At 36.8% G+C, this 1153433-nt stretch overlaps 1 protein-coding gene and 1 pseudogene across 1 annotated transcript; both read left to right on the forward strand.

Annotated features, from left to right (window-relative positions):
- Window positions 1–71499: 71499 nt before the first annotated feature.
- TRIB2 (tribbles pseudokinase 2) lies at window positions 71500–97729 on the forward strand. Its single transcript, XM_003927205.4, has 3 exons — window positions 71500–73143; window positions 77834–78126; window positions 95263–97729. The coding sequence occupies exons 1-3, from the start codon at window positions 72874–72876 to the stop codon at window positions 95729–95731; spliced, it is 1032 nt and encodes a 343-aa protein (XP_003927254.1). The 5' UTR covers window positions 71500–72873; the 3' UTR covers window positions 95732–97729.
- Window positions 97730–544658: 446929 nt separating this feature from the next.
- LOC101042468 (centromere protein R pseudogene) lies at window positions 544659–545342 on the forward strand (annotated as a pseudogene).
- Window positions 545343–1153433: the final 608091 nt, after the last annotated feature.

The following is a 1153433-nucleotide window of genomic DNA, read 5'->3' on the forward strand; positions in this document are numbered from 1 at the left end:
AGTGAGCTCATGACGAGGGGCTGTGCTTCATCAGAACATCATTCCTCAAAGCCTGGGGGACTTCTCAGGAACTTCTCCAAGTGGCACAGCCTCCGGCAGGTCACTAACTTCTCAGCGTCTCAGGTGTCAGTACTGTGATCCATCAATGGGAAAACCTTCCATTCTTCTTTGGGCTGCTGAAGGATTCACTGCAATGTAGAAAGTTCTTAAACTAATGCCTGCACCGTGCAGGACTCAACAATTGCAAATTCTGTCCCTGTAAGGGGGTGTACTGTGACAAAGCAGTGAGAATGAGCTAAGGGTCAGAGAAAATTTCCTGCCCACTTTTCTTGCCTGCCTCCTGTGCTTGCTGTACCCCTTAGTTCGTTCCAGACTTTGCCCTTCCTGGCTTCACCAGGATGTGGTTGAGTCCTTTTGCCTCCCGAGACACCTTTCCCTGGTTCTTAAAATGGAGCTCCTGAAGCCCATCCCTGCATACTAGAGTCTCCTGAGGACTGGAGGCACTGCAGGCCATGCTCACTGCCTGGCACCATGGAGGTAAGATTTGGTCCCTCTCTCAACCCCAAACCTTCTTAACATCACAGCATGGCATAAGAAGAAAGAGTGGTTTGCTTTCTTTCTTTCATTTTTTGCCAGTTTTGTGCAGGTAGTATGCTCTTAATTTCTTAGCTACTTAGTGCATTCTTGCATGAGATAAATCAATTTCTGTGTCTTGCCTTTGCTCCTCTGCTCCTATTTGCTTACCACTCATGATTTCATTTAAATACATTTTGTCTTTTAACGACGGTAGAATTTTGATATAAATTATGCTAAGCCCATAAATTAATCAGCAAAAGACTGATATTTTCATAGCACTAACCACATTATTGTTATGTAGGTCTCAATCTCATACTCATCTCGTGTCTCAGCCATAAGCAGCGTCCTTTCCTGGTATTTCCCCCAAATCAGGGCTCATTGACTAATGCAGAGCCTTATATGTAGTAAGTACTCATTGCATATATGACAATGTAGAGCTCCAGGAAAATACTTTTTTGGGGGTAGCAGTTCTGCTAGAATCCATACATCCTAGAATCTTTTAAACTCATAAGCCATGACAATTCCTTAAGCACGTGGTCTTTTTTGTTTTACATGTAAGTTGATTGAATCGTATTTTTTTTTCAGAGGAAAAAATATAAGCAGAACAAACTTTTGAGAAGATTATCGCTTTTGAAAACCACTTTTTCCACCCAGAGTAACTGTGTAAAGGAACATAGCACTTTGTATCCTTTGTAAAAGCTTTCACCAAGACTCAATATTTTATATTTGTAATGACTTAATGCTGAATATGTAAATAATTTAACAATAAAATTTTATAAAAATACATTATGTTTATCTGCACTTGAAAGCTCATGCTAAACATACCAATAAATAAATTGACATGGGAATTCCTATCCCAGCATTAACTGTGAAAGGAAGGAGGAATCTGCAAAGGGACCTTTCAACAGTGACATTAATTATATTTGAAACTGAGCTGTGACCCTCAGGAGACCAATTGTTATTGTGGTGGTGATGGCTGAGGGTGGAGGCAAAGAGCCACCGAGTTTGCAATTCCAAGCCCACAGAACCTCACAAGTCATGGCACATTGAGGGACCACCCAGAGGAAACCCAAGGTAATTTCAAATAACTTTTTTTTTAAGTTCTAATACCACTCTGTATTAGTCCATTTTCATGCTGCTGATAAAGATATACCTAGGACTGGGCAATTTGCAGTAGAGAGGTTTAATGAACTTGCAGTTCCACACAGCTGGGGAGGTTTCATAATCGTGGCAGAGAGTGAAAGGCACATCTTACATGGCAGCAGACAAGAGAAGAGAGCTTTGCAGGGAAACTCTCCTTTTAAAAACCATCAGATTTCATAAGACTCATTCACTATCATGAGAACAGCATGGGAAAGACCTGCCCTTATGATTCAATTACCTCCCACCAGGTACCTCCCACTACATGTAGGAATCCAAGGTAAGATTTGGGTGGGGACACAGCCAAACCATATCACACTCCTAGGTTTAGGTTGTGTTTTCTTTGTTAAAATAGAAATGTGTTAAAGGAAAATGGAAGTAATTCACAAAGTCAAATGTCTTGTGACTGTGTAGAAAATGAAGACAGAAGCCTATTCCTGTCCATATGCAGGCATCTTCCTATAGTTCATGGAAGTTGAGCCACAGCTGCAAACTAAGCATTGATTTTTCAACCTGTGATGGACTCATCTGTGGGTCCCCAGCCTTGCTGCAGCCTCTGGTCCCACCTCCTGCCATGGCCACCCTTTTTGCTTCAAGAACCCTGTGGTATTTCTTTTGTCTGCTATAGATAATGGGTGAAGTTAGCATACACGTTGTGTTCTTTCCTCCTGTCCTCCCTTTCTTCTTCAAGCACCTGCTGTATGCAGACCCTGTGCTAGACAATGTGGAAACAGATGAATTGGCCCAATTCCTGGCCCTCAAAGCAGACTTACAGTTGTTCTCACAGTACAAGGCAGCACACTGTGATGGAGGCTCATTCAAGAGAAGGTGAGAAGGAATGTAATACATTTACGTGCAGGTTCTTTGAGAGCACAGAGGTTAAAGTGATCACCTGTACCTGAAGTTTTTAGAAAGAATAAAGAAGAATTTATCAGAAAGCAGGGAGTGGAGGGAGAAGGTCATGTCAGGCAGAGCATAAGATCTCTATAAGTGCACAGAAAATGTTCCTGTAAAGAGGCAATTATAGTTAGGCATGTCAGAAAGGATTTTCTTTCTCAGAAAAGAATCAAGTTATTTTTGTAATGAAACAAATATCTGTGAAATCAGAGTACCTATAAAATTATTAGCATCACTGCTTGTATTTGAATGGAATCTTATGCTTTATTGAAAACACTCTAGGATACAAACTGTAATTTTGCAGCATGGAAAAAAAAAAAACAGGATCTAGGAATAAACATGGTAAATGGTAATGTCAGCTCCACCTCTTGTCACCTATGTGATTGCAGTCCAATTATTTACCTCTTTGATGCCATTTACTTATCAACCAGGTAGAGCTAACACTAAGGTCTAGCTTGCAAGGCTGTTGTCAGTGTCACAGGTGATGCTATAGTTATAGTACATTACGAGGTACACGTGGAGGCAGCTCTGTCACTTGATGTGCTGAACAGTCATGCAGTATGACAGGACAATGTACCAACCCCAATTTCAGAGATGTATCAAGTTTTGGTTGAAAGTCCTCTGTCCGAATGCTGCCTGAGCTCTGATCCTTATTACAGAGCAGTCAATTATACTGCCTCCTAAAGCAACACTATTTTTCCAAGATTACTCCTCAATTGATTTCACAGTTGTCCTGTGGTATACGATCCTCTTGGCTATGTCAGCATGCAGACTCTTACAAAGACATTCAATACTGAGATCAAGTGAAACTGTGCCATTGTATCCAAAACTGTACCATTGATACCCTATTTTTGAAGGTTAGAAAAACATGGAGCCCCCAAGAATAAAGCTAAAATCAGCATGAACAGTAGACTTTAATTGCCTGGGAAGATAAGAAGTCTTCTTTACAATGAAACACTGGACAATACAGGTCATTCATACAGCATAGCCTTACACACAAAAACCCAAAGAAGTGCATGCTTTTTATTTGTGGCTGCCAAACACCAGTGCTTATGGTTAATATTTCTTTTGATTTTTTTCTTAAGTTTCTCTTATTGATCACTATTTTTTAAATCATCACAGTCTTCATCAAGTGTAGAGAAGACTGGGGACCACAGAGCGTAGGAAGTGTCCTGGAGGGAAGAAGCCATTTTCAGCAGGGTTCAGTTCATTCTCCTGGTGGGTTCATGACTCAGATAAACAGATGTCAGACTAGGACAATAGAGGGTCTGCAGAGTAGAAGAAACCTGTACTTTGGACTTTGCTCAAACTACTGAGCAGAGCTTTCATATGCCTACTGCTTTTTTCTCTAAATTTACTTGTTTGTGTCTCTACTTCCTCATCTATGTCATGAGCTCCTCAAGGTCAGACACTGTAACTTATTTTTCTTTTGTTTTTCAGCATCTAACATAGGCTTAACACATAATGACCCTCAGTAAATGTTGGATTCCTTTATGTTATAAAGCCAAATATGTACTAAAGCCACACTATGTGTCAGACACTTTGCTAGGCATCGCTAGCTTTCCTGCACTCCAAGAAGGCATAGTTAAGAAGGTAAAACAAAAATGTCACAGTATGTGCACGTGTACACTGAAGAGAAGAGAAGGAACCTAAGACTTCCAAATAGATGGATATATCTTCCCAAAGAGGTAAAGTTTGACATAGTCATTGAATAATGCCTTGGAATTGCCACCTACGCAAATAATGGGAAATAAATGAATAAATGAACAATTTTACAGATGCTCTTTTTTTTACTCCACAACTCTGTAGATGTGAACTATTATACATGGGAGATACCCACATACTGGGAGGCAGTGTGAGCAGAAATCATTCTGATTCTAACAAGAAAATAAATAATTTGGCTCGGAATAGTCATGAGGCACAAATGGCCCCGAGAACCATACTGGAGATTATTCGTGATGGACAGGTGATAAGATCAATTCTACCAGCTCATCCAGGGCAGCTGGCAGCACACACCAAGCTGCAGGAGAGGTGTTCGGTTACCAGCTGCACAGTCCTGACCTGTGGCAGCCAGGTGCTCCAGGGAGCTGAAACCGAGAGGGAATAAGGAGTGCAAGGGGACTATGTGGGAAAGCATGTGAAAGATAGGAAAGAAAAGACATCGAGATGAGGGACATCAAGCTTTCAGAGCATGATGTGGATCCAGCACCTGTGAAAGGAAGGGCGGAGGGCAGTGAACAGGCCTGGGGGGGGGAAAGACTCAGAGAACAAAGCAGATCTGACCATTTCAGCCAACCCAACAAGGAGCGCCCGAGAAGGAGCGTCTATCAGAGGAGTCCTGTGCTGGGAAGAAGTGTCCAGATTCTGGTCCCCTTGCCAGCTCGGTCATTGTCTGGGGGCATCTCAGGAAGAGCACAACCTTGCCTGAAAGGTGAAGCAGAGCCTGGAAATGCTTTGCGGCACAGCGACCAGTTCTTCACGGCAGGTTGACCCTGGGGGTGCACCTCCGTGGCTACCACACTCCTCAGCACCGTCCCCACTCTGTGCAGCTTCTACACACCTGGAGTTAGTCACCTAAGCCTCGGCCCTGGCTCGGGGCGGTTACTCTGCGTCCATGAATCCATGGCTGATCTCTTGGGGCCGGTTCTGCCTGGCAGCCAGCCCACTCCACCCACACACCTCCGTTCTAGCAAACGGACATCACACCTGCTCTAGGGCTCAAGCTACCACGTTGCCCCAGTTCCTTAGGAAGAGATTTCAACCTGCTGCCTCTACCCCCAAAGCCAGGATACTGACCATAAGCTCCAGATACGGGCTTCTGTCCTTCATTTTCTCGGGATGGAACGGCCAACTGGTTGTCTTCTTTTCATTCATAAATTGAATGTGGTCATCCCTCCCTCGGAGGGTTCAGGATTAAACGTGGCAGCAGCTGCGAGTGAACCTCCTAATCCAGAGAACGGAATCTAGGGAAGAAGAGCCGCTGGGGCTCCCTACCCCGGCGACCTCGGGATTCACTGCCCGCTGCTGAGCAATCCGTGCCGATCAAATTCCAAGTGCGGCTGTGACTGCTCTGAGTGATGTGCACATACCTTTCCTCGTTATTTGTGTGTGGTTTTCCTTTTAGGTTGTGTGGTTTTGTTTGTTTTGTTTTGTTTTTGTTTTTTTTTTTTGTTTTCTAACTCCCCACTAGACTGGAAGTTCCATGAGAATCTTTGTTTTAATTTCTCTGCTGTGCTCCCTGTGGATCCCCCGTTGGTAAAACAATGCCAGGCAGATAGTAAGTGTTCAGCAAGTATTTGTTGAATACATAAATGTGGTCCTGTCAGCAACTCTCAGAGGGAAGCATCATATTGTCTACATTTTAAAGAAGGGGAAACTGAGGATGGGGACGGTGGATTGACTTGGCAAAAATCACCCTGGTAATCACCGCTGCTTCAAACTCAAGGTCTGATCGGTTGAACGTTCTGTATTAATTCTGCTCCTATCCTCAGATTGTACAGGAGTTCTACGCAATTCATTCTCTCAGACATCTGCATGTCCAACTATTACATAATAAGGAGAATTGGTGTGTCAGTGAGATGGCAGACATGTATCTGCTTTTCTCATTTAGTTGTCACAACGAGCCAATAAACTAAATACTGATACTGTCCCCATTGTAGGGATAAAGAAAATCCAGCTCAGAACAATGCCGTCAGCTGGCAGGAGGCACGCAGAGCTGGGGGTGTTTGGCTTCACCCTCTTGCTGCCCCTCTGCTGCAGACACCCTCTTCCTCTGTGTCCACCTGGATGCTGCTTTCTGCTCCTCCAGGTGACAACTAAAAGGCATCTCATCAGAGAGGCCTTCCTGGGCCACCCCTCAATCACAGCGCCAAGTTTCTCCCTATCGAGTTATCCTCCCGTTCTCATTAGAATGTGATATCACTCCATTCATTGTGAGGTTTGTCTCCCATCACTAGTACTAGGGATCCTTGCACACATGTGCTCTTCCCCATCCCTGGCCTCTGGACAGTGCTGGGCACATAGGAGGAGTGTGATGAGTATTTGCAGACTGACTGCCTCCCCTCCCCCTCCTCCTCTCCCCTCCCTTCCTCTTCCCTCCCCTTCCCTTTCTCTCTCTCTCTCTTTTTTTTTTTTTTTTTTTTTTTTGAGATAGAGTCTTGCTCTGTTACCCAGGCTGGAGTGCAATGGCGTGCTCTCAGTTCACTGCAACCTCTGCCTCCCAGGTTTAAGCGATTCTCCTGCCTCAGCCTCCTGAGTAGCTGGGATTACAGGTGCACGCCACCACACCTGGCTAATTTTTGTATTTTTAGTAGAGACGGGGTTTCACCATGTTGGGCAGTCTGGTCTTGAACTCCTGAACTTGTGTTCCACCCACCTCAGCCTCCCAAAGTGCTGGGATTACAGGCATGAGCCACTGGGCCTGGCCTGACTGCCTCTTTCTACCACAACAAGCAACTTCTTTTCTCAGGGGATGCTTCTCATCTCCTGAGCCTCATAGACCTGTCCGGTGTGAAGGGACCTGAAGAGGAAACAAAATTCATATCTCTGCAACTTAGAGACAGAGGAAAATTGCTCAAACTTTCATGTTCTCTGAAGATGAAAATTACAACTTCACTCAGGGACTCATCCTATTGTCTAACCACCCTGCCAGGAAATTCTTCTACAGATCTGACCTAAATTTGCCCAGCTGTGGCTGAAACCGACTCTGTCCTGGGTGGTCCTCAGTCGTGGCAGCTGGTGAAAGAGCTCTTTGTGTCAAATGATGACACCCCACCCAGACCTCTTCGAGAAAGCACAGTGGACTTCCCACAGGGTTATAGCCCAACTGATTTCGCAGGCTTCAGGGAGGCAGCACGCGTGCAGGAGACAACACCCCAGAGAAGCCTGGATGATCTGGATGCAAATTCTAGCTCCTCATCTGCCTGCTGGGTGACCGAGGCTGAGTCATTGAACCTCCAGGAGTTCATTTGGTCATCAATAATTGTGCACAAGAATTACTGTCTCACAGGACTGTTTATAAGGGTTGTGATGGTTGTGAGCTATTGCTTGTTTCTCTCGTTCTTCATTTATTTAAAAGTTGCAAAGCTGGGCATGGTGGCCTCACACCTGTAATCCCAGAGTTTTGAGAGGTGGAGGTAGGAGGATCATTTGAGGCCAGGAGTTTGAAGCCAGCCTGAGCAACATAGCAAGACCCATCTAAAAATAAAAAATAAAATAAATAAATAAATAGCTAAGTATGGTAGTACCCACCTGTAGTCCCAGCTACAAGGGAGGCTGAGGTGGGAGGATTGGTTGAGCCTGGGAGTTTGAGGTCAAAGAGCTATGATCTTGCCACTGCACTCCAGCCTGGGCAACAAGTGAGACCCTATTTCTAAAAAACGTTAAAAATAAAATAAAGGCTGGATAGGGAAATGTGGTACATATACACCATGGAATATTACACAACCATCAAAAACGACAAGTTCATGTCCTTTGTAGGGACATGGAAGAACCTGGAAACCATCATTCTCAGCAAACTGACACAAGAGCAGAAAATCAAACACCACATGTTCTCACTCATAGGTGGGTGTTGAACAATGAGAACACATGGACACAGGGAGGGGAGCACTACACACTGGGGTCCGTTGGGGGGAAATGGGGGAGGGATGGGGGTGGGGAGGTGGGAAGAGACAGCATGGGGAGAAATGACAGATACAGGTGAGGGGAAGGAAGGCAGCAAACCACACTGCCATGTGTGTACCTATGCAACAATCTTGCATGTTCTTCACATGTACCCCAAAACCTAAAATGCAATAAAAATAAATAAATAAATAAAAAGAAAAAATAATAAATAAATAAATAATAAATAAATAAATAAATAAATAAAATAAAAGGTGCAGCTAACTGAAAAGGGTTTATAAGTCCAGAAAAGGAAAAAAAATGACCAGTCTAAGCTCACTGAACAAATTTAGGGCAGAGTCCAGAATATCTCTTCCATCACAGTTAAAGAATTACCTTTGTAATTTCCCCTCATGTCTCATGCAAATTTGAAGCTCCCTCTGAGCCCAAAACCACAAGAGAAAAGTGTTTGCTACATAGATAGAGGATTTTGAGCCAAATCACTTTTTTTTTTTTTTTTATACAGAGTCTCACTATTGTGGCACAGGCTGGAGTGCAGTGGCACAATCTTGGCTCACTGCAACCTCCACCTCCTGGGTTCAAGTGATTCTCATGCCTTAGCCTCCTGTGTAGCTGGAACTGTAGGCACCTGCCACTATACTCAGCTAACTTTTCGTATTTTTAGTAGAGACAGGGATTCACTGTGTTAGCCATGTTGGTCTCGATCTTATGACCTCATGATCCACCCGCCTCAGCCTCCCAAAGTATGGGATTACGGGCATGAGCGACTGTGCCTCGCCCAAGCCAAATCATTTTTAAGCCACCCGATATGCTCCCAGGAGGAGATTTAAGGCCTCAGTGCTACCTGGCTGACAAATGTGAGGCTCATTACATCTCCCGATAGCCCCATATCTCATTCGCCAGAACTCGCTTCCAGTCACGCCATCCCCATCCTTCCATGGAGCCTGGCAGTGTAGGAGCTGACAGTGCAAAGACACGAGGCAGCCAAGGCTGCAGACGTGGGCTGTCTTGGCTCCTGTCATGGGTAGATGCAGTCACACCAGATCCCTTGCAGCCAAGCAAACACAGCTGTGATGGATATTGTCACTGTTTCCACCTCAAATTAACACTTACTTTCAAAATTTTACCTACAGGTATCAGGCAAGGAATAAATCCTTAGTGCTGGAGGGCATCTTAGTTTGTCTTACAGCTGAAGAACCTAAAAGGGGAGTGTCTTACCCATTGATTTTTTTTTTTTTAGGCGGTATCTCATTCTGTCACCCAGGCTGGAGTACAATGGCTCAATCTTGGTTTGCTGCAGCCTCTACTTCCTGGGTTCAAGTGATTCTCCTGTCTCAGCCTCCTGAGCAGGTGGGATTACAGGCACGCACCACCACGCCCGCCTAATTTTTGTAGTCTCTAATTTTAGTAGAGATGAGGTTTCACCATGTTGGCCAGGATGGTCTCAAACTCCTGACCTCAGGTGATCTGCCCGTTTCAGCCTCCCAAAGTGCTAGGATTACAGGTGTGAGCCACCATAATTTTATGACAGGGCAGAGCTAGAACCCAGGACACTCACTAGATGTGTGCACTCAGGCAAACCATCCCATCTTCTCTGTCTCTATGTGCCGATCTCTAAATCAGTGAGTGTGAACTTAAGAGGCCTCATAAAGCCAATCTGAGTGTTAAATAAGTTAGTAGATATTCATTGCTTAGAATGCCTGGCATTAGTAAGCACTGAGTGAATGCTATTATTTCATCATTCCTATTTGATAGCTAAGAAAACTGAGATGCCCAGATGCAGTATCAAAGAGTGAATTAATGAAAAAGTAGAAATTAACACTAAGCTTTCTGAACTCCCTGTGGAATTCTCTTTCCTTCACAGCAGTTAAATTAATAGAATCACAAAATATCAATGATAAGGCAAGGAACAGTGGCTCAAACATGCAATCTTAGCACTTTAGGAGGCCAAGATTGGGGAATCATTTTCTAGACCGGCCTGGGCAACATAGTGAGACCGTATCTCTAAAAAAAAAAAAAAAAAAAAAAAAATGTAGCCAGTCATGAGGGCTCACACCTGTAATCCCAGCTACAAGGGAGGCTGAGGTGGGAGGATCTCTTGAGCCTAGGAGGTTGAGGCTGCAGTGAGCCCTGATCATGCCACTGCCTTCCGGCCTGGATGACAAAGCAAGACCCTATCTCAAAAAAAAAGGGAAGAAAAAAACGTCAATGATGGAAAGGGCTTTAGACTCTTGCTCAGTTTCTCTGTTGTGCAGCATGAAAACCAAGGTACACAAAGGAGAAACTCCAGCTGTTTACTAGATCACGGGAAGATGATGAGAAATAAAGATTAGTGGACCCTACTCTGAACCTACAGAATTAGCATCTAGAAGCAGTGCCTGAAATTTTGGATTTTTAACAGTTACTCTCATGAAGCCAGCTCAAAACAGACTTGTGAACTGGTGTTTCTAATTCAGAATCCCTGAATTGAGCATTCCAGCCTGGCTTTCATAAACTCTTTGGTTGCTTACATTGGAGATTACACTATAAATCTCTAGGCCAGGAATTTACAAATGATCTTTATTTCACTTCTCTTGTATGCATATGTATTAGTTTATGAATTATGTAATCAAACTACTTCACTCAAAATATTATGTTTATTATTGAAGTGACATGCAAAACAAAAAATTTTGAAATGAAATATATTTTATTATATAAATATAAGTTCTATTTATAATATAATATAAATGGAAAATAAATAGAAGTTCGAAGTTTGTCTTCCCATCACACAGGTCATCCTGAGCATTGCTTAGGGAACCACTCCCTACGTTGCCTTCAAACAGCATGTTCATCTCTAGAGCTGGAGACCACAGCTCTAGAAATGAACATGCTGTTTGAAGGCAACAAGGGGCATGTCACCAAACTGCTGCTGCCCAGCCTTCTGTACTCTTCTATCACTGAGAAGCGCAAAGTTATAAAGGAGAATCTGGTGTATGACTCCTGATGGTACTGGCTTCCCTGAGACAGCAGGAACTGCTAAACTTGTCCTTGAGATCCAATCTGTGTCAGGCTAACTCCCATACTTTACCTGATACCCCCACTTCTTGTCCTTGCCTCAAGTAGTATACAAGTAGGTGCTAATGTAATTGAACATGCACTGAGTCATTTCATTAGTGGTTGGGTCATGGCGCATTAAAGATGATCCCTGTAAGTGTGGCTCTTCTTGCTCTTTCCACATCTGGCTGAAGGTGTGACCTGACCTCAGAAAAAGCCAGACCAGCTCTGAGACCTTCCTTCCTCGTTTCTTAAACTTCAGAAATTCATTTATGGATTTAGAAACTTAAAGATATATGTCTTTGGGCCTAGCATGGAGGCTCACTTCTGCAATTACAGCACTTTGGGAGGCCGAGGCAGGTAGATCACTTGAGGTCAGGAGTTCAAGATCAACAGCTTGACCAACACAGTGAAACCCTATCTCTACTAAAAATGTGAAAATTAGCCAGGCATGGTGGTACGCACATGTAATTCCAGCTACTCAGGAGGTTGAGGCAAGAGAATCGCTTGAACCCAGGAGGTGGAGGTTGCGTGGAGATCATGCCATTGCACTGCAGCATGGGCAACAGAATGAGATTTTGTCTCCAAAAAATAAAAAGAAGAAAATAAAGATACACATCTTTGGCCACATGCTTACCCAAGCACTGCTAGAATTGGTGTCCAGCCCAGTGGTTACTGCTCTCTGGCAGTGGTGCTTTGCTCTGCTGTTGTCTCGTGTCCTCACAGGAAGGGAGGTGGTGGGCCAGGTGACATCACCCCATCCTCAGTTTCCTCTTTGCATCATTCAGATGGGTCTCTGCTACAGTATATTCTGTACTTATCCAGACTAGCTGGATTCCAGCAATATTTTCCTGGTAAAATTTCTAAGAGTCAACTTAAGTTCCAAACTTAGGCAGTGCAAACTCTGCTGGCTTTGAGTCAGATACTATTGGTATCACCACTGAACGTTTCAGTGATCTTTGACAAGTCAATTGATGTAACTTGGTCTATGCTCGCATCAAAAAAATGAAGATACTTATCTGTTTTGCCCAACTCATTTGGCTGTTATGTAAGAAGAAATTTGAAAATGTGTTTTGTAAGCTAAAATAGTCCCATCCAGATGAAAGAGAGGCAGAACCATCAACCATCAATGAAAAAAATATTTATTTTTGTTTGTTTTTTATTTACTTTTGTTTTGTTTTTAATGCAGTGCAATTTGAAAATCAGTGGGTTTTTTTCTCTTTAAATAAAATTGTCATTGGAATTAGCATACTTAGAAAACTTGGTAAAGATCTTGAAAGAGAGGAAATTTTATATGTAATTTATAATCATTCATTCTTCACTTCATGCTAACCATGTACTGAAGCCTATTATATGTCAAACGTATTCTGCTAAGTACTGGAGAAAGTTGAATAAGACACAGTTCTGCTTCTCAGTGAGCTCACGGGGAGACAGAGAAGTAACCCTACGATCACAGTCCAGTGCGCTGGGTTCTGTGCGAGTGATCAGGAGAGATACCAAACCTAGCTCAGGTTCAGGAATTAGAAGTCACTGAAATACACATAAAAGTTAATAAAGCTAGAGATGAAGGGGAGGCTGAGCACGGTGGCTCATGCCTGTAATCCCAGCACTTTGGGAGACCAAGGCAGTTGGATCACAAGGTCAAGAGTTCAAGACCAGCCTGACAAAGATGGTGAAACCCTGTCTTTAATAAAAATACAAAAATTAGCCAGGTACGGTGGCATGCGCCTGTAATCTCAGCTACTCTGGAGAATCTCTTGAACCTGGGGGGTGGAGGTTGCAGTGGCTGAAATCACACCATTGCACTCCAGCCTGGGTGACAGAGTGAGACTCTGTTTCAAGAGAAGAAAAAGCGGGGGATGGGATTCAAAGTAGAGGGAGACTGAGGGGATTTGTAAATAATATGAAATGAAAACAGTCTTCGTACTTTCAGAGCATTATAAAGAGCCCTGCAGGGCTACAGCACCCTGTGTATAAGTATAAGAAAGAGGTTAAGCAGGGCATAGAGCAATGGAGGCTTTAACGCAAGAAGGGACATGCTCTGATTTCTGTTTTAGAAAGATTACTCTGGAGCTGTCTTAAATTAGTTATGTACTGGAATCAGTGAGAGGCAGGGTTTTCCAAACCTGGCCGAACCACCAAAATTATTCGAATAACTTGTACTCAATTCAGATTTCTAGACCCCTCCTACTCCAAGCCAAATCCGGGAATGTGGCTTTTGTCCTTGTGTCTGTCCAGGTGATTCTCAGGAAGCCACGTCAACTGTAGAGGGATTTATGGAGGCTTCCAAAAAGAGATGTCAGAGTCCTCGGTCCCTAAACTGTGAATGTTTACCTTGTTTGAAAAAAGGTTTTGCTGATGCAGGATCGTGAGAGGAGCAGCTTCTCTGGAGTTTCCCAGCTGACTTGCATCCTTAGAAGACAGGCAGAAGACAAGAAAACACAAAGAGGAAAAGGCAGAGATTGGAATAATACAGCCAGGAGCCAAGGCATGTCTGGAGCCAACAGGAACTGGGAGAGGAAAGGAACAAAACCAGAGCCTCCAGAGCAAGTGTAGCCTTACCCAGCCCCGGATTTCAGACTCCTGGACTCCAGAATTCTGAGAGAATAACATTCTATTGTTTTGAACTGCCCGTTTGTAATAATTTGTTACAGCAGACCTGGGAAGACAACACACCAACCAATAACTTAGCTTTCCTTTCACTAGGCTCCATGATGGCAGGACAAATGGTCATGAAACTGAAACAAAACTTAATAAATTGTTAGATGGAGTTTGTCGAGAAAGAAAACAGCAAAAAAGACAATTTAAACATGAACCACAGTCCATCCTTGGCCTAGGCTGAGCTTTGAACACTGTCTTCTTCTCCCCTTTCCTTCTTCTTCATTTGATTTCAAGGCGCCATGTTTTTCTCACTCCTGGTGGAAGTGGCCATGTGGCAACCCTAAAAACAAACAAACCTATTTCTATCTCACCGGAAGCCTCATTTACCAGCTCTCATGGAAAAACTGCCAATCACTGGTTGTCTTGAAAAGTCAGGCCTCTGAGGGCACAGGGCTTCCAGGAGGCAGTTTTCCTGGTATTTCAGTCTCCATCCTGTCACAGGCGTGATGCCGGTCAGAAACCACTTCATTGCAGCATCTGACACCTGCTGACCAGACATCGAGGACTTTCTGTATTCATGTTGTCAGGTTGTAAAAAGAGAGTTTCCTTAATAGGGAGAGAGGGAGAGAGAGAGAGGAGAAAGAGAGAGAGAGAGAGAGAGAGAGAGAGAGAGAGAGAGAGAGAGAGGGGAGAGAGGGAAGAGCAAGAGAGAGAAAGGAAGAGAGAAAAAGTGTGTATATGTGCATTTGTGTGTATGTCTGGGTGTCGCTGTGTCTGTGCATCTATATGTCTGTGTGTGTCTGTGTTCAGCTCCTCCCCAGGTGATAATTATTTAGGAAATACTTTTCATGATAGTAAAGAAAGTTGCTGAGCATCTAATGCAGCTCAGGCCCTATTGAAAACCAAGAGGACACAGAAGTAAGTTAGAGACGCAGTAACTAGCCTGAAAACATTGGCAGACCAGTGGAAAGACACACAGTGTAATGTGAAATTGAGGAAAATGACTTTGGGCCCAGACAAATCTCAGTTCAAATTCAGGTGCTGTCCTTCATCAGCTGAGTGATTATTAATTATTAACATGTTTTCTAAGCTCTTAAACACTTTGACTTCTTTATCTGTAAATGAAAATACTACAATCTACTCTCAAGGTTGTTGAAAGGATTTCATGAGTCAGTATGTGCAGAGCCTTTGATGTAGTTCCTGTTACAAACTAGCAAAAGGGAGTCATTGTTATTTTATGTGTGTTACAGTAGAAGTAGGCAGAAGATCCAGTAAACACAACAATAAAGAAGGAACTAAGTTAGCCTGGTGGAGTCAGGAAAAGCTTTCCAGGTTGTCACCAAGAATCAGGAAGTTGCCAGAATGGCTAGTGGTAAGATTTAAGAAGAAAGTTAGAGTTGAATCTGGGAGAAAGGGTCATCAAGGGTCCCTGCTTCTGTGTTAACCTTGACCTTGTTTCCACGTCAACCTCTACTGTGTAGGTTGTGGGGAAAAACCTACCTGGTTTGTAATTAATGCTAATTGAGAAATAACACTGTATCTTTTAATTTTATACTGAGGAAATAGAAACTATTTATTCAAATAGAGCAGTGTTTCGCCTTATGGAATCATAGGGCACACAAGCCAATCAATTAAAGAATTAAGGTCTTACCTACCCTTCTTTGTAGGTTGCATTTACCTACAAAGATTTTCTAAATCACTGATTTTTATCCTGCTTAGGTCTAGGGCAGAAATGAAACAATAAACACACGTATGCATTTAACATGTATCATTTTTTTTTGCTTTAAAAAATATAATATCACACTTTCTGAACGATATAAGGTCATTTTTACACATCAGTTATTCAGTGACACCATCAATGGACCCAGTCCCAGCCACTGCGCATGGCAAAGTGCCCCCAGCTACATAGCTCAGAGGGGTCATATCTGCTCTTGTCTTGATCATGAGTCTCTTTTTTTTAGCAGTGTGCGGTGTGTTCTTGTCAAGCTGAACTATGGCTCAAAAAGTGCATCTGCTCGTGTGATCTTGTCTCATCTTAATTCTCACAATAGTCCTGGGAAGCAAATATCATCATCCTTATTGTGAAAAAGGCCCTACTCAAATATAGTGAACAACTCACCCAAGAATGCACATCCAGGAAGTGGCAGATTCAAGCTGGGTCTATTTTACTCAAAGCCTAATCTCATTTGCACACCAAAGCCTTTTCTATTTCCATTAATTCACTTACCCACTGAACAGCTATTACTTGGGTCTACTGCATGGTCACCATGCTAGATGCTGAGCTCACCAGGTGTTATCTTGGTGCATTTTTGCCTATTTTGGTCCTTATTTTAATCCTGTAAGATTTAGCAGATTGTCTACTCCTTCAAATGCCTCAACTTGGATACTGGAGGATCATTCTCATGCCCTTCAATAATATCTCTTATGACCTGGTCTCCAGCTCCCCCTCAATCCTGGTATCTTTTCTCTGAATATGCTTCATCTATCAATGCTGTTACAGAAGTATGGTATTCAGATTCATCTGGGATCATCAAAAATTGCAGAGCCAAGCAAAACTGTTTCTGCTTATTCTGGAGAGCTGCTGCTACCTGAGGCCAAGAAGACTGCAGGAAGATGGACTTCTAGTCCAAAGCAGTGTTCCCTTCCCATCCTCACAGCGATCTTCCTTACACAGAGAAAATTAGAATGAGGTATACCAAAACAGAAAAGGATCACCAAATGTGAAAATCATTCCAAGCCTTGGAACCCACATACATCTGAATTTGTTTGTTTGTTTGTTTGTTTGTTAGGCAGAATCTCACTCTGTTGCTCAGGCTCGGCTCACTGCAACCTCCATCTCCCAGGTTGAAGCAATTCTGTTGCCTCAGTTTCCTAAGCAGCTGGGACTACAGGTGCATGCCACTATGCCCAGCTAACTTTTTTGTATTTTTGTAGAGATGGGGTTTCATTATGTTGGCAAGGTTAGTCTCAACTCCTGACCTCAAGTAATCCTCAGCCTCTCAAAGTGCTGGAATTAATTTTTTCTTTCTTTCTTTTTTTTTAATCAGCTCAATTCACTGAGCTGCAGATTCCACAGTCTTTATTCTACTGTTTTATTAGAACCACCTCCAAACACTCCAGTGAATCTCAGTGGAGTGCTCTTCTGAAAAGCTCAAATGTTCATGGAAGAGGTGTTTAACCATGGTGCTCCATGTTTTTAAATAAGATGAGACAAATAAAGGCACATATTCCATAATTCATGATGTGCACTCTTTCAGAAAACTTTTTTATTAAGAATTTGATTAATAGTCTAATCATTGCACACAGATATTGCTTTTCTAGAAGCTAGAAAATGCATATATGTTTCAGGAAAATGCTGAGGATTCTTTCAGAGGCCTTTCTTCATCTACAATGAGATGGTCTGGAAATTAGAATGAGAAGGCAGGCAACGTATTCTCCTTTGCTGCTTTCAGCAGGAATGCTTCTCCAGGAGCCTGAATCAGCCAAGCATTAGGCCTGTTTAGCTGGTTACTTCCTTAGGTGGGAGAGCTCCCACCTACAGATCTCCGGTGATCCCAGAGAGCAGTCAGGCTGACCTGGTATTGACTCCAGGCTCTGTCATTCACAGGCTGTGTGCCCTGCAAGGGAGTTAGCTTCTCTGAGCTTCAGTTTTCAATTTTCTGGTTGTGAGAATTAAGTCACACGAAGTACACAAAATTCCAGCTTCACAGCTGAGGCTCAGTAAATGACAGCTGCTTTTGTTATAGGCAGCTGGCATTAAGCAAGTTACCTAGGTAGAAAGTCACTTACTGCTTTTAAATAAAAGTATCCAATTAGATTTTTCCCTAAATGCCTGGGTAGAATGCCAACATTTGCTGAGCCCTATCTCTGTATAGCAGAGATCAACTAGGCTCACACACTTAATACTCACACTATCTGTAGTGGGTTGAATTGTTGACCCTAAAAACATATGTTTACATCCTAATCCCTGGAATCTGAGAGTGTGACCTTACTTGGAAAAACTGTTTTTGCAAATGTAATTCAATTAAGCATTTTGAGATGAGGAGACCATCCAAGATTATCCTGTGAGGGTCAGGGTAAGGGCACAAATTCAATGAAAATGTCCTTATAACAGACTCACAGAAAATGCAAGGAAAAGATGGGGGCAGGATTGCAGTGATGTGGCCACAAACCCAGGAATGCTGGGGTAAACCACTAGAAGCTGGAAGAAGAAGGAATGGAATCTCCCTAGAACCCCCAGAGGGAGAATGTCCCTGACAGATTTCAGACTTCTAGCATCCAGAGTTGTAAGAGAGTAGATGTCTGTTGTTTAAAGTCACCAAATTTGTTATAGCAACCCCAGGAAAGTATCATCTTGTCCTTGCTCTTTGGGCATTATTGAGCAAGAAACTCCAGAGAGGTTACGTAATCAGCCTCAATTCAGAGAGTTAGTACACAGTGGAGCCAAGATGCAAATCCAAGCCTCCTTCACATGAAAACTCATGAATGCTTGTTTGTTTCTTTCTCCTATGGAATGGTTATACTTAGATGATCCATAAAGGCTCTTGAATCTAGAATGAATTATTCTCACTCAGAAACAGAAGGGGTCCCGGGAACATATCAGCCACTCTCATCCAATGTAATCTCATGTTTTAAATAAATCCAGCAATCCCAGTTTCTCATGGGATATTCCTTATTGTTAGCATAATAGATATAGACATAGACAGATACTTATTTGAAAGAGCAAAGCATTTAGATAGTTTGTTGCTAGTACCAGTCCAGAGTAAAAAAAAAAAAAAAAAAAAAAGAAAGAAAGAAAGAAAATTGAAAGTTATGCCATAAGGGAAAGTGGAAAAATCAAACAAACAGCTGAACTGAGAGCAAGAAGGTCCAGGAGTTGCCAGTTGCCTGTAACAGATACGGTCAAGTTTTGGCTTTACCACCAACTTCCTATTTTAGCCGTAAACGATCATTAAATTTTTCTGGACTCCATTTTCTTCAGCAGAAAATGTAGGAGCTGTAATATATTTTTTCAAGGGGCTCTTACAGCAAGTTTCCCAAGGACTACCTTTAGAAACATTTGTCGGATATATCTGGATCCTGAAATGCACTCCTAGTTGTGACTTGTTTTTGTGGCTACCTTGCCAACAGTCATTGGCTTATTATATAAAGTCCAACAGAAACTTTAAACATCCCACTCAACCAAACATCAGACTAAATACAAAATCCAGGGCCATTCTGAATTTTAGCTGCCAAGGAAAGATTCCTTTTTCTAGGTATCAAACTGTCATCTAATCTAAGCAGGATTTTCCTACATAAATAACCCTGAAAATTTGACATCACCTTGCAGATTACAAAATGCTTTCATTCACACATAGGCATTGATTTTCACCCTGTGAGGTAGGCAGGCCTCATCTCACATTCACAGACGAAGAAGCTGGTCAGAGCCCATGTTCCTTGTGAAAGCAGAGGGAAGATCAGGACTAAACACAGGCCTTTCTGGGGAGAAAAATCTCTGTTCCTTCCAGTGCCGTTTGGTGCCTGCTGATGACAGGTAGGCCTGAAAAAACATCACAGTAAGACCTGTTTTTTGATTCTATGAATTAGAGAGATGACTCTTGTTCAATAAGTAAAGATCACTATTTGCCCTTGAAGCCAGTAGTTTTATTTCATTTCTCCTGGAACATGGGAAACACTCTATGGAGATTTAATGACTAAATGAACAAATGAAGGATAAAATTAATTCATTGATGTGGGAGTTGAAGTCGAAAGAGGAAAAGCAACTTGCCCAGAATCACCCAACAAAGAGTGCCAGAAAAGAATTCATTTCTAGATGTCTCATTGTGAGTGCCATATATAATCACATTTCTTTTTTAAAGTCTTGCTTCAGTCATGTTTAATGATGAGAAATATATCTTACATAAGATCCTGGACAATTTAAAATTATAAAATTTCATAATATAAAGATGTGTGGCATACGCTCAAAATCACTGTCTTCTTGAAATAAGGCTACGGGGTACTGCAGAAGCACATGTCAGGATTAGCTGGAAAGTTTCCTAAGAATATATTTGTGCTATGGTGTGGATGCTGGGTCCACAGTTTAATGTGTTCATCTGTCTCTTGTGCTCACTACTTCCTCTCTGCTCCGGGCTGCAGGCCCAACTCCTTATTTTTTGTTCCCTTCAGCTGAACTGCTCTGGTTATGTAATTGTTCCCTTCACCAGGAGACCTCAAAGGTCACTCACTATAGCATGATGTCAAGATGAGGGCACCCCCTGCTAATTAGACAGTGGCAGACAGCAGGCACCAGCCACTTCTGCATGACACCAGGCACACAGTCTTCTCTCTGCAGCTCAGGGGGCTGGCATTGAGGATTTTGAGAGCATGAGGAAATAAAATGTGTCCTTGTGGCAGCTATGGAAGGCACTGCTGGCTCTCTGTGTCCCCCAGGGGAATATCAAAGAGGAAGAATAGGAAGTCCTTTCGTGGTACTTGGAGCTCATCCCAAGGGCAGCTGCAGTATTTCGGGCTGGGGTGAGAGGGGAAGTGGGATTCATGGAATTCACTGCCTGCCCTTAGCCTCATCGTCTTGTCCAGATACAATCAAAGCATGCCAGAGACTAATAGATCCTAAGGGACCAGTGTCATACCTTCATTTCCTCCGCCAAGAGAAAGGAAAGGAAATACCTAAGGTCACTCCGTGAATTTCTGGTGGAATTTGGTCCAGTCCCGTTTGTCCAGAGTGTTCAAGGCTCACTGAAATCAACCTCAAACGTAGCAAATAAAAGGGCCTTGGGAGTAGAGAATCAAGTATTTAAGGCCTGTTAGAATTAGGTTGTCTGTTCTTCTCTGCATTACTGAACTTGGCAAATCTCAGGCACATGACTCTTACACCCATTTCTGCACAGTCTACCAAGTGCTGATTTTTCAAAAATTGAGACGAGGAGCCTGATACGCACAAGTCATTCAAAGGCTGTTTGTGCCTTTTACGTGCCTGTCTTCCCGTCCCATCCATCCTTCCTCCTCCCTCCTCGCTTCTAACCTGACTTCATCTTCCCAAGCCACACTCCTCAATGTGCTTTTCTGGTGTCACAATGCTGCCACATTTCTCAAAACTAAACTTTGGCCCCTAACAACTCCCACCTCATTAGCTCTAAATTCTTTGTTGTCTAGCCCCTGGGAGCCCCTGGAGGGTATTCTTCCTAGATTCACTCACTTAGCAGAGAAAACAACCATAAGCTGGGTGTGGCTGTATTAAATTGAAGTCATTTACGAACGATTCTTCTGATTCCAACAATCACAAAAGAGAAATCGATACTGTAGTAGCCAGGAAATGCAGATTCTAGCCTCATTGACTTAATTTGTAACCTCAAAGGTAGCCTTTCTTCTGTCTTGGTCTAAATATTTTCATCTCTTAAAGGAAGCAGCAAAACTTAAGTTCTGGCATCAGTGTTATATGAGCTTATGAATTGGAAGAGATTATGCAGGTAAAGAAAGAGGCTTTTCTGAATTAATGACGTCTTCCATCAAATCCATCACAAAGAAATTCACTCCCTAGAGAATTATTCAGCTAAGCAAATGCTATGTAAGCATGAGAAATGGCATTGATTTTCTTAATGTCACAAGCTGTAAACTAATTTATAAAAAAAAGAAAAATGAACTTTCTTAGTCCACTGGGAGCCCTTTCTCTGGTAACATGTTATCTTCATTCGAATAGAGCATCTCAGATCAAAATATTTTGCGTAACTTCTGAAAAAGCTGAACTCTGCTGTGAAAACAATGTTTGAAGTAGAATTTTGTCCTACTCTCTCAATCTCATTTGATGCCTCCTTTATCAACCTTCAAATTTTCCCAAGAGTATCTTCCATCATTCATACATTCTCTATATCTCAAAGGAGGAGAGCATGTTTGTCCTGTCTGAGATTAACCTGGCCTCTTTACTCTGCAACCCAGTCATTAACTGACTACCCACCCTTCTTGCTAATTATTCCAATTTCTTCCTCTCAATGGATTCACCTTAAATCCTCTCTCCCAAACTACAAGACACTCCAAGGGATCTCCTCAACAGGAGACAGGCCAACTTCCTCCTCTGCTTGTTGACAAACACCTGTAAAAACCTGGCCTCATTCTCCTGAGAAAGGGACCTCCTGCCCCTGCGTCAAATCTGACCCCTTTCACTTTTTACCTGGATTCTGCACTCACCCCTGGCCCATAACCCAGCCTCCAGACCTGCTCCAGCTCAGCCTTCTTCTCCTCCATACCACAGCCAGAGTGGAATGTCATTTCCTTAGGTCACTCCCTGCTTAACAGCCCCCGTGTTTCCTCACTGTTTCCAAGAAGCCCGCACTTCTTGGCTTCTGTCCTATGATCTGACACTGTCTAGCTGAGTCTGGTATTGCATTTGCGTGTGCACCTCCTTGGAACCAACATAGAATCTGTCTGGAACTCAGTTTTCAAATTGGCAAACCATGAAGACTGGATTCGATCCATCAGTGAGTTACAATGAAGGTTCTCTAGGAGATAGTCCTGGGTCCATGTTTTCCTGTTTTATACTATTGGTGGTTTGCATAACATTTAGTATGAAAAGGAGTGCTACTCTTTAAAAAATATTTCAGTATTACTAAAAGAGAAGACTTTATGTTTTTTCTGACTCTAAAGTCCCCTGATTCTGTGGTGCCTAGTCAACCCTTGATCATCATGGTGATGCTTCAGTTTGTATACTCTCTATGGGACACTTTTGCTTCATTCTTTCATTTAATTTCACCTGTAACCTGAAGTATGAGAGGTGGTACTGCATTATTGGGCACTGGAAGCAATAAAATATGAAGAGATTAGGTGATTTATTCAAGGTCACAAAGAAAGCAAAGAAAAATTGCTCTTGATTTATGCAATGCCCATGAGACCAGAAATATACACAATTAATATAGACTTAGCATATGTGCTCCCACACAGTCCTGTCAATTTACAAACTTTGGCTGAGCACCATGCTTTGTGCCAGACATAGTATAAGGGAACATCCAGCTTAAAGGGAGAGAAAATGCGAATGTAGGGCACTGAGCTCCTTGAAGACAAATAATTTCTGACCCATCTCTGGATCCTCACACAGTATCTGGAACACACAAGCACTCCATAGACAATAAATAAAACAATGATTTGCAAATATATGTGTTATGTGCCACATAAATGACTCAAATACATATTCTAGAGCTCTCTGGAGGAACAAGCATTGAACTGAAATTTCAGAGCTGACAGAATGTGTCTCAGCGGAAGCTCTAAGAGAGCATCATTTGGTGAGAGGAAGGCTGACATTGGATAATGGTCAGATTTGGGTTTGGGCCCCAGTTTATCAAGGTCTGTATCTCTTCACTATGGTACAGTTACTTTCACTGTACCTCAGATTCTTAGTTTTACAGTAGAAAAGAAATATTCACCTCAAAGTTTATTAAAAAGGCTTGTGCTCACATAAAGGACTAACAGAGAGCTTATTTTTTAATAGATGCTTAGTAGAAGGTATCTCTGGCCAGGCACAATGGCTCATGCCTATAATCTCAGCACTTTGGGAGGCCAATACAGGTGGATCACTTGAGCTCAGGAGTTCAAGACCAGCCTGGACAACATAGCAAGACCCTGTCTCTACAACAAATACATTAAAATAAATTAGTTAAGCACAGTAGCATGTACCTGTGATCCCAGGTATTTGGGAGGCACTGGTGGGAGAATCATTTGAGCCCTGGAGTTTGAGGCTGCAGTGAGCTATGATAGCACCACTGTACTCCAGACTGAGAGCAAGACCCCCTCTTAATTAAAAAAAAAAAGATATCTAAAAAGTTAGCTCAGGAGTTGCCTTTATAAAGCAAAGATTTATTTAAAAAATAAAAGTGACTTTAAGAAGATGTATGTTTAATTTTATTTAAGCAGCTTGTTCAGTTCTTATTGAGAAATGTTCCCAATAGAGTTCTCCATTCACAGCCAGTCATGTTTAGTATTACCTACATTTCTCTAAATAATTCCTGCTCAAGAAACCTCGACCATTAGCCAGGCATAGGTGGATAAGCTTTGCTGTTCACTTCTCTGAGGCCAAATCTGGTTTGAAGTATGTACATTAAAGCATCTTCCTTCAACAAAGAGTCTTGCCAGTTGGCTGCTTGAGATTAAAATATCTTTAGGAAAATTTTAAGTAGTCAATTCCAGGACCACCAGAGATAAAGCAAGCTCTCAACACAGCTGCTGTCCATTTGGGTTTCAATTGACTTGTTTTCATCTGAGCTTTGTTTTAAAATCTGTTTTTGCCCTGTCTGAATCATAGACCAATCACTACTCCAGAGGGGATTTTAGACACAATGTAAGATGAAGAAGGGAAATTTCAAAGAAGATCTCAAAGTAAGATGTCCAATATTGCATCTCTTTGCCACCTACATTTGTCTGTTTGGAATGTGAAGTGGCTTTATACACATTTGTGGATACCAAAGTAACAGATGATTGAACATAATAATCACCAGGTTGTGAATTAGGAGCCCTGGGTGAGCCTGGGCAGCAACCTTTCCTTCCAGAGGTCACAGCCCGCCTGCAAGAGGAGGTTGCACTAGTGAATCTCTAAAACTGCTTCAAGCTCTATATTTCTCTGAATGTTGAACTACCATGAGAGCTTCATTGCTCTCTTCCCTCCCAGCAAATGTGGTCAGACATTGAGCGTTGAGTCACATATAGTTCCACAGAAACCTTTGTGGATCCTAATATTCTGAGATGAAAAGAAGAAAATGAGAATTGAATTCCTTTGTCATTAAAATTCCTTCCCAGACAACTGAGTTCATATGCACTTGAACGAATTATCCAAGAATCAGTGTTAGTGCTTAATTGGAAGACAGAGAAAACCACAGAGTCTGACAAGAGAAGGCAGATAAAATAGAAATGTCTCCAGGTATTGAAAAGTTTGACAGGCAGAAGAGTTTGTGATTTGAAAGACAGCTAATGATGAACATGAGTCAGCATCAGATAACTAAAAAAAAGTTAAATAATTAAGCTTATATAATAGCTATCTGATTGTATATCTAGACTTGGATTTAATTAACATTTCTAACCTCTTTTTGCCAGCAACTATATATTATTCAATTTAAAAGCAAAGAACTCTGATTATTTTTTAAAAAATATTCTTCATTCCACAGTATATCTATGAGCTTACTTCCAAATTTAGAAAACTATTATCATTCCAATTCACCCCACCCCTGCAACACAGAAAAGTTACAATTAGATTTCTAAAAGAAAAGTAATTTTGAGGATGTGGTCCTCTGACACCATTTTCTACAGGTAAAACTGAAGTGTAAATGATATCATTAATTTAATTCATCAGCATATTTACTGTATGGCAGGCCCTTTTCTAGGCATGGGGTTGGGGATGTGAGGGGGATGTTGCAAATTTTCATCAAACTGACTTGTCACCTTCGAGGGGCCCCCAGGTAAAGGGAAAGACAGGCCCTTAAATAAACAACATTCAGGGTGAAGGAAGTATGGGATCTGCAAATGAGGATGGAATAAGACTCCCAGGGTCTGGCAGAACAACTGGGGAGGAAGAGGAAGGCTCTCAGGGATTGAATCAGGGTCAAATAGAAGGTGGCCATACAGCATTGTAGAAGAATTATAAAGCTACATGGCTCCAAAGTTGATCACAAATCAGGCCTTAGAGCATAATTTTAATTTACAAACTACTTCAGAAAGAGTGGATGTGTGCTGAACGTTTTCAAAGGACAAATAAGATGTAAACCTCAACTACAGAGCATTGGATGGTAATGTCTAGGTACTATAGGCATGACTTGGGTGAGGAAGAAGAGAGCACTGACCTGGAACTTGGGCTTGAGGGATGGACAAAATTTAAAAGTGAGGAAGAATTTGGGGGAAAGGTGCTAAATGTTGAATGTTGCTGGTGCTGAGTGTAAGAAGGCATAAGTTACACCTTGAGGTCGAAAGACTTTATTAAGCCAATCAAGATTTTACTTGTTGAATTTTTTACAAATCTGCAGCAACCATATAGCAAATAATTGAGTGCACTAATTTTTTAAAAAAATGATGTTTTTGTTCTACTTATCCTACTCCACTGAACCAATAAGGTGACCTTCAAATTTGATGCTCTCTGTTCATTCAGGAATACATACCTCTTCAGTTCCTCCTGTTTTCCCAATGCACTTAGTAATCATACCCTCTTTCCCTCTCAAAGTATCCTAGATGATAAGTTATTTTAACACCCTAGTTATACCTTCAACTCCCTCTCCTCTCATCTGGAAGATGTGACCATATTCTCTGGGGTTCTGGCCTATGGAAGTTTGGGACTCACTCCCTGGCTTTGTTTTCAGTTTGCTTTCTTCTGGGCTAGTCTTTGGTTTATTTTGATCCTGGCCCCCACACTTTCTCTCTTTCAGATTTCATGTTTGCATATATGGCTTTATTCTTTTGACCATACCCTCAGTTGCTCTGAAAAAGGCTCCATTTGTGGACAAACCTTGTTCAGCAGGAGTGGGACCACAGTCCTAGCTTTGCATCTGTATTAAATGCCTTACCAGGCAGCCCACGCACCAGGAAGCCAGTAGCACAAATGGAAGTATTTCTAAAAACAATTGGATTTTTGATAGTTTTAACAAACATTCACACAGTCAATTTAGTTGAATTCACTTGTTTTGTGGCTTAGGGTTTGATTTTTGTTTTAATTTCAGATGAGAACATGACAGTCATTGCAATGGATAGGGCCTCTGTCCATTGTAAAATCTTCCTTTTAACCTGCTTGGATTCTATCCTCCCACTCCTGATTCAGGAGGTCTGGGGTGGGCCCAGGACTGACACTGACCCTCAGTATGAAATGGGTGAAACAAACAGAAGTGTTGACGAGGCCAAAAGAGTAATAGGTCATCTTGGGTTGGGTTTGATCTTGGAGGATCTTATTAAATTTGAACAAGACCAGGGGAGTAGGATTTAATTGAGTCTAATTAAGTGTGGGTATTCTAGATGGGAAATAGAATAAAAGCACCACCTGCTTTGGGAATCAGGACTTCTCTAGAAAGAAATTACATACCCTCACTGGTTTTACTATCTCTACTTCTACAAAATTGGGATAGAATCTTGTTCCTTTACCCATCCTGTCCTGGCCATCAAACAAAACTTGACCTTTTGTCTTCTGCTATTCTGTGGACTTTCTAAGAGGAGTTGGCCTACCACGGGAAGTGCTCAGTAATACCACCACAATTTGTGTCCTTTTACTTGATTTCAACTCTTGCAGTATGTACTAAATACCAAGGAAGATGAAGAAGAGAAGGTATTGTCATTTACCATATGCCAATAGCTTTCTATCTTCACTCTATGCACTCTACATAAATAATAAGATTTGATTATCATAACCGATCACCACTAGCAGGTGATATCAATTATCTCTTGTTTTAAAAGAGATAACTGAGGCTCAAAGTGTTTTTGAGAAACTGTTTAAAGAACTACCAGTAAAAGTGGGCCTCAAATGCCAGTTCATTCTAGTGCAACTCACTGACTTACAGAGCTGCCTCTGAAAGGTTCTATCAGAAGCAAAAAGTTCAATAACCTTTGCTTCCTGCACTCCCAACAGATGACAGTCTAATGGGGAAGCAAGTGCACATATATGTACCCAGAACAGTAGCAGGGTACCCAGAAAACATACTGCATAACCCTTCAGAATTCAACTCCAACATCCCGTTGCCTAAGAATCATTCCACAAATATTCCCATCACAAGAACTGCTGTCTAGTTTCCACAGTATGAGTGAGTGTGTGTGTGTGTGTGTGTGTGTGTGTGAGAGAGGGATGACATATATTTATATACACTGCATTTACTTGCCTTTATCAGTTGTAATTACTTGCTTATTTTTCTGTCTTCTCAACTGAGCATGGATTTTTTGGAAGGAGACAGCAGGAAGATGTGTGCAGGGAGGTGGTAATTAATCACTATGTCCCCAGTATAAAGCACAGTATACAGAACATAATTAACAAAATAAATGTCTAGTGAATAAATATATAAAACAGAGAGAGAGAAATCAACTGACCTACTGTGTTTGTGAATTATGATGTGTCCTATGTTAAACCATCCTATACTCTAATTAGAGCTGATATTTTAACATTTTAATGTGCTACCAGAAAATTATATGCAATATAACATTAACATGCTAAGTTCTCATTCACTATATTTTTTATTCAAGGAATAGTCATGGAGTGTCTTAGACTCCAGTTCCCACCTTAGGGGTTAGTAGTAGAAATGCAAATATGAGACTCGTGTCCACAAGGGACTCACAGCTGGTTTAATGACTTTATGAAGATGCATGGCCCAATTCTTTCCCAATGGTAATCCTGTTTATGGGAACTGTGGGCTCAATTTCTTAACTAGCCTGTGGCAGTTATCACTTTGCCGAGCACATACAGGGTGTGCAGAGAATTCTTGCCAATGGGGAGGGCTGCACGCTGCTTGGCTGCGAGGTTGCGTCAGTGACTGAGCAGGAAAAGGGAAGGGGAATCACCCTATTGTCTGGAACATAACCCACCAGGAGGACTTCTCTGGGTGTATATTTGGGTACAGAATCTTTAGCAAAAGAATATGGAACGATGCATTTCATATGCTATAACCGGATTCTCTCTGAATGAAACAACACCCCCTGACACCCTCTCACTGTTTCCCTAAGGATTTTCCTGCTGTGTGGGTTGGAGTATAACACAATTTGGCAGCCCTTCCAGATTTTCCATCTCATCAGGCATGTATATGTACTCATGAACACTCGCAAGAAAAAGACAAAAAAGAAAAATCCTGTACTTTTTAAAGAACAAAATGAGAGCTCTTATTTTCCTTTGTTCTCAGGAACCCAATTCTTGGTCAAGCAAATTTGCTGTGCATCTGGAAGGAGCATAATCAGTGTCTTGCACATTGGCTCATGTGACTGTAGCTGAGGGGTGGGTTTCTTCCCTGTTAAGAAGGGAAAGCCTTCCTGGTGATGCCCCTGGGTTACAGGAAAACTGTGCCCGAGGTCCACGGGGAGCGTGGATCCAGGCACAGATGGTATATGATATGGCATATCTTGGCTAGAGAGACTCCAGCCAGTTTCAGTCCTGCTGGTGGTGACTCCAGGAAAAGCCAAGCTCCTACTTTGCCAATACAGCAGGTCTCCTCACAGCCTTTGCTTCTGAATTAAGCCGCGAAGCTTCCCGGAATGGGAAATACCTCATCAAGAGAATATCGACCTAAAAGCGAGGCAACTAGACTCCTCCAAAAAGTAAAAATTTTAAACAAGAAAGCCCAAGGAGTTGATATTTTCCCATTCTTCACCCTCTGAACGGATAGAAAACACAACTGGTCCACAACCGCCTTTGCTTTCTGTGTCTGACGCTGAAGCTGCTGTCACAGAAGCTGAAATGAAAAAGGTAATAATTCCCTGCTCAACCTACAAGAGCCTTTCGCAAGCTTCCCTCTGCTCCAGTGTTCTCTCAAAGCATCTCAAAAGAGAGCAACTTCAACGAGATTTTTTTGAAACAGAAAAGCGGCCAGGTACCCAGACAGGGGAAAGGGCCCGGACATGCAATCCCGACATCTGAGCCCCAGTTTTGCTGCTAACCAGCAAATCCCTTTACATCTGCGAGTTTCACTGCTCTCATTCATTAAATGGGATGACAATCTTACAGCATGACTGTGAAGTACTGTCCTTCTATGCCACCTTTAAAGTTTACTGAAAGTGCTAGCTATTATTAATGATGGTGAAACAACTGCTATTTCTTTAAATGTCATCACTTTTTAATTTCACGGATTCTTTTCCCTGCCTCATCTGCCTGCGTCCCGGAGGCTCCTGCGATTCTGAGAGCGATCTTCCACAGGAAGCCGTTGAGAGGGGGATTGGGCCCTCTGTCACCCGGCACAATGAAGGCAAGTTGTTTTTGAGATTTCAGTTTCTAAAACGTGGTTAGAAAGTGCTCACTTTGGGGCCGATTCAGGAGCCTCATTTTTGGTTTCTCATTGTGGGAAGCTCCTTGAGGCTGCAGGAACGTCTGTTTTCTTCACAGCTCCGTTTGGCCACTGATGCTCAAGAAATGTCAGGTGGGAATGAATGTAGGGCACTGGGGAGCGGGAAGGAAATTCAAGGCATCACTTCCTGTATCCATGAGCTTAGTATTGAATCCACTTTAAATCAGACCACTCTTTATTTAGGCTCTCTTTCTGTAATGAATATTTCCTCGCGAATAGCTTATTTTTACAAAAAGTTTCCACCTGCCCTCCTTTTAATTAGAGCTGTGAAAAAACCAAACAACAGCACAGCAATGACAAAACCCTGAGTGGTGAAAAGTGCTGACTCAGCTTGAAGACCCTGATGCACGACCAGGGATGAAGTCCAGGAAACTAAGGTTCAGGGAGACGCATTAACTTGCCCAAGGTCACCCAACTGATAGCAGCACCAGGACTTTGGGCAAGTTAATGCGCCTCCCTGAACCTTAGTTTCCTTATCCATAAAACAGAAAATATGAGTACCTTCCCTTTGGAGAACATTTGAAGATCAAAATGAAATTTACTATCCAGTTCTTTAAATAGTGTCTGGCATGTGGCTAAGGCCCTGCAAATTATTACCATGAGGGCAACGTCTGGACTTTTAAGAAAAGCTGCTTCTTTCTCCAGGCTGTGGAAAGGCTGTGTATTTCAGGGCCTTTGGAAGTCTTGGAACCTCGGGACAGGTCCCAGGCCAGGCCATTATGCTTCTGCTGGGCACCGGCATGGCCCACAGTGGATGCTGCTGGTGGAAATAGGCTCCTGACCCAAATTTAACCCAAGCCATCTTCAACTCCCTAGTATATGTCCCTGGAGTACTTCTCAATCAGCATGTCCAAGTTTGACTCCAAATATTGCCAGAGTTCCTATCTTGGTCAGCAATAACATCATCCCATTTTCTACTCCTTTTGGAAGCCTGAGCCCCTTTCTAGCCTCCTCCCTCTTGCTGGGAGCCAGGAGGTCCTCAAGACCTCCTGAATCTACCTCCTTACCCCATCTAGAACCCCAGAAACAAACCCTTCCTCCTATGTTCCTCTGTTGAGCGGGCTTTCTTGTTCTTCACACTGTGAGCTGGTGTCCTCATCTTCAGTCTCACAATCTGGTGCTATTAGAAAGTCAGTCCTTCCTCCTGCTCACAGCTATGTGTATGAATTAGTCATCTTAAGAAACAGATATGACCCCGCCCACTCTTCTCAAAGTCCTCATGTGGCCCTTGCTGGTCCAGGATAAAGGGCACAGTCATCATCGCTGTGGTTGGTCTCAGGAGCTTTGGTCCTGCTCTGCTTGCTTGAAGCCTCTTTCCCACCACACCCCTCCCACCTTCCGCTCTGACAGCAGAGGACACCCCTGTGCCTGTCACTGAGCTTGCTGGATCCCCTTCATGGAAAGACATACCTGATAAATTTTCCCTCCTTTACTGAGGCTCACTCGACTGTCAGTTCCTCTGAGCCTCTTCTCCAGGCCTGAAGTCCTGATCCTCTCTTTGTCACTCCAGTATTTGGGATGATTGCCCTTTTTTTCTCATAGTACCCTGAGCTGGAGCCCTTATTGTACACCATGGTTGTTGTAGACTCACTTTTCCTCTCCCCATCTGCACTATGACTCACACAGTAATTGCCAGGATAATCTCTCATTTATCAAAAGCCACAGTATCCAGGGCAGAGCTTGGAACAAAGCAGGTAATCACAAAAGGCTTAATAAATGGATGAGAATCACTAATTAATCAAGTGTCAGGTATGGCTCTTTCCTCTGAGAAATCAGTATGAAACAATTAGAAAACACGTGAAATCATCTGCCTAGCATGCTATGAACCCAGCAGCTATATGGGCCACTCTCTAAGTCACCTTCCAAGTGAGACTTTCACTGATCACCTTATTTAACACGCCCTCCCCCTGCACTCCGCATTCCCCCTTTCTGGTTTACATCTTTCCAATGCCCTTATCATCACGTAACGTAGTTTACATTGTACTCCTTATTTTCTTATTTCTTTTTTTATCCCTCTAACTAGAATGTAAACCTTATAAAGACAGGAATTTTGCCTGTTGTGTTCATTGTTGTACCTAGAACAGTACCTGACACACTGTAGGTGCTCAATAATGGCACATGAAAGGAAAGAAAGAAAGAAAGAAAGAAAGAAAGAAAGAAAGAAAGAAAGAAAGAAAGAAAGACACTAATGAACTATTTGTGTTGTGGCTGGCAGGTTTGTTAGAAAAGGGAGCAATCATTTTAAACCAAAGGATCATGACTCTTGAAGTTCAAGGTCCATTAATCCAATTTTAACTGTTTATATTTATCAAAAGAAGAATACCTTTTTTGGTGATATTAATTATTCATATTAGTTTCAGGATAAGCTGATAGAAGGGTCAAATGCTATTCATATAAATTTAAAATATCAAACCAAGTTGCTCCAGAGACAAGTAATAATAACAAGAAGAATCAATAATATAGCCAAAAACTGTATAGCTTTTATTGTGTGCTAGGCACAGTTCCAAGTAGATATGAACCTATGTGAAATGATTTATTCATCACTTGAATCCTATGAATCAGTATTATCACTATCTCCATTTAACAGAGAAAAACACTGAGGGGTAGAGATGTTAAGTAATTCACTGCGTGTCACAGAGCTACCATGTGGGTAATCAACGACTCAAGCTAGATTCGAGGAAATAAAATAGTTGAGACAGAAGGCTGAGATTCAAGTCTTGCTTCTTAACAGCTGAGTCTCTTGGGCAAGCAACTTCATCTTCCAAAAATAAGTAACCTCTTAAAATAATAATAGTTGTATGCATTCCCATGATTGTTGAAAGACTAAAGAACAATTATTTAACAAAGTGCTATAAAAATATGAGTTAGTGTTACACATTGGATTTTTCTCATTATTGCTTCCATTGCATTTCAAGAAATAAACACTACTATCATTTGCCATTAAGGAGGCCCTGGGTGTATTAACCAGGGATTGTTATGAGTTGTCTGTTATGCTTCAAAGCAGTCGGTGGCTCAGGAGTTAAAAAGCATTTTTTTCCTCTAGGTCATCTTCTCAGGCCACAACCAGGCTAAATGCTCCCAGGTCTCTTATTATAATAGGAAAAGAGTAATGACAGTTGACATCAAAAGGCCTGGATGTGCAGAACACCTCTGCCACTCGATGAAGATCTTCTTTCAGTCCTGCTGCAGGGCATTGACACTGCTAGTCCCTTTACTCGAAATAGAGCCAATTAACTCCAACTTTGCATGCTACTTCCCCAGGGAGGTTTTCTCAGGCCTCCAGAACTCACCAGGCCACTTGGCTCCATGTTTGCTGTTACCCTGTGCACCTCTGCAATCCCAGCGACAGCTGTTACAAAATCGTTTGCAGCCAATGGCTATCTTTTCCACTGTAATGTAAGTTAGATGAGGTCAACTTCTGACTCAGCCGGCATCGTAACCCAGTGCGCATTGCAGCTACGACACCTTGCATGTTAAGTGCGCTTATTAAATATTTTGACCGCAAGAGAGCTCTGAAGCTTGGTTTCCATATATGTACTTTTATTTCCTGTTTGAATTATTGAGTACTCAGAATCTGCAAGCTCTTTAGACACAAAATGTTAAAAAATCACAGCTAAGGAATATATGCCACAGCTTCTATACAAAGCATTTTAGAAGGTGAGAAATGCATTCAAAGATACAAACAAATAGGCATGCCTACCAAGGGGCTGAATTTATTTGGAGTAAAACAAAGCCAGGAAAAAGAAGAAGACATGTGCTAACGTTGAGGGCACAAGAACTTCCAGGCATGAAAATGTCTTTGGAATTGTTGGAGGTCTTTCAGTATGAATCAGGTTACACTGGAGATATATTTGGAATTTGCCAATCCACTAAGTGGTGTTTCACATTGACCACGGGGATGAATTCTAACTTACCGTAAATAGAATGGAGAGAGCTTTGTTGTTAAATTATTTATTGCACATTACATCTGGCCCCAAGCGATGACATTTTTAGGTTCCACAAAGGTAGCTGTGGATAGGCTATTGTCATTACATAAAGGAAACTCTGAGGGTTTATGCTATAAAATATAAATTATGTGATTGTTAACCACTGAATGGCACAGGGGGTTACTCCATTGTGGGAGTGCGGGAGACTAGAAATAGATTGCTGTATCTTCTCTCAAACACCTGCCCAGATTTGCCATCAAGACCCACCAACCAATTTTTTTCAATTCTGTAGAATATGTGAAAAGCAAACTCTCATTTCCTCTGCTTGTGAATCAGATTCGGCTTCCCATTGCCTGTAGAGAGATCGACTCAGGCTCTAGAGAATCCCTTCTAACTGGAATGGAAATACAGAATAGGCTCCTGATAAGCTTCAAGTCATAAAAGATAGATGAGGAAAACCTTTTGCATGCCTCCCTCTAACCGCAATGGGGTTGGGATTGAGGGATATGCTAAATAGAGACACTCCCTATATACCTCTTTTGTATAGATATAGATTTGTGGTTTTTTTTCTTGAGAAGCCACCTTTCATCCCCAAATTTTTATTCCTTTTACTGCTTCTGTTTCATTTGCTCTTTTTCAATTTTAATTAAATGGTACATTCATTCATTCAGTGATATATTACACAAACATTTATTAATCCCTGTTACGAGCAAGGCACTGCACTAAATTCCCTGAACATGCAGGTGACGCTTTGGCCTTCCTTCAGTGGCCCCGATTCCCCGACTCAGCCTGGGCACTCCAAACACAGCCCCAGCTCCTGAAAGCTTCCTCCCGCCCCCACTATCCAGTGCCCTCATCCTTCAGATCCTAGCGCAGATGTTACTTGCTCAGGGAATCCTTCTGGAACCTCAGACTGACTCCAGTCCCCTGGTCCCTCACCTTCAACACCACACTCTGCTCCCATTCTTTCTCTGCACAACTCTTCTAGAACCTTGTGTATACCCCATGAAAGCTGAATCAAGTCTGTGCATCCTGCTAAGCTACAGGCTCCTGGTGGGCAAGTTCTAGGTTTCTCTTATTCATCATTATAAGCCCTGTGCTTAGCACAGCACCCAGCATGTATTCTTATAGGTGAATGTATTTGTAGGATGAATGACCTGTTTACAAATAGCCACAAAATTGACAGTGGCTTCTGCAAACAAAGCTTCTTTCTCACTCACTACATAGGTGTGTGGCTCCCTTGGGCAGTGCTCCACAAGGCAGCTGTCCTCCAGGTGGCTGCCCAGGGACCTGTGACTGCACAGGTCTATTATGTGACTGTACCACCCCACTATCTTCTGGCCAGAGCTGAGCTACTGTCATCGGCTGGCAGATGGAGAGCAGAGCATGTTGGGAGGTGACCTCATGTGGAAGGGATGCATGTCATGCCATTCTCATCCAGGGTCCTTAGGCCAGGTTATTCACACAACTAGCCCAGGGCAAGGATGGCTGATCAACACAGGGAGCTCCTTGTTATTGGTGAGAATGGCTGGGCTCTGCCACAGGCACTGACAAGGGTGGTGAAGATTTTGATAGACGAAAGCATGGAGGTGTGTGTGGAGGTTAAGTAAACAGCACAAACAGTGGCTCAGAGAGGGGACAACAAAAATAACAAAGCTAAGGATTTAGAGGAATATATTAGTCTGTTTTCATGCTGCTGATAAAGACATACTGAGACTGAGATGTTTACAAAAGAAAGGTTTAATTGGACTTACAGTTCCACATAACTAGGAGGCCTCACAATCATGGCAGAAGGCAAGGAGGAGCAAGTCACATCTTACATGGATGGCAGCAGGCAGAGAGAGCTTGAACAGGGAATCTCCCCTTTATATTACTATCAAATCGCATGAGACCTATTCACTATCATGAGAACAGCTTGGGAAAGACTTGCCCCCATGATTCAATTATCTCCCACTGGGTCCTTCCCACAATACTTCGGAATTCAGGATGAGATTTGGGTGTGGACACAGCCGAACCATATCAAGGAGCCATAAGAAATATCAGAGATACCTTTAGAGGCACCTAGTGTCTAAGGGACAATATGCTGGAGGAAAGAATAAACAAATCATTGAATGGCCAGATGAGTGGATGAATGGCTGGGGAGCTTAGATGGTCCTCTAGAGGTCTGCTAGTTTGACTCAGCCTCTGGTCATCTCAGCATCCTGTTCTCCCTCCGCATAGTCAATGAAGCAGCCACATTAGGAACTGCAGTGAAGGGAGAGCCCTGGGCATTGGTGGGGAGAGGTCAGCCTCCTGTCCCTCTGGAGATGTTCTTTGAGAGACTTCTCATTTTGCATTCCCTCACTTGTGGATTTAGACTCTCACCCTCCAGCCTGACAATGGGGACAGACGTGGGAAAAGAAATACAAATTATCTCCACTTACAGAGCAAATGTCTTCTCAAAATGTGTGCACAGGAAGCACAATGGAATTTAAACTCCAAAGAGAAGTTGAAGCTTATGGAGACCACCCCTTTCAGGGTGGTGATGAAGACACAGAAACCCCAAGAGGTTCTGGACACCTGCTGGGAAGAGCAGAACCACCACTCTGGTCTCTCACAGCTGAAACCAATCATACCTAGCCCTGTGAGAATGATCTAGGATGGGAGAAGATGCCATGTGCTAGGGCAGATAGGGAAGGCTACCTTTCACCAATGAAGGAAGCAGGATTAGAGATGCCAGAGTATTGGGCAAGGTGTGGGGGTAAGCTGCAATTTTAATGGAGGTGTCCAAGGAGGCCTCAGGGCTTGCAGGTCATGAGGGGCTCATCATGTGGGCAGCAGGGCAGAGTCTCTAGAAAGTCAATGGGAAGGCCCTAAGGCAGGGGTGAGCGTCAGTGGGGAAGAGCAAACGAGACACAAAGGAAGAGCCAAAATAGGACAAGCTGGGCCACGGAGAGCTTTGAAGACCACCGGTATGAGTTCAGTGTTCATGCTGGATGCAGCAAGTGCCAGGGTGAGGCTGAGAGCAAGATACGGCGTGGAAACCCAGCTCGGGATGTGAAACGATCACTCTAGCTGCTGTGTTGAGAGACACAGTGGGAGCTGAGAGTCAGAGCCGGGAGGCCCTCAAGAGGCTACTGTGGTAATCCAGTGATCCAGGCAGTTATATAGAAGGAATCCTCAAAACTTACACTGCTTCATGCACATGCCTGATAGATTGTAATAAAAATGGGTTCTCTCCATAAAAACTGTGCGGAGTTGATATTTGAAAACCCACTTCCACTATTCTGATGAGAAAATAGAATTTGGGAATTAAGACCTTCCCCAGCGTCTCATACTGGAGCCCGGGTTTCAAATCCTGACTCCTCAGCATTGAGCACCTGCTGCACGCAGCACTCTGCAAGGCACGGAGGAGACTCCACCCTCAGGAGTTCCAGGCTAGCGGCTGATGAGATCGGAAGGGTGGCATATGCAAAAGTCAAAGGACAAGAAGATGGGAGAAGCTCATCCCTCTGTGTCAAGTACGTGCTCTGCTCCCTCAGAGCTTTCCCCCAGCCAATATACTTCTCAGGGAGGGACCCATTAGGCATGGGGCAGGACCTGGGAGTAACTGAAGGAAGGCATGGAGGAAAACCAGAAGAGTCAGAAGAAAATCACAACAGAAACATATCACGTAGACTCTAGGGTGTAGAGGAAAAGTTAGGAAGGGAGGAAGGAAGGGAAGAAGGGAAGAAGAAATGGGGGTGGGAGGAGAAGAAGGAAGGGAGAGAAGGAAGGAAGTTGGTGCTCCAGCTCAGGCTCATGTCTCTGTTTCTCTGCCTGCAACACTTGTCTCTCCTCCTCTGTCTGCCCTCACCAATCTTTGTCAGAGATGGGGTTATACAGTTTCACCCCTTCTTCCTCAGGAAGTAAGTAAAGTCCACAAAAAGTGAAAGAGCTGTGCAGATCCTGGCTTTCCTCTGCCCTAATCTGCACTTCACTGGGTTGACGAGGCACCCTGTAGTACCCAGGGGAAAGTCGGCCACAGTGTCTTGGAGGAGAGGTAGGAAAGGGCGAGGAGGAAAAAGTCCACGTTGTTTTCCTTCTCCATTTCCCTGTGGCTTTTCCAGCCCCAGCCCCTTGACCTGGAAAGCACAGCCTTTTCCCTCTGCTATTCATTTTGGGATGGTCTTGCCTTCTTTTCTTTTTCTTTTTTCCTTTCTTTTTTCTTTTTTTTTTTTTTTTTCCTAATCTCTGGGTTGCTTTGTCCTACTCTGTCTGGTTTCTGTGATCTTCTATCACCACTGTAGCTAATTCCTTAGTTTAAAGTCCACCTGTTCTAAATACTGAAAGTGGCTCCTGTTTTTCTTGAATGACATACAAGCATAATTTTAAACAATAGAAATCCATGCATTATAAAACTCTAAAAACAGTACAAAGAAGGATTCCATTTTTAAAATATCTCCCTTTAAAAGTGGGTTCCAGTTCACGTGAATAATTTAACAGTAAAAAAATGTGTTTGAATAAAAGTCAGAGTGTTTACAAGCATAAAATGTAATACAAAAAGAATAATCATCAGTTTCTTTAAAAGTACTACAATGAATTAAGACACATTGTTATCTACAAGTTCATTAATATTTAATTTTCATTTAAAAACCACATTAGGCTTAACATGACAAAGAAAACATGTTTTTATTCCAAGGAAATATGTATCTCTGTGATACAATGGTTTCCTATGATACGTCTGTTAGCATAACATAGTGGAAGGGAGGCTGTTTATATGAACAAAACCTTTTTTTCTGAATTTCTGCCCCTTGTTACTTTTACAAACGAAGCATCATTTGATCAGCAAGAAGACACAGTACAAAAAGCTTTGGCACAGCAGGAACTGTTCCCTAATGTTTGGCTAATCTTTGGATGTTCTCAAAAGAAAGTAATGGAAGAATTTTAATAGTCAGCAGGGGTTATATGAACTTTGTCTTGAATTACCTGGGTCAGCTAACACTTTGCAAGATGTTATGGCACAAGACCCATAGAAGTATGTCCAGAATCTCCACACTGCTGTATTCAGAACCAATCTGTAGCTCTTTTCTGAGTGTAAGCTTTAATAGATATGCTCTTAATAATTAATCCTTTTCTTAAAGTGCTTTGATTTTCCTGATTCATATTGTGCTAAGTATTTTTTTGGCAACTGAAAGCTTACTGTGCCAAGGCACAATTATAATGGTGAAGGAATCATATTATATTCCAATCCCCATGAGATGCTAGTGAAAGAGGCTAGGCAGGTGTGCCACCTTCAGCCTACAAATAAAGCTTGGCATTGTCCATCTCATCATAAGAGGCACATTTAGCCCAAATTAAAAGACCTATGCACACAGGTCACCATACATGCTGTTCCACACATGAATGCCTTTGTTAGTACCATTGCCTTTCTCAACTCAACCCTGCTACTGCCTGCTCATCTCTGAAGATTCAGCCATCACCTCCTTCGAGAAAAATCCTCCTTAATTCCTACTCCAGCCCAGGCTTGCTTGGTTGCCTCCTCTCAGCTTTGCCTTAGCTACCTATTCTTTTTTCTGCACATGGCACCATGGTGATCCCTTTGTGGGTCTGCAGCCCTTATGGAATCTGAGCTCCTGCAAAGCATGGTCTGTGTGAATGTGAAGCTTAAAACAGCTTCTCAGTACATGTTTTCTGAACAAAGCTGAGCTGAGCAGAGCAGAGCGGCTGATAATTTATGAAGTCTAGATTATGCCTCCAGCGAAACTGCAAAAGGCAACAGTTCCTCCAGCCCTGTGCTCCATGACCATTTCAGGACACAGCTGAACATTCATCTTATTTCCGTACAGTCGCCTGTGTGCCGACACGGCTTGCATTTTTCCTTTTCTTTTGGCTTTCTTCCTGTAAGAATTACACAATCTCCTGTCCTCCTCTTACCTCCTCCTCCTCCTGCACTGTACCTCCAGCTATGAAAAGCTATGAATAAAGAAAGACAGCTGGCACTTCAGGATCCTGTTACTAATTCAATACGTGCATACCTTTCCATGAGTCCTGCAGAGTCGCATTTTCTTGACAATGGCAATGCCAAATCAACCATCATTCTTTCCCATACAGAAAAATACAGATCTTAGAAACGTGAAAGGGCTTGTGGGGCTCAGTCAGACTTGCTCCATCCTATGGGAATGTAGCGGATGACACAGGCAAACCTGCCTTAGAAAAGGCTCCAGCCTCGGCTTCCTGTTTGTGATCTCAGGCCAGCTACTGCATCGCTTTGCAGCTCTGTTTCTTCATTTCTAAAATAAGATGAATATTCTGCATTGCACAATGTTTGGAGGAGGATTAATAAGATAATATTATGCAGACTCTGTCACCTAATGGTAAAAAAAGGGTATAAATAACATTGTTTTTTTATTTTGATTCCCCCACCCCCTCCCAGAATTCATATATTGAAGTTCTCACCCACAGTTCCTTGAATTGTGACCTTATTTGGAGATAGAATCTTTACAGAGGTAATCAAATTAAAATGAGGTCATTAGGGTACATCCTAGTTCAACATAACTGATGTCCTTACATAAAGGAGAAATTTGGCCATAGAGACAGGCGCACAGTGAGAAGGCTGTGTGAAGGTGAACGTGGAGATCAGATTGGGGTGAGTAGTTTACAAGCCAAGGAACACCAAATGTGGCCCACAGTCCCACAGGAGATGGAGGAGAGGCTGGGAACAGGAGGATTCCAGAAGGAATCAGTCCTATAAACACCTTGATCTTGAACTTCTGGCCTCTAGAACTGTGAGATGATAATGTCTGTTGCTTAAGCCTTCCAGTCTGTAGTAGTTTATGTTTGAAGATGTTCGAAAATGAAGATGTTAAACAAAAACATGTCCTAAGGCACTAGGACAGGTCCGGGAGTCAGAGCCAGGCTAGCAGCAGCTTTCCACTGCAGCCCTTGGGTCAGGAAGTGGCTAAAGTGTCAGTTGCCACAGTCTCTCCCCACGCCCCTCACGTGCCACCTCCCGCAGCAGAGCTCCTTCCTCTTCCCATCATCTCCCTGTTCCAGAGGGCCTTGAGGACACCCTCCTCTCTTACGTGGCACTTCATGGAGGAAGGACAGATGGCTCCTCGGGGGCTTCTACTTTAATAGGTCTAGAGCGTGGCTCAGTCATCACCGCTTTAAGAGCTCTCTGAATGACCCTCAAGTGCAGCCCGTGAGAATGGCTGCGTTAGACCACATAGCCCTACAGCAAGGCCGGTGCTGCCTTCCTTGTGAGTGTACACCATGCACCATCCAGTGGGTACTCCCATGGGCAAGGAACAAGTGAATGGAGTCCCAGGTAACAGATGAAAACCAATATACTTATCCTGATCATATGGCGCCTGCCTAGCAGTCAGGAGCTCAGACCCTTACACAAGCCTCCTAGCTGCCTGCCTCCATCCCCCGACCTCCCTCCATGCTCTGTGCTGCCTGATGGCCTCTTTCCTGCCTGGAATCCCAAATCACCAAGACTTCACACCATGGAGTGCTGAGTCACTATAGGGAGGGGGGCAGTTTCCATCCAGCTGTATTTTTTTAATTAATTCTATACGTCAGTCACATTCTCATTAAGAGGGGATGACCCTTTAGTATGGCCAGGGTTCTTTCTGAAATAATAACAAACAAGAATAAAGTAATAGAGTAAAAATAAATAAATAAAGAGAACCACCCTGTTGAAAACAATTGAATATCTCTCCACTGCCTATTTTAAATAGTTTACCTCCCTTTGCAACCCATCATGGCCTGTTGCTGTCCTCAGCTAGTAATCATCGTAATTTTTTTTCTTCTGCGAGTCAATAAACTGAGATACATTGACCTACTTAATGCTCCCTCATCCATAACAGGCTTTCTCCTGTATCGGGGCTTTTGCTCCTGCTGTTCCTTCTCCCTAACCACCTGGGATCCTGTTTTCAACACTTTGTTCATGAATCTCCTTCTCTGATCCCCCTCCTTAAAAACCCCCATCCAGAACTGACCCCCCAGGCAGAGTCCTGTGTCAGGGCTTCCTTCAGTTCTTTTGGTCTGTTTTCACATGGCGTTATCTGTGATGATGAACTTCTATGGTATCTCTCCCCAACCCTGTTGAGTCTTGAGAACTGTGGCTAGGTCTTATTCATATCTGTATCATCTAGCACCTGGCACGTATAAGGTGCTCAGCATTATATGTGAAATGTTTGTTGACTGAATAAGTAAATAATATTAATTGATGTTTACTAGTGCTTTTTAGTTTGCAAAATATTGCCAATGACACAGAGTACGAGTAAAAGAGAAAGAAGGATTATGCAGATTTACGAGCCATTCTGTGTAGGGCTCCGGCCAACCCTGACTCAACTTTAAATGGGTTACTGCTTTCCGAGGGCCTGGAATGGAAATATGGCTGTGAGAAGAATGTGGTGGGTTTGCATTTGGACAAAAGAGGGCAAGTTTACACACCGTGGTACAGAGAAGCCAGCTTCATCCCACTGCAATTGGATTGATACTGTGACTTTGGCCAGTCTTCACATCAAGCAGGAGCCCTGAATGCTGGCATTCATAAGGAAAGGTAGCAGAGTTAACAGATGTGCCTATGGCCATGCAGAGAGGCACGCTGTGGTGCATCCACCAGTGAGTTTGAACATCCTCCCAGAGGCCATATCCTGAAAGCCAAGGTTGTTTGCTTCCTATTCATTCATGCCCCAGTCTCTGGGGGAGTTTTAATCTCCATTTTAAGTTCTAAACCTTTTTTTACCAAGACTTCTGGTGAAGCCATTTGGACATGGTGAGGCCAACACAGAAGGAGAACTGGCTTGGAGGCAGCCCTGAACAGGACCTTCTTTCTTGCCGTGGGCCCTGGAGAAGCTACTGGACCCATCAAGGGTAGATGCATCGCCAGTCCTGTCTACTGTTCACTCTGCCTCAACTCCTTAAAAATACCCAGCATGGCCCCGTACACCAAGGAGTATCTGAGGTACATCTCAATCAATTCAGAAGTTTATTTTGCCAGTGTTAAGGACATGGCCAGGAGACAGGTCTGTGCCTTTTTCCAAAGATGATTTTGAAGGCTCCAGTATTTAAAGGGAAAAAGAGGGCTGGAGAGGAAACAGGGAGGGTATGGTAGCATTACTGAATCCACATGTTACAGGTGAAAAGGAGCAGGTAGGAGAATAATCAATCATGTATTTGTCTTAGGCTCAGTCAATCAGCACTTTGTATAAGACAAGGTGAATATTGAGTAGCTACCTGTGGAGATATTTAACCTTTTATCCATAGCTACCTGGCAAATTCTGACTCTGGAGATGTCTAGCTTGCCATCTCTAGTCTGCCTGTGCCCACCCCTACTCCCACTTTTATTCTGTATTCTTTCCAGATTCCACAACCCTCTTTTGGCTCCAATCTTTAGTCAGCTTCTATGGATCAGCAACTTGATTTCAGATTAGCAATCTCAGCTTTTACCTTCACTACCCACCACGCCATCTTCTACAGCAACTCTGCCACCACCTCTGCCTCTAACACGCCCAAAGGCACATCTATGGGTCTCTGCCTCATGGCTTTATATGCTGAAACCACAGGTAAGAGGCTGCCCAGGCTTCCTTAAACCCTAGGTCTTTTCTGGTTTATTCCAGCCCAACCAGGTCTCTTCTGGCAGGGAGATGGTTCTGACTCCGAGGCGGCTATCTGCCTACCAGGTAGCATCAAGCCCAGGCTCAATGCCCAGCTCCAGTCATTGCTCTGCGGTAAATTGCCTCCGTGTCTATGAAATGAGGAAGCTTCCATAGAGCCATTCTTCTGTCTGTTAGAAACACTGATCATTGAGAAGCTCATAGCTAGAGAGATAGCCTTTGTCTGTATAAATGACTTTACTGTTATTTCATTTCAGTTTTTTGCCTTACTCTGTTTTTTGGTTTCTTTCTAACTTTTAAATTCTCAAATCCTTAGGTAAGAGAGATGAAACTAAGTACATAATTTAGATGAAAGTATTAGCTTAAACAAAACAGAGACTGTCCATGACAATGAAGCATGTTTTTTGTTTTGTGTGAGGTCTCCAAGATGAGAATTAATTTGGGGGTTTTTAGACTCTTAACATTTCTCAGATAACCAAGTCTTTAAATCTTAGAAACACAGGCACAGGAGGAAGGATATTTAGAGGTTTCTAACCTAACACTGGGATTTTAAAGGTAGGAATATAAAGCCAGGGGGAAAAGCTCACTCAAAAGTCATGAGGGAATGTGTGTCAAAGACAACATCTTTTATTCAATAATCAGTTTGCTTATTGAGCACTTACCATGTACTCAGAAGGTCAGTGAAGAAAAGTGGTTGACAGAATGGACTTTGAATTTAGATATAGGCCTGAATGCAAATACCTATTTCCATATCATGCTCTATTAAGTCACTACAGCAAGCGATGTAATCTGAGACATAGCTTCCTTTCCATAAAGTGTGGCTAGTAGTACTTATTTCAGAGGGTTGTATTGATGGCAAATCAAGGTCCTATATTAAATCCTTCAGTGCAATGCATGGCACGTAGCTAAGCTCAGTAATGTCAGCTACATTTTTGCAATTTCCCAGCTACAAGCACAGGGTTCTTCCCCCAACATTATGAAACAAAATAATGCAGAATAGTGTCCATCAAGATATTTAGATTACAGATTCCAAGTTTTTATCTGGACTCTCTCAGCTTCAAGCACAGGTATGTCCTGAATGAACTACCAATTGGATATTATGTAATAGCAATTAAACAGAACAAATTTATCTTAAAGCAACAACAGCAACATAAAGCTGGGCCACATAATTCAGCTTAGTGCTAGAGAACCAGTGATTCCATTGCAGGGAAAAGCCACACAGCAGATTGGAACTAATAGCATTCTGCCAGTGTCAGGACAATAGATAAAAATAGATGGTTAAAATGCTCCTATCTGCCTCAGTAATAGTTACATATATTTTGAAATAGTCATTAAACTACTACAGTGCTGCATAAGTAGCCTAGAATTGATTTTCTCACTGTATCTTTAGACAATCTACCACATTAGTTTAACCTACCCAAAAAGCAGCTGATGCAAATGTAAGAGAAAGAAACAGCTCTTTCAATCCTAAAATTCATTTGGAATCATGAAAGACCCAAAATAGCCAAGGTAGTGCTGAGAAAAAGTAACAAAGCTGAAGGTATCATTATCTGACTTCGAAATGTGTTACAAGACTCTAGTAACCAAAACAGCATGGTAGTGGCATAAAAATGGACACGTGGAGTAATGGAACAGAATAGAGAGCCTATAGCCAACAGATTTTTGACAAAGATGTTAACAACACACATTGGGAAAAAGCCTCTTTAATAAATGGTACTGGGAAAATGAGATAACTACATGAAAAAGAATGAGACTAGATCCCTACCTCTCATCATATAAAAAAATCGACTCAAAATAGATTAAAGACTTAAACATAAAACCCAAAACCACAAAACTACTAGAAGAAAACATGGGGAAAACATTTTATGACATTGGGCTGGGCAAAGGTTTTTTAAAATAAGAACTCAAAAGCACCAAGCAACAAACGCAAAAATAGAGAAATAGGATTAAATCAAACTCAAAAGCTTTTGCATAGCAAAGCAAACGATTAGTAAAGTGAAGGGACAATCTGTGGAATGGTAAAAATACTTACAACCTATACATCTGACAAAGGATTAGCATCCAAATTATATTAGGAATTTAAACAATCCAAGAACAACAACAACAACAACAAGAACTTAATTAAAAATGAGCTAAAGACCTTAATAGACATTTCTCAAAAGTGGACACACATAGCCAATGGGTACTTGAAAACATGCTCAATATTACTAATCGTCAGGTAAATGCAAACCAAAAACCACAATGAGATACAACCTCACTCCAATTAGAATGGTTATTATCAAAATGACAGAAGAAAAGTGCAGTAAGGAAAATGAAGAAAAAGGAAGACTTATATATTGTTGGTGGGATTGTAAATTTACACAACCAGTATGGAAAACAGTATGAAGATTACCTCAAAAACTACAAATAGAACTACCGTACAATCTAGCACTTCCACTAGAGGGTATATATTTGAAGAAAATGAAATCACTATGTCAAAGAGATATCAGCACTCCCATGTTTATTGCAGTATTATTTACAATATCCAAGATATGGAAACAACCCAAGCATCCAACAATGAATGAATGGATAAAAATGTGGCACATACACACAATGAAACACTAGTCAGCCATTTAAAAAATGAAATCTTGTCATTTTCAAGAACATGGATGGACCTGAAGGACATCATGTTAAGTGAAATAAGCCAGATACAAAGACAATACCATAGATTTCAATTATTTATAGAATGTAAAAATAAAACTAAAATGTTCTATAAAAGCAGAGAACAGTGGTACCAGAGTCTGGGGAATGGAGTGAGAAATGGGGAGAGGTTGGTCAACAGGTACAAAGTTACAATTAGATAGGAGAAATAAGTTCTGGTGTTGTATAGGGTGATGAGAGTAACAGTAAGGAATAGTATAACACAGAATGGCTAGAACAGAGGCATTTTGGTTCTGCAAGATGGGCCCCCTCACCACACATGAATATGCATGAGCTCTGTGAGCTCTGCTTTAAAGAGGCTCTGCCTTTTACCAGTCATGTGACTTTGAGTGAGTCTTTGAATCTCAATGTCCTCATATTTAAAGTGGAGAAAATAATAACCATTTTATTGGGATACTTGAGAGTTAATTATGACAAAACCTACAACTCACCATACGCAGTAAGAGCTTAATAGTGGCTTATTCATCCCAGGCTCCACGTGTTTGCCTGTAGTTTGCTCTTCTAGAATGGGTTTCTCTGTACTCTGTCCATTTAAATTCCATCCATAATTCCAGACAAGTTTAAGACATAATTCCTCCAGGAAACCTTGCCTATCCTTTCCAGTCAACATAGACCTGATAGTTTTGCTTAGTAGCACATTGTTAAAACTGCTCATTTATAATATTGGATTTAAAAACTAGTATCTGATCCCCAAACCATGGTGGCAGCCTGGTATTTGGAGTGTTATCCCAGCTCCCTGTTACTCCACAGGCGTGCTGGACCAGCCCATTACTATACTACTTGCAAATAACTGAATAAGTAGAAGATCAATTTTTTGAGAAGATAGACTATGTTTTACTCTTCTTAGTAGCCTTAGGGTCTAGCACTGTTCCAGAATCCTAGCAGATTCCAGATGTGTTAGCATCTTAGAGCTGCTATAATAAAGCATCACAACTGGGTGGCTTAAAGCAAGACATTTATTCTCTCACAGTTTTGGAGACTAGAAGCCCAAAGGCAATATGCTGGCAAGGTCGCACTTCCTCTAAAGCTTCTCAGGGAAGATCCCTCCCCACCTCTTTCTGTTTCTGGTAGGCCCAGGAATTCCTTGGTTTGTGGCAGCACCACTCCAATTCCTGCCTCTGTTATCACTCAGTAATCTCACTGTGTGTGTCTCTGTCTGAGCCCTCACCAGAATCACATTTAACATATTTCTATCAAAAGTCTCTTTGAGGAAACCTAGGCTGTTTCTAAAATATGCCTCAAAATTCTTCCAGCCTCTACTTATTACCCAATTCCAAAGCTACTTGTACATTATAGGTATTTACTACAAAGCACCTCACTCTTGATACCAATATCAGTGTCAGTCAAAGGTCTCCAGAGAAACAAAACTAATAGAACATGTGTGTGTGTGTGTGTGTGTGTGTGCACTTGTGTGTATAGGGAGATAGAATGAAAAGGACAGGGAGAGAGATTTATCATTTATGTTAAGGAATTGGCAACTCTGAATCACGTAGCATAGGCCAGCAGGCTGAACACTCAACAGGGTTTTCTCTGCTGCAGAGAAAGGTAGCATTTCTTCTTTTCCAGAAACCTCAATTTTAGCTTTTAGGCCTTAAACTGATTGAATGCAGCCCACCCACTTTATCAAGGGAACCTTTGACTTTACTTAAAGTCAGAGGACTGTAGATGTCAATTATACCTACAAAATACTTTCAAAGTAACATCTAGACTAGTATTTGACCAAACAACTGAGATCCACAGCCTAGCCAGGTTAACAATTTAAATTAACCATTACACAGGGCTAGAAATTGTGGTTAAATCTGATTTTGCCATTCTTCAATTCACTTGGAGTCATTCAGGATTCACAACACCTTTTATTTCTTCAACTGTGGAAAGAGAAGTTTGGAGAAGACTCTAGGATACCAGCAAGTTCCCAATTCTGTAGTTTATACTATGTATGATTCTAGGTTGCCCTGACTTACTCCTCTTCCTTTGAGGTGCCTCTGCCCTTCAGCAATCGATTTCACTGCCACTCCCATCCAAATTTCTGTCCTAGAACCCACTCCCTTCTTGAAGCGGAATTCTAAGCTAATAGCATTGGTTTCAGAAGCATGGGGTGGGGAACCTTGATGTGCATTATGCCAAACATGCTATTATCAGTGGAAACAAAACATGTCTAGGGAAGTTCTTCAGTTACTTGAGGGGAGAAATACTGTCTGCAGGTATGGTACATGCAGAATAATAATAAAATTCTTTGTTGGGCATAAGCTGGAAGCAAAAACTGAAGGCCTTCAAATCATCACGGTTCCAACCCCATGAGTCGTTTAAGTTACCTGAGGAACAAATTGAACGGAAACAGAATGATACGGTGTAACGAGCACACACAGATGCCACTTGAATCCTGTACATATGGCAGCATTTTTCCAGACATTTTGTTTTCTGTAGCCCCAAAGTCTTCCTGATATTACAAATTCATGCTGTGATTTTTTAGTAGAATGAAATTACAGTAGCTCAAAAATATACCAATAATTATATTCTGCTCAGATGAGAATGATTGTGTGTTCCAAGCTGCTAGCAGGGCCTCTAGCAACAGTCAGGAAAGCATTTTCTCAATGCCAAATAATTAGGTAGAGCCTTTTAGCAAAAGAGTTAAGAGGAGAGGCTGAGAGGCCATTCACACCTGAGGAATTTTGTCTGTCATCCATTAGCTCTGTGGTCCAGGGTGAAGTTCTCTGTGTTTCAGTTCATCTGTAAATTGGAAATAATAACCCGCCCATCCCACAGAACTTTGATGGTTAAATGAGAAATGTATTTATACATATATTGTAAAGCATATCACAAAATGAGAGTGCATTAGAAAAGTCCACAAAATGAAAAGGTAAAACTTCTCACTGGGGCTCCCTGAAAATTCCCTGTGTGGGAGTTCAGGTTCAAAAATATTAACATTTTTCTCCCTAGTCATATGAGTGGATGAATTCTCTACCCCTTGATTATGGAATTAGCTATGTGCCTTGCTTTGGCCAATCAGATGTTTGATGTGACATGAAATATGACATGGGTTTGAGAAACCCTTGCAGTGCTGGGCTTGCTCTCTTCTGCTTGTTATTACCTTGAGCAAAACTCATCCAGGTTGGCCTGCTGATCCCAGGAGAGTATTAGAGACACAGAGATCAGAACCCAGCCATGGTGAGTTGATCCCAGAGGACTTGAAATAGCATGTGTAAACCCAGCAAAATGAGACCCTCTGCTGATAGACAGAGCCAGGAGAAGAAGTGACTATTGGGTTAGGCCACTGAATTTTGCAGTGGATGATTAAGCAGTAATTTTGTGATATTAACTAACATTTACTCTGTACATATTGTAATCACGTATCTCAGTTTACTCCGCACAGACCTAGTTTAAACCTCTTGTTTTAGTGTCTCATCTATTTTACATTGTTCTTCATCTGTTTTATTTACGCAAGTAATAATTATTTGATGCATCGAAATGAATTAAGTTGGGTTTGGTAGACCTTCATTTGGCACTTAAAACTTCCTTTATGACCTATCTAGTGAAGTTGAAATGAGTGCAGTCAAGAGACCCCACTTCAACCTATGATTAAATCTGAAAGATGACCAAATATAACATCTCTCTTCTTGACCCTTTTAGACAAACTGTAACCAACACTTCTCTTTCAAATGAAAGCATGTAGGAGACTTGAAAATAAAACAAAATGTGCTCAAACACTAGCACATAGGGAGAACTAACTCTTCCCAGTCTTGCGCAGCAGTGAAAGAAGTATTTGAGCTGCTGCAGTCAGTCATCTGGTGTACTACCCACTGGGCCAGGGTCAGAGTGAAGCTTGGAAGTTTCACAAAGTTCCTAGGTCACAACTCAGATGGAGAGCATAGAAAACAAGCAATATATAGGTTAAATGTATACAAAGTATGGGAAAAAAAGGATGTCATTTATTATGTAATGTAAATCTACTGCTATTTTTCAAAGATTTTGCTTGATAACACTTTTCTTTTGCTGTTAATCATATTAACATCCAGAGCTAAAAACAAAAAAAAGTATAGTTAATTAACAGAAAGTAAACATTTCTGTTTTTTCAAGAAAATGAATCATGACATGCCAAAAAATACTCCTCAGTGCTTTATCTTCTACCATGCATGTTGTTGTCATATTACTAACCACAGGGAAACTGAAAGTCCAGCTGCACTGAAGCAACATCAGCATCCATTTCAAAATCATTTTAAGGAAGTGCCTGCCAAATATGATTTAACATACAGTGTAGCAGGAGGTGAGATTACAGTCACTCTAACAGAGCATGACTTTGCAGTGAGATCAAATCATTCCTTAAATTAATTGTACTCACTTTTAAAATTAAGTATTTTTGAAATTGTACCAAGTGTGAAACTATAATTATTAATATGTTGGTTTTACTAGCAGAAGAAATTCATAAAGCATTAAATAATTTCAGTTTTATTTAAAAATCCTAAAAATAGGAAGTCAGATTATAATTTCAATAATAAATCTATTTTGTTTTTCATTTTGTGGAATCAAAGTAAGGCTATTTGAATGTTAAAATAAATTGAAAATTCAATTTGAAAGGTCAATATCAAAATCAAATTTTGTATTTTTATGATGTAATGTAGATATAAAATTAAGAAATCTAGGGAACAGACCATCCTTGGAATTGTTTGTGAGATAAACAAAATTAACAGTAAAATTCAGACAAGCTGAAGTAACCTGCCAATCAAAATAAAATCTGTCTTTGTTAAAACGTATAGATATATACATGTACATATAAACATCTTAAGTAACTAAATTACAAAATTTTTGACAAACCTAATGTTGAATATTTTGATAATCAGTGTTTGTATGTGTTTGTCTACATTCTTTGTTCTTTTCTGATCAGATTTTAGAAATTTTTGATTTATTCAGAATTACTCTATAAGTCAATCTAAGTGCCCTGTAATGCCATTAAACGTTTTGTAAACAGGTCTTTAAATTTGGTTATATTTTGTTCAAACCTGGTTGGGAATCTTTAATCAAGGTGTTCTGCAATTGAAGTGCACCCTCTGCCCAAAACTAAACAACAAAAAAACCCTACAGCTTTTGAAGCTCTTAAAAAGTCGTAATTATTGAAACAAAGGTTGCAAATAACAGGACATTTACCTTTGTCCTTGCAAGAGAAAGAGAAGACCTGAATGATGAGAAAAATGGAAACAACGTACAAGTTCTAATAAAAGATTGAAGGAGTAAAATGCTACGAAGGGAATAAAAGATAGGAACTGGGACACGATTTGATGTGAAATATGTACACTTTTCAGTATGAAAAAATTATTAAGAGTATCCTCCACCAGTAGAATTTGTTCTAGTCCTACCTAATACTTCAGCAGCTGTAGAGAATGTTTTCACAATTAAAAAATAGGGTCTATAGAAATGTTTCAGTTGAATGTCTCAAATTTCAGAATTATTAACTCTACAATGAAACTCAGAAGAGGCCGGGCGCGGTGGCTCAAGCCTGTAATCCCAGCACTTTGGGAGGCCGAGGCGGGTGGATCACGAGGTCGAGAGATGGAGACCAACCTGGTCAACATGGTGAAACCCCATCTCTACTAAAAATACAAAAAAAAAAAAAAATTAGCTGGGCATGGTGGTGCGTGTCTATAATCCCAGCTACTCAGGAGGCTGAGGCAGGAAGGCAGGAGAATCGCCTGAACCCAGGAGGTGGAGGTTGTGGTGAGCCGAGATCACGCCATTGCACTCCAGCCTGGGTAACAAACAAACAAACAAACAAACAAACAAACAAACAAAAAAAGAAACTCAGAAGAGGAGTAGAGACAATTTATTAAAATTAAAAATAAGATAGTATTTTTTAAATTTTTAAATTTTAGAAAGATACTATAACATGGTTTTGGAGACACAAATGTCTAAGAAATTGTTCAAAATAGAGAAATACATTCCAAGACTAATTATTCAGGTTAGACTAACTTTTATGGTTCAGATATTCAATATAAAGAAGTATCGACATTTGCTTCAATATACTCAGATCCAGATTTGTTTGAAAATTTTCAAATTTTAAAAAGAATGTTACTTTTGAAAATAGGTTTGAACAGAACTATTTTATAGGTCCACCAATATTAGAAAATTAATTTGTCATTCAATAATAAGCATTCCTAAAAAATGTAATGTTAATTCTTTTTATACAAATGTCACTCCCCTCCTGATTTGCCCTTAATCTTCAACTCTTAAAAAGTCCAATATTTGGATTAAGAAAGTTCTGAGTCAGCATCTGCAATAACAACTTGTGATTGTGTAGGATTCTGATTTGCTTACTACGTGATACTTACATGTCGTTAAGTGCTCTTAAAAATCACTACGCACACTAATGGAACCTCCCTTAGATTAACTAGCAAAAAATTTCAAAAAGCTGGCTAAAAGAGATGCTCTTTTGTAGTCACAAACCAAAAGTAGTTTTTAAAATCTAACTGTAAAGCCATATCATTACCTGTGTGCTAGCTGCCAGCTAACCAAAAAACACATCGCTTGGGTGAGGTCTCTTCAAATTGTCACACTGGTCTATGGAAAAGTGACACATTTCAGGGTTTTTGCTACAGAATGCAGTGATAGAATGCCAGAGCCAAATGGTCACAAAGAGTTTTAGAGCATGTTATGATTATTTTCTGACACAAATGCCAAGGGATTTCGGTATTTTCTCATTGTTCAAGGTGAATCTGCGTAGTCCCCAGCAAGTAAACATGTTACAAAGTGTTTCCCATACATGGTGAGTGATATATGGCAAAAGAGTACTTCCCTACTGCATTCTTCTATCAATCCTTTGTAACTTTATTGGAGGTTTAACCATTAATGCTTCAAGGTTAATACCTTTTAAAAAATAGAGCAGATGAGGATGCTGAGGTCAATTTAATGTGTAAGTGATGTGTGTCTTTGGATCCTGAGACATAGTTCCTAGTTATAAAACACACGTATTCCAAAGGTGTTTTATATTCTGTAATCCCAAATATATTGCAACTTAAGAGGGCAATTTAAAGATCAAAATCTAGTAGCAATTCATTCATGCAACCCTCAAGACTTGACCTTCTAGGTACAATCTCAACAGTTGTGAGCAATGTAATTACAGTTTTCATATGACTGTGATCCTTTTCATTATAGAAAACATCTCTACAGATATCACTTCCTTGGATTTGCTAAGTCACCTGTGAGTAGGACAGACCAATGTTACGCTTCTCCTTACATTTATATAGACTAAAAAATAAAATGAGCCACATTTCCCTTTTTCAAGTTTTACTCCTGGAAAGAACTGAATGTAAAAGTGAGGATAAATTCACTTCTCTTTTCTATCCAAGGTTGATGTGATTGTGAAAAGTTCTAGAATAATTCTAGGAGATTAAATATCTAATTATCCCTGTTACATACTTTCCTTGTGCAGACACTAGATCAATATTTTATATGAATTTCCTTATTTTAATCTAATTAGCAAGTTTATGCATATATATTATTCTCATTTTTGCAAATGAAGAAACTGATTCATTGACTAGACAAAAATAATAAGCCAAAAAGTTATAAAGTCATTCTTTTCATTCTGGGCATTCAACTGCAAAATAGTGCTTTTATTTGCTGTGCCATATCTCATTGCATAATCTATAAATATTATCTCAAATTTAGGAGACAATTTTGAGATATTTATGGAGCTTAACATTTGAACCCAAAGTTTATCTGGATAGTTAAATGTCTAAGAATTATTGAAAAACATTGAGAATCAAAGAAAGACAAATGTATACACAGTCACATACACTGTGTGAGCTGCAAGGCAACTGAAAGGTAACTGAAGGTTTCAAAAAAATTGCCCACTTTATATATGAGTACTTCGTATATGATGAAGTTGATATTTTAAGATGTTAGGGAGGGAATATTCACAAAATGAGGCAGAGATATTAAGTATCCAATTTGGAAAAAAAAATCAGGATAGAGATATACTTCATACCATACAAAATTTTACATTTGAAATTCTGGATGCTCATAAATTATTTATTTAATACATATTTATGACATACCACGATTACCTAATGTTACATAAGATGGCACTGACCCATTTCCAAAATGATTCTTCATTCCAGTTGGTCATCTCAATACAATATCTCCTGAATTACAATTTTTTTTTTAATTTAGCAAACACTTACAAAGCACTTTCTCTGGGTCACGCACTAGTATTGAAAAGCTAGAAGGCGCAGTCTCTGTCCTTAATTACTAACTCTGTGATTCCTCTGTATTTCCCATGACACACAGTTAATTCTGTCTGGTCTACAAAGAGTTTTGAATACTCATTGATGACTAAGAACTTTGCTATACCCCAAACTTAAGGAAGAAGAGGAGGATCAGGAGAAGGAGAAGGGGGAGAAAAAGGAGAAGGGGAAGGAAGGAAGGAAGAAAGGAAGAAAGGAAGGAAGGGAAGGAAGGAAGGAAAGGAGGGAGGGAGGCTATTAATCTCTGCATTTAGAAAAAGTACATTGTGGTCAGGAAGATACACAGGTAAATAATTTCAATATAACATGAGGGGTGCCAATAAAAAGTGTTATGTGTGACTGTTAGGTATGGACAGAGAAATGTTGCTTAGCTGAAAGTGGGTTTCCAGGAAGACTTCAAGGTCATGATGCTACAGCAGGGTTCTAAAAGTTCACAAAAGTCAATTAGTGGAAAAAAGAATTGGTACATACTGGATAAATACATATTGAATTGATTGAATAAATAATGAATGACTGAATGGATGAATAAGTAAATGGATGGAGGAATTCAAAATGTCTAACAAAGTTTCTGAACGCTAGGCTTTTAATGACCTGTTGGAGAGAAGAGTCAGAAACATGAGAACTCAATTATTTCCCTAGAAGAAATCTGAAAACAGATTTTCAGCTAGAATGCTTTCAGCTCTGTGTAACAGAATACTTGACTACATGTGGCCTAAACAATCCGTGCTTGTAAATGAATCTCTAAACAAGAATTCTCGAGATAGGAATGGGGTATTTTGCAGCTCAGTTAAACCACACCTCTGGGCAATGTCTCTTCAGTTCTCCCGGCTTTCCCTTTGTGGTCTCAAGATGCTGTGGAAGCACTGGGCATCATATCCTTCCACGATAATATACAGAGCAGGAATGGAGCTTCTCTCCACTAACCTCTCCCTTCTACTGAAGAGGAAAATCTTACCCCAATGTTTCCCAGATAGAATTTCCCCAGGTTCCATCAGTCAGGATTGTATCACATTGACTTGCTTATTTGCACGGAAGGCTGGAAACGTAAGTATTTGGCATTTCAGCTTCTATGGAGAGAATTGTCTTTGATCACTAATAGGTAGAAGAATGGCTGCTGCTTATGCAAACAGCACTGCCTGCCATATGAGCTAGGTGAATATCAAGGTGAAGAATTAGTGACATATACATATGGTGCTCCTCCACATGCTAAGATGACACAGGTGAACATCAGTTCCTACATATGAAACACAATGATAGCTTGGATGTGTCCTGTAACTTTCACCATTCCTTGTGCTCTGTCACACAAAGATTCCCCCCTCTGGCAAAAGAAGTGACTATTTTTACACCTTATATAATTTCTGAGAAAGTCAGTGACCCCTTTGTCTTACACCTTATATGAACTCCAGGAAAATCATACTCCACGAAATGACCCCACTAGAAAGATGGAGCAAAGAGATGAACATCTAAGATACACTAGGTTCTTTACTAGGAATGCAACACACATTATCTCATTCAGTCCTAATATGGATCCTGAGGCAGGGATTAAAAGGAAACAGAGGTTCACTTGTCTCAAGTCAGAAAGCTGAGAGATGCTATAGCTAGGTGTGCATCCCTGGCCTGCCTGACTGTCAACGGCATCCCTCTGTTAGTATATCCACACGTCAGAGGTGATCTCATGTATGTTTGAATATGCCAAACGTTCTACTTTTGGGAGCACTCTTCCTTGTAAAACTTCAGAACAGTCACAATAGGTAGAAAATGTCTCTTTTCAGTCCTTCCTTGCTTATTTATTTATTACTTCACCCTGTAGACCCCATTTTCATAGTCCAAGAATTTTACACATTGTGCAATGACAACTAAAAATCATATTCAAAATGATTCCTAGAGCTGAAATACCAAACATTTGTCTGAGGTTTACAGAAGTTTTCATTGGAAAGATTACATAATTTGTTTTGAATCTTACACATTATTTGTCCAACAGATTTTCACATCGACCATGCATCATGCTCCATACACATGTAGATGTTTATTAATGTAGATTTGTGATCAGCCTCCAATTCAACAAATATTTCCTGATTATCTACCATAGGACCAACATTGTGCTAGATTCTGATGGGTTAAAGAAGTAAGCAAAATCTTGTCCTTACCCTCAGAAACTCTGTTAGTTGAGAGTCATTCTTCAGCTATTCCAGAAAAAATATTTGTTCTGCTTTTTTTCCCTAACTCAGAAATGAAATTTATAAAAGCATAAAACGTGTGCTGTTTTTTTCTCTGTTTTCACCCATTCTAAATCCCACTCTCCACCCTTCTTCTTTGCTCTGCTCTGTGCCACATGAGGCCAACTCCTGTGGACAGCTCACTTCCCTTTCTGAATGGTGTCCAGTTGGATTCATCCAAAAAGGAGCACCAGGGAAATACAATAAGCTTTGGGTCACTTCTTCTCAGCTCCCTCCTTTCTTAAGACTGTATTTCTAGCAGGGTCTTCCCCCTCCCAGGAAGATGACTCCTTCTGGGGTGGGAGCAGAGGAGGGCTCGCCTCCGGAGATCTGGTTCTCACTGGGTTCCAGTAACACCATTTTCCCTGGGTGTCTTGATCATGCAGATGGTAATAGCAGAAGCTTTTATTGGTCTCTGGGTGCCTTACTCTTTCCTGCTTGTTCTCTTAAGCAGCATACACAGCTGTGGAGTCCCTTACTAAAATCTCTTCTCTGGGTGTCTTGTCCATGGAGATGGTAATAGCAGAAGCTTTTCCTCATCTCTGGGTGCCTTACTCTTCCTTGTTTTTTCTCTTAACCAGCATACACATATGTGGGGTCACTTTACTAAAATCTCTTCATCCAAACCACCCAGGGCAAAATCTATTTCTTGCTGGGGCTTTGAGTAATCAGACTATCAGAGTGATGAAAAGTTACAAGTCCAATCTCTGCTTTTTATTTTACAGGAATGGAAACTCGGGTTCAGAGAAGGTTTCACTTGCCAGAGGTCACTCAGTCCCTGGGAAGGATGAGAACCAGTTCACCTGGCTCTCCAGCACCTGTTCTGGCACACACACCCCAGACCACCCCCAAGGATGTGACCTGTTTCTTCTGTGAAGTCTGATCTTCCAAACTTCAGGCAATGGCTCCTTCTGCGAGCTTTCGAGCCTGCAAGCTAAGGACATGAATGAACTGAGTCATCCCCACAGAGCTTCATTAATTTTAAGGCAATTTAAGATTTCTGAGTCATAGGTTTCAGTCATTTAGATTTTCCCAGCTGGTACTGTACTTGCCCACACACACTTTTCTTTAAAGATTGCATCTGTGTCTAGATGTGTGGTTCTGCCCACCCTTCCACAGTTTCTGAGAAGAAACCAGACCTGGTAGAGTGATACATGCAGGGCTAAGCCATTTCCATTTGCCACGTGCATTGGAGTCTTTGCATGAAGGATTAATGGGATTAGCAGTCTGCGGCTTGATCCAGACTCTATCCACCAGAGACATGCACAATTCCAAATTCTATATCCAACACAATATTTTACCCAGTCTCCCAAGAAAATTCAGTTATGCCATATGGTGACTCCACTCACTGAATAATATTTAGCAACTTGATGAACAAGGACTGAATCATATCTTAACCATCTTGGGAAAATATTGTTTTATATAGCAACGGTATTAGTAATATATATGTTTTATTTTTTACATGAGTACTTCCTGCTACGCCCACTGAAAATTAAGAGCTAGACCTCACTGAAAGTAGACTACACAATAAAAGAGTTCTCGCTCATTAGCAATCTCCAATTCAATATCGCATTGTATGTATGAAACATTCAGAATGTCTGCTTTTTCCTTCCTCCAGAACAGCTGCTGGGATTGAGCAATAGTCTCCCAGGGTAACGCAGCAGGGAATCCTGGGGCATTTCCCAGACACTGAAAACAAAGGATATGTATCCATGGGGAGAACAGGGCTTCAGCTCTCTCCCTCCTACCAAGAAGTTCTCCATATCCTCAGTATGTGGGGGGAGAAAATTAGCAAGCCTCTGAGTGAGGAGCCCCTGTGACCCAGGGTTTTTAAGGAAGTCGTTTTCTTCCTTGAGCCTCAATTCATCTGTTCAACAGGGATCATAATGAAAACTCGTTATAGACTGTAATACAACATGCAAGTGCTAGGTTGGTCATTTACAATGTACAGACCCTGTTAAAACTGTACCTATATGCAACCATGAGGAAGATGCAGTCTGTGTCTCCAACCGTCTTACAAGTGGAGAATAGAAATTTGTGGAGATAATTGAGATAATTTCAACAAAATACAACTTGGCTAAGATAGTTATGAACAGTAAAGAGACGCTCAGGTCGACATAAGAGTTCCTGAAGGTGCTAATGCCCAAGAGGAATCTTGAATGGTCAGCAAGATTTGTAGAGGTTATAAGAATATTTATTCCTGGCAGCCAGGGGCATGAGCATTAGTTATTAGTGAGTATAATTCATGGCCCAACGTGGCAGGAAATAAGGCCATATTTATAGTAATTTAAGAAACGTTAGCTATTATTACTGCAGCATCAGTGCTTTCCGAAAATCAAAAAAAGGATATCTGGGAAAGTCTCGTGCCACGGCTGCAGCAACTCATCTCACCCAACCCTGTGGGGCCACTACTGTGCCCATCTCCTAGGACATCACTGTAAAATGTCCCTTGATTTATTACTGTGTATAAAACTAACCCAATACTTACTGATGTAAAAGAACCCACTTCTTTATATCGTGGTCTTGTGCGGCAGGAACTGGGGAAGATAGCACACCTGGAGTCACTTAGTGATGTTGTTCCATCGGCTGCTGGTGCTGCTGGAAGGATTGGGATGGCTTCCTTATCATTCCTGGAGCCTTGCTGGTTGGTTGGACGCCTGGGTTCTACCAGGACAGTATCCTTCTTCACATATTCTTGGGGCCTTTCCTGGTGCTTTCTCTGGCTAGGTGGCTGGTTGGGCTTATTTCCTGCCAACTCAAGCCTCCAAGAGACTAAGGTAGATGTTTCCAAGTCTCTCCAAGGCAAAGCCTGGGACTGGCCATATGTCACTTCTGCCATTTTCTATGGGTCCAAGCAGTCTCAAGTCAGTCCATATTCAAGTGGAAGGAAACAGACTCCACTTTGTAATGGGAGAAGTGCCAGATATGTGTGGCTGTCTTTACTCTGGCATATTTCTCTCTCCACTTGTGGTCACCCCATATATGTAAGAAAGTCTGTTGATTCCCGGTCCAAGTAAGAATGTGATAGAAAACAAACAAAAAAATCTCCCATAAAACAACAGTGCAGCATAAAAGAGGCTTCTGTCCTTCTTTTGTGAGTTCCTATGTGACCCGCTGTCCAGTGTCCAGCACATAGCACAGTGCTTAGCACACAGAAGGTGATCAATCCACAGAACTTAGCTGACAGGAGTTTGCTACTATATGGTTACGTGAGTGAATTTCTCACACTGAACCTTCCAGGAAAGGTGCCAGGGGAATCTTATTGCAAAATTAGCAGTTTATTGGGTTGACAAAGAGAACATTCAATTAAGAACATTTTCAGAACACAATGGAATCATTTTAGTTGTGAAATGTGAGCTTAAGAAGTTATCATTTTGAAACATCCAACAAGCATTTCAAGATTCCATGGCAAAATGCAGCCCCCTGTACATAGGCACAGATGGAGGGTCTTTGTTGGGCACAGGAAAAAGAGGCCTCTGTGTAAATCCCAGGATTTTCTGCCCCGGTAAAAAGCCCAGGCTCTGTCACTAGTGCCAGGCATCTAAAAGAATGCCACATATTGATTTATCTAACAAACAGCAATGACAATCACCATGTGCCTATCACCATCCTAAGCACTTTGAGTATAGAGGGAAGTAAGACAGGCTCCGGGTCTCAAAGACTTTTTGTCTTCACATTAGGGAATTTTCTGCCCATTATTAGAGTCTAGGGAAATACTTGGATATTATGAAGTAGTAGACTAACACGGTGAGGGGCAGAGAGGCAGAGTCAGCCCACTACCCAGCCATGGAACCACCATGCCAGAGGGAAGAATCTTCTGAGTATTAAAGAGACATCAAGTGTCTCAGTGTATGTCAGTAGCTTTTAGCTTCTGCCTCCTTCCTGTTAAGCAGCCTGTAAGAGGCTGTGGCTTCTATTTGGCTTATACTCTGTCTCAGGTTCTTCTCACATGTTTGCCCTGGATAAAGCAAGCTACCACATGTGGGCTCACCTGTGGAGAGGTCTATGTGATCAGGAACTGAGAGTGGTTTCCAGCCAACATCCAAGGAGAAAATGAAACCCTCAACAACTTTCAAGACTCTGAATCCTGCTAGTAACTACATGAGTGACCTTGGAAGCATAGTCTTCCCCAGTTGACCATTCAGATGAGACCACAGACCTGGCCTACATATTGGTTACATCCTTGTGAATGATTCGGAAGCAGAGGACTTAGCTAAGCTATGACTGGATCCCTGACCCACAGAGATGATGATTTGTTTTAAGCCACCAAGTTTTGGGGGGTAATTTGTTAGGTAGCAATATATAATGAATACGAGTGTATAAAAGAAGAATACAATTGAACTAGCTCACCTTCCAGTCTGCTGCACTTTCTACCAGCCCATATGATTTCTGGCTTATAAAGATCTTTCATCTGGAAGCCACAGGAGCATCTGACTGGAGTGATCAAGTCCTAGGGTTTTACTTCAATAATCACATGTTTTCATGGTCTGACTACAGCCTTGTGTGTGTTCTTTGCAGCTTCTGTCTCCACCTTACACAGACCTAACTGCTGTTTCTTATCTCAGCAGACCTGTGTCTTCCTGCCTCCAGGGCTTGGCACAGTATCTTCTCTTAGAAACATGCTTCTATCTTGACCTGCTGATAGTCTGCTCAAATTTCAAGGCCAGTTCAAAAGTGTTCCTTTCTTGTTTTCCTGGCTGACAAGATTCTTTTTCTTCTCCAAATTTTCCATATCTATATATGTCCTACTCTGTGCCAAGGAGTCTTCTCAAGGATAAAATGGCAAATAACATTCCTTGGCTTTGCTTATTTTATATTTGATCATTGTAGTGTCTACTGTTGGCTTTTTCAGTAGAATTACTTTGTGCAAATATTGTGTACTTCAACTCAATTATAAATTCTGAGGGCAGTGATATACACAGCCCTGTGATGTCTATAGTAACAGAGTCCCAAAGCAGAGTAACTGTTTGTTATGGACTGAAGTGGGACCAACCACAAATTCATATCTGAAAGCCCTTACCCCCGATATGATTATATTTGCAGAGATGCGTTTAGAACACAATGGAATCATTTTGGAATTTATTTTCAGGGACTATATTTAAGAGCCTATAGGGAGCCAAGTAAGGTTAAAACAGATCATAAGGGTAGTTCCTAATCCAATAGGACTGGTGTCCTCATAACAGGAGAGGAAGTACCAGGGATGCTCAGGCACTGAGAAAAAGACCCTATGAGGACCTAGCAAGGAGGCAGCTATCTGTAAGCCAAGGACAGAGGCCTCAGGAGAAACCAAACCTGCTGACACCTTGAACTTGGACTTCCAGCCTCCAGAACTGTAAGAAAATACATTTCTCTTAAAGCCACCCAGGCTGTGGCACATTGTTACGGCAGCCCAAGCAGAATAGTGCTGTCATTGACAAGACAAGTCAGGCAGTGTGGTCGACTAAGTAGACCCACAGTAGCATGACAAAGCTATAGGCCTGGGCCACACTGGGAGAAGAAAAACTCTCTTGGGACACACATAAAATATACTGACACTAATGATAACTGATGATCTTTAAAAAAAAAAAGTTTCATAATGTTTTAAGAAAGTTTACAGATTTGTGTTGGGTTTTATTGAAAGCCACCCTGGGCTACATGCAGCCTGTGGGCCACAAGTTGGACAAGCTTGCTACAGGCCGTGAACTCAGACACATCTGAATTTCAATTCTGTCTCTACCCAACAAAAGTTACTCTTTCTTGTTGACCCTTAGTTTTCCTTGTCTATAAAATGGGGTTAATGGTCCCAGTATTTCACTATTACCGCAAGAAAGATATGAGGTAGTGTTTGCAAAGTGCTCGTCATAAACTAAACACAAAAAAATGTATTACCTCCTCCCTTCCTTCTTTTCTCTTCCCCAGGGAGAGAGATGAAATCAGTAACATGGCCAGGCCAGACATTTGGAGCCTGTGGCAAAGGAAAGTCTATCATACTGATTCACTCTATTTGTTTAAAATCTTAATGTTTTTCATAATAGCTTTCTGCTTTGATATTAATTTTTAAAAATATTGTGTGAAAATATTTGCCTTGATTACTGATTTTTTTAGCTTCCCCTTTCAATATTTGCACCCGAGACAAGTGCCTGGCTCTCCATACCCTAGTTGGGATCCTGGATACCTAACTAACCAAGAGAGCAGCCTCCTTTGGGCTGAAGGCAAAGCTAACCAGGATTTTTTTTGTAATATCCCTAACTCCAAAAGTCCCTGTGCCCCAGATGCTGGCAGGCTGTAGATGGAACACTTTGGTCTGCAATGCAGAATGAGTCTCTCATTTGGCAATTTAGGGCTTTTCTTATAGCATCAGGGTAAAACTTTTTTCTTTCTTTTTGTTTTTCTTTTCTGAGATGCCCTAGCAAGGGACCCTGGCAGGAGGGGAGATGAGCTTCTACGATGGGATGCTTTCCCAGTCTTACCAATGCTTTGCTTGTGTCTCCCTGAGGGATTTTAATAAACCTGGAGAAAAGGAACATGTTAGCACGTGGGGCTGGCACATGAGGCTCTGCCAGCTCCCAATGAACCCCCATTTTCTCGCTAAGAATCCTTGCCATGTCTTCTATATGCCAGGCCTGTATGTTGAGGATTTTGCCTCTCCCACCAGGCTGAAGGCAGCCAGAAGACATGAGATCATAACAGATCTTTAACTTTCTTGCCTTGCACAAGATCAGCGAGAAGGAGAAAGACGCAAGAGAGAGAAAAGAGGAGAGGAGAGGTATAAGGATTCTCCAGAGGGACAGAACTATTAATAATAAGATACATGTATATACGAAAGGGAGTTTATTAAGAATTGACTCACATGATCACAAGATAAAGGACGTCCCATGACAGGTCATCTGTAAGCTGAGGAGGTAGGAAACCAGTAGTCTGAGTCCAAAAGCCTCAGAAGTAGGAAAGCCGACAATGCAGCCTTCAGTCTGTGGCCAAAGTTCCAAGAGGCCCTGGCAAGACACTGGTGTAAGTCCAAGAGTCCAAATGTTGAAGAACCTGGAGTCTGATGTCCAAGGGCAGGAAGCATCCAGCACGAGAGAAAGATGGAGGATGGAAAACTGAGCAAGCCAGCTTATTCCAGCTCCTTCTGTCTGCTTTGTTCTAGACACGTGGGGCTGGCAGCCAATTGGATGGTGCCCACCACCTACATTAAGTGTGGGTCTTCCTCTCCCAGTCCACCAACTCAAATGTTAATCTGCTCTGGCAACACCCTCACAGACAGAATACTTCACCAGTTACCTAGGCGTTGTTCAATCTAATCCAGTTGACATCTGGTATTAACCATCACAGGAGGAGAAAGAGAAGTTTAACTAATATGTTTGTACCAATAGTGGTCGTGGTAGTGATAAGAGCCGACACTCATTGCCAACTAGACAGAAAGTGAGCACTTCATCTGAGTATCATCTAATCCTCACAACCACTCTGTGAGGTCTGTACTATTACTCTGCCATTTTAAAGAAGCCAAAAGGAAGATTTAAGGATATTACATAGTTTACTTAAGGCCACATAGCTACTGAACTTCAGAGGAAGTGTTCAGGCAAATGCCTGGCCTATTTAATGATGGTTGGTTGACTTTTGCGTTCAGCTCTTTTCTAGATGTGGTTTCCCCAGGGTCTGCCAGAGATCACACCTCGGAGTCACAGAGCAGCTGTGCCATTTAGAAAGCTGTTTACTTCCTGGAGTCAAAATCCTGTATAAACCACATTTGTTAGTAAGCTCTTCTATTGCCTCATACACAATTTGAATGATATCAAATTTCATATTGTCCAGAGTATAACAATTATACTTATATATATTTTTAATTGCCTAAATAAAAAATTATGAAATTTGTTATTTGCCTAAATTTTTTATTTTATTAGCCACAAAAGCAGGTGTAAATATTTGTAATCAGAATGTACAGATAGGGGTGAGCCATATCGTTTATTCCATCCATAGTATACTGAGTAAATTATTTTACACAGAGCTAAGAATCCATGTTACACTTGCTATATTACAGAACTCACAAATCAGCAACCACTATTCTATAGGTGTCACCTTTTGTTCAGACATGCTTTCCTATTTTGCAATGGTTAACGTTGCCTTCACATGAAATTCCATGCACAGGGCCCCCATGCGTGATCCAAAAATTGTCTTCAATTTAGAATGAGATTTGGACACAGAAGGTAATAGAAAGAGGTGGAAAAGGGGCAAAAGGAGAAAGTGCAGGTGAGAGAACAGGGAGTGGCGGGAAGGAGAACCATATCACGCAAAGACCACAGGATTTCCCACCAGGATGACCAGGTTTGTGTTCATGGGCTAGCAAATTCCTCGAGACTCAGGCTGCTTCTACTGAGGCCAATAACAAAATCTCTTTTAAGGAGCTATTGTCTGGATTAAATAAGATAAAATACATAAGGGTGCTTGTTAAATTGGCAAGGCTGTTGCACATATTAATTCTTATAAACCTTAATCTGAGTTCTCAGGGTCATCCAAGGCCAAGTTGATGATTGATTTGGTGCCCAAATGGGATGAAATCTCAATGCATCGGTGTTCAGACACTGGTCTACTTGCTACATGTCTATTTTTCCCACACTAAAGTTATATTGTAAAAGCTGAAGAGAATATAAAGTGGTCATTTGATTTTGCCTATTTTCTTCATAAGGAAGGTATTATTATCTCCATCCCACCCAAGAGCAAAGATGATCAGGGAAGATAAATACCTTTCAAGGCCTCTCAAGCTTGTGAAACCAGGGGCAATCTGGACCCAGGTCTGTCTGCTCCTTTGAGGTCTGTGTGCTAGGTGTGGGAACATGCACTAGACTTACCAGAACACCCTTAAAATGGAATCATTTACAGTAACTTAGCACTCTACATAATATGTAAATTCACAGCACTTCCTGGACTAGCTGTTTCATTTTACCTATTTTTACTTTTCTTTATTAGCTGTTCAGCAATACTTAACAGGACGGTAGACAATTTGCAACACTCAGAAAATTCCCATATGCTGGGTTTCCCACCCTACTCTAATTTAAGAACAACAACACAATTCTCTTGTATCTCATTTCACTTGTGAACACTCAACAGCTATTTTCCTATAGGAGAAGAAGAATTACAAAAGCAGGGTCTAGAAAGACGGGTTGATGGGTACAACAAACCACCATGGCACATGTATACCTATGTAACAAACCTGCATGTTCTGCACACGTGCCCCAGACCTTAAAAGTATAATAATTATTAAAAAATCCAAAAGAAAAGGGGGTTCGAACATTGCTATTTCTTCTGTATTTAAACACTAGTCTTTTCTCAGTGGACAACTTATCTAGAGACAAAGCACATCCCCCACGTAGCCATGGTAAAGTAAGCAAGCAAGCATCATTCCCGTGGAAAATCCTTCTCTCTCTGTATGACACAGTTCTTCCTGCCACTCTCTTGTCTTTCCTTGACTTTCTCCTTTTGTCTCTTTTCCTCTTCTGTTACGTTCTGTGTCCAAATAGCATCCTAAATCAAAGACAATTTTTGGATCATGCGCTGGGCCCTGTGCATAGAATTTCATGTAAATACAACATTAACCATTGCAAAACAGGAAAGTGTATCTGCACGAAAAGGCAACATCAAAAACGTGACCTTTTAATAGGAACGACTAAGAAGCACCTTGTAAATTAGTAGCTGTTTCTCCAACATGAGCCATTGAAACAATTGAGATTGGAAATCACCATTATGAAAGCATTTTACCTGGGCCATTCATTCTAAGGGTTCAGTCAACTCTAGAAAGCCTAATGAAAAGTAATGTGATATAGTAATATATATATATAGTTCTCCTGTCCCATTTCTTTTCAATAGACACATACATGTGCATGCACACACACACACACACACACACACACACATACACACACACATACATATGACATCCAGGGCCATTGAGTAGTGGGCTACCATGGAATAAATTAATTAGTCTCTCTGGGTCCTGTTGTCTTCATCCATAAAGTGGAATAATAATTTGAAGGGTTGTATAAGAAATAGAAAGAAGGAAAGTGGCTGGTCTAGCATTCAAAAGGCATAATTAAAGTGAAACTAATATTAAAGTTAGTAACAGGGAATATTCCCAACCTAATGGGGCAATTTATGACAAGGAGTTAATCTAGTTAACATGAGCCAGGCATAGAAGCAACCCAGTAACCTCATTACCACCCCAAATGCAGCTAGGCAGCATGACTATCTGCAAAGCAAAGGATCATGTGGGTCATGTGGACCAGTGGCTGCAGCTGGGAAGGCATGCGTTCTCTTCCCTGAACCTCTTCCTTCTTCTCCGCACAAGTGGATGACAGAACCCCTTTACAGAGCTAGCAGACCATTCAAGGAAGGTAGTAAGGGAATACAAAGTTGAATGCAAAGTAATGTATTACTAACAGTAGAACTAAGGCAATGGTGAAGAACTCAGTTTAAGATATGGCACCTCCTAAAACATTACAGAGCAAGATGGATCCTGACTGAGTTTCCCATGCATTGATTGGTTAAATCTTGCATGAAGCAGTAAGTGGGAGCACTTATCTTCTTGGCTACCTCTACTAACCCTGACACTAAGCAATCAGTAGATTCCATCATCAGGAGTATCTAGATTGGAGTTCAGGCATTAACACCACAAACCTCCTTATTACTGGTCAAGCACAGCCATGTCACCTGGATTTTGAACATGTCATTTAAAACCTGAGACATCCACAAAGCCAAATGAGAGAAGTGGGAAATGTAACCTTGAGCTGAGGGAGTGCAGCCAGGTGAAGGGAACATCCTGGAAAATATTCCAGGGAAACATAGAGGCATCAAATATGGAGGATGATATGATCTAAGTCATAAACCCAAAAGTAGGAGGCTTGAGTCCTTGCGGTGATGAGCAGCGGTCTGGTATGTAACCGAGAGAGAGATGAAGTCATTGGGAAGTTCTTGAATTTCAGGCCAATGGGTTTATGTCTAAGGCCTTATATCTGCTTGGTCAGAATGTTTGTGTACCCTCAAATTCACATATTGAAATATAATCACCAATGTGATGGTATTAAGAGGTGAGGTCTTTGTGAGGTGATAAGGTCATGAGGGTAGAGACTCCAGGAATAAGATCGGTGTCTTTAAAAAGAGGCCCCAGAAAGCTGTCCTGTCTCTTCCACCATATGAGGACAGCATGAAGGCACCATCTATGAACCAGGATTCTGGCCCTTACCAGACACGAAATGGGCCGATGCCTTATGTTGGACTTTCCAGCTTCCAGAACTGTGAGAAATACATTTCTGTTGTTTATGAACAACCAGTGTATATTATTTTATTACAGCAGCCCAAACATACCAAGACAACTTCATTTTACACAACTTCAGGGTTTCATTCACAGAGCTCTCAATGATAACGGAACGTTCTGGAGTAGAGCAGACCACAGTCTTTATGCACATCCATATCAGGTGGAACTCTCTACAACTTATCCTAGAAACTTGTCACAGAGTTTTGAGTCTAGACATTACTTGCTGTCAGAGGTAAAACAGAAGAAATGTTGTCACATATGGTAAAGGCCTTAAAGTGATATAGTAGTCTTATGACTCCTTCTTAAAAACCATTTGTTATTACTTGATCAACAAACTCAGCACTTAGTATAGTGCTTCACATTTAGCAGATGCCCACTGCGTGTTTCCTATATGAATGAACTAATAAGCAATGAAGTGAAGGAAGGAGCAGCTAAATATATTCCGGAATAAAGAATGTTCTAGAAAACAGGCACAACATGCTACTAACTCAAGACAACTGGATTTGTCCCACTACAGAGTAGATTGGTTTAAATATATCCCCTTGTAATTATATAATCTTTTTATAATCTCCACATATTTTATTATTGTCGCATACTGTATAGAGCCATTCCTGTAACTGTGTGTTTAACAACTCCCACAGGCCTTTGCTGATACTGTAAACATATTATCTATTACTATTATTTCACCTTGGATTGCTTTCTGGTGGATGCATTCCAACAACAACAATAATAATAATGGCTGTTTATTGAATTTTTATTTTAGGCAAGACATTGTTCCAGATGCTTTATACACATCTTCCATAATTGATATGTGTTAAGGCAAAATTTCTACTGTAATTTCACTTTATAGATTAAGATATTCTAAATTTGACTAAAGTCATATGGCTAAAAGGTGAATGAATAAAGATCCCCACCCAGATCTTCCTACTACCTGCTTTTTTTTTTTTATCTTCCAATTTGATAAGCATTACTGAGTTAACAGACATAAAAACTATTTTAAGGCACTTGAAATAAATTATCCAATTTATCCTGTACTGCAATAGCTCCATGAATTTAATCAACAAACATAGCACTTAGCCATGAATTTGACCTTCAAGGACAGGTAGGAGAATGGCCACTATATAATTTCATCAGAAGTCATAAATTCACTAGGAATCATGTACGGCATCACTAGAGGTTTATACTATTCCTGCTCTCTCTTTCCTTGGAAGCCCAGTGGTATCTGCTCCCCGTGATCTCAGCAGGATCTTTCTAAATCCTGCAAACAACCATGTTGTTTCCCAGTGTCACTCTTGATTCTCCATCCCCTCTACTAGGAAGACCACTGTTGCTAGTTGTATCTATCAACCCCTTCCCAGTCGAAATCCGAGTCAATCCACTTTGCCGGCCACGTGCCTGGCCACTGCCCCAGCTGCCACTGCTGGAACATGGTGCCATTACTAGAAACTTCAGAACATCCCACTCCTTTGCTTTTCCACATTCCTTCCCTCTGCCTGAAATGCCAACAACAAGCTCTTATTCATTTTATTTTATGACTCATAGGACGACTTCAAGGTCTATGAAGACTGGAAATATATTTTTTTAAATCATTGTATCTTCATATCCAGTTATCTGGCACATAGTAGGTTTCAATAAATATTTGCTCTGGATTAGTTTAAGGTAATAAAAATCACATTTTCTGGGAAAACTCCCTGAGGTTCAGGAAAAGTCATTCCTTCCTCCGTGCTCCCTTGAGGCCTTGATATTCTAATTGCCACATTGTTACACAATGGAATTATTTGTTTCCCAGTCTTTCTGCGGGGCTAGACCCTGCGTTCTTGGGTGGCAGAAACCAGATCTTACTCATACTTGGATCCCTAACATTCAGCACAGGGCCCGGCTTATAGTAAGCCTTCATAGATTTCCTGGAATTGAAAATATAATTCTAAAGCAACCACGTGAGGTGAGCAGGGCGGGTGTTACGCTTCTCATCTTACAGATGAAGAAACAGGGACCTAGGAGAAAAAACAAAGTCTTCACTCAATTTCCATTTGAAATCGGAGTCCCAGCCAGGGCTAGAACACAGGTCTCCTAACCCCAATTATTGTAAAGCTCTCTTGGCCACTGCATAGAGAAGGCCAGGCACCTCTCTTTCTGACTCAACAGCAGAGGTTGCTTCAAGTCTGTCCCCGACATAGGCCAAGTGTCTTCCCTGGGGTAAGACTGGATTAGAGGACCCTGCTCGGTCAGTGGTCATGGTGATCGCCTAGGGAAACAGATGTATTCTCCTGGGATCTGAGATTGAGTCCTAGGCAGGTTTTTGGGGAGTAGGATGGTGAGATGTGCTAGAAGGCACGGGCCACTTCCTAACCTTCCTCTTAACTCTGTGTTGCTGGGTGGCAGCTTAATAGTCAGTGTCCTCTTCATCTCTGGCTACCTTCCCAGGACTCCTAATCATTAGAGGGACTCTGTTGTCCCAAGTGGACACAATTATAAATAGCTCCCTTCTTTTACTGAAAGTGTCCTACCATGGGCAATATAAATAATTTAGTCCCCTCCTCCAGTGAAAAATATACTACACCCTTGCAAAAGCTCAGAGGGCTCCAGGAGTCACCCCAAATCCCCTTTCTCAGTTCCTTGGCATTTTTTTTTTTTAAGTTTGTCCTCTACTAGATTGCTTCTCGTTCACCAGAATATCTTAGATCATGGCTGGCGTTTGAAGCCTCTGTCTGAGTTCGACCCCCTTTCCTCCTGTGTTCCTGTCCAAGGCAGCGGATTGGAATCTCCCAAGGAAGTTAAGAATAATTCGGGGAGCGGGGCGGGATGGGAGGGGGGCGGAAATGTGTAGCCTTCACCTGGTTAACAAAGAGGGCTCAGGATGCCCAGCACCCTGGATGGGAGCCAACAGCGCTCCCTGGAGGTATGGGTGCAAGGTTTTGTCTAGCTTGGGCTCCAAGGCCCTCCGGGCAATGCCCTGGGAAGGGAAGAATGCGTTATTAAATTTGACCTGAGTCAAAAGATGCCTTCAGCTCCTCTTCTGCTGAAAATATTAGAAATCCAAGCCCCGGTTCTGGGGGTCGGGGGCAGGCGGTGTCACCAACTAAAAGCAAGCAATGGATTTCCTTTTAAATGGAGAGAAGGATGTCGGAGAGATAACCATGAAACAAATTCTCGAAACTCCAGGCAGCAATACCGATGCAAGCACATTCTTTCAAAACAGAGAGCAGCTCCTAGTTCTGGGCCACCTCTGAGCCCGGGGGTCCGAAGCTCAGAGCCTGCCCGGCTTTCTGGGGAAAAGCACCAGGACGATGAACGAGCTACGAAGAGCTGGGGCCGGCGCTGCCGGAGCAGCTTTGGGGAACGGCCCGGGAGTCGCTGCGGGTAACCCCGGCCCAGCTGCCGGCAGCGGGGCGCGCGGTCCGGACCCGGAGTGCGGCGCCCAGGGCCCCGGGCCGCGGAAGGATATTTCACTTTGTTTACCTCCCCGGCCGAGTCGCGGGGCTGCGAGGCCGGTGCTGGCGCCCCCGGCCCGGAGCTGCAATGGCAGCGGCGCGGGGAGCCGCCCGAGGACTGGCGGCGGCGGGGCTGATTGATGGGCGGCCGGCGCAATGAGGGGGGCCCGGGCGGGGGCGGGGCGGGGCCGGCTCCGGGCCGAGCCAGTCGCGGGGGCGGCGGGGGGGGCGGAGGCTCCGTGGAAATGTGTCGGTGACATTGAATGGGGAGACCGGGCGCGAGCGAGGCGCGCGCGCGCACACGCGCACACACGGCCCCGCTCGCTCCGAGATCCCCGGCCACGTAAGTAACTATTAATACCGCCTCGCCGGGGGATGCGGGCGTGCTGAGCGCGGGGATTGGCCTCGAGCACCGTCGGCCGTCCCCTTTAATTTTTAAATACACGGTCCTCTCTTTTCTCTGGGGCGACGAGCAAGAAATCAAAGAAGGAGGAGACGAGCCGTCAATTTTCTCCAAAACAAACCCCGCCGGGCAAATTTGGGCTCGGGGTAGAAAAAGACGGAGTAGTTGCGAATTCTTCCAGACGAGATCCAGTTCTCCAGCGGAGAGGAGCAGCGGATTGCCGCGAGTTGGAAGCGCCGGGGACGCAGCCTCCCTTGCAGCTCCCGCAGGACCCCGCGAGCTCGTGCTGGCGACCGCGGAGACCGCCGATCTGTCCTCGTTCTCGCCTGCACGTCTGGCTGCGCTCGGAGGAAGACCCCGGGCGCGAGCGAGCGGCCGCTGCAGGAGCCGGTGCTGACCTCCGCGCGGCGGGCCGAGCCCGGGGCTTTGTCGCGGTCGCTACCTGCGCCCAGCCCGCACCGCAACTCTGCGCCCGGCTTTTGGCATCTTTTGTTGGCAGCGCTGACCGCTCCAAGTTAAATGCTCCCTAGCTATTTTTCTTTTTTCTGTTTGTTTGTTTAATTTTTGGAGAGCTTGGAATCTTGGAAAAGCCTCAGACGCCATCTACAGTTAAAACGTAGGTAACTGCCCTCTCCCGCACCCCCCGTTCCACGCCCCCCACCCTTTCCACCAAAAAAGGGGGTGCAGCGCGGATTCTGGCTGCCGTGCGTCGCCAGCCGGCAGACCCGTGCTTGTTTCCTTTCTCTTTTTGTTTGGTTTCCAACGCGTTGGGACTGAGCCGCCGCCGTGCGCGCCCCGAAGACTGCACAAACTCCCGCGGGCTCCTCCGCCCCGTCTGCGATTCGGAAGCCGGCCTGGGGGTCGCGTCGGGAGCCCGAGCGCTGCAGCTCCGCACCTTCGCATCCCGGTTACTCATCCAGACCCACGCTGGGGACACACACACAGAGAAACTAAAAGTGCGGCGATTCTGCACCTCCCCGGCTGCTTTGGGTTAACAAAAGGACCCGAGTTGCTTGCCCACCCTGGACCCCCGGGAGCCGGGCTCGGAGCAGACGAGGTGTCCCGCGGCGGCGCCCAGTTGGGTGCTTCTAACTCTTCTCCGCGCAGCCCCTCTCCTACCCCCTCCCCTCTCGATCCCTTTTAAAACCAGTGGCAGCGAGGCGCCTGCAGCCGCACTCGCCGGCGACTCATCTCTCCAGCGGGGTTTTTTTTTTGTTGTTTGTCGTGTGCGATCCTCACACTCATGAACATACACAGGTCTACCCCCATCACAATAGCGAGATATGGGAGATCGCGGAACAAAACCCAGGATTTCGAAGAGTTGTCGTCTATAAGGTCCGCTGAGCCCAGCCAGAGTTTCAGCCCGAACCTCGGCTCCCCGAGCCCGCCCGAGACTCCGAACTTGTCGCATTGCGTTTCTTGCATCGGGAAATACTTATTGTTGGAACCTCTGGAGGGAGACCACGTTTTTCGTGCGGTGCATCTGCACAGCGGAGAGGAGCTGGTGTGCAAGGTAAAGGGCCAGGGGGTTGCTTTTTGTCTTTGGAAGGGGCCGGAGGGGGCGGGAGGGCGTCAGGCCCTGGAGTCTGGGAGAGGGAGATTCGTGGGATTAATTACCGTGGCCATGTTAAATGGGTTTACTTATTTATTTGCTCGGATTCCGTAAGTTGCGAAGTTTTTAGACCGTTTCAGACAATGGGGCGGGCTGCAGCGGGGGCGTTTCGGGGAGAGCCCGCGGAGGAGAGGGCGGCGGGACTGCGCGGGGACCACTGACACGCGTGCTCTGGAGGCTCCAGGAGCACTCTGCGCGAGGCCGAGTCTCGCTGCCCGCGGGGATTTCTTCCCGTGTCTAGCACCCTCCCCTTCCAACAAGGATTAGGGAATCCCCCGGTAATTTTAGGAGTGATGACTTCGTTTCTTTCGCAGCCATTGTTCTTAGCAGCGGGCAGGTGTTAAACCTTTGTTCCGAAGGTGCCCTTTAAAACAGACACACAAAGGTGCCCCCTCCTGCTGATCCCAGGGGCCCAGCGCAGGGAAGGAGTTTACAAAGACCTTTCTTCAGCCTGGAGCCTTGAATGGAGGGTTGGGGTGGAAATCAAAGCCGGCGCACTTTCTGGTGAATAGTGAAAGCTTTGGGTCTTTCTCTCTGGTCTTGGTCTCTCTTCTCATCTCTAGACTTCGCTGCCTGCTCATCCCCCTCTTCGGATCCCCGCTGAACACACACCTTTGCCTGTAAGGTTAAGGGGCTCCTGTTTGCAGCGCTAGGGCTCCTCAGTGCTAACACCGAGATGGACACTTCGGTTTCTTTTTGTCTTTAACCCGAACAGTGACTGGTTTAATGTACATGTATGTCTGTGTATCTTTGTGTGTACCCACCGGGCCCCAGGCAAGTGAATATGGGGGAAATAGTTGCAAGAAAGAAAATAATTACAATAGAGCATTCTACTATTGGACCTAGATCAAGAATTCATTGTCACTTAATTTTAGATTTGCTCACTGTTGTTTTGCGGGGTGTGTGGGGGGGGGAAGGGGAGAGTGGGGGATCCATTCTGCCTTTGAAATGGGCACTGGCCACGGTTGTGCTACAAATAACATATCACACTTTTGCCATTCACCACGGTCTACTTTGTGGACTTGCCTTAATTCATAGTGGGCTGGAGTATTTCATTGCAAAATTTGGGTTTAGTGGAGCTCTCCAGACAGTTTTGGGATTGTTCAGTTCAGACCTTAGGGGGAAATCGGAGACTCTTTAAATGTTGCCCTTTGCTTGTACTCTGCATTTGGCATTTTGCATCTTCTCTTAAGTTATTGAGACCCAGAGCCACGGTGCCCAGTTAACCAAAATTCAGTAGCTGGATTGAATTCTCAGAAGTCCTGCAAGATTGCACAATACGATAGTCATCCTTTGAAATGAATGAATTCCACAGAACTGCCACTCTTGTATGAAATATGCACAATCACCCAGCAGTGAATATTTTCGTTCCTTTTGCTCAACTTCAGTACAGCATTTTAATATGTTTCAAAGGCTGCAAATGCTTTTAAGTATAGGGACTCTGTAGCCAAATTCTGCAGGGGCATCTGGCGGTTACTTCTTTGTTTAAAATCAGAGGTGATTCTGGCCTCTGCTCTTTCTTTCTCTAGATTTTGCAAGAAATATTTTACTTTGGGCTGACCTTACAGTGTCATCTGCAGACTTGCGCTCTGGCCTAAAATTGGATGTAATCTGCTGGTTTAATTATTGCAAAGATTGAATCAGCCCTTCACCAGTTACAGTGTGGCTGCAAGTGGATTTAAGTGCAGTATCATTGTTCTGCTTGACAGAGGTCATCCCTTTAAGACACAGCAGCTTCTGTTTTCCTGACTTTTTACCAAAGATGATGTGGGTGACTTCTTATGCAAGCCTACTTGTATATATCCTAAGAAACTCCAAGTGAGTTTTGTAAGGCTGCTTCCATGAACTGTCCTGACACATATGTATGCTGTGGTCTCTTAGCTTACTTTAGGGCTCAGTGAAATCTACACATTGTATCCAGTTCCTTATGATGTCTTAGAATAGAAGGTTCATGTTTACTAGCTGTGTGTTGACCAATGAAAACATTCTTTGCAAAAACAGATCAAATGTAAAGATGCTATTTATTATAGAGGACTGCGGAGAGAATTCCATAGGATGCTATTTGGAGGAATAGACATTCCAGAGTCATTTCAAGGCTGCTTATTGTCTCCATGTGCCTACTTTTGCTAGACAAATGAATGAAGGAGCTTTAAGGAGCCTTTAACTGTGTGTTTTCATGGAAATACTCATAGCTACTGTGCAGATTGACATAGTGACTGTCTTGGCAGAATGGGTACTTTCTTTTTTTTTTTTTTTTGCAAATGTTATTAATGATGGCCTCATCTTACTGCCTTATCTGAACTGTAACATTACATAACCCAGGCTCCAAATTAAACAGGTAAAGAAGCTGCCATCCAGGTTTGTGGCTTGATTTTGCACTTGAAGATGATGGTTTAAATATCAGTCCAAGCCCCTAAATACCTCTGATAGCTACAAATAAAAGTTTGGCTTCTTCCCATGTGGGAAAACAGAAGCACTCATTTTATTTTTCATATTCTGTCCACCATCTTGGAATTTGATCTCTTCTACGAAAGGTATGGCTACATTTGAAGCTACCACAAATATGTTAGTTAAAAAAAAAAAAAAAAAATGTCTCCATTCAGGTTTTCAGCAGTGGAGCAGAATAATAGACTAAAAGTACTGAGTAAAAGTCACCTTTTATGTTTTGTAAATGCACCTAGAAACAGGAAGTAGATTATATATAATCAGAACTCTGTGAGCACTGGCAGCAGAAGCTGTGACATGGTATTTCAGAGCACATCATCTTCGTTATATAATGCAGTGTTTACGTTGGCCACTGCAAAGCTTATTATTCCTTGATATTTTTGAGGCTTCCCTAGGTTTCTGTAGCCTGCAGTGGGATGTTAAAGTTGATTCAAGCATTTCAGATTCCTAATTGAACAGGCCTCTGAGGTCACTGCTCTTAGGTCATCATTTGACAGTATCAGTGTGTGATTTGTGGTCTCTGGAGATGTTGCAGTATTCTTTCTTAAATTCTGGGTTATAGTGGCAGCAGCTGTGCCGCTTTTCTGAGATGCCTCATTATGGTTCATTCACAACATTACTGTTAACTCTGCTTCCTTGGCCGGGTTAGCACCAACTCTCTTGAGGTTTTACATCCCTGTTTGACTCACAGATTTTGTTTCAATTTTTTGAAGCTTAGAGCAACTGAACTCATGGATTCTTAAATAGCAGTCTGTGGCCTTGGATGGGCTTCAGAAAGCCTGTGAATCCCCTTAAACTGAATCCAGAATTGTGCATGCATTTGAGAATGGGCATCGTCAGCTAAGAGGGAGCAGAGCTTTTATCAGATGTTATGTGACATCAGAAACCCAAAAAAGGTTAACACTTTTCTAAATCAACATCTTCATTTCGTGAAGAGGAGGGAGGTCCTGTAACCCTAAGCTCTTTATCCATCTCATCCAGATTATTGGTGGCAGGGCCAGGATTAGTGCCTCAAGGTTGCCGATTTCCAGGCCAGCATTTTTCTCACCACACTGCAAAATGATGATCAAAGAAACTATGCTCTAACTGGTGAAAAAGCGATTTAGGCAGCTCAATGATTGTGAACTGATAGCATGCAGTGTATTGTTAGGGCGTTCCTGCCTTAGATGCTTTCCAGCGAAGCTCACCCACGCATGCCCCTGGTTCACGCACACACTGAATAGATTCATCTTACCCACATCCCAGGCAGATAGAAAAAACACATTCCAAACCCAGGGACTTGTATTCCTGATTTAGTGGAGGTCTTGAAATGAATGAAAGCGCTTTTTTTTTAATAACCTCAAAAAATTCTCTGTAGTGTTAATTTCTGTTAGGTCTGTTTCAAAAGGTATTGGTGGTGCCTTTTCTTTTTAAGCAACCCCACAGTGAGTTGGCATTTCACAGGCTAATTTTGATTCATAGAAAATCATTGCATAACTGGTTCATTGAGTTAGATATCTGTGGAGGGAACGGAGGAAGAAGCGAGTCTGTTTCCTTATTAAGAAGGATTGCATTGTATTCCTGCCTCTGCCACTGGGGGTTCAAGTTTTGGCTCATTCTCTGAGCCTCAGTTTCCATATCTGTAAAATGAAAGTATTGAATTAGAGAACATTAGGCATCATCTAGCTATTTAATCTCTTAATTGCTCACGTGCTATATAATGCCTGTTTCTGTGCTTTTTTTCTTTCTTTTTCTTTTTGAAGTACAGTGTTGTTGAAGTCATTTGAGGTCACTTTCTCTCCAATTTCGCCTTAGTTCTATAAACACACAATTGGGCTACAGAGAAAAATCATAAAACTTATTATTTGGGTACTGTATTACAATTTACAAAGCACTATCACCTTCATCTTCTCATATAATCCTCCTCACACTGTGAGTCAAGTAGCAGTTACCCAGGTTATACATAAAGATCTGGAGGCTCAGAGATGTCAAGTGACTTGTTCAGCACCACACAGCTAGTAGGAGGCAGGGCCAATATGGTCTGGGTCCAAGTTCAGCTTATCTTCTGTCATCTCAAAAGCCCATGCCCATGGGAGGTGCAGAATTCTGTGTTTTGGTTGTACACGAGACACCTCTAACTCTGGTCCTACTGGTAATCCTGTCGTAGGTGTTCGATATCAGCTGCTACCAGGAATCCCTGGCACCATGCTTCTGCCTGTCTGCTCACAGTAACATCAACCAAATCACTGAAATTCTCCTGGGTGAGACCAAAGCCTATGTGTTCTTTGAGCGAAGCTATGGGGACATGCATTCCTTCGTCCGCACCTGCAAGAAGCTGAGAGAGGAGGAGGCAGCCAGACTATTCTACCAGATTGCCTCGGCAGTCGCCCACTGCCACGACGGGGGGCTGGTGCTGCGGGACCTCAAGCTGCGGAAATTCATCTTTAAGGACGAAGAAAGGTAAGTCCCAATCCCTATCCAGACCTGGGTACTGTGACTGCTCCTAACAACAGCTTGCTAGAAAAGTCTTACATGGACATTTTTTTTTAACTGTCTGGTCCAGGTGAGGGGAATAAATCTTAAGAGGGCAAAAGGAAGTGAATATTGCAGTTTTCAAGTGTTCTTGGAAAACAAATAGCCGCTCTTCTAAAGGTGTCATCCAGTGCTCAAGGGGCAGGGGCCGGGCTCTTCTGTGACCCGATGAATACATATGATTAGGTGTCATGAATTCCAAAGGTGGCTACAAACCTTGGCGTCATGTTCAATGTCAGTAAAGACAGGGCTTCGAAAATTCTACCCGCAGAACACCCAGCACCTAGGTTCAGTCATTTATAATTCATTCATTCATGCACTCAGTCAGTAGCTGTTACCTAAGCTTATATTATATATTAGTCACAATTCTCAGTACTATTAACATCTAGATGAATGAGATAGCCAACAACCTATAAAGGAAATGTTACAAGCTCAGAATAGAGGTTTGTGCTGGATGGGATGAGAACTGGGGTGGTGGGGATATGTCAGTTCTGCCTAGGACTTGGAGAATCAAGGAAGGTTTTATAGAAGGGGTGATTTTGGAGCCAAGACTCGAAAGATGACCATATTACAGGCAATGTGGGGAAGACCACGTTCCAGGTGAGGAAACTGCTGCTGCAAATGCATGGCGCTGCCGAGGTCTTGGTTATTTGAAGAGACAGCTGGACAGCATGCAGGCACCTAGGTTATGCCATTAACTCATTACCTTCCGTTTAGCAGACCCTGCTGGGGCCCTGCTTTCTCTCCCAGCAAATTTTGAATACAAGAACTCCTTCAAGCACTTTTTTTCTTTTAAAGAATATGAGTTTTAGAGGGACGGAAGCACCACCTCTACGTTCATTGCTCACCCGTAGTTCCAGAATCTTTCAGGAGGCTCCACATAACATGGAGACCAGCTCATATCCTGATCTTTGCTTGTGGACGCCTTTACCTTTATTAACAAACGGAGAAGGGGCAGCTGTTGGAAGATCTGCAGTGTGGAGCCTCACTTACCTTTCCTCTTCAGCTCAGACGCCTCTGCCGGTGGAGCCTGGAGACGCTTACCCTGGTTTGCCTTTGGTACCCTGTGTGATCTTGGTCTGGTCCTTCATCTCTCTCCACCCTCCCTCCACCAGCCTCATCTTTCTCATCCTTCTGTTTCCTCCTGTATGTTATATTGGCTCTAAGGTCTTTTCAGTTTATAACATGGGCTTGTGTGCTTCTTTGAGTATTCTCATTTGGAAGATGAATATATGTTGACCACCAACAGGATACTGACGAAAGTATCCTCTTTACCCTTCTGTGTTCCACCTTTCTTGAAGATTTCATAACTGCACCTACAAAAGTAAGAGGTAGTATTTGTTGACCTCTTACCGTAAGGTTGAAGTTTAATGGAATTATCTCTCCCTATTGGAGAAGTATCATCATGTCTGTTGTATAGATGAGTGCTCTGAAGTGCAGTGTGATGAAGTCCCAAAGTTACAGACAGGAAAGAACAGAAGTAAGGCCGCATTCACTAGCCAGTCAGCTCTAAAGAAAGTCATGTATCTGCCAGAGGGCATGGTGACAGCAAATAACCTCTCTCGCAGGAATCTGTGTTTTATTTTGTTTTGAGACGAAGTCTTGCACTTATTCCCCAGGCTGGAGCGCAGTGGCGCAATCTTAGCTCACTGCAACCTGCCTTCCTGGTTTAAGCGATTCTCCTGCTTCAGCCTCCCGAGTAGCTGGGAATACAGGTGCGCACCACCACACCAGGCTTAATTTTTTTGTTTTTTTGTATTTTTAGTAGAGACAGCGTTTCACCATGTTGGCCAGGATGGTCTCAGACTGTTGATCTCAAGTGATCTACCCACCTCGGCCTGCTGGGATTACAGGCGTGAGCCACTGCGCCCGGCCAGGGATAGGTGTTTTTAAGTGTTGTCTTTGATTGTGTTTCCATAGGGAGGAACTCTCGGGCACCAAAGAGTAGAAGAAACGACCTATTCAGGAATAGGACCCCCATAGTGAATACAAATTTGTGCAAATGAGTAGAGCAGGGGAGGGGGAGGTCCCCAAGTCATCGAATATAGGAAAACCTGGAGGTTGCAGAGTCTGTGTGGCACTCTCTTGTTTTGTCACAGGAGGCAGAACTCCAGAGGTGAGAGCACACCCCAGTGCACACAGCTATCTAGGAGCCAGGGATGAACCATCAGGCCTCACCTGGGCTGCGGCAGGGCATTTACTCCCAGCCTTTGCTTCTCCTTTATGATGTGTCGTGGCACAGTCAAAATCCTGGATGTCCCAGGACCCAGGGAAGAAGCTTCCAGCCTAGGAGTGTGTGTCTCTGACATTCCATCCGGAAGTTATGTTTGACTTTTGTGAAAGAGCATGACGCTGTCCAGAGAGAACCAGAAAGGCGTATCCACTGCGAATGTGAAACCAAAACAATCCCCTGGAGTAAACACACAAAAGCAAAACCCTTTTTCACTTTGAAGAGTATTTTCCAAGGTAAAAAGAAGATGCAGGGGACTTTCGGGAGCTAGGCTACATAATCCCTGTGGCATGCTGGCATGTGTGGTAGCCCCTTTGGCCGTGCAGCCCTGTTGCCCTATGTGCAGCCTTGAGGCTTCTGCCCTGTAAGAAAGGCTTCTGCCCTTGGAGAAAGTGATAACTCTTGCATCTGATCAGTGAGGTTCCTGGGCCCCATGGCAGGGTCACCTTGCTTACTCAAATTAGCACAGCCAGTCTGAGGGTGCAGCGAGCCTAGAACTCCTGTTATTTCCTCTAGAGCTCTTCCTCCAGCTCAAGCCCCGTGAGGTCCCAGTGGGCTTGCCTTTCAGGACCGTGACAAGTGTCTGTCTGGGCAGCTCTGAGTAGGTCGCTTCTGTTTTCAAGGACATTCTGAATGTTCTCCTCAGTAGGAGCCTTTTTGTTTTTTGAAAAGCCCAACTATTAACTTTTTGGGAGAGGGGAATCATGCCTGCTCACCTTTTTCTTCTGATTGTTTTTTATTTTAACCTCTTGATTCCAGAATGCGAAACTTCTGCCTTTTGTCTTACAACGTAGCTCTCCCCCTCTGCCTCCTGGCAGCACTGAGTTTCATGGCAAATTCTCTCTTATTTGGCCTGCCTGGTGGCCCACGTGGAGCACATCGCCAGCACGTCCTGCGGGAAGAGTGTGTGGCCAAGCGCCAGGGGTCCAGGACCCCCTTGGCTCTATGTTTGCTGCTGGCCCATCCTAATTGCATCACTTTAAGTGGAGCTAAGGCTTCCTTCTCTCTCAGCAACATCGAAAGTGTAAGGAAGCCATGTGTTAAATTTTAAAGGCTTTTGGAAAGCTACACCATGGAGTCAATGTCTGTTTTCTAGCCTTTTGGGTATTGGTCCCACGAGGAAAAAGCACAGAAGCAAATTTGGGAAGTGCTTCTTTATTCACCTTCTGATCATTCCATTTGGCGTATCCGTCTTCTCCCTCTCAGTGATGTGCTTCTCGTACTCTGGTGATCTGGAAAGTGATCAGTAGTACAGGTTTTACACGTGACATTGGCTGAGGTGCGAGACAAAACCTGCCTGTGACTCCTCCTGCCCAAAGTTTCGATTGTGCGCCACCCATGGCCATCTGTGGAAACACGCTTAATGGAACTGCCAGTGCCTTGAAAGTCCCATCCCCCACTGGTAGCTTGGCAGGCAGACACAGATGATGCCTAGTGTTATGTTTGGACCTGATGCCAGTGTACCTTGTGCTTCTGGGTTTAAATGGCAGCAGCTCAGAGTCTTCTGCTTCCATTTGACTTTGGATTTTAGGTTTAACGTCTGGCTCTTGTTAGCTGCCTGACCTTGGATAAGTCATTGGTTTCTATGCTATGGTTTCCTCCAAACAGAAATAATAATAGCATTCCTGTCGGGCAGTTGTGAGGATTAAATGAGATGATTCTGTGAGTCATGGAGCAGGGCATGGACTCTTTAAGGGACAGCTTTTCCTAGAGTCACTGGTGAAATGTACCATTATGGGAGAGCAGTTCCCATGACTCAGCAGGTTCACAAGAATGAAGTCGCTCTCTTGGGGAGCCTATTCTGTAAAGAGTGGCATCCCTGTGATACAGGGGCTCAGATTTAGGCCACATCCTCCTCTCTGTTTGGTTTAATTATAATTGTTAAATTGGGGCCAAAGGTCAAGTGCATCTGGTCTGGAACCTGAGACTCAGCAAGGCCACATTGACCATATGTGTTCTGAAGTAGGCGGCTGCAGGCACAGGTAGGGAGTGGAGGATCACACCCCACTGTGCCTGGACGAGCTTCGGGGTTGTAGGCCTTGGAATGCTGCTGCTTCATTCCCAGGGATGTTTCTGCAGGGCACAGCCTCCGTTGTTTTTGTTTATGCTGCTGAAAAGGAGAACCTCAGGGCCCAGAGGCATTTCGAGGAAGTTAATCCCCAGCCCCAGCTGAGCTCACCTGGATGCACCCGGTGCAGCCACAATTCCTGCAGTGACATCTCAGATGGTCTGTGTGTGGATTCAGAGCCCCAGCCTGTAGAGCCTCTGCAGGCTGGGGCTCTGAATCTGACAGAAGGCGGTACCCAAATCCCCAAAGTACGTGCCCTGTGCCCTCCTCCTCCCACCACCACACTGTGGCATTGGGATGATCTGCTCGATCAGTCTATTCTTAGAAGCCCATGTTTCAAGCCCCTCCAATTCCATTTTAATTCACGGGAAGGCCTGAGCTTGGGAGAAGTTCTGTTACTTCTATGTAGAGTCAGAGCTGCTGTCTGGATTCCAGTCCCTGCTCTTGCACTTATCAGGAAAGGAGCTTGAGAAGTTACCTAAGCTTTGTGCCCAGACTGCCTCATCTGCAAAGTGGAAATCACAAGACTTCCCTCCTGGAATTAAATCTATTAACACAAGTGAGCCCAATGCCTGGCACACAGTTAGCCATCAGCGGACCGGAGCTCCTGCTGACTGAAGCCTCCTCTGCACTCAATGTCGCTTTGTGGTCACAGGCCGAGTTCCCTGGTTCACTCAGGATGTGAAGAACCCTTTGAGCAGGGGCACCCTTGTGCTGCCCAAGGAAGGTGGGTAGGGCCTTGTTCCCACAGCACTCCCTATTTGCCTGTGCCCATTGGATTTCTCTCTAGGTTCAAGGCTTCCTGCCTCCCCCCTGCCACTCTCTGCCTCCACTCTCAGTTCAGGGTTGACATTTTCTTGCACAGAAGTACCCCATGTGAACTAAGAAACATGCCTCTTTACATGGTTCTTCTTTGGGTAGAAGATCTTTATCTCTCGACGTGACAGGTTTCATTTCCTCTGCTTTGTGGAAGCCAGTCAGTACCTGCTTCTGCAGGGTGAAAGCCGCGACTCTTTGCAGGAACTCAGCGGCCCTGGGGGCTTTCAGTATAGTAAGCGCCACCTGCCCAGATTCACAGACCTGTGCCTCCCTGTGAGGTGGAGGCCTTTCTCCCTCCCCTACCAACCAAGGTCAAGGCTCTCTTTCTCAGCTCTTAGTATCTTTACTGGCTCTTCCTTTAGATCTTCAAGTTGCTCCCGCCTCCATTGAGGTCTCAATATCTAACAGAGTACAGAGGGCAGGTATCCGAGTGCTGGAGACCAGGCTCAGCTTTTCTTTCGTTAAAAGCTGTGTACATTTTTTTCAAGTCAGAGGCGCTTTGTAGTTTGGGAAAATACCTTACGTTTTTGCTTTGAAGCTAAATGGAGCTCCTGGAATTCCCTTATTTATGAGGAACCTCTTCATGTACTCAAGATATTGTCAACCCTTGGGGAAGGCGGGTGAACTGCCTGTTCCCCAGGGTGGATCAGTGCTCTCTTTCCCATAGCACGCCCTTGCCTCATCATAGTTCATCTCTGTATTTTGGTGGTCCATGTATCTGCAGACTGCCCTTGGCCCCTGCTGGGAGCTTTCTGGGGACATAGGCTGTCTCATGTTCACTGCTCCTGGAACAGGTTGGGCTTTGCTATTTGTTGAAGAAATGTCTCTTTTTTTGAATGGGAGCAGCTCAGATTGAATTCTAATGACAGAAAGAGAGAGGCAGGGTAAGTAGAGCATTGGCATCTAGGTCATTGCCTGGAGTGAGTGGGAGCCCTGAAAACTTATACATCCCTCATGGAGATACCCATTCAAAAAGAGCTATTTTCAAACTTTCCCATCAAGTGAGAGATTTACCCATCATTCCCGTTTTAATTTAATGATTTATGCACAAGTGACATTTATTTAAGACATTGTTTTCAGTGTCTATGGCAGGCTGTAATTTTATTCATGAAGGGCTTTTCTAATCACAGTTAGAGAGGGGAGAGCTTCCTCCAAGTTCCATGTTCATAAGTAGACTAAATAGTAGGATTCTTCAGCAGGATTTCTTGCTGGGCTGCTTACCACTTGTGTTTAGTAACTAGTTGATGGGCTAGTGTGGGTCCCCAAGCAAACCAGGCAGAGGCACAGTGGTGAGATTTTTTTATTACTTCATTTAGCCCTGTCTTGGCCTGCCTTCTCTGAAATCACGAGAAGCAGCAATGTATTGATAATTGCCCAGCACAGTGCCTGGTGCACTGTAGGTAATTGAATACATAGATGTCGTTATTGCTATTGTGCATCCTGTGGTGTCTTTGAGCCTCATAACCCAATAATCTATAGATTCAGTTATTAATTCAACAAATGTTTATTGAGCACCTATTATGTGCCAGGCACTATTCTTGGTGTTGGGACTACTACAGAGCCCAATGAGACAGAAATCTTGTTCTCATGAGACCTACATTTCTAGGGCCCACCATGTGTTTCACCCATAACATGTAATTCACAAATTTAATTCTAATTAGCTACCATATTTAAATCCATCAATTTAAACCCAATAAGCAAGATACTCTTATATTCACCATTTTACAGATAAAAAAAATTGAGCCTCAGAGTCTAATGGCCAACCATGGCAGACCTGGGGTTGGTACGCAGGCCCCCTGGCTCCAGAGCCTGTGCTCTCAAATACTAGGTTGTCCTCAGGAAGCAGACAACAGGTAAAATACTGTCTCTTCTGCCCAACCCTGAGAAGGAATTTTCTCATGCAGTTAGGCAACCGGTGTGCACCAGGAGGACCTGACTAGCCAGGGTTGAAACTCAGCTCAGGATTCAGTTTTCTTGAGTAGTCACGGACTGGGCCACCAATGAGCCAGCCCCATGGGCAGTCCTATGTCCTGTTGTTCCAGTCTATGGGGTTAGTTTTTTGTACCCCCTGGAACATACAATGGGCTTCACTTCTCTTTCTGTTTCTTATGCCTAGCACTGGGCTTAATATCATAAGTACTTAGGAATCTGTGACCATGGATGCCATGGATATACAAACAGCCCCTTATGTCCCCATGGCATGAATATTATAGGAAAAATCCATAGCAATACTGAAGGTGGAAGGCAGTGGATGGAAACTCATTTTCAATGTGTTTTTTACTCAGTACTCTTGGGAGTTTCTCTAAATCATGGAACAGAGTCCAGTTTATTTGAAATTTCTTTCGACTCTAGACATTGCACTGCTTAATCAGGGTCTTGCCTAGATGCCCTGCACTCCAGATAGAATGTTGGATCTAGGGGGGTCTGAGATGTGGGGGCCATTCTATCTTGCAAACATTTATGAAGCACGTACTCTGCCCTACAGTGATAGGTGTTGGTGGCACAGGAATCAGTACAAGAGAGTCCTTGCCTAATGGACGTAGTCATTATTCAACAGTTATTTAGCTGTAAGCATTATTTAACAATTCCAACAGTGGAGTACCACGTGGGGAATGGTCACCTCCGGGAGGTGATCAGCTCCTGCGTGAGGTTGGCTTGAGTGCTGTAGTAGAGAAGGGGAGGTCCCGGAAGGCATGAGTCAAGTCCAGAGGCACAAAGAGCCACGTGTAGGGAGGCCTGTGCTGCTGGAGGGTCCCCTGGGCCAGGACAGAGATGAGGCTGATGGGAAAACTGAGGTCCAGGGCCTGAAAGACATACCGCTAACCTTCAACTTAGCCTGAAGCTTAGAAGGAACCATTGAAAGGTCTTTCTGGAGGGCAGGGGCAGGGACATGTTTGTGATTCTGGAAGCCTATGTAAAGGATAGATTGGTTAGTAGCAGCCGGGCCGGAGTTCCAGGAAGAAGTGGCTTACACTGAGACTGTGGCAGTGGGATTGAGAAAGTGGGGGCAATAAGTAGGGGTCTAAACCCGAACTGTTTATTTTTACAAAAAATGAAGAGGAGAATGTGCTTACTCAAGGTCCCAAATGTGTGAGTGGCACAGCCAAGAGCAGGACCCAGGTTTTCCAACTCGACCTTATTCATTGTGTGCCTAAGTGCACGTCTCCATGAGCCTTTGTGGGTCTCCCTGTCAAGTGTGTCCCCATCTGACCCTGTGAGTGGGTGCAGAGATGCACTCACAGGCCTTCCTGAGCTCTGTAAGCTCCCACCTCCCACCTGGAAAAGACTGGAAAGTTCTGGACCCTCAAGCACTCCTAAGCCGACAGGCAGGGCAGCCACCCCATCACTGGGTGCCCCTGGCCAGCACTGAACCTGCGGAAGCTTTGCAGAGGCCAATCCATTGATTTGGGGGAGGAGGGATTCTTCAGGAGCCATGGCTAAATGTCTCAATGCAGAGAGAGAATGGAGTATCTATGAGGAATTCCTGGCAGCATGGAATCCTGTTTCTTGGGTCTCCCCTTCTGTTCCTATGGTGATGAAATGGACTTCCTCTGTGAAGCCCATGTGGCCTGCAGGCTGTGCTCGAGTGTGGTGTCTGCATGGGGGCATGGGAAGGCATTTGGGTACAATGACTCCCCTGTTTGTCCAGGCACCATGGATGGGGAATCAGGGGCAGGAATGTGCCCCCCGTGCAGACAGGGATGGGGTTCTGTCGTGGCTGGGCAGATGGCACTGCAGAAAACACCCGAGTGTTTGAGTCAGATTGGGTTTCTCATCCCCATGGTGCAATTTCCAAGCAGGTTCCTTCACCTGTCTGAGCTGCCTGAGTCTCCTGCATCCAATCGATGTAGGCACACCTACCTCCCAGATCGCATGGCGGTGTAAGGTAACGAGAGGCATATCTTCCCTCTAACACGTCCCTCCACCGTGATGCCCTGAGTTGCTTCCCTGTGGCTTACCTGTGGCTCTCCCTGCTGATTTGTGGGCCACTTGAGGTAGGAGTTGGGGTGATTTACTGACTCTACAAGACCTAGTGCGGAAGTGGCTCTCAGAGGTGACTGCTGGAGAAATCTGTGCATGCATGAACCAGCATTAAATGACTGACAGTTGATTTGGCATCGTTTAGTGACCTGTGAAGTTCCAGTGCGGCTGCCATGTTGGCATGATGGTGCCCATGGTGCGAGGTGGTCCTTCCCAGACCCTTGGTAGCAGTCGCCCCTGGTGGGACCCTGGCTTTTGCAACTGGCCTGACTGCCAAGAATCCTTTTTCAGTGACAATCAGGACAAGGTCAAACCTAGCAGCAGCTGACCTTTTCACTTGATCTTTAAGCCTATCTGGATCGCCTGACCAGACGGCCTTCAGTGACTTCTCTGGATTTCACTGACCTTAGGCCACCGGACTTCCCATCCCTGCAAGGCCCACTTTGGCTGAACTCCCAGCTCAGCCCCACCCTGACGCACCCTGTCCTGACCTCTTCCTGCCAGGAGCCCAGGGTGCTTTTTAAAGATTTAAAAGCACAGCATGATTTGCTTGTGGGGAAGATTTTTGATCTTGTGGACGGAGCACTAAACTTGGAGTTAAAAACCAGGATTTGAATCCCAGCTCTGCCACTTGCGAGGTGGCCTTGGACAAGTCACATCCGCGTTCTGTTACCCCAGTTTCTTCATCCAATAAATGGGCAGATCTGATCACCTATATCTACCTCATGAGCTATAGCAATTAGCTACATGTGGGATGGTTTTGTACCAGATCCAGAGTTGAATAAACCACACCAGATTAGTCTCCATCATCTCAGGGTCTCCCTTTAAAAGTTTTTCTTTCTAGCCAGGCACGGTGTCTCACACCTGTAAGTAATCCCAGCAATTTGGGAGGCTGAGGCGGGCGGATTACCTGAGGTAGGGAGTTCACCAGCCTGACCAACATGGAGAAACCCCATCTCTACTAAAAATACAGAATTAGCCAGGTGTGGTGGTACATGCCTGTAATCCCAGATACTCGGGAGGCTGAGGCAGGAGAATCACTTGAACCAGGAAGACAGAGGTTGTGTTGAGTAGAGATTGTGTCATTGTACTTCATCCTGGGCAACAAGAGTGAAACTCTGTCCCTATCCCCAAAAGAGTTTTTCTTTCTTTGATCCTAGGTAAATCAGTGATTTTAGTGCCGGAATGTATTTTGGAAAGGGTAATGGTGTTAAGAGTCCAGACGTCAATTCAGAGCTCAGCTTCTTCAGTGTCTCTGTGTATGGCCTCGGGCATTTAATTCCCTGTGCCTCCACTTACTTATTTATTAGGAAGCATGCATATATCATACTTGTCTTTCACTTTATTATGAGAAATAAGGATGCAGGCTATAATAATCTCAGCATCTTGTAGATGCTTCACACATCGTTTCTATTGTTGTTACTATCGTTTTTATTAGGATATTGTATGGTGTATTGTAATCACTATAGCTTAAGAATTAAAGGAAACTTTAAAATCTGGAATTCTGAAGCTAGACGAGCCCTTTCCAGGCCCTGTAGCTATTTGTTCTTATTTTACAGAAGGGAAACTGAGGCTGAAAGAACCAGGGGCCACACTGGTATTTCAAATTAGTGGTCCAAGGGAGCTCTGGAGCCTGTGCTGGGAGGGGGTGGGGGTGGGGCGCAGGGGAGAATCGGGGCTTTCAGGGCTGATCTGTGCTGCTCCACAGATGCTGGGAGAGGAACCGCACCCTGCTGGATTTGGCTTCCTCACCTGGCACCGGGATCCGGTGACACAAGGCCTGGCACTGGGTTGGGCTGTCATTGAGTACACAGGCTGCCCACGTGTAAGCCTTGTTCATTCAGCAGGTTGAGAGCAAAGCAGGCTGTTCTCTTCCTGTGCCAGGCACAGTCTGCAAAAGGTCTGCAGGGATCCAGCTTCTCTGGCCAAACCAATCCTGCCGTAGGCTGGTGGCTGGCTGGGAGATGTCTCTTTCCCCGAGAAGTTACTGGAGATAACCACGGTCACTGACAGCGTTTTAGTCACAAAAATTGCCAACCCCCTACCCCTGGTCACTTTGGGTAGTGTTTATTTTTCTCGGACTATCTCTGGAACCACCACTTCCAGGAAGCATATCCTGATGACCTTAGCCAGGACTGAATGAAGTGAGGGGACTGGGCTGGGCACAGAGCTGGGAAAAGCATTCCAGCCCGGGGGAGGAACAAGTGCAAAAGACCCAGGAAGGAATGAGAATTCACATCCACCACCGTATGCCCGGGGCTCGCATTTCCTGCCTCCTCACCTGTCTTCTCCGCTGGGCTTTTGGGTTTAGAGTGCAGGCGAAGGTTCATCTTCATAGTAAGATCAGTAATCATTGTTGCCACCATTTCTTTGCAACTGTACCAGGCTAGGCTCTCGGTACATACCGTACTTGCGTTATTACAGTTCATTCTCCAAATACTGAGAAGGTGGGTGTTCCTTGTCGTGTCTGCTTCCCCGGGGCCCAGTTGGGGAACTCAAGCAGAGTAAATGCTCGGGAAATGTCTTTTCAATGCCTGCATGACTAGTGGGACATTTGAATTACTAGGTCCATAGATGTGTCTGTTGGTTTTTATGGAAATCGACTCCTTTGCCTGGAAAATTCATAATCCCCAGACTGTGAGAAGACGTGAGCCCTTGCAAGACTGTTCATTCATTTCTGCTCCCATTTCTGACATGAGTGAGAGCCCCGCCAGGGCCTCCCCATACATAGTCTTGAGACTCTCGAGTGGCAGCCCTGTTTCTCAGAGGAGGGAGCCAAGGCCCTAAGACCTTCCCCTGCAGTTACACAGCAAGTCCGCAGTGACCAGAGCTGCAACTCACCCCCACCGGTCGGACTTCCCTCTATTCCTCCCACGTGGCATGCATTTTGAAAGGTCCTTGTTTAAAGACGTAATCCAGACCAGTTGCCTCGACCCTAAGTTGCCTCGACCCTTGCCTAGGAGTGATGTAAACAAGTTCACAGTGTTCTGAGAAGGAAGCAAGGTCAGAAGAATGACCTGCGGAGGCCAGCAAGGCTGCATCTCCTCCCCATCCTTTCTCTGGGCTACTCTTTGCTTTTGTCCCTCTCCTGCCTAGGATGCAGATTCTCCCCTAGAGAAAGAGCAGGCTCCTGCCCCAAGGACTGGCTCTCCCCCGATACTCGGGAAACACATGTGCTGCCTGCCCTGATGGAACCTACTGAACTGAGCAGCGCTGTTGCAGTTTCCTCCACTAGCTGCTTGTGTAGATGCGGTCAGACCTGAGAAAGGTGAGCACCCAGCCACTGCCTCACCTTGCCAGCCATAGGAGCCTGCTCAGACTCTGAGCATTAGGCTCATTGTCCAAAGGAGTCATAGTACCTGCCTTGGCAATGGATCCTCTAAACTTTGAAGAGTCTATATGGGTAAGTGCTTTGCACGTATTAGGTACAGAGGTGACATCTGACATTTGGTACATTTTCATTTTCAAGGCCTGAACTTGAACCCAGGTCTCTGTGCCTCAGGACACTGCTTTGCTCTCTGACGTGGGCTGGTTTCTGTGGTTGTCTGTCTGCAGCATGTGCTGAAGTAAATGTGACAAACAGACTTGGGCCCTCCCCACTGAAATTTCAGCCTCTGAAGGATTAGAGCATGAAGTGTTGGATAGATCAGGTAGGCGCAGCTGGTATTTGGCAGCATGCGGAATAGTCTTTTAATTTTATTCTCAAATTCATCAAGTGTCGGGATAGATTCTGTTGCGCTCATCTGAGGTAGGAAAGGAGAAAGCTGAACTCCAGGTCAGGGGAGGGACAGTGTCAGTGGGCAGAGTGAGGCCTTAACCATTTTCTGAGGCTTCCGGAAAGAGGGGTTAGGATGCTTTGAACGTGGGAACCCCTGGAGGCAGGAGGCGGTGAAGGAGAAAGTCAGAATCTAAAATTGTGACCTGGAAGGAGATAGGAGTGGAAAAGGGCCTGAGATTTGGCCTGGCATAAAAAGTTGAGGTGGTGAGCTCTGCACCCTGCAAAGGCTGAGCCAGGAGAAGTTCAAGTCCCTGAAATCATACCTGCCTCCCACTCTTACTAAAAGATGTCTGATATGCCCACCCCCATCACCATGGGAGATGCCTCAATGATGTCATTTACAAAGCCCATACTCTCTCTCACTTGACTGCCACTAAACCCTGGCAAGGTAGGCAGAGTATTGGCCCTTGTTCCTTTCTCAGTGAGTGCACTGAAGCTCCCTCTGGGTCAACAGCAGGACTGTCCCTATCATTGTTGGACTGCGTATCTGCTCTGTGCCAGGTATTTGTCTAGGTGCTCAAGGTGCAGCAGCAAACAAGTGTTGTTCTCTTGATGCAAAGTGACATCAGCCACATGCCCATGCGCTCTTGGAGGTAGGAAGGAAGGTGATCGTCCTGAAATGGTCACCATAATGACATACAGTAAATCATGAAATGTCAATGTACAATATCTCTCTCCCTTGGTGGGAAAAGGAGGAGACATGCTTCATAATATACGATGGACAGGATGAAGGTTAATAAATTTCATTCGATCAGAGATGAGACAAAAGTGAGCTGTCACACAGTCGGTGAAGCACAATCCGTGGGGCCAGGGGGCGCATTGTGGCGAAGGCCTCAGAAGGACTGGGGCCAAGCAGGCATGTGAGGAACAGCAAACAGGCTGGGATGAAGAGAGAGGGAGTCTGACCCAAGAGATGGTTGAGAGTCCCTGGATGGTCACCCTGCAGCCGTGACCAAGCCCTCGGCCTCTCTACCTGGATGAACTGAGTCGCCACTGGAGGTTTGGGGCAGAGGAACCTGGGCAAAACCGGGACCCTCTGATTCCAAGATTCACACTTGTTCCACTGGACCTTCCCTCGTCACACAGAGAGCTTGCTTTTCTTCTATTATTTCCACAGTTGTAATTCTTTGCATAGCTATTCTGCTGCTAAAACTGGGGGTGAGGAGTCTGGCTTGCACTGGGTGAGAATGGGGTAGAGGAAGCTGTGGAGAGGGCTCACCCTGCCTGTGGTTTGAGACCTCCACCTTCCTCTACCCCTTGGGTTTCACTTTTTCAACTCCATCCCCTCTCGACAGCTAGCAAGTCTTGTGGGCCAGTTCCACCTGCCACCTTAGATTAGAAAAAGCAAAAGGACGAAAGAGATTTGTTTGTAATCAGCTCCATTCCAGATGAGCACATGTAGATTCTTCCTGTTTTGGTAGAACATTACCTATAGGCACAGAAAAGTACGTATTGTATAGATAATAACAGAATGTGGGTGAGCACATAAAAAAAGGAGAGATGGGTATTACAGAATCCCAGAATGCTAAAACTAGCAGAGACTTTAAGATTGCCTTGTCCAGGTGTTTGCACGACGGTGTAAATGTACTTAATGCCAAGGAAGTATACTTAAAAATGGGTTAAGATGGTACATTGTATGTTGTGTCTATTTTACCACATAAATTTCTTTTTTGAAAAAAAAAAAAAAAAAAAAAAAAAAGACTTCCTTGTCCAGTGCTTCCGGTTAGGGCTGAAAAACAGAGAGATTGAGTGACTCAGCCATAGCCACACAGCAGGCGAGAAATGGAGCCTAACTTGGAAATTGCCTTCCTAGCTCTTAGCCCAGTGCCTGTTCCCGTGAGCATGGCTATTGTTTGTTTGTTGGTGGAAATTAATGCAGGAAGTAGTCACTCCTTGAGGTTTGAACTCCTGTAATCCAAATATGCTGTCTTAGAATCAACCCAGGTTTTCACCAAACCTTTTGCTAGAGAGCTCCCAGCAGCAGTCTTTTGGTTAATTTCAACCTTGCCCCGCTTCTGTGACTCTTGGTGGCTGTGGTGATCATGCTGAAAGGCTAAGACCTTCAGGCATACAGAGGAAGAGAAAGAACAGGAGGTGGACTTGAGTCACAAACTCTGACTTATGACCCAACATGGTTTTTCCAAGCTCTTTCTTATTCTCTGCTTACGTGAGCTTTTTTTTTTTTTTTTTTTTTCCACTTCGGGGCAAACAGGGCAGATGCTTGCACATGCAGTTCTGTGTGCACTTTTGAGATGAAGGAAATAGGAGATGTGAGTGAGACAGCCCTTGTAGATATTGTGTTAATCCTAACTCCAACTCCTCTCCGTCCCTGCTCACCTTCTCTGCAAGCCTCCACGGGTGTGATGATGGGATAGATCAACTGAGTTTAGGAGACCCAAGAAATACGTACAGTTCTGCGAGGCAGCGCCCTAGTCAGGAGAGTCGGAGGAAGATTTCAGTTTCAAGCACTGGAAGGTAGCAATTCCTGACTTCCCACTCAAAGAGCATTAGGGTAGAAAAACAGGAATTCTTAGGAGGCCCACCCCTGGGGCTAAGGAGACGAGGCTGGTCTAGGAGCTTGTCTCTGTGACTTTCAGCCATAGCCTTGGCCAAGTCGCTGTACGTCCCAGCCCTCACAGTAGATTAGGTATAGCTAATGGTAAGAATTCAACTCATTTCCAGTAGTATTTCCTGAGCACTTTATTTCATACACAACGATGACATCAGGTCTTACTGTGTAGGGATACGTGCTGGGTTCCAGGGAGTTTAATGTAGGATTTCTTTACCTCTTTTCTTGAGCATACCATGGAGAACCCTACTTTCCCGTCCGCATCCACAATGGACCTTAAATGGCAGGGGAAGTCTGGGGGTAGGATGCATAGCTGGAGAAAGGTCTTGGGCTCATGCTTCTGTTCACACACACCCTTCACACACAGACACGTGGGAAATTGGAATCACAAATGTGTAGCACAGGCAGAAGATGTGGGTGACCTTAGTCAGATGTTAGAACCTGGTCAAGGACCAGGCTCTGGGAGTGTGAAGGGCAGGCTAAAAGACAGAGGCAGCAGGAAATCTGGGAAAGAAGATGGGTTTTTTTGTTTGTTTGTTTAAGACAGAGTCTTACTCTGTCACCAGGCTGGAAGGCAATAGTGCGATCTCAGCTCGCTGCAACCTCTGCCTCCCAGATTCAGGCAATTCTGGCTCGGCCTCCCAAGTAGCTGGGATTACAGGTGTGCACGACCATGCCCGGCAAGTTTTTGTATTTTTAGTAGAGGCGAGGTTTCACCATGTTGGCCAGATCTTGAACTCCTGGCCTCAGGTGATCCTCCAGCCTCGGCCTCCCAGAGTGCTGGGATTACAAGTTTGAGCCACTGTGCCCGGACAGGCAAAGAAGCTCATCTTGACATGAGGGTGTCAGTCTCAGAAGGAACAGATGGTAAGAGTCCCCTCCTGCCTGAACTTCTCATGCTTCCTGCCTGGTCTTAAAGAGAGGCAGCTGGTATAGCAGAAAGAGAAGCAGTGTCAACTTAGGAAGATGTGGGATCAAGTCTTCTCCATTTCCCAGCTAATAGGTTTGAGGACGTTACTCAAATTCTCTGAGTCTCAATATTCTAATCTGTAAAATGAGATATTAATATCCTGCATGTCTAGTACAAAAGGCTGTAGTGAGGCCAATTGCGAGTAATGTGAAAGGTCTTTGTGGACTGTGTTCTGTCGTGTTAGTTAGGGACTGTGTTCTGTCGTGTTAGTTAGAAGTCTGCCGAAAGTTGTAGACAAAGCAGTGGGTTTCCTGGTTGGTTAGATCTCAGTTTGGATTCTGTAGTGTCCTATCATTAGGCAAATGTGACTTTGAGAAAGTTACTTAGTCTCCTGTTCCTTATCATAGGGCTGTTAATAATTGATTTATGGTTTGCTAAGTTGCCCAGGGTTTGAGTTCCCCAGTGGATTTTCAGCAGCATTAAAAGACTTTGTCAGTCTTTTTCACCCATGTGGGTGTCCTCAGCCCTGGAACAGTGGCTGGCAGCTAGGAAGTGCTCACTGAGTGATGTTTGGCTGGTCAGATGAATGCATGAATGAATGAATGTGAATGAGGAGTCTTTGGAAACACTCGAGTGGGGTATGTTATAATGCTCGTGGCGGTGGGTCTCCGAGCGCCTCAGGAGCTCATGTTCTCCCCCTTTCTTGCAGGACTCGGGTCAAGCTGGAAAGCCTGGAAGATGCCTACATTCTGCGGGGGGATGACGATTCCCTCTCTGACAAGCATGGCTGTCCCGCTTACGTAAGCCCGGAGATCTTGAACACCAGTGGCAGCTACTCGGGCAAAGCAGCCGACGTGTGGAGCCTGGGGGTGATGCTGTACACCATGTTGGTGGGGCGGTACCCTTTCCATGACATTGAACCCAGCTCCCTCTTCAGCAAGATTCGGCGTGGCCAGTTCAACATTCCAGAGACTCTGTCGCCCAAGGCCAAGTGCCTCATCCGAAGCATCCTGAGGCGGGAGCCCTCAGAGCGGCTGACCTCGCAGGAAATTCTGGACCATCCTTGGTTTTCTACAGATTTTAGCGTCTTGAATTCAGGATATGGTGCTAAGGAAGTGTCTGACCAGCTGGTGCCAGACGTCAACATGGAAGAGAACTTGGACCCTTTCTTTAACTGAATTCATGTCCCCCAGAGACTTAGCAGGTACCAGGAGTGAGCGAGGGCAGTGGAAAGGAGTTCTTCCAGGGGACACAAATCCACCTGGCTGGGTAGCAAGAAAGACACTCACACTTTTTTCAGTTTCTTGGTTCAGAGAAGGAAAACCTTCAAGGAGCTGACCAACCATGTAGCACGGGGACAAGAGGTGTGGGATGGGGGTTGGGGTCAGATGGATGGGAGTCCCCCCTGGAGTTTGTCGTCCCTAATGTCGCCTGGGAGGCCACCCCCTGCCACTTAGGCCACTTCCGCCTCTCCCACTTTTCATTTTGTTCCAAAATAGTTGCAGATCCTGACAAAATCAAAACTCTCTGCCTCAGACACACATCCTGGCATCGCACTGTTAGCATTTAACTTCTTGTTAGGATTCAGGGAAGGAACAGTTGGCCAAGATTTTTTTTTTCTTTTAAACAAGCCAACCACCTAGCTGGTAATTAATGAGGTTCACTTACAAAAAAAAAAAAAAAAAAAAAAAAATTCGGTGCACACAGACTGACATGAAACCTGGGTGCTACACTAAAAGAAAACAAAAGTCTAGTTTGTGTCTCTTAATCGCTCTCTTCAACTCATTTCTTCTAAATAAACTATTGAATATCCTGGTCAGGAAATGACATGTTAATGCTTTGCTCCCTGAAGGGGAAAAAATCTGTCCTTTAACAAGCTATTCTGTTTTGTGTCAGTTGCTTCATGGCAGGAAGCTATGAGAAGTCGAACGTCCAGATGCATTACTGCTATCTTAGTCTAAAGGGGGGAGAGAAAAGGGAAGAAGAAAGGAAAAGAGAAATCCGACTCCTTTTTCATGTTTTGCTTTTGAACGATGAGGGTTTGTGTGACGGGCGTTCCTCTCAGCTAAGATGACAGCAATGGCCTGAGATTTTAGCAAGCTCCTGGCGTCTGACGCTTTTGCAGCCTTCTGATCACAATTAAACATTTGTCTTTGTTTTATTAGAAACTAGTGAAACAAAGCAGGTTGTCCTACATGTATAAAATACAGGGCAGCTATTTAGTTTTCTTTACGAAGAATGATCCTTTTGGCTTGTAAGGCCCTCTGGTTTGGACAAAAACCCTCAGTAGAGACAAGCGGGAAGGATAATTAGCTGAAAGCTATGATGATATAAATAAAAACAGCTCTCTATCCCAATACGCACCTTTGTATTTTCAAGAACTCTTCTATTTATTAAGGAAAATGTCACATTGTGATGTATTAAGCCAGTACTTCAATTACGGGTTGACTTGGGATGACATATTACATGCTGTAGTTAACATTTATAATTTTTTTTTCCTTGTTTGAGTATTTCTGTCTCTGAAATAACCTTTTACTTGGCTTTTCTAGATAGCTTTATTTGATTTCGAGTGGCAAAATGTTTTTTATTACGGCTTTTCTATTGCTGTATGATACAGAACTCTTTTGGCATAAATATTTGTGTTCCCAGTACCTCACTTGTTTGGATTTGACTGCCTGTATATGTTTTGTGAAATGGTCCTGTTTTTGGGTAGGTGACACGTGGACTCTAGTATGTAAATGTTACTTGAATCTGTGCTTCATTATAGTGTGTGGCATGTATGTGCAGACTCTTGGATGCTTTATGCCTGCGCAGCGGGAGACTGTCCTCACGTTCTCAGGAGGGCAGCTTCACCCTTCTTAACCAGAAGACAAGGCGGCCATGGATTTGCCCTTGATTCTATTTTGCTAATGGAAGATATAAAGGAGAGAAGTTTTTTTTTTTTTTTTTTAATTTTTTTTTTTTTTTTTTTTTTTTTTTTGCATTCTGAAGATGGTGCTGTGACAAGAAGGACCTTTATTTCTTCCCTCTCCCCTATTTTTTAAGTACCTTGTAGGAGGAGAGCTTGGTGACATGCATGGTGGGGATCTATGGCCTCTGGTGCTTTGTCCTGTATTTGGTTTAATGTTTTCGTCCTAATCTCTTCAATCAATAAAATTGTGCGTATTTAACTAAAATGTGGGAGTCTATAAAATGATGATTTTTTTTTTTTTTTTTTTTTTTGCCACGTGTGCTTTGTGGCCACCACACGCCATTCACCCTATCAGGGTGAGCCCCTGCTCCTACTTATAAGAAGGAATCTCCCTTTCATAATATTGAGGCATACGCCGACCAATCTGGATGCAATAGCTCACACTGAATGAATCATCACAACCAGTGTAGGTGACCTGACTTATGTTCGTAATACAGATTAGGAAATAAACCCTGAAATGTGCATGCCTCGTCCAATGTTAAACAGCTTGTAAGTGATAGGCCCAAGACTGGACCCCATGTCTGGTTAGCCCCAAAGCTTGTTTACTCTTTCTACGACGTTAAGAGTCCAGATGTTCTCAGGGAGAATGTACTAACAGCTCTGGAGTAACCAGGATTATGCAGGGCACAAGTAATCCAGGCTTGCGCATGGTTTCCCCAGGAAAATCCATGTGCTTCAAACTTGATTGGAACCCTCCTAGGGGACCACCGAACTCCCAGCAGCAGCCTCTGCCCAGCAGCCCTTACTTGAGTCTGAAATCCGCAGAATGTCAAGGCTGCAGGGGCTCGATAGACAGTCGCCATTTATAGAGCACCTTACTTAACAGAAGTAACTATGGCCCAGAGAAGCTCAATTCCCTCCTGAAATGTTTGCTGAGCACCTTTGTTATTTCAGTGTGTGCTGGGAAGAGACATGGAAACGGACAAATGCAGTAAGTAGAATCAGGTGTTTGGGTACACACACCCAGAATCGATGGAAGCCCATCCAATGGGCAACTCCTGTCCAGGTCTGCTAGGAAGTGTCCTGGAAGGAGTAGCTCCTGAAGCAGAGTCCAGAAAGAAAATAATTTAGATAATAAGAGAAACAGCAGTGGCACTGTATGCAGAGAAGATGGTGTGACAAGTATTTAGAGACTTGTCCAAGTTAACACTGTGAATGCCAAGGCCTGGATGGAGTTCATGAAAGATCTTGCAAAGACTGGAGTCTGTGGTGTACAAGAGGATGTGGCCGAAGCAGAGGCTTCCTAGCCAATTGGACCAGTCTTCTAAATTCACAAAGTGCTTATTTTTCAGTGACATTCCCTCTGTGTCTTTAGCACCTGGCTCAGCGGCAGGCACCTAACCCCATGGCTGGCATGCGAAGGTATTCAGTAAATTACTGTTTATGGATGTATAATTTGTCCTGCAGGAGGAGGGCCTCTATATGCTCCAAAATTTCCTTCCAATCACAGGTTTCTAAGCTGTACATTATTATAATAGAAAGCAGCCTTTGCAAGTATTGAAGCCTACCATTGGCTTTTGCTATGACATATATAGTCGGATCCAATATTTTTGCTCTTTCTCCTGCCTGTGATTAAGCAGACGTGGGCCTGTTGCCTAATGAATGCCTGTTTAAATCTGCACTGTTAAACCTTCCCTTGTGGTTGCTGGGGGCCGGGGGGGTGTGGGGGGCAGGGGAGTTCTGGCACGCACACTTAAAGCCACTATATAATGAGCTTCCACCTTGGTGGAACCCAGACCCAGCAAGCTCCTGCCCCCTTGCCCTCTTAATTAATGTCTGAAGACTTAGCCAGTAGAAACCTTTCATTTTCTAATCCCCTTGGGTATAAACACTTCATTCTTTTTCTACCAATCTGGACCTGGGGCAGGGCAAGGTACCTGGGCCACAGAAGTGACAGCAGAGGCGTAGAGAGATAGCAGGCCCGGGATCTGAGTTTCTAAGTCACTGTGAACTACTCATCTTTTATGAGGCCTAGGCTGTTGGGAGGATCGACTGAGCTGAAGTGTGTGAAGGGCTTAGCTCTCTCTAGGCTGGAATAGTGATTGTTACTATTATCAGCCATGAGGATACGAGGGCGGAGTTCTTTGATACTAGAATGGAGGATCTATTAGGATCCACCAAACAGAGGTTACAGAGACCCTTCCCTGCTACAACCCAAACAGCTCCACTTTTCTCAGTTTTTACATATTAGTTGTTACATAGACTTCTAGGGGGAAAACAAAAAAGCTTCTCTTGTGTATATGTGCTATGGTCTGAATGTTGATGTCCCTCCAAAATTCATATGCTGGAAACTAATACCAAATGTGATGGCATTAAAAGGCAAGGCCTTTTGGAAGGAAGTCATGAGGATTCCGTCCTCCTGAAGAGGATTAGTGGACTTATGAAGGAGGTTGAGGGGAGCTGCCTTGTCCCTACCACCACGTGAGGACACAGCAAAAGGCACCATCTTGAATCAGACAGTAACCGTCAACGGACACTAAACATGCTGGCACTTTGATTTTGGATTTCCCAGCCTCCAAAACTGGGAGAAATAAATTTCTATTATTTATAAATTTTGTAGTCTAAGGTACTTTGTCAAACAGCCTGAATAAACTGAGATGATATGTTTGAAAACCACTATCAAGTCCAACTCTTACAACGTTTGATAAAGGAACTAAGGTCTAGCGAGGAAAAGGCCTATAAAGGCCCAGAGTCACCCAGACAGTGGAGCGTGACCTGAACGACCCATATGCCGGAGCTCTGTAAGCGACAGCCCTGCACAAACTCCAGGGTTCTTAATAAGCCGACTCTTTTGACTGCAATCCTAGGTCCCTTTAATTGTGGCCTTCTTCTCTGACCCAGCCCACCCTCTTCGGTGACTAGTTCAGTGACCAATATCTTGCAGATACTATTTTTCACAGGTATCAGATAATATCTGCAGTAATTATGAATTCTCAGTCACACATCAAATGTCTTAAAAAGTGTGCCTATTCATCCTCCGTGGCTGTTAGATATATACAAGTTGGATAATTGCCCAGTGTCCCAAAAGCAAACAAGGGCCAAGAAATTCAACTTTGGAGTCTGCATCCCTCACTGAGCCCATAAATGGCCCTTGTCAGGTAGGTGTCATTTCTGTGCACTTGAATCCCCAGCCACACATAAGACCCCACTATAGGAACCAAACCCTGAAAAAAAGACCTTTCCTAAGAGATGAAAGGAAAGACAATATAGGAAGCAACATTCATTTAATTCACAGATCAGTCTTTCAAGAAAGGTAGTAAGCCGCACACATGAGTAAAGTGACCCTGAGAGGTTAAATGAATTGAAGGAGGCCATACAGCTAATACATGGTGAATCCTTTATTTAAACCCAATTGTCACACTATCCCCAAAGCTGTTCCATGCTGATACGTCTCAGCAGAGAGAGGCAAATACTAAAACATGGGACCTATTAGCAAAGCTCCTCCCTTCTCTTCTTCCCACCCATTCTGGGAATGTTTTCTGGAGCTCCCAGACCCAAGGGAATAGAGAGGAGATGAAAATATAATTGAAGCTGAATAAATTTTTCACCTTTCCCTGAACTTAATCACAATTCAACCAGATTTGGAAAGACGCCTTTGAACACCTAAATCTTCATCCTTCTTCAAGGAGAAAGTCTCCCTTCTCTTCACCCAGACTGTTAAAATTTTAAAGGATGAGCATGATTTTCATCTGCTTGAGTGGTATGACAAAATATCATAGACAGGGTGGATTAAACAACAGATGTTGGTTTCTCCCAGTTCTGGAGCCTCGAAGTCCAGGATCAGAATGAGGGCACACAGGTCTCACTGGGTTAAAATCGGGGTGTTGGAGGGGCTGTCTTTTTTTCTGTAGGCTCTGCAAGGAAATCCATTTCCTTTTCTTTCTCAGCTTTTAGGGGTCAGCTGCATTCATTCACTCCCCTTCTCCAGCAATGCGACATCTCTGACCCTGCTTTCATAATCACATCTCTTCCTATGATCCTTATTTTGCCTCTCTATTCAACTTTTAAGGACCTTTGTGATTATATCAGGCCCACTTGGATAATCCACATAAGCCAGGATGGTCTGGATCAGGCGCCCCCAAACTATGGCCCGCGGGCCGCATGCGGCCCCCTGAGGCCATTTATCCAACCCCCCGCCGTACTTCAGGAAGGGGCACCTCTTTCATTGGTGGTCAGTGAGAGGAGCACAGTATGTGGCGGCCCTCCAACGGTCTGAGGGACAGTGAACTGACCCCCTGTGTAAAAAGTTTGGGGACGCCTGGTCTGGATCTTCTAACCTCATGATTTGCATGCCTCGGCTTCCCAAAGCACTGGGATTACAGGCGTGAGACACCATGCCTGGCCAATTTAGGATATTTTCAACTTACAATGGTCAGTAAGGATGTCACCACACTATGATTCAAGGAAAAAAAAGTCCTTTCCCTCCCTGATCAGATGCTGTATGGAGCCGTGATGGCACTCTGGGTTTCTTGGTATCAGTGTCAATCCCACCTTGTGACTACAGGTCTTTGAAATGTGTAGATATTCCTGTTTCCCTAGTGTACAGTTGACCAAGTGAATGATGATAGTTCTTTTGGTGGGTGGAGTGAGAAGTTGTTAAAGCATATATGTATATATAGATTATATGTGAGGGTTATGAGGCTAGTAACAGAAGCTATTGACCTGACATCCAAAGAGGAGGCTTTGAAAGGAGCCATGTTGTCTTGCAAGGGAAATGCATTCGCAAATGTCTATTAAGTTGGTACAAAAGTAATTGCAGTTTTTGCCATTAAAAGTACACAGGAGAAATGCCGGTTCTTAATGGGAAAGGGAGAGCCACTTTTTTTGGGCTTTGAGGCTCCAGGATTCCTGGGAGCTAAAAATCTTTGGGGAAAATTCACCAAGATGTATCAGGAATGCAGATTTGCCCAAGTAGGGCCATGAGTTTGGCAAAATAGACCTGTGTTGGCTGAATGTTTGGCTGCTTTGACACTCTGCGCTAAGCATTAAATCCTGAATTTGAACTTCAACATTTTGTGTTTTCCCACCATAAAAAAAATGTATGCTTATGTCACTCCAAAAAGCATATGTTGAAATCTTAACTCCTTAGGTGATGGTGTTAGGAGGCAGGGCCTTTGGCTTTTAATTAGGTCATGAGGGCAGAGCTGTCGTGAATGGTGTTGGTGCCCTTATAAGAAGAGGCCAGAGAGCTAGTTTGTCCTTTCTTCCTCAGTTGAGGATACACTCAGGCAACTGTCTGCAAACAAAAAGAGAGGCCTCATCAGACCCTGACCACGCTGGCACTCCAATGTCAGACAACTTCTGTTATTTATAAGTCATCCAGTTAAAGATATTTTTATTATAGCACCCTGAATGGACTAAGATGCCCACTCACCCATTTTAAGAACTTTTCTCTAAGCTACCCAAGAGATCCTCTTACCTTCACATTTTGTTACCTGTCCTTGGTTTCTCACTATCCTGTGGTACTGCAATGCAATCCCATTGTCCTTCTATGCATTGTATTTTCCACATCTTTTAAACGCTTGAATCAATGTGCTAGTCATATCTCTTCACCAGAACATTTTTCTGAAGTTACTATTTGTGGAAGTGTTAGTAATTGAGCCACCTCTATATGCTAGGGATTATCTGTGCCCCACATACTACCTAGCATGGGGTCTTCATTGCCCACAGACTGGCAGGTGATTTAGTCTCCAAAATCCATCTAACCGCTTGCTTTTTTGGACCATCTCACTTTGGTGTCACTGTGTCAGCTGAGTCTTCAAGTAAAAGCTAAGTTGGAATCACAGTACAGGTGCTTACTGGGGAGAAATACCTGGGAAAGAAAACCGAGGAAGCAAGACTGGACAGGAGCTGTCAGACATTGATGCCGAGCTGAAAAAGTCTCTCTTAGCCCAGCAGGGAGCTCCATGGCAAATATTGCCCTTTAGAAACATGGTCTTTGTAATGTCATCCCTCACGTGGTCATTGGTGGGGCCACTCTGAGAACAGCACAACTTTAACTCCAGTGCTGAGATGGACCTGAAAGGGTGAACTGCTAGAGGCTGCTAACTAGTTACACTCAACCTATCCTTTCTTGAAGTGGAACCTGAGCTGCACCTTCCTTGATCCACAATATTCGTCAATGCAGATAATTCTTAGGAAGATAATTTCCACCCTGAAGATATAGTTTCCAAATTTAAATATGTCCTGCTCATTTCTGTGTGAGGGATGGCTCAGGTTCTGAAGGGGCTTAAAAGTTAGCTGGAAAGACACAAGTTTAAGGCATTATGTTTTCAGAGCCAATAGAATTCCAAGGTCTGTGATCATTTCTCATTAAAAGATAATCATAATAAATTAAGACTTCAAAGGGAAGTACATATCCTTCCTGGAACAGCCCGGCCCATAGGAAGGAGAAACAATGGAGTTACATCCTTAGGCCAGCTTTTCCTCTTCTGGGAAGGAAGTGTGAGATCCATGGGCCAGGCAGTAATCTAGGCTCCAGGACCTCCCTCGGCCCTGGCAGAGAAAAGTGGCCTATGGAGAATCTCCTGGAAATGACCCTAGAAGGGGTGCAGAGGGAATACCTATCCATGCATGAGAATTGCTGAAGTGTATCCTTTTCTGCTAGCACTACTCCTAGCCCCAGAGTTCCCTGAAAAGAATAGACAGGGAGATGAGAAGATTTGCCCTGTGAGGCCAGTGTGCCTGAGATATTCTCTGTTTCACATCATCCTTCTGCAGAAGTCACTGAGCCAGGGTCAGGTACCAGGTCTTTTGACCTCAAGTATATGGCTTATCTAATAAAACTTGACTGAGGGTATAACAAAAAATTTAAAAAAATATCCTTAATAACTATAAAAACTACCACTGATCTTAAGTCTTCTGTGTGCCTTACCATGCAGGTACTGTCTTTAAATAGTCCCCATCTAGAAAAGGAACTGAACAGTTATCTAGTTTGGACCCTCATTTATAAGGATGAGGACACTGAAGGCTGAAGAAGGGAAGAGACATAGTGGCTGTTCTCACATCATTCTTCCGGACAGCTGTGGAGATGCTTCCAGAAAATCATGCTTGCCTTCATCTCTGTATTCCCAGCGGTCCACATGGGTCCTGGCATAGCAGTGCTCATCAAAAATATGAATGCTTGAAAAGAAACAAGAGATATCCTCAGTGTCAAACCAGAGAAACAAGTCTAACAGTTACTTGGAGCATGGTAGTCTGATAAGAATCTCATGGTCAAGCTGGTTATGCCAAAGGCAGGAAGGCAGCTAAGGGGGAGGAAAGCAAAAAGCAACTGGTGAGTTGGAGATTGCACGCAGCCTTCTTTATTATCTAGGAGGCTTTGTCATTTTTAATATATTGGATCCTGCTGGCAGCTAGGATGGTATACAAAGCTGTAAATACTATGAAGTACAGTCATGATCTGACTGAATGTCTAAGCTCTTTATACCAGTTGAAAGACAGAAATCTAGAATATGTGAGCTTCCTAAACAGGCAGCTGTAACATTTGTTTCTGAGCTTTCACATAGGATCTGGTCAGTGACTGGCCATCTACGAATATAGGTGGAAAGGATGAATATTAAGTTTAACAGATTGCTGCACCTGCACAAAGCTGATGTGGGTTGATGTCTTTTTGCCAGGAACAATTCTCAGGAGGATAGTGTAGAAGTTGTCTCAATGTGTATGGTTTTTAAATTGTTAACCAGAGTCACATTTAAATTTCTAGACACTTAGAGGACTGGTTCAGGGATGTTCAGCCCAGGGCCACATGTAACTGCTCCTGGTCGCTAAGCCTTCCATGGGACTGTACGCCTTTAAATAAGTTTAATAATCTCTCAACTCCACCCATCTAGCTGGATTTTCTGATATTTTCCTCAAGAGTTTATTTTTAGCTTATTGTCATTATAAGGAGAATTGTGTCAAGCTCTGTTTTCTGTAGTTTGCATATCCCTCCTTTTCCAAATATGAACTCGCAATGGTTTTTAAAAATGCTGTTTTAAGCCATACACATACTGTCCATCTCCAATGAGATTCTGACTTTACTCCATGGGAAATGTTTCTGTGAGTCTTAACCTACCAGAAGCCCAGAGCAGATCACTGGACTCCATAACCCATACCATTGAGTCCTACAGAGGTTTAAGTGGTTCTTGGCAATTAAAAGGCAGTATGGTATAGACAGAACATGGATTTTAGAACAGAAAAGCCATATCTTATATTTCAATATGGCAACTCTCTCAATATGTGAATTTGGCTGTCAGTCAGACTCTCTAAGCCCAACTCTCATTTATAAAACTGAAATATTGATAAGTTTCTTCCTGATTTTAAAAATAATCTGTTGATGGGATTAGTTTGGTAGGTGTGGTGTGCAAGAACAGCAGTCATCAAGGAGTGGGGAGAGGGCCAGGCTGACACATGGCCCTGCCTTCTTCTTTAGTCTGAGTTGTTTAGTTGCAGATTGTCCCAAGAGGCAATCTCAAAGTCTTCAACATTCCTACTGGCTTGCAAATACCTTTCCCAGGGAGAAGGGTCTGGAAATTGTATCTTTGATATTGGACACAGCTTTGCAGTTCTTATCCATGAAGACTATTGACTCAGTTTCCCTGTGGCCCATTTGCTAACAGTAGCTTAACTCCCATGGTGTAGGCGCACAAACAATTCACTTCCATGTATGGTTAATTCTGGGGTTTTGGCAACATTGTCATCATATTTATCATGATACTGAAGTCATTCCACAGAGATCTTATGCATATTTATAAATGTACTTGTTACTCTACTTTTTTGTTTATTAAATAATTATATGTAACTTTAGGAATAGAAATCAAAAGATCAAAAGGATAAAGGGGGAAAAAGTAAATAGCTTAAAAATCCAAGGTGATAATCCTTAGGACTGAATATAAATGTACATCTTTCTCCCCTCCATCCTCATTTCAAACTTCATCTCTCTCTCTCCTTTCCCTCCCTCCCTCCCTTCCTTTGTGTATTTATTCAGTCAGAGAATCAATCAGCAAATATCCCTGAGAAACTTTTCTCCACCACACATTGCACAGGAAATACAGGCGTAAGGACTAGAATATCCAGAAAATTCCTGAGATCAGGATATACTGAAGAGGCTGACAAACTACATGATCACTGTGCTCTGTGGGAATTTCTGTTCCTTAGGTGCACTTGAGGAGTATGGGAAGAATTGATCCAGCCTACACAGAGATAAAGAAGGACTCACTGGAAAAGATCATGGCCAAATTGAGTCCTGGAGAATGAGTAAGCATTTGTGAGGCAAAAAAATGAGTATTTTTAGGTAAAGGTATCAAAGGCCTGTGGGTATGAAGCTATGGTATGTTTCAGGCAGCTGCTATCCAAATAGAAAATTAATTGGCTGTAAAATGCATCATGTTTGAATCAATAAAACTTATTTAATAATCAAGGAAAAATACACTTTCTTGTTTTTTAAACTCTGAACAATCCTTTTTCAGAATTATAAAGAGCATACAGTGATATCATAAGCAAAATTCTCAGGATCAATTTTGTCATAGGGGTAGATATAAATTTTGCCTGATTCATCTCATAGTCTTTTAGAGACCCTCCCTGAAAAGCATGTTATCAGCATTGAAATGGGTGGCACAACATGCCAGAGAATAGAAATGCTTAAGGAAGGGAGATAGTTCCATGGGGTCTGGGGTTTTCTGGGAAGACTCTGGAAAGATACCTCTATCCTTAAGCATTGATTAATTTCCTAAAATTAAAATACGTACCAAAAGGGCCTGAGCCTTGAGTTTTGAGATGTTCATGTTGTAGAACACCCCAAAAAGCTAGCCCCAATGGGGCAGAACCAGTGCAGGCACATTTACAGTGGATTCCATCTGATGCTATGAGCTCAGGGAGTTAAACAAGACTCAGTGCACTTGGGGCATGTTCCCCTGGATCCCAGGTCTAATGACGTGGCTGCTTTCACTAAGATTCATAACTTACACTTTCAGTATTATACTACCTGGAGAAAATTGTTTCTTCCTTAAAAAACATCCGGAAGCTCAAGTCCTTATACATACTAAGGAAAACACAGCTTCACAAGTCCGTAGACATAATAGGGGATGCAATTCATATATTCAGATCCTAACTTCCTAAGCGATGGTATTAGTAGGTGAGGCCTTTGGGAGGTGATTAGGTCACGGTGGGGGGAGAACCCTCATCAATGGGATTAATGCCCTTATGAAAGAAACCCCATAGCAACCCCTGACCCTTTGAGCAATGTGCAGTGACAGTGAAAAGACAGCTGTCTATGAGGAATGGGCCTTCAGTGGACGTGGAATCTGCTGGTGTCTTGATCTTGGACTTTCCAGCCTCTAGAACTATGAGAAATAAATTTCTGTTGTTTTCTATGCTACTTAGGCTGTGGTGTTTTGTGTCTAGAAGCCTGAATGGACTAGGACAGTGGTTGAAAACATAGGAATAGAGTAAAATGTTCTTGGTCTGAATTTTGATTTCACTTCTTTGAAGCTGAATAATGTTAGGTAAGTTATTTAACTTTTCTGTGTTTCCGTTTCTTCATCTGTAACTTGGGGATAATATGTGTGTGTCTAATGTAATGTTTTCTTGGCATAGTATACACAAGAGATCCAATAATGATTTATTTTTATTATTATTATTACTAGATGGCCATTTTAGTCTATCTTAATTTGCTTCCTGGGAACCTCTGGGATAGACATTTCCTTACAGGAGAGAAAAAGAAGGTGTAATTACAAACTGGCTGCCAGTGGACCCATAATCTCCCTGGGAGTCCATTGTAAGGGAGTCCTTATGTTCCATGTACCTAATGAGCCTGATAGGCAGAAACAACAAAATGCAGAAGGTAGGCTGAACCGGTAGAGCCAGGGCCAGGGCTGGAAGTGACCTCAGGTGTCCTCATGCATAGCAGTTAAATCGCTCAGGAGACATCCTATGGAAACTAGGATGGGATGCCAGGAGGTGTTGCAATATTATTTTAGAGGATTCATCTGCTTAGTATTATGCTTCCCCTCATTTAACCCTCAGAGGTTTTGGATTCTGTCTGGTGTGAAAATTTTTTTCTGTTTAGAAAGAGTTCCGCTCATTACTTTAGCAGACGGCACATGGGGAGAACTTGTTTATCCTGCTAAGTGAGTCATCAATATCCTGCTCTATACTAAGCCATGGAATGGCAGACTTGGAAGGGACCTCAGGGCTCATCCAGCTCAGCCCCCTCATGTTACCATTGCAGAAATTTGGGTCCTCTGAAGAAAAGGACTTACATAAAATGATACCATGATGGAGTTGGTCCTGAAGTACAGGTCTGATTCCACCTCGTGTGTATTCTAGTAAATGCAACAGACACCTACTGAAGTTTGGAGGGAGGAAGGGCAAAGATATCATACACATTGTGTTCCAAATTAACCTTTCAGCAGCTCTTAAAGCAATTCACATTTAAGAAAGGAAATATGCCACTCTGTTCAGAATATGTAAATAGAAAATAGCACCATCATTTGCTCTACAAACAAAATACTTGTACATTTACAACCAGCCACTGCACTAGGTGCAAGAATATGGTAAAGAATAAGACAGGTACCAGCTAGTTTTGCCCTCACTGAATTTATAATCTGGTGAGTTCTAGAATCGTATTGATTCTAGGTAGATACAAATCGTACTATACTGGTGGTTTTAAAATAGGATACTTGAAGTACTAGAGTTTCACAGAGATGCCACAAGGTCTACTGTGAGGCCATTGAGGTCAGAATTTTTTTTTTTTTTTTTGTTAATGCACTAAATGAGTTCATGCTTCTTTCTTTTCTTGTATTACTCAGAAAATCTTCAAGCTGTAAGTGCAAAAAGTAAAATTATCTTGACAACAACCATATAAATGATGTAATATATTGGAAATATTCTATCAAATAAGTCAAGATCCAATAAGTTGAATGATGACGTCAGGACTTTTTCTTTCTTCCTTTTTCTCTGCCTTGCCATTCTGATTATCTCTGCTTGGCTTCTCCAGTCACAATTTACCTCCAAACAGCAGACAGTATGACTGCTGGCAGCCCCAGGTTTACAACCTTCCAGCAGAAATCCTCTCCCTATGTCTATATACCACTGCCAGGGAAGAATCTTGTGGGTTCCACTTGAGTTGCTTGCCTGTCTCTGGACAGGTGACTGGAGGCAAGTGTATAGGGATGCCCTTACTACTTAGCTAGTGCTCAGGTGTCAACACCCGTGGAGGGGGCCAGGGCACTCTTACTGACAGTTCCACCAGAATCAAAAAGAACAGCAGAATAGTCTTACAGAAAGACAGGTTGAAAATGTGCAGGCTGGTGGGAAGACCAAAGGTCTATTACACATTTTCTTTCTCTTTAAGTTGATACAGATATCTATGCGCTTATTCTACTTATTGTTTTCTTCAAAATTAATTAATAGCAAAGATGATTCCAGGTAGCTCAAAATAACACACAGAAAAGATGAAACTCGGCCGGGCATGGTGGCTCACGCCTATAATCCCAGCACTTTGGGAGGCCAAGGCAGGTGGATCGCGAGGTCAAGAGATCGAGACCATCCTGGTCAACATGGTGAAACCCCGTCTCTACTAAAAAAAAAAAAAAACAAACACACACACACACACACACAAAATTAGCTGGGCATGGTGGCACACACCTGTAGTCCCAGCTACTCCAGAGGCTGAGGCAGGAGAATTGCTTGAACCCAGGAGGCAGAGGTTGCGGTGAGCCAAGATCACGCCATTGCACTTCAGCCTGGGTAACAAGAGCGAAACTCCATCTCAAAAAAAAAAAAAAAAAAAAAAAAAAAAAAAAAAGATGAAACTCAAATCCCTGACCTCAACGTAAAACGCAAAAATGGAGTGTTCATTGCACTATACTAGATGTCCTAGCTGGGAAAAGACATGAACATTGAGAACACAATTTCAGCCTTGAGTTTCCACCCTTTAGGGGCAAAAAATGAAAGAGTAAGTACAAGATTCTTATTGTCTTTGTTGCACTTTGCTCATACGACACACTTTTTGCTAATCCTAAAATCTTGTTTGGCTTGCTATAACCACTTTTGTCTATGAGGCATTCATGTACTTTTTTTTCTGAACCAGCAGATGGCCCTTCCACCAAATCCCTACCACCCTGGGTGGCCTTTTTATCAGTCTTTTGTGAAAAATGCATCCATCTATCATCTTTTAAAGATGCCATTTAAATGAGAGGGTTAGGCTATTTAGAGAGCTGAGAGTGTTGAGGAAAGATGACTGTATTGTGAATTAAATAATCAATTTGGATGTTACCAGACCCCTGAGGAAGATCAGCTACAACCATCTTCCCTTTGGCGGGACTGTTTCCTTCCTGTCTTGCAACAAGATGGAACCATGACGACTTGTAAATAAGGTCAATTTCATTGAAAAAGTCACTGCAAAGTTTTCTCTAGAAAGTTCTCACATCAGTGATGATGATTCTGGATGTAGTATTGCTATATTATCAGAGGCAATCCCTCCACTTTCCAAACAGGAGAATACATAAAAATTTTATAAAAAGGCAAAAAGAGCTGACGTGCCTAAAAACGAATGATCCTAGGAGCCAAGTAACCTAAATTCTGTTTCCAGCTCGGTGTCTTCTTTGCTATGTGGCTCTGTCAAAATCCCTTCCTTATTAGGACTTTGTTTTCAAAATCTGTAAAACACCAAGTCCTGGTTTGTATAATTAATTACTAGGATTTCTTCTGGGTTTAAATGGTTATATATGGATCATATTTTAATAGTATTGGTCTTAGAACACTATGCTCATTTGTTACATGGCAATATTGTTTTCACATTTAGTTTTTGGAAGTAAGTCTTAGTAACAAAGTCTTATACTTCTAAAAATATATTCCTTTTTTTCCTGGGTGTCTTAACAAAACTTACACTTTGCTGAGAAAGTTGTTGATTATTCCTCACTCCTAATAGTTTGCTTTATATGAGTAAACTTTTTCCTTCATATACAAGAAATAACGAGAGATTTAAAGTTTCCTTAAAGCTATTTTTCTGTCGGTTGTATTTATGGGATGCACTTAGGTCTATCAGTTGTCAAAGAGACTTGTTCTGCCGCATCCACCTTGTAAGGGTACATTCCAAAGTCAAGGTTACCTTTCCCTGCCTCCAGAGAAGGGGCCAGAAATCCCTGCGTAAGAAGAGGATTTAACTTTGTACAGTTGATTCTTCTACCTTCATGAAGACGGTATGTTGAAAATGGTAACTAGAGGATTTATCTAAGAAGGCTGAGATTTGTCTTCCAGTTCTGCTAATAAACTAGCTAAATATGTAAGAATTATTAATACCAGTAAACCATTTTGTAGTATACAACACCCTTCTATACATAATATTTCAAATGCCCTTCACAAACAACTGGGCAAGTAGGCAGTTATTTGCTGTATTTCTTAGATGAGGCAATGGAGCCCAGGTGGTTTGACTGAAGTGCCAAGATAGCTAGTAAGAAACGCAGAGTCAGGCCAGGGTCCAGCTCTCACCAACCTACTGCAGGATCGTGGGCTAGCTCTGTGTAGCCTGGGACACAGTAGCCCCACAGGTAAACCAGAAACCGTAATCCCAGGTCCCTCATTCGCAGCTATGAGTGTCTTCTGAGAAAACACAAATGCCACTCATTTATTATTGATGAAAACCCGTCTATTTTAATAGTTCTGAAACATGGTCAAATATCAAAGACCTGAATTCAGCAACTCTTAAAGTCAAAACAAACCAAGCGCCACACAAACTCTGCCTTCTACTTGGAACAAGGTGGTACTATTAAGCCCAGAGCCTACCTAGGATTCTATCCAGTGGGACCTGAGAGGAGGGTGAAATGAACTTTACATTTGCAATTTTGGTGAGGTTTGAGACTCCATTTGCAAAAAGAGGTTCCTTTCAATGGTGGAGAGACATTCTTGTGGACACAACAGCTGGAGACAAAACAGGAAAAAAAAATTATAGATTTGAAATCCTTACAAAAATAACAAATGAATAATTTACACTTTTCCTTGGTTTATTGAAAAACATTGGAACATGTTCTTACTCAATGCAACTCTTGAGTTCTCTTCCCGCAGCTATTACTCACTTAGTCATCTCCATTTTTTAAAGACATTTATTTGGAGTCTGTTACTCCTGGCTTTTTGTAAGACACCATCAGGCAGAGTGTGGATCTGAGCACCCGCCTCCAGACTCCTGCCAGCCAAGGCTGAAGCCTTCACAGGCAGTGCCTTCTTGTCTCTGTCGTCTTGCAGGCTCCCCTCCTGCTGCCTCTAGCCCACCGCGGGAAGCTTACATCTATCCCCAGCCTTAGATCAGTATGAATTCACCTTTTCTCCTTTCTGCTCTTCTAAAGTTCCTGGGTCTTATTCCAGTGTCCCAGACTGCCCTGTACCTTACATTTGTTGATCCCTTTCATTTATATGGGTTGCTAGATTTAGCAAATAAAAATGCAAGATTTCCAGTTAAACAAAATAATCTTCCGAGTTAGCACATCTTCTGCATATTTGTTATCCCACACTTGCAAGAGAAACAGAGAAGGAATTAGTTTTTTTTGCTGCAGAGTAAAAAACTGAGATCCAGGAGAGTTAAAGGAGTGGTCCTACATCCCACAGCTGGAGAGTGGTATCCTTGGAATTAGAACTAAGTCTGGCTGACCTCAAAGCTGGTGCTTTTCCATGACAATGCACTCCCTTCATGAAATATAACAGAATATCTACAGTACTTGACAGTTTTCAAAACACTTTCAGATGCACAATCTTAATTAATCTTCACAGGAACCCTCTGAGGTAGGTGCCATGTTTCATTTGTTCTCAGGCTTCTTTTTTTCTTTTTTAAACACTTTAACATCTCTGATTTTAGGATGCATTTTATTGTCAATAGTGTCTCAGTCTAACTGGCAGCATTGCTTTTTTTTTTTTCTTAGATGACAGAAAATAATGGCATCTTGGATTTAAATAATACAACATAATTATGTACTTTCTACAGCTGAGGATATAAGCTCAAGGGAGGCTGGCCTCTCATCTGAGGTGGTATACACTGTAGTTAAACCTATGTCTTTCTGACCTTCTCCTACTCTCATGCTGAAAGGAAATTAAATAGACTTTCCCCCCAAGACACACAGTGGAGCCAGTGGGTTCAGAACTATGCCAGATATCAAATTCTGCTTCTAGCAGGAGAGGAGCATTGTGTATCCCCTCCCCATGTTTCTGTGTAAGCTTAGAGAGCTTAAAGACTGGGTAGGTAAAGAACTTGGCAAGGGAGGGCTTCCCCCCTTATTTCTTTACATCTTCCAGGGGAACTTTACAGAGAAAAACACAGCCAGCTAGTTGCAATGTCACACAAACGAAAGATTCAAAGAAATGACAGGTGGAAATCCACCTTGGTAAAATTGCCCTGTGCTGGTTCCCTCTAGCTACAGAGCGCTCCTGACAATGTGCAAGCTGCTTGCTCTAAGCCTGGGTTCTGGCACAGCTGCCTAATGACTCAGGCAGCACTGCTACCACCACTTCCCCTTGGAGGCTGGCTCTACAGTCTAGACTGTGCTGGAGGCGATCATTTTTGATATTGGGCCCACATTTTCCAGCATGTGTTCACAGAACCTCATTCCAAGTGCTGAATTCTTGGGCCCTAAACAGCTAACGGCAGGGAATCTTCATTAGAAAAGAGAAACACATTTTGCAGGAAAAAGAAGAAAAACTAAGCATTGATTGCAAGTAGACTGAGGTCTGTGGTTGAATTGATATACACTTCCAGAGCCTAAAGGCAAGGGGCATCTGCCTGAAAGATGATCTTTGCAAAAGAGATGATTTAAGGCCTATAGGATTAAAGGCATTCAACATGGTCCTTCCTTTAAAGAAAATGAGAGACCTCCAGATCAGAAGCATATCCCCAGATTGCTCTACTAGTGCACTGTTAGTAACAGTGGGATGCCTTGCACTTCACTTAGCTATCACTAATAAATCACATCACTTGAACCTTGCATCATGCCTACAGGGGTCAATGTTAATGTTCTCATTTTAGAGACAAAGAAATCAAGGCTCAAAGACCTCAGTAACCTTGTTGAAGCTCACAGACTATTAATGGCAGAGTTGGGAGCAGAGTCCAGGTCTCTGACTCTGTGGGGCGTTCTTTTCACTTCTCCAACCCTCAGGTAGCAGGACTTCAGGAAAATGAGAATGGAGAGCAAGTTTCGTTGTGTGAATTTGGGAGAAACTTGGGGGCCAGTTAGGTAGAGCGGAGAGAACAGAGTAGAGCCTAGAAGTTGCTTACAAGTTTACACCACTTTCCTGCAAGGACTGACCTGATGGAGTCTATAGAATGTCTATGAGGAAAAAGACGGGCTCTAGCATCAGGAATCCCATAGTCTTCATCTGAGAAGCTAAAGGCCTGGGGACAAGGCCTTAGAATAAAGAGCCTCTCAATGTGAATTAGGGTATAATAAAAGGGATTATTATCTCCTCACTCCAATAACCTTGATGGAGAATTTTATTTTAATAGCATCATGCTTCCTCCCATAAAGCCAGCTTCGCTCAAAATGGTGAAATGGAAAGAGAAGAACCTTTGAATGGAACACAACTGGGTCCAGGCTACATTACTTCTTGGTTTTTGACCTTAGGCAAATCGTCCAACCTTACAGAGTATCAGTTTCCTCATCTGTAAAACAGAGTTAGTATTACCTCTCTCAGGAGGCTTCCATTAGCTCCTTTACCTAAAGCTGATCAGTTGCTCTCTCCCTGCGCTTCAAAATCCTGCATCTGCTCTGAGATGACCTCACACATCATGTTTGAGTCCCTTTTTGCTTCTGTCTCCCTTTTACACTTTTGGTTCCTTGGAGATTTCACATCATTATGTCTCCAGCACCTGCATCAGTGTCTGGCGAAGCAATGCTTAGAGTCTCAGAGAGGAGAAATGCTGGGAGAGTAGGGAGCAGGGAAGATGGGAAAGAAGGGGTTTAGTTTAGAAAACTCCAGAAACCTAGAATCTGCCCCCATTTACTCTGAGACCTTCAGCCTCCTCTCTCCCTCTAATCTTTTGAGGCTTTGTCACAACCCCTGCTTCCAATCCACATTCGGGTGACATCTAAAAGGAGCGGTTTTAGGAAAGAAGAAAGTATCTTCACAGGGGGTTAGTAAGCTATAACCACTAAACACTGGCATTTTACAGTTGACAACGCTCTTTCGCTTTCAGTATTCTCTCTTTCGAGTCTAGCAACAACATTCGATGGCAAGATGAGCAGGCAGTACTATTTGCATTGCACAGACAAGGACACTGAGTCTCAAAGAAGTAACAACAAATGTCCTAGGTCATACAGTCACAAGCCAGCATCAGAACCGGAAGCCAAGCTGCCTGACTGCCTCTCTCTATGCCGTCTTTGTGCTTCATCTCTCAAAAACAATGCAAAGCTAATAAGGCTAAAAATAATGACAGGAGAAAAATTCCACCAGCATCTCAGATGTGAGTTGGCTCTCCCGGAGTCTCAGATGGGAGGACTGCACAGCCTACACTTCCTGCTCGCTCATTAGACAGGCCTTCCAGTCCTTTGGAAGAGAGTGGGTCCTGCAGAACTGGAATGGAAGCTGAATCATGGCAAGCCCGACTGTTTGATCAGAAGAGAATGGTGTGGGTGGTCGCGTCCCAGACAGAAGATGCTTGGCCAGATGGAGACGCGCCTGCACACTTGGATCCGAATCCGCTGGTGCTGCTCTCTTTTGACTGAATAGACTGCTGCAGCCAGGGAGCCACTCACAGCTCATGAAGTCCCTGGAATCCTCATGTAGGGACGTGTTCCCCAGGGTGACCCGGGGCCACAGCCGGCCATGGTGAGAGGCTGGGGCACCCAGAAGTGCAGACACAACCTAGTTCTTGGTAAGGAAGTTTGGGCAGTAGCAATAGCATGGCAAAGACGCTATTTATACAACACCCATCTGGCGAGCATTCTGTGTGCTTCCCGTCAGGCACACAACTCAAAGACAGCAGGTTCTCAGGCTGCAGTGCAGGACTCACTCTGCCCATGCCCAGTGGCCTGCAGGATCATCCACTCCGAAATTCTCCCACTTAAATGGAGGACTACGGAAATGGCCCTCCCTTGCCCCTCTGTGTAATAAGCATTCTGTACTCCATGCTAATAATTTCTGATCTTCATAACAATCCTGCTAAGTAGGGGGGTATCATCAGACCCTTTATATATCTGAGGAGGTGAGGATTTGCAAAGTGTAAGTAGGTTACCCAAGGTCCATCTGACTTGGGTAGACCTGGAACAACAAGGCTGTCCAACTTACCGATTGCCTCTGCTGGCGTCACTCTGGCAGTGGGTGCCAGAGCTGGAGTTCAGATCAGGTCTCTGGTTTGAAAGCAAGGCCACGTTGGACCTGTGTTTCATGCCCTGCCTTCTCCTCTTTCTCCCCTCTCCACTTCCTTGAAGAGAAGAACCCCTGACATTCCTCTGCATGGCAAGGCAAGATGACTGTTGCTCTCATCAGCCCAGCACTGAGAATTTTCTATGGCTTCAATCCACTGGAATTTGTAGGCAAATGTTACCCTTTTGTCTTTGGCAAACCCAACTGCACATTGCATATTCACAAAGCCAGACTGAGACACTGAGAATCGGGAACTCCTCTTACCACCTCCATCTTTCTCAGCTCTTTCTCTGCCTATCCTGTACTTTCTCCTGAGTGCACACAGGCAGTGCCAGCGCTATGGCATCTTCAGCATGTCAGGAGCACGTCCGGTTCCTTGGTGCTCCTTCCAGAGTCCTGTAGAAGCCTAGCAGAGTTTGAACATCATCTGGGAAGTCATTTGTTTAGCTTCGTCCCCACTCTGTGTAAAATGGGAAGAAAAGAAGGTCAGAGAGAGGACCTCAGAAGCCCTTTGAGTACATTTATAGACATGAATGAAAGGAGAAAAATATAGATCTATAAATCTAACCAAAGTTGGAAAAATCCCAGGAAAACAAACACTGAGTGCTTATAGCTTACTTTAATCGAGGAGAGAAAAAGGAAAGGAGAGCAGAAGGGGGGAGGAAGGGGAAAATGAATGGAGAAACCAGCATTTACTGAATTCTGTGTTTCTCATGCAATGATTGGTGCTTTGAGACCGGAACAAGAGACAGACTTTGTTTTCAGTTTAGATTCATCACTAAATGATGTGTGACTTTTGGCAAGTCATTTTCCTCTCTGGGCTTTGTTTTACATTCCAAAAATGTTGGAGTAGATATCTCTAAACTCCCATCTAGGCCGATGCATGTAGAGATAGAGAATCTTTAGAGATCGATGCTTCCTCCTGCAATAACTCAGTGAAAAAGAGCAATCCCCAGCACCTCATGATTGTACAGAAAGGCAGCTGGAGTTTCATGATGAACATTTACTCTGGGGCTCAGTGCTGGTGCTGATGGGGTTGCCTCTTGTCTTTTCATTCTAGCATGATAATCTTTCTTCTTATTCAGGACAAAGATCTGGTTAGGAGTTGAAGACCAGTAGACTAGGAAGGCCATCACGTGTCAGTGGAAGATTTGAGCCATCAGCAAAGGTAAGGGAAGACTGAGTCAGTGAGGAGGAGATCAGGTAGGAGGGTAGGAGAAAAGGCAGAGAGTGAGAAGAAGAAGACACAAGTGTGAGGTGGCAGAGGAGGATAGTTGCAGAGCTGTGTTGGTGCGGAAGGTCTTCAGCCAAGTATTTTGGTAAGACCAGCTTGCTTTATTTCGGGAGATGAATAGTCTTTAGCTAAGTGCAATGGACTAAGGTAGTTGTAACTGCTAAGGGACTTGATTTCTTGTCTTGGTTCTTCCACTAACTGACACGTACCTTTCCCTTTCTCTGCTCATTGACAAAATAAAGAGAGTGCATGGACTTGTCAATGATCTTCCTCCACAAGAGCATCTTGCTCACTTGCCCTGGCACCCTAGAGAAAACCTGGGACCACTTAATTTGCCCAGATCACTTTGCCATGCCAATTTTAATGCCTCTCGGCTTTTCTACAGATGCAAGTGATTGTTGACAGAGAGTCCAGCTTAGAGCTGGCAGCCTTCAATAGGGCCTTCACTCTTCAGGGAGACCTGGGTGCCATGCTGAGCTGCCCATCACCCCCTTGACTTTTCTCCACAGTCTCTTCTCTGCCACACCTGCATCCATTTGACCACGATCTGGAGAATACCTGTTGAGGGTGTTGCCAAGGTGATTCCTGCACCAGCTGGGAATTTAACTAGATGTCCTTTGGCGCTCTCCTTAATTCTGAGATGAAGACTTAAATCATTTCTAGAAAAGGAAGGAAGAGATATAGAAGAGATAGCATGACACGGCTTTGAATATATATATTTTCAAATTATGGTTGTCCTTTCTTTTTTAGTAAAACTGGGTGATTTGTTGTGCAGAACATTTAGTTGTAGGGCTTCAGAGAGCAAGGGGGCAAACAAGCCCAAGACAGAAAAAGAGAAAGAAAAGAAGGAGAAGAAGGGAGGAAAGGAAGAAAGAAATGAAAGAAGGCAAGAAAAGGAAGACGGAAGAGAGGGAGGGAGGAAGAAAAGAAAGGAAGAAAAAAGGAAGAGTAACTTGTAGCAAAGGAGACTGAAAAGAAGAGACATAAAGGGGAGAAAAGGGACAAAAGAAAGGCGAGAAAGAGAAAAAAGAAGAGAAGAGAGTGAAGAAAGGAAATCAGAGAGACAAATGTCCCACTGGAGGACAGGTTTCCAGGCAGCTGCATTCCTGCCAGCCCCCACGCAAGGCTGTGACTTCCTCCAAGGAAGAACTGGTGCAAATGTGGAGCTGATCAGGCTGCCCTGGCTGGCTTTCAGCTCACAGTCCCTGCTGTCTCGGAAGGATGCTGGAAGTGGAAAACTTCACACTTGCTCCCTTGCCAGTGCTGTACCGGGAGAAGTAGGCAGTTGGAGAACACTGTTGAGTTGATGGTTTTCTGACCCCTTGTGCTGCCCATGGCTTGCTGGTACATTTGAACTTCCCAGCAAACATGGAGGTAATGTAGGAGGAGGAGGAGAAGGAAGAGGAGGAGGATGGAAGTTGGTGCTCCAAGTCCACACTTCACATTGCTGTAAAGAATCCAAAAAGTCTAAGTGAGGCAATGAAGTGGAGAACATTTTGGGAAGAAAGATAGCAAAGCACTGTGCAAAATTCTCTCAGAATCATCTTAATTTTGCAACCTTTAAAGAATAAATAAATAAAGGAGTTTTCTTCTTTATTTGCACCACACAAACCTGGATGCAAATCCTACTCTACTTTATCTTGAGCAGGTCATTTAACCCTTCGGAGTCTCAGTCTTCATACTTGAACTGTGGGATAACACTACCAACCTTGTAGAGATATTGCAAGAATGGGAGACTTTGGTTTTCTTGACTAAAACCGTTCTGTTTCTGGAGGGTCTGGTGGCTTCTCGGTGTGCTGTCTGGCATTTGGCTGGTCCTCAGCAACTGCCAGTTCTAAGCCCTTTAAGCTTCTGATTCCACTTCTTTCTTCATGTTACCATCCAACGAAGGGTACAAAAGCCTATGATATGCATTACTAGAAATGATAACTTATTTTGAAAAGCAGACAAAAAACGTTTCATTGGCAAATAAATGCAGAAGGAAGTAGAGATAATTAACCACCACTGAGGCTCCATGATGTTCATTCACTTGCGAAGAAGTCGGTGGCACTCCAACAGCATCTATTTTCTACCAACTCTCTGTGTACTTAGGTTTGGTGTTAGCGCCACTGATGTTCATTGCTTTCACCTGGAGGGATGCTTTTCATCCACTTCCAGACTGCTTACAGCATCGACATTTATAGGCTTCTCTGTATTAATACTTTTCCCTATCAAGTTGAACCCCTAGAACTGGTTTCCTTAATGTGTAGTTTTTATTCTCGTCTGCACAATTCGTGTTTTCTCCCCTGAAACTTTGGGAAGTATTTTTGTATTCTTCTATTTCCTGCCATTTCTTACTAATTTTTCTAAGGAGAATCAGCTGTTCATGCCATCTGGTCACAGAATTCTCAAGAATTAGAGAAGAGTTTTTAGTGATAAGAGATGTCATTGTTACTTGCTTCAGGTATGCAGGCAGGAGTCGGGAGATTTAGAGAGGTCTCCTGCTTCATTCTGTTGGATTAAGCTGTGGTTTAATACAGGAGCATTCTTTGGAGGTGGTGTTGTACAACAACCCACAGAGATGTAGACACGCTCACACACAAATACACATACATAAGGGAAGAGAATATACAGCAGAATAGGAACGTGGGAGGTCAGCCCTCTAATTCCACTTCTGTAACTAACTTGCAATTGACACTAGAATGATGACATCATCCTATAAAGCAGAGCATGTGTTCCAATTTTATACCTGAAAGTACTGAGGTGCAGGGTTATTATTTTTTGCTCTCAATACCACATATCTGTTATATAGACCAGCAAATACTCAAGTTTAGTTTTCCTACTTCTTGAACTAAATGTTCAAAGTTTAGATCTGAAGGGAGAACCATCACATGGCTATGCCTTTAACTCAGGGCCTATGCTCTTTTGACTCCTTTGGGTCATACTCTCTGGTCCCTCTACTAAGTTCATGATTCTCAAGAAAGAGAGGTCTGGCATACCTATTCCATTCATAACTCCATTTACAGGTATTCAACTCACCTTTCATACATGCTATTTGATCAAATTTATTTTGTCCATAGCAGACATAATTTAGACACTTGGGATAAAGAATAAAAAAGACAAAATTATCTCATAGTATGAATGTACACTGTAGTGGGAGTTTGAGGAAAACAGAATATAAACAAATCATTAAAGGAGATAAATTCAGATGATAATTAGAGATGTGATTCACAATAATATTGGGAACGCTATCTTAGATGGCCTGCTTAAGAAAAATCTCTCAAAGAGATAGCAACAGCTGGGCATCGTGGCTCACATCTGTAATCCCAGCATTTTGGGATCACTTGAGGTCAGGAGTGCAACATCAGCCTGGCCAACATGGTAAAACCCCGTCTTCACTAAAAATACAAAAATTAGCTGGGCATGGTGGCACAGGCCTGTAATTCCAGTTACTGGGGATGCTGAAGCATAAGAATCACCTGGACCCAGGATGGGGAAGTTGCAGTGAGCTGAGGTAGTGCCACTGCAATCTGTCTAAAAAAAAAAATAAAATAAAATAAAATAAAATAAAAAAAGGTATAGCAACTAATCTGGAAGTTAGAGGATGAAAAGCAGCGACTATGAGAAGAATCTGGGTCCAGGAAGTGGAAACAGCAGGAGCCAAAGCTCTGAGATGGGAATGAACTCTGCCTGTTCAGAGAAAGAGTGTCCAGGGTTGCTGGACCTTCACAAGTGAGAGGGAGGTGGTAAAAGTGAGGCCTGAAGAAGTCACACAGGCCTTTAGACAGAGCATAGGTGAAGGCTTAGATTTTATTTTAGATGTAGTAGGATGATAGAAGATTATTGAGCCTGAGAAGTGAATAATTTGATTTCTGTTTTTGAGATAACACTATGAAACAGAAGGATAGGGTGGACGCCGTGGCTCACACTTGTAATCCCAGCATTTTGGGAGGCAGAAGCAGACAGATCACTTGAGGTCAAGAGTTTGAGAACAGCCTGGCCAACATGGTGAAATCCCATCTCTAGTAAAAATAGAAAAATTAGCAAGGTGCACTGGCACACACTTGTAATCCCAGCTACTCTGGAGGATGATTTCTTGAACCTGGGAGGTAGAGGTTGTAGAGAGCCAAGATCTGCACTCCAGCCCAGGCGACAGACTGGGACTCCATCTCATAAATAAATAAATAAATAAATAAATAAATAAATAAATAAATACATTATACAATGAAACAGAAAGATAGTTTAGGAGGTCTTTGCAGTAGAATAGGCAAGAGATGCTGGCAGCTCTGGCTGAGGGGTGGCAGCGGACACTGGAGAGGCTGTGGGGTGGAGCTCAGACACACTCTATGAGGCATTCGAGTGGACTGGATGTGGGAGGTGGCTTGTCCTTGTAACAATCGCAATGAACAAGTTTACAAAAGTACAGTTAGCTAGAAGGAGTAAGTTCTAGTATTTAATAGTCAAGTAGAAAAATTATAATTCACAATAATTTATTGTATACTTCAAAATAGTTAGAAGAGAAGGACTGTGATGTTTCCAACACAAAGAAATAATAAATGTTTGAGGTGGTGAATGTCTTAATTACCCTGGCTTGGCCATTACACATCATATGCAGGTATCAAAATACCACATGTACCCCCAAATATGTACAAGCATTATGTATCAATAAAATATCAAAAAATAAAATGGTCAGAAGAAAACGGGCAACTAAAAGATGGCCTGAAGAAGGAGAAGGCTGGAAGAAATGTGCAAAAGAAACTGAGAGGGAGACAGAGGACACCAGGAGAGGATGTCGTCAAAGAAGAACGGAGTAAAGAGAGTGGCTAGCAGGATGGAACAGCATGGATGACCCAGTAAAGAAGTTAAAATGGGAAGGAATAAGTGGAATGAAGTAGCAGGGATCAAGATGGAATTACCATGCCCTGTTGAGTGAATGTGTGGTGAAGTGTCCCCAGAGAATATGGACACCTTGAGAAGTGTGGCTAGAGAGAGGAATAGGGCAGTGTATGGCAGGTGAAGGGCAGGTGAGTGACAGGAAAACAAACGAGAAAGCCCTGTAGAAAGACCCAGTACAATGTTTGATCAGACTTCCTGGGGAAATGGTAGAGAGGAGATTGCAGCTGAGAGCAATAGTGGAAGGACTGCCTTCGGTTACTGAGAAACACCTACCTTTCTTACTCCACCCCCACCATCAACCCTGGACTCTTCTGACCCCCACTCCTCTCAGGAAACTTTGTTCTTTCTGACCTCTTAGCACCTCTTCACTCCCTCTCTCCTGCTCACCTCCTTTGTCATCAAACCCTATTGTTTGAAGTGATTGCTCAGAGCCAGGTGTTAGAAAGGAAACACACGGATTGAATAAATTTGCACTGCAGTGTTTGTGAATAGAGGCCTCTTCATACTTCCTGGGGTGTTCAAATTTTAAAAAAGAGCATGAGTAAACCCAACGGACATTCTAATAAGTAAAGGCTTCTTTAGACAATAAAAAATCTGGGGGTGGTAGACTGATTTTGAGTGATTTATAACCAGAGGCTATCTAGTGACCTAGCTTAAAATCACCCCCAAGGGACATCCACTTTGCTTAACTGTGTCTGAGCCTAGGCCTGTCCTTTGCAAAGCTACTTTTAAAGATTTCTTAATTATGAAATGTGAGTGTCTTTAACACTGGAAAAAACCCACCTAATATAATATGTATTTTATCAAGCGCTCTAGAGGTTTTAGACATTCTTGGGGGTGGGGTGGGGAGAGAGGGCCCGAAAGCCGTACTGGGAGACTGAACATGAAAAACAGGAGGATTCAATTAGGAAAAAAGCATCCCTATCACCCCCCTGGGACCACGCTGCCTCATTCCTGCAGGAGATTCCATCTTTGAAATGTCCTCTACAAAACTCCCTCCCCAACCCCTCTTGAAATTTCACAGCTGTGATATGGAGGGACTTTGAAGGGCAGACAGACAAGGGGGATTTTTTTCTTCCTTCGTGGTCATATTGAACAGCCACTTTCCAAATAATATTAATAAACATTTAAACTTGAAAACTCAACCTGACATTTCTACATCCTCTCTATTGTTGCTATGTTTTCGTCTTATGAAATGTCTTACATAAATGATTTATTATGGTACACACACTGCAAAAATGGGTTCACATGCTTCTGGATTCAGAAAGGTGTCTGTTTGTTTTTTGTTAAAGTCTCTATAGGTGCCCCAGAAGTATTGGGATGGTGGTTATTATTCTAGGGATAGGCATCTAAGAATATGAGTCCAAAGACTGGATTGAAACTCCAAGATCAGTACATGGGGGCACAAGAAGTGAAAATCCATATATTCTTTTGGCAAAAGGGCCAAAGAGGGCAGTGGTACAGTGAGCGCTAGCTTATAATCTTTCATTTGAATCCCAGACACAGTACAGGCCATCTATGTGATCTTGAGTAAGCCACTTAATCATTCTGCCTCAGTTTTCTCATCTCTAAGATGGGCATAATTATGCTTTTCTTCAGAGAGCATTGATATTTAAATTAAATGTTAAAGTATTTACATGGACTTGTACATAGGTATTGTTCAATAATAATAATTGTGAATTATTTAGTAAGAGTGTTCATAGTTACAGGAAAGAGAAAGCAGAAGAGCAAGTAGTTGGCAGGTAAAGGGCAGGTGAGTGACAGGTGGAGGCACATGGATCAGTGTCCAGGCAATCCAGCAGCCCCGGAAGTTCTCCAGGAGGGATGTGGCTTTATGCCAACAAACTTAAGCACAGGGGATGGAGTGGAGGAAGAAAGCAGCAGTGAAGACTGAGAGCACCTCGGATTTCTGGAAAGCCCCTGTCTGGAAACTTCTGTCCTGCCTGAATGGCAATGGGAGAATTGATTCAGGGGTGAATAGCTTTAGTCTTGTGGCTGGGCAAATGCTGAACACACTGGCTCTGCCTGCTGCTTGCCTGATCTGGGGTGCCAGACTCTCTACTAGGAAATCCTTTGTGGATAATATCCAAATGAAAGTGTGGATCATGGTGACCTCCACTCTATGTGACAATGGGATTTGAGCTGGGGAACAAAGGGGACCATTGCGTTGAGTAGCATGGCTCCATTCCTTATCTTCCTGAGGACAAGCATAGCGAGGGAGCCACTTTGGAAACATTTGCATCTCTAGATGCCCATCCTAAGGATCATGGCCATCACCTTCTACTTAGGATAAAGGAATTGAGCTTTTGAGTTTGTCTTCAGGATCCCATTCCTCAGGAATCTTCATATCTGCTCTTTTACTCCATAGCAGTGGGTGATTTCTGAGACACAGGGGCAAAGAAGGAGCACAGGCTTTGGAACCAGGCAGCATGGGCTAGAATTTGGCTTCTGCCACTTACTACCTGTATGATTAAGGGGAGTTTTCTCCTTTCTGGATCTCTGTTTCCTTATATGTTAGAAAAGACCTGATAATTTCCAACTTATAGGATTGGGAAAGGGGTTGCACTGGAAATCATGCATACACACTGTTGCACATATGATATAATAGTGTATATACCTTATGACAAGCTTAAAACAATAACTAGCAAGTAGTAATAGGATAGGGCTCTGCTTTGTTAGCTCTTAAAGTTACTGTGGTTGAGCAGTGTAGATCCATAAGCTCATGGGCCAACTCTCCCTCTGCCTGAGTAAGAGACCCTCTAAGTAGGTGGCTCTGTTCTATTAAGAACCTCAGCATTCAAGGACACAGCAGGTGAAGGGACCTGAGGAGGTCACAGAAACTTCACTTTTCTAAAACTGAGCTTTAATCATTCTATTGTCATGATGAAAACCTTTCATTTGCTCCTGATCACTTTCTGAATAAATTCCTACCTTATCTTCAGAGTCTAGGTAAGTGGTATGAGTTCTTGCTCGGTTCTAGCCTAGAGCACAGATAAGCCAGCCTTGCAGGGTTAAGCACTCTTTCAAATGTAACCCTGTTTTTGCCCTTGGCCCAGCACTATGCATGTTTGTTTTGGGGCTGTTAGCTCAGTAGACTGTGAACTTTCCAGGATAGAAAGGTCAGTGCATTTCGTCTCTGCATGTCTCAGACCTAATACCTAGCCTGGAAAATATTTACCCAATAGATAAATGGTGGAATAACTTGGTGTTCAGCCCATATCATCATATTTCTCACAGTGTGATCCTCAGACCACCTGCAGCAACACATCCTCAGGGAGCTTGTTAAAACTGGGAGGTTCTGAGCCTCACCCCAGACCTACAGCTTCTCTTGGGTGTGGCTCTGATATCTGCATTGCTAACAGACCCTCCATTTTATTATAATCACACTAATGTTGAGAATCATGACTGCAGCATATAGAAGCAGAGAAAGGCTGTAGAGACAAACACTAGCAGGAGCTGCAAACCTGTTGGCTGAATGCGGGGAGAGTGGGTAGAGTTAGAACCATCTCATTGCACAGCTTTTGAACTGATGGCCATGATAGTCTAACAGTCATAATAATGAATGCCACATCATCAAGAAAAGTTTAAATTTGCAGTCAATAATCTCTCTTTAGGAAAAAGCAGTAGTATATAAATTCTTTTAGGAAGATTTCCACCCAAACCTGGAAAAGCTAGAATTGTAAAAGCTGAAAAATAAAACATGAATTATTTGGCACATTAACTCACACACACACACACACACACACACAAACACACACACAAGCTTACAGGTGAATTTCATAGGGAATAACTAAAACGCAGCATAGTTACTAAGCTCATTTTAGGGAGCCTGTTTTTTGCCATTGTCACTTTCACAAACTTCCCTCATCAATGGAGCTGGTATGGTTTGGCTGTGTCCCCACCCAAATCTCATCTTGAATTGTAATCACCATAATCCTCCCAGGTCCTGGGAGGGTTCTGGTGGGGGATAACTGAATCATGGGGGAAGTTTCCCCCCTGCTGTTCTCCTCATAGTGAGTGAGTGAGTTCTCACGAGATCTGATGGATTTATATGCATCTGGCATTTTTTCTGCTGTTCCTTATTCTCTCTCCTGAGGTCCTGTGAAGAGATGCCATCTGCCATGATTGTTTTCAGAGGCTTTCACAGCCATGTTGAACTGTGAGTCAATTAAACATTTTTCGTTTATAAATTACCTAGTCTTGGGTATTTCTTCATAGCAGCACGAGAATGAACTAATACAGGAGCCAAAGAGAGGAAGGGTCCAGGAGAACCAAAAAACCTGTGAATGTGAGTGCATAGCTTACAACATACAGCACCATGAACAGACGCTGCAGGGAACTCAGAGGCTGGAAGTTCTGGGTTCATGTCTCACCTTCAGCTCTTCCTTATCTGGGGCCCTTGAGTATCTCTTGCACTGGAAAATGGCAAATGATATTTCAATTATGCAATTTTATGAGAAGTATGTTTAGTAGTGGGTAAATGCCAGGTGCTTTACCTATATTATTATTTAAAAAATGATTATTTCCTACATGAGAAAACTGAGATTTGAAGAGCATAAGGATTTTCTCATGATTGTTAGCTAGCAAGTGTTAGAGTTCAACTTTGATTCCAGGTTTGTTTCAGTAACGTATGTGCCACAATGCCCAGTGCTTTGCAGGATATTAATGAATTTAAATGCTTCCTTTCCCATTGCTAACAGGATACTAAAGTATAAAACAAAATGCTTGGAGCATCTCAGCTCTCTTGCAAACCATGTTTTTGGCTACACCACAGAAAATAGCATCTCCTGAATTCCCTCCATCTGGAAATATTATACAGGTCTTTTTGAGGGCACAGGTGACTGCCATATTGAGAAGGGCCAGCTGCTAAAAGAGTGACCTCAAAGGTGACCAGGATCAAAGTGGACATGGGCTTTGTAGATCAAAGGCATTGCCTCCCCGTGGAGTGGCCCAGAGAGCGAAAGTCGGGGCAATCTGCAAGCCCAGGCTGCAGGATCGTCATGCTCCTGTCGGTTCGTTTCCTAATTAGGCAGCCAAGTACATCAGCTGAGACTTCTGGGTGGTCTGAGTGTGGCTCTCCCGTTGTAACCATTGCTGGTGCTCTACCAGGGAGGTCCCTAGGCATGCAGAATGGTGGTCAGGCCCAGCCTCAGAGAGAAAGGTCTTACCATTCATATGGAACAGTTAGCTCCAAGCCCTGCAGTCGTTATGATTGAAGAGACTTCTGTTGTCCTCAGGAGCCTGCTTTAAATTAGCTGTTAGCTTTATAATTCTGGTTTAAAGAGGTGTTCAGATCCCTAAGCCACTTTCACCGCATAGTGTTGGTTTGCTGGCCTTAATAGAGAGTGTATCTTAGAAAGGTCTATACTGGGAGAACCATAGGATGACTCCCACACCAGTGCAGCATAAATGATAATTAAAGCTTCCAGTTACTGAGAACTTACTACCAGCATTTTGCACATCACTCTACTTCTCACAGAACTCCTGCTGCTGGGTACAATTATCCTCATTTTATCCATAATAAAATCAAGGCTCAGAAAGACAAAATCACTTTTATATGAACACATAGCTCAGAAGTTAAGGTATTAATCAGCCATTTGGATCCCAAGCTTGTATCTATTATCTTGTGCCACAATAATAGTGAGTGACAAACTACCACAAACCCTCAGTGGCAATTAACACTCCATATTTATTTTTGCTCACTAGTCTACAGGGGAGGTGGGAAGTTCTGCTGATTTGGACCAGTCTCCACTGATTGGGGCTCAGCTCATTCCTGTTAGCTGGGTCAGGGTTATCCTGGATGCTTTCATTTGGGATGAATCCTTCCTGTGCCATGTGTCTCTCAGCCCCCCACATGCCAGCGTGGCCTTGTTATCTGAGAATGGCAAGGGGTCCATTCACAAGAGCTTAGGCATATAGCCCTGGGTTTGGAATTGTCACAGTGTTGCGTCTATCTCATCCTATTGGCCAACGCAAAATGTAGATTCGAGCAGAAAGAAATAGATTCCATTTGTAGACGGGAGACACTCTAATGTCACACTTGCAAAGATGTTTGAATATAGAGGGGACATTGACCGGGGCCCTTAATGAAATCATTTTATTACAAAAGCTGTAATCTTTTCATTCTGCCACTGTCCCACACATGTAGAATATTGGAGAACTGTATACATTTATTTTTTGTAAAGAAGCTAGAATTTCTTTTTTTTTAATATATATTTTATTGCACTTTAGGTTCTGAGGTACATGTGCAAAACATGCAGGATTGTTGCATAGGTACATACATGGCAATGTGATTTGCTGCCTCCATCCCTCCATCACCTATATCTGGCATTTCTCCCCATGTTATCCCTCCATAACCTCCCTACCCCCTGCAGTCCCTCCTCTATTTTCCCCCACCCCAGTATGTGATGCTCCTCTCCCTGTGTCCATGTGTTCCCGTTGCTCAACATCTGCCTATGAGTGAGAATATGTGGTGTTTTTCTGTTCTTGTATCAGTTTGCTGAGAATGATGGTTTCCAGATTCATCCATGTCCCTACAAAGGACACGAACGCATCGTTTTTTATGGCTGCATAGTATTCCGTGATGTATATGTGCCACATGTTCCTTGCCCAGTCTATCATCGATGGGCATTTGTATTGGTTCCAGGTCTTTACTATTGTAAACAGTGCTGCAATGAACATGCATGTGCATGTGTCTTTATAATAGAATGATTTACAATCCTCTGGATACATACCCAGTAATGGGATTGCTGGGTCAAATGGAATTTCTATTTCTAGGTCCATGAGGAATTGCCACACTGTCTTCCACAACAGTTGAACTAATTTACACTCCCACCAACAGTGTAAAAGTGTTCCTATTTCTCTACATCCTTTCCAGCATCTGTTGTGTCCAGATTTTTAAATGATGACCATTCTAACTGGCATGAAATGGTATCTCAATGTGGTTTTGATTTGCCTAGGTAATGGCGGATTGCCTCGGTAATGGTAGACTGCCTAGGTAAGAAGCTAGAATTTCAATAATGCCTTTCTTTTGGTTTAAGTAGCACATATATCTAAGTTCAAAGATGTATAATAAACTTCTGATCTAATTTATTTAAATTATAAGCGACACCTAACAATAAATGAAAGAAAATAAAGTGTACTTTTCCCTAGTCGTGGTGTTTCAGAATTACACCGAGAGACCTCTCAGTTCATAGAAGCACTGCAATGGTTTCTCACTGAGTTTAATAGGAAATGCAAAGTCCTCTGTTTAGTGCTTTAGAATGTTACCCATTTGGCCCTTGTCTTCTCTCTCATTCTATCTCACAGCAGGTCCACCCTTCACCTCAGCTTCCTTGCTCCAGTCATAAAACGTGGTTTGTGGCTGGAGGAAGTGGTTTGTTTTCCCCCATATTGCCTCGCTCTCATGATCTCTGTGTTTGTGCACATGCTGTTCCTTTTGTTTGAGATGCCCTTCTTGTTGTCCTTCTTGGCTAACTCCTACTCATTCTTTAAAGCTTGAGGGCACCCTTCTCTGAGCATGTACACCTGAGTTTGAGCTGCCTCACCCCATCATAGCACTTCCTACCTTGTGTTGCCTTGCACCTGCTTGAACTCTCTAGACTGCAAGCTCCCTGTGGGCAGGGATGAGTTTCCTCTCGGTATTCCCAGTGCCTCCCCAGTCATAGTTGTTTGTCAAATAAATGGAAAAGTAATCCACCTGCCCTGAATGTTATATACTGTTTGAGGAAATGACCTCTGTAATAAATGGTTTTAGTTTCACATCTTCTCATGCAATTTCTGCAATAAAAATGGTATTTTTACCTTAATTGTTATTTTCCTTAATCGTTCCTTCATGTCGTGGGTTTTAAAGGCCTTTCTTGGGCCTTACACACTCGTTCAGCTAGCTGGTTAGCCATCAAGGCCAAATGGAGACAACTATTCAGTAAACAAAAAAGACTCAGCCATGTAACGTAGCTCCAGATGCACGAGCTCTGTGAGAGTGCTGCAAGACATCTTTATGAGCTGCTCCCAGAGTTGCCTTCCAGCCCCAGCTTCATCCTGCTTGTCCCAACTCCAGGGTCTTTCAAAACATTTGGATATTGGCCTTTCATTCCAGAACAGACAGCACCTGAACAGGGCATGTAGTTTAAAGAATGAGGGTGTATACTGGCATTTCAATAAGTGGTTCCATCCTGGAGGATTTACTGATAAAGTGGTGTGGTGTGAAGAATGTGAAGGCTACAAAGAAGAAAAACCAAGTGAATCAGTAACGAATTTTCAAGTAATTCATGTATATGTCTATGTAGATTTATGCACACACATTGTCTAAGTATAGCATGTATATATGCATGTACACATGTTTATGTATTTAACATAAAAATATATATTTAAATGTATGCATTCATTGCTCTCACTTTATATACATATGCATATATGTATATCTCTGTATATATGCATGCATCTGAACATGTGCATTTCTGTATACATATGTGTACACTTGATTTGCATATTACACAGATGTCATGCATTATGCATGCACAGCTCTGATTACCTTTCTACATAAAGCCATAGCAAGGCTCATTCAAATGTATGCCTGCACATGAATATATTCATAAATATGTAACACTTTATATGTAAATGTAGGGATATCTGTGTATATATGTGTGAGGTAGCCATTTCTGATTATTCATATGAGCAAGTATGCATAAAAGTTTTTCTACACATGCAGAAATAAAGACATAAGTACTTGCATGTAGCCTTATCAAGACCTAGATTTAAAATATATAACATGGGTATTTTTGTAGAGCGAACATAATAAGGAGCAAATTTGAGACTGTTTAACATCTTTTTTTATTTTCAAGCATGTCTGGGAAAGTGCTTTGCATATAGTAGGCACCCATGAATATCTCTGTTGATTATCTCTTTCAAAATGAACAGGGTTTGTGAAAGTAATCTAGTTGCTCAAATAAGCAAACTGAACATTTCAGTAGGTCTATGAGACTTGGGTTTGCCACTGGCCACAGTGTACTTGGCAATTTACATTGCCTTTGCTTGAGTTCTGTTTCTTTCTCTTTAACACGAGAATGCTGTATGAAACAGCTCTCAGATTCTTTGTCAGTGGTAACATGCTTTGCCTTTTTATTTTTGGCAGTCCTTAACTGGACACCCAGACTCAGTTCTGCAACGTTTTCAGAACTAGAATTGCATGGACAGAATGAAGAACTCTGAAGATTAACTTATTTTGAAGATTCTTTTTTGAGGTTAGTGATTTCTTGAACAACTCCTCCTCTCCCCACATACACTGATCTCTTCAACTACAATTCATGAGGTTTATGATGAAGAGAACTCTTAAAAGAATCAAACACAGACATTCACTAACCCCCCATTATGGCCCAACTCTGTGCTGTTGGAGGGAATGCAGATGCAAAGTCAGAATCGGAGAAAGGGGATTCCATTCCCATATTGTCCATTAGTAGATCCTTTCTTTTGAAAACCAATTGTCTTTTCTCCATATGTAAGAGAAAGGTAGTAGTACTCTTTTACCTACCCCCAGAGACTTGCTGCTAGAATCAATTGAGATCACTTACAAGTTTTGTAAAATGCAAAGTGATTTTGCTGAAATGATAAGGAATACTCAATTGATGTCTACTGTTTAGATTTATCAAATGTAGCAGTGAGGCAAGGCAAACACTTGAGCAGTCACTAATACAGCAGTAAATCTCACACACACGTGACTCCACTAGCAACCTTCGGAGTTAGGGCAGAGGCATCGGAGGGGAAAGGACATGGTAGAAACTGTGATCTGGTAAGTCCTCCCGAGAAAGCTGGGGTTGATCTGAGCATTGAAACTTGGAAACGTCTATCCATAGTGAAGAGATGTTACAAAAACCCTAAAGAAAGGAACCCCCAGGCACAGGGACAGACTGTTCATGCAGACACCTATAGTAACTTTTTCAGAAACGCCACTGCAGGAGCCTCTAGCAGGTGCTGGGCTAGACCAGGAGATTGTAATGTTGGGTCCATGAATCGCCTAAGAAATCTATGGCTGGAATTCAGTCATTTGTATCCATGGATGGAAAAAATTCCATCTTGGTTTTCACTAGCCTCCAACTAAAATTTAGCATGCCCTTTAATTTTGAATGTAGGCAACAAACTGGAATTGCATTTGCAGTACGTGTAAAGTCAATAGCTATCACATATTTTATATTCTGTTATCATTGTTGTAGAGATCTCAAAATATTGTTTACATTTATCACAACTTCAAAATTACATTTATTAAATCACTGTTAGTTTTTTAAATGTAATGTGTTAAGGAAACACACATAGAACTATGTCATACATTTATTTTAATATACATAACAAAGCCTCTGGGCTGATTTGTTCTATATGTTTTAAAGTATTTTCTTGCCAGGGCAACTTTTTGCCATTGTATTGGCTGCATTCCTGAGTCACTGTAAGGGGGAATCTCAGAGCCACCTAGGTAACTTAGAGAGTTTTTATTGGAATTGACCAAGCCTCATTAAAGCTGGGGGCAAGGTGAGAGCTGAGGTTCTCTGGTAACAGAAATCAGAGGGCAATTACCTTGTAATTGTTTTTTGAAACAAACATAACAACAATGACAAAATAGCATTGGGATTAGGGCACATATTTCAAATTCAGCACAGTCACCTCATCTCATCTGTTTTCTACCTGATGTTTAAGAGACTGACCTGCTGGTGAGAAGGATGCAGCCAAAATCTCACTAATCCTTGCTACCTCCAAAAATCAGTCAGTATATGGTAGACTTTATCCTTAGAAGGTTTTTCTGCATATGAATGCATCTTTCTCTCATGTAGCATCCTCTTCAGCATTTGTGTCAGCATCTGAGAAAATAATTTTAAATAATTTTAAAATATTCTTAATGGTGACATTAGAATTTACTTGTGGGTAATTGAACCAATTTACTGAGCAATCAAATGAATCCTTACAAATCTTCCCTTTCCCTGCCAACACATGCATGTACTCATACACATAATTCTTAGTTATTAATATTATATTAATCTGTTCTCATGCTGTTAATAAAGACATATCTGAGACTTGGTAATTTATAAAGAAAAAGACGTTTAATGGACTCACAGTTCCACATGACTTGGGAGGCCTCACAATCATGGCAGAAGGTGAAAGGTACTTGTTACATGATGGAAGGCAAGAGAGAATAAAAGCTAAGCAAAAGGGGGAAAACCCTTATAAAACCAACAGAGCTCATAAGACTTATTCACTATTCTGAGAACAGTATGGGGGAAACTGCCCCCATGATTCAATTATCTACCATTGGATTCTTCTCACAACACATGGGAATTATGGGAGTTAAAATTCAAAATGAGATTTTGGAGACACAGCCAAACCATATCATTCTGACTCTGGCCCCTCCCAAAGTCATGTTCTCACATTTCTAAATCAATCATGCCTTCCTAACAGACCCCCAAAGTCTTAATTTATTTCAGCATTGACTCAAAAGTCCACAGTCCAAAGTCTCATCTGAGACAAGGCAAGTCCCTCCTACCTATAAGCCTATAAAATCAAAATCAAATTAGTTACTTCAAATGGGGAAATTGGCAAGAATGAAGGAGTAAAAGTCCCATGCAAGTCTGAAATCCAGCAGTCAAATCTTAAAGCTCCAAAATGATCTTCTTTGACTCCATGTCTCACATCCAGGTCACACTAGTGGAAGAGGTGAGTTCCCATGGTCTTGGGCAGCTCTATCCCTCTGACTTTGCAGGGTACAGAATCCCTCTTGGCTGCTTTCAGGGGCTGGCTTTGATTGTTTACAGCTTTTCCAGGTGCATGATGCAAGCTATCAATGGATCTACCATTCTGGGGTCTGGAAGATGGTAGCCCTCTTCTTACAGCTCCATTAGGCAGTGCCCTATTGGGGACTCTGTATGAGGGCTCCAACCCCACATTTCCTTTCTGCACTGCTCTAGCAGAGGTTATAAATGAGGGTTCTTCCCCTGCAGCAAACTTCTGCTTGGACATTTAGACATTTCTGTACAACCTCTGAAATCTAGGTGGAGGTTCCCAAACCTCAATTCTTGACTTTTGTGCACCTGCAGGCTCAACACCACATGGAAGCTGCCAAGGCTTGGGGCTTGCATCCACTGAAGCCACAGCCTGAGCTGTACCTTGGCTCCTTGTAGCTTCGGGTAGAATGACTGGGACACAGGGCACCAAGTCCCTAGGCTGCACATAGGAGGTGGGCCCTGGGAACTCCCCACAAAACCATTTTTTCCTCCTAGGCCTCTGGGCCTGTGATGGGAAGGGCAGCCGTAAAGACCTCTGGCATCCCTGAAGACATTTTTCACATTGTCTTCACGATTAACCTTTGGTTCCTCATTAATTATGCAAGTTTATGCAACCAGCTTGAATTTCTCCTCAGAAAATGGGATTTTCTTTTCTGTTGCATTGTTAGGCTGCAAAATTTCCAAACATTTATGCTCTGTTTCCCTTTTAAGCAGAATGCTTTTTAAGAGCACTCAAGTCACCACTTGAATGCTTTGCTGCATAGAAATTTTTTCTGCCAGATATCCTAAATCATCTCCCTCAAGTTCAGAGTTCCACAAATCTTTAGGGCTGGAGCAAAATGCCACCAGTCTCGTTACTAAAACATAACAAGAGTCACCTTTACTCTCATTCCCAAAAAGTTCCTCATCTCCATATGAAACCACCCCAACCTGGATTTCATTGTCCATGTCATTATCAGCATTTTGGTAAAAGCCAATCAACAAGTCTACAGGAAGTTTTAAACTTTCCCACATTTTCCTGTCTACTTCTGAGCCCTCCAAGTCACTAGGAAGTTTCAGATATTCCCACATGTTTCTATCTGCTCTTCTGAGCCCTCCAAACTGTCTCAACATCTACCTGTTACCTAGTTCCAAAGTTGCTTCAATATTTTTGGGTATTTTTACAGCAGCACCCCATTCTACCAGTACCAACTTACTGTGTTAGTCTGTTCTATGCTGCTGACAAGGACATACTCTAGACTGGGTAATTTATAAAGAAAAAGAGGTTTAATCGACTCACAGTCACATGTGGCTGGGGAGGCCTCACAATCATGGTGGAAGGCAAAAGGCACATCTTACATGGGGACTTGTAAGAGGGAATGAAAGCCAAGCAAAAAAGAAAACCCCTTATAAGACCAACAGATCAACTGAGACCTATTCACTACCACAAGAACAATATGGGGGAAACCAGCCCCATGAGTCAATTATCTCCCACCAGGTTACAAGAGGTATAATTTAAGATTATACTTGGGAGGGGACACAGCAAAACCATATCAAATATTGTAGTTAATTTAGGTCTTTTGATCAAACACAAAAGTCTAACAACATTGGTTCAACTTTTGTGTAATTTAGTCTCAAAAATTACTTTATCTATTTTGGTTTCTCAACGTGGGTTTAATTTTCAAAAAAAAATACCTTATTATCATTACTCCTTTTCTCTAATGGCATAGGATATGAGATATATTTGGATCTTTCTCTCTGGCCATATTCTGTGTCATTTCATTTAATCTTCATAATGGCAATATGGGTCGCTATTCTTATTCCAGTTAACAGATTAGAAAAATGGAACTCAAAAAGACTAAGAGACTTGCAAGAGTGCATACTCCCAAGTAAGTGTGAAAGCTAGGCTTCCAATTCTGGTTAATTTATCTCAAAGGCTATGCTTACACTCCTTTACCCTATATACATCTCACATAATTTACCACATTATTTTGTAATGTTATTTGCACCTCCTATAAGTTTTTGGTGTCCTAGTATGCAGAGAATATAATTTATTAACCTTTGAGTTCCTTGTGTCTAACAGAAGGCTTTATTAAGAGTGAATATTTAGCGAAAAAAATGAGTGAATAAATTAATGCCAGTAAACATGACCAATTTATGCTGCTGAATGACTTATGTATTAAAACAATTAGAAACCTGTTACTGTCTTAGATCCATTTGTTCAAATAAAGCACATAGGGCTGCATATATGGCTAGCTGGAACCGTAGGCAGTCATGGGGTGGTTGGAGTCTGTTATTCTCTGTCTTGAGGCAAGCCAGGTGATTAATCACATGGGGTGGGGAGGATTTTTGGAAAAGGGATCTGAGAGGAAGTTAGGGTCAAAGAGAGGATGTGGAAGTTGAACCACAGTTCACACAAGAACTGGGAACAAATCCAAAGGAAAAGGAGTTCCAAAAGAAAAGAATTTATTTCTATCTCCTTAGAATTCCATTCCATTGTATGAGCAATGTTTGGAGAAAGGACAGAAGAGAGAAATGGAAACAGAAAGACTATATTTTCTTAAGTTGTTCTTTGTTAGGCACTGAAACAGAATGGAATGAAACCTGGATATGGCGTCAGAGAGACTGGGGCTCAAGAACTGTGCTCTGACATTTATTAGCTGTGGGCAAATAGCTTAACATATTTAAATCTTCATTTCTCATCTGCAAAATATGGTTGTTACTATCCAACTTAAAAATCACAGTGCAAATTAAATGAGATAATCATTGTGAAAATGTCTAGCATAGGGCCACATATTAAATGTTCTGAAAGTGTTTACAAAGATGACTAAGAAAAACTTTAGTCTTCCTAAATATTTTCCAGGAAGAACTATCATGATGGGAACTATTGGACAGGCAAGTCAGTAAATAGCAAGAAGGACCTGACCTTCTGCATCTCCCAGATCACACAGTTGCGTAGACTTGGTGAGAGACTAATATGAAACAAATGTGAACTAGAAATATATTTTCTAAGCAAGCTCTCTTCCTGAGGGGCTGGGGAAGAGATTAAATCCTTTTCTGCCTGCATTCAACACAGATCTCTTGAATGGTGGTTGGCTGCCAAGCGTTGTCTTGGACCTGGACATGCAAAGATGCAGTGATAGTGCCCTAGTTCTCTAGGGAACTGTGGTCTGGGGAGTCAGAAAGGTATTTAGTGAGTGTTTTTATATGTTGGGGAAGGCTACTATGTTGATTAAATTATACATTCATCTACAAGTCACGGTTTTTGAGCTCCTTCATTGTTATTTTCACACACATTTTCCCATTTAATTCTCACTGAAATGCCTCATGTTGTCATATCCATCTCTGCATTAGATGACAAGATGGAAACACAGAAACTAGACATTGGTTTTAAGTTATTAAATTATAGGAGAAATGAGCCAATTTAAAAATCAATGTTTTTATATGTAAAGGGCAGTCGTGAAAAATATCCACATAAAATCTTGGAAAATATTAATATAATCATTGTTTATTTAGAGAAGTGAGCAAGTTTTTCCTGACTGCTCTCCCTGAAAACCCCAAAATGAGAAAACAAAGTTAGAGGCAAATACTTTGTACTTCACAGATACCAGGGGATGAATGTGAACTTCAACAATAATACTTCAAAAACTGGTGTTTTATATCAGGTAGTTGTTTTTTTTGTTTGTTTGTTTGTTTTTTTTTTTTTGAAAATATCTATTCTGACTTGACATCATGTTTAAACTGATTCCATATTCAATACCTCTCTTTATACACCATAAATTCCCCACTTTTGACATCTTTATTTTGATTCTTATTACAAGCACATATTTCAGGATCACAGATGTTCCAGTTTTTAAGATCTTTTATGATGACGATCATGTCATTGCTGTTGTCTTGATGTATAGTGACATTGCCAGGTAAAAAATTTGGGTCTTACAACCTTCCTTTCAAATCTTTGCAGATTTTTAAAGAAATTGTATTCCCATTTCTGCTGAAGAAGTGTCTAAAGTCAGCACAATTTAATTTTCTTTTTTATTAATTCTAGTCTAGAAAACTGTTTTCTGGAGTAAAGAAATTTCTTTATTTGACGTTTGCTAACTTCAATCAAAATATGCCTTTTTTCCTGTTTAAATTTATTTTTCTGTAATACCATGTATATTAATTTTTGCTGTGATACTACAGTAAACTCCAACTGTATCATACAACAACAAAAAGCATTAATGTCTGAGCAACTCACAGGTTTCTGACTTTCCTGAGAGTCAGTGAACTCTGCTGTTCATCCCTCTGCTCATCTCCCGGCTCCAGGCTGGGTTCTGTGCTTCACATGTCTTCATTCTGTAGTGCAGGATAAAATAGCCTTGATACCTGGCATATTGCCTTTCTCACCAAAGGGCTAGAAGTTCAAAATGGTGAATAAAAACATGTGATGCTTCTGCAGACCGTGGAATGGAATAGCTTACTATCACTTCAGCCCATTTTCAAAGCAAATGCTATGGCCAGCCTCAAAGTCAGTGGGAGAGGGAACACATTTCCAGCCCGTGGTGGTGGGTGGGAGTGTGTTGGGATGGGAATCAGTCTTCCTTCAGCTCTGTGAGCCTTTTCCTGTGTATTTGGATTCCCGCCCCCTCCATGTGCTCGCTTATCTTTTTCAGACCCCAGTTAACAAGATGTTAAATCTTAAGGGACTATCTTTTATATCTTCCTTTTTATTTCTGATTTTTAAAATTTATCTTTTCATTTCCCTCCTCTGCCATTTCCAGGACTAAAGAAGTACAAACTAGATGATTAAATGGACAAAATTAAGAATTAGAAGTATTGACATGTGGAAGGCAAATTTATCATCATTTTCAGATGGAAGATTATCAGCTTAGAAATCCAAAAAGTCAATCGAAATTGTTTCATAAAGCTTTTGTAATTGTAAATTTGCAGGCTACAAAATATTTACAAATTAATAGTTTTCACATATGACCATAATTATTACATAGTAAATGTGAAAAAAAAATCCTGATTATAACAATATTAAATATAGGACATAATTTGATACTAGCTTAAATACACATATTTACAACTTATATGAACAAAATTATAAATCAGAGAGATATAAAACAAAATTTGAATACATTGTATTTAATGGAAAAAAATTTCAATATCATAAAAGTGTTAGTTATCTCTAAATTAATCTATATATTCAATATAATGACAGATATTTTAGTGAAATAGGGAAGAAATGTTCAATTTTTCCCAAAGGGTAAGCTAATTAAAATGCTCAGAACATTTGTGCAAAAGTAAGAATAATGAAGGGAGATTTGCTCCATTGAATATGTACACTTAAGATAATGCCATTGCAATGAAAAGACCTTGATATTGACATGGAAGCTCATCAACTCAGTGAAACAGAATCCCTAATTCAGATATCTCTGCATGTGTGTTATGAGACTAGGTGAGTTTTAAAGGTGATACTACAAAATAATGAGAAATCTTGCTTAGTCAATAAATATTTTTAGGGCAACTAACTAGCCTTGGGGACGGGGTGGAAAAAGAATAGATATTTGTCCTTGATTCACTTGTAACATACATAATAAATTCAACATTTAATTAAGTCTATTTAAATAAATGATTCTATAAACCCACTAGAAGAAAATATTAGAAATGTTGTTATAATCAAGTTTTGAAAGACATTTATAAATGTTCTATGAAACTCAGAAAGTATAAAAAGAAGGTATGATAGATATGAGTATATTGAAATTTCGAATTTCTGAATAACAGATAATACCGTAATTGCACTTAAAGAGGTTTGATGAAGTCATAGTGATATAAATGACATCATGTGTAAAAGCTTTTATAAAATGATAAGAAAAAAGGAAATTAGCATTGCAGTTAAAACAGATGAATTTAAGTAGACAATTTATAAAAGAGGAAAATACAAATGGCCACTAACATATTAAAAACACTCAATTTCATTAATATTTCAAAAAAAATTATAGCTTTAAAAAACACGTATTTTTTTTTTTTTTAACCAGTACTGAGTCCCTCCACTTAACTGACTATATACCAGACTATTCTTGAGAGGATGATACTATTCTCTTCCACCGGCCAAACTGAGGTTTGCCAGTTTAGTATTGTTTGTTCCCCAACCTGTATATGCCAGTTTGCTTTCTATTTAATTAATTTAATTTAATTTAATATATTTAAAACCAATGAATGCAAAATATAGATCATGCTGCTGTGAAGTTGAATGCTTTGGAGGGTTTCTAAATGTTTGAATAGATTTTTTTAAGATACTGAAGTAGACATGTGAAAGACAACTATAAAAATGTAGAATAGAATAAAAGAAAGCATTTAGAGCCTGAAGTAGTCTGCACAAAGATGGCTTCACAAATGCTTTGAAGTTCCTGTATTCTGTAGAGAAATTAAAATTGAAAATGACAGAGAATTAATTACAATTCTTTTCTAGGCCAAAAGGAAAGTAGTAACTGGACAAAAGTTTTGAAAGGTCTTTGAGTTACATCTAAAGACTGGCCTACCGCAAATTTAACAGCAAGTGTTTGAAGCCTTAGCTGGTGGGAAAAACTTCATGTGTCTATATATGCCATACTAGAAACAACATTTTGGTTCAATTAACCTATTCAAGCATATACAAACAACTGGAATCATTCTTCAATAGAATTTTATTTTTTTTTCTTTTGAGGTCGAGTCTCACCCTGTCACCCAGGCTGGAGTGCAGTGGCATGATCTCAGTTCACTACAACATCCGTCTCCTGGGTTCAACCTATTTTCCCACCTCAGCCTCAAGATTAGCTTGGATTAGAGGCACACACCACCATGGCCAGATAATTTTTGTCTTTTTAGTGGAGACGGGATTTTACCATGTTGAGCAGGCTGGTTTTGAACTCCTGACCTCAAGTGATGCATCTACCTCAGCCTCCCAAAATGCTGGGATTGCAGGCACCAGCTGCCACACCTGACTGAGAAATCTTGATCAAAGAAAAACTCTACAACTAGATAAAACAGACTTAAATTAAAAAATTATCACTTGTAAGAACAATGGCATACCAAGTAGAGCAAAAACATGGGGAAACCACAATTCCAAAGAAAAATATTGTATTTAATATAAAAATTAGATTAAAACTCACAAGTTGTCATTTCTTGATTTTAGTAAATTAAATAATCCTACTTATTTTAAAATTTAACATTAAATCATGTATCATTACCAGTTCACAGATGCTGCAAAAATCAGCAAAGAAGGATTCAGAGCTATTAAAGGAATGTTTTTCATTTAATTACATAGATTTATACATTCAAGTTACCTGAAAGACTATTATCTCAATTATGCCGAACCTAAAAAATAGGCAGTAGAAGCTATGTTTTTGCCAGTTTATGCAGTTCTAGACTTCTCAATGAAATGCCACTCAAAAGAGATTTTTGTTATGTTTTAGAAAACATAGTAAACATGAATATGTGTCTTGAAGAATCATTTAAAGTTATCAACTTTCCTGATATTTGTTACAATCCAGCATTGGCATGGAATGCATTTCCCAGTATGTCTGTAACTATGACTTCAAAAAACTGTGGTCTGAGGTTGACTCTGCTGCAGAAAACCCTGAACTATGAGACAAAATAAAGGACGTAATTTGTTAATTGATCTCAAACCAAATGATTTATAGCCTGTCTCTGCCTCCAGAATATCAGCTCCAAAAGGCAGAATTCTATGTGTCTCCTGCACCCTGGTGCCTAGATTCATATTTGGTCCATGATTGGTATAAAATAAATATTTTCTCAATAACTGAGAAAGAGGTTAAAACATCGAATGTCTGAGGTCCTGGCAGCAATGTTATTCTAAGGGTTATTGTTGTATACTAGGAAGAGCATAGACTTTGGAACTGGATTAGGAATTCCTACTCGGTACTTTCTTATGTGATCTTGGTTATTTTGCCCGTGGACTTCAATTTTCTCATCTACTAAACAAGAAGTAGACATTTTAGGCTTGTTGATTAGATTAATTGAAATAATATGTGTGATTTAACTAGTATACAGAAAGTTGTTAATAAATGGTAGAGATGGTGACCATCATGATGATGGTGGTGCTGGTAATGGTACTGATGTGAGTGTAGGATTCTAAATATTCACTGAATATCTTTGGTGAGCAGGGTACTTTTCTAGTCTTCAGACAGCACTTCCACACTCAGAAAAGGCCACACTCTCAGAGAGGAAATTGCTCAGCCCAGAAACAGTTCTTCAGTGGGTCACATTGCAGAAGCACTGCTTTGGCGAGCCTAACAAAGGGGTCATTATTTTCAGCCACAGACAGCGCCAAGAAGGTGCTGGGTGGTCTAGAATACAGGAGACAGATAATGTAATGACTCCATTCATCAAAAGTTGAGCATGCACACCAGCTGCCCGCCAGCTGGAAAATGAAGCTCCTCTCCCTTCTGAGGATAATTTACTTCTGCTGGAGAGACTCGGCAATACCCTTCACCTTAAGGGACCAAGTGAATTCCAATAGTATCGTGTAACATCGTGCTGACCCAGCAATGGAACTCAAAGGGAAAGCAAAATAAAACAAACAAACAAACAAAAAAAAAAAAAAAAACAAGGGAAAAGAGCAGTTACTCCTCATGTTAGGGGGAAACAAAGAACAAACAAGTAACACTCTTCCTCCTATAAATTTGATATATTTTTATTTTGTGGATATTTGATGTTCTATAAATGAAATTCTATTTCTTTTCTTTGGCCATTAAGAAAAATAATGTTAACTTTTGGTCCTCATCTAACCATAGTACAAGAAACTAGTGCATGTATTTCTTTATGGTGGACTTCTCTACTACTTTTAGTGTTTTCCTACTTTTAAACTTTAATATAGCCCATGACCCATAATTATTAACTTCCAATTTTTATTTTGGATTTAATGAGATGATGACTTAAACACCTAAAGTGTCATAAAACCTATAGGCACTTCTCTCAATTGAGCTTAAAATAATCTTTTTTTTTTTTTTCCAGCAAGTTGAAAAATTGAGTTTTTTTCATTCAATTTACTAAGTGTTTTCTAAATTCCAATCACTGGCAGGCATATTGTAAATAAATTATCACGTGTAATCTTTATGACAACTTCTTATGTGGCCTCTAGTTTTATTTACATATTCAGATATGGTCCTGAAACTTAAAGATGTTAAATAATTTGTCAATTTCCGATAGTTCAAAGTTGATGGAGCCAAAATTTGAACAAGGATCTGTCTGAAACCAGAGTCCAAGTCCTGGAACATTTTGTCAAATGACTCCTGTTTCTGCCTAAACTTATTTGTCATTTAGTAATGGGCAAAGCTGAGTAGGTCTGTGCATGATCAGATTCCAGGTAAAACACATCTGGAGTCTGTGAGGCTTTATGAGCCAGCCAATGTTAGTTTGTTGATTTGAAAAGAAAGCTTTACCTCCTCCTTCTGAAGGAACATGTGCCAGCTCACACACTGAAAAACACAAAGCAGTTCAGGAATTGGGTGTTGCAGTCCCCAAGGTAAAATAAAAACTACAATAGAACATGAAGAAGCAATGTCATGGAAATAATGAAGGCTTTTTGGCATGGTTTTCTTGCAAGGAGCAAATGATTCATGAGACAGAAAGAAGGAAGTGGAAGAAGCAAGATTTCACTCTTGGAAAGCAATAGAGGATGAAAATGACCTGTGAGGGAGAGCAAGTTAAATGCAAAAGCTCTGAGCTTGGAACTGTAAAAAGAAACTCTGAACAGTAACTTTCAGGATATATTAACTATGTTTGTATCCAATTCTTTTTCCAGGAGTAGGCTCCTTTCTGCTAATAATATTCTATGATCTAGGAATAAAGATTCCCTACACCCCAACATGGAAATAGCTCCATTAATTGGGAGAAATTCAATCTTTCAGGAAAGGAATCATCTGTTTCAGTTAGTTTCCATAAACAGGAATATGTGACCACTATTTTTGCCACAGCATAGCAAGGTTTTTATATAAACTTATAACAAGTAATACTATTTCCAATACCTTCCTGTGGAACATTAACCACCAGCCCACAGGAATGATGCCCTCCTGGACTGGTCCTGTATGTCTGCTGCCACTATTTTGGAGGCTGGTCATCCCCCCACCACTTGTGAATTGGTACAGTCTTTGCATCACTCCCATTTTTCTACTTGATCTATAACACCTCCAAATAACTCTAGTGCTAATCACAGGAAACCAGTTACCTAATCCCTTTGACCTTATTCCAATGGCAAGCAGTCAACAACAACAAAAAAAACTCAATGGTGCTTGCACCCCTTAAGTAATAACATCACATTGACACCGAAAGAGTTTCTCACCAAACTGAAAGAGCTTTGAAGAAGAAAGATTTTTATTTAATTGGAAAATATTTTTAAAAGTAGAAACTGAGATTGAGGTCATGGAATTAAGAAAAGAGGATTTGCTTGAAAAATGGCAGATTGACCAAGACATTTGTAAGAAAAATGCAACCAATTTGTGAGGCAAAAATCCTAGTGTGAGATAGATCAACATGTAGTACATTTTAAAATAATGATCAGGCTGCAAATTATGGGAGATGCATTAAGGGTGGGGAGAGAGAGAGAGAGAGAGACAGAGACACAGACAGAGAAAGAGAGAATAAAGAGGAGAAGAAGGAAGAGCAAGGAGGAGGAGAAAATTCCAGAGAAAGTCAGACAGCTCAGTTTCCTAAGCAATTAGAAAAGGAGAATGCCTTTATATTTTTAGTAGACAACTAGAATGTTAACTGCCAACCAGCCAATGTTATAACTATGTCTATTAATCTATTTAACAGACTAATTATGTACCAATGTGCTTGAAGACAGGGCCACCAGGATTGTGCTGACCTTAATACCTTTATACAGGCCAACTAATATGAAGATATTTAGTTACTAATATGTCTGAGCTATCTGAATTCTACAGAGCAGTCAAGTGTCAAAGGAGAAGCCACAGTAAAATAGAGACATTAAGCATCAAAAGTCAGAATAAACTACAAATTAGATATGGAGATGGCAGAGCAAGCATTTATGGTAAGTATTGGTATGGCAACTAATGGGTCCAAAAAGAACTGTCCCAGCCTTCTTATAGGCTTGTTTATCCCCCTACACAGCTGTTACATGAACTTGATGACTACCCACTTTCCCTTCAATGTACGTAAGAGTCATTTGAGGATCCTGTTAACAAACAGATTTTATATCATACAAGAATCAGTAGCATTCCTATACATCAAGAGCAGCCAACTTGACAGCCAAATTAAGAATGAAATACTATTCAAAATTGCCACAAAAAATAAGATATTTGAGAATACAGTGGGAGGTGAAAGATCTTTACAATGAGAATTACAAAACACTGCTCACAGAAATCAGACATGACACAAATGAAAAAACATTCCACGCTCATGAATAAGCAGAATCAATAGCATTAATGTGGCCATACTGCCCAAAGCAATGTATAGATTCAGTGTTATTCCTACCCAACTACCAAGGACATGCTTCACAGAACTAGAAAAAACTATTTTAAGATTCACATGTAAACAAAAGAGAGCACAAATAGCCAAGGCAATCCCAAGCAAAAAGAACAAAGCAGCAAGTATCATGCTACCCAACTTCAAACTATACTACAGGACTACAGTAACCAAAACAGCATGGTACTAGTACAAAAACAGACACATAGATCAATGGAACAGAATAGACAGCTGGAAATAAACCCACACACATATAACCATCTGATCTTTGACAAAGTTGACCAAAACAAGCAATGGAAAAAGGACTCCCTATTCAATAAATGGTGCTGAGAAAACTGGCTAGCCACATGCAGAAGACTAAAAATGAACCCCCTCTTACACAATACACAAAAATAAACTCAAGATAGATTTCAGACTAAAATGTAAAACCCAAAACTATAAAAGCCCTATAAGATAACCTAGGGAATACCATTCTGGACATATGAACTGTCAAAGATTTCATTATGAGGATGCCAAAAGCAATCACAACAGACACAAAAATTGACAAGTGGGTCTAATTAAACCTTTAAGCTTTTTAAGCTTCTGCACAGGAAAAGAAACTATCAACTATCTTTATCAACCTACTGAATTGGAGACAATATTTTCAAACTATGCATCTGGCAAAGGTCTAATATCCAGGGTCTATAAAAACTTAAACAAATTTACAAGAAAAAAGCAACCCCATTAAAAAAGTGGACAAATGACATTAAAAGCATTTTTCTAAAGAAGCCATACTTGTGACCAACAAGCATGTAATAAAAAGCTCAGCATCGCTGATCATCAGAGAAATGCAAATAAAAACCCTGAAGAGATACCATCTCACAGCAGTCAGAATGGCTGCTATTAAAAAGTCGAAAAATAACCGATTCTGGCAAGGTTGTGGAGAAAAGGGGACACTCATACACTGTTGGTGTTAAGTGTGCATTAGTTCAACCACTATGGGAAAGCACTGTGGTGATTTCTCAAAGAGCTGAAAACATTTAACCTAGTAATATTGTTACGGGGTATATACCTAAAGGAATATAAACATACACATACACATATGCATACACACACACACACACACACACACACACACACACACACACACGTTCATTGCAGCACTATTTACAATAGCAAAGATATGGAATCAACTTAAATGCCCATTAATGGTAAACTGGATAAAGAAAATATGCTATATATACACCATAGAATACTATGCAGCCATAAAAAATGAGATCATGCCCTTTACAGGAATATGGAAGGAGCTAGAGGCCATTATCCTTGGCAAACTAATGCAGGAACAGAAAGCTGAATACCACATGTTCTCACTTATAAAGGGAGCTAAATGATGAGAACACACAGACACAAAGAGAGGAACAACAGACACTGAAGCCTTCTTGAGGATGGAGGATGAAGGATGAGAGGAGGGAGGGGTTAAAAAAAAAACTATTGGGTACTAGAATTGCACCCAGGTGACAAAATAATTGGTACACTAAGCCTTCATGACATGAGTTTATGCATATAACAAACCTTTATATGTACCCCTGAAACTAAAATAAAAGTTTAAAAAAGTATAGTTTCTAATCAAGTAGGTCTGCCGCCAGTCCTGAGATTCTGCATTTCTAACAATTGATGTTAATTATGCTGGTCCAGGGTACATTGAAAAGTAACATACTAAAATAGGACAGGGTCCCGCTCACCTTATCACTTGCATTAAGTAAATATTTCTTTAGCTTCTGAATTGTAATGGGCAGTAATCATTCCTCTTGATGATCTGTTGAAACTGACCTACTTTTTCCATAGAACTGATGTTTATGGTTTCTTTGAATAAACACAGAAATTGATCCTCCCTGTCTTAAAACTTGAGAAAATTTGTTTTATCTGAGTTCCTTTTTCATGAAACAAACCATCAGGCTTCTGAGAATCAAGGAGCTGAAGCTTACCAGATCACTGTATCTGGACAATGAGATGCTGGACCCCTCATCCATCATGACTGCCTAACTGACCACCTGCTTCCTGTTGATCAATTCCTCATCTTTACCTCTCCTCAGTTCCTATTTTCTTATACATGGTTACATTTGTTTCTCTGATACAGAAACCCCTAATTTTAGTCAGTCAGGGAGATGGATTTGAGACTGATCATGCATTTCCTGGCTTCAGCACCTGATTAAAGCCTTCTTCCCTGGCAATATTTGCCTCAGTGATTGGTTTTCTGTACAATGAGCACCAGGACCTATACCGAACCCCTGGCCTTTCAGTCACACTGTTATTTCAATCATGTAGCTGAAAATGTGTAAGTAGAGCATGAAGAATTAGTTAAGTACAGACTGGACAGATAAATCAGGCACAGTCTAAAGTTTGTAAGGAGAATCAATGTCAGCAAGAATTGTCTAGCTCTAGTTGTAGGGATGTTTTCAGAGTATATCCTTTGTGATGACCACATGAGCAGTTAAGTGGACTTTGTAACTAGCATTCACATGGCTGTGGCTTACTGTTGAACATCCATTTAGTATAACTGAAAAACCATAAAACTCTCGTCTTTTAGGACACGTACTTATTTTCTGGTAGTAGGACCAGGGTGCATTCCAGTCCTACCCTGTACATTTAAGCCAAACAGACCAGTCCTTACACAATGCTAGATATTTGGCAGTCAATAAAGAGCAGACCTAGGAACTCCCCTGGAGTCTTTTCACCTCTGTTTAGTCTGATCCCACAGAACAAAGAGGGCCATGGAACCCAGGAAATTTTCGACAGGGGATGTTTCCTATTCTAAAGTGTGAAGAGTTAAGTGGGAATTAGCTCAGTGGGCAGTGGGAAAAAGCATTCCCAGCTGAAAGAACAGTATGTACACAAGGGAATGTGGGGATCTGCATACAGCTCAGTGTGGCCAGAGTGTAAATTATGGGATAGAATGAGGGAGGCAGGAGGTGAGACTGAGAAGCACACACAAGACTGAGGGTGAAAAAACACAAACTTCCCTATGAAAGTATGACTGTTCCTTTTGAACGCTCTCATTTTCAGGGTGGCATCTGAAGTATGAAATTCAATGGCACTTCTCCAGGGGTTGCCTGTGGGCCTGTAACATATTTTCCATCATTGGCTCCAGATGACTTCCTGGAAGACCACAATGAGATGTGCACTGAGAGTCCCTTGACCACCTTTGATCTTATGGCTTTCTATCTTCCTTTTATGAAGAATGTGGAAAAACAGAGACAACTTACAAACTGGATATTTCTGTCTTAGTAAAATGGAATTTGAAGATTGGAGATTTTAAGACTCCAGAATGTCTCATATTTTCTGAACATTTCTGATATTGAATGCTGAACAGTTGTTAAAGCTGAGTTTCTCATATGCATGATAAACATATATATATATATATATATATACACACACACACATATTTATATACACATATCTTTATCACATAAAACAAGAATTTTTATTTAGTGTTGTTGATTTTGTTGCTTTTTTCCTTAACACACTCTGAGTCTAATTTGAAACTTTCTAAACATGAGTGGTAACTTGAAAATAAGAAGAAAATGTGACCTATGTAATGGGAATTTTAACACAAGGAAATTATGTAGTTTCTTTAATTTTTATTTATTCAACTAAAATCAGACAATTTCTAGCTATTTGCATTAATTCTTTAGTAACATCTGTGGAATGTCTGTGAAACCAATGTAATTAATTCTATATGTGCATTTGAAAAAACGCTCTATATAACATCTGTTTTCATTCCTATGTCTCGTGCATTATTTCATCATGATGTATACTTTGTGGTATTATTTTAGAAATCTATTACCACAGATCACCAGAAGATCTCTTGTCCTGTCATCTTTGGGATAATGAACACTCTCCATACGTGTAAATCTGTCAGGACATGCCTTTCTAAAGTGGTAGTTATTAATTTACAGATCAAAGAAATCAATCTTACCTTTTCCAATCAGTGACTGTTTTATTGCAGAAATACAGAAAGGGTCATTTGCCTGAACTATAAAGCATCTCATCAAAGAGTCTATCAATAGAGAACAATTTAATCTTTCTTGCTTTTCTAAAAAGAGTTTTATAAAATCAAGACATTCCAAGATTGTGTTTTGAAAGATAATTGACAAAATAGACTGGCATCAAATTCACACTGAAATTCAGTGTAAATGATTTTTTGTTGTGATCCTTCGCACTTCCATGACTAACATCCTCTACAGGATTTAACCTGAGCTCTCCTTGGTCTATAGCAATTGAAGAATGTTCTTCAGCAAGATATCAAAATAGGCTTAGTTTTATTTTATGGGTGGATTCTCAAGAAACAGAAATGATGGATATGAGATATTCTTATAAAAGGAGTGGGGCACTGCTGGATAGATGCTCAATTGTGTTAGATAATGACACAAGCCTGTCACTGTCTGTTGCCTGAAACCACTAAATGAGCATTTATTAGGTATGTGCTCTGTGACAGAAACTGTCAAACGTTTTGAAGAGAGTTATTTTTACTTTCCACTTCTAGAACCTCAAGACAGTAGGGAAAAAAAAATGCCCAAAGAGAGGTGATCAACCATCAAACATATCTGAGATTTCAGTTTCTGTGTTCCAGATGCTTCAGGCCAGAATACTCACTGCAGAAATAGGCAGTGACAAGAGAGGGCGAGAGGGCAGCTCAGCACACCGAGAGACCTCACAAAGAAGGAGAAATCAAAGTATTAATACATTGCAAAGCAAGAAATGGAAAATGTGGGTTTTGGATTAAATTTGAAAAGAATACAATTGTCAGAGTCCCAGGAAAATTATTTCTGAATGGCTAAAATGTTCAGTATTAATCAGGTCAAATAAAAATACATAAAAATAGAATAATTAAATTAAAAATTTTTAAATAAAATACTAATCTTTCCATTTTAAGGTAGTTTTCTTCAGGGACATTTTATTAAAATTTTTGTTTTTGCCAAATTTAGATAGTGTGTAGTTTATTAAGTGATATTTTACACATCTAAAATTTGAAAATAAATACAGTTTCTGTAAAATAGGAAGTTTATAGACTTAAAAAAATCTGCTCCTTTGTCCTTTATATCTTTTTTTATGTTAAATATTTTTTGGTTGGCGAAACTGAAATCACAAGCTATTAGGTTCAGTTTTGCTCACAAAGGTATCTGTTTTCATGTCTTCATTAAGTTACATCTAAAAGGAAATGGCTAACCATTGCTGAGTCCTTCTACTGAATATGCAAAGTTGAGAGGTGCTTGTAGTGCTGATTGCAAGGTATCTTTATTAGGCTGGTAACACCCAGAATGTCCTCCAAGGCAGGACTCTGGAGTAAAACAGTGTGTGGTTGGACTCCTGCTTATAACTGTTTAGGACTTTAAACCTCTCTTCTGTCTATCTCACATACCATTTTTCAAGTCTTCTTGGAATTATTTAATTTACAGTATTTTGATAACATCAAAGTTGATAACATGGAATTAGAGCTATCTGCTTGTACTGAGAAATCAATTCTCATAAAAATATAAAATTATATTATCTAAAAGCATTTACCCTACTAAGCGACAAAGGAGAACTAAGGAAACTTAGTATACTGTTTGTGTATTGATGACACTGGCCACAAACATCCCGTGTATTGATGACACTGGCCACAAACATCCCACTCTTTACAAGCAGTCACAGGAAAGAGATTCTTTTAAAAAAGGATTAGGTGCCTCATGTGACATTAGAGAGAGGACAAAGATCGATGGGTAAATGTTAAGCGAAGTCAAGTCATGTCCAGATTAAAAGAGCCGCTTTCTAACATTAACGTCTGAGTAGTAGTTCATAGGGTATTTTGAAGGTAGTGATATCACCATCAGTGATGGTAAGCAAGAAGAAGCTTAGTAACTCTTAGCAAGGCCATTTCTGGAAAGAAACCCTTAAGGGATCAGTAGCTTAAATGGCCTTTCGGATCCCTTATAAATATGTCTGAAGTCATGAGGTCTGCCTTCTTCTCCTCATTCCTTTTCTAAGCCTCTGCTCCATATTCCAGAGTAGCAGACAAATTAAGTTCTCAGAATCTTCTAGATTATTGCTGGTAGATTAATTGGGATGAATAGATTTTTTTTTTTTAATTCTTACACTTACTCATATGATTTTTATTTAGCCAGTGTCTACTATGGCTGTATAATCGTGAATGCCAGTGTATGTGAAAATACAAGAGTGAGTAAAAGCATGTTCAATGAGCAAAAGTAGATCCTGACTTCATACTGTTTCACAGCGCCATTTATTCTAGTTTATATTTTGAGGCAGAAAATAATTTTCTTTGAATACTTACCACGTCTATTAATACCTCTACCGTCCACTTTAGATCTCAGTTTCAGGGAAAAAACATAACCCTTCCACACTGATTCCTGGCTGATGTTTCCAACTGCTAGGTCAGCTCCCACTCCATTGCAGCACTGGAAATGAAGTCAGTCTACAGAGGAAATAAACTGTGTTCCTGTGCTGGAACAATATCTGTATGTACTGGAAAAAATAAAGGCGAACTTACTTCACAATCCCAGCTCCACCCCTACTTAGTGATACCACTTTGAGAAAAATGGCTTTAACTCTCTAAGATAGCACATTTGACTGTAAAATAAGAATGCAAATACTCACTCAGGGTTGTTCCAGGGATTAGAAACCATGTGTAACTGTCACCATAGCTGAAATATGTCATGTTTAAAGTACAGGAAGATTAAGACTTTGGAGTATATTGCACACAAACTTAATATTCAATATTGCTCTGAGTTTGGAAACATGGCAAAACTATTGAGCTAAGAGATCCAAAAGTAATCATCTACCATAAAGAACTTCCTACTATGATCAAGGGTTGCTTATAAGAAAATAAACCTCTCTAGCCTGTACAAGGTTGGGCAGTCACTGAACCTTACAGAGCTCAATCTCTTCCACGTCTGTGTGGCAAGAGAGTTGAATTCAATGCTGCTAAGATTTCGCCCAGCTCAGAGTCTACGTGAGTTCTGAAGAGTGGCTTAGAATAGGTGACTGGAGGATGTACAAGACAAAATTACTAGAAGCTTGGGGTAAATCAATGTTTCTTCTGCCATCTTGCCAATACCTAACAGTCAGATAGCTAGTCCCACTGAAGGAGTGGTAAATCCTCACCAGTTCTGGTGAGAGGGTAATTCTGGTACATGCACCCTTGAGTGTGTCTTGGAGCAGGGGCAGACAGAGGTCTTTCTGGAAATATCAGTGACAACATCAGAACAAGCAGCATTGCAGCCTAGACAGTATGGCCCCACACAAACCAGGAGGCATAGGGAAGATCCCTTATCTAGGAAATATTAACTAGCACCAAAGAGGAATTCACCCATACATCCAACTGGCTGGTCATCAGGAACATGGTACCCACTGGTCACAAAACTCATGGAACTTTGAACAGAGGCAGAACCAGGACCATTAGCAAACTCAAGACTACTTGTTATTGTTGTGGTTTTATTGTGTTTTTTTCTTTCAAGGCATGTAAGTCTTATACTTCAAACCTTTCCTGGAGACACATGGGAATACTCACAGATGTACATTCTACTATTTTAGGGGAGAAAAAAAAAACCAGAAGAAACATAAACGAAAACTGTGCAGTTTGTATTTTAAAAAAGATTGGACATTTATATCTTGCCAAAAACCTCTCCATTCAGCAACCACTGAAGGAGGGTGGCGCTATCATTTAGTTGCTCTATGGGCTTGGGAAAATGACTCCGTACTTCTGAGTTTCCCCCTCATTTGTTAAAAACAAAAGACAAAAATGGTGATGCAATGTGATAAATCTTTTTAGTGAAATATTCTTCTGGCTTCTCTGTGGCTCCATACATTATCCTGCACTCTGTTTTTCCTCCTGGGTTCTATGTGTGCCCTTGAACATGGATGGCACCCGAACATGCTTGCTTCTTTCTGCAGGGTGCTGATATTTTATAGGTGACTGAGGCTCAAGGAGTGAAAAGTGTAACTGTAGAGGTGACATATTATTAAACCCAGTCACACTGCTGCCATTTATCTGCCTGAAAGGAAGTTTCCTTTAGTTCAGGGACACTGGGACTCTAACTGGGGTAAAGGGAAGACAAACACACAATATTATGACGTCCTTGGGAAAATGTCATTGAAATGGGTCAGCCTTTCTATTTCAGAGCTGTGCTCATCTGAAAACATTAAAGAATGTTAAAAATAAGTACAGGGTGTGCTCTCAGCTGCTCCAGCCAAGCCAGCTTGTCTTTGAGAAGGCCTCTAGATATTAACAATAGGCTTATGGACATGCCAGCCTCCTATGACTTCTCTAGGGGACGTTCTTGCAAGACTCACTGTCCTACAAACTCTTTGTCAATGAGGTAGACATTACTTGGGTAATATTAATCTCTTGGGGTGGGGTGGGTATGTACCAGACTTAATGATTTCTATGCTTTCTAAATGTGTACTCTGGTTCTAAACACTGAATTTCTACATTTTGTCTACAAAAAAAAAAAACAATTTCAACATCAAATTTATTTCTGTTTCTCAATCTTTCCTTTTTGTCTTTATGCTAAGATATCCTACCCAAGCCCATGGTCTCCATGGATTCAGGGCCAGAAATATTTAAGGGCTTCCTAGAAGACAGAACAGTAGCTTTGAAGCCAGGCAAACCTGGTGACAATTTCCAGTTTTGCTACCAATGAGCTGTGTAAGCTAGATTGCATTCCCCTTTTCCTCTTTGTTGAACTGATAGATAACTCATACATTTGCTGTAAGCATTAGCGATGCTTAACCTGAATTACCTAAAATAGTGCTTGTTACAGTGCAGGTACTATTAAATATCATTTGTGAATATTATCACTATTGCTACTATTTTTATTATTGCTCTTATGTGACTCAATAGTCTTTCCCTCAATGTTATGTAAAGCAATAATCGTCTGTCCCTGGGCTACGAGATCATCTTTTGTCTAATATCACACCTGGATTTTGGAGTACTGCTTGGCTTCTAAACTCACAGCTTTTGTATTGTCTTTGATCTTTGGCCAGAAATCCACTTGGTTGTCTTAGATTTTTACATTTTACCTGCCATAGTACTTACCAGAAAATGCTGTATTCAGGCTCACCTGAAATGCCTACCTCCGCTGTAACACTCTCTTGCTTTGTGCATTTGAGTGGTTCTACATCTTGGTCTTTAAGCAAGGAACTTCTCGAGGACAAGGGCTTCTCTGATTCTTTTCTTCTTCAGGCCTAGAGCAGAGTGAGGCGTGTGATGCGCACAGTTCTATCTGCTGGATTCTTTGGGAGGCTGTGTTGATCCTGGCTGTTGTCATTTCCTTTGGAGCTTTGTAGCTAGATTGGGCTTCCTGTTCTCCAAGTCCCCCATCCCACTGCAGGGTGGAATTCCAGGAGGCAGCTCCCCTTCTCTGCCCCAAGCGTTTCCCTCTAGCTGGGGCCCCATGGTGAGATCTCTTCCCAGCGGTCAGTTCACAGCTCAGGCACGTCTTGCTTAGAGGAACACAATGAAACTTGACTGAGAAGCCTTGGAGTAATTACTACAATCATAATAATTTATATATTACAGAACTTGGAAAGAAGGAAAGGAAGAAATTAAGAAATTAAGGAATGAGGGTGAACAGGAAGGACAAGAGGCAAAGAGGAAGGAAGAAAGTAGACAGAAAATTCTTTTAAGGATATGCTTTGTGATGGGTCAAATACTTTCACAAAACTCCTAAAAGGTGTCTTTTCATTTCTGTTTTAATATAGACAAGAACATTAAGTCAGGATTAATAACTTCCTACAGACATATATATATATATATATATATATATATATATATATATATATATGTAGGAAGAGGTACTTAAACCATTGGAAGATGTTAAAATTTATCTCAGCATCCTAAAAAGTGTAGTAGAAAATGAGTAAAAAAGCCGGGCTTGGTGGCTCATGCCTGTAATCTCAGCACTTTGAGAGACTGAGGCCAGCAGATCTCAAGGACAGGAGATCAAGACCATCCTGGCTAACACGGTGAAAAAAGGTGATGCAATGTGAGAAATTGCATCTGTCTCTACTAAAAATTCAAAAATGGAGCCGGGCATGGTGGCATGTGGCTGTAGTCCTAGCTACTCGGGAGGCTGAGGCAGGAGAATCACTTGAACCTGGGAGGCGGAGGTTGCTGTGGGCTCAGATCACACCACTCCACTCCAGCCTGGGTGACAGAAAGAGACTCTGTCTAAAAAAAGAAAAGAAAATGAATAAAAAACAACCATCAACCAAACACTGCATTGCTGAACACATGTATCATTTTAGCCTATAGATTTTAGGCTAGAAAAAGCCTCCCTTAAATTTTACAGGGGATATTAAAGAGTACAGGAATACAGAACTGGTCATAAACCTCAGTAGGAGTGATCAGTAAGGGTGGGTTCCTAAGTACAGTATAAGGTTCCGATTGTACACAATTCTGCAAGTTCTGTTTTCTCCCATTCCTTTGATGTTTTAAGAATTCTTTGCCTCCAGAGGGGCATAGCCTGTCTGCTCTCTGCTGAAGTCATTAGGATTTCTCTCCCTCACTCTGTATGTATGGGCACAGGGGTTACATCTTTAAATGACAGCTGAAATCCATGACACACGTTTCACATTTCAGTCAAAAAAATGACTTTGCTGCCTTAGCAGCAAACAAAGTAGCCTGAAATGAACATAAATCAAGAGTCACTGGGTATCTTTAATTATAAAACTTGCCAAGCTTCCAATGTTTTATGCACGTTGGTCACTATTTTTGAAGCAATAACTAATCTCTCATTGTAAACAGAAGGCAAAACTAGCAGTTTCCCTGCTTTTAGACATGCTTAGGGCAGAGTGATAATTACAGTCAGTAATTACTCGGTAAATAAACGAGCCACACAGTCCTGCTTCCCTGGCCTTCCATGTGGAATTGCCCTGGCATGGTCAGTCTCACTTACTATATTGTCTCCTCTCAGGCAATAATTTTACTGTAACTGCATTACTTCAAAAAATATTTAGCCAGAAAAACACAATAAGTGATTCATTTTGTCCTTCAGTCTTCTGCTCTCTGAAAGAGCACAGAGTCTCCAAATCACCAGCCAATATGGAAAATGCAAGGTCTGTGTACGTAGAGTGGCTCATTAAAAATAGAATTTTGAACAGTGTTATTCTGGTAAATATTTGACATATGCCTCTCTGAAAAAGTACATCTAAATTTGCTGATATAAGGTATATGTAGCATACAATTTACATGTAAATAGTAATAATAATAACATACAAAACATTTTGCTGCAAATTCCAAAGAGGCAATTGCTTCCCATTGAATGCTTTTGCTGGTTTTTGCCAAACTCCTGTGTCCCTAGACAAAATATGGATTCAATTGACAGACCGGTATAGTTCCAACAAGAACGTTAGTTGATATTTTCATTTATCTTAACAAGCAATATCAAAGTGAAACAATAAATATGCATGTCTGGACTTCATCCATTTGCCAACAATGTGAGTGACTTTTTTGCTGAATTGCATTATAGTTCTCACATGCTGGAAGAGTATTTACTCATAATACTCACAATGCTTATTCATAGTGTTTCAGATATAGACATGTCACACATTTATGTTTAATCTACACTAACATTTTTTCCATAATTTTATTAAGCCTAGGTAATCAGCAAACCAATAAATCAAGCCCTGTATTGTAGTATTTGCCAATTTTCATGGCATAAATATATACTCAATGGCTGATTTCAGTATACCAACATGGCTGTGCTGAATGCTGAGTTGGGAAGAAATGGTGAATAGCACACCATTTTGTGGTATTTCCAACATAAAGTTACAACCTTGACCATGTAAATAATGGTAAGCCATAGTAAAGTAATTAGAAAGTGACAATTTTTGAGTGTTTATTCCTTTATTTTTAAAATATTTTAACTATAAATTTATGAAATTTAATTTTTCGTAATGACTGCATTTAATAATCAGTTTGCAAAATCCCGAAACATTTAAAAATTGGTCTTTGAAAGCTGTTTCAAACCAATTCCAGAACACCAATGATATTGGAATTGGGGGAAAAATAATTGATGATTTAGTGTACACTTATGCATTGCTTAACAATGTTCTGAGACGTTCTCAGATATTTGGAGATGTTTTGAGAAATGCATCCTTAGGTGATTTCATCCTTGTGTGAACATTAGCATGTACTTGCACACACAAAAAATGAATTGCACAAAACCTAACAAATTGCACACAAAAATAAAAGTATTAACATAATGAAAACTATAGGCTGGGAGGGAGACGGTATTTGCAAATCACATATCTGAGAGTGATATGCAATAGCACATACACACGCAAACCCTTTATACATCTCAAAACTTATTAACAAAAAGACAATCCAATTTTTCAAAGTGATGAGAGTTTAATCATGCAGGAATGTTCAACATATTTGGATGGCAAATAAGCATTTCAAAAATGCTCAACATTTTTAGTTAGGGAAATGCAAATTAAAATCATGAGCTATTACTATACATTCATAAGAATGTCTAAAAATTAAAAGGACCGACTATACCAAGTACTGGCAAAACTGCAGAACAACTACAACCTTCATATACTGGTTGTGAGAATGTAAGGTGGTTCAGCTACTCTGGGAATCCCATCGACCGTTTCTGAAACAAACATTCACTTACCGTACATCCCAGCCATTTTATTCCAAGGTATTTTCCCACGAAAAATGAAAGCATGTGCTCATGCAAAGATTTATACAAAATACAAACACTAATCACAACGTTACTTGCAACAGATAAAAACCGGAAACAATCTAAACGTTTATCAGCAAGTGAATGGATAAACAAATGGTGCTATATCCATAAGATGTAATACTATTCAGTGGTAATAAGGAATGAACACAACTGCATAGAGGAATCTCAGAATAATTATACCCAGTGAAAGAAGCCAGATAAACATACTGTAGTCATGCACTGGATAACAACATTTCAGTTAATGATGGATCACATATATGACAGTGGTCCCACAAGATTATAATGGAGTTGAAAAATTCCTATCACCTAGTGCTGTTATAGCCCTCCTAATATGTGAGTGCAATGTACTGTTCACATTTGTGGTGATGCTGGTGTCAACAAACCTACTGGGCTGCTAGTTATATAAAAGTGTGACATACAATTATGTACACTATATAATACTTGCTAATAAATGACTGTTACTGGTTTTATCATTATTGTAGAGTATACTCCTTCTACTTGTATATTTTAAAAGTTAACTGCAAAACAGCCTCAGTCAGGTCCTGGAGGAGGTAACTAGAAGAAGGCATTGTTCTCATAGGAGATGACAGCTCCATGTGTGTTTTCCCGAGAAGATCTTCCAGGAGAACAAGATGTGGAGTGGGAAGACAGTGATATTGATGATCATGACCCTCTGTAAGCATAGACTCTGTTTGTGTCTTCGTTTTTAGCAAAAAAGTTTAAAAAGTAAAACAATAAAAATAAAAACATTTAAAAATAGAAAAATGTGTTTAAGAATATAAAGAAAATACTTTGTATAGCTGTACAATGCATTTGTGTCTTAAGCTAAGTGTTATTACAAAAAGTCGAAAAGTTAAAAACATTAAAAGTTTATAAAGTGAACAAATTACAATGGACCAAGGTGAATTTATAATTGAGGAAAGAAAAATACTGTTCTATAAATTTGGTGTAGCCTAAAGTATACTGTGTTCATAAAGACTAGAATAGCTCAGTAATGTCCCAGGCCTTCTCATTCACTCACCTCTTACTGACACCCAGAGCAATGTCTAGTCCTGCAATCTCCATTAATGGTGAGTGCCCTATACAGGGGTACCCTTTTGCATCTTCTATGCCATATATTTCCTGTGCCTGTTCTATGTTTAGATATGTTTAGATGCATAAATACTTACCATTGTGTTACAGTTGCCTGCAGTATTCAGTACAACCTGCCACACAAATTTGTAATCTTAGGAGCAATAGGCACTACCGTATAACCTAGATGTGTAGTAGCCTAGACCATCTAGGTTTGTACAGTGTGATGTCTACTCAAGGATGAAATTGCCTAAGGAAGCAATTCTCAGAACATATCCCCATTTTTAAGCAACTCCTGACTGTATTTATGTATCTAAACATAGAAAAGGCACAGACAAAAGCATAGCAGTATAATTTCATAGGACCACCATCTTACATCCTTCACTAAAATATCATTATGCAGCACATGACTGTATAGGAATCCATTTCTATTATGTCCTAGAAAATACAAACTAATCTGCAGTGATAGAAAGCAGATCAGTGATTGCCTGGTCATGGGGGTGGGGAAGGGGCAGCCAGAAGGATTTACAAAGAGTTCCTGGGAAACTTTGAGAAGTGATGGATATGCTTATTATCTTGACAGTGGTGCTGCACATATATCAAAACTTATTGCATTGTATACTGTAGTTGCATGCAGCTATTTATGTAAAGTACGCCTTGATAAAATCATTAAATACAATAATAAGGCCCAACACAAAATTGATCTTCCAGCAATCTTCTTCACCTACAGAAAGGAAATTTTACCTGCTGCTCTGAATGTCTCTAGCATCAGTTATTTCTACTTTTCATTCCTTGTTTATCAAGTTTTATGTTACAGAAATTATTTCAACCATTCTATTTGACACAAAAAATATTGCTTAGGGAGTTAGGAACTTAGAGCTTGCCTTATAGCATAAATGCATGTGAATTTGTGACTTTACCTCCTCTTATTTCTTTATTTGTACAATGGACATTTGAATGTGACTCATTTGAACAAACAAATTCATGGGAAGCCTTTTTTATTTATTTATTTATTTTTATTTTTTTATTGTGAAGCACTATATGTTTGGGAGTTCCCAGCGCATCACTTGCTTGGACCTCTGGCTTTTGTTTCTTTGTAGCCCCAAGTATAGGCTTAACCCATAGGGCCAGGGTCAGGCAATGTTTGGGCAATGTCTGTAGTGGGGATGATGGCATTGTGATGACACGCTGCACCAATATACATTAAGTGAAAGGGTGCCTAATGTGTTCCTTGTAATTACTGTCAACAGGGCCCATCCCAGATCTGAGCAGTTTAAGCCCTCTGGGCCTTGGCACACTATGTAGCCTAGATTAATTAGTTAATGTTCATAAGACACTTTGAAGATGGAAAACGTTGTAGGAGTACAAAGCACATGTATTAAGGTTGATGATTATATACATTTGAGCTTCCAATTCCGCAATCACTGTTGGAAAATAAACCAGTGGCTGATTTATAGCAGGGCAGCATCCTGGACCTGCAAAACCTCTTGAAAGGTGTCAAGAGCAGCTCTGCCAAGCGCCCTGGGGCATAAAGTTGCCCTTGCAAGCAGGTGGGCATGTATCCCTTTTGTCATCCCACCGGAAATGGTTCAGCACTGTTACCTGGCTGCAAGGTGGACCATTCGATTTTCAATAAATGTATGCTGAGAGCTTGCTCTGTGGGAAACACCTATTCAAATTAATATCAAGTAGAACTCAAAGTCCTTTGTGCTCCATCAGACTACAGAGCTTAGGGGTGACTAGAGGTGATTTCACTCCCCATCTCTGACAATTGGACTGAGTGTGACTTGAAGAAAGTTATGTCACCAGTGTAAGCCCAGGATCTTCATATTTAAAACACATAAACTTTAAAGATAATAATATCAGCCTTTCAGAGTTGAATCTGCAAAATATCTAGTAAGAAACAGAGACATCCTGGGTGCTCAGTAAATTGTAACTCTTGTTACTGTGTTGCCAAACTGTGCCCCTGATAGCCAAAAGCTAGTTCTCTTGCATTAGTATCCATTGATGTGAGTTTTAGTTGCATTTGCTAGTTGTACATTTTGTAGCGCAATTTCTTCTTTTACCTCCAGGGATCCCTCACCCTGTGTCTCCTGCCATCAGTGGTCTTTATGAGAGGAAAGAAAAGGAATTCTGTTAATGTTTTTCTCTGCTAGATACAGTTTTCAAGGTACTCAAGGACTCACTGTCAATGACATAGCTATTGACAACTAATTCTTAGTTAACATACAGGATACTCCGCTTTTGGAATGAATTTGCTGACCCTGAACACAGAAGTGTGATCAAAGTGCTGCCGAATCCTGGCACAGCCACCTGGCCTCAGGAAAGGCAGTTAAAGGCACATATTTTAAAGGCCACCTTCTCTTCTTGGTTGGTCTCTCTAAAGGTTCTCTTCTTGGTTGGTCCTAGGAGAATATTCCCAGAGTGCCCTTCATCAGTTTGCTATTTCATGGCCTCATCAGGAGCTGAAGCCCTGGATGCCATGCTCCTCCCACCCACATTCCTCCAGACTCTCTCCCTTGGTGGTCCCACTAGGAACCCCAAGCCCCACCTTAACTGCCAAACTCCACTTGAAAACCTGGGGATTGAGTCCTCCGCACCTCTGGTGCATGGGGATGCCCTTTGAAGATGCAAGAGGTATGAATCACTGATAATCATCATGACTCATCAGTCAACTTCAGAGACCAGGTTCTCTTTAATACTCATTATCCCTTCAATAGACCAACTGGGGCCAATAGTTAATTTGCAAATTGTAGGACTCAGTAAAGTGAGACTCTAAAAGCTGGGTAATTAATAAATTATTTTTAAAGAGAGGTTGAGTCCAGTCAATTTTCCAAGTTTATTATGCGTATGAGACAATCTTCTTAGTTTTCACCTCCCACAGGGCTAATGAGAGTTGATAGTCATCTCTGCTTCCACTGTTCTTCCCTTCCCCCCATTCTGGGGGGCTCCTAGGCATTAAACACACACTTTATACTACCAGGTCACTGTGATCAGAGAGTGTAGCTCAAAGAGGACCTTCAGCAGGTACTTGCTTATGACAGGACACTTCACTGGTGCTCTCTTTCTGTGCCCTTGAATCAGGCCTCACCACTCAGCAGGAGGCCAATCAAAATGAGCCCTAAAAACCACCCACAGTAACTTCTTGGCCTCTCTGAAGTCACTCCACCTGCTGTTCCTTTCTTGTGGTTCTGATGTTTGTTTCCCTACCTCTTGGCCTTCTTGGCTTTGCTATGCAATTCAGTGAGTTATGGACTCAATTGTGTTCCCTTTCAAAAAGATATGTTGAAGCCCTAACTCCCAGTACTTGTGAATGTGATCTTATTTAGAAGTAGGATTGCTGCAGGTATAATTATTTCGCACGAGGTCATGCCACAGTAGGACAGGCTCTGCACCTAATACGACTGCTGTCCTCATCAGAAAATGTCCATGTGAAGACATCCATGTTAGAGACACACAGGGAGAATGCCACGTGAACACTGGAGGACGAACGTGATACAGCTACAAGCCAAAGGATGCCAGATGTTTCTGGCAAACCACCAGAATCTAGGAGGAGGTGAGGAAGGCTCCCCCACAGATTTCAGGGGGAGCATGGTCCATGGATACCACGACTTTAGACTTGCATCCTCTCTCCAAATCTGTAAGATGCTAGATTTTTGTTGTTTGAAGCTATCTGATTTGTGGTACTTAGTTACATCAGCTCTACCCTCCTTACACACAGAGCTGTGGCAGAAATGCTATTTCCTAAGGCAGGGCCTGAGGCAAGGCAATGCTGGGCAACCCAACCTGAATCTGGGTAGCACCCACAATTCTCCTTCACCAGAGGTGCATCTTGCAACATGGTGTCTCAGTGCAGTATGTTAACTGTTGATTCCACTGACAGAAAAGCCTGTCTCCTCTGTACAAACATCTGAAAGACTTGGCACTTATCTGAGGCCCAGTTCTATGGACCCCAGCCTCCCAAGACCGAAGAGTGTAGGTCATGCCAAGAGCATTCCTCTCAGAACTCTAGCTGTGGGACTTGCAGAATAATGTCCTAGGCAGAGATGATGAGGCCATGAAATAGACTAAAAAGTAGAATCATTGAAATTAGTCATTGTGTGGCCTGGAGTAGTCAAGAGAGGCTCCCCCAAAGAAGCCACAGTGCCAACTACTGTAAGATGAGGAGATTTGGAAGAGCTAGTGATGAGGTTGGAGAATATCCCAGGCATGGGGTCCACATGAATAAGAGCATGGTGACAGAAGTAGAATGGCAGGTGCTGTCCAGTGAGGAAGCTCTGCTGGTTAGAGTAGTGTGGTCCACAGAGAGTAGGGGAGAATCAAGTGTTGAAGGTGAATCCATTTACTCTAACCCTAGCTTGGCTGACTGCTTAATCATGGGGTTTCCTCCCTTCCTATCCTTCCCTCCCTCCCTCACTCTCTTCCTTTCTTCCTGCCTTTCTCCTCGTTTAATTCACCCTCTCCTTTTTTCTTTCTGTTCTTGGATATTTAATGCAAATGCAATGATTGCCTGATTTCCGCACCCTCTGGTAGGCTCCGGATGAAGGCGCACAGCACTGCTGCCATGTTAGAAGAGCATGCATACACCACTACAGCACACTATGCTAAATGCTATCACAGAACACAGGAATGGAAACAAACATTGAGGCAATGCTTGACAAATACCCAGCATATATTAATAGCACTTATTGATGGGAAAATATGGTTCAAGGGTGACATCATCTCATTTGATCATTTCAATAACCAGATGAAGTATCTATTATTGTGCCTAACTTATGGATGAAGAGACTGCAGCTTAGAAAAGTGAAAAAACATCTCAAATCACACAGCAAATGTGTGGCAGACACAGGGCTCAAGCCTCGTTTTTCTAAACTTTCACTTGTGTTCTTTGTACCACGATTGCAGTTACGCATTCTTAAGCTGGAATGACGATTTAGGCACCTAGATTTTTCTTGCTGCTTTCAGTTGCTTTGTGGTCACGGAGTTTCATCATACAACACTTTTTGGTAATAGGGGCTTGGGATAAAGCCTGTCCCCTCTAAAGATCTGTCTTTCCTTCTTTCCATAGGAAGAACTTGCTGCCCTAGGTATGGACAAATTCGACAGGGCAGAGCAAAACAGGAGAGCCTTGGCTGACAAAAGGAGACACACCAGCTAAGGGTGATGTCGGCTAGCTGAAAATACACGCTAATCTAATCTGGCTGTTCTAGATGAATCTCAGGAATGTGGGAGGCTAGCATGTCAGATAGGCAATTATTGGCCGAACGCAGGATTGCATAATGCGATGATGACTGGGGCTTCCTGCTTCAGCTCGAATGTGGCGAGCTTGCCAGAGAGGATTTATCTTCCCAAGAGAAACATGCCAGCTTTGAGAGGATATGAAGTAACTGTTATTATGGGAAAAAAGACAGGCTTAATTTGAAAATAGTCAAGGTCTCTTTCAGTTTGTACTCTGGATCGCTTTCCTTTTCTTTTTTTATTTTTCCTTTTCTGCTCCTCTGTCTCTGTCACTAGGTCTCTCTCTTTGAATTTCGGTGTCCTCGTTACCTTTCTTTCATTTTGCTTTTATTTTTACTTGCATCCTTGCTTTTTGTTCAAATGTTTACATCAGTTTAATGTTAGAGAAAAGTGCCTTGATTCTTTTCCTATTAAAGAAGATGCTGATTAAAAAAGCATCTGTGGTGGTTTTGTATGGGAGGGGGGTCTTTTAGACTGAAGATTAAGTAGAAGAGATTTCTCTAGTTAATATGCAACAACCTGGAAAAATTGTTTTGATAAACAAATATGCAAATGGCCCATGTACTTCCTCTTTCTACACAAAGACCCGCATCATATTCTTGCAACGGCCTTTGCCTTAATTGCTTCACAAGAAAAACCCTGCCTATCATTTGACCTCCTTTGAAGCACTGGCTGTGAACTCCTCAGCGTGGCCAGTAAAATGCTTCGGAGAGAAAAATGATGTACACAAACAGAACAGAATATAGGAACAACAGAAACGACTCTTCTAGGTATTTCTGTTTACTTCCTTTTTTTTTTTTTTCTTCCAGATGAGAATATGACATCCAGAATGGCTGGCAGTGGAAGCCAGTGCTTACAACCCTCAGACTCATTTCTTTTTACTAATACACTGTACTTTCTCTCTTCTTGTTCAGGAAAGTATTTTTGTCTGAAGATAAAAATGTAATGTTGGAGCTAAAATGTCATAAGGTCACAAATCATAAAAATGTCCAAAAACCTGAGAATATTTATATTTATAGTGAATGCCTCCATAAATATTTATTATTTTCTAAGATAACCCTGAACCATAAAGAAAACATAGCATTATTTAAGAAGACAGAAAAATATGTAAGAACATGTAGACACTGGTTGAAATTGAATGAAAATTCTCATGGACACTCTTCTTGCAACTTAAAGGGATTAATCGGCATTAATTTTCTAGAAAATACACATGGTTCACTTAAATAAATTCACTTTGAGTAATAAACTAGTTATTGAATGTTTGCCAGACTCAATGGTAGGCATTCAGAGCAAAATGATTCACATCTTGCACATTCTTAGGATGTTTTATTGTCTTATTTTACATATATGAACATCAAGTTCAGAGAGGTCAAGCAACTGGCCCCGAGCCAGGCAGTCAGTGAGCTGGTCGATCAGCATGAAATTGGTGATGGAAGCAGGTCTGTCTGACCTCCCAGTCTGTTCTCTTGGTACTGCATTCTCTCTCTGTTATGTGCCAGGAGCTCTCCCAGGTACAGGTGAATACAAAAGCTAATTTCTTTTTGGTAGAATCACTCTTTCCTCCTATGTCCTCTATGGAACTTTGACAATATGAAAGAAATGCAGGGTAAATTTTACCTAATCACAACATAATTAACAAAGATACCAGGTTTCTTATTAAACAATCGTTAACTACTATGTTAAAAGTCCTGATTTTCCTTCCAAATAACATCTGTTCCTCCACTACTCCCCTGTGACAATTGTCAACCAAAGCCTTAAAATGTAGAAACAATACTTTAAAATATGAGGTCTGTATAACAAAGGTATGTCAACCTCTTTTTTTAAATCTATTTCGCATTCAACACTTGCAGTAAGACTTACCTTTTTAAATATGTTCTTATAATATTGCAGAGATACATAAATGTCCTAAGTATTAAATTAAGCCTAATCACACATTATTATGCTTTATTTTATCAGTAAAATATCTATATTGTTAACATTGTCTGCCCCTACGTTGCCGCAGACTCTTGTAGTTGGAATCTTCTTTTACCGCACAGAGTTCCCGAGTCAGTCCTGAGCTGGAAGACAAGTATCTTAGAATTTCTACCCTGAGGCTGAGGTGCGAAGGTGGGACCTGAAATGTGTCCTGCTGACATTTGCTGTGTCACTTCCCTACCTAGGTGAGCCTTGGTACCACGTAGCTCTCAATCTACCTACTCCATTGCCGTAGCTACGCCATCCTTCCTCCTCCACCTTCCTTCTCCTCCACCTCCTTCTTCTTCCATCACTTCACACCAACACAGTTGTGACCAGCCTTTAAACTCATCCCTTTGAGATAGAACTGATATTAATTTTCTGCATAAGAAAATCGTGACTTAGAGAATTTAGATAACGTGCCTGAAGTCATGAAAAATGATATGGGCAGAATTCAAACCCAGGGGCCTGCCTGCCTGTGAAGTCTGAAGCATTGGTCATGATCTTAACACTGAGTCATTTCTAACCCTTCAGGACCCACCAACCTTCAGAAGGGCACCTTTACCATCATCCTCCTCCATCATCTAGGACTGATGTGTCCTTAAACCACATCTTTTGTGAGTTGGGCTTTAGAGATCCCCTGCTGGGGTGACCTTCATGATCAGCTCAGCCTTCTTACCCACCATCCTACTCTATTTAGGCTTTCTCACCCTTCATGTTCTGTCCTTAGAACCAAGTTCTAGCTTTCATGGCTAATGTCCCAGAATGTCTTGAACCCGAACGTTTCAGAGTTAAGACAGTCTCTGCCAACATTTTCTATATTAAAATAATACTAACCATGCCTTACTTGTTATGCTAAATCTCTTGCCCCGTAACACATCGATTCACTGAGAAGTTTCCTTCTTGGGTTGATCCCTGCTGCCACTGGCCATGTCAGATAACTCCAACCACCAAAGACCAACTTACCTGTCAGCCCTTGAAGATAATTGAGGACACCTGGTAGTGCCCAAGACCTACTGAAAAAATTACTTTTCTGGTTTCTGATGTGCTTTCTTCCCAAACCCAGTTCCACCTGAGTCTGGGATCCTGCTCTGAAACTGCTACCGACCCCTTTGGATTGGTTCCTGTACAGTAAGCCCTTATAACATCCAGAACTGCTGGCACTGGAAGCCAATGCTTGCAATCCCAGTCTAGTTTTCCACTAATACACTGTGCTTCCTCTCTTCCTGTTATTTTTCTATGAAGACAAAAATGTGATTTTGGAGCAAAAATGGTAGAAGGCCACAAAACATAAAAATGTCTAAAAATCAGAGAATATTTATATTTATAGTGAATTCCTCCATAAATATTTATTTCCTAAGATGACCCTGCACCATAAGGAAAACATAGCATTATTTAAGAAGACAGAAAAATATGTAATAACACTTAGACACTGGTTGAAGTTGAATTAAAATTCTCATTGAAACCCTTCTTGGGACTTAAAGTGTTCAGCATTAATTTTTTCAGAAGATATACCTTACCCTCATCAACAGGCTCTTGGAAATCGAGACTTTAATCTCAGCCACTTACAATGAAACCAATTTTCCCATGGGTGAATTGATATAAACAAGAATTAAGTTTCTATGGCTTATTTCTGGTCACAAAAACATCGCCAACTTGTAAATAAAGGCCAACACGTGTCTAATATTAAACATGGAAAGAAATGTGGGCTATGCATATGTTTAAGACAGATGAATAGAAACAAGTAAGAGAATTATTTACCCACTAATTCCAGTTTAGGGTCATAAGAGGCCAGAACCTCTGCTGGAAACAGAATGCAGGATGGAAACCAGCCCTGGACTGGACACCCTCCCAGTGCTGGGTGAACTCACATGCACACCCAGCTGCACTCACACGAGGACCATGTAGACACACCAGTCGCCACCTCCGGTGCACAGCTTTGGGATGTGGGAGGAAATTGGAATACCCGGAGAAAACCCATGCACACATGGAGGAACGTGCAGACTCCACAGAGACAGCGACCTTGACCAGGAATTGATTTGTTTTCTCATCAATATTATAATGAACAAAATGACATTATTCAAGGACCTGCCGTATTTGTTCTTGGAGTTGGCAATGCCTCCCTCCCTTGTTGCTCAGTGCCTCTCATAGGGCTGTGAGAGCCTCCGTACCCTGACCCTGGCTGTGTTGCCACTGGGACAGCGTGCCTAGCCCCAGCCCAGTCCCCTCATGGAGAGGGGAATTTAGAGCAGTGGCTTTTCTATAACAGGAGAAATAGAAAACGTCTTGTTTCTGCTACCAAGCAGCAAACACCTTTCAGATCTCTCACCTGCACCAAGTTATCTGACTTCTGACAAACCACAGTGTGTAAATTTCTAAACCCCCGTAAAACAAAACAATTGTACAAAAAGGGCAGGAGTTGAAAGACACAGAAGGGGCGTGATGAAGTCATGTGTCTTTCCCAACTCCCTCCTACTCTGTTGGTTTTCACATCGTTCTCATCACTTGTTCGCTCCATATGGAGGAAGATAGAAAAGCCTTCCTTGATGTCACAGAGAAATGCTGGCTCTGAAAATCCCAGATCTGAAACCTGATGGGTGCCTATGAAAAAGACCAGCACTCTCGACAGCAGGCGAACGCCTCTGGGGAAGGCTTGGCTGGGCAATGAGGCCAGTCCTGGGGTCTGTGCTCTGACAACATCTCTTAACTTCTCTGGGTGCTCTCGGAATTGTTTATTTAATGAAATAACTTCTATGGGCCCTTTCCAAGGATCATAATGTGAAGGAAAAGGTAGAATATCGGGCTGCATTTGTGGTGCCTTGCCAGTGCCAGTGTGGCGTGTGTGAGCATCCTATGAGTGTATCCAGGTAGTTAGGAGGAAGAGGGTACTGCATAAGTCTTCTAGGTGCAGGCGGCAGCGGCAAGTCCGATGGACACCCGTGAACCTAAGTTCCAGGATCTTTTGGGGGCTGTGGAGAGGAGGGCAGCAGGGGGACTGTGTTGACTGACTCATTCTTCTCTGACTCCTCAGAAGCCAGTTCACTGCAGTAGAGGGGCTGGTCTGCGAGTCATATGCTGCTTCCCTTCCTCGGCTTAACTACAGGAATTCCAAGATGTTTACAGAAACTTCAAGGAGTGAACCAAGTTATTAAAAGAGTAGCAATTAGGGCGGCCCATCCCAGCAATTTAGTTTCCTGTCTAAGGAAGCATGGGGGAGGGGTTTCCAGGGAGGGGAGAGGGAGGGAGCATTCTTGTCTCCTGATTGGGCCACGCTAGGATTTCCATTTCCGAACACAGAACAGAAGGAGGGAAGAAAGGTTGCCAGATGCCAGCTCCCAGCTCCCTGGAGGAGTAACTCGCCCACTGCAGATGCTCCAGCAGCTGGTTAGGCCCCTCCTCGAAGTGTCTCTCCTGCTTCCTTCCTTTGGGGGATCCTGGCTCAGCTATGAAAGCCTTTTGGCATCTTTCGCCTGCCTCCAAAAATTAAGCTGTGTTGGAAGCTGCCTGATAAATCACTCTTCGCACCGTGGCTGCGATGGGGCTTGCAGACAGTGGCTGCCTAGTGATTTACAGCTGCTGTCTGAGAGGGCTTTTCCAAGCAGCCAGCCTCGACCAGGGAGTCATCGCTGGCAAAATGAGCATTTTGTCTAGTTCAAACGGACACTACAGAGAGGAAGTGGGATTGCTTTGTTAAGAACTTGCTGGCCATCCATTCCTCAAGCCAGCCGGAATCTCCAAGTTCATTTCTTCCATGCAACTTGAGCTCAAGAAACGAGGTCCAGAAAAGTAGTTTTTCATGAGAGGCCTGCTGGAGCCTTTCCTAGGGGAAGGAAACCTTTCTGGTTCTGAACTGCAGTTACACAATGCTGGGCAGGCATTGTGATTTGTGGTCATGGTTTCCCAGAACCCCAAGGGACCCATCCAGGAAAACGCCCATGTCCCCTCGCCTGCCTTGTCATCTGCTCCCTCCCAAGGGGATTTCCTTTCCTTGACTGTGTTCCACAGTGGCTGTTGGAAGTCAGGTGCCCCGGACGCAGCTTGGGTCCTGTGGTGCGAGGACCTGAGCCTTGTGCATACGTGGCTTTTGCTTCTAGCCCTGGTCTGACAGTACAACAAGTTAATTGACCTGTTTCAGCGCTAAATCTTCATCTCCATTATGAGAATAAAAAGCTCATTGTTTTCCCTTAAATCTCAGATAGTTAGCACAAAGTAGATGGAAGAGTAGATCCAAATAAAATATTTTAAAACAATATTTTGTTGCTTGTTTTCTGTTCTTGTTTTTGTGTGGTTTTTTTTTTTTTTTTTTTTTTTTTTTCTTGGTCTTTTTCCCTGCAAACAGGTTTTCAGCCTACCATTTATATAGGAACCCAAAAGGAATGCTTCAAAAATATGGGAGTTATAATTTAGCACACACTTGCAAAAAATAACTTTTCTAAGGCTAGATTGGAGTAGATAGTTTCAGCTACATAAAAACTCATGATGTAAGGGTTCATGGAGATGCTATTAGCAGTAGTACTCTGGGACAGGACCTAGATCATTTTAAAAAATGTGGGGTCTTCATGTGGAGAGAACATAGGTTGTTTTTATTTCTGGGGTAAAAAATCTCCGTAGGAATGTGTAATGCTAAAAGGTAAATGACAGGCTATTTGAAAGAGGAGAAAAAATGTGTTTACTCTTTCCTCCCAACAATAGAGTATCTCTCTCCCTTCTGAGAAAACTAGGAACTAATTTTCTTTTGAAAATGCACTACATATATTCTGAAATACAGATCCTCAACCTCCCACTCCACATTTTCTCGCAATTCCTTATTCATGCTTACACTCCAAGAGCAAAGGAGCAAAGCACGATTTTATTAACAAAAAGCACAATTTGTTCCTTTGTTGTCCTTTTTTGATGGGTCTGTGGTTTGGTAAAGAGCAACATAAGTGTGCCCAATTCCATGACAAATATAAAATCTCATCCTAGGGATTCATCTGAGATACTTACGCCTCTTGAAACCTACTTGGAAATTTTGCGTGAAAGAAAGGGGAAGAGGTGAAGGTCTTTATCATTATTATTTTTGAATTTGTCTGTCTTTCTAGACAATACTGTACTGAGGTTCTTCTTTGCATCTGTGTCTCACAGCCTCATACCACCACACCCCGCTCCCCACCCCAAACACGCATACTTCGTGCCCATCCCCTAGGTAAGCTAACATCATGTGTTTTTCCCTTTCCTCTGGGAAGAGTTCTCACACTGTAGTGTCTATATGAATCACACTAGGGTATTTCCAAAATGCAGGATCTGATCAGTAGGCCTGGAAAAAGGGCTGAGATTCTGAGTGTCTAACAAACTCCCAGCTTAGGCCAGTGTGGATGGTCCATGGACTGCACTTTGAGTATCAAGAATGTAGGGGACAGGGCACTAGAATTCAAGAGACAAACATATTCCTTGAATTTTGTCACAACCAGCATGTGTGACCTTGAGGAAACCTTTCTTATGTGTAGGTTTCTGGCTCGCGCATTCAGAAATGGAGGGAACGGAACCAGCTAACTTCTAAGACCTTTTCTGATGTTGCTATTTGTTTTACTTGATTTTAGATTCTTACAACTTCTAGTCCATACAAGAGCTTCATCCAAGAAAAAAGAACAAAACAAACTTCAAGTTTATGAGGTAAAAACAGTGTGAGAACACAGTAAGGGAAGCAAAGAACAGAGATTCTTCTTTCTCCAATACTGGAAGTCCTGCATGGTTACATTCAAAAGCGCTCATTTCCCAAAATAAGGCCAACAAGAAAAAGAAAAAAAATCTTGTAATCCCAGCACTTTGGGAGGCGGAGGTGGGCGGATCACGAGGTCGGGAGTTCGAGACCAGACGGACCAACATAGTGAAACCCTGCCTCTACTAAAAATACAAAAATTAGCTGGGTGTAGTGGTGCACACCTGTAATCCTAGCTACTCAGAAGGCTGAGGCAGGGGAATTGCATGAACCCAGGAGGCAGAGGTTGCGGTGAGCCGAGATTGTGCTACTCCAGCCTGGGCAACAGAACAAGACTCTGTCAAAAAAAAAATAAAAAAAATAAAAATAAAGAGGAGAGGGAGATAGACTGAGAAAGAAGGAAAGAAGGAAAGGGAAAGAAAGAAAAGGAAGAAAAGAAAAAGAAAGCCCAACATCAATAATCGCAGAGAAATACAAACTAGAACCATCATAAAATATTACCTGTTAGAATGATTTCATCAAAAAGACCAAAAACAACCCATGTTGGTGAAGGTGTGGAGAAAAGACGACCCTTATATACTATTGGTAAGAATGTCAATCAGTACAGCCGACGTAGAAAACAGAATGGAATTTCCTCAGAAAGCTAAATATACGGCCGGTCGCGGTGGCTCACGCCTGTAATCCCAGCACTTTGGGAGGCCGAGGCGGGTGGATCACGAGATCAGGAGATCGAGACCATCCTGGTCAACATGGTGAAACCCCATCTCTACTAAAAATACAGAAAATTAGCTGGGCATGGTGGTGCGTGCCTGTAATCCCAGCTACTCAAGATGCTGAGGCAGGAGAATCGCCTGAACCCAGGAGGCGGAGGTTGCCGTGAGCCAAGATCGCGCCATTGCACTCCAGCCTGGGTAACAAGAGCGAAACTCCGTCTCAAAAAAAAAAAAAAAAAAAAAAGAAAGAAAGAAAAAGAAAAAGGAGAGCTAAATATACAACTATCATGTGATGCAGCAATTCCCTTTTTGGATATTTACCAAAAAAAAAAAAAGAGAAAGAAAAAAGAAATCAGTATATTCTAGAGATATTTACACTCCCATGTGCCTTGTAGCACTGTTCACAGTAGCCAAAATATGGAATCAACCTCAGTGACCATCAACAGATGAATATGAAATGGAAAAGTTTCCCCTCTCCCCCTTGCAGGACATGTGGCTCGCTTCTTCAGTACCCCGCTGCTCAAATCTCTAGGGGAGCACAGACGGGCAGGCTGTGGGGCTCAGCCTCCACGGAGTGTCTAGGGGTAAATGTTCACAGCTCCTGAAGCCCCAGTGCATGTATGTTACAGGGCGCTCTTTCAGTTTTGCTCTTTGTTTTGCCGTGTATAGGTGGCTTGCGTTAACCAGCTCCGTTAAACCCTCTACCTTCTCACAAGGACAGAGGGCTTTCTGTATCTCAGGTTCTGCCTTGGTGTACTGGAAGAATTGGATCACACGTGGGTTTGGAGAGTGAGTGCAAGGTTTTATTGAGCGGAGGTGGCTCTGAGCAGATGGGGGAAGTCAGGAGGGTATGGAGTGGGAAGGTTTTCCCCTGGAGTTGGGCCAGCAGTGGCTTGGGCTCTCCTCCCACTGCCCCAGCCAAACCGTGTGGTTCCACTGGTTGGTGGCCCGCCAGCATGCGGTGCCTGTCGGTGTGCTGCTCTGCTGATGCGCTTCTCTCACATCCAGCAGCTTGGGTCTAGGGTCTCTGCGGTTTTTGTGAGCACAGGATGTGGCCGTGGCAGGCCAGGGGGGTCTGGGGAAACGCAACATTTGGAGGAAATGCCTGTCCTCACCTAGGTCCGTGGGGGTGGAGCCCTAATCAGGGACCACGCCCTCCTCTTTTCCTTTCTCCCCTTCCATATTATATAAAGGGACCAGGCTCTTCCCTTCCGAGCACTTCCGTATCAAATAAAGAAAATATGGTATGTGCGCCTGTGTGTGTACAAAACGGAACACTATTCAACCTTAAAAAAGAAGGAAATTTTCCTGATGTTTGCGACACTATAAATGAACGTGGAAGACATTATGCTTAGCAAAATAAGCCGGCACAGAAAGATAAATACTTCATGATCTCATGCGTATGTAGAGTCTAAAAAAGTTGAATTCATAAAACTGGAGAGTAGAATGGTGTTTATCGGAGGCGGCAGAACAAGGGGGAAAAGGCGCGATGCTGGCAAAAGGGTACGTAATTCAGTTACCAAGGAGGAATACGTTTTTCAGATCTATTGCACAGAGCATGGTGACTCTAGTTAATAATAATGCACATTTCAAAATTTCTAAAAGATTAGATTTTAAACATTCACACCAGAAAACCGATAAGTATGTGAGATGATGGATATGTTAATTAGCTTGATTTAATAATCCCATAATGTATACATATTTCAAAATAGCACATTGTACCCCATAAATATGTACCATTATTGTTTGCCAATTAGAAATCAAAGTTTAGAAAACACTCACTTGTACTGTTAGAAATGTAAACACTGGCTGCAAGTCCATTGGTTTCTTCTTCAATGGCCTGGTCTTTTATGAGGATTAAATGAAATAACGCAAAGATGTCCATCAATTGTGAATGGCTGACTCATATTTGGTGCACTCACACTTTAGAATATTAAACAGGCATTCCAAGGAACTAATAAGAGCTAAAACAATTGACTTGGGAGAGATTTCCACAAGGTATTATTGATTGAAAAAAGAAAGAAGTAGAAGAAGCATGCCTATAATTACGCTATTTTTGCAAAACAGTGTCAAAAGTTCTATACGCATATTTGTATATCTATTCCCAGCCCACTCTATTTAAAATTGCATACCAGCTGTTTCCACCACCGCCTGTCCCTGCCTTGCCTTGTTTTTACCCCACTCTCCTGCTCTATTTTCCCCCCACCTACTTTTTAACATATTATATATTTTATTTCCTTATGTGTTTATTATTGACCTCCTCCCATTAGAATAGAAACAGTAGGAGGTAAAAAATCTTTGTTTTTCTTTTTATTAACCTTTTTGTTCCCAGCATCTACTGTAGTACTTGACGCGAACTGGTACCTAGGAAATAGATGCAAATTGAATGAATGAATGAATTCAGTGAAAGAATGCGTATAAAATAAAGGAAAATACAGAAGAGTTAACGTGAAGTCGAGGATATGAAAGAAAGTCAAAGAAAAAAGAACAAAGAAAACCTACGCATTAGTAACAACAGCAGGATAATAAAATTACCTTTCCATATTTATGAACATACTTGCGTTCGTGCATGTATTCTGAAAAATGTCAGTAATGAATGGAGACTCTCAGGCATGTAATAGGTGTTCTTTAAAGTCACTTGCTTTATCCCTCATTTCCGTGTTATCTTGGATTTGCAAAAGAGGGACTTACTGGTAATACTGGCGCTGGAATTCCTGTCTCTGATTCTCTCTCTATTGCTACCACTGAGGTGTGGGGCCATGGGCAAGTGATTTCCATCCCCTGGGTTTTCACTTTTTATCCTCAAAGTAGAGCGAATGGCACAGACCTTGGCACCCACTCAAGTTTTCTGTGAAGTAACCAAGATGGTATGGCCCTTGTCTCCCTCTGTTACTTTTCTCTTAGATTCCTGATCCACTTTCTACCGCCTGCTGTGCTTACAAATGCAAATGGTTATTTCACATTCAAACGAATGTACATCAATATGCAATGACACCATCTGCCTGATCTGTCTGTGAGGAAGCATCTTCACAGTCCGAGCAGGGACTCTGTTAATCTTTGAATTGTCGATGCTTAGCCAAGGACCTGGTTCAGGGTGGGGGCCCAGAAATGTGTGCTAAATAAAAGTATTTTGCACAGTATAAAAAGCTCTATGCATGTGCAGCCCAGATGTCATTTGGAGTCATCTTACTTGTCTAGGGTTTAGGTGATTTGGCTTACACACCCGGTTTCATAACTTGATGAGTCCAGACTCCTGAGGACAATTCTGAGAATTCAAGCCTTTCTTCTTACTGTTCACTTTCCTTTCTCCAGTATTACACTTACCTTCTTGGATCTGTGTCCCAAAACTGGGTCCAACATTCTACCCCTTAAATAATTTTCATTTAAAAAAAATCTACTTGAACTCAGCCTATTCTGTGTTCAGTCAATATTTCTCAGGATTCAGGCTCTCACCACCTTGTGTGGCTTTTGAAATGCTTGCAGGCACCACCTCTCCCACCGGACAGCCTTCTAAGCCCAGTCTTCTCAGCATCTGACATTCTGACTGTGTCTTTCTCCCGGGAGGTGTCTACCTCTTCCCAGGCCCTGTGCCTCCCCACCAATCTAGAAATTCCAGCTAATAAAATTTTCTTAAGCCCCCAACCAAATATATCAAATCATTATGATGCTTTTTTTCACAGTCGTACAGTAACCTTAACAGCATTGCAAACACTGTTCCACATACAACAGGTCTGTTACTATACGCTTAGTCCTTACGGATGCAAAGAGATTTGCATAAATAATACATGGTTGACGTGCTACCTTAAGTGCAATCACAGAGGCAAATGAAGTACTCTCTATCTAAAGCCAAAAAGCATTAACCTTTGGGAGCAACACTTATCAGTGAACTCATTAATGTACTTAATATCCACTTATTAAGCATCTGCTAGGAGCCCTGATTTCTGCGCTGTAGGCTGGCCATCTCGAAGTGAGTTCACCTTCTGTTAGGAGAAAGGACAAGCACTCCAATACCTGCAATACAAGTTAGAGATGGTCAATATTACTGGAGAGATGAAGATGGTTAATATCATAAAATGCAACTGGGCTGATGCACAGAGAAATTCCATTTTGTGGACAGTTTATGTATAGGTTATAGGAGAAGGAGGGGATCTAGGAAAACTTCTTAAAAGGATTTCTACCGGTAGCAGCATTTTAAGCAAAGGAAACTTAAAAAGTATATGATAATAACTGCGTGTTATGTTCCTGTGAGGGACCCTGTCTGTATCACCTTCCAATTCTAATGCAATTTCACTAGGTCCACCTTTTAGCTCCCACTTAACAGATGAGAAAAGTGAGGCTTCTAGGAGTGAATTGTATGACAGATGATCCCAATACTTAACTGGTAGAGGAGAAGTTGAACTCAAGTCTGATTATCATTAACAAGTACTGTCCTGTTCTCTTGCAAACTCTCTGTGTACAAATGTCAAGCATAAGCCGCCGAGTTTCCCAGAAGAACTCTGGAGTCTTAGCTTTTGAGAGCAGGAAACAAAAAGAGAGCTTTTCTTGAGTTTTTCAAAGACTTTCTACTTGGACTTGTTGAAGAGTCAATTTATATAAATCCTAAGTATCTTCCCTCAATCTTACTTTCACACCAACACAATAGGCAACAGAGCTTTCTACTGTAGTCTAAATAGCTTTGTCAGCCCACAGGCTTTTAAGCCAAATTTGCACTTCTAGAAGCAATTTCCTTAGGCTTGGTTGGAGTGGAGGGAGACAGCTAAATGCTCTACCTTTTCTTGTCTGACAAATTGGATGTCCTATAACAAGAAAAGAGAAATCCTAATAATGAGAGATCCATCTGTATTCTCGACTACATTCCCAACTTTCTGGGGAGTTGTTAGTGTCTTTTCTCTTCCTCATGTTTTTTCCTACTGTTCATTTAAATTCAACTTGTATCCTATGCAGATTTCATGGTATTCCTGGGTGTGCCGGGGCTGAAACCACGTTAAAGCAAATCCGTGTGGATGGGTGCATATTTCACAAATGGAACAGATGACGTTGTGTAGCCTTGAAACATTTACTTATGCTTTGAAGACCTCATTTCTCCTTCTGTAGCAGAGAGATAACCATACTTCTCTTACAAGACTGTTTTGTGAAAAAGGATACTGCATACAAAATATATAGTGAGATAGTCACCAGGTAGATACTCAAAAAATGGTAGTATTTTAACTTCCATCGTTGCAATTTTAAAGTATTAACAGCACTAGTAGTGTATTCTGTGGTTTAATTGTGGTGTTCAGAGGCTACCACATAAATATGTTGTCTGATCTATTCGCAGCCTGCTGGTAATGGCAGTAAAGAGAGGGGTTAGACTATTATTTACTGAGCACCACTAGATAAGATGTTATATTAATTAACTTCATGAAGTATCTGTTGTAATTTCCGTTTCACTGATAACTGTTAACGCCTTGAGTTCAAGGCTTGCATTTTCTTCTCCTTGTTTCTGGTAAACATCAGGCATTCAGTACATATGTGCTGAGTGTTTAAGTCCATTTTCTCCAGGGGTCTGTGAGCTCCAAGGTGCATGGACCACATCTGCTCTAGCACAGAAACTGGCATTCATTAGGCACATCCTTAAAAGACAAAACACACTTCAGTGCCAGAAATGTGCTGGTTCTTGAGCACAGATTTTTAATGTTAATCTTTGCATGTCTAGGGAAGACCAACACAGAATAGACTGAGACTCAGACAGCTGACCTTCTAGTCCTGGTTCTGCTTGTGACAGGTTGCCTTTCCCTTTCAAAAGGCTCAGATTCCACAGCTGTCAGACTCAAAATTCCCTAAGATTTTTTTCCTATTTTAATTTTGTGGTGCTGTATATTAAAGCTCTATAAGATCTTACTATGTGGTGAAACTGAATTAGTAAGAATTAAAGTGTGATCTTCATGTGATCCAGTGTGACTCCAGTCATATCTGACCTCTGCCTATCTTCACACACAACAGGCCACCTCTCCCTCCAAAAGTTTGCCTGGGCTGCAACCTCTACCTATGCTCTTTCAAGAGACGCCAATGTGGCTCCTTCCTCAACCCCTTGGGGTGAGCTCAGCTTACCCTGTTTTAATTTACAACTTCCATTTTCACTCATGGCTCCCCTTCCCATGATGTATTTTCCTCCATAACCTTTTCTAACAAATGTTTGGTTGACTTTAATATTTTATTATCGAATTCCTCTTGTAGTATGGAAGCTCCATGGCAACGGGATTTTTTTTTTCTGTTTTGTTTACTTCTATATTTCCAGTTGCTTGAATAGTTCTTGACACATGGTCATATCTCAATAAATTTTTTTCAGTAAATGATTGAATCTACATGTGATATTACTGCAAATTAAATTCAAAATAAACCAAGGTATGTTTTAGAGAAGAAGTACTCAAATCACATTACAGAATCACATTAAAATGAATGGGTAGAACACAGATAAACTTATTCAACTGTCTGTTCACATACTTCCTGTATGAACAAAGCTTTGTCTAAATTACTTTTTAAAAATCCTCACAATAAATGTATCAGGAAGGTATTCCTCTCTCCCTTTTACAGATAAAGAAGTCAAGTTTTCAAATCACACATGGGACTTGGGCTGTGTTTGATTTCAGTCATATCTGTCTGACTGCAAAGCACTTGCTCTTTTGTGTTCACAGTGCAACTGTCAAAAAAAGTAATGTCAAAAAAACTTCAGTTTTCAGAAAAGCCCTCTCATGCTTTGTGTGGAGGGGGTCTGAGAGGTGTGAAACACCCTTTATTTGTTTGTTTTTTTAGACAGTCTTGCTCTGTCACCAGGCTGGAGTGCAGTGGTGCAATCTCGGCTCACTGCAACCTCCGCCTCATGGGTTCAAGTGATTCTTCTGCCTCAGCCTCCCGAGTAGCTGGGACCACAAGCATGTGCCACCATGCCTGGCTAGTTTTTGTATTTTTAGTAGAGATGGGGTTTCTCCATGTTGGCCAGGATGGTTTCAATCTCTTGATCTCGTGATCCACCCACCTCAGCCTCCCAAAGTGCTGGGATTACAGGCATGGGCCACCGTACCCGACAAAACACCCTCTTTTTAAGAGTCACAGACTGGGCTGATAGATATGACTGCTGCTCTTGTGGTGACGTTAGGCAAGCCATGTAACAGCCCTTTTCTCCTCTACAACATGAGAAGGCAGAGTTAGATGACTTCCAAGGTCTCCAGCCTCAAGGCGAGGACCTTATTGAGCTCTTCTTGACTCAAGCATCCAATTGCCGATACAAACTTGCCTAAGTCTCAAGGACTCTTCAGTTTCAGAATGTGAATGAAGAGGAAAAACACACTCTGACAGAGTGAGCCAGTCCAGTCCCAACACTGACGAACTGCATCACAGTCACTGAACTGGGAGTGCTGGTGTCCTCATCTTAAGCCATTTCCCTGAAAGTCAAAATTTGGAGATCATCCCACACCGAAGGCATTTTTTAAGAGGATGACAAAACAACAGGGCTGTTCTTCAAAAAAGGAGATGGCCTGATTTCTAGAAATTGCTTCCTTCTTTCAGTCAGAAGGTTGCCATGATGGTTAATCAACTGTAAGGTCTTATGAAAATTAATCAGTAGATCCAAGTTGGGCAATGTGCCTCGCTTTATGAAATTGATCATGATCGAATGGGAAAACCATGGGATTTACAGTCAAATATGAGTTGTTATCCTGGCTTCTTGTCATCTTACTAGCTGTGTAACCTTGGGACAAGTTAATGGACTTCTCAGATGCTTCATTTATATATCTGTACAATATACAATGATATTTACCCTGCATGATATAAAGGTAAAATATGTAAAATGAATACATATAAAGCTCTTGACAAAATACAGCTTAATGAATATTAAGACATATTGAGAAACAATGAATCCATAGGGATTTCATATGGCAATAATTGTCCATGTGGCCACATCTATGTCTTTTTAACTTTTTCTATATGACCTCTGACCTTTAGCTTCCTTAGGATTTGTGAAGTTGAAAACTGAGCTAGCCAAGCGTACCACTGGAATGAGACTAAGCGGTTCTAAATGTTCTACTCTGCTTAATAGGGTAGCCACTAGTTACATTAAGCTGTGGAACACTTGATAAAGCTAAAATAAATGAGTAACTAACATTTAATTGTGTTTAATTCTAATTTATTTAGATTAAAATAGTCCCCTTTGGCTAGTGACTACTGTAGGTCACTTGGAGCTTGGGTTCTGAAATGTCAGTCTGGAATGGGTGGGGCTCTGTGGAGAAGAATGACTTGAGCTGCAAATCTACAGAATGAAACAGGGCAGGGGTCCTATGATTACAAATCTGAGATGCCAATAGCAGAGGAGGAGGAAAAAGAAGCTGAATGCCAAGGAAACCAACCAAGGCCGGGAAGACATGAGAGGGTGAGAAAGTCACATCAAAGACAGCTCTCCAATGTGCTCATAATTCTCATGATGCTTATTTTATAACCTCCTCTTTCAGAGTTTTCATAACTGCGTCAGACCCTCCCCTATCATTCAGTGACTTCTTTCTTCCCAAGTCCCCTGTGTTCCCTGCCCACTGACACTCAGCCTCTTTTATCAGAGATGAACATGGTCTGACTCTAACTTCATCGCTTGAAGTAGTAAGGACTATTTTAGCTCCTTGTCCTAATAGGAACCTGGTGTGGCTTTTCCATGGGGAACAAGGCTTCTAGCAAAAGTCGTCCTTTGGGAAATACTTTAACCTAGAATGTTTCTATCTTGTTATATTTAGAGTGAATACAAGCAGATGTGCCTGAGATAAGTTGGATAAGACATGACCAGGATCTTAATTCGATGTGAATCATGTTTTCTCTTAATTGTAATGATCTACATGCCTGTGGTGATGGTTGAGTTCTGATTCACATGGGCTGGGTGGGTTCCTTTACAGTGTTTTCTGTTGTTCTCTGTGGAGCTCTCAATTTTTAAAGGCATGTCTTAGAGGTAATATGTGACAAAGATCTCCAAGTCCCCTATTCTCAGTTTAACTAGAGGGTTTCACTTATATCCATTCCATCTGATAGCCTTTCATATACAATTTCCTTGAGTAAAAGGTTTAAAAATCATTGCCCTAAATGGACCCTAGATAGCACCCTCCAACAGAACTTTCTATGGTAATGGAAAGGTTCTACTCTGGCTAATAGGATAGCCACTAGTTACATTTAGTTATTGAACACTTGAAATATAGCTAAAGTAAATGAGGAACTAATATTTGATTGTATTTCATTTTAATTAATTTAGACTAAAATAGTTCCCTGTGGCTAGTGACTACTGTATTAGGTAGCCTATTTCTAAGAAATGTTAATGACTGAATGGCTTTTGCTTTGACTCTGTGAGCAGGGTCATTGGAGAGTACCAAAACAAGAAGGTGTCAAATGACATGGTGTTCAGTGTTCAGGGAAGAAATGCAACTATCTCAGTAGGACAAGACCAAAGGATGATTGTGGATCACAAGGTGGCTGTGGACAGAATAGAAAACAGGAAAATCAGATTATAATGGGTAAAGGGATGAATTTATCTAGGAAATAGATGTAACTAAGTCACCTTTTCAAGTAAAAATATAGCAGATTATATTTTTCAAAGATAATAATAACCATGCTTCCCATCCCACATGTTCTTCTTAAGATGTGACTGTGGCTCTTTTCTCCCACTGAGGAGGTGGGGTTTGTGGGGTTTGTGTTTCCTACCCTTGAATCAAGACAGGTTTCTGACTGCAGTGGAGTGACGTTAAGTGACTTCTGAGGCCAGATCATAAAATGTTATATGGCTTCCACATGGCTTCCCTGGGACATTTGCTGTTGAAATCTAACTGTCATGCAGAGAGGAAGCCCAGCCCACCCTGTGCAGAGAGACAACATGCAGAGGTGACATGCAGAAATTCCAGCTAACAGCTATGCTGAGTTCCCAGCTCACAAGCAGCCTCAATCCATAGACATGCCGAGCAGGAGAGAGTTCCAGGCGATTCCAGCTCTCCAGCCAGAGCCAACCCTCCTCCCCTTCTCCTAACTATTCAAATCTTTCCAGCCAAAGTACCAGACATTGCACATTGCAAAGCAGAGATAAGACCTCCCCATTCTGCCTTGTCTGAATTCCTTACCCACTGAATTCGGGAACAAAATGAAATGTAGGTAGGGGGTGTGTGTGCGTGTGTGTGTGTGTGTGTGTGTGTGTGTGTGTGTGTGTGTATTGAGGCTACTGCATTTTGGGATTATATGTTACACAGCTGGGGTCACTAGAGCATTAATGTAATTAGAATAATCCAGGGAAGGTGATTTTAAGCCATTTCTTCTTTTTGGCAGAGGGTAGTCTAACTATCCTGAGAATCTTCCCACGACTTTGTGAGTTCCAAGCAAGGAAGAATGACAAGGTAATAGAGGCAAGAATGGGAGTGAACAATCTTGGGCTTGGAGAAAGTGGGTAGTCACTGGTTCCTTTGCAATGAAAAGGGATTCTTCCTTTTCTCAGGTGGGTGGGAGGGAAGAGAGCAAGCCGGAAGGCATGGGGGAAAGAAGAGAAAACTCCTTTGGGAAGGTGGTACAGTACAGGGATGGAGAACTCAAGCTTTGCATCACACAAAGCTTGGTTAGGATCTTGACTGGCAGAGGCTGCATCATCAGCTTTGTGCTTCAGTTTCACATCTTTAAAACTGGTATAGTAAAATATATATGCATGATGTATTGTGGTAACACATACATTTGAAAGTGCTTTATACATTACCAAGGGTCATACACAAATAGTTCTCTGTACACTTAGAAGAGCAAGATCTGGCACTTATAAATGTTGCGGAATGAATATGTCAATTACTATTGATATACAGAATAGTGTCTCTTCTTAGTTTACCAACTCTTACAATAAATCAGTACCTCCCGTATCTTAGAATTAAATAAGTAGCTATAGAAAGGGATTTGACTCATCTTTCCAACCACATTTTTTTCTTAAAAAGCCATCAACAATCATCTGTCAAGGAATTAGTTTTAAAAATTCAGAACTAATTACAGAGAATTGAAGTCAACTAAAATGTCTGACTCAATTGTTCATACAAGTGATAAAGTAGAAACAAAACAATTTGTTTATATGAATGGAGTGGGCTTGTTCTTCATGTGGTATAATTTACCAAATTCCTGAGCCAGTTACATTGGGAGAATAGAAATGTGAGATTTGTGCTTTTTGTTTTGTTTCTGCAAAACGAAACAAATCTGTGTATTTATGATACTGTATTTCTGAACTGGGTGGGGGGCTCCAATCTTATTTCCACTTATTTTCTATGCACGCCTTTGGAACTAGTTTGGTTTTGTATATTGTATACAAAGGCAGAGAAGGGTGGCCGGCTTTCCTTCCTCGCCTCCTCCCACCCAGCCTCTAAATAAGTGTGAGCTAGTCACTATCATACATGTGGGTGGTAACTCTGTTCTTGGTTCGGGAAGAAAATGAAACACAGGCAAATAAGAGAGGCTTTTTGGCAAGTTGTGGGACTTGAAATCTTGCATCTGTAATAATCCAGGGAAAATGTAACAAAGTCAGTGATTGTTAAAATATAATAGAGACAATAATACTTGGTTATTTCTACGTGATGTTTGCATGGAGCAGGTACCCACGGCGAACTCTGTAGCCATTTTGTGAAAGGCTTAATTTCTTTTTTTTTTTTTTTTTTTTTTTTTTGAGACAGAGTTTCACTTTTGTTACCCAGGTTGGAGTGCAATGGCGTGATGTCGGCTCACCGCAACCTCCGCCTCCTGGGTTCAGGCAATTCTCCTGCCTCAGCCTCCTGAGTAGCTGGGATTACAGGCACGTGCCACCATGCCCAGCTAATTTTTTGTATTTTTAGTAGAGACGGGTTTCACCATGTTGACCAGGATGGCCTCGATCTCTTGACCTTGTGATCCACCCGGAAAGGCTTAATTGCTAACTCGGAATACAAATGATGCCTGGAGTGGCAATGGTGTTTTGTTTTTGTGATAACTTTTTGCTTTCTTTATGTTTTCTCTTCAGAATCTCTGCAATGATTTAAGAAATTAGAACATTTAAAAATGCATATCATGGGTGGTAAAGAAAAAACACCTGATAATAAATATTTGTAAAATATTTTTAAAACTATATTTTTTCACAATTGCTGATAATCTCGAGATATGTATAATTTTATGAGGTGTCAATGGGGAAAAAAGTAAATCTAACTCACTTTGGATATTTGATCTATTCTCTTTGAACTTTGCTTGCTCAGCTTTTATTTTAATATGTACAAGTATTGTCCTATGAGTTATACTTTTACCTACTACCATTACACTGATTCTGCAGCTCCATTCCCTACTATTCAAGCCTATGGGTTCATTGCTGACTGCTTTTTGCCACCACAGAAAGACAAGGTAATAATCAAAGGGCTGCAGCATTCTCACATGCCATAGATACTGGAAGTAGACTGAGTCATTTTGCAATGCAGAAAGTATTGAGGGTCTCGGATTCAGAGACAATCATATTTGTTTGGCAAAGTGGCTTCCTTTGGCCTTCTACCTTGGTATGAGAAAAAAAAATTTGGTCATTTGCCCTGGAATCTTTATGAACATATTTCTTGAGAAGTATCAGGGGTATTGAGTAGAGTCAACCACCACATGTTAGTGTCTGTGCATGTGTTCAGTAGGTGTCTTGACACGGTATGAGGATGAATGAACACTTAAGTATCTTTAAGAATTGTATTTACTGGCCGGGCGGGGTGGCTCAAGCCTGTAATCCCAGCACTTTGGGAGGCTGAGGCGGGTGGATCACGAGGCCAAGAGATCGAGACCATCCTGGTCAACACGGTGAAACCCCGTCTCTACTAAAAATACTAAAAATTAGCTGGGCATGGTGGAGTGTGCCTGTAATCCCAGCTACTCAGGAGGCTGAGGCAGGAGAATTGCCCGAACCCAGGAGGCGGAGTTTGCGGTGAGCCGAGATCGTGCCATTGCACTCCAGCCTGGGCAACAAGAGCGAAACTCCGTCTCAAAAGAATTGTATTTATTGAACATCTATTGTACTGCTGAATCCACTACATTCATTATCTCTTGTATTTCTTAAAACTGCTTTTAAAGTAGAACGTATCCTGTTGTGCTAATAAAGAAACCAAGCTTCAAGGAGACTAAATAATTTGTCATAGTTTAAATAGATAATAATTTATAGAGCCAGGAATCTTAAGTCTGTCTGATTGATCTCCATATATAAATAAAAATCAAATTGAGTAATCTTCACACATTAAAACTATGGCAAACTACAAATATCTATAGTGCATCAGGCAGATACTAGCTTTCCAAAGATGTCCACAATCAGATCCCTGTGAAAACGTTACAGTCTATGGCAAAGGAGAGTTTGCAGATGTGATCAAGGTTATAGACCCTCAGATAGGGAAATGATCCTGGTGGACCCAGCCTTATCACAGGAGACCTTGAAAGCAGAGTGCTTTTTCACTTTGGGGTCAGAGAATGCAGCAGAAGTCAGAGAGATTTAAAATGTGAGGGGAACTTGGCTCACCATTGTTGAAAGCGTACCCTTCCACATGAGAAGGTAGACAAACAGCTTCTAAGAGCAAAGATGGGCTCCCAGCTGACGGCCAACTGGGAAATGGGACCTCCAGGGCTACAGCTGCACAAACTCAGCTCAGCCAGCGATTTGAAGGGCTCGGAAGTAGATTACTTTCCAGAGCTTTCAGAAAGGACTGTGGTCCTGATGGCACCTTGACTGTGGCCTTGTGAAAGTCTAAGCAGAAGACCCAACTAAGCCATGCTGCACCCAGACTTGTGCCCTACAGAACTGTGGGATAATAAATAGTTGTTTTTTCAAACTGCTACTTTCATGATTTTTTTTTTTTTTTTTTTTTTTAAGACGGAGTTTCGCTCTTGTTACCCAGGCTGGAGTGCAATGACGCGATCTCGGCTCACCTCAACCTCCGCCTCCTGGGTTCAGGCAATTCTCCTGCCTCAGCCTCCTGAGTAGCTGGGATTACAGGCACACGCCACCATGCCCAGCTAATTTTTAGTATTTTTAGTAGAGACGGGGTTTCACCATGTTGACCAGGACGGTCTTGATCTCTCGACCTCGTGATCCACCTGCCTCGGCCTCCCAAAGTGCTGGGGTTACAGGTGTGAGCCACCGTGCCCGGCCTGTGATAATTTTTTATGGCAGCAATAGAAAATGAATCCAGGAAGTGTGAGATTTGAGTGTGTGTGTGTGTGTGTGTGTGTAGCCACTATGTTTTTACATTGAAATGCAGTCAATGAAATGTCCACAGAGTCTTTTCTCATTTCCTCCTAGTAATACAATTCTAAGATTCCATTTTACGTTTATGTAATTTTAGCTCAAAAAGCCCAAAGGCTGCAATTACTGAGGAGGCATAATAAGGTATCTAATATATGCTACCTAAAGAAAATTGGACATGTTAATTTTCATGGAAAATCTCAAGTGAATTTCCCAAGAAGTTTCATTTTCTAGCAACTTTCAGCCCACAGCAATTTGCATTTTGGGAATTTGTAGCTGGTACAATCAATTACGTGATGGTTGCACAATCATTTTTCAATGAAAAGTTCATCACTGCCTCAACTGCAGTGGGATGCTAGGAACGCAAGACAGCCTGACTCTCTGGAAAAGTAACAGTCCAGTTCTGGGATTGAAATGATAACCTTGGCTTCATTGACTACTTCTGGTCATGTGGGAGCTGCTTCCTCTCTACCTTTGCTCTTTCTCCCATGGAGTCTTGTGCTGAAGTTATTCGTGCAACTTTACCTCTTCTTTTACATCATATGCTTCTTGGTAGCAGAAAATGTCTCTTCTACTTATTTATATGCCTGCAAGAGCCTAGAATCTGGCCTTTCAGTAAATGCAAGTCAATTTCTATAAAATAGTGAATGCTTTGCCAACCCAGACATCCATTTCTACTAGTATATGTCTTTGGCTTTGCTAGTTTCTAGGCATGCATTGATGAATCTGAGATATGTTTTCTGCTGTCAAGGCTTTCTCAGGTAAATGGGGGCACAGATGCAAAAACAAAAGTTTATGACCCAATCAGACAAGTGTTGTAACTGGTGAAAATGCAGAGTGTTAAAAGCACAGACAGAACGAACTGCTACCTATTAGGGAGAGAAGGGACTGTCATCTAAGGATTTTCAGCAGACACGAAATTCAAGCCTCACTTCGTAACTTAAAGGATGAAGAAGTAATAACCGGGTCTTCATCCTTTAAGTTACAGATAAATGAACATAGCCTGAGTAGTTTGGTGAATATAGGGAAGTGGTAGGAGATGAAAGGCCTTTGGGGCATGGGAATTTATGCTGAGAACCATGGCATGGGAGTGATACGGCCATATCTACACTTGGAAATCTAGATGGATGTAACCAGCTGGCTGTGCAGGAAAGATCCGAGGGAAGACAAAGGGAGCATGAGAACCATTGGGGAGCTGCTGCCATATTATAAGGGGAGAGATGGAAGCTAAATACAGGTTGGTGAGTGCAAAGCAAAAAAAGAGTGTTTGCCTCAAAAGAGTTGTGGAGTGAGGAATCTAGACATGTAGGTGGCAACCAACAGGAAACTATTAAATTTCCAATGGGAAAGTATAATTAAGCATGTTGTTTGGTGACACAGAATAAAAGATGCCAAGCAAAGCCATGGCTGTCTTTATTAAATTCAGCAGTTTAATGCTGCTTGGTGATTGAAACAAGCCAATTATGTCTCTCTATTATAAAAACAAACAAAAAGAGACAATCCTGTTATACCTGAGCTTCTCGGTGTCAGCAGAAGTGATCGCATTAACTGAAAGCATTCAGGGACCAGAAACAATGTGCATTGGTTGGAAATTAGCTAAAAGCTCTCCACTGAAAGGATTTGCTTTCACTGCCACCATTAGGAACTTGCTCCTGAGTCAGAGTGAATGTGTGTTTGAATAAAAACTCACTGTACCTCAACATGATCTCTGGATGGGTTTTACCACAACCAAGATGAGGATTTAAAGGGAATATCTGAAGATTGCAATGAAAGGATAGACATTTTTTTAAAAAAAGGCAAAACAGAAAAAGTATATGGCATAGCACATAATATCTGACCAGAATTCTGTTTGTGAATGTAACTCTACAGACCCCAGTGAAAGCGGAGAAAAGGGCACTGAGCTTCCTGCTCTTGGATTGTTTTCTAGTAAATGATCTGTATTAGTAAATATGATACAGCTCACAGGATGGTGGTCCACTAACTCAGCAAACTTGATTTTATAAGTATTACTCATAGCCAACTACCGGGACCTCTAAATGTTTCTTAAACCAGAAAAAAGGAGGTGTGCATGTAAATAAAACTATCACTCCCACCTGGAGAGAGGGGAAACGATTTCAGTTCCATTTCAAATAAATGAACAAATGAGTGAATGAATTTCCAGCTGTTAAGGATCACTAACACTTAATTCTTTATGAACATCAGGTAGCACCCCCCCAAAAAATGCTAAGATTTTAAAATTACTTCATTTTTTTAAAGCATGATTTCAAATTTCCTAGTTGATGGAACTTCTTAGAGAACATCTTACACCCAAAGTTCCTTGCATAATTTTGTTTGAAAATTTGTTTGAAAATCACAAAAGTTAAGAAGTGGTAAAGGTCTCAATTAATACTTAGTTAAAAAAAAAACCTAGATACCATTTTAATTATTTTGAAAAGAAAGAATTTAACATAGAAAATTGGTTTCAAAGGTAATGGAAGGAAGGAAGGAGCAGAAAGGGAAGGTTATATAAAGAATTCTTAAAACTCAACAATAAGAAAGAAAAAAACCTGACTGAAAAATGGAGAAAGGATCTAAATGGATACCTCATCAAAGAGGATTTATAAATAGCAAATAAGCATATTAAAAGATGTTCTACATACATCATTGGGGAACTTCAAATTGAAACAGTAATGAGAAACCACTATACACCTATTAGAATAGTGAAAATTCAAAACACTGATGACAAGTGCTGGTTAGGATGTGGAGAAACAGGAATTCTCATCTATGGCTGGTAGGAATGAGAAATGACATGGTTCACAACACAGTTTAGCAGTGTCTCTCAAAGCTAAACATACTCTAACATAGGATCAATCTAGCAATCATACTTCTTGGTATTTACCCAAAGGAGCTGAAAATGTATGGTCACACAAAGATCTACACATGAAAGTTTAAAGCAGCTTGATTTTTTTTTTCTTTTTTTTTTGAGATGGAGTTTCGCTCTTGTTACCCAGGCTGGAGTGCAATGGCGCGATCTCGGCTCACCGCAACCTCTGCTTCCTGGGTTCAGGCAATTCTCCTGCCTCAGCCTCCTGAGTAGCTGGGATTACAGAAATGCACCACCATGCCCAGCTAATTTTTTGTATTTTTAGTAGAGACGGGGTTTCACCATGTTGACCAGAATGGTCTCGATCTCTTGACCTCGTGATCCACCCACCTTGGTCTCCCAAAGTGCTGGGATTACAGGCGTGAGCCACCGTGCCTGGCCCAGCAGCTTGATTTCTAACTGCTAAAACTTGGAATAAACTAAGATGTCCCTCAGTAGGTGAATGGACAAATGGTGATATATTCAGATAGTGGAATATTATTCAGTGCTGAAAAAGGTGAATGGATAATTGAATTGTGACATATCCAGACAATGACATATTATTCAGTGATGAAAAAAATAAATAAATAAACTGTCAAGTCATGAAAAGACATGGAGGAAACTAAAATGCGTATTATGAAATGAAAGAGGCCAATCTAAAAAAGTTACATATGTATGATTCTAACTATATGAAATTCCAGAAAAGGCAAAACCATGGAGACAGCAAAAAGATTGGCGGTTGTCAGGAGTTAAGATGGAGGGAGGGATGAATTGGTGGAGCACAGAGGATTTTTAGGGCAGTGAAATTACTCTGCATGGTGCTGTAGTGGCAGACATATGTCATAGTACATTTGTGAAAACCCATCAGATATGCGCCACCAAGAGTGTCCCCTAATGCAAACTACAAACTTGGGATGATGATGAATGATGTGCCAGTGTAGGCTCTCAGTCGTAACAGGTGTAGGTGTGGGATGCTGACGGTGGGAATGTTCTGCTCAATTTTGCTGTGAACCTGAAACTGCTCTAAAGCATAAAATCTATTTTTACAAAAGCGGGCAGGGGTAGATTACCCCACATTTGTAACTCTAGGAAGTTGCTACTGTTCCTGGTGTTATAAGAAGAAAGAGGAGATGGTTAGGATAATGGTACCCGGAGCCCACAGTCTCTGTGCAGCCGAGGAGCAGTGTGGCTGCCGTCACCCCTGCTGGAACACTGCGGAAGCCCACAGGGCCACGTGAGTGCCCCCAGCTCTGAGCCCACCAGCACCGTGCTGCTGTCAGGATTGCTCCGGGAGGTCAGGCCTCGGGGACTTCATCCAGGGCCTGCCGCGCCTCCACCCGCTGTGGATGCCTTCACCGCCAGGGATGCAGCTGGCCAGCCGGCAGAAGGAATCCGAACCCAGCGCGACCTCTCCCAGCCTTCCGACCTGCCGGCAGCGCCCCGGCTTGGCAGGAGCTAATGGAAAGCCAGCTGGAACTGGAACCGGAATTGTAATTTGCAGACTTTCTGCTCTCCGCAGAGAAGAACGTTGACGGAAGGCCATTGGGCTGAAAGCGCACCATCAGTAAGGTCATTTAAAGAAAGATGGCGAAGATCTCTCCCTTTTTATTTCCACTATTCTTATCCGTTCCAGACTCAGCCTAAAAAATAATCAATTTAAAAAATAAAAAAGATTGGGGTAACCACCACTGCCTGAGGGCCCACTGTGTTTGCTGCCTGTTAAGTATTTTGCATGCAGACTGTGTTTTATCTTTTAAATCTTCATTAAATGGGAAACAGTGACTGCAAGAAACTAAGTCACTTCTCCAAGGTCAAACAGCTCTTAAGTAGCAAACAGGGTGAGTGATCTGTCTTTCATCTGACATCAGGTTCTGTGCTATTTTCACAACTTTCATAGCTCCAACCTAATCAGACACTGAATCTCGTCTTTTAAAAAATTTAATGTTTCACAAGAGTAGCTCCTGTCAAAAGATGCAAACAGTGATTAGCAAAATCAAAGTCATAGAACAGTAGCCTTGGACACAGTTATTTGGCTATTCCCCTCCCTTTTTCCCTGGAAACATTTACTTAACCTCACTATTTTTTCTCCTACCCAATATCTAGGGAATAGGTTATTAAAAATCTATTTCAAAGAAATGACAATGAGTTAACCCAAATTAGGTTGATTGCTATTAGCAGTTACTATTACTTCCTTGTCTGCCTTACTCCATTCACACACCCAAGGCCAAATGTCTAAAATTCCCTACACCCACAAAACGATGGGCCCATAGCTGTGCTGGGATTTTTGCCCTTCACCGGGAGGAAGCATGGGTAAGTCTTCTCAATTAAAATGATGCATATGACACTGAAGTACCTTCAGCGAGGGACACCGGATGTGTTGGAAAATCCTGTAGTTCTGTGGAAGAGGGTTCACTCGGCACATGCATCAAAGACTTACTGAGGGTGTATGAGGGAATTTTGCCACTAAATAGCAAAGGTCACTCTGTAAAATCCTGCAGGGGCTGGCATTTTTGGTTTCATGTATTTGTATGGAATGAGAAGAAGAAGGAATGAGTAGGGTGTGTGAATGGTTCTTTATAGTGGGCTATTGTGACTGTTTTAGAAGGAGGCTAAGAATGAAAGAAATGTATATAATGCATTAGCTAAGGCCCTGATTAAAATGGGTGGAATATTTGTGTTTCATGTGGGTGAGAGAGGCATGGACCTTTTATCTTTTTTCTTTTTTTTTTTACTGCTCTACCAGTTTCACTTCAGGAAGCTCACTCTCCTGAGAAATTCAGATTTCTGGTTCCTTTCAACCTCAGTATCCCTATCTGGCAATGGCAATATGCATTATGTTTGCTCCATTTAATTCATGCAACATTACTGATCTCTATTATTTTATTTTATTTTATTTTTATTTTTGAGATGGAGTTTCGCTCTTGTTACCCAGGCTGGAGTGCAATGGCACAATCTCGGCTCACCGCAACCTCCGCCTCTTGGGTTCAGGCAATTCTCCTGCCTCAGCCTCCTGAGTAGCTGGGATTACAGGCATGCGCCACCATGCCCAGCTAATTTTCTGTATTTTTAATAGAGATGGGTTTTCACCATGCTGACCAGGATGGTCTCGATCTCTTGACCTCGTGATCCACCCGCCTCAGCCTCCCAAAGTGCTGGGATTATAGGCGTGAGCCATTACTGATCTCTTTCTATCCAGTTTATGCACATTATTACGTATCTTTCTCATCAGAAACTACTATGGAGTTATAAAGCTGGATAAAGCAACTTGTCTGTCCTCAAAGGGGGTTACACCCTAATAGTGGAGAAAAAGAAGGATGGCACAAAAAGTTATGATGCAAAATAAAACAATGAAAGTGCCACGAAAGATAGGAGGAGAAAGAAAACCATCACCTACAAAGATCTTTTATGCATCATACACTTTTATACATTGTCTCATTTAAATCTTACACATCCATTAATGTAAATGGTGTTGTATCCCTTTCACAGAAGAGGAAAATGGAGTTCAAATAAGCAAAATAACTTGTCCAAAGTTGCATAGTGAGGAACCACTGGAGCTAAGTCTGAAGGTGGGTCTTCTGACCTCCACCCAGATTCATACGTTTCCAACACAGGGCTCCAAGATGAAATAAATGACAGAAATGACAGAACTCTCACCTAGAGGGAGAGACAGGTGTTGAAAGTGGGAAAAGGAAAACGCTGAAATTCAACGCATTTGAGACAAGATTTGAGAGATATGGAGGCTACAGAGTGAGAGGGGGATGTACCAAGAAGAAGAAGCAGCAATGTGAGCAAAGAAACAGATTTTAAAAGACCCATCCAGAAGGTCTATTCAAAAGGAGCACAGGGTTCCATTTGAAAGAACCAGCAATGTGAAGACCGAAGTTCAAAGAGTAAGCACCAAGGACATACCCAGGCAAAGAAGAGGGCAGAAGTGGGAAGAGGTGAGGTATAGCATCGATTTGAGGCTGCCTGGAGAAACTCTACAAGCCAAAGGGTTGTAATGGACTACATCTGTTCACATGTATGCTCATGTTTTATATATGGTGGCCATTTATATTTCTCTTCTATTTTTATCATGTTTAGTCCATAGTTTTGGAAATTGAGAGTTCAAAAGATAGGCAAATGTCCACCTGGTTTTGTCCATGGAACATAGTTTAAAAATCTACCTCCTGGAGCCATCAGTCTACTGATTGTGTTGAATATTGCAGGTGAGTGGAATTATAATGATATCCCTTACCTCAGATTTTATCTGTGATGGGATTCGGAACAAGAGCCTAGCCCCAAACAATACCGGGCCTTAATAGGGATCCCTGGCCTTCTAACACCAGATCTAATATACATCGAGGCTCTCACCTGGTTTTTCATTATTAAAACAAAGGCGTATATAGTCATGTGTCTGTTAGTGACTGGGAAATGTCTGAGAAAGACATCCTTCGGTGATTTCATTGTTGTACAAACATCATAAAGTGTATTTGCACAAACCTAGGTGGTATAGTCCACTACACACCTAGGCTGTAAGGTATGGCCTCTTGTTCCTAGGCTACCAGCCTGTATAGCAGGTTACTGTGCTGAATACTGTATGCAATTGTAATGCAATGGTAACCATAAGGATTTGTGTATCTAAACATATGTCATTATGCAAAAGGTACGGGAAAAATTCCATTCCATACTATGAGCTTATGGCACCACTGTCATGTCATATACAAGATCCATTTTGACCAACATGTCATTATGCAGCACATGACAATAGCTTATTTCCTTTCTAAAATGACACTCCTTTTCTCTGTTTATAGTGCTCTATTTTGGGGGATATTCAGGTGGCTTTCCAGAGCAGATAGAGACAATCAAAGCAAGAGTAGGTTTCTGCATTATCGACATGCTCTCTGATAGAGGAGGCCTTTGTTTTAGCTGCTGTGATCCAACAACAGACAAAGATTGTGTGCCCATAGCTGGCTGCATGTGACAGGGATTGTTCTGTCTCTGGGTGAGAGCAAGGTTTCTGTGAGCTGCCAGTTGGCAGTCCTGACAGCTGCCTATAGCAAAAACATCAGGGATAACATGTAGGGAGATTATTGATTCATCTCCCATGAGCAAATCCCTGCACAGACAGCACCAGAAACATTACTGAAAATTGCCCTTTATAAAATTCACTTTATAATCAAATGTAGGCTTTTAGACATTTTCTGCCAATGAACACCTTTCGTAACACATTAATTTGGGTGGGGGAGGTAGATGGAGGCACAGCCCTCTATAGAAGCTGATATAATACGGTATCCAGAGGCACAGCATTGCAGTTTATGTGAAAGGCAGCTTCATAATAAGAATCATAAGCCTGATGTTCGTTAAACCTTCGAGATGATCCTAAGATGGAGTGTTTGCCTTTGAAATAATTTTCTAGGAAAGCAGCTGCTCAAATATTTCTAGCATTCCTTTTCTGTGCATGTACCATGTCAGAGTCCTGCTGGGACCACCCCAGCATAACCATTTACTGCACTCTATAGCCCCGGACTGGCAGTTCCAGTAGCCTCCTCTGGACTTGTCAACTGCTCGTCTCTCAAGCCTTGCCCTGATGACTCTTTGCTTTTCTCAAAAGCCATATCCATTCCAGGGGGCTTGGGATTACTGTTAATTTACTTACTGGTGAGGAGCAAGAGGGCTCTAAGGTTCTAGATGTGTTTTTCAAGTAAGATTTCCAGAATTTATTTACTCATTCATTGAGTCAATCAATCATGGATTCACAAGTATTTTTCATACACTTCTGCTACAGTTTGACGGCCAGCACTAACACTCGTGTTGAAATTTAATTGCCACTGTAATAGCAAGAGGTGGGGCCTTTAAGAAGTAAGTGAGCTATGAGGGCTCTCTCCCATAAACAGATTAATGCCATCAGCTCAGAAGTGGGTTGGTTATTTAGGGAGTGCACCTCTTAACTTCCTTTTTTGTTGAGATGGAGTCTCATTTTGTCACCCAGGCTGGAGTGCAGTGGCCTGATCTCAGCTCACTGCAACCTCCGCCTCCCAGGTTCAAGAGATTCCCCTGATTCTCCTGCCTGAGACTCCCAAGTAGCTAGGATTACAGGTGCCCACCAACATGCCCGGCTAATTTTTGTATTTTTAGTAGAGATGGGGTTTCATCAGGTGGGCCAGGCTGGTCTCCATTCCTAACCTCAGGTGATCCACCCACCTCAGCCTCCCAAGGGAGAGAACTTCTGAAAAAGGGATAAAGGTTGGTCCCCCTCCTCTCCCTCTGTCTGGCATGTTCACTTTTGCCTTTTGTCCTTCCACCCTGAGATGGCCTCTCCAGATGCCAGCTCCATGCTCTTGGACTTTTCAGCCTCCAGAGTTTTGAGAAATAATTCTTTTTCTTTATAAATTACCCAATCTGTGGTATTCTGGTATAGCAACAGAAAACAGACTGAAATAACTTCCATGCAGCAAGTGCTGTAGCCACTGTGGCTCAGGTACTAGAGACACCAGATACATTCTCTGATTACATTTAAGGAGGGAGTAGAAGTTTTTGCACAAATAATTACTCAAAGGATTCTGTAAGTTCAAACTGTGGTAAGTTATATAAAGAAGAGGCAGGCTCTGAGAGAGATCAACATCTAGATGGAGAAGGAGAGAGAGGGCCACGTCAAGGAGAGGAGGATGATAAATCCAAGAAGGCTGAATAGGTCTTAGCCAAAGGAATAGTCTGGGAGGGAACCACAGCAGAAAAAATGATGTGAGTGAAAGCTGAGGGTGGGATCTGGAAATACTCATCACACTGAAGAAGATTGGAGTAAAACGAGTGAGTAGCGGTCAAGAAGAAGAGTTCCTGGAGGATGCTATGGGGTTTGGCCATCCCTGAAAACACATTTTAATGTTCTTGGTATCATGTTAAATGCTCTTGGATTTTATCATGTGTGAAGTTCTTAATCAGAGAAGTGGTATAATCACATTCGTGTTTTTAGAAGGGTTTTCCCTGATCATAGTGTGGGTGGAGGCTGTGCTGCTACAAGAGGGCAAGTTGGGCGCAACAGCCATGACAAGAAATGAGAGTCTAGACAAGAAATAAGAGTGGCTTTGACTAGGGCACGGGCAATGGAAGGGAGGGAAATTGGATGCATTTGAGATATATTTTGAACTTAGAAGCGTTACGACTTGGTAATGAATGTGAGCAGGGAATGGCAGGATATTTCAAGGATTTCAGTATCTTCATTGCATTCTCTGCATCATAGCCCTAAGTGGTGTGTAATATTGTTAAACACATTTTTATAGATAGTTAAAATTAAATGCACCTGAATGTGCTGGTCTGAAGCCTTCTGTGACATGAATACAGCTATTTTCAGGACAATTTTCCTAACAACTCCTATGTAACATCCAAAACACCTCAAACACCCCAAGCTCCTGCCACATCCACTTATCACTTATTGTCAAAACTAAACCTATTTTTGCTTATTTTCTCATTGTGTCTCTCAGGCATGCCATTCTTCTCTATGCTTCATTCTCTCCCCATTCTGATTAAATGCCTTATACCTTTTTACTGCATTTATCTATGTGTAATACAAGAGTTAGCAACATGTACTGTGGTTTCAGACTTGATTTTAATCCAGGCTTTACCACATATTAACTTTAAGACTTAGGGCAAGTTACTTAGCCCTTTAACTCCAGTCACATTGCTGACATAATGGGAATATTAATAGCGCATATCTCTGGTAAAGAGTTTGGATGTTTCTCAAAAAATTAAAATTGGGCTACCATATGATCCAGCAATCCCACTGCTGGATATATACCCAAAAGAAAGGAAATAAATATCTTTTGGGTATATACCCGAAAGAAAGGAAATAAATATATCAAAGAGATATCTGCACTCCTAGGTTTATTGTAGCACTGTTTACAACAGCCAAGATTTGGAAGCCATCTAAGTGTCCATCAGCAGATAAATGGATAAAGACAATGTGGGTACATATACACAATGGAGTACTATTCAGCCACACAAGAGATCCAGTCATGGCCGGGCACGGTGGCTCACACCTGTAATCCCAGCACTTTGGGAGGCTGAGGTGGGCGGATCACGAGGTCAAGAAATTGAGACCATGCTAGCCAACATGGTGAAACCCCATCTCTACTAAAGAAAAAAAAAAAAAAAAACTGGGCATGGTGGTGGGCGCCTGTGGTCCCAGCTATGCAGGAGGCTGAGGCAGGAGAATTGCTTGAACCTGGAAGGCAGAGTTTGCAGTGAGCCGAGATTGTGCCACTGCACTCCAGCCTGGCACCTGGTGACTGAGCGAGACTCCGTCTCAAAAAAAAAAAAAAAAAAAAAAAAAAAAAATCCGTTCATTTCCAACAATAGATTGGAATAGAAGTAGAGATCACTGGATAGAAGTAGAGATCACAACAATGGATAGAAGTAGAGATCACTGTGTCACAGAAAGACAAATGTTGCATGTCGTCACTTATTTGTGGTATCCAAAAATCAAAACAATTGAACTCATGGACATAGAGAGCTGATGGATGGTTCCCAGAGGCTGGGGGCCTGGGGAAAGGTGGGGATAGTTAATGGGTACAAAAATAGTTGAAATGAATCAGACCTACTGTTTGATAGTACAGCAGGGTAACAACAGTCTATAATAACTTAATTGCACTTTTATTTTTTTGAGACAGAGTTTTGCTCTTGTTGCCCAGGCTGGAATGCAACGATGTGAACTCCACCTCTCAGCTTCAAGAGATTCTCCTTCCTTAGCCCTTTTAGTAGCTGGGATTACAGGCATGCACCATCACATCCATCACACTATATATATATATATACCATATATATATAGTAGAGACAGGGTTTCTCCATGTTGGTCAGGCTGGTCTTGAACTCCTGACCTCAGATGATCTGCCTGCCTCAGCCCCCCAAAGTGCAAGGATTACAGGCATGAACCACCATGCCTGACCAATTGTACATTTAAAAAATAAAGAGAGTAATTAAATTGCTTGTGACTCAAAGGATAAATGCTTGAGGAGATGGATACTGCATTCCATAGGAGATGTTTATTTCATGTTGCATGCCTGTATTAAAAAATTATATGTACTCTGTAAATACATACACCTACTATGTATCCACAAAAATTAAAAGGAAAACAATAGTGCATATCTCATGTGATTATTCTGAGGATCAAATAAGATAATATAGGTCAATGGTTTAGCGTGGTGCCTAGCACAGTCAATGAATATTAGCCATCATCATCATCATCATCATCATCATCATCATCATCTGTCTTTTTTGTAAATAATTTTGCTCATCGTTTTTCATGCACGACTAGATTGAACGTTTGTGATGAAAATGATTGGGCATTCATTTTGGTATCCCTGACAGCTAATACAATGTCTAGAGCAGCATCAATACTCAGAATGTATTTTGAATGAATAAAAAAATAAGGAAGCAAAATGCTATATACTTAAGAAAGGGACCAGTTATTCTTTTTAAATCCAAATACTTTTAAAATTATATAACCTAAAATTTGTTACCAGGGAAGTGGACATATGTCTCCTGTTTTGAAAAGTCACTGCCTATGGGGGAGAAAAAAAAAAACAAAACAAACCAGGAAATCTTATTGCATTTCTACTTTTAAAATAGAATTCCTAATTTCCCTTTGTGCACTGAAAAGCAATTGACTGGGAGGCTGTAATCCAGCGAGGGGCATGGGGGATGGTGAGGCGAGTAGATAGATTCTCTTATAAATGAAGATAAAATGTCTGCAGCATCATTCTTGAGAAATGAAAATAAGTCCAGAAAGGGAGACCGTCCTATAAACATTACACTGAAAGGCAAGGTCATGAGCAATGGTTTTACTTATCTTTCAACAAAAGGCTACACTTAAAAGTATATTTTAATACCTGTTGAAAGTGCATATTTATCCAAACATCATTGGACAATGTCTGAATTAATAAATAAGCATTTTTGGAACTTCAGCATAAGATAAGATAATATGTTTTGTCATTTCAAGCTCCTTGTTTCTAAATAGAATAGGTTCTAGCAAGGAGAGGGGGCTTTTGTTTTGCTAGATAATGTGGTAGCTAGGTAGGCAAGTTTCCAGGTAACATTAGAGCAGAGTAGAATTGCATGACCTAATATAGGAGAGAAGGAATTTGGGACTCTCATATGAAGACTAAAGATAGAATAAAGAGAACAGGAAAGGCAGGAAGAGAGGAGAAGGAAGAGGGAGAATCACCACTCAGCCCCCACGGTGGAAAGTTTGTGGCACCACAGCAAAGTCTGAGGAAAATTTCAATTTGTTGTTGGCTGGGCCAACATAAACCCTCTGCCGGCTCTGCAATCTCTAGTAAATTATATATTGCTTATGAGTGCTTTTGTGTGAATGGATTATTTTAGGGAAAAGCAACGAACTGCAAGAGACTGGGAAAGACAGTTATTTTTTCCTGTTTTGGGAAAGTAGTAAGATACAAATGAGAAGAAAGGAGATGACAGAGTTTAATGCTTCCCAAGCAAAGAAAACTCTAAGGGTTTCTTTATAAGGAGAAAGAAAGAAGAAAGAGAAAAGAAAAGACGAAACAAGAGAGAAAAACTATTTATACACATATTAATCATCATCACAGTTGTTCTCCTTAACCTCAGTTTTTTTAAATCAAGCTATTTGTACTCATAGATTGCATAGGGAAAGAAAAATCTGCATGCAAAATCAGTGAGAAATGATGAAAGAACATTTAACAAAAAAAAAATCCTAATGGATATTGTTGTTAAAAGCAGGGTTATACTGAAATACTTTGATAATAAAACAATCAAGCCTTAGTGAGAAACCTTCGAATTCCTGGATATAGGGCTAATGGTCCCATTTCTTACCCACTGGAATTCATTCTTACTGATAGGCTCATTTCTATTCTCTTGCTAAATCACTTGACGAATATTTTAAATATCCTGCCTGGATATCCAGTGTTTAAAGGTTATTTTATGTCAAGGTACAATTTCTCAAGTTACTTGGCATTTGGGACTTCTTACTTTCCCTTATAGTCTCATCTTTTTTAATCACACACTTTTTAAAAGTGACATCTAGCACTCAGCAACTAGGGTTGTCTAGTTTCACTATTAATGGTGCCTACCTCTTATGCTCCTCAAAATAGACAACACACACACACCACACACACACACACACACACACACACACGAATCAGATAATAAAGGATGCAAGTAGCAACAATGCTCACCCTTTGACCCCGATTTCTTTGAGGTAGTTAGAACATTTTACTTGCAAGTGACAGAAACTCAGTTCAAGCTGCCAAACCGAAATCAAACTGGAAAAAAAAAAAAAAAGAAAGAAAAAAACCCAAAATGGACTTCTGAACTACCAAGGTGGGCATGATTTCATATCGATCAGGTTCTTCCCTGTGGCAACACCGTCTCTTTAGGGGCTATTTGGAAACGTATGAGGGTGCTTTGTTTATTACAACTTATGGGGGGGTGGCATTTGGGGCACCTGCCAAGGATGTACAGGTGGGGCAGTGGGCAAAACATTCCACCCAAGGGGGAGTTTTAAAAATTTACCCAGAATGACAGTAGCTCTCCCTTTGAGAAATCTGAAGCAGGTGATGAAAGCATTTCACCAAGACTTTCTCTCTTGGCTCTGCTTTGCTCATGTGATGCTGGCTGCATTCCCAGGTGGGATCACTGCAGGTATTGACAAAATAGCCACCTTTAGCCACAGACTACCTGTTGAGCGATGTCCACAGAACAACAGTCCCTCTTTCTCATTTGCTTTAGTGGGGAATCCTGATTCCATTGAAGTGGGATTGGCCCTACTTGAGTAATTTATAAACCCTGTAGAGTGGAGGGATTCAATGCTGTGGCTGGGCAGACTTGGGAGACACATCTTTCTTTAGAGTCCAGGGGTAGGGGCGGGGCTTACCCAACCACAAGCCCGAGAGGGATGGAGGAAGCTCCCAAAGAACAGTTGAATGGATGTCACCAGCGGGGAAGAGATATGGGATGGACAGAAACCACACATGTTCATTTTCTTTATGGTCTAATGTCCTGAACATCTCTTCGGTCCCCCCACATTTCAGGATTCCCTAGTACAGGAGACTGATATACCTTAAGTTTTTGTACTAGATTGTTCTCTTGTCCTCAGATGCCTTCCCCATCTCTCTCTCTCTCTCTCTCTCTCTCTCTCTCTCTCTCTCTCTCTCTTTTGTGTCAAACTTCTACTTATGCCTCAGGACTGAAATATCACCTCTTCTGTGGCGCTTCCTTTTTAGCTGTCCCTACTAACCCATACCCCCCTTCTCTGTGCACACATAGCATTTTGCCCATGAAAAGAAGGAATTGAATTAATTAGCAAGGGTAAGAAGCTGAACAATCCACATCCTTTATGGAAATGGAAAGCAGATGATGCTGGATTAGATGAGATCAAACAACATTAAATAAACAAATGTTTATTGAATGTGTACCATGCGCAAGGCTTTCCAAGCAAAAATCTTGCTGACTCTGTGTGTGTGTGTGTGTGTGTGTGTGTGTGCACGCACGTGTGCACACACATGCATGCGGGCACACCCTTGCAGATGCTTAGAATCATAGGCTTTTATGATCTGGGTTTCTTAAAGATTATCTGGTTCAACCACTTCCTTATTCAGATCAGGTAACTGAGGCTGAAGTGGGTTTCTTTCTAGCTCTAAAAAGTATGTGATCTGAGTCACTAAAAGGAAGGAAAGGTTGGCCCAATTCTAGGCCAAAAAAACCACAGCTATGTAGCTTAAACTTCCTGATTTAAATGCCATGCCACGATAAAGTTCTTGTCTACAGGGTAACGACCACTCTAGAGAGAGAATCAAAATCAACACCAACCTCTTTACTTCCCCTACCCCTTTCTCACTCTCTCAATTTCTCTCTCTTTCTCTCTTACTTCTCTTTCTTCCCTTACGTTTCTATTGCCTCTCTTAAAGAGAAATGGAAAGCCAAGAGAACTGAGTGGCAGGGCCAAGGCATTGGGACCATGATTCATATGTTTTTTTTCTATCTTGCTGATGTGTTTATAGAAGTACACTATTTATGACTCAGTACATAGTGAAGAGACGTAACAGATTTTTCTGGGAATTCAAAATATGCAAACAGAATATGTATCAAATACATGGGAATTATGGAGACATATGTTTTAAAACAAAGGTATAAAGGTGCCTACTCTTTGTGACAAAATCCCTTCCATGTTGATGACAATATCCACATAGCCATTCTCTTGTGAAGAAGAGAGAACTGGCTAGAAATAGAATTGCGTGAACCCTGTCATATTCAAAATGGAAAGTGGATATTCATTTGGATTTCTGCCAGGGATACTCAGACACAAACATGTAGAAATATTTCCAAAAATATTGTTTACAAAAAAATTCCCAGGCCCATCTTGCCCACTGCCACTGCTCCTGTTGCCTGCAACCCCATCTCTGCATTCGAACTCTCTTCGGGTTTTGCCCCACTTATCACTCATCCCACCTGCTTCCTGGTGCCTTTAGATCTTTTTTTTGACATATTATATCCCTGTTCAAAACAGCCTTATAAGATGGTGTTCTGGCTCCCCAGCCTAGCATCGGGGCCTTCTTCCTTGACTCAGACCATCCATACACTGCTCTAGAATGTTTGGCACTGCTCCAGGTACTGGGTCACTAAACTGAACAAGAACGGGCCAGTGGAAGTGCCTAACAATAAACAGGTAAATAGGCAAGTGATGAAAATGAAATTAGATGATGTGATAAGAAGTCCCCGGGGTGGTTTAACCACCTCAGGATATCTGGTAAAGGTCACTCTCAGGAAGTGATCTTGGGACCTGATAATAGAAAAGAGGTAATTTCTGGGGACATCTGAGGATGATCTCACCAAGTAGAAGGAGAAACAAAGGCAAATTTCCAGAGTTGTGGAAGAATTGAATATGTTTGAAGAATAAAAATTTAGAAAGGTGATATGGTGGAGGGCAGTTAGTAAGATAAAGAGGTAAGCAAGAAGTCTAATCATGACGTATCTAAAGCCATAGAAAAAGCAAGTTTTGGTTTTGTTGGAGGACCATAGAAAGTTATGATCCACTTTTCAATTTGAGAGGAACATGATTGATATTTTTAAAGAGTTTACTTTGGCCTTTCTGTGGAAATACCATACTATAAACTGTATGGTATTCTCACCTTCACATATTCACATCCTGGTATAATCCTTTGTCCTTGAGAGTAAGCTGGACCTACTGACTTGCTTGTAATGAACTGAAAACAGCAAATACATGAGATCCCATTTCTGATATTAGGCTGTGAAAAGACTTTGGCTTTCATCTCTTTCCCCCATTCTGTCTCTCTTTTCCTCTCCTGGTCTTTCTCTTCCTATGCTCTGTCACACATGCACATATGGCAGGTTTCACGTTGTGAGCTGTCCTATGGAAAGGTTCACCCAACAAGGAAAAAAAGTGTCGCTTCCTAACAGCCAGCTACAATCACTGCCCACAGCCATGTGAGTGAGCTTGGAAGCTGTATTAGTTGGCTCGGGCTGCCATAACAAAATACCATGCACTGGATGGCTTAAACAACAGAAATTTGTTTTCTCTGGAGACTACAAGTCCAGGGTCAAGGTGTTGCCAGGGTTGGTTTCTCCCGCAGCCTCTCTTCTTGGCTTACAGCCATCTGCTTCTCACTGTGTTCTCACGTGGCCTTTCCTCAGTGATGTGAGTCTCTCCTGTCTTTCCCTCTTCTTATAAAGACACTAGTCATAGTGCATTAGGACCCCACCCTGCAGCTTCATTTAACCTTAATTACCTCTTCAAATGCCCTATCTTTAAATACAGTAACATTCTAAAGTATTATAGGTTAGGGCTTTAATATATGCATTATGGGGACACAATTTGGCCAAGATCAAAAGTAGATACTCCCTTAAATGAGCCTGAAGATAACTACCATTATAGTGACACTTCAATTTTTAACCTTGTGAGAGACCCTGAGTCAGAGCAGCCCCACCAAGCCATGTCTAGATTACTACCCCACAGAAATGATGAGACAGAAATTAGGTATTGTTTAAGCAGCTAAGTTTGGAGGTAATGTTTTACACAGAGGTAGATAACTAATACAGATATCAGTATCAGGAATGGGATATACTCTAAAAATATCTAAATATGTGAAGTTGGCTTCAGAAACAGGCAGAAGGTAGAGACTGGAAAAGTTTTGAAGAACATGTTACAGAAATCCTAAATTGCTTGCACTAACAGATTGTTAGTGCAAATATAGACTTTGAAGATGTTTCCAATGAGGGTTCAAAAGGAAAAGAAAGGAAAACTAGAGGAAAGGCAATCCTTGTTTCTTTGTTATATAGTGGCAGGAAGCTTAGCAACAACATCACCTGAAGTTATGTGGAAAGCAGATGTTTGTAATAAACTTGTTGATATGCTAATGAGCTTTCCAAATAAAGTGTTCAAGGTATTGCCTGATTTTGTTTTTGCTATTTAAAGTAAAAGGTGAGAGAAGAGAGTTAAATTGAGGAAATAACTATTAAACGTAAAGGATCCAGGACTGGATGGTTTAAAAATTACTAGCTTTTTCAGATACCAAAAGAGGTTAAAATTAATAAATGGCTACAAAGCAAAATTCAGAACCATAGCACTGTCAGGAAAATGTAGTCTACAGGTAAGAGTGAAGGTAGGAATGTTAGACTTATTGTTAGGGTGTCTGAAAGATCATAGGTGGCACCTTAAAATATCCAGCATGTAAAAAGTCATTTGAAGAGATCAAGGTGGTACATCACAGAGCCTCTCAACTTGACACAGGGCAGGTGAATTGCAAAATTGGGGCTTAGCCTGAGAGGGTTCTTGGCTTTGCCAGGAAAGAATTCATGGGTGCGTTGTTGGTGGTAGACAGCAACTTTTATAGAAGCAGCTGTGCAAAGCACAGTGGAGGTACTACTCCTAGCAGACAGGGCTACCCCATAGGCAGTATGCCTAGAGTAGCAGCTCAGAGGCAGTTCTGCAATCATACTTATACTTACTTTTAAGTATATGCAAATTAAGGGTCAGATTATGCAGAAATTTTTAGAAAAAGGGTTTGGGTCATTGGGTCACTGCCATGGAAAGAAGCAGTAACTTTCAGGTGTTGCCATGGCAATGGTAAACTGACATGGCATGGGTGGGCATGTCTGTGGAGAGCTGCTTTTGCCTCTTTCCTGTTTTAGCTAGTCCTCAATCTGGTACAGTATCTTACTGAGCCCTGCCTCCAGAGTTGAGTACCACCTCCTACCTCAAACTGAACTATGAGGTCTCAAGGAAGCCTAAGGGCATTGCACCTAACCATCTCAGCAAGAGCCTAAGATAGGGAAAAAATCAGATGGATCTTAGTAACATTTATGGGTGTGGCTTTTATCTAATGAAGAAAATATCAATGATATTTGCAGGATGCTAACTGTTTTTGATAAAACAATATAAATACTGTCAACTTGAACTGAAAGGATGTTGCCAGTATAAAATCAAAAAGTGCTTCTTGGACTCCCCTTTAGTTTCCTGGCAGGAAGCAGGCTGATAAAACTACTCTGTTTCAAATATGTGCTAACTTCGACAAAAAAGGAAAGGTGGCTGGGTGCGGGGAGGCAAAAGTCCAGAGAACAGAGATGGAAGCCATAGAGAATCATTCCCAGGGATTGAGACTTAATTAACAAACTAAGACCATTTGCCCAATTAGATGTCATAATTCCTCCTCTGGATTTCCTATTTTCCCCCTTTGTGAAAAGAGGGTTTATGGTGCCTATCCTTTGTTCATTTCACCATTGTCTGTTGACTGTGTAGGGACAGATAACCTTATAGACTGAGAAGAACTGTACTTTAAGAGATGTACTTACTGAACAATACCTAAGGGGTCTCAGACATAAATGAACCAACCCAAATGATGAGATTCTAGACTCTGAACTGGGGCCGCAATGGAGTAAGAGTTTAGGGCACCTTGAAAGGCCATATTTTGCATTTAGGAGGGATATAAATCATTGAGAGGCAGAGAGCAGTCTTCTGCAGACAGCCTCTGAGATGGTTCCCAGTGATTCATGCCTCATGGCTTTTATGTCCCTGTGTAATCCCATCCTCTTGAAGAACAGGATCTAGTGCCTTACTAGTTGCAAATGGAGTAATAGTGAAAGCAATGGATGTCATTTAGTACAAAAAGATTGCAAGTTCTCTGTAGCTTTCTATTTCTCTTTCAATATCAATCTCTCTCCCTTCCCCTCCAAAACTCCAAGGGCAGGCAGAAGCAAGTTGTCACGTTGTGGCTAGCTCTAAGGAGAGGTCCACGGGGCAAGGAAGTGATGTCTCCAACCACCTACTGCCAGGGAGAAACCGAGCCTTCCCACACCTGTTGAGAGAGCTGAAAGTGCATCTTTTCCTATTCATGATTTGGGGTGGCTGCAGTCTTGGGGAATATTTGACTGCAGTCTGTTGAGAGACCCTGGGTCATAAAAGCTTAATTAAGCCAGGTCTGGATTCTTGATCTATGAAATTTATCAGGTGTTAGGTGCTTGTTGTTTTAAGTCTGTACATTTTTAGATAATTTGTTACACAGCAACAGATAACTAATATAGACTGCAGCAAGATAGGAGCTGAGGCAGAAAGACCTGTTAGGAGGCTATAATTCACCACCATCAAACATTCCAAACATACATGTCAAATCAGTTATTGAACAACTTAAGTTGTTCTCTGGACTCTGCTCTTTTTCTCAAGCAGTCTGTTTGCTGTGGACAACTCTTTTGCCCAGTTTTGTGTAATACACAATCTTCGAAATTTAGGTCTCATGATTCATCTTCTGCTAGCCTTTTACAACTCCTATATGTAATAATTGTTACATTAATCCTCTACAATAGCATAAATCAAGGTATTTCTATATATTTAGTTGTACTTGTGTCTATACCCTGTCAAATTTTGAAGGCCTAACATCTGGAACCCTGTCTTACCCAATTTTATATTCTCTCAACACCTATAACAGTGCCAGTTTCAGAACAAGTATTTTTTTCTGTTTCAATTTTTGGCAATTTTAACATCCATATAATCTCCAATGATATCCCCTCTTATATTACTGATACTGCTAATAAATGTTGCCTCCTTTTCTCTTTATTAATGTAGCTGAAATTTTATAGATTTTATCAATCTTCTATTGCCAAAATATTTCAGTTTGTTATTTTTTCTCTTGCTATCCATTTCTATTTTTTTGGTTTCCACTATTTTCTTTTTTCTTTCTTTGATTATTCGGGCATAACTTGCTCTTTTTTTTCTGTACTCTGAAAGTGAAGCTTAGAACATTGGTTTTAGATCTTTTTTATTGCATAATATAAACACTTTAAGCTATAATTTCCTCTAAGCATTGTGAGAATTCCAATTCCAGGCTAAAATCCTACATATAATTCTTCGGGCCTGAACACTGGCAATTACAAAGGCTTCAACTGACCGACCTCACAGGGAACAGTTACCGTCCCCACAGCAGTCTTGGAACACAATGAATGCACTGCAGTTTCTAAGGACAGTTGCAGTCCAGAACTTAAGCCCCTCAGAGCCAGTCATGCTCATACACATAGTGGTATTCTTAGCCCACGTGCCTCCATTCAGAAACCTTCTTACCATGGGCTTCAGCTGAGATGCTTTTAGTCATCTGTGCTGAGATTATCAGGGAGAGTTGACTAAGACTTTTCCCCTGATTCAGTCTTTTACAATACTAATCTTTCTTCCTATCCCTCTCCTCATATTCTAGGCCTATAGAATGGCAGTGAACTTTTGTTCAGAGATCCTTGGCAGTGAGACAATTTCCCTTGCCTATACTTCATGTCACCTGACCCTTGCCTAATGCTATTTCAAAGGGCAAAGTGGAACAGTGGGTACCTAGTACCTCTTTAAATTTTGGTCTCTTGCTTATATTATAATACATCACAGTAAGAGTGAAACTGTCTCCATTGTCCCATAGAACTCTTGTTTATGGTTTCTTTTGAATAAACATAGAAATTGACACTCCCAGTCTTAAAACTTGAGGAATTTACATTTGTTTTATGTGAGTTCCTTTCTCAGGAAACCAACCATAAGCCCTGCCAAATAGTATCACAGAGCTGAAACTCATCAGATCACTGCATCTGGACGTCAGACCCTTCACCTGTCATGACTGCCTAACTAACCACCTGTTGCCTGTTCACCAACCCCTCTTCATTACCCCTCCCTAATTCCTGTTTCCCCAGATGTAGTCACATTTCTTTCCTGTTATATAAGCCCCTAATTTTAGTTGGGTGAGGAGACGAATTTGAGACCCATCTCCCATTCCCTTTGGCTGCAGCACCCAAAGAAAGCCTTATTCTCTGGCAATCCTCAGTGTCTCAGTGATTGGCTTTCTCTGCAGCAAGTGAGAGGACCTAGACAGAACACCAGGCATTTCGGTAAGAAGTACCCAAAGGCTTGATGGTTACTTCAGCTGGACTCATTGTCCTAATCGGCCTCCTAAACGCCTAGCAGCATCAACACACTGCTTTAGCTGAATTCACAGTTTTCGTGTTTTGTGTTTTTATTATCGTATAGTTCAAAACATATTCTAATCTCCCTGATTTTTAGTCCTACTTTTTTTTTTAAAGGACATATGAGAATCTTTGCTTTTCTGCTTTAAATATTTAACCTAATTGATATTACTAAATTTTAGTGTATTTGTTTTCTGATGTCCACCTAATTTTTATTCTCTTTTACCTCTTTTTCCCCATTGGATTTAATATTAATGATATTTCATTATATCTCTACTACTGGAGATAAAACATTTGTCTCATATACTAGAGCTTGCTTTAAGGTTTACAGAGCATGATTAAATTATCACTCTCTACCTTCAGAGACTTCTATAAACTTAACAGACAATGCAAGGACCTTACAACAATAAGTTTCCATCTTCTTTGTCCATCTTTTGTGCTACTTTTTCCACAATTTTTATTTTTATATATTCTATGAGCCCAATGATATAATAATTTTTGAATTAGTCCACTCTTTTGTGTGAAAATCTTTAAAGGAGAAAAAAAACATATATTTACCATTTTTTGCACTCTTCTTTCCATTGTATAGATTCAAAGTTCTAACTGAGATACTTTTTATTCAGCATGAAGAACTCCTTTTAACATTTCTTGTAACATTCGCACTGCTGATGACAATTCTTTCAGGTTTCTTTGTCAGAAGAAGTCTTTATTTCAACCTTTCTTTGAAAGACATTTTCACTGGATATAATAACATTTCATGTTAACTGTTATTCTTTGCTTCTTCCTCTTTTTTCTCCTTCCTTCAGCATTTAAAAACTGCAACTCCATTGTGTCTTCTTTCTTCTTTTCTTTTTCTCCCTTTTCCTTCCTTCCTTTCCCTCCTTCCTTCCTTCCTTCCTTTCTCTCTCTCTTCCTTGTCTTTCTTTCTTTGCTTTTTTTTTTTTTTTAAACTGACAAGGGATCTGCAGAATATCTTAAGCTCATTTCCCTGTATGCAAAGTGTGTTTTTCTCTCTACCTGTTTTTTAAGACTTTTTCTTTGTTATCAATTTGTAAAAATCTAATTAGAATATGCCTTTATGTGAATTTATTTGGGATTATACTATTCAGTATTCGTTGAATTTCTTGAGCCTCTAACTTTATAATTTTCATGAAACCTGGAGAAATTATTTCTGTTATTTCTTCAGATTTTCTTCCTACTCCCCCTTCCTTAGCTGGGATGACAGTTAACACATTAGATTGATTTTTACTCTCATACAGGTTACAGTGGCAAAATTACTTTACTTAAGTCTTTTTTTTCTGTGATTCAAGTCAAAGAATACTTTCTATTTTCTGTGTTTGGTTCCATCACTTTTCATAGGCATTGACTGATATTCTATTAATTCTAGAGAGTGATTTTTTTTCCCAAAAGTTCAGATAATTCTGTCTTATTTTCCATTTGGTTGTGTCTGAAGCATCACTGCGACTATATTTAATTTTCATCCATGAGCATATTTATAAGAGCTGCTTTATAACCCTTCGTCTACTAATGCCATCTTCGCTTGTATTTTCACACATGTGTTCACATTTTCTGCTTTGTTTTATATCTAGTAACTTTATTGCTAGATATTTAAAAATGGCTGAATTTTTTCTCTTCCTTTCAAGAGTGTTAAAGTTTGCTTGGTAAGATCATGTAGTAACATGTAGATCAAATGAAACCTGTTGAAACTTGGTTGGACAATTTTTGCATCAGACAGGTTTCTCTATACCTTTTGTAGGTGTCTATGAAATATTTTAAAGTGAATATATTGGGATAATCTTTCTCTTTTAGCTAGAATAATTATATGGATTTAAATGTATTATATTTATTGTAATTTTAAAATTTTTCTTAATCTTCAAATCAAAACACTTTCTTTACTCTTTACTGTGGGACTAGTTTAGCCCCAGTGATAAATTATAAACCTTTTGTAGTCTTCAGCAGATATCCTGGGTGTTGAAAAGTTTGCTCTGCTCTGGCTATTTGAGTTCCAGTCTTTCAGTTATTTTCCCTGGGTTTGTTGTTTTCATCCAGAAGTTGAACTGGGAACATACATTTGAGATTCTTTCTAACCTGGGTTTATAATCATATAATGTTATATGATTTTATAACAGTTTTAAATGTTTTTCACTGTTCCCCATTTGTGAAAACTGTTAGTATAAACATCTATTTTCCATCATTAAAATGGGAATGATACTAACAATTGCTAAATGTTATTTAGCATTTACAATGTGTCATTTTCTATTCTAAGTGCTTTACATATATTAACTCATTCAGTATTTACAGTGACTTTATGAATGTGTTAGTTTCTGGGGAATACTATAAAATTAGCACAAACTGGGTGGCTTATAAACAGGAGTTTATTCTTTTTTCCTTCTGGAGGCTGGAAGACCACAGTCAAGGTGTTGATGGGGGCATGCTCTCTTGGAAGGCGCTCGGGGAGAGGTCATCCCTTGCCTCTGCTAGCTTCTGCTGGCTGTCAGCATTCCTTAGCACATGACCTCATGACCACTTCCCTCTAATCTCTGCCTCTGTGATCACAATACCTCCTCCTCTGTGTGTTCTCTTCTTGTCTGTCTCAAATCTCTCTCAGCAATTCTCTTATAAGGACACTGGTCATTAGATTCAGTACCCATCTGGGTGAACCAGGATTTTAATCTCAAGATTCTTTTTTTATTTTTATTTTTATTTTACTTTAGGTGTATACTATATCCAGCATTTCTCCCCATGTTATCCCTCCTCTACCCCCGCAAACTGCCCCCAGTGTGTGATGCTCCTCTCCCTGAGTCCACGTGTTCTCATTGTTCAACACCCACTTATGAGTGAGAATATGCAGTGTTTGATTTTCTGTTCTTGTGTTAGTTTGCTGAGATTGATGGCTTCCAGATTCATGCAAGTCCCTGCAAAGAACAGGAGCTCATCATTTTTTATGGCCGTGTAGTATTCCATGGTGTGTATGTACCACATTTTCTTTGTCCAGTCTATCACTGATGGGCATTTGGGTTGGTTCCAGGTCTTTGCTATTGTACATAGTGCTGCAATGAACATATTATCTCAAGATTCTTAATTACATTAGCAAAGATCCTTTTTTTTTTTCAAATAATGTAACATTCATAGGTTCCAGGAATTGATATTATAGACTTATCTTTTTTTGTGTGGAGGAGCATCATTCAACCTGCTATAGTGAGTAAACTACTAGTGTTGTTAGACCTTCTTTTTGAAGACCATACAGCCAAGATTCCAATCAGGCAGACTGATTTCAGAGTCCCTGCTCTTAAACTCTTCATGATGTTTGCTATGTTACAAAATCATTCTGAGGGTTAAAGCTAATTCTATAAAGCACCAAACATTGTGCCTGACACATAGTAAAGCCACAAAACTTGTAACTTTTATTGTTATGAATACATCTTTTATTGGTTAAACTTATTTGATTAGTGTGTGGCATTCAAATAGCATGGTAGAATTCCTAACCAAGTTCAGACTGATCAGTAAGCTGAAGTCCTTGCTTACTTCGGTGAATCCTCCAGTCAACATGATTTCCAATTAAAGATTTATTTATAACTATTAAATTCAGACTCCTGTGCTGAGATAACAGAAATTTAAAGCCAGAGAAATAGGATAGCCTCTGGGATGGCATGACAAGAATTATAACTTTGGGCTTCCTTGCTTACTTTTTAGAGACACAGATGAACTGGCACAATAAATATTTAATATGGCATGATGTTAGTTTATACCAATTAGGAGTTGCAGGATCAAATAGCAAGGAGGGAGTGCCGAGCTTTCCTCTAGACCAATGTGAGTTAAAATAGTTATGCCTTTAGCTTCTTTATTTCATAGGGTTTAGATACCTTGGGGAAAGAACATTTAAAATAAATATTTACAGCTATTATATTAGCAGCTCTACACTGAGTGTTCTCAAGCTATGTCTGCTACATACACACACACACACACACACACACACACACCCCCCTAAAGGACAGGCCGTTTCATATCTGGCTGCTTTTGGAAAATGTTTCTCCTTAGCTATGTTAGTGCTCTATGACGTGTTGCTCATTATTGATACTTATTAGCTATTTATTTTTTGGCCTATTCAATTTGTTAGAATATGGAGGGACTTGAAAACTTCTAGAAACTCTATTCATCTGTGCAATTTGTGTCTATTATTTTCCAGATTGTGATGCTTGCTATCTCAGGACCACAAACACCTGTGGGCTAGGGACCAGCAGCACCCCTTTCAGTGAGGTTAGTGCCCACCATGTATCACTGAGGCCAGCACGCTTCATATGCCATTGTTGGCAGCATTACTGGCTACTGCACCTTTCACAATGCTCTGTAATTGTTGCCTCCCTCCTGGCACCAAACTCAACTACAGTGCTGGAGACTGGATACCAACCCAACTATTTGCATCAGTTTTATCTGGTACATAAGACTCTCCAATCTTCATCCATAACTTTGTCACACTACTAGGAATATTGGTTCTGTCTACTTCATAGAGCTGTTGGAAGGATTATGAGAAAATAATTTACTTTATAAACTGTAAAGCTCTGTGTAATGGATTATTACGTTATTTGCTTGAGAAAGACATTAAATTAATGAAACTTCTTTGTTCGGACAAGTTTTCCTTAGAAACAAACAAAAGTGAACAAAAAATAACAAAAATTAAAACCAGAAAACAAAAAAAGTCAGTTTACTCCAAAAGACAGCAAATGCCACAAAAAATAATCTAATCACCCAACAGAAGTGCATGAAGGAATGTCTTTCTTCCTGGCCTTTCTACCCTTATGTTTATAATGCCTTTAACAGATGAACACACTTTACTTTTTACTTTATAATTATTTACCTTTCTTAGGGATTCTTATTTTATTAAACTGCCATGTTGTCTGAAAAAGGAGGCCTTTGTCGTAAATTCAAACTGAAATGTAAGAATAGCTTTCGATGCTAGTGGAGAAGACAAAGTTTGTTGCTTTAACTCAGGGATTGAAAAAATAATCCATGTGCTAAATGTGTTTTTATATCTTTTTAAATAGTTGAAAAAAATCTAAGGAATAATAACATTTTGTGACACATGAATATTATATGAAATCCAAATTTCAGTGACCATAAATGAAGGTCTGTTGTAACACGCCCACACACTTTCATTTACCATTGTCTATGGCTGCTTTCAGGCCACAGGGCAAAGCTAGCAGTTGTGAGAAATACTCTGTGTCCTTCAAAGCTGAAAATGTTTTTTACTTTCTGGTCCTTCATAGACAACATTTGGGCAAACTCATTTCTGTCTTCAGCCCACATATTGATCATTTACTTAGTTCCAAGCTGATAATAGTGAGTTGAGTAAGACATGGATGCTGTCCTCCAGATGTTCATATCCATTAGCAGGAAAAGACAAGAAATCAGAACATTTAAAAGATCTCACCCAGGCTGTGAAGGGGTAGAGGCAGGAAGGAGTTTGTGGGGCTGCACTTCCAGCTCAGGCAAATCGAGGTGGGCCCAGCGGCTACTGTGGCAGCCTGTCTACCTACCTGTGTACCTACAACTTCTGCCCGGCTTTTCCCAGTGCGCCTTCCTCTAGACTAGGTTTGGCTCCATTATTGAGGCCAGTGATTTCTAGAGCTCTCTTTTGTGCATCAGGCACAATGTGTAAAAGAAACATGTGGGGGAGGCAACCCCACTGTCTTACAGATGGGAGCGCCCTCCTTCTGAATTTGGAAGCGACTTCCTGGAGCCGCCTGCCATCCTTGGAGTTCTTGCAGAAGCTGGTTTGAAAGTGGCTGTTGGAGATGCCACAACAGGAAGCCCTGTGACTGGAAGCATTCCTCCTTGTGGGCCCCTGTATTTGTAGTCCTGGAGGAAACCACCTCGGGAGCATCTTCTGCCTCTTCCTCAGAAGCTTTTCTATCAGCCTGTCCCATGAGGTTTCCATCCTCAGGCCCCGTGCCCCAGGGGAGTCAATTGCCAGCTGCTTCCCCGCCACTCTACATGACGATGCCCTGGAACTTAGATGCAGGTCTGGGACTGGGATAAGGCAGGTGAGGTTCTCATTTCAGACACAATATTGGAAGCACCAAAAACTCAATAATCGACATAAGTAAGATTTGAACGCAAATTTAAAAAATCAAAATCAATGTAAATATTCATAATGAATAGAAGGTGGGATCAATAACAATGCTGGGCAAAGCTATATTTGCATTTGAGGCAAATGTTGAGATGCAGAAAAAGGAAGAGGTATGTACCATCTGAACGCTTTCTTCTTTAAATAGTTAATGCTGGGGAAATCTACAGATGGAAAGGTCATTCTTAAACCTGTGACAGTGGAAATTTTGGGAAGAGCACTCAAAGTTGAGTGAGATAACAGGGTTCCTAGTTCTGACCCTGTCAAGCCTTACTGTGTGACTTTAGAAGTCACAACCATTCCCAGGGCATCAGTTTCCCCATTGTAAATGAAAGAGGATGGGTGAAGTGATTTGGACTTACTCTAACTATGGGACGTTTTGTGTACATATCTTTCTACAATGTACCAACACACAAGACTCATGTGGGTCCTCTTCTCGGATCCAGCCAAGGTGTGATGATGGATATTGCACAACCTTCTCCAAAACGCTCTTGTTTGTGGGGGCTGGAAGCTGCCTGGAAGTCATTTCAGTGACTGGGGCATGAGCTCACCACTTCCAGACAAGCAGTTTCTGTAAGCACGTAGTCTGCATTGACTGTGAGGTGCTGGCGGAGGGACTGGCCATTGAGCAGCTGAAAGGTTGACCGAAGTTTCCCAGTGGGGATCATCACTCCACTAGGACGTTAAAGGCATTGTGTACAAAATACTTGCAACATTCTGTTACAGTCCGAAATCCACGCTCTACACCCAGCTGGCAAGCCTTACCCGTTGAAAGAAGTGGGTTTGAAGACAGAATTTTGCATTTTATGACTGGCATGTGTTGAAACAGGATACACTAGGTTTCAATGAGCTTTCTAGGGGCTTATTCTCAAGTTTTAATCACAATAAAAATACTCAACGGGGCAAATACAGACAAATGATATTGCTTTTATTACTTAAGAACATTGAATTTATTGTATGAAAATTATGTTTTCAGATCTGCTTTCCTCTTCTAAATTCAAGGTTCTCAAGAGCAAAAAAAAAAAAAAAAAAAAAAAAAAAAGGAATGTAATTAATTTCTGTAATCTGTAATCTAGTTGCTTATTACAAAGCCTGGTATGAAATATACAGCCACATACATATTATCCGAGATGCATTTAAACTAGTGGAACCACAGAGAAAGGACCTTGAAACCAGATAGTTGGTGCAATGTCTATATTATAAACCAGGAACCAGAAGCTGAGTTTTCACAGCAATTTAGTGAAAGAAATGAAACTTGAGAACAACGTGTTTTGCTTTTTACTTCTAATCCCTGACCTGAGTAATAAAATCACCTGGCCCTAGATGGAAAATTTCCTTCATCTGGAAACTCAACTGAAGATGGGTATATCTTTTGAAATATTAAAAAATACGCAGGTTGGGAATACTTTGCTTTTACATTGAACATGCACTATCTAGAAAAACAAACAAATAAACAAACCCACAGGTTTAGACAGACAAGTAATCAAGGGAGAGTCCCAATACACTCCTGTGCATCAGCGTGACCTTAGGCAAGTGATTAAACTTTTCTGGGTCGGCTTCTTAATAAAAAAAATGGGAAGCATCATCCCAATAATTTGTAATTCTAAGATTGTACATTTATAAAATTTAGTATGAAGTGGCTCTAAGGGTCAGCAAGGAATATGGTTCATTTTGAAATATGAATCCTTAGGAGGGAGAAAATGAGCAATGTGTCAAAATACTTAACGTTTTCTCATTCTAAAGACTTCTAACCTCTTGAAGCTGTCTTCCAGGCCCAACAGGAGGAGAGAGTGAGAGGCCACAGGAGTCTGAGGCTGCTGCATTAGCGGCACAGTACGGAGGGCAGGTGGAGTGGGCAACAAATCTTTCTCCTTTTCTCTTCCAATCTTCTAATCTCTCCGTTCTGGTTTAGGCAATTCATAATTTTAGCTTTACTTTATCTTTCCTCTCCTTTTGGGCTATTCAACTTCAGAACAGTAAGTGGTAAACTCTGCTTTTAGATCTGGCTTCCAAACTCAGATCCATCACTTCCTGTGTAACTCTGGGCAAACCGTCTACATTATTTGAACCTTGGTTTCGTTAATTCATAAACTGGAGAAATTCCTTACTTTAATATAGATAATGAAGGACTTAATTTTGCATCCAAAGTGTCTAACCCATAGTGGATGATTAATGAACGCTAACTTATGGTTAAAAGCATTTCTCCTTCCTATTAAAAGAGTTTTCAGTTTAGGATTATCACTCGGGTTTGGGTTTGTTTACTTGAAAATGACTTTTTGTTTCTCCCATTCTTAAGCATACATTTATTCAACTCAACCTTCATTTTTCTTGACTTTCAGCTTGTATAATGACTGGTTAATTTCAGAGGAATTGCTTTGCTGGATACATCCTCGAATTATAGTATACAGAAGATTTGGCTGATGCCAACTTTTTTTTACCTGTTGTTGATAATTAGGGATTAAAGATGCTTGCTTAGACGGCAACATTGCGTGGGTGTGTTTTATCTTGTATGTAATAGAAAAATAACTGCAAAAAGAAAATCAAATGGTGGATTTACAAGGTGTAGGAAACAGTAGCAACTATGATCAATCTTTGAAAAAGTATCAGAAAAGCTTTGAAATAGCTTCAGGGAAGAGGAAACTACAAAAAGTAGCATTGTAGCTTTGTAAAAGAACCAATTAGCATACCTTGAAATGAAAACTATACGAAGGGTAATTTTAAAATCGAACACAGATTTGATACAGTGAGAAGTGAATTTAAAGATAGATGAGAAGTTTTCCAGAATGAAGCATATAGAGATAAAAAATGCAAAATATGGAGGAGAGAAAAGAAATATAGAGATGGGTTAAGGTTGGTTCAGAATTCCAGAAGAAGAGAATATAAGGATGAGACACTATTTGAACAAAAATTGGGCATTTTCCAAAAGCAATGGGAAACATGACCTGCAGATTCCAGAATCCAGGAATATTTTACATAGTTAAACAAATGAAAAAAATTACAACATAGTGAAATACAAAAAAAAAAAATCATAAAATCAGAAAAATATCTTGAATCAGTGAGATAAAAGCCAGGTTGTCCTGAAAGCATAAGAGAAGAAAAAAATTATGTCATTAGGGAAGACAATACCTTATAAAAATATATTTCAAGAATAAAAATGAGAAAATATACATTTTTAGAAAACCAAATATTGAAAAAGTTTACAAACAGGTTTTCAATAATACAATTTCCCAAGGGTTTTACTTATTTATTTTTCTTTTTGAGATGGAGACTTGCTCTGTCACCAAGGCTGGAGTGCAGTGTTGATCTCCGCTCACTGCAACCTCTGCCTCCCGGGTTCAAGCGATTCTCCTGTCTCAGCCTCTGGAGAAGCTAGCATAACCATGCCCAGCTAATTTTTGTATTTTTAGTAGAGATGGGGTTTCAGCATGTTGGCCAGGCTGGTCTCAAACTGTGATCTCAGGTGGTCCACTCGCCTTGGCCTCCCAAAGTGCTGGGATTACAGGTGTGACCCACTGTGTCGGGCCCCAAGGATTTACTTTAAAACACTTGCTACTGAATAAAAGATCTGAGATGCAGGAAGTAAGGAAGGAAGATGGAAGAAAGTCATGAATGACTGGGCAAAACTAAGGAAACACTGATGCATAGAACACTAGGAGTATCAACCCGAGTCACGTGGGTACGTAGCACCCAAGTATGTTAGTGACAGGGAATCTGTGCGGTTCTGCAGCAACCACAATTCTTGCTTTCTCAAAAGACAGAATCTGACTGAGGGGCATAAGGCAGAAGGAGAGACGGAGGCAAGTGTTAGACTAGGAATGAAAGTTTACTAAAAAGCTTTAGAGCAGGAAGGAAAGGCAGTTAAGTATGCTTGGAAGAGGGCAAAGTGGGTTTTGACCTTTGACTTGGGGTTTTACATGCTGGCAGGTTTCTGGGGAGTTGCATCGCTTCTCCCCAATTCTTTCCTTGGGGTGGGCTTTCCGCATACCCAGTGGCCTGCCAACACTTGGGAGGGGCTGCATACACAGTGTGTTTTTCCCCTTACTAGTCATGTTTATATCCCAGTTCAACTCTGCCATTTTGCCTCTTAGTGCACATGCTTGTGCCCACTGGCCCAATGCCTCAGATTTTATTGGGAAGCTGTTGATCACCAGTTTCAGGGGTTTACTATTTACCGGGAACCTGCCTTTCCCTGATGCTGGCTGTGACAGATTATTATTTTAGAGAAAGAGTTTAACAGCTGCCTGACCATCACCTGATGGCTGCCTGACATTCCTGGTTGGATGGGGTGGCGGGGGGTCCCTCTCCTGCCCTGCACCTATCTACCTGACTACCTATTATAACAATAGTGTGTATGATTAGTTATTTTCTTTAAAAAGGTAGCATTGAAATGCAAAATGTGTAATCATTTATAAGTTTTCAGGGAAATAAATGTAGTTAAACTGTTTTCAGGAACTTACGTTATCTAAGAGATCAGTAGGTATTAATTAGCTCTAGATGAAGCTAAGTGGAGTTTGTATGTCTGCTGTAAGTTCAAAGGTAATTCTACTGAAAGAATGGGGACAGCGTAAAACTGTGTCTTAGAGAGCTTCCTTTTGCTACCAGCTTTTCCAGGTCCACTCTTTCCTGATTTGCACCCTGCTTGGTGCCTTGAGAGAATGAGCTTTGTGGACTGCATCAAGGGGCACTCTTGCCCTCTGGCTTCTGACTGGATTCAGCCAAAGGGGAGCACCAGCAGGAGAGCAGAGGGAGGGAGGAGAATGAGGAGGTAGAGGCTGGACATGAGAGGCTGCCTCCCTGTGTGGTTGGAATGGGCGGGCTGCTTCTCTGAGTGAAGGTTTCAGCTCCTGCCAGGCAGCCCTCACTACTCAGCCTTCTCTGTCTTTGGGTTCCAGTAACTGTGCTTTTCTCTCATCCCTTCAAACTGAGGGGCTGAAACTGCCCCCCCCGACTCTTCCCAGTTTTTGGGTTTCCCTTAATTCTGTCCACTGCTTTTTAAATAGCCCCTCTATTTAAGTCACATCACATTAACCTATTTTGAGTTATGTCAACTGTTAATTGTTCACAAATACAAACTTTATAGTAAAGGAAACACACATTAATGAGAAATATGGAAACAGGTAAGAAGCAAAAGAAAAGAAAAATGTAGGCCAAGTTCAAATAAAGAGAAAATTTTAAATTTGAAGATTAAAAAAAATTTAATTACAATAAATATAATACATTTAAATCCATATAATCACTCTAGCTAAAAGAGAAAGATTATCCCAATATATTCACTTTAAAATGTTTCATAGACCTATAAAATGTTTCTCGACACCTGTAAAAGGTGTAGAGAAACGTTGCATGTAAAAGAACAGGAAAATATGACACGACCTATTTAGTGATGAAAAGAAAGCTGGTGTGTCTCTATTATAGATATAGGATCTTTTGATCTATAGACAGATCAAAAGATTTTAAGGCAAAAAGAAGCCTTACCAATTGTAATAAAAGTTACTTAATGACAAAATAGGCCGGGTGCAGTGGTTCAGACCTGTAATCCCAACACTTTAGGAAGCCGAGGCAGGCAGATCACCTGAGGTCATGAATTTGAGGTTAGCCTGGCCAACATGGTGAAACCCTGTCTCTGCTAAAAATACAAAAATTATCCAGGTGTGGTGGCAGGCACCTGTAGTCCCAGGTACTTGGGAGGCCGAGAGCAGGAGAATGTCTTGAACCTGAGAGGCAGAGGTTGCAGTGAGCTGAGATCACACCATGGCACTCCAGCCTGGGTGACAGAGCCAGACTCCATGTCAAAAATAGTAATAATAATGACAATATATTAAAAATTAGAAACATGTTTAATTCATATTACTAAATTATTACTAAAACTTCAGAATATATGAAACAATATATACATAACTTCATGTGTATATTATTATCTATTGACATTGATTTATCTTGTCAATATCTATGTCAGTATATATTATCAATGTCAATAGATAATAATCATCATGGTCAGAAATTGTAACACTTCCTTTTTGGTAACTGATAGAAAAAGGGGAAAAATCAATAATAATATAACATATTTATATAATATTTGATTAACATGAAAGAGAATTATTCTTATGATTTCTTAGTGCACAAATATCAAACACCATATTTAATAATAATTTATTACACATTCTTTTAAAGCACACATATTCATACTAGGCAATAAAATAAGCCTCAGCAAATTTCAGTATTAAATTATGCAGAGTATACTCTCTTTTCATAATAAATTTGGAAATTGAGATTTAGACAACACCGAGTTAAAGGAAAATTATCAGGCATGTTCAAAAATATTTTTAATTAAACAGAAATAGAACACAACATAAGAATAAGAAAATGTGAGAATGTAGCGAAAGCTGTACTTAGAGGGAAATTTATCTCCTCAAATATGTATATTGGAAAAAGAAGAAGTGCTAAAACTTAGTTAAACATAAATATGAAGAATTTAGAAAATAACAAATATTGGTGAGGATGTGGAGAAATTAGAAACATTATAGACCACTGGTAGGAATGTAAAATGGTACAGTCACTTTGGAAAACAGTTTTACAGTTCCGTAAGTGGTTAAACACAGAGTTATTATCTGATCTAGCAATTCCACTGGTAGATATTTTTCCAAGAAAAATGAAAACAGGAGAGGCATGGTGGCTCACACTTGTAATCCCAAGCACTTTGGGAGGCTGAAGCAGGCAGATCATGAGGTTAGGAGATCAAGACCATCCTGGCCAACATGATGAAACCCCATCTCTACTAAAATACAAAAAATTAGCTGGGTATGGTGGTGCACACCTGTAGTCCCAGCTACTGGGGAGGCTGAGGTAGGAGAATCGCTGGAACCCAGGAGGCGGAGGTCGCAGTGAGCTGAGATCACACCACTGTGCTACAGCCTGGTGGGAGAGTAAGACTCCATCTCAAAAAAAAAAAAAAAAAAAAAAAAAAAAAAAAAAAAAAAAAGAAAAAGAAAAATGAAAACATATGGCCATAGCAGCAAGACTTATACATGAGAGTTCATAGCAACTTTATTTGTACTAGCAGAAAATTGGAAACAATACAAATGTCCATTAATGGGTGAACAGATAAATAAGATGTGGATATTGATACAATGGAATTGTATTTAGAAATGAAAATGAATTAGTGACACATGCTACAACATGGATAAACCTTGAAAACGTTTTGTTAGGGAAAAGCAGCCAGTCACAAAGGACCACATATTGCAGGATTCCATTTATGTGAAATGTACAGATTAGGTAAATCTATAGTGACAGAAAGCAGATTAGTGGTTACCTTGAGGTGTGGGGAGGGGGAATGGGAGGTGACAGCATATGGTGCAGTATTTCCCTGGGAGTAATTAAAATGTTCTAAAATTATGTACCGATAGATGCACAACTCTGTGAATATACCACCAGCCATTGCATTGAAGATGTTAAATGGATAAATTATATGATATATACATTTCATCCCAAGAAAGCTGTTAAAAGAAATAATTTAAAGAACCACAAAATAAATCTAAAGATAGTAGAAGGGAGGAATAATAAATACACACACAGAAATTAAAGCAATTGAAAGTAAGTATACCCTAACAATCCTTCTTAACCTGAGCTCCACAAGGCAGTGAAGCCTGAATGTCCCATGCCAAAGGTCAGCAAACTTTTATTGTGAAGGGCCATACAGTAAGTATTTTAAGCTTTCAGGCCATAAGGCCTTTGGTCTGTGTTACAACTATGAAATTCTGCCCTTGCAGTGTGAAAATGCTGTAGAAACCACATAGGCAGTGTGTAAACGAATGAGCATGGCTGTGTTTCAGTAAATCTTTATATTTTTTCCTAATTTTTAAGCTGTTCTATTTGAAACCATGTGTTAACCAAACAAAACACAACCCAGGCCCCTGTTTGCAACCTCTGACTTCTGCTGGATTTTATAATAGGGAACCCTGCATTTGAGTGTGGAATCTTATGTTTCCAATGAATCTGTATTTACAAAACAGATGAGGAGCCAGATGTCCAAGCCAGGAACCTTAGTGTGCTGACCTCTGTCCTAAGGCAACTGCTATATGTGATGCATTAACTTTTTTCCCCTGCATGTCTAGAGTGTTACAAGCTCTGTACCATCCTTGGGAGAACTGAGAAAAGGGCCACTCACATCATGCTCAATAGGAGTTAAATTAACTCATGGAATGCAAATTGAGAAAGGCTGTGCCGATAACCTTTGCTATTTGAAAACAAAACTAAACAAAAATATTAAAGTTTAAAATCCTCTCTGAGGCCGATTAAGAAAAAAGGAAGAAAGTGCAAATTACCAAAGTTGTAAATAAAAAGTGAACATCACTACAAAGCCTGTAGATACCGAAAAGATAATAAGATGATATTCTGAACAACTTTATGCCAATGCATTTAAATATTTCTTTTTAATATTGACGTGTATGTGGGGTGAGGGACTTGCCAAAAGTGTGCATGAAAGTTAGGAAACCTAAATGGGTTTCTATCATTAAACAAGTTAAATCAATGGTTAAAAATTACCCCCAAAAGAAAAATTGAAGTTTAATTGGCTTCATATCTAAGTAACGTGGAAATCAAATGTAAACTTCTAGAGAATAGAAAAAGGGGAATCACTCCTCAGTTAATTTTCCAGGCAAGCATAACCATAATACACAGCCTAATGAGAACATTAGAATAAAGTAAATTTACTGCAAATCTCACTCATGAATTTCGATGAAAAATTGTTAACAAATCAGTAAGCTGAATTTGGCATCACATAAATTTTAAAAGATGCGAATTATGATCACATTGAGTTAAACATAGAAATGCAAGGTGTTTTGAAGGTAGCAAGTCAGTAATCTAATTCACTACATTAATAAATAATGAATAAGTATATCTGAGTTCTCTAGATTTATATAAGAACTATAATTTGAGTTCCATGAGAGAATTAGCTCCTACAGAGCATGATGTGAGTGGCCCTTTTCTCAGTTCTCCCAAGATGGTACAGAGCTTGTAACACTGGATGTGCAGGGAAAAGAAGTTAACTCATCACATGCAGCAGGTGCCTTAGGACAGAGGTCAGCACACTAAGGCTCCTGGCTTGGACATCTGGCTCCTCATCTGTTTTGTAAATAACAGATTTATTGGAAACATATGATTCCACACTTAAATGCAGGGTTCCCTATTATAAAATCTTGAGGCAATAAAATGTGTTAGACAGAATTCAATATTCATTTAAGATTTATAAAAAAATATCTAACAAATTAGGTGCAGAAAAGAAGTCCTTAGCATGATGAAGACTGTCATCTGCACATTACAAAAATGCTCATAACGGCGTTTTTTGTAACAGCCCCAAACAAGTCATAGTCCACACATATTGTGGTATATGCTTAAAATAAAATCCTACACAGTAATGAAAATGATTATCTTACAACTCTTCAAAATAAAATGTGTGAAAATTACCAAGTAAATGGTGAATAAACCAAGTAGTTTACAAAAGCCACATAATATAATTCCGTTTAGATGACACATAAAACCGGAGGAAACTGCTAAGCCATACCGTTTAGCAATGTCTACATAAGCAGTAAATCTCTAAAAAAATACAGGCAAAGGATTTCCATAAATTAAGAACATGCTTATGTCCTGAAGAGACCCATAGTCTAAAGTGTTTGGCAATGTTTATTTCTTGGCTTGGGTGGTGGTTACATTGTCTTTGTTATGTTCTTTATTTAGTCTTCATGGTTTTTTTTTTTTTTTTCTGTATAAATTACATTTAGCATAATAAAAGTAAAAATCAGGCTGAAGGAATACCTAATGCAGAAAGTCATAATGGTCATTTTGTCACCACGAGGAAGCAAATGATGTGAAAGCGAAGGTCAAGAACCTGTGAATGGCAGAGTGAAGGGATAAGTCATGCGTTCTTCTGTAATACCATCAGGATGCTGGAACAACACTTAGACTGCTACTTTTGGATTTCTGGGTAAGTGAAGAGATACTTTGACATAAAAAGAAAGCCCCTTAGGTCAAAGTCACTCTGAATTGGTTTTTCTGTTACTCATAAAGTCTTAATTGCTGCTGTTCGTGTGTTCTTCAGTTACATCCTGATTTTCAATGAACATGCCTAAAAAGTTGTGAAAAGCATATAGGCTAATAGGGCCCAGGTTCAGATACTCCCAGTGAAGAGGAAAGAGACTTTCGAGGAGGTGAAGTTCAAATATGCTAACAGCTTAGTAAGTTCAGAGCCAGACAACACTTCACACATACCTCAGCTGCAGTTACAGCCTGATTGTCTCCCCTGGTCCTGTAGTCCTATGCGGTAAGTCAGGCTTCCTGTTTACTCATGTATTCACTTATGCATTTATTGAATGGATAGTAAGTTCAAGATATTGGTCAGATATGCCTGAAAAATTGTAAACTCTAGCATTATTTCTATCCACAATGAATGATACGTTTTTTAAAGTACAATATGTACATGTAATTACGAATATGATAAATGTTAAGACAAATGGACCTATAAAGACCTAACATTTTAATGATGCTCACTGGGTTCCCTCTGAAGGTTTTAGCTTCATTATTGGTAAATATTGTCATTATTTTCATTTGTCAGATGAAGCAAACCAAACAGTATTGAAGCCAGACACTTTGCAGGAGGTTAAAACAGCTAGAATCTGTAGAAGCTGGAGTTGAAACACACAGCAGTGAGCTTTGAGGATGCTAGTTTAGCAACTAACCACACTAAGGCAATTAGGGACCTAGGTAATTTCCCTTTCTTTCTTCCTTCCCTCCCCCCCTCCCCCTCCTTCCCTCCTTCCCTCCTTCCCTCCTTCCTTCCTTCCTTCCTACCTTTTAGCATATAGCATATATACACCAACTGAATGAATGAATGTTCACTCTGATTCAGTTAAAATCATTTCCTTAGGAATGGAAATGATTTGTAGACTAGTGTAAAATATTTAAGACTCATGGCTTAAAGCTGTGTTTCATGCTTCTCCAAGGATGCACTCACCAGTAGACAAATCCATGATAGAGTATGTTAGTTCTAAAAAGACATTTAGATTGAGTTATTTTTACTATCATATTTATGAATATATTTCAAGGCACCCACTTCAGTGCTAGTCTCAGTTGTGATTTATGTCTTTGCCATTGACAATTTGGCTGGACAAACCAACATTAAAGTGCACATTTGGTAGCATAAACCTGATTAGAGATGTATAGTACATGAAAGCTAATGGCATATTTAAGTCTCTTGCCTGTAAGAAGGTACAGTCAATGAAACCACTTTTATGGAGTATCAGTAAACCAAATCACATCATTTTATGGTTTCTTGGTTTCCTCATTCAGGTTCCAAAAGAAATTAAGCCCCAGTGTCTTAGGCATTAATCCAGGGTTTAAATCAATTGGAGAGCTTGGTTACATACCTCTTGCCCCCCCAGTTTCTGATTCAGAAAGTTTGTAGTGGAGCCAAAGCATGTGCATTTCATCAAGCTCTGGGTGATGTTGTGCTACTGGGTCCTAGGCTATACTTTGAGAACCATCACTGTAAGGTACACACTGCATGGAATGAATTAACTTCTGTGCATTTGGTACTCTATTTATGTATTATGCTTGGGAGAACTTGGAAAATAGTCACTCCAGTCATTTCCTGTGTGTTGTGGTTCAGGAGAGGTATCCTGATTCTGAAAGGTTTCCTGGCTAGCCAAGGACTGTCTTCTGTTCTCTAGACTTAGATGTCCAATATCTATTATTTGGGTTTATAGAAGACATCTCAAAAACGATATATGCAAATGTTCCAGTACATCTCACATCTATTTTGTTCACTTGCCCAGTGCCAAAACCTCGAAGTTAAACTTAATTTTGTTCTTTCTCTCAACTCCATATTAAATCAGTGAGCACATCCTGTCAAATACACCTGAATTTGCCTACTTCTCTTAATTGGTCTCTCTGCTTTGACCCGGTAGTATGTTATATTCTCCTGTCCAAAATCCCACAAGGGTTTCTTGCCCTCTCACTCAGAAGAAAACACCAAGTCTTGACCGTGGGACTCACAGGGGCCCCTCTCCTGGTTCATCCCTCTCCAGCCTGCTGACTTGCTTTCTGTTCCTTTAAAAACCCACTATGCTCCTGCCTTGAGAGTCTGTGTACTTCCTGGAATGCACTTCCCCTGCCTCTCATTCTAGCTTCCTCCCTCTCCTTATCTTCTTAGCTTCTCCCTCTGCATTATCTTCTTAGCTTCCTCCCTCTGCATCATCTTCTTAGCTTACCCCCTCACAGCCTTCACATCGCTATGCCAATAATGTTTCCTGACCAGACTATATAACACCAAAGTCCTTGCACATCTTTCCCTTACCCCTAAAGACACTTATTTTGTGTTTTATTTTTATAAAGAAAGGGTCTTACTATGTTACCCAGACTGGTCTCAAACTCCTGGCCTCGAGTGGTCCTCCTGTCTTGGCGTCCCAAAGTGCTGGAATTATAGGCATGAGCCACCATACGGCATTTTTTTTTTAAGCTCTGCTTTATTGTTTCTGCGTATACCATCACCTGCCATACTGTATTTTTATTTGCTTATTGTTTATCTCCTGCCACTAAAATCAAATGTTCCTAGGAGCAGAGACTTCTTTTTTCTTTTTCACAGCCTTATCTTTAGCACCTAGAACTATTCCAAGCATGTAGTAGGTTCTCAATTAATATTTTTAAATAGATGAATTTTAAAGATTGAAACACCAAAGTTCCATGAAGAGAAGGCACTAGCTCAAGGACGGCACTGGAGTGAGGGTTGGGGGACAGGGGCAGATGCCACCTTCTTAAAAGCCCAAGATGGCATTCTTTCTATTAAGCCAACACCAGGTTTGGGGCTCCTCTGCCTTCAAGAAAGAAGTGTGACCTCTGCTTGAACTGAGAGAACTCGAGCTTAAAATAACTGTGAGTCATGGCCTTCCCTGAACCTCCTTCCTTCCTGCAAGGCCTGAGGTTGTTCCCATAGCTGTTCCCTAGAGGACATTAGCAATGTGGCATATATTTGAGGGTCCCTGGGAAGACAAGAGCTTGAATTCCTAAGAATGTGAGAGGAGCCCAACCCCAGGGCCTATCCCATGTGACTGGGGGAAGTGGCCTGGCTGATATTTCAAGAAGGAATGGGTCATGGGAGTCATGTCACTGCTCCAGCTTGTCTGCTGCTGACATTGGGACATTGCTGGCAAGAAGCATGACTTGTATGATTCACACTGTCAGCCGAAGGTCTGACTCCTGCCAGAACATCGTCTCCCATCCCAGTGTTGCCTGTCACCTCCAGTCATTTATGCATTCATTCCTTAGGGATTTATTTCGCCCTCTCTACCTCCTCAATGCTATGCTGGATGAGTGCTCCTAACGAACTATGAGCAATATTGGCATAACACCTGACCTCGAAGGCTTTTAAAAAGCCGAGAACAGCCCCACTGATAGGTGACATTTGGAATGTGTACTGTAACATAGAATATAAGGGAAGTAGAAGCTGAGGGAAGAAGAAGAGGTCTGATTTTCATGCCTCTTGCTTTACAGTTGAGAAAACTGAAGCTCAGGGATAATTCTTTTTGTGTCCCTGAAGGGTGAGCTGATGATCAGTCCACAGTGCCTCTGTGCCCGGATGTATGGATATATTGTTTGCATAGTTCAACTCAAGAAATAGTGTTTTCTCTGTAGTTCTCAAATTCACTAATGCCTAACTTACAACTATTATCTCCTACGGACCATCAGGGAATCTAAGCATATACAGCAGACGAAAGTTGATGTTTGCAGTTTCATAACAGGTATATTTATAGATATCTGTTATAAACAGTGCTGTTTATGGACCCTCAGAAAGGCCTGACAATCAAGGCTGGGGTGGGGTAGTTCTGCTGAATTTCCTGGAGACCCCCAGCATCTCAGGATACAGACTACTCCTTCTTCCAAGGCGGTGTCCTGGCCATACGTTGTCATCTGCACAGAGATGGAGAGGCTCAGTACTGAAAGCCCATTTCCTCAGCTGGTAAGTGGGGGGAGACCTCCAGTATACACTCATGGCATTGCTTTCCTCTTTTCAGTACAAACCTTATACTGTGTGTCTTTTCTTAAAGGAGGCAATGTGGGAATAAGGCAATCTCAGCCTTTAGAAATGCCAAGGGCTTCTGTGACATACTTCATTATAGAAGAGGAAAGTGCTTCTTTATTTCTTTCCTTTCCTCTCTGAGTTTCTCCAGATGAGAGGTGGGGTCTCACTCCTCTCTGTCTGTCTATTGCCAGGTAGAGTGGCTGCTACAGAATTGCTCAACGTATTTGAACTGAACTGGTTCGTTATTTACTTATATTGTGAACTTCTTGAAGATATTTAGGCGTTTATATCATTCATTTTCAAATTCCAAGCATTTATGCTGTGCCCTGACCATATATCTCTCACAAAAAAATACTAACTGAGAAGTCCAGCCTGGCTGGGGGTGAGGAACCAAATAGCAGAATGCTACTTGTGCCGAAAATATGTGTGGTAGGTTGCAAAGGTTGGCCAAAATTTTCCTCCTCTTTGCATCCATGTCTTTTGCAAGGTGAGTTTGCAGCAGCTCCCTTAAAGCAGTGACACAGTTTTCTATCCCGTGGGGTTGGTCTGCTCTTACGACTTTCTCTAGAGAATAGAAAGCAGCAATGTGATACTGTGATCTTTATGAGACTTTTTGGCATGCAAGGTTAGACTGTCAAGCAGACTGTTATGACATTTGTTGACATTACAGCAATGGATTGACCACTAAGATGGGAAATAGGTTCTCACTGATGTGTTAAGTTTGGTGGATTGGGAGGGCCACCTGGGGCTTTGTGTTGCAAAGAATTCTGAGGTCACATCAATGATGTTGGCTATGGATGTATGAGGATATGGAGAAGGAATGGCGGCATTATGCTACTCAATGTCCATCAATGTCCTGTTTCTGATAGCACCGGATTATGCCTTGGGGAAATACAGGCATGGAGTACATGGTTCTCATCATGAAGGATGTAGAAGCCCATGTTAAAGAAGCCCTTATTGGCACTAGAACAGGCAATTATATGAGAACTTTACTCCCAGGAATTAGAATTCTCTGGTAGATACTTAATGAATACATGCCATACAATCTTCATGCTGTACTTAAAATTGTGTTAAGTAATTTAAGCTGAGGTATGCCAACTGAGGAAATGTGTACCACTGGGGGTACTACTCAAACAACTTCTGAGGATGTGGAGGCAAGGTTAGATTTCAGCTTAGATCCATGACACCCATAGGTGCTCTTTCCTAAAACTGACCTCCCTAGGAGGACACCTGGGGTCTACCTGTTCTTTTATCCCACGTGCCTTACATAATTGTCCTTCGACTGCAGTCAAAATATGCCCGTTCTGAATCCTTGCATGGTCCATTGGTCTCAAGTGTAAAAATATTCCAACAAAGGAATATTACAACATAAGTGGAAAATGCATCTCTCAGAAGGAAGCATCCTTCTAGAATAAAGCAAAGATAGCATCCATAAGAAATACCAGGCTTACTGAATCCAGGTAACAGACTCCCAGCAAGGCCTGACAACTTCCTCTCTCTTTCTTATCACTGTCTCTCTGTGTCTCTTTCTCTCTCTTTTTGTTAGAATAGGAATTCAGAAGTATGTTATGACAGCAATGGATATCAATATATTTATTTTAATTTTTCAAATGGGGTCAAATTTCTTTTTTAATTGACTTTATGGTGGGCATCTTCCATATACTAAAATTAAATCTACAGATGTAAGAGTTTTATTAAGATAGACATATTTACATAATCTATATTAACATAACTATGTACTTGAATAATATACACACAGAAGTATACCATTTACAACTATTTGCATTTATGAAGAATAATTTAGATGCCAATTTAAAAAACATGGAAATATATGTAGTAGCCAGCCTCCAAGAACTCCCAAATGATGTTTGCCTCCTGGTATTTACACCTTTAGCTAATTTCCTTACACAGTTAATCAGAGCTGGTTGTGTGATCAAGGGTATATGATAGAGATGACTTTTGAGGCCAGCTCATTAAAGGTATCGTGGCCTCCTCTTTGCTCTCTTGGGCCATTTGATAATATTAATACTAGCAGATAACATTTTCAGAGCTCTTACAACATGCAGGAAATGTGCTAAGCTGCTCCCAGGGGGTTTTAGAAGGTAGAAGAGCATAAGTCCAAATTATACCCATACTGCATTTAAGGTATGAAGAGACATGTCAGGACAAATTGAAGGGTGAGTCCCCTAGGAAAAAGCAAACTCCTTGCGTTTGCAAAGCAGATTGAGAAGTCTCCTTGAAAGGGTAGAAGGGAGAAGATGATTAATTTGTTCCAATAACAACCAACAAGAAAATGAGAAAGCCCAGTGGCAGAGAACTCTTCCTTTATGTCAGGGCCCTGAGTCTGTGATTGGTGAGACAGAAGACCTCAAAATGTGCCACATCTTCATGACCCTTTCTATGTATCTTGGGTTCTAAAAGTCAATGCTTCAATTCCAAATTACACACTGCATTTTCTAACATCTCATCATAGGCTTGGATTATCTTTATGTCAGTTGCAGTTGTAAAAATTTGTTGAAAAGAAGCCAGTTTGGCAGAGTATGTGTAGAGGGAACCACTACTGCTTCTCAGAGGCCCCACGCTCCACACTCAGTGTTAGACTACGATGTGGGCCCTGTATTCAAAGTCTGAACCAAGTTTTAGGTAGTAGAAAGAGATAGTAAGATTCACCCTAGAGAATGATTTAACTGTTAACAAGATAAACATTGACACAAGTTACTCAGAAAGCTTTCAGCTAAGAGCCATGGCTCATGCAGGTAATCCCAGCACTTTGGGAGGCCGAGGTGGGCGCATCACCTGAGGTCAGGGGTTTGAGACCAGCCTGGCCAACATGGTGAAACCCTGTCTCTACTAAAAATACAAAAAATTAGCCTATTGTGGTGGTGCATGTCTGCGGTCCCAGATACTCATGAGACTGAAGAAGAATTGCTTGAACCCAGGAGGCGGAGGCTGCAGCAGCCGAGATGGTGTCATTGCACTCTAGCCTGGGCAACAGAGCAGCAACAGAGCAAGACTCCATCTCAAAAAAAAAAAAAAAAAAAAAAAAAAAAAAAAAAAAAAAAAAAAAGAATGCCTTTAAGTGCCTTTATTGAACAACTCAGTTCAGGACAAAGAATCAAAGAGGATATTGGACTGGATGATGTCTTTGCATTTTTGTGCCGTATGATGTATTCATATCTTTGTAGAACACAAAACTAGTTATCTAAGGTAAGTTACTGGTTTCATTGCAATTTTTATTAACATTTCTAATTAAATTTGCTTTACCATTATCAGACCATTTTTACACTAGATATATTTCTCTCATAATTTCATGAGTCAGAAAGTATCCTCCCATTTTATGAATATGGAACCACGGCTCAGAGACAGGGTCGATGGTAACACAGGTTATCTGTCCACTGCACAATTCCAGGTAATGCCCTTCATATGCTAATGACTCATGTGCCCAAAGTTACCCAGATAACTAGTGGCAAGAACAACATTTGAACCCATCTTAATCTCTAATCAAAGCCTTTCTTTTTTTCCCTGAGGTAGATATCCTTCTGCTGTTTTTTGTTTTGTTTTGTTTTGTTTTGTTTTCCTTTGAGACAGGGTCTCACTCTGTTGTCCAGGCTGGAGGGTAGTGGCATGACTGTAGCTCACAACAGCCTCGATCTCCAGGATCATGTGGTCCTCCTGTCGCAGCCTCCCAAGTAACTGGTGCTAGAGGCACACATCATGACAATGGGCTAGGCTAACTTTTAAAAAATATTTTTTGTAGATACTGATTCTTGCCTTGTTGCCCAGGCTTATCTCAAACTCCTTAAATGAGCCTCCCATTTCTACTGCCCAATGTTCCAGGATTATAGGTATGAACCATCATGCTCAGCCCCACAATGAGAATTTTAATTAAAAAAAAAAGGAAGTGCAATAGGATTAAAACAGAAACAACAAGACTTTCAAAAAATTGAACTCTTCCTGAGCTTTTTCATAGGAGAAAGAAGAGTTAATGAGAAGGTAAAAGTGAGGGAAGGGTTGGGTGGGTGGAAAGGAGCTGGAGGGTTATTTGAGCTTGAATGGAGAATTTAATATTTAAAAGTTTGGGAACAGAAGAAAGCTATTGGTGTTAGTGGGGAAGAATTTTACCGAGACAGCTGCAAAAGCGGTTGAAGCCATTTGAGATTTGGAATCTCCTTGTCTAATGTCAGATTTTGCCTGGACATTTGTTTTAGGTCTTCCCTGGTGAAAAAGGACCCCACACATGTGCAGCAAAGAATGAGAGGACTGAACACCACAGCCAGTGAGGTGACATCTGTGCCTGGCATTTAAAGGGAGCCAAAAAGGGGTATCAGGTCCTTGCAGCAAATGCCATCAGGCAGCTCCAGTTAGATTTGCCTTTCTGCCAAGGTCAAGAGTGTCTTCCTTCTGCAGGTCCACTGAGGTCAGGGAGCCTGCCCCTTACCGGGAGCTGGTGGAGTTTCAAGTCTGGACTCATTGATAATACATTTACAGCAGAAATATACGTTCAGTCTTGCAGAACATGTGGCAACCTCTTGTATGAGTCAACACCGCTGGCATTAGGAGGTTTAAGTACAAAGACTTTTCACTTGCAGGAGGACACTTGTCATTCTAGAGATTCTTTGTTGGTTTTTTTTTCAAAGTATTTTTGTGTTTTTCTCCAGCCGCTTTCTACCCTCAGGTCTCCTTACACATTCTGACAGTTACAGTAAACAGGGATTAGCCTCAGCTCACCAAGGGTGGCTGGCAGATGGTTTTTATTAAGTTGTGTCTTAAAGAGAAAGGATTTAAGAGTGACATGAAGACCAAATTTACATGCAGTGGACTGCACATGGCCCAGACTTACCTGATGGTACTGCCTCTGCAACTCCCTGCCTCATGGCTTCTGCAAAAGATAGAAATAACTATAGCTTCCATGTATTGATCGCTTACTACCTTCGACATAGCTATATGGTTCCCTTCTGTGCCATCTACAGGAATCCAAGTGATGGTTATGGTTATGTCTGCTTCAAAGAGGAAGAAACCAGGCTGAGAGTTACTCACTGATACCAACGATTGTGCTCCTAACTGCTTTTCTATACCATTTGCCAAAAATTATGGAATTAAAATCATAGTAAAGGATTCAGGAAGCAACACTCAGGAATTAAATAAAGTCTGATAATTTTTAAAGGACCCAGAGGCTTTGTAGTGATTGAACAACTGATAATCCAATTATTAAGGCCCAGGGAAGGGAAAGACAGAGACCAGGCATTACCATCATTATCTGAGCTGACTTTCACAGAAAAAATACTGAATTACATGCTTGTATGTACAAACTGAATCTCTGACAACAGTCTTACAGAGTGGATCCTATCATCACCCTGATTTTATGGTGAACTTGAAACCTGGAGAGTTAAAAATTGCTCAAGGTCATGATGTTAGCAAATGACTGATTCCACATCTAAATCTAGGATTCTGGACCAAAGACCATGTTTGTAACTATTACACTGTGTACAGAGAGAAGGAGGAGATGATCCTATCATCACCCTGATTTTATGGTGAACTTGAAACCTGGAGAAGTTAAAAATTCCTCAAAGTCGTGATGCTAGCAAACAACTGATTCCATATCTAAATCTAGGACTCTGGACCAGAGACATGTTTGTAACTATTATGCTGTGTACAGAGAGAGGGAGAAGAGTGTTGACCTCAGGGCATAGAGTTTCTGTTCTGAGAATTCTCTAAGGGTTATGCAAATGATTTCCATGTAACTTACATGCAACAAAGACTAGCATGTTTTCAAGAGTGCATAAGAGTTTTTCACACAAAACAGAAGAAGTCACTTAGAACCACTGTACAGATTCCATAAGCACAGAATAAAGTAGAGTTCAAAGTTCCAGTGGTTGTGATTCTAATGTATGCCAACAGAGGTGAGGAGTAGCAGTACCAAAAAGAGAATGGAATCCAGAGTGGACAGAATGGTGGCTCCAAAGGTATCAGACCTTAAACCCTGGTACCTCTCAATGTTACCTTGTATGTTATAGTTCTGCAGATGTGATTCAATGAAAAATTTTACAATAAAGAGATTATCACAGATTGTCAAGTGGGTCTTAAATATCATCACAAGTCACTTTATACAGAGAGAGGCAGAGGGAAAATAGACACACAGAGGGGAAGATCATGTGAAGATGGAGGCAAAAATTGGAGTGATGCAGCTAGAAGCCAAAGAATGCTGGCAGTCATCAGAAGCTGGAAGAGGCGAGGAACAATAGGCACTTTCCAGTGCCCTTGGAGGAAGCTTGGGCTTGCTGATATCTTGATTTCAGCCCATTATTACTGATTTTGATCTTTTGGCCCCCAGAACTAACAAGAAGAGAATAAACTTTTGTTAATGCAAACCACTAAGTGATGACTTCTTACAGCAGCCACAGAAAATGAATACAGGCTCTTAGCTTGTGGTCACAGAGGGTAATGTTGAAGCTGTAGGAAACTGCTTTCCTGTGGATAAGCCTCATTCCCCCTTACACATTCAGCTCACAAAGGCAGCTGCTACAAACAGAGAAACATCCACAGACTTCCAGGTTCATGCCATCCTTCACCCTGTTGCCTTAACCTACCTCATATGCATCAGCATCCCATTCAAGAGCTGCAGACTTTGAATCTTGACGTTGTGTCTCCCTCTGCATAAATCAATATTAATCAAAGTTAATTAATTAAGTGCTCTTCAGTGAACCAATAGGGCACATAAATATTGGGGGGATGTATTTTAATGAATTAGCTCATAAGATTATGGAGGCTGGAAAGTTCAAAATCCGCCACGTGAGCTGGCAGTCCACAGACTTAGGGAAGAGCCAGTGTTGCAGTTCAAGCCTGAAGGCCACCTGCTGGCAGAATTTCTTCTTGCTCACAGGAGATCACTCTTCATCTATTAGGAATTTCAATCGATTGGATGTACCCCTCTCCCATATTATAGAGAGCAATGTGCTTTACTCAAAGTCCACCCATTTAAATGTTAGCCTCTTCCAAAATCACTCTCATAAAAACATTCAAAATAATACATAACCAAATATTTAGGAACCATGGCCCAGCTAAGTTGATAGATATAAGATTAACCCTTACAATTTCTTACCTTTTCTCATTGGACTTGATGGCTTAACTTCCTTTCTTTAACTCAGCTCTCAACCCTCAGTACCACCTAAGGACTCTGGCTATCTTTACCCATAGAAATCTCTCTGGTTTCCCTAGATAAGATCCCCTAGTCAAGCCAATGACTGGCCTGCTCGATGGTCTAGCTTTAGGGTAATTTTTTGCAACACTGATGGCAAACCCGAGGCCCAAGGATGTGGAGACAACTCACAGATCTTAATGAATAAAGAGCAAGTTCAATAGCATTTCCTAGTCACAAAGTCACCTGCAGAAATGGATAGGCACAGTCGCGTTCTAAGAATACTGTTCACCCATCTCTATGCGGAGCATGGAAGAGGAGGCTTCCATGAATGTCCCCAAGCCTTCATTTGTAAAGAATCCATCTAAATCTGGCAACCACATCAGTAATAATGGTTATCTTATGTTTTAGGAAAGTCCTATTTATGGTAGAATAAAACAAGTCATAGAAGTAATTCTTCACTTCTCATTTCAGGGGACTTCCGTGTATGAATATCCACACCTTGTGCAGTTTATACTTCATTTACTCTGTATAAGATTCAGGATTTTGCATATCAGTATGACAGTGTTGGCCTTGCCTTACTTGATTAAGGATTATTTCATTTATTACAATAAAATTTGTACCCTTAACTCAATACAGGTTCCAAACTACAACCAAGTGGTTGCTTTTTGATGTGTTTCAAACCAATGTATTACACATTTCAAATCTCCAATAGAAGAAAGCATAATACAGTGCAGAGAGATACAGACTTGGAGGCAAAAGACTTGGCCTTTAACTCTGGCATGTTCACTTAGAGATATACATGGATGGAGGTGTCACTTAACCCTTCTGGGAGGGCCAACTTACCCATTCGGCACAGCAAGCAGTGTCAGCTTTCAAGGGTCCAGAAAAATGTTTTAATTTATCTTAAGGAAGAAGAAGAAAAAAATGAACTTGTAATAATCTGTATAATGAATTATTAAAATTATATTATAGATTATTATAAGATTGATATAGATTATAATAGTCTATAAGAATCAATTTTATAATATTATATTGCAAAAGTACCCTAGGGTCCAAGAAAGTTGTAATGCACCTCCGCTCTCTGCCCTCAGTTTTCTTATCTATAAATAGGGGTTAAATATGAATTAGAGGTTCCTATGACAGAATTCTAGGATTCATAGGCACTTGTAAGATGTTGACAGAGGTCTGCAAGTTCTTTTTGATATTCTACAAATCCAAACACTGCAAGTTCTTTCTGATATTCGATAAATCCCAACACTGCAAGTTCTTTTTGATGTTCTGTAAATCCCAACAGTTAGGGTAAATTTATCCATTGGATGGATTCCTGATGTTGAAAGCACATTACTTTTGAAATAACAGACCTGGTTCAAATCATGGGGGTCAGTTATTCATCTGCTGTGTGAATACAGACACACTCATCAGTACTGAGACTTAGGTTCTTTACCTGTAATACGTAAAATGTGAAAGCAACTATTTTGGGAGTTGTTTTGATGATTAAAAATAACAGAAGCAAAGCACATAGCCCAGGTACCTTAACACTTGGTATAAGTTCAATAAATGATACTACTATAATCAATTTTTATTGCTGTAGGTTTGATATTTATCAGCCGAACAAGCTAGCTTATACTGAACATCCAATTTAGCTAATTATTGAATAATAAAAGTTGAAGAAATGGATAAAAATAATGATTTGAGATGGAACTTTAAAAAATGTTGCCATAAGCATTCCTCTTCATTGTCTTAAGTGAGGTAGTTTGGTAACTAAGTCATTAATTCATTCATTTGGTCACTAGATCAAATAAAGTAGAAATGCTGGGACTGGCTTAGAAAAGTATAATTAAGGAAGAGGTAAGAAAGCTAAGGAATGGATTGTGACATCACATCTGTTATGGACGGAACTGTGTCCCTCCCCTCAAATTCAAATATTGAAGCCCTGATGCCCAATGTGAGTGTAATTGGAGACACAGCCAACAAGGAGATAGTGAAGGTTAAATTACACCATCAGACTGGGCTCTAATCTGGTAGAATTGGTGCTCTTGTAAGAAGAGGAAGAGACACCAAGGGTGTGGGAGCACAGAAAAAAAAAAGGCCATGTGAGTACGTACTGAGAAGATAGCCATCTGAAAGCCTGGGAGGGAGACCTCAGAAGAAACCAACCCTGCTGGTACCTTGATCTTGGACATCCAGCCTTCAGAACTGTGAGAAGTAAATGTCAGTTATTTAAGCCATCTGCTCTTCGGCATTTGGTGATGACAGCGCAGGCTGGCAAATACAGGACCGGAGACCCCAGCACCTGGCTCTGCCCTTGCACATGGCAGTACAGAATGTAAGAATGAGGGACGATGAGAAGCTTGGTGGGGCATCCTCTCCAGATGAAAGTTCATAGCAGGAGATGCAGAGATGGCTCTGGGGTCTTTGGTGTGATGCTGAAGATGCAGGAATAGCAGAGAAGACTGGTGGATGGCAGGAGACCAGAGGAACTTGGGAGGGTTAAAGCTGTCACACTGGGCAGCAAATATGGGAGGCCACAGGATCATGGTGGCAGATAGGATCTGGGGATGGGACATCAACTGTGGTATTCCCAGAAGATTTCCTTTACTCCATCAACTCTCCAGATCATGCTTGCCCCAGCAGTTCTTGGATGCTTTTTTGATCTGGCTGTTTCAGTTTTCATAGTAGGAATGTTTTTCTGCCACTTGTAGTATTGCCAGAAGTAGAAGTCAGCAGACAAATGTTTCTAAATATCTGAATCAAAAAGAAAAAAAGATAAAAGAGGAACCTAGGTGTGAACAGGTTGGGTATTAAGAAACTGTGGGAACTTGGCAAGTCATGGTGGCTCACGCCTATAATTCCAGCACTTTGGGAAGCTGAAGTGGGAGGATCACAAGGTCAGGAGTTCAATACTAGCCTGGCTAACATGATGAAACTCCGTCTCTATTAAAAATATAAAAATTAGCCTGGTGTGGTGGCAGGCATCCTTCCAGCTACTCAGGAGGCTGAGGCAGGAAAAGCGCTTGAACCCAGGAGGTGGAGGTTGCAGTGAGCCAAGATCGCGCCACTGTACTCCAGTCTAGGTGACAGAGAGAGACTCCAACTCAAAAAGAAAAAGAAAAAGAAACTATAGGAACTCAAATGGTCTTTTGTATGATAGTTCTTAGTTCTCTGCACAACTTAATCCAAATTCCTGAGAGCCATAACTTTTGACCAGTTTCATGAAATAGATAGCTTTTAATAATGAGGACGTGTGAAATAACGGATCCAGCAAAAGCTTTTGCATGAAGATAATCTAAGTTCCCATCCCTGTACCAAATATCAAGGTAACATTAGAAACTTTTCTTGACATTGCTGAGTCACAGGTTTCCCGTCTCTCATAGTGCTTGCACTGCTAAGATTATGTCCTAAGCAGGAACCATAGCTCCTGGTGTAAGTCACAAACTTGATAGACATGATTTTTTTTTCTTTTTTTAATTTTTCTTTTTTATTTTTTTAAAATATAAATTTTATTGCATTTTAAGTTTTGGGGTACATGTGAAGAACATGCAAGATTGTTGCATAGGTACACACATGACAATGTGGTTTGCTGCCATCCTCCCTATCACCTATACCTGGCATTTCTCCCTATGCCATCCCTCCCCAACTCCCTACCCCGTGCTGTCCCTTCCCTAGTCCCCCCCCACCACAGACCCTAGTGTGTGATGCTCCCCTCCCTGTGTCCATGTGTTCTCATTGTTCAACACCCGCCTATGAGTGAGAACATGTGGTGTTTGATTTTCTGTTCTTGTGTCAGTTTGCTGAAAATGACGGTTTCCAGTTTCATGCATGTCCCTGGAAAGGACACGAACTTATCATTTTTTATGGTTGCATAGTATTCCATGGTGTACGTGTGCCACATTTTCACTGTCCAGTCTATCATCAATGGGCATTTGGGTTGGTTCCAGGTCTTTGCTATTGTGAACAGTACTGCAATGAATGTTTGTGTGCATCTGTCCTTATAATAGAATGCTTTATAATCCAGACATGATTTTTCTCAGTCTTGCTCAAGGGTTTCAGTGCCCTCTTTGGCCACTCATTTACGTGAGCTTCCTCATACTTTTTCCTTTCTGCTGTTACATTTCTCAAGGGAACAGGCAGTTCTGATATTTCTTCTCCTCGTGTTATGACTGAATATTTATTATTTAGATTTATGAGCCAAACCCTTTTGCAATAAAGTCACTTCAGGTCACACATACAAGGTTAAAAGCTTTAGGTCAAATACACAGAACTATAAAAATAAACAGCTCAAGAACACAGCAGAAATATTATTTAAAGGAAAGTGGTGACTCCAACATAGTGGCCCTTTCAGTGAAAGTCATTTGAAAAGATACAAAGATGAATGACTCTCATGGAGCTTTCCAGTTGTTTAATTAAGGAATTGGAAAAACTAACCCACCCCTCAGAATTTGCTTCAAATTTTGGTTAAGCCAAATAGGGCAGATAGCCAGATCTTACCCAGTGCAAATGTTCATTAATGTTTCTCAAAACAGAGACGAGAGAGAAAAGTCACACACCCAGAAGTCCAGGAGCAAACTTTCCTCGGGTATTCCAGAAAAATTAGCATTCCAGTTTTGGTGTCATCTGAAAAGTAACTGAGTTGAGAAGCCTATGGAATCTTTCTTGGCCTCTTGGGTAGTTCAGTCCACTCTCCTCTGTGCACCTTCTCTTCCTTACATAGACTTTCTTACAAAATTTCAAGACTTGATTTAATTTTCTGTTTACATTTCTGTGTCCTTCATGAGCTCTGAGCTTCTTACAGAAGAGACTTGCCTGTATTGTTTCTCTATGCCCAGTTCTTGGCACATGTCGCCCTCCATAAATATTTATTACACAGATGAACCAATGAAGACTCGATATTGGCACTTTTCCACCGGAGACACTTTTGGCAGAGTTAAAATTATTAGGTAGGACATCTATGTTTCAACAACCTGTGAAGCTTTGAAAACAGAAACTGGCTCAGGAGGGCTGAGGCCAAACTGGGGCTGTTTGTATTTTAGCTCAACCAAGTGTCGGTGCTGCATTTGCAAGAGTGGAAAGAAAAAATGTGGAGCTGCACCTGAAAATGATCCAGAAGCAGCCCATAAGAAACCAGGTGCCCTGAATCATCACATTATTCTGAGACTCAAGTCCTATGGTACCATGGGTTTCAGCTTTCCCACATTCCACTGATTAATCTGTCAGTTCCAGGGTACTCATTCAACTAAGGGTCATTCATGGGTTCTTGCAGGGTGGAGACACTGTAAAAGTGTCCCCCTCTAGAGGGAAGCAGGGCCCTTCCCTTCAAACTCAGGCTGGTTAACGGTATACCTTTTGCGGCCCACTACCTGAGTTTCAGCTTTAGATTTCCCAGCTGATGATCTTGGGTAAGTCCCTCTATTCCTCAATTTCTGTATATGTAAAACAGGAATACTATTATTATCCCTCATAGGCTTGCTATAGACATTAAATAAATAAATATGTAGAAAGCACTTAGATTAATGCCTAGTGCTCTATAAACATTTGCCTTTATTATTATGTTCGAACCTATTTTCTAATAGTTTTCTTCTTATTACGACAGTATAACGATAACACTATAATCATTGTAAAGCTACCATACTTTTTAGAATCTCCTCTGGTCAGTTGCTATGTAATCAATATACAATATATATTGATTAGTGATGTTGGTGTCATTATTTCTACTTTGCAGATAAGGAAAAGTCTCAGCATAAAAAGGTAAGTTACTGAAGGCCACAGTAAGAGGAGAAATGGCCTGTGGGCACAAGTGTTTCTAATGCAAGCCTTTCTGCCATAATTCACTGTTTCTCAACTTTCTCCTGTTTTTTTCCACATCTCTAGGGATTTGTCACTGCAACTCATGAGTGTTAATATTTAGCTGGTGATAGGCCTACACTCATTCCTTGACCGTATCAACTGCTCCAGGGCTCTAACAGAGCGATCTAGGCCCTTCTTATAAATTTCTCACTGGCTCTGCCCAGAGTCATCAGAGAAAGGCCTGGGTACATTTTTCTACAATAGAGCACCTTACAACAAAACGTGTGCTCTTGAAAAAGGTTAGAGCAAAAGTCGGGTGATATGATATAGGATAAATGAGCTACAGAGGTCAGACTGCAGTGCATCATGGAGAGTGTCTACACACCTGGGCTCCGGTTTAGCCATGATACTGACCAACTGGGCAAAAGCATTTGACAGTTGCTTTGCCTTCTTGGATCTTGGTGTCTCTATATGTAAAATGAGGAAATTGGATTTATGAGATGCAAGTACTCGCAGCTCTAAATGTAAGACATTGTTGCCACTTCCTTCCTTTATTCTAGACCAGGACTGTCCAATAGAATTTTACAAGGGTGGCTATGCTCACTCTCCAATACAGTACCCGATAGCTTCATGGAGCCCTTGAGAAATTGAAGTGTGGTTAGCACAACTGAGAAACTAATGTTTTAATTTTGTTGAATTTTAATTAGTTAAAATTTTAACAGCCACACTGAGTTAGTGGCTACCATAAGGAATAGCACAGTAGTCTAGACATTTGTTGAAATTTAAGAGTACTCTCTATTCAAGACATTGATTTAAGCATGAGTCATAGAAGTATTAAAACATAAAGAACTCTCTCCTCAAGGATGATGGTCTATGACAGAGCAGTTAAGTGCAGAATCATGGAAGTGTGTGTCCATCTGAGTGCTCTTTCTGCTCTCACTTCACTTCTAAAACTCCTCTCTAGAATCCAAGACTTATTTTACCTTCTCCACGAAGAGCATTGCTTCTTTTCTGTCATTCCAAAGCACATTGTTTAGCCATTAATTAATTTGTACATGCACTCATTTTTCCACCAGTCTACCAGGTCTCATTAAGGTAGGGGTTTTTGAATGATTTCTATACTGCTATAGTTGCAGCATCTAGAAAAGTACTGGCATTTAGTAGGAGCTTATTATTTTGTTAGATTAATTAATTCAATAGACTTCACTGAATATTTACCATAGGCTAGGCAGTGTACAGGCAGTAGGGATGTAGAAGTTAAGAAAGACATGTATGGAGCTTACAATCTAGAGAGGGATATGGACATGTTAACAGCTGGTGTTATCATAGGGATAAATGCATCGTGCTCTGTGAGTACAGTGTGGTTTCTAGCATATTTTGCATGTTGCACATACTATATTGAATTTGAGATTGCTTCTTTACATATACACTTTCCTTGGATAGGGAGCTATGGAAAGCCAGGACCATTGTTAGTCTTCTTTGTCACCCTAGCAACTGGCACAATGTGTGTCATAAAGTAGGGGGACCGATATCCATTTGTTGATTGTGTTAGTAATATAATAAAAAAAACCCTAACATATGGATACTAAAGATGTGGACAAGTTTTTTGAAACTTTTGAAGAAGAAAATGTTACTTTTGGTGTGGGGGAATATAGCTGGTTAATTGGAGCCCCAAAATGATACATCTACATCTTAATCCCTAGAACCTGTGAATATTACCTTATGTGGTAACAGATAAATGTTACCTTATTTAGAAAGAGACTCTTTGAAGATGTAATTAAGTTAGAGCTCTTGCAAGGAGGACCTTATCCTGGATTATCCAGGTGGGCTGTAAATGCAATCAAATGCATTTTATAAATGCCCTATGGAGGAGAAGACATGCAGAGAGATGAGGTGGATGCAGTCTCAGAAAGTGGAGAAATGGTGCCAGGTGATGGCTAACTTTATGTGTCAACTCTGCTGTGCCATACTGCCCAGCTATTTGGTCATATATTTTTTGCATGTTTTTGTGCAGGTGATTTTTTTGGATGAGATTAACATTTAGTTCAGTAGATATCAAATAAAGCAGGTTCCCTCCATAATTGTGGGTGAGCCTCATTTAATCAGCTGAATCCTGACTAGTACAAAATATTGTATCTCTCCTGAACAAGAGGCAACTGTTCCAGTATGTTGCTTTTAGACTGGAATTCTAATTCTTTGCTGTGTCTCCAGCTTGCTGGCCTAACCTGAAGATTTTGAACTTACCAACATCCATAATTATGTAAGCCAATTCCTTAAAATTAATATCTCTACTTTTTTTCTGTCTTTCATCTATCTATCTATCATCTTCAAAACAGTCTTATTTTTCTTTTCATTTGTCTGTCTGTCTGTCTGTCTGTCAACACAGGTTGAAGAACCTGGATTTGAACTGCATAGGTGCACAAGTCTGCTTATATGCAGATTTTTTTTCAATAAATAGAAAAATGTTTGGAGATTTGTGACTATGTGAAAAACCTTAAGGCAAATTGCATAGCCTAAAAGTATCAAAAAAGTTAAGCAAAAGTTAGGTATGTCATGAATGCATAAAACATATATAGATAGATAACTAGCCTGTTTACGTGTTAACTCACTATTTCTGTTGTCAGTAAGGCTTCCAGTCCACACAGGCTATTACTAGTTAAGTTTTTGGGCAGTCAAAAAGTTATCTGAGGATTTTCAACTGTGAGAAGGGGTCACAGCCCCTAACCCCTGTGTTGTTCAGTGTATATATACACACATCCTGCTGGTTCTGGTTCTCTGGAGAAGCCTGACTAACACAGGCCACAAGCCAGACGAATGTAGACAACAGGAAGCTAGAAGGGGTCAGAAAGGGAATCTTCCCTAGAGCCTCCCAACACCTTGATTATGGACTTCGGGACTTCAAAGGTGGGAGAAAGACATTTCTGAACTTTTAAATTTGGGATAATTATACAGCTGCCACAGAAAACTAACAGAAAGGTTGTGGGTGAACAAGAAGAATAGATAGCATTTGAACCTTTTTTGTAGATTAGGGACAGCTGTACGTGGCACATGGCTGCAGGGTGGTGCAAGAATTCAAAGGGAAGCCAGTGGCGATGCAGAGGCTGAGCCGAGCACGGAGGGCTTGTGGAATGTGATCGGCCACCTGCAGGCGCAAACTTCATGAAAGCGGGAGTGCAAGATGAGTGTGGAAAATACATTTTGGAAATATTGTGGTGAGGACTGAATGTATGCCATGTATTTCCAGATTTTGTAATTTTTCTTAAAGACTAAAAATTTATTGGATATTTTTGTCAAAGAAGGGTATGACCAGAATCATTCTTTATGGAATTGATTCAGTTGGATATTAGGTTGATTGGCTAGGTAGTGCCTGCTGGGAGGAAGGCTGAGGGCTTCTAACAGTTGTGTGAGACAGGATCCATAAGGCCCGTGGTGCGACGGCATTATCCTGTATTTCCAGGGGGTGATACAGTCAAAACTGGATCTGTGGCGTTTCCTCTTATAATTTTTATAGAACAGGAAGTGATTCTTATAATGGTTCAAAGCCTTAATATTTCCGTATAGATATTATCTCCTGTTCTGCTCATATCTTGAATCATAAATGTATCTATCTTTTTTTTTTTTTTTTTTTTTTTTTTTGAGACGGAGTTTCACTCTTGTTACCCAGGCTGGAGTGCAATGGCACGATCTCGGCTCACCGCAACCTCCGCCTCCTGGGTTCAGGCAATTCTCCTGCCTCAGCTTTCTGAGTAGCTGGAATTACAGGCACGCGCCACCACGCCCAGCTAATTTTTTGTATTTTTAGTAGAGACAGGGTTTCACCACGTTGACCAGGATGGTCTCGATCTCTTGACCTCATGATTCACCCGCCTCGGCCTCCCAAAGTGCTGGGATTACAGGCTTGAGCCACCGCACCCGGCCCTTTTTTTTTTTTTCCTTATATTTGACACAGAGTTTTGCTCTTGTTGCCCAGGCTGGAGTGCAATGGCGCGACCTCAGCTACCCCAACCTCTGCTGGCCGAGTTCAAGCAATTTTGCTGCCTCAGGTTTCAGAGTAGCTGGGATTAGAGGCATGCGCCACCATGTCCAGCTAATTTTGTATTTTTAGTAGAGATGGGGTTTCTTCACGTTGGTCAGGCCAGTCTTGAATTGCCGACCTCAGGTGATCCGCCCGTCCCAGCCTTTCAAAGTGCTGCAATTACAGGCATGAGCCACTGTGCCTCCCCTCCCCCACACCCCTTTTTATTTATTTATTTATTTATTTATTTATTTATTATTTTTAATATAGACAAGTTCTCACTCTGTCACTTGGGCTGGAGTGTAGTGACACAGTCAGAGCTCACTGCAGCCTTAAACTTCTGGGCTCAAGCCATCCTCCCACCTCAGACTCCCAAATAGAACTACAGGTGCATGCTACCACACCCATCTAGTTTTTAAAATTTTTGTAGCAACGCGGTCTCACGACATTGCACAGGATCATCTCAAATTGTTGGTTTGGAGCCATCCTTCTGCCTTGGCCTCTTAGCGTGCGGGGATTACAGGCAAGAGCCACTGTGCCTGTCTCTTTCTTCCTTTTTTAATTTAAAAACTTAAGCAGTTGATGGTTAGCTATAGTTTCTGATATTCGAGATTTTAACAATGTCAGCATGTCAGGCTGGAATTGAATCCATGATGCATGTTTGGTGCATTTTCTTTTTTTGGATGAAAGGCTAATCATGATATATTAGTTATCATTTCCTGTGTATGTTATAAGCTTATTCTCTGAGCCAGAATAACTGAAACTGGGTAATAGATAAAGAAAAATAATTCAGTCTTAAAGTTTTGGAGGCTGAAAAGTCTGAGGCCCAGGGGCCTCATCTGCTGAGGGCCTTCTTACTGGTGAGGACTCTACAGAATCCTGAGGCAGTGTAGGGTATGATGTGGTGAGGGGGGCTGAGTATGCTCTCTCAGGTCTCTCCTCATTTTCTCATAAAGCCACCAGTTCTCATGATAATCCAATAATCCACTAGCCCATTAATCCCTTAATCCATGAACAGATTAATCCCCTCATGAGAGCATAGCCCTCCTGATTCAGTCACCTCTTAAAATCCCCACCTCTCAATACTGCCACATTGGGGATTAAGTTTCCAGCATATGAAATTTGGGGGTGACCTTCAAACCAAAGGACTGAGCTTGAGTTTCTCTCATGAGTTCAATACTGTATGTGATAATTTGCATATATTAGCATATTCAAATACTTCCAACATTTATACAGTACATACTACTGTTAATTTTATTTTACAAATAAAAGGACTCATGCTAAGAGGTAAATTATCTCATCCAAGCTCACACAGCAAGCAAGTGGAAGAGGTAGAATAAGGACACAGGTCATCTGGGGATAAACAATGCCTCTCTAACCTGAAGGACAATAAATTCCTAACTGTAATTATTAGCCAGGTTAAGAATCCATGATCAGATCAGATTTTTCAGAAGTCACATAGCTCCATACTTCAGGTTTAATGGCAAAAACATTTCCCAGAAAGTCACTGGATTCCATGAAGAATCTGTTTTACATAGTTTGAGCCTGAAACTCAGAAATGAAAAATAGTGTTATGGAATTCAACACAGACCTTTTATCTGGGGCTTGCCTCTTATATTTGCTGTTATTTATCTCACCTCTTATCAGCAGACATTGAAGATTAGAGAGCATGAAGTTTCTTTTGAAGTACTTACCTGACCCTGTTATCTTAAAAGATTTGCCTACTGTGAGGCATTTTTTCTGAGCAGTAGTGGGTGGGATCATCAGCCTCAACATTGCTAAGTGTTATCCAGAGAGCAATCCTAAGACCCAAACAGTAGTCTCTATTCCTCTGCTGAAATGTTGGTCATGACAAGAAATTAACTTGAAACTTGAGACCCTTTGCCCAACAACAGCTGTGTGAACTGCAGAGTCATTTGTGGGGTGAACCTGAGAGTGAACCTGAAAGTGGATCAGATGTCTCTGAGTCTCTGACTGTGTAGAAAACAACCATTTCTTTCTCCAATTGAAAACCAATGTGAGGTTGAAATCAACATCTTTCATATACCCACCAACTGTATACCATGGTCCTCAACTCGGGAAAGTTATGGGCTGGGAATAATTATTACAAAGTGAACTGAGGTGCATTTTCAAACAACACATGACACCGTAACCCCTATCACCATCCCCCCAGCCCCCAATCCCCTTCACCAAAAGGCCTAACACTGTAACCATGTATATTTTAACGTATATCACTGTCTGATTTCTTGGACTCTCCCATGCTCCATATGGAAAACAACCAAGCCAGAACCAAAGTCCTAACCCCAAAGCCAGGAAATGAAGCATACATCATTCTTCTCCTCCTCCTTCTTCCTGTTCAGTCTACATTAACTTTTTATTTTGAAGTAATCATGGAGTCACAGGAAACTGCAAAAGTATTAGTGTGGTCCCATTTGTACCCTTCACCCAGTTGCTCCTAGTGGCAATAACTTGTAGTTTCAAGTGTGGAACAACATCAAAATCAGGAAGTTGGGAAACTGACATTGATATTTATACAATCCATCAATCTTTTTCAATTTTCATCAATTTTATATGAATGGATTTTCCTTCATGTGCACACATGTGTGCCTCATTCTAACTCAGTTTATCACACATGCAGATTCCTATAATAGAGATACCGTAAAAACCTCCCTCCCTCTATCTCTATATTCACACCCAAACCTCCCTTCTCCTGATTCCAACAACTGACAACCACTCATTGGTTTTCTCTTTCCATAATTTCATCATTTAAGAGTCTTATGGAGGCCGGGCGCGGTGGCTCAAGCCTGTAATCCCAGCACTTTGGGAGGCCGAGGCGGGTGGATCACGAGGTCGAGAGATCGAGACCATCCTTGGTCAACGTGGTGAAACCCCGTCTCTACTAAAAATACAAAAAACTAGCTGGGCGTGGTGGCGCGTGCCTGTAATCCCAGCTACTTAGGAGGCTGAGGCAGGAGAATTGCCTGAGCCCAGGAGGCGGAGGTTGCGGTGAGCCGAGATCGCGCCATTGCACTCCAGCCTGGGCAACAAGAGCGAAACTCCGTCTCAAAAAAAAAAAAAAAAGAGTCTTATGGAAACGGAATCCTCAAATAAATAACCTTTTGAGATTGGATCATTTTCATTAGGCATTATGACACAATGAGAGCCATGCATGTTGTTGCATCTATTAATAGCTTATTCCTTGTTATTGCTGACGAGTATTTGATGGTGTGGATGGACCGTAGTTCATTCACCCATTTACCCACTGAAGAGCATTTGAGTTGTTTCTGGTTTTTGCCTATTACAAATGCATTTGCTATGGCTACCCATGCACAGGCTTTTTGTTCTTTTTTCTCTTGGGGGTAGTATTTTTTCAACAATTTTCTTCATTTCTTCTGTGTTAACTGGTTTGTCCATATCTTCTGTATTTTGGAAGGTCAATTTTGGAGATTTACATTTTCCTAGAAAATTATCCATTGTGTATCCAAGTTTCCAAATTTATTTTCATAGGATTAAAATAGATTTGTCTCATAACTTTTCTAAATTTCGTTATTTATTCTGCAATCTCGTTTCATGTACTTGTTTTTTTTCCCCTTGGTTCAGTTAGCTAATGGCATTTTACATCTTATTATAATTTAGAAAAATCATGAATTTGTTTGTATATTCTATATTTTTTCTATTTTCTATTTCTATTTTCATCTTTTTCAATTGATTTCTTCAGGTTCATTATTGTTTTAACATCTTGAGTGGAATATTTTTAATATATTCAAATTCAGACATTCTGATTAATTAAAATACATTTTTAAGGTGATGAATCTTCCTCGAGTCACAGTTTAGCTAAATCTATATAGGTCTGATATCCAGTGCTGTTATTATTACCATTTCCACAACACTCTACAATTTCAGATTTAATTTTCTCTTTTGTTTAAAATGGCTTGAGAAAAATTTTACAAGTTCTAGGTGATAAGGCTTTCCTCCCTTTCCACCAAGTTTGTTATTGTATTGTTGTATTGTTATCAGAGAAGTTGCCTATATAATTTTTATTTATCTACAGGTTTTTATGTAGATATGATTTTTCACTTCTCTGGGGTAAGTTCCCAGGAGTGTAATTGTTATATGGTAGGCTTATATTTAGCTTTTTAAGGAACTGCCAAACTATCTTCTGGAGTTGCTGTACCGTTTTATACCCCCACCAGAAATGTATCCAGCTGCCACATTCTCATCAGCATTTGGTATTTCAGCTGTTTTAATAACATAGTTAAAAGGAAAAAAAAAAAACTATACAAGTTATACCTCCACCAACTGCCCAAATAATCTCCTTGGTATTCTTTTGCATTAATATTTTACTGTATCTAAATTCTCCCTTAATAACTAAGCCCAGCTGTAGTGATGTGGGCCTTCTTAATCTGCTAACAGTGGGACATAAAATGTGGTTATCAGCCATCCCAATACTTGCCTGAGACAATTGGAAACTATGGGTTTTGGGTAAAGTTGAAAACTGTTTTTTTCTGAAATTGATTTCTGGAGTAACCATCTTATAGTCCTTACCCCATTCCTCAGGTAGGGAGGTGGAGGCCCACAGTAGACTGTGTAGTATTGTTTGATGATGGAAAAATAGAAAACTGGGAAGTTGGGTAATGTAATAGAATTACACAGGAATTGTGACAAATTTTGAGCAAGAGGGATCCTATTTATTAAATTCCAGATAAGAAGTTATGGTTCCTTTTAAAAGAGATAAACTATTTCAAACATAGAACAATACAGAAAATAATATAACAGGCACCGACTTGTGCACAGGACCACCAGAAGCTCACGTCTTTGTGCAAAGTAGAGAAAGGCTTTCTGTCTTTCACACAGTGGCAGGGTACATGGTTGGGAAATCCTTGACTGGGCTGTGTCCCCATAAAGGAGCTCAGCCTCGACAGCTGTACGTGGAGGTAACCACTGCCGAGTTCAACAGTGGTGAGCCGTTGCTGTGTTTGCTTTGGAATTTGATTTTAGTGGTCAACTCTAAAAAATAGAGCCTAAGCCTGACCATTCTATTCCTAACCTCTTCTTTTCATAGGTAACATATCCTCATATTTGCTATGTATCATTCCCATAAATACTACTGGCTTCTGTGTTTAAATTTTATACAAATAATTTCAAAGTGTACATTTTTATTATGAAATAACTTGTTTTTCCATTTATTCTACTTTTGAAATTTCATTAGTGTATAGGAAAGTAAAGTAAGGATAATAAGAAGAGTTAGCTCTTACAGATTTCCTACTGTATGTTGGGTGCAGTTCCAAGCCCTTTGTACATGTTACTGCATCTATTCCCATCTTCGGATGTTTTAACTGATCTGTCTGTTATTCTAAGTGTGTATATGTGTGTATACAAGTGCCTTTTTTCTCCCTGAGTGCTACTTTTGACATTTCATAATATTTCATTGCTTCTAAAAAATCTTAGCCATTATCTCTTTAACTATTGCTTCCCCAGCTTCCCCATAATTCTGTTTTTTTTTTTTTTTTTTTTTTTTTTTTGAGATGGATTATCACTCTGTCGCCCAGGCTGAAGTGCAGTGGCACAATCTTAGCTCATTGCAACCTCAACCTCCCAGGTTCAAGTGATTCTCCTGCTTCAGCCTCCACAGTAACTGGAATTACAGGCGTGCGTCATCACACCCGGCTAATTTTTGTATTTTTAGCAGAGACAATGTTTCACCATATTGGCCAGGCCATACTCAAACTCCTGACCTCAGGTGATCCACCTGCCTTAGCCTCCCAAAATGCTAAGATTACAGGCGTGAGCCACCACACCAACCCCCACCATTCTTTCTATTGTATTTTCCTGGTAGATAATGCATTTTGGACCTTCTCATTCCATCCTCCCTCAATGATCTCTTTGTAATGATCTTATCCTTATCATTCCCTGCTTTATTCCAGGAACATTAATAAAACATATTTCCCATTGCACTGGTTCCTTACTCTGATAAGTCTAATCTATGTTTCATCTGTCTGATAAGTTCTTAATTTCAAGGACAATATTTTTTATTTTCAGAAATTCCATTCTCTCTGTCAAATCTGCCTGTTTTTATGTGTCCCTTCTTTCTTTTATTAATGTGTTTATTTCCTGAGTTTGTGTTTAGTCATTTGTCTTTAAGTTTTTTGTTGTACTGACTAATGCCCCTAGGTTTTAACAATGCTCCTGTTTGTATCTGCTGTATTGTGTTCAGGATGCATTGTTTCCTCAGGCATTTTGTAATTTTTAATTGTGAGCTCAAAGTTAGAAGGTCTCACTCTTCCCAGTCCTCTGTCCCCTGTGGGAAAACCTATATAGCCTGTGTTGTTGAGGTACCTCTAAAGCCTTTTATATTTATTTCTGTCTGGTGCCTCAGGTGGTACAAATTTAGAGTCTAAACTCTTGCGTGGTGCCAGTAGAGATCGATGAGCTTTGCTGCTAATTTTTAGGCAGAATGGAGATTTATTTTGTGATTTACTTTCACTGATGTTGTGACATTTGAGGGCACTAGCAGTGGTCTTATTTACAACTCTTAGTTTATTGGGTTCAAAGTCTCATCTTTAAGGTTTCCGTAGGTGCTAATGCTCAAGATCCTATGTTTCTGGATGTAGTAAATCCACTCAACCTCAGCTGCAATATGTGTTTACTTGCTTTCAGTTCTATTTTTTAAGACTTTATTAATTCAAAGATATATTTTATCATATCTTTTTAAGTTTTTAGTGGAAAGGATGCCCTCCTGGGTTCAAGCTATTCTCCTTCAGCCTCCCAAGAAGCTGGGATTACCAATGTCCACCAGCACATCCAACTAATTTTTTTAAAAAAAATATTTTTAGTAGAGATGGGGTTTCACCATGTTGGCCAGGCTGGTCTCAGACTCCTGGTCTCAGGTGATCTCCCTGCCTCAGCCTCCCAGAATGCTGAGATTACAGGTGTAACCACCACACCCAGCCTAGTTATTCTTAAAAATATAAATCTGGACCAGTGGGACCCTGACTAACCAAGATCATGGGTATTCTGCTTTTTAGGGCTGAACATACCAGTTTATAAAAATCCACTTACTGAACATCTTCTTAAAAAAATTGATAATAAAAGTATTTTACCTGGGTGTATTGTTTTTCTACTGCAGCTATAACAAACTACTACAAATTCAGTGACACAAAACCCCACAAATTTATTATCCTACCATGTTGTTGGTCAGAAGAGCAACATAGGACTCATGTGATAAAATCTAGGTGTTGGCAATATTTTATTCCTTTCTGGAGGTTCTACAGAAGGATCTGTTTTTCTGTTCATTTAGGTTGTTGGCAGGGTTTAGTTCCTTGTGGTTACTGGCTCTCAGCTCAAGTTGTTTCCAACTTCTAGAGGCTGCCCATATGCCTTGGCTTGTGGCATCCTTCTTTCATCTCCGAAGACAGCAAGCACATGGTGAATCTCTTTCACACTTCACTTCTCTCCTGTCTGTTCTTCTGCTATGGCCACTCTCTGGCTGGCTCTTCTTTCTTTTCTGCTTCTAAAAGCCCATGTGACTAGATTGGGCCCATCTAGGTAATACAGGATAATCTCTGTTTTAAGATCTGCAATTTTAATTCAATTTGCAAAACTCCTTTTGTGATGTAATGTAATGTATTCTAAGGATCCAGGGATTAGTGCATGGGCATCACTGGAGGCCATTATTTTGCCTACCCTAATGGCACATTCAAGAAGAAATGTTAAAAAGCATATTATCAATTATACTAATAACTTATCAAAAGAAATTGAATCAATTTTTAAACTTTTTTTTCTAGTTGTACACCTAAGATTCACTAATATCCTTAGTAGCCTCATTTTAAGTGTACATATTTTATAGAAACTTTTACATAGTCATAGCCAGGAGGATAAGAAATAAAGAGATTAAAATAGCATGTAATCTAAGAGGGAAACATAAAAACGTGGTGTATTAGTCACATTTGTAGGTTAGTACTACTTTCCCTGAGCCAGGATGCTTCATCCAAGCAAAGAAAAGATGGATTATTTTGGATCAATCATGGTTATTCCATGGAATTTTCAGAATTGGATGACCAATGGTAGTTATCTTGTTAACTCTGGCTGCAACTCTTGTTATTTGGTCCTGACCTGCTCATGTCTGTGTTCTTTCTCATGGACGACCCCCATGGAATGACCCAATGAACAGATGGAAGCGAAGATGAGTGATACAGAAAAGAGAGAGGAGAGGGCAAAAGGGAGCCAGGAAAGAGAATGCTAGAAGACTAACAAGTTTCCTTATGAATCTCTGGATGCAATGGACCTTGAGGCAAATTCCAACCCTGCCTTCCCATGGTATGGTTAAATGAATCTATTTATCTATGTACTATCTATCATCGATCTGTCAACCATCTATCACTTACATTAATTTTATTTGGGTGTATTGTTTGAACACAAGGGGATCCTGACTAATATGCAGATTATTTGATTGAACCCTTGTGTCTTAGAGTTGAAGAGGGAAAGGGATGTGAACATGCCCCCTTCTGATATTGGAGAAGTTATTCCTGCTGTCCTCCAAAAGTCACTAAGTGCTCCCCTATCTCCTTATCTGTCTGGGAGTTTAGTCCCCTTCAATATTTTAATTTTACTTTTTCATGATGAATGAGCTTCCCTTGGGAGGAAAAAAATTACAAAAGTCTACTTTCCTTTTAGTGCATTTCATTTCTGAATTTTTGAGTGTCAAATTGTTATTTGATTTGGATAAGAGACTAGGGAAGTTAATTCACAGAGACAAGTTTCATGAACAGAGTGGCACCTCTATGTTCTCACTGAGGGAAGAGAAAATCAGGATAAGAAATAAGGACTTGCATGAGTCACAGATATGCTTTGCTGTCTTGGGAAAGCTATTTAAATTCTCTAATCTGCAGCCTGCACATAACTTTAGGGGAATACTAATCAAACTTATTTTGCAAACTTGTTATGAAGATTGTATACATTGTATCTGAAGATGCTGCATATTAGAAACTGAATAAATGGAAGTTATTGAAATGTGACATGAACAAAAATGTTTAGGACCCCTTTTGGAGAAAGATCTCTTTACTAAAGGAGGAATTTTGTTAGAATTTTGTCTTGGACACTGGGCCAACAAACCTAGCTATATTCTTTTCCCTACTGCCTGAGGTTTCAAACCATACTTATTTTTCAAAAAGAATGAACTGGAAATACATTGAGAATGCTGAAGGCACATGCTGGTTTATTTTATTTTATTTTATTTTATTTTATTTTATTTTATTTTTTTTAAATACTTAATTTGCAACCGTTCTACAGACTGCTTCTAAACTTCCATATGACAAAGTTTATGCACCCTATATGCACTAATTAACTGGCATATTTAGGATTTAAGGGTTTTCTGATCTCACCTACATAGGATCCAGTCAAAATCTTCAAATAACATTGAGAATCATCATGACACATATATATTTTAGCTTTCTCTTTTCCTCTGAAGCACATAATTTTTGAAGGTACCATAATTAATAATCAGGTATATATGATTTGTTGGAAAATAAACAAGAGGTTAGAAAAAAATAAATCGATTGTTAGAGGACGTTGTAAACGAGTAACAAGAAAACCTGTTTTATTATTATTTTTTATCAGTTACTTTAGATTCAGAATTCCCTGATCATGAATTACGACTCTGCCTTCAAGGATGAATGCTCAAAGCATTGTATGCTTCTGTCTCAGAGTTTCACAAACTATATCCGTCTCTTGGAAATACATGATACATAAAGTGATAATACGTGCATTTAAAAGTTGTTTTGTTCTGCTTACTCCATCACTTTCCAAATTACGGAAAAAGTTCATGACAAATTTTCTTATTTTCTGGAAGTATAGTTTCATTGAATTCTCTTTAGGGAAGCTTGGGCTAGACAGTATGATGTCTTTACTATGCGTATGTTAGCGTTAAAACCAGTAGAATATCATTACTCCAGCTATGTTAGAAATATAAGCCACATATAGAATAAAATGAGTTTGATTCTAAAAAAAGAACATATTTATTTCGTGAAAATTCAGAATTTCAGGCCATCATTAATATAATGTAATGCTATTACTTGCACTTTTTCATAATCACAGTGCAAATATAAGCAACATTGGGGTAACCTTTTTCACCTAAGACAACAATAAAGAAACATAATAACCTGAATGCTGAGGAAACTGTAGCAAAACCTAACACATATATTTCTTGGAGCATTGTTAAGTTTGTTCAACCACGTTGGAAAGCAAGAGCACAGGATTATCTAATCACTATGTTTAGATATAAAATTCCATTTTAAGAAAATATTAAAAAAATAAACGGCAGATAATTTCTTGCAATGAAAGGAGGAAAACGCCAGACTTAATTTTTGAAGATCCAGGTTTAAGTCTTGTTTCTTTTTCTTGAACCCTGGAAACATATTTCTTCATTGTTTACTTGTTTTTCCAGAACATTTGCCAAATGGCCAAAAAAAGTAAAAATTAAGTAGCAATAGTTAGAGAAGGATTAACAAATTATTCTTCAGCTTCTAAGTTGCAACACGACTCTGTGTAATCATGAAAATTGTTTTGGAAGTGCTAAGTAGTGAAAGCAGAAGAAAAGCATCTCTTCATGATGATTACAAATAAGCCAAACAAAGAAAAGATAAGCATTTTGGAAAAGAAAAATGTGTCATAGCAGGGTTTGTAAAGATTTATTTATTAATAGCTTTCTTTAATATCTTTTGTGATATTATTTTTATATGAAAATGCTAAAAAAGTAAGATTGAGTATTTATAAAAATAAGATTGAAATTTAACAGTATGATTGAATGGGCAAATATGTTAATATTTAAATATTATTCATATTTAAATAGTGTCTCTAAGCATATGAGTTGTTAATATCCTGAATGGCATAACAAGACACACAGAAAGGGCATCTGAACTCTTGTGATTTGAAAAAGTGTCAATCTGATGTGCTCTAGTTTTTATAAATTTATCTATTTTTCCATATTTTAACATATTTTTTAGTACTTTATATTTTTATATTTATATTTTTAATATATTTTTATAAGAAACACCATATCTTTCTTAAGTATCACATCTTTTTATTAAAGAAGTTCTTGATTCATTCATTTGACCAACATTGATGAATTAGAACTTACTAACTGAATTAGGACATACTAAGTGTCAGATACTAACAGAACAAAATGAGAAAAAGCCATAGTATCTACCATAAGAAAGCTCAAATATGTTACTTAATATATATTTTAATTAATATTAATGAGTAAAATAAACCATTTTCTTCCATGGGAAGGATCATAGTAAAAAAATAGTATGAGAAAGTTCTTACTGGTGTTGTTTGTAATATGAAACACAGGTGGGGATGTAGGAATAAGAACTGAGTTGAAGGAAGGAAATGTAGTTCTTCCCTTTGCCTTGCTACTTCTTAGCAGTTTGACCATGTACCTCCCTTCACTTCTTCATTAATTTTCTCATTTATTCATCCCCAGTTACTCTACTTCTCAGATATTGCGGAGTGTGTCTGCCATATGTGAAGCACATGCTAGGTATTGAGGTACAGAACTGAGTTAGAGCTCCTGTCTTCAAGAGCCTCATCTTCTATTAAGGAAAATGGAAAAGTTTAAAGACAAAGTTTGAACACGGATATGAAAGTTTGATGCAAACACAGAAACAACTAAATGGGCTTAAACTTCCTTAAAATGGTGATACCTACATCTGGATATCATGAGGATGAAAACAGATAATGAAAACAGTAGGTCCATGACACATTCACTGTTGTTGTGCAAACGCAATGAACATCTCTTAAAATCTCCAGCCACAGTTGGAAAGCCCATTCACAATTGGACCCCAAACTATTTGTCCTATCTAGGATCTTTTCAATCTTTACCCTATTGCTTCAGACACTTTAAACTATTCACCGTTTTCTAAATATGGCACAATTCCTCACACCTCTGTGCCTGGTACCAGTTACTTTCTCTGCTTGGAGACTTCCCTTCTATTTCTAACAGGAGTTCTCCTGACTCTCTGATTCATTCTCTTCCTGATAACTTACTCTTCATGTTGTAGACACAGTGAAAATTGCATTGCAAAATCTTCTCAAACCCCTAATGCAGTTAATTAATTCTTTCTTTCAGCACCCCTACTGGTTTCTCCCCACTTGTAGTAAAAAACTGATCAAAGCCACCTGTCTGTCCTCTTCATCATGAACTCCCTGAGGGTAGAGACCTCACCTTTCCCATTTCCTTATTGCCAGCACCTAGCAACATGTCTTAATAAATATTGGTTATAAATATTAATGCAGCTATAGAGAACACACTATCCAATGAAAAAACTAAGTGAATGAATGAGTGATCAAATTAATGAATCAGTAAATTACTGAATAGTGATTGAGGAAATGAGGAAATGATTGAGTGGCAAATTATTGTATAATTATTTAATTAATGAATTCATTTATTATTTAGTAAGTGAATAAGTAAATGTATGACTTACCTAAAGGAGTTCATGACAGTTTCTTTCCAGATCAGAGAAATCCAGGGTTTTAATTGACTTAAACTTTTTCCCTCTAACAGCTGTGTCTCCGGCCATCATACTGCAAGTAGAATTTTTGCCAAAAGTATTAAGAATAGCTCACCATTGTACTATTCCAGACAACTTGTAATTGCAGTCTGCCACAAAGCCACAATTTAAACAATATTTCACAATCCTTATTTTATGACTGTGATTTCGCAGAGTGAACATAACCCCCTGGTAAAATTCTGAGTTTTTTTTTTTTTAATTATTCTTCCAGATATCGGTAACAGAGAAATGATTTAGATACTATGTATTGGCTAATAAATAATATTCTTTTGGAGTAAGTAGGTTCTAACTGACTTTGACTTGTGAACACAATATTGCTTTAGAAGAAATATATTTTTGTTAATTTGATAACATTTATCAAAACTGTTCTTCACTTGCATTAGCAAAACTCTGAACTTTGCTGGAGACATGGCATGGCATTTGTGTATAGCCACAAGGAGACATTGTGTCTTGTCTTTGCAGTACACAACTGCACATAATCTTGTTTGTGAAAACTGGGCCCAGGAATAATAATTTAGTATTGTGTGTGTGTGTGTGTGTGTGTGTGTGTGTGTGTGTGTGTTTGTGTGTGTGACAGGGTCTTACTCTCTTGCCCAGACTGGAGTGCCATGGCACAATCTTGGCTCACTGCAACCTCAGCCTCCCCGCAATCCCTGCATCCCAGGCTCAAGCAATTCTTCTTCCTCAGCCTCCCAAGTAGCTGAGATTACAGGGATGTACCACCAAGCCTGGCTTTTCTTTTTTTTTTTTATCTTTAGTAGAGATGGGGTTTCGCCATGTTGGCCAGGCTGGTCTCAAACTCTTGACCTCAAATGATCCACCCGCCTCAGCATCCCAAAATTATTTCTTATTTTGAACACCCTTTCCTGTGCAGCCAGATGTTTCTAATGAGAATTGTTAAACAAAGAGATCATTAGGTTAAGATTAAGACTGTCAATAGAGGCTCGGTCTACTAAATGAATAGTGTTTGTTGAAATGGCACCCATGCCTTTTGCAATGGTTAGCAAATATTGAATTTGTAAGATTCCATTATTACCTCGTTTTTCATGTTACTGAGTAATAAAGTGAGGCCTAAGTGAATACATGGTTTACTAAACTGATTTCAGACATTAGAGAAAATGCAAAATAATAAAATAAACATTCTTTAACATAAGTGATCTCAGGCACTCTGTATCCTTTTAGTGTTCTTAAAGATTTAGCTTTTCTGGACCCTTTTAAAAGAACACAAATTTAAACAATATAAAGTATGTTCTTTAAAAACAATTTTGGAAAATGGAAGTGAATTACAAAACTTTTTCAAAATTTTGGCTGACTTTCTTAGAACTAATTTCCAAAAGAGAGAATATTTAAGTCTAAATCGTGAATACTTTAAAGTACCTTTTATATATTTTCAATTGCTGTATAGAAAGAACATGCATATATTCTAAGTACTAAAATGTCTCTTTCTCCTCTAGAGGTATCTTGTCTCTTATTTTTAATAATGGAAACAAATGTGATGAATTGCTAAAGGCCTTTTTCCATGATGGTACTCTATTCACAGAAGTTTATATGGCATTTCAAAAGCTCTAGTCTAAACAAATATTGACATGATAATTTTGGAATCAACTCTTCTCCAGAAGCAGTCATGTAGAAGAGAATATAGATTTTTTTTCTTTTCCTCCAGAGTACGGAAGTGAACCCCCAAAGAAGATATTCCTGGAATGCTAGACAAACTCAATGTAAGGAACAACATTCTAATGTTTCTGGACTCACCACTTACGCAATGAGCTGACTGCTAGACTTATGTCAGGAGTGTTCTGTCTCTGGGAATGTCCAGAGAGAGGCTGGATGACCAATGCTTGCGAAGATTTTTAAAGGTGCTCTATTTCCAGTTGGGTAATCCAACTAGACACAACGTAAAGCTGATTCATACTAGAGCCATGTTATCAACCTCATTTCCAGCACATGCAAGCAATTAAATAACTGGAAAATATTACCTTTCCAAAGAGACTGTAAACTATGTTTTAGTCCATTATTTCAACCTTCTGCTTCATTAATGCCCTTTTAATGAACTACTGAAAGTAACAGTAGTTTGGGCATTTTCTTTTGTTTCTGTTTTTGATAGCTTGGCTTTATCTGCTTCCTCCTTGGGCCTCTTCACTACTTCATATTGGGTATACCAATATGTGAAACTGAAAGAGACAGAAGGAGAAGATGAAAACACCTACCTAAATTAAATAATGGATTAGGAATTGGGGTGCAAAGGCAAAATAATCTGAGAACTTAAGGGAGTATTATAGAGCCACGGCAAGGTACCTAAGACATTTTAACAAAGCCGTGGCACACTTACTGATCTTGGAATTGAACTCTGCTGTCCATCCTGTCACTTCCCATACCAGCACACCAGACTCCATTTCTGTTGACTTTTTCCTCTGTTATTCTCCCTTACAAATTGCCCAAGCATGGGAAATGTGACTCTCATATGACAACATGAAACATTCTCAAAGGAATGCTGAATATTTACTTTAACGATAAGAACTTGATTAGAAAAAGGAGGCAAATGGGAAATACTGTTCTCTTAGAACAAATTCAAGAAGTATTTTGAGACAGAAAGGGGCTGAGGCATTTCTATATATCTTTATGAGAAAAAAAAAATCAGTAGATATAGAGTATGCCAGCTTTTGAATACGCCCCTCAGGAGGTAGGAAGGTTTACATGGCTATTGTAGCATATTGGAAGTGGACTACATGTTCTGTGACTAAGTTGGGGGAAGTAGGTCGATCCACTAGCTGTTACAATTACATGATGCAATAGGAAAAGCACAGCTATTGAATTTTAGCTGCTATAATCCCAGCTAGCACTCGACAACCCACAGTTGTTCTACAATTACAATCATCCTTCAGGTGGACTTCGCAAATGAACTGAAGACATTCTTTTGAAAATAACTTTTAAAAGGGAGAATGCTTCCCCAGCACATATTTTCTGGTCTGCTTGGCTGTCCCCTCTGGGCTCAGTAAAAGAAACTCATGCAGTGCAAGTATGTTTAGCAATTGGGCCTGTTCCCAGGTTGTGAGACGTTTAGCAAAAATCCAGAGTTATTATTAGATCTAAATGGAGGCTTTTGTCAAAAGGCCTCTTGAATTGTTAGGAAATCAGAGTGCAAATTGATAATGACACACAACACATCCCTGCCCTGGCAGCTCCCTGAAGACTGCTGAGATACCCCAGAAAGAGCTTCCACAGCCTCTCGCCAGCAGCATGTTGCCCAACACTTGTCCCTTCCTAAGTCAGCCTGACAACTACATTCTTCTCTTTTTTATAAGGTGCAAAATGTGATGGATTAAAGTGGATGTTTGAACTGAGACTATTAATTTTCTTGCAGTGTGTTTTCAAGTTAGATTCCTTTAGAAGAGTCTTTTGTGGTTTCATAAAATTACAACTTCGGCCATTCGGCTGCCTTTTCCAAAGCACAAATTTGGCTTCTAAAGAAAATGTGCAGCATATGAAGAAAGAAAAGAAATGAGTATGTGGTTGTCTTAAATATATCCATTTTATATAATAGCTCCTTTATGCAAAGAAACAATTACAGTGTTAACTACTTATTAATTTAGAAATCATAAAATATAGTCTTCCTAAAATGTATACATTTTCTTTTCTATTTTTTTAAATTAATAAAAAAAGGTTTTCCTTTAGCAATATTTAAATGCTTAAACATGCTTTTATTTCTGCCAGGTTTAAAAATTTAAATTTCCCTCCTTTTCTAAGGCTATTAACAATATTTTACATTTTTCAGAGCTTAGGTGAGAGACCACTTCCTGAGTGAAGTGCATGTGTGTGATATCCTCAGAGAAATTGGAGAATGAATTGCTCCACCTCCTTGTCTTAATACCCCTGGCCCCATTAGCTTCCTTTGGATGTGCCCTATGGTCATGCACATGGGAACTCGGCTCACTAAATGGCAAAGTAATTTCAGATTCTTTGTTGGCCCGGCTTCTGTGGTCCAAGTACTAACGCAGTACCTCCCACATGGCAGGAAGTCTATTTTATGTAATGAATCATTAAACATAATCCCTAGAAAAGGAGAGATTCTTACTTTTCACTGCTCTGCAGGTTTGATGAACTGATAGAAAACCGAATCTAATTTACTTACCAATGAAGAAAAGACAGCTTGCATCTCTGGAGTCACATGAAATGTTTGGGGAAGAACTTCAGCCATGTAAGGACACAGTGAGATGTTAAAGGGTGCTTCCAAGCAGCCCACAAACCTCAGCTCTAGTCCAAGGGCCATGTACGGCTAATCCATCACCTTCCTTCACTGGGCTTTTTCTGCTCTTACTGAGATCAGTGGTTCTCAACATAAGTGTGCATCAAAATCACCACTGGAGATTTTTAAAACACCTATGCCCTGGTCCTACCTCAGACTAATTAATTCAGCATATCCAATAGGTGTGACCCATCTGTGTATTTAATTTTAGTTTTATTATTTTAAGTTCCAGGGTACATGTGCAGGATGTGCAGGTTTATTACACAGGGGAATGTGTGCCATGGTGGTTTGCTGCCCCTATCAACCCGTCACCTAGGTATTAAGCTGGGCATACATTGTCTATTTTTTTCTGATGTTCTCCTCCCGCCCCCACCGCCTTTCACTGACAGACCCCAGTGCGTGTTGTCCTCACCCCGTGTCCATGTGTTTTCATTGTTCAGTTCCCCCTTGTAAGTGAGCCCATGTGGTGTTAGGTTCTGTTCCTGCATTCGTTTGCTGAGGATAACGGCTTCCAGATTCATCCAGGTCCCTGCAAAGGACATGATCTCTTCTCTTTCTATGGCTTCGTAGTATTCTATGGTGCATATGTACCACATTTGCTTTATCTAGTCTACCACTGATGGGTATTTGGGTGGGTTGATCCCATGTCTTTGCTATTGTGAATAGTTCAGCTGCGTACTTTTAAGAAGTTCTCCAGGCGATTCCAAAGTGAATCTGGAAATAAACTTGAAGTTCCTCTAAACATTTGATGTGACTTCAGATATCCAAGTTGTTTTCCTTCATTGGTAAGTAAATTGGGTTCAGTTTTCTGTCAGTTCAAACTAATCGAAAGGTTTGGCTCACACACAGATTGTCTGCACCTGGGGTGCTGCCAACTTAGGCCCATACCAAACTGCCCCAGATCTGCACGTCTCCAACTTTAATGTGATGTGAATGGCCTGGGGTATTGTAAAAATGCAGCTTCTGACTCATTAGTTCTGTTCTTTCTGCCATGATACTGAGCACAGACCTTTGTGGCTATAGCCACTCAAGACGAATGTCCTACCTCAGCTTGGCACTTAATCTTTCCTTGTGTCTTACAGACATGTTGGGACATGAGAGCTCTTGAAGGCTCAACACCCCCAGAAAAAAGCAGCATTGACGGGCCATCTTCGGGAATGGTAAAGGATGGGTAAGGAGAGCATCCACTCACTTGATTTCTGTGCTCCTTATATTTTTAATGTCTATCAAAGATGACATTACTTCCCAAAGGCCAAAGAAGGAAAGACAAAACAGATCATTTTCATCTGCCTGGTGTTCCCTTAGCTATTTCCCAGGCTGACTGAGAACAGTTTGCATCCTGTCCAGGCCTCATAATTTCTGGTTGTTAAAGAAAGACGCATGGGTATTGCCAAAGTGTCGGGAGACCTTTACTCAGTGTAGTGTGACTTGAAGGATGTGGGAAATGTGGGAGGGTGGATTACTTTGATTTTCTTCCTGTGGTCCACATTGGAAGTTTCCTATGAAAGGGAAAGAGGTAGTCAGCTTGCATTCTCTTTCGACTTAATTTTGGATTCAAAGTATGTATATGAATTAAATACAGTGAATATTTATGAGGTGTTCTCTGTGTGTCACATTCTTTGTTAGATTCTGGGGACAGTGACTTTAAGGAGTCAGAGATTTTGTCTTCAAGGAGCTCCTAATTGTGGATAGGGAAGCCACACAGCTAAGGGTTATCCTGAAGAATAAGGGGCCATAAGAACACAGATAAAAAGGCAATTTGTGCTTTTGCTTATATGGTTAAAAAAAAGAAAAAGAAAAGAAAAGAAAAGAAAAGAAAGAAAGATGACAGGGAGGCCTGTCAAGGAAAATTTAAAAAATAATATAATTCCTCAAAATAGAAATAGGAGAAAAGCTTTCTAAGTAGGAATATAGCATGCCTCAAGTCAAGGAAGCAAAACAGCATTTTAAGCTTTTTTATAGCACTAGAATTAAATTTAGTCATATCTAATCTTATAAACATATTTTTTCACACACATAAATTTTCTAATCTTTAGGGCATCACCTAATCAATATTTACCAAGACTCTGAGTGATGACGTGGTATGCCAGAAAGTCCAAGGCAAAATTAGAAAGGAAAATTAACCCCTCAAACAGGAATGTAAATTTAGCTCAACTTGAATCAGATGTAGCAAAGATGAGGCAGGCGGTACCTGTAACACAGGTGAGATTTATTTTGTGACTTACTTGAGGCTGGGAAGGAGTGAGGTTTGGCTCGCATACAAAATCGTCTTCACCTGTGGGTACTACCAGTGTAGGAGCGTATCAAACAAATGCTCAGAAGGGTTCTTGTGGGCTGTGTAGACAATGGGAATTGTGGTTATAAATTCTAAGAGGAGATATTTGCTTGCCTCCAGCTAGAGTCAAAGTTGATACAGTTCAGTGTCTTCCTATGTTCCCTTAGAGTTTATTTGTTTTTTCTTCAGTTTTATCCATTCCCTGAGGACATTGCTCTTTTGGAGTCTTGACTTTATGTAGCAGTACCTGTTTTAACTTTTACTCGTGTGGTGTTAACTTATACACCCAGGCGGTAGTTGTCTCCAGTGGGGGTTTCTCTCTTTGGCCTCTCGCAGTATCCTTTGCTATTTTGATACTCTCTCTCTCTCTATCTTTGTTTCAAAATATTCTATATATTCTTTCAAAATAGTTTATTCAGACTTTTAATGTCTTAGTTTCTGTTAGTGTCTAACAAATGACCCCCAAAACTTGGTAGCTTAAATTAATAGTGGTAGATTATGGAGATGATCTTGTCTTATACAAGTGACTTTTACTGATTTTAAATGTCTAGATTATTATATTAACAAAAATGAGATTTAAACAATTTAGTATGAACTGGGGCATGATGGATAGCCATCACCGAATTCCACTTGTGCTTAAGGAGAATTTAATTGTTCCTGATTCTCTCCGGCTCTCTGCTCATCAGTGGGCCCACCTGGTACACAGGTGGGATGTGGAGGAAAAGGTAGGATTTAGTCAAAAATAGAGAAGTGCTTAAGGTAGAGAGCAAAATGCTGGCCTTGGCTTCATTAGTATAAGTAACGTGGCAACTAAGTGTGTAATGATTTCAAACTCTAGAGATAATTTTGGAGGGGGTGGCAGGGTCCAAGCTGAAACAGAACTGGACTGTGGAGAGTGCCTGAAGAAAGTAAGACAGGCCAGCATTCATTGTTAGTCGGAAATAAGTTCGAGTCTTGCCTTAGCAACTAGCCAGCTCCATGATCTCAAATAAATCACATTTTTCTAAAGATTTTCAAAGATGAAGGGCAGAAGTGTTTAAAAAAAAAAAAAAACAGAAAGAAAGAAAAAGTCACAACTAGACACACCCTGATGATATTTTCAACACTGGAATAAAAGATTTTAAAAGCATCATAGGAATGAAAAATAACAGGCATTGGATTTCTTGCTAACAATACAAGATGCACCCACAGTAGAGGGCCAGGTGTGGTGGCTCATGCCTGTGATCCCAGCACTTTGGAAGGTTAAGGTGGGAAGAATTCACTTGAATTCAGGAGCTTGAGACCAGCCTCGCCAACAGGGTAAAACCCAACTCTACTAAAAATATAAAAATTAGCTGGGCCTGGTGGCACATGCCTGTAATCCCAGCTACTCAGGAGGCTGAGGCAGGAGAATTGCTTTAATGTAGGAGGTGGAGGTTGCAGTGAGCTGAGATCCCACCACTGCACTCCAGCCGGGGCAACAGAGCAAGACTCTATCTCAAAACCACCACCACCACCACCAAAACCACAGTACAGCAATGGTTTTATAAATTCAGAGGACTGTTTTCAACAGAAAACACTATAGCTCAAAAGTGGTAGAAACTTTTGGCTTCCTACCCACCAACCACTTCTTCTCTGCCTATTTGTAAGCATATTTCCAGTTTTTAAGGCATTTGCTGAGCAGAAATATGCTAAGGAGGGAAGTCCCCTTCCACAGTCCTGGAGGATGAATTGTTACTAGTCTAAATCAATCATGATAAAATCTCTTCTCTTTGCTATTGATTATTTGAAGCGTGGGATTATAATGCAATTCTAACCAAGACGTCTTTGGGGGCTTCTGGAGAAGATTTCTGTTTTCCTGATAAAAAAGACAGAGCTATTCAGAAATGTTTTTTTTTTTTTTTTTTTTTCCCTAATAGCTCTTTGTCCTGCCTCAAACTCAGTTCTTTGAGAATATTATGCTTGGATCTGTGTCATCCAACTTGTGACCAGGAGGTCATAAGCCAACATACTGTGGATGGCTAAGTAGAATAATGGGAGCAACCTGGGTCATTGATAACATTGTTTAGCCACTGAACACAGCCTGGTACCACCTACCTCCAGATTTCCTGTTATTTTAGATAATTAAGAATCTTTATTACCTAAGCCATTTTAGAGTATGGCATGCATCATAAATGGAACATGGATCAAATTATGTATCAGGCATTAAGATATTTTTCCTTTCAGGTATGAAAGAGGTCGACCACGTATTTATTATTCATTTCTTTGTAGCGCTTTACTGGAGGATTATTTCAGTAAAATGAAGAAGGCAACCAGAAAAGAAAACAGGATTTGCTCAGAAGGAGCATAAGGGGCTGTGCTGGGATGATCGTATACAGCCCAAAAGCCCGAAAGCAACAAACTAGAAGGGAAAACAAGAGAAAGGATGCGAAGTGCAGATACGGGAGGAAGGTAGAGAGGGAGGTTTTCGGGGAAAGAAAAATGTGGCAGACTTAATGGATATAAAGTATGACGGAGAGTTTGCATGGCAGTAAACAGATCTTAATATGTTAAGGAGAAATAATGCTGGAAGAAAAAAGGCAAGTAGAAACCCTGCATGTGTGAGTCACGAGTGGCAGGAAGGTAGGGAATAAATAAGAAAGGCCTGGTACAAACATGAAATAGATTATGTTGTTCCATGCTAAGTAAGGTAAATTAAAGAAAGAAAAAACACTTAATCTTACCAGGGAGAAATATTCACTTTTGGGATTCTGTAAATTTTAGAATTGGATCGATCTATGTTTAACAGTGAATAATTTTTATATAGTTTTAAAAATTAGATATAAGTAAATGTAGCATAATTATGAAAGTGTAAATGTGTAGAGTTAATCTTTGGACAAAAAAAAAGAACAAGTTTTGGTTGTGGTTATGTGGTGGTAAAAAACTAAGACACATCTGAGAGCTTTTCACATGAATCTGACCCTTTATCAAGAGAGAGAAAGAATTAAAGATCTGTTTACAAAATTAAGTAAGAAATTATGTTTGTGGCTGGGCACGGTGGCTCACGCCTATAATCCCAGCACTTTGGGATGCTGAGGCTGGCAGATCATGAGGTTAGGAGTTCAAGACCAGCCTGATCAACATGGTGAAATGCCATCTCTACTAAAAATACAAAATAATTAGCTGGGCATGGTGGTGGGCAACTGTAATCCCAGCTACTCAGTAGGCTGAGGCAGGAGAATTGCTCAAACCCGGGAGGCGGAGGTTGTAGTCAGCTGAGATTGTGCCACTGCACTCCAGCTTGGGCAACACATTTACACTTACATAATTATACTACTCAAAAAAAAAAAAAAAGAAATTACGTTTGTGATAAGTGCTATGAAAGACGTATATACGGGACTGGAAGGGTGTAAACCCATAGAAGTAGATTTGGTTTGAGAAATCTAGGAAGGCTTCCTTGAGGAGGGGGTGTGTGAACTGCTGTCTGAAGCATGATAGACAGTACCTTCACTAAGCAGGGCAGTGTGTGGAGCAAAGGGCACGGTATGAGAAGCCTGGTGCCAGGCAGGAAGGAGTATACCATGCTGAAGAGAAACTCTGCGTGTAGAAGACAAGCACCACAGATGCTGCGGGTACTATGGCATTGGAATGCGGGCAGTGAGGAGACACGAAGCTAAAGAGGATCCCGGAGAAGAAAGGAGGAGAAAAGGGACCCTGGTGCAGATGCAGGGACTGCAGTGACAGGGCCTTGCAGTCACAGTATGGAGTTTTTCTTTCTTAGAATGGAGCAGCCACTCAGCCAGCAAATCTCAGTGGGAAGTGTTTGTGAATAGATCAGGGGTGAGCCAACTGCAGCCTGTGGGCCAAGTCAAGCCTACTACCTGTTTTTATAAATACAGTTTTACTAGAACACAGCCACACTCGTTTGTTTGTTTATTACCTATGACTGCTTTCATATTATCGTGGCAGCAGAGATCGTGTGGGCTGCAAAACCTAAAATACATATTAGTTTGCTCTTTACAAAAAATCTTTGTTGGGCTCTGGAATAGATCAATCTATAAACAGTGCAGAGGACTTCCTGCTTTTGGGCTTGCACATTCTGCACTCAGATCATCTGTAGCCTTATTTCTCTCTCCCATTATTAGACTGTGAACTCCTTTATGTTGGGGACAAACCATATTCAGTTCACTGGTTTTTCTAACTTCTAATACAGTATTGCTACAATGATGCATGGGTTGATCAAGTCCATTTTGCTCATTCAGCTTGTGAATCATCTAGTCCAGCTGCTAATTTAACTGATTTGGAAATTTAAATCAAAGGAGGTTGAATGACCTTCTTTAAAACCCCAGCAAGTGGGTATCGACATTGGGTCTCAAACCTAGGTCTCTTGACTCTTAAGCCTGCTGTCTTTGGTCTTACTGTAATTCAGCTGTTCAAATTAGTTTAAAAATAAGCAATAATGTGAACATTAGTAGAGCCAAGAGAGGGGAGATATGTATCTACTTATAGAGTCATTCTTTTACAGGCACGATGACTCATTTATGTGGAAAATGTGCCCAGGAGCTTTGTCTAAATCTGTGTTATAGTCATCTCTACAGAGCAGAAGTTTATGCATTATCTTAGGAAGCCAGGCTCAATGAATCTCCCTAGAAAGCTTTGGAGATTCTGCGAGGAGTCCTCCATGGAGGTCAAAGATACAGAAAGCTCCGTATTGCTGTTCCATATGCCTGTTCACCCTTCCTATTAGGAGGCTGGAAATATAATTAGAAGACAAGCACCACAGATGCTGCAGTTTACAATATCCAGAAGAAACTGCCGAAATGGGTAAGACATGAAAGGATAATTTTGCTTATACAAAATAGCAGACTGCAAACTAAAACCAAGAAAAACAAACAGGCAGATGGGAAGAGTGGAGAAGGCATTGGCACAGCTGTGAGCAGGATTTAGACACCCAGATGCAACATAATTTCGGGGGAGGGGTGGCAGAGGAAGAGAATCTGAAAGAAAATTAGAATCACAAAAGATGCTGAAGAATAATGAGTTTCTCATCTCTCCACCTGCAGGTTAAACTTTTTCAGCACCTCTTGATAACTGTGGTTGCTGAAAATCCCTTCCTGGGGGATAGAAAAAGAGAACTCTAGGACAGAAAAGACAAATAGATGTCATTCCCCACAGAGAAGGCAGCACCAGTTAAATCAACAGCTATGATTGCGATGGAAGAAGGCAGACATAACTGTTACCCAGGAGAGGGTGGATAGTAGTGTTTAGCTTTATTATTAGTAGCACTATTTACATAGCAGCACGTGTGCATGCCTGCCTGTCCAGATAGAGCTATGGCCTTGGGGAGGGGCAAGAGAGTCATAGCTTATGGAGTTTCTACTAGGCATTAGCCACTGTGATGGAAACTACACATATCATCTTCCTTAATCACCCCCCCTTTCCCACAACAGCAACAAATTTAAAAAAAAAAATCAATGATGTATTGTTTTCCCTGTTTGGGGGGATTAGGAAACTAAAGGTCCAAGGGGTAGGAGCTAGGATTTAAATTTAGATCTTTATGATGCCCAAGAGGGTATTCTGCAACCACTTAAGTACAAACACAAAGCAAAAGTCATCAGAAAAAAAACACTTCTGTTATGTAAAATCAGATGTAACACCAAAAGGGAGCAGCAATATGTTCTTTAGCAAATTGTGACTCAGAAAAGAAGTAGCTTTTGTTGGCCAAGGGAGATTCAGCAACTGGGTGCTTATCTCTGCCATGCCACAAGAGCACCTCTTCACTTCTCTAAAAGTACTTGTTTTGTTTTGTTTTTGTTTGTTTTACAACTGGCTGTTTATGCATTTTTACTCTTACTCTATTGTGAGCCCCTGTAGGACAGAAATTGGACATTGCTCATCCACATAGGCTCAGAACCTAGTGAAAAGCCTAGCCCTACGTAGAGCTACTGTGTGGCTGGACTTCAGGAGTCCCCACTTACACTGGTGTTAATGTGAGTGATGGAGGCAGGGTTGTGCTCCATGGGATACCCACAGAAAGGAAGTGTTCCCTAAATGATGACAGAGAGATAGACTTGTTTCAGCCAGTCAGCTTCTAAGAAGTTTCCTGTGAGAATGAACCGTCCCTTCCCCTAAATTTCCAGGGCATTCTATTTAGTACGCACCTTTCCCCCTTCCTCCACCCCACCACATTCTCATCACAGCTCTGTGTATCAGGATGCTTTATCCCTAGAGCTATTTATGAGCATGATTGGTTTTTATCTTAGCTTCCTTGAAGTGGCCCGGTCAAGTGAAATGAGTCTGTATTTTAAGCAAAATAATGTGCTTCTTTCTAAAACAAGATTTTTTAAATCTGTAAAATGTAGCTCATAAAACCTCTTTCACACATTATATATGCTGTCATATCCTTTCCTTTATTGTCGATTTCTTTCTTCTTTCCCGATGGGTACACTTTGAAGGAATTTTTTGAATGGGGGTGTCAACTGTTTCCCAGTGGTCATGGGGCCGCTCTGCCTGTTACTGCAAAAAATGAGGTAGAGTTCCCATATCTTGGAGGATGTATCTTTTCATGGGAAGAGAAAAATTATAGCTCTGCATTCCAGCTCAGGGGCTGTTCGCACCGGCTATTTTGGGGAAGGGGAAAGCCAGTCTCACAACACTTTCCCCAGAGAAAAGATGCCAATGTCAGTGTTAACCATTAGGAAACATCATTAAAGCATATGAGAAATGGGCTGCGGACATTTTTATGAGCCCAAAATACTCTGCTTGGAGGTTTTATGGAGACCACAGGAAGCCAGAGAGACAATGACATTCATACCCTTTTTTAGTCTGCTGAGGACCCATCTTCGTGCTCAGAAGAGTGTGTGTTTGCAAGTGTAAGTTACCACTGGGGGCCAGGTCAAAGTAAGCAGTTTGCAGAGAGCTGGCGGACCTGCTGGAGATAGAGAGAGTGCTCTAGGGCAAGTAGTTTTGGGCTCACCATCCAAATTCATCCAGAACTGCAAAGAAAATGCTTCCTTTTGATTCCAGGACAATTTGGACCTAGTCTTTAGAGAAGGCTGCTCTGCTCAAATCTGCTTAAATCTCCATGGCTGCCACATGACACCAGTAATCTCTATATACTGGTTTTCTTATATTTTCATGTGACGAAATGAAGCTCAGAAAGGTTGAGAAACTTGCGCAGACACAACTGGTAAGTAAAGGAATCAGAGTTTGACTCTGCGTGTTTTTCCTATGGCACCGCCTCCTTACCCACGCCTGAAGATGTAGATGCAGGGACAGGAAAACAGGCTCTGCATATAGAATTGCCCCCAAATGAGGTCTCCTGGGTCTTTAGGGCAAGCTCAGCAGAGATATTTTTTTCTCTGTAAATCAAGAGTTGTGTTTTTAAGGCATTAAACCACACAGTGAAAATAGGAGAGAGGTGAGCAAAGTCCCGGCAGGTTGCTTTCTGCCTTCAGTATTTCAGGTGTGTGTTTTCCCGGGAGCCTTACAAGAGGGATGGGGGAGATGGTCCTGAGTAGTCCTGAATTGTTGAGCTTTCCTATTTATACTGACATCTCGTGGTAGTGCTGTGTGACTGCAATCTGCGTTGTCTTGGGAGCCAATCATTCAACCTTACCAATATTCATTTTACTCATTTGTGAGTTAATTGAACCGGAAGTTACACTAAGCACTTGATATTTGCCAGGCACTGTGCTAGACACTAGAGAATATTATGCATGCTGATAGAAAGATCCTGGGAAAGACCAACCTGGAAAATCTTAAAGGGCTCAATGCTTATCAAAGCTGTAAGAGCAACAACTCAGTGAATGCAGGTGGCAGAGTTGGCCAAGTACTTAGTAATGGTGGTACCATGTCCTCTGCATTTATTATCCCGTGAATCTTCCACAAGGACCTCCACGGGTGAGTATTCTCATTCAGATTTCAGATTGAAGGAAGCTAAAACTATAAGAGATTATTTAAATCACTCTAGTTTAAAAACCTCCTAAGCAGTGAAGTTAGGATTTGAACTCTGATTTTTCAGATCTCAAAGCCAGAACTGTACTTCTCTGTGAACAAACAGCAAAAAGAGATTAATTCCAATGGGCAGGTGTCATTTGAAAAGGCGTTAAGTTTATTTGCACGAAATTTAGCCCTTGACAATCATGGACTATCAGACTTCCCAGATACCTACTAGTTAAATTCTACTCTTTTCAATTTAATTTAATTTACCAACCAAAACACTACTGTTAACATCAGTGTGCATATGTTTCAGCTGTTTTTCTTCTATAAACTCATAAATACATGAATATGCAAGCAAAAAAGGGAATCATAGTGTATATGCTGTTTGTAACTTGCTTATCTTGTCTAATTTATTAACTGCCTATTGCTAAACACCAACTTACCACAAATTAAGCTGAAAACAACTACCATTTTATCTCATAGTTCTGCAGGTCAGATGTCCAGGCAGGCTCCACTGGATTCTCTGCTTACAATCTCCCAAGGCCAAAGACAAGATATGTTCCCAGCTGGGCTTATCTGGAGGCCCTAAAGAAGAATCTGTTTCCATGCTGATTCTTGTTGTGAGCAGACTTGAGTTTTTTGTCATTGCAAAACTGAGGACACTTTTTATTCTTGCTAGGTTCTGGCCACGGACCAATTTTGCTCCTAGAGGATCCTCTCAGGTCCTTGACAGTGACCCTCTATCTCAGCAACGAACAGCCTCCTCTACATCAAATCTCTTGCATACTTCTAATCTCTCTAACTTGCTCTTCTACTACCATCTGGGAAAATTCCTATTTTGAAAGGGCTCTTGCCATTAAGTTAGGTCTACCAGGATGACCTCCCCTATCCTAAGATCAACTGATTAGTAGCCATAATTACATCTGCAAAATCCTTTTTGTTATGTAATGTAATATACCATAGGAATTCCACGGGGGCAAAAGTCATGGGCCATTTTAGAATTCTATTGGGCACATTTAACAAACGTTTTTAAAAATATATTTATTAGGCCGGGCGCGGTGGCTCAAGCCTGTAATCCCAGCACTTTGGGAGGCCGAGGCGGGTGGATCACAAGGTCGAGAGATCAAGACCATCCTGGTCAACATGGTGAAACCCCGTCTCTACTAAAAATACAAAAAATTAGCTGGGCATGGTGGTGCGTGCCTGTAATCCCAGCTACTCAGGAGGCTGGGGCAGGAGAATTGCTTGAACCCAGGAGGCGGAGGTTGCGGTGAGCCGAGATCGCGCCATTGCACTCCAGCCTGGGTAACAAGAGCAAAACTCCGTCTCAAAAAAAAAAAAAAAATATATATATATATATATATATTTATTTATTGAAAGTCGACTTTATGTTAGAGTCTAGGCTTTAGAGCTACGATAGTGAACAGAGTAATAAAAACCCTGCATTTGTGTAGCTGACATCTAGTGTCCTGGAAAGAGATTTTCTATATTGAGAAATATACCTGTATAACTTTTCATTTTTTCAGATATGAATCCCACTGTTTACATATGCCATAATTTAAATAAGTACTTCCAGTTATTAAATAATTTAGATTCTTTTCAATTTTTGCATTTGTAAACAACATGGCAATGGACGTTCTTTTGCAATACTTTCAGATAGATGCCTGGAAATGGAATTTATGGGTCAAAGAGTATTATTTTGACACATGATATTAAACTGTTTCCTGGAAAGCCTTCACAATCAGCATCCCTGCCACCATCATTATTTTTTTCATCTTTAAAAATATTTCTAGTGAGATTGAATTTTACCTACATATTAAGTACAAATATATATATGGTATATTTATAACCCTTTTATGCCTTTCCTAGTCACATTTTTTGATGATTTTTTTCTCTAGGATTTTTCTTCTTTATATCATTTTTACCACAGTTATTTAAATATAAAGCATTAACTTTGCTGTTACGTATTCCCACAAATTTTATGTCAGTTCATTGTCTTTCAATTAATTTATGGCACCTTTTGATTTAAAGTTTTTGTAATCCAGTTTATTCATATTTTCTTTTAATAGTTGGTAAGTACCTGGATTAATATTTGGTATAGCTTTTTCATTCCCTTATATAAGAATGCAAGTATATATTTATATATACGTATACATATTTTAAAATTATATTTTAGTATAGAAGTATTTAACTTGGTAATAAATTAGGGACTATACATTATTTTGCAGAAGGATAACCAGGTGCTCTGCCATTACTTCATGAATAAACCAAATGTCTCAACATGCTCTGAATGTTTATAAATACTTTGTTCTCTTTTTTAACTTTCTACACGTTTTCACTGCATTGGTTCCCTTGGATGATTACACAAGATTTTTACTGTTAAAGCTTTAGGATGCTTTAATATGACAAATCCAGTCTTCCTTCATTACTCTTCTTAAAAATATCCTGGTCAATCTCACACTTTATCCTTTCAGATGGGCCATAAAAATCTTAATTTATCCTTTCAGATGTGCCATAAAAATAATTTTAATTCAACTCCAGACTTTTTAGTGTTCAATCTGAGCATGAGAAACAATATGGAAAGGCAGCATCAGCTTTGGAAGCCTATGAATTAACTTCCCATGTCCCTAAGTCCTTCTCTCAGCTCATCCATGCTCCAGTTCATGATCACCTTAGAGTATCTGTGATACCACACTCTCTCCTTTGCTTCCTAATCTACTCCGTTCAATCACTCACCTAAACAAGCTGATGACACCCACCATTTTTAAATAGGTCAATTGTCTTCTTCCAGGCTACTACAGGCCTAGTCCCGAGTGTTGTCTTTTTTTGCCTAATATGTTTAGTGAACTTGCTGGCTTTAGGCATGTCCAGTTCATTCTCCACAGTGTGGTCACAATGGCTGTCTAAAGGCTCACTGGCAGTGCCACTGCCATGCATTTGACCTCTTTCCAACTGTCCTCATAGCTGATGATGGGAAGTAGAAGCTCTTTAGTCTAAACAATCTTCACATTTCCTTATCTATCTTTCCAATTTCACCTCCTTTTAGACTCTGTTTTACAATTTAATTCCATCTGTCTATACCCCTGTCCCCATACAGGCTACTTTGAACTTCACCTTCACGTATTTCTCGATGGTTTTCCTTCACTCATATGCCCTTCCTCATCACCCCGGTTTCCCCTGCTGAGGCACTAACACCAGCCTCTCCTTAAAGACTGCTGACTTTGTCTCCTTTGAGAAGTAGTCTGTGATACCCCTCAGCCCCTCATGTTCAGCCCCAATTCCCCAAACATGTGATGAGCAAGTTAATGATTTTTCTCTGTATTCTTATTTATGATTACCACAGTTCCACAGAATATCATCATTTCCTATTTAGGTGCTTCTTTTTGATAAATATAAGTTACATGACATCTCAAGTCGTATTTCCTTGATGTATAAGTTTATAGCTCATATCAGTTATGGAAGAGCCTAATAAATCTATGTATACATCTACTCTTTAACAACAATGTAAGTTTCTGTAACACTCTCACAAAAATTTGTCATCTTTATCCATCCTTTCCTCCAGTATGACTTCTTCTAATGTTTCATGCTCTTTTGTGATCTTGATCATGATCCTTAAAAACAAGTTAATCTCTACTTGTATATTTCCATTAAGCATTTATTTTTTGATATCTGCGTATCCTCCACTTTAGAGGATAGAATGATCCTTTGTTTTAGAATATCTGTCTTACTGTTTATGCATGGATAATGTGGATTTTGTAAAGCCTTCCTCTCCTGTTGCTAATTTTAGAATCTCAAAACTAAAAGGAGCAGGGAATTTTATTTTTCCAGGCTAGAGAGTGTCTTTGTTACCGAGTTCACATGTATTAATACTTCCTGAAATCCAGTGACTGCAGTTCCTGGGAGACAAGAAGGAACTTTCATTGAAAATGCTCTGTCTGGCTCTGCAGAACTCTCTGAAATGAACCTCACTTGTTATCCAGGCCACACTAGGTTGCTATGGAAACCAACATGTTAGATCAGCAAAAACTAAGATAAAGATTTGGAAGAAGTCACTGATGCTGTAACCTCCTTACCTTCCTTTCAGTATGTCTTTCTCATTCTCTTTCTACAGACTCTGTGTGTGTGTGTGTGTGTGTGTGTGTGAATGCATGTATATGATGTGTATGTACATGTGTGTATCTCTGAATGAGAGATGTCAAAACCTGCACGTTCCTTTTCACTGAGTCTATATGCTTTTATACCCTTCTCAGATTTGGGACAACCTGGTCTGTCTTTGCTATTGTTGTGGCTTCTTCAAATAGGTGGTCCAGCTTACAGGTCCACAAAAAGAACTTTGCCTTTCCTATTAATATCTAAATGGTCTCCAGAGAAGAAATGGTTATGTAAGGAGAAATAACCCAACATCAGTCCTGAGGACTAAGCCACATTCCACAGAAAAGAAAATAAAAACCTGCGGTCACTGTTTTGCTAATGTCTCTGCTGTTAATTCAGGGCGGGCGTCCAGAACCAGGGAAAACATTTCATTCAGACCTTGGAGGCTCTTGTAAAGGCCCCTGTTTCAGCTTGGTCAGGGAATTACCCACCCAGCAGCACAGTGGGAAATGTTTCTGACATTAGAAATTCCAGCTGCGTGTTGCAGTTGCTTTGAGCTCTGGTTTGGAATAATGTATGCTTGGCTTATGCTCATGCAGGCTTTTTCATTCACTAGGGTGCTGAGATGGCAGAGATCTAAGTTCCTGGATGTCCTCAGCTGCTTCATCTACCCTGGACCAGGAGAGAGATGTGGCAGCTCCTGGTTACTCAGGTATTTGAGGCAGTATGTGGATGTGACTGAAGCCTGGAGTTCAAACCCTTTAGGGAGGAAATAAACAGTTCTGAGGACTGATTCTGTGACACACACTGTCCTAGGTATTTCAAACAGATTATCTGAAACTCATGTCATCCTCACATCAAACCTCCATGCCACATATTATCCAAGTTTTATAGGTACAGAAACTGAGGATCAAAGAGACTAAGTAAAGTGACTAAGATCATGTGCTTATGAAGAGGCTGGTGTGAGATTTGACCTCAGGCCTGCTGGGTATCAAAGCCTATTTTGGGTTTTGTTCTCCCTACAATTGTTCCCATTATAATATACTGTTAGAGGGACACACACACACTCACACACACACACACACACACACACACCCAGTGCCCTGTAGTTGCACACTGCAATTCTTGCTTAGCTATCTATATATACCAATGATTTCAGAGACACCGTTAGAGAAAGCGTTAATGACTCCATGAAAGTGCTGTCGCCCCCCCTGGGAGAATTGAGTGCCCAATTTAGGATGAGTCATGGGAAGAAAATTAACACTTGATTCTCTTTCTCCTTCTCTTCCTTCTTTCTTCCCTCAGTCTCTCACAATAATTCAACAAATAATTTTCAAATATTTATTCTGTTTCAGCCTCTGTACTTAACACAGGGCTGAAGAGATAATCTCCCAGTTTGGGGCTAATCTTCTTATTTTTTGTTTTGGCAATTTATTTGTGGGCATGTGAGTGTATGCTATGAATGTGTGAACAGTCCTTAATGTAGTAAAATGTATCAATTTGTCATTTTTTAACACCTTTTATTTCAAAGAGCTCCTTACCTCATATAACAACGCCTCTTACTGACTGTATTCATAAAGTCTTAAAGTTTTGTCACTCATGTTTTAAGTCCTGATTTCATGTAAAGTTGATTTTTGGATAGTGCAAGGTAGGAATCAGTTTTTTGTCTGCGTTTTATTTTTTTCAATGAATAGGCAAACAGCCTCATTTATTAAAGAGTTCCCATCCCTCACTGACCTGTCAGACCATGTACAAGGTGTCTATTTTAAGGGCCCTGTAGATCACATCTGCTGCTCATTTTTTCTCAATGTTGTTGGTATTTATAAGACCAAATGTGGAATTGTGTATTTCCATTAATATTTCTTTTTTGATACCTGAGTTCTTCGGTAGTGGATTCCAAATATGTGCTGTGTTAAATACATATTTGCTGTTATTGATTTCTAAACTGTATTTTGACTAGAGATACTGGTAAATATGATACTATTATTTTAAAACTTGTTGAGAATTACTTCATGTTTTGTAAAAGGACAAACTGATGTAAAACTTCCACATTTGCTTGAAAATCATGCCTGTTTGCAATTGTTAGATTCAGGATTGTATGCTCATTAGCACAAACTTGCAAATAATGTTTCCTTTAAATATATTCTTTCCTATTTTTTATTTCTGTTTGTCTTTTGGTTGCTGAGAAGCCTGGGTTACAATTTTCGATTGTATTTTTACCCTTTTTATAGTTTTGTCATCTTTATATATTTTGAAATGTGTTTTTATATTAACACTTTTTCGCTTAACCTTTTTCGCTTAACCTTTTATCACTGTTTCATGACATACAGCTAACCAATTTTCCTTTCACGGGTATTTGTGTTATGTGGCATATGTTTTCCAATTCTTTTACTTTAACCTTGTTGCATTTCTATAATTTGGATGTAACTTTTAGAAAATTCATAGCTGTATGTCTTTTTAAGCGAGTCTCAATCTATCTTTTAACTAGAGAGAGTTCAATACATTTTAAAGTTTTTTCAAATATCATGTTCACTTTTGAATATCACTTTCCTCACTTTCTCACCTTTAAAGAAAGGCATTGTATATTCTCATTATGTATCTGAAAAATTCTACTGTGTGTTGTTATTGCAGCTGATTTCTGTCAATGATTTTTTGGAATTTTGTGTTCTTTTCAGTTCATGTTTTTGATACTTTACTTTTGGTAATTCTTTGAGACTTAGATACGATGTTTAGAAACTTTGCATTGCCTCTGTTCGACAAATGTAATATATGAGCTCTATACATCAAAAAAATTCTGAATACTATGATTTTTCTTTCTTTGTGTCTTTGTTTTTATGCAGATTCGGCGAATTCCAAATCCAGGCTGGCTTATGTGCCTGAATTCTCAGGGCATACATTTTTATTCCCCTCTCCACCCAGACCCAGTGGTAGGCAAATACGGCTAGCCTCTGGAGGCTAGAAATTCTTCTAGTTCTCATTTCCCTGATGGCGTCCTTCTGTGCAGGTATCAGTATTATGAACTGTTCTCAAGTCTGATTTCTTTTCCTTTAAGGGCCCCAACATATGTCTCTGTTTATGTGCCCCTTACATTGGATTCCAGTCCTTCTGGCCTCGGCTTCCGTGATCAGTTACCTTCCAAGAAATATACTGCTTTGTTAAGGGCATAAGAGAAGCTTCCTCACTTTCCCAGTAGCTTATCTTCCCATGTACAAGAGAATTACATTTTAATTTTGTCTCCTCTTTCTTAATATCCTGTGGCAGCAGAGTGTCAGGCTATTCATCTCTCATTTTACAGATATTTACTGAGTGCTCACCTGGATGCTGCTTGTGGCGCTCCCAGGCAGCAACAGTCAATGGCTCTGTATCACGCTTGAAACATTGTCGCGTGAACTGAGCATTCTAATCCTGGCAATAACTAGTTCAAATATAATTCTCTAGAAATTTTTCTGAGCATTGGTTATGTATTAATATGCATATTTCTGTAATGATCTAGTGATAAGTGTTTTTATCATTGCCATTTTATAGATCAGAAAATGGAGGTCTAGAGAAGCTAAATGCATATTAATTGATATAAATGAGTGAACACATGCGTGAATAAATAAAGTAGAAATTGAAGATTCAGATTCAAGTCCCATGAAATCAGAACCCATCATGATATCCTGCCACTAAGAAGCCTGTGGCTTGTAAGTGTAGCAGAGTTGGCATGGTATTCTTTATTTAAGACTGGTAGTTTTGACCCTTTCCTTTTATGAAGTTATTTTCGTTGATGAAAGTCTATCCAGAGTTCTTTCAGGAGCAATGCTGCAGAGAGACTGAGAAACAATTCTGATGAAGTGAGACTTGGGCCAAGCCTGTGAGCCATACTTCATAGGCAAAACTTTTAAAACGCAAGACCAGTGAGTGTTTCTCAAATGTGAGAATGCTCGTGTTGTGGATCAATAGCGCAGTAAATTATAGTCAAATTATTACAATATTCAGTAAACACTTTCTTCTAACAGCTGGAAATTCTAAGATGTCACTGTGTCACTTCTGCTTTAACTAGAATTTCCTTTTTTTATGTAAACAGATTATCTTGACTAGCAAAGATGATTTCTTTCTTTGTGAATTCACTAAGTGCATAATTCATATATATATATATATATATATATTTCATCTATGTTTTTATTAGAAAGTACAGTGTGCTAAACATTAGGTCCAAATGCTTTTTGACATCCATTCTTCCCCAAATCCTTTTTTAGAAAGAACTTCTAAGGTGTTCATGTGCAGAAATGAACTTCAAAAGTAATTGTAGCCCATTTTCCTTGAGAGCCTCTTTTTTAAAACGAGTATGCTTGCTATTGGTAGCACACTCAGAATAAAAGAGGATGTTAAAGTAACAAATGGTGGTAATATAGAAATTTTGTTTCTCATCACACAATACAATCATCTTTGTCATTCTTAGACAAGTCAGACAATTCTACACATTCCTAGCACCCTCCAATTGGATATAGTCCTAAGAGGATCTTTCCCAGATGGGTTACTCAATGCAAAAAAAAAGTGCAATTTTGTAGAAAAATATTATCACCACATTGTCAGTTTATCCTTTTCTTATTGGTTGTCAGTAAGTCTCTAATGAAAAACCAAAAGCAGTAAATTCAGATTGAAGGAAAAGTTCAGCATGCTACCTGAAATCAGAAGTAGCATTTATATCAAAGAAAATAAGCACAGAGTGTCAGATGTCATAGACTCTCATATTTGTTAATACTGTAGAAACATTTAAGTGTGATTATGTGAGTGGCCAGAAATGTAAAATATAGAAGAACTTCTAAGGTGTTCAGGTGCAGAAATGAACTTCAAAAGTAATTGTAGCCCATTTTCCTCTAGAGCCTCTTTCATATCTAGAGATATACTACTTTTAGGACCACTCTGTTGGAGGCAGAATCCTCCATCTCCAAAGATAAATTTATACCATTAGCCATATCTACAAGAATTTATTATCTTCTTTCCCAGCTTGATTGACTCTGAAAGTAAGCTGGGGGCTATGTCAAGTATTTGTAACACAGTCATTTCTTAAATGGCCTGAGGCTTATACCTATATGATGACTTCAAGATATCCCCCCAGTAACAGACAAGTTTCTTATGCCTCTTAGGGTTATCTCAGAAGAAGCCTTCCAAGAGTCCTGCACCACAAAAGTCTATATCCTACTTCTGAACTTGTACTCGTTCACTAGACTCTGAAGTTCATGAGGTAGGGAGCATACTTTTCTTTAACTATTATTTTCCCAGAACCTAATACAACTTCACATTGTAGCTGTTCAATAATTAACTATGGAACAAAGGGATATATGATACCCACTGCCTCACTCAAGTCACATATTTGGCAAGTGGCTTTCCTGGTATCATCTGGTGCAATGTTAACTTGTAGTGAGTAACTTGTGGAGCTAACAAGAGCCATGCTAAGATACTGTATGTGAAACTGCTTATACAATTGTTCCCTACAACCACTAAGATTTTAAATTTAATGGGCCAGAAGGGCCAGCTCAAACAAAAGTCTATCTAATTTGTGACCAACTTTCAAAAATTATTTACTTTTGATCCAAAGGTACTTTATGGACCAAACTGTAATATTTTCTAGATATTTTACTCACGTGTAACAAGTCATTGATACATTGAATTGTGCTACTGACTTCTGTCTGATTCCTTTTCATTTAGCCCAAGGTTTCTTAAGTGACTCTGATTTTGTGCCCCCTCCCCCAAGGGACAGTTTGTTTGTCACTACAGGGGACAGGGAGTGTTATTGGCATCTAGTGGGTAGAAACCAGAGTGCTGCTAAACATCCTCCAAAGTGAGGACAGCCCCACACGACTATCCTGTCTGAGACATTAAGTCTGATGAGTCAGAGAAACTCTCACCAACTGTGGCTATGACCTCACATCTATTCCCTCCCTGTCCAAATGTTTTGTTTCAGTGTTTTTTGCCTTGTCATTTAGTCTTCTGTTTTTTCCTGGTCCTCCGTTGTCATCATTATCTTTGGGCTTATGAGATAAAGTACATAGGTCATTGTTGGCCTGGGTCTTATTTCTTAAAGTCAAGGCAACAAGTCCATTACTGTGACGGTGTCATCTTTGACAATCATGCCAATATCTTTGTCTTTACTTCCACTTGCATCTTTTCCAATTTTGTTTTCTTTTAGCAAACTGATCCTTGGCTGTTGTTTTCCTTTTCTTGATCCTACTTTTATGATTTGGGTTTGGCATTGCTCTTTGGTTTTGTCTGCTGGTCCTTTTAGGGACTAAAAGGGAGCCAGATATCCCATCCCCTTGGAAGGAATTCATTACCCAACTCTGATCCTCACAACCCGCAACTGACTCACTTGGCCAATTATTACCCCAGAGTCACTTATGTCTCCAGTAGTAAGTGGTTTCAAACACTTAGTGATGATGGCAGAAGGATCTTCATTTTCACGTACCTGAAGTTCACAAATATATGTTCATTGGAAATTGGAGGCAGCATGGCCCTGATAACTTGAGGGTAATACTCACTTGAAACATGATTATCGTACTCAAATAAACATTAGTTAAGAGCAAATGATGTCTTTATTCAGATTCATTTTCCTTTTGACTGATAAATTCCATGGTGCCTTAGTTTTATGGCTTAATTTCAAATTAATGATTTAAACTAGACAACAGGAATGCATAGAATAAATTCAACCCTATTTCAATAATGGATGGCTCTATACCTGTTAGAGTGACACCTAGTAGCATTTAAATGATGATGTTGTCTAGAAAGTTCCGCACTAGTTCTCTTGGCATTAGTTTCTCCTTACAAGTAAGTTGGCAAACTTATTTATGAGTTTGTTAATTGACGGTTAAAAATTTTCAGGATAAAGAGTAGGTGACTACTATAGACTACAATCAACCTATATACATATTGCAATTGTAAGGGCTCGTGCAATTTCTTGAAGGTAAATTTAAGTGGTACGTACACATGGCTATAATCCTAAGCACAGTTGCTTCTGCTAGTGTGTAATATAACATGCCAGCTGCACCATACTTGCTTTTTAAGTTTATTACAACTATAACACTATAACACACAGTGAACTGCACAAAGATAAATGTGTTTTTACTTTATTTATTTTATTTTATTTTTTATTGAGACAGAGTCTCACTCTGTTGCCCAGGCTGGAGTGCAGTGGCGCAACCTTGGCTCACTGCAATTCTGCCTCCTGAGTTCAAGTGATTCTTCTGTCTCAGCCTGCTGAGGAGCTGGGATTACAGGTGCCCACCACCATGCCCAGCTAATTTTTTGTTTGTTTGTTTGTTTATATTTTTAGTAGAAACAAAGTTTCATCATGTTGGCCAGGCTGTTCTCAAACGTCTGGCCTTAGGCAATCCACCCTCCTCAGTCTCTCAAAGTGCTGGGGTTACAGGTATGAGCCACCATGTCCGGCCACATTTTTACTTTATTGCATTTATTTCTTCACCTATAGCAAATGTATTCATATAACCATCACTCAAAAAATATAAACGATTACATGGATCCCCAATGCCTCCCTCTTGCCTCCAACCAGGTATTACCCCACTCTAAAAGGAAAACACTTGTATCATCCTGATAATCATAGATTCATTTATCTGCTCTTGAACTTACTATAAATGGAAATAAACAGTATTTTTAATCAATATATTGTTTATAAGAGTAATAATTTTTATTTCTTACGAGAGTTCATTATTTTATATGTAATGGCATTAACATAAGTCATTTAATTAATCCATTGTAATTTGACTGACATTTGTATGATTTCTAGTTTTGGGTGTTTATGAATGATGCTCCTATGCATTCTTATATAGTCTTTTGGTGCAGATAACCACCTAATTTGTTGAATAGGTACTGAGGAGTACAATAGTAGGTTATTGGATATGAAAATGTTCAGCATTAGTAAGTACTGCCAAATAGTTTCCCAGAGTGATTGCACCAATTTATACTCTCAGGAGCATAAACACAATTATATAATCCTATTAACAATAGGCATTGTCCTGCCTCTTCTTCAAATTTTAGGTATTTAGGTAGATATGTGGTACGCTTTCAGCTGGGATTTAATTTTCATTTTACTAATGACTAGTGATGTTAGTGATGTTGAGAACATTTTCACATGCTTATTAGCCTTGGCTTTGCTCATTTTAATAATTGTCCATTAAAACATTGAATTGTTCATGTAAAATTTTGCATTTTAATTGACTTCTAGATATTATTTGTCTATTCAGAATGAGTCCTTTGTTAAATATATGTCTTACAAATATATTTTTCCTTGTTGATTTGCCTTCTTAATTTATATATTATGACTTTTGATAAACCAGATTGGATTTCAAAGAAGTCCAGCTTATAATCGTTTCTCTTCATGTTTCTACCAATTGTGCTCTCTTATAAAAAGTATTCCACTTACCCCTAAATCGATAGTTATTCTTCTCTATTATTATCTAGATACTTTATTGTTTTCCTTTCACATTGAGATATAGAATCTATCTGAAACTTAGTTTTATGTGGAAAGTAAGTTACAAGTTTTTTTTTTTCACATGAATATGCAATTGAGTCAGCTCCTATTAGTGAAAAGAAAATCTTTTTCTCCATCACAATTCAGTTGTTTCTTTGTCATAAATTGGTTATTGTTAACATGTTAGCCTGTTTCTGGACTCTCCATTCTGTTTCATTGTTCCATTTATCAGTTCTTATAACAATACTGCATTAATTATGAGAGTTTTATAAAACTGTTAGTATCTGGTAATATATCCAGTTTGATCTTTATATTTTTATGTTCAAGAATAATTGTATTCTTGACCTCTTTCATTTTCATATGAAATTTAAAATAAGCTTGTCAATTTTCACAAAATGTCTTCTGGGATTTTGTTTGGAATTATGTTCCATTTGTAGGTCAACAACAGGTGTTTGATATACTATTTTTAGTGATATAGCATTCAAATTATATTTTCTATTCTTGGAGCTGACACATAGAAATTATTCTATGTTATTGACCTTGTATTCACCAAAATTGTTAAATTTAATTATTGCCCTTAATAACTTGTCTAATAATATTTTTGATTTTTATGTACACATTCATGTCAGTGAATAATAAAAATATATTTCATTTCCTATCTGCATGTCTTTTATATCTGATTATTATTGTATAGATGTGACTATGCTCCAGTTTGATTGTGATGAGAACATTTTCTATTCCATCTTTCACAATTTCTTTACTAGATATGTAGATGTAAAATGGAGAATGAACTGTCCTTTAACAAAACCACATAGGTGAAAATACAAATGGTAAACTCAGGATTCTATTTAAAGTAATTTTTTTTTTCTGAGATGGAGTCTCACTCTGTTGACAGGCTGGAGTGCAGTGGCGTGATCTTGGCTCACTGCAACCTCAGCCTCCTGGGTTCAAATGATTGTCCTGCCTCACCATCCCAAGTAGCTGGGACTACAGGTGTGCGCCACCATGCCCAGCTGATTTTTGTATTTTTAGTAGAGACAGGATTTCACCATGTTGGCCAGAATGGACTTGATCTCTTGACCTTGTGATCCACCCATTTGGCCTTCCAAAGTGCTGGGATTACAGGTGTGAGCCACTGGGCCCAGCCTAAAGTAATTTTTAATTATACCTGTTTGGTAGAGTCATAACTCTAGACTCATAAATCATAATTGTGTAAGTCTGCAATAGAAATCTAAAATGTAGCCAATGGAAGAAAGTACACTTTCAGCATATCAATATGCCAAAACAGTATATTAATATGGCAAAACACATCAATGGAGCATTTGCTTTGGTCATTTTTTGAGGATTACTTAGTAACATATAAACATGTTTTTGATAGAATGATAGATACAAAACAATATATGTGTGTATGAATGTCTGTATCCTATATGATCTGATTAATAATTTACTAATTATGATAAGCAAAACATGTGTAGAGCTGCTGTAAGAATATTCAATTTTACTATGGTTATTTTAAGATTGGGCATTTAGAGGTGGTTTTTAATTTATACTTTTTTATTATACCATATTTTCTACAATTTTTAGCTAGTTTTAATGGTGTAGATCTAATAGATTTGTCTTTGATAAATGCAGCTTGTCATGCCATTTGCAGATACTCTTATTTTGCATCATATTCTACTGGATCTGTTTGATTGTTTTACAACTTACTGTGTTAGCAGGCATTGGCATCTAAATCTATTTCATGATTTTAACTAAAATGATTGTAGTGATTCACTATTAAATATGGAGTCTGGTATTGGTTTAAGATATGAATTTCCATGAAATCTGGTTTAGAGTTTTTGATCTCATTTCTGCTACTGTTTCCAAATAAGATTGTCAATTGAAATTGTATTTTAGTCAGATCCCATATAATGTTAAAAATTAGATTTATTTTTTATTTTATAAACAATATAACCACATCATTGAAACAAAAACTGCCGTGAATTAAAGCTTAATAAAAGAAGAAAACATTAAAACTAACACTCATAATCTCCCTGGAGATAATCAGTATCTCTAAGAACTTCTTCCTCTAAATACAATCGGTGTATCCACCTGTGTATTTGGTTACACAAAATAATTTTTCACTAAACATTTGTAAACAACTTTTCATGTCAATATTTGTCCGTGTTGACCCTTTAAATGGCTTTCTTTGTATAGTTGTACCATGAAAATTAATAAATCTGAAAAAGCAGTTAATAAGATTTTGTCATTCTAGACAGAGGATAAGAAAAATAAAACTCCTCCCTCTCTTCCCTGTAGAGTAGATGAGTGTGATTTCCCGGCCGTTGTTTAGTCAAGCTGTGTTGAATAGGATCAATGCAAAGGTTGAGGGTGCGTGGCATGGTGGACTTTGCCTCTCTATTTTTTTTTCCTGACAGTTTCTACTGGGCCTTGGCATCCTGGTTCAAACTTCCACAATGTTGGCTTTTGGAGTTGGTGACAGTGCTTGATTGGGGTCCACAATTAGGTATGTAGGTGTGAATATACATTTTTCTGAAGATGTAGTTTATGCATAATAAATGTATAAGCATGTATTTTTAGAGAGAGAGACATATATGAACATATAGACATTAAGTATTTGTTAGAGGAAAAAATATTTTTGATATCTAGTAAAACATAGACTAATGCTTTTAGACTAACTGGGTGAATATTTCCATGTGATCTTTGAAATCAGTGATTAAGGAACTGTTATATAGGCATCATTAAAATATTCAGTTAAGAAAAATTTGTTGTTTTTGAAGCTAAAGATGAGGCCAGGTGCCATGGCTCATGACTGCAATCCAAGCACTTTGGGAGGCCAAGGTGGGCAGATCACCTGAGGTCAGGAGTTTGAGACCAGACTGGCCAACATGGTAAAACTGCATCTCTATTAAAAATACAAAAATTATCAAGGCATGGTGGTGCATGCCTGTAATCCCAGCTACTCGGGAGGTCAAGGCAGGAGAATCACTTGAACCCAGGATGAGGAGGTTGCAATGAGCTGAGATCCCACCACTGCACTCCAGCCTGGGCAACAGAGCAAGATCTTTTTCCAAAAAAGAGAAAGAAAAAGAAAGAGAAAGAAATACTAAGGATGAGTAGTTTAAAAATGTTTTTTAACTGTGTGTTTATTTTTTCATTTATATTATCTATTTAATGCCTTATACATGTAGTCAGGCTAAAAATAGTAACTGACATTGTATTACTCTGTTCTCATGCTGCTAATAAAGACATACCAGAGACTCAGAGTAATTTATAAAGAAAAGAGGCTTAAATGACTCACAGTTTTCCATGGCTGGGGAGGCCTCAGGGAACTCACAATCATGGTGAAATGGAAGACAAACCCATCCTTCTTCACATGGGGGCAAGAGAGAGAATGAGAGCTGAGTGAAGGGGGAAGCCCCTTGCAACACTGTAAGTTCTTGTGAGAATTAGAACAGTAGAGGGGAAACTAATCCCATGATTCAATTATCTCCACCTGGTCCTGCTCTTGATACGTGAGAATTATTACAATTCAAGGTGAGATTTTGTGTGTGGATACAGCCAAACTGTATCAACTGTTGATGAGTGAAGGTTACATTGCCAGCAGTTACAGAGAATTTAGAAAAATGGCACTGACTCATTATAGGCATTGATATTATTTCCTCCTCTTGCTTAAAGAAACGACAGTTAGTTTCTTCTGTTTTTTAATCCAGAGTGGCCTAGTATTCTGGATCCTAAGGAATGCAGTCCTTCATGCTTTTCTACGAATTTCTCTAGGATATTCATAGAACATCTCACTTTCCTGTAGGGACCCATCTGGGGTGTCACCTACACACATGCTATATTCTTATACCTCACGGTGGCGGCAGCAGTCATCACAGCAGCAAATCTCTATTGAAAGCCAGATATGTTGGCTCCTGCCAGAACATTATATTCCTTTCTTCAGATATGACTACAAGATCAGAGAAAAAGCCTTCTATATAATCTGATCAGTTAAAGCATTGTTTTGATACTTTGATTAGGACAATAAGTCCAAAGGGTATTAGGAGTAGAATGAGTGAAATACTCTAGCATGGGATTTATGCTATAGGTTAGGCATATCGTAGCACATTAATATTATACAATGCCCCTACTGGTAATTGAACTTATAACCATTTTTATGGATTCAAAGACAGAGGCCTGAAGACATTATGCATCTTACCAATGTTTAGACAGTTTTATACAGTAGTATGAGGATTTTAAACCAAGTTTTTGAGACACCAAAGCCGTGTTTTCTTTTTACGATCTCCAAAAATTATAAGAGGCAATGATAGATTGTTTCAGAGGCTGCATTCACTGTGGGCATCAGTGATGTTTTTCAAGTTCACTCATCATGTGGTTGCAGTGTGAAGGGGGCATATCAATTACATATAAGTGTGGTTTGCACAAGGGTCAAGGTTATTAATAGCCTCATCAATAAAGTGAATGAATTTAATTTCACCAAATCCAATATGACTCAATTCAATTCAAGCTAAAATTACTTTTTGAGCACCAATTACATAGTCAATCATCTGTTGGGTCCCTGTGCTGAGGACATAAAGAAGTACAGGTCTGAATTTTGCCCTTCAGAATCTCATAGTCTAGCTGGTGATACAATTAACAATCATGGAACAATCCACACACAATTTCATGTTAACATATATCCACGGCTGTCATGTAGCAGATGTATAGAATTTGAATCAGACATGTCAGGCACTGGATGTACGGTCTGAAAACTTCTCCTGTGATAATGGGTGAATTCTCTCATGTATGCAATAGGGATTAAAACATTTTTCAAGAGATTATTTTGAAGATAAAAATCGATGCTACTTTAGAAGCTCATTTTGATTGCATCTGAGTCCTGAAGTTTGGGCTCTGTTGGGGACTTTAATTAAATGTGAGGGTCTTCTTCTCCAGATAACTGATTCTTTAAACTTTTATTTTAGAATCAGGAGGTAATGTGCAGGTTTGTTACAAAGATATAGTGTGTGATGTTGAGGTTTGAAGTATGGGTGATTGATTTAATCAATACATTTAGTTAAAGGCTAAGACATCTTGAGAGAATAAAAGGAACCAAGACCTTAATTTCTGAGGTTGAAAAGCAGAAAGTGAGCATGCTGCACTGAATTTGTCTCATGTAACTCATAAGTCCTTGTAAAGGAAAAATCCTACCTGACAAAGTGTGTAGATGATTAGGGAAATACATTGTGATCCAGCTGTCTTGGTGACTTAAACTGTTAAGAACTGTGCAACTTGGCGCTGATTTTCTAGGGCACTTCTGACTGTGTGTATCATGGGAAGAGAAAATGCTTTCTCCCTCATTTTGAGGAGCCTTAATGACTTGGATTATTTAGGGCTTGTGTACCCGCCCTGCCAGCAGGAACAGGTGGCTGAGGAACTCCAGTGGAAGAAGTGGCAGGAAAAGAAACTCAGAACTAGATACTCATGGTGAGACAGATTTGTCCATATTTTTACTGTGTCATTATTATTGGTGTTATTTCCACTGGGCTTCAGACTCCACCGTTAGTTGAGGTTGCAGCAGCCTCACACTGGCCATGCAGCAATACCACAGTCCATATGGGCTGTGTCGCCTGGATGCCAGCTCTCCAGGCCAGAGAATCTAGAAAGCAGGTGACATTCTTGGAATCACAGGTTGGTCTCCCTGAGACCAGTGAAAATACTGGGGTAAAGAACCCTGTGAAAAATTTGGGAATTTGGCTAGAAAATAGGTAGTGTCTTAGAAAAAAATTACAATTTCTAGTGGCAGAATAGATGAGAAACAAGTTGAAACGTGAAATACTGGTTTGAGGGTTTATGCTATAGGTCAGGTATTAAAATTGCACAGTGACCCTATAGGTTAGAGGTATTATAACCATTTTTATAATTCAAAGACAGAGCAACATTTCTATACTTTTCACAGGGTTTCTTAATTCAGGATTTTCAGGGGTCTCAGGGAGATCAACCTATGACTGTGGGAAGGATGTCATCTGCTTGCTTCAGAGCTTTATTTGCACTCAGTGGCTGAAACCTGAGATATACCTGGAGACTTAGTAAAGTTAAGACTTAATAATGTTAGGAATTACTGTTATTTTGAACCTAGATGGAATACAGTCCCTGAGAGGATTTACTTGGGTAGCAAAAATGATACTGAGAACTCATAATATTTTCTCGGTCAGAAGAGAGTTTGCTGAACACCAGATTTTTTCTTAGCTTACTGATTGTGGAAGACATTGTAGTCAGAAATGAACAGTTCTGCATATTTACATATGAAGGCCACCTGCCACAGGTGGCCGATCATCCTGGCATGGCTGGAGCCCTCTGTCAGCAGAAACAGGTGACTTAAAAGTGCAATTAAACCACATAATTTAAGGTGACTTGAAATCTGACCCCTGAGAAACCCCACTCAGAGGGTGCTTGAAATGTATCAGAACAAGTGTTCTTGCATGTGTTGGTGATCATGCTGAGGGTCACAACCCAGGACTTGTAGGAAGTGGGGGATGACTAACCTTTATTGTTTGTTTACTACCTGAGTATGCCAGGGTCTGGGTAAAGCACCTTCCATGTACTATATTCGATCTGATTCTACCTCTTTAAGCCAGCTAGACTCACTCACTCGTGCACCAGGCTCTTACCAGCAGATAAAGAGGAGACATGTGGTGAGAAACTGTTCTCTCCCAACATTCTGTTCTCCCTCTCTTTCTCTATTTCTTTTTCCCTTCTCTTCTTTCCTTCTCTCCCTGTCTCTGTTCTCTGCTTTTGTCTTGTACCCTCTGTCTCCTTCCCCTAATCTGCCTCTTCTGTTTGTATCTCTGTTTAGTGCTTTACTCCTAGTTTGGATGTTCCCTTCCGGCCTCTCTTCTGTGTCTCGTATTATTTAGTCATTTGGTCTTATCCGTGTGATACTAGGATTCACCCAAATCCAGAGTGTTTTCTTCTTGCTGTCTCATCTCAGATATGCTCCAAGAGAATAATGTGTCCTGACGTTGATTCTGGGGTCCAAGCCATGACTTGAGCTGAGGGCTCATACGGACTTACGGGGTTAAAATTCATGCCACCAAGTGCAATGCCAAAACTTTCCAGAAAGGTACAGTTGATTGGGTATTTCAGGATTGCTGCTGTTGGGGATGGTGTGAGGACTGGGTAGTTTTCGTTCCTCATAAATGAAAATGCATTATTTGTAGGAGCACTGGGTGTGGCTTTAGCAGTCAGAATATCCCACATGCCATTCCCATCCCACCTTGGAAATCCACTTAGGGAAACCCAAGCACAGACTGGATGCTCTGGTTCCCAGGACACTGTGTGAATTGTGTCACTGCCTTCATATTACAGAAGAGCCTGAGTCTTGACAGTGTGGGTCAGTGGTAGAATTGGTGGTGGCCACCTAGGACTGACCGTTTTGTGCCTGTTACTATAACCCTGTGAGCCTTCCTATTTCTGACCTTTGAGATGTTACAGAATGAGAAACAGCCTAATAAAGTTCCAGGCTCATTATGATGATTTTCAGTGTCTTAACTAGAAATAGGCCTTACTAATAAAGGTGTCCTCAAAAATAATACTAGTTAATTACTATTTAATTTACAAAATTGGTTTTTCTCTCACACCAACCAAGTACCAAGTACGAGGTTTAGGCTGTGTGGTATTCTTAAAAATTGTACATTGTCATAGAAGAAAACAAATAGTAAATAGTTATGAAAATTAATAACAAAAGATGAGGATAAACAGTGCTCGGTGCTTTGAAGAATACCCCAGAGTGCTATGGTAGGGACTTCCAAGGGGATGATACTTTACTGGGGGAGAATAGATTAGTTATTTCTTAAAATGTGAACATGAAGCCAAACCTGAGGACAATGATTCAGCTCAAATCATGCTAACCCAAGATATTCACCTTCCCCATGCTGTACATGCCCCACAGAGCACAAGTGATCATAGTGTAGGACCCGACTCCTTGATATAAGCTGAATTAGCTCTGGCCAACCACATTTGGTAAACGAGCCTCAATGTCCTAATTCTCAAATGGGGACTGTAAATGGCTCTGTTACCTGTCTCACAATTGTTGTAGTGAGCAAATATGATAATGTTCATCAAATCCATTGACATATTTAATAAAGTATGCCAGTGTTGACTATTACTGGGGATAGGAAGAATATATTTGAGTATTGACTGTGTGTAAAGGATCTATATCCTTTAAGGCTTCATACAGGTTCATGTTCATGTTCAGTAATCCTAGACCCATTGTTCAGGTCTCCTAGTATTTCCCTTTGAGAGATAAGCCAGGTGGGGCGCGGCGGCTCATTCTTGCAATCCCAGCATTTTGGGAAGCCAAGGAAGGCAAATTATGACGTCAGGAGATCGAGACCATCCTGGCTAACACAGTGAAACACTGTCTCTACTAAAAATACAAGAAATTAACTGAGCATGGTGGCACACGTCTGTAGTCCCAGCTCCTCGAAAGGCTGAGGGAGGAGAATTGCGTAAACCTGGGAGGCGGAGGTTGCAGTGAGCCGAGATCGCACCACTGCACTCCAGCCTGGGTGACAGAGCAAGACTTTATCTCGAAAGAAAGAAAGAAAGAAAGAAAGAAAGAAAGAAAGAAAGAAAGAAAGAAAGAAAGAAAGAAAGAAAGAAAGAAAAGAAAAGAAAAAGAATGAAAGAAAGAAAGAGAAAGAAAGAAAAGAAAGCAAGCCAAATTCTCACACCAGGAAGAAGTAGAGAAGTTGGAAATCTGACTCGAATGTTGTCTTAATTTTTATATTATTGGAATACCCACTAATTCACAAATTACATGAAATCTATCAGCGACAGCAGCTTCTAGAGTATAACTCTACATTTTCCTCATTTTTAATGTCTGGGACACTTGCAGAATAACAGTTGCAGGTTGCATATCCTCAGCATTCTAGGAACAGGATGCTGTTGAGCTCTAAAGCTGAGGTAAGCCTCCAGCATCTGTAAATAACAGTTCCGGAAAAAGTTTTATTGACATTTTTGTTTTGCTTTCCACACTTTTTGTATCTTTTAACTAGAATTATGAAAATTTTCAAGTTCTGTGAATATGATTAGACACAGTTAAGCACTCATACTTATACCAGAAATGAAGAGTATGGTAGGATCTCACCCCCAGCATTTTTTTCATTAATGTTGGTAACAACCCCACACTCTGTGGTTCAGAAGTAATTGTTCTCTTTCTGTCTGGTGGTGTTTCCCCTGCTCTAGCTGCATGTGGTCTGGTCTGCAACGGGGCACAGGTGTTGATTTCAGGGATTTACCTGGGTCTGGTTTTGCTGTCAGCATGGTTCCTAAGCCCTGGCAGTAGAGGTGGATGTTTGCCTAAGCCTTGCTCTTCATCATCCTTTCAGAGTCTGTGTTGAAGTATTGCTCTGTCTCTGGCATTTTCTCTGCAGTATCAGATTTTCTGTGATCTGAAGCAGGAGGAGGGGCATTTTAACCATTCTTTTTGGAGAGAAGCATCACCTTAGAGTGTGTGTTTAGCATTTGAACATGTGGACCCCAGGATACTTCCTGTGTTGCATCATTAAACATCAACTGAACAGGAGCAGCTCTAGAGTAGTTCGGGGGAATTATTGTTTATCACTTCATGTCTGGTGTCATCTGGGCTGCATTAGTAGTGGTTGGAACACCCCCAAACAATGACTCCATCCTGCTGGTCTCTGGCTATCTTGAGGCCGGATGTGACTGCATTATCTGTCTTATGTGGTGCAGATGCAAACAAGGCAACTGTGATCTCTAAAATTTCAGATGATGGACATTCACCCTGCTTGGGTGCATGAGTTACAAATGAAGAATAAATTTAGAGTAAGAGCTCCATAGCTACACGCTGAATGTAAATAGGCTGACCACAACCTTGGGTGTGAAGGTTGGGCTTTGCTCCTACGAATCATGGCCAAGGATGCTAAGGGGACAGGGGGGGCCTTCAGTATGCCTGGGAGATATCTGAGTGACAAAAAGCATGTCTCCCTCAACCTCATAGCTCAAGTCAGAATAAATGGCTGTTCTACTTGACCTCTATCCACACTAGCAAAAGCCACAAAACCAGTCAAAACTCCCTGAAACCGTTTGGTGTCTGCTCAATGGTCGAGCACTTTCCTTCACAGCTCACTAATCTCAAACTTACTGTTTTCCCCTGCATGCAAAAATTAGCTACTACCAGCAGGAAATACGATGAGCCATCACAGGGAACACGCCACTTTGTCTCACAGTGAAAAGCCAGTTTACTCTCAGCTTTTTCTGTTCTTGTCAGAAAGGGCTCTGGTTCATTTGCTGCTCAAATACAAACCTTTGAACTACTGTAAGATCCTTGCATACAGACAAGGGGCTGAATTGATTCATATATCATTATTTTCATCAAATATAAATAATAAGTCCTGCTAATTAGAACATTCTCCTTCCAGACCCAGCACACACTCATTTCACCAGAAAAGGCAAACATCTGAAAGATTTTTAAATGACTTTATCCTTTGAATCTCTAGCCACAGAGAGGAAATGGAAAATAAATATATCATGCTTCCTGCTTCAGAGTATGATTAGCTTCTCTAGAGCTGCATTTAATTAGATTGTCAGCTATACCTCTGTAACACTCTGAGTTTGCAAGCACATTTCCAAAGAGATATATGCTATATATTTTTTTCCAGTTTCAGAATTCAGCTCTTCCTTTTTTCCTTTTATCTTGATTAGAAAGGTAATATGAATTAGGAGGAAAAGCATTAATTATGAAATTGTTGAACTTTGGTTCAAATCTCAGCTCCCAAACTTACCATGGGAAGATGAAATTATATCTTTTTATCTTCTATATAGTTTCCTCTACTATAATGTTTATATTACTATATATTACTATAAATATAGCCTTAGTGTTAATGTATGTGTGTGTACACACACACACACACACACACACGTATACTTTCTTAAGTGTTCTGAAAACTGTCAAATGAGATAAAATATTGAAGTATCAACTGCAAGTAACTGATAGTAAATATTTCCTGGTTTCACTTTCCTCTTCTTCCTCCTTATGGGGATGTCATCTGAAGCTGGATATCAATTTTGTTTTGAAATGCCTGTATTTGGCTTTTTTTGAAAATTCAGCCCTCCACATCCCTTCTCACTTCTCAGTCTTCACTCTGTGCAGTTCTGAAGATTATCCAGTCTTCCAGCTTCTAGGCACTTCCCATCCTTTGCACACTGTGTACCCCAACCAAACCAGCCTTTCTAAAGCAGCACATTTTATACTTATCTCCAGCTTCAATTGGTTATGGCTGAATCGCCTACATAGGCAATTTTGAGGGTTGCCATTCATTTACGTTTGCATTCATTGATCCACAAGAACTGGACACGAGCATCATTTTAAGACCACACATTTAATGGGGAAACAGAAAGAAAGCAATTGTGAATAATGTGATGAATATGAGGCTAACGAGGCTGTAGTTTCCTTTCAACTGTATATCCTCAGCTTTAGAAATTTGGGTTTGCCTTACTTGACTTCTGTATATTTTTTCTTAATGGTAAGAACTTTAGATTGATATTTGAGGATGACACTGAGTTGATGAAAAGCAGCTAGATATGGTACTTTGTATACTTGTATACTTTCCAAGCATCTGTTGTGTTGGTATAACGTGAACAGATACCCAGAGGTAGATGCTTAACCTCTTTTATATCTGAATTCTCAGATGGCATTAAACATGGTCTGCTTTTTCCAGTAAATGGATGAGTGATGAATACAATGAGCACTAGCTTTAGAGACAGACACTGAATTAAACCTTAGCTTTGTCAAGTACCAATTGTAAAAACTGTAAATGAGACTTCACATCTCTTTCTTTTTTTGTGATTTTTTTTTTCTAAGACAGAGTCTTGCTCTGTCACCAGGCGCCAGACTGGAGTGCAGTGGCGCGATCTCGGCTCAGTGCAACCTCTGCCTCCCGGGTTCAAGCAATTCTCCTGCCTCAGCCTCCAGAGTAGCTGGGATTATAGGCATGCGCCACCACGCCCAGCTAATTTTTGTATTTGTTTTAGCAGAGACGGGGTTTCACCATGTTGGCCAGGATGGTTTCTATCTCTTGACCTCGGGATCCACTTGCCTCGGCCTCCAAAAGTGCTGGGATTACAGGCATGAGCCACTACTCCTGGCCCCACATTTCTCTTTAAAATCAGCTTTCTTAGGTGTAAAGTGAAGCTGGTAAAAACTACATCAAGGATCGTTGTATTAATTAAAATAAGTTAGGTGTATAACTTAGAGCTTAGTATACAAAAGGTGCTCAAAATTTGTCAGTTCACGTCTTCCTCTCCTTCCCTTATGAAAATCTACTGAGACAACACAGGGAAGGTGGTTCTTACAATGCCTGCATTCCCTGTGCACTGTAGTAGGCTAAGCTGCTACTATAGAGCTGTGCTTTTGTGTATTAGCAGTGAAGGTAAATCAATACTTATCAAGGATCCCCCAACTCATGTCTCTGAAAGCCTTCAATACCTAAGACCTTACTGCTTAGTAACCCTGGATCAGCAGGCACATAAATATAATTTGTCATTTAAATGACATTTAGCCCTTGGATACTGTGTAAAAAATGCTTAAAAATCCATGAGTGCTGCTTTTGCTTTCTGCACGAACTCTTCACTTTCCTTTTACTTCTTCTTTTAGAATATTAGATACAGGCATTTCTTGAAACAGGTACATAGATCTTTTTGCACATTTGTTCTGATTTTACTGAAAAGAAACTTTGCCTCAGGCTTTCCAAAAAGTTAAAATTCTCAAGAACTTTAAATTCCTTTCTGTATAGACAAAAGGAAGTGACTTGTTTCCCACGCTATGAAATTGTGCTATATATTTATGGATTTTTGACAAGTACTTTCAAGTTACAGGGCATTACACACACACACACACACACACACACACACACACACACACACACAAACACATCTCTATCTCTATCATCTCTATCTCTATCTCTACTGGAGGTCCATAAGAGCATAACAGACTGAATATTTGGGCCACTGGAGGAAGTAATTTACCCTTTCCACAGTATCTGCAATAGTAGCAAGGTACTTAGAAATTCTTTACTGAATGAGTTTCTTGCAATTAAAAGCATATGTTTAAACTATAGACCAGGAAATGCATATTTTTATACCTTGTATTTTACTTTATGGTTCCTCCCTGAGAGATTCAAATATTAAAGCCATAAATTCTCAAATAGAGACAGAATGCTAGCTGTGGCTGGAAGCAAATGGAAGACCACATGGCTGGAATCTGGGCTTGTCTGATGCCTGGGCCATCACATTGTTCAGTCTGTTCTGTTTGATGTATGGTTGAAAGAAAAATTGGGCAAAACCAGAAGCAGCAAAATAGAATTTGCAGACTGTACCCACCCCAGTGTCCTTTATGAGTGTCTTGGAGAAAAGATACATTTAAAATTTAGCTTTTTTCCCTCGGATTTTTTTAAGTTGACATATGACGTTATATGAACAACATGGTGTCCTATGGAATACATACATTGTGGAATGGTTAAACCTAGCTAATTAACATTTGCATTACCTCCCAGGGCCATCACTTTGTGGTGAGACTAACATTCACTCTCTTAGCATTTTCAGGAATACAATATAGACAACGGCTCTAGTCACCATGCTGTACAACAGATTTTGTGAATTTTGTCCCCCTATCTGACTGTAATTGAGTGTCCTTTGAGCAAGGTCTCCCAGCCCCCTCAATATATTTGGTCTTTTATGTATTCACTGTTCACAAGTTCTGAGTTCCTTCTACATGGCAGGCACTACTGAACTGCAGGGCTATAATAATGATACAATGAAGGAAAAAAAGATTTCCCTAAAGAATCTGAGGAGTGGCTGAAAGGCACGTCTCCTGCTTTCACTCATTCTGTCTTTAGTCACGACAGGGATTCAGCTTTGAGTTGAAAGCTGGAAGAGGACACAGAATAAAAAAAGGGGCTCCTCACCCCACCCCCTCAAAAGCACAGATTACTGAAAGAGCTGAGGCGTAAATATAATAATTCATTCAATATGGAAAGAAATAAAGGCTCCAAGAGACTTTCGAGTGAGAGGAAACGTGAACTTGGAGTAGACAGGGAGATCACCCCTATCATTTGGAGACTTGGAAGCCTCTGCCTATCCTCTGCTCATTGCTGAGCCAACCCCATAAGGCTGAAGCCTCATGGTTCCACCAGGTGGGGTCTGGGGCTTTGTGTGCCGTGACTCTGTGTCTCAGTATCATGGTGAGCTCCAAATACCTGCCTAACCTCTGAGTCAGAACCTTTCCCCTCACAGTCTAACAAACCGCAGGTCTGCTTGGTACAAATCCACACTGGGATTAGAGTCTGATCCTGAACTCTAGTCCGCTTGACTGGAGCCAAAAACTCGGATCCTTTTGTCCCATTACCTACTCCTAAAGAGCCTGTATTTGACAGATTTTGTTTTTATTTTCCAGAACTCATAACCCCCCTTACTTGGGGAAGCTCATTTTTTCCCTTCAAAAATCACAGGATTCTGAGTAATGAGCCATATTCCTCTAAAATCAAAAACTGGACTTAACATTAACCCAGAATTAGGCTTGCCACCAACTTGGGCCAGGTGAATTCATAGGCAGCGTTTTTTTTTTTTTTCAATTTGCTTATAGAAGAGAAGGGAACTTGATTCCAGGGTCAGAGAATAAGAGAATGTTCACAGACATATTTCCTGGCACATGAATAAAGCCTTTTTTAGTACAGTAGAAAAGAGTAGTCAAGGAATATCAAATAAAAGAGAGAGATAGAGAAAGCCCAATTGATCCAGTCATACCCCAAATTATCACCAATTCTTATCTACTGTAAGCCTTCCTTTTTATTTATTGTTTATGCTTATTAGAGCTCATTCTTTATTACTTGAATCAGAAATACCTATGACTACCGTAGCGATGAACTGGGTTCCCCAAATCTTAATAATGAATTTCTGTTGTTGATAGACTTTGAATAGACCACACTGCTGGCTTGCTCACTTTAGATATTGCTCATTTTTATAAAACTCTTCTGCTTATACTTCATTGGATAGAACATAATCACATTACAAAATCTAACTGCAAAGGAGCCTGGGAAACATAGTCTTTATTACATACTTGGCTAATCATGGGGGAGTCTCTTATCTAGAAATAGAGAGAGAACATATTGAAATGAATGACTATCTTTTGACACACTCAAAGACTGATTAGCAAATTTCCATTTATTTCCCCTCAAAAAACTACTAACAATTTTTAAAACATCATAAAACCATTAAAGAGTGATCAGATAAAATGCCAGATTAAAAACAAAACAAAGTATATTGCATCAGACCCATGTTAGGATGATTTCATTATGCAAGGTTCATTGAACATTCAAAGATCAATTAACTCACACATTGACATATTAAGAGAAAATTATCATGATGATCTCAATCAAGGTAGAAAAAGAATTTGACAAAGTTCAGTAGTAACTAACAGAAAAATAAACTCTTGGCAAAATAAGAGTAAAAAGGAGGGAACGACTCTAACTTGATCAATCATGGCAAAAAAAGGTCTTGCCATCAACATACTTTATAGTAAAGAATTGAGAGTTTGTAATTTGAATGTAGAAACCACAGAATTATTGCACCATACATATTCTGATCTGCTTTGTACTGGAGGTCAATGGCCCTTGCAGTAAAACAAGGAAAAGAAAAAGGACAATGACAATAAATGTGTAGAATTATAAAGAATTAAGGAAAAGGGTCTTTATCCTCAGATGATATAATTGCATGTACAAAAAAATTAAAATATTCTTCAGACAAGTTAGGCATTAGTAGGAATTTAGCAAGGTTGCTGATACAAAATTAATATCTAGGCAATTAATGTCAAAATCAACATACAGTTTGGAGAATAAAGTTTAAAACATTACTATTTACACTGTCAAAGTATATAAAATATCAAAGTTAGACAAAAATGTGCAAAGAATACTCACAATTTGTGACTTGACTTTTCACTCTCTTAATGGGATTTTTCAGTAAACTGAATTATTTATCAAAAGGAGTTAATTCTATTTTATTTTTTGTATGGTAAGTGCATTTCTAATCTTGTTTATAAAAGCCTTCCTCACTCATAATCATGGAAATAGCTTCTAGTCTCAGAAAAAATAGAAGCTAATTTGATCATTTTTTATTTAACCACATTTTGAATTATTTTATTTTAGTTATCTAAAAATTTTAGTAGCAAAGTTAATATCTCATTCACATATTCTGATACCGTTTGTCTGTGGCCCCACCCAATCTCATTTTGAATTCCCATGTGTTATGGGAAGGACCCAGTGGGAGGTAACTGAATCATGGGGCAGGTCTTCCTTGTGCTGTTCTTGGGATAATGAATACTTCTCATGAGATCTGATGGTTTTAAAAAAAGACGTTTCCCTGCACAAGCTCTCTTCTCTTGTCTGCTGCCATGTGAGACATGCCTTCACCTTCCACTATGATTGCGAGGACTCCTCAGCCATGTGGAACTGTAAGTCTAATAAATCTTTTGCTTTTGTAAATTGCCCAGTCTTGGATATGTCTTAATCAGCAGTGTGAAAATGGACTAATGCCTATCCCTTCTACTGTAAGTATTTAGCCATCATTTCATTTCTGAAAATTATTACATATCACTTGGAAACTTACGACAGCTTTTTTGCTGTTTGTTCTCACTCTATTTTCTCAATTCTCAAATTCATTCTTTACAAAGTTACACAACAGCAATTATTTTCTTACACTTTTTTCTTCCTGCTGAATTTACCCATCAAATTTTTCACATTGTTTGCTTATTTATTATAACTGTTAACATATTCATTACCATTTTATTGTTTAATTTTTGCTCTGAGAGTTCTAAAATCTTTGTCATATCCAGGTCTGTTTCTGTTGAATACTTTATGCCTTAGCAGTGTTTTTCTTTTTTTACTTTTTCCAAGGTATTACATGCCTTGAAATTTTGTTGAAAGTTAAGTACATTCAGTAAAATTGTAGAGACTGAAGTAACTAGGTTTTTGTCTCAAAATGGGCATTCCTTTTGTTCTGCTATGCCTTTAGTATGAGAGCTTAAGACAATCTGGGCAGAAGTTACATTTGGTTTTATTTTCATTGTTTCTATGGTTACCCTCAGTGCACCTCAGGCTTTAAATTTCTATTGAAGTACCTGGTGTTTAGGATGGGGACTAGTTTTCCATAGAGTTCTTGTCAATGTTCACTCCACCCTCAGGTTTAGATATTCTTTTCATGTGGTGCTTCAAAAAGTATCTCTTTTCAAGCTGTTGTCTCTCTCTTGGCCTTCTTTTAGTAATATCTTATTGTTACTTGGTACTCAGGGTTTGTTAGACTAGTCACCGAGGTGTTTTCTTTTGTTCTGATTAATCTCAGGCAGGAACTGTGTCTCTTTTTCTCTGAAGTACGGATTTCTCAGTGCTCCAGTGTAGACAATCTCCTGTTAGTCCTCTATTAACAAATTTGAGACCAGTGTGTATTTTCTTTCTTCTCGACGACTACAGTATTTTATCTGTTACCTTGCACTACTTATATTTTCACCAGCGCCTTGAAGACAGTGGTGTTTGCTGTCCTTCCTCCCACAGTTAGGCTTTTGTTCTGCAGGGAAATGAGAAATACGAATCTGGATGGGGTCTTAACATGGTTTCCACCGTGGCTATAGTTTCACTCTTCCATGTCTATAACATGAGAAATACTTCTTAGAGAACTTTCACCAGTCTCTTCTATGAGTGCCCAATACGTTCCATGGGGAAGAGCCTGGGAGTTGGTGAAAACTGCCCACTAAATTTGTGGACTCCAGAGACTCTATACTTTGTCACCAGCCCATACATGGTCTCCACTAATTTGTGAATAACTATAGCTGGATTCTTCCTACTGGTGCCAGGTTTCATCTTCTCCAAGTTAGCAAGCATTCTTCTTTTGTTTCAACGTGCAGTCTAGCCTTTCTATCCTGAGATTTCAGGCTGCTTGGTTGCCTTGTAACCTCAAGTGGTTTCAAGAAAAGTCTTAAGCTTTCAGTTTGTTTGACATTTTTCTTGTTTGGGTGGAAAAAAATCCTTTGCCCAGCTTTTTACATCCCTATGATAAATCGGAAGTCCTAATAATAACTTAAAGATATTTATACTGTGTTGAAACACTGTATTTTTAAGGATAAATTGTTACAATTTTCTAATCCCATTGTGTCCATTGTGATCTGAGTATTGCTTTCCTCTCCAAAATTCATCTCCCATTTTCTAAAAATATGCATGGATGCCACCCTTATCTCTCTACATAATGTTCCAAGAATATATATGAATAGAATACTTTTCTATCCTGCTGAAATTCATACATATTCTTTTCTATTTATGAAATATCCTCCCTCCACTCTGCCTGCACTCTCATAATTCAAGACTAAGACCCTTTTTTATCTTTATTTATAAAGTTCTCTGTGATTAGTATAATTAAGTACCTTTTCTTTTATATTTACATTAGTTCTGATTCTTATTTCTACAATAGAATTTGCAATATCAAATAAAATTTTTATTTACATTTTCATCTTATTCAGTAGAAGGTGAGTTCTGTGGATACTGCTTTATTCCTAACTGAATTGCCAATGCCTTGTATTGTGCCTGATAGATAACAGAGGTGAGAAAATAAATAAATAAATAAATAAATAAATAAACTTTAATTTTGTCTACTAGCCTCTGAGTTATGATATCTTTAGATTTTTAATAGGCCCTCAAAATAATTTGTATTACTTATCCCTCTTTATGACAAAGCTATGAGCTAGTTGTTTTCCCCATTTTGTAATTCAGAAAAATACAGCCCAATGATTATGTGCATTCCATAAATCATCCACTTAGTATACAATAGAGGTAAAATCTGAAATCAAGTCTATCTCATTTCAAAGACAATACATCTGATCATTAATATTAAATTTGGTCACTCCTTTTCAAAGCAGATATCCAAGTGTGAGGATTGAATGTCATCCTGACCCAATTAGCAACCTTTTATTCTCATACAAACCTTGAGTTTCAAATTTAGCCAAGATATAATTGTTACCTCTTTAAGAGATTCCAGTTTCCCAGAAGAGAGTACACCTACAGCATTTTCTTCTTATAGTCTGTATTCACAGACATATTATAAATTTAGAATGAACCCCCATCCCCTTGCAACCAGAATTTCTTGGTTTAGCAGTCTGGATAGTTTTTGTTTAAGAATAAGTAGGAAAAAAGAAACAGGAGAAAGAATTCTCATTATCTATAGCATTTTTTTAAAAATAAGAAATTCAAACAGCTTTAGACTTTTTCTCACAGCAAAACATTGAAAGAAGTACTTCAGATCATGGTGTGCGTGGAAGTCAGAAGGTTCTATCACCTGCTCAGAAGACGCTAAGTTGTATGTCCATCTGCAGGTGTCTTGCCATGTTCAACAAGAAGCACATCAGGGAAGAACAAAAACCAGTAGGGAAAAGTTATACGGAGGTAGATTTTAGCTCAATGGAACTACCATGAGGTTAGCAGTTGTGTAGTAAAAGATAATTTATTTCAGAACCTAAAGAACACTCATTAGTTGAAAATTTTGACCAAGCTATACACAAGAAAAACTCCATTAACATGGATTTACAATTATTGTTTTATGTACTTGTGTTTTTGATCATAGAAGAATAAAAAGGAATTTCAATGAAAAAATGCAGTGGTGCTGACATTCATACATACCTCTGTATCTACCTTTGTCATTTTTTTAAAATTTCTTCATAAGGATTTGAATTACTCTCTAGTGTTCTTTCATTTCAGTATGAAGGACTCTTTTTAGCATTTCTTGTAGGACAAGTCTACTAGTGATGATCTGTTTAAACTCTTGTTTACTGAAAACGTCATAATTTCTCTTTACCTTTTAAATGCTACTCTTGTCAAATATAGAATTCTTTGACAGGTTTTTTTTTTCTTTCACAGTTTTGAATATGTAATCTTAATGCTTTCTAGTCTCCATGGGTTTTAATAAGAAGTTAATGTCACTAAAGATTCCTTGTACATGGGGAATTACTTCTCTGTTCCTGCTTTCAGTAGTCCCTTTAGGTTTTTGCTTTTTAATATAATGTATCTTGGTGTGGTTCTATTGAGTTTATCCTTTTTTGAAGTTCACTGAATATATTGGATCTAAAGATTCCTGTCTTTTACCAAATTTATGAAGATTTTGGCCTTTAATTATTCAAATATTCTTTCTATTATCTTTTTCTGAGAATTCTATTATACATAATTTGGTATACTTAATGGTATACCAGAAATCCCTTAGACTCTGTTCATTTTTCTTCATTGCTTTTCTTTCTGGACCTCATACTGGATACTTTCAATTGACTTGTGTTCATGTTCACTGAGTTTTTCTCTTCTGCCTGCTCAAATCTGGTATTGAAACTCTCTAGTAAAATTGTTGTTTCACTCATTGTAGTTGTCAGCTTGACTTTATTTTTTTCCTTTTAAATTTCTTATGCCTTAAATGATAGTCTATATTTTGTGAAAAATCATTTTCTTGACTTTGTTTAGTTCTCTGTTTATGGTTCAGGTAGCTCTTTGAGCATATTTAAGGAAGTTGATTTAAAGTCTTTGTGTAGTAAATCCAACATCTGGGATTCCTCAATAGTAATTTCTGTTCATTTTATTTCCTCTGAATGGTTTACAGTTTCTTATTTTATTGCATACCTTATTTATTTATTTATTTATTTATTTATTATTTATTTGGTTGTTGCCATTGAAAACTAGACATATTGAATATTATAATGTGGTAACTGTGAAATTCCAATTACCTCCCCTCTCCCTAGGAGTTGTTTTTGCTTCTTGTTATAGATTGTGATTATTTGCTTGCCTGATAATTTTAATAAATTATTTTGGAAGTACTATTCTTTGTTGTGTAATAACTGAAATCTTTGTTTAATTACCTTAGTGATTCAGGTGGTGATCACAAAGAAATTTCCTTAAAATGTCTGGATCCAAAAGAAAGAAAAAGAAAGAAAAAGAAAACAGAAAGAGAGAAAGAAGGAAAACATTTTATGGTCATTGCAGAATGACTTGGCATTAGAGTACTTTGTCCATTGCTTAGCCATTCTGTTTATAACTCTGTCTTAGCTTTCTCTTCCTGCTTAGACATAGTCTCGAAGTCAGCCAGAGGTAAAATATTTGGATTTTCTCAGGTTTTTTTTTTTAAGTATGCATCATCTTAAGCATAAACATGGCATTCTAGATTCCTCCTACAAACTGAGTACTTGTGGCCAGTCAAATTTTATATGTTAAACTCTTAATTTGCAATGTGCTGATATTAGGAAGGAGCATCTTTGGGAGGTAATTAGGTCATGAGGGTGGAGGTTTGTAGATAGAATTAGAGTCCTTGTAGAGAGCTGGCTTCATCTCTGTTGCTCTCTGCTGCTGTATGAGGACAAATTGAGAGGATAGCTATCTGCAAACTAGAAGGTGGACCCTTATCATACATCAAATCTGCATTAATATTGAACTCTACAACCTTCATCACTGTGAGAAAGAAATTTCTATTGCTTCGGCCACTCAATCTATGTTATTCTGTTGTAAGAGCCTGAACTCACTAAGACAATTCCCAGTATATGCGGAAGTTTTTAAAAGCTTTTACGCTTATGGCCGGGTGCGGTGGCTCAAGCCTGTAATCCCAGCACTTCGGGAGGCCGAGGCGGGTGGATCACGAGGTCAAGAGATCGAGACCATCCTGGTCAACATGGTGAAACCCCATCTCTACTAAAAATACAAAAAACTAGCTGGGCATGGTGGCACGTGCCTGTAATCCCAGCTACTCAGGAGGCTGAGGCAGGAGAATTGCCTGAACCCAGGAGGCGGAGGTTGCGGTGAGCTGAGATCGCGCCATTGCACTCCAGCTTGGGTAACGAGCGAAACTCCGTCTCAAAAAAAAAAAAAAAAAAAAAAAAAAAAGCGTTTACGCTTACGTATTTTCTTCCTCAGCCCCTTTCTTTCTAGGGTTTGGTTTATCATTTGCTTTTCCAACAGTTGTCCCTTTCCCCTTGAGGCTGTGGTTAGCATGTTTTTAGATACTTTTGACAGACGCAACTCAGGAATTTGCCCTGTTCCTAAGAAAGTTTTAAGAAGGATGAAACAAAGGCGAGACCCTGAACCTATCTCCCAGGGAGCTCTCGACAGGTAAAACCACAATTCTTTAATTAAGATCAAGGTCTGTGGTGCACTTCACATCACCAGTAAGAGGCACCAGGAACGTGGACCACCATCCTCATGTCAGTCTCCAAAACACCACAACTCTGTTGTACACAACTTTAGCAGCTTCTTTATCCATTAAGCACTTTTCTAATGGTTGTAATTGTTTATTAGATTGCAGAGTTTCAACAAAATGGAGTCTGACAGTTTTATTCCTCTTAAACACTGTGGCAGTTGAGTTTTCAACTCTGCTGTTTTCAGAGATGTCACGCTGAATGACCTTTTTTACAGAGATACTTCAGGAAATCTTCATTAAATTGGAAGAATTGAAACATGTTGCAATTCCAAATGGTAGCAACTTGGGATGGAAAGAGCCAAATAGTGGAGGATGTTTGGGGTCAAGAACCTGGTAAGGCAACTCAGCATAAAGGGAAAAAGTGCACTGTGATGAAATATCTCAGGTTGAGGTTTGAATTGTGCCCTCACCTTTAAAAAACTTACACATTGAAGTCCTATTCCCCAGTCCTCAGAATGTGACTATATTTGGAGGTTGGATCTTTAAAGAGGCAATTAAGGTAGAATGAGTTTACATGGGTGGGCATACATCCATTATAACTAGTGTCATAATAAGAAAAGATGATTGAGACAAAGACTCACACAAATTGAAAACCACGTGAAGCGAAAAGGCAGCCATGTGCAGCTAAGGAGAAAGGCACTTATTAAAACCAACTCTTCTAACACCTTAATCCTGAACTTCAGAATGTGACATAATGACTCCCTGTTGTTTAAGACACCCAATCTGTGGTACTTTGTTATGGAAGCCCTAGGAAAGGAATACACTCATCAGGAGGGATTGTTTCGAAGACACGGACTTAACACAGGTTTATCTTTGTTAATCCGTTAAGAACACTATTTAAACAATAGTAAAAGGGCATGTAGGAAGGACTGTAAGGGCAAAGAAAATGAAGTAGGAAGGTAATTTCAGAAGGTAGAAGGCAAATGTAAAGAGCCATATGCTAAGCCAGCAATTAAGAAAGCCCAGAAGCAAACACATTTACATTGCATAAAACTAAGAGATCCAGGAATTACTGTTTCCAGGTAGTATGTCTAAAAAGGGGTGAAGATAGGACTAAAATCAGGAGTGGTTGTTCATATATATACTCACACGCATATATATACATTTATATTTATAAAATGTATATATACATTTTATATTTATACATATATATATAATTTATATATATGTATATAATTTTTTTGGTTTTTAAGAAGGCAAGAGTTTAATAGGCAAGAAAGGGCAAGAAGGAAAGGAGAAGGAAGCAAGAGGAAGCTCCTCTGTACAGAGACAGAGGGAGTGGGAACTCCAAACCTGAAAGAGGAGGTCCCTACCTGCTACGGATACCAGACAGGTATATACGCAGAGGCTGGAGGAGGCAGTGTTTGATTTACATAGGGCTCAGGGAATTGGTTTGACTAGGCATGTCATTCAGGCATTCATGTAGCCTGCGAAAGAGCTGGTCTTTCCACCCTAGTCTTTTAATATGCAAATTTGGACATCATGATGTTCTTACACACATGGGGATATGTGAGGGTGGCCATGTTGTCAGGAACATGTGGGGCAAGGGCCAGAAGGCCAGGGAACTGTCATGTTGGGTGGACCCAGTTTCTATTTTTTTTTAATTTTATTTTTTATTTTTTTTATTTTTTTATTTTTTTTTATTGCATTTTAGGTTTTGGGGTACATGTGAAGAACATGCAAGATTGTTGCATAGGTGCAATGTTCATAATAGCAAAGACCTGGGTGGACCCAGTTTCTAATGGCCAGTGTTTGCATATCAAAGGTTGCTGGCTTTAAGAGCCGGGGCTTTACAAGAAACTTTTCTGGAGATGCTTTATAAAATGAAAACTTTCTAAGGGCCACTTTCTTCTCTATATGTCTAAAATAATTTTGTAATAACTCCTACCATATTCCTCCCTGTGGCGATATCATTCTAACCACTGTTTGGGCAATGACTCTTTCTGGCTACTTCCTGATGAAAAGGGGTATTGAGTGGGGAACAGCAGCTAGGGATTCTCCTGGGGTCAACTGAAGGGTCCTCAGAAGAATGGAGTGTCCGTGTGTGGTTCAATTAGTGACACCATTTGGAGTTCAATTGCTTGTAGCCAAGAAGAAACAATTTGAGTTATAGTATTGAGTATACTATAAGCATAAAAGCAAGGGGGGCTTAATACAGGAGCTAATCAATTTCATAAAGAAGACTGGAATTCCTATATTTGAAAAGCATTTAGACATACATACTTCATCACACTTCTTGGATCCTCATTATTTTTTTTCTCCCCAACCCTAGAATATAGTTTATTTTCTGTAGAAGTAAAGTACAGTCATGTGCCTGGGGGACTTGAGACATGGTTGAATAACATACAAATATCAGAGAGTTAAGTAAAGATTTAAAAATGGTGGGACTTTTCACTTTTCTTTCTCTTAGTTCCTAGAATGCTATTGGCCCAGACTAATCCTTCAGGAAGATTTTTAAGGGGCTTCCTGGGAATCTGAGCAACTCAACAGAAAATAAAGTTTTTGACAATGGAGGATTCCCACAAAATGACCCAGCCAGATTATCATTTCAATCAGGTTCCCTCATCTAAACCATGATCTCCAGAAAATGAGTTTAGTGACCATTTTTTAAATTTCACCATGGCGTGTTTGTGTATTATTATTAATGATATTATTAATGTATTGTTCAGACAGTATATTCTAGTTTCATAGGACAGAAGTTAACTCATTATATAGACTCCTGAAGGAATTAGGCATTAATTTTCATACAGCATCTGGTTAAGAAAGTAGAGCAAGACCATGGTCAGATCAACCACCACACAACTTCCATTCTGTTTTTCAGTGCCTTGATCTTAAACAGCAATACACAATCAGGAATCATCAGTCCTGAGAAATGCATCCAATAGAAATGAAGAAGAAACCAACTGGTAAAAAAAATTAGTAACTTAGAGAAAACTGAAACTATGACTCTTTTCAGGGCAAAGAAAACATTTAAAAAAATGAAGTTATTATCACCAGAGAAAATTTGTTTAAATGCTATATTTATGAAACAATCATAGGTTGTTCTAAAAAGAAATTTTTAGAGAATTAAAGAAAAACTTTGGAAATTAAAAACAAGATAGCTGAAATTAAAAAAAAAAACCAAAAAGATTAATAATAAGAAGAAACAACCAAGAAATTAGAACAAAAAGTCAAAGTAGAAAATAGGAGGTGAGGATTAAAATAGTATAGGAGGAGTACAAATTTGCCAACATCTGAATAACAGGAGCCTCAGAAAGAGACACTGGAAAAACAGAGGCAAAGAAATCATCCAAGGAACAAATCAAGAGGTATTTTCAGGACTGATAATAAGAATTTTCACAGGGCCCTCCATGCACCCAGAGAAACTGATGAAAATACAGCCATAGGCTTTCCACAATATATATAATTTGAGATTTCAGGATTGATGGCAGAGAAGAGAAGATAAGCTTCTGTGGAGAAAAAAGTGGGCTTCAAAAATTGGCACAAAAATCAAAATGTCATTGGTTCCTCATCAATAACATTGGAAGTGAAAATAAAGTGAAAAACCTATTTGACATTTTCAAAAGTTGATTTTCACCCTAGAATTTGATATTCAAGCAAACTATCAACTAAGTATGGGTATAGAATAAAGCCAGTATCAGAAATCTTATATGTGCACACTGTTACTTTCACATCTCAGGAAGCTATCAGAATGTGGCCCTAAACCAAATCGAACATTTAAGAGTAGAAATATTAACATATTTTGAAGCTATAAAAGAAGCTATAAGAATAAATTAAGAGAATTAAAATCGAGTATTCCTAAAAATTAAAAATAATTGTTTTCAACAATCTTTATTGAACTGTTCTGTAATTTCAAATATATGCAAGCATAATTTTAATAAAAATAAATTAATTTTAAAACAGTGAATTGGATAATATAATTAAACTACCTTGCACACATTACCATATCAATAACTTCTACATTTTACCCAATTATCTAAGTAACAATTAGGTGGAACCTTGAATAAGTTATTGTCCTTGATAAGTTTGAGTTTACTAACTCAAAAAAAAAAAAAAAAAAGAATTGACCTACAATCCTTTTAAAAACCCTAAGAATTTATTAATTTCCTTAATATTTACTAAGACTATAGTGGAAAGTTACATGGATACTGTCTTTAAATATTGTTAATTTTTTACCCCTGATTTTAACTCTTTGTCATAAGACTGATAAAATAGCAAGCAAATATAGCATGCAGAATCTAAAATACATTTTCAAGTTGTTATTTGATGAAATGGAGTATTGAGAATATAACTTTCACGTCTTCTTACATTCTATAAAAGGTCAGCATTCCCACCTTTTCCTTCTCTTAGTAGCAGGAATGTCCCCAACGTTGTAGAAAGGGTATGGCCAAGGCTATCAGCTCAAAAGCATTCTCTCAAAATTTAGAAACTGGATACCATTTAAGAAGATTGGAATAAATCTGTTTCTCAGTGCCTAGTCCACAGCTGACTTTTAGTGAATGGTAGTTTAAAGAATCATAAAACCATGGCAGGTAGTTTGGGGACATTCAGAAAGAAAGAAACTTCTGGAGAGCCATGGCTTCCATACTCTACTATGCAATTGAAAAATGTTTCTCTTAAAAACCATATGCCTCTGCTTTGGTGTCCTTTGCTGCTGGCTGCTCCCTCTCCCTCCCAGCCCTTCACTCCTCTGAACTGGTTCTTTGTCCTTGCAAGCAAATCAAAGGGAAATTGAAATTGATCTCAGGGTGGATGGCTGGATGGAGTTAGAATCAGAAGAGCCTGTGAGTTTGGATGGTTTATGTGACCCCTCCTTCCCACCCACCCCTTAAACCCAATTCAATTAACTTCCAGTTGAAACAGATTTATTTATATTTTCCAGAATATTCTTGTGAAATTTTCTTGATTTAGGCTAATTTCTAAGTCCTTTCCTCTCTCTCATTTTAAAAGAAACTTGAGACTCTGGTCCCTATTAAAGAGAAAGAAAGCATCATTGATGTCCAGCTTCCCTCCAGCTACCCTGAATTTAAGCAGACTGTATGACTCATCTTTCCTAGAAATACAATGAGATCATCATGTCTGTTTCCTTCCCACTCTGAGTATAGTTGAATTGGTTTCCTCTGTGTTCAGAGATAATTTTTTTTTTTCTGAAAAGCCCTTTGCTTGTTAATACACAAGAGTTTAATTATATATTTAGAACACAGCATGGAAGAAAATGAGCAGTGATTAATACATTCTCTCCTTTTTTTTTCCAAGCAGCTCAATCTCTACTTCCAAAACTAAAATTGTTTAAATCATTGAAGGAGATACATCTGCATTTTATTTTAATATCTCCTGTGATAGAGAGCTCAGCAGTTCCACAGAAAGTTAATTCTGTTTTTAACAATTCTTTTAGATAATTTTTGCTTGCAGGGACCTAAAATCTGATAGCCTCTGACTTCAATATTTTAGCTCTATTCCTGAATTTCACAGCCAACAACAATATTTCTAGCTCTTTTCCAGGTGATATACCTTCAAATATTTGCAGACAATTATCATATCACACAGTCTGACCAACATAAAGTATAAATTTCATAGAACATGGTCTGCTTCACCTTAGATATTTAGTTGTGTTGCCAGATTAACAATCTTGCCTGAATTAACAAATAAATTCAAATAACTGATTCTACATTTCTATAAATGGCTGTTTTATCAAATTGAAAAGTTACTACCGGAGAATGGCAAAATATCTGGCCAAATGTGCTTTTCCTGAATTGCATGGATAGCTTGGCATTGTTGTTATATGAACAGTATCTAGACCATATATATTACAAAACTATAGGCAATTTTATTTTTTATTGTTTTTACCTTATCCATAAAAGGTATTGAATGAAGTTATTGCATCAATCCATATACAATTCCAATATGAAATTCTCATTCATTGATTTTTATATTATTTTATATACAAAGAGAATATAACAAAATGTATGATACTTATTTCTGTATTTCTAAGATATTAGTGTTCAAATATCATCCTACCAGTACATTCTCAGATCCTCTTTGAAACTGAAGTTGAATAGAATGCCAGATTTATCTCAGGTGCAAAAATATGGTTGTCAAATAAAGAAACAAAAAGAACTAACACAAAATAGAGTATTCAGAAAATATCTCAGTAGCCCAAATAGCATTCCAGTTATACATCCATCCATGAGGAAGCATAAAATGAAATGGAATTATTAGGTATTCAATCTGGAAAGAACTTTATGATTTCTTATAAAGGCATAAGGGCAACATTAAGTAAATTTTCAAAAACATCTTGAGAGCACAGACTCATAATTTTGAAGCTCAAATAAGACTCCAAAGATATATAAAGAGCACTGGACTAATGTCAAGATACCTTGGCTCAAGATATAACTTTGCCATTTATTAGCTGGTCATCGACATGACCAGGTTAGTAAGGTAGAAAGATTACAAAGGTTGGCATGAAGAAGGTAGGCTTATATGAGTGACAGTGGATGATAACAGAACTGGGGAAATGAAATAAACTACAGATGGGACACATGCAATATGCTTCAGAGTATGCAACTTGTCCGATTAGGGAAAGCTACCTGTGGGAGGCCAAGCAGAACCTGAACACTGCAGTGTGACCTCAGAGACTTATACCCACTTTCTGAAATATCTAACAAAAATCTCATTACTGCTGCTGTATTCTGAATTCCTGGAACTTGTGAGTGAACCATTTCACTGCATTCATTTTCCCTGTATTATTCTTTAACCGGTCTTCTTTCTTGATCACATTTCTAGATTTGAGATATTTTCCTTTCATCCTTTTCTGCATAAGCCCTCATGACATAGCTAGTTGCCAAGTAATGTCTGGGGAGAGAAGAACCTTAGGTTTATCATGTCCCAGTGAAATACCCCAGCTAAAGTCCTCTGGACACAGTGAGGGCATTGTCTTCTCTCTCTTCTAATCCTGTTGTATCTTCCACACATAACATAATCAGCTATAACGTTTTCCAACTCTTCAAAATAATTATTACCACACTCCTCAGAGATTTCCCAAGCTTTCCTCAAAATTGGGAAAGTATTAATCCAGCTCAGTATTGATTCAGTCTAGTATTGATTCAGTGTCACTTATCATCTTCAGTGGATGGTGTGGTCTTCACATGTACTGGATAGACGCTCATTTAAATAAGATTTAGCAGCTACAAATCCAGTTACTGCATCAATCCATATACAATTTATTTGTAGGTGAGCTCACAGTCCAAATGTGGACTGTCGGAAATTGGACAAACTGGAACTTGGTTCATTCTGCAGATTGGACCACTGCGAATTGTACTGAGAATTACCAGAGCTGTATATTCTCTATTCACTCCTCCAGCTACAGTCTCCCCTTTCTACAGTGGCCCAGGAGACCAATGTACATTCTACATTACCAATTTATTCGATCTCTGGCATTAGAGTGGCTTCAGCCAATGAGAGAACCTGGAAGGAGACTGAAAGAGAGAGAAGAGAGGTCTGAGGATTTATCCACACAACCTCTGCCCGCCTCAGGCCTATGGCTTGGAAGGACGTACATGTCTGCCGACACTCACAGATTCTGTGGGGCATCCTTCCCCCAGGGCTCCAGCACTCCAGGGTTCTGTGATTTTGCTTCCTCCTCTTTCCCTTCCAGGCCCAGAGGTAGGAGATGCTCCTGCCATTGTCGGGTTCTGGAGCTAGAGCATAGTTGTGTCTGCTTGATTCCCTTCACTCTGCTCATACCTCTATTACCAAGCCCTCCATAAACACCCTTTACTCATACCTTTGAAACTCTTATCTACAGATACCACCATGGTAAGAAAAGACTGGTGAACATTTTGGAGGCAAACATACACCTGATGTTTCTGCAATTGTGTTTGGATTCAGAGCAAGACTACCTAGACTCTACTTCTACTTCTGCCACTTACCAGCTTTGCGATCTTGGCAAAGTCAATTGTTAGGTTGGTGCAAAAGTAACTGTGCTTTTTGTAATTTTTTTAAAATGGCAAAACCATAATTACTTTTGCACCAAACTAATATCTCAGAGACTCAGATTCCTCATCTGCAAAAAGGGAATTATAAACTCTCAGCTTCATTGTATGAGTTAAACTATAAAAAAACTTAATATAGCTATTTGTCACTTTTTCCTGAATTGCCATGTCCTTTGGTTTCTGATAACATTTTCTAAATAGCAAAGTAGTAGCAAAGACATTCCTCTCTTTATTATTCTCAGCCACTCTCTGAGTATCTCGTGGATTCACTTTTTACGTTCTTTTCTTTCCTCCAAACCCTAAAGAATCTTGTAAGCAACAACACTGGTATCCAAACCCCGACCCAGTGGGTTCGATGTCTGCCTTTGTGAAGACCACCCAGGCTAGTAACTGCCCACTTCGGGAAAAATGGGTTTCCATATACACCTCACCTTCCTTGTGCCCACTGATAAATCCTTTCTTTATTCTCACTTTTCTAGAATGCAATTCCTTGGTGTGGACTGAGTGCCTTGTTTAATTTTAAGACTTGCCTAAATATTTTCAGAGCTTTTAGAGGACTGCCTCTTCTGGCTGTCTCCAGTTTGGGCTATCCAGGGTCATGCTTGTAAGATTGCCATCCTGACTGCACTAGATTTTTCCCTCTCTATTTATTTGGGGAAGTTTAGGGAAGAAAAGCTGTATGACTTCTCTTCACAAAAACAAGGCAAGTGAAAGTGTAAACTGCTATATATGCTGAAAATCGTTTAACAAAAATTCCCTTTTTTGACAACTAAATTGGATGGGATGAGAGCAGGATTTTCATCGTGAAATTGACTTGAATTGCTTTGGGACCTGAGTAACTTCAACCATTCTGATTTCTGGTTTTCTCATTTGTGAGATAAAAATAATAGTGCATACTTTGATGACGAAGTCACCAATGAGAGAGGACTTTGGGAGCAATAAATAAGACAATGTATGAGAAAGTATGGAGCACAGGGGCACCTGGTAAGCACTCAGGATGTGTTTTGTTAAGTTTAAAAATTGTTTTTCATGGGCTATATTTTTTAAAAATTCACTTTTAGCCCCTTTTCTATCTTTGAACAATTTCAACCAGGTTCTAGCCAGACACTTGTTTCTTGGCAATACAGTATGTTTACTGTGCATGAATAGTGACAAAATGTGTAAAAATTATCAATTATTGTACAATGAGTGATTTATTCAGAATTCACGTGCAGCCAAGAATATGAGTTTAGATGGTTACTGCCCACTTAATAAGCCAGGGAAGGCTGTAGTGCTAATGAGAGTAGTAATAGCTGTTGCTTATAGAGAGCTTCCTCAGTGTAAGGCATTGCTGTAAATACCACGTATATTTAACTCAGAGAAACCTCATAACAAAGGTATGATATAACTATTATTACTCCCATGACCAAATGAGAACATTGAGGCCATGGAGAATGAGTTGTCCAGGTGTTGCAGGCTGAAAAGGGGGGCTTCTTCCAACCAAAGGTGTCCACATCCTAATCCCTTGAGCCTCTGAATACATTACTTTATGTAGCAAAAGGAACTTTGCAGATGCAATTAAATTAGGAAAATTGAGTTGGGAAGATGGTTTTAGATTATCCAGGTGGGCCAAGGGTTCTTGTAAAGGGTTCTTTTAAAGAGGGAGGCAAGAAGGTCAGAGTCAGGACTGTGTGTGATGATGAAAGAGAGGTAAGAGCAATGTGGGAACATGAGCCAAGGAATGTGGGCAGCCTCTAGAAGCTGGAAAAAGTGAGGAAAAGTAATCTCTGCTAGAGCCTCCTGAAGGAACTTGGTCTTGCAGACTTCTCAGTTTCAGCCCAATTACACTGATTTTGGATTTCTGGCCTTCAGAACTGTAAAAAATAAAAGTTCTATTTTAAGCCACTAAGTTTTTAGTAATTTGTTATTATGAAATTTTGTTTTTAGTAATTTCCTACTTTTAGAACAAAATAGAAAACTAATAAACCAAGTGACTTATTACTAAATTTTGAGTAAATTTTTTGTAATTTCCTATTTTTAGAACAAGAATAGAAACTAATAAACCAAGTGACTCACCTGAGTTCACTCATTTCATTTAAGAGTGGGAATAGCCGGGCGCAGTGGCTCAAGCCTGTAATCCCAGCACTTTGGGAGGCCGAGGCGGGTGGATCACGAGGTCGAAAGATCGAGACCATCCTCGTCAACATGGTGAAACCCCGTCTCTACTAAAAATACAATAAAACTAGCTGGGTGTGGTGGCGCATGCCTGTAATCCCAGCTACTTAGGAGGCTGAGGCAGGAGAATTGCCTGAGACCAGGAGGCGGAGGTTGCGGTGAGCCGAGATCGTGCCATTGCACTCCAGCCTGGGTAACAAGAGTGAAACTCCGTCTCAAAAAAAAAAAAAAAAAAAAAAAAAAGAGTGGGAATAGAGAAAGCTTGAATTCTCATCAAGACAATTTGATTCCAAAATCTTTACCTTTAATCACTGTACACTATAGCTCATTCTAAACTTGCTAGGTAATATTTAATTAATGTTAATAACAATGTTCATCTCACAAAGCACTTGTGATAATTAATTATTAAAAGTCCTGAAATGTGTTGTGGTAGACTGAAGAAAATGTGGCTGCAGTATTTGTAGCTAGTTCATAAAGAGATGGCATCAATTTCCTTGCCTCTGGAAGCTGGGCTATCTGTGACTCACTCTGGCAATAGAAAGGGGGTAAAAGTGATGTTGTGTGAATTCCTTGTGGCTTCTGCACTTGTGCCTTGGAATGCCTTTACCATCAGATAAACAAGGTCAGTCTAGTCTACCGGAGGATGAGAAGCCATATTGGAGACAACCAAGGAGACCCAGCAAATAGACAGAGCCAATCGCCATTCCTGTAAGTGAGACAGTTTTCAACATTTCTTCTCCAGCTGAAATTCTACCTCAATGCAGACACATGATTAAGCCCAGCCAAGTTGAGCAGAATGTTTCAGCCAACCCACAGAATCATGAGAAATGATAAACTGATTTTTGTTATAAGCCACTAAGTTTCAGGATGATTAGTTTAAAGCAACGGATATCTGATAACCATGTATGGTGATTACAATATAATTTATTTTCTGCTTTTAAAATAACAAAATATTCAATTTCTAAAAAGCCAGTGGGCAAAAGTGCAGCAAACTTTGGTTTGATGCTGACTTAAATTAATTCCTTCTCTTACTTTAGATCCTGGAAAATATTAAATTAAATTAATGTCTTCAAGGGTGTTAGAAATCTTATGTATTTAACTTTTTTCAATAACCTGATCAGAATCTTCACTGTATGATAAGGAAATTGAGGCACAGAGAGATTGACTCACTTGTCTGAGGGGATAGAGCTAGAAAGAAGTTGAGAAGTGTTTGTAACCTACATCTGTCGGGCACAAAGTACATTTCCCCCCCTAAACTCAGCTGAAAATGTTCTTAGCATTCCCTACAGACATCATCTTACTCTTGTAAATGTCTTCAACTAGTTTTCATCAGTGAGTGGAAAATAGCCAGGATATGATATTCTGCAAAATCTCCCTTAACATTCAGAATCTGCTGGTAACAGTTGCCAGGCAAAATGCCTTATGCTAAAATTACCTGTCTTTTAAGAAGTTAAAACAGTTTTAAAGAGTCTTCTCCTCTCAACATGCATTATATTGTTAACTTTACTCATTTTTTTCCTCCTCTGAAATATAATGTGAAGAAAATTTATGTCTTAAACTGAAAGCTCTGGTGTTTTAAATTGTAATTGGAGATCCAAAACAATCGAAGAAGGAAAGGTACAGTCAGTTGAGATCGTTTGCTATCCTTGCTGGAGCCATTTGGATGCACACACAGAACATGGGAGAGAAAAAACCTTCTGGTTGTTTTCTGCCATTTTCCCTGTCTCTAATTTTTGTCTTGTCACCATTTTCAAACAGAAAGTATGAGAACATTGGCCTTGATTCAGAAAAAGAATGGAAGAATGTTTAAAACATATGAACATCATTCTCTCAGAAAGAGATGTTCACAATCCACCCAATATTATAACTGAATCATTTTGTTATTCAACCATTTTTGAATAATAGTTGTTTTTCTCTTAAAAGAGTACTATACACTATTTATAAAATAATAAATTAAAAGAGAGTAAATAAGGAAAAGAATTAGTCATTGTATTAATCTGTTTTCATTCTGCTAATAAAGACATACCCAAGACAAGGAAGAAAAAGAGGTTTCATTGGACTTACAGTTCCACATGAGTGGGGAGACCTCAGAATCATGGTGGGATGTGAAAGGCACTTCTTACATGGTGGCAACAAGAGAAAAGGAGGAAGAAGCAAAAGCGGAAACTCCTGATAAACCCATCAAATCTCGTGAGACTTAGTGAGATCACAAAAATATCATGGGAAAGGCCAACCCCCATGACTGAATTACCTCCTCCAGGTCCCTTCCAAAACATGGGGGAATTCTGGGAGATACAATTGAAGTTGAGATTTTGGTGGAGATAAACTGTATCATTCTGCCCTGGCCCCTCCAAATCTCATGTCCTGACATTTTAAAAACAATCATGCCTTCCTAATGGTCCCCCTAAGTCTTAACTCATTTCAGCATTAACTCAAAAGTCCACAGTCCAAAGTCTCATCTGAGATAAGACAAATCCCTTCACCTATGAGCCTGCAAAATCAAAAGCAAGCTAGTTACTTCCTAGATACAATGAGGGTTCAGGTATCGGGTTTATACAGCTGTTCCAAGTGGGAGAAATTGGCCAAAACAAAAGGGTTACAGGCCTCATGCATGTCTGAAATCCAACAAGGCAGTCAAATTTTAAAACTCCTAAATGACCTCCTTTGAATCCAGGTCTCACTTCCAGGTCATGCTGATGCAAGAAGTGGGTTACTGTGGTCTTAGGCAGATCTGCTCTTGTGGCTTTTCAGTGTACAGCCTCCCTCCCAGCTGCTTTCATGGGCTGGCACTGAGTGTCTGCAGCTTTTCCAGGCACACAGTGCAAGCTGTCAGTGGATCTACCATTCTGGGGTCTGGAGGATGGTGGCCCACTTCTCACAGCTCCACGAGGCAGTGCCCTAGTAGAGACTCTGTGTGGGGGCTCTGACCCCACATTTCCCTTCCACACTGCCCTAGCAGAGGCTCTCCATGAGGGCCCCACTCCTGCAGCAAAATTTTGCCTTGACATGCAGGCATTTCCACACATCTTCTAAAACCCACATGGAGGTTCCCAAACTTCAGTTGTTGATTTCTGTGCATCCACAGGCTCAACACCACATGGAATCTGCCAACGCTTGAAGGGTCCACTTTCTGAAGCCACAGCCTGAGCTCTACAATGGCTTCTTTCAGCCATGACTGGGGCATCTGGGACACAGGGTACCACATCCCTCGGCTGCACACAGCAGCACTTTTTCCTGAGTCTGGTCCACAAAACCACTTTTTCCTCCTGGGCCTCTGAGCCTGTATGAGAGGTGCTGCTATGAAGGTCTCTGACATGGCCTGGAGAAATTTTCCCCATGGTCTTGGAGATTAACATTAGGCTCCTTACTATATCTGCAAATTTTTGTAGCCAACTTGAATTTCCTCTCAAAAAATGGGATTTTCTTTTCTATTGCACTGTCAGGCTGAAAGTTTCTGAACTTTTATTGTCTGTTTCTCTTTTAAAATGGAATGCCTTTAACAGTACCCAAGTTGCCTCTTGAGTGCTTTACTGCCTAGAAATTTCTTTTGCCAGATACCCTAAATTGTCTCTCTCAAGTTCAACGTTCCACAAGTGCCTAGGGCAGGAGCAAAATGCCACAGTCTTTTGCTAAAACATAACAAGAGTCACCTTTGCTCCACTTCCCAACGAGTTCCTCATCTCTGTCGAGACCACCTCAGCCTGGACCTTATCATTCATATCACTATCAGCAATTTTGTCAAAGCCATTCAACTAGTCTCTAGGAGGTTCCAAACTTTCCCACATTTTCCTGTCTTCTTCTGAGCCCTCCAAACAGTTCCAAGCTCTGCCTGTTACCCAGTTCCAAAGTTCCTTCCACATTTTTGGGTAGCTTTTCAGCAATGCCCCACTCTACTGGTACCAATTTACTCAGCTGTTCACAATCCACACAGTATTATAACTGAATCATGTTGTTACTCAATCGTTTTTGAATAGTATTTTTTGTTTTTCTTTTAAAAGAGTACTATACACTAATTGTAAAATAAAAAAAATAAATAAAAGAGAATAATAAGGAAAAAAACGGTACCAATTTACTGGTACCGATTTACTCATAGTCCAACATATAGAGCTTATTTTCCTTGACATGTTAATATATTTTATTTCAAATTTTAATATAATCTGGACACTTTTTTTTTACATTGAAGAGCTAATTTTGTATCTTTAATTTTTCTTATTATGACATGAGCTTTTCAAGTTTATTATAAACTCTTTATAGAGGTCAATGTATTTTAGCATGTGGTGGTACACCTCCCCCTGCTTGAGAACATTAACATTTATGAGGGGGCTTTTGGCTGTAACAGTGACTGAGCATCCATTCGCATTTAGCACTGGGAGTCCAGGAATGTTAAACCGCTTGCAATGTGCAAGAAAGTCCCGAAATTTAAAAATAATTTCTCTACCCAGGTAAGTTAATATCTCACTTGAGAATGTTGAATATAGAATACTATTATGATTTTATAATGAATCCCTTGCTAGTGAGAAGGCTAAATGGCACAGACACTTTGAAAACAGTTTGTCCTTGTCACACAAAAGCTAAACAGAGTTTTGCCGTACAGTAAAGCAGTTTCACTTCCAGGAATTTACTCAACTGATTGAAAAACTTACAGTGACACACAAAACTTATATATTACTGTGTACAGCAGCTCCTTGATAATCATCAAAAACTGAAAACAACAAAGGTGTCCTTCAGGAGGAAAATAAACAAATTGGTTCATCTATATAACAGAGTATTATTAAGTTACAAAAAGAAATAAACTATAAAGCCACATGAAGGTGTAGAGGAATCTTAAACACACATTACTAACTAAAGGCACCAATCTGAAAGGACTATATAATTTATGATTCTATTCATATGACATTATGGAAAAGGAAAACTATAGGAACAGCAAAAAGACCAGTAATTTCTAAGGGTTGACAAGTGAAGCAAAGAACTTTTTTTTTTTTTTTGAGTGAACTATTGTGTACAGTATGATAATAGCAGACAAATACAATGCATTTGTAGAATTGAAATTGAAACCTATTGAAATTATAGCATAGAGAGCAAACTTTAGTGCGTGTCAACTAAAAAAAAAGTGGGAAAATTAAAGATTTAAGGTTGGAATGCAAACTTTGACAAAATAACCTAACTATATTTTAAATGTATGAAGCAACCTTACTGAAGAGTGCGGGAGATGTCTGTAGGACTAAAGGAAAAAAAAAAAACTGTATAAAAGCTCTGTATTCTAGTTTCAAAATTGTAACTGCAGAGGTCCAGGTTACCAATCCTGACATCATTGTACGTTTATGCTGGAATTGAGTAATTAAGTAAATGTACAGAAGGTAGTGCAAGCCAGGTTTCTCACTGTTTCAATGAGAGGTTACAGATAAGTGGGAGGAGAATGTTAGCCTGATCTATGTGGTAATGGAGTAGAGTTGCCAACATGAGTAAGAACTCCTATTTAGATAAATATGAATGGTTGCATATAAAAATAAAGATATGTGTATACCCAAAGGGTGAATATACACACATTTGTGTTTTTGTATTGTCATGAAAGAGGACCTAGAAGCCATGACCCTCAGTAGCCATGAGCACACCTGGTATAGGTTTTGGTTTTTGATTTGATTCTCCAGTGAAAGAACCTATGACTCCTTGGAGAAATGGCTGATTCCAGGGCTTGGTCAAAAACTATACAGTATGAGCCTGGAGCATCTTGTAGCATCAATAAGTAAGACAGTTCTCAGAAAAAATAAAAGGAAGGAGAAGAGCCCACAATATTGTGGGTACACACACACACACACACACACACACACACACACTCAAGAAAGCAATATAACTTCCTTTGGTAGCATTTTGCAAATTTTGGACAGTCCCTCTTTGGTCACAACAATTGGGAGAACATTATTCAAATTTAATGGGTCAAAGACAGGGTTGGGTTGCCAATTGTCCTGTAATGATTATTGAAAAACTACCAAACAAAACAGACCCCTGCCCTCAACCATTTTCCCAGATATTCATGTGGGTAAAACAAACCAACCACTTATAGTTATTTGGGAATGAAAACCCAACCTCATTTTATATATATGTACAAAGTAATGTTTTTACGGTTTTAATATGCAATATATGAACATATTTCTTCTCTATACTGAGGGAAGATTGTCAGTTATTTTGTTTGGAACTTTACTAAGTCTTGTTGTTTATTCTACTGGAAAATCATGTAAACAAAGGGATCTGTGTGAATAAAGTTTGAATATCTAATACAAAACATAGAAGTTAGTTTATGTTTGTAACTACCACATATACAGTGATTCTATACTTACACACAAATATCTAATACATTGTACCTTTTAGGGTGGTTATTTTTTGGTATTCATGTCTTAAAACATCTATTATTTGTCATGACTACCTTTTACTTTATTTTTTATGTTATATGAAAAATTCTGCTTACTTTTTGAAAACTTATATATAAGTAGGTAATATAATTTATCCATTTTTCTTCCAGATAACAAAGAAAGTATTCAACTACTTATTAGAAAATGAATTTGTATCTCATTGCACTGAATACCATTAACTTTATGTAATAAACAGACCTAGGAACAGAAACTCTGACAGAGACAACTAATTGTCTACCAAAACTCTGATCTACCCATCTAGAGTATGCAGTTGTTTCTGGGAAGTGGGTGCCCAGACTGGTCAATATTTTCAAACCCTACCTGCTTCTAAGTAAGTTAATGTGACAGTTTTCAGCACTGTAATATTGCAAAGTGGATAAGCATTCCCCACCTCCCGCACCCTGGCTAGAAGTCAGGGACTTCATAGACTTGGGTATGGATAAGTTACAAATTAGAGAGAATCAAATCCCAGAATTAAGAAGGTGAAGACTCTCTGACCACTAAGGTACATCTATATTGGACTCTTTAGGAGGGAGAAATTAACTCCTATTTTGGTAAGTTATTGAAATTTGAGGAATTTTGCTATAACAATAATCATTACCAAACTAATATACAGAATCCAAGTTTATCGCTGACTAACTTGAGAAAGTCACTTACTGGGTCTGTTTTTTTGTTAATATTGAAAAGGAAGTGAAACCTAATAAAAAACCTTATAGGGATATTGTGGGATTTAAGTAAGATTATGCTTAGAAAAAAGCAACTGCACTTAGTAAGCCTAACTTAAGTTGCCTGGGGGATTGCCCTTTTTGTTCCAATTTGTGCACTTACGTACCTGCAGTTTCACTTCTAACATCCAACAATGAAACCTAGACCTCAATTTCATTTAACTACACTAGGTTGTAACTAAGGCTCTGAAATGTGTCTGTCGAATTATCAGGTCGTAGGGTCTCCTTTTTTTTCTATTAAATGTGTCATTTGAAATACAGATAGCCATCACACTCTATCTGAATCAAGTCTCAAAGAGTAGTGGCTGTTGGATGTTTTGCTTCACTCATTTATCAGAAAAATTTATTGTTTATTTTGTGAGCAAAATGGTAATCATTACTAATGTGCATCACATTTTCCCCAGACTGTGGAGAATTTACATCATTAATGCAGCATAGACATGGAAAAGATTCCAGGTTCAAATCCTGTTTAAACCTCTTGTATGTTTCCAAGGGGGCTTCCAGACTGAGCTTTTGCTCATGATGAAAATACAAGGATTTGTTTAAAAATTGTGTAGAAGCCATGAATATGGAAATGGTGAGGCTAATGCCAGTAGATGCGTCAGCCATTCAATGTTTTATTCAGAGCCCTGGCACACAGACCCGGGGACCTTGCGACACACCCTTGCCTGAAATGCCGTGCTGCCTATGGGCAAGTCAGTGAGCACTTTCAAATAGAGTACTTTGTTTTCAAATTGTACCTATTTCAAGACTTCCCAGGTGACCAATTTTGGAAAAAGTTGCCAAAATTTAAGAAGGACTCTGCATATCTGGTCAAAAAATCTTTAAATTCTTCTAGCTGATCACAAAAATATTTCTCTGCACACTATGAAAACAATTGCATTTATTTACATTAATGACACGGGAAGCAAATGATTTAATTGCACATTAAGAATTTCTGAAGCACGTCAATTGAACATTTTCTCATCATCTTAACAGTCTACAATGGAGCATTCTTTCCTACAGAAATGACTTCAAATTATTTGGGGCAAAAACATGTCTTTGAATATTTCATCACAGTTTTGTGCTGTTGTCTTCCTTTCTCCATCTTCGGAAAATACAATTGTGTACATGTGTATGTAGGCAAAATATATGACATTTCGGGTAGCTTATGAAGCCTTAACATCAGCACATGGACTCTATGACCAGATCCACTGGCCTTCAGGATAAAGGCCCACCTACCTGCTCAACTTGCTTTCAAATTCTTTTGTTTTCTCCTTACCTTCCCAAGCAGACCCGTCTCACTCTGCTTGCCCTATGCTCACTTCACCTCAAGGGGACCCCACACCATATCAGTCTTTGAATACACTAGCACGTTCATGCATCATACCTTTGCACATCCCCTTCTCGACCTGAAAAAGCCATCTTCTCACCATCATTTGATTCATTTGTTATTCTTCAATACATTAGCTCAGATTCCTTTTCTTCCATAAAACCTGGTTTTCCATGTGCGTTTTCTTGCTACCTTCTCTGTGTTCTCATAGCACAGTGTGTGCACCTCTGTTCAAGCATTCATCACTCTATACCATATTCATTCTGCCTCTTTCCAGGCAGGGACTGAATTTTATTAATATCTGTATCTCTAACCTCCCACACAAAATCTGTTATAAATAGAGATGATCAATGAAAGTCTGTAGAATGAATGAATGAATAAATGATGGAATGGCCTCTCTTACATTTTGAAGACAGAAGGGACTAGGCTTAAATGTGAACAATTGAAACAAATAATAGATCCCAGTATCACCAGCAAAGCCTCAGCATGCCTTACTGCAGAACAGCAACTGCCAAGCTAATGTAATTGGGCTATTTCAGATCAAATAAGCGGCAAGGTCAAGGGAAGAGAACAGAAGCAAGTGAAGTGACAGCATTAGATTAAAACATAGTGGCCAATAAAATCATCAGGTGAAAAATGAATGCCAATTTTCATGGTGTTCAACCAGTCTTTATGAGATGAAAACATGCTACAGGCGCACTGTTTTTTTTTTTTTTTTTTTTTTTAAAGTAAAAACAAACCTAATAAGCAGAAAGACTGAGTTGAGCCCCTAGGGGAGGAGTGGGCTGCTGTTCTCATTAGGGTGTGGAAGTTGGATAACAGCATATAAGTTTTACAGAGCTCTTTCTCTCTCACTGATTGAAGAATGAGAGAGAGGACGTGAGAATATAAAGATAGAGCAAGTTTCCCCAGCTATATCCTGCCCTCCCCTTCATTAAGCCTCCAGCCCCTCCAGGCCTGGTGTGTACCTATATCTTTTAGCACAGAGTTTTCATGTCAGAGACTGATGCAGAAGGCTGGCAAGCAATGAAGAGGAAATCAGAAGGCCTGCATTCCAACGTGTGCTGTAACTTACCTGCTTGTGGAATGCTTGGTACGTTACATTTGCTACCTTCGATTTCTTTATCAAGCTGGGTCATCATGTCTCTCTCACTGGACTGAAAGGGGGAGAAAATAGTAAGCTCCGTGCATGCCAGGAGAGTGCCTCTTTCCTCCCAGGCAGAGACTAAATTCTATTAATACTTATATTTCTAACCTCTAACATAAAGTCTGGTATACATGGAGATGATCAGTGATAGTCTGTAGAATGTACATTTATTAGATTGTGTACTGTCGAGTCCGTGTATGTACCCTTCATAAAAATTGGAGCTCTTTGAAGGTGGGAACCAATTTTTACTTAATGTTGGAATATGATCGATAATACTCATTGAAATGAAAAAAGAGGTATTCAGTGAACACCTAGTATAAAACTATGATAGTTCCTGAAGATGACAGGAAACAAAGCATGGTTTACAGGTGTCTGAGAAGATTGGCATCTTCCTATATAGACAAAGCAGGCCACCTGGAAGGCATTAGCAAGCAATATGATATGACATCAATAAGTCCTTGTCCTATCACAGGATGCTCTAAAAGATGTCATAAACTGGATATCTTAAACAGCACACATTTATTTCTCACAGTTCTGGAAGCTGGAAGGTTAAGGACAGGGTACCAGCATTGTTAGGGTCTCAGTGAGTGCCCCATTTCTGGTTTATAGATACCCATCCTGTATATGCTCATACGCCAGAGAGATGGGTAGCTAGCTTTCTAGTATCTTCTTATAAGAGCACTAATCCCATTCATAATTTCACTTTCATGCATTAATTATCTCCCAAAGACCCCACCTCTTAATATCATCACATTGTGATGAGGGTTTCAGCATATGAATTTCTGGGAAAAGACACAAACATTCAGTCCATAGCAGTCCTCATGATTTAGAGCAGGAGATATTTGTTATAGTACAGTAATTGGGCAAAGTGGAATTTCAGTCCTTGGTTCATACATATCTTTTCACAGACCTTTTCAAGTAAATGAAAAATACCTTCCAATGACAAAATATTTCTTAATTTATCAAACATGTTATTATCCCACTTCATCAGATAGATTACATAAATGTGACTTTTGTCCACTGGATAGAAGTTCTTTGAATTCCAAACACAAATACAGAAGCACAGTTACTAGTTTAATTGAAACATCTGTTTTCAACTTCCTGAAAGGAACAGAAGAGGCTGCCAATGTGCATACATATTTGAAGCATGGCTTGTATTGCACACATGGATACAATATGCATTTGTAACAATTTTCCAAGTGGTCTCATATCCCATTGAGGAGAAAGAGAAGGATGGAAGAATGTGATATAGGAAAATGAGTAAGAACCCCCTTTTAGAAATTCAAGTTTCTAAGAGATGGCAGAGATCACTGCTTAATGGTCAATGTAAACAGCTGCTGGCCATGTGAACAAATGTTTACTTGTGGGTAATGTTTCTCCTTGAAGAACCCCATTTCTCAGAAAGAAACAAAAGGTTCTAGTTCAAACGGAGGGATAAGTTCGAATTTAAGGCTCCACAGTTCTAAATTCTGGCCTTTTTTTTTTTCTAATTTGTTCAATGACTTTGAAAAAGTACCTCATCATTTCATCAATTTGGATCTCTGTTTTTTTCATCTGCAAATTGAAAATCCCTAACAGGAACTGAGTCAAGGTCGCTGGACCCTAGCTCTCTTGAAATGATAATACTCTTTAAATCAATAAGCAGGTAGCCAATCTCTAAAGAAGTGAAAATGCAACCCATATTTCCTAACAATACCCTAATTGTCCTAACAAGTTAATCACCTGGCATTTATCACAATCTCTACATTTTGGGTAGAGATTTATAGATGCAAGAACAGGGAATAGCTAAAATTATTTTCTGACCTGAAGAAAATAAAACAAAAGAAATACAAAATGAAAGCGTCTTAAGAATTTATTTTGGATCTTAACCCTGATCATATTAATCCACTGAGGGATAGGACAGACCAAAAAGCATCTGAGCCTAGCGCGTCACCTTGTGTCTCAGCATGCTAAGTCATCAAGAACACTGCCGGAATTAAGTAATTAGTTAATATAAGTTAACTGTGATGTGGTTTGGCTCTGGGTGGCCACCTAAATCTCATCTCGATTTGTAATCCCCACGAGTTGAAGGCGGGACCTGGTGGGAAGGTGGTTGGATTACAGGGGCAGTTTTCCCCATGCTGTTCTCGTGATAGTGAAGGAGTTTGAGATCTGATGGTTTTAAAAGCGGCAGTTTCCACTGCTGTTTCTTTTTCTTCTCCCACCTTGTGAAGAAGGCACCTTGCTTCCCCTTCATCTTCCACCATGATTATAAGTTTCCTGAGGCCTCCCCAGCCATCCGGAACTGTGAGTTAATTAAATCTCCTTTCTTTATAACTTACCCAGTATCAGGTAGTATCTTTATAGCAAGGCGAGGACGGACTGATAGAACGTTAACTAACTTGTGTGAGTTTTCGTTTTCTTGTTTACAGTAAAGGGAAAATAATGACTATTCTATTGTTAAGTATTAAATAAAACCAGTAAGTGAAGGATCTAGCATAGTACCTACAGTGCATGCCAGATTAAAATAGAGTTGGTTTTACCATGCTACCGAATTGCCTTTGGAAAACAATTCATTTTCATGAAATACAGCCTAATATCACTATGCTTTCTAGACCTCTATAGCTGCATTTTCTTGCTGTGTCTACTGTTAGCACCAGGTTCTTAAGTTTACTTGAACCCTCCTAACCATATTTTAAAATCCAAAAAGCATAACCTTAACACGGGATCCTGAGATCTATTTCTTTGCATTTTTATCTATTTCTGACCCTGAGGCCACTCACTTACAGGAATCCGATTTTCTCTAAGGCCTCTGATGTTTTCCAGGGAAGGAAACACTTCAGGAAAGACAATTGTTAACAAATGGCAAGATTTTTTTTCTGAAAGGTGGTGGAAGAAAATACACAGATCAGTCTGTAGCATGACTGACCCACCAAGGCAAGCAGAGGTGGCATCTGGGCTGCCACCTTGGAGGGAGGTCGATGCCCTGGGTGTGTTCAGGGAGGTGGAGGTGGAGAAGACAGAGTGGCAGTGGTCAGGCTTCATACATCTCTTCAAAGCACCAGAAACGCACAGAGTACCAGGAAACAGATTCCTCAAAGATCTCTGTCTCTCTTCACAAACATTTTTGCCAAGCTTTCAAAGGAGCTTGTGATCTAAATAGGAGGCTCATGAACTGCCTTCAATTTCTGGTAGACCTTTGAAGGAAATGGACACAAGCATATTCTGAAAACCTCCAGAGTACAGGAAGAGAAATGGGGATGAAAGTTAGGAGGAGGATGATTTCAGCTCCACCTGATAGAAGTTTCACACACAGCTGTCTGCAATGTGGTAGGTACATTGAGGAGCTATTTAGTACAATGTAATTAATTACTCATTCATTTAGCCCAGAAATTGACAATCAAATTCAAATATCACATGAAGGTTGACACAGATTTCTAATTAGCACTTGGCAACTTTGAGTTTTGAATGTTCTCGGCTTTTCTTCTAAAATGAACATATAGTAGCCAAATAGTTACTAGGAGCCTTTATTCTTTCTTCTCATACTCTTTCTGGGTGATATATATTTTCAAAATTTCAGCAACCCACAGACTTCTTACTCCTCTGTTGTTCCTGGAATTTAGACCTGTATATCCAAAGATTGTGGGGCATCTCCACGAGGGAGTCCCACAGGCACTGCAAACAACATATTCAAAATTAAAATGTGAAGAATTACTTAACGGATACAGTATACACTATTTGGATAATGGTTACACTAAAGCCAAGACTTCATGACTGTGTAATATATCTATGCAACAAAACTGTACATGATTCTCAAATTTACACAAATGAAAAAGCACACGCAAGAGGGATACTAATTCTGAGAAGGACTCCTACATTCCAGTTCCTTTTTAGCAGAATCAAAAGAACCAAAGACTGTATTTCCCAGACTTCTTTAAAATGACCATTACAGATGTGAAAATGGTGCAAATTTGGTAACATGTCATTTCTAGAGACACAGAGGAAAGGACATTTGTCTTTCTCCCTTCTAAAGTTGTCCTTAGAACCAGCTTCTTCTGGGAATTTTGCAAGAACCGAATTACCTTTAGTAAATCCTGTTTTGTTTCGACTAGAAAGTGTGGATCCTTTTTTTTTTAATTAAACCCTGATAATGCAATGTTAATATTTTATACTACAACTAAATCTGCTTCTTTTAATATCTTCTTTGCCTTGCTAAATGGTACCACCAAACACAGACATCCAGTCATACAACTGGGATATTAACTGTCAAGAATCAAATCTGACTCCATATTCCTATGAAAACCTTTCCTAAGTGATCTCAAGCAAGGATGTGACTATTCCTCTGTGTGTGTGTGTGTGTGTGTGTGTGCGTACGCCAGCCTTGTACTACAGTGTTATCATTTTACTAATTTGTTCTCATGTCCCTTTTCCCATTTTACTATAAGGGAGTAGATTTATTAAATTTATTAAATGCCTAGATTTATGAAAATATTAAAACTCAGGGATATGTTGTTTTTATAACTTGGGGGCATAGGACCCCTGAAAATTACTGCATATTTTTGTGCATATGATGTGTTTTTTTCTCAGAAAAAAATAGTTCATACATTCCACTGACTGTAGTTTGATTGAATGAATAAAACAAATTTTAGGCATAAAAATGTAATCAGTGCCTACCTGTCTAATAGCAAGCTGTGTACTTTGAAGTTACTACAAAGAGGTTACACTGACATGGAAAGTTCTGCTGACAATGTTGTCCCTCATTACAGCATTGTTCATGGGCTTGTTAAACATTTGTCTCCTGGTATAGAGACTGAGCTTCACGACGGCACGGAGTGAGATACCCACTGTCTTTTGAGTGTCTGGCACAAGATGTGGCAAATACTAAGTTTTCAAAGGAATAAGTGAACGCATTCTCTGAAATACCACATGCATTCATCAATCAAGCTTGTAGTGAGAGTAATTACAGAATTTGAGATAAAAAACATCAATGTAATGGGAGTATATTTGTGGTGGGCAGCTTGAGAGATGGTTTTCAATAATCCCAGCCTTCTACTGTTCACATTTTTGAGTGTGCACTGAACATGATGAACATAATAACTTGCTTTTAATGAACAGAGTATGGCCAAGTGATGGAATGACATCTTTATCGTTAGGTTATGAAAGACCGTGGTTTTCTGGTGGTCTCTCCCTGGCTTCTCCCAAGTGCTGATTATTTTGGGGAGGATGATATGACAAGGAACTGAGGGACGTGTCTGTCCAAAAGCCAACAGGGAACTGAGGCCCTCAGGCTCATAGTCCTGAAGGAACTGAATCCTGCCAACAGCCATGGAGTGAGCTTGGAAGCAGATCCTGCCCCAGCTGAACTTCACAGTGACAGTGGGCTTGGCTGAGTCCTTGGCTGCAGCCTTGTGAGAGACCCCAAAGCAGAGGACCCGGCTAAACCATTCCCAATTCCTGACTTGCAGATTCTGAGATAATACATGTTTACTTTTTAAGCCACTGAACTTGGGAGTAATTTCTTCACTAGGTCACTAATACAGCATGTGTATATTTTGTACATAATTGAAAAATTAAAATAGGCAAAGGAATATACAGGCAAATACTATTGCCATGATAGATTCTGTTTTTGCTCTAACATGCTATCGGGCCATAAAGATCCAGTGTTTGTGGCAGTGCATGTAATAGAAGCGTGGCGTAAGGGAAAGAATTGATTTTTTAAAATGAATCTGTTTGACTTTTGGCAAATCTCCACATGAGTTCCTATGCCTATTCTGTCTTTCACAGCTCTAAGAGTTAATTGTTGGGCAGCATAATGATAATTCTTGCATCCTAAATTTATTAAAATATTAAGGCTCAAAGAAGCATTGTTTTTATAACCTGGGGACATAGGGTCCCTGAAAATCACTGCATTTGTTTATGCATATGATATACTTTTCCTCCAAATAAATAGTTCATACACTTCACTAAATACTCAAGGAATTATATATTCCTATAACATTTCAGAATATTGATTTATTCTAATCCTTTTATATGAAAAATTTTTTAAAGAGAAATAATTTATATCATACTCTACAGCTAGTTAGTATAAGGATATATAAGTCTTCAAATTAGCTACTGCTTCTGCCATTTCCTTAGGTTTTTGGTTTGCATGTTTTTCACTATGCTCCCTTGGCTTGTAAAGATTAGAAGACACACAGGATATCATTAATGTTATCTAATTAATCTGGTAAATAATTTTTAATTCAACCACATGTTTATTGGTTTCCTTTTATGTACCAGACACAGTTCTGGGTGCTGAGAATACAACAGGAAACAAAACTCATTCACTGTCCATGTATAGCTTATATTACAGTGAAGGTAGCTGTATTAGTTCATTTTCACATTGCTGTAAAGAACTGCCCAAGGATAGGTAATTTATAAAGGAAAGAGGTTTAGTTGACTCACAGCTCAGCATGGCTGAAGAGGCCTCAGGAAACTTACAATTGTGGTAGACAGTGAAGGGGAAGAAAGGTATCTTTTTCACAAGGTGGCAGGTAGAAGTACTGAGCAAAGAGGGAAGAGCCCTTTATAGCACCATCAGATATCGTGAGAAGAAAATCATGAGAACAGCATGGGGAAAACCATCCCCATAATTGAATTACTCCACCTGGCCTCTCCCTTGACATGTGGGGATTATGGGGATTATGAAGATTACAATTCAAGATGAGATTTGGGTGGGGACACATAGCCTAACCCTAACATTAACAGAAACAGAAGAATTCATAAGCAAATAAATAACATAATTTTAGATGATACTTTATAATTTGTGCCATCTTGCATGTGGCTGCTGTCGTTCATGGGATAAGGGTTACCTTTTATTTCTCTGACTCTTAAAGAAAAGGCTTTATACCAGAAAGTCTCCCCGAAATCATGCTGCTTCTATGACATTTACAGTGGAAATGCCCAGTGTCCACAGTGCCCAAAAGAGAGCAGAGAAATTAGATTTTATGGAAAATGACATTTGGAATATGAGATTTAATCCAACAGAATACAATTTTCTCTTTGACCAGTGACCAATACAACTCAATTCCATTGTGATAATATTTTTATTTGCAGTCTACTTTAGGATCATCCTTAATCAATTGCTCAGACCAAAAAAAAAAAAAAGTCTCCTGAAAAAGTAAAGATTCAAACGGGTAGATACGGCCTCTGAAAATTACCTACCAAGAAAATCAAATTTTACAAAATACGTACACCACTAAGGATTAATTACACTTGTTAATGGCTGTTTAATAAACAGACTCTTTAAGAGTGTCTTTCTTTTTATCAAATAGTCATTGAAAGTAAAGAGAAATACAATTTTGCCAGTTAAAATTTTAAAATAAAAATGGTGACACATGAAAAAATAAAGGAAGTTACAGAGTTTATGTGGCAACAGTGCAAATATTTAAATTTAAGAAAATTAAGGTGAGGTGAAGACATTGTGATCAAGTAGTGTAGAAAATAAAAAAAAAAATTTGTCTGTGGCTGGATACTAGATTAAAAATAATGTTAAAATAATACAAACCCGACTAACTGGCCTATGACATTAAAAAAGGGAATTCTTTTTAATTTCAGTAGAAATAACATACCAATATAACCTGCAGAGAGTCTAATAAGAGAAAAATGAAGAAATTTGATATTTAGTACTGAAGTAACTCTCTATTATAGGCATGGAATAAAGTAATACATTATCACAGACAACACATTTTTTATCACAAAATTCAGTTTCCAGTACTTGAAAAGACTTGGAGACGATAACCTTTAATAGACTGAGGATGATAATAATGACTTGGGAAAAAAGAAAGTATAATACAGTAGGCTGCAGAGAAGTCATGGATAAAATCCCTGTGGGGAATATCATAATCAAATTGAACACAATTGGAAATTCAGATAGAAAGGAAAATCTTTGCAGTAATTTTTTATGTATATTCCTTATCCTTATGCTTTCTAAGTCTGTCAAAAGAAGTTTTAAATCTGTCATATTTGTGTCAGGAGAGCTAAACATTCGAGCTGATGAAGGCGTGTGACATTGGTCATTTCATTGTCAGCAGCAGTGTCTCCGTGGGTGACATGATATCCCAAAATAGTCAGTGACTCTTTGTGAGTATCCAGTAAAAGTACATAAAATGTGTTCTGATACACATCATTTAATTTCCAAAAAAATAGTGTCTATTATAATTTTACAAAATAATTCTTTTATTTATATCAAAAAAATGAATTAGGTCCTAGGCTAGACACTTTAAAATACATATTTTACTTACATTACTGTCTAGCAGGATATCTTTGATGTTTGATCTTTGTCCACTAAATGAAATCCAAAACGTCTCTCCTTTACTTTTCACATTATTTCAGAAAAATTATTTCAAGAAAATCTTCAGAATTAGCATGTTAATAATTAGCCTTTTAATAATAATCTTTAGTACTGTATAAACAAAAATAAGTAATGTTATTTATAACTCCTTAAAATAATAAGGAATTTTTCTTGTTTTTTTTTTTTTTTTTAAAGTAACCTTTAGGAATAAAGCTAATAACCACATTGATGATTTATTACATAAATAGATATAATTTATAAATCAACATTATTTTACTTAAAAAATTATTGTTATTTAGAGACAAGATTTCTCTCTGTTGTCCAGGCTGGAGTGCAGTGGTATGCTCATTGCTCACTGCAGCCTTAGACCTGGGCTCAAGACATCCTACCTCCTCAGCCTGGTGAGTAACTAGGCATATCGGCTCATACCTCTATGCCCTGCTAATGTTTTCATTTTTTGTAGAAATGAAGTCTCACTAGGTTGCCCAGTGTGCTCTTTAACTTCTGGCCTCAAGTGATCTTCTTGCCTTGGCCTCCCAAAGTGCAGTAATATAGGCATAAACCATGGTACTTGGCCATGATTTATTTTTTAATTGACAAAAAAAATATTGAATATATTTATGGGGCATAACGTGATTTTTTGAAATATGTATACATTGTGGAATGTCTAAATCAATCTGATTAACTTGGAATACTTGAATTACCTCCCATACTTATCATTTTTGTGTGTTGAGAACACTTAAAGCCTACTCTCAGCAGCTCTCAAGCATACACTATATTAGCTATAGTCACCATGTTGAGCAACGGAACTTTTCCCTCCTAACTGGAACTTTGTAATACTCTTGAGCCTCTTTTTTCTTTTTTTTTGTTCATTTGTTTCTCTTCCATTTGTTGCAATGTCACACTTGTCATTGTTCAGAGGATCCACATTTCTTCTAATCACTGTGACAAGAGAAATTTTATATATATATATATATATATATATATATATATATATATATATATAACAAAACCCTCTATTTATATTTTTTAAACTTCTAGGGGTCAGACCTAATCAAAGGAGAACTGCTTCTCAGCAGAATCACATTAGATGAAATCATAATTCTCATGGCTTCTATTAGCATGTAAATAAAATGATTCTTAAATCTAGAGCTCCAGCTCATATTAGATTCCTGGACTTGTGACTCATAAGTCTTAATAAATACAGGTATATGTCATTTTATTTCACTCCACTTTATTGCAATTCACAGATACTGTGATTTTTACAGATTGAAGGTTTGTGGCAACCCTGTGTTGAGTAAGTCTATGAGAATCATTTTTCCAAGAGCATGGGCTTCCTTTATGTTCTCATCCTCTGTGTACATTTTAATAATTCCTCAATATTTCAGACTTTATTGTGATTATTGTATCTCTTATGATCTGTGATAACTGATCTTTGATGTTACTATTATAATTGTTTTTGGGCACCATTAAGCATATCCATATAAGATATCAAATATAATTAATAAACAGAGTATGTGTTCTGACTGCTCTGCTAACCAACTATTTCCGATATCATCCCTCTCCTCTGGCCTCCCTATTCCCTGAGACACAACAATATTGATATTAGGCCAATTAATAACCCTGCAATGGCCTTTAAATGTTTAAGTGAAAGGAAGAGCAAAACATCTCTTACTTTAAATCAAAAGCTAGAAATGACTAAGCTCAGTGAGGTAGACATGTTAAATGCTGAAATAAGTCAAAAGCTAGGCCTCTTGTGCCACAGTTAGCCAAGTTGTGAATGCAGAGGAAATGTTTTTGAAGGAATATAAAAGTGTTATCCACACAAATGAAAAGAAAGCCAAACAGCCTTATTGCTGATAGGGCAAACATTTTAGTGGTGTGGATGGAAGATCAAAGCAGCCACCAGCATTCCCTTAAGTCAAAGCCTAACCCAGAGCAAGGCCCTAATTATTTTCAATTCTATGAAGGCTGAGAGAGCTGAGGCAGCTGCAGAAGAAAGGTTGGAAGCTAGCAGAGGTTGGCTCATGATGCTTAGGGAAAGAAATCATCTTCATGATGCAGGAGTGCCAGGTGAGGCAGCAGTTGCTAATGTAGAAACTGCAGCAAGTTATCTAGAAGATTTAGCTAAGATCATTGATGAAGGTGGCTACACTAAACAACAGATTGTTAGTGTAGATGAAACAGCCTCCTATGGGATAAAGATGCCATCTAGGACTTTCATAGCTAGAGAGGAAACATCAATGCCTGGCTTCAGAGCCCCAAAGGACAGGTTGACACTCTTGTTAGGAGCTAATGCAGCTGATGACTTTAAGTTGAAGCCAGTGCCCATTTCCCATTCCAAAAATTCTAGGGCCCTTAAGAATTATGCCAAATCTACTCAGCCTGTGCTCTATAAATGGAACAACAAAGCCTGGATGACAGCACATCTCTTTACAACATGATTTGCTTAATATTTTAAGACTACTGTTGAGACCTACTACTCAAAAATTACTTTAAAAATATTCCTGCTCATTTACAAAGCACCTAGTCACCCAGGAACTCTGATGGAGGTGTATAAGGATATGAATATTGTTTTCATACCGCTAACACAACATCCATTCTGTAGCCCATAGATTAAGAAGACATTTCAACTTTCAAGTCTTATAATTTAGGAAATATATTCATAGCACTTTAACTCCAATAAATAGTGATTTCTGTGATGAATATGAGAAAAATAAATTGAAAAAGTTCTGGAAAGCAGTCACCATTCTAGAAGCCATTAGGAACATTTATGATTAATGGGATGAAAGGGGTCAAAATATCAATATTAACAGGAGTTTGGAAGAAGTTGATTTCAATCCTCATGGACGACTTTGAGGAGTTCAAGATGTCAGTGGTGGACGTCACTGCAGATGCATAAATAGCAAGAGAACTAGAATTTGAAGTGGAGCCTGAATATTTCACTGAATTGCTGCAATTTCATAAGGAAATATAAATAGATGAAGGAGTGTTTTTTTTATAGACGAGTAAAGAAAGTGGTTTCTTGAGGTAAAATCTACTCCTGGTGAAGATGCTGTGAAAATTATGAAATGACAAAAATGATTTAGAATATTACACAAACTTGGTGGGCATAGTAATGGCAAGTTTAGAGGGGATTTATTCCACTTTTGAAAGAAATTTTACCATGGATAAAATACTGCTAGACAGAATCGCATACTACATAGAAATCTTTCGTGAAAAGAAGAGGCAATTGAGGCAGCAGACTTCATTGTTTTATTTTACACTTTTGCCACAACTGCTGTGACTTTCAAGACCATCACCCTAATGAGTCAGCAGCCATTAACATCAAGCCAAGACCCTCCACCAGCAACAAGACTATACTGTCTGAAAGCTCAGAAGATTGCAAACATGTTTTAGCAATAACACATTTTAAAATTAAAATATGTGAATTATTTTCAGATATAATGCTATCACACAAAGAAGAGTACAGTATGGCATAAACATAAATTCTATATATACTGGGAAATCAAAACAGAAATTTCTGTGACTTGCTTTATTGCAATCACCACTTTATGTGGTGGTCTGGGCCCAAATCCACAATTTTGAGGTATGCCTATCTATTTATTTCTAATCTACCTATTTATAAATCCAATTAAGACCTTATATTCATCATGTCTCAAACAAAGCATTTGCTTCAGTTTGGTTAAAGTTTAAAGTTTTGAGTAACTTGCTTCTCCTCTTTCATTTCATACTTCAAAAATATGCTGTCACCTTCCATCCAGTTCCCCCAAGCCAGCTCCCAAGAAATTTTATTTGATATAAACCTCTTTCTTGTTTTATTTTTCCCTTTGCTTTGTTGAGGTATAATGGACAAATAAAAAGTTTGCATATTTAAGGTGTACAACTTGATGTTTTAATATATGTATGCATCATGAAATAATCACCCCAATCAAGCTAATTAGCATATCCAGAACCTCACATGGTTACCTTTTGATGGCAAGAACATTGAGGGTTTACCCACTTAGGAAGCTTAAAGTGTACAATACGTTATTGTTAACTGTAGTCACCATACTGTAAGCACAGTAGATGTCCATTTCTTGCTCTTTATATTTGATCAAGTCACTCAATTACCCAATTTTCTCAGTGTCATGTGAATGCACCTTAACTAAATCTCTATTCAAAACACTTCATTTCCCCCATTCACTTTTACTATCAAAGTTCAAGCTATTATTATTAATTTGAACCTTGGTCACTTTGAAAACCTCCAGCGTTATCACCATTCCTTCAGTTTTCTCCCTGCTGTCCCCCTACCAACCCATCTTTCTCTTGCAGCCAGAGTGATGCTTTTTCTAAACACAAATCTTGTTTAACTATACCCCTCTTTGTTAGCAAGCCATTTAATGGTATCCAAATGCCTTTTTGGATAAATTATATACTATGTACTCTATTCAGAACTCTTGCACACACTGGTTGTTACCTTTCTATAAACATGCCCCTCATTTCTATTCTCTTTTTTTCCATGTTTCAACCGATCAGCACTTCTTTCAGTTCATCAGTTATGGCATGGTGTCTTAGTTTGAGTTTACCCAAAAGCAGAGCTTGAGACAGGATTTACTTGCATGTTGTCTTGGTCCATCTGGGTTCTTTTTTTTTTTTAATTGAGGCAGAGTCTCACTCCGTCACCAGGCACCAGGCTGGAGGGCAGTGGTGGCATGACCTGCCTCAGCCTCTCCAGTAGCTGGGACTACAGGCATGCACCACCACGCCCAGCTAATTTTTTTGTATTTTTAGTAGAGACAGGGTTTCACCATGTTGGCCAGGATGGTCTCGATCTCTTGACCTCATGATCTGCCCACCTCAGCCTCCCAAAGTGCTGGGATTACAGGTGTGAGCCACAGTGCCCGGCCCCATCTGGGTTCTTAAAACAAATTACAATGAATTGTTTATCTTATAAACAACAGAACTTTACTCATCACGTTCTGGGAGCTGGGAAGTCCAACATCAATATGACAGCAGATTTGGTGTCTGGTGATGGCCCACTTTATGGTTAACAAACAATGACTTCTCACTGTGTTCTCACATAGAATGGACAAGCGAGCTCTCTGGGGCCTCTTTTAGAAGGGCATTCATCTCATTTAAGGGAACTGGTTATTTCCCAAAATCTTCACCTCCCATGACCTTGGGGATTGAAGTTTCAGTATATAAATTTTGGGGGACAAAAACATTCAGATCTTTACACATAAATTTTAATTGGGAGTTGATTTCAGGAATCACTGGTAATAGGGACATGAGACAAAGAAGGAAAGCAGCCAGTAATGGATGGATCAGTGAACATGTTATCACCGCTGGTTATGAAAGCCGAGCCTAACTGTGGAGTTCTGGGGTCCAGTGTTAAACACACGCATGAGTTGTCCAATCTCAGAGGCAAGAGAGCCAGGATACCCCTACACTAATCCTGGGTGGGGCATTAGTTTCTTGATATTTCCAGCCATTTGCACATGGGTAGAACAGATCCCAGCAACCAGAGATTGTCTCCAGGGAGAAAGATACAGGCTTAGATGCTTGAAAAAGTATTTCAGGCCATGAAAATTATAAGGATTTAGGGGATATTGGTGGAGGATTCACATAGTCAGCTACCTAATATTTTTGTGCCTCCATGTCTTCCTAAGGCTATTGCATTTGCTTGGATAATATCTTGTCCATGCCTTTGATATCCAACTAATTTCTTCTTATTCTTCCTTTGTTAGTTTGGACATAAATTATTCTTTTTTTAAAATTGTATTTTAGGTTCTGGGGTACATGTGCAGATCATGCAGGATTGTTGCATAAGTACACACATAGCAATGTGGTTTGCTGCCTCCATTCCCCGTCACCTACATCTGGTGTTTCTTCCCATGTTATCCCTCCCTGACCTCCCAACCCTGCTGCTGTCCCTCCCTTGGCGCTCCCCAACAGACCCCAGTGTGTGATGCTCCCCTCCCTGTGTCCCTGTGTTCTCATTGTTCTTAATGCTTTCTTTGGCCTCCTAAATCTGTACTAGTCACCTCTTCTCTATATATCCTTTTGTTTCCACTGTCTTAGAATTTTTTACACTAATAGGTTAGGGAAGAGAATGTCCTAAGTAGATACATATAAACATGTTATCGTAGAGTTATTGGAGGTAAACAGGTTGTTTATGTTTAGAAATACCCAAGAAAGCTCACTGGGAACCACAATATTTAAACTGGTCCTTGGGAGTAAAAAAAAAAAATAACTTTTAACAGAGACACTGAGGTAGTTCAGGCTTATTGGTGAAATGGTAGACAGAGCAGTATGACTGGGATACAGGTGTCATAACAAAATGTAGAGGGCAACCCAGTTTCTAATACTAGCATGATAATGTGAGACTAGAAAGCATATCAGCTTTGGGTCATATAAATAATTTTGTGGGAGAAATTAATGAGTACAACAGCAAAACAATGACAAAGTCATATGCACTCATACACAGCAAAGATACTATGTGTCTTCATTGTCCTAAACATGTTAAGGAAATCGTTGATGCAGAATTGACCTTTTCAGTTTATATGACTGCTGATTATTCTTCATCAGGCAAGCTGTCGTGGTATGCAAAGACTTAAAAGTGAAACGAATTTTAACAGCAAAAAGGTTTTGTTCTATACAAATGCATTGGGAATCACTTATTGTAGATTCTATATTAGATAAACTGTTTTAGACTTTCAGGAATTATAAAACATTAACACATAAAGATCTGATGGTCTCTGATCTATAAAATATTATATTTCATCATATGCTTCTACACTGACTGTTTACAGTCATTTTGAAGAGATATGACTTACTTTTCATCTAATTAAAATCATTGTATGTGTATAGTAGAAATGTAATTATAACAAGAGAAATATTCTAAAAGAGAAATTTAGGCATTTTGCTCAAACAAATTGAATTTCGCAACTATATGTGATATATAATTACCAGTTACTCTTAAAAGCTTTTATTGACAGTGTATGGTCTCAAAAAAGAAGGCAACCAAAAACTCTAGCCTAGATTGAAGTGTGGTTGTTTTAAGACTTAGTGAGAAAGGAACCAAAAATAATGTTGATCTCTTGCCATGGTGTAGAATTAAGTAGAACACATATGAGTCACAGGATGTACCTCAGAACTGAGAGAAATGCATCTTCATAAACACAGTGTGAGGTAAACATTGCATTGTTAAAACATTGTTTAACAAAAATGGTGATGGTTTGCACAAAAGTTTGACAGATGTGCTTCAGCAGAAGGCTGGATGGTGGCTGGGCGTTCAGGTGGATTCAGATGATGGCCAGGCTTCCCTGAAAATTATCAGCATTTTCTTTGTAAGGGAGCTTGAAATCCTGGGTTTTATACTTAAACTTATTGAGAAAAAAGTCCCTGAAGATACATATTCATAAAAAAAAATTCAAAGAAATAAAACTCACCTTCTACATTTGATTTACCTTTAATGTAGAATCTGCAGATTATTATTGGATTCTTTTATTATGATTTTATTTGTTTATAAATTGTTTATAAATCGGTCTTAGATTATTAATTTTTTAATGAATTTAGTCATATAGTCTTGATTTTTCCAAGAAATATATAAAACAACTTAAATTATTTAGGCATATGCAAATTGGAAATAAGCAAGTTTTAGAAAGGAAAAATCAGAATAAATTTAGCCAAAATAACTTCTCTAGAAGACCAAAAGTTGTTACTGCAACCAAAGTGTGCTTTTAATCTTTGTGACCAGGCAGTTAAATCAGAAAAAGAACATTCAAAGCTGTGTGATCTTCAGCAATTTAGTCAAAGTCTTTAAGAACCAGTTTTTTAAATATGAAAATTGAGTTAACAAAACATCCATACCACGTCTGGTAATTGTCAGGGTAAAATGAGAGAATGTGTAAGTCTTGGCACATTACATGGGAAATACTGAAAGCTCAAATACTAGTCTATTTCTTCCTCTGTCTGCTCTTTTTACTTCTCTATTCCTTCTGCTACTCCTCCTGTCTCTCTTTATTCCCTCTTCTTTCTACTCTTCTCCACTTCTTTTCTGATCAATAAAATTTAGTTTTCCAGCAAGAAATGAAAAAAAAATTCATTGATGAAATATTTAAGTCAATTACTATCTACTCATTAGAGATATGCCAAAAATGAGTTCTCTGTTTTTATGGAGCTTATATTCTTCCTTACAACAAAAGTTGTAATATTGTTTACAAAGGCTTTGTGAGGAATACCTAAGTTAATGGATGTATAGGGAATAGCACAATACCTGACTGTTGTTATCATTATTAACAACAATTATAAGGTAATTATAACAATTATATTACATAAAGAAATATTATAAAAAGAAAATTAGAAAATAACATTGACTTTATCATTATGAATATAATAGCATTAGCAATAATAAGAACAGTTGTAGTTATAATTGAAATGATCACAGTTGTCATTACATTCATTGTGATAGTTGTCATAATTGTAGTGGTCTTTCTAATTTCAATAACAAGGACATTATAGCACTGTACATTTCAGGAATGACTAAAGAATTAATTGTAGACAAAGTATTTCACACAACACTGACACTTCCAGCACTGGGGATTATAATTCAATGTAAGATTTGGTGGGGACAAATATTCAAACTATATCAACTTCTATTCAAGATTTTCTTCAAGGCAGTTCTAGATGTTTATAACCACAAAGCCCTTTCTTAGACATAATTCTCATTTCTTTGCTTTTCAACCTCTTCCCATTCTTCTTCCAAACTGAACAGTGGCCTGCTCGATGCTACCTGAAATGAGAGTTGGGAAGGCCATACTATGCATTGAAGTCTGCCTCAGATTTGAGTTATTTCGTTCAAGTGGCCAGACTTACTGGACTCCAGTCACTAAAAATCTCTTTCAGCCTTATGTATTACATCTGGTAGCAGCCTACATTTTCAATGCTGCAGGACCCTGGACCTTTGGATTGTTTCCAGTTGTCTTGGATATCTACTTGAAAGTCAGGCAGTACTAGCCTGAACTCTTCCATATTTGTAATACTGTGCCAAATAAAGTCAATAGAATTTGACAGTCAGTGACTTTTTCCAACTACTTTCCCTGGAATTACAGAAATCAAGTAGTCCAAATTAAAGGCAATTACTTACCAATATTTGTCAAAGCAAAATAAATATTTCCAGTTTTCTGGCCTAATATATATATATATATGCACACACACACATGCACACACACACACACATATGTATATATATGTATACATATATATATATATATATATATATAATCTGAGGCAGCCTTTTAACATATATGTATAACTATATATGTTACAAACACATATGTATAACTATGTTACAAACATGTATATAACTATATATGTTTGAATATCTTACAAACACATATATATATTTGGCCAGAAGACTGGAAATATATATAGGTGTGTGTGTGTGTGTGTATGTTTGTGTGTATATATATGTTTGTGTATATATACACACACACACTTGCCACCCACAAATCAATCACTAAGCCAAGACCAAGGTGTCTCTCTGTATAATACTTGAGGGTAAAATATGCTGCTGAAACAAACCCCCAAATCTCAGTAGCTTAGCATAAACAGCTTATTTTTCAGCCACCTGAAGTCCCATAACTGATGGCTTTCTAATAGTAATCTAAGTACCTACCTAGGTATCTATTTAAGTTTTCCACCATTCTCCAGGATAATAAAGTCCTATGAATCAGCCTCTGGGCAAAGGAGAGAGACTGGGGTCTGTTTATAGGAAGCTTTTATGATGCAGGCCTACAGCTTGTCTACATCACTTTATCTACATTTTCACTGTTTAGATATGTTACATGTGGTCATATGTAATTTCAGGGAGAGCTAGGAAATATCTAGTAGTGGCTTTAGGAACAGGAAGAAAAGCATCTGTGGAACACCTAGGTGATCTCTACCATATTTGTCAAAAGGCTATTGAAGAAACAAAATGAGAACTTTTCAGTAAGTCTTTCAGTCTCACGCAGCTGACTATTCTCCTGTGTGCCTGTCTAGCCTCTCCTCTTAGGAAGGAACGTGCTGGGTCAAATTCAGCCAGGAGGCTTTGGGGCCTTGCCTGTCATGTCAGTGAGGAAATCCACTCAAAGGCTGAAGACAGCAGGACTTGGCGTATTTTAGAGCCATTACAAGATTTTTTAAAACTTAAAATCATGTTGCTTACCTAATCGAGGCATTAATCAAAAGGGTCTGGAAAGGGATATAAAAATAAATTTCAAAACCCAGATTCTGAAGATATTTAAGATCAAAACAAGATGGTTAGGATGGAAGGAAAAGCAATGCTGGAAAGAGTGTCAGAGATGTCTCCATGAAGTCAGAGGCTGTTTTCCTTGGGATTCTCTATTTTCTACTGGGAGTAGGAAAGGAGCCATTGGGAGCTCTGAGAAGAGCAGGATAACACCAATGGAAAGAGACAGAGTTTTGTGCTCTTTTTATAAACATGAAGTAAATCCTCAAAATTTAAAAGGAGAAAATGTCCTCAAGGGCTAATATTGCTTTTGCTGTCACATTTTTCCTGGCTTTGCAGAGGTTAAAAAGATTATTGCATAGCAGCTTCTAAGCATGGAAAAAGGAGGTAATCAAATTGGACCACAGCCCAGGGAAACTGTGAGGTCTTACAGCACACTGCATGCCAGTGGAAAGAAGCATTTTGAAATGTAAACTAGCGGGGGTGGCGGGATTCAGATACTCTCTGAGACCAGGAACGTCACTGCGCTCCCTGGGAAGCTGCTTCAGCCACAGTGCTCCTGCCTGACTTGGAAAGCCTGCTCTCCCTGCCTCCTATAAGTCATATGGGTAACAGGGCATACTTCCTCATGTTGTATCTTTATTCTAAGCTCGCCAGCCATCCGTACAGGATTTCAGTAATCTAGGCAGAGCCGAGTCACTCCCGGAACATGGGCCATGAAACAGCATGAGGAGTGGAAAGAAACTGTGATAGGAATCAGAGGACTTTAACTGAAGTCCGTGCCAATCCATTTCTGGCCAATGGCCAGTCACTTGACCATACCGAGCTTCAGCTGTTCTGTCACTGAAATGGTTGCAGGAGATTCCTCAACAGCAGGGATAGTGTTCCATCCCACGTGTCTTCACGCACAGTGTGGGTGCTCCATAAATGTCGACTGAATAAACAAAAAGAAAGCAAAGCAAGTACATGACCATACACAACACATTTTCCTCAATGTTTAAATTATGATGAAATTATTTATAAAAACTTGAAAGAAATTACCATATTCACAGTGTTACTATAAGTCAGTAACTGATTAAACTTGTTCCTGAAAAAGGCAGATTCCACGGGGGAAATATCTGTCTCCTCAACTGCTTATTCTTATCTAAGTCTTGTCTTCCTGTAGAATTACTGAAATCAGACTGACCCAGCTCTAGGTGTGTGGCAGGAAACAGGTCCAGGCACTCTGAGTTGGATTCAGATCATCTAGGAATTGGAGCTTCTGGCTGAAGAGTAAATCTATGTGCATGCTGTTGACACATCCTTCCCCATCTAACAAGGTTTCCTGTCTAATTTGGTGAGCCACACCACTTTGAGACAGACACCCAATGACAGAGGAAGAGGAAGTATGACAGGTTCCACCTGCCCTTATAATCAATAAGGTTCACAGCAATATCACCCCAACCACCTGTATAGCTAAAATAACACACAGGCTCTGCTCCCAATTATTGGTGCGATAAATATATACACATGAATAAAAATATAAATTAATTAGTAAAGAAATGCCAGGCTAAAGACAATGATGGCCTACAGATGTGTAGGACAGAACGCATGTGTTTTGTGTTTGCAGGTGGAGGAGAATGGCGGACTGGGTTGTCAATGAATGCTTCTGAAATGCTTCAGACTTAATACGATTCTTGACTGATGCTTTGTGTTGGGAAAAATGATACTTGAAAATAATTCTGTGGGCCTTGGGCAAGTGAAAAAGCGTAACTAAATGTGTACGTGCAGGATGTGGTTGGTCACCAGGTGAGAAATTACATAAGGAGACGAGTTGGAGATGAGAAAAAGCAGGTCAAGTGGGATCAGAATGGTATTTTTTTGTTCTGTTTTTGTTTGTAGAGAGTAATTTATTTAGAGAGAGAAAAAGGAGAAGGAGAGAGAAATAGCTAACTCTCACACTGAGTGAGAGAAAGAGAAGCCGCTCCCACACTGAGTGAGAAGTGTTCCCAGAGTGGGATAACCAAAGAAGGAAAGCTCCTCTCACACTGAGTGAGAGAATCCAGAAAGATGGAATCCAGGAAGGGAAAGACGGCTTCCTCACTGAGTGGAAGGGAAGAGAGAGAGAGAGAGAGAGAGAGAGAGAGAGAGAGAGATGGATGGAGTTTGGGAGGGGAAGACAGGCTTCCATGAGAGTGTCCACGGAAGGGACAGAATGTCATGTTTTAGTTGATCATAGGTAGAGAGTAATTGATGGCTTTTCAGCAGAGACATCTTATGATCACATTAGTGTTTTAGAAAAATTGTTTCAGTAACAGTGCTAGGAATTTGTACAGGGAAAGAATGAAAGTAGGAAATGAATATTGTTGTGATATGTCACCTACCTAAGCTCTGGAATTGATTCTTGAACCAAAACGCCCTTGGGATCCAAATGGCCAGGTCAAGAAATGCGGTCAAAACATGCTCATGTTATGAAACAGCTGCTCAGCAATCCCAGTGATGGGTTAGAGTCATTTCTGGAAGGAGCCTCAGTGGTGATGTTTAGGAAAATTCCTTGCAAAGGATCTGTTTAGCAGTGACAAAAGCATGATACTGGGAACAAGGATGGCTGTTTGTGAAGTTGTCTAAAAAGGTGACTTTCAGGGTCTGGGAAAAGTTCCTCTGACTTCGGAGAGAATCCACTGGGTCATATGGCCATTTGCCAGACCAAGCTGGTCTACTGTTGACACACAGACAGGTACATTTAGTGGTGACTAGAATATATGTGTTTCTCTGTAATCCTTTGGTGGGTATATAAACACAGCTTGTGCCCGCCTCTTCATTTTCTATTTCTCATACATGGTTTTGGCTCCAGGTATCCTTTGAATGAATAAACTGGGTCAAGTGAAGGGTATACTGCTGCAATCTGTTAAAGAAAAGCAAATCCTAGTGCCAAGATCAGAAGAAAATTCTCCTGGGGAGTGAGCCAATGTCACTGTCTTTGCTTGGAGAAATGTGGCCAATAATTATATCCAAGCTGTAAAAAAGAACTTTTTTCCTTCCTCCAGCCGGCAGAGGGATTTGGACCACATCTGTTAAATATTTATTGGTAGCAGATACTAGTTTATCTCGGTTTTATTTTCTTGCACAGATCACCAGAATTTTTATCTCGGTAAGCTAGAAAATATCAGTGAGACCTCATTTCTTTTATGGAGACTGGTGTGAGTTATAGACAAAAGCTAAAGAAAGACTAACCCCTGAGCAGATGAAATTGTGCATATAGTGAGGATATTACCACTTACTTGCTATTTCAACATTTAATTTTTTTCCTTATGCCTCTGGGGATTGAATGGAATATTGGTAGTTTTCTCCTAAGATTTCGAGAAGGTGACTTAAATGGAATACTTCCCAGAATAATTCACACTTTATGATATAGGGTCACGGTATTTATAACTCTTTAGAGTCATTGTTTTTGATGAGACAACTGTGGTAGGGAGCCAAGCTCAATGAGTTCAACATTATGCCTGTATTGTCTGATCTTTTAAAAATTAAACATAACTGCTATGGCTCCACACTTGATTCTTTTAAACCACCATGCTTATCTAACTGATTGCTCTTCAAAAACTCCACCTACTTGATTTCTGGCAAGAACATAACAAGCAAAAGGAACAACATTTTTCCAATCTGCCCATCTAAATGATTCATCACGTTAACTTTCATTGCTGCCAAGCTTTTTCCCAACTGGGAGAATTTACTAGCATGGATATGCTGAGCCATGATGGCAAAAGAAAGACCATTGTACCAGGAAGCAGAAAGGCAAATTTCTTGCTACAAGCCTGTTAAAGCCATGTATATCTTCTGAGCCTCTGTTTCTCCTCTCTATACAAGTAGGACAATCACATCTGCTCTGAAGATTCCACCAGGCTCTTAAGAAGAAAAAATATAATGATGACCAACATGATGATATTGAAAACTACACTGACACTGATGAGCATTTACTTCTTATTGCTATTGTGCTATAAACTGCAAACACTGATCATGTAAAACTCTCAAGAAATGTATGAGGGAAGCAGCAAAAGAACTTGATCAAGTTCCTATATATGGAAAACAGCTGTCAACTCCAGAGCTTTGATGAACTCAGCTACTGTAACATGTGAATAATTGTATAAACTCTACATACATAGAACAGTATAATTACACAGTTAGAAACCTAAACAACCTTATATTTATTTTGTTATATACTTGCTTGATAGCAATGCAAATCATCAATTAAATGTTAAGTGTCTATGTAATCCAAATCCTTTAATGAATCAAGAAAATGTCCAAAGAGGGTTGGGTTCAGGGAGGAAGCTTTCAAGTATAGATTTTTTCTAAGCAAGGTGCAACACTTTGTTCAAGATTTTTGGAAATCTCAATTCGATTCTATTTGTGTGAATAAGCACAGAGGCATATGGAGGATTTTAAACTGTAGAACCTCTACTTATAATGTATGCCCCAGATAACTCTATTTCATCTATAAAAATGGCAGCAATGATTCCTATTCTGCTGGGTTGTTATGAAGGTCAGCACTTAAGAAAATGAAGTTATGTAAAACAAGGTTGAAATTTCTATCATACACATGAGCAAACAGAACAAGAGAAGTTGCTTAGGGACACAGAGTCAGTGGTAAAGCTGGGATTCTGTTTCAGAACTCCCAGTAATTGATTTCCATGGAGACCAAGTCATTTCAATCCAACAAACATTTATTTTGCCATTACATGACTAGCACGGAAGTTGTTTCTGGGTTTAAAATAGTGAATGACACAATAACAAAGACTTGGAACCAACCCAAATACCCATCAATGATAGACTGGATAAAGAAAATGTGGCACATATACACCATGGAATATTATGCAGCCATAAAAAGGATGAGTTCATGTCCTTTGCAGGGATATGGATGAAGCTGGAAACCATCATTCTCAGCAAACTAACACAAGAACAGAAAACCAAACACCGCATATTCTCACATGGACACAGGGAGGGGAACATCACACAATGGGGCCTGTTGGGGGGTGAGGGGTTAGGGGAGGCATAGCATTAGAAGAGATATCTAATGTAGACGACTGGTCGATGGTTGCAGCAAACCGCCATGGCAGGTGTATACCTATATAACAAACCTGCACGTTCTGCACTTCTACCCCAGAACTTAGAGTATAATAGTAATAATAAAAATAGGGAATGAGACCAAGCTGGACACTGAGACATCAAGCAAGTTGAAAACAAACTTCAGTCTGATGGGGGTGAAGAGGACTGGGAAGCTTTTAAATCACTTTGACCATCATATCTTACATGTAAGGTACGAAGAACAATAACAAAAACATCCAATTTGCAGTGTTTGGGAGAAAGATCAGAAAAATAGAATGTGCAAAAGAAATCATGAATTTCAAAGTCATTTTCAGCTTTTAAGTAGACAATGACCTTCATTTTCCTAGAACTCAACATTTTCTTTAGTTGCATATTTCTTGCACATAATCATATTAAAACTGAAGGGAAAAACACACATTGCCTGCATAGTCACGTGGTAGGTTCTGAGAGGAACCAGTAGAAAAATGAAATTATGACTCTAATAGAAGAAACTAAAAGATGGATGACCTGATAGATTCAGGGGCTATCTCTAGCAGAGATGGGAATCTCATTTGGGTAGTAATTAATTACAGGTGCCTCAACATTTTCATTTGTTATGACTAACTCAGCTTAGGTGATCAATCTTGCTTGTGAGCTCCAGTAGATAGGTAGACTTTCCAGTCTGAGATGGAAATGATTTTGATATTAATCAATCCTTACTGGTTCTGGATGACAGTTTTTCCCTGTTGCCAAGTCCTGAAGCTCAATTAGCAGCCTGGACATTTTAGGTACTTCCTATGTTGGCAAAAGTAAATCCACGTATTATTTCATATGAGGCGAACCTGTTGCAGAGACTAAAATTAGTGTCTCTCTTCTTGGCTATGCAAAACAAAACAACAACAACAACCCCCAAAACAAAGAAGAAAAACTCCAACCACAACACAGAATCTCAGGCCGCCTTTTTACTGCTGGCATTTTCTTTCTTGCTCATGCCCTTTCAGAAACACTGGCTTCTTTGCTATTCTCCAGTATATCAGGCATATTCCTGTCTCAGGTACTTTGCACTGGCCATTCCTTCTGCCTGGAATGCCCTTCCTGCTCATATCCTTTATACCTGTGCAGCCTTTCCTTTTAATTACTTGCTGTCTTGCTTCCCTCCTCCGGTCCTCCTTCACAGCCCCGATCACCCTCCCACGTACTATGTTATTTTACTTTTTCAGTTTATTGTGGGTCTGCTGCCATCAGCATATGTTTGTGAATTATGGGGGCTCTATCTTTTCTGTTTTCTGCTGTATCCTCAGAGCTGGAACAGTACTTGCCACGTAAAAGGCACTTCCTACATAGCTTGTGAAAACATGAGCGAGTCTTCACAGTACCTGTGCTTGAGCAGCTCATTTAAGAAAATTTCAGTGTTGTAAGAATTGAACCTCCTGCTAACACTTCTGATATTCAGCAAAGCCGTAACTTGCTAAAGACACAAATGACCACTTATATGTGACTTCCAAGACATTGTTATTCCATTCTTGGAAGTTTCATTTTATTAAATTTTGTCTAAAATTTTGGGTTGAATTTAAAATTCATCATATTCCCAAATGAAAGACAATCTTTGCATTTCTGGGTCAAATAATTACCCTTTTAAATCAAAATTTTAAAAATACAGTCAGTTTAATCATCAGTCAATTACATATCTCTTAGAGCACCTAAAAAGGAATTTTGCTATGTCAAGACCTGAAGAACGGGACCACATCTGGATGCTGAGATGTTTATGCTCCAGTTGCCTTGGAGTAACCTTGAGCGTGAAGGAGGTGGTTTGTAGCTGGGAGATCTGGTCTTGAATACAGTTGCTGCTACAAACTCTGTGAGTGGTATTAGTCAATCTTTCCTCTCTAAACCTCAGTATCTCTCCCTATTAAGTAGGGGTGGAGATATTGACAGAACAACTCTAACTTCCTTTACAGCAGCAAAATGCTGGATATTAAATCAAGAGATAATAGATACTGATCTGGCTTTCAATAAATACTTCTTGGCTCGAAAAACCAAAATTATTATTTCATTGTAGTGGAAACAGACTCCTACAGCTGGCGAAGCTGAGCAGGTCTGCTATAATGAGGAACAGACAGCATCAAGATCATTTTCAGGACTATCCTGGATGGAAGATCTAGGGAGGAAGCAAATCCACCTGGTGCTGGAGGACAAACCCCATTCCTGTGAGGAGGCCTCAGAGATGCTTTGGAATGTGGCTCTGGCGCCACCTGGTGATTATTCTCAGAATTTTTCCTGTGTCTCCGAGGCTTCTAGCTACGAACACCCTGCAAAGGATTTATCAATGTATTAAAGCTGTAGTTCAGGGAATGGGAGGAGAATAAAGATGCTATTCTGTTGTAACAAACAGAACAGAATGAAAAGTCAGAAGCCCATATATTTAAATTTAAAAATAATAATTCACACAGCAGCTGAGACTCACTCTGGCCAATGTAAAACCAAATTGACCCAGCTGTTCTCTGCCTAGTTGAGCAAGCTCAATTATTTCAATAGCATTTTATTGGTGATTTTAGTTCACACCAACAAAAGGTGTGCGACACTTCAGGCTTGAAGCGGTGTCAGGCACTTACTGTGCAGAGAGGGAGTCACACAGTTGCTGGGAGCTTGTATGCAGATGGGCTTTTCACCCAGTAAGTTGAACACAAACCAGAGGAGGGCAGTTCTCATGTGGGAAGCAGAGAGGGCATGTTACAGAACCGTGCCTGTCAGCGTCACTGACTCTGGACCAAGCAGCACTGGCATAGTGGGAATATCAGAAATGCCTTGGTGGTGACTTTGTGAGTCTTAATATTTTGATGATTGAAAGTGAAGAAGGCCACTTAAGGTGGAGAGAATTGGCATAACAGAGGATGGAAGTCAGTCAGTTCAGGGTGCCCCCTAGAAATCCGGCTGGGTGTGCAGGATACAAGAGGCAGGGCTAGAAAGTTCAAAAGGTCTAAGGGCAGCCTTAACCATGAATGAAAATGTTGGACTTTACTGCCTTCTGGGGCAGGTTGACGAAGTATTGGAAATTCATAAGGCAAAAACCATGTGAATTAATGGGAAGGAAAAGGTAAGATTTTTACACACACACAAAAAATCTGTGATCTTTAGACTTAACTCTAGTTAAACTCTGAAAATCTCTAGTTGGGAAGAATATTGATCACACTCATACTAATACTTTCACCTTTACATGTGAAAAAAAATATATGTTTGTGAGTGTGTGTGTGTGTGTGTGTGTGTGTGTATTTTTGGTGGGCAAATACACTTCAAATGTCAGCAGTCCTCCTTGGGAGATATTGGATATCAAAAGATATCCAAAGATTTGAATATTAAATGATTTGGATATCAAAAGCATATTCCTATATGCTTTGTTAGGAGTGAGTCAAATTAAAGTGTGGGATTTTTCAGATTTGCGATTTTAAAAAATAACTCTTGTGAGTTTAGTTTTAGAGGAATCAAAGGGATTAGGTAAATAAAAATGCAGTGCTCGTACTGAGTGGGATTGTAGGATGTCTGTTCATCACCTTGAAGACAGGCAAGGAAGATTTTCAGCAGGATGAGATTTGGTCAGATATTAGAATGGACACATGAAAATTAACAATACTGCTTCCATCCAGGGACTTTAAAAAGCCTTCATGATTTGTGGTTCAAAAAACTTTGTCATTCTAGATTTTGTTAATCTTTGAACGTGAATAACTTTTAAATGTTCTGTTGAAAAGGATACACATTTAAATATGTATTTAATGTTTCATATTAACAAGTTATCTATGTTTCCCAAACTTGCTTCAAAAGATAAAATTTTCTGGGGAATGTTCTAGATCTCTTGAATGAGGGCAGACTTTCCAGGTGAATTTTATGATCTAGCAATTTGGGAAAACGCCCTGGAATTGCCTTCTCAAAATCCTCATTAAACAGCCGACAGTCATTCCCAGGGGTGAATAAAGGATGATTCAGAGAGGCTGACTAGCTTAAACGAGGTACTATCCATTAGGGTTTCGAACCTCTATCTATGTAGGTGATTCCAAAGCCCAAACTCTGCCCCAAATTACATTAATGCCCTGCAAATAAGGACGATTTGAAATTGGGTGTCTGTAAACATCTCTCTATACATCGTTCCTTCTGCGGTTCAAAAGTCAGCATCTATACTGGCCCAACAGGAGGTAGGAAAGTTCAAGAGGTGGGTCACTGGCTGTCCTCTCATAGGCAAGAGGAGGTCTTGCAATATCGGAAGGCCCTGGGATGTACATTCGTTTTGTCTGGTTAGCCAGTGGATTACAGTGAAAACCCTTTAGATCTGTGACTTTGCTCACGACTTCCACTGCTGATCTTCAAAGAGCTACAGGAAGAAAGCCACAGCACTTCCACGTCTCAAATCAGAACCCTGATGAAACAGGCTGATGCTCCCCAGCCGGCACGCCTCTGCAGCCTGATTTCTTATGAATCACACAATAAAACTGCCCAGTTGGCATTTAACAATAGCCCTTTTCAAAATAACATATTTAGTTAATTCTGGTTTGGATTATATCACCCCTGAGAACTACAAGGAATTAACATATCTTTCAAAGACAAGAATAGAATAAAAATAGAATAGGAATGTGTTCTCCATTCTATAGCAACATAGAATGTGTATTCTCAAGGCTAACAAAAGACAGGCATGTTTCTACTTTATATTACTTGGGTTGACTCATGTAGTCTTGCATATCCTGAAGGATCAAATGCAAATAGGGTTTAAAATGAATTAATCTGTATGTGGTAGACTGAAAATTTTCTCTCCTGGTATAGTTCTGGATAGAATACCCTCAGAGTTGGAGAAGCTGAATTTGGACCAGGTGGTAAGTGATTAAGCAAATGAAGTTAATGGATTAATTTTTAAGTAAGGAATTATTTGAAAAGCAATCCTACAGAAAACACTTGTTCAGTTCTAAAGCAATCACATCAGTAAACCAAAGGGATAGAAAAACAATATATATATATATATATATATGTATATTCATTTTCTGATATCATTTAACAACCTAACTATCCAAACTAACCTAACTGGTTGGTCAGATACTGTCTCAAATAAAAATATACATATATATATATATATATATATATATATATATATGAATGATTACCATATGCCAATATGTTTATATAACTGATATTGTGAATCAAAATATATTTGTACCATAACTCAATAAATCTTAATTTTGCCAAATGGATCTCATAGAGAAACTTTTCTTAGATTTCTTGGGTACTTGGTTATGTTGACGTCAGTCTGGCTTTGATTCACTGTAATTTCCCTAAAAGATAGTCATTCGGGTCCACATAGAATGAAAGCAGGGAAAAGTCAGGAGCTCGAGGTCAAATTCTTTGCAGAAACCCTTCGTCATCTAAATAACACAGTGTCACTCTGATCCGTGATGGATTTTTGGCTTTTCTGTGGAAGACAGAGGGCAACGCAGAACCAAAAAACAGTTGTCTTCAGCACAAGAGCGTTCTCACCAGTTCCACTGCCTGCCGGAACCGTGGCCTGCCCTGACTTCATTTCTCAGACAGCCACAGAGTTCACTGCTGTGAGCCCCAAGCTGTTGCCCAGCATTGCTGTGTTGTGATAAAAAGAGTCCATACTGTAGTTCTGGGTGGATGGGATGTTCATTGTGCAACTGGCTATCAGATTTGAACGGGACATGATGAAAAGTTCTTAACCCCTTTGAATGTGTTTTCGGATCTGTAAAGAAGGGATAATGATGATGATCTCACAAGATTTTTGAAGAGGATTTGAAATAATATAAATAATATGTCTGGGATGTGCCTGATACAAGGTAGGCACTCAATGTTAGGTTTCAATCTCACACACACACGTGCGTGCATGCACACACACACACACACACACTCCTCCCGAAAGACAACAGAAGACAACAGACTGAAGCTTTTCCCCCATTCCCATTGTTATTTTTGCTGCTATAACTTTATTCAGCAGATGAGAATACCAGTGTTTCCTAAGTATTGTACACCTATTTTCTTACAACTACGGAAATCAAGGAGGGTGACTCATCTGGGAGAAAAAGGCATGTGAACAGTTGCTAAACCAGAGGGCATTTTAAAGTTATCTGACTTACTAATGTCTTTTATCAGTAGAGATCTTAACACTTTTATTACTCGTTCTCAATGATGAATTTGTAGGATTTGTTTGTTTTGTTTTCTTTCAACATCTCCCCTTCTGGATAAAAGTTGTTTCTACTGGAAGACACTTGCAGTAGGATTGGATGTCCACTGGACATTGGCAGGTGCACTCCACATTTCATATGCTAACCCTAGGTTGCAGAGGAGAAAGCTTGTAGCAAAGACCCCTATTGTCTGTCAAGCAGTCATCAAGCCAAAAGGTAGGGACCAACCTACAATCCTCACTGGTTTTGGGGCCTGTTTGAACGTGGGTTGTATAGCCCTATTTTGTTTTTCTTTGACCTTGCTGGAGATACTTTCTATAAAGCCTACTTCCTGGTCTCTTTGCCCTGGATTTCCCAAGATGTTTGCAGTCTTTTTCCATCTGCCTAGAATAGGATCATTTTTGCCCTGCACCTGCTTAGATTTGATTTTTTTGAATGATATACAATATTCATACATATCTGGGATGTACATGTTACACATTACGTTAAATGCATACAATGTGTATTAAGTCAGAGTATTTAGGATATCCATCATTTCTAGCATTTATGTGTTTGTATATTTTAGATTGTCTCTTCTAGCTATTTTGAAGTATACAACAGATTGTCGTTAACGCTACTCATCCTACTGTGTGATTAAACATTTTAATGTTTACATTCTAATATTGAACATTCTAAGGTTTAAGTTCTGACTTCTTTCTTTTATCTATGAGTATGTTTGCACCCCATTAACCCACCTCTCTTCATCCCCACCCCCTCCCCAATCCACGCTTCCCAGCCTCTGCTGACCACTATTCTACCCTCTGTCCCCTGTACCTTTATGAGATCCACCTTTTAAGCTCCCACATATGAGTGAGAATGTGTTGTCTTTTGGTGCCTGTCTTATTTCACTTAACATCATGACCTCCAGTTCCATTCATGTTGCTGTAAATGACAGGATTTTATTCATTTTTGTGGCCAGATAGTACTCCAGGCTACATATGTACCACATTTCCTTATCCATTTATCCTTTGATGGACACTTAGGTTGATTCTATATGGGGCTATTGTGAATAGTGCTGCAATAACCATGGGGGTGCAATATCCCTTTGATACATTGATTTTATTTCTCTTGCATAAACACTCACTAGTGGGATTGCTGGATCATAGGGTAATTATAATTTAAGTTGTTTTTTTTTATTGCATTTTAGGTTTTGGGGTACATGTGATGAACATGCAAGATTGTTGCATAGGTACACACTTGGCAGTGTGGTTTGCTGCCTTCCGTCCCCTCACCTGTATCTGTCATTTAATTTAAGTTTTAAAGGAAATTCCTGCTGGGTGTGGTGGCTCACACTGCCTGTAATCCCAGCACTTTGGGAGACCAAGGCAGGCAGATCATTTGAGGACGGGAGTTTGAAACCAGCTTGGCTCACGTGGTGAAACTCCATCTCTACTAAAAATACAAAATGTTAGCCAGGTGTGGTGGTGCATACCTGTAGTCCCAGTTACTTGGGAGGCTGAGGCATGAAAATTGCTTGAACCCAGTCTGGGGGTGGGGGCGCAGAGGCTGCAGTGAGCTGAGATCACGCCACTGTGCTCCAGCCTGGGCAACAAAGCAAGACTCTGTCTCAGAAAAAAAGAAACTTCCTTACTGTTTTCCATAGTGGCTGCACTGCTTTACACTCCCACCAGCAGAGTAGGAGTGATGTCCTTTATCCCCATCCTTGCCAGTAACTTTTTTTTTTGTCATTTTTCTAAATGCCCTTATAACTAGGGTAAGATGATATCCCAATATGGATTTGATTTGCATTTCCCTAATGATTAGTTTTGTTAAATATTTTTAAAATAAACATGTTGACCATTTGTATGCCTTCTTTTGAGAAATGTCTATTTAGAATCTCTGCCCACTTTTGAAGGGGATTATTATTATTATTATTTGCTGTTGAGTTGTGTTCCTTGTATATACTGGACATTAGTTCCTGATTGTTGAACCCCCTGACTCACTGCTTCTGGTTGGCCATCTCCCATATCTAACTCCCCTCTTCTTTCCTGATGTTCTAAGATGTCCTAATCCATTTCAAATAGTGTTATTTGTTGACTAGCATCCATTGTTGATTTTCTTTCTTGTTCACAGAATTTTGTTCAGCAATCAGATGAGGGGAAGGATGTAAAAGGAAGGAGGGTGCTTCACCCAGTCCTAATATTCATGCTCAGTAGAAACCATGATGTCATTGCAATTATCTTATGAAAGTATGAGCTAAGCTCACTGAACAATGGTACATGAAGGTACCCCTGTGGAGGCCTATCTCTGTCTCTTTCTAGGCCGCTTCTTTCTTGCCCCTGTGAAGCTTCCATGATGAGCTTTTGCTCAGTGCTGTATCACCACCAATTTATAATGGTGGAAGAAAGATCAAGAGTCACAAAGACACCCACCCTAAACCCTGTATCCTAAAGTTAGTTTATAAGCCTGAGTCATCTGTCTCTGAATATCTAAGTAAGTGTGGATGCCAGTGTTGGGTAAGGAGTGCTTCTCCTGCCATCTCTCCTCCACAGCCCTCTGTGTACCCACCGCTGCTGGGTCCTCACTTTGCCGCTCTCTGAGCTAGGTCTCTAAGTAGCATGGTGGCTACACCTGGAAAGCTGCTGGCTCAAGTGAGAAGACCTGAGAACTGACTGAGAATGATTTTCTGCTATTAAAATGTATTGAAATAGACATTTTTAAAAATCTGTAATAGCATTTTGTCTTCTAACTACAAAAGAAGTTAGTTTTATGAGTCCTGTTTAGGAGATTAGAAAATTGAGGATTAGAGTGTTTACATGACTTGCCAAAAGCTTCATAGCTTGTGAGGGATATGAGGTTTATTTGGTTGTGAGATTCATGTTTTACAACTCTGACCTGTGTGCTAAGAATAAAATCTAAATACTTAACATGGTTTATAAGATCCTGCATGATCTGATCTTTTGTCATCCACTCCCACCAATGTTTTTTACTTAAAATTCTCAAATATTGGAAGCTCATTCTCCTTTCCAGATCTTTTCTTGTGCTGCTTCCTCTTTCTGGAATGTTCTTTTGTCTCTCTTTTCCTGGGTGGATGCCCTTCTCTTTAGAACAATGCTAAGACCTTGTTTTCCCTCAAAGACATTCCCTGTTCTTCATATCATTAGGGCACATCCTTTACTGTATTTAAGGGCTTCAAAGTGTGATTGATGGTTCATATCTACCCTTATTCATGGAATCACATCCCATTTAACCTCCATTTCCACCCCATGTAGTACATCATAAATTTTAGGGCTTGAAGCAGGGAATTTACAATTTTGAAAGCTTCATTGATAATTTTAATGTATATTCCTAATGACAAATAAGAGTGTTATGCAATGAAAAGTATTAGGTAGGTGAATGCCCATCCAGTTATTTGATCAGTAAGCAGAAAACCAATTAAAAAAAAAAAAAGGAACAAATAATGTTCAGTATCTTCCAACAAATTATACAGACTAATTCAGCTCAGTCACAGTCATTGAAGCCATGTCTATTGCCTATAAGTTAATAACTAAACAACAGAAAAAAAAATAAACTAGCTAGGATTATTCATAAGTATTCCAATTCCTAAAGTTTTAATGAGAATATTCCATTTTGAGTCACACAAACAGTTCACAAATGAATTACGTCTGTTTCTGCATGAATTTCTATGATCCTTGACAAAGCACAAAAATTAGATACTTTTCTCAGTGTTTAGAAGAATTGCTGATTTAGGCAAAGGAGAGCAGTAGATTAGAATAAGAACAAGAGTGTGCTTCTTTTAAAAAATCAAACCTTACTTAAAATGTTGCTTTTATTTCTGATAAAAAAATCGCTTGTGGAGTGTGTGTGTGTGTGTGTGTGTGTGCACGCGCGTGCACGCACATTTCCTCTGTGCTCACGTATGGTTCATTTCCTACGAACCAGAGTTGTCTTGCAGAAATAGGAGCTTCAGAAACGAGAAAAGAGGTCAGCAGTAGATGCCTTGCCTCAGGACAAAGAACAAAGAGCAATTCCAGATGGCATACTGGAGATGGGAGAGGAAATTCACTAATAATTATAGATTACAGGGATAAACATTGACTCTATTGAATATCCTGGCAAAACAGATCCCTTTAATAGTCAGAGATGGTGCTGATAATTTAAAATAATGAAACTTAGATCTACCTCGATAGAAGAGAAAGTGCTTTGAACTTGGAGAAAAATGATTTATTTTAATTTGCAGAGCTACAGTTTGAAGAGAGAAGCAAAATTGAAAAATTAATGATAAAATGGGCATTAAAAGCTTCTATTTTTTAAAGAGGAGTTTTAAAGTCTTAAATCTGAAAGGACAGTGAAAAGAGATTGAAATCATATTGTAGTATAAACTCAAAATATCAATATACTATGATAGAAAAGACAAAGCATTTGAGTTACCGAGACCGTAAGTTAAAGCCTGCTCTTATCTGTTAATTGAGGCATGATACTTGAGTCTTAGTGCTCTCATTTGTACTGATAACAATTAATTATCTTTTCATTTTTTCAGATTTGTTAAAAGGATCATAAGTAAATTTCCTGAGACAGGATCTCAAATCAATTTTTTTTAAATCACATTTATATATTACCTTAAACAGACAGTAAGAAGGCTTGGAAACAAATTCCCTAACAGTGAAAAATTGGTTTGATCTGGTCTTTGACATTGCCAGCTGCTGTCATAGTGTTCTGATCCTTGAACAAACACACATAAAGTGTTTTTCCTGGTGTTAGGAAGTATTCACTGAAAAGCAGCTGTTGGCATCTGAATACATTACATGTAATGCTAACTAAGACCTCACTTTTATATAATACTTTACACTTCTTTTAAAGCACTTTTCTTTAATTTCATACTTTGCACTTCTTTTAAAGCACTTTTCTTTAATTTCATACTTTGCACTTCTTTTAAAGCACTTTTCTTTAATTTCATCTACAAAGGAATTACTTCCCCCTCGAGCAAATGTAGAAATGGATACATCCATTAAGGGGTAATGCAATTTCCAAGTCAGAAAACAGTTTAAATATTTGTTAGATTGTCTTGATGTCATAGTTTCTGGCTTTTAGCATTGTGTTCCAGGGTAGTGTGACAGAGGCTTGTGGTTGGATAGTATTGTGGGGAGAGATTCACTAGCGTTGAGGACCTTTCTAAGTGCAAGACAATGGATGACCCTCTGAAAAATGGGGTGAGACCATGAGAGCCAAACTAAATCACTCTGAGACACAGCAGGTCTCCACTACAATGGCTCTCTGAGAACTGAAGGCAGAGCAACAGGATTGAGAGAAGTCTCTTGATACACAGAAAGCTAGTGGAGAAAAATAAGCAATGAAAATGGCACTGTAAGCAAACAGCTGGCAAGCAGAATATAAAGGTGAATAAGTATTTTCTGAGCCTTAAGGCTGATAGCTAAGGTGGAAAACCATTGAGAAATCTCTAGAATCTTGTTGAGATAATCATGGCCTCAGGCCATATGAAAAGTTTTAATTCTGCCTTTAAAAGATTTGAAATGATTTGAGAATGAATCAGTACAGCAAAGCTCAGACCTAGCTTCACTGCAGATTAGATTCACCCAGCCACTGCCTTGACAACCTGACAACTGTCATGTACTTCTTTGGAAGATAAATATTATTTTCTTCAGGTCTGTACTGTTCTCTTACCTATTATCTTTAGCATACAGATATAAACAATGAGGAAAGCAAAAGAGATGACAGTTGTAACCCATAATTAAGACAAAAAATAGTCGATATGAGCAAGACCAGAGCTGGCCAAGAGGTAAGAATGTTCAGAAGATGATGTTGAAATCATCATGATAATTATGTTAACAAATACGGTGTGGAAGAAAGAGAAGAGTGAAGAAATAGGTAATTTGAACATATCCATGAAAATATTATTCATAAAATTAAAACACTAGAAATGGAAAACCCAATATCAGAAATGAAAAGCTCAGTGGCTGGGCTAAAGAGCAAACAGGACATGAAAGGAGAATGTACTAGTGAATTTGAAGACCAGTTATGATGACATCTGAGAAGGTAAAGCCTAAGAAGTTTTTAAATTGAAAGACACCAACCCAAAAATCCAAGCACAGTTGACCCAAGCACAATAAATATAAGAAAAATTATACCCAGGAAAAGCTTAGTCAAAACTGGGGGGGAAATGCAAGATACAGAAATCATCTTAAAAGCAACCAGAAAGGAAAACAAAAATAAGAAAAAAAGACAGCTTACAAGAAGCAGTAAGAGTGATAGGTAAATTATCATAAGAAATCATGATGAATAGAAGACAATTGAATGGGATGTGTAAAATGCTAATTAAAAAATGAACTTTCAGCCTAGGACTTATGTAGTGAGAATATCCTCCATAAATATATGAAGAAATATAAGTTTAAGACAGAAACACACTACAGTTGACTATTGAACAAAATGGATTTGAACTCTGTGGATCTACTTATATGTGGATTTTTTTTTCAATAAATAATTGGAACAATTTTGGAGACTTGTAACAATTTGCAAACACTTGCAGACCAACCAAATAGCCTAGAAGTATAAAAATAAATTAAGAAAATGTTAGATATCTCATGAATACATAAAAAACATACAGATACTAGTCTATCATGTCCTACCATAAAATAATGTACAAATCTTTCATAAAAAGTTAAAATTTATCAAAATTTAAACACAAATGCTTGTAAACTCTACATGGCACCACTTGTAATCAACAGAAATGTAAACAAGTCTACAGATGAAGTATCAAATTCCAGTGCATAAAATTAACTGCAATCATCACATAGCCACCTCCTGTTGTGATTGTGGTGAACTCACGGTATATCTGCTTAGAATGCCATACTATGCTAGGAATCCCCACCTGAGCAGTTCATCTCTCCAGTAAATTGCATACAACAGTAAAAGGTGAGTTCTCACAGTTCTTACATATTTTTCCTAATGTTTAGTGTAACTCTATAACCTTGAATTACACCATGGGAACCCCATACAAAGTACCACTACTGACGCTGAAAGTGTTCCCAAGAAGCCGAGAAAAGTCATGACATTACAAGAAAAAGTTGAATTGCTTGATATGTACCATAGATTGTGGTCTGCAGCTGTAGTTTTCCGCCATTTAAAGATAAGTGAATCCAACATTAGGGCTGCTGTTTAAAAACAAAGATGAAAATTCATGATGCTGTTGGTGAACCTATGTGTTGTACTTTTGGTTAAATATCCTTTTATGTCTGATTGAAAATGCAGCTTTTATGTGGTGCAGGATTGCCATAAGCCAAGTGTACCTATAGATTCTAGAAAAAGCAAAGTCACTATATGCAACTTAAAACAAAAGTAAGGTGACAGATCTAAAGACGAAGAATTTAATGCCAGGAAGAGATGGTTTGATAATTTTGAAACAGATTTTGCTTAAAAATGTCAAGATAACAAACGAAACAGCTTATGCTGACCAAGAGGCAGTAGATAAGTTCCCAGATGTTATTAAGAATAATCATTGGGGAGGAAGAATATCAGCCTGAACAGGTTTTTGTTTTTTCTTTTTAAGAGGATGAAAGTGCTCAACCTGGAAAAAATTGCCACAAAGGACATTTATTAGTAAGGAAGAAAAATGAGCACTGAGATTTAAAGCAGAAAGGGATAGTCTACCTCTAATGTGTTGTACAAATGCAGCTGGGTTTCTGATGAGGACTGCTCTTACCTTATCGCTAACCCCTGAGTCTTGAAGGGCAAAGATAAACACCAGCTGCCAGTCTTTTGGTTGTACAACAAGAAGACCTGGACAGTCAAAACTCTTTCTTAACTGGTTCCATTGGTACTTTGTCCCTAAAGTCAGAAAGTACCTTCCTAGTAAGGGATTGCTTTATAAAGTTTTTGATAATAGATCATGCTTCTTGCCATCCAGAAGCCCTGGAGGTCAACACTGAAATCATTGAAGTGGTCTACTTGTCCCTAATACAGTGTTTCTAATTCAGCCTCTAGATTGGGGGATCAGAAGGACCATTAAGACTCATTCCACATGGTACTCTATGGAAAGGATTGTCAAAGCTGTGGAAGAGAACGCTAATGGAGAAAACATTATGTATGTCTGGAAGGGTCACACTATTGAAGATGCCATTGTTCCTATGGAAAAATCCATGAAAGTCATCAGGCCTAAAACAATACATTTCAATCAGAGAAAACTGTGTCCAGATGTTGTGAATGACTTCAATAGATTTACAACAGAGTCAATCAAAGAAATAATGAAAGAGATTAATAGAAGGCAACTTGATAGAGTTGAGTGCTTCCGAACCATTGTCAGACAATGTGGAGAGGGATGGAGAAAAGCAGTGCAGAAAAAAAATTTTTATTAGACAAGCTGGCAGAATCATTCTGATTATTCAAGACTACTTTGGAGTGCTTTACAGCTTGGATAGACCCTTGCATGATACAGGCACTGAGACTTCAACAAATGGTGAAGGAAGAATTGGTGCCATACAGAAACATTTGTAGATAAGTAAAAAAGCAAAAATGTCGACAGAAATTATGATGTATTTCCATAAAGTTTCACCATGTGCCTGTCTCTCCTGTCTCTCTCTTCTTCATCTTCAGCTTCTACAAGTTCTGAGACGGCAAGACCAAACCCTCCTCTTCCTCTTCCTCAGCCTACTCAATGTGAAGATGATGAGAATGAAGAATTTTATGATGATCCACTTTCACTTTATAAATCGTAAATTTCTTTCTTATAATTTTCTTAATAGCATTTTCTTTTTTCTAGCTGACTTTAAGGATATAGTGCATAATGCATATAACATACAAAATACATGGTAATAAACTGTTTATGTCTTTGGTACAGCTTCTTGTCAACAGTAGTCTATTAGTAGTTAAGTTTGGGGGAGTCCGAAAGTATACATCAATTTGCGACTATGGAGGAAGTTGGTTCCCCCAACCTCATGTTGTTTATGGGTCAGCTGTAATACAGACCATCACTAGCAAACAAAATTTTTCTGCATGAAAAATCTTTTCCATGTGCACGTGTTACATGTACATGTGCATGTATATATGTATGTGCTTTATATATGTTTATATACACATACATATCTTTTGAAGGACTCAAATTCAAAACATAAAGCTTCCAACACATCACCAATGTAAAGAAAATGAAACAATTAAATGGGCAATAGTTTTCAACTGATAATAAAGTACAAGTGGTCAGCAGATCATTTTAATTTATTCAACATCATTAGTCATAGGATAAAATTAAATTAAACTAAAAGAAGATACTATTTTATACTCACTAGAAAGCTTTATATTACAAAGACAAAACTGGCTGAAAGTTTGAACCATGCAAACTCTCACATGCAGTAACCCTCACCGCAACTCTACTCCTCACAAAACAACCCCCAAACCTGTCAGTCACCCCTCCTTGCTTCCTCAAGTTATTTGCTGACTGAGTTTGGAGCCTGGCGTGTTATTCCTGGGGGGCCACCTCACATGTCTCACATCTCTGATTTGACTACAACACAAACAACACTAAGTGTTGTCAAATATCTACAGCAGCTGGACACTCACACATTCCTACTAGGTGTGTAACATGGGATAAGCACTATGAAAGAAAGTCAACAGTTTCTTATAAACTCATACATTTACCTCCCTTACTCCTCAGGATTGTCCCTCCTAGATAACTTTCTAAGAGATATGAAAATAAGTGTCCCCAAACTGATTTCAGAATGTTCATAGCAATTTGATTCATTATAGCCCCAAACTGGAAACAACCCAAATGTCCATCAACGTACAATAAATAGACAAACAAATGGTGATATATTCATAGAATTGAAAACTAATAAAAGGAATGAAGATATACACAACTACATGGATGAGTTTCAAAACATTATGTAGAGAGCAAGAAACCAGACATAAAAAAACACATATCACAATTCCATTTATCTGAAGATAAAAAGTCAGAAGGTGGTTGCCTTTCTTGTGAGAGGCATATGGGGATCATTAATATGTTAAATTTGCTAACAGGTAGCCCTTTATGTAGTATATGCATACTTGCTTCAAAGGCATCTCATTGCAAAGGCTATAATGGGGTAAGTTAGGAATTCGATTTAAAGGCCTGTTTGCTATGCAAAGGTACCGGGCCCAGAAATGCAACTAACTTGCTCACTTTATGCAGCTACTAAGTAGCTAGAAAGAATATTCTGTTCTTTTGATTTCAATCTCAAGGGGCTCCCACGCCTTCCCGCTACCCCCTGCCTGTGCCCTTCCCCCAACTCCTGCCTCCGAATCTGCACCATGTGATATTTTCTGGATGTATCTGTATCTTTTTTGTGACTTCGAGAGTTGTTGAGTGGAGGGCATGAATTCTTTTTACAGACACTAGTAAAGTCTCTTTACTGACTAGCCAGCAAGCATGAGCATCAAAAAGCTAATGGAGTCTTAGAGTATGATGTAATGATTTATGTGACAAGTTCTTCAAGTGTTAAAAATGCTGGCAATTCACATCTATGAGGCCACATGCATAGAGCTTCTCTCTTCTGCCGAGAGATGCTGATAAAATACTTTTAATTATATTATGCAATCACTGCAAGGAAAATAGATAGCTTTCAGCTGCTGAGTTTCCTTTCAGTGACCTGATTAAAATGCATCAAGGGAGATAGGACCCAGCTGTTCTTGTCATTAACTGATAAGCTATTGCTACTAATCTTTACTGATTGCTGACATTACAGGGAAATGCGAATAACAGGAAAAGAGCAATATCTTAATAGAAAAATACAAACAGCATCTCCTATAAGCTGTACTTTTGAGGATTTATCTGTCTTTACCCTTTAAGTTTTGTATGCAATTTTCCTGGAATTTGACAGCCACTCCATGATATCCCTGCTTGTTCACTGGGGGGAAAATGTTATAGCAATAATGGCAGGCATGTTCATTGAATTAAGTCTGTAAGTAGTGTTGATTTAAGACAAAATTGTTAAGTAAGATACTATACCCTGATGCCTCACCTGTCCAGTTCATATAATAATTTTTTTAATTCTAGGTAGAATATAATACTCACTTAGGATATGTAATAACAGTTGTTATCTTGACACTATCCTCTCCATGCTTCTGCTGATCTTTTAAACACTGTCAGGTTAACATTTCTAGGACATGTGTACCACTGCCCATCCTCTATCAAAGCACCTATACAGCCCCCAAGCCTACAGGATAAATTTGTACAATCTTAGAATTCTGGATAATGAGAATGGAAAGTTCCTTAGAGATGAAATAGGCATAAGATCAGTAAGGTTTTTCTGTAAAGAAACAGAAAGGAAAGATTTCAGGCTTTGCAGGACATAGAGTCTCTATTTCAGTGCAAAAGCATCCATAGACAATATACAAACAAACGGGTATGGCTTTGTTCCAATAAAACTTTATTTACAAATACAGGCAATAGTTCAGATTACAACTGTGAGTCATGATTTTGTGATCCCTGAACTAGTAGACCAACAATCCAGTCTGATATGGAGTTGGGCTTTTAAAACTCTGGAGAATAGACTTTTTATTCTCAGAATATGATTGCCAAAGTACTTAACTTGCCGGAAACCACATAGGTTGTCTACACAATGTAAAAACAGTCAATAAAGCACGTCATGTTAGGGTATAGCTCTCCATTATGTTTGTTATTAGTAAAATTCCTCACTCCTGACAAGACCAAATATATATACAAACATAATTATAAACAGTAGTTATGTGCTATTCCAAAGTGAACTTGCTAGGGTGTTCCAGGCCACTTTACAATTTATGGATACAATATTAGAATACTTACTATTTTCCATTGACAAAATAGCATCTTTCTATTAGAAGAAAAAACTGGTCAAAAATTAGTGTGCGATCAGACTTTTTTTCTTGGACAGAACAATCTGAGCTGGCAGATTGTAAAACAGAGTAATGATTTTGTTCTGTTCCCATGGTTGAGGATCGCAGAAGGGTTTAAAACAAAAACAGAGAACACCAGGGATAACATCAGTATCAAGTTATCAAACTGGATATCTCACAGTCATTTTCAACCCAGTATGTTTAAACCATAATTTTTCTCTCCACAAACCTTTTTCTTTCCATATTCATCTGGTATAAAGGTATTTGACTGAGCAAATATATAAAAAAGGCAGGGCAGGAATTAATATTAGAGGGTTTCCTACATTGATTTTTTTCTTTTATCTAAAAAATAGGCAGCATCCTCTGTGGCATTCTGTCTATGCTAGTCTTTTGCCAAAGACAAGCAAACAAAATGAAAACAGGTGTGTGACATCATGTCCAGATAATTTTTGTATTTTTTTTTTTTTAGTAGAGATGAGGTTTCACCATGTTTACCAGGCTTGTCTCAAACTCCTGACTTCATGTGATCTGCCTGCCTTGACCTCCCAAAGTGCTAAGATTATAGATGTAAGCCACCGGCCCTGGCCCCTGTGACTTACTTGGACCAATGGACTACAGCAGAAAGAATGCTGTGGAGGGAGGGAGGGACGGAAGGAGAGAGGAAGGAAAGAAAGAAGGAAGGAGGGAGAAAGAAGAGAGGAAGGAGGGAGGAAGGAGAGATGGAGAGAAGAAGAAAGGAGAGAGGGAAGAAGGAATGAAGGAATGCCATTGTACTTTGCATTCTGTAAATTTCTTTTTATGCTCCTGGAGGAGAAAACCAAGATCTAGCTGAGCAGCAATGTCCTGAGACATATTTCCTGCATAAGGAGAGAAGGACGGTGTCCTGGCATTCGTAAGAACAGAGTGTGTAATGAAAAGAAGGTAGACATTGAAACAGGCATTTGAAGTTATAGCCCCCTTCATTAAAGTATCCCTTTCCTTCCTCCAGTTCTTTTCTCCTGGCACAGTATACATAATAACTGCTCAATTAATAATATTCTTTGAAAGAACCGCAAGAAGTGGTTTTAATTCTACTGGTACCTTGGTAATTCTTGCTCGTTTAAATAAATTGTTACTAGTTATGTACTGCTGATATCAGTTTTTAGGCAACAAAAGTCATGATTTAGAGCAAGTGAATATTTAAAAGGAAATCTTGGAAATACCTTACAGTGCTTAATTTGACAGCTTTGACTTTTTTTGAAATATATATTCCATAGAATTTAATTATAATTAAAATTTACATTCCTTAGGAAATAAAATAGCTAATTATACATGTTACTTCGGGGGAACATGTTGATGCATTTTTTCCATCCAATTTTAATTAAAAAGTATGTTCATGTAAAATTGACAGTCAGGCATATTCCATGGATAACAATTGTGAAACTCCTCTCAACTAAGTGATGAGTAGCACTGTTTTTTGTTCAATATTACATAATCTGAAAGGTGTGGTAAGTTTTTAGGAATATTTTAATAGCTAGTGTATAATGACTAGAGAATAACAAAGCCACTGTTTTCACAACAACAACTAGGAGTTTTTGGTTACTGTCCACGGAACAGGTCCTGTGCTAGTTGCTTTATTTTTATTATCCACTTTATTTAGTACAATCCTTCAAATAATTATTTTACAAATGACAAAACTGTGGTTCACTGAAGGTGACCACATTACTTAAGGTCACTTTTCCATTGTAGATTCAACTTAAAGCTTTAGAAGTATCGAATTTGGGATCCCTGTTATTTTTCATACTTTAAGCCTTATCTTTCCTCTTGACCAGAATTAGATCATTCTTGCTGTGCTTCAAATGGTTTTAAAATGTTTAGCACCTCCTCAAGCTAAGGATTTTTTTGGCTAAATATGATCTTTAGAATGAAGGTCGCCAGTTGTCTTTCAGGGGCCATTAAAAACATCTTTACATGTTCTATTCCTTAATACGCTGTACTACAATAATTATGCAGACAGCGTCACCTCTATCAGGCCTCATTACATGAGATGAAGTTCTGAATGATTTACTTGTATAACCAACTGTGGACCAACACTGCTATGCGATAAACTGTGGGCTCCTGCCCGAGAGCTTTGTGGAACTATGCCATCACGCTATTGCAATGTTGACAAGGGGCTAGGAGTTATATCTTATATGTGAAATGCTAAAGGACAACCAGGGATGTGACTTCAAGTAACAACTAGTCATTTGGCAAATACAAAAGAGAAAAGCGTGACATTTTCAAAAGCCATAGGTCCAAAACTGTATCTCAGCTGTTGTACCTCTATGTTCAGACATGGTAGGGAATGTTTGTAAGTCTGATTGGTTAGGCTAAATTCTGTTTTGAGGAAGCTTAGAAAGCCTGCTGGGACTAAGGAAGAGAGTGTTCCAGTATATAAGTTTATTTCAAGGACAGTACATTGAGTTTTAGAGTCTATATATAATTCTGAGACACTACCTTGCCTGTGTCTTAATTTTTCTCTCTGAGTCCCTTGGGGGACCTGCACTTAAACTCAAAGAAGGGTTGTAATAAAAGAGTAAGTAAAAGTTAAAAGAAATAGAAAATTGAGAGAGCATCCCATCCGTTTCTGCAACAGTTAGGTAACAACAGCTTTAGCCAAACACAGGAGCCCTCATATTGGACATCAGAAGCATAGGTACTAATATTCCTGTTTATGACAATAGTGGCACTTAACTTGAGCACCAGTGTTGATGACATCTTCAGTAGGAGTTGCCATATTCCTGGGAAAATGACAGACGCTACGGGCTGTCAAGAAGATCAGCTTAATAAAAATAGTAGACACATCCTCCTGCGACTATCATACATATTTACATATTGATAAGAAAAAGAAATATACAAATGAGTGAACTGGAATTTCCATAGAGAGAATGAGAGCTAAGTTGAAGAACAAATCTGTACTAACCTGTAATAGAAACATGAGATATATGCAATCTCAGTGCAGTTTTGCTACTATAACAAAATACTTGAAACTGCATAATGTATAATTAAAAAAAAACTCAGAAATATGTTTCTCACAGTCTTGGTGACTGTGAAGTCCAAGATCAAGGCATTGGCAGGTTCAGTTGTCTGCCAGGACTGACTCCTGCTTCCAAGACGGTGCCTTGTTGCTGCATCCTCCAGAGTGGAGGAACGCTGTGTCCTCATGTGGTGGAAGGCGAAAGGGCAAACGGAATGCTGCATGAGACATTTCTTATGAATGGAATTAAGGTTCTTTTAGAAGTGATTTCCCCAAGTTTTAATGGCCGATAATAAAGGGTATTTGGAGGTTTGCAATCTAGTCTTTGGATTTCACAAATATCTTTTAGTCTCTTGTACTATGCAGATGGTAGGATGGAAAAATAACTGTTTTACTTTAATTTTTAATAATTTAGTCATATTCTAATGAAATTTTAAATTATTCTAAGAGTTCTTAAGTACTACCACTGTGATCAAGAATAATAGTATTTTGCCAGGTGCAGTGGCTCACACCTGTAATCCCAGCACTTTAGGAGGCCAGGGTCAGAGGATCATCTGAGATCAGGGGTTCAGTACCAGCCTGGCCAACATGGTGAAAACCCATCTCTATTAAAAATACAAAAACTAGCCAAATTGGCCAGGTATGGCGGCAAGTGCCTGTAATCCCAACTACTAAGGAGGCTGAGACAGGAGAATCACTTGAACCCAGGAGACAGTGAGCTAAGATCTTGTCACTACACTCCAGCCTGGATGACAGAGCTAGACTCTGTATAAAAAAAAAAAAAAAAGGAATGAGAGCACTCTTGTGATATTCTTAAATTTACCCTTGTAAATTATCTTACAGAGACTGAGCTATGTTCCATTGCATCCTAAGAAACCAAACCTGAAATATTAACAAAACACTCTTTTTACTAATATTTGAATACTTCCTAATTAAATTTCTTTAAATATGTCAGGCGGATCATTCTGCCATTAAGCAGAGATGTATAGATTCCCTTAAAGAGGCTCAGTGCCCACTCCCCAACAAGTTTTTCTCTGAAACAGGAAGGAGAGTGGATATGTGAGCAGGAGTATACTTGGATGTCAAATCTGAGTATCTTTGTGGAAACACAGCTAGACTGGGAGTGTTTCTCATGGAATTCTGAAGTGGAAGCAGTTCGTGATTGTTCTCTTATTTCAGTTGGCCTGCTAAATAGAATACGGTCATGATACAGAGTGCCATTGCTGGACTCCTGGACTATTTGGTGCTAATTAGAGAAGTCCACAATCCTCTCAGATATCTACTGATATCTGGAGTCAGCTTTTCTTATCAGGTATGTACTGATGGAGCCAGCTCTTTTATTCTGTCCCGGAGCAACCAACTTTTTACATGGTTTTCTATAGAGATATTCAAGCTGAGATTTAAAGTTCAGGTATGAGTTAGTCATAATGAGGGGAATTAGGGAGAGGTGACAGAAAGCTTTTCAAAAAGTGAAAATATATACAGGAGGAGAAGCAACACTGTTAACGGAAAACAGAAAACAGAATGGCAGAATAAGAAAACAGGGCTACATAGTAATGCAGAAAAATGGGCATCCTAAATGTACAACATACTCAATATGTTGAGGTCTACAGAAGAATTAAAACTTAGATGGAACATAATCATATTTTATTTAAAATCTTATTTTGACTGGATTTATGCAGACAGACTGAATGGGTATTAGGAAATCAAGTAGAAGACTATTCCCAAAGTTTAAGAGAAAATGCTGAGTGATGGAGTGGTGGGGAGGGCATGAAATAAAAAGAATGGAGTTTAGAAACAGTTCGGAATGGATGTTCAGGCATTACAGAGAAAAATGTAGAAGACAAGAACCATGTTCAGGATTTTTTTGGGGCAACTCTGGGGATATTAGTGCTGTTCACTGGTGTAGGAAATGCTGATACAGGAAAAGGTTTGAGAAAAATAATGAATAAAACTTTGAAAGCTAAAGTTTTAGATTCAAATAAAATATGTATGTATATATAAATTTTGTCTGAGGAATAAAAGAGCAGTGAGACTAATATATTTATTTAACAAATGGAATATATACATATATATGTTTTATATGTGTGTGTTATATATATTTTACATATATAACACATTTTATGCCAGATTTTGTATATGTATATATTTAATTTGTTAAATATATATTATTATATATAAAATGTATTTATATATTTGCACCAAATATATTTATATATGTTTACATATGTAAACTTTATGCCAGATTTTATATATGTATATATTCCATTTGTTAAATTATATATTATTATACATAAAATACATTTATATATGTATTTGCAATAAATATATTTATCTATGTTTATATACATAAATTTTATTAAAATAAAGACTATCTTTCAAATTATTTTATGTGGCCAGCATATACTCAATACAAGAAGAGGACAAGAACACATCTATGAAATGAAAATATTATGTTTATATTATGCATATTATATATCTTATATACATAATATATATATGGCAGGTGGAAGTTAAGTCAAATAAATTACTAGAATTGTAATGAGGAAGTATAGAACAAAAGAAAGACAGTTTAGGATAAATCCCTGAGAAATTCTGATGTTTTTGAAATCTTGAATGTGAAAACGGCAAAAGAACATGAAAAGGGGCACTCTTCCAACGTTGTAGGAGGAAAACTCACCAATTCCAGTGATTTGATCAACAAGCCAGGATGGCACTGGAGAAGACACATTGTAATTCAGAGGTGAGCTGAGACTTGCAGACAGCCGCTACCTTCCCTGGAGGCATTTACTGCTGCTGGGTGTGTACTGGGGACTGAATGTGGTCCATACAGATGATTCTTACTGTGAATGAGAAACTAGAGTCTTTGTCAACTAAGACCAACATGGCAGGTGGGAAAGTTGGGAATCTCTAAAGGCAACTAATTTGCCTCCTAAGACTCACCTAGTTCTAAGGCTGTACCAAGATGGAGAGAAAAGGGAATAACTAATCCAAGGGCTTCAAAAAGCCAGAATAAATCTTCTGTAATCTTTGGGTGCATGCAAGACAAAATCTGTGAGATGTAAGAGACTTTAATCAAACAGAGAGGTTTTCCTCCTCAGACATTTCAAAGTGAATGACATTAAATGAAAACGTATCAAATCTTGTGGGATGCAGCTAAAATAGTACTTAGAAAAGAATAGAGAGCCCTAACAGCATACATTTAAAAAGAAGAAAGGCTGAAATTCAGTAATCTAAGTTTTCATCTGTCGAAGTTTACAAAAAGTATAGTAAGCTACACTTAAAGAAAATTGAAAGAACACGAAAAAGTAAGAGCAAAATAAATAAGACAGAGAATAAACATAATAAAAAAAATCTGGCTCTTTGATAAAGCTAAAAAATTGGCAAATGCTAGCAAGACTGAACAAGAAAAAAGAAAGAAGCATGTAGAAATTACAACATAAGCAACAATTAGTATCCGTTACTCAAATTCAAATGACAATATTATGAGCAATTTTTGACAATGATTTAAAAGTGTAGATGCAATCAATAAGTTTATTGGAAAACACAATTTCCCAACTTGACACATGCACACACATACAAAAACAAAATATATACTTGTTAAATAAAATATTCATAGAATATTAAGCATTTTAACATTATCAATGCTATTAATAGACTATTGAATAGAATATGAATATACACACATAACATGAATAAACACAAATTAAAAAAGAAAATTTAATTTAAAAAATTTAAATGAGAAAATGTCTTAAGCAATTTAAAAGAGACTAATGCACATATGAATATTGTGTTAATATATTGTATTTTATAAAAAAAACTTTACAAATAAGAAAAAGACAGAAGACTCAATTTTAATAACAGTTGGCGAAAGTTTCAAAAACTACTTACTAAAAAGAATTTTCAAATGGCCAATATGCATATGAAAACATATTCAAAATCATTAGTCATGTGCTTTTAAAAGATTAAAACCACAATGAGACTCCCACCATAATATTTATTATTTGAAAAATTGACAATACTGTGTTTTGGTGAGGATATGTAGCAAATAGAAATCTCGTATTAATATTGTAGATGGAGAGAATATGACTGTAATCATTTTTGAAAACTCTCAGCTATCTTCTAAAGCTGCATAAAATAAACCATTTACTGCAGCAATTTCTGTCCTGGAAATGTGTGCTTATACTGACAAAAACAGAACCAGAAAAAAAAATTTGGAGCAGTGGAAACAGCCTGAATGTCTATCACCTGTAGAATAGATAATTTCTATTTCTCACAGAAAAAGATACACAATTATGAAATACTATGTGCTATGCCTACATGCGGCAACATGGATGAATCTTAGAAATACTGTAGAGTAACAAGGCCCCCATATGAATCAGATACCACATGCTTTATTCATGTGAAGTTCACAGCTATGGAAAACTAATCTAAGGTTAAAGGAGTCAAAGTAGTGGATAAATATGGGAATATATCGGGTAGAAAAGAGTCCACGAGCAACTGTCAGGTTGCTAGAAATGTCCTCAGTTTTTATTTGTGAGGTAGTGTTATGGATGTACAGCTGTTTAAAATTTATTGAGCTAACGCATGCTGGGCTTAATACCTAGGTGATGGGTTGACAGGTGCAGCAAACCACCATGGCACATGTTTACCTACGTAACAAACCTGTACATCTTGCACATGTACCCCAGAGTTTAAATTTTAAATTTAAATTTAAGAAAATTGAGCTGTTTGCCTAGGATTTTGATGCTTTCTGGTGGTTTTAATCTTCAATAAAATGGATGAGAGAAAACAATGACTTTCAAAGAGGGAGAGTTATCAACTGATTTAAAATGCTTTCTAAGCTACAAATAGGACAAAGACAGAAAAAGCCCTTAGATTTAATGAAAAGAGTTCAATGTTGATTTTAGGGAGACTCATTTGAGAGAAATACTGAGTTTGGTATGCAAATTGTAGAGGAGGTAGGAAGATGGTGGGCAAATGAGGTCAAGTCTCTTGGCCTTTACAGCTAAAAAAGGAAGGGACAAAATGATAAGAGGCCTAAGGAATGATAGAAAGAAGGTAGGGTTTTACTTGTTTGTTTTCCTTGGAAATAATTGAGCATGTTTTTATTATTTCATGCCTGTGGGAAGAGCCTGTATTAGTAAGGTTCTCTAGACAGAGCTAATATGACACACACACACACACACACACACACACATACATATGGGAGTTTATTAAGTATTAACTCACATGATCACAAGTTCCCACAACAGGGCGTCTGCAAGCTAAGGAGCAAGAAAAGCCAGTGTGAGTCCCAAAACTGGAAAACTTGGAGTCTGATGTTCAAGAGGAGGAAGCATCCAATATGGGAGAAAGATCTAGGCTGGAAATCTAAGGCAGTCTTGCCTCTTCATGTTTTTCTGCCTGCTACGTATTTTGCTAGCAGCTAATGTGATGGTCCCCAGCCAGCTTAATGGTGGGTCTGCCTGCTCCAGCCCACTGACTCAAATGTTAATCTCTTTTGGAAACACCGTCACAGACACACTCATGGTCAATACTTTGCATCCTTCAATCCAATAAAGTTGACACTTAGTATTAACCATCAGAGCCTAAGGGAATAAAACGTGAGAAGAAGATACTTCCCAGCTTCCCAGAATAGCTATTAAAAGTGTAGGACAGATTGGAATCTCTTAAAGGAGAGAAGGAGAAAAACAGGAAGTGGAAAATAAAGCAGAAAAATCTGAGGTTATGTGTGGGACTACAGACTTGTAGCAGGGAAGATTCATACATTACGTGAAAATTTAGAGGACTCCACCCACCAAGCGTGGGAATTTTTCATGAGAGTGTTTAGTTAGTTAGATTTCTAAAGCCTCACTCTGCTCAATGCTATGAGATTAAAGACATGGGACTGATCCCGTGAAGTGTGTATGAAAGGATTAGGCACCAAAGGTTGATACATAATGAAAATAGATTATTAATAGAACAAAATACTTAAGATAATTGAGAATTAAGATCCTGCAGAGACATAGGGAATTATTAAGTGAAATTACACACTCTTTTATGTGGACTATGTAATAGGTAAATTTATGTAGTAACAAAGATTATTATCAAAAGAAAAACTATCATTATAAAAACCTGAATAAAAGAGCTCCACACAAGTATAAAGGGTGACTATTAAATAAGCTGTGCTAAACTAAACTAAAAATGCTTAATTTTGATTACTGAGTCAAAATGATTCATGAGTCCACCATGAAAGGTTTTCTTCTGGTCAGCTGAATTCCAGGCTTGGGTATCCCAGTCTCTCTAATGTCAATCTGAACACAATTATTTTGCCCCAAAATCTACAACTTAATGAGAGAAATGACATATCAATAGGAAACTGCAATTCAACTTAATAACTTTGGCAAAAGGCATTATCAGTTACAATGAAAACACTGAACGGCAATAAGTCTAATTTGATTGTTAGGTCAGAGTTTCTCAAAGAGGTTTCATATAAGCTGTATGATGAAAGATGTATCGTAGCTAACAGCACAGAAACAAAGCAGATTGTTGGAAACAGTTGGCTCAAAGTACTTATGGGGGGCATTCTTTTCCACTTTGTAAAAGTGCACATATCTCCTGACAAAGTTTCTTATCGCAAGAGCTATCCTCAGCCAGGCAAAAGGGATACAGGAGATAAACAATAAATAAACATCCCCCCCGCCCCCGCTAACAATCAGTCTGTTTTTCAAGAAGGGTACCTATGTTAGAGCTGAGAGTGGAAAAACAGGGTTCACACTTTTCCAGGTTCACAGGCTGCAACTTGTTTGGCTTTGTTTTAGTCTAAATCATAAGAACGTTATCAAATTCTAGCCAGTGTAAACAGAAATCAAAATATGCCTAATAGTGAAAGTATTTTTTGAAAAATAAAGTATTTAAATTCAGCCTAAGTAAATCAATTTAATAACATTTTCTGAAATATTAACTGTGCTGGCTTTGGAATGCAGAGGTTGCAAAGTACGGCAAAACCACAGCTCCAGATTTCAAGGCATTTCCAAGTGATCCTTCTTTTTAGGGTGAGGACGATGATAACCTGAAAAAGTTGAAGAAATGGGAAGTAAATAAGAAAACCGCTGAATTCTCAAAGGGCTAACACCAAATCCTCAAAGGGCTAAAAAGTTTCATTTAAGATATAGCATTTGTATTAAATGTTACCTAAATGCATCTTACAAATTTTTGTTTAATGTATGTTTGACGTCTATCCATTATGTAAATGTGGTCAGGTGTGAACAGGAAAGACATTCTACTTATTGGTGCCATAGGAAATTCAGCCAATATTCACTTTATTTATTTCAGAGCAACATTTGCAATCCTTCTAAATATGAAGCACCAAATGATGTATTTTCTGCTTTTCTGCTCCAAATATCCTTTAGTATTTGTGTTGTGATAATGGAGCTGAACTTAATGTGAGAATTTCATTTTTGCATTTATCTTGACATTCAGATTTCTTATTAAAAGTTGCTAAAGAGACATTGCAGGAGAAAGGGTTTATCTTCCCGATTCAGGTGTACTTCCAATTTCCAATTTGTGTTTCTTGCTCTTTCTGTCTGACAGCCAGTGTCATGTCTTGGGGAGGCCCAATAGGACTTACCTGAGGCAAGTTCTAGCTTCACCTCCATGGACGTCCCATTGTGCTTCAAAATCATGTGGGCAGATTGCTGGTTAAGTCTCACAGTAACTCTGGCTGCTGGCTTTCCCCACTGGGTCTGCCCACACCCTACAAGGACACTTCCTGCTTGCCAGGCTCAGCTGCAGTTCCCTGGCCACCAGCTTCAGTCCACCTCTAACATGGAAGGGTATTTCCTACATGCCAGTCCAAGCTGTGATTCCTTGCTTCTAGCTTTTGTCTAGCAACGATGGAACAGTGCTTGCCCAAGATAGCACAGTGATATTCTCTATCATCTTTTGAGCTTTAACCACATCCTGTCCAGCAGTCTCAATTTGTACTTGGAAGCTCCCCACTTTCAAGCACTTGGTTCCGCTTCCTCAAACTAGTCTATTCATTCCTGTAAGTTCTCTTTATCATTTAAAGTTAATCGTTTTGTTACTAGACAATAATTCTTGACGTTAAACATTACCTGTTCAAATTACTCTAATGTGTCTTTTCCCTTGCTAGAAATTGTCTAAAGCAAAGTGAACATGGAAAATAGGAACTGGACATTTGCCTACTTTCCTTTTTAAAATTTTATTATTTTACTTTAAGTTTCAGCATACAAGTGCAGAATATATAGGTTTGTTACACAGGTATATGTGTGTCATGGTGGTTTGCTGCACCTATCAACCCATCATCTAGGTTTTAAGTCCTGCATACATTAGGTATTTGTCCTAATGCTCTCCCTCCCCTTGCCCCCCATCATCTGACTTGCCCCAGTGTATGTTGTTTCTCTCCCTGTGTCCGTGTGTTCTCATTGTTCAATTTTCCCTTGTGACTGAGAACTTGTAGTTTTTGGTTTTCTGTTCCTGTGTTAGTTTGCTGAAGATGATGCCTTCCATGTCCCTGCAAAGGACATAATCTCATTCTTTTTTATGGCTGCATAATATTCCCTAATGTAGATGTGCCACATTTTTGTATCCAGTCTATCATTGATGGGCATTTGGGTTGGTTTCATGTCTTTGCTATTGTAATAGTGCTGCAATAAACATACATGTGTCTATGCCCATCAAACTACCATTGTCATTCTTCACAGAATTAGAAAAAACTACTTTAAATTTCTTATGGAATAAAAAAAGAGCCTGTATAGTGAAGACCATCCTAGGCAAAAAGAACAAAGCTGGAGACATCATGCTACCTGATTTCAAACTATACTACAAGGCTACAGCAATCAAAACAGCCTGGCACTGGTATCAAAACAGACATATAGACCAAGAGAACAGAACAGAGACCCCAGAAATAATACCACATATCTACAACCATCTGATCTTTGAGAAACTTAACAAAAACAAGCAATGGGGAAAGGATTCCCTATTTAATAAATGGTGCTGGGAAAATGGGCCAACCATATGCAGAAAATTGAAAATGGACCCCTTCTTTACACCTTCTACAAAAATTTACTCAAGATAGATGAAAGTCTTAAATGGAAAACCCCAAACGATAAAAACCCTAGAAGAAAATCTAGGCAATACCACTCACTACATAGTCAAGGGCTAAACTTTATGATGAAAATGCCAAAAGCAATTGTAACAAAAGCCAAAATTGACAAATGGAATTTAATTAAACCAAAGAGCTTCTGCAGCAAAAGAAACTATCATCAGAGTGAACAGGCACCTACCGAATGGGAGAAAATTTTTGCAATCTCTCTATCTGACAAAGTTCTAATATCTAAATTCTACAAAGAACTTAAACAACTTTGAGATATATATATATATATATATATATATATATATATATATATATATATATACATATATATATATATATATATATATCCCAAACAACCCCATCAAAAAGTGAGCAAAAGACACAGACACTTCTCAAAAGAAGACATTCATGCAGCCAACATAAAGAATAGCTCAACATTACTGCTCATTAGAGAAATGCAATTTAAAACCATCATTCAAAACCACCATCTCATGCCAGTCATAATGGTAATTACTAAAATATCAAGAAACAATTAATGCTGGAGAGGCTGTGGAAAAATAGAAACACTTTTAAGTCATTTATGGTAATGTAAATTAGTTCAACAATTGTGGAAGACAGTGTGGCAATTCCTCAAGGATCTGTAATTAGAAAAACCATTTGACCCAGCAATCCCATTACTGGGGATATACCTGAAAGAATACAAATTTGCCTGCTTTCTACTTCTAGGTACTTGTGGAAAGAATGTGAGAGATCAACAGAGAAATACATTTCAAAAACTACTGAACTGGATAGTCTTTCAGTCCTCCTACCCTGAATTGTCAGGTCCATGATGGCAGGTATAGTGAACTTCAGTTAACTAAGGTTTTCATATGTGGGGACTTGATGGGATTCATCACAACCTTGCAAATAATGTTTTGTAGCAGAAAGTCATTCAATTTTGAATGAGAATATCTGGGTTTACAGCTTGATTCACGATTAGGAGGTATATTAGTCAAAATATGGAAAATAGATAAGCCTTATTATCCTTATTTATAACTTGGGATCTGTAAGAATGCTCTGTGAATTTCACTGTGTTGTTATGAAGACTATTATATGTAACATTTATTTATGAACCATAAAATGGCCACAAAAATATTATTGTTTTTATATCTCTTGCTATTGTTATCCCAGCCTTTTCTATTGAATTTTTCTTAGAAGAATTTAAGACTTCACCTAAGATCACAGCATTAAGATTTATCTTTGTGTTTGTCCAGTGAAGTACTTTCCTCAGAAAATAATACATTTTGATGGCATTAAAAAAAAAAAAACAAACCCAGAAGAATCTACCATTAATATGACCATGTTTTGACAGTATTTATAAGGAAACATAATTTCTAAATAAATAAGAATATATTTGGTATGATTTATTTAAATTTCATGTTAAACAGTTATTTATGATAAGTATTTCTGATATTCCTGTTTTCACCAGAAGAGGCCACTATGACCAAACTTTCTGAATTTATTATCAGTTTGAATAATTCCATTTAGCTTAGAAAATTGTTATGCATTTCAAAAGTCAATGATCAGGAGTAAGGCTTTTTTCTTTTTATTCTCCTTTTGAAAGATAGCCTTCCAATTGAGAGTGGTAAATATATACATTATTCCCTCCGATTTATTGTAAAAAGCCACAGTTTTAAAGATTGATAGACATAGATTCAAATCTTGGTTCTAAGAGAGAGACAAACTAGTTAACCTTGGCAAATAGCTTAAGCTTGTTCACTTTTCTAAAAAGAAAATAATGATATTTAACTTGTTTGTTTTTTAAAAAAGATTAAATGAGCTATTATCACTAAATTACTTAAAACAGTGACTTAACACAAATGAACAAATGCTAGTTCCTGTTGTTCTAGAATGTCTGGTATACCTTTGTCAGCAAGCAGTTTTTAAAAGATCCTAAAATGCTTTAGGTACTTTTACCTGTAAATGAAAAAAATGAATGGAAGACCAATTTCAAGAATGTTAATATACAGAATTTGAATAGTTGACGAGGGGGAGATTATGATTTATTTGTTTTTTTCTATAAAGTACATAATTTACGGTGGCCCTTGACTGTAATCCCAGCACTTTGGGGGACTGAGGTGGGTGGATCAATTGGGTCAAGAGTTCAAGACCAGCCTGGGTAACATGATAAAACCCCATCTCTACTAAAAATACAAAAATTAACCTGGTGTGGTAGTGTGCACCTGTAATCCTAGCTACTCGGGAGGCTGAGGCAGGAGAATTTGCTTGAACCTAGGAAGTGGAGGTTGCAGTGAGCCAAGATTACACCACTGCACTCCAGCCTGGCAACAGAGCAAGACTTTTTTCCAAATAATAATTACAAGAATAATTTTCAAAATAGCATATATTACTTTGGAACTATAAAATATTAAAATTAATTAACCACACATTTTGCTTTACATACTTTTTCTACTTCTGAAATCATTTAGCAAATAGGTGTATGTAAAACAAAACTAAAATACTACAAGAAACGGTTATTTGTAGCCTGTCAATATGGACCCATGCTATCCTTTTTAGTTACATCTATTGTTTTTTGTTTTTGTTTTTGTTTTTTTTTTTTTCATTTTTTATTGCATTATAAGAAAATGTTAACACAATATGGTTATAATGAACAAATAATTATTTAGTACACAAAACATAGATGAAGAAAACCTTTGAAGAGAGGTTTCTTTGGAATACCTTGAGCGGTAAATATGAGAAACTTACCATAATGACTTTTCCAAAATATGCATATCTCTACAATACCTTCTAATTTTCTGAAGATCAAGCCAAAAAAAATAAAAATACAGTAATTATAACTAAGTGATTATTTTAATGACTTATGAACAGAAATTTTACAGCTGTAGTGTTTTCATGAAGTTAAACAGTATCAATGGTGTGGTTCAAGTTAAATATTTTTCCTTTTAATATAAAAATCTTCAATCTTGTGTAGAGCTTTTCAAAGACTTGTGCATTTATCACACTTGTCATATATTCACTTACATAAATATAATATTTAAAGTGAAGGATATCACAATATCTGCTTTTAAATAGGTTGAAATTTATATTTGTCACATAATTTTCATTTGCTTATTTATAAATAGCATAAAGAAGCCATGCACCTTTCCCTTAACATAAGAATTCCAGCTCTACATGATACTTCACTGTGCCCTCTTACTGCCTTACTCAATCTGAGGTAACACTTATAAGAACCTTGTGTTTATCATTTTTTTGTTTCCCTGTCCAAAGGGAAACTTGATATTTCTAGTTTACATCATGTAAAAATAAGTAATAATATTCAACTTATTATGTAAGGCCATCTTGAACACTGTGTTATTATCAGTAATTGTATAAAATATAGAATATAGCAGTTCTAAACACAATCCTAGAAAACTAAACCTACACTGAAAACCAAGTTCATAATGACCAACCTAGCTTTATTCCAGATAAAGTAATGATTCAATATCAGAAAATAAAATTTACTACTGTATTAGTCCATTTTCACATCACTGATAAAGACGTACCAGAGACTGGCCAATTTACAAAAGAAAGAGGTTTACTGAACTTAAAAATTTCATGTGGCTGGGGAGACCTCACAATCATGGTGGAAGGTGAAAGGCACATCTCACATGGCAGTAGACAAGAGAAGAAAGCTGTGCAGAAACACTGTTTTTAAAACTGTCAGATCTTGTAAGATGTATTCAGTATCATGAGAACAGCATGGGAAAGACCTGCTCCCCATGATTCAAGTATCTACTACCAGGATTCTGTCACTACACATGGGAGTTGTGGTAATTATAATTCAAAATGAGATTTGGGTGGGGACACAGCCAAACCATATCAACTCATTTAAAATGAAAGAAGAAATTACAATTATGGTAAGAAATAAGATTGATATAAATGTAACATAAATTTTAAAAAAACACTATTAGAATTTTTTTTTTTTTAATTGTGCTTTAGGTTCTGAGGTACATATGCAGAACATGCAGGGTTGTTGTATAGGTACTTACACGGCAAGGTGGTTTGCTGCCTTCATCTCCCTGTCACCTATATCTGGCATTTCTCCCTCTGTTAACCCTCCCCAGCCTCCCCACCCCCTACTGGCCTTCCCAAGCCCTTCCAAAAGACCCCAGTGTGTGATGCTCCCCTCCCTGTGTCCATGTATTCCCATTGTTCAATACCCACCTATGAGTGAGAACATGTGGTGTTTGATTTTCTGCTCTTGTATCAGTTTGCTGAGAATGATGGTTTCCAGATTCATCCATGTCCCTACAAAGGACACAAACTCATTGCTTTTTATGGCTGCATAGTATTCTATGGTGTGTATGTGCCACATTTTCCTTGTCTAGTCATTTGGAATATAAAAAGTCTTGCCTTGCCTAACTTGACAAAGGGCATTTATGTTTAAAAACTTTCTAAAATACTACCATAAATGGTCAAAATTAGAAGCATTCCTTTAAAAATCAGGAAATAGACAAAAAATTTCCACTTTACTCAAAACAATTCAACACTGTTCTATAGATCCTTATCAATCAATACAATTATTATAAAGCTTGAGTTGTATGAATTAAAACTGCAATTACAAATCACAGTGATTGCAAATCATTAAATTGTTGAATAGAAAACCCAGCTCACTAAAAATTTAACAGTAACAATAAATATCAGAGACTATCAAGATAGCTAAGTTTAATAATTTCATACTATTATAGATAGTAATTATGAGTTCAAAATTATTATTAAAATGAGATATCATTTATAACAGCAGTGAGGTACCAAAGGGTAAAGCCAGTAAATTATAAATACAATTTAAAAAGTAATAAATTTTTTAAGAAGAAAATTGTTACCTTTAAAGAAACCAACATACTTGGAAAAATCCTATAATAATAAAGAGAAATCATTACTTTCCTCTGTAATAATGACTAGATTTTATCCAATTTAAATGAAAATACTAACAAAGAGTTTAATTTAAATTTGAGAAGATGATTTTAAAACTTCCATAAGAAAACAAAGGTTTAGGAGCAACCATGGCTTTGTTAGAAAAGAAAAATTAGAGAAAAGTAATTGTGTTATTATTTATCAACTCTTACATAGACATATTAATTAAGTCACCATGAAAATAGAAGTAAGATAAACAAATTCAACAACAAAAAGAAGACAAAAAGCCCAGAAATAGACCCAAACATTTATGAGTATTTTATATAAGTAGAATTACCAAGATAAGAAGGAAATATTTTATAATATACTAGGAATAGTTGATGATTAGGTAGAAAAATAAAATTATATCCCTACAAGACCCAACACATAAACACACACACACACACACACACACACACACACACACACTCTCTCTCTCTCTTCAGATAGATTTAAAACTGAAATGTAAAAGGCAAATTCTTCAGATCTGAGAAGGCAAACTCAATGTTCTTTGGGTTACTTGACTCAAAAAGTATTAACTAAAAGGAAAAGGAATATTTCAGAAAATTTAACTATATTAAAATGGAAAAAGAGTTTTTTAAGAAAAACCGAACTTACAAATTGAAATAAAATAGCTGAGATACATATAAGTAATAAATAATTAATATTACAAATATATGGAGGGATTTTAAAAGTAAAAAAACTAATTAAAAGTATGGCATAATGTAAAATCTTAAAAAAGAAGCAAAGAAATAAGCAAACATCACACTTTTGGGGGCATGCTTAAAAATCATTAAAAGGTGTTCAGCCTCATAAGTACTTATGGAAATGAAATTAATGCTATTATGCAATAGATTTTTATACTCATACAATGCCAATAAAATATAATAAACTATTATTTTTTTTGTGACCATATGGATTCGTTGGTTATATAACACAGTGCTGATGGGAATGTAAGTTGGTACCACATCTATTGTACAGTTGGGTACAGCAATTTTCTAAAACAATTTTACAATTTTGTAAAACAGTTTAATATGTTATTACAAAAAATAGTCACATATGCTGTGACTCAGCAATTCAATTTATTTGTACATTAGAGACAAAATATTGTACACATTTGTGTATATGTACAACTATATATACATACACAAGAAGTGTCACAACATTGTTTATAGTAGCAAAAGTATTATTTGACAGAGGAATTAATAAGTGATATTATGATATAGTCATGTAGTGGATGTTATATGGCAGTCAAAATAAATGAACAACCACACACAAATATAAGCTTTTCATAGAAGACAGTATGATGCAGTTTTCAGAAACCTATACACAGATACAACTGATCGTATTGTTTTTACATGTGAAATGTAAAGACAACTTGTATTAAGGGTATTATAAACAAAGTTTAGAATTTTAATTGTTTTGGGGAAGGGAGGAAGTAAAAGCAAGGGCTAGGAAAAAAGTATATAAGAAAGTGAAAGTATTTTATATTGTTCTAGCTCTTAAAATGGTAGGTTCACACTTAAATGGTAGATTAAGTTAATTATTTTAGTTTAAAATAAACATAGGCATTCAAATGCATATACCTTTATATATTTGCATTTATTCTAGTACATAATGTACAATTTTTAACTTAAAAAAATGAAAAAGTGAATATTGAGAATTTGAATACTTTTATCAAGTGTTGAGAATTTGAACAATATTTATCAATATCAAACTACATGAGAGCCATTATTTTATTGCCCACTTTCTCTATTTTTGAGTGATTTTCTTAAGCATTTTCAGCATATTTCCTTTTTCATATGCTATTGTAATGTAAGATTAACTCTTTCAGAAACAATAATTGTGTCAAATAGCTTGAGCATGAATTTTGTCATATTTATTAGATTACTCTTAAAATTGTCTTTGTTTTGGACAGCTATGTATTTAAATTTTAAGAATTCATCATATAAACTAAAAATATGACATTTTTAAATACATTAGGAAATAATCACCCCAATACATAAAAATGCCACAATAATTAAAAACACATCTGATAAAACACAGCTTAATCATAATGATAAATCTATAAGAAAATAACATGCTATTTTCTTATTTGGATGAGTTATTGTATAAACATTAAGCTATGACAAAATGCAAACACACCACGTGGATCTTGCCTGGTGATTTATGCAGCAGTGTGCACCTTAATTGTTAGTTCGCCTCATTGGTACAATTAAACAAGAGTAGACATGTTCAGACTTAAAAGGAAGTTATGGAATATCCACAACTTTTATAATCAAAACACACTTGCAAGGAATTCTGATATATGCAGCTGTGTTAACAGGAGTCTGATTCTGCATCAATCAGTTGGTTATATTAATTATATCAATTGATTATATACATCAGTTGATACAACATTACCATAACTTAAATCATTGATGTTCTCTAACATGTTCATATTTATCCTATCATAATGTAAATATGCATATTGTCTATTAGTTTGAAAATAAATCAAGAATGGATATAATTCAAATAAGATATTTTCAGAATTCTCTTTCTTTCTGAAGAATCTGAGGATATTGGTTAAAGCCACAGAATGCTGCATGGCTGCATCCAGGGTTAACTGGAAGGGCTTCTATCCATGCACCTGAGGCTAACACGCTGAAGTCAGATTGGTGGAGTTAGCTTCCTCAGCTCATGCTCTGAAGGAGGTGAGACATTGAAGATCACACCGTCCTGATCAGATAGGCTTATTCATTCTGAGGCCACACAAATTTCTACATTTTGCTTTCTTTTTAAATCCTCGTAGGAATATATTCATTTATCTGGTAAGAAAGAGAGGGAATACTGGTTTGGAAATCTTGATCTAGTTGTTAAATAATGCTTAAAAAGAGTCTATTTGCCCATGAAAATGTTCACTGAAGCTTGATGTCTATAGCCAAACATTGAAGAGAATCATGAGCTTTAATAGCTATAGTAGCCTGTCTCCTATTTCGAAGATGCTTTTAAATCTTTTAAAAATCTACCATATGCTCATCGCTATTTATTTTCTTTCAGAGAAGTTCATCCTTAAATATAGTATACTTAAGAAAAGCTACGTATTCCATTTAAAGGTCTTTTAGGTTAACTTTTACATCTTCTTTAATTATATTGAAAGGAGGCAGTACATGACAAGTTGTGAATGACAACATTGAACGATAACATTGTTACTACACTCTATTAATTGCATCTAGTGGAATATAAAGCTTATAATAATTTGATATCTGCCATTCTTCATTTAAAGGCAGACGAGCGAGCTCACTCTTCTTTAACATAGACAACTTCATTTTCTTTTTCTCTTTGAACTCATATTTCAATTTAACTTTCTCCCCATATTTTAATTCTCATGTAACATATAAGATTTTAAGTGTTTTACTGATAATTCATTATAGCTATCTAAATTAACATTTGTATATTAATTGAGATTTTTACATTTGTCTCCTGCGACTTTGTATATTATAATATTTTTTTGGATTGGTTTAAAGCATTATTATAATTACTATTATCAATAGCACACAGTTTAAAAATGAAATTTATATATTATATAATTTTATAATTATGAAAGTAAATGAGAAATCTATTTCTTAATGACAAAACATTATCAAAAATTGCATTTAAAAAAGAATACAGCAAAAAAACTAAATGATAATTATCAAATTATCTTTTTTGGGAAGTAGAAAAGGTAATTATATTTAAGAAACAATAAAATGAGAATCGACTATAGTGGGGAAAACTTTTATGATAAGGTTTGATTTTTTTGACTACCTTACTGAATAATCCACAGTGAATCTGAAAATAATAACATAGAAATATTGTCCTTATATATCATCCAATATAATGTAAAAATGTAACAGTCTCAGAAAACTTTCCAGTTATTAGGTTGGTGCAAAAGTAATTGTGGCAAAAACTGCAATTACTTTTGCACAAATGTGATACATTTTAAAATCCACATGACTGAAATATTTCTGCTTTGGCAGATCAGTTCTGGTTTTCCTCTGATATGGTTCGGGACTTTGTCCCTGCCCGAATCTCATGTTGAATGGTAATTCCCAGTGTTGGAGATGAAGCCTGGTGGGAGGTGACTGGACCACGGGAATGGCGTAACACCATGTCTTTGGTGCTGTCCTCTTGGTAGAGTTCTCATGAGATCTGTTTGTTCAAATGTGTGTGGCATCTTCCTCCTACCCTAGCTATTTAAGAGGTTTCTGCTTCCATTTCAACTATTTATGAATTTTAAAATACTTACAGGCAACATTTTGTAAGACATTTTTAACCTATGGAAGTTAAAAATCTGGACAATGTCTCATCTGGATGTACATGCTCAAAGGTCCTTCTTTTAGCACACTCTCATCGTAATGCAGATATTGAAGACCTGTACAGGATAGGGAAAAAGTATCAACAAAAGAGATTAAACTCCTTCATTGAATGTTTGAATTATCAATTCAGTAGCTTTGAAATTAGAACTAAGATTTCAAATAGGTCAGGGTGACATTAAACATTTTCCAAATTTCATCTCTAATTACTGCCTTCTTTGAATGTATCCCTTTTTCTACCAATGGACATTTTTCTTCATGTGAACCAGGAAGGATCATGTGCTGATGAGGCAGAAAGATCTGAAAATGATGTTTCTCTGTTTCTCTCAGACTCTCCCCACTCTCTGAAGGCTACTCCTCGGCCAAGCCATGTGGCTGATACTGGATACAGATCTGCAAAAACATAGTCCTTACCCTCCTTACTCCACAGTATAATCTGTTGGACAGGCATGCAAGCAGATTACAGCTTCATGTTGTTTTCTCTGTATGTGTATGTGTGTGTGGGGTGTGTGTGTGGGGGGTGTGTGTGGGGTGTGTGTGTGTGTGTGTGTGCACGCTACAAGGGGTGTCACTACAAGATGCAAATGAAAGCAGAGTAAATATCTCCTCAGTATTTCTGGGGTATTGGGGGAGTCTGGCTAACTTAAAACTTCATTTGCTTCCATTATCTATGCTACACATTTTTCAAGTAAGTATAAGAATCCCAAATCAAGAAATGTTACTGCCATGCTTTATTTGTTAAAACAGTCCCTTAATATGATTATCACAATAATATTAATTTGCACTAAATACATCCGGTTATTTCTTTGCTATTACCTATACCTCCATACCCTTTACAGTGCTTTATGCTGTGCTGAAATTAAATATTCCTTTGAATAATTACCACACCTACAAATGGCAATAAACTAATTTAGTGGCTCTCTTGAGACCAAAAAAATGAAAGTTTGACTCCTGATGAGAAATCCCATTTAGCCCAATAGATGGCACTGTGATATAAATTAGTAATGTTATAAAATTAAAGGGGGGAAAAAAAAAACCACGAAAAACACAGAAAGACACTCATCAAGAACTAAATCACTGTTTTTTCCTTCTCAAATAGACTTTATGAAGTATTAATCAACTCAGAGAAGCTAATAAAAGGCCTGGAAAATGAATCCCGATGTTATTTTAATTATGGCTGTTTATTAGTAAACTGAGGAAATTTACAGGAGCATATATGATAGGTCAAGCTGATCAAAATAAATTTGGCCATTGATAAAATTTGGGGATATTTTGATGCAGAGAATAAATCCTGGATTATCATTGTTTGCAGAATGACTTATATTGTTTTTCCTTCAAGACATCAACCCTGGCAATCCCCATGTTGACATCAAGTGGTTTATACAGCAAATTATTCTGTAAATATTAAAATCTTGCCAGTTCTTTGCCTGAGATGCCGGTCTCTTTAATATGTCAGAAAAGTGTTTGTCAGGCACAGTGAACTAACATTTATTAATGTCCTAAATTAAAGACAAAATAAAATGGGACTGAATCAGCCTGACTTGGCATTTAGCTGAGTGCTCCAGGTTGTTTTCAGCAGTGAGATGAAGAAATAAAGGGAGAAAATCTATTTTTAGATGAGCCCAAAAGCTGAAGTGTGTGGTACAATCAGAAAGGAACTATGTGAGGTGAGGCTAGCTGGAGACCAGGGAAGCAGTTTTCTGATCAAAAATCTTGTATAATGATAACACTATCTAAATAGAAAAGGTTCCTAGGAACATGTATAAAAAGGCTGCTCATTTTCCAAAGTATTCACAGCTAGTGTTTCACTTGGTGCTCAGCAATATCTTAAGCAAGGAATTAGAAAACACAGGAGAATCAAATATTATCATATTCCAGTCAGGAAATTGAGTGGCACAGTTGGTCTTGGCTTAGTTCACGACGCCTTTGAGAGTACAATGATCTATTGCATTCTTCTTCTGACAATCTACCAGTGATAACTTGGAGAAGTCTGGTGTTGTTCAGTTTCAATTCTTTGCACCATGGGGTGACTAGAAAGATTCGAAGTCATATTCTTGTTGATGTAGACTTCCTTACACACCACTTTTGATGTCCTGAAAGACAATGTGATGTACCACGAAAACCACAAAGCCGCAAGTTAGGACACATGGGTTCTACCACTTTATCTCTTTGGACCTGTGTTTTTTCATTTATACAATAGAATTTAAAAAAAAAGCTTATTTCTAGGACCCCTATTAACACTAAGTCTATTATTATTTCCTTTATTTAATGCTGACTGTAAAAGATGTTGTAAAATTTAATGACTTCATTACCACACAATAGTAAATTATATTTTATAATAACAGACTGAATTACTCATTAGTCACTCTGTGAACACAGCAGTGAATTTCTAGATTTTCCTGGCATCATCAAAATTTGGGGAAAACAAGTTTGATAGGAAGAAAAATTAAAATTTCTTTATAAGTATTTGGCTTTTTCCCTCTTTCATTCTCTCCTTTCCTTCCTCACACAGATATCAATTGAGCAATTACTGTGTACTAGGCACTTTACACGGTGCTGGGGACATAGCAGTCACAAGTCAAGCTTTTATACTGCCTCTTTAGTGTGTAAAAAAGTCTCAAGATAAAAGCTAGAGTATAGAAAGAGATTTGTGTTTAGAGAGGTGGAAACACAGGTATACACATGGAACCATGTTCATCCAACCAAAGATGAGAACCTTCCTCCTTGTGTTTATCAGTTTATTTTTTTATATCTTACCTTTTCCCAAAGTAGTGGAGACAGCACTTTCATGTCCTCCAAAACTCTTGTGCTAAGAGGAGCATCTCTAGATATAATCCATGCTAGTTTCCCAGGGCCACTGCAACAAAATTCCACGACTTAGGTGGCTCAAAACAACAGAAATGAATTTTCTCACAGTCATTGGGGCTAAAAGTTCAAGATCAGGTTGTCAGCAGGGCCATGTTCCATTCAAAGACTCAAAGGAAGAATCTGTCTATGCCTCTTCCAGCTTCTGGTGGTTACTGTCAATCCTTGGTGCTCCTCAGCAATGGCAACTTGACTCTAATCTTTGCCTCCATCCTCATGTGGCCTCCTGTGTGTCTCCTCTGTGTCTTTAAATCTCTCATTCTTTACAATAACGTCAGTCATTAAATTCAGGAGCCCACTCTAATTCTGTATGACCTCATTTAAACTAATTATACAGACAAATACCTTATTTCCAGATAAAGTAACATTCATGGGTTCCAGATGGACATGAATTTTTGTAGGACACTATCCAATTCAGCACACTGTCATTTTTAACAATTTAGTAGCCGAAGGGAAAAGAAGATAGGGAAAAAGTAGAAGTAGAGATTTTATTTGTCTATGCAACTTACATGTTTTTAAGAAAATGGAACATGCTTTTGTAAAAATTATATGTTTATGAATTAAAATGCAATGATGCTTCCATGTAATGATTTATAACATGTGGTCAATTTGCAGATAGCTAGAATCCTGGACTGTCCAAATCTCATGGAGGTCAGTGCCCCCATCCTCTTTGCCCACCATGCCAGATGAGAGTGTCCTTTTCATTACCCTGCACATCTTTCAAAGAAGACACTAATGAGGTGGTCAAATGAGAAAAGCCACAGGAGGATGCAAAATGCCACGTCTGAACAATCTCAGAACAGAATAATTAGCCTCTGAATTATTGAGAATGTGAAAAATTCTTGACAGTATAATAATTCCACTAAATTTCTTTCCAATTTTCTTCTATTCAAAATCAATTTTAAATTTACCTGTCTTACCATTAGAAATGACATATTTAATATGAGGGACTTTAAACAATGACAACATGAAATCTTTTTGTGATAGATTTGTTGCTAAGCCCTGAAGTCACAAATCAAACTTTTTAGGACAAGATTTATATGCTTTCCATTTTTTTTTAATTTTTATTTATTTATTTATTTATTTATTTATTTATTTATTTATTTTTGCAGTTCTTGGTGAATTTTCATTGAGAGAGAACTTGCTTCTGTAAAATGCAGGGAATACTAATGTTCTGAAATCTTAGCCTTGTCCCCTTCATGGATCAGACCCCAGTTGAGTGGCAATTTTGAATGAATATGTTCTCCACTCTACAGTTTCCTTTCCTTTTCTTCCTTCCCTCCCTCCTTCCTTCACTTCCCCCTCCCTTGCCTTCCCTTCCTTTCCCCTCTCCTCCCCTTCCCTCCCCACCCCTTCCCTTCTTTTAATTTCTCTTTTGCCTCAGGAACCAGAAATCCTTCTATTGTGAGAGCTGAAATTTCAGCAGTGACTTTTTTTTTTTTTTTAAATAAATCTACTCTGAAAACCTATGGTAGACAAAAGTCCAACCTTTGCATTGAAAATAAAACTTATTCTACAAGTTTACATGTAGTATCTAATCTAACATATACAGATACATCAAAGTGGGAGGAGGAAGTTAATAAAATAGGCTCATCAAAACTCAGTGAGTTTGGTACATACCTGGGAATTGGTACATGTGCAGCTAGAGTTTTGGCCGAATTTTATAAACTTCTCAATTGAACCAATTAAAAGTATGCTTTCTTTGCACAGATGCACTACACGGACTGCTCTTCTTTTGCCAACAGAGGCTGAGCAAAGCTGGATTTCATTCCTCACTCACCCCTTCATTTGGGCACATTCTTACAGCTGTAAGCTGCACACCCTTGTGGGTAGCCTGGTGCCTTACTTCCAAAGCAGGCTTTCTTCCTTTACCTTTACTGTATTTAGCTTTGATTACTAGTTTTCATTTTCTATAATGTCTCAATTCCCTCACACAGGGAAGAAATTTTAGAAGTTTGAGAAATAACAGTTGCTTATATTTATCAATAATCACTAACCAAATTATTTAACTAACAAGTATCTAGTATCTGTCTAATATCTAGCAAGATACTAGGCACAGAAGGTGGTGCAAATCCAGAGATTATATTAGTAGAGACTGGGTTTTGATTCTGTCTCCACCTCTTCTGGCCGTAGACTGTAGACAAGTTATGTGAAATGTTATTTCTCAGAAAGGTTCATTTTAGTAACTAAGATACAGGATTATAGGGGTTTAAAGGATTAATGCATGTGAAGCCTGTTATATTAAAAAGCCAAAGAAAGGTGTTTGACAAACATAAAACATTAGTGTTAGTTATTATGTTTTTAATGAATGAGGTATAGAAACAATAAGACACATAGACACCGAAAATAAAAAATGAATCCTACTTTAACTGTTTTAGAAACAATTATTGTGTAACTTCCAAAGATTATTCCAAGGATTATAAAATATTTTATTAACAATACAAAGAGAAACAACAATGAAACATTTCTTCATTGTCTTCTTCAGTTATTCACAGACACACAATTATATTTTTAAATCTAATTTTGACATATATGGTTGCATATATTTGATATATAAGGTAAGAAACTGTCCATTGGCTTCTACTTTAATTCCAGTAGGAACAATCTGATATTTAATCTACTTCTCTGTGTATATGTCTGTGTGGCTGTATGAGACAGAAAGAAAGAGAAAATTCTGAAGGTCTTTTAAAATTTTTTCATTCAATCCCATTTTTTAAAAATGAGTGAATCTTCTTACTTCCTTTTCAGAGAGAATTAACTTAGACTCTGCTGATAATCTTTCTCTTCAGCTCATTAACTTTATACCTACTAGGATCATAAACATTTTTAGAAATTAAATCTGTGTGGCATTAGTCTCAAGGAAGAAAAGCTTCCATTTAAAAACATCCAAATTCTGAGATCATGTCTATGGCTATTAAGCTTCTCCATATGAAAGGTTCACCTGTAAAATAGAACAGTTACTGCAGAAGGTGCCAATTAATTGCCTGCAGGGATGTTGAGTATTCCCCACAAGAGGGGCTGGTTGCTATGGCTTTTGCTCTGAGTAATATTATTTTAGAAAACTCTTCCAAGGCCCTGGGACTTGCTTTTGTGATGATAGATTCTTAGAAACTGACTTGTCAGTAAACCCAGCTCAAATCCATCTTCAGTACTGCTTCATATGGACTGACCTGAAGATACTGACCCATGGACAAGAATGCCAATTTATATATTTGCACTAAAAAAGAACTGTCCAGAATACGAGGAGGCTGACATTCCCATGACATGTGTCGTCCTTACGTATTGGCGAACTGTCCTGGAACACTAAATACTCAGGAGGGGATCTGATTTTGGAATGAGAATGAGGGAACTGTCTCCTTACTTGTAGGGTAGATTCCAGGAAGTGAATTTACTATGTTAAATGGAATTAACTTGGCTAAAAGTGTCAATAAAAGGGCCCATCTTTCATTCCTCTTGCTGAAATTGAGCATTGTAATTTATTTTAAAATTGTCTTGAAAATTACAAAGATACATTATTACAAATCTATCATAATAGCTGAAATAAAAATAATGACAAAACAAAATGCTGGTGAGAAGGTGGAGAACCTGAAGCCTTGTACACAGCTGGTGGATAGCATAGTCAATGGAAAACAGTTTGGCAGTGTTACAGAGAACTAAATATGTAATTATTGGATATCCCACTATTGCACTTCCGGCATTTATCCCAGAGAAATGTCATGTTTTGTTCACATGAAAGCCACACCAATGTTCAAAGTAGCTTTATTATAATAGCCAAAAACTGGAGATGTTCCAGATGTCCTTCAGTGGGGGAAAGGTTAAACTAACTGTGGTGTAGTCATGCAGTGGAATACTACCCGGCAATAAAAACAAGTTGTACTGTTGATACATGTGGTAACTTCAATGTATCTCTAGAAAATTAAGCTGAGTGAAAAAGTCACTCCCAGAAGATGATATATTGTATGTTTCCATTTATATAACATTCTTGAAATGACAAAATTATAGAGATCCCTGTGGTTAAAAAACTACTCCACATTTTTGTTAATTTTTGAAATTGATACATAATGATTGTACAGTTTTCTGTGATTGTACATTTTCATGTGATTATATGATACAAGTATACGATGTGTAGCCATCAGGATAAATGGAATATGCATCACCTCAAATATGTAACATTTCTTTTGTCTTGAGAACATTCCAAATCTTTCTACCTGCTGCTATGAAATACAAATTATTATTAATTATAGTCATCCTACTGTGATATGGAACACTAGAACTTATTCTTTCTATTTAAATGCATTTTGTACCCATCAGTGAACCTCTCTTTGTTGTCCCACTTGCCTCCTACCCTTCCCAATCTTTGGTAATCATCCTTTTACTGCCTACCTCCATGACATTTACTTTTCGGGCTCCTACAAGTGAGTGATAACGTGATTTTTGTCATTCTGTGCCTGTTATATTTCACTTAAATAATGCCTCCAATTGCAACTATGTTGCTGAAAATTACAGGATTTAATTCTTTCTATGGTTGAATAATTTTCTATTGTGTACATATACTATATTTTTTATCCGCTCATTCATTTGTGGACACTTAGGTTGATTCCATATTTTGGCTATTGTGAATAGGGATGTTATATATAGGGAAGTGAAAATATAGCTTCTATAGTGCCAGTTTCTTTTATTTTTAAGACATACACGGTAATGGGATTGCCGGATCCTATGGCTGTTTTGTTTTCAATTTTTTGAGGAACCTCATACCGCTTTCCATAATGGCTATACTGATTTACGTTCCCATCATGAGTGTATGAGAGATCCTCTTTACCCACATTCTCACCAGCATCTGATGTTTTTGGTCTTTTTAATAATAAACATTCTTAATGGGGTGAGATGATTTCTCATTGTGGGTTTGCTTAGCCCTTTTCTGACGATTAGTGATGGTGAACATCTTTCATATACTTGCTGATAATTTGTATGCCTTCTTTTGAGAAATGTCTTTTCAGATCCTTTGCCCATTATTTATTTTATTTTATTTTATTTCTGTTTAGTTGTTTGAGTTCCTTCTCTATTCTAGTTATTAATCCCTTGTCAGATGGATAATTTGGAAATATTTTTTCCATTCTGTAAATTATCTCTTTACTCTGTTGACGTTATCTTTGCTGTGCAGAAGCTTTTTAGTCTCATGTAATCCCATTTGTCTATTTTTGCTTTTGTTGCCTGTACTTTGGAAGTCTTACACAAAAGTCATAGTCTAGACCAGTATCCTAAAGCATTTCTTCCATGTTTTCTTCTAGTAGTTTCATAATTTCAGATATTACATTAATTCTTTAATCAATTTTGAGTTTATTTTTGTATATGGTGAGAGATAGGAGTCTAGATTCATATTTCTGCATATGAATGTCGTTTCCCCAACTCTATTTATTTTAAAAAACTGTCTTTTCCTCAGTGTATGTTCTTGATAACTTTGTTGAAAATGAGTTGGCTGTAAATACATGGATTTTTTTTGCTAGGCTTATTATTCTGTTCCATTGGTCTATGTATCTGCTTTTATGCCAATGTCTTGTTATTTTCTATAATATAGCTTTGTAATGTAATTTGAAGTCAGTTAGTGAGATCTCTCTAGTTCTGCCCTTTTTGCTCAGAATTTCTTTGGATATTCAGGGTTTATATGGTTCCAATGAACTTTAAGATATATATATATATATATATATATATATATATATATATGGGAAGAATGTCATTGGTATTTTAATAGGGATTGCATTGAATTTGTAGATTACCTTGAGTACTATTGACATTTTAACAAATTGGTTGTTCAGGAGCATGTTGCTTAATTTCCATGTTCATTGTCTGCTTGCTAATAATTCTCCCCACCCCATCTACCACCTTTTATCATCATAAATAAGAAACAAAAAGCTTTTGTGAGAAACTTTTAATATGTATACCATTGGAGATTATTTGAGTACTGTAGAATCATAGTCTGTATTAGACCAATGATAGTCTATATTAGACCAATTTTTTAATTGGGCAAATTGAGGACTAGAGTAGAGACATAATTAAACTACAATTGTTTTTTACTGTTGAAGATTAATACCACTGATTTTAATCCTCCTGTTACTTCTCAAGGCAAAAGAATAATTGTGACATCACATTTTTAGGGCTCTTTGCTGGTAGAAATGAGATATAATGGAATCTAACTGCCTTATGTGTGACCACACACATGCTGTCCTACACTTAAAGAATGCACTTACTTTTTTCCCTTTTAAAAAACAATGTGCATTTATTCCCAGGATAATTTGAGAAATGATTAAAATCAGTAAAGAAGAAATTAAAAATCATCCTAATTTTTTCATTAATTTAACAATAAACGTGAATCTGTTAAGAAGTTACACCTATATTCTATAATTTTAATTAATATTTTTATATTACTTAAATTCAATAGCGTTTTTTTGTAAAGGGAGTAGTGGTAGTTATAAAGACAAATATCTAATGCATGCAGGGCTTACAGCTTAGACGATGGGTTGATAGGTGCAGCAAACCACCGTGACACGTGTATTACTATGTAACAAACCTTCACATTCTGCACATGTATCCTGGAACTTAAACTAAAATTAAAAAGAAAAAAAAAAAACACCAGGATTGAGTTTCATTCTATAAATCTCTCCACTTGAAAATTAACTTTATAAAAAGATAAGCTTCCGTCAGTGGCTTCCTTCTTATGTCAAATACCCAAAGACTCACTACTATGTCAACCACTTTATCTTTTCAAATAAAATATTCCTGTAGTGAGCCTGGTAAAGATGATGTAAGTAGTTGGCAAAACATTATTTTGTCTTACTTTTTAACTTACATTTTAACGAATTGAATTTTCTTCATCTTCTTATTTCTGACTTCAAGAACCATGGTTTTAAGTTGATTAGCCACCATTTTTAAAGTATATGTAAATGAAAAGGGATTTTTCTGACAGAGCATACATTTTTATCCACAAAAAACGTGTTTTTCGTTTTCAAAGAAAAAGTGCTATTTGCTATTCAGATGCATTTTAGAGAACTTAAAGGTATCTGACCTACTTAATGTAGGCCAGAAATCTGCTTACATTCTGCATGTTATTGGAAAGAGCTGGCATAAAAAGGCAGCAGAATAGAAAACTGCGGTGTAATGAGGGCAAAGACGCGGGTAGAGAGGAGGTTTAGAGACTCGGAGTTTTCCTGGCTGTCAATCAGTGACATTCCCCAGAAACACCCGTCCCATTAAAATGATCTGCAACAAGTGATATAATCTGGTTAATTAATTGTCGTTAATTATACTAGGGGATTATAAATTGTCAAATTTAAAACAAGGAAAGCTTCCAGAGACAGACTATTTCATGACTGAAAACTGATCCTGAAGCACCATACATAATAGAGGACATTCTCTAGTCTGCAGCAAAACACGTCTTCTGGTATGAAGGGTGCACATGTGATTCTTGGGAGGAAGGCCCTTAAACCAAGTTATGACTTACAAACAGTGGTGGAGTCTGTTATACTGGACCTTGCCTTCTTTGGCAATGTTATGAGTTCCTTAGAACTTACTGAGCTGAGATGGATTTCCCAATTTAATTACTCGACTAGTAGGTTGGCATGAGGACTACAGTCAATCTTTGAAACAGGGGTACCAAAGCCTGGTAAACTCAGGGAGGAGACATTTACCTGGGCCTCAAGTAGGAGACCAGTTGGCAAGTTGGCACTGTTTTCACTCCTGCAGACAGGTGAGTCTCCCATCAATATCGGGCAAGCCAGGAATTAAGGCCTTAGTCTATACAGTAAATTAAAATTTCCCCATAGCAGTCCTGACCAACTGCATACGTGTTACCCCTCCTCTTCCTCCCTTCATCTCTAATGCCAGTTGAATTTTCTATTGACCGTTTTACATCATTTCATCTTTTTGCTTGGAAACATATGTTTCACTTGCAGTTCTTCCCTTAGCTCCTTGTTAACTGTATTTGGTCAATTGTTAGATGCAAGACACTTGGTGGTTAGCTGTCCCCCATCATGTTGATTCTGGGATGCCAATTGTGTTGTTCAGTGGCAGCAGCTTGGTCTTTGGGGTTCACTGTTGGCTGCCCCAGATGCTGTGAGATTTTCAGCATTTGGTGTGGGGACCCTTGTTAATAATGATACTAAGGTACTCTGGGTTTTTGCATTTGGTTGTTGTAGGTTGCCCCATGGATGCTCTGGGGTTTTGGGCACTAAAATTCCCTCTAGGAGTGTGAGATTAGAGCCCCAGCCTAGGAAATCTTGGTCTTACCTTCTCTTGCTTTCTACCTTAAAGGTATTTTCTGTAACAGCATTTTCTTTTCACATTGTCACTTTACTTAGACTTTTCTTTCTACACTTTGCTTACTACAAATACTTATTTTTGTCATTTTTTTCCACTGGCAAATGCTTAAAATCTACTTTCATAACACATTGGTAGCTATAGACATACCTTCTCTGCAGGAAGTAAAAATCTAAAATGGAAAAGTAACAGTAGCCCAGTTCCTTTCCTTCTTGCTGGACTGGGAAACACATCTGTGTCTGGTATAATATGTTGTTAGTTATGGGGACACTGCCAGGCATCCCATTGTACTTGCCATTAGGGTGTCTTTTAGGCTACTGCAACAAATTATATTGTCAGTATTATAAATAGCAAATGTTATTTTATAATTAGACTTGTTCCGCAAATAAAGAAGGAAAATGGGAAGAGGTCCCTTATGTACAGGCTTTTATGGTCCTTGACTGGCTCATGTTTTTTCCAGGAACAAGAAAGCCACACTTAGGGAATCTTCTCCTAGCTTCTCTCTCTAGAAGACCAATGGCCTTGTCAGTATCCTGATTGCGAAGGGGGGTCCTGCCAGTTCTCTAATGCCTGAGTCCACTTCATGATAATCAGTCACACCCTTCCCCCTTATCCACCTAGCCTCAGCCTATATCCCCTGCTGCCTGAGAAAGTAAGCCCAACGATACCATCAAGAGTAGAGCTCCGTATCAGCTCTTAAAGTCAAACCATTGTCCATTGTGGGAAATAGCTGATGGAAATGGGGAAACACGTAGAGTACGTGTGCCATTTTCTATCTGATTTTGGTTTATACAAGGAGAAATGTGGCTCGTTTTCCCAAAAGTCCTCAGTTTATAGAAAAATTTGTTTAGTTGACCATTTTGTTTAATTTAGTTTGTCATGACTTGCAATATTGCTGCCCACTTGCTTCGCCATGGGAAAAAAATAGGGAGGAAAAATTCTGTGATTAAGCCATCTGACTGTGACAAAGTTAAAGCTGTAACTAAGGGAAGAGGTGAAAATCCTGCTCTGTTTCAGGACTGTTTGGTTGAAGCACTTAGGAAACATACTAATGCTGACCGGATCTCCCCAGATGGGCAAAAATGTTCCATGTATGTATTTTATTATTCAATCTACTCCTTCCATAAGAAGAAAACTACAAAAGTTGGGAATGGGACATCAAAACCCTGTGAGCAAACTCTTACACTCTTTCCTACCTCATTTGTGCTTAGTGTTATGAACTTTAAAACAAAAGAAACAGCCAAAAAGTACAATTGTTTATAATTGCTCTAAGTCCCCTACCCCCTTAGGGTTACCTGTCTCAAAGTGTCACAAAATTGGCTTCCGGGTATCCCAGATAAGAGCCCCCAACTTGCCAGTACCTGAGCCAAATTGGTGTGCTTACTATAAGCCAAAAGGCCACTGTCAATGAGAGTATTTTACTCATCCCCGCTGAGGTGTCTTTTCACAGTCGACTCCCTCCTGGCTGCTTTCATGGGATGGTGTTGCATGTCTGTGACGTTTCCGGGCACACAGCGTGAGCCATTCTGAGTTCTGAAGGACGGTGGCCCTCTTCTCACATCCCTACTCGGCAGTGTCCCAGTGGGGACTCTGTGTGGGAAATCCAACCCATATTTTCTTTCTGCACTGCCCTAGCAGAGGGTCTCCATAAGGGATTCACCCCTGCAATATACCTCTGTGTGGACAACCAGGCATTTTCATACATTCTCTGAAATGCAGGCAGAGGTTCCTATATCTTAATTTTTGTCTCCTGCACGACCAACACCACATGGAGGCTGCTAAGACTTGGGCTTGCACCCTCTGAAGCCATGGCCTGAGCTGTACCTTGACCTCTTTTAGCCATGACTGCAGTGGCTGGGACACAGGGCACCAAGTCCTGAGGCTGCTCACAGCAGGGGGACCCTGGACTCAGCCCAGGCCTCTGGGATTGTTAAGAACAGTGGCTCTCTTCTCACAGCTCTAGTAGGCAGTGTTCCAGTGGGGACTCTGGGGCGGGGGGGGTCCAACCCACATTTTCTTTCTGCACTGCCCTAACAGAGGTTCTCTGTGGACTGCCACAACTGTCTCTGACATGCCCTGGAGACATTTTCCCCATTATCTCTTCAACTAGCATTTCGCTCCTTGTTACTTATGCAAATTTATGTTGTTGGATTGAATTTCTCTTCAGAAAAATGGGAATTTCTTTTGTACTGCATTGCCACACTGAAAAGTTCTCAAACGTTGATGTTCTGCTTCCTCTTGAACATTAGGCTGCTTAGAAATTTCTTCTGCCAAATCTACTAAGTCATCTCTCTCAAGTTCAAAGTTTCATAAATCTCTAGGGTAGGAGAAAAATGCCCCCAGTTATTTCTGTATAGCAAGCGTGACCTTTACTCCAGTTCCCAAAAAGTTCTTCGTCTTCATCTGACACTACCTCAGCCTGGACTTCATCGTACATATCACTATCAGCATTTTGGTCAAAGGCATTCAACAAGTCTCTAGGAAGTTCCAAACTTTCCAACATCTTCCTGTCTTCTAAGCCCTCCAAGTCTCTAGGAAGTTCCAAACTTGCCCTCATTTTTCTGTCTTCCTCTGACCCTTCCAAAGCGTTGCAGCTTCTGTCCGTTACCCGGTTTCAAAGTTGCTTCCACATTTTCAGGTATCTTTACAGCAGCACCCACTACCCAGTAACAATTTACTATATTAGTCCATTCTCACATTGCTAATAAAGACATATGCAAGACTGGGCAATTTATAAAGGAAAGAGGTTTAATTGACTCACAGTTCAGCATGGCTGGAGAGGGCTCAGGAAGCGAACAATCATGGCAGAAATGGAAGCAAACACGTCCTTCTTCACATGGCAGCAGAAAAGAAAAGTGCTGAGCAAAGGGGGCAAAACCCCTTATAAAACTATCAGATCTTATGGTAACTCACTATCACTAGAAAAGTATGGGGCAACCACCCCAATGACTTAATTACCTTCCCCTAAGTCCTTCCCATTACACGTGGGAACTGTGGAAACTACAATTTGAGATTTGGGTGGGAACACAACCAAAACATATCATCCCCATAGGCATAAGAGGAGGACACCATGATCAACACTTGTGAACTCTAAAAGACTTAAAACTGTTAATTTACAAATGCATAAATAAATAACATGATGCTATAGGTGGGGATAGGAACACTGATTTTTCACTTTCTCCTAATTGTAATAGTAAAGTTTACATCTTCTAGTTTCCACCCCAAGACAATGGTGGCACAAGGCTTCCAGCCCATTCCGTCCTCTAACCTAGAGAATAAAAACATCCTGCCATTAGGACCCTTATATCAGGTATCCAGAGACTTTTAGGCAGGACCTAAACCCATAAAATCAGCAGGAAGCCCTTGCAGAAGAGATGGACCTCTACCCTTCTGCAGCCCCCTTGAGATGAAGGAGAAGTATTTAATATCTGAAGGGGGTATGAGGCAGGACTTGTTTTCTGGGCAAAACACTGGTGACCAAAACATGATGTGGTTCAGACAGGATAAGGTAAAGAAAAAACTGGCAGGAACCAGCAGAAGGTAACAAAAATGATCCCTAGATACCTTCTTTGCTCGTTACCATAAGACACTTTTACCTTCACTATTACAGTTTATAAAAGCCATGGCAATGACCTAGAGGTTACCACTCCTTTTCACAGCAATGACCTGGAAGTTCCCACAACTTTCCTAGAAAGTTTGAAATAACCAACTCCTTAATTTATATTCAATTGAAAGGGGGCATAAGTGGTTGTAAATACAATTGCCAAGAGTCCATACATTGCTGGCTCTGGGCACACTGCCTGAGTTTTCCCTGCTCAATAAAAGAATGCTGTCTAACATCACTTGCTCACCCTTGAATTTTTTCCTGGGCAAAGCCAAGAACCCTCCTGTGCTAAGCCCCGATTTTGGAACCAGCAGTCCTCCATCACTTTTGACTTTGCAAGCATAATTTTTCTGTTTCAATTAAACTGCTGTTGCCTGAAATCAGCCATTGACATTATGTTAAAGATGAGCATTGCTGTGTTCTGATTAAGCTTTATCTAGGGAAGTTTGAATTTCACATACTTTTTATGTAGCACAAAATATTATTCATTTTCTCTCTTTTTCATTTTATATCAGGATATATCAGTAAAATAAGGTGAGATTGTAATAGGATGTTTCAACTGAGGTACTCACAAGCCACCAAGTTTTATTGTATAAGAAATTTTAAAATGAGATTATTATATAAATAAGGTAGAAATTTTAAAATACATTTTCACATTATTAATTTTCTCATTACTTATGCAAATAGAACCTTACTAGGGAAAGAGAAAATGTGTGCATAGTTTACTTTGGAGGGATCTGTGGCCACAGTGTGTGATGTAAGAGGCTGCCATCTCCTTCTACTCAAGCATAGTAAGGGACTTTTGAGAGATGCAAAGAGACTTGAAAGGTATTTATAAGACATTCTAAACTGGTGCCCAATTAACATCTGAAGTTAGAGCTGCCTGTGGAAGCAGGATAGAGATGACTGTGCTGATTCGACACACTTCCAGAACTGCAGGCTCCAGGATACATGTATGCTTCCTGGTCAGCTCCAGGATGCTTATATGCTCCCTGGCCTCATAGCTAAGGCAACTGGAGTAGAGAGCAGATGTAGAGTCATCTTAGGTCCTGCCCAGCCATGCAGGGGAGTTGAAAAAACCTCAAGGCAAGAATTTGAGAGTGAAGGCCTAGGCCAAGGAAGAAGAGGGATCTGAAATAAAGACATCAGCATCAAGGAAAGTGCTGGAGAAAACCCAACAAAGAAAATTTTCAGAGAACCCACAGAATTGCCATGCAAATATCGATTCTAATCATGTGTATACCTAGAGCCATCCAACCAAATAAAACAGGTCCTACTTTATTATCTCCCTTTCTCTACCGTGCTACAACTGTGCAATCCTAAAAAACAACCAGATAGAGTAGGAGAGGAGTTGAGGAGACAGATGGGAAGAGAAAGAGAAGGAGAGGGAGAGAGAGAGAGAGAGAGAGGGAGGGAGAGAGAGAGAGAGAGAGAGAGAGAGAGAGAGAGAGAGAGAGATTGATTGTGTGTGTGAAAGAGAGAGAGAGAGAGAGAAAAGATACTTCCCGTGAAGGCAGACTTCAGGCAAGCAGAAGCTATAGGTAAGCAAGGGGATGAAGTTTTATTCCAAAATTACTACTTGAAGGAAACATTTATTTCCTTGAAATATTTGTTAGAAATATTAAAAATGGAGGTTTTTTTTTTTACAGGAAAAATGACTATAAGATTATGCAATTCCTTAGTGATGAGCTTAAAAAAACATGTATGAGATATGTTTGCATTTCTTTTTTGGAAGAGAAAGATCAGTTACATGTAACACAATTTAAAGTAATGAAGGTAGATAAAGTTGTGTTTTGTTATATTGTATGAGTCGTATTTGACATAACTGTTACAGAAATCAGGAAGGAAGTATAGAAAGGGAAAAATGAGAAGAAGAATGAAAAGAAAGCATACAAAGGAATTTTCCCATTTTCTTAATATACATGGATTTACACTGAGGACCAGAGGACTGACTTGTCCAAAAGTTCAAAATATTTCTAAAAGATCTATTCCAGAGTCTACACACCTACATCCAATTCTATATATATTGTATCTAGGATAGAACACACATTCCCTTATTTCCTTCTCTTAACATATTCAGATTTAAACTAATAATATTTAAAGGAACATAGAAATAAATGTGTGAAGATTCAGACTTTCTTTTTTTTAATTTGCCCCTTGCCTCATAATTTTAAAATAATTCCAGTTGAAAATTCAAGTGAGCATCAATGAGCTATTAAATACAGTCTAAATGTATCAGAAACTAATTACTCCAACTGGTAACAAACCCCCCAAAAAAATGTACCAAATTAATAGCTTAGTTATTCCTAGGATCTACAGTACATTAACAATGAGAAGCATGCTTATAAAAAATGTTGTGTAAAGGTATTGGAAAATTATCCCAATGAGAACTGCTATAATTATAATTATGAATTAAAATAATAATAGTTCCTCTATGAAGTAAAAAACTCTTTTCTGAGAATTTTTTATTATTGCAATCTGAGCTTAAAATTTTTCACCCAGAGCTGAAGCAGAGGGAAGAAAGGAACAGTTTATTAATTAAAAATTAGGACATAAAGTATAAGAATACACAGAGATGAAGAACCAAATATATAATTACTAATAGATAAATTTATAGAGAGAGAAAGGACTCTATATCCATAATCCATAGATTTAAATCAGCAGTAGATTAAGAAAGAAATGTGTTGTGATAAATGGACTAATAGGTCAACAATTAGTCATTCAAATATTATTAAAACACTATATTGTCTTTTGTACCAAGCTAGGGTACTATGCGAGACAACAAAAAAAAGATACAATGTTTTTATTACTAATCAGCTGATAGGAATGTTAGAAAAAAGAAAACACTGCTGTTAAGGTCTTTAATGAAATATTTGGCTCTGTGCAAAACAAATAAAATGCTGTAGGAAATTTCAGGATAATATGAGCTAGTTAAAGAGATTACAGAAGGTTGAAATAGTTAGAGAGAGCTTTTTGAAGTGTTGTCTAGTTTAAAGCACTTTTATAATGTAAGAGCAAAACACTTTGCTCAGTAATTACACTTGTGGATTCTACAGGATTTGACTTGGTCACTATTCCATTTTCACCCCTAATCTCCTAAGGAGAATACAGTAAATCCAGTGCATTGAATTTCACAAAGACTACTGAGCCATTTATGATTGTGCACATATGCACATGTCTGTGTGTATTTTATATATATAATAATATATGATACAAAAGATATGTATGTAGCATATACTACATTTATTAATATCAATCTATGTATTGATTACAATGTCTATAAATGACTGGATAGGGTGATTGAATCCAAGTAAGTTTTACTAGTACTTTGTGAGTGCCTACTGTGGCTACTAGTAATTTAACTTAAAAATTCTGCTTAACTCAATGTTGGAACAGCACATAACAGATTAATTCTCCATCTTCCCCCCCTGGAATTCATCTTAATGTCTAAGTCATCAAGGGATGCTAGATATTATTTTTTTCTGAATCCCACCTCCTAAGTCATATGATATTGAGGCAAAGATAAATGAAAGAGCAGACACAGAAGAGTTTTATTACTTTGACACCTGCTATACACGTGTGCAAAAGAAATAGTGAAGAGCACATGCCAGACTCTGCTCCTCATAATACCTGAACATTCCTATGTGCCAGGCTTGTTCTCCCACATTAGATGGATTAATTCATTTATTCCTTAAAAGGCTATGGGGTTCTCATGATTATTATGTTCATAGCATAGATGAGGAAACTAGAGTGGTATAAACACTAAATACAAGAACAAGAACACACAGAAAACAGTGTCAGTGTCAGGCTTTGAGTGAAACTAATTTGTTTTATGCTGTATTTTATGATGGCTACTTTGCAGTGGGTAGGGACACAGATATGTGGGAATAGTATGTTTCTCCTTTCTTGAGAAGGTCAGAATTAACTAGGCAAGGCAAACATGTAAATAAACAATATAGAATAAACATAGAGTGATAGAAGCCTAGAGAAATAAGAATTTAATTCTGGAGGATTCTCAAAAAATGTTTTATGGGCAGGCAACATTTTTTGTGTATCTTGGAAGAATTTTACCAAGTTGAAAAAGAAGGAAAGCATTTCCAAAATAGAGGGAAGAAGAGAGTGAAGTTTCATAGCTAGGGAGGGGCCAGATAAGCTTGTGAGTGGCAAACCTGCAGGTGGGTCAAAAAGAGGAGATGCTACAAAGACAGGTTTTCTCTCTCTAAATTGTGGAAAATCAGCTTATGAGAAATGATTAGACTTTTATTGTGATTGTCATTTTGCTTGCAATACATTTGTAGTACAATATATTTGCTTCCACACGTGTTCAAGTTGGGATAATGAAACCGGCACCATATTTTCAGTAAATGGAGTAAGATAGAATCTAAGTGTCCTTATCAGCTATGTGAACTTGAGCCCAGTGACTGACTTGAGGAAAAAAATTATCAGTGTCCTATGCATGGATGCTATAGACCGAATGTTTTTCTCCCCCAAAATTCATAGGTGAAAATCCTGATCCCCAGTGTTATGTTAAGAGGAGATGTGGCCTTTGGAAGAGGCTTGGGTCACAAAGATGGAGTTCTCATAAATAAGATTAGTGCCCTTATAAAAGGAGTCTCAGAAAGCTCCATCTCTGTTATCCATGACATGAGGACCTAGTGAGAAGATGGTCATCTGAAACCCAGAAGGTGGCCCTCACCTACATCATACCATGCTGGCATCCTCATCTCAGACTTCCAGATTCTAGAGCTTTGGGAAAGAAATATCTGCTGTTCAGTTTATGGCACTTTCTTATAGCAGCTTGAACACACTGAGATAACAAAGCCACTGGGAGAACTGTCTGAGATGTTGTGCATGATGGCATTGGGGCCTAAGTGATAGGAAACAGCAAAAATTTCTCCTAAGTTGCATCTCCAAGGGACGAAAGGAGAACTTGTAATCAAGGCCAAGAGCAGAACTGAGTCTAATCTTGAGGATTCGGTGGCTTCAGCTCTGTATGGGGTTCCCTGATGTCAGAGTGGTAGGGTGTGATTCTCTCTTAGCAGCCTGGACATGGATTCCTGATTCTCTTTCACTAAGTACTCTTCCTACAGTAAACTTCTAGGTGTGAGGAACCTACCAAGATCATACTTTGTCTCCCGTTTCTAGGATCTAAAAAGATACTCAGAGGTACTTGTTTTTTTCTTAAAATGTTAAAGGTGATGATCACAATCAGAAAAGAGCAGGTTATTAACAAATGAACTATTCAAGACAAAATAATTTCTACAAGAGACCTTATTCTTTCTGCCAATCCTCTGTCCTTCGTTCTCAGACAGCTGGATCATTAGATGGGCCCTACTGGTTGACAAGAGTTGGTTTCATGTTCACTCTTCCAGTCTAAGTAGAGAAATGATTGTCTTCCTCATCCATTCTACTTCTGTTTTTCTGAGTCCTAATTGCTACTAACCAGACGCGTGCAAACCTGAACTTCACTTTTTGTGTAGACTTCCATGACCTCAGGGAAAAGTAAAATTTTTCTCTGAGTGGTTGCTCAGTGCTTCTTTGTCATCGTGTCTCTCCCATTGTGCTAGGGCAGGAACTCCAGGTTTCACTTTCACATGCCCCCCTTTTCTTTCCAAAGTCTTTCAGAGAAAGCAGTTTGGAAGAAAACTGGTCTCTGGGCTCAGGCTTTGTCTGATTTCTCATGGCTGATACGGTTTATTCCTAGACGGATAGGTCCCACATTGTGAAGCAAGCTCTGTGAAGTCTCACGTCCCAGAAAGAAAGAAAAAATAATGGAAGGAAAGAGAAAGAGAACAACACACACAAAGGGAGAAAAATTGGAAAACGGAGCCAGGCTGTGCGACTCTGAAGTCAGGCAGCTATGGAAGCGACTTACGTATATAAATAAGTTGCTATTATTTTCTTCCAAAGCCTAAGTTGTCTACATTCTGTTTGCAAGGCTTTAAGGAAAGTACGGCTTACCTTTAGTGATTTCAAACGAGGGAAAACGAGAAAAAGAGGGAAAAATACAAAAACGTCATCTGAGACTTGTAGTCAGAACAAAATTCAGAGTTCAGTCCAAATTGTAGAAAACAATTAAAATTGAAGAGAAAAGTTAGGCAACGCCACAATGTAGTAATAGGTGTTGGGCGATTTATTTTGAGACACAATTTTTTTCTTTTTCCAACTCTCCAATTTTATTAAAGACGAAATCATAGTAGGGCCAATTTATTTGTAAAATAAGTTCTGGTCCTTGGCTTGATTATTTGCATAAAGTGCAGCAGGAATAGTCATTTGCCATATAGATTCTCTCTCTCTCTCTCTCTTTTATTTCTTAAAATTGGCTTTGCAGGAACCTGTTACATAAGGAATCTAAGATTAGTACTTTTTAAAAGTCCTTAGCACAGCTAAGGATTTATCTATGCCTGCAGATACTTGTGTGAATTGAGTGAATTCCTCTCTTTTCAAGGTCCCAAGAAAATTTAGGCTTCCTGGGACTGTCAGAGAGTGGCATTCTTTACTTACCACAGGTTAGGACCCTGTAAACGACAAAGTATAGGGCCAGTTTTTCCAAGGGGCTTTTATCAGCTCTGTAGGCCAGCCTCATTTTCTCAAGGTAATCTAGCCAAAGCCTTATTAAAATAACCAGTGTCTCCAACTATGCCCTGTTATAAAGGAAAACAGATTCTTATTTAACTTACGCAAATAAATATGTTGTCATAACTAAGAGTACTCAAAATTTTTTTCAAATTTTGGAGAAACTTACTTGACATAAAGAAGTTATTTTAAAATTTTTCTCAGAAGAGTGTATTTTAATCAATTGTTAAAAGTTGTAAATAGCTTAAAAGAAGAGAAAATTTTCTTGGCTCTGAAAAACAAAACAAAAAGAATCAGCAAATATTTTAAACAAAGTGTCAGAAAAGATTATTTCTGACTTCTATTAGTTCAGTTCATGCACTTAACTCCTGTTCTGCTTGATATTGGATTGGTAAACCTTATCAATATGTCAGCTCTCCATGAGAGTCTTGAAAGATTCTCTCTCTGTTCCAATGGTACGATTTCTAAATTGATCAGAAATCTACGTATAAAAATACTCCTCAGAATTCTATAGCTGATTATATACTGCCCTACAAAAGGATCAAAGTAAAATAACAATTGTGGATGACAGAAATATTAGAACAGCCGTGGTTAAAGATGTGACCGACATGGAAATTTGGTTATTTCTTTCAGACAACAATTTTACATAATAATCATAATGTAATTGTAATTACTATTGATGACATATACTAAGCTATATTAGAATCACAGAAATCTCATATAATTTTGGAGCACATGTTAGGAACACATTTGTATAAATATAATCCAAGGAAGGTTAAGCACCATTTCATATTTGATAGTGCTTCCTGTATGATTTTATTAGCTTGAATAAGCCAAATATATCTCTTTTGAAATTAAGGGGACAGAATATCAAAATATTAATGAAGTCAAAAGGATTGAATTTAGAATCAATCTGATTTGGGGAAGTTTGTCAAATATTATATGTTTAAAACACTTGATGTTCCAAAACAGGATCACAGGTCTTTGTAAAATAAGTCATTCATTTAGCCAAAGTGATAACTCAAAGATCAAAAAAAAAAAAAAAGGCAAAACTTTTGTTCTTTGAAAAAGGAGACTTTCTTTCCTAAATAAGTCCTAAAAAGATAGCCTATGACCAATGTATCTGTCTCTCAAATTTTGTAAATCTATTGAATTTTAATTATTTTGACCATAAGATAAAATTTCTTTAAACCTTTTTATAACCTCTTACAATTTTTAAAAATTAAAGAGTGGTTAATTCTCCAGGAAAACCTTGTTCATCTGACACAGGGGCTCAAATGCTGCTCTGGCAACAGTGTGCCTTTGGTATTTTGTGTGATTTATAGAGAAACTCTGAACTAATTTTACCTCTCAATATTGGCCCTTACAATCACTCATTCCCACCCCTTCTGTGATAGTTCCTGAGATTAGAGGTGTTGAATAGCTTTAATTTCTGGCCCCATATATCACACATGCAGAGATGAAAGGGATAGCCAATTGGACTGGAGCACAAGGTTCCTCTCTAGTTACTTGGCAGAGTGTCCAGTAAGAGTCTACTACAAAACTACCTTATATCTGCTCAGAGGTAACTAAGGGCAGGCGGATGAGTAAGCTGTTGGAAGGGCTTGAGCTCTTTGCATCTTCTTATGTTTCTGAGAACCACCAAATTTTCTTCCTGCCTTGAGAGATGTGAAGTAAACTTGGCTTTGAGAGATGGAAGCTGAATTGCCTTCATGGGCTGACTTGCAGGGTGTTGAACTTTGGGACACAGCAGAGAAAGAGTTCGGCACGTTTGACTGTCCTAGGCTGTGGGATTTTGAGAAAGAGCTACTATACAGTCCATGCCTGGTTGACGAAGAGAAAATGGAAAGGCAGCAATCTGGGCCTATGGCCTACTGTGCGCACAAGAGTAACAGTCGCTTTTATTCAAGGTGTGGATGGAATATTAAATCTATTCTAGCCAGGCATTTGCATCTTGGTGTCTTGTTTTAATGGCTAAGGTTTGCTTTAGATTATTCAGTTTTGCAATAGATGCTTTGGTTTTATCATTAAGTATAGGGATAACTGGTGTTGGATTTAAAACTGAGAAAAATTAGAATCTGAATATAAAAAAAAAAAAACCAAAACTGAGACTACTGTGGGTGGAGAAGAGGGAGGAGGGACAATGTGTATTTTTTAAATGCCTAGAGGATCTTTCTCATTGACATTAGCCTTTATACCATAGAAGTGACTAGGGCAGGACTAGAGTCAATTAGGGTGGAAATGGTAATAGAAAGAAGGATGAGGTTACATTGATGAAACTGACAGAAGGAGCAGTTCCTTTAGAATGAAGGAGGGGCTTTAAGTCAGTACAAACTCTTCCTATAAAGGTCCAGCCTTGGTATTGGGTGATCTAAAGGACTTAGTCCTAACAGCTACAGGGTTGCCAGGTTACAAGAACAGAAAATCAGTGTCTCAGCTGCAGGTGATTACAATAATGAGAACTAGGGTTAACTGTGTCAATTAGAGGGCCAGGGCATACATATTTGTCTGAAAAAGCTAGTCGTCTTTGATCTTTTACACCTCCGCAAGGTATGACAGAACGAGTATCAAAAGACATAGTCTGAGGTGAGTCACTTAGTTACATTAATAGCAAAGGAGCTAGTAACAGAACCAGGAAGGAAAGGGAAGCAATATAAAAGATATATAAAATTAAACTTTCTTTAACTTTAATTTGGTGGGACTTGAACCGGGAACACTGGCCTGCAATTCTGACGGTGATGGCACCTTCTTGATTTGAGCATGCTGTGTCTATCCTTGCTGCCATACATACAAAAGACTGTCTTGGTGGTTGGTAGTATGAGACAGGGTCCACCCTAAGCTGGCTCGAGTTTCTTCTCTTTCTGTCCTTTGATGAAAATGTGGTTCTTGGGCCAATGCTGATGCACTGGAAACTTGAGGGGTGGTGGCTATGCTAAGAGGCTTTTAGTTTTAAGAAAAGAGAAGGTAGAAGACAGACTAAATATGTAATTTCTGAGCTCGAGATCAGAGACCAGTTTTCTTCTAAACTGCTTTCTCTGAAAGACTTTGGAAAGAAAAGGCAGGAAACGTGAAAGTAAAACACAAAGTCAGGACCCCAATTCGCTATGTCAGAAGAAAAAACGGTTAAGCTGAAAGCATTGACACGCAAGAAGCTGCCTTCCTTTCTGTTCCTAAGCAGGTAACTACGGATAAAAAGTTACATGCTTCACAGGTAGCTACTCACGTTTGCCTTATCTTATGTAAAGTCTTGATTTACTGAGCATGTGACAAATATATATTTAACTCTTATCCTACCTACAACTTTGCTGTTGAATGCGTTGATGACATACCCTCCCTCTTTCCTTCAGCCCATGGTTCCCCTTTAAATATTGAAGCCCACAAAATCATCTTTGGAGAAAGGCACAGATCTGTGATTCCATGATTATTTCTTCCAGGCATGTGCTTAACTTTGGCAAAATAAACTTCTAAATTGATTGAGGACCTGTCTCAGGTACATTTTGGTTTACAAAAGACACCAGAGCTCATGTATACTTGGATAGCTTGTTACAGTCCCCTTATGTTTGTCTTCCCCTGAGAAGTTTTAGTAGTATGTCCCAAAGCAATGTATGCAGTGTACCTCCTTCTTTTGCTTTCTTCTTTTATTCTGTCCATAAATATGTGTCTTCTATTATGCAAATATTTTTTCTCAGCAATATATATTTTTTTAAATACTTATTTGCACTTTTCATATGTTCAGTTATGTGAGACATAGAAAGTAAAACCTAATAATGCCAAACAAAAGTGTTATTTGCTAAAGAGAAAGAGGATTATGCTGCCCACTACAGAGCAGCCTGTGGAAAGCAAGAGGTGCTTATTAAATAATTATGCAAAAAGTTGGCTAAACCTCTCATGCATTTGTTGGCAAATGAAGTTTTGAAAAGGTTATGAGAAACAGCCATTTGTTTGGATATAATTATGCATGTACAGAGAAGAAATACAATAAACATAGAATGACAAACAGAGTGTTAAAGATATGTCAGCATGGTTTAGCCAATGAAGATAAAATTCAGTGATTTCACATTGTGGTGAGCATCAGCAGAGTGGAACATCCACATAATTTAAATTGGCTTCTGGCAGGAGCTAAAAAACAAAATGTTTCCTGCCAAGCAGTGTATGTTAATGCACCATGCACTGTTTCCTTGTGTGTCATCGTATATAGTTACGTGTAGCTTCAGGTGCCTCTCCGTGGATTAAATGAAAAACAGGTATGCCATATGTTTAGGACATCGGAAGTGCCCTCTAAGTGTTAATTTTCTCCACATCGCCATGCCAGAATTGATCTTTAATCCCAATAAGGCTGACCAATGCTCTGAAAATACGTTTGAGTCACTGTGGTATAATGAAAAGAATGCTTGACCCTATCACCGACTCTGTGACTGACTGTGTGATCCTTGACGTGTTTTGTAAAGCCTCTCTTACACTTAGTTTCTTCATCTTTATATGGTGATTAGATACTTACTCTGACTTCCCATGAGAATTAATATTCAGGTAAGTGAGGCACCTGGCGGAGGATCTGGAACTTGGTGGCAGCATATTTTGATTATTCTGTTTATTGTGTTTACTGTTTTTTTCTTCAAAATTGAAAATACTCCTTTTGACAGAATGCATTCTGAATACCAATGTTTTCTATGTCCTAGAATGTTTGTAAAGCTAAAATAACGTACGAATACTACTAAACCATTAAATATGTTATAGCTGACTTGTAAGACAAAGATTTATACGTCACTCCAAGGTTCCTTTTTCTTCATGCTCAAAAAGTAACTAGCCATCCTTTGCCAGAAACCACTTTTTCCCCAAATTCCATGACCCCCAAACACTAATAGTTTTTATTATTGGCCCATGTTAGAAATGTTTAAACCTTTTTTTTTTTTTTTTTTTTTTTCATAATCTGCTCTGCAGTGGGAAATAATGTTTTCTTCATGAGAAAAAAATTCAAGTGAGATGGATAATAGATAATAGACCTAACGGTGCCATGTGTCTTCAGTTCTGTTGAGACGTTCTGGAACCCTGCTCCTCATCTTTAGCCTTCAAAGTGCCTGACTATGTAGAGATGTGATGTTGTGTGCTGCAGATATGCCCCACCATTAAGAATCCTACCAGAAATTACAATGAACCTGATGCATTCGCAGGCATGTGTTCATTTGTGTTCTCTTTATTCAATATAATTCTCCACTTAATACCTTTCTTGGCCTGTTTAATCTCTGCACTGCCTCCTATTCATAGTCAAGCATTTTCCCACTTCAATGCACTCCAATAATAATTACTTTCCATAGTGCATTCACTTTATAGAGTACATTCACCTCTATGAATACATTTGATCTTCACAGCAGCCCGTGAGTTTGGCAGAGTAAAAGTTATTTTCTCCTTTCTTGGAAGGAGAAACTGAAGCTCAGTGATGTCAGAGACTTGTTTCTTCAAGGTTAAAGAGCTATTAGATGTTTGGGTTAGATCTTACACATAGGCCTTGCCTGTATCAGGCCTGTTTATTCTCAAATAAATAGTTTTAAAAGTTTCCTTTAATTCTATTATTTGAGGAAATTTCTTCAATTTTTTTCTCCAGAGCTGAAACATTGGTTTTGGTTTATACGTTTAATAACTTAATTTATGTTATGTGTAATTTAAGGTTTCATTCACTCATCAATTCAATCAATCATCCATTCTTTTGCTAAATATTTATTAAATACATAGAAAAGGCTGGTATAAAATTAGTCACAAGACCTTAACAACCCTTGAGAGAGAAACATTACAAAGTCACTATAAGAATTAGGATTATATTTAAATAGCCAATTATGAATATAACTATAGTTTCAAATATTGATATACAGTGTAGGAGCTGTTAAAATTGGAATTCTCATGCATGAGAGATTTTTTCTACCCATTTATTTATTTGCTTGTTTACTTAATATGAACTCATGGATATTTATTTTATACTTTGGGTAATAATCCAACACTAGCTCATATATTTCATTCTGCAGGTTGGTCAACTTTGTCCTTTGAGAGCTTTTTCAGTGGGCTTCTGTGTCCCTTTGACAAACCAACATCCTTGTGAATTTTTTCATCGGTACCTTTTTTACCTTTCACTTTCTGGCACTACAAAATTTCCAGGTGCATCTTGTATATTTCTTGCCCAGTGCTAAACTCAGTCATTTCCCCATGGAGCCCTGGTTCAATTTGTTGAAGAAATAGTATTATAAACCAGGATCTGGGCCTGAGGTATGCTTATTGTGACTGAGGTGTCATTGCTTTTAGACCCTCGCCACTGATAAAAATAGGAAATACATTTGTGTATACTCACCTGTGTATATTCACACATATCTGTAAATATTTCTTCATGTAACTGTCTCTGTCTCTATTAAGCTAAACGTATGTCTGACTGCAGCACACCAATTAATTTGAATCATACAATAGGTAGCTTTTTTCATACACACTTGCTTCTTTCATTCACTTGACAATGTACATTTAAGATGTATCCGGGCCGGGCGCGGTGGCTCACGCCTGTAATCCCAGCACTTTGGGAGGCCGAGGCGGGTGGATCACGAGGTCGAGAGATCGAGACCATTCTGGTCAACATGGTGAAACCCCGTCTCTACTAAAAATACAAAAAATTAGCTGGGCATGGTGGCACGTGCCTGTAATCCCAGCTACTCAGGAGGCTGAGGCAGGAGAATTGCCTGAACCCAGGAGGCGGAGGTTGCGGTGAGCCGAGATCGCGCCATTGCACTCCAGCCTGGGTAACAAGCGCGAAACTCCGTCTCAAAAAAAAAAAAAAAAAAAAAAAAGATGTATCCGTGTTTTCATGTGCCTGATTGCTCATTTCTTTTTATTGTGTGCAGGGTTTTGTGTGGACAAAATTTTCAAATCAATTGAGAACTTGTATTAGCTTCCTAATGCTGCTGTAACACATGACTGCAAATTAGAGTGGCCTAAAACAATGTAAGTTTATTCTCTCGTAGTCCTGAAGGCTAAGTCCAGAATTAGGGTGCTGGCAGGTTTGGTTCCTACTGGAGAGTATGATGGAGGACTGTCCCATGCTTACCTCCAAGCCTCTCGTGGTTGCTCTCATTCCTTGGCTTATAGACTCATCCCTCCCATCTCTGCCTCTGTCTTGATGTTCTCTCCTGTGTCTCTCTTCTCCTCTTCATGTAGGCACTGAATCATATAGAATTCTAGACCTATCATACTGCAGTATGAGCTCATTCTAACTAATTGCATTTTCAATCACCCCATTTCCAAATAAGGTCACACTCTCAGGTAACGAGAAGGACATAAATTTGGGGGAGACACTTTTCAACTCAGTACAGTAGTTATACTTTTTCCTTAACACCGTAAAAATACACTCAACATGCTTCCTTATACAATGCAAGGCACAGATGTGGCAAGATGCTAATGGTCACATAGAATTTTTCTTCACAGGGGAACTGTTACAACAAAACAAAAAAATGTGATCGGATTTTCTTAGAATAACAGTTTGTGTTCTGCTCTAGTTGGACGAAATTATATTTCTCTTTAGTCTTCTGAGTGAATCCACAGTTGTTCTATATCCAGCCTGCACACTTACTATTTATGTGATCTTGAGTAAATTACTTAAACTCCTCTTTGTATTCCTATTTTCTCATCTCGACAGTGGAATTACTAATGATAGCCTCTTTCCATAGAAGAAATCAAGATGCTGTGGGCTGGATGCCCTAACAGAAACAAAGATGGAGAAAAATAAACATTTTCTCAGTTGATGAAAAGCACAGTGTTTTCATCTGATTGTAGCTATAAAAAGGGAATGTCTACTCCCCCAGCTCATGGGGTGGTTCTTGCATTTAGTGAGCCTTGATGGATCTGGGGAGCTGGCTGTATTTAGCACCTGTCTTACTCCCTTGGGGCTGTTATAGCAAAATACCACAGAGTGGGTAGTTTGTAGACAATAAAAATTTACTCCCCATAGCTCTCAAAGCTGCAACTCTGAGCTAAAGGTGCCAGCATGGCTGGGTTCTCGTGAGGGTCTTCTTCTGGGATGTAGATGGGCAACTTCATACTGTATCCACAGGGAAAGAGGGTGAGCTAGCTCTCTGGCCTCTTTTATAAGGGCACTTATTCCATTCATTAAGCACCCCTCCCCTCCACCACTGGCCTTATTATTCCCAAAGATCTAGTCTCCAAATATCATTCAGTTGGAGTACGTTACATTTCAACATATGAATTTTTGACACAAACCTTCAGATTGTAACCACTCACTTATCACGTGTAGTCAGCTGCTACTGGATATTGTTGGGAAAAGTATAGTATCCCATGTTCAAGGGTATCACTTTCATCCAGGACACCACCGTGGTTAAAAAAAAAATCTCATAAACATTTCGTTTAGAAATAAAGATCATAAAAAGTTCATTTGTTAAACATTCTGTTGGAAAAGCCTTCCATAAATCATCTACATGAGAATGTTGCTGTGAGGCTTAAATGAAATCACGCATATAAGGCATTGAGGTTATTTTTTGACACACAGTAATAGCTTACACTGGATTTGTGTTTCTTAAATTAGATCTTTGTAACTATAGATAGAAAAATTAATCTTTGTTTATTTTTTTATTCAAAGTTTTATGTAAGCAAAAAAAAAATCACTATCAAAAGAATTGCCTTCTGCTGCACATGCTGCGGAATGCTGGAGTCCTGTGACACACTACTCCGGGAAATATGTCATGCCGAATTTGCCCTTTTGAGGGGAAATGTAACTTCTAGATTGTGCTGATATGAAACCATATTTCTCTCTCACCCTCCCAGCACTTTTGGACAAGAGCACAGTCATTATGATTATTTTATACATTCCTCCTTAGTAAAACAATTTTTGTTTGTTTTTCATTTAACGGTTTCCTTATGATATATGTACCATGTCAGGAATAAGAGAATGTGGCAGGGTTAGGGGAAGAGAGACACAGAAGTGAACTAGGTAAAGACCCTACCCTCAAAGTGGGTGTTTATTTATTCATTCATTCCACATGTATTTACGGGACTTTCTGATGTGCCGGAAACACTGAAAGTCCCTGTCTATGCAATGATTACATTCTATCAGAAAAAAAATACCGATATAAACCACACAAAGTGAAGTCTCTAATGGATCTAAATGAAATACAATTTTGATCCTGGACTGTGAAGTTAGATGTGAATAAACAATACAACTTCCTTAGTGGAACCGGTGAAACTACTACAAAGAATAGATCTCATTAATCATAATCTATTCTTTGTAGTTCATATGGAAAGCGAACTTGGGAAGGAACATTTTGGCCTTTCTCTTTTGGCTCAGCAAATGGAAAAGTCATTAGGTGTGGATACAGAGTGATGTGTGGTACCGGGGGCGTCTGCTGCGCTCAGGGAAGGGACCCACTTACTTTCTGTAGCAAAACTAGATTTTTCTTGGACACATTGTTCTAAAACCAAGACTTTCAAGGCTTCATTTGGGAATTTCTTTTTTTTTTTTTTTCAGGAAAAACAAAATTTAGATTGTGAAGACAACACTGTTAGCCATTTTCTGGATATTTGACTAGAGTTTATCAGTTGGCTATTTGAATAACTTTTTATTCTTTTGTGCCAATGCAGTGAGCACAGTTCCATTTAGGGAAAAATGAAAATAAAACTGCAATTCATTATTGACATAAATGTAATAAGTACCTAAGTATTCTTCCTCAGTCGCAGCAACCACTAAATTCTGAGTCAAGAGGTTTGAATTTCACACGTAGTATGCATTGACTCTATGACAGGGCAATCACTCAGGGACAATAACTCTAAATGATATCAAAATACTCTCTTGCTTCAGAATTGATAAAGCATATTTCTACCACTGTACTACTTTATTTAATTCTACCCCATTAAAGTAGCCTATAAGATAAGTGTAGTTATTTCTATCCATTTTAAAACAAGTGGAAAGTATTTAGAGGAAGGAAGGAATGTATGCTTATATTTATTAAGCCCTAATTATTTGCTTATTCCTACATACTATTTTTATGATTTTATTTTTTATTAGGCATATGAATACTGAACTCAACTTTCTAAAATGAAATTTCTTCCTTCTTTGTATATGTCAGCGCTTTGGGACATACAGAATCATCTATCTGGAACAAAGTTTCTGTTACTTGTTTTCTGTCAAACTATTTTTATGCTCAAATGTCATCTACAAATACATTTCCTTCAAGTATCTCATAATGTATTATATGAGAAAGAAATTAACATTTTAAGTTTATAATATTATTAGAATAATTACTAATGTATAAATTATTAGTAATAATATAATGTAATGAACGTATTAGGAGCCTATATAAGATGTTAATTTGGTGGGAAGAACAGAGTGATTGAATCTGTCAGATGAGCATATCCCATTTATCTTTCTGCCCTTAGTTCTGAGCATTCAGAAAACATAGGTAGTATCAATTGTTTTAATTCATATTTCTTATACCTGAATATAAGTCAAGCCATAGCTTCAATTATAGTTTCCAAAATTTCTATGTGTTGTGAGAGGCTCCTGGCAGGAGGTAATTAAATCATGGGGGTGGTTACCCTCATGCTGTTCTCATGATAGTGAGTGAGTTCTCATGAGATCTGATGGCTTTGTACGGGTCGTTCCCCGCTTTGGCCCCACATTTCTCCTCCCTGCCACCATGTGAAGGACATGTTTGGTTCTCCTTCCGTCATTATTGTAAGTTTCCTGAGGCCTCCCCAGACATGCTGAATTGTGAGTCAATTAAACCTATTTTCTTTATAAATTACCAGCAGCGTGAGAACAGATTCATCCACCTTGGACAGTGAGCTATTAGTATACTACATTATCCTTTCAAGCAGAAACAAAGGTTCCGAAAGAAGATAACATCAAATTCAATGACATTTACTTATCTGCTTTAGCGTTCCAAGTAGTACTAACAAGGACCAGAGTGTGTTTACAACTAATCTAGAGAGGTGGAAAAAGCCTTGGTTATAGCACAGCCTTTAGAGGGCCTGTGAAAGACAGCCTGTACATCCAACATTTGAATGCTTGCTCCTGAAAAAGCATTCTTTCTTTGCCATTCCTGGATTCTATCTGTAAACCAGAAGAAAGTAGCATTTCAGTAAGCTCAAATGTATGATAAAGATTCTTGCAAATCCAGTCAATGAAACTTCAACTTGACATTCTGCTGGTCTCTGAAGTATTAAATTATTATGTAGCAGATTTGACTGTGTGTTAAGACACTTAAAAATTGTAAAATTATATACAGAGTAAAATTCAAGTCAAACATTTGAAGAAATGCCAAAGTACACCACCACAGTGAGTTCTATGAAACCTAGTTTAAAATTTGATGATAAATGGTGGCCTTGATCTCCAAGGTTTATGCCTAGAATTTAAACAAGTGCAGTTTGGGAGACAGGTTTGGTTTCTAGGGCAGGGGCAAAATGCCCCCGGCCTCTTTACCAAAGCACTGTACCATTTCCTCAGTGTTCCCTGTAAGGTAAGAATGGAGTGGGTGTCCTGGTAAGTGTCTCAGAATGCTAGGGAAGTGGGTTGCCTGCCTCCTGTTTTCTCTGTCTCTCTTTTTTTTTCGATAGAAACCATAAGCCTAAGGAAATATTTTCTGTTTGGCATTGCACCAACTTGAGGAAAAAAGAGAGGGTGGTATGGTTGAACTGAGACCATTCTTCTTGCCCTCTAATTAGGATTTTTTTCAGTTCTGTGTACCATTCAAGTGTCTCAAGCTTGTTTCCAGGTGTTGAGTTTTCCAAAGTGATATTCTTATCTGTGAATGGTTGGTAGTCAAACTTTCTGTAGGGGGAAGGAAGGCTAGGCCCCTTATTCTATCACCTTGCTAATGTCATTCCCGAAAAAATATTTTAAATGGTACAATGGTCTTTGCATATATCATATTAATGTTCACATCTAGATGAGATTCCTCAGCCCTATAGTTTGATGACTGATATGGGTCAGCTGTGTCCCCATACAAATCATATCTTGAATTGTAGCTCCCATAATTCCTATTTGTTTGGGGAGGGACCCAGTGGGAGGTAACTGAATCGTGGGGTGGTTTCTCCCATTCTTTTCTCATAGTGGGGAATAAGTCTCATGATATATGGTGGTTTTATAAAAGGGAGTTTCCCTTTGGCTTGGTTTCCATTATCTCTTACCTGTTGCCAGGTAAGACAGCCTTTGCTCTTCCACCATGAATGTGAGGCCTCCCCTGCCATGTGGAACTGTGAGTCAGTTAAAACTCTTTCCTTCGTCAATAACCCAGTCTTGGCTATGTTTTCATTAGCAGTGTGAGGACGAACTAATGCAAGGACAATTTGTTCTTTCTCTAAGTTCTGTCCAAATGCTGTCTTCATAGTAACCTGCATTAAGTCCCTAATTGCTTATTTTATTTATGAAGAACTTTAATAATTCTACATCTGTAAAAGATATAATTAACACATTTTTAGATAGAAAAGAGCAGAAGCACACCAAACTCCAAAGGGCCTTTGTAAATCCTTGGCCCCTTAGATTTCAAAAAATTGCTGTTTTAATTAGGATGAAAAGCTATTTTATTAATTTCTGAGATCAAATAAAATTTATTATCTGTACAATTTAATGGCTTCTTATCAAATCTGTCAAAATGAGAAAGATCTGTCTGAGTCTGCTTGGACTGCCGTAACAGAATGGCATAGACTAAGATGCTTGAACAACAGGAATATATTTTCTCATAGTTCTGGAGACTGGAAGTACCAGGTCAAAGTATAGCAGGGTTGGTGCCTGGTGAGGGCTCTTTTTCTGGCTGGTAGACAATGGCAGCCTTCTTGCTGTTTGATCAAATGGCCTTTCCTTGGGTTGTGTGTGTGTGTGTGTGTGTGTGTGTGTGTGTGTGAGAGAGAGAGAGAGAGAGAGAGAGAGAGAGAGAGGGAGAGAAATTGCTGTCTCTTCTTGTACTCACACTAATTTCATCATAAAGATTCCAACTTCATGACCCATCTGACCCTAATTTCCTCTCAAAAGCTCCATTTCTAAATATCATAGCATTGGGGGTTATATTTTCAACATATGGATGTGGAGGGGGCAAAAACATTTGTTCCATTACAAGGCCCACAGAGTTATTTTCCTTCAAAGAAAATGCTAATAGCACAATTAGATTTTGGGTAAATACGACTCACTTATTTGGTCACAGTGCTGACCTGCCAGACCTGTTGAGTCTCATATATAATGGAACTGTTAACTAAGCCTCTGTTGGCCAAAATTCAATGTATCCAATTACAATATAGAATTGGTCCTAGAATTTACTAAACCCAAATTGCATGTTACTTATTTTTGAATGTATCACCTAATGCAACATGAATATACAAAGTGACTAATACAATTTAAGAAGGGCCTTATAACTGCTGAGATACAAAGAATTAGAGGGTCCATATTTTGAGAAGCAAACAGTCTAGTTGGAGAAACAATTATAAAGAAGGAAAACATCAATTATGGTATAATAAGTGTTATAATAGCTATACGATCAGGATTTTATGGGAATCAAAAGGGAGAGTTTAGAGAAGTTATAGAATCTACAGAGAACCCTCTGAAGCAGGTCCACTGTGCTCTGGTTACCAGCTTCTCTGAGTCTGGCCAGGCAGAATGGCTCCACACAACAAGTGACACAAAGTGAATTTATTTTTTACAGATAGGCAGCAAGGAACAACAGAGGCTTAGAGTTCACTGTGAGCCAGTCTCCTGACACCAGGGCATCTTCCCAGGGAAGATGGAGTCTCGTCTGCATGTACTTCACTTATACAGCAGGTAAGGGATCCCAGAAAGCAGCCCATCTTTGGTTTTATACTCTAGGGCAATGTGGCACACTGGGCTAAAGTACTGGAGAACATCCTGTTTCTGGGGGTTATTTAAAACCAGTATTGGAACCAACCCAAATGCCCAACGATGATAGACTGGATAGGGAAAATGTGGTACATATACACCATGGAATATTATGCAGCCATCAAAAACGATGAGTTCACGTCCTTTGTAGGGACATGGATGAACCTGGAAACCATCATTCTCAGCAAACTGACACAAGAGCAGAAAATCAAACACCGTATATTCTCGCTCATAGGCGGGTGTTGAACAATGAGAACACATGGACACAGGGAGGGGAGCACTACACACTGGGGTCTGTTGGGGGGAAATGGGGGAGGGGCGGGGGGTGGGGAGGTGGGAAGAGATAGCATGGGGAGAAATGACAGATACAGGTGAGGGGACGGAAGGCAGCAAAGCACACTGCCATGTGTGTACCTATGCAACAATCTTGCATGTTCATCACATGTACTCCAAAACCTAAAATGCAATAAAAAAAAAAAAAAAAAAAAAAAAAACCAGTACTGCTCTGGCCAGTCATCCTTTATCTCAGACTATTGTATTCTCAGCACATTCTACAGTTACTCTTGAGAACTAAAAATGAGAAAGGTGAGGTGGGAGAACTGCCACAGTGCTTGGCTACACAGAGGTTTCCTATAAACTCTTTCTTTGTGATAAAAAAGAGCACGTGTACAGCTGTTTTATCCCTTCCCCACTGGGGACAGTGCTTTGTCCATGATAGCATTAGGCCCATCCTTATTATTTAAGAGGTCAAGACAGAAGAATGTCTCTGGCCTTCAGCTCACACTGCTTCTTTCCCCATTACTCAGCCTCACCCTGTGCTATCAGGGGGGCCTTATATATGCCCAGTTCTCAATGCCAAGCTCTTTTTCACTAACTCTGCCTTGAACACAATTAGCAATGTTGTTTGCTCTCTTAAGGACTGATAAGGGAGATAACTGGACAGACTCTGACAATGAGTTCAGGTCATTTTGGCGGAAAAGTTTAGCACCAAACAAGACTGAGGCCGCATCAGTCCTTCAGAAAGTGCAGACTCTTTAACCTATTGGGTAATTGATACGAGGACTAAGAAGGGTCTGAGAGTCTCTTCCAAAGCATGAACTCCCATTATACTGATAACTGTGCAATAAATCATTGTTTGACTATTGGTTATGGTACAGTCTTCCCTAGTTAGGAAAAGGAGGAGATTAGGCCTGCACTCAGTCCTAACTGTCTTACTTGGGGAAATTCACTTCTCTCTAGGAAGATGATCAACTTTCTCAGAGATGAGGGCTTAGACGAAATCATTTTCCAGCCTTGAAGCCTGGCTCCCTTTTAACTTTGTAATACTTGGAAACTGCTATTTCCCTCTGAGCCTCACCGTCTTATTTGTGTTGTCAGAATTCAAATTTCTACCCATTTCGTGTCCAACAACAGGATAATGTAAGAAAAGTATTTCCAGTATTGCAGAGCACAATTAATGCAAAAGCTGAAATTTGTCTCAGCTCCAAACCAGCTTCAAAAGTCAAATACTCATTCTGCAAAGGGTTTTAGTGCATAACAAATAATATTTTGTTCTTGCTGTTGATTTTGCAGTGTACTGGAGGAAAGGTTTGCCACAGCAAAATCTGTCATAGCTGGTACTCCTCTTCTTCAACTCACTCCTCCCTGCCCTTCTCCACCTCATCCCTCCCAACCAAACTGCTTCCCAGAGCAGGCAAAATTCCAACAACTGTGATTTAATACAGGCTGCTCCACTTATTCCTGTGAGAAGTAAATCACTCTCCTTATATCTCTAATGATTAGTAAAATGGGCTAGTTAAGACACACAGCACAGCATCCCTATGAGGTGTCAAAATGATGTGAATTTGAAACAGTGAGTAATATGACTGCTATGTGGTAAGAGCTCAATAAATGGTTGCTAATGCTATTGCTCCACTTTTTTGTTTGTTTTCTCAGCAAACTACAAAAAAAACCCTCATTTAAATCATGCCAGCCAGGCATAAAATAGTGAGTGAGAATAAAGGTCTCAACTTATGTACATATTTTTGGATAAAACTTCAATGAATTTCTTTTCCTTGTTGTCTTTTGGTGCTAATCGAACTATTCATGCTTTCTTTCAAGCATAAATGTATTCTCTTTCATCTTCAAGGGTGTGAAAGCAATGAAGATAAAATATAATTTGTTAGCAAATCCTTGGGAAAGAATTTCCCCACTGTGAGGCTAATGCAACTCTGTTGTGTCATATAATTGACATGGATGTGCACAGGTGCATCAAGGATTCACTCCTCTGCTCCATGCTACCTTGAGTACCGAAATCAGGCAGTGGTGAGATGCTCATTTATTCTGTGTGTTCTGCAATAATGTGTCTTATTTTCCAGAATTTCATTAATATTTGAAAAACAAAAGACAAGTACAAAAGCATTTCTCTGAGACACCAAATCAAACACATTAATGATACTACCAAATTCTGAAAATGTTTTCTTGTCCTGTTAAAAGATAAAGCATTAGTGCTATGCAAGAAAGTATATTTCTATTAGTAGCAACAGTGACAACTGACTATTGAACAGTAATAAAGAATGCATGCACTTTTAGTTATTTCAGAGATAAAAGAGTTACAGAATAGGCTCCTCTATGATACACAATTATTTGTTCATTGATAACCACAGTTTAAAGGCTGAATGAATTTCTGCATTCTCCAATTACTGAATAATGAAGTACAGAATTCTCGTTCATATACAAGAAAGAGCCTTGATAATTCCTCAGTGAACCTTTAAGTTTGAGAATTCATGATACATTTATGTGGTCTTTTGAAGACTAAACATTCTTTTATAGCATCAATATTTGACTTTTCTAGTTGGGAGGAAGCTGAGTCAAATCCAAGCTTTCACATGAATTGTGTTTACTTAACTAATTTTTGGGATTTGCTTAACAGATAGTTCTCTCCGTGTCTTAAAACCTTGGAACCAAACAGGATTTACCAAATTTGTTATCCGTACATGCTTGTATGTGTTTCTGATTTAATTTTGCACATACTCATGTACCTATAATTGCATGCAGGCACTAGTATGATGATAATATGCACACTGATAGCACTGTTTTATATTTTTTGGTCTTAGTTTGTATCTCCTCCTTTCATTTTCTGTCTTCCAAGCTTGCCCTTTCATTACAAACTAAACAATTCACATTGGTAAAATAGTATTAGTTTGTCAGCATAAATTAACTGATTTAAAACATTACCTGAATGTGTGTATGTGTGTGTTTGTGTGTGTGTGTGTAACTTTAAAGTGTATATATATATACACACACACATATATATGTGTGTATATATGTATATATATGTGTGTATATATATACATATATACATATATTTTTAAAGTATATACATATATACTTTAAAGTACATATGTGTGTATGTGTGTATATATATGTACATATATGTGTGTATATATATATATATACTTTAAAGTATACATACACACATATACTTTTATATACTCTGAAGCTCATACACTCTTTGCTCCTTGCTTATTTTCCTTTGTGAGATCATGTTATATACTTTTCTGAATCTTGCTTTAATAACTTCACAGTATTCAATATTTCAGTGGTAACTCTAGCATAATTTATTCTACAGATCTTCCATTTATGGATTTGCACTATATTTATAAATGTTTCCTTTCATAAAACAATGTTTTAATAACAATTCCATTATCTATACCCTGACATATTTGTGTTTCCATTTTGTGGAATTGATTTCCAGAAGTGGGATTGCAGGGTCAAAAGCAATGTTTACTCTTATATGTTCATCGATGTCGCTGGACTACTGTTTAAAAACTCTGTAACAATTCAAATTTCTGTCACAATATGAGAGGGAAATAGTATTGATAATACACAATATTGTCAGTCCTGGCAATACTGTGTATTGCAACTCTTATGTTAATAAATTGTACCAGTATTTTAAATGAGAAGTGATATGTTATTGTTAATTTGATTTTCATTTCGTTGATGCTGGTGACTTTATTTTCTCATATCTGTTTGGTCATTTGGATATGCTGTTTTATTTTGGGCTTCTTTATATCTTTTGGCCACTTTCCCATTTTGTTTTCTGTATTCTTTTATACCTATATAAAAGCTCTTAGTATATAATATATATGCATATATATATAAATCTTTTATCTGTATTGCATAAAGATCCATTGTCTGTTTATTGACCTTTTTTAATCCAAATGTGAGTTGCCATTAAAAAGTTTTTCATTTGTTTGAAAATCCATTTTATTTTACATCTTTGGATTTTCTCGTTTTGACTTAAATCTTTTTTTGTTGTTGTTTGTTTGATTTATAGATGATATTTATAGTCACCTACAATTCTTACATGATTTTTCAACTTTTATTTTTATTTGTGGAATTTATTTTTACATGGTTAACAGAAAAAAATAGAATACAAAGTTGTTTCTTGGTAAAATTTGTCAGAATCAAAATGGAGTAACTCATGTCAAACCTTGACAAAATGAAGTCAGGTAGTCCATGAAGGGAAGTTTTTACACACGAATGCCTGTGAACAAGACCTATTACAAATAGCTCTGTTGAAACCAAAACCTTGCACAAAAATTACTCCTGTGGGGACATCTGCCCAGTAACTGCTTGCCTAACCTTGGACTGACAACCACCCTTGTTATTGATCCTTGTAGCCAAGGATAATTGTTTCAAAACAGCTTAGATAAACCTATTTATTTTTCTTTTAAAAACCTTTGTCCTTCTTCTTTAACTTCCAGGATATACCTGTACATTTTCCAACAGCAATGTTTATTCTTGAAAAATGTATTATCTTTGAAGAATCTGTTTTTTTTAAATTGACAATAAAGATTAATAGTTATTTATACTATTAGATTTTCAATTATATTATATTGACAATAAAGATTAATAGTAAGTTATTTCTACTATTATATTTTCCACTCTGAATAAGAAGAAACTGTGGCAGATAGAAAGACAGGCAGACAGGCAGGTAGGTAGATAGGTAGGTAGGTAGGTAGATAGATAAATAGATAGATAGATACATATAGATAGATAGATAGATAGATAGATAGATAGATAGATAGATAGATAGAGATATACCCAATGGATTGCTACTCAGCCATAAAAAGGAATCAACTAACAGCAGCTGTGGCAACTTGGATGGGATTGAAGATAATTATTCTAAGTGAAGTACCTGAGAAATGGAAAACCAAACATCGTAGGTTCTTACTCATAAGTGGGAGCTAAGCTAATGAGGATGCAAAGGCATAAGAATGATACAATGGACTTTGTGAACTCAGAGGAAAGGGTGAGAAGGGGGTAAGGAATAAAAATCTACAAATTAGGTGCAGCGTATACTGCTTAGGTGATGCAAAATCTCACAAATCACCACTAAAGAACTTACTCATGTAACCAGATAGACTTTCCCAAAAATCTAGAGAAATAAAAAATTGTGATAGTAGGTGTCCAGTTCCTGATTTTAATTTAAATAGTGTTTTACCTTTTAGGTTAACAACAAATGATGGCTTTTGTTAGTGTTTTTATACTAAAATTTCTCATTTATAGCTATAATTATATGATCTTTCTTTAAATTATTGATGTATTACTAGAATAAACTCTATCTGGTTATAGTTTATTGTTTTAATAACAGTGTACTTGCTTCATTTTAATAATACTTTATTCCTGATTTAAAATTATTGCTTCTACATTCACAAAAAGACCATTCTATGTTGTTCTTTTTTAAAAGATTTACTTATTTTACTTTAGATGCATACTGTATCTGGCATTTCTCCCCATGATATCTCTCCTCACCCTCCCCTCCCTCCACACCCCCAGCTGTCTCCCCTCTACCCACCCCCAACTGCCCCCAGTGTGTGATGCTCCTCTCCCTGAGTCCATATGTTCTTGTTGTTTAACACCCACCTATGAGTGAGAATATATGGCGTTTGGCTTTCTGTTCTTGTGTCAGTTTGCTGAGAATGATGGATTCCAGATTCATCCAAGTCCCTGCAAAGGACAGGAACTCATCATTTTTTATGGCTGCGTAGTATTCCATAGTGTATGTGTACCACATTTTCTTTGTCCAGTCTATCATTGATGGGTATTTGGGTTGGTTCCAGGTCTTTGCTATTGTACACAGGGCTGCCATGAACATATGTGTGCATGTGTCTTTATAGTACAATGATTTATAGTTCTTTGGGTATATACCTGGTAATGGGATTGCTGGGTCAAATGGAATTTATATTTCTTGAACCTTTCTAGATCCTTGAGAAATTGCCACACTGTCTTCCACAATTGTTGAACAATTTACACTCCCACCAACTGTGTAAATGTGTTATTTGTCCACATCCTCTCCAGCATCTGTTGTCTCCAGATTTGTTAATGATCGCCATTCTAGCTGGCATGAGATGATATCTCAATGTGGTTTTTATTTGTATCTCTCTAATGACCAGTGATGATGAGCATTTTTTCATATGTCTGTTGGCTTCATATATGTCTTCTTTTGAAAAGTGTTTGTTCATATCCTTTGTCCACTTTTGAATGGCGTTGTTTGTTTTTTTCTTGTATATCTGTTTTAGTTCTTTGTCGATTCTGAATGTTAGCCCTTTGTCAGATGGGTAGATTGCAAAATTTTTTTCCCATTCTGTTGGCTGCTGATTTGCTCTAATGATGGTTTCTTTTGCTGTACAGAAGCTCTGGAGTTTAATTAGGTCCCATTTGTCTATCTTGGTGTTATTGTATTAAAAATGTCTTGATTTTATAAAAGGTATTGAGGATTTTAAAATCTTTTTCTAGCTCCAGGAATTACTTAAAGAACACTTTAATTATCTGTTCTGTTGAAACCTAGTGAAACTCAATTATTAATTCAATAGATCCTGGTAACAGTTGCAATGAACAAGGTTTTCAAATACTCTGTAATAATTAAGTTTTTTATCTTGACTTATTTAAGGTTCTTTTATTTTTGCTATAAAATTTAGATCATTATTTGCTAGGAATCATAGATTTCTTTTAGGACTTCAAATTCTTTTAACAGTACATTATTTCCAATATTTACATTTATTCTACACTATTGAATTGCAGCTTTTAACATTACTTATTCTGACGGTAGGCCACAAATAAGATCACCAAGCAACCCCTATCTCTTAGTATTTGTGCTCTTATATAATCTCCTCCCACTGGGTATAGGATGGATCTGTGATTTGCTTTGAACAAACAGAATATGGCAAAAATGACAGGTATGATTAGGTTATGAAAAGGCTCTCTCACACTCTCACTGTCTTCCTCTGAGGAAAGCTAGCTACCATGTTGTAAGCAATCCTGTGGAGAAGGCTGTCTGGCCAATGGCTAAAAGACAATGCCTGGTCTAAAAGTCAGTGAGATATAGAGGCCCTCAGGCCAACAAACTGAGAAGGACTGAGTGTTGCTGACAACCACATCAATATATTTGGAAGTGGATTATCCTCTCTTTCAGATGAGACTGCAGCCCAGATGAAATCCTGATTATCTCCCCATGGGAAATCTTAAGTCAGAGGCACCCATCCAAGGCCCAAATGCCTGACCTTCAGACACAGGAAAATCAATGTTGGAGGGGTGATTTGAGAACTGAGGACTAGAGAACTAATACAAATCCTTTTTCCTAATAATTTTTACTTTATGTTGTTTCTAATTTCTTTTCAAAATTTATAATTTTGTTTTATTCCATATATTAGACAAGTCTTAGTTTAGATGAGTTAAAAAAAGAAAAAAAAACATTTTATGTAAAAGAAGGACAGAATTATGCAGGCCAAACTGGTTGGTGAGTTCATGAACTTGTTAGAGATCCTGGCTCTTTTGAGCTTACTCCTCCAGGTGTAATACCTTCTCTCCTTTCGGTACAACAAGTTCTACCAGGTGAAAAGGTGGGAGAAGGGCCAGGGATTTAAGGATATTAAATGATATTTTTATGATATTAAATTGACTGGCTATTTTGCTATATATCTGGAATGTAGGTAGATAATGTTTCAGCAAAGCAGTCACGTGTCCATTGCTACCATGGTAACAGAGTCACCAAAGCAGGGTCAACAAACTATAACCCGTAATCCAAATCCAGCCCATTGTCTGCTTTTATAAATAAAACTTTATTGAAACATACCCACATCTCACCATTTATTGTTTTGTTTTCTGTGGCTGCTTTTACATTACAATGGCATAGATTAACGGAGACAGAGGACATACAATCTGTAAGAAACTTATAAGCCGGCCCTTTACAGAAAATGTTTGCCGACTTCCAATATAAGAAAGGACAGAACAGACGTGGGAAGTAACTTATAAAGTCAGGACAAGAAGCATAGCAACAGGAAATGCTTTCCACATTTGATATAATAGAAGTGTAGAGATTTCAGGTTGGTGAAAGATGACACGAAGGTAATTAACCATATCAGTTAATTACACATAATACAGTGCCAAGCACACATCCACAAAATCTCTGCTATACAATTATGAGTATCTGTTTAGCTCATGAGATGGAAGGTTGGATGGGATTCCGATAACACAGGGTGGCTTCCCTGCTGGTTCCTGCTGAGCCCACTCATAGGTCTGCCTGTAGCAACCTAGCATCTGGTCATCTCAGCTGCGTGTGGCCAGTGGCACTGCTTCCTGTTTGTCATCGCCTTTTTCATAACTACAGGTTGGGCTGAGGATATTCTTCTCATGGTAAGCACAGAGTAAAAAAGAAGAAATGAACCTTAAAATCCTGCTAAGGCCTTTGCTTAAAATTGGTATAATATTTCATTTTTATTCTCTACGTCAGAGCAAGCAAAATAGACAAATCCAAAGTCAAGAGGCAGGAAGTTTACCCCAAAGTGAGTAGATGCTGATAAGTATTATAGCACAGGGAAGGAAAACAACAGGGGCAGAATTGGAATTACAACACAGTCTCCAACATCAGTCTGAAGATACTCTTCCCAAAGGGCTATCTGGGGAGATGAGAAAATTGTCTGAAGGGTGCCTTTCCTTCCCCCAGAGAGTTGATCAGTGCAAAGGTGTCCATGACAGCAAGGGACAGAAATATTTCTAAGGAAGTTACAGCTGTGCACACTCAAAATTTAGTGTTTGAACTCCTGCCTCATGGAGAGTTTGCTGACTAGGTAGTGTTGGGCAAGAGAACACCTCAGAACCAGCTCAGCAGAATTTATTTCCTTCTTCTCTAATCTTTGCAGCTCCTCCTACCCCACCCAGCTGCTGCATGAAGTGTGGAGGCAGATATACATGAAAAATAAATAGTAAAGGGACAGTTAATTTATTTCTCCACCTCATATTTCTTAGTTCGGGGAAAAGGAGATGTTGTGAACTAGATTGAAGATTGAAATCTTGGATGTTCTTGAATCTAGATGTTTTCATTTCCAAAATGGCATGTGTTCTTATAACTAAAAAGTGATTGGAAAACCTACGGGATGTGCCTAAAATACCTTCAATAGGGAGTGGAGGGAGAGGCTGTGCAGCATGTCTCAGGAAAGCAGTTGCTGAAGAAAAACAAATTTGAACAATTTTTGTTGTTATTACTTTCATAAATCTTTGAATTAAGCTTCTTTATTAAATGAATTATAAGAGTAAATCTACTATGGTAGTCTATGATCTGTCCTGTTAGAAGAAAAATCTAAGTAGGCTCAATGATTCAACAACAAATGACATTTAAAGTATGAAGCTTCAGCACACAGTTTTTGTTCTTACTAATGTGTTATTGGCGTGAACTCTGAAAGACTAACATGGAGATCCCCCCCTACCTCAAGGCAGCAGTTTTAGGATCCTCCCATCTTATTCTAAGAGGGCTCTTGAAATAACATAACTTGGAGCTGTCTGTATGAGATTAGAAGATTAATCCCAAGGCAAGTTGCTGTGTATCCTTGATATTGTGGTTACCCTTTGTCTCATTTGATTGATGATTCAACAATGAACTGATGAAAACACAATCTTGGCTGAGTTCGAACCGTCATTCTCATGAATTCTTTGCCTGTGTTAGACCTGTGGCTGGTCAGGCTCAGTCCCCAGCTCACAAGGTTGTGGTAGGGTTGAACTGACAACAGATGGGCTAGAACTTGGATTGTTATTATCATCACCACCGCAATGAGTTAGACCTGTTCATCTTTGATCAGGGTCTGGTGACAGGATGAGTAATTTCATTTATAAACATCCCTAAGCAAAGACATCGGAGGAAAGAAAGTAGAACTATATCAAAATTATTAGACATACACAGAAAGTACTCAGTAGTCGTGGTTGGCTGTGCCCCAACCCAAATCTCACCTTGAATAGTACCTCCTATAAATCACACATGTTGTGGGAGGGATCCGGTGGAAGGTAATGGAATCATGGGATAGTTACCCCTGTGCCACTGTCCTAGTGATAGTGAATGAGTTTTCATGAGATCTGATGAGAAAGGGGCTATTCCCCTGTTGGCTCATTACTTCTTCCTGACACCATATGAAGTAGGGCTTGTTTTCTTCCTCTTCCTCTTCCTCCATGTTTCCTTAGGCCTCCCCAGCCCTGAGGAACTGTGAGCCAATGAATTGTCTTTCCTTTATAAATTATGCCATCTTGGTATTTCTTCATAGCAGTGTGAGAATGAACTAATACAGTAGTGATGGCCGAGTTGAGGAATAAATGAAAGATCCACGTATTATGACGTTAGACTCTGCATTTTCTCTACCTCAATCCTTTCTACAATTCCTGTTTGCTTCTCTGAAGTAAAGGGAATAAGGATGGAATTATAAACATGTCTGAAATTCTTGTTTGTAATTTAAATAAAGCTTACCATGGGTCATTTCTTTATTTCTTCATCTTGACACCCTACTGGCCCCCTAATTCCCATCCGAGTTCTCTCTTTCTTCCTACTTATCCTCTTTTTATCACCTAAATATATACGGTGTTGTAGGGAAGGAATAGAACTAATCACTTGAATGCATTACCTAATTAAGCCTCATCGTACAATTATATAGAAGCTATTATTATGCACATTCTATAGATGAAGAGAGTGGAGTTAGAATATTTAAGCAGATTTCCCAAAGTTTATTCTTAGGCCTAGGAGTTTAGAATGGTTCTACCCCTGAAGTACAACCACATTGCAATATTGGCTTCAAGTATGGTTCATAGAGTGGTGTACATTCAGCTTAAGATCCTTCTATTTTCTGCTCTTCAAACAGAGCAACACGTCACCAATAGAACAATTAAGATGCCTACTATTTCTCTTTTATGATAAATAAGTGCAGCACACAGCATGTTACCCAGGGAGTGCTGGGGCAGGGATCTAATGTGTGGCCTATTATGATTTCAGTTGTTCCTGCTCATATTTTATATGAACAAACAACATTTTTAACACTGTGCATATGCAGCTTCAACTCATTCTATCAGGTAACTGCTGTTAAAACTCTCACAAGTTTCACTGCTACTATTGCATGTTTTTCCAACTGAGAACCTTGGCATTTCTGGTTTTGTTGCCACCTAATTCCAACCTCGACTGCTGCCATCTTATAGTTGTCTTCCCTCTGTGTGTTTCTGTCCTCACGTGAGAATTTCCACTTCTTATAAGAATGTCAGTTGTATTGCATTAGGGGCTCATACTGCACCAGTATGATCTCGTTGTAACTAATTAGAGCTACAAGAGCCCTATTTCCAAATAAAGCACATGCACAGAGACTACAAGTCAGGGCTTCAGCGTATCTTGTTGGGTAACACATTTAGCACATAGTAGGGATGCTAGAAAATGATTATTTTTCTCTATCATTTTATACAATTTTAAAAAGGGGTTCAGGCCAAAGGATCTCTAACTTCTTTTAGAATTCTAATAGGCCTTGTCCCTGAAAGATTTTTTTCAATTGACATTTTTATAATTTGAAGAATTTGTTTTAACTGAAAGGACTGGAAAAAAATTAATGTATGCACATGCATACATACATACACACAAAGATTCAGTGAGCATAGCTTGAAGCATGCATAGTGCTGATGGGAACAGGAAAGAAAAATATTTAAGATCCGTCAAGGTCACAGTGGACTGCCAGAGGCTTATATACTGCCTTGTTTCTGAGGTCAGCTGCTAGACAGCTTACAAGAGCTTTGTTCGCACAAAGATTAATTTAGAGATTAACCAGGTGACTTTGTAGAAGCTCTTGAAGAAGACTTTTCATTAAGGACTATAAAACATATTTGTAGGTAGTTGTTAATGTTTATGGAACTGTGTGAGAGAGTGTGTGTGTGTGTGTGTGTGTGTGTGTGCACGTGTGCATGTGTGTGTGTATACACGCCTTACCATAATCCAAGATCCTTAGGAATATATTTGCATCATCTTTTAGCTTTCTTCTTTTTGAGATCTTATTATCTGAATGACTTTCTACATACTGAAAAGTAATAAAAAATTTTCGGGAGTGCAGCCACCTATATGTTGGATGATGACTGTATGGTGTTTTAGGCATTTGGCCATAAATAATAAAAATTTATTTATATCAGTTCTTTTGATGAGTATAGACTGGGGCATGACTGAATCTGGTGTGTGCTCAGAACACAAATGAAAGTCAAAAGTTTACAATAGGAATTTTCATCCCATTATTATGATTTTTTTCTTCATGGAAGAACATGCAGGAGAATGGAATAAGAAGATAGGGAAGGAAGAACTAACATTTGATCATACTTACTAGGATTAGGAGAAAACACTGATATTTTTAGTTTTTTTGTGACAAGTGTTTTGTATGCTCATCTCATTTTCACCTATGAGTACATTGTCTTATTGTTCTCATGTTATCAGAAAATAAATTGAGCCTTCTAAAATTAAGTCATTTGCCTCCGATTAAACAAGTGATAGAATATGAAGCCAAACTTTGGACTGCCATGTGCCACTGATCATATAAGTGGTAGAGAATGGAGGAAAAATCTGGGCTAAGATTTGTTAGACCCCAATTCTTAGCAGAATTTTCTCAAGCCCTCAGTTGTCTCTCTCTCTCTCCCCTTTCTCTCTCTCTCTCTCTCTCTCTCTCTCTTTCTCTCTCTCTCTCTCTCTCTCTCTCTCTCTGTGTGTGTGTGTGTGTGTCCAGGAAGAGACAGAGGCAATAATTATCCCCCAAAGGAAGCCAATGTGGCAGGAATGTTGTCAGGACACTTTACGTTTTCCTGTTTGTTTTTTGCTCTAGAGATTCTTCATTTCAGATTGCTTCTTATGAAATTTCGAGGCATTTGAAAGTATGAGTCTGTTGACCTGGATGAAAAAAAATACATGGGTAGTGGGTTATAACAAAGAGGTTCCTAGCATTTGTATTAGTCAAATTCCATTGATTTCAAAAAATGGAATCAATAGAATAGCTATAGCTACAGGTGGAGAAAGAGAAAGAGAGAAAAGGAAAGAGAGAGAGAGAGAAAGAGAGAGAGACTGAGAGACTGAGACAGAGACAGAGAGAGATTATAGGGAACTGATTCAAGTGATTACAGGGTCTGACAAGTCCCAAGATCTCAGGGTGAGCCAGCAAGCTGGATTACCATGAAAGCCAATAGTATAGTTCCACTCAAGAGTCTGAAAGCCTAACACCAGGCCATGGAGAGCTGATGGCATAGTTCCAGGCTAAAAGCTAATAGGCTTGATACCTAGGAAAAGCCAATCTTTCAATTCGTGTCTGGATGCAAGAAGAAACTGAAGTAACAATTTGAAGGGCACCAGATGGGTGCCCTTGTCTTTCACTTAAGATAGAGTCAGACTGTGTTCTCTTTAGCCCTTCACTTGATTTAATGAGCCCCACTCACATTATGACAGCAATTTGCTTTATTCATTTTACTGATTTAAATGAGAATATCACTTAAAACACTCTCACCAAAACATCCTGAATAATGTTTCACCAACTGTCTGGGCATCTTATAGTCCATTCAAGTTGACACATGCTGTGATTTACATGTTTATATAGCCTCAATATTAATATTTTAAAATCCTAACACCCAAATTGAAGGTTTTACAAGGTGGAGCCTTTGGGAAGTAATTAGATCATGAGGTCAGAGCCTTTATAAATGGGACTAGTGTCCTTAAAAACAAAAGTGTCCTTAAAAAAAAAGCTCTCAAAGGAGCCCATTCATCTCTTCCACCAGGTAAGATATAGCTAAATCTCTATCTATGTGGATGTGGGTCCTCAGCAGACACAAAATATATCTGAGCCCTGATTTTGGACTTCCCAGCTTCCAGAAACATGAGAAATAAATATCTGCTATTTATAAGCCACCCAGTCTAAGATTTTTTTTATAACAACCTGAATGGACTAAGATAACATATAAAATTAAACATCATAGAATTGGTAAACCTTTTCTTTCAAAAACTGAAGTTCATTCAATTTATTAACATGAATAATCCTATTTAGACCCAAAGAAAAAATAGCTATAAATTGACAATTTAGAAATATCTTACACTGTTTCTGCCACAAAGCTGTCATTTTCTCTTCACATCTAGAGTTCTCTGAAATTCTCTGTAAGCATTACATCCCACTGTTTTTTCCCACACATGCAATGTGCTAAAAATGCCAGAAAGTTCATATTCCTTGAACACTCCATGCAGCCATGTGCTCATATGCCCTGAGCCTTTGATTGTGCAGTGCCCTGTGCATAAAGTGACCTCTCCTGCCCCCATTCTCTATCTGAAAGAAACCTGCCTGATTTTCAAAGGCCAATAAATATATCACCTCCTTTGTGAAGCATTTCCTCTGTCCTTGGCCAACAAAATTGACCAGTCCTTCTACTTGATCCGAGAATACTGTTCATACTACTAGCACAATGTCTGCCCTGACTCTTCGGTAGTAGGGAGGCACATTGTCCACAACTCAGCCTATCAATCAATAACAGCCACCCTGACACTTTGGCTCCCTTGGCAACAAACCCTTGGTGCTTTTTTACTTTGCTCCCAATGCGCTTCCTCTAACTCATGTCTCAACCTGCTGCTGCCTTTGGTTCCTGTTTCTCCTTTGTACATTTTGTGTTGGTCTTTGTCCCTGCTGATTTTGGCCTCTCAGGTGCCCCAAAGAGGCATTATTTTCTATATTGCTACACTATTTAAGAATACTTTGAACAAGACACTCCCAGAGGGCCAAATTCTCAGCTGGAGCCTTTCTTCACCCCTCTATGTCTGAATTCATTCACAGAGAACTCACCACTCCAATATCAGCTTATATAATTACTTCTCTCCTGTTAGATGGTGAGCTCTTTTTGTGTAGAATCTGTATTGCATTCATCTGTGTTTCTCTTGTGATTTCCTTAGGTTTATCATAATTTTTATGCTTAATAAATATGTGTGGCCTGGATTAAATTAAGTGCATTTTTATCTTGAGTGTCCTCTTTATTCCTCTTAGATCCTAAATTCTTGCTCTCCTGTAAGTGCTAATTCTAGCCATCCTGGATTATCCCAGCTGGAGGTGATTTGTTCTAAACTGAATTCCTAGCTCTCACAGAAGACAGATGTTATTTCTTTAACTGATTGTGGCCGTATGCTTTGTTTCTCTGCTGAGTGGAAAAGCTCTATGAGCAATCACCCTTTTATTCCCTCCATATATCTATACAACACTTAGGGGAGTACATGATTTACCTAATACTTTTGGACTAAAAAATTGGTTTTATTTTGCTTTCTTTAACTTATACTTGATGCTGAATGCAGGTAACGCATGGTAATAACTGGTATCCAACCACTTGTCACATTCTTATTTGCTGTTTTTATCTATTTCTCAGGCATTTGTGAGCATTTTTTAGGACAGAAGAAATAGTTAATCATATCTGTAAACCCAGCATTTCATGATCCTGGAACTAAAGAGTGACTAGGTCAAGATTGGATAAAGTAATGATTGATATATTATGACAATCTTCAAATTTGCTTTTTCATTAGTGATAAAGAGGAAAGATAATTCACACTAATTGAATATATTAAATATCTGCTTTGTTAAATAAATCATGTATTTTATATTTATCATTTCATTCAAAGCCTAGGGAAGGTCATTCAATATTTCTTGGCCTCAGGTTTATCTGCAAATTGGGGATGCTATTGATTGGTACCTCATGGGACTGTGAGGAATAACTGAATTAGTAAATGTAAAACCACTGAATTATATGCTTTAAAAGAGTGAATTCTGTAATGTGAATTAGATCTTAGTAAGTATTAATTTTTTAAAAGCCTATGGATATGCTGAAAATAATGCTTTCATATTTCATAGACAGACCCAACATCAGAATCATAAACTCTGTAAAATGGAATTTGTTGAATGCTGACACTGGTGGCTCTTTCTTTTTCCTGTCATCTCAGCTCCGTCATGGCCATCTTTATTTTTGTCCTTTCTCTCATTTAGCCTGTTAGTCACTGTCAGATCTTACCAATTTTATGTTCACTTTTTTTTTTCTTTTCTTTTCTTTTTCTAAATTAGCTGTTTACTCAAACACTGATCTCATCTGAGTCTAGGCCTTTATCATGTTTTCCAAATGGTTACCGTAACCTCCTCACTGCCTCTTTCATGCCGTTCTCCAGAGGGCTGCTGGGTTATGCTTCTGCAAGTGAAAGACATTTCTATTCTGCTAAAAATCATTTAATTACTTCCCACAGCCTATCATATGGGTTTCTCTTTTGGTTTGTTAGTTTGTCCTGACATTTTAGGTCATTTTAACTTAAAACTATACTGCAATTAAAAATAAAATATTTGCACCTGCTAAGTGTCAAGTACTCATTCTGAACTAGAGACAGAGAAATAAATGTGCCCTTCTTAGCTTCAAAATGTCTCAGACACTTCTATGCTTTCTGTGTTGAAATACTTCACTTTTGCCAAATGCCCTTCGAAATTCTCCTCTATTTTTCTTTTACTTACTTTTTTTTTTTTTTTTTTTTTTTTTTTTTTTTTGCCTTCTCCATATGAAGTGGCCAGGCTCCATCTCTGACTTCAGAACCCTACCCTTCCTCAGAATTCCAGCTCACATTATCTTTCTTTATGCTTCCTTAACCAATACGTTAGAATTGGATCATCTTTTGTCTGTTCTTATACATTGATTGAGAGCCCTATAAAAATGTCCAAGAAGAGACACACTTTTCTAGTTTAAGATATCCCTGTGTATTTGCTCCCTCTATGCTCCATACACAGCCTGAATGCATTCCTGTCACTATTCCACTTGGATTGGGAACATTTTGTAGTCCCAGAATAATGGCACTCTTTTCATAGAGTAATCTCCCACATGGGCTTATTTTTAATCTCTCTTCACAGGAAAGCACCATTTGTAGCATTTCTGATTTATTTTGACATCTTTGCTACTTTCTTGTTGAGAATATCAATTTTACTATCCCATAGTAAAAGTACTGAGTGAAACAAAAGGGAAAACTCAAGGAATTAAAATAAAGGAGGACTGGGAACTCTGGCTCCCCAATTTTAATCATGCAATTTTTAAAGCTAAATACTGAGTGGTTAACATGATGGAAAAAAATATTGTCAGATTTCCTGGACAGCTATCATAAATGCAAAAATTAACCACCCAAATTTATAGAACACTCCATTTATATTGAAACAGTTGCTATTTAAGCAATATTAAAAGGTAGAATTTATTTGCTACATCTTAACAGACGCAGAAACTGAGTTTTAGAGATGTTAATAACTAAGTTCTTGAAAATATGTACAGATTCAAGGTCACTCACAACAGGGGGTCAGTAGTTACATATTTTTCATTATGATCATGTTTTGATTTTGAACTGGTATTATAATCTAATACAATAATAAAGCAACTACAACTGATAATATATATTTTCTAAAATATTCATTTGCATATACTTTCTAAGCACTTGTCATGGACTTATTTAACATCACAACATTATGAGGTATATCCTCATACTGGAAGTATATGCTTATACAAATGGAAAAATTCACATATCCATTTTGCAGGTGAGAAATTGAAAGTTGTTGTAACTTGCCAAATTTTATATGAGTCACTTCATCAGCTTGGCTCCAGAATCTATGCCACTATCCATCATTCTAAACTGACTGAGAGTTTTGTAGTAAGTTATCTGTATTTAAGTATCATATAGTATAGTATATGTGATTTTTAACATCTTTTGTTTCCATTTTAATTAAGGAAAATATATGAGAAAAATTCAATACATTTAATATGTCCCTGGGACTTGCAAATTTATACTTTTACTGGTAGTTTTTGTCTTTTTCTTTCCCTTTCTCTTTTAATCTTATATGCTTTTATTTATATATTTTGGATATTTAATATAGAAAGACCACTTTCTATATTTTTTATATATAAGACTGCTTTCCCCAATTTTATATATATATATATATTATATATATATATATATATATATATATATATATATACTTATTATTTTTTTTTTGAGACGGAGTTTTGTTTTTGTTACTCAGGCTGGAGTGCAATGGCGTGATCTTAGCTCACTGCAACCTCTGCCTCCTGGGTTCAAGCAATTCTCTTGCCTCAGCCTCCCGAGTAGCTGGGATAACAGTCACACACCACCATGCCCAGCTAATTTTTGTATTTTCAGTAGAGACAGGGTTTCACCATGTTGACCAGGATGGTCTCGATCTCTTAACCTTGTGATCCACCCACCTCGGCCTCCCAAAGTGCTGAGATTATAGGCATGAGCCACTGGGCATGGCCCAATTCTATTTTTTAAAATTTCTTTTTCTTGTAAAAATAGTATCTGCCCTTCTCTTTAAATAGACACTGCTGTTCTATCATCATAACTACTGATACAAGATTGTTGCAATTGTTAATACAGGAGTTCTAAAACATATGATAACATAACGTTTATGATTTCTTTTCTAATTGTGTTATCATTGGGTCGTGTGGATTTTTAATAGGGCCTTTCCACCCTTTGGCATGAATTTTTCTGTTAGAGGTCTAACTTACTTGTCTTGGAAGTACATGGCTAAAATAAAAATCATACACAGAGATATAGGTTCATATTTCAGATACATTAATATTTTGGACCATGCCTAAACATCTAAAATTGAGAATTGAAAAGCAGTAGAAGCAATGATGTGGCTGCATTGATTTCCTGAAGAGATGGGAGGAAATAATTACCTTAAACAACTGACAAGTATCAGAAAGACAGTCTACTTCTTAACAGGAACACTGAAATACAGAAACAATAATGACTCCAATTTCTGAAAAAAGTATCAAGTCTGAACTCCTAAGTGAAAGAGGAGGACAAACACATTTTTCAGATGTTCTGAGTATCAAAAAATATGTGCTCTATGCCTTATCTCAAGATATTTCCAGATATTATCTCTGAAATAGTATTCAAAATGTAGCAAAACATTTCACAGGAAATAAATGATAATCTTAATATTCTATATATCTTAGCCATGAACAACATTTACTTACTAATCATAACTTTCATATTGAAAATGGATTCAATAAAAATGATAGTATGATTGCATTAGGATCATAGTATAAAGAGACTTGGAGAAAAACTGCGAAAGTATCAACTAAAGGAATCGAAAGCAGTTGCCACTGGGGAAAAGGAATATGACGTGTCCCTGTGGGACCACCATGCCAGCAGGTGAACTGCCGACATTTTTAGCAAGCACCTGTAGAAATATTCACTTTGTTCTTTCAACTGTGTGCTTGTATAATGCTGGTTAAATTTTTGAAAAACACCAAATACTGTATAAGTTAAACATGTGTTTGAAAAATTCACTCCTCTTTATTTGTTGTTATTTATAGACATATGGACACATAGAAACGAATTTCCATAACCATGTTTCTGGGACTAATTAAACATTCTCTAAGTCTGCTGATTGCCTTTGAGCTTTGTAATGAGAGATCAATTAGAGAAGAGAACAGTGCTTCCCTTTCAGACGGCATCATGTCTGTATTATTTAGAATTGCATCATGAATTTATGATGCTGCCACCCTTTCCAGGGGATGGACAGATGATATTCCAGGGTGTCCTTGCTCTGTTAATGTTTGGTGAAGGAGCAGAATCTTGGAGGCGTGAAAGGCGGCCAGATATTCTACACCAAATGCCAGTTTCAGTTCCAGTTTTGAGCAACCTAATTCCTCCTCTGTATTTTAGCCAAAACACAAAGTGAAGGCACCTGCAAGGCACACAAGGCATTGTATTGCCTTTTCTGTCATGGCTGTATTTTTTTCTTTCATTACAATACATTGAAATTTGAATGTCTGTATTTGGAAACCTGCTTATCATTTTAATTCTTGCGCTGAAAAGAGTATGGAGTTCCCTCAAACACAAAGAGAATAGTAAAAAATTCTGGGGAAAAAATTAGAATTAATAAGGCCAGGTTGTGCTTACAATACCATTTCTGGCAGTTTTGATGAAAGCTGATGATTCTCTCACTCAAAGCTTCACACAGAAGTATTTTCTTTTTTTCATCCACTGAGTGGGGAGGGAGAAAATACCCATAGATAAATAAATTTGGTAGAGTAATAAATCCTTGGTAATATTTTAGGAGAAAAATAGAAAAAGAAAAGAAAAAGTATAATAGTTCTAACGTATCTTTTGCTGAACCGTGAAAAAAAAAAATCGATACTGTTAAGATCTCAGCATCGAGTGAGAATGCTTTAGGTGGTTGTTCGGGTTTTCAGTTTGGAAGTAGGAGTGGTCAGTAAAGACTCACAGATTTCTCTTGTGAGGGGACATGTTTCTCTGAAAACAATAAGCCCATCTGGAGCTTTAGGACAATCAGAAAAAAATAGTACTGTTTAGATAGGTAAAACAGTTATTTTTGGTAGAATAAAAATAACGTTTTCTGAAATAAAAATAATGAAATTAGCTTTTTTAGTAAAATGGTGACCAGGTGCCTTCAGAATCAGAGGTGTGACACATTCACCAAATACATTTATATATATTTAAATATAAGATTATATTTTGATTTTATAAATCATTTTACTTACAAAGAGATGAAAAGCAATGGTTATTAAGGGTTTATATTCAGTGACAATGGCTTACATACATTGTCTTTAAATCCTTGTAATAGATATTTGTTTTCTTGCTAAGCAAGCATGAATTGATAACTTCATGGCTCTATTGCCAAGATAATTAAAATTAAGCCCTGCTTTTTATGCACTTAGAATCTATTAGACAAATGGAGAAGAGAAAGCAACATTTATTGAAATATTACTATAGATTGTATCAATTCTACATTTTATAATAGTTGTATGAGAACAGTGTTGTGATTTCCATTTTATATATGAAGATTAGAAACAGAAAAGTGAAATGACCTCTACATGGCTACACAGTTAATGTGGTATGAAGCCACAACTCAAGCACAGGCACAGCTGAATCACACTCAAGAGCTCTCTGTTAAATCTGGTGTCTAACCAACACCAAGAAGAGGATCTAAAAAGAGGTAGACTGTAAGATATAGAAATAAACAATCCTTGACTTTCAGCAGCTTGTAGATATCAGCTAGCAAGGTGGACAAAATTCACAATTGAGAGAGTGATTAAAATTACAATGAAAACTACAACCTAATATTGCATAGTGCTATAGACTGAATGCTTGTATTCCCCTAAAATGAATATGTAGAAACCTAATCCGCAATGCCTTTGTATTAGGAGGCGGGGTGTTTGGAAGGTGATTAAGTTATGATGGTGCAGCTCTGATGAATGGAGTTAGTGCCCTTATAAAAGATACACCAGGCTGGCAGGTGGCTCATGCCTGTAATCACACTTTGGCTGAGGCGGGTGGATTACCTGAGGTCAAGAGTTTGAGACCAGCCTGGCCAACCTGGTGAAACCCCATCTCTATTCAAGAACAAATAGAAAAATGGCAGAAAGTCTTCCTTGTAGCTAATTAGCTGGGCATCATGGTGGGTACCTGTAGTCCCAGCTACTCGGGAGGCTTAGGCAGGAGAATCACTTGAACCCAGGAGCCAGAAGGTGCAGTGAGCTGAGATCACACCATTGCATTCCAGCCTGGGTGACAGCAAGACTCTGTCTCAAAAAAAAAAAAAAAAAAAAAAAAAAAAAAAAAAAAAAAAAAAAAAAAAAAAAAAAACACTCCAAAAGGTACTGTTAACCTTCTCTGCAAGATGGTGCTATTTATGAGCCAGAGAGCAGGCCCTTTCCACACACCAAATCTGTAGGCCCCTTGACTGTGGAGTTCCCAGCCTCCAGAACTGCATGAAATAAATTTTGGTTGCTTATAAACCTCCTACTCCAGGGTGTTCTAGCAACGGCTGGAACACACATCATACACCAAAGAATTGTTGGTGATGGAATCTGTTTGATTACCTAAGAATACATAAACAGCAAAGGTTAGCAGCACAACATAGAATGAAAAAAAAATGCAACCATACAATTAGATTTAGCAAATATTTAATTGTCTACATCTGTCTTTAGGGTACTATTACCATTTTTACGATATTGATTCTTCCTATCCATGAGGATGAAATGTTTTTCCATTTTTTTGTGTGTCTTCTCTTACTTCTTTGTGAGTGGTTTGCAGTTCTCCTTGAAGATGTCCTTCACATCCCTTGTAAATTGTATTCCTAGGTATTTTATTCTCTTCGTAGCAGTTGTGAATGGGAGTTCACTCATGATTTGGCTCTCTGTCTATTACTGGTGTATAGGAATGCTTGTGATTTTTGCACATTGATTTTGTCTCCTAAGACTTTGTTGAAGTTGCTCATCAGTTTAAGGGGATTTGGGGCTGAGATGTGGGGTTTTCTAAATATACAGTTATGTCATCTGCAAACAGAGACAATTTGACTTCCTGTCTTCCTATCTGAATATCCTTTATTTCTTTCTCTTGCCTGATTTCCCTGGCCAGAACTTTCAATACCATGTTGAATAGGAGTGGTGAGAGAGGGCATCCTTGTCTTGTGCCAGTTTACAGAGGGAAGGCTTCCAGCTTTTGCCCATTCAGTATGATATTGGCTGTGGGTTTGTCATAAATAACTCTTATTTTGAGATACATAAATACCTAGTTTATTGAGAGCTTTTAGTATGAAGCAGTGTTGAATTTTATTGAAGCCCTTTTCTGCATCTATTGAGATAATCGTGGGCTTTGTCATTGGTTTCATTTATTTGATGGATTACGTTTATTGATTTGCATATGTTGAACCAGCCTTGCATCCCAGGTATGAAGACGACTTGACTGTGTTGGATAAGCTTTTTGATGTGCTGCTGGATTTGGTTTGCCAATATTTTATTGAGGATTTTGACATCACTGTTCATCGGGGATATTGGCCTGCAATTTTCTTTTTTTAGTTGTGTCTCCACCAGGTTTTGGTATCAGGGTGATGCTTTCTATCTTTGATCTTTGATGCTGGTGACCTTTGGATGGGGTTTTTGTGTGAATATCCTTTTTGCTGATATTGATGCTTTTCCTTTGTTCATTTTCCTTCTAATAGTCAGGCCTCTCTACTGCAGGCCTGCTGGAGTTTGCTGGAGGTCCGCGCCAGACCCTGTTTGCCTAGGTATCACCAGTGGAGGCTGTAGAACAGGAAGGTTTCTTCCTGTTCCTTCCTCTGGAAGCTTCATTTCAGAGAGGCATCTGCCCAATGCCAGCCAGAGCTCTCTTTTATGAAGTTTCTGTTGACCCCTGATGGGAGGTGTCTCCCAGTCAGGAGGCACAAGGGTCAGGGACCCACTTGAGAAGGATGTCTGTCCCTTAGCAGAACTCAAGTGCTATGCTGGGAGATCTGCTGCTTTCTTCAGAGCTGGCAGACAGGAATGTTTAAGTCTGCTGAAGCTGTGCCCACAGCCACCCCTTCCCCCAGGTCCTCTGTCCCAGGGATTTGGGAGTTTTATCTATAAGCCCCTGACTGGGTCTGCTGCCTTTTTTTCAGAGATGCCCTGCCCAGAGAGGAGCAATCTAGAGAGGCAGTCTGGCTACAGTAGCTTTGTTGACTTTTGGTGGGCTCTGCTCAGTTCAAACTTCCTGGCAGCTTCGTTTACACTATGAGGGGAAAACCACCTAATGAAGCCTCAGTAATGGTAGACGCCCCTCCCTCCACCAAGCTTGAGCATTCCAGGCCAGCTTCAGACTGCCGTGCTGGCAGTGAGAATTTCAAGCCAGTGGATTTTAGCTTGCTGGGCTTTGTGGGGGTGGGATTCACTGAGCATTGAATCTATAAATTACTTTTGGCAAAGTCTCATCTGAAACAAAGCAAGTCCCTTCTGCCTATAAGCCAGTAAAATAAAAAGCAAGGTAGTTATTTCCAAGACAAAATGGGGGTAGAGGCATTGCATAAGTACAGGCATTCCAAATTGGAGAAATTGGCCAAAACAAAGTGACTACAGGCCCCATACAAGTCCAAAATACAACAGTGATTAAACCTTAAAGTTTCAAAATGATCTATTTTGATTCCATGTTTTACATCCAGGTCATGCAAGAGGTGGGCTCCCCTGGCCTTGGGAAGCTCGACTCCTGTGGCTTTACAGGGTATGGCCCCTCTTCCAGCTGCTTTCACAGGCTGGTGTTGAGTGTCTGTGGCTTTTCCAAGTACACAGTGCAAGCCATCAATGTAGATACCATTCTAAGGTCTGGGGGATGGTGGCCCTCTTCTCACTGCTTCTCTAGGCAGCGTCACAGTGAACTCTGTGTGAATTTCCAACCCCACAGTTCCCTTCCACACTGCCCTAGCAGATGTTCCTCTTGAGGGCTCTGCTTCTGCAGCAGGCTTCTTCCTGGACATCTAGATGTCTCTATGCATCATTTGAAATCTATCCAGAGGTTCCCAAACCTCAATTCTTGTCTTCTGAGCACTTGCAGGACCAACACCATATGGAAGCTGCCAAGGCTGGGGGCTTGCACTCCTTCAAGCAATGACCCGATCTGAACCTTGGCCCCTTTTAGCCACTACTGGAACAGCTGGGATGTAGGACATCAAGTCCTGAAGCTGTACACAGCAGGGGAGCCCTGGGTCCAGTCCATAAAACTTTTGTTTTCCTACTAAGCCTCTGGACCTGTGATGAAAGGGGCTGCACAAAGGTCTCTTACATGCTGGAAACATTTTTCTCCATTGTCTTCATGATTTACATTTGGCTCCTTGTTACTCATGCAAATTTCGGCAGCTGGCTTGAATTTGTCCCCAGAATTTTTTTTTTCTGTTGCATTGTTAGGCTGCATATTTTCCAAACTTTTATGTTCTATCACCTCTTGAACACTTTGCTGCTTAGAAATTTCTCCTGCTAGATACTGTAAATCATCTCCATCAAGTTCAAAGTTTCACCGATCTCTAGGGCAGGGGCAAAATACTGCCAATTTCTTTGCTAAAGCAAAGCAGGAATAAATTTCCCAAGAAGTTCCTCATTTCCATCTGAGAATACCACAGCTTGAGCTACATTGTCCATATCACTATCAATGTTTTGGTCAAAGCCATTCAACTCATCTCTAGGAAATTCCAAACTTTCTCACATTTTCTTGTTTCCTTCTGAGCCCTCCAAACTATTACAACCTCTGCCTATTACCCAGCTCCAAAGTCAACTTTCACATTTTTGGGTATCCTTATAGAAGTACTCTTCTCCCTTTGTATAATTTACTGTGTTAGTCTATTCTCACACGGCTATAAAGAAATGCCTGAGACTGCATAATTTATAAAGAAAAGAGTTTTAAGTTTTAAGTGACTCACAGTTCAATATGATTGGAAAGGCCTCAGGAAACTTACAGTTATGTGGAAGTCACCTCTTCACAGGGTTAGTTTTGAAAATGTGCTAATGGTGTACTTGGAGAGTGACTTCAATTCTCTGTCAATTTTTGGTGTGTTTTTGGTCTAGCCACCACCTCTTTCTCTCATCATCTATGGCTGACCTTTTTTTTTGTAGAGAATGAATCATCTTAGACATCTGGAATCTGAGATTACCCTTCCCTCCTACTTCCACTGTAAGCCCAGAGCCCTAGGTGTTAAGAGTTAGAACAGTGTAGCCTTACTGAGAAACACCAGGTATGGCCAAAAACAGATTGCCATGGGGTAAGTTCAATCCATAATCTTTACAGAGCACAGTTTGTGTGTAATTATAAAATATCTTATATGAATAAAAATTACATACCTAATAAAATATCATTTATGAAGCAAAACCAAGGTTCCTGATGTTAAGTATTCCTATCACTTTTTAAAACATTCTATAAATGTCATATATTGTATAGCAGTATTAAATATTTAAGAAACAAAATAAATTATCTATAACCATATTTCTCTATTGCTATTTAATGTTTCCAGAAAATTGCTACATAAATATAAATAGGTCATGATTCCTGCCTTGAGAACTAATGCTCAGGTGCAGAAGACTGGCAAAAGGACAATATAAAGAAACTGCTCAGGTGTGGTGGTTCACATCTGTAATCCCAGCACTTTTGGTGGCCAAGGTGGGCAATCACCTGAAGTCAGGTGTTCAAAATCAGCCTGGCCAACATGGCAAAACCCCGTCTCTACTAAAAATACAAAAATTAGCTGGGAATGGGAGCCTGTAATCCTAGCTAGTCAGAAGATTGAGGCAGGATAATTGCTTGAATGAGGAGAAGGAGGTTGCAGTGAGCCAAGATCAGGCCACTGCACTCCAACCTGGTTCACAGAGCAAGATTCTATCTCAGAGAGAGAGAGAGAGAGAGAGAGAGAGAGAGAGAGAGAGAGAGAATGGGATAGAGAGCAAAATAATGTGGTTATTGCAATGATAAGATGAATAGAAGGTACTAAGGAAGCATTGAGAAAGGGAGCCAGTGTTACCTACCTTGGTGGAGTCTGAGATAGCTTTCTGGACAAGGAACTCAACAGCTTAAGTACTTTGTAGCTACCTCATTATAGCCCTTATCATACCACTGTGAAATAATCCATATGAGGGTTCCTCTCCTCTAAAAATAGAGCTTCTCCAGTGTAAGAAATATGTCTTTGTTTTCATTGTTTGTTAAGTCCTTACAGGGATCTGATATACTGTCTGTATACTCAAAAAGTATTTGTTTAAACACTAAAAAAAAAGGAAGAAAAAATAAAAGGAAAAGGAGGAAGGGAGGAAAGGAGGGAGGGAGGAAGGAAAGCAGGAAGGAAAGAAGCAATAAAGGAAGGAAGGAGAAAGAGAGAAAAAGAGAAAAGAAAGAAAGAGTAAGAAAGAAGAAAGGAAAAAGAGAAAGGAAGGAAGAAGAAGAAAGGAAAGAAAGGATGAAGGAAAGGAGTTGGAAGTTGAGTAGGAGTTATAGAGAATAAGTGCATGGGCAATTTATTTTAGGAGAAAAGGGATCAAGAATAAAGGAATGGAGACATGGAATGCAGGATGTATCTAGATGAGCTTGCTAAAATGTTAAATACATCCTTAAAATAGCAATAAATGAAGATGAATGGCTTAGCTAAGCATGCAATTAGGGGGTCATAGAGGGGTCATTATGCCAGAATAGAGAAGCCTAATAGAGTTTTCAACTCTGAGTCTACTATACTGTGTGGAAAAACTGTTTAATTTCTTGAGTCTCACTTCATTATAGTGTTTATGTAAGAAATATTTTTGATCGGGTTTGGTTTCCCTGGCTTGTGAGGAAAAAAAAAAAAAAACTCCAGCTGTTTCTGTCCATTGTCAACTGATCAGTGTTCCTCAGATGGTGTTTAGGTGTAAGGTCAATGAGCAGTCCAGACTTCAAGAACCCCAGAGGTTGAGTTCATGGTCATTTGCTAAATACTTCACTCAGCAATCCAGAAGAGCCAGCTTTCCCTCATTTCTTGCCTTTCATCTCCTCTACATCTAGGAGTCAGGTTCTTCTAAATACTTGTCTCCTTTTCTAAGTAAAAACTCCCTTTTGTAAAAAATGTATCTATAATTCAGCCTTTTTGACATAGTCAAAAGATGAAAAGAAGTAAATGTAAAGAAAAAATTATTAAAAGTTGCTTATTGGGGAAGAAGGAGTTCAGAAAGCTAGACTTTGATCCATTTCCTCCTTGTGGGGAAAAACTTATGGAAAAAAAGGGAAGTAACCCAGTGTACTCTCATTGTAAACATGATAACTGACTTCCTAACAAATAAACTAATGACATTTGCTAGAAGGAGAGACCTGGTATATGTGATGTTCTTAGCAAGCTGTCTCCTGTTTAGGATTGCCTATAGCAAACAAGCCTTGATTCAATGGATTTATGCATCATGGTCCTCTGGAAAGTGTCACATAAACCCTGTAATGACCTAGGGATAAATGAGAGATGTTTCATAACCTCAACACTACCAGCTGTGTGAGGTGACCTACAGACCTCTCTTAGAGGCTTCAACTATTATGATGGGCCAGAGAACTTGTCTAATACCAGAGGGAAGGGTCTTGGAAGCTACACAGGTGGTCCCAGTTCTCTCTCCATGTTTTGCCTAATGACTGCATCCTTTATTTATGATAGATGTAAATCTGATTTTACAATTTCATCTTTTATGTTTTCTCAGTGATTGATTGAATATACAGGTAAAATAGAGAATGCCCAATAGATTTATGGCTTTCTAGTTGGGGAACTTAGTGGTGCTGTACACGGAGTAATGAAACTCAGAAGAAAGAAAATATTTGGTGAATATAATGTGTTTGACAGATTGAGCTTGAGCCCCTGCAAAATAGCTGGGTAAATGCTTCAGCCTTAATTTGATTTATAAACCTGAACACAGTGAGAGACTGGGGAGAAAATGGGGGTAGAAGTAATCATTTTGAGTGACATGTATACGGGGAAACAATGTGACTGAATATAACTGACTTCGGTGGGGAATTATGCATGGAGGGCAGAGACTTGTTAAAGAGATGAGCAGAGAAAGAAATATTCATGAAATCAAAGAAGAAAGCAGAAAGGAGATCCTGTCCATTGGCACTACACAGAACTTCAAAGTGGTCAGTTGTGACAATCAGATAGATCTGAAATAAAAGATTTTCTGTGTTTTATCAACCCAGCAGTAAAAAGTGATTTTCACCAAAATGATCTCAGTTGGGTTTGATATTTAAAATCTTATCATTTTAAGAGGAAGTAAGATTACTTATGGGAAAGTAAAAAGAGGGAAGGTGTAGAAGTTGCAGTTAGTCCTGGAATAGCCAAGGCTAGGAACAGCAAAGAGGATTTACAATCTGGGAGACAGATGGTATATTTGATGGAAACCAAAAGCTTCCAGCATTTGCCTTCAACCATCCAAAGCTCCTACAACCCCTAGTTACAAAGGCATCTGGGTAGAATTATGACGGGTGCAAAGCCCACACCATGTTTTTGCCACATGTTTCCCATTGCTGATTGATGGATTTCCCCCTGCTTAGGTCCTTGCTTTCCTCACTGGGAGTAAAATATCCCCATTAAAAACTAATAATATAGGGAAAGTAGACACCTTGCAAATATATAACCTACAACCTACAATATTTTTCATTCAATCTTTAATTTCTTTCTATTTTATATGCTCTATACTCAAGTCAAGAAAGTATATTTATAGCCATGAATGTCAGTAACCAAGAAAAGACTAATAAATATCTTTCCTTGGGTTATACTGTTTTTTTGTTGTTGTTGTTGTTTTTCAAATTTACCAGCACTTTTATTCATTCACTGGTTGCTTGCTTAAGAAAAACTCCATTTCATTCAGATCCTTGCCTTGTTTTTCTATGTTATTTTATAATGCTATTATGAGATAAAGCTTCAAGTGTTTATTAAATATTTTAAAACACACAATTGGTGTAGTTTAATTGAAAAATGTTAGTATTTCTCTATAAAATTAGTGAACTCTTTCTAATGATTTGTTTTCTAAAATTGCCTTCGAGGGAAAAAAAAGGAAAGCATTTCTATTTTCCTTGCAATGGTATAAAGGCAGCCCAGTGTATGTGTGATCAAATTTGTAATAATCTGTCACTATTGGCAGAGAAGAAAATTAAAGGAACCAATTTATTTCAAAGAATGAAACGTGTCACTTTCCCTCCCTCCACAGAAATATAAAGTTCACTAGAGACGCTTAAATATCACTTTCATATTTCTGCTACAATGACAAGAATGTACTGTCAGGAAGGAATTTTATCTCTCCCCAACATCTGTAATAAAAACTCAATTTCTCAGAATCAAATGTTTTATATTCTATACTTCATTGTTCTGTGCTTGTGTGAATAACTGGTTAAAACCTGCAACTTGACTCCATGACAGTTCTCTCTTTGTTTCTCAGCAGGTCACTACTCTCCTGGGGAAGAGGTGAATAGCTGAATATGTGTCTATATTTTGGAGCCAGGAGGTTAGGAGATTAGAGAACATTGCTCTATCTCATAATTTATGGAGATAGTTCTCCAGAACAAAAATTAAGCCTGAAGTTAAGACTTCAAATATAGAATGTTAGTAAACCTCTCTATGTTATCAAGAATAGACAGTTAATAGATGGAAGAAAATAAAGATGTGGCTTGCTTGTCTGGCTGTGGCAGCAATGAACTGCATGCTTAGGTAAATATATATTCAATGCTTGTGATAATTGGAAAGATACTGAGACCTTCTTTCTGGTCTCTCTCCATAAATATTCCCATATAGCTGCTGAAGACTGTGTATACATGTGTCTGTTTCTTTTAGCCTTAATCTAAATAAAGGAAATATGTTTATGAACATAGTTTGAAGAATAGGTGGATTGTGGTCCAATTTGGCTTTAAAAAACAATGTTTCTTTCCCAAAACAGATGTTTTCCAAACACACTAAAAGCTAATTTATGTATTTTGGTGTCAAAGATCATCTTTACTGGTTTTTAAATGCAGTATGGGTCTCTGGTTTAATATTGTCAATTCTCGCTGAATTAAGTTGTTTTTAAGTAAACTTCTAATCAAAATTCTAACAATGTTTCTTTACGGAATTGTTCTACTGACTTTATATGTGGATTTGTAAAGACCCAATATGGACCAAAAATTTTTCTGAAAAACACAACAGGGGAGAAATTTTTCTTCCATAAATAGCTTTTATAAAGCAATTATAATTAAAATAGCATAACAGTAAAGTCCAAATAAAGAACCTGGAAACTGAGCCACAGATAGATGGCAATTTCATATATGACAGATCATATGTGTTAAATAAAGTATCACAATCCATGGGGTAAAATAGGAAATAAGAAATGATTATGTTAGTTGACTTTGTGTGTAAAAATAATATAAAACTATAGTCAAACTTTAGGTATGATATAGATTGGCTCTGTGTCCCATCCAAATCTAATGTCAAATTCTAATTCCTAATGTTGGAGGAGAGACCCGGTGGGAAGTGATTGTATCACAGGGGTGAATTTCCCCCTTGTTCTTGTGATAGTGAATATGTTCTCATGTGATGTGGTTGTTTAAAAGTGTATAGCACTTTTCCCTTGGCTCTTTGTCTCCTCTGCCATGGTAAAATTTGCTTGCTCCCCCTTCACTTCCTGCCATGATTGGAAGTTTTCTGAGGCCACCCAGCCATGCTTTCTGTACAGTCTGAGGAAATGTGAGTGAATTAAATGTCTTTGCTTCATAAATTATCCAGTCTTAGGTAGTTCTTTATTGCAGTGTGAGAATGAGCTAAGACAGAAAATTGGTACCATAGAAGTGTGGCGTTTCCATAAAGATACCTGAAAATGTGGAAACAGTTTTGTTACTAGCTATAGCACAGAGCCATTAGAAGAGTTTAGAGGGCTGAGAAGAAGAAAAGAAGATGTGGAAAAGTTTGGAACTCCCTAGAGACTTGTCAAATGGTTGTGACCAAACTACTTTGCTATGGACAGTAAAGTTCAGGATGAGGTGGTCTCAGATGGAGATTAGGAACTGGAGTAAAGGTCACTCTTTCTATACTTTAGCAAGCAGACTAGCAGCATTGTGCTGATGCTCTAAAGATCTATGGAATATTAAACTTGAGAGAGATGATTTAAGGTATCTGGTGGAAGAAACTTCTAAGCAGAAAGCATTTAATAGGTAGCCTGGCTGCTTCCAAATGCATCTATCATTTGCATAAACAAAGAAATGACTTGAACTTAGAACTTATATTTAAAAAGAAAGCAGAGGATAAAAGCTGAGAAAACTTGAAGCTCTACCATGTGATAAAAAATAAAAACTGATATTTTGTAGAGGAATTCAAGGCTGCAGAAATTTGCATAAGTAAAACAGAGCCAAATGCTAATAGCCAAGACAATGGAAGAATGCCTTCACCACTCTTCAGGGATCTCCTGGCAGCCCTTCCCATTATCGGTCTGAAGGCCTAGGAGGGAAAAATGGTTTCCCTGGACAGACCCCAGGCACTGCTCTGTGAAGCCTCAGGAAATGGAGTTCTGTATCCCAGCTGCTCCAGCTCCAGCCATGTCTAAAAGGGCCAAGGTAAAGATTGGGCATTGCTTCTGAGTGTGCAAGCACCAAGGTTTAGTGGCTTTCACATGGTGTTGGGCCTGCAGGTGTGCAAAAATTTGGGAACCTCTGCCTAGATTTTAGAGGAGGTATAAAAATGCCTGGATGTCCAGGCAGAAGTCTGTGGCAGGGGCAAAGCCCTCATAAAGAACCTCTACTAGGGCAGTGTGGAGGAGAAATGTGCAGTTGGATACCCCACATGGAGTCCCAATTGTGGCCCTGCCCTGGTGGAGCTGTGAGAAAAGGACCGCCATCCTCCAGATCTCAGAATGGTGGATTCACTAACAGCTTGCACTATGCACTTGGAAAAGCCACAGCACTCATTGCCAGCCCTAGAGAGCAGCTGAGGAGGCTCTACCCTGCAGAGCTGTTAGATCATAGCTTCCAAGATCTCACAAGCCCATCCTTTGCATTGGTCTGAACTGGATATGAGAAATGGAGTCAAAGGAGATTATTTCAGAGCTTTAAGATTTAATGACTTTCATGCTGGATTTTGGACTTTCAGGGGGCCTGTAGCCCCTTTGTTTTGGCTAATTTCTCTTTTTTGAATGGGTGCATTTACCCAATGCCTGTACCTCTGTGGCATCATTGAAATAACTAACTTGTTTTTGATTTCACATGCTGATAGGTGGAAGAAACTTGCCTTGTCTCAGATGAGACTTGAGACTTGGACTTTTGAGTAAATGTGGAATGAGTTAAGACTTTCAGAGATTGTTGAAAAGGCAAGATTATGTTTTAAAATGTGAGAAGGACATGAGATTTGGGAGGGGCCATGGGTAATTGATATGGTTTGGCTCTGTGCTCCCACCCAAATCTCATGTCAAATTCTAATTCCTACTGTTGGGAAAGGGACCTGATGAGAGGTGATTAGATCATAGGGTAGATATTCCCCTTGTTACTCCCATGGTAGTGAGTGAGTTCTCATGAGAGCTGGTTGTTTAAAAGTGTATTTGTACTTCACCCTTCTCTCTCTCTCCTGCTCTGCCATAGTAAGACATATTTGCTTTCCCATTGATGTCCACCATGATTGTCATTTTCTGAGGCCTCCCAGCCATGCTTTCTGTACAGCCTGAGGAACCGTGAGTCAATTAAACCTCTTTTCTTTATAAATTATCCAGTGCCAGGTACTTTTATAGCAATGTGAGAATGGACTAATACTAGGTCATACCTTAAAATATAATTCAAGGATAATTAAAGTTCTAAAAATAGAAAGTAAACTTAAAAATTTTATTTTTTAATTTTAATTTTTTTGTGTTTATTGATTTAGGGGTTACAAGTCAAGTTTTGTTACATGGATATATTATGCAGCAGTGACATTGGGGCTTTTAGTGTAATCATCACCTGAATGTTGTACATTGTACCCATAAAGGCATTTCCCACACCTCACCAACCTCTCATCCTTCTGAGTCAACAGTGTTTATTATTCCACTCTCTATGCCCATGGGTACATGTTATTTAGCTTCCATTTATAAGTGAAAACAAGTGATATATGACTTTCTGTTTCAGTTATTTCACTCAGTGGGCTCCAGTTTCAATCATGCTATTGCAAATGATACAATTTTGTTTTCTTTTCATGACTGATTAGTATACATAAATATATACCACATTTTCGTTATCCAATTATCAATTGATTGTTAGGTTAATTTCATATATTTGATATTTTGAATAATACTGCAATAAATATACAAGTATGGATACCTTTTTGATATAATGTATTTTCTTTTGCATAGATATGAAGTAATCTGATTGCTGGTAGAATGGTTCTAATTTTAGTAAGAGGAAATATAAAAAGTATATTCTTGTACTTAGTTCAAAAAAATAGGTCACAAATTATTTTACATACAAAAACAATTGGAATACTAGCATAATTTAGTTGCATACAAGCTCCTCTTAACAAATCAATATTCAAACTATATAAAGCAGCTTCCAAAATAAATAAAAAGAATATGAATCTTTAAATAATCTAAAGCTATCTGTGAGCAATTAAGTCACAAAATATGAATCGTGAATGATCAAGAAATAAATGCAATGCTGTTCAACCTCATGGTAACCAGAGAAAGGCAAGTAAAAAAATCAGGTGGTTATAATTTTATACTATTTGTTTTGGCACCATGAAGAAGTCTGAACATAGTCAATAATCACATAGATAAAAATATTCACCAACTAATACTGTTTTTTAGAAAGCAATTTTGTGTAACCACTTTTGGAGATAATTTTCCAATATGCTATAAACACAATTATGTGCATAAATTACTACTCAATAGTTTTACTTGTGGACATTTAATTAATTACTAAGTTAATGAATAATTAAATATATATTTATGAGGTTTTTATTAAGTGTTAAGCATTCCTTTTTGTGCTACAGCTAAGGTTGTTAATAAGATGGAAGAATTGTCTATATACAGGAAATGTGCATTCTAGTGAGAGAAGACAAAAAGTAGAAATAAATATGGAAATATACAATATAAAAGTGCTGCAAAGAAACATTAAAACAGAATAAGGGAAACACAGCGTGGAGGATATGCTATTTTAAATTAGATTGTTTAGAATGGATTTGCCATGCAAGTGACAATGAGTTGAGACTGAAATGGGATGAATGAGAAACAAGTTTAAGATCCAGAAACATCATTTAGTTAGGCAGGAATCATTGTGTGGTTAGAGCAATCTCGAAGGAAAGTAAGAGTGTAAGAGATACAGTCAGTGAAGCATCCCAGAACATGTAAAGCCTGTTAGGCCACAATGGATCATTTGCTTTTTATTCTAAGTATGATGAGAAAGTTTATTAGAAAGCTATTTCATGCAGGGCAATGCTACAGTTTTGAAAACTCACTGTGGTTATTTTCAAGATAATTTTCTATAGAGTTTTGGAAGAATCCAAAGAATACCATTTAGAAAACCATTTTATTTAGGTAAGATGTATATACCTAAAATATTTCTGAAAATGTGAAAGCTACTTTAGATTTGATGACAGCTGTGAGCTCTAGGACTCTAGGCATAGAAAGAGAGAGAGAGTTGCCAATATATTTTGAAGAAAGTTTCTGCAAGACTTGCTGAGTATTTAAAAATAGTATTTGAAAGAAATAGGTTCCATACTGCTAGGAAGTTGCTCCATTTCCAGGTTTTTAGCTTCAGTGGCTAGATAGGAGATGGTGTCATTTCCTAAGAGACAGAGGACTGTAGAATAGTAGGTTTGGAACAGTGTGGCAGTTAAAATCCTCTTTCACAATTAAATTTTGTGGTATCTATTAGATTTGCAAGTGATGATGCCAAGTAGGCAGTTGAAAGTTCAGGGCAGAAGAGAAATGTTGGATAATTATGAGCATATGGATGATATTTTATTTAGTACCACATGATCATATTTAGGGAGTGGTTAGAGACAATGAACAAAGGTGCACTAACAATCCTGAGACACTCAACAGTTTATACTTCTTGAGGAAGAGGCGTCCTCAGCAAAGGAGAGTGAGAAGAAGTGGCCTGTGCAAAAGGGGTAAACGGAATATGTTCAGAAGTATTGTATATGCACAAGATTGCTTGCTCAAGGATGTCCACTGTTATATTGCCTTTTGTACCAACCAAAACAAACAACCAAAATCCATTAGGGAAAGAATGAAAAAATAAATAAAACATGAAATATTCATTTAAACTTACTATGTTTAGCTGATAAATGAATGTACTACTATGAGTAGATGTTGAAAACAATGTTGAGTATTAGGTTTAACAATCTATACAGATAATTATATAATATATAAAAATATTCTCCCAGAAATTATTACTGCGTGTTTCCATGGTTTCGTATATTTTATAAAGTACAAACAGCAAGAAAATACAACTTAAGGGGCTGACTACCACTTTGAAGGGAGGCAGGGGAATAAGATGACAATGTAGGACTTTAGATATTAATGATATTATTATTTTTTAAAATACGAGGCAAACCTGGAAAATACTATTTGTTGAATTTTTCGATTAGTTGTCCAAATATTTTGATTTTGTTTTCTATGCTTTTTTTATAAGTAGGAAAAGAACTATTTGCAAAAATAAAACATGAATGGGTGGGTTATGATATTAAACGTCTAACAGTAAAGAGAAAAATTAGCTGGTCATAAAAATGTATCTATATAAATAGAATATTTTCTCTTGAACAAATAAAATATACAAAAGAATTCTGAACAAAGAAATACTATGGGAGGATGCTATGGCTTGAATATGGGTTGTCTACATCAAAACTCAGGTTGAAATGTGATCCTCACTGTAACAGTAGTGAGAGTTGGGGCCCAATGGGAGTTGTTTGGGTTATGTGAAATCCATCTTTGTGGGTGGCTTGGTATGAACTGTATGGTAGTAAGTGAGTTTTCATTCTACAGAGACTGCATTAGTTCTCGTGGGAATGAATTAGTTCCTGTTAGAGCAGATTGTTACAAGGTCAGGAGCTAGCGCCCTTCTTAGGTTTTGCTTTTTTATGTGTGCCAACTTACCCTTTGACCTCCTCCACCATGTTATGGTGCAGCATGAAAGCCCTTTCCAGAAGCTAGGGCCATGCCATTGACCTTCCCAGACTGCAGAACAATGAGCTAAATAAACCTCTTTTTAAATAAATTACCCCAACTCAGATATTAGGTTCTAAAAACACAAAATAGATTACAACAAAATTGCTACCAAGCACTGAGGTGTTGCTCTAAATATACCTGCAAATGTGGAAGGCACTTTAGAATTGGATGATAGGTAGAGGTTGAGAGAGTTTGGAGGAGCAGGCTAGAAGAAGATTGTACTACCACGAATGGAGCATTGAGGGTGATGCTGATGAAAGCTCAGAAGGCAAAAGAATGTGGGAAAGTTTGGAACTTCTGAAAAATTTGCTTAGTGGTTGTGACTTGAATGCTCATAGAAAAATGGACAGTAAAGGCCATTCTGATGAGGTCACAAATGAAAATGAGAAACAAGGTACTGGGACCTAGAGAACAGGCCATGCTCATTACACTGTAGCAAAGAATTTGGCTGCAATATGTCCACGTCCTAGTGCTTCGTGAATTTTTGACAGGAAAATGTCTAGGTAGCAAAGCATTCATAAAACAGTATGGTTACGTTTAATAGCAGATACTCAGTTGACATCAAAGGACTAATCTAAAGGTGGAATTTATAATTAAAAGGGATGCAGAGTGAAAAAATTTAGAAAATTGGCAGCTTGGTTGTGTGGTGGAAAATGCAAGACAATTTTTAGGAGAGAAATCCAAGGGGGCTGGCAGAGGACTTCTGGGCCTTGATAAAGAGATTAACATTGATGAAATGTACCCAGGTGGTAATAATCAGAACAATGAGGGAAAGAGCCCCAGACACTTCTCAAAGATCTTCAAGGTGGCACTTCCCATCACAGGCCCAGAGAACTAGGAGGGTAGAATATTTTCTAGGGACAGGCCTGGAGTGCCACTGCCCTGTACACCTTGGGACACTGCCCCTTTGCATATATCCAATTCTCCTTTCACCCTCTTTTCCACATTATGATGCAACCAAACACCCTTGTCAGAAGCCGGGGCTATCCCCTTGAACTTCTCAGTCTGCATAACTGTGATATAAATAAACCTCTTCCTTTTATAAATTGCACAGCCTAGGTTATTCTGTTATAGCAACACAAAATGGACTAAGATGGGGATTTACTCTGTGGGATGATTAACTGAATTAAAAAACCTAAGATTATACTGTGAAAAAATGAGGGGTGCAGTAACATTTCTATAAATGTCTTACATTACAGGGATTTTAAATGACATTGTTTCTGGCTTAATATTTCTTGAGGGAAAATGTAGATATACAAATATATCAAAATTACTGAAAACATTTTGTGTTTTATATCCTACTAAGTTATCTACCTTTTATTATCTAAGGATGTAATCTAATATGCCCCAATATAGACAATCGTTATAGCATTTTATAGTAACTAAAATTTGGTTGCAAATTAAATGTTTAATAATAGATGTTTAGTTAAATAAATCCAGACACATACATATGAAGGAACACTATACAGTCCAGGAGAAAATTCACATGTTGTGGAAATTCATAGTGTCAGAAATGTATTAATATTAATTTATAATAAATTCATTAACTTTCATAAAATAAATAATATTAAACCAAAATGAGAAGGAAAGTGAGCCCAAGTAAAAGAAAACAGAATTAAGGCTGGTTATTTTAAGGACATAAATATAATGGTAGAAACTACATGTTAATCATAATGTGTCAGTGAAATAATAAGCAATGTTAATTTTTATTCTTTGAGATTTTCTACTTTTTTTAACTTTCTGAAATAGGTATATGTTTTTTATCAATATGAGGGTGAAAAATAATTATTATCTGAAACAAAGCAAAATAAAGTACTCCTAATTTTATATATTTGTCAATATATAAAATAGGTATCCAGTATTAATAACAAACCAAAATAACAGAGTGAAAAAAATAAGTTGGTACAGAAGATATACGTATACACATGACATATTTGCCCAAAGGATACTAAACCAGCAAAAAATCCTTTTAGGGATGTATGGTCTATTGTGTTAGCATTTAACACATTATTTAATAATCAAAAGGAGAATAAATAGTGACACTGAGAATTAAACTAAAATGATTCATCTTACTCTAATGTGTGAAGTCACATAAATCTTTATGCACTATTGAATAGGGCCTTCCAGTAGAAATATAATGTGAGTCCACAATGCAAGGCATATATATAATTTTTAATTTTCTAGTGGCCACATTTTTAAAAGTAAAAAGAGATGAAATTATGTGACTATATTTTTTAAATGTTTTAAAATATCTAATTAATATAAAATTACTAAAGAGATATTTTCCATCTTTTTGTTCATCCCAAGCCTTTTAAATCTGATGAGTATTTTATACCTTAAAATACATCTCAATTCAAACAAAACAAATGCCTGAGACACAGTTAATTGAAAGACATATTATTTTCTTATTTATTTTTCTAAAAATATTATGGTTCTTTGTTTTTTTGTGTGTGTGTTTTATTTTGGTTTTTGAGAAAGGGTCCCATCCTGTCACCCAGGCTGGAATACAAAGACGAGATAATGGCTCACTGCAGCCTTGACCTCCCTGGGTCCAGGTGACTTTCCTGCCCCAGCCTACCTAACACCTTGGACTACAGATGTGTGACACCTGCCTGGCTAATTTTTATAGAGGCTGGATTCCATCATGTTGCTCAGGCCAGTCTCAAACTCCTGGATTCGAGTAATCCTTCCACCTTGGCCTTCAAAAGTGCTGAGATTACAGGTGTGAGCCACCACACCCAGCCAATCATTATCATATGCACTAGTAAGAAAGAAGAAAATGAGGACAATCAAACTGTGATGAAATACTAAAAAACACTGATTGTACTATCTCAATATGATAGCTGCTAATACTAGAAAAAATATTTATTAGAGACAATAAGTTCTAGAACTATTTTATCTAGATTCTTTCACTTGCTATTAATAGAACCTGTTTTACATCAGCTTAACCAGTGAAAAGAAATGTCGCTGATCATGTGAATAGAAAGTTTAGAAGTGCTTCTGCTTTAGGCACTGCTGACGTGATTGCTTCTAATGATATTACCAAGACTCAGCCTCCCTTATTCTTAGATTCGACTTGACACTTGATAAGCAAGATGGCTGATGTCATCCCGTCTCATGTGGTGCCAGTTTATAGGCTTCATTAGAGAGATAATATTTTCTAATAGTTGTAAAAGAAAATTCCCAGAGTTATTCTGATTGGAGTTTAATAGTGTCCCTGTCTGTTAGTCATTCATTCACTGTAGTCATGATCTGAAGTTCTCTGATAAGCCGTATCTGCCTATTGCTTCTCCCTGTAGTTGATGGGAGTAAAAGGAAGAATCAGCCCTTTCCAGAGATGATTAACCTGGGTCTCCAAAGGTAAAAGAGTATGGGCAACAAAATAGCAGATAGGCACTAAGAGGAAGGCACACAGATACAAAGAAAATCTCGGTAATTTTTAACTCATATTCTTTGCCCACATTATTTTTGAAAAAGAAAAAAAATTAGACAGTAAACAGAAATAACATTTTTGTCTTATATACTTTCCCATCTATTAGAAGCATCAACTTTGTATATATAGACTAATTAGTAATAATGCCTCACATTCATTACCAATGTCAGTTCTTAAACAATAACTTAGGACCACATTGAGTGCCTCCTAGGAATTTATAAACAAATCCTTAATTGACCAACAGCAACATGAAAGTCACTCTTTTGTTTCTGCAGAGACTGAAAAAGTTGTGAGCCTGAGCCCTCATAACCCAAGTCCTTAGTGAACTTCCATACTGTGAAGAAACAACAGATATGGAAATCTGGAAATTTAACTAGTACTGTAATAAAGACAAATATTAAGCAAAGAGATAAACCATAAATTCAAACATGATTCTTGCTAAACACAGGGTTTCCAGACTCAGAGGGGCTCTGCTAACCCCACCATCTGGCCAGATACCATTCTTTAGCCAGACATATTCCTAAGTCCACAATGGGGTGACTTTCTGCTGAACAAAGTACTGCATGTTCTAATTCTTCCTCCAGCCAAGAACTGGCACAACAGAGGGCAGTCCCAGTCAGCTGGGCTTTGGTGCTAAAGTGTGAAGGATTTGAGAAAATGTGAAATCGCCTTTTAAACCATGTTCTGCTTCTTTTCAATATTAATGAAAGTTAGTGGAAAACCTTTTAAGTTCTCAGAAAAACACATTTAGTACTGAAATTAGTTTGATTGAGCAACCTAGGAGTAAACATTTTTATTTTCTAAAGGGTGAAGACTTGAGTTTATGCCAATTATATTTGAGATATTATCTTTTCTATTAAATATTTCTTTTGCATTTATTCACTTTGAATTCCATCATTCATAAAATCATGCATTCCATGAGGACTTATTGGTCTATATTATTTCTTATCAATGTGGTACAGAGCCTAAATAGAGAGAAAACACATTTTGTCTCCTCCCTCTTGAAATTTACATGCATTAACACAGACAAGTACATCAGAAACTAAATGTAATTAAATAAGTTTTTTTTATATAAAGTATGAAAAATAGGCATAAATTATGGGGCATATTAAGGAACCATGGAGAACAGGATCTCATAACTAAAGCAATTGAGAAAGGCTTCAACTAGCTGATAGTATTTGTTTTTTACACATCAAATAAACTTTTGGAATATAGGTAACAGTGTCACTGACTCCTAGCCAGCGGGAACCCTGTCAAAAAGGGTCTGGAAGCTTTGTAGCTTCTGTCGCATTGGAAGAATGGGGAGTCATTCAGAGAAGCTGGAATTCTGTATGTCTTTCACCGACTCCGGGGCCTTTTACTGTGCCTCATAACTGAGCAAATTCTGGTTAATATGCTATGCACATTGGTCAGGTTCCTTCCTTCCCTCCCTCCCTCCCTCCCTCCCTCCCTTCCTTCCTTCCTTCCTTCCTTCCTTCCTTCTTTCCCTCCCTCCCTCCGTCCCTCCTTCCTTCCCTCCTTCCCTCCTTCCCCTGTTCCCTCCCTCCCTCTGCATTGGTACCAATCTTTGTTTTCTAAATGTGTAAAGAACCTGAAAGCCTCAGTACTAATTAGTTGCATGGGGCACTAAGGGAAGCTGCCATCTCTGTTATGAAATGAAAAAGGGCCATGGGGTTCTCACATACGGAAAGACTGTTTACTGTGGTTTGTGGCTATTTATTCTATGAGCACCACAGAGGACTAATTCAGGCTAATAATTCCAGTGGATTGAGACCTCAAATTATAGACCTGATCATTTATATAAGCAGCCAGGTAAGCCCAGGGTCCAGATAGGATTTGACCATTACTTACAGAGCCTTGTTCCCAAAGTACACCAAGCCACCTATGCATATGGCATGGAGAAACATTAATGAGTATTCTGATTCTATATTTTTATTTTCCGTGTATTATAAAGTTCTGACATCTTAAAAAACCTTTCTGTCTGGGGAGAGACCATCCCTACTGGGGCTACAGAGTAGCCAATTCTTAGACTGCAAAAGGCTCATTTGGGGCATATCTTCCGTATGTAAACCAACCAATCCAGAACACTGCCTCCTCTACCTGGTCTGTCTGAGTCACCTCAGGGCCAGGTCTCAATTAATGATCACTCCTATAGCTTAGAGCTTTTCAAAATTATTCAAACTGAAACAGGAGAGTTCCTTTATTCCCCTTACAGGGCATGCGATAGGGGTGTGGCTGGCTTCGTCAGTGCCCCACTGCTCAAACCCCTAAGGGAACATGCAGATGGGTGGGTGTAGAGGTTGTGGGGAGCACTTTTGGGATCCAACCCCATGGCAGCATCTAGGAGTGAAGGCTTATGACTCCCAAAGACCATATGGGCCTGTGTTACACTGTGTTCTTTCAGCTTTGCCCACTGCAGACAGCTTGTGTTAATCAGCTCAATTAGACCCTCTGCCTTATCACAAGGTCAGAGGGTTTTCTGTATACCAAGTTCTTGCCCAGTGTACCAGAAAAATTGCATCACTCACGGACTTGCAGGATGAATGCAAGATTTTATTGAGTGGTGGAGGTGGCTCTCAGTGAGGTGAATGGGGAGCTGGAAAGGGGATAGAGTGGAAAGGTGGCCTTCCCCTGGAGTTGTGCTGCCCAGCAGCCAGACTCTTCTCCTATCACCACTGGCCAAACTCCCCTTGGTGTCCACATCATTTCACCATTGCTGGTCTGCCAATGACTGTGGGTGTCTGCCAGTGTGTTCTTCTGCTCCTCTCTATATCCAGCCACTTGTGTGTGTGACTGCTTAAGGTCTCAGGCTTTATCAGCCAGGATGAGGGGTGTGATGGGCCAGAGTGGTCTTGGAAAATACAACAACATTTGGGTGTGAAAACAGGAGTGCCTGTTCTCACTTAGGTCCATGGGCACTTAGGCCCTTGCCAGGGACCCCACTCTTCTCTACCCAGCATTCCCTTGCCCCCATCCTGTATAAAAAGTTGTCAGTCCCATACTGTTTACTTTGCTCTGTCTTGCCTTTCTTGAAGAAATTCCAGTGAAAGCTATTGACTGGAATCTCCTCTAGCTCCTACTGATTCTGCCTCTTGGACCAATGCAGGTGCTTTTCCAAGTGGTTCTGCCTGATGTGTCATATTCTTGTTTTTAAGATTTGGAAGTATAATAAACTTTGTTTTCTCTGAACCTTTCTGGGTTGTCTCTTGTGGTTGCACCTGACTGACCATCACAAAAAAAGAACAAATGGTGAGTCTCTTTCTATAAGAGAGAAATTATCTAATATACTGAATGTTTTATAGCATACAAAGCAACTGTTAATATACAAACCTATTTAATTTTTACAAAAACTCATTAGGTGGAATTAAAATGCTCCAAGTCAGAAATCCTGAATATGCTTTGCTTAATTGTGTGAACTTGGGAAATTATTAATATTTTCCTCATGTTTTCCTCAGAATAATAGCCTTTTCCAGTGTCTCAAGACTGCTTAGAGAATTACATTTTCAAATGCTGCATCAAGTGTTAGTCATTATGAAAGGTCCATTGAGATGTGTGGTCAAAGTTGTAGTGCTCCCAATGTCTGTTCCCATTTCCCACTTTGTGATGTGGAATATTGTACCTCCAAAGCCATTTAAGGCAAGGTCATGTGACTAGTTCTGGCCAATGACATGTACACAGAGGTGGCATCATCACTTCTTGGATCTGGCAGTGACAAAGGTTTGCTTGACTCTTGAGTTTTTCTTTTGCTCCTACCACAAACAAGAAGATGAGATGTTCTAGATAAATATAGCTGTTGCACTGTGGACCCATGTCCACCTAACTGTCTGAGAGACTGTTTGCACAACAGTCTCCCTATTTTAAACCAGTTTCTCTCTTTCATTTTGTGTTTCTATAGGACAAATTCATGTACATTCAAAAGTAGAAAGAATATAATAAGCTTATATGCTTCTCACCTAGTTTCAACAATCATTAACCCTTGATTGTTGAAACTAGGTGAGAAGCATATAAGCTTATAAGTATATAAGTAGTATTGTTTCAGTGGTGCCTTCAACTTTTCCATCTCCAATTGATTTGAAGCAATCTCCTGTTATCACTTAATTTGATTTGCAATATTTCACTGTGTACTTCTGAAATATGACTTTTGTAAAGCATGATTAAAGTACTACATGACATCAAGAATATGAGAATGCTCATTAATATCATCAAAGATCTTTTCAGTGTTCACATTTCCTCCATTACATCTCACGTTTTTACGTTTTTTTTTTTTTCTTTTTTTTGAATTAGGATGAAATAAAGCTCATATATTGCAGGTGTTCAATAACATGTCCCAAATATTTTGCAAGACATGATAGGGTTTCCCTCTCAACTGAGTTGTTTTTGTGTTTTTGTCAATTTCTATGTGATTTTAGTAGTTCATTTTTCCTCAGAGTTCACAGTGTAGATTTTAATGACATTACCATACAGAGTCCTTTATCATGTTCTTCTGTCTTCTGTACTTTTTCTAAATTGGTAGTTAGAGCTAGAAACTAGATTAGATGCAGATTAGGTTTTATGTTCCTACTTCTTCACATGTAATGCATTGCATTTCTAGGAGAATGTATACGTGACTTCATCATCTTATTTTCTCTGATGCTAACAGTCATTGATAACTATCATCTTGACTCATTATTTGATCAGGGATTGTAAAATATCAATGTTATAATTTTTCATGGTTTTCATTGGCATCTTTAATACATCTGAAAAGAAAAATTATTTGTCATTAACTATTGGTTATACTACAATACAATTTGATTAGAAAATACAGAAAAAGTACTTGATTTTCAGAATAAAGACTACATTCCCTAGTCTGTTTCTAAGGTGACCAATAACATTTTTTTATTCTGTCTTACAGAAAATATAAATTTTTCAATTTAATTATCTTCAGTATGTTTTTTAAGGTGGGTTTCTGAGATATCTCATCCTAAGGCAGAGGCATATTTATGATTATTGTATTGGAAATTGCTCCATTCTTAGAAAAGCAATGGCAAACCATACTTTTATCCATCTTGTATAGTTTACACAATTATCTTCCATTTCATTTATATACTGAGTACTCCATTATGTAACTGTACCATATATATTTTTTTAACTGTTCCAGCAGACATTTAGGTTACTTCAAGCCTTTTTGCTATTACAAATAGTGCTACAGTAAATAGCTTTGTCCATACATTTTTTTATATTAGTGGTAGTATAGCCTTGAGAGAGCTTTCTGTCAGCAGCATTGCTGGCTCAAAGAGGAAATGCATATGTAATTTACTAGATGTTGCCAAATTCCCCTTGGTAAGGGCTCATGTCTTTTGGCATTGCTACTGGCAATATACGAGACAAATCTCTCTCCCTACAGCTTTGCCAACAGAGTATGTTGATAAACTTGATTTTTTAACCAAAAAAATTGCAGAAATTGTATTTCAGTGTAGCTTTATCTTCCATTGCTCATGAGGATCTTTCTGCATTTTAAAGAGCCATTTGACTTTTTCTTTTCTTTTTAAAGGTGAGCTAGCTGTTCCTACTTATTGAATATTGTTATATCAGGCAGTTGAGAATTTTCTCCTTCCTTTAGTTCTTCAAGTAGAATTATTATTATTATTATTATTATTATTATTATTATTGAGACGGAGTCTTGCTCTGTCGCCAGGCTGGAGTGCAGTGGCACGATTTTGGCTCACTGAAACCTCCACCTCCCAGGTTCAATCAATTCTCCTGCCTCAGCCTCCCGAGTAGCTGGGACTACAGCTGCACACCACCACACCCAGCTAATTTTTGTATTTTTAGTAGAGACAGGGTTTCACCATGTCGGCCAAATTGGACTCGATTTCTTAACCTCGTGATCTGCCTGCCTTGGCCTCCTAAAGTTCTGGGATTACAGGCGTGAGCCACCGTGCTTGGCCTAGAATTATTATTATTTTTATATAAGATGCAAGGTGTTCCCTATGGAAATTCTGATGTTGATCTGATTTTTTTTTGTTATCTTTTTTGTAGCTCTTCTTTTTTAGGAGCTGGACTATTCCCCACTTTTTATTACTAATTTTGAAAGTTCAATAATCTTACTTGATAATATTTTTACATGTTTTTAATATTATATTTAACTATACTTTATTCTAGAAAAGTTTTATAAAATTACGGTTTACAACATGTGGCCTCTTTCATTGTTTGCAATTCTTTAGAAGTCCCTATTTTAAATATGTTTACTTTTCTTATCTATTAAGTTTGTCATTTTCTCACATCATTTTAAGTATCTTTTCATTAATGAATTTTAATTTAAAAATGACATTTTTTTTTCCACATTCTCTTTTACACGAGGTAAATTTTTGGTTCATTTGCTCTTTCATTCCTTCTGAAATGACTTTTTTTCTTGTTTTTTCTTCAATTCTGTCATTCCTCATTTCAGATATTAGTTTGTCCAATCTTAATTTGAGAATTATAAATCTAATTTATATTGTAATTTTCTAATTGCTATCATTTTCTTAATATTTTTAGCCATTTTTGAAATAGTAGGTGAAAGGTTTGTGTTTGATTTTAATAGTTTTAGGGTATGGTATGTGTTTCTGTTGTACTTTCATTCAACCTCTGTTACTTTTCCCATATTTAAATTAGATGGCTTTTACTATATTCTTAAGAAGGAAGTTAGAACAGGATAGTTTTCCTAGGTTCATAATTTTATGATTTATTCTCATGTTGTTAATGCAAAATATTCACAGATTAAGTCCCATAGTTTTTGAGATTTGTCTTTCCTGGTTTCATCGGGTTTTTATCTTTTCCTTGCCTTTTCCTATCTCTGTATTATTCAATCTCTGTATTATTCAACTTAATTATATTTTAAGCAAATTCTCCTTAGTTTGGGACAGTTTTCTATCCTGGAAAGTGCTTTAGTTGTTAACCTCAAATATGCATAAAGCACAGCACCCCTTGGGCAGAGAAAAGATCAAAATTCATATTCAAAATACAGTTTCTTCTGAATGTATGTTACTTTCACACCATCCTAATGTCAAAAATTTGTAGCTTGAACCATTACATATCAGGGACCATCTGTATTAGTGATGATGTTTGAGGCTATAGACATGAATAAATACCGGTTTATATAATAGAGAGGAGAATGGCTGGTTGTAAAAGAAAGCAGTATACAAATTTATTCAGGGAGTGACATGATGATACTTACATTTTAGGAGAAACAAACCAGAGTTCTTTAAAAGCAGGTTGGAGAGAGATGCTTTGAAGGTAGGCTCTGATTGGTTCTGAGATTTCGGACTGCCATTCCAGAACGTTTCCATCAGGCTCTTTCTTCTTCACTCTTTTCTGTGAGTTGCCATGTTCTTCTTTTCATATTTCAGAGCGGTATTTATTAATAGGTTTGTGTTTAAATTCTTCGGTTCTTGTGCTCAGTCTATCTGGACAAACATCACACTCCTTTAAATATTTTTAAAGGTTTAAATGTTTTAAAAGTTACTGAAGTTTGGAAGTGTAAGTACTGTAGTTTCGCTTTTATTTATTTATTTATTTATTTTATTTTTTTTAGATTAACATGGCTACTATTGTCTATTTGCACTTCTAAGTGAATTTGAAAATCAGTTTGTCAATTTCCACAAAAGTAAAATTTGCTTGAATTTAGCATCCTATAGCATCAATACATAACAATTTGCAGATAACCAATATTTTACAATACTGTGTGTCTTCTGATCTATAAAATTTAGCATACTAAAACTGTAAAAATTTTAAAAAATCTATTTTTTGATGTTAGAAGTAATTGATTCCACAGTAAAAGATGTCCACATTGATAAGCTACAGGTCTAACTGGCTACTCTCACATATTCTTGCAAATATTTAATGAAGCAATAATACAACTCTTAAAATCTTTCAGAAAACAAAATATAAGTGACAGCTTCTAACTTATGAGGCTGATACTCAAATGTGAAAAATTTAATAAAGAATTTATGGATGATGCAAAAATACTAAACAATATAATGCAAAACTCTCATGCTTAACAGCAGTGGGATTGTGCCTGTGGACAGCCACTGCACTCCAGCCTGCACAACAGAGTCAGACTCTGTCTCTTAAAGTAATAATAATAGCAATAATGTATTTTAAAGCCAAAATATTATCAATTGAATACTGCATAAAGACAAAGTATAGTTTTTCCAAGAATACAAATTACTTAACAAAATAAATTAACTCAAATGTAATTCCATAATGAATAAAAGGAGAAAAATCCTTTTATCATCTCCATAGACACAGAAGGAGAAATTAATAATATGTAATATTATGATGATTTTTCTCCACACTAACAATAAAAGCAAGTTTAGGATATTTTAATGGTTAACTATAAAAAAACAAATATCACATTTAATCATGAAAAGTTGAAACAATTTTTGCTGATGTTCTCAAATAAGGCAAGATTGGAAAGTGAAAAATGAATTTAACAAATTGTGTACATAGAAAATCCAAAAGAGTCTACAAAGAAAAAATTTAAAATGTTTGAATATACCATGATTGCTTGATAGAAGGGCAATAGAGCAAAAGCATTTGTGTTTTTATATGTAAGCAGCAAGAAAATAGAAAATAATAATTTAAATATTATTCCATATGAGGTGTTATTTTAAAATATCAATTATCCAGAAACAAATCTAATGAAAGATTTCAAAAACTTCTGTACTTTTATTAATTCCATACTCCCAATTAAGCATTAGAGAAATTTTTTAAAAACTACATACATTGAAGTTTATACAATTTTTATAGCTTGAAAGAGGATACATTTAAGATATCAGTTCTATTTAAATCAATCTACAGATCAATGCAATCATACTTGGTGCCAACATATTCATCTCTGTACAACAGATATTACCTGTTGCAAGCATGTATGAATTATTGCCTAATGCATGTTTTTTCTACTTTGTGTAGAAATATTAAGCTATTTTTATTCTATAAAGGATCTCAGAAAAACAAACAGAAGAAAGAAAATTTCCCAGCGTGCTTCTCTACCTGACTCAGTGAGTTTACCTTATCACCCAGTAACTTCAGGTAATAGAAATTGTTGGTAGAAGGTGATCTAATGCCATCCTTGCTATACTTTTTCTCATTTCAGAAAAGATATTTAAAAGATAAATAAATGCCATCTCTCAAAGAGGGCCATTTTTACAACCAGCCTGGCTTAATTTTCTTATCTGACAGTACTAGCTTTAGAATACCTCTTTCAGCACAATAAATTATTCCATACCAAAATGAAACCAAGTCACCAATACTAGGATAGAAAATGATGGATACAGTTGTGAAATGCTTTCAATGGGAAATGGAGGAGGAGCTTCTGTGAGACATATTCCATGTACTAACCTGTTCTTTCCATGTTACGAGCCCTGAGAAAATAGTTTATCTTTAAAAATGGCATAGATGGAGAGAAGTTAAAAAACTGACCAAATGTCACACCTGGAGTTTGGAGTAGAATTCAAGTTGTATAAGAGATGATGGCCCACTTACCTTTTTATGTAAAGCCACTTCCCCTGACGCTATAAAAAAGAGATCATTGATGGTAATTCATAATTCTACACATGGAAGGCCCCACACTGCAATCTCTTCTCACTAAAATTACACTCCTAGGTTGCCAATGGAGATGAAGCCAAGAAATCTGAATTTAACAAGCACTCTGGGAAATACTAATAATTGTTACTATAATTTTAACAGTGGATATCATGTTTATTGAGCACACACTTCATATGCATTATCTTTTCTAATTTTAGGGTACCACTAAATAGTGTTATTATTGCAATCACTAATACGATGTTACATATGTGCCAACTAGCAGTTCCATAGCTTTGGAGCCAGCCTCTAACTACTATACTCAGCGCAACTCTGACTATTCATTGAGAATCCTCAGCCTAGACTTTCTCTAGCCAAGGACAACTCATAACCGAGAGAGCATGCCAAGATGGTTTTCTGGAATTAGGCATATAGGAAAGTCAAGAAACAAACAAAAATATACCAAAGAGGTAAATAGAAGGGAGTAAACAGAAGCGTCCACTGCTTTTCTCATTGTACTTAGCTGCATGGGACTGACTCACTTTTATTGGTGCTTGTGTGCTGGATTTGATGTGGCTGAGTTTCCTCTAATTTATTTGATGCTTAATTGTGCCAATTATACTAGTATAAACTATTTTAAGAGAGGGATTGTCATAGATGAGCCAGTCCATATCTCCTTTATTTCACAGTTAGAGGAAACCAAACCAAGAGAAACAAAATGACTATTTTCAGAATACAGATATTCAGAATACAAACGGCAACAGAACTCGGGCTTCCTAACTCTTTATATAGTGGTTCTGGTCTTTAATCTTGGAATCATTCCAGCTCTGTATCCTCATGTCAAACCTTTAGAAGTTTTTCATTCTAAGTCAAACTACGCATACATACAGAAAAAGAGAAGCATTAGAGCAAACTTGCAAAAAAAGTAGAAAGGTAATTAAGCAAATATAAAGTTTTACATGCAAAACCCTACAATTTTCCTAAAGGCGTAGAAGCCAGACTACTTCAGTACTGTGACTTTGTTGACAAGAGAGAAATGTTGTCTTGTAACTGCTGTCATTTGAAATACCTACATATTATCTGTTTCCAAATATGTTTCTTTATTAGGTGAAGCTTTTAATTTATTTTATTTCATTAGCTTATTTTTAATTGACAATTATTTATATTTAGGGGTACAATGAAATATTCTGATCTATGTATACCTTGTAGAAAGATTTAATCAATAGCTCCATTGGGTTTGAGAAAACATTTTGCTCAAATGGTTTTTGAAAAGTCTTTTCTTCAGTGTTCAAATTAATCAAAGTCAAAATTCTACTAAAACTGAACATTCACTGAGGACACATAAATGAGTTTAATTAGAGCTGACTTCAAAGAAAATCATAGGAATTTACCTGACAGAATTTAATTCATAATCTCACAGACATAAAATTTATTCTATTTTTACTTATGATTCATCCATAAAGAAATACGTAACAGTGATTTTCCTCTAAGGCTCTGTTTATAATGAATTTCTTAATATAAATGAACTTTAGTTTTCCATATTTCTTTTCACTTTCCTGTGAGGTGTCCTTGACAATCTTTATAGGAGAAAAATTTTATGTTACTACTCCTGGACAAATATTTGGCAGAGATTTAGGGCAATTATGAATACTTGTAAGCTAAAATAATTGAAAGTCATTTTTGCTTTATCCTTTTTATAATGTTTCTTATTGAATAAAGAAAAAAAGGCAATTTTAGGAAATTCTCATTTTTCTTAGACAGTGTTCCATGCATGTGTGCCTGTCTATTTTCCACCGCTTCTCCACAATATTTGAACCAGGTATAGAACTTAAAACTAAGAAATCTTATTAGGAAGGAAGGAAGAAAAGAAGGAAGGGAGGAAGGAAGGAAGGAAAGAAAGAAAGGAAAGACACGTTTTTTTTCTATATAGTACCGTAATGTAATCTACAGATAATCATGAAATTCATGAAAGAGTTTAAGTTGGTCAGATATCTAATCAATACAAGAAAAAAGTAATTTGCATTTATAATTATCAATAATAGTTGTATTATAAATGTGTCATTTAAAATGGATCCTGTTTTTAATAGCAACAAAAGTAAGACCCCCTTGAATAAAAATAATGAGTGCAAGATCCTTACACAGAAAATCAGACAATTTTACTTTATAGTCATTAATGATTACCTAAGTAAATATTATAAAAATTTTGGCTTCTAATAATAAATTTTATACTAATTTATTACAATTCTAATGAACTTAGAAAGCATTTCTGGAAGGAGTATGACTGAAAATTGACAACTCAAAAAATATATTCTTCAGAATAGCAGAGTCAATACTTTCATAAAGGAAAATAATAAGACTTGCTTGTAGACATCAAGACTTATAATAAACATATAGTAATAAAGACATTGTGATTTTGGCTTTGTACAGTGACAGGTAATTGAAGATGCTAGGTAATAGAAGACATATGGATAAATCCATGTTTAATTTTTCATAGACTTTGATATAAAATCAGCAGAAATAATGTTAATTCAAAAGAATAGAATGAATGGTGAAGCACAGCAGCAAATAAAAATTATCACTTCCTTGTATTCACAAAAATAAAGTTTTGCACATTTAAGAGTTTAAAAGTAAAAACTTTATAAAATAATATTATAGAATACATTTATGACAAAAACTTAAGTAAGACCTTAAAAGAACCAAATTAAAGGAAAACCTTAAATCTGAGTACACACCCACACAAAAAAAATCTGTTTTTAGAAAGCTGCCATAAGGAGGGTGAAAGCGCAAAGCAAAAAATAGAGAATAATTATAACATGTAAACATGACCAAATAACTAGAATACAAAATGAAGCCCTGTAAATCAGTACAAGAGATTGAATTCATAATAGAAAAATGGGTAGAATGCATGAAAAGGGATTTTTTTATTTGAGACAGTGGGGTTTCGCTCTTGTTGCCCCGCACTGCAACCTCTGCCTCCCGGGTTCAAGCAATTCTCCTGCCTCAGCCTGCTGAGTAGCTGCAACAACAGGTGCCTGCCATCATGCCTGGCTAATTTTTGTATTTTTAGTAGAGACAGGGTTTCACTATGTTGGCCAGGCTAGTCTTGAACTCCTGACCTGGTGATCCATCCACCTTGGCCTCCCAAAGTGCTGGGATTATAGATGTGTGCCACTGCAAAAAGGGATTTCATAGACAAGAAAACAGAAATGTCCGGTGAACATTTTTTTTTTTTTTTTTGACATAAAGTCTCACTCTTGTTGCCCAGGTTGGAGTGCAATGGCCTGATCTTGGCTCACTGCAACCTCTGCCTCACAGGTTCAAGTGATTCTCCTGCCTCAGCCTCCTAAATAGCTGGGATTACAGGTGGCTGGCAGCACACACAGCTAATGTTTGTATTTTTAGTAGAGATGGAGTTTTACTATCTTGGCCAGGCTGGTCTTGAACTCCTGACCTCAGGTGATCCACCCACCTCGGTCTCCCAAAATGCTGGGATTATAGGCGTGAGCCACCGCGGCCAGCCCAGTGACATTTTTTTTTTTTTTAACCTCATATGCAATGAGTAGAATGAGATTGGAAAACAAAATGAAACATAACTTTACCCTCACCAAATCAGGAAATTAAAGAAAAATACACTTAAGATGCCAGTCTATACCAAGTTTGGCAACATAAAACAAGAACACTATTAAAATGATAGAGTATACTTGAATCCATGATGTTAAAATCATAAGCCAAAATTATATGAAACATTTGATTATTTCCAATTTCTAACTTTACAGTAAATATGCAAGAATATATTGAACCAAAATAGACTTCTGCACATGTGTCAGAAAGTTCAAAGCAGCATCATCCACAACAGAAACAACAACAATGGTTAGAGAATGCAAAACCAGATAAATAAATCATAGTGTGGTCAAACTGTAAAACAGTCTACAGCAATGCATGGGAGCTAACTATAGTTTCATGAAACAAGATGGATAGAAAACAAAAAATGTTGAAAAGTCCAGTAATTTTGAATATTTATAGTGATTTCATTTACATGAATGTTAAAATATATAAAGCTAAAAATATTGTAAAGGAATGCATATATTTGTGGTCATAGGCTAAGAAAAACAAAAAATATTAAGAAACAAAATGTTTTTTCTCTGAGTTGGATAGAGGTTACTATAATCAGAAAGAAGCATACTGAAAATTACCAATTAAAATTATTGGTAATTTTTTTTGTTAAACCAGTTCCTGTGTATATATGCATCTATTTCATTAAGATGATCAAGTAAACTGCAAATAAATAGCATAGATATATTATTTTGTGCATAGTATAAAACATGTAAAAGGACTTTTAACAGATGTCATAAAAATTAAGCTTTTACAGGATGAACAAACTACACACAAAAAAATCTTATAACAGGATTTCACTTACACAATAGCCAGACATGGGTAAAACTTTCCTATTAAAAGGATAAAAAAATAATGATAAAAATATTCGGTAAAATGGTTTTCTTTGTGTGAGGGGGAGAATTATGATGCAGGAGTGTCTTTCTTTGGTTGTAGTTTCTTTTCTTTCTTTTTTTTTTTTTTTTCAGGCGGAGTCTTGCTCTGTTGCCAGGCTGGAGTGCAGTGGCACAATCTCAGCTCACTGCAACCTCTGCCTCCCAGGTTCAAGCAATTTTCCTGCCTCAGTTTCCCAAATAGCTGGGACTACAGGCGCATGCCACCAGGCCCAGCTAATTTTTGTAATTTTAGTAGAGACGGGGTTTCACCATGTTGGCCAGGATGGTCTCGATCTCTTGACCTCTTAATCCACCCACCTCGGCCTTCCAAGGATAGAAGTTTCTTATGTTATCATTTTATCTTTAGTCTTTAAAAGATTCACACATATTATATACTGTATGCACTTCCTGATAAAAACTTAAAAATAAATATAAAGGAAAGAAGGAAGGAAGTCAAATCCAGGTGATTTTACTGCAAAAGATGATGATATGTAAATGGAGGTGGTTCAAGCTGTTCATGTAATAATAAGCAGTTTTCCAAAATAAGTGATGTATCACTTCTACTGTTACAGGCTTCAGTGAGTTTTCAAGTTAGCAGTTTATAGTTGAAGTTTAATTATCTTGGGCAAGTCCATGTGCTTGTAATCCTGACCAATATTACATTCATATTGACTATTCTTAGTTGTAAATTAGTGGTCAGTTTTTATTAGTAGTAGGTCATACACTCCTTTGCTTTAATCTTTCATTCTCCCAGACTTAAACTGGATCACATTGTATGTGAGGGAAAGTGAAATGTGTTGGATGTTTTTTCCAGAAATCTTGCTTATACAATAAAATATTTGTGCTGCTATCGTCTGAATTAGAGTATTCTGAAAGAAGACCCAATTTTGGGGGAAGACTTTGCAACTCTTTTGTCTTCCTAAAGGACACTGTAATAGAGTCCATCATCAATCTTTACTATGTCATACATCATCCAGTTGACTATGGAGTCCTGTTAGCTTCTAAGACTCCATTAGTCTAAATAATTTCTTATAAGAAGGAAGTCCTTACACTCTTAATGATGAGCATCTTAAACTGAATAAAGAGATAGTATTTAAAGTGCCAGAAGTCAATAACGTGGATATCAAATTAATTTCTATATAGAGAAACCAATTCCCTTAATGCAATGTGACCAACTGTGTATAAGGTTTTCCTTCTGGCATTTACTTAATCTCCAAGTCACATAACCTTTTCTTTTCCTCTTCAATGTCTGCTGATGTCTTCAGAACTACACTTCTTACCTCCAGCTTCTTTCCCATCCAATTTATCCATGAATTTGCTGTCGCATTAAGGTCCCTAGCACTTAAGGTAGCAGATGGGCTGCTATTCACTATTCGAGGAATTAACCAGGGTATTCAATTTATCTTGTTATAAACAGCTACCTTTTGTTTCTGAACTCCAAAAGCAAATTGTCTGCATCTGTCTTAGGGTACTTGGAATATTCTATGTTATATTACACCTAGGCATCTTGACTATGAACTATGAGTCAATTTATGGTTCCTCTTGCTTTTAGTGTATGGCTTACTGCCTGTCATTCTGCTTTATGCATAGTTCATGCCAGGGAAGTTTAGTTAAAAACACATGAACTAATTATTTTGAGAATGAACTGATTTTTCTAATTTATTGATTGAGCCATTTATTTATCTACCCAGCTACTTTTTGCTAAGTGTCTAACATATGTCAGTTGCCGTCCTAGATACTGGGAACAGAACAGTCAGGAAGACAAAATTCTACTCTCAAGGGGTTCACATTATTATAGGCATAATTAAAATTTGGTAATAAACTAACTAAATAAATACATATATGTATAAAGTAAAAAAAAGTAATAGATACTAATGGGGTAAGACAATAGAAAAGGAAAGAATGGTGTGGGAAGAATGATGGTGTATGAGGTAACTATTGCAGAAAATGTGACTGACAGAGGCATCTGAATGTTGAGAAGTAGCCAACTGTGAAAAAATCTGGGAGAAAAACACTTCAGGCAGATCAACAGCAAGGGCCAGAACCCTGTGCAAGAACCAGCTTGGAATTTTCATCAAGCAGCGAGGCTTTGTGGTTCTAGATGGAGTGAAACAGATTGTTATTTGAGGTGGTATGAATGAGCAGGGCAAAGACTATACCATGTGGGCCTTGTAGAGCAAGATAGGGGTTTGGGACATATTGTAGAAATGACAAAAAGCCATTAGAAGATTTTGAGCACTGAGTGTTAAGAATGAATTGTGAAATTAAGATAGGGAGAAGAGTTGTAGACTTCTACATTAATCTGTCAATGGCTTCGATTAGAATGGAAACAGTCATGGGCCAGGCATGGTGTCTCACACCTGTAATTCCAGCACTTTTGGAGGTCGAGGCGGTGGATCACGAGGTCAGGCATTCGAGACCAGCCTGGCCAACATAGTGAAACCCGTCTCTACTGAAAATACAAAAAAATAAATAAATAAATAAATAAATAAATAAATAAATAAATAAATAAAAATAGCTGGGTGTGGTGGCAGGCGCCTGTAATCCCAGCTACTTGGGAGGCTGAGGCAGGAGAATTGCTTGAATCTGGGAAGCAGAGGTTGCAGTGAGCCAATATCATGCCAGTGCACTACAGCTCAGGTGACAGGGTGAGACTCCATCTCAAAAAAAAAAAAAAAAAAAAAAAAATTGAAACAGTCGTGACAGTGTGAAATGAATCAATACAGCCATTGATGCAAAGGTAGAGTGGACAGCATGATCCAGTGGATTGAACTTCTTTCTCAGCCCTAACTACACAGGTCTAAGAATATGAGAAATTTTGCTTAAGAAAAGTAGCTAAGAAGAGGCACCATAGGGATCAATGTGGGGCTAGATAACATTGAATGCAGACTGTACAACACCAGCAGAAATGAGAAAAAGTGTTCTTTCAGAACTAAATTATAATATCAGTATATTTGAAATCAAATTGGTGATGTTCAATTGTTTCTAAAAAGAAGACATACCTCTTTATTTGTTAGGAAATGTGTTAAACTTCTAACTGATCTACTCCTGGGAACTTGGTAAACTATAAAAATATAGAAGGAAAAATAATCTCAAAGATCAAATCAGCAGTGATCTTGAAAGGAGAGTTCTCAGCTTAAGGACTTTTTTTTTTTTTTTTTTCTAAACCTGGCAAAAGAACTGTTACTTCTGTGAAAGACACATTAAACTTTTTAGCTGAATGTCACTGAACATTTATTGAACCCCGATTCCCTGTTCACCAAGTACTTTTCTGATTAAGAATGCACACTCATAGAGATCTTAACCTGGAGCCTATACATGGGCTTCAAGTCACCATCAAACCTCTGCATTTCTGTGCAAATGCTCATTTAAATTTGTTAAGGGAAGGTCAACATGTTTGACTAAATTCCCAAAGAGCTTTATGATACCATAAAGGGTAAGTACCCTTGGCCTACATAGAAAGTGACAGCAGTTACTTTTCAATCCTTACCTTCTCTCAAAAGCGAGATCAGAAAGGCCACTTCAGATTCTCTTTTGTCCCTTCGCTCTTCTTACACTGGTCTCTTTACTCAGTTTCAAACTTAGCTGTAATTACCTTACAACCTGTGTTAGAGCTTTATTTTCCCATGCTGCCGTAACTCTACCATGGTAGCTGACTCAAACCCTTAGTGCCTTTCACAATTTGCATGCCAATTTTGGTCTTCCCTGAATGTCACGTGCCCATCTAATTCATCCACAAGGTCAACTTTATACTTAGATTTATTTTGAAATAGATGAAAATGCACGGTAAAAAATAGGGGCATGAGGTTGAGGGAATAGAATCATGTGTTACCATGTTCCTTCCTACTCTTCCCAGCCCTAGACAGAACTATGTGGACCTATGATATCTAATTGTAATTTTTGGTAAACTATTATCAAATATGTAATTTGTATTAGACAAGTTCAGGTGTTGTCTTATTTAATTCTCACAGAAGAAATGGGGTCACTTCTCACAAAAGATTGAGAGTTAAGTCTTGCAGATGAGAGAAACTTGCTTGGACCTATTCCAATTACTACTCATTTGTTAAAAGAAGAAATTGCGCTAGGAAATTAATAGCATTTTTACAATGAATGTCCAAAAGAGTGCCTAAATTTTGAATCGTTAGCCTTATGAAAAATGAGGAAAGAGATGACGAAAGTCAGTAAATAAAGGATGACGCCTAAGTAGGTAATAGTGAAATGATTCAAACCAATTCTGAAATGTATGCTTTTCTCCTACAAATGAAACCTGTCTCTTGGCTATTGAATTAATGTTCTTTCCACTACTTATGATAGTTTTTCTCATATTTAAGTATCTCAGTTTAAAGTCATATGGTCATATACATTAATTTATTAAAGTTCTGTAGCTTTATAAATATAAGAACAAGTTAACATACATCCTAAAAATTCACAGAACTGGTAGCAGAAATCATTTTATTTTTAACCCAATGTTATTTCTATAATATAGCAATGCTTTTCATCTAATGAGCAAAAATAGAAACTATCTCAAAACAAATACACTTTGAAGAATATTTTTACAATGCAGCCTGTGCAGTTTTTAAAGCCTACCTTCACTGTTTCCCAAGTAAAAATAATTGATGAAGTCAATTTGTAGAGCACCTCTTAGCAAACTGTTTTCCAAGCTATTTCACATCTGGCCCTTCTCCTCACAGATGTTTCTAGTAGTAAAAATAGCTGAAGAGAAATAAAATTAAGAAAACAGCAAGAATCTGAGATAGAAAATGTGCCCTGTAATTTATTTTGAGTCTATAGTTCTTTATTTAGCAGCAGACATACTAGAAATATTGTTACCAAGAACATAAAAAGATTTTCAAAACTTTCAGAGCAGTGATTGTCTGAAATCAGAGCTGATGCATGTGGAATGACATGAGAGCTCTTTAATAAGAATAGCTATGGAACAAATGTAAAGGGTGGTGATTAGTTTAGCTATCATTATTCACTCATGAAAAGTGCTGTATTAGTTTTTCTTTGCTTTCACAGAAAACTATAAACCCGGTAGTTTAAAACACCACAAATTTATTATCTTACAGTTCTGCAGGTCAGAAGTTTGACATGAATCTCCCTTGGTTCCCCTCTAGAGGCTATAAGGAAGAATATGTTTCTTGGCATTTTCAGCTTCTAGGGGTTGCCAGCATTCCGTGGCTCATGGCTTTCTAACTCAGTTTTCTAAGCCTTTAACAGTAGGTTGAATGAATCCCAAATCATATCTCTCTGACTACCTCTTCTGCCTCCTACTTTCATTTTTAAGGACTCTTGTAATTACATCTGGATTATCCAGACAAATCTTCCTTGGTTAAGATCAGCTAATTAACAATTTTAATTGCATGTGAACCCTAATTTCCCTTTGCCTTGTAATGTAACATATTCATAGGTTCTATGGACATCTTTGGGGGTGGGGGCTGTATCTGCTTTCTACAGGTATTAAACAGGAATCTACTATTCACATCATACAAAAGTCCCCCATTCAACCCAGCCAGTTAGAAATGCTTGTTGAGTGGTAGCTCTGCGAAGACTTCTCTAGTGAGGAGAGATGATTCTGAGCGCTTTTCTTGTCAATGAGGGTTAGCTTATTTTAGCCTTGTTCACTGCAGGTATGAAGAAGACCAGCTTATTTTCATATTCAGCCTAAATCAATGCTTTCCCCAACACAGCCTAAACCAACATTCTATTCTCATTCGACTTCCCTACATTTCCCAAACAAGCCACATCATATATTCATTAAAAATTTAAAGTATTTTTTACTCACTGAATACCTTATAATTGTCATTAGCTTAATTCAACAGGATTTATTGGATACCTTTTATATGTCAGGAACATGAAATCACCAGAAATTTCACTCTCTATGGAGCTTGCTTTCTGTGGAGACTGAGGGGAAACAGACAAAAATTAAATATAATAAATTAATACTATGTTGGAAGGCAGTAAAATACTCAGAAAAAGATGTTTTAAAAAGTAAAACATTCTATAGCAGATGCTTAGCTGGATGAAGGATGGTCTGTTGAAACTTTAAAGAGAAAGTCAGCATAGCTTTTGCAAGAAGGCAATATTTGGACAAAAATCTTGGTGTGGAGGAAGCTGTTCATGTGGATAGCTGGAATGAGGGTGTTTTGAGATAAGACTGTGGAAAGAGGCTTCTGAAAATAAAAGCAACCTCTTTTGGCATCACTTGTTCAGATTTTGATTGGGTTCCCAGTTTTACATCCAAATTATTAGGATTTCTATGACTAATGAGAAATCTGAGATTTGGAAGGTGGAAAAGATTTCCCTAAATCAACTCCAAGGACAAAGAGGATTTAGAGGTCTCAAGAAAACAGGAGCAGCTGAGTGAGACCAGAGAGGAGCAATCCCCAGGGAACCAGAGTTACTGAGCCAAAAGAGGGGAGCAGAGACAGCCAACCAAGATGCTTCATTTTGTCTTTGAAGGTTCTTATAAATATTTAGCCAAGTGACTGGGGAAAACTCATCTAGGACAGGAAATATGAAAAATTCTGAGTGTCTGGACATAATCATTAGCCTAAAGAAGTGAATCCTCTGCGATCATCAGTAAGTGAGAAAAACATCAGAGTCTCGGAGTCAAGCCGGGTTCTGTTCAGATTGTGGCTGGGAGTCTGGACAGGTTTTCCAGGCACAGCAGAAAGAATCCATACCCGCGGACCCTCCAACTTTTCATTTTCACTCTATCCATCTACCTCGTATCTCCTTTCCTCTCATCATCATCCTTACTGGTCTGCTTTAAATCTTTGCCCTTCTGAAACCTAATTCTATCAACATTTCTCACCCACTTAAAAAATGCCAGTGGCTCCACATTGCTCTCTGAATTTAGCATAAACTTGTTAATGTTATACTCAACTGCTTCCATAATCTAGCACCCATTGACAATGTCCAGGTTGTCACAACTGACATTTCTAGGCATTTTACTCTCCAGTCATACATATGATGGGTTTCCAAACCACACCTCACTTCTCACCTACCCATGACTTTGCTCCTCTCACTTTTGCTCTCTAAGTACTTCGCTACTTCAAAGCCCAGTTAAAACGTGATTTCTTCTGGTATGTCATTTCTCATCTTCTTGGACAAAATCGTCTTCAACCTCAGGATGTTTTTATCTGTATTATGACTGCACATTGCCATTATAAGTTCCTTTAAGGCACAAATCTATTTTACTTATTTTTATATCTTTCCAGCGTCAAGCAAAATTGTTAGAGAGTGAACCGTAAGAGTTTTCTTAAATGAAGAAATGAATGAATAAATGTCAAAAACAGGTAGAATATTGCCTTCATTTTCAATTTGAAATTGAGAGTAACTAAAAAGTAATAAAGACAAATTCATTTTAATGATTATAATGTGACAAATTATTCAACCTTTGTTTTAATCCAAGTTAATTTACCTTTATTTTCAATAAAATTAAATAATCTATATTGAGTATGTACTATTGACCTTTACATTCTTGTAAATTCACGTTTAGATAAGCTGATACTCATACACTGCCATTTTATAAATTTTTCTTGACAGAAATGTTTTAAACTCATTTCTATCTTTCATGTCTTAGCTTCTTATTTCTGATGTAAATTAAAGGATATATAGGAATTTAAAATAAAAGTATTACCTGATAAAATAGCAGCTTTGTTTTAAGATTAATCACATAAAGAGGATAAATAATAACTGCCAATTAGCAGGCACTTAACATACTTGCTCAATTCTTTATATGCAATATTAGCAATCTTCTACTTTCTATTGTAGAGATTGTCGTTAATAAGCTGTTTCTAAGATGCAGATATTAAAGCTCAACAAATTAAATAATTTTCTGAAGATCACACAGATTCTAAGAGACAGGAAAATGAATTCTAGTCAGTAGATTGACTCTAGATCCTCTAACTTTTTCTCACTTCTTGATCAGAGAGAATCTGCTTCAATAGAGAATTATGATGTCCAGATGTTCAGGATTGTCCATATTTCCTATTCTAGATAAGTTTCCCATGGTTACTTTGATAACTATTTACAAAAGCTTTCACAGGCAAATATTGAATCAATAATTATTGAAAGCACCTTTGAATGAGTGCCAGCGATGTAATGGCCAGTTATTAATGATTTCTAAATTAGGTGTGAGATTGCCTTAAATCCCAAAGATGGTTATCATTAGTGATTTACTTGTAATGAAATCTACTATAATGAAATGGAATTCTAAGATATTCTGTTCATTTCATTGATGAAAGCAGAGGCCCAAGAGAATAAATGATCCGTCCAAGGTCAATGTGCTTACCATTCTGCAGGCTGGGTGCAGACCCAGTCATCTTCCCTCTATGACACTTGGCTCATCTTCTCCCCAAAGTCCTGCCAGAAACCAGTAACTTCTCTAAAGCTAGTTTAATTCCTAGTAGTGATAGCTACTTCTCTTAATAACTTCATTAACTGTATTGCAAATTCATGCTGGTTTACAAATCTTATGCAAGCTGAAATTCTTATACATGTTGCCTACCTGCATCTAATTTTTGAAATTTGTTTTCTGTCCCTTTCTTTAAAGACAGAAGAAATGGGTTCAAAATATGAGTTATTGTTAGTCATTATTTTTACTCTTCTATGCATGAATTACTAAGCCTATTTTTTTCTGGATACCTTCTTTACTATGACATATTTTTAAATGTATACTTTCTTTTCCTTTTGTTCTTATAAATAGTAATTGATGTTATGCTTCCATTTTGTGACTTTAAAACTTTTCTCCATAAAAACTAAGTATTCAATACTGATCTCTAATGCATCCGTTCTCAGTTTAACTTGTTTATTACACCTTGAATGGTATGATACTCAAAAGGATGGGCTCTGAGGAAAAACATCCCAAGTTTCTCTCCTGGATTCAAAGGTGCTAGCTATCTTTGAGAACTTAATGAGTTATTTGTGTTTCATTGCTCTCACACTTAAAATGGAAAGAGTATTTACTTTATAAAATTCTGGTGAGGATTAGTGAGAAATTCACATAAAGTAATAGACATAATGCCCAGTATTTTGTAAGAACTGAGTAATTAAATATGTAATAATTGTAGTTAAAGTAATTCAAATTATTCACTTTGACTTTTTTCTAAAAGTATTACTCTCTGTATTTTATTTTTTAGAGAAAAACTTTTTAATTATGGGTGGAAAAACAAGAATTGGAGGGCATTTCTGGTTATGAGTGGAAGAAATTAATAAACTACCTATAAATGTAGAGGAAATAGGGAATACTGGCATGCAAACATGATGAAGTAACTAGTATTTGCACATCCACCATAAAAACTATAAAATTGAGCAATATATATGAGGCAATTGGATTCATACAGCAGATTGCAGGCAACACAGCTCTGAGATACTTGAAAGAATGGAAACACATAAACTGGTGCCCATGTTTGCCCAGGCTGTCTGATGGAAGACACTGCCTGCTGTGGCACAGGGAAGGGGAGCCCAAGGCAAGAGTTCTGGGAAGATTCAAGTTCAGGGCAGCTGAAGAGACTGGTATTTGCAAAGAATATGAGAAATAATGAAGTGCTGCAGAGGAACTTGTGGAAGTCTATAACACTCAAGTGCCAAGTGAAGAGCACAGACTTTGGAGTCAGTCAAGCATAGGTAATTTGAGCTGAGAGTTGAGGTGTGCATGCATTGATTGAAGTTCCCTAAGACAAAGTGCAACCTGTAGTGTTAGGAGATAAATAGAAATGTCACAAGACAAGGAATGCTGAGAGATATTGTACTGTCAAGCCAGCCATGCAAACAGACCATTTTGGGAGACTCGGGCATTCATATGAGAAGTCAGAAATGTGACGATTTAAAAGTCCTGCTCTATAGTTAAAAGTATGTCCTGGCCGGGCACAGTGGCTCACGCCTGTAATACCAGCACTTTGGGAGGCTGAGACAGAAGGATCACCTCAGGGTCAGGAGTTCAAGACCTGCCTGGCCATCATGGTGAAACCTGTTTCTACTAAAAATACAAAAATTAGCTGGACGTGGTGGCAGGTATCTGTAATCCCAGCTACTTGGGAGACTGAGGCAGGAGAATGGCTTGAGCCTGGGAGGCAGAGGTTGCAGTGAGCCGAGATCACATCACTGCACTCCAGCCTGGATGACTGAATGAGACTGTCACAAAACAAAACAAAACCAAAAAAACCCCAAAAAGCATGTCCGAAGACTAAGGAGAAAAGAAACAGACTCACTCTAACAAAAAATAGAAGCCAAAATTATATGCCAGAAATTCAACCACTTTTGAGAACACAATCCAACACCCATTGCATGTAAACACCACAATCCAGTCTTTTTGCAATGTCCAGAAAAATCAAGAAAAGGTAGCAATGAAAACAGACATTGAGATGGATCAGATGTTGGGGTCAGTTTACCAGGACATTGAAGAAGCTGCCATTAATAACTTCTTCAAGGACTTAAGAGGAAAAATGGTTAACACTGAGGAAAAAATAGAGACCCTCATCAGAAAAATGAAAACTATATAATAAAAAACAAATAAAAATTCTAGAAATGACAAAGAAAACTTCTGAAATTAAAAAAAAGGAAAATAGCCAACAACAAATAAAACACTGGATGAACTTAACAGCACATTGGAAATAGAAAAAAAAAAAACTGTATTTAAATGCGTATCAGTAGAATTATGTGAAGTACAGAGAGAAACATTTGAGAATAATGAACAGGGGGACTTCATGGACAGAATGATTGTTCTAACTTGCTTATAATTGTTGTTCAAAGAGGAAAGAAAATGAGAACAAAACAAAAACAAAAAATATATATATATATATATATATATATATATATATATATTTAAAACATAATGACCACAAATTTTTAATATATGGTAGATGTGATAGTTCATGTTAACTCTCGTTGATGGAGTATTGGCAATAGTAAGGGAGGGTGACGTACTGCCTGCAGACAAAAAACTTGCTGTAGAACCAGGCAGGCAAAATTAGGAGGGTTTGCTTCCATAACTTCATAGGGAAGTGTGAGGTGATGATAGAGCAGGCCTCCTTCAGGCTTCCAAGAACATCTACAGGGATGCCCTACTGACAGATTTTTGGGCTGCTTATGCTCCAAAAGAAATGTTTAGGTGTAAATCCTGAGATTAGGACATGCAGTAGTTCTCAGCAAGTGTAGACCTCAGATCCTGATGTAGAAATTTTAGAAGGGAAAAAATATAAAGAAAAAAAAAATATATATATATATATATATATTATATATGGTACAGATCATGCAGGATTGTTGCATAGGTACACGCATGGTAATGTGGTTTGCTGCCTCCATACCCTTGCCACCTTTATCTGGCATTTCTCCCCATGTTATCCCTCCCCAACCTCACCACTCATCACCCCTCACTATCCCTCCTCTAGTCCCCCACAACAGACCCCCATGTGTGATGCTCCCCTCCCTGTGTCCCTGTATTCTTATTGTTCAACACCCACCTATGAGTGAGAACATGCGTTTGATTTTCTGTTCTGTGTCAGTTTGCTGAGAATGATGGTTTCTAGATTCATCCATGTCTCTAAAAAGACACAAACTCATCATTATTTTATGGCTGCATAGTATTCCATGGTGTATATGTGCCACAATTTCCTTGTCCAGTCTATCAACAATGGGCATTTGGATTGGTTCCAGGTTTTTGCTATTGTAAACAGTGCTGCAATGAACATATGTGTGCATGTGTCTTTATGATAGAATGATTTATAATCCTTTGGATACATATCCAGTAATGGGATTGCTGGGTCAAATGGAATTTCTACTTCTAGGACCTTGAGGAATCACCACACTGTCTTCCACAGTGGTTGAACTAACACCCCCACCAACAGTGTAAAAGTGTTCCTATTTCTCCACATCCTCTCCAGCATCTGTTGTCTCCAGATTTTTTAATGATTGTCATTCTAACTGGAGTAAGATGGTATCTCAGTGTGGTTTTGATTTGCATTTTTCTAATGACCAGTGATGATGAGCATTTTTTCTTATGTTTGTTAGCCTCATATATATCTTCTTTTGAAAAGTGTCTGTTCATATCCTTCACCCACTTTTGAATGGGTTTTATTTTCTTTTAAATCTCTTTTAGTTTTTTATAGATTCTGGATATTAGTCCTTTGTCAGATGGGTAGATTGCAAATTTTTTTTTTCCCATTCTGTTGTTTGCTGGTTCACTCTAATGATTGTTTCTTTTGCGTAGAAAGCTCTGGAGTTTAATTAGATTCCATTTGTCTATTTTGGCTTTTATTGCCAATGCTTTTGTTGTTTTAGTCATGAAGTCCTTGCCTATGCCTGTGTCCTGAATGGTTTTGCCTAGGTTTTCTTCTAGGGCTTTTATGGTATTAGGTCTTATGTTTAAGTCTTTAATCCATCTGGAGTTAATTTTAGTGTAAAGTGTCAGGAAGGCATCCATTTTCTGTTTTCTGCACATGGCTAGCCAGTTATCCCAACAACATTTATTAAACAGGGAATCCTTTCCCGATTGCTTGTTTTTGTCAGGTTTGTCAAAGATAAGATGGTTGTAGATGTGTGGCATTGCATCCAAGGCCTCTGTTCTGTTCCTTTGGTCTATATCTCTGTTTTGGTATCAGTACCATGCTGTTTTGATTAATGTAGCCTTGTAATATAGTTTGAAGTCAGGTAGCATGATGCCTCCAGGTTTGTTCTTTTTGCTTAGGATTGTCTTGGCTATGTGGGCTCTCTTTTGGTTCCATATGAAATTTAAGGTTTTTTTTTCCCAATTCTGTGAAAAATGTCATAGGTAGCTTGATGGGGATAGCATTGAATCTATAAATTACTTTGGGCAATATGGCCATTTTCACAATATTGATTCTTCCTAATCATGAGCATGGAATGTTTTTCCATCTGTTTGTGTCCTCTCTTGTTTGCTTGAACAGTGGTTTGTAGTTCTCCTTGAAAAGGTCCTCTACCTCCTTTGTTATTTTTCTTCCTAGATATTTTATTCTCTTTGTAGCAATTGTGAATGGGAGTTCACTCTTGATTTTGCTCTCTTTTAGTCTGTTATTGGTGTATAGGAATGCTTGTATTTCTGCACATTCATTTTGTATCCCAAGACTATATTTTAAAGTAGTAGGATAGGAGAGGAATACAATGAAAATTAATTTTTATCTTATTTCTCATGAAAAATAAGCACTTGGTGTAATGGTTGATATTGGAATTAAAATGTCCAACTTTGGTGGGTGTGTGTTTGCTTCACCCAATTTTATCTGAATTGTACTTTATATATAATAACATGAGAGCCACAGAATATAGAATTTCTCATATTTTCTTCTATGGCTAAATAGAGGTCCATTATTTTTACTAAAAGTCTCTCATCTGTCCAAGATCTGCAGAACAATAACAGCCAATCAGTGTCTTTTTTTATTATTTGGAAGTATTTTCTTTATTTCTAGATCTTGAATAATTTCTTAAAGTATGAGTGGTGTGGCTGAAAAATTTTTGTTTTTTTGTTTTGTTTTGTTTTTCATTTCTAGACATAGTCCTCAACTGAGGCAATATAACATATTGACCAGGGTCTGTGATCCTATTATAGTATGTTCTCACAGGAAGAGTGAATCTGACATTTTCAGGTTTTATTCTTCTAGTTTATTATACCCTTTAATATGAACAAAACATAGTCGTGCTTAGGTTTGTTTGATGAACCAAAATTATTTGTTTTCACTTTTATTATGAGATATTATAGGTGATGTGTAGTCACCAAGCTTAATCAGGTAGGAATATTTAACACCTTCAATTCTATAATGTTTAATTTTATGGGTCAACTTGACTCAGTTGAGAAATGCCCAGAGAGCTGATGAAACAGTATGTCTAGGCATGTCTATGAGAGTGTTTTGAAAGAGATTTGCATCTAATGCAGACTGAATACAGAGGACTACCCTCACCCATGCCTGGGCATCATCCAATCCCTACAGGGACTAATTAGAACACAAAGTCGAAGAGGGGGTAAGTTTTCTTTCTGTGTGTAAAGGAGGACATCCATTTTCTCCTGTCCTAAGACACTGGAGCTTTGGTTACCTTGGCCTTCAGAAAGAAAAAAAACTTACATTTATGGAAAAAATGCTATGTGTATATTATTATTTAGTTTGTTCCTCCCCATGCAAAAATAACCAATAACAAAGGATGGTACTGTAATTTCCTTATTGGGAAAATTGAGACTAGATAATATTCAAGTATTATATAACTTGTCTATGATTCTAGAAAATTTTGGTTAAGGACTTAAGCCTGGGTTTGAGCCTAGGTCTGTTTGATTATCAAACCTGTTATTTACATTATCTATTTTCAACTCAGAGAGTCAATGAGAATAAAAATAGATGAATATATTATATGCATGTATACTTCACCTCTTTTAATTCCTCCACAATAGCATTATTTCAGTTCAAGCTCCCTAAGACTAAAAAATGTTCACTATAAGAAAGTTATTTTTCATAAAACATGTTGAATGATGTGTAACAGAGCTCATAATTACTATATTTATAAATCTTTACCACCATATATATATATATATATATATATATATGTACATTTATAAATCTACACTGAAAGTCTGAAGAACATAATCTTATTCTTCTCTACATTAGATAAGAGAACAGAGGAATGTATCTAAGTACAAGTGTCAGAGAGCAGATATTAAAAAGCTATTAGTTTTTAGACTGAAATGAAAAGTCAAGTATGACCTCCAATTAAGTGCTTGAATTTTAGCTATTGAACATGGGAATCATTTATTAAAGGATGGCCATCAAGGTTGTAATAACCTCCCTTAAAATATAGTCATTATAACTTGGATTTGGTTATATAACTATAAAGTAATATTTAACCCACTTTTACACATTTATAAACATTATGAAGTTTGAACTACTCCTGACCTTATACAATCGTCCATTCTTAAATACATTGTTTGGAAAATGTCTTTGAAATGCAGACATCATCATAAGATTGGCAGCTAAATTTTAAGACTGGGAGAGAGGATAATAGAGACATGACATTCCAAAATTGCTAGAATTAAATAGTAGGTTATTCTTACCTGGACAATTTCACTTACCTGCAGAGATGGATAAGATCTAGGAAGCACAAGCTTCAAATAATTTGTTTTTCTTTCTTATGGCAAGGGAGTATCTTAGGTTTTACTACCATAGTTTTTCCATGTTGTTTCTTGCCTATCCTTCTTTGTCTATGATTAAATAAGAGTGATTAAAGAATTTGACAGAAAATGTGAATGTCTGTATTTTATCTTTAGACTAAATTAAATTTTACATGCAATGACCCTGAACTGAAAAAAAATCTCTAAAATCATTAACTCTTTTTACCTTAATTTAATAATCATATCTATCACCATAACAGTACTCATCCATATCTAGTGAATAGATTCATCAGGAAATAATGACTTCTAAAGACTTACATGCCCCTTAGCCTTTCCTATAGGGTAAATCTTTATGATAAAATTTCAATGATTTGAACAAAAATTTAGACCATGTCATTTCCATTAACTCATGGAAACTACTTGTTTCTGCTTATGAGCATTTTCAATCTTTAATCTTAAATGAATTTTTTTGGTGTGCTTGTTTGCTAATAAAATTAATTTACATTGTTAAGTACATCATTGTTTTATTTGCTTTTAATTGCTGAGCAGTAGTGCACATTACACATTGTAAACACACACGTCCACTCTTCTGTTAATATATTTGTGTTGTTTCCAGGTTGGATCTATTATAGAAAAATTATAAATTGTCTAGTACAAGTCTTGGTGTGAGATAATTACTTTCATTTCTCTTAAATACATACTAGAAATAGAAACCTTTTTCAGCCTTATAGCCTTTTCTTCTCACACCACTAATGTGGAGAATTCAGCTGTCTCATATTCTGTTTAATATTTACTGTTGCTTGTTTTAATGTATTTATTTTTAATCAATTCATTTTAGGACCACTCTATTGGGTAAGGAATGCTACCTGTGTTTTATTTGAGTTTCCATTTATCTAATTATGTTGACATATTTTCATGGTCTTATTGGTCAGTGATATATCTTCTGTTGTGGATTATTGGCTGAAGAATTTTGGAAATTATTTTTGCACTACTAGTAATCTCATTATTGATTTATATGTTTTTAAAATAGACTTTGGACAAACATATTTTCAAGATATACGTATTAAGAATATTTTCAGGCCAGGCGCAGTGGCTCAAGCCTGTAATCCCAGCACTTTGGGAGGCTGAGGCGGGTGGATCACGAGGTCAAGAAATTGAGACGATCCTGGTCAACATGGTGAAACCCCATCCCTACTAAAAATACAAAAAATTAGCTGGGCATGGTGGCACGTGCCTGTAATCCCAGCTACTCAGGGGGCTGAGGCAGGAGAATTGCCTGAACCCAGGAGGCGGAGGTTACGGTGAGCCGAGATCGCGCCATTGCAGTCCAGCCTGTGTAACAAGAGCGAAACTCTGTCTCAAAAAAAAAAAAAAAAAGAATATTTTCAGTAAGTGGTGTCCCTGTTTATTTCCTTAATGGTGTCTTTGGATAAGGATGATTATAAATGTTGATGAAGGATTATTTATTATTTGCTTTTACTTTATAGTTACAGTTTTGTGTACCAGTCTAAATATATATGTCTACATTTATGTTACAAAGATTTTTTTCTACATTTTCTTCTAGAAGCATCACAGTTTGTGGTTCTGTGCTTTTCTAGATTCCATTTTGAATGAATTTTGTTTTTCATATAGTATGAGAAAGGAATTAAATTTCAATTTTTTTCGTGTACTTTTCCTGTTGTTCCAGAATCATTTGCTGAAAAGGGTATCTATACTCCATAGATTGTATTGGTCATTTTACACAACCTCAATTAACTAAATAGCTGTGAGTCTATTTCTGAGATTTTTGTCTCCCATTCTTCTATGTCTATTTTTCTTTGACCAATGACATTCTGTCTTAGTAAATAAAACTTTACATTATGCCTTAAATCTATAATGTGAGTCCTTCAACTTAGCGTTGCTTTCTTAAGAAAGTTTTCACTCTTCTACACAATTTGTATTTTGTATTACTATTGACTTATCCATTTATACAAAAATAAAGCCTGGTTACAAAGTTAATTGGAGCTTTGTTGAATATATAGACCAGTTTGCTAATTATTGACAAAATATCAATATTCAGTCTTCTATCTAATGAACATTGTAATAGTTCTTCTGATTTAGGTCTTCAATGTTTTAGTAATTTTTGTAGGTTTTAGAATAAAGGGCATATATGCCTTTTGCTAAATGTATTTCTAAGTATTTTATATTTCTCTTTTTATGCTTTGGAAGTGGTGTTTTACATATCATTTTCCAATTTTTTGTAGTCTTTAGAAATATGACTGATTTGTATGTATTGGCTTAGTTTTGCTTTGACCTTACTAAATTACTTTTTCAGTTCTATTATGTTGTTTTAATTTTTATAAATTCCTTGAGTTTTTCTAGATAATCTTGTTACTTATGAATAAAATGGTTTCAATTTTAAGTTTCCTTTTCAAAGTTTATGTCTTTTATTTTTCTTATTGTGGCATTGGCAAGAACTACCAAGTTGTTTTAAGAGCTATTCCCACCTTGTTCTTGAATTCATGAAATCTTGTTCATCATGAGTTTTTTTGTTGCTGTTATTAATTATGATGTTAGTTACTGGTTTTTCTTAAGTGTTCTTTATCCATGTAATAAAGAGTCTTACTTTATTTTTTATGTATGCTGACTGCTTTTAAGTCTCATTCTTTTCTCTTTCCCACATCTCTACCTCCTAAATCCTTACCTTATATTTTAATGATATTTGTGTGTACTGCAATGAGATATTTTGGTTTATATGTTTCTCATAAAATGTTTCCTGGTTTTGGTAATAGAATAATGCTTGTGTCAAGAGAAGACTTGAAAAGCATTCCCTCCTCTTCTATTTTCTTAAAGTGATTTAAGGAAAGTAATTAGCAGTGTTTCTTTGTTAAATTGTTGATAGTATTCATTAATAAACCCTTCTAGACTAGTATTTTGTATTTTGAAAAATTTTAAACAATAAGTTTATTTAATAGAAAACAGGGTCATTTATTGTATCTATTTGCATAAGGTAGTTTGGTAGTAGTAACTTACAAGGCCTATTTTAACAAAATTAGCAAATTTATGAGCATAAAGTTGTTTTTAGTATTTTCCTATGATCCTCCTAATCTGTGGGATCAGTAGTGACACACCCCATTAATTTTTGATATTTCTAAGTTGTACGCTTTCTCTTTCTTTATATTAGTATGCCTAATATTTAATCAATTTTATCTATTCAAAACACCAGGCTTTAGTTTTATTTTCATATATGTTTCATTTATTTCTACTCTTATCTTTATTTTTACCTTCCAAATCTTTTGGATTTACTTGACTTATTTTATACAATAATTTGTTAAAGTAGAAGTGAAATGAGACAGTTTCCTTGATCCCTTCATGAAACTATGAAGCAAAGGGGACCAACAAAGGGGTTGGCTGGTTTACTCAGCTCATAGCTCTCAACCCCTTGTGGGAGATGGAGCATGCAGGTCAGCAGGTACAGCAGCTGAGATGAGTGCTTCTGGGCAACTCGCAGGAGCAGAACTCTGTGAGGGCTTGAGGCAGCGTCTACAGGTTGCTCATGACCCTGGGAGCCCCAGAGGGCAAGTGTTACAGAATGCTCTTATAGCTTTGCCATCTATGGATGACTTAAGTGTTAAAAAAAACTCCATGATGGGTAAATGGGACAGCCTCTTGCACCTGCACCCAGGTCCTTGTCTGGCATCCAAGAAGAATCAGGTTGTGTGAATGAATTCAAGAGTGGTCAATATGTAGGATTTTATTGAGCAGTGGAAGTATCTTTCAGTGGGATGGGGAGCTAAATAGGGAATGGAGTAGGAAGGTAATCTTCTGCTGGAGTTCAGCCACCCCAGGCCAAACTCTTCTCCAAGGTTCCACCATCAAGCCATCCCTGGCTACTTCTTCTCTTCTTTCCTTCTCTGCCACTGTGCCCGTCTGCTGGTGAGGCCTTGGATTTTTATGAGTAGAGGATGGAGGTGGGGTGGGACAGGGTGGTTTTGAAAAAAGCAACATTTGGGTGGGAAAACAGGAATGCATGTTCTCACTTTGGGCTGTAGGTCCAGGCTTAAGGGTGTGACCCTCACTGAGGACCATCCTCTTCTATCCAGTATCTCCCTATCTCCTGTCTTTATCAGAAGCTTATTTATATGACACATCTATTGCCTTATAAAACAAGTATTTGATTATATATATTTTCCTTTGCTTTAGATGTGTCCCCAAATTTGAAATTTTATGTTTTCTTAAAATTTTACAGAAATCAAAGTATTTTCTAATTTATCATATGATTTCTTCTTTGCCACATGATGTATTTGGAACTGTTATTTAATTTTCATACACGTTAGAATTTCCCAGATATCTTGCAGATCTTTCCATTTTGATTTAAAATTGTATTCCATTCCATAAATCATAGAGGTTATTTTGATTCTTTTAGTAGTTTGTTTTGTTACACAGAATATATTTTATTTTGGTGAATCTAACATGTGAAAAATTAGCTGGGTGTGGTGGCAGGTGCCTGTGGTCCCAGCTACGCAGGAGGCTGAGGTGGAAGAATGGCTTGAACCCAGGAGGTGGAGGTTGTGGTGAGCCAAAATTGTGTCACTGCACTCCAGCCTGGCGACAGAGCAAGACTCTGTCTAAAAAAATGAAAAAATGAAAAAAGTAGATATGCAGTTGTGTTTTTGCTTTCATTTCCTATAAACATCAATTGGGTCATACTGGTTGATGCTGTGAGGATGTCTATGTTATTAGAGATTTTCTTTCTACTTATTCTTTCTCTATTAGCCACACTGCTATGAAGAAATACCCATGCCTGGGTAATTTATTTTTTAAAAAAAGGTTCAATTGACTCATAGTTTCACATGGCTCAGGAGGCCTCTGGAAACTTATAATCTTGGTAGAAGGTGCCTCTTGGCAGGACAGCAGGATAGATAATGAGTTCGAGCAGGAGAAATGCCAAACACTTATAAAATCATCAGAGCTCATGAAACTCACTATCAAGATAACACCATGGGAAAATCATTCTCGTGATCCAGTTACCTCTTACTTTGTCCTGCCCTTGAACGTGGAGATTATTGGCACTACATTTCAAGATGACATTTGAGTGGAGACACAGCCAGCCACATCATTCTGCCCCTGGCCCCTCCTGAATGTCATGTCCTCACATTGCAAAACACAATCATGCCTTTTCAGCAATCCCCCAAAGTCTTAGCTCATTCCAGCTTTAACCCAAAAGTCCAAGTTGAAAGTCTCATCTGAGACAAGACAAATTCTTTCCACCTATGAGTCTGTAAAATCAGGAGCAAGTAAGTTACTTCCCAGATACAATGGGGGTACAGACATTGGGTAAACAACCCCATTCCAAACGGGGAAATTCGCTGAAACAAAGAGGCTATAGGCCTTATGCAAGTCCAAAATTCGATAGGACAGTCATTAAATCTTAAAGTTCAAAACGATCTCCTTTGACCCCATGTCTCGCATCCAGGTCATGCTGATGGAAAGGGTGGGCTCTCATGGCTTTGAGAAGTTAAGTCCCTGTGACTCTGCAGGGTACATTCCCCCTCCCAGGTGCTTTCACAGTCTAGCATTGAGTGTCTATGGCTTTTTCAGACACATGGTGCAAGCCGTCGGTGGTTCTACCATTCTGGGGTCTGGAGGACAATGGCCCTCTTCTCACAACTCCACTAGGTGGTGCCCAGTAGGGACTCTATGTGGGGGCTCCAATCCCGCATTTCCTTTCTTCACTGCCCTGGCAGAGGTTTTCCATGAGGACTTTGCCCCTGCAGCAAACATCTGCCTGGATATCCAGGCATTTCCATCCGTCTTATGAAATCTAGGCAGAGGTTCCCAAACCTTGGTTCTTGACTTCTGTGTACCTGTAGGCCTAACACTACATAGTAGTTCTGAAGCACCCTCCTGAAGCAACAGCCTGAGCTGTAACATGGCCCCTTTAAGCTATGGCTGGAGTGTCTGGGACTGAGGGGACCATGTCAGAGGCTGCACAGTGCAGGGGGTTCCTGGGCCCAACCCTGGAATCCATTTTTTCTTTTCTAGGTCTCTGGGCCTGTGATGGGAGGGGCTGCCATGAAAGTCTCTGACATGACCAGGAGAGAGGTATTTTCCCCATTGTCTTGATGATGAACGTTCAGCTCCTCATTACTTATGCAAATTTCTGCAGCTGGCTTGAACTTCTCCCCAGAAAATGGGCTTTTATTTTCTATTGCATCATTGGGCTACAAGTTTTCCAAACATTTATCCTCTGCTCGGTCTTGAACACTTGCCATTTAGAAATTTCTTCCCCTACATACCCTAAATCATCTCTCACAATTCAAAGCTCCACAGATCTCCAGGGTAGGAGTAAAATGCCACCAGTCTCTTTGCTAAAGCATAGCAAGAGTGAACTTTACTCCAGTTCTCAAGAAGTTCTTCATCTCCATCTTGACCACCTCAGCCTGAACTTCATTGTCCATATTGCTATCAGCATTTTTGTCCAAAGCCATTCAACAAGTCTCTAGGAAGTTCCAAACTTTTCCACATTTTTTTTTGTCATCTTATGAGCCCTCCAAACTGTTCCATCCTCTGCCTGTTACCAAGTTCCAAAGATACTACCAAATTTTCTGGTATCCTTATAGGAGCACCCTACTCTCTTGGTACCAATTGATTTTATTAATCTGGTCGCACTCTGCTATGAAGAAATAACCAAGACTGGGTAATTTATGAAGAAAAGAGGTTTAATTAACTAATCGTATAGCATGACTGGGAAGGTCTCTGGCAACTTACAATCATGATAGAAGTCACCTCTTCATAGGGTGATGGGAGAGAGGATGACTGCAAGCAGGAGCAATGCCAGATACTTATGAAACCATCATCTCTCATGAGACTCACTCATTACCATGAGAACAGAGTGGGGGAAACTGTCCTTACAATCCAATTTTCTCCACCTGGTCCCACCCTTGACATGTGGGGACTATTGGAATTGTAATTCAAGCTCAGATTTGAGTGGGGACACAGCTGAGCCATGTCACTATCCCTTAGAGAAAGAAATGTTTTAAGTCTCCAATTTCAGTTGTAGGTTTTATTTTCTTTTATTTCAGTTCCTTTTCTGTTTTATATATTTTGAAGACAATGCTGTTGGTTACATGTACCAATAAGATTGTGAGTTCCCGATGAAGTGATTATTTTATCTTCATGCAATGACCCTTTTTATTCCTGGCAATATTTCTTTTTATAAAGTTTCTCTTGTCTGGCACAAACATAGTCATTCTAGGGTGTTTTCTATTAGTATCTGCAGAATACGTGTCTTTTGCCATCTTTTTATTTTTCAACTATCTCTATCATTATTGTTACAGATTTCTTGTGAACACTACATAGTTCGGTTCTTTTGAAAATTATTTAACTTTAATATAATAGTTGTACAATTGTAGGTATATTAGTAACGTTGCTATTTGATTTCTATTTTCCATTTAGTCTGTTGTTGTTTCCCTTTTCCTCTATTCCCACCTACTTTTAAATTTAGTGGAGATTTTTTACAGTTCAACTTTATCTCCATCATAGCCTATTACGTATACATCCTTTTAAAGTGGTTCCTCCAGGATTTACAATAGACATGTTTACTTTATCAGTTTACCTTATAATAACTTATGCCACTTCAAAAATAATGAAAGAACTTCATGACCATATATTCATAGTTCCTTCATCCTGTCCTTTGGATTATTGTAATATATTTTGCTTTTACACATGTTTTAAACCAAACCTTATGTTGCAACTATTTTTGCTTTAGACTGCCAATCATCATTTGAATAGATATAAGTGAGATAAATGTGTCATGTTTAATTTTCATGTTTACTATTTAGTTTCTCCATGACAGAACAACTCACCCCTTGCTCTGTGTCTTCAATTTTCTCTTTCCTTCTGTTTACTATTTTCATATTTTTTCAATTGTTTATGGGTAAATGCAAATTTCCATTTGATATGGATTGAATTCCATATTTGAGGTTAGGCCTACAGAGGTGCATCTTTTCTTCTGTTAGGCTATTAGCATATAAAATTGAGTCAATCACCTAAAAAATTACACCTGTTTGGGGTTGTGCTATTGCTTTTGAAAGTGAGAGATTCTCTCCTGATGTCCTCAGAGAAATAACAGCCTATAGAAAAGGCCCTCTCTAGGAATTGAGAGTCCTAATCCAATAACTCGGATGTCTTCAGAAAATTTGGCATACCAACCCTTCAAGAAACATGAGATGCTAACATGTCTACTTTAGGGGTAGCTGTATCTGGGAGGTGGCTGGCCACCTTTTTGTGAAGGTAGGAGGTTCTACAGATGCTTAGGTAGTGTTGCATGCATGTTGTCAGTCACTCACATCCTTAGCTTAAATCATTCATTAGGAATTACCAGCCAGAGTGAAAGGGCAGTCTGCACAAACATTGGATATGTTTTTAAGCCTTCTTGGCTTCACCAGCTATAATCAGCATAGTAGTCTCCTCCTTCCCACATGCCTCGACTGATAGGGCTTGTGGGTTCCTGATTGTCCACTGGTCCCCACCACTGTTCATGTCATAGCATTTTCCCATCAAGAATACCTCTTACGACTCTCTTTCCCATCTAGAACATCTCTTTAAATTATGAAAATCAAGAAATGTTGCACATATTTAAAACATTTATTTTTACCGGGTATTGAACAGTATCAGTTGGAACAACTTCAGTGTATATAATATAGAGAATGTACATTAAATACAATATGATGCAATTTATTTATTTTTTTAAATTAAATTTAATTTAATTTTATTGCATTTTAGGTTTTGAGGTACATGTGCAAGAAGACAGTGGATTGACTAACTATACTTACTGCCACCTAAAATAGTATCAGCAATGGTGAGGCACCATTGATGACCCTAAGAGGGGGTGAAAGGTCAAATGTAGTTAAACCATTACGAGCAAGGGGTGACCTTGTTATGTGACCTCTTTCTTTGCAAGACAAACGGAAAAGCCTTTGGCAGGAGTTACAAGCCTGGAATACAGTGTTGACATTATTAGAAACATAGCGGCCTTTTTATTTGTTAAACAATTGTTCTTTGGCTGATAGAAGAATTCCATATGGCTAATCAGTCAATAAAGTCCCACGAAACAAGCCTCTAAATTTTGTCAGGATTTATTAGCCACTCCTCTTGGGAGGCATATGATAGCACCATTTAGATTGAGGCTTTCAACCTGCCAACTAACAGTACATTATAAAACTCTAGATATCAAAAGGAGAGACACCGTGCTAAATGTTTACCCACCGGTGGAAAGTAGTCGGGCAGTCTGTGGCAGTGCCTTCAACAGAAAAATTTTCTGTAACATTTTGTGCACATCAATAGTGCAAGCATATGACATATCAATTTCAATGCTACGATTTTACAATAGTCTCTTGAATAGGCTTGCAGATGTCACTCATGAGTTACTTTAATTTTTTTTTTTACTATAAGTTTTGCATATAAAATTTGCATTAAAACAAAAAGTTTAACTAAGACAGTTCAGAAATTACAATTGCAATTACCAATACACCATCTTTTCTCCTTGTCTGAAAATTCAGGATATTCAGGAGCGTACAGAGGAGGCCGGTCAGCCAGGGCAGCAGGAGCAGCAGGAAAGCATCCTTCCTTAAAGCTGCTTAGGATAGGATGGTGGGAGGAGAGACTAGGGAGTCGCAAGGAGCGACTTGACACCAGGAAGCACAGGTTAACGCTCACTTTGTGTTTCACTGGCTGAAAGCTCAGCATCAACAAATACTCTTTTAAGAAAAAGTAAGATACTCTTTGGGTAAATCAGTTTCAATTCTACCTTTTATTGTTCAGTCTGCTGACTGCCCTTGCCCTCTGGCTGGTTCTACCTAATCAGTGCTATCGCTAAAGATAGTACACACTATCTGACCTTGGGAAGTCTTCTCATATCCCCTAACCTGGACTATGCAGCCCTTAATAGGTAGGATGCTGGAGGATGCCAATGTCCCCCCACCTCGCTTGAGTGTCATATGTGCTACCAGGTCCCAAGGAGTCTTATCATTTCCTATAACTTCATCCGCACAGCCTCTGCTGCCCTTCTTCTAAAAAGCCAGTGGGGCCTTACTGACACCACATTGGGTGATACATTTTTCAAGGGTCCAGCAGGGACTAGACAGTAATAACTACTGCATTTGCGAAGTTGGCTGATCATGGTTTCATATATTTTTCTGGAAAAGTCACAGTGAACCCAATAGCTTGATATAACATATTACTTACACAGGGCAGCATATGCAAGACCAGTATGGTGTCCACTTTCCACCATCCACGGGGCAACATCAAACAGAAGGAAACAGAAGCTAGAAGACACAGAGTGACAAGTGGGCTGCTCTGTCATGGAGAAGCTGATTTTATACTGCAGCTACACATTTAGTGGCCTGAAGCTATTTCCCAAATTTGTGGGAAGGAATGTGAGAGGTAGAAATTCTCATGCTTCACCAGAATTAGGGAGTTGGGTAAGGAACAGCCTCATGGCAACCTCCCTTAAGATAGGGAGCCTTTTGCAAGGTATGGAAGTTGATAATTGCCTGTCAGGCCCAGATACAGCTATGCCCAAAATAAACTTTGTGCCAACATCTCTTGCTTCTTGGTGACTTTGATGTCCCAAGTCCCATGAAGGTGTCTGACTCCGGTTCATGGATGAACCAGTTAAGTTAAAGGCTGTTGAAGTAAACTGGGCCACAAAGCTATGCAGTAATGGAGAGAAATATTAAAAACTATACATGCGAGTCGAAACTGAAATCTCCTGGCAGGGGTGCAGACTGTGGGGCTTGCTCTGGAAAGCACATCCAAATGCACATTGCTGCGCTTTCATTAACCCATGGACAACAGCAATGAGCTGACAGTATGGTCTGGTACCTCACAGTGGGAAGATGTATGATGGTGTCCCCCAAACCAAATATATTGTGTTTTCAAAAACTGCAAATATTTTCTAAGGTTTTTGGCTTCTCTAGTCAAGGTCTCACAAGCCTGCAATCAGTTTGTTGACTGACCTGCATTCTTACCTGGAGGTCAGGTCCTCTTATAAGAACATGGAGGTTGTTGGCAGAATTAACACCTTGTTACACAAAGGCTTTCATGCCCTAGAGGTAGTCCTTCTCTATGGGTAGTACTAAGCATGGCTGTTTGCTTCTCTGGGGACTCAGGGAGTGCCTCTCCTCTTCAAAAGGGGCCCTGGTCGTTTTAAGAGCTTCCACCTGACAAAGTCAACATCATTATGATAGAATATCTTCAAATTAACTTAAAATCATCAAATTTGGGACTTAGTTGCCTCTAAAAATATTCCCTTGCCTTGGCCATAGAATTTAACCAATTATAGGAACGATATTGCATTACATATTTACTGGTCCTCTTCATACTCAAAGGAGGAGATTATTCAGGGCATGCAGAGCAGAGGGCAGAAACCTTGGAGACCATTCAAGAAATATGTTTTGTATTGCAGGCTTACATAGAATTACCAGGACTTTCAGAATCACTAGCCAAGTGATCTGCATTACACAATGTATATCCATTTAAACATTTTCTAAGGTGTAAAAAAGAACAATGTTTTTCATGCAATATCATGAAAGTATATATAAATTGCCATGCAGAGTATTTGTTTCTCAGAATTTGCTTAGAAATTACACATATTATTACTAGGAGTAGTAGGAACTGTGCAAGAGTAGCAGAATAACGAGGTTGCAGGACAATTTCTGTACACATTGCCTCACAACCAGAGCCCTCATGCATTCCACATGATGCTGTTCTGACAAAGTAAAGTTGAATCCATTTTTGTGTGTTAATATATTGAGGTTCCCTTTTTTGATATATTTTTAGTTATATAATGTGAAATTTCAGGCATGAACCTATAACAAAACATTTTCCCACTCTGAGTATCAGTTTCCTGATCTTTAAAATGAAGTTATTGCATATGTGATCTCTAAACATCTCCCAACCCTGAATATTTTCAGAATCTAAACTTGCATCAAATATGCTTTACGTCATTAGTAAGAGGAACTTTAGAAACTAGAATAGTACCTCATAAAATCCTCTTTAACTTTCATATACAACTGACTCTTATTTTAAAGAACTTTGGAGTAGATCATTAATGTTACCATGCTATAAATATCTAGATTTTACTTATATAGTTGAACCTAGATCAACTCTATTTCTCTAAATTTTTTTATATGTTAAATTACCTTCCTATATCATGATGGCTCTTTGAAGTTTTCTCCAGACCATATGTCTTATTCCAGAGATACATCTGAGCCAATTTGGAATTTAACAGATGAATGCATGCATAATAATCTTCTACAGAACTGAAATCCTTTTCTAGAAAAGAGTAATCAAATCTCCCAGGCTTAAAGTAGAAGAATTATATCTTTTTTGAAATAATGACTTTCTAAACTACTAATACAAAAATTGGAAATATTATATAAAAATCTTGTTTACAATACTGCATATGATTATCATATATAAACAGAAAGAACTTTAATATCAGATGTTTTTATTTGAAACAAAATATCTGCTACATGTTTGTGTTATATAGTACAAAAGAACTTCAACTATTTAACTTTTAATAGTTTAATAGCTCTTCTAAAAATTATATTCATTTTATAATTTTCTGTATACTATACCTTTTAATATATGTATGAAATATGTATTTTATAATGTTTATTGTTTTAGATTGATTTCTCTGTCCCACTAACGGTTCATTGTTAAAAGCTGGGGTTAGATTAAAAAGCTTAGAACATGAAAAAAATGTATAAAATGGAAAGAATAGAGATAATGTAAGTTTGACAGGTAGATTTTAATTCTAACTTTCCTAACTACAACAATTTAACCTTGAGAAATTTTTTGAATCTGGCTTTCCTTGACATTAGTTATTTCATACTTAAAATATGAGTAATAATACATCTTTCGTAGGATTATGAGGAGTAAATAATCTATAAATAAACTTGCATAGCATTTGACGTATTTTATGTACCCAGTAATGCTATAAATAAAACAAAAATACTTAGAGTACTTTGCAGATGTCTTTGGTTTTGTTTTTCTTTGCTTTTTTGTGAAGACAGACGACACATAGTTGGGTTACCCTGTCACAGAGAAGCTAATTCCATGCTGTGGCTCCAGATCTGGTAGCCTGAAGCTGTTCCCTAAATTTGCTGGGAGGGGTGTGAAAGGTGGAAATTCTCATGCTTCATCAGAACTAGGGAGTTGGGCAAGGAACTGACTCATGGCAGCCTCCCTTGATAAAGGGAGCCTTGTGCAGTACATAGAAGCTGATGACTGCATTGAGGCCCAGATACAGCTGTGCCCAACATAAACTTTTTGAGGATATTTGTGGGTTTTTTTTCAGTACTTGTGATATAGATGTTGCCTTCCGTTCATGTTAATCAAATTCTATCCCTGAAATACATCTACACAGCAAACAATAATAGAAAACAATTTAGAAAAAAAAATCGTTTATGTTAAAAGTGGTGATAACTAGAATTTCATATTGCAGAATTTGAAAAGTAAGCCTAAAACTCAGAATAACTTGGACAAGAAAACAGGAAGATGGAAACTTTTAGATCACCTTATACAAGAGTATAGGAAGAGTTCATAAGAGAAGAGTTTATAAGAGTTTTAACTCCAGATGGATTAAAGACTTAAACATCAGACCTAACACCATAAAAACCCTAGAAGAAAATCTAGGCAAAACCATTCAGGACATAGGTGTAGGCAAGGACTTCATGACCAAAATGCCAAAAGCAAGGGCAACAAAAGCCAAAATAGACAAATGGGACCTAATCAAACTCCATAGCTTCTGCACGGCAAAAGAAACAGTCAGTAGAGTGAATCGGCAACCAACAGAATGGGAAAAAATTTTCGCAGTCTACCCATCTGACAAGGGGTTGATATCCAGAATTTACAAAGAACTAAAACAGATCTACAAGAAAAAAGCAAACAAGCCCATTCAAAAATGGGCGAAGGATATGAACAGATACTTTACAAAAGAAGACATACGGGAGGCCAACAAACATATGAAAAAATGCTCATCATCACTGGTCATCAGAGAAATGCAAATCAAAACCACATTGAGATACCATCTCACACCAGTTAGAATGGCGATCATTAAAAAATCGGGAAACAACAGATGCTGGAGAGGATGTGGAGAAATAGGAACACTTTTACACTGTTGGTGGGAATGTAAATTAGTTCAACCATTGTGGAAGACAGTGTGGCAATTCCTCAAGGACCTAAAAATAGAAATCCCATTTGATCCAGCAATCCCATTACTGGGTATATATCCAAAGGATTATAAATCATTCTACTATAAGGACACATGCACACGAATGTTCATTGCAGCACTGTTTACAATAGCAAAGACCTGGAACCAACCCAAATGCCCAACGATGATAGACTGGATAGGGAAAATGTGGTACATATACACCATGGAATATTATGCAGCCATCAAAAACGATGAGTTCACGTCCTTTGTAGGGACATGGATAAACCTGGAAACCATCATTCTCAGCAAACTGACACAAGAGCAGAAAATCAAACACCGTATATTCTCACTCATAGGCGGGTGTTGAACAAAGAGAACACATGGACACTACACACTGGGATCAACAATTAACGAGAATTAACAGAGTAAGTAGCCACTGGATTTCAAGTCAAAAAACAACGATTTAAGATCTGTGTTACCTCTGAGTTGCAGCTTCCTCATCTGCAAAACAAGGGATAATAACATCTACCTTATAAGATCAGATGTGGTACCAATTGAAGTGCAAGAATGAACTTCTTCTGATGCCAAATCTCTGTTACTTTTTCCTTGTAAAGATTAACTTGAGATAGTCTAGAGAAATAAACTTACCACATACATTTTAAAATAAAAAAAAATTTAAAAAAAAGTTGCAATGATGCAATAATCAGCAGGCGGCAGAGCATGGGGGTTAAGGGCACAGAGTCAGGGTCCTGATCGCCACAGTTCAGATCTCATCTTTGCCTCTTCAAGTATGAAGCAATCGCTCAGTCTCTGTGTACCTCGGTTGCCTCAATTGTAAATGGGAATAAGAGTTCCTACCTTATCGGTTGCTGGGACGATGAAATGATTGAACTTTTATGTAGGTAGAAGGTGACTCACGGTACATACTTGCTAAGGGTTGGCAGTTACTACCATCACCACCATCGTGATGACTGGCTCTCCTGAGATGGACCCTGATGCAGCACACAGTGTGATGGCTAGTCACTGTTACGAGCATCACCGGCCTTTCAAGGAGGTCTGCAAATCAGAGGACTTCTTGTTTCTCTACTGAGTGAGCAGATGAGACCCAGCAAGGGTAAATGACGAACAGAGGTGTGTTTCAAACGAGGTACCTTCTCTGTCATCTCCTCAAGGGGGATGACCCCCACTGACTCCTTTCTTAACACCCTCCTGGAGTATTCTCAGTCTTGAGTGGAACCACTACAAGCCTAGTCTACCATCAAGAAGAAAACATCAGGCCAATGTTTATAATCGAATTGAAGACTTCCCTGAGAATAGGTCCTTTATAAAAATAACAGAGAGGCTGAGCACGGTGACTCAAGCCTGTAATCCCAGCACTTTGGGAAGCCCAGGTGGGTGGATCACTTGAGCCTAGGAGTTCAAGACCAGCCTGGGGAGCACAGCGAAACCCCATCTCTACAAAAATACAAAAAAATTAGACAGGTGTAGTGGTGCACACCTGTAGTCCCAGCTACTCGTGAGGCTAAGGTGGGAGGATCGCTTGAGCCCAGGAGGTCGAGGCTGTAGTGAGCCATGATCACTTCAGCCTGGGCGACAGAGTGAGACCTTGTCTCTAAAAATAAAAAAATAAAAAAATAAAAAAAAAGAGTTTATAAGAGCCTTAATATGAACCTCTAACTTAAAAAAATTGAGATTTGGAGACAACACTTTGGCCTATTTTATTCATAATGGAAATTAAGGAAGGCAGACATAAAAGCAAAATTGCATGTTTGTAAGCCATTTTTATGTTGGCAAAATTGATCTAATTGGAAAGAATAAGGCTAAATATTTGCCCAAGTAAGCATGAAATCAGGTTTATAGCTGCAGATAAAAATGAGCTGAACACAGAAAATAATGTTCTAATACAGAAAACTATAATTATTTTCTTACCATAACATCCAGTGCTTCTAATAGCAAAATGAACAGGACTAAATTAAGAGAGAGACCATTCCTTAATCACTGAAGGTTGCATTTCACTGACAGGTTTAGAATACGTACACATTAGCATATTGCCAAAAAAAGGGGGCAAGTATACAAATTTTTGCATTGTGAATATCCGAATTTCCGTTCTTCTTATGTAGTTGATGGTCTAAAACTAGCATAAAACTAAAATTACCATAAAACTAAAATTAGCATAAAACATTCAACCGTGCAACTCCAAATCAAATAATAATATTCTAAAGAATTTAGATAAAGAATGAAAGAAATTATATAGGTTCCACCATTCATGTATGGTTTTTATCAAATAAAATGTCAAAAAGGCATAGAATTTAACTCATGCACAATAGATTTAACAAAAGAACAAACATCATGTAGTCACATATGCATGCAGGCACACACACTCATGCTCACAAACTCAAAACAATACAAGGATTAGTGAAATAGTTACTTTCTTTTTTTTTTAAGTCATAATAAATAACATTCAAAATATTGAGAAACAAGAATTTTTAAAAGCATATGTTAGGGAATAGAGAAACGACTTAAAATATAACTGTGTTTCCCTTTAGGAAAATTAAAGTTGACATGGACAGGATGAAATATTTGATTAAATATAAATGAAAAAAAACACGAGCTCAAAAAACGGGACTGGCAGAGCTAAGTGTATAGATCAAGGTAATAGTTCATACCATTGCTATATTCGTTTACTCAAATCAAAATATAAAGAAAGTACAAGTCTGTAAGGAGACTTGCAAGAATCACCATGACAAAGGAAATGTAATTGCTGTGATTTGAGGAAAAATGAGAGAAATGGAAAATAGACAAATATGCATATGGAGATACTTGGTATAAATTTAAGAAAATGTATCAAATGAAATGTTAAGATAATGACAAACATAAAATAAAATGATATTAAAATGAAGGCATTGATATTCACATAGGGATCACTCATTGTACTCCAGGAAAATGAAATTAATAACCATAACATTGTATATCATGAGTAGTCAACTAAACTTTATAATAAAAGTTGAAACATCTTGCACTACAAAAAATGCTGTAGCTAATTTTAAGAGAGAAAAATAAATGACTTCTGAGTTACTTCTAATTAGTAAAAAAGACAAAATAAAATTCTAGCATACTTTGAGGAGAATAAATTAAATGCTTTCAAAATTTTATATTTCTTCACATAATGTTAATGAATAAAGGCAAAAAAAGACATTTTTAAATGCACAACTTATTAAGAAGTTTATTATACATGTAGTTTTACTGAAAAATTGATTTGGAAACATAAGCCTATTAACCAATATACAAATAAAAGTAAAGTATACATGCATGTAGAAATAAAGCTTTAAAAATCTTGCAAAAATTAAACCCATATAATTACAGAATTAAATTTAATTCAGTGAGGTAATTATGGTCATAAAACAGAATGCTTATGATATACTTAGAAAAGAATTTGCATAGTACACAAATGAAGATTGGAATAAAATAGCTATAGCCTACTATTTTTCTACTGAGTGCTTCTCAGATGCCAGGCAATGTCACAAGATATGGAAAATAATTAGAGAAAATGCATGAGATTTTGGCCTGGGGAAGAAAAATGAAGTCCTCACAATATGTTTGAAAGAAATAGGAAAAATAATATTTGTATGAAACCAAGTACATCTAAATCTGATAAGATGGTTACATGGTCTTATTAGACATAGAGATGTCTGGATATTATCCTAGATCTGTTAAATTATTCCAGGAATGTGGATCACAAATCTGCATTGTAGATAAGCTGCCAAGATAATTTTATGCCTAGTAAAATTTGAATACTATGCTTCTTAATAGATGAGTAACTCACTAGATACCTGAAATCAGTAGCAAGAAATAAGAGGGGATTGTGTCCTGTAATTATTTTAGGACTGTGTCCTATAAGTATCAGGATATATGAGAAAAACAAGAAATTTTGCTGGAAGCAAGTAGCCTTTGAACTTGGATTTGGACTATGAACAGGACTTGTTTGGTTTAAAAGGGTGTTCAAGACACATTTTTTTAAAATGTAGAATTTAGGAAACAAAACATTCATTTGGCTGAACTTAACAATTAAACCAAAACATAGATATTTAGAGAAAAGTGGAATGAAATACCTTTTCTATTTTACAGCTAATCCTTCCTTTTATTAACAATAAACTTTATTACTTTATTCTTAACATGAAAATTTCAAGAATGTGTCTGAATTTCAGATATCTTGATTTTCCTAGTCTGAACCCAATCTTAGAGTGATATTGTATTATCCCTGCTTTTGATACTTAGAGTATTATGTAATTTAACAAAAAGGTTATATTTCCTTTTATATATATATATATATATATATATGAAATGAACTCATGGTTTTGGCTATATTCAATTCAAGAATATGTAGTAAAGGCCAGACTCTAAATGTTAGTTGGGCATGCTGGCATCTGTGGTCTCGGCTATTCAAGACGCTGAAGTGGAAGGATCACTTGGGCCTGGGAGATTGAGGCTGCAGTGAGTTGTGTTGTACCACTGCAGTCCAGTCTAGGGCACAGAGTGAGAACCTGTCTCGGAAAATAATAATAATAACTAATAATAATCTATAGTAAAAATGTCATTACATGCAAGACATAGATGGGAAGCTAAAATGAGTCATAGGATCCTGTCCTGCCCAATTAACCATGTGCGTTCTCAATTTGGATGCTGTTAAAACTTCCCAGATGTAATTTGTTTTATATAGAATGCCACTTGACTCGGACTATGTGATGAAATCTGTTTTTGAGATTAAATTTCCAACTTTCTGAATATACTGTATGGTAACATACATGTTATAATTGATGTCTAAATAGTAGATACCATAGAGAAAATATTTTCTGACCTGTCTACTAAAACATAGGTCATTTTGACACAAGAATGTAAGTAGCTGTCTTTGAACCAAAAATTAATTCATAAGCAAGATTTCACATAACCTTTTTGGAAATAAATAAATTTCACAGCTTTATTCATTGTCAATCCCTTGGCAGTTTTCAGACTGTATGAGGTGAAGATTGCAAGTTCTATACAAAGTGAAAGGGATCAGAATAACACCAAAGTCTAGAAGTAAAATGTAATTTTTCACATGACAACTAGAAACATGGCTGTTTTATGAACAAAATAAATTTTTGTCCTGCACATGACAGCACTTGTATCATAACTCAAAAACTCATTAAAGTATTTACACTATTAGCCAAACTCCTATTTTCAGCACAAGACTGCAAATAACCTTTAAGGTATGACAAACTCATGAAGATTTGACTCTTATAAGGCTGTAAGTGTTGAATATTTATTATACTTTATGCTCTAGGCACCTCAAAAGATTTGCTCTGTTTTGTAATAGACAATTCACTGAATGGAACATCTCACTCTAATGCATGTATTAACTGCTTCCTTTGAATTTTATGAGAGACAAACATGTTCATTTTCTTTTCCTCTATTTGCTTCATTCCTGTATAATGCTGGTTTCCTCTAACTGTTCATGACTGTCTCCCTTAGTAAATCTTTTATTTTTATTTTGTTATTACTTTTTTTCTTTTCCACCTTCTTCCATCAAACAAGAGTAGGAAGAAACTCAGTAACTGAAGCCAAAAACCATCTAGTCAACAAATCTAACAATTTGGGAATTGAATTTGAATTTGGAGGTGGGTAGAGTTCTATTTTTGTTTGTTTTTTGAAACGGTGGAGTGCAGTGGCGTGATCACGGCTCACTGCAGCCTGGACTTCTTGTACTTAAGCGATTCTTTTGCCTCAACCTCCTGAGTAGCTGGGACTGCAGGTGCACACCACCAGGCCTGGCTAATTTTTTTTTTGCTTTTTGTAGAACTGGGGTCTCACCGTGTTGCAACATAATTTTTAATTGGCATATCAGGTTGATAAACATTTGTTTAAGAATTGAAGAAAGTACATTCTCCAATTGTAATTTGTAGTTTGTTTTATATCAAACGCCATGTGACTCGGACTATGTAATAAAATCTGTTTTGAGAGTAAATTTCCAACTTTCTAAATATACTGTAGAGGATCTGAATTGGAGAAAGTAGACCCTCCATTTAGACTATATTTGGAAAACCTGTTATAATTAACCCAAATTACATAAAAACCTATTTAAGGGAAAAAAAATAAGTGTTTTTGTTGTGCAGAAATACATTACTAGCACATTATTTTAGCCAAGCTCTGCATGTTTTTGTTAAAGCATGACTATATGCGCAGATTGGAAACGCAACCGCCAAGAACTCGAACTCAAGCCGTGGGATGACCACAAGCAAAGTGGCCCGCAGACACTGAACTCAATACTAATCATGTAACTCAGTGTTTTAGTCAACAACATTTATAGAATATAGTACACCTGCTGCAAATCCTATTTTCAGAGGTCTGGGAAAGCCTATCCACTCATAATAGATAAAATTAGAGTTTTACAAAGTTGAATTATTTTGTCACATTTGCTTTCTTCAGTCAGGCATTGTTGCACAAAATTTATTTGTTAATGAAATAAGAATTGACTTTGAAGTTATTTCTATGTGAATGTAATCAGAACAACTATTTAAACAGACTTCATTATAGATTTCTTGTTACTTAAACACAGGTTATTCTAGAATATCCTTGACCACAAAATCCATATTCTTTTACATCTTAATCATGTTCTTTTAAATATGTAGTAAGGGGTTTAGGTTTTAGCTTTGCCTTTAAAACGATTAAGTTTTTTTCTACTTCATAACCATGAAAAAGACATAATAAATCTAGTGATAACTCTTAGAAGAGCAAAACTGAATTGAGCGAAAGTATGTTTAGTCCTAGTAAGCATCGCCCTCCAAAGTAGTGTCACCTTTTCTGGTATGCAGAAAGAAGGGTGGTAGGTCACCTAACAAGGTTATATGTGCACATACACTCTTTTTCAAAATCTACTCTGTTAATATTACAAAGTTGCCCTTGGAGAGTTCCACTAGCAAAGTGATCTTATCCTAGCGGATGGAAAGAAAAGCAAGCAGACAATTATAAGATCGTATTTTTGGATGCTTTGATAAAGAGAGGTACAGGATACTGTAGAGTATCTGAGGAGGGGTCTCCATGACGGTTTTTGAGAATCTGAAGTTTTCCTCTAAGAGCTGACACTTGCGATGAGTTTTGAATATATGTTTTAGTTTCTTTTTTGTTTTGTTTTGTTTGTTTGTTTGTTTGTTTTGCTGCATAACACACTAGGCTCACATTTAACATCTTAAAACATACATTTATTATCTCACAATTCCTGTGGATACTTTGGCTGAGGTTTTGTTACAAACAGGATAACCCACTTACCTGGGCTTGCCCAGGACTTTCCCAATTTTAAAATAGGAAGTCCTACATCCTAGAAAACTTCAGTACCAGGCAAACTAGGGACTTCTCATGAGTATTCACCTTGCAGCCTTGCAGCCTTGATGCCTTGATGAGGCTGCAATCACCATATTGAATTAGGCCAAAGTCATTTCAGTGTTTGGGCAAGGTCTGTTTCCTGGCTACTCAGTGGTTGCTGACAGGACTCAGTTCCTTTGGAGCTGTAAGACTGAGGTCTTCAGGTCCCACTGGCCTCTGGCCAGAGGTTGCCCTCAGTTCCCTGGCAGATGACTCTTTCCATCAGAGCCTTCCTTGAGATCCAGGGAGAGAGTGCCAGCAAGATGAAGTCACCGTCTTTTGTAATCTAATTACAAAAGAGACACCTTATCACTTTAGCCAAATTCGATTTGTTAGCGGAAATTCACTAACTAGATCCAGCCCAGCCTCTGAGGAAGGGGAATTCACAAGGTACGACCACCAAGAATAGAGGGAGATCTGCCAGAAGCTTTCTATGTAACAGAAAATCAGTTGCAAGAAGCAGCAGCTGAGAGAAGGTATCTTATAATGGTGATAAACACATTTTCTACAGAGCACAGAACCATAAATTTATCTGAATAAGAATATGCTCAAACAATACACAGCAAAGACAAATTTATTCTCAATTTTCTTTTAAAACATTTTGCTACTCGTGGCCAGGCACAGTGGCTCAAGCCTGTAATCCCAGCACTTTGAAAGGCTGAGGTGGGTAGATCACTTGAGGTCAGGGATTCCAGATTAAGCTGGGCAACATGGTGAAACCCTAGCTCTACTATAATGAATAAATAAATAAATTATCCTGGCATGGTGATGCATGCCTATAGTCCCAGCTACTTGGAGGCTGAGGTAGGAGAATCAGTTGAATCCAGGAGATAGAGGATGCAGTGAGCCAAGATCACATAACTGCACTCTAGCCTGGGCAACAGAGCAAGACTCCACCTAAAAAACAACAACAACAAATTCACTACACTTGATGGACAGGTATAAGAGTGCACTTGTGTGAGTGTTCATTTGTGCAAATGTGTGTTGGTGTGGAGTAGTTTGTTTTCAACTCCCTCTTTTTTTCGGCTGATTTTTAAAGTTATTTTTTATTTACAGAACTCCAGGCATAAACTGCATAATTAAAATTATATAAAGAACAAGTCTGAAAATAAAAGTCTTGTTAGAGCCTGAGCTTTCCTGCTTGTCTAAAGTCATCATTTTCTCTGGTTTTCTGATCTTTTCAGTCCTTCAATGTGTATTTTCCCCCACTAAAAACTGCTTTTTCCTATAATATTTCTGTTTCTCCCAAATCCATCCTTAATCTTTTGTTCTTATAATGCTTGTTATTCTTTTAGATTTCAGCACAGGCATCACTTTTTCAGGATTTTCTGAACTCATAAAATGTTCTTTACTAAACATTCTCATACCTATATATTTCATGTTCTGGTATGTACCACAGTTCTATCTTTGCACTTATAATTATTTATTTATGTTTATTTTCTAAAACATTAGCTTTATGTGGGAACTCATCATGTTTTCCCTACTCCTAGACTAATGTCTCGCACAAAGGGTACAATAATTCCTTCTTATCCTTGGAGATATGCTCCAAGATAACCAGTGGATGCCAGAATAGTATCACAAATAGTATTAAACCCTATATTCACTACACATTTTTCCCATACATACCTATGATAAAGTTTAATATGTAAATTAGGCACAGTAAGAGATTAACAATGACTGGTAACAAAATGAAATAATTATAACAACATACTATTATAAAAATGATGTGAATATGTCTCTTTCTCTCTCTCATACCTTATTTTACTGTATGCCAGTAACTGAAACTCTGAAAAACAAAACCCTGGATAATCAGAGACTGCTGTATTATTTTTAATCACTTGCTGACTGAATAAAACACATCTAATAGTTAACTCAGTTTCTTTGCTAAATTAATATATTTTTTTTTCTGAATTGAAGATAGTGATTTATTTGGTTTGTGTATATTTAGCGAAGGAGTAGCTATATAGTGTTAAATTAAATTAAATGTGGCCTAATGCTGCCTCTTCTCTTGAATCCACTTGTAGCAAATTGCAACCTAATTTAGGAATATAATCTTGTAACAAGTAGCTGTGTCTTAGCCATTTACATTAGATGAGCTTCAGCCAATCACAGGCTGCCAACTGCTCAGGCAATGTCCATATACGTATGGCAAATGCTTAATCACACCCTGCATAAAGAAAGCCAACACTCAGCTGCAACCAACCAGTCAAGCTATTTATGTATATGCTTCTTAGTTTCATTTATAAATACTGCCTTCTCATGTGCTGGGTGGAGCTGTCTGAACCTCTCTTGGTTCTTCATGCTGTCTGATTCATAAATGTGCTTAAATAGGCTTTGCTAAATGCATGTTGCCTAAAGCCTTTCTTTTAACAGTAGACATAACTATACACAAAATATAGTAATTTTTTTCAATTTTAATATATTTTCTGTACTAAAAATTTATCAATATTTCTAGTCAATAATAAAAAGTTATGCTCTTGGATATTCAATATCCAATAAATATATTCAAGTTATGAACACACTTAAATGCATCCTATTTGAATTGACACATTTTTATTGCATATATATATTGCATATATATATATATATATATATATATATATATATATATAGTATGTGCCTCAAAATGTAGTAATCATATGCCCTTTTATTTTGTTCACTTAGATGATGGAACACTTTAATGAAATATAACTTATGCCATCTTTACAGCATTCTTGTGGAATTGCTTGATCTGGAGAATAGCTTTATTTTCTGAAAGAGGCTAGTGATGCTCAGGACAATTAAGTAACTAGCCAAAGGTTATGCAGCTTCTAAAAACAAAATGCTTTTTCAAAGTGTGGGTACAATTGAACTCTTTTTAGTTCTGTCCCATTTATCTCTTTATTATGCACCTGTTATTTCAGATGGGTTAGTGGCTACTTTGGCTTTCATGCCTAGGGGAGCATCATCTGTTACAGGCAGGATGGGGAGCGGTTCCAGCAGCCTCTTCTCTTCCTGCCTGATTCTTCAGCATATAGGCTGTCAAATCGAATTACCACAAGAGGGCACAATGGCCTATGAAACATTCTCTCCCTACGCTTTCTGCTTCAGATTGATTCAAAATATTAGAGATGGAAAAAAAAAGGAAAAGGTAAAGAAAACTTTTAAGTAAATAAAAGTTTATGGTTAATTTATAACTATTTCTTAATTCTGGCATTGCAGGCCTGTTGATCAGATATTTGAAGTACTTCTACTCATTAGGCTAGACAAACATATATCCTACACTGATTTGACATATTTAGAAAAATTCGTTGTCAACATATTTGTTAATGAACATTTTACAAACTTTTCCATGAAGGAGATGCTTTCATGTAATGACCACAAAGGTCAATGTTTTGCCTAGAGAAAACACAACTAAAATATTCTTTCCTTTTCATCAGTCCCACATACCTTCTGGTGTCAAGCTCAATACTCATTAACTAGAAGTTATGAATTACTACTTCCTCTTCATGGGCATTAAAAATCTCATTATTTGCCTTTTCATCTCACTCATATGTTAAGTAATTTTTAGGTGCTAAATACTGCACTGGGATGGGGATGATAAGACTTTCAGACAATGGTTTGGTCAAACTCAAAGAGGAGCAGAGAAGAGAGAAAAGTAATCGTTAAAAAAGGAAGGAGGGCTTATTAGTGATTCTTATTTTACAGATGAGATAACTGCATCATGAATTTAAGTAATTTCTCAAAACCACACCAACGTCAATTTGACTAAAAAAGTAATTTTTTCCTTCTTCCAACACTCAGATAAGGTCATGGATTTTTAATTCTCTTGCAGGCTTTGGAGGCTCATCATAGATCCTCAGTAGTTTGTATTAAATGCAACAGAAGTGTATTAACAACTAATTTATATATATTATTATTTGATTTAATTTTCTATACATTAAACATTTTGAGAAATGGCATTATAATAAGTAACAAATTCACTTTTACTCTTAAGATGGAAGTATATATAGAATTTTTAAGAAACAAAAAAATTGCAAATTTATTTTTGTAAAACAACATCATTGACCAAAGTTCAAAGAGTCGTTTTAGTTATTTACTTTTTGGGATGAACTGTGCTATGAAAGCTAAACTGAGAATAGAATAAATCAATGTGGTGATCAGCCACTGGGAAGACTTCACAGAGGATGTTCCTTCTAATAGAAAGTTTATTATTATTATTATTATTTTTATTATACTTTAAGTTCTGGGATACATGTGTAGATGTAACATGCAGGTTTGTTACATAGGTATACACGTGCCATGGTGGTTTGCTGCACCCATCCACCTGTCATCTACATTAGATATTTCTCCTACAGCTATCCCTACCCTAGCCCCCCACCCCAACAGACCCTAGTGTGTGATGTTCCCCTCCCTGTGTCCATGTGTTTTCATTGTTCAACTCCCACTTACAAATGAGAACATGTGGTGTTTGGTTTTCTGTTCTTGTGTTAGTTTGCTGAGAATGATGGTTTCCAGCTTTATTCATGTCCCTGCAAAGGACATGAACTCCTCCTTTTTATGGCTGCATAGTATTCCATGGTGTATATGTGCCACATTTTCTTTATCCAGTCTATCATTGATGGGCATTTGAGTTGGTTCCAACTCTTTGCTATTGTGAATGGTGCCACAATTAACATATGTGTGCATGTGTCTTTTTTTTTTCCATGTGTTTTTATAGTAGAGTGACTTATAATACTTTGGGTATATAACCAGTAATGGAATTTCTGGGTCAAATGGTATTTCTGGTTCTAGATCCTTGAGGTATTGCCATACTGTCTTCCACAATGGTTGAGCTAATTTACATTCCCATCAACACTGTAAAATCAGTTTTTAAGGCTTTGGAAGAAACTCTTTTGTAAAGGGAGTTAAGATAATTCCAAGGAGCAAACTTAGTGTGAGAAATGACATGCAGATAAGAACTTAAAATGAGTAATGATATGTTTGGGCAATTTACAATAACTGGTAGTTAGATTAATTAACACAATAGACAACTACTTGAAAACAGTGACTATTCATTAAATATTTGTTTTTATCTAAATATTATTAGAAAACATATAAATAATTAAAAACTCCAGTTTTCTTAAGAAAATTGATATACATAAAATATAAACATATATACTGTACTAGTATGAAAATATACTTTTAATCAAGTTTTTCATATACATATCTACATTATATTGCAGGAAAGAAAGAACTTACAATTAAATTAAAATAAAATAATGTATCTGAAAAGTAAATGAGTGGTCGACATACAAAGTAGTTTGAAACATTTGTAGGACAAGACATTAAAAAAACCAATTATTATCAGTATTTGGAATCATAAAAATGTTGAGAATAATCATCTAAAATTATTGATCTTATTAACATTAAAAGTTTAAGGTGACAGAAATGGCAAACATGGATGAAAAATGAATATTATTTGGGAATCTGTGTGAGTATCAAAGGATTAGTAGGGTCTTGGCCTGGCTTAGCTAATTTCTTTTAACTTTTTTTTTTAAGTAATGCTCTCTGAAAATAGTTTCAAATAAACTTTATTTTATATATATATATATATATATATATATATATATATGTGTAAATAATGTATAAGTAATTTCTAAACCTGAAGGTATACTCCCAGTAACTCAGACAGAATACTCTATTAATAAAGAGAAAACTGAAATACACACACACACACACACACACACACACACACACACACGTTTCCAGAGATATCTGATAAAATATCATAATGTTGAGAAAGCATATTTGTGGAAAGATTATAATTATTTTCACTATGCATGTGATTTTTATATTTGTAGCATTACTGAAAACAAATAACCAAAAACTAATAAATTCAAATGAAGCTATTTCGGTTATAGCTTTAAAGGCAGCTTAAATAACAAATTGAATAAACATGTGATGTAGTTGGTAGAATAGTTTCCAACCCTCCCTAAAAAACAGAATACCAGAGGACTTGGAAGACATAGTATAACTTAGCAAAGTTTATGGGCTGAGGTGGCATGAAAATCAAGGTACCAGTTTGGTACTGAACTTGCAGAAGATTCCACAAGTCAAGCAGATGCTGCTGAATTACGAGTAGAAAATCACCTGTCAGTCAAAAATTAGAATAATAAGGAACTGACTGAGCCCACTACTGACATGATGATATTATACCAGTGAGAGTAGTATCTAGCTGGCATGATTCTCCTTTCAATACATGATGCCCTCGGATAAAAGCTTAGATTCTGCATAGAATTTTATGAAAATGAGAATGTATAGATCTTCTAATACCTGCCTTCACATTTCCTTTTTCTATAATAAATTATTCTAGAGTAACATTTTCCTAAAGTAACCTTCAGAAGATTATTTTAATAGTATGTTGATTGATAACTACTGTATTAACAGTGGGGGGAGAATGTTGGAGATTATTGACTTCTTCTCTATGGTTTTTTTTTTTTTTTTTTTGGAAAAAAAAAAAATTAAAACTCATAAGTAGCAGCCAAATGTAAATGGCACATGAATCTAAATCTCTGCCTCTGACCTCTCCCTGAACCTTCCATCCCTTGGTCAGACAAAATTACAACCAGCTCATCATTACTTCGTTATTTCTGAAGTCTAAAGTCCAATTGCGTTTTTTACATTTGTAAATGTCATCACCATTCTCTCATTCATCTAGATTTTTTTAAACTTTTATTTTAATTTCAGGGATACAAGTGCAGGTTTGTTACACAGGTAACTTTTGTCATGGGGGTTTGTTGGACAGATTTTTTTCATCACCCAATTATCAAGCCTAGTAGTAACCATTAGTTGTTTTTCCTAATCCTCTCCCTCCAAAAGGCCCCAATGTGTGTTGTTCCTCCCTGTGTGTCTGTATATTCTCATCATTTAGCTCCCACTTATAGGTGAGGAAAAAAGTATTAGTCTCATGTCCAATCTCCCATTCTGTGTATGACTCAGCTAGTCTCTTTCTGTCTGCACTGCTCTTTAATACCTAAATCTGTCTGTTTCATCTTGTCACTACCATCACTACTTTAATCTAGGCCCTCACAAATTCTCATCTGCACAATCTTAAAAGCCTTATCACTAGCATGATTATGCACCTTTATGCCCTTCCAAGCCAGCTGAATTCATGATGGTCAGATGGTAATTTGAAGAACAATTGTTGAATTATCTTTCTCCAATATTTAGTTGTGTTTATGGATTCTCCTTTGCCTATTGAAAAAGGTTCAAATTCCCCAGATGGCTTTTTGATGACCTCTGGACTCTGCACCTAATTCATATTTCTAACTTTATTTCTTATTTTTCTTTACATATCATTTGGGTTGAATGGGACTATTTATCAGAGGGAGAACATAGAGGAATGCTGTGCTGTACTGAAGGAGAAAACCATGTTAGGGACAGTGAGTTGAAATAGAAAATAAATCATTCAGATTCAACTGATACTGATTAAGTGACCTGTCAAATTCATACCTGGCACTTTTAACAATATTCATAAAAATATATGAGGTGGAATTGAGACCCCAAATAACAAAATTTCTTAGTATCACAGCTAGATGATGTTGAACTAAAGATTTGAACCTCTAATGTGTGTGTATATGTGTGTATGTTCCCCTAAAATTTTCATGTTCTTTCCATTATCGTATGCTCTCTCATTGGGCTACACACATTTAGAGTAATTACATATTTAATCTCTATTTGAGTTGTGAACGAGGTAATATCTTTGCTACTGGCATGATTTAGAACTGAATATAAGTAAGCATGCAGAGAAAATCACCTTTTCTCCTCTATTCAAAAGCTTCAAGCACATATTATTAATTAACTTAGCTTCTACTCTTGCTCTTTAGCCACAGTGAATCTCTTCTATTTTTATATTTTAATCTAGGTCATGTATTAAATAGTCTCTTTCCTGTGTAGTTCCTGAGTTAATGAGAATTGTATGGCTTGTAGTTTAACTTAAACTTATGTTTACAAACCAATCTCATTTGTTGATTCCCATGAAGTCAGAATAATTTACTTTACTGACTCTGACTTAGGGAGGAAGGCACTAATATATTTTCAAAATGGAATCCAAATTGATTCTTAAAAATTTGTATAAATTGAAATTGCTCAAAATAAACAGGTGTTTTGCAAATAAGGCAGGAAGACATCCACATTCTACTTACAAATATCTACTTACATATATACTTGTCTAACAAAAGTAACAGGTGTGAATGATCAGATTGTGAATTTATAAATTAAAATTTAGAATATTTTTAATTATGTCATGACAAGGTCAAGGAATAAATAAGAGATTTAATAACAATGGCTATTATTTTGACTATTAAATTGTGTATTTGCTAAATTTTCTCTCAACACTTAGATTTAATTCTATGGAATTAGTTCTTTTACAAAGCAGGCACACATATCAATTCCTTATACATTTATACAGTGCTATTCTTTACTGTTTTCTGATACTTTAGCTTATTTATTTGGCAAAAATCTGTAGACATTTTTAAATGTTAATATTTTGATTCTTTAATGTTCTACTTTTTGTGCCACACTACACAGTATTATATTTAGTGAATAGTGTGCTCCCAGGGTGTTTATTATCTATATAATAAATTATAGTAAATTTTTGATTAGAAGAAGATAGAAATTATTTGTTTCAAATCCAGAGCAATCTGACAGTTATAGTCTGGTAATGGCCAACTTGCTTGTTTCAGATTATTTATTTCAATATAAATAATCAAAATTTGACAATAGAGATGAAGAGTATATTTGGAGGCACTGAAGAGCTATCAAGACATTGAGAATTTGACAGATCAGGATCCACAAAGAAGTCAAGAAGAAGGGCGCTTCCTGGTCTTTGGGTGCCTTTTCTCCCATGAGTCAGTTGCTAAGTACCACAGCAAAAATGGAGCTGAGAGATAAAGGCAGGAGGAAGGGCTTTCTCCATTCTCTTTAACTGTGGGGAAATGGGGAGAAATTTAAGCTCAGAGACTTCCAGGGAGAAGATGATCTGGTAAAAAGAAAAAAATCAGAGTTTGGCTCTAATCTTTAGGGAGAAAAAGTGAGCCAGAGACTTAAATCTGACATCAAATAATCTTGGCCTCTGATAGTATAAAGGCAAACCTAGCTGCTTTAAAAAAATAAGCTCTTTCTGGAGAAACAGTCCTATCCAGAGTTTGTAATTATTTGCATAATTTTTCATATATAATATCTAACACTTAATTTTAAAAAACATTTGAACAAGTGGAAAAAATGACAGACTACCAAAAAAAGAAGAAAATAAAGATCCAAAGGATATATGGTTATTACAAATAATCAGACACAGACTTTATAGTGACAATCATTATTTTTAAGAAATTAAATTACAAAATTAAGCATTCAGAGGAGAATGGAAAACTTTAAAGAGTCTATTATGTTATAGTACTGAATATGTGATTTAAATGAAAAACCCAAAGAATGGATTTAACAAACTATTAGATACAGATGAAAAGAACTTTTGTTAGCTGGAAAATAAGTAAGAGTATATAGTACTCTATGAGAAAGAAGAAAATTGTATTTGTCCATTCTTACACTGCTATAAAGAAATTCTCAAGACTGAGTAATTTATAAAGGAAAAAGGCATAATTGACACACAGTTCCTCATTGCTTGGAAGGCCTCAGGAAACTTACAATCATGTCAGAAGGTGAAGGGGAAGCAGGCACCTTCTTCACAGGGTGTCAGGATGACTAAATTATCTCTAACAGTTCTAACCTTAACAGGTGGGGATTATGAGTATTACAATTCAAGATGAGATTTGGGTGGGGACATAAAGCCTAACCATATCAAAAATTATATGTAATATAGAAAAAAGGATAAAAAAATGTGATGTGTTAGGATGAACTAGTTTATAAGTAATGTGTAGTTTGACTTACAGTAATTCAAATGAGAGAAGAAAGTATCAAAATACTGTATTTTAGGTATTCCATAAAGACAGAAAATGTTTCTTTTCTACAAAACCACTTACTGTTAATATTCTGATAGTAATAGACCTAGAGCCATGTGTAAATGACCAGCTTTAAGCCATACTAATTGAGGGTCATGAAAATAAGTACTCTTTTTCCTCTGCCTTCAGGCCTCTCATCAGCACTGGTGGCATTGTATGAACAGAAGAAATGTGGTCCACACTGAAAAGGTTCTCATTTCCTTCAGGAATTCAGTGATATGACCCAGAAATTTCAAGGGAATGCATTGTTGGCAGATGTGTTGTTCTACATTTGGACTATAAATTACTCTGAATAATTTAACATGACCAGAAAATGCAGTATTTGTTATATTTTTCTGCATACTCTGGTTAAGAATTACTACATTTGAATTGGAAGCCAGGGTTTACACAAGCAGCACAATGGATGATGCAACATCCTGAGTAATTATCTAGCACAGCATTAAATAAAATAGTACTGTATATGAGATTTACGCTAAATGAGTAGGTTTTAGTCATTCTTGCCACAAATGCAAAAAAAGATATATATATATATATATATATATATATATATATATATATATATATATATAAATTTGCTTCATTATAGCAACCTTTTTGCTATCTCTATGTATCTCATAACATCATGTTGTAAACCTTAAATGTACACTATAAAATGTGTTAAAAAAATAAATAAATTGAATTAGATAGCTGAAGAGACAAGAAAATCTATACTGTTTCTATATGAATATCTACTTTAAATATCTTTAGTGTAATCAGCATGACCAGAGATTTTTGAAAGATAACATTTTATAATAATAAAAGTCAGTCAATCAGATGTAATATATTTTAATAAGTCAATGTAGAAATATATTTTTAATTTTTGAAAGCACAATTTGACAGAACTAAGAAGAAAAATAACCTGAAATCATTATTGGGAGATTTAACACACCTTTCTTAGTAAACTCTATAAAAAGAAGACAAAAAGTATCTGTACAGGGGTAGAAAAACCTCATATAGAGCCTGATAACCAAGAAACGAAGAGCTCATATGTTTTTCAAGTTTATATGAATCTGTTAGAAAAAAATATCTATCTGCTGGGCAGAGTGCAAGTTTGAACAAATTTCAAAAGACAAGTTATACAGAGCAATTCTCTGACCAAAGTAACGTGTGCTCTGGAATATGTGCTATATGTGCTTTATTTATAACACCAAAATTTTTAAGCAATTCATCATAGTATCAGAAGAAAAAAGTAAAAAGAATTCTAGTTTATGCTAGAACTGTAAGCACTCAATAAATGCTAGCGACAATGGTTTCTATGGGGAGAGAATGCACAAAATGAGGTAAATGGAGCAGGGTGTATGATGGTCCTAGAATATTATGCTATTAATTTGGAGGCTTGTGGTGAAAAGATATCAGAGGTTAGAATATTTCAAGTTGAGAAATGACTCAATCAGATGATTTTTAAAATCAACATGGATTTGAAGGGATAGAATTTAGGGACCTCTGCAAGAAAGCAGGTAGAAGCTGTTGAGGGTATGTTTGAGCCCTTTATGGCAGGAAGGTTGTCATTTCCACTCCATACAGTGAGGATCTCTATCTACAAGGTTGAATGCTCTAAATATATTGCAGGATCTAATTGTGACTCTAGAAAGCGTTAGTAAATATAATCAAATCTCTGATACGGCAATTAAGAATTAATCTTTGCCTTAGTAACTTAGTTAAAATGCAACAGTTCATTAAAATTTTATTTCAGATATTCTAATTTAGAATTATTTTAAATACTGAAATTCATAAATATTATAATCCTTGTGCAAGCAGATCTTCAAGTTACATGAAAAAATCCACGATCTCAGGTATTTTAAATGAGTAAGTAATTGCAAATAACATTGTAATCTTCCTATTTCTAATCCTTAGTTCCATACCACTCCATCTCTCTCTAGAAGAAAACTTTACTCACATATGTTTCTGTCTTTCTGAGCCATAATTTTGAAATATAAACTGACAGAATTACAAGTATAAATGTACAAATGCTACATAATAATGTTTCTTTTAATTTTCTACACCACTGTTTTTTTCTCTGTCCTCTTCTCTCAGGCCATTCACTCTGTATTTCTCTTATTTTCATCTGATTTAAAAAAATCTTTTCAAAGATTTTTGTTTTGTAGATTTTTTAACATTTACTTTTTATTTTATTAATTCCTTTATTAATCCTATTTTCCAATTTCTTTTAATTTTTAATAATTAAAGGTGAAAGTAAACATTTATCTTCAAATACAAATTTTAATAAGTAGTATACTCATCAAATGTTGACTTCTAAGTAATTCTTGGTTTCTATTGTGATTTCCTTCTTGTTTCAAACTATTTTTAAACTATATAACACAAATTCAGAAAGTTTATATTAAGAAATGAAAAGTTCAGTTCATCTAGTACAAAGTGAACGACTAAGAACAACACAGGTCACTAGCTAGACCAGGCGTCCCCAAACTATGGCCCGAGGGCCGCATGTGGCCCCCTGAGGCCATTTTTCTGGCCCAGCTGCACTTCAGGAAGGGGCACCTCTTTCATTGGTGGTCAGTGAGAGGAGCACAGTATGTGGCAGCCCTCCAACAGTCTGAGGTACAGTGAACTGGCCCCCTGTGTAAAAAGTTTGGGGACGCCTGAGCTAGACCATTGCAACACCCTAAAATTCTGTTTTCCTCACAGATATTAACCCTTTCCCTTCCCACTTTAGGGTGATGATTCTCCTGTTTGAGCTTCCCTGCTTTTCTGTTTTATTTGGCTATGTAATCATGTATTCTTAGACACAGTAGTTGTAAGACACTCTTTTAAATGTCTTTTTGTATACATGTTTATAAATTTCTTTTGGATTTCTTGGAGTAAAACTGTGGGACCATAAAAAATGTATCTTCATATATATTAGGTAACAGTAATTTTTTCTAGGTAGTTTTAACAACTTAAATTTTCTACAGAAGTGTATAAGAGTTACTTTTGTTCCACAGCCTTTCCAATTTCTGGTATTATCAAAGTTCTTGTCAATTTTACTTCTTGTCTTCTTTTGGGAAAGTAGTGTTATCTCATTGTGTTTTTTATTTTCATTTTTATAATGACTTTTAGGTGGGTTTTCATATGCTTATTGATTACATTCATGCACCACGTAATGACATTTTGGCCAACAATAGATAACATGTAAGAAGGTGTTCCCATAAGATTATAAAGGAGCTGAAAAATCCCTATCTTCTAGTGACGTTATAACCATCACAATGTCCGAACACAGTTACTTTATTTTTAAATAAATTTAGTGTAGGCTAAGTGCATGGTGTTTGTAAAGTCTACAGTATTCTACAAGAATATCCTAGGCCTTCACATTCACTCATCACTGGATCACCTGAGCAATTTTCAATCTTACATGCTCTGTTTATGGTAAGTGCCCTCTACAGATGTACTCTTTATCTTTTATTTCATATTTTTACTGTACCTCTTTTGTGTTGGGAAGTATTTAGATATATAAATACTTACCATTGTATTATTATTCCTTTGAGTATTTGGTAGAGTGACATGCTGTACAGATTACAGGAGCAATAGACTACAGCATATAACCTAGTGTGTAGTTGGCTATACCACCTAGGTTTGTGTAAGTACACTCCATGATGTTCGCGCAAGGAATAAATTAAATTGCCTAACAATGCATTTCTCAGAACATATCCTCATCATTAAGTGACAAATTATTGTTTTTGTATGTCTTCATCTGTGAAGTACTATTCAACTGCCTTGCACATACTTTTTACTATGTTTCCTTTCTTTGCCTGAGTTACTTGAAGTATTTATTTATATTTATACCTTGTAGATGCAATCTCTTTGGCAAATATATGAGTTAGAAATATATTTTCAATATTTACTTTTGTGTTGTATTAATGTTGTTTTAGAATAAATATCTTTATGTTAATGTCATCAAAATTTATCAATATTTTCTTTCTAATTAATGATTTTCATGTCCTATTTGAGAAATATTTTCCTATATAAAAGTGTAAAATATTTTTCTGTATCGTATTTCTAGAGCATTTTTTCTCACCTTACCTTTCAGACTTAAATTCCAATAGAATTGATTTCAGTACAAGTTGTAGACATAGATGGACACATGAATACCAAATATTTCAAGCGCCATTTATTTTTTAAAAAACACTATTACTTTTCCTCTACTTTCTGGGTATATCTTGTGTATTTGTATGTGTCCTGTCTTTCTCACATAGTGGGCTCATTATTTTGTTTCATTGATCTAGTTGCTTATTTCTACACAAATACTGTGCTGTCTTAATGATAGTAACTTTACAGTAGTTATTAATTCCCAATAGAGTCAAGTTTTCTCATTTTGTTCTTCTTATTCAGTATTAATTTTGATTATTCTTGGTCTTTTGCCCTTCTACATGATTTTTAGTATTGGCTTGGCAATATTAACAAACTGTTTAATTAGAGATTTGATTGGGTAAATCTGGTAGGATTTGGACAAATGTGATGTTATTACAATATTGAGTCTTGCAATATATTAAAATGGTACATTCCTCCACTTATGAAGGTTTTGTATGGGAGAGTGGTGACTAGAAAAAGCAAACAGATTTTATATCCAGCAAACTTGGCTACAACCCTGATTTGTTCTGAAATAATGTTCTACGAATTTGTTGAGATTCTCTCAGGGGGAGTGGCAAAATATTAGGGAAATATTAGAGAAAGTTACACATTATAGTTTCAAACCTTTTGGAAGCCCGAAATGTTTGACTGGGACAGGCTGAAGGCAGCCAGTTCATTACATTAGCTTAGGGAAAAGACAGGGGCAATAAACGGCTTTCTTAGTTGTCTGTTTACCCCATATGCCTTTGTGTCTACTCTAATTTGTTTGCTCATGTAAACTTTGTGCTGATGGTCCTCTCAGGGGGAGGTTAAAAAGGGAATTACCAGTTAATGGAGTTTACTCTGGGTCCCAGGACCAAAAGCTTTTATCATTCGTAACAGCACTCTTTTAACAATGCTAATTACCCACAAGCATGTTGACTTAGAACCTCTGTTATGAAATCTCTACTGAATAACTGTGAAGATGTACAGGGAGTCTTGGTTGGTTGGCTGCATTTGCCCTCTGAAAACAGCCATCCTTAGTCCACTTGAATCACTGTAATGGATGTGAAGTGAATTTATTAATCCGTCATTGATTCAGGGTCTGCAGGACAGACCTCTGCAGGTGATGACGAACGTCTCACAAATTATTTTGGATATTTTGTATACATAATACTAGTAACATAGCAAATAGTATGACAGTTTCATCTGATGCTTTAATTCATATAACTTTTGTTCATTTCCTTTCTTTTTTTATTTTTTGAGATGGAGTCTTGCTTTGTCACCAAGCTGGAGTGCAGTGGCACAATCTTGGCTCATTGTAACCTCCACCTCCTCGATTCAAGCGATTCTCCCACCTCAGCCTCCCTAGTAACTGGGACTATAGGTGTGTCCCACTGTGCTGGCTAATTTTTTTGTATTTTTAGTAGACATGGAGTTTCACTGTGTTTGCCAGGATGGCCTCGATCTCCTGACCTCATGATCTGCCTGCCTTGGCCTCCCAAAGTGTTGGGATTATAGGCAAGAGCCACTGTACCTGACTGATTTTCCTTCTCTTAATGGACTAGCAAGGGCTGCAAATGTGTAATGAATAAATGTATATACTCTGCCCATCCTTTCTGTGTCCCTGAGATTAAAGAAAAACCTTTCAACATTCCACCAAGTACAATGCTTTCTCATTTTCATTTTTTTTTTGTGGCTATGTGGTATCAGAATGAAAAGGAACCTTATTTTTAATTATGAATGAGCATTTAGGTTATAAACAGATTGTTTTGCATCTGTTGTGATAATCCTCTGAGTTTTTTCATTTTATTATAATGGGAAATTACAGAATAGTTAATATGGTTTGGATCTGTGTCCTCACCCAAATATCATGTGGAATTGTAATCTTCAGTATTGGAGGTAGGGCCTGATGGGAGGTGATTCGACCATAAGGGAAGATTTCCCTCTTGATGTTGTCATTGTGATAGTGAATTCTCATGAAATCTGGTTGTTTAAAAGTGTGTAGCCCCTCCCCTTCTCACTCTTGCTCCTGCTCTGGCCATTTAAGATGCCTGCTTCCCTTTGCCTTCTGCAATGTTGTAAATGTCCTGAGGCCTCCTTAGAAGCAGAAGCCACTATGCCTCCTGTCTAGGCTGCAGAACCGTGAGTTAATTAAACTTCTTTTAAAAAAAATTACCCAGTCTCAAGTATTTATTTATAGCAGTGCAAGAACGAACTAAAACAAAAAATTGGTACTGAGAAGTTGGGCATTGCTATAAAGATATCTGAAAATATGGAAGTGTCTTTGGAACTGGATAATGAGTAGAGGTTGGAAGAGTTTGCAGTGCTCAGAAGAAGACATGAAGATGAGGGAAAATATGGCATTTCATAGTGACTTGTTGAATGATTGTGACCAAAATGTTGATAGTGATATGGATAATGATCCAGGCTGATAAGGTCTCAGATAGAAATGAGGAACATATTGGAAACTGGAGTAAAGATTATAACTTACTATGCTTTAGCAAATGGCCCCTCTGCATTGTGTCCCTGCTCTAGGGATCTGTGGAACTTTGAACCTGAGGGTGATGATTTCAGGTGTCTGGTGGAGGAAATTTTTCAGCAGCAAAGCATTCAAGATGTTACCTAGATGCTTCTAACAACCTATGCTCATACACATGAAAAAGAAATTATCTAAAACCAAAACTTACATTGTAAAGGGAAGCAGACTGGGCATGGTGGCTCTCACCTCTAATCCCAGCACTTCAGGAGGCTGAAGTGGGCAGATCACCTAAGGTTGGGAGTTCAAGACCGACCTGACCAACACAGAGAAACCCCATTCTCTACTGAAAATATAAAATTAGCTGGGCATGGTGGTGCATGCCTGTAATCCCAGCTACTCGGTAGACTGAGGCAGAGGAATCACTTGAACATAGGAAGTGGAGGTTGTGGTAAGCCAAGGTCATGCCATTGCACTTAAGCCTGGGCAACAAGACCAAAACCCCATCTCAAAATAAAAATAAAAGAGAAGCAAAGTGTAAACATGTGGTAGAAAAGAAAAGCCTGCTTTCAGGGAAGAAATTCAGCAGGCTGCAGAAATTTGCAAAACTAAAAGGAAGGAAGTGATGATAGCCAAGACAATGAGAAGAAGGCCTCAAAGGCATTTCAGAGAACTTCGTGGCAGCCCCTCCTACCACAAGCTCAGAGGCCTAATGGAGAAAAATTATTTTGTGGTCCATGGCCAGGACCCCACTACCCCACTACCCCACACAGTCTCAGGACACTGCTTCTGGTATCTCAGCCATTCCATGTCTAGCCATGGCTCAAAGGGACCCAGGTCCAGCTAAAGTCACTTTCAGAGGGCTAGCCCTAAGCCTTGGTGGCTTATACATGGTGTTAAGCCTGTGCATACACAAAGTGCAATAATTAAGTCTTGAGAGCCTCTGTCTAGATTTCAGAGGATGTATGGAAAAGCCTGGATATGCAGGCAGAAGCATGCTGCAGGAGAGGAGCCCTCATGGAGAACCTATATTAGGGCAGTGAGGAGGATAATTGTGGGGTTGGGATCCCCCGACAAAGTCCTCACTGGGGCACTGCTTGGTGGAGCTGTATGAGAAGGCTACCATCTTCCAGACCCTGGAATTGTAGAGTCACTGACAGCTTGCACTGGGCACCTATAAACACCACAGACACATAATCTCAGTCCTTGAGAGGAACAGTGAGTGCTGAATAGTGGAAAGTCACAGGGGTGGAGCTGCTTAAGGCCTTGGGAGCCAACCCTTCACATCAGTGTGCTCTGGATGTAATACATGGAATCAAAGGAGATTGTTTTGAATCTTTAAGATTCAGTAACTGCCTTGCTGTGCTTCGGAATTGCACAGGGATGACAGTTCTTAGGCCAATTTCTCCCTTTTCTAATGGGAATATTTATCCATTCCCCATATCCCTATCATATCGTAAAACTAACTAACTTGGCCAGGTGTGGTGGCTCACGCCTTTAGTCCCAGCAGTTTGGAAGGCTGAGGTGGGTGGATCACCTGAGGTCAGGAGTTCAAGACCAGCCTAGCCCATACAGTGAAACCGCATCTCTACTGAAAATATAAAAAAATTAGCCAGGCATGGTGGTGCCTTCCTATAATCCCAGATACTCAGGAGGCTGAGGCAGGAGAATCGCTGGAACCCAGAAGGCAGAGGTTGCAGTGGGTGGAGATTGCGCCACTGCATTCCATCCTAGGTGACAGAGAAAGACTCCATCAAATAAAATAAGTAAACAAATAAATACATAAATAAATAAAAATAAAAAGTACCTAATTTGTTTTTGATTTTACAGGTTCATAGGTAGAAAAGACCTTGTCTCAGATAAGACTTTGGACTTTTGAGTTAATAACAGAATGAGTTAAGCCTCTGGGGGAATGTTTATTATATTTTGAAATGTGAGAAGGACATGTGATTTGGGAGGGGCAATGGACAAAATGATATGGTTTGGATCTGTGTCCCCACTCAAATCTCCTGTTGAATTTTAATCCACATTGTTGAAAATAGGATCTACCTGGAGATGATTGAATCCTGAAGGCAGATTTCTCCTTGGTGCAGATTTCTCACAATAGTGAGTTCTCATGAGATCTGGTTGTTTAAATGTGTACAGCACCTTCCCTCTCTCTCTGTCTCTGGCCATGTAAGATGTGCCTGCTTCGCCTTTACCTTTTGCCATGATTGTAAATTTCCCGAGGTCTCCACAGAAGCAGAAGCTTCTATGCTTCCTGTACAGCTTGCAGAACCTTGAACCAATTAAACCTCTTTTCTTTATAAATTACCCAGTCTGAGGTATTGCTTTACAGCAGTGTGGAAATAGACCAATAGTCCTATCTTTACTTTCAGAACTAAACACAACTTGAATAATTCATGTATTTTGCTAGACTTGCTTTTCTTTTTTTAGGGTTTTAAAATTAATTTGAGTGTGACTAGCCTATAATTTTTCTTTTTTGCAAGATCTGTGTCATGTGTTTCTTTTTTTTCCTTTTTTTCCTTATTATTATACTTTAAGTTCTGGGGTTCATGTGCAGAATGTGCTTTTTTGTTACATAGTTATACACACGCCATGGTGGTTTGCTGCATCCATCACCCTGACAACTACATTAGGTATTTCTCCTAATGCTATCCCTCCCCCATCCCTTGGCCCCCTGCTATCCCTTTCCTAGCACCCCATCCCCCAACAAGTCCTAATGTGTGATGTTCCCCTCCCTGTGTCCATGTGTTCTCATTGTTCAACACCCACTTATGATGAGAACATGCGGTGTTTGGTTTTCCGTTTATGTGTCACTTTGCTGAGAATGATGGTTTCCAGCTTTATCCATGTCCCTGCAAACGACATTAACTCACCCTTTTTAATGGATGCATAGTATTCCATGGTGTATATGGGAGTGCTTTTACACTGTTGATGGAAGTGTAAATTAGTTCAACCAAGTCAGTGTGGCCATTCCTCAAGGATTTAGAAATAGAAATATCATTTGACCCAGCATTCCCATTACTGGATATATACCCAAAGGATTATAAATCATTCTATCATAAAGACACATGCACATGTGTGTTTACTGCGGCACTGTTCACAATAGCAAATACTTGGAACCAACCCAAATACCCATCAGTGACACACTGGATAAAGAAAATGTGTTTCCTAATCAATATTATGGTGATTTAAAAATAAAGAAACTGACCTATTAGGCAGAGCATTTTTTATTTTTTTTCCAATTTATCTGAAATAAGTGTAAAAGTTTGGCTTTATTTTTTCTTTAAATGTTTAGTAATATTTTCAGGTGAAGATATCTGCGTGTGGAATTTTTAGTAGGTTAATTTTAATAAAGAATGCTGCTTAATTTATTTTACAACATACCACTTACCTATCTAAATATCATGGAAAATATAAGAACAATGCCATTTCTATTGCACATAGTGATAATATTGCCCTTAGATTAGGCAAGGTGAAACTCCACCCTTAGTTACACAATGATCAGGTAGTCCATTTGCCAGTGACAGTCTTCATTTTAAATCTTAAAAGTCCCTGTATCCCAGTAAGTGTCTTAGTGTCATGCAGACCACAAAAGCTAGTTACCCTAGCATTGCCTACTTGGCAACTCTGAGTACTAAAGAGATCTATATATCAAGCATAAGAGCTATAAAATTGGTTTAGAATTGAAAGTAAAAAGAGAAAATCAAAAACTGTCAAGGTCAGTAATATTTTTTTGAAAAGGGAAATGAGATAAAAGCTGTGTCTAGTTGGCGTTCATACAAGAAAATAAACTAAAACAATTTATGAGTTTATTTAAAGACATAATCTAAGAACATGTTTCTGAAATTGCAATATGTCTTACATGTATGTAAATAAGGGTACATTGTGTGCTGGGAAAACCAAACCAGAATGATTAACAATGAGAAAATTGTAGCTCAGTTATTCAGTTAGAAAGACACACACTAAGAATCCTGAAGAAAAAGTATCTAGAAATTAATCTAAGATGTAACATAATTTCAATCAACCTTCTAATATTTTTAAAATTCAAATTAGTAACCTAATTCCAAATTTTATGGAGATGGGCAAAGAATGAAAGAGTTTAGACATGTCTAAAAAGTAATCAAAAAGTCTGACAACTAATATGAAATTATAGTAATTAAGCCTATTTTAGTACACATTTAGTTTTATGTAAGTATACTAACATAGCAGAATAAATCCAAGCTAGTACTCACCCATATATGAAAGCTTGATTTATAATAGGGACAAATAGAAAAATGTCAGGCTTTTAAGTAAATGATAGTAACAGACAGTAACTTCTGCTCCTTGAAAAAACAATTGATTGTAGGGTTAGAGGAAAATAGATCCAAGATAACCTGGAATATTCTGTCATGCCAAATTAGATGGGAGTATGGAATGAACATGCAGGAACCAGACTGAGGAGATTCCCAGGCCCTCATGGGCCAAATCAAGGAGGATTTAAACACCAAAAATAATTAAGTCCAGTAATAAATTATAGTAATTGAATCTAGAAATTTGTGATTATTTGATAATGAATATATACAAACAGATATATTAAAAATGATAAATACAGGCCAGGTGCGGTGGCTCACACCTGTAATCCTAGCACTTTGGGAGGCTGAGGCAGGTGAATCATGAGGTCAGGAGATCAAGACTATCCTGGCTAACAAGGTGAAACCGTCTCTACTAAAAAAAAAAAAAAAAAAAAAAAAAAAAAAAATTGGTCAGGTGTGGTGGCAGGTGCCTGTAGTTCCAGTTACTTGGGAGGCTGAGGCAGGAAAATCGCTTGAATCTGGGAGGTGGAGGTTGCAGTGAGCCAAGATTGTACCACTGCACTCCAGCCTGGGTGACAGAGCAAGCAAGATTCTGTCTTAAAAAAAAAAAAAAAAAAAAAGATAAATACATACCTACATATAGGAGAATGGAAGGCTCTTAACTACAGTAGAATATTGAAAGCTAACTGCTAAATGTGAAGTGAGCCCTGGAGATGGAAAATTATCATTTTGCAATCATTATGGTAAAGTTGAGATCACGCAAGACTCATCAGTGGATGCCATGTATAGGGAGAAATATTTATGAGATCAGAAGATCTGCATAATGCTGAAGTACTCTCCCATTGACTGTTTACATTAGTTTTGAGAAATAGATTAACAACAGCATTTAAAAACATATAAATGGGCAGTGCAGAATTGGAGCAACACTTTAACAGGATGCTTAAACTTACTATCATCAATGACATCATGTGCCTCCCGATGTGAAACTTTGAGACATACCACAAATGCATAAACTCATCTTAAGGGAAAATGTCAAAAACAAAATGAGGCTTGTTTTTATTTAAAAAGGGGATGAACTTCATCTTTTTGGGGATATGACCATATTGCCAAAGACCAAGAATGACTTTGAAAGTGTTACAAGCTAAAGAGACATGTCAGCTTTACAGTATCTGATCCAGAGGTTGGATTCTGCTACTGGAATGGGAAAATGTTATATACAACATAATTAGGTCACTTGGGAAAAGTGGAATATGAGAAGCAGACTAGATAAAAGTATAAATTCAATGTAAATTTATAGATTTGATAACTACTGTGGTTATGTAAAATAATACCCTTATTATCATGAAATATATGTAGAATTACTTAGTGGTAAACAGTCATGAGGAATGTAATTGGCAAACACAGACATATCTATGTTTATGTGTGCATGTACATATATACACATAATTTAGATATATAAAAATTAGGCAAATCTAGGTAAATAATGTGTTTTCTTTATATTATTTTTATTCTCAGCAATACCCTGTAAATTTGAAATGATTTCCAAGTTAACATTTATATAAAAATTGATAAATAGTGGTAGAATAAATTCCAAATTTATTTAGAAAAAAATTACGGCATATAATCTCAAATTGCATGTGTATTAAAACTTTAATGTGAAATAAAACATGAAATTTATATCACAATATGAATATTGCAGAATATGCTATAAATATTCCATGCTGGGAACATATGCTAGAAAATCTCTTGCACATCCACTAAAAAAATACACAAAAATGTTTAAATATTCATAGCTGCCCTATGGTAGTCATATAAATAAAGCAAAACTGGAAACAACTCAAATTCTGTTACTAATTAAATACATAATTTGTGGAATATGTGCTCTATGGAATAGCATAAGGCATGTAAAATACTCATTTTTAAGCTACAGGCATGTATTTTATTCTTCTTGGCTGTGTTGTGCTTCACAGATCTTGCATTTTATATATTCTGAAGGTTTGTGGCAATCCTGCATTAAAAAGTCTAACAGCACCTCTTTCCAACAGCATGTGGTTACTTCATATCTATGTGTCACATTTTGATAATTTTCTCAATATTTTAAACTTTTTCCATGTTATTATTATATCTGTGTTGATGATCTATGGTCAGTGATTTTTAATGTTACATTATAATTGTTTTGGAGCATCATGTACCATGACCATTCCTCATTTCACTCTCTTTCCTTGGGCCTATTTCCTAGAAACAAAAATACTGAAACAAGGCCAAACAACCACCCGGCCATGACCTTTAAATATCCAAATGAAAGACTCACATGTCTCTCATGTTAAATCAAAAGCCAGAAATGACAAGTGAGAAAGTCATAGCAAAGCTGAGATAGGCTAAAACTAGGCTGCTTGCACCAAACAGGCAAGATTTGAATGCAAAGTAAAAGTTCTTAAAGACAATTAAAAGTGCCATTCCAGTGAATGCACCAGAATAAGAAAGCAAAAGAGTCTTGTATTGCTGATAGGTAGAAAGTTTTAGCTGCCTGGATAGAAGATCAAAGCAGCCGCAATATTTCTTTAAGACAAAGCCTAATCAGAACAAGATAATAACACTCTTCAGTTCAATGAAGGCTGAGAGAAATGAGGCAGCTGCAGATGAAAAGTTGGAGTTTAGCGAGGTTGGTTCATGATGTTTAAGGAAAGAATCCATTACTCTACTGTAAAAGCACAACGTGAAGCAGCTAGTGCTGATACAGAAGCTGTTGCTACTTATCCAGCTCTAGCTAAAAGATCATTGATGAAGCTGGATAAAGTACACATTAGGTTTATGTATAGATGAAACAGACTTATATTAGAAGATTTCATCTAGAACTTTCATAGCTATAGAGGAGAAGTCAATGCCTGGCTTCAAAGGAAAGGCTGACTCCTTGTTAGGGATGAATGCAGCTGAAGCCAATCCTCATTTATAATTCTAAAAATCCTACATTTACTGTGTCTGTGCTTTAAAAATTGAATAGCAAAGCATGGGTGACAGCACATCTGTTTATAGCATGGTTTACTAAATATTTTAAGCCAACCGTTATCATCTAATGCTCAGAAAAATGATTCAGAAAAATGATTCCTCCCCAAATATTACCACACTTTGACACTACACTTGGTCATCAAAGAGTCCTAATGGAGATGCAAAGAGATTAATGTTCCCATCCCTGATAGCACAGTGTCCATTCTGCAGTCATGGATCAAGGAGTTATTTCATCTTTTAAGTATTATTATTTAAGAAATACTTTTTATTAGGCTATAGACTTTGTAGATAGTGATTTCTCTGATGGATCTGAGAAAAGGAAATTGAAAATCTTCAGGAAAGGGTTTGCCATTCCTAGTGCCTTTCAAATTCACAGTTCATGAGAAGAGGTCAAAACACCATTAACAAGGTTTGGAAGAAGTTGACTGTAATCCTCATGGATGAATTTGAGGAGTCCAAGGCAATAGTAGAGATGGTCTCTGCAGATGTGTCGACATCAGCAAAAGAGCTAGAAACTGAAGTAGAACCAGAAGAGCTGACTGAATTGCTGCAATCTCATGATAAAACTTGAATGTCTGTAGAGCTACTTCTTAAGGATGAGCAAAGAAAGTGGTTTCTTGAGGTGGAATCTATTCCTAAGACACTATGAACATTCTTGAAATGACAATAAAGGATTTAGATTATATCAGCTTTGTTGGCAAAGCAGTGGTAGATTTTGAGACAAGTGACCTCAATTTTGAAAGAGGTTCTATCTGAGTAAAATGCTATTAAACAGCATCACATGCTGCAGAGAAATCTTTCATGAAAGGAAGAATCAATTGATGTGTCAAGCTTCATTGTCGTCTTATTTTAAGCAATGGCACAGCCATTCCAGCCTTCAGCAACCACCATCATGATCAGTTAGCAGCCATTGGCATCAATACAAGACCCTCAACAGGCAAAAAGATTAAGACTATCTGAAGACTCAGAAGAGTATTTGCATTTTTTAGCAATAAAGTATTTTTAAATTAGGGTATGTGCATTGCTTTTAAGACATAATGCTATTGCCCATTAATAGACTACAGTGTCTTGTAAATATAACTTTTATATGCACTGAAAAACCAGAAAATTTATGTGACTCACCTTATTTGGTATTTGTTTTATTGCAATGGTCTAAAACATGTTCAGGGTATCCCTGTACATGTGATAATATGGACAGTTCTTAGGAACATGGTTTAAAAAAGAAAAGAAGTTGCAAAAGAATTAATTTAGTATTCTTTTTATTGTATGATACTTAGATCTGCACACACATGTGCATCCATGTGCATTCACTGTGGGATAGCATGAACTCACACATGGTGAAACTATAGAGAAAAATATACAGGGAGGTGGAGCAGTGTGAAAGAAAGGGAAGGAAGTTAAGACATTCAAAGAGAAGCACAGAGGTGTTTCACAGGTAATGATGAAACATTTCTAATTATACAATGAATAGTTGGAATGCAAGTTATGTTATCAGTAAGTCTTTAGCATAAGGCCGATTGTATTTTCCATACATGGACAAGCCAACAGCAGCTCATATTACATTATCTAATTACAACGTGATGTTGAAACACTTCAGTTGAAAGGTAGTATCTATGTTTTCTCTCTTTTATTCTGAGTGGACCTTTGAATTTGCCTCCACCAATAGAGTTCTACTGCATACCATGATCAGAGGCTAGGTCATATTAGGTGATCTGACTCTCTTTCTCTCTCTCTCTTCACACCTCTTTCTCTCCCTTTCCCCATCTCTCTTTATCAAGGCCTGTACCTTTGAAGCCTTGAGCTGCCATATATACGGCTACTGTGAACACACTGGCTATTGTGTTACAAAGACCATGCAGAGAGAACACATACAGAGAAAGAAAGACATTCCCGGGGAACCCTAGCTGCTTCAGTTCCTAGCTTTTTGAGTGCCAGATGTGTGAATGAATGAGCTCTTAGATGACAGCAGCTGCAACCTGTCAGTCTTCTAGCTGAGTCCCTACACATTGTAAAACAGAAAAACAACCCCAGGGCCTTGTCTGAATTCCTGAAACAGAAAATTTATGAGTGTAATAAATGGTTGTTTTACATCACTAAGTTTTGAGATAATTTGTTCATGCATCCATAGTAACTGGTATATTGCTTTACCCTTTTAAAAATAGATTTCTTTGTATCAACTTCACATCTGATAAAACAATTTTAAAAAGGCAGTGAAACAAAGTGTACAGAATTTTGAGAACAAAAACATCCCACACACTGTATTCTCAGCAAATGTAAAATTAAAATGAAACAAAGAATTTTAGGTAGGAGGGGACTCTTTGATGCTTTACAACTCATTTACAAAAAAAAAACCATGATTATTTCAGTACTTTGCTCAGATAACTTGAAATATATTGCAGGTAAAATTAATTTACAAATTATTAGGACATTTAAGAAATTGTTTTATTGGTTGAGACAGAAAATCACTTAAGATAACCGAATCTGTTGTATTAGACTGTTTTCATGCTGCTGATAAAGACATACGCAAAACTGGGCAATTTACAAAAGGAAGAAGTTTATTAGACTTACAGCTCCACATGGCTAGGGAAGTTTCACAATCATGGTAGAAGGCAAGGAGGAGCAAGTCACATCTTATGTGGATGGCATCAGGCAAAGTAAGAACTTGTGCAGAGAAACTCCAGCTGTTAAAATAATCACATCTCATGAGACCCATTCACTATAACTAGAACAGTATAGGAAAGACCCACTTTAATGAATAAATTACCTCCCACTAGGTTCCTCTCATGGCATGTGGGAATTGTGGAAGTTACAATTGAAGATGAGATGTTAGTGGCAAGACAGCCAAATCATGTCATTCGCCCCTGGCCCCTCCCAAATCTCATGTTCTCACATTTAAAAACAAATCATGGGTTCTCAGAAGTTGCTGGGTTCATTTATTCAGCGGCAGTGGTGCTTCCCCGAATCTCAAAATGCCTGTTAAAAGATCACCGAAATTGGATAGCCTGTTAGAAGACAATTCATGTGATCCTTCAAAAATCATAAGGAAGAAAAGTATTATAACTTACTCTCCAACAACTGGAACTTGTCAAATGAGTCTATTTGCTTCTCCCACAAGCTCTAAAGAACAAGAGTACAGAAATGGACTATCAAATGAAAAGAGAAAAAAATTGAATCACCCCAGTTTAACTGAAAGCACAGAATCTACAACAAAAGACAATGATGAATTCATGATGTTGCTATCTAAAGCTGAGAAATTGTCGTAAGAAATCGTGGAGATAATGCAAAATTTAAGTAGTATACAGGCTTTGGAGGGCAGTAGAGAGCTTGAAAATCTCATTGGAATCTCCTGTGGATCATGTTTCTTAAAAAGAGAAATGAAGAAAACCAAAGAACTAATGACAAAAGTAACTAAACAAAAACTGTTTGAAAAGAGTTCAGGACTTCCTCACAGAGAATCATGTCATCTTGACAGATATGAATTCCTTAAAGCCATTTTAAACTGAGGCATTTAGAAGAAATGCACTCAACATAAGCATCAACTTCTGCATCTGCCTGATCATATTTAAAGGAACAGAGAAATATTTGTAATTAATCTGCCCAGTAAATACCAGCTTGTAGCAGTCGGCTGGCGCACATCTAGATAAAATTTCTTGCAACTAATTTAAACTTTCTACACACACCAGTAGATAATCTCAATGTAAATAATACATTTCTTCTTGACTCTTTACGCCAACATGGAGAGGAGGATCTTGACTTATATTCTGTAGCACATACATTTCTGTGGACTTTTAGCACTTGTGGGTAGACTTAATAAAGCATGTATAAAAATGGCATCTTTGGTAGAGCTATATATTTTTCTGAAATGCAGATTAAATATAATGGTGAGTGGAATTAAGTACCAGTTTTCCCATTTAAAGCCTTAGCTGCTTATTAATTTATAGATTCCTAAAAAAATATTTTTTAAATTTATCTAGTCTGTTGTGTAGCCACTACCTCAGAAGTGAGTTTTTATTTTCCTATGCTTGTAGAGAAAAAAACATTTTCAAGGTTTTAAAATGTCAATACCATTTATAAAATATTAGAATGTATTTTTCAGTACAAATGTTTTTTGTTTTTTGTTTTTGTTTTTTCTTTTTGAGACGGAGTTTTGCTCTTGTTACCCAGGCTGGAGTGCAATGGTGCGATCTAGGCTCACCGCAACCTCCGCCTCCCGGGTTCAGGCAATTCTCCTGCCTCAGCCTCCTGAGTAGCTGGGATTACAGGCGCGCGCCACCATGCCCAGCTAATTTTTTGTATTTTTAGTAGAGACGGGGTTTCACCTTGTTGACCAGGATGGTCTCGATCTCTCGACCTCGTGATCCACCTGCCTCGGCCTCCCAAAGTGCTGGGATTACAGGATTGAGCCACCACGCCTGGCCAAATGTTTTAAATATGAAGTTTTTTTTTAACTAAACCACACAGACTACTGAATTTAAGGAAAAGACCTTTATTGAGGGCAATATGTGATCCCTTCTAAAATTTGAAATATTAAATTTCAATTCTTCTGTGGTGTTTTCTGTCGCCATGTTTTTATTGTCACTCCCGAAATAAACTGGTGAAGGGAATCAAAGAGTATGTTATCTTGACAATGAAGCCTATGCTTTTCTTGACCATTTCTGTAGGGAAAAACTGTTATTCCTTTGGTACTTGCCTGAAGTTTTAGCAAAATTAGTAGAAAATATTACGATGTCATTTGAGTATATCATGAAAATAAAAACTACATGGAAATCTGAAACAAAATTTAACAAAAAATAAAATAAAATAAAATAAAATAAATAAAAACAAGTCATGTCTTCCCAGCCGTCCCTAAAAGCCTCAACTCATTCAAGCATTAACTCAACATTCCACAGTCAAAAGTCTCATCTAAGACAAGGCAAGTCCCTTCTGCCTACAAATGTGTAAAAATCAAAAGCACGTTAGATTCTGCCTACATACAATGGGGGTATAGGCATTTGGATAAATACAACTATTCCACATGGGATAAATTGGCCAAAACAAAGGAAGTACAGGCCTCATGCAGTCTGAAATCCAGTGGGGCAGTCAAATCTTAAAGCTCAAAATGATCTCCTTTGACTCCATGTCTCACATTCAGATCACATTAATGAAAGAGGTGGGTTCTCATGATCTTGGGCAGCTCCAACCCTGTGATTTTGAAGGCTATAGCCGCCCTTCTGGCTGCTTTCACAGACTGTCACTGTCTGCAGCTTCTCCAGGTGCATGGTTCTAGATGTTGGTGGATTTACCATTTTGGGGTCTGGAGGACAGTGGCACTCTTTCACAGCTCCACTAGGGGATGCCCCAGTAGGGACACTGCATGGGGGCTCCAATTCCACATTTCCCTTCCACATTGCCCTAGCAGAGATTCTCTCTAAGAGCCCTGCCCCTGTAGCAAGCTTCTGCTTGGGAATCCAGGCATTTCTATACATCTTCTGAAATCTAGGCAGAGGTTCCCAAATCCCAATTCTTGACTTCTGTGTACTGGGAGGCTCAGCACCACATGGAAGCTGCCAAGCCTTGAGTCTTGCACCCTCTGAAGCCACAGCCCAACCTCTATATTGGTCCCTTTCAGCCATAGCTGGAGCAGCTGAGGCACAGGGAACCAAGTCCCTAGGCTGCACACAGAACTGGGACCCTGGGCCCAGCCCAGGAAACCACTTTTTCCTCCTAGGCCTCCAGGCCTGTGATGGGAGGGGCTGCTGTGAAGGCCTTTAACATTCCCTGGCAACATTTTCCACACTGTCTTGGGGATTAACATTTGGCTCCTCATTACCTGTGCAAATTTCTGCAGCAGGCTTGGCTTCTCCTCAGTAAATGGGCTTTTCTATTCTACTGCATTGTCAGGCTGCAAATCTCTCAAACTTTTTTTTTTTTTTTTTTTTTTTTTGAGACGGAGTTTCGCTCTTGTTACCCAGGCTGGAGTGCAATGGCACGATCTCGGCTCACCGCAACCTCCGCCTCCCGGGTTCAGGCAATTCTCCTGTCTCAGCCTCCTGAGTAGCTGGGATTACAGGCACGTGCCACCATGCCCAGCTAATTTTTTGTATTTTTAGTAGAGACGGGGTTTCACTATGTTGACCGGGATGGTCTCGATCTCTTGACCTCGTGATCCACCCGCCTCGGCCTCCCAAAGTGCTGGGATTACAGGCTTGAGCCACCGCGCCCGGCCAAAATCTCTCAAACTTTTATGCTTTCCTTCCCATATAAAACTGAATGCCTTTTACAGCACCCAAGTCATCTCTTGAATGCTTTGCTGCTTAGAAATTTCTTCCAGCAGATACCCTAAATCATTTCTCTCACATTATAAGTTTCACAAATTGCTAGGGCAGGCACAAAATGCTGCCAGTCTCTTTGCTAAAACATTTTTGTTCCAGTTCACAACAAATTCCACATCTCCATATGAGACCACTTCAGCCTGGATTTCATTGTCTATATCATTATCAGTATTTTGGTCAAAGCCATTTAACAAGTCTCTAGGGAGTTTCAAACTTTCTCAAATTTTCTTGTTTTTTTTTTTTTTTTTGAACTTTCCAGTCTGTTACAACCTCTGTCTGTTACCCAGTTCCAACGTCACTTCCACATTTTTATTTATCTTTTCGGTAGTGCCCCACTCTACTGGTACCAATTTACTGGATTAGTCTGTTTTGATGCTGCTGCTGATGACATACACGAGACTGGGCAATTTACCAAAAAAAGAGTCTTATTGAACTTACAGCTCCAATGGCTGGGGAGGCCTCACGATCATGGTGGAAGGCAAGAAGCAAGTCACATCTTACATGTATAGCATCAGGCAAAGAGAGAGATTGTGCAGAGAAACTCCTGCTTTTAAAACCATCAGATCTTGTGAGACTCATTCACTATTATGAGAACAGCATGGAGAAGCCCTGCCCCATGAATCACTGACCTTCCACCAGGTTCCTCCCATGACACATAGGAATTGTAGGAGTTACAATTTAAGATGAGATTTTGGTGGTGATGCAGCCAAAACGGATTACCTGTCTTTCCTACTTCCTTCAACAGCATCCAGTTTTATTTTATACCATTTCAAGCATCAACTATTCATATTCAGGCAGTCTTAAAACTATCATCATCTTATAATTTGTTCTTCTACCTCAATATTCTTGGCTTATGAGATTCTTGGCTAATGTAAATAACCTAATATTTTCCTATTCCTTAATGATGTTCTACTCATTCTTTAATAAATGACTCAAAGTCTTTTATTATAACTTTGATGAAAGTCTTCTTAATAATTTTGAAAAAGTAATTTTTTTTTTATTATGCCTTTTTTTTAAAGAAGTAACTACTTGAACATCCCAATTATACTAGTATGTGTGTGGTCATATTTTCTAACTCTCAGACAAAATACAGATTGATGCATTTATTATATATAACATTTATTACAATATCCTATGTTTATTAACAGTGTATCTTCAAACAAAACAATTCAATAGATGTGCAAAATTATTATACTATAATGTGTAACATCAAAGACAAACATAAAATTTAATGTACTATAGAATATCATCTGTGTAGAAAACTACACAATAAAGACTAGATGAAAATACATTAAGTAATTGAAGATGGTCATATAAGAGTGTTGGGATTATAGAGATTAATCATTACCATCTTTAAAATAGTCTTGTCTTCTCTTTACCTTTTGCTATGTTCATGTATTATAAAAGCATTTTATTAATATATTTACTGTTATTTCCCCCAACTGAAAACAAAATTCTCTTCTTTTTTTTTTTTTTTTTTTTTTTTTTTTTTTTTTTTTTAGCTGGAGTTTTGCTCTTGTTGCCCGGGCTGGAGTGCAATGACATGTTCTTGGCTCACTGCAAACTCCACCTCCTGGGTTCATGCAATTCTCCTGCCGCAGCCTCCCAAGTAGCTAGGATTACAGGTGCCTGCCACCATGCCTGGCTATTTTTTTTTTATTATTTTTAGTAGAAACTGGCTTTCACTATGTTTTCCAGGCTGGTCTTGATCTCCTGACATCAGGTTATCCACCCACCTCAGTCTCCCAAAGTGCTGGGATTAAAAGCATGAGCCACCACATCTGTCCCTTTTCTTTTTAATAAGAAAATTAATTTCAGGCTAGAACAGAATAATTAATGACATATTTTTAATTTTTCCTACGTATTAGGTTCAATTTTTTTTTATATTCTGAGAATTTTTCCCATAAAATAATATTCTACAGTGTAACAGTTTTGTTATCTATATTTTTTAAGTGCAAGCCTTCTCTACTGATTTAGCTTCTAATTCCTCAATGAATTAAAATAAATATCATTAGTAATGAAGTTAGTCCAATAATATTAAAATATTGAGTATTCATTACAGGCTAGTGGCACAGAGTATTGACACTTTGTGTGTATGTTCATACTATATTTCAAAAAGTTCTGATGGCTAAGAAACTATTTTGTCACCATTTTAGAGATGAGGAACCTGACATGAAAAGTGTTAAGTGCCTCACCTGTGATCACTCATTAGTACGTGGAAGAGCAGGATTCAAGACAAGCTGGTGCAACTCTGGAAATATAAGTTGGCAACATTCTACCATATTCTCTCTTTTGTATGCTTTGTGTTTCCTTACTGTGCCTAGCACTTCATACTGTACATAGTAGATACTTAATGATTAATTGTGGGATGATTGATGGCATTGTGTCTAAAAGTTAAAAAGAAACAAAACAATTAAGAAGTTTTGACTAATGTTCCTAAGTGCATTTTATATAATTTAATAATGTATGAAATATTCCAGAAATTATCTTATTCAATAGAGAAAATGAATCCCCTCTGAAATGGAGCAGTCCCTCTTGCCTACTGCAATAGAAAGATTGCTTTTAATTTTACAAGTCAGGCACCACTAAATATGTCTTTAAAATTTTCATTTTAAGTCCATTTTATTTTTCTACTCCAACAATATATTCTCTCAAAAGCATAATTAAGTCCCTATTTTCTAGAATAGCAGCAACAACAGCAGCGTAAGACAAGTTGACATGGCAAGGCACCAATAAAAGATAAACTGAATAACACTGTAGGTAACAACACACCACATTATTCAAATCTAAATTATTTGCAAATGACAGCTTTCCCTGTTATGAGTAATGAGAGGAGTAACATTCTCATTTATTCCAACAGCCAATGCTTTTCTGAGTGAATGTGTCAACTGATGTAACATGAAGCTCTTCTGTGGGTTTTCTCTATTGAACCATCTATTTCTTTTTGAGGAAGAATTCAGTCATTTCACTTCTATCTAGAAAATAAATTTAAATATGTTTACCTTAACCTATTTTCACTACATTATGATTAACTTATTGATTTAATTCTTATGTGTTAGTTGCATCTCATGTAGAGCTGCAGAAAATCCTGTGTAAATAACTTATTCATAGATGGCATGACTTTCATGTACTTACATGCACTGTGTAACATTTCAGTCAACAAGGAACCGCATATAAGATGATGGTCTCATACATTTATAATGGAGCTGAAAAATTCCCATTAGTGATATTGTGATGGCTAATACTGAGTATCAACTTAATTGGATTGAAGGATACAAAGTATTGATCCTGGGTGTGTCTGTGAGGGTGTTGCCAAAGAAGATTAACATTTGAGTCAGTGGGCTAGCAAAGGTAGACCCAACCTTAATCCATGTGGGCACCATCTAATCAGCTGCCATTATGCTTAGAATATAAGCAGGTAGAAAAATGTGAAAAGAGAACAACTAGTAGTCCTGCAAATTTTGGTAAGTGCCCTATACAGGTGTATCTTTTAAATCTTTTATGCTGTATTTTTACTGTACCTTTTTATGTTTAGATATATTTAGTTATTACAAATACTATAGTGCTACAGTTTCCTACAATATTCAGCATAGTCAGGAGCTATGCAGGCTTGTAGCCTAGGAGCTATAGACTCTACCATATAACCTCAGTGTGTAGTAGGCTACACCACCTACATTTGTGAAAGTGATGTTCGCACAACAACAAAATTGCCTACTAACACATTTCTCAGAATATATCCTTGTCATGAAGGGACAGACACATAGTCAGTAAGGGATGCATGACTGTGTTTGAAATATGAAAGGGGTCCTAGAAGTTGTTGGGAGAAAGTAGGACTGAAATTGATTGAACAGTAGCAAGCAATGTATATGCAGAGTAGCCTTATGTGTGATAAGGAGTTTGAGGTAATGCACACTAGCGTTAGAAAGAAACTTATATTATCTGTTAGGCCACTGCATCACAGATAAGGGAACCACCACGCGCAAGCTGTATTCTCCTGAGCCTCAGCTGGACTCTATGGTAGTCTATGTATGGCAGCAACTAATTTTGTGGCTAATCTGATTTTCCATGGAGAAAATCTTCCTTGGCTATTTTTTTTTTTTTTTTTTTTTTTTTTTTTTTTTTTTTTTTTTTTTTTTTTTTTTTTTTTAGAGACAGAGTCTTGCTCTGTCGCCAGGCTGGAGTGCAGTGGCACAATCTCAGCTCACTGCAACCTCCACCTCCTGGGTTCAAGCGATTCTTCTGCCTCAGCCTCCTGAGTAGCTGGGACCACAGGCTCCTGCCACCACGCCCGGCTAATTTTTTTGTATTTTTGGTAGAGATGGGGTTTCACCATGTTGGCCAGGGTGGTCTCGATCTATTGACCTCGTGATCCACCCCCGTCGGCCTCCCAAAGTGCTGGGATTACAGGCATGAGCCACCGCACCCGGCCTTTCTTGGCTATTTTATACTGAAAAGGTTACATAAAGATTAAGTGTGTGTTTTATTTTCAAGCATTCAATTTTCTTTACATTTCTAGACATTGTGTGTAGCAGCATTACTCACTCTAAAATTCAATATAAAAATGCTATTCAATTCAATTGCTTTACAATTGGGGTTAATTTTTTTTGTATCACCATCCAATTTTTTAACGTTATCCATACAAAGAAGCAATATGAACATACTTTAAAAGTTATCCATACAAAGAGGCAATAAGAACGTACTTTATTCAACTTACAATAAGCAAGTTGAATAAAGATGTCATGTTTCTATCTAGAATGATTTTTGAATGATATATTGACTATTTAAAATTCATAATCCATGACAGGCTTTTGATATGAAGATGGAAAAATGATACTGTTTTCATTTTTTCTCTGGGATTTCATTCTCATATTGCAAAATTTTAACGTGAATGTATACTTTGGGTGTCAAATGATCTCATCTGAAATGGTACAGGCATAACAGTATATCTATAAAGCAGAGAATGGGGTTAAAGCTAGAGAAATTTTATTGCTAGTAACTATAGCGAGTTGCTCTTTCTTAATATATCAGTTGACATTTTGTGTGCAGAATTCATGCATTTCTAATAGTCCCCATAAAATGTCAGCGTGTTCGGGAACAGTAAGCCGCTGGAGAAGTCTTCTGCAGCATATCCAGTGGCACAGTGTTACGCTCCTTCTGAGTCGTTGCCCCAGTGACGTGTCACAGACAACTTTTCTGAAGAAGTGCAGATGAACTCTAAATGCCAGCCACAATTCTGTTATCCATTTCCCCCCTCCATAAGTTAACGTGGAGGTCTACTTTTTTTCTTTTTCAAAAACTTTGTACCAGAGTGATAAAATGAAAAGAAACTTAAAATCTGCATATTATTTGATTTGAATGGGACATTAAAAATTGCAATTGAATAAATCCATTTCATTATTAATCAAAACAACTCATTTACCTGTAAAATCTTTTTTCCTCCTTTTGTCTCATGCACCAGTCCTTTACACACACACACACACACACACACACACACACACACACACACGCATGCACACACCCACACATGGCGGATCTATAAACTACAAAGGATTTTTTGAAGGGAAGAAAAGTGGAAACCACATAAAATAATATTTGTTTTCAGCAAGATTAATAATTTATTTTTGTTTGAAACCTAAAGTTTTGTGTAGGTAAATCTTACCTTCCTTAAGAAACATTCTTGATTCCCCTGTCTAGCCCTAGTCATTCTGATCTTTCAGTGGCAACATAGACTATTGCTGAGGCATGGAAACACAAGAGACAGCCTGGCTGAGTTGAATCCCGGTTCTAGTCTTACAAGCTGTGAGACTGCAGCATTGTCTTTTCATCTCACTTGTTCAAAACGTGTGAATGATAATGTTAGTATAGAATTAATAATTTGGCTGTGAAGATTAAATAACTTTATTGGTACAAAGTACATTAAACAATTTCTGGCCCAAAATTAGACAACATAAGTCTGTGATTATTAGTGTCACCTGGGTTTTCTTCCTCTCCTTTCAGAATATTACCTGCACTTGTAATTTCACGCTTTTCAGAGGCTCAGTTAGCATATATTTGGTTGCAGATATTTGGAGGAGAAAAACAACATTTTTCTTGAATTTTACATCTTTCATAGTACTTGATATTGATTCAAGCATAGTAAGTCCTAGATTGAGAAAAAAATGACTTAAATAACACACAATTTAATAGCATTCAGCTGCCAAATTAGGTAATTCTTTCATGTTAGCTGATGTGTATGTGTATTACAGTTTATGTAAAGATTTTTTAAAAAATAAAAACAGAAGACAGAGAGAGAGAAAAAAATCTAACTGATTAAAAATGGTGAAAAGATTTTAGCAATCTAGCAATTGAGAAGCAAATTTAGCTTACACTGCTAGGAATTCACTGTAAAGCAGATTTATACTGACTTCTATATTTGTGTCACTTAAACAAATTGAAGTATTCATTCTTTGCAAAAATAACAAGTTATTTCTTTTCTGATCCTATATTCTCAAGGAAAATGTATTATATCATATAGAGAAAAAAATACCAATGGTGTAGAAATCACAAGTTATTTGACTCTGGTTTTACAAAATGCTGTGAACCATGTATAATGTGTTTACATATTACATTTCAATTAAAGGACAGTGAATAATATGGGTTTGTCACCAAGTGAATACTTTTCAATGAAGTTTTAAGTATACATGTTAGCGTATTTTTGCTTTTTGCTATCTAACTTGGTTTAGGTTTAGAACTCTGATAACACAGAACAAAGAAAAGAGCTATAAATTGTCCCGATTTACTATCAATCTTAAGTATGAATTTGGCAAGATATGAATAACAGTTAATGCAAGAATCACTTCTCTGGCAGGGGCTTCTGATGAGCAGTCCCATGGGGTTGTATGAAGGGGCTTCATAGGCTTCTGAGATGATAGCAGGGTGGACCTTCTGTTAGGGAATGGACAGCAATTGTATTGATGTCAGGTGGACAACATTGAATAGTCTCTGAGTGCTTTTCCCAAAAATAATGTAAATCCATGCAAATACCTAATAGCATGCTACAGGAGGAAGAAAAAAAACTAAAGTAACAACAACTACACCGCCAGCACCAATGCAAGCTTTGGAGTGGGAAAACCAGGGTTTTCAGCATAGCTTCACACCAAAAATGCTGAACAAGTTATTTAATGACACATTCCTCGTCCCTACCCAGACTCAGCTTCTCGATCTGAATAAAAGAATTTGAAGATTAAATGAAATAGCAACGTTTAAGCCCTAATCCCTAATTCAACATCTGACGTGATAAATCCTAGGAAAAATTAGTTATTTTCTCTTGGCCCAAACTTCCTATATATTTACTTTTTAAATATTCAGTATTGCTTCCTGGAAAGAAAAGTCGATGGGATACCGGTCAGGATACCCTGATAATGATCTTTCTCCTTCTCTCTATATTTTGTTTGTTTGTATGTGTGTGTACATCTGTGTACGTGCATTCATTCTTTATGCGAATGACAGATATTTGCATTACTGGGAACTGGAGAAGGTAAAGCTCAGTTGAACAGAAGTAAAGATTTGATTTACAGGCCAGTATGTTTTTTGCAACTGTCTACACTAAACTACCTATGTTCCTGTGCCACTTAGTTCTGAAAAGGGGAAGGTATCGGGGCGTAAAGAATCTCAAATTGCAGTCATCAGAAATATAATCGATTTTTATGAAAAACAAGAATATCTTCATACTCTTCAAGATTCATAAACAGGATATTTCATCAAGAAATACCCAGAGCTGTAACTGAAGCTAACACACTGATTGATTGGAAATTAATGTAAGCTAGAAGAAAAGAGGAGCATGGTACTAGTGGAGGCCCCCCTAAAACATCCTCTCACAATGTAATCAATGGAATGTATTTGGCTGGAGATGTTAGCCTCTTGTCTATAGAGGAAAATGGACATCTGCATTTGGTAGAAGACTGTTCTCCCATTTTCAAGCTATGTATGTTGACTCAGTGGCTTACTTACTGAATGCTGGTTAATGTCCCAGGAGTCCACGAGGCTCCACTTTGTTCCAACCATACAGTTGTTAATAGTGATGGCTGAACTGGAGAATTAGCCCTTGCCCTCTAAGAGTCTTGCACTGATAGGAATGAGAAGGTGACACCTTACCCATCCACGAACAAGATAAAAAGACGTGATCTCTGGAATACATTTGGTTCTGCAACCACCATAGAAGTTATTCTGTTCTGCTGTTTTGTTGTTGTTGTTGTTGTTGTTGTTTGTTTGTTTGTTTGTTTGTTTTTTAATATAGGGCTTGGGGTATTGGTTTTTGAAAAACCTAAAAATGAGAGGAGGTACTCTAAGTTCTGGAATACCACATGCCTATTAGTAACACTGAGGAGAATATTCTGCAATGTTCTGATACACATTGCAGTTTTCCAAGGGTACTGGTTTGTTTGAGTCAATATAAATTTTGTCCTGTTTTTAAGTGTCTTGATCCTGAAATTCAACGAGTCCTGAAATTCACTGTTTCAGTTTAAACAAAGCCTTGATTAGCCTGGGGCTGTTAGTTAATACTACATTGAGGTAGAAGGAAAATAATATCCAACAGATTTATTTACTTACACAGGAGATTATAACTTTCAGCATCTAGAGTCCACACATTCTGTTGAGAGCAATTTCTTCCCAGAGCAAATGCTCGAGAATAAAATTTCTCAAGAAGAGAATTTGTTTATAAAGCATGGAATTAGAAAAAGGAAGGAACCATGTTAAATTTTCCTTAGCAACTTCCAGTGCATAACACATTAAAAAAAAAAAAATTGAGCAGTCCTTATGTGGCCTTGATAAGGGCCTATATTGTGACATTTGACCAGAAAACAAAGACACATACACACGTATTTATATATTTTAATGGGAAAGTAATTGCTGAGGGGTTGTTTACTTGTGCTACAGTGGATAGAGCCTGGAGTTATTTGCCACAAACCTGGATTTTAATAACAGCATGCCACTTATTAGCTGTATGACTCCAATACTATACTTAATCTCTCTGAGCCTGAGTTTCCACAGTATAGATATGAATTTTTCCATCACAAAGTTTTTCTGGGACCATAATCTCATGTATGTAAAAGTCCTCTGTGAATTGTGATATATTTTACTAATTCACAGTGTCATCATCAATCATTCTGTAACAGGTTATCTGTGTTTTATAGAAACACATTTTTAAAAAACTAGTGTGATTTTAAGGCATATAGAAATCTTTCTTGGCTTCCAAAATAAACAGCTTGCAATTAATGGTACTTAAAATTCTTTGTGACCCATGCCCATAAAGGAAATTCTGTTTCCTAACTCAAATTTCATCAGTAGAAATGCTTAGTAGGAAACTTGGTGCTTAAATATTCAGTGAATACTTTTCAAACGCTACATAAATTGTCTTTCTAAAATATAAATACATGTGAGAGGAGAAAATCAAAGACTCAAAAGGATTGCTGTCTTTGTGTTCTCCAACAATAAGCTTCTGTCAAGAAGGATAATGAGGTTTTATATTTGCATAGCACCTGTTTAAGCAGACTCAAGCTGAGAAGGAAATGCATTTTACGTCAATGGCCTCCGCCTGGAATTACAGAGAACAATTTTCAGAACAATTTGATAAATTTGCTTTTAATGTCGCTGAACCAGCTTCATATTTTGTTTTTGTGAATATGGTATTTTTAATATTTATTGTGGATGCTTACAGCACACAGAGTGCACATCAAAAGCTTAAGTGTGGTTTTTGTTTTCTACTGCAACTACAGAGGTTAACAGATGCATTCTTGTTCTATTCTTTAAGAGAAAATGTCTCAAGTATTCCTGGAATATATTTAGAATGTTACCAATTGTGAAGTGTTTTTTTTTAAAGATATATATATATATATATATATATATATATATATAAATTTGAGTTGATTATTCTTTAAGAGCACCTGTCCCATATATAATCACAGAAGCCACTGGGGTTCAGCAAAAATTTGCAGCAATATTTTATTTTAATCAAAAAACAAAAATCAAACATAAAAACTACTTACCTACTAATAGTGCAGTCTCTTTCTACTCAAGTTGATAGCTTTCCTTAGCTTTACTATGGGGACTTGTATTAGGCAAGCATCACAATTGTGTTTAACAAGTTCTGTGTTATAATTTATGAGCAGTTGAGCTTTTATTATTCAAAGGAATCATATTTCAACCTTCTTCGTCAGTGGAGGTGACAGCATGTATCTGGTAGCCATTTTATCTTTTGATCTTTTAAAATTCTTTTTTAAAATATATGTACTAACGTCATTCATTTATATAAGCTGAGCTTAAATTGATCCAAATTAATTTTAAGGTCAAAACGCTTGTAATTTATATTTATCTTTCAGGCAGTAGCAGTCAAAAACTGGAGACATACTGAAGTAAGTACAAAAGCGTTTGGTATTAACCAGAACTGAGTCTGAATCTCAGTTCTGTGCTCTATCACTGTAAAAGTTGCATTTTTCTTATCTGTAAAATAGGCAAAATAACACTTACCTTTTAAAACTCTAATAAAATTCAAATAAAATGTTGATATTAAGTCGTGGCAAGGAGAAATTCCCAAACATATTAGTTTTCATCCCATTGCCTAATTTTCCAGTAGGTTAATTAGTATTAGTTAGTAATTAGTATACCCTATTATCTAGTACAACTTAACTAGAAATAATTATTTTTAATATCACTGAAGTCCAGTTCAAAGTGTCATTTATAAATTTACTCGATAATTTATTTAATAAATTGTGTCTCATACTAATAAGAAACTATTTGTGTTAAAGTCAAAGAGTTAACCCTCAAATACTAAACAGGAGATTGTGCTATGCTTAAGAATCAATTCAGAAGAACATCTAATTATTAGATGTTCAGAGGATTAATGAGACATTGTAGCCCATATCACTTAATAGATGGTTAGAACTTCCTTCTCATTTTTTGTGGGACTAGAATTTATTCCTGTAATTTGTAATTTATACCAGTTTCTCAGGTGATTTTAACGTGGATGGCCAATAAACTATATTCTGAGACATACCCAAATACATCATAGATAATTCCCAACTAAACATAAGGTGGCACTAAAACATTCCGTGATATTCATTTGATGTGCAAAAGATTCCTGACTTAATAAATCAATATTTATTAAGTCACCATTCTGGGAAAGGCAGTTTGCCAAGTATAATCAACAGTGAAGAGATATCTAAGAATCTCTGCCAACCTTATTCTAGCTGTAAACACAGAAGTGTAAACAACTCACCAAATAATTTGTTTTTCAATGTGATTATAAAATTGTCACAGAGTTTAATGTCATTTTGCTTCATCTTTATATCAGATGTTCTTGCAAATGTTACCTGATCCAAGGAGTCTAGATGATGCCATTCTAACTAAACAAGAGGCATTTTTCTTATACCCATCAGTATATTTTTAAATGTTATCTCTTACTGATACAAATATTCTTTACTGAATGTGGAAATTCAAGTTTTGAAAGCATTTACTTTGTGGAGTCCACTTATATTGATGAATCTAAACCCCGAAATCTTGTTCAAACACCAAAATGTTTATGTTTGGGTTCTTGCCTTTTATATTATTATTTTACTCTATTTTATTTATTTTTGAGACAGGGTCTCACTCTGTCATCCAGCCTGGAGCGCAGTGGTGAGATCTCCACTCACTGCAGCCTCGACCTTCCAGGCTCAAGCGATCCTTCCTCTTCAACCTCCTGAGTAGTGGGATTACAGGTGTGCCACCCTGCCCTGTCCACAATATGTCCCATCTCGATATCCCAAAGTGCTGGGGTTACAGGCATGAACCATCATGCCTGCAGTGTTCTTGCTTCTTAAATGAAAGTTTTACAGCTCTTAATTTGTCTCACAGCTTCTAGAAGTCCAACATTTTTGTTGTATTATTTTCAGATTTCTCAGATGGAGACAATTGGACTCCATTTACTGCTGAGAAAACCCAATCAATTAATTGAGCAGCATTCTGTGAGACCCAGGCAGCAGACTCTCTCTCTCTCTCTCTCTCTCTCTCTCTCTCTCTCTCTCTCTCTCTCTCTCTCTCTCCCACACACACACACACACACACACACAAAGGACTTCTCCTGGGAGAAAACGAAAGTGTTAAGTTGTTAACTGATTTTAAGATGGGAGAGTTTCCTTGACCCCTCAATGAACTTGCAACAGGGCGTGGATCCTTCACTTGGCCACTGTGCTGGAACCCCTTGCTGGAGGGGAAACAGCAGGTGAGCAGGTGCAGGAGCCAGGGTGAGAGCTTCTGGGCTTCAGCCCCACAGCTGCATCAAGAAATGTGTTACAATTAATGCCCTTTAAGCTTTGCCATCTGTGGATGGCTTAAGTGTTAAACAGCTCAGTGAAAAGTTAATGTGACAGCTTTTTGAGTTCCTGCACTCATTGTGTCCCGAATTCTTGGTCCAGCTTCCAGGAACAATCAGGTCACACAAACAGTTTGAAAGGTGAGGAATGCAGAGGATTTTATTAAGCAGTGGAAGTGGCTGTCAGTGGAAGGGGAGCTGGAAAGAGGATGGCGCAGGAAGAAGGTGGTCTGTCCCTGAAGCCCGGCCATCTCCAGCTGGGCTTCTCTAGGAAGCTGTATGAAGTTGTGAGGTCTGAAGTTAAGCCGTGTCTAGTTGCTTCTTATCCTCTCAATGTGTAGCTGCTTGTCTTTCTGCCAGCTGACGTCTGGGTTTTATATGGGCACAGGATAGTGGGGTGGGCCAAAAAAGTAATGTTTGAGTGGGTAAACAGGGATAACTGTTCTCATTTAGGGCAGTGGTTTCTAGGCTTGAGGGTGGGGCCTTTGGGGGGGACCCGCCCTCTTCGACCCAGTATTTCCTTGCCTCCTGTCCTTTAACTGAGATCAATTTAACTTAGATTACATGAAACACTAGTTTTTTTTAAAAAAAGGTACTTGAACCCCAATATTTGAACTCCAAGTTCTGTATCCTCAGTTGCATAGGAAGATGTGTGGGGTGTTCAATGGGGAATCACTTGGTTTTATGAAAACCTGAATCGGGTTAACGCCAGCGAAACATTTTTCTTGCAATTGTAAATTCAATAACAAAATTAATGCAGTGTATTCAGAATTGTTAAAACTCCCTTTTAAACTTCTGATTAAATTTCATGAGACCAGAAAGAAATGAAGATAACATTATCATAATGACATCTTATTAAATTGTTTTTTGAAATTCTGACCAGATTAAATCATTAGGGAAGACCATATTCCTTCTAGTCCTAGGGCCCTGGAGCTTCGTTTTGCAAGATTTGATGTACTTTAAAGAAACTCATGTCTCAAACCATCACAAATTTTCTTCAGGCTTTACCATCTAGATTAGCAGACTATCAAACAATACTTGTATACAATGGAATAAGAATGTAACCTATTCTCAAAAATTACCTCACTGGTTTAAGTTCTTGGTTCTTCTAAAGGCACTGAAGACATTTGTAAATCCACTCGAATCATTCAGCATTTCTAAGCAACATGAACTATTTTGGATACTGCATATAAAACATGGGAAATACTTTGTCCTATCAGTTCATATTTTCTATCTAAATGTACATCACTAAATAAAGAATTGCACACAAAATACTTACCTAAAAGTCATTCCCAAGTGTTGCAAGAATATAGAGAATAGAAGTTCAGCATGGTTTTTAAGGAACACACTTTGGAATTGACTGCCCAAGTTTGAATCTTGACTCTACAGCCTGCTAGCTGTTTAAGTTTGGAAAATTTAGTTTAACTCTCTGTGTCTCATTATCATTAACTGTAAAACAGTGGCTTTAGAGACTCTTGCTTCCATGAGGTTATAAGAGAACTGAAATAAATAACATATCTAACTTACTCAAAACAGCACATTGAACATGGTTATGTCACAAAAACAAGGTATTAATATAATTTTTAAGATAGATTCTATAGTGACATTTATTAAAAAGAGATTATATCATGAAATAACCACAATTTTCATTGTTCTTTATCTTGATATCTATAATTTTAAAAATTAATAAGCTAAATAAGACTATATGACATACATACAGTGGATCCTAATTCTGAAGATGTAAGTCTAGGTTACGATGTACCATTTTCCCCAAAGTTTACAGCTTACAGTTTTATCAAACTTCAGTTTCTTCATACGTACTGAGGATAATAAGCACTAACTGTCCTATCTTACTAGACTACTGTGATAAATCCTATTGAAAAGTAATCATATTTTATTACTATCAATGAAAAAGGCTAATGTAATTACACTGTAATAAAAGTAGACTATGTTTTTATTAAGAAAAAATATCTTGGGAACACCAACAGACTTTACAAGATTAAAAAAAATCAAATACCAGATGGGTAAGGTGGTTCTTTTTCAGCTTTCTCACAGCTATTGGCCTTCTTAGAGTTGAAGACAGTTAGAACATGGCACTAGATTAGGCTTTGGCTTCAGATAATGTTGTGGCTGCTTTGTCCTGTCCAGACTAAAAAAGATTCTTCATATCAGCAATATAAGGCTGTTTTACTTTCTTATTATTCATGCATTTACTGGAGTAGCATTTTTAATTTCCTTTAAGCACTTTTCCTTCATATTCATAACTTGACTAAATATTGGCGTAAAAAAGACTTCACTTTTAACTGACCTCAGCTTTTGATATGCCTTTCTCATCGGCTTAATCATTTCTAACTTTTGATTTGAAGTAAAAGATGGGGGGTGGGGGAGTCTCTTCCTTTCTCTCTCTTGTATCTCTTGGAGAGAGATACAAAGAAATGGCAAGTTGGGAGATTGCTCAGAACACACAGAATTTATTGATTAAATGTTCCAGATTAAGTGGAGCCCCTAAGCAATTACAATACTAACATCCAGGGATCACTGATTGCAGATCACTCTAACAGGTAAAATAATAGTGAAAAATGCTCAAGTTGAAATAATTAGCAAAGTGAGACACAGAGGTAGGAAGTGAGAAGATGCTATTGGGAAAACAGTGTTGATAGAGTTTCTAAACACAAGATTGCCATAGACCTTCAGTTTGTAAAAACCACAGTATCTTAAAAGTGCAATAAAGTGAAGTACAATAAAATGAGGCATGCCTGTACTCGTACTCTGGGATTAACCGCTTCACTGTGTTACCTCTTTGAGTGCTATATACCTCACAGGTGTTTTATAATTGTGTCATCAGCTCATAAATTGGTGTTTCATAATACCTGTCATCAGCTCATAAATTCATAAGATTTGTAAAGCTACTGGGCATAGCATTCTGGTGAAAAAAAAACAGAATAGACACAATCTTCTCCCATTTAAAAAAATTACAGTAGAAAAGATTGAACATGTTACAATTATAATATGAAATGTACATAATTATCTCATTTGCAAGGCCCATATACAGAACTATTGATGCTGTCTGTGTGTGTGTTTGTGTGTGTGTGCATATGCATGTGTTGGGGAGATTTTGAATGCTTCTTGATGTTATCCATGCAAATGATCTTGCTGAAGCTTCTAAACTGAAAGAGAAAGTTTCAATATGAGTAATATTAATTTGCACACCTCTCTGTCCCCACTTAGGCCTATCCTTATAGTTGAAACTCATAAATATTTACAAAAATAGATATTTATGAATCATTCACTATGTACTAGCTGTGATCACTTGCTACATATAACACATATCACCCTACTTATCACTCCCAAAATTTCTGTAGCAGCTTCATTTGTAAATAAAGGCTTTTAGTATTTTAATAATTATGTAATATCAGCTATATTTTTTTTCTGTAGAGTTCTAATTATATACTCCTTTGAACTAACCCACATGATTTTGACTCTTGAAATCAATCAGGCTTACGTTATCATCTAAGTAATTTTAAATATCTTAGTCTCCTTTTAGATAACTCTGCTCCATTTTTTTCATTTGTTGATTTAGATATTTATATCATTTTGTTTGCTAAGATACCCCATCATTTTTATTCACAAACTCATTATATCACATATGCTTTTGAAAATCCCTCTGAATATTACCCCTCATCTTCACCTCAGCGGTATCTAACAAAATATTTATCGCTTTCTAGCCTGCTATCCTAATTTTATAGAGAAATGCAGTTTTTCAGAATGTGTACTTCCTAAAAGAAAGTGAAATTCACATGGCAATGTTAGAAAACAAAATTGATGTATACATTAAAAAAACTAGCTATTTTCCATTTTGCTGGGTAAAACTACTCCCCAAAATATTATGGACATTTGTAACCTGATATCAACACTAGAGAAAGTATGGACCTAAGCAGTGCTTATTTTTAATGAGTTGCTATTCCTCAGTATGGATAACCCAGTCATGTAAATCTCTAAATGCTGCCAACGTAAAAAGTTTTTATAAAATCCCTAAACTGTAAGTGTGTACAATAAGCAATATAGGTTTTGTGCAATTTCTCAATAGAATTCATATACAGCATGTGGACACTCTAGCAGAACTCCTTTGTCTAACGTTTTCTCAACATGTCAGAAATCCTCCCTTCATGCCTCTACTGGCCATCTTGTTGATACATTATGGTTAAAATTCTCTTTATGTTTGTAGACTCTCCTTGAGGGTGAGCTACTCTATTAAGCATTTTCAACCATGTGTGACCTCGTCTGGGATGCCATAAGTATAATTTCTTAATTCTCTATTAATGAAACGTGGACTACAATGGCAAGTACACCTTAAAGGCAAGTGGGGCAGAAAATTTGAAATAAAGTCTAGCCCAGAAAAATTGTGGATATGCTATAATCTTATATTTGGCATGCATAAATTATCATATATTATATCTTCACATTTTACATATTGTCACTTTAAATTGTAGACACTTGAAGCCTTAACTTATTGACATAGACAATACTATAACATAACTTCTGAATAATGTGTATATTCAAAGTACTGGTTACGTCTTTCAAATACAACATGGTTTCAAACATAAAATTGATACAAAATTCAAGTGCTCACCCAGCATAAGTTTAGTCAGTAAGATTGTCCTATTTCTTTCTCTACCTCAAGTGAAGTAATGGCAATGTGACTAGAGAAATGGAGGAGGTAAGAGAATAATAAAACATAAAAATACTTGAAATTAATAAGGTTGGTTGGGTTTGCGCAAAAGTTGCCAAACAAGCTAGAAAATTACTAACTTTAAAGTTTGCCAGTGGTTCTGAATACATGGAATTTTCTATAGCCTTTCTTCTGTGGTGGCTATAAATATAGATCAAAGCTTATGTTAAGTTGAAAGTTGAATAATTGCCATTTTGTAGGTCTAAAAGAGTAGAACAATGATAACTTCATATGATTCATTTTAACACCTTATAGAATATTTAGTGAGAAAGAATTGAACATACAGCTTATATTTATAATTGGAAATACCAAAAAACTTTTAAACAATCTTTAAAAATGACCAATAGACTTGAGTTTACTCATTTAGAACACTGAATTTAGGAATTATATAAAATTGTAAGTATTTTTATGTAACGTTATTCTCTCTAGATATAAGCATTTTAAAGGAAATTATTTGAATGATGTTAAATGAGCTAAACATCACTTTTTCAGTCTTTGAGATGAAGAAAATATGTCACTTTTGTTCTTCACATGCCAGTATCTTTAATTCAGTAAACCTATTTAAGGTACTTTGATTTTATGGTTTTAATTAAAGACACAACAAAGCATAAACCATTAAAATTTGTCCTTGCAAATCTTCCAAAGAGAAAGCTTCTTTCAAACAACTGAATGCTCATAGTCATCAATATGAGGAACAATGATGATTTATTCATGTTCTTTGACATTTGCATGTAATGGAAAGAACATCATTACTTCCATCCTATTCCATTTCTTCTCCACGGTAACTTTGCTGTGTTTCCCCTTTCTCTTATGCAGTGAAAAGTCCTGATGATTTATGCGCATGTCATGGCCTGAGTTTGAATAAGAAGTAACCCTAGAATTTAGAGCAATCTTATTCTGTCTGCATGGCATAAGAGGTAGGCTGGAAAATGGCAAGATTAAGGAGGTACTGGCAAACAAATCTAAAATGAAAAGAGAGACTTGACTCCAAAGACTTCATGCTAAGTCCTGAGAATCAGAATAACAGTTGTTTTGAGTTTTCCAATGATTGTGCCAGAGCTGCATCTTAGGAATAGAAGTCTATGGGTAAAATCTCAGAGAAATGCTTGTTAATCATTAGTAACACAATGATGTTGTACTCTGGGACAAATTCAACAAAGTGTGGCACAAAGTAGCTAGGAGGAATGCTCTGTACTTCAAAGAAGAGTGTGCTATACTTCAGGGCACTGAGGAGTCAGTACTGGGACAGGGCATTTTGGGGCTGCAGCAAGGTGGTTGGCTCTATCTCTGATACTTATTAGCTGTGTGATGAGCACAGCTTGGCATCTCTAGGCCTCAGTGTCCTCATCGCTAATATGGGAATGGATAATAGTGCCATTTTTAGACAGAGGTGTGAACCTTAAGCTAATTTGCACATACATGACATTAAGAACAGTACTTGACACATGGTAGACACTAAATAAATTTACGAGTATTTGTTATTATGTACATTCAGGCTTTAGGCTTTTGGGTTACAGAAGAAATGAGCAGCATTTTCCTCAGAAAGAGGGATTAGAGTTATCATTACGTGTTTCACAATGCAATCACAGGCCTCGAACGACTGAGAAACTGGCAATGATAAATTCAGTCAAGGCTGTAAGAAAACAGTTGAAAAATAGTGCATTTTACCCAGTCATTGAGATGGATGTCTTCAATGCATACACAAGACAGTTCATTGTTATTTTCTAAAAATCATTTGTGAATTAGAGTTTGGGAGCAGCATGGGTGTTGTTAATTTAAATGGGCTGCAGACCCTGCGCTTTACCTGTCAGAAGCAGAGAGATACCACATTGCGTCTCTTGATACAGTCCAGAAGTTGTTAAAAACTTGGTCTTGTTTGAAACTCAGATTTACTGCTTCCTATTATGTAATCATGAGTAACATAAATAACCTTCCTTATTCTACTCTCTGGGCTTAGTTCCCTCATCAGAAAAATGGGTAAAAAACAACAATAATTTATCTATAAAAATTATTGTGAGCTTCAAATGAGTAAATAAATTCCAAGTAATTATTATAGTTACACAGGCTATTATTGATCATTTCAATAATGAATGCTGCTTCCTTAATGATAATTATAATAAAGATGATGATGAAAGATAATTATGTCAGACTGGTGTAGCCTTGGAAATATAGCTATCATTAATAAGAACCCCTCTTTTAAATGATATTGTGCAGATATGATATTGCTTCCAAGTCACTGGGCTAGGTAAATTGAAGATACATTATAGGCAAGGACTTCATGACTAAAACACCAAAAGCATTGGCAACAAAAGCCAAAATAGACAGATGGAATCTAATTAAATTTAAGAACTTCTTCACAGCCAAAGAAAGAAGCATTAGAGTGAACCAGCAACCAACAGAATGGGAAAAAATTTTTGCAAGCCACCCAACTGACAAAGAGCTAATATCCAGAATCTACAAAAAACTAAAACAAATTTACAAGAAAAAAACAAACAACCCCATCAAAAAGTGGGCAAAGGATATGAACAGACACTTTTCAAAAGAAGACATTTACTTGGCCAAAAAATATGAAAAAATGTTCATCATCACTGGTCATTAGAGAAATGCAAATCAAAACCACATTGAGATACCATCTCATGCCAGTTAGAATGGCAATAATCAAAAAGTCTGGAGACAACAGATACTGGAGAGGATGTGGAGAAATAGGAACACTTTTACACTGTTGGTGGGAGTGTAAGTTAGTTCAACCATTGTGGAATACAGTGTGGCGATTCCTCAAGGATCTAGAAATAGAAATACCATTTGACCCAGCAATCCCATTACTGGATATAGACCCAAAGGATTATAAATTGATCTATTACAAAGATACATGCACACATATGTTCACTGCAGCGCTGTTTACAATACCAAAGACCTGGACCAACCCAAATGCCCATCAGTGATAGACTGGACAAGGAAAATGTGGCACATATACACCATGAAATGCTATGCAGCCATAAAAAGGATGTGTTGATGTCCTTTGCAGGGACGTGGATGAAAAACCATCATTCTCAGCAAACCAACACAAAACAGAAAATCAAACACTGCATGTTCTCACTCACAGGTGGGTGTTGAACAATAAGAACACATAGACACAGAGAGAGGAACATCACATACTGGGGTCTGTTGGGGAGTGGGGGGCAAGGGAAGGGATAGCAGGGGGTGGGGAAATTGGGGAGGGATAACATTGGGAGAAATATCTAAAGTAGGTGATCGGGGGATGGAGGCAGCAAACCACCATGGCATGTGTATACCTATGTCACAATCCTGCAAGATCTGCACATGTAGCCTAGAACTTAAAGTATATTTTAAAAAATAAAAATTAAAAAGCAATATCAATCATTCAGGAGCCCCCAAAGAATAGAGGAGGCTAACATGTAGTACATGTCAGAATGTGATTAATTCCAGGAAAAATAGAATGAAAGTGTCTTGTGAGTGTGGGAAGAAGCAAAGGTGATTTTCTATGAAATGAACTCTAAAGATGGTAAGTTGTGCATTTAAGGGTGAATAGGACTTTCCCAGGTAGTGATAGTATCTGGCTGAAGCTGAGATTTTGGGAGGTTCAAAACTGTATGCTCCAGGTTTCTATAACTGTTGCCTTTTCTTATCCAAAATTGGATTACAAGATAAAACACAGAATGCACAGTTAAATCTAAATCTTAAATAATAATTTTTTTGTATAAACATATCCCAGTGATAGTGTGAGACATATACTTCCCCAAAAAATATAATAAAAATTAAACAAAATCTTAAAATCAAATATAAATAGGACTTCTATATTTTTATTTAGTCTATATGGAAACCATAAGCAGTTACGGTGTAGAGAGAAAGAACACTGAATAAGGACTTTAAAGACAACCCTGTCAAACCAAAAAACTGCTTCTAGCTCCTTGAATGTGGTCAGAACAATCATTTCCTGTCTCTAATGATCAGTTTCTGCACCTCATGTAGGTTCAGAGAGAGTTAAGAGATGACCTCTAAGTCCCTTTGCAGCTCTCCTGCTCCTCTATGGATGTAAATATGATGCTTAGGATTTGGAGTAAACAATTTTTACTATATGACTCTAATATTCTCATTGATGTTGAACATGTACTATGTCAAATATATAGCATTCATTACTTTTTATATTTATCCATAATTCTGAATATTTTCAAATGTGCAAACTGAGATTCAGTTTTTTGTTTTTTTTTTTTTTGAGATGGAGTCTCACTCTGTTGCACCAGGCTGGAGTGCAGTGGCACAATCTTGGCTCACTGCAACCTGTGCCTCCCAAGTTCAAGTAATTCTCCTGCCTCAGCCTCCCATGTAGCTGGGACTACAGGCATCCACCACTATGCCCAGCTAAGTTTTGTATTTTTAGTCAAGATGGGGTTTCACCATACTGGTCAGGCTGATCTTGATCTGCTACCTTCAGGTGATCCACCTACCTCAGCCTCCCAAAGTGGTGGAAATATAGGCATGAACCACCATGCCCGGCCTGAGATTAAAATAAATCACTTGGCTAGAACTATACAGTTCATGAACTGAGGAGTCAGGATTTAATCTCTCTTCTTTCAAACTTCTGACACTTGTTACCCTTAACATTCTTAGGCTTTCCTTGAGTTTTCTTTTGGTATTTAAGATGATTTGTTAGAAGATAATATAGTAGATAACTGTAATATTAGGTATTATATATTACTTTAAAACTGTTAAAATATAATTATAAATTTTCACTAGAGGAGAAACTGACAAAAGAGATTTTGACTGTTTTGCAATATCATTGCTGTTATTCTTTTAAAACAGAATTTCAAGGTTTTCTAGGGAAGGAGACTGGTGCCAAAATTTCCAATAAAAACTTGATTGTGTGATATATGACCTGTTTGAGGAGTGACAGGTAGTTTCCTATAATTTTAAAAGCACATTAAACCCTCATTCCACTGTATACATCACATTGATTTTATCTGAAATTTTGCAAAAGTGCTATACCATCATTCTTTGTACTTAAGTTGAAGGGGAAAGCCATAAGTTTCACTAAAGCATGACACTCCCAAGTATATATTCACAACATATATATATTTTTCACATTTTTCCTTGAACACTTAACAGGTCAGTAGGCAAGATATTATAGAGACAGCACACTTTAGTGTAATGCAAGTGTTTTAGAAGCAGATTGATGTCTGTCCTCATAAATTAGAAATTAGATAATGGCAAAAATAGCAACATGGCAATTTTATTTCTTATTAAGAGCTGTAAGATAACACCAGCCAGGCATACCTTTGACAGTCACCAAGAAGCTTTTGTGATACATACCTGGAGATGTTGTCAAATAGCATGATCATGAACGTTATAGGTTTGGCAGTGCCATCTGTGGGGTGAAGTATATAACAATCATCTTCTTTTCAGTTGTAAAAGCTTAAAGACAGAAATATCTGTGAAAAGATAGTGCTGGGAAGTACAACAGAAACAACCATGTTTTTCCTAAGTGTTCAGAGTCCTTTCACTCCAGTGAGTGATGGACACATACACAACTGTGACTTCAGATTTGTTCCGAGGGCAAAGAAGAATGAGGCTCTGAAAGGGTCAGTGAGGAGCGAACGTCTATCTGGAAGACAGAGTAGCTGCCAAAGCACTGAAATACCTGATGGTCTATTTTCCCAAATAGTTGGTGAGGTGATGGGCCGTTATTTGGAAGTGTGGAGGCAGTGTGAGTGGTTCGTTCAGACCACTGAATGAATGGTGGTTCACAGTGAGAAACTGCAACCACGACTATATGGCCCATAATGCCTAAAATATTTACTATGTGCGCTTTTACAAAAAACAGTTTGCAACTTCTGCACTAAGCATTGAATTAATGCTGTTTTATAAGTGCAAGTATTAACGTATCTTTTGGTATTATCACTTTTCTGTCTTTTGGGTATTATCAGAATTGTTGAGATGATGGATAGAGGAAAGAGAATGATACAAAACAAAAGCCAACAAAATTACTTTTATATTGTTATATCTTGATTTAGTTGTGTGATAGACACGGTGAACTCTCCTGGCTTGGGGAATTGAGATAGAAAGAATCTCTCCTGGATATTCCAAAAGGTAGTTTGTCTTGATAGCGGTAACCAGAGCTAGGGTAGAACTTGGTAATTTCTAATTAAGTTGAATCCATGCATTGGAGGAAGAGAGGAGAGAAATTTGGCTTTCCAGGCCATTTAGTGCTATCTTCATTTTTTTCTCATTCTTGTTGAGTCATCCTCAAGTTTGCACATGTGTGATTATATTCTCTCATCATTTACAATCCATTATCAAATGCTACTGATACATTCCACAGTAATTACGCAGATGATTATTTGCCACAGCTAGCAAACATGGGAGAATTAACATTTGCTTTCAAAATAGTATTAATTGTGGGATCAGTTAAGTAAAATATCTTAAGTACATTTGTTGCATAACGTGTAATGCTCAAAATGCTTCTGAATTATTTCATTTGATTTTTATGTTTTTGAGCAATATTCTCTCTTACTCTTATGGAAAATTTTAAGTGGCATTGTAATCCTGCACTAATGAAGAGGAAATTGAGTCATAGTTTCTAAAGACATACAACTAGCAGGTGATGTGGCCTGGATTCTGAAACAAGTCCTCTGACTCTAAAAACCCAGCTCTCGACCAGCCTGATTCCTGGACATAATTTAGATTTAAGCTATATAGTTTGATGGAGAATATGCTAGCAAAATTTGCAAACTTTTGTAGTATTTTTATTGGCAAATGAGTAGTCCCTCCTCCTCCTCTTCCTCTTCTTTTTTTTTTTTTTTTTTTTTTTTTTTTTTAAGACAGGGTTTCGCTCTTGTTACCCAGGCTGGAGTGCAATGGCGCGATCTCGGCTCACCGCAACCTCCGCCTCCTGGGTTCAGGCAATTTTCCTGCCTCAGCCTCCGGAGTAGCTGGGTTCTTTTGTTTTTAATGTTTTCACTAGAAAACAAGTGAAGAGACAATAGGAAACAGCTGAAGAAAAACCTAGACTTAGAAGTTGTGTGTGGATAGATTCTAGAAAGCCTTTTCTCGACCTTGTACTGAGAAGCATGGATCAAGTCCAGAAGGGATTATCTTAAGGAAGGTCTACCACACTCTCAGGAGGAATCACCAGTGGTTGAGCTCATTGGTGCTTAAACCTGGATATGCTGTTGGGGTCCTAGGAAAAGCATGATGACCTCACCGAATAATGAATTGAAAGGATGCTTAGAATCACTATTCGAGAGAATTCAACCCTGAATCATGTTTCCATCATACAATGTACCTAACAGTGAGATAACTCATATTTCTCCCTGGGATATTAGCCATGTTTTAAAGGTAAATAAGTTATCCTTCCTCAACATCCCATTAGAATAAATAAATCTCCATCTCCTTGTAAGGGCACATTTCTGCTCAAAGATGAAAGGGAAAATATTGCCATGCTTTTACAAACAGACATCTTGATATTCCCTTACTCCTTCTTTGCACATATCACTACAAATAACTTTAAATTCTACAAATTTAATCTAAGTGAAAAGTGCCACTTTTATTCCCCCAAAGAATTCAAGCGTCTTTATTGTAATAGCTTCATACTCACTCTGCTACCCGACAATGTCACATAAATTACAAAACAATGAATGATTTTACTCTGCATGAGCTGCTTGGTTTACTTTTGTAGGCATTGGGCACAGTGATTTCCCCTTAGATGCTGGCCTGAAGTCAAGTCATTTCTTCTAATATCCTTCTGCAAAGTCCTGTATTTCATGCTTCCAGGAGAATCCATTCCACTCCCATACTTGTGCTTTTCCTTGGATGTTTTCTTTCCTTCACTCTGTAGCCAGAATTTTCTTTATTAACATATTTATGCCTAAATAAACTTTTTTGGGGGATGAGATTTAATACATATACTATCTTTTTCAGTCTTACTTTGAGATTGATCTGTATTCCATGACATTCATCTAATTTATACTGAGTTAATGTTTTAAGAAATTTATGTGATAGTGCAAGTACAAACACAATCCAGTTAGAAAAATCTCATTATTTGCAAATGTTTTCTCATGCTCTTAATCCCCACTGTGACCTTTGGGCCCAGACAACCACTACTACAATTTCTGATAGGTTTCTGATTTTTCAAAAAAATGCATAAATAAAACCTTACACCAAGCATGCATTTTTGTGTCTGACTTCCTTCAGTTATCGTGATGTTTACGAGATTCACTCCTGTTGCTGCATGCACTAATATAGTAGTTTGTTCCTTTTGTTGTTCCTTTATTGCTGAGTAGTATTGCATTGCATAGCTACAGTAGATTTTGTTAAACCAATTCAGGTTTTGCTATTATGAATAATTCCACTATAGATAATGGCACATAAGTGTTACTGTAGGCCTTTTCTCTCATTTCTCTTAGGTAAAACGTTACTAGTAGAATATGTATAACTTAACATGAGGTGTCAATATTTTAAAGACCTAGAAAATTGTTTTCCAAAGTGGCTGTACACTTTTTAATTTAAAATGTCTCCAGAAATGCATGAGGGTTCTTCACATGTTTAGCATTCTAGTAGTAGGCATTTAGTGGTATGTTTTTGGCAGTTTTTGTATTCAATTATTTAATAACTAATGGTGTTAAGCATTTTTTTCATGTGCTTACTTGATATTTGATTTGTATATTTTCTTTTGTGGAGTGTTTATTTAAGTTGCTTGCTTGTTTTGTAATTTTTATCTTATTCTTCAGTTGTAATAGTATTTTACATATTCTGAATACAAATTCTTTATCAATATATGTTTGCAAATCTATTCCTCAAGTCTATGGCTTTCATTTTCATTTTCCTGTATTATTTTTAGAGAAGAAAATGATTCTAATTTTAATAAAGTCAGTTTATCAATGCTCATTTTTAATGGTTTATGCTTTCATATTTCACATAAAAATATTTTGCCTAACACAACGTTAAAAAGATTTTCTCCTATGTTTCTTTTGGAAATTTTGTGTTTCTAAATTTACTTTTTGGTTTACTTTTAAGCCTATGACTTAGTTGTAATTTGGGTAATATGTTGTAAATTAAGGGTGAAAGTTCATTATTTTACAAACATATATGCAATTGTTTCAAAACTGTTTGTAAAGAAAACTGTCATTTTTAAAATTGAATTGCCATGACACTTTTGTTGAACATCAGTAGTCATGTGTGAGTTTATTTCTGGTTTATTTCATGTTAATGTAAATAATAGACCATGTTGTTTACTGAAACTTCATAGTAGACTTCAAAGTAGACTTAAAGTAGACATAGTTCACAAAAGTTCCACAATTTTTTAAAACAGTTTTGGCTGTTCTGGACCATTTGCATTTCTTTACAACTTTTAGAATTTATTTGTCAATTTCAAAAAAAAAAAAAAAAAATGCTGGGATTTTCTCTGGGATTGAATCTATAAATTATTCATGTTATAGTTTCCATCTTAATAACATGTCTTGCAATCTAAGAACATGATAATCTACTTGTTAATTTTTCTTAGCAATGTTTTGTAATCGTATTCTCATAATCTTTGGATGATATTATGAAAGTTCTTAAACTTCATTTTTGGAATGATTTTTATTGGTATAGAGAAAACAATTAATTGTTGTACACATGACAATGTTGTTAGTAAACCAAGCAATTTTGCTTCTTCACCAATCCATATGCATGAATTTATTTTTCTTGTCTCATTCCACTGGCTAGGACCTCTACTATTAGGCTGAATAGAAGTCATAGAAACAGATATTTTGATGGACATTTTGCCTTCTTAATAGTCTTAGGTAGAAAGCATTCATTCTATTACCATTTAGAATGAGGCTATTTCAATTTTTTTCATAGATGACCATTGTCAGTTTGCCTTCTTTACATATATTTTTTGAGACAGAGTCTCGCTCTGCTGCCCAGGCTGGAGTGCAGTGGCACCATCTTGGCTCACTGCAACTTCTGCCTCCCATGTGCAAGCAATTCTCCAGCGTCAGCCTCCTGAGTAGCTGGGATACTGGCATGAGCCAACATGCACAGCTAATTTTTGTATTTTTAGTAGACACTGGGTTTCACCATGTTAGTGAGGCTAGTCTCGAACTTCCGACCTTGTGATCTGCCCACTTCGGCCTCCCAAAATGCTGGGATTACACATGTGAGCCACCGCTCCTGGCCTGGCTTCCATTCTTATTCCACCTAGGGTTATCATGTATGTGCACTAGATTTTGGCAATTTTTTTTTATCTACTGACGTAATAATATAGATTGACCTTCTATTTTATTTACTCAGTGATTTATGTTGATTTTCAGGTGTTAGAGCAGTCTTTCATTGCAGAGATAAACCCTCTTTGGCCTTAATATATTATTCTTTTTAATATATTGCTCTTCTACAATATATTTTAAAATTTAAAAGATACTGTTATGCTACTAAAGAACATTGTCTGTAATTTTAGAATAAAACTTTATTAATAAAATACCTTGAGATATGTTTCCTGTTGTTGCATTGTATAAAATTATGCAGGATTATTATTATTTCTTCCTTTAATGTTTAGTATAATTCCAGAGGTCAGGATTTAAATATTTTAATTAGAATATATTTAACGAGTAAATCATTTTTTTTTACTTAATAAAAATTTGTTGAGATGGATCATTATTCATTTCTGACCCTATGTTTATTCAACTCATCTAAGAGGTCTAAAAAGTTGTTTGACAGGATGTTGAGTATAGTATTGCTGTATAACGCTTTTACTTAGTTTAGTACGTGTAATGATGTCCCCTCTTTCATTCTGAATATTAGCAATATGTTTCTAATTTCATTTTGTCATGATCTGTCTGGCTGAGACTGTATCCTCAGGTCAGTGAAACTGGAGGTTGTACCACTTGTTCTGAACTAGATTTGCTTTTCATCCAGAGAATCTGTGAGTTTTCACTGCCAGCCTCTTCTAGGACCACATGCTTCAGTAAAGCTGTGATTTTATCATCAAAGCTGCAGAGATGGGAGCACCCCTAGCCTAGAAGGCCACCAACTTCCTGCCATTCTTACCTGATGCAAAAGCAGCTTTTCAAGAGTAAATTTTACCAGTTGATTATCTGCTGTTGATCAGTTCCTAATTCCTAAAATGGTTGATTTTTTTTAAAATATATAATTTTACATGTATTTGCTGTGGAGGGAAATTGTCCAATCTCTTCATGTCTCCATTGATCAAACCTAGTTTTCTATAATATCATTTAAGAGTAATAATAATATATTTTAAAATACATATTAATTCTGTCTGCAACATTCATTAAGCATGAAATAAGAAGATCCCAGGAAGGCATGCACCTCTGTCTGTTATTTTGTAAGACAGAATCTTAGCAGTGACAGCAGACATGTGACTTGAGGCATCATTCTAAGGAATTCTATGCCTGGACTTGCGGAAGATAAAACTGGCATTAGTGACCCATACAAGACATTCTAAATGTTCTAATCCTGTCACCTTTTTCTCTACATTAGCTTTCTTGCTGAGGCAGAAACATTAAACCTGTTTTCTATTTATTAATTTTAGACTTAGGATCTGAGTTTCAGTTTGCTGCAGAGAGAGTGATTGAGAAGACTCAGATAAACACTGCATTTTTTTTTCAGCCCGACTGCCCATTAACAGTGACCCCAAAACTAAGTTTAAAACAAAGGTTAATGGAAAGAAGTAAGATTCACTGCTTCAAGTAAATTCTCTTAGAAACAAATACATTTGCTACAGACGCTCTCTTTCCTCTCCTTTCGTGTGGAAAGTGGAGCTGCTTGGAAAAGCTGTCTTAGATCCAGAAACGAAAGTCGCATATTGAGGTTGGCAGAGCTTCCCTGTCAAACTGGGTCCCTGGATAACCTCATGTAACAGAATTTTCTTTTCCTAAACTGCACCGTAAGAAAAACTCTATTTCAGGGATGATTTGAAAGAGTCACATAGCCAATACTCTTATAAATAAATTCACCCAATGCCACATCTCTACACACCACTACACATACATGCAACAAATATTGTAAGCTTCTATGAAGCAGGCACTACATTTTCTATTCCTGTCATCATTCCAAAAGATAGGAAAGTAAGCTAAGATTATTGTGCACAACAGCAATTTAGGAATAGTAGCTGTCAGATGATTTAAGGCCCTGAGTTAAGCAACCTTGCTCCGGAGAGCTGTGCCCATAGAGAAAAGTGTGAATGGTGCCTCCGGAATTATACAATGTAGCAGATCTGATTGGTATCACCTCATCAGCAAACAAAGTGCTATTTCAGGTAGAGACAACCATGACAAATTGTACAGAGTAAGGAACTCAGTGTTACAGGTTGCTTTCACATCTGTAATCTAAAACTCCAGTTGCAGAGATTTTGGTTCCCTATTCTTAGTCCTTCACGCTAAATGAGATTGCTATCCACTTCTCAAGACACCTAAAGAAATAGTAAAATAAAATTTTAAAAAAGAATTAAAAAAAGGAATGTTTAAATTTATAGACTTTAAAAAGAATTTCAATTACATTAGTTCTCAATTTTTTTAAATTGCATTGTTCATTATTTTTGTTCAACAAAGATTCAGAAACTGGATAATACATATCATAAAATGTGGAGCTTTTTCTGGCACCACATGATCAGTAAGGAACTCTCATTATGAAGTGGAGATAAATACAAACATAATATAACGGGATTGAGGGTATAAAAGTTCAATTTGCAGTGTGCTAGGAGAATTTTAAAAAATGAGAAAAAGGACTTAAAATTTATTCTGATGAGAAAAGGAAAGCCTTACAAAGTAAGAGTTGAGATAGAAGGTAAATAAATTATGTGATTTCTGATCCAGAAACATGGAAAGATGAAATCTTTAGGAAGAACGGACAAGGTTCAGAATGGCAAGATGTGCCAAAAAATATAGTGTGTATATATATATATATTCTTTTTTTCAAAGACTCTGTAAAGTTTAGTCTCTGAAAATATTCACCGAGTAAGAAACGAGGAAGCTAAGGCCAGCACAAGAAATTAGATGCCAATTCCGATTTATTTTAGCTCCCGGGTGAGGTTCCATGGTCCTGAGCAGACAGGCAAGGGAAGTCGTGCTGCTTCGGCTCAGGAGAGGGGTTTTTATAGGGAGTGAAGGCGTTTGATTGGATTTGGGGAGACAGGATGTGGACAGCAGGAGCTGCTATTGGTAGGGAGGTGGGACTTCCTGTGAGCGGGCTAAGTGCTGAGTGCATAGGGGATTTCCAAGGCGGAGTTAGATGATTGGCCTCCTAGTGCAGAGGGGATTTCCAAGGTGGGGCTAGATGATTGACATATTCTAATTTTCTAGGAGGGCGGGAGATGGGCGTGTCCAAACTCCCAGCGAGGCACCCAGCCTTACAGACTCATACACTGTTTAGTAGGACAAGTACTTGGGAACCAGAATATGTGTTTTAATCATAGCTTTACCACTTAATATTTACATGATTTTGAGCAAGTTGTTTAATACTGAATTTTCTTCATGTTTTGCTTTCCCGGTCTTTAAAATGGAATTAATAATATCATGTATTGCATAGGGTTTATGAGGATTAAATGAATACCCATATTTAATGCATATAGATTGGTACCTGACCTTTTCTATAGTAAGCATTATTATTTTTGTTAAGCAATAAAAAGCCCAGGTGTTACACTGGTATCAGAGCAGGAGTATGTTTTTAAAAATCCTGCTGGTAATAGGATACAGAAATCTAGTTAAGAAGCTATTGAAATAGTACAGCCAATTATACATTTACCAGCAACATGGCAAAAAAGTTTTGAAATATAAATGAATATTTATAATTTTAATTGAGTCATTTTTATTGTCTCCCTCTTCTTTATTTTCCCTACAAACCATTACACTTAGATGTGCACTACATCACCATAGCATTAATTGTACGTTACAGTACCATTATACTTTTACTAAGCATATAGCTACTATGTGTATGACTTTGGGTTCCAAGGACTTTCATTAATGGACTTATGTTCAAGTTCATATTACCAGGTATGGAAGCACACTTACACACACAAATGCGCACACACACACACACACACACATCCCAGCAATGCACCTAATGGGAGATGACATGTATAGCTGATATTTCAACTGTATCAATTTGACATTAATGTAGTCTACTTCAATCAGCTTTTTCTAAGTGTCCATGTATATATGGCACAGCAATACATGCTGGGCTTTCAGAAATGACGTAAGCTCAGTTTCCATCAGCTATATCGTAAGTTGTGTAACCTACTCAGGGAGACAGATAAATACGGAAAAAGCGAGAATGACAGTATGAAATATCTTGTTATATAGGTGTAGAACAGAAGCATAATGAATGCAAACTGTAGGCAAGGAAGGCTTTTCACAGATTATATCTGACTCTTAAAGCATGAGGAATGTTAATGGAATAGATCAAGGAGGGTGAGGCAAGGAGATGGAAGTACATTCCAAGCAGACAGACATTCACTGAGATATTAAATCTGTGCCTTATTAGTTTTTTTAATCTAGAGCACATCCCTTCACCAGTTCTAGTTAGACTTTTTATATAATTCTCAGTATCTTCATCATTACCACTTTCTCTGCATATCTTTGAAATACTTTGTTTCTTCAATTACCTTCTGTTTTCACGTATCTCTTTTCTTTTGTTCCTCGTCAAGGCAGATACTTTTGCTCTATTTAATTGCTCATGACACTTTGCTACCTTCAACTGTCACTGACATGTTAAAATCAAACTATGCCAAATTTACTCAACCTTTTTTTTCCCAAATAAACTACGCTCCCTGTATTCTGTCTCTCAGTGAATGACACCACCTTCCAATCATCCACAAAATCCAGAAATCAGAACTTTAACTCACATTTACCCCATTTGCTCTTTATTCTACCTCTTTGACCACACAATCACCAAGTCTACTGGGTGATCTCCTTTTAATGTCTTTCAACTTTTAACTTCTTGTCCGTATTGGCTATAAATTTCTGCCTTAGGTTCACCTTTCATCTGTGTGATATGATTGATTTTTTTTTTATTTTAAAAACTCTATTTTCCCCTAGTCTTAATTTCCACAGAATTATTAGTGACTTTTCTAAAAACAGGTAATTTTTTTGCCAAATATGTTAGAAAACATAACACATTTTGTTACAAAGAATATCACTGTTTTGCTATAATTCATTTAATGGTTTCCTGTAGCCTGTAAATTAACGTGCAATCTCCTCTGCCTGGGATGCAAGCAAGTGACATTTGGCTACCCGCTCTCCTTAGCCACCTCCCTCTGCACTTCCTACATGAACTATTCTCTGAACTACTGAAATACATTCTCCCGATGTTACACTTTTACCCCTGTTTGTTTTTGCCAACATTCTTGCTTCTTTCTAGAATGCCTTCCTCTTCTGTTTACTTGATAAATTCTCATTCCTCAGACCTTGCCTTAGGTATCTCCTCTTTTGATATATCTTCTACTGCAAACCTGGGAGGATTATCGCATACTTTCGTGTTCTGATACTACTTTGCATACAGATATTTGCTATACAGAGACCATTTTTGTGACTTTTTTTTTTCAGTATATCATAAGGTCCTTGATGACAGGTAGTATGCATTATTATATCTATTTCCTGAATATGAAATGTAGCATCAAACACATGATTAATACTTAATAAATTCTTCATGAATGCATAGAGCTTTAACAAAACATGAAGTTCTTTTATGTCATATATTTTGTCTTAAGTTGTTAGTGTTGAGGGAAAAAATATGTGATACTCCTTCTTATGCCAGTTTTAGTCTTCTTGAGAAAACACATCTAATTTATTTTAGGTAGAAATATCTTGAGGAAAAGACTAATTGCATCCTAGATGATATCGTATATGCCATATGGTAGCTATACCAATCAGTGTCTAGCAAGAGACATATTCTTTGTTTTGTGGCACACAGAATAACTGTTCTTTAATCACTCACACTGTCTTCAGATATCAGATAGCCTATTATGTAAAAGAGGAATGTGGATTTGTTCTACACAGTATCAGGCAAAATTCAGAACCAGTGCTGAAAATGGCTAATCCAAACATTTTTAAAATCTCAGGGGAATGCTGGGAAGATGGCCGCCTAAGAACAGCTCAGGACTTCAGCTCCCAGTGAAAGTGCAGAGGGTGAGTGGATGCCGCATTTCCAGACGAACTCTTATTGCCCACAGACCAGGAGATACCCAGGCAGAGGGGTCGCCAGCATCGCAGTCCCAGCCGGTGCGGCTGTTTTGGCCCCCACGGGGCTGATTCCGCCCGTGCGGCTGCTGTGACCACTCCCTGTTGCTGCAGTTCTCCGTACAAAAGCCACTGGTCTGGGAGCCCTATTAGCTGGTGAGCAGAGCCCTGAGATGGCAGAATAGCCCATTCATCTGAAATAGCGAGTCAGGCCAGGAGATTCCTAGGCAAAAAATCCGCCAGGAGCCGGCGCCACAGTTCGAGCTGACTCCATGAGTCGCAGCACGGGAGATCCCGGCGCCTTCTCAACAAGTGACCGGAATGTGGGGTCGTTCAACTTAAAAGAAAAGACTCCGAGTCAGGGAGCCAGGTGATCAGGCTCGGTTGGTCCCACCCCTCCACCCCCAACAACAACCAAAACAAAAACAGTAATTGGAAACCCTCTGGGTTGAGCCCTTCAAACCAAGCACAGCTGAACCCGGACGGTCCAGATCCGTGGGGGAGGGGCCTCCGCCATTACTGAGACTCTCCACCGCTACGGAGGCAGGCTGCCAGTTGCCGAGGCAACCCGCCGTTGCAGAGGCAACCTGCCACAACAGAGAGAGTCCGCCATAACAGAAGCGGGGCCACCATTGCCGAGACAGTTCTAACTACGCCCATATAAAAAGGACTGCAGGGAAGAGCTCAGGGCAGCTGGGCAGAGCCCACAGCAGCTCAGCAAAGCCCCTGCCGGCAGGCAGAGCCTAGGCCTGCTGCTAGCTGGGCGGGTCCGACCTGAAAGAAAAATCAAAAAAGGCAGTAGTGCAACAGAAACTCATAAAGCTCCAACTCCCTGGGACAGAGACAGACAACAGGTGGATAAACCCACAAAAATGGGAAGAAACCAGCGCAAAAAGGATGAAAACTCCCGAAACCAGAACACCTCTCCTCCTAAAAGGGATCACAACTCCTCACCAGCAAGGGAACCAGACCGGATGGAGAAGGAGGGTGATGAAATGACAGAATCAGACTTCAGAAGGTGGGTAGTAAGAAACTACAATGAGCTAAAAGAACATGTTCTAACCCATCGCAAAGAAAATAGGAACCTTGAAAAAAGATTGGACGAACTGCTGACGAGAATGGACAGCATAGAGAGGAGTATAAGTGAATTGATGGAGCTGAAAAATGCAACACGAGAACTTCGTGAAGCATGCACAAGCTTCAACAGCCGAATTGACCAAGCAGAAGAAAGGATATCAGAGGTCGAAGATCAACTCAATTAAATAAAAAGAGAAGGCAAGAACAGAGAAAAAAGTGCAAAAAGGAATGAACAAAATCTTCAAGAAATGTGGAACTATGTGAAAAGACCTAATCTACATCTGATAGGTGTACCTGAATGTGATGAAGAGAATGAATCCAAGCTGGAAAATACTCTTCAGGATATTATCCAGGAAAACGTCCCTAACCTAGCAAGGCAGACCAATATTCAAATCCAGGAAATACAGAGAACACCACAAAGATATTCCTCAAGAAGAGCAACCCCAAGGCACCTAATCGTCAGATTCACCAGGGTTGAAATGAAAGAGAAAATGCTAAGGGCAGCCAGAGAGAAAGGTCGGGTTACCCACAAAGGGAAGCCCATTAGACTCACAGCAGATCTCTCAGCAGAAACACTACAAGCCAGAAGAGATTGGGGGCCAATATTCAACATCCTTAAAGAAAAGAACTTTCAACCCAGAATCTCCTATCCAGCCAAACTAAGCTTCATAAGTGAAGGAAAAATAAAATCCTTTGTGAACAAGCAAGCACTCAGAGATTTCATCACCACCAAACTTGCTCTACAAGAACTCCTGAAAGAGGCTCTACACATATAAAGGAACAACCAGTACCAGCCACTCCAAAAACACACCAAATGGTAAAAAAGCATCAACACAATCAAGAATCTGCATCAACTAACCAACAAAACAGCCAGGTAGCATCAAAATGACAGCATCAAATTCACACATAACAATACTATCCCTAAATGTAAATGGACTAAATGCCCCAATCAAAAGACACAGACTGGCAAATTGGATAAAAAGCCAAAACCCATCAGTGTGCTGTATCCAGGAAACCCATCTTACATGCAAGGATACACAAAGGCTCAAAATAAAGGGATGGAGGAAGATCTACCAAGCAAATGGAGAGCAAAAAAAGGCAGGAGTTGCAACTCTCATCTCTGATAAAATAGACTTTAAAGCAACAAAGATCAAAAGAGACAAAGAAGGACATTACATAACGGTAAAAGGATCACTGCAACAAGAAGAGCTAACGATCCTAAATATATACGCACCCAATACAGGAGCACCCAGATACATAAGGCAAGTTCTTAATGACTTACAAAGAGACTTAGACTCCCACACAATAATAGTGGGAGACTTTAACACACCATTGTCAATATTAGACAGATCAACCAGATAGAAAATCAACAAGGATATCCAGGACCTGAATACAGACCTGGAACAAGCAAACCTAATAGACATTTACAGAACTCTCCACCCCAAATCCACAGAATATACATTCTTCTCAGCACCACATCACACTTGCTCTAAAATTGACCACATAATTGGCAATAAATCACTCCTCAGCAAATGCAAAAGAACAGAAATCATAACAAACAGTCTCTCAGACCACAGTGCAATCAAGTTAGAACTCAGAATGCAGAAACTAACTCAGAACCGCACAGCTTCATGGAAACTGAACAACTTGCTCTTGAATGTTGACTGGATAAACAATGAAATGAAGGCAGAAATAAAGATGTTCTTCGAAACCAATGAGAACGAAGACACAACATACCAGAATCTCTGGGACACATTTAAAGCAGTCTCTAGAGGAAAATATATAGCAATGAGTGCCCACATGAGAAGAAAGGAGAGATCGAAAATTGACACCCTATCATCAAAATTGAAAGAGCTAGAGGAGCAAGATCAAAAAAACTCAAAACCTAGCAGAAGACAGGAAATAACTAAGATCAGAGCAGAACTGAAGGAAATAGAGACACAAAAAACTCTTCAAAAAATCAATAAATCCAGGAGCTGGTTTTTTGAAAAGATCAACAAAATAGACAGACCACTAGCCAGATTAATAAAAAAGAAAAGAGAGAATAACCAAATTGATGCAATAAAAAACGATAAAGGTGATATCACCACAGATTCCACAGAAATCCAAACCATCATCAGAGATTATTACAAACAACTCTATGCACATATACTAGTAAACCTGGAAGAAATGGATAAATTCCTGGACACCTGCAACCTCCCAAGCCTAAACCTGGAAGAAGCCGAAACCCTGAATAGACCAATAACATGGTCTGAAGTCGAGGCAGCAATAAAGAGCCTACCACCCCAAAAAAGCCCAGGTCCAGATGGGTTCACAGCTGAATTCTACCAGACATACAAGGAGGAGCTGATACCATTCCTTCTGAAACTCTTCCAGACAATACAAAAAAAGGGAATCCTTCCCAAATCATTTTACGAGACAAACATCATCCTGATACCAAAACCCGGCAGAGACTCAACAAGAAAAGAAAATTTCAGGCCAATATCCATGATGAACATATATGCAAAAATCTTCAATAAAATACTGGCAAACCGATTGCAACAGCATATCAAAAAGCTCATCCACCATGATCAAGTAGGATTCATCCCGGGGATGCAAGGCTGGTTCAACATACGCAAGTCCATAAACGTAATTCACCACATAAACAGAACCAAAGACAAAAACCACATGATTATCTCGATTGATGCAGAGAAGGCTTTTGACAAAATTCAACAACCCTTTATGCTAAAAACCCTCAATAAACTAGGTATTGACGGAACGTATCTCAAAACAATAAAAGCTATTTACGACAAACCAACAGCCAACATCATACTGAATGGGCAAAAACCGGAAGCATTCCCTTTGAAATCTGGCACTAGACAAGGATGCCCTCTCTCACCACTCCTATTCAATATAGTACTGGAAGTTCTAGCCAGAGCAATCAGGCAAGAAAAAGAAATAAAGGGTATCCAAATTGGGAAGGAGGAAATCAAATTGTCTCTATTTGCAGATGACATGATTGTATATCTGGAAGACCCCATCATCTCAGCCCAAAATCTCCTGAAACTGATAAACAACTTCAGCAAAGTCTCAGGATACAAAATCAACGTGCAAAAACAGAAGCATTCCTATACACCACTAATAGACTTCAAGAGAGCCAAATCAAGAACGAACTGCCATTCACAATTGCTACAAAGAGAATAAAGTACCTAGGAATACAACTAACAAGGAACGTAAAGGACCTCTTCAAGGAGAACTACACGCCATTGCTCAACGAAATAAGAGAGGATATAAACAGATGGAGAAACATTCCATGTTCATGGTTAGGAAGAATCAACATCGTGAAAATGGCCATACTGCCCAAAGTAATTTACAGATTCAATGCTATTCCCATCAAGCTACCAATGACCTTCTTCACAGAACTGGAAGAAAACACCTTAAACTTCATATGGAACCAAAAGAGAGCCCGCATAGCCAAGTCAATTCTAAGCAAAAAGAACAAAGCAGGAGGCATCACACTACCGGACTTCAAACTATACTACAAGGCTACAGTAATCAAAACAGCATGGTACTGGTACCAAAACAGAGATATAGACCAATGGAACAGAACAGAGGCCTCAGAGGAAATACAACATACCCATAACTATCTGATCTTCGACAAACCTGACAAAAACAAGCAATGGGGAAAGGACTCCTTGTTTAACAAATGGTGTTGGGAAAACTGGCTAGCCATGTGCAGAAAGCAGAAACAGGACCCCTTCCTGACACCTTACACCAAAATTAACTCCAGATGGATTAAAGACTTAAACATCAGACCTAACACCATAAAAACCTTAGAAGAAAATCTAGGCAAAACCATTCAGGACATAGGTGTAGGCAAGGACTTCATGACCAAAACGCCAAAAGCAATGGCAACAAAAGCCAAAATAGACAAATGGGACCTAATCAAACTCCACAGCTTCTGCACGGCAAAAGAAACAGTCAGTAGAGTGAATCGGCAACCAACAGAATGGGAAAAAATTTTTGCAGTCTACTCATCTGACAAGGGGCTGATATCCAGAATTTACAAAGAGCTAAAGCAGATCTACAAGAAAAAAACAAACAAGCCCATTCAAAAATGGGCGAAGGATATGAACAGATACTTTACAAAAGAAGACATACAGGAGGCCAACAAACATATGAAAAAATGCTCATCATCACTGGTCATCAGAGAAATGCAAATCAAAACCACATTGAGATACCATCTCACACCAGTTAGAATGGCGATCATTAAAAAATCGGGAAACAACAGATGCTGGAGAGGATGTGGAGAAATAGGAACACTTTTACACTGTTGGTGGGAATGTAAATTAATTCAACCATTGTGGAAGACAGTGTGGCGATTCCTCAAGGACCTAAAAATAGAAATCCCATTTGACCCAGCAATCCCATTACTGGGTATATATCCAAAGGATTATAAATCATTCTACTACAAGGACACGTGCACATGAATGTTCATTGCAGCACTGTTTACAATAGCAAAGACCTGGAACCAACCCAAATGCCCAATAATGATAGACTGGACAGGGAAAATGTGGTACATATACACCATGGAATATTATGCAGCCATCAAAAACGATAAGTTCACGTCCTTTGTAGGGACATGGATGAACCTGGAAACCATCATTCTCAGCAAACTGACACAAGAGCAGAAAATCAAACACCGTATATTCTCGCCCATAGGCGGGTGTTGAACAATGAGAACACATGGACACAGGGAGGGGAGCACTACACCCTGGGGTCCATTGGGGGGAAATGGGGGAGGGTCGGGGGGGTGGGGCGGTGGGAAGAGATAGCATGGGGAGAAATGACAGATACAGGTGAGGGGACGGAAGGCAGCAAAGCACACTGCCATGTGTGTACCTATGCAGCAATCTTGCATGTTCATCACATGTACCCCAAAACCTAAAATGCAATAAAATAAATAAATAAATAAAAACCTCACCTGGATACATTTGTACTAATTTCCTTTAGAAAACAGTGAAGTGTTCAAGCAGGGTCTGAGTGCTTGAACAGAGCACTCTTGGCAGAGACATAGTGGAAGGAACACATTAGATGGGTCACTGGACTAGATTGCCATTATATGCGAATAAAAAAAACCTCTAAAATAAAAGGCACCTTAAAAGATATAAAATGAATTTTTCAAAAGGAAAACACATCTTTACCACAAGTAGGTGGCAAAGTGTTCTTGGATGTGACTACAACTTGTGAAGGTGCCCACTGAAGCATCAAAGCACTCCTTTCTTTGGGGACTGCTACCCATAAATTTGAATATCCTTTTTAGGGAAGTGATATGCAATCATTTTAGGTGAGGGTGTAAGATTTAATGTAACAGCCCTGAAGAATAGCATATAAACTTATTATAAGAAACACATATATTTGTTGTTCTAAAACTACACCACTGGAATTCAATTACACACCAGTCACAGGTGCCTCTATGTCAAATTAGATCAATTTGTTTTGGTCATTTTGGCATCTTGGGTTTGCGCCATTAACTGTTGTCTAAAACATGAAAAATGTAATGTCATGATGGCTAAGGATAAGCTGACACCTCCGTAAGAAACCTTTATTTCCCCTCATTTATTATGTTCATTCTCCTATTTAATGAAGCTAGCTTTTCTGTAATATTGTATCAAGGGTGAGAAAATGTATTACTGCCTGACTAGACCAGCTCAGCCTTTCTACACAGCATAAGTGCACTAAATCCAAGCTTCAAACTAGGATTCTTTCTCTGTTGGCTAAACTTTAATTATTGATCCTATTCAGGGTTCACCTTTCTGGTGAGACCTTGTATCTCCTGTCTGCTCTCAGAATGAATTACTCTTCTTCTTTGTGATTCCCAAGGCACTGTTACCTTTTTTTAAAATGTTATAATCATTATTTTTGAGCAATTTTAGGTTGATAGTATAATAGAGTGGAAATTACAGATAGTCCACATACACAGAGAGCCTCCCCAGCTTTTCACATCCCCCATTACAATAGTGTAATTTGTTGCAATCAAACCTTCATTGATACATAATAGTCACCCAAAGTCCATAGTTTTATTAGGATTCTCTCTTGGTGTTCTCTATAATGCTATGCATTCATCTTTGTATTATTATGCCCAATAGCCTACTGCCCTAAAAATCCTCTGTGCTCTTCCTGTTCATTCTTCCCTTCTCCCTAATCCTTGACAATTAGTTTTTTTTACTCTCTCCATTTTTGCCTTTTGCAGAATGCCGTATAGTTAGAATCTTGCTACTTTTCAGTTTGGCTTATTTCATTCAGTGATATGCCTTTAATTTCCTTCCATGTCTTGATCATTTCTTTTTAGGGTCAAGTGATATTTCATTGGCTAGGTGCATCACTTTTCATTTATCAGTTCACCCATTAAAGGATACACTGCTTTCTTCCAAGTTTTGAAAATGATGAATAGAGTTGCAGTAAACTTATCTGTACAGGTTTTTGTGTGGACATAAGATTTCAATTCATTTAGGTCAATACTAAGGAACATAATTCTAAGGGTATATTTAGTTTTGTAACAAACTGCCAAACTGTTTTCCAAAATTGCTGCCCCACCCGCAATGAATGAGAGTTTCTGTTGCACCATATCCTCTCCAGAATGTGGGTTGAAAGTGTTCAGGATTTTGGCTATTTCAATAGGTGTATAGTTGTATACTTGCACCTATTTTAATTGCATTTAAAATGATTTTGGCTATTTCGATAGGTGTGTAGTTGTATACTTGCACCTGTTTTAAGTGCACTTATTGAAATAGACAAAATCATTTGGCTATTGATTCAATAAACCATCCTTGTTTTAATTTGCATTTCCCTGATGGTATCCAATATTTAATATCCTTCAAGTTGTTAAAAGACTCTGCCTCCAGTAAGAGGACAGGATCTCTAGCACTCCCAGTCACTGAGGTGGAATAATATTATCAAAATGTGGATTATGATAAAGTTGAAGCTGCATATTATAAACCCTAGAACAGTCCCTATTCATTCACTGTGAAGATTTTGTCCTCCCACATTTTTATTATTTTCTCCTTACTCCATTGCCCTAATTGCTGGCACACTTCAGAGCTTTATGCAGACGTTAAAAAACATCTTAGGCATTAAGGTCATTCTGCCATGTTTATGCTTGAATGGAGGTGGTGCAACTTCCTGCTTTCTCAGCAAAGAGTTCTTCCTCTGGTGGAACCATAATTTTTCATTGCTTTAAATTTCTTAACAATAGTTAATCTACTGAAGTATTACCTTAGCAAGACATGGAAAGCTATTTATCTGTCAAAAGTACATTTTACAGTAGACAATCAACAGATTTGAATGTCATTTCCTTTCTTTTAAACAATAAAAGCCTGTTAACATTAAAGCTTTTTATTTTCTTGGAATTTAACTGAAATTGATCTATCACATCTACTGAAAAATTAAACCATTAAATTTCACGAGAAATGTCATTGGCTATGTTATTCATAATTATTTTAAACCACTGTTCTCTTAATACAGCAAATCTTTGAAAAATCATGTTTTTATTTTTCCACTTTTGCAAAGGTATCACTTATTATGGCGTAAGATGTAAGAGCACAAATTCTGCAGCCAGATTTCCTGGTTCACATGTTCGCTCTATCATGCACCTGTTATTCTGAATAACTGTGCCTAGTGTTTCTCATCCAAACAAATAAATAAAAAATTGCATCTAACTTAAAAACTCATTTGAAGATTACACTTTGTAATACACACAAAGGGCTTAGAATTTGCATACATATTTTAAAACAGTATTTTTTATTGTCATATCTATAAAAGTATAGTAATCACAGATAAAGAAAACAATGCTTTATTCTTACCACATATAGACAAAAACTGCCAATATTTGTTCTTTTAGATTTTTTTTGCTGATGAATATTTCAATAATACTTATGCATAAATGCAAAATTTAAATGCTTATAAATATTATTGTGATAGACACTCCTCTAGATTAAAGTTTGTAAACATTCATCAATATTTCCTTAGAAATTAATATAAGAAAAATGTATGAGCATGACTAAGATTTTAGACATGTTTTAAAATACAATCAAAAGTGTTAGAATAATTCAAAGTCTCATTAAAGTATATCCATTATTTTTAACATATTCCCAACACTTACATTAATATTTTAAAAAGATTGAGCTACATATTTGACTCAAGTATGTAGGAAACTAAATTAATAATTATAATTATAATTGGAATATAGATAGTATACTTTAAAAATACATGATTTAGATGTTACATTTGCTGAAAATCAAAAAGCAAACTGTTGTGTAAAAGGTAGCCTGGTTCTTAGTTAATAAACTTGGAAGTATTTAGAAGTAAAGTGCTTCGGTGTATACAGTGTACCCTCAAATGGTTCAGTAAATACATTTAGGTAGGTAATAACAAGATTAGGTAGAAAGAAGTAAATAATTGATAGCAAATGGTAGAGCAAGTAGAGTAAAATTCATAACCAGTATATGATTCTATATGCAGGGTGTAGTGGTATTCCTTGCATTATTTGCATTATGGCAAACTCTACAAATTTCTCATTATTTCCAAGTAAGCAGTTAAATAAAATCATCATTTATAAATTACAAGGAAACAATGAATAAAACTAGCACATATTTTATTTTAAAAAAGGACTACATATAAATAACAATGTGAGTCGTAACAAAACAACAATAAAATGCATAAATTAACACTAGCTAACCTAAATATTTTTTAAAAATAAAAACACACAAATAATAAAATAGAAATTAGAGTGAAAAAAAAAACACACAAAAAATTAGCAGGGCATGATGGCACATGCCTGTAGTCCCAGCTATTTGCAAGGCTGAGTTGTGAAGATCACTTGAGCCCAGGAGGCCAAGGTTGCAGTGAACCAAGATCATGTCACTGTAGTCCAGTCTGGACCACAGGCACTTCAGCAGAGACCCTGTCTCAAAAAAGAAAAAATAAAAGCATAAGATCTTTGTGTCTGTCGGAATGTTTGCATATGTATGTATATTTGTATGTTATGTATATGTTGTGCTTTCCTACCTTTACATGGTATTACTAAACTATTCATAAAATCCTTAAAGAGAACTACGAGTTGAACTACCATTCAATCCAGCAATTCCATTACTGTGTATATACTTTTTTGAATATTCTACCAAAAAGACACATGTACCTGTATTGTCATCACAGTGCTATTCACAATAGCAAAGACATGGAATCAAACCCAGTGCCCATCAAGTCTAGATTGGATTAAGAAAATGTGGTATGTCTACACCATGGCATACTATAGATCCATAAAAAAAAACAGAAAATCATGTCCTTTGCAGCAACATGGATGTAGGTAGACACCATTATCCTAAGTGAATCAATGAGAAAACAAAATCAAATGCTGCATGCTCTTACTTAAAACTGGGAGCTAAAGATTGAGTATACACGAACATAAGGATGACCACAACAGATGCTGGGGAATACAAGTTAGGGAGAGAGGGAGGCAGGCAAGAGCTGAAAAATGACCTATTGAGTACTATGCTCACTGCCTGGGAGAAGGATTAATTCATATTCCAAACCTCAGCCTCACACATATCTTTGTAGCAGAACTGTCTATGTACCCCTGAACCTATAATAAAAGTTAAAAAACATAAAAAATAAATTATTCTTAATGATTCACCTTAAGAATCATGTCGTTTAAAATAATACGTTATAAAGCTATTAGGCTTTCCCTCATTGTAGCTGTTTCAACTATATTTTTAGAATAGACATAGATTGTCTCTACAAATATAGTCATGTGCTGAATATTGACATTTTGGTCAATGATAGACTCTGTGTATTACAGTAGTCCCCAAAAGACTAAAATAAGGCTGAGAAATTCTTACTGCCTAGTGATATCACAGCTGTCCTAATGTCATGATGCAATGTATTACTCATGTATTCGTAATGAGGCTGGTGTAAACAAAGCTATTGTACTGCCAGTTTTATAAAATTATATGCATATAATTGTATACAGTACATAATTGATTAAAAAAAAGGCCGTGTTCCTACTATGTATCTGCTATACTATACCTTTTTCATTATGTTAGAGTGTACTCCTACTTATATAAAAGCATTAACTGTAAAATAGTATCAGATTGATTTTTCAGGAGATATTCCAGAAGAAGACATTGTATCATAGGAGACGATAGCTCCATGAGTATTATTGCCCCCAGTAGATTTTCCAGTAGATTGAGATGTGGCAGCAGAAGATGGTGATGTGGATGGTCCGGACCCTATGTAGGTAGGCCTATGTTAATATATGTTTGTGTTTTAGTTTTTAATAAAAATTTAAAAAGTAAAAAATTAAAAAATAGTATTTCATGATGTATATGTACCACACTTTTTTTTATCCAGTCTATCACTGATGGGCATTTAGGTTGATTCCATGTCTTTGTTCTCACAAGATCATGTCCTTTGCAGAGACATGGATGGAACTGGAGGCCATTATCCTTACCAAACTAATGCAGGGACAGAAAACCAAATACTGCATGTTTTTACTTATAAACGAGAGCTAAATGGTGAGAACACATGGACACATAGAGGGGAATGACAACACTGAGCTCTAATGGAGGGTGGAGGCTGGGAGGAGGGAGAGAATCAGGAGAAGCAACTAATGGGTATTAGACTTAATGCCTGGGTGATAATCTGTACAACAAACTTCCATGACAGAAGTTCACCTGTGTAACGAACCTGCACATGTACCCCTGAACTTAAAAGAAAAGTTAAATTTAAAAAAAAGTACAAATAGAAAAACTTATAGAATAATAATATAAAGAAAGAAAACATTTTTGTATAGCTGCACAAAGTGTTTTTGTTTTAAAAGCTATTTTTTACTATACAAGAGTTAAAAACTTTAAAAAATTAGAAGTTTGCAAGTAAAAAAGTTACAGTAAGCTAAGGTTAATTTATTATTGGAGATTTAGTGTCACCTAAGTGTACAGTGTTTATAAAGTCTACAGTAATGTAAAATGATATCATAGATTTTCACATTCACCCGCCACTCACTCATTGACTCATCCAAAGCAACTTTCAGTCCTGTAAGCTCCACTCATGGTAAGTGCCCTATACAGCTGTAACTTAAAAAAAAAATTCTTATACTCTGTTATTACTATACACTTTTATGTTTAGATACATTTAGCTATAGAAATACTTATTATTGTGGTTATGTTTGCCTGTTGTATTTAGTATGGCAACGTGCTATCCAAGTCTGTACCTAGGAGCAGTAGGCGGTATCACATAGCCTAGACATGTAGTGGGCTAAGCCATCTATGTTTGTGTAAGCACACACTCTACAATGTTTGCACAATGATGATATTGCCTGTTGATGCATTTCTCAGAATCTCACTCTGAGAATCACTGAAATCAAACTGTAATCCAACTTGGCCCAGAATACATTTATCAATTTGTAATATGTGTTTACTATAAGCAAACAAACTAATTCTGAATTATTTTTTGAAGAATAAAATTAGAAAACAGAGCAGTTTTTTTTCCATTCCCAAGGAATCTTTTTTTTTCTTGATTATTTGTTCTTGTTATTCAACAACTGTGTTAATATGTGCCAAATGTAGATTTAAAGACATGAGAATGGAAAGGGAATTAAACTAGTGCTAACATAAAATAATGATGAATTTAAAAGTTATTGGTCCAGAATACAGTTCCTTAATGTCCTTATAACATCAGTGCTGTCATCATTTAGAAAGTTTGTGAAAAGGATCATCAAACATATCAATGTAAATCTAAAAGATACATAAAACAACAGATTTTCAGTTCAAGATAACAATCTGTGAATGTTTGATCTGTTCCTGCTGTGAAATGAAAATATCCTGAAAACTAATTACAGATGGAAAAAAGTGACTTAGAAAACAATAAACACAATAGGAGGGATGGGGGAGAAATGTAGTCTAATTAATGAAAGAGACATCAATGCATTTTAGAGGATAGAACATAAATGAAATTGGGCCGATTGATAAAGCAAAGATAATTCACTAAGCTAGAGTATGTGAAGAGATAGCTAGATCCTATCTATTAATATTATGTTGGAGAAATACTGAGTTTTAAGTCTGCAGTAAGTGCAGGGGGTGAGAATAAGAAATAAGGCTGAAAGTGAATTAATTAAAGATCTGTATACTGGTCAATAGCTATTTACTCCCAGAACAACTGTCAGTAATCCAAACTGGATCACTATTCCCCAAAGCGGTAAAAGGTGTTGTCTGGAGAAAATTAAGGTTCTAACCACTGTTGGTACACAGACATGAACCTTGGTGCCTGATGTTAAGTTTCATTCTAGCATCAGGATGAAATGTTGCTGGGCAGCTGGTCAATTCCACTGAGATATGCGCTCTAGGTTACGTATTTCACTCACTCACTCCCTGCTCATAGGTAGAGCTTTTGCAGAGAAATAGGTTATCAAAAGTTAAAACACACAAAAGTTACATAGGCTTTTTTTTAAATTATGCAGCTAAAATCTCAGAGAAATTGTATAATTCAGAAAAGAGGAGATTTAAAAAAAAATACAAACCACTGTAGACACCAGCATCACTGCAAGAAAACCCCAAAACATAAACCCCACCCCTGCGCCCCGAGTTAATAGTTCTCAAACTTTAGCATCTTTCAGAATCAACTGCTGATCTTGTTTACAAAGACTGCTGAGTCTGCCTCCAGTGTTTCTGATTCAAATCAGAACTTGCATTTCTAACAAATTCCTAGGTGATGCTGATGTAGACCACACTTTGAAAACCACTGTTATAGATGAACAGCCACTGGAAAAAAAAAAAATATATATATATATATATATATATATAATTATACAGAAGATGGGGACGCTTTTTCAAAAGGAATAATCTTAGAATGTAAGCAAATAGTGGGATATAAAAATTATGATTTTGAAATTAAAAATTTTAGAAATTAAAAAAATGATTTTTGAAATTAAAAAGTTAGTAGAAATTAAAACAAATATCAATAAAAGATTTGGAAATATGAGTTTTAAAAAATTCCAACATATGAAGAGAAAACAAGTTTTAACATCTGAAAGGAGAGGCTTGGAACTTAGAGTAGCAATTAGGGACTTTCAAACTTTGATCAAGAGGAGTCTTAAAATGAAATAAGACAGACAATGGAGGGGAAGAGAGAATTTCTAAAGATGTAGTAATAGAAAATCTCAATTTAAAAAGAACCCTCCAACATGCCTCATGTATGGAAAATAATACCTATAATTTAAACTGTACACTATTTAAGAGAACAAAAACGCACTGAAGAAGAAAATGCATTAAGGTTGATAAATACAAGGATTTTTTTGACACATTTATAATTAAGAAGACAAGTTGATGGAATTTTGCCAAGAAACTGGTACAATTAGAAGACCAGCCAAAAATAAACCATGAGTAGAGTTGGACTTTTAATAGAGAGGTAGGAGTTTCAATCAAGAATAACTAAAACATACTTCATTTTGGTATTTGGGAAAAGATAATAAAATCTATATTCATGATATTATAGCAAGAATGTCTGCTAAATAAAAATGAAATAGAGTAGAGAAGGAGCAGTACTTGCTCTTGCTATTTCCAAGTTGGAAGAAAGTCTGGGTATCAATTTAGAAGCAATGCAACAGACAAAGCCTAGTAAGAGAGAAAGAATCTGGGCCAGTATGAAAAGGTTAATTTTGGAAAGCTCAGAAATTTTTCAGGGACTCCAGGATCTGTTGACTCAGTCACAGGCTTGCTTGTTATCAATACAGATGATTAAATAATGCCATTGAAAAAATCCTAGAAAGATCAGTGTGGATAGACAGCAGGTTAAATATATTTTCATGAAATTTTAAAGAAATACTACAAAGAAAACTTTTTAAAAGGTATGTACTCTTCAAAAAAAGAATCAAAATGGCATCAGAATTCTGATAGAAGACAGAATATCATGAATCAATGTGACAATGCTTTCAAGAATTGACAATCAACCATTTTCAAAATAGACTAAAGCTCCATCACTGAGATTTATGGAGGTGATTATCAGAAATTTTTAAAAAACTTTCCTGTAAAAAGTAAGAAAGGATATGTAGAGGTTATTGTGGTGGGGGAATATTCCTGTTCATAAAAATATCGGAATTATTTTATTTTTTAGAATTTTATGCATTAATTTGAAATGACATAAAATAGAAACAACTCTAATTTTGATATGTTATATATGCTAATATTTTTAGATTGTTTTCTTTTTAACATGTTAATCAGCAAAATTATATCAGTAGACAAAAGTTTAAAAATTAAAGATACAGGCTGCGTATAGTGGTTCCCAGCACTTTCGGAGGTTGAGGCAGGTGGATCACTTGAGGTCAGGAGTTCGAGACCAGCCTGGCCAACGTGGTGAAGTTCCGTCTTCACTCAAAATAAAGAAATTAGCCAGGCATGCTGGCATATGTCTATAGTCCCAGCTACATGGGAGGATGAGACAGGAGAACTGCTTGAACCCGGGAGATGGAGCTTGCAGTGAGCCAAGATCATGCCCCTGCACACTAACCTGGGCCACAGGGTAGATAAATAAAAAAGTGAAACAAATACACTAAAAGTTAAAGACATAAAGCATATTTCAGGAAACCCAAGGTTAAAAAATGTATATAAAACTCACATTTTAATTAAATTGCAAAGTCAATAATTGGTATGTCTCTCTCTCTGTTTCCATGGCCTTTTATTTCTGTGAACATGTCTCTGAGTATAATAATCTAGTGTGATAATGTTATTATTTTTTAAAGAACTTTATAAACATGTCTTTCAATTTTCTTCTGTTTTGCTTGTTTCTGAAAATACATCTGCCATAATTCTTATATTTATTCTCTTGTACATATATCTCCCTTTTTTCCTCTGGGAAAAAAAAAACATATTTGTATCTGTATGTATAAGCCATATGAAAATATATGTGATCAAATTATTCTTACTGTAGTTGTATAGATACAATTTATTGTTAGTTTTCTGAAGGTTTATTGTTATGAGCTTTGTTGTGCTTTTCTTTACATTTCTTCTGGGTTTATTCAGTTTCTTAGACAAGGGGCTTTTATTCTGCAGATTTGGGAAAAAAGTGCCCATTATTTTCTCATATAATTTTCTACTCCCATTATTTCGAAACTCCAATTTCATGTATATGACTTGATGTTGTCCCACAGGTATCCAATGCCCTGTTATTTTTTCAGTGTTTCTTTCTTTGTTTCTTTCTATGATTAATTTTGTTTGGTTTCTGTAATGTTTCCAAGTTTACTAGTATTTATTATTCAAAGCCTAATCTGACATTATTGCCAGATTATTAGGATTTTTAAAAATTTTAGCTAATGTATCTTTTTTGTGTGGAATTTACATATTAATCTTCTTTATGGTGCCCAATATTTGTGCTTACTTTTGATATGGAATTTCTTATATAAAAGATCTGCGATTTTATGTCACTTTTCATCATCTCCATCCTTTGTGATTCTGTTTCTGTTTATTCAAATTTATTCTTATTATGGATCACATTTTCCTGCCTCTTTTCATGTCTTATAAGTTTTGATGGGACACAAAATATTGTGACTTTTATGTTGCTGGGTGCTGGATTTTGTTGTACTTCTTTAAATAGTTCAAGGCTTTATTCTGTTATATGGTAAAATAACTTGTGACTTGACAGCTCATTTTCAGATTTTTGCTTAAGGTTTGTCAGTATGCCAGTTTTTGTTCTAGGAGTAATTTATCTAGAATAATCTAGAACACCTTTTTGCAAGCTTTCTGGGCTCTCTTTCTGAAGCACTCTCCTCTTTATTACTAAGCTCTACACAGTCTAGCTGCTTCTATCTCACTGAAATCAAATTTCTGTCTTCCCAAGTTAGTAAAACTTCTGAGGTCTGAGTTCCCCTCTATTCTCTAGCCTAGAAACTGCCTACAAGTGCTAAGCTGGGCAATCTGTAGAGCTAAGGCTCAGTTTATTTTCTTTTGTGGGAATCATATTTTTTTTTTTTTTTTTTTTTGAGACGGAGTTTCGCTCTTGTTACCCAGGCCAGAGTGCGATGGCGCGATCTTGGCTCACCACAACCTCCGCCTCCTGGGTTCAGGCAATTCTCCTGCCTCAGCCTCCGGAGTAGCTGGGATTACAGGCACACGCCACCATGCCCAGCTAAATTTTTGTATTTTTATTAGAGACGGGGTTTCACCATGTTGACCACGATGGTCTCGATCTCTTGACCTCATGATCCACCTGCCTCGGCCTCCCAAAGTGCTGGGATTATAGGCGTGAGCCACAGTGCCCGTCTGGAATCATACTTTTGCAATTACACACTGCCTATTGTGCAATGTCTGCAAAGAGGTGTTTTGCATATTTTATTTAGTTTTCTAGTTACTTGTCACAGGAAGACAGTTTTGGAGCTGTTAATCCTTTATGGGCAGAAGTGGACTGGCTGGTCTCCATTTGCTCCTCCAGATCCATTTGCTTCTGTCTCGTGCCTTGTTATGCTGCAGAAGGTTGACGTCTACTTTCTCTGGCCCCAAGACTCCCTTACCCTCTAGTTTCTGTTGGGTTTGTCCAATGGGGAGTACTGTAATCCTAGAGCTTCGGGAGGCTGGACTGAAGGATTGCTTGAGGCCAGGAGTTCCAGATGAACTTGGGCAACACAGCAAGAACCCCCACCTGGCAACATTCTCTGTCTTGGTGGTGTGCACCTGTAGTGTCAGATACTCAGGAGGACGAAGTGGGAAGATTGCTTGAGCCCAGGAGTTTGAGGCTTAAATATTGGAGTGTTTCAAGCTATATGCTTAGTCTTGTCTTTTCTTTTTTAGTTTATTTTTATACTCCTTCCCCTAAATGATCTTATTGAGCCCATTCACTTTCAGTATTATTTACATACTGATTTACTTCAGGGTATATTTTAATAGCTCAGACTTTCCTCTCTGTTCCACTATATCCAGCTGCCCACTTTACATCTCATTTTTATAGCCTTCCCAGCATTATTATGACCAACACAGAACTATTGATTCTTTGGCCTGCAGTAAATGAAACCAACATTCACACAGATGTTAAATTCAAAATCCTAAGTTCCATTCTTGATTTCTCACTTTCTTCAACTCTTGCATTCAATCCATCAATACTGAAGTCTCTGTCTCTAAAATATATGTTCTCTTTTTTATCATTTATTGAAATCTTTATTCTATAGGCTTAGTTAAAAGTCAACAAAATTAATCAGATAATGTCACTGCCCTCCTTAAAACTCTCTTTTAAAATACATTAAAATAAAATCATTTTACCATAGTCCATAAAGCTTTCTATGAACATCTAATTCTGTTCTTTTACTCTTTCCACTGACTATGATCAAGCCCCATTGGCTACGTTTTATCTCTTGAACATGTAAGCTTGCTTTCATCTCAGGGACTACATAATTACTCTTCATCTCCTTCAAAACTCTTATAGATTTTGGCTTGGCAACATTTATAGAACAATTAATATAGGGGACAATTTATACACATATCTTCACTTTGTCACTGTATGAACAAACCATACTTCCCAATTTCTGTAACATCATCACTTTTATTTTCTATATTTTACCAAGTTTATCAATACTTTCTTTTGTATTCGTTTGTGTATTTATTTTCTCTTTTCTCTAATGGGGATAAAAATTTTTCAAGTGTTGAGAATTTCTTTATTTTATTAATCAACAGATTATCAGTTTTAGAAAAGTGCCTCATACATAGCAGAAACTAAAAATACTTATTAAATCTATAAATACGTAAATAATTAAATTTTATTGTGAATTTACAATTTATGTATGCATGAATAATTTTGATATAAAATTGTTACGACAATGAAATTTGGTTTTGGTAGGTATAAGAGTTGTGTCAGAAGTTTTCTGTTAATATATAAAATAACATTTTAAACAAAATGGTATTTTGCCTTTTGATTAAATAGGCAATATTTAGATTAGGCAAAATATTTAAACCATTTAAAATAGACTAAAACAGATGTGTTTTAGTTAGATGTGTACAATAATACTTTAGACTTTAAATATCACTTTTAAAATGTAAGTATCTATGATATGGGAGACCAAAATAGATGGACCTTTCTCAACTAAGATGGGGTCTAAGGTTAAGGGAGCTAAAGTTACCTATAGTCAAGGGTTCAGAGCTCCCCTGGCATGACAAATTCCTGAATTCCTAAGGCTCAACTCTCTAACAATAGGAGCTATCAGCTCTGATGCAAAACCCAGACCATTATATCTGACTGGACAGAGGACCAGCCTTAAAGCATTCTTTTCTGATAAACAACTGTTGACCTTCAGCCAGTTTCATCCAACGTATAGAGTCTGTATGTAAGTTGTCTTTGCATTCTACAGTTCACATTTTGACATAAAAAGCTGAATTTTAGCTCATTTTAATGCTAAGACCCCACCTCAAAATGAATATGGAATTTATGTTATATCCATGTTTACCCATTATGCATGTGCCCGGCTCCCCTCGTAAATTTGGATAGCGTCTTCCCCAAACCTGCTGAGTATGTATGATACTGTCTCTGTGAGGCATAAACACCAACTGTTCTCTGAAGAAAGACCATCTTCTGTCTGCACTGAAGACTTTCTCTTCCAATTTTCCAAACAGATTTTTCAATAAAACTCTCCTTTCTACTATTTAACCACCCTGGTGGTCTTTTAGATGACAACAGTTATTTAAATATACATTATATATTTCCTCTCAATATTTTCTGCTCTACAGCACCAATGATAGCCTAAAAAATAAAAACCTTTCTGGAGTGTTTTTAAAATAATATTTTATTTGTATAGATTACATAGTAATCCCAAACTGTAACAATATGAAAGATAAGTATTTTATAGCTTATTTATACAACTTATATAACTTTTATTAACTTGTATACTTTCTAATCCTTGTAATTTTAAGATGATTTTGTAATTAGTTTAATTTATATTTTACTATTTCTTATTCTCTGTTTACATGTTTCTAAAACTGTTTTTTTTTTATTTGCTCAAGTCCTAGGAAACAAAGCAAGATTCATCTATGACTATTTTATATTATTTATAAGTTTCCTGAAATGTATAGTAGAAATACTTATTAAAGGACAACTTCAAATGAAATGAGTGAATACTATACAAGTTAACCAAATCATAATTGCTCTCAGCCTTTTCAAATAAAATTATTTGACAAATAGCATGGAGAGAATATAGTGAGATATTCTAATATATTTAGAGGACTATATATATTTTTAATGTACGTGATGTGGTTTGGCTCTGTCCCCACTCAAATCTCATCTTGAATTATAACCTGAATTGTAATCTCCATGTATTTATTGGGGAGGGACCTCATGGGAGGTGATTAGATCATGGGGGCAATTCTGTCATGCTGTTCTTATGATAGTGAGTTCTCAGGAGGTCTGATGGTTGTATAAGGGACTTTTCCACCCTTCCCTCTGCTCTTCTCTCTCCTACCACCATGTGAAGAAGGACGTGTTTGCTTCTCCTTAAGCTGTAATTATAAGGTTCCTGAGGCCTCCACAGCCATATGGAACTGTGAGTCAATTAAACCTCCTTCCTTTAGAAATTACCCAGTCTTGGTCAGGCACAGTGGCTCACACTTGTAATCCCAGCACTTTGGGAGGCTGAGGTAGGGGGATCATGAGGTCAGGCAGTGGAGACCAACCTGGCCAACATGGTAAAACCCCGTCTAAACCAAAAATACAAAAAATTAGCTGAGTGTTGTGGCAGTCCTAGCTACTCGGGAGGCTGAGGCAGAAGAATCTCTTGAACCCGGGAGACAGAGTTTGCAGTGAGCCGAGATCGTGCCACTGCACTCCAGCTTGGCAACAGAACAAGACTCTGTCTCCAAAAAAAAAGAAGAAGAGGAAGAAGAAGAAGAAGAAGAAGAAGAAGAAGAAGAAGAAGAAGAAGAAGAAGAAGAAGAAGAAGAAGAAGAAGAAGAAGAAGAAGAAAGGAGAAGGAGAAGGAGAAGGAGAAGGAGAAGGAGAAGGAGAAGGAGAAGGAGAAGGAGAAGGAGAAGAAGAAGAAGAAGAAGAGAAGAAGAAGAAGAAGAAGAAGAAGAAGAAGAAGAAGAAGAAGAAGAAGAAGAAGAAGAAGAAGAAGAAGAGAAAGTATCTAGTATCTAGTTAGTCTCAGGCACTTCTTCACAGCAATGTGAGAAAGAACTAATACAGTATATCAGCTACTATATGTGTTGAAACACAGTTTGTTAAAGAAAGAACAGGGACTTTGGATACAGGAGAGAAAACTGGAATAAAAAATTGAGATTTTCTACCCTTAGAATGTAATCAATTTTATAATTATTTTTGAGCTTCAGTTTGTTTCTGTACAGTGTGCTGTAGTATCTACCTCACTGCATTCTTACAAAGATGAAATACGTAAATGAAAAACAATCAGAAGAGGACCAGACACACAGTTAAATACTCAATAAAGTTATATATATATATACACATATCTGTGTATATGCTTATTTATTTATTACTGTTATTATCACCCATAAAACTTTTTAAATATCTACCAGGCAAATATTATAAAATAAAAGAAAATGTCTATAAAAAACATTCTTGAGTACATCATAAAATCCTACAGAATAAAACTATTTTTATGTACTGTAAGAGTCAGAAGTATTACACTAGAGTATCACAAGCTAACACAACTTATTGTTTTCCAGTAGAAGATTTTACCTTTTTGCCTTGTTCTTTCACAACATTGTTTCTTGTATTATTGCTGCTAAAGACTTTGATCTTAGGATATTCCAAAAATACTCATTCCACAAGCAAAAATTTATTAGTATATTCACTTATCGTGTGGTTTTGCTTGTTTTATAGCCACCCATTTATTTATTTGTATATTAATTCTTTCAACATGTATTTATCAATCTAGGAATTTATTCCAGACACTGTGAGGGGCTAGAAATACCAGAAGAAACAAAAAGTAAATGTCCTTGCCTTTGTGCATTTTATATTCTGCAATAAGATACCATTTTATCCAGTAATTAAAAAGAGTTTAGTGGCAGATCACCAGGGATGTTACTTTGAATAAGAAAGTAAGAAAAAGCCTTTCTAGAACAATTGAAATTCTAAATAAAATGAGCAAGATGATTGAGATGTAGTCCCAGTCTTTGGTCTGGTGGGCCAGAAAGGTGTCTTATAAAAATAACTTAATAATGATAAATTATTCTCACTGATATAATTACTGTGACAGTATGTTAAATTGAAAATTTTGAATTCAGTGCCAAGATATGATAAATATCAGATGCCAAATCAGTTGTGAGATGGATCAAAGAGCAATTTTCAAGGAAAATATATATTAACAAGTTTCATAAGCCCTTGAAGCTCTTATACATTTCGAGAGTGGGAAAAGACGTTTTAATTTTAAGAGGATGATTTTAGGAAGAGGAATTTCATAGAATTTTATGGGAATTCTACTTAAAAACTTTGGGGAAATTACCACATATTGGGCTTTGGAGGATAAGTAATTTTTTTTTGGTAGACAGGGGCAGAAGGTGGAAGTGGAGAGAAAGGGCATTTCAAGAAGTAATAAGCTATGTGTACTTGGACATAAGTAAGAATTGGTACTTTTGCAGCAATGTAATGAGGTATAATGTCTAGAGTATCAGAGACCTGAAATGATGACTAGAGTCAGATTCTAGAGTATAGTGATGTCTAGGAAATTTTATCTGTAGGTATGGAAAGCTATAAACAGTCATGGAAGTAACAGGAAATTTATGATATTTGTAGTGTACCCCTAGAGTGTGGTATTTAATGTCTAAAGAAATGTTTACTAGAGCTTCAATATTCTCTGTAAATTAAACATACTGGAAACTTACGGCCTTTTTGTTTTTCATTCATATTTATCTAGGGCTAGAGTTACCTTTAGGAATTTGGGTCAGGTACTGTAGGCTTCTTCAAGGAACCTGAAGAATAAATTCTGTAGTCTACTAATGCAATAGACTCCAATAAAGATGCATCAAGCAGCCTTTGTGGTGGTCACCATTTCATTTCATGTTGCCTTGTACTTAAGGCCCAGAATTATCTTCAGAGTTCCCATTTAAATTACAGTAACAGTAAGCTATGCATGATCAAAGCACAACCTGTAGTTCAACAAAATGAACTCACAAGTGGTACTTGAGCTTCTTCTCTACAAAACAGTGATCACAGAAAAAAATACAAATGAAATAATCAGATTGTTGTGATCTCATCACTGACTGCATATGTTACCAGGGACCATAGATTCTAAAACTGGTGTTCAGAATACACCATCCACCTTTTTCAATGAAAGCTTTTTTATCCTTTAGTAAAAATTACGTGGAAAGGAAAACTATCAATTAAATGCACCAGTAACTGCTCAAACTTAAAAGAATTACTTATATCTTTGCATATTTTATTTTTACTTGTTACACTCATTCAGATATTTTCCAGATCATATTATAATTTATTTATTCATAAATCTTGCCACATATTGAACATTTAGGATAGATCATAATTCTTTATCATAGAAATGCTATAATGTGTATGTATTTATTATTCATTCTTTTAACAAATATTCATTGAACACCCACGCACGCAAGTATGGTTATAGATGATAATAACACAAGTATTCCAATTTCATGAAGCTTAAATTCTAAAGGTCAAAGAACATCAATAAAGAAATAAATAAGTAGAAATCTCCCTTCTGCTCTTTCTTCTCTACACAGGCAACTACTGATTTTTATCATCAGAGACTAGTACTGTCTGTTGTAGAAGGTCATATAAATGGAATCATACAGTATGCATACGTTTGTATTTGGCTTGTTTCATTCAGCCTAATGTTACTGATGTTTATATATATTATTGTGTATTAGTAGTCTTTTTCTATTTATTTTTTAGTGGCATTCTATTTTGTAAATACATCACATTAGCAAAGTATGAGATTTCTGTTGTTCAATATTTGGTGTTCTAAATTTTAGCCATCATAGCCAGTATGGAGTTGTTTCTCACTGTTTTAATTTGTATATCCCTTATGAATAAAAGTTCTTGAAAAATTGAGCAATTTCATGTACTCATTGGCCATTTCTACATCTTTATTTGACTGGTATTTTTTCATGACTTCTGCCTGCTCTTTATAGACTTGCTTTTCTTTCTATTATTGAGTTCTGTTATTTTTATATTCTGAGTACTAGTAGTTTTTCAGATATATCCATAGAAGATATTTTCTTTCATTCTGTGACTTTTCTATTTATTTTCTTATTACCTTCTTAAGATGAGCAGAAAATTTAAATTGTATGAAGTCCAGATTGCCACTTTTCTCCTTCCATGGTTTAATATTTTTGTCCTTTCTAAGAAATCTTTGCCTAGCCCAAGGTGTCGAGGACATACTTATATATTTCTTCTAGAAGTCTTATAATTTTTATTTTTAAAGATTTAGAAATATGAATCCATCTCAAAATAATTTCCTGGATACTCTTTTCTTAGAGTCACTTATTATTTTCTCACATACAGATATACAATTTTCCCAGCTCCATTTGCTGAAAGACTCTTTTCCTGAAGTGTCCACCCTCAGTTACTTGTCATGTGGCTCTCTCCATAGGACTGCTCATAGTAGAGCAGCTTGCTGCTTCCAAGGCAGTAACAGAATTTTTTTGGCAAGATAGACATTACAGCAAGCTTATGTAAGGTAATCATGTACCTCTAACCAAGTACATGCTGTCTTCTATGCTGTGGTCTATTGGTTAACAGCAAGTCACAGGTCCTATCCACACTTAATGAGAAGAAGGTAGTAAAAGGTGTGAATACCAGCAAACTGGGTTTGTGAGAACTACCTTAGAGTCTCTCCACCACACAGTGATAATTTAAAAAAAAACCCACAGATTTCAAAAATTATAATACAGTTAAGCATTGATGAAAAACAAAAAAACATACTTTCAAAAATGAGGAAAACGCTCATAACCTTATGTAAACTAAAAAAAGATTTATATATAGAGAGATTAATTCCTAATGAATAGTTCTATATTCCATGCAAAAAGCACTTTGAAAGGGAGCATTAAAATTTTATCAGGCTTTGCTTTACAGTGGTTATTTTTTACTTACTTGCTTTGTAATATTTTTCTGATTTTATAATTAATACATAAGACATTAATTACATACAATTATATTTGTGCACTTTCAGAAAACATAAATATAAATTTACAAATTAAAAAAAAAAGCACAACCTGTCTTCTTCTCAGTTTTTTTTTCTTCCTCTTGGCAGAGGATTTACTGAAATTTTGAAACTTAGGAATCAGCAAATGTTTCATTTCTGTTTTTCAAATGGCAAGAAAAGCTGAGGACTTACAAGAAACTCAGTAATCACTGACAGCTCTCTGCCATTGCAGAAAAATCTCAGCAGGACTGAAATAAACCACCCAGGGACAGACATCTGACCGCCACAGCAATTAAAATTATTGAATACAGGACCAAAATGCCGTTATGTGAAAAACTCAATCCAGGTCCAAGGAAAATACTGACTCATTTGTAGTTTAGCATATATCATATGTATGTATTTGAAACACCATTCTTTGAAGTCTTCCCCATTTAACGTGTATCTAAAAGCCAAACATGCATTCATTAGATATGATCTTAGTTACCAGTTTTAATGAAAATAAAAACACAATTTACAATAGTTACGTCTCCAAAATAAACAAGCTTGCAACATGTGTAAGAGTTAAGAATTCATTTTAACTAACGATTACTCTCAAACTTAAGTGAGGATACTGAGGATGTGGAAATTACAGAGCTAGTATCATGATGCTATAAAATACTGATATATTTAATATCCCAACAGAGACTGATTAGATTTACATGTTTAAAAACTTAAGTTGCTTAGAAATATTAAGTCAATCAAATTCACATCAATAATATACATTAGAAAATACAAATTTAAAGCTTTGGAATGTATTGATCGGACACTTCCAATTTGCTCTTTGAAAGGCTCTCACACGTATGATTTGTTGTTTACTAGTTGGCAAAGTTCAAAAATGTATGAGCAAAAATATCAGAGCTTGTGAAATTCTGTTTGCATACACCCACAGACATTTACCTATATATGGCAAAATATACTGCTAGAAAAAAAGAAAGTGGAGTCATACAGATTCTCAGTATCTGTTCAGATTAAAAAATTCTAACATACTAAACATGGGATTAAGAAATGATTAAGGCATTTTCTTTTCTCTAAGAACAAATCACTGGGCAGGTCATGATCTCCCCCCCCCCTCCCTTCTCTCTCTCTCTCTCTCTCTCTGTGTGTGTGTGTGTGTGTGTGTGTGTGTGTGTTTCTCCCTCTGTCGTAGTTCATTTGAGCATATATGTAACACAATGCCATTCACTGGGTGGATTATTAACAATTGAAATCTATTTCTCACTGTTCTGGAGGCTGGGAAGTCCATGATCAAGGCCTCAGATTTTGTGTCTGGTGAGGTCCTGTGATTTCCAGGTGATGCTTACTTGAGGTGCTTTCACATGATGGATGTATGAAAAACTCCTTTGGGACTCTTTTATAAGGGCATTAATCCTATTCATCGGGGTTCTAACTTCTGGACCTAATCACCTGCCAGGGGCCCCATTTCCTAATACCATCAACTTGGTTTAGGATTTCAACATGTGAATTTCAGTGGGACACACATATGTAAGACCATAAGTATATTCCTTCTTCCCTTTTCTATCCCTGACACCATGCCCATCCTTCCAAATTTGTTAGCACTTGTCATTCACAGTTTAGTTTATTTTTTCCTTCATCCATTTTTCTTGGACTGAAAAGATCTTTATGGGTTTCTCCTTTATGCTAATAAATGTTGGAAATATTGAATGGAGGTAACGTACATTGCATCCATCTTTTCTGATAAGGGGGAAGGAATCACCAAGCAGAGCAGACATGTTGGGGCTTAATTCATAGTACTTACGGCAGATAACCTCCATTTGAAAACCTACATTCTATTAGACTGAATTATGCTTGCCATTTGCCACAGTTCAGTACACTAAACTTAGGGCTGAAAATATGCATTTTGGATACTTGGGGTAAGGGAAAGTTTTTGCTTATAGAAATTTGTTTATATAGAGCTGAATGCAAGGAACTGATAATTTTCTCCTCAGAGCTTCCCATTACATAATGTCATAAGAGAATGTCAGAAAAATGCCGATAAGAAAAAATTCTATGTGACTTCTCGTGAAATACATTAAATTCCCAACAACGCAAACTTGCATTAATCTGTTTGATAAAGAGAGTTAGAGGTTACCTTTTACCCGTTATTCTGGAAGGCCTTTATCATTTCTTTGTGCTCTGATTATAGTGGAACAGACATACACACATATTTGTCTATGATTACGCATATTTTCATGCCTACATAAGCAGAGTGATGTATAAGAGAGCAGAGGTGATGGGAATTCTCCCCTCCAGGTGTACCAATGAGTGCATGGCCTGTAAAGAGTTTCAAAAACCACAACAAAACCAATGTAGAGTTTATACATATGTCTAAAATTTACAATCATGAATTTAAACATGTGTTACATAGAAAAAAAACTTTGTAAAAGTATTAGCTACTTGTTTGAAAACAAAGAGCAAATTAAGAAAGCAGAAACTGTATTGTGTTTATTACTGTAACTAATAAATATTTTCTTTCTTTGAAAAAATTTATTTATTTATAATATATAAAATATTTATATATTGTATATATTTTCTTATTATATATAAATACATATATATATGTGTGTGTATATATGTATATATGTGTGTATGTGTGTGTGTGTGTGTGTGTATAAACTGGATAAAATATGCATGTGTGTAGAATCTGCAGTTGATGGAGATATGAACCAAGCTCATGAATTTGAGACAATAAGCGGCATTTGAAAAATAAGAAAGGTAAGAGAGACTATGACTTTCTCTGAACAAGATGTTCACTGAGGCTGTGTAGTGAAGATGATCTGAAAATGGAGAAGACAAAACTGAAGTAGAAGATAGGAAGCTGATGATGCAAGGACTTCTGTGATACACCAAGACTTGTGGGTTTTACCCTAAGGTTGTTGGAAGGCAGTGAGTGTTTTGGCTAGAAATGATACGATGAGATTTTTTTGTTCCTAGCTAGGTGCATCACTAAATGTCAACCATTTGACATTCTGGTTTATAAATGAGCTGACGTTGACAATGAATGGCATAAATCAGTCCTTAAGCGCCTGGCTCATCTCCTGGCTTGCAGGGGGAATAAAGTTATGTTTCTGCTTATTCTCCCTGATGCCATACTTGTCTCTGACATGTCTGTAGCTCTAAATTTTCATATTTCAAAATCATTCAGTCACAGAAAAATTTTCTGCGTGGAAACCACTAAGACCCGGCTGTTTACTACAATGATTTGTGAGAAGGTTTAACATCAAATTTAACTTAACTGCAATGTCTTCATCACATTACCTTTTTTTTCTGATAAAGCACTGGTGACCAAAGCTATGTAAAGAAAGTTTTAGGACAACTTCTTTGTTAAAGAAACTTTACTTGAGGGTTGAATGCGATGGCTTGTGCCTGTGATTCCAGCAATTTTGGAGGCTGAGGCAGGAAGATCACTGGAACTCAGAAGTTCAAGACAAGTGAGGGAAACATAAGGTGAAATGATCTCTACAAAAACAGCAACAATAACAACAAAAGCAAAAAAACCCAAAAAAATGCAATTTTACTCGAAGATCATTGCTGAGTTTGTCAACCCTATACAGAGCTTACAACAGGACTGGTTAGCAGAGGTTCACAGAAATTACACTTCTTACAAAAATGCATAAAGAAACAGATGAGGTGTGAACATTTTCCTTTTCATGTTTTATTAATAAATTCTACATTCTTCACATTTTACCATCAAGTAAAAAGACCTTGAATCCAATATCTTTAGCCATCAGTCTTCTTCCAGCTCCTTCCAATACAATTTTTCTAGGTCCCACAGCTCCTTGCAATGTAATTTCTTTCTTTTTAAGCAAGCTTAGCAGAAGCCTGGTCAGATTATGTTTTACTTAATTCTTGTTATTGATCTAGTAGCTAGAAGAGGATCATGATGGGATCATATGTTGTGTCAAATCATAGTGGCCTTTTCAGGATCTTCATCACATGGGTGAGTTTTAACCTGCTAATAGGAAGATGTAGACCGGGTCAAGAAGATTTAGAAGGATCTCAACTTTCAATGTTTTCAAGTTTATCAACCCAGTTTTATGTTTTGTTTTGTTTTTTGAGGCAGAGTCTCACTCTCTTGCCCAGGCTAAAGTTCAGTGGCATGATCTAGGCGCACTGCAACCTCTACCTCCCAGGTTCAAGTGATTCTCCTGCCTCAGCCTCCCAAGTATCTAGGATTACAGATGCCCACCACCATGCCTGGGTAATTTTTGTAATTTTAGTAGAGACAGGGTTTCACTATGTTAGCCAGGCTAACAGGTCTTGAACTCCTGACCTCAGCCAATCTGCCCACCTCGGCTTCCCAAAGGGCTGGGATTACAGGCATGAGCCACTGCTCCTGGCCTCAATCCAGTTTTGCTAATTTAAAGTTTCAAATTCATTTCTTTCCAACTAGGGTTTTAAACTTGGCATTGCACAAGACAGAACCCAAACGTCTCTGGAACTTTGCTACTCATATAATTAACCTGTCCCTCCTCATCAGCTTGTCTTGCTCTCTGACATCACATACATTCTACCAAGGACTTTCTTTGACTTTCCTACTTGACTTTCAACTATTAAATATGCTTTCAGTTTTGCCTTGTCTTTTTAAAGTGCCTTAACGGGACACAGAAATTGCCATCGAATTCAATTTTCCTTATGATTAGTACTTATCCCTAATCTCTCAAATGCCTGAGATACTGCTCTAGCGAGTTCGTTCTCATTCATCAGTGGTATAAACTAACAATTGCAGTGCTGCAATGTACCAGGGATTATCAGTGCTTCTCCTACCAGCAGTTAAGGGATCCTCAATGCCAGTGGGAGATCCAGCTCTAAAATTCTATTTTCGATGCTGTTTCCTCAGATAAATTCTGGAACCAACTACTGTAGGCCGGGTTTCTTGGGAAACAGACTCATGTTGAAATTGCTATAATGGAGGTTTGTTTATTGTTAACCAAAAAATAAGTAGGATTAATCAGAGATAAACTGAACAGTGATGCATTTGCAGTACAGACTGTAGCTGATCCCAGAGGAGCCTTGGAGCTGTAACTGACTTGAAAACTGACCATTTTAAGCAAGGGGCTGTTCCTTTGTACTACCACCCACCTCCACCACCATGAACTAGTCAATGTGTTTAGTATGTCCTCAGGAAAAGACCTTCACCCTGGGTGAAGTGGTATCTTGGGGAGAAGACAATTCCCAGAGAGGGCTTTAGCTGATAGCTGTTACATAGCCAATATTCCCAGAAGCTGGGAGAATGAGTGTCTCCGTTTTAAAATAGAGAATTGAGTGGTTCACTCAAGCATTCTCTCTGTTAAACTTTCTCACAACTTTATCCACTTTTATCACTGCAATTTTTGCTTTGTCGTTCTATGAAATGTCCTAATTGTTCCCATAATTTCATATGGCTTATCTCTATTTTCTGCTTCTTTTTATTTTTATAAAATTCAAAATAATTAAACTATCTTTGAGTAATTAATTTAATCTAACTTAGTTGTATTCATTTCCATTTTAAATGAATATTAATGAGCTCAATATTAATGAGCTTATGTGATGGATTCAAGCACTAATAAATTGTGATACAATTTTAATAAATACTTCTTGAATTCTTCGTAAGTTTAATTCATGAATCTTTCTATCCATCAAGTCATACCTGTGCACTTTTTATACTAACACAGAAAATTCAGCAGATTGTTTTACATTCTTTCATTTAGATATTTATATGCATATTTTTATCTGAAAATAACTGGAAATAAATATAACTTAAGTCTAGAAAGAACAGCATTAATATACAAAAGTCGAGATTTTCAAGGTTGACTAGACTAGAGATAGAAACAATTCAAATTATGGGATTTTAATTTTGAAAGAACATGATGTGGGGAAGGAAAGCATCAGGATAAATAGCTAAGGTGATGCATGCAGGGCTTAATTCCTAGGTAATGGGTTGATAGGTGCAGCAAACAACCATAACACAAGTTTGCCTATGTAGCAAACCTGCATGACCTGAACATATATCCCAGAACATAAAATTAAACTAAATTAAATTAAAAAGTAAAATAAAGAACATAAACACTCTAATTAATGGCTAACTTCACTTTGCACATAAAAATGATGAAATTGAGATTATCTAATTATGACTGCCCCAATATCTGCCAATTAATGTCATTAATGGGAAAAAAACCCTGACTCTGAAGCCTGTAAACATTGCACCAAGCTATTTTAATATTTTTTTCCTCCAAAAACATACCCTATGAAGCAGCTTTAATAAAATTAATACAAATGTACATACTTTCTAAAATTTCAAACCACATTAAGACCAACAGAAATATCAAGTTACAATTACCACATTATAGCTGGATATTTCTGTTGGTCTTAATTTGGTTTGAGACCAACAGAAATATCAAGCATCGCTATCATGGCTTACAAATATTCTCTGCAAGGATCACTATCATTCTCAGGGCAACTTCAATAAACACAATGGATTCATTCACTCATATCCTTATTGTCTTTCTTAGACAGATATCTGGAAGCTTGCTTCCTGGGTCTTATCACTTTAATCCCTCTTCTTTCATCATTTCTTGACATTGCATGGGAATTGTTGTTGGTTTCTCCTTTTGTCTCGTTTGTGGATTTCACACTATCAGACACTTATGTTCGAAGCACTCTGCTAGGTGCTGCATGGTAAAAGAGTGAATTAGATACAGATCCTGCCCTCATGGACCTGTCCATCCCACAGGGAAAATTGTATTTATTCAGATAATTACATAAGTAATTGTTTGGTGGTAATTCTAATAAGACTATAAAATTACAGAGCAAAGTACAACCAGAGATTGTGATTTAAGAGTGAACAACATCTTAATGAGTAGTGAAAAAAGTACTAAGAGGGATTGGCTTTTGAAGACTTAAAGGCTGGCAGAAGGATAGAGGGAATCGTGTAGGAGAAGACTACAGAAAACCTGGAGTTCAAAGTCTTTGAGAAAGGAGATGGTTTTTGATGCACCAAATGATGCCAACAAAACTAGAGTTGACGAATGTGAGGCAGAGGTGTGCTGAGTGAAAGAAGGCAGAAGGAGGAAACAGAATAAGGACCTAGTACATAAAAGCTATTGGATTTGATATAAGAGAAGTTGACGGTTTTGACTGAGAGTAATGTGTGAAAGCACTACTGGACTGGAAAAGGCATGATCAGATTTTTTTCTTCCTTGTATTACTTTTGTTTCCACCTAGATTATAGATTAGATCTGGGGAGAAACAAATAGGAAGAGGATTTTGATTAGGGGAAAATTGTAGTGCTCTAGGTAAGGCATAACTTTTGCTTTTAAATTATCAATGTGTTGTGTTATAGAAATTTAAAAAAAATTCAATCTAAGAACTCACTATTTTGGATCTTTTTATCCAAATTTTTTTGGCCTCATATATTTAGAATTTTACATTTTCATAATTTTGCTGTACTTACTGCACTTATTTAATCCACTTGAGTCAATTAAATTATGTCATAAGTATTTTTAATGAGTAAATAAATGCCATAATTATTATTTTGATTTCTCTATAATCTTGGAATTATATCACTCTAGATACATATATGTATGGCTTACTGAATATTTCTATTTCGATATATAAAGACCTTTCAAAACAACTGTATTAAAAACTAAACTCTTGATTCTTTCCCTCATTCCAAAGCTGTTTTTTTCACGTTTTCCTGTCTCAGAAAATACCAAGTCCATTCTACTCTTTGTTAAAACTAAATCTCTTGTGATCAGCATCTAGAATCTGATCATTTCTCACCATCAATACCACTACTACCTCTACGTCTTGCTTGACTGGTTTATTGCAGTCTCCTTCTTAATTGTCTTCCCTTGAAGGTGGATGAGTAAATAGGACAATTATTTACCAATGAAAAGCTACTAGGTAACATTCTTCTCTTTGCTCTCTCAGACACACTACCTATGGCAAGGGTCTAAACAATTTGCTCATCATATCTATAAAGTTAGCATCAGGAATAAGACTGAAAAGAGTATTGTGTTGCTTATTTCTACTTTTGTATTCTTTGAGTTTTATCATCTTCCCAATTTAAAATAAAACAAAGAAAAACTTGACCATATGACTAGTGACACCTAGGAACAGCAATATTAAGTGAGACTATTATCTAGTGCTTATTTTTCAATCTAATGAAAGTCAAGACAATGAAGAGTTGCTAATTTCTTGTGTAACTTTTCTTTCTTGTCTGGCTGTACTATTCAGTTAAGTTAGGTGACCTATTAGGTCTTTGCCATTTGTTATAACTTTCTGTGATTAACAATATTTCTCAACTCCATGTGATCCATTTTCCTTTAAATGTTTTATTAACATAGGCCAAATAATGTGGCATTAAAATTTTATTAAATGCTCCTATACTTCAAAAGGATTGTTTTTACTATGACATAATCTGATTTATTTAGGCTCTAAGAGAATGTTGTGAAAAATTGAACTTTTTAAAATTGTGTAGTCTGGATCAGTATGTTAAAGTGACTGCATGTCTTGTAACAGAACTATACCAAATCTCATGTAAGCTCTCCTTTCAGCTTTGACATTCTGATTGAAGGACATCAATAGTCTTTAATTACTGTTTTGGAATCATGAAGCTTAAGAAATTTTTGAATTTCACTTTTATCACATAATAGTTACTGAACATCGCAGAATTTTGTTGTGTTAATTTAAATTTTATTTCTCAGTTGTATTATCTAAAGTATAAGGAAAATAAAAACGAAAACAGAATCTTGTAATAGATATATCATTGCTTTGAGTGATTAACACACACACACACACACACACACACACACACACACACACACATGCATACACACACATATACACATTTATAATCTTAGATCAGTCACTACCCACTATGTAAAATTTATGAAGTCCCCTTATCCAGTAATAAGAAGGACAAGCTCAAAGGTAGTAGTATTAAAAGGGATGGTCATATTTCCTTTAGTATCACCTTCCTTCAAACTCATGCACATACCACAGCTTTGTTGATGCCCATTAGTCAAAGATTGCCAGAAATACAGATATAGTCAAACTAAGTTGAGTTTATTGACTTGTTGCAATGAGGGAGAGAATAGACCATTGGAAACTTGGGGCTTCTCAGAAGAAAGAAATAAATACTTAATAAAGGTTTGGGTAAAGTGTTAGATGGTTTTGGGGAGAGTTTAACAAAAAAAGGGTTTGCTTTTTATTAAGTACGCTCTAGAAGTCCAGGATTGTTTGTGCTTCCACATTTTTAATGATCTTATCTAAATGGCAAGAAGAACAAGACAGATCAAAAGCTATCCATGTTTTATAAAGCAGCAGTATTTTTCTATTAGTGATTACATTATTAGAAATGTTTTGTTTTTGGTCACTTGTATGCCTTCTTTTGAGAAGTATCTGTTATGTCCTTTGCCTATTTTTGATGAAGTTATTTTGTTTTTGCTTGTTGATTTCTTTAAATTTCTTATAAATTCTGAATATTGACCTTGGAGGGATGCATAGTTTGTGAATATCTTCTCCCATTCTGTAGGTTGTCTGTTTACTCTGTTGATGAGGTTTTTATTTTTAATTTTAATTTTTATTTATTTATTTATTTTGCTGAACAAAAGCTCTTTAATTTATTAGATCCCGCTTGTCAATTTTTGGTTTTGTTGCAATTTGATTTCAGGGGCTTAACCAAGTATTCCTTGCCAAATACAATGTTGAGAAGAGTATTTCCTATGTTGTCTTCTAAGAATGTTAGTTTCAGATCTTACATTTAAATCTTTAATCCATCATCACTTAATTTTTTTAAGTGCTGAAAGGTAGGGTGTCCACTTTCATTCTTCTGCATATGACTAGCCTGTTATCCCCCATATTTATGGAATAGGAACTCCCTCCCCTATTGCTTGCTTTTGTCAATATGTCAAAAATCAAGATAGTTACAGATGTATGGCTTTATTTCCAGGTTTTCTACTCTGTTCTATTGGTCTATGTGTCTGCTTTTATACCAGTACTATGCAATTTTGTTTACTTATAGTATAGTTTGAAGTCAAGTAATTTGATGCTTGTGTCTTTGATTGTTTTTCTTAGGTTGGCTTTAACTATTCAGGCTCCTTTTTGGTTCTATATAATTTTAGAATGGTGTTTTTCTAATTCTGTGAAAAAATGACATTGTAGTTTGATAAGAATCGCAATAAAACTGTCAAAAAATGCAAGTCAAAACCACAAGGAGATATCATCTCACAACAGTCAGCATGGCTATTATTAAAAAGACAAAATGTGATAGATGCTGGAGAGGCTGAAGAGTAAAGGGAACACTTATATGCTTTTGGTGGGAATGTAAATTGGCTCAGCCACCATGGAAAGCAGTTTGAAGATGTCTAAAAGAACTTAAAACAGAGACCATTAGACTCATCGACTCCATTACTAGGTACGTACCCAAAGGAAATTAAATTGTTCTACCCAAGAGACATATGAACTTGCATGTTTATCACAGCAATATTTGCAATACAATACCAAAGACATAGACTTAACTCAAGTGCTCATCAATGGTGGATTAGATAGGGAAAATGTGGTACATATACATCACAGAATACTATGCAGCCAGAAAAAAGAATAAAATCATGTAATTTGCAGCCACATGGATGCAGCTAGAGGCCATAATCCCAAGCTAATTAAAGTAGAAAACAGAAAAACCAAATACCACATGTCACTTACAAGTGGGAGCTAAGCATTGAGCACACATGGCCATAAAGATGGGAGAAAGCAACACTGTGGAATACTAGAGGTGAGCAGAAGGGAGGAGAGCTTGGTTTACAAATCTATGTACCCAGTTCTGTGCTCAATATTTGGATGACAGGATCTATACCACAAAATCAGCATTACATATATTCCGATGGAAAAAGAAAACCCTGCATGTATACCCTTGAATCTAAAATAAAAGTTAAAATTATTTAAAAAAAAACATTTAACAAAACTATGACAGTACAATACGTGTGTGTGTGTGTGTGTGTGTGTACTTTCTATCTTCATGAGTTCAATTGTTTTAATTTTCACTTCACAGAAAAGAGAAGTGAGTGAGAACATAGGAAGTTTATATTTCTATGCCTGGCATGTTTTACTTAATTCAGTGTCCTCCAGTTTAATCCATGTTGTTGCAAGTCATAGGATCTCATTGTTTTTTGTGGCTGAATAGTACTTCACTGGGTATATGTACCACATTTTCTTTATTCGTTCATCTGTTGAAGGACACTCAGGTTGCTTCTAAATTTTGGCTATTGTGAATGATGCTGCAATAAACATGGGAGTGCAGATACCTCTTTGATATACTGATTTCCTCAATTTTGAGTATACACCTAACCGCAGGATTGCAGTATTATATCGTAGTTTGATTTTTCATTTTTTGAACAACCTCTGTACTGTTCTCCCTAGTGGCTGTACTAATTTACATTCTCACCAAAAGTGTTCTAGGGTTCTCATTTCTTCATATCCTCGCCAGCATTTATTTTGGCCTGTCTTTTGGATAAAATCTATTTTCACTGGAGTACATGATATGTCATTACAGTTTTGATTTTCATTTCTCTGATGACTAGTGATGTTGAGCACCTTTTCATATACGTGTTTGCCATTTCTATATCTTTTGAGAAATGTTATCTTCAGATTTTTTGCCCATTTTTAAATTGGATTATTAAATTTTATTCTATTAAGTTTTTTGAGCTCCTTCTGTAATCTGGGCATTAAGACCTCATCGGATGGAGAGTTTGCAAATATTTTCTTCTATTCTTTGGTTGTCCTTTTACTTTGTTGATTGTTTCCTTTGCTATGTAGCTGTTTAACTTGATGTGATTCCATTTGTCCATTTTGGCTTTGGTTGCCTGTGCTTGTGGGATATTACTTAATAAATCATTGCTCAGACTAATGTCTTAGAGAGTTTCCCTAATGTTTTCTTTTAGTAGTTTCATAACTTGTGGTCTTAGATTTATTAGTCACTAGTCTATTTTTATTTGATTTTTGTACTTAGCAAGATAGGGATCTAGCTTCGTTCTTCTGCATATGGATAGTTTTTTTTTTTTCTCCCCAGTATATGCTCTTGTCAACTTTATTGAAAATGGGCTCCCTGTAGATGTATGGATGTGTTTCTGGTTTCACTATTCTGTCCTATTGGTCTATGTGTCTAGTGCCTGGAATGTGGCTTCAGGACTCTGCATGGTTTATTTTCCTATAACTTAAACTGATATCCATATTGCAAGACAAAATTCTCTTTACTCTCTTCTTTCCTTTACTCAAGCAAAAGTCTCTGCTGAAGCTGCAAGCTATGTTGCCTGAAGTTAGAGAAAGGATGATTCAGGCACTCCCTTGGCCACCCAGCTGGCATTTTACTGGGTCATGTGTACCCCAAGTTCACTGGCTCTCACTTCAGCACAGCAACAAGACTTGCCTTTTTGTTGAGACAGAGTCTCACTTTTTCACCTAGGCTGGAGTGCAATGGCGTGATCTTGGCTCACTGCAACTTTGCCACCCAGGTTCAAGCAATTCTCCTGTCTCAGCCTCCCGAGCAGCAGCTGAGATTAAAGGTGCCTGCCACCGCGCCTGGCTAATTTTTGTAGTTTTAGTAAAGAGGTGGTTTCACTATCTTGGCCAGGCTGGTATTGAACTCCTGACTTCGTGATCCACCAGCCTTGATCTCCCAAAATACTGGGATTACAGATGTGAGTCACTGTGCCCAGCCACTGGCTTTCAAGTTTATTTGGGACTGAAGGGCACTGTAGCTTTCAGTGATAGGGCTAGCCAGAATTTACTTTCTGAATGCTGGGATCGCCGAGTCCCATCTGGCTAGGACTTGCCTAAATGCTTCCTCGATGGGTGCCACTTGAATTCTGCCCCATATTTCTTTTCCACTGTGATGGCAACACTAAGTTCCAATGCAAAGCCTCACAAGCTCTGCACTGGCACTCCCCAAAGCACACAGATTTTCTCTCTCAGCCATGAGGTCACTTCAGGGGGAAGGGACAGCAGTGATGTAGGCAATTTAAGACTGTCTTTTCTACACTCTTCAGTGCCTCTTTCTTTGATGTGATGTGAAAACCAGGTAGTTATTGTTTACCTGATTTTTGCTTCTTATGAAGGTGATTCCTTGTGTGAATAGTTGTTTAATTGGTGTTTCTGTAGGGGGTGAATGGTGGGGGGGATGATCACTGGAGGTTTCCATTCAGCCATCTTACTCTAACTCCTCCTTGACTGTTTTTCTTGAAAGTGATGCTTTTTTATTTTAATTTTTATTTTTTGAAAATCACACGTGGTCTTTCCATAACATTAAAACAGCCCAAGTGTATTCTGTTTTTTTTTTCTTAGAATTGACCAAGCATATTTTGCTACAGTAACATGAGATTGATGGCTGCCCTTAAATATAGGTGTTCCTTGTTTTCTCTATATACCTCCATCATGACATTCTCACCTCTGAATGGAAGGTTTCCGTGTAGCTGGACTGGACACGAGCTTTTAGATGTGTCTGTGCAATGCACTGTCATTCACTAATGAGAATGGGTACTTTATCTATTGTGTTTGGGTGTGAATGTGTATGTAGGAGGTAGAATGGGAAAGTAGTTGCTCCAAAAACCTAGAAGTAGTATAACATTTTTTCACTGAGCATTTGTTAATATGCAGTAATTTCCCGATGCTGTAGTGCTACTGTGGTTGAAATAGAAATATATGAGGCATAATCCTTGGTTCACAATAATATGGTTATATATCTACACTCTGAAAGTACAAATATTTACTTAAAACCAAGTTTACCAGGCTTTATTTTTGCAGAAGACTTTTAATTTTTCATGACTCAATCAAGTTTTAGATATTATTTTAAAAATTAATCGATTTTGGATGAAAAGGCAAAAATTAGTCAGTGGAAAATGAAACTATCTCTCCTGAGCACTTCCATATTTTTCTAAACTAAGAACAGATTTTTATATAAATTGTACTTTCCTGAGGCCAATTCAGAGATTCCTTTTTCTTTTTCTTTCTTTTTTTTTTTGGCACCCAACATTGCTTACTATTGCACATCAATGGCAGTCTCTCTCTCAAACTTTTCTCCATTTCTTGCTGAAATACTGCTATACTTCAGTGATTTTAAAACTCCAAATGTACTTCATGTCAAATTATATCAATGCAATGAAGTTAGACACATTTATCAAAAGTTTTAAGAATATCAACACAGTAAAGATAACTCATGAATTTAAATTTGTGATTAAATATTATCAGAGGAGCCAAATGGTATTTCCAGTTAATAATCCTCAGGCAGAATTTTCAGTAGACAAGCTGTCTCTACTAAGAGGCTGCATGATGAATGAAAAGAACAGAATATAGAACTTGCGTCTGTTTGAGTTCCAGGTCCCACAATTACCAAGCGTATGAATTGGCCAAAGGAATCATTAAACTCTCAAATTTACCTCTAGTAGGAAATGATCTTTTTTTTTATAATACTCAGTGTTACTTTAAACTTCATAATAAAAGTGAATAAATGTTTGTGAAGTACTTTCAGAAATGCTAAATATTTTATTGCTATTTTCATTGCCTCAATATAATTTTCATTGATTTTTAAAATGATGAGTCCTATGTATAAAGGTGGATTTATATGGGAGGGAGGTCTAACTGGTTTAAAGTTATCATTGCTTATAAAATTAACATGTAATGTAAACAGTCACTGAATGAAATGATGAATAACAGTGAATGTGTTCTTAAAACACTAGAAGAAGTGATTAATTTAATTGTTCTCTGCTTTTCCCAAAAATAAGTATATCAGAAATGATTGCAGGAAGCATTAATTTTTACCTTAACTAGATATATTGAGGATGTAAACATTTCTGAGAGAAGATCTCATGTTTTCTCACCATAAAAATGACAACTATGCAGCATAATGCATATATTGATTAGCTCGATATAGCTGCTCCACAACATATATATATATTTCAAAACATTATGGTGTAGACTGTTTAGATATAATTATATTTTATCTATGCAATTATATATAATTTTATATGTTAATTAAAAAGCAAAGTCAATGGTAGAAAAACAGTTTTTATTTTAAGTCTTCACTTTCTAAATTTTAAAGAAAATTTCTTTGGATGATCTTACAGAACAACAGAAGAGTTAAGATTTTAAAATGTTCAAAATTAATGAGATTCATTTTATTCCATAAGAGTATCATGGGTTTTGCGTTATTGATGACATGGATAGGATGCAGAAAATTCACTTTCTATATAATTTCACTTTGAAAAATATTACTGTTGAGGGCTGCCCATAAAGAAAACAGTTGTCACCAAAAGATTACTTAGTTGGAGAGTACAATGCTATATAAAAGATAAATGTTGGTCTTCAGTTAAAAAGGAAAATCAAAAGCCACACAAAAGGAAATTAAAGAAAATTGGAAGGGTAAAGGGCAGGTTAGTTGGACAGAATTTTAGAATTTAAAAAAGTGGTCTCTTTCATATCTGTATACTAAACCACCACTTACATGTAAATGACCTATAGGACTAGTCCAGTTCTCTCTAGAGTGCTCCATATCTGTATAGAATTACTTGCTAGGCATCTACAACATGAGCCATGGACATGTCATTTATTTCCAGAATTGACATCATTATCAAACTCCCATAACTTACTCTCCATCCTACATTAAATAGCTCTGTAGATTTCACCAGTTATTCATTCAGTAAATATTTATTGATCACTAACTTATGCTAGGCACTCCATTAAACTTACAGATAATAGGATATTAAGATAAGTGAATTTGCAAGTTCACTAAAGAGCTTAAGAGGTTACATACACCATGCTGTACTTGGGAAGTCAGAAGACAGAAAGTCATTTCATTTGCTTTATTTTCATTATCCCCAGAATTTAATTAGGTACAGGTTCTTTAATGTTTCTTGATTAAATTGAGAAACACTTCTCATTTTATGGGTACCTATATCCTTCTTTGTTTACTATTATTTTCTTCAGGTCTCCATTGACTCTCACCTAGGTATTACAATAATCTCCACACTGATCACCTTGTTATTATTATTAAAACTTCCAAATACCTCTGCCTTCTTTTTGTTGAAATAATCTTCCAGTCATAAAAAAATACGGTTATGCCACACCACTGCCTAAAATTATTAAATAGTTCTCCATTAACAGGATTAAGTCTTAAGTTCCTTGGTTGAATTAAAAAAACCTTGCCTATTAAGTAATACTAATGCCCAATTTATATTTTACAGAAATATCAAATTACCTGTTCAAAAACACAGTAGTATTTATTTTTCACACATCTTTAATTTCCCATATGTTTTTGGCAATGCTCAGAATTTCATTTTCAGGTTTGTATATCTGAGGAAAATGTCTTTGTCTTCAACTTTCAAGTCTCAGATTGAAAGTTTTTGGATACTGAAGCCTTCCTATATTCTGCCAGAAAAATTGTACTGTTTCCTCTACTTCTCTATCTCCTTTATTGGCTTTTATACATTTTTTAAAATGATAAAATGTCTACTAAGTAGGCTGTATCATGATTCATTTATTTATTTCTTATTGATACGTACTTCTGCATTTGTCTGAAATGCATTTGGAGTGGCCAACTTTCAGATCTCTTGAGATAAAAAATTATACAGGGATTTTTTAATCTCCAGTGCATAGTACAGTGCTTGATATATGTAAGGTACAAATAAAACACTTTTGAAATAAAATAGAAAAGGATGGAAAATTACTTTTTAAAAAGTAGGATAAAAGCTTCAGATATTAATAACCAAGAATATAACACCCACTGAATGCTGATTACATATTTTTGCTCACTGATATCATAAGGCCAGTAATTATTAGAGTGAAAATCTGAATATGAGCAACCTGAGCTGAGAATGATATATGTAATAGAAATAAATATACCTATTGAATATACCTGTGCATGTGTGTGTATATGTTTGTCAGATGCAACCTAAAAATGGCCTTTAGTTAGTTTGGCTTATTTTGTCATTAGTCTGATTTCCTTGAAAATAATAATCTGTATAATTTATTAATCAAACCTCAGTGTTCATCCTTGATGACAAGAGATAAATGATGAAAGAGAATCATCGTGTGTTGTGATCTATGATTTTTTTCAGCCTCTCCCAGATGCCTTGCATTTGTAATTTCAATTCATCTTCCTAATAAATGATTGAGGGAGGAATCATGACTCCCATCTCACAGATGGAAGTGGGCGGAGGCCTGAATAAGAACACCTACCTAGCATTTACAGCTGTTTTGTGGGCCAGAAACATACATTGGTCTAAGGCCTTGTGGCATATGAAAAAAAGTAGTCACTCTTAAGTGAATTAAGTAGCCGAAGTGATAGAGGAGAAACTGCTTTAAGAAATTTTTATAGGAGAAACATTGCAGAACCGTCCAACAACCTTTGGCATGAGTTTATTTTCTTCCCTAATGAAAATAATCAGAATTCAGCAAATTAAGCATTCTTGTTAGTGGCACATTTCTGGATGATTTACGAGTGTCTTTTAAGAAATAATATGGCATATATTTGAATCCAATAATGGACATATGTTTCATCTTGATTAACTGGTTCCACCCAGGAGGAATAAAAATGACTGTAATAAGCTGACTATCCAATATAGCAATAAATCTCAGGCTTAGCCATAATGCAGAACTAACAAATGAAGCACCATTCTTTATGTTCCTCAAAATATTAGAATGTAATAAGAACATTTTCTCTCTGTAATGTGGCTTAGCATAGAATGACTGTGACAAGACCTACTGCCTCTGTGCTTTAGAAGCTAGTCATCTAGTCAATGAATTTTTACCGACTATAACTTTGTGCTAAACTCTGTGTAAGAATCAGGGGACACACAGTCAATAAGAATGGCTCCTTCCCACTTAGGAGCTCACAGTTTAGTGAAGAAGAAAAGAAGTTAGGCAAGGAAATATATCACCGTGTTAACCATTGTCATCGAAGTAAATAGCATCATGAAAACACAGATAAGTTAAGCCCCTTTTGTATCACTCACTAGGTACCATCCTTTATTGAGTATCTTATTTTTGCTTGCTCTAATTCACAGTGAAATTATTCAGGGTAAGTATAATTACCGTAACTCACAAATGAGAACATTAGGACTTGTATTAAGTCGTTGGAGAAGCTGGGATTTAAACCAATCTACGTAGCTTCAGAAATGATTTTTTAGGGGGCACACTGCCTCACAGAAACCAATTCATGAGTCTCATACTTTACAGTGTACTTCCTCATATATTATAATATCGTTTGTAAGTTTTAATATTGTGGTCATATTACTACCAACTCCTTCACTCTGTAGCTTTGAGACTTTGGCTGTGCTAATAAATGTCTCCATGCTTCAGTTTCTTCATTTGTAAAATATGGATAGTAGCAGTAGCTACTTCATAGTGTTGTCGGAGAGGATAAATGAATTATATGTTGTTGATCAGAGGTTGGGAAACATTCTTTTGGTAAAAGGCCAGAGGGTAATAATACTTTGGGTTTTGCAGGTGACATGAACTATAACATCTATTTAGTTCTGCTGTTGTAGCACAAAATCAGCAATAGACCATCTGCATATTGAGTGTTGTTATACTGCAATGAAAACTAAAACAAGTAGGGAGGAAAATTTAGTCTTTGGGTCTTAGTTTGTTTGCCATATCCTGCTATAAAGTATATGCTGAATAAGTATTAGCAAATATTATTATTACTAATATTAACTTTAAGCTAGAAATTGAGATGCTAAGTGCATTATCCTGAGTCAAACATGTATTTATTAGGATGGAAGCTTGCATCCAGTCTTCCAGATTCAAAAAACAGTGGTCTCTCCTTAAAAAAAATCCCTCCAAGAGTATTTGCTAACTCCAGGGACCTTTCTGGTTTGTCTGTGGAGAGTATCTCATCATCACAGTATACTTCATGAGGAATAAGTGCACCTTTTTCATTTCAGACTCCAAGTGCCTAATCACTGAGGCAGACGAATAGGGTTTTTAGGTGGAATAACTAATATATTGAAAATGAATGTAGAATCTTTGATTTTTGCTGTCTCTGGAGATTGCTATTCAGAATAACTATAAACAAAGTCATTGTAATAGCTTTGACTTTCATTTTCAATTAAACTTCAATTAATATATCATGAAGTAAGCCATAACCTGGACATTCTGACCTTTCCTGCTTCTATGCCTCTAAACTTTGTGGGAAATGCTTGAAACCTCCATTGATCTTTTGTTGTTTTACCCTCTTTCAAGATGTGTTATAAATCCCACTACTGCAGGCATGTCTGGCCATTCCTAGGATCACTTATGTCAATTATTGCTCTGATATTCTTGACCCTTTCACATTTAGTTTTACTATTTAAAAAGCCCCTAATGCATTTTAAGTACTTTATCTCTTAGACATAACTCACTCTATCAAGGTCAGTTCTATTATGCAGATTCCAGGGCCTCAAATGCTAGAATAGGACAGGATCTGGATTTGCCTCTCAAGATTTCTAGGATCAAATCCAGACTCTGCATGCAATTAACTCTATAACCATGGGCAGTTTGGAAGACTTCTCGGATCTTGCTTCTTTATCTATAAAATTGAAATAATATATATGTTTTAGTGCTAAGAATGCATAAAACAGATGCTAAGAAACTCCGGTATGCTTGCAGCCTGTTTTTTGTTTTTTGTTTTTTTTCTTACCACATATTCTTTTTTTTTCTACCTTTTAAAAATTCTGCCTTGCTGAGAGTAAGCCCTTGGAATTTGTTCACTGATGAGTACATGACTAGAGAATTGGTCATCATTTGAAGAATTGGTATGCTTCTTGATGTTCATTTAAAAATGAGTTTTAAAAGACATCTTTTGATATGCTTCGTCTATTCTAACCAAAATAACATGGTTTTCTTTTAGATATTCTTTAAGATACATTTTAAAATTCATTCTATTTTCTTGAAATCATTCAATTTTTATACACATCATTTTATGTACAGCAAATCTGTATTGTTTGGGTCTTTATGACTAAATAGATTCCCCAAGTTTATCTATTCTATTTATTTATTGTTGCGCATTTTCAAAGTAATTTTACATCTGCCTTCAGAAAGACTCACGAAGCAAGACAGGGACTTATCAATAAGATTTTTTCGAAAGGAAACACACTGATGGAATCACAGTGACTACAGAAACATGCACTGTAAAAGTGGAACTTGGGTCTTCTGACTCTCAGTTCTTAAAATATACCACTATCTGTTGTCACTGTAGGCACAAGTCAAGGAAAATTTAAAGACGGGAGAGTAGGAGATATGCGTTGCAAAGATAAGTGCTGAGCTACGTGATACATACGACGAAATTCTGTTTCCAAGCCCCACCCCCATACTGAGCAGTTTCTGTTTTCCTGAGGTGACAAATTTTGAGGAGATCAAAGATAGGAACATTTGGAGAAGGCACAGCTAAGAAATACAGATTTCAGACAGGTAGATAGTTTTGTTACATTTTAACTAAAAGTTACATAGCTGCTTCACTTGACACAGACATCAATTCCCACTGACATCTGAAAGCTACTTCTAATATGAACAAATATTGCTATCATGTGAACTATATGCCAACACTGTCTTATTCATTGAGACAGGTATTATTATTATTATCCCCTCTTTATAGATAATCAAATTGTGACACCAATAGGTTAAATGAGTTTCCCAGGATTACATCTGGTAGCTGATGTAACCGGGATTTGAACCTAAACATTCTATCTCTAGGGCCCGTGGCCTTAGCTACCACAATACTCTAATCCTCTAGTAAGGTCCTTTGTTTTTGAGAATTTTCGAACTAATTCTCTGTTGCTGGATTTTTGATTTGTTAAATTACTTTGTAGACAGTAAGTCTCCAAACTATGTTCTCTTTTTCCAAATAGCTGAGAGTCTTCCAGTTAGCTCAGGTTCTTGTGAAGAGATAATAGAATCCCACAGATAAAATGATGTCAAATGCAATGTGCTAGCATTTACAAGTTGGAAGGAAAGTGTTCGTATCACTTCCATATCATTCTAACAATGATCTAACTACTTGAATAAATATGGCTGAAGGCACTGAAAAGAAAATGACAGGTAGGCAAGCAACCTAGCTTCATAAGGCATGGCTTCATCAAGGGTTCTAGCTTTGTAACTTCACTGTTTTATGTGACTCTAGGCATGAGGGTAGAAATGGGGCCGTGAAAGGCAATGGGTGGGGATGTCTATTCTGGGTTTCAATTACTTCTCTTTCAGTCCTAAAACTTTTGAAATAGCAGAGTCCATTTCTCCATATGTATAATGGCAATAATAGTGGTGTGTTCAAATTGATAAAAGAAAATTGTCTGTTACAGATGTCTGTGCCTGGCATTTATCAGGTGATTGATAATGGTCTACATACAGGCACAGATATAATATACACATATTCTCAAGCTTCTCCAGCAGGTGAAACAGGCACCACTCAAGTGATAGCTAAAACTAGGAGTGCTAGCATCAAACTAACCTAGGTTTGGAGCTTGGTTCTTCCACTGCCTATTTGTGTGAACTTTGTCCAGTTATTCATCCACTCTTTTTTTAAGATGAGGAAGTGAATATCACTTACCAACATCAACATCAAATAAGAATGTCCATAATGGTTTGGAATAGTTTGTAATTCCCAGAAAGTGAAATGTATAGTCTCTATTTGTCACTTACAAATTTTTGTATTAAATATCACATTTTAAAGTTGTGGGTTCCCACTCATTGGTTTGTGTATTCCACATATTCCTCTCCCAGAAATGTCTGAAAATCTACAAATGTCCTAGGTAAGATGAAGACAGTTCATTTAGAAACCTATAGGACCAAAAGGGAAGAGAGGGCACAATGCAGTTCATCTCAAGGGCAGTCAACTTTAGGCAGATCTCAGCCTCTCTGCTTCTCTATCCTTTATTAGAAGAGACCCTTGGGACCGTTGCCTTTCTTACTGTGCTGCTTTGTTCATTTTCTTTAGATTCTGTTTATCTCTGGGTCATTTATGGCCTGTCTGTGCCACTGCTGAACTCTGATTTCATATGTCACTTCATCTAGGGTAGAAATTCTATAACTATTTATGGTGCAGGGCCAGTGAGTTTGTTTTCTAATTCATAGCTACAATTGTTTCCTTTATTGTGTCATAGTTATAGAGGCTAAAAATCTGAAATCCAAGTGTTGTCGGGGCCCTGGTCCCTCTGAAATGGGGAGCGGGGAGTTTTCCTTGCCTCTCCTGCATCTGGCGTCCTTTAGGCTGGACTTGGCATTCTTTGGTTACAACTGCAGTACTTCAGTGTCTGGCTGTGTCATTACTTTGCATTCTCTCTATGTACCTTTGTATTCACATGACATTCATCTCTGTGTTCAATTTCCCCTGTCCTTAAAAGAATACTGACATGGTTTTGTTCTGTGTCCCCACCCAAATCTCACCTTGAATTGTAATTCCCATCATCCCCATGTGTCAAGGGTGGAACCAGGTGGAAGTGACTGGATCATGGGGGAGGTGTGCTCCATGCTGTCCTCATGATAATGAGTGAGTCTGAGATGGGATAGTTTTACAAGCACCTGCCATTTCCCTTGCTTGCACTCACTCCATCCTGCTACCTTGAGAAGAAGGTGCCTATTTCACCCCTGCCTTCTGCAGTGATTGTAAGTTTCCTGAGGTCTCCTAGCCATGCTGAACTGTGATCGAATTAAACCTCTTTCCTTTATGAATTACCCAGTCTGAGCTATTTCTTGATGGCAGCATGAGAACAAACTAATACAAACATGAGTCCTCTTGGATGAGGGTCCACTCTAATGACCTCATCTTAACTTTATTATACCTGCAAAGATTCTATTTCCAAATAAGTTCACATTATGAGGTATTAGAATTAGGACTGGAACATATCTTTTGGGAGGGGAAATTCAACTCATAAGTAGCACACAGATCATATTTTTCTACATCCTATCCAAGGAGACAAGACTAGTGATCAGGTGCTTGAATATCACAGCAATAAAAATGGTTATTAAAAGCTGAAACATTGTCTTTTTCTGCCTTATATCACTGCTATTCATAGTTGTAGACCAGCACCTCAACTACACTATAGGGAGCTCTGCTTTGAGTGACAAACTAATAGGAACCTGAAAGTTAGTTGTTGAATTCTGCTTTGAACCCATGAGGTTGGTTACTTTTAAAGGCTGTACCTATTCAATGTTTGCCAGCAGGGCCGATGGGGTGCTGATAAGTCCTCACACCTTGCTGTTCCATCTCTGCATTGCTCTTCCCCTTATTTTCATGTAAGTAACTCTTGTTTATCTTTTACAATTAAAATTCGATTTCCCCAGTGCCCCACTCAGTCTAATTAAGATGTATTTCTTCTCTATTCCCAGAGCAGCCTAGCATGCTTCCATGCTAGCACAGCACTAAATTTATTGATCAGCATGTTCCTCTACCAATTAACACAATGCATTAGTGCTCCCTGAAGAGAAGAACCATTTCTTTTTCCACCTGGTCTCCCTAGTGTCCATCTAGTGCTTGTTTCATGTAGTGTGTATTTGTTTACATTAATATATGAATAAATAAATGAATGCATTCCCTATCCTGGAAAAAGCCATGTTTGGCCAGGCTGATTATCAAATTAGAATCTCCTTTTTAACAAACATTAGAGTTATCATGACAATACCAAATTTAGGGTAGTCACTTTTAGAGTCTTACTGGACATGAGGCTTCCAACCAAACAATAAAGACCACTGAACACCTTTCAAGCAATGTTTAAATAGATGATATTTCTAAAGATTGATTATCTTCCTGTCCTGTAAGATGCACTAGTGTTCATAATTGTACTTGAGAGTTATACTGTCCCAGTTGTAAATGTTCAATTACATATTGTGCAAACAACCATTTATTTATTGTACTTTATTTAGTATTTAAACAATAATCATACCAGGAAAGTAATGCTTTCTAAATCTGTCTGCAATTTTGGAGGGGATGTATTGTTGAGGTTTTTTATTTTTAGTGTACCGACTAGAGATCAATTTACCTTTATCATAGAAAATAATTCTAAAACCCCACTGAAACTTTGAATTCACTTATAGATAAGATAATTTCCACATCAGTGATTCTTAACTCAAAAGTCCCTGGAGAATTGTCCAGAGGACAAGAACTTGAAATCATGGTGCGTTGAAAACAATTGGCATTTAATTAATATCCGAAGAGTAGTACTGAACTGAATGTATTAGACTTGCGTACACCCTCATTAGACTTTCCTTTTTCTAAAACCAATTTGTCATCATTTTTGATAAAGAGGTTCTTTTCAGAAAGTTGCATTCTAAATTTGTATGTTACCAAAATCATTCTATTCATTCTTTTCAAGGGACAGTTATGAGGCATTAAGGGACTAAATAATGTACTATTAATCAAGTCAGGGATTGGTTGATCTATCATTGTCAGTTTCACATCCAAGTTCATCAAATTTTACTTTCAAAGGTCACTGGGAAAAGTGATCTTATGGTTGTAAAAGGCACCATAAAACTTTTGCCTAGGGATCAAGGGGAATTAACTTCTACTGATGGGTTTCATCCCAGCAGGACATATGATGGACATGCATGAGTATCAGCGCATTTTTAAGTCCAGTTGTCCTCTCCAGAGAATCCAGGGATTAGAGAAAACGAAGCCTGACAGGGGAACAAAGTAAAGTAAAATTACGTTCTTTTGTGAAGAAGCTTGCTACTTCCGGTAATGCTAACAATTCTATTTCGCTTGTCAGGAAATTCAGGCTTTGCTACTCTTAATTTTACGTAATAACTATGTCAAATAAAATCAGTTAAAATATACAGTCATTGAGGCTTCATTTACATAGTAATTCCATTCATGAATGCTCTTTAAGAGATGAACAAAAGTTTGAAAATCACGGGGTAGATTATTGATGGCTATTTTCTGAATTGTTTTATTAATTCGTCTCCCATGTCTACTTTTTTCTTATTTACCTTCAAGTGTGAAGACCAGATGTTCTTTGTTTTCAGTAGTATATGTCGTGCCATTGGAATAATACTCTGCCAAGTAGCAGGGGTTAGTTTTGAAATCTGTTTAACCCTGGCATAAGAGGATTTCAAGAAATCAATCATTTCTTTTCATCTCCACTTCTAAAATCCTACTCAATGTGTGAAACATCTCTCCTTTCCCATACTCTACCCTCTGCTTTGCCCGCCCGCCTTCCTGCCAATTCTGTCTCTCCTGTCACTTGAAAATTGACATGTAGGTCAGGTGCACTGGGTCATGCCTGTAATCCCAGAACTTCGGGAGGCCGAGGCAGGAGGATGGCTTGAGGTCAGAAGTTAGAGACCAGCCTGGCAAACATGATGAAACACCATCTCTAGTAAAATTAGAGAAATTAGCCCGGCGTGGTAGCAGGTGCCTGTAATCCCAGATACTCAGTAGGCTGCCACAAGCAAATTACTTGAACCCAGGAGGTGAAGGTTGCAGTGAGCCAAGATCACACCACTGCACTCCAGCCTTGGCAACAGAGCGCCACTCTGTCTCAAAAAAAAGACAAAAAATTGCCATGTGAAAATCAACTTTTATTCCTGCAAAATCACAATGTGTGTCCATGTGTCTGTGCATGTGTGTGTGTGTGTGTGTGTGTGTGTGTGTGTGCGTGTGCATGCCTTTTAGGGTCATTCTGGCTTTTTTGGAAGTGAATGCTATTCCTCTGTGATTATGTGTTCTCACTTGCTCTCTTTGTCTTTCTGATTCCATTGGAATAGATAGAGAAGAGCACAATCGGGGGGAGCTTTAGGCTCCACAAGTCTAGCCTGACTCATACAGTTGTACAGGTAGAGGCTCCTGCAAGAAAGCTTTCTATTTGTTTTCACGCGAAGAGTCAGGCCTGTCTTCTGCAGGTCTGCTGCAGTTTGCTGGGGTTCAACTCCAGACCTTGTTCCTCAGGATATGACAAGTGGAGGCTGCAGAACAGCAAAGACTACTGCCTTCTCCTTTCTCCAGAAGCTTCATCCCAGATGGGCACCTACCTGATGCCAGCCAAAACTCTCCTGTATGAGGTGTGTTAAAAGGTCTTACCTACTCAGGAGGCATGGGATCAGGCACCCACCTAAAGAAGCAGTCCCTTAGGTAGCTGGTGTGCTGTGCTGGGGAATCCCCCTCATCCAAATCGCCCAAGTGGTTCATAGCCAGCATTCAGGAAAGATAAGTCTGCTGATGTTAAACCATGGCTGCCCACACCCACCCCACCAACTCCCAGGGCTCTGTTCCAGGTAGATTCTAGTTCTGTCTGTACGTCCCTGGATGGAGTTACTGGAATTCCTGTAGGGAGGCCCTGCCCGGTGAGGAGGGATGGATCCTGTTCCCACCTAAATAAACAGTCTGGCCATGATCAGCCACAGCCACTGTGCTGTGCTGTGGTGAGGACCACCCAGTCTAAACCTCCTGGTCTCCCCAGCACTGGCACGATGAAAACCACCGACTAGACTCGCAGTAATGGCGGTTGCCCCCGTTCACCCACTAGGAGCTCGGTCATCTTAGGCAGACTCCAGGCTGCTGTGCTGGCCAGCAGAGATTCCAGGCCAGTGGGTCTTAGCTTGCGGGGTTCTAGGGGAGTGGAAACCACTGAACTAGGCCATTAGACTCTCTGTCTTCAGCCCCCTTTCCACGGAAGTGGGCAGTTCTCCTCTCACTGTAGGTCCAGGTGGGGTCAGAGTATGTATAAACTCCTGCAGCTCATGCCTGCCTCAGTGACCAAAGCAGCTGTCATGGGTCTGCCTAGTTTTGTGCTTGAGAATCAAGCCCTGGTGGTATAGGCTCATTAGTGAATCTCCCGATCTGCTGATTGCAAAAATCCATGGGAAAAGTGCAGTACTCCAGGAGGGTAGCACAGTCCCTCACAATGTATATATATTCCCTTAAAATACTGTCTTGTAAAATTTTTAAGAAAAAGAAAAGTTTAAGGTAGCACATTTCCCTGATATAACTGCTCATCAGTCCAGCTGATTCAGTTCTTTTTGTCTTCTACAGACTATAGATATCTTTTCAAATCCAGAAAGTTATTAAGCAATACCCTGCCCAGAACTTTCCGATGGCATCTTATTGCCTGTCCTAAACTCCTTAATATTGCATAGCAGAAAGATTATATAAGTTATCCTCAAAGCTAGAACATTTTGAGAATGAAAGGAGTAATAAAAGTAAGTCAAACGATATACTTATTGATTGCCAAATTGCTGTTATTCTAATGGTCAACCTAAAAATAGCTATATTTAAATTGCATTTTTGAAACTAATTTAAGTACTAAAAATGTAGCCACATTAAAGCAAATTAAAAAATATGCATCATGTTGTCTAGTAAGTAAACTAAAAGTAATCTTGGAACATATATATACATATTTTAATCGTTTTCTTAGGTGTATCTTTCAGTATTAATTGCATGTTATTGGTATTTTATAACCAAGGTACATTTTTTCTATATTTAAGCATGTCTGTAAAATATTTTGTAATCTTTATAAAAATGGTTGTACTTAATAATTTAAAATAATTAATAATTTTTCTTCTTTAGTTTCCTATCTAGGCATGTTTCTAATGGAGAAAATATTTTTTTATGTAAGTGCTGATGTAATTGGTAAGTTTGAAGCAAACTGCATCAAAAGATCTTCTCAATTATTTTATTTTTTTGTATGAAATTTTAAATGATTTAGTTCAGAAGGTATTTATAAAAACTATATTATTGGTTAAAATTTGTATATCTTTCTTTGAAAAATATTTTTACAAGACAATGTCAAATTATTTATATCTATTTTAATATTTCATTAAATTAGATGTTGAAATTTTTTTAACACCTATACAAAATATTTATTTTAAATTTATTAAAAATAAGAGTTTTAGAAGAAGATTCATTCCACAAATCAATTGATATATAACTTTAATTATAAAATTTTAAAATTAAAAGCACTGTGTTATTTTTAACTCACAAAATTTAATTTTTTCAACTTGTTACTTGATTTGTAGGAAGAATTTTCAATGTCTTCTTGCTTACAAGCTTTATTTTCTGTAATTAAAATTTTCTAAATCCATAAATGTTGAAGTTTTCTGGTTCTTAAAGTTGGTATAATTGCTTTCTCATTTAAAAGAAAAATCTGCTCAACTCCTTTTGTCTCTGCTTGATTTTTCAGTGTTCAAGAAACCTTTTGTTGTTGCTGGAGCTCTTTCAAATTAGCTCCCTAATATGGGTGGCTCTGTATCCCCCCCACCCAGTTAAACCGATCTTCTTTATAAATCCCCCACCCAAATAGCACCTTGAATCGTAATCTCTGCACGTTGAAGGAGGGACCTGGTGGGAGGTGATTGGATCATGGGGCAGTTTTCTCTATGCTGTTTTTCATGATACTGAGGGCGTTCTCAGAAGATGTGATAACCTTAAAAGTGTTTGGAGGCTTCCTTTGCCCTCTCTCTCAGTCTCCTGTATTTACTGGGCACCAGATTTTATAGCTGACATAGAGATGAGATAAATAAAATATACTTTAATACTAAACTATTATTCTTGCATTTTCATGAAAAACTGCTTTCCCATTTAAACCAGTATTAGGATAATGAGAAAATGCCAGATGTCATAGAACACCAGGATAGGAGGGTTCAAGGAAATCTCTGAGTTGCTAAAGGGCTTATAGTTTTTAATAAATTCAAATAAACTCAGTATGTGTAGAGTACATTGGGGAAAAGGATAGGGTGTAAAAGACACCGTAGGTTATTATTTCAGAGAAAAGCAGAACATGTAAGTCTTCTTAGGTGAAAGATGCATTCCAGGTTGACATTAGATATAAGGTCCATTAAGTGCCCTATCTCACAGACTGTATGACAACTTTCTCTACTCAGTTTTATGGACTCTGTCTGAGACTTGACATCACCTGAACTGATCAAAGTCTAAAGCCGTAAAGTCTCATTGATCCCTTCTTTTCTTGCTTTTACTCAACTGCAAACACCATGCCTGCTTTTCAATATTATCAAGAACTTTTGCCCTATTTTTTTCAATTTCTTTTGCTTTACTTCTATTCCTGAACTAAAGCAAAAAGCTGAAATTACAGAAAGTATTAAAAATGTTACCTGCTCTGAGTGCATATCAAAATTACTTACTTTTTTAATTAAATAACTTTAAGAGATATTTTTCTCCTGGAATAAGACCCTCCTTCCATAAGGCACATTATAGTTTAGGAATAGCTTGTCTATTTTTAAAAAAGATTTACAGATGATTTTGATAAAAATTCAGTATTCCTAATGATTTATCACCTTTGTCTTATACATTTTTCTCATTTTACCTTATTATTTTTCCTGTGCCAACACACTAAAAAATAAAAAATCAACCCCTGGTTGCAGTGGTTCATGCCTGTAATCCCTGCACTTTGGGAGGGTGGTGTGGGTGGATCACCCGAGGTCCGGAGTTCTAATCCAGCCTGGCCAACATGGTGAAACTTCGTTGCTACTAAAAACTATACAAATTAGCCTGGTACGGGGGCATGTGCCTGTAATCCCAACTACTTTGGAGGCTGAGGTGGGAGAATCATTTGAACCCAGGAGGCAGAGGCTAGAGTATAGTTGTGGAGGCTGAAGTGAGCCGAGATCATGCCACTGCACTCCAGCCTAGGTGACAGAGCAAAACACTGTCTCAAAAACAAAAACAGGCCAGGTGCGGTGGCTCACGCTTGTAATCCCAGCACTTTGGGAGGCCGAGGCGGGTGGATCACGAGGTCGAGAGATCGAAACCATCCTGGTCAACATGGTGAAACCACGTCTCTACTAAAAATACAAAAAATTAGCTGGGCATGGTGGCGTGTGCCTGTAATCCCAGCTACTCAGGAGGCTGAGGCAGGAGAATTGCCTGAACCCAGGAGGCGGAGGTTGCGGCGAGCCGAGATCGCGCCATTGCTCTCCAGCCTGGGTAACAAGAGCGAAACTCCGTCTCAAAAAAAAAACAAACAAAAAAAAAAAAAAAAAAAAAAAAAAAAAACTCTACCGCTGCTAGACATCGGTAGATGCTGCTAGAAAAAAATTAATCATATAACCACACCATTTGTTTTCCTCAAAATCCTATACTCTTCACCCAAACATTGACTTTAAAGTACCACAAACAAATTCTTTCTCTTTTTCCATAAATTTGCTCTTATGTTTTCTCGATCTGTTTCTTCAATTACGTAATCTCTACAAATGGCCTACCCAGCATTCTTCCTTTGTTTAATCGGGGTTTTGTTCCCCCCTCTAATTTCTAAGCAAGGATTTGCACACACCTTCTTTGATTCTAACAGTAGGAGAAAGATCCATTCTTCTGTGTAGGACCCGTGCTCTGGGTCTTCTCTCCCACCTATACAAGGAACTTACCTTACCCATTTTTAGCTCATCTGCTGTATTTGCATCTTCCACCTCTCCATGTGCAGAGATTCCTTCTCATAGGATGTAAAGATACGTTCATTATTTTCTTCTTAAAACATAGCCAATATTAACATGATGGCCACAAGTATTAGGTTGGTGCAAAAGTAACTGTGGCTTTTGCCGTTACTTTTCATGATAAAAACCACGATTACTTTTGTACCAACCTAATACCTGTACCCAGTGTCTCACTCCAGCTTCCATCCTCTCTGTTCTTCACAAATTTTTAATTTTCCCGTAAAATTATTCTGTTCAACTGCCCCAGTACACTTCTTGGTCTTAAACCCTCACAGTGGCATTTAAGCCTGCTGCTTGCAATGCTCCCTTACAAATCTTATTTTGCTCCCATGACACCACTGTCTCCTGGCCGTTCATTTCAACTTCTTCTGTCTTTTACTGTTGTTTATTCTACTTATTCTTTAAATCAATGTTTCTCAGATACAGTTACAGGCTCTCTTGTCATCTTTCTTTGTTTCTCATTCTCTCAATCACACTGTAATCTACTGAGTCTCCATCAAAGAAGAGTATGTAATTTCTCTAAAGTTAGTGATATTTGTGTCTTATTCATACATGTCTTAGTGTGACAGTAACTAGCAGGTTTTACTAGCAGGCTTTCTATTAAATCGTGAGGACTAAGTTCTGATTTTTTTCATTATCTTGCCCAAATTCCTATCTAAGGATTCTGGGGAGTCATGCCCTATAAACCATAAATTCTCATCAGATGCATTTTAGTTAACGCTATATATTGTGACTTACTTTCCAACCTGACTCTGGTATAACATTATGAGACAAGGAAGAAAATCAGGAATACTTTATTCCAAAACATGTTTATTTGCCATATCTTGAAATGACCCTGAAAAGCTGTCCTTTGTGGGAGAAACTGTGCATCTGTAAATAATCTCTATTCACATAGCTAGAAGTTTTTCTTCCGGGCCTCAATTCTGAAGAGATTAAGTAAGAGTCTAGCATCTTTTAAAATGTCTGAATAAGAAACATTTGTCATCTTATTGTCTCTAAGGGCAGCCACTGTAAGATTTCAAAAGAACCTTGACAGTTGTAAGTGTTCAATAAATATTGGTTTAATAAACACTTCAATAAAGAAATGGATGTTTGCTTTGAATACAGTGAAGCAACCTTGTTTACTATTTCTTTGTACTTTTCTTAAACTCTTTTGGTGTCAGTTTCGTCACTGTAAAATTTCCTCGGTTGTTTAATTCTTTCAGGTTTCTCACGAAGTTTCAGTAGAATATGTTGTGTCATACTTGTGCCTGGCTCAAATGTAGAGCTGATTCTGTTAAGTTTGCACAATTCTTTTACTCACAACTGAGTAGCAGCACAGTCCAGGAATGTTCAGCTTCGTGGACAACAGAAGAAAAGGAACCAGGGAGATTGAACAGTCTCTAAAGTGTAGGACAGGGTGGAGACTATATTGGAGACATTTATCCTTCACACAGTAAAGATATTTGCAGAAGCACCAGATTCCTCATACAACAATAGAGAACATAAACCATCGTTTGTTTTAGACATGTATTGAACAGCTTTTCTTATAAAACCTAGCCTATTTTATGGAGCAATTCGGAAAGGACATTAACTATTGATGAGGTATTTAAAGAGGCAAGAAGGTGAATAAGATAAGATCTTGGTGACAGGAGGTATCAACTGAGAACAGTGCTTTTCTCCCTCAAGCAATAAACAAACCCAATCATAGAACAACTCAGAAATCCAGATTGATAGGAACCAGATTCAATTTTAAGGGAAAAAAAAAAGTTCTTAGCAGACTGAGCTTCTCCTCATTATATGTCTTCCAGTGGAGCAGTAGAGATAAGAGAGGAAATAGCACTACCCTGGAAAGTGAGGAAATAGTCTACGATTTCTCAGAGTCTAACTTCTAGTACATAAAGTAAGATGATCGAACCATATAATTCCAAATATCCCTTCGGGCTCTGAAATATCACAGTCCTATCACTGCAATTAACCTCTCCCCAAAGTGTAACTCTTGATAAGACCAGCATGGCATTCTCCTTCACACCTATGTTACCACCAAAGAAATCAATTAGACATCAAAAATATGTATGTTTTACTTAATACTAGGAATTCATAAGAATCTTATTATACATGCCCAAATATTTGGCTCCTAAGTTACACTCAGACAAGGTAACTTAATATATGAGCCGTTTCTTCCTAAATTTCTGATAACATATGCATTAATTTTTCCAGCTTTAGGCTCTTTGATGATTACTAAATGTAACATAGTGTATGTGTATGAGCAACTCCCTGTCTTTTTTTTGTAAAGTATCTTAATTTTTTTGTTGTTGTTGTTATTTCTGTTTTCTTCCTAAAAATGGGAGTCTGGCTTTTTCAACCTACTTTCCAAAGAGAAGAACTCAGGTAATTTGATTAGTGGTGATTATTAAATGAAATATTTTAGTCCCAACAGAAATCACTCTCTAATGCAGAATCCAAATGACTAACATGTTTCCTCAGTTTATCTAAAGGACACCTCCGAAGTCTATACCAGAACTTCAGTGAGCATGAGACCTAGGACAGCATCCTACTAGGCACTGCAAATTCCTAAAGGGCATGGGCAGGGCCTTGTCATCTGCACTCTTCAGTTCATCATGTAGACCAGGCGTCCCCAAACTATGGCTCGCGGGCCACATGCGGCCCCCTGAGGCCATTTATCCTGCCCCCCGCCACACTTCAGGAAGGGGCACCTCTTTCATTGGTGGTCAGTGAGAGGAACACAGTATGTGGCAGCCCTCCAACAGTCTGAGGGACAGTGAACTGGCCCCCTGTGTAAAAAGTCTGGGGATGCCTGATGTAGATCCTCTGTGTCATAGGTGCCAGTATAATGTTGAATGAATATATCTGAAAGACAGCCATCTCTTTAAGCAGATTTAATCCAGAAGACAGCTTTACCGAGTAACCAAGTCCAGAATCTTTAAGAGTCAATACCTAATTTGAGTCCAAAGGCTGCAAGTTTCTTTATAACCAGGAAGAGTTGACATTCCAGTTTGAAGGCCATCTAGCAGAATTTTCTCTAACTCAAGGATGGTCACTCTTTTATTCTATTCAGATCTTCAATTGATTAGACAAGGCTCATTCACATCAGAAACGGCAATCTACTCTATGAAGTCTATTGACCTAAATGCTATTTTATCTAAAAACCTCCTCCCAGAAACACCTGGGATCATGTTTGACCTAGTATCTGGAATCCCATGGCTCAGTCAAGTTGAAACATGAAATTAAGTGTCACAGAGGCTACCAAAAAAATAGCCAGAGAGGGACTTGGAAGACAGTGAGAAGCCCATGACAAAAAATTAGTTAGAGGAAAGGCTAGGCCATGAATCTGGACTTTTATCTTTTAGTCCGAGGCAATTTTCATTACCCCATGATGCATCTTTTTGAGATTACTGTTGCCCAGTCTAAGATAAAGATATGGAGATAGAAAAGAATTTAAAGTTTGGATATGGCAAATATGTAATAAGAAATTTAACATATATCTGTGAGTTCTTATTTGTTAAAAAAAAAGAAGCACAAAAATTTCTAAGTTTGCTTCATATTCTTTAAATATTCTTTTTTTTTTTTTTTTTTTTTTTTTTTGAGATGGAGTCTTGCTCTTGTCACTCAGGCTGGAGTACAATGGCATGATATCTACCTCCAAGGTTCAAGCACTTCTCCTGCCTTAGCCTCTAGAGTAGCTGGGATTACAGGCGTGCACCACCACAACCAGCTAACTTTCATATTTTTAGTAGAGACAGAATGTTGCCATGTTGGCGAAGCTGGTCTCGAACTACTGACCTCATGATCTACCTGTCTCAGCCTCCCAAAGTGCTGGGGTTACAGGTATAAGTCACCGTGCTCAGCCTCTTTAAATATTCCTAAAGCTGTTTTCTTTGTTTTTGGCTTTCATTTGTGTTAACTGTCAGGAGTAATTTGCATCAAGTCTGGAAAGGATAATTACTGAACAATAAACTTTTATCTATATGCAAGGTGTAGTTTCTGTTTTGTTTTGTTTTTTCGTTGTCTCCTAGTCCAGCTAGCTAGGTAAACAATTACCTAAAAGAGAAGTGTTCAAATTAATTTGAATCATGCCAGACTTAGCCTTTAAGATGATTTTTTAATGACTATGTAATTTCTCATAGTGCCTATGGAAATACTGAGGTATAAACCTTTTACATAGGATATTTTTAGGAATTTGACTTGTGTGTGTGTTTGCACAGTCTAGTTTTTATAATAGAGAATGCAATTATTATCAGATTAATTAGTAATCAAATATCAAATGAATATTTTTATTCATAAGCATTGTATGGAAAAGTCTACACCTCCTTCCAAAATCATCTTAAAGTGGGAACTTTTCAACAAACATACTTCATTGTGTAGCATGGTATAGCTTCCAACATCTGTCCTTTTAGCCCTTTTAGAAAGTATGAAAACTCCAGGTCCTTCACATCTTTTTTCTCCATTTATGGCAGATAGAATGAAAGTCAAGAACTACTGTTTGTTACAGAAAACACTTTCCTGATGAAAATGTACTTAACATTTTGGAAAAAATATCAGCACCAAGCAGGCTACAAAATTTCTTAAAGACAATTAAGGCATGAAATAAAACTAACTTTTAAACATGTAACAGACATGCTAGATACTTTTAATGCTAGCTTTTATTATTTAATACACATGACAAGCCACTCAAGATAGATATTACTCTCTCCAACCATCATTATAAAAAATTAGACTTAGGAGATATTGGGGGCTGACTTGCACAGCACAGTGCTGGTAACTCACAGAGAAAGAATATTGAGAAAATAATGTTTAGTTCTAAAGTATATTTTTGGCAGATATATATATATATATGTATGTATAAAATGTCTATACATATTTATTACATATCTATATAGAGAGATTTATGTTTATTGAAATACGATCTTGCTCTGTTGCCCTGGCTGGAGTGCAGTGGCACAATCATGATCACAGCTCCCTGTAGCCTTGACCTTCCAGGCTTAGGCAATCCTTCCACTTTAGCCCACCAAGTAGCTGTGACTACAGGCATGTACTGCCACACCCAGATAGCTTTTATTATTATCATTTTTTGCAGAGATGGGGTCTCACTATGTTGCCCAGGCATTCTCAAACTCCTGGGCTCAAGCAGTCCTTTCTCCTTGGCCTTCCAAAGTGCTGAGATTACAAGTGTAAGCCACCATGCCGAGCCTTACCATTGATGTCCTTTTAATATGAGATAATTGGAGCTGGTGCAGAAAACTTCATTACAGAATTAGCGGTATGATTGTATCACAGAACACATAAAGGTGAACTACATCTACAATGATGGTGTCTAGAGAGAGTTTCCAGATTAGACATGATAGATGCCAGGTGGAAAATATAGACTGTAGGTAAATGAAACATTGCTGGTCCCCAGGTAAGAGTTTGTCCTTGCTTAACAGGACTTTTAAATCTACGGTGGCCAATGTTGTAAAGATAAGACACACAACATGTACAAGGTTGGGTGGGTTGTTTTCAATTACATAAGAACACTTCTCTTATTCCCTGGGAACATTCATTCCACCTACTAGGGGGCAGTAATGTATACATTTATTTGATTCAAAGAGTGTACTAACTATATTCCAGAAGACATTGCCCTTTTTCATAAGTATTGATTATATACCAATGCTTTACTTGAGTCTTCAACAGGCTGGTCCAACGTTCTACCAAACTATGATCTTTGGGGTAGTATGATATGTAAGATAACTAGTAGAGTTCAAGTTATGGATCCACTTCTACACCTCCATTGCTATACAATGCATCCTTTGGCCTAATGTGATACTGTGTAGGTTCACATATCATCAGAACAAAACACTCTGTAAGTCGTCAGACAGTGGTCCCTGAGAATGAGGCAGGCAAAATCATGCCCAGAATATATGTATATTTCTTTTAATATAAAATGTGGATTCTTTGAGATAAGCGATGTCCTAGGTGAATAACTTAACCAAAAAGAATCTGTTGGTTTTCCTGGGAGATAATCCCATCTTGGGGACTCAAGGTTGCCCTCTGCTGAAGGTAAGTTATGTGTTTAATGACATCAGTGGCTAATTAGTCTTGGTAATTCATCCTTTTGAATCCATGGCTTGCATTCCTGTTTGCATGATCACTTCATAAAGAGTTCACTGTGTCCACACTGAGGTGGCTAAGGCAGACACTGGCTGAAGTCCGGTATCTGTGCCATTTTATAATGTGGTTGCTGGCACCATCTGACCTTATTTCGCAGTAGGCCACACCAAATCCAGCCTATGATGAGCATCTAGGCCTGCATGGTTATTTGCTAACTCATGGTCAGATTCTGACTCCAGCAGATCATGACAGCATGCCAAAGAGCTGCTTTTTAAATATGATTAATTCTCGATGTAGTTGGCACAATTTTGGTCCAGAATCATAGTAGTCTGTATTTTTATTCTCCCAACCCTCAAAACATTTTTTCCCCACCAATGGTATTTGTAATGCCATTGTAATATCATGGTGTATGCTGGAGCTTAAAATCCTATCCTCAGGGCTATGTACTACAGCTTAGATTTACTGCAAAATGATTTTCCTCCTTTGGACTCATTTTAAAGCTGGCAAACTTTTGTGTTAGCCAATAGACAAATCAAAATGGCATTCCTGGGGTGAAATATAATATTGTATCTCAGAACTAAAAGTAAGTTATTAGGAATTATGTCTCCTTCCTTCTTGGGAGATTAGCAAGGTACAATATGCTGTCCTTTACTTTAGGAGTGGGATATTCTAGCATACACTAAACCTCTGGTCCTTCTGAAAATTTTACTGATGTGGCAGGACCTTGAGTCTTAGTAGCATTTATCTCCTGCACTGTGGAGGACAAATGTCCTACTAAAACCTTCATCATGCTGGCCAATTCTCTCTCATTTGGTCTCAATACATAATGCACCACTGTGTTGCATTAAGAAACTACCAGATGGGGCTGATCTCTTCAGACTATATGCTGTACCACACTTCAGGATCCTTAGCCAGAGCCCAGGAGCAAAACTTGAAATGTATACCATTGTCAATTCCATGTGAATGCATTCTTAATTCTCTTCTAATAGGAATGGAACCCATTTGCCACATTACCTAAGGTCATATAATATCTTATCTAGCTAGGATACCCCATCTGGAGCAGCAACAGTAATGGAAACTACAATAACTTTGTTAAGAGTGCCAGATTCTGCTATTATCTTCCAGGTCCTAGTGTGTGTGTGTGTGTGTGTGTGTGTGTGCGTGTGTGTGCATGCGTGTGTGTGTGTGAAAGTGAATCTAATTTCTACCCTTTAACCTGAGATGTGATATTGTTTTTGAGTATTTATTTTGGCTGAAATGAGGTGGATAGATTTTTAGGCACTCCCACTTGCTCTTCCCCAGTATGATAGGTATAAACCCATAGACTGAGGATATGCTTTGGGTCTTGAGCTAATAAACAAGTATGTCTACATGAAGACTGTATAAATGATCAGAGGGGGTCCAAGATTCAACTCACCCAATTTCAGCCAGATATGGTCCAAGGATTCATTTGTGGGTTGACTCCAAAATGCCCTTAGCCTAAGAGAGAGGCATGACGACACTTTGTTCCTTTGTTCAATGGTGCTGGAAAGTTTGGAGTATTCTCCTTTACTCAGTGTACAGTTAGTCAAGTAAAGGGTTTAACCCCCTGTCGATAAAGGCCAGGAAGCAATGCCATACACCATTGGAATGTTTTAGGCTCTTTGCTCCTAGTGACCCAGGCTCTTCTTTGATCTTCCAATTCTGAGTCTGAAAATTCACTCAGATTTTGGCACCAAGAAAGAAATATTTTTATCTTGGAGATGGCCTTCAGCCTCCTAGTTATATCCTGGATTTTATTTTGATTATATCAATATATACCTTCTTAGCTGCCCATAGAAATCTGCCAAGAAATCTTATCTGGGAGACGGCCTTCAGCCTCCTAATTATATACTTGATTCTATTTTGATTATACCAATATACCTTCTTGGCTGCCCATATATTTTGCCCCTAAGGATGTCCTGTTTTATAACCATCTCTGTAACTTCTGCAGGCTGTCAAGCTGCTCCTCCATCTCTGCCACTCATTACAATAATTGTGACCACTTGGCTTCCAGTGGCTGAGTGATGTCTCCTGTCCTCTTTTGCTGTGGAGGCCCTGTCACACTCATTGCCAACAGCCCAGTTTGTTGGCAATGTTTATCTATCACCGTCAGCCCTGGTTTGTAAAGTACAGCCACCACTGAACTCCTAAGTAGTGCTTTATGCTTCTCACCAGTGAGTTAGTTTGATGTTGCTTTAGTAAACACTATAGCCTTTGTGGCCTCTCATGGAAGTTAGTCTTCTAGAGTTATGCAAGCTGACATACTATGTTCACTGTGGCATGTCACTTCTCTAAGCATTTCAATCTGTTTCCTTGACCATCTGTCATTGCAATTCTGATGGCTCTGCCACACTTCAAGTGTGCCATGGCTCTCTCTGTGCTTCAATAATTCATCCTAATAGGGTACTTGCATGATTTCCTGGAGTCTGTATTAACAGAGTGTGAAATCCTGTGTCCTAAACCAGTGTTCTAAAGTCAGTAAACTCTCCCTTAGCAATTGTATTAATCCAGCAATGTGAATACTGTCACAGCTTCTTCTAGTATACATTATAGCAGGCGTCCCCAAACTATGGCCTGCGGGCCGCATGCGACCCCCTGAGGCCATTTATCCGTCCCCCGCCACACTTCAGGAAGGGGCGCCTCTTTCATTGGTGGTCAGTGAGAAGAGCACAGTATGTGGCGGCCCTCCAACAGTCTGAGGGACAGTGAACTGGCCCCCTGTGTAAAAAGTTTGGGGACGCCTGAATTATAGGCTATGGTCTTTTTCTTTCCTTATCAGGCCCAGCATGTCTTCACCTGGGTGATGTTCTAATTGAATCCTTACTACTGGCCTCATGACCAGATGTGAGGGAGGGGTAGATCCTGAGAAGGACCAGTTTGTTTTGTTGTCTTGTGGGAAAGAGGACTCTGTATTGTCTTCAAGCAAGAGGACTGTGCCACTGCTGTGTGCTCAGAATGGTCCAGGGAATTCAGATTAAATTATTTTCTGAAGAGTCAGCTCTGATGTCTGCATTGCATGCGTCAGGGCCGCATTCCATTCCAACCAGGTCCTTTGTCTTGGCATGAGACTTGTCTGTATTAAGAATTTAAACTTTAAGGGGTTCAGCTCCTCTTAAAATTAACTCCTGGCTCTAGTCCTCGGCTTTTTCTGCCCTATCACGGCAGGAAAGCCTTTTATATGATACCAAGAAAGCCATCTGAGTTTAGCATTTAGATTTAGATTGTCAAATAATCTATCTCAACTTTTTCTTATTTTTTTTTCTTTAGCAATAGCAATCTGATTCTATTATTCTTATAGTTAGTATTTTACTTATGTTTCTCAGGTCACTGAAACACTGGACCAGCCCATGAATTGCTTTTCACTGGTATATACTATCTACCCCAACTACCGAGGGGGAGTTTCAATAATTGTACTGTCACCTTGCCCGGGGCAATCTATGCTTTAATTATCACCACTGATTGAGTCCTCTTTCCCAGTTAGGGGCAGGTTATCCAGCTCCAAATCCTATCCTCATGTCTTCTTTCTTATACCTTTTCTAGTTCCATCCATCGAAGTCTGAGTTCCGTGAGAAACAGAATCAGAACTCTGGCAAATTGGAGTACAGGGTGTCTTCATTTGCTTATGGTATCATAAAAAAAAAAAAAAAAAAAAAAAAAAAAAAAAAAAAAAAAAAACACACCTTAGATTGTGGGGCTAGAATAACATAATTTTTTTTTTCTCATAGTTTTGGAGCCTGGAAAGTTCAAGTGTGCAGCAGGGTTCAGTCTCTGGTGAGGGCTCTCTTTCTGGTGTGCAGATGCTTCCTTCTAGCTGGGTACTCACGTAAGGGTGAGAGAGCCACCTTGCGTGCCTCTTTCTCTTTCAAAGTTCACCAGTTCTCTCAGATCAAGGCTTCACCGTTATGATCTCATTCGATCTTAATCACTCCTTCAAGGTCCTATTTATGACATAGTCATGTAGAGGCTTACGGCTTTTAACATATGAATTTTGTGGAGACACAATTTAGTCAGAGCAAAAGGCCAGCTTTTGAGAGCCCCACATCAGTCAGCCATTGGATATGGGCCAATGGAAATGTGTGATGTCCTTGGGTTATCTGAGGCCATCTCCAAAAAGGCTGAAAACTGAGGGGCCACCTACCACTGGCACTCTGAGCAGTGTACACCGCATGACCCATCAGGGTTACTGCCCTCAGCTGGGGAGAATCCCGCCCCCACCACCCCGCACACAAGGTTGTGATGCCTTTCTAGAAGTAACCTGCATTCGACTGCTTGAGAGGGGCTTAAAGTCCAGCCACCCTGACCTGATTGAGGACAGTTCCGCAGGGCTCTGCCAGCCCCAGAATTCCCATTGTGTTTCCTGAGTCCTCGTCACTGTTTCACAACCTACTTCTCTTTTCGTCAATCCTGTCCTTTTCCCTCCCCTACTAGAGATGCTGATGACTGGAGTACTCCCCGTACGCGTCCTACGAAGGAATCTTTGTCTCAGAAATTGCTCCCCAAGGAACCCAGCCAGTGTCATCAGAAATCAAAACATTTATTTACTTATTTGACTTAAAAAAATGTGAATAAAATTATTATTTTCACCATTTTTAATGTACAATTTAGTGATCGTTACACATTGTATACTTGTGTGAAAACATCACATTTACCCTATAAAAATGGACAACTATATATGCAACTATTACAATGAAAAATAAAACATTTATAAATGAGAACATGCTGGAAATGTGTAGTCGTGATGGTGGTACCATCTTTTATATTTAAATTAAGAATTTTGGAGAACCAGACGCGGTGGCTCACACCTGTAATCCCAGCACTTTGGGAGGGCGAGGCGGGTGGATCATGAGGTCAGGAGATCGAGACCATCCTGGTCAACATGGTGAAACCCCGTCTCTACTAAAAATACAAAAAATTACCTGGGCATGGTGGCGTGTGCCTGTAATCCCAGCTACTCAAGAGGCTGAGGCAGGAGAATTGCTTGAACCCAGGAGGCGGAGGTTGCGGTGAGCCGAGATCGCACCATTGCACTCCAGCCTGGTTCACAAGACGGAAACTCCGTCTCAAAAAAAAAAAAAAAAAAAAAAAAAAGAATTTTGGAGAAAAAAAGGTTTTCTGGCTGCACCTAGGTCATTACATATCAGAAAATTTCATAATAGACTAGAGTTAAAGTAGCCATACAAAATAAAACCACAAAATATGTATTAAGTAGGCTACCAAAATGCCATAATTTATCATTATAATCACTATTAAATATATATTATGCAACGGTATCATTTATGCAATATAGTTTTTTATAAACCAGTAATTTGCACTTGGAAATTCAATTTCAGTGAATCACAAGTTTAAAAATTGAAATTCAAATTAAGCATGTTCTTTATTCAAAGTCATATATCATACTGAAGATAATCTGTATTTTTATTGCAAAAGAACACTTTAAGAAAACCCTAGAGAATTGTTTAACCTAATAATTGTAATTGTGTATGTATTTCTTAATATTATTGATGAAATTTATATTTAGCTATTTCTCTCAGCTATATTTAGTCACAGCAAAGCTATTTTGCATCAACATGTATGCCTCCCTGTGATAAGGAATAAGACGATGATGTTGTAAATTGATTTGACAAGATGATCTATCAATTCTTTGACAACTTCCAAATTCCAAAAGATCATTGCATGCTATGCATATATTTTTAGTTTTTCAAATCCTTCCCATTACATAGAAAGAATAAAATATTACTCACAGCAACCAAACTCAGTGCCATCTACCTGAGACCCATATTCTGCCTTAATTTCATCAGAGTTTTCAGCAGGCAGAATCGGTCAGTGCTTATAAACTCGGTCTCTGATGTCAGAAAGGAGGTGCTGAATTCTATCCTGACACTTGCGAGTAACCTTCAGCAACTTAATGCCACTAAACCTCAGTTTCTTTCGTCTAAATCAGGACTGATAAAAATAATGTTTATATCAAAGTTATTTTTAGAATGAAATGAGGTAATGGATGTACAATGATGAAAGCAGGGCCCACTGTGTAGCAAGTGATCAGCACAGATGCACTGTTGTTTTGTGTCTTTTACCTTACTTTTATAAACTAGGTCTTGTGTACAAAAAGAGTTTCGGAAAGTATAAAGCATTAGGTATAAATAAAGGTTTATTAAGCTACTGCCACACAAGTCATACTTTCGTGATTAATAATGAGAGGTAGGATCTGTCACATACCAAAGACTAATATAATTATATATTAATCATCTACATGAGTCCTAAATTAGGCTTCATTTTCTCCTTTCTGTAGATGAGAGATTTGAAAATCAGTGGTAAATGATTTGTGCAAAGTCAAACACTTGGCATATAATGAAACCGAGCATCAATTTTATGTTATTTTGAATTCAAAGTGTATAGTTCCTTCTTTATACTATTTTAGCTTTCTAAAGAAAATGCTGAGAATAATAGCAATTAATTGCACTACTTATTCTGTAAAATTTATTTCAGTGTCAACATTCAAATGCTTTAATTGCTGAATTTCTCTTGCCTTACACTCTCACTTAATCTCAGAAATTTCCACAAAGGAAAGTTATAGCACATTGGCTTTGTGAGTTTTTATGTAGTCCAATTTATAATGTCCATGTTCTTAATTTCAGAATTGCTGGCAATTTTATGACCCATAATAAGACACAAAACTGACCATTGGCAAAATACCAGAAACAATGAAACCTGAATATTTATGGACTCCTTTTCTCACCAGACATATTGTTATTTTGTTACTTGACATTATGATTTGCTGTTAATATAGCAAATAAGAATTAGGAAAGTAGTCATTAAGAAAATGACAACACCCTCCCTTTATTTTCAAGATAAAACCATTAACTAGGAAAAAAGATAAATAATAAATCAAATATGTCCATTTTTAAAGGGAAGGCACAGACAGGAGAGTATGAAAGAATAAATTTTTAACACTATCTAGCAGTGGACTTACCGTAAGTTAGGCAAGGGTAGTGGGTATCTGGAATCTTTGCAAGTGTTATAGGCTCTTAGCGCCCCTGGCAGACTCAGATCCTGATTCATGTATTAGTATTTCATAAAACTCGAATACTTTTTGACATCATGGACTTAGCAGTAACAGTGTTGTTTGTTTGTTTGTTTGTTTGTTTTTAAAGCGCATAGGCTAAAGATGTTAATCGTTTTTGGAGGAACAGAAATAAGTAAGAGGCTAAAAGAACAAGATACCTCCTAGGCAGTAAGGGACTAGGGGAGGAAGAGCAGGGGGTGGGGGGATTGGGGAGGGATAGCATTAGGAGAAATACCTGATGTAGGTGACGGGGAGATGGATGCAGCAAAGCACTACCATGGCACTTGTATACCTATGTAACAAATCTGTACAATCTGCACATGTACCCCAGCACCAAGTATACTAAATAAATGAATAAAAGAACTAAATAAATGAATACAAATATGCTAAATAATGAATATACTAAATATACTAAAAAGTGAATATACTAAATATGCTAAGTAATACTAAATAATAATACTAAATAATGACTATACTAAATATACTAAATAAATGAATAAAAGTATACTAAATAAATGAATAAAAGAACTTAAAGTATTCTAAATAAATGAATGAATGAATGAATACAAATTTAAAAGAACAAGGTACCTCTTTCATTCTCTTATTTCTCTCTCTGCAGCCCATATTCTGGATAAATCTTTGTTCTGAAAATAAGAACTATTTCCCTGGATATAATTATAGAAATGATGGGTCATCCTAGATGTTTGTGTATTTGTATATCAATTTATAATCTTCATATTTGAAACAGTCTCTGAAAACTTTGAAACTAACTTTCCCTGAATGCCTTAAAACTCTATATAAATTTTTGTTTTATCTGTTCTTTAATTCTGTATAAGTAGTATAGTAAGATATAGCATAGCACTAGAGGAAAAACTCAATAATGAGTAACAAAAATTCTACATAAAACGTGAATGTAGGGCCACGTGCGGTGGCTCACACCTATAATACCAGCACTTTGGGAGACCGAGGTGGGCGGATCACGAGGTCAAGAGATGGAGACCATCCTGGTCAACATGGTGAAACCCTGTCTCTACTAAAAATACAAAAATTATCTGGGCACGGTGGCACGTACCTGTAATCCCAGCTACTCAGGAGGCTGAGGCAGGAGAATTGCCTGAACCCAGGAGGCAGAGGTTGTGGTGAGCTGAGATCACACTATTGCACTCCAGCCTGGATAACAAGAGCAAAACTCCATCTCAAAAAAAATGTGAGTGTATATACCACATAGGTTTATGTGTATATTCATCACTGTATATGAGTGTGTGTGTTTGTGAGTGTGTCTGTGTACTTATATATAAAGCATGATGTTAACTGTTAATTACTCCTCCCTATGGCATTGGTGAACATCTTATCTAGGAGTAGTGAGTGGAGTTTCTCTTTCCTGATTTGTATTTGAAGACATGCAATTTTTTTTTTTTTGTTGCCCTTGTTCCCAGTCTATACTACATTTTCTTTGCTTTTGTGTAACACTTGGACTAAAATTGTTATTTTATGTCTTGGTAAAAATGCTATTTTCTTAAATGTAGTAAATTTGTAGTCTCTGAAACTATTAGTCTATGTCTACAAGTTCAATTTCAGGCTTTTACTTTAGTCCAGTAACTATACTGATAGGTCTAGCTTTTTTCAGCCAACTTCACTGAAATATGCCTCTTTCGAGTTCAGCTCCAGTCAGCTCTTGAATCACTCATCACCAAACCAGGCACTATGTTAGGAGTAGTGTATCTTATAACAGGCTGGATCACAAATTAGTGCTGTTTTCATGGAACTGGAAATATGCCCAGTCATGTTTCTTATCATTATCCTCTATTATAAATCATCGTTTCAGCAAGATTGATTGGATATCTCTCTTGGTTATGTGTATAATCATTTCTATTTTGGTGTATATTTTTTCTTATTGAGAATAATTCCCATTTCTTAGCTCAGGTTCTTCTCTATAATATAGAAAGGTAAGTACCTATCTTGGATAATCCCAGTTATTATATGCACTTGTGTTGTCTAGAGCAGAGTCACCGTGCAATTCAATCATGAACTTGAATATGTGTTGTTTTCTCTATTTCAACAACCACACCCCTCCTCACACACCCTGTAGAATGGAACATTTCACTTTTAATGTCAGGTTAGCTCATGGTTTCTCCAACCTTTTGGACAAAGATTTTAGATTTCTGATTCTCACTTTGGTACTAATCTCAAATGAACACTAAAATCTACATTCAAATTCTCTTGCTGTTCATTTTCTTCCTGTTTCACATGATTTGTAATACTGTGTGCTGAGCATTTTGGGAGGATAACCAAGTTAAAGGTATAAAGTTTATTACTATCTCTCTTGCTCTATTTTTGTTTTTAATTTTATCATATCAATTTTGAAATATAGAGTGCTTTTTCTGAGTGCCTTCAAAATAAAATCTCTTTGCTCTGCACTATGTAATGACAACTGTAATCAGTGGACTGATTTTGATTTCTCTGGTTTTATTGAAAAACTGGGTATTGATTTGTTTAAAGGCTATTCCATTTAAGCAGCGAAACCTATTCTAAAAGATGTGGATGGGCCATCTAGAAAACAAACTTACATCTAGCAGGTGTTTATTGATGTCATGTTCCTTGACAACAGTTCCTCACATTTAAGGGTGATCAAGGTAATCTGAAACTTCAATCTATTGTTGCAATGTTTAACTTCCCTAACTGTAGCTCACCACCCAGAGCTTCCTTTCCCATCTCCTCTGTATTCCCATCCCAAAATCTCAGAACACTTTCTGTTCACTAGGGGTTCATACTCAAAGAACCCCTTTATCATGCCTTTATTCCGTGAACAAACCTCACTTCTGTGGTAAGAGTAACAAAAAGAATGATGCTCATCAAATTACTGTAATCAGAACACAATCACGTTCATTTATTTAATCATTCATTCAGCTTACTATATGTCAGACACTGTTGTGTGCACTGGAGAATACAGCATAAACACAATTGGAAAAAGTTCCTTTCTTCATGGGATTCTTAGTCTATTAAAGGGGTAAATAAGCAAACAAACATCACACATTAAGTTAACATCCAATTGATCGCCTAAAAGCTGACGCTGTTAACAATTAATCTATAAACCTGAACTGTTCCAGGAAATAATTAAAGCCTGTTTCTCTAGTACAAAGACATACGGCATGGGTCAGGTGATGCCAATATGAATGAAGAAAATGGAAGAGAATGAGGGGAAAGGGCGAGTGGTGGGATGCCTCTTTATGCAGGGTGCTCAAGAGGCATCTACCTGGCCAGACATCTGAAAGTACTTACAAGGCTGATGGACTTGAGGACGCCTGGGGAAGGGAGCTCCAAACTAAGGGCATAGAGAAAGGTGGAGGCTTTGAAAAGCGACTCAACAAAATTTAGCCTTTGAAAATTGTACCATGCCTACTCCATGGAGGTTAAATGAATACAATACAGTTTAAGTGATAGTTTTTCATTCGCTGAATAGAAAATACTGTATCATCTGTTAGGCAATTTTATAGGCTTCAGGTTTGAAACACATTTCTCTCATCACCTTCCCTGTACCCTCCATATCTCACCTGTGTTTCTGCCCAACCTTTTAACTGGCCTCTTTGCATCTCCCCTCTCCTCCCTTCAGTCTGCTCATGACACAGCATTCTCTCCTGTCCAGAGCCCTGGCCCTGCTTATCTCTTCTACAAGAACACCTTAAATTTTTATAATTTCAACTTTTATTTTACATTCAGGGGGTACATATGCAGGTTTGTTACCTGGGTATATTGCTTTGGAGTATGGTTGATCTCATGCCCAGATACTGAGCATAGTACCCAATAGTTCGGTTTTGTTGCTGTTGTTGTTTTGTTTTGTTTTGTTTTGTTTTTTTGTTTTGAGTCTTGCTCTGCTGCCCAGGCTAGAGTGCAGTGGTGCGATCTCGGCTCACTGCAACCTCTGTCTCCTGAGTTCAAGCAATTATCCTACGTCAGCCTCCCAAGTAGCTAGGATTACAGGCATGTGCCACCACATCTGGCTAATTTTCGTACTTTTAGTAGAGGCAGGGTTTTGCCATGTTGGCCAGGCTGGGTCTCAAACTCCTGACCTCCTGTGATCCGCCTGCCTCTGCCTCCCAAAGTATTGGGATTACAGATGTGAACCACGGCACCTGGCCCTAGAAGTTAGTTTTTTAACTCTTGTCTCCAGCTTCCTCCTGCTTTAGTAGTCCCCAGTGTCTATTGTTGCCATCTTTATATCCATGTGTACCCAGGTTTTAGCTCTCACTCATAAGTGAGAACATGCCATCTTGGTTTCCTGTTTCTGCATTAATTTACTTAGGATAATGGCCTGAGGCAACACCCATGTTGCTGCAGAAGACATGAGTTGATTGTCTTTAATGGCTGCATAATATTCTATGTAGTATTCTGGAGCATTTTCTATACCCAGTCTACCACTGGTGGCCACCCAGATTGAGTCCATGTATTAGTTATGGTGAATAGTGCTGCAGTGAGCATATGAATGCATATTTCTTTGTGCTAGAATGCTTTATTTTCTTTTGGATACATAACCAGTGATTGGATTTCTGGGCCAAATATTAGTTCTATTTTAGTTCTTTGAGAAATCCCCAAACTGTTTTCCACAATGGCTGAACTAATTTGCATCCCCACAAACAGTGTATAAACGTTCCCTTTTCTTCACATTCTCCCAGGCATCTGTTATTTTTTGAGTTTTAATAATAGCTATTCTGACTGTTGTGAGATGGTATCTCATTGTGATTTTCATTTGCACTTCTCAGATGATTTGTGATAATAACGCAGAGCTGATTTTTGTATTTTAGTAGAGATGGGGTTTCACCGTCTTGGCCAGGATGGTCTCCATCTCTTGACCTTGTGATACGCCCACCTCGGCCTCCCAAAGTGCTGGGATTACAGGCCTGAGCCACCGCACCCAGACCTTTTGTTCATTTTTAATAGCGTTATTTCTTTTTTGCTTCTTCAGTTGTTCAACTTTCTCTTAGATTCTGGATATTAGATGCATAGTTTGTGAATATTTTTCTCCCATTCTCTAGGTGTCTGTTTACTCTGTTGGTAATTTATGTTGCTGTGCAGAACCACTTTAGTTTAATTAGGTCCCACTTAGCAGTTTTTGTTTTTGTTGTGATTTCGAGGAATTAGTCATACGATGTTTCCTAGATTTTCTTCTAGGATTCTTATTGTTTGACGTCTTACTTTTTAAATATTTAGTCAACCTCGAGTTAACTTTTATATATGGTGAAAAGTAGGGGTCCAATATCAATCTTCAGCATATAGCTAGCCAGTGATCCCAGCACCATTTATTGAATAGGGTGCGCTTTTCTTATTGCTTAGTTTTATTACTTTTGTCAAAGATCAGATGGCTATAGGTGTGTGGCTTAATTTTCAGGTTCTCTATTCTGTTATATTAGTTTGTGCTTGTTTTTGTACCATTACCATGCTGTTTTGGTTACTGTAGCCTTATAGTTTGAAGTCAAGTAATGTGATGCCTCAGGCTTTGTTCTTTTTGCTTAGGATTGTTCTGGTTGTTCAGCCTCTTTTTTGGTTACATATGAGTTTTGGAATAGCCTTTTGTAGTTCTGTGAAAAATGGCATTGTTAGTTTAATAAGAATAGTGTTGAATCTATAGATTGCTTTGGGCAGTATGACCATTTTAATAATATTGATTCTCCCAATCCATGAGCATGCAATATTTTTCCATTTATTTGTGCCATCTATGATTTCTTTCAGCAGTGTTTTGTAGTTCTCCTTGCAAAAATATTTTACCTCCTTGGTTAGATGTATTCCTGTTTATTGTATTTTTTTTTCCTATTGCAGATGGGATTGCATTCTTGATTTGGCTCTCAGCTTGCACATTATTGGTGTATAGAAATGTTACCAATTTTGGAACATTGATTTTGTATCCTGAAACTTTACTGAAGTCATTTGTCAGTTCCTGGAGCCTTTTGGAGGAGTCTTTAGGGTTTTCTAAGTATAGAATTATAACTTCAATGAAGAGAAATTTCTTGACTTATTCTTTTCTTATTTGGATACCTTTTATAGCTTTCTCTTGCCCAATTAGTCTAGTTAGGAATTTCTCCCAAAAAAACTTTTGTGGGAACTTACCACCAAAGACTGAAAATTCTGTCCCCCAGCACTCAGCCCTGCAATTCTCTTTGTGTTTCTCTACTTTTCCTTTCCTCGTAGCAGTTATGGATATATAAGTACTAGAAACAATATTTGGCATCTAATAAAATTAACACTATTTCCTGACACATGGCTGGTAACAATCCATGTATGCCATGTGTTAGGAAATAGTTCTCTCACTGGTATTCAAAAGCCTGAATAGATCACCTATTATTAGTTTTCTAGGTGAGACAAATATTCCCTATTAATTGCCATTTCTGACTTAAGCCTCAACTCTCTACCTCATTTTTAACTTTGTTACTAATTCAAAACATTTTTAACTTTGTTACTAATTGCATGTTCAATTTTGGTAATTTGAACTAAACCATATACAAAACATGGAAACTTATTGAGTCTTATTAAATCTAATCTATTTGTGGAAGATGGAAGGACTTGGCTTGCTTTTTTCCCCTGTACTCTCCAAAAACCACAAGAGTACTCCAATTCTTACCACTCTGTCCATGAAAGAATAGGTAGACAGGTAGTAGAGAGCCAGATAGATGCATAATATATACAATACACTGATACATACATACTTAGATAAATATAGAGAGAAGGAGAGAGAGAGAAAGAGAGAGAGAGAGAGAGAGAGAGAGAGAGAGAGAGAGAGAGAGAATTATCTTCCTTGGGTTCCATAAAAAAGCAAGCTTAGAAAACATAACTAAATTAAATAATGCTACCATAGCCCTTTGTCTTCCAAAAGGTCATCCTTTTATATCATGAACCCATTAACTGTTTTTCTATCATTTCATTTTGTGAAATGAGAAGAAGTGATTATTAGAACTTTGTGCGGAGAAGAAGTGATTAACAGAACTTTGAAATTATTTTGGAGAAATTCAAGCTAATATATTAATAATACAAATATTAAAGCCCTGCTCTGTATTCCGGTAATGTGAAATTTGTTGGGATAGACAGGCGGTAGACAGTGAAAGTGTAACTTGGCATTAATGCCAAGTATACGTCAAATTTTTATGAACTTTCATTCTTGAATTGCTGTGTACTATTTTGTCCTTAACACACAAGGGACTGTGTGATTAACCTGATAAGGACCTGTAAAGAGACATTCACCCCAGATCAGTGTCCCAGTAAGTAGAACTGTTCTGGGTGAAGTTGTTACATAAAGCAAAGTAGCCAGAGAATCAAATACATTTTTTAAAAAAGAGAATGCAAGCTGAGTCTTTTGAGACAGAAGTAGCTGACAATGGAAAATACAAACATTTTCTAAAATCCAATTGTTAACAGTGAGAGGCAATAAAAAATTTCTAAAGGAGAAGAGAAACACTGAAATAGACCAAGAATTGCATGTGAATGTTAAAAGCAGAAGAAAGGACTTCATAAAAATTATCTCCACAAAATCCAGGATTCCTCAAAGTTGCAATTAATTGCAACTTTTTTTCAGTTTTTAACCACTTAAAAGTTCATATTATGAGTCAGAACTGCTTCTACTTCTACACATCTTTGTTATATTTGTCAAGACAACTAACTACCGATAGATAGATAGATAGATAGATAGATAGATAGATAGATAGATGATAGATAGATGATAGATAGATAGAGACAGATAGATAATGTCTTAGCCATGCCCAGATAATTTCCAGATGATTTAGAATCAGTGTGTTGCTTGTATGTTAAAAGTTTAAGAGACTTGCAAGATTTAGCATTAAAGTTTATCCAATCTGACCCATGCTATAGGTAAATTACTGTCCTACAATGTGTGGATAAATATGGAAAATAAATAGAGATAGAAAAAGTTCGGATCTTGAAAATAGCAGAATACCAGAGTTAGAAATGAACTAAAAACACTCAAAAATTCAATTGTTTTATAATTGCAGAAACTTTGGATACATGATCTGGACTGATTTTTGGTTATTCAGTTACCATTTGATCATGTCAAGGAGCAAAAGTAGCTGACTATTATTCATAATGTATTATCAACATTTGCCTCCTGTAGTATATCTGAATTGCTCCACAGGAGATTTATGAGATGACACAGCATATATTATCCTGACAATAGCGATTCAGAGATCTGAACATGTATCTACTGTCTCTCTGGAGTCAACAATACACTCAGACTTCCCAGTTCATTCTGTGATTCTACCCACATGTAGGCTCCTCAATCACTTTTCTCTCCTAGGCATTCCCTCACAGGTTTTCAGTATTTCTGCTTCTGTAGCATTTTACCACTCACTCGAGTTCTAAGATTTAATCACCAAGAATGATATTCAAGATCATACACATTATTTTCTGTGTGTATGCTTGTTTTGATAGTGTGGGGAAATGTAAAAACATTTGTTCTTGGGAGATAACATCGAACTTAGATCTACATTCATCTTTCTAATCGAACTCATTAATTACACTGGAGCATAGGGAGGTAGAAAAATAAAATTCTAACAGTTGTGGAAAAAAATGTTGCTATCTCAAAGTAGAGATAGTTTGCTGTAGCTCTAGCATACCATATGAGAGAAAACTACTGTGGACTTAAGTGATGAGCCATAAACTGCACTTACTAGTATGTTTTTATACCTAGCAGTACTGTATACATATTTTGTTGAGACATAAAAACTAAACATCTCTTATTTTGGTGTACAGTCAAATGAGAACATGATGAGTTGCAAAGTTAGGTAAGATTCAATTTGAGTCTCCACAATAACATTTTCTGGGCTGTAAGAAAATAACTTAATCAGCCTTTCTGAGTTTTACATGTTTACAATAGGAAAACAGCACTGGCCTAAGATTAGAACTGTATAGAGTTAATATTTAAATTAGTCGTACATGAGAAGAGCACATAGTAAGGGTCTATTGTATCTGATATAATGTTTGCAACCCTAAATTTTCTTTTTTACATGCCTTTAATATATCTTTGAGCGTTTATATGTGTGACTGTAAACAGACATACAGAAGTTTGATGCCAGCATACAACACACAATGTAAGAAAGGCCCAACATATAGTATTTTGTGTATAACTCCTCAAAAGTTGTTAATAAGACTTTGCATTAGAAATGAATTTGGAATATATAAATTCACTATTACCATTAAAATTAATTTGAAAGTAACAGCTGTTAACCATATGAGGGAGCTGAGTTACCCAAGTGACAAAATGATTCAGTTATGTATATAATTATCTGTAATTTCATGTCATTCAATGAAAGGATATATTATTATGAGTATGCTAAATGAATAAGTGAAAAAACTATGCCACAATATAATAAACATATTATAAATCTTGAAAGTAATTTACCTTCACAAAGAAGGAATCTTTCTTGCTTTTAAGGTGTAAGCACACTTTTAGAGAGTTTTACATTAAGTGAGAAACCACTTCATCAACCATATTAGGGGAATCAAGCCTAGAGATTAATAGAGTGGCAATGTTTCAGTCATATACAGTTCTTTCATATTAATTATATTCCCAATTCAGTCACTTAATTCTGTACAGTCTTGGACAAGTAACTTAACCATGATCTTCAATTTTCTTAGGTGTTTTACGGGCAAAATAAACTCACCAATACAGCACCTCATTTAAATTTCCTTAAAGAATATAATGAAGTAATATACATGAATGGGTACTGTGAATTTAAATTGGCTATGAAATATCAGATGCTATGTAATCATGAGAACAGAATATTTAATAAATGTGCTCTGATGACTGCTTATTCACACAGAAAAATTATATTATATGTATACCTAATACCCTTAACAGAAATAAATTTTAGTAAGGTTAAAACAAGTTAAAAGAAAGAAAAACTGTAACATTTTAGTATGATAAAACAAATTTAGACATGTACTTCCAGGCAAGATGGAAGTAATACAGATTTGACCACTTGAAACACAGACACACACAAAGACTCGCATACACACACACTCAAAGACAAAACATAGGACGTGATTTTTTTCAAAACACTGGACAGAAGGTAGTTCAGGACACTGATCTTTGAGGAATAGGAAACAAATAAAGTGAGTCCCATGAATGCCTTAAATTATTGTCTTAGTAGAGTTATCAGACTATGGTACAGGGAAGAAAAACACAGCAGAATCCAGCAGAATCCTAGAATTGAAGAGAAACAGCAGAGAGTCTAGGAAGACTGCAGTGACTAAAATTGTTTTAATCCAGTCATATGTCAAAAGACTCACTGTGCCCACTTGTGTCCATAGAAGCACTATTCACAATAGCCAAAATGTGGAAGCAATCAAAGGGTCCATTGACAGATGAATGAATAAGCAAATGTGATCAGTAAACACAATGAAATATATATATATATAATTAATATTTAATTATTATATATAATATGGATATACAAAATGAATATATTGTATTTATTTGAATATAAAATGACATAATACATAACATGAATATACACTTAAACAGTAAGAAAATTCTGACACATGCTACAATATGGATGAACCTTGAAAACATGCTAAGTAAAACAAGTCAGCCATACATAAAAGGACAAATACTGTTTAATTCTACTTATTTGAGGTTCTTATAGAAACAAATTAATAGAAAGAAAACATAATGGTGGTTCTTGGGGGCAGAATAGAGGAAGAAACAAAGTTTGTGTTTAATAGATACAGAGTTTGTTTTGCAAGAAGAAAAACTTCTGAAGACTAGTTGTCCAGCAAGGTGAATGTAATTGATACCACAGTGTTGTGCACAGATGTTTAACATGGTCAAACTGATGTTATGTATATATATATTTTTTTTTTTTTTTTTTTTGAGACGGAGTTTCGCTCTTGTTACCCAGGCTGGAGTGCAATGGCGCGATCTCGGCTCACCGCAACCTCCGCCTCCTGGGTTCAGGCAATTCTCCTGCCTCAGCCTCCTGAGTAGCTGGGATTACAGGCACGCGCCACCATGTCCAGCTAATTTTTTTTGTATTTTTAGTAGAGACGGGGTTTCACCATGTTGGCCTGGATGGTCTCGATCTCTTGACCTCGTGATCCACCCGCCTCGGCCTCCCAAAGTGCTGGGATTACAGGCTTGAGCCACCGCGCCCGGCATGTATATTTTATTAAAATAAAAATAAGCAAACAAACATAAAAGACAGTATATCATTTTCTGTATAGCATAATATTTTCTTGAAAGCCTACTTAGCTTAACATTTAAAAAATCAACATATTCATAAAATAAAAATTAAATCAACCTAAACATAAGCTTAAAAAGCACCTAATTTTAGTAGAAACAGAAAAAAAAGACAACATTCAATATTCATTATTGATCTTATTCAGGTAAGTGAAAATACAGTGAACTTTTCTCAGCCTGATATAAGGTATCAATGATCAACCTACCTCTAGCATCATACTTAATAGTAAAAGTTGATTTTTGTCTTATAATGTCAGAAATAAGGTAAGGAAGCCTGCTCTCAGCATTTCTGTTCAATGTTCTAGGGGAGTTTCTAGCCAGTATAATAAAACAATAAAAAGAAACATATTGTATCCATATTTAAAAGTAAGATGAAAATTGTCTTTATTCATAAAAGTCATCATCATGTATGTGAATATACAACAAAATCTACAAAAACTTCTATAACTTATAAATGAATTTAACATGATTATAAGATGAAAGTTAATATATAAATCAATACATTGTATTTTTATATACTAGCAATAAAAAAGGAATAGAATGTAATGAATGACATGGTTTTTAATAACATCAGCAACACAAAATATTTAAATATGAATATGACAACATATGTGAATATTACAAAATATTGAGGTAAAGAAAATCTGAAGAAATGGAGAGTTTTACCCTGTTTATGAATTAGAAGTCTAAATATTGCCAAGGTGTTCCCCTAATAGTCCTCCCAATAGGTCTAATGATTTATTTCAATACTAATCAAAATCTCAGCAGTTTATAGAAATTGAAAAGCTGATTCTGATATTTAAATGAAAATGTAAAAGAGTGAAGGTAGCTGAAACAGCTTTGAAAAAGAAGGATACAGTTAGATAACTAACATGACTTCATTCCATGGTTTATTATAAAGCCACAGTTATTGAGACATAATTATATTGGCATTAAGTTGTACTAACAAACCAATGGAATAGAATGGAGCATCCCATAATATTGCCACACATATATGGTCATCTAATTTAATTGGAAAAGTATAATCTTATCAATGAATTGTGCTAGAATAACTAGATACATGTTTGAAAATAAAACTTCAAACTAGCAATTTCAATCTATGTGTTACACTATATACAAAAATTATTTCAAAAGAGATCCTGTGTCTAAATTTAAAATTTAAGACTTAAAGGCAATATAGAAAAAAAAACTTTAAGTATTTCTTATTTATGACACTAAAATTATGATCCATAAAATTTAAAATTATGTACACATATGTGTGTATGTATGTAAAGACACATATTTATATGTGTGTACATATATACTTTAAGCTCTTTAAGAATAAAAACTTCTGCCTTTTGAAAAACATTAAGAGGAGAAAAAGTGAAGCCACAAAGTAGAAGAAGCAATTTTTAAGTCACATGTTTAATAAAGATTTTGTATTTAGAATACTTAAAATACTTTAAAAGTATAATAACCTGATAGAATGATAGGCAGTATGTTACTGGAGCCATCACTAAATCAGATTTAAATAAAGATGACAATTAAGTGCATGAAAAGATGCTCAATCTCCTTAGTCATTAGGCAAATAGAAATTAAATTACGATATAATATATTAGATGTAAAACTTACAAATGTATCACTACGCACTTACCAGAATGTTTAAAGTTCAAGACTGATTATCTACCAAGCATTGCCAATGATGTGGAACTACTGCAATTTTATACATTGCAGTTGGTTATATAGAATATTACTACTATTTTAAAAGCAGTTTGATTGCTTCTTTAAAAATTAGACATGTAACCATAATTCTCAGCAGACTAACACAAGAACAGAAAATCAAACACTGTATGTTCTCACTCATAGGCAGGTGTTGAACAATTAGAACACATGGACAAAGGGATGGGAGTTTCACACACTGGGGTCTGTTGGGGGGGAAGGGTGTGATAGTTGAGGGGTGGGGAGGTCGGGGTGGGGGATAACATGGGGAGAAATGCCAGATGTAGGTGACAGGGTGATGGAGGCAGCAAGCCACATTGCCATGTGTGTACCTATGCAACAATCCTGCATGATCTGTACTTGTACCTCAGAACCCAAAGTACAATTAAAAAAAAAATTAGAGATGCGTGTAACATGTGATCCGTTCATTTCACACTTAGGCATTCAAGCAAAGGAAGAAAAAAAGCATATGTCCATACAAAAACTTGCACACTGTTCATGAGTATTCATAGCACCTTCATTCAAAATGCCTCCAATCCAGAAACAGTCCAAATATCTATCAACAAATGAATGAATGAACCAATGGTGTTATATTTATGTAAGTGAATACCACTCAGCAATGGCAAGAAATCAACTATTGGCATATAACACAATATCATCGACCTCTAAATAATTATTTGGAGTAAAAGAAGACATATATATATATATATATATATATATATATATATATATATATATATAAAATTTCATTTAAATGAAGTACCTTTGAAAAAGACATTATAATTGATAATTTCAAGCAAATCAAATTTTGCTGGAAATGTGAGTAGAGATAGGGGAAAAGTATAAAGGGTCACAAAGAAACTTTTGGTTCAATGTACATATACGTACAGCTAATTTTATTGTCAACTACATCCCAATAAAACTTTTAAATAAATAATTAATTATGTGGAAAAGCAAGACAACATGTAAAACAAAAAATTATTGCAATCAGATTCCCAAGAACCTAATTAGGGCAGGCAGTAAAGATTTATTACATAATAAAGAAGTTGCAAACAGTGAATGTTTGAAAGATATTGTAGATGAAACTTACAAGTAAACATGGAATCCAACTTCTAGTGTAGATCTGAACAGAAGTTTAAAGACAAAATGATTGTGAGTGAAGCCACAGCTCTACTTGTTTTTAGAAACCATAGGTTTTAGAAGAAGTTCATCACAGAAAAATTTTTAAAAGAAATGACAGTAATGAGAAACTGAAATGGATATAAACCTGAAATTTCAGATAATTGCCCTCTGCAAAACTAATTTAGTATTTTAATTAGAATAACTTTTTACAAGACAGTTATTAATTTCAATGGAATGAAAGAAGTTACAAATGCCATCAAAGAGAAGCAGACATCCATAGTGACTGAAAAAATGGAAAGAAACAGCATTATCACAAATTCAAAGAAGCAGGTGAGATAAACATAAAATACAAATTAAGAGCAGAACTAAAAGTTAGGATGAAGGTTTAATGAGAAGAGTTAATATTTCAAAATACATCAAATAAATGATATGGATGACATTTAATACACTCATTAAGAACTAGAACAACATAAAAATTTGAAAATAGTGAGATGATCAATGAGGAGAACATAGAAAAAAATTAATTTAGTGACTACAGTAATTCATCAAGAAGAAAAAAAATAGTCTGTATACGAGGATCAAAATTAACACTACTTGTAAAAATTATAAAAATAAAAACATACATGGGTATAGAGATCAAAACAATTGACTATGTTACTGACAGAATGATAAACAGAAAACCCTGCAAAAATATCCTGTGTATATTTTAAATTCTAGGTCAAAAATAAAATAATTTAATATGCAGCAATTAAAAAATAAAGTCTGTCTTATGAAACCAAAATTGTCTACATTTTCTCTGCAGTTAAACTTCTTGGTTGGAAACAAAACATTGGTAGCTGACTTAGTCAATGGACCATTTCTGGATAAATATTAGGAGTTTTAAGTATTTGATGCTTGAGAGAAAACACTTGGAGAACAGTAGAAAAAAAATACACAATTTTAAAAATAAGCTTTTCATAGCTTGATACAAGAAACTCTCAAGGATAGGAGTGAGTAGGAAAATGCTTAAGTTTATGAGCACAGATACAAATAATTTAAAATGGAATACTAGCAAACTGGATTCAGTAGCATATAACAGACAACACTTACTGATATCCCGCTACCCAACAGATTGTGTTTAGTGCTGAAAAAATTACCATTCTCCACATGAACAGATTAAAGATTAAAAACACCAAAAGCTTTAGTCACATACAGAAAGAATAAATAATTAATATTAAAAATCTAATTATGATAAGCCTGGAACCAACCCAAATGCCCATCAATGATAGACTGGATAAAGAAAATGTGGCACATATACACCATGGAACACTAGGCAACCATAAAAAAGAATGAGTTCCATCCTTCGTAGGCATATGGATGAATCTGGAAACCATCATTCTCAGCAAACTGACACAAGAACAGAAAACCAAACATCACATGTTCTCACTCATGGGCGGGTGTTGAACAATGAGAACACATGGGCACAGGGAGGGGGATTTCACACACTGGGGTCTGTTGGGGAGTGGGGGACTAGGGGAGGGACAGTGTGGGGGTCAGGAAGTTGGGGAGGGATAACATTGGAAGAAATGCCTGATGTAGATGGGATGGAGACAGCAAACCACCATGGCATGTGTGTACCTATGCAACAATCCTGCAAGATCTGCACATGTACCCCAGAATCAAAGTACATTAATAATAAAAATAATTACAAGGAGAAAAGGCTATTTTGACCATTTCAAATTTTCTTCGTAAAGAGCAAGTTAGAGTTTCTATTTTATTACTGAATTTACAACATGTGACAAATTCATTAACAATAATTAACAGTAATAACATTTTGACGTGGAGAGGACTAGAAATAAATATTTCATTGGCAAAAATTTAAAAAAAAAGAGTCAACCCTAGAGAAACTTCCTTAATCTGATAAAATGTATTAAAAAATATAGCAAACATACTTACTGTTAAGATGTTAGTAATTTTTCTTGTGAGACAGAAAAGACAAACATATGTTTTATTGCTTGTTTTATTTCATTTTGGGCCAGAGTTATAAGTTTGCATGAAAGGATGCAATTAAAAATAATTGAAAAGGAATAAATAAAACTGTAATTATTTGCAGATGGTGCTTATGCATTTAGAAATGTTATAATACCTAATATATATTTTTAGAATTAAGAATTTGGTAAATTTTCTAGATAAAAATATCAATATATAAAAATAATTATATTTTGATATCTTAGGAACAAAGGAAAATTAAATAATTTTAACTCTATAATTTTTAAATACATCAAAATTTATAAAGCACTTACAAACTAATCAAACTAAAAATACATAAAATATGAAGAAAATATATTATGAAAAACATACATGAATGAAAAGGTAAAATATACTTGTTTAGCAGATTCAATATTTTTAAATGCAACTCACTCTATTCTGATCTATAGGTCAGTGCAATTCTGTTTTTAAAAAGCATGATTTTAAAATGTATATAAAAGCAAAAGTGAAAATGCAAAACAGTAATGACACTTTTGAAAAAGACTAAAATATAAGGAGTTGCCTTAGAATTTATGAAGACTTATAATGAAGCTCTATAAATAATTATAAGACTATAATATTGGTGAAAGAATGCACAGATTGGCAAACTAAACATTATATTGAGGCTTTAAAATTCACCCACACATACATGATATATGGAGGTGGCATTTTGGGGCAGGGAGAAATGTGTGGTGCTCAGATCACTTAGGTCATTAAAAAAAAGATTTTCACGTGAATTAAAGGCATAGATAAAACTGTAAATATTATTTTTTTAATTTGGAAATTTGTTAATTTAAAAATTGTACTGATTAGGCATTAACACTGAGATGTCAAATTTAACTTTCTTTTTTATTTTTTTTTAAGTTTTATTTTAATTTCAGAGGTGCACGTGCAGGTTTCTTACATAGATAAACTTGTGTTATGGGGTAGAGAGGGGTTGTACAGATTATTTCATCAACCAGGTACTAAGCCTAGGATATATTGCTATTTTTCCTGATCTTCTCACTCCCCATCCTCAACCTTCCAGTAGGCCCCAGTGTGTGTTGTTCCTCACTGTGTGTCCATGTGTTCTCATTATTTAACTCCTACTTATGAGTAAAAACATGCAGTATTTGGTTTTCTGTTACTGTGTTAGTTTGCTAAGGATTACCACCTCTAGCTCCATCCATGTCCCTGCAAAGGACATAATCTCCTTATTTTTAATGGCTGCATAGTATTCCATGGTGTATATGTAGCACATTTTCTTCATCCAGTCTATCATGGATGGGCATTTAGGTTGATTCCATGTCTTTTCTATTGTGAATAGTGCTGCAGTAAACATACGACTGCATGTGTATTTACAGTAGAGTGATTTATATTCCCTTGGATATATACCCAGTAATGGGATTGCTGGGTTGAATGGTGTTTGACACGTTTAGGAATTGCCACCCTGTCATCCATAGGGGCAGAACAAATTAACACTCCCACCAACTGTGTATAAGCATTCCTTTTACTCCGAAATCTCATCAGCATCTGTTATTTTTTTACTGTTTAGCAATAGCCATTCTGACTGGGATGAGATAGTATTTCATTGTGGTTATGATTTGCATTTCTCTAATGATAAGTGATATTGAGCTTTTATTCCTATGATTGTTGGCTCCAAGTTTGTCTTCTTTTGAAAAGTGTCTGTTTATGACATTTTCTGACTTTTTAATGGGGTTTGTTTCTTTCTTGTAAATTTGTTTAAGTTCCTTATAGATGCTGGATATTAAACCTTTGTCTGATACATACTTTTCACAAATTTTCTTCCATTCTTTAGGTTATCTGTTTACTCTTTTATTTATTTTTCTTATTATTTTTAAAAATTTTATTTGAGGCAGCATATAGCTCTGTCACCCAGGCTGGAGTGCAAGTGCCGTGGCACAGTCTTGGCTCACTGCAACTTCCACCTCTGGGCTTTATGCAATTCTTGTGCCTCAGCTTCCCGAGTAACTGGGATTACAGGCATCCACCACCATTCCCATCTAATTTTTTGTAATTTTTGCAGAGACGGAGTTTCACTGCATTGGCCAGGCTAGTCTCAAACTTCTGGCCTCAACTGATCCATTTGCCTCTGCTAGGATTATAGGTATGAGCCATGGTGCCTGGGGCTGTTTACTCTTTTGATAGTTTTCTTTGTATTCAGAAGCTCTTTAGTTTAATTACTTCCCATTTGTCAATTTCTCAATTTTTACTTTTGTTGCAATTGCTTTTGGTGTCTTTGTCATGAAATCTTTCCCATGCCTTTGTCCTGAACGGCATTGCCTAGGTTGTCTTCCAGGTTTTTTATAGTTCAGAGTTTTATATTTAAGTCTTTAATCCATATTGAGTTAATTTTTGTGTATGGTGCAAGGAAGGGGTCCAGTTTCAATGTTCTGCATATGGCTAGCCAGTTATCCCAGCACTATTTATTGAATAGAGAATCTTTTCCCCATTGCTTGTTTTTGTCAGATTTGTCAAAGATCTGATAGTTGTAAGTATGCAGTCTTATTTCTGCATTCTCTGTTCTATTCTATTGGTCTAGGTATCTGTTTTTGTAGCAATGTCATGCTGTTGTCATTACTGTAGCCCTGTCATATAGCTGAGAGTGAGTTAGCATGATGCCTCCAGGTTTGTTTCTTTTGCTTAGGATTGCATCTACTATGCAGACATTTTTGGTTCCACATATTTTACAAATTAATATAACTGAATATTATTATAACGTTAAATACATACAAAAATTATTAACCATGAAAGAAAAGGCATATGTTTAACTATATTTAAATTAAGAAATTTAGTTCATCCTTAGATACCACACAAAGAGTGAAAATCAGTGATCTGCAACAAATATAACTAACAAAGTTTCAGCATCCTGATGTATAAAGACCTCTAACAATTAAATAAGAAAAAGCTCTAAAAACCAAAAGAAAAAAGAGAAATTTAAATTTAATTGGCACTTCATAATAAAAAAGAAGTATCTTCCAGATATCAAGACTGTTCATAAATCTATAGTAATTAGAAGAATGTGTTTTGCACATAAGATCAAAATGCCATGTGAACAGGTGAGTAGCCCAGGAAAAGACCCATATATGTGTGGACTCTTGGTTTATGACATAGGCTGCATTGCAAAGCAATTAGGCAAGGACAAACTTTTCTACAAATGAAGCTGGGACAATTGTGTGTGAACTGAATGAAAACAATAAAACTTGACTCTAAATGTGAAAGACAGAAAGGAATTACTTTCAGATGATATTACAGAGTAGCTTAGATAATTCAGTATGGGGAAAGCTTTCTTAAACACTACAATGTTGATAATTTGACTAGATTAAAATTGCAAACTTCTATTTATCAATAGTATCATTTAAGAAAGTAAGAAAGCCAGCCTTCAGAGTGAGGGAAGTCATGCAACACATTTGTCTGGCAATGCATTCAAATCTAGACATATAAAAAGCTAAATGATCAAAAATATGTGCAAGAGTGTTGAAATGTTTATTAAGAAGTAAAACTAAATTATTAACACACATGCAAAATATTATTAACCCCATTAGTCATTACATAATTGCAAATTAAAACCTCAGTGAGGTAAAAAATCTGCCAGGTTCTTAAAAATTTAAAAGTTAGGTATAACAAGTATTTAAAAAAAATAAGCAATAGAAATTCTCATACCCTGCTGATAGTAATGTAAGCCCGTATATCTACTTTGAAAGAGTTTGGCATTGTCTGGTCTTTTCAAGATGTGCATACTCTGTAATACAATTTTTGGCAACACCTGATGTTACACAGGTGTTAATTTAATATTTTTTCTTTAACCTATATATCTACAATGCATGTACACTTCATTGAGTATGATTAGTCTCATAACAGAAGCAGGAATCAAAGCTATCATTGTCTCATTGTAACACTCTGTCATTAGGAATTGAAGTCTATTTGTTTTCAGACTCTTTCTATATCTGCCTATAGCCATGGTCCAAATGCTATGACAAACAGATCAATTAGCCCACTATGGGTTACAGGTCCTCTGTCGGGAGGAGGGTAGCATTCCTGATTAAAGTCTCAGCCTGTATAGAATTTTACAACAATTTTTCAATTGCTAAATAGAGAAAATGGAGTTAATAGCCATCAATCAGTAAATACACACTAGACTCCCTCTTCTTGTTTGTACTTCAAAGAAGTTCATATATGAAAATTAAAAATAGAAAAGATAATCCCTGTATAGCAAAGACTCAGAAAAGTGCTATAAGCCAGGTAAAAGAGTGATGAGTCAAACACTTCCACCCCTCATTCCCAAACATTTCTATTCTGGCTATGGAAGAAAGTGTGCTATATATCCTTTGCTCTTTGAAAGCATATATTACATCTACTGAGGTAGAGCACTATTTTTCATGGTGTTTGCTCTGGATTGATACCATAACTGAGTTTTCAGAAAGTCATCCCATCTCATTTATGTGGTACATGGTGGAAAGACTCACCTCTTAACCACAGTGCAGTCAAGTTCATCAACAAACTCTTCTTGACTAGGCCTTGACCTTGGCCCCCAACCTCCTGGGCCTGCAAAGCTCAGTTTTAGGAAAATTCCTGCTGTCAGTTTAGAGAGCATCCTTCACCCATGCTGTCAAATCACCCTGGATATCTGATTAAATTTCTCATCCCTTATCATCCCTCAAGCATTACCTGATCACCCTAGCCTGCTTTCAGAAAGAATCCTATTTAGTCTTCAGTGGGTACAGTAAGAATGCCCCTACACTTGATTTCTCCTCTTAGCAATTTTCTGTCCACTGACCCTTCATTCTGCTCGTTCCTTAGAAAACTGTACTTGTTTTTGTTTGGTCAACTCCATCTTTCTCCCTTTTTGTGATAGTTTTGACATCTATCATGGGAGTCCTGAATGAAGTTTTCCTTACAGTTTTAACAAGTGTCTATATGTATATATATATATATATATATATATATATATATATATATTTTTTTTTTTTTTTTTTTGAGACAGAGTCTCACTCTGTCACCAGGCTGGAGTGCAGTGGTGCAATTTCGGCTCACTGTAACCTCTGTCTCCTTAGTTCAAGCAATTCTCCCACCTCAGCCTCCTGAGTAGCTGGGACTACAGGCACGTACCACCATGCCCAGCTAATTTTTGTATTCTTTCAGTAGAGACGGGGTTTCACCATGTTGGCCAGGATGGTCTTGATCTCTTGACCTCCTGATCCTCCCGCCTTGTCCTCCTAAAGTGCTGGGATTACAGGCGTGAGCCACCGTGCCCGGCCACTAATAATTTTTTCTTTAACTATGGTGACCATGAATCTCTCTTTTCCTTTGAACAAACCCACAACTGAATAGACACATCTAGGGGCACAACTGAGGAGCAGTGCAAAATCACTACCTGAAAGAAACCATTATACATACACAGCAGTTACATCATTTTTGAGGCAGAAAAAGAAAAAACAATTTAAGTTACGAGAGGATGAAGTGACATTGAATTGTGAGCAGAGGTGGGGTAAGAAACTGCTGTTACTTCTGTCTTTTGCTTTTGTATCCGTGCCCAGAAAAATAAATCCAAGTTTTGGCAAAGTCTATGGTATAAAGAGAACAATTAGGTCAAAACACAATATCTGTGGGCCAGACACATCAGACGTTTGCAAGTTGGGATTTATAATCTGATTTATATAAACAAGAATCCAGAAATGCAGGCTAGTACTTATGGCCACAGAGAACAGAAACATTTGACTTGTCCCTTTTCAGCTACCTGAGGCTCCCCAGAGTCCCAAATGGAGATATACAGGTGGCATTCACAGAATCTGTACAAGAGTGACCTTTCTGATTTCAAGATACTTAATTTTTGCTGTGCCACGTCTTTTATGCTTAAAGCATATACCGTCATTCAGAAAGGATTTATATAGGCTAACCGTGCACTTATTTTTTCTCTTTAAGAAAATATCTGTAAACAGTCAAACTCAACATTAGAAGTTTTTGCTTCTACTTCATCCCCAAATTATGTTGATATCTCCCTGAGCACAGAGGTGGAAAAGTTTTGTCTGTTTCCCAGAGTCAGAGGAGTTTTAAATCTATTTTTCCTACAGAAGCGGTAAATTTTACTTAGGTTCTTGGAGCAGAAAGGATTTTTGCCCCTTAATGAGTGGTTCACATCTTTTTATTTTTCCAGCCAAAGTCTCACTCTGTCACCCAGTCTTGAGTGCACTGTAATGATTTTGTCTCTCTGTAACCTCTGCCTCCTGGGTTCAAGTGATTTTCCTGCTTCAGCCTTTTGAGGAGCTGGGATTATAGGTGTGCACCACCACACCCGCCTGATTTTGTATTTTTAGTAGAGATAGGGTTTTACCATGTTGGTTAAGCTCATCTCAAACTCCTGACCTCAAATGATCCAACTGCCTCGGCCTCCCAAAGTTCTGTGACTACAGGCATGAGCCACCATGCCTGGCCATACATCATTTTGCTCATATGAGAAAAAGATGTCATAATTCTACCTGGCCCCACCTGCTACTGAGCAAGTCATACACACCTTTGCCACGGGGGAAGGCTCCCTTTGCACTCCTGCTTTGCATCTAATATTTTTTGTGAGGCCAATGGAAAGAAGTTTTCAAGTGAGTATGAACATTCCTGGTGATTGGTATTCACCAGTTTTCTAAACTGCCATAATATCTCAAATTTGAACTTTAAGAATTCATATGAAATTATCTCCTTTATTCTTCCTTAAGTGGTAGCCACTTTCTCCTTTGTACAACTAAAGATGATATACTTTTGTGTCCCACCTCATTTTGGGTGGACTTATCACCCTGAAATTTATTTCATTTTGTTACTTCCTGGCAATAGTAATCTAATTCAAGACAATTTATTTTTGAAATTATGCATAGGTTTCTCATAATTACCATGGAAGTAACTTTCTCTTTGAACTTTTTTCATGTGAAGTGAATCCAGAAATATTTTTTATTTGATAAATGTTTATTTTATAATAGTTTTAGATATACAGAAATGTTGTGAGCATAGTGCAGACAGATCTCAATTTCCACATTGTTAACATGTTACATTCTTCTCAGCACCACATCTCACTTATTCTAAAATTGACCACATAATTGGAAGTAAATCACTCCTCAGCAAATGCAAAAGAACGGAAATCATAACAACGGATCTCTCATACCACAGTGCAATCAAATTAGAATTCGGGATTAAGAAACTCACTCAAAACCACACAACTACATGGAAGCTGAACAACGTGCTCCTAAATGACTACTGGATAAATAATGAAATGAAGGCAGAGATAAAGATGTTCTTCAAAACCAATGAGAAGAAGACATGACGTATCAGAATCTCTGGGACACATTTAAAGCAACGTCTAGAGGGAAATTTAGCACTAAACGCCACATCAGAAGCAAGGAAAGATCTAAAATTGACACCGTGTTGTCACAATTAAAAGAACTAGAGGAACGAGATCAAACAAATTCAAAAGCTAGCAGAAGACAAGAAGTAACTAAGATCAGAGCAGAACTGAAGGAGATAGAGAAACAAACAAACAAAAAAAAAAACCTTCAAAAAATCAGTAAGTCCAGGAGCTGGTTTTGTAAAAATATCAATAAAATAGACTGCTAGCTAGATTAATAAAAAAGAAAGAATCTAATGGATACAATAAAAAATGATCAAGGGGGTATCACCACTGATTCCACAGAAATGCAAACTACCATCAGAGATTACTACAAACAACTCTATCCACAGAAACCGGTAAATCTAGAACAAATGGATACATTCCTGGACACTTGCACCCTCCCAAGACTAAACCAGGAGGAAGGAGAATCCCTGAGTAGACCAATAACAAGGTCTGAAGTTGAGGCAGCAATTAACAACATACCAACCAAAAAAAGTCCAGGTCTAGATGGGTTCACAGCCAAATTCTACCAGACGTACAAAGAAGAGCTAGTACCATTCCTTCTGGAACTATTCCAAACAATACAAAAAGACTAATTTTATAGACCATCATCCTGATACCAAAACCTGGCAGAGATTCAACTGAAAAAGATAATTTCAGGTCAATATGCATGATGAACATCGATGCAAAAATCTTCAGTAAAAGACTGGCAAACCCAATGCAACAGCACATCAAAAAGCTTACCCATCACGATTAAGTAGGCTTTATCCTGGGGATGCAAGGCTGGTTCAACATACACAAATCTATAAACGTAATCCATCACATAACCAGAACCAAAGACAAAAACCACAATTGTCTCAATAGATGCAGAGAAGGCCTTTGACAAAATTCAACAGCCCTTTATGCTAAAAACCCTCAATAAACTAGGTATTGATGGAACGTATCTCAAAATAACAAAAGCTACTGCTCAACGAAATAAGAAAGGACACAAACAGATGGAGAAACATTCCATGTTCATGGCTAGGAAGAATCAACATCGTGAAAATGGCCATACTGCCCAAAGTACTGCACCAAGCTACTAATGACCTTCTTCACAGAACTGGAAAAAAAAACACCTTAAACTTCATATGGAACCAAAAGAGAGCCCTAATAGCCAAGTCAATTCTAAGCAAAAACAACAAAGCAGGAGGCATCACACTACCAGACTTCAAACTATACTACAAGGCTACAGTAATCAAAACAGCATGGTAATGGTACCAAAACAGAGATATAGACCAATGGAACAGAACAGAGGCATCAGAGGAAATACAACATACCCACAACCATCTGATCTTCGACAAACCTGACAAAAACAAGCAATGGGGAAAGGATTCCCTGTTTAATAAATGGTGTTGGGAAAACTGGCTAGCCATGTGCAGAAAGCAGAAACAGAATCCGTTCCTGACACCTTACACCAAAATTAACTCCAGATGGATTAAAGACTTAAACATCAGACCTAACAGCATAAAAAGCCTAGAAGAAAATCTAGGCAAAACCATTCAGGACATAGGCGTAGGCAAGGGCTTCATAACCAAAACGCCAAAAGCATTGGCAACAAAAGCCAAAATAGACAAATGGGACCTAATCAAACTCCAAGGCTTCTGCACAGCAAAAGAAACAGTCAGTAGAGTGAATTGACAACCAACAGTATGGGAAAAAATTTTTGCAGTCTACCCATCTTTACAAAGAACTAAAACAGATCTACAAGAAAAAATCAAACAAGCCCATTCAAAAATGGGCAAAGGATATGAACAGATACTTTACAAAAGAAGACATACAGGAGGCCAACAAACATATGAAAAAATGCTCATCATCACTGGTCATTAGAGAAATGCAAATCAAAACCACATTGAGATACCATCTCACACCAGTTAGAATGGCGATCATTAAAAAATCTGGAGACAACAGATGCTAGAGAGGATGTGGAGAAATAGGAACACTTTTACACTGTTGGTGGGAATGTAAATTAATTCAACCATTGTGGAAGACAGTGTGGGGATTCCTCAATGACCTGAAAATAGAAATCCCATTTGACCCAGCAATCCCATTACTGGATATATATCCAAAGGATTATAAATCATTCTACTATAAGGACACATGCACACGAATGTTCATTGCAGCACTGTTTACAATAGCAAAGACCTGGAACCAACCCAAATGCCCAACGATGATAGACTGGATAGAGAAAATGTGGTACATATACACCATGGAATATTACACAGCCATCAAAAACGATGAGTTCACGTCCTTTGTAGGGACATGGATGAACCTGGAAACCATCATTCTCAGCAAACTGACACAAGAGCAGAAAATCAAACACCGCATGTTCTCACTCATATGCGGGTGTTGAACAAGGAGAACACATGGACACAGGGAGGGGAGCACTAGACACTGGGGTCCATTGGGGGTAAATGGGGGAGGGATGGGAGTGGGGAGGTGGGAAGAGATAACATGGGGAGAAATGACAGATACAGGCGAGGGGACGTAAGGCAGAAAACCACACTGCCATCTGTGCACCTATGCAACAATCTTGCTTGTTCTTCACATGTACCCCAAAACCTAAAATGCAATAAAAAAAATAAATAAAATAACGAAAGCTGTTTATGACAAACCCACAGCCAATATCATAATGATTGGGCAAAAACTATAAGCATTCCCTTTGAAAACTGGCACTTGACAAGTGCCACTCCTCTCTCACCACTCCTAGTCAATATAGTATTGGAAGTTCTAGCCAGAGCAATCAGGGGAGAAAAAGAAATAAAGGGTATTCAGTTAGGAAAAGAGGAAGTCAAATTCTCTCTATTTGCAGATGACATGATTGTATGTTTAGAAGACCCCATCAGTGTGATGTTCTCCACATCAAATGTGACAATTTTTCAGCATTCCTTGTTTTTGATGGCCTTGATTGTTTGGTTAACTAACATTAACCACACATATTAACTAATTTTAACAGAGTGCTCTTTAATACACCTCAATTGAGATTGTGCTGATGTTTTTCTCGTGATTACGCTGGAGTTGGATTTTTGGCGGAAGATTACAGACATAAAGTGTCATTTTGATCATATCATATGAAAAGTATATACCATTCACATGATTTATAATTGTTGTTATAAATTCATCCTAAGGTAATATTTGCTTGTTTTTTTAATGGTAGTTACTCATCTTTTGCCTCTCCATATTATATTCTTTGAAAGGAAGTCACTAAGCACAGCTCTCACTTAAAGAATAGGAATAATGTTCCCCTTCCTGAGCATGTGGCATCTACATAAATTATTTGTAATTCTGCAAAGGATGTCTGACTACACTTCCTATAAATTTATTAATTGAAAGAGTTATTTCTAACAGTTTGGGTTCGTGGAGATATATATTTTACTTTTGGTGAAAATTCAATATTATTTTATATTTTCTCAAATTCTTGGTTTTGAAGAATATGAGCCCTTTCAGTTAGTTTCTGTGTCTCTGACATACCCATAGCATTGTAGTTTATTGAGAACTTCCTTCCTTCTGTCATATACAAATTGCAGTTGGTTTATTGTGTATATTTTCTGCCTTATACTAAAGTCCCCCATTTCTCCCAAAAGTCCTGTATTTCTTCATACATACACAAATAGAAGGAAAGATATATAAATATATAGACAGATATAGATGTAAATATTAAGCTGAAGGTGACATATGGGTTCATATTGATATCGTCAACTCTAATTCATATTCACATTGATCATTCTAGCCTTCTGCCCTTCCTTATCATTAAACTCTCTCTGACAGTGAGAATCCTGACTCTACCCATCTGACATCCATTTGCTTAATTGTCCAATTTCAAAATACATGTTTAGTGGTATCACAATTGTTCACTATACACTGTAAAAACCAACATTACCAACTAGAGTACAATGCTTATATAAATTTCCTATTGTCCTCAAATTGACAGACTCCATTCATTTTCAAAGTTACTAAAACCAATATCTTCCTCCATTTCAGTGAAGTTTTTTATATGCATTTAACACAATCAGATTATTTTGCCACATTCTGCATTTCATCCTGGGATTTTTCTACCTACTAAATTGTGTTTTTAAAAATATTTGCAGACGTTAAGATTCACTCTTTATGTATACACTTTTCTGGGTTCTCATAAGTTCATAACATAATGCATCCACTATTACAGTACCATAGATGTTTTGCCTATTCATCTCTCACCCTCAAACCAATGTCAAACACTCATACGTTGAGTGTCTTTTTAGTTTTTCCATTTCCAGATTTTCATATGATTAGAATCATATGACAAGTATGATATTTAGGACTGGCAATATACATTTAAAATATACCTATGTCGCCGGGTACAGTGGGTCATGCCTGTAATCCCAGCACTTTGGGAGGTTGAGGCTGGCGGATCACCTGAGGTCAGGAGTTAGAGATCAGCCTGGCTAACATGGTGAAACCATGTTTCTACTAAAAATACAAACAATTAACTGGGTATGGTGGTATACACCTGTAATCCCAGGTACTTGGGAGGCTGAGGCAAGAGAATCACTTGAACCCAGGAGGTGGTGGTGGCAGTGAGCTGAGATTGTGCCATTACACTCCAGCATGGGCAACAAGAGCAAAGATCAATCTCAAAAAAATTAAAAATAAAAATACACCTATGTCTTTGCATAGTTTCATGGATCATTTATTTTTAACACTAAATAGTATTCCAGGAGATGGACAGACCAAGATGGCATAATAGAAGACTCCACTGATCATCCCTCCTGTAAGGAGACCAATTTAACAATTATCTACACACAAAAGACACTTTCATAAGAACCAAAAATTAGGTGAGAAAACACAATACCTGATTTTAACTTCAATTCACTAGAAGAGGCACTGAAGGAATAGGAAAAATAGTCTTGAGTCATTGATGCCACCCCTCCCTCATCCCACAGCAGCAGCAGGGTGGTGGAGAGAGTATTGCTGTGTGTTGGGGAGAGGGAGAGCACAGTAATTGTAAGACACTGACCTCAGTGGCACCCTGTTATAATAGAAAGCAAAAGTGCAACAAACTCAACAGATGGCCACCAATGAAGGGAGCATTTAAACCCCTGGCCATAGTGGAATCACTGATCTCAGCAGTCAGAAACAGTTCCCACAAGGCTTGCCAATAGGGTCTAAAGTGTTCAGAGGCCCTAAATAAACTTGAAAGGTGGTCTAGACCACAAAGGCTACAACGCTTAGGTGAGTCCTAGTCCTGATGTAGGCCCAGAGCCAGTGGACTGGAGGGGCACACTACCTACTGAGATACTGGCTGGGAGACTGCTGGTATCACTCCTCCTCTAACCCCCAGCTACACAGCCTGAGGCTACAAAGGACACCCCATCTTCTACTTGAAGAGAAGAGAGAGAAAAGTGGGGAGGACTTTGCCTTGCAACTTGGATACCAGCTCAGCCACAGCAAGTTAGGGCACTAGAGTCAAGAGGCTCCCTTCCCAAACCCTGGCAACTGGGTGATGTACCTAAACACACCATGGGCCAGAAGGGAGCCGCAGTCCTGACAGTATTAATCATCTGCAGAATGAAGCATTCTTGAGATTTCAGGTGCCCACCACCAACCCTGGCTAATTTTTGTACTTATTTTTTGGTAGAGACAGGGTTTAGCCATGTTGGCTGGTCTCGAACTCCTGACCTCAGATGATCGGCCCACCTTAGCCTCCCAAAGTGCTGCACTTGGCTAAACTCATTCTTTTTTTATGGCTGCATAGTATTCCATGGTACATATGCATAACATTTTCTTATCCAATCTATCATTGTTGGGCATTTGGATTGGTTCCAAGTCTTTGCTATTGTAAATAGTGCTATAATATACATACATGTGCATGTGTCTTTATAGCAGAATTATTTATAATCCTTTGGTTATATATCCACTAATTGGGATTTCTGGGTCAAATGGTATTTCCAGTTCTAGATCCTTAAGGAATTGCCACACTGTCTTCCACAATGGTGGAATTAATTTACACTCCCATCAACATGGTAAAAGTGTTTTTATTTCTCCACAGCCTTGCCAGCCTTTATTGTTGCCTGACTTTAATAATCAGCATTCTTACTGGCCTGAGTTGATATCCCATCAAAAAGTATATGAACAGATATTTCTTAAAAGAAGACATTTACGCGGCTGATAAACATATGTGAAAAAGGTCATCATCACTATGATTAGAGAAATGCAAAGTTTTTCTTTTTTATTTTGATATTGGCACTTACAGACTTCCTTAGTACTATTTTTGTTGTATCCCATAGGGTTTCATATGTTGTGTTTCCATGATCATTTGTTTCAAGAAATTTGTCAAATTTTTTAAAATTTCTTCATTGACTCACTGGTCATTCAGAAGCATATTATTTAATTTCCATGTATTCGTATAGTTAAAATTTCTCTTGTTGATATCTAGTGTTATTCCATTGTAGGAAAAGAAAATGCTTGGTATTATTTTAACTTATTTTGAATGTTTTAAGACTTATTTTGTGACCTTATATATAGTCTATCCTTGAGAATGATATATGTGCTGAGAAAAAGAATGTGTATACTGCAGCCATTGAATAACATGTTCTGTACATATTAGGTCCATTTGTTCTATACTACAGGTTAAGTCTGATATTATTTCTTCCTTAAATATTAGTTAGAGTTCACCAGTGAAGTTATCTGGTCCAGGTTTTTGTTTTGGGGGATTCTTAATCATTTAATAGGTAATATATCCAAATTATCTATTTTTTCTGTGTGAGTTTTCATACCTTGTATCTTTCAAAAAATTGACCTATTTCAATTATATTACCAAATATATGGGCATATGATTTATTTCTTTCTAATTTTTAAATTTGTATGTGGCATTTTTTAAATCAATTTTTAAATTTTCAGGTTTTTTTGCTTTCTCATATATTTATATTTTATCACTTTAAATATTTTACTAATGGTTTTAATCAGTTTTAATTATCCCAAATTCTCATGGCTTTTGATTATCTAAAACTATTGGTCATTTTAACTTTTTTTGTTTGCTTTTATTTATCTAATTTCTTTGGTAATAGTTTGCCTACTTAAATGATATTTAACATAAATATAAATATAAGGTCTCTCTTTCTTGATGTGTAGAAAGCCTTGGAGCCTAAATTGGCTATGACTGGTTAAAAAAGAAAAAGAAAAAAGAAAGAAAGTCCTAAATCTTACTCTTTTTTAGTGCACCTAGATTAATTAATGCTGGATTTCAGTAAATTAACTTCTTTAGCTTACAGCCATCCAAAAGCTTATTCCCAGATCATAGTGCTGATATAGGCAATTGTTTTCAGTCTAATTCCCTGATTTCATTTATCCTTACTCCTCACTCTAGTTTCTGCTCATAATTATCTTCTGCTTTCTGGAGAATCTCTTTATTTCTTGCAAGCTAAAATTATGGATCATAAATATTTGTTTAGAGTATCTCAAAATAGATTTTCCTGAATAATGTGATAAGCAAAATCTTATTTTTGTTAAAAAGAAAGCTATAGAAAATAAAACTAAATAATACTTCAGTAGAAGGTAGGGACTAAACAGAAACAAATTTAGAAAACAGATAGAACTGAGAGAAAAATTTATAAAGATGGCATGTTTACTAGAGTCATGTCATATATATTTTGTTGTCCACACAGAGAAAATTGCCAAAAAATGAATGATAGATCTTCTTATAATTGCATGTCACAAACTAGACATTACTTATAAACTGAAATATATGAACTCATTGCTACTAAAATATTTTTCAAAAAATGGAACTTCTGAATATTTCTTTGTTATTTTTGTTATTGTAGCTAATTTTTAAAAAAATTTTTTTGAGAATGTTTAGTATGACCCTGCAAACTAAAAGCTTATTTTATGACCAATCCCTTATATTTTGTCTGTGATCAAATAATTAGTCAATATCACACACACACAGGTATATACACAAAGACATATGCACAGATTATTTAAATATGCAGTTTTCATTGTTAAAAAGTGACCAAATATTTGAAGACGGAAATTCTGTCTACTTTTCTTGATTACTACATTTCTAATTACTAAAATGCTCTGCTCATAAAAGGGTCTTAATAGTAATTAGTAAATAAAAAGATAAATTGCATAGTTGATTGCAAATTCAATAGGATAAGCTATCGTAATTTCTCAGTTGGGATTTTTTTTTTGCCTTATTTTAAACAGTGGAAGTTGGTAACAAAAAAGTCAGTAAAAATCAAGTATATCTTTATGTATTAGAGTGACATATAAATTATTTAGAGGCATGAATATCTACATTTATGTCAAGCAGTGATGTTATGTGGCCTTCTCAGCTTGAAATACATTTTTGCAAAATATCAAGCAAATGTTATTAAAAATAAAAGTGGAGATTTTATGCTAGGTGAAATTTCTATAGCAAAGGAGATTACATGAATCAAATTATTTCAAAGGCTGTGACAGTTATAAATAATAAATAACCTTACATCAATTAAGAAATGGGTAACTTTGGTATTTTTTGTGTTACCAAAATTCCTTAGAAAATTAGACTTTTGATAACACGAATTTTCCAAATTTCAGTGTAAATTATGAAAATTATGGTCTAAATGAATATATTATACTGCATGTTTGAAAAATTTTAAAATATGTTTGTAGTAAATCTAGATAGAAAAGAAATTATTTAATTAAATAGAATACACTGTATTAAAACATTATCTTATCATAATTGGGTGGTTACTTCCAAAGTTGTTCCCAACTTTGAAATTTTGTCTGAATTGTTTTCAAGTAAATGGCTGGAATTAGTCGGGGGAAATGGACTATAAAAGGATGATGCTTCTGTAATTGGAGAATTATTATCATATTTTGAATAGAAAAAAATTTGTGTAAAGGATTTATCACTATGTAAAATGAATTACATCTCACTGCTTTATAAAATACCTGTTTAGGAAAATGAAGAAGCACAACAGAGCTTTATCTTACATATTCTCTAGGACAGAAAACATGCTAAGAGTATTTATTTTTAACTCTTTAATTCGTAATGTGATTATTTACATATATATATATATATATATGTATTTTAGAACATGTTCTTTCTGAAATTTCACAACATGCATTTCTTGTCAATACTCATTTTATTTTTAAATTCAACATGTAAGTAAAATTTATATTTTTATTTTTGAAAAAAACATTGCAATATTTGAACAGGGTGGTATGGTTAGGTAGACATTAAGTTCTACAGTTTTACATGACATCCTGATGTTAAAATATCAGTTAACTAAGCATGTAGAGATGACTGGGTTAGTCTAGGTGGTTTATTACTTCATCTGTCATTTTATTCCATTGGTTAACCACCCGAACTGCTTTTTTTCAATAGCAGAGCAAGAATGTACTACATAGGTGGATTTCTAAGGTATATTTCAATGCTTGTACTGTAAGTAACTTTTTTCATGCAATAATTTAAGGAGAACTATACAAAGAAAAAATATTAGTACAGATTGTAGGTCTGTTCAAATGTACTATATACATACTAATTAATTATGGGTAGGCAGCATACAAACAATACATTAATGCAAAAGCAATTCACATTAACTTTAAAATTATGACATTTCTCATAATTGTTCTGATTAAAACATTTCCATAGATTTTTATATTATATAATAACTAATCACCTATTTTATGCTTCAATTTTTTGGTTCAGCTATATCATATTACAGAAGTGCCCTTGTTGATTGTCAAATATTTTATCTCTGAAAGAAACCAAGGTACAATTTTCTGAGAGGATAATCAGAGTAATACATTCTTAATTCATTCACTTCAATTTTGTTATTTAATATATAATGAGTGGTCAAGAATTTTGAAATGTGTTAAAAATTCCATATTAAATATACATAAAATTTACATTAAAAAAACATGTAATAGGATCCATTATATACCAGAAACCGTCTCCAAATTCCAGGAAAATAAAAATGAGCAGATATGAACTCTATTTTACAGAAACCCAATGTATCGAAATCAGGAGGCATATACACAATGCACTCTAACAAAAAGCAAATTTCTAGGGACACAGAAAATGCTATAAGCATTTAGAAAAGGAAAAGTTTATTCTTATTTGGGTGGTGTATATATCTGTAAGTATCATGGTGGGATGGAGGAGGTGACTACTGAGCTTGAAGGATTCATAATACATAAGGACATGATAAAAGTACATTCAGAAAAAAGCTAAGACATACCACAAGAACTTCATGAGGGAGTATTGGCAAAAACTGAATAATAGTGAAAGACTTCAAAGATTAAAAATGCAACTTGTGTCATAGTATTAAGAAAAAAATAGAAATTTATTAAAAATAGGTACATGAAATCATACACAGAATCAAATAATTTTTGTACATACCAAAATATACACAATAGTTTGCACATAGCACCAAATGATTGTTTAATAAAACAAATGAATTGATTTATTTTATTAGATTATATGGCACTATTATCTTGAAACTTAAAGATTATGTACATTTTTGGTAGGAACTGAGATTGATTTGCTTTGTATACCTAGTAACTATTACTAACCCTGAAACATAAGACTCCTTAAATAAGTGTTTGTTAAAGGTTGTTAAATGTATTAAACTTTGTGCTTGTTTAGTGTAATTCATCTAGTATAAGATAGAATATTCACTCATTTGATTTTATGTAAATAAATCAAAAAATAATTTGTAAGATTGCTGAAAAATACACTCAATTTCTGCCCCAGAAATCTTTACTACCTTTTAAAAGAACACTTTTTTTTTTTAATAAAATGTGATTGATCTTTAACCATGATGAGTTGAAAGAAGGCATTTATGTGCTGGTCTCTTGGGAAATTGGGTAGACAATGTCTATCTATAGAGACGGATAGAACCCAGGTCTCCTAGCAGTCAGTCTCTTGTTCTGACACTGTCTATACACTGTATTCCCTTTGTCCCTGCGGTTTTCCACTTATGAATTGAGTTTACATCACTTGGACTATAATCGTCCATCCCTTCCATAATTACTTTATTAGTTTAGCATACTATTGGGAAGATCATTTCCCATCGTGGTTTTACAAATTTGTTTACAAGCCTATATAACTAGAATTTAAATTGTGCTGCTGTGGATAAAAATAGTAGCAAGTACTTTTTCATGGATTTCTTCAGAGACTAGCTAAAATGATGAATCAATGTGCCCAAGAAAATACAAGAAAATTTATCTTTCAGAATTGTTTTGTGTGAAATTCTCAAATGCTTCAAAGGCTTGCCAGTTCACATGAGATGATTAAAGACAGATTTAAAAACAAGAACAAAATTCACAATTATTATTATCTACATTACTTTTGAGTACTGTTAATGCAGCCATTACAGAGACCTCCAGACAGAGAGAATGATAGGATCTAAATAATAGAAATAGGAGAATTAATTTGCATTAACTTAAAAGTAACAAGTCTTTTTGATTGGAAATGGGATGTATAAAAAAGCTTAATACCAAAATTTAGGTGAGACGTACATTTATTGGAAAGAATAAAATAGATTTGTTGAGATAGTTTTAAACCAGTAGAACAACAACAACAAACAAACAAACCAGGGAAGCATATAAAGCAAACAAATAAAAACCTGAATTAGAGCTTTAGACTTCCTGGAATCCTATTATCTGTAATGGATTAGTTGACTCTATTTAAAATAGAGGAGAAGAATAAGATGGCTGACTAGACACAGCCAGGAAGTACTGCTCCTCTGAAAAGAGGCCAAATTATTAGGTAAACCACCATAATTTGAACAGGTATTCAGGGAGGAAATGCTGAAACTGGATGAAGAGGCAAGGCTGAAGCCAAGGCTGAAGAGAGAGGAAGCTGGAAACCCTGAGTTAGCTATCCAAATGCCAGGGCTAATTCCTGACCCCAAACAATTCTAGGAAATGGCAGAATGAAGGAACTGAGGGATGGTTCACTCTTTCAATGGGCCTCTGATTTTCTACCTACAAGGGATGTTGCAAGATCATGGATGAGTGAGCTGGCAGGGGGATATCCCTGGGGGGGAAGAAGAGATAGACCTTTGGACACCACAGAGCTCAGAAGCTTTTGTGTTCTGGGCAGCTGTAGACAAGAGCAGCAATAGATGCCCATTCTCCAGGGTTTCCCATTCTCTTCTAGGAGGCATGGACTCCTACTGACCTCCAAGTCAGGACAGAGTTGGGCCACCTTTCCTGCAGGACTGGGGTGCATCTGTTCTGCAAGCCTTTCTGCCTGCCATGCCCTCCAAGGTCCATGCCTAGCTGCCCTGCAGAAGTAGGTGCATAGTGTAGCCCTGGCAGGCCAGGCCAGCCTGAGTGTGAAGTTGCACCCACATACTTTCTTCATGACCCTGGAGCACATGTATCCCTCAGTGCAGCAAAAACCTGAACCCAAGTCATGGGATATCGCAGTGCACCCAGGGCTGTAGTATGGAGCTTGGGAGTATGGAACCAAGATTTGTGACTAGCATACAAACAAAGAAATAGCCCCTACTCTCAGACACCTGAGAGGGGTGAGATGCATGGATTCCTGAGCTGAGATAAGAGTGGAACATGCCTCCCTTCACAAGGTCAGTCCAAAGAGTATGGGATATATCTCCCTGCCACAGCCTCTGCCCAAAGAGACCATGTGGCCCAGAAAACTTAACAAAAGAAATGTCATCACAGCACCAGCTATCGGAAGGAGCCCTCTCAAGTTTTAGGAGCAGATCTGTTAAGGGAACCATCTGTCTCCCGTCTCACTACAGAGCACATCTGTGAACACCAGGAAGTAAAAAAGAGCCCAGCGACCAGGTATTAACCTATCTACTAGCTGTTACTGTTATGTTTCATTTACTGATTGCAACCCAAACTACAACACTTAAATTTTATTTTGCTAATATATACATCCCTAAAACCAAGTTCAAAAATTTACCCACACATAAAGATTCTGTACAGCGCCCTGCCCTCTGAAAGCATTCAAAAATTAAGCCAACTGACTGTATTCAACTTATACCACAGTTAAAGAAATACCAGCCCTCCTAGATCAGAAAGAATTCACATAAGAAATCTGGCAATCCAAAAAGTCAGAGTGTCCTTATCCCTAAACCAGCCCATTAGATACCCAGCAATGGTTTTTAACCTGTCTGAAATGACTGATCTAACAGACACAGAATGCAGAATCTGTGGTCAGGAAACTCATTGAGATTCAGAAGAAAGTTGAAATTTAAGCAATGCAAGAGTTGAAAGATAAAATAGCCATTTTTATGCTTTATTCTTTATCTCATATTCAGATACTCACATTCTTTAAGATGTAAAAAGTTCCAGCTCCTTGACATAATTACAGTCTATTTTCTGTTTGTTCTTTGAAATTCATTGTTTCCTTATAGCTTGTATGAGAGGCCTAAAGATAATTTCTTTATTATACTTTAAGTTCTGGGGTACATGTGCAGATCTTGCAGAATTGTTTCATAGATACACATATGACATGGTGGTTTGCTGCCTCCATCCCCAGTTCACCTACATCAGGCATTTCTCCCAATGTTATCCCTCCCCAACCTCCCCACCCCCACACTGTCCCTCCCCTAGTCCCCCACCACCGAACAGACCCCATTGTGTGATGTTCCACTCCCTGTGGCCATGTGTTCTTGTTGTTCAACACCCACCTATGAGTGAGAACATGTGGTGTTGGTTTTCTGTTCTTGTGTCAGTTTGCTGAGAATGATGGATTCATCCATGCCCCTACCAAAGACATGAACTCATCCTTTTTTATGGCTGCATAATATTCCATGGTCTATATGTGCCATATTTTCTTTGTCCAGCCTATCATTGATGGGTATTCGGGTTGATTCCAGGTCTTTGCTATTGTAAACAGTGCCACAATGAACGTACATGTGCATGTGTCTTTATAATAGAATTATTTATAACCCCTGGGTATATACCCAGTAATGGGATTGCTGCGTCAAACGGAATTTCTATTTCTAGATCCTTGAGGAATCACCACACTGTCTTCCACAATGGTTGAACTAATTTACACTCCCACCAACAGAGTAAAAGCTTTCCTATTTCTCCATATCCTCTCCAGCATCTGTTGTCTCCAGATTTTTTAATGATTGCCATTCTAACTGTCATGAAGCAGTATCTCAATGTGGTTTTGATTTGCCTTTCTCTAATGACCAGGGATAATGAGGTTATTTTCATATGTTTTTTTGCCTCATAAATGTCTTCTTTTGAAAAATGTCTGTTCATATCCTTCACCCACTTTTGAATGCATTTGTTTGCTTGTTCTCTTGTAAATCTGCTTTAGTTCTTTGTAGATTAGTTCTTTGTAGTTCTTTTAGTTCTTTGTAGATATCTTTCTAGATATTAGCCCCTTGTCAGATGGCTAGAGAAGGATGTCCTCTTTCACCATTCCTATTTAATATAGTATTAGAAATTCTAGCCAGAGCAATCAGGCAAGAAAAAGAAATAAAGAATATTCAATTTGGAAAAGAGGAAGTCAAATTGACTCTATTTGCAGACAACATGGATTTATACTTTGAAGACCCCATCTTCTTAGCCCCAAATCTCCTTAAGATGATAAGCAACTTCAGCAAAGTCTCAGGATACAAAATCAATGTGCAGAAATCCGAAGCCTTTCTATACACCAAAAACAGACAAACAGAGAGTCAAGTCATGAGTGAACTTCCATTTACAATTGCTACAAAGAGAACAAAATAACTAGGAATACAATTAACAAAGGGTGTGAAGAATCTCTTCACGGAGAACTACAAATCTCTGCTCAAGAAAATAATAAAGGACACAAACAGATGGAAAAACATTCCATGTTCATGGTTAGGAAGAATCAATATTGTGAAAATGGCCACGCTGCCAAAAGTAATTTATAGAGTCAATGCTATCCCCATCAAACTACCATTGACCTTCTTCACAGAAGTGGAAAAAAACACTTTAAACTTCACTTGGAACCAAAAGAGAACCCACATAGCCAAGAGAATTCTAAGCAAAAAAACCAAAGCTGTAGGCATCATGCTACCCGACTTCAAACTATACTACAAGACTACAGTAATCAAAATAGCATGGTACTGCTACAAAACAGAGACAGACCAATGGAACAGAACAGAGGCCTCAGAGGCAACACCACACATCTACAACCATCTGATCTTTGACAAACCTGACAAAAACAAGCAATGGGAAAAGGATTCCCTGTTTAATAAATGGTGATGGGAAAACTGGCTAGACATGTGCAGAAAGCAGAAACTGGACCCCTTCCCCTTCCTGACACCTTACACTAAAATTAACTCCAGATGGATTAAAGATTTAAATGTAAGGCCTAACACCATTAAAACCCTAGAGGAAAACATAGGCAGTACCATTCAGGACATAGGCATAGGCAAGGACTTCATGACTAAAACACTAAAAGCAATGGCAACAAAAGTCAAAATAGACAAATGGGATCTAATTAAGCTTAAGAGTTTTTGCACAGCAAAAGAAACAATCATTATAGTGAACCAGCAACCAAAATAATGGGAAAAATTTTTTCAATATACCCATCTGACAAAATACCCATTTTAATAAAATAACCAAACTTGAATTCTAGAGGTGAAAACTCACTATAAGAATTTTATCTATAGTCAGAAGTATTAGCAGTGGAATAGATCAAGCTGAGGAAATAATCTCAAAACTTGAAGACTGGTTCTTTAAATCAACTCAGTGAGACAAAAAAATAAGAAAATAAAAATAAAAAAACTAAATGAAACCCCCAAGAATATGGGATTTTGTAAAGCGACAAAATCTATGATGTCATTCCTGAAAGAGGAGAGAGAATAAGCAACTTGGAAACTATAGTTGAAGATGTAGTTCATGAAAATTTATCTTATCTGCCTAGTAAGGTTTATAAACAAAGCCAAGACACATAGAACCCCAGCTATATATAACTTGAAATGACTAGTTCCAAGGCACGTAGCCATAATATTCACCAAGGTCAACACTAAAGAAAAAGATCTTAAAGGCAGCTAAAGGGCAGGGTAAAGTCACATACAAGGAACTTCATCAGGGTAGCATCAGCCCTCTCAGTAGATATCTTACAATTCAAAAGAGATTAGTAGCCTATTTTCAGCATCATTAAAGAAAAGAAATTTTAAACAATAATTTCATATCCCACCAAACTAAGCTTTTAAGTGAAGTGTAGCAAATGCTGAGGGAATATGTTTCAACTAGACCAGCCTTATAAGAGGTCCTTAACTAACTACTAAACATGAAAAAGAAGGAATGACAGTCGTACCCCAAAAGCACACTGAAGCACATAGCGCACAGGCACTATAAGGCAATCACACAATCAAGTCTATGTAACAATCAGCTAACATGCTGACAAAATTAAAATCACAGATATCCATACTAACTTTGAATGTAAATGGGCTCAATGCTCCACTTAATAGACACAGCATGGAAGGCTGGACAAAAAACCCAACCATCTGTTATCTTCAAGAGACCCATTTTACATTAAGAACAACCATAGGCTCACAGCAAAATAGTGGAGAATGATCTACCATGTAAACAGAAAACAAAAAAGAGCAGAAGTCACTATTCTTCTATCATATAAAACAAACTTTAAGCCAATAAAAATTAAGAACAATGAAGGGCATTACTTAATGATAAAGAATACAACCCAACAAGAAACCCTTAACTGCACTCAATATATACACACTCAATATTGGAGCACACAGATTTGTAAAACAAGTTTTTCTTTGCCTATGAAAATACTTAGATGACGATATAATAACAGGGGGAGACTTCATGACCCCACTGACAGCATTAAACAGATCATCAAGGAAGAAAACTGACAAAAATCTCTGGAGATAAACTCAACACTTTAACAACAGGACCTAATACACATCTACAAAATACCTCACCTAACATATGCAGAATATATATTCTTCTCATCTGCACATGGAACATATTCTAAGGTCAACCACATTCTCAATCATAAAGCAAGTCTCAATAAATTAAAAAATTGAAATTATACCAAGCAAACTCTCAGACCACACTGAAATAAAAATAGAAATAAAAATCAAGAAGCTCTCTCAAAACTACACAAATAGAGGGAAATTAAACAACTTACTCCTGAAAAACTCCTGAGTGAACACCAAACTTAGAAAAAAAAATTCTTTGAAGTTAATGAAAATAGGAGTATGACTTACCAAAATCTTTGAGGTGCAGCCAAAGTAGTGTTAAGAGGAAAGTGTATTTCCCTAAGAACACTAATCAAAAAGTTAGAAAGATCTCCAAGTAGCAATCTAACTTTACACCTAAAGGAACTAGAAAAAAAAAGCTAGTAGAATAAAAGAAATAACTAAAATTAGAGAACTTACTGAAACTGAGATGCAAACATCCACAGGGGAAAAAAATCAATGAAAGCAAGAGTTTGTTCTTTGAAAATGTAAACGAGATTGATAGACTGCTATTTAACAGCTATATTAACAATGAAAAAAGAGAGAAGATCCAAATAAGTACTGTCACAAATAACAAAGATGATATCATAACTGATCCCACAAAAATACAAAAGTTTTCCATAGAATACCGTGAACAGCATACAAATTAGAAAATCTATAGAGGAAAAGGATAAATTCCTAGAAACACACAGTCTCCCAATAGTGGATCAGGAAAAGACTGAAGCTTTCAATAGAGCAATATCTCACTCTAAAATTAAATCATGCGTAATTAAAAAAAAAACAATAACAACAACAACAACAACAACAACAAAAACCTACCACCAAACAACGAAGTCCTGGACCAGATGGATTCACATTCTACCAGATGTACAAAGAAGAACTAGTATCAATTCTACTGAAGGTACTCCAAAAAAAAATAAGGAGACACTCATTTATTCTCAATCACTGGCAGAAACACAATGAAGAAAGAAAACTTGAGTCTAATATTCATGATGAACATAGACACAAAAATCCTCAACAAAATATTAGAAAACTGAATTCAGAAGCATAAAACAGTTAATTTGCCATGAAAAAGTAGGCTTTATTCCTCGGATACAAGGTTGAATCAAAATATACAAATAAATGCATGCGATTCACCACAGAAGCAGAAATAAATGCCAAAACCATCTGATTATCTTAATAAATGCAGAAGAAGATTTCAATAAAATTCAACATCACTTCAGGGTAAAAACCCTCAACAAACTAGACATTAAAATAACATGACTGAAAACAGTAATAGTCATCTACACCACACTCAGCTCCAACATTATACTGAGTGGGCGAAGCTGGAACCATTCCCCTGGAGAACTGAAAAAAGGCAAGGATACCCACTTTCACCATTTCTATTCAACATAGTACTGGAAGTCACGGCCAGAGCAATCAAGCAAGAGAAAGTCTACTAGAACTAATAAATGATTTTAGCAAAGTTTTATGATACAAAAATCAATGTATAAAAATCAGTAACATTTCTGTGTAAATAACATCCAGGCTGATAATCCTATTAAGAACACAATCACATTTACGATAACCACAAAGAAAATGAAATACCTAGAAATACAGGTAACCAAGAAGGTGAAAAAATCTCTACAAGGAGAACTAGAAAACACTGCTGAAAGAAATCAGATGACATATTTAAGTGGGAAAGCATCACATACTCATGGAGTGTTTTAGCATATTAATGTTTTATGATAATGAAAACTCAGTATCATTAAAATGGCCATACTGCCCAAATTAATTTACAGATTCAATGCTAGTCCTATCAAACTATCATAGAATTAGAAAAACTATTATAAAATTTATGTGAAACCAAAAAAGATCTCAAATAGCCAATGCAAACTTAAGCGAAAAGAACAAAGCAGGAGACATCACACTACCCAACTTCAAACTATAAAGCTACAGTGAAAAAGCAGCATGATTCTAATACAAAATCAGACACATAGACCAATAGAACAGAGCAGAAAACTAAAATATAAAGCTGCTCACTTACAACCATCTGATTTTCAACAAGGTCAACAAAAACAAGCAATAGGGAAAGGGTGTGCTATTTGATAAATGTTTTGGGGTAACTGGCTTGTCATAAGCAGAAAAATGAAGCTAAATTCTTATATTTCACCAATACAAATATTAACTCAAGATGGATTAAATATTAAATTATAGTGAAAACACTAGAATAAAAACTAGGAAATACTCTTCTCAACATTGGCCTCAGCAAAGAATTTCTGGCTAAGTCCCCAAGCAATTGCAACAAAAACAAATATTGACAAGTGATACCTAATTAAACAACTTCTGAACAGCAACAGAATAAACAGACAATGTATGGAATGGGAGAAAACATTCGTGAACTATATATCTGTGTTACTCTGATTTCATACTGCTATAAAGAACTATTTGAGACTGAGTAAGTTAAAAAGAAAAGAAGTTTAATTGACACAGTTTCACATGACTGTGTAGGACTCAGGAAACTTACAATTATGGCAAAAGGTAAAGGTGAAGAAGGCATTCTTACATGGTGGTAGATAAGAGAGAGTAAGAAAGCAAGGAAGTGCCACACTTTAAAACCATCAGCTGTTGAGAACTCACCCACTATCATGAGAATGGTGTGAGGGAAACTGTTTCCATAATCCAATCACCTTCCACCAATTTCCTCCCTGGACATGTGGAAATTGTATTTTGAGATGAGATTTGTATGGATCACAGAGCAAAACCATATCAGCATCTGACAAAGGTCTAATATTCAGAATTTATATGAAAATTTTAAAAAATCAACAGCTAAAAATGAATAACCCCATTAACAAATGGACAAAGGGCATTAACAGGTACTCCTCAATAAAAGACATACAAATGGGCAACAGACATGAAAAAATGCTCATCATCACTAACATCAGAGAAACGCAAATCAAAACCATAGTGAGATACCATCTCACACCAGTTAAATTGACTATTATTAAAAAGTCAAAAAAAAAAAAAACATGCTGGTGAGGCTTTGGAGTAAAAGGAATGCTTATATGCATTTGGTAGGAAGGTAAATTTGTTCAGCCACTGTGAAAGGCAGTCTGGAGATTTCTCAAAGAAATTAAAAGAAGGCTACAATTCAAGCCAGTCGTCCTATTTCTTGGTATATACTCAAAGAAACATAGATCATTTATCTAAAGACACATGAACTTATATGTTTATCACAGCACTATTTACAATAGCAAAAACCTATGGATTCAACCTAGGTGTCCATCAGTAGTAGATTGGATAAAGAAAATGTGGTCCCACCATCTCAGCCCGAAATCTCCTGAAACTGATAAGTAACTTCAGCAAAGTCTCAGGATACAAAATCAATGTGCAAAAATCACAAGCATTCCTATACACCAATGACAGATTTAAAGAGAGCCAAATCAAGAACAAACTGTCATTCACAGTTGCTACAAAGAGGATAAAATACCTAGAAATACAACTAATGAGGAACGTAAAGGACCTCTTCAAGGAGAACTACAAACCACTGCTCAACGAAATAAGAGAGGACACAAACAGATGGAGAACCATTCCATGTTCATGGTAAGGAAGAATGAATATCGTGAAAATGGCCATACTGCCCAAAAGTAATGTACAGATTCAACGCTATCCCTATCAAACTACCAATGACCTTCTTCAAAGAACTGGAAAAAAACACCTTAAACTTCATATGGAACCAAAAGAGAGCCTGCATAGCCAAGTCAATTCTAAGCAAAAAGAACAAAGCAAGAGGCATCACACTACCGAACTTCAAACTATACTACAAGGCTACAGTAATTAAAACAGCATGGTATTGGTACCAAAACAGAGATATAGACCAATGGAACAGAACAGAGGCCTCAGAGGAAATAGAACATATCTACAACCATCTGACCTTCGACAAACCTGACAAAAACAAGCAATGGAGTACACCAAAATTAACTCCAGACGGACTAAAGACTTAAACATCAGACCTAACACCATAAAAACCCTAGAAGAAAATCTAGGCAAAACCATTCAGGACATAGGTGTAGGACTTCATGACCAAAATGCCTAAAGCAATGGCAACAAAAGCAAAAATAGACAAATGGGACCTAATCAAACTCCACAGCTTCTGCACGGCAAAAGAAACAGTCAGAATGAATCGGCAACCAACGGAATGGGAAAAAATTTTTGCAGTCTACCCATCTGACAAGGGGCTGATATCCAGAATTTACAAAGAACTAAAACAGATTTACAAGAAAAAAAACAAACAAGCACATTCAAAAATGGGTGAAGGATATGAACAGACACTTTACAAAAGAAGACATACAGGAGGCCAACAAACATGAAAAAATGCTCATCATCACTGGTCATTAGAGAAATGCAAATCAAAACCACATTGAGATACCATCTCACACCAGTTAGAATGGCGATCATTAAAAAATCTGGAGACAACAGATACTGGAGAGGATGTGGAGAAATAGGAACACTTTTACACTGTTGGTGGGAGTGTAAATTAATTCAACCACTTTGGAAGACAGTGTGGGGATTCCTCAATGACCTAAAAATAGAAATCCCATTTGACCCAGCAATCCATTACTGGATATATATCCAAAGGATTATAAATCATTCTACTATAAGGACACATGCACACGAATGTTCATTGCAGCACTGTTTATAATAGCAAAGACCTGGAACCAACCCAAATGCCCAACGATGATAGACTGGATAGGGAAAATGTGGTACATATACACCATGGAATATTATGCAGCCATCAAAAACGATGAGTTCGTGTCCTTTGTGGGGACATGGATGAACCTGGAAACCATCATTCTCAGTGAACTGACACAAGAGCAGAAAATCAAACACTGCATATTCTCACTCATAGGCGGGTGTTGAACAATGAGAACACATGGACACAGAGAGGGGAGCATCACACACTGGGGTCTGTCAGGGGGAAATAGGGGAGGGACAGCAGCGGGTGGGGAGTTAGGGAGAAATGCCAGATATAGGTGAAGGGGAGGAAGGCAGCAAATCACACTGACATGTGTGTACCTATGCAACAATCTTGCATGTTCTTCACATGTACCTCAAAACCTAATATGCAAAAAAAAAAAAAAGAAAATGTGGTCCATATATATCATAGAATTATTCATAAAGTATGATGAAATCATGTCCTTTGCAGCAACATGTATGGAGTTGGAGGCCATAGTCCTAAGCAAATTAATACAGAAACAAAAGGCAAAAAACATATTCCCACAAATATGTTGGAGCTAAACATTAAGTACCCAGGGACATAAACAGGGGAACAATAGACACTGCACAGTACTAGACAGAAAAGGGAGGAAAGGGGCACAAGTTAAACAACTACCTGTTGAGTACTATGCTCACTACTTGGGTCCATGTAACAATCTTACACATGTGTCTGCTGTATCTAAAATAAAAGGTAATTTTTTTAAGAGAAAGAACATAGGCAAATGACTGAAGGAAATCAGAAGACAAGTTCTGAAATCCCGAGAGTAGAAGCTGGGGAAAGGGGTGGGGAGGAGGGTGATTGATGGTGGTGACAAGAGAGGATGATAATCAATAGGTTAAATGAGCACACATTCTAAAGGAAATCACCCAGGAAACAAAGGAAGAATTCATACACATAATCCCTTGTGATTGAAAAGAAATGTATGATATTATTACACCAATTTAAATTGGAAAAAAAAGATGCAAGGTTTAAAAAATCATGACAATCAAAAAACTAAAATATAAATTTGAGAAGCTTGCAAACAAAAATAAAATATTACAATCATTACAGAAATTTAAGTCACATGAGTAGGCTACAACAGAGCATATAATACATTCTGTTAGAAAGAGAGTCCTGACATAAGATACAGCACCAAGTTAAAGCAGAGGAATAAAATTATATGATCAAGTATTATAGTAGTTTTTCATTGCTACATAACCTATCACCTCATATGTAGTTGCTTAAAACAACATGACACAAAACAACATGGAAATTACTATTTCTGTAGGTCCAGAACCTAGGTCTGAGTTATCTAGGTCTTCTACTTAAGATCTCACCAGGCTGCCATTAAGGCACTGGCTTCCTGCAGTTCTCATCCAGTTATTTGCAGAATTCAGTTCATTACAGGCCTAAGCCTGAGGTCTTTGTGTTGTTGCTGGCTGTTGGCCATGCACTTGGAAGACATGGCTGCTTACTTACTCAAAACCAGCTAGAAGCATCTCTCTCCAGTGTGCTAGGCAGAAGTCTTATGTAGCTTGATATAATCACGAGAATAACTATCCCTCATGTTTAAAGGTTTGCCCACCCTTGATGTTGGAATTACATAGGACTTCTTTCTCTTTTAAAAAACACACAGAACACTAAGGATTCACAATAAAGAATTAGTTGAAGCCTCATTCTACAACTTGTGAGTGAAAAAGCCTCAAACAATGGAAAATACTAGTAAGAATGAAGCAATACAACTTTGAAGCACGAATGAATTTAGGAATGAGTGTACTAAATTCACTAGTACTACCATAGTTGGTGATGCTTGGTATGAAAGTCCATGGAAGAAACAGGAAGATTTTCCTTCCATTTCCCAGCCACCTGCCAAGGAATTTAGTACTTATTCTTCCTAGGATGAGACATAAGACTAGTTATTTATTCTAGTCAAGAAATATGTCAAGAGAGGGGCCAGGTGTGGGGACACAATTCACAGAATAAGAGAATAACGTCCACCAAACAGAAGGGTAAAAATCTCATTGTACCAACATTAATTGTAAATCACTCTCATAACTTCTTCTATTCAGATCCATCCACTGGTAGTAATAAGCATAGAGAAATTCACCAGAAGACATGCAACTTCACCCAAATACCATCTCCAATAAGTGTTATAGTTCCTCCATCTTAAATATGAATAGATAGCCAATATTTGACAATAACCACAAACATGAAATGCAGGGATCAAGGTAAAAATAATAATTACAAGTAAATCTATAATAAAAGATATAATACAAGGCACAGAAATAAAAACTTTAAAAAATTATATGCAGTTATATTCAGAGAGAGAAAATCTAGAACATCTGTACCGCTCAAAGGTAGAGGAAGCTGTAACAAGTAAAAACTACAAAAAAATAAAATATATAAAAGCTTCTATAATTAAGAAATACAACTGCAAAAGGAAAATACAGTAAGAAGAATTGGAAGTCTAGTATATTATTGGAAGAAATAGCCAAAACTGATCAAAATGGAGGCCTCTAAGGTAGAGGACTCTTCAACGAAATGATTCACGCTGGAAGGCAATGAGACAGTGACTGCAAAATTCTGACAGAAAGAAACGTGACCCTAGAATTCTGAAACCAGTCGTGTGTTCTTGCAAGTGTAACGGAAGAAAACACCCATGAGCTTTACTTCTCACTCTTGACTGGAAAACATGTCAAGCCAGACAGAAAATAAAATAACAGACTCAAGAATGTGAAGACTCAGTGAAACGAATGATGTTGAAAATTACCTCTATTTAAATACGGAAATTAAATTAGAATGAAACAATATCGTTGTCAATCATGGTTAAAGTGAGAATAACTTTTTAAAGCATTGGCAATGTAAGCTTAATAATACAACTAAAGAAATCAATCCATATGGAGAATAGAGGTATACATATTATATCCTCTTCTATTATCTATGAATATAAAGAGTCACCATTTCAAACTGAATCATAGAGAAAAGAACACAATACTGTTTTATTATACCTTTATATTTCGTTTTGTTGCTTTTGGTGTTTTTTAATTTAGAAATACATTTTAGAATTAAAATTTATTGTCATAGAATATTTAAGTAAAATTTATCCTATAATTTTACTTCTTGATTTTATTTCATTAAATTAAATATTAGAAAGAAAAAATAGTGTAGGGTGATCTAGAATCCCATTTGTGGGATTGTATAAATTGATTTATTATTCTATTTATTTACGTCTATTTATATGTCTGTCTCTACAGAGAAATATCTAGAATGGTGTTCACTAAATTATAACAATGTTTCTATTTTGGTCTTATTTCTGAGTAGTACGATTTTGTTAATTTTTAGTGGCCTTTTAGTACTATTCTACAGAAATCTTGTCCTAATGTTGTAACAACAAACATGAAGTTTTTACTTTTATTTTTTAAAAAGACATGTTCCTTGAACTCCTTCACAATCATTCTTAGCAATTGCAAGAGCTAGCCGATTCAAGGTTAATGAAATAATCAGATTATTTAAATGGGGTGATAGCACGATGTCCTGGAGTATGAGCCTTTGCTAATCCTGCTACACTAGTGTTTATGCCAGGTAATCTATAGAAAGGCACTTGTCTATCCTTATGCCCTAAAAATGTTATGAATTGAGAACACAGAAAAATTTGGTAGATATCAAATGTTTTAGTTATAATACCATTTTTACTGTCTAACTTGTATGATAGGTGACCCACTTAGGTAGACTCTGCTTCTTTTTTGACAATGTTAAACCTGAAGTTGGAAGTTATCAGAGTCTACAGCAATTCTGAGGCGAGTAGAGGAGACTGATTTTTTTTTTTTTTTTTTTTTTGATACGGAGTTTTGCTCTTGTTACCCAGGCTGGAGTGCAATGGTGTGATCTCGGCTCACCGCAACCTCCACCTCCTGGGTTCAGGCAATTCTCCTGCCTCAGCCTCCTGAGTAGCTGGGATTACAGGCACGCGCCACCATGCCCAGCTAATTTTTTGTATTTTTAGTAGAGACGGGGTTTCACCTTGTTGACCAGGATGGTCTCGATCTCTTGACCTAGTGATCCACCAGCCTCGGCCTCCCAAAGTGCTGGGATTACAGGCTTGAGCCACCGCGCCCGGCCCGAGACTGATTATTTTATATAATTAGACCCAACCTCCTCTTGGGCTATACTGGACACTTATACAGGATTTTAAGTATCAATAAGCTTTTCCTCTTCTATCACTGTATTCTATTCTTTAGGTGACTTTTGTCTTATCTGTGTTTTCCTATAAGGTCTACTCACACCATGCAAGCAACCACTTTCTGCTGAATGCTCCCTGCTTACTCAGTCAACTGCCCTCCTTCACTCCCTGCCTGTGTTAGAGAGGGCCTTCTCTCATTACAGCAGGTGTTTAAGTTATCTACTACATATGAAAATGTATATCAGCTGCCTTTTTCACATCTCTCTCCTCAATTAGATTTTGAAATCCCAGAGAAAAATAGATCTTATTCTATTAACTTCTATGGCCCTGTAACTAATAGTGATGGTGGTGATGTTATCCATAATGGCTTGAAGAAATTCATGATATAACTTGTGGTCCACTGTTTTTCTCTTAATCTTAACTGGGACTTGGGTGACTACTTATTCTGAAAGGTTAAATAGTAAATATGTTAGGAATTTTTGGCATATGATCTTCGCTATAGATTCTTCTTTGTTTTAATTTTTAATTCCTTCTTCCAACCCTATATAAATGTCAAAAAAACATTCTCAGCTTCAGTGCCAGTAGAAAAAATAATCCTAGAGCTAGATTTTGCCCAAAGGTTATACAGTTTGTCAATCATTGGTCTTAAAAAATACAGACACCACAAATGACCCATTCACAATCTTTGCCCTAGGCACTTTCACTGTGGTTATTTCAAACTGCCAAAGACATTATTTGGTTTGGAAATATTAAGGCTTACTTCCTTATAATAACAACCTCTCTTTCCTTTAATTCAAAAGTAGAATCTACTCAACGTTTACCTCTGTTTATTGTCCTAGTCTATACATCAGACTGCTTCAATGATTACAAAACACACAATCCAAACAACTTAATAGTAGATGTGGAATTCTGCTATACCACCAGTGAGTTTAATGAACTGAAAAGAAAAGAATCATGCTGATTTCCCTTCACACTTAAATTTCATCCTTTTTATCTGTTTTGGCTGTCACTGATTTTTATGGTTCAAATTCAAATGTTTGCATAGTAAAATGAAAATGTTCCAAGAAAGGATTACTTCATTCTTAAGTGGCTGTTTTCATTTTAGTCAGAGGTGAGTGAGTAGTCAATGCCCACTAAACTTTCTCTGTTATTGAATAAGACAACTATCAAGGTTTATAGGTTTTAATATAGAAATAAACTGTGTCAAAATTTTAATGAGTGACAAAATCCTAAGATATAATGGAATGCAATAGTGAATGGAGTATTCTGGGGATAAAACTGAATCTTTTAAGTTTTCTGAAAATATAAAGACCAGATACTGAGATAAAGAGTTTGCAGACTGGATGCAGTGACTAACACCTATAATCCCATCACTTTGACAGGCTGACACATGAGGATTGCTTGAGGTCAGGTGTTTAAGATAAGCCTGGGCAAGGTAGTGAGATTCTGTCCCTACAAATAATAGGAAGAAAAAGAAGGAGAAGGAGAAGGAGAAGGAGAAGGAGAAGGAGAAGAAGAAGAAGAAAGCCAGGTGTGGTAGCACGTGCCTGTGGTCCTAGCTATTCAGGGAGGCTGAGGTTGCAGTATCACTTGAGTCCATAAGTCTGAGGCTTCAGTGAGCCACATTACACCACTGCACTCCAGCCTAGGAGACAAAGCAAGACTTTGTCTTTTAAAAGAAAATTTTTAAAAAGACTTTGCATATATGAATATGTATATTAATCTTTGAAAAAGCTTTATTAAACCACATTATTCTTATTTTATGGATAAGAAAACTGGTAGAGAGTTTAGATAACTTCTGGATAGCCTTCAATTTATTGATTGGGAAGCTACTATTTGAATTTAGATCTTTAGATACAAAGTTTATTCTTCAGTCATGTTCTGGAATAGTTATTATATAAAAAGTAGACACAATGGCAGATTTAACTTTTATCTTCAGTAATGTTTGAAAAGATTATGAAAGTGCCATGGTTACCTACATGTTTAATGGCTTAAAATTAGAATCTAGAGAATCAAGTGTGGAACGTAATTTATTGCATTACTTTAAAGATTGACTTCTCTTAAATTCTGAGATGAAAACTTGTTTCAGGAGATTCCTGGAGTCTAGTTTGCTGGTCACTGTTCTCATACTATTTTTTTCTCCTGATGGGATGCTCCTGAAGGTTCTCATGAAGATATGTGGTAGTCTCATTTTCAATAAATTCCTGGCAAGTGTAGTTGTAGTCACACTAGAACATGTATCTTAGGCATTCAGATCCAAGAACTAGGCCTTGTCTGATTACATGGCCTATGATAAGATATTAACAAATAATGTATGTTCACTTAGGAACATTCAATTGAGTGACTTGTTATATATATATGAAGAAAAATAAACCAAAAAGTGTTAAACCTGTCTGCTGATCACCCACAAACAGATACAACATTGAGCAATGCCACTTTATATTTAAAGTTATAGAATTTAATAGCTTTTCAAAATGTAAATACACCTATAGATATCAAGTTGTTTTTTTTTTTGCTACGATTGTTATTGGCCTCATATTTTTTATGAAATTGCCCTCAGTGGATAACCGAGTTAGTGGCTCATTTCAAACAATACTTTTGGAATCCGTAATTATATCTAAAAACTATCCATTTTTCATTATATTCTATAAAATATTCTTGATAATTTTAATATGAATCTATCTTAATGTCTTAAAATTATACAACTGTTGCTTCCTGAAGATGAAGTTGATTTATAGTCTTGCTGTAAGCAACTAGGACACTTCTCTGAAGATACATGTACTCATTTATTAAAAAAAACAAAGGAGCAGCTGGGTATGGTGGCTCACACCTGTAATTCCAGCACTTTTAAATCACATCTCTACTAAAACTACAAAATAATTAGCCAGTCATGGTGGTGCACACCTGTAGTCCCAACTACTTGGGAGGCTGAGGCAGGAGAATTGCTTGAACCCAGCAGGTAGAGGTTGCAGTGAGCTAAGATTGCACCATTACATTTCAGCCTGGGTGACAGAGTAAGACTGTATCAAAAAGCAAAACAAAAACAAAGGAGCAGTGCATCTTCTTAGCATCCAGAAAAATCCAGAATACTGTCATGATCAAATGCTAGAGTGGAACTTTCATTTGTTGCTGGTGGAAATGCAAAATGGTACAGCCACTGTAGAAGACAGTTTGGTAGTTTCTTACAAAACTAAGCATACTCTTACCATGCTAACCAGTAATCACATTCTTAGGTATTTACCCAAATAAATGAAAAACAATTTGTTCACGTAAAAACCTACCTGGGAATGCTTAAAGCATATTTATTACTAATTGCTGAAACTTGGAAAGCAGCCAAGAAATCGATCTTTCAGTAAGTGAAAGGATAAATAGCCTGTGTTACATCCAAACAATAGAATATTATTTAGCACTAAAAAGAAATGAACTATCACACTATGAAAAAATATGGCAGAATCTTAAGTGCATGTTACTAGTGACAGAAGTCAATCTGTAAAATTCCAAGGATATGACATTCTGGAAAAGGCAAAATTATGAAAACCGTAAAAAGATCAGTGGTTGCCAGGAGTTGGGGATGGAGAGGTTGAATACACAGAGAAGAGACAAATTTTAGAGCAGAGAAAATACTCTGTATGGTACCTTAATGGTGGACACATATAATTATACATTTTTCCAACTTATATAATGTCCACAATGAGGGTAAACCCTAATGTAAACTATGGAGCTTGGTGATTATGATGTGTCAATATAGGTTCATCATTTGTAACAACTATTCCATGCTGGTAGGGGATATTGATAATGGAAGGCTCTGTATGGGTGGGGGCAGAGGGCATATGGAAAATCGCTGTAACATCCTTTCAATTTTGCTATGAATTGAAAACTGCTCTAGATTAATTAAGTCCTTAAAAATAAACAAAGAAACAAATGAGGGATTAGACCAACAATGATCATGGCAGACATAATGCAGATATGTCAAGCTTAAAATAATCAGAAAGCTGTGGTGCCCACAACCTCTCCTGCCTTTAACAAATTAAGCAGCTATCTGGGTAATTTCAATGCAGTGTAGAAGCTAAAGCTATGGGGAAAAAATGACAAAGACCTAGTGGTTAAATGCTGAACCTTGGCCACATGCTCTGGTGTGAAAAACAAGACTTTGAAAGACTCTAGAATAAGAGCTGGATATCCCAAGTGACAGAGCATGAGAGAGGTCATAGGAACCACAGACAAGATACAGAAAAACAGTCTCACCCAGCACAGACCCATCTCTACAGCCACTATGGGTAACAATCGTTGTTTATTTCTTAAGGTGGAGGAACCAGGAATTGTGATCAGAACTCAGTTTGGTCACCGAAATCATTCAATTTATGGAAAGAATATATAAGTATTAAACTATGTATCTCCAATGCCAGACGGCAAATTCAGTTATTCCCCAAACTCCTTTTGTTGTTTTAATGAAATCCTGAGTCAAAGAGCCCCTGCAGCTCTTTAATAGACAGATAACTCAGGTTTATGAAGTCTACCTATGTGATACCCACAGTAGGCAAATGAGAAAATAGCCCAATTCAGAAAACTATATTAACTGGGGCTTAACTCTGGCTGAGTGTTACCTATACCTCATTACTGCAAGATATTTTCCTTTTAGGTGACTTTTTCATTTCTTTTTTTTTTTTTTTTAAAGATAGAATGGATCCATATGTGGTCAATTTACTTTTCAACAATTTTTTCTCTACTGACAGGCTGAAGTGATTTCACATTAAGAGAAAATGAGTTTTGCTGCTCTTCATAAATTGCTAATGAGCTTTTTGAACAATCATAGCCATAACCTGATTCACAAAACAACCTTCTCAGATTTGCCACTAACATGTCTGTAACAATAAGCTGAGAAAAAAATACCAAATAAGCTGATGCCACTTGCTGAGAACTATTTTCCTCTCTTCATTTCAGCCCATTAGATTATTTCTACCTGTGACACTGTCAAGTAGCCTGGATTCAGTTTGACAGTTAAGCCTTCAGATACTACTACTACCCTGTCTCACTTTGCAAAAAAAAAAAAAAAAAAAAAAAAAAAAAAGAAAACTTCAATGCTGTGCAGAAGAAAGGATGCCAGTAAAACTAGATTTTATTTTCAGCTCTGCTTCTCACCTGCTTATGTGATATTGGGAAATTTATTCTTCTGCACTGGACCAGTTTCCAATATTTCAAATAGGTGTGGACCTGTTTCCAAAGAGCTAAAAGACTTCTAGAGGTCCTCTTATTATTAAAGTATGATGATGCTAATAAAAGTGTAACATCTGAAATGCTACCCATTACTTTTGTGCAATGATTTCTGCCTGGATGCTTTTCTATTGCTTACTATCATTTCCTTCAAAGAAACCAACAACCCATAGAATGTTGCCTTTACACTACTGGAATGGCTTGAGGCCATATTAAGAAAAATAATCCAGCAATTTCTCTTTTAGCTTATCTCACTTCTCACATTCTTTATTGTAGGCAATTAAAGAAACCAGTTGGTACATACACCACTCGGACTGGAAATTTTCTCACAGATTTGCAAGTTTATTAGCCACATTTTCTATCTTCCACATAAGCAGGTGGCAGCTTTACTAATTTTTGTGCCATTATCATGACGGTCAATTCTTTTTTAGCTCTTTATGACAGTTTTCTCAAGGTTTTTAGATCCATAACTTCTACCCGATTATAAAGCCAGTGCTGCATATTTTGATACTTTGTTGCTGAAGCATCCTTCTTGGTATTAATCTATCTTTTGATAATCTTCTTCCATGAAACACACTACCTTTAAAATATTGTGGCTTAAACCAGCAATCACTTATTATTTCTCATGATTCTGAGGTTCAGGATTTTACAGAGGCAGTGGTCTTATCTAACCTTACTTCATTGCCTGCTGGCACTGAAAAGGTTGTAATAGCTTCTTTAGTTTTGTGTCTGATGCCTCAGCAAGGGAGATTTGAGTGGTGGAGTGCTGGCCAGAAGAGTTAGATTAGAGTCATGTCTGGATTCTTCAGCTTTCAAATTCTCCCTCTCCACATGACCTCTCTATATTTTCTCCTTACACAAGTTTTATCTAGAATTCTTATGTGAAACTTTAGGATTTCTAAGAGCTCATAATTGGAAGCTCTGTATTTTGTTAAAGCCTGGGCTAGGATTAGCACAGAAATATTTTTGCTATATTCTATTATAAAGTATTTGAGTCATAGGTCAAGCTTGGATTCAAGAGGAAATAATTACAAAAGGGCATAAATTTTAAGTATAGCTCATGGGATCTTACTAGTGTAATTGACTACCACAGTGACAGAGGAAAAAAGTAACACAAGAAAAGGATTCTTCAAAAAGTTAGGAAAACTGACAAATATTCTGAAAGTTGAATTTATGTACTTTTTAAATAATTCATTTATTTGTATTTATTTTTTCAAGATGAAGTCTCGCTCTGTCACGCAGGCTGGGTACAGTGACATGATCTTGGCTCACTGCAACCTCCACCTCCCAGGTTCAAGCAATTCTCCTGCTTCACCCTCCTGAGTAACTGAGATTACAGACATGTGTCACCATATCTGGAATCCCAGCTTCTTGGGAGACTGAGGCAGGACAATAGCTTGAAGCCGGGAGGTGAAGCTTGCAGTGAGTTGAGATCATGCCACTAAACTCCAGCTCCAGCTTAGGTGACAGAGTGAGTGAGACTATATCTCAGGAAAAAAGAAAGAAAGAAAGAAAAAGAACATAAACATATTTATAAATAAAATTATAAAATTCATGGCATTTAATTCAAAATAATATGAGTAGGCAGTTTCAACATGAGTGGGAGTACAGATTTAAAAAAAAAAGATCATGTTTCGATAATTATTATACTAGGTTTCTAGGGATATACAAATTTACCATTGAATTTGTTTTATGTTTGAAATTTTTTTTTTTTTTGCACTGGCTAAGTGGAGTTAAAACTTTAATTAATATTTCCACACAAATTGTTACAATATCAATTTAAACACATTTTCTCTTTAGTGACATGCCTTTTTACATAATGAAAAATTCATTTAGAATTTACTGAAAACTGTACCAGGCATTACTGTTAACCTTGTATGACGAGATTTTGGTCGTTTGGAAATGTTTGGAAGGAATGGAAGTTTCAATATTAATTAGAATAGTGCATTCAATAGTTTTTTTTAAAAAAACATACTTTTTGAAAGTAAAGATAATTTTAACTTTTTAAAAATCTGGAATATCTCTGCATGCTTTTAGCAACTGTTAAATTTCTCAATTTTAACAGCTAATATTTCTTTTTAAAATAAAATAATATTATTTTCCTTTAACTTTGAAAAAGGATATGCTAAGAATGGAATTTTTTACCTATCGTTCATCCTTAAATCTATAGGCACTAGTTTAAATAAAACTCGAATAATCAAATTATTTTTTGTGGCTTTAGATATAAAATAACAAGGACAAACCATCATGTGCTTTATTTTATTTTTTTAACAAGAAAAAAAATAAAGTTTGAAATTTTTAAAAGGAAAAGTAAAATCCAATAACAAAAAAATAGATTCTAATATCACTAATGAAAGTGGGATAATTACTATATATTTTTCTTACAGATTACAAATATAACAAGATTAAAAATATTTTAGGCCAATACATTTGACACTTTATATGACATATGCATATATCACAAAAAGAAAAAAACTTGTTGAAATGGGCTCAAGAAGAAATAGAAAGGCTAAGTAGTCCTGTATCTGTGTAAAACAATGAATTCATGAATACCCTCAACAAAAATGCAAATTTGAAGCACACATGATGTGCCCAAAGAATTATTTCAAATGTTTGGAAAATAAAGAGAACTGATGTAACAAAAAGTACTTTAGAGAACATAAAAAAAAAATGAGAATCCTTCACAATTCCTGTTACAAAGCTATAATATTCTTTACAGTAAACACTGGTGAGAACATTAGTAGAAAAAAAAATTACAGAAATAATGTGTTACCAGCACTGATGAAAGTATTTTACAACTGACCCTTGAACAATGTGAAGATTAGGGATGCTGACCCATCCATGCAGTTGACAATTACTGCATAACTTTTGATGCCTCCAAAACTTAACTACTAACAGCATATAGTTGACTATATGCCTTACTGATAATCTAAACAGTTGATTAACACATATTTTGTATGTTATTTGTATTGTATACTGTATGATTGCAATAAATCAAACTAGAGAAATGAAAATTTTATTAAGAAAATTATAAGGAACATAAAATGTATTTATTATTCATTAAGTGGAAGGGGAATTATGAAAAAGACCTTTATCCTTGTTGTTTTCACGTTGAATATGCTGAGGAAGAGGAGGCAGAGGAAGGGTTGATTTTGCTGCCTCAGGGTGGCAAAGGCAGAAGAAATTCTGTATACAAGTGGACTCATACAGCTCAAACCCATGTTGTTCAAGGATCAACTGTATTCATTTATTTATTGAAAACTGATAATATGTCACACAGCCAATTAGGGTTTATTGCAGAAATGTGAGAGTGGTTTCATATTCTTAAATCAATCAATATAATGTATTATACATTAATAAAAGAGAAAATGACAACATAGTACTGATATATTTAGTAAGCATATTTGATAAAATTAACCACCCATCAACAATAAAAGTTTCATAATAATGTATAAGTAGATAGAAATTTATACCACATGACAAAGAACATTAACTAAAAACATACTGTAAATTTTATAGTATGTAATCATGATGCTAGCTGGTTAATTTTTCGGATTTGTTTATGTGGTTGCTTCCTAGTGTCACTAATCTATGTACTTCAGTGTATTTTTGTAGTGGCCGGTAATGGTTTTTCCCATCTATGTTTAGTGCTCCCTCCAGGAACTCTGGTAAGGCAAGTCTGATGGTAATAATTCCCTCAGCATTTGCTTGTGTGAAAAGGATCTTATTTCTCCTTTGCTTATGAAGCTTAGTTTAGCTATATGTGAAATTCTGGGTTGAAAATTCTTTTCTTTTAAGAATATTGAATATTGGCCCCAATCTCTTTTAGTTTGTGGAGGTTCACCTGAGAGGTCCTCTGTAATCTGATGGGCCTTCCTTTATAGGTGACCTGGCCTTTCTCTCTGGCTGCCATTTTTGCTTTCATTTTGACCTTGGAGAATCTGATGATTATGTATCTTGGGGATGATCTTGTCATGGAGTATCTTACTAGGGTTTGCTGCATTTTCTAAATTTGAATATTGGCTTGTCTTGCTAGGTGGGGAAGATCTCCTTGATAATATCCTGAAGTATGTTTTCCAAATTGCTTCTATTCTCCCCACCTCTTTCAAGTATCTCAATTAGTTGTAGCTTCAGTCTCTTTACATAATCCCCTATTTTTCAGATATTTTGTTCATTCTGTTTTATTCTTATTTCTCTATTCTTGTCTGCCTGTCTTATATCAGACAGTCTTCAGGCTCTGAGGTTCTTGGTCTAGTCTGCTATTAATACTTGTGATTGAGCTGTGAAGTTCTTGCAGTGTGTCTTTCAGCTCTATCAGGTTGTTCATGTTCGTCTATATTCCAGCTATTTTGACTGTCAGTTCCTGTATTTACCATGATTCTTAGCTTCTTTGCATTGAGTTACAACAGGTTCCTTCAGCTCAGTGACATTTGTTTTTATCTGTTCTGAAGACTGCTTCTGTCATTTCAGCCATCTCAGCCTCAATCCAGTGCTCAGCCCTTGCTGAAGAAGTGTTGTAGTCATTTGGAGGAAAAGGGGCACTCTGGCTTTGAAGATCAACATCACCATTCATTAGAGAAATGCAAATCAAAACTATAATAAGATATCATCTCATACCAGTCAGAATGGCAATTTTTGAAAAGTCAAGAAACCACAGATGCTGCCATGGTTGTGAAGGAAAAGGAATGCTTTTACACTGTTGATGGAAATATGAATTAGTTCAACCATTATGGAAGACAGTGTGGTGATTCCTCAAAGACCTAGAAGCAGAAATGCCATTCAACCCAGCAATCTCCTTACTGAGTATATACTTCAAATAATATACATTATTCTATTATTATAAAGATATATGCATGTGTATGTTCATTGCAGCACTATTCACAATAGCAAAGACATAGAATAAATCCAAATGCTCATCAATGATAGACTGGATAAAGAAAATATGGTACATCTATACCATGGAATACTATGCAGAAATAAAAAGGAATGAGATTATGTCCTTTGCAGGAACATGGATTGAGCTGGAGGCCATTATCCTTAGCAAACTAATGCAGAACAGAAAACAAAATAAGTGCTCCCTCTTATAAGTGGGAGCTGCATGATGAGACTACATGGACACATGACAAGGAAAAATACAAACTAGGGCCTGTCAGAGGATGGAGCTGGGGGTAAGGAGAGCATCAGGAAGAATAGCTAATGGACCCTGGGCTTAATACCTGGTTAATGGGATGATCTGTGCAGCAAACCACCATGGCGCATGTTTACCTATGTAATAAATTTGCACATCCTGCACATGTACCCGCGAACTTAAAATAAACATTGGGAAAAAAAGAGAAAAAGAAAAAGAAATTATACATCTTTATGATGAAAATAGAAAGCAAGTTATTTTTAATCAATGCACCTTAATACAAAAATGTTGAATTATAAATAAGAAAAATATGCTTACAAAAATTTTTATACTAATACAGAAAATGGATATTCATTTACAGGGTTCACTGTAAATACACTGGAGTTTCTCTAAGATCCAGTACTTAAGCTCCTTGATAACTATTTCATCTGCACCTGCAATTTGCTATAACTAACTTGCCTTGTGATATAAAATATATTGTCTCTTATTTTATCATATTTTTTGAGATGGAATCTCTCTTTGCTGCTCAGGCTGGAGTGCAGTGGTGCAATCTTAGCTGACTGCAACCTGCACCTCCTGGGTTCAGGCAGTTCTCCTGCCTCAGCCTCTCAAATGCCTGGGATTATAGGTGCATACCACAACAACCAGCTAATTTTTGATTTTTTTTTTTTATAAAGATGGGGTTTCACCATGTTGGCCAGGCTAATCTCAAATTCCTAACCTTAAGTGGTCTACCCTGCTTGGCCTCCCAAAGTACTGGGATTACCAGCATGAGCCTGTACACCCAGCCTATTTTACCATAAATGTCACGTCATTTTAAGAACAAATTTACATTCTGACTTGTCTATATTTGTGTGTTTTTTCTCTCTAATATATTTCAGCTCAACTAATCAAGGGAAAATACCCTCTAAGCTAAATTATCATCAGAACTGTCATTAGAGGTGACTGGAAGAGCAAACAAATTAGGGCTCAGATTTTTTGGGCAATAGAGAATAAATGTCATTTGAGCAAGTACTTCCTTACTACTTAATAAAATTTTGTTTACCTTAAAAGATACATCAAACAAATGACAAGTTGATGATTGAACTAAGTTTCTTGGTCTATGAAAAGAAGTGCTCTAGCTGAGTGATGAAAGAATTTGTGGCAATATGAAAAGAGGAGGAAGGAAATCCCAGCGTTGTGGAAAAAAATCAGAGAAAATAGAGAGGTATCAATCTTTGATAATTTTGAGAAATAGTAGTGAGTATGGATTTCATATTTCAGTCTGATGAAAAGTGAATGAGAACTAAGATGAAGATAATGAACGTGTATCATTCCTTTGAGAATCATCTTCTGAAGAAAATAGAAGAGAAGGTATTTTGCATATTAAGAGGTATTTATATTGAGAGACAATAAATGAAGTAAGGAAACCACTAAATATTTTAGCAGACACATTGGAAAGCACTGTAAAAGGATAAATTGATGAAATAGTCTAAATTTTAAGTAATAAGACTCAACTAATAGTTATTTTCAAATAGGTGGTCATTTATAGTTATTTACTACTCAAAAGGGTCTGGAATTGAAAACAAGACTGTTAAGAATATCTTTTGTGCACTTAATATAGTCTTTTTTGTACCATTTATTAATCCACAGATATACAATGTTCAATGAATTACCCCATTTTTAAGGTAAAATTTAGCATACGTCTCCATTTGCATTTAAACTTATATGCAATGATACACTTTGAATTCCTAAAATAAATTGTTTTGAAAGGCAAGCCTCAATTATTAGCTGATTTCCAATCTAACTTTAAATTTATTTTGCTAAGGTAACTGGAATGCAGATCAATGGTTTTCTTCTAAAAATAACAAAAATATATTTCACTCAGAAAGTCACAAATTTATTCTTGCACAATTTTTCAGTTCTAATGATGCTGCTTCATTAATAAGATATGATTGTTTGATAGTATATCAATTTACTATTAAAGCATTGAGAAATTTGGCTTAAGTTAATTTATAGTTTAGTAGCTATTTGAATGTTGGCTTTCCAGACACTATCTTCCTAATCATTGTCTTATTTGATTCTGACTCTTCTAGTACTAGACTAACTTTTTACACTATAATGCAACTAGAAAAGAAAAACTTTAATATCTGTGACCACTTATATCCTACCCATATTTTTATGACTCAAAAATAACTATACTTCTTTATTTCCATATTAGGATATACTTACTGCCATGATAAGTCATTTTCTCAAGTAATGGTAGAGATATTTTAATACATTTTAAATTATTTGTTAAATTATAAATACTATACTATTTCTTTAGAAAATAAATATAAAAAATAATTCTGACTTGAAAACACTCACTTACATCAAGAACATTCTCATCTCTCTTCAGGCAATGGCAGAACTGCTATTCCTTACATGCATAAGTTAAGCCATAGAGGAGATATAGTCAATCCAAATATGAAAGCAAGCTTTGCATGATCAAGTGGAATTAAAATTTCAGTAAAGATGGTAAAGTTGTGTTTCACATAGCATCTTTCTCCAAGAACTCATAACCCAAAACAACTAATTTTTGATGGAGAGTGGGGACAAAAAAAGCATAGCAGCAGCAATCCATGAAAGAAGCAGATCACCTGCATAGGCAAAAATATCTAAGTGTTTCCAAGATTTATATTTTTGCAAGCACATGTGTTACTTAGCTATAAAGTGCCTGAAAAGAAGTGCTAAAAAGAGGAAAAGGTAAAAAAGAGTGAGTGGGGGCAAGTGGAAGTGATGAAATTGCTTACAAGTAAAAGGTAAGCTCCAACTTAGAAAGAAAATTAAGAGTGGATACCAAGGAGTAATGGCACCACATTCCAGGATGTAGAGACAGAACTTTCCATTCTAGTGATATTCTCCTCAATGAAAATCCATCTAACATCACATACAGGAATCATTACTGGGGTTAGCTCTTTTGGTAAAATTTTGGATTTTGGTTTGCAATAAAATGATATTTAGCCAAGCAAATACTTAAGAGATAATTTAAAAAGAGAAATATCTATTAGAAAGCAAGCCTCAGATAATTTAAAAAAAAAACAGAGGGATATTAACACAAAAATTTAATCACAAGTAGTAAATTAACATTTTTTATGGTAAACTGAAAACAAAATGAAATTGACATTATCATGGAAAAGTTAAATTATGTAAATAGTATATGTCTCATAATGAAGATAGAGTGAACTACGAAATTATGGATATAAGATATTTTTATTTTACATTAAATCTTGCAGGAAAGGAGAAAAGGAGGAAGAAGTGCTGACTGGTAATGTTCATTATAGCTAATGGTGAGGAACTGATACACTGTATCCAAATTTGACAGAGATGAAACATTACATACTATACTAAGTGTAAAAATTTGAAAACTTGAATGAATGTGTGAAAGATAATAAAAAAGTGATAGAAAAAATTAAATAGCAATTAAACAACCACAAGAAAACTGAAGCCAAATGTATCAATAATATTTAAAAAGTTAGAAAGGCTTACTCACCTTACACAGAACACTTGAGACAAACCTAAAATAATGAAGTCCAGAAAGGCTAAACATAAAAAAGTGGCAATGATGAACTAGGGAAAAGTAAGTAGGAAGAGAGTGAAGAATAACATATTAGTGTCTAGCAAGATTACTTTCAGAAAAAAATCATTATAGATTCTAGTTCACCTTAAATATTAAAAGCTTTAATACTCAAAGAAAACATATCAGATATTAACTTCTATAGCCTCAATAATACAGCAAAAATATTCATGAGGAAGAAAATACAGAAATGCAAGAAAAAATAGAAATAACTTTGTAAGAGATAATAAAACTAAAAAAGGCTTTAGAGAGAAACACACTAAAATGAAGATTCTAAAACACATATTCTTAATCCAGGACAAATCAACAAAAATTAGTAAAGATATAAAAGATGAAAAGAGCATGATTAAGAAGGTAATAAACACACATGAAGTCATTTTAAATAAAAATAGAATATTCATAAAATTTGCTGTAGTTGACTACTAAGAAAAACTTGACACATTACAAGAAAATAAATAATACAACTGTATCTAATCACAAATGACATGTAATTAGAAATTAATGAGAAAATTTTAAGAAATACTTTGCATTTATTATATTAAAGTATTTTAAATACTCTGATCAATTGGAAAATACAAAAGAAAAATGCAGTGAAACCTAATGTCTAGAGTTATCATATATTGAGGGAAATTTTTATTATTAAAAGCTATATCAACTTCAGCTAATAACTTCAGCAAAGTTGCAGGATGTGATCTCAATGTACAAAAAGTACTAGCATTCCTATACACAAAAAACAACCAAACTGAGAGCTAAAGCAGAAAGGCAATCCCATTCACAATTGCCCCCCCACCACACACACACACACACACACACACACACACACACACACACAACCTGGGAATACAGCTAACCAGTGAAAGATCTCTCCAATGAGAATTACAAAACACTGCTCAAAGAAATCAAAGAAGACACAAACAATTGGAAAAACATCCCATGTTCATTGATAGAAAAAGTCAGTGTCATTAAAATGGCTATACTGCCCAAAGTGATTTACACATTCAATGCTATTCTTACAAAATTACCAATGATATTCTTCACAAAACTAGAGACAACAGTTTAAAATTTATAGGAATCAAAAAAGACCCCAATTAGCCATGACATTAGTTTAGGCAGTGACTTATTTGATATGACCACAAATGCACAAGCAACAAAAACAAAAATAGACAAATGGGATTACATCAAACTAGAAACTTCTGCACAGCAAAGCAAACAATCAGTAGAATGAAGAGATGATCCATAGATTGGGAGAAAAATTACATATCATTCATCTCATGAAGCATTAATATCTAAAATATATGAGACTAAAATTAGTAACAAGAAAGCAAATAACTCTAAAAATGAGCAAATTACATGAATAGACATTTCTCTAGAAAAGACATACAAATGGCAAACAGATATATAAAAAATGCTAAAGTACAAAAATTATCAGGGAAATACAAATTATAAGAAGAATAATGAGATATCACCTTACACCTGTTAGAATGCCTATTACCAAAAAGATGAAAGATAGCAAGTGATGTGAAGCAAAGGGAGCCCTTGCACTCTGCTGATGAGAATGTAAGTTAGTACAGCCATTCTGGGAAACATTATGAGGATTCCTCAAAAAATTAGAAATCAATTACCATATGATCCTGCAATCTCACTTCTGGGTACATATCCCAACAAATTGAAATCAGTATGCTGAAGAGACATGTGAACTTCCATGTGCATTCCAGCATTATCCACAATAGCCAACCTAAGTGTGATATATACAATGGAACATTATTCAGCCCAAAAGGGGAAGGAAATTCTATAATTTGCATCAACATAAATGAATCTAAAGGACATTATAAAGGACATATTATAAGTGAAATAAGGCAGGCACAGAAAGACAAATACCACATGATCTTGCTTGTACCTGGAATATAAAAACGTTGAACTCATAGAAGTTGAGAGTAGAATGATGGATACCAGAGGCAGAGGAAGTGAAGTGAAAAGCAAAGGGAGACTTTGGTCATTGGGTACAAAGTTTTAGGTAGACTGGAGGAATAAATACCGCTGATGGATTGCACATTAATAATAACATAAATTTGAAAAATATGAGGGCAACAGATTTTAAGTTTTCTCACCACAAATAAGTATGTGAGGTAATCGAGGTTTTAATTAGCTTGATTTGATTATTTCACAATGTATACACGTATATAGACATCACAGTGTATGTGATGTACACATTAAGTTTTTACTTGTCAATTAAAAATAAATTTCTAAAAAAGAAGAAATAAATAATAAATTATATATCCATCTTAATAAAATCTGAAAAAGCTTTAAACAGACAATTCCTGTAAAAAGCATTTAGATACTTCCTTGACACAGTAGAGGTAGACATAGATGCATATTAGGTAGATATGTAGGCCTCCAGCAAACAGCAGTTTTGACTTAACTGTAACATACCAGCAGCTTCTTCATTACTTTTTCTCTTATTTTCCTTTTTCTGGAACTACACAAGGAAGGCCATCATCTTCAACTCCACAACAACTCAACACCATGGTAGAGAAATTAGCTAATGTGATTAAGCACAAGAAATGGAGTGTAAAAATTGGAAGGAAAAAGTACTGTCACCTTTGTTGTAAATGGCATAAATGTGCACATAAATATTCCAATAAAACTCAATACAATTGGCAGATTTATGGGAAAAAAGGCAATCTAGTAAATTAGCTGGAGATATAATTAATATTCAAAAATAGTATTTTTATATACACATTCAAAAAATTAATATATAAAGAAAGAAAATGACCCAACTTAGATAGAATAGAGATAAATAAAAGAACCATATATGAATTTAAAAAGAAATAGCTTTAACACCCAGAACACTTTAAAACATTCCTGAAAAGAAGGTGGTCTTACACAAATGACAACATATATCATGTTCTGAAACAGATAAACTCAACATCATCATAAATGTCATTTTTTCTAAATTAATTTAAAATTGTTAGAATATCAGTTAAAATACCATGAATTTTATAGAAAAAAAGTAAAATAGTTTATAGACAAATTGATTATAGAATACATTTGGAAGTACAAATAAGTGCTTTCTAGATTCAATTGAAATTGCAATGTGTTAATTCTAAGTTGACTATACAAGTTTAGTTTGTAGATTTTTAATCCCTAGAACAACCACTAAACTAGTGTAAAAAGACATATAGTAAATAAATAAATAAATGATCTTGAAAATAGATAAATTATAGTGAAGTGCTTTGTACACACGTTTAAATAATTCAGATAGAAGACAGAAAGAGGAAGGGAAAAAGAGAAATGCAAAGCAAAGGGAACTAACAGAAGGTAAATTTTAAAAAATAGACTTGAATCCAAATATATCATTAATTACATTAAATGTAAGTGATTTTAAAACAACAGTAAAAGAGACTGGATTTGTAGAATGGATTAAAAGGTAATAACCCAATGCTATCTAAAATAAACCCACTTTAAGAACAATGATATAGATAGATTAAAACTAGAAACATGGAAAAGTTACACCATGCGAAAAAGAATCAATAGAAATCTGGAGACAAAACAGATGTTAGAAAAAAAGAAAACTAACAAAACAAGAGATAGTATATAAAAATAAAATGATCAATTTACCAAAAACACACAACAATCTCAAATGGGGATGTGTCTAACAAAGAGTTTTATAAATGCAAAATCTGACAGAATTGAAAGAAGAAACATACAAATTCACAATTGAGAACATCAACATTTGTCCATAAATGATATATGGATAGAAAACCAGCAAGATTTTAGAACAGCATTATCAAGTAAATGGATCAAATGGATATTTATAGGACATTCTACCCAAACACATGAATGTAATTTTTTTAAAGTCTATGTGGAACATTCACCAAAACAGACATATTCTAAAGGAAACTTTAATAAATTTGAATGATTTAAATTAATGTAATATATTATTTCTGTACATAGTGTAATTAAACTAGAAATCATTGAGAGGAAAAATACCCAAATTCTTAGGTATTAAATGACAAATTACTAAGTAATATGAGAAATCCACAATAAAACTACAAATACTCGAGGTACTCAATGTTGTACAGATGTTCTCACCAGTATTATAAGGCAAATTTATTAATAAACAATCAATTCATCCATCAGAACAAATATTAATGTCATTCTATTAAGAAAGGAAGATGTAAAACTGTTTTTATTCCCTGATAACATCATTCTGTAGAATAGCTAAACAAATCTACATAAAAACTACTAGAACTAATAAAGAAGTTTAGCAAGATTACAAGATATAAGATCAATAAATTTTATTTTTATATACTAGCAGCAAATAATTAAAATAATTAAAATTATTTTATAGTAACAAAAATATAGAACGCTTAGGAATACATTTAGTAAAATAATTTTGAGACATTCAATCAAAACTACAAAGTATTGATTAGATAAATTGTTTCAAATAAATGAAGGTCACTCCATTTTCATTGATTAGAAGACTCAATATTTTCAAGACAGCAATTCACCCCAAAATTGATCTATAGATTCAGTTCAATGTCTGTTAAAATCCAAGCAGATTTTTTTTATTGTTTAAATTCATAAACTCACCTAAAATTTACCTGAAGATGCAAAGGTCTTTAAGTAGACAGAAAAACTTGGGAAAAAAATAAAGCTGGAGGACTTACATTACCTGATTTTTAAACTCATTATAAAGTTATAGTAATCAATAGGGTGTGGTATTGGCAAAACTATAAGCATATGGATCAATAGAACAGAATTGAATATCAATCTAGAAATAAACCTTTCCATTTATGATGATTCAATTTTCAAAAACAGTTAAGATACTTGCTGTGGAAAAAATCATGTTTTCAAAAAATTGTGCAAGGACGTTGGATATCAGTTTTATGTTGAAGTACATTTTTTTATTGTCAACCTAAAATTTAAAACTGATGTTTTATTTATATAAAAGGTATAAGAGTAGGCATACCTGATTTCCAAACTAGAAATGTGGCTGATTAACCTCAAGGGCATGAAATAAAGGTGGCTGTGTGAACCCTTGTACTTCATCAGTAACAACAGTGTTAGTTCTCTGTGCTTTCACTCATAAACATCTGTTAGAGATTTTTGCCAATGATACAAACTGACAGAGGAAAATTATACATAGCACTATAGGTGGACTCCTGACAAGATATGTATTAGCAATATGCTGCAATCATTTTTTCAGGTATACATGCAAATACATATATCCCCCATGCACAAGCACACAAAGCACACAAGCACACATGCAGTATTTGGAATCAGATAGCTATGGGTATTGATTCAACTTATCTCATTTATTAACTGTAATTTACAACAAACTACATAGGAAATATAATCCTTCCCCTTGCTGTGAATTTTAAATTAGATGATATATGTCAACCAATTCCCACAATCAACACATGAACATGCATGTCTGGGTATGCACTCTTACACATGCACAATCCTAAACAGCATACTCTTTTCTAGGAATGAAAAAAAAAAAATAGAAGTCTTTCCAATTTAAAAGGTAAGAGGGGCTATCTGTATTATACTTCAACAATGCAAGGTCTATTGTTGATGTCTGTCATTGACAGGCAATAAACCAGAAAAATAACGACCATGACAACCTCATTTCTAATTGAAACGACCAAATTTTCACTTTCATGAAAATGGTCAGAGGCTGATGCACAGTAAGACTAACTCCTCTTTGATGCTTCCCATCCCAAAGAAGTTGGGATGAAACCTCTTTAAGCTTGAAATCTTGCATATTTATATGATTCACATTCTGTTTCGGATTTCCAATCCAGAAATGGGTCACCACAGGGTGTCTGAATATAAGATTGTGCAGTAATTGTCATCATCAGGAAATTCATGCTTCAGTGATACTTTCCTATACATTAACCTTAATGAAAAGGTAGAAATAGATAGTAGTAATTCATTACACAGTCATTCAGGTTTTGTTAAGACTAAAGATATTGAGTTTTAAAGTTGTGTCAAGTTTTTAGGACAAAGGCCTAAAACGCAGACTTTCTGAATAGAAAAGCATATGTAAATAACCAATTGGGAAGAAAAAGTTACTTACTTGAAATGTTGTGAGGCTCCACAAAAACTATTTTCTATAGTCATGCACAGATTACGTGGTAGAGGAAGTTTCAAGTTCGTATCTGTTTATTCACCTAATTTGATAACTTCAGTTTTCTTGATAGACTTATGTTTAATCTTTTTTTTTTTTTGAGACAGAGTTTCGCTCTTGTTACCCAGGCTGGAGTGCAATGGCGCGATCTCGGCTCACCGCAACCTCCGCCTCCTGGGTTCAGGCAATTCTCCTGCCTCAGCCTCCTGAGTAGCTGGGATTATAGGCACGCGCCACCATGCCCAGCTAATGTTTTGTATTTTTAGTGGAGACGGGGTTTCACCATGTTGACCAGGTTGGTCTCGATCTCTCGACCTTGTGATCCACCCGCCTCGGCCTCCCAAAGTTCTGGGATTACAGGCTTGAGCCACCGCGCCCGGCCTGTTTAATCTTTTTAAAACAGCATTGTTTAGAAAATTTTGCATAAGAAATATCAAAAAGCTAATCTTGTGTTGGGCCCAGATGAATACCTGAGAGTCATTATACTAGAGAGCAAGGAATGTTGGCTATAGTAACTGTGAAAATTATGGGGAAAAAAAAAAAAAAAAAGCAAACCAACCAATCAATCAATCATTGAAATTCATGCCTGTGGTTAATATTTAAAAAGATCTTACTCTGCCGGGCACGGTGGCTCAAGCCTGTAATACCAGCACTTTGGGAGGCCGAGGCGGGTGGATCATGAGTTCAAGAGATCGAGACCATCCTGGTCAACATGGTGAAACCCCGTCTCTACTAAAAATACAAAAAATTAGCTGGGCATGCTGGCACGTGCCTGTAATTCCAGCTACTCAGGAGGCTGAGGCAGGAGAATTGCCTGAACCCAGGAGGCGGAGGTTGCGGTGAGCCAAGATCGCGCCATTGCACTCCAGCCTGGGTAACAAGAGCAAAACTCCGTCTCAAAAAAAAAAAAAAAAAAAAAAAAAAAAAGATCTTACTCTTTGGACATCACAACACATACAAATATATTTTTCATAGATTTGACAAGGACTATACTATAGTATTATTCAACTAACACTCACAAATGAATGGTTATGGTATGTCACTTTATCATTTTTACAATGCTTTCACACATCACACTATGCTCACATTTTATCGATATGGTAAGCAAAGTTTTTGGAATTAGGGGAGAGAATTCCATTGCCAGAAAGTAAAAGCTTGTCTCAAATCCAGCTTTTCTAGTTATTTTTACCGTACCAATAGTATTTCAGCAGATATTAGTATGAAAGTGAGATTTATTGACAAGTATTAAGACTATTAATGGTCATAAAAATAGTACCATCAACATCTTGAAAACAGTAGAGTAAGCCTTGGAATAGCTGTTTTCCTGTTCCCCTGTTAACACTAGCTACTTTATCACAAGTGTATTTCTAAATATTATAAATTATAAATTTGTCTACAGATTCCTTCTGGAGGAAATAACCACAACAAAAGCACTCAGAAGAAATCATAAATCAGTTCCTGCAGCAAACGATTGTTTTCTACTTTCTAATCAACACTACCTAAATATTCACCCTCATTTTTCTTATGCTATAATTGTACAGAATCATTACTCTTTTTAAATTCTTAGCCTATTGAAAGAAAGATTTATATTTTCTTGCCATACACCTTTATACTGATATTCCCCAGGAAAAAATGATATTTTGGCATGGCTATAATGTTCTGCATGGCACTAATATGACACAGTCTATCTGTAAAATGCCAATATGATAAACAGGATAATTCCACTTAAATAAGAATATTGCAGGAGACATAAACAAGGTGATAGATTCAACAAAACATCTTATGCTTCTGCCAGGACTGTAGATAACACATTATGCCTGTTAGCTTATGGAGGAAAAGGACTTAAATATTATTAAGGCTGAGAAATAAGAAGGTGCTCATTGAACATTGACTATGGACAAGTACCTGTCTCATACACTTTGCTCATACGTTACAGTGTTTATGAAACTGGCCCAATTGCCCCATAGAATTGATATTTATGGTTTATTTGGAAAATAAAGAAAGAAAGAAAAAAGTTGACTCTTCCAGTCTTAAAACTGAAGAAATGTACATTTTTCTTATCTGAGTTTCTTTCTCAGGAAGCCAACTTTCTGGCCTTCAAGATAGTTTCAAGGAAGTACAACTCCCCAGATCACTGCATCTGGACAATGAAATGACAGATCCAGATCCCTCACCAGTCGTAGTTGCCTGACTGACCTGCTGCTGCCTGTTGACCAATTTCTCATCCCAATTCTTTCCTAATTCCTATTTTCTCATACTTAGTTATGTTTCTTCTCTTCTCTTTCTACCTCTAACTTTAGTCCATTGAGAATATAGATTTTTTGACTGATGTCCCATTCTCTCTTGCTGCAGAATCCAAATAAAGCCTTTTTCCCTGACAATACTCCTTGTTTCAGTGATTGGCGTTTTGTGCAGCAAGAAACAGGACTTAGAGTGAACTCTTGATAACATTTAGTTACAGTTTCAGTAACATTTAGTTACACTCCCAGCAAATATGGTAGGTAAGTTATATAGATTGTAAAATAGAAAGTTAGAATCTGGACTAGGATTTACATAATTATGTTATTATTATTATTTTACAAAATCATGTAAAGTAACAGACTAGAATTGAAAACAATCCACACATTTCTCATTTCATAAAGGTAGAACCTGAGACCAAGTAAGTTTGAATTACTCACCCAAAGTCATACAAGCAAGCAGAGGAGGAATATAGACTCCTATCCCGGGATGATTTAAACTATCTGGCTTGATGTAATGAGTTTCAAGTGTTTCATTCACACTGATTACACTCTAGTTTATGCATAAAAAGAGGACAGATAAACTACATAAGCTATAGTCTGAACTTTAGACAAGTACATTCAATCAGGAAATATTTAGAGTACAGATGTACTGGCAAGACATTGAGTACTGAGGATAAACTGGTGAATTACAAGAGAAAAATCTAATTTCTATCCTCATTGAACTTCAACTCTAGTTAAACTTTCTTCCCTACTCCTGTAAGAGTGGATGAAATTCCTCCACTGAAGACATTTTCCATGGATTTGAAGAGGCTTCTGCTCAAGCTATCCAGGCTGAAAATATTCCAGAACACCTTCCCCATACTCACTTCTCCACATGCTGTAAATAACATGAATATTAGCTAATTTTTACTGAGCTTACATAAGTCTCTGCTCTTGTGCTTTAGATGTACTGATATATTAAATTTCCAGAGCTTCTTGTCTTTTTGCATTTGAGTAATCAGAGGCACCAAGGGTTTGAATAATGACTCTAAACTGCCAACCTCTGCAAGTTGTAGGACCAGGCAATCCAAAGCCTTCCAGCCACTAGGCAGTGTCACCAGCAGCTGCTTTGGGCTACTCCCTGATGTCTTACCCTGAACACAACTTTAACAGGCTGGAGTGCCTTTTCTGTGCTGTGTCCACATGTGTGACCCTTTCTCTTCATGCAAGGCCAAAACGTCAGTTCTAACACCCCCCAGAAATGCAGAAATGTCATCATAATTCTCAACACACATTTAGTGCTTATGCCCTATTACATTCTTCATTCACCATGCTAAATGATTATCTCTGCCATAGTGCATTTATTTCACTTTGACTGTGTACCACTGCCTTTAGCAGATCATTTAATGTTCACAGTGCCCCTGCAAAGTGTATATTATGGTCTTCATTAAACAGATAAAAACATCCAGTAAAGTTTAGTGATTTGCCCAAGGTCACAAATGTCTTGTATTGGACTGGGATTCAGAGCCGTGTAATCTTTAAACTCAATACATTTTCATTACTAAACTTTCGAGAAGTACATTCCATCAGGAAATATTATGGTTATACTTCCTCTAATATTGAAAGATCCTGCCCACGACTACTTCACCATTGGCAGCAGCAGAAAACTTTGCTATTCATATATAAAGGAGGACACAAACAAAAAAGCCTGGGATTTATGCTCTGCATAACACTAATATGACAATTTTTAAAATTATTTTTTATTTTTCCAATTTTTATTTTTATTATTTTCCAATTTTTGATTTTTCCAGTTTTCTATTGCCACTGTAGCAAATTACCACAAACTTGGGCTTGAAACAACACAAATTAATTATCTCGACAATTCTAGAGAGCAGAAGCCTGAAACACATCTCACTGGGCTAAAATCAAGATGTTAGAAGGGCAGCATTGCTTCTGTAAAACAAATAAAATGTTTCCTTGTCTTTTCCAGCTTCTAGAAGCTGCTCTCCTTCCTTGGCTCCTGCCCCTCTTCCATTTTCTAAGCCAGTAGTAATAGCCAGTAGAGTCTTTTGTGTGCTGTGTCATTCGCACACTGACTCTCATGTCTTTCTTTCATTTTTAAAACCCTTGAGATTACATGGGGACCATATATAATCAATGTTGACAAACATCAACATCTCAAGGTCATCTGATGAGAAACCTTAATTCCACCTGGATTATTATTTCCCCCTTGCCATGCAAACTAATATGTTTACAGGTTCTGGATATTAGGATGTGAATATAATCAGGAGGCATTATTCTGCCTACCACAGTGTTGTAAGCCCAATTCATTCATTTAACTAACATAAATTGCCTACTTGATGCCAGGAACTATGCTAGGTGTGAAAGGTCATGAGTTGAAGAACCGGCAGCATAGAGGTAGAGGATCATGGAAAGATTTCTGCAAGGTGTGACCTTTGGTTTCAGTTTAAATAAATAAGCAGTGATCAGTCAGTATGATATATGACAGTTCGGGTATAAGGCAAAACAGACAGTTTACTAAAGAGAAGAACATTTTCACTTAATTTGTATGCTTCATTTGCTTATATTCTTTTTTTTTTTAATCGTACTTTAGATTCTGGGGTACATGTGCAGATCATGCAGGATCGTTGCATAGGTACATACATGGCAAGATGGTTTGCTGTCTTCCTCCCCCCATCACCTATGTCTGGTATTTCTCCCTACATTAGCCCTCCCTACCCTCCCCACCACCCTGCTATCCCTCCCCCAGTCCCCCAAACTGACTGCAGTGTGTGATGCTCCCCTCCCTGTGTCCATGTGTTCTAATTGTTTAACACCCGCCTAAGAGTGATATCATGCAGTGTTTGATTTTCTGTTCTTGTGTCAGTTTGCTGAGAATGATGGTTTCCAGATTCATCCATGTCTAACTGCTATTTGTATTTGTTGGAAATATTCAGCCCTGGCATCTGAGTATAAAGCAACACAATGTGCTTCCCAGTCTAGGAGATCAAGCCATTATACTTAATCCTACTCTTTAATTTTACCTGACTTTATAGATGAAAAGTATTCTCAGGAGAGGTATGCCGTGTATTTTTCAGCAAAGAATGTCCAGATGTTCATTTTTGAGAAAAAGAACTATAAAGTTAGAGCAAGTACTATTATTTATAAGAAGAATTAATTCAGTGGGTAAGAGGGAGAATACAAATGCAACAGCCTCAAATTAGCAGTGGATGCCTACTGGCCTCCTGCAAGCCCTTTCCATGGGTGAGCAAACTCTCAAAGCTCAAGTTGCTGTTCAGATTTTCCCTAGGGAAGCACTGATGGTGTCCTGGGGGCACTGCACTGCAGTGACAGCCAGCAAGCCTTGTAAATACAAAGCATGGTGCAGGATATGCATGATAAAATCACCTTACTCAAATAAATGCAGCAAGAAAAATGGATTTTATCTTCTAATTCCTTTAGACTCCACCAGATGGCTAGCTGATACTGACCCAGACACTTCCGAGTAATCTCCCAGAGGCCTGACAAATACACTGCAAACACATTAGTGGCCACATTTTAGAGTTTGCAATGCTCTCTTAAAAGCATGATCTTCTTTAATAGTGATCACTTCCATTTTTAGGCACTTTATACATTACTTTTGTCATTTTATATTGTTTCTTTTCTTCTGATCCTTGCAAAAACACTGTTGAGGAAGCAAGAATATATATATTGTTTTCCCTCAGGACCTGGACAACATCACATAGAAAGTGTCACATAAATATGTATGACATAATGAATGTTTTATAGATGTTATAAATGAAAGCTCAAAATGGCTAGCTGATATTCCTCAATTCATATGAACATAGATCTGTTACCGTGTATCTTGATGTTATATTGAATATGTAAAAATATTTGAAGTACTTTTATTTATGAGTAGTTAAACCAGCTCGTTATTTTCTTTGTTACCTTCCTCATTGTTGTAGAGTCCCAGGTGGCCCCAAACTACGAACCCCTGAGGCCATTTATCCGCCAGCCCCCGCCCACCCCCTCTCCACTGCACTTCAGGAAGGGGCACCTCTTTCATTGGTGGTCAGTGAGAGGAGCACAGTATGTGGTGGCCCTCCAGTGGTCTGAGGGACAGTGAACTGGCCCCCTGTGTAAAAAGTTTGGAGACACCTGTTTTAGACATTACAAACCCATTTACCAACCAAAAATAAATAGTCAACTATATTGCTTTAAGTTGTAAAAAGGTGTAATTATCCACACATACACATACAGGAGTTAGAATCCCAAAGGGAAATACTTTTTACCAGATGCTTGGAGAACCAGAATAGACATAAAGCCATAAAGACACCCCAAATGCCAAAAAGAGATTTCAGAGTTCACTACAGTTTCATTAATCTTTTTAAAAATTTTTACTCGTTCATAAGATTATATTGGTGGTAACCAATTAGTACATTTAATTATGCCCTCAATCTGTCACAGCTGAGACAAAAGTTGACCAACCTAGTACAATCAGAAAACTTTCTCTTGAAATTTGAAGCAAAAAGGAGATTAAAATGTTTTTGGATATGACTGGATCATGTTAGTGCTTATCTACAAGGCACAAAAGTCCAGCCTTCAGAAAGAAAGCATAGAAAAAATAGATGAAACTTTTAGAGGATAGAAGGAGAAAACAAAACCGAGAGAATATTGACTAATTTTATCTTAGTTGTTTCCAGAAACTTTCTCAGACCAGATCCTTCAATCATTTGGTTCTTGCAGTCACCACCCTCTTCTTTTTTGATTTTTCCAATTTGTGTCAACATTTGCCTATAATAATCTCTTGCATTTGCAACCACGTGAATGTGAAATCCATAAGGGCAGAGAGTTCCGCTCACTATTATGTCCCTTAACACCTAAAATAGTCCTTGGCATGTAAAAGTCACACATATCACAAAAACACTTTGAGTCTTTTATGACATAATTGGCTGGAGAATATCATTACTATACAATAACACCTAGGGAACATCCATAAATTAAATAGTTTGATTTACTGAAGAAAATCCTTAGTAACAATTATAATAATGGTCAGTAAAAATAATTCAATTCAATCTCAACAACTGAAGGACGAATTTTGTATCAGCAGAAACGACTTCAGTAATTTTCACAGAAGCGTTTGCCAAACTTATAATCTTGAAACTGTTTTCTTATCTGTCCTTTCTATAAACATATTAAACAAGTATTTAATAAAAGGCTTTTTGATTGTAAAACAATTTGAAAACAATGTTTTCATCATTCATTAATGTTTTTAAGAATGTCTTCAAACACCAATATGTTTCAGAGCATATACTAGTCATGAAGATAAAATAGCATTTCACATGCTGGCTTTCTATCTGCTGCACATCTTTGTTATGGTCTAGCTTTACATCTTTGTTATGCAAAACTCATCTCCTGAATTCACTCACCTTCAAAGGAGACAACTGCACTAAGAATATTGTTATTTTTGTAACTTTATTAAATGTTTAAAACATAATTGAGAGGTGTCTTTCTTTCTCTCTCTCATATTCTCACACTCTCTCTCTCATACACACACACACAAACACACACACCACATATCATACTCCCCATATGTACATATACACATACACCACACGTAATACACCACAGTCACACCACTCACACTCATCACATGCAAACACCCACATCACCTGCCACACCTTACACAACACACATATGCACACACACTAGACAAACCACAGCCTTCAAACACGCATCCCACATATACAATCACATCACACACGCACACGCACAGTTAATGTACACTTTTTTTTAGGCTCTCTGCTCAACGTTCTGCCAGTTTTGCCTCCCTGTACAGCACCCAGCAGTGCAGGTTGTCTTCCTTTAGTTCTGTGCTGGTAAGTACCTACTCTTTTTTTATGAAGAACATTTTACAAATATCACATTCTTTAAACTTCTATCTCATTTTGGCACTAAACAACAAAATTCTCCCTTCCACACACATGCGCCAGTTAAGAGGACTCATATGCCTCACATTTTGTACAGAGAAGTGGGGTAAAACAAAATAACAACATAAAACTACCCAAAGTTGCCTGACACGGTGGCTCACGCCTATAATCCCAGCACTTTGGGAAGCTGAGGTGGGTAGATCACTTGGGGTCAGTAGTTCAAGACCATCCTGGCCAACATGACGAAACCCTGTCTTTACTAAAAACACAAAAATTACCTGGGTATGGTGGTGCGCGCCTGTAATCCGAGCTGCTCAGGAGACTGAGGCGGAGTATTGCTTGAACCTGGAAGGCAGAGTTTGCAGTGAGCTGAGATCGTGCCACTGATGAGAAACCTTAATTCCACCTGCATTATTATTTCCCCCTTGCCAGCAAACTAACATGTTTACAGGTTCTGGAGATTAGGATGTGAACATAATTGGAAGGCATTCTTCTTCCTACCACAGTGTTGTAAGCCCAATTCATTCATTTAACTAACACAAATTGCCTACCTTGTGCCAAGAACTATGCTAAATATGAAAGATCATTAGATAAAGAACAGAAGCATAGAGGTAGAGAATCATGGAATCTCTATGATTCCATGCAAAACAAAGTAAGACTCGATCTCAAAAAGAAAAAAAAAATCTACCCAAAGTGATAGAATGCTACCCTTTCTGCAGGGGAGTTTTGGAATACTGGGGCAAAAAAAAAAAAAAGCTGAGACTCTAAAATAAAAAGAGGAAAGCATACGATTCTATGAACTTTCAGAAAATAAAATAAGTAACTCTTTAGGGTCTAGGCCAATCAGTGACGTCCTCACAGACCTGGCAACTGGACCAAAGGCTAAAATATGTCATAAAAATAAATAAGGTTGTGAATCAAGTTACCCAGAACGTCGTGAGGATTCCCAGAGGCACAAAGCATCAGGTAATTTTTAAGGATTCAGACAATATTCAGTATGACTGGCATAAAGTTTGTGTAGGAGTCGAACCAGGGGTGAAGCCAGAGATCTAAGTAGGACATCACATCATTAAGCATCTTTACAGTCATAATTAGGACGTTCTTAATATTCACACAAAGGCAAATGGAAGGCATGTCACTTGCATTCCAACTCTTCTGATCTTCCAATATTGTGATTCCTGCTTTATTTTCTGCTCATTTGACCTCTTTCCGCCATCTCGCCACCCATGCCTTTGAATGACAGGTTAAATAAATAGCTTACATTTTAAATCTTTCAGTCCATTATTTTCTGCATAGTGTTTTGCTGGGGTGATATATTTCCCCATATTATTTCAAAATTCAAATTTCAGTCATTTCTGATTTTAAAAGGAATCTCACTCCGTCACATATATTTAAAACTAAAATTAAACATATTTTTACCATTTTATAAAAACTTAGAAAAAAAACAGCATTGCTGTTAAAACAACTTGATTTCACAAGCCAAATTAGAGTTTCCCAGGGAGACTGCAAAAGGGCAGAGGTAATTTAGCTGAAATTGGCATCGCAGTTAGGTACCATGTTTTCATCCTTTTCAAAGGCACAAATCACAACAGGCTACATCAGATTGGGAACAAAATAATTTTGGTGGACTAAGAAGCATTTCTCATTTCCACGGCTAGGCTTGGAATTTTCCAAACAAGCTGGATAAAAGTAAGCCATTTGCGCTATGCCCTAGAAAGCTAAAGACCCCTGCAAGTCCCATACATACATGAGCTAATTATTTGCTATATTCCAAATGTTTCCAATTTATTTAATTTTATCTCCTAATGGGAAAAAAAAAACAGTAGGAAATAACACTGGTCAGTTAGAGGCAGTAAGGCATAGCAGATAGGAACACGGGCTTTGAAGTCAGATTTCTGTCTTTCCATGAGAAAGAAGAACTTGCCATAATAGGAACTATGTGTTTCTTACAAATTTCTCTACATTTCAAGCTCCTCATCTTTCAAATAGTGTTACTAATTGTGCCTAACTCAAAGCATGGTTAAAATGATTGGTTAATTTACACCATGAAATAATTTTTAAAAGTTCCTGTCCTATCCTGAGCATGCAATATGAGGGGAGCTCTTTGGAGCCTTTTTGACCCTTTGGTCCTGTGACAGAGGAGGCGTCAGGGCCTCTGAAAATTATGAAATGATGAATGGGGACCAGCCACTCGTGTCTTGTATGTAAGAAAGGGAAGGAGCATTACAACAATGGAGTTCTGGCTTTGATGGAATGTTCATGAAGTTCTGTAAGTTCTATAATGTGCATATATGTGATTTATGGTGTTCAAAACTTATGGAAAAAAGAGAAAATAAAATATATAATGCCAATTATGATTATTAATTTTATTTGTTAACCTGGCTGGGCCACAGGAAGATGCCCAGATATTTGGTCAAACATTACTCTGGATGTGTCTGTGAGGCTGTTTTAGGATGAGGTTATCGTTAGAATCAGAAGACTGAATAAAGTATATTGTCATCACTAATGTGTGTGGGAATTATCCAATCAGTTGAAGGTCTACATAGAACAAAAAAACAGACACTCCCATGAGTTGGAGGGAAATCCTACCTGGCTGCGTGAGCTGGGACATTGGTGTTTTACTGCCTTCAGACTTGAGCTGGAACATAGGCTCTTTCTGGTTTCAAGCCTGCTCTCCTGGACAGGAACTTATACACTGGTTTTTTCCTAGGTCTCCTGATTACAAATCTTAGGACTTCTCAGCCTCCATAACTTCACAAACCAATCCCGTAGAGTAATATTTGTTCTGTTTCTCTGGAAACCTTGACTAAGAAGGGAGGAGAAAGACTAGATACTGGGGTTCCAAACAGGGATCTGAAATCAAGAGAAGACAAGAATAATGTCTTCTGTGCTTGGCACCTGTGAGGGAGATTCACATGCCTTTCCCATATAATTAAAGTCAATCTGATTCTCTGTTGGTTTCATACTTGCAAGTTTGTCTACTAGTAAATTTTCTTTATAACCCCAATACTCATGGAACTTTTACAGTTTGTAAAAATATTCGCAGCAGTGAAAAATTTGAGTCACTGCATGAACAGCTGAAGTCAAACAAGGTGATAATCTGCCTCCTTGTTTCAGCTCTCCCACTATAAACACATGTCTGTCTGTGGTCTTTTTGGTACCACATTCTTCTGCTTTGTGTTGGTAATTTTCAAATATACAATCATGTCATCTACAAACAGAGACAAGTTGACTTCCACTTTTCGTAATTGAATACCCTTTATTTCTTTTTCTTGCCTGATTTCTCTGGCTCAAACTTCCAATACTATGTCGAATAGGAATGGTGAAAGAGGGCACTCTTGTCTAGAGCCAGTTTTCAAAGGGAATGCTTCTAGTTTTTGCCCATTCAGTATGATACTGGCTGTGGGTTTGTCATAAATAGCTTTTCTTATTTTGAGATATGTTCCATTGATACCTAGTTTATTCAGAGTTTTAAGCATAAAGCGCTGTTGAATTTTGTTGAAGGCCTCCTCTGCATCTATTGAGATAATCATGTGTTTTTTGTCTTTGATTCTGTTTATGTGATGGATTATGTTCATAGAAAGCAGAGCGCTGAAATGCTGTCTAGTGTCTCTATACACAAGGAGGTTGTAACGTGCCTTACAGAGAACAGACACTGTATGTGCTAGAGAAGCCTCGTTCAGACAGACAATGTTGTTGGCTGTCAGTTCAATGTTAATAAATTAAAAATATATTATAATTAGGTATCCCTAAACAGAAACAACATAAAATTAGTTCTGTATTGATCAGATGACAAAAATGTTTTGATCAGAGATTCACAGGAACCTAACCGTGTATTTTTCTTGGGCACCACTGCTCTATTTTCAATGACTCAGTGTTTTTGATGACTTTATAGTTGAATCAATAGTTAAAAACAAACAAACAAAAAAGTCTCACAATTATCGAGTAAATCATGGCTTACAAAATATTTATTTCCTGTGAAATATCATTTAATCTATGCCATGAGTAAGGTAAGACTTTAATGCCTGTTTTCCAGAGTCACAGTTTCACTATGGCTCAAAAAAAAAATAAAAAGATTTGTTTAATGATGAATCAGAGTAAGTGGCAGAGGCAAGATTATAAAAGTCAGAGGCCTGTGATTTTTTTTTTCACGAGATCAGATTTCTTGAAGCCATCAAATGTACCACCCTGGGCTGCTCAATGGGGCCAACTTGCTGGCACAGATTCAGGGTGAGCCAGATTGATGGCTAGATATAGACACGAGGCCAGGGCACAGCAGTCACCAAGAGAGCTCTGCCTAGGAATAGAATTGATGGAGAACAATGTTGTGACTGAGATCGCAGTTCAGGGGACACTAGTAGCAGCTACAAAAAGAAAGAATAGGCATTATTTATTGATGACCTGGAGTATTAAAAAATTATATCCAAACACTTCAGAGTTAATTTTATTCTTAAGCATTTTATTATTTTTGATTTACAGTAAAATGTTTTTTCTTTACATAGGAAAGCCATATTATAGTCAGTAAACTTATGAATAAAAATGGAAAAAATATATAAATTTATATTGTTCACCAAAACCTCACTAACATATTTTATTTTTCACAAATTTTCTAAGTGTTTCTTTTAATACCTCAGTTTGTCTGGGTTCTTTCCACTCTTTTTCTCTTCATAATTTTTTTTTCTCTCTGTCTGTAAATTGCCGTTTTTTTTCTTTCTTTCTCATTTAAAATGTCAAAAGGAACCAAGAAAGATCCCCGCTGATCATTTAGTGTGCTGTTGCAGTAATGCAAAAGCACAGTTTTTGGTAACAGAGATGAAAAGATGGATTTTCAGATGTGTAGCATCACTGAAAGTGGAGTGAAGAAATATGTGTGAATATTCTAGATAATGTAATGATAATATGTTCTTAGCAAATAGCTGAGTTCAATTGGAAACGAACACATAATGAAGCTTTGCATTTGTAGAGGGAAGTAAGGAAGGGGCTAATGACCAGCAGTAAATGTTTGAAAGTGATGTAATAAAACATTTTTTATGTGCCCTGTTAGTATCTACAAAAAGGAGGAGATGATAAGAGAGAAACTCTATAATCTTCCTCATAGCAGAAGCTACTTTCATCATTATTTTCTGCAGTAGTATGCAAATAATTAATCTCTGTTTTTAAAAAATTTTACTTCAAGTTCTTGGATACATATACATAATGTGCAGGTTTGTTACATAGGCATACATATGCCATGGTGGTTTGCTGCACCTATCAATCCGTCATCTAGGATTTAAGCCCCACATGCACTAGGTATTTGCCCTAATGTTCTTCCTCCCCTTACCCTCAACCCCTGACAGGCCTTGGCTTTTGATGTTCCCCTCCCTGTGTCCATGTGTTCTCATTGTTCAACTCCCACATGAGTGAGAATATGCAGTGTTCATTTTTCTGTTCCTAGTTTGCTGAGAATGATGACTTTCAGCCTCATCCATGTCCCTACAAAGGGACATGGTCCAGAGCTGAGAGCAAATCCTGAATATTCTTGTTGATCTTCTGTCTCATTGATCTGTGTAATATTGACAGTGAGGTGTTAAAGTCTCCCAGTATTATTGTGTGTGTGTCTAAGTCTCTTTGTAGGGCTCTAAGAACTTGTTTTATGAATCTGGGTGCTCCTATATTGGATGCATATATATTTAGGATAGTTAGCTCTTCTTACTGCATTGATCCTTTTACCATTGTGTAATGCCCTTCTTTGTCATTTTTTATCTTTATTGGTCTGTTTTATCAGAGACTAGGATTGCATCCCCTGCTTATTATTATTATTATTTGCTTTTCATTTGCTTGATAAATATTTCTCCAACCCTTCATTTTGAGCCACGTGTGTCTTTACACATGAGATGGGTCTCCAGAATACAGCACACCAATGGGTCTTGACTCTGACCACATTGCCAGTCTTTTCTTTTAACTGGGACATTTAGTGCATTTATATTTAAGGTTAAGATTGTTATGTGAGAATTTGATTCTGTCATCATGATGTTAGCTGGTCATTTTTCACATTAATTGAAGCAGTTTCTTCATAGTGTCATTGGTCTTTATATTTTGGAGTGTTTTTGCAATGGCTGGTACCAGTTTTTCCTTTCCATATTTAGTGCTTCCTTCAGGAGCTCTTGTAAGGCAGGCCTGGCATTTGCTTGTCTGAAAAGGATTTTCTTTCTCATTCATTTATGAAGCATATTTCAGCTTGATATGAAATTATGGGTTGAAAATTCTTTTCTTTAAGAATGTTAAATATTGGCCCCCACTATCTTCTGACTTCCAGAGTTTCTGCAGACAGATCCACTATTAGCCTGATTGGCTTCCCTTTGTAGGCAACCTGACTTTTCTCTCTGGCTGCCCTTAACATTTTTTCCTTTGTTTCAACCTTGGAGAAACTGTTGATTATGTGTCTTGGGGTTGTTCTTCTCCAGGAGTATCTTAGTGGTGTTCTCTGTATTTCCTGAATTTGAATGTTGGCCTGTCTTGCTAGGTTGAGAAAGTTCTCCTGGATAATATCCTGAAGTGTATTTTCCAACTTGGTTCCAACCTCCCCATCACTTTAGTGTACACCAACCAATCAGAGTTTCAGTCTTTTTACATAGTCCCATATTCCTTGTAAGGTTTGTTCATTCCTTCTCATTCTTTCTTCTCTAATCTTGTCTTCACGTTTTATTTCAGAAAATTGATCTTCAATCTCTGATATACTTTCTTCTACTTGATTGATTCAGCTATTAATACTTGTGCATGCTTCACAAAGTTTTCAGCTCCATCAGGTCATTTATGTTCCTCCCTAAACTGGTTATTCTAGTTAGCAGTTCCTATAACCTTTTATGAAGGTTCTAAGCTTCCTTGCATTGGATTAGAACATGCTCCCTTAGTTCAGAGGAGTTTGTTATTACCCACCTTCCGAAGCCTACTTCTGTCAGTTCGTTAATCTTATTCTCCATCCAGTTTTGTGCAATTGCTAGAGATGAGTTGTGATTATTTGGAGGAGAAGAGGCACTCTGGTTTTTGGAATTTTCAGCATTTTTTAGCTGTTTTTTCCTCATCTTCAAGGATTTATGTACCTTTAATTTTTGAGACTGATGATCTTTGGATGGGGTTTTTGTTGGCGGGGACCTTTTTGTTGATGTCTACGTTGTCACTTTCTGTTTGTTAGTTTTTCTTCTAACAGTGCAGCTTCTCTTCTCCAGGTCTGCTGCAGCTCGCTGGAGGTCCACTCCAGACCCTGTTTGCCTGGGTATCATCAGTAGAGACTTCAGAAAAGCGAAGATTGTTACCTGCTCCTTTCTCTAAAAGCTTCATCCCAGAGAGGCACCAGTCTGATGCCAGCAGGAGCTCTCCTGTTGACTCCCTGTTGGGAGTCAAAATATATACATGTATATATTTATGCATAAATATGAGATATAAGTATATGTGATATATATGTATATATTTCCATGTATGCCTAACCCCTAATGTGATTTTCTATTAATCCAATGCCAATAAAATAGAGGATAAAAAAGTTATCCCTTAGAATAAAGGACTAATCTATCTACCCAAAATCCATTTCTATGTAGCATTCAAGACCTTTTCTTAGTTTGTCTTAGTTTTCTGAGGCCCAACCCAATCTTCCTCATTCCAATTACTTTCTCTTACTTCACAAGCTATCATAACAAAACAATTCTTGGAAAAACAAGAAAACTTACTCCAGCATTTTAACCTAATGAATGTTCATCTTCTAGTCTTACAGGAAGCCAAAAGGAAATTTTTTTTTTCGAGAAACTTTACTGTGAAAGATTATTAGAAGCATTTTGGATTTTATAAATATTTGATTAAAAAATGAAAACACTTATATGCTAAGGGAAATGGTTCAGCAGGCCATGAGAAGTTCAAGAGTCAGTATTCAATTAGACTATATGTAAAGTTGGGAGGGAAGAGGGATTGGGGAGAAGATAAAATTGGAAAACAAGGTAGCTTTAAATGGCAAAAGAAAATCTCTAACTAAAATATGCCAACATGGGTAAGTATGAGAAAGAATAATTGCAAAAAGGATTTAATGGCAGTTTACATTTATTTTCTCTGCTAAGTACATAAAAAGGTATGTGTCACTTGTGGATATTAATTTAAACCAGGAGAAAAGAATACTAAATCTTTCATTATTTCTCCTGACGTAGTACCTACTGGGACGTTTCTTTCCTTTATACATACTGTAATAGAATCCAACTGAGTTGATGCAGATGCTAAGAGAAAAGACTATTCTTTCTTTTTCTGTCTCTCTTTTTTCTTTTTCTTTTATTTTAATTTCTGGGGTAAGTGTGCAGTATGTGCAGGTTTAATACATATGTAAACGTTGGCCATGGTGGTTTGCTGCACCTATCAACCCATCACCTATGTATTGAGCCTGTCATGCATTAGATATTTTTCCTGATCTTCTCCCTAACATCCTTCCCCAGAAGGCCCCAGAGGGTGTTGTTCCCCTCCCTGTGTCCATGTGTTCTTATTATTCATCTCCCATTTATAAGTGAAAACATGAAATGAATGCCATTTTCTATGGGTCCATAGAATTCCAAAGCAATGAACAAGTAACTTGAATGTGCTAATAGGCTAGTTTACTCTCCTTGAAGCACATAATGGAGACCCATTATAGGTGAATTTATGTTCATTGTCAATTTCAATCTCCAGTTTGCTCTAGCCATAGTCAAGTGCAAGAAAGAAGCTTTCTGAATGAAGATTAAAAATCCCTTAGAGTCAGAGAGAACCATTTACTTTCATCTTTAGAGGCAACCACTCATGTAATTCTCCACTAGGAGACATCCATTTGTATTGAATCTAACTTGAATTAAAGCTTATTCTTTCTAGTAATCATATACCACAACAATAAGAGGTAAGAGGGAAGTATGCCAATGACTTAGAAAATAAAGATAGATACTTTTTATGCATGTATGGCATGTTACTGACAAAATTGGGATACAAGTGAATATCTAGTGTACTTCTGCATTATATAAAATGACTGTAATTAATTCAAATAAATATTATTCAATTTGGAAAATAATTATTATTCATAGTTACTAAATTGCTTCCTTTTTTTTTAATAAACAGTCAGAAAAAGTAAAGGTGCATTTTATATGTTTCCCCATGAAATGTCAGTAGCTAAATCCCTTAGAAATGTAGAAAACAGCATGGGAATAAGGCTACAAAATGATGACCCTGTACAATACAAGTGTCAAAAAAAGATTACCTAACTTGATTTACATGCATCTGAACCAACTGTTTGTTATTTATCCATTTTTGCTGGATGTGTTTCATATTCTGTCTGTTTCAGAGGATCCAATTGGTGCTTTCTCTTGGAATGCTTTCTACTACAAGTAATGGAAATCCAGTTTAAAATGGATTACATGATTAAAAAATTAATTTTCTTATGAAATAAGATCAATAGTAATGAAAACTTCACTTGTAGTATGCCAAGTCTCCTGCTCAGCATCTTTAAGATTCTATTGACTTTCCCCTCCTATGTCTTTTCAGAAAGAGTTCCTACTGTAGAAGTCTCCTTAAATTTCACTGAAGCTCAGGTAATTCTAAATTAATCACAGCAAAAAGAAAAGAACGAACTTAACTATATTTTGTTTGTTTATTTGTTTGTTTGTTTTTTGATACAGGGCTTTCTTTCCTCTGTCACCCAGGCTGGAGTGCAGTGGTGTGATCTCAGCTCACTACAACTTCTACTTCCTGGACTCCAGCAATCCTCCCGTCACAGCCTCCCAAGTAGCTGGGACTACAAGCGCATGTCACCACTTCCTGATAATTTTTTTTTTTTTTTTTTTTTTTTTTTTTAGAGATGGGGTTTGGTATGTTGCACAGGCTGGTCTCAAACTCCTGGGTACAAGCGATCCTCCCACCTTGGCCTCCCAAATTGTTGGGATTACAGGTGTGAGGCACCAACATCGCCAAATGAATTTCATTTTCATCAGGTTTATCAATCAAATGTAATCCTAGAGCTGTGGACTTGATGAATTTGGCTGGAGTCATATGAAAATAAGGGGCATATACTGGAATAAAGTGCTTCTTTTAAGAAATTAATTATTTGCAGGGATCTGGCAAGATGGTTGGATAGGAACAGCTTCAGTCTGCAGCTCCCAGTGAGACCAACACTGAAGGTGGGTAATTTTCACATTTCCAACTAAGGTACATAGTTCATCTCATTGAGACTGGTTAGGCAGTGATGCAGCCCACGGAGGGTGAGCAGAAGCAGGGTGAGGTGTTGCCTCATCCAGGAAGTGCAAGGAGCTGGGGACCTCCCTCCCCCAGCCAAGGAAGCCATGAGAGACTGTGCTATGCAGCCCAGATACTATGCTTTTCCCACAGCTTTTGCAATCTGAGGATTGGGAGATTCCATCATATGCCTACGCTAGTAGGGCCTTAGATTTTAAGCACAAAACTAGGTGGCTGTTTGGGCAGACATCAAGCTCACTGCAGGAGTTTTTTTCATTCTCCAGTGGCACCTGGAACCCCAGCAAGACAGAATTGTTCCCTTTCCTGGAAAGAGGCTGAAGCCAGGGAGCCAAATGGCCTCTCTCACCAGGTCCCACTTGCACAGAACCTAGCAAGCTAAGAACCAATGACTTGAAATTCTCACTGCCGGCACAGCAATCTGAAGTTGACCTGGGACAATCAAGCTCGGTAGGGGTATGAGTGTTCACCATTACTGAGGCTTGAGTATGTGGTTTTCCCCTGAAAGTGCTAAGGATGCCACGAGGTTTGGACTGGGTGGAATTCATCACAGTGCCGCAAAGCAGCCGTAGCCAAACTTCCTCTCTAGATTCCTCCTCACTGGGCAGAGCAGCTCTGAAGGAAATACACTAGCTCCAGTCAGGGGCTTACAGATAAAATTCCCATCTCTTTGGGACAGAGCACCTAGGGGAAGGGACAGCTGTGGGCACAGCTTCAGCAGACTTAAACTTTGCAGCCTCCCAGCTCTGAAGAGAAAGGCTAATCCTGACAAGGAGGATTATCCCAGCACATGTATATATACATGTGTATTTACATATATATATGTTATATATAATATATATATTTATGTATATATATATGTATATGTATGTGTGTGTGTGTGTGTGTGTGTGTGTGTGTGTATAAAATCAGTGTGTTTTTAGCCTTCTAGTCTTTACTCTTTCTTGTAGCTTAGGAATGGCTCCCTGTTTTTCAGCATAGCTTTGCATAGCTATACGTGCATCATCCAGGTGTTCTTTGCTCTTTGACCACTATGGTTTGGGTAGATAAATAGATCAAGATCTAAAATTTCTAGTCCCTACTATGTGTCATTTCACAAAAGTTACATCTTCCTCAATTCCAAGTCCTTCCTCAGAGTTTTTCTTATTATACTTTAAGCATATTATTGCTGTCTTTGACATTAGTATGTTTCAGTTGTAATCTAAGCTGACCTCTCAGCATCTTCTGATACTGTATTCTGTTCCTTTCTTCTTAAACTTCCCTTTATAATTGCAGTTTTCTATGCATTTCTGTTTTTTCTCCTATTTCATGTTGCTGTGGCAACATGTTTATTTACTTGTTGTATTATCCTGCTATCACACTGCTAATAAAGGCATACCCAAGATTGGGCAATTTATAAAAGAAAGAGGTTTAATCAACTAACAGCTCCCCATGACTAGGGAAATCTTACAGTAATTGCAGAAGGTGAAGGAGGAGCAAATTCATGTCTTACATGGTAGCAGGCAAGAGAGCATGTGCAGGGGAACTTCTATTTACAAAACCATCAGAACTTGTGAAACTTATTCACTATCATGAGAGCAGCATGGGAAAGATCCACTCTCATGATTTAATTACCTCCCACCAGGTCCCTCCCATGACATGTGGAAATTATGGAAGCTACAATTCAAGATGAGATTTGGGTGGGGACACAGTCAAACCATATCATTCCACCCTGACCCCACCCAAATCTCATGGCTTCACTTTTCAAAACCAAACACACCTTCCCAACAGTCCACTAAAGTTATAATTTATTTTAGCATTAACTCAAAAGTCCACAGTCCAAAGTCTCATCTGAGACAAAGCAAGTCCCTTCTACCTATGAGCATATAAAATCAAAAGCAAGTTAGGTACCTCCTAGGTACAATGGGGATACAGGAATTCGGTAAATACAACTGTTCCAAATAGGATAAACTGGCCAAACTAACAGGCTATAGGCCTCATGCAAGTCCAAAATCCAGCAGGGCAGTTAAACCTTAAACCTCCAAAATAATCTCCTTTGACTCCATGTCTCATATCCAGAACACACTGATGCAAGATATAGATTCTCATGATCTTGGGCAGCTCCACCCTGTGGCTTTGCATATATCCCCAATCCTGGCTTTTTTAATGGGCTGGTCTTGAGTATCAGCGGCTTTTCCAGGTGTACAGTGAAAGCTGTGGGTGGATCTACCATTCTGGGGTCTGGAAGACAGTGACCCTGTTCTCACAGCTGCACTAGGCAGTGCCCCAATGTGAACTCTGTGTGAGGGCTTCAACCTTACATTCCCTCCCACACTGCCCTAGCAAAGTTCTCCATGAGGGACCCACTCCTGAAGCAAACTTCTGCCTGGACATCCAGGCATTTGCATACATTCTCTAAAATCTAGGTGGAGGTTCTCAAACTTCAAATGTTGAATTCTATGTACCCACAGGCTCAACATCACATGGAAGCTTCCAAGGCTAGGGACTTGCACCCTCTGAAACCATGACCTGAGCTATACCTTGTTCCCTTTTAGCCACAGTTGGAGCAGCTCAGATGCAGGACACCAAGTCCTTAGACTGCACATAGCAGCAGTCTCTGGGCCTGGCCAAGGAAACCATTTTTTCTTCCTAGACCTTTGGGTCTGTGATGGGAGGGGCTCCATGAAGCTCTCTGACATGTCTTGGAGACATTTTCTCCATAGTCTCACTTATTAGCCTTTGGCATCTCATTACTTATGCAAATTTCTGCAGCTTGCTTGAATTTCTCCCCGAAAATGGGTTTTTCTTTTTTACTGCATTATTGGGTTGCAAATTTTTCAAAATTTTATGCTCTGCTTCCTCCTGAACACTTTTCCACTTGACATTTTCTCCACCAGATACCCTAAATGATCTCTCTCAAGTTCAAAGTTCCACAGATATCTAGGGCAGGAGCAAAATGCCACCAATCTCTTTGCTAAGCATAATAAGAGTCACCTTTCTCCAGTTTCCAACAAGCTTCTCATCTCCACTTGAGATCACCTCAGCTTGGACTTTATTGGCCATACTATCAGCATTTTGTTCAAAGCCACTCAACAAGTGTCTAGGAAGTTCTAAACTTTCTCACATCTTCCTGTCTTCTGAACCCTCCAAGTCTCAGGATGTTCCAAACATTTTTCTATCTTCTTCTGAGCCCTCCAAACTGTTTCAACGTCTGTCTCCTACCTAGTTCAAGTCAATTCCACATTTTCAGGTATCTTTACAGCAGTGTGACTGTCCAGTGGGTTCACCTTGCCCACTTCCTAGACAGAGCCAATTTATCAAGACAGGGCAATCGCAATAGAGAAAGAGTAATTCACACAGAGATGCTGTGCAGGAGACTGAAGTTTTATTGTTACTCTAATCTTTCTTCTAAGTATTTGGGGAGTAGAGTTTTTAGGGACAATTTGGTGGGTGGGGGAAAGCCAGTGAGTGAGGAGTGCTGATAGGTCACGAATGAAATCACTGGGAGTCAAAGCTGCCTCTTGCACTGAATCAGTTCCTGAATGGGGACCACAAGATCAGATGAGCCAGTTTATTCATTTTGGTGGTACTAGCTGATCCATCAAGCACAGGGTCTGCAAAATATCTCAAGCACTGATCTTAGGAGCAGTTTAGGAAGGGTCAGAATCTTATAGCCTTCAGCTGCATGACTCCTAAATCATAATTTCTAATCCTGTGGCTAATGTTCGTCCTACAAAGGCAATCTAGTCCCCAGGTAAGAAGGAGGTTTGCTTTGGGTAAGGGATGTTATCATGTTTGTTTTAAACTATAAACTACAAACTAAGTTTCTCCCAAAGTTAGTTTAGCCTATGCCCAGGAATGAACAAGGACAGATTGGAGGTTAGAAGCAAGAAGGAGTCAACTAAATTAGATCTCTTTCACGGTCTCAGTTATAATTTTTCAAAGGCAGTTTCATCAGCGCCCCACTCTACTGGTACCAATTTACTGTATTAGTCTGTTCTCATGCTGACATATCCAAGATTGGGTAATTTGTAAAGGAAAGAGGTTTAATTGGCTCACAGTTTCACATGGCTGGGGAAGCCTCACAATCAAGGTGGAAAGCAACAGAGGAGAAAAGTCCCATCTCACCTGGTGACAGGCAAGAGAGCTAGTGCAGGGAAACTCCCTTTATAAAATCATAAGATCTCGTGAGACTTATTCATTATCATGAGAACAGCATGGAAAAGACTCACAACCTAATTCAATTGCTGCCCACCAGGTTCCTCCCACAACACATGGAAATTATGGAAGCTAGAATTCAAGATGAAATTTGGGTGGGGACACAGCCAACCACATTACCTGTTTAATTAAATATTTTCTTTTTCCTCTCTTTCTTCTCCTCCTTCTCCCCCACCCCCTTTCTCTCTTCCGCCACTTCCTCTCTCCTCTCCTCTCCTCTCCTCTCTTTTCCTCTCATCTACTCTTCTTTCCTCTCCTCTTCTCTATCCTTTCTTTTCCCCTCTTCTTTGCACCTTTCCTTTCTTCGTCCCTCTACCACTCTTCTACTGTTCTATTTTTGGTGCTGTTTCAACATTTGGTGCTGAATCTTAGCTTAATAATATCCTCTTACTAATTTTTTTTTAACATTACTGCTTGGCATATTCCTTCTCAAACTTTCCTTTGACAACATCTAAGTTTTTTTTTTTAACTGTAAGAGAAATTTTCTTTAGATAATATATTGTTGAATATCATATTTCTCATCAATTTGAGAGTATTAGTTGATGGAACAAACTTATTTATATCCATTGTAAGTACAGCTCTACAAGCATTCAATTCTACAACATTGTTTTTCATTTATTCCACTTAGTGTATTTGCATTTACTTCCTTTTCTAACTTTTATTGCATAGCTCCATTGTTTTCTGCTAATTTTAAAGTTTTCTACTAAATTTATATTTATTTATATGTATGTATTTGTTTGCTTGTTTGTAGTTTATTTATTTATTGCATTTTAGGTTTTGGGGTACATGTGAAGATCATGCAAGATTGTTGCAGAGGTACACACATGGCAGTGTGGTTTGCTGCCTTCCTTCCCCTCACCTGTATCTGTCATTTCTCCCCATGCTATCTCTTCCCACCTCCCCACACCCCCTGTCCCTCCCCCATTTCCCCCTAACAGACCCCAGTGTGTAGTTCTCCCCTCCCTGTGTCCATGTGTTCTCTTTGTTCAACACCCGCCTATGGGTGAGAACATGTGGCGTTTGCTTTTCTGCTCTTGTGTCATGTTTGCTGAGAATGATGGTTTCCAGGTTCATCCATGTCCCTACAAAGGACACAAACTCATCGTTTTTGATGGCTGTGTTGTAGTCCATGGTGTATATGTACCACATTTTCCCTATCCAGTCTATCATCAATGGGCATTTGGGTTGGTTCCAGGTCTTTGCTATTGTAAACAGTGCTGCTATGAACATTCGTGTGCATGTGTCCTTATAGTAGAATGATTTATAATCCTTTGGATATATACCCAGTAATGGGATTGCTGGGTCAAATGGAATTTCTATTTCTAGGTCCTTGAGGAATCGCCACACTGTCTTCCACAATGGTTGAATTAATTTACATTCCCACCAACAGTGTAAAAGTGTTCCTATTTCTCCACATCCTCTCCAGCATCTGTTGTCTCCAGATTTTTTAATGATCGCCGTTCTAACTGGTGTGAGATGGTATCTCAATGTGGTTTTGATTTGCATTTCTCTAATGACCAGTGATGATTTTGAGATGGAGTCTCACTCTGTCACCAGGCTGAAGTGCAGTGGTGTGATCTCTGGCTCACTGCAACCCTCCCAGGTTCAAGTGATTCACCTGTCTCAGACTCCTGAGTAGCTGGAACTACAGGTACATACCACCATGCCCAGCTAACTTTTTGTATTTTAGTAGAGACAGAGTTTCACCATGTTGGCCGTGAAGTAAATTTATTTTTTATTATTTCCCTTAATATAAGCCTGTCTTATGCTTATTTACAATCTTTCATTTAATAACTCATCAATATTTCTATCCTTACAAGAAAACATATACTTCCTTGGGTCCATTTATTTCTTTTATTTATTACCAAACTTTCATTAGATCTACATTGTGTTACAATTTTTGTTCTACAATGTTAGTTTCCTTTTAATTTTTATATTCCCCTGTGGCACTTCACCCAATTGCAAGCATTCATTTATCTTATAAAATGAGAAGTGTATCTATGTGTGTATTAGAGTCAGACTACACATTTATATTAGTGTTAGCTCTAGACATTGATCCTGCACATCAAACCTCCATATTTCCAGGCAACTACAATTTAAAGTGCCCAGAGTAATTTCTTCACATTTCTCTTTATATATGCTCTTTCTTTATTTTCTAGGTTCTCCACATTTATTCAGACTACAATCAGTCCACAGGTCATAGAGATAGACACTAACAGCTACAGGTATTTTCCCACTTTCCACACAAAATCTTTACATAAATCATCTGTTCTCTGAACAACTGGGATACACTATATATTAGTCTTCATGATTCAAGCTTTTTAAAACCCTTATACATCCTTCAGATTACTTGCTGAATTATTTGATAAAGTAGCATTTGATTACACCATCACAGTTTCAACAAATATTAGTAAATATCTTTTTCACCTTTAACAGGCCCCTCTTGCCTGATAATCTCGCTCTACTCCTGTTAACTCATGCACTTTCTCAAAGTCAATTTATCATCATTGTTTAAATATACCATATTATTTATGTTTATCTCCTGTGTTTATTTTCCCTTTTGTTTATCTTTGTCTACTTGTTTATCTAAAAAACTATATGCTCTTCTATACTAGGTTAATCATCAATTTTTCTACTAAAACTTCACAGTAGAGCACCATATAAGCAGACGTATTTCTTCTTTTTTCACTTAACACTTTGCTAATGCCCCCTTTTTAACTCTCATTACAATGCATTGTGCTTATCCGTAAGTTTTCCTAAGCTGCAGTAAGAACATCGCTGTAACAAGAACAATGCCTTAGTGATTTTTTTTTTTGTAGTGTCACTTTCAATGCCTGGTAAAATTTCTTCAGTGAGTTAACAAATGATGAGATGTGTAATTGTTCTGAAAGATAATGCATACCAACATAAGGTATTTGTGTTAGATGTTAGTGCAAAGTGACATAGTGGAAAAGGGATGTACTTTAGATCCAAACAGACTTCCACAAGTTTTATATTTTGTTCTGTTTAAATTGAAAATGAATTTAAACAAATTAGATTAATTACATATATATTTATATAAACAAATTAGATTAAGTAAATATACATATGCTGTGCCATGTTAAGACCTGTTAAAATGAAAGGACAAAAATCATACAATTCTTTCCTGAGCTCTTATACTAGAAAGGCTTGATAAGAAGGCATCTATTGCCTATGAAATTCCCAAATGATTTATTAAGAAGTGTTCCTTTGGGAACATCACCTGCAAAAGGGATGAGAAGAAAACAATTAGGCATAGAAAAATAGTGACCTAAAATGCAGTCATAACTAGGAACTCAGCTTACCCCAAAGTGACTTCTCAGTCTGGGAAGACCCTTCAAAGTTTTCCCAAGCTAGAGAGAGAGGTATGGGCCTTTATATTCTGATAGTGCCGTATTATTGGCTGGAGGCTGCCCAAGAGGTTGGGTTAAACTTGAGTGAGACAATTGTTTCCAATGACTGCTGAATCCAAAAGTCCAAGTCCAAAGTCTCATCTGAGACAAAGCAAGTCCCTTCCATCCGTGCACCGGTAAAATAAAAAATAAGTTAGTATTTTTCAAGACAGAATTGGAATATAGATATTGAGTAAATACACCCATTCCAAATGAAATAAATTGGCCAAAACAAAGGGACTACAGGCCTCCATGCAACTCCAAAATCCAACGGAGCAGATATTAAAGCTTTGGAATGATCTCCTGTGCATCCGTGTCTCACGTCCAGAGCATGCTGATGCAAGGGATGGGTTTCCTAGACAACCCCACTCCTGTGGTTTTGGAGGGTAGAGCCCCATTTCCAGTACCTATTTACTGTATTAGTCTGTTTTCACCCTGCTATAAAGAAGTGCCTGAGACTAAGTAATTTTTAAGAAAAAGAAGGTTAACTGACTCACAATTCCACATGGCTGGGGAGGCCTTAAGAAACTTACAATCATGGTGGAAGGTGAAGAGGAAGGAAGGATCTTCTTCACATGAGGGCAGGGGAGAGAACTGAGGTTCAGGAAAAAAAAAAATTCCTCTTTTGAAATCACCAGATCTTATGAGAATTCACTCACTATCACAAGAACAGCATGGGAGATACTTCCCCCATGATCCAATCACCTCCCACCATGCCCCGTCCTTGACATGTGAGAATTATGGGAATTACAATCCAAGATGAGATTTAATTGGGGATACAGAGCCAAAACATACAATCCATCATTACATCTCTTACTCCAAAGGCATAAGAATCAACATGGAGAATATGGCAACTACTTTGTCTGTTCTAAGTATATATTAAGGAATTGGGTATATTCCACTTACATTGATAAGTGATCTCACTCCAAGCTTATCTGTGAACAGACTCTGTTTATTAAACTGTTTTTGATACCTTTGTTGTGATACTTCAAGTTTCTGTGAATCGTTACCACTCCAAATTCTATGCGTAGAAGTCTTGAAATGTTTGGATAGTCCCTTTTCTTCAGTTGATGTTTACTTAAACTTAATGCCATAAATTGTTTGGAGAAGCACTTGAAGGTATCATTATTTCTATGCTATTATTGGGTCCCTCTTCCTAAAACTCAGTCTTGTCTTCAAACAATGGCTTCTGAATCTAGAATTGTCTCTGTACAAAAACTGAGACAAGTGTGATCCTTCTGATCATCCATCTAGTCTATATTTGGTTGTACAGAACAATCAATACTCTTACTGGATGCTCTTCAAATTTACATCTAGAGAAGCTATGCTCCATTGACCATTTCATAACTTTCAGCAAGTCAGCTCTCCTTTATTACTACTCTAGTCTTAACTCTCATTGTGATAACTGTATCCACTGGTTCCTGTCATGTAAATGCCACCTCCTGGTCTTTGTTTTGGTGTTGTCTTATCACCATTGTTATTAGTGAGCCCAGTTTTATAGTAGTAAATCCTACAATCAGTCATGACCTTACAGAAGGGAGCTATCACTAAATTTCTTAATGATGCTGGAGTTCATACTACCAACACAGTCTTAATTATTTTGGTCAATAGTTTATTCCTGCCACTCCAATGGAAGGCAGTAATTGGAGGGCTGTGTGAGTGTATTCCAGGCTTAAATGGTATTTCCACCCTAGAATATGTACTTATTTAAGCCTTGTATTAGTGTTTTGCTTAAGCTACCATAAGCAGCATTTCTACCTTACTTAGTGTGGGCTGTTTTAATAAGACAACCTTCTTTCATGTTTTTATTATTTCCTAGGAGCCTGAACACTGAGCTAACACTGCAAGATTGATCAATATATTCCTATCTAATGCTATGTATCTCCCAACCTTTGACCTTTGACTAATAGCTAATAATGTAATCTCATGCCTACTTTCTCAGCTATTACAAGTAGCTGTTAGCTAGACTCTCTAACCACGTGTCACCAGATGGACAATGTTGTGACTTTGGTTATAGATCTAATGGCCAGAAGAGAATGTGGAAACACATTGTGAGGGCAGAATACTTTTTAGTATGAAGGCAAAGTCTCTAAGTCATCTTGATGCAGAGGAGGCTCCCCTTAACAGGAATTTGTTGGTCTGCAACCGATGTTTGAAATTTAGGGGGATATGGGTTTACAATATTTTTAGATGTAATAATTCAGATGCTCTCATTCCATGAGAGTCTCTTTCTTTCCTGGCCCGAGTTTTTGTGTGGTTATAGCAGACCTGCTTAGGCTGAGAGTTTAAGTTTTTTTACAGCTCTCTTCTGCTCTTATGACTGAGACTTTGGTTTGGTCCTCAACATTCTTTGCCTCTAGCCGTAGTAAATGAGACCCTCTTTATATGCTACTTGCATTCATCCACTGGCATTCATGCTTAGCTTTTAATTCCAGATTAATCACTCATATTTTTATCTTTTTCTTCAAGGCATACTTGAAGCTTTGCAAAGCTACTCAATTTCACTCTCCTTGCAGCTACTATGTTTCCAATATTTTTCAAATATTTAATATATCACACCACACCATCTAGTGCGTTCTCTTCTACTATCTACCTGAGTGTATACAATCTCTCCGTCACTGAAGAGTTTAACAATTCCACTGTAATCTTGTGCCAGGGGCTGCCTTTATTTACTACCAGTGATGGTGTCCTCATTTTCAGCTGGGGAATGGGTGATCCAACTGCAAAATCTCATTTTAGCATCTGCTTTCTCAGACCAATTCAGATACCAGCCCTTTTCGGTCAGGTTCTGAAGAATGAAGGGCTTGATAGGGAAATTAGCATGAAAAAGATTTATTAGGGGAGTATTTTGAGAATAATTCCCTAATCAATGAAAACTACTCCCTCTGCCCAATCTTGTTGCCTTTTCTTCCTGTAAAAGGGAAGGAAAGGAAGTAAGATTGGGCAGATGGAGCACTTTTCATTCTCAATGAAATCTTTATTCGACTGATGGAGTCTGTGTCTTGGGGGCCCCTCAGATCTACAAGGAGCCATAGAAAGAATCTGGATCATTATTACCTGCACGAATCAGTTACGACATATGTGCTGCCTCTTAAGAATTCATGAGTTGAAGATAATTACTTCACCAATGTCACTTTGCCCTCTCAGGGAAAAATTATACAGCACAATTCTCTGCTGGGCTGTCTAATGCATTGCAGGATGTTTAGAAGCATCCATGGCCTCTACTCCCTAGATGTCAGTAGCACCCACCCCTAGTTCAAGAATTACACTGTTAACTTGTGTCGGGGGTTGCCTGTACTATAATTCACCAGTGATGACATCCTTCTTTCCATCTGCGTGGTGAGTAAGCCAATTATATTAATTCAATAGTTAGACTAAGTATATAATATATATTTTCCCTCAAGTGATATCAAGAAGAAATGGAATGCTAAATTTAGCTAATTGCTAATTTCACATATTTTATACCATTTGGACAATGAAGACTGGGAGCTAACTAAAATTTGAAAGATTAAGTTAGGCTAACAGCCATGGGTGTTCCCGCCATCATCAAGGACCCTGTTGGGACAAAGAGAAGATTGGAACTGCTGTCCTAAGCATTTAAGATGGCAATGGCAAGCTGTTGTAGTGTATGTATCAGTGCATGTGTTATGCATTAGAAACAGGCTTTGCAAACTACTACAGGCTCATAATAAAAAAGTAGTGGAAAGATGATAGAAACACACGTTTGAAATACTGTGACGCTGCGGACTGGCTCAGTGACATTGATCATTTCACTCACTCACTGAGCTTTTTCTCACTCTTACTTGAAGATGAATCAAACCTTACCGTGTTAACATTTGTCTGGATATGTGAGTGCCTTCATATATGTTTGAAGTTTAAATGAAATTTAATTTGTATATGTATATAAAATATGTACATGTATATAAAAATATCCAGCATTATGCCTGGCCTGTAGTGGTTACATAAATGCCCAATGAATTTTAATGACTAGCACTCAGCCCCACCTAAAAAGACAAGAACATCTTGCAAGTAATTGCTTCTGTCTTCTAAGATAACTGCTGCTGTTTGGCAACACAGTAGGGACTCCCAGTAGAAGCAACCTTGCTCTCATTGCATCTGCTCCAGAGAAATCAAGAAATAATTACCTTTTTATTTGGAGATTTGATTGATGCAGCAGCCTTCCCCACGGCAGTGGAGAGATAAACTGGGCCAAAGAGAATAACCTGGATTTTATTCTGCCTTGATTACTCCTGTTCCAGGGATAATTTGAGTTCAGAGCGGGAAGTACCACAGCTGATTAAAGAGAGGGACTTGTGCACATCAACTCTCGAACATCTTGATTATGGAAATTATGGGCATTCCCATTCCATGTTTGTGAATACTGTGAAAATGTGACATTATGCATTGCCAAGGTGGCTATCTGCATGACATGAACACAAGGAGAAACAGGGTTTAATGATCAGCGGCAATGTCAAGGACTGGAATCATGACAGGAACAAGTATTGCTTCCTAAAACACAGTGCAAATTATTTATAGTTGGAAATGGAAATGACTTCAATTTATATTGATGAAAATATATTTCTTTTAGAAAATGTCTATTTAAAAAATATATATGTCTCTTTTAGTGATGATAGCTACGTGACTACTCCATATTATCAGTTGAAAATTAACATTAAAATACTTCTCACCTGCATAGTTTTTGGAAGGGATGTGGAAAATATTCAGATTCCCAAAGATTGTAAACGCTTCGATCCTAAAATTTTAACTTGGCTAGTTTCTTATATTTAAAAATAAAATTTAAAATAACTAAAAATGCACTTAAAACTGTCTACATTTTATAAAAATTCATCAGGTAAATAGGGGAGGCATAAGAATAGTGGAAGGCTTTGGACAGAAAGATTCAGTGCTCTTAGTAAATGTCAGCAAAGGTATAATGAGAAGAGAGCAGTGTTACAATTCAGAGCACCTAGATTCAAATCTTCACCACCATACGCTAGCTGTTTGGAATTAGCAAATCATTGTATCCCTTTGAATTTACTTTCCTGCTCAAAAACTTGAGATGACAAATAGATCTATTGCTTAATATTTTTTAGAAGTTCCCATGTTAATGTAAATGTAATATGCCATGTAGATTATTTTAAAGCACTGCAAAACTATTCAACATTTTTATTATCAACATTACCTAAAATGTAAATAATTTACCAAGGAATAAATAAAATATGTTAAACCCAATGTGTGGTCCATAGTAGGTCTTCAATAGTGTTGATAAATGAAAGTGGTATTGAATATGTGATTTATTCTCTTTAATTTTCAGTACCCTTTATCTTCTAAATGTTGAATGATGAATACTTAATTCAGTTCATGTAAACACAGTTACCAGGTAAAATAAATATTACAAATATTAAGTGATACTGATTCCGATAATATTTGTTTAATGTCTGTAATGGTAATATATAAGTAGTAGTAATAATGCAAGTATTTTCAAAAATGTAATATCTTCTTATGCTGACTCAATTTAACATTTAGAATGATTCAACCAAAAAAAAACCTGGGATTTTATCTATCATGGCTTATCAGATATTGTTTTATACAGGAATATACATATAATATTAGATTACATATATGTATTATTATATTATATATAATTTATATATTTAAATTGTAAAAAATACAATTGTATTATTATATTATATATTATATATGATTTATATATATTTAAATTTTATTTTCTTACAATTTAAATACATATATAAATTATATATAAAATATAATAATACATATATTATTTTATAATATATGTATAATTGTATATTAGCAATTACATATAACTATAAATTATATATATATATATAATTTTGGGAAACAGAAGGATCTTAATTTTATTCTCTTTGATTTCCTTTGCTGCAAAGATAATGTGAGTTTAAGGTACTGTGTATGTATTTTATTATTACAGAGTCATGAGCTATGCATAAAATTCTTAAGAAAGAGAAAATGATTAATGCATAGCATAAAATGTACATACACAATTATTTTATATGTAATTTATAGTTAGATGTAATTGCTAATGAATATACAATCTTAAATTTTAAAATATTTTTATATTTAGATATTATGTAATTATTTGTTTAGCTATATGTATTTAAAAAAAAAACAGAACCTTGTACATTGATGCTTACTGAGTGGTTCTTTAATGAATAACCAATACAAGATCAAATGCAGCCATTAAGAGTGACAGTTTCACTTACATCATGTCATTTAAGTCTCTCAAAACATTGTCACACAAGAAAGTGTGATTTTATAATTTCAAAGGAGAAGATGTGAAGAATAATATTATGTAGATTTGATCTGTTATTTTCTACTATAATTTTAATTATTCACAAGTATCAAATGGCACTTATACATGCTATATTTGTAATTTTTGTTTCTCCTAGGGATTAAGACAAACTACATAGATTCTTCTTTAATACTTGCTACATTTAAGTTATCTATCTGTTTGTTTGTTTGTTTGTTTCATTTTGTTTTTTAAAGACGGAGTTTCACCATGTTGGTCAAGCTAGTCTTGAACTCCCGACCTCAGGTGATCCACCCGCCTTGGCCTCCAAAGTGCTTAGATTACAGGTATGAGCTACGTCACCTGGCCTAAGTTGTTTTATATTCATATTTAGAGACATGAGAAAAATATAGCCCACCCCAGGGAGCTTCACTTTCTGACTTGTATCTCTTCTGTGCTTATATCTATATTAGCCCGTTTTATATTGTGATGCAGTCAAATATTCACATATCTTTAGCCTTAACTTGAGTCAGAGCAACACGAGTTGGCAGAAAAAAGAAAAAAAAAAACAAGAATATGTTATACTATTGTTGATTGTACCTGCAAAAGCATAAACATTCCTCTTATTAAAATTAAATTAATTAAAATAGATTAATTTTTAAAAATATTTTGTTTGGTTCTGTGTTTCAATTTTTTAAATGTAAATTAATATATTTATTGGTATTCTATATCTAAGAAGTTTGTTTTTAGTTATCTAGCATGTAAGACTATTCCTTCTAATATTTTATATCTTCTGTTTAATTTGTGTCTTTGTAGATTTCATTAATCTGAATTAAACTGATCATTTAGGCAAGTGTTTCATCAGTGACTTCTTTCTCACTTCTAGAAGAGTTTTTAATTAGAATAACCTTTTATAGCATTTTTAGTCTAGTAACTTCAAGCCTAATAATATATTCACTCCACATAAAGACACTTGTCAATAGAGTCCACAGGATGATTTAACATCCCACACACACCTCTTGTTCTTCACATTGTTATGTATGTAATACAGTCAGACCCACCTCTTTATTACTTCAAAAGAGCCAACTTTGTCTTTTCTGAAAAAAAGGAAAAAAAAAAAAAAAGCTCTTTCTGATCTTTTTTCCAAGGGAAAAACCTATTCTTGGGACTTTTTTTTTTTTTCCACTTTTGTTTCAGTTTAATCTTTGAATTTTTTCTTCTGTCACATTTTCAAAATGCCATGATTCATGATTTATCTGTCTTTAAGTGTCATTATAGTAATTAAATATCCTTTCATTTTTATAGTTTCACGTCTTTTGCTGAACTTATTCAACTAGCACTAAATAGTTTGACTTATTTTATAGAAAATTATTTGAAAGAATTGTTTACATTAATTGTCTAAATGGTTTTATCGCGGTAAAATACATACATTTAACAGAGAATCTGTCATTTTAATCATTTAAAAATATTCAGCACAGTGGCATTTTATATTCATGTTTTTGTGATACCTTGCACCTATTATGTAATAACTTCTATTTCCTACTCTCCCAGCCCCTATGAACTTCTCTACGAATTTTCTCATTGTATGTATTTCACGTAAATGGAATGTTTTACATCATTTATTCTTATGTGTCTCATCTCTTTTATTTAGTATAATTATCCAAGGTTTACCCATATTGTAGCATGCATCAGAACTTTTTAATGACCAAATAATATTCCTTTATGTCTATGTAACACATTTGATGCATCCATTCATCTGTTAATGGTCATTGCTTGTCTTTAATTATTCCTATTTTATTTGTATTTTTAAGTTCTGGGGTACATGTGCAGGATGTGCAGATGTGTTACGTAGGTAAATGTGTGCCATGGTGGTTTGCTGCAGCTATCAACCTATCATCTGTGTATTAAGCCCAGCATGAATCAGCTATTTTTTCTCATGCTCTCACTTAACCCACTCCACACCCCCAACACTGCAAATCTTTTTGAATACTTTACATCAAGTTTTTGTTTCTAACATCCCAAGGAAATTAATGTTATCAAGGTCTTCAGTGATCTCCATATATTTAAATCAAACGGTTGATTATTAATCCATATATTGTTTGAAATATTAATGGCATTTTACAGGACTGACTACATTTACCTACATGAAATACCTTCACTAGATTATCAAAAACTACTGAAGAGATTTAGAATATAGGATGGCCCTTTTGAAGATTCTGTGTATAAACTGAGCCCCTCCCCTCTTAAAAATACCAGAAAGGACTTCCACAGAAGCTCGAATGAACTATTTATATTATCTTATTGTTCTGGGTTAGATGACATGCCCATTCTTGATTCAAATACAGAAAAGGAAGATATAATTATTCTAATTTTCTCTAACTATTCTCTGAAGCTGAGAGTAGACTCAGTGTCTGCTGAATAAGATGCACAAAGTTGTGAAAATGGTGAATATCCAAAGAACTTTCTGTTTGAAAAGAAGAAGGGATTCTGTTTAGAAGGATAAAGACAAGAATGATGCTGGATTTGGCAGCTAACAGTATCCACTATTCATCTGAAAGCATATACATAGAACATTTTTTTAAATATAATTTCCACCTCAAGTACTGGTATTAGACGCGAAGAAACATTACTTGTTTAAACATTATACCAGCATACAAGTAGAATCGTTTGTAAATTTTCTCCATGAAGGTTTATATTGAATAGAAAAAAACTATTATTTTCTTCTTTTCTGTTACAAACCATGACCCTTTAAATGTTTGAACTTCTTCCTTGAAATGCACTTTAAAACAGAAGCTTCATGATGGTTACAGGTAAGATTTAACAGAAATTAGGACGCATGAAACAAGCATTCCAAATTCCAGAAGGCTATCAATTAAATGAAAATGACTATTGAACTGATCTTTTGCTATCAAATGTTAACTAAAATTTCATTACTCTTCATCAGCCACACATACTGTAGCTCTGGGATAATGGTGATACAACATAGCATACTGTAATCTTAGTAATATATTTTTTATTGTCACTGTAAGAAAAATTATATTACTCCAGAATATTTGAGATTATTCACTGCCTGAGGCATGTATCTAGTTCATATCATTTTATTTCCATTTATTCTGTTCACTCCTCTTCCTAATCCATCTACCTGTACCTGATGCATGGGTCTCTGATGTTAGGCCATGGACAAATATTCTTCCAAGGACTGGCCTTGAAAATAAAACATGATGTGGGTGTTATAACCATGGTTCACATCTGATTTTATACTTGGTGTAGCTAATTTTACTCCTTTTTCCTTGTGTAAATGTCAGATTCTGATGAGTTTTAAATTTAAAAAGAATCCTCATTCCTATGTAAGTATAAACTATTTTATTGTTTATCTTATACTATCATAAATTTAGTACTTACTATTTTTTTCTGAAAATATTTGGCATATTGACCTTTCTCACTTGTGAGCAGCATATTTATTAATTTAGATGACTGTAGATTCACATGTAGTAGAAGGAACAATACAGAGAGATCCCTTGTATACTTTGTCCAGTTTACATTAATGGTGACATTTTGCAAAACCATAGTAAACTAGCATAACTAGGATATGCATATCAATAAAATTTATCCATCTAATTCAGACTTACCCAGTTTTACTTGCACACATACATGTGTGTATTAAATTTGATACAATTTTAAGATGAGTAGGTCTGTTTATCAGACTTACTCATCGATATTCTACTCTACAAATAGAGTAAAAATGCTAAACAATAACAATGCTGTAATGATTCTTTCTATTCTTTAATAACTATAGCCACCTCCCACCACTCAATTCTAAGCGTTGTCACTAAATGTTTCCTCTATTTCTAAAATTTCATCATAAATGGAACAATACAGAATATAAACTTTGGGGCTTAGTTTTTTTTCTTTTTTTTTTTTTTCTTTTTTTTTTTTTTACTTTGCATGATTCTCTGGAGAGTTACCTAAGTTGATCTGTACATAAATTTTCTATTCCTTTTTATTGTTAATAGTGTTCTATGGTGCACATGTACTGCCATTTGTTTCACCATTCACTTATTGAAGTACACCTGGATTGACTTGAGGTTTTGGCTATGATGAATACAGCTGCTATAAATATTTGCTGTATAGACTTTTGTGAATAGAGATTTCTCCCCGCTCTTGGAGAAATTCACAAGAGTACAATTTGCTCAGTTGAATGATATTTGTATGCCTTGTTTTATTAATAAGCTTAAAACTGTTTTCCACAGTGGCTGTATCATTTTACATTTTTACAGGAAATATGTGAGTGAGTTAGTTTTTCTACATAAATAGCAATATTTCCTGCTGTCGCTTTTTTAAAAAATTTAGCCATGGCAATAGATGTGTAGTATTAGGTAATAATATATCACTGTGGTTTTAATTTGTAATTTTCTGGTGAATAATGATGTTGATAAGATGCTTATTTGCCATCTGTATACCCTCCTCACTGAAATATCTCTTTATGTCTTTTGCCCATATTCCAATTGGGTTTTCTAGTTCATTTTTGCAAGAACTTTTGCAATCTGTATAATTTTCTTTTGTTGAGGTTAGAGAGGTATTTTTATGTTCTAAATACTAGTCCTTTCTCAGATACATAATTTTAAATATTTTCTCCAAAAACATACCTTGTCTGTTTATCCTTTTCATATTTATTTTCACTAAAAGAAAGTTTATAATATTTTTTATTTTATGTATTGTGCTTTTGATATCAAGTCTGAGAAATTGTAGCTTCGCTCTAGATCCTGAATATTTTTTACCATTAGGTTAAACATGTTTTTCAGTTTCACATTTACATTTAAGCATATAATTTATTTTGATTTAATTTTTGTATGCTATATGAAGTGTAGGCTTTTCTTTCTTTTGTATTTTTCCTTTTGTTCTATGCGTACACAATTGCTACAGGATCATTTTTTGAAAAGAACGTTTTTCAATGTATTTTTTGCATTTTGTTCAAAAGTTTGTTAGGTATATTTCCATGGGCCCATTTCTAGGCTTTTACTTTGTTCCATTGGCTTATGTGTCAATACCACATAATATTAATTAATGTATGTAGATAATGCATCTTGAAATCAAATCAAATTTTATTTCTCTTTATTTTTCCTTTTCAAAATTATTTTAGCTAGTTTGGTTCCCTGGATATTTCATATACATTTTGCAACAACATTTTCTATATTTATGCAAAAATTGCTCTGGTATTTTGGATAAGAATTACTTTAAGCCTTGCATTGATTTAGAAAAAAAAAATTGCGTCATTACTGTACTGTCTATTTCACTCCATGAATAAAATGTCTTTCCATTTAGTTAGAATTTTTAATTTCTTTGATCATTTTTGTATATTTTCCAGCATAAACATCTTGCACAGTTTTGTTAGATTTATAGTTCAATATTTCATCTTTGAGTGCTGTGAATATATTGTTTTTAATTATAGTGTTCATGGGCACATTCTAGTATCTAGAATGAAAAATTGATTGTGTTAGGCTTATCTTGTATACTATGACCTTGCTAGCATCATTTATTAGCTCTTTTTTTTTTTTTTTAATAGGTCTTTTAGAATTTTCCACACAGACAATCATATTATTCAGGAAATAGCAAAAAAAAATTTTTTTTTCTTGTCTGTATACAGTTCCTTTTTTTTTTCTTTTCATTATTTGCACTGGTTATGGACTTGCGGAAATTTGCTGAAGAGCAGTAAGAATAGTCATCTTCACCTTGTATGCTAGGCTGTTGCTATAAAGAAATACCTGGCAATGAGTAATTTATAAAGAAAAGGGGTTTAATGGATTCATGGTTCTGGAGGCTGTACAGTAAACATGGCGCTTGCATCTGCTCGGCTTCTGGGGATTTCTTGGGGAGATTTTACTCCCTGAGAAGCGAAAGGAGGAGTGTTGCATGGCCAGAGCAGAATCGAGAGAAAGAGTTTCAGATTCCACAGTGCAATTCACTTTTTTTTTTTTTTTTTTTTTTTTTTTTTGAGACGGAGTTTCACTCTTGTTACCCAGGCTGGAGTGCAATGGCGCGATCTCGGTTCACCGCAACCTCCGCCTCCTGGGTCCAGGCAATTCTCCTGCCTCAGCCTCCTGAGTAGCTGGGATTACAGGTGCACACCACCACACCTGGCTAATGTTTTGTATTTTTTTTTTTTTAGTAGAGACGGGTCTCACTATGTTGACCGGGATGGTCTCGATCTCTTGACCTCGTGATCCACCCGTCTTGGTCTCCCAAAGTGCTGGGATTACAGGCTTGAGCCACCGCGCCTGGCGCCACAAACTTTAAAGGAGCCAGATCTCATGGGAACTCACTGCTATCCTGAGGGCAGCACCAAGACATGAGGGATCCACCCCCATGACCAGACACCTCCCGCCAGGCCCCACCTCCAACACCGGGGATTACATTTCAACATAAGATTTGGCAGTGACATATATCTAAACTATACACCTTTGTTCCTGATTTTTGTAAGGATTTCAGGATGTTTTTCATCATTAAGTATATTCTTAGCTGTGGGGTTTTACATGTTCTTTAGCAGTTTGGAGAAGGTCTTTCTCTATTCCTAATTTTCTAAGCGATTTTTGTTATAAATAAGTATTTTTGCTGAGTTACTTTTATGCATCAGTTATATGATCATCTAATTTTTCTTCTTAACCTGTTGATATTGTTCATTGCAATGACTGATTTTGTAATGTTAAACCACCCTTGTATCACTGGAATAAACACATTTGTTCATGTGTATAGTTATTTTTATATATTGCTGTATTCTATTTCATAATATTTTGTTAAAGATTTTTATGTCTATATTCATGAGGGATATTAATCTGTGATTTTTTCTGCATACTGTCTGACTTGGGTATTAGTGTAATACTTCATAAGAATAGTTAGAAAATTTTCACTTTATTTCTATTTTCTGGTGAAGTTTGGTATTAATTACTTCTTGGTATTAATTACTTCTCAAATGTTTATTATTATTGTCCAGTGGAACCATCTCAGCCAGGAATTTTATTTTTAAGGTGCTTTTAATTAAGAATGTAATTGCTTTGATTGTAATAGATCTATTTTACAGTGTTAATTTTATCTTGGTAATTTTTGATTGTGTTAAGTTGTTGAAGTTATGAGCATAAAGTCATTCATATTATTCTCTCTTTTTTTAGTAGCTACAGAATCAAGAGTGTTATTTTTCATTTTAATTTTGACATGAGCAATAGGTAGGTGTATTTTTGTTATTTTTGTTTAGTATTTTGGGGGTTTTATCAATTTTATTGATTTTTTCCAAAGAAAACATCTTTGAAAGATGTTTGGTTATATTATTTTTGCTTATTGTTTTTCTGTTTTCAATTTTAGTGATTTCTGCTTTGATTTTTTATTATTTTTATTTTTTTGTTTTGAGGTTATTTTGCTCGTTTCTAGTTTTGTTAATAGAAATATAGATTATCAACATGAGAACTCTCATTTCTAATGTAAGCTTATATTGCTATCAATTTTTCTCTAAACACTACCCTAGTTCTATCTGATGTAATATTTTGTATTTTTTAAATCATTCACATCTATGAATTTGTTTTTAAATTATATGAGACTTCCTTTCTGACCCATGGATCATTTAGAAATATATTATTTCCTACATGTTCACAGATTTCTTGTTTTGTTATTTATTTCTAGTTTGAGATCATAAAAATAGATAAACTTTAAATTTTTTCTTTTTTAAAAATTTGTTGAGGCTTGATTAATGTCTACTTATGTCTATGATTTACCTTGATGAGTATTCCATGAAGGTCTGAATAAAATTGTGTATTCTGCTCTCATTGAATGGAGTATTCTGCATGTGGTAGTTAGATCCTCTTGGTTGAATGCTCAGATATTCTAGATATTCTAGGTCATAGCTGACTTTCTAACAGTTCTATCATGATTATCATTGTTATAGTGGTAGTGTTGGAGTCTCCAATTACAGTTGTGAATATCTCAACTCTTTAGCAGTTTTTGTTTCATGTATTTTGCAAATATGCTCTTGTGGTCTGTACATATTTAGAATTTTTATGTCTAGATGATTATTTTATCATCATTACTATAGGATACACAAAGATCAAAAACATGTAAATAAAATGTGATTAGGACAAGAAAGCATAGAACCATTTATTCTTGCTTCCTCTTATGATGCACAACCTTAAGCAGTGGAAGTGGTGCAAAAGACAAATATAAAGGAGAACTCTGAAAATAGCAAAAATAAGAGAGCTTTCTTTTTACTATCATTGAGCATTCTACTACGTATTAAATTATCACAGTGCATTAATAGAGCCTATATTGTATCTGTGGACACTCTTTAAATGTTGGCATTTTAGCAAAAGTGGAAAGAATAAATCTAAAAAAAAAAAATAGAGTATGAAATTTAATGAGAAAGATTGGCTTCTACTGCAAATAAATTTCTGTTCATTACATTACCCAAATATATTTTTATATATTACCCAGAGAGTGGTATTGTATTATATCACCATGACGTGGTCTAATACATCTGGTCAAGAAAGGAGAATCTCAGTCCTATAAGGAGAAAGAGGCTTCATGACCTACTGGGTTACCAGATATTGCTCAGTTTCTCCTGCAGGTTCTGCCTTGTAACTTAGGTATCTCTTAGTAGGAAGAAGAAATCTCAGTGCAGGTGGGTAAGGAGAACGCACTTTCCTCTTTTAAGTTCATCTGGTGCTATCTGAGGGATTACTGTTTGATCTGGAGAAACAATGGGCCTATCTGGGCTGCCTTCTGCTATTATGCCATAGTGGGAAAGAAATATTGGATATGGATGACCTTCCTCTGTCAGGTGGGAGGACACAAGGCATCTTGATGTTGTGTTGTTGCTGAAATCCTGGCTCCTCACACCAGCTCTTCCATTTTTACCACCTCCAAGTCCTCCTTTACTTGCTTTTTGCACCATTTGCAGTGTTTAAGTTTGTGCTTAGTGAGAGGGAGCAAGAAATGGATCTATGCCTTTTCATCTGAGCCACAGCTCACTTAGATTTTTTGCTCCTTGTTTCTTTTATGTTAACGATCCATTTTTAAAACTTTAGCCTAAATTAATTTGTATTACCTGTATTTCTATAAACTCCATAAAGACAGAATATAGGTTTCATTTTTATATAATTAAACACCTTGCCTACAATTTACAAAGAAATTATATGCCATTTAAGTTACATAAATGGGAAAAGATTCATCACAGACAATTTATTTCTTTTAAAAAGAATCCAAATTTTATGTATATCTGTATTTGTCATAAGTTCAACCTTTTTGCCATTATCTGGATCAATGTGAGATGTTCGGGATGGTTAGTGTTGATTGACTTGTGTCTGTATTTGGCTAGGTTCCATTTAAACTTTCTAGAAGAATGTCAAAATCAATTTATTCTGTTATACTTTCTTATTTTCCAAGGAATGGTGTTGGAGATTTCTATCACTATATAGAAATATCTATGCTAATATATCTCTGACTAAAAATGTTGCAGACATCTTTCTGTTCTTTTTTTACCCTTTGTAATATTTTTATATTCTGTTCATTTAGCAAAATAAGAAAAAGTGAGCATTTAACTACATAATCTTTATGTTTTCACCCAACTCAGGGTTTTTTTTGTGCTTAGCACATGGCCTATACTCTAACATATCTCTTTTATATTATCTTATTTTCTTGTTAACAACAAGGTTCTCTTCTGGAGTATCCCAAGTCAAGGTGGGAAAAGTAGTCAACAGTAAAATGAACAGAACAGTTATAGGAATTATATGAAAATTTCAACCATATGTTTCTAAATGAGAAATTGTAACTCAGGAAATATTTTGCATATTCTGGCAAAATTTTGTGGATTTTGATAATAAAACATTCACAAGTCAATTAAGAGTAAAGAAAGAAAATACAAGCTACTTCTATCAATAAAATATTTTTTCATTCTTGTTTCATCTAGCAACATTCTTTTCCCTCCATAAGAAATCTCTTAAAAACTCTCTTCTTACTATCTTTCAGTCTTTTAAAATGTATTAAATTCCCACAATGCATCATTAGAGCCTATACCTCTTTATGTGTTGGTATTTGAGCAAAGGTAGAAATTATAAATCTAGAAATAAAAATAAATGTGAAATTTGACAAGAGATATTGGTTTCTACTGCCAAGATATAACTATACTTCACCTAGTCTATCACTCAGGGAGGTTTTAGAATGAAGAATAATTTCCAAAATGCCATCCTACTTTCATCTTTTCCCAAGGAGGTTCAGAATAACCTGCAAGTGGATCACTGAACAAAGAAAGTACAAAACTTCAAATAGTCCCTCTACGGTCCTTTAAACTACAAACTTGGAACATTTTTATGACATTTTAAAATGACTTGTGATCCTGATACTACTATTTCAAGATATAGCTTGAATCAAATAAAATAAATTATAGGTCATCTAAGGGTGGAACATTTTTGTTTTGTTTTCGCCATTTGACTTCTTAAATTAATTATCATTTCTTTACTATAAATTGTGGAGATTATATAGTTTTAGATCCAGGTTATAGAATAAAAACTCTATGCTTCATTTAACATCATTTGATAAAAGTTCTGTAAGTAAAAACAGTTCTACTCTGATGTTTCTACATAGAAGCACCACTTATAGTTTGTTGACTTTTTAGAAAGAAGAAGGTAAAATTATACTAATTGATTTTGCTATGAGACAGATCAACCTAGATTTTGTGAATAAAATAATTAACTTAAGGGCTCCATATATATTAAGTGCTTTATGGTCTGAGATACGCTTTCATGTAAAGACACACCAATTTAGGAGAAACTAGAAAAAGAATTGGGAAATAAGAAGAAAGTGCTTTTCTGAAATGCATCAACCATGAAGGAACAAATCTCACTCCTGCTCCTCTCAAAGTTTACTGCATTGTAATTGGGAATTTGTTATTTCCCTGGTTCCTTTGAGTAACATAGACATAAAGATGGTGTTTTTGTTCTGTACAAATCTACCCATGTCTGTATTGGTGTGATCACCCTCCCTTAAGGCTAAGTTACTAATTTATGTTTTAACAGATAGATCACAAACTATTCTGATAAAAGCTTATATAACTGCATATTATAAAGCATAACTGCTTACATAGACCCCCAATATCTGAGGCAATTGTGTTTACAGGCTTGCAAGTTGGTGAATGTAGAGTTTGCATATGAACCAATGAAAAACTGGGGGTATTTAGTAATTCCAACTCTAAATTAAAGGAGCAAATATTTCTGAGATCTTCAGAACAATTCTAATTTTACAGCCTAGCCTATGGATACAGTGTGTCATAATAACTGATAACATCCTCTCTTAGGATTCCAGCTCAGTTCGTTGCATTCATTTAGCTTTAAATTGAACTCAGTTCTCTATTAGGTATTTAGAATCCTCAGATTATTTGCAAGAACTGTCTACAAGTATATATATTGTACACTTTGCTTACCATTCTAAAAACACAGTGATAACATTAACATTTTTCCTTAATAAAATCCCTATATTGTAATATGGAAGAAAGAGCCTTAGGCACTTAAATCTGAAATGCTATATTGCTTGTTATTGATCTATATGGGAGTGGACAAGTAATTTTATCTCTGGGGTTATCAGTCTCCTCTTACAGAAAATTTAACTCTTAAAGCTGCTAAGAGGCTTAAACCAGATAATTCGCTAAAATTGACTATGTGCCTGGCACAAAGCTTCCATGTGCTTCCTTTCTGCTTCTGTCTTTCCCTTTCTGTTCACTTATGGTACACTCAGGCCATCATATCTGCTTTCACATTGGCTGATCAAAGTAAAGTGTTAGCAGGCTTGGCTCACCAATGGGAGATGGGAACATAAATTAAAATAAATAAAAGTCTTCCACCATTTTTCATCCTTGGCAGAATCTATTTTAATTGTTTGTTTCATCAGATAATCATTACACTCAGTAAGTTGTCCAACACACTAATGTGAAGCTAAAGGACTGTCAACTGGCACAGGACAACCTGGACCACTGCATGATAACAGGCTGTGACAGGATTTCTCATTATATTAGTGGAAAAGCATTTCTCGTAAAATTATGCACTCATAAAATATAAATAAAAGTGTATCTGAACTGAAGGAGTTATGCACCAAGTAAGATAATGCTTTTGAGGCACTGAACTACAATGCCTGACAAATTAAAAAGTACTCAGTAAATGTCAGTTATAATTATTATTATTAATTGGCATATTCCTCCTCAAAGTAAGCTAAACCTAGATTAAGTAAAGTTTTAAATTTCAGATGTTCTATGTTAAAAACAACATGGGAAATTTGTAGTTTCAACTCAGTTTTGAATATAGCACCATCTATAAATTATGACACACTTAAAATTGTTTATTCATTATTTTATGGTATCAGAATCTAGAAGCCTCCATTCTTAGTTTGACTTTAATCAAGGCAAAAAAGATGTGTAATGCATTGCTTATCACTGTCAAATGTTAAAGATACTTGGTTCTAAGGGCTTTTCTTTTTCTTCCTTTTCTTTCTTTCTTTTCTGCTTTCTTTCTTTCCTTCTCTCTCTCTCTTTCTTTCTTTATTCTTTCCTTCCTTCCTTCTTTCTTTCTTTTTTTTTTTGACAGGGTTTTACTCTGTTGCCCAGGCTAGTGTAGTGGTTCAATCATGGCTCATGGCTCACTGCAGCCTTGAATATCTGGGCTCAAGCAATCTTCTTGCTACAGCCTCCCAAGTAGTTGAGACTACAGGCGCATGCCACCATGCCTTGTTAATTTTTTGTAGGGATGAGGTCTCACTGTGTTGCCCAGGCTGGTCTTAAACCCCTGGGTTTAAGTAATTCTCCCACCATGACTTCACAAAGTGTTGAGATTATAGGTGCAAGTCACTGCATCTGACCCGTTTCATTCTTTTCAAAAGAAACTTTCAAATTTCATTAGATATCTGTTCTTCTTTTAGGCACTAGGGATAAATTAGAACTAGAGACTGCTTTGGTATTAATCTGAGAGACTGACATCTTATGATAATAATACTGTAATCATAAGATTTTTTTGTATCTTCAAAATGTTATGGATGTGTTTTAAGGAGTAAATCATAGAACTGGCAATTAAATGACTATCGCTTTGCCAGTTGGATGAGGAAGAGTGTAAGAAAGGCAAGTGAACATTGATGTATATAAAACAACACATTCAGAATCACAGATCTGTGAAAACAGTCAAACCAACTCAATGAGAACTTGAATATCATACAGTGATAAGAGATATGTTTGGGACAAATTTTGCAAGATATTGTGAGTTTGATCTTTTAAAAAAGGGACCAAGAAAAGCCTACTGGAAAGAACGGTTTGTTGTTTAGGACATTCACTATGACAGCAGTGTAGGAGAACAACAGAAAAAAAAAAGTCAAAAGTGGTACCTCTGGTTTTAACTTGGACATTTAAACGGCTTGGAAGTCATCAATTCAATCCTCAAAATAACAAAAAGCTGAAAGTACTGAAAATCAATGACTTTTCTTGGATTTGTCATATAGTTGAGGTCACAGGACAATCTGTCCTCCCAAAATCTGGAGACAGGCAAATGCAGAGAATCACAGCCAACATTAGCTTACCTGAAATAGATGCTGGTGGAGCCATTGGTCAGAACATTTAAATGGTAATTTTCATGAATTGTTGGAGACTAAGCGCTGAGTAGCTTGAGAGGAAAAAATTCCTGGGGTATCAGTCTTATGAGTACCCTTGCTCGTTCTTAGATTTTACTTTCAGGAAATTCACCAGAAGCTTACAAGGAAGTGCCAAAGAAAACCCTATTATATTTTAGGTAGGGCAAGGGAAAAATAGCCCTTTAAATATGCCAGAGTTTTCTTAATAAGAAGCCTATACTCCAATTGAAAATACTTTATCTGAGCCTTATTTAGAGGATGAACAATTATCCACATTCAGCCCCTTCCAGCCTTCCTCAATGACCTCAAGTAAGAGGAAAAAGCTAAGGAACTTTTACGGTCTAAGGACATGGGCATGGCCACTAGAAGTCTGAGATTTAGTAATAAGACTGTAGAATACTTCTCCACCTCTTTCAAACCTTACCATCACATCAACAAGGCTCGAACATAACACCATGGAATTACAGCTAAAGGAACTGCAACTCATGGACTATTCAAGGAGTTCTTAGAGAAATGTAAAGGCAATGGGTGGAAAGTGAAAAATAAGAACATTAGAAGAAATTGGAGTCTCTGGCACCTGTACATATAACAAACATTAAATATGCCCAACTTCTAGGCTGGGTGCTGTGGCTCAAGCCTGTAATCCCTGCACTTTGGGAAGCCAAGGCAGAAAGATCGCCTGAGTTCAGGAGTTCAAGACCAGCCTGTCCAACATGGTAAAATCCCATCTCTACTAAAAATTTAAAAAATTAGCCAGGTGCAGTGGTTGGCACCTGTAATCCCAGTTACTTGGGAGGCTGAGGCAAGATAATTGCTTGAACCCAAGATTGCATCAGTGTACTCCAGCCTGAGCAACAAGAGTAAGATGCAGTCTCAAAAAAAAAAGAAAAAAAAAAAAACAGTGCGCAACTTCTAGTCATGTTAACATACAATTTTACATCAAAGCTTATTTATTTATGTTTGTATTACCCAATTCATCTTATTTGGACATCAACATAAAATTAAAGATAAGGTTAAATGCAAGAGAATACACAATCATAAGAGACAAAGCAAGCATCTGAACTAGACTCAGATATGACAAAAATATTGAAAATATCAGATAGGAAATTTAAAGGAATAATAATAAATATGTTAAAGCCTTTAATATATAAAGCAGAAACCATGCAAGAATTAATGACAAATATAACTGGAGATATAAAACTTCAGAAATGAATTAATGGAATATGCTAAAACTCAAATATACTTAGACAACTTTCAAATGTCTTTTATGGGTTCACCAGTAGACTAGAAACAGCTGGGGAAAGAATCAGAGAAACTGAGGACAAGTAAATAGAAATTTTCAAATATGAAATTAAAACAAAATTGAAAAAAAATCAGAAAAGAATATTCAGGAATAACAGAAAAGAATATTCAAGAATAACAGAGACGAAAGAAAAAGAAAAAGCAGAAGAAATATTGGAAGTAACAGTGGTTGAGAATGTTCAAAAATAGTAATAGACATCAAACTATAGATTCAGGAAGATTAGAGAATACTAAGTTGCATTAATATATTTAAAAAACTACTCTCTCTCTCTCTCTCTCTCTCTCTCTCTCTCTCTATATATATATATATATATATATATAATATTCAAAGTGCAGAATGCTCAGGATCATGTCTTCTAGGAAGCCAGAGGGAAAATATCAGCTTCTCTTTAGAGAAAAAAAAAGGATACAAAACACATTGGACATATCAGAATCCATCCAAGCAAAAAGAAAATGGATTGAAATTGTAAGACTGCTGCCAGAAGAACCACACCAACCTAGCATTCTATATCCAGTGAAGTTATTCTTCAAAATTGACAAATAAAAAATATTTTCTCAGGCCAACAATAACTAAGGGAATTTGTTGCCACTAGATCTGCCCTGCAAAAATATGGTAAAAAGTTGTTGAGAACAGGAAAACAATATACATGAAAACTCTAAACCACATGAAGAAAAAAGATCTTCAGAGAAGGGATAAATGAAAATAAAATAAAAATCTTTATTTTTCTTTTTTTTAATTGATCTAATAGATAACTGTTCAAAGTAATAACATTAACAACATATTGGGTGGTTATATGGTAAACGAAAAACATAATAAAAATAACATGCATCAGAATACAGAAACTAAGAATATCTCTGTTTTAAGGTACCTACACCATACGTGAAGTTGTATAGACTTATTTTAAGGTGCACTCAGGTCAGTTAAATATATATAGTATACTCAGAAAAAACCCATCACTTTTGTAAAAGGTGTATAACTGTACACTAAGCAAGGAGATGAAACAGAATCATACAAAATATTTGACTAAAGCTAGAGATACCAGAAAAAGAAGAAAGTGAAAGAAAAACATATAGTAATAAAAAAACAGTTTAGATGTGATAAATATTCACAACTAACCAACCATATTAATAATTACTTCAAATATGAATTGCCTGAATAACAGCAATGAAAACAGAAAATAAATAAGAACCAATAGGTTATTTAAAAGAAATTTACCTTAAAGGTAAAGACAAAGGAGAAAAAGAAGATTTACCATGCCAACACTAAGCCAAAGGCGGAAAAGTTATATTAATTTCAAACGAAGCTGAGAAGTTATTAGAGCTCATAAATGGGCATTGTATAGTGCAATTATTAGAACTAATGATTGGACACTCTATAGTGAAAAATGAGAAATTGAAATTATTATTAGAGATAGTATGTGAACATTATTAGAGCTAATTATAACAGCTAATAAGTGGGCATTAGGTAGTGATTTTAAAGCTAATAAGTAAAATTATTAGAGCTAATAAGTGGGCATTATATAGTGATAAATGAGTTAAGTGTTTAAGAAGACATAAAAATATTTAATAATGTGCACCTAACTACAGCACATCAAAATATGTGAAGCAAATACTGATAGAACTGAAAGAAAATGTTTATAAATCCACTGCTGCAGCTGAGGATTACAACACTTCTCTTTCAGTCATTGACAGATTGAACAGAATTAGGTCAACAGAATGCAGTTGAACCAAAGAACAGTAACATCTTCATCTAATTGACAATAATGGAATAGTGCAACCAGCAACAGCAGAATTTACACCACATCAAGTTCATATGGAACATACTTTAACAAACTTAAGAGAATATAAATTATATAACATATATTCCTTAATCACAATGGAATTAAACTAGAAATTAGTATCAGAATGATAACTGGAAAAATCTAATATATTTAGAGATATATTAATTCTTAAGGTATTTAAAACATCTTTGATCTAAATTAAAATGAAAATAAAACAAAACTGTGTGGGATGAAGCCAAAGCAGTAGTTGGAAGGGAATTTAAAATATTAAATGTAGCCGGGCATGGTGGCTCAAGCCTGTAATCCCAGCACTTTGGGAGGCCGGGGCGGGTGGATCACGAGGTCAAGAGATCGAGACCATCCTGGTCAACATGGTGAAACCCCGTCTCTACTAAAAATACAAAAAACTAGCTGGGCATGGTGGCGCGTGCCTGTAATCCCAGCTACTTGGGAGGCTGAGGCAGGAGAATTGCCTGAGCCCAGGAGGCAGAGGCTGCAGTGAGCCGAGATCGCGCCATTGCACTCCAGCCTGGGTAACAAGAGCAAAACTCTGTCTCAAAAAAAAAAAAAAAAAAAAAAATTAAATGTATATGCTAAAAAACTGAAAGCTCTGAAGTCTGTGATCTAAGGTTTCACCTCAGAAAACTAGAGAAAGAAGATCAAGTTTAAAGCAAACAGAAAAATATATATATAGCAGAAATCAAAGAAATTTAAAAATAAAAATAATGAGAAAAAAATAGCAAGCCTAAGTCCTTGTTATTTGAAAATATTAATTAAGTTTATAAACTTTTAGCCAAGGTAACAGAAAAAAAGAGAAAAACACAAAGTACTAATATCTGAAATAAAAGGTCATCATTACTAATCTCATGTACATGAAAAGATACTAATGGAATGCTATGGACAACTCTATACACACATATTTTCTAACTTAGATAAAATGGACTAATTCCTGAAAAGACGAAAACTACCAAAAGTCAAATAAGAAGAAAAAAATAATGTGGATAGGCCTTTATCAACTAAAAAAAAAATCAATAATCAATAAATTTGCAAAACACACACACACACACACACACACAAGGTTTAGACAGTTTCATTGGTGTACCAAGTATTTAAGAAATAAGGAATACTAATCCTCTGAGTTCTTGCAGAGACAAGAACCAGAAAATTCCTTACAAGGAATTCTATGAAATCGTTGTTACCCTAATACTCTAACCAAATAAAGATATTACTAGAAAGAAAAATATTGGACCAATATTTTTATTTAACATGGAAAAATATTCTGAAAATATTCACAAGTCAAATCCAACTATATATACATACATAGTGTGTGTGTCTGTGTGTACACACACATACATATATAACCAACACCAAGTAAGATTTGTTTCAGTTTGCAAGACTACTTTAACAGTTAAATGGCAATTAAAGTTATCTACCACATCAAAGGCTAAAGAGAAAAAAGGATATAATTGTATAAGTTGATATGAAAACATTTCAAAGAATCCAAAATTTATTAATATAATAACAACAATCTCAGCAAACTAAAACTAGAGGAGAACATCTTCACTTTATCAAAGTAGTTTCTCACAATCAATTATAATGGATGCAGTAGGTTTATTGTTTATCTACAGCAATAAATAATAAATTAATCTAGACACATATCTTACACATATTAACTCAAAAGATAGCATAGACACATATTTGACAAAGGATTTGTGTCTAAAATATACAAAGAGCACTTAAATCTCAACATAAGAAAACAAATCACCTAATTAAAAATGGACAAAAGACTTAAACAAAAACCTTACTAAGGAAAATATTTAAGTGGTACTTTACATCTACTAAAATAGCTAAAATCCAAAAATCTGACCATGCTAAATCCATCGAGGCTGTACAGCAATGGGAATTCTTCATTGGTTGCTGATGGGAAAGGGAAATAGGTCAGCCATCTTGGGGGACAGTTTGGTGGTTTCTTACAAAGCTAAACATAGCTTTTCCATTGATGTAGCAATCATCCTTCCAAATATTTACTCAACTGCTTTCAAATATGTGTGTCATTCAAAATCTGCACACAAATACTTTTTATTTTATTTTATTTTATTTAACAAACATTTTTTATAGCTTTATTTATAACTGCCCAAAACTAGAAGCAACCAAAACATTCTTCAAAGAGAATGAGTAAATAAACAGTGGTACATTTACTTAATAGAACACTCTTTATTTTTAAAAAGAAATGAGCTATGTAGCCATGAAAATACCTGGAAGAAATTTAAATTAATATAAATAAGTGCAATAATCCAGTCTGCAAAGGCTACATATTGTATAATTCCAATTATATGACATTCTGGAAAAGGCAGAATTTGATACAGTGTAATGATCAGTGGTTGCCATGGATTCTGGAAGCAATGAGGGAAGACTGGTGAAATTCAGTGGGAGACTTTAGAGCTGAGAAACAATTCTGCATGATAATATAATGGTGAATACATGACATTATGCCTTTCCCTGAACCCACAGAACTTTATAACACAGATAGTGAACTATAGTGTATGCAAATATGAGAGAAAATTTATTTCAGAGGTGGGAAAATCCCATAAAGTAATGCAAAGTATGACAATGACTCTAAACTGTAATGTAAATGTGGGGAAAAAAGCTCACTGAAGAGGGTGATGGAGGCAAGGAAGGGAAAGGTGATAACTTATACAACTTCTGAAATGAGTGAGGACTGTAAGATTAAAGGCAAAAGAAATTTTACATAGGCACTGCAATCTAGTTGCTAAAGGTGTTTTCCATGGAAAGAAGGGTTAACAATTCTGATACTTCTATATGTATTTACTGAACTGAGCAATTAAGTATATAAATGGCAGATTGTGGGAGTCAAGTTTCTCATTGGTGGAGTGAGGATTTACAGATAATAAGTGAAGAAGACTAGAATGATCCATGTGATAATTGGCTAAGTAGGTTACATTAGTATGAACTTTAGTTATATATAGATCCAGAAAAAAGTGTACCAAAATAATTATAGACATGTATATACTTAGTTATTATGAATATAAATAACATGGTAAAACTAAGTAATATAATATCCTAGATGGGATACTGGAATAGAAAAATTACATTAGGTAGTAACTTTAAAAATCTGAACAGTGAACTTAAGTAAATAATGCATCAATATTGGTTCATTAATTGTAATAAATATATTACACAATGTATGATGTTCATAATGGAGGAAGCTCTATGATAGAATTATGGGAACTCTGTATTATCTGTTTAATATTTTTTGTATATCTAATAAGCATTGTAAAAATAGTCTATTAAAAACGTAAGTATATAAATAATAAATACATGGTAGAAGTGATTAATGACATATTTCAAACATTAAAATGTTTTAAGTTTTTATTTAATGCCTTAGATGTATTTATAAAAGAATTAGAGAAAAAAATAGAATTGCTTGAATTTAAAATTTTTTCTCTCACTTGGAAGTATGAAACATATTTTGCTTTGTAATAACACTTGTGCTCTAAAATAAAGACACAAAGCTAATACCTCAAATAATTGTGTTGATCCTGTGTGACAGTTTTCAACAAGAAAATTTACAGATTTTTTATGGGTTATTTTAGTGCTAGCTCTAGGAAGATCAAAGAGAAAATCATAAAATCTCTGCATACTTGCAAAAATCTGAGTAATTTCCCCCCAATTATACTTTAAATGAAAACAATTTTGCTCCCATTACAATGCTGTATGACTTTTTAGAGTAATGTTTAAAATATAAGTTCTGGAGTAAACAATATTTCATAAGTAAAGAATTATATTTCTGACAACTTGAGTCTGATTTTTTGGGGGGGTTATTTATTAAAAGATCTTAGTAAGAAACAAAATAGTGTATCCTACAAATTCGATTCACTGGGCATATTTAGAGGACTTCTTTTTTTGAAACTAGAGAATTCGAGTTGAATAAGGCACAGACCCCACAAAAATGAAAGTCATTGTGTAGTAGGGGAGGAAGTACCACATATAAAAACTTTGCGTATGAGTACAATAGCAATGGGGAAAAAAATAGATGAGTTTCACAGAGCATAGGGATGATTAATCTAATGTTGTGTTTATTATAGAGACATATATTGTGTGTTTTCTTTTTTTTTATTGCATTTTAGGTTTTGGGGTATGTGTGAAGAACATGCAAGATTGTTGCATAGGTACACACATGACAGTGTGATTTGCTGCCTTCCTTCCCCTCAGCTATATCTGTCATTTCTCCCCATGCTATCTCTTCCCACCTCCCCACCCCCTCTTCCCTCACCCATTTCACCCCAACGGACCCCAGTGTGTAGTGCTCCCCTCCCCGTGTCCATGTGTGTTTTCATATGTGTGCATAAGGAGAGAACTTGGTACTGAATATTTTACTGTACTTGACCTGAGCTTTGAAAGATATGTAAATTTCCTTCAAGGTAACAGTACATAAGGCACTAATGGACAATAAAAGAAAAAGAATATAAAAGTCAGCAGAATGCTTCAAGGATGTCGATTCTTAGAACGAGAGTGCAGGACATATGATGGAGTTGAAGATGAGGTTGAGGGCATCTGTAGAAATCAGATCCTGGAAATCCTTTAACACCATGAACAGGAAAGGTTTTCAGCCTTCCAATGAATCACCAGTTACGCTTCCTTCACTTGGAACAACTCCTGGTTGAAGATGAATTTTCAGTCAGTCAATCTAGATGCTCAAAATCCTAATGAAACATAATCATTTTTACACTACATTTTAACTAGTCCTCACCTCAACTAACATATCACGCCAAGTCGTTTTTTGGAATTTTATGTTTTCTATGTGCCCCATCCATTAGTCTCAACCTCTTATAGACAATAACCCTGTCTTTTATTTTTGTTTTCCTAGTACATTGTCACAATTTTTGGCACATCGCTGCCCATAGGTAGCATGAACAGTTTCTACTGAAGTATGTTTCAAAAAAAAAAAAATAGGATCTGGTTGATTCATAGTAAATAATTATTGAGGACACACTGGTATAGATGTTACTATTTCCATTACTTTCATTATTTAACAAACAAAATAGTGGTAGTGGCAGTAGCCTCTGAAGATTGTGACTTGTGTGTAGGCAGGAAAAGTGAAGGCAATAGAAGAATTGACATGTACCATAGTCCTCTTCATAAAGTTTATAATAGTAATTTTGTCAATGGAGACGTGAGAAAAGTATGTAAAAAGATATTGGCCTTCTCCAACACTTACACTCCTCTTCCAGAAATAGAGTAGACTCTTAGTTTACGTTTGATAAATGAATCAGTGAGTGAAAAAAACACATAGCTGAATGAATATCTTACTCCTGTTTCCATTTTCAAAAACATTAACTTGGTTCTTCAGGATCTTTCCAAAGAAATTTCCTACTACCTAGAGTGCTACTAAAACTTATTTCCCATTATCTGTTTGTTTTCACAAGTAGCATTTGTAATATACTTTTAATATGTTCATTCACATTTTAAATAATTTTTCTGTATTAATGAATGATTCCCATACTCTAGTATGCCATATTTATGTCTAAACTTGTTGCACATCTATTCAGTCTTTCCTGAATTGGTAAACAGAGTATATTAAATATTTTTAAACACGTAATTTAAAACTTACCATATTTTAAAACATGCGATATTGTGGAATATTGGGTTTCATGAACCTTCCAATGTCAATTTAAATTATGCAGACGTATGGGACCCATAAAGAAGGCTTGACACATTTCAGAAAAAGTGACTGTATTGGAGAGACATAACAGAGATTTTTAAAATATATATATCCCATCAAAAGTAGCCACAGCAAAGTCAGACTTCATCTAGCAACCAATTAATACTTTTTTTAAAAGTGAGGTTTTTGAACCAAATCTATATGATGTTTTAAAACTACATTTAAATTTTTCAATGTATCCACTCAAATTAAACTGGAATTGAAATATGGAAGCCATATTTATATACTGTACTCCGACATCAATCTAAGCACTGTATTTATTAATATGAATAAAGCTTTTCTCAAGAAGGTCACAGTCTTGTTAAAACGAAAGAAGCAAAAGAACATAAGAGCACATTTGATGCAATCCACGCTCATCTTTCAAAGATGCTTCAAGTGTCACTTTAACTAAGTGTGTCTCCAGCACACATCTCAAACACACACCTCACACACATTTGCAAACCACTTAACACAGAAATACAAAGTAAACATTATATATTATATGTGATTTTTTTCTTTCCCTACTTATAAAGAAAGCATTTACAAATGCTTTGAGAGGACGTATGAGGAAAACAATTTTTCCTGATAGACTATGATTTTCATCTGAAGGAAGAAACGTAGTAACGTATTTGCTTTTTCTTATGCTCTTCACTTTTTTCAATGGATAAACAGGTGAGCAAGGTCATCTGTCTTACCTTTTTTTTTTTCAAGTACACTTTTCTTTAGAGAAAAAATATAGATTTCTAGTAGTTTGAAAACTACTTCTATATGATCTCCAAGACTTCTCCCTGCATTAACAATCCATAAATCTGCATTTTAGCCCCAGTGAACCCTGCTTAGACTTATTCTATGATTTGGCTAGAGTATCTGTTATCATCCACCATCAGGGATAAAGTCCTGTGAACATTTTATCTTTAAATGAGGCAGAACAAACACAAGTCATAAAATATAATTTCAATAATGAACCTCAACATTTTACATTTGAATACTTCCCCAAATGGTTGCAATTTATTAATGTCAGATTAGAAGGCTCCATTCATTTTTCCTATTCAGTAAAGAGACAGTTAATGAATGATGGTGACTTGGTCAGGCTTTTAATGAATGAGTCCTGGAGTGTGTAGCCTCAGTGTGAAGGGATGCAACTGATGCCAGCAGACCATTGACATGTTTTTCATCAGTGTAGAATATGTCTTCTTATACAACTTTTAGCTAATGAGATGATAATTATGTCATCAAGAGCTCTATAAAAAACAGTGGGCTTTATGCCTGTCTTCTCTAAGTGCCATTCCAGGAACTAATGCATGACTTTCTAATTTCTTTGCTTTTCTTATTATAGCTACATCGTTTTAGAGAGCTTTCCATAGCAAATGAAGAAAAATACGGTAAGGCTTTTTGGACATTTCAAAAATTTGGATAACGAAGAAGAGTACAGAAAGAAAGTACCTGCCAATTATACTACCACCAGTAATGATAAACACTTCAGTTTAGTTCCTGAACTGGATCTGTATTTCTCTGTATCAAAAAACTCCAAAAACTTGACATAAAAAAGATTTATTAAAAGTTTTAAGACATGAAAGAATATTTTCTATGGATGCTCAGGTTTGAAGGTTTACATGCCAGGGATCACAATCACTTCCAATTGATGTTAACTCTGGAAAGGACTGGAGAACACAGAAGAATACAAGGGAGAGATGTTGTTTTGTGTTTTCAAAATACAAAATGGAAGTAAAAATGTGGTTGGTTCAATTTGGTTTTCTTTTCAGAAAATATAACCGTATTCAAGTATCAAGCTGCTTTAATATGGCAATTTTAGACTCTAAACAACTATCCTAGTGCATTAAGAAACTGACTACATATTTCCATTTCCCCATCTAATGTGTTTATCTTTTTAAATGTAATTTTTCATTGTTATCAATGTGATACATGTACGAAGGGGTACAAATTGTACTACAAAGATGATAATGAAAATCAGCAGTAACCCAACTCACCTCTTCCTGATAATTCTTGTTCCAAGAAAGCAACAGCTTTCAGCGCTTTAACCTATTTATCCTGGTATTTACCCCATATTTCTGAATAGCATTTATAGAAATATTTTTTGCTCATCAGCTTTAGTTATTATCTAAGAAAATTCTTTTTACAGAAAAATAAGAGTTGATTTCTTAACTCTCTTCTCTCATTCAGGTAGACACTGATCATCATAAAAATGCTGTATGTAATATATCACATAATAATAGTGAAAATTATTAATATTTACTTAAATGATTCCTAACATTTTGTATATTTTCTTTCCCTACAATCCTCATAAAATCCTCATAAAGAAATCATTATTATTACTGCTTTTACAGAAGAAGCAAATAGTTTCAGAGATGTTAACTTCCTTTAAATGATGTATCTAATAGTTGGAATAACTGAGATTCAATCCAGATTTGTTCCATTTAATGTTTATACTTCTAAAAACTAGGAAAGTCCAGGTGCAGAGGCACATGCCTGTAATCCCAGTACTTTGGAAGGCTGAGGTGGGTGGATCATTTGAGGTCAGGAGTTCGAGACAGGCCTAGTCAACATGGTAAAACCCCATCTCTACTAAAAATACAAAAATTAGTTGGGTGTGGTGGTGGCTGCCTGTAGTCCTATATACTTAGGAGGTGGCTGTTGAGGCAGGAGAATCACTTGAACCTGGGAGGTGGAGGCTGCAGTGAGCCAAGATCATGCCACTGCACTCCACCATGGGTGACAGAGAAAGACTCTCTCTCTCAAAACAAAAACAAACAAACACAAAACTAGGTAAACCTCATTCTTATTGAATATATATAATATAAATTTGTATCTTTTTTCCACTGGACATAAAACACATCAATATTCCTTTATGTCATTAGAAATTCTTCATGACCAATATTATATTGGATACCACACTATTCTAAAGGAATAATGTATTATAATTTACTATTTCTCTCACTACTATAGTGAATTTGGCCTTTCTTCCCAATTACCTGCTATTCTAAACACTGCTAAGATAAATATTCTTAAGCATAATTTGTAAAACAAAAAAAATTAAAGAATCTTTTTGTGTTTCAGATAATTTTCTTAGGATAAGTTGCTATTAGTGGGCATGCTTTAAAAAACAATCTGTAAAAAAGGAAACATAATATGGAAAATAGCCAAAAACACAGATCAAAATTACACAGAAGCAAAACCAATGTCATGTCCTCTCCTGAATCATTCATTTTATGGAAGGTAAGAAAGAGTTTTTCCTGAGGGGCTGGGAACATTAGAGCTTAGAGATGCCCATCTTTAAAATTTGGTAATGCAGGAGATATTAAAGGATTCCTGATGCAACAGAAACATTGATTTAACTTTGTTTTTACCTACACATTTTTTAAAAGGGAGGATCTTGGGGAATAAACATTTCTAAGTATATATAAAATGGTGGCTGAGAGAGCACTTTAATAAATATCATAATGAACGCTATCAGTGACCAATTTACAGATGAAGAACTCAAAGCAAACAAGATATTGGGTGGTTTGTTTAATGTCTACTAATGGCAGACATCTACTAATAGCAGATATCTACCATGGCAGACCTGTGAGTATTATTAGGTCTGACTCCCTTTTCACCATTCTTTCTACTACAAGAGCCATAGTAAAATATTAGGTGCATCAGAGATAAAAAGACTTTAAAAGTTTGCTTAGATTGTAACTGTATTCCAAAATTACAAGAGTGAGAAAGGATGTGGAGAAATTGGAACTCATGGGTAATGGACACAGGAATGTGAAATGGTAGAGTTGCTGTGAAAAGCAGCATGACATTTCCTCAAAAAATTAAAAATAGGATCACCATGTGATCCAGCATTTTCACTTCTTGGCATACACTCAAAAGAGTTTACAACGAGGCCCCACAGAGATGTTTATACACTCCTGTTCATGGCAGCATTATTCATATAATAGCTAAATTATGGATACAACACAAGTGTCTGTCAACAAACGGATTGAAAAGCAAACTGTGCTTTGTATGTAAAATGGAATATTATTCAGCCTTAAAGGAGAAAACGTTATGACATGTGAGAGAATATGGATGAACCTTGAGTTCATTGCACTAAGTGAAATAAACCAGTCAGAGAAAGAAATTTGTAGGATTCCATATATGAGGTACTTGGAGTAGTGAAAATCAGAGATGGAAAGTAAAATGGTGGTTGTCAGAAGCTGGGGAAAGGGAAGAGATAATTGAAAGTTATCATTTAATGGGTATAGAATTTGTTTTTCAAGATTAAAAATGTATAGAGATGAATGGTGGTGACGGCTGCAAAACGTTATGAAGGTATTTAATGCCACTTAGATGTACACTTAACAATGGTTATGATAATAAATGTGGTTATGTGTATTTTGCCACAGTAGATAAAAATTGGAAAAAAAAAGGTTGCAATTGTTCTTCCTACCTTAGCATGAGATAAATTATCTTCGAAGCCCAGTCAATCCCTAGAATAAATTAGTATCTGTTTAAGGGTAATTCTAATGATCAAATAAATAGATCTTGAGATCTAGGATGCATCTTTTCCTCACAGATATTCATATAATTAATAAAACCTGTTGTCTCCATATGTAAATCTGATGGTCCCCAAAAATTCAGTCAGAAATTTGAGTGTGTGTGTGCATATATGTGTGTGTGTGTATGAATTAAAAAACTAACCTCTAACTGAGTGGTAATTTTGGAAATAGGTCTTAATAAAATCACTGGTAGAAAAATATTTTCATTTAGAGGTTATTTTAATTTTTTATCTGGGTGAATCTACATTTGCGTGTAATTCTCTTGTAATTAGTCCCTTTTCAGGAGAAGTTCAGAAATATTCTCTCAACAATAGCACAGCAGGTAAAATAAACTGGTTACCTTGACTTTTTTAAAGCAATGCCCCTAGAGGTTTTTTATAAAATTTTGGATGTTGTTTTAATTTTAGCCAACCAAATCTATTTTTCTAGTATGGAGAAGAGAAAATATTTTGAAATTGCCAAGCTATAATTGTCACATATGCCATATTATGAAAATATTCTGGGAAAAGGGAAAAACTAAGAGGAAGTCAGGAAGTCAATAAATTAAGAGGAAATATTCTAAAGAAATGATCTAATCAAAAGTCTTTCCAAGTGAGTATTGAGAAGCTCACATGATGTTTGTCAGAAATGTAGATCTGGGTAACCTCACTTACATATATGACCTTAAGTTTCTCATTTAATATCACCTACTCTCAGTTAAAGTAACTATTTTGCAAGGTTCTATTTACGTTAAAGTTTACATGGTTTTAAAAGCGTTTTGTAAGTACACTGTTTAGTACTTGTTACTTACTTAAAAATGATAGTATTTATTTGCAATGTGATTTTATTCGTAATTACTATTAGAAAGTTCTTGCCATTAGATTACAGGTACTTTCATCAAAGTAATGATACAGGTAAAATCTCTATTCTTCATTTTGCTTTCTTTAACTCTTGCTCCTTCAAACATGTCCCCTATATTCTACCATTTGCTTTAATTCCTGTGAAATTCCACAAAACTAAAGTTAGTTAAACTTTGGGATGTTTCCTAATGCTACTTTAAGACTAACTGCCTCCCTTGAGAATGTACTAAGCGATGGTATGTGCATTGGCCAACAGAAAGCACCACTGACCAGGTTCTGGGCAATTAACATGATTTCCTCTTTCAGTTCTGTGACCAACCCTACACTGAATTGATTTCAGGGCCCTTTATTTGCAGACAGTTACATCTTAAATACAACTTGTTGTGTTAGTCACACTCAGTTTATTTACAATTGGCATCTGAAGTTCAGTGAATAATCAGCTACTTTTTATGAACAGGGACATTCTGCTGTCCTAAAAGTGAGCATTGACATAATTCCAATAATCAAATCCTAAAACATCAATGTTGAATGGGAGTTCATGTGCACCCAACAAATTATGCAAATTAGAAAGCATAGGCTTAGGGAAAGAAAGTAACTTCTTCTTAAGTCACCTAATATCAGTTGCAAAGCAAATGTCCTTGCCAAGAACTGCAAACAGTTTGGGATTTTACTCTCTTTGTAAGCTGACAGTTGTAGATAAACCACAGTTTTACAGATGCTGAGAGAAACCTTGAGACTCCTGGGACAAAGAACTTCGTTACTCATGACATTGAATACAGGTAGAAGTAGACGTGTTTGCGATGGTTACCCTTACTCTCTCAGGTTTCAAGGGGTGATGCAGAGGCAATCCCAGGTGGATTCTATGCATACAGCGGGTATGTGATCAGACGTGGTACAGATGAGTAACACTAAACTTCGAAAACCCCAATCGTTTAAAAGGGGCTGCTAGAGAATCTGCTCAAACTTAGTTCCAGTGTTAATTTAACTTGGAGGTTTCCATTTAAAATACTTAGATGTTGCGCAAAAGTCGTTCCATATTCATATTGTGAACTAGAGTACAGCCTAATAATGATAATTTATTAGAAGAGCAATTTTTTTCCATCCAGAGTCAATTTCTAAGGCAGAATAGTTTCCTTTTTGCTATAGTTGCCAAATAATAAAACTAATACCAAAATATGCTTGGATAAAGAATGCATCATTTTGTAGGACATGGCTTAATACCTGCATCTAGAAATCTGACTCTCCACCAAACACAGAGTCCAAGACCTTGTCTCCTGTGTCCTACCTGGCCACTAACATTTGTTACTAATGGATGCCTAAGGCAGAATATAATTCAGTGTAATGTTTTCAGCTTCCTGTTGCCTTCTGTCTGCATTATATTTACTTTTAAAAAATTATTTATGTGTTTGAGATACTCTTTCAAAGTGTTTGCAAAGAGATTCGTTTTTATATATATACATAATTTCTATACTGCTAGTAACCCTATAAATAGAAGGCCTCCATTATTTCTTATTATTTGTCTCCTATGTTAGTCCATTTGCATTACTATAAAGGAATATCTGAAACTGGGTAATTTATAAAGAAAAGAGATTTATTTTCACTTACAGCTCTCCAGGCTGTACAAGAAGCATAGGGCTTCTGCCCCTGCTGAGGGCCTCAGGATGCTTACAATCATGCCAGAAGGTGAAGGGGAAACAGCAGGTCACATTGCAAAAAAAAAAAAAAAAAAAAAAAAGGAGTAAGAAAGAGACAGGAGGCACCAAGCTCTTTTAAACAACTTGATCTAGTGTGAATTCATAGATTAAGAGCCCACTCATCACTGCTAGGACGGCACCAAGCCATTCATGAGGATTCTCGCCCCATGACTCAAATATCTCCTACTAGGTCCATCTCCAGTATTGGAGGTCAGAATTAATCAGGAGATTTGGAGGGGTCAATACATCCAAGCTATATCATCTCCAGACATATAGATTATGTAGGTATTCAAGCATAATGGATTGTTTCTTATTCCCCTACCATGTCTAAGTTTCTTTTTATCACTCCTTTTGGGTGTATATTTAATTTACTGGAAAGCCCTCCTTCTTTTTTCTATTATTTATTTTCTATTAATCTCTCAAAATCCATTGCAGATGCATACCTTCAAGGGAGAATATATAATCCTCCATGTAAATATGGTATTGCCTTACATTGAAATAAAATTTCAGCTGATGATAATAGATATTTTAGAACTTATTTTCTCCAGTACCATCAGGTAATGGTAGCATTATTAATATTATTGTAATAGTACTAATAATTTAGTAATACTGTTACTATTGCTAAACAGATGAATAATAGCAACACTCACAATTTGAGTCAGGAACTGGACTTTCTACCTCACATGCATTTCCCTAATGCTGGAAGTTATCTTTCAAAGTCAATATTTTGATCCTTATTTTAAGATTGAGGTAGTTATACTCCTTAGAAATTAATTAATAATCCAGAATTTATACAATTGGTGAGTTCTAGAAAGAGAATACAAATCCACATCTTTTGATCCAAAACCCATGTTAATTCAACTGTAAATGCTATAAGGAAAATAATTACATAAATAATTTTTCAGCAGTGTATGAAATGTATAGAATGCATAGTCTAAGTTAGGTCCTTAGACTATGTATTGTGCTTTCCAGCATTCATAAAGAGTATACCAGTTTGGAAAATTCTAATGTAAGTTTAAACAACACTATTATGGTATACTCAACTGATAATGCAAATAGAGCCTGTGACACATCATATTTATCTATAATTTGTTTTAGAATCGGTGTGAGAACAAACACAACTCTGACAAAATAATTTGTGTAATATTTTGTCATCAAAGAAAAATATGCATCCTAGGTTAACTTGCAAGTTTTCATCTAATATACTGCTTGCCTTATTTCTTATATTCCCTAGTAAGTTCATGGAAACTCTGCTGATACATACATGGGAATAAAGAAAATTGAATCACATATCACAGGCATCCCTGGACAAGATTCAAATGGAACTTGGAAAATACTACTAAGGTAAATTTTCTAAGCCAGGAGGCCACAAAAGCACATTAGTCTTAGGCTGAGGTCCTGATGACAGTACAATTTAAAATATAAATCAAATAAGCTTTGTGAATGTTCACTATCACTAAGCAAAACTAAACACACAATAGAAGTAAAAAAGGTACAGAAGCAAAAATGAAAATGAAAATGAAAGACAGCTTCCCCAAATGTAATTATATCTGCATCTATTCCTAATACTAAATAGATAATGCTGATTATGTGATGTTAAGTCAAGCAACAATCACAACAAAGATTTAAACAAAGCACCTCCTTAATTTTAAGGGTATATCACTTTATCTATCGGATTTTTCTCTCCAACAAGAAAGTGGCATCTGCTGCCTGTCTCCATGAGGAGAATCCCAAACACGTCTGCTTCACTACCTCTTGTTATTTAGTATTGAAGTTGCCCAGAAAACACACACACACACACACACACACACACACACACACACACACACAATGCAATCAAGGACCGAATGGAACATTTTAGTCACCAAAGGTACGGTCCAAGGTTCACTTCATAGTGGGCCTTGATCCCCCATGGCCAGTGGGTCCCTTCTGGCAACTGACCTTGGGCCATTGGCTTGCAGGAATCTTTCTTGTGCCTCAGAACAAAAGACACTGCCTCTCCCCTCAGGGGACAGGTGTAACCGCAGGGGTTGGCCAGATTCCATGTGATGCACACAGGTAAGCAAAACAATGGAGCACACATTGCATCTGAAACAGGAAGAGACAGTCCCATACAAGGTGACAGATCCAGCACAGGCTGTAAAGATTCTCTGACTCTTGGTAAGAAAATGTTCCAAGCCCAAGTATTATATTAATGCTTCTGAGTCAGGGCTGGAAGTCTGCATGTAGGACACTGCTTTTCCCAATGCCCTCCATCTCTGTCCATCTGTCTATCTACCTACCACACAGGCATCAGTATTCACATAGAATCAGCTTCAGGTCCAGGTTATTTTCAGCACTGTCCTCTGTCTTCCAAAATTTGTGCAAAGAGTCTCCGCTTATCATTAACACAAATTGTTGTATAAAAGGCTAATTAGACAGACCAACAGTATTAGAATGGAAATTCTTCAGCAGCAACATCATCGATTCTCCGTTCTAATATACATTTCTCCATAGACTAGATGACCTCCATGTGTTCTTATCAGCGACCAGGCAGGATAGGCATGTCTGCCAGGGGTCTCTCGACCTGCAAGAGGGTCCCAATACCTGGAAGAGAGCATGCGCTTGAAGAAATAAAGAAAGACAGAAAGTACGGGGGTCTGGAGGGTTGGATAGGCCGTGCCTAAACAGCAGCCTTTATTTTTCAAAGGCCAGGAATAAATACACTTTCTTTGCTCTGGTTTATGTCATTGCAAGAGGCAATGCAAATCTATACCTTACATGGCCTATACGATAGAGAAGTCAGATACACAATTAGTGGTGGTAAAAAGTAATAGAATTTCCTGTGATCACAAAGCTTATTTACATCCAGACATTATTCCTCATGGCTCCAGGTATTTTTGGTTTGATCCTGTTTTAGAACACAAATGTGAAAAGGTTTTCTGGTTTTGCTCATCAGAATATCTTTTAACCAGATTCTCCTTTGTCTGCTCCTGACTCAACTTATCTCAACTCCCCCTATTCAGGAGTCTCTGAGTCAGGGATCAAAGCCATCCGTATAGTGGCATTTGCTTTGCAAATATCCCCACAGTTAAACCATTATCTAGGGTACAAGGCAGTCATGCAAGTAAAGAAAAGGTTAAAGCTATTCTTAAAGAAAGAATCATAAAAGTTAAGAGCAGAAACTGGTTGCTGGTAGGGAGTCACTCTGTCTAGCAGCACCGCATAGTTTAGGCCCAAACGATATCCTGGTTGATACTAGAAACTGATCATCCATCTTTCAGTCCCTTCTTTCTGATAGCTTGACTGCCTCCAGTAGGAAACTGTGTTTGGGATCAAACTCACCATATAGTGAGACCCACGCCTTTTGGGGGTCTCACACGGGAATGTTCCCCACATGTTCTCACATAGCCAAGCTTCCATTTACTCACACCTTCATTAATGATAAAAGAATGAATTAAAAGAGGGTTGGATACACTGATGGAATTTCTGCAACAGACTTGCTGAGGTACACAAGTCATGGGAGGAAGCTTTTCTCATCTATGGGATAGCTAATAATTTCCCATTTAAATCTTCATGGCTGCACTAAAACCTGAAAAATATTTCTTTCAGGCATAACCAGTTTTCCTTTAAAGAAATCGTCTAATGTTCAGTTCTATCAGGCCCAGGCTAAATCAATTGCAGGTCAGGCCTAGTAGTTCCCGAGATTTGATGTGATACAGAAAGAACAATGCTTTTTACTTTAGTAAAATTAGCAAGCATGGGATTGGTGAAATGATTGCCGTTCTCTGCCTTCAGCCAGTGACCTTCTTAGGTGCCTGCGAGATATCGGAAAGATTTATTTTCAGAAGATAACCATCTGTTACATACTGAGTTAATCCAAATAGGACATGTTTAGTGAAATAGAGAAAATAAGTATCACAAGGGATAAATTTGACAAAGTCAGTGCTTTGTTATGATATTATTTGGTATAATACAATTTGCGGGATTTTCAGGGTTATGTATTTATTACATTCTTTCAACTGCCTCATCAATTGGGGAATTAGAGTATGACTTAAATTTGACCAAGTGGCATAATAAGATGTTGTTCCCGAGATCAAAGAAGCTACGCTGGAGAAGTAGATCAGAAACACTCATGAAACAAACAGGTCAGGACATTCCATCATATGTCAGACCCAGCACAGCACTGCAGTATGTATGAAAGGAAGCAATTCCGTAGATTTCTGACCAAGTGTGACTTTTCTTCTTTGATGCCATCACTAGTTTCTATGTTTAACCTAATGCGCAAAATCAAGTTTGAGGATAGCAAATACTATTTAGGCTTGAGGGTAAGAGGCAGAGTCTGAAACAAGACTGTGAGGAGCCCTAATTATAACACGTAAAGTACTGGGGATATAATGGTAGAGAAGCTTGAATGCTTGTGGTGATTTTCTCTAAGATAACTGCATTAATTTATCCATACCTGCAACAGGACTGGCTATAAAAGGGAGTGTGGACACAGAGTTTGCCTAGGAAAGTGACAGTCTTAGGAATTTTCACAGTCTTGCTTTCACCCCATCTGGTGCTAAAGAGAAAGGGAAAGGGATACATATAGAATATCAAAGCTATCTAAAACAATGGTTACGCCAGTAACAACGATTATCACAGCGACCCTATCTGCTATGGAAAAACACTAACAGGAGCTTTCCTAAGAATATTGTTCCTAATCTTCACAAATACTGCATGAGACATATTGTTTTCACCATTTTGCAGATACCAGACCTGATATTGTTTGTAAAGAAAAATTAAAGGTTTTTTGCAAACTTATTTTCAAGTCACGATGAAATGGAGGAATGGAAACATTATTTAACATACAACTCTAGGAAAAGTGGTTAGTTAGCTGACTCTAAGAAACAAGTATAGCCCTGTTGACTCCATTTAATATTTCTCTGCAAAATGAATCCTGGTGATATGATCTTAAAAGCGGATGTCTGGCTCTGTGAATTCACTGGGCAGAATCTCGTTATCCCCACCATCCCTTACAACATTTTGCATGTAACTTTCACTAAAGTGCTGTTGAATTAAAAGGCATCATAATATGGAAAAGTATTGTGAGGTTTGCTTTGATGTCAGCTGCATATTCTGTGCTTTGGGATCTAGTATTGAACTTTAAACCTTATCTCCTAAATTCGAGATAAAGGGTGGATGGTGCTATTATAGTATCTGCAATTTGTAACTAAAGAGGAATCTAACTTTCAGCACTACTTAAACACTTCTACAATTTTGGAAAAAAAAAAGGAAACTTTATTTTCATAATGGGAGGTATTTTTGTGAAAAGTCCCTGGTGATGTAACAATACAATGAATCTCAAAGTTAATGGCATCTTGGAGACTATGGCATAAACTCTATTCATTTCAGAGATAAGGAAATGAATACCAAAAGAGATGGCATGGCTTGTTCGAGTTAATAGACCTCACTGGAAAAAAAAAAAAAAAAAAAAAAACAGACATTAATTCACTAACTGACTCATGAATTCATTCAGTAAACATTAACAGAGTATATCTATAGTGTACAAAAAAGCACTAAGCCTATAGATATAGAAAACAGTAGTAGTGACTATGCCATAGGAAATGAAGGGGTGGGCATCAGTATAAACTGTGGTGTCCTTTAACAGAGTAGAGTACTAGCACATCTGTGTCTAGTACCTCCGTCTCCTGACTCCCTGACTTTAGCTCTGACTAATAAATTATCTTATGTGCACACAGCATTTGAAAGTGACTCCTCATAATCTTTGAGTTTTATAGAATATAATTCATAAAGAAAATGACCTTTATTCAGAATGCTTTATGTGACAGGCACTGTGGTACATACTGTATATATATATTATAGTTTATTGCTATGGGGAAGATTTTCAATGATATGAAAATATTAAATATATTTAATAGAAAATGTTTAAGAAAACAAAGACTCATGTACCTAGTATGCTTTTAATAACAGAGACAAAGTTTATCATTAAAACTATTAAAACATCTCTGTCCCTCTCTGATTCACTCCCTTTTTAGTAGTACCCAGGTAGTACCAATAGCCTGAACTTTTAAAATAAGACCTTTAATTTCATTTTTAGTTTGACAATAGATATACATATTACCAGCATGTATGTATGTATACATATGTATTTTAATGGTTTTGAAATTTAGAATTTAAAAAGATATAATTTATCTACCCTTCGGTAAATGTATGAGATTCACCTATGATGATATAGGTAATTCTAGTTTATTTCTTTTTAATTATTTATTCCACAAAATAATTCCAAAAGTAATGGCAATTTCAGACTGTTAGTTTTAAATCATTATAAATAGGCTCAAATACATTTTTATAAATCAAAATAGGAGTTATAACAATCAAAACATTTTTGCCAGTGAGAAATAAGTTTATTCCTGTAGTGTAAAAATCCACACTTCCGGATTCGACAAAATCTTCGAAAGCATTTTTCCGTATCCTGCTGGTTGTGGAAGCATTTTCCCTGCAAAAAGTTGTCAAGACACTTGAAGATGTGGTAGTCGGTTGGCAAGAGGTCAGGTGAATAGACATCTTGCCAAACTACCAGGTCTTGATAGATAAAAGTATCTAAACTTATGTCTAGATAAAACAGATGAGGCAACACTTCGTAGCACAATACGTTCAACTTTTGAAGCCTTGGTTGTGCGACATGTGGTCAGGCATTGTCATGGAGAATTGGACCCTTTCTGTTGACCAGTGATGGCTGCAGGCATTGCGGTTTTCAGTGCATCTCATTGATTTGGCTGAGCATAATTCTCAGAGGTAATGGTTTTGTTGGGATTCAGGCAGCTGTATTGGATCAGACTGGCAGCAGACTACCCAGCAGTGACCAGGGCCCTTTTATGTGCACTTTGGCTTTGGGAAGTGCTTTGAAGCTTCTTCCCAGTCCAATCACTGAGCTGATCATCACTGGTTGTTGTATAAAATCCACTTTTCATCGCATGTCACAATCGATTGAGAAATGTTTCATTTTTATTGCACAGAATAGAAGACGACACTTCATAACAACAACTTTTTTTTTTCTTCTCTCAACTCACCAGGGCACCCACTTATCAAGTTTTTTTGCCTTTCCAATTTGCATAAAATGCCAAAGGAATGTAGAAGAGTCAACTTTGAGTTCTACGGCAACTTCTCCTGTAGTTGTAAGAGGATCAGCTTTGATGATTGCTCTCAATTGGTCATTGTCAACTTCTGATGGCCAGCCACTATGCTCATCTTCAAGGCTCTCATCCTTTTTTGCAAAACTTGAACCATCACCTCACTATACCTTCATTAGCAGTTCCTGGGCCAGATGCATTGTTGATGTTGCAAGTTGTCTCTGAGACTTTATGACCCATTTTGAATTTGAATAAGAAAATCTCTAAAATTTGCTTTTTGTCTGACATCATTTACACAGTCTAAACTTAAATAAAATAAACAGCAAGTAATAAGTCATTAGCAAAAAAAGGAAAAGTGGGAAATGCCCATTAAAATTATGTATAACATAACCATATTTAAGAGTGTGTTTCAATATCAAATGGCAAATTGCAACAATGCAAAAATCACAATTATGTTTGCACCAACCATATATATACATATGTATACATACAGGCACACACACATATTCCTTGTCCTTTCAATTGACATGCTTATGCTGTTCAGAAAGCATACATTACCCCCCAAAAATCTGTTTAGAACATTCATGAGAATTTCTTTATATAAAGGAGTGTAATTGGATTGTTTGTATCTCAAAGGATAAGTGCTTGAGGGGATGGATATCTCATTCTTTGTGATGTGATTATTAATATCTAGTATTTGATAGCACAACAGGGTGGCTATACTCAAAATAATTAAATTGAACATTTTAAAATAACTAAAAGGGTATAACTGGATTGTTTGTAACACAAGGGATGAATGCCTGAAAGGATGGATACCCCATTTCCTATGGTAAGATTTTATACATTGCATGTCTGTATCAATACATCTCATCTACCACATAAGTATATGCATCTACTATGTGTCTGCAACAATTTAAAATTTAAGATTAAAAAAAAATCTACACGGTCACATGTGCAAGTATTACTTAGGAGTATATTTACTAATACATGTGTGCATTATTAATATGTTTATTAATAAATGTGGATCTCAGGGTAATTTACATATAAATATATATGCGTATGTAATCATACATGTGTGTGTGCTTGTCTGTAGAAAGTTTGGATAGGCTAGTAGCTATAACAAAATAGAACCCAAATGTACAGTTGCCAATGGCCCTGGCACTGCAATAAGTGTTTATTTCTCACTCACTTATGCATGCTAAGTGGCTTCCAGGCCAGAAAAGCAGAGTTTGCATGTTTATAATGGCATTGCTTGAGGATAATCTAAGTGGTCATTTTCTTTTTTTTTAATATATATATTTTATTGCACTTTAGGTTCTGGGGTACATGTGCAGATCATGCAGGGTTGTTGCATAGGTACATACATGGCAATGCAGTTTGCTACCTCCATCCCCCCATCACCTATATCTGGCATTTCTCCCCATGTTATCCCTCTCCAACCTCCTTAACCCTCACTGTCCCTCCCCTAGTCCCCCACAATAGACCCCAGTGTGTGATGCTCCCCTCCCTGTGTCCATGTGTTCTCATTGTTCAACACCTTCCTATGAGTAAGAACATGTGGTGTTTGATTTTCTGTTCTTATGTCAGTTTGCTGAGAATGATGCTTTCCAGATTCATCCATGTCCCTACTAAGGACATGAACTCATCATTTTCTATGGCTGCATAATATTCCATGGTGTATACGTGCCACATTTTTCTTGTCCAGTCTATCATCGACGGGCATTTGGGTTGGTTCCAGGTCTTTGCTATTGTAAACAGTGCTGTGATGAACATACATGTGTGTGTGTCTTTATAATAGAACAATTTATAATCCTTCGGGTATATACCCCCTAATTGGATGGCTGGGTTAAGTGGAATTTCTATTTCTAGGTCCTTGAGGAATCGCCATACTGTCTTCCACAATGGTTGCACTAATTTACACTCCCACCAATGGAGTAAAAGTGTTCCTATTTCTCCACATCCTCTCCAGAATCTACATGGTCATTTTCTCTAGAAGTTCTTGCTGAGCCTTGATGGTCTCATTTCCCAAGCGGGCAAGGCTTTCCTCCTCTGCTCCCACAGAGTCTTGTAATAGACCTCATATTTAATTTTTTCCCCTTTTTCTTTCTTTCTTTCTATTTGAGACAGAATCTTACTCTGTTGCCCAGGCTGACATGTGCAATCTTGGCTCACTGCACCCTCCACCTCCCAGGTTCAACTGATTCTCCTGCCTCAGCCTCCTGAGTATCTGGAACTACAAGCAGGCACCACTATACCCAGCTAATTTTTGTATTTTCAGTAGAGAAGGGGTTTCAACCAGTTGGCCAGGCTGGTCTCGAACTCTTGACCTCAAGTGATCTGCTCACCTTGGCCTCCCAAGAGCTGGGATTACAGGCATGACCCACTGTGTCCTGTCCATATGTCAATTTTGACAGGGTTTTTTTGCCTTCCACTCATCAGAGGGAGGAGTCAATTACCTTGCAGGGTCTTCAGGGGCCATACAAAGTAGAGATGACCAAAAATAGCTCTTCTGTTACTGAAAGAGGCTGACATTTTATCATTAAGATCTTGCCATTTATTTAAATGTTCATTTTTTATCATGTCTAAATGTAAATACTTTTAGGTGTAAGTGTATTCTATCACCATTGATTCATATATAATATACTAAAAAAGCAAAAACTGGAAAACTAAAAATTGGATAAGCAAATGAATTGAAGGTCAGCAACAGCCTGGAGTCAGAGGTAAGAGGTCAATGGAAAGTGCACATCATTTTCCAAAGGTGTCTTTAAGTCACTGGGGGGTAATTTGAGTTATTTAACATGTATTAACTGAGGCATTTTATTTAATAAGCACCTCATTAGATTCTCTCTATATACAAGTGTTTGTGTATATATGTGTGCATGTATACATATCATGGAATAGAAAATATATATAAATATATATTTATAATATTTTTATATATTTTTATTTATACATATATCCATGCTATACATACTCTTGAATAGTTTTCGGTGAAAGCCAACCCAATGAAGTAGATTAATTTCTTTATTTTAAAATTAAGGAAACTAGCTTTAGTGATTGGATGGGCTTCATAAGGTAATACAATTAAATAATCAGGTCTGGTATCTATATTCGGCTGACTGCAAAACTCCCTGTTCTTTCTTGCTTGCTTCAAGGTGCTTCCTTAGGTATAGATAAATATTATTTCTAAGGAGAATGCTTTCCTCAGAAAACCTATTGCCACCTTCATATATATATATATATATATATATATATATATATATGTATGTATATATGTGTGTTTGTATCAAATATATGTGTGCTTGTATCAAATATATGTGTGTTTGTGTGTATGCATATATGAATACATACATACATGTATACACAAAAACACACATATACATATATTTCTAGATTCCGATGAGAGAGAATATAACTAATTAACTTTTAAAATATATTTAGGTATGTGCTTACACATGAGTGGCGCATGTTTATATACGTATACGTGCATTTATGTGCATGCATTCGTAAATCCCATCAATAGATTTGTCATTATCTATGTTACATTTTCTGCAGCCATAATACCATTTCCCCCAGATTTTATATATCCCATTTGTCTTCTTGTTTTCAAAAGACTCCAGTTAATTATCAAATAATACTATTTCTTTTAAATGAAAATAAGCTGTTTTCTCCAGCTTCATGCCTAAGACATATTTCCAGTTCAGTGTAAGTTTATGTGTGTGTGCATGTGTGCGTGTGTGTGTGTGTGTGTGCGTGTGTACCTACTAGGGAAACAATAACATCATGCTGAATAAAGAGTCATTGACTCAGGAGTCAAAAACCAGGATTTATTCCTGGCTCTGCTACTAACAATTTCTGTTATCATCTAAAAATTGCAGGCACTAAAATGTCTGCGATTTTTAGATGATAACAGAATTTGTTGGTAGCAGTTTTTCTGAAAGGTAAAAGGTTAGCTACGGTTAGGTTTTATAAGGTTAGATCTTTAGGTTCTAATCTTATAAAAATCAGTAAAATTTAGTAGTCAAGTGCACAGACTCAAGACACATAACACTCCTAGTGTCATTGTTACCTTGGAAAAATCAATCTCTCTATGTGTCTTTTTGACTGGATATGTTCTCATCTGCAAAATGTTTATATTAGTAATAAAACTTCAGTGAATTGTTGTAATTAAACAATTTATTTTGTAGCTTAGAAAGTGCCTAACAAATAATTACTGATTAATAAATGTTTAGTCAATTATGTTCTCTAAAATAGGTAGTCCAACAATGTGACACGAAAAATGGTTCAAAAAAATAGTTCAAATAGATTTAAAAGGGCATGATATATCCATTATTAAACATAGAAAGATTAGCCAAAAGGAAAAACATTCATGACACAGTTATTAATATGTGTAATTCAATCTTATTTGAAAAGGACGCATATACACAAAAGGCAGAAGAGAAAACAGCTTTCCTGGTTCCACAGCAAATAAGCAGTAAGTGCTCTTCCAATTTCACTCCTGCCATTGGAAAAGTTGTTGACTCTCACCATCCATTGTCTTGTTGCTGACATCTTCCTCATCTTAAATCGCACATTATGGGGGCTACTCTCTAGCTCTCCAAGGAATGAACAAATTGCCTTCTGTTTCTCTCCTCCATCAATCAGGTAGAGTAATAGGCTATTTCCTCAAACCCTAGAAACGCAACCAACTCAATTCAAGTCCTAGTGGTTGGAAAGTATCCAAAGTCAAAATACCTAAGATTCAAAGACCAGAATTTATAAAAAGTAACTGTGCCCACTTAGAAAATGTTAATTATGGTCTGTCTTTTTGACTTCTAAGAGAAACCTAATTATTCTTTTGTGGAAGAGTGAGAAATCTATCAGAGTAGAGATAAAAAGTCTTAGTCTGTTACCATTTCTGGAACAGCTGGGATGGTGTAATATTTAAAATGTCACTCTCCACTTCTTTAATTTACTCATATAGGAAATAATAATAATCTTTAGCATTGCATTCAATGCCTTCTATGGCTGTGCTACTCAACTTTTTTTGTCTCTGTATTGTATCTCCTTACTCTCATCTTTTACCACACCCATTTCCTAGTCCCAATAAACTCCCTGGAATCCAATGTATCATGATGTTCAAGAAAACATACACAGAATTTCTTTTGGATGGAATATTTTAATCTTGCTTTCTTCTAACGTTCTAATTTTTAGGCATTTTTGAACACCTAGAACAGATGCCACACATCTCCATGAATCTTTCTAAAATCCCTGTGTTAGAATTGCTTTGCAATATTTTTGTGCCTTTACAGAAAGGCACAAACAGCTACAGCCTAGTTCATGCCATGTAATTTTATGGCAATTTATGTGATATGGTTTGGCTCTGTGGCCTCACCTAAATCTCATCTTGAATTGTCATCCCCATGTGTTAGTGGAGGAACCTGGAGGAAGGTGATGGATCATGGGGGCAGTTCATCCCATGCTGTTCTTGTCACAGTGAGTGAGTTTTCACCAGATCTGATGGTTTAAAAGTGTGTGCCAGTCTCCCCCTGCCACCCCATCTCACTGCCATACTTCTCCTTAACCTTCTGCCACAATGGTAAGTTTCCTGAGGCCTTCCCAGCCATAAAGAACTGTGAGTCAATTAAATTCTTTAAATATGAATTACCCAGTCTCAGGTAGTTCTTTAAAGCAGTGTAAAAACTGACAAATACATTATGCATTATTATTCATTGTTGGCATATACCCCAGACACCCACTCATCTACATATCACCTGGACCACATTTTATTCACCTTAATGCTTAGCATAGATAGCATTACAATGGACAAACTGGTTTAATAACTTTTTGTTGAATGAATGCGTTTATAACTAAAACTCAATTACTTATAAGTAGAATGAGAAAGTGGGACTCTGAAGTTCACCTCAACTATAAAAAAAATTATGCATTCAACTTTGCAAATGCATCTAGTCAATGTAAACGAAGACAACAAAGAGTGATTATTTTAATGATTTTTTAAAGTAATTAACAAAATTGAGCAGCACATGGGTCACCTTTGCTTTGACAGAGAGGAAGATGTAGATAATTAGATAAATGAAAGGGATTTAGGGAGGATTAGTTACCTAGCATAACCCAGAAGCAAGATATTATGATAATCTAAAAGCAGGCAAATGTAAAAAGTAAAGACAATTGTAACACATTAAGCCAATTTTCTTATTAGCGAAAGAGGAAAATGTATTCTTCTGAATAAGCAAATATATGGGCCTCATTAGCTGAAAGCACACAATTAAACAAATGGGAAAATTCCTCAAATAAATAATTTAAGTTAACATATATGTATTTTTCAATAACCATTTACAATTTCAATTCAAATTGCTGCACAAAAACTAGAATATTCAAAATGTTAATCACAATTAGAAACAGAGATTAGCATATAATAGTTTATTATGAAAGTTTTTTTTTCATGTAAATGAGAGCCTTTATGACAGTTCCAAAGCTGATTTGCTCTAATATCTTATTTTCTATAAAAATTAGAATTACCAGCCAGGCGTGGTGGCTCATTCCTGTAATCCCAGCACTACTGTAATTACACTACTGTAATCCTCGGCACAGAGGCAGAGGAATGTGGATCATGAGGTCAAAAGACCGAGACCACTCCAGCCAATATGGTGACACCCCGTCTCTACTGAAAATACAAAAATTAGCTGGGCATGGAGGCGCACACCTGTAATCACAGCTGCTCAGTAGGCTGAGGCAGAAGAATCACTTGCACCGGGAAAGCAGAGGTTGCAGTGAGCCAAGATTGCACCATTGCACTCCAGCCTGGTGACAGAGCGAGACTCCATCTCAAAAAAAAAAAAAAAAAAAAAAATCAGAATTTCCATATTTGACAGTCTCTCTTGTCATATCATAGGTCTTGATGATTATAAAGAAGTTCCAAAAGATAAAATTACAACAAATTTAAAGAACTAATTAGCTTTTATTTGCATTTCTAAAATCAGGTAATACATCATACTTAAAAATATAATAAAGGTTCTGCTGCATGTGATCACATAGTTGGTTTTTACAAGGTGAGAAAAAGGAAACAGAACAATAAATAAAGTAGATTCATTTATATCAGGCTACTATAGTTTACTAATAATTGTTAAAACAGAGAGAAAATTTGTATTATGCTGACTCAGGTAGACTGAGTTCTTTTTGATCGATTGCTATGAATCTGTTTTCAGGAAAAAAAAACTAATCTATTTGATTATTCACCTGTTTCTTTAAATTTTCAGGTTGATTGTGTGGCACGTAGCATAACTCCATTTTGGTTTGGTCTGATTTGCTGGGGCCTAGTATATAAACTCGGTCCGAAATAATGGCCTCTCATAATTTTATTTAACATTTCCCCCTCTTTGGTCAGACTGTCACCTAAGTGCCAGTGTGACAAAAACTTAATATGTTTTCGCTACTCTCTGTTACCACCATTCTGGGTTTTTAGTCTCAACATATCATTCATAGGTCACAGTGTCCTTATTATATGTCACTTTGAATTTTTGCTGTTCCAGCCAAAGGAAAACCATTTGATGTTCAGTGGATGGCTGCATGCAGACATTTAAAACTTTTGAGAGAATACAGAATGCCAGAGAGACTACTATTATGATTGTCAGGAGAATAATACAGAGTTGGGAGAATGCACACTAGCCAGGGTCCCTATGAAACAAATCAACTAAAATCTAATATCAAAGAGTGAACCAGATTAGAAATCTACCCCTATTAAACAATTAATTTTTTGCAACTGAGTTTCTATACTGCCCAGCATACTCATATATGTGAATTAAGAAGCATTTGCCACCTCACAGACCCTTCATTGTTCAGCCAGTAGGTAATCGAGAGAAATTCTCTTATCTAGTACAATTCTAAAAAGATAATTTAGAAAAGTCTGTTGTACAACTATAGTCATTGTAGTAAAGCCATTGCTACAGAGGCTATTGTGAGAAATACGTATCTAATCCTTGACTCACTTCTACCTACTCCACACCATGGGAACAGTTACCTTAAAAATAATGCTTATCCAGAAGGGTTAATGTTGCCTGGCAATATTCAACTTAACCTATGTTGTAGGGTAAGGAGAGTGAACCAATGTTCTGTTTCTGACTGATTATGGAGTGACAAAGATACCATTAAAATTCTTAACTCATATTGTCCCTTCATTTGCCATTGGTCAAGTTACTTATAGAAGCTAAGAATTTTAAAATTCTAACTACAGGGTTATTCTGACAAGTGAAATAAGTTATCCACAAGCAAGGAAAAAAATTAGAAGAGTTATAGTCTCATTATGATAGGAAGTCTTGTTCCAGTGTCTTGGGAAAAGCTGCCCACAACATGACATCATCAACTTCCTGCCTTTGTTTGCAAGTTTGAATGTCTCTGGTTATAACAATGAATATTTATGTGACTCACACATCAGGCATAAGGGTTGTCCTTTGAAATTTACATTGAGTTATCCAGCTCCAGCTTATAATGTTTCAAGGACAAAGTAGTTCTTGTTCTTAGTGATTTCAAGTCATAAAAGTAAAACAAAAAAAATGGATTGGAGAAACCTAGAAGAATTTAAGATCCAATCCAGTCTACAGGTCGATCATAAAAACTCAAAAGCAATTAATAGGGTTAGAATCTCATAACAGGTATACTATAGTTTTCTTCTAAAACTTAATTTTTCTTTTTCTAGTCATGCTCATTTCTACTCAAATCTAAGACAATCAATAGACTAATTGTTTCAAAAACAAGTTTAATGTCATTAAACTTGGCTTGATTATTTAAGTAAATACAGAAAGAATCATGATTCACTACATAGGCTGTTTTTAAGTCTGCTTTGCTGGAATTTTGTATAAGTAATCCCAGATTAGACTTTTAAAAGTTTCTCAAGTTTAGAAAGCCAAACCAAAGCGGACTTCAGATTTTGCCTGTAGTATTGATATATTAGAGTGAATTATTATCTTTTTGAAGTTTCTGAAATATCCTGGGGTTCTACCAATATGTGCAATTTTTTTATTCACTGTAAGTCTGGGAACCCTTGAAGCCAAGTATCCTATTCACTTTCTCAAATATGACATCTCATCAAATCCTTGCTGATATAATCATAATTTCTAGAAATACATGTTGTTTCATTATACAATTTTTTATGTTTATTAACAGACCCAAATGTATTTAACTTATCTACACTGTATAAACACAATTCCAAAACATATACACTTTATGTGTAGCAATTAAGATTTCAGTGTTTAACCTACTTAGAAATGACTCAGATGTTTAATGAATATCTTACTTAATATAAATTTAAAACTTTAAGTTGCCAAAAATATTTTTGAAACTTTGAAAGGTTCATTTTTAAAATTTTATCCCATTTACATTTATCTAACTTATTTGTGCTTAATAATTGTCCTTGAGTTGCTCATGAAAATTTTCATGAAACATTTACCATCACACCCAAATTTTCCACAAACCCTCCTCTATCTTTCAGAGCCATTCATCTTTCCAAGAAATTTATTTTCTCTAAAGAGATCTCTCTTCTTCAAATCTGAACAGTTTATCCACTCCAAAAGGAGACTGAGTCAAAGGATCATTGCCCATTTATTGATTGACTTACATGAGTATTATCCTAAGTGATTGTTAGCTAGTTTACTCATTATAATCTGTACATTTTTCTTTTAAAATGCTTCAGTTTTTTAACTAGATTACTGAGTTTAAAGAGGAGCATATGAATAAGCAGGGCATTTTCTGTGCCTGAATTCAGCATAGACAGCCCTGAACTAGGATGTGAAAGTGGTTAAAGAAGAAAACTGTTTTTGCCTAAGGTCTAGCCTTTATAAACACTTTATCTAGCTTTCCTTTTCCCTTTGGGGTAGATTAGTGACTCACTGAAAAAGTTAGCCGGTTCAGTTTTTCTAATCAATTAATTTCTTTATCTTTTCATTTACCTTTTTTAAGAAGCCTTTTGAAGAGGCAAAACATTTTTAAAATCTTTTTAAAAGCTTTTGTACAGCAATTAAAATAGGTACCCCTGGGTGGACCTAACTTAGGAGTCTGTATTTTAAAACACATGCCTTAGATGAACAACCTTAATCATTCGGAATGTCCTACATAATATCCCTTGTAATTCTAAATTGTCTCTAGGAATGTTTTGCCATTTTTGTAAGTATTTGCAACGTCTGTGGCCTAATATGCACACATGTAAAGGGCAGGTATAGCCAGAAGTTGGAGTACTCAGTTCTTTAGATATTAAGAATTCTATTTTTACATTGAATCTTGGGTGTCTTAGAGCCAAAATAAAAGGCTAAAAAGAAAACACCATAGGGTAGGGTCCTGTAATGTTTTTACAGTGTTCTTCGGTTGTACAGAAATTTTCCTGAGACTGGTAGGTAACCTGGTGTCACCTTTCCAGTTTCATGACCCAGCTTATCTTAACATGCGAGTCGTATTTTTAGTTGACTAGTGATCTAACAGCTTTTAGGTGCCTGCCTCTTGTCCACCACTCAAGTTATGTCTTGACTCAAAGATTTCCTTTGATCAACTTAGCCAATAATTCCCCCCTATATAAACATGCAACACGAAAACAAGAAAAGGAGAAAACTCAAATTTTGGTAAATGTCTGAAAGCTGGATTCACACATCTCATGCATTAAAAGCAACTTAGTGGAACTGCCATCCATCACCTTTAAAGTTCTAGTGACTGTCAGTTACCCATCAATTACCAGGCAAACCCCCAAAAAGTCATGTGCTCTTGGTAAAACAAAATCACACACTCTCTCACAGCACAAACAAGCAATGGATTCAAAAGCCAAAAATATCAGGGGGCTCAAGGAAAAGAGAGCAGAATTTGAACTCAGGAAGATTTCACAACCCTCAGATCTGGGGGAGGAATCTTCAAAAAGGCAGTCAGCAGTGTCTCACCTGCATTCTGCATGGGATCTTGGGGTGTCCTTGGAGTCCCTTCATAAGTTGCCAGAAATTGTCAAAAGACAAAATTACAGCAAATCAAGTTTAAACCTCTCATTGGCTTTTATTTGATATTCTAGAAATAGGCAACACTTCATTGTAATAAATAGAATAAGAGCTTTGCCTGGCATGACGGAACTGTTGGATTTTGGAAGGTGGAAAGAAGAAAAAAGAATAGTTAAAAAAAAAAAAAGAACTGGATATATTAACATCAAGTTACTAGAGTTTACTTTTTGTATAAGATGTAAAGCAGAGGGAAATGTCTTACTATGGTGAGTCAAGTAGACGGGGATTTTTCTGATTGATTGCTGTGAATCTCCAATTTTCAGAAAAACACTGGTCTGGGGATTTACTTGCTTCCTGTAGGTTTCAGTCAGATTATGTGGCACTTAACATGAGTAATTCTACTTTGGTTTGGTGTGTTCTGCTGGGGTTTCATGTGCAAGACCTCAGTCCAAAACAATGGCCTCTCACAATTTTGTTTAACAGAGGTACCTCAATTTTACTTTCATCATACTCTTCTTGATTGGAATTTACAATCTCCATCATTAATGTACTGAGATTTACAACCCCTTCATATGTTCATTGGATATTTGCATTTCAGTTCTAAAATGTGATGATATTTCTTTTTGTTTCTTTTTAGTTTTTCTTCTCAACAACTTTAATTTACTATTCCTAAAGGTTTCATGGATTCTATTCTGGCTTTTGTAAAATTTGGCAATCTAATAGCATTTTTGTGTATGAATAATCTGCCTTTCTTCTCTGGCAGTTTGTAGGCTCTCCAGGCTTTGCATCCTGAAGCTTTCCTAAAATATGTGAGCTTGTTTTTATTTACCATATATAATGTACAGGATTCTTTATGCATCCAAGTTCTTAAAATTCATGCCTCTATCCAATTCATGACATTTTCTGTGATTATGCATTCAAATATTGCTGTTTTTGTTTTCTTTATTATTACATAGATGTTGAAGGAGAAAAAAATCAGTATTCTATTCCTGGTTCTTTTCACATCGATGGGTTCCTATTGATATTTCACACCATCCTTTGTCTACCTCCTTACTGGCACTAGCACAAAGAAAGTAAAGTAAATTTCATGATGCAACAATTTGGAGAAAAATAAAAAAGTATGGTTGACAGTTTTTTCCAGCTTCATTGAATACAATTAATAAGAAAAAATTTGATGTATTTAAGATATACAATGTGCTGTTTTGATATAAGTATTACTTGTGGGATAATTCCACAATCGAGCTGATTAACATATCCCTTAAAGTACTTCACATAGTAAAAACTGTGCATGTGTCTGTGTGCACATGCTTGTGTGTATATATGGTGAGAACACTTAAAACCTAATCTCTTAGCAAATTTCAAGTATACGATACAACATAATTAGTGACAGTCATCATGCAGTGCATTAGATTCCCAGAACATATTCATCTGGTAACTGAAAGTTTAGATTTTTTGACAAGCATCTCTCCATCCCTGCCACGTTACTGCCTGTGGTGTTCATTACTTCACTGGGATCACTCTGGACCCATCAGTCTTCCTCAACCTCAGCTCAATCTTTGCACTCGCTTGTCCTAGAAGGTTCTTCAGCTTTTGACAAAACTGACTTCTGATTATCCCTCAGATCTCTGCTTTTCTTATACAAATAAATTTTACCTAGAACTTATTATTAGTTAACATTCTATTTCAATTATTCATATTTTACCTTTCCATTAAATATTGTGCCTTGTGTGATAGGAGTTGATTTACTTGTTTACTGATTTTTCCTTAGAATCTTAAAAAAGTGTCTGGCACATGATAGGTATTAAATAAATATTGATCAAATGAGCAAATGACTTTATAATGTTTTATCATATATATTTAGTTGTGAAAAGCTTTATGGTTTGTTGTTGAATATTTTTATATACATTTACATTAAATGGTTGTACTAAGCCCAGAAATCAAATATCTCATATTTAAAATCTTCTGCTTTTTAATGTCAGAAATATGTAGTCCTATATGTAAGGTTAAAAAATTTTATAATAACAGCTAGTAGTCATTAAACTTTTATGTAACAAACACTGTGCTTTAGAAATATCATTTCGGACCATACTCAAAACAAGATTGCTTATATTATTTACGTTTTTACTTTATTACATGGAAACACTAACTATGACTGAGTGAAGTTGAACTAATTACCAGTGGTTACTCATATAAGAGTGGATCCCTAAATAAAACAGATTTATTTGATGTCAAAACCCATGCTATTTACACTAACTACCTTTTCAGATCGCAGTCCTAATTTATCTTATCTCTATTAATAACTACATAAATTATATCTACTTGTAATATTTTTACTCCATCTTTATTTCATTCTGATATTCAAGCACATTTTTCCTGTGTTTAATTGGTCTGAGTCTGACACAAACTTTAGGTGATTTATTTAAAATTAATTTAACTTGACAGCATTCTTTGGAGAATCTGTATTTAATATCTTCATTTTCCATAAAGGCTCCTTATAGAAGACGAGTTCTCTGAACAGTATTGGTTATGGCACCTGTGAATCATCTCACACACTCCATGCTATAACAGCAAGCTCCACTCTTCATTGCAATGAGAACACTGTGTGAGCTCCCTGAACTTGCAAGACTTGAAGGACATAAAAGACTTACAGATCTCACTCAGAACACAGAGTACTTTTACCACTGGGCCGAAATTGCACTGTGGCTGCAACAAAGACAGAGTTTTGAGCTTCTAGAAGATAGGCCTGGAGTGGAACCAGTCATCAATAATATTACGCATTCCATAATATGTATTGAGTAGCTATGTCAATGTATGAAATGACTACGATACCATATAATATGACATCCTTGTCTTGTATTCTAGTCTTATTGTTATCTCTTGCAGTTAGAGATGGTGTGAGAACTCATGATGAGTTGAGGATGCTTGCTTTTCATGTCATCAGTTAAAAAGCAAGTTAAAAGATCAATATTTTGTGTTTGAGGCCATACATTCCTGACCCTAAAATAATAGCTACACACAACAATGACAAAAAAAAAAAAAAAAAAAAAAAAAAAAAAAAAAAAAAAAAAACTTTTGTTGACTACATCTTATGACTCATCCTTTCTATTCTTTTCCACTGGAGCTTCCACCCAATACTTCAAACACACATACCTTCTCCTTATAGCCAGGCACCCAGAACTATTAATGATCTTACATAACATATGCTAGCCCTCAACCGAGAATATTCTTCCGTCTCTGGTAATGGTTGTAGGAATATTTTCACTGTCAGCAAAGGTGGAGTTGAGTTATAGGTTTTACTTTTTTCAGGGCATTCTAATATGTCTTGTTTACCAAACTACCTCTCCAACTAGAGAGTGAACTCCTATGGAACAAGGCATATTAACAGGTCAATGCAAAAGTAATTTCAAGTTTTTGTCATGAAAAGTGAAACTGCGATTACTTTTGCACCAAGCTAATAAGTAAGTAATGATTTTCTTTGTATTCCTTTGAGTACAATGCATGACACATAGAATAAGTGTGGCATGAATGAATGAATAAATAAATAAATGATTTTCAAGCATTTAAAATAAATGTAGGTTTCCCTACAGGCCATTATCCTTAGCAATCTAATGCAGGAACAGAAACCCAAATACCATGTTCTCTTGTATACGTAGAAGCTAAATGATGAGAACACATGAACACAAAGAGGGAAATATTAGCCTTTCAGAGGGTTAAGGGTGGGAAGAGGGAGAAAATCAGGAAAAATATCGAATGCGTACTAGGCTGAATACCTGGGTGATGAAATAATCTGCACAACAAACCCCCGTGACACAGTTGACCTATGTAACAAACCTGCACTTGTAGCCCTGAACTTCAAGTTAAAAATATTAAAGTTGAATTTTGTTGGGAAAAGTTAGATCAAGAATGCTCGATAGTATTTTCTTTTGAGTATGTTTCCATTGCCTGCAGGGAGAATAAATCAGGTCAACGGGACAGACAGCAAAGGGCCTAGGACTATGGACCCTAGTAGCTAACTTCTTGATTTCTAATCCTCTCTTAAGAGTTACTTGCTGTCTTTGCACGAGCTGTTAAACTTTTCTGAGTATCCATCTCTTCAATTTAAAAATGGGGATATTGAGAGTTTCTGCAATCAACTGGATGCAAGTCAGACTTAAGTTACATAAAATATGTAGATATCTTTAGCACAATATTTAGCACATAATAAAGGCCCAGAAATATGAATGGCTACACAAAAATTATAATACTTATCATCTTATTATGATTGTTCTCTAGGAAAAAACAGGTCTGACCATCACTGTGTGCAAAGATGTATTGTCTTAAATAATGGAAGGTTCCGATTTTCTTTTGTTAAGTCTGCGAGTTATGCTTTATGATAAGGCATTGGTCTTTACATACTTGAAGTAAATATGTTGCTTAGTTTAATTAAAAGGATACGCATGTGCCTACCTTATCTCAGGCACTATGCTGGGTATACAGATGCAAAGTATAACAAAACATTCTCTTACCCATAAAGAATTTATAGTATGGGGAGATGTAAAGGGCTATTTAAAGCAGCCTTCACAATTCCTGTTTTCGCAGAGGCTGGTCCAGTTTGTGCAGACCATGGTCTCTTGAGTACCTCACCTTGTGAATAGGCTAACTACTCAATTTTACTGGATTTCTTCTGAAGAAGCTAGCAGCCAGAGTAAAAAAAAGAGTTGTGCTTGGGCTAACATGGTCAGTTACCTTCATTGTCACAACAACTTGACCTATGAGCAGACCTAGCATTTATTTAGAAAGTAACAATGCCTGACTCTCTTCCTCTTTATTATATGCTTTCTGATAACTTTCACTTATTTGAGAAAGATGGTTATTGCCAAATATTTTTGTTTTAGTAGTCAAGTTATAAGAACAAACAGCACTAATTAAATTTGGAAGAAATATACTCACATCAGGGATTAACTGTAAATGTGCACTCTTTTTCTTTTATTTGATGATGGTGTGTGCTTTGAACTTGATTGTGGTTTTCACTCTGCAATGGTAGAGCACAGAATTATTAGAAGTAAATATATAAAATGTCATACATTAGATTAAAAATGAAATACTGTGAACAAGGCATCTTTCTTTTTCTTGAACAAGCTCTAGAATATTACAGAAATAATGTTACACAACCTTGGTATTCTTAATGTCATTCTATTTCAGAGTTCTTTTGTTGGAGACAATATGAAGCTAACACAAAAACTAAAACCAACTTAACTCACACTGTACTTCAAATACACTTCTTCAGTGAGCACATGAACATACACACGTTCACACACACATCATACATACATGCACACAAATGTGCATGCACGTGCACACACAAGTAGCTGTCCAGTATTAAATGTTAAACATCAGTGTTGGGTTTCATTCCAAGTGCTCAACTTCAGCCTCTCCCCAAAGAGATAGTTCAGCATCTTCTCTCAGTGATCACAGGCTTTTAAACATCAACTTCCAAATTAAAGCAGTATTCTGAATTCTTACGTTTTTGACTAAAAACACAAATTCTTCAGAAGCAATGGAACAAAAAAGCACATCTCAATTATTGACAAAGATATGAGAAAAAGGGTTAACAGCAAGAACACAACAGTTATCTTGATGAATTATCTTGATAAATTTATAAATACAGAAACATTAGCTACCCAGTATCTACAAAGTCTACCATGTATTAAACTGTTTACAATTACAAAACCCCATGATTCTATGAATAACTGTGAAATACACTGTGACCAAATGAAAGTCTTACAGCAACAACAATACTTTCCCTCCAGAGTTACATTTCAGGTGGAAAGTATCAGAAAGCTCCAGAAAACTGTGTTTTCCTTATTGTGCTGTAGTTATTTTATTGAATTGTAATTTACATCAAATAAGACACATATTTATATACATTCATTGAATTTAAACAAATCTGTAAACTCATGTGACCATCACCATAATTAAGATATATAAAACATCATCTTCATCCCCAAAGTGCCTCTTGCCTCTTTCCAGTTAATTTCTACCAACTCAAGCCCCAGGCAATCTATTGTAATCATATGTACTCTAGGTTTCCACATAAATGGATTAATACAGTCTAGTAGTCACCCAGTATTAGAAAGAATTGGTTCCAGGAACCCTAAAGATACTAAATACACAGATGTTCTAGTGTCTTATGTAAAATGATGTAGGATTTGCATACACCTTATGATGCACATCTTCCCATATATTTTAAATCATCTCTAGATTATTTATAATACCACATGCAATGCAAATGCTATGTAAAGAGTTGTTATAATGTATTTTTCAATTTATATTATTTTTGCTGCATTGTTATTTATTTTATTTTTGAATATTTTAAATGTGTAGTTGTTTGAATCTCTCTATGAAGAACCCACAAATACTGATGGCTGACTGTATATATATTCTTGACATCTGGCTTCTTTAGTACACCATGGTTTTGAGATTCACCCATGTTGCTGCATATAGTAATAATTTGGTCTCCTTTGTTTTTGAATACTATGTTATGTATATATTACAATCTGTTTATCAAGTCACCTTGTTCGTAGCCATGGATTTATTTTCACTTTTAATGTTTTGTAAATATAGTTGTTAATATAATTTAGATGTTTGTCCCCTCTAAATCTCATGTTGAAATTTATTCCTAGTGTTGGATATGGAGCCTGGTGGGAGGTGTTTGGATCATGAGGGTGGATCCCTCATGAATGAATTGGGCCATCCCCTTGGTGATAAGTGAACTCTGGCTCTGAGTTCACATGAGATCTGGTCATTTAAAGGTGTGTGGCACCACCCTCACTTATCTTGCTTGTTCCTGCTTTCGCCATGTGACATGCCTGTTCTCCCTTCTCGGCCTCCCCAGAAGCCAAGCAGTTACCAACACCATACTTCCAATAAAGCCCACAAAACCATGAGCCTATTAAACTTTTTTAAAATAATAAGCTAATTCAGTTGCTATAAATATTTTTATACAGACTGCTATCAACTGAATTGTGTTCCCCTCTTTCCCAAATTCGTATGTTGAAGCCTACATCCAATGTGGTGGTGTTTCAGCATGGGCCTTTGGGAGGCAATTAGAGTTAGACAAATCTGGTTATGATGGTAGGGTTCTTACTATGAGATTGGTGTCCTTATAAGAAGAGTTACCAGAGAATGTGCTCACTCTTTCCATCTTGCCAGGACACAGAGAGAAGGTAGTCATTTGTAAGCCAGGAAGATGGCTCTCACCAGAACTTGACTATATTCAGACCCTGAATTTCCCAGGCTCCAGAACTGTGACACATCATTCCTTTTAAGCCACCTAGTCTATGGTATTTTGTGTTTCAATTATCTAGGGTAAATTTATAAAATGAATAAAATTGTTGTGTATGGTATTTACTAACTGTATAGGAAATTGAAAGACACTTTCCAAAAGTGTTAGAGAACCATCTTACATTTCCATTGCCATTATATTAATATTATTAGTGCCAATTGTTTCATTTTGTCTAAAACTTTGTGTGGTCAGTTTTATCTTCCCATAATTATTTTAAAAATTATTCAAACATAAAAAAAAGTTTAAATAAAGTTTAGTACTTGTATTCTATCACTTAGATTTTACTATTAATATTTTTTAAATCATGTATCTATTCCTCTATCTCTCCACCATCCTTCCATTAACCTAACTTATTTTTTATATATTTCAAGGTAAATTGCAGACATTGACACTCTGCTCTGAATAGTTTAATGTTCAAATTATTATATAGAAGTGAGCATTTATTTACATTTTTTAAATTTTGAACCAAAATTTACATACAATTAAATGAACAAAATAAGTTTACCATTGCAGAGTTTTAAAAAATGCTTTGTTTTCAAATAATTGGGAATTTTATAGATGTAATTTTGTTACTGATATCTAGTTTAATTATTTATAGACCCTAAAATAAACTACATATATTTGTAATTATTTTGAATTTTTTGAGACATTTTTTCTGCCTCATCAATGCCCTATTTTTTTTTCTTTGTTGAGACAGGGTCTCACTCTGTCACTCAGGCTGAAGTGCAGTGGCACGATCTTGGCTCACTGCAACCTCTGCCTTCTGGGTTCAAGCCATCCCCTCACCTCAGCCTCCCAAGTAGCTGGGACCACAGTTATGTGCCACACCCAACTAATTTTTGTATTTTTCATAGAGATAGGATTTTGCCATGTTTCCCAGGCTGGTCCCAAACTCCTGAGCTCAAGTGATCCACCTCCCTTGGCCTCCCAGAGTGCTGAGATTATAGGCATGAGCAACCACATCTGACCTACAATGGCCTATCTTTATTACTCCAGTTTCATTTGACAGTAAAATTTATTCTGCTGTTGGTGATGGAATGGTCTGGAGGTTTAAATTAGGTTGAATTGGTTAATAGTGTTTTTCAAGTCATATATACTCATTGATTTTCTTTCTATGTATTATACAGTTACTAAGACAGCATTGTTGACATCAGCTCTAATTTTAGTCTTACTATTTCTCTTCTCAGTTCTATCCAGTTGTGTGACACGATTTTTGTAACTCTGTTATTGTGTGCCTGGACATCTAGCTTTTTAAACTCTTCTTAATGAGGCAACTCATCTATCATTACAAACTTTCTATTTATCTCCGTCGATATTTTTTGTCCTGAAGTTTACCTCTTTAATATTAATATAAGCAATTCTCTTTTCTTATGTTTAGTCTTTGCATCTTTTAATTTTTATTTTCCTTTTTTTACATTTTGGCTATGTCTTTAAATAAAGTAGACTTGTTGCTTTTTATGGACATCACACTGTTAGTGCAGGCAGAGAGCCAGAAACGAGAAGGCAAGGGAGGCCCTGGAAAGGTAGCCCTGGAGATGCTGCCTACGGGTCCTCAGTGCTGCTCGGAGACAATGGCTATTCTGACTCCTAGCTTTGTGATTGGGCTCCTCTGGCCCTAAAGAAGAGTTATCAGGCCCTAGCAAAAGATAACCATGCTATGGACTTTCGCTACTGATAAACATGCATACTTCTCTAATAATTCACCCTGGAGTAGCCTTTTGCTCATTATAATAGTAAAAAAAAAAAAAAAAAAAAAAAAACCAGCATATCCTTGGGTGTAAATTTTAAATGCTTGAGACATGTGATGTGTGTATCAGTGTGTACAACCATGGATCATACACGCCCAAGCCTAAAACATGATGCAAATGGCACCCTCTCACATCTCTTCATGAATAATCATGTAAGATTCTCACTGATTTCCACAGCACTACCTGGTGCTGGCTCATTCTCTCCAGCAGTCTGCAGTGTTATCTTTCAAAGTGGACCACCTCTTAAATAAGCACAGCTACTGCTATTTTTCACTTGGATGAGCCCAGAGTTGGTGCACACTTCTCTCTTGTAGCTACTCTTATCTCTTTAATAAGCGTTGTGTTTACATTACTGTCTCTTGGCAGAAGTGATTCTCCCAAGTTAGACAATAACTAAGGATTCCCTGCACCATCCTGGTAACAATATGCTGATCTTGGCTGAGACAATGGGGTCTTCTAAATATACAATCATGTTGTCTGCAAATAGAGACAATTTAACTTCCCCTTTTCCTAACTGAATACGCTTTATTATTTTTTTCTTGCCTGATTACCCTGACCAGAACTTCCAATACTATGTTGAATATGAGTGGTGAGAGAGGGGATCCTTGTCTTGTGCCAGTTTTCAATGGAAATGCTTCAAGTTTTTGCCCATTCAGTATGATATTGGCTGTGGGTTTGTCATAAGTAGCCTTTATTATTTTGAGATACATTCCATTGATACCTAGTATATTGAGAGTTTTTAGCATAAAGTGCTGTTGAATTTTTTCAAAGGCCTTCTCTTCATCTATTGAGAGAATCATGTGGTTTTTGTCTTTGTTTCTATTTATGTGATGGATTACATTTATAGATTTGTGAAACAACCAGTACCAGCCACTGCAAAAATAAACCAAATTGTATAGACCAACAACACAATGAAGAAACTGCATCAACTAATGGGCAAAACAACCAGCTAGCATCAAAATGGCAGAATCACATTTACACATAACAATATTAACCTTAAATGTAAATAAGCTGGGGAGGTGGGAAGAGATAGCATGGGGAGAAATGACAGATACAGGTGAGGGGAAGGAAGGCAGCAAACCACACTGCCATGTGTGTACCTATGCAACAATCTTGCATGTCCTTCACATGTATCCCAAAACCTAAAATAAATAAATAAATAAATAAATAATAAATAAAAAAGAATAAAAAATGTAAATAAGCTAAATGCCCCAATCAAAAGATATAGACTGACAAATTGGATAAATATTCAACATCCATCAGTGTACTGTATTCAGGAGACCCATCTCACACGCAAAGACACACATAGGCTCAAAATAAAGGGATAGAGGAAGATTTACCAAGTAAATGGAGAGCCAAGAAGAAGCAAGGGTTGCAATCCTAGTCTCTGATAAAACATATTTTAAACCAACAAAGATCAAAAGAGACAAAAAAGGGCATTATATAGTGGTAAAGGGATCAATGGAGCAAGAAGAGCTAACTACCCTAAATATATATGCACCCAATAGAGGAGCACCCAGATACATAAAGCAAGTTCTAAATGACCTGCAAAAAGACTTAGATTCCCACACAATTATAGTGAAAGGCTTTAGCACTCCACTGTCAATATTAGACAGATAAATGAGACAGAAAATTAATAAGGATATCCAGGACTTGAGCTCAAATCTGGACCAAACAGACCTAATAAACATTTACAGAACTCTCCGCCCCAAATCCATAGAATATGCATTCTTCTCAGCACCATGCCACACTTATTCTAAAATTGACCAAATAATTGGAAGTAAATCACTCCTTAGCAAACACAAAAGAACAGAAATCATAACAACTTATGTTTCAGACCACAGTGCAATCAACTTAGAACTCAGGATTAAGAAACTCACTTAAAACCACACAACTACATGAAAACTGAACAACCTGATTCTGAATTACTACTAGATAATGAAATGAAGGCATAAATAAAGTTGTTATTTGAAATTAATGAGAACAAAGACATAATGTATTAGAATCTCTAGGACACATTTAAAGCAGTGTCTAGAAGGAAATTTATAGTACTAAATGCCCACAAGAGAAGTAAGGAAATTTCTTCACTGCCATCTGATTGATTTTAAGATATTCTCTTTAGTTCACACAGCTTCTGCTTTGTGATTATTTAGCTTCATAGATTTGTGGGTGTATAGTTTTGTGAAATTTGAATTTTTTTTTTGCCATTACATATTTAAATCATTTTCTGACCACTCCCCTCCTGACCATCCAGGCACACTAACTGCATGTACATCAAACTGCTTGAAATTGTCCTATAACTTAGTGACACTTCGTTGTTTTTTATTTGTCTTTTCTCTCTACAAATTTAATGTGAGTAGTTTTTAGTGATATATCTTTGATATCTTTTCTAGTTGTCATCACATTATTTAATTATCATCAAACTAATCTTTTCTCCTTATAATCAAATTTACAATTTACCCTGTTTCACACATTATAGTTTTGATATCTAAAGTTATGTTTGGGCTATTTTTATATCTTTCATATCTCTACTTAACTTTTTGAACCTATGAAATGAATGAAATTATAATAATAAATGATTTTATTTCCATGTATGCTAATTTAGTTCTTAGTTGATATTAAATGATTTTTTTTTTCTCATAGACCATACTTGCGTCTTCATTTTAGATCTGGTGATTTTTTTACTGGATGTCACACATACTGTGATTTATATTTTGAGAGTGTGGAGATTTTAATATTCCTATAAATATTTTTGAGCTCTCTGTTTTGGGGGTCCAGTTAAGTCACCTGGAAAACATTTGGTTCTTTTTTGTCTTTAAGATTTGTTGGGTTGAATTAGAGCACTGTTCAGATTAGTAGTGATTATTTCCCATTACTAAGGTAAAATTTATCTGTGTATTGTATTGTAGAAAGTAGAAAGTTCCTCTTCAAAGTTTCCCTTCTTGTTAGGAATAAAAATGATGAACGTTAGAAATAATAGTTTCTTTTAAAGACTTCCTTCAAAGCCTTCTTGCTTTTTGCTAGTAATTCTTTGTAAAGCCCTATCCTATGTAGCTGTTATATATAAGGGAATAAGTACATTCTATGTCTTTTACTTTATATTCGTGCTGTATGTGCACATAGGTGTGCCCCAGCTCACAGACTATGCCCCTTCCTCATTTATAAATGTTATTACATTTCTAAGACCTTTCACAAGCAACTTCCTTTTTTTTGTTCTCCATTGCTTTTATCTATTTAGAAAAGTTTTAATTTGTTAGCAAATCAGGAATAGTTTAGACTGTGAGGTCTGGCTTCAACCAATGGAGACTGGACACAGCAGTAAGGATCTAATGTGTAAGAAATAAATATGCCTGCCTTTCTTTGGTTGATTGTACTCCTGTGGCAAGATGGCTAATGGGAGCACCCTTTCTGCAGAAAGTAAAATTGCCTTGCTGAGAAAACTTTTTGTCTGAATGTTAAATTTTTTTTGTCCTAGGAACAAGCATTCTGTCTTTAACATCTACGCATTGCTTCACGTTCAACAGGCTTTTCATTACGGCAGGTGGAAATGGATGTTCCAGCCCTATGAGAACTCTGGGTCCTATTACCTCTATTATTTTTGGATGGTTCCTGCCTTAACTTTGGTAGTTTCCTCAGGTGCATGTGCTGGTTTGTGATTAACTGAGTAGTAAGGGGTAACTTGTGCAGACATCTAGAGTTTTCTCTTTCTCTCTTACTTCTGTCTCTCTCCAGCTCCTCCTGTAGCCAATGCTCCATTTCTTCTGCATAGAAAGTCTGCAATGCTTTGACTAGATCCCTTTTCTTGGCCTGAGCCAAGTAACTTCTAAGGCAGTAAAGTGGTGAAAATGTAGGAATTAACTAATTTGCTACTCATCTCTCAGGGATCTTTGCTCTCCGTTGCTTGATAACCTGTGTCTTGATGGTTTCATGAAGTTTTTTTCTCCTCTTTGTGGGGGTTAAATGGAGAAAGAGAGTGTGTTTAATATGATAAAATGAATCTTGTTCTCATTTTTAATTTCTGGTTGGAAGTAGAAGTCATTTTGTATATTTTAAACATGCTTGTTTTCTTCTGTTATATATATCTGGTACTGGGATATAGCATATTTTTTACTGTAATATATATTTTGTTTTATGTTTTTAATTATTATTATTTGAGATGGAATCTAGCTCTGTTGCTCAGGCTAGAGTGCAGTGACACAATCTCAGCTCACTGCAACCACCTCCTGAGTTCAAGTGATTTTCTTGCCTCAACCTCCTGAGTAGCTGGGATTAGAATTGTCCGCTACCATGCCCAGCTAATTTTTGTTTTCATTTTTTTAATAGATGGGGTTTTGCCGTGTTGGCCAGGCTGGTCTTAAACTCTTGACCTCAGGTGATTCACCTGTCTTAGTCTCTCAAAGTACTGGCATTACAGGCATGAGCCACTGTATCCAGCCTAATTTTTGCATTTTTAGTAGAGACAGGGTTTCACCATATTGGCCAGGTTAGTCTTGAACTCCTGAATTCATGATCCACTCACTTTGGCCTCCCAAAATTCTGGGATAACAGGAGTGTGCCACCCAGCCCAGCCTTTATTTATTTATTTTTTTGAACTTTGCCACAATGCTGAATAATTGGCACAGCAGGAAACAGATTGTATCTAGAAAGCTTTATTATTTTGACAAAACTACCTGTAACTTAACCTTTAAAAGATGTGATTTCGACTACATTCATATATTCCATTCTTTCAGATATATATTGCTGCATTAAAAATTACCTTTAAATTTGATGACTTATAAAAACAATGATTTAATTTGTTCACAATTTTGTCAGTCATTAATTTTTTACTGTGTTTATCTAAAAAACTTTTTCCCCCTTAGGCTGTCATCAATTTGAAGTAAATGTGATTAAGTCAATTCAAAATGAAGGAAAAAAAATTTCCTGTAGGCCTAAAATAGCTTTTAAAAAGTTCCAGTGTTTGCCAGCATTTCCTCCCCTTTTTTAAATACTCTTTCAGCCTTCCAACTTTATATTCAATGATAGCTATTATGGATTTCAGTTATAAGGAGCTCCTTGCTTATAAACAACTATTTATTTATCTTTCAGTTACTTTTGTTGTATAAAAAACTACCCCAAATTTGTTAACTTATAAAAACAATATTTTATTTTCTCATTTTGTTTTTTTGTGGTTCAGAAATTTGGGCTCAGAAGACTAATTATAATGGTCTTGTATGAATCACTCATGTTATTGTGATCATCTGGTCAGTCTGTTGAGGTTGGGATGTCCAAAACTCCCTTTGCATGCTTAGTGGTCAGGACTGCTTTTTAAATATGTCTGTTATGTTCAACAGGCTAACCTGGCTTTGTTCAAATGACAGAAGAGTTAACAGCAGCAAAAGAAGGCAAGCTCCATTGTTCTAGTACATAACTTTGTAAGCTTTTGCTTGGGACATTTTGCGAATATTTTATTGTCCAAAGCAATTCACACACCAAAACCACTGTCAATGTGGGGAATGCTCTGCAGATGTGAAGATAGGGAGGATTGATGTTCCAAAGACCATTTATAGCAATCTACATACACAGCCACATCACTTATTTATGTCCAGGTTTCCAGCAGAACTGAAGATCCTCTCTTAATATATTTAAACACTTCAGAAAATACATCAAAACCATTTATTTTTCTTGGAGATGTCTCTGAGATTCCCACCACTGTCAGATGCTAATGTTTACCTTATGTGCTAAATACCTACCTCACAGTCCTTTTCCAGGGACTTCCATTCATCTCACACCTACATGTTCCTGATGCTTCTTTCCCTTGTTATAGCACCTATTTTGTGGAATCCATGCATAGTAGACAACTGTTGTTTTTTTTTGTTGTTGTTGTTGTTGTTGTTTTGAGACAGAGTTTCGCTCTTGTTACCCAGGCTGGAGTGCAATGGCACAATCTCAGCTCACCGCAACCTCCACCTCCTGGGTTCAGGCAATTCTCCTGCCTCAGCCTCCTGAGTAGCTGGGATTACAGGCATGCGCCACCATGCCCAGCTAATTTTTTTGTATTTTTAGTAGAGAAGGGATTTCACCATGTTGACCAGGATGGTCTCAATCTCTTGACCTTGTGATCCGCCCACCTCGGCCTCCCAAAGTGCTGGGATTACAGGCGTGAGCCACTGCGCCCGGCCTGACAACTGTTATACTGTTATAACCAATTTTATTTTTAACATATGGCTGCCCAACAAAGTTTAAGTAAATTTTTCTTCACTTTTTCTCATGTTGTGATTACTTCCTTTTTCATAGACAATAATAAAATCTGCCTCTTCCAAACCCCACTAGGGTATAGGCATATATGACCTAGATTCATCCAGTAAGTTGCACTCTGCTGATTTGGTAGTTAGTACACAGGAGCTATATGGTATGGCAGCTGCATGTGGAAATACTGACTTCCGGAATTTGTAAGACCTCTGATTTTCAGTCCTAAGCATGAAAGTGCAACACTGCAGACAGGAAGAGCAGTGATACTTTCATTAGAAAGTTCTCAGAAGGGGTTAGACTCTGTCCCTGTCTATGTTACCCCTAGTCTTGTATCGTATAAGTCAGAAAACAGTCTGGCCATCCCAAAGTTTTTGAATAAACAATGTTTTTTAATGAACACCTCTCTCATTCAAGTAAATTTTATCATTTGCAACCAAGAACCATAATGGATACAACATGTTCTCTTCTTTCTCCATTTACACTTTATTTTGGTAATATTCATCTTCTAAGCATCTTCACCTTATTAAGTCCATGAGAGGCTTATTTGTAATACTCTGTTATAGCAGACCTTTTGGGCTGCTATAACAAAATACCACAGACTGGGTAATTTATAAACAATAGAAACTTATTTCTTTCTATTGTGGAGGCTGAGACGTCCAAAATTAAGGTGCTGGCTGGTGAGGGCCCAGTTTCTCTTCTTCTGAGTGGGAGGAAATCTGTGTCCTCACATGGCAGAAGGGCAAAAGGGCCTAAACCAGCCCCCTCCAGCCCTTTAAATCTGTTCATGAGTTTGGTGCCTGACATGGTTTGGCTTTGTGTCCCCTTCCAAATCTCATCTTGAATTGTAATCTCCATGTACCAAGGGGAGAACCTGAAAGGAGCTGACTGGATTCTGGGAGTCGTTTCCCCCAGGCTGCTCTCCTGATAGTGAGTGAGTTCTCATGAGATCAGATGGTTTCATAAGTGTCTGGCATTTATCATGCTTACACTCACTCCCTCCTGCCACGTCCTGAGGAAGGTGCCTGCTTCCCTTTCCACCATGGTTGTAAATTTCCTGCCCATCCCCCACAGCCATGTGGAACTGTGAGTTTATTGAACTCTTTCTTTTATAAATTACCCAGTCTTGGGTATTTCTTTATAGCAGTGTGGAAACAGACTACTATAGAGCCCTTATAACTTAATCACTTCCCAAAAGGATCGGCTTCCTAACACCACCAAAATGGAGATTAGAATAAAATGAGAATTTTAGAGGGAACACATTTGAATCATAGCATCATGCATACTTGAAAATTTTAAATGAACCTTTGCAATTGATTATAAGCTTCTCTGGGTGCAAAAGTGAGGTTGGACATCCATTCACATTAGCATTTTTAAGGTTTATCTTTGTCCATGTTTAAGTTGAGCCCAGTTTTATTCCTTGATTCTTTTTATGTTGTTTGACATTTTATTCTCTATGAAAGCTTTTAGAAATCATGACATTGTTATTTTTGTGGTTCACCAAAAAATGTGCTATTATTCCATTTTATTATTCCTTATGCTTGGCATTCAGTTTTTATTTTCTATTTAAAAAGCTCTAACTATGAAAAATGTTCCTATATTATTTCTTTGATATTCTCCTGAAACTCTTTTTTTTCTCTCTCTCTCTTTGTTCTAGAAGAACTTTTAGTCAGATATCTCCTGAAAATAACCTTTCACTTGTTTATTTTTTTCTTCTACTATTTATATTGTTCTACTTTTGTGATATTGCTTAGAAAATTCTCAATTTTACCTTCACAACTCATAATAAATATATCATCCCTGGCTTCATTAAACATGTCTGCAACTTTTAAAAAAAATCATTCATTGAATGGATGATAATCTCCAATGTTCTGGTTTTTCTTCATGTATTAACTTTACCTACCTTTTTGAGGATATTTAAATAATTTTGAAGTTTTCTTTTTTTGTCATATCATCTCTTTTTATAATACTTGCTTGGATTATATGTTATTATGTCTGGCATTTATCAAAACTGTAATCACTTGTTGATTCTTTATATTTGAGGGCAAGCTAAAATGGTTTTTGAAAGCTCTATATTCCTATTTGATGGTCTATGTCATGGTATGAGGTGCAGACCTGGATGTTTCCATGGGAGCTTTATAGATGAGGCTATTTACAGATGTTTTATATAGAGTGACCAAGTTGACTCAGAACAAGTAATCCACTATTCTTACTGGTGGGAAGGGTGTATAAGCTTGGCTGTAAGGGTCCTGAGAGCACAATGGGGAAGAGAGGAATCTCACTCAAATTTTTTTTCTGCAGACTTTTACTGAACCTCCTGTTTTTAATAAGGTGTATTGCTACTGTCCTTTTGGACTCCTTTTATTTGACATCCAAAGTTACTTTTATTCACAATATTGATAAAATACATTTCTAAATTTTTTTAGGAATATGTGGACACCACCTGTAAGATTGAAGTTCAGCTGTCATAAACAAAGTACAAATCACCCATTCATCTTACAGTTTCCAAAATGTTCTTGTCTGTTTTCATTGCTTAGATCATTTTCTCCTTTCTTTTATTTTGAGGTTTTCATCATTTTTATTCTTTCACTTTAGGTTCATGTGGATTTTGAAGACAATAAATCAAACATGTGTATGTATCCCCCATATTAACTGGATTGGGTATGATAGTGAAGTTTTTGAAGAAAATTATAATGTTCAATTATTTTTGAAAAGCTTTAGTTATTTATGGTAATTCTGCTTATTAGAACAACATGCTATAATTAAAATATTTTTTATAAAGATACATACTTTATGGAAATTGGCTATGGTGAGGAATAGACTAATAACCAATTTTACATCCATTGTTATTGCAATACATTTTTAAATGTTCATTAATAGGAAGCAATCAATATTAAATGGTATACCTCAAGATATTATCAATGAGGCCGGGCGCAGTGGCTCAAGCCTGTAATTCCAGCACTTTGGGAGGCTGAGGCGGGTGGATCACAAGGTCAAGAGATTGAGACCATCCTGGTCAACAAGGTGAAACCCCATCTCTACTAAAAAAAAAAATACAAAAAATTAGCTGGGCATGGTGGCACGTGCCTGTAATCCCAGCTACTCAGGAGGCTGAGACAGGATAATTGCCTGAACCCAGGAGGCGGAGGTTGAGGTGAGCCGAGATCTCGCCATTGCACTCCAGCCTGGGTAACAAGAGCGAAACTCTGTCTCAAAAAACAAAAAACAAACAAACAAACAAAAAAAGATATTATCAATGTATAAGAGTGATTAAATCACAAATTGCTTGTAATCATTTTTCATTATTTGTGTATTCTCTCTGTTTTCTTCAATAGGTAGATGACATTTTTTAAATGAAAAAGAAATCAGACAAGAGAATACATGTGTTTAAAAATTGTTTTTATAGCGTATGTAAAAATTAACAGTGTCCTTTTCATGCATAGCTGGCCAATTGTTTCTACCAGCTGAACATATTGGCAATTTACCAAGAGAATGGAGCTCACACCTAATTTTCATAATTATGGAAATTATTTAGCAGCTGCTGTTTCTTTTCTTTTTAACCTTTTTGCAGAAATATGTATTGGGTAAAAGGATTGTAAAAGGATGATTAGTCTATCTGTGCCATTAGTATAGACAACATGGAGAGCTAGAACAACCCATCAATAAGTAGCTATGTGACTCTAGAACATACATATAATACATATATATATATGTGTGTGTGTGTGTGTGTGTGTGTGTGTGTATTTTCTCAGCATAAATATTTTTAATCTATTGAATGAAAGTTTGACTCCAGCATAGCTCTGATCTACAATATTATACCCACTTTGCTTATAACTGAAAAACCTTTTTGAAATGACTCACACTAGATACTTTCAAGTTTTCTCAGTTCACCGTACTCTTTGCATCACAGTAATTTTTTGACGGCATGCTTTAGGCCAACAGAAGTACCAAACAGTTTCAATTTATCTGTTAAGGTTTCAAACATTTTAATAAATATTTATATCCTAAATTGGAACCATATATATATATATATATATATATATATATATGCATGTATATGTTACATATGTTAAATGACAGAAAAAAACATATTTATTTCTTCTTAAATAGTCACAATTGCTTATTAGGAAAAATGCCTTTGGATCCTGTATTGCCTCTAAAACCTGGAACCAGATTGGACACCACCACCCTTATTTTATGTTCCACAGTAATTTTCTTGCTTTATATTTGTGCCTGTTTCTTATTCCAACACCCACTTAAATCCCAGCTTCGCAAAAATATCAAACTCTTGAAAGGAATTCAATGGGATCTAATGTGCAAGCTGTGAAATATCTCAAGCCGCTAACTCACATAGCTTTCAAACGATATTAAATATCTTTTCTTTGTTTCAAAAAATTTAAACCGTCTTTTAGAATTATTTCTGTGGTTCTCCAGGATGCTTCAACACATAGTTTTGGAATTGTGGACTTACGTAACATATCTAGAAATATTTAGAAAGCTAATGTTTGCTCTTCTGGAGACATGTTTACATGTAAAGGCACTAGACTATTTTTTCATAGAAATTTTTATAAATTTCAGAGCCAGAAGAATCTCTAAATTGTACTTAATTCACTTAACTTGTTTTACAGATAAAGCCATCAAAACAAGTAAATTGCATGGCTTGCCAAAGGACACAGAGATAATTCATAGACTATCACTCTCACTGTTACTATCACTTTTTTTTTTTTTTTTTTTTTTTTTTTGAGATGGAGTTTTGCTCTTGTTGCCCAGGCTGGAGTGCAATGTTGCAGTCTTGGCTCACTGCAACCTTGCCTCCCAGGTTCAAGTGATCATTCAGCCTCAGCCTTACAAGTAGCTGGGATTACAGGCATGTGCCACCATGCCCAGCTAATTGTGTATTTTTAGTAGAGATGGTGTTTCTCCATGTTGGTCACTTTGTCTTGATCTGCTCACCTCAACCTCCCAAAGTGCTGGGACTACAGGTGTGAGCCACTTCACCTGGCTGTTATATCACTTTTGATGTTTTATTACAATGTTCTGTTGACTTTTCAATCTTGCTCACTGAGTAACAGAAATCATGTCTTTGTTCTTTCATTTCCATAGTCTGAGTACAAAAGACATTATATATGCTCAATAAATGTCTCTTTAACCTATAAAAAAGTTGGGATAAGCATCTGAATTCAAATCGGATACATTTATCATATGACAATACCTTTGATAACTGGGGTTTCATATCATACAAAATCCAAATTTTCTTGCTTGGCAGAAAAATCAATATTCTTCTTGCCTCCAGATTCTAAATATTTAAGAAGAATTTATATTCTATTAGAATATCTAAGTAGCAGCCTCATTATATATCTATCTTAGTTTCACCAATTTTTGTCTTATTTAGCAATTTAACATTTGATTATTTCAAATATACTCAAATATCTTTTTTGGCACTCAGATATTTTAAAAAGTCTAATCAAGATGAAAATTCTGGTTAGAAAAATAATCTGTTAACTAACCCAAACTAATTTACAATTATATGTATTATTTTGTTGTATGTTTCTTTATTCAGTCTGCCAATTTAATTTAAACATTCTTAACTGCCATTTGCTGTTGTAGCTACTGGGTAATTAAAAAATGGAACAAAATGCTACTGTTGGTAATTAGAAATCTGATAAAACATACAAAAACATAAACAACTGACTCTAACAAAATGTGATGAAAAATTATCATACTAAACACCAAGAATAGTTTATTGTCTTCAAGTAGTTCAGAGACTTCTGAGAGCACAATTGAAGCAAGGGAGAATGTCTGGTCAGGATGAAAAAAAGTATGAACATAAAGGAAGGATCCATAAATGTTTAAGAAGTTTCTGGGAGAAAATACATAGTGAGGTGTGTTGAAGTTTGAAAATGAGAAGAGCTAAAGGCAGAATATTACTCTGGAAAATAATAATTGAAAGAATGGAGTCTCAGAGGGTTTGACTAACTCTTGTTACCTAGGAGGTACTCCCTGTCAGAATCCCATGGTGGGTTTTTTTTTGGGGGGGGGGTTTCTGGAGTAAATATTGAACTAAGATTCAAATTTTGGTCTTCTGGATAAGTCACCGAAGCAAGAATCATCTGTGTTTGAACTGTAATTTGTACCTGACCTTGGAATTTTCTCAGATCTAATTTTTTTTTTTTGTCAGAAAATGTGGAAAACAGAAATCTTGAAGTGTTTGTATGAAAATTAAATGGAATAGATTTATATTGCCTAGTACACTGATTAACCCACAGCATTGTTTTTAAAAAAGAAAGAAATTTAAAAGTTAGATTATGTGTCTCATTCAAACTCTACTCAACCACAGCACTTAACATTTTCACACTAATGCTTTAATCTGTTTTTGGCATTTTCCTTAAGGAAGAATTAGCAAATTCCAACTGGCAGAATGACTAGAACCTAACATAACTGAGAGAAGCCAGTAAAGTGTAAATAGCTGTGATTATATTTTATGTATAGTAGGAACCGTAAAAAACTGGGGAGATCATGCCCAATCTAAAGAGACATCCACTGCTAAGCCCAAGTTCAAGTGAAGTGATGTCATGTTGAAATATGGGACAGTTATGTCAAATCTTCCAGTTTTTTAAAGAGAATCTAGAAATAAAGATTTCTTTATAAAGCATATTTCAAATGCTTTTGTTCAGCAGTAATCCTGTGCCTTGTGTATCCTCTTCATCAACAAGACTTCAAATCAACGGCTATTCTAACCGGTTTTAAAGGAGGCTTTTGTTTGTTTGTTTTAATTTCTATGCCAAGATACATAAGCTTTTCTTGATTTCACCAGTCTTTACACTGCTCTTGCTTACGTAAATAACCTGCTCTGTAACAGTCCTGCAAGTGAACTCAAATAACCTTGGGAGAATGTGCACTGCTCACATGTCTTGCCCACAGGTATCCAAAGGATAAAGAGGGTGGTTGAACTGAGTTCTCTTCCTTGGGGTGTCTCTGTCATTCTATAGATAAAGGAAGAAGTAGATTCCAGGGAAATTGGTCATTGTGCATACTAATTAGTCTCTGGAATAACAAATGAGGTGAGATAATTTGCTCTCTTTTCAGCATTATAAACTTTCTGTGCTTTAGGCATTGGGTGACCTGATTCGGCAGGACCACAGCTATAGGAACAGTAATAAAATGAAGGAGAAATGAAGAAAGATTTTCCAAGAGACAGATTTCTGTAGAGAAAGCCCTCGGAGGCATATACGGAAACAAATTAATTTTGCATCTGGGACAATGCAGCTTCCTCTGGCGTCAGGAACTTGACTCCATTCAGGTGAGATAGTTGTTTGCCATGGTTTGGGTTCTCATGCAAACCTCTGATGCATGACTTTGACTTCTGTCATCCTCCATACTTTTCTTCCTCTCCTGTTTACTTTCCCAATACATGGAGTTCATCAGATGTAATAAAAGTTTAATCCAAATTCTCTTTAGAAAAGGCCATTGTGAAACAGTAACCGGGATTATTAGGGGAGGTGATTATGACACCATATGTTTGGACACTCTACTGGTGAGCACTTAAGTTTGCGTATTTATTCCATTGTCCCCTACTTATTGCCCGAAGCCTCCTCAATGAGGGTGGGGTGGAAGAACATCTGTTTAGCATTTGGAGACCTTGGTTGAATCAGAATAAGGAAGGGACATTAGGTAACTGTTAACTTCTCTCAAAGTTGAGTTCTTTATCTCTAAAATCTGCTTAGCTCTGTTATCACTGTATTGCTTCAGGATTAAAGTAGTTCATTTAGGTAAAATCACTAGCAGATATTATTCAACAAAGGGCATATCTCTATTATTGTTTTTTTCATCCTGAATATTGTTTTGACATCACTGACTCCATCTTGCTTCTGACCTCCAACTTTCCCTTCTTCATTTCTGGGTGTAGATTAAGCTAATTTTGAGATAATTTTGTTTGTAGTTTAACCTTAAAGGAAGGATAATAATAACCCTTCCCAAAACCACTCCTTCCATATTAGGAACCAAAACTGACATTGTAATACTAATGAAAGGCCATAATGTTAGGATTATGAGAGGGGCATTTTGCTAAGATATGTGTAATTACATAATAACCAGCCATTGTTCTGGAGGTCATAAGATTTGTAATTCCCCAATTACTCATAGATAAAAATACGTAAGAATCACTTTTGTTGAACCTAAGATTAGGCTGACTCAGCACACAAAGATCACTTTCCACACTCCTGTGATTTCACATCAACCAATCAATAGTATGCATTCTCTAGTCCCCTGACTGCCAAATTATCCCTAAAAATTCTAAGTCTCCAAATACTGGGGAAGACTGATTTGAGTAATAAACTCCTGTTTTCCACTTAGCAGGCTCTGTGTATATTCTATATATACTATATATATGTACTTGTGTGTATATGTAAAATATGTATACGATACATGATATATATACACTTTATATGTAGTATATGATTTATAAAAGATAAAAATGAATAACCAATCTGGACCATGCAAAAACTAATCAAGAGCTTATAGTCTAGATCAATAAAAAAAATGGTAATCATAAATAAATCTGCATGAATTCACGGTTACTACAGTTAAAATTCGCTCTGTGTGTTCTAAGATATAAGATGAAATGCAAAGATATGATCATTAATAAATGTTTTCTTTCAAAATCACAGTTGAACAAACGTTTTAGTTTTTCTTCAGAAGCAAAATTTAGAATTTTACTATAAATCTTTCTAAATAAAATGTCCTCTATTGAGGCCTTAATACTGCTTACAATGTAGGCAGTTGATGTATAACTCTATTTAAAACTAATATCCAATGGAGTCACCTCATATCTAACTATCCATATTTACACTGTTTATCTTTCAGAGAATCTTAAGCCAAGTGTGATATGTGGATTATTTCAGGTCTTGCTATATTAGGTTATCTCCTCATCAGAATTTGGGGAAACAAACTGATGACTGTTTACACTTCAGGTGTAATGTTATACCCGAATAATATTTGGGAGAGGAGGGCAAAAATAAAACAGCAAAAATACACCAAATATTCTTCAATATTTAATATGAAATTAGTTAATGCCACTTTGGACTTTGTCATTTGATATGAGAACATGCAGCTTTAGGGATAACTATTGCTGACCTTTGGGCAAAAAGATTTTTTTTTTTAATGTGTGGTTAGAAAACACTGTGACAATCTGTACCTGATTCATAGACCTGTAATTTCACAGAATATATTATTCTGAATTTGGATTTAAATTAGTAAAGAATTTCATTAAACATTTATTCAAAAAAGTTCACAATGTCAAGCAGTGGTGCAGAGTATTTAAACTAAAATATAATATGATTACTGAGGCATTCATTTGTGTGGTTTATTATACTTACATCTAGTATTGTTATGTCCTGAAACGTACAGGTCTGGAATAAAACTGATGCAGACAAACAGAAAAGAAGGGAGGTAACAATTGCAACCGTTCTGCTTTTACAGAGTCAGTAAAAGGGAAAAACATACACACAGAAGACTTCAATTCTTTATGCTGAGCTCCATTTAAGTAGAGTTATTCTTGACACTCTGAATAAAAAATAAAATTCATCAAAGAAATAAATATTTAACCAGAGGAGAGCTCAAATATTCACAAGATAAATAAAGCAGCAAATCAGAGGGATGATTCTCTCTTATCAATAGGAGAAATACCATTCTGGCTTTTCTGGGGTTTTCCTTTCAATGTCTTATAATAATAAAAAACGCATTTCAGTGAAGTGAAATTAACAACTACTGACACCATAGCCTTGAATTTGATTCTAAGATATTTTTAAAGTATAATATTCTGCTTAAGATGACACTAAAATCTACTGCCTCATTTTAAAATGGTAGTTTGCTTTTCAAGGGAAAACAATTGCTCTACACAAAGAAACCAAACCTTGGTTTCTGCAAAATAAGGCAGTTTCTCAAAATTTATATGTTACATATTTCTTTTTGCCAAATAAACATTTGTGTTCTACACACAAAAGCCTTTCTGCAAAGAATATAGTGAAAACACTGTTCTATCTTTGGTTCCCAGGAGGAAAAATGGAGAAAAGAATACAATTTTTGTTCTCATTCTTCATTAAAATTCCATGCCTCACTCATGGATTTTCTCAGTCTTAATTCCTTCTATTGAAGATTTTCATCTTACTAGTCAAATGGAATCTTTTCCTTCTTCAAAATTCCACAGATTTTCCATCTGGTTATTTCAAATAACTTCTTTATACCACTATCATGATTTCTATCTGCATCACTTAACCTTGGAGAAGTAAATCTCTTAAAGGCAGAGACTAAGTCTACCCTATACCAAGAGTTCCTCGTTAACGCCAGGTGCAGAGGTGATCAGCACATTCATACTGATGCAAGAAAAACCTCCCAGTAGTCTCTATCCTACTTAGGTGTGAAAAAAAAAATTGCATTCAAAATGATAGTAGCAAACTATCTCTAATCCCAGTGACACCTGTGTCTCTGTAGTGCCTGTCCTGTCATGACTAATGCCAACTATAGGAAATGCTTCATTATCTTTAAACAGAGATGCTTTCATATCTTCTACTTGTTTATAAATGACACACAAGCATTCACTTTTTCTGGTTAACAGTGAATCTTCCTTCTCCCCCCAAAAAACTTAAATCAATTAGAACGCTTACTGATTAGGCTAAACCAACCATTACTCTAACTGGTTTAAGTGCTGCTACTAGGTGCTATTTAGAAGACAGGTTTTATACACATTTTACTATGCCCTCTGCTTCAATAATAATATTTAAATAAAAATTCCTCTTGGCAACATTGTGTTTTCTCCTGCTGGGCTTCAAGTTCTTAGCTCTTTGATCTGCTCTGCATTTTCTTCAACACCACCCTAAGTTTAAGCTGTATTCTAATTTCATTACAAGAGCCATTTCTCAATAATCCTTTCTGCTTAGCATAGGTACCAACTAAATTTTTTCTCTTATTAAGTTCTTTTTTTTCAGGCTCTTTCATCTTTTTCTCCCTGCAAATCAATTACAGGTCATGTTTTTTATAAAGACAGCTGTTTATACGAACCACTTTCCATAACATAGAGTCTCAGTGTAGAAGGATTGGGACTTGGTCTCTTTCGGAAGTTCTGGTGCTCCTGTGTAAACTGGTCCATTTCCACTCTACAGCATATACACTCGGGGATTTAAAGAATGGAAGTATTGTCCAAGCCACAGGAAATCAGTTACATCCTTCCACCCAAGCAACTACTTACCTATTTATCTTATCTTTGCCTGCTGAAAAGGAAAAAGTTTTCTAAAGGATTCCTCCCATAATCATAAAATACGCTTCCAGGCGATTGCTGTTCTCCACCTGTGCACATAGAAGTAGCAAGCATAATCATGATTTACTTTAATCATGAAGGGTAGTACTAGAAATGTAATCCTCCATAATGCCCAGCATAAAAAACAGCAGTAAGATTAACAATGGGACTTATGTAAAAAGTATATGTGACATAGAAAAGGCAATGTAATTTCTCCTCTATTATCAAAAGAATAATTGTCCTTTTAATTTGTCTCTGGTACTCTGTGTGTGATCCACTGCAACTAGCCCTTTGGGTGCTTTGGTTTCCAGATCTCTCATGTAGAGAATCCCAATATAACCTAACAAAACATGTATTTATGATAGATTGAATACATGTTTATTTTAAATTATTATTTGCCAGTGACACAAAATTTTTTCTTCTTAATAAACAAAACAGATTGGTTGAAAAGATAATCACATATACCACTGAATATCAAACAAATTCTAAAATGGTTATTACAACAGAATTATAGTTAAAGTAAAATCAAATTAGAAGTTAGAGTTTAGCTTAGCAAATGAGCATTTTGAACAAATTTTAGATCTTGCAAGGAGCAAAGCCAGAGTTTTCAGTCAAGTCTTGCGGAATCCAACCCCTGATTCAGATTTTCTGAATCGGGTTGGATTCCGCAAGACTTGACTGAAAACTCTAGATTTGGTCCGGTTTGCAAACCATGACAACTGCATGAAGACCAAATAGGGTATGATTATGATGGGAACTGGCAAAATAAAAAGCATTTTTAATATCTCATCTGTAAATGTTACTAATTATGATAATTCTGATACATTTAGTGTCTCTCACATCTCCATTATGTATCCTGATCTGCATGTTGCTAGGGGAAAAAATGTGTTGTTTTTTTCCAATGTAGAGATAAAGCATGGCTTTGGAGTAGATGGCTAACTATTTAAGCTCCCTGACTTGTAGTGACCTCATCTGTAAAAACTTTTGCAGCATTCACAGAGAAATCAAATGAAAAAGTGAATGCATCTTATTGGTGCCAACTTGCCACTCCTACAAAAGTCAACTATTTCTCCTAAAGTTAAGAGGAAATGTCCCTCTAAGTAAATTTTCCAAAATATTAGAACTAGCAAAGATTTTGATAATCTAATTCTTTATTTTTCCTGATGTGAAAGATGAAGCCCACTAATTTGATGTGACTTTCCAAAGATTACACACACATATTTAGAAGTTCTAACCTGTTTGAGACCCTTTCTGTGTCCAGAGTAAGGTTGAGTTTCTTAATGACAATTCTGGATTGGCTTTTAAAGAATTCACCCAAAACCACACCTGAAAGTGAGTCAGGCTGAAAGATTTCATTAATATCAACTCTACTCCTTCCATTATAAATGGTACTGCATTTATACCTACTATTCTTCTACAACACTGGTAATTATGCTGAGAAATTTACAATGTAGGGAAGAACAAAAACATATTTTATAAAATAAGTAATTTGTGAAAAATTATCTTAAATATGTTTTTCATCATAAGGTTTATGCTTCTTCTCAATATATATAAATTTGAAAGTTGTCTGTTTTAACAGATATCTTCATTTACCAGAAGACCAAGTAACTCATTTCATCAGTATATTGCATTATACATTAACTTTAATTAAGTCAGGCCAAATCCATACTTAAGCCTTTCTTTATGCTCAAGCTTAAGGTAGGAAGCACTAAAAGACAAAAATAAGAACTTGTCAGCAGCAGAACTCCTCGAGGAAAGGCAATTTATTTTGATTAGTAGCCAAATTTATTATTAGATTTGCCTTTTATGGGTTTATATATTTAGGACTTTTTTTTTTTTTGGCAAAATCTTCAGAATGGTTCTTTTGTTTCACAAACGTAAAGCAAATAGGAATGCAACTAATGTAGAAACACAGGAAGTAGGTAGTCAAGCATTTTGTCTGTGAAGGCTTTAATAGCTAAATGGGGGAGGTGATAAAATTATACCTTTCAATATTCACTGATATGCAGAGCATCAGTTGTTTAAATGTTAGCCAAGTTTTGCAGATTCTAGAGTATTTTAGAAGGAAAGGGTCTAAATCCCTACTGTCTTTCCCTGTGATAACATGTATGATCACTTTCATGCTTGAACCTAGCTATGTCCCAGGCTTAGGGTATATATTTGGGAAGGTTCATTTTCTTCATCTGTATCTCTGGACTTTACTACTGCATGATCTCCAACGTGTAATGAATGACACTTTTAGTACCAAGGGCCTAGTACCCTACTCATTCTCATTTGGATTCTTACATAAGGTCTAATTCTAACTTGACAGCTTTGGTACATATTTCTAAATTTTAATATTTTGTCTTAAAAATATTCAGATATATAATAAATTGTCTGCTAACCACGGGTTCTTGCCTATTATTTTAAGCTTTTCTTGAGTCTTCTTAATAAAGCCACTATATGCTATATCTTCAAGCTAGAACTTCCAATCCTTCAGTGTGACACAGGCCTAATTAAAAAGGAAAATGTACCAGCAACTCAGCAGTGAGAATACAGGACCTCTATATAGTCTTTTTTTTTTTTTTTTTAGCTTCCTTCTCTTGACATGGGGATTGGTCAAGATTAATCTTTTTTTTTTTTTTTTTTTTTTTAGACGGAGTTTCTCTCTTGTTACCCAGGCTGGAGTGCAATGGCACGATCTTGGCTCACCGCAACCTCCGCCTCCTGGGTTCAGGCAATTCTCCTGGCTCAGCCTCCTGAGTAGCTGGGATTACAGGCACGTGCCACCATGCCCAGCTAATTTTTTGTATTTTTAGTAGAGACGGGGTTTCACCAGGTTGACCAGGATGGTCTCGATCTCTCGACCTCGTGATCCACCCGCCTCAGCCTCCCAAAGTGCTGGGATTACAGGCTTGAGCCACCGCGCCCGGCAAGATTAATCTTTAAAATATTTCAAGAGAGCATTTACCTCCATGGACTTTTGGCAAAAGAAGAAAGCAGCTGAGGCAAACAATCTTAAGTAGAGATTTGATTTGCACCATGCTTGAGGGCTGCAACTAGGATACACTCCAATCAAAAACGTCGTTGTAAGTGTTGCTTATAAACAACAAGGGAAGTAAAGGGAAAGAAAATGCAGTTCCTGAGTTGTTTACCAAAATTTACATTAAAATAGCATAAGCCAATGATAGGTTATACACTGTCCTTTGTGTCACAAATTCTAGGAAAATGAAGATAATGGGTGAGGCAGCTAGTCAGGAGCACAGGACTAAATAATTTTTCCTAGGCATGGTGTGGCATCAGACTATGACATAAGTCCCATACTCGTGTCTCTCTGCGCCTGCAGACCTTAGACTGCTCTGATCTATTTTTCTTTTCTCATTTCTCCTGTTTATAAAAAATCTTCCCATGGAAGCAGTGATGATCAGTCTCTTAGGTCTTCTTCCCTTATTAGTGGAAAGGCTCAGTTTTAGATAATCCTCAGTCAGTCATTAATTTGCATAACTGTCATTGATTGTTGAGTCATCTCTAGTCTTCAGAATTTCATGCTTTTGGTTTTCTCAGAAGAAGTAAAACTGATAAATACATAGTAAAAAACTCATTGGGGATTCAGTCCAAGTTGTAGGAAAATTATAAAAACTAAAGAAACAGTGGTCAGGGCTGGAATCTAGTAACAGGTATGCTATAATTTTTCTCTCTCAGCTTTCCATTTATACTCAAGACAAATCTTAGCAGGACCAATTTACTTGCAAAGTAAGTTTTAGTATTATACTGGGCCTGATTATTTTCAAAAAACACAACACAAATAGCGATTATCATAGAGGCTCTTTTAAATTGGCTTTGCTGAAACTTTCTTAAGGAATTTCAGATGGAGCTTTTATAAGCCTCCAGGCAAGGAAGCAAAGCCAAAGATTCACAATTAAAATGTGCTGTAAAACCGGCACAAACTGAGTAAATTTCTCCCTTCTCAAGGTCCCCAAGATATCTTGAGGTTCCTGGGCCTGTCAGACATTGACATTCTTTTCTTACTGCAAGGTCAGAATTTCTGAAAAGAAACTAAGTAGACCGAGTACCAGGCCAATCTCTGCAAGGACTTTTTATTGACCTTTTAAAGTCAACCTTAATTTTTTAATGCAGTCTGGTCATATCCAAAAATATGCCATTTTGGTCACAGCCTTAGCATAATAACCAGTGTATCCAGTTGTATCCTATTGCAGAAAACAGATTCTTATTACTTGCATATAATAACTGGATTACCATAAAATAAGAGTATTCATGAATGAATTTTAAATTTTGAAGAAATAAGTTATAGAGAATTTTGTTCACCAATGCTATATTTCACTCAATTCTATAAGCTATAAACAACTAAAAAAGTTTCATTTACTCTGCAAAACAAAGAATCAGCAATGTTTTAAACACAGAATCATAAAAATCATTTCAGTCTTCTTTTTCTATCAGTTTAGCCCCACATAATTAATTCTTGTTCTGTTTGATGTTGAGTTAGCAATCTTTATAACATATCAGTTTATGAGAGTTCAGAAAGTTTTTACTTAGTATAATGATACGATCTCCAAAGTTATCCGAAACCTGTATTCAAGAGTACTTGTCAGGGTTCTTTCTCATGAATTGTCTTGAAAAAAAAAAAGAGCAAATTTTGAACTGTAGTCAGTTGTAAACCACTTGTTTTCGAAGAATCCAAGTAAAACAATAATTGTCTGTGGTTGACAAAAGAACTAGCCATGGTTAAAAGCACAATTGATAAAGAAATTTAGTTAGGTCTGTGGCAAATGACAATGTAACATAATAATCACATTAGTGTCTGGCAACATATGCTAACAGATCATAATTTTATAACTAGCATACAATTTTGAAAGACAATAATATAATAGTATATCTCCTTTAGAGATATACTGTATTATTATTATATTATTATTACTATTGTATGTGCTATCAAAAATGGTGAAAGGATCAGAAGTGGAAAGAAATAGGCTGTAATCCCAGCCACTTTGGGAAACTGAGGTGGGCGGATCACGAGATCAAGAGATAGAGACCATCCTGGCCAACATGGTGAAATCCCATCTCTACTAAAAAATACAAAAATTAGCTGGCTATGGTGGTGCATACCTGTAGTCCCAGCTACTCTGGAGGCTGAGGCAGGAGAATTGCTTGAGCCCAGGAGGTAGAGATTGCAGTGAGCCGAGATCACGTCACTGCACTCCAGCCTGGCATCTGGCAACAGAGTGAGACTCTGTCTCAAAAAAAAAAAAAAAAAAAAAAAAAAAAGGAAGAAGAAAAAAAAGTCTTATAGGAGGCATGTTAATCTTTCTAAAAGGCAAATAGTATTTTACATTTTTCTCAGCAAAAATTATGCCAACAAGATAGGAAGTAACCAAAGGAATCAAACAATATTTAAAAAGGGTTTCAGTCAACTGAAAAAAAAAATAATCCCCCAAAACAGGTTCCAAAAGAAGAAAATGCAGAAAGGCCTTTTTGATTTTTATTTTTTTAAATTATAGCCTAAATGTCAGCTTTTAGTTAAGCTGACTTCTGACCATAGAGCTCTAAGAAAGAATCTTAAATCTCTTATTACTAGATTTAATCCAAGACAAACATAAACTAGTTATCAGATTCAGTTTCTGTGTTGCTAAAACCAGCTTTTATTTTTTTCCAAATTGGGTGCACAAATGAATTATTTTAGACATATCAAAGGATTCCTCTTTTGGCTACCTCTGCCTTTGCTTGTCCCAGTGAAAAGGACTCCTGTGGAGTAACACCCAATATCTGTTGTCTCACAGTCACAGAAAACTAGGATGCAGATGCACAAAGAGTGGTGTTGGGAGTAGAAGTTGAATAGGCAAAACAAAGAGAAGTGCTCTCTGTTGCATTTTCTGTCTCAAAAAATGGGTTGTCAGTCCATGGTGAAACGCAGGGCTTTGCAGGTGCCTGGTGAGGAGGCAGTGTTTGATTTACACTGGGTGTGAAAGATTGGTTGGACCATATGTGCCATTTGCATAGGTCATAAAAAACTGGTTGGGACTAGGTGTGCCATCTGCATAGAGTGCGAATTTCTAGCCACTCTCACTCTAATCTTTTATTTTGCAGGGGGGTCCTCTGCCTGATCTGTGCCATGTTGCCCGTTTCTTTACTGTACACATGGTAACAAAAAAAAAAGGGAAGATGGAGCCTCATGATGCACGTGCCGGGCCCCCCTAGCCCTTTTCTATTGGCGCAGCTGCCGGCGTTTCCCCCATAAGCTTACCGCTTGCTTATCTATATTTTCAGCTCTATTTTTCAGGCTGCTCTTTGTTACAGAAGGAATGATTTGGGGGGCTGCTTTTTGTTAGAAGGGAAGCTCTGCAAGAACTTTGTTGCCCTCACTATCTGCCTAAATAATTTCTTTCTACCTTCTGTATCACCAGGTCAGGTGGGTCCAATTTCCTAGGCATTTACAAGAGGATGCCCCATGAGTGTTATACATAAATCCAGCTGGTGTTTGTAAAAAGGGTACTCTAGTTTCGATGCTTCATTTCCATAATTTAGGAACTTTTCAAAAGTGTCAAGCCTGGGAATGTGTTTAGGGTGAAAGTGTAACTTATCTTGGACTGTCTAACTTCCAGGTGGAAATCGTGTGCTCAGTGTATGAGGACCAGACCTCCATAGTATACCTGTTCGGAAGAGCAAAAAGAGAGAACACCTTTCAGTTAGGAACTAACAGGAATTGGTCACAAATAAAAGGGTAGGTCTGAATTTTTAAGCAATAGAAACAGCTCTAATCTTAAAAGCATGCCATATAAAACAAAACTATCTGTGCCTAACTGTCAATCCTTTGACCTGAACTTCTGCTGTGAGACAGAGGCAGAAAAAGCTTGACCCAAGCCTCCAGTCCTGAGGCAGAGGTGGAAAAATCTTGATCTGAACGTCTGCTGTGAGACAGAGACAGCAAAAAGACATTTTCTGCAGAGCTCGATACTTGAAGCTTCTGTCCGAAGACAGACCAAAGCCCTCTCCCTTAAAGAAAAGAGAGGGTTTGAAAAACAGCCAAATAAAGTCTAAACTTTCAAAGAGTGAGAGGGCCTAATTCTGGAGAACTTACCCAAAACACCCAGTGGGACTTCTGCAGACGCAGAGTTCAGGCGGGCATCAAGCACTGCTTTCAGGGAGAAATACCGCATCTGGTGATAAGAAGGAGTCACTCTTAATCCCGCTAACGATGACAGATATACCTATCTCAAAGGAAGCTGCGGAGGCAAAATTAATCTATTGATAAGCAGAGAGTTTATTTGGGCCAAGCTTGAGGGCTGCAACCCAAATGCATAGATTCTATTTGTCCTGAATATACACTCTGATTAGCAACAGTAACAAGTAAATTTTTAAAGGGAAAAAAAGATTCAGTTCTTGAGATATTTACCAAGAATTTACATTAAAATAATATAAGCTGTTGATTGGCTCTGCATTGTTCTTTGTATCATAAGTTCTGAGAACATGAAGATATTGGATGAGGCAGTCAGGAACAAAATGACTTTGAACCATTTCCCCTAGGCATGGGTGTGAGGTGGGTGCATGACTGAATCCCATACTCATATCTCTCTGGGTCTGCATTTTACCTCACAGATCTCAGACTGCTCTGAGCTATTTTCCTTTTCTCAAGTTTCACATTCTTAGTGTAGAATATTTTTGTCGTGGTTGTACAGAATAGATAAAGGAAATTTTTAATAAAATAAAAAATACATGCAATGAAACTGATATCATTTATTTGACAAAATACATATAGAAAAGGTCATTTAATGAATATGTGACTTTGAGAATGGGGGAGGGAATTCATGGTTATTATAGTCTTATAAAGCCTGTAACATCCTAATGAGATTGTGATTTTGTTTTGGTTGCCTAATATAAATAAAACTCTCATAAACTAAAAAATCTATATAATAACAATGTTTAATTAAGCAAAGAATGCAGAAAAGGTTTTATTCTGTTACACTCAGAAAAAGATGTCTAGGCCAGCCACAATGGCTCATGCCTGTAATCCCAGCACTTTGGGATGCCAAGGTGGGCAGATCACGAGGTCAAACGATCAAGACTGTCTTGGCCATTATGGTGAAACCCTGTCTCTGCTAAAAATACAAAAGTTAGCTGGGTGTGGTGGTGCACACCTGTGGTCCCAGCTACACAGGAGGCTGAGGCAGGAGAATCACTTGAACCCAGAAGGCGGATGTTGCAGTGAGCAGAGATTGTACCACCTGGGCAACATGAGTGAGACACCATCTTAAATAAATAAATAAATAAATAAAATGTCCTAGGCAGTTCAGGCTGCTATATCAAAATAGCATTGTCCAGGTAGTTTAAACAACAATAATTTCATTTCTCACAGTTCTGGATGTTAGAAGTCCGAGATGAACTCTGGAGGTTAGAAGTCCAGCAGGGTCAGATTCTCTTCCTAGCTTTCATCTGGCTGCCTTCTCATTGTCCTTACATGGTAGAGACAGTGATCAAACTCTCTGGCATCTCTTCTCATAAGGGCAACAATCCCATCATGAGGGGCCCACCTTTACAACCTCATCTAGCTGAAGACTCCATCTCTAAATACTATCACATTTGGGAATTACAGCATCAACATAAACTTTTGGTGGACATGATTGAGTCCATAGCAGAGTGTCAGTGTTAACTTAACAAAAAGTGCAGAGGAAAGTATCTATGATACTCAAAAAAAATGAATCCGGCATTCACTCCACAACAAACACCAAGCATAAAAAGTTTATGTATAAATAACACATCCATACATGTGGAAATTTTCAGTTTTCTTTTTTAAAGTTAAATGTAAAATCAGAAGTGAAACTCAAGTTGCAATTGTGGTGAACCCTAGAAGTAGCTCTGTTAATACCTGGGGAAAATCAGCTTGTTACTCTCAACTTATATATTTACAGAAAAAGAAATTATGGCTTAGAGAGAAGTAACCCTGCTGAGATAAATAATGAGTTACCAGCCAAGCTAGAGAAAGGCTATAGCCCTCCGTGTTCTCACTGCTTTTTTCACCTCACTTTCCTAATAAGCCACTTACAAAACTAGATCCATGTGAAAATATGTCCACTTGTTCTTCTTTTGATGTACTTCACAGCCAATGTCATTCCTAATGATGGCAATCTAATTGAAAAGAAAAAAAATGAAAACCTATATATATATATAATAGATGTGACTAATTTTATTATTTTAATCCATGTTCTATACTCAGGGTCAATGATACAATAAATTATGACATGCCTTCAGCTGTGCTGCAGTGTCATTGCTGAAAAAGAAAGGGCGCGGCGGCTCACGCCTGTAATCCCAGCACTTTGGGAGGCCGAGGCGGGTGGATCACGAGTTCAAGAGATCGAGACCATCCTGGTCGACATGGTGAAACCCCGTCTCTACTAAAAATACAAAAAAAAATTAGCTGGGCATGGTGGCACGTGCCTGTAATCCCAGCGACTCGGGAGGCTGAGGCAGGAGAATTGCCTGAACCCAGGAGGCGGAGGTTGCCGTGAGCCGAGATCACACCATTGCACTCCAGCCTGGGTAACAAGAGCGAAACTCCGTCTCAAAAAAAAAAAAAAAAAAAAAAAAAAAAAAGAAAGAAAGAAAGGAAGAGAGAGAAAGATAGGGTTGAAGACTCATAGATATCTCACAGCAGTTAAGAAATGCTATTTTTGAACAATGTTACTTACACTGGTTCTATTATCCTCAAATGTGTAAATTATATCTTCCTGAAAACATTTCATAGTAGACAAATGTTACAGATAAATGACTTTCAGTGCTTAATCACTATTGGCAGTTACTAGGTGTAACAGAGCCATAGTGACACAGTATATCAATCAGTACTAATGTTATTATGGAAATTTTTTGGCTTTGATGACTTCAGTACCAAATAAATCTAGAATTTATTTTCTCCCAGTGTGCAGCATAAGCATTTGAAATAATATCACACTTTTATTTTTATTTTGTTACTTGCTAGCATGGTTTTCAATAAAGACATTGACGGGGTAAAAGAAAAAGGAAGGGTTGAAAGATGATACAATATGTTTTTTTCCATATTAAGTAATAAACAAGAATGGTTCAAAATTGGCCAACATAGTAGATGTTGAATGGAGTATCAACCAATGAAATTGTGGTAGATTGGAAAAATGGCCACGATTTTTTCGCATCCATGTAGGTATGTTCTTCCCAATGTGATTTTGTTACTCCTCAAAAAAGAGGTGAAGTTTTTTTCTCCATCCTTTGAATCTCTGCACGGCCATGCAAATTGCTTTGGTCAGAGAGCATTAGCGAATAGGATACAAGTAAAAAGTTGAAAAGTATTTGCATACTGAGGGTTGGCCTCTTTTGCTACTGAGAACTCGGGAACTACCCTTCATGAACTATAGGCTTTCCACTGAAGAGCCACGTGGCGAGTCAGGGAATCCTGGCCAACACCCTGCTACATATGGCATATGTGAGCAAAGCCCTGCTAGACTGTCCCACCAGACTGCCTCAAGAGAGCTGCCATCTGACAGCGGCTGCATGAGTCAGCTTCCAGGGAACGAGCAGGAAATCTGCTTAAAGTTACACAAACAGTATAATGATACAGTAATGAAGACTATGTGGGCTTAATATAATTATAAATATCTAAATAATTGAAGAAGATAGCAAGTCCAAAAATAGCCCATCAAATATATGGCCAATTTATATTTGAATTGTTTCAAAGGCAATTGAATTGAATCTCATATCTGTCTCAACAATAGTACTGGTAGAATACATGTAAGGAAATAAACCTTGTTCCACACACAGACACACACACACACACAGAGACACACAAAAACAACAACAACAACAAAAAACTAAAAATGTAAATGGAAAATGGAAAAGTATAACATTTCTAGAAGAAAGCATAAAACAAAATCTATGTGATATTGACTTAGATAATAGTTACTTAGATACATCAGAAGAGAAAATATAAAAGAATAAATTATAAATTAAGTCACACCTAAATTAAAACTTTTGCACTTCAGATGTCACTACTGTAAAAATAAAAAGGCAAACCACAGGCTGAGAGAGAAATATGTGAAATATATATCTGACAAAGGCTTTGTATTTATAATATATAAGGAATTCTTACCTCTAAATAATAACACAATTTGTTTTAATGACCCAAATATTTGCAGTCACACCAAAAATAATTAGTACATGATACAGGATTCTTTATATAAAGCTCTAAAAACGGGAAACAAATCAGTACTGACAGAAAGTAGGTTAGAAGGTTTCTGGGGATAAGAAAATGGAATAGATGAGGGATGGATGAGCTGAAAAAGGACATGAACAAATCATTGGGCATCATGTATATATATATTCATTCTGATAACTTTGGTGATAATATTCCAGGTGTAAAAAGATCACAGCTCTCATAAAACTGTAGACTTTAATATGTGTACTTTATTATATACATTAAAAAAATACCTATTTAATACATGTCATGTAAAAAGTATTTTGGTCAAAATATTTGTCTGACACATATTATATCCTATATATTGAAGATATAAAAGGAAGTTCATTAAATATAAGCTTTCCTTCAAAAGGTTCTATCTATATAGAATAGCATACTATCTAGCACAGTAATAAGCACACTGAAAAGACTTTGCCTGTTTTTTGGAAGTCTGTCCCATAAAGTGAGTGGTGAGACAAGGGAACAAGCAAAGGAAGAAATAATAATGATAATAATAATAATAATTAATACATTTAGTTTTGCTTAGTCCTCATTTAAACTTTACCAACATGTACATTGTTCTTCAAAAATATACAATGCTATTTGCTAAAAAATTATATTGTGTATCCTAGGGCAACCACAAAGCCAAGGTAAAACAAAAGAAAGCAAACTCACCAAACAAAGGACAATAGCAAAGAAAGAAATTTTAAAAAATATAAATGAAAGCTAATAATCAGGTTAAAATATACTCAATCCAATTGCAGGCAGAGTGCAAAGAGGTTAAGGAACATTTGAAATAAACAGAAAACAGGTAGAAAAATGATAGATTTTAGTCCAAAAATAATAATAAATGAGTAATTATTTAATCACCCAATTATATGCAAAACATGAACCTTGACACAAACACACACACAGCATATATAAAAATTAGCTCAAATTGATCATATGCTTAAATGCACAACCTAAATTTACAAATTTTCCAAGATAGTATCTAGGAGAAATTTTGTAGCCTTGGTTTAAGCAAAAAATTCTTAGAAATCACATACAAATACACACACACGCACAAATAAACACACACACACAAACACACACACACAAAATTGACAAATTTGACTTTAACAAATTAAAAACTTCTGCTATTCAAAAAAGGATTAAGAAAATAAAAAGATGAGTGACGTACTGGGGGAAATATTTGAAAAATATAACCAGTAAAAGATATGTACACAGAATGTATAAATAATATTCAAAACTTAATGGACAAAACTTTGAACAGTATCTCTTTCTCTATACATACATATGTAAATTTTATATATCAATTAAATACATAAATATGTGCTTAACATCAGTCTTTAATAAAATGACTGATGTTAAAATCACAAAGAGATCCTTGGCTAGTAAATTCATTAGTGTCATCTCTGCCTCCATTTACACTAGGTCACTCTCCCTGTGTGACTCTGTCACATAAATCTGTCAGATTTTAGGACCTAACATATTCCAAATTGATCTCAACTTGAGATTCTTATCTTAATTCCTTCTGCACCATTATTCCAAATAAGGCATAATTCTGAAGTCTTGGGGAGATATGGCTTTGGGGGACTGCAACTGAACTCACTACAAAGTTAACATAAGTGTTTTTGTGTGTGTGACACCATTTGATCCTGGCGATGATAGAAACTGGATCATTTATGCATCGCTCATGAACATGGAACACGTTACAGTCACTTCAGAAAACAATTTGTTAGTCTATGATGATGTTAAACATACAGTGAACATTTACACTAGCAATGCCACTTTTAAGGTATTTATCCAAAAATAAAAATAAAAACTTGTAAACACACAAAATCTGTTATTTGAAATTTCATAATAAGGCTTTGTTCCTAGTTACTCCAAACTGGAAATAAACTAAATGGTTTTGGACTGGTAATAAACCACATAGTGCATCATGCAACAGAATACTTCTTAATGATGAAATAAAATAACTAGTGGTATATGTAACACATAGATAAATCTCAAACACATTGTGCTAAATGAAGGAAGTTAGACTCAAAAAAAAAAAAAAACACTGAATGATTCCACATACATGAATTTTTGGAAAAGGCAGCACTAAAGAAAATCAAAATATCTCAGTGGTGTGAGGATAAGTGCTAACTACAAAAGGATATGAGGGGAAAGAAAGGGCATGGGGTAATCTTTGGGAGTGATGCATATCTTGATAATGGGGTTATATAACCCTAATAAACCTGATAAAATATTTAATGCATAGTGTCTTTGAATTTGATCTCTATGCCAATTGAATAAATTGGGAATTTATAGCTTTACCTCTAATATCTTAAGAATAAATATTCATATATGTTACTTAAATCTATGATTTTTTTATTACAAATCCCACAGGCTTACAATGATTTCATGCTTCTCCTAAAATGCACTATAGGGTACGTGATACACTGGAAGTTAGACATGCAAGGGCAAGAAAAACTATTTATTCAAGGCTGGATCTCCCTAAATAAATAAATAAAATGTCACATTGTGCCTCAACAGTCTGCATCACAGGAGGTATTCAGTGGAGAGAAAATAAGGAAGAAAACATCATCAGGGCACATCATCTGCAAAAAAGAATATCAGTACCATGTTCTGATTATATAAAGTTGTTTGTTTCCCCCCCTACACTCTCATAAGTATTTTTGTTTTGTGCTGCACATGTTAACCCTGACTCTATGCCTCGTACCCCCATCAAATAAATGTACTTTGGATTCCAGACTCAGTCCAAATGGCTACAGAGTGAACAGTTAGCCATCACAGCTGTTGAATACTATGAAGAGATAGCCCTTTGATATCTTTGTAGTTACAAAAATTTATTTCTATCATAGTTTTCATAAAACTGGAGGAAAGTTGTTTTAGGAGGGGAGGAGGATTGGAAACAGTTTATTTCCTCTTCCGTTATTCCTGTCAGCAAATTCAGTGGATAAAGAGCAAACACACATTACAATACACATTTCTATGGTCCTCAACATTAGGCATGTAAATACACAAAAAAACTCCCACAAAAAGGGGGAAGATTAGAAAGGGGGTGCTATAATTTGGCTCTGTGTCCCTACCCAAATCTCATCTTGAATTGTAATCCTCATAATCTCTCACAAGGCAAGACTGGGACAAGGTGGAGGTAATTGGATTACCAGGGTGATTTCCCCCATACTCTTCTTGTGATAATAATGGAGTCTCATGAGACCTGATGGTTTATAAGCATCTGGCATTTCCGCTGCTTGCACTCACTCTATCCTGCCACCCTGTGAAAAAGGTGCCTGCTGTATTTTTTGCCTTCCACCTTGAGTGTACGTTTCCTGAGGCCTCCCCAGCAATGTAGAACTGTGAGTCAATTAATGCCTCTTTTCTTTATAAACTACCCAGTCTCAGGTATGTTTTCATAGCAGTGTGAGAAAAAAACGAATACAAGTGCCTGCTGGCCGTGTTGGTCTAGGTCCTGTGGACCTCTCTTCTGCACCTGCGTGCCTTCTCCTCTAGTACCCTAAAATATGCATTGAGCAAACAGGATCAGAGACAAAGCCACATGGGCAGGCAAAAATATTTCCTCGGCTTGCTCTTTCAGACACACCCTACCTACAGAACATAGATAATCTTTTCTCTGCTTGTGTTCCCATGTGGAAAATTCAACTGGATTGAGCTCCTCTACCCTGCAAATGTCTACCCCATTTCAGATGGAAAAATCCCCAGAATCCTGATATGGGCTTCTAGTGTATACAATGTATTTCAATACAGCTTTATCTGTAATAGTTTTCTGTGGAATATCAATATCTTGCTCAATCTATTCTGACATTTGAGAAGGAAAATTTTCACCTTCAAATCTCATTTAAGTGTGTATGTATCAAAACGAAAGCAAGAGGACATTGTTTAAATTAAATTATAAGCTCTCCTCCACTTAGCTTATTTTCTTTCCTAATAGCTTGGAGCTTTGAGGAAAACTTATCTGAGTGGCTAAGACAATCTTGGAATAGATGGATAATGCAGCTATTTCATTTTTATTCTAGCAAAAATGAGAGACATGCTTACTGAAAAAAAGGTCAGTGTGAGAATATTTTAATCAGTTTAACCAAATCAATAAAATCATTGAGTATTTCACAGTATTATACTTTTGACGGGCAGATGTAGTTTAGTAGATAAGAGTCAGGAAAGAGTGAAGTTCTGAACCTACTGGCCTTTCTCAATCCTCCATACATCCAGTGCTTTTATTTTCTCATGGTATGTAATGCCCAAACATTTTAGAATGCAGAAAGTCACCCCCTACAAGACTTGTTACTGTGTTCAGTAAGATAATCTCATTCTCAATTTCCCCATCTGTTAGAGGGGAAATATGATAAACAAATCACACTGTTGTATTTATGAAATATGATAATATAAAACACTTAGCACGATCATGCTTATAGAGAACTATACATGTTGGTGCTTAATAAAATATATATTCTAAAAAAACAGTAGGACTATTGGAATTCCATTGTTTTCACTGGCCTGATTTAGTGAATGTCTGGGAATTCATCTTGATACCTCTGTGTGCCTGCTGTGCCAACCATCTTTCTTTTACCTTTAGTTTCTAAAAAGATCAGGACCTCAAGCAAAAGAAAGTCTATGCTATGATAAGCCTTCGGGTGCTTCATTTGTAAGATCAGTTTAAACAGTGCATGAAACAACTCTACACCTTCCAAAGAATAGAATTTATACAGCTGCCTGCATTTAATGGATCCACAAGGCAGGCTGAAGTGGAGCCTGCTGAGAGCAGGCTGATGAGAGATCATCAGTGACTTGGTGCTCAGCAGGTACCTGCCAACCACTGCAATCTGTTTCTTCTCAGATCTAGCTCACTAACCTCTTATTGTCCCAAAGGGAAGGGAAGACATTGTGAGAAATAATTGAAAATAGAGTGGACTCGAAGGAAAATGGAATTGCCATTGGACAATAAGGAGCAAGGGAAGGAAACTGTAAATAGATAATCAACAGAAAAAAATAGAGACTGAGAAATGACTTAATGGATGTGCATTCAGTATATATAGCGTGTATTTATAGGCAACCTCTTTCACTCACTACCTGGATGACCTTACAATATCATGTAAACTATATGAGCCTCCGTTTCCCCTTCTATAAAAGTGGAAATAGAACTGATTCTGTTTGGATGTTAAGATGGTTATGAGAAACTTCATATATAATTTCTAGAACTGTAGATATGTGTCATGCATATGTCAGAGGATATCGATGAGAATTAGGAAACATTCTTGACAGAGTGAAGATTGTTTAATAAAGAGAATATGAGCTTTGGAGTAAGAAAGACCTGGACTTGATTCACAGATCTAGTCCTTTGCAGCATTTTGACCCTGAAACCTTAAGCTTCAGTTTCCTCATTCATAAAATGATGTATCTGTGTAGCAGGGTTGTTGTAAGCATTAGAGCTGATACATGTAGACCACCTATTACTATGCATAGGACAGTATATTTTAATCATATTACCTTTTACTAAAAAGTATACGACATAAAATTTTTTTAAAAGACAAAACCAAACCTTCTACTTTCCCCAACATGCTGAAAGGTTTTAGAAGACATTCGCTTCCATTCCTTCACATCTCTCTGTCCATTATGTGTCTCCAAACATTCTCAGATGATACATATACAAAGAAATAGCATGGTTTACATATAAAGCAATGGATGTCTAAGAGACAAATTAACAAACATCTAATAGCAGGACAAAAGTTGAAAGTCAAGTGTATCTGACTGCAAAGCCTACTCTCTTTTCACTATACAGGTTTCCCATTCTGTTTTTCTGTGAATGAGAAAAGCCATTTTTTTTCACTAACAAACAATCTAAAAATACCACTTTGTAACAAAAAAAATGGCATGTCTAACTGTCTGGAACTCCTACATGCAAGGGCTGTGGCAACGATTCCATAATCCTCTGAAAAAAGGTGGAAATATTAAGAATTGTTTAAAATAAATGACAGAAAGGTATAAATGCAATTGAGAAGAAGTGATTGATTCTAGGAAATCTTTTGAAATTCGAATGGAAGGAGGGCCCTGACAGCTGACAGTTCAGTAGTGGACTTATGGTGGAGATACATATATGGCTAAAAAGAAAAGCAATCTCTGAGAACTGAGCATTTGTTAATTAATAGGGGTCTCAAGCATGCCCATCAGAATGACCTTTGTAGTTTTTTCAGAATGCTTTAGCTAAAGGGGAACCTTTGCTTTTTGGCAAGCAGAAACTGCTCATCATTCTAACAAAGGGACACAGGCTCTCTGTGCCTTCATTTCAAGACCCTTTGCCACAGTTCAAAAGGCAGGGGAGATAGGCAGAGAGAACCTGACCCTATATGCACTGGTTTCAAAGCCTTTGGGATGAAAAACAACAAACACCAAAAAACCGTCCATCAGCCAAGTTTGACTTCACAAGGCAGTCTATACAATTCTTGGCTTCACAGGCAGCAGTTTCAAGTATCTGTGTAACCATAATTATTTCCAATTATTATTCCACTTTTTCTAGGGCTAGTAATTTTTTCCATTAAAAAGACAGTGGAATTCTGAAGAGAAATAAGTGACTTTGAATAGAAAAGGAATAATTTCTTTTGCAGTTATACAATTGTGTTGAATAATTTTACAGAGTAAATAGGTGATAACTTTCATGATTTCGTGTGATTCTTAATTAATATGAGTCTTAAAGTCATAATAAAAAGACATGAATTCATTTTTTGCATGCAATAAGCATTTTGTTGGCAAATAGTATTCCTGAATCAGCTTTTTCCTTAGAACTGAGACTTGTTTCTGCTAATAAAGTTTCTATTTAATGGACGAAAGATGACAACTAAACAAGAGAATCCAATTATTTTTGTAATACATTTTAATATCTACTGGCACATGCTTTTTGTTTTGTTTTGTTCTGAGGGATTAGAAAACTGAGAGAGTGACCTTTAAATTAGGGATAACCTTTTTTATTCTCAGTGTCATGGAAAATGAAAAATCTTTAAGCAAGCACAGCTTACAATGCAGTTTTGAACAATGGATTAATAAACACAGGATCATCCCCAGGAGACAATACTGTTACATGGCACATACCGCAATAAGGGAAAAGAGCTAGCAGCTGACACAAATTCTCTGAAGCCTCTGCAATGTACCAGAAAATAACACTGGGGCTTATTGAACAAGTTAGAGAATTAAATCAGTCAAAAAGTAGACTCACTGATGGAAACTTAAATATGGAAAGGTTAAAATGTAGATAGATTCTACCTGTTAAATTTTCACTTCAGCACAGCATGGTATTGTTCCCAGCAGTAAAAAGTTTGTAATATACAGGCAAAGCTGAATGCTCAAGACCAGACTGACCAACATGGTGAAATCCAATCTCTGCTAAAAATACAAAAAAAAGTTAGCCAGGTACGGTGGCAGCCACCTGTAATCCCAGCTACTTGGGAGGTCGAGGCAGGAAAAGTGCTTGAACCTCGGAGTTGGAGGTTACAGTGAGCTGAGACAGCACCATTGCACTCTACCCTGGGCAACAAGAATGAGACTTTGTATCAAAAAAAAAAAAAAACTGAATATAGAAATTATTTCCTGCCTTAAATCTACCACAAGTATTCACTTGATTCAAGCACATCTCTACCAATTTCTGGACCTTGGTCACTTATCTCTAACGAGACTCTCACATTTCGCCCAGCTCTGAGATCAATGAGTCTGAAAATGCTGAAGAACTTATATTTTCAGGTTTTTTACATGATAAGAAATGCAGACAGCAGACAGTTGGAACATCTTACTGTATTAGTTTGTTTTCTGTTGCTTGTAACAGAATACCTGAAACTGGGTAATTTATAAAGAAGAGAAATCTATTGCTCATAGTTCTGAAGGCTAGGAAATCCATGGTTAACAGTATGCATCTGGTGAGAGTCTACCTGCTAGTGAGGCCTTTGCAGCATCCCAAGGTTCAGAAGTGGTACAAGGTATCACATAGGGAGGGTACTGAGCATACTCACATGCATGCCCAGAGCTCTATTCTGAAAAAGCCACCAGTTTCACTCCCACGATAATTCATCAGTCCAGGAATAGATTAATCAATTAGTGAGGGTTCTCCATCATGACCCAATCATCTCTTAAAGGCCCTACCTTTCAATAGTGCCACAAAGGGAATTAAGTTCTCAACACATGAAATATGGAGAAGACATTCATTCAAATGATAGACCTTAGGTGTACATGTCAAATTTCTCCTCACTAAATGCCACTTTTCTAGAGCAATTTTTTTCAGGCAAAACAGGGAAGGTTTCAGGCGAAGTTAGGATGGTGAGAGTCTGGCCCAATTATTTTTTCTGAAGAATGGCAAGTTAGGTACATGGAACATCTGCATGGGCTCCATGAGGATATATATGCTCTAAAGAGTATATATATAGTGTGAAAAGTTATATGGGCCACCATTCATTAACATAGTCTGGATAAAGCCGCTATGTAACACACACACAAATGAGTAGTACATAAAAGAATAGTTTCAATGAAAGCAGAACATGGTTAAATACATTAAATATTGTACCAGTTCTGTAGTGAAGAGGAACTGGAAAATTATGTCTTTTGTTTCTTTTATATTATATATGTCATATATGTTTTTATATTTAAATGTATATTTTAGTTTTTTGTTCGTAATCCTGTTCAGATATTTATTTTATTTTATTATTTTATTTTATTTTATTTTATTTTTTATTGCATTTTAGGTTTTGGGGTACAAATGAAGAACATGCAATATTGTTGCATAGGTACACACATGGCAGTGTGGTTTTCTGCCTTCCGTCCCCTTGCCTGTATCTGTCATTTCTCCCCATGCTATCTCTTCCCACCTCCCCACCCCCGTCCCTCCCCCATATCCCCCCAATGGACCCCAGTGTGTAGTGCTCCCCTCCCTATGTCCATGTGTTCTCATTGTTCAACACCCGCCTATGAGTGAGAATATGTGGTGTTTGATTTTCTGCTCTTGTGTCAGTTTGCTGAGAATGATGGTTTCCAGGTTCATCCATGTCCCTACAAAGGATGCGAACTCATCGTTTTTGATGGCTGCGTAATAATCCATGGTGTATATGTACCACATTTTCCCTATCCAGTCTATCATCGTTGGGCATTTGGGTTGGTTCCAGGTCTTTGCTATTGTAAACAGTGCTGCAATGAATATTCATGTGCACGTGTCCTTATAGTAGAATGATTCATAATCCTTTGGATATATACCCAGTAATGGGATTGCTGGGTCAAATGGGATTTCTATTTTTAGGTCCTTGAGGAATCGCCACACTGTCTTCCACAATGGTTGAATTAATTTACATTCCCACCAGCAGTGTAAAAGTGTTCCTATTTCTCCACATCCTCTCCAGCATCTGTTGTTTCCAGATTTTTTAATGATCGCCATTCTAACTGGTGTGAGATGGTATCTCAATGTGGTTTTGATTTGCATTTCTCTAATGACCAGTGATGATGAGCATTTTCAAATATTTTAATTGTTGTGTGTATGGAAAGCCAATTGAGACATATTTGGCAACATACATCAAGATCCTAGAGACCCAGTTAATAGAGAATTTACTACTAAATACTTTTTTAAAAATTCCTTTAGTTTGAGTAAGGCACATATTATACCAGTGCTTCTAAACTAAGGGCAATTTTATCCTCCAGGGGCCATATGACAATATCTAGAGAGAATTCTTTTGTTTCTATCTTTCTTCAAAATTCAACTTCTTGAAGAAGGTTTTGTTGTCACTTCTGGGAGTGTGCTACTGGCAGCTGGCTCGTGGAGGCCAGAGATATTGCTAAATATCCTGAATTACTTAAGGAAGCCCCCACAGCAAAGAATTCTATGTCCTAAAGTGATAATAATAGTGCTGTTGAGAAGCCTGCATTATGGTTTCACAATGTCTTTTTAGTTTCCTTCCCAATAACCATGTGAGACCAAGAGTGGGGACTATATTCCTTTTTGTACAGATTGGCAGATTAGGAAGCAGACAGATTTGTATATTTATTCAAAGTCATACAACTAGATAGTGGCAGATTCAGTTTTTTTTAAGTGGCTCTTTCTCCTTCACTCATTTGGTCTCTCTTACCGGCCACCACGTAAGACGTGCCTTTGCTTCTCTCTTGCCTTCTGTCATGATTGTAAGTTTCCCAAGGCTTCCCCAGCCACGCAGAACTGAGTCAATTAAACTCTTTTCCTTTACAAATTATTAGTCTCGGGCATATCTTTATAGCAATGTGAGAACAGACTGGTACAGGGGAGAACTTCCAAACGATTTTAAACCATCAAATCTTGTGAGACCTCACTCACTACCATGAGAACAACATGGAGAAAACCAACCCCTCCCACCAAGGCCCTCCAATGACACATGGGGATTACAATTCGAGGTGAGATTTAGGTGAAGATACGAGCCAAATTATATGAGGTGGAGAGAATGAACTCCCTTTCCCTGATTTTTGCTCTATTCATGTCCTCAGTGGATACTGTCCAACCACATTATTTTATGAATTTAAATGCTAATCTCTTCCAGAAATACCCCCACAGACGCGTCCAGTAATAATGTTTCACCAAATACCTGGATATTCCATGGCCCAGTTAAGTACATTAAACATTCACTGCTCCTAGGTAATTCAATAGAATCACAGATGTCTCACATGAAATTAGAAAACTGTAGAATGAACATCTGATTGATATTTGAAATATTAAAAATGTTTCTGTTACTGTGGCATGGTCCAGCATAAGATCAACTGACAGGGATGGACCATACTGACCCAGTAGATGCAGATCATCAGACATAATAATTTCTGGGCTTAAGACTTGGACTCACATCTTTGCTTAGTTAGGTATTTGGAGTAGAATCATAATTTTGGGCACATGTTCTGCTGATGATTTCACTGGTTATGGTGCAGACATTCTGAAACTCAAGATATATCTATGTTCGGAATAATAGAGCTTAATCACTAAATACAACACTGTGGTCAGGGCAGTTTTCTGTAACTCACACATGACCCACTGTGACAGTGACAGAAAGATTGTTATCACTCATAAGTTCAGAGCCACAGAGGTCTGGAAATGTCAACTGTAGTCAATTCCTGCAACTGTCATGAGAATGAATAGCCAGTGGAGCTGGGAGAAATCTGTGGTCTATCCAACTCTATTGTGCTAAGACTGCCAGAATTCTGCATGAAGATTTGCAGTTTAGTATAAACCACAACAAGGTGGTAATGCTACAAAGAATTTTAGCTGTTGAGCAATATTCCAGAGACCAATATTTGCAGAACCTACTTCAAAGTATTTTATTTTCTGCTAGTCTGCAAGTGGCCCTACTTGAGTTGCAAGAAATAATTTCTAGACAAATTTACATAAAATTATGATGTTGAAAAAACTGGACCCTTAATTTGACAAGTGAGGGCTTGAAGTCATAATATACTCTACTGTACTAGAACAAGTTCTAGCTGAATGTGTCCATATTATTTCCTTGCTATTGCAAACAAATATTTCTCCATGGGCATTGTGAGTCTTTTCTATCCCTGTTCAAATACATAGAGATTAAAATTGTAGATTCATCCAAAATTCATTCTCCAGAATACAGCATAACACATAAGGCTATACTAACTCCACTCGGTTCACTTCAATCATATCTGAAAAATTTGTTTCCTATCAAACAAGAATGTAGCTCGTATTTGGTTATTTGTATCTTCCTCCACACTGCTTCTGAAAACATCCTTCATTCCCTACCATCATACTTACCTTTCTTACTTTTTATTGTGAAATACTATCAATTATGGGGCTGTATTTTATTCTGGGAACTAGAAATAGCCATATTTCAATTTGCTAAGCTGCAACTAATTCACTTTATGACTTTGATCAGAGCACCCTGTCCTCCTCAATGTCCTCAGCTATATGATAAGGGTTGGGGCAATATTAATTCTGCAGCAGTGTATGTATTCTCTGATAATTATTGCTGTCATGTTTTTAAATGTAAATGGTGTCAAAAATAATTATGGTAATAAAAGAAGTAAAAGAAAAAGAATAAGAATGGCTGACATGCAATGTGTGTCTCCTACATACTATAGGACACACAAATTATTCTGTAAACCATGCCAGGCTTATTGTGCATACTCTCAACTATCAATCTTAGCCAGTCATTAACTCCTCTTATATAAAATGCATTACAAGATTTTTAAAATTTCTTTCAACATTGCACTTACGTATTTTGATGCTAGAGCAAAGTGAACACAAAGAATAAACAAGGCTTCTTTCTTCTAGGTTGTATTCTTTTCCTCATCTTTTTAGAAAAACCTCTGTGAGTCTCTGATAAATAAACTTCTGAATTAGGTTCATTTGAGGAAAAAACATTAAGCCAGAAGAAAGATCCCAGCATCTATTCTATTTTCAACAAACCGAGAAGCATTTGCATAGGTGTTAAAATAATACTCATTTATTTGAAACAACAAAACTGATTATTTCCTTCAGTTTCAACTATATAAATTTCTTCCAGGTACAGACATTTTTATCAATTCAATAACAAAAATCTTAAATGTTTAAACAGTAATAGGCACAGTCCCTGACAGCTGTTGAAGAGGTTTCAAACCTCTTTGGGCAGATTCAAGCACTGCTGCTTAGAGAGAAAATGGAAATAGATTCTCCATTGTGCAGAGAAGAAGCTATTATTTCTTTCTCAGTGTTCCCGAGAGTCTTCTGCATATTACTCTATAAGCACTTCATATACAATAACATGTAAGTATACAGAGCAGTGATGTCACAAAAATAAATATAAGCTGTAAAGGATCTCTGTGGTTGACCGAATTATTTTCACAATTCCTCAGTCTCTTGACACAGAATAAGAATTACGTGCTTACTATTGTTCACTTGTGGGCAGAGCATGCTTTCTACATCCTTAATCTTTATCTTGGCTAGGTGACTTGTTTTGTCCCATGTGATGTCACAGTGCATATGATGAGAGCACAGGCTTGACATTTGCTTGGAAGGACCCAGAGTGAATACAAGTTAAGTTAGCATACCCAACCCAAAACTAGAATCTCAGAGCAGTGGAAACCTCAATTTAAAGCAGAGGCTAACAGCTCAGACTGCATTGGGAAATCCGCCGTTAAATGGCTAGACCCTAAGCACAAAAATACATGTTTTATTTTGCCACCAAGATTTTGTGTTTCTCTGTCATGCAGCAAAGGCTATTACAGTCTAATATTCTAATGAAGGCAGCATATAAAAAATTACAAAACTATGCATTTAGCGATACAGTAAATATAGTTACAATGTACTACAGTAGCATGGAGAAAGAAGTAATTATTTACAGAAGAGAAACAAAGAAAAGTTTTCCAAATAGCTATCAACTGAGATGAGTTCACTAGTAAAAGTGGGAGAAAAAAAGGAATTTCAGGAAGTTTACAAATATACTAGCAAAAAGTATAGGGGGAATTCATCAATCTAAAAGAAAAATTACGGTTATCATTTTAACACATTACCTTCCTTTTCTTCCATGCCTATTGTGCCTGATTGTAATAAGTTTATATATATAAGCCTGTATCTTTACTTAGAAAAATGTCCTGCATAGCCAAAACAGTCCTAAGCAAAAAGAACAAAGCTGGAGGCATCATGCTGCCTGACTTCAAACTATACTACAAGGCCACAGTAATCAAAACATCATGGTACTGTTACCAAAACAGAGACATAGACCAATGGAACAGAACAGAGGCCTCAGAAGCAACACGACACATCTACAATCATCTGATCTTTGACAAACTTGAGTAAAACAAGCAATGGGAAAGGATTCCCTGTTTAATAAATGGTGTTGGAAAAACTGGTTAGCCATGTGCAGAACACAGAAACTAGACCCCTTTCTGACACCATACACTGAATTAACTCCAGGTGGATTAAAGATATAAACATAAGACCTAACACCATAAAAAGCATGGATGAAAACCTAGGCAAAACCATTCAGGACATAGGCATAGGCAAGGACTTCATGGCTAAAATACTAAAAGCAATGGCAACAAAAGACAAAATAAACACATGGGATCTAATTAAATTCCAGAGCAGAAAAGGAAACAAGCATTAGAGTGAACTTGCAACCAACAGAATGGGAAAAATTTTTTGCCATCTACCCATCAGATAAAGGACTAATACCCAGAATCTACAAAGAACTAAAATAGATTTACAAGAAAAAACAAACAAACAAACCCATTCAAAAGTGGGTGAAGAACATGAACAGACACTTTTCAAAAGAAGACATCAATGAGGCCAACAAACTTATGAAAAAATGCTCATCATCACTGGTCATTAGAGAAATGCAAATCAAAACCACACTGAGATACCATCTCACACCAGTTAGAATGGTGCTCATTAAAAAATCTGGAGACAGATGCTGGAGAGGATGTGGAGAAATAGGAGCACTTTTACACTATTGGTGGGAGTGTAAATTAGTTCAACTATTGTGGAAGACAGTGTGATGATCCCTCAAGGATCTAGAAACAGAAATTCCATTTGACCCAGAAATCCCATTACTGGGTATATACCCAAAGAATTATAAATTGTTCTATTACAAAGACACATGCACACATATGTTCACTGTGGCACTGTTTACAATAGCAAAGACTAGAACCAACCCAAATGTCCATCATGGATAGACTGGATAAAGAAAATGTGGCAAATATACACCAAGGAATACTACGCAGCCATAAAAAAAAAAGATGAGTTCATGTCCTTCATAGAAACATGGATGAATCTGGAAACCATCATTCTCAGCAAACTGACATAAGAACAGAAAACAAAACACCACATGTTATCATTCATAGGTGGGTGTTGAACAGTTAGAACACATGGACACAGGGAGGGGAGCATCACACACTGCAGTCAGTGGGGGTGACTAGGGGAGGGACAGTGGGGGGTGGGGAGGATAGAGAGGGATAATGAGGGGAGAAATACCAAATATAGGTGATAGAGGGATGAAGGCAGCAAACCATCTTGCCATGTATGTACCTATGCAACAATCCTGCATGATCTGCACATGTATCCCAGAACCTAAAGTACAATAAAAAATAAAAATACAAAAATACAAAAATAAAAATGTTTTCAAAAATACTCCTCATTCATTAATATTACTATTTTAAATATACGCCTTAATTTTCAACCTTTAAATACAGCATCATTTGTGTAACAATTTCCTAATAGATTATTTTAATATTGCTTCCAGTCTATCTCTATTACAAATAAGACTATGATTATTACTAGCATACATCTTTTGATTTATCTTTGAAAATCTAAATGTTAAAAATTCAATTTAAAAATCAGCAAAGGACCTGGAATCAACATTTTACAAAAAAGGCCATACAAATGGCCAACAGGGATATGAAAAAAAAGAAAAAAAAAAAAACCTCAACGTCACTAACCATTAGGAAAATGTAAATTAAAAACATAATGAAATATCGCCTGGCTCCTGTTAGAACGGCTATTAGCAAAAAAACAAAAGATAACAAATGTTGGTGAGGATATGACGAAAAGGAACCCTTTTCTCACTGTTGATGCAAATGCAAATTAGCACAGCTATTAGGGAAAACAATATGGAAGTTCTTGAAAATATTAAAAATAGAATTACCAAATGATCCAGCAATTCGACTACTGTGTATGTATATCAATGAAAATAAAATCAGTAAGTGAAAGATATACCTTCATTCCCATGTTTGTTACAGCCCTATTCACAATAGCCAAGCTATAAAATCAGTCTATGTGCCCATTAATAGATAAAGAAAATGTAAATATGCACAATGGAAAACTGTTTAGTCGTAAAAGAACATCCTATCATTTGCAACAACTTGGATGGAACTGGAGATCATTATGTTGAGTCAATGAAACCACAGAAAAGCAAATACTGTCCGTTCTCACTCATATCTAAAAAGATTGCTCTCATGGACACAGAGTAGAATGGTGGTTGCCAGAGGCTGGGCTGGTTGAGGGGAAAGGATACCTTGGTCAAAGGAGACAAAATTATCATTAGACAACAGGAAGAAGTTTCAAAGGTCTGTTGTGTAATACAGCAACTACAGATAATGCAAATACCTTATATTCTTAAAAATGTTTTACAAAATTCTAAAAGAGTGGATATTAAATATTCTCACTACAAAAATGATCATGCATGGTAGTGTATATTTCAATTAGCTAGAATTAACTATTCCACCATGTATATGCAAGCATACCTAGGAGATATTGCAGGGTTCATTCCTAAAGCAAATAAAGTGAATACCAAAATAAACCAACTTACATAAATTTTTTGGTTCCCCAGTACATATAAAAGTTATTTTGTACTATATTGTAGTCTATTGAGTGGGAAGTAGCATTAGTCTTAAAAAATGTATGTACTTTAACTAAAGTATACATTATTGCCAAAAACATGCTAATGATTATTGGAGCCTTTGGTGACGTTTTTGCTGGTCGAGGGCTTTGTCTTGATGTTGACAGCTGTTGGTTAATCACGGTTGTGGTTGCTGAAAGCTGGTGTGGCTGGGACAATTTCTTAAAATAAGACAACGATAAAGTTTGCTGCATGAATTTGACTCCTTCTTTCATGAAAGATTTATCTGTGGTATGCTATGCTGTTTGAGAACATTTTACCCACAGTAGAGCTTCTTTAAAAATCGGAGTCAATTCTCTCAAACTCTGCCACTTATGCAATATTCTAAACTTATGCAATATTCTAAATCCTTTTTTTCCCTTTGAGGAAGGATCTTGCTCTGTCACCAAGGTTGAAGTGCAGTGTTGTGAGCAAAGCTCACCGCAGCCTAGAGCTCCCTGGCTCAAGTTATCCTCCTGCCTCACCCTCCTCAGTAGCTGAGACTACAGGCATATGTTACCACATTTGACTAATTTTTTTTTATTTTTACAGAGACTGGGTCTCATTTTGTTGCTCATACTGGTTTTGAACTCCTGAGCTCAAGTGATCCTTCTGCCTTGGCCTCCCAAAATGTTGGGATTACAGGAGTAAGCCACCATGCCTGGCCTTCTATATCCTTTATTGTCATTCAAACAGTTTTCACAGCATCTTCACTGGGTGTAGATTCCATTCCAAGAAACCACTGTCTTTGCTAATGCATAAGAAGCTACTCCATACCCTATGTGTCTTAGTTTCATCATGAAGTTGCAGCAATTCAGTCTTATCATCAGGTTCTACTTCTGATTCTAATTTTCTTGCTATTACTACATCTGAAGTTACTTAATCCACTGAAGTTTTAAACCCTCAAAGTCATTCATGAGAGTTGGAATCAACTTCTTCCAAACATCTATTAACATTGATAATTTGGCCTCATCCCATGAATCATGAATGTTCTCAATAGCCTCTACAATGATGAATCCTTTCCAGGAGGTTTTAAATTTTCTTTGCCCCGATCCATTAGATGAATCAGTATCTATGGCAGTGGTAGCCTTACAAAACATACTTATCGTATAATAAGACTTGAAAGTGAAAATTTCTCCTTGATCCATGGGCTGCAGAGTGGATATTGTGCTATTAGGCAGAGAAACAGCTTAATTTACTCATATATCTTTATCAGAGCTCTCGGGTAACTAGGTGTATTCTCAGTCAGTAATAGCACATTGAAAGGAAGCTTTTTTCCCAAGCAGTAAGTCTCAACAGTGAGTTTAAAATGACCAGTAAACCATGCAGTAAACAGACATGCTGTTGTCCAGGCTTTGTTGTTTCATTTACAGAGCACAGGCAGAGTGGACTTAGCAGAATCCTTAAAGGTCTTAAGATTTCAGAAACGTAAATGAGAATTGGCTGCAAGTCTCACTAGTTGCATTCTCCCCTAACGTAAGAGTTAGCCTGTTATTTGAAGCTTCGAAGCCAGGCATTGACTTATTTCTCGTTATGAAAATTTTAGATGGAAGCACCTAAGGCTATTTTGTCTACTTCAAAAATCTATTCTTTAGTGTCATCACTTATCTTAGCTAGATTTTCTGCATAACTTGTTACAACTTCTACATCAGCATTTCATGTTTCACCTTACACTTTTATGTTTCATGAGATAGCTTCTTTCTTTAAGCATTATGAACTCACCTCTGCTAGCTTCAATTTTTTTTCTCTGCAGCTTCCTCACGTCTCTCAGTTTTCATAGAATTGAAGAGTTAGGATCTTGCCCTGAATCAGGGTTTGGCTTGAGGGAATCTTGCGGTTGCTTTGATCTTCTGTCTGCACCACTAGGCTTCTTTTTTTGTCATCCATGTGTTCAGTGGAGTCGCTCTTTTAATTTCCTTCAAGACCTTTTCCTTTGCATTCACAACTTGGCTAACTGTTTGGTACAAGAAGCCCACCTTTTGACCTATCTTGGCTTTCATCATGCCTTCCTCAGAAAGTGTAATCATTTCTAGCTTTTGACTTAAAGTGAGAGATCTGCAATTCTTCTTTTCACTTAAACACTACAGGTCGCTGTAGGATTATTAATTGGTCCAAAGTTAATATTGTTGCATCTAAGGGGACAGGAAGGCCAAGGAGTGGGAAAGAGATGGGGGACTGGCCAGTGAGTGGAGTAGTCAGAACACACGTCAATTATAGATTGTTTGCTGCCTTAAATGGGAGCAGCTTTTGGTGCCCCAAAATATTTACAGTGGCAACCTGAAAGATTACCAATCACAGATCACCATAACAGATATGATAACAAGTAGAATGTTTAAAATATTATAAGAATTACCAAAATGTGACAGAGACACAAAGTGCGTACATGCTGTTGAAAAATGGCGCTGCCAATGGACTACCTAAAGGCAGGGCTGCCACAAACCTTTACTTTGTTTAAAAAAAAAATGTAATAACTGCAAAGTACAATTAAAGCAAAGTACAGTGAGATAAGATTGGCCTGTGTATTTCAAAATATCATATTATATACCATAAATACATTTTATTTGACCTTTCATCTTAAAATAAGTAAGTAAATGTGAAAATAGAGAATGTTAATATTTAATTTAAAAGGCAACATTCACAAAAATTTGTTAAAACATTCGATTTTAGGTGCTCTTTCTACAAAAAAAAGTAACTGGAGAGCTATAGATAGGTTAAATTGCTTGACTATTGTAATCATTTCAAAACATCATGTTGTAAGTCCTAATCTACAGTAATAAAAAAAGAAAGAAAAGAAAATGGAGATGAATTATTTGAAGGGGAAAAAACTGAACACTAAGCAAATATGGTGGAGCTGCATTTATCAAGAATAAAGTGAATTAGAATTTATTGCGCACCTGTTTTATGCTCAACATCGTGATGACTGCATGTGGTCACAAATGTACTTTCAACTACCTTCCTGGTAAAAGTTTTTCCCAGATATGCAGACTGCTGACTTTAAAGAGAGACCTGGCTAGTTACTGGCCACACTGGATCTTATATTCAGGCCTCTCTCACTTCCAAACACATTATCTTTCCACTATACTACACTGAAGTGTTGTGATACCAAAATTCTTATCTCAATAATATTCTCAACTTTTTTACTATTAAATTGGATAAAACTGTGTGTGATTACACATAATGTTTTCCACCTGTTTTGAAGAGAATAAATTATCTCTCTCTAGGGTGCAAAATTAAATGAAAAAAATCTCAAAATATCTTTCATGGAGTTAGTAATGATTAAAAGCACTGTGGCATTCAAGGTTTATTTCTCAAGTGGAAACTTGGGAGTCTGATAAAAAGCCAGAGTCTTCTCTCTCTCTTTTCTGTTCTCAAGGTTTCTAACGTTTGGTAATGTGGGCACCTCTGCATTTTAACAAACAGAATTTTTTGTTCAGTAATGAGGCAGAGCACTTTGTAAGAGATTAATGTAATGGGGGACATAGCCTGCATTTTTTCTGTCACCAACCATTTAAATGTCAATGTGCTGTGTTCCTGTGGCTGCCTGGCTAGGTTTTGAGCATCCAGACATCTGATTCTTTATGCTTATTATTTTAATTTCACTCATATTATTCCAAACCTTATTGCATGTACATACGTATATTCATACATATGTGCATATTTTGAAAGACAGCTTCTCTATATTGTTGAAAATGAGAAAGTAAAAATAATCTCAAAAGAAGCTGTGGCTTCCCATTTCTTGCAAGGTTAAGTCCAAAAACTTAGTATGGAATATATGGCCCTTCTAATATTGAAGGCTTTTTGCTTTATTTCGTACATATCCTCCTTCTCCCTACTCTGCACCACACATGATGCTTAGTTATAACTGACCTGATGCTACTTCCTCATATTTTCCACACCTGCTTCAACCTTGCTTTTGCCTAGGCTTGAACACTCTTCTCCAAATCTCTTTGGTGTCATAAATACCTTAATGTTGTTCAAGAACCAGCATAGATCTCACCAGATCCATTAGGGACTTCCCTACCCTTCTCTCATTCTAGGGTTAATTATTGTCGTTCTGCATTGTTTTAATAGCAGGTGGAAAGTTTCCTAAGGAAACCAGTTAACATCAGAATAGTTAATTTGCAGAAGGAATACATTGCCAATAAACCAGATGGTGATTCTTATTAATTTATCAAACATATGTTTTAAGGAAAGAATAGTCTTGAACTTATACAATGAAAAGAAATATATTTTTGTTATATGTATATGTGCGAAGTAAACCCTTATACATTTAGCATGAGTAAATCTACTAACAAAGTCAAATGTTATAATCTCATGTATTTTATACATTTTTATTTGATCTTAGAATGATAAATTTGATGTGATACTCAAAAATCTAGTTACCTCTTCTTTGCCAGTATTATAACCATTTTACATTGCAGAAAACTCCCATGAGGTCAGAGAAATAAAGTATTTTGCTAAACAATCATACGGTTGAGAAATTATATGAAAGACTCAGAATATAAATCTTCTGAGCCTCCTGTCTCATATTCACTCTGGTCTATCAACTATATGAATGGGTATAATATACAAAAACATAAATTTTCTCTATTGTGCATTACCCAAAGTTAGCCAAACTGGAGGCTAAGGGCACAGTCTATCAGATGATTAAGTCTGCCCAAGACTTCAGACACCAATGGCAAGCTGGGCGCTTACCCTAAACCATTGTCAGTGTTGATAACTCAGTAAAAAGTTCAGTAGACTCACAGAACTCACTGCAAGCTATGACACTCACAGTTATGTTTACTTCAAGCAAAGGACACAAATTAGAAGAAAGTCATAAGGTAGAATATGGCAGAGGCCTAAAGCAATTTCTGCTTGTCATCGTGCTGTGGAGTCATGGATGGCATCACTGCCTTCCAGCCACAAGGTGTTACAATATCCACAGATTATTTCCAATCAGAGAAGCTCATGCATGCTGCAGTATTCGGAGCTTTTACTGTTCCTCTATTACGTAGGTAAGGACAATTACTTGAATTATTGTATATGTGGTTGAATTTCATCTTCAGCATCCCATTACACATAGGTTGGGCTGATGTCTTGTGGGTTGAAGCCCCAAACCTTAATCACCTGGTTAGTCTTTCTGGTATGGCCAGCCCCCAACCCTAAGATTTTTGAGTGTGGTCCCGGGGTCTACTCAACAAGTCACTCTTAGCATAAACTATCAGGTGTGGTTAAGGGGCCCACCATGGTAACGAAGACACTCTTAAGACTCAGAAAAATTCAAAGGTATAGAGATTATCTCCCAGGAGCTGGGTCAAAGGACAGACCTCTTTTTAGAGTCCAGATTTCTTACTATAAATATATAGGTTCAGGTGATGTGTTAAGCTGTTCTTGCATGGCTACAAAGAAATACAAATGACTGGGTAATTTATAAGGAAAAGAAGTTTAACTGGTTCACAGTTCTCCAGGATTTACAGCAATCCTTGGTGTTGGCATCTGCTTGCTTCTCGTGAAGCCTCGGGGAGTTTTCAATCATAGCGGAAGACAAAGCAGGAGTAGACACTTCACGTGGCAAAATCAGGAGCGAGAGAAAGAGAGTTGGGGGGCAGGTGGGTGCCACACACTTTTAAAATGACCAGATCCAAAACTTGCTATTGTAAAGACAGTTCCAAGTCATAACGGATCCACTCCCGTGATCCAAACACTTTCTCCTAAACTCCACCTTCAGCATTGGGGATTATGATTCTACATGAGATTCGGGCACAGACAAATATCCAAACTATATCAGATGTGCAATATATATGCATCAATAATAATAATGCAACATTCAAATATATAATCTTGACATAATTTATAAAAGTTCTATATTTCCTTTATGTGTAAATGTAAAAATATTCTATCATTGTAATTCCCTATAGATAGAACATGGTTACTAATGTCCTCAATATAAGATAATAGGGGAAAATTATATTCTACTCTCTATGTTTCCTCTATTGACATGATAATAATATGATATTTTAATGGAAACAGAAAGTCCTCCATTAAAATGACATTTCTGTGCTCTCTCAGGCACTTTTTTCAGCACACCTAGGTGAGAAAGGGTGACTTCTTGATTATTGAGTGTGATTAAAGCAGATGGACATGCCTGACTCAGATCCTTCCAAGCTAATTCTTAGATTCTGCCTAACACCAAAAAGCATGAAATCTTTACTATTCTAGAGACAGGCTTCCATAAGTAAGGTGGTCATACATTCTGCTTTGCCAAATAAGTTAAAGTTTATCTTTTTCTGGAGCCTTATCCAACTTAGAATGTGTACTGATTTTTTTCTTATAAGGTTGTATTATTAACAGCTGCATGAAAATAAGCCACTATATGTTTGATAGACCTACAACTTGCCTTTTTTATAGCTTCTGCCATAATCTTACTTATTAGTGTCAGATGTAAATTCATAGTGAACACAGTTCTCATTTAACACATGAATAGATCAAAGAGTTGACGAGTGAGCAAGCTTCTCTCTTCAGTGGCCTTTCTAGACGTCAGTACCTATGGCCTCTCTTTAAAGTACAGCACACAGGAGTATATTCACACATAAGCAGCTACAGACAGCAAATTCTTTCTAGTCTTTGAATAATAGGAGTAGTTAATGCTGCTATCCCCACAGCTACATATTGTGTCAGAAAACTGGACCACATAACTTCTAGTAAGCTGTGATGTATACAAATTACATTAGGATACCTTGGTGAAAATGTTAAAAACTTACAGTTTAGATGAAATAAGTGTGAAAAATAGACTGAGGAGTCTAATCATAGATAAAGAGAAGATGGCAATGTTTTTGCTACAGAGGTAAATCACAATTATTTGTTGTGTTATATTACTCAATAACTTAATAATCTCTAGCATTAATGACTTTTAAAAAATGTACAGTTAATAAAAACTTAAGTACTAAAAGCCCATGTTTATAAAAATTGCTGATTGTGCTGTGGACTAAGCTCTGGTTTCTCAGCTCTAAAATGATTTTATATACTTTAGGATGCTGGGGCTGAGATTATATAAACTGCATTTCTTATTTGTTATATGGCTTGCTGTCAGTTTCTGAACATAGGTGGCCTACAAAGAGACCAACCGGTAGGAGAATGGAATTCTCTTTTCTTTGCTCTAATTTTTTTCTGTCCAGAAACAGGTTCATCATACCCTCTAGGCTGAAACTAACACCATGTGTCACCCACTTTCAGAAGCCTGAATTTCATTTATAATAGAACCCTCCAACAAGCTGTTTTTTCTGGGTCCCCATATCTGGGAATCATACCCTTTTTCTGTTTCTGTGCAATCCTTTCTGTAAGACTCTAAATTCTAATAACCCTAACTTCTTCCTTCTGTTTCCCAAGAAATTAGGGATGATAGTATTTTCTTGAAGTTACAAACCATCTTCTGTCAGTATTCCCTTCTTTTTATTTCTGTCCTATAAAACCTGTCTAACCAATTACCTGTGTTTATTTTCTCAGCTAAAATAACTGGTATTGTTTGTTTTTTAAATTGGAGTCTTAATGTGCAATTTTTACAAAATGTCTTTCAGTATTTACCATCCAATGTGGTAAACCTAGAAAATACAAATTACAATAGCAGTTATTGTAAGAGAGGAGAAATTAGATAGCTACATACTTTTGTAAATAAGACAATTTGTGTATTTTCAAATTAAATTTTAATTCAATATTTGTGCATATATGAAGTGGTAACAAATAGCTGTTTTGGCTTTTTAGTAGAAGAAAAACTTCATAAACAAATAATGCTCATTTATGTCATGTAATCAATAATATGTACAATCAGATTAATACCAGTATTTTTCAGATATTTTATACAATTCATAAAATCAAAAGCCTTGGTAGCTAATTTTATTACAAATGAAACAAGCAGAATATTGTGAGTGCTATAGAATGTCTTGCTTAAAAGCCCAAACTTAATTTGTTGTTTTTTTTTTTTTTTGCTTAGAATATTTTAAGCAAATGTTTTGCTATGGCATGTTTTGATATGGCAGAAATCATAGCAAAACCAGTATCACATTCTCATTAAATTAAGAATTCTGTGGGGAAACATGTATTTGAATTTGGTTGTGAGACATATAAAAATTCACAATTAGAAACATCAATTAGAACAGGTATCCATGCACAAGAATATGTTCATAAGAACTGAGTAAACCAGGTAAGAGACCATAGTACCTGGTTGTTGCACAACAGTAAGAAAAGACACACTGAAGAAGGTAGGAAGGATATTTTTACATTACCTGTATCACCCCTCCACAACCTGAGGCAGTGCAGTGTGGCAAGAGATTCTGCTTGCTCAGAGAAAAGAGAGACAAATGAGCATAGGATTTTGCCTTAAGTCATTACACTCGGCCCACCACAGTAAAAGTCAGCACTGGACAGATCCCCATTGCTCCATATTCCAGGCTGGTACCTGTGGCCTGGTCCTGTATAACTGCCCCAACTCTGGTGGGATGTCATAGCTCTAAGCATTATGTTTCCTTGGAGAACTTAATTTCTGGCCTCAAACACTTTTAGCCAAAAAGGAAGACAACAAGAATGGAAGAGATAAGCAAAATATCTGAAAAAAAAAAAGAAAGAAAGAAAGAAAGAAAGAAAGAAAACAATCCACAAAATGGCAGTAATAAATTTTTATCAATAATTACCTTGCATGTAAATAAACACAATTCTCCAATAAAATGATACAGAGTCCCTGAATGGAAACAAACAAATAAAAAGCAAAACCCAACTATATGCTGCTCCAAGAGACTCGCTTCTCCTGAAAGAACTCACACACTGAAAGTGAAGGGATAAAAAGGATATTCCATGTAAATAGAAACCATTAGATAGCAGGAGTGACTATATTTAAATAAGATAAAATAGACTTTAAATCAAAGTTTGTAAAATAAGACAAATAGTTCATTATATAATAATAAAGTGCTCAATTCAACAAGAGGATATCACAATCATAAATATATATGTACCCAACACTAGAGTAACTAGATATATAATGCAAATATTAATAGATTTAAAGTGAGAGATAGAATGCAATACAATAACAGTAGGTGACATTACACTTTCAGCAACAGACAAATCATCTAGGCAGAAAATCAATAAGAAAACATCATACTTAAAATACACAGTCAATCAAATGGACTTAATAGACATATATACAGGACAATCCATTCAACAGATTCAAATCACCCATTCTTCTCAATGTCAAGTAAAATATTCTCCAGTATAGAAAATACATTAAGTCACAAAACAAATTTTAACAAATTTAAGAAAATTGAAATCATATTAAGCAGCTTTTCTGATGACAATGGTGTAAAACTGAAAATCATTAACAGTAGGAACTTCAAAAAAAATCATAAATAGATGAAAATTAAGCAATGTGTTCTTAAATAACAATTCAATAAAAAAACTAAGTGGTAAATTTCAAAATTCTTGAGACAATTATAAATGAAAACACAGCATACCAAAACCTATGGGATTAAGCAAAAGTAGATCTAAGAGGGAAGTTTATGGCACTAATTAAAAGAGAAGACCTCAGTCAGGACACAAGCTTTAACTTCTATATTTGAGGTTTTGAATATTACAACTTGGAAAAAAGATCTTAGAATGAGCTTCTACTTTTAATTGGATAAATATATATTATGCATAAGAATTAGATACAATTTAGGAAGGCCTACAATGCTGTAACATTTAAATTGAGTTATGGATTATAGATAGCATCATACACAAATAAAGCATATTTCATAATGGTTTTCTTGCAAAATGTCTCTTAGAATAGGGATAAATATTTTATAAAACTATTATTTATAAAATGTCTATATGAATAAAAGTAGAAATGAAAGTATTCAGATTCATCAAAATCTGGCCTCATTTTTTCAGTTATCTCAGCATGTGCAGAGATAAAATTATATATTTTTAAGTTGAGGTCTACATAAGACAGTCAATAGAAGATGTCACAAAATTTAGTAATTTGCAGCCATAAATTCAACCTTGCAGAAGATTTCTGGTTCATTTTTAAAATCATTAAAATTAATAAGAGTATGATAAAACATGTTTTTCAGAAAATGATGCAATAGTGACATGGTATTTAAATAAATATACATAAGAAGTTGATTATAAGAATATATATATATATATATATATATATATATATATGGTGCATTATTTTGATTTTTTTTTTTTTGAGACAGAATTTTGCTCTTATCACCTAGGCTGGAGTGCTATGGTGAGATCTCAACTCTCTGCAACCTCCGCCTCCTGGGTTCAAGAGATTCTCTTGCCTCAGCCTCCCAAGTAGCTGGGATTACAGGAACCTGCCACTACACACAGCTAATTTTTATATTTTTAGTAAAGACAAAGTTTCACCATGTTGGCCAGGCTGGTCTCAAACTCCTGACCTCAGGCAAACCACCTGCCTTGGCCTCTCAAAGTGCTGGGATTACAGGTGTGAACCACGATGCCCAGCTTATTTTTATTTTTTATGTTTACATATTCACTATGATACTTTAAACTTTTTGATTTACAGTACACATGTCTCTATATCTTTACTTTCTATATGATATTTTACTTCTTAGAGTGGCTTTTAAATGGAATTACACACATCCACTAGTATAATTAAGTCAATAAAATGTACAGCTTTAAATATTTTTTGTTTTCTCTACATTCTTAAATGTTTTCTAGTTTGCACAATAAATTGTGTAGTACTTCTCTCTTTTGAGAAAAATTCTGTTGTCCAGCTTGACTAGAGTGAGCAAGTCGTTTTAAGAATGAATTACTGAAAAGCTTACTTTTCTATTGTATTTAAAGTAATTTTCCAATATGTTTGACTACACTGTATATTTTGCAAATAATTCTGAATTTAAGTAGCAACAAAAAGTACTATTTAGTTGTTTATTTAAATCCCAAAACAATAATATTAGTATTAATTGGACAAAGGTTTAGATTTAGAATGAAATTATGCTAACTTTTTGTTTGAATATACTTGTCGGCATTGGGTTTCTAATGATGAGAATATTATTTGTGGACAGAATGTTGTCTGCAAGATGGTGGAATAAGAAGTTCCAGACCTCATTGTTTTACAGTCACTGACTTAAAAATAATATACAATTCCAAATATCCTTTCATGAGAACTGCAAAAATTATACAAGAAGTCTTACTATACCAGGTGAGTACAAAGCAAATGCAATAGGTTAAAGAAAGGTGTTGCATTTTACCTATGATAACCTTTCCCTAAAGTTGGCATAGCTTAGTGTAATTGGGAGAAATTTTTCAACTTGTGATTTCTTGTTTGAAAAGGAAAAAGAAAAGTGGAATGTACAGCCAATATTCTTGATTTGTTTAGGGCTGTCAGACAAACTGGTTTCTATTTTACATGACTCAGAGTATGTATTGATGGAGAATCAGCATAATTTGGACTTCTTAGAACATAGGAGAGCTTGATAGTTTGTTACAGCAACTGAGAACCTGTATTATCCCAGACAGACACCATAGGGAGGAAGTGATTATTAGCTTCTTAAAAAGAAAGTGACAAATTTCTCTACTTGTGAAATTGCACACATAAGCCCAGAAAATATGCATCCCCAGGAAAGGTTTGAGAAATCTCCAAGGTCTCACAATGTTGTGCAGGCTGGTCTTGAACTCTTGGCTTAAAGTGATCCTCCTGCTTGGCCTCCAGAAGTGTTAGGATTACAGGTATTAGCCATAATGCTTAGCAACAGCAGATTTTTGAGGAACCATGGGAATACAGGGTACACAAAAATCTGAATGTATTGTGACTATTCAGAGTTTGTTTTTTCTGTTTGATTGCATGCTTTGCTTTTTGTAATGTCTGCAAAAAAAAAAGAGTCATAATGAAAATTAGAAAATATTTTGAGACAAATAGAAATGCCAAAACATCTGTAGCAAAAACCACAGTGAGAGGAAAATTTACAGCAGTAATGCTTATACTCAAAAAGCAGAAAGATTTCAAGTCAACTGTCTATGCACATGAAGAAACCAGAAAAGTAAAACTAAGTAAAACCAAAAATAGCAGATGAAAATAATTAATAAGGATCAAAACTAAAAAGAAGTAAAATGAGGACAAGAAAAGCAATGCAAAAAAACAAACAAAATTAAGAGTTAAATTTTAAAGATCAACAAAATATTGGTTAACCTTTATCTATACTGAAAAAGGAAAAAAAAAGTTCCAAATAACAAAAATCACAAAAGAAAGAGTAAATGTCATAACTGATGCCATATAAATAAAAAGCATTATAGGAGACTTCCGTGACCAATTATACATCAAGAAATTGGAGAACCAAGAAAAAATAGGTAAATTCCTAGGAACATACAAAATACTAAGACTGAATTTTTAAGAAATAAGAAAATATAGGTAGACCTATAACTATCAAGCTTATTGAATCAGTAATCAAAAATTACTAGCAGAGAAGAGCTCAGTATCAAGTGGCTTTGCTGGAAATTTTACCAGACTTTTAAAGAAGAATTAACATTTTAAAAATATATACACCTCACACCCACTAAGATGGCTACTAAAAAACAAAACAAAACAAAACAAAAAAAACAGCTAATAACATGTGTTGACAAGGATTCAAGGAATTGAAACTGTTGTGCACCATTGGTGGGCATGTAAAATGGTGTACAGATATGGAAAACAATATGGAGGCTCCTAAAAAGTTAAAAATATAATTACCATATGATTGAAGAATTTCATTTCTTGGTATATATACAATAGAACTGAAAACAGTTTCTCTAAGAAATGTCGGCATACTGATGTTCATTGCAGCATTATTCATAATAGCAAAGATGTGGAACCTGAATGTCTGTGACAGATGGATGAAGAAAATGTGGTGAACACATACAGTGAAAAATTATTCAGCCTTAAATAAAGAAAGAAAATCCTGTTACATGCTACAGTGTGAATGAACATTAAAGACACAATGTTAAGACAAATAAACCAATCACAAAAAAAGGTTAAGTAAAATAAGCCAGTCATATGGCATGATTCCAATTATTTGAGGAATTTGAAGTAGTCACACTCAGAGAGATTAGAATAGTGGTTGCCAGAGGACGGGGAAAATGGAGATTTGCTGTTCAATGGGTATAGAATTTCAACTTTGCAAGATTAAAAAATTCTAGAGGTCTATTGCACTTCAAGGTGTATGTGCAACATACATGGTGTACTTTACATTGTAAGCATTGTATACTTACAAATATTTTAAATGACAAATTTAATGTATTTTTAAATGATAATAAAAATAGCACAGCTTGAGAAATATCATTGCTAGCTTGTTCCAAGAAATATTTGCTGAGCCCCAAAGCACAAACTCTTAATGATTGTAGGAGATAGTTTCAGAAACTAACCCTAAGATTACACACGACCATAAGGCCAAGCAGCAGGTAACATGACAGAGAGACCTCTAAAGAGCTTCTGCTGCACCTTGTTATCTTTTTAAGAAATGTCTGTTTTTAGAAAACATCATTTTACATGCTTTTAATTTGCCACATTACTTGTTTTCTCATTTCATATAAACGAGAAACAGCTGAAAACATATTGCTACATGTCAATTATAACAATAAATATTAATAACTGATACCAGCTAAGTGTCATAGCACAAAAAAGGAGAGAGGGAAAGAAGAAATATAAAGATTATATCTCTTAAGAAAAAAAAGTCTGTAAGGATAAATACTCCATCAGATACCAAATGAATTTTTGTGCTACATTAAAAATTATTGTGAGCATATAAAATGACTTTTTCAAATTATGATAAAGAAGCCTTAAAGGCAGCAAAATATATGTTAAAACTTTTTCAATATTTCAAAAAAGTATTAACATAGAAAACGTTATTTGGTAAGATATAGTTACTTTAAAAATACGAAAGTATTAAGGCAGAAAATTTCGAATGATGCCACCCTATTGGAAAGGCACGAAGACCTCTCAGGTGAATTAGAAAAGTCCCAAATTACGTAAGCAAGTACTAAGGATCAAAAGGATAATCACTTGCTATGAAGTGAGAAAAACTAGACTAAAATCCAGTCATCTTAAAATATATCATTATGCAAAACATATTTTTGGGCACATTGAACTCTTTGGAGGCTTACTATAAACATTGACCTAAAGTGTGTTTTCTTTTTCTCATAGGACTGAATCAAATATGTATTAAGCCCATCATAACAGAGCTATTTGAAACTTAGTCCTCCTAAAACTACTGAGAAGAGGGATCAATTTGCTGCAACTTTTTGTACAAATCACTGGACAGTTTAGACCCTGGAATTGCAATCCATTTTGACCATGATTATCTCCTTCAGAAAAGATTTTTCACCATTTGCTGCTGAGAAAAATGAAGCCCACAAAAAATGTCATAGTAGGTGATAATGTCTTTGATATCATTTTTCAGCTTCAAGGAAAGTCAATTCATCTTCCTAGCTATTGGGCCAGGAATCTATTCAGTCAAGTATATAAACCACCTAGAAAGTGCAACTATTAACTATTGTTGAATCAGTAAAGTTTCATTTGTCATCTCTGAGAACTTTTTGCCGTTCTCAGGAAGAAGTAAGGATGCATTACTTAGGAAGCTTTTGGCAGCAAATAAAAGAAATTCAACACTCAAAGGTCTATAATTGAAATAATGACTTAACGTGTCTCATTTCAACAATTTCAGAGGCAGAGCAATTCCAGGATTGGTTAATTGGGTGGGTCTGTGAAATTATCAATACTTGGGCGGTTCTTATTTTTTGGCTTGTCATTTTCCAAATATTCTTCTAAATGTCACTTATTCATGGTAGAAAGAAATCAGTGGCAATTATAGCTATTAAGTGAAGAGATAACATCCAGCAGCAGCAGAAAAAAAAATTAAAAATGAAGGGAGAAAGTCGGGGAAGGAGGGAGAGAAGAAGAAGGAAGGAAGGAAGGAAGGAGGGAGGGAGGGAGGGAGGGAGGGAAGGAAATTTATTCTGTGTGTTTCATTGTAACATCAAAATAAAACCTTTCCTATGTTATTCACCGACAAAGGGAATGGGGCTTTTTGACAACTTAGGTCAATTCTAGTTTGGAGTTATTCAGATAGTGTTTCTGAAAATAATCAGAGGAATATAAAGTGAAAAATAACTACACTTGCCATTCAGATTTTGAATGTCTACCTCAACAAACTGAAAGAACTAAAATGCATACATGGCAGATGCAAACTTAAATTGTACAGAGATCCTGAGAATAATCCAATATCAGGCAAATCAAATATCGCTTAATCACTTTGCTTATAGCCTTCAATCCTTTGATTCTTACTATTTAGCATTTTAATATGTCCTTAGATTATATTACATGTTTATATTGAATCACAATTTCACAACTGTTTTCTGAGAGGAAGAGTGATGGATACAAAAGAGCACAAGCTTTAGAGACAGATAAACTAGGTTTCAATTTTGGTTTAGCTATTTGCTTTTTCTGTGGCCTTTAGCAATCTATTTCACTCTCTGATGATAGTTTACTCCCATATAAAAAAGTATAGCATTATATATTGCATTGCGTTTTTGTGAGGGTTATAAATAACACATTTGATAATGTCCAATAGAATGCCTGAAATAAAATCTAAATAAATAACAGCAATTAGAGACCAGTATATCCAACTGCATGTGTGTGTGTGTGTGTGTGTGTGTGTGTGTGTGTGTATGAAAAAGACAGCCAGCCTAAGTGAACTGAACATTGATTATAATCAATTCAGTTGACCATTTATTTTTACATTCTTGTCAAATAGTTTGTGAAAATACAACACTGATATTCTTCAAGAGAAGGTCTATTGAATAATACCAGGGCTGTTAAATCATATCCTATGGATTATACCTAGCAAAGTCAAGTATACTTTTTCCACATATCCTATTTTGCAAAATTCCATATTGAAAAAAATGCAATTAAATAAAAGATAATTATTTATGAGTCTGATGGTTATTAACTGTCTGGGAAAATTACTTTGGGCAAATCTTACTCTCTGAGATCATGCTAAACAGTAATAAAAATAATTGATTTTTTTTAGGAATGTATGTGATATCAAACACCACTCTTGGTGATTTAATAATTTTATATAATTTGTTCTTCAGAACAAGAAATTTCAGGATGTCAATCAAATAATAATAATAATAGTAGTAAATGTAAGACTAAATTTATAATACAAGAAAAAATCTTAGAGGATCATGGTTATTTGAAAATTTGCGAAGCTTACATACTGCTGTGGTTTGAACCTCTGCTTTGTGAGAGGAAAAATGCTTTGTCTGTAGGGAAAATTAAATACTGAAGACGATTTAGATACATACAGTTAGACATTCATAGTTTTCAAAGCCCAAAATTGTTTTGGAGTGTATTTTTTAAATGTATATATTTCTAGAATAGAACATGTTGAATTCGGAAATAAACACATAGTTTCCAGATACCTTGTATTCTCTGGATTTCCTCCTGTCTCATTGCCACTCCTTTTAAATTCTTTTTGATTAAAAAATTTTTGGAGTGCTCCAGTGCTTAGTTTTGGAACTCATATCTCTTTTTATTTCCCACTCAATAAGTCAAATCCATGGTGATCTCATCCAGCGTATGTCATAAAATACCACTTCTGAATGATAAATCTTCCATTTACGTCTCCAACCTGGATTCCTCCCTGAAACTCCAGACTTTATTTTCAGCCGTCTAATGAACATGATTGTAAGTAATTTTGACTGCAGAGCAGTGCTAACATGTATTTGGCAAGGCTGTTGGAGAGTCCTCACTCCAAAGTCCAGCTACTCATCAGAAAATTGCTGCAACTCCCAGAAATGAGCCTGCCTTTGTATCCCTGCCATGCTCAGTCATTGGCGAGGCAGTCTATGGGACACATGACCTCAGTTGAGACCCACTGATGGATTTCGGAATGCTCCTGGCTGTCAGAGATCTGAGAGGTGCACTCTCATGGTAGACACACACTGTGATCTATCCCTTTGGTTCAGGTCATGGTCTTCTCTCAATAGAATCACTGGAATAAAACGTACTGCTCTTATCTATTTGCCTTTTCTTCACTTTAGCCTTTTCTCAACACAACTTCCACGGTATTCCTTTCAAGATATAAGTCAGATCTTGTCATTGTCAACTCAAACCTTCTAGTGGTCTCCCATTTTTTAGCAGACCACAAAGCTGTAATGAAAGACTCCAGGTCCCTACATGAATTGGCAGGTGCTTCCCCTCTGACCTCTCACTCACCACAGCCCTAGCCACCCTGCTATTTTTCAAACATGTCAGGCATACGCTAGTCTGCAAGCCTCTGCACTCACTGCAATCACTTTTCAGAACTTATCCCCACCCCTGCCGTTAAACTCACAACCTCCTGCAATTGTATTTATTTATTTATATTTCATATTTTGCCTAAAGGAATGGAGCCATACTAGGGCCAGGGTTCTTATCCATTAATTGCTGCATTTCTAGAGCAAGATATAGAATAAGTGCTCAGAATATTTTTTTGCATTTATAAATAGTGGTAAATCCAAAATGGGCATTGAAATTTTAATTTACACAACAACCACCATTTTTCTCTGAACAAATGAATGAGAGACACTGTACCTAGGGTGCCTCAGCTATAAAATAGATCAGTTCAGTACAGAAATCATCACGTGTGTTACAGTTATCAAATAATTACACATTTTTATAATCTTTTAGTAGTTTCAAAACTCCACTTATTAGAATTCTCATCCAACTAATTTGGAAACTATCATTTTTCTACTCCAGACGCAGCCCTTGTAGGTGATGACTAGATCACAACACAGATCTGAACATTTACACTCAGAGGTCCTTTGTTTACAACTTTCTTGAAAGATTATGTATCACCTTACCTTCTTGCCCAGAAATATTCCAAAGGGTATTAATTAGTGAAAACTGGCTTTGCCTCAGTGAGTATGTAAACAGAAAAATTATCTTGTACCTCTCAAGTTCTCTCCCTTCCCCTCTCACCCCTCCCCTCCCCTCCCCTCCTTTCCCCTCCCCTTGCCTTCCTTTTCCTTTCTCTCTCTCTCTCCTTTTTCTTTCTTTCCTTCTTTTTTTTTGTTTTTAATTTTTTTTATTTTTAGTTTATTTCGAAACAGAGTCTTGCTCTGTCACCCAGGCTGGAGTGCAATGGCATGATCATGGCTCACTGAGACCTCCACCTCCTGGGCTCCCATCTCAGCCTCCTGGGTAACTGGGACCACAGGCACAGCACCCAGCTAATTTTTGTATTTTTTTGTAGGGACAGAGTCTCACATGTTTTCCATGCTGTTCTCAAACTCCTAGGCTCAAGCTATCCACCCACTTTGGCCTGCTAAAATGCTGGGATTACATGTGTGAGCCATCACGTCTGTCCTCAGGCTAAATTTCTTCATCCATAAAATAATGATAATGATACTTTTCTCTCTAAGGTTATGGCATAAGATTCATAAGAACTCCAACTTAGGTGCATATCAAGTAGCCAACGCACCTAAAGATGTCACTTTACCTGAAGGTAGCAGAAAGTTAATGATTCTTGATAAAGTGATTCTTAGATTTTATAAGAAATCTAACTTCGGTGCATATCAAGTAGCCAACACACCTAAAGATGTCACTTTACCTGAAGGTAGCAGAAAGTTAGTGACTCCTGATAAAGGAATGAAGGTGTGAGATCATTTCCATATACTTGAAACACAGGTTCTTATTCAGCATGGCATTGGTCTTCAGTACATCACTAATGTACTAATTCATTAGCCTAAAATTGTTAATGAAATGAAATGTTTGTATTCCAAAGTCAGTGTATCTTAATTCTGTGCTGACTGAAGAATAAGATAAAGTCATCAACAAATAAGGTCATCTGAGCATAGAACACATTTATTCCCCAATTTCTTTTCATGAGACACACTTCCCCTGATCTGTGATGTCCTATGTCAGTATGATGTATTGGATGACTTACTTTCTGTTTAATGTTAGGGAAACAACATGTCTTTTCTTTATTGACCCTGATGTATCTCATTTCTAGAATTATGAGCACCAGAGTTCTTACAAAAGATCTGATCATGGTCTGGCTCTGTCTTACTATAGTGGATTATTTTTAGTTGCATCATCTCATCATTTTCCCCCAGACTCCACATACTCCGTGCTAAACTTTGAGTTCTGCAGAGTGCAGACTTATCTCTGTTCTTTAAGGTAATTTGCAACCAAGGACAGAGATCTGTAAATAATCCATTTATAAAAACAGAACGATGTGTAATTTGGTTGAAAATTTGCCCAAATATATTTTTTTAAATATGTTGCTTTACAACAGAGCATAAAGTATAATTGATTACATGTTGCCATAATAATTTCTTGCTTAATTACTCATTATGTTATTCACACACTGAATTGTCATTCATTCTAGGGAAATAAGCATTGAATAAGCAAATTCTGAGATTATAGAATAGCTACTCATTGAGAGAAGTGAAAACCAAGCTCCTTATAAATATGTTTTTCCAGAAAGTATGTTAGTGAATTCAACAAAAGCAATTATAATTTTTAAAATGCCCTCTTTTGGTAAGGTGGTTGTAGAATTTATCACCCAAACTTAAACACATTTGAAAATGGAAAGGCAATATAGTTAACAATTACCCCAAGACATCAGCAAAAACTAAATTTATTCCAGACGCACTAGGAAATAAGATCAACTTGTTTATCATTCAGTTTAAACTCTTTTCACTGTGATACATTGTTTCTATGCAAACGTGTTTTAGACCTATTCTTTGCAAAATAAAATATAGGATTAAATGAATGTTTATGGAGTAGACACTTGGCTGGACATTACAGTCCTTTGGAGAACACAGAGTTTAACCTTGAGAGGATGTACATAGGTATAGAAAAGATTAATTCTGAGAGGGGTACTTTATTTTAACTTGGAGACAGACTAGATAATCTGATAATCTGTAGGCACTTCCAGAGCAATACATTTGAAAAGATGAATAAACTACGAAACATTCTCTTCACTGCATGACTAAGTTTTCAAGAAAGGAAAATAAATTCCCTGGCCTAAAACTGTTATCTACGAGGAGGTCAGTGGATGCTAGCTTGGCTGCACTGAGGATGAATTTTCATCTTGGGACCTAAAAGACTTGCATTTTCGAAGGTATGAGGAATGAGGATATAAGAATGACATGAGGCTCCCTTGACGTGGGAGTGTAACTGACACTCCTCCCAGTTCACCTCTAAGGTGATGTCTTCAGCTGGGTGTAGTAATGGCACACTAGTAGTTGTTTGTACTTGAATCTGGCTATGTTTTGGTTGTGACAATGAATAGGGGGGACATCATAGTAATTTAGAAAATTGGTTATTTTTTAAAATGTAAAAAATAGTAGTTTGTTGTAGAATATAAAAAAGTGTTTGGTTAAAGAAAGAAAATATTTCTAAAATTCTACTTGAAAATTCAATTGCATATCAATCATGAGGAACAATCAAAAAAGAAATCCCCCCATATTTTGTATAAGCATTTTTCACAGTATTTGTTTTACCATCTTTAATGAAAAAATACAAGTATAAAGTACTGAGTCATGAAAAACTATTCACCTTTGGCAGAAGTAAACAATTTTGAAAACATATGATAAGGTATGACTTTCTTTTTACAACACTGATATCTTAATTTGAATACAATTTCTTAAATCATATAGTAAAAAATAAAAATATTCTAATTTCTACAAACCCTCAGAAATTGTGAGTCAAAGGACCACAGAAATTAGCATATATTATCTTCAGCCTCTTTAATGTAGTTTGTAAAGAGGAAACATCTGTGGGAATCAAGAGTTCATCTGAAAGAACAGAGTAAGATCTTTAATAAGCAGTATTCCATATTCACTGAAGTGTCAGTATTTATTTTCTGCTTCTCCTTTTGGTTAACTTTATAATTCTCTCTGTGAATTATTTGGTAAATTTAATCACTAAAGAAGGATGGGTGAAATTAAAATTGGTATAGTGTTTGTGGTTACACAGACCTTGAATGAAACTCCAGCTTTTCAATATCTGTCTGACTGAGGGAAAGTACTTAACCTCTCAGAGACCACATATCTATTGCTCATGTTTTAAAGAAAGATAAGGGTGCCTGTCTTACAGGATGGATGTAAGAATTGTTAATAAGAAATGCAAAGCCTCAAGGATAAAATAAGTTTTCAAAAAGGGTAGCTCTTATTACAACTGTACATCAGAGTCACCTGTAGGATATTATAAGATTCAATCATACAATGTCTAAGGATGTGGCCCATTACTAGGACTATAGGTACTTACAGATAGCAACAGAGATGTTCTCATTTGCATTAGGAACAGCTGTGCAATACTTCTGGCTTTTTCCATATCCTTCCCAAAGCTGCCCTAGCATATTTTACATATCTTCATTACGACACTTTCCATTTAAATCTGTACCTTACTGTTTACATGTTTTTCTAACATGCCGAATGTAGGGTGCTACCGGGAAGGAAGTCTGTTATGCATTGCTCTGTAACCATACTGTATATGCTCACTTCCAATTTCCAACGATATATTTATTGTATTAGGTTGGTCCAAAAGTAATTGTGGATGGCCTTACTTTAAATACTTAACAATGTTTCTGTTGCTATCTGTAAATCTATTTTTTATTTCAATAGCTTTAGGGGTAAGGTGGTCTTTGGTTCCATGGATGAATTGTATAATCATGAAGTCTAAGATTTCAAGGGACACGTAACCATAGCAGTATATGTTGTATCCAATATGTAGTTGTTTATCCCTCACCCCTCCCCACTTCTTAGTCCCCAGCATTAAGGTTTGGGTTAAGGGAATGTTATGGCCAGCATGGTTTTCTTCTCTTTCTTTCTCTTTTTCTTTCTTTCCTTCTTTCCTTTCTTTTTCTTTTCTCTTTCTTTTTTTCTTTCTTCTTTCTTTTTCTTTCCTTTCTCTGTCTTGTCTTTTCTTTCTTTGTTTCTCCTTCCTTCCCTCCTGCCTTCCATTCTTCCTTTTCTTCCTTCTTTCCTTCCTTCCTTTTTCACTCTCATTGCCCAGGCTGGAGTGTAATGGTGCGATTTTGGCTCACTGTCACCTCCGCTCCCTGAGTTCTAGTGATTCTCCTGCCTCAGCCTCCTGAGTAGCTGGGATTACAGGCTTCTGGCACCATGCCTGGATAAATTTTTTGTATTTTTTAGTAGAGACGAGGTTTCATCATGTTGGCCAGTCTGATCTCGAACTCCTGACCTCAGGTGATCCACCTGCCTCAGCCTCCCAAAGTGCCAGGATTACAGGCATAAGCCACCGTGCTAGGCTTCCAGTATGGTCTTCTACCCAGACCCAGTAAAACTCTCAATATTAGCAGTCAGCCTGTTCTGCCGTCTTGTCATTTGTGTCTTTACAGAAATAGCACTTTTAATTTCCTTCAAGAAATTTTCCCTTGCATTTTTAACTTGGCCTTTGGCACAAGAAGCTTAACTTTAGGTCCAGTTCAGCTTTTGACATACCTTTCTCACTAAGCTTAATCATTTCTAGCTTTTGATTTAAAGTAGGCGATGCGTGACTCTTCCTTTCACTTGAACACTTAGAGGGCATTGTAGGGTTTTTAGTCAGCCTAATTTCAATATTGTTGTATCACAGAAAATATGGAGGCCCAAGGAGAGGAAGAGAGACAGGTGAATGGCTGGTTGGTGGAGCAGTCAGAATACACACAACATTTATTGATTAAGTTCTCCATCTTATATGGGCATTGTTCATGGTATCTCAAACCATTACAAAAGTTATATCAAAGATCACTGATCACTGATCACTGTAATAGGTTAAATAATAATGAAAGAGTGCGATATTGTGAGAATTACCAAAATGTGACACAGAGACATGAAGTGAGCATGTGCTGTTGGATAAATCCCATTACTTTCAGTGGCAAAAACTGTAATTACTTTTGCACCAACCTAATATTTCTTTTTGTTATGCTGCTTTGGGCACTTTTTTCCAGTTTGTTCTTGCTTTTCTGGAACTCGATTATTTTGAAGAATATAGACCAGTTATTTTATGGACTGTCCCTTGGGCAGATTTGATGTTTCCATATGGTTAGATTCAGATTAAGCAAGCTCTCCGGTATCCAGACTTGGTCAGAGTTAGGAATGATTAAGGCAAGGCTGGCTCTGTAGGCAAACGACCCAGCGCTTGAGTGAGGCAAACCTGGCAAAGACTCACGTCCTTGTTGACTCCTGGCTTCACTAGACTTTGGGCGTCAGCACTTCTTCCAAGTCATCTCGTGTTTCCACATGACACTATGGTTTTGTGTTTAGCCTAGCCTCGTGAACAGCTTCCACATGGTCTCAATTTTGACTAAATTTTGAGACTGAATTATCGTACTAGTCAAGGTCCTCTAGAGAAGCAAAACCAATAAGATGTGTTTTACATAGGTACATATAATATAAACAAATCATACATATACACATACATATTTTTATTATTTTATATATATATACTTAAGTATTTTTGACTTACCAAGCCACAAAAAAGTATGTGCATATATATTATAAAATAAAAACCTCTCATATATTTCACAGGTATATATATTTTACAAACTATGTATGTGTGTGTGTGTATATATATATATATATATAATTTTTGGGCTTAACAAGCCTCCCCAATGGCATGAAAATATTTATTTAAAACAAATCCAGGCCAGGCTCAGTGGTTCATGCCTGTAATTCCCAGTACTTTGAGAGGCCGAGGCAGGTGGATCGTCTGAGGTCAGGAGTTGGAGACCAGCCTGGTCAACATGATAAAATCCCATCTCTACTGAAAATACAAAAATTAGCTTGGTGTGGTGGCAGGCACCTGTAATTCCAGCTACTTGGGAGGCTGAGGCAGGAGGATTGCTTGAACCTGGGAGGCGGAGGTGAGCTGAGATTGCACCATTGCACTGCAGCCTGGGTGACAAGAGTGAAACTCCATCTCAAAACAAAAACAGACCTTTCCTACATATATATATTTCATGAAATATTAACTTTTCATATATATTTTTATATATTTATATATATATATTATGAAATCTATCTATATATAAAAGGTTTATTTTCATATATATAAACCTTTGGTAGGCTGGAGATTCAGTCAAGTCCAATGTTATACATGAAGTCAGAGAGCTAGCAGAATTATTTCTTGTTGGGAGAGGTCAGTCTTTGTTCCATTTAGACCTTCACCTGATTTGATAAGGCCCATCTATACCATGGAGGCTAATCTGCTTTACTCAAAGTCCACCAATGGAAACGTGCATCTCATTCAAAAGAACTCTCACAGAAATGTTCACAATAGTATTGGTCCAAATATCTGACTATTGCGACCCAGTCAATTTAACACATAAAGTTAAACATCACAGTTATCCACTCACCGAAGTGTCTGTAACTGTGATATACTGGATGTCACAAGGGTTATTATTGTTTTCTGATGAGCCTATTTCTTGTTGCCACTGTAAAATAAGTACAGTCAGAGGCTGCCAGAGCTGGAAACATGCTGAGAAATTATGCTATGCTACATTTTACAGGTAATACTAAATATTTTGCTTGTAATATTTCACAGCTATATTAATATTATATGTAATATTTAGGTACACATATGTAACATATGGACTATTTCATAGCTATGCTATATGTAAATATTGCACAAGTAATATTTCACAGCTATGCTATACTTTACAGGTGAAGGACATGAGGATCAAATGGGCATAGTACTCTCAATATAAACACTGCATGTTGAAGATACAGCAAAGCATCCTGACACTTAGAGTAGTATTGTTATCTCTGTCATTTTCCAAATCCTCCATTTATATACTGAAAAAAATAAATGCTTTTGCTAGGGTCCTAAAGACATAGATTATGGTGCTTTGCAACAAGAATAAAATTTATGTTCTACATTAAAAATCAATATAAAATTTTAATTTCTACTATAATGTGTGTGTATTTGTTTAACCTAAATATCCATGCTCATTAATTTTATGTGTCGATTTATGTGGGCAATGGTGTCAGATATGAGGTCAAACATGAATTTGAATGTTTGAGGGTGTTTTGGGATGAGATTAACATTTAAATCAGGGGACTGTGAGTAAAGCAGATTGCTCTCCATAATGGGCATGAATTCTGCAGCAGACAGCTTTTGGATTTGAACTACAATATTGGCCCTCTTCTGCATCTCTAGTCTGAGGGATTTTTGACTTGAACTGGAACATTGGCTTGTCTCTTGGACTCAAGACTGCTGGATCACTCTGTAGAACTTGCCACATCCATAATCAAAGGGACAATTCCTTAACATAAATCAGTATATCTCTCTCAGATATAGATAGAACAGATAGATAGATAGATAGATAGATAGATAGATAGATAGATATATAAAGAGATAGATAGATGATAGAGACATTGATGACAGATACATAGAGATAGATAGGGACACATACTGCATACTACTGTATTAGTGGCACTCTTTCTCTGAAAATGTGACTGATATAATGTCTTAAAATAAAAATTTCTCCAAATCTCAGAAAAAAAAAATCTAATAAGAGCTTGAGACGCTTCAAAGGCATGTTCTATGAAGAATAAACCTCTGCTTTCTGCCAACATATAGACTCTGCATTTTCCTTTTTATTGCAAGACATGACCATAGAAGCCCTTTCTGTCACAGAAGAGGAATTTCCATAGCCCTCAATTAAGATAGGTTCTACAATATAATCTTTTTTAAATGTCAACCTTATACTGCAAATAACAGACTTTAAGAATGATGAATCAGCTCTGGAATTCTAGGAACAGGACATACAGCTACCATACATCCAACAGAGCTGGCAGCAGCAGCTCACTCAGTGAAGATCCAACAAGATCCAGTAAAGCCAGAGTGAACAGAAAGCCTGAAAGGCTATACTCAAAGTCAGTAGAGTCATTCTCTAGAAACCCAAAAAATCCTCTGTTTTCACAGAGCCATATGTCCACAGGAGTCCAGCTTCAGATACCTGTATAGCTTTTGGAGAATCCAAAATCAGCTAGCAGCTACTAGGAAAAAATCAAATTTCAGGATTAATTTGTCATAAGCCTTCAAACAAAAACTCACACTCCAACGGCACAAGAGCAGAGAGAAGAGGAAGAAGTTAATAAGAAAGATATGGAAGGAAATAAAATTGATCACAACATACACAAATGTGTAGAGAGTAAAAGTGATCTGGGCTCCGGAGAACAACAGCAAAATAACTGTAAATGCTTTCAGGCAATGAACAACAATATCATTTGAAGATCTGGGCTCTTCGGAGTCTCAAATGAGTAATTGCTATCCCAAAAGAGTAAGTGGTAGTGTTTCCAACAATTGATTAAATTGTGGCTTTTTTTTTTTTTTTTGACTAAAAAACAGAAACCAACCAACCAAAATCCCACAAAGATAAATCACACTGGATTTCCTCATTAACCACATAGTTATATGCATAGAGATATACAAACTGGCTGGTAAACAAAAAGTTTAAGCAGAATGATTTTTTTTTTTTTTTTTTTTTTTTTTTTTTTTGCTATGAATGTGTTTTGGGTGAAAAGGGATTAAGATGCCTGGAATCTGGCTGCTCAGGAAAGGTAAAAATGGTAGCATGTCTAATTACATATTAGTCATTTGATTATATATAAAACTTGATTGAGGCAATAAATTTCTAAAAAAACTATGAAAATTAATTAAACTCATGGTTCTAGTAGAATTTAATAACAAATTAACATTTTTAGCTTATTCAAGCATCTTTGGTTTCCAGTGAAAATAGTTTATTGAATGATTCTTTTAAATGCAGTTCTATTTAGCTGTTTGAAGCCTATTCATTGAAACACATCTGTAATTATTGTGTTCTTAAGACTATATTCATACCATTTAATGATTTTACAGAGTCTTTTTGCAAAGGGGCACACACAAGAAAATTATAAAACAATAGATAAGAAATTTCCCTGTTTTTCTATTTTACCAAGTATGGTTTAAGGGATTAAAAGAACAGTACTTGACAAATGACCCACGGAGACTCATATATGTGTTTCTTCAAATATATAACGAAAGGTGAAGGTTTAATATCATTTAATTTCCTAATAGTGGATCAAACGTTCAGCATCACGAATATTGTATTTAGTCTTTGTGCTTTGAATAAGGTAGAGAAATAATGTCTTTTTATGGCAATTACAAATAAAGTAATTGGTGTAATTATTCTGTAATAATGTAATTGTTGCCATGTAGACTATAGACCATTAAAAAAGCATTAAGTAATTGTAGGGTTATTTATGGCCTGAAAATTGTCTGGCAATTATACTAGAGGTAATAGTAGCATGAAATTCATGGCTTGTTACTTGATTTTTAAATGTAAAATGTATCCATTTTATTACAGGCCTAGGCACCTAACTCCTAGCCACATAATTATACAACATGCTTCACATAGAATGGAAAAATTAGGCACAATTCAGTGAATAAATATATTTTCCTATTTAATTCTAAGTTCTTGAAAAATTGGCTATTTTTTAAATGGGTTATGTCTCTCCATTTCAATTTCCACATTTTTAACATTAGAAAGTTTAGTTTAGATAGTTATGTGATATTATTTTCTATGATACTTTCGGTCATGTGCATGTGTCTCTGTGTGTGTGTGTGTGTGTGTGTGTGTGTGTGTGAGTCTGTGTGTGTGTGTGTTTCAATAGATAAAATCTTCTTTGTTCTTTAGAAACATTAACTAGGAAGCTGGTACCATGTTTGACAAAATTGTAAGAACTTGGCACACCCAATATACCACATTCCTTGCACCAATGTGAAAATTTACCTTCTGAAAATGAGACATACTATTCTTAGAAGATTGCTTGAGAAGAGTAGTTATCACTCATGGTTTATATTCATCAGGGACAAAGATTGAAACAGAAACCCACTGCTCCCTACCCGATCACTCTCAGCCTCACCACCGTCTGCCTTGAACTCCACAGTTCTAATCTCACCCTGTTCAGCAAGTCACTAAAGCAACATACAGACACCCAGCTCACCAGTGACTTCCACATTCTTGTCACTGTATTGTACATCTTTATTCAGTCCTTCTTTCTTATGTCTTCCAAGATATAAGACCCTTCCTCAAAACTATTTTTACTTAATTATGAGAAAAAATGGCCTCTAACTTCAATCTATTTTAGGAATATTCTGTAGTTTTTGTTCAAAGAGAAAGCTGGCTTTTCCCACGACGACCATAATTGCCCTTCCGGGCTCCACAGTGATGACTATCTTTAGTCTCTTTCATCCCATTACCCCTACCACCTCTCTCCCTGAAAGTTGTCTTCTTATGCCATATGGTTGTTTATAGACCACTCCTTCTTTCCTTGATCCCTGTCCCCACTCCTTTCACCTTCAAATCTGGTATTAGCAAGTTTCTTGTCCATTGCCCTGCATTGCTGCTGGTTTGTACCAACTACAAGGAGAGATTTTGTCTTCTGGATCAATGTCACTCAACAAAATACCCCTATTTAGGTTATTGATTTCAACACATACATAAACAATTCCTCCATAACTGTGGCCTCTCAGCTCCCAGAATCATTTTCTTCCAATATTTCTGTCTTCCATCTATACAAGCCAATCATTTCCAGTATGATACCTTAAATCTAAAGAAACATGTCTTTTTATGGTGACTCCTCTGAGAAATAGTACCAAGTTTATTAATAAAATATTAAATGTATTTCAGCAGCACATTCTTACATCTCACGCAATGAGTATTAAAACAAACATCAGGCCTTTTCATCTTCAATTATTTAAAAGTCATGGCAGAATAAGCTAGACTATCTTTTTTTAACCCTCAACATTATGCCTGGTATAAAATATGTGATAAAGTCCTATTTATCAGTTAAATAAGTGAATTACTGATTAAATAGCTATAAAGGGAGTAATAGTTCCCAGAAAAGAAAAGATACTTCTGATTCTATACATAGCCACACACAGATACACATAAATATATGTGCATATATTCACATCTCTAAAAATGCATTCATAAATCAGTACATTGTTAACATTTGGATTTATTTATTATTGATATAAAAGTCTATAGACACATTAGGAATATAACTTTGAAAGCATTAAGTCATTTAATAATCTTAAAACTTTAATAATCATCAAAATCATTTTACTACACACACACCTTCCTGGGGTTATATAATTACTTAATATAAAATCATGTTTATCTTTTATATACTTTAAAGATATAGTGACGCAGAATCTAGTCATTAAACATTCATCCCCTCCATGTTAAACTCTATGCATGGCTGAGCAATGAGCTCAAGACTTAGCTAATCATGATAACACTAATTCAAGAGGCAACAATGATTCTTTACTGCATGTATATTTGTGGCAAGTACATAACTAGTATTTGATTTATAAATCCTGCCGAAAAAGCCTTCAATAACATAATATTACAATTATATTTCCCATTCCCCCATGCCTATGTTTAACTCATGTATACAGAGTCCTCACTGAAAACAACAAATTACTATTTTAGGGAGAGAAACAATTTTGATATTTCATTTCTGAAAAGTCCTTAAAAATCATCTATCAAAAGAAATGCTGAAATAATGTTTTAAAATTATGCACAGAGGGCAGGTCCAATTTATTTAGAAAAATATATTAAAATTATTAAGTTCTTAAATAAGCCTGCCAACACTTTAACAAAATGAGGACAATAAAAGTGTTTTCACCCATTTTAGATATAATTATCTTTAAGAGTTTGGCTTTCTGGCATTTAATGCAATCTCTCCACCTGCAAACTGTGAATAGCTTGTGTTAAGGCAGCTGCAATTGTCTTGACAAAGTCTAAGCCCAAAACACATCTGTTGGAGCATAAAGCATAAAGTGTCATGATTTTTTTTAGAACTGAAAAAAAGAACTGCTTTCATATAAGAGTGACATAACCGAACTTTTCAAGTCTAAGTTTAACCAGACTTTAGATCTCATTCTCTCTTAAACAATCTACTGCATTAAGAGGCATCTTTCTGAAACATCAATTTTATTATAAACATACGGTTTTAAACATACCAGATTTTAATGATGTTTCACATAAAAATATAAAATTCCCTTCATATTGCATGCAAGTTACTTATGATATGGGCTCAGAGTTACCTTCTACACTCTCCTTGATGTAGCATCAAGTTCCCACCAGGTATCCACCATTTATGCCACACAATTATTTGCTGTTTACATAGTATAATGTGATCATTTTCAGTTTCATGCTTGTTCCTTCTCAGATACTGCTCAACTTGTATGGAATACCCACTTTCACTTTCTTTATTTGGGGAACCCATGCATCCTTAAATACTCTCAATTGTCAGTCATCATCTCTTTGAAACATTTCCTTATTTTCATGGTAGAAACTTACTGTTCCCATATTTGTGCAAATTTTTTATATCCTTTATTTAATTGTATTATGATTTCTACCTCCATATTCCTCTACTATTAACTCAAAAAAGAAAAGAAAAGAAAAGAAAAGAAAACAACAACAGTGTTCTTTCCTTACCTCCTTTGTCATTGAGCTGGCAATAAATGTTTTTTGAATAATGAACTAAAGAAATTTAGAAGAACAGGTAATTGGTGTTTCTTTTTATATTTACGTAAAAATTGTGAAGATAGTACAAATGGTGTCTATATCCATGTCCCTCAGTCAGCTCCTTTTATTTTTAACATTTTACATTAGTACGTATATTTGTTACAACTATTGAGTCAGTATGGATACAATATTATTAACTAAAATCTATCAATTTATTTAAAATTTATCTTTTCTATACAGTGTTTATTTGGAAGGAAAACACTATGTGTAGCCTAGAATTGCAAATGGAAATTAAAAAAAATCTTCATTATACCTGAAGAATTCAACATCTCATGTTTAACAATTAATAAACCTAACATGCTGAAAATCAGTAATGATATAGTTGATCTGAGCAATATTACTAGTTGACTTGATCATATGACATTTGTAGAATGTTCCATGTAGTAATAACATAATACCATAACTTACTAATACCTTCTGACAATGGTCCTTGAGACATTTTTGTGGAAAGGTTATTAGTAAGTAATTTTTAAATAGATAATAGGCCTAGTTAGACTAACTATTTTTCATGAGCTCTGGTATTATTTATTTACAAGTTTGTTGTTTCATCTCCACATATATTGGAATTTTTTAAGGTAATCTATTCATTATTGATTTCTAATTTTATTCCATTATGGTCTGAAGACATACTTTATATGATTTATATTCTTTTTAATTTGTTTTAAATATATTTTATTTGTTTAAATCCAGACAATAATTTACCTTTATGAATGTTTCATGGGAGCTTGCAAAGAATGTGTATTATAAAGAATGTATAGAGACGATCCAAGATGACCAAATAGGAACAGCTTTGAAGTGCAGTTCCCAGAGAGAACACAGAGGGTGAGTGATCACCATATTTAAAAACAGGTTTTTACTGCCCACAGACCAGGAGATTCCCAGGCAGAAAAGCTCCACGAGTCTCCAGCAAGGCTTTTTCAGACCTCCAGAATGGGGTCTCCACACAAAAACTCACACAAATCTGGGTAGCCATTTCAACTGCTGCCTGGAATGCCTGGGAGACAGAGTCACCCATTCAACTGAAGAAAAGGGGGCTGAAACAGGGAGCCAGGTGATCCAGCTTGGCGGGTCCCACCCCCACAAAGACCAGCAATCATAAATGCTCTGGTTTGAGAATTTCACAGTAAACACAGCTGGACTTGAGATGCTCCAGCTCTGTGGGGGGAAGGGCATCCACCATTACAGAGGCAGCCCACCACTACCTAGGCAGTCCACCATTACTGAGGTAATCCACCATTACAGAGGCAGTCCGCCATTATTGAGGCAGTCCCCCATTACTGAGGCAGACCACCATTACCAAGGCAGTTTTAACTATACCTCTATAAACAAAACTGCAAGGAAGTTCACACAAAAGCTGAGCAGAGCCCATGGCAGCTCAGCAACGCCACTGCTGGCAGACTGTAACTAGGCTACCTCCTTGCTGGGCAGGGCATCTCTGAAAAAAGGCAGCAGCATGTGAGGAACTTATAAATAGAGCCCCACCTTCCCAGAACAGAGGACCTGAGATAAAAAGGCAGTTATGAGTTCCACCACAGCAGACTTAAACATATCTGCCTAGGAGCTCTGAACAGAACAACCAAGCTCACAGCTGAGCACTTGAGCTCCTATAAGGGACAGACTGTCTCCTCAAGCAGCTCTCTGACCCCTGTATATCCAAAGAGGCACCTCATAAAGGAGAGCTCAGACTGACATCTGGTGGGTACCCTTGTGGGATGAAGACAACAGAAGAAGAAACTGGCAGCAACCCTTACTCTTCTGCAGTTGCTGCAGGTAATCCCATTGCAAGCAGGGTCTGGAGTAGACCTCCAGTGGTCCTACAGCAGAGGGGCCTGACTGTTAGAAAGAAAACTAAAAAATAGAAAGAAATAACTTCATCATCAACAAAAAGACATCCACTCAGAGACCCCCATCTGAAAGTAAACAACTACAAAGACCACAGTTAGATAAATCCACAAAGATGAGAAGAAACCAGTGCAAAAAAAAGATGAAAACATCCAAAACCAGAAAGCCTCTCCTCTTCCGAGGGATCACAACTCCTCACCAGCAAGGGAACAAGGCTGGATAGAGAATGAGTCTGATAAATTGACAGAAACAGGCTTCAGAAGGTGGGTAATAACAAACTTCTCTGAGCTAAAAGAACATGTTCTAACCCAATGTAGAGAAACTAAGAACCCTGAAAAAAGGTTTGATGAAATGCTAATGAGAATAAACAGCTTAGAGAAGAATATAAATGAATTGATGGAGCGGAAAAACACAACACAAGAACTTCAAGAAGCATACTCAAGTTTCAATAGCCAAATAGATCAAGCAGAAGAAAGGATATTGAGATTGAAGATCAACTCAATGAACTAAAACTAGAAGGTAAGATTAGAGAAAAAAGAGTAAAAAGAAATGAACAGCCTCCAAGAAATATGGGATTCTGTGAAAAGACCTAATCTACATTTGATAGGTGTACCTGAATGTGACAGAGAGAATGAATCCAAGCTGGAAAACACTCTTCAGGATGTTATCCAGGAGAACTTACCCAACCTAGCAAGGCAGGCCAATATTCAAGTCCAGGAAAAACAGAGAACACCACAAAGATATTCCTCAAAAAGAGCAACTACAAGGCACATAATCATCAGATTTACCAGGACTGAAATAAAGAAAAAATGCTAAGGTAGCCAGAAAGAAAGGTCAGGTTACCCACAAACGGGAGCCTGTCAGAATCACAGTGGATCTCTTGGCTGAAACCCTACAAGCCAAAAGAGAGTGGGGGGCAATATTCAACATCCTTAAAGAAAAGAACTTTCAACCTAGAATTTCATATGTGCCAAACTAAGCTCCAGAAATGAAGGAGAAATAAAATCCTGTATCAACAAGCAATTGCTCGGAGATTTCATCACCACCAGGCCTGCCTTGCAAGAGCTCCTGAGAGAAGAACTAAACATAGAAAAGAACAACCAGTACCAGCCACTCCAAAAACATACCCATTGGTAAACAGCATCGACACAAGGCAGAAACTGCATCAACTAATGGGCAAAACAACCAGCTAGCATCAAAATGGCTGGATCAAATTTACTTAAATGTAAATGGGCTAAATGCCCCAATCAAAAGACACAGACTGGCAAATTGCATAAAAAGTCAAAACCCATCGGTGTGCTGTATTCAGGAAACCCATCTCATGTGCAAGGATACACATAGTCTCAAAATAAAGGGATGGAGGAAGATTTACCAAGCAAATGGAGAGAGAAAAAAAAAAGCAGGAGTTACAGTCTTAGTCTCTGATAAAACAGACTTTAAACCAACAACGATCAAAACAGACAAAGAAGGGAATTGCATAATGGTAAATAGATCAATGCAACAAGAAGAGCTAATGATCCTAAATATATACGCACCCAAGACAGGAGCATCCAGATACATAAAGCAAGTTCTTAACAACCACAAAGAGACTTAGACTCCCACGCAATGATAGTGGGAGACTTTACCACTCCACTGTCAATATTGGACAGATCAATGAGACAGAAAATTAACAAGGATATACAGGACTTGAGCTCAGATCTGAACCAAGCAAACCTAATAGACATCTACAGAACTATCCACCCCAAATCCACAGAATATACATTCTTCTCAGTGCCACATCACACCTACTCTAAAATTGACCACATAAATGGGATTAAATCACTCCTCAGCAAATGTAAAAGAACGGAAATCATAACAAACAGTCTCTCAGACCATAGTGAAATCAAATTAGAACTCAGGATTAAGAAACTAACTCAGAACTACACAACATCATGGATACTGAACAACTGGGTCTTGAATGATGACTGAAAAAACAATGAAATGAAGGCAGATATAAAGGTATTATTCAAAACCAATGACAACGAAGACACAACATACTCGAATCTCTGGGACACATTTAAAACTGTGTCCAGAGGAAAATTTACAGCAATAAATGTCCACATGAGCAGCAAGGAAAGATCTAAAATCAACACCCTATCATCAAAATTGAAAGAGCTAGAGGAGCAAGATAAAAAAAAAAAAAAAGAAACAACTCAAAATTTAGCAGAAGACAAGAAATAACTAAGATCAGAGTAGAACTGAAGGAGATAGAGACACAAAAAGCCCTTCAAAAAATCAATAAATCCAGGAGCTGGTTTTTTGAAATTATGAACAAAATAGACCACTAGCCAGAATAATAAAAAAGAAAAGAGAGAAGAATCAAATATATGAAATAAAAAATGATAAAGGGGATATTACCACAGATTCCACAGATACACAAACCACCATCGGAGATTACTACAAACAACTGTATGCACATAAACCAGTAAACCTGAAAGAATGAATAAATTCCTGGACACTTGCACCCTCCCAAGCCTAAACCAGGAAGAAATCCAAACCCTGAATATACCAATAACAGGGGCTGAAGTTGAGACAGCAATTAATAACTCACCAACCAAAAAAAGCCCAGGTCCAGATGGATTCACAGCTGAATTCTATCAGACATACAAAGAGGAGCTGGTACCACTCCTTCTGAAATTATTCCAAACAATTCAAAAAGAGGGAATCCTTCCCAAATCATTTTATGACACCAACATCATTCTCATACCAAAACCCAGCAGAGACCCAACAAAAAAAGAAAACTTTAGACCTATATTTGTGATAAACATAGATGCAAAAATCCTCAATAAAACACTGGCAAACTATTGCAACACCATGTCAAAAAGCTTATCCATTATGATCAAGTAGGCTTCATTCCAGGGATGCAAGGCTGGTTCAACAGATGCAAGGCTATAAACGTAATCCACCACAGAAACAGAAACAAAGACAAAAACCACATGATTATCTCAATAGATGCAGAGAAGACCTTTGACAAAATTCAACAGCCCTTATTATAACAACTCCCAATAAATTAGGTATCGACAATTGTATCTCAAAATAAATACAGCTATTTATGACAAACCTACAGCCAATATCATACTGAATGTGCAAAACCTGGAAGCATTGCCTTTGTAAACTGGCACTGGACAATGATGCCCTCTCTCACCACTACAATTCAATATAGTATTGAAAATTCTAGCCAGAACAATCAGGCAAGAAAAAAAAAGGATATTTAATTAGGAAAGGAGAAAGTCAAATTGTCTCTATTTGCAGATGACATGATTGTATATTTAGAAGACCCCATCGTCTCAGCCCAAAATCTCCTGAAACTGATAAGCAACTTCAGCAAAGTCTCAGGATACAAAACCAACGTGAAGAAATCACAAGCATTCCTATACACCAATAACAGACTCAAAAAGAGCCAAATCAAGAATGAACTGCCATTCACAATGGCTAAAAAGAGAATAAAATACCTAGGAATACAACTAACAAAGGAGGTAAAGGACCTCTTCAAGGAGAACTACAAACCACTGCTCAATGAAGTAAGAGAGGACACAAACAGATGGAAAAACATTCCATGCTCATGGTTAGGAAGAATCAATATTGGGAAAATGGCCATACTGCACAAAGTAATTCATAGATTCAGTGCTATCCGCATCAAGCTACTTATAACCTTCTTCACAGAACTGGAAATAAACCACCCTAAACTTCATATAAAACCAAAAGAGAGCCTGTATAGCCAAGTAAATTCTAAGTAAAAAGAACAAAGCTGGAGGCATCATGCTACCTGATTTCAAACTATACTACAAGGCTACACTAATCAAAACAGCATGCTACTGGTACCAAAACAGAGATATAGACCAATGGAACAGAACAGAGGCCTGGGAGGCAATGTCACAAATCTGCAACCATCTGATCTTTGACAAACCTGAAAAAAACAAGCAATGGGGAAAGGATTCCCTGTTTAATAAATGGTGTTGGAAAAACTGGCTAGCCATGTGCAGAAAACAAAAACTGGACCCCTTCCTGACACCTTACACTAAAATTAACTCCGAATGGATTCAAGACTTAAACATAAGACCAAACACCATAAAAACCCTAGAAAAAAACTTAGGCAAAACCATTCAGGACATCAACATAGGCAAGGACTTCACGACTAAAACACCAAAAGCATTGGCAACAAAAGCCAAAATAGACAAATGGGAACTAATTGAACTCCAGAGTTTCTGCACAGCAAAAGAAACAATCATTAGAGTGAACTGGCAACCAACAGCATGGGAAAAAAAATTTGCAATCTACCCGTCTGACAAAAGGTTAATATCCAGAATCTACAAATAACTAAAACAGATTTATAAGAAAAAAACAAACAAATCCATTCAAAAGTGGGCAAAGAACATAAACAGACACTTTTCAAAAGAAGACATATATGAGGCCAATAAGCATATCAAAAAATGCTCATCATCACTTGTCATTAGAGAAATGCAAATCAAAACCACATTGAGATACCCTCTCACACCAGTTAGAATGGCAATCATTAAAAAAATCTGGAGACAGCAGATGCTGGAGAGGATGCATAGAAACAGGAACACTTTTACACTATTGGTGGGAGTGTAATTAATTCAACCACTGTGGAAGACAGTGTGGTAATTCCTCAAGGACCTAGAAATAGAAATTTCATTTAACCCAGCCATCCCATTACTGGATATATACCCAAATAATTGTAAATTGTTCGATTATAAAGACACATGAACATGTATGTTCATTGTGGTACTGTTTACAATAGCAAAGACCTGAATCCAACCCAAATGCCCATCGATGATAGACTCAACAAGGATAATATGGCACATATACACCATGGAATACTATGCAGCCATAAAAAAATGATGAGTTCATGTCCTTTGTAGGGACATGGATGAATCTGGGAACCATCATTCTCAGCAAACTGACACAAGAACAGAAAATCAAACACCACATGTTCTCACTCATAGGCAGTTGTTGAACAATGAGAACACATGGACATGAAGAGGGGAGCATCACACATTGAGGTCTTTTGCGGGGACTAGGGGAGGGACAGCGAGGGGTAGGGAGTTGGGGAGGGATAACATGGGGGAAAATGCCAGCTATAGGTGATGGGGATGGAGGCAGCACTCCACATTGTTATGTATGCACCTATGCAACAATCCTGCATGTTCTGCACTTGTTCCCCAGAACCTAAAGTACAATTATATATATATATGTATGTGTATATATATATATATATATATATATATATATAGACTTCTATCAGATTTTGCTTCATGCATTTCAATGTCCTATTGTTAAGTACATACATGTTAAGAACTATGGTTTCTTGATGGGAATTGACTCCTTTATCATTATGACCCCCCTTTTCTTATTTGCTATGTTTCTACCAGAGGCCTAGACAAAAGCACCAGCAGGGGAATCTACCTTGCATGGGTGCTTTTGTTGATTTAATCTTGGGAGGTTTTATTTTTCCAAGAATTTATCCATTTCTTCTAGGTTTTCTAGTTTGTGTGTGTAAAGGTGTTCATAGTTTGAGACATATATATATATATATATATATATATATATATATATATATTTATTTATTTATTTTTGAGATGGAGTCTCACTCTGTTACCCAGGCTGAAGTGCAATGGCGTGGTGTTGGCTTACTGCAACCTCTGCCTCTCTGGCTCAAGCAATTCTCCCACCTCAGGAGAGCAGCTGGGACTACAGGCATGTGCCACCACATTCAGCTAATTTTCGTATTTTTAGTAGAGACAGCATTTCACTCTGTGGCCTAGGCTGGTCTCGAAATCCTGACCTCATTATCTGCTCACCTTGGCCTCCTGAAGGGTTGGGATTACAGGTGTTAGCCACTGCTCCCGGCCTTCTTTTTCTTTTCCTTTTTTTTTTTTTTTTTTAAATTTCTATGGGGTTGGTTGTAATGTCCCTTTTGTCATTCTAATTGTATTTATTTGGATCTTCTCTCTTTTTTTCTTTATTTATATAGCTAGTGATCTATCAATCTTATTTATCCTTTCAGAGAACTAACTTTTGGTTTTGTAGATCTTTTGAATATTTTGTGTCTTAATTTTATTCAGTTCAGTTCTGATTTTGGCTATTTCTATTCTCCTGCTAGCTTTGGGGCTGGTTTATTCTTGTTTTTCTAGTTCCCATGGCTGTGATGTTAGGTTCCTAATTTGAGATATTTATAATTTATTAATGTAGGTGTTCGGTGCAAAAAAATATCTCTCCTCTTAGCACTGCTTTAGCTGAGTTTCAAAGATTTAGATACGTTGTGTCTCTGCTTTCATTACTTTCAAAGATTTTTCTAAGAATTTTTGCCTTAATTTCATTCTTTACCCAAAAGCCATTCAGGAGCAGATTGTTTAACTCTTATATAATTTTATGGTTTTGATAGATCTTGGTGTTGTTTCTACTTTTATTGCACTGTGGTTTGAGAGTGTGGTTAGTATTTTTTCATTTTAAAAAAGAATTTCTTGAGGTGTGTTTTATGGCTGATTATGTGGTCAGTCTTAGAGTATGTGTCATGTGTTGATGAGAAGTATGTATAGTCTATTGTCATTGCATTGAATTTTCTGCAGATGTCTCTTATGTACAATTAGCCAAATGTCTAATTTAGAACCATAATTTCTTTGTTAGTTTTCTGCCTTGATAATCTGTCTAATGCTTTCAGGTGGGGTGTTGAAGTCTCCCAGTATTATTGGGCAGTTGTCTAAATCACTTTGTAAATGTCTAGGAATTTGTTTCATAAATCTAGATGCTCCAGTGTTGCTTGCATATATATTTAGGATAATTAAGTCTTCTTGGATTTAGCCCTTTGTCATTATGAGATGCACTTGTTTTTCCATTTTGATTATTGTTAATTTAAAGCCTGTTTTAATCTCCTGTAAGAATAGCTACATCTGCTCTTTTTTGTTTTCCGTTGGCTTGAAAGATATTTATCCATTCCTTCAGTTTGAACCTATGGGTATCTTTACATATGAGATGGATTTCTTAAAGACAGGATACACTTGGGTCTTGCTTGTTTTTCCAGCTTGGTCATCTGTGTTTTTAAGCAGACCATTTAGTCCATTTACATTCAGTGTCAATATTGATATGTAAGGATGTGTTCCTGTCATCATGCTGTTAGCTAGTTATTATATATATTTGATTGTATAGTTGCTCTATAGTGTCAGTGAGGTATGCGCTTAAGTGTGTTTTTATGGTGGCAGGTACTGTCTTTCCATTTCCCTGTTTAGCATTCCCTTTGGAGCTCTCCACTGGAAACAAACTCCCTTGGCTTTTTAATTGACCTGTCCCTTCTCTCTAGCTGCCTTTAAATTTTTTTCCCTCAAATTGACTTTGATGAAATGATGACTATGTGTCTTGCTAATGGTCATTGTGCACACTATCTCACAAAGGATTCTCTGAATTTCTTGAATTTGCATGTCAACCTTTTTAGTGAGATTGGGTAAGTTTTCATGAACCATATCTTCAAATATATATTTTAAGTAGCTTGGCCTCTCTCCTCTTTCTGAAATGCCAATGAGTGGTAGTTTGGATCTCTTTTTACATAATCTCATATTTCTCAGCAGTTTTGTTAATTTATTACAATTCTTTTTTCTTTATTTTTGTCTGCCTTTGTTGCTTCCAAGGAGTGGTTATCAAACTCTGAGTTTATTTCTGCATCTTGGTCTATTCTGTTGCTATGCTTCGAATATTACTTTGAAATTCTTGTAGTAATTTTTTTTATTTCAACTTGGTTCTTTCTTAAAATAATTATGTCATTTTTCAACTGCTGGATCATTGAAATATTTTCCATGTATTGGGTTTTAACCTTCTCTTGTATCTCAATGAGCTTCCTTGCCACTCAGATTCTGAGTTCTATGTCAGCCATTTCAGCCGTTTCAATCTGGTTAGATACCATTGCTGGGGAGCTAGTGTGATTGTTTGGAGATAAAAAGACACTCTGGCTTTCAATGTTGCCAGAGCTCTTGCACTGGGTCTTTCTCATCTTTGAGGGCTGATGATCCTTTGTCTATTTGGAATTGCTGTCTTTTAGATGCAGCTTTTTGTTTTTATTGTCATGTCGCCCTTGAGGATTTGGCTGCAATACAAGTTGGGTGTAGCTGAAAGACTTTATTTCTGGATAATTTTACCGGGCAAGATTCAGTTCCAGACTCCCAGCTGTGTTCTCTAACCTTAAAGGACTGGGTCTGGGTCAGTGGTTTCATCCTCTTGTTCCTTGAGATCAAGCCCCAGCTAAGCTAAAGATTTCAAGGTTCTCAAAGACCACTGGCAACAGCACTCCATGGGAGACAGCAGGGTGCCACTGGCTGGAGTGCCTCTGTGGGGACAATGGGGGAATCTCGGGCAGGAGGCACTCCAGCAGAGAGTGGGAGGATGCTACGGGTGAGGGTGCTCTGGCATGGGGTGCCATAGGGGTATGAGGCACTCTGGTGGGAGGTGCCATAGGTATAGTGAGCAGGAAGTGCTTCCGTAGGGGCCCGACAGTAGAAAAGCATTTTGGTGAGGAAGTGCTCCGAAAGGGCTGCTGCAGGGTCTAACGTGTTCCGTTGGGAGGTTATTAGCAAAGGCACTCCAGCGATGGGGATGGAGGCTCACTGTCTGCAGACACAGCCAGGCAGGGACTCTAGGGAGGCTGGAATCGGCAAGGCAGGCAGATCAGGCTTTCCCTTGTCCCTGAGGAATGACAGTTCTGCTTTTTCCGTTCTTTCCAGGTCCACAGCTTACACAGGGCAGAGACACTTTGTCTTTAAGAGCCATTCAGGGCCAGGAAAGGCCATCAACACTGGGTCACCTCATGTGGGGTTCACAGCTTTCTCTCCCTTCAGTCCCGGAATCTGGATGGTCTAAGATGGTCCGTTTGGAGTAGGTCGCTTTACTTGATATTCTGGTCTGTGTTGGTCGGAGAAGTTCTTCCTGGTTGCATCTAGTTGGCAATCTTGGCATTACTCCCAGCATTCTCTTTTTAAATGTAGATCAGAATTGGTGACTATGTTGTTTGCCTTCTTTCTGAAGAATTTATTTGAATACATTTTGTAGGAAGTACCTGCTAGATATAAATTCTGTCAGCACTTTTTGTTTGTTTCCTGAGAAAGTCTTAATTTTTTCTTCACTTTGTAAGAATAATTTTTCTGAATATAAAAATCTACATTGGTGTTTTCTTTCTTTCATACTTTGGATATTTCACTCCACTGTCTGCTTCCTTGCATGGTTTCTAAGAAGTTTACTGTAACCTATTATTTTCCCTCTACAGGAAAAAAAAAGTTTGTTGTTTTGCTTTTTCCTATATCTTTTTTCAAAATTGTGTACTTTTCTTTGAGTTTCTACAGTTTTAATGTGATAAGTCTAATGGTAGTTTTTGTTTCCAGGTTTTGTGGGTCATTGTCATTATATATTTTTAACTTCATAGTTTTTATCTTCTTCAAATAATTCTTTCATATCTATTCTCTCATTTTTTTCTTTATGATATTTAAGTTACATTTATGTCACATCTTTTGGAATTACCACACAGTTCTGGTAGATTCTGTCCTTCTTATCATTCTTTTTTCTTTTTGTATTTCATTTCAGGCAGTTTTTATTAACATACCTTTGCGGTTAGTTACTCTTTTATATCTGTGTCTGATCAATTAATAGATCTTTAAAACTATTCATCATTTTTGTTACAGTATTTTTGATTTCTAGTTTTTTAAAAAGAGTTTCCATATGCCTGCTTCGATTACATACCTTTTCTTTCGTGTTGTCTATTTTTTTCATTAAAGCACATAGTATATTAATTATATATTATTTTAAATTTATTTTCTAATATTTCCAAAACCTTTGTCGTGTGAGTCTGGATCTCATTCCTGCTTGGTCTTCTCTCTCTGTTTTTATGCCTGTATATATATTTTATTTAGATGCCTTGCCCATTAAGTAAAGCTGTCACTCATCGGTCACTTGGAGATATTTAATAACTGGTAACGAAACAAAACAAAAATCTGCCTAAAAATCAGTGAAATTATAAGAAAAATTTCACACAGTATAGTTGAGTTTACCTAAAATATTGTATCTTTTTTATTTTTAAAGACATGTGTGCATTTATACACACACACACACACACACAAACACACACACACGTCTACACGTCTATATACATAGCCATTTAATAAGATCAATTAGCCAATCCTTTGTTGTCTTTGATTAAGTCAGTAATTCACAACCAGAAGTCATTACCTTCCACTGAGAGGACATTTGATAATTTCTAGGAACAATATTGGTTGCCACAACTGAGAAGTTGCTAATGCAATTAGTGGATAGAGGTTGAGAATACTGCTAAACTTCCCACAATGCACAGTACAGCCAAATAAAACAAAGAATCCTCTGTGAGAATACGTCCATAGAGCCTCACATTAGAATCTTTGACCTAAGTATTATGTCTGCCAAAATGTTTTTTCCTGCTTTACCGCCTCCATTCTCCTTAATAAGATAACTTCCCATCGAGTCACTGAGTGTATATAAACCTCAATGTATGTTAGTTCTGCACATAATCTTTTCTAAGATGACTTTCATTGCTAAATAGATCTTCAAAGGGAGAGATCCAAAAGGATAAATCTGAGTAGGTGTCAGCTATTCTGAGCCTGGTTCATCGTAGAGGATATCTTTTTTTTGCTAAAATGGTGTTGCATGATTCAGAAGGAGATATTTGTGGTAGTTCATAAAGTATCTCAAATTACACTTTACAGGCTTGCATTTTAGCTTATATGAACATAAATTCACCCCTTTATGCTGAATTATGTAAACTCTCAGAAAAACATTCAGTCACTTCTGCACTGGTAAACACTGCAAATTCCAGTTTCCTCAAAACTCTGTAGTTCCACCACATAGCATTGTGTACCTATGGGACTGATTTATTTAAATGAGCATAAAAACATGGTTTGAATACTTTCATTTCTACTTGCTATAGGTGGCTTTTTTGTTGTTGTTGCATACCACATCAGCTTGAAGAAATACAAATGTTGTTTCTTAAATAACCAAAGCCTGCTTATTGAGATTGATGAGGAATACAATATCACCTTTTGAGAATATATGTATTTTTTTACCAACAGTGAACTGTACAGTAAAGAGTCATTTTGTATAAATGGAAATAAAAACAAAACTGGATCTTTTAGTCAGCTTACTATCATATATTATTTATTTCTGGAGTCTAAAAAATAGTTAACATGTTCTGGGTAAACTATAAATGTTTAGGAATTGATGAATAAATAAATGCATGTGTTATTTATTAAAAACATGTAGAGCTAGCATAGAAATATTTTCTTCTCTGCTATAACATTACTCTGACATTTTTCCAGTATTTCCTTGAGTATATGAATAATTTTTCTATGATATTTAAAGGCTGTTTAAAAAGCTGCTTCAGAGAATACCATTTCCACAGTAATAAAACAAAAGCTGCAAATAATTTTGCTCTGTTTTTGATAACAATGAGAATTTTGATAACAATGAGAATGCCCTAGGTAATCTACAAAAAATATACCTTTTGTGGAGCCTATCAAGGAACTAATCATTGCAAAACAACTAGATGAACCGAATACAAACTGGTAACTAATTCCTCAGAGGGCCACATAAACTGTTTCACTTTTGGTAGAGTTTATGAAACAAGGTAATAACCAGGAAAGCAGAAAAGAAGAAAGCAACTGAATTTCTGAGTTCTTAGGGACCACATGCAGGGGAATGTGACAGTTAGTCTACCTGACTGTCCCAGACACTCCTCTGTTGGCTTTATTGCAGAAGCTGTTTCCGAGTGCTCAGGACAAGCCTGGAGCAGGCTATAGATTTGAGGGGGAGTCCTGCAGTGACACACGTAAGCACATGGGACAGGTACAAAATCCAAACTCTTATCACACATGAAATAAAGCTATCTGCTGCTAAGGACAAGCTAGAAATCTCCCTACCGCCAGGCTCAGAGAGTGTTGAGCCTCTTAGTAAAGGAAAAGAAACTAAATCCCTTTTTTTGAGAATGGAAGGACACCCTTTCACCAAGAAATGAAGCAGACAAAGTGCTGAAAAATCATTCTCCCTTACCCTACACCCCCTCAATGTTACAAGGTAGCATTTGGCTATTATAAGGTAGGAAAAACAAGGGGAAAAACACTATCTTGGAAACACATATATACATGGGCTGCCTAAGACTGAGACTGAAGGAGAAACAAGGATGAAGAGAGACAGTAAGTCACTCCCTGTCTCAGGTGTGCAAGGCCCATGAAAAGCTGACAGCAGAGCAATGACATTGAAAAAAAAACTCTCTAGTGGTACAGGCCATACAATAAGCACAAGGTAGGAGTCCACCATTGATGGGGAAATTTGAAGTCTGTGGTTCACTGAAGATCAATTCAGCAACAATTAAAACTAAGCCATCCAACTCATGACTAGAGTAATTCAGCCCCCTATACTGACAGCCTGACAAACAAGAGCCTTGACAACTTCCGAGACAAAGTGATTGGAAAGCGTTTTAAAGAGAAAAAGCAGTCAACAAAACCATACTCAGAAAGGGCCTTGATGTTGACAATTTCGGGAAAGGAATCTTAACCTGTAAGTCATCAGTTAAAGAATATAATGGAAAAGGTAACAACATGCTTGAACAAATGGAAAGCTACAAAATGAGAAACATAAAAAGCGTCAAATGGAAATGTAAGAAATGCAAAACATGTATCAGAGATGTAGCCGTCCTGTAACAGGCTGGATAAGTAGACTGGGCACTGTAAAAGGCATAATAAGTGAATTGGAAGACATTCTAATAAAAATTATATAAAATGACATATGAAGATATTTTTAAATTCAGAATAGAGCTTCCAAGAGTTATGAAACTATGTCAGAATGTATAATATAAATGTAATTGGTGTCCTAAAAGAAAAACAACTGGAAAAGAAAAAGAAAGGTTAGGAGAATAGTTGAAAAGAGAGTGGCAAGGACTGCATTCATCAAAACCCGTAACAGTAGAATCAAAAGACTCTACTGGTAATCATAGGCAGGATAAATACTAAGAAAATTTCCAAGGGCACATTATAATTAAATTGTGGAAATATAAAAATGAAGAGAAAATGGTGAATGTAGAAAAGGGGGATATAAAAAAGAATAAAATAAAGGAAAATGTATGATAACAGCAGCAGACTTTTTATCCAAAATTAGACATCAATGGGAGGCAAACAAAAGCTGGAGGATTTATTGAAAGCAGACCTGCAGTTCGGATCCCAGGGGGGCCTCCAGAAAAACAGATTTGCCTTAAAGGTAATATCGCAGGATTTTTTTTTTTTCAGGCAAAGTCTACATGACACCAAATAAAAATTTCAATTTATGAAAAAAAAACCCCACAGAAATGATGAAAATTATATTAAATATACAAAATATTTTTCATATACATAGTCTTTTAAATGCCAAAAATATACTGTGAGATTGATACCAAATGGCAAAGGAAAAGATCAATTAATAAAGGATGAAAGTAAGCAAAGGGAAAAATTATTATGCTAAGATTCTCACACATTGCACGAGTTGGGATTATGCAAAAGTAGATTCTGCTAAATTAAAGTAACTTTTAGAAACCAAGAGCAACTATTAAGAAACAAAACATAGAAATATGCTTACAAAATTAACAGTGAGAATAATCTGAAATAAAATAGTTTCAATTTTTCCAAATACAGCAAAAAGAGAAAGCCAAGTACAAAGGAAATATCAAGAGTATATTTAAAACTAAAAGTATCAACAGTTACATTAAACATACATCTTCCAAATACTCGAGCTAAATGGTAAAGATTGTCAGATCGGATAAAATAGCAAGATCCACGTATATACTACATATATAAAATCCACTCCAAATAAAGAAAGAAAGGCTAGGTTAATAATAAAATAATAAAATATGCTATATCATAAAAACACAAATTGACAAATCCTGAGTGGCTACATAAATACAATGCAAAGTAGACTTAAAAAAATACTAGGAATGAAAAATAATTTGCATATGTTACAAAAGTCAATTCCTCAATACATAATAATCTGAAATATGTAAGAACACATTCAAAAAAGAGCTTCAAAGTATATACTGATAGAATTGAAGAGGAAATATTTATAATAGCATGAAAAACATGAAATAATTACAGATAAATTTCAGAAAACACATTAAGAACTACAAAAAATCTTGAGAAAAATTGAAGGCCTAAATAAATATAGATATAAATGATATACATGAATGAGAACACACAATAATAAGATTTTAATATTCCCTAAACATTACACAAACACACACACACACACACACACCCACACACACCCCTACACACATACAAACAAAGATATTCTATGCAGTAAAAATTCCAAAAGAGTTTTGTTAGAAATGGTTACACTGATTATACAACTGTTATGAAAAAATAAAGTAATTTTAAAAATTTAAAATTTGAAAAAAAAAAAAAAAGAAAAAGAAAACACTAGAGGGCTGAGACCACTTAGCTTCAAGACTTACTATAAAGCTAAAATTATCAAGGCAAAGTGATATTGGCATAGAGACAGACATTTAACTCAAAGAAGTGTCAAGTAATTGATGGACTTTATGTGGCCAGTTTAGTTTTGACAATGATGCTAAGATACAAATGTTATTTAACAGAGAAAGGATTGTATTTTCAACAAATGATACCAGAAAAGTTATAAACAAACATGTGTACAATGTGAACTTGAACCTTTCTTGCACCGTACACCAACATTTAGTGAAACTTTACTACAGGACTAAATACAAAGTTAAAAGTATGAAATGTATGATAGGAAACATTAAGGAAAATCTCTGACCTTCAATTAGGCAAAGTTTTTTTCTTTGTTGTTAAGGCTCAAAAAGGCAAAAACTATAAAACAAAATGGTAAATTAGACTTTTTTGAATTAAAAAACGTATTTTCTCTTTATAAAACTTTTAAGAAAATGGAAGGACAGGCTACCAACTGGCAGAAAATATTTTATAAACATTTATTTGGAAAAAGGGCTTATGTCTCGAATACATACCTAATACTTGTAATTCAATAATTAGGACAAAAAATGATTCAATATGAAAAAAGATTTGAGCAGACAATTCACCAAAGAAGACAGATGAATGACAATAAGATGAGAAGTAATGCTCAAATACCTTAGTGTAAGATTTATTGCCAATGTAAAATGAGGAAACTGAGGCAAGTATGAGAAAATCAGAAGCTAATTTATTCAGCTCCCAGACGAAGTTCTGTGGTCCAGGAAGGGGCCAGAGAAGTCAGCCTGGCTGTTTAGGTCTTGGGGTTTTATGGGGAGCTAAGGCAATTGATTGGCTATCGGGGAAACAAAGCAAAGGTAATTTTATTGGCTGTTAGGAAGCAGGAAGTACCTGAAACTAGTTGTTATTGGTAGGTGGGCAGGACTTTGGGTAAGAGGGCCTTGATTGACTGTTGGGGAAACAAAGTGAAGGCAATCTTATTGGCTATTAAGAAGCGGGAAATACCTGGAGCTAGTGGTCATGGGTAGGCAGGCGGGTCCTTGGGTACGCGTGCCTTCCAGGGGCATACAGCGCAGACTGCTACCAGGCAGGGTCTGATGGGGCTTCTTTAAAAAATTTTCCTGCAGGGTTTATCAACAGCGGGCTGGGGATTGAATGCATAATTTAGTGCTGAATGTGGGCTTGGGTCTGGTATGCAGAGGCGGGTGCGGGGAAGCCATGCAGCAAGGCCAGAAAACGAGCTTGGGTGATGACATAGTTATCAGACGGAAAGAGAGATGGATGTGTCTGTTTAACCCTCTGCGAGGCATCCAGCCTTACACTTAGTTTTTCATATTTGAGGAAACATAATTAAAAACACAATACATACCTCTCCAAAGCAATTATGTTGGCAAAATATCAGTGAATAAAAATAACAAGTGCTGGTGAGGCTAACGATCTTTTTTACATTGCTAGTATGAATACAAAATGTTGTAGCCGCTTTGGAAAATGTGTGGCAATTTGTCATAAATCTAAAAATATACATTTCATACAACTCAGAAGTTTCACTTCTAGTAGTTTACTGACAAAAAAAAAAAAAAATACATGTCCACACTAGGACTTTCTGGTGAATACTCATAGTATTTTTTTTAATCATGAGAGCCTCAAACTGAAAACGATGCAGTTGTCTTTCCGATGGTAAATGGACAAATTGTGACACATTTGCTAAATGGCCTACTACATAATAAAAATAAAAATAAACACTGATACATGCAACAGCCTGGATGAATATTAAAGTTACTATGTGAAGTGTGAGAAATAGACATAAAAGGCTTTATACTATCTAATTCCAATTATGGGATACTGGAAAACACAAAACTATAGTGATTACTTTACACATTTTGAACAGAGTAATAGTTCCTTCTGTGAAAAAGTTATATTTTGGTCAATATTACTAAACACATCATAAAAATATCTATTGTAAGAGATTTCTGACATGATAAAAATTAAATGTAAGACCTCAACTTTATAATGTTTTGAAGGGTACCATTGATATCACTTTTGAGTCCCAGAAGTCTAGTAGGTTGATTATTCCTCCTCAAATCATTGCTTTATTAAAATGTGTTCATATTTGATTAACTTGATGAAACTCCTTTACTAATGGAAGCCTCCCATGAGATAAAACTAAAAATTTATTTCAGCAAAATTTTTAAAGTGCATTATCATAGTATCATAAGTATATGATCGATACATATATGATTGGTTAGATACTGATACAACTTCTTATAATATTCAAAACTATATATTATTTTAAACTAGATCAGAATATTCTTTAAATATAACTTTTACTTGTTAAAGAAAAAGAAAAGCTGTGTTTTTTTTTTTTTCATTTCAGTTTAACTTAAAAGTTAAAATGTGGATCTATAAATAATGGCTCTTAGCCATTTTCAAAGCCAAGCAGTAATTTTCCTGGAAGCACAGATAATTTATTTCAATTTTATGACAGATATTCAGGAACATTATTGTAAAACGAGCAAGTGTGATACAGATGTAAATATGTATATATATAAATATATATATAAATACATTTTATCTGGCATAATGTAAGATGCTAGCTGCTGCCCTTTTAAATTCTAATGTAAATATGTTTATTCCTAAATCACACTGCATTTCTGTTGTGCTTTGTTCTAATGTAAATATGTTTATTCCTCAATCACACTGCATTTCTGTTGTGCTTTATTTTATTAATTCATGTTTATTTATTATTTTTATATTCTCTCCATAAATATTATATAAATTTATTAAATAAAATACAGAAAACATATTGTATCTAGACTTCTTCAAACCTGAGACATAACAGGTAATCATTAAACATATTGAGTATTTATTTTCAGCTACCAATGAAAATGTAAAAATAATCCAGAAAAGTCTTAAACCATGAAAATAAGTCACATGGTGTAACTGGAGAAAAAATAAGCACTTGTTGCTTTTGTAAAAGTAGGTAACTCAGTAATTCTAATTTTTCAATTTGACTCTAAAGTTTTAACAATTAGGCTTATCTCACCACTTAGGTGCAAGGTGAAATAAAATCAGTTATTAAAAATATCTATCAAAATGCCTAAAATCTCTTTTATTCAAAGTTGTAGGAGCTGATTTATACCTCATGAGAAATTGAGCAGCGTAGACTTGAATTTTCCTGTACTACTGTAAATCAATTTGTATTATATAAGCCCTCCTGACTCTGTGGACTGTTTTCATGCTTCTATTAATTAGATCTGAAAAACAGAGCATTACACTACTGAATTCCAGACCCCAACTTTTCTGATGTAATTACATTCAGAAATACAATATAGTATAGGTAAAAAATAACCTACTTTATAAAGTCTAAAGTCTAAAACTTTGTAAAAACCATAAAATGGATTAAGAAAATTATATTTACAAGTATATTACATTGAATCACATTGTGTGACTCCTAGGCCATGTTCTATCAGTCCACAAAATGTAAGAGAAATCATGGATTGCAAATATTTTTCTACATCATAATCCAGATTACATTTGCAAAGACTCTTTGTAGTTAGGTTGCTATACATCTGACTGACAAAAAGAGTAATCAAATTAGCTTTCTAGCATCAGCCAAGTACAAGTACTGGCTCTAAAAGAATGGCCTGGGTCTTAATCTGGTGCTAATCCCAAACATAGTTTAAAAATGAAGTTCAGGGGCAGTTCCAAGTTGCCAGCGGGCCCTCCATCAACCTTGGGATATGATTCTAACACTTACTGTCCTGCCCCAGCTGCAACTTCCCAAGGTGCTGCTCCCTGCTTAGCAGAAACAGTCTTCAGTATCTCCAGTTGAGTATTTCGGCCCAGACATCACTACACAAGCCAAGTTATTGGGCAGTGGGCCTGAACTGTTCTCTACTTCTCATTAGGCAATGTCCTTGTTGATTGAGATGGCCTTAGGGCCAGGCAAGCATAAATCAATCTGGCTCTGTTGAGGCTCTGTCCAATCTAGCCCTCACTGGGGCATATATATGGCAGGACATGAGTTGTAGATATTGCATGTGCTATGTTAGTAATCCTGCATGAGATTGCAATCAGGCAGTCTGTCAAACCCAGACACTGGTTATGGAGTATCCTGAGCTACTGCACCATGCATACTGAGTGCTGGACATCCAAGCTTCTTACTGCCTTCCTTCCAAAGCTGTAATCGGGTATACAGTCTAGCTTGTATGTCTTATTGCCAGGCCTTGTAGGAGAGCTAAAGCCTTTCCAGAGCTAGTTAAAATGCGTATGATAATGGAACCTCTTGTCCTCTTTGGCTCTGATCACTTTGTAAGTCAGATCTGTAAATTTTGTAATTGGGCTTCTTGACATAAATGAGATACTGTCTCAGTTTGGGCAGACAACATTGGAAAAATGAAATAATTATTAACTTTGTGACACATATTAGAAATAACTGCTGCAGAATTCTGAATGAAAATATACTTTAAGGCCTATATATTTGAAGCATAAAGTAAATATTACTTAATAACATCCCTGAAAATCCATGTATGTACTCATATCAGGTTATTTCTTTCTCTCTTTTTTTTTTTTTGAGACAGAATCTCATTCTGTTGCCCAGGCTGAAGTGCAGTGGTGTGATCTCAGCTCACTGCAACCTCCACGTCCTGGGTTCAAGCGATTCTCCTGCCTCAGCTTCTCAAGAGTTGGGATTACAAGTGTGTGCCACCATGCCTGGCTAGTTTTTGTACTTTTAGTAGAGACGTAGAGACAGAGTTTCACCATGTTGGCCAAGCTGGTCTTGAACTCCTGACCTCAGGTAATCCACCTGTCTCAACCTCCCAAAGTGCAGAGATTACAGGTGTGAGCTACCATACCACCCCCACCCCCAGCCTCTTTATTTCTGTAAGGAAAGACTGATGTCATCTATTTATGCTCTTGAAGAGTCCAATGAAGTAAGCAATAATAAAAATAGCTAACATAACAGGTAACAGATAGTGTTGTCTCCCTTGGGATAAACCCAGTATCAATCTGGAAGCCTCAGCATACATGATCTGAATCACATAGTTTTCTGTATATGCCTGTACATTTGCGGTGTAATTTTAAAAGAGTCATTGTCATATTTCTTTGGGACAATTTTTTCTTGTTGTTATAGGCAAGTTGATTACAGACTCATTGAATTTAATGACTGAAATGAATGATGAAAATTATCAGGTCCAATTTCATGCTCAAGGCTGCAAAACCTTATGTTTTAATCAAAACACAGGGATACCCTGCCCCTGTTGAAACTTGCCATGTGTCCACTTTTCATCTTTCCTGATACAGCAGCCTCCCTTCCATTTAGGGGCATTTCTAGTTAGTTAATAATTTTTTTATTATCACTCTAAAGTGCATTCACACAGGCTTATACAGGAGATATAAAAAATTATCTATCCCAGAAAATGACCCAGAGATTTATGTTAGCAATAGCTCCACCTAACAGTAATCCCTAAGGTCAAATTAGCAAGTACGTTTTTGAGAAAAAAAAATTGTAATAATTACGTGATATTTTGGTGATAAAAGGCATTAAATGAAAGAAATCTGGGCACAGTTTTCCAGGGTTATTTCAACTACGAATAAGATTCCATTTATTAGGAAAAGCCTGTAGTTTAGAATATACCATTAAACATTGCCTAATGATAGAGAGATATTCTGAGAAATGCATAGTTAGACAATTCCATTGTGCAAACATGACAGTGTACTTAGACAAACCTAGAGAGTTTAGCCTACTACATACCGAGGCTATATGATAGAGCCTATTGCTCCTGGGCTACAAAGCTGTAAAGCATGTCACTCTAATAGATACTGTAGGTAACTGTAATGCAATGGCATTTGTATATCTAATCACATCTAAACATAGAAAAGGTACAGTAAAAATACACTACTATAATTTTATGGGATCACTGTCATATGTGATCCATTGTTGACTAAAATGCCTTTATATGATGCATGACTATAATCATTTATTCTGGGACTGTATGAACTTTGTTAACATTATTCTAGTTTTTATGTTTGTAAAGGGTAAGAATTAAAATTTAATTTATCTGACAAGCAATAACCCTTCTAACAAGTAATCATTTGTCAGATTCTTAACAAAAGTAATTATTAAAAGTTTTCTCTAATATAACAAATGACTAAATATCTCCATCTAGTTGAATATTATAATCAAGTCAACATTTACTAAACAGCTATCTATGTCAATATTCAGTAATAAAATATCAACAGCCCCAGTGTTCATAAAGAAAAATATTTAGAGAGAGATTAATATTCAAACAACTAATTACATTATGCTCTATCCAAATACTCATAAAGTAATAGATGTAGAGGAAATGTAAATTAATTTGAGGAGGTTAAACTATTACTTCAAAGAATAAAAAAACTAAATATTAAAGGATAAATTTTTTTTTTATCAAATATAAGAATCTGGCTAAAACCCTCATTTGAAATTGTCAAACTTATTTTGTAAAATAATATTTAAAATCTTGCCAAAATAAGAGTAAATCAAAAATATGTTTGCTTTATTAGAATGAAGTACACACTTAATTCTAGAATGTTTAGGTATATTTTAAAACGATAAATAATAAATCATTCTGACTATATTTCCTGTGGTGGTTTTCATCTAATTAGCCTAAGCATCTTTCTGAGAGTCTGGGTAATATAACTCAAAAAATCAATAAATAACTAGAGCCAATTTCTGGAATAATTCCAGGAAGATGATGACTCAAAATCATCTTTCATATCTTTCAACTCAACTCTAAATCAATCAGCTGTCTTGAGGCAAGCAGTTTCTGAGTCTTGTGAGCAACTGATTAGGAAAGAGAAGTTTAGCTCTAGGGAAATCCAATAAAACAAGGCTCTTGTGGCCAGTGGCCAGTGCAGCTACTAGAGGCATTTTAAAAGTACCCTAATATAAAGAAAATAATATGTGTATATAGATATAGATATAAATATAGATATAGATATAGATATAGATAGATAGATATATCTGTATCTATATGTATGTCATCTATATCTATTTATCTATAACTATCATCTCCTAGAAAGAACCTGGCCTACAAAATTGCAAAAACCACGTTGGTCCTATGTGAGTTTGCCTGACCTGCCTCATCTTAACTCCTCCTACTCCTGAGGCTAGGAAAGCTAAGACCATTGACATCTCCAGGAGGATGGCCATTCTGCTTGTTGAGAGAGGGCCAGCCATTTTTACGTTGCCATAACTCAAGGTATTTCAACCAAAGACTTAGGCTGTAGTGAGCACATAAAGAGAAGTGACACCATAGAGGAGGATTCTTGCAGCCAAATAAAAATAATTCAAGGACAATGAAAAACAATTACAGAAACTTTAAAAGGGGAAAACACTTTCTTACAAAGAAAAAATTAGAGTGATACAGTAATTTTTTTTCATTTACAACATCATAAGCCAAAAGGTGGTAAAACGACATCAAAAGAAAATCATAGTGATATGAAATGTCATGCCCAACAAAGCTATCAATATCTATCCAGGAAAAAAAGGAGGATGTTGTAGATATTCAAGAGTTTATCATCCATGAATTTGATTTAAAATAAATATTCAAATATTTGAGTAAGAACTCTACAAAATATTTTTTAATCCTCTACCATGAGAAAAACAATATTTAAAAGAATAAAATAATCAGTAATAAAAATGTAAAATATATAGCAGTACATTATATACAAAATATCGAAGAATATACATATATGAACATATAAAATAAATATACAACTGTCAATTATTATATAGTATAATTATCAATATAATATAATTTAATATGGGTATAATTATATAGATGAGAGATTATAAGGGAAATTTTAATAATAGACCTAAGTAAAAATCTATGTAGACACTGAGAGAAAAATAGTAAGATAGAGAAAACAAGCATTTGAAAGGTATCATATAGAGTGAGTAATGGGAAATGATGGCATTAGAGCATATGTGTGGAAAAATACTTAGCATTTTGTTAAACAAGAAAAATATGAGTTTTATTATAATCAGAAATATGCCCACTTTTCAGAGAGAATTTTCAAAAACATATTGACTAATTGGGCAACCTTATCAATGTCCAACCCATTAACTGATTTACTTTTATTTTCCATAGCACTTATTTCTTGACATTTTATTATATTTTCATTTGTATCTTTGTTACTGTTTGTTTTCATATTCAAATAATTAGAATATAAACTTTACTGTGGCAAGAACTTTGTCTATTTTGGTCTTTGTTTTAGTCCCATGCCTGGCAGAAACAATAAATTGTGAACAACAAATAAATATTTATAAAGTAAATTAATGATTTCCAGGTTTAAAAAGTGAATGATTAATGTAATGGAGAAGCATACTACATTTACAAAGCTGGCAATGGGAAAAACAGAATCAATAGTGATTTGACAAAATCAGAAAAAAATCATCAAAATGCAAAAAAAGAAAATAACAAAGAACATAAACTCAAATATAGAGTAGGTAAGGAAAAACAACAACAACAACAACAACAACAACAACAAAAACAAAATAAAAAGCCATATTCTATTTTTAAAAGTAGAATTAACATGTAAAGAGCTTGGAAGCCATTACTCTTATTCCTCCTTAGAATAAGAGCAACAACAACAAAACTCTGGACCAACTGAAAATCGATGGTTTTTCTAGGTTACATCACAGAACAGAGAGCAAACTGCCTCCTGGAGATGTGGAGATGTATCCAGAAAGCCACAGCTGAGACCTTCTTTGGCTTAGAAGCTGCAGGTTCCACAAATCAGTAGGAATATTTAAGTGGTAATCTTGAAGAATTACTGGAAGCTGAGGGTAGGCTAGGGTGCCAAAGAAAAACTCCTGTGGACCTCAGTCTTAGGGAGGGGCCACACTTTTCTGGGCTTTACCTCCAGGAACCTTATTTTGTTCACACAGCGAAGACCCTATAGTTTCCATCGTGTCTCTAGAAAATGGGAGGGGGCAGAGGAAGGGGCACTATTTATATACATATATATGTGTGTGTATATATATGTGTGTGTATATATATAAATATATACTTATATATACACATTTTCATTTACATATATGTAAATGAAATATATATAGATAAATATATATGTGTGTATATATACATATATATGTGTGTGTGTGTGTGTATATATATGTGTGTGTATGTGTATAATGCCAAATTCTGGCCAGGATGCAGAATGACAGTAACTTTCACCCATTTGCTGGTGTGATTTTAAAATAGCATAGCCACTTTGGAATATAGTTTGGCAGTTTCTTACAAACTTAAACATAGCTTTAACATATAATGTAGCAGTCACACCAAGTGCTCGAATAATTTGAAAAATCATATCCACAGAAAAATATTGTATCTGATTGTTTTTAGTGGTTTTATTCATAATAGTCAAAAACTGGAAGCAACCAAGATGTCCTTCAGTAGCTGAATGGTGACATGGCAGAATATTCCTATAAAAGAACGCTCTTCTGAATAAAAATGAATGGCTTATCAAGCCATGAAAATACATGGATAAATCTTAAATACATATTGCTAAGTAAAAGAAGAAAGCATGGAAAGGTTATAATCAATACTATTCCAAATATATTATGACATTCTGGAAAGGTAAAACCATAGAGATAATAAATAGATTAGTGGTTGCCACCTGGCAGGAAGAGAGTTGTGGTGGGAGGAATGAATAGATGAAGCACAAAGAATTTTTTTAGAGCAGTAAACCATGCTGTATGATACTGTAGTAGTGGATATATGATACTGCATTTGTCAGAAACCACAGAACTTTATAGCTCACTAAATGAAATGATGTATGCAGATTTAAACAAAAATCATTTAGGAGATTGGAGGACTCCACAATGGAATGCAGAATGTGATAAAAGAATCTGTTTACCCAATGTATTAAATGGCATTATTGAAAAAGGTAAGGGGAAATGGTACTAACTTAAATAACTGTGGAAATGAGTGGTCCGTAAGACTAAATACAAAAGGTACTATACAAATGCACTACATATCATTTGACAAGTTTGTGTTTCAGAGGGGTATAAGTTAACAATTCTGAAATTACTATATATGCTTAATTGAATTTAACAATTGTATTTGCATAGCAGATCAAGAAACACAAGTTTCTTGCTGTTGGAGGGGGACATTATAGATAAAAATCGGAAGAGGAGAGAATGATCTATATAGTGATGGATTAGGGTTGGGCATGATTATGAACTGTTTAGCTTAATATGTGTACAGATGGTAGCATATAGAAATATTTATGGATATGTGCACTAATGTATTCAGGTCCTGACAGGACAGAGAGAGCCCATTCTACAGGGAGGAAAAAATAAATCTTAACTATTTCAAATTTTGTACCTCATAAATACATGATTGCCCAGAACAAGACACTAGCTTTGTGCATGTTGTGTACCAGGAAGGGGTGATGCAATGAGGGAGTTATTGGGACAGGTGTTAAAGGTAGGAAGCCCTAGAGAGAGTTTGAAACTAAAGGATCATCAAGCTAAAGGAAACTAAAGGAAAACGGCCATGCTGGGCAGAATTCAGAAAATGAATGTTTTATGCATCCCAGCAGAGAGCTTCTCCAGGCTCTTCCTCTTCACAGTGGTTATCACATGCTGTGCTCCACGGGGGCCACAGAGCACTTGACAGTCACTTTGCATTACATTTTCCTACCAGGTAAGTCATATAAAGCGACTGGGAGCAATGAAGGTTAATCCTTCCCTATCCTCTATGAGTAAGAAAATCATCAAAATCCCAAAGTCCAAAGAAAAGAGGCTAGTATCAAAAACCAAACACATAAACAAACAAACAAACAAAAATACTTCATCATTAGCACGACTATGGTTTAGCACAATTCTCTGATTATCTCTTCTTCAATTCTTTTTGAACACAATGGAATATTAATACCTAACTGAGGCCAGGCACAGTGGCTCATGCCTATCTCAGAGGAGGAGGTTGCAGTGAGTCGAGATCGTGTTATTGCACTCCACCCTGGATGACAGTGTGACCCTGTCTCAAAGTAATAATAATACCTAACTGAAAGTTTATCTTCACTGAAACATTTTTAGCAATACAGTATATGAACAAATTTAATCATCAGTTGTTTAAGAGAAATGAAACTCTAAATGAACAATAATTAACATGATAACATACCCAGATTCTCTTGTTATCAAGTAAATAGAAATTAAAAGCACAACAAACAATCTTTTAGGACTTGTAATCTTGGTATTTTTATCATTTGACAGTATCAAGAGTTAAGTAGGATGCAAGAAAATAGAAATTCTCATATACTGCCAGTAAGAATATAAATTATTACAATAACTTTAGAAAACAGTGTGGTAATTCTGTTACAGTTTTGGGATGTGCCTGATCTGTGACCCGGCAATGCTAGTCCTTGATACACATCTACGAAAAACTCTCACAGGTACAAAGGAGTCAGGCAATAGTAATTCTCTGATCTAACAAAAGTTGGAAACAATCTGAATCTATGCTGTCTAGTTTAGTAGCTCCTGATCACTTGTGGTATGTATTATTGCATGGAAACATAAAAAGTAACAGATAAGTAAAGTAATATATGGAAATGCAATATTTAAATTTCAGTAGAGTGGTTAGCTTCTAAGAAAGAGTAAAAGGAAGAAGGACATTCAGTGTCTTTGCAAAACTTTTATATTTTAAGCTGGGAGATGGGTAGATGGAATCTTATCTTTTTCTCTACAAAGTTTTTAATGTTTTAATGATTATGAATAAATAATGAACATATTTATAGGATACATGTGATATTTTGACACAGGCCTACAACATGCAATGATCAAATCAAGATAACTGGGGTACACATCACCTCAATTATTTATCATTTCTTTGTGCTAGGAATTGAGACATTGATCACCACCTGCCAAAGTCTGTCCTGCAGACCCTGACTCAACGACAGATGAATAAATGCACCTCACACTTATTTCAGTGATTCAAGTGGGGATGGTCGTTGACTGATTTCAGAGAGCAAATGCAGCCAATCGACCAAGACCCACGGTCTCATCCTCACATTTATTCGGTAAAGATTTCATAACAGAGGTTCTAAGTGAACATGCCTGTGAAAAATTAACATGGTTAGAAGAGCGGTTTTACAAATGATAACAGCTTTCGATACCCGTACCGGGTCCAGAGTAAACACCATTAACGGGTAATTCCCCTTTGATCTCCCACTGTGAGTAAACAGAGTAGAGAAAAAGGAATGTGTGGTAAACAGACTTAACTGGGAAGCCTCTTATCATCCCTATCTTTTCCCTAACATAATGGACTGGCTGCCTTCAGTCTGTCCCAACAAAACCTTTCGGCCTTCCAAAAGGTTTGAGACTAATCTATAACTTTCCTTATATTTCCCTAATATTTTGCCAGCCATCCCGAATTAATTCCAACAGCAAACATTCCAATTCTTCTCATTAAGTTATTTGAAATATGCAATAAATTATTGTTAACTATAGTCAACCTATTGTGCTGCCAAACATTAGATCTTATTCCTTCTGTCTAATTGCGTACTTTTGTACCCATTAACCATCCTTATTTTATACTCCCTCCCCACTACCCACTTCAGCCTCTGGTAAATATTCTACTCTCTATCGCTATGGGTTCATTTTTTTAAAATCTCCCAAATAGTACTTAGAGTATGCAATATCTGTTTTCTGTGCCTGGTTTATTTCACTTATAACGTCCTCCAGTTTCACCCATGTTGTTGAAAACGACAGGGTTTCATTATTTTCTATGGTTAAATCACATTCCCTTGTGCATATGTACCACATTTTAAAAACCATTAATCTGATGATGGACACTGGTTGATACCATATCTTGGGTCTTTTGAATACTACTATAATAAACACGGGAGTGCAGGTATCTCTTTGACATACTGATTTTCTTTTGTTTGAATATGTATGCAGCAGTGGGTTTGCTGGACCATGTGGAAGTCCTTTTTAGTTATTTGAAGAACCTCCATAATATTCTCTACAGTGGGTGCAGTAATTTACATCTCTACTAGCAGTGTATAAGGGGCTCCCTTTTTCACATTTTCACCAGAATTTGTTATTGCCTGTCTTTTGAATAAAAGCCACTTTTACTGGGGTGATCTGATACTCATTACGGTTTTGATTTGCATTTCCTTGATGATTAGTGATGTTAAGAATTTTTTTAAAAATATATACCTATTGGTCATTTGTATGTCTTGTTTTGAGAAATATCTATTCATACCTTTTGTTTATTTTTTGGTCAAGTTTTTCCCCTCTCTCACTTTGAGTTGTTCGAACTCCTTATACATTCTGATTTTTAATCCTTTGTCAGATGGGTAGTTTGCAAATATTTTCTTTCATTTGTTTATTGTCTCTCCATTTTGTTGAGATTTGATGAATTGTGTATGTTTAAAGATAGGGGTCTGGTTTCATCCTTCTGCATATAGTTATATATGTTTTTCTAGCATTAGTTGTTAAAATAGACTGTCCTAACCCAATAGAAGAACATCCCAGTGTATGTTCTTGACACCGTGTCAAAAATAAGTTGACTGTAAATGTATGGATTTATTTCTAGGTTTTATATTCTGTTCCGTTGGTCCATATGTCTGTTTTATGCCAGTACCATGCTGTTTTGGTTACCATGCTTTGTGGTACAATTTGAAGCCATATGATGCCTACAGCTTTGTTCTTTTTCCTCAGGATGGCTTTCACTATTCTGGTTCCTTTGTGGTTTCATATAAATCTTAGGATTATTTTTTCTATTTCTATGAGGCATGTCTTTGGTATTTTGATAGGGATTGCACTGAATCTATAGATTGCTTTGGTTAGTGTGAACATTTTAACAATATTGGCTCTTTCAATCTATAAGCATGGAATAACTTATTAACTTCTTTCATCAATGTACTATAGTTTTCATTGTAAAGATCTTTTACTTCTTTTGTAAGCTTATTCTCAGGTATTTTATTTAATTTAATATATTTCTTGTATATTATACATATTATATGTTATATAATTATATAAGAAACATAAATCATAAAATATAAATAAGTCATATTTATATTACATATTCTACATTACATATTATTTTATTATATAATTTATTAACATATTTTATTATAAATGGAATTTCTTTTTCAGATTGTTTGCTGTTTGCATATAAAAATGCTACTGATTTTTATATGTTGATTTTGTATCCTGCAACTTTACTGAATTTGCTTATCAGTTCTAATAGATTTTTTGGTAAAGTGTTTATGATTTTCTGAAAATAAGATCATATCAAACAAGGGTAATTTTAATTCTTCCTTTCTAACTTGGATGACCTTAATTTTTTTCTTTTGTCTGATTGCTCTAGTTAGGATCTTCAGTACTATGTTGAATAACAGTGGTTATTCAACAAGGCATCCTATCCTTGTTCCAGATCATAAAGCAAAGCCTTTCAATTTTTTCTTGTTCGGTATGATACTGCCTTTGGATCTGTCATTGATGGCTTTTATTGGGTTGAGGTATGTTGTTGCTATATCCAGTTTTTAAGGGGTTTTATCATGAAAGAATGTTTAATTTTATCAAATGCTTTTTCAGCATCAATTGAAATGATCATGTGGTTTTTGCTGTTTATTCTGTTGTTATGATATATCATGTTGATTGATTTGTGTATGCTGAACAATCCTTGAATCCCTCAGATGAATCCCACTTGATCACAATGAAGATATTTTTAATGTGTTGTTGAATCCGGTTTTTAAGGGATGGGACCTTTCAGAGGTGATTAAGCCATAAGGAATTTTCTCTAGGGAATGAGATTAAGGTCCTTTCAGAAAATGCTTCACTTCATGTTTGGCTGTCTTCCTTTCTGCCATGTGAGGACACAGCAACACCTTCCCTCCAAAGGATGCAGCAATAAGGCACCATCTGGGAAGCAGACAGCAGCCTTTGCCAGATAATAGAACCTGCCAACACCTTAATCTTTGACTTCCCAGTGCCAAAACTGTGCAATGTCTTTTATAAATTGCTCAGTAATATGGTTTGGCTCTGTGTCCCCCACCCAAATCTCACGTCGATTTGTAATCCCTGTGATCCCCATATGCCAAGGGCAGGGGCAGGTGGGAGTAATTGGATCATGGAGGTGGTTTCCCCCAAGCTGTTCTGGTGGTAGTGAGTGAGTTCTCTTGAGATCTGATGGCTTTATAAGCACCTGGCACTTCCTCTGCTTGCACTCACTCTGTCCTGGAACCCTGTGAAGAAGGTGCCTGCTTCTCCTTTGCCTTCCACCATGACTCTAAGTTTCTGGAAGCCTCCCCAGCAATATGGAACTGTTGGTCAATTAAACTTCTTTCCTTTATAAATTACCCAGTCTCAGACAGTTCTTCATAGCAGCATGAGAATGTACTAATACACCCAGACTTAAGTATTTTGTTATGGCAGCTCAAAATACCTGACTATTAATCAAAATTATTGAGACCATGAAAAACAAACCAAAGAAATGGCTGAGAAACTGTCACCAAGAAGAACTTAAGGAGACGTGGCAGTGAAATGTCATGTGGTATTCTGAATGGAATCCTAAAACAGAAAGAGGTAGTAAATAAAAACAAAATATTTGAATAAAGTATGGGCTTTAGTTAATGATGTATTAATATTGGTTCATTGATTATAACTACTGTACCATACTAATGCAAGATGTCAAAAATGGATGTAGGTAGATAGGAACTCTGTACTATCTTCACAATTTTTATTTATCCACAAATAGTTTATTTGTAAAGAAAATTTGTAAATAGTTTAAAATATATTGTGGTAGCAATTAATGTTAGATGTAAGAGAATTTGGGAAAAGTGTAGCAAAGTGTTTATGTAAAGTTTATCAGAAGATGGAACTCTTGAGATGAGTCATCAAGGGCTTAAAAATAAGCTTAGGACGACTGGGGTTTCCAAGCAAGAGGAGCAATATATGGTGTATACCCACTACCTGAGATTTGATAAATACCCTATAATCTCCATTTATGACAGAATGAAAATACCAGAGGGAATGACATACTTGAGGCTGGTTGGTGAGCTTGTAAGAAAATGAACAGGCAATGAGAAGAAGGAATGATAGAGGGTGTTATGTGGCATTTATAGGAGCCCAGGAGTAATTAACATTTGGTGTATTTGGATTATTGTGGGAAATCTGGAGACCAGAAATACACAGTGTAGTTGATGTGTGGCTAGTGTAAGGCAGCTGCTGTGGGATAAATAACTCAGAAATACAAGGGAGTATAAAGTAGTCTTTGTAACTATTCAAGCATGATAGCAGAATTGCATGTTGAAACAAAATGACATTTCTCCCTGGCAGATGCAAGCAAGGCTAATGACTTATTAATGTTTTCATGTTTTTATACATCTCTAGAAACTTGTTAAAGGTCAAAGCAAGAAATTCATAATTGAATTCAGAACAACAGGCATAGGTGCTTTAGCTTAAAATACCTAAATGAACCCCAACCTTAAGAAGTAGCTATCATAGATTAATTCAGATACTAGATTTAATTTCTCTATGAAATTTAGCATTTTGACATTTTGAAATTTACTGACACTTATTTTATGGCACAACATAAAGTCTAAAGAGGAAGTTGAGATTTTTATACCTGTTGGGGAGTGATGAGTGACCTCCTTCTCCACTGTGTCAGGAGAGAGTACATGGGATCTTCGACTTCCATTTCCACCTGGAGATAATGAGACATTCCTTCATCTTCTAGCTAGAATTGTGTGAGAAGTGGCTTAATGTAGCATCAGGAATTTCAATAGTGCCCAATAGTAACAAAGCCAGACACCCTTGGTGTCAATGTAGGCTGCATGGGAGAAGCTAAAAAGACATTCCTGTTCCTCCCAGCCAGGTGAATATAAAAGATACTTAGTAGACAACTGTAACTCCTATGCATTTGAGTAAAAATAGGGAACTTTTGTCTCTTGGGCAGTAATAAATGCTGACTATGATATATGGTCTTGTACCCTACATAGCAATAAGGATGCAGTACCCCACGTTTTTCTGATGAAGCAGTGGCAGAGAAATCAAGGTAAACTCAGGTTTTAAATAAGATTGAGAAAAATCATAGCATACTATGAAAACAGCAAGGTTTCCATCAAAAATTACCCATTATCTCAAGAAACAGAGAAATCTCCACTTAGAAGAGAAAGATAATAGATGCCAATACCAAGATGATGGTGATAATAGAATTATTTGAGAAGGATTTTAAAGCAACTACTATAAAGTGCTTCAATGAAGAATTATAAACATGTTTGATAAAAGTATTCAAAAATAGAAGATCTTAACCAAAAATAGAGTTTCAGCAAAAAAAAAAAGAAGATGTAAAAACAAACTAAATGAAATTGCAGAATTTAAAAATAAAAAATGAATAAAAAAGAGAAAAGAATGAGCGAAATTGAAATAAAACAGTAGAAATCACCTAAACTGAAAAGGACAGAGAAAATAAACTAAACATTAAAATGAACAGAGCCTTAGGGACAAGTGGAAGCTATAACAACAGATCTAACATTTATATTATTGAAGTTCTGAAAAAAGTGGGAGGGGCTTAAGAAAGTGTTGAATGTCATAATGACTAAAAACATTTCCAACTTGGTAAAATATATAAACCTATAGATACAAAGGGCTGAATTAACCCAAATCAGGAAAATCCGAAAGAAGTGCACACCAAGGCACATTGTAATCAAATTTCTAAAAACTGAAAACACTGAAAAAAAACTTGAAAACAGTAAGAGAGAATGAGACCTTAAATATAGAAGAAAACGGTTCAAAATACAGCTGATTTCTCAGCCAAAACAATGGAGGCTAATAGGAAGTGAGATATTTTTCAAGCCTGAAACAAAAGAGAACCATGATTCTATAACTAGCAAAAATACCTTTCAGGAATAGGAGAGTCCAGACATCTTCATATTAAGGAAAACTAAATGAATTTGTTGTCATCAGAACAATCCTAAATAAATGGCTATGGAAGATTTCTAAACAAAAAGGAATGAATAAAAGAGCAACACTGGAAAATCAGGAAGAAAGAAAAAGTGGAAAAGGAAAACTACAATCAAACACATACATTTTATTATCCTTTCAATTTTTCTAAATAATGTTAGATAGTTAGAACAAAAAAAAATGTGATACTATGTAATTTGACTCAAATATATTTAGAGGAAATATTTGAAACAATTATAAATGTTAGAGGGTAAAAAAGACCATACAAGAATCTAAAATTTCTAAATTTTACTTAAATTGGTAAAATGCTAGCTCCAATAAACATGATAAATTATATATATATATATATATATATATATATATATATACATATACATATATAATTTTTTACCTGGAACAACCATTAAAAATCTATATAAATTTACTCAAAAACACTATGGAATATAAAATTGAAATTTAAAATATTTTCAAGTATCTGTTTTGTACCAACAGCAGGTTGTTTGGGTTACTGTGACTTTATAGTATAGTTAAAGTTGAATAGTGTGATGCTTCCAGCTTTGTTCTTTTTGCTTAGGACTGCTTTGCTATTTGGACTCTTTTTTTGTTTCCATATAAATATTAGAACAGTTTTTTTTTCTAATTCTGTGAAGAATGACATTGATAGTTTGATGGAAATAGCATTGAATCTATAAATTGCTTTCAGAAGTATGGCCATTTTTCATGATATTGATTTTTTCTAATCTATGAATATAGAATGTTCTTCCACTTATTTATGCCATCTCTAATTTCTTTTAGCTGTATTTTACAGTTCTCTAGCCATATGCAGAAGATAAAAGCTGTACCCTTACTTTTCACAATATATAAAAATTAACTCAAGATGTGTTAGAGATTTAAATGTAACATCTCAAACTATAAAAATTCCACATGACAACCTAGGAAATATACTGTTCTACACTGGCCTTGGCAAAGAATTTTTGGCTCTAAGTCCCCAAAAGCAATTGCAAAAAACAGACATGTGGGACCTAAGTAAACTAAAGAGCTTCTGCACAGCAAAAGAACTATCAGCAGAGCAAACAAACTACAGAATGGGAGAAGACATCTGCAAACCATCCATGCAACAAAGGTCTAATATCCATAATCTATAGGGAATTTAAGGAAATCAATAATAATAACAACCCTCATTAAAAAATGGACAAAAGACATGAACAGGCTCTTCTTAAAAGAAGATATAGCCAACAAACATATGAATGGATGCGCAGCATCATTAATGCCCGTGGAATGCAAATCAAAACCAAAATGAGAAACCATCTCACATCAGACAAAATATCTGTCATTAAAAAGTCAAAAAACAATAAATGCTGATGAGGTTCTATAGAAAAAAAAGAACACTTATACACTGTTGATCGGAAGTATATTAGTCCAGCCACTATGGATAGCTGTCTGAAGCTTTATGAAAGAACTTAAAACAGAGTTACCATTCAACCTCGTAGTCCCATTAGTGGGTATATACCCAAAGGAGTATAGATAATTAAACCAAAAGATGCATGTACTCATATGTTCAACACTGCTCTTTTCTAGATTGGATAAAGAACAATCAATGGATATATACCATTAAATACTACACAAGCCATAAAAATGAATAAAATCATGTCCTTTGCAGCAATGTGGATGGAGCTAGAAGCCATAATCCTAAACAAATTAATGCAGGAACAGAAAATCAAATACCACCTGTTCTTAATTATTAATGGTAGTTAAAATATTGAGCACACATGGACATAGAAATGAGAACAATAGAAACTGTGGACTGCCAGTGAGTAGAATGGGAAGGTGGGTTAAAAAATTACCAATCAAGTACTATTCTCATTACCAAGATGATGGAATCCATACTCCAAACCTCAGCATTGTGCAATATGCTCATGCAATATATCTGCACATGTATCCCATCTATCTAAAATAAAAGTTGAAATTTAAAAATAAAATAAAATACTAATAATTACACTTTACAGAAAAATATAAATTAATTTAAACCTTCCAAATAACATATAAGAAAGCAGAAAAAGAAAACAGAGATATAGAACAGACAGTAAGTAGGAAATAAAAATTAAAATGACAGATAAGCTCTACAGTATAAATAAATGTAAAAGGTCTAAATGCAAAATTATATGAAATAAATTGATGGTGTAGATTTAAAAAACAGGACTCAAGTGTATGCTTTTGTAAGAAACAGCCTTCAAATATAACAATACAGGAAAGTTAAAAGTAAAAGAATGAGGAAACATATATTATGGAAATATTAATCAAATGAATCAAGAATGATTACATTAATATTACCAGGATAAAGTGAAACATTACTTAATGTAAAAAGGTCAATTCACCAGGAAAAAAAAATAGCACTTCTAATTGTGTATGAATCAAGCAATAGAGCTATAAATATAGTGAAAACTGACAAACTGAAAAGAAAAATAGAAAATTTCACAATTACAGTAGAAAACTTTAACATTTATCTCTCAGCAGATTGCATAGAAATTGGGCATAAATCTGCAATGATTAAAAAAACCTCAAAGTATGGTTAACAAATGGGATCTAATCAACATTAGACAAGGAAGAATACATAGTATTTTCAACTGTCTATATAAATTATACTAAGTTAGATTATATCCTGGACCAGAAAATAAATCTCAGCACATTTCAAAGAATTAAAATTGTACACAGTAGTATATTTTCCCTCTACAATGGAATCAAACTGGAATTCACAAACAGAAGAGCTGGTTACAGTGGCATGTGCCTGTAGTCCTAGCTACTAGATCAGCTGAGAGAATAAATCAATGAAATTCAGAAATGAAAAAATAGTAGGTAAATTAAAATGAACAAAAATATGATTCTTTAATGATCAATAAAATTGATAAAGCTCTTTTTCATTCTACCAAGAATAAAAAGAAAAAGAGAGAAGATACAAATCATCAACATGAGGAATGAAACGGGAGATCACTATGGACTCCACAGATATTTAAAGAATAATTAGAAAATACTGTTGATAGACTTACACATATTAAATCTGAAAACTTAGGTGAAATTTACCAGTTTCATGAAAAGCAAAATTTACCCTGACTCATCTAATATAGTTTAGGTAATTTTAATGGTACTGTACCTATGAAGAAAATTAAATATATATTTTTTTCTAACTAAAAAAATATAATATCCTGGCTCAGTTTTTACTGAGGAATTCCTACAAATATTTAGAGAAGAATGAACATAAACTGCACAAATCATTTTCAAAAAATAGAAGACTTCCCAACTCTTATAAAGGTAATATTACCCTGATACCATGACCAAGAATAGCACTGAAAAATAAAACTCCAGGTCAACATAAATGCAAAAATTCTTAACAAAATATTATAAAATAGAATTCAGCAATATATAAAAAGAATTTTATACCATGTCCAAGTGAGTTTTACTGTAAGGTTGCCAAGATAGTTAAATACTAAAAGATCAATGTAATCCATCCTATGAAAAGGTCAAAAAAGATAAATTTCATGATTATATCATTTGATGCATAAAATGTTTTCTAAGATTCAGCACTCATTTATTATAAAGCTCTCAGAAAATATAACAGAAGAAAGGAGCTTCCTCATAAAAATCATTTATGAAAAATCTACAGCTAGTATTATATTTAATAATAAAAGATTGAATGTTTGAGGGCAAGGGAAGGGTATTTACCATAACTGTTGCTGTTAAACGTAGTAATGGAGGTTCTAGAAAGAGTAATAAGGCATACAATGTATATCAATTGCTCACACATTTGAAAGGAAGAAACAAAACTCTCTCTGTTTGCAAATGAGAAAAGGTATGTATAAACAATTATGAAAAATCAACCAAAAGAAAATAAAATCTAGAATTAATAAGTGAGTTTATTAAGGTTACATGATGCAAGAAAAATATGAAAAGTCAGTCTTATTTGTATGTATTAACAACAAGCATCCAGAAACCTAAGTTATAAACACACCATTTACAATGGCAGCCATAAAACTGAAATTATATGTTAAACTTTATAAAACCTTAACAGCATATCTAGCTATAAATTTCAAAATGCACATGAATAAAAAGACCTACAACATGCATAAGTAAACAGACATATTATGTTTATGGATTGGAAGACTCAACATTTTAAAGATATCCATTTTCCCCAAATTTGATCTTCAGGTTCAGTGCAATTTTAATTAAATTCTAAGAGAATTTTTTTTTTTGTAGAAATAGACAAACCTGTTTGAAATGTCTATGGAAAACAAAACATATGCTAGAATATCTCAAACAATCATAAAAAAGAAGGATAAAGTGGAATTGCTCTACCTGATTACAATACTTATTATATATATGTAGTAATGAAGACTGTGTGGCATTGGTGGAAAGATAGAATCAGAGATCACCTGGATAGAAGAATACCATACAATAGTCCCATGCAAGTGTGATGGACTGTTTTTTGGCAAAGTCACAAAACAATTCAATGGAGGAGAAATTGTCTTTTGAATAAATAGATTTGGGACAATTTGCTATTTCTATAGATTGAATGTTTTTCTCTTCACCAAACTGATATATTTAAACCTAATCCATGATGTAATAGTATTTTGAGGTGGGGACTTTGGAAGGTAATTCGGTCATGAAGTTAGAACCTTCATTCACAGGACTAAGTGCACTTATAAAAGGGATTCAGAAGGCCCCCTCAAATTTTCTGCCATGTGAGGATACGGTGAGAAGGCCATCTATGAAACTGGTTAGAGACCTTCAGTCACTACTTCTACCAGTGTCTTAATTTTCGACTGCTGTGTCTGCACAACTACGAGAAATAATATGTGTTGTTTATAAGCCACTCATTCTGTTATAAGAATCTGAGAGGACTAATACATATATCCTTAGGCAAAAACAATTAACATCAACCTAATCTTCACACATTAAACAAAAATTAATTCGAGATGGATTATAGAGTTAGATGTAAAATGTAGAACTAGAAAACATCTGGAGAAAACCAGGGGAGAAACTCTGAGTTCTTGGGGAGCTCAGGCTTGATGAGAAAATTTAGATCTGACACAAATACTATGATCAACACTAATTTAAAAAATGATAAATTGTGCTTTGTCAAAATTAGAAACTTGTGCTTTGTGAAAGACCATGTTAAGAAAATAAAAAGACAAGCTATAGACTCAGAAAGTATTTGAAAAACCACATACCTATTAAAGGACTAACATATGAAATATATAAAGAGCTCTCAAAACTCAACAGTAAAAAAAAGAGTAAAGAAAAACAAAAACTAGCCAGTTATAAAATGGATAAAAGCATAAATATATATTATACCACAGAGGATATGCAGAAGGCACATGAAAACATATTCATCATTACTGGAACATCATCCCAGCAGAAAGACTATGATGAGATATCATTACACACCTACCAGAACAGATAAAAGAAAAACAAAACAAAATCACTAATGATACGAAATTTTGGTTTGAATGTGGAGAAACTAGATTCCTTGTACATTGCCGGTGGCATTCTAAAACAATACTAGAAAAATAGTTTTGCTGTTTTCTTAATGTAAACATATGTTTATTACATTATCTAGCAATCACACTTATGGGCTTTTTTTAAAGAAATCGACACTTGTGTCTTTATAAACTCCAGTACAATATTATTCATAGTAGCATGATTTATACTGAAAAAAGTAAAAATTATCATAACAGACTAATGATTAAACAAACTGTGGTAGATCCATGACATGCAAAACTGCTCAGTAATAAAAATTAGATAAACAAGAAACTATTAACATGTCTAATACCTTAAATGGATCACAAGGAAATTATGTTGAGTATAAAAGAAAAATCCAACATCAAAATGTCACATATTCTGCAGTTCTATTTATATAACATTCTTAAGATGTCAAAATTGAGATAGAAAATAGATTATTGTTTGACAGGGTTTGGGGATGGTGTATGAGAAAGGGGTGGATGTTAATACTTAGGGGTTGGTTGCATGAGAGAGATCATTGTGGTGATAGAACAGTTCTATGTCATTATTGTGGTGGTGATTTCACAAAACTACATGTAATAAAATGATATAGAACTATATACACAGATTGTACCAATGTCATTCTCAATTCCTTAGTTTCAATATTGTATTATAGTAACCTAAAATGCAACTGGGTGAAGAAAACACAAAACCTCTCTGTATTTTATATTTGTTTTTGACTTCCTGTAAATCTATAATTATTTTTAAATGATGTATATGTAAAATATTAAATATTATATATACATTGTATTAGCTTATCTATTAAGTTGGGGGTGTTGAGGAAATTGATATCAGTGTCTGGAAAATTGGATACTCATGATAAGCTGTGTCAAAATATTTTATAAAACCTTTGCCAGTGAGAATTTGGAAAGCAGCTTATAAACCTTTGAGGCTGACAGCTCTAGAGAAAATAACTGGAAATATAGGGTTAATGTATATCCTAGGCATGATAATGATCCCCTCAAAGATGTTTGCATCCTAATCTCTGAAATCTGTGAATGTGTTATCTATCAAGGCAAAGGAGAATTAACATTGCAGAATGCATTAGGATTACTAATCCACTGACCTAATAGGTAAAATAGGCAGATTATATTGAATGATATACAATTAAATCCAGTATAACCACAGTGATCCTTAAACGTCAAAGAGAGAGGCAGACAAGGAGAATCACAAAGGTGCCATTGTGAGAAGTATTCAGCGGGCGTTGCTGGCTTCAGAGACTGATGGAAGTGTACGTGAGCCGAGTTCAGTGAGCAGCGTTCTAAAAGCTGTAACAGGCAAGGAAATGGATTCTCCCCAGAGCCTCTAGAAAGGAATACAGCCCTGATGACACTTAATTTTAGCCCAGTGAGACTCATTTGAGATTTGTGGCCTACAGACTGTTAGATAATAAATACATGCCGTTTTAAGCCACTAGGTTTGTGGTAATTTGTTATAGCAGAAAGTAGTAAATGAATACAGTGAATACACTGCATTAATACACTGTATTAGCTGCTATTGGCTGTGTTTGACAAGGTATTACAAGAAAGAGATGTGCTCAGAGAAAGCTTGGCCAGATTGCAAGTATAATGAAAGGAAATTGAAAGTCCAGCATGGTTTTTTTTTTTTCCTTCAAAGGAGAGTTAATAACACCTGTTTACTGCAAATTTGAAAAGTAGCACTGTAAAAGTCCTTGAGCTGTGGAAACACATTAAGAAGATGCCTTTGCTAAAGATCAGGTAAAACGTGTGACCTTGGCATAAAAGCTTGAGACTCTCAAAGTAGCTGCCGTTAGCTTCAGGCAGTAAGTGCAATCACGGTGGTGAAAAAGAAAAAGAAAAAAAAAAAGATGAGTAAAATATATAAAAAATGACTCTCTATGCAGCTACTGGAACATGGAACAAATTCAAAACAAATCAGAAGTTAACTGTTTTTGCAGGAATTGTATTCCCCCGCCCCCAAAAAAAAATTAAGCCCAGATTAAATTGCCTTTGACCATAAAATAAGTAGAACAATCTTAAGCTACCAATCTTCTTTGAGTAGAAAATGATTTTCAAAATTTCTATGATCTTCTGGAATCACAAATACTCTCACTTATAATTCATACATGGCAAGAGAGGATAGACAAGGAAGAAAGTTGTAGAAGGCAGGGACATGAATCAGAGAAGAGATGAGGGAGTTGTTTCCAGAGAGCAAAAATTAGAAATAATGAGGAAATTTATCCCCACAGTCATGGACAAGGACACACCAAACCATCTCTCTCACAATATTGCAGCATTGTGGATGCTCTGTCTCAGCTTTGCTGCCCTGTATTTGTATATGGGGGATGGAGGCAGATAACTTCTTGCTTCTGTATATTGCCTAGCAAGTCTAGATGTACACTCAGAAGAGTGTTTGTTGAATTGGACTATGGCATAAGTCAGAGAAAAAAAACACTTATTATGTGAAGACAATGGGATCTGAGGTTGCTTGTAATATTTGATAGTAATACTTAGTTTTATTAATTTAGATTCATTAGCATAAAGTGATAGTTAAAGACATGGAATTTGATTAAATAAAAAGGAGAAAAGAATTGAGAATAGACAGAAATCTCAAAATATTTAGAGTTGAAACAACTTTAGAGTTCTTCTCAGGCACTTCATATTTTTCAATAGGATGGATGAGACTCCATATAAACCCATGTAAGGTGAGGATTGCCAAAGTCCATTGCACGCCATTTGTATGAATTACAAGTAATAACCATCCCTGGAGTTACACAAAAAGCTGTCCTGAGCATAGGATCTAGACTAAGCTAAGGGAATATTATTATGAAAAATAGAATGAAAATGAACAAACTAAAAAACACTGAAAACAACTATTATTATGTAAAATCACCCCAACACAGATTTATAATCAAATTTAAGACTAATCAAAGCACAGTAAGAACTTAGAATACAAATTTCAAATAGATAAGCTGCTTTTATATCTTCTCTGCAGCATATTTTGTTCTGAATCTTTTTCTTAATTTTATTTTTTTACATGTGTCTTTATGTGTCTTTGTTTTTGCTTTGAGTCCTCCTGATTTTTAAAAAGAAATTATCTTCAATGGGACAAAGTATATTTCCCTTCAGTGTACAATTTGTACACTCATCATCTACATTAGGTATTTCTCCTAATGTTAGTCCTCTCCAATCCTCCAACTCACTACTATCCATCCTCCACCCCTCCATCCCCCGACAGGCTCTGATGTGTGATGTTCCCCTCCCTGTGTCCATGTATTCTCACTGTTCAACACTGACTTACAAGTGAGAACATGCAAGTGTTTGGTTTTCTGTTCTTGTGTCAGTTTGCTGAGAATAATGGTTTACAGATTCATCCATGTCCCTGCAAAGGACATGAACTCATCCTATTATATGGCTGCATAATATTCCATGGTGTATATATGCCACATTTTCTTTATCTAGTCTATCTTTTATGGGCATTTGGGTTGGTTCCAAGTCTTTGCTATTGTGAACAGTGAGGCAATAAACATACGTGTGCATATGTCTTTATAGTTGAATGTTTTATAATCCTTTGGTTATATACCCAGTAATGGGATTGCTGGGTCAAATGGTATTTCTATGTCTAGATCCTTGAGGAATCACCACACTGTTTTCCACAATGGTTGAATTAATTTACACTCCCACCAACAGTGTAAAAGTGTTCCTATTGCTCCACATCCTCTCTGTTGTCTCCTGATTTTTTAATGATCACCATTCTAACTGGTGTGAGATGGTATCTCAATGTGGTTTTGATTTGCATTTCTATAATAACCAGTGATGTTGAGCTTTTAAAACTAAACAATAAGCTATCAAACAGCCCAATTTAGAAACTGACAAAGGATCTGAACAGATACCACAGAAGACATTCATCATCATGCATCATTAAATAAATACAAATTAAAACAATAATGAGATACCAGCACATCACTATTAGAATGGCTAAAATCCAAAACACTGAGAGTACCAGTTCTGTCAAGGATGTGGAGCAATCTGAATTCTCATTCATTGATGGTGGGAATGTAAAATGATTCAGTCTCTTTGAAGATAGTTTTGCAGTTTCTTACAAACTCTTATCATATGATTTATTGATTGCACTACTTAGTATTAACCAAAATTAGTTTAAAACTTATGCCTACACAAAAACCTGCATGTAAATATTTGCAGCAACTTTTTTCACAATTACCAAAACTTGAAAGCAACCAAGATATCTTTCTGTAGGTTATTGAATAAACAATATGTAGCACATCTATACAATAGGATATTATTCAATGCTAAAAATAAATTAACTATCAAAACACAGGAGACATGGAGAAACCTTATATGCATATTGCTAAGTGAAAGAATCCAGTTTGAAATGGCTACATGGTATACAAATTGAACTACATGACATTCTGGAAAAGACAAACCTATAGGGAAAGTGAAAAGATCAACAGTTGAAAGGGAGACAGAGAGAAGAAGTAAGCATGAATAGGTGTATCACAGGGGAATTTCAGAATAATACCAAAACTACTCTGTAAGGTAATATAATGGTGACACATGGCATTGTGCATTTGGTCAAAACCATATAACCAGTCAGTTCAATTTTTCTTCAAACTTAAGAGTGCTCTAAAAAATAATTTATGTAATGAAAAAATTACTGAATCTGAATTAGTTATGAGTTATTATTATTGAGTTAATGTGGTTTATAAATGGCAGATTTTTAATAGCATCTGATTTGCAAGACACATCAATAGCTAAAGTCTTAATTATATATCATTTGTATTGAAGGCTATTAATAGACACATCAATGAATACTTAAATATCTTATTTTTTTATTATTTAGTGTTTTTTAAAGTTATAAGCTCCATGTTTACACAAATTTTAATTTATGATCAAAATGCAAGAAATTGATTTTTTAGTCCGATCCTTAGAGTATGAATTGGCACACCACATCAAATAATTTTAACTGTAATCTTGCAGATTTCAATGATTTTAGTGGTGATGGTTGAGAACATATTAGATCCACTCTTCGTGAAAGCATGCATTTGTCAATGTATTTTATTACCATCTTAAAATAGAAACCATCGGCTTTTTGAGTTCTCCGTGGTATTCAATATGAGAGTATTGTTGCAACGATCTGATTTTCATAACAAAACTGAAATAAATGCAAAAGATATTAATTTACTTATTAAAAACTCAGTATTTAAGGAAGTATTAAGGTTAGTCAATCAAAGTAAATATAAATCAGAAAAAGAAATATGGGAAACTCCTTGATGATTAGCCTTTTATTAAGGAGGAAGTAACAAAGGACAAAAAACAGCAAAGGGAAACAGAACACCGTAGTAAAGTGTCACAGAAAAAGCCAACCAGATCACAAAACTGCAGAAGATGTACCGGGAGAATTAAGAGGCAAAAATGAGTACTTGACATTGTCATAACAGAAAGTAGGAACTAAATACATCAGAATTTAGGCCTTGTTAACTTACGCATTTTAAATTAATTGTTGGTAATTGATATTTTGCAAAAATACATTTTGTTATACTGTCATAAAGCTACATATTCAAAATAAAATTTCTGGCTCTGTTTCTTTTCATCAAAGCCAGTGTTAATCACCTTATAGGCATGCTCTGAGAACAAAAATCATCACAGTCATGTGAAAGTAATCTTGGATACTGATGAAATTTGAGTTAAAAAAAGGCAGCAATTTGGCAAGTTAAGAATGAAAGGGGTGATGACGCCTGCGAAGAAAAAGAAGTAAGCAGATTTCTCACCATTTGTGTGTAAGGTAGTTTAATTAGGTGAATTCATCATACCCTAGATTTGGTGATCAAGCAGGGCCAAACTGAAAAGTAGGGTAGGTTCTCAGTTCACTCAGAAATGTTGGTTATAGCTTAGAGGGCTCTGAATACGAAGAAATCAAAAGACAATCTGTATGACAAAATAATCATATATATGGCTACAGTTGATCAGAATCGACATATCCAGAAAGCAAATGAATCATCCTAAATGTGAATTTATGACGACAGAATCAGAGCAAAAGGAAACAGAGCATTTTAAAAGAAAAATAGCAATAAAAAGAGTAGGTTTCAGTGATTGACCATACACGCTGTACTATTCTTTTTGTGTTTATGTTCTCCAAACTTAGCAGCAATTCTGTGAGATAGAAATGTATTTTCACATTTGGGTTTAACGAATAGAGCAAACAAACCAAGCTTTCTACTTCTAAAGCTCATACACATTAGGATAATTTTCATGATAGTTCACACCTCTCTATTCTATGTTAATTATGTTGGACATTCTGTCTAAATATGTTAATATCTCTGAGATGGAACACTCAGAGAAGAAAGGCTCAAGTATGCTAATGACTACTGTACTAAGGGTAGAGCTCCCCTTTTGTAAAATGTAGCCATTGGTATTTTTGCTTTAACTTAGTTTATTCACTTGGGGTAATCTTCTTTGAGATAATACTTTCTTAGCTCATGATACATTTTTACTTGATCTCCCATTTAGTTGGTTAGTTAATCATTAGACAGATTTCAATCAGCCACTGATTGGTGAGAGAACTTAACATTCTTTCATTCATCCAGTTCTTCCAGCTCATTAAAACCAGTTCCTGGTATTCAATTTCCCATTTGAAAGAAGTACTATTGTACGTATTTTCCTAACTGGACATTGGCTAATACAAATGCAATACAATAAACATCATGTGAGGTGAGAGCACAAATTTAAGAGGATCCAGTGCAACCTGGGAAGGACCAGAAAGGTTTTAGAATGAATATGACGCTAGAGCTGATTCTCGAAGGCCAAAAGAAACAATCTAGGGGAGAAGGTATAGGAAAAAGAAATCTGTAAAGCTGACTAAAACAGAAACAGCTCAGCAAAGTAGGAGCTGAATCAGTTCTATCATCTCTAATTCTGCAAAATACATTTATAAGATTGTTAACTGTGAACCATTTTGACTGTCAAAAATAGGAAGCTTTTTCTTATGTTATCAATAGCTATATCCTCACTAGAAAGTGTTTCTTTCATCCTGCTGTTATTTTATTCATTACCTTTACTGTCAAATAATAGAAGGCTGTTTATGATTTAAATACTAGGAAAGCATGGTGCATTAATATAACTTTCCTCAGGGCATGTCTTTACAAATTGTCTCTATTCAAAAGTATTAGGATTGGGGTTGTGAGAAAAAGAAGCTGTCAATCTGAAATAAAGGAAATGATTAAAACTGATAATATGAATGGATAATTTATAACATGCTTTTTCTAGGGAAAAAATTATAGAAACTAGATATTTAATATTGCCTAGTGTTTTTCTCAAAACATCTTTGCATTTTTTTCCACCGTATCTTAACATGTTTCTTAGGGAATTATACATTGATTTTAATTTTAAAAGCTTGGATATAAATATCACAGTCTTCAAACTTTTTGCATGTTTAATTTGACTAGGAATAAAATGTGTAAACTTGAATATCAACTGACTCCAATGTTCATTTTAAAGATGATGATTTTCTGGTCCACCCATGATGTGTCACAGTGAGGACACTTTCCTATGTATATTCACAGCAGAGGGTAGCTTTTCTGTTGACAATAGCATAAAAGTTTATCTTACAGGGTCCCTTGCATGTGAGATACATAGAACATACAGTATCTAAACTGCCATGGATGCAGGAATTATCTTAATCACTTTTGCCAGCTGGAAACATCCAGTTGACAACGTTCTTGCCCCACTTTGGCCTGAGGCTTTGGGGCTGGCTCAGTCCTGCCAACATTTCTGTCGTGTGGGGTGGCTACCATCTGCCAGTGGAGGGCAGAGGGCACATGTTACAGCCTTCTCTGTATACAAGTTCAGTGGTCCTGAGCGCTTGTCCCATATCCAAGAAGCATGATGATATGCTGATGATCAAAGAGTGAGGAGGGTGGAGAATAATTTTATTGAGCAACAGACCAGCTTTCAGGGGAGAGGGGACTCAGGGTTGGTGCCCCACCCCTATAATCAGGTGGTTTCTCCCCCAGGGTGACTGAATCTGGGTTTTTTATAGGCACAGGATGGGGAGGGGCAAGCTGGGGGTAGTCTTGGGAAAAGCAACATTTGATTGGTTAAAAAGCATTATTCAGAAAGAACAAATCAGGAAAGGACAGGAAAAAAGGAATGGAATTTCTCACTCTGGGTTGTGTTTTTATCAGGAACCAGCAATTTGATCTTTCAGGTTTTAGGATGTTTTTGGCTTGAAGGTAGGGTTTCACCAGGGAACTGCTCCTATCTGCCTAGGCAGTTGTCTGCCTCCTGCCAAGGTCATTTTTCCCCTATGAAGAGATATATCTGACTCCCATTAGGATAAGGATTGTGATCACTCTTAATTGCTTTCTGTGGACAGGTGAGCTGTTTTAGAAAGAGAGCAGTCAGATCTCTCTCGGATGCCTATCTAATGGTCTCTGGTAAAAGAAAGCCATCATCAGAGGCTCCAGTTGCATGACCATTTGGAGTTTGATGGCCTGAAAGCAAGAGAAGACAAGTCAGGTTATTAGAAGACATGTATCAAAATGAAACAAGGAAGTAAGGACAGCTGAAAAATCCCGAGGCTGCTGACATGTCCAGATAATTGGTAAATATAGTTATGCCTGCTAAGAGATAGTTTCAGATGAAGATGAGAAACTTGTTGGGAACTGGAATAAAGATGAATCTTGTTATGCAAAGAGACTGGTGGCATTTTGCTCCACAGATCCGTGAAACTTTGAACTTGAAAGAGATGATTTAGGGTATCTGGCAGAAGAAATTTTTAAGCAGCAAAGTGTTCAAGAGGAAGCAGAGCATAAAAGTTTGAAAAATGTGCAGCCTGAAAATACAGTTGAAAAGAAAATCCAGTTTTCCAGGGAGAAATTCAACCTGGCTGCAGAAATTTGCATAAGTAATGAGGACCCAAATTTTAATCACCAAGGAAATGAGGAAAATGTCTTTAGGGCATGTCAGAGACCTTCATAGCAACCACTCCCATCACAGGCCTAGGAAGGCAAAATGGTTTTGCGTGCTGGGCCCAGATCACCCCCACCTCTCCACTGCTCTATGCAACCTTAAGACATTGTACCCTATGCCCCAGCTGCTTCAAGTCTAGCTGTGGCTAAAAGGGGCCAACAAACAGGCTATGACTTCAGAGGGTACAAGCCCCAAGCCCTGGTGGTTTCATGTGGTGTTGAGCCTGCAGGTGCACTGAGGTCAAGAATTGAGATTTGGAACCCTCTTCCTAGATTTCAGAGTATGTATGGAAACATCTAGATATCCAGGAAGAAGTTTACAGCAGGGATAGAGCCTTTATGTAGGGCCTCTGCTAGGGCAGTGCAGAAGGGAAATGTGGTTTTGGAGTCCCCACACAGAGTCTCCACTGAGGCACTGCCTATGGAGCTATGAGAGGAGGCTACCATATTCCATACCCGACAATGGTAAATCCACTGACAACTTTCATGGTGCCCCTGGATAAGCTGCACACACTCAATGCTAGCCCATGAAAACAGCAGGGAGCAGGCTATACCCTGCAAAGCCACAAAGGCAGAGCTTCTCAAGGCCATGGAACTCCACCTCTTGCATCATCATGACCTGCATATGAGACATGGAGTCAAAGGAGATCATTCTGAAGCTTTAAGATTTGGCTGCCTCACTGAATTTCTGATTTGCATGGGGCCTATAGCCCCTCTGTTTTGGCAAATTTCTCCCATATGAAACAGGTGTATTTATTCAATGCCTATACCTACATTGTATCTAGGAAGTAACTATCTTGCTTTTGATTTTACAGGCTCAATGGTGGAAGGGAATTATCTTGTCTCAGACTAGACTTTGGGCTTGAACTTTTGGGTTAATGCTGGACTGAGTTGTGTCTTTGGGAGACTACTGAAAGGACGTGATTGTCTTTTGAATTGTGAAGACATGAGATTTGGTAGGCACCAGGGTAAGAATGATGTTGTTTGGCTCTGTGTTCCCGCCCAAATCTCACCTTGAATTGTAATAATCCCTATGTGTCAAGGGTGGGGCCAGGTGAGGATAATTTAATCATGGGAGCAGTTTCTCTCATGTTATTCTTGTGATAGTGAGTGAGTTCTATGAAATCTGATGGCTTTAACAAGGGGCTTTCCCCTTCACTCAGTGCTCATTCTCTCTTCTGATGCCCAGTGAAGAAATGCCTTCTGCCATGATTGTAAGTTTACTGAAGCCTTTTCAGCAATGCAGAACCATGGGTCAGTTAAATCTCTTCCTTTGTAAACTACTCAGTTTGGGATATGGCTTTATTAGAAGCTTGAGAACAGACTAATTCACAGGGTTAGTCTAAAATACAACAAAAATTTAAACAACTAATGACACTAGAATTTAATGACAAGTGTTTATGTTTTGAAACATGTCTTCTCTCTCAAGTCTTTATTTAAAAAAAAAAAACAAATTAGGGCAGAACTAAGTTGTTTGTAAAATAAGCTTTATTCTTGTGCTGGACCTGATTACTTGCATAAAGTGCAGCAAGGATAATGATTTTCACATAGACTTTTCTAAATTGGCTTTAAGAGAACTCTGTTTCACAAGGAATCTTAGATAAGAACTTACAAAGCCAAGCTCAGCCATGTGTTTGTCCCCTCAAATATCTGTGAGTTGAGTAAATTTCTCTCTTCCTGAGGTCCTAAGATAGCTTGGGGCTCCTGGGTCTGTTAAAAAGTGACATTCTTTACTCATCACAGGTCAGGAACCTTGTACAGGGACCTTGTAGACAAGGCATAAGGCCAGTTGCCCCAAGGGATTTATATTGGCTCTATAAATTATGATTGATTCACTAAAAGAAAGCACACTATTCTAGTTAATTCCTTGGTAAGACACTAGTTTTTCCAATTGTGTTCTGGTGCAAAAGAAAATGGATTTTTTAACACTTATGCAAATAACTATATTGCCATAAATTAAGAATACTCACAAATAGTTTCCAAATTCTGGAGAAACCATGCAGAGAGAAACAAATATGCTTCAAATTTTGTTCACAGGAGTTTAATTAACTCAATGTTAAAAGTTGTAGATGGCTCAAAATTTTCTTGACTCTGAAAAACAAAACAAAGATCAACAACGTTTTAAGCAAAAAGTTAAAAATGATTACATCAGTTTTCTATTCAGTCCATTCCAGTTACTTTTGTTCTGCTTGATATTTATGAACATCTTAGCTCTTCATGAGTTCTGTACATTTTTTCTGTATTACATTATCACAATCTCCAAAGTTAACAAAACATGAATTTGAAAGCACCTGCTGAAGTCCCATAGCTGATTATAAACCATCTTTTGTAAAGGATCAAAGCAAGACAACAATTGTCTGTGAGTTACAAAATGTCCAGCAGAGTTATCTTCAAAAACATGATTGACAAAGAAATTTGATTACTTCTGTGGTTTACAATAACTCAATATAATAACCTTTATTATGATTGGTAGCATATACTCAGACATTAGAATTTTATAAATGCCATACAATTTTGGAACATATATTAATATTATATACTAAAATATATCTTGAAGAAGATTCAACCTTATTTTTGGAACATATATTCATATTATTTACTAAAATATAACTTGAAGAAGATTAAACCTTATTTTTATTTTGGAAATCCCATGTAACTAAGCATGTGAAATAGTCCTGTTTACCTCCCTTTTGGATGCTCCAGGGGCCTCCATAGTATTCAAAAGTTAAGGGCCATAAAACAACTTTACAAGCTGAAGTTTGATTTGGGAAAAGCTATTAAATACATTAGAGATTTAAAACACTTGATATTATTAAATAAAATTCCAGATTCCCTTAAGTTTTTTTTTAGTCAAAATTATGACTCAAAAATTTTAAAACAAGGCAAAAACCTTTACTCCTTAAGAGGAACAACTTAATTTTCCAATTTGTTTCTTGTTTTCTTCTTTTTGGTAATTTATTCACAGGCTAAACTAAAACCTTTTATTATTCTTTACTCTTACATGAAAGTCTTGTTCAAGGCCAGGCTCAGTGGCTCACACCTGTAATCCTAGCACTTTGGGAGGCCGAGGTGGGTGGATCACGAGGTCAAGAGATCGAGACCATCCTGGTCAACATGGTGAAACCCCGTCTCTACTAAAAATACAAAAAATCAGCCGGGCACGGTGGTGCGTGCCTGTGATCCCAGCTACTCAGGAGGCTGAGCCAGGAGAATTGCCTGAACCCAGGAGGCAGAGGTTGCGGTGAGCCGAGATCGTGCCATTGCACTCCAGCCTGGGTAACAAGAGTGAAACTCCGTCTCAAAAAAAAAAGTCTTGTTCAAAGAATAAGACAAATTTCATTATTGCATTCATCTCCTATCTCTTAACCCCAATCTTTAAAATGAAATCTTGTAGATAATTCTATCCAATCTTAATCAGTTTGACCATGAGGTGAGATTCCTACAAACATTATATAACCCTTTACAAATTTTTGTTAAAGAACAGATCAGTGCTTTAAAAAAACCTTGTAGTGCTTTTATTTCAATGTTCAATTTACAGAAAAAAGTATAATTCTCTTTTGAATCTAGTCAATATGCTCTGACACAGAATTTCTTTTATAAGATTAATTTTTACAACCTTTTATAACTTGTTTGAATCTTCAGCTTTACCTTATCTAAGACAATACTTTAACCCGCTAGGCAAAAATTTATATTCTCATACCTTTTTATAAACTTTTACTAAAAACACATTTTACTTTTCTTATATACCTTGAATGTAAATCTATTTTTCATTTCAGTATAACAATTATATGTTATAGTGGTAACTCTTAGCAATTTTTGGTTTTAATTTAACACATGGTAAGTTACTTTAATTATGTACCAGGTGCACATAAGGTTTTACTCTTTCCAGCATAGTTGGGGATGTGGTTGGTTTCACATGTCCCCAGGCCTTACCAAACTGTAAAACATGCAAATTGAACAATTTTCAAAAGCCAAAATGATACTTTGTTTGTTATTTTATTACGTAAAGCATGCAGCAAACCTAATATAGGAACATGATTCAGATCACAAGTTTACATTTTGAAACATTTATATTTTACCAATAATCTTTAAAACGGTTTTTATTTCTAAAATAGTAAAGTCGTGTGAACTAAAAGACATTGCAGCTTGCTTTTTCTTTAAAAATCTTTGATCTAAGCACTTCTTTTTCTGTATGCCAATTAATTAGAGCTCTTTCATATATAAACATGACACACACAAAACATACATGCAGACAGAAAGAAGATGATCCAGCAGTTGTAAGACTTTTATTTGCCAATCTCTGAACTAAATTATTGACCTCAAGGAACAGGGCTAGGAAAACACGCAAATTTTAGGATTTAATAGGCAGGTAGGTATAGCTAGTAGACAAAAACAGATTTTTAGAGGGATCTATCTGTTTTTAATTATTGACGCTCCATAAGGAAAACATGTTTTTGTTTTTGTTTTTTCAAAAATGGGATCTGTGGTTCTTTCTTTGTTTCTCTCAAGCAGTCTCAGGCTATCAGAAGTTATCTTAGGGCCTCTTATGCATGTGTTACAAGTGAAGAAAGATAATTCAGTTGACTGAGAAAAAAAAAAAAAAAAACCTTTCTGCAAAACAAGGTCCAAGAAAATTAAAAAAAAAAAAAAAACATCATAAAGGCCTTTTAAATATACCTATAGCTTGGATATCCATTTTAAATTAAGCTGACTTTTAAACATAGCACTCTTTAAAAAAATCATTTTAAATCCTTTATTACGTGACTTTAGCCATGCCAAGTGATCAGTATTTCTGGTTTTTGAACTTTACCAGAAATAACCTCACAGGTGAAACCAACAAGCATTAACTAAGGTTATGACTTAACTGTGAGTGTAGGAAGTATTTTCAAAGGGGTGATAAGTAGTTTTCTAATATCTAGAATCTTAATGGTAGCGTCATTCATGGAAGGGAAAAGTGTCAGCAAATGCCACACAAATATTAATCAGAAAGTAGTCATTCCCTAAGCCAGGGTTGAACCCAGGCTGCCATTGTAAAATGGCAGAGTCCAGAAGCAAGAACTGTCATATGGTTACAAGGTCAAGCTCCCAAGGATGTAAAAACCACCAGTTTGTTTGTTTTCTTTCCTCAGAGACCTGTAGCAAAGTTGTTACTGATCAGTTTGCTAAGCTGGCTTGAACAGTGAGCTTATGGGGTCCTAGGCCCTCATTCTATCCTAAGGTTACCCCTCTTTCTGATGGAACTATACAGAAAGAAACACAAAGCATACCAGACTCACTAAAGCATAAGACTAGCCTCACGAATCCTTTTTTCCATTAATCAAAACTTAACAGAGGATATGAACAGTGATTTTCTACCATTCCTACAACCCGTTTGCACAGAGAAAGAGGCTAGAAGTCTGACTGGTAAGAGCTTTTACCTTTTGCCTGCATATCAGGCCGCTGGGTTTCCTTCCCCTGAGCTATGGAGCCCTTTCAACCCTGGAGTCCTGTGAAGGAGGGACAGACTAAGAAGTTTTATTTGCAGACTGTAAAAGTTGTCCCTCCTCAAGAGATTTGCTGAGTTAGATCTGTAATGTCTTCCTGATTCATTTTTAAGCCAAACAGTTTAAGGTTTGGGGATATTAAATTTTTCTCAGTTTAGGGAATGCCAAAGGGGAGTGTCCTGTGGTACAGAGACACAATTACTCATCCACAAAGAGAGGGTAGAGAAGGAAACAGGAAAAACTGGGTATTGTTTTTCCACAGGTGCCCCAGTGACTCAGGATGCGTTCAAGAGAAATACAGACCGATGATAAGCACCCATATGGGAAGAAGGGAAAGTTATGTCCTTTTGTTCATTTCTCTTCTTAGTGAATACACAGGGTAAGTAAGAGGAAAAAAAAAAAAGTGTCCCCGTTTTTTCTTCTGTCCTTATATTTCCAAGTCTTGGCAACCTTGGTAGATACCACTTGTGGTTGCCAATGCGGTTTTCACTCACAGGGAGGCCAACAGGGTAGGAATCATCCACATTTACCTATGCACTGGCCTATCCTCCCTGCTGTCGGTTAACTTTGAGTTCCCTAGACTACATCTATGCCATGTAAATGAGCATGATCTCCATCCATGAAATGCAGTTGTTGGGGGGGGGCACTAATCAGTTGGAAGTGATCATACTCACCTACACTGTGCCCATTGACTTTTGTTGTCATCTGCCTCTGAATCCCTCAAATCCTGTTTTCATTTCTAGGGCTTCAATTGAGTTTGTGACAAAAAAATGCCTCAGAAGTTTGTGTGGACTCATTAAGTCTCAGGTGGCCCTCGCCAGACTGCAGTAAGCAGCTGGGAGGGCTGCTCATTTGTTGATTTCTTATCATAAGCCAAATGCTAAGCAGAAGCTCTGGAACTGAATTCTCCTCAAACAAGGGAGAGAACAGGGAGTCCCTGAGAATTTGGGATCTGGCCTGGGAAGACATCTTCCAAAAGAAAAAAAAAAAAAAAAAAAAAAAAAAACATAGAAAATCTTTTCGTATTCACAGGTCTGTGTTAACTACTGACATTGTGGAGAAAAGAAAAAAGAAAAATAACAGCTTAAATGCAGGGAGGGGAATATGCCTGGGGAAAAGCCTCTTGCTCTTATGCAAATTGGTTCCCTCAACAGGGAAAAAAAAACTCTTTTAATCACTGTCTCCTCCCTGCTTCTGAGGACAGATGAAACCTGCACCATTCTGAATTACATTTTTGATCGCTAGGCCAAGCACCCATTCTACCCAGTTATATCCCTGTAGTTTGCACCAACATCCCAATATTATAAAAGAAAAGATAGGTGTCATGACAGCCTTGAAAGAAAGAAGAAAAATGTCATTTAAAAAGTCTGGTTTGGACCAAAACTGACATTCCCAACCCCTTAGAGTGAAGATGATGGTGGTGGCAAGGTCCTCTCCCACATCCTGTCCTCTGTAGTAGTGCCATTCACTCTTAAATGGCTAATCTAATGAAGGTTTTGTCTTTCACACGTCTTCAGTAAAAAGTCTGAGGACAAGAAGCCTCAGAAAAAAGTGAAGAGTATAGTAGGTCCACATTTACTCACCCTTCAGGGATCCCAGAAAATTACAGAGGATTCTTCTACATCACTTTTGCCAGTCGAAAAGACCTTCCCAGAAACTCATTTGCCCCACCTCGGCCCATAGCATAAAGGCAGGCTTGGCCCCACTGCTGTTTCTGACATATGGAGTGGCTGCCCTCCTCCAGCAGAAGGCAGAGGGCGACTGTTACAGCCTTCTCTGTACACACATTCAGTGTCCCAAGCTTTTGTCTCATGTCCAAGAAGAATAAACATAGACTGACTCAAAGAATGAGGAGAGTGGAGAATAATTTTATTGAGTGACAGTACAGCTTTCAGCAGAGAGGGGACATGGGGATGGTCCCCTATTCCCACAGTTGGGTGGTTTCTCCCCCAGGGTGATTGAGTCTGGGGTTTTTATAAGCACAGGATGGAAGAGGGGTGGGCCATAGGTAATATGGGAAAAGGCAACATTGGATTCATTTTAAAAAGGCATTATTAAGAAAGAACTAACCAGGAAAGGGCAAGAAAATAAGAACAGACATTCTCATTCTGCATCGCATTTTTCATCCAGAATGATCAGTTGGGTTTTTCAGCCTTCAGGTTGTTTTTGGCTTAATGGTGGGGTTTCACTGGGGACCTGCCCCTATCTGCCTAGGCATTTGTCTGCTTCCTGTGGCTGTCACAATTAAGGCTCTCTCCTCTGTCCACACTTTTGTTTCAAAGGAGAGAAGCCATCGAGGTATGTCGGCATTTATATTTAGCCAGCTATTTCACACAGCTGTCAAGGGTTAATTCCTCTGTGAATCTTAATAGATTTGTCACTCTTTATTTTCATCCTATTCACTTTTGCTTCCAAAAACTAATTGTTCTGAATTTTAAAAAAATTCATCAATTTTTGTATCAATAATTGCAGTCTTGTAATGGATTCAATTTCTCTGTCTCCATTGTTTCTTTCTCACTAGAAAAATGCTCAGGTCTTTAAAGTTCTATGACAAACTATGCTAAATTAAAAATCTGCTTATGATAACAGGAGACACTAAAAATTATGGGTTTCAGTTTCAAGCTTCTCACCATGTCCTCATATTGTACTCCCTTTCTAGCCTTTCTGTAGCAAATAAATCTTTATAATCAATTCACTGGATGTGCTCATGAGGGAAAAAAATGGGATATCACTAAATATAGAGTCCTTTTTCATTTCTTGATTTCAAATTTACAAATAATACTCAACACTTTAACTGTCTTTCTTTTCTCTGCTTTCTAAAACATACATGCAAATTAAAAGATAATCTTGATCCTATTTCCTGTCACTCTTACTCTTCTTTTGCCTTATGTATGCACATGCAAGAAATCTGTCTCTGTTTTATTTCTCAATTTTACATATGGGAATTCATCTTCTAGTCAAGTCATCTAATATCAATAATTCCAAAATCTACATCTCTAGCTTTAGAGATACTTTTATTTTTGCATATTAAATATTTTCTGCTCTGTTTAACAAATAGCATATTCAAAAGCTGACTCATTATCTCTTCATTATAAAATTCATTTTTCTTTTATTTTCCTAATTTAGAAGTTCATTAATAATGTGCTAGAATTTTTTAAATTTTAAAACCAAATGATCACTGAAATTGTCTTGCTCACTATTACAACCTAAACTAATAATCAGATGATCATTACGTGACTCATGAATAAGTCATCTTCTCCATCAGCTTATGGAATAAATAGGTTGGAATGATGTGGAAGAAGTGCAACATGAAGCAAAATACAAATGCAATCAATCAGAAAGCATTAAATAAATAATCAGGTAGATGAGAGAGTAAATGGGAGAGGCTAGCTGGTTTTCTGACTTTGGCATCCCTGGCCATTAGATACTCCTATGAAAGGTAAATGGTACCCACCTAGTCCAAGAATGAACCTACAGCCTGGATGGGTACATTCTTTTAATAAAAGATGAGTGTCTTGAACAAAAATTGCTTATAACAAATTATACAGGAAATATAGTGCCCTAGTAGATACCTCTGGTGCCTAGGACGTGTGCCCTCAGCCTACCTCAAATGCAGCTACAGCTGTCAGAACTGTTATGAGGAGCTCAGACTCATTTCCTGCTGCCAGTGATTCACCTCGCATCAACTCCACCCAGTGTTCTACATTCTGTTGCCAGGTCTTCTTCAGTGAAAATTTCATCTGGAAAGGCAGGGCGTTATCCTCAAGGCAACCTTTAACTAATAGTTACTGCAGACAGTAGGAAAAGGCTTAGCTTTTTAGGTGAACCATCTAAAAAGCAGCCTCTATGATTGTCAGAAGTCTCATGCTGCCTACAGATGAAATGACAATAATAGACCTTAAATTGGCTTTTCCTCTATTCCTGTCTCATGCTCTCAAATCTGTTATTTGGTAGATCATCTCCCCAAAAACCATCTGTATCCAAGTTCTTTTTTTCTGTGCATTTATGATGACCTTAAATTAAGACAAGCACATTATGATATCATTTTTTCTAACTCAATAATAAATATGTAATTAAATTTATGCAAGAATGATTTTCTTCCAGGCTAATCCTGTTAATTTGTTTTCAAATTCCAAAAATTTTATTTTGGTCTGTTTGTAGTCTCCAGCATGTGGATGAGAACACAATGTTTTCTTCTTCAGTGCTCTTATTTAGTATATTTTGGTATTTGTTTATTCCCTTGTTTTAGCAACAATCTTTAATTAACAAAAACCCTTAACTGAGTTCCACAATATGTTTTAGTTTTCTGCAGTATCCTCTGCTGTTGATCAATCTCTTTCTTTGAACTGCAAGGCTTTTCAGTGTACTTATGTCTCTCTTTACAGACTGCATTTGTCTTCATCATGATCACCATAGTGCTCGAGCAGTGTAAATAAGAAAAGAATTAAAAATATTATCCAATGAGAGACTCACTTCTTTGGTGGCTTGAGTGGAAAATGTACTCTCATTGTGTAGCACCATGCCTTTGTGTGAAAAATCAATAATTTTTTTTTGGAAAGAGTAACATGTAGGTTCACCCCCAAACTACACTAATATGTGGTCTGCAGGAAATCACTGGGCTCAGAAAAGGAAACAAGCTATTACATCCAATAAGGTCTGTGGGCTTAGATAAGTAAATCTCCTGTTTTCCACTTTTACATCTATACACTAAGCTTAACTTAGTGATTTTACAGTTGCCTTCCAGCTAGAAAAATGTCTATGTACAAGAAATGCCTTTTCCTTTGTATTATTATGTTCTTCCCCTTTTATAGAACATGAAGATGTTTTTTGTCTTTCAACAATGGCCTCTCCTCTTCAGGGCCAGACACCAGGATAACTTTTTTCCAGCCATTCCAAAGATCTGTTGTTGTTTCATAAAACTACACAATGGCTCATACACTAAGGTATAATAATACAAAATATTGCTTGTAAAGATTTCAGCTAGATAAGCATCCCATTTGGCACCAACTATGCATCCCTCCAACTCAGGTTGGGTTACATAGTTTGCTATCTCAGCTATAACACCTAATTTCCAGTGAATGTTAATTTATATCTCACAGCCCAAACTTATGTATTATCTCAGCAGGTTGTCAGAATGAATTTTCAGTTTCTTTAATACATTGAATTAAAACTACGGTAGCTGAGAAATTTACTTTTATTTAAATATTTATTAAATATGAATATATGTCTCTTAGAATTTTCTGTTAGAGGTCACACTTATTGGACAGTTGCAAAAAACATAGAGGTTTAACACCAAACCAAACCAAATTCAAATCCAAATTTCCACTCATTAACTCTATGAACTGTGATTTCTTTGAGTTTCTAATTATTTTCTGCAATAAAAGTAAAATATTTACCCAGAAAGCTTGAAAATAAAATAATACAGTGTTTATAAAACAAATAACAAAAGACAGTACATGACGTGTCATCAACAAACACTAATTCCTATAAAATAATAAATGTAGTATAATTCTCAGAAATCCAAAAGATAAATATTGATTTGCATCAGTTATAGGGATCCAGAAATGTGCCTTTTAGTCTTTGGAGTCATTATATAATAGGGAAAATAATGCAAGTCCTGCATTCAGAAGTAGAATCATTCCCCTGTTTGGCACTTCCTAGGTGCATGCCCACTGGCAAGTTGTATAGTTTCCTTCAACTTGAAGTTTCTTGGAAATAGGTGCCTTACTTATAGGACTGTTCTGAGAGGAACATTAGATCCAATAACAAACATGAAATGCCAAACGCAGCGCCAGGCAAGGAGCTGATACTCAAGCAACAGTAGCTAATAATAGCTAAATAAGTTGTTAGCACCTTTCAGTACAGATGACTTTAAATATATATCCTATCGAAAGGCCAAGATGTAGTTCAGCTGTCAGCATGCCTAAATGTATTAGTACAATATGGGCACTGCAAATGGATCCAAGATTGATTCCAGTCTTAAATGCATTTCTTCCTTGTGAAACAATTATTTTTGAAACATACAGGCTTGTATTTTATTACAGAATGATTCTCATATCTCTGAGGATATTTCTAAATTAATCTATTGGTATTGTTTGGTAGAGATTAGATATATTTATCTTCTAGAGGACCCCTGTAATGTTTCAGTCTCCACCTTTATTAAACTAATGCCAATTCCATTTGTTAACTTAAATATCCTTTCCTATAGGAAGACGTTCCTTACTTACGTGAGGTGTTCCTACTTTGGCTCTAGGTAACTTTGTGGGCACAAAGGTCACAGATGCCAGTGCCTATGTTTCACTAAACACCAAAATTGCTGATTCTCAGGCATTGCTTTAGAAACTTCTTTGCTCCCTGCCTAAGCCTTCTGATCATGAACATATATGCCTGCAAATTACTAAACAGAATTATGGTGTCTTCCCTCCACATTTCAGATCTCACCTTAGTGCCTCTTAGAAGAGGAACCAAAAAGAAAAGCTTATATTGTCTCTGGCTTGGACACTACAATACAACAACAGAGATCTTAGAAGGAGCTGGTGTTAATAGTGAGTTAACAATCATGGGATTTACCAGATAAAGAGTAAGATGTTCCCTTAATCATTTTATTTTCCTCTTTTAGGTCCATTACTACCAGATAACTAGGATTGCTGTGTTGAATAAATCAAGAGGATGAAATGAAATACAATGATAAAGTGCCCATTTGAGTTACACATGCTTGAGCTATACAAACAACTATCTGATTACTCTGCAGGTTGTCAGATGCAACACAGGAATTATGCAAACTGTATTCAGGATTCTAGTTGCTCAGGAAGATTGCTTAGTACTAAATTGATTGGCATACTTGTTTATATATTCATGTGACTAATAACTGAGGTTGTGGAATAATTAAATATCTATGTGGAATAAATAGCATACAAAGATAAGCCAGAAAAATTATATTTTCAAAGCAGAAGGAGGCTTACCAAGTTTATCTACTTTAGCATCAGCATTTAGATAATAGGAATCCTATAGAAAGGGATACCTGAAAGATTTCTAAGTTTTCACCCTTTTTTTCTTTAAAAAAAATTCCTTTTCTCTACTTTTTAAAAAGTATTCTTTTAAAAATGAATATAGCATATGCATAGTAAGGTATACAAATCTTAAACATAAAACTCAATGAAATTTATACACGTTTGTAACAATTTAACCATTACTTACATTGAGATATAGAATGTTTCCATCAACACAAAATAACTCCTCCTGTTCTACCTCACCTAGTGCCTTCCAGAGGTAATTCCTGTTCTCATTTTTATTATCAGATATTAATGTTTTCTGCCATTGTGATACATAGTGAATTATATAAATGTTCTCTTTGTGTTATTTCATTCAACATAGTAACTGTGAGGTTCAGCAATGCTGTTGTGCGTTAACAATAGCTTGTTTATTTTAATTTTTACATAGCACTCTATTATGTAAATATATTGCACTTCATTTAAACATTCTTTATGTACTAATTTTAAAGTTATTTCCACATTTTTGTTTTTATGAGAAGCTACTATGAACACTCTAGCATATGCTTTTGATTGCAATACACATTCTTGATTATATAGTCTAGGAGTAAAATATTGGGTCATAGTGTTGGCTTATGTTTACTTTAAATGGATATAAGGCTGGAAGTGATGCCTCATGCTGTAATCCTAGCAATTTGGGAGGCTGAGGTAGTCAAATCACTTGAGTCCAGGAGTTTGAAACCAGCCTGGGCAACATGGTGAAACTTCGTCTCTACAAAAGATACAAAAATTAGCCAGGTGTGGTGGATTACACCTGTAGTCTCTATTACTCAGGAGACTGAGGTGGGAAGATCGCCTAAGTTTGGGAAGCTCAAGGTTACAGTGAGCCATCATCATGGTTGCAGCACTGCACTCCATCCTGGGTGACAGAGTAAAGACCCTGTCTGACAAAAAAAGAAATAAAAGATGTAACACTGTTTTCCAAAACGATTTAACTCATTTATATTTTTATCAGAAAATAGAAGCATTCCACTTTCTGTACATTATCTCCAGCACTTGGAGTGCACATATTTCCAATATAGTCATTGAATTAGTGGTGTATTACTATAATAATATCATTTCTTGTTATTATTAAATTTATATACAGTTAAGTGGATATTTTTGGTATATACTTCTATGAATATAAGTTATATAGAGATTTTGTAACCAACATTACAATCAGGATACAGAAGTATTACATCACCAGAAAATGTTTCCTCATGCTACCTTTCAAAGTCAAACCATACCCTTAGGATAATAACCTTCAGTTGCATCAATGTTACTACAATGATGTAATTTCATTATTTTTTATGGCTGTGTAGTATTTCATGGTGTTTATGTAACACATTTTCCTTATTCAATCCACTGTTGATGGACATTTAGGTTGATTTGTGTCTTTGCTATTTTGAAGAGAAGACATGATGAGTGTGTCAATTTATGGGTCTTTTTGATAGAAAAAAAAATATTTACCCTTAGGTATATATAAACTAAATAATGGGATGGCTGGGTAAATAGTAGTTCTATTTTTAATTCTTTAAAAAATTTCCAAACTGTTTTCCACAGTGACTGAGCTAATTTACATTACTACCAACAGTGTATAAGTTTTCCATTTTCTCTGCAGACTTGGCAACACCTGTTGGTTTTAGACTTTTTAGTAATAGCAATTCCAATGGATGTGACATGGTGTCTCATTCTGGTTTTGATTTGAATTTCTCTGATGACTAGTGATGATGAGCATTTGTTCATATGTCTGTTGGCCACTTAAATGTCTTCTTTCAAGAGTGTCTATTCATGCCTTGTGCCCACTGTTTAATGGGTTTGTTTTTTGTTTGTCGATTTGTTTAAGTTTCTTATAGATTCTGGATATTAGACCTTTATCAGATATATAGTTTGTGAATATTTCTCCCATTCTGTGTTTTTTCTGTTTATGCTATTGATAGTTTCTTCTGCTGTGCAGAATCTCTTTAGTTTAATTAGGTTCCATTTGTCATTTTTTTTGTTTGTTTGTTTTTGCAATTGCTTTTTTAAGGACTTAGTCATAAATTCTTTGCCAAGGCAGAAGGCCAGAGGGGTATTTCCTAGATTTTCTTCTAGGATTTTTATAGTTTGAGGTATTACATTGAAGAGTTTAACTCATCTTGATTTAACTTTTGTTTATGAGGATGGCAAGGAGTCTGATTTCATTCTCCTGCATAAGGTTAGCCAGTTACTGCAGCACCAGTTATTAAGTAAGAAATTCTTTACACATTGCTTATTTATGTCAGCTTTTTTGAAGATCAGTTTGTAGTAGGTGTGTGACTTTATTTCTGCATTCTGTATCCTGTTACATTGATCTTTGTGTCTGTTTTTGTACTAGTACCATGCTATTTGGGTACTACAGCCCTGTAGTATAGATCCAAGTTAAGTAATGTAAAGACTTGGACTTTGTTTTTTCACTTAGGATTGCTTTGGCTATTTGGGCTCTTTTTTGACTTCAAATGAATTTTAGAATTTTTTTTCTAGTTATGTGAAGAATGGCATTGGTAGTTTGGTAGAAATAATATTGAAAATGTAGATTGCTTTGGGCAGTATGAACATTTTAATGATACTGATTTTTACAATCCATGAGGCTGAAATTTTTTTCATTTGTTCGTGTCATCACTGATTTCCTTCAACCATGTTTTGTAGCTCTATTTGTAGAGATCTTTCATCTTCTTGGTTAGATATGTTCCTAGGTATTATATTTTATTGTTGTGACTATTGTAGATGGGATTGTGTTCTTGATTTGGCTCTTAACTTGCATGTTATTGATATATAGGAATGCTACTGATTTTGTATGTTGCTTTTGTCCTGAAACTTTATTGAAATTGTTTATCAGGTCTAGGAGTGTTTTGATGAAGTCATTAGAGGTTTCTAGGAATATAATCTTATTATCAGTGAAGGGAGACAATTAGACTTATTCTTTTTCTATTTCAATGCCTTTCATTGATTTCTCTTGCCTAATTGTTCTGGCTAGGGCTTCTAGTCCTATCTTGAATAGGAGCAGTGAGAGTGGGCATTCTTGTCTTGTTCCAGTTCTTAGGGGAATGCTTCCAGCTTTTGCTCATTTGGTATGATGTTGGCTGTGGGTATGCCATAGATGGCTTTTATTATTTTGAGATATGTTATTTCAATGACTAATTTGTTAAGGGTTTTTATTATAAGGGATATTGGATTTTACTGAAAGCTTGTCCTGTGTCTATTGAGATAATCATACGGTTTTTACTCTTATTTCTAGTTTTGTGGTGAATTACATTCATTGATTTGCATATTTTGAGCCAACATTGTGTCCCAAGAAAAGTCTACTTGACTGGGTTCAATTAGTTTTTGATGTACTGCTAGATTCAGTTTGCTACTATATGGTTGAGAATTCTTGATTCTACGTTCATCTGGAATATTTTCCTGTAGTTTCCTTTTGTCATTGTGTCTTTACCAGGTTTTGGTGTCAGGCTGATGTTGGCTTTGTAGAATGTGTTAGAGAAGAGTCTCTCCTCTAATTTTTTGAAATAGTTTCAGTAGAATTCTTCTTCATATGTCTGGTAGAATTTGGCTGTGAATTCTTCTGGTCTGGAGCTTTTTTTTGGGGTTTCATTGAACATTGAACGTCAATGTTATTTGATCTTCATGTAAACTTTGTTTTCTTCTGAATAGTGGCATTAATCTTTATTTCATCTCCAATTTATGGATTTTATATACACTATTTTACAAATATTTGTGCATTTTTCCCATTATTTTATAAGACTTTGGTAATAGGAATATATTTAATATTCAAAAAATCAATCATATTTTGTAGAAAAATAACATGTATGTCATTAAATTATCTGAAAACATAAAAAGTAATTAGTTTAAGTTCTAAACTACCAGATGAAATAATTTTTTTATTGCCACACAATCAATGTAGCAATATCATTTGTGAAAAAATTTGCTGAAAAGTTTTTGAACTACAATTTAAAGCACAATTATTTGGCAGTCTAGACAATATGATAATACCTAGCCAATGAAGGTAATCATTATGTTGCTTTGGTTATAGCATTTTTAAATTTAGGCCTTAGATTTTTCAACTATGAATTAAATGTTCTTCTTCATGATATTGAGATTATTTCCAGCTATAATGCCTTTCTAGCTTTCAAAATAGCCCCAATTATCTCTATTTTTTTTTTTTAAGAGGAAAGAAAACACTAATTTTCAGCCTGAGTTTATGTGATTCATGGACTTTGAAAAATAGATGTTACTCAGTATGTTAGAACATAATGCTTCAGGCTATTTTCCTTAAAGACACAAAGTAAAGCCCTGCAAAATTCTGTTTCTAATAAGAAAAATGTATTTCATCATCAAGATACATTCATTCAAAATGTCTTGTCTTTATCATGAAGTTTGCACTGAGAGAAAAATAATTTGTTTCCTTTAAATTACATAAAAATATCTACTATTTCTTTCAAAAATGGATACAATGATATGTGTCAGGCACTTTGCTCAAGGAATTCAGAAAATATATCCTTAAAACACAGAATGTTGGTTTCATTCTTGAGTTAGTGTGATGTCTATTGTATTAGTAGCTGAGTTGCTGTTGTGACTTTCATGATAGTGCTTTTTTCCCCGATCAACCCCTTTGGCTGTCATGCCACTCCCTGGACATACACAAGCCCTGTGTCTCAAACAACATACAACAATAGAACATTTTGAATTTGAATGAGGTATTTATGACGGTACTCTTAACACTACTCCATTCTGCTGTGAGAAATAAATTTAAAATACATAAATCTATTATTGTGTGTAAATCATTTCCACACTCCTTCTTGATTATAAAGACCCAAGTAAGATAGCCTAGAAAATTCATCCTAATATATTTATATATCACATCATTATCATCCCTGACACCCTCAATTCTATTTATGTTTTATAGATTTTTTTCTATAAAAACTTTTATTTAGAAACCTTTTTTCTTAAAAGTATTCATTGAGTTTTAAACTAAAAATCTTCATAATTGCTTATTTTGTTTTTCATGGGTCCCTCATATTTAAAATTTTGAAGTTTAACCATTTTTTTTCCTTTGGAAAGTGATGGGCAGATTACAATCAAAATTTAAAATACATGTATTCTAATTATAACAAAATTCCAGAAAGATAGCATCAATGCCAACAAAGATAAAAAAAGAGCAGATTCAAGTAAACATAATAAGAAATGACAAAGGGATGTTACCACTGATCCCACAGAAAGACAAAAAAGCTCCTTACAGACTACTAGGAACATCTCTATGCACACAAACTAGAAAATCTAGAAGAAATTAATAAATTCCTGGAATAATATAACCTCCGAAGACTGAACCAGGAAGAAATTAAATCACTGAACAGAAAAATAATGAGTTTCAAAATTAAATCATAATATAAATATTATCAACCAAAAAAAGCCCAGGACCAGAGGGATTCACAGCTGAATTCTATCATATGTATAAAGAAGAGATGGTACCATTCCTGTCAGAACTATTTTAAAAAATTGAGGAGGAAGTATTCCTTGCTAACTTATCCTTTGAGGCCAGCATCATCCTGATACCAAAGCCTGGCAGTGATACAACCAAAACAGAAAACTTCAGGCCAACATCCTTGATGAACACTGACACAAACATTCTCAACAAAAATCTGGCAAACTGAATTCAGCAGTACATCAAAAAGCTATCTGACCATGATCAAGTAAGCTTTATCTCTGAGATGCAAGGCTGATTCAATGTATGTAAATTAATTAATATTCTTCATCACATAAACAAAACTAAAAACAAAAATGTCATGATTATCTCAATAGATGGAGCATAATAAAGCCTGCCCAAAATTTTGCATCAGAAAAAAATGAAATCAAGATCCAGATAGTAAGAAAAAAAATATAAAAATAATGCTAATATTAAAAGTAATTGAAATCATATTTATTTAGTGCCAAGTGGCATTTGCTTTACATAATGATTCCGTTAATTCTTTAATATGACATTTTAAATGAGAAAGTATTAACCCCAGTAGAAGGGAAGAATACTGAGATGAGAAAGCGTAGGTGATTTGCTCAAATATAGTCCATGGAGAAATCAGAATTTAAGCCTATTTTTGTCTTCACAAATATTCCTGTTCTCCTATGACACTACTTTGCCTCTCTCTTTGCCAAGTAAAACTGTTATGCAGGTCAATATATTTAATATCTTTGGAAATCACTTTTTCTTCTAAAATATGGGGACAATATTACTTATATTAAATATTTTTTAGTACCAACTGTGAAATCACACTTATGTTTTGAACTGTATGTTATTAAATATTCATTCATTCAATAACATTTATTGAGAAGCAACTTTGTGGCAGACTCCCCTGTAAGTGTTCTAAGTACTACAGTAATAAATAAAAATAACACAAACCCTTGCCTTCAAAGCATTTTTATTACAGTGTGGTGAAACAAACAATTAAAAAAATCAAATACGAGATTCATATTTTGCTTTGAATTGCAACAAAGACCTAAAAATGACTGAGAGTTCTGCATGTGTTTAGGATGTAGAAAGATCCAAAAGAATGTTGCTTTCATGCTAAGAATGAGAAAAGTCAGATAATCTACAAGAGCAAAATTTGTTTTGATCCTATCCAAGAGCTGAGGTCATGAGGCAACAAAGGGGGACTGAATTTCAAAGAGCAACAAGTGCTTCCAAGGAGAGCAGACATATGAACTGTTTCACTTTTACCAAACATGGGAGGAAGAAGCAGTCCCCACAGAAGAGGGTAAGAATAAATCTCCACAGAAGAGGAAAAGAATTTATTACAAATTTCTAAAGGCCAAGTGTGGAATAGCACACCAATTTCATATAATGACAAGTCCAGAAATGAGAGTGCACACTTCCTCAGAAGTAACTTTTTTGGGTACTCACAGAGAAGCATAGGGGTTAGACCAAGGCCCAAAGGAGCTGTTCTCAATGGCACAACCCTATGAAATGTGTCAGCTGCTGCTGCAAGAGACACACAAACACCACCTGCTTCCTAAAACTCTTCTCTTACACATTCAAAAGACTTTACACCGCTAAAGAAAGGACATCCAAACTTTTGATACCTAAAGTCACTTTTAGAGAAGTAAACATAGAACATTCTGCCTTCTCACGGTTAGAAAAATCTCTTTATCTCAAGGAACCGAGTGAAGACCAGGGCTATTACTGTTGCTGATGACTATTATATTTTTCAAAAGAAGGGTAAAAGTGAAAGCCACCCGTAACTGGAGATGAGTAAGAAACTTTCTCATGCTCAAGATCACCCACAGAAATGAGGTTGCATTGGCCGTAATGAGAAAATGGATGAAGGAGTTGAAAAGGCTCAATCTTAAACCCAGAAGCTCAGGTCTTACCTCAATAGAGGGTGGACAAAGAAGATTGAGAAATCTTTCCTGCCTGCACCATTAGCCTAGCACTGAATAACAAGTAACAAAATCTATCACTGGAGAAATGTGAACTATGTGGGAAAAATAAATTGCAATAGCAAAAATAACACCTAAACTCAACTCAACTGATGGTTAGACTGACCCAATATGATACATACACCAATGACTGGATAAGAAATACAAATACCCATTTCCAGTTGGAAATGTCTCAGTGTCTAATTTTTTTAATTTAAACACAAAACCTTTTAGCTAATCAAAAATAGCAATATATGTAAACAAGAACAAAAATTATATATTTTCAAAGCATAAAATCAAAGATGACTTAGGTAGTGGAATTATTCTACAGCAACTTTAAAATAATGTTAAAACTAGGTTAAAGTTTAAAATAATGTTTAAAACTAGGCTAAAGTTTCTGGTGTGTTGTGGACTGAATCATGTCCTCACAAATTATACATTGAAGTTCTGACTCCAGGTACCTGTGACTATCTCCTTATTCAGAAACAGGGTTTTGCAGATATAATTAGGTAAGGTAAAATGAGATCATACTGGATTAGGGTTGGCCTTAAATCCAATATGAATGGTGTCCTTAAAGGCAAAAAAGAAGACACAAATGCACAGATACAGATGCACAATGGAGAAGGCCGTGTGAAAATGGAGGCAGAACTTGGAGGGATGCATCTATAAACCAGAATACCTGCGATTGTTGGCAACTACCAAAAGTTAGAAGAAACAAGAAAACATTTTCCCTACAGTCTTTAGAGGAAGTGTGTCCTGGCTGACACCTAGATCTCAGGCTTCTAGTCTCCAAAACTGTAAGAGATTAAATTTCTGTTGTTTTAGGCCACCTAGTTTGTGGTGATTTGTTACAGCAGTTCTAGGAAACTAACGCATACTATCAATGGTAGAAAACATGCAAGACTAGAAGGAAGAATGGGGAATTTCAGCAGAGACATGAAAAAATATGTTTAAAAAGTTATTTGAAACTCCTAGAAAAAATACAATATCATACATACAACAATCCTTTACTGGATTTATCAGCAAAATGAACATGACTGAGTTTTCTAGGTAAATAATCATATGATCAGCAAAGTGAAAATTTCTTTTGGCAGAAGGAATATGATTAGTTGTTAATTTGAATTTACAAAAGAAATAAAGAGATGTGGATATGGTAAAGATGAAGGCGCATATTGAACACATATTCTCTTTATTTTTAATTGATTTTAAAAATAACGAGCTGACTAAAGCAAAGAGAGTAACTATGTACTGAGTTTTGTATTACATATACATCATTAAATTTTATTAAAACAGCTTAAAGTGTAGAAAAAAATTAGTATGTTATAAGCTTCATACAATCTGCAAGAAGTGGTATAATATCATTTCATAGTTCTCTATGGTAAGTTAAAAACAGATATTTTAAAATGTATACAAATATGTGAATAAAAAACCTAAAAATAATTTAACATTGGAGATAGAATGAGTTCATTAAAAACTCATAATGCAAAATGGCAGAGAGTGTAAATTAAGAGTAAAAGAGGCAAGACAAATAGAAACCAACTACCAATGGTAGATAAAAATACAACCATATCAAAATTAAAATACTAATAGTCAATACAAATATAATGTTAACTATTTATATGTCACACAACAAAACTTTAAAATTCATAAATCAAAAAATCAAATTCAAAAATAGGAAAATTTAGAATTACTTTTTGAGACTTTACTACTTTTTTTTCAGTATTTAATAAAATGAGTAAACAGATAAATCAGTAAGAATATATAGGACATACAGCAGTTCAAACGCTAATGACAACTTTACCCAACTGGCATTTTTAAGACACTTTATCTTGAAAACAGTAAGATAGAAAAACAGTAAAAAAGAAAAAGACTTTCTTTTTACAGGCACATTGAATATTCACTAATATTGTAGCTGATTAAAAGCAATGTTTTGTTTTTAAATTTTTTTGAGACAGGGTTTCACTCTGTCACTCAGGCTGGAGTGCAGTGGTACAACTATGGCTTACTACAGCCTTCACCTCTTGGGCCTAAGCAATCATCCTCTTTCACTCTCTTGAGTTGCTGGGACTACAGATGTGGACTACCATGCCTGGATCAGTCTTGTATTTTTTGTAGAGATGGGGTTTCATTATGTTACCCATGCTGATCTTGAACTACTGAGCTTAAGTGATCCTCCTGCCTCAGCCTCCAAAAGTGCTGGGATTATAAGCTTAAGCCACTATATTAGTCCATTTTCATGCTGCTGATAAAGATACACTCAAAACTGGGCAATTTACAAAAGAAAGAGGTTTAATGGACTTACAGTTTCATTTGACTGGGGAAGCCTCACAATCATGGCAGAAGGCAAGGAGGAGCAAGTCATGTCTTACAGGGATGGCAGCAGGCAAAGTGAGAGCTTGTGGAGGGAAACTACCATTTTAAAAATCATCAGATTTTGTGAGATTTATTCACTATCATGAGAGCAGCACAAGAAACATCCTCTCCCATGATTTAATTACCTCCCACCAGGTTTTTCCCATGACTAGTGGCAATTGTGTTAGCTACATTCAAGATGAGATTTGCATGGGGACACAATAAAACCATGTCAGCCACCATGACTGGCTGCAACAAATTTTTAATAGTTATTAAAAATAACTATTTTTATACTCCATGTGAACGGAATTTATACTCTGTTCACATGGAGTTAAATTAGAAACCAATAATAGAGAGATATCTAGAAATTTCCTGAGTACTTGGAAATTAAGCAATATAGTTATAAATAATAACTAGATCAAGGATAAAATTTCCCAAGAAATTGATTTTACTTTGCACTTGGTGAAAAAAAAAAACACAACACAGCAACATGTATGAGATGCAACTAAATTAGCAATTATTGGGATTTTTATAAAATTAAATGCCTATATTAAGAAACAGGAAAGATCTCAAATCACTACATAAAGCTTCCAACATAAAAAATAAGAATAAGCCAGAGATCCACCATCTCATCTCACCACTGACCAAAACACACATCACTTCTTAAGTCTCTATTAAATGTTCCTTTCTAAGAAACTTTTATCACCCTTTTTTTTTTTTTTTTTTTTTTTTTTTTTTTGCCGTATTAGCTTCCTCGGGCCCTGAAGCTTGATTCCATAGACCCACCAACTATGAACTGTGGCAAGCTAGCCAGAAACTGAGAGACCAAGAAATGCACAACAACTGTGGCATTTTTAGGCAAAATCTCAGGTGGTAACCACTTCTGAATGCTTGTGGGTGAGTATGGAGATGTCCTGAAAATGTGAAGTGTTTAGAGTCATCTTTACTCTAGTTCCCAGTGACTGTTAGCTGCGAGACAGCACATGTGGTAAGAATGGCAGCCAGCAGTTGCTGCAGTGGATAGCTGCTTCTGTTGGCTGCTTGGATGGTGTTGGAGCCCAGGTAGCAGCAGAAGCAGAATAAGATTTCTTGAGTAGGAATTACAACTAGGAAAATGTTATGCTTAAAAAACTCTACAGTCAAAAGTTGACTTTGTTAAAACTACTATTTGAGCTACATGTATACATAGATATTCTTTTAAGACTCCTTTTCTTTCTCTGTAAAACATCTCAGTCAACTGAATCTTAAATCTCTTTCTCCATTTGCTTCTATCTTCCCCTCCTTCCTCTTACCACTTTTTGTTAGGTGTGAAAGTGTAAGTCAGGGAGGGAGCAGGGCATCCCAAAGATGTTCCCAATTCCCCACTCCGATGTGCCCAGATCTTTGGCATCCCTTACCCCAGGAATGGAGAAAAGGGCCCGGAGGCATGGTAAGCTTACTATTCAAATAAATATTGTGGACCCAAAGAGTTTAGCAGGGAGCAATTATTTAGGCAGAGAGAGAGAGAGAGAGAGAGAGACAGAGGGAGAGAGAGAGAGAAGAGAGAGAGCTCCAACACTGCCATGGTTGGAGTAATTTATTAGGCAGAGAGAGAAAGAGAGAGAGAAAAGAGAGAGACAGCTCCAACATTGCCGTGGTTGGGGATGCAAGGGAGGAATCCGTATAGGTAAGGAGCATTGGGGTTTTAAACCTGGAGTTATTCCCGCCCCATTAATGTTCTCTCAATGAGAGATCTTTTAAATTTCCTCTGGAGTGATTGCTCTTGGACTCTGATATCAGATTGGCTGCTTGGTCTGTGACAGAGCCCCCTCCTCCCAGAGCTTTCCTCGGCCTTTTTGGACAAAGAGGCCCATCTGGATTCCTCTACCTATCCCGCGCATGGGAAAGTAAGACAAAGAACTCTAGGTTCTCAGATAGGGGCATAGATGGAGGTATGGTGCTTGGAAGCTCCTGCCTTTGAAATCACACCCTGTGTAGACTTGGGAAGATAAGTTTTTTTTTTACTTAACACAGTCCCTTAAAAGGTCTCCAAGTTACCGGTGGTGAATTCGTATGTGACTGCAGCAACCTCAATTCTTGCCTCCTCAGAAAAAAGAATTTCACTGAGGGGCACAAAGCAGAAAATCACAGACTGAGGCAAGTTTCAGAGTAGGAGTAAACATTAATTAAAAAGCTTTAGAACAGGAAACAAAGGAAGGTACACTTGGAATTGTACACCCAAGCTGGCATTGTGAAGGTCAATGCAGCATTTAACCTTGATCCTATGACTTTATATGCTGACCCATTCCTGGCATCTTGTACCACTTTTCCATGATTCTGTGTTTAGCGTGGGCTGCCTGCATGCAGAGTGCCCTTCTTAGGCTTGGGAAGTGAGCACGCAGTGTGTTTAGGAAGCTGTGTGCATGCCCATTTGAGGCTTTCTTCCCTTTCCAGTGATATATCACCAGAAGGTCATATTCTTGCCATTTTGTCTCTTAATGAACATGCCCAGGAAGTTGCCTCTCTCTTTTTCCTACATTTAATTAACCTTTAATGTGGCAGCTGTGGACCATCAGGAGATTGTCTCTCCTTGGCACCAGCTGCCAAATTATGATTTTTAGAGAAGCAATGTGATAAATGTCAAATGATAACTGATGATCACCTGACATTTCTGGTGGGTGGGGAAGAGTTCTCTCCTGCCCTGCTCATGCCTGTGTAACTACCTGTAACACCTTGATGCCAAAAGAGACCTTGAAAAATGAAATTTCTGACAGCCTGGGGTCCCCTAGGAAAAACACAAAGCTGCCAAAGACTCTGCTATTTGGAGAAACACATTTTTTCCTCAGGGAATCCCAAGCATTGTACTAGACAGATTCCTCTTAGGTCTAAGGCTCTGCTCTCTTTGTTATTTTGTTACTAGATTGCTTTGGCTTTTCAGGGCTATGAGAGGTTGCTTGGTATTGTGAGAGGAATTAACCCTCCTGTATAGTGGCTTGTAGTCATGAGAGCTACAGTGTTGTTTGTAAGTGGTTATTACTGCAGGGGGCTATTTGGCTTATGGCATGTTTTGGCCCTAAAACTGCATGCTTTCTTAGTACTCTTCCTTAAAGTGCTCTCCCCTAAAGCCAGTAATCTAATTAAGGAAAAAGCCAAGTTAAAAAGACCACCTATCAAACTAAATCATTCTTTAAAACTGTTTGTAAAAAAAAAAAAAATTACATCTTTAAAGAAAGTCTCCTATTTCTAAGGGCATCTCTCTCTCTCTGCACTGAAACCACTGGGAACTTTAAGGATGGGGAAGACAATGGCTTAAAGTTTCTGTAACAAACCACGCTTCGTTTAGGTCTAAGTTCTGTAACTTTGAGATGTAAATTTTCTACCTTGTTTTGTCTGAGGTTTATCTTTGGACATGCAGATTTAGAGTTGCTTCCCTAACAGTTGCTTAGGGCATGAAACAGATAATCTAGAAATTAGTAGTCTTAAAAGGAGGAGAAACTTCAAAAACTGGCAAATGAGAAATGCCATAAATGTATAGGGTCTGCTTCTGTCTGTGAATCATTATGCCAATATATTTATATATGTTATATGTATGTGATATTTCACCACAAAAAATGTGTGAAAGAGCTCTAATCAATTGGCTCAAAGGAAAATTAAGCACTTAAATATTTTATCAGAAAAATAGAAGCTAGCTCAAATGTTTTAGTTAATGTGACTTTAGTAATCTTTGGTAAATAAAACTAGTTTCAAAATTCTCTTCAGTTACTGAAAATCTAAAGTCATGTTAAATTAAGTAATGCCAGGGTTTTCACTAGAAATTGGGGTACTGCAAGTTAGAAAGTAGTTAGTAAATGTAATTAAAATACTGAGGAAGGAGAGGCTTACTCCTTTCAAGCTTCTAAGACCACTTCCCCCTAGCCTTCTACATTGCATTTCAATAGGAGAGAGGTAAAAGCTGGCAGACAGGGTACCACCCTTAATCACACCCTATAGATCACAGGCATGGTATGGAGGAATCTTTCCTGAAGGCATTGTTTTTGCTTAAACATGATCAGACCCCCCCACCTAAGTCACATAACCCACACCTACTTCATGGATCAAGATCCTTTCACATGTAATTTCTAGAATTGTAAGCCTTTAAAAGGGGCTAGGATTTTCTAGTCAGGGAGCTTGATTGTTAAGGTGTCCATGCCTGCCGCAGCTCCCAGCCAAATAAATCACCACTTCCTTCCCAGTTCGGTGTTTGAGAGATTTATTTGTGGCCGCTCCTGCTTCACTACTAGATATAGGAGAAACTCTTCTACATACACAGTATATAAATAAAGATGTGTTTTTGGTAAATGTTATAAAAACAATATGGATTTTACTGAAAGAAAAAGTAATTTGATCTAGTTTAGAGGCTGTTAAAAGGTTACTAAAAATAAAAGAGATCTGAATTGAGCGTGGAGGCTGAACCATGTTCAGATATGAGTCCCTGTAAACATAGGTAACTATGATTAAAGGCACCTACAAAGAGGAAAATTATGCAGTTGCAGCATAAAATACCTCTGAAACCTACAGTATTAAGAAGGTAGTCAATGTCCAAGAAGGGGAAAAAAAATAACTATTGAAACCAGACCATACAATGTGAAGGAATTGTTCTGTTTTGTAGATCCTACCATCAGTTCCCTGAGGAACTTTTACTAAAATGCATTGCGAGAGTGGTAAGTGATGTGAGTAAGGGAATGCTTTTGTGTGGGCCTCTCATTACTGCAGGAAAACTGAAACACAGTTCAGAAATGTTTATCAAATTTGCTGTTGCCTCTTTCACTCAAGGATCCTATAGATGCTTGTATCCTTATGGAATGGGTTCTTTTTTGTTGTCAGGAGAAAAAAAAAAAATCTCCTGATGGTATTCCTTGGGTGCATTATGTTTCTACTATTTAAATTATTAATGTTATATATCTTTCATTGTTTCATATCTTCTGAGAAAACAAAAGTTACGGTATTCTGAAAGCCAAAGACAATTAAATAGTCTGTGAATATACTCTGTTTAAAATGTTACTGGACCTGATCTGTTTTCCATTGCTAATGCACTGCTACTAAAGCAGTACTATATCAAGCATCCTCTCTAAAGGCTCAGGGACCATTGTACAATCTCTTACTTGAGATTGTAAAAGCCAGACATGGGTAGAGTGCGGAGGCTGAAGCAATTCTATCTTGGATGCCAGTCTGCCATGTTAGTTTTTGATTAACTCTGGTTCCTGGAAAGCCTATAAGATTTCCAGTTTATCTATTGCTTGCTGGTTAAGAGCAGATACTGTTCATAAATCCTGCCCTTGGGTCAAATAAACTTAGTGTTATCATAGGTCAATTGTTCTACACCTCCCTTCCGAACTACTTCTGCCCTATGGTTATCAGCCCTAGGTCTTGGGGGTAATGGCACAGGGATCTACCACCATATCATCCCCCTACTGTTGAGAACACAGACATGGCTTCTGTTTATAAGTTCTGATTAAAGGTTTCTTTCTAAGAATAATAATAATAAATAATGATTAAAAGATGAGCATGTTAAATACAAAGGAAACAGAGGGAAAGAAATAACAAAGAGAAGAAATCAATTTTAAAAAATCTATGTAACAAAAAGTTCATTGAATAAATTAATAAGACTGATAAATCTTTAGCTAGGCCAATCAAAAAATAAAAAGTGAAAGTTAGGAAGGAAAATAGGGTCTTAGGCAGGAAATATAAGGCTGATTCACACTTCAACTAGGATAGGAATTCTCCTCCTCATAGGGTGTATGCAAAGAAAATGACTTTATAATGTTACTTAATCCTCTTCATTTACATAGGGCATAAGCCAAACAACCCGTAAAATTCTCTAGGTGGTATTTAAACTCCCCAAAATTGGGGAATGCTGGGAAGATGGCCACTTAGGAACAGCTCAGTACTTCAGCTCCCAATTGGAGCCCTGAGACAGCAGAGTTGCCCATCATCTGAAATAGCGAGCCAGGCCAGGAGATTCCTAGGCAAAAAAATCGCCAGGAGCCAGCGCCGCTGTTTGAGCCGACTCAGTGAGTCACAGCACGGGAGATCCCAGCGCCTTTCCAACAAGCGACTGGAATGCTGGGTCATTAAACTTAAAAAATAAAAAAAAAAGACTCTGAGTCAGGGAGCTAGGTGATCAGGCTGGGTTGGTCCCACCCCCCACCCCCAAGAAGGAAAACAAAAACAGTGACTGAAAACGCTCTGGGTTGAGTGTTTCACAGCAAGCAGAGCTGAACCCGGGTTGGTCCAGCTCTGTAGGGGAGGGGCGTCTGCCATTACTGAGACTCTCCATCACTACAGAGGCAGGCTGTCATTGCCAAGGCAACCTGCCATTGCCGAGGCAAGCTGCCACAACAGAGAGAGTCCGCCATAACAGAGTCGGGGCCACCATTGCCCAGGCAGTTCTAACCATGCCCATATAAACAGGGCTGCAGGGAAGAGCACAGGGCAGCTGGGCGGAGCCCACAGCATCTCAGCAAAGTCGCTGCGGGCAGGCAGTGGCTAGGCGTGCTGCTATCTGGGCGGGTCAGACCTGAAAGAAAAATCAAAAAAGGCAGTAGTGCAACGGAAACTCATAAAGCCCCAACTCCCCAGGACAGAGCACCTGGGAACAAAAAGTGCTTTTTGAGTTCAGCTGCAGCAGACCTAAACGTACCTGCCCAGCAGCTCTGAATGAACAACGGAGCTCACAGCTCAGGACTTAAGCCCCAATAAAAGATAGACTGTCTCCTCAAGTAGCTCCCTGACCCCCATAGATCCAAAGACTCACCTCATAAAGGAGAGAATGGACTGACAGTTGGCGAGCATCCTTCTGGGACAAAGATAGTGGAAGAGGAAACTGGTAGCAACCCTTACTGTTTTGCAGCTGCTGCAGGTGATCCCCAGGCAAGCAGGGTCTGGAGAGGACCTCAGAAGTCCTACAGCAGAGGGGCCAAACTGTTAGAAAGAAAGCGTAAAAAAAAATAATAATAATAAGTAACTTCAGCATCCACGAACTAGAAGCTCACTCAGAGACCCAATCTGAAAGACAGTAACTACAAAGACAACAGGTGGATAAACCCACAAAAATGGGAAGAAACCAGCGCAAAAAGGATGAAAACTCCTGAAACCAGAACGCCTCTCCTCCTAAAAGGGATCACAACTCTTCACCGGCAAGGGAACCAGACCGGACTGAGAAGGAAGTGTGATGAAATAACAGAATCAGACTTCAGAAGGTGGATAGTAAGAAACTACAGTGAGCTAAAAGAACATGATCTAACCCAATGCAAAGAAACTAGGAACCTTGAAAAAAGGTTGGATGAAATGCTAACGAGAATGGACAACATAGAGAGGATTATAAGTGAATAGATGGAGCTGAAAAACACAACTCAAGAACTTCGTGAAGCATGCACAAGTTTCAAGAGCCGAATTGACCAGCAGAAGAAAGGATATCAGAGTTCCAAGATCAACTCAATGAAATAAAAAGAGAAGGCAAGAACAGGGAAAAAAGCACAAAAAGGAATGAACAAAATCTTCAAGAAATGTGGGACTATGTGAAAAGAACTAATCTACGTTTGATAGGTGTACCTGAATGTGATTAAGAGAATGAATCCAAGCTGGAAAATACTCTTCAGGATATTATCCAGGAAAACTTTCCCAACCTAGCAAGTGAGGCCAATATTCAAATCCAGGAAATACAGAGAACACCACAAAGATATTCCTCAAGAAGAGCAACCCCAAGGCACATAATCGTCAGATTCACCAGGGTTGAAATGAAAGAGAAAATGCTAAGGGAAGCCACAGATAAAGGTCGGGTTACCCACAAAGGGAAGCCCATTAGACTCACAGCAGATCTCTCAGCAGAAACCCTACAAGCCAGAAGAGATTGGGGGCCAATATTCAACATCTTTAAAGAAAAGAACTTTCAACCCAGAATCTCCTATCCAGCCAAACTAAGCTTCATAAGTGAAGGAAAAATAAAATCCTTTGTGAACAAGCAAGTACTCAGAGATTTCATCACCACCAAACCTGCTCTACAAGAACTCCTGAAAGAGGCTCTACACATATAAAGGAACAACCAGTACCAGCCACTCCAAAAACACACCAAATGGTAAAAGAGCATCAACACAATCAAGAATCTGCATCAACTAAAAAACAAAACAGCCAGGTAGCATCAAAATGACAGTATCAAATTCACACATAACAATACTATCCCTAAATGTAAATGCACTAAATGCCCCAATCAAAAGACACAGACTGGCAAATTGGATAAAAAGCCAAAACCCATCAGTGTGCTGTATCCAGGAAACCCATCTTACATGCAAGGATACAAAAAGGCTCAAAATAAAGGGATGGAGGAAGATCTACCAAGCAAATGGAGAGCAAAAAAAAATCAGGAGTTGCAATTCTCATCTCTGATAAAATAGACTCTAAAGCAACACAGATCAAAAGAGACAAAGAAGGACATTATATAATGATAAAAGGATCGCTGCAACAAGAAGAGCTAACGATCCTAAATTTATATGCACCCAATACAGGAGCACCCAGATACATAAGGCAAGTTCTTAATGACTTACAAAGAGACTTAGACTCCCACACAATAATAGTGGGAGACTTTAACACCCCATTGTCAATATTAGACAGATCAACCAGACAGAAAATCAACAAGGATATCCAGGACCTGAACTCAGACCTGGAACAAGCAAACCTAATAGACATTTACAGAACTCTCCACCCCAAATCCACAGAATATACATTCTTCTCAGCACCACATCACACCTACTCTAAAATTGACCACATAATTGGCATTAAATGCCCATTGATGATAGACTGGATAGGGAAAATGTGGTACATATACACCATGGAATATTACACAGCCATCAAAAACGATGAGTTTGCATCCTTTGTAGGGACATGGATGAACCTGGAAACCATCATTCTCAGCAAACTGACACAAGAGCAGAAAATCAAACACCGCATGTTCTCACTCACAGGCGGGTGTTGAACAGTTAGAACACATGGACACAGGGAGGGGAGCATTACATGCTGGGGTCCGTAGGGGGTAATGGGGGAGGGACGGGGAGGTGGGGAGGTGGGAAGAGATAGCATGGGGAGAAATGACAGATACAGGTGAGGGGAAGGAAGGCAGCAAACCACACTGCCATGTGTGCACCTATGCAAGAATCTTGCATGTTCTTCACATTTACTCCCAAACCTAAAATGCAATAAAAATAAAATAAAATAAAATAAAATAAAATAAAATAAAATAAAATATTATTAAGTGATAAAATAAAATAAAAATAAAAATAAAAAAAACTCCCCAAAATTCTGTAAAGGGGACCTTGAGCCCTTATTCTAGGGTCTGCTCCCACACTTTAAAGTGTACTTTCATTTCCAATAAATCTCTGCCTTTGTTACTTCATTCTTTCCTTGCTTTCTCCAATTATTTGTTCAAGACTCCAAGAACCTGTACACCCTCCACAAGTAACATATTTTGGTGTGCCAGCCAGGAAAAGGTAGGCCCAAATTTGGGATTCATTTTTCTCCTTTCTCCTTTTCCTTTCTGTTCCATATAGGGGAATCTCATTCTCTCTTTTGCTTTCCAACTTGGGACCCTTAGTGGGCAGCACCTAAACACAGAGACAACTGCAGGTTTCTGGCCATGGCCAGTGAAACTAAGGGACTTCCATGTGAAGGAGCCTAAATGCCACTGCCTGGTTCACTTAAGAGACCTGGGATTTTTCTTTTTCTTTTCCTCTCTTCCTTTTCAGTCTTTCAGTGGATATTTCCTAGTAACTCCTTGGAAATTGAAAGCAATTGGCTGGGGTCTCTTTGGGATATTGCGCAAAGGCCTAGGAATGAATGGGAATAATTGCTCTGCCCAGAAGGGGGAGATTTCTCTCTCTCTTTTTTTTTTTTTTTAAATCTTTTCCAGGTGTGGTCCCTAATCTTTACCTGTGGTGCAGCTCAGAGCAAACTTGCAAATTAGACCTTCTTTTGTTATGCTAAATTCTTCCTTTATTCTACTCAACTGGCTAAGGACAAAAAAGCCAACACAGCATACAGTTCCTCTCATTACAGTTCATGGCTATTCTTAAAAAGCTCGTGGAAGGCTCTGGAGGGAAAGCATGCAAAGTGGCCCTGTGCCCACCTAAAGTCAGAGACATCTCCAAGATTGGACCCCACAAGGGGATTCCCTGAGGGATCCTGGGGACCTCAACCCCTTAAAATGGGATACTCTTGGCAGAGGTTCTGAGGTCTAGTACTAACCCCTTAGAATTTTCTCTCAGAGTTGCAATGTGTTTGGCTCCAATATTGTTTGGAATCTGGAGTTTACTGTTGAATGGGAAAGTGGGATAGCATTGGAAGATTCCTGGTTTTGTGCTGTGGTTCTAAGCAGGGGTTTGGTTAACCTGTGACATTCTCTTTTGGGGCTGTTTGGCCCCAGTGTTCTTTGGAGTCTGGGGAGGTTTGGCCTTTAAAAATCAAACTGCCATGGAGACTGCTTTACAAGTAATTTTGGTTCACAGCCTTCATTGGATTATCTACTGGGGCAAACAAAGTAAAACGAGCAAGCTTGTGTTGCTATATCATGGCTAAGGTTCCAAGCTATTGGATTTTTATTTATTTGTGTGTATACACAAATGTGTATATTTGTATGTACACTTATTGTTATACGTTGTGACTACCAAATTGGTTTACAAGTAAAAGAGCACCCCAAAAATAAGTGAATAAGTCTGAGCAATTTTCAAGTTGACATGACTTAAGCATAATTTTACTAAACAAGCTGGTTTTAAAATTATTGATAGAAAAACATATAGAAAATTGTCTTCAAAATTGTCAGCATACATTTTGTCTGAATTTTGTTTGTCTTTGCTAGATATTTTAACATTTCAATTTTTGGCATAGACGGCTGTAAAACTATAAACCCAGCCAAAACAATATGATCTTGGTTTGTGCATTTGTTTTGATAATGAGAGTAATTTATGACAAAAATATTTTGGTCTCCCAAATCACTAAGCTGAAGGGAAAATTAAAGCTAGGAATGCTTAGACAAAACTGCCTTCCATTTTATTTAAAGTCACTCCTGCTGGGTGCGGTGGCTCACGCCTGTAATCCCAGCACTTTGGGTGATCCACCTGCCGAGGCGGGTGGATCACCAGGTTAGGAGATCAAGACCATCCTGGTCAACATGGTGAAACCCCATCTCTACTAAAAATACAAAAAATTAGCTGGGCATGGTGGCGCGTGCCTGTAATCCCAGCTACTCAGGAGACTGAGGCAGGAGAATTGCCTGAACCCGGGAGGCAGAGGTTGCGGTGAGCCGAGATCGCGCCATTGCACTCCAGCCTGGGTAACAAGAGCGAAACTCCGTCTCAAAATAAATAAATAAATAAATAAATAAATAAATAAATAAATAAAAGTCACTCCTCTGCTGTTAGAAGAAAATTTTCGGTGCTACAACAGAAATAGCACTAGAACATAAATTTTCTCACCAAGGCAAATTTACATCTATAGAATTGTGTTCATCACAGATGGAGCAATGGGAGAGCACCACGAACAAAGGAAAGCAGAAATGTTTTAGTCCGAATGCAATGGGTTTCTACTACTGTGCCCTTTCTCCATTGGCAGGAATTGGACTGCACAATCTAAGCTGGTCCCCGTTGGCTAATTTGAAGGGTGCATAGGGGATTACACTTGTGGGAAAAATAGTTTTGGCAGGAGGGCCTAATGTAGCAGGAGGGGTATTTTGCAGAGTGAGTAGAATGTAGGCCCTATAGAAAAGGACTGGCTGGGAAGTTGCTTATTGAGACCAGGGCAAGGAGATACAGAGAGTAAGGAGGTCTGGACTTGAAAGCAAGGAACAAAGAACAAGGAAATTTAAGCTAAACCTTTGAAGAAGAACTTCTTACTGTATTTAACATCTACTCACTGAAATAAATGCATCTCTGATTGCCTCTTTTGGAAAGGTTAATCAGAAACTCAGAGGGATGCAACCATTTTTTCCCCACCTACTTGTGATCTGGAAGCTCCCAAGCCCCCTCTCCACTTTGAGTTTTTCCCCCTTTTCTGACAGAACCAATGTTCATTTTACATATGTTGATTGATGTCTCATTTCTCCCTTGTTAAAAGTGGAAGAATTGAGTACGATGAATGCAATAAATGTTTTAGGTAAACTTTTGCATAAATTAAAATCTTAAACTTATTTTTGACATTTAATATCTGGATAATTTATTAAGAAAAGGTTGAAATATGGGGAAATATCTTTCTAAAAATTTCAAATTGTTATCTCAAAAGTTCTTCTTTTTTCAGCTTTAAAGTTTTAGGATAAGAATTCTAGTGAATGCATAATTCTGTTGACAAAATGTGCCAAAAAGGATTATATTATTACTTAGAAAAAAAATAATATTTTCTAATTCAGAAGTTATATGACAGTTCAAATTACAGATTTGAAAAGGTTATTTATGGAACAATGTAGTAAGGAACCATTAAGAAGAGGGGAAAGCTGTGAAAAAAGCTTGGATGATAAAACATTATTTTATAATCCAGTAGGGAATTGGAGACATTTGGCTAAATTAACCCTTTCAAACTTAAAGCCTTTAGTCAAGTCATCATTTCTTCCATTTACCTGGAATTTTTCAGCTATCTTTGTTGGGGCCAAAGGAATTAGTAGAGCACACTAGTTTTGTTTATTTGTTTTGTTTTTTGTTTTTTCTTTTTTTTGAGATGGAGTCACAGTCTTGTTGCCCAGGCTGGAGTGCAAAAGTGCGATCTCAGCTGACTGCAAACTCCACCTCCCGGGTTCAAGTGATTCTTCTGCCCCAGGCTCCCAAGCAGCTGAGATTACAGGTGCCCACCACCACGCCCAGCTAATTTTTTATATTTTTAGTACAAACAGGATTTCACTATGTTGGTCAAGCTGGCCTCAAACTCCTGACCTTAGGCAATCCACCTGCCTCAGCTTCCCAAAGTGCTGGAATTTCAGGCATGAGACACCATACCCAGCTCACACTAGCCTTTTAATCTTAAACTAACTTTTTGGATTTTAGGCTTCCTGGTATGTTAAGTGTGTTAAGTATACTCTCATAAATAAAATTTAAGTCATATTTCTCTCTCTTTGACTAACTTCTCCAAAATTTGTAAACTATTTGTGAATATTCTTAATTCATGACAATGCATTTGTTTCATACAGTCTAGCAGGGTTACTAGGGCTGCTCAGGGAGAGAGGACCCAGAAATCTGACATGCTGGCAAAAGGGTAAGAAATTATTTCTAGTTAGTCTCTGGCCTCTTTCTCTCTGTGTAGACTGGTTAAATGAAAAGTAAAAGTCAATATTTATTTCCTCTGTAAAGTTTTAATTAATGAAAAAATATTTGTGAGGTTGTTAAGTTACAGCTAATCTGGTATGCTTTGTGGGTCTGTCTGTATAGTTTTGTCAAAAGAAAGAGTACCTTAGGATATAATGCAGGCCTAGGACCCATATGCTTGCTTTTCAAGCCATCCCAACAAAATGGTCAGTAACAAACTTGGTCACAGTTCTCCATCTGGTTTCCTCTCCTTGGGAACCTGACATGTAACTACATGGCAATACTTTTAGTCTCAGCCATTTTACAATGGTGACTGCTTTCTGGTGCTTAGTTCCTGGGAAGGGGCCACAAAATCAGATAAGGCAGTTTATCAATCTAGGTAGTGTAAGCTGATCCATTAAGGGGAAGGTTTACAACATATCTTAAGCACTGATCTTGAGAGCAGTTTAGGGAGGGTCAAAATCTTGAAGGCTTTATCTGTGTGACTACTAAGCCATGGTTTTGAATCTTACTGATAATTTCATCATCACATATAGGGCATTTACCAGTAATTTGATTTACCCAATATGCTGCTCTGTCTTGTTTGTACCTCCAAATCCTTTTGTTCTTTTAGTTTCACTTTCTCCTATTTTCTAAAGTGGTATAACTAAAATCTGAGCTATGTGTTCCCCAGGCTGAGCACTCCAGGGAATGAAAGAAGACACTACAACTTGAATTTCCCCTATAAAGTCTGCATCAGTAACTCCTGTGTGAATTCTAACTCCTGGAGCAGTAACACTAGATCTTCCTAGAAGTAAACACACAGTTCTTGGGGGTAAAGGGCCACAAACTCCTGTAGATATTTTTTTGTGGTGGCTCTCCTGGTAAAATGCTTACCCTTTAAGAGCTGCACAAATCTACTACTGTGTATAGGGATAAGGAAATAGTGTATACTGGATAGGCTCCAGTTTGGATCAGGGTCCAAGGTGGCCCCTCAACCCGTTTCCTGAAATCAGATCTATTGGAATGAGCCAGAAGAAATAGCTACGTTCTTTAACAATCCTAGCACAAACAGAAACTCAGGTCTGTACTGCCAGATGGCCTGTCTAAACTCCTTCAGCAATTTGAAGGGAAGGGGTTCACAAGCAACCCGTATTTGCCCCTGTTGGTCTTGAGGGTGTACAAAAACTGTAAATTCCATGCCTCCACATCTCTTTTCTCACTTGTTGAATTCTGGCCTGAATGAAACCAGTTACTGCAATTCTAGGAGTACAAATGCCTGAGCTGGTTACCATAGTTCTAGGAAATCAAACACCAGCAGAAACAGAGGTAGAAATATTGGGAGGATCCGGCCATCTCTCAACAAGATACTGAGGGGGTGCTGACGGGCACACCTTTTCCTCATTTCACTTTTCATCATTTTGCTCTATGATTTCTTTACATACTTTATCACACTCCTTCTCCTCTCCTGAATCTTCTCCAGAATCATCCTTCTCCTCATTGATCTGAAGCAGCTCCAGGGCAAAACACACCAAAGCCCAAATAGACCACACCAAATAAGCCCCATGTTTACTTTATTTTTATCCTGTTTCCCCAATATGACCGAGCTTCTCCCAAGCTGCCCCTGGGAGATTTTTGCAAACATCCTGAGGCCAACTCCGAGCTTCCCCAGCTCACCTTGGGAGATTTTTTCTCTAATGTTCTCAGCCTAACCTCTCTAATGTTCTCCCTAACTCATGTGGGAGTCTCCCCCCAGGTCCTCTGGGTTCTCCCTAATTCACCTGGGGGTTTTTTTCAAATGTTCCCAGGATATCTTCTGAGCTCCTCAATTTGCCCCAGGGATTCTTTCCAAATGTACTTGAGATACCTTCAGCTTAGCCTCTCCTTTCTTTGTTGCTCTGGCAACTCTTCACCCTGGGTTTGGGTCCCTACACTTGGGCACCAGTTACTGAGAACCAGCTCGGTCAGGAGATCCTCACCCAGGCAGTCTGAAGGTATTGAGCGAGGCTGCCACCCAGATAGCATAACAAAGTGGATCTACCATGGGGACCAACAGCCTGAGAGCCTGCAGGGCTAACAGCTCTCCAGACTAAAGGCCATGAGCAGAGGGTCATCCACATATTTATTTCCTCTTTGACAGGTGATTCTCATTAATACACAGGTGTTCTACATAAACACATAACTCAGGAATGTAGCAATTAGGCAGCTGCTATCTGCTTACCATTAATTACAAACTAAAAGTAACTTCTACAAGCGAGCCATAGGGAGAGGATAAACTTAATGTTTCTCAACAGATACTTAACTCTTTCACATTTGAATTGAAGAGGCATGCTTTTGGCCACCTGAAAGATATGAAAACATCCCCACCCTTCCCACATTAGGAGATGAAACTCCTATGAGGGAATGAGGGATGGGCTAATTACAAAATGGGCTGATTGGCGTTGGGTTTTCTTGCAATTAAATGCATGGTAAAAGCACTGCATTGTCTTCTCCCTTACTACCTCTCTCCTTTTGGGAACCCAACATCCAGTATAAAATAGCACTCTTAATTTTGGGGATCTTTCTTTGCTTCAGATGTGCCTGATTATTAAGCCATAAAAATGCATGCTTTCCTGGCCCTGTTTCTCCAAAGTCTCCACCTCGAAGCCAGTAATCTAATTAAGAAACTGCCAAATAAAAAATCCTACAAATGCTGAATATTCTGTGTGTTTATATGTGTGTGTGTGTGTGTGTGTGTGTGTGTGTGTGTTGCATGTAATGTTTAAAAAAGGTATAATTAATTGTCTTGAAAATTAAGTGCTTGAATCAAATATTTTTTGAAGGAAAGATAAAAGCTGTATTGACTTTTATTTCTTGTGACTATTCAAAAAATACAAATGGTCTTAAGAGATCATTGACAAAATACATAGGTCATCAAAATGTAAATAGGTGATCTAAGTCATGTAAGTCAAATGCTAGGTTTGCTAAATGTTTCAAGGTTGTAAACTGCCTACTTTACAATTTAGCAAGGCCCGGGGCATACAAAATTAACCACTTCTCCAACTATGCTGGAGAAAGTCAGGCTTTCTCTGTGCCTAGTATGTAATCAAAGAAAGTTACTAGCTTTCACAAAAATGTAAAAAATTTCTAAAAGATACCATTGTAACTTGTAGTTTAAACTACTATAATAAATTTACAGGCATGATGTGTAAAACAGCAGAATGTGTTCTAGTAAAATATTATAAGAAGTCATGGAAATGTAAAATGTAAATTTTGCCTATTCATAAAGGATTGTCTTATATTTGATAAGAAAGCTGAAGTTTTAAGAAAGTTATAGAAAGATTGGAAAAATTTATCTTGAGAAATTCCTGTGGGTTAATATTAACTAAATTCAAAAGAGTATTATAGGGGCTTTTCATAAATTAAGCGCTGAAATAAAAACACAGCAAGGTTATCATAAGACACTATTCTGTCCTTTAGCAGAAAGGTTATAAAACATTTGTGAAAATTTCACCTCATGGTTAAATTAGTTAAGATTAGATGGAATACGCTATAAAGTCTCACTAAAATATTGGAGTTAACATTGAGAAATGAACGCGAGGGTAAAATTTGGCTTTGAACAGGAATTTTATGTAATATTAAAGATTAATGAAAGGTTTTTGCCGTTTGAGTCATCATTTTGGCAAAATAAATAATTTACAGTAATCTGGAATTCTATTTTATAACATCAAGTGTTTCAAACCTCTAACATATTTAAAAGGTTTCCAAAAATCAAACATCAGTTTCAAAATTGTCTTTCCTAATGCCTGGCATTTCGGATGAATCAGAGGGCCCACAAAAATGTCCAGTAAATAGGTAAACAGAATTATTCAACATGTTTAGGTTCTTGGGATTGCCAAATGATGTTCAGTCTTCCTTAGGTTACATTTTAGTGAATAATACTAATATATAGTCCAAAATTGTATGGAATTTCTAAAATTCTAATGTCTAATTATACACTATAATTACAGTTATTATGTTTAGTTATTGTAAACCACAGAAGATCCAAATTGCCTTGTATAAAGCTGCTAACCAAGTAGAACAAAAAATTAATACCAAGAAAATGCTTTGTCAGACTTTCATATTAAATCAGCTGATACAGAAATTGTTTAAATATACAATTTGAATAAACACCCCAGTCAAAGTTAAATTATCTATAATAACCTATCATTTATCAGTGCTATACACTTCATTTGGAAAAACAACTGGTATTCAAGAGGACATAAGTCTAATATTAATTAAGCATGGTCTCACAGAGAATTAGGATGACTACCTTGTTTTTCCTGGGTCCTGAAAGCTTTTATTATTAAATTTTCTGCATTCCATGACTCATCATCTGACAGCTAATTTTTATGCAGATAATGTTAAGGAAAGGAAGACCAAAATTTAAATAGAAATTCTAAGTCATACGTTAGATTTGTTGATACATGAAAGCATCTTACCCATTATTACTTAAGAAAAGCAATGGCAATAGCTCTTTGTTATACTTTTTAACAGATACAGAATAGGTTAATCTTTAACCATGATTTATTTATTTATCAATGCCATGAAATTGTGTCTGATTTCTGGAGAAGATTTAAGAGTTAGGCAGCTGACTACTCTAGTGATCTTGGAAAATTAGTCTCATTACTCTGCATTCCAGCCACTTCCAGTCTGACCTCCTGTACAGTAAGGAGGAGTTATCTCCTGATAGTACAGCAGTGATATCAAACAGTTTGTGAGCATTATCCATGAAGAAGAGATACTCCACTTTCACGTTCCCCAGAGTGCTAAAATCTTTTTTGGACTTCAAGAGGCACTGAAAGAGAACACCTCAGGTAATCACAAAAATAGCATTCAAGCAGAGGTAAAGGTGACTCTGCTTATTACCATGACTAAATGAAATAATGTACATAAAACACTTTACTCAATTCCTAGTCCATAAGAGCTTGGGCATTACATATTTCTTTTCTAATGGGGTTAGGGCATTTATCATTAATAAGGTATTTATATTAATGTTAATAATGTGTTTTTCTAATGAATAGGCAATGCCTGAAATAACAGTCTTTCATGTTTTTATTAAATGGTCACCATTTTAAAATATTGCCTCTTTTAAAATACTTATGTTTGCTACATACCAACATTGTGTTCCATTTCTGCCAGCACTCCATAGGAGATGTGAAATGTAAAGAGGGCTCTGTGTCTATGCTTTTAGTCACATGTCAAATGAGACACAACTTAAATTGAGAAGTCATTAATGGATGTGGGAATGCACTACATACCAAGTTGGTAGATGAATGTCATTATTTTATCATGACTAAGTACATGCTTTTACTCTCATGAAGCTCTATTCTCGTGAATGTTCTGAAACCTAGGAAAAGTAACCTATACTTTCTTAATCCACTTTGTTATTATTATTATTATTATTATTTGCTTTATAAAACAGAAATATTACTGTTACCTACCCAGTAGAGTTCTGAGGTTTAATTTGATCATATATATAAAGCAGTTAGCTTTTAAAGAATGTTGAGAGATATGAGGGTTCAAGGGTTCATGTGAGTTGATATGGTTTGGCTGTATCCCCACCCAAATCTCATCTTGAATTGTAGCTACCATAATCCCCATGTGTCATTGGGAGAGACCTGGTGGGAGGTAATTGAACCATTGGGTGGGTTTTTCCTGTGCTGTTCTTATGATAGTGAATAATTCTCATGAGATAGGATGGTTTCATAAAGGGCAGTTCCCCTGCACATGCTCTCTTGTCTGCTACCATATAAGACATGCCTTTGCTCCTTCTTCTCATTCTGTCATGATTGTGAGGCCTCCCAAGCCATGTGGAACTATGAATTCATTAAACTCTTTCCTTTATAAATTATCCAGTCCCAGGTATGTCCTTATAGCACCATGAAAATGAACTAATACGTGAGTGAACATGAACTTGGCTGACTGATGAATAAAGAAGTAAGCAGTGTTTTCATCAATGTATCTCTCATCCCTTCCCTCAATCCTTATTCCCAACTGCTACATTCCCAGTATGTTGTCAGTACCGAGTTTGCTCCTTGGTTATTAAGAAATTCACTAACTTCACTTCAGAAACCAGAGATAGGAAATAGATAAAAGTAGAGCTCATTTTACTATGCAGTATTATATTATCCTCCTTTTATCTACACAGGTATCAGGTTAATCATCACTGTCATCATCATCTACTTTTCATGCAGTCACTCTGATTTTTTCTAGAAGGCTCTTGTCCAATGATTTTGTTTGCTTTTCTCAATGGGCTACGTACTGCCATATTGCCTCCCTGTTAATTTGGTTATGGACTTTACATGTATTCTAATTTATTTGCCACGAAATAACTCAGTTTTAACAATGATTAATGTAGGAGAATTTCTACTGATTGAAATGCAAAAAAAAAAGATAAGTTTAGAAGGCAAACATGTCTACAAATGGAGTTTAAATCCCCTGCTAGACAAATTATGTGATTTTATTATATTTTATATTCATCCCATTGACTAATATTACACATTTTTATAGAAAATTCCACAAATATTGAACAAAAGTACATTGGTGAGAAAGGGATTGTATTCTGTATCTCAACTCAACTATGCTTTAGGGACATTATATTTCAAATTTTCTCATTTAATTATATAATAAAAATGTTTTGCTGAAATATTCCTATATGGAGACTGCTATAGAATTTGGAGATAAATGTAAATATGAGTTAAGCATGCATTTCACATGCGTAATTTTTAAACTAAATTGTCTGTTGTTTTCTACCTAACCTAAAATTAATTTCTAAATATACTTTGAACATTGGCTATTTCACAAGTAAGAATATTAAAATTCCAAGTAGCATAGACTATCGAGGTTGAAGTGAATCTAAATGTTTATTATCAATCCTCATATCTTGTTCTTATCCATAAGTTTGCTTCATAAATAGAAGGATGGAAATTCACAGAAAGTTGAAGTCCTTAAGGTTTAAAATGGATGATTTTGTAAAAAGGGAATCCTAAGACATTATGCCTACCAAGGCAGAATATACACTTGAGAATATATATATATATATATATATATATATATATATATATATGTATATAATATATTTTATATAAGTATTCTTTGTATATTATGTTATATTTTTATATATAATATATAAACTATTACATTTTATATAAAATAAGATATATTTATATCTCTATATAATAAGTATTATACTTTATATCTTGTTCTTATGCTAAAATCAATAATCAGGTATCCAATTTATCCAAAGACTAAGAATTGTTAAGGGAAAAGGCAAGACATAGAGTCACACAGCAGAATATAAATCTCAGACTCTTTGTTAGTTCCATGTTGGACAAGTTTTAAAACTTTCTTCATCTCAGTTCTGTTTCTTCATCTGTTCACTAAACATAATCATACTTTATCTATATCTATCTATGTATCTATCTATCTATTAGATTACCTGACATTTAAATGACAAATATGATTCTATACAAGTATTATGTACTCAAATAGTATTAGGTTCCACTAAAGGAGAGTATTTTAGCTATAATATAGCAACATTTTCAAAGTATTAACCATCACATAATATTAGTATACTGCTGATCAAGCAAAGTGGATCACTGGCAAGTCTGAAGGAGAGTTTGTAAACTAAACTTTATAGCTTTAGATTTTGCTAATTATATTCCTACATGGTTTCTCAAAAATTATTTTCTCTACTATTGCCTAATACCTCTTATTTGAGGGGTCATCAGAAACTTGTTTATCATATAGCTTATAATAACACTAATGATAATTTATTTGTTTGTTCAAAAAATGCTTATTTTGTGTCTACCTGTTTGCTAATTTCTGGGCCATGCACTGGGAAAGAATGCTTTAAAAACAAACAAGCTATATGTCTTTTTGGTACAATTTTAAAACCTGTAATTTAAATAGATCCCTAATGGTTTCACACAACATATTTCATTGAAATCTAATAATAACCATGTGAGGTGGCTGTTGTAAATATTGAGACAGTTTTACTGATGGGAACACTAATTATCAGAAAGCAGAAGAGTTTCTTACCTTGCCTAATAATTCTAAATCTTGAACCAACAGCACACATCCTAACAGAAGATGTATATTTTTGGCAACTATTAGTACATGGCATACCCAGGTTGTGGGTTTTTGTGACAAATTGTCAGCAGATGTTAGCTCTTTATTGTTTTTAGGGCTTACCTCCGTTACCAAACCATCTGTAATTTTCCTTTTTTTATACTAGCCATTTCCAATAGCCTGGATCAGGTTTCCTTTTCCATTAGTGCATATAATTGAGAGCTGACTTGCAGTAGGAGAAAGCCTACATTGAACCATTTTCTTAATCTAAAAAAATTTCTTTCACCCTTTTAATTTTCTGCTTATTGTTTGAGCTAGAGAATAATAAATGCTTGATAACTTGTGCTTTTATAGCTGCAAGTATTGTCTATTTCTAGAAAACAGCTATTTGTATATTACATTTTACAAAAGATTAGATCTATCACCTCATTACCTGAGGAGTATGCCTCCATACATAATGTTTATTTCACAATCTTTCCTCTATCTTACCTACTTCAATTATCTTTCTCCCCTTCTGATTGCTTGGCATGTATTGCCTGAATTACTAGGCCATGAAATGTTATTTTTCCTATAACTCAGTCTCTGACATTTCCAAATCCTCCTTGTAAGAGATATCAAAAAGGAACACTTCATTTCTTTATAGAATTAATAAGATGTGTGGCCTTAATTGCAACATTTTTTGCTAATTAAAATGCAGTAGGAATGCATAGGTGGAGGTAATGTCTGAATTTACTGCTGGAAATATTCATGACTTTTAAATTTTATGCTTTTGAAATTATACTTTTTTGTATATTAAAATATATACAAATATATTGATTCCTGTTACACAAAACAATGAAGGTGGAATAAAATACTTGTATCATTCATTGCCATTTGCAGCACTCTACCATAGTGATTATATTTTGTCATTGTAATTCATTAAGAACAAGAAAGAGATTTCTGATTCTTACTACATTTGTTCTCATTGTGTTTTACTTGGACAATAGAAATTGCATCCTTAAAGCACAAGCTCACAGTTTCTACAGATTGAAAATTGAATAAGCTCAAATGCTTAGGAATAGCATCTTAAGATATATATGATTATTTTTACATAGCAAGTTGAACTCTGTCCACTCACAAAGACCAACTATGTATATTAAAAAAACAATTTGGTCAAAGTAAGGCTTTAATTATACATAAATGTGATTTAATCCTGATTGCCTTCTTGGTATTAAAGTTTTGATATGGGAACATCTGTCTACAGAATATTTTCTAACGTATAAATATTCTTTTGGTTACTATTGATGATGTCTATACACTTTCTCTAAAATGTGCTTGAATGGTCATTGATGAATATAAATTCTATGAAACAGAAATCCCCATTGCATAGGGAGATAACTGCTCTATCTACTCAACTCAGAGTTTCAAATTTCTAAGGGTTTACTATCTCTCTCATGTGTACTTTTTAGTAGGCTTAATCTTTTTCTTCCCTCTAGCATTTATATGAAAATGAGTATATTCTAAAATATGCCAATGTGAGTATTTGAACTTGATAACAAAGGGCATGTCTTGACATGCCAAGATGCATAAATTATCTGCAAATAGGCACATATTTTTTTAAAAGATAATAGCTACAAATGTATTACTTCTTGGATGACAATTTAATCTAAAGGAGGTTATCAGGACATCAAAATCCCTTATTGGTTCATAAAAATTGAAATCTAGATAAAATAAATTTGAGTAGAAGGAAAAGGTAAGAAAATGACACAAAAAGCATCCAGAGGAGAGTATTTCTGTGTAAATAGGTGAATCAATAGGTGTCAATTTAATACACAAATTCACATTTTTTCAAGAGCGAACTTGTGTGTATGGATACTAAAAAGGAAGTAACACTATTGCTTCATTCATTTATTTATTCCAAATAATTTTGCTAAGCCCCATTACATAGCTAACTCACTGTTAGACACTTTGTTTGAAAATTGAGAGTTAATACATTTGCTTAACTTACTAGTAAAGTTTCACACACACACACACACACACACACACACACACACAGAGAGAGAGAGAGAGAGAGAGACAGAGAGAGAGACAGAGAGAGAGATAATTATATATTCTATAGGAAAGAAAGGTTATAGAAAATCTAAACCGCCTTTCAACAGTAAATTAGCAAAAATGAGGTATTTTACTTACATAATTTTGTGTAAGAAAAATGTAACATGTTCTTCAAATAATGAGTCAAAAGAATGATGCAGATAACAGTGACTTATGCTCTAGATGTGAATTTTATGTTTCATTTATGACATGGTTTTGTATTCTTTTTTTTTGAATTAAGACAGGTGAGTAAAATCATGCCTTTTTTCTTTACTATGGAAAAAATTATGAAGACAAGTCTAGAAAATCTTGTGTCAAAACTGTTACTAACCTCCAGTTTCAGTCTTGACCTGTAAAGAGCGTAGAAATGAGAATTTCTGTAATTACAAGAAAAAGCTAGACAAATGGAAAATGAATGGCTTTTCCAGGGTCCATTAGAAAACTGGAAGGAAACTGAGGAGAAACACACACACACACACACACACACACACACACACACACTCATGCACGTCATCTTCAATCAGCTACAGACCAAAGACAAAGGAAAATATCTTGAAAGAAGCCAGAGGAGATAAAACACTTCTTGTTTGTAGATGAGCCAACATTGGAATTACAGTAGACTTCTCATCATAAACCACACAAGCAAAGAGAGGGTGGAGGAAAAATGTTTTAAATATTGAAAGAAAAATAAACAATGCAGAATTCTGTATTGTGACAACTCTGAGGACTAGAGATTTTCATTATCATTATTGAAGATTTCCAGATGAAGAATTGAGGCACCAGTAAGTTTTCCAAAGTCATATTAGTAGTATATATCAGAGTTGCAGTATGAACCCAGGCAGTATGACTATAGAGTACATGTTCTTATCCATTATGCTGTACTGACTTGGTCCATTTATTTTTATCATAACATTTATGTCTGTGTGCTTCTATGGCAACCTTGGTAACTAGATTATGAGTTTTGCATTAAATAAAAGAACAGATAGTCTTTGTTAATAAGTAAAAGAATGGGTGAAGGGGAGTAACTGAACTTTGGCATAATGAAATATATCTGTCTTCAGTTCTTTCAGATTTCAAATTACTACATGGGCTGTAGCATTCAACTAAACCTAAAGTCTAAATGGTTTGGATTATTTTATAATCTAGATCATATTTACTTTAACCAACTACTAAAAATGTTTTCAATCAAATGATTAAGATTTTGCTGAGAATTCATTGTGTCTCTGTACTGAGGGAAACCTTTGGTGATGACTCTTGTGGCTTCAGCACTGGGGTTGTGAAGATAAGCCACACTACTGGGAATCTATGAGATATCAGGACATGACAAGCTAATATTTTGTTCTAAGTGCGAATTAGTAACTGCATGAGGACAAAGGAGACCTATACATGATGGACTTAGTATGAGAAACATTCTCCCACAGGATTCTTTATTATTTTTTAAATTTCTCACTGTGTTCATTGAGGGATAGACTTCTACCTTGATAAAATTAATCAGCTATGCTTTTCTTTTTAGAAGAACACACGATGCTACTGCTAATTAATTCAGAAAGTCAGTGGAATTATTTTGTGATTTTTTTGTTTCAGCCTGAAAAAATACTATTGTAAATGCCTATCAGTGGTCCTCTGTTTGCCAGGCATTTTGGAAATCCTGAGCAAGCAAAGATAAGCAAGGAGACATTCCCTAGATTCAGAGTGCTGGTGATCAGCCTACAGATATACAAATAAATATACAAAATAGGACTGGCAGGCAAATTTACCTTGAAGATTTAGCTTGAGGATCTCTCACTTGTATGTATCACTTCCAAAGTTTAGCAGGTTGCCTCCAAGAACAAAAAAGAAGCACTACCTTGACCACTCTCTGACAGCCTGAAGACTTCCCCAACCTGGTGATTATACTGTAAGACAGTGGTTCGCAAGTAGGGGACAGTTTTTCTTCTTAGATAAGTGTTTGCCAATGTCTGGAGACATTTTTGATGATAGTAACCAGTGGGGCAAGAGTTCCACTGGAATCTAGTGGTAGTGGTCATGACTCTCTGCCATACATTTTTCAGCCCCCTATGACAAATGATTCTTGAGTTTAAAATGTGAATAGTACTGTGATCCAGGGATAATAAGAATGTGAGCAAACTCTGCTCATCTCTCTAGAGAAAAAGAGTGAAATAGTTTGGCTCTGTGTCCCCATCCAAATCTCATTTTGAATTGTAATCCTCAAGTTTCACAGAAGGGACTTATAATCCCCATGTGTTGAGGGATGGAGGTGACTGGATCATGGGGGAAGTTTTCCCATGCTGTTTTTGTGATAATGAGTGAATTCTCACAAGACTTGATGGTTTTCTAAGCATCTGGCATTTCCCCTCCTTGCACTCCTCTCTCCTTCCACCTTGTGAAGAAAGTGCTTTCTTCCCCTTTCACCTTCCATCATGATTATAAGTTTTCTGGGGTCTCCCCACTAATGCGGAACTGTGAGTAAACTGAACCCCCTTCCTTTATAAATTACCCAGTCTTGGGTATTTCTTTATAGCAGTGTGAAAATGGACTAATACAGAGAGGAAGGAAGAGTGATTTAACAACTAAGGCTAGAGAGGACCTGGCTAATCTACTTGATGCAGCTGCCTCCTACCCACCTCAAGAAAGCCTAAATCTAAATCTATTTTCTAATCAATTGATATGTAAACAAATATCTCAGATCTCACAAGTTCCTATGTGCTTATCCTCTATTTAATTCCACTACGCCATACCATCCCTTCATTTCTTGTTTTCACTCTGCTGTTTCAAATTCTATAAAATACATTCTAGGAATTCATATATTTTTAAAATTATTTTTGATTAGGTAATTAATTTTCAGATAATTCTTCTAATTACCATGAGAAACATTAGTCACTTTTGTATATTCAATTTAATAATAAATATATTTGACTATTTAATTTTTTAAAATAGAAAGTCCTCTTTCACTTTGAGTTGATACCAAAGTATCAATAAACAATTTAATTTTAAAAGCAGATGGAAGTTATCTACTGTCAAATAATCACCACTGCTTGAGCTCTATTAGCAAATCCTTATTTCAATTTCTATATTCACTTTCAAAATGTATTAGGCACTTGGATTTTCAAAGAACTGAGCAGGCAGATATTCAAGATTTTATAAAGATTTATAACTGCATTTCATTAAATATATGTTTCGAACTAGTGCTTTAATAGAAAAAAACTGGGCTTTTTAATTTTTGAAACATAGCAATACAATGACCAAAAATAAAGTAATAAGAAAATATAAATGAAAATTCTATATTTTAAAAAGTATTTAAAAACATAGAGTGATAGAAGTAAATTTCTTTCTTCTTTCTTAAATTTTAAGAAATTATTATGTTTATTAGAATCAAGTTACTAGATTTAGCTTTATAGAACAAATTGTATAACTTCTAGCAAGAGAAAGGAATTAGCATATGAAGAAAACAAAAAAGAAGGAAGAAATTTAAAAAGGGATGAAAATGAGAAACGAGACAAATGAAGAGGGATGAGATACTGGAGGAGGTGCAGGAGCATGGACACATCCTTGCAAACCATCTAGGGCTACTAGTTTCAAAATTAACAAAAATAAGCCTAGCATATTATTTGATGAAAATTAAATAAGTTGTAGAAACATTGCTCTTCTTTTGAATTTATATGGCCTTTGAACCAATAATCTAATACAGATTAAGAATTAATACTACATACTTTGCTATCTAGGAACACTATACTTCATAACTCCCATTAAGATGATGGCACTGGGTCACTTGAGTACAGATTAGGATGACAGATATGCTTTTGAATCCAAGCCTATTTTAGATAGTGACACATGACCGGCCTTCTGAGACATCATTTGGTCCTTTTCCTCTCTTTGCTTTCTATTATTTGTGCATTTAAAGAGAAATTTCGTTACAGATAGATGAGATGTGTGTGTTTTTCGTGTGTGCACTTAAATTCTTATTGCAAATATTTATGTTGTCATGAAGTCTGAAAACCTATACACCCATAAGAATCAAAATATTACTTTGCAATTACAAAACTTGATGTAATTCTGTAAAATGATTTCCAAAAGAGTGAACTTTTATAGTAAATCTTTTCTATTAAAAAAGCTGTGAAGAAATGTAAGCTTATTTTCTGTGAATACAGTACACTATTATAAAATAACTTCATCAAATCATCATATAATAATAAACAAGCGTACTAACAAACAAACAAAACCAAAAATATTCTCACTTGTCTTCACCTTGTTAGATATTTAGAGTAGGCATTATCTCAGGGAAGCTTTCTCCAGATTCCATTTGTTGTTGCTACTGCTGCAGTTGTTTAAAGTAAGTCTCACAGATTTTAATTTAATATTCATTGCATGATTATTTAATGACTGTTTATATGCCCTGAAAGACAATTCTTGCAGAAGACAACAAATTCTGTGTCTGTTTTGCACCCAGTAATTAGCATATGATAGGCATACCATACACATGGGAATAGGATAAGTCCAGTACAGCCTCTTACAAGGTGGACAACTGTGTCATGTCACATAACTTGCTTGCCTGGCCATGGTAACCCAAGGGTTAAATACTTTTTCTCTGATATAACTTCAAATGTTTTACTTTCTGTGTGACTCCAAGATACCACAATGTGGGACAAACATCCTAATCAGCCATATCCTCAGTCTGTCTCATTGCTAATGAGGAAGCATTGCACACAAATATCAAGTGATGATGGTTTATAGCCAAACCTGCCTTGATTAAAAGTGATAAAGCGAGAAGGCTGGCTATGAGGTAGGATTTTCACTAGCTTTTATATTACTTTTCCAAACGTATCTCCCAGTGTTCAACAGGATTTGTCTTACTAAACATTAGAAGATAGTGCTAATTAATAAACAAGTGAAGACAGCAGAAGGTATGAACTGAACATTAAATTGTCCTATTGAAGGGGCTTTAAATAAAATCTTCTCATACTGTGAGGGGGGAAAGAATAACTTGGACTGCCTTCCGCTTTTTTTTTTTTTTTTTTTGAGACGGAGTTTTGAGACGGAGTTTCGCTCGTTACCCAGGCTGGAGTGCAATGGCGCAATATCGGCTCACCGCAACCTCCGCCTCCTGGGTTCAGGCAATTCTCCTGCCTCAGACTCCTGAGTAGCTGGGATCACAGGCACGCACCACCATGCCCAGCTAATTTTTTGTATTTTTAGTAGAGATGGGGTTTCACCATGTTAACCAGGATGGTCTTGATCTCTTGACCTCATGATCCACCCGCCTGAGCCTCCCAAAGTGCTGGGATTACAGGCTTGAACCACTGCGCCCGGCTGGACCGCCTTTTAATAACACACAGCTATTAATACATATTCTTTTTATGAAATTATTTTTACTCAGACATATGAGAAGAACCATTTGAAATTTATTTTTTAAAAAAGGTACAAGAAATTGTCACAGCCAGCTCTGCAGAACAAGAACATTTTATGTTTCATTTTATTTCACCTTGTTTTAAGCTCTTTGGGTAAGAATTTGTTAGCTCATTGGATTGTAAAATATACCTCTGTAGAAAACTATTATTGAAGTGCTTTGTCATTGGAGCATAGAAGCTGACATCCTGTAGGATTATTCTGCTAGTGATTTCATATGCAGGGCTCATTGGAGCCATGTCTATTTGTTCTGCTGACAAGCCAAAGACTCTAAAGTTTTAAAAGAATTAAGTTAGATTTAACAACATCTCCCTATTTCCAAAAAAAGAAATAAAATATTTAGAGAAAGCTCACAGTTTTAGGAAACTGCAAAAAAACTGTCACTGGAAAAGCCACTGCATTTTTACTTTATGAGGTGCCAAGCTGATGTGATAAGCTGTTTATCTACAGGCCTATCTGCAGATGTCTTCTGGATTTGATAAAACCTATGAAACCTATAGCGTTAATTGTGCCAGAGCAAGAAGTCATTTTGCTTCCTCAGAGAAATCTATGTGGGAGCACAGACTTCTGCACAGTTGATTGTCATGTGTGTCACCTAGGGATGAAAATGACAGGATGAACCCATGAGAGCTTTTGGATGAGACAGAGACTCTGGCAAGAAGCAAGAAGGTGGTTACAGAGGTTTGAGCAAGAAACCACAAAGGAGCAAGCAGAGTGACAAAAAGTCGTGGAATTGGCCCTGTAGGACAGAGAAAGAAGAAAGACATTCATTATCGATGGAAAAGGAGAAGGTTGAATGGAGACCTAATCTTCAAGGAAGAGAAATATTACTTATGGAACAATGAGCACTGGCCTTTTCTGTTAACTGAGGGAATGAGCTACAATTTTAGCAAGAAAGATTTAGGGTAAGACTGGAAAAGAAATTTGTGCTGCAGTTTGGGAAACAAAGAATCCATGCTACCAAGTAAAACTTCAGATTTTCCTCGTATAGAGATTTCTATATTATTCTGAAATCTGTAGGTTGATGAACTCCACACAAAACTATACATTTGTTTGTTTCTTTTTAAGTTTTATCCCAGCTTTTACCTCTGCATCACAGATTTCAGGAAAAAAGGGCTTATGTGTGGGGCAAGCCTAGAGGCTATAATTTCCTACGTTTTTAAACAATTACCTAAATTGCAACTGCATAGAGTCAGAAAAAAACAAATACTGAATGATGATACTGGAACCACTCCACAGACAATGTTCAGAATTTTAAGAATAAAATAGACACACATACACACACACACACACACACACACACACACACACACATATATATATATAAATATATGTTTGATATGTGTGTAATATTTTAGTACCAATCCCAAAATAATTTAATTAAATTGAATATCTGCTTATGGAAAGTTCATTTCAAGTTCCTTTCTATGCTTGAAATTTTGATACATTAATTCTTCAAGAAGGACATCACAATCCAGGAGAGAAAATAGATACTTATTCAATAACCATAACACAATATGGTAATTCAGGTATATAACTTCAGGAAAGTTTTGAGGACAGACAGAAGAGGGATTTCTTTCTTATCATACTAGGGAAAGAATATGATCTTTCTCAAGGGAAAATAAATATAGAAGTGACATTCAGTTAAATAATGGAATATAATCAGCCTTTTACCAATTGAAAAGAATGGAGTGGTTGGTTCAAGCTCAGGAAACACTACTTGTGAAAATTTGGGAAAGACTAGAGGCCTAAGATTTTGTGGTGATACTTGGATAACAGTGAGACATTAGCTGCATAAGCTGATCAGCTGTAGCACAATTGTTGGGGGGAGGGAGAGAGAGAAAGAGAGAGAGAGAGAGAGAGAAACAGAGAGAGAACTAGACACAGAGACCAGATATATAAGTTGGGCATTGTTAGGAATACAGAATGATGTGATAAAACTATCAGGTTTTATTCTGTAGGTCAGAAAAAAATCTCTAAAATGATTGAGCATGAAAATGACAGATCCAGCAATAATTTTATAAAGATGACTGAAAAGGAGTGGGAGAAGATAAGAAATAGGCAAGAAGAACACAATCAAGTTACTATAACTGTCAGAAAGACGGTGATGATGGCTGGAACCAGAATGTTCAGCATCAAGAGTGGCAGTGAGGTAAATATTAGAAAGCCAAGTAAGATATGTCAGTGCTAGAATCCATTAAATGTAGAAAAAGTAAATGATAATATTTTTCAGTTTTGAAATAATTTACATTAAATCATTTCTAATGTAGCTACGTGTATACCACACCCAGGGAAATATTGAGTATTAAGTTAACCAGATAAAATTTTCCTTTTGGAGGTCAGATACCATTAAATATCAGAAATTTGATACATTTAGCACTAATTAAACTAGATGTTAGGTTGCCCATTAAATCATGGGACTCAAGTGAAAGAGATGAGAGATCATGAAAAAAGCATTAAATGTTAGGGTTCTGTTATGAGAATTCCAAAGCCAGTTTTACTCAAAAAGAGGTTGGGAGATGGTATGCATAGTATGTGTACCAGGGAATCCATGTCAATGTGTAGGAAACATCTCATTACCCTCAAGTCAAATTAAATTAAATTTCTTCAGCATGCTCTTCATGGGACATGCAAGCCACTATTTAACATACAGCATGAACCTTGCTCAAAGAAACAGAGCAGGAGAAAATCACTAGTGTAGTTCTTCAGTACTGTTCTGGTCAGAATCTGTTGGAATCCAGCATTTCCAATTTCTTTATATACATATATATGCTAAAAGAACACTGCCTATTCATTAACAATTCCAGATTTTTTTTTTTAATGTGAGTGGGTCTTGTCCTTTCTTGATAGAAAACACTATTTTTCTATATGTTGATCCAACTGTCTATCTGCTATGGACTAAGTTGTAGCCCACCCTCTCCAACACACACAATTTAAATGTTCAAGCCCTACCCTCCAATGTGACAGTGTTTGGAAACATATTTTAGGAGGTAATTAAGGTTGAATACAGTCATGAGGGTGGGATCTTAATCTGGTGAGACTGGTGGCTTTATCTCTCTCTTCATGCTTCCAGAGACCAAGGAAAGACCAAGTAAGAATACAAGGAAAAGAAGGCCACTTATGAGACATGACTTAGAATTAACCAACCTGTCAATACTTCCAGCCTCTGGAACTATGAGAACATACATTTCTGTTGTTGAAGCATCCTACTTTGATAGCTAGCTATCATCCATCATCTATCTATCTCTATCATGTCACATAAGGTAAAAACAAGCAAAACAAAACATACCATGCTTTACTTCCTGCTTCTCTGGTGAGGTGAGTGCCCTGGCATGACAGACTCACTCTACCTCTGATCCTGTACATGTTCTCCTCTCAGCCTTAAGGGTGCACTTTTTTGAATTCTTGCAATCAAAGCTTGGCGATGACCTTGAGCAGTAGGAAATAAGTAACTCCTACATGCTCAGCATTCCCACTAGACATATGGGTTAAGAAGAGTGTAAGACATAAGAAAACAATAAGCTCAATCATGAAGTTAAAATAACAAAAGCAAAACAAAACACAAAATCTTTCAATCCAGCTACCTATGACTTACAAATTGTAAAACCTTAAACCTGGTTAATCATTCTGAACCTCACTATTCTTCCCTAAGAAATGGAGACTGTCATTACTTGAACATGCACACCTGTGTGAGAATCACAGGTGACACCATATTCAACACGCCCTCTTCCCTCAGCTCTCCACTTTTCCTACAAACTCTTCATTCAAACCTCAGCTCCCAGTCTATCTACTCCAGGGTGCCTTTTCAGGTGACTAAAATCTGTTCATTTTCTGGCTCTTCAGATTGATTTCATACATCATATTTCATTTGAACTTCATGTTTAGTCTAAACTCAAAGCTTTTTAGCATTTCAGGGAGCAAATAATATGACTAACAATTAATGAAACTAATTATATACATAATTAAATATAACATCATATATAATACAGAGTATTATATATATTATTATATAAATGTAATATACATAATAATACATGTGTCTACCCACACATACACAGACACACATATGCTCAAAATACCAAAAAGATTTTGTATGTAATGGGTAACCGAATAGGAAAGCCTCTGGCAATGTGAATTCAAAACAGGAAAATTTCACATGGTAACACTACTTAAATAAAAACTGGACATTTCTGATATAGTAGTGGTTTTGAAATTAAGGACAAAATATGATAAACTGAAAATCATACTGAAAGAAATAATTTATAATTCTTGCCATACCCAGTTTACTACCCTGGTACTTCTACTGATAATAATCAAAATGCAGTTATAAACAAACAAACATCTTTAGTACATCCCCGACACAGCAGTAAAGTAAAAATTACTCTGGATAGAAAACTAGCAATAACTATCTCATCACCTTGATAAGAGAATATCTGTTCTGAAAATTTGGCCCTGAGCAGAGATTGAAAGAAAAAATTCATTTCCTTTTTCTGAAATTTTGTGACCACGTATTAGTCCTGAGGCAGATAGATATCTCTAGCAAACTACCTGGATGACCCAAAATGCTGCAAGTAGCAAATTCAGTTTAATATCGTAACTTGTAGAGCTATAGTGATTCCAGTAAACTGAAAGAAACAAATTTTTTTCAGGAAAAGTTTTCATCAGAAGTAAAATATTTCCAATAATTCAGATAGATGAAGTAGAAAGCTAATTTTCATATTAAAATAATAAATATACAAGATGTAAGTACCAAAAACTTGTACCTAGAATAATCCTCAAACTCATTAAATAATGGATAGAAATAAAAAACAATTTTGTTTATGTTCATTGGTTTCAATAAATAAGGCAAAGACAAAAATGTGGGCAAGGCAGTTTTCAGACTCTTTCTAGTAGAAATCTAAGAAATAAGAATATGTTAATTGAGATTTACACTTTATATAACTTTAACTTCAGACTAGATGCAAGTGAAGAGAGAATACACGATCTAGGGAAAAGCATAGGGGTTTGTATTGGGTGCTCTAACACATACACTATCTATCGAACTACTTTCTTAACTTTTTCAAGGCTTGATTTCTATATCTTTGAAATGGATATACTAATCAATTCATAATATTTCTGTGGCAAGTACTACTATATATTTTAAAATATGTAAGATAGAAACTTGCAAATTGGAGGTACTTGTTACATAAACAACCACTTAAAATTTAAAAACATATATTTTAATCATATCACCATCTTTGTTATCTTGCCTTTGATGCACCAGAGAAATTTCAAAGACTTCTATTTTTCTTCTGAGATGTGTCCAACAGTTTATGTTTTAAGATTTGATAGAAACAATTGGTTGAAAACCTGGCTTGTTATCAAGTTGAGTCACCTGTTTGTGTACTAACTAGTAATCAATGCAATTTAGTCTATAGCTACGGGACATTTTTAGAACTTTTTTTGTGAAATAAGTCATAATTACTCATAAAGGTTTTATATCATTTGAAACTAATAACAAGCTAAGTGTTTGACAGTTAGCAAGTGACCACAATTCTATGAAATTCCAGCAGTTAAGCCCAAGGAATCCTAAGAGGTGAAGGAAGTATTTTTCAAGAGATGACAGAGGCCATGAATGTAGGATACCCTGATTTATCATTACTAAAGCTCTTGATAATGTTGAAAAGGTAACTCCATTTTCCAGCTATAGCCAAAGAAAGAAAGGAGAATTGCAAGCTGCAGGTAGAATGCAGAAATGATTCACTCAAATTCTGGGCCCCTTGTAGGAACTGTGAAAGAAGGCAAGAAGAGGAGGCAAATAAGTGAAGAATGATTGCTGTCATAACCAACCTTATGTGTCAACTTAGCTAGTCTATAGTACCCAGATATCTGGTAGAATACCAGTCCAGATGTTGCTGTTAAAATGAAATTATCATTTAAACAAGTGACTTTTTCTAAGGTGGTAAGCCTCATCCAATCAGTTGAAGGACTTAAGAGAAAAGGACTGAAATCCTTTAGGAGCGAATTCTGTCACCATACTGCCTTAGGATGTGAACCTCAAGATCAACTCTTGCCTTCTTCTTTTTGCTTCTAGACATATAACTAGACTCAAGTATCAGCCAGCCACTAAAAGTGTTGTACAAAGTGTAACCAATGAAGAAATGTGCTGCACTCCAAAAGAACTACATGATTTCTCCAATTTATATGGACAGAAACCTAGAGAGCATGTATGAGAATGAATATTAAGGATGTGAAATCATGATGGGATAAACATAAATTTGGATAATGCCAACTTTATTGTCATGAGTCCATGCTTACAATAATATATGGCTGTATATGCTCTGAATCAGCACGCAATATATGGTGCTGTTTCTTCCATAGCCAGGATTCTTGTGTTCAGGTATCAAAGGGGTGGATATGGGAGTGGTACTACTTACGATTACCTCTAGTGATCCACTCGTAAAATTTTTGCTTCCTGAGACATTATGCTTTGCTGACCTTGAGGTCTTAGTTCCAAAGGGAAATGCTTCCACCAGGAGACACACAATGACCTAACAGTGTCAGTTAAGGCTGACAACAGACCACTTGGACTTCTCATGTCTCCAAATGAACAAGCGAAAAAGGGAGTGACTGCACGGGCTAGGGTGATTGATCTTGATTACCAAGGGAAAATTGAACTAGTAATCCACAATGGAAGGAAGAGTGTGTCTGAAATACAGCAGGTCCCTTAGGACATATCTTTGTTTTCCCATACCCTGTGATTATGTTCAATGAAAAACTACAAGAAAGCCCTTCAGGCAGGACTACTGATGGTCCAGACACTTCAGGAATGAAGTTTTGGGTTACCCCACCAGGAAAATAATCACAACCAGATGAGGTGCTTGTTGAGGAAAGAGGGAAAATTAATTGTGTAATGGTAGAGGGTAATTATGAATACTTGCTTTAACAACATGAATATTTCCACAAAAGACTAATTGCCCTGAGTATTTCTTCCTAATTTTGTTATAATACATTTATATGTTTGTATTTTTCATATATATAAAATATATATAAATATATATACATAAAGACAAAAGATTTTATATACATATAAAATCTGTGTTTTCTTCATTCTTGTATCTTCTTATGTGTTGACTTTATATCACAGTTTTAAGTATTGTTAGTTTAATTATGTAATATTTAAGTTACAAGATATTAAAAAGAGTGAACATCACCCAAGCACTCTGTATCCTCTTCCGGAAAAAAGGTTATACATTTTATGTTGTATGCAAGATGGTTGTATCATGTTAGGAGGAAGTAGAACCCTGTTATGTTTCTATTTGGAGATTAAGTAGGTAAAGTTCAAGGAGATGTATATAAATTCTAAGTTGAAAGAGAGTGGACTTGTGATAGTTAAATTTATATGCCAAGTTGGCAAAGCCATGATATCTGGATATTTGGTCAAATACCAGTCTAGATGTTGCTGTGAAGATATTTTTTAGATAAGACTAACATTTACACAGGCAGACTTTGAGTAAGCGAGTTATCCCTTGTCTTAGTCTGTTCTGGTTGCTATAAGAAACTATCATAAACAGAGTGGCTTATAAACCAGAAACATTTATTTCTCACAGTTCTGGATACTGGGAAGTTCAAGATCGAGGAACTGTTTCCTGATTCATAGATGCTACCTTCTTTCTGTCTTCACATGATGGAAGGAGCCAGAGTCTCTCTTGGGTCTGTTCTACAAAGGCACTTATCTCATTAATGAGAACTCTCCTCATGACCTTTAAGAGAGAGAAAGAAAGATGAAGGATGTAGTTAAAAAAACAAAAAACATTATGCAGGAAAGTATTGATACTCTAGAATACCAACTGAATTAATTATAATGCCACAACCAAAGTAACTAGGAAATGAGATAAGAATTTTGTGAAATATTCTACTCTTCTAGTATATCAGAATTATATGAATAGTGATCCTAATCTGCTCTATAAAATTTTTATTTTAGGTGTCAATATTACCCATTTGAAACAACATACAATGCATTATTGTGCTTTTGCAGATTATCTTAATATTCTTTATTTTTCAAAAATGTTATTATTCTCATACTTTTTGTCCTCCTAAGATAAATTTCACAATTATTTTCACTACACCAAAAAACAATCTTGCCTTCTAAGGCATTTATTTAGATTGCTTGAATCATTGCCATATTTTTTTCTTTGGGGTAAGCCTAATAATTTTCATTATTGGCTCAATTTTAAATGCTTTTCTGAATTTTTTATTAACCTTTTCAAGTTCACTTGAAGTAATCAGTCCTTGTCCTTTAAATGTGTTTTTTAAAAGGCCGCCCATTAGTTCATGAGTTAATAATTGTCATGTGTTTGGCCTCTCGTTGTTGCCCTGAAGCTTTCTATCTTACTTCTTTCCAATTCAAGGATTCTGCGTTCTCTGACTTGATAATTTTGTGTTCTGCCTCTGTGTTTTGCATTCTGCTACATGTTTTTGCAGCAAAAGTGCTACAGTAATTTGTTCCTTTTGATGAAAGTAACTTTCTTGTCAACATTTGAGCTGAAAATATGTTCCTTTGTTATGTAGAAATATAGACTTTTTTCTTTTTCATATATAGCATCATTAAACATACCCTCTGGCAGCAAGAGTTTAGAGATGTTCTTTGCTATTCATCGTTCCACACCAACATACCCTTCAGAATTACATTTATCTCAGATGACATTGACATCTAAAGAGGACTTGGAAGGCTATGTACCTTGAGAGTCATGCTGCTCTGAGCATGGCTTTGGGCAATTTCCTGCTTGTGTATTAGGTGGATGTGACTGTGTGTTGTGTTTATGTGGGTTAACTCATTCTTTTATTCATTTGATTATTAATAATATCATTAATTGGCTATGTCCTTTCAGGTATTTTACTACTGCCAAAGATGGAAACATTTAGAAACTATGGTTCCCATCCTGAAATGGGTTAGTCTGCTCTAATATCAGGCAAATATACAACACATTTTAGAAGACTTGAGTAAGTATTATGAAAGTAGAAAACATGAGAAGGGGCTCCATAGGAAAAGAACTAAACTCCAACTGGTGGATAATCAGAGGAAGCATCCTTATGAGCATTGCCACTGAACCAAATCTTATAGGATGAGAAATTAGCCAGGGAGAACATGGATACAGACCTTTCCTACAACAGAACACAAGTGTATATAATACAGCAAATGAGAGAAAACAGAATGCCTTCAGATTAGAGCTGATCTATAAGACTTAAGTCTTACAGACTTAATATCTCCTTTGATGAGGTTGCTGGTTTAAAGCATTACTGAGGGAAATATGATTATAGGTAAACCTTACTGTGAAGAACATGTGGTGAGAGTGGTGGCAGGCAACTAGAGAGAATGATAGAGGTTAAGCAGACTAGTTTACAAATAAATTGTGCATATGGTTCCTTAAATCCTGAAGAACATATGGTGAGAGTGGTGGCAGGCAACTAGAGAGAATGATAGAGGTTAAGCAGACTAGTTTACAAATAAATTGTGCATATGGTTCCTTAAATCCTGAAGAATCAAAGGCTTTTTAGTTGTTATTTTGTTATGATATATCTACACTTAAAATAGTCTTGGAAAGACTAGAGCAGCCAGCTTTCAAAACATACTTGGTGGAGAAACTACTTATTTCATGAATGAATTCAAGAACAACAATCTCTACAATCAACATTGTTTTGTTAGTCAACTCTTTAGGCCATTTCTTCTGATTTCATTTTCATGAGAGTTATAAATCCACTTCAGTGAAGCAAAGATACAAGTAACATCATCCCACACTTTACTATTCTGATTCTCTAATCAGTCTCCCAAATCAAACCTGTCTTTGCAGGAACAGTTTAGTTCGGACTTACTGGCTCCACCAAACCTTAATTGATTAGACCCATCTATTTCTCCTCTGACTCAATCTCTTGCACCAGTCACCCAATCATATAGCTGGGTTTTATCTATTTCTTGAAAACTTAACACAATTTATGATAGCTTCTTTTTATATTTTAAAATTAATTATCTGCCTATATTATCTTTGAGCACATTCAAGGCAACTTAAAGATACGCTTTGCTCTTCTTGGTATAAAATAAAGCAACTACTATGTGTCAGGAACATAAGATTGAATGCATACTTTTTAGAATTAGAGAACATAACACAAGGAATTGTGAAGAAAGACCATACAGAGGACTGTAACTCCTGCTCTGTAATATCTTTCATCCAAAATGCAGTACAATATATACTCTGAGTCTTTTCAGAAACTGAAATGTGCAATGAATTTCTGAGTGTCATAATTGCTTCATCCTATGGAGAACTTGTTCCATCCTAAATTCTATTTTTCATATTTCTCTCATTTGAAAAGTTATTTTTGCTTACAATAATGGAAACTAAAATTTCACATGCAAGTGAAGAGTTTTTAGCTGACAGCCACATCACATCAGTTTATTCTATTGAGTAATCAACAATTTGAAGTCAGCTTCACGTTGGTTCTCCTATAATCATATTTCCTCCAATTATGCTTTACAAAATCAGTTACCTCACCTAGAGAGATAAAGACTATTGTCTCATATGAGTTTAATCTATTAAAATAATGCTTTTCTAGTTAGACACAAACTCTTCCCAGATAATTTAATATACTATTTTACGATAATTTAATTTCAAACCTATCTTGCATCAAGGTGAAGCTAAGACGTGTAGAGATTTACTGAAATTCCCTCACTCATATATTTTTTAAAAGGACAGTATTTTCTCCTTTTTATTATTTTCTTATTTTCCCATTATTAATTGTCCTTTAAAGAGTGTTAATTGTATTTTGAGTCAGATGCGTATTTTTCAGCTACCTCTACCGATATCATCTGATGGTGGTCAATAGGGTTTTATTTTTTAACAATTTATACTTTTTCATGACTTGGGCTTTTCTGTCTGATGTGTATAATTCACATAATTGTATACATCAGTCAAGAAGAGAACTTAAATCAACTTCACCGAGAGGTTTATAGAAAGATATAAAATTGTGAGCATGAAGACATGGGATGGTATAGATGCAATGAACAGAACATTTCAGAATTATTATTGTACACCTCAGGCACCTAGGGTTTCCATTTTTACCTTTCAGAAAAATATACTTGTTTGAATTTAGAGAATTCCTTAAAGGCTTTTGAGAACAAAGGAAATTCAATAGAGATCAATAGATACAAGTTAGATATTTAAATAATCGGACACATACTGTCAGAAAAGAATAGATATAATTCCTAAGTCAGGTTCTTCAAATTGCCTATAAAGATGAAAAGTTTAGAGTGGAGATTGTGATGGGAATTGCCCTGTTTTCTTAGAGCAGCTGGTCATTTGTTCCAACATGTAATATAGCAAATCAATTCACAAGGTGATCGTGTTAGAGAAGAGTGCACTTGAAATACTTCTGTAGACACAGAAGCTATGAATCAAAATGAATTCTAAAACCTTGGTATTTTTTTTTCTTAGAAAAAAATAGGAGAAATGATTTAACTCATATGACATAGGTCAATATTTCAGACATCATGACAGTTAAGTAACGATTGTACCATTGAATACACAATAGTGTAGTAGTCATTTAAATTTCCCCTAATGTTCTAGCAGGGTTAGACATTTTCTCAAAAATTATGCAAGCATAGTCTTTATTTGAAAACTTACAAGTATAAAGCATAGATGCATTTTAAAGATGGATATTACATAAGTGGCAGCTAGCCAAATAGTTCAGAAAACTTAAAAATCTTTAGCATGTAAACATATGCACAGGTATGTATCCATTTTCATTTATGTCTGTTTATTTGCAAATACATATATTTTTGTGTATGTGTGTCTGTACATATGTGTGTATGTCTGCATGTGTGTGTGAGTTTGCATGTCTGTGTAAATGGGTTCCTGTTTTTGTCTTTTGTAAATGAAAAATAAAAATCACAATACCAAATTATATTTACTGTCATAAAATCTTCATAAAAAAGAAATATATTTAATATCATAGAAATAAAAGGGCTTCAAAAAATGAAGGTTAGGCCAAGTTAAATTAACATTGTATTTTGAAATAATAATCTATGCATTTTCCCTTATTTTGCTAAATACAGTTATTTAGTAATCACTTCCTTCATTCAAACCAACATTTTACTTACACATTACTGAGGTATAGAATTATTAATATATTTATACAATCACAGAGGTGGATGTGTGGCACAATTGTGTGACACAATTGGTGGCTGACCCAATTCCAAATTACTCTATTCAAACCAATATTTTACTTACACATTACTGAGGTATAGAATTATTAATATATTTATACAAACACAGAGGTGCTATGTGGCACAATTGTGTGACACGATTGGTGGCTGATCCAATTTTAAATTACATACCCTATTCAAAGCAGCAAATGTCTGGTAAATAAATGTACATCTTGAGTTCTCCATTTTCTTTTCTTTTCTTTTTCTTTTTGTTTTTTTAGAGATGGGGTCTCACTATGTTGACCAGGCTGGTCTCAAACTCGTGGCCTCAAGAAATCCTCTCTTGGCCTCCCAAATTGTTGGGATTGTAGGCATGAGCCACTGCATCTGGCCCAGGTTCTCCATTTTCATAAAATATTTTATGAAAATATTTTATTTTCATTTTCATAAAATAGCTAAAGTATTTTAAAAATATAACAAACGCATTTAATTATTATCCTGTTTTGACATATAAATTGTTTTCTATTTCCTATTCTACACATATGAGCTAACTATGAAATGTTTGTATTTATTTATTGCCATTTTACCTTTGAAATATACTTATCTCAGGATCTCATTGGGTAAGGGTATTCATGATCTAATCAGAGTCTAAAGAGTTGTAAATCTTTGAGGAATAATAGAAAAAAGAAGTACTCAATAGTCTCTAATCTGATAGGGAAATACAATATTAATCTCTGATTATCCTCATTTAGGTTCTCATGTGAAAAAGCACTGTGGCTGGTAGAACCCAACCATAAGCATTTCTAGAAAGATTGCAAGACTGAATATTCTAAGAAGAACTATAATGGAATGATTATTATGCCCACCCTGTCCAAATAAGGCATCAATATTTTTATTTCAAGATGGTATATTTTGAACAGAATTTAATGTCATTTCTTTATTCTTTCAAAGCAAACAAATAAAATTTTTTATTGTTAAATTTATTTGTATTCTTCAGTAAGCTGTCTTGTCATGTTCACTACTTTTTGATAAGGTGTATTTTTGCTATTGATTTTAATGAGACTTTTATATATTGTATACCAAAAGGTATTCTAATTTGTGCCATTCCATTTTTTTTGCTTTAAAATAGTTTTAAAATGATATACATAAAAATGTATTAAAATTTATATGAAAAATTTTTGAGACTTTTATGATTAAAAAATATAACTTATACCTTAGCTGATAATTTGCTTTTTTTTTTTGCTGTTGACAGTTGATTGACAGCTTTATATATACATTTATTTCTTTAGCATGCTTGTATTATATGAGTATGTATTTGGTTAGCAAAATGTTTTTGTGCACTGATCTCATTCCAGAGTTTTTTCTTTAATAATTATTTTTCCCAATGACTTGTAATAACACTCTACTTAACCTAGGTATAATGAAAATTTAAGTAATCAAAGGTAGAATAGGGTTTATGAGCTTAAGTTCTAGAATCAGCTGAATTTAGGTTTTCTTACTAGCTTTACCTTTTATAAGCTATTTTTATAAATTATGAAATTCTTTTTGTTTTAATTTTCTCAGGCAAAAATATTTAATAGTGTATCTCTGAAAAATGTTTAAAGATTAAATGAAATATTGATGACAAACGGAACTTTCAGAACATAGTAATCTATTAGTACAGACTGGAGGCAGGTAGATATGGGGTAGAAGAGAGTAATTTCCCAGCAAAAGCCCCATCATCAAGCCTGGAAACCTATGACCCTAAATGAAAACGAGTATTCCTGTTTTTGCCTTTTGGCCCACCACTCCCCCATCCAGCACCCATGTGTATTAGTTTGTTCTCATGCTGCTGATAAAGATATACCTAAGACTGGGTTATTTACAAAGAAAAGAGTTTCAATGGACTCACAGTTTCACATGGCTGTGGAGGCCTCACCATCATAGTGGAAGGCAAAAGGCATGTCTTAAATGATGGCGGGCAAAGAAAGACAGAATGAGAACCAAGCAAAAGGGCTTACCCCTTATAAAACCAACAGATCTCCTGAGACGTATTCGACCATGAGAACAGTATGGGCGAAACTGCCCCCATGACTTAATTATCTCCCACCAGGTCACTTCCACAACACCTGGGAATAATGGGAGCTACAATTCAAGATGAGATTTGGGTGGGGACAAAGCCAAACCATATCATCATATAAACCCCACACCACAGGCTCCATGAGCAGAAGAGAGAGTAGCAAGAGTGGTGTGGCAGAGAAGGAGAGAAGAGAAGGAATATCTGAACGTCGAAAGTTCAGCTGGGGACAACCAGAGAGGAGATCAGCCATGATATGGCTAGACTCCAGGGGAAGATCATCTTCCTACTCCATCCCCAACAAGCTCCCCATCCGTCCCACTGAGAGCCACCTCCATCCAGCAATAAAATCCCTGCATTTACCATCCTTCAATTTGTCCCTGTGACCTGATTCTTCCTGGATGCTGAACAAGAACCTAGGGAGGGCACTGGGCTGGTTAACACTTAAGCCACCTGCAGATGGCAGAGCTAAAAGAGCACTGTAATGTGCACACTGGGGCTTTGGGAATTGCAGCACCCACCCCTAGATGCTACCGCAGGTCAGAGCCAAAAGTGCTCACCCTGACTCCTGCACCTACCTGTCTGAGTACTCCCCCTCCCATAATGAGTTTGAGCACACTGCAGCTGAATAGATGAGCCACACCCTTGTCACGTGTCCCTCAAGGAAGATCAGGGAACTCTCCCATTTCACTTTTACAGATGTTAGATATATGAATGGCATAATAATGCACTAACTTTTACTGATTTTGTTTTTATGTCCTAACTTATGTATTTTTTTATATCTGTGGTGAATAAGTTTTGCCTTCCCAACTTTCTTTCCTACTTTTCTCTTTCCTAATAGAATGTCTCTCTGGTTCAGGTTACTTTCTTTCATTGTATATTCATCTTCTTTACTGAATTAAATTACATGAAAAGACCAATAATTCATTTTCTGAGATAAAGTGTTTCTTTCTTCCTGTGGCATGGAACAGGACTTAGCACAGAGTCACACTATGGAGATACATATGGATACATATGGAATGGATGAATAGGAACAATGAATTGTATATGACATTGGTATTCGTCTTCCTACAAAAAAATGTTAAAGCAAGTAAGATAGAATAACAACTAATATTCGGTTTAAGGTACTCTTTTATGGTGTCTGTATGTCTGTGTGTGTGTGTGTGTGTGTGTGTGTGTGTGTGTGTGCATCTCTTTTACTAGCAGGAGTTGACACTGGGCTCTGAATTATACATTAGTAAGACAGTTCAAATGTGAATCTGTTCTCTTAACCCTGTGTGATAACTGCTATCAGAAAACACATAGAAGAGCTTCAGGCTTTGATGACATTATTAATGTACTGCTCAGACATCCCTGGAATGAGACCTGTTCCTAGACTTTCAATTATATTATAGATCATTGTTGATAATAATACTAAGTAAAGATTTTTGTTATGTGAGTATTAAAGTGTCTTGACTGATCATCTAGCTGGCTGATACTATTGTAGTCCTGATTGAAAAATTTTGATCTGGCCATCTAGCCTGTTTACATTGTTGCATACTTGACTGGGCGAAATAACTGTGAACTGGGCATGTCAAGAGAAACAGTTGAATGTCATAATACTAAGATGGAAACTTCAGGTATCCAGTAAAGTATCTGTAATCTTGTGACAGACAAAACACTTTCTACCAGTGCATTGCTCACACAACCAGCAAATCTAAATTTTGCTAGCTAATCAGTATACTTCTTAATATGAGTCTTTTGGCTTCTGAAGATCAACTTCACTTTTACTTTACTTAACTTATTCCTGAGAACCTACCTATATTCGGTGTTGTATGAGGTTATATTGTTAGTAGCAATGCTTTTGGTCTCTATATTCTTTAACATTCTGGAAGTGCCACCAAAATTACTTGATCACAATACCTCTTGAAGTAAATTAATCAGTGACTCTTGAAATAATTATCTCATGGTCTCATCAAGTCTTGATTTCAACTTTTTTTTGGCTTATTTGACTGAGTACATTATAGTTACTACATTAATTTTGGCTCTCACTGAGTTTTTTTCTTATTCTTTCTTATGAGTTTCTGTTCATTCTGTTTCACAGCCTTCTGGTCTCTTCATATGTGAATACAGAGAAGTAACAGTTTCTCTTTCGAATGCCACAAAGAGGGAATCTCTGCAATGTCTGATCTGTTCTGTTAGTGGATCTGTATCTTGTTAAGGAATTTCTCAAATAGCTCATTGTTGGAATATAATTTATTCCATTACTTGGATTCAACATCTAGTGGTAAATCAGACCAGCAGCCCAGCCCCAACTGTGAAGTGAGGAGAGTGTCTTGTTTACAGGTGTCTAGCAACCATTGATGTAATCGCCTTTCTATTGTTTATCATAACATTCTGTCAATTCAAAAAATTAAACCCAACCACACACCAGGATCCCTGTGTTAACTTATATTTATATTTGCTACATGTCAAACTCATGTACATAGCTGATAAAATTGCACATATATATCTAAAACGGTTTAGAATTGAATTTTGCATAAGGTTCAATTTTCCACAAGGTCTTACACTTTTCTGGCACCTTAGGACAAAAAGAAAGTAAGCCTCTGTCTTTCACGGTCTCTTTATTTGAGTGTGGGGAAAAAGGATCTAAGTGTTTGATAACTCAAAATTAACTTTTTTAAAGAATCCCATAGTAAATACTAACCAAAAGACTAGCTAATTATCCAGTTAACTTTTTATGACTGTACCACTTTTTTTTTTATCTACCTCTCTCCATTTCTGTCTTTCTAGACCTTACAATCTACTTCCATTGTATTCTGCAAAATCATAGTATTTTGACTGTTAAGAAGACTAAAGCCTTGCCATATTCTTCCAACATCATCCTCCTGGGGTTATCCAAACTCCTCCTTTCATTGTATCATTTAGTTGAATATTCTTCCTTATTGTTAAGCTTAATCTCAGTAAAGGAAAAACTGTCTCACAATCTCCATTGTTTCATTCCCACCCTCTAGGGAAAGTTTATGCCACTGTTTTTGAAAACTGGTCACAAGTGAAGCTCCATGTTATAGTATAATGATTCTTCAGGCCTACTGAGAACCAACACATTTGCTGGGGAATTAAAATATTTTATACTGCTAAAGTTCAGTTCTTCTAGAATTCTATCCACCTATAAATATAATAGTCTTGCCATCAGAAGGTTACAATGGTTCCAAAGAGCGGGATGAAACCCAATTGAAGATTAGCCTATCACAAGTCAGAAGAAAATGTATAGAACACTAAAGGAGTGCTGCAATGAACATTCGTGTGCACGTGTCCTTGTAGTAGAATGATTTATAATCCTTTGGATATATACCCAGTAATGAGATTGCTGGGTCAAATGGGATTTCTATTTTTAGGTCCTTGAGGAATCGCCACACTGTCTTCCACAATGGTTGAATTAATTTACATTCCCACCAACAGTGTAAGGTGTTTTTTTCCAGTTCTGTGAAGAAGGTCATTGGTAGCTTGATGGGAATAGCATTGAATCTGTAAATTACTTTGGGCAGTATGGCCATTTTCACGATGTTGATTCTTCCTAACCATGAACATGGAATGTTTCTCCATCTGTTTGTATCCTCTCTTATTTCATTGAGCAATGGCTTGTAGTTCTCCTTGAAGAGGTCCTTTACGTTCCTTGTTAGTTGTATTCCTAGGTACTTTATTCTCTTTGTAGCAATTGTGAATGGCAGTTCGTTTTTGATTTGGCTCTCTTGAAGTCTATTACTGGTGTATAGGATTATAAATCATTCTACTACAAGGACACGTGCACACGAATGTTCATTGCAGCACTGTTTACAATAGCAAAGACCTGGAACCAACCCAAATGCCCAACGATGATAGACTGGATAGGGAAAATGTGGTACATATACACCATGGAATATTACGCAGCCATCAAAAACGATGAGTTCACGTCCTTTGTAGGGACATGGATGAACCTGGAAACCATCATTCTCAGCAAACGGACACAAGAGCAGAAAATCAAACACCGTATATTCTCACTCATAGGCGGGTGTTGAACAATGAGAACACATGGACACAGGGAGGGGAGCACTACACACTGGGGTCTGTTGGGGGGAAATGGGGGAGGGGTGGGGGGTGGGGAGGTGGAAAGAGATAGCATGGGGAGAAATGACAGATACAAGTGAGGGGACGGAAGGCAGCAAACCACACTGCCATGTGTGTACCTATGCAACAATCTTGCATGTTCATCACATGTACCCCAAAACCTAAAATGCAATAAAAAAAAAAGAACACTAAAGGAATAGGATAGCCTTAGGGCATCCTAAATGTCTTCCTTATGAAAGTAGATTTGGAAAAAAAAATGGAGTAATTTATACTAACAAAGCAAAGGCCAGCAATAGACTAGTATAAAGAACCTGAGTGAAAAGTATGAACACTAAAAAATTTACTGCTCTTTAGAAACTAAAAAGAGGCTCTAATGAGCCAACTTAGGGATTCAACAATGCCCCATCTATATGGATCAAATTAATATATTTACTGATTTTCCTAGACAATTAAGATGAAGTTAATATGATTGTTCAGGACAGGCTGGCTTATTTCTAATGGATATGGTGGCTTCTATTTCTGAATAAATTTTTTGACTTATGCCAAAATACTCCTTAAGATACAGATGGAGTAGAGGCAGTGGACATCTCCAATGAACCTATGATCTTAGCAGTCTCAAACTTTAACAGTTTGAAGCAAATAATTGGAGGAAGAACATGGCTTTCTATTTTGCAACACTGCTCTAGTAAAAGTTATTAGGTCAAAACTGTCAAATCAAATCTTTTTAAGCTTGTAGATATCTAGAGATCCCAAAAGAATAGGCTGTGTAAAACCAATTTATAGCAATCATGTATACCTCAGTTTCTGGGCACACAATGACCTCTACAAATCAAATATTAGATTGTTCACCTTCTACTCTTTGGGCCAAAGATTTTATTGAACTGAGCAGAATACATGGAGCTTGCTTTATTAAAATTAAAATTATTCCATATAAGCCCTTGCCCAAATTATATTTCAATGCATTTTGAGGCCTCAGGCAACCTCAGGAAGAAGACCTATTATTGATCCTTTATTAGAAACAAGACTTATTGGATCATGCATCAGTCCTTGCAGTACTCCCGTATTACCAGTTAAGCATCCTAATGTAAAAGGCTACTTATGTGTACAAGGCCGCAGGGCAATCAATAAAACTGTGATCTCTAGATTTCCCGAAGCTTCTAACCACAAAGTAAACACTTTAAAATGGCAGATTTATTTCCAGTCTTATTTAGAAACTAGTAGGTAAGGGCAGTCAGTATTTATTTACTCTTTTCTGAGACAGTCAGCAATATCCCTAGTTCATTATGCCTCAGGTATTTATGAAAACTCCCTTGTATTTCTCCTGATATCTAAATAATAATCACAGATTTGACTCTTGCTTGAGAATACACCCTGGAATGAAATGTAGATGATTTAATGCTGTGCTCCCTTGAAGGAGTCCACATGAAAACTCCATATGTCTCTCAAGAAGGTTAACTGAAGAGGAACAGAAAGTATCTAGATAAAACTTGCAAATCTGTGAAGAAATTATGCATTATTTAGGTTGTGATCTCAGCAGACATGCATTCTACTGGGTGAAAGTAAAGGTTATTTGACTATGGTTTACTCCAAATTAAAAACAACTAAAAGCTTTTTCATTTCATTTTTTATGATTGACTGCTCTGTGTAGGCAATAATGCTTTTTTTTCCTAAAATACATCAACCTTCACATGTGTTTACTAATACTGGTATCTCCAATGGGATAGAAAGGAAAACAATTCTGTCTCTTTAAAGACCTGTCTACAGCAGCCTCCAACTTTGAGTATGCCTAATTATGCGAAATCCTTCTGTCTTTTTATTTATGAAAGAGGATATTGTGAAATAGGGCTATGAGCACAATAAAGCAGTTTTATACCAGACCTATGCCATTAGCCTAACCCTCCACTCCAAAGGTAAGGCATAGCCTTTATGCTTGTGGGAAGTATCAGTGGCAGCCAAATTGCTCTGCACTAACTTGACAGGTTCCACATGCAAATAACTCTGATTAATTCTTAATTCACCACATGAAGACTCATGAAAAGATTTTATTGCCTACTTTGTGCTACCATTAAACTTTATTAAAATCTTAATCCTGAAATGTTACTCTTCTACATGGAGACCCACATGACTATTTAGCAGTAACTCAGGAATTAAGTATGTTCAATTCTGATTGTACAGATACCTCTTATTCAATACCAAATTAATATTGTTTGATATGACTCTTATTTTAGAAATTTGTAAAGGCATTCCTTATGTGGGATATGCTATTACCACTCAACTTGCAGTTATCAGAGAATTTCTATTTTCAACCCTTCATCTGTTCAGGTAACTAAACTCAGTGTCTCCAATTTGAGCATGAACCCTGGAAAAAGCTTAAAAAGGAAACACTTATGCAAACAGTAGATGTGCTTTCAGAGTTCTGTGTGATTTGGCAATATATGGCTGAAATATCCAGGTCTATTGTAAACGGTAAATAAATCAGTGCATTTTTAAAAACTAACACAGCAAAGATATATCTGTAAATAAACTAGTACTTTATATTAGAGATCACCCCAAAGAGAAGGGCAATGGCTTTTCTTATTCCCTTGGTAAAAAAGTGGCATTTACCACCCCCAATATGTTAAGCACTAATAAATTTATAAAATTATAATTGACTCAAAGCAATCAGCTCCACCTTCTGAAAAAATGTATACCCACTATCAGAGGAATTCTCTCTCTTTAATAATGTATACTGGTGATTTTATCCTGGCTTCCTAGAAACATCAAATTTCATCCAATAGATCCTGATCAAATTACTTCTTTATTACTCTTTACATAATTAAAAGAATAGTTTCTACATGGCTCATCTATAAGCAGCAAAATCCTGAGAACATGTAAAGATGAAAAATTGTTCAGGGCTTCCTCCTCAAAGTCTTATCAAGCATTTATTAACAAATTTCATGCACCAGTCCAAGTCTTTAGAGCATGAGTATATTTTATAAAGTTCTTGTTTATGAAGTTTCTGGTTGGCTAGGATATTTTCACTGATAGAGGGCTAAAGCTGATGAAGTGACAAAAATACTATTTAGGTTGGTGCAAAAGTAATGTCAAAGACTGCAATTAATTTTACACTGACCTAAATACTACACTCTTCATTCCCTACATAGAAAGAGCCCCTCAAATTTCTTCTCTTACTTCAGAAATTACTTCACTGTTTATACCAACCCCAGTTACTAGGAAAATTAGTAACAGTAAACATGGTGCCGAAGTTAAAATTGTCCAAAACATAACAATGTGTTGCTCTAACGTGGCCTAAAATTTTGTCACTAACATTAGTGGTCATGGAAAAAATCTCAGAGTACAAAGCAACTTTCTCCCTGTGAGATCATATAAAAACATCCCATAGAATTTGTAACATTTAGAAAAATTCTACAAGTGACTGGCTTAATGTTACACATCGATCCAGCTAAATACAGGCAAGGACTTATTTGTTTTAATTAGATTTAGCAAGTACAAGAGACCTTCCAAGCATTGCATGTTTTCCAGCATGGAAACTGGATCTACTGGAAGAGAGACTAATAGTATTGCAAAAGTTTTTTTCCTTGCTTGAAGAAAATATTTTAAATTCTTCTGATGATAGCAATAGCAGTCAAGATTCAAGACGGTGCAGGCATACTGCTAACTTGTATACCAGTGGAATTTTACACTCATGAGTAAGCTCAAACTAATAACATTTAAAACGCCTCCAGAAGCCTAGGACTTCAAGACTCAAATTGTGTTCCCCAAAAGATGACAAGTATGGCAGCTTCTATCCAATACAGTGGAACATATATACCAGAATAATTTTCTTAAATGATTTTCCTTTGGAAATTGTTTAATAATATTTTTCTGCTGCTTTCATTCAAATACTTTGAAGTCATTGTTTTTATTTATGATAGTTTTGTTATAGTCACTATACATGCTTAGTGGTTGCCTGTAAATTTTCAATAGCATTCATTTAATATTTCAAAACATAGAGAATATAAACATTTCTTTTTTCAAGCACAGTATCATCCCATGAGACTAGTTCTATATAATTCTCATCATTATCTCTTCCAGTGATACCTTGTAGAGGCACAATTTAACTGCTCAGCTGTTATATGGGTAATGAGATCTGAATAGAATACAGAGCTGGCAGCAATTCAATTATGAAAATAAAAATGGAAACACAAAACAACCATCACAAAGAATGCATATCATTTTCAATAATGTGTAATAGATGTAGATGTAATTGTCAAGGGGAAAATACAATAGGTCATTTTTATTTAAGGATTCCCTAAGCTTTGACATTTGGGCAACTCCTTCTCCCTTAAACAGTGATGTGGAACTAGAGGGTTGTGGAAGTTACCAGTTAATTAGATGGGTTCCTATAATTTGGCCTATTTTATCATAATCTTTAGAATCCATTAGGTGTTTCAAAGCAAGGATAAATTAAATTAAATTAAAATTTAAAAATTAAGCAAAAGCTAACTTACAGTTTAGATAGAAAAATATGTTTCTGTAAATATTGAGCTCTATAGTTTTTTCTTTAAAAAAAAAACTGCTCACTGTGCTTTCCTTTAAAATAAAAAAGACATTGAAGTTAGAGAGGGTAATAGAGATCTCACCTAATATTTTACTGCTGATTTAATGAGACTGGATGAAGCTACTGATTTACTAGCAAAGATAATATCAGAAATGAAATACCTAGTTCTCAAAACAGGGTAATTTTAGACAAATTATTTGCTTCAAAGGGTGTCAATTTTATTTCCTAGGAGGAAAAAGTTGCTATGACATGCTGAAACCATGTATATTTTTTGTCTCGTTACTTTCACTCACTATAATCATTTTGAGATTAATCTGTTATAGAATGCACTGATGCTATTTCATAACTAAATACTGTTTTATTGAAAATATATAGGAATATTTGCTTATCCATTCATCTATTGCTGGGAATTTAGGTTGTCTATAGTCTAGTGTTATTACAAAAAACACTGTGTGAACATTCATGTACAAGTCTTTATATAAACATAGGCTTTTATTTCTCTTGGAGAAATACCTACAGTGGAATGGTTGGAGCAGGTAAGCACACACATTACATTTGTGAAAACTGCCAAACTATTATCCAAAGTGGATGTTCCATTTTACATTCCCACCAGCAATGTATGACATTTCCAGTTTCTGTACATCATTGTCAACATTAGCTGCCACTCCTTATGATTTCAGCCATTCTAAAAGATGTGTAGTGGTTTCAATTTGCAGTTCCGTAATGACTAATGATGTTGAGAGTCTTGTTATGTGATTATTTTTCATCCACTTCTCTTCTTTGTGAAATAACTACTCAAATCTTTTGCTCGTTATTTAAAGTGGCTTATTTTCTAATTGCTTATTAGATACTGGATTGGAAAGTATTTTAACTCAATTTATGGTCTGTCATTCCAGTCTCTGAAGAGCACTTTTAAAAACTGAAACTTTTAATTTTGGTAAAATCTAAATTATCAACATTTTCTTTTATGAAATATGCTTTTGCTCTTGTATTTAAGAAATGATTGCTTAAATACAAGGTCACAAAAATTTTTCTTCTATTAGTTGTTCTAAAAGTTTTATAGTTTTCAACTTTACCTTTATGTCTATGACACATTTTGAGTTAATTTTTGTACATGATATGAGGTATAGATCAAAGTTTAGTTTTAAAAATATATATGCCCAAGCCTTCTAGCACCATTTGCTGAAAACACTACTTGCTTTTCACTGAATTGCTGCTATAATGGGACAGATACAGTTATATTTTCTCTGTAAAAGATTTACCTTACTTTTCTTCCCTGAAAGCTTATCACTGACAATTTTGTAAGATTTTTACTCTATGTTAAATCATTGGTTTCTAGTAGGTTTTATGTTTTCTTTTACATTGATATGGTGCTGCTGGTATGTACTCTTTACTTTATATGAATATATACTTCTAATTATTATAGGTATAGAACATGCTTTTCCTTATGGTAATGGGCTACTTTGATTATTGTTATTTTTCAAAAAATATTTTTGCTATTAATATTCATGTTCTATTTCAAATAAATTTTAGAATCATTATTTTCATTTCCCAAAGAAATCTCATTATGAGAAGAACTGATATCAATAAAATAAGTTACTATATTCAGGAATGTGGTATATGCTGTTATTAACAATTCATTTTACCTTGAGTAATGTAGCTAATTTAATGAGTTATCTACACTCAGTTTTGGAGTTGTCATGTATTATTTTTTCTACAAATATTCTCAAAATTACACATTTTGATTATGGACTAAAGAAAAAGAAAACAGCAGCTGTGTATACACAGTCTTATATTTAAATAGAGATTGATGTTAAAGTTTATTAGAAGGTTAGGAGTAATAGAATTCAGTAAGAGATTGAAGAGCTCATGAATTTAAAAACTGCCAATTAACATTGCAAGGATATAAGAAGAGCTTGTTTTCGTTGTTTTCAAACAGCATTATAAAGACTTTAAAGGGTATATTAGTTCACTATGCCTGCCAAAAAACAATGTCACAGACTGAGTTGCTTAAACAGAAGGAATTTATTGTTGTTTACAGTTTTGGAGACTGAAAGATCAAGCTGAAGGTGCTTTCAGGGTTTGTTTCTAGGAAGGCCTGTCTTTTTAGCTTGCAGATGGCTGCCTTTAATGCTGTCTTTATGTGTGTGATATTTTCTCTGTGCATGCCCATCCCTGGTATCACTCTCTTTTCTTCTAAGTATTGGATCACAGCCACCTTATGTCTTCATTTGAGCTTAATAACCTTCTTAAAACCCTCTCTCCAAATAAAGTCACATCAGAAATTAAGGATTCCACATACACACTTATAAGAGGACAAAATTTGGTTCACAATGATGTGTATAACATGTTAAACACATATACTCCCTAATTAGCAATATTAGGAAAAGTTACGCCAAGAAAGAAACCAACGAACCTAAATATCACATCTATTTCACACACCCACAGTGGTTTTTTGGTTTAAATGTTTCATGATGCAAATATTAGTGAATAAGTTAAAGCAAGTAAAAGTAAGATATGTGTGTGTATGTCAATGAAAATCAAGAGAGGCAAAGCTAATTAATCAATCAACAAAATTGATAAACAATAGGTTTGTGACTCTTCAAAAAGGATATTTATCTCGTAATGAAAAAAACATGGTGGATAAGAGGCAGGACTAAATTGCAGCTCCCACTCAGACAGACAGAGCATCTTGTGGAGACTTGCATCATGATTTTTGCTCCAAGAACTGCTGTGAGAATATACTAGGAAAGCCAAGAGAATCCACAGACTCTTTGAAGGAAGGAGATTGATCCTGCAAAATCCAGGAGACAGCCCAAATACTGTGAGTGCCCAAACTGTGAAAGGGGAAAAGGAGAATCAACCACCCCCGAACACACATCCTCACCAGGGAACCTGAAGGCCCAGATCATGAAGAAAGATTTGACCTTACCTGGAGCTGAGGCAATTTAGAGAGCCAAACAAAATACAAAAGTAGAGAAAGCAGTGGGAAAAGCTCTGTGGGCTCTCTGGGTCTTCTGTGATGCTATGTCTGCCTTGTCTCACAGGGGTCCTTGGAGAGGGCTGCCAGAGGTACTAGGAAAAGACCACAAAGAGAAGGAAACTTCCAGCATAACTTTGTAACAATTCCAACTGAGAGCAACTTTCCTGGCCAAAACTAGGGATAGGGTGTGAGTCTGGTGTGCAGACTCTATTTAACAGGCAGGCAGATGCAAAAGCCCTGCTTGCTTTCTCTGCTAGAAAGCTGGTAGCCTGGTGCATCAGCCCTGTTCAACCACTGCCTAGAAACAAACACAGTGCTGTTGGTGGGGGCACAGTGGAAGTGAGATTGGTCTTTTTGTTTGCATGGGTGCTAGATGAGGCCTGTATGCCAGCTTTTCCCCAGTTCCCTGACAACCTGTGTGACACAGTAGAGGGAGCCATAATCCTCCTGGGAACATAACTCCACTGACCTTGGAACCACACTCTCATCCCTCACAACATCCACAGCTAGCCCCACCCAAGGAGAGTCTGAGCTCAGACACACCCAACCCTGCCCCCACCTGATGGTCCTTCTTTACCCACCGTGGTAAATTAAGACAAAGGTCATATTCTCTTCGGAGTTCTAGGGCCTGCCCACTGCCTAATCCTCCCCATACACTAGCACAGTTGATGCACTGTTGAAAGTGCTACCTCTTGGCAGGAGGCCAACCGGCACAAAACTAGTGTATTAAACAGCTACAAATAAGGACCCTCACAGAGTCCATTTCACTCCCCTGCCACCTCTACTGGAGCAGGTGCTGGTATCCATGGCCAAGAGACTTGATGATTCACTCACAGAACTCTGTGCAGATACCCCCTAGTACCATCCTGGAGCCTGGTAACCCTGCTGGGAAGCTAGATACAGAAGAGAAATAAAAATTACTACAGTTTGGCTCGCAAGAAGTCACATCCCAGGAAAAGTGGGAGAGTACTACATGTCTACCTTGTGGGACAAAAGAATCTGAACAGCACCCTTAAGCCCCAGATTTTCCCTCTGACATGGACTACCCAATTGAGAAGAAACCAAAAAAGTAATTCTGATAATATGACAAAACAAAATTCTTTAACACCACCACCCCCAAAAAATCATACTAGCTCACTAACAATTATCCAAACCAAGAAGAAATCCATGAATTGCCAGGAAAAGAATTCAGAAGGCTGATCATTAAACTAATCAATGAGGCACCTGAGAAAGGTGAAGCTTTAAGGAAAACAAACAACAACAACAAAAAATGATATAAAATATGAGGGGAGAAATCTTCAGTGAAATAGACAGTATAAATAAAAAGCAATCACAACTTCATGAAATAAAGGACACACATAGAGAAATGCAAAATGTATTAGAAAGTCTCAGCAGTAGAATTGAATAAATAGAAAAAAGAACTTCAGAATTTGAAAACAAGAGTTTTGAAATAACCCAATCCCCCTCCCAAAAAAAAGACAAATAAACAAGAATTTAAAAAGTAAACAAAGCCTTCAGGAAGTTTGGGATTATGTTAAATGACCAAATTAAAAAAAAATGGCATTCTTGAGGAAGAAGAGAAATGTAAAAGTTTGGAAACCATATATGGGATAATAATTAAGGCAAACTTCCCCAGCTTTACTGGAGATCTAGACATCCAAATACATGAAGCTCAAAGAACAAGAGAGAAATTTGCTGCAAAATGATCATCAGTTAGGCACATAGTCATCAGGTTGCCTAAAGTCAAAATGAAAGAATATTAAGAACTGTGAGGCAAAAGGACTAGGTATCCTGTAAAGGAAACTATCAGATTAACAGCAGATTTCTTAGCAGAAACCCTACAAGCTAGAAGGGATTGGGGCTCCATCTTCAGACTCCCTATTCCAAACAATTATCACTCAAGATTTTTGTATCTAGTGAAACTAAGCTTCATAAATGAAGAAAAAATACAGCCTTTTTCAGACAAACAAATGCTGAGAGAATTGGCCACTACCAAGCCAGCACTACAAGAACTGCTAAAAGAAACTCTAAATCTTAAAACAAATGCTGGAAACACATCAAAACAGAACCTCTTTAAAGCATGAATCTCACAGGACCGATAAAACAAAAATACAATAAATAAATTTTTTAAAACCCAAAGTATTTAGGAAACAGATAGCACAATGAATAAAAGCACAATGAAGATGAGTACCTCTCATTTCAATACTAACATTGAATGTAAATTACCTAAATGCTCCACTTAAAAGATACAAAATAGCAGAATAGATAAGAATTCACTAATCAAATGTCTGCTGCCTTCAAGAGACTCACCTGCCACATAATGACTCATAAACTTAAGGTTAAGAGATGGAAAAAGACATTTCATGCATATGGACACCAAAAGTAAGCAGGAGTAACTATTCTTATTACAGACAAAACAAACTTTAAGGGAGCAGCAGTTAAAAAAAGACAAAATGGAAACTGTATAATGATAAAAGGCCTTGTCCAACAGGAAAATATCACAATCTTAAATACATATGCACCTAACAGTGGAGCTCCCAAATTTATAAAACAATTACTACTAGACCTAAGAAATGAGATAAATAGCAACACAGTAATAGTGGAGGAACTCAATACTCCACTGGCAGCAGTAGACAGATCATCAAGACCGAAAGCAAAGAAACAATGGATTTCAACTATACCTTAAAATGGATATAGCAGATATTTACAGAGCACTCTACCCATCAACTGCAGAATATACATTCTATTCTTAATGCATAAAATTTTCTCCAAGATAGACCATATGATAGGGCACAATAGAAGTCTCAATAAATTTAAGAAAATTGAAATTACATCAAGTACTCTCTCAGACCACAGCAAAATAAAACTGAAAGTGAACTCCAGAAGGAACCATTAAAATTATGCAAATATATGGAAATTAAATATCCTTCTCCTGAATGATCATTGGGTCAATAATATAATCAAGATGAAAATTAAAAAATTCTTTAATCTGAGCAATAATACTGACACAATCTATCAAAACCTCTGGGATACAGCAAAGACAATGCTGAAAGGAAGGTTCATAGCCTTAAATGCCTATACCAAAATGTCTAAAAGAGCTCAAATAGACATTGCTTTATGCTTAAAACCCTCAGCAACATCAGCATACAAGAGACATACTTCACTGCAATAAAAGCCATCAGTGACAAACCCACAGCCAAAATAATACTGAAAAAGAAAAAGTTGAAAGTATTCCCTCTAAGAACTGGAGAAAGACAAGGATGTCCACTCTCACCACTTCTGTTTAACATTATACTGTAAGTTCTAGCAAGAGCAATCAGACAAGAAAAGGAAATAAAGGACATTCAAATTGGTAAAGAGGAAGTAAAACTGTCACTGTTTGCTGATGATATAATCATATACCTAGAAAACCCTAAAGACCAAAATGCTCCTAAAACTGATAAATGAATTCGGCAAAGTTTCAGTATACAAAATTAATGTACACAAATTAGTAGCACTGCTATAAACTGACAGTTATCAAGTTGAGAATAAAATAAAGATTTGATTTGATAATAACTGCAAAAAATATATATTTAGAAATAACCTAACCAAGGAGGTTGGATTCATTTGTTTATATGAGGCTGATAAAGGCATATATGAGATGGGGTAATTTAAAAAGAAAGAGGTTTACTGAATGTACAGTTCTATGTGACTGGGAAGATTTCACAATCATAGTAGAAGGTGAAAGGCATGTCTCACATGGGGTTGGCAAGAGAGAGAATGAGAGCCAACTGAAACAGGATTTCTCTTATCAAATAATCAGATCTCATGATACCCATTCACTCCCACAAGAACAGTATGGTGAAAACTTCAGCCATGACTCAATCATCTCCCATCAAGTCCTTCCCACAACAGGTGGGAATTGTGGGAGTATAATTCAAGATGAGATTTGGGTGGGGACACAGAGCCAAACCATATCATTCTGACCCTGACCCCTCCCAAATCTCACATTCTCACATTTTGAAATTAATCATGCCTTCCCAACAGTCCCCCAAAGTAGTCTCCCAAAGTAATTTCAGCATTAACTAAAAAATCCAGAGTCCAAAGTCTCATCTGAAACAAGGCAAGTCCCTTCTGCCTACGAGCCTATAAAATCCAAAGCAAGTTAGTTACTTCCTAGATATAACGGGGGTGCAAGCATTGGAATAATACAGCCATTTCAAATGAGAGGAATTGGCCAAAACAAAGGGGCTACAGGCACCATGCAAGTCCAAAATCCAGCAGGGCAGTTAAATCTTAAAGCTCCAAAATGATCTCCTTTGACTCCATGTCTCATATTCAGGTCATGCTGATCTAGGGGTGGGTTCACATGATCTTAGGCAGCTCTGCCCCTGTGGCTTTGCAGTGTACACCTGTGCTCCTGGCTGCTTTCAGGGGCTGATGGTGTCGAGTGTCTGCAGCTTTTCCAGGCAAAAGGTGCAAGCCGTTGGTGGATTTACAATTCTGGAGTCTGGAGGACAGTTGCTTTCTCACAGCTCCACTAGGTGGTGCCCCAGTAGGGACTCTGCATGTCTGCTTCAACTCTGCATTTCCCTTCTGCACTGCCCCAGCAGAGGTTTTCCATGAGCACCCTGCCACTGCAGCAAACTTCTGCCTACACATCCAGGTGTTTTCATACATCCTCTGAAATCTAGGTGGAGGTTCCCAAACCCCAATTCTTGACTTCAGTGTACTCACAATCTCAACACCACATGGAAGCTGTCATTACTTGGGACTTGCACCCTCTGAAGCCACAACCTGAGTTCTACATTGGCTCTTTTCAGCCATGACTGGAGCAGTTGGGGCACAGGCCACCAAGTCACTAGGCTGCATAAAGCACCGAGACCCTGGGCCAGACCTAATAAACCATTTTCTTCTATGCCTCCAACTCTGTACTAGGCAGGACTGTCGCGATGACCTCTGACAAGCCCTGAAGACATTTTCCTCAGTGTCTTGGGGATTAACATTCAGCTCATGGTTACGTATGTAAATTTCTGCAGCTGGCTTGAATTTGTCTTAGAAAACGGAATTTTCTTCTCTATCATATTGTCAGGCTGCAAATTTTCTGAAATTTCATGCTGTCTTCCCTTATAAAACCGAATGCCTTTAACAGCACCTGAGTAACCTCTTGAATGCTTTGCTGCTTACAAATTTTTTTTCTATCAGATACCCTAAATTATCTCTCTCAAGTTCAAAGCTTCACAGATCTCTAGGGAAGGGGAAACATGTCGACAATCTCTTTGCTAAAACATAACAAGAGTCACCACTGCTCCAGTTCCTAATAAGTTCCTCATCTCCATCTAAGACCACCTCAGCCTGGAGTTTATTGTCCATATTGCTATCAACATTTTGGGCAAAGATATTTAATAAGTCTCTAAGAAGTTCCAAACTTTCCCACATTTTCCTGTCTTCTTCTGAGCCCTTTAAACTGTTCCAACCTCTGCCTGTTACTCAGTTTCAAAGTTGCTTTCACATTTTTGGGTATCTTTTCAGCAGCACCCCAATCCTGTTGCCAATTTATGGTATTAGCTTGTTTCCACGCTGCTGAAAAAGACATACTTGAAACTGGGCAATTTACAAAAGAAAGAGGTTTAGTGGATTTACAGTTCCACATGGCTAGGGAGGCCTCACAATCATAGTGGAAAACAAAAGACACTTCTCACATGGCAGCCACAAGAGAGAGAATGAGAACCAATGTATTATATTAAATTTAAAATAATATATAAAAAGGTTTATATATAAAATTATGAAAAGCAATATACAAAGCATATGAAGTAATAAAAACATATAATTAATATAAAAAATCTGTTAAAAATTATTGTGTGTGCATGTGTATCTGTGTTTGAAGCAGAACAAGGACGAAATGTGGCAAGAAAAGATCTAAGAAGAAGGTCAGCTTTTGAAGACTCCCCATATTATCCAATCATAAAAAGGACCTCAGTAATGACATTAGTCCAATAAATAGTCTTATAAATTAAAATAACTTTGAAAAATGTTCCAACAGTAACAGGAATTAAAACTCTTTGAGGAAGTTTAATAACTGTATTAAAGGTTGTAGTAGATACTTTATACTGATGGATCAGGTCATTCTACATCCCAGTTCCAGATTTTACCATTAACAAAACCCTTCCTTTCTTCCTTTCTCCCTTCCTTCTTTCCTTCTTTGTTCCTTCTTTCCTTCCTTCCTTCCTTTTTTCCTACCTTTCTTCCTCCTTCCTTTCCTCCCTTTTTTCCTTCCTTTCTTTTCTCCTTCCTTCTCTCTCTCTCTCCCTCCCTCCCTTTTTCCTTCCTTCCCTCCTTCCTGCCTGCCTGCCTGCCTGCCTCCCTTGCTCCCTCCCTTCCTTCCTTGTCATTCTACCTTCCCCTTCCAGATTTTACTACGCACAAATTTCTCTTTTATTGCATCATAAACAATATGTAATTAGATATGTATAGCTATTTTCCAATAAAGCTTCATTTGAGAACATTAAAATAAATTTGAGTTTTGTATACATTTAAAGCATGATCACATATCGTTCTTTTCATTTTTTTGACAATTTAAAAATTTTTAAAACTCTCAGCATGTGAGGTACACAAAAATAAGAGGGGGTATAGTTGGCCAATATCAATCTAATCAGTTTCTGCTGCCATGTTGTGTAAAATGTGGCCCTAATTGCTGTTAACAGTGAGTCTTTTTCACATATAAAATATATATTAAAATAATTTATATATGTTTAAAAAATTCTATAAAATATGTTTCAAAAATAAATTTACAAGCAAAGTCAGTCTTTAAATTGACAATTTTGACAAACAATTTTGTGAGGTGTTGTTAACTGAAAATCTGAATGCTACATTGTTCATATGCTACCCAATTAAATGTCATGCATTCAAAAATGTTCTGACTTTTTTAAGTGGGTTTTTTCAGATTTGCTGTCAATAATATATTTTCGTAAATACACCAAAAAAAGAAATGTAAACAGAAGGTAAGAATTTTGTTATCAAATAGTCCAAAATGAAATCAGAAACAGATCTAAAATCTGAATTAGCCAATGCAGTGTGGATTCTGATAGCTCAATCAAAATAATGAAACACAGATAATCTTTTCAATATTAAAAAGAAAATTAAAAAAAAACAGATATAATGACATCTACTTCAAGATGGCTTCAGACACATTATTAACAACGAATGCCAAATTATAATGAAAGAAATGTCTATGTTTTTGAAATACCTGTTACTAAATGTCAGAATAATTGGCGTTCTAGTACTGTTGGGCTGCTATGACAAAATACCATAAATTGGATGGCTTATAATTATAAACAGCAGAAATTTATTTCTCATTTCTGGTGAATAGAAAATCCATGATCAAGGCGCTAGCAGATGTGACGTCTAGTGAAAGTCTATTTCATAGGTGTTCATAGAAGATACCTTCTTTTTCTGATTTTTCATGGTGGAAGGGCTATAGGCTTTTGTCAGGTTCTTTAATAAAGGCACTCATCGCATTCATGAGTGCTCTGTCCTCATAACCCAATTGCCTCCCAAAAGGTTTCATCTCCTATGACTACTTTGAAGGTTAGCATTTTAACATATGAATTTGGGGGAGACATGCTTTTTTCCCTCAAATTCATAAACTTCTGTATTCTTCAATTTACTATTATATAAATGGTGATACTAAGAATGCACAGCCACAGATTAGGAATGAAATTTGTTAAGATAAGAGTGTGTAAAGTGCAGCATGATGTATTCTTCACTGAAAGGACTTAATAGATATTAGCAAAAATTTCCATAAACAGTGATAGGACAGTGTATAATGCAAACTGATGGCTATAGAAGAGATATATCGAGGCAGTTCAGAAAATTCAGAACAAGAAAAAATTAATTTTCCTGGATTTTTAAAGAAAGGCTTAATTGAGGAGAGGAACTGAATTTAAAAAAATAATAATTCAGGAATTTTTCAGTTAGGGAGAGTAACCCAGTCAGAGAAAATGCCCACTCCATCAGGATGTCAACTCCACAAAAGGGATATTGCCTTTGGATTTTGTCACTGGATGTGTTATCAATTCAGGACTTATTTACTGAATTAAATTGAATTACAGGAATCAAAATAGTTAGATATGCTAAAATTTGTGAATACTTCAGTATGACTAGAGAATATAATCTTCAATAAATAGAAAGTTATAGAGATGAGACTGGAGAAAGATTTGGAAGAACTTGATTTACTTTATCCTTCTGGCTAGTATTATCAGAATTCCTTTTATTCTCACCAGATCTGTGTATTATCTATCTCCAGCCACAGATGGCAAAAATTAATATTTTAATAAAATTCTAAAAAAAAGCCATGTGAAGATTTTGAGTACCAACAAAATCAAATTTTTATTTTTAATGAAAAACAGTGTTTTATGACATTTACATTTTGAGAAAATATAAAAGATTTCATTTTACTAATTTTATTTGGTATATTTGAAATATTCTTTTGTTTTAGACAAGAAATATTTAATTATTTTTTAAACATAGAGTACATATCCATGTAATCTGCTATAGAAATATTGAAAGTATTTTAAACTGACACTTTGTGTTTTTAGAGGTAGCTGATTTAAAAGTGTCTACTTATATGAGTTTTGTAAAAATAAATGAAGATAACTAAAATGAAAACAAACAGCAGATTCAGAGATTGCTACATTTAGAAGAGTGGCCACCATTTCCACTTACATTTCATATAGACTCAAAGGCAGACAGGGGAGTGAGGAAACTGAGAAGAAGGGAGGATTTCAGCTATGCTTTGATTAAAGGCTCTTGTCATGGAAAAGCTGGAGGTGAGCAGTAGAACATCTTAGGCATGTAAGCCAAAAACAAAATTTTAAGCCCCAGCAACCATCTGAATGAATTTCTCCTCTCAGCAAGGGCCTTCCTAAATTAATCTGAAAAACTAGTTCAGACTACAATGGGAACGGAAATAGACATGCTTCATTATATATACCCTACTCACTTTTGGAATTACTGATAGAAGAGAATCTTTAAGTCAGATTAAAAAACATAATAATCTATTCTCTCTGAAACCTGCTACATGGAAGCTTCATCTGTAAGATAAAATCTTGGTGTCCACAACTCCTTAGTATAATCCAGATATTCCTTTATATTGATAATAGCTCTTTCAACCAATTGCCAAACAGAAATTTTTTTAATCTGCCTGTGACATGGGAGCTCCCACATTGAGTTGTCTCCACTTCCAAAACTGAACCAAAGTACATCTTACAAGTATCAGTTGATGCCTCACGTCACCCTAAAATGTATAAAATCAAGCTGTTGCCTGACCACTTTGAGTACATGTTCTCAGGATCTCCTGAGGGCTGTGTCACGGACCATGGGAAAACATACTTGGCTTTCTCTGGTTGCTGCTGTCTTGAAAACTGAGATAAAAGGGAAGTAGCAATGATTGATCCAGTCTGGATGATTTGGGGTCAATTGCTGTAGTTGGAGTTCGGCTTCCTGGCCAGGTTGTGACAGACATGGTGGGTTAGAATTCTGTTGATCTGGTCATTGTCCATTTGTACGTTGATTTCATCACAGCTTTAATCCTTTTTACAAATGCTAAACACTTTGTATTATTACTAAAACCTTCAGTTCTAAGGGGAATTTAAATGCTGTATTTGGGTTAAAATTCCATTTTATTTTTGCATAGTGATCGCTTATTAAAATAAAAAACAGATTGATATATAATTTGAAAAATAATTGTTCTTAATCACTGAGCTGGATTGATGAATGTTTGCTTTTATCTCTTGAATTTTGGGTATCTCTTAATTTATATATGGATATATTTATATTTGCTTATTATCTTGTTTAATATCACAAAATCTGTTTTTTTTTTTTTTTTTAAATAACCTTGGTTTAATAGCATTAGACTCATTAAACCAATTTCAACTGTGTGTTTGAATTGGTTCTATGCTCCTAAAAAAGTATAATAAAGCAATGTAACTTCCCGATGGGTTATTTTTGTCCACTGCACAAAGACCATCGCATTGCAGTAAAAAAGAGTTTAGTGGAGAGAAGCTAATCATGCCATATGGGAGATAGCATTATTGCTCAAATTAGTTACCTCAAGGCTTGTGGGTAGGAGATTTTCAAAGACAGTTTGGTGGGCAAGAGGATAGGGTAGTGGGAGTCCTGATTGGTTGGGTAAAAGATGAAATCATAGGGGAGTTGAAGCTGGTCCTTTTGGCTGAGCCACTTCTGGGTAGAACCTCAAGAGTAATTGGCAGGTGAAGGTGGAGTCATCAGTCATCAGACATGCAAAAACAAACAAACAAACAAAAAAAACAAAAAAAAATGTCAAAAGCCCACTCTTAGTTTCTACTATAGTGATGTTATCTGCAAGGGAAATTGGGAAAGTTGAATATCTTAGGCCTCCAGAATAATGGATGGCAATAGTTTCTATGTCTACACCTAAGCATAATTCAGGCTTCTCTCCTACACCTAGTTTTGTGATTTCTCATTAGCTTTACAAAGGCAGTTGAGTTTTGGGGAAGGGGTACTATCATTTAAACTATAAACTAAATGTATCCCTGAGTTAGATGGTCTAAGCTCAAAATTTCTTAAAGTAATTTGAAGGCTAAAGGCAAGATGGGGTTAGCTAGATCAGATCTCCCCAACCACCATGGTTATCTGACATAATTTTTGCAAAGGTGCTTTCAGCAAAAAATCAAGAATATTTGATTGCTAAACAAAACTTATATGGGTGTTGGAGTTTTAAAACAGTACAATGGGTTTGTAACAATACATTTTAATAAAAATCTATTTATATTTGTTTAAATGTAAATAATATTAAAAAGTTTATGCAAAAGGCAACTATTGATTTAAGTTTAGAGCTTTTGTTTTGGATATCACTACACAAATACTTCTTTAGAAGAAAATTATAAAAACCACCATATAAATAAAACCACAAATGCATAAGAATTACAGTTAATTTTAAAGTTTTAACTGGTTTTAATAGTTGTATTATATCCAGTTTCAGCGATTTAAATGTTTTAGTTAGTAGATATTTACTACGTTTCACAATAGATGTGTAAAGAATCATGCAACGGACTCATGAATCTTCTGAATAGGATGTCACTAATCTTTCATTGTGTTCAATTACTATTTACCAAGAATCAGATATTGTGTTAGATGTGGGAGCATAAAACTAAAACAGCCACCATCATTGTTCTAATGTAATTTTCAAATTTGTGTTGAGGTATGTGTATATACTCATGTATATATAAAATACACATATATGTTATGATATATAAAAATATAATTATGTATTATATAACATGTAGATCATTTATATAAAATATATAAATAATATATAAATCATATATACTATCTATAATACAAATATATTTAACTTCTAATCATTTATTCAAGAATATTTCATGGATGCCTACTATTTGCCAGCAAATATTCTAAGTGATAGAGGAACAATTACATTCAAGCCATAAAAAGTTCTTCATGCAGCTAACATTTAGTGAAGAAGACTGATATGATTTGGCTCTGTGTCCCCACCCAAAATCTCATCTTGAATTGTACTTCCATTATTCCCATGTGTTGTGGGAGGGATTCAATGGGAGATAATTGAATAATGGCTGAGGTTTCTTCCATACTGTTCTCCTGGTAGTTAATAAGTCTCACAAAATCTGATAGTTTGATAAGCAGAAACCTATTTTGCTTGACTCTCATTCTCTCTCTTGTCTCTGCCAGGTAAGAAGTGCCTTTTGCCTTCTGCCATGATTGCAAGCTCAGCCTTTCTAGCCATGTGGAACGGTAAGACCATTAAACCTCTTTCTTTTGTAAATTGCCCAGTCTCAGGTATGTCTTTATTAGCAGCATGAAAATGGGCTAGTACAGTAAATTGGTACCAGAAATGAGATGCTGCTCAAAAGATACCTGAAAATGTGGAAGCAACTTTGGAATTGTTTAACAGGGAGAAGTTGGAACAGTTTGGAGGGCTCAGAAGAAGGCAGAAAAATGTGAGAAAGTTTGGAACTTCCTAGAGACTTGTTGAATGGCTTTGCCCAAAATATTGATAGTGATATGAACAATAAAGTAGAGGCTGAGGTGGTCTCAGATGGAAATGAGGAACTTGTTGGGAACTGGAACAAAGGTGACTCTTGTTATGTTTAGCAAAGAGAGTAGCAACATTGTGCCACTGCCCTGGAAATTTATGAAACTTTGAACTTCAGAGAAATGATTTAGAGTATCTGGAGAAAAAAAATTCTAAGAAGCAAAATATTCAAGATGTGACTCAGGTGCTATTAAATGCACTCAGTTTTATAAGGAAAACATAGCATAAAAGTTCAGAAAATTTGCAGCCTGACAATGCAATTGAAAAGGACATCCCATTTTCTGAGGAGCAATTCAAGCCATCTGCAGAAATTTGCATGAGCAATGAGGAGCTTAATTTAATCCCCCAGACAATGAGAAAAATGTCTCCAGGGCCTGTCAGAGGTCTTCATGGCAGCTCCTCCCATCACAGGTCTGGAGGTTTAGAAGGAAAAAGTGGTTTCATGGGCTGGACTCAGGGTTCCTGTGCTGCATGCATGCTAGGGATTTGTTGCCCTGCATCCCAGCTCCTCCAGTCATGGTTGAAAGGGGCCAAAGTATAGCTTGGGGTGTTGCTTCAAAGGGCAGAAGCTCCAAGCCTTGACATCTTCCACATGTTACTTAGTCTGTGGGTGCACAGAAGTCATGAATTGGGGGTAAGGAATCTCTGCTTAGATTTCAGAAGGTGTATGGAAATACCTGGATGTCCAAGCAGAAGTTTGCTGCAAGGGTGGGGCCCTCATGGAGAACCTCTGCTAAGGCAGCACAGAAGGAAAATGTAGGGTCAGAGTCCCCACACAGAGTCCCTACTGGGGCATCACTAGTGGAGCTGTGAGAAAAGGGTTACCATAACTCAGACCTGTGCTGGATTTTGGACTTGCATGGAACCTGTAGCACCTTTGTTTCAGCCTACTCCTCTCATTTTGAATGGCTATATTTACCCAATGCCTGAACCCCCATTGTATCTAGGAAGTAACTAACTTCCTTTTGAATTTACAAGCTCATAGGAAGAAGGGACTTGCTTTGTCTCAGATGAGACTTTGGATGGTCGGCTTTAGAGTTAATGCCTAAATGTGTTAAAACTTTGGGGGACTGTTGGGAAGTCATTATTTTTTTGGAAATGTGAGGACATGAGATTTAAGATGGCATGATATGGTTTGGCTCTGTGTCCCCATCCAAATCTCATGTTGAATTGTACTCCCATAACTCCCATATGTTGTGGGAGGGACCCAGTGGGAGATAATTTAATCATGCTTGAGGCTTCTCCCATACTGTTCTCATGGTAGCAAATGACTCTCAAAAAATCTAATGGTTTGATAAGGGGAAAACTTATTTCACTTGTCTCTTTCTGCTGCCATTTAAGAAACGCCTTTCACCTTCCAGCATGATTATGAGGCCTCTCGAGCCACGTGGAACTGTAAGTGTATTAGACTTCTTCATTTTTTAAATTACCTCATTCTGTGTATGTCTTTATCAGCAATGTGAAAACGGACCAATAAAGAGACCAAAAATAAACATATAGAAATGTTTAGGTTGTGAGAGGAAAATATCCTGGGCTCCCAACATCACTAAGAAAAACCCAAGCTGAAAACTGTTTAAGGCAAACCTGATTTCCATTCTATTCAAAGTTGTCCCTCTGCTCACTGAGATGGATGCATACTTGATTCCTTCCTTTGGAAAGGCTAATCAGAAACTCAAAAGGATACAATGCAACCCTTTGTGTCTCACCTATCCATGACCTGAAGGCTCCTAACTGCTTCAAATCTTCCTGCTTTGCTTCAGGTTGCCCCACCTTTCCAGGAAGAACCAATGTATTCTTACACATGTTGATAGATGTCTCATGTCTCCCTTAAAATGAGTAAAACCAAGCTGTGTCCCTGCTACCTTTGGCACATATCATCAGGAATTCCTGAGGCTGTGTCATGGGTATGTCCTCAACCTTGGCAAAATTAACTTTTTAAGTTAACTGAGACCTGTCAGATTTTTTGGGTTTGAAATTTGGTAACCATCGAGGGATTCTGAATGTTGATGCCCCTGACCTTTGACAAGTCTGTCAGCACTTGTTCAAGCATGACCTAACTTTATGGCTCAAATCAGTAGGATAAATTGCTAAGGTAGGAGAGCATGCCCTCCAGAGAATCCTTGATCTTTGCAAATTTGGTTGAGATCTAAATTGTATTTCGCTGTACAACTCCTGTTATTTATTTATTTTTTTTTAGTTTTACTTTTGAGTTTTTCTTGCCTCAACAAGGAAGTCAAGTTTTCCTGCTTCCATGAGATGGATGTTAGGTAAGTTCTTTATGGAGTTTGAGCTTGCTTCCAACAGGGAAGATGAGTTGTTGTTTTTTTTTTTTTTTCTTTTCCCTGATTCTAGGATAATAGAAAGCAGTCTATAGCCTGAGACTCATCACTGGGTAAGAAATTGGCTTGGGATTCTGTCTTGCAAATTATTTCCACATGACTAAAATTAGCATTTAACAATGAGCTGGTGTTAATTTCTGCTTAAACTTAGAGTGCTTGGAATTTGTATAATTTGTGTGATCATTGTTAGTTTTGCTTAACAGTTTTGTTGTTTATTTCTGCCTTGGTCAAATCTGAAAGGGAGCCCTAAATGATGGAGAACAAGACCACTGAAATGCAAAAAAAATGACCAACAAAAGTAAACAAATTATTTTTAATATTAACTACTAAAAGGGCTTTATTTACATAACAAGGCCACTTTTATGCCGTCAAGACCAAACTGAAGAGCAATGGCTATATTTCTGAAATAGCAGCATTTTGTCTTATCTGAAATATGCTAATAATATTAAAAAAATTTTAAAGGAGCTCAGTGGTTAAAAGTCAGCTTAATTAAAAGACTAACATGCAAGATGTGTGTTTATGCATGTTTGTATTTGAAAGACCTTCATGTTTTTGTTTTTTTGTTTGTTTTTCCTAACAGTCTGTCATTTTTTTGAGCGAAGGTTTTTTTTTTTTCTTCTCAGTTGACTAAATTCTGCTTTCACCTGATTTTTTGACTAAAACAGTTATTCCAATGGAGGCTATTCCTGGGTTTTTAAGAAAGGTTGTAGTTTAATTTTATGTTTTAAACCCCCAACCCAAAATTAAAGCATCTCTCTCTAGCACCACCAAACATTTTATATCTGTATTTTATGATGTAAATTTTGCATTTTGATTTTATCTGAGTTGTTTCCTTTAATGTGAAAATTTAAGGCTATTTAGCTGAGAATTGCCTAGGATTGTAAAACAGGTTATCAAGAATCTGAAAGTCTAAGAAAAAAAAGAGGAGTCTTTATAAATCTATAAAGTGTACTTTCATCAACATGCTTAATACACTGTTATATATTTATGTGTTGTGTACACAATGTTTCACTACTAAAAATATGTAAGAGCTCTAATTAATTGGCTTACAAAAAGCACTTAGATACTAAAAAAGACATGTCAAATAATTTCTCAAGTTTATGTAACTTAAGTAAAATCTTTAATAAACTAGCTTTTAAATTATTCATGAAGTAAAACTAGAAACATCTTAAGAATTTCCAGCATACATTTTTATTTGCATTTATTAATGGAGCAATTTCATATTTATCCCTGTAGAATACCACAGGGTGTCAACATTTGGCATAAGAGTTAAAAACTATAAACCCAGCCCCAAAGAGAATGATCTTTGTCATGAGAGATAAGAGACCAGAGGTTCATTTTGTTGTAAAATGCTTTCTCCAAAAGGAGAAAGGAAAAAGAATGTGAAAGGAAAAAAGGGTTTTACAGTAGGCGATATGGGTTTAACAATTTTTTTTTAAGCTGGGGGAATGTGAAAGGAAAAAATCTTGGGCCCCTGGAATCACTAAGGAAAACTCAAGTTGGAAACTGCTTAAGGCAAACCTGATTCCTATTCTATTCCAAGTTATCCTACCACTCTCTGAGATGGATGCATATCTGATCGCATCCTTTGGAAAGAGGAATGAGAAACTCAAAAAATGCAAATCTTTGTGTCTCACTTATCTGTGACCTAAATGCTCCCTTCTGCTTTCAGCTTTCCTGACTTTGCTTCAAGTTGTCTCACCTTTTCAGACCATATCAATGTACTTCTTTCATATTGATTGGTGTCTTGTGTTTCCCTTAAAATGTACCAAACCAAGCTGTGCCCTGACCACCTTGGGCATGTGTTGTCAGGACGTCCTGAGGCTGTCACAAGCACATCCTCAACCTTGGCAAAATAAACTTTCTAAATTACCTGAGACCTGTCTCAGATTTTCTGGGTTTGCAATGTCAAACTGTGTCACACTTGGATATGCAGCATAGGCTTCATAAAAACCTTGACTAAATTGAGTCTTCAAAAAAACTTTCCAACTCCCTAAAAGAAGGAAAGAGTATTCCAGATAGTATTATTATGCTTTTCATTTACACTTGCAAATATCTTTCTTAACCTTATTATCTTTATATCTTAACCATGACCTTGAACAACAAACTATTTCAGTCTTGACAACTGATAGCTTATACAAGTGTTTATAACATCAGTCTTTCCTAAAATAGAAAGTCTGAGATTTTAAAAATCAGTAAATTCCTTACTGTTTCACAGCTCTTTAATAGTCACAAAATAATATCTCTTCTTAGAACTTGTAGGAAGGAGTTAGCAGCAGAGTTTATTACTCCTTTTGCTGATAGATAGACTTTATCATGGTCATAACTGAGGGTCACCTTCCCACTCTGACTGAATTTTAACTTGACAAATATCTAATTAATGCTTCACAATATGACTCAGTCTTTAGTCTTCTAGGAATGCATAGTTTAAAATTGGGCTCAGTCAAGTAAACAAGTCAGGGTGACACTCATGATTAGCTTCAGTAAGGAAAAGTATCCCCCCCAAAAAATGCATGAAGGTATAGAGAAAAAAAATATGTTTTTGTAGGTAAAGTTTCAAAAAATCTTTTAAAATTGTTCTTTTATTCTCTCAAGTCTGTGATCCATCACATTCAGAAACCTTCCAGTGCAATAAGCTGTGAAGTAAAATAATAATGACCTTAATTCACATTTAACATGTTAAATTACTTGAGAATTTGGTCTCATCATCATCAGTTACTAAAAATGTGAATGTGCACAGGTTACTTAGTCTCACTGAGTCCCAAATACATATTAATCAGTAGGGAAAATAGAATGGAATTGCTCAGAAAATGTAAGACAATAATCCATATTAGGCTTCATGCAGGCCTGATATAAAGTAAGTGATTACTAAATATAAGTTATTATAATCAACACTATCAAATATATTCAAATCTCATTATCCATATGTAATTTACTCAGCTTACTTGCAAATTCCTATGTAGCTAGCGTTCTCATTTACATCTCTGTCATTTAACTCCTACTCTAATAGGAGGATTCCTTGCTCCCCTGCATTCTGTCTGCATTCTCTACCAGTAGTGATACAGTAATGAAAGCAGCTACTTTTACAATTTATAGCTAACAAACAAAATGTCCTTCATGATAAGGTCTTTCTGTATGTATCAGCATTAGCAAGGTTTACTAGGAGCCCCTAAGATAATAAAATATCTGTTTCCAAGAGTTGTTTTGGCCACAGTCAGGAATTCTTTGCTAAGTCATCTCCATGGAAGGCTCAGTCCTCTATTCTAGGAATAACATTTTTTTTTCTACTTACTAACGCAGAATAATGTACCTTTCTCATGCTCACATTCTGATTAAAGCTCCAGGCCCACTTTGCAGATCCAAACACATAAAAGACTCAATTGAATAAAACAGTAAGAGCAACTCTATTTTTCTTTAGTTGCTAACATTACTTTCATGAAAAGAAAACTGTCTTAGTTAGCTAAGACTGGTATAACAAAATATCAGAGACTAGATGGATAACCTACAGATATTTATTTCTCACAGTTTAGATGTTCAAAAGTCCAGTATTAAGACGCCGGGAGATTTGGCTCTTTGTGAGAGACTCTTTCTGGTTTGTAGAAGACTGCCTCTTTGCTATATGGTCACATAGCATAGAAAGAGAGTGAGCGCTGTTCTCATCTTCCTATTCACTTTCCACTTTCATGAACTTGTTTCAACCTAATTACATCCCAAAAACCATTTCTAATAACATTACATGGTGGGGGTGTGGTTCAAGTATGAATTTTAGGGGTACACTTTATGCCAAAATGTTATCCTTTTTGAAGAGCAATTAAATATTCTGAATAGCACTTATTGCAGTATACTAGATGTAGAACAAAATAAAGGTAACTTGCCATTAAGCTGTCCTGGTTACAGGAGGTACCTCAAAGTCAGCTCAGGTTCTAGGCTCTCCAGAGCCCTGGTTTTGCCTAATCTTTAGATTTCCCTGAAAGCTGAGCACAGCATTAAATATGTTTCTTCTAAAAAAAAAGAGATTAAGAATATGCTAAATCAAAAAGCTGTAAATTGCCATTGACATTTTTTTCAGCTACTCTATAAAAATAAGGATATATTTGCATATAACTTGTATAATAGCCAAAACAAATGAATACTGATGTGTTTTAATAAACACCACTGATACGATAGTTAATTTGTGCTCTGATTAGTAAAATTCCTTTTCCTTATGCTCAGGATATAATTACATAAATTTTCCATAAGAATAATTTTAGCAAATCTATTACCACCCATTAGTAAATAATAGTCTTAATTTGTAGATTATTGTCCTCAAAATAGTTCACAAGTAAAATTATTTCTAGATATAAAATGTTTAACCTAGTAAAGCAAACTCTATAATAAGCTCAAAGCACAACCACCTCTTCCAGAGAACCAACTTAATATTTTCACTGATCAAGGAACATTAATTAAAAACCTGCTAAGGTCTGGAAACAATTATAGACATTGTAACTTGGTGATTAAGAATAAAGACACTAGGCTAGGTGCACTGGCTCACGCCTGTGATCCCAACACTTTGGGAGGTTGAGGAGGGTGGATCACAAGGTCAGAAGTCTAAGAGTAAACTGGCCAACATGGTGAAACCCCATCTTTACTAAAAATACAAAAATTAGCCAATGTGGTGGCAGGCACCTGTAATCCCTGCTACTCGGGAAGCTAAGGCAGGAGAATAGCTTGAAACTGGAAGGCAGAAATTGCAGTGAGCCAAGACTGCGCCACTGCACTCCAGCCTGGGCAACAAGAGCAAAATTCCATCTCAAAAATAAAATAAAAACAAAAATAAAGACAATAGTGGCAGACTGCCTGGGTTTGAATTGTGTATCCTAAGTTTTCCAGATTGTGAGATCTTGAGGAATTTACCTAACTTCTCTGTCCAGTTTCTTAACCGTAACATAGTGATGATGATAATAATATACATTTATATTGTTGTTATGAGAGTGGAAGTAGTCAATGTAATTTATGTTTATAAATGCATTTTTTTTAATTAATCATGATTCGGTAGTGAGAAAAAGAAAGATACCTATTTTTACCGAGCTTACACTCTACAGAAAAGACAGAGTAATGAGGTAATCAAATAGAACATTTGCAATAGTAATAAATGCTATGCTAAGAATTACACAGCCATATAGAAGGGAGGAAATGGTCATATGCTTTTGACTCTTACTAGACGAGACTTCTCTGGGAAGGTGACATTTAAGCTAAAATCTTAATGACAATAATGCCATTATAAGGAGATTAAATACTATTCTGTATAAATGTGAAGATTTGGCAGAGTTTAAGGTGGAAGGAAGAGAGAGAAAAATGAGGCTATGAACTGATACCATATATAAAAATTACTTGAGTTTTTATGTGGAAATTATAGGGAGGCAATTATAGAAGCATGGATGGATTAGACAAAGGTGGTACCATCAGAGATCAGCCATGTAGTTAATTTTAAGATATGTTTTGCAGTTTCATTGGAAATACTTTGTAGAAGGCTCCAACAACCTTTTTTTAAAATTGAACATCTTCCATAAGTACAAGATATGAAACAAATAAATAACAGTGGAAACAAATATTCATGAGGCCTAAACAAATCAAGTATTTTCAAATATTCTATTCATTTAAATGTGTTAACATTATCATGAGCAGGTCAATTTTCCATGCAATGAAAATTTTAAAGAGAAAAAGTATTTCATACAACTAAACCCTGTATAGAAAAATATGCGACAATAATCGCTAAGGTAATTCATGAAAAGAATAAAGAGATGACATGTATCTTTTATCCAGTTTCTCTCAATGGTTACATTTTACATAACTGTGGTGAACTAACAGAACCTGGAATTTGATCTCAAAACACTGTGTGTGTATGCAGTCATATGTATTTTAATCACGTCTAATTCTATGATATCAGCACTGCAGTGAAAATATAGCAATATTTCATCACCACAAAGAACTCCTTCACGCTAGATATATCTCTGTACATTTTCCTGCTAGCACTGTTTCAGCTGAGTCCCACCACTTTTAATAATCCGTGTTTTAAATTGCGTTATGTTCAATGTACTTTTTAAAAATGTTTATTTTGTCTTAGTCCAGGATGCTATAACAATACCACAGACTCTTAAACAGCTTTATTTCCTATAGTTCTGGAGACTGAAAGTCCAGGATCCAAGTGTCATGTGGTCAGAATCTGGTGAATGCCCTCTTTTGGGTTGCAGATTGCCGACTTTTCTGTATGTCTTCACATGGCAGAAAGAGCTTGAGCCAATTCTTGGATCCTTTCTTATAAAATACCCCACTCTCATGAAATAATTCTCTCCCAAAGACTATCTCCTAATATTATCACATTAGGGGATAGATTTTAATGTGTGAATTTGGGGGGAACACATTTAGTCCATAATATTTCTTGAGTCTTCTACTGTGACCCATAGGTTATTTTGAAAGTGGCTTGTTTAGTTCCAAGTATTTGAAGATTTTTTTTTTTTCTGTTCATTTTGACTTACTGATTTCTAGATAGATCCCATTGTGCTCAGAGAACACTCCCTATACGATTTCTACTATTCTAAATTTGTTGAGATTTTATTACTTAGGATATCATCGGTCTTGGTGTGTATTCTGGGGGAGTGGTGCTTTAAAAACGTGTATTCTACTATTAAACAATGTCAAAATATCAACTGTAATAAATAATAATAATAAAAAAAATCCTACTCTTTTATTTAAGGGTCTCCTTTATTCCATCTCAACAGTCCCTTCCCTGAAGGGGAAAGAAATGCAATTCACAAGAGATCATTAAAAAACTAAAACAAGACAAAATAAAACAAAAACTACCCCCTGCCAATTTGCAAACTACTATTTCTTTTGTTTTCCCAATCTTATTTGCTCTTCTTTATAATAAAAAATTTCAAAGCAATGATTAAGTCATTGTAAACCTCTAAGCTTATTTCTGTAGACAATGGTCTGCTTTCTTACTTTCCCTTCACTTTGCCTATGTTTAGTTTTACTTTCTATGATTATCCACCAACAGTTAGGCACAAACCATTCTGGACTTCCCCATTCACTCACATTCAAGTGGTAAAGCTGCTGTTTACAAAGTTGCAAACTAGAAAGTGCTAAATTGATACAGTACATTTGCATGCATTCACTCCGGGAAAAAAAAAAAAAAAAGCTAGGTAAAAGAAGACAGGTGAGGCATCTTTGGGAAGTGATGTGAGAACAATTATTCTTTTTAAAAATGTTTTGTCTATATATAGTGTGCACACCATCACTCACAGCTTGTCTTCTCTAAATGTGAGTTCTGACATCCTGTTGTTTGCTGTGCCACTTAATTACAGTGAAGAATGAAGAGATTTTAAAGCCATACTGTCACAGTTAATAGTCTGAATAATTAAAGTAATAGGAGAGCTGGTTTTTCTTATGCACAATCCATTTGGTCTTCTAACACCATTGTTTAGATTTTGCCACAAAATGATTAACTTCATTAGAATTTACTGCTGTATTATTTTAGAAGCCTGACTGTACTATTGTGTTCAGCACAAGAACAATGAAGAATTAGCCTTTGCTAATTCCCTGGAAATAATGTATCAAGACATACAGTTGTAGCTTTATGCTTCTTCTGACCTTCTCTTTATCCTCTTCATTGGGATTGGGGTGAGCAATGTATTAGTCTGAAGAAGCAATATTCAATTGATAATACATTCACTGAACAATTATGATTTACCGGATATATTTTTGAAAGGGCCATACTTAGTTTCATACAGGTGGATAGATCTAGGCTGGAGATGAGATGTAAGCAAAAATTATTTTTACTGTCATACTTAACAAGAGAGAACAAAAGCATATAAATCAAAAAGTAGATGGCATTGAGAGATGGATGAAGGCAAGCACTGTTAAGATTAAGAAAGGCTCGTTGGTGCTAAGCCAAAAGGGTAGTTTGGGGTCATATTAGGAAGGGTTCTTAAAGTTCTTAATGCCAAATAAGAATATGCAATTTATCCTGAGAACTCAGGACCAGAGAAGGTTTGAGTAGGAATGCAGCATTAAGCAAATAATATTAGAAAGATTAAAAAAGGTTAAAGAAGATAAAATTCTAAAGTATGTACTTGATACATGAGGATTTATAATAGTTAATTTCAGGTCTTTCAGTGATCAATTATTCATACTTAACATGACATGTTAAATATTGTTGAGGCAGTAGATTTATATAGTGGAAACTTTCCTAGAATAAAATCAAATGACGAGAAGTGATGTCACTGTACTCAACTTAGTTTCTTCATTCTAAAAAGTATGCCTGCCCTGCCTTCCTCATAGGGTGATAGTCAGGATCAAAATGGGATGTTGACTGTTGAACCCATGAAAGAAAACCAGTATCACTTGCTGATCACACAAATCAAAGTTCCTACTTAACACAGTGAAGAGTCCACTTGGGAAAGATCTTTCTTAGGAAAGAAAGGTTAAGGATAGAACATTTGTTTTGAAAGTAAGATTTTAGGTCGGACTTTTAATAGGATGGCCTGATTGGAATTAAGCAAAATTTCTGATATAATAATTTAGGATTAATGCATACAATGAGGCATGATTTGAAAGTGGATATTGTATAATAAATACTCATTTTATAAATCCAGTTTAATAATCTATTTTTTTTTCTGAAAAGAAAACCTCTGAAACAAATAAGTTACTTCTAACATCATCTTCCTGAGAATTTCCTAGATGAGAAACGCCATACTCAAGCAAAAACAGTTGTAAACTAATTTTTCTTTTTCTTCTCTTTTTCTGTCTTTTCTTAGTAGCCAAGCTTGATTACTAAGCTGTGTGGCTTCAGTTTTTACTGAGTACGGTCAGAAAGGTTTGTATTAGAGAAATCAAGGTGATTCGCTTAGGTTTCCTTGAGCCTTTAAAAGACATGGATGTGGTTTCAGACCTCCTAAGGAAGCACTGGGTGTGACTATGTTACCTCAAACATGACTTCCCTGTTCATAATTGGTTGAAAGAGTAATTGGCCAGAACCAGAGACAGCTACACCACACTTGCAATTTGTAATGTATGGCCTGATGCTTAAAGGAGAACTTAATAACTTCATTGCTTTGAAATATAAAATGAGGAAATTGAAAGAAAAAGATATTTAGAAGTGGGGTTGAATTATTTTTAGGAATATCTTGAAACAGATTCTGGGTAAAGGAGATCATTGTTAAGTCAAACATCTGGCAAGAAATGTAATGAGGGAGCAGAAATTATGAGAAAGCCACCGAGTAGAAGTAAAACAAAAAAATGAGAGCAGATATAGAGAGAACCAGAGATGCCTTGAGATAGAGAACACTGAGCTTATTAAAGAGAAAATACTCCACTCATTAGAGAAAGAAGAGCATGTTTAGTGTGAAGGGCGTTTTCCTACTTGACTCATCTGTCAAAGAATGGCAGTGCCCTCTGTTCACAATAGACAAAACTTAATTCTCTTTCCTTTTCCCTCTCTCGTTAAAGTCCTTTTTGCTGTATACCATCATATAGAAGAATATACCTCTTCATATTCACAGATTCCAGGGATTGTATAGAGTTTTCTTTGGGAGGGCATTGTAGAAATTCTGGGCCACAGAGTTGGTGTTAAAAGCCATCTAGTTTTGTTACTTCTTCCTAACCACATTGAAGATGTAGCCCCCTGTAAGTCAAATGGCAAAAGATATAATAGATATAAACTGAACAAATGAACATTTTTGAAGTTTTAATGCCATTGTCCCAAATTAGTCTTAATTAAGAGAACTAATAAATACAAGAGAAAAGAACTATACTGGATTTCTACCCTCTGCAGGAAACAAGTATAACATATGACATACTACAAAAAACTAAATGCTGAAAGGACGTGAGAATGGACAAAAGTAGACAAATTCAGGTGGCGAATGCATCACAACCTCGCTTGGAAAAAATGAGACAAAGAGCTATACGTGTAAAATCACATATCCACCACTCATAATCTTGGGCTTATGGCAGTGCATGTAGCTTGGACAGTAATGGCTGTATTGCAGGTAGAAAACCTATACTCTTTCTGGACAAAGGAGGCAGGAGTGGGAAGGTAGGAAGCTGTGAACGCTACAGAGAGTGGAAGAATCACAGAATAGAAAGAACCAGAGAAGTGATTCCCAAAACTGGTTTGCCAACATTTCTGACTGGTTGCTGAGCCACATATACATGGAAAAAACTCAAAGCAGTTGGACTAAATATATTACTTTATGAAAGAGCTTCTACTCATGAAGGAGAGTTTCCAGTCCACATTCTTCCAAATTATTATCATCATCATCATCATCATTATCACCATCTGATAAAATTAAGGAAACAGTAATCATGAGAGAAAAATGAAAGAATTCAGAAAGTTGTGGAGATGAATAAAAAATACAGAAACCCTAGGAGTCAAGTTTTTAAAATGTAGCTTGTGGCTGGGCGCAGTGGCTCATGCCTGCAATCCCAGCACTTTGGGAGGCAGAGGCAAGCAGATCACCTGAGGTCAGGAGTTCAAGACCAGTATGGCCAATGTGGGGAAACCCTGTAGTCAGAGCTACTAGGGAAGCTGAGGCTGGAGAATTGCTTGAACCTGGGAGGTGGAGATTGGAGTGAGCCGAGATGGTGCCACTGCACTTCAGCCTGGATGACAGAGCATGACTCTGCCTCAAAACTAAATAAATAAATAAATACATTAATTAAAATGAAATAAAATAAAAAATTAAAAAAGCTGTAGCCAAACCCAAATACGTAAACAGAGATTGTCAGAATTCACAGAAATTACTGTTAGCAAGAAATGTACTTTAATATTGAGAATAATAAGTGGAAAGTAAATTAATAGAGTAAGATATCTGCAAATTAGCTAAACATTAAGAAGCATGCAGTGGAAAACATGCAATTTAATAACCCTCCAGCCAGAGAAAGGAATATGACAATAAAAAAGAGAAGACCAAATTATTACTATCTGAAATAAAAAAGGTATCATAGAAGATAATATGTGTAAGATATGCACAAGTTCATGCAAATGAAGCTGACAATTAGATGCAACAGGTAATTTATTCAATGAAACAAGTTACTGAAACTGATTTAAGAAGAAATGAAAAGCCTGAATATATCTATATCAATTTAAAACAATGGAATCCATAATTTAAAATCTTCTACAAAGAAAACTCCAATCTCAAATGGTTTCATTGTTGAATGCTATCTACATTTAAGAAAAAGATGAAACAAATTTTCTGCAAGCTCTTTCACAAAATGGGGAGAAAATACTTACAATTTCATTTTATGCAACTAGCATTAATATCAATCAAAAGCTGAATAAAGTCATAATAATAACAACAATGAAGAAAATTGCAGACCAATATCCCTTATAAGGTCTGAGGCAAAAGTTCTTAGTAATATATTAAATAATTAATTCAATAATATGTACAAATGGTAATGGACAAAGAACATGTGAAGTTTATGCTGGGAAAGCAAGGTGTTTTAAAGCAACACAACACCCCCAATTTAAAAAGCAAAAGTGTTGTACAAATATTTCACAAAAATAAAGTAGATAAATTGTGAACTTGAACTAATTGACATTTAGAGAGCACATCACTGATAAACAGAAAAATATACACTATTTTTAAGCACACCTGAAATACATACTGAGGTCAATTATATTTTATGTTATATAGCAAGTGTCGATAAATTAAAAATATTCAAACCATACAATATATGTTTTCTAAATACAATGATCAACTTAGAAATCAATAGATATATATCTGGAAAATCTACAAATATTTGAAATCCATTGCATGCTTTAGCTTTGATTCACATTTTAATCAAAACACGTTCTACTTTCATTTTGATTTTTTGTTGATTTCCTGTTTTTATTTAGAAGTGCATTAGTTGGATTTCAAATATTTGTAGATTTTCCAGATATATATCTATTGATTTCTAAGTTGATCATTGTATTTAGAAAACATATATTGTATGGTTTGAATATTTTTAATTTATTGACACTTGCTATACAACATAAAATATAACCAACCCAGATGCCCATCGATGATAGACTGGATAGGGAAAATGTGGTACATATACACCATGGAATATTATGCAGCCATCAAAAACGATGAGTTTGCGTCCTTTGTAGGGACATGGATGAACCTGGAAACCATCATTCTCAGCAAACTGGCACAAGAGCAGAAAATCAAACACCGCATGTTCTCACTCATAGGCGGGTGTTGAACAATGAGAACACATGGACACAGGGAGGGGAGCACTACACACTGGGGTCCGTTGTGGGGAAATGGGGGAGGGGCGGGGGGGTATGGACGTGGGAAGAGGTAGCATGGGGAGAAATGACAGATACAGGTGAGGGGAAGGAAGGCAGCAAACCACACTGCCATGTGTGTACCTATGCAACAATCTTGCATGTTCTTCACATGTACCCCCAAACCTAAAATGCAATAAAAAATAAAAATAAAAATAAAAAAATAAAAAATAAAAAAGAATAAACTCATATCAATAAACACATATAAAAGGAAAAAATGTCAATTTCATGGATTTTCTTTCACCTTAATAAACTAGAAATATAAGCAAATTAAAAGCAAATATTAGAAATGATAAAGATTGAGAATTATTTAAAAAGAAAAAATAAAGAGGGAAAATCTATAAATCAAAAACTTATTTGAAAATATTAAAAATGTAAAACACTATCTAGAAGCAATTGTTAAACAATAAAACACAAATAATAACAGAAAGATATTTGTATATTAAACTATACACTTCTAAATGCCACACGGTCCAAGAGGAAATCACGAGAAAAAAATATTTTTAATTAAGTGAAAATTAGCATCATATATCAAAAATTTTGGAAGATGCTTAAGCTTTGCTTTGAAAAGAACCTATACTATTAAATACATTAGAAAAGGAGAATGTTCTTAAGTGGATAATCTAAACTTCTACCTTACGAAACTGGTAAAGGAATAACAAAATAAACACGAAGCAATCCAAAAGAAGGAAATAGTGAAGATAAGTACAAAAACTAATAAAACGAAAAGTGAAAAAGTATAAATTAATACATAGCAAAGATTTTTATCTGAAAAAAGTAAAAGATAACAATAACAATGACACCACCACCACCACCAACAATGAAACTCTAGCTAGGCTGTCAAGGAAAAGAGAAGAGACAAATGACCAACATTAGAAATGAAAGAGGGGAGGTTAACATAGATTCCACAAATATGAAAAGGAAATTAAAGAAATATTAGCTGTATGTGTACTTTTGACACCTTAGACAGAATGGAAAAAAAGTTCTTGAAAGACACACACTACAAAAGCTTACTTAGAAAAAAATTGTAATATCTGAAGAGTCTCTAATAAAAAGAAATGTGATGATTATTTTTTAATAACTTGATGAGATCTCCAATTCCAAAGGCTTTAATGATCACTTTTAGCAAATAAGGCAAAAGTTATATCAACTCCACACAAACTCTTTGAGAGTGTAATGGAAAAATAGGATAAAATATAAAAAGACAATAACATGCCATGACTAAGCTGTGTCTATTCTTGTAAAGCAAGGTTGATTCAGCACTGAAAGTTAAATCAGTGTAATTCACCATGTAAACAGACTAAAGAAAGAGAAGCTATATAATCATTTCAATAAATGCAGAAAAATGCGATGTACACTTAAGTTAAAACATCTTAGCAAACTGGAATAGAAGGAAATTTCTTCAAAATAGTAAAGGACATCTATATAAAATGTCTAGTTTAAATGATGAAAAACTGAATGCTTTTCCCTTAAAATGAAAAGGAATGTAAGAATGTTTGCTCTCACCACTCTTGTTAGCACTGTATCTGAGATACAAACTATTGGCTTGAAGAGCAGAGCAACCTTTCACATATTTCTGGTAAGTAAGCAAAAGTAGCCCCACCACTTCTTGTAAAGGTAAATAGTCTGACTCAGTAATTCCATCCCTGAGTGTTTTCTTGACAGAAATGAAAGTGTATGTCCATGCAAAGATGTGCAAATAAATACATATGACAGCATTGTTTGCAAAACACGAACTAGGGAGCAAGTCCAATTCATATCAACTGGTAAGCATATGAACAACTTGTATATGTGTACTATCAAATACTATTCAGCAATTTCAAAAAAAAAAAAACAAAACAAAACACAGCTTTGGTGCACAATAACTCATATTAAGCAAAGAAAAATAATTCAAACACAAAACCCTACATACTTTATGATACCATTTATTAGAATACCTAGAAACAGCAAAACTCCAATAAATCAGAAAAGTGGTTTCCTGGAGCTCACATGAGGTGTGGGATTGATTTCAAAGAAGCAGACATTTAAGGGTAAGAAAACTTTTCTAATCTGATATCTATTATTTCTTAATGAGTGCATAGAATTACTTAATTCATCAAACTTTACACTTAGAATCAACGGATTTCACTGTATATAAATAATTCCTTAATTGATAAAAACAGGTATGAATGAAAAAGTGAATTTTAGTACTCCTCAGATTTTCATCACCTTCCTAAATTCTTTTATTCACTTTTTTAGTTCAAGACATTCTGGTCTTACATTCTAATACCAAACTCTTTTGAGATCAACTCTTTCCAAAAACAACAAATTCTCCATAAACTTATCTGATATGTCACATTTCCGTGATACAAACTATTCTTTACTTCTCTAAACACCCATACATCCCTAGCATTCTTTGCTGATATTTCTCAACAGTGTTAAAAAAATCTCCTACAGTTTTATGTATTCAAATTATATACATTCTTGAGAACTAATTCAAATATGATCTTTTCTGTGAAATTGTTCCACATTCCCATAATACTTTCATAAAGCATGTATTACTTTTACCTGGGATTATGGATACTTGTTTATGTACACATGAAATCTCTACAACAAGTATCCAAATCTGTGTCATCTCTTCCATGTCTTTAGTTTTTAAAATAGATCTTGCATAAAGAAGGTGTTTAGTAAACATTTTGGTAGTGAATGATTAATTGAAGGAGTGAATGTCAATGTTAAATTGCCTCTATTAGTTTAAAAAGGTAGATCAGGGTCCTAGAAGAATGGCACACGGGTAAGGCAAATTTGATATTTTTCTAGAATGAACAAATTTGTGGTCCCTTAGCATCTCAAGGACTGGGAAAAATGGAGTCAAAAAGAATACAGGCGAGAGAGAATAATGTAAGGGGGTCATAGATGGCAGAGAGTAGAGAAACTTAGATTCTGTTCCCCAGGTAGCTGGTCAATTATTAAACTTTCTCTCTGGTCATTTTTCCCTATTTCTAAATTATTATTTGGCAATCATGATTCTCATTTTGGATCTCCCCATGATGGTATCAAACTTTGTGTTTATGTGTCTATATATCTTCTACTTAAAATAGGCATTGGCCCATGATCCTTCCTCTCAGTATACCTCAGCTTTCCACAGTTTCCTGCGTAGGCAAACAGCGCTGCTGCAAGGAACACTGATTTTCCTCAAGTGATGGCACTTAATTAACCACCCTGGACCCTAACCCAGCCCCTCGATTCTGTTTTTCTGGTCATTTTATTACCTCTGCATTACTTTATCCAATTTTTCATTTCAGAAACTGTGGTGTACTTGTTATAACACCTATTAGGTTGCTTTCTCAAGCTTTGAACTCACTTGAGATTCATCATGAATTAGCTTATTATCTCCGGCTCTGAGATAAACTGCAGTAAGATTGTGATTTGTGTGGACTACGTCTTTTGGGGTGTATAAAGGGCCAAGATGACAGAACAGAAGCATTAGGCCTCAACTTAATTAGTTCCACATCAATGTCTAGAATTTTTACCTCCTAATACTAGCAACAATTATGCTGAAAACAACTGGCAAGGGTAATATTAGATTTGTGAATTAAGGGTGTATTTAATAAAGATGTGTCACCTCCTTGATTACTTATTAATTTTTCTTTAAGGTCTAAGACATATATGTACAAAGATAAATAAAAATTCATGTCCATGTGTTCAACACTGTTAACCAATTAATACTAATAATTTCTAAAAGTGAGAAAGAGATTGAAAAATATGAATATACCCACAATTTTCCTAAGATCCCAAATAAACACCATATGTGGTTATCATTATCTATAAGATATAAATTGGCTAATCCTATGGTCCATTTTCTTTTGAAACACTTATGTTGAAGAGAATAAAATCAGCTTCAGTTTGTGATTTTTCAGTGAAGCTCACAAGCTGTAAGCAGGTCCATTCAAAATTGTGTTCTGCTTTGAAAATGCAACTTACATTTTTGTCTGTCAGTCCTTACTCTGAAATTCCATTAAAATTATGTCTGTCTTTCCCTTGGATTTATGGGACCCTGATTACCAATGAACAAATATAGAGACATCTTTAAAAGCCTGGAAATAGTAAAGTATCTTTTATTTATTTATATTATACTTTAAGTTCTGGGGTACATGTGCAGATCTTGCAGGATTCTTACATAGGTATACACATGCCATGGTGATTTGCTGCCTCCATCCCCTCTTCACCTACATTAGGTATTTCTCCTAATGTTATCCTTCCCCAAATTCCTCACCCTCTGCTATCACTCCCCTAGCCCCCCACCCCTCAACAGACCCCAGTGTGTGATGTTTCCCTCCCTGTGTCCATGTGTTCTCATTGTTCAACACCCACTTATGAGTAAGAACATGTGTTGTGTGGTTTTCTGTTCTTGCGTCAGTTTGCTGAGAATGATGGTTTCCAGTTTCATCCATGTCCCTGCAAAGGACATGAACTCATCATTTTATAAAGCTGCATAGTATTCCATGGTGTATATGTACCACATTTTCTTTATTCAGTCTATTGTTAATGGACATTTGGGTTGGTTCCAAGTTTTTGCTATTGTAAACAGTGTTGCAATAAACATATGTGCACCTGTCTTTATAATAGAATGATTTATAATCCGTTGGGTATATACCCAGTAATTGGATTGCTTGGTCAAATGGTATTTCTATTTCTAGATCCTTGAGGAATTGCCACACTGTCTTCTACAATGGTTGCACTAATTTATACTCCCACCAACAGTGTAAAAACATTCCTCTTTCTCCACATCCTCTCTAGCATCTGTTGTCTCCAGATTTTTTAATGATTGCCATTCTAACTGGTGTGAGATGATATCTCAATGTGGTTTTGATTTGCATTTCTCTAACGACCAGTGATGATGAGCATTTTTTCATGTTTGCTGGCTGCATAAATGTCTTCTTTAGAAAAGTACCTGTTCATATCCTTCACCCACATTTCGATGGGATTGTTCTTTTCTTGTAAATTTGTTTTAGTTTTTTTGTAGATTCTGGATATTAGCCCTTTGTCAGATGGTAGCACACAAAAATTTTTTCCCACTCTGTTGGTTGGAAGTTCACTCTAATGATTGTTTCTTTTGCTGTGCAGAAGCTCTAGAGTTTAATTAGATTCCATTTGTCTATTTTGGCTTTTGTTGTCATTGCTTTTGGTGTTTTAGTCATGTGTATCTTTTATTTTTTAAGAAGGAAATCTATGGCTGGGTGTGGTGGCTCACACCTGTAATCCCAGAACTTTGAGAGGCCAAGGCGAGGGGATCAAGAGGTCAGGGGATCAAGACCATCCTGGCCAACAAGGTGAAATGCCATCTTTACTAAAAATACAAAAAATTAGCTAGCTATGGTGTCACATCTCTGTAATCCCAGATACTCAGAAGGCTGAGACATGAGAATTGCTTGAACTCAGGAGGCAGAGGTTGCTGTGAGTGGATATCACACCACTGCACTCCAGCCTGGTGACAGAGCCAGACTCCATCTCAAAAATTTAAAAAAAAAAGGGAAATATATTGATTGTATATGAAAAAAGATAATAGGGAGAGATCATCCATCCAGACTATTTACTCTCCCCAAAAATATTCTTTTTCCTTCATCCATATTCTTTAAGTTTAGCCCTACTCAAGCCTTGAATGTCATTTAAATATTACTTGTTTCAAAAAAAAAATCTTTCCTGAAACTTGAATTGAATTACTTGAACAATTCCAGTACTGGTATTTTTCATGCTATATTCTAATGATAGCTTAATTGCCTAGACCCTCAAATGAATTACAAGTTCACTGAAAATAATGTGATGTATTTATCATTCTATCACTGGTTAATAGACCCTGTATTAGTGTATAGCTTATTCCAATTTTATGAAGTTAAAAATTGAGAAAAAAAAAACTCATAGTCGAAAGAGCCTCAGACTTAGTTAAGTGCTCTGCTGTCATCTAAAATTCTTAAAAAATTTCTCTGAACTTGTTTTTTATAAGTGAAGTCAATGAGACAATGAAATATGAAAGAGAGTAAATGACATATGCTCAACAGGTATATCTGCCACAGTCTCTTGCTGGCTTAATTGCATAATGTTTTTAATACCCCATGCACATAAAACTCCTGTGGATGCACAATACATGAGAGTTCAGTGATACTCCAAGCAAGTACAAGGGGAGGGTGGAAGCAGGGGTGCTGCTGAGAGTCCAAACTTTCTAAAAAGAAGACTGTGGTGTTCTCAAAAAGACAAGTAACGAAAGAAGCCACTCATATCCTTTCTAATGCATGCTATTCCACTGTAGTGGTCAACATTGAAAATAATGATAAAAGAGAAACAGAAAGGTAGGATCACAAAGATAGATCAATAGAGTTCTTTGGTTTTTCAGTCCTTTTGTATACTGATGAATAGGCAGAGCATGTTGGTAGATGGTGTGCATAGCACATAGTGTAACATTTGAGTTAGTTTTGCATATTTTTTTACAGTTCTTGTAAGAACAAAATACATATACACTTATGTGCTACCAAATACAAATTGTGCAATTTGACTATTCAACATATAAGTTAAATGACATTGCATTTGCATTTAAAACTAAAATTATATTATATAAGATGCCCCATGCCTATGTGATCAACCCTCAATTATAACCCTGTGTGTGGACTTTCCTGTGCTCTGTTTTATGCACCCATTACCTTCTCTAATTTAATCTAGATCCTTTCACTGTAATAAATCATAACTTTAATATAAAAGCTTTACTGAGTTACATGAGTCTTTCTAGAAAATTATCCAAATGAGGGTAGTGATGGAGATCACTGACACATAGGCTTTGACCTCTTAATTACAAGTTGGAGCACAATATTTAATATTCCCAATAAGAACACAATTAATAGAGTATGTACTTCCCCCAAGGTGAAATCAATTGATTATGCTAGAAAGGAGAAGACCATTGATAAAATAAATAATTCATATATATATATATATATATCTTTATATAGAATATTAATCCCTTATCACTTATGTGATTGGCAAATAGTTTCTTCTGTTCGTGAGTTGCTTTTTCGTTCTGTGATCTTTGAGGAACAAAAGTTTTAAATTTTTACATAGTCTACCTAATTTATTTATTTTTCTTTTTTTCTTCTTTCATCTTCTTAGAGTTGGAGATAATAAGTTCTATTGCCTCTGCATTTGTTGTCATATCCAAAGAGTCATTGCTAAATCCAATACTGGAAGATTTTATCCCATATTTTCTTCTTCTAAGACTTTTATAACTTTAGCTCTTGGATTTAGGCATTTGATTTTGAGTTAATTCTTGTAAGGTAAGATTTCAACTTCTTTTTTTGCATGTGGATTTTCAGTATCCCCATACATGCTGATACTGATTTAGACTGATTAAATTGACTTAGTAAATTTCCTAATAATTATGAGCTATAGTATGAACCATTCTATGAAAACATGGGTAGAAATGGTTTTAAACAGAATAATTCAAAAGCTTACCTATTGCTTTTAAATACTGATCTTAATTTGTTAACATTGTATACAATACACACATTTTTTACTCATCACTTTCAACCTAAGTCTTGTTCCTGCCAAACAGCTTCAATTTCTAGATTAATTGATATTTCATACTTATGTTCATGTTATTTGTTTCTATGTTCTTCTTACTTGAAGTCTCCTTTGTGCTTCAATAATTCACATTTCAAATTGAGTTCAGATGCCTTGTTTGGAAGAACCATACTCTTTTCTTTCTCAATAACTGCCACTTCTACATCATAGTTATGTACAGAACCTACAAACTCTAAGAATACCTTATGTTTAACCCTATGATACATGTGGATACATTGCATTGAAAACATCCATGTCTATACATCTACACTTCAGTGTTTTCTTTTATCTCTGAATCTTCAGACTTTCCTCTTCCAGACATAGAAGTGGTGCTCAGCACTTTTGTGTTGAATGAACTATTGAATGCATGCAGTAATCTGCAGTCCATTCTGATGATGTTCCCCCAGAAAATGTTGATTATATATAATCTTGGCATTGAAATTTATCTGAATATATCCACTGTATAATATTTAAAAATTTGAAAACCAGTCCAGTGATAATTTCTAAGAACATATCTATAAATGTAATTTTATGTCAAGTAACAGCAAAAGTAAATCTACCCAAAATATTTTCCAAACAAATTTCACAACTAAACACCTGAGCATTGTACATAAAACAAACACAGGATTTTGAAATGTGAAGAGAAGAAAGCAAATTAGCTAGGAATTGCAGGACCCAATAAATAAAATGGTGGTGAGTTCTCTGAGTTCTCTTTCTAATTCACATACCTAAATTTGAAGCTCAAGAAGTCAGTAATTCCAAAACACTAACAACAGAAATAAGAAAAAAGGTAGAAAGAAAAGAAAAGAAGAAAAAGCAAAGAAAAAAAATGAAAAAAAAAGTAAAGCCTTAAATGCGTAACTATGAAACTAAAGTAAAGCCTGCTATATACACCATATGGTTGGATCATGTTTTTTGTTTTTGTATTGTTAACCCTTTCTACTAATCTCTGCTTTTTGATTAGAGAGTTTAACCCATTTGCAGTTGAAGTAAAGTAATTATTGATAAGGAGGGACTTTTTTTCTTTTTCTTTTTTCAGAGGGAGTTTCCTTCTGTTGCCAAGGCTGGAGTGCAGTGGCTCGATCTCCGCTCACTGCAACCTCCACTTCCTGGGTTCAAGAGATTCTCTTGCCTCAGCCTCTCAGGTAGCTAGAATTACAGGCATCTGCCACAACTCCCCGCTAATGTTTGTTGTTTTAAGTAGAGATGGCATTTCACCATGTTGTTCAGGCTGGTCTCAAACGCCTGACCTCAGGTGATCCACCAACCTCGCCCTCCCAAAGTGCTGGGACTACAGGCATGAGCCACCATACCTGGTCTTTATAACTCTTTTTGTCCCTCATTTTCCTGCATTTACTGTGTGTTTAGTTGATTTTTTTGTTGTGAAATGTATGAATTCATTTCTTAATTTCATTTGTATTTATTTTATAATTATTTTCTTTGTGTTTACCTTGGAGCGTACATTGATATTCTAAAGTTGTAACACTTTAGGTTTATAAAAGTTTAATTCTAACAAAATGCAAATATTCTCCTCCTTTACAGCTCTATTTCTACCCTTTTTTGTTGCTAATATCACAAATATATATCTTTATATATTGTGTGTCAAACAAAACAAAAAAAATCTCCAACTAACTATTTTAAATGCATTAGTCTTTTCAATTAGGTAACAAACAAAATATAAAGTTACAATCAAAGTTATAATAATACTAGCATTTTGACTAATGATTTTTAAATGAATTAGTCCTTTAAATCATGTAGAAAACAAAAAGTAGAGTTACAAAGTATTGTTGTAATAATGCTTTTTTTTAAAGTAATTGCCCATGTATTTATCATTATTAAGATCTTAATTTTTTTCACATGGCTGTTAGTTATTATCACACTATGTTTAATGTCTTCTCATTTTACCTTACAGTACTTCTTTGAACATTTCTTGGAATAACAATCTTACTCAGCACTTGTATAACTAGGATGATCTTAAGTTTTCCCTTACTTTTGAAGGACAGTGTTTTACATAGAATCTTGGGTGAATATTTTCTTTTAGCACTTTGATCACATTGGCTTACTGCCTCCCAACCTCTATATCTTCTATTAGGAAATAGACTAATCAATAATAATGTTACTAATGATATTTTGTACATGATGAATCATTTTTCTATTGTTGCTTTCAAGATTCTCTTTGTCCTTCAAAAGCTTGATTACACTATACCTCAGTGTGTGTCTTTGAATCATCTTACTGAAATTTCATTGAGCTCTTTGGATATTGACAGTCAAATTTGGAAAATTTTCAGCTATTAATTTTTATTTTTTTTATCTTTTTTCTCTCTTCTCCTTCTGAAATTTCCACAATGAGTATGTTGGTTCTCTTGATCATATTTCATAGGTTTCTTAGGCTCTGATCACCATTCTTCATTGTTTTCACCTTCTGTTCCTTGGATTTCAGTTTTATAGTGAATAATATATTTCCGATCTTCAGGTAAATTGATTCTCTCTTCTGCCCACTCAAATATGCCTAGTACATTTTTCATTTTATTTCATTTATTATAATTTTTAGCTCCAGGTTTTTTTTTTCTATTCTTTTTAGGTTTTCTGTCTTTTTACTGGAATTTCCATTTTGCTTGTACATCATTTGCTTGACTGTCTCCACATCTTCCTTTAGTTATTTCAGCATCTTTTGGAAAGCTTTTGAAAGTCTTTCTCCAGTAGGCCTGTCATCAGATCTTTTTCCAGAAATAGTTTTCATTGATTTTTTTTCCTTTCAATGCACTATACTTTCCTGTTTCTTTCATGACTTACATTTTTATTTAAAAAAAGTGTGCATTTGAATCTAAAATGCGACAAATTTCGAAATTACATTTTTCCATTTTCCCCAGGATTTGTTTTTTTTTTTTTTTAATCATTTGTTTATTGCTTTTATAATTGTTGTAAGTTACCTCTGTGCTAAGATTCAAGCTGAAGTGTAAACTTAAGGTCCTTTCACATCTTCTCAAATCTTGTTTTTTGAGCCAGCATTTTTTTCTGACCCTTGGTACAAGTGCTCACTTTCTAATTTTTCCCATATATGCAGTTGTTTTTGACTATTCTTGTCTTTAATGTCTGGCCCCAGGAAGGGTTAAAAGAGAAGGAAAATAAATAATGTCCTTTTAAATTGAAAGGAAGCCACTTCAATCAAAAGAAAGGGCTTCCAAGAAGGAAGGAGTTACAACAATGGCCAGCCAGTTTTTGTCTGCATCTCTGTGAAGAGAAGCAACAATCAGATGTTAGAGCACAGATCCCCTGTATTTGGAGGGCAGGGTGATTTTCGCTTACTGTGGGTCCTATAAAAGTTGCATGCAAGCTGATCCTAGAAAGACTGCATTATTGCCTGCCCCAGGCCTGGGTATTGAGGAATAAGTAGCTGCTACTGTGCTAAGATCTGAAATTGACCAAAATTAACCATAATTGATTGGAAAGTCTTCCCAGGAATTTGCAAGCCTTGAGCAGACTTCGGAGTTCTAAAATTAGTTATATCACACAAACTCCGCCAGTGTAATCGTTTTCTACATGGAGTGACTACTGGTACTTTCTACTTTGTCATCTTTCCAGAATTTTGAGCTTTACTCATTTTATGAAGCATTTTCCAGGAATGCATGGAAACAACTCAGACTAAACAAATTTCCTTCATTTACACATTTTTGTGATATAAGGCAAACATCTTAACTTATTTATTTTATTTATTTATTGTTTTAGACGGAGTCTAGTTTGTTACTCAGACTGGATAGCACAATAGCGTGAATTCAGCTCACTGCAATCTCCTCCTCTCAGGTTCAGGTGATTCTCCCGCCTCACCCTCCGGAGTAGCTGAGATTACAGGTGCCCACCACCAGGCTCGGCTAATTTTTGTATTTCTAGTAGAAACAGGTTTTCACTGTGTTGGCCAGGCTGGTCTCCAACTCCTGACCTTGTGATTTGCTGGCCTTGGACTCCCAAAGTGCTGGGAATACAGTTACCAACTTCTTTCTTATTCTCTGTACATTTAAAGAGCCTGACATGGTGGCTCATGCTTTTAATACCAACACTTTGGGAGGCCAAGGCAGTCAGATTGTATGAGCCCAGGGGTTCCAGACCAGTCTGGGGAATATAACAAAACCCCATCTCTACCAAAAAAAAATATAGAAAAATATACAGTCATAGTGGCACATGCCTGTAGTCCCAGCTACTGGGGAGGCTGAGGTGAAAGGATAGCTTTTGTCGAGGAGGTCGAGGGTGCAGTGAGCCAAGATCATGCCACTGCACTCCAACCTAGGCAACAGAGGTCGGCCCTGTCTTGAATAAATAAATAAATAAAAAGTGGACAATAATATTAATATTGCAGTGGCAGCCTGGAAAGAGCACCAAATTGGAGATTGAAGATAATGTTTATCAAATATATAATTATAATTGTACTTGTCTGACACCTTCCACAGAATACAAATTCTATTTGTATTCCTAGCTGTACAGTATTTCATATAATCTTTTACATGCATGTGTATTCAATTAAACAGTAAGTTTGTATTGTAATTCTTCCACTTGCTTCCCCAAAACTTATATTTGCCAACCATAATATCATTATTTTGACAACAGGTTCTATCAAGCCCCAGTATTTTATACTTGTGTGACCCCAGCTAACTACTGAACATAATTAGAAAAACTTCAGGTCAGTGTCCATTTCAGTGCTTATTGGGTGAACATTAACAGAATGACAAATCAGAATTCAGGAATTTGTGTACAAATCAAAATGAAAAACTGTAAAAAACTTGAATGAACAACTGAGGTCATTGATATCAGCAGCAAACTTTCATAATAAAAATACCCATATTTAATACAAGGTCTGACATTTTTAATATGGGTGATCTTAGACAAATCTTACACTTAATCTTAGACAAATTCATTGTTTTCATCTGTTTGGATGATAATCTATATCTATTAGATTATGAATATGAAGTTTAATATCATAGGTGAAAATATTTTGTAATATACTGAGCATATCACAGGCATTTTTTCTATCTTCTGCTTACATGGATTTTTTTCAACCTTCTTCACTCACAGTGTGAATGAAAAATGAGTTCCCAGTTTTCCAGAAGAGAAGTGGTAAACTAGCAAATAGCTAAAACCTAGACCCCATAACAGTGTCCCATTTGTGCAGGACTAGCAAGATTGGAATACAGAGTCAAGAAAAGACAATAAAAAGGAGGATAACTAAAAATAATTAAGAGGATATTAAATTTAATGATTTTTCTTGTAGTTACCTGTTGTGTATATTTAGGAAATTTTTAAGGTTTTATTTTCTGTTTTGAGCATCGACAATGACAAAGAAATTTCAGAATTTTATTGATTAGTTGCTGAAATTTTAGAGGCAGTTTTGAGTTTTCAACTCAACATTCTAGGTGCCTAGAAGAGTGTCTAATACGGAGACCCTCTAAACTTGTGAAATGAATAAATGAATTAATGGATGGATGACTAAATAGATGAACGAAAGACTAAATTACTGTGATCATTTTAAACCTGCAGATTCAGTGAGAACAAAAAAACACTCAAACACCTGAGACACTTTGCTGGTTTCTGATGATTTCTCTCTATGCAAGATGACATAGCTAGCCTGGTAATAATTTGAACTTTTCAGAAAACTGTTTAACTGCTAAGGATCTGTAATGCCCAAACACAGCCCAAATTTCATGAGGCTGAGCAAGACTAACTCTGTGAAATATATGAGCCAGCTATAAATTTTAGAATAAAGGCCTCTCATTTTAGCCTGGAGAGTATGTAGATTATAATGATGAACCACTTTATACAAGGTCTATTCATGCTAAATCTTCACTGTCATTGATGAACTATTCAAGTGGGTTCAGTGGAGTCAAAATGCCATTCTACATGAATGTGAACCACAGAGGCAAACTATCATCATATAACAAGTAGTAGAAGATCATATGGCCACGACAATTGGTTTTCAGACTTTTTAATTTTAGCATCACTAGATTTATAGAATAGATTTTTTTAACCACAGTGCTTGACAGAAACTAATTTTCTTTAAAGTTGATTTTTGTCCCCAAACTGCTTCTTTATCACAGATCTACCTTGTTTTAGGGACAATCTTCCTAATATCCCCAGGGTTTAATTTCTTTTATATCTTCCATTCACTTCAAGATAAAGCCTAAGTTTAAACACAGCATACAAGGCTTTCACAGTCTTATTTCTACCTTTCTATCCAGTTTTGCCTCTCAATAATCTGCATATTAAACTTTATTCTCCAGTGAATTAAAACATTTTGCAGCCCTTCTGAATGCATGCAAGTCTCTTTAATTGTTCAGTTCTCCTTTTCTGAAATGCTCTACTTTTCCAAACTCTTTTTTAACTTGGGAAGCCTAGTCATTTCTCAAGAGTCAACTAAATATCCTCTCCAGAAATTGTTCCCCAAACCTCCTAATTTGGTGAAGCAATCCTTCCTTGGTGTTTTCACCTTGTACATATATTTATCATGGCACTTACCATACTGTATGTAAGATTTCTGCTTTATATCACAAGGGGAAAAGGTCATTTGAAACTCTTCTTTGAAGTTCCTGGATTTGGTGAGTATTCAAAAAATGTGTTGAATAATATTAATTGCATTTAATTAAAATAAAAGCTAAGAAACAATTTATTTTAATTGAATACCATCTGGTGGCCTGAAAGCTATCTTTCTTGAGACAAAACAGAAACAAAAACAGACAAACAAGCAAACAAACAAAATACTATTAAATTATTAAATCATGGAGTTTAGAACTTGTGATATTTCTGGAAAACAAATCAGTTAAATTTTGTGCCTAAAAAGGTTATATTCCAGGCTTTTCAAGTATCAATAGCCATAGAATCAAAATTCTGGATGTCATGTAACAGTCTTGATTATACTTTCCTGTAGTAAATGTGCTTGCTTTGTTTTATTTTATGTTTGGAAAAGCTACTATATGCTTTGAAACTTTCGAGAGATTATTTCTTTTTAAGCTGAGCTTCTTTCATTTCAGATACATAAATTGGCTATAATTCAGAGTGAAATGTGTCAGTATAGTCTAACAGCATTTATAAATGTTCATAGATGTTAAATTACAAGCTATTCAGAGTCTGAAGGAATGCATGCACATGTACATTGGGAAGCAAATAATGAGAAAATTTATCTTTATGTTTGGCTGCACAATTTATTTCCATTCCCTGAGCTATTTTAATTTATCATTTTAACCTGGTTTTAAATCTTCTACTGAAAAGTATTTCTAATGGGGCCAACATTAATTGGTAAGTAGAAATGTGTGGGTGCTTATTTGTTGAGGGGAGTGTGTGATTAAATTGTTTCGTTGTTCTTAATATTTTAATTTTGTCCAAATGATCCTAGGACAAACCATATTTTTTAAAGTAGTGCTTACTATTATTAATATTTGGTGATCAGGAGGTATTTGAATAGTCTTAGTTCCGATTCCAAATTATTTTATTTTATTGAATGACTATTTTCTTCCTTATGCCATTCACTTTGTTCTTATTTATTGTATATATTGCATGATGCATTGAATTCTTAGAAAGGAAGTTTATGTTGTAAGTGCCCACTTGAGCAATGTAATGTCTCAATAGAATGATGTGTAAAAATTATCTGCACTTTCACTGAATAACCAGTTCTTATACTTACACTCTTTCTAGAAGACAGGTTGGTCAAACTCTATCATGTTAGGATATTAGAACAGAAAATGATTAATTGTGTAAAATAATTCCTGGATTAAAAAAACAAATTTGAGGTTGACTAAAGCAGTAATTCAATGTTATTTCCCAGATATTTAGGCAGATAGGCATCCTGAGGTTCACAGGTTCTAAAATGCAGTCATTTGTCACTTAATGAAGAGTATACATTCTGAGGAATGCATCAGTAAAAGATTTCCTTGTGCTTACACAAACATCCTAGGTGGTGTAGCCTACTATGCACCTAGGCTATGTGCTGTTCCTAGGCTACAAACCTAGTGTGCTTTTCCTAGGCTCCAAACCTGTGCATTCTGTCACTGTACTAAATACTGTAGGCAACTCTAACACATGGTTAGCACTTATGTATTTAAATGTATCTAAACATGAAAAAGGCATAGTAAAAATATGCTATGAATAAAAAAATGGTATACCTTTATAGGCTTTTACTAGGAATGGAGCTTGTAGTACTGGAAATTTCTCTGAGTGAGTAAATGAGTGAGTGGTGAGTGAATGCAAAGGCCTAGGATGTCACTGTACACTACTATGGACTTTATAAACACTGTAAACTTAAGCTATATTAAATTAACAATAATATATTTTTCTTTAATAATTAATTAACCTTAGCTTACTGTAACTTTTAAACTTTATTAACTTTTTAAAATCCTTTTCACTCATAACAAACCTTAGTTTAAAACACAAACACATTGTACAGCTATAAATTTTTTTTCTTTCATTATACCCTTATAATTTAAGCTTTTTTCTTTTTTTTCTACTATTCACAAATTTTTGTTAAAAACTAAGACATAAGTATACACATTATCCTAGAAGTACATGAGATCAAGATTCTTAATCCTATTCGCTTCTACCTCCACATCTTGTCCCATTGGGAAATCTATGATGTCACTAGGTGACAGAAATTTTTCAGCTCTATTATAGTCCTATGGGATCACTATTGTATAATTTGCTGTCATTGACTAAAATATTAAGCAGCAAAGGACTTTCATATTTATTGAAATCTATTTCCTCTTACCTTGTGTATGACACAAGCAAACACATAACTATAAACATTTTATAGAAAAAGTATACAGAGAGTAATATTATATTTATAATTATTGTTTATTAGGCTATCTAATTTTATTCTTTGGTATAACAAATTTGAAATTTTTGTATTTAAAAAATCTAATATTTTAACTCGAACAATGTATTTCCATATGTGGGATGAATAATAAAATTCAAGTTGCTTTTTAAAAAAATGAGATTAAATAAATTCTCATGAAAGGAGTTTGATCCGCAGAAACCTGTGCCATACCAAACAGTACATGGCATTGAACCACAGAGAGACAGTCCATTTTAATTGTTTTGTTCTGTTTTGCCAAAGAATATGTTGTTTATAGCACACAATGTGGGGATATTATATACTGGAAAAGTTGTATTAGCCTTGGAAAATTCATAAATACTTGATGAGCTAAAATGGCCTGGAATTCTAGAAGTCCTTAACAGTCATGCAAACCAAGTACTGAAGAGAAATCTAGAACGGAAGTGTCTAGCATAGACTGGTTCACTTTGAAGAAAATGTAATTTTTGAGAGTGATCATCCTGTTACACTGAGAATGGGGGTTCTGACAACCAGTGAGGTTACCTGGTTTCTTTAAGTTTGCTTGGTTGGTGATAATAAATACCAGGATTATAACCTGAACATCTTGGCACTGAGACTTCTAATCTGATCATCTTACCATGTAGGGAATTTGATAGTTTTTATATTCCCAGTCAGACTATATTTGCAAGTTATTTTGGTTATTATTTTCTCCCTACTCCCATCAGTGAGAGACAGTTTTAATTATCAACTCAAAAAATACCAGCTTTAAATGAAAAAGAGTGACAAACATTGTGATGAAGACAATATGCAGGTTAGGTCTAATAGAGAATTGCAAGTTTTGGAATAAATTGAGGAAATTAAATAAAATTGTAGTAATTAGTTCCTTGTGTAGAAGTGTGTAAGCTAATACTTATGACATGACTAAATCAGCAATTCACTGGTTTATTATGGAAAGTAGTTGACAACACAAAACCCAATCAATGTTTTAATGATTTTCCAAGATGAATTTTGCTTCTAATTTGTGGCATTTTGTTTGCACTATCATTATTGGATGACTCATTTTGTTTGGAAAAATGAGATGAAAATGGTAATAACAATGACTGTAATCACATTATCAAATTTACACATATAAGAAAAAATTTACACATTTCGGGTCATATACAAAGAACTCTACTTTGAAAATTATAAAACATTAGTTATTTGTCTATAGTCACTTACTTTAAGGATGATGTTGAACAATTCACTTTCTCTCTATTCACACTTCATTTTTCATCTGAAAAAAAGTGTGAAATTGAGTAAATGGAAAACTTTTAAATCTGTTTAATTCATGATTTATATAGAGTAAAAGATATGCAAGATCCCAATAGGCAAAATAAATAAGGATAAATTGCTCTGGTGGTGTGAAGGGAAGTTACTCAAATCTTAGATCTTGTTTCTTTCTTGTTCCTTTGATGGCCCTTGAGATTCCAAGGAACACAATTTAAAAAACTACGGGGCCAGGTAACTTCTGGTTATAATATTAGTTAATAAAAGCACATCTATGAAGTCATTTTTTCCCTACATGCTGAAATGTGTTTATATGTTCCAAGCTCTAAATACCAAGAAAAGTCTTGAAAAGAAACCAAGGTAACAGGCATAATGTTATTTTCTTATTAATATTGCCACTGTCTTCATAATCTCCATACATATATTTTTAATATCTGTCTTCAAGGTATTAATTAACCTTTTTAAAAAAAATTTGATTTTTTCCTCTTTATCTTTTTAGAGATAGCATTTTACTCTGTTGCTAAGGCTGTGTACAGTGACATAATCATAGCTAACTACAGGCTCCAACTCCCGGGCTTAAGTGATCCTCCCAACTGTGCCTTCCAAGTAGCTGGGACTACAAGTGCACATTGTCACATCTCACTAATATCTTTTTAAAACTTTTGTAGAGACAGAGTTTCACTATGTTGCTGAGATTGGTCTCAAACTCAAGCAATCCTCCCACCTTAGTCTCCCAAAGTGCTGGGATTATAGGCATGAGCCCATATGCTGGTCCTCGTTTTGTTCAAACAAGAGTATTACTTTAAATACAGTTTATAGAAGATGGCCAAACAGAAACAGCTCCAGAGAGAAATTCCCAGTGAGAGAGATGCAGAAGGTGAGTGATCTCCACATTTCCAACCAGGGTACCAGGTTAATTTCAATGGGACTGGTTGGACAGTGGGTGTAGCCCAAGGAGGGCAAACCGAGGCAAGATGGGATGCTGCCCCACCCAGGAAGTGCAACTGGCCTGAGGATCTGGGACTTTACCCCTTCAGCACTCTGGATCTGATATTGTGCTTCTCTCATAGCCCCTGCAACCCACAGTTCAGGAGAATGCCACAGGGCTGAAAAGTGTTGCACCTTACCGACACAGATCTGAGTGACAGCTTCAGCCAACCCAGTGCCTAGAGTTGTTGGCACACATCTGGGCTGAAGTTTTGATTAGCACCAAGAATGCCTATGGGATGGATCTACCTGCCCCCTAGAAAGAAAGAGAGCTGAAAGCAGGGAGACAAGTGATAAGGCTTGGCAGGTCCTACCCCCACAAAAACTAGCAAACTCAAGCCTTCTCACTTGAGAGTTTCGTAGCCAGCACATCACTTTGAGCTCCACCTGGGGCGATTGAGCTAGCTAGGGGGAAGGGTGTCCACCATTATGAAGATGGGTCTAATATCACCTGTGTAAACAAAAGCCAGAGGAAGCCTACATAGCAGCAGGGCTGAGTCAAAGGCAGCCCAGCAAAGCCACTGCAGGCAGACAAGGGACAGACTGCCTCCTCAAGTGACTCCCTAACCCCTGAATAACCAAGAAAAAACGCCTTATGCAGAACTCTGGCCGACACTTGACAAGTACCCTATTGGGGCAAAGCAACCGGAGGAAAGATCAGGTAGCATTCCTTACTGCTCCACAGCCCCCATGGGTGATTCCCAGGCAAGCAAGTTCTGGAGTGGACCTCCAGCAGTCCTGCAGAAGAGGGACCTGACTGTTAGAAGGAAAACTAAAAAACAAAAAGAAATAGCTTCAACATCAATGGAAAGGAGGTCCACTCAGAGACCCCATCTGAAATCACTAACTTCAACGATCAAAAGTTGATAAATCCATGAAGATGGGAAGGGATTTAGCATAAAATGGATGAAAGCATCAAAGACCAGAACTCCTCTCCTCTTCCAAGGGATCACAACTCCTCACCAGCAAGAGAAGAAAACAAGATGGAGAATGAGTTTGACAAATTAACAGAAGTAGGCTTCAGAAGGTAGGTAATAAGAAATTTCTCTGAGCTAAAGAAATATGTTCTAACCTAATTCAAAGAAACTAAAAACCTTTAAAAATGATTAGACGAAATGCTAACTAGAATAACCAGCTTAGAAAAGAACATAAACGACTTGATGGAGCTGAAAAACACAGCATGAGAACTTTGTGAAGCAAACACAAGTTTCAACAGCCAAATCAATCAAGCAGAAGAAACGATATCAGAGATTGAAGATCAATTCAATGAAACAAAATGAGAAGGCAAGATTAGAGAAAAAAGAGTGAAAAGAAATGACCAAAGCTTCCAAGAAACATGGGATTATGTGAAAAGACCTAATCTATGCTTGCTCACGGATTCACTTCCGGCTTACTGATTCACTCTACCATCACTCCACCCCTACCCTATAGATCAAAGTTATTGTAATCAATAAATACAGTAGATGATCAGAGCTCTGGGCCTTCACTGTCTCCTCCAGAGTAATAAAGTGATGGCCCCCTGGTCCCACTGTCTCTCTTAATCTATCTTTTTCTCATTCCTTTGTCACCACTGAACTTGGGGTACCCACGGATGATATAGGGCTGGCTCCCTACCTTCTGGTGCCCAATGTGGGGCTTATGGATTCCTATGTTCTGGCAGTCAATGTGTGGGGCTCATGGATTTCCTGCATTCTGGCACCCAATGTGAAGCACATGGATCCTTACATTCTGGTGCACCAGTATGTGGGCCTCATGGATTCCCTACATTATGCTGCCCAACAATGACACTTAAGGATTTCAGTGAAGGAATGCCTGAATGTGGTAAAGTGGAGGAACTACAGACAAAGAAATCCTGAGAACAAAATAATCAGTACTATGGGTAGGTAGATGCACCCCAGAAGTATACCAGAGTAACAATGGAAAACATCTCTCAAGAAAAGAGGGGAAGTTAGTACTAGTTGCTTGCTCTGCCAGTTTTTTTCAATAAATCTGTACTTTCTTATTCTGTTCTTCTATTGCTTCTTTGTCTTTCATTGCTTTATAAAGAAGGAACTGAGAAAAACAAACAAGTCTGCCTGTCAGCTCCTCCTCAGTATTTTATCGAATATTGGCCAAATATGCCTGACATTCCTCCATTGGAGAAATCAGAGGCCATTTCAAAAGTGAAACCTGCTGCTCTGCAGCAGTGTTCAAGCCAAACGGGGTCAGCCCAAGGCCAGCAGCTGCTGCAGGGGCAGGAGAGCGAACAGCACAAGCAAAACGCAAGCAACAAGCTGCAAACAACAAGAGCAGCTGGGTGGGGCCAGGCTCAGATATCTATATGCTGCTCTCGGCAGGTGTCCCACAGAAAAATTTTGTGTGTTCTTTGCGAATAAGTAACATCCCAAATTACTACAAACAACTCTATGCACATAAACCAGTAAATCTGAAAGAAATGGGTAACTTCATGGACACTTGCACACTCCGATGACGAAACCAGGAAGAAGTTGAAACCCTGAATATACCAATAACAAGGGCTGAAGTTGAGGCAGCAATTCATAGCCTACCAACCAAAAGAAGTCCAAGTCCAGATGGGTTCACAGACAAATTCTACCAGATGTACAAAGAGGAGTTGGTACCATTCCTTCTGAAAGTATTCCAAACAATACAAAAAGAGGGAATCCTCCATAACTCATTTTATGAGACCAACATCATGCTGATACGAAAACCTGGAAGAGACACAACTAAAAAAGAAATCTTAAGGCCAATATCTACGATGAACATCCATGGAAAAATCTTCAATAAAATGCTGGCAAACTGAATGCAACAGGATATGAAAAACTTATCCATCATGATCAAGTAGGCTTCATCCTAGAGATGCAAGCTTGGTTCAACATATGCAAATATATAAACATAATCCATTACATAAACAGAACCAAAGACAAAAACTACATGGTTATCTCAATAGACGCAGAGAAGGCCTTTGACAAAATTCAACAGCCCTTTAATGTAAAAACTCTCAATAAACTAGATATTGATGGAACATATCTCAAAATAATAAAAGCTGTTTACAACAAACCCACAGACAATATTTTACTGAATAGGCAAAAACTAGAAACAGTCCCTTTGAAAACTGGCACTAGACAAGAATGTCCTCTCTCATCACTCCTGTTCAATATAGTATTGGAAGTTCTAACCATAGCAATCAGGCAAGAAAAAGAAATAAAGTGCATTCAATTAGAAAAAGAGGAAGTCAAATTGTCTCTGCATGCACGTGAAATGATTGCATATTTAGAAGACCCCATTGGCTCAGCTCAAACTCTCCTTAAGCTGATAAGGTACTTCAGCAAAGTCTCAGGATACAAAATCAATGTGCAAAAATTGCAAGCATTCCTCTACATCAGTAACAAACAGAGAGCCAAATCAAGAGTGAACTCCCATTCATATTGCCACAAAGAGAATAAAATATCTAGTAAATACAGCTAACCAGGGATGTAAAGGACCTCTTCAAAGAGTACTACAAACTATTGCTCAAGGAAATAAGAGAGGACACAAACAGATGGAAATACATCCCATTCTCATGGTTAGGATGAATCAGTGTCATGAAAAATGGCCATACTGCTCAAAGTAATTTATAGATTAAATGCTTTCCCCACCATGCTACAATTGACCTTCTTCACAGAACTGGAAAAAAACACCTTAAACTTCATATGGAACCAAAAGAGAGCCCACATAGACAATACAATCCTAAACAAAAAGAACAAAGCTGGATGCATCATGCTATCTGACTTCAAACTATACGACAAGGCTACAGTAATCAAAACAGCATGGTATTGGTAACAAACAGAGATATAGACCAATGGAACAGAACAGAGGCCACAGAAGCAATGACACACATCTACAACCATCTGATCTTTGATAAACCTGACAAAAACAAGCAATAGGGAAAGGATTCCCTGTTTAATAAATGGTATTGGGAAAACTGGGTAGCCATGAGCAGAAAGCTGAAACTGGACCCCTCCTGACACCTTACACTAAAATTAACTCCAGATGGATTAAAGATTTAAATATAAGACCTAACACCATAAAAACCCTAGAAGAAAACCTAGGCAAAACCATTCAGGACATAGGCATAGGCAAGGACTTCATAACTAAAACACCAAAAACAATGGCAACAAAAGCCAAAATAGACAAATGGGATCTAATTAAACGTAAGAGTTTCTGTACAGCAAAGGAAACAATCAGAATGAACCAGCAATCAACAGAATGGGAAAAATTTTTTGCAATCTACCCATCTGACAAAGGGCTAATATCCAGAATCTACAAAGAAGTAAAGCAAATTTATAAGAAAAAAACAAACAAATGCAATCAAAAGTGGGAGAAAGATATGAACAGTCACTTTTCAAAAGAAGACATTTATGAGACCACCAACCATGAAAAATTGCTCATTATCACTGGTCATTAGAGAAATGCAAATCAAGACCACATTGAGATACCATCTCATGCTCATTAGAATAGTGATTATTAAAAAATCTAGAGACAACAGATCCTGAAGAGCTTGTGGATAAATAGGAATACTTTTACACTGGCAGATGGAGTATAAATTAGTTCAACCACTGTGGAAGACAATGTGGCAATTCCCCAAAGACCTAGGAATAGAAATTCCATTTGGCCTAGCAATCCCATTACTGGGCATATATCCAAAGGATTAAAAATGGTTCTATAAAGATAATGAACACATATGTTCGGTTCAGTGTGGCACTGTTTACAATAGCAAAGACCTGGAACCAACCCAAATACCTGTCAATGATAGACTGGATAAAGAAAATGTGGCACATATACACCATGTAATACTATGCAGCCATAAAAAAACAATGATTTTGTGTCCTTTGTAGGGACAGGGCTGAATCTGAAAACCATCATTCTCAGCAAACTGACACAAGAACAGAAAACCAAACACCACACGCTCTCATTCATAGGCAGATGTTGAACAATGAGAACACACGGACACAGGGAGGGGAACATCACACACTGGGGTCTGTTGGGGGCTGAGGGGCTAGGGGAGGGACAGCAGGGAACAGGAGGTTGGGGAGGTATAACAGTGGGAGAAAAGCCTGATGTAGGTAATGGGGGTATGGAGAGAGCAAACCACTATGGCATATGTGTACCTATGCAACAATCCTGCAAGATCTGCACATGTATCCCAGAACTTAAAGTACAATTTTATATATATATATAAATGGATTAGGTTAAATAAAATATATTGTTAAATAAGAAAATATTGACTAATTCTAAATGTATATAAATATTTCAAGTGATAAAGGCAAGTATATATCCTCCCCCTACTCCCTAGGCAATTTCTTTCTTTTTATTTTTATTTTTTTATTTTTGCTATTTATTTATTTATTTTAATGCATTTATTATACTTTAAGTTCTGGGGTACATATGCAGATTGTGTAGGTTTGTTACATAGGTATGCATGTGCCATGATGGTGGTTTGCTGCATCCATTGCCCCATCATCTACATTAGGTCTTTCTCCTAATGCTATCCCTCCCCAATCCTCCCACTTACTGCTATTCCTCCCCTAGTCCCCCAACCCCAGTCTCTGGTGTGTGATGTTTCCCTTCTTGTGTCTGTGTGTTCTCATTGTTCAACACTCACTTATGAACGAGAACACGCAGTATTTGTTTTTCTGTTCTTGTGTCAGTTTGCTGAGAATAATGGTTTCCAGTTTCATCAGTGTCCCTGCAAGGGCTGGAACTCATCCTTTTTTATAACTGCCTAGAATTCCATGGTGTATATGTGCCACATATTCTTTATCCAGTCTGTCATTGATGGGCATTTGGGTTGGTTCCAAGTCTTTTTTATTGTGAACAGTGCTGAAATAAACATACATGTGCATGTGTCCTTATAATAGAATGATTTATAATCCTTTGGGTATATATCCAGTAATGGGATTGCTGGCTCAAATGGTATTTCTATTTCTAGATCCTTGAGAAATCACCACACTGTCTTCCACAATAGTTGAATTAATTTACACTCCCAATAACAGTGTAAAAGCGTTCCCATTTCTCCACGTCCTCACCAGCATCTGTTGTCTCCTGATTTTTTAATCATGGCCATTCTAACTGATGTGAGGTGGTATTTCAATGTGGTTTGATTTGCATTTCTCTAAAGCCCAGTGATGATGATCTTTTTTATAAGTCATTATGCTTAGGAATATCTAAAGATAGTTTCCTTGATACCACAATATCTCACTGGAGGACATACTATAGTTAAAATAATTGTCTCTACCTTTCTTCCTTGACTTCTGATAAATCTGTCACATCCAAAATTTTCACTTCATCAACTTTCCCTTCAGCATGACTAAATCTCCCTGCCTCTCCTCTGTCTCCCTGTGTGTGTATGTGTATGAGATATCTACATATTGATACCACTCTTATTACAGTTACCCAATTTGTATGTCTAGGGATTTGTAATCACACTTCAAATCTGATTTCCAAAGGGTATGTAGAAGTTATTCATATTAAGTTGCTGCTGATAAGGGAGAGGAAAGACAAATGCTCTAGAGAAGTAATAAGTTTCGATGAGAGAGAAAACATGAAGTCTTTTAGAGATCCACAAGTATGCACAAAAGTCTAATAACTTCAGTTTCCTTTACTTGAGAGGAAGTAGTAAAAAATGAAAGAAAGGCTAGGGGAAAATAATGAATGACTATGTTGGGTTCATTCAGAACACTAGAACTCATCCTGAGGATAGCAAGTTCAAGGACTTGACACAAAGACATTTTTACAAGGCAGATTTTCTATTTGGAAATATCAACATGAATTCAATATGAAAAACAGAAGGAAGGAAACCATATGAAAAGCTAGAACATACTTTCAAAGCTATTATAATAATTCTGGAAATAGATGCTAATGACCTAAACTATGTAGGTGGCATTGGAGATGAAGAAAAGGAACAACATCCTCTTCAATATTTTGGTAATAGAATAAAAATGGAGGAGAATGATATGAGAGTAGACAGCAGAGGAAATAAGGTGATATACATATTTACAGTATGGAAAAATTCCTGAGTTACAGTGATATTCCCTGGTATATAAAACACTAGAGGAGAAGTAGCAGAATATTTTTAAAATAGGAAATTAGGTGTTACGGGGATTAGTAAAGTTCAATTTTTGACATATTACATTAATGTAGGCTATATATTACATATTTAAAAGAAATATCAAGTGGGTTATGAAACACATGGGTATAGAAACAAAGGGAGAGGACTAGGGCAGAGTTTTAGAGACAGCCGATTCATGAAAACCACTGTAAATTTACAAGTAGACAGCATGGAGAAAGAGTAGGACAAGATGCACAGCTTGGGAGCAACAGATCTTGTACATCTCAAAATGTAGAGGAATCTAGAATTAAACAATACAAAAACAGGGCCGCTATCCACCGTAGGCAGATAGTTTATATCACCAAAGATTATGAATGCAGAGTGAGTATGCTTGGGAGCCCTGCAAAGTTGCATCCTCCAGAAGTGAGCCTGCAGGACATACTCCACCAAGGTGGAGACTTTTTCATTTTCAAATGTAGTTTATTCTATACAGAAACTTTTCTGTCAAATTGTCCATTCTAAATAGTTTTTCAGTTCCTGAGTGAAAAATGTTGTATTATTTTTAAAGTTAAACCACTTTATACCAATTGAGTCTACCATAAATGATTATGCTTAAGATAACCAAATAATAGAAAATGCAAAATTTTTTTCTATATAGTCATTTAGCCTTAAAAATAGTCTGGTTCCTTCATAAAGTTATGAAATTATGAGTTCTTTTGTGGCTACCTACCCTTTCACCCAAAAAAGCTTCCTCATGATGTGCCCATGTTTAGTGTTTTATATTTTTTAAAAGATTTATTTCTATCTTATTGATGAACAAGAAGCATTTACCAAAAAGAATTTAGAAATAGGGTCTTTAATGATGAAAAATGGAACAAAGTTGTAAATTGTATTTTATTTTTATAATAGCAGAAGTTAACATTTACTTGTTACCAAAGTAAAGGTTTGAGCCAAGAACATTGTGTAATATCAGTTTAGAATAAAATTCTCAAATGTTTTCTACATCTAAAAATCTTATGATTCTGATCCACCAGCTTGAAAGGCAGACAGTTTTTCATTACCCATATTATGCATGCATTTATAATTGTTTCTGCTTAACTTTCAGAGACACTAAAAAAGAAAAGTATACAGCTAAAGTCACTTTGACATTTTATTGGCTTCAAAAAGGAACACTAACATAATTGTATGTTCTCAGATTATCATGTGTTTGAAACTATTTTTAACCTCATGAATATTGTGTGAAATCAGGTGAAGAGAAAAGTTATCAGTTTAAGTGGTATGTTGGTTTGTTAACGCTGTCATAACAAAGTACCACAGTCTGGGTGGCTTCAACAATAGAAATACGTTGTCTCACTCTGTTGGAAGCTGGGAGTGCAAGATCAAGTTGTCAGCAGAGTTGGTTGCTTCTGAGAGCCCCAAGGAAAAGACCTGTTCCAGTCTTCTTATTTTGGCTTTTAGTTCGTGCTATTCTCCATGGGTTCTCTCCCTGTACCTGTGTCCAAATTTCTTTTTCTTACAAGGACACCAGTAGTAATAGATTAGGGCCCACTGATCTAACCTCATTTTAATTTGTCTCTGTAAAGACCCTGTCGTCAAATGTAGCCACATTATAAAATACTGGAGGGATAATACTTCAACATACAAATTTGCAAGGGATCCAGTTCAGCCCATAACACTCCACTCTCTGGTTCTTTCAAATTCATTCACGTCTTTCTCACATAAAAAATACATTGACCCTATTCTAACTGTCCCAAAAGTCTTAACACATTCCCACACAAATCTCTAAGCCCAAAATCTCACCTAAATATCATTTAATGCAAGTATGGGTGGGACTGGAGGTATGATTCATACTGAGGCAAAATGCCCCTTCTGCCATGAATCTATAAAAGCACACAAGTTATTTCTTTCATACAGTGGTGGGACAGCAGGCATAGGATAGACATAAACATTGCTATTCCAAAAGAGAGAAATGAGAACTAAGAAAGAGTCAAGGTTCCCAATAAGTCCAAAACCTAGTGAGTCAAATGCCATTATATTTTAAAGCTTGAGAACAATTCCCCTTTGGCTAGATTATCTGTCCTTCATGCTCACCAGGGTGGTAGCCTTGCCTTCCAGGTAGACCATGGTGAAAGCCCATTCCCTCAACCCATGGCACCCTGAACCCTTGGCCTTGAGGTTAGCTCACTGGAATAAGAAGGAGGCAGTCTTATCAATTGGCTTGTGCCCCTTTGGGCCTTAACTCCTTGAGTTGAAAACTTGAACCACCACCCAAGAGGTAAACTGAGCATCAAGGCATGATTGTTTAGAACTGGCTTTGAATTAGAGAAGCCTGAACATAAGTCTTAGCATTATCAACTCCAAGCTGATGCTATTGGTTAAACCGCTTATCTCTCAGTTTTAGGGTTTTTATCTAAAAGTATGGATAATGATGCCTCTTAAAGTATGGATAATAATCAAATATTATTTATTTCCAAAAAGTTAAATAATGTAAAAGCCAAATGTCACGCACTTCATTGGAATTCAGTGTTGTTATTAAGGGGAAGTACTGACTGAGAAGATAAACCAGATGAATCAAGCTTCTATCCTCCCTTCAAATACTGTGATACTTTACATCATGTAAAATCCATGACAGAAATTCCTAGCTTACAGTTTAAAAGTCTTCTGATTTTTTTATACCTACTTAGAATGGCATAACAACATTACTTAAAGTAATTATCAGTGGTAGAGGAGAAGCAATACACTGCATTTCTAGATTTTGAAAGATTTATTTAACTTTCAATTCTTCTTTTTATATTTAGTCTTCTTCCTAGACCACCAATAGTAATTAGATAAGGGAAAAACTGTCTTTCAATGACTTTTTAGGACTGTAGAGAGAAACTTCTCCCTAGTGTACTCAGAGATATTTCTGTTACAAGGAATACAGTATTCATTTATGCATCAGAATAGAAGAGAAACCACATGGGCTATGGTTTCAGACAATTCTAAGAATTAGAACTTCAACTCTGTCCTATATTAGCTAAGTGAGTGACGCAGGACAGGTTTCTTTTGGTAGGTCTTAATTTCCCTGTTTATGAAATGGTGTTGAGAATAATGGTCTCACAGAAAACCTACCTCAGATTAAGACAAAATAATAAAGTAGATGTAATTTACCATTGTGTACATTGGAAATCACACAATTATTTATTTGGTTACCATCCAATTTTTTTAAAACCAAAATTCTGAGAAGTAGAAATTATACAAAAGAGAGATAAAATGTTAAATATTACCCTCTATGTAAACCATGAGTATCTCCAATGAGATAGTGAAAATTGACATTTATTTTCCATGAGTCATGCTTTTACTATAGTTCTCCTTAGATAGATGTAAAGGTTCAAGATGCCTTTAAGACACTAGATAATTGAATTCCATATCTTTAAATATAAAATTTTCAACTTAACTTGGTCTAATTTTGTAAAACTAAACTAATTTTTTGTCTATATATTAGAGGTTTTATGAAATTTATCTTTTTTTGTTGTTGTTCATTTTGTTTCGTTCTGCAATAAGTAGAAAGAGAAAATTAAAAATCCTCTGTAAGTTTTGTCCAGAAAACAATCACAGATCTACACTAAGTGACTCTCATTTGGCATAGGCTTACATTTGTCCACTGAATCAGCAAAATTAATTTGCTGCAGTATGCCCACTCCTGGAGCCTGGCTTACTCAGCCATGGTTAGGTATTTACCTAGCATGTTATATTTGCTTCATGTTTATTTTATCAGCAAAGATGATTTTCTGCATGAACTCCCTACATGTTCTTTCATCATTTTTGTCATCTAACAATATAATATTTTCAAGTTCACTAAAGCATGATGAATGCATTATATGGCAACATGGTTACCTTTAGCAACTGTACTACTCCTGCAAGACTGAAACTCCTCGTGTACCTCAGAGTAATTTAAATGGAGATATAAGAGATTATTTACTAAAATAAGATTGAAGGCACTTTTTTTTTTTCTGGGACCAAATGAAACAAAATTTCTCTATAACTTACAGAAAATAAAGTCAGATGAACCTAAAGGAAAGCTTGAAAATATTCAAAGGGACAAATTGCGGAAAAAAATCTTTCTTCAGAAAGGTTATATTAGATGATAGTTAAGCTTCCAGATTGAATTTTTTAAAAAAATTCCCTTGGTGAAGGTTTTTCAAGATTAAGTATGCAGGTTCAACGACAAGACAGATCATAATTCTCTTTGTCTGAAAATTAAAGTTAAGGCCACCATCAAAAATATAATAGAATATCAGGATAGAAATCAGAAAATCTAAGTTGTGATTTTTAGTCATTTTACTCTATTTCAAGGTTTACAACAACACTTCAACATGCAATAATTGCTTCTCTTTTACCTATTCAGAGCTTACTAATAATTTTATCTATATGTGAGTTTGGGGAAGACATCAGACACCTGGGGATAATAGCTAGAATTAGGATATCACAAAATATTTTAAAGTAAATGAGATACATAATCGGAGTAATTTTTGTGAAAACTGCTAAGAATTGATTTATGTGTAATATGAAATTATTTGTTATTTTAAAACTGTGATAGAATTAATTACAATTTTAAGCTTATTTTAAGATAATAAGAACATTGTAGGAAGTTGCAAGGAGATTCTACAATCACCCTTCAACAGCACCCACAATAGTAACATCTTATATAATGATCATAAACTATTAATGCCAGGAAATCGGCATGGTACAATTTACAGTTTATTCAGATTTCACCATTTTCACAAGCACCTCTTTATATGTGTGTGTAATTCTATAAAGTTCTATCAGGTATGCAGCTTCACGTAATGACAACCACAATTGACATACAGAACTGTGCCATCACTTCAAGGCTCTCTCGTCACCCATGTGTAGTTACAGTCACATCCTGGCCCCTCCGCCAATTAACTATTAGCTATCCCTAACTACTTGCCATCTTCACTATGTTCAACCTTCCAATACATGACCATGGTTAATTATCTTCAAATACTTTGGTCATCTTTGAGACTATTGCAGTTTCACTTCTCATTACCTGGTCAATTCAGATTTTGGATTTCTCATGGTTCAATCTTGGTAGGTAGCATTTTTGAAATCATAGAATCTGAAAAAAAAGCACTAAAACTAAATAATACCTACTTCATAATCAGGCAAGAATGATACTTGTTCAATCACATATTAAGTTATGATGAATTATCCTCACTGAAAAATTTATAACAGTAAATGAGTAAGTGTGGTTGGGGAGCAGAGGAGTAAGTAGAGGGAAGTGGGGCAGTATGTTTAAGGCGGGGAAATTTAAATATATTTTAAAAGTTATTCTTTAAGATGCTTAGTTATTTAAGCAATTTTTAAGAAACTTTAGCAATATCAAACTCTTAATGACTCATTTGACACAGTAACAAACCTGAACAATGAAGTTAGGTTAAAAAGCAAAAAACAAAACAAAAAACAACATAGATTTTAATTATGTCTATTTACCAGAAATTGAAAGAGAGGCTGGGTTGCCAGATGTCCTGTTTAAAACTTTTCATCCTTGCATTTTAGCATCCCCTTCAGCATTTATGTACATACTACAGAGTAGATATTTTCTTCTTCTAAGGTTGTGTTTGTTCCTTCTAACTTCTAATAGAAAAAAAAAAAAAAGCTACATCTTTTCCAGAGGTGTTAAAAATAATTTTAAACAGAAAAAAGGGTGTTGCAAATGTCAGTGATATGTTCTCCATTGCTTTTCTTTTTTCTTATTTGTGGATGAAAATACTAGGAGGAAGTAAAATAATTGTAAGCACTGTGATTTAAAGATTTATATTCCCCACTTAAAGACACCACATCAGTAGGTAGCCAGATCAGTAAATCTCGTCCAGTTCTTAACAGCAGGTAGAGAAGTCTATGGAAGGAGAGAAAATATTGTACTGCCAGGTTCATTCAATAAATTGAAGTGCTGAAAGAATTAAGACTCTATGAAATACTCAAAAGCTCATTCAGGTTTCTTGCATTTTTTAGACTCTTATATTCCTTGGTGTTATGAAAATGTAATTTCAAATTATAAGTATATAACGCCAAGACATTGGGGAAGAGTTTCTTGTTTGTTTTGTTTGAGGGGCCTCCGAACTGTTTTAGGAAGTGAATATGAATGACTTTCAGGCATGGCACTTTGTTGCTGGTTGTGTCACACGATTGACTATTTTTTCACACCTAGCCTTCTGGAATGTTTTGTAGAGTCTCCACTAAGAGAGGAAGAAGAGGAGGAATTATAAGAGAAATAAGGTAACAAAAAAATCCCTGTAATATCATTTGAATATTACAATATGGAGAGTGCATTATTAAAAATTAAAGATGACACTATTTAAGGATTACCTGCTGATTCCTAAAATTGGGAAGCATATAAGTAGTTTCTGTCCAAAACTATACAAAATAACTGCCCTCAATTATTCTGGTAAAACATGATTATAAATTATCAGGACTCATTGATTTGACATCATTCAAAGAAATTTTTAAAAAGAGATTGGGATCTATTCAAGTCTATATTACTTTTACCCTATCAATTTATGATTTTGACAATTGTTTTTGCCAAGAATAGATAAAAAATGCATTTGTATTATCCCATTTTGCCATTTGGGTCCTTCATTTTATGTTAAACTCAGCAGCATCGAATACTATTGAATTCTCCTTTCTGGAAACATTTTCTTCTCTTGATGTATGTGACCTCCTTCTTCAGGCTCATTCTAAAGGCTTTATTTAAGGCCTTTTGTTATTATCTGTCTCTTTGTTTTTCTCTTAACCTCTCAGGCCCCTACTGCTCAGTCTTCTTTTCTTACCCTCTACCTGGATTGGGCTCAGTCCAGAGCCCTATTCTATTTTTCTTATATTCTTTCTATGAGACACCCACACTCATATCTTTATAGCCATCTGTGTGTTTAAGAGTCCTAAAATTGTACCTCCAGCCTCTCTAGAATGCTACTACTATGTGGACAACTGCCTCCTTTCATTTTTTGTTAGTGTCTCGGTGGCATGCAAAACTCAACAAGTGCATAATGATTTATCGTTTTGCTGGTATTCTCAAATCTACTTCCTCTTATGACATTTTGCCAAATGTTCAATTTCTCTCTACCTTTAGTACTGATAACTTAGTTTAAGCTACAGTTACTTCTTACCATCCTAATGTATTTGCAGGAGTTTGTTAATTCCCTAGCTTTTTCCCCTCCTGCCTTTTTATCTTCTTCAAAGAACTGTCAGAAGGAGGTATAAACTTGTTCAGTGATTTCAATTTGATCTGGAGAGAAATAAAAATCTCTTAATAAGACTTATGGGTTGCCTTGTGCCCCCCAAAAGAAGATGTGTTAAAGTCCAAGTCCTCAATACCTAAAATTGTAACCATATTTAGAAATAGGGTCATGACTAATGTAATTAGTTGAGATTATACTGGAGTAGCATGGGCTTCTAATCCAATATGACTAACGTCTTTATGAAAAGATGGCCATGTGAAGAGACAAAATCACACAGAGTAGAATGCCATGCACAGAGCTTGGGAAAATGTACTATTTACCCTCAGTATCCTCAGGGGATTGGTTTCAGGACCCCTTGTGATACCAAAATATGCTCAATTTCCTTACATAAAATGGCATGATATTTACATGCATCTATATATATAAACATAGAAATTTTTTTTTAGGAGACAGATTTTCACTCTGTCACCCAGGCTGGAGTTGCAGTGTGCAATGACATAATCTCAGCTCACTGTAACCTCTACCTCCTGGGTTTAAGCAATTCATGTGTCTCAGCCTCTGGAGTAGCTTGGATTACAGGCACATGCCACTATGTCCTAATTTTTTGATTTTTTTTTTTTTTTTTTTTAGTAGAAACAGGGTTTCACCATGTTGCTCCAACTGGTCTCAAACTCCTGAGCTCAGGTGATCCACCTGCCTTGGCCTCTCAAGTGCTAGGATTATAGGCCTGAGCCATCACACCTAGCCCATCTATGTATTTAAAATCATCTCTACTTACAAATAATATCCAGTACAGTATAAGTGCTAGGTAAGTACTTGCCTCTGTAGATGTAAAAGCCTTGGATATAGTGGGCCGATTATATCTACAAGGCAAGGAATACCCAGTATTGACAGCTAGGAAAAAGTTAAGGAACAGATTCTCCATCAGAGCCTTCGGAAGGAACCACTATTGATGACATCCTGATTTTGGACTTCTAGCCTCCAGGATTATAAGAAAATAATGCTCATAAACCACCCAGTTTGTTATGGCAAATCTATGAAAGCTAATGCTGTACAATGGCTTAGGATTCTTCAAAACTTAGTTTCAGCCTTTCTTTTCAAACCTCACCATACATGTTCCTTCTCTCCCTTGGCTTTAGCTACGGTGGCTTTATTTAAAGCCATTGCTCACCTCAGGGTACACTGGCTGCCCACCCCATCCCACATGCACCTCTCTCATCCTGGACTCCACCAGATGTCACCTTCAATGGCACCACTTCAGAAAGGTCTAGATTACACTCTTAACTGTTTTGAGAGAGGAACTCATTTTGTAATCAAACATTTATTGATCTATCATTTCAATATCTTTTTCATTAACATATTTGTTGATGAAGAAAGAAACTGTGACCTGTTGCTCCATGGGACAAGGACCTAGCACAGCACCTGGAAAATAGTCTTTAATAAATTGAGTAATAAACAAAAATAAATTAAGCCATTTAAAACTAAATTTGAAAACATTACAGGGAAGCTGGATGTAGAGGGCAATTTTATGTTGAATATTTTTGAACAAAAATGATCTTCATTTCCTGTAACTGGTCTCTATATATAGTCAAGCTTCCTTGAAACAAGGCATAGCTATACAAGAACCAGAATTTCACCAAGAGCTCATCACTATTAGCCTCAGAATAATAATAGTCTACAACCATCTGATCTTTGACAAACCTGACAAAAACAAGCAATGGGAAAAGGGTTCCCTGTTTAATAAATGGTGTTGGGAAAACTGGCTAGCAATGTGCAAAAAGCAGAAACTAGACCCCTTCCGGACACCTTACACTAAAATTAACTCTAGATGGATTAAAGACATAAACATAAGACCTAACACCATAAGAACCCTAGAAAAAAATCTAGACAAAACCATTCAGGACATAAGCATAGGCAAGGACTTCATGACTAAAACATCAAAAGCATTAGCAACAAAAGCCAAAATAGACAAATGGAACCTAATTAAACTCCAAAGCTTTTGCACAACAAAAGAAACAATCATTAGAGTGAATTTGCAACCAACAGAATGGGAAAACATTTTTGCAATTTACCCATCTGACAAAAGGCTAATATCCGGAATCTACAAAGATCTAAAACAGATTTAGAAGAAAAAAATCTACAAGCCCATTCAAAAGTGGGTGAGGGACATGAACAGACACTTTACAAAAGAAGACATATATGAGGCCAACAAGCATATGAAAAAATGCTCATCATCACTGATTATCAGAGAAATGAACATCAAAACCACATTGCAATACCATCTCAGGCCAGTTACAATGGTGATCAATAAAAAATCTGGAGACAACAGATGCTGGAGAGGATGTGAAGAAATAGGAACACTTTTACACTGCTGGTGGGAGTATAAACTAGTTCAATCATTGTGGAAGACAGTGTGGCAATTCCTCAAGGACCTAGAAATAGAAATTCCATTTGACCCAGCAATCCCATTACTAGGTATATATGCAAAGGATATATATATTCTTTATATATATATATGTGTGTGTGTGTGTGTTTTCCTTGGATATATACCCAGTAATGATTATATATCCATTAGTTCAACCACTGTGGAAGACAGTGTGGCGATTCCTCAAGGATCTAGAAATAGAAATTCCATTTGACCCAGGAATCCCATTACTGAGTATATATCCAAAGGATATAAATCATTCTACTGTAAGGACACATGCACATGAATGTTCACTGCAGCATTGTTTACAATAGCAAAGACTTGGAACCAACCCAAATGCCCATCAGTGATAGACTGGACAGGGGAAATGTGGCTCATATACACCATGGAATACTGTGCAGCCATAAGAAATGATGAGTTTGTGTCCTTTGTAGGGGCATGGTTGAACCTGGAAACCATCATTCTTGGCAAACTGACATAAGAACAGAAAGTCAAAAACTACATGTTCTCACTCATAGGTGGTTGTTGAACAATGAGAACACATGGATACAGGGAGGGGAGCATCACATAGTGGGGTCTGTTGGGGGAAACTAGGGGAGAGACTGTGGTGAGTGGGGAGTTGGGGAGGGATAACATGGGGAGAAATGCCAGATATAGGTCACAGGGAGGAAGGCAGCAAACCACATTGCCATGTATGTACTTATGCAACAATCTTGCATGTTCTTCAGGTGCACCCCAAAACCTAAATAAAAATTATATATATATATATATATATATATATATATATATATATAAAGAATAATAATAGTCATTAGAGACTAGTTTCCCTGATCACATCTGTGTCCTTTTCTAGCTACAATTGCAATAAGTGCCTGAATCCCTTAATCTAGTTCTACTTGTAAAATTAACACATGTATTGTGTTAATTTTCAAACTAATAATTCTAAGTTCTTTAGGGAACTGCATTCCTTAAAGGTCAAATTACTTAAGCACAATGTCTGCTATTTAATTTTTGATCTAAAAAATAACCTTTAAGCCCTGAGGACCACAGTGTTTACCTTGTTAGGATGGAGATGCTAAGAAATGATCTTGTTTTCTCTCAGGATTGCTGTGCATGTCCCTTGGTAGTAAGAAGGGTAAGCTCCTTCCAGGTGTTTACTCCTGTGTAAACTAAATGGAATCTGTGTATTTAATAGTTGCAAAGAAATCTGAAGGTGTGGATAATGAAAAACATGTGGCCTAAATGGAAAAACAGTGTATGTTTTTCTAAGCTAATATAGCCATTAACTATACAGTGTTCCTATGAATTTTCTGTTCTGCAAAAGCTTTGCAGATACTCCCATATATAAATTTAGTGTATTACTTGAGTTAATTATTAAATGATAGCATGGGTTTCACAAAAATTTAACCTAGCAGGAAGTTTAGAAGTTCCATGAAAAGTAATAAAATCTGATGAATATAGCATTTATAGAATCATCTAAAAGCATGATCTTCCTCAAAATGTTCTAGGCTCCCACCCATTGCCTATAACTACTCACCCTTTATGTTTCCCTCTGCCACTACTGGTACAATTTAGGAAAACAAAGCAATCAATTAAACACATTCTGTAGCTTTGAACATTTCAAACTTGGTGTGACTTATCAAACACTTCAGTTTAAGGGGAGTTAATGATGCTGTTGAATGATAAGCCATAGAGTATTTTGCATAAATACAACCTAAAGGATTATGTCTCAGTAATTTTGGTGAGGATTAAATAAAATCTTACATTTAAAGTCTTCAAAATCATATATATAATCATTTCTTACAATAAACACCAAATACATGGTAGACCATTTAATCATTCTTCTCAAACTTAGAGCATGTACTCCTGGGGTACGCAATTATATATTTGGTGCATAGAATGCTCAAGGGAAAATATGTCACTTCTTCCTACAGTACCAATTTTTCTTGATAGTAGGCAATATGCAATATTAAAATAAATGACCATATTATGTACTATAACAGAAATTATATATAAATATATAAAATTGCATGTATATAATTATATACATAGAACAGTTAGATTTTAAAGAACTTTTCTGCTTCTATCTGTCCATGGTTCCTTGGGTGGTCCCTGACCCAAGCCCAACCATTTCTAGAAACTCTTACTACTAAGTCCTATTATTTTCTGTCTTCTGCCATTCAAAATTTCTTTTGAAAAGTTATCACAAGAATTGTTACTGACTTTTATTCCATTTGTATTCACAAATTCTACCTACATGAAATTTTTCATAATTATATAAATTCCACATCAGCAAAAGGCTCTAGTGCCTTGCTTAGCAGATAAAGAACATGATACAAATGTATTAGTCATGTTCAAAAATGTTTAATTCATCTTTAAAGCACAATGACTTATAGATTTTTCTAGTAGCTGGGTAGTGTGCAGAGAAAAGGAATTTTGAAGTCAACAACCTGAATCCATCAGATAATAGGCATGCAAATATGGCAAGATTTCTTAGCATTTCAGGAACAATGTTCCCATCTGGAATAATAGATATACTAACCAAAGATGGGTAAAATAAAAAAAAAAAGAAGAAGAAAAAAAAAAAGAAAATAAATTCTACCATAGACTGTAGCTTCAGCTCCTGCTTGAGAGCTTTCCAAGTCTGTTTTCCTGCCCTACTGATTTCAGACTTGTTTACCAGCCCCCACAATTGCCTTTAGCAAATTCCTTGTGATAAATCTCCTATATGACTCCTACTGGTTCTGTTTCTCTGGGTGAATCCGGACTGTTATATTACCCAAAACTCTCACCACCTGCTTTCCAGCCCCCTCCCCTCTTTATCTTAGCCAAGTTCCCACTACCCCTCAACTCTCTGAAAGGACTTCTTTATATCCCATCCTCCAGTCATCCCTGGAGTGATTAGGGAAGACTGACTTTTTCATTGCAGAGAAAGAAATCAATTACTAATCAGGAATCATAAACAAGGAGGCATTTTAAACTTTTCTACCTGTCTTCTTCCACCAAACATTTCATTATAAAAATTTTCAACCTACAGAAAATTTGAAAATTGTTATGAGTAAACACTCATATCTAGAAACACCTAGATTCTGCCATTAGCATTTTCTTTCACTTACTTTATCTGCTCTCTCTTCATCCATGAATCTTCTACTTATCAGCCATCTTATTTTTTGATGCACTTCAAAGTCAACTGTAGACATTAATACCCTCTCCCTAAGTATTTGAGACTATGCATTACTAATTAAAATTTAATATTCATTTATAACTATTTTTGAGGATAATTTCATACAATGAAATCACTTAAACTTATCTATAATAGTCAATGAGTTTTGATAAATGCATTCATCTGTGTGACCTGAACGTTACCAATAGACTATTTACATTACCCAGAGTTCTCCCAAGTTCCTTCTCAGTCAATCCTTGTCTCATCACTCCCCAAGAAGCAACCACTGATATGATTTCTTCTCCTCCATAGATTAGCTTTGCTTATTCAATAAACTCATAAATATGGAATCATAACAAAAATAAAAATAAAAAAGAAAGATTGGTGAGGTAATGTAGTAAAAAGCCTAAGACAATATCTGTCACATAGTAGGTGTTTAAAAATAGTAGACATTATTATTTAAATTACTTTTTGGAGTAGGATTGTACATAGCTAAATTTGTAAAAATGAAAATACATTTAAAAAATACAATTGTAAATTGTTTTAACTGCTGCTTTCTGGTAATATACTTCCTATAATATTGAAGGAGCTTTTAAAATAAAAACTTCTTTTTCCTCCATTTATTTCAAGTATGGTATCTGGGGTCAGACAGGAGGTTGCTGCTTCTGGGGCATTCTTTCTCTGGGATAAAGAAACAAGAAAAGCAAAGGTTTTAACAGTTGTTTAAAAATAAAGATAAAATATGAATGTTCTGCTTCCTAAAACTGATTTAATTCTCTTTTAATGTGCTGGGAGTTTGCCAAGATTTAAATCGAACTCCTGAATTTGATTTTGTTTAACAGATTTGATATTTGCCATCACAGCTTCATTTTTTAAAAGTTTAGGGCCTATTCATCAAAATAATGTTTTTGGTACTATATGTGCTCTGAAGATTTGAAGATCAATTCATTAGAAATACCTCAAATCAATTTGTCTGAGTATTCATATCCTGAATATTACTGGGAAGAGTTTGTTGCCCATCCTATAGAGTATAAATTCAAGTTAAAAGATCTCCCTAAAATCCATTCATTTTTTAAACTTAAGGCAGCTGGCTACGGTAGAAGGAACATCAGCACTGAGGCACAAGGCTCAAGATGGATGGTCATGTCTGTTTGACCTCTCACTCCTCAAAGTTAAATTACCCATGAAATAAGTAAAAAGGTCTACTCTTTCCTAAGGAGCAGACATTGTTAAATGAAAAAATGTATTTCATGGATTTCAAATGCAATACAGCAAAAGCTATTCAGTATACAAATATTTGTTGCATATCTACTGTGAGTTAGGCCCTGGGGAAAATGCACAATTCAGATATAATTTATGGCCTCCTCCAGCTGGCAGTCTAGTATAATAGGTAACAATCAATGAAAACTTGACTTCATGTTAGAAAGCAATATATCCTGAAAAATCTTTAACAACTAGGAAAATTCTGATACTGTAATGTCACATTTAATTAGAAAAATTATATGATTTTAAAAAATTGATGGTATATTTTTAGGTTAATTTTAATTGTGTAAAATAATATATACCAATAAAGCATTGAAAACATAGTGAACAGAATAAACCAAAATACTAACAGTCAATGTCTTAGTACAAGAATGTAGGTAAGTTTATCTTTCCTCTCTACCCTCTGTTTTAACAGTATCATAATCTCTTTTCTTCTTGCCAACATTTTCTTAGGCATATGCTCCTGAGGAACACACAGTTGAAGAACCTACTGAGTTCAGATAAGTTATTTAGAATTTGCAGCTTCATAGAAAAAAAGGAGGCTTACTGGCTTTTACACTGTAGTTTGAAGGAAAGGTGAGATTTGCATATGCATAGGTGTTGATAGTTTGAGAATATTTCTACAGGGATTGACAAGGCAGGTATACACAAAATTCCAAGTCAGTGTTCTATAAAAATTTGCCAAGGAAACCTGCCAAGGACTTAGATTCCAAACTTGGTAGAGAAGGCTCTTTTGCACATACTTTTTTTTCTCTCTCTAATTTAATTATTTTAAAACTTGAGAAGTAAAGTATTTAGTCTCTGCTGTTTCATTTCTGCCTTAGTCTAATCTGGTAGAGGACAGCAACCTACAACTTAAGTGGCGAGCAAAATAGGAATTCTTTAGATGAGGAGGTACTGAATACATTTTCCAGAACACTAGTAGAAAATGCCTCTCTTCAGACAATAATTTACTTAACAATATTTAAATAATATATAGTCATTGAGAAACACTGGGACAAAACAGGGCCTTTAAAAATCACTTATTATTTTAATTAATTATATCTTTAAATACATTTTAATTTTAACTGTATAAATTATGCATTTTCACTCTGTTTTACAGACGTGGAAAGTAATGGGTTTCACCCCATGGAATGGGTGAACTTAGGCTTCTCTAAGGTGACACAGAAGCTGAAACTGGTTGGCGGGTAGGGTGGACACACCCATTGCTCATTCTAACACTCTACAAAGCATTGCATGGCATGGTAGGTGCACAGTAAGTGTTTGATAAGTTAATGCTAACCTGTTTTCATGGTGCTAGAAATGTGACCCCAGAGAGGTGAAAATAAAAGCTTTAGTCAATCAGAATTTGGGTCTCAATCACTGGTTTCTTAATTTTAAGGTATTATGTTTAATTTAAGTTCAGACCTCAATTTCTTTGACCTAAAATGGCATAATAATACTAGCCTTAGGGTTGTGAGGAGTCCATAGGATGTCTGTAAATAACAAAAACAATATACACATATGTAATTCAGTAACTGGTCCTTTTTTTTCTTGACTGGTCTGCCACTGATAGCTGAAAATTAGAGCTTTTAGTCAATCAGAATTTGAGTCTCAAACACTGGTTTCTTGATTTTAAGAAATTTAGATTTAGATTTAACTTAAAATAAACTAAAGCCTCACTTTTTTGGCCTAAAATGGCATAAGTATACAAGCCTTAAAGTTGTGACGAGTCCATAGTCTGTAAATCTACACAACAATATCCACATATGGAATTCAGTAAATGGTTCTTTTTATTCTTGAGTGATTTACCACTTGAAGTACATTCTATTGTTTTTTTTTTTCATTGACCTGTAATTGCTGAATTTCTGGGATATTGCTCCAATTCTGAGCAAAATAGCACATATTTTATGTACAAATATAACATAAAATCATTGTAATATAAATTAGACCTAAGAATCTATCTGAAATAATCTGAGCACATTTGAGAGTCTCCTGCAAAAAGATCAATAATTAATATTTGAAAAGCATTTTATATTTTACAAGGAACCAAATGAGTGGAAATTGATGATAGTTCAGCCAAAATTAAGATACCACCCACCAGGGATACTTCAGACCTTGGATAACATCACTCAGCATAATACAGTAATTCTGGGCAAAGTGTGAGGGCATTGCATTAACATCTGTAAATTATGCTACAGATAAAAACTGTTAAGTTTATTTTTCTGTAATTAGGTCAATTTAAAGTGAATAAAAAATATGATTAGTATTACCAATTCTTTATTAAATAGAATATTGCCAAATGATTAGATTTAGGCAGAATCTGGTAGAATGTGAAAGTGACTGGTGATACAGGAGGAGGAATAAAATCTGTATTTATATGCATATCTGTGATCTATATCTATCTACTATATCAATCTGCATTTAATTTTCTATTCACAAAACATCCTTTATTGTGGGAATTTTATTCTTGTGGTATTATGTTGCAAAACAGCTTTCTTCTTTTATAGTGGATACCTTTTCTTTTCCTAAACTTAATCTAAAACAGTCACTCTCAAACTGTGATGTGTATAAGAACCACCTAAGGTGTTTGATAAAGCACAGATTTCTAGAGCTATACCCCAAGTTTATAACTCAGTAGATCTAGGGTGGGGCTCAAGAATTTGTATTTCTAACAAGTTCCCAAGAGATGATAATGCTGCTGTTCCTCAGACCACTCTCAAGGTCCTCTAACCCACTTTTTACACAAAGATATTTTTCTCATTTTTCTTCTTCTTCTAAACATCTCCCTTCTTTGATGTTGATTGACATATTACCAATTATGGGAAAAGCAAATTGGAGTTCAGGAAAGACTGTAAAATGGAGAGTAGGTGATATGGTTTGGATTTGTGTCCCCACCCAAATTTTATGCCAAATTGGAGGAGGGGTCTGGTGGGAGGTGATTGGATCATGGGGTGGATTACCTCCTTGCTATCCTTGTGATAGTGAATGCATTTTCCTGAGATCTGATGTGATGGTCTAAAAGTGTATAACACTTCCCCTTTCTCTCTCTCTCTCTCTCTCTCTTTCTCCTGTTCCGCCATGGTAAGACGTGCTTGCTTCCCCTTTACCTTCTGCCATAATTGCAAGTTTTTGAGGCCTCCCAGTCATGCTTCTTTATAGCATGTGGAACTGTGCATCAATTAAACCTCTTTTCTTCATACTTTACCCAGTCTCAGGTAATTCTTTATAACAATGTGAGAACAGATTAATACAGTAGGTATTTCTTCAGGTTTACCTAATAAATAGCTATGTCATCATGGGCAAGTCCCTTCCTTTCTCTTACAGTCAATTTCTTTATATTTAAATGGGTAGAAAGGAAAGGAAACTGATGACTATGTAGCACTTACCAATTATTTCAACAAAAAAGGAAGTAGAAATTCAGGATTTAGATGATCTACTACTTACTTTATAGCCAGTAAATAATCTGCTAGAGTCAAACTCAGAACTGGCCAGTTTCCAAATTTTAACTCTTCCCACATTCTTCTCCAGCTTATTACCACAAGGGAATAGACTGTATGAGTAACTACCACCTTTGAATTTTGTGGTTTTAAGTATTACACATGGTCAGTTTCACCTACCAAAGTTGAAGGAATGTTTCCTAAAGACATGATTTTAAAGTAAATGTTAATAATTCATTCCTTGCACTAAGGCCCTTTTATGTGCTAGTTATCATAGAAGATATAATTTAATTTAATTTAATTTAACTTAATTTAATTTAATCCTTACCCCACAGAGGGGCCTTTCTGGGTGAAAGCAGCTTCTTCCAGTTCATTCTCTCATCCATCATTTTATTCCCCAACTTGTACCTGCCACTATCTCCTGTTACACTACTACTTTATTGTTTGTTTATTTTATGTCTCTCTGACTTTAATGGAAGCTTAATGAGAGTAATAATCTTATCTGGGTGTTTCATCTTATCTTCACCCACTAGCATATTGTTCCTCAAACATAGAAATAAACTAGAAAGTATTTGTTGGATAAATAAAAAGGAAGTTTTATTTTGCCTGTACCATTACTTGGGCTAACAGAGTGAAGATGTTACCTTAAAGTGGATTATCAATTCAGAGGTTTTTTTGCTGTTTGACGTCAAATGGCCATGAGAGCAGCCTATGTGACTTATCAGAGCCAATAAAGCAAAACTTGCACTCAAGAGTGCCATTCTTAGTGATGCTTGACACCTGCTTCACTCTCCATGAGCACCCAAATTCTAACTATCCTATTTCCATGATGTAAACTTACTCATGAACTTTTTCAACATGTGACTAAATATCTCAGAGTATTTCAAGGAAACTTGACTAAAGACATAGGTGCTCATATAAGATTCCTACTAAAGGTAGGCAGTACTTTCCCTTCTGGATAGTTTTTGAACTTGTTATCATTCTTTAATCACCAGTCTTCAACTAATTGGAATACAAAGAAAAGGGCTTTGGTATCAGAAGACTTGGCATTAGACACAGTTATTCTTACCAACTTTGAGAAGTTGTATAATGTAGGGTTTAGAAACGTGAATCTCATCTCTGTTACTTAACATCTGCATGATCTTAGCCCATCCAGTTAATCTGTATGTGCCTTGGTTTCTTTATCTATAAAATTCTAATAATAATATGTCCCACATCACATGTTCTGAGAGTTGAATGAGATGATGAAAATAGACTTTTAACACAATTCATACTTGGTTTATGAAAGTTTATCTATACATTTTATTTACTAGAATAAGGCACACTTATCTGTACTGTTTTTTCTTTTATTCATCTTATTTCATCTTACTTAATTTCTTCAAAGAAATAATAGTGATAAGAAAATCTTTCTGCAGTCTTTATTGCATAGGTGTAGAAAATAAAAGCACAGAGAAATTAATAGTTTCTTTGAAGAACAAGATTATAAATTCAGGATGGCAATTCAGGTATATCATATCTCTCTAGGAAGATAAATGCTTCCTTCATTTTATTACACATGGTTCTTTTGTTAGTGCAGTTGTTCTTTGTAAACACATTCTATTTCATCAAATATGTTGAGTTTGTGACTTGGTAAAACCTGATAAAGCTCCCCAAAGACTCTTGATTTTACCTGGCTTTCTTTAATTAGATTGCACAGAACAATATTGGCTAACATCATCCCTCTTGGGTTGCAATTAACTTAATCTGAAGTATATTTCAGCCGTTAGTGGGCTTTTGATCTGAATGTTATTTTGTTCAGCCTATCTAAATATGCATTGATCTGACAGGTAATGAGCAACATTTATAATGGAGGTCATTCCCTTCTATTAATTTTAACTGCTTTACAGCTTTTGATAAAGTGGGCAGGAGTGGATGCTAATCTGTTTTGTATCGAAAAAAAAAAAAAGGTGCCTTCATGAGGGCAAAGTACTATTTAGAGAAACCACTTTATTTCCAAATAAGTAAATATGTTTTCAGAATAAATCCTCTTGACATTGTAATATTTTTGGCATCCCTTGCTCTTTCTTTGTAATATGAAAAATAGCATACTAGACATTGTGAATTCATGCACCCAGCTGTTTACCTTCAGTGAGAACCTGAGAATTTCCCATACAGTCAGAAAATATGTATTGGCTATGTATGATATGCCAGTCACTATAATAGATTTAAAGCATTTTCTCAACCTCAGCACTATTGGAATTTTGAGACAGGTAGTTCTTGGTTATGGGTGGTTGTCCTGTCCATTGTAGAATGTCTGTCATCATCCATGATGTTTAGCCACTAAACGGGTGATGCTAGTTTTACCCTCCCCCTCTAGTTCTGACAATCAAAAAGTTCTACAAACATTGTCACATGTCCCCTGGGGGACAAAATTATCTCCAGCTGGGAACCACTGACTTCAGATGTACAGGGATTAGACAACTCTTGCCCTACACAACCATTTACCTAGGAATACATATAATTAGAAACATTTTATGTGAAATTTTCTATGCCCATATCTGTATGAGAATAGAGGATAACCTTATAGTTACAGCATTATTTATAGGAGTATATGCACTAACAAAAAGAAAAAAAAATTCAACTTTCTAAAAGAAGAAAGTAATCAATATCTCAAACATTCAATATGTGTTTGACAACATATTTGACATTTTCACATATGTTAACACATTTAATTTTCATAAACACACTAACATTGATGAATTATTTTCTCTATTTTATAATCAAGAAAAACTCAGCATATAATAATGGCTCAGCATTATTATTATTAATAAGGTAACATTGATGAATTATTTTCTCTATTTTATAATCAAGAAAAACTCAGCAAATAATAATGGCTCAGCATTCTTATTATTAATAAGGTGTTAGGCCGGGTGTGGTGGCTCACACGTGTAATCCCAACACTTTGGGAGGCCGAGGCAGGTGGATCACAAGATCAGGAGGTCAAGACCAGCCTGCCAACATGGTGAAACCCTGTCTCTACTAAAAATACAAAAAATAGCCGGGCGTGGTGGCACACCCCTGTAAGCCCGGATACTCAGGAGGCTGAGGCAGAAGAATTGCTTTAACCCGAGAGACAGAGGTTGCAGTGACCTGAGATTGTGCCACTGTACTCCAGCCTAGGTGACAGAGTGAGACTCTGTCTCAAATAAGTAAATAAATAAAAAGACGTCTGAGAAAACCCAACATGCTGGTGTCAGAGCTTGAATTCGAATTCACATCTGTGAGATTACAAACATTCTGATTTTTACACTAAATCATAGAAGTTTAAGAAGTGATTAACACAATCAGTTAAAATGTAAATAATTTGGAAAACCTACAGGAAAAATTGATTTTTTTTTAAATTTAAAGAACTATGGAAAATTATGTTTACTATACTCACAATCAAACACATTGATGCCTATAGGGATACCAACTGTGTGTGGAAAACATAAAGTTTGGATAGTTTAGGCAATTAGGATCTATTGTTATGAAGAATTATTTAATATGCAGCTATTAAAGATTGACTTAAAATATATCAGGCTAATCATTTACATGTAGTCTAAGTGTGCAGATCCTATATAAGAGAACGTTTTAAAAGTTAAATATTTCTTCTATTTTGAATAAAAGACAGCATACTACATTAGAGTAGACCTCTTTCTCTGAGAGTGTAAAGTACTTTGTTGACCTTAAAGAATATGAAGTGCTCATGTGACTAGTAGAATAGTGGTGGGAAAACAGCCAAATTGTTACCACCCTGTGAGACTGTGAGTGGGACATGAGGAATGATTCACACAGGTACTCAGGAGAGGGAGACAGCACCCTGGCAATTCTGAAGAAGAGATGCTCTGTAAAATTGTCACAGCCAGAAGCGCAAGTATACAGGGGTGTGATCTAGTTAGGACTTGGATTTCAATCTGTGCAGGTGTTTTCTGACTTCTTTAAAATGTCAGGCACTTTTTTTTTATAAGAAAATATTACTTTTTACTATTGGGTTGTTTTGAAAAAAAACACAGATTCCGAATTACAGGGAGCCTTATATACTAATTCAGAAACTTCAATCTTTTACTACAGACAAGGAAGTGGATACCAAGAACGAGAAATATTGTGCCAAAATTCACTGAAAAATGTGTAAGGGGAAAGCATATTTAAGCAACATGAAATACAATTTTTGTAGAACATATCATTTCCCTTGTGCAGTGGGTGGAACTTGATTTGCTATTTCAGCTCTGTGTTTTGTTTATTTTAATATCAATATTTATTTTCCCCTACATGTGCTGTTCTTCAGAAATTTCTGGGGAAATAAAAGTGAATACATAGTTTTAAAGCTCACAGCCCCACTGTTGTAGGGCTAATAGCTATGGGAAAGTGAGGAAGTGGCTCTGGGAAGCCTGGAAGGCTTGTAACACGGAAGGCTTCCGGGAAGACATAGCACTTTCCCTAAGAGTTCACTAATAAGAAGACTTAACCAACCAGACAGCAGAAAACAGATATATTCCAGGCAGAAATCAGATAAAGTATAAAATATTAGGCTGAAATCAGAGTAGCCAATAGTTCAATATTTAGGAAGCAAGCCCACTCTTGGGTGAGAGAGGGGTAAGCATAGATGGGCTGTCAAAAACCTGGCCAAGCAGTAGGAACTTTTGGGTCAAGTATCATTCAATAAATACTAGGCTAAGCACTTATTATAAATTCTTTTTATTTTCCGCAGTAATCTACCAGGTGGAGATTTCTATCTCCATGTTGAAGAGAGAGAACTGAAACCTAGAGGTCTAAAGTGACCTGCTCAATGTTCTGAAGCGTTGAAGCTACTCAAACCTACAGTCTAATATGATTTCTAAATGGCTTCTGACCTGGAGAGGAACCATGTCATGCTGAGACGAAAACCTGTCCCATCTTACCCCAACAGCCCCTGATGCTTATCTAAATTCCCTGGCCCTGTTAGTTTTGGTCACTTGATCCCAGTTAATAAGAACTCTGGGAAAACAATCAGGTCCAAAGGAGAGAGAAGTAGCTGAACACCACTGACCTGAAAGAAAGAAGAGAAGAAGATTTTCGGGGTCAGCCTGCTATCAAGATCTTTAATATTAGAAAACATCTGTGTGGTTGGCAAATATTGGACAATTACCTGATGAAGTTCTGCCATGTTTTGAATAATCCCATCATGCTAGTCTAATTCTAATGGCTATGTGTATATAGATTTTTCATCTGTCTTTGGTTTTCCTATCTTGCAAATTCTAAAATAACTGTCTGACCACGAGAAGACTCACATCAAATTCTTCCCTTTCTCCCAGAGATGACAGGATATGATGTGGAAGCCATTGCATAGCTCACAAAACCCTCCACAATCTAGGTCCTACCTGTCCTTTGAGCTTCATCTCTTGTCTCTTGCTTCCTCCACTTTATAGTTCATATGCATTTATAATTATCTGTAGCTTCTCTGGTAGGAAGCATTCAATCAAATCTCTCTATTTCTCTACAAATGTTTCCTCTGATTGGGAAGTCCTGTTTTCTGTTTGCTTGCTTGGGAAGTACCCACCCATCCTTAAAGTTCCAAGGTAAACTCTCATCCTATCGGGAAAACTTCCCTGCGTATCCTTTTAGCAATAATTAAGTGAATCCCTTTCCTTCTCTCTTCCTTGAAAATATCTCCATTTGCACAAAAATTGTATGATGTTGAAATCATTTGTTGTTTGCTTCTGCACTAGGCTATGTAAGCCTATATTTTATTTTATTTTATTTTCATCTTTAAATATTCAGCATCAATGCAGAGAGTGACTCATGACACATGCTTGTGATTGTTCTTTCTATCAGTCAACTTGATGGGGCCACAGTACCCAGCTTTTTGCCAAACATTATTTTAGATGTTTCTTTGTATGTATTTTACAGATAAGGTTAACATTTAAATCAGTAGACTTTGAGAAAAGCAGATTATCTTCCAAAATATGGGTCGGCTTCATCCAATCAATTGAAGAAAAAAAAATAGATAGATCTGCCCAAAGAAGAAATAATTTTGCCAGAAGACTGCATTGGACTCAAACAGCAATATCAGCTTACCATTGATCTCCAGCCTGATGGCTTATTGGCCTATCTTATAAATTTTGAAGTTATAAGTCTGCACAATTGCTTAAGCCAATAACTTAAAATCTCAATCTCAGTCTCTCTTAAACACACACACACACACACACATGTTTATTGGTTCTTTTTCTCTGAAGAACCTTGATTAGCACAATGCTAAATGGTTTTTTTTAAGTAAGTGATTTTTTTCTGTTGGCTGCCCTTCCTCTGTCCATATGTGAAGACTATGTAGAGCTAAGTAAGCATCACAACTTAACACTCATAGAAGCTCTGGTAGTTAATATAGGGTACTTTTTATTAGGAATTACTCTTTTAAAGAAAGCAATTAACTCCCTAAAGACACTTCCTAACCCCTGCCCTCACTAGAAACACCTCTATTTTGATACATTTAATCCCTTTATTAATTATGATGTGAATCCTGGCTTAGAGTCAGAAGATCTGGTTTCTTATTTAAGTTCTGCCATTCATTAACTGGAAGACCTGAGGCAAAATCAGTCAACCTTCTTAACTCCTAGTGATAAAGTGAGAAAGCAGCTCATCTGTAATTTATGTGCTGTGGGAAATGGACATCTCTTACAGTTATGAAAGTGAGCAAATTTAAGTGGAAGGCAGGCATGATTTAGATTCAGAGACACAGTTTTAATTTGGGCTTATTAATTTGCCAGCCATATATCTCTAATCTGTTTTTTACCTATCAGTTTTCTCATCTATTAAAAGAAACCATTTATTTATAAATACTTTTGCCTCACTGTATTATTTTGCCAATAAAGTGTGATTCTGCAGGAAGCTTGGCCTGGGATAATCACAAACACCCCTGAACCACTCTTGAGTCACTTCACATCCATGGGGGATACTTCATATCACTATCTATAAAGTGTCATGACAACTCTGAGCAAGGAAAGTGGGTTGTTTTCCTAGTCTGTGCTAAGCAGGAAATGAGTCTCTTTACCAAAGAGAGTTCAAAGTATTCCTCACATCATTTTAAGAGTGAAGGGCCCTCAAGGAGTACATACACCAAGAGCAGGCAGATATGTGTGTAACACATCCAGGTGGGTGACACAGAGAGGTGATGCCCTTCACGAGCTGGCCTGCACACTGAAGGCTGATTTGGGTGATGACAAATGCATCCTAGAAATCATTTGCTAGAACATTGTCCTTCAGGACAATTCTTTAACAATTTATGAAATCCAAAATTTTCTGATTATGATAGACCTTGAACAAGATGGACAGTTGGGCACTCACAGGGACTCTGGACTAAACAGAGACATGTGACCAGTTGCTTCAAAAGAGCAGTTAGGAGGGATGTCTGGGGAGTCATTCTTACCCACTACAAATTCTTAATGTTTATTTTTATATGCATATGTATGTTTAATTGTATTTTTTCAAGAACAGGTTTCAGTCATTGTCAACACATTTATTTCTCATCATCACAAAATACTGTGTCTAAGGTTCTCTTAGATAGTTGAGGCTAAATTGATGGGTTACATGGAACGACCTGATTATACAAGCCAGGCTTCTGGTGATCAGGGTCCAGAGTAGTTCTCATATAAAATGCTGCCTGCACCAGGTATATGCATTATTATTATTATTATATGCGATTATCACATACAATGCTGCCTGCACCAGGTATGCATACATTATTATTATTGTTACTATCACATTTTTGAGGGAGAGAATGTGCTATATGCCCCCTTAGCCAATTACAAAGAATAGATATATTCAAAGCAAAAATTGAACTGGACAAAGTTCAACAAGTAAGGAAGAGACTCTAGAACTCAGTCTAAGCTGACCTCTGCTGAAACAAAGTATGGGAGCATTTTAAGAGCTTGGATTGGAAGATCACAGACCATCTACCCTTGCTAATTGTCATTACTAAAACAAAAAGTGAACTTTCTCAAGTATTGATGAAAGGAGGTGGTTTTCCAACTTGAAGCAAGGTGCTAGCTGAAGTTAGGCTCCTACCTTGCTATGGGAGCAGGAGATACCGGTGTTAACTTTCTTGATGGTTGCATTTTGAAGGAAAGGCTCCTAGGTCCTTGAGAAAGGCAGTGCCGAATTATAAAACTGGGAAGAGGCTTTTAAAAAGGATTTACATCTCAAAGGGGCAGAGAATGAATTTGCAATTACAAGCTTTCTAAAGTAAATGCTCTAAGGAAAGAAAGGTTAGGGCTTACAATCCTGTCTGAAGTTTAGTCCAAGCTGAGGGAGAACATTAAGGCCTTTTGGTCAATGTCAAGAACACAGGACATCTTCAGTACGTTTTAGCTCTTATAAATAGTATAATCATCATGAATTGTACATCAAGCTTTTAAATTTGGAATTCAACTTTAAACGGTTTCTGAAAGAAATATTTTTTTTTACTATTTAAAAATATTTATTTTTCTTCTGCTTCACAAAAGAAATGCTTCTTTCCTCTTGAGGTCCATGATTCATTATATTGTCTTCTTTTTCACTTAAAAAGGGAACTTTCACTGCACTTTACATTTGAAAGGAATTCAACATTAAAGTTTAAAACTTCTCTTCACATCGGTCTTATTTGCTCTAATTAAAACAAGATTAGCTGACATTCACAAGTCATTTACAAAATGTATAACTGCATTCTGAGAAGACATCTAATTACAAAGACAACATGGGAAATTGCAAGGTTTTGAAATTTACCCTAATATTTTCTTTACACCATTATTCTCAAGCTTCATTAATGAATTGTTCTAAACACTTTCTTTGTGAATTAGAATCTAGAGTTTGTCTTCCATCTTATCTTTTTAATTCAGCAACAGATTCCTAGAAAACACATAACAGAATTAAAATAGAAGCATTGGGATAGAGAAACAGAACTATGAGCAAGTGTTTTTGTGCCAGATGCTTTTACATACATGATTTTATTTAATTCACATGGCAACGTAGTTAAGTAACTGTGTTATTCTCATTTCAAAGATGAGGAAGTTAAGGCTCAATGATGTTAAATAACCTAACCAAATTCACTGATCTAGTAAATGAACAAAGAAGTAAATCCCTGCCTCTGGTGTGTGGTCTGTAACTTTCATATATTTATCCTTGTCAATAAAAGGTAGGCTCAGAAGATGCTTTGTGAGTAATTTTGGAAAATCATATTTAATATTAGAATGTGCATTTCTACTTGGTATAAAAATAAAGTTAGAAAACATATAACGGAACCTAAAACTCCAAATAAAAATTCAAAATAAATATCTCCTCATCCGATGGGTCAGGAATCTCACTGGAAAAGGTAATATAATCTTTTTTTTTGTAGGAGTTAGGAGGTATTTACATTTCTGTAAAGTAAACAGATGACAAAATATAGAAAGACCACTTCCTAGGCCTTGAAATTGTTTGCCATTTCACTTTTAAAGAAGTCATATAATTGTTAAAAAAAAAATCAAGATCATCATGAAGTAACAAAGTAAAAGATACTACAGCACTGGATTAAACATAGCAATTTGGGACTCAGTTGGGGGAAAGTTCACATCTTGGAGAACGTGAGAAAGAAGAGATTCAACAGTAGGAATTTGTAAAGTCTCAGGCTCCCTTACCATGTGAGGAAGAGGGGGACCCAGGGAGAATATAAGTACTTCCTAGAACACACTAGACCAAAAAGAAGTTCAGCTGTCCTTTTTGTAATGTTGTGTTCATTACATTTTTGTATTTTTTTATCTTTTTAATTAAGCAAACTGTCAGGTTTTTTCCCCCCTTCCTATTTATTTTTTTATTTTATTTTTTATTATACATTAGGTTCTGGGATACATGTGCAGATCACACAGGATTGTTGCATAGGTACATACATGGCAAGGTGGCTTGCTGCCTTCATCCCCCCGATCACCTATATCTGGCATTTCTCCCCTCATTATCCCTCCCCACCCCCATCCCCACTGTCCCTTCCCTAGCCCACCGCCCATTAATACTGACAGCAGTGTGTGATGCTCCCCTCCCTGTGTCCACGTGTTCTAATCATTCAACACCCACCTATGAGTGATAACAAACGGTGTTTATTTTTCTGTTCTTGTGTCAGTTTGCTGAGAATGATAGTTTCCAGATTCATCCAAGTCCCTATGAAGGATATGAACTCATCATTTTTTATGTCTGTGTAATATTCCATGGTATATATGTGCCACATTTTCTTTATCCAGTCTATCGATGATGGACATTTGGGTTAGTTCCAGGTCTTCACTACTGTAAACGATGACACAATGAACATACATGTGCATGTGTCTTTATTATAGAATAATTTATAATTCTTTGGGTATATACCCAGTAATGGGATGGCTGGGTCAAATGGTATTTCTATTTCTAGGTCCTTGAGGAATCACCACACTGTCTTCCACAATGGTTGAACTAATTTATGCTCCTATCAACAGTGTAAAAGTGTTCCTATTTCTCCAAGTGTTTGTTTAAACTTGAGTAACTCATTACTCTTTTATGAAAAATTTTCTTCTTCAAAAACAAAGGGGATTAAACCAGATGAATCCAAGGTATGTTCAGCCAGCCCACTACCTCATGAAATATGTCTTCAGACACAGGAAGACTAGTAAACAAGAGGCCAATGAGTCCATTGGCTGGATTTCAAAATTATGTCATCCAGTGGGCATTCTTTCTGAGAAGTTGTCTTTGATCACCTACATCATCCAATGCTCAGTCCCTTCAAAAAATGTATATATTTTTTTCTCTTAAGCACATGTGGCTGATTATTCCTCAAATTCTCAATCCCATGTTGTCCATGCCCCAATCCTGGAACATGTGAATGTGTTATGTTACACAGCAAAAGGCTTTGCAGATGTAACTAAGGTGACAAAACTTAAGGTAATCATGGCTTATCTGGTACACTCGATCTAATTACTGGAGCCATTTAAAGTACAACATTTTCTCAGGCTGCCTGGAGAAAGATCCTACAAAAGAGAAAGGCAAGAGAGATGATACAGGAAAGGAAGTCAGAGGGATTTCAAGCATGTGGTAGATTAGACAAACAGTTAATGCTTTGAGATAGATGTAGGGTCCCTGTATAAGGATCAGAGAGAAGCTAATCCTTACAGGAGCTAAGGAGCTAATGGAAAATATGAGAGGAAATACATGTAGTTTTTAGAAGTGAAGAAGGAGTTCTGGTTGACAGCCAGTGAGAAAACTCAGTCCCATGAATGCCAATAATCTGAATTATCTTGGAAGAAGACCTTTCCCCAGAGCCTCCCATTAGTAACAAGTTCTGCTAACACCTTGATTTTAACCTGATGAGCCCTATATTTGAATTTTAATTTACAGAACTGTGAGATAATAAACTTGTGTTGCCAGGTGTGGTGGCTCACACCTGTAATCCCGGCACCGGGAGGCCGAGGCTGGTGGATCACGAGGTGGAGAGATTGAGACCATCCTGGTCAATATGGTGAAACCCCGTCTTTACTAAAAATACAAAAAAATTAGCTGGGCATGGTGGTGCGTGCCTGTAATCCCAACTACTCAGGAGGCTGAGGCAGGAGAATTGCCTGAACCCAGGAGGCGGAGGTTGTGATGAGCCGAGATCACACCATTGCACTCTAGCCTGGGTAACAAGAGCGAAACTCCGTCTAAAAATAAATAAATAAATAAATAAAATAAATAAAGTTGTGTTGTTTTAAGCAACTAAATTTGTGGAGATTTGTTACAGCAACAATAGAAAACAAATACATCAGATTCCCAAGTCCATCTGTACAAAAATTAACTGATTAGAGAAAAGGAAGCACTGCTGGTGGAAGTGTAAATTACTTCAAACACTGTGGAAAGCAGTGTGACAATTCTTCATAAAGACAAAAGGACTATACAACCCAACCATCCCATTACTGGATATATACCCAAAGGATATAAATTGTGCTACCATAAAGACATATGCACGTGTGTGTTCATTGCAGCAATATTCACTATAGCAAAGACATGAAACCAATCTGAATGCATATCAGTGGTAGAATGGATAAAGAAAATGTGGAACACAAACACCATGGTATACTATGCAGCCATAAAAAAGAATGAGATCGTCATTTTCAGGAACACAAATGGAGATGGGGGACATTATCCTTAGCAAACTAACACAGGAACAGAAAACTAAATACTGCATGTTCTCATTTATAAATGAGAGCTACATGATGAGAACATGTACACAAAAAGGGAATCAATAGACACTGAGGCCTACTGAGGATGGAAGGTGGGAGGTTGGGAGAGAATCAGAAAAAATAACTTTTGACAAAATAATCTGTACAATTCCCCATGATACGAGATGACCAATATAATAAACCTGCACATGTACTCCTGAACCTAATAAAGAAATTTTAAAAACTCACTAGCTAATTCAAAATAATCACTTCTGTTACATGAATCAGCAACCCTGGCTCTTGAAACTTGTGCAGCCTCAGTGGGGATATGGTAAGCTAAGATTTTAAAACTGGCAACCACAATAATTTCTCGTCATCTAATTTTTAAAAGTGATTGTTTAGAACAGACTACATTTGCTCTACTTCCAGATTCTGACACTAACAGATTGTTTCCTACATAATTGAAAAGTGATTCTTCACTGAATTGCCCATTAACTGTGCTATTTTCTTTAGACTGCTCACAAAATAAATAAAGCTGGAGTTTGAGAGAGAGTAATAATAAATTCTGTCACTCTCTTAGGGTTTAGGTGATGGATTCTTGTTGGATTTTACTATAAATTCAAGGCACTAAATGTCATCTTGTGCATTTTATTTGACCTTCTGTTAATACAGATTGAAAGCAACCAATATCAAGATGTTTCTTCACCAAAATAAAAGGAGAGATATAAAAGAAAAAGCAACTGGATTAAAAAGTAAAACTGAATAATCTTGTGAAATAACAAATACTTCAGTCAAGATTTTAGGTAAAAGGAAATTTGAGATAATATCTATTTTCTGTTATGTAATAAATATGTAGAATATACAAAAAGAGACAGATTTCCCTGAGCGGATTTGGAACAATAATTGTGTGCATGCTTAATTACTAACAAAAGATAAAATTTTGGCCTAAGTGTTAAATTTTAAAGACAAATAATTCTCAAAGATACTAGGACTATATTTAATATTTTCCAAAATTTAATAAACTCAGCAAATGGATTTAATGAAGTCAGTATTACAATACTTCCTCTAAAATAGGCATGTTTAACTCAAGAATAATTTTGATGTATTTAATATTTCATTGGTTCTTGCCTTTTGTATGTTTTATTATTTTAATTTTTAGTGTATTTATTATATTTTTTGTACTAGATAGAAAAAAAACAAACTTATATCTGATATTTTAGTAGTTAGCACAAATATTCTAGCATTTGCATGTATTTACATAATACTTAATAAATAATAATACCTAAATTAATCAATATTATAAATCCTCTGTATTTCAATTTAAGGAGTTTAAACATCTTTAATTTCAATTACCCATTTCTTAAATGTCGGGGTCGGTCGGGACAGCACGTCTGCCGGGGATCTCTCGACCTGCAAGAGGGTCCCAAAACCTGGAAGAGAGCATGCACTTAAAGAAATAAAGAGAGACAGAAAGAACGCGGGGTTCTGGAGGGCTGTATAGGCCGTGCCTAAAAACAGCAAATTTATTTTTTCAAAGGCCAGGAATAAATACTTTTCCCCAGCTCTGGTTTACATCATTGCAAGAGGCAATGCAAATCTATACCTTACATGGCCTATACAATAGAGAAGTCAGATACACAATCAGTGGTTGTAAAAAGTGATAGAATTTCCTGTGATCACAAAGCTTATTTACATCCAGACATTATTCCTCATGGCTGCAGGTATTTTTGGTTTGATCCTGTTTTAGGACTCACATGTGAAAAGGTTTTCTGGTTTTGCTCATCAGAATATCTTTTAACCAGATTCTCCTTTGTCTGCTCCTGACTCAACTTATCTCAACTCCCCCTATTCAGGAGTCTCTGAGTCTGGGATCAAAACCATCCGTATAGTGGCATTTGCTTTGCAAATATCCCCGCAGTTAAACCATTATCTAGGGTACAAGGCAGGCATGCAAGTAAAGAAAAGGTTAAAGCTATTCTTAAAGAAAGAGTCATAAAGGTTAAAAGCAGAAACTGGTTGCTGGTAAGGAGTCACTTGGTCTAGCAGCACCGCATAGATTAGGCCCAAACAATATCATGGTTGATATTAGAAACTGATCAGTCATCTTTCAGTTCCTTCTTCCCCATAGCTCAACTGCCTCCAACAGGAAACTGTGTTTGGGATCAAACTCACCGTATAGTGAGACCCACGTCTTTTGGGGGTCTCACACGGGAACGTTCCACACAGTAACTGTGATCTAATGTTATTTATTACTTACAAATTGCACATTATTTAATATTAGTATAACTATTTTTGGAGTCTTTTAAACTTTTTCCTGAATTATATTCGTTAGGAGTTAATTTAATGAGTCTTTATTGATAAAACATTCTCTTAACTTTATTTTTGTTTTAATTAAGAGACAGGGTCTCAATCTGTTGCCCATGCTGGAGTGTAGTGGCACAATCATAGCTCACAGCAGCCTCAAACTCCTGGTTCAAACGATATTCCCACCAGAGCCTCCTGAGTAGCTAGGACTAAAGGTCTACCCTGCCATATCTCAGCTAATATTTTTAAAATATATATCTTATTTTTTAGAGACAGGATTTTGCTGTTTTTTCCAGACTGGTCACAAATTCCTGGCTTCAAGCGATCCTCCTGTCTTAGCTTCCTAAAGGTCTGGGACAGTAGGTATGAGACATAGCACCTGGCTTCTCATAAGCTTTTTTTTTTTTTTTTTTGACACTGATTTGTTTTTATTATCATGGAGTATGGAATTTTAGGATGATACATTTTTGATCATCCCTTTGAATGTATTACACCAGCATAAGCTGGTTTATATTGTGAATTATGAGACTTATTCCATTAGTCTAATTATTGCATTTTTGGTAGCTAGTTCATCATTCTTTATCTCTATTTTAAAAAATCTATTTGCTTTGGTATTTCACATTTTTTCCTATTAACCATTCTGTATAAAAGCATAATGTGTGGAAACAATTAAATCTCACCCACTAAAAATAAAAATTTCTAGATTTATACCTGACATGTTACACAGAATCAAATCCAAAAGAATTTATTTAACTTTAAAAAAAAAGAAGACTAAACTTTTGAAAATACCAAAAAGAATATATGTATGACTCAGTGTAAATAAAATTTTTATATCGCACATAGACAGCACTAATAATAAAGAAAAATATTGGTAAATTGGAATATATTAAAATGATTTTTTTCATAAAAATTAGAATGAAGAGGAAGTTCAGTAAAAAAATTGCAAAATATATACTACATATATGTATATAAAGTTCAAAAACATAATAAGCTAATTTCTGGTGTTACAGGTAAGGAGAGTGGTAGCTTGGGGAACAAGAGGTAATGACAAGAAGGCTGGTGGATAAAGTTAATGTTCTAGTCCTTGACCTTGGTGCCAACCATTTCACATTGCTCATCTTGTGAAGAGTCATTGAACTTCCATTTGTGGTGTCTGTAAGTCTCTATTTGTGTTATACTTTAATTATATTTTCTTAAAGCAAATATTGGTTGACATCTCTAAATAAGAATATATCTCATTGATAAATTGAAATACGTTAAAATGATAATCTTTAGTTCATAAAAATGATAATAATGAAAAGGCAGTCCTGTATGGATAATATTTGCAAAACGTATATTACATATATATATGTATATATATATATATATACATATATATATATGATTCATATATATAAAAGACAGAAAACCGAATAGTAAAATGAGGAAAAAAAATTAAGTCTTGTTTTGAAAAATAAATTTTGGAAAATAGTGACAACTAGAAATTTTATATTTTTTATGCAGACAATGCCAATTGGCTTTTGTCTAAAGCTCTGTTGCATTGTTATCAGTCTTTACATTTTATTTTTCTTATAGAGATGAAGACATTTTTATTTTTATGGAATATCTTTCTATTTTAAAACTCTAATAAAACACAAACAAGAATAAAAACTATACAGACCATTTATTTTAGATTTTCTAGTTTATGTGCATAAGGTGTTTATAGTATTCTCTGATGGTTGTAACTCCTGGGCACATACACCTCCCCATGACTTAACCAGGAAGAAATTGAATCCCTGAATAGACCAGTAATGGGTTCTGAAATTGAGGTAATAATGAATAGCCTACCAACTGAAAAAAATCCCAGGACCAGATAGATTTAGAGCTGAATTTTACCAAATGTACAAAGAAGAGCTGTTATCATTTCTACTGAAACTACTCCAAACAATGGAAAAGAAAGGCCTCTTTCCTAACTCATTATATGAGGCAAGCATCATCCTGATACCAAACCTGACAGAGACACAACAAAGAAAGAAAACTTCAGGCCAATATCCCTGATGAACATCATTGCAGAAATCCTAAATAAAATACTGGCAATCCAAATCCAGCAGCACATCAAAAAGCTTATCCACCATGATTGAGTTGGCTTCATTCCTGGGATGTAAGGTTGGCTCAACATATACAAATCAACACATGCAATTCATCACATAAACAGAACTAAAGACAAAAACCACATAATTATCTCATTAGACATAAAAAAGGCCTTGGATAAAATTCAATATCACTTCATGTCAAAAACTCTCAGTACACTAGGTACTGAAGAAACATCTCTCAAAATAGTAGGAGCCATGTATGATAAACCCACAGTCAATATCATTGTGAATGGGCAAAAGCTGGAAGCATTCTCATTGAAACTAGCACATGACAAGGATACTCTCTCAGCACTCCTGTTCAATGTAGTATTGGAAGTTTTGGCCAGGGCCATTAGACAAGACAAATAAATAAAGAGTATTCAAATATAGAGAAAGGAAGTCAAATTATCTTTGTTTGTCAGTTACAGCAACTTAAGCAGTCTCAGGATACAAAATCAATGCGCAAAAATAGCCAGCATTCATATATACCAACAAAAAACAGGCAGACAGAGAACAAAATCATGAATGAACTACCATTCACAATTCCTACAAAAAGAATAAAATACTTAGAAATATGGCCAACAAGGGAAATGAAGGATCTCTTCAAGGAGAATTACAAGCTACTGCTCAAAGAAATCAGAAAGGACACAAACACATGAAAAAACATTCCATGCTCATGGATAGAAAGCATCAATATTGTGGAAATGGCCATATTACCCAAAGTAATTTGTAGATTCATTGCTACTTCCATTCATCTACCATTGACATTCGTTGCAGAATCAGAAGAAATTACTTTAAAATTCATATGGAACCAAAAAAGAGCTCAAATAGCCAAGACAATCCTAAGCAGAAAGAACACAGCTGAAGTATCATGCTATCTGACTTCAAACTATACTACAAGAATATAGTAACCAAAACAGCATGGTACAAAACAGACACTAGTACGAAAACAGACACATAGACCAATGGAACAGAGTAAGAACTCAGAAATAAGACCACACACCTACAACAATCTGATCTTCAACAAAACTTACAAAAACAAGCAATGGGGAAAGGATTCCCTATTTAATAAATGGTTCTGAGATAACTGGCTAGTCATGCAGAAAAATAAAACTGGAACACTTCCTTACACCTTATACAGAAATTAACTCAAGATGGGTTAAAGACTTAAATGTAAAACCCAAAACCATAAAAACTCTAGTAGAAAATCTAGATAATACCATTCAGGACATAGTCATGGGCAAAGATTTCATGACTAAAACATCAAAAGCAATTGCAACAAAAGCAAAAATTGACAAGTGGTATCTAATTAAACTAAAGAGTTTCTGCACAGCAAAAGAAACTATCCTCAGAACGAATCAACAACCTATAGAATGAGAGAAAATGTTTGCAATCTATTCATCTGAAAAAGGTCTAATATTCAGTGTATCTGAACTGATCCTCAGTTCTGTCATCTATAAGGTGGAGATAAGGATATTGTTTTTCCTAAAGACCTAGCTGTGAGTACTAAACAATTTGATATTTGTAGTATACTTAAGAATAATGTTTGACACAAAAAATTACTAATAAGTGGTAGCTCATATGACTAGTTACAGTGTTCTATATATGTAGTCAGATCGTCCTTGATCAATTAAAAAAAAAAAAAAAACTCAAATAAAACATCTGGTTATGTAAAACCCCAACAAGACTCTCAGGTTTTATTGTCTTTGTTTTCAAAATTTCAAGGTAAATTATTGCAGCTTTTTACATCACTTGAAGAATAAATCAGAATTATTTTACATATTTTAAAATGCAATTTTAAAATTGCAGTGAGGAACTGTAATTTAAAAGTTTTGATAATTGTGATGGGTACTTTAAAATAAAATTACTTTTTTCTTTCTTACTTTGTATTTCAAAAAATGTTTAACATGTAGAAATAATAGAGTAGTGTTTTGCACACTCATATGTTTGTCACTTACATTGGCCAATTAACATTTTAAAAAATATTTTGCTTTACCTATTTTTAATTTGCTGAATAGTGTAACACAGAGATATTTTATAATTTAACCCTTAAACAATATATTATATAATCTAAAAGGCAAATATTTAATTTTTACTTTAATATATATACTCAGGCAAATCTCAAAGTAAACAGTTTGTGAACAAATATATAAAAATATCACAGTACTACCTTTGACAGTGTAATATTCAATTAAAAATATGTCAGAATGATTACCTGTATGCAGTTTCAACAGCCTGTAATGTTGTATGTAATGTTATTGGACATACACATTTCTATAGAAATTTCTCTCCTATCTTATTTTATTTATTGCAAGCTGTTTGACATCTTATTAGAAATGTGATAATCCTAATAATAAATCACATTGCCAGAAATCTATCTTTTTCTTACCTCTTAGTTTTTCATTTTAACTAAGGTGGTTTTATTAAAAGTATAGATATAATTTAGGCTTACTGTATTCAAAATTTTAATTTATATTTAAAAAGATAATATACTTTAAATTATAAAAGGCATGTTCAATATAAATCTCTTTCTATCCTTACAACCTTCATTCAGTTTACCTCTACTCTTGAAACATACAGAAACATTCCATTGTTATTACTTTATTGTCATACCAGTCAGGGCTAGTCTGACAACTGAAATAATGCTAAGTATTATAGAAAAGAGTTTTAATACAGGTAAATAGTTACAAAATTGCTTTCAAGTCTTTTAAGAAATAAAGGAAAGATGGCATGCAAAAGAAATTCTGGGCATATTGAATTTTTAAAAATGTTATATACTATCTGAACAGTAAAAAATTAAGATACTTATCCTAATTGACACATAGAGAACTGTGTACTGAATAATTACAGAATGCTTATTATTTAAAGACATTCATTAAAATTAACTATAGGCCAGGCTATAAAGACTTAACTATCTTAAATGATAAATATCATGTATATTTATCTAGGAAAACATATTTTTTGACCAGTATATATAAACTAGAAATCAATAACAAAGATAAATATAAAATGTCTAGCCACTTGGAAATAAGGTGATGGACTTCTGAACTGGTAAAAGAAGAAATCAAAATGTAAATTGAAAAATGTTTTGAACTGAATAATAAAAGTATTACATAAAAATTTGTGTATTATTCATGCATACTAGTTTCATTGTGACAACTGACTAAAAAATGGTATAATTTTAATAAGAAAAAAAATCTGCGGCCACATCTTTTATCAAAGTAGCAATTTTTACAAATAGATGCAATTACTGTAGAAAGAAAGATGAACTTAAATTAATTTTAAATATGTGGATAGATAAAGATACAGACAAGATACAGACAATTCAATTTGTTAGAGGGAGGGTAAACACTTTTACACTTTATTTCTTAACCGTACATTGACTATGATGTCCTACAATGTTGCCTACTGGAATGCCCAGTTTATAGAAGAATTCAAAGAGTATTTTTCGAATGAATACAATGCTGTGAAACTGTATTACAATTTTCCTAAAATGTCATTATATCTCACAGCTTTACATCTATCCTTGCCTGTTGTGTTCTCTGAGTTTTTGTACCTCTTCCCTTTTATAGCTAAAAAACCTTTCTTCCTTCAAAGACTTCATCTCAGATGACTTCTCTTGATCTTTCTTCAGCACAGTGCAGGAAGCTTTTAAAACAGTGGGAGCTTTAAGAATGTGATGCATTATCATTATTATTTTCCAAAAAACCAACCCATATTTCTCCCTAGGAAAACTGGCATTAAAAATGTTTGCATTCATGCCTGAATTCTCTCCCTGAATTCTTATAAAACAATTATTACTGTATTATTCATTTTTCTTATCTTTTTATTTTAGCAATTACAAGTGTGGAGCTTAAAATACAACTAATGTAATGTGGTATGTACTATATGTGATATGTATAGGTTTCCTCAAATCATTTTCACACCCATTATTCTATCCTGTTGTTACTGAGGAGCAAAATACCTCAGAAATCCAAATTTAACAAATTAACAGTTTTTAAAATGAATGTTTTAGACCTAATTATACATAAGATTCAAGTGGAATATAATCCAATGCACATATTTTAAAATCTATTATAAGACATGCTAGGCAATTGTTATCCATTTTCTGCTTTACTTCACAAAGCAGCTATTGCTGAGAATTATGATTCTTAATTTGTACAAAAATGATTATATAAAATTAGATTAAGTGATTTGTCAAGGTTATAGAGTAAAAATCTAATTTCAAAATTATCAGATGCTAAGTCCTCTAAGTCCAGCTTCATCTCTCCTAAAGGAGATCCAGAAAGTAAAGAAGAAAAAGTAAAAGAATAAAATTTTCCATTTCAAAGTTAATTATAAAGAATATAAATCTGAATGCAGTACCTTGGTTTAGTTTGCCCAATTTTACCCTCCCCTATGTAAATAACTATAACATTATTTCATATGCATGAATCAGTGTTTCTTGGAAGAATCCTTTGTAGTGATATAGGATGAATACAGAATGTTCTCCAAACATATGGAACCATAAACACAGCCATATACCAAGTAGTCTAAGCATTCCATTATATTTCATCAACGGAAAATAAAACAAACCGATTTTTGATTTCAACATGGTTTATATACATACAAATTATTTCTCGGAAACATCCTGTCTCTTAGAAAATACAGTGTTTTTAAACGGAATTAACTTAGGCCTTGACAATATAGTTCTTAGTACTCACTTCCTTATAACCTTCTACCAATTCATTTTTTGATAGTGGAATTTAAAAAATACAACTTTGAATTCTCAAAAATCTGTTGTCATTGTTGTTGTTATTGCTATTATTATTGTTGTTGTGGTTGCTTCTTCACTCATGCTTGCTTGCCACTTGAAAATTAGCCAGTTAGGAAAGCACATTTGAAACTTTGCAAATCAAATGCCACACTATAGCTGTGAACTTGGGAAAATTTCAGGCCTGAAAGATAATACGCTTTTGCAACATAGGCCATTTGTGAAATTTCTCAAAACAAAAAATAAAAAACAAAAAACAAACAAACAAAAAAAAAACCCTGTACAGTGAAAAACATGTCTAAACACATGAGCAGAAATATTTATCAAATGCTTTGTTTTTTCAGCTTGGTAGAGATGAGAGTCTTGCTTTGTTGCCCATGCTCTTCTTGAACTCCTGGCCTCAAATGATCCTCCCACCTTGGCCTCTCAAAACACTGGGATTATAGACATGAGCCACTGCACCTATCCTCAAATGTCTTTCTCTTCAAAGATGGTTTGCTAAGACTTATGGTAAGTTTTTATTTTTGCTTTTTCTTTTTCCCAGAATGATATGGTTTGTCTGTGTCCCTACCCAAATCTCATCTTGAATTCCTACATGATGTGAAAGGGACCTGGTGGGTGATAACTGAATCACGGGGGCAGGTCTTTCCTGTGCATATGAGAGTAAGTAAGTCTCAAAAAATCTGATGGTTATTACAAGGGGGAATTTTCCTGCACAAGCTCTTTTTTCCCTGCCGTCATCCATATAAGACATGACTTGCTTGTCCTTGCCTTCCACCATGATTGTGAAGCCTCCTCAGCCATGTGGAACTGTAAGTCTAACAAACCTCTTTCCTTTGTAAATTGCCCAGTCTCAGGTATGTCTTATAAGCAGTGTAAAAACAGACTAGTACACAGAATAAAAGTAATTTTAACATTTTTCATTTGGTCTTGGAAAAGTGCTATGCTTAAAGAGATTGTTGTCAAATTTATCTTTCAAAATACAAGTCAGATGTTTTAATTCCTGTCTTCAGATGATTTAAGTGAGCCCTCAATATTAAAATAATAAAGCAAAACTTTAAATCTTTCAAGGCACTGAAGATCTTGCTGTTTTTATTAGCTCTTTAGTGGTATCTCAAAACTGTCACTATAACTAGTTTTCTATTAACATTACACTGTCCATACAATTCTTGACAAATAAAGAACACAGGAAGACAAGATGGTTCCCCCGCCAATTATGGTTCCCCCCCAGTTATTGTCCAAAAAATCAATTCTTCGATTTCTAAAATAGGACCAAAAAATCTGATTCATACCAAATAAGAAACTTCTGAAAACATAATGCTGAGCTTCACAAGTCTCAAGGCTGAGCTGAAGTTACTTATCTAATAGGGAATGCAAGGCCCTCTTGAGCTGGGTATTAGAAAATTCAGTGCATATTTATCTACACACATATTTAGCATCAATTCAGTTTTTTTAAACTTACCTGGGAAAAAGTTTCACTAATCAAACCTTATAAATGATTTGCATCTTGGGTCACTAGCCATGTGAGTTACACTGTATTGCTCCATTTCTGTGGAAGTGTGGCTTAAAATAAATAAATTTTAATAAATTAAAAATTACACCCCTAGTTCAGTTCCCCCCAAAAATATAATAATAGACAAAATTTTGAAAAGCTTCTGGATAAGGTTGAAGAACAGAGATCAGATTTACCTTCCTACTTGTTAAAAAAAAAATGGACAAAACTAAACAAACAATGGTTTTCAAGACATCAGGCAACAAAGGATAGCAACAACTGAGACAGGAAATAGATGATGAGAAAAGAGCCATAGACTAAAATACAAGAAGAGAGAACATGAATATGGTTATAAGTCCAGAGAGGTTCTCAAAATAAACAGCACACTTTTCTAATATCTCAAAAAAGGGTATAGTTTATCATAAATCCTGAGGAAAAAACAGTGTAGTACTTTGTTAAGAACTGTAAGGTCAATTACGAGAGTTGAAGGACTTACTGTATTCTCTATATAGCAAATATTATGACAGTGCAAACATAATTGTGGTTTTTGACGTTACTTTTAATGGCAAGAATCACAATAACTTTTGCACCAACTAAATACTTCATTGGGAACATTAAATTTCCTTGAACAGTATTAGCTGTTTCTGTGACAATATTCTAAGTCTAAGACTTCACCTGTTAGAGTGATGTTTCCTATTCTGACTACCATGAGGTGATATTCTTACTAATTCTAACTCTGATGATGCTTCAAGTCCTAAATTTAAGCCTTAAGGTTCGATAATGTCAAGTCCTACTTCAGCTCACGTGAACCGGATCTACATCAAGAAGGCTATAGGGTTAATAGGAAACTTATACTTCATTTTATCTCCCAATGTGTTAATCAAGAACTGTACATTTTTAAGTTTTATTCCCCCCAAATATTTAAGCAGGATATTTTATTGTTTCAGACTCTAACAAAAATTTTATCAACTGGAATGTAACAAGATGGAAAAATATAATGCACAATTCTCATTTTTTTATATTTTTCTGTTTAGTGTAATATCATTACACAAAGTTCTATATTTTCATGCAATTTTTAAATGAATTATTATTGTCCAATTATGTGAGAGATATTGATAGACTTAATAGCAACATAATAAACACGTTAACATATTTAGTTAGCAATGTGTATTTGTTACCTATTATGTGCCAGAAAATGTTTTCAGTGCTAGTTAAAAAGTAATTTTGATGCACACAAACTCCTATGTGAGGTGACTGAATATGTTAATTAGCTTGATTGTTATATTATTTAATAATACATTTACATATCAAAACATTGTATGCATTAAATATATACAATTTTTATATGCAAAGTATTCTTTAATACATCAAGGCAAAAATGAATATACCATGTATATCAGTCAGGAAACAAACAGTGGACAGAAACAAAACAGAAATTTAACAGGGAAGATTCCATAAAGTTTTTAATCATAATAGGAGACTGAAGTAATGAGATATTGGCTAGAATTAAGGAGAACCCTAAGCAGTATGGAACTAGCAGATAAAAGGAACCATCATTATATCTTGGGCTGAGAGAGTGTGCTCAAGGAAGAGCCTGCTCCCCAACCCCAAGGTCTAGAGGTCATAAGCAAGGCCCACTGTATGGCAGAAAAGTCACTATGTTAGCAGAAATTAAACATGTTTTCTAGGGTTCTGGGAAAGGTTTCATGGCGTGGGGGACAAGGTATCCCTGTCTCACCAGAAGCTACTAAACTATCAATGGCAGGGGTGTTTTCCAGTCATAAGGGTGACTAACTTGTCCTGGCTTGTCCAAAAATGCCCTAATTTTAAAGTATAAAGTCCATATGCCAAAAACACCCTCAGTCCTGAGCAAACAAGGATGGTTGGTCATCTGGGTTTCTGGTAACAGCTTCTGGCCACTAAGAGCTAGTCTGTGATTGCTGAGCAATGCAGATCTTGAGCACTGGAGAAACTGCACACACCATGGGAGCCTGGAACTTTGTCATGTTGCAGACACTGGGCACTGAGGAAGACATGGGTGCTGCAGCAAGTGAATGCTGGAAAAGCCATCGATGTTACAAGAGTTAGCTGACAATGCAGAATTAAGGCTTGGAGAAATTATGTCATGGAGATATATTAAAGAAGGTGACATCATATCACATTTCACCTTCTTCATATTAAAGAAGGTGACATGCTTCAGTAACTAAAAATGACCCCAAATAATTTCATTCCTTGGGCCAATTTCACTGGCTCTTCCAATCAGTGAATAATCCCAGTAATCCGCAGCAAGGCTCTGCACAAAGGACAACCATATATGTGTTTCTTTGAAATGGGACTGGGAAGTCAACAGACAATATTTTGCCTTGGGATGGGCTAGTGGCATTGATTATGGACTCTCAGATTACTTGAGAACACATGAACGTTGCTACAGGAAACTCCCAAACTACTAGCTTCCTAGAGTTTTTAGCAGAAGACATAGAATGGCAAGACAAGTAAGCAATATGCTTTTCTGGGTTTAGCTGGGTAAGAAGATTTTGTAAGGACCCATGCAGCTCCCTGGTGTCTTGATACTGGTGGACGTTGGAGAAATGTCTGTTGTGTACTACCAACTACACACAAGTAAGCATGAGCGTTTTCATAAGCCTTGTATGTGTATATATATATATATATATATATATATATATATATATATATATGTATCTTAACTCCATAATCTAAGATTACAAAGTAAGAAACAGGCAAGCTCACCAGCTGGAATCAGAGCATAAAAGCACTGACATCAAGGTCCAAACTGCCTCAGACCCGTGGCAATTGACTAAACTCCAAGGAAACAGAATCCATTATTGACCCATGAAACAGACTTCCCACTAAGAATGAGTAAGCAGGCTCCTTGTAGAGAAAGCAACCAAGCCTGGAAAGCTTTTAACTTATCTCCTTCCTAGTCAGCTGAAATAATAAAACAATGTTGTACAGCTCACTGTCCTGCAGAGAGAAAGAAGATCTAAAATCAGCTTGAACAAAGTCAAAGGAAATAAAAAATTTGACCAGGAAGTAGGTTAATGTTATCTGAGTGACCCTTATTCTTGAGTTAAGAACTTTTATAACTTTATATTTCATACTGTATCTCACCTAACAACTTTGTGAGTTACATCTTATTATCCTCATTTTACAAGCAAAAAAAGGTGAGGCTCCTGGAGTTGAAGGAAATTGACCAATTCTTCAAGAACTAATAAGTGTCAGACCCTGGAGTCACACTACATTCTTTTCTCTAATGGTCTATGAGTATACATGGCCCTTATTTTGACTTAAAACCAAATCAATAGAAAAGAGTAAGAATAAAGTGCATTATATTATGCTTGGTTTTGTTTATGAATTAGATAATGCTTCAGAAGAAAAGACAATTGTAGAATTCAGGAAATCACTTCAATGAATATTCTAGACTTTGAGTGTTCCCAGAGAGATGAAGTAACTGTCAGAATTCTCTGACCACCTTGTCATCTCTTCAATGCCTTTAAACAGATTTTTAAAATTGTATCTAGTTTTCTAGTTCTTCCTGATGTGAAGTTTGCTCTGCTGCAAACCAGTTTATCATAGCCAAAATTGCAAGATAAGCAATTTTTGCAAGAAAATTGGTCATTATCTGACTGACTTTACATACACTCTCACAATCTGTCCTAAACACAACTAACATATATGTTTAAGACATATGTGGAAAGGTTTTACTGTATTTTTCCACAATAATTAAAAAAAAAACTGGAAAACATTTAAATTATTTCAATAGGAGAGTTGTACTACACACATTATACTATGTTTATAATAATATAGCAATATTGTCCAACTGACTGGGCAAAAATGGAATATTATGCATCAATTATAAATAATGGAAATAAAATTACATTATATTAACATTAACAGATCAAAAGGAATTCTTATTTCTTACCTTACACAAAAATCAACTCAAGATGGATTAAGGACTTATATCTAAGAACTGAAACTATAAAATATCTAGAAGATAACATTGGAAAAACCCTTCTAAACCCTGGCTTAGGCAAGGATTTTATGACCAAGAACCCAAAAGCAAATGCAATAAAAACAAAAATAAATAGTTGGGACTTAATTAAACTAAAGAACTTTTGCACGGCAAAAGGAACAGTCAGTAGAGTACAGGGACAACCCACAGAGTTGGAGAAAATCTTCACAAGCTATATAACTGACGAAGAACTAATATCCAAAATCTACAACAAACTCAATCAGTAAAAAAACAAACAATTCCATCAAAAAATGAGTTAAGGACATGAATAAATAATTCTCAAAAGAAGATATGCAAATGGCTAACAAACATGAAAAAATACTTAACAGCACCAATGATCAGGGAAATGCAAATCAAAACCACAATGTGACATCTTCTTATTCCTGCAAGAATGGCCATAATTGAAAAATCAAAAAACAGTACATGTTGGCATGGATGTGGTGATCAGAGAACCCTTCTACACTGCTTGTGGCAACATAAACTAGTACAACCACTATGGAAAATAGTGTAGAGTTTCCTTAAAGAACTGAAAGTAGAACTACCATTTGATCTAGGAATTTCACTTCTGGGTATCTAGCAAGAAGGAAAAAAGTCATTTTATGAAAAAGATACTTGAACATTTATGTGTATAGCAGCACAATTCACAATTACAAAATCATAGAATCAACCCAAATGCCCATCAATCAATGAGTGGATAAAGAAACCGTGGCTTATTGATATGATGGAATACTATTCAGCCATAAAAAAGAATGAATTAACGGCATTCTCAGTGATGTGGATGAGATTGGAGACTATTATTCTAAGTGAAGTAACTCAGGAATGAAAAACCAAACATTGTGTGTTCTCACTGATATACTGGAGCTAAGCTATGAAATACAAAGACATAAGAATGAAACAATGGTCTTTGGGGACTTGGGGTAAGAGTAGGGAGGTGAGAGATAAAAGACTGTAAATATGGTGCCATGTATAATGCTTGGGTGATGGGTACACCAGAATCTCACAAATCACCACTAAAAAACTTACTCATGTAACCAAATACCACCTGAACCCCAATAACTTATGGAAAAAAAGGTGAATTGTTGGGTGTAAGAGTTGTTTCATAGCAATAAATACAGTTTTGCTAATGTAAAGTAAAAAGGTATGAGTATTTTTAATGTATAACATTTTGACTAGATTTAATGCTTTTCAAATTAGTCTTTGATGGAGATACATTTTATTTCTGAATTTTAAGTGTTTGCAGGCAAACCCTTTTATAAAATATGATCAAAATGAATAACTGATTACCTCTTGTGTTATCATGAGAAAGTCAATTGCTACAAAAGTTTCTAAACATCTCTGTAGACTGAAAACTACCCTTTCCTTGGCTGACATAGCCCATCAACTACCCTTCGAGGAGCATAGATTAAGACTTCTCACAAACTACTGAAAGCCATTTTAGGCATGATTGGTAGTGAAAGTTAGAACATACATTAAATTGAATTGTAAAAATCTTACAAGCTTACTATATACTTTTTGGTTCCTTGCACATAAAATATTTAAAGGAGAGGTATGTACTATTTCATTGGAATGGTCTGATCTGTCCCAGCTACAATGTATGTGATTTCTTCAAAAATGAAATTTTTGATTTTTTGATTTTTTAATTTTAAAGAAATGTATTAACCTTTAAATATAGTCTCTGTACTGAATCCTTTGCTTAGGCATCAATTCTGAATGAAGTATCTTCTTTTGTAGACTTATTTTTAGCATGTAAATTTAATTTTAAAGCAATTAATCCCAGACTTCTCCACATCGTATATTTATCATGTAACATAAAATCAATATTCAAAGATACAGTGAGTTTTAAAAGTGCAAGTAGTATTTCCCTTCAGTTAAAGTAATGGCTTTGGAATTTGCATTGTTGGATAATGGCTAAGCATACTTATCTCCCTGCATCAGCTGCCAGGGAGACCAGAAAGCCACTTTCAGCAATTACTGAAATACATATCACCAAGTATCTTTTTCTATTTTTCTATGTATTTAAGACCAATTCTTTTTGGACCCACTGTAAACTAGTATAATATATTATATCATAGTTGGCTGATATTAGCTGTCCTTCCGTGTACGTATATGTGGTTCTTCAAATAAAAGTTTGGAGTCTAATTTCTCCCCCTGAATTTGGACTCCTAGGAACTTAAGATTGCAGTTAAAGTCATGCTGTGAGACTTTTAGTCTATATCATAAAAAAAGCATTTTGACTCTTTGTATCTCATTTATTTTTCATTCATTCACTAATTTGTACATTTGTGCAACACAAAAACAAATATCTGTTACATTTTATGATATTGAAGGAGCCATAATGTTACCAAGCAATCAGTGAGCTCCTTCCTGATGTCCATAGAGGCCAATATCATGGCGTGGGCTTTCGAGCACAGAAAAGCTTTATTTCGAGTCAACTAGCAAGCAGACGAGGATATGCTCAAATCTGTCTCCTTAAGCTTGGGTTGGGTCAGGTTTTATAAACACAGGGTAATGCAATGTAATCTGACTGGATCTCATAATGAGATGGTGCTGAGAGGCATGATCTGACTGGTCCTGCCATGAGATTACACAAGAGCATGATATGACTGAATCCTGGATCCTGCCACGGAGTGTTCACTTCTAATTTAAGTCCCTGCTCCTCAGACTGAGCACTTAGGTTCTCTCTGTGGTTGCACACTTGCTACATCTGGGCATGCTCAGGTTGCATGAACTTCAACCCGGGAGTCTTTGGCAACTATAAAACAACTCATAATTTTTTAATGTAAAAGTTGAACCAGATTGGCCTGATGCAGTTAGAATAGCTGTGAACAGACATGCAAATACTTATCACCATATTAATGTAATCCATGTAAATGCAGTTTTTTCTGACACTCAAACAAAGGGATATTGATAGTCTTCTTCCAAATAATTAAACACTATTGATATATTTAATACTTCCTAAATATATACGTATACATTGTATTATCTTATGATTGTTACCTATGATATTAACTATATGCTAAATGTAACACCATGAAGATATTTTGTTGTTACCTCAAACATGATAAATCAATGATATTTTCCCTCTCTAATCTGTGTTTCATTCTGTATTTTTTATCTTGGTGAATGTTAGAATTACTCACACATTTTCTCAAGTAAGGAACATCAAACTTTATTCATCCCTTTGCCTGATAATGAGTCAGTGACTACGTTCAGCTAGTTTGGTGTCCTCAAATATCTCTCCCAATTATCTCAATATCCCATCTCCCCAAATAATCTATAGACTCCCATGTTTTCTATCACTGAATATTAAAATAACCCCTTATATTCTTCTGTCTCAAGTTAATTTGGAACATGACAGCCTGCGTTGCTTTTTTTTTCTACCAAAGTTAAAATGTGTTAGCTCCCTTTCTTGATTAAAACATTTCAATAGTTTCTCATTGTGTTCATTGTGAAGTCTACTCCATAGCACAAGATGTAAGACATTTATGATCTAATATTTCCTAATTATTTCAGATCTGCCCCTCAGCTTGTATTTCCTCACGTGCAAAGTTTCAATCAAGCTAAACCTGCTCTTTGCAACATTTATCATCCTCTGCTACCTTTTGGCTTATGCATTTGGTATTCACTATGTTGAATATTTAATCTTCTGTTCATCTTTGCCTGGTTAAATTTCATTCTTCCCTAACTACTCAGCTTAGATATTATCTTTTAGTGAAGGAATCTCTGAGCATTTAAATTTATTTTCTTGATCTTTCTATAGTATTTTAGCTCCTTATGTACTTAGTGCCAGTACATAGCAGACAGATAGTTAATAGTAACTATTATCACTTATATTTAGTGGTTAGACTTGTGACCACATCAACAAATGTAAAAGAAAAACTAATTGACTAGAAGAAAATGCAGTGAAAATTATTGCAGCTGTAAAATAAAAAAAAAGTAAAAAAAAAAAAAAAAAAAAGAATTTAGGTTGAGTGTTGTGGCTCACACCTGTAATCCTAGCACTTTGATAGGCCAAGGCAGGCAGATCATCTGAGGTCAGGAGTTTGAAACCAGCCTGGCCAACATGGCAAAGCCCCATCTCTACTAAAAGTACAAAAGTTAGCTGGGTATGGTGATGGGCGCCTGTAATCTCAGCTGCTGAAGAGGTTGAGGCAGGGGACTCATGTAAATCTGAGAGGCAGAGGTTGCAGTGAGCTGACATCACACCACTGCACTCCAATGTGGGTGACTCCATTTCAAAAAAAAAAAAAAAAAAAAAAAGATTTTAGGACAAATCAGCATATATTAAAGTAAAAAATGATAAATTAAATTTTTTTTAATGAAAAAGATTTGCTCTTTGAAAGTCAGTATTAAAAATGAAAAGGCAAGCTAGAAATTTGGAAAAAATATTTGCAGCACATATTCAAAAGGACTTGTATCCTAAATATATAAAGCCTTCTTTTAATATGATGACATAAAAGCAATCTACAAAGTTGGCAAAGATTTCAACAGACTATAAAGAGATATGGAAAGCCAAAATGCACATAAAAAGTAATATAATTGATCATCAGGGAAAACCAATTAAGATTACAATGCAACTTAGCCCTCTAGAATTAATCGTTCTAATATTAGTCCTTTAGAATGCCTTTTTTTTTAAATTTGAAATGAAAAAAAAAAAAAAAACGAGTGTTTGTAAGGATATGTGGAATCACTGGAAATCTCATTATTAATTGTGCAAATGGAAAATAACACAATCATTTGGATACCTTTTGGAAACTTCTTTTAAGGTTGAACAATAACCTACGTAGAGCTCAGCCATTCCCTCCTAGGAATTTATCTGAACAAAGTGAAAACATATGTATAGATAAATAATTGTAAACAAGTGTTAGTAGTAGCTTTACCATAGTCAGTAAACACTAAAACCAATCTCATAATATCTGTAAAAGGATAAATAAAATGTGGCATATCTTTATATTGGAATACTATGCAATGCTATGCAATAACAAAAATAAATGAACTATTGATAGTTCCATGGATCTCAAAATTAATAAAAGAGGCCAGTCACAAAAGCGTATATTCTATATGATTGTATTTGTCTATAGTTCTGGAAAATGCCAACAAATCTAAAGAGACAAAAAGTAGAACAGCTGAAAGAGGAGGGAGAGTACATTTTTGCTCAAACACCACATACACTTCAGCTTTTATTACAGTTAAAAAATAATGCGGATTTCCATGAAGAGATATTATTTCCTTTGCTGTGTAACCTTGGGACCATTTTTAGAGACTGTAAATGGGTGAATGTTATTTTTGTTTCTATTTTTTAAATAATTTTTGCCAGTTTTACTGGAGAATGGATATGCAGATCGCCTTATGTGGCATACCACAATTTAATGCTTTAGGGGTGGTTTTAATATTATTTTACCAGTATAAATAGACTTTGTTTAACACTAAAGTTCTTAATGGATTTTCAGAGTGTTTACAGACAATTTTCAGTTATTTTTTTGAGAAGCTTATTGACTTATTGTCTAGTGACCAGTATATCCACATTGGAAAACAAAATAAAACAAAACAAACAAACAAAAAGCAATGTAATATGTTTACTAAAATTTTAGGTGCTCTTTTCTTTACTTTTATTTCTTTCTGATTTTTATTTCACTTTTTTCAGAAGTTTACCAATTAGAACTTTGAATTTAATTTTGTAAAAAAACAAAGAAAGTCAAATAAGCAGGATGCTTGCTTTTTCTTCCTATAAGACTGCTATAATTTGGGTAACCTATGCAATTTTTCTGGATGAAATGAAAAATCTTGACTATGACAGACCATCTTCTATATGAATATCTATCACTAATTTATTTTTTTCCAGTTAATTCAAGGACACTGTACTCTATAAAACCCATTATCTCTTTTGCACTGAAATCACTGTTATATTTGTAAAAACGATCGTTTCACTCCAGAGAACTAGAAACATTAAACACTTTATATGTACCTAAGACATATGCCACATACATTGACAGAAATTAAATTGACTGTCTTTATTCCATGATTCTTATTTTGAACATCAGGGATGAAGTAGAAGTTTAAATATGTACGTTTGTGTGCACATGTGGAAAGTACATTAATTGAAAAAGTCATAAATATGGAAAATATGCTACAGATCCCATTTTTAACTTACCATTCATGGAATCTAAAAATATGATAACTACTACATTGGTAGATGGAGTGGCAGGGGGCCTGTTATTTTGAGCCTACTATCCATGTGGAAAAATATAATTAAGAATTGATACAGAAATCAGAGAGAAAATGAAGAATTTCTGTCATAAAATTTATGAAATATAGAGTTTGAAAATGACTGATAGTATTTATTGAGTATAGTCTATTTGCCAAGCAAGGGGCAAGTAAGGAACTAAGTAGTTTATGTAAGATAATTACCTTAATTTTCACAAGAATGTGAGGCATAAATTTTAATTACAGCTTTTTTACAGATGATCAAACTGAGGCTATGAGAGGTTAAAGAACTTATCTGAATTCACATAAAACGAAATGCATTGTATAAAGCTTGGAGACTAACAGTTACAGCAAAAATGTTCAAGTGAATCTGTTCCTTAGGGATAACAAAGCTATACATATTGAACAATTTGCAATTCCCATCTTATAATGATGATCATAATCATAAATGTGTGCATGTGTATAATGTGTAAGTTGTATACACCTACCCATAGTTGTGTGTGTATGTTTTAGTATAAAAATAGGTATGGCATACCTACACAGATATAGTTATATATACACTTACATTGTACATAGGTAGAGAGGAAAGACAGAGAAACAAATATGGGAAGTGCAGATAAGGGCTCTGAAAACAATGAAGCGAAACAAATGTTGATTTTTATTGATTAATGAATATAGTGATAGCATTATCTCCCTGTCAAAAATAAATTGACTGTAATAATTCAAATGACAACTATTTGGAAATCACAGTTTATGAAGTATTTGAAGATGCTGACAAAATTTGCTTTTGCTAGGTCAGAGCAAACGTTTCCAAATAAAGTCCACTAAAATTGACATAATACTAATAACTTAATAAAAATAATAGAATACACTGCTTTATACCTTGCTAAGAGAGCATACTATGGAAATACAATGTCAATGAGATATGTAATGGATATTGCATTTTGTCCTGTAAAATTTGAAACTAATAGTATGCAGACAATGTGCTTGGTTTTCAAACCAAAAGGTAAGTGGTGAGCCTACTGAGAAAGTCATGGAAGCTACAGGCTGAATATTGGTCACCAGAGATATATAATTAAGCTATAATTATAGTAAACATCTGACAGTTTTTAAAAACACTGACAAAAATATATCTTTATATTAAAATGTATTTCCTAAATGTCAAATTGTGCATAACTTATATTTTCAGTAATCTATAATAATTTGCTGAGGAATATAAAAATTACAGAATGACAAATAATTGAATATCAAATCTGAGTTTTAGATTTAAAAAAATATATATATATATATGTATATATATAAAACCACAGTGTGTTTTAATTACATTTTCATAATTCATTTAAATTCTAACTATTTTAGAAATAAGATGAATAATATGCTGTGGTACAATAAAAACCACTCCAAGACTGGGGAAGTCGGTTTGGCTCTCAGTTTAAGGACTGGAACATATCTTGTGGGAATGTGATAAAATTATTGTTAACTCTAAGGCCCTTTCCAATTCTTTGCATAAAATAGTCTTTTTGTTTCATCTGAATATGATTATTGAGAAAGGGACCTGGTTTAGAGAAGAACTTTCCCAATGATGAGTACTTATTTTTTTAATTTCTAATTTTTAGTTATTATGGCTGAATAATAGTTATATATATATAAATGGAAAACATGATATTTTGATGCAAGCATGCAATGTAAAATGATCAAATCAGGGTAACTGGGGTAGGCATCACCTTAAATATTTATTATTTCTTTATGTTAAGCATATTCCCATTTTGGTTTTGGTTTGCATTTCTCTAATGACCAGTGATGATGACCTTTTTTTCACGTTTCTTGGCTGCATAAAATTTTTTTTTTGAGAAGTGTCTGTTCATATCCTTTGCCCACTTTTTGATGGGGTTGTTTTTTTCTTGTAAATTTATTTAAGTTCCTTGTAGATTCTGGATATTAGATCTTTGTCAGATTTCAAAACTGTGGAAAAATAGGAATGCTTTTCCACTGTTAGTGGGAGTGTAGATTAGTTCAACCATTGTGGAAGACAGTGTGGTGATTCCTCAAGGATACAGAAACAGAAATATCATTTGACTCACAATCCCATTACTGGGTATATATCAAAAGTATTATATATCATTCTACTATAAAGACACATGCACATGTATGTTTATTGCAACACTATTTACAATAGCAAAGACTTGGAACCCACCCAAAAGTCTGTCAATGATAGATTGGATAAAGAAAATGTGGCACATATACACCATGGAATACTATGTAGCTACAAAAAATAATGAGTTCATGTCCTTTGCAGGGACATGGATGAAGCCGGGAGATGGAATTCTTAGCAAGCTAACACAGGAACGGAAAACTAAACACCCCATGTTCTCATTCATAAGTTGGAGTTGAACAATGAGAATACATGGACACAGAGAGGGAAACATCACACACTGGGGCCTGTTGGGGAGTTGGAGGCAAGGGGAGAGAGAAAATTAAGACAAATACCCGACGCATACAGGGAGTAAAACCTAGATGATGGGCTGATAGGTGCGGCAAACAACCCTGGCACATGTATGCCTATGTAACAAACTTGCACATTCTGCACATGTATCCTAGAACAATTAAAGTAAAATTTAAAAAATAATAATATTCCCAGAGGAGGCGGAGAAAAATGGGTGAATAGAAGCCTCCACAGATTGTCCCCCTGGCAGGAATACCATATTGAACTACTGTCCATACAGCAAAGCACCTTAATAATAACCAAAAATCCAGTTAGATATCATAGTACCTGGTTTTAACATCATATCAAGGAAAGAGGCACAGAGCAGGGTGGAAAAGACAGTGTGAGTTGCTGGCATCACTCCACCCTCATCTTTTTGCAGTGACCACACTGCTCAGGAGAGAATCTAAATGCTTTGAGAAGAGAGACCACGGTAATTGTGGGTCTTTGCATTGGAATCCAATGTTGCCCTGTCACAGGGGAATGCAAGGCTAAGCAGAACTCAGCTGACACCCACAGAGGGAGAATTAGACCAGCTCTACCTACAGGGGAACCACTTATCCTAGCGAATGGAACCTCAGTTCTAGCTAGCCCCACTACTATGAGCTAAAGTGCTCTGGGTTCCTCAGTAAACCTGAGAGGCAGTCTATGACACCAAAATGCAATCCCTGGACAAGTTCTGGAGTTGTGCTGGGCCCAGAGCCACGGACTTGTGGACATGCAGTCCAGTGAGACACCAGCTGGGAAGACCCAGGGAAATAATACATGTTGTAGCCAAGAAGTACTCACCACGGGGCTGGGGTGGTGGTGGCCACAGGGAGAGACTATTCTGCTTGTATAAAGGGGAAGGAAGAGTGGGAAGCGTTTTGTCTTATGGCTTGAATGCCAGCTCAGCTGCAATAAAATAGAGCACCAGGTAGATTCCCAAGGTTTCTGACCTCAGGCCCTAGCTCTAAATGGCATCTTGGAGACCACCAGGAATTGGAGATAACTCACTGCCCTGAAGAGAAGGATACGATCCTGGCTGTTTTTGCCAACTCCTGATTGTAGAGCTCTAGGGCCTTGAATAAACACAGGCAGTAACAAAGTAATGGTTATTGTAAACCTTGGGTGAGACCCATGAGACCCAGTGCTCCGATGGTTTAGATCTGATGCAGCACAGTCCCAGGGGTGGTGGCCACAAGGGTGCTTGTGTTACTCATCCCCCAGCTCCAACAAGCTCAGAAAGAGAGAGAGAGAGAGAGAAAGAAAGTTGAGAGAGAGAGAGAGAGAGAGAGAAAGTTGGTTTAGGAGGAAGTAAGGGAAGAGAATAAGAGCCTCTACCTGGTAATCCAGAAAATTCTCCTGGATCTTATTAAAAATCACCAAGGTGGTGCCTCTACAAATATCAAACAGCCATAGCACTGGCTCTGTAGCAGTAAATGTGGCTGTAGTGAGAAAAGATGTAGATTACAACATCCAAGTCCCTTTGAATACCTGGAAAGCTTTCCCAAGAAGGATGGGTACAACCAAGTCTAGATGGCAAAGATTAAAATAATACCAAACTCTTAAATACTCAGACACTCTTGAACATCCACAAGCATCAAGACCATCCAGGAAAATTAGTCCATTTGGTGAGGTCGTGTTTTCCAGGATGGTCTTGATGCTTGGGGATGTTCAAGAGTATCCACAATTGGAGTGACCCATCTCGGAGAGACAGAGATACGTGACTTCTCAGACAGAGAATTCAAAATAGCTATTTTGAGGAATTGCAAAAAAATTCAAGATAATACAGAGAAGGGATTCAGAATCTTATCAGATAAATTTAACAAAGAGATTAAAACAATTAAAAGGAAATTCTGGAGTTGAAAATGCAATTCAAATACTGAAGAATGCATAAGCGTCTCTTAACAGCAGAATTCATCAGGCAGAGGAAAGAATTAATGAGCTTGAAGGCAGACTATTTGAAAATACACAAAGGAGACAGAAGAAAAAGAAATAAAACAGAAATAAGCATGCCTACAAAATCTAGAACACAACCTCAAAAGAGCAAATCTAAGAGTTATTGGTCTTAAAAAGGAAGTAGAGAGTGAGGTGTAGAAAGTTTACTCGCAGGGATTATAACTAAGAATTTCTCAAAGCTAGAGAATAATGTCAGTATTCAAATTCAAAAAAGTCATGTAACAACACTAAGGAGATTTAGCCCAAATAAGAATACCTAAAGACATTTAATAATCAACTCCCAAAGGTCAAGGATAAAGAAAAGCAGCTGGGTAAATATAAATATGTTATATAATACATTATGACAATTGGGGTCTAATATATCTGACAGCAGACTTCTCAGTGGAAACCTTATAGGCCAGGAGAGAGTGGCATGACATATTTAAATTGTTGGAGGAAAAATAACAAATGTTGGTGAGGATATAGAAAATAGGGAACCCTAGTATACTGTTGGTGACAATGTAAATTATTACAGCCACTCTAGAAAACAGTTTAGAGGTTCCTCAAAAACTAAACATAGAAATTTCATATAATTCAGCAAATCCCATTGCTAGATATATGCCCTAAAAAAGGGAAATCAGTATAGCAGAGTTATCTGCACTCCCATGTTTATTATGGCAATCTTCACGATAGACAAGATTTGGAAGCAACCTCAGTGTCCATCAGCAGATAAACAGATTAAAGGACATGAGGTACATACACACAATGGAGCACTATTTGCCCTTAAAAATGATTGTGATAATGTTATTTGCAAACACATGGGTTAGTAATATTCTATTGTGTATGTACCACATTTTTTACACATTCATCCATTGATAGACACTTAGTTGATTTCATATCTTAGTTATTGCAAATAGTGTCATAATAAATATGGGAATGCAAATATCTCTTTAACATATTGACTTTTTTTTTTTAGATATTGTATTATTCCAATTTCAAACTGCTAATAAAGACATACATGAGACTGGGTAATTTAGAAAGAAAAAAGGCTTAATGGACTCACAGGTTCACCTGGCTGGGGAAGCCTCACAATCATGGAGGAAGGTGAGGGAAAAACAAAGGCATGCCTTACAGGGCTTCAGGCAAAGACAGAATAAGAACCAAGGGAAAGAGGTTTCCCCTTATAAAATCATCAGATCTTGTGAGATATATTCACCACCATGAGAACAGTAGGTGGGAAACTGCCTCCATGATTCAATTGCCTCCCATCGGGTCCCTCCCACAACACATTGGAATTATGGGAGCTATAATTCAATATGATATTTGGGTGGAGACATAGCCAAACCATATCAGATGTGAGATTACTGGGTATATATCTGATGATTTCATATGAAATCTGAAGATATGACTTGTGTTTCTTTTAGCAACTTGGTCATCAAGTGTTTTGTTACCCTTAATCACAATACCCAATATCCCCCCTCAATTCTTCAGAGAAACATAGAGCCTCATGTATCATAATTAACATTAATATTTATTATGTATTGTGTGTCTGATACTGTGTTATGTACTTTATTTACCTTATTTTAATCTCAATAATTTTATAAGTTAGGGCGGATGTTTTTCTCCATATTCATAGTTGTTGAAACTGATGCTCATGGAAAGCATGAAATTTTTCCAGAATAACACAGAACTGGTGGCATAGCTTGGATCTGAAACCAATTTTAATTAAATTCATTGTTTATTTTCTTAATATCTATACTTGATATTTAACTTTTTGGTGAAGGGCTTTACTGTCTATGTGAATTCTTGATATATGGAAAATTTACTTTATTACAGACTTTTGTGGGAGTAGACCCTTTCTTCCTCAATAGAAAATGAGAAAGCTTGTTCTCCATTTTCCAGTAATCTGTTCAATAGGGAACAGGTGTGTGACCCACAGTCTACCACTTAGCCTCACTTGCCCAAAGTGGCAACTGTGAAACACTGATGTAAATAAAGGGAGAAATAGAAATAATTAATTGTGTATTTGTGGAATTAAGAGTTTCATGGTGATCACTAAATAAAAGACTCATGTTCTATGTAAACATAGCATCTCTGTTCAGATGGAGAGAAGTCAATATATGTTCCCATAACTAGGCATTCTGAACCATGTCCATGACCTGCTAAGAGCTCTTGTGAGAAGGCTGATCAAAGGGTATCATTCATATGGTGGGTGGCACTTTGGGAGGCTGAGGCAGGTGGATTGCTTGAGGTCAGGAGTTTGAGTTCAGCCTGGCCAACATGGTGAAACCCCGTCTCTACTTAAAATACAAAGATAGCCAGGCATGTTGGTATGAGCCTGTAATCCCAGCTGCTTGGGAGGCTGAGGTAGGAGAATTGCTTGAAGCTGGGAGGTGGAGGTTACAGTGAGCCAAGATGGTGCCACTGCACTTCAGTCTGTGCAGCAGAAGAGACTCCATGTCAAAACGTCTCAAAAAAAGAAAATAATGAAACAAAAGCAAAATATCTTAAATAGATAAGAAATATCCCCTTTTTTGAATATCTATCACAAAATAAAGAAAAAAATCATTCTTTCCTTAAGGTAATCCTTAGTTTATTAGCAAAAAAAAAAAAAAAAAAAAAAAAAAAAAAAAAAAAAAAAAAAAAAAAAGAAAAAAGAAAAAAGAAAAAAAGAAAAAAAATACACAAACTGTTTTCATCAGCTTGTGTATTTTTTTTCCCATAATAGATCTGCATTTTTGATCTTGGTTGAATGAATGTTTCAAACTATAGATGGCTTGCCAAACACTTCTTGTTATTCATCATCGATTTACAAGATTGTTCTTAACTCTCAGGTAATTACACATTTTAAAAACTTTCTGTCACTGTTTTTGAAATGTATGTAATTAACAGCTGGGCTATTGTTTTCCCGTGTACTGAAGTACTCACAATTCATTTTTATGAAACAAAAAGCCACTGAGTCATTGGCATACCATTTTCTTTCTCTTATTTCTGGTTATAGTCTTCTGCTGATAAATGTTCTTGAACATTTTTATGTCAATTTAGGAATCCGGGCAGTTTTGGGGCTACCAGCTTACATGACACCGTATCTACACTCAGGGATGCAAAGTAAAGAGGTCCATAGTGATTTATTGATAAATATGATATTTAAGGTATATAACTTTAATCACACTTAAAATACAGGTTATAATTAGAAAAAAAAAAGAATAATCATACATTCATGCTAAAAAAACACAGCAGAGGTAGGGAATATGGTTGGTCATAGACAAAGAGTATATCAACAGTCATTAAAAAATAAAAAAAAGTAAATTGAGACAAAGAAAGTAAAACAAAACTTAAAGCTTCAGTACTGCATTTCCTTTCTCTTTTAGCAAAGGGAGAAAGGGATTAGAATACAAGGAAGGAAGTCTGTGAGTGGTCAGAAACGCTTTGGCCTGTAGCTGATATGTGTGGAACTTAAGTTATAGAACCACCATGTGTTAGAAACAGAAAGAGTAGAAGACAGAATGCCTTTATCCACACATAAGTTTTCCAACTAGCTATGTCAAATATAGTGTGCTAATTTAAATGATTGAATATTTTGTCCAGCCAAAAATTTCAGCAGTATTGTTAGTGCTGTGAAATATAATGTGAAGATTTTTAACCGAAATTTTACTTGTTCACATTGATCCTTCCTTTTCTATGGTTTCTCAACTAACAAACCAGTATATTTACTGCCCCAGGACAAGAACCAATCTAATCTGATTAAAAAAAAAAAAAAAGAAAGAAAAGAAAGTCTGGGCCGGACACGGTGACTCACACCTGTAATCCCAGCACTCTGGGAGGCTGAGGCAGGCAGATGATGAGGACAAGAGATTGAGACCATCAATACCCTATCTCTACTAAAACTACAAAAATTAGCTGGACATGGTGGTGCACACTTGCAGTCCCAGCTACTTGGGAAGATGAGGCAGGAGAATTGCTTGAACCTGGAAGGCAGAGGCTGCAGTGAGCCAAGATAGTGCCACGGTACTCCAGCCTGGCGACAGAACAAAACTACATCTCAAAAAAAAAAAAAAAAAAAAAAAAATCTTGGTTGTGAGTTTCAATGCATATTTTTAAGTCTTTTTCGGGAGTATTATTAAAATGCTGTTGTTGTTTGCTACATTTTAAAATTTTTATTGTAGTAAGAATGCTTAAGAATGCTTAGAATGAGAATCTACCCTCTTTATAGATTTTTTAATTTATGATAAAGTATTGTGATTGTGTTAGGACACGATATATGTGCCTTTTTATCAAAATTTTAATTGTACAATACAGTATTAATATCTATATGTAAAATATTGTATAGCAGATCTCTAGAACTTTATTTACCATGGATAACTGAGATTTTATTTGTAGTATAAAAAGCAGAGCATGACTTATTAGAAAGAAAGTCACAAAGCCTCCTACTACACAGTCCTCAAACTGTAAAGCTGAGAAAACATGATAATGCTAAATATCATCTTCCCACCCAAAGGAGAAAAGAGTTTTATCACCAAGCATGTATTAAAGGAGTGAATTCAAACAGATGTTGACTAAAATTTAGATATATTGAGTCTCTACAGTTACAATTTCCTGCTTTGATTTATTCGGGTAAATCCAAAGAAAGATGATCTGGAGTGTGAATGAAAATTTGTAGATACGTTTGAAGGTGTCTTTGAACGGATAAGGTTTGTGCCTCATTTATAAGGTAAGGCCTGCAGATAATGAAAAATTGATAAAATTAGTGTAGAGTAATCCCAATATCTGAGATACTTAAGGAAATGATGCTGAGGTGATTCAATAGTTCTGAACATTATATAGAAAATCATTTTAACCATTTCCATATCTGCCATAGGACTGCAGAGATAAAGATGCTGATAGTGATGGGATGATGATGGTGATGACAATGTCAACAGACATGTCAACATTCTTAACATCTATTTTTAAATCTCTCTAACAACTCCTTAATGTATAATTTGTTAATATCCTTTTTTAAAGATGAAAAAAGTTTATCATAGCTAGAAATACTAAGAGAAAATGTAGACAGTAGATTCTTTAAATTTAGAAAGAGAAACTCAAAGTGAAAAAAAATTGATAGACAGTCATGATAGAGACAGGGTTATCTGTAGCAAATGAGGCAGGACAGATAACTGGCAAGATGTTCAAAGTTTCACTAAAAGCTATGGAAAAACAAGTGTAGGCCATCTATGTTTCTCTAAAATAATCAGCAACCTCAAAAACATAATGTGTGATATTTTTATAAAAACATTATGTTCTTGCTGGACGCACGCGGTGGCTCACGCCTGTAGTCCCAGCACTTTGGGAGGCCAAGGTGGGTGGATCATGAGGTCAAGCATTAGAGACCACCCTGACCAACACAGTGAAATCCTGTCTCTACTAAAGATTAAAAAAAAAAATAGCCAGGCGTGGTGGTGGCAATTGTAATCCCAGCTACTTGGTAGGCTGAGGCAAGATAATTGCTTGAACCTGGGAGGCAGAAGTTGCAGTGAGCTGGGACTGTGCCATTGCATCCCAGCCCAGATGACAGTGCAAGACTATCTAAAAAAAAACAAAAAAAAACAAAAAAAAACCTTTATATATTCTTAAGCAACAAAGATTCATTCCTCACTATAAATACTTAGCCATTTGGGTTACAGGAGGACTTCTGCTGAGTTGTAATCCTTTAGAAACGTAATAAACAGCAGCCACTTATTTGGATGTTCCTTTGAAACTGCCACCCATGACACAGAGTAAAAGAAGAAGATAACATAACAGAATCAAATTAACAAACAAAATCAAACCTTCCTCCCTTAGCCTCCATAACCAATGTAGCCAATGGCCCACCATTCCTCATGTCAAGTAGTCTTTATCACTTCCCCCTCAAGAGCTAATGTGGATGATTAGACAATGTACACTTTTAAAATAAACATGCACTTTGAGTCCAACATGACCAAAGTTTACACCAGGTGCCGTACTAATTCAAATATAAATAAGAAATAAACCATGCCTAACGAAACAATTGATTATAAATAACCAAGTGTGTTCTCTTCTGCAATGTAGGATCAGACTCTCAGTTTGTGCAGCCACTCTATATGTGACTTTCTAGTTGCTTGTCCTCTAATTGCTATATGAATATATGTGCTTCTAAGTAGTCACCTTCAAGTGTGAAACTACGTGGAAGAAGATTTATTCTAAGAATTATGCTTAGCATAAACTGAACCTTTTCTCATCTCTGTTAATCTCAACTATTTTAGAGTGATTCTAAGCATTGGATAGATTAGAATATTCTGTTTTATACCTGTTTTCCAAATAGCAATTTTCAATATGGACTTCTTTTCCTATCACTTCTGCTTTCAGTTGAATGGAACCATATAAGGTCACTATTACTATGATTGCCATACCAATATGAGTCTATACATTTTGCTCAATCATTAATTTTTTTTTAGTTCACTATGTGACATAGTGTAGGTTTCCCAGAAACTAAGACAAAGGTCAATTTTAATGACACTACATAATGAGACACCAAAATTATTCCTCTTCACCAAACAAAGCAAAGTTGTGTTTCTTGAGGCTCTTTTCTCTTAATATGATTTATTAGAACATCTAACACCTCAGTATGAAAGCTTGTGGCTGACTATTGTATACAAACTATTTGTATGCCTGGTAAAATATATCTGGCTGAACTGCTCTATCTTGTGCCCTTCATGAGATTAATGAGGTTCTTGTGACAACAGAAATCTGATTAACCTAAGTATGGATGCCTCAAGATATCTGAGTGACCACATTTGTTAGGCCAATGTGGTATATTGAAAGTGTTGAATTTAATATGTCCTTGCTGAAAAAAAGCTTATCTGAATGTTGTCATGTAATTAGCAAGCAGATCCTGTGATTTCCTATTCCAGTTGGCAAGAACTCAACCAACTTTAAAGAAAAATAAAATACTTTAAGAAAAATGTATTTAAAAAATAACACAGCATGATGTTCAACTGCTTATATAGATATGAACAGATTGAATGAGTTTGATTTGGCCACTTCCTTGGTGAAAATTCAGCTTTTAGTTGCCTAGTGACCTTCAGACATATATTAGAGGTCAGAGAAAAGAAAATCTTAACACTCCATCAAAGCCTTCATAGTTGTCTTAGCAGCTGGAAATTTGGGAACAAGTGCAGTGGCATTTACAGATACTTTGATTGCCAGGGATGATTAGGTGACCTTGTTAGTCAGAGAAACTTTTAGCATTTTTTTTTCTTTGCAACTGAAAACAAAACAGCCATGAGCACTATATTCTTTAGAGAGAAACACATGGGCACTCATAGCTCTGCATTCCCAAAAAAGGTATTTAAGAAAAGAAAAATAATTTCTTTAAACTCATAATTTCTTGAAAAATTCCACAACCAATAATTTTAAAACAGAAATTATTATGAAATAGCATTGTATGAAAATTTATTTTTAAAAAAGAGACATGAGGAATAGACATTATAGATTTGAATGATATACACATCAAAGAGAGGGAGACAAAATCCTGAATTAAGAATGCAATTCCTGTAACATGACTTTGGCAATTAGATATAAGAAGCAGAGAATCCTGGCATTTTCCTCCCAATTGTGCCTCCAGCATAAAGGTTAATTGGAGGCAAGAGGGAAGAATATTTTACTATTTCCTGTTTTTCTTTGAAAATTTTCTTCTTTTGTAGCAAACTTTATCTTTCCCCGTTTTTCTCCTAATTTACTACCAATCTTTGATTCATACAGCCTGTCTAAATAGTGTTTCAGGAAAATTATAGCAATCGTGTAATCCTTATTATGAATATAAACCAGGCTCTTACTGCTCTTAGCAATGTTGGCATTCTAATATTTCATAATTGTGGAATAAATAAGTCAATTGACTCTTAGAATCCATTAAAAGAATGGTAAGATACAGTGTGAAAATATCAATTCCTAGATATAATCATTTTAAGTGGTTTTTTTTGTGTGTGTGTTTTTTTGTTTGTTTGTTTGTTTGTTTTTTTAAATTGGAAAAGCAGATCTAGAGTCATCCCTTCAACAAACACAGAGATTTGGCCATACTACTGTAAAGAGAATGCAGCCAATATATATTATTTCTACTTATGGGAAGACATGTACAAAGAAGTAGATCCAAAGGGCAATCATCTGGACTGCCTTCATTAGGAAATTAACTAGGCTAATTTGAATATGTCTGCTAAAAATCCTAGAAGTTAATAAATCAAAGCAACAAAGGTCTCAAGTATCCCATTTGATGTAATATCTAGGCTCTTCTACTTGCTAATTTGTATAAGTGTGACAAACTATTTAGCTTCTCTTTGTGCTTTAGTTATCTCCTTTGCAACAACCCACACACGCTTGGTGAATTAAATGAGATCATACATAAGCATGTTTACCAATTCACACAGTTCTTTATCATTTTATTTTTTAATTAAGTTTGTATATAAACCAATGAAGCAGATGAGCAAAACAGTTTTAAGAGGCTGGCTCTTCTGCTGCTAGAAAGCAATGCCCTGCTAGTGCATTCTTGGTCATCCTGGGAAAGGTACACTTTAATGTTTTACTGCATATGCTGAAGATTTCATTTGTCTGTTTATTTCACTGTAATTTAATTAAAATTTGTTGCCATGGGTCGGAAACTAGCTGATTTTATTCATATGTACAAAAGTCCAGAAACTACTAAGATTAATTTTATTTATGTTCATCTTTAAGATGAAATTCTTATAGTTATAAAACTGAAAGATAGTTATGAGTATATTTATTTTTATGAATTTTAACAGCTTAATATAAATTGTTTCTCAGTATCCATGGGAATCTGTTCTAGGACTGCCCCAACCCCACAGCTACTAAAATTCACAAATCCTCAAATCCCTTATATAAAATGATGTAGTAATTGCATTTTACATACAGATATCCTCCTATATACTTTAAATCATCTCTAGATTAATGGTAATATCTAATACTACATAAATACTATGCAAATAGTTGTTACATTGTATTGTTTAGGGCAGGCGTCCCCAAACTTTTTACACAGGGGGCCAGTTCACTGTCCCTCAGACCGTTGGAGGGCCGCCACATACTGTGCTCCTCTCACTGACCACCAGTGAAAGAGGTGCCCCTTCCTGAAGTGCAGTGGGGGGCCGGATAAATGGCCTCAGGGGGCCGCATGCGGCCCGTGGGCTGTAGTTTGGGGATGCCTAGTTTAGGGAATAATAGCAGGAAACAAAGTTTGGATGTGTTCAGTATCAAAGGCAATCATCCTTTTTTTTTTTCTCCAAAATTTTAAATCCACAGTAGATTGAATCCATGATGTACAACACAAAGATACAGAAGGCTTACTCTATGTAACTGTTAAACTGTAATTACTAGCATAAGACAATATAGGAAAAAAAATAGAATTTATCCTGCTTCTCACTGTTTACCTAAAGGATGGATGTCAATAGTTGCCCACATTTTTCTAGTGTCTTTTTATATTGATATCCAGGTTTGCTTTTAGAGTATAGTTTTGTGGTTGGTAAAGGGATTCTTATTTTTGTAAGCTTATAATTGAAATCACATTATGGAGCTTCTTTCTACAGCTACTGGTCCAGGTTAGACCAACTAGTGCAAAGTTTAATATTGGAATATACACAAGGAACTGCATTGCCCCAACTGCTAATGGTAGCTGTGTTATAACCATGAAGAAAGTTATACACATTAAAATGTCAATCTAAGATAACAGGACATAGAATATTAAAAATTGGAGTTAATTCATTTATTAAGCCATACCTGAAGGAAGTCTTGCCTCTGGACTTTTTGGTTACAATAATGTAATAAGTAACATTCTTTAAGCCAGTTTGATTATGATTTTCTGACATTTGCATCTGAAAGAATTCTAGTGGTTTGATCCAGCTCAAATCTGATAAATAACCCTCTCCAAAGATTTATTTTGAAAGTCCTTTAAGGATTTTCTAAATTGTCTTTTTCTATTTTCATGGCTTTCAATGAGTTGGAGTATAGAATTAGAAACTTTCTCTCCAAGAGCATTTATAAGACAATTTACAACTTGATTCTAGTTAGTTATCCATCCCCTGCTCTTTTATAGAAACAATTTGCCTTTGCCAGGTGCGGTGGCTCACGACTGTAATCCCAGCACTTGGGAAGGCTGAGATGGGTGGACCACCTGAGGTCAGGAGTTCGAGAGCAGTCTGGCCAACATGGTGAAACCCCTGTCTCTACTAAAAATACAAAAATTATCCCAGCATGGTGGCAGGCACCTCCCACCTACTTGGGAAGCTGAGATAGGAGAATCACTTGAACCCAGTAGGCAGAGGTTGCAGTGAGCTGAGATGGTGCCACTGAATTCCAGCCTGGGCAACAGAATGAGACCCTGTCTCAAAAAAAAAAAAAAAAAAAAAGAAAGAAAGAAAGAAAGAAAGGAAATAAAGACTTCCCTCATCTCAACTGTTCCTAACATCTCCACATATGTCAGACATAGTCCTAACTCAACATTTTGTACATGATCTTCTTATATATAAGATACCTCCTTAAAATAGTTTCTTCTTTCAAATTCTAGCTCAAGTTTCTATGTATGAATATCTCACTGATTTCTTTATAAGATCTCTTTAATGCATCTCTAGTATCCACTATGAATGCTTTCTTTTCTAAATATGACTCCTATTTATTTGCATGTCACTTGATGTTGATAAAAATTTGTTTCATAATACAATCCTTACTGTAAAGAGCTGTATATTTTATATTTTATTTCCATTTGGCCTAACACAATTCTACATATACACAACTACTTCATTGTATAAATTTTTAAATTTCCATTTGTGTTCTTCAGAATTTGTTTGAACTGCAAATTGGACTGTAAGGTTGATACTGCTAACCAAATAATTTTCCAGAATTTCATATAGTTCTCATAAATCCTGAGACTATGTAAATTTTATTGGAAGTCTTCTCCCATTTGACAAATATTTATTAAAATATTAGAGTAACTCAAATATACTGTCCATTGTTAGCAAGACACAATGAATAAAAGACAGTCTCTGCTTTCATTGTCTGGTGGAGAAGGTATACAAAAATTAACTAACAGACCTAGGGATAATAACTCAAGCAATTGACTATTATACATGGGAGGAGAGGCACCTCTTTAAGACAGGATGACTATATGTCTTCTTTGCTTAGTGAAGTCCCAAGATAGGCGTGTTATACTGGCATTCCATCTGTGTTGTAATCTGTTCCAGATTTGTAATGTTAACAATAACACATTATAATTAAAAGTTGTGTTAAAGTAAGACAAGGTCAATTTGAAGGTTCCCCCTTGTACTTGGAGTTTCTGTCAAGGATTATTTATGAAATCCTTGTTCACCAAACAAGGTTTACTGTTGGTAACACATAGTTCAAACTGAATTATGAACAGTGGTAACTGACCTCTATTTTCATTAAGACTTTGGTATGAAATCTAACGTACTACATATTCCCTTCTAGACAACATGCAGAATTTAAAGCAAAAACATGTTAAGAGTGCTGAGACACTCGTTATTATAGACAGGTATTCCTTCTAGTCTTAGGAAGTAACACAAGGAAGTATTCAGTAGCACTGCCTATCTGATATTAGATATATCAGCTAGGTTTACCATAGCTTATGGCACAGCCTTAAAGCAAAGCTAAGGCTTCAAGTCAGTGGGAAAGGTAGAAAATTAGAGACTAAGAATATAGGAAACATGTGCAGCAAATAGTCCGAGCAATACAGTCACAACCTACACACAGTCTGGAAATTCATGACATGTATTTTGTTTGGCAGTATGTTTTTATTCATTTATAAGTTGCCTATGTATTTTGGAATGAACATGTTCAGCAGCAATGATCAAAACAGTAAATGTTTAATAAAAATTACATTTAAATATTCATTTTTCAAGAAAGCAGATTATAAAGTATAACTTGCACAAAATGTGTACTTTCCATTATGGGGTTATAATAACATAACTGAGCGAATGAATCTCCTCAGACACAGCTCTGCTAAAAAAAAATTAGCATCTACTTCAAAATTAGTAGTTTATGCAAGATTATATGAAAGATGATGATATAACATGTAGTACTTCCGAAGTGCATTGACATTTTATTCTGTGAAGCATGTCTTTTCATTTAAATCAAGTATCTGCATTTTTAAGCTTTTTTCATTTTAAATTTCAAGCTGTCAAAAGTAGATATCATAAATGTTAAATTTTGCCTCTTTCAGCAGAAGAGGAACTTTACAAATAATACCAGTGTCATTGAATGGTTCAAATAAAGTAAATAGTTAATTCTAACACCTTTTTTCCCCTAATGGCTCGTGAAATCCAAGTATCACTTTTAGAATTGTTATCTTTCAAAAACAACATAGTTGACTTTATTGTCAGTGTTACTACAGAGTCAGTTAAAAAGCATACTTTTTTATTGAAAATATAAAAACATTTCAGTGGAGGACAAAAGAGGTTGGATTTGATGAAGGATGAGTAACTTGATTCTGTGGAGTAAAATAAAGAAATAATGGAACTGCATAAGAAAAAATTATATATATTATTTAGGTTCCTTGATGCCATTGTTGAATACCAAACTGCTTATACAAAAGCTGCAATTCCACAAGACCAAAGATCTACTGGTGAACTGTAAACTAAATTATGTTTAGAACTTGGCACACTGCTAAAGAATAATTGTGTTCTAAGTAGCAAGAGTAAAGAGATTTTATTAAACACCCAGGTTGAGTCATGAGATTCCTCTAGAAGGACCATGCCTAATAGTAGGGCTAAAGTGGCTCAAGAAACAGCTCTATAAAGCTTTAAGAAATGATAATCAAGCAACCTATAAATAATTTACTGCTGGTAAATCAAATGTGGCAATATTCAAAGAATAAAAACACAAAAATTACCACTGAATAACTCAGAGTCACAATGTCAAGCATTTAATAAAAAATTAGTAGCACTATAAAGAAGCATAAAGTTATGCTACAATAGCAGATAAGAAATGTCAGGCTGGAGGATAGATCCAAGATGGCCGATTAGGAGCAGCTCAGGATTGCAGCTCCCAGCAAAAGCACAAAGGGTGAGTGGACGTCGCATTTCCAGATGGATTTTTATTGCCCACAGACCAGGAGATTCCCAGGCAGAGGAGCCCCACAGGTCACCAGCACAGCTGTTTTGGCTGGTGTGGCTGTTTTGGCCTGCCTGCGCCCCGGTGTGGCTGTCTCAGCTGGCACTGCTGTTTTGGCCGGGACCCTGTCACAGCAGTTCTCCGTACAAAATACACGGGTCCGGGCACCATTTTAGCTGGCGATTGGAGCTCCTGGGAGACAGAGTCACCCATTCAACTGACAAAAAAGGGAACTGAAACAGGGAGCCAGGCCAGGAGATTCCCGGGCAAAAAAGTGCCACAAATCTCAGTGCAGCTGTTTCAGCCAGCGCGGTGGGTCGCCTCATGGGAAATCACACAGATCCCAGCACCGTTTTGACAGGTGACTGGAACACCTAGTAGACAGAGTCAACTGTTCAACTAAAACAAAAAAAGTGGGGGGCTCTGAAGCAGGAAGCCAGATGATCAGGCTCAACTGGTCCCACCCCCACAAAAAATCAGCAATCCAAAATGTTCTGGATTGAGAGTTTCACAGTAAGCACAGCTGAACCTGGGATGGTCCAGCTCTGTGGGGGAGGGACATCTGTCATTACAGAGGCAGATCACCACTATGGGGGTAGTCCGCCATTGCTGAGGCAGCCCGCCATTGCTGAGGCAGCCCGCCATTACAGAGAGAGTCCACCATTATAGAGGTGGGTCACCATTGCTGAGGCAGTTCTAACTATACCCGTATAAACAGGACTGCAGGGAAGTTCACACAGCAGCTAGGCAGAGCCCACAGCTGCTCAGCAAAGCCTCTGCAGGCAGACAGTGACTAGGCTGCCTCCTTGCTGGGCAGGGCAGCCCAGAAAAAAGGCAGCAGCACAAAAGAAGCTCATAAATAAAGCCCTAACTCCCCAGAACAGACCACCTGGGGAAAAAAGGGGTGGGGGGGAGTTATGAGTTCCACTGCAGCAGACTTAAATGTACGTGCCCAACAGTTCTGAATGAACAACGCAGCTCACAGCTCAGCCCTTGAGCTTCTATAAAGGACAGGACTGTCTCCTCAAGCAGCTCCCTGACCACCACATATCCTGAGTCACCTCATAAAGGAGAGCTCAGACTGACATCTGGCAGGTATCCTTCTGGGACAAAGATAGCAGAAGAAACTGGCAGCCACACTTACTGTTATGCAGCTGCTGCAGGTGATCCCCAGGCAAGCAGGACCTGGAGTGGACCTCAGCAGTTCGACAGCAGAGGGGCCTGACTGTTAGAAGGAAAACTAAGAAACAGAAAAAAATGACTTCATCATCAACAAACTGGACATCCACTCAAAGACCCAATCTGAAAGTCAACAACTACAAAGACAACAGGTGGATAAATCCACAAAGATGGAAAAGAACTAGTGCAAAAAGGATGAACACACCTGAAACTAGAATGCCTCTTCTCCTACAAGGGGTCAAAACTCCTCACCAGCAAGAGAAGAAGGCTGGATAGAGAATGAGTGTGATGAATTGACAGAATCAGGCTTCAGAAGGTGGCTAACAAGAAAGTTCTCTGAGTTAGAAGAACATGTTCTAATCCAATGCAAAGAAACTAAGAACCTTGAAAAAAAGATTTATTGAAATGCTAACAAGAATAAACAACTTAGAGAGGAATATAAGTGAATTGATGAAGCTGAAAAACACAACAGGAGAACTTCATGAAGCATACACAAGTTTCAACAGCCAAACTGACCAAGCAGAAGAAAGGATATCAGAGGTCAAAGATCAGTTCAATGAAATAAAATGAGAAGGCAAGATTAGAGAAAAAAGGGTAAAAAGGAATGAACAAACTCTCCAAGAAATATGGGACTATGTGAAAATACCTAATATATGTTTAATCGGTGTACCTGTATGTGATGAAGAGAATGAATCCAAGCTGGAAAATACTCTTCAGGATATTATCCAGGAAAACTTCCCCAACCTAGCAGGGCAGGCCAATATTCAAGTCCAGGACATACAGAGAACACCACAAAGATATTCTTCAAAAAGAGCAACCCCAAGGCACATAATCATCAGATTAACCAGGATTGAAATGAAGGAGAAAATGCTAAGGGCAGCCAGGGAGAAAGGTCGGGTTACCCTCAAAGGGAAGCCCATCAGACTCACAGAAGAAACCTTACAAGACAGAAGAGAGTGGGGGCCAATATTCAATATCCTTAAAGTAAAGAACTTTCAATCCAGAATTTCATATCTGGCCAAACTAATCTTCATAAGTGAAGGAGAAAGAAAATCCTTTACAAACAAGCAAGGACTCAGAGATTTCATCACCACCAGGCCTGCTTTACAAGAGCTCCTGAAAGAGGTACTAAACACAGAAAGGGACAACCAGTATCAGCCACTCCAAAAACATACCAAATGATAAAAAGCATCAACACAATGAAGAAACTGCATCAACTAATGGGCAAAACAGCCAGCTAGCATCAAAAAGGCAGGATCAAATCCACACATAACAATATTAACCCTAAATGTAAATGGGCTAAATTGCCCAATCAAAAGACACAGACTGGCAAATTGGATAAAAAGCCAAAATCAATCAGTGTGCTGTATCCAGGAACCCATCTCACATGCAAGGATACACAAAAGCTCAAAATAAAGGGATGGAGGAATATTTACCAAGCAAATGGAGAGCAAAAATAAGCAGAAGTTGCAATTCTCATCTCTGATAAAATAGACTTTAAACCAACAAAGATCAGAAGAGACAAAGAAGGACATTATATAACAGTAAAAGGACCAATGCAACAAGAGGAGCTAATGATCCTAAATATATATGCACCCAATACGGGAGCACCCGGATACATAAAGCAAGTTCTTAATGACCTACAAAGAGACTTAGACTCCCACACAATAATAGTGGGAGACTTTAAAACCCCATTGTCAATATTAGACAGATCAACAAAACAGAAAATTAACAGGGATATCCAGGACTTGAACTCAGACCTGAAACAAGTGAATCTAATAGACATTTACAGAACTCTCCACCCCAAATCCATAGAATATACATTCTTCTCAGCACCACATCACACCTACTCTAAAATTGACCACATAATTGGAAGTAAATCACTCCTCATCAAATGCAAAAGAATGGAAATCATAACAAACAGTCTGTCAGACCACAGTGCAATCAAGTTAGAAGTCAGAATTGAGAAACTAACTCAGAACTGCACAGTTTCATGGAAACTAAACAACTGGCTCTTGAATGTTAACTGAATAAAAAATGAAATGAAGGCAGAAATAAAAGATATTCTTTGAAACCAACAAGGATGAAGACACAACATACCAGAATCTCTGGGACACATTGGATACAATGTCTAGAGGAAAATATACAGCAATAAATGCCCACATGAAAAGCAAGGAAAGATCTAAAATCGACACCCTATCATCAAAATTGAAAGAGCTAGAGGAGCAAGATCAAAAAAACTCAAAAGCTAGCAGAAGACAAGAAATAACAAAGATCAGAGCAGAACTGAAAGAGATAGAGACACAAAAAACTCTTCAAAAAATCAAAAAGCTGAGTTTTTCAAAAGATCAACAAAATAGACCACTAGCCAGATTAATTAAAAAAAAAAAAGAGAATAATCAAATAGATGCAATAAAAATCGATAAAGGGGATATCACCACAGATTCCACAGAAATACAAACCATCATCAGAGATTATTACAAACAACTCTATGCACATAAATCAGTAAACCTGGAAGAAATTGATAAATTCCTGGACACTTGCCTCCTCCCAAGTCTAAACCAGCAAGAAGTTGAAACCCTGAATAGACCAATAACAAGGGCTGAAGCTGAGGCAGGAATTAAGACCCTACCAAGCAAAAAAAAAAGCCAAGGTTCAGATGGGTTCACAGCTGAATTCTACCAGACATAAAAAGGGGAGCTGGTATGATTCCTTCTGAAACGGTTCCAAATAATACGAAAAGAGGGAATCCTTCCCAAATCATTTTATGAGACTAACATCATCCTGATACCAAAACATGGCAGAGACTCAGCAAGAAAAGAAAACTTCAGGCCAATATCCATGATGAACATAGATGCAAAAATCTTCCGTAAAATACTAGCAAACTGATTGCAACAGCACATCAAAAAGCTTATCCACCATGATCAAATAGGCTTCATCCTGGGGATGCAAGGCTGGTTCAACATATGCAAGTCTATAAACGTAATTCACCACATAAACAGAACCAAAGACAAAAACCACATGATTATCTCAATTGATGCAGAGAAGGCCTTTAACAAACTTTAACAGCCCTTTATGCTAAAAACCCTCAATAAACTAGGTATTGATGGAACATATCTCAAAATAATAAAAGCCATTTATGACAAACCCACAGCGAATATCATACTGAATGGGCAAAAGCTGAAAGAATTTCCTTAGAAATCTGGCACTACACAAGGATGCTCTCTCTCATCACTCATATTCAATATAGTATTGGAAGTTCTAGCCAGAGCTTAAGCAAGAAAAAGAAATAAAGAGTATTCAATTAGGAAAGGAGGAAGTCAAATTGTCTCTATTTGCAGACGAGATGATTGTATATCTAGAAGACCCCAGCACCTCAGCCCAAAATCTCCTGAAACAGATAAGCAAATTCAGCGAATTCTCAGGATACAAAATCAATATGCAAAAATCACAAGCATTCCTATACACCAATAACAGACTTAAAGAAAGCCAAATCAAAAACAAACAAACTGCCATTCACAATTGCTACAAAGAGAATAAAATACCTAGGAATAAAACTAACAAGAAACAGAAAGGACCTCTTCAAGGAGAACGACAAACCACTGTTCAATGAAATAAGAGAGGACATAAACATATGGACAAACATTTCATGTTCTTGGTTAAGAAGAATCAATATTGTGAAAATGGCCATACAGCCCAAAGTAATTTACAGATTCAATGCTATCCCCATGAAGCTACCAATGACCTTCTTCACAGAACTGGAAAAAAACACCTTAAACTTCATATGGAACCAAAAGAAACCCCACATAGCCAAGTCATTTCTTTTCTTTTTTTTTTTTTTTTGAGACGGAGTTTTGCTCTTGTTACCCAGGCTGGAGTGCAATGGCGCAATATCGGCTCACCGCAACCTCTGCCTCCTGGGTTCAGGCAATTCTCCTGCCTCAGCCTCCTGAGTAGCTGGGATTACAGGCACGAGCCACCATGCCCAGCTAATTTTTTGTATTTTTAGTAGAGACGGGGTTTCACCATGTTGACCAGGATGGTCTCGATCTCTCGACCTCGTGATCCACCCGCCTTGGCCAGCCAAGTCATTTCTAAGCAAAAAGAACAAAGCTGGAGGCCTCACACTACTGGACTTCAAACTATACTGCAAGGCTATAGTAATCAAAACAGCATGGTACTGGTACCAAAACAGAGATATAGAGCAATGGAACAGAACAGAAGCCTCGGAGGCAACACCACACATCTACAACCATCTGAGATTTGACAAACCTGACAAAAGCAATGGGACAAGGAGTCCCTGTTTAATAAATGGTGTTGGGAAAACTGGCTAGCCATGTGCAGAAAGCAGAGACTGGATCCTTCCTCACACCTTACACTAAAATTAACTCCAGATAGATTAGACTTAAACATAAGACCTAACACTGTAAAAACCCTAGAAGAAAACCTAGGCAAAACCATTCAGGACATAGGCATAGGCAAGGACTTCATGACCAAAACACCAAAACCGCTGGCAACAAAAGCCAAAATAGACAAATGGAACCTAATCAAACTGCACAGCTTCTGCACAGCAAGAGAAACAGTCATTAGAGTGAATCGGCAACCAACAGAATGGGAAAAATTTTTTGCAATCTACTCATCTGACAAAGGGCTAATATCCAGAATCTACAAAGAACTAAAACAGATTTAGAAGAAAAAAAACCTACAAGCCCATTCAAAAGTGGGTGAGGCACATGAACAGACACTTTACAAAAGAAGACATACGTAAGGCCAACAAACATATGAAAAAATGCTCATTATCACTGGTCATTAGAGAAATGCAAATCAAAACTACATTGAGATACTATCTCACATCAGTTAGAATTGGTGATCATTAAAAAATCTGGAGACAACAGATCCTGGAGAGGATGTGGAGAAATAGGAACACTTTTACACTGTTCGTGGGAGTGTAAATTACTTCAACCATTGTGGAAGACAGTGTGGCGATTCCTCAAGGACCTGGAAATAGAAATTCCATTTGACCCAGCAATCTCATTACTGGGTATATATCCAAAGAATTATAAATCATTCTACTATAAGGACACATGCACACAAATGTTCATGGCAGTACTGTTTACAATAGCAAAGACCTGGAACCAACCCAAATGCCCATCAATGATAGCCTGGACAGGGAAAATGTGGCACATATACACCATGGAATACTATGCAGCCATAAAAAATGATGAGTTCCTGTCCTTTGTAGGGACATGGATGAACCTGGAAACCATCAGTCTTGGCAAACTGACACAAGAACAGAAAATCAAACACCGCATGTTCTCACTCATAGGTGGGTGTTGAACAATGAGAACACATGGACACAGGGAGAGGAGCATCACACACTGTGGTCTGTTGGGGGGAAGTAGGGTAGAGACAGTGTGGGGTAGGGGTTGGGGAGAGAGCACATGGGGTGAAATGCCAGATGTAGGTGATGAGGAGGAAGGTAGCAAATCACACTGCCATGTGTGTACCTATGCAACAATCTTGCATGTTCTTCATGTGCACCCCAACACCTAAAATGCGATTAAAAAAAAGAAATGTCAGGCAAAAGAACTGGGTCTATAATTAAAATAGATACTGAGATTATCAGATAAGAATTTTAATATAACTATCAGAAACTTATTCAATAACAGTAATATTATATATTCATGTGAACTCATAAATATACTACCTAAGTAAAGCAATAGAAGATAAAGAAATAATCAAATAGAAAAGTTTGAGTTAAAAAATAAAACAGTGGAATAAATTCTGTAGATAGGCTCGAGAACTGATTTGATGCTACAGAAAACAACAAATGTAAACAGTAGGCTTTAAGTCATAACAATAGAAATTGCCAACTGGAGCACAGAAAAATAGAAACCTAAAAACAAAATAGAGAGACAGTGGCATGTGGAAACTATCACTTTATCTACCATACATAACAGAAACCTAAAAATGGAGGTGGAGATAAAATCATTTGAATAAATAATAGCTGAAAAAGTTTCCAATTTAATGGAAGCCTCAGGAACCAAAAACATTATTTCTAGTACACTTAGACTCTAGATCTCTCTCTCTCTCTCTCTTATATAGTTTCCTCTCAAAGCATTTCTCTCTGTGTGTGTTTCTCTCTCATATGGCAAACCTGAAAATTTGTCCTTTCAGTTGTTTTGAGCTTATCTTATCTCTAATGCATTCAGGCTAAAATATAAATGATATGATCAGTAGACATTTTGCTTACTACTGGAGCTTTGCTTCTTAGACATCAAAACACTCTAGAAGATTTTATTCTGCTTTTTTAGATTCTCATATTCATGCATGCCTCTAACATTTGGTAAAGTTTAGTGGTGAAAACTAGCTGTAATTTTAATGTTCTTCTGTTTACAACTCCTTAAACTATACCCCAAACTCTACTGTTTTCTATTTTTCTCATTAGAAATTACTGACAATGGCAAGAGAGACAAGTTATCCACCTATAACAGACTTAGAGAAGGTGTCCAAGGAAAGAAATTGCCAACTATTTCACTTCACCTAAAAATGCTCTTCCCTCTCCAAAATTTTTAACTTGTCTAAACTTCTTTGTATGTATTACTTCTTTGTAGTCATTTAATATTTTTTAACCAATAGGTTATAACATTCTTTTAATTTAAATATTTCACATTGCTTGTTTTTAGTAGATAGTAGCTTACATCTACTAAATCCTACTACATCCTACTCAAAAGCAACTGATACTAGGCGCTTTAGAATTTTTAGATTACACTAAAATTCTCTGTAATTATTTGTCACCAAAATAAAAAGCAATAACCTTAGTCTGTAAACTTTATTTTATAAAACAAGGCAACAGAATATAAACTAAAGATGGTTCTTAAAATGCTCAAAACAAAATTAACTGATGGATAACAAATTATGAAGAATACAGTCATTAGAAGAATAAACCAATCCGTCAAATAAGATGGTTTTTACAGCAGACCATTTGGTCAAGGGCTTTCCACATATTCCCTTATCAATGTGTTAGTCACTTCTAAAAAAGAACTTGTGTTTCCTCTGGATTGACACTGTAACCAGTGCTACAATATTTCATTTCTTTTTTTTTTCTTTTTTTATTATTCAATCTGAAAGCTTTCACTGGCAATGACTACGAGGGGACTGTTTGTGAGAAGAACTTCTCCTAGAAATTTGGTGTGGATGCACATTCTTCAGAGAGTCTATCTGGGGGTTTTGTCAGCTTACCACTTTTTTCCTGTTTACGAAGGGTTTTAACTCATGATTACTCTTCCAGGCTTGAATAATTACCCAATTATCCACATACTAAGAATAGAAGGGAAGAATATTTAAAAGTAACTCAACAATAAAATAGGGATTTTGATGAATATCCAGTCACACCAAGTATTTTGAGCCAATTTTGATATCTATTAAAAGATTTTTTAAGTAGGTTTTTTTTATTAGATTAAGATAATGCTCTTATTTAAGTGATTATAGATCTGCAAAAGTTTAGTACAATATTTTAATACTTTGGAGAATGTTTTTGAATAGTATTCTTATATGACTATTATGAGTAAATTATTTCCACTTCATTTTGTAACCTCATAGCTTAAATATTGTATTTTAATTTTAATAACCAGTCTATTATAACCACAGCAGCAATGGAATATTTATGAACAGTTCAGAAGTGGAGATATTTTAAACTCTACAGAACATTATTTCACTGTAATTATGTGAGAAGGTAAATGTGAATGTAAATTGATGGTTATCTAAATATACAGCAGTGAGTTTAAAAAATGGGGAATTATGGAATACAATGTGAATGGAACTCACTGAAAAAAATGCATAAAGTAATACAAGGAAATGGAATTTAATGATGCAAGCCTTACTTGGGAAATTATTTTATTTTCTGATAATGGAAGAAATTAGGTTTTACATCATGTTGTTTTTATATTGTAAATCTCTTTTCAAGGTACATAAAGCAAAGAAAACCATATATATCTTTATAAGAAGCTAATGTTGAAACATTTGCTAGATTTTGATATGACTGACTCATTGAACATTTTTAATATGCGCCTGGTATGTGTCACATTTTGTCATAGTTTATACAGAGAAAAATAAATATGCCAGGATGTCTCCTCAAAAGCCTCATGGTTTCTTAGGAACAAAAGTGAAGAGAACATATAAATTTAAAGCCATATAAAAATGATAGTAATATAAGTGTAGAGGTATATGTAGGAAGAAAATAAACATTTACAAAGTAGGGATTAGTTCAATCTCTTATGGGTCAGAGGACAGAAGATTCTGAGAATACTTTGCTGTGCCTGGAAGCATGTGAAGGACTTTTCTCAACATATGAGGAGTATCATAGTTGTCAGGTATAGCACTCCTCATATGTTTAGAAAGGACCTTTGTTTATTTAACTTCACTGACTTAATTGACCAACTTCATTGCTAAGTTGGTCAATTAAGTCAAATGAAGTTAAATAAATAACCATCAAGCCTTTATTCTGGTACTGAAATCTTATACATAAGAGGAAGAAAGTCATGCCAGTTCCCTAGTGTTCCATTTTTCCCCCACGGAACAGCACACCTGACAAGGGTCACTCAGATGGTTCTCTGGGTCCATCAAAAAACTAACAGTATTGAGTTGGAGAGGAGAGAAGTGCTTTAGTCAAGACTCCCTTGGAAAGAGAGTAACAGAGGTGCCTGAAAAGTACCTCAGCCAAGCATCTCCTCTAGAATGGAGATAACTAGGCTAGGAATACAGAAATGTGTATGAACCAGCACAGAGAAAGTGGGTCCTTGTCTGAAACTTTCTCCAGAAACTGCAGGGCACACCAAGTCCAGGGTGGGAGTACAACTTTTCCCATGATGTCTGCCAAGGCAAGCCTTGCAATTTACTGTAGTTAAGCCTGAAAGGTCACAAGAAGGATTTTGACCTAGAACTGGACTTCTTAATGAAAGGAAAAGCAAGGGAAATAATCACTTAGAAGTACAAGATACTTTAGTAGTGCTAGAATACTGGGTATCTGAGGAAAGTGTTGGGAAGGGAAGCCCACAGTTATCACACTGAGTAGCTAGGCAGAGGCCAGGCTGCAAAGGCTTTCTAATTATGAGGCATTAGTACTTTGGTCTTCTTGGAACTGTTGGAGGATCCAACCTTTCGTAGCTAGATAAATGGAGTCTGCCTGAAATGAGAGTATCACCTTGGGCATTTTGCTTCCAAGAAAAAAGTATAGATGGATGAGCTTTACTGATTAAGCCTTTGTCTATAAGGTTCTAAGAATCAGACTCTAAACCTACACCAACTGAATTCCACAAAATAAACAAACTTTTTTTGCATAGAAATCCAATGATTAATTCAATTAAATCAGTTAAATTTTAACAACTTATTTATATTTTATTTTGATGCAGCCTAAAAAAGAGACTATAGTACAATTTAAATTTTATCACAGTGGCAATATGTTTTAATTACCATGGGGAAGCAAAGATACTTTCTTCTTTTAAGTCAGCACATATCAAAAAATGTTTAACTTTAAAAAAATGAATTAATTTTCAATAGAAAGAGTTTCAATGGCTATGTCAAGGGATTTATATACATTATCTCATGTAATAGTCACAGTAATCTTATGAGATACTAATTTAGATCCTTTTGCTGTTGTTTTCTTTTGAGGTGATTTATTCTGCAGATGAGGAAGATAACATTTGAAGAGACTAGGTAAATAACCCAAAATACTACCCATAGTAAATCCCACATATAGAACACCAAATCCAATGTCCTTTAAACATTGCATTATGGTGCAAATACTGAGATAGCTGTTATCATTAAACATTTTGACCTAAAAGCAGATGTTTTTGAGTTTTCTATGAATTCCTATGTTTGTGAGTTTTCTATGAATTCTATTCAGTTCTTTGGTTTTTATCTGTATAGAAAAGCACCAAAGAAAACAACCTGAGGTTTCTTAGATTCTTTCTGTCTCATAGACTTTCAATGGCTTCTGTATGATATCAAAAATAATTATATGGTATAGCAGAGAATGAGAAAAAGGGTTAAATATAGTAGGCACATATAATAAGTATCATTGAAAATGGTGCTGCTAATGATGAAATAGATGAGAGGGACTCAGTAGTGAGGGAAAAAAAAGAAGAGGAAGCATTTGATAAAATTCAGAAGATATCCAGGAAAATGTAAGTTTTAGAAATGTGTTCCATAATGACAAAAAAGTAAGAGTTGTTTGCTTGTTTTGGTTTGTTTATTTTGGGATGTTATTTATAGCCAATGACTTCAAAACCAAAATGACATTAATAGCATAGGGCCTTTGATGTAAAGATATTTTGCAGTTTCCATGGTTCTATACCCAGGATTGTTGGTTCCTTTTTTCCCTGCATAGATATTCAGAATATAAAAGTCGTAACCTTACTTTTGACAAGATATGATTAGCAGGTTTAGTCTAGAGTCAGGCACATCTGGGTTCTTTTCCTAGTGCTAGTATTTAATGTATTCATAACCTGAATAATTAGCAAAATAGGAGTGACAATATTATCTCAACAGGGCCTTTGTGAGGATTATATGAGTAAAGATATAAAATACCCAAAATTCATCAGGGGAGTTTATTAAGTATTAACTCACAGGATTACAAGTTCCCACAGTAGGCCATCTACAGGCTGAGGAGAAAGGAGAGCCAGTCTGAGGTCCAAATCTGAAGAACTTGGAGTCCAGTGTTTGAGGGTAGGAAGCATCCAGCACGGGAGAAAGACCTAGGCTGGGAGGCTAGGCCAATTTCTCTTTTCACATTTTTCTGCTTGCTTGTGGTGAGACATTTTACATCCTCAGACCTGTGCTACTAACTCAGAGTGGCTTAGCTTCAGAGCAGTTGGAGTGTATAGCCTTGTCGAATGCCTTCCATCCCACTCCCAAAATAATTATAATTATACTGTATTATAATAATTATACTGTATACTAAGCAAAAATCTAGCAATCATCCTAGATTCCATTTTCTCTCTCACTCATATAATCAATAAATCTACCCAACTGTTAAGTCTATATGCTGAAATAATCTTGAATTCTATTACTTGTCACCATGCCATTACTTTCAATTTGAAACATCACAATGGTCTCCGTACCTATTTGCCTATCCCAGGCTCAACTGGCTCAAATACAACATCTATACTGCTACCAGAGAGATGATTTAAAGTGTAATAATATCATGGACATCTCTTGAAATTTTCAATGCTTCTGCACCATCTAAAGCATAAAATCCAAATATTTCAGAACAACTCTTCTTCAGTCATTAGCTGGAAAGTCAACTACATGGAACATTTATCTCTAATTCCAAGTGTCTCATTTAGGAACTCTTGAAATTATATAAAAGTATGTTATAAATAAATGAAGAAAACTACTTGGAACCTGAAGTTTATGTGTCATGCCAGATGTCTATGACCAAAACTTGCAAATGAATTCTTCTGAAATGGATAGATTAGGTGTACAAAAAGATAACCCATTAATTAACATGAAAAGTATAAATTACATTTAGTTTTTATTTGTTTGTTCTTAGCTTTGCCTGCTAAAAAATAATTCTGTAACTATTAAAACAAATGTGAATATAACATTGAAAAATACAAAATATTTATGGCATTTTAACACACAATTGAAGTAGTAAAGACAAGTGATGCCAGTGACTGTCTGTGACCAAGAAGTTACAGGGTATGGTTTTATTATCTTTACATGTAACTCAATAAAGAAACTTTAGAATTGTTATTCTGGATTATTAAGTTGCAGAAATTTCAGTATTTTCTATTTAATCTTAGTTAATAATTATTTCTTTATTTGGAATATAAGTGATCAAAAATCTCTAATTACAAAAACTGTATTTTAAGCAGGGCACAGTGGCTCACACTTGTAATCCCAGCACTTTGGGAGGCTAAGGCAGGTGGATCACTTGAGGTCAGGAGTTCGAGGCCAGCCTGGCCAACATGGCAAAACTCTGCCTTTACTAAAAACACAAAAATTAGAGTGGCATGATACATGCTTGTAAACCTAGCTACTCAGGAAGCTGACACAGAAAAATCACTTTAACCAGGGAGGCAGAGGTTGCAGTGAGCCAAGATCACGCCACTGTACTCCAGCCTGGATGACAGAGTAAGACTCTGTCTCAAAACAACAACAACAACAACAACAACCAAAAAAACCCCCTATATTTTAAGAATAAACATATATATTTAAAAACCCAATTTTGTTGTTGTTACTGGGAATATGTGAAACTAACTTAAGCCATGAATCAGTTATTTGAAATATTTAGGCTTTCCCTCACAAAATTCAACTCTCATGATGTAAAGGAAATTGAATTCACATTATTTTATATTTATGTCAAACCGACTTGTTATATTTTCTTAATTCAAGTTAATACATATTTCTGACAAGGCCCAAATAAGGCTCTAGCAGTGGGTTATGATAAATATTTTAGTGACTCTGCTCATGAGTAATGTGTAATGTTTCTTTGTCTTGATACCTGAGAATAATTGTTAAGAAACATTCAGTGATTAAAACATAAAAAGAAAACATTTCCAAAAACGTTCCAAAATCCTGGGTGTAAATATTTAATGAGTTTTTCACAGAAAGATTCGTAAAATACCTGTCTGTTTAATGGGAATACCAGTTTCAAATTTGATCCTAATTAGAACTGTTCTTTCCCACTATAGGAATTAAGTTCGTTCCTTCATCACAGCACAGCAGAAAACTCACTACACAGAAACAGACAGGCTGTTCCGGTGGGGGTGGGTGGGATAGGGGCGAGGAAGAGAGAAACCTGCAGTGCTCAGAAGCTGTCAGATTATGAAGTGCCGCCAGCAAATAACCCTTTGTAACAGAACAATGTTGGTAAAACTTGAGAAAATTCTTACATACAAACTGACATTTAGGGACAGGCGACACACAAACAACACTAGAGTTGATTTTTTAGGGCAGAAATCAGTAGAGTCACAACGGGATCAGTAGAACATGGAGGAAAATAAATCAAGACCAGGAAATAGTCAAGGATGTTCTTTTTTTTTTTTTTAATTGTACTTTAGGTTCTGTGGTATGTGTGCAGATCATGCAGGATTGCTGCATAAGTACATACATGGCAAGGTGGTTTACTGCCTTCATCCCCCACCCCCTATATCTGGTATTTCTCCCCTTATTCACCCCCGCCTCCTCGCATCCTCTGTCCCTCACTCTAACCCCCCCCAACACTGAACGCAGTGTTTGTTCTTATGGCCACATTGAGCAGAGGCTCTCATGGCTCTTTTAGTGACTTTAGAGTTTGTGTAGAGTCTTACGGTTCAGTGTGTTCGTGTGTGTAAATATCTTTGTATCATCCCCATTATAATGATATGAATTTATTTCTATCTAGCTAATCTTTTAAATTTATTCCTAAAATCCTGAACAAGTAGATTAAACCTGATCAACCGGACTAGATCAAGAACCTCATTTTGAAAGTCAGAGAAATAATGTAACTGGGACCTCTTAGAGAATGCTTGAGGTTTTTTTGTTTATGTTTTTGTTTTTGTTTTTTTTTCTCTGTCGAAATGTGCTATACCTTCTATTTTACCTAAACAAGTGCCTTTTCTTATTCAACACAATTCACCTCAAATAAATCTCTAGACTTTAAAATTTCTATTCTTGGTGGCTTTAATTTATCAATTTATTCTTAGTTAATTTGTTTCATGTGAATTTGTTCTATTTCTGATTTTTTCCCTTTGTGTTAGAATAGTGAATACCCTTCACACAGGATAAGTTAGATAAGACATACGCGATTTGTTAATGAAATGGAAAAGATCTTGTCATATGAGACTTTGAGCATCTTAAGTTTGTATTCAGGCAGTTTAGCAGCAGTCATTTTCTGCTTGAGGCAATATATAGTTTATTTCTCTTTTATTCTTGGTGGTCAGTACTTCTTAGAAAAGCTTCCTGAAGAATGATGGCTATCAGTATAAATTTTAAGTCAGAGAAAAGATGAACATGGAAAATTCCCATACTGTGCCAGATTTCTGTGATTTAGCATCCCTCTCTGGCAGTGTGAATTATAATTAAATCATAGACATATGGAAGGTGAGTAACTGAATGTGATTTGAGCTGTCTACATAGGGAGGAGGAGGTATGAAAAGAACAATATGGAAACTAGTTTCTAAAATCATTTCTGGTTTCAGAAAGCAGATTGATAGAATACTGCTATAGATGGATGCTGTAAATTACTGGTCCAGAAAGAATACTATCATGCAAGAGCAGACTCTTTGTAAGAGATCATCATCTTGCCATCTTTCCACAAGTGATCATCCTGAAAACAACTGGACCTGCCTAGCCTCAAATACCTGATGAGTTTATTAAACTTAAAAAATCAAGGGCTCATTTAGGATCAAGGTCTTATCAAGACATAGAACACTATATATCATACAAAAAATCCTAGATTTTGAGCTGAATGCAATTCTTAGACCTTGGAGCTACTTGCCTTTAGTGAGGTGGTAATGGCATTCCACATAAATTATTACCCTTGAAAGAAGGAATATTGGGTACTTAAAGGAATGATAGTGGCAGATAATGTGATCTGCTTTATGAAGGCTCTCATATATATATATCCTTATCCCTTGGTGTGCCCTACCAGAAAGGCTAAAGGTATAAATTATTAATTTCCCAACCTAACTTGTCACCATTTCTGATTAATGAGTTGAAATTGAAATTATTGAGAAAGGATTTTTTCCTTGAGTTAATGAGAAGACCTCAGGGCCCCTTTGACCACTTTCCCTCTGTGTCTTTGAGCTGCCTGAATGGAAGAAGTAAGTACTGAAGTGGAGAACCCAAAGTCAACCATGAGATATAAAGGTAAACTATATATACTCAAGGTGGCTGAATGAAAATTTAAAAAGCCTGGATCATTAATGTCATCATTACGCTACTACTACTCATGTCTAGCACTTAATGTTATGTGAAACAAATAAATCCCTAAATTGCTTCCCATACCCCTGGTATAAAATTCAAACCTTTAACATTGCTTCTAGGTCTATGTCTGGTCTAGAAACACCATCCTGGGCCTTTCTTCACTAAACATGCTCCAGTCACCTCTCATGTTGCTGTCTTTCCCTGCATTAAGTTTGCCATAAATTTTGCACCTAAAATCTTCACACATGGATTGCCTTGGCTAGACCACTCTTTGTCTGCTTTTTGAATGGTGACATACCTAAAATTTGTAGGCATTATCTGAAGTTCTACTTGCTCAAATAGTTCTTGCAAGGGCCCTATTTTAAAGAGATAAAATCTTAAGTATACACTTAGTTGCTTGATAGTTTACTTAATGTCAGTATACCCTATTAGGCTGTAAGTTCCTATTTCACATTCCCCTAACTCCAGCAATTTCCGTGCCACCTGGCATATACTAGTAAAGCTCAATATATATTTGCAGAATGAGTAAGCAAATGCAACCAATCAAAAATTAAACAATTTTAGATATATGATTTTGTAACCTCATGATACTAAGATACAATTTCAATGGGGGAAAAAAAAAGATCAGGTAAGAAGTTCCTAACCAACAAATATACTAATGTTTCCATGCTTGACTCAAATTTTCTTCTCTCCTCTAGGTAAAATCTGCATTTCTCCCCTATTGATGGCCCATAACTCTACTTATTTATTGGATCTCACACCTTCTCATATCCTCAAGGTTCTTACTCTTTCTTTTGTTAAAATAAAAATAGCACATTTGACTAGCATAATCAAGGAAGAAAGAAATAATTAATTCTAATATGACTGTAAAAAGGAATGTTAATTTAGTTCTATTTTTAGTTGATTACCTCACATGTATATAGAAAAGTTAGAGTAGATAATTCTTTTACAAACTCAAAAGTTTAAAACTTTTCCCAATGTAGCTAAATTTACCTAATCACTACAGTGTTATATCTGTGTGTACATACATGTTTATGATTTTCATGTGGCAAATATTATTTTGTCTTCAGATTTATTTATACCAGTAATAAAGATCATGCTAAAATAAATTAATTTTCAAATTCAGGAAAAAGATTAATCTGGCAAGTTTAAAATTGCTTTGATAATACCACAAGTTAAGCTGGTTGCCTCTTAATATGTGAATGGAACATTAAAACTGAATGGGTTGAATGAACAAACGATTAATTATGATAACATGCCACCTTATCCCATAATTCACCTCCATTTCTCTTTTATTGCCATATTATGGCAAAAACATAGTAAGAGTGCATTATTCTCTAAACCTATTGTTGTTACCCTGCTGGTCTTTTTATCTTCTTACATGAAAAGTTTCAACTAAAAAATTGAAGGATATCATCTAGTGAAAAGGCCCAGTGTAAATTCTGTAATAGGTCTGGGATTGATTTTCCGTATCTTTTCAATGTTCAGAATGTTATCAAATAATCAAGATATTTCTTTTGAAATTTTAATTACTGATGGGTTTATACAGAAATATAAAATTAATTCTGTAATCATTTAAATACAGTTTTTCCACATTACTAGGTTGAAAACGGTGTTGTTTTACTCATTTCTTAATCTAGCCATCATTATCAAAAATAACTTTGAGCATTTATTTTGTACCTTTACTCTGTATAGTATGTTATACTATGTATTTCAATAATCTTTATCGTAATCCTATGACTTAGATTTTATATACCCTAACAGCAGTACAGTACAAAGACACTTAAACAAAATTCAATAACTTGTCTAGCATTACAGAGCTAATTAAGGATGCACTGGATCTTGTGAATGGAATTGTCTCTGATCTCGAAACTGAATATCTAAAGCATAGTTTCTACTGCCAATTTACTATCCTGTACTCCTACTTCTGAACAAAACATATGTGTCATGTAATTTTTTATAAATGGCTGGAGTTTTTCTTTTCATTTTTTAAATTGACAAACAATAATTGTACCTATTTGTGGGGTACACAGTGATGTTTCAATACATACATGTATGGTGATCAGATCAGAGTTATTAGTATATTCATCATCATTTCAAATATTTATCATTCTCTGTGTTGGGAATGTTCAATATCCTCCTTCATGCTATGTGGAACAATATGAACTATTATTGTTAACTCTGGTCATCCTACAGTTGTATGCAACTATTAATATTTCTCCTGTCTAGCTGTAAGTTTGCAGAGTTTGCCTTTCTTTTTACTGAAAAGGTTATAAAATTATACATTAGCAATGTCTACTATAGCCAAAAAAAGTGTACTTTGTCAAATAAGTATATTCCTTTGGAAATTATTTTAATCTGATATGATTCAAATTTTATTCAGAGAATGACATTGGTATAGAATGGTTCAATAACATGTCATTCAGAAACAGAGTTTATGGTTCAATAATTTAGATGTAACCATTTTAGATCCTTCTTGGAATCAAGTGAGCTCTAAATAAATCTTTATTTGATACGTACCTCAGAGAATTTCATCAACAATAGGGTCAAGTAAAAATAATATAAAAAGAAAACTTTAATACCTCAAAGCTTCCCAGAGTAACATGAAGGACTTTACCAATTTTAAGAGCATATAAGCCTATAAAAATATTACCACAATTATTATTTATACATGTAAGTTTAATATTTTTTGTTATATTTTAATTTAAAATTATGAATGAGTTGAGTTTGGGCAAATTATCCTATATCTTAAGTAACATTTTGTGATTTTATAAATTTATAGACTCTACTTACTAAAATGTAGATATTAGTTATCTACAATAATTACCAACCATTTACGATTCTACTCAGGGCCGAGTGCTGAGGCTTTTACCTGTAATCCCAGCACTTTGGGAGGCTGAGGCAGGTGGATCACCTGAGGTCAGGAGTTTGAGACCAGCCTAGCCAACATAGTGAAACCCTAGCTCTACTAAAAATAAAAATAAAAATAAGCCGGGCATGGTGTCTGGCCCCTGTAATTCCAGCCACCTGGGAGGCTGAGGCAGGAGAATTGCTTGAACCTGGGAGGCAGAGGTTGCAGTGAGCCGAGAGTGTACCACTGCACTCCAGCCTGAGTGACAGTGAGAGATTCTTTCTCAAAAAAAAAAAAAAGAAAAAGAAAAGAAAAGAAAAGATAAAGAAAAAAGATTCTACTCAAATAAGAAAAAAAAAAAAAAAAAAGAGGAACTGAATTATATGCCAGGCAACTAAATGCATTAAGAACCGTTTATCTTAATTAAAATTGCTTGCATGGAATCTGGACACAAGAACACCTCTTACTCTGCTGTAGTAGCTACACAATTAGAGTTATAGCTGTGTAGGAAATAGGTGTTCTTCATTTAAGCTTATTTTAACAGCTTAATTTAAGTATATTTTACATATCATAATATGTAAATTGAATGATTTTTAGTAAATTTCCAAAATACCGTAGCTTTGAATTTATATTAAGCTGATTCCTCTGAATCTAGAGTCAGAAAAATACTCCATCAGTCATTTCCTTATTAATTAACAATACTTTTAGAGGATCTATTTTCTGATGATACTGAGATGTGTAAGGCATACAAAGATAATAGTAATTAATAAAAATAACAGATAAGAATAAATGAGTCTCTTCAATATCTTAAAAATTCTAAGTTATTTATATGTGTGAATATTCTTACTTCTCACAACAAGCCATGATAGTTGTAATACTTCTATTTTATGTATGAACAAACTGCTCACAGAGCATTAGAAAAGTGTATGTATTCTCAATTAGTAAGTAATGTGGCAAGGCAGAGCAAGCTGGCCAAATAGAATCCCCCAGCAATTGTCCCCCTGCAAAATACTAAATTGAATAATTATTCACACAAAAAAACACCTTGATAAGAACCAAAAATCAGGTAAGTGATGGCAGTATCCAGTGAGAAACCAGATGGGGCACCTGAGGAGAAGCAGCCATTCCTGGCAGAATTCATGACTTCCTGACGAATGAGCCCTTGGGCCTTGAGTAAACATCAGTGGTAGCCAGGCAGCAGTCACCGCCCAGTATTGTGCTGGCTTCAGGTGTGACCCAGTACATTTCCAGTTGTTGTGGCCTGGGGGAGAGACTTTTTCTGCTTGAGGAAAGAAGAATAAAGAGCAAAGAGAACTTTGTCTTGCAACTTGGTTACCAGCTCAGCCGAAGTAAAATAAAGCATCAAGCAGACTACCAAAGTTTCAGATTCCAGATCTTAGTTGCTGGAGGGTATTTCTAGATCCACTCTAAGCCAGGAAAGAAATTCCTGCCCTAAAGGGAGAGACCTGCCTGGCAGGACTCACCACCTGCTAACTAAAGAGCTTGTGAGCCTTGAATAAACATGAGCAGTAGCCAGGCTGTAGTCTGTAGTCACCATGTGCCTGGGTTAGTGGTGGCCATGGACAGAGACTTCTGCTTGAGGAAAGAACAGTAAGTAGGACTTCGTCTTGTAACCTGGTTACTAGCTCAGGCCCAGTAAAATAAACCACCATGCAGATTCCTTAAGCCCCAAACCTAGGCCCCAGTTCTCAGACAGCATTTGTAAATCCAGCCATGGGCCAGAATGGAACCTGCTGCACTGAAGGGAAAGATTCAGTCCTAGCAGGATTCATAACCTATTGACTAAACAGCCCTTGAGCTTAGAATAAACAGCAGCAGCGACCAGAAATTAGTTGCCAAGGCCTTGGGTAAGACCAAATTTTGTGTTGGCCTAAGGTGTGACCCAGCATAGTCATGACAGTTGGTGGTTACAGCAGTGTGTATATTACCTGTTCCACAACTCCAGGCAGCTCAGCAGGGAGAGAGAGAAAGAATCCATTTGTTTAGGGGAAAGTTTGGGAAGAAAACAAAAGACACTGCTGGTAATCCAGAGAAATTTCCCAGATTTTACCCAAGACTACCAAGGTGGTACCTCTATGAAGCTACAAAAGTCATAGCATTACTGAGTTTGGGGTGACCCCTAGTGCACATATAGCTGCATTGACTGAAGACTTAATATTACAAAAATCAATTCCCTTTAAGTACTGGAAAGCCTTCTCAAGAGGGATGGATATAAACAAGCCCAGACTAAGAAGATTAAAGTAAATACTAATTCTTCAATGCCCAGACTGATGAATATCCACAAGAATCAAGACCATCCAGGAAAACATGACTTCACCAACAACAAAATAAGGCACCAGTGATCAATTCCAGAGTGACAGAGATCTGTGGATTTTCAGAGAATTAAAAATAACTTTCTTAAACATGCTCAACAAAATCCAAGAAAAACTGAGAAGGAATCTAACACATAAATTTAACAAAGAGATTGAAATAATTAAAAGGAATCAAACTGAAGAATGTATCAGAAAAAATGTATCAGCAGAAAAAAAATAAGTGAGTTTGATGACAGACTATTTGAAAATAGACAGAGAAAGTAAAAAAATAAAGAAGAATGGATCACCAAAAAAGAATCCAGAAAGTAGCTTCAACAGGGCAACTATAGAAGATATCGGCTTTAAAGAGGAGTTAGAAAAATCAAGGTAGAATGTGTATTAGAAAGGATAGTAACAGAGAATTTTCTAACCCTATAGAATTATATTAATATTCAAATATAGAAAGTTATAGAACACCAAGCAGATTTAAAACGAAGAAAACTACCTCAAGACCTATAATAATCAAACTCCCAAAGGCCAAGGATAAAAAAAAAAAGGATCCTAAAAGCACAAGAAAAAAGAAACAAATAACATGTAAAGGAGCTCCAAAATGTCTGGTAACAAATTTCCAGTGGAATCTTTCAGGCAGGAGACAGTAGTATGATATATTTATAAGTGCTTAGGGAAAAAAAAAAATTTATCCTAGAATAGTATATCTAGTGAAATTATCCTTCAACCATGAAGGAGAAATAATGACTTTTCCAGACCCTCCTACACTCCCACTCCTGGTATTGATGAAAGCTAAGGGATTTCATCAATACCAGACCTATCCTACAAAAAAATACTAAAGGGAGTTCTTCAATCTGAAAAAAACAGGATGTTAATGAGCAATAAGAAATCACCTGAATATATACAGTTCACTGGTACCAGTAAGTACACAGACAAATAAACAATATTATAATACTGTAATAGCTATATCTAAACTACTAATATGTTGAGAAGCAAGACTGAAAGATGAACCTATCAAAATAACTACAACAACATTTTATGACATAGATAATATAATAAGAAATATATAGAAAAATAAAATGGTAAAAAGCGAAGAGAATGAAGTTCAAGTGTAGAGATTTTAATAGTTTTTCCTTGGCTTGTTAGATTGTTTTTACAGTAAGAATTAAGTTGTCATCAGTTGAAAACAATGGGCTTTTGTAAGATCTTATTTCAAAGCCTCACAGTAACCTCAAATTTTTTTAAAAAAAAGCATAAATGGTACATAAGAAATAAAAAGCAAATAATAAATACCACCACAGAAAATAATCTTCTTTAAAAGAAAGACAGGAAGGCAGGCAGGAAGAGAACCCCATGAAACAACTAGAAAACAACAAAAATGGCAGAGTATGTTCTTAGCTAGCAATAATTATCTTGAATGTAAATGGAATAAACTCGCCAATCAAAATACATAGAATGGATGACGATCTGTTGCCTACAAGAAACACAATTCACTTATAAAGATGCACACATTGAAAATAAAGGATTAGAAAAAGATATTCCATGCACACAGAAGCCAAAAAAGAGATGGAAGAGCTATACTTGTTCCAGGAAAAATAGATTTCAATATAAAAACTAGAAAAAGAGACCAAAAAAAGTCATTATATGATGTTAAAGGTATCAATTCAGCAAGAGGGTGTAACAATGTCATAGAACATTTAATCTAACAGCTGTAGAATACACATTCTTCCCCTAAGAACATGAACTATTCTCAAAGATAGGTCATATATTAGGCCACAAAATAAGTCTTAACAATTTCAAAAATGTTGAAATGATATCATGTATC

Source organism: Saimiri boliviensis, chromosome 1, assembly GCF_048565385.1.
Source record: "Saimiri boliviensis isolate mSaiBol1 chromosome 1, mSaiBol1.pri, whole genome shotgun sequence".
Classification (NCBI taxonomy): Eukaryota; Metazoa; Chordata; class Mammalia; order Primates; family Cebidae; genus Saimiri; species Saimiri boliviensis.

Excerpts from the sequence above, each read along its gene's own strand:
- TRIB2 (XM_003927205.4), top strand. The coding sequence starts at position 72,874 with ATGAACATACACAGGTCTACCCCCATCACAATAGCGAGATATGGGAGA. Across the intron at positions 73,144-77,833 it reads GAGAGGAGCTGGTGTGCAAG|GTGTTCGATATCAGCTGCTA; the intron begins GTAAAGGGCCAG and ends ATCCTGTCGTAG. Across the intron at positions 78,127-95,262 it reads ATCTTTAAGGACGAAGAAAG|GACTCGGGTCAAGCTGGAAA; the intron begins GTAAGTCCCAAT and ends CCTTTCTTGCAG.